The 1,153,433-nt window shown below is 40.4% G+C and overlaps 5 protein-coding genes, 2 long non-coding RNA genes and 5 pseudogenes across 88 annotated transcripts, besides 61 other annotated features; 6 read left to right on the forward strand and 6 right to left on the reverse strand.

Annotated features, from left to right (window-relative positions):
- Positions 14,854 to 15,054: a silencer, noted in NCBI's record as "peak1661 fragment used in MPRA reporter construct". NCBI's record gives its function as "represses an SCP1 promoter by STARR-seq MPRAs in K562 erythroleukemia cells {active_cell/tissue: K562}" and the evidence as "EXISTENCE:reporter gene assay evidence [ECO:0000049][PMID:32103011]".
- Positions 25,901 to 26,020: a silencer, noted in NCBI's record as "silent region_4334". NCBI's record gives its function as "represses an Ori minimal core promoter by ATAC-STARR-seq in GM12878 lymphoblastoid cells {active_cell/tissue: GM12878}" and the evidence as "EXISTENCE:reporter gene assay evidence [ECO:0000049][PMID:35858748]".
- Positions 27,944 to 28,444: an enhancer, noted in NCBI's record as "NANOG-H3K27ac hESC enhancer chr12:32242366-32242866 (GRCh37/hg19 assembly coordinates)". NCBI's record gives its function as "activates a minimal SCP1, AML or CMV promoter by ChIP-STARR-seq in primed H9 embryonic stem cells {active_cell/tissue: H9 hESC(primed)}" and the evidence as "EXISTENCE:reporter gene assay evidence [ECO:0000049][PMID:30033119]".
- Positions 42,629 to 45,974, reverse strand: BICD1-AS1 (BICD1 antisense RNA 1). The gene is made up of 3 exons (NR_185992.1): positions 45,906 to 45,974; positions 43,188 to 43,285; positions 42,629 to 42,802 (listed from the first exon to the last, which is right to left on the reverse strand). It is a non-coding gene; the product is annotated as a BICD1 antisense RNA 1 (long non-coding RNA).
- Positions 44,882 to 45,361: a silencer, noted in NCBI's record as "silent region_4335". NCBI's record gives its function as "represses an Ori minimal core promoter by ATAC-STARR-seq in GM12878 lymphoblastoid cells {active_cell/tissue: GM12878}" and the evidence as "EXISTENCE:reporter gene assay evidence [ECO:0000049][PMID:35858748]".
- Positions 45,359 to 322,145, forward strand: BICD1 (BICD cargo adaptor 1). Of its 38 annotated transcripts, NM_001354186.2 has the most exons (11): positions 45,359 to 46,056; positions 154,759 to 154,971; positions 232,506 to 232,658; positions 244,209 to 244,634; positions 265,973 to 267,067; positions 273,028 to 273,179; positions 276,011 to 276,328; positions 277,298 to 277,491; positions 291,604 to 291,612; positions 306,182 to 306,257; positions 316,052 to 322,145. In NM_001354186.2, the coding sequence occupies exons 1-11, from the start codon at positions 45,844 to 45,846 to the stop codon at positions 316,137 to 316,139; spliced, it is 2,937 nt and encodes a 978-aa protein (NP_001341115.1). In that variant the 5' UTR covers positions 45,359 to 45,843; the 3' UTR covers positions 316,140 to 322,145. The 38 variants fall into 38 exon arrangements, 37 of the variants coding, with proteins under 37 accessions (NP_001341115.1, XP_011519116.1, NP_001705.2 ...); NR_148725.2 differs by lacking the exon at positions 291,604 to 291,612 and having other exon boundaries at positions 276,011 to 276,218; XM_011520814.4 differs by lacking the exon at positions 291,604 to 291,612 and having other exon boundaries at positions 306,172 to 306,257.
- Positions 45,722 to 45,801: an enhancer, noted in NCBI's record as "active region_6181". NCBI's record gives its function as "activates an Ori minimal core promoter by ATAC-STARR-seq in GM12878 lymphoblastoid cells {active_cell/tissue: GM12878}" and the evidence as "EXISTENCE:reporter gene assay evidence [ECO:0000049][PMID:35858748]".
- Positions 46,329 to 46,966: an enhancer, noted in NCBI's record as "H3K27ac hESC enhancer chr12:32260751-32261388 (GRCh37/hg19 assembly coordinates)". NCBI's record gives its function as "activates a minimal SCP1, AML or CMV promoter by ChIP-STARR-seq in primed H9 embryonic stem cells {active_cell/tissue: H9 hESC(primed)}" and the evidence as "EXISTENCE:reporter gene assay evidence [ECO:0000049][PMID:30033119]".
- Positions 57,427 to 58,043: an enhancer, noted in NCBI's record as "H3K27ac hESC enhancer chr12:32271849-32272465 (GRCh37/hg19 assembly coordinates)". NCBI's record gives its function as "activates a minimal SCP1, AML or CMV promoter by ChIP-STARR-seq in primed H9 embryonic stem cells {active_cell/tissue: H9 hESC(primed)}" and the evidence as "EXISTENCE:reporter gene assay evidence [ECO:0000049][PMID:30033119]".
- Positions 58,849 to 59,558: an enhancer, noted in NCBI's record as "OCT4-NANOG-H3K27ac-H3K4me1 hESC enhancer chr12:32273271-32273980 (GRCh37/hg19 assembly coordinates)". NCBI's record gives its function as "activates a minimal SCP1, AML or CMV promoter by ChIP-STARR-seq in naive and primed H9 embryonic stem cells {active_cell/tissue: H9 hESC(naive and primed)}" and the evidence as "EXISTENCE:reporter gene assay evidence [ECO:0000049][PMID:30033119]".
- Positions 70,519 to 71,020: an enhancer, noted in NCBI's record as "H3K4me1 hESC enhancer chr12:32284941-32285442 (GRCh37/hg19 assembly coordinates)". NCBI's record gives its function as "activates a minimal SCP1, AML or CMV promoter by ChIP-STARR-seq in naive H9 embryonic stem cells {active_cell/tissue: H9 hESC(naive)}" and the evidence as "EXISTENCE:reporter gene assay evidence [ECO:0000049][PMID:30033119]".
- Positions 72,802 to 72,961: an enhancer, noted in NCBI's record as "active region_6182". NCBI's record gives its function as "activates an Ori minimal core promoter by ATAC-STARR-seq in GM12878 lymphoblastoid cells {active_cell/tissue: GM12878}" and the evidence as "EXISTENCE:reporter gene assay evidence [ECO:0000049][PMID:35858748]".
- Positions 72,972 to 73,031: an enhancer, noted in NCBI's record as "active region_6183". NCBI's record gives its function as "activates an Ori minimal core promoter by ATAC-STARR-seq in GM12878 lymphoblastoid cells {active_cell/tissue: GM12878}" and the evidence as "EXISTENCE:reporter gene assay evidence [ECO:0000049][PMID:35858748]".
- Positions 78,458 to 78,507: an enhancer, noted in NCBI's record as "active region_6184". NCBI's record gives its function as "activates an Ori minimal core promoter by ATAC-STARR-seq in GM12878 lymphoblastoid cells {active_cell/tissue: GM12878}" and the evidence as "EXISTENCE:reporter gene assay evidence [ECO:0000049][PMID:35858748]".
- Positions 85,219 to 85,288: an enhancer, noted in NCBI's record as "active region_6185". NCBI's record gives its function as "activates an Ori minimal core promoter by ATAC-STARR-seq in GM12878 lymphoblastoid cells {active_cell/tissue: GM12878}" and the evidence as "EXISTENCE:reporter gene assay evidence [ECO:0000049][PMID:35858748]".
- Positions 94,306 to 94,807: an enhancer, noted in NCBI's record as "NANOG hESC enhancer chr12:32308728-32309229 (GRCh37/hg19 assembly coordinates)". NCBI's record gives its function as "activates a minimal SCP1, AML or CMV promoter by ChIP-STARR-seq in naive H9 embryonic stem cells {active_cell/tissue: H9 hESC(naive)}" and the evidence as "EXISTENCE:reporter gene assay evidence [ECO:0000049][PMID:30033119]".
- Positions 111,715 to 112,229: an enhancer, noted in NCBI's record as "H3K4me1 hESC enhancer chr12:32326137-32326651 (GRCh37/hg19 assembly coordinates)". NCBI's record gives its function as "activates a minimal SCP1, AML or CMV promoter by ChIP-STARR-seq in primed H9 embryonic stem cells {active_cell/tissue: H9 hESC(primed)}" and the evidence as "EXISTENCE:reporter gene assay evidence [ECO:0000049][PMID:30033119]".
- On the reverse strand, positions 165,936 to 166,666 carry LOC100420186 (WW domain binding protein 2 pseudogene; annotated as a pseudogene).
- Positions 187,106 to 188,305: an enhancer, noted in NCBI's record as "MED14-independent group 3 enhancer chr12:32401528-32402727 (GRCh37/hg19 assembly coordinates)". NCBI's record gives its function as "activates an origin of replication core promoter dependent on BRD2, BRD4, P300/CBP and CDK7 cofactors, and independent of MED14, by STARR-seq in HCT116 cells {active_cell/tissue: HCT116}" and the evidence as "EXISTENCE:reporter gene assay evidence [ECO:0000049][PMID:35650434]".
- Positions 190,955 to 191,294: an enhancer, noted in NCBI's record as "active region_6186". NCBI's record gives its function as "activates an Ori minimal core promoter by ATAC-STARR-seq in GM12878 lymphoblastoid cells {active_cell/tissue: GM12878}" and the evidence as "EXISTENCE:reporter gene assay evidence [ECO:0000049][PMID:35858748]".
- Positions 203,562 to 203,611: an enhancer, noted in NCBI's record as "active region_6187". NCBI's record gives its function as "activates an Ori minimal core promoter by ATAC-STARR-seq in GM12878 lymphoblastoid cells {active_cell/tissue: GM12878}" and the evidence as "EXISTENCE:reporter gene assay evidence [ECO:0000049][PMID:35858748]".
- Positions 203,652 to 203,701: an enhancer, noted in NCBI's record as "active region_6188". NCBI's record gives its function as "activates an Ori minimal core promoter by ATAC-STARR-seq in GM12878 lymphoblastoid cells {active_cell/tissue: GM12878}" and the evidence as "EXISTENCE:reporter gene assay evidence [ECO:0000049][PMID:35858748]".
- Positions 204,616 to 204,725: an enhancer, noted in NCBI's record as "active region_6189". NCBI's record gives its function as "activates an Ori minimal core promoter by ATAC-STARR-seq in GM12878 lymphoblastoid cells {active_cell/tissue: GM12878}" and the evidence as "EXISTENCE:reporter gene assay evidence [ECO:0000049][PMID:35858748]".
- Positions 209,974 to 210,174: a silencer, noted in NCBI's record as "peak1664 fragment used in MPRA reporter construct". NCBI's record gives its function as "represses an SCP1 promoter by STARR-seq MPRAs in K562 erythroleukemia cells {active_cell/tissue: K562}" and the evidence as "EXISTENCE:reporter gene assay evidence [ECO:0000049][PMID:32103011]".
- Positions 237,079 to 237,250: a silencer, noted in NCBI's record as "fragment chr12:32451501-32451672 (GRCh37/hg19 assembly coordinates)". NCBI's record gives its function as "represses an EF-1alpha promoter that drives an FKBP-Casp9 reporter gene in an ReSE screen in K562 erythroleukemia cells {active_cell/tissue: K562}" and the evidence as "EXISTENCE:reporter gene assay evidence [ECO:0000049][PMID:32094911]".
- Positions 296,193 to 296,393: a silencer, noted in NCBI's record as "peak1665 fragment used in MPRA reporter construct". NCBI's record gives its function as "represses an SCP1 promoter by STARR-seq MPRAs in K562 erythroleukemia cells {active_cell/tissue: K562}" and the evidence as "EXISTENCE:reporter gene assay evidence [ECO:0000049][PMID:32103011]".
- Positions 337,373 to 337,542: an enhancer, noted in NCBI's record as "experimental_28311 CRE fragment used in MPRA reporter constructs". NCBI's record gives its function as "activates a minimal promoter by MPRAs in K562 erythroleukemia cells, with activity observed for the introgressed 12:32551880 variant allele {active_cell/tissue: K562}" and the evidence as "EXISTENCE:reporter gene assay evidence [ECO:0000049][PMID:34662402]".
- Positions 337,616 to 338,556: an enhancer, noted in NCBI's record as "NANOG-H3K27ac-H3K4me1 hESC enhancer chr12:32552038-32552978 (GRCh37/hg19 assembly coordinates)". NCBI's record gives its function as "activates a minimal SCP1, AML or CMV promoter by ChIP-STARR-seq in primed H9 embryonic stem cells {active_cell/tissue: H9 hESC(primed)}" and the evidence as "EXISTENCE:reporter gene assay evidence [ECO:0000049][PMID:30033119]".
- Positions 337,616 to 338,559: a biological region, named in NCBI's record as "NANOG-H3K27ac-H3K4me1 hESC enhancer GRCh37_chr12:32552038-32552978".
- Positions 337,700 to 337,879: a silencer, noted in NCBI's record as "silent region_4336". NCBI's record gives its function as "represses an Ori minimal core promoter by ATAC-STARR-seq in GM12878 lymphoblastoid cells {active_cell/tissue: GM12878}" and the evidence as "EXISTENCE:reporter gene assay evidence [ECO:0000049][PMID:35858748]".
- FGD4 (FYVE, RhoGEF and PH domain containing 4) lies at positions 338,070 to 584,562 on the forward strand. Of its 27 annotated transcripts, none has more exons than NM_001384126.1 (18): positions 338,070 to 338,471; positions 502,649 to 502,801; positions 514,778 to 514,961; positions 520,472 to 520,979; positions 537,009 to 537,098; positions 539,790 to 539,935; positions 540,673 to 540,829; positions 546,469 to 546,607; positions 549,288 to 549,346; positions 549,649 to 549,795; positions 558,210 to 558,382; positions 562,934 to 562,964; positions 563,488 to 563,580; positions 564,166 to 564,291; positions 572,061 to 572,201; positions 577,167 to 577,307; positions 578,788 to 578,965; positions 583,106 to 584,562. In NM_001384126.1, the coding sequence occupies exons 1-18, from the start codon at positions 338,306 to 338,308 to the stop codon at positions 583,135 to 583,137; spliced, it is 2,664 nt and encodes an 887-aa protein (NP_001371055.1). In that variant the 5' UTR covers positions 338,070 to 338,305; the 3' UTR covers positions 583,138 to 584,562. The 27 variants fall into 27 exon arrangements, 25 of the variants coding, with proteins under 25 accessions (NP_001371055.1, NP_001357227.2, XP_047284247.1 ...); XM_047428291.1 differs by lacking the exon at positions 338,070 to 338,471 and adding exons at positions 424,484 to 424,655; positions 450,342 to 450,421 and having other exon boundaries at positions 578,788 to 584,562; XM_047428292.1 differs by lacking the exon at positions 338,070 to 338,471 and adding exons at positions 440,555 to 440,850; positions 450,342 to 450,421 and having other exon boundaries at positions 578,788 to 584,562.
- Positions 338,250 to 338,559: a silencer, noted in NCBI's record as "silent region_4337". NCBI's record gives its function as "represses an Ori minimal core promoter by ATAC-STARR-seq in GM12878 lymphoblastoid cells {active_cell/tissue: GM12878}" and the evidence as "EXISTENCE:reporter gene assay evidence [ECO:0000049][PMID:35858748]".
- Positions 338,557 to 339,496: an enhancer, noted in NCBI's record as "OCT4-NANOG-H3K27ac-H3K4me1 hESC enhancer chr12:32552979-32553918 (GRCh37/hg19 assembly coordinates)". NCBI's record gives its function as "activates a minimal SCP1, AML or CMV promoter by ChIP-STARR-seq in naive H9 embryonic stem cells {active_cell/tissue: H9 hESC(naive)}" and the evidence as "EXISTENCE:reporter gene assay evidence [ECO:0000049][PMID:30033119]".
- Positions 338,596 to 338,765: an enhancer, noted in NCBI's record as "experimental_28316 CRE fragment used in MPRA reporter constructs". NCBI's record gives its function as "activates a minimal promoter by MPRAs in K562 erythroleukemia cells, with activity observed for both the introgressed and non-introgressed 12:32553103 variant alleles {active_cell/tissue: K562}" and the evidence as "EXISTENCE:reporter gene assay evidence [ECO:0000049][PMID:34662402]".
- Positions 339,497 to 340,437: an enhancer, noted in NCBI's record as "H3K27ac-H3K4me1 hESC enhancer chr12:32553919-32554859 (GRCh37/hg19 assembly coordinates)". NCBI's record gives its function as "activates a minimal SCP1, AML or CMV promoter by ChIP-STARR-seq in naive and primed H9 embryonic stem cells {active_cell/tissue: H9 hESC(naive and primed)}" and the evidence as "EXISTENCE:reporter gene assay evidence [ECO:0000049][PMID:30033119]".
- Positions 340,438 to 341,377: an enhancer, noted in NCBI's record as "H3K27ac-H3K4me1 hESC enhancer chr12:32554860-32555799 (GRCh37/hg19 assembly coordinates)". NCBI's record gives its function as "activates a minimal SCP1, AML or CMV promoter by ChIP-STARR-seq in naive H9 embryonic stem cells {active_cell/tissue: H9 hESC(naive)}" and the evidence as "EXISTENCE:reporter gene assay evidence [ECO:0000049][PMID:30033119]".
- Positions 344,289 to 345,274: an enhancer, noted in NCBI's record as "H3K27ac-H3K4me1 hESC enhancer chr12:32558711-32559696 (GRCh37/hg19 assembly coordinates)". NCBI's record gives its function as "activates a minimal SCP1, AML or CMV promoter by ChIP-STARR-seq in primed H9 embryonic stem cells {active_cell/tissue: H9 hESC(primed)}" and the evidence as "EXISTENCE:reporter gene assay evidence [ECO:0000049][PMID:30033119]".
- Positions 349,095 to 349,695: an enhancer, noted in NCBI's record as "H3K4me1 hESC enhancer chr12:32563517-32564117 (GRCh37/hg19 assembly coordinates)". NCBI's record gives its function as "activates a minimal SCP1, AML or CMV promoter by ChIP-STARR-seq in naive H9 embryonic stem cells {active_cell/tissue: H9 hESC(naive)}" and the evidence as "EXISTENCE:reporter gene assay evidence [ECO:0000049][PMID:30033119]".
- Positions 357,731 to 358,717: an enhancer, noted in NCBI's record as "H3K27ac-H3K4me1 hESC enhancer chr12:32572153-32573139 (GRCh37/hg19 assembly coordinates)". NCBI's record gives its function as "activates a minimal SCP1, AML or CMV promoter by ChIP-STARR-seq in naive H9 embryonic stem cells {active_cell/tissue: H9 hESC(naive)}" and the evidence as "EXISTENCE:reporter gene assay evidence [ECO:0000049][PMID:30033119]".
- Positions 375,937 to 376,436: an enhancer, noted in NCBI's record as "H3K27ac hESC enhancer chr12:32590359-32590858 (GRCh37/hg19 assembly coordinates)". NCBI's record gives its function as "activates a minimal SCP1, AML or CMV promoter by ChIP-STARR-seq in naive H9 embryonic stem cells {active_cell/tissue: H9 hESC(naive)}" and the evidence as "EXISTENCE:reporter gene assay evidence [ECO:0000049][PMID:30033119]".
- Positions 383,077 to 383,622: an enhancer, noted in NCBI's record as "H3K27ac-H3K4me1 hESC enhancer chr12:32597499-32598044 (GRCh37/hg19 assembly coordinates)". NCBI's record gives its function as "activates a minimal SCP1, AML or CMV promoter by ChIP-STARR-seq in naive H9 embryonic stem cells {active_cell/tissue: H9 hESC(naive)}" and the evidence as "EXISTENCE:reporter gene assay evidence [ECO:0000049][PMID:30033119]".
- Positions 391,621 to 392,410: an enhancer, noted in NCBI's record as "H3K27ac hESC enhancer chr12:32606043-32606832 (GRCh37/hg19 assembly coordinates)". NCBI's record gives its function as "activates a minimal SCP1, AML or CMV promoter by ChIP-STARR-seq in primed H9 embryonic stem cells {active_cell/tissue: H9 hESC(primed)}" and the evidence as "EXISTENCE:reporter gene assay evidence [ECO:0000049][PMID:30033119]".
- RNU6-494P (RNA, U6 small nuclear 494, pseudogene) lies at positions 415,894 to 415,983 on the reverse strand (annotated as a pseudogene).
- Positions 420,867 to 421,026: a silencer, noted in NCBI's record as "silent region_4338". NCBI's record gives its function as "represses an Ori minimal core promoter by ATAC-STARR-seq in GM12878 lymphoblastoid cells {active_cell/tissue: GM12878}" and the evidence as "EXISTENCE:reporter gene assay evidence [ECO:0000049][PMID:35858748]".
- Positions 461,900 to 462,400: an enhancer, noted in NCBI's record as "H3K4me1 hESC enhancer chr12:32676322-32676822 (GRCh37/hg19 assembly coordinates)". NCBI's record gives its function as "activates a minimal SCP1, AML or CMV promoter by ChIP-STARR-seq in naive H9 embryonic stem cells {active_cell/tissue: H9 hESC(naive)}" and the evidence as "EXISTENCE:reporter gene assay evidence [ECO:0000049][PMID:30033119]".
- Positions 501,492 to 502,176: an enhancer, noted in NCBI's record as "H3K27ac-H3K4me1 hESC enhancer chr12:32715914-32716598 (GRCh37/hg19 assembly coordinates)". NCBI's record gives its function as "activates a minimal SCP1, AML or CMV promoter by ChIP-STARR-seq in primed H9 embryonic stem cells {active_cell/tissue: H9 hESC(primed)}" and the evidence as "EXISTENCE:reporter gene assay evidence [ECO:0000049][PMID:30033119]".
- Positions 505,142 to 505,643: an enhancer, noted in NCBI's record as "NANOG hESC enhancer chr12:32719564-32720065 (GRCh37/hg19 assembly coordinates)". NCBI's record gives its function as "activates a minimal SCP1, AML or CMV promoter by ChIP-STARR-seq in naive H9 embryonic stem cells {active_cell/tissue: H9 hESC(naive)}" and the evidence as "EXISTENCE:reporter gene assay evidence [ECO:0000049][PMID:30033119]".
- On the forward strand, positions 589,010 to 590,871 carry LOC124902914 (uncharacterized). Its single transcript, XR_007063270.1, has 2 exons — positions 589,010 to 589,276; positions 590,622 to 590,871. It is a non-coding gene; the product is annotated as an uncharacterized LOC124902914 (long non-coding RNA).
- Positions 612,706 to 613,905: an enhancer, noted in NCBI's record as "MED14-independent group 3 enhancer chr12:32827128-32828327 (GRCh37/hg19 assembly coordinates)". NCBI's record gives its function as "activates an origin of replication core promoter dependent on BRD2, BRD4, P300/CBP and CDK7 cofactors, and independent of MED14, by STARR-seq in HCT116 cells {active_cell/tissue: HCT116}" and the evidence as "EXISTENCE:reporter gene assay evidence [ECO:0000049][PMID:35650434]".
- DNM1L (dynamin 1 like) lies at positions 617,813 to 684,162 on the forward strand. Of its 10 annotated transcripts, NM_001278464.2 has the most exons (21): positions 617,813 to 617,977; positions 639,927 to 640,074; positions 644,337 to 644,375; positions 645,879 to 645,925; positions 646,665 to 646,736; positions 649,441 to 649,527; positions 651,721 to 651,883; positions 657,155 to 657,275; positions 659,176 to 659,307; positions 660,939 to 661,145; positions 669,526 to 669,646; positions 669,868 to 670,023; positions 670,366 to 670,455; positions 672,227 to 672,319; positions 675,617 to 675,673; positions 676,377 to 676,454; positions 676,776 to 676,808; positions 678,576 to 678,752; positions 678,921 to 679,030; positions 681,101 to 681,260; positions 681,866 to 684,162. In NM_001278464.2, the coding sequence occupies exons 1-21, from the start codon at positions 617,876 to 617,878 to the stop codon at positions 681,920 to 681,922; spliced, it is 2,250 nt and encodes a 749-aa protein (NP_001265393.1). In that variant the 5' UTR covers positions 617,813 to 617,875; the 3' UTR covers positions 681,923 to 684,162. The 10 variants fall into 10 exon arrangements, with proteins under 10 accessions (NP_001265393.1, NP_001265394.1, XP_011518845.1 ...); NM_001278465.2 differs by lacking the exon at positions 676,776 to 676,808; XM_011520543.4 differs by lacking the exon at positions 676,377 to 676,454.
- Positions 617,961 to 618,370: a silencer, noted in NCBI's record as "silent region_4339". NCBI's record gives its function as "represses an Ori minimal core promoter by ATAC-STARR-seq in GM12878 lymphoblastoid cells {active_cell/tissue: GM12878}" and the evidence as "EXISTENCE:reporter gene assay evidence [ECO:0000049][PMID:35858748]".
- LOC100420981 (nucleosome assembly protein 1 like 1 pseudogene) lies at positions 664,917 to 666,018 on the reverse strand (annotated as a pseudogene).
- Positions 685,056 to 694,409, reverse strand: YARS2 (tyrosyl-tRNA synthetase 2). The gene is made up of 5 exons (NM_001040436.3): positions 693,608 to 694,409; positions 692,430 to 692,597; positions 689,231 to 689,386; positions 688,449 to 688,619; positions 685,056 to 685,875 (listed from the first exon to the last, which is right to left on the reverse strand). The coding sequence occupies exons 1-5, from the start codon at positions 694,384 to 694,386 to the stop codon at positions 685,716 to 685,718; spliced, it is 1,434 nt and encodes a 477-aa protein (NP_001035526.1). The 5' UTR covers positions 694,387 to 694,409; the 3' UTR covers positions 685,056 to 685,715.
- Positions 693,349 to 693,988: an enhancer, noted in NCBI's record as "H3K27ac hESC enhancer chr12:32907771-32908410 (GRCh37/hg19 assembly coordinates)". NCBI's record gives its function as "activates a minimal SCP1, AML or CMV promoter by ChIP-STARR-seq in primed H9 embryonic stem cells {active_cell/tissue: H9 hESC(primed)}" and the evidence as "EXISTENCE:reporter gene assay evidence [ECO:0000049][PMID:30033119]".
- Positions 693,545 to 693,704: an enhancer, noted in NCBI's record as "active region_6190". NCBI's record gives its function as "activates an Ori minimal core promoter by ATAC-STARR-seq in GM12878 lymphoblastoid cells {active_cell/tissue: GM12878}" and the evidence as "EXISTENCE:reporter gene assay evidence [ECO:0000049][PMID:35858748]".
- Positions 693,989 to 694,628: an enhancer, noted in NCBI's record as "H3K27ac hESC enhancer chr12:32908411-32909050 (GRCh37/hg19 assembly coordinates)". NCBI's record gives its function as "activates a minimal SCP1, AML or CMV promoter by ChIP-STARR-seq in primed H9 embryonic stem cells {active_cell/tissue: H9 hESC(primed)}" and the evidence as "EXISTENCE:reporter gene assay evidence [ECO:0000049][PMID:30033119]".
- Positions 694,075 to 694,174: an enhancer, noted in NCBI's record as "active region_6191". NCBI's record gives its function as "activates an Ori minimal core promoter by ATAC-STARR-seq in GM12878 lymphoblastoid cells {active_cell/tissue: GM12878}" and the evidence as "EXISTENCE:reporter gene assay evidence [ECO:0000049][PMID:35858748]".
- Positions 694,195 to 694,424: an enhancer, noted in NCBI's record as "active region_6192". NCBI's record gives its function as "activates an Ori minimal core promoter by ATAC-STARR-seq in GM12878 lymphoblastoid cells {active_cell/tissue: GM12878}" and the evidence as "EXISTENCE:reporter gene assay evidence [ECO:0000049][PMID:35858748]".
- Positions 694,629 to 695,268: an enhancer, noted in NCBI's record as "H3K27ac hESC enhancer chr12:32909051-32909690 (GRCh37/hg19 assembly coordinates)". NCBI's record gives its function as "activates a minimal SCP1, AML or CMV promoter by ChIP-STARR-seq in primed H9 embryonic stem cells {active_cell/tissue: H9 hESC(primed)}" and the evidence as "EXISTENCE:reporter gene assay evidence [ECO:0000049][PMID:30033119]".
- Positions 712,353 to 712,553: a silencer, noted in NCBI's record as "peak1668 fragment used in MPRA reporter construct". NCBI's record gives its function as "represses an SCP1 promoter by STARR-seq MPRAs in K562 erythroleukemia cells {active_cell/tissue: K562}" and the evidence as "EXISTENCE:reporter gene assay evidence [ECO:0000049][PMID:32103011]".
- Positions 724,730 to 725,929: an enhancer, noted in NCBI's record as "BRD4-independent group 4 enhancer chr12:32939152-32940351 (GRCh37/hg19 assembly coordinates)". NCBI's record gives its function as "activates an origin of replication core promoter dependent on BRD2, P300/CBP, MED14 and CDK7 cofactors, and independent of BRD4, by STARR-seq in HCT116 cells {active_cell/tissue: HCT116}" and the evidence as "EXISTENCE:reporter gene assay evidence [ECO:0000049][PMID:35650434]".
- On the reverse strand, positions 729,267 to 835,289 carry PKP2 (plakophilin 2). 10 transcript variants are annotated; one of them, NM_004572.4, is made up of 14 exons: positions 835,021 to 835,289; positions 817,432 to 817,544; positions 816,358 to 817,055; positions 807,439 to 807,574; positions 789,278 to 789,485; positions 781,694 to 781,825; positions 779,540 to 779,717; positions 762,557 to 762,674; positions 760,979 to 761,143; positions 759,868 to 760,041; positions 740,915 to 741,068; positions 734,621 to 734,810; positions 731,156 to 731,243; positions 729,267 to 731,004 (listed from the first exon to the last, which is right to left on the reverse strand). In NM_004572.4, the coding sequence occupies exons 1-14, from the start codon at positions 835,241 to 835,243 to the stop codon at positions 730,936 to 730,938; spliced, it is 2,646 nt and encodes an 881-aa protein (NP_004563.2). In that variant the 5' UTR covers positions 835,244 to 835,289; the 3' UTR covers positions 729,267 to 730,935. The 10 variants fall into 10 exon arrangements, with proteins under 10 accessions (NP_004563.2, NP_001394088.1, NP_001394087.1 ...); NM_001407159.1 differs by lacking the exon at positions 781,694 to 781,825 and adding an exon at positions 833,028 to 833,290; NM_001407158.1 differs by lacking the exon at positions 781,694 to 781,825 and adding an exon at positions 832,792 to 833,290.
- Positions 772,521 to 773,050: an enhancer, noted in NCBI's record as "NANOG hESC enhancer chr12:32986943-32987472 (GRCh37/hg19 assembly coordinates)". NCBI's record gives its function as "activates a minimal SCP1, AML or CMV promoter by ChIP-STARR-seq in naive H9 embryonic stem cells {active_cell/tissue: H9 hESC(naive)}" and the evidence as "EXISTENCE:reporter gene assay evidence [ECO:0000049][PMID:30033119]".
- RPL35AP27 (ribosomal protein L35a pseudogene 27) lies at positions 801,543 to 801,983 on the forward strand (annotated as a pseudogene).
- Positions 809,564 to 809,764: a silencer, noted in NCBI's record as "peak1670 fragment used in MPRA reporter construct". NCBI's record gives its function as "represses an SCP1 promoter by STARR-seq MPRAs in K562 erythroleukemia cells {active_cell/tissue: K562}" and the evidence as "EXISTENCE:reporter gene assay evidence [ECO:0000049][PMID:32103011]".
- Positions 816,661 to 817,185: an enhancer, noted in NCBI's record as "H3K4me1 hESC enhancer chr12:33031083-33031607 (GRCh37/hg19 assembly coordinates)". NCBI's record gives its function as "activates a minimal SCP1, AML or CMV promoter by ChIP-STARR-seq in primed H9 embryonic stem cells {active_cell/tissue: H9 hESC(primed)}" and the evidence as "EXISTENCE:reporter gene assay evidence [ECO:0000049][PMID:30033119]".
- Positions 828,892 to 829,392: an enhancer, noted in NCBI's record as "H3K4me1 hESC enhancer chr12:33043314-33043814 (GRCh37/hg19 assembly coordinates)". NCBI's record gives its function as "activates a minimal SCP1, AML or CMV promoter by ChIP-STARR-seq in naive H9 embryonic stem cells {active_cell/tissue: H9 hESC(naive)}" and the evidence as "EXISTENCE:reporter gene assay evidence [ECO:0000049][PMID:30033119]".
- Positions 835,288 to 835,397: a silencer, noted in NCBI's record as "silent region_4340". NCBI's record gives its function as "represses an Ori minimal core promoter by ATAC-STARR-seq in GM12878 lymphoblastoid cells {active_cell/tissue: GM12878}" and the evidence as "EXISTENCE:reporter gene assay evidence [ECO:0000049][PMID:35858748]".
- Positions 835,598 to 835,697: a silencer, noted in NCBI's record as "silent region_4341". NCBI's record gives its function as "represses an Ori minimal core promoter by ATAC-STARR-seq in GM12878 lymphoblastoid cells {active_cell/tissue: GM12878}" and the evidence as "EXISTENCE:reporter gene assay evidence [ECO:0000049][PMID:35858748]".
- Positions 865,241 to 866,440: an enhancer, noted in NCBI's record as "CDK7 strongly-dependent group 2 enhancer chr12:33079663-33080862 (GRCh37/hg19 assembly coordinates)". NCBI's record gives its function as "activates an origin of replication core promoter dependent on BRD2, BRD4, P300/CBP, MED14 and CDK7 cofactors, with strong dependence on CDK7, by STARR-seq in HCT116 cells {active_cell/tissue: HCT116}" and the evidence as "EXISTENCE:reporter gene assay evidence [ECO:0000049][PMID:35650434]".
- Positions 865,514 to 865,714: a silencer, noted in NCBI's record as "peak1671 fragment used in MPRA reporter construct". NCBI's record gives its function as "represses an SCP1 promoter by STARR-seq MPRAs in K562 erythroleukemia cells {active_cell/tissue: K562}" and the evidence as "EXISTENCE:reporter gene assay evidence [ECO:0000049][PMID:32103011]".
- Positions 924,250 to 925,813, forward strand: ASS1P14 (argininosuccinate synthetase 1 pseudogene 14; annotated as a pseudogene).
- Positions 1,118,753 to 1,119,952: an enhancer, noted in NCBI's record as "P300/CBP strongly-dependent group 1 enhancer chr12:33333175-33334374 (GRCh37/hg19 assembly coordinates)". NCBI's record gives its function as "activates an origin of replication core promoter dependent on BRD2, BRD4, P300/CBP, MED14 and CDK7 cofactors, with strong dependence on P300/CBP, by STARR-seq in HCT116 cells {active_cell/tissue: HCT116}" and the evidence as "EXISTENCE:reporter gene assay evidence [ECO:0000049][PMID:35650434]".

Here is a 1,153,433-nt window from a genome sequence, read left to right on the forward strand (position 1 = left end):
ACTGGTCTCAAGCTCCTGGCCTCAAGTGATCTGCCTGCCTTGGCCTCCCAAAATACTGAGATTACAGGTGTGAGCCACTGCTTCCGGTTAATCTTCAACTATATATATATATATATATATATATATATATATATATATATATATATATATATACACATACATATATATATATATACATATACATATATTTATTTATTGAGATGGAGTCTTGCTCTTGTCGCCCAGGCTGGAGTGCAGTGGTGCCGTCTTGGCTCACTGCAACCTCCTCCTCCCAGGTTCAAGCGATTCTCTTGCCTCAGCCTCCTGTGTAGCTGGGATTACAGGCGCCTGCCACCACATCTGGCTAATTTTTGTATTTTTAGTAGAGACAGGGTTTCAGCATGTTGGCCAGGCTGGTCTTGAATTCCTGATCTCAGGTGATCCACCCGCCTCAGCCTCCCAAAGTGCTGGGATTACAAGTGTGAGCCACGGAGCCTGGCCAATAATATATATTTTAAAAATAACTATATTTTCCAAAAATAAAACATATGAGTAGAATGCCCTTGTTTTACATTTTTGCAAATCTCGTTAATATCTGACCTACTAGAAGACAGATTATCTAATCAGTTCTGTATTCAATATGTTGTGATATTATGTAGGTTCTAGAAAATTCCACTTTACACTCATGAGAGAATGGAAGTTAAAAAGCTAAATATAATAATTATTATAAAACTAATTTGACCTTGGAGGCCTCTTGAAAGCATAGGGCCCTCCCCACCAAGGACCACGGGGCACCACTTTGAGAGTCTTTGCTCTCAAATCAATTAGGACCCAGACTCTATGAAGTTAAATGTTAAACAGATTGATAGTTTTTTGTGTGTGTGTGAGACAGAGTCTCACTCTGTTGCCCAGACTGGAGTGCAGTGGTGTGATCTCGGCTCACTGCAACCTCCACCCACCGGGTTCAAGTGATTCTCCTGCCTCAGCCTCCCGAATAGCTGGGATTACAGGTGCCTGCCACCATGCCTGGCTAATTTTTGTACTTTTAGTAGAGGTGGGATTTCAACATGTTGGTCAGGCTGGTCTCAAATTCCTGACGTCAGGTGATCCACCCACCTCTGCCTCCCAAAGTGCTGGGATTACAGGCAGCAGCCACCTCGCCCAGCCGATAGTTTGTAATGATATTTTTTAAAGATGTAAATGATTTCTGTCCAATTGGAACTCCAAAGGTAACAGTTTTCTCCTTTCCTTTCCTTCCTTCTTCTTTTCTCTTTTTCTTTCTTTCTTTCTTCCTTTCTTTTTTTTTTTTTTTGGCAGGGTCTCACTCTGTCAAACAGGCAGGAGTGTAGTGGTGAGATTTCTGGTCACTGCAACCTCCATCCACCTCCTGGGTTCAAGCAGTTCTCCCACCTCAGCCTCCTGAGTGAGTAGCTGGGACTACAGGCACTCACCACCATGCTTGGCTAATTTTTGTTATTTTTTGTAGAGATGTGGTTTTACCATGTTGCCAAGGCAGGTCTTGAACTCCTGGGCTGCAGCATCTGCCCTCCTTGGCCCCACAAAATGCTAGGATTACAGGCGTGAGCCACTGCACCCAGTTTTCATTTTCATTTTAAGCTAAATTTAACCAGTCTTATATCTGATTTAGCAAACATGCTGGTGTTCTGTTTTTCCCCCAGTGGTGATACATATGTGGTTCCTCAAATTCTCCTTAGAACCAATTTTTCCATCCAGCTGGTCCCCCTCATTGATGAGTTAAATAAACCTTTAAGCTACATTCACGTTTGACAGTTTATCTGATATTTATGTAAGACTCATGTTTTGAAGTATTTGAATGCTGTATTTTGTTTCTCAATTTTTTATCTTGAAAAAAAATTCAAGCCTTTAGAATAATTGAAAGAATACTGCAGTGAACACCTTTATGCCATTTTTCCTAGATTCAATCACTGAATTTTTGCCATGTTTACTTTAATTCCACGCCCCCACCTCCACCATCCGTTTATCTATTGTAAGGGTAGATTTCAAAAATGAGTTTCCCATTTGCCAAGAAGGAAGGAAATCTTTCCCTCCTCCCCTTCTTAGAGCATTTCTGTCAGAAAACCTTGTGGCTGTAAAGCCTTTTTCTAGCCTTTTAAAATAAAAATATTTCACTTTAGATGCTAAGTGCAAGGGCATTATCCTACATAGCCAAATAAACTGATCTCACACAGAGAATTTATAACTGTACAAGGTATTCTATTTTCTAATACATTGTCTGCATTCTAATTTCCTCATTAGTTCCAACAATTTGCTTTATAGCTTTTCTTTTTTTTATTTTTTGCTTCAAAATCCAATAAAAAATTGCACATTGGCTGGGTGCAGGGGCTTACACCTGTAATCCTAGCACTTTGGTAGGCCGAGGCAAGAGTATCCCTTGAGCCCAGGAGTTTGAGACCAGCTTGGGCAACATAGTGAGACTCTGTCTCTACCAAAAACACACACACACACACACACACACACACACAAAACAGGCGTGGTGGCGTGCACTTATGGTCCCAGCTACACAGGAGGCTAAGGCAGGAGGATGTCTTGAGCCCCAGGGTTAGCTGCAGTGAACTATGATAACACTATTGCACTCCAGTCTGGGCAACAGAGTGAGACCCTGTCTTAATAGAGCGCATTCATTTCTTAGGAATTTGAACCTTCCACTGGCTAGGTAACAGCTTATATTTTTAACCATTCTTCACTAAGAGTTAATGCTTCTTTTCTGTATATAAGAAAGAAATGGTAGGTAGTGTGATGTACTAGATGCAAATCTTTGTACTTGCAAATTACTCAATTTTACTAAGCTTCAGTAAATTGATTAGGATGCTTCTGGTTGCCGGTAACAGAAAATCCAAATTAAAAATGACCGAAACAATTACATTTGATATCTCACATAAAAGGCTGGGCACAGTGGCTCACACCTGTAATCCCAGCACTTGGGAGACCAAGGTGAGAGAATCACTTGAGCCCAGCAATTCAAGACTAGTCTGGGCAACATAGTGAAACCCTGTCTCTACAAACAAAAAAAGGAAGAAGACAAAGGAGAAAGAGTAGAAGGAGAAGGAGAAGAAGAAGGAGAGGGAAGAAGGAGGAAGAGAAGGAGGAGGAAGGAAGTGGCTCTTGCCTGTAATCCCAGAACTTTTGGGATGCTGAAGTGGGTGGATACCTTGAGCCCAGGAGTTTGAGACCAGCCTGGACAACATGGCAAAAAACCATTTCTACAAAAAATACAAAAATTAGCCAGGCATGGTGACATGTGCCTGTAGACCCAGCTACTTAGGAGGCTGAGGTGGGAGGATCACCTGAGCCTGGGTGGTGGAGGCTGCAATGAGTGAAGATTGTACCACTGCACTCTAGCCTGGGCCACAGAGCGAGACCCTGTCTGAGAAAAAAAAAAAAAAAGTCTTAGTTGTAGGCAGAGATTGCCAGAAACTAGATTTTTCCAGCCTGTGTTGCCTCAGCCATGTGACCCAGGTCTGGCAACGTTCTTGTCTTTCTTTTGACTTTGGAGCCAGTGACAGAAGAAATAGGGATAATAAACTTCCTCTCTGGCACCTGCTGGCTAGAGAGCGTGGTTCTCTAGGCTTCCAAACAATTCTCTGAGAAACCCAGTATCTGTTGAGTTAACTTTTTTTTTCATCTTAGATCAGCTGGAGTTGACTACTGTGGCTTGCACATGGAAGCTGGGAGAACAGAAACTCTCATGTGGAAGAGCCAAGATGTCCTTGGAGCCATTACCAGCCTCTTGCTGAGCATTCTTTCCTACTATATTCAGCCGGGAGTTTCTCCAATGGTCCTACCTCCTGTGTACTCTGTCCCTAGGCATCCCTCAAATGGAGATCATCCTGCCCCAGAAAAGTCTCTGAGAACGGAGTCAACGGTAGACAGCAGGAAAGAGTGAGTGGAGATGCCGGCTCCACTGTGCCAAGTGAAAATAACTTGGTGAGCACTGAGGGCACTCTAAGCACGGGCCAGTCAGTATCAAACACTGTTCTGATCCTAGCAACAGTATGAGGCAGAAACCTAAGTTACAGAACTTGATTTACAGACCAGGAAATGAAGGTTTATAAAGTTTGAAGAAGTAAGACTGGGATTTCAATACAGATTGTATGTTTCTGGAACCTATTGACTTTATTTGTGAGTTTTTGTTTGTTTGTTTGTTTGTTTTGCCCTTCTTTCTTTATTTAATTAAAACATCTGCTGATGGCAAGAATGACCCATGTGCCTAACAAAAATGCAAATGGTTAACATGCAGAGTGGAAATTCTATCTTTGATAAATGTCTGTTGGAACCTATTGACTTTAATTTCAAACTCTACAGTCTCCCGGAGGGGATGATAGAATACTCATAGAGTCTATGGGGATTTTTATCAGGCTGATGTGAAGGGAGAAATCATATGTATGGGCATGATGGTGTGCGCTACTCAGCCTTCTGAGTAATTCCAGCTACTCAGGAGGCTGAGGAGCCAGGATCCCTTAAGCCCAGGAGTTTGAGTCCAGCCTGGGCAGCATAGTGAGACCCTCTTTCAAAAAACAGCAAAAAAGGGCTGGGGGTGGTGTCTCATGCCTGTAATCCCAACACTTTGGGAGGCAGAGGTGGGTGGATCACTTGAGGTCAGGAGTTCAAGACCAGCCTGGCCAACATGGTGAAACCCCGTCTCTACTAAAGAGGCAAAAATTAGCTGGGTATGGTGGCGTATGCCTGTAATAATCCTATCTATTTGGGAGGCTGAGGCAGGAGAATTGCTTGAACCCTGGAGGTGGAGGTTGCAGTGAGCAGAGCTTCCGCCACCACACTCCACCCTGGGTGACAGAGTGAGACTCCGTCTCAAAAAAACAAACAAGCAAACAGTGGAAAAGGGCTGTGGTGAGTTGACTTGCTATGCTCTATACTGAGGGGTCAAAATATGGGCATATGGCTGCCTGATGCCTGAGTCTTTCAGGCACAGCTGGGATAAGATTTTGACATATGCAAAAAGCAAAGTCTTTGAATAAACTAATTTCCATGGCTTGAATTTGTTACAATCTATCTCAATCTTGTCTACTGATATTTGAAGAACCAAATGAGTGTACATTGGGGCTCCTCATGTGCACACTGGTTTGAAGAGAGATGCTTGTACGTATCACCACAGCCTTCTCAGGGAGGAGTGCTGGGCAAGTTACAAAGACACAAGTGAAGGAAATACGGAAATGGTAGAAGGAAACCAACATAGGCATATGAAGCAGGATTAAGCATTAGAAAATGACGAGTCTGGCTCTTCTGAGAAGCAGACAGCAAGATGGGATTACACTTGAAGTATTTTACTGGGGGAAACACTAGAGTGAAAGGAAACAAGGAGGAAGCCGGGAAAGGCTGAGAGAGCAGTCACAGTGATCAGCCTCATCAGACCCATGCAAGGCTGACCCAGAGTGAAGGAGAGGGAGAAAGAAGGTTGAATGGCAGCATCTCAGTCAGCCTGCGGCCTGAGGATGTAGCAGCAAAGACTTGGAGGAGTTCCTGAGCCAAAATTAACAATATTCTTTTGATATCATCCAATACCCATATTCAAAATTTTTTTTTTTGAGACGGAGTTTTGCTCTTGTTACCCAGGCTGGAGTGCAATGGCGTGATCTCAGCTCACTGCAACCTCTGCCTCCTGGGTTCAAGCTATTCTCCTGGCTCAGTCTCCCGAGTAGCTGGGATTACAGGCACCCACCACCACGCCCAGCTAATTTTTTGTATTTTTAGTAGAGACGGTTTTCACCGTCTTGGGCAGGTTGGTCTTGAACTCCTGACCTCAGGAGATCCGCCCGCCTTGGCCTCCCAAAGTGCTGGGATTACAGGCATGAGCCACCGCGCCTGGACCCATATTCAGATTTCTTTTTTTTTTTTTTTTTGAGACGGAGTCTCACTCTGTCACCCAGGCTGGAGTGCAGTGGCGGGATCTCAGCTCACTGCAAGCTCTGCCTCCTGGGTTCACGCCATTCTCCTGTCTCAGCCTCCCGAGTAGCTGGGACTACAGGCGCCTGCCACCACTTCCGGCTAATTTTTTTTGTATTTTTAGTAGAGACAGGGTTTCACCTTGTTAGCCAGGATGGCCTCAATCTCCTGACCTCGTGATCCACCCGCCTCAGCCTCCCAAAGTGCTGGGATTACAGATGTGAGCCACCGCACCCGGCCTCATATTCAGATTTCTAAAATGAGTCCTTACTTAAATTTTTCTAAATGTCTAAAATTATATTTATGCTATTGGATTGTTTGAATCAGGGTACGAAGAAAACCAAGAAAAAAGGTCCACTCATTGCATATGTTTTTTGTCTTTTAAATATTTTGTTATGTTTTGTTTTTGGAGGAAGGGTCTCACACTGGCAGCCAGGCTGGAGTGCTGTGCCTCAGTCACAGCTCACTGCAGCCTTGAACTCCCAGGCTCAAGCGATCCTTCTGCCTCAGCCTCCTGCATAGCTGGGACTACAGGTGCACAGCACCATGCCTAGCTAATTAAAAAATTTTGTAGGCCGGGCGCAGCGGCTCATGCCTGTAATCCCAGCACTTTGGGAGGCCAAGGAGGGTGGATCACGAGGTCAGAAGTTCAAGACCAGCTTGGTCAACATGGTGAAATCCCGTCTGTACTAAAAATACAAAAATTAGCCAGGCCTGGTGGTGCAAGCCTGTAATCCCAGTTACCTGGGAGGCTGAGGCAGGAAAATCACTTGAACCTGGGAGGCGGAGGTTGCAGTGAGCTGAGATCACGCCATTGCACTCCAGCCTGGGCAGCAGAGTGAGACTACATTTCAAAAAAAAAAAATTGTAAAGACAGCCCAAAAATACAAAAAAAATTAGCCAGGCATGGTGGTGCATGCCTGTAGTCCCAGCTGCTTGGGAGGCTGAGGTGGGAGAATTGCTTGAATCCAGGAGGTGGAGGTTGCAGTGACCAAAGATTGTGCCACCGTACTCCTGCCTGGGTGACAGAGGTAAATTTTGTCTCAAATAAAAAAAATCTGTAGACACAGGATCTTGCTATGTTGCCCGGTGCCCAGGCTTGTCTCAAACTCCTGGCATCAAGAATCCTCCTGCCTTGGCCTTTCAAAGTGCTGGCTTTACAGGCCTGAGCCACTGTCTGGCCTCTTGAGTGGGAGGATCACTTGAGCCCAGGAGTTGGAAACCAGCCTGGGCAACATAGTGAGATCTTGTCTCTACAAAAAATTTAAAAAATAGCTGGTTGTTGTGGCGCATGCCTGCGGTCCCAGCTACTCAGATGGCTGAGGCAGGAGGATCGCTTGAACCCAAGAGTTTGAGGCTGCAGTGAGCTATGATTGTACCAGTGCACTTCAGCCTGGACAACAGAGTGAGACCTTGTCTGTGAAAAAAACATCATGTTGGAGAAACAAGAAATTAAGACCCAAGGGAAAATGCCAATTCATAAGTATAGAATTAGCTAATTTAATTGTTAAGCAAAAAAAAAAAAAAAGTATTTAAATTCATGTATTCAGATAGCTTATAAGTGATTACAAAGCTATGATGTATTTTCAGCTCTATTTAATCTGGAGTTAAAGCTCCAATTGTTATACATCATCCTACAGTGAACAGTCAGTATTGATTCAATAAAGTTTACTTTGATGTTCTGTTTTTATATTTCTTTCATCAGTACTCCCTACAGTTGTCTCTAACAGAACATCTGTGAAAAGAAAAGAAAATTTCAGATTTATTATGCCAAGGGGAAAAATTAAGTCCCGGAAACTGACTCACATAATATGGCTGTTTTTCTTGTCTGGTGCACAACCATTGCTTCCTGACCTTTGTGTTGAGATGTTATACATTAACCAGACTCCTATGCTTTATTCAAACCTAGATTAAATCTTGTTGGAGATAGAGACTCTTTATCTACCTCTTTATATGAAATGTTAAGCAACCACTTAGAGCGTAATCGATCATAACCAATCAGGTCTTGTAACTGTTTGTTAGTCTTGTGTGGAAAATGTAATTCTGTTCAGCATTCTTGTTTTTTCCTATATAAATGACCCCTACCTTTCTCTACACTGGGGAGCACTCATCGCCATTCTTTGGTATCCCTGTTTTCCCATACAGCCACCCTCACACTTTGCACTTGAATAAGCTATTTTTAAAATTATTTTTATAGATTCAGGGAGTACAAGTGCAGTTTTGTTACATGGATATATTTTCACAGCAGCTTTTAGTGTAGCCATCACCCAAATACTACATTGTACCCATTAAGTAATTTCTCATCCCTCTACATCCTCCCACCCTTCTTGTTTTTTTTGTTTGTTTGTTTGTTTTGCTTTGTTTTGTTTTGCTTTGCTTTGTTTTGTTTTGTTTTGAGACAGAGTCTTTCTCTGTCGCCCATCCTGGGTTCAAGCGATTCTCATGGCTCAGCCTCCTGGGGTTTTACCCTGATGGTCCAGCTGGTCTCAAACTCCTGACCTCAAGTGATCTGTCCGCCTTGGCCTCCCAGAGTGTTGGGATTACAGGCCTGAGCCACTGCACCCAGCCCCGCCACCCTTCTGAGTCCCCATTGTTTATCACTTCACTCTCTATGTCCATGTGGACACAGTATTTAGCTCCCACTTATAAGTGAGAATGTGCCGTATTTAGCTTTCTGTTTCTGAGTTATTGCACTTAAATTAATGGTCTCCAGTTCTATCCATGTTGTTGCAAAAGACATGATTTTATTCTTTTTTATGGCTGAATAGTGTAATAAACTCTTTTAACTGGATCCTGAGCCTTTTGGTTATTTTAGGTTGACAATCTATGTGACAGTAAATTTGGTCAGTCCCTTTATTCAACATCCTCAGTAAGGTTAGATTATGTTGAGTTTCTACAGATTCTATTAGAGCCCACACTTTTTTTTTTAATGCCATTGACTTGATTACAAAGACAGGTTAGTTGTCCTGCATGATGTCCTAAATTCTGACTTTGACTAAATATTTCCTCCTAGTGTTACCTAACTTTTTCCTCTATCTTCTATTTTTCTTGTAGACTACAGGCTTGAATAGATTCAGGTTTAAGGTTTTGCTTTGTATTGCTTAGTTTATGACTACTTCATAGGTGGTGCTGTATGCTTCCTATTGCCTCATATTCAAAAGCATGCAATAGCTGGTTGTTTCACTTACAGTGGCTGCTAAGATGGATCAGCGAGTTCAAGTGGTGGCATCAACCTTTTTACCTAATGATTTTGTCATCTATTGATAACCAGTATTTAAGTCATTTTATTAGGAGCTACAAAATGTTGACTTTCTAATACTACATTTATTATCTGTAATTATTCTATATAGAACTCTTATCTAGTAGGGTTATTTGATTTCCAGGAAATACTGTTCATACTGGAAAGGTGATATAAAATCTCGGTTCTTTCCCCTTAATTATCAGTTTTTGGAGTAATGAGTTGGTGCACAGCAACCTTTGCTCGATTCATTCACTATGGCGTGTTTGTTCTTTCCTCTTTAAAAAAATTATGACTTTTTATTATTTATATATTTGTTTATCTACTTGAGACAGGGTCTCACTCTGTCACCCAGGCTGGAGTGCAGTGGTGCGAACACAACTCACTGTAGCCTCAATCTCCTGGGCTTAAGCAATCTTCTCACCTCAGCCCCCAGAGTAATATTTTTATTTATTTTAATCAATTGAAATAATAATTCTTCTTGATGTTCAAATCATCTTATCTTTGACCAAAAGGACCCTCTTCAAGCTGGCTTATGGAATTTTTTGTTATTTGATGTGTCCCATCATTAGCCTTTGATAATGTTTTTACTTTCTGGGGCAACAAGCTGTTCCAAGCTTATTTTTCTTCCTTTTCTTTTTTTTTTTCCAATTTTATTTTGTACTTTTTCCGCCCTGGACCTGGTTTAGGTGTGGTGCTTTTAATGAAAAATGGTATGAATTTCAGCTATTCTAATTGTGGATAGTGATATTTCATTGTGGTTTTAATTTGCGTTTCTCTGATGACTAATGATTTTGAGCATCTTTCCATGTGCTGATTGATCATTCATATATCTTCTTTGGTAAAAGCATCTATTCACTGGGAGGCGGAGGTTGCCATGAGCCGAGATACACCACTGCACTCCAGCCTAGGGGACACAGCAAGACTCTGTCTCAAAAAAAAAATAAAAAGTGTCTGTTCAAATCTTTCACTCATTTTAAGAAAATGGGTTGTCATTTTTTTCCTATGGAACAGAATTTATTGGATAGTAGCATTTTAGGAAAAATATAAGCTCTACTATATATATATATAAATCTATATAGATAGATAGATAGATAGATACAATCAACTGTAAAGTCCATCTCAACTTCAGAAAATGTAAAGACATGTCCATCTTAGAAATGAAGAAATGGCTTCCTTGCAAGTTTGCAAGAACATTAGTGACATAATGTATAAAGTACTTAACATAAGTGTTCAAAGGGTAACTGTTGTTACTATTATCAACTGTATTAATTAAACTGTTTTGAGATTTAACACACATGTTACAGACTTTAAGAAAGCAGCTGAGTGCAGGTTTTTTGTTTTAGTTTTGCGTTTATGCCAATGTGAAAATATGAACAGCTCAGTTCTACATTCTGTTCCCTGAAAATACCACGAGAGCTATTAGACAGTCTTGAAAGGCAGTATCTAACATAAGCTTTGTGTGTTCATGGATATTTGTTCAATAATAACATTTAAATAATGAGGGAGGCCACTTCTAAAGACTTATCATTTACCTGATCTACACAATATCTAGCATAGGACCAGTTCTCAATTGACGGCAAACAGTCCCAGCAGGTCACTTCATTTTGAACAGACATTGCAATTGCACTTGAGAAATCATGCCAAGTTTTGCAGGGATTGTCCTTGGACTTGTCACCACGAAGACATAACTCATGCTATTTACATATTATAGCATTTTCTTTCTTTTTTTTTTTGAGACGGAGTCTCACTCTGTTGCCCAGGCTGGAGTGCAGTGGTGCGATCTCTGCTCACTGCATGTTCTGCCTCCCGGGTTCACGCCATTCTCCTACCTCAGCCTCCTGAGTAGCTAGGACTACAGGCGCCCGCCACCACACCCAGCTAATTTTTTGTATTTTTAGTAGAGACGGAGTTTCACCATGTTAGTCAGGATGGTCTCAATCTCCTGACCTCGTGATCTACCCGCCTCAGCCTCCCAAAGTGCTGGGATTACAGGCATGAGCCACCGTGCCGGGCTATTATAGCATTTTCTAGACTAGTTCAATCTGCAATGTCCTTGCACTGACCAGGGCTCCATTTCCTTTATCAGAGGGCTATGATGGAAATGATGTGGAGTTCACCTGGCTGAGACGGAATGACTCTGTGCATGGGCTGGAAACCCTGTGGCTTGCTTAGTACACCATACAATGGTATTTCACCTTGGACACCAGATTGCAGCAGGAGACAGGTAACTCATGTGACAATTTTTTTTTTTTAATTTTTACCATTGTTTTCGTAGATATTCCTAGGCCAGTTCTAAGAGTTTGTTTCTTGGGAGATTAGTGCTGGAGGCCAGAAGTCTGAGATCAAGGTTGGTTTTTTCTGAGGCCTCTCTCCTTGGCTTGGAAACAGCCGTTTTCTCGGTGTCTTCACATGGTCTTTTGCTCTGTACCTGTCCAAATTTCCTTTTCTTATAAGGACATCACTTGTATAAGATAAGGGTTTTCCCCTCATTTTAACTTAATTACCTCTTTAAAGGCCCTATCTCCAAACACAGTTACATTCCGAGGTACTGCAGGTCAGGGCTTCAGCACATGAATTTTGGGCAAGGATGGAGAGGGTTGGAAACAATACAATTCACCCCGTAACACCAGATCTGACTCCTCTCACTAGCCTCCTCAAAGAGTGAGGGGTTACTGTGTGTCCTTTTCAGATTCAAATTAAACAAGCTTTTGCTCTGTCAGCCAATTCTGGGAAACCAAGTTTGGTTTGGGCAGCCAGTCAGGTTGTCTTTTTATTACTAAGTTGTAAGAGTTTTTTTTTTTTTTTTTTTTTTTTTTTTTTTTTTTTTTTTTTTTGAGATGGAGTCTTGCTCTGTCACCCAGGCTGGAGTGCAGTGGTGCAATCTTGGCTCTCTGCATCCTTTGCCTCCTGGGCTCAAGCCATCCTCCCACCTCAGCCTCCAGAGTAGCTGGGACGACAGGCACGTGCCACCTTGGCTGGCTAATTTTTTTGTATTTTTGGTAGAGATGGGGTTTCATCATGTTGGCCAGGCTGGTCTTGAACTCCTGAACTCAAGTGATCCTCCTGCCTCAGCCTCCCAAAGTGCTGGGATTACAGGCGTAAGCCACTGTGCCCGGCCAGTTGTGAGAATTTTGTATGTATTCTGACTACCAGTCCTCTGTCAGATATATGTATTATGATGATTTCTCCCAGCCTGTGGCTTGCCTTTTAATTTTCTTAATTTTGTCTTTCAAAGAGCAGAAGTTTTGCATTTTGATAAAAATGCAACTTACCAATTATTTCTTTTATGGTTTCTGCTTTGGCAAGTTTGTAAATATTTTTTTCCCTGTGTTGCATGGTTTTAGCAATTATCTTTAGGTCTATGATCCACATGGAGTTAATTTTTGTGTGTGGTGTGAGGTAGGGATTGAGGTTTTTTTTTTTTCCAATATAGATATGCAGAATTTAGGCTGGGTGTGGTAGATGACATCTGTAATCCCAGCACTTTGGGAGGCCAAGATGGTTAATTGCTTGACGTCAGGAGTTCGAGACTAGCCTGGGCAATATGGTGAAACCCTGTCTCTACCAAAAATACAAAAAAATTATCTGGGTGTGGTAGCATGCATCTGTAGTCCCAGCTACTTGGGAGGCTGAGGTGGGAGGATCGCTTGAGCCCAGGAGGCAGAAGTTGCAGTGAGCCAAGATGGTGCCACTGCACTCCAGTCTGGGTGACAGAGCCAAACCCTATCTCATTAAAAAAAAAAAAAAGAGAGAGAGAAGAAAAGGGAAAAGAAGATATGCAGTTGTTCCTGCACCATTTGTTGAAAAGACTGGAATGTTGATTTTAATAATGCATGTAAATTCTCCACCACCTTGGGAAATGGTGTTGGCTGAAAATTACATGTGCCCTGATAACATATGCTTTAACAGAGTACCTGGTGAGTGGAATGAGAATGTGGTGGTTTGCATGAGTAACTTTGCATTTCTGAACTGTTTTTCAATGCCTCCATTCATATTGGTAATTGAGGTCATTGGGTTAGTAAGGCAAGCAATCAGTGGCAGGAAAGCATTTTCAGGCACATAGTAGGTAACTCAAGTAAAGAGTGAAACCCTTCCAAATGATTAAAAGAATTAAAAAAAAAAAAAAGAGTGAAGTCCTGGGCACAGCTGTTAGAAATCTAGACAGCTGGCCAGGCTTAGTGGCTCACACCTGTAATCCTAGCACTTGGGAGGCCGAGGCAGGTGGATCACTTGAGGTCAGGAGTTCGAGACCAGCCTGGCCAACATACTGAAATCCCTGTCTCTACTAAAAATAAAAAATTAGCTGGGCACAGTGGCGGGTGCCTGTAATCCCAGCTACTGGGGAGGCTGAGGCAGAAGAGTCAGTTGAACCCGAGAGGCGGAGGTTGCAGTGAGCTGAGATTGCGCCACTGCATGCGCCACTGCACTCCAGCCTGGGTGACAAGAGCAAGACTTTGTATCAAAAAGAAAAAAAAGAAATGTAGACAGTTGCATGACAGTTCTAGTATTAATAACATTTATCATCAGTGCTCTTGTTCTTGATGTATACTGATCACCAGGTGATGTCCACTGTTTACCAGAGGAATATCAGACTCTGGAAACATAACGGTAAGAAGCAAAGGAGAGGGGGCAGGTGATTTGTGGAGGATGCTCCAGCTGCCTTTCCCTGTTCTAGAGTAAGGGCAGCTCTAGATGCAGCCCTTGCCCTACGTGAAAGTGCAGGAACACTCCCTGAGAGGCAGGAGTGCTGGTTTCTCGAAGCTGTCATGGTCTCTGTGTTGGTGGTTATGCCTCTTTAGAGGTCTCCTGGAGGAGTGTCCTCATTGAAACTTTCCCTTTAGGCCATCAGGCCTTGGAGACAGGGTTGGCATTTTACACATCTTTAATCCCTGCATGAGATTCACATTTCTTCTTAGGTCAGGGGATGCTGAAGCCTTGGTAAGCTGCAGCCTTTGTCAGTAGTTTTTTTTTTTCCCCACAATTATTCAGGGGGAACCAATGAACTCCATGAGGGTGGGGATTACATCTGTCTACTGTTGTATCTCCAGCACTTAGAATGGTGCTTGGCACCTAAAGGATGCTCAAGTTGTTGAAGGAATTAATATTCCCTCTTTCAACAGCTGAGTGTCATAGCTTGGGTCTAGCCCTGCACAGTCAAGGAAAAATAAATCTGACTGGATTAGGACCTCCAACATCTGGGAAGGATCTGGAGCTGGTCTGCTGAAATGAGCTTAGGGAAAAGTTCGAGGTACTTTCCCTCTTCTCACTTCCTCACTCCGCAATTTATGTGTCCAGTTTGATTGAATGGGATTCTTCTTAGGTGCCTACTAGGATGTGAGTCTCACCATTAACCTAGCCCATTTGGTGATGAACCAGATTTTCTGCATAGCTCCTTTTAGCCTTCTCTTTTCTTCCCAGTGGAGTTGGCCTCAGTGCCCGGAAGCCACAGCTTTGTCCTGTGTCCTGGCTATCCCTGAATCCACAATGGTACCATAATTTTGACAGCAAGTTTCACCAGTACCCATAGACTCCTATGCTGAGGTTCCTGTCTATCAGAATGGATTCCTTAGCTTTGGACTTTTAAATTTTAAGATACTGTCTTCACTTTGGGCATTGCGTCTATTACCAATATGTTTTCTTAGTCCCAGCTTGTCTGTTCTAGGCTTACTTCCGCCTCCCTGCTAGCTCACTGTTTAATTCCCAGCAGATCTGGAGGCTGGGGCTACGTATGGTTTTGAGAAAGGCTCCTCTGCTTGGCACTTCACAAGGACTTCCAGTAATGAGTGGCGAAAAGATAGCGTGACTCTGTTGCTTCAATTTACTCTTATCTGTCCACCTTTTTGGAGTGGGAGTCTGTCATGACTTTCCCTTTCTAAACCACAAAGCTAACATAATATTTCACTTTATTTATTTATTTTTAATTAAAAAAAAATTTTTTTTTTGAGACGGAATCTCGCTCTGCTGCCCATACTGGAGTGCAGTGGCGCAATCTTGGCTCACTGCAGCTTCAACCTCCTGGGCTCAAGCCATCTGCCCACCTCATCCTCCCAAGTAGCTGGGACCACAGGCACACGCCACCACACCTGACTAATTTTTGTATTTTTTGTAGAGATGGGGTTTTGCCATGTTGCCCAGCCTGGTCTCGAACTCCTGAGCTCAAGCAATCTGCTAGCCTTGGCCTCCCAAAGCGTTGAGATTACAGGCATGAGCCACTGTGCCTGGCCTAACATGGCATTTTAAAAAATCATAGTGTTCCTGTGATCTTATTCCCTTGACTAATAATTTATTTAGAGTGGATACATGATCCAGTCTGGCAAATGAGATGGAAGTGGAGCTGACTTGAGAGGGATTCCTTTCCCGAAAAACACACAAAAGCACCAGAGAAAAAAGCTTTCCCCCTCCCCTTTTTCACCAGCTTGAACGGGGGGCATTCCTGGAGCAGCAGGAGCGGCCTCTTCGAAATCTTGAGATGGCACACATGAGGACAAATGCCAATATGCCAAGCACAGCAGGGTGGGAAGAAATCTGAATCCCTGATGGCATCATTTTGCAGTTGAACTGATGCCAGCAACAATCCACCTCTGAATTTATGCTGTGGGAAAAATTACCTATTATTTGTTTAAGCCTGAAGTTGTGTTTTCTTTTATTTGCAAAAGCATGCATTTCTTTTTCTTTTCTTTTTTTTTTTTTTGAGACGGAGACTCACTCTATCCCAGGCTGGAGTGCAATGGCGCGATCTCGGCTCACTGCAACCTCTGCCTCTTGGGTTCAAGCGATTCACCTCCCTCAGCCTCCCGAGTAGAAAAGCATGCCTTTCTAACTTGTAGTTAATTTTCTTCTTTTAACACATCAGTCTGGTCTTATTTCTAGGCTTTATCTCATACGACATTTACTGTGTCCTCACATGCACATACTCCTGGCCCCAACCTCTCTCAGAATTTTATTTTTCCTAGTGTCCTAGCTTTGAGCTGTCTACTTGTTCTTGCCCACCACTGGATGTTCAGCTGCACTTTTCTCTAAAAGGTTTGGTACTCCACTCCAAAAAAAATTATATTTTTAAAATATAGGAAACGATGATATATGGAGGACCTACTATGTGCCAGGCACCACACCACATATGTTACAGACATTACCTCATTCGATCTTCACAATCAGCCCAATGTGGTAGGTATTAGCCTCCTCCTCCACCATCCTTTTATAGCAGAGGAAACATAAGCACAGTAATGTTAGAGAGCTTGCGTAAGGCCTCTCAGCCAGCAATTAGTAGAGCCAGTTTTCATATCCAGGTCTATTGAATTCCCCAAAATGCTCTTGCAATTCAGGGAGCAGGCTTGTATTTGTCAGGTTCTTAATTCCAAGCAAAGTAATGCAATCTAGCCAATTTAAGCAGAAAGGGATTTGTCTTAGTCCATTCTGTGCTGCTATAACAGAATACCACAGACTGGGTAACTTATGAGGAACAGAAATCTATTCTCTCACAGTTCTGGAGCCTAGGACATTCAAGATAAAGGCACCAATGGTTGAGTCTCTGGTTCCATGATGATGCCTTGTTGCTGCATCCTCCAGAGAAGAGGAACGCTGAGTCCTCATGTGGCAGAAGTGCAGGAGAGAGAGAACACACTCCTGCAAGCTTGTTTTATGGCAAAGTTAATCCATTCACCAGGGCAGAGCCCTCATGATTTAACCACCTCTCATTAGGCCCCGCCTCCCAACACTGTTGCATTGGGGATTAAGTTTCAACATGAATTTTGGAGGGGACACAAACATTCAAACCATAGCATTCCGCCCCCCATCCTCCCAAAATATCCTTCTCACATGCAAAATGCATTCATTCCATGCCAGTAGCCCCAAATGTCCTAACTTGTTTCATCATCTACTCAAAAGTCCAGAGTCTCTTGTTACACGGATATGGTTGAGACTCAAGGCATGATTTAACCTGAGGCAAATTCCCCTCTAGCTCATACCTGTGAAATTAAACAAGTCACATGTTTCCAAAATACAATGGAGACAGGCATGGGATAGACACACTTCTTCCAAAAGTGAGAAATAGGAAAGAAGAAAGGGATAACAAGTCCCAAGTAAAAGCCCAAAACCCAACGGGACCAACAACATTAGATTTTAAGGCCTGAGAGCCATCTTCTTTGACTCCATGACAGACCATCTGGACACAATGGGTGAGGGTTGGACTCTCAAAGCTCCTGGTGGCCCTACCCCCATGGCTTTGCTGGGTGCAGCTGTCATGGGTTGGAGTCTTGTGTCTGTGGCTCTCCCAGGCTAGTGTTGCATGCTAATGGCTCTACAGTTCTGATGTCTTAGGAGTGGCCCTGACCCACGACTTTACTAAGCAATGCCCTATTTGGGTATCTTTGCAGTGACCCCCAATCCCACAGTTCCACTGGGCAAGGGGATTTAGAAAACAGAGTTCCGAGTTTTCCGGTATCCAGAGTGCAGGATGGAAAGGGAGATGGGGCCAATAGCGGGATCCGCCAAGGCCTCCTTGAGGAAGGCTCTTTCTTTACAGAAGAGCTGCGCATTCAGTTACTACTGTAAGGCAGAGAGTTTAGATTGCAATTCAGCAGCATCTCCAAAAAACTCGTAGTGCTAGAATGGCTTTGAGGTGGAATTTTGGAAATGAGAACCATGATGAATGAATGATGGAAATGGTGACTCCTTGCCATAGTTAAGCTGTTGTCCTTAACATTTCTTTTAGGTAGCACAGTATACAAGCTTACATTAAAATATTCACGGCCAGGTGCGGTGGCTCACACCTGTAATCCCAGCACTTTGGGAGGCCGAGGCAGGCGGATCACAAGGTCAGGAGTTCGAGACCAGCCTGGCCAACATGGTGAAACCCCCTCTCTACTAAAAATACAAAAATTAGCAGGGAGTGGTGGCAGGCACCTGTAATCCTAGTTACTCGGGAGGCTGAGGCAGGAGAATTGCTTGAATCTGGGAGGCAGAGGTTGCAGTGAGCCGAGATTGCGCCACTGGACTCCAGCCTGGGTGACAGAGTGAGACTCCATCTCAAAAAAAAAAAAAATCACAAACATTAAAAACATAAGATGGTGATCTATTTCAAGTACTTTGTTAATTTTTTTTTTTTTTTTTTTTACCTATTCTAAGTTTCCTTCTGGAGGAATATGGCCAAATGAAACTTTCCTTGTCTTTTTTTTTTTTTTTTTTCCAGAGACAGGGTCTTGCTCTGCGGCCCAGGCTGGAGTGCAATGGCGTGATTACAGCTCTCTGCAGCCTGGACCTCCCAGGCTCAGGTGATCCTTTCATTTCAGCCTCCTGAGTAGCTGGGGCTATAGGCATACACCACCACGCTCGCTAATTTTTTATCTTCATTTTTTGCAGAGACAGAGTCTCCCTATGTTGCCCAGGCTTGTCGCAAACTCCTGGGCTCAAACGATCTTCTGGCCTCAGCCTCCCGGTGTCAGGATTACTGGCATAAGCCATGGCACTTGGCCTCCTTCTCTTTCTACATGAGTGTATGAAAAACACTCAACCTGTGGGACATCTCTTCTATGTTGCTGTGATCTTATAAGAGATGTTAAATAAAGGGACTTCTAACTAGTTATGAGAAGTCTTATTGAACTGAAAGGATGGGGAAATGCTTTCAAACAGTTACCAAATTCCTCACCTGAGTAATGGGCATATTTTAACACCTTAAGAAAAACCCCGTAAGTTTCTTAGTTGATTATTCTGTGCTAAACTGTTAGATTTTTTTTTCTCTTAAGGTCAATGTTCATTATTTTAGTACCACCAGCTAAGATGACAGTTTGTCCCATAGGCTGTCAAGGACATTGACAAGTAACAAGGATATTGCTTTTCTTGAAAGATTCTGGAGAGCTTTTCACCCCCACTCACCTGACAGCACAGAATGTCAATCCACTGGCAGGGAGTCTCCGAGTGGCAGACGGAAGGTTTCCTGCTCCTGCCAGAAACCAAATACCAGAGTGAAGTCCTCTCTGAATTCCACACCCACCCTGTTCATTCATTTTCAGAGCCTGTTTTTCCTTTGACAACATTTCTCAGAGAGAACTGTGACAAGTGTACAAATGAACTGTCTATCTCTATTTCGCAGTACAGCAATATGTCTACTCTCTGAAATCTTCAAACATAGCAGATTCTAGTCCATTTTCTTGATGTATTCATTAGTAGCTACACTGGAGGTTACTGAATCCAATTTTCATTAGTGAATGTCCCCAAAGATGACATGTGCCTCTCTTTGCAAAATTGCCTGGTTTTCATAAACTTGACTACGAAGTTACTTTAAACGGAATCATGCTTTTCTTATTAACATCATCTTATAGGGATTTCATGCTCATAAAAAAAAGGGTCTCAACAGGTAAGTTAAAACACTCAAGAGGATGTAGAAAATTAAGAAAAACTTTTAAAGGAAAAAGGGAACATCAGTAATAAAAATTTTAGCACATTTCAGCTAACACTGACACCAAATTCAGCTTTTGCTTTGGACTAAAATAATGTTATTTGAATATCAGAGGCCTAGTTAGTAGGCAACCCTTTAAAAATCTCAGGTCTATTTGCCTTTAGCTGTTTGCTGAAAAGGAGTTTTTGTTTGTTTGTTTGTTTTGTTTTGGCTGTTTGTTCATCAATTTGGTTTATTTTGTTAAAGATTTCTTTCCATACTATACACCCTGCAACTTTCAGATATTTCAGAATACCTGATAGATAAAATGTTCAACCGCTATCTTTTCTGAGTTTTATGCCATTGTTGGTGAGTCTGGGACTGAATCTTTTTTTTTTTTAATCTTTTTTTTTTGAGACAGGGTCTCATTCTGTCACCCAGGCTGGAGTGCAGTGGTGCCAGTATGGCTCACTGTAGTCTTGACCTTCCATGCTCAGGCAATCCTCCCGTCTCAGCCTCCCAAATAGCTGGGACTACAGGCGCATCCCACCAGGCCTGGCTATTTTTGTGTATCTTTTTCAGTAGAGATGAAGTTTTGCCATGTTGCCCAGGCTGGCCTTGAACTCCTGGGCTCAAGAGATCCACCTGCTTCAGCTTCCCAAAGTGGTATAATTACAGGCATGAGCCATTGCGCCTGGCCTCTATGCATATGTTGAGAAGCCCCAGTCTGAGCTCAGAGATGACCTCTGGTTAAAATGAGGGACTTGGTTTATATCTTTTTTTTTTTTTGAGATGGAGTCTTGCTCTGTCACCCAGGCTAGAGTACAGTGGCACAATCTCGGCTTATTGCAACCTCTGCTTCCTGGGTTTGAGAGATTCTTCTGCCTCAGCCTCCCCAAGTAGCTGGGATTACAGGTGCCCACCACCACACCCGGCTAATTTTTGTATTTTTAGTAGAGATAGGGTTTCACCATGTTGGCCAGGCTGGTCTCGAACTCCTGACCTCAAATGATCTGCCCACCTCAGCCTTCCAGTGCTGGGATTACAGGCGTGAGCCACTGCGCCTGGCCAGGGCTTGGTTTTTATCTAACTCTGTAGAAGATGCCCCAGGAAGAGCAGAGAACTCTATAAAAGACAAACTTGGGTTTGGATTCTGGCTCTTCTGGTAATATATCTTAACTTTATGGGCACCAATTTTGTCATCTCTAAAATAGGGATAATGCTTCAGAGTTGTGTAGTATGAAGTCGAAAAATATTGAGGCCGGGTGTGGTGGTACACACTCCTCTAGTCCCAGTGACTCAGGAGGCTGAGGAAGGAGGATTGGTTGAGCCCAGGAGTTTGAGGCTGCAATGAGCTATGATTGCACCACTATGTTCTAACCTGGGTGACAGAGAGAGACCCTGTCTCTAAAAAAGCAAAACTGAAAAAACCTACAAAAATATTTAATATGTACAGTTTCTGATAGACACTAACTCTCTTTTCCAATTTCCTAAGAAACAATGCTCAGTACTTGTGGTGGTTGCCTAAAGTTGTAGAGGTGAAAACTTTGTTTTCATTTCCATTTAGGTCTTTTTTTTTTTTCAAAAATTTTTTTAAATAGAGACAGTCTCACTATGTTGCCTAGGCTGGTCTCAAACTCCTGGGCTCAAGTGATCCTCCCACCCTGGTCTCTCAAAGTGTTGGGATTACAGGCATGAACCACTGTGCCTGGCTGACTCTTGTTTTTATAAACATTATATGTCAAGATTTACACTTGCAATGAATCTCATTATCCCACTGTATTTCTTTTCTTGTGGTGATCCCCAAAACAACAACAAAATCCTGCCCAGTCTCTACATATTTTTGACCAAATATATATATATTTTTGAGACGGAGTCTCACTCTGTCGCCTAGGCTGGAGTGCAGTGGCATGATCTTGGCTCACTGCAAGCTGCGCCTCCTGGGTTCACGCCATTCTCCTGCCTCAGCCTCCTGAGTAGCTGGGACTACAGGTGTCCGCCACCACACCCGGCTAATTTTTTGTATTTTTAGAAGAGACGGGGTTTCACCGTGTTAGCCAAGATGGTCTTGATCTCCTGACCTCATGATCCTCCCGCCTCAGCCTCCCAAAGTGTTAGGATTACAGGCATGAGCCACCGCACCCGGCCATTTTTGACCAAATATTATAGGCGCTTTAAGATATACTACAAACACTAAGCAATTTGCTGTGTTTTTTAAATGTTACTTTTTCCCTACATAAAATGTTGAAATTCATCAAAATTCGGCCAGATGTGGTGGCTCACGCCTGTAATCCCAGCACTTTGGGAGGGTGAGGTGGGCGGATCACGAGGTCAGGAGATGGAGACGATTCTGGCTAACACGGTGAAACCCCATCTCTACTAAAAATACCAAAAAAATTAGCCGGGCGTGGTGGCGGCATGCGCCTGTAATCCCACCTACTCAGGAGGCTCAGGCAGGAGAATGGCCTGAACCCGGGAGGTGGAGCTTGCAGTGAGCCAAGATCGCGCCATTGCACTCCAGCCTGGGTGACAGAGCAAGACTCTGTCTCAAAAAAAAGAGAAATTCATCAAAATTCTAACACTTAAAATGCTTCCATGACTATCATTGTATCCCAACTTTGTTTTTGGTCTGGATAGAAGCCACAGTGATGACTCAGTTCATTCCATGCGCCTTGAATCTATTTTGCTAAAATAGACAACAGCTGAGCCATATTTATGTCCTAATCTAATGAACCAACAGTGCAAAAAATAACGCTTTAAATCTGCTTCCTTTTTTGAGAAAGAAATTCACTTAAAATACAATTTCCTTTTATATTCCTCCAAAGCCTGAGCTGTATGATTTTTTGTGTGTGCTTCCTAAAAAACTTTATCTCTAGAGGTAAATGCTGAGTTTTGAAAAAGTTTAGAGCTTTTGCTAAATAGACTGAAGACTTGCTTTCAAATCTAGAGTTTGATGATTTAAACAAGGTTCACCAGGCGTGGTGGCTCACACCTGTAATCCTAGCACTTTGGGAGGCTGAGAAAAGAGAATCACTTGAGCCCAGGAATTCGAGACCAGCCTGGAGAACATAGTAACACCCTGTATCTACAAAAAAATAAACAAAATTAGCCAGGTGTGATGGCACATGAGGTTGGAGGATCACTTGAGCCTAGGAGGTCAAGGCTGCAGTGAGCCATGATCATTCCACTGAACTCCAGCTTGGGCGATAGAGTGAGACCCTGTCTCAAAAACAAAACAAAAGACAAGGTTAACTTTTTCATCATCTGTAAAGTGGAGATGACTTCAATGTCACATTCCTGGGTTTATGTTTGCATAACTGAAGAGCTAAGAGCAGAAAGGAGCTCTTCAAGTTTGGAAGGAACGGAGGATGAGAATTCCTTCTTAAGCTGGTGCGGAATACTGATCTGCTCCCAGATAATACCCTGGAGGTGGCAGTGTTTCCAGTGGGGACGGTCGTGGTTAGCTGTGCACTGTGCTCGGAGTGCTATGTTGTGGAACTGCAGGGAGGCCCCAGACTTACAGATCCTTTATCCTCTACCCGACAGGTGTAGCTGGTGGGGATGGACTGAGTCGGGGGAGGAGGCTCCTGAAGAGCAGCTAATTCTTGCCTTTTGCTTGATTGTGGTCTAAGGACATGGAAGGACAGTGATCTGATGATGGAACACCGCATAAGGTATTTGTTGGTGCATTTTTTTCTTAATACTAGGTGTTTTGAGATAATGCCACTTGCTCCATCTCTTAATATTCTCCGTGTGGATTGGACATGTTGCCTGACTGTTAATGACAGCCATTGGGCCTCATTTCTTGATTGGGTGAAGCTAAATTATCAAAGGTCCCAAGCATGAAGATTTTGGTCTGTTTCTACTTCTCTGTCTTCCCAGTCCAATGAAGGTGGCCACTAGGGTTATGTGTCGGCTCTGCAGTACCAAGCTTGCCCTCACGTGAGGTGTTCTGAGGATAGGAATAGTAAACTGGAGGATAGGGAGTTAGCACCATCATTGGGTCTTTCATACAGAGCTTCATCTTTCAAATTACCCTTTATTAGTAATAAAAGCAATATTTGAACCTCCATTTCCCTTATTCCTTTGGATTATTTTTCTTTTCTTTTTTTTCTTTTTTTCTTTGCAGTTGCAAAATTTAATAGAGTGAAAACAGAGCTCCCATAAAATGGGAGGGGACCCAAAGGAGGTTGCCGCTCCCTGCTTGAATGTCTGGGTTTATATCCCGATCATTGTCCCTCCCCCTGTGCTCTCAGGCGATATATGATTTGGCCATTTCCTTTGGATTGTTTTTCAATGGGCCCTGAACCCAGGTGGGAAGAGAGGCACTATTTTTTCTTTTTTTTTTTTTTCTGATACGGAGTCTCGCTCTGTCACCCAGGCTGGAGTGCAGTGGTGCTATTCTGGCTCACTGCAAGCTCCGCCTCCCGGGCTCATGTGAGAGGCACTACTTATAGGCCCCTCTCAAAGACTTGACTAAGAGCCACCAGGTGGAAGAGTCAACACTACCAAAATACCACAACCTTTACACAAAGGAGGAAGAGTGAAATGAATATTGAACATAGTTGTTAACTGACATAACATCATTTGAACTTACCTAAATGTTAGGTTTTTTTATTATTATTATTTTATTTTTTATTTTTATTTTTTTGAGATGGAGTCTCGCTGTGTCACCCAGGCTGGAGTGCAGTGGCGTCATCTCAGCTCACTGGAAGCTCGGCCTCCTGCGTTCACGCCATTCTGCCTCAGCCTCCCGAGTAGCTGGGACTACAGGCACCTGTCACCATGTCCGGCTAATTTTTTGTATTTTTAGTAGAGACGGAGTTTCACCGTGTTAGCCAGGATGGTCTCGATCTCCTGACCTCGTGATCTGCCCACCTCGGCCTCCCAAAGTGCTGGGATTACAGGTGTAAGCCACCGCGCCCGGCACCTATTTTTATTTTTTTTGAGACAGAGTCTCGATCTGTCACCCAGGCTGGAGTGCAGTGGCGTGATCTTGGCTCACTGCAATCTCCGCCTCCCAGGTTCAAGCGATTCTCCTGCTTCAGCCTCCCGAGTAGCTGGGACTACAGGTGTGTGCCACCATACCCAGCTAATTTTTGTATTTTTAGTAGAGACAGGGCTTCACTACGTTGGCCAGGCTGGTCTCGAACTCCTGACCTCAGGTGATCTGCATGCCTCGGCCTCCCAAAGTGCTGGGATTACAGGCATGAGCCACCGTGCCCGGTCAGGTTATTTTTTTGATCGATAACGCATATTGCCTTTAGTTAGAAGTGGGTCACAGTTAGCTACTCCCCACCCCTGAGTACCCGGTTATAATGAAAGCAAGGTTTCGACAAAATTAGGCCACCCATATATATTTGTATAGAGCATGCGCTTATCAGCAAGCAAGCACACAACCGTTCGTACAACCTGCTCATTTTTTTTTTTTTTTTTGAGATGGAGTCTTTCTCTGTCACCCAAGCTGTAGTACAGTGGTGCGATCTTGGCTCACTGCAACCTCTGCCTCCTGGGTTCAGGTGATTCTCCTGCCTCAGCATCCTGTGTAGCTGGGATTAAAGGCGTCTGCCACCATGCCCAGCTAATTTTTGTATTTTTAGTAGAGACGAGGTTTCACCACGTTGGTCAGGCTGATCTCGAAATCTCGACCTCAGGTGATCCACCCTCCTCAGCCTCCTGAGTGCTGGGATTACAGGCGTGAGCCATCGCGCCCAGCCTTTTTTTTTTTTTTTGAGATGAAGTTTCGCTCTGTTGCCAGGCTGGAGTGCAGTGGAGCAATCTCAGCTCACTGTAACCTCTGGCTCCCGTGTTCAAGCAATTTTCCTGCCTCAGCCTCCCAAGTAGCTGGGACTACAGGCGCCTACCACCATGCTCGGCTAATTTTTGTATTTTTAGTAGAGATGGGATTTCACCATATTGGCCAGGCTGGTCTTGAACTCCTGACCTTGTGATCTGCCTGACTTGGCCTCCCAAAGTGCTGTGATTACAGGTGTGAGCCACCACGTCTGGCCTACCACTACCAATTTTAACACTGGAAACTCATTTCTAACATAATGATGCTAACTTTATTTTATTTTATTTTATTGAGACAGGGCCTTTCTCTGTCGCCCCGGCTGGAGTGCAGTGGCATGATCACAGCTCATGCAGCCTCAACGCTCTAGGCTTAAGCAATCTTCCCATCTCAGCTTCCTGAGTAGCTGGGACTACAGGCATGCACCACCATTTCTGGCTAATTTTTTAATTTTTTGTAGAGACAGGGTCTCCCTGTGTTGCCCAGGCTAGTCATGAACACCTGGGCTCAGTGATCCCTCTTCTCAGCCTCCAAAAGTGCTGGGATTACAGGTGTGAGCCACTGCTGCGGGCCCATGCTAACTTTAAAAGTCTCAGGTGCTCATTAAAGAGAAAGCACTTGTAGCAGCTGCCCCAAGACTGGGCTTTCTGATTAGCATGCTGGGTGGCTTCCTGACGGTAGAGGGGAATCCCTAAGAAGGACATTTGACCCACCCACACCCGCATATTGCAAAACACACAGCTTCTGAAATGGTAAATGGCTGGCTCAATATCTTTGCAGTCCCAGTTATAAAGGCTCATCACCTTTTCCATGCCAGTATATAGAGGAGAAACACAATAACAAGTTTCTTATTTCCGTACGTATTTGAACTCCAATGTGAAGAAGGTGTAACATTTATAAAACAACTACATATTTTCTATTCATGATTTGATCATCTATTTTGTTACTCTTTTTGCCTTCCCTTTCAATGTTTGAACATATTCCTTATTATAAGTTCAGTTGAATGATTCGGGATTGACCTATTTCCCCTCTCCTGCTCCCATCTTTTGTAATTTTTCCTAAGGCCAACTGGTGGCCATAGTTCAATTTCCCACTGTAGGCTAGGTTGACTCTTATCATTACTATAAGATGATCCACCTTATTACTATAAGGTGATCTGCCTGCTTTGGCCTCCCAAAGTGTTGGGATTATAGGCGTGAGCCACTGAGCCCAGTCAGGTTATTTTTTTGATCGATAATGCATATTGCCTTTAGTTAGAAGTAGGTCACAGTTGGCTACAGTTAGTTACTATAACTGTCATTCCACAGGATCCTCCTAACTCAACTTATTCTGTGTCCTGTTTTTTCAAAAAAATCACAGAATTTTGCACAGGCTTTGAACATGTTAACCCATGTCTTCAAAAATGAATGAATCTACAAGAACCCAAGCCATGCACTGGCGAGCTCAATGAAGACATACGAAAATCATTCCCTTTGGTCTCAAACATGTTCCATTAGAGATTGTTTGCACCTGGCCGGGCGCTGTGGCTCACACCTGTAATCCCAGCACTTTGGGAGGCCAAGGTGGGCGGATCATCTGAGGTCAGGAGTTCGAGATCAGCCTGACGAACATGGTGAAACCCCATCTCTACTAAAGATACAAAATTAGCCAGGTGTGGTGGTGCATACCTGTAATCCCAGCTACTTGGGAAGCTGAGGAAGGAGAAATGCTTGAATCCAGGAGGTGGAGGTTGTAGTGCGCCGAGACCATGCCATTGCACTCCAGCCTGGGCAAGAAGAGTGAGACTCCCCCTAAAAAAAAAAAAAGAGAGAGAGAGAGATTGTTTGCACCTACAATGTTCATTTTCAGCCTCCATCCAGAAGAGCCAAGTATGGTTTGGACCTAATATTATGAAGTAAATAGCTTTAAACATGGTTTGGTGGATTAATAATGGAGCCATCACTCGGCATCCATTGTCCTAGGCTGTATATATATTTGGAAAGGTTGCTAAGAGAGCATTCTCTTTAGGGCAAAAGGTCAAAGTAAGTGTAGCTTGACACCGACACCTTCCTGGTGACCCGAGTTTCTTCTGCCCACCTCCCTTGTTTTCTGTGAGGAGTCCTTCTGAGCTCATACGCCTGGTCTTATGGAAGGAAGTGGCTTTGAGTGCACCTCTACCTGTCTATACTCAGCCAGAGCTGAAGGGTGGAACAGGTATATCACGGAGAATATTTTCCACGTAACAAGATGGGTAATAAATGCATCAGTCTTGCCTTAGCCACATGCGAGATGGAGCCAGCCTCACTCACTTATCTCATCAGAATTTGGCCCATCACATTCATGTAAACAATTAAGAGGGGCCAGGATTTCTTCAGTTTTGTCTTGGGGGTGAGTAATAGAATCTCTGGTCCTGAGGTGAAAAAGTGATTTTTAAAAATTAGTTGGTTATGTTGTGATATGAGTTATCCCCCAGCCCACCCTGTCCACATTGCTCAACCAGATTTCTTCCCTTGGGGCCCTGCATGTTCAGCTTCACGATATCCTCCCATAGTCTGGAAAGCCCGTCCCTCATGCCCTTGGTATTTCATGTTTTGTGTAGCAATTGCTTCAGTTGTCCATTCCAATTTTTCAGTTGTACTAAATGCTTCAGGAGTGATGTTTAGAAACATGAAAAAAAATCACCAACTCTGTTTTTTTTTTCACGTGGCTCATTTGCATCGCGTATGCCTTAAAATGCATTCATTAGCTTGTTGCTTTATAAGTTGGAGGTCCATTTTGGAGGCAATCCAGGGTTTCTAGTCTTTTTATGCTTTTGTGCTCTTGATGTGACTGAGGGCAGACAAGGCTTAAACCAGAATCATTGTCAAAACCAATTAAGAAAAGCCTCCAAAGTCTCCCAATGCAATGGAAAAAGCCAGATGGAACTGACATGCCAGTTATGCCCCAGGCTATACCCTCACAGGATGTGGCCACTGACCAAAGGGAATTGTTCCTGTTGTGTCTTAATTGAGCTCACAGTGCATGGCTTGGCTCCTGCAGATCTGCTCATTCTGAGGACCTGGGCTGCCACCTTCAAAGTCTGCACAGTTTATTGTTCCAGCCACCAGCACTCTCTCTTTGGGCTGTGACTGGTCGACAGCGACGTGACCAAACCATTCTTGAATCATGCTAGCAGGCCTTTATGTGAGCAGTGTGAGCAGGGCCTACCTGAAAGAGCTGATAGAGCTGTTGATGGCACTAAATGAGACAATGTGTATATAGTTCTTAGCACAGAGCCTGGAACACCAGAGTTGTTCAGTAAGTGATCTGTGATTATCTCAGAACACACATCCCCACTTCACAACTTGGTTCCAATATCACCTGTTCTGTGAAACCTCACTGACAACACTCACTAGCAGAGGTAATGAAAAATCATAGGAGTTGCTTCAACTTTTCACCTTACAAAGATCTTTCACCTCCGTCATCTCACTTGATTTCTGTGACTGCCCTGTGAAGTTAGTATTATTATTATTCTCATGTGACAGATGGTGAAACCGAAGCCCAGTGGGGTTAAGTGACTTTACCATGGCCACATGGGACATGAATCTAAGTCTTGTGACTACTAGTCCACTGTTTTATCCATTATAGCATTTTGGTAGAGAACGTGACTTATAATTTGTAGACACTCAGTGAGGATAGGAGGAAGTAGTAGAAAGTGGAGTGAGAGAGGAATACCTGGCCTAGGAAAGACAGTTCAGAGTTGACAAACATCGTTTATCAGCTGTAAGGCCTCACGTAAGGTGTATAACTTCTCTGTGCCTTCATTTCCTCACCATAAAATGGGAATAATAATAATAATATTTTATTATTACCCTTAGTATCCTGGGGCCTGGGGTGTTGTAAGGGGTAAGTTTATCTATCTATCTATCTATCTATCTATCTATCTATCTATCTATCCAAATCATGTTTGTGTGTGTGTGTGTGTTTTTTTTTGAGACAGGGTCTTGCTCTGTCATCCAGGCTGGAGTGCAGTCACACAATCTCAGCTCACTGCAGTCTCAACCTCCTGGGCTCAAATGATTCTCCCACCTCAGCCTCCCAAATAGCTGGGATTACAGGTGCGTGCCACCATGTCTGGGTAATTTTTAAATTTTTCTACAAATGGAGTTTCTGCTATGTTGCTCAGGCTGGTCTTGAACTTCTGGGCTCAAATGATCCTCCTGCCTCAGCCTCCCAAAGTGCTGAGATTACAGGTGTTAGCCACCATGCCCTGCTGTTATTTTTTTTTTAAGTTAGAGAAAAGCACAATGGAATCAACCTTCAAGTTTGTTTACCAAATTAAAACCAAGAGTTTGTAACTGTGTTCTCCTCAGTCACCCAGAAACTCTAGTAGCACATTAAAGAAGTTGTATATAAGGCTTGTGTCGCTCTGTCCAGCATGTGATCATGGGCTGCCCACAGTATATTTTGGTACTCAGTATCCTCATGAAAATAGGCTGAGATACCCAGGGTCCTTATTAGGAGAAATCAGAATACTATTATGGCATGTGCTTTGTACTTATTAAATTTTTTTTAAAAAGAACAGGCTGGGTGCAGTGGCTCAAGCCTGTAACCCTAGCACTTTGGGAGGCCAAGGCAGGAAGATTGCTTGATCCCAGGAGTTTGAGACCAGCCTGGGCAATATAGTGAGACCTCGTCACTACAAAAAATAAAAAATTAGCTGGGCATGGTGGCTCACACCTGTAGCCCCAGCTACTTGGGAGGCTGAGGTGGGAAAATTGCTTGAGCCTGGGAAGTTGAGGCTGCAATGTGTTGTAATCGCACCACTGCACTCCAGCCTGGGTGACAGAGCAAGACTCTGACTCAAAAACAAACAAATAAATAAAATAAAATAAAATATAAATAAAAAGAACAGAAAAAGCAAAAATGTCAAAAAAGAGAACTAAGAAGTTGAGCTGGGTGTGCAAAACAGTGCCAAACCATCTAACTTCCCTCCACCAGCAATGAGAGAAAGCGTTTTAAACTGAAATGATTTAGTAGCTATACTGATTGGTTTGACTTGGTTTGATAAAAATGATCTGTGCAAGCTGGTTCCATGCCCATAGCATCAGCTGGGGTTCCATGGCAACAAAAATAATTACTCATCTGCAAACAGTCTTTGTAACAGCTAAGGGTTTGATTAGCATCTTAAAATTACTTTGTGATTCAAGGAATTTTATTTCCCACTTAAAGAACAAAACAATGATGATTTTTTTCTGGAATTGGTCATGTTTTAAAAGAACAAGAGGAGACAGATTATGGGTATGTTCTTCTATAAACTGTGTTTAGATTTTAGAACTGTGCATCCATTCTCAGCTAATCAGATGACAGCTCACTCTGCAGGACTCACATGCTGGTCTGATCGTTTACGTGTTCTTGGTCACCCTTTTTCTGTTTCTGCCTGTGAATCTTACCTCTTTCAAGCCCCTGTACTCCGACTCCCTCTCAGCAGATGACTGGAGACAGAAAATAAGAGTCCATCATCTTATTTAAATAGATTAAAGGAAACACAAAGACCGCAATGGAAAAATTGCAAAAGATGGAAAGAAAGAGAAGAAATAGAAATAATAAATAAATAAATGTAGTGGTTTGAGTCAGAAGGTTCGATCTCATTAGTTACCAATAAAATGTACATTGGAAGGACAATAAGATGATACTCCTTTTTTACCTGTCAAATTGGCAAAGAGTCTTTTTTTTTTTCTCCATCTGTCGCCCAGGCTGGAGTGCAGTGGCGCGATCTCGGCTCACTGCAAGCTCCGCCTCCTGGGTTGACGCCATTCTCCCGCCTCAGCCTCCCGAGTAGCTGGGACTACGGGCGCCCGCCACCTCGGCTGGCTAATTTTTTTGTATTTTTAGTAGAGACGGGGTTTCACCGTGTTAGCCAGGATGGTCTCGATCTCCTGACCTCGTGATCTGCCCGCGTCGGCCTTCCAAAATGCTGTTACTACAGACGTGAGCCACCGCACCCGGCCCAAATTGGCAAAGAGTTTTAAAAGTAATAGCATTCAGCATTGATAAAGGCATGGGAAAGCTGGAGCTCTTTTCCACTCCAACTGATACATAAACTAGTTCACAGCCTTCAAAACATTCACACTCTTGGACCTAGTACTAACTCTACTTGGAGTGAGTTAGTTATACAAGGTTAAACTCCAATAATAGGAGAATGATTACAACGACTTCTTTGTAATTATTTTAAAATTTCTTTTAAGCGCTTAACCACAAGCTAGCCACACATCTGAGGTCCTTACATGTATTTTGTCATTTAATCCTCATCAGAACTCTGTGAAGCAAATACTGTATTTCCTTTTTATGGAGGAGGAAACTGAGGTACAGAAAAAATGGAGGGACAGTGGCTCTAATGCCAGAGGCAGGCTCTGAACCAGTATGCTTAACTGCCTAGTTTCAGAAGAGGCTTAAGGCAGCAGGCGGAGCTGTATAAAATACAAGATAATCTCAAGTATTCTGTAGGAGAGAGAAAAACAATGGCAAAGACAGACATAAAACAGAGCCAGGAATGAGGCCAAAAATATATATCATTTGACCTATACACTTGCTAAGAGGACCACAAATTTGGCTAGAAGCTTTCTAGCAGCCTGTGGATAAAAGGAAATCTGATCAGTCATACAATTTACAGTATCCATAAGATAAAAGCAGGCCAATTACTCAGAAGAAGCCAACGATTCTAGGTAGTAAGACCAGACATAGATTTATTCTGCAGAACACAAAATGTTCTTGTAAAAAGAGACACTGTGTGAGCTAATGGATAATGAGCTCAACAGCATCCTTGTTTAGACAAGATGACCACTGATATGGTTTGGCTGTGTCCCCACCCAAATCTCATATTGAATTGTAGTTTCCATAATCCCCACGTGTCATGGGAGGGACCCGGTGGGAGGTAACTGAATCAAGGGGGCAGTTACCTCCATGCTGTTCTCGCGATAGTGAGTTCTCATGAGATTTGATAGTTTTATAAGAGGCTTTCGGCTTTCTCCCTTTTGCTCTGCACTTATCCTTGCTGCCACCATGTGAAGAAGGACATATATTGTAAGTTTCCTGAGGCCTCCCCAGCCATGCTGAACTGTGAGTCAGTTAAACCCCTTTCCTTGATAAATTACCCAATCTCAGGTATGTCTTTATTAGCAGTGTGAGCACAGACGAATACAATCACTTCCACTGGGTTGAGTCTTCTAGCTTTTCTCTTAGGGCTTATGGCCCAACATCAAAACATGGTAACAAGCAACAAGGATGTGGCTCAGGCACCCAGGTCCCTACTGCTTGGGGGATCGTAGGGTACCTGAGAGTGAGTGGACTGATAGCCTTTGATAGATGCTGTGAGAAATGAGAGACTGAGATTGTGCTTTTCAACAAATATGTAGAATTCATCTTTTCTATTTTGTAAGCCCCCCCACCTTTTTTTTTTGAGACAGGATGTTGCTCTCAGGCTGGAGTGTGGTGATGTTATCTTGGCTCACTGTAGCCTCCATCTTGCCAGGCTTAGGTGGTCCTCCTACCTCAGCCTCCTGGATAGCTGAGACTACAGGCATGTTCCATCACACCTGGCTAATTTTGTATTTTTTGTGGAGATGGGGTTTTGCCATGTTGCCTCAGCTGGTCTCGAACTCCTGGGCTCAAGCCATCTGCCTGCCTTGGCCTCCCAAAGTACTGCGTGTGAGCCACTGTGCCCAGCCTATTTTGTCAGTCTTTTATGCATTAAAGACCATTATACTAGAGACAGGAAAGGTGAAAAATATTGTAATATGAAATGATCAATTATATAGGTGTTAAACATGATGTTTAGGATGTCTTTTGGTAATATGAAAATGTTCTCAAACTATAGTATTAAATAAAGCAGGATACAAAACTGTATGTAATATGTAATCTCAACAATGTTTAACATATATATGGAGCTGCAGTGAGCTGAGATCGTGCCACTGCACTCCAGCCTGGGCGACAGCAAGACTGTCTCAAAAAAAATTTATATATATGGAGCAAGGTCTGAATCTTTAGTTTTTCTTGCTATAGAAATTTTTTTTCTTTTATTTACTGAATAGAAAGATGAAAGACAATTTCTGGATGGGTTGGAATATCTTAGAAAGAGGCATCAGTTTTCAGGTACTAATTGCTTGGGTTCTAGGTATGACCGACCATCAAACCAAGGGGAAAGAAGAAGAAAACAGTTTTGATTTGATTTGATTAGGAAGCAGGCATGTATATGATGAGGCATAAAGACCATGTGGGGGAAAAAACTGGGGAGAAACGTAGCAATGTGAAGGATTTCCAGAGGGGCCTTTAGAAACCTAAAAAGCTAATCTCTGAAGTTGTCCATGAGAGAGAGAGCCCAGAGCTAGGAGATTTCTGTCCCCAGGAGAGGTTTGGGAGCTGACTCCTCATTCCCTGTCAGACAGGCCTTCACCTGAATGGCAACCTGCCCATTACCACCACCCCAGGGTCTACCCCAATCTCTTCTCACAGAGATATGGAGAGGGCCTTGCTCCTTCCTGAACTTGCATTAAACTGACAATTGCCTCACCACAAGACTCTGTTGGGTTCATCATTCATTACCCTGTATGAGCATCCTCTGTAACCATGCCCTAGGACATCAGTATGACAAAATAGGGCCGGTAAGGGGAAGCTCTTTATATTTAAGGGGAAGAGGCTAAACTAACAAGCTTGAGATTATTTTAATAGCATGCACACACACACACACACACATATACACAAAATACTGCAAGAACTACACCTTCTTCAAGAATCTCACCTTACCCTTTTCCCTACTGCTCCTTAAATATGGGTATTGCCTCAAATTCCTTCTCAGTCCTTTCTTTTCATTCTAGATTCTCTCCTTGGGCTATTTCAACTTCCATACAAATTCCGATATGCATTAAATCTCAAATCTCCGTTATGAGTCTCCTTAAATTACAGTCTAAGGACATCCAGAACAGAGTTTCCACACCAAAGGCACATCTAGTTTCTCATCCACAAGCTTTTTATCTTTGTCTTTGTGTTTGTTTTTTATTCCGGAACTTCTTGACAAATATTATTCCATCATCAGAAGGAAGGTCCTGGGAAAAAGAAAGACATGAGCACTTGTGCTAGGTATTTTACAGGCATATCTTCATTTAATCCTTATAACCTCTCTATGAAGTAGGCATAATTGTTCCTTATTAGCAAATGAGGAAACCAAGACTTTGAGCAGATAATTTGTATAAGATCAAATAGCTTGGAAGAGTAGGATGACTAAGTTTTAAAGTCAGGTCTGTCTATTCTTCTAAGAAAAGAAGACTGATGCTTTCCTGTTAGGGAACCAACTTCTTATTCCCAGGCTGTGGAATACTGTGCTAACCAGGAAATAGCCAATTCTTCCTTCAGGGCATGTTATGAGATACATGAATTGTTTTCTAAGTCACAATAGCCTTTTTTTTTCTTTTCTTTTTTTTTGCTTGCTTTCTTTTCTTTTTCTTTTTTTCTTTTTCTTTTTTTTTTTTTTGAGATGAAGTCTTGCTCTGTCACCCAGGCTGGAGTGCAGTGGCTCGATCTTGGCTCACTGCAATCTCTACCTCCCAGGTTCAAGCGATTCTCCTGCCTCAGCCTCCCGAGTAGCTGGGACTACAGGCACACACTACCATGCCCAGCTAATTTTTGTATTTTTAGTAGAGATGGGGTTTCACCATGTTGGCCAGGCTGGTCTCAAACTCCTGACCTCAGGTGATCTGCACTCCTCAGCCTCCCAAAGTGCTGGGATTACAGGTGTGAGCCACTGCGCCTGCCCTTTCTTTCTTTCTTTCTTTTTTTTTTTTTTTTTTTTTTTGAGATGGAGTTTCGCTCTGTCACCCAGGCTAGAATCCAAGGTGTGAGCTCAGCTCACTGCAACCTCCACCTCCTGGGTTCAAGCGATTCTCCTGCCTCAGCTCCCGAGTAGCTGGGATTACAGATGTGCACCAGCAGGCCCAGCTAATTTTTGTATTTTTAGTAGAGACGGGGTTTCACCATGTTGGCCAGGCTAGTCTCAAACTGCTGACCTCAAGTGATCTGCCCATTTTGGCCTCCCAAAGTGCTGGGATTACAGGCGTGAGCCACTGTGCCCAGCCACAATAGCCTTTTTACCTAAGTTTTACTTTAGAATCCTGAGTAAAAGCTGTGACCTTCTAGCTTCATCTACTCTCTGACATTCCCTGAAACCTCAGCCTGTGTGGCAAGTTCTATTACAGGATTCACATTTCCTGATTTCAAAATTACTACACAGCAATGGTAAACAAGACATTGTGGTAACACCATAAATAGTGTGATGGTTTGAATGTCTGTGTCCCTTCCAGAATTCATGTTGGAAGTTATTCCCCAATGCAACAGTTTAAGAGGTGAGACCTTTAGGGGGTGATTCAGGCATGCGGGTTCTGCCCTCACGGATGGGATTAGTGCTTTATAAAAGGGACATGGGGAACTAGCCTAGGCCTTTTTTTTTTTTTTTTTTTTTTTTCGCTTCTGCTCTTCCACCATGGAAGACACAGCAGGAAGGTACCACCTTGGAAGCAGAGAGCAGCCCTCGCCAGACACCAACTCTGCTGGCACCTTGATCTTGTACTTCCCAGCCTCTAGAACTGAGCAGAAATACATTTCTGCTCTTTAATTACCCAGTCTCATGCATTTTCTTATAGACGTCTGAATGGACTAAGATCGATGGACATATAGACCAATGGAATAGATTTGAGAGTCTAGAAATAAACCCATATGTCTATGGTCAAGTGACTTTTGACAAGGGTATCAAAACCATTCAGTGGGGAAAGAATAGCCTTTCGACAAATGATGCTGGGACAACAGGATAGCCACCTGCAAAGGATGACATTGAACCCTCACCTCACACAATTTAAAGAAATTAATTCAAAATGAACCAGAAACCTAAATGTAAGAGCTGAAACTAAAAAATTTAAAAAATAAAACAGGTCTAAATCTTCTCAACCTCAGAGTTGGCAATGATACGACACTAAAAGCACAAACAAAAGAAAAAATAAATTGGACTTCATCAAAATTAAAAACTTTCATTTTTTAAAGGACCACTTTATTTATTTACTTATTATTTTGAGACAGAATCTCACCCTGTCACCCAGGCTGGAGTGCAGTGGTGAGACCTCCGCTCCAGGTTCAAGCGATTCTCCTGCCTCAGCCTCCCAAGTAGCTGGGATTACAGGCATGCACCATCACATCCGGCTTATTTTTTTATTTTTGTAGAGACAGGGTTTCATCATGTTGGCCAGGCTCATCTCCAACTCCTGGCCTCAAGTGATCCACCCACCTCAGCCTCCCAAAGTTCTGGGATTACAGGCATGAGCCACTGCGCCCGGCTAAAGGACCATTTAAAAATGTAAAAGGACAATCCCCTGGATGAGAGAAAATCATTCCAAATCAAATATCTGATAAGGGGCTTGTATCTAGAGTATACAAAGAACCCATACATTCAGTAATAAAATGATAACTAACTCAAACAATAGACAAAGGATCTGGACAGGCATTTTGCCAACAAAGATAAACAAATGGCCAAGAAACACATAAAAAAGTGCTCAACATAATTAGCCATCATAGAATTGCAAATCAAAATCGCAACAAAATATGCTACTTTACATCTACTAGGGTGGCTGGACTCAAAAATTCAGATGATACCATGGTTGTCAAGGATACGGAGAAATCAGACCCCTTGTACACTGGTGTTGGGAATGTAAAATGGTTCAGCCACTTTGGAGAACAATCCAGAAGTCCTTCCAAACATGAAACTTTGAGTTAACACATGACTTAGCAATTCCACTTCCAGGTATGCCCAAAAGAAATGAAAACATACGTCCACAAGAAAGTTGTACACGATGTTTATAACATATTATTCATAATAGCCAAAAGGTGGAAATAACCCGAGTGCCCATAAACTGATGATGGATGCAAAGGTGGTATATCTAACAATGCAATATTATTCAGCCATAAAAAGTAAGCAGTGGCCGGGCACGGTGGGTCATGCCTGTAATCCCAGCACTTTGGGAAGCTGAGGTGGGTGGATCACCCTATGTCAGGAGTTCGAGACCATCCTGGCTAACAGGGTGAAACCCCATCTCTACTAAAAATACAAAAAAAACTAGCCAGGCATGGTGGCGGGCGCACACCTGTAGTCCCAGCTACTCGGGAGGCTGAGGCAGGAGAATGGCGTGAACCTGGGAGGCGGAGCTTGCGGTGAGCCGAGATCGCACCACTGCACTCCAGCCTGGGCGACAGAGCGAGACTCCGTCTCAAAAAACAAACAAACAAACAAACAAACAAACAAAAAATTAGTCGGGCGTGGTGGCGCATGCCTGTAATCCCAGCTATTCAGGAGGCTGAGGTAGGAGAATTGCTTGAACCTGGGAGGCGGAGGTTGCGGTGAGCCGAGATCATGCCATTGCACTCCATCCAGCCTGGGCAACAATAGCGAAACTCCGTCTCAAAAAAAAAAAAAAAAAAAAAAGGAAAGTAGTATGATATATGCTACAACATAGATATATTTTGAAAACATTATGTTAAGAAAGAAGCCAGTCACAAAAGACTACATATTATGTGATTTTATTTATATGAAATATCAAGATTAGGGAAAGCTATAGAGACAAAAAATAGTTTAGTAGTTCCTTAGGACTGGGGTAATGGGGTGGAGGATGGGGATGGGATAGGAGGATGACAGCTAAAGGGTACTGTGGGGAAAAGCAAGAGAGATCAGATTGTTACTGTGTCTGTGTAGAAAGAAGTAGACATAGGAGACTCCATTTTGTTATGTACTAAGAAAAATTCTTCTGCCTTGAGATTCTGTTAATCTATGACCTTACCCCCAACCCCGTGCTCTCTGAAACATGTGCTGTGTCAACTCAGAGTTGAATGGATTAAGGGCGGTGCAAGATGTGCTTTGTTAAATAGATGCTTGAGGGCAGCATGCTCCTTAAGAGTCATCACCACTCCCTAATCTCAAGTACCCAGGGACACAAAAACTGCGGAAGGCCGCAGGGACCTCTGTCTAGGAAAGCCAGGTATTGTCCAAGGTTTCTCCCCATGTGATAGTCTGAAATATGGCCTCGTGGGAAGGGAAAGACCTGACCGTCCCCCAGCCCGACACCCGTAAAGGGTCTGTGCTGAGGAGGATTAGTAAAAGAGGAAGGAATGCCTCTTGCAGTTGAGACAAGAGGAAGGCATCTGTCTCCTGCCTGTCCCTGGGCAATGGAATGTCTCGGTATAAAACCCGATTGTATGCTCCATCTACTGAGATAGGGAAAAACCGCCTTAGGGCTGGAGGTGGGACCTGCGGGCAGCAATACTGCTTTGTAAAGCATTGAGATGTTTATGTGTATGCATATCTAAAAGCAGAGCACTTAATCCTTTACATTGTCTATGATGCAAAGACCTTTGTTCACGTGTTTGTCTGCTGACCCTCTCCCCACAATTGTCTTGTGACCCTGACACATCCCCCTCTTTGAGAAACACCCACAGATGATCAATAAATACTAAGGGAACTCAGAGGCTGGCGGGATCCTCCAAATGCTGAACGCTGGTTCCCCGGGTCCCCTTATTTCTTTCTCTGTACTTTGTCTCTGTGTCTTTTTCTTTTCCAAATCTCTCGTCCCACCTTACGAGAAACACCCACAGGTGTGTAGGGGCAACCCACCCCTACAGGGTACAGGTGATTAAAGTGGACAAGGGCAGCCACTGAGAGAGCTGGTATCCAAGCAGCTTGGAGATGAAGTCCTGGCCCCAGAAGGCACTGGTGTGGAAGCCACACATCTCCCTTGAAAGTGCATCTGGAGGTCTCACTATGTGAAGTGCTCTTGAAGGGAAGATTTCCCACCGGCCATTCACAGCAGAGCACCCCAGTGCCCCACAGATACACCCTCTCATTGTGTGTTATCCCTGCCATCATTTCTGGGGACATGGAGTTGTCTGATTAGGCTGTCTCCACATCTTAAATTTTTTGAGATGGAGTCTCGCTCTGTTGCCCAGGCTGGAGTGCAGTGCCACGATCTTGGCTCACTGCAACCACCACCTCCCAGGTTCAAGCAATTCTCCTGCCTCAGCCTCCCGAGTAGCTGGGACTACAGGTGTGCGTCATCACACCTGGCTAATTTTTGTATTTTTAGTAGAGACAGGGTTTCGCCGTGTTGGCCAAGCTCATCTCAAACTCTTGACCTCAGATGATCTGCCTGCCTTGGCCTCCCAAAGTTCTGGAATTGCAGGCATGAGCCACTGCGCCCAGCACACATCTTAAATTTCTATTCATGCTGTAATCCACTACAACCTGGTATCTGCCTTCTCTGTTCCACACAAATGAATCTTATCAAGAGCACCCACCTCCATGTTGCCAAATCCAGTGACATTTTGTGTCCTTATAGTACTTGGCTGTGACCTCTTGTTGGCACTGACTTGGTCCTTATTCCCTCGCTCCTCATACACACTTCTCTTTTGTTACCTTTCAAATGTTTCTCTCCTGATTTTCCCCCCACCCAGTCCCTCTCAACTCTCTTTGCTGGCTTTTCCTTTCCAACTCAACCTTTAATAGGGATACTTCAGGGCTAGATCCTAGACCCCTTTCTCTTCTTTATTTACATCTTTCCCTAGATAATCCCATCTGTTTTCCATGGGTTTCAATGCCCTCTAACGCTAGTGATTTTCAAAGCAAAGTCATCATACCTCCTAAGAAGTCTCTTCTTAATTTTTGTCTTACATCAAATTATTGACTTAATATTTCTATTCAAATATCTCAAAAGTGGCTGGGCACGGTGGCTCATGCTTGTAATCCCAGCACTTTGGGAGGCCAAGGCAGGCGGATCACCTGAGGTCAGGAGTTCAAGACCAGCCTGGCCAACATGGCAAAACCACGTCTCTATTAAGAATACAAAAATTAGCTGGGTGTGGTGGCACATGCCTGTAGTCCCAGCTACTTGGGAGGCTGAGGCAGGAGAATCGCTTGAACCCGGGAGGCAAAGGCTGTAGTGAGCCGAGATCACGCCACTGCACTCCAGCCTGGGCAACAGAGGGAGACTCCATCTCAAAAAAACAAAACAAAAACCCCACAAATGTTTCAAAAGTGTCTTAAGCCTAATATGTTCAAAATAGAACTCTTGATTTCTTAAAACTGTTCCATCTAACTAAATGGCGGCCCGTCTTCCCAAGTCAGAAAATTAGAATTTATTTATGATTCCTTTTTTCTCCCTATCCCACATTCAGTCTTCAAAAAGGTCTTAAGAATTCTACTCTCCCATTCCACTCCTTCCTCAATATAAATCCATGTACTTCTTTTCCCAGCTGCTATCATCTCAGTCTAGGCCATGATTTTCTTTTTCCTGGACAACTGCAACAACTTCCTAACTAGGGACCCTACTTCTATCTTTTGATATCTTCCAACTTTTTTGTGTGTGCAGTAGAAAAATTTTAATTAAAAAAATTTTTTTTGTAGGGACGGGGTTTCACCATGTTGTCCAGGTTGGTCTTGAACTCCTGGAATCAAGCAATCAGCCTGCCTCAGCCTCCCACAGTGCTCTGGGATTACAGGCGTGAGCCACTGCATCCAGCTGACATTCTTAAAATACAAATAGAACTATTTCATTTCCTGACTAAAGAATCATCAAAGGCCTCCCCTGAGAATAAAACCCAAATTCTTCATTCTGACTTGCAAGGCAAGTATAATTCCCGCCTATCTCTCTGATGTTGCCTGACTTCTTGATATAGTCTTAGGCCATTTCCCTTGAGCTTCTTAATCCTCAGCCTCTTTCATTTTTTTTTTTTTTTATTTGTTTTTGAGACAGGGTCTTGCTCTGTCACCCAGGCTGGAGTGCAGTGGCACGATCATGGCTCACTGTAGCCTTCACTGCCAGGCTCATGGGATCGTCCCACCTCAGCCTCCCAAGTAGCTGGGACTACAGGTATGCACCACCATGCTCGTTCGATTAAAATTTTTTTTTTTTTTAGTAGAAATGGGGTCTTGGTATGTTGCCCAGGCTGGTCTCGAACTCCTGAGCTCACATAATCCTCCTACCTTGGCCTCCCAGAGTGCTGAGATTACAGGCATGAGCCACTGCACCCAGCAGCCTCTCAGATTTTTATTCTTTGCACTCAACAAGCTCTTTTCTGCCTTTGGCTTTTACACATTATTTCCTTTCCCTGAAAAGCTTCTCCCCCACATTTTGTATATCCGACTCCTTTTTGTTCCTCATAGATAATAAAATGAATATCACTTCTTCAGAGAGATCTCTACTGATTATCTTTTTTTCTTCTTTCTACCTAAATTTTATCCTTGTTTTTCTTTTAAAACTTTTAAAAAGCACATATAAAATGCTTATGTGTGTGATACTATTCTATTCACAACAATCTCATAATTAGATTATATTATTATCTCCTTTTTAGATATGACACAACTGAGAAACACACAGCTAGTAAGTGGCAAAGTTGGATATGACCCAAGTAGACTAGCTTGTGCTTTTTTTTTTTGCTTTTTTTCTTTTCTTTTTTTTGAGACGGAGTCTCACTCTGTCACTTGGGCTAGAGTGCAGTGGCGGATCTCTGCTCACTCCAACCTCCAACTCCCGAATTCAAGTGATTCTCCTGCCTCAGCCTCCCGAGTAGCTGGGATTACAGGCGCCCACCACCACACCCAGCTAATTTTTGTATTTTTAGTAGAGATGGGGTTTCACCATGTTGGTCGGGCTGGTCTCGAACTCCTGACCTCAGATGATCCGCCCACCTCGGCCTCCCAAAGTACTGGGACTACAGGTGTAAGCCACCGAGCCTGGCCTTTTTTTCTTTTCTTTTGGTGAGTCTTGCTTTGTCACCAGGCTAGAGCACAGTGGCACAATCAGTACATTGCAGCCTTAATCTCTTGGGTTCAAGCCATCATACTGCCTCAGCCTCCTAAGTATTGGGGACCACAGGCATGTATTACCATGCCCAGCTAGTATTTTTTAATTTTTTGTAGCCATGAGGTCTCGCTATGTTGCCCAGGCTGGTCTTGAACTGCTGGCCTCAAGTGACCCTTCTGCCTCAGCCTCCCAAAGTGCTAGGATTACCAGTATGAGCCACCACACCCAGCCTAGGAATGCTTTAAGAAATTATTTTCTATATACCTGTCATTGATATATATGCAATACATATGGCATATACGAAAAAAGAGGGAACTGTAACTATGCAGTACTGGAACAGCATGGTGTATAGGAAAATAAATTTGGCTGGGCATGGTGGCTCACATCTGTAATCCCAGAACTTTGGGAGGCCAGGGTGGGAGGATCACTTGATCCCAGGAGTTTGAGACCAGCCTGGGCAACATAGACAGACCCTGTCTCTACAAAAATTTAAAAAATTAGCTGAGTGTGGTGGTATTCATCTGTAGTTCCAGCTACTCAGGAGGCTGAGGTGGGAGGATCGCTTGAGTCCAGGAGGTTGAGGCTGCAGGGAGTCATGATCATGCCACTCCACTCCAGCCTAAGTGATGGAGACCCTGTCTCAGAAAAAAAGAGAAAAAAAACAAGAAAATAAGTTTATCTTCTTTACGTTAAATACCAACATTTAAGGATCAAAGTTCAACTAAGCAACATCTTAAAGTGTCAGAGTGTGCAAGACATGCCTGAAATCAGACAAAAGTGACAAGTGACAAAAGTGTATCAATCAGAAAAACGGGGCAGGATAGAGCATAGGGGCTGGACCACAATGGAAATTTAGCAAAAAGGAAAGTCACAGAGGCAAACTCTGTTCTTAGTTTGATCCAAAGGAGAGGGAGGCACAGGCAATCTAGTGCGAGTCTTATGATCCCTTTGGAAGGCCTATGCTTACAGTTTGTAGAGTGAGGAACAGCCAGAGGCTTCCTGGGAAGGCAGGTTAGCTACCTGCAATTGCAGGTTCCATCTCTTTTCAGCAGTTCATCATCATTCATCAACGTGTCAGAGGTCAGATGCCACGGGAGCACACAGGAGGGGCTTCCCACCTGGAGTGCGAGATAAGGAAAGATGGGTCGGATGTTGTAGTCATTATCATCCGCTTCTCTACAAGGCTGGAATTTATGGTGGCTGCACATTTGGAATGTTTTCTCCTTTTATTTATTTATTTTTAGATCAGACAATCACAAGAGAATATTCTTTTGTTTTATTTTTAGATCAGACAATCACATGAGAATATTCTGTTGTGATCGCTGGCGTTTAGAAGGAAACTTGTCTGGTTTGTGAAGCAATGGAAAACACATCCAGACAGCCTGCTAGTGGAAACTTTGGAAGGGCACTGTCATATGCTTTTTCTCCCACGCCATCAACAAGTGTCCTTTTTTTTTTTTTTTTTTGAGATGGAGTCTCTGTTGCCTAGGCTGGAGTATAGTGGTGCCATCTGTACCCTCCACCTCCTGGATTCAAGCAATTCTCCTGCCTCAGCCTCCCAAGTAGCTGGGATCACAGGCGTGCACCACCATACCTGGCTAATTTTTGTATTTTTAGTAGAGATGGGATTTCACCATGTGGGCCAGGCTAGTCTTGAACTCCGGACCTCAAATGATCCATCCACTTCTGCCTCCCAAAGTGCTGGGATTATAGGCGTGAGCCACTGTGCCCGGTCAACAATCATCTTTTTTTTTTTTTTTTTTTTTTTTACCAGGTACACAATGATGGGAGAGTTGAGTCCTGCTTTCTAACTTAGAAAACGCATGTGTGTTCATCACCTGGTCACTGAGAAACAGCTCTGGAATAGGTGCCATGCAGAAGAAGAGAGGGAACTGGAAAGACCCACTGATCTGTGGGTCTCACAGCCTCCCGTTACACAGAAATTGCTTCTTTTCTCTCATGTTGCGTTCTTCCTCTTGATTCTCGACCCTTCTCCACTCTTTCATTTACTCCACTCTTACTTTGCTTTCACCTCCTTTTGTAACCGTTCATCATCACTCTTCATATGGATTAATGTGATTATCTTAAAAGCATGTAATATGTAGTTGCTGGGTTTGTATGAGTAATGAGTGAACCTGAAGCCAACATAATGATCCCGTTTAGTGCTCCCGAGTTAAGATTCCAGAGTTGCCTGACTTTGGACAAATCACATCTCCCTTTGCCTTTCACCCCCTGTAAACTGAGGATAATGGCTCTTACCTCAAAGCATTGTTAGGATTGGAGAGAACGCATGTTACATACTTAGAAGAATGCTTGGTATGGGTCTCAAGAACTCTTAGCTCTTATTGTTTAAAAAATGCTTATTACAGGGCATCGTTGGTATCTTATATAGGGAATTTCAAGCAGTTTTCCTTTATTGAAGACACAGAGTAAGGTGCTTTGATGGAAACTATTGGGGCAAGATATACAGTACCTAGCTAGAGGTTTCCTGGGTGCATGTATTGTGGAGATATTTTTTTTCTGAGTGGATAGCGCTCTTGTGATACGCTGGGTGAGGGCGAGCAATATTTAGCGGACTGTCCTGTGAGGATAGTAAGGTTATCTGGTGAGAGTGTTAGGTGGCCCAGGCCAGACTTGGGAGAGGCAGGGAGAGAGGGGGACGACGGAGGAGGGCGCCTTGGGGTGCGTCTTGAAAGCTTTGGGAAACCCAGCGGTCTTTTGGGGGCAGGTGGCCCAAAAAGCCTTCTGCGCGCCCAGGGGACGAGGAGGATGCGCGGACCGCGACCGCGATAGTTTTGTTTGCTTTTCTCGGGAGAAAGCGTTCCAGGCAGTTTCCTGAGCTTCGGCCCTCGACGTAGCAAAAGAGCCCGGGCGCCCACGCCGCTCTCGGGGTCTTCTACTGCCACCGGGACAAAGCCCTGGGAGGAGCTCCCGCCCCCGCGAGCCGGACAGGGCGGAGGCTCCCCCGCCGCGCGCGCCCCACCGCTTCCCAGTCCCAGACCCGTCGCCTGCGCCTCCTCCTGGCGCGCCTCACGGTGCAGCGGGCGGCGGCCCGCGCGCCCGGCGGGAGGCGCCTCGGGATGTTTCCGTCTGGTCCTTCCCTCCGCCCCCCGCGCTGACTCCATCCGCTCCCCGCCCCCTGCTCGGAGCCGCCGCCACGCGGGAAGGGAGGGAGCCGGCCCCGAGACTGCATCATTCCGCACCGGCTGCTGCAGGGCCAGAGGGAGCAGGTGGAGCGAGAGAGCGAGCCGCGAGCCGGAGCGCGCCAGACCCAGGGCGAGACTGCAGTGACGCGGCCCGGGAGACATGGCGGACGGGCGTCTCTGAATAAGCAGAATCCGGAGCCCCTCGCTACCCGCGGCCGCCGCAGCCCGGGCCATGCCGCACGGCTGCTGACCGCACGCAGGGGCCGGCCCCGAGGACACATGCGGCGGCCTTTGCCGCCTCGCCCCTGACCCTCTGCCCTGTTCTCCATGTTGCATTTCTCGTCAGTTTCTCGGGCGGTGTAGCTGCCGCTGCCACCAGAGCCGGCGGGGCATCGCGCTGCTCATTCATCCGGCCGCACTTTCTTTTCCGTTTCCACCCATCCCTTCCCATTTCCTTCTCCCTTTCCCCGCCAGCTTCGCATCCATCTCCCCCACCCCGTAACCCCCTCCTGCCTCCATCCACCGGGGCTATGGCCGCAGAAGAGGTATTGCAGACGGTGGACCATTATAAGACTGAGATAGAGAGGCTAACCAAGGAGCTCACGGAGACCACCCACGAGAAGATCCAGGCTGCCGAGTACGGGCTGGTGGTGCTGGAGGAGAAGCTGACCCTCAAACAGCAGTATGATGAACTGGAGGCTGAGTACGACAGCCTCAAACAGGAGCTGGAGCAGCTCAAAGAGGTGAGTTGCCTGTCACCTCTCCCTTTCCTGGCCCTCACTCCCCCCACCCGCAAGGCCCACTCATCATGATCAAGAAGTCATAAAGGAGGTGATTGAAAGGACTGTTTTTTCTTCTAGGGCCCTTTGTTGGTAAGAGAAGATTGAAAGAGTCCATTGTTTCCTCCCCCAAGAGAAAAATTGCCTAAGAAATGAATATATAAGCTGGAATTTGGGAGGCAATGGCTGTTTGGCCTGCGGGGGAGGGAGATTAGTAAGAGTCATCAAGTCTCAGCACTCTAAGACGACATTCAAGTGGGTTGGAATGTATAAATCAAACTTCTCAAAACCGCTGTTATCTCAAACCCAGGTTTCAGCGACAATTTCGTAGTCCACAAAAGTGATGAGGTTTGTGCCTGAGGACCCACAATTTCAGGATTTAGACTGTGTGGCACCTCAGCTTTCCTCTGGATGTAACCACTCCTTGGTGAGAGAGGGAACTCCTCACCAATCCCATTTGACAAAGGCTAGGCAATCTTCATTCTGCTTGGCTTTAGTCATTCTTGTCATTGGGCTGCAGAAGAAAAACAACTTTGCTGGGTGATCCCACTGCCTTGATTTCACCTCGGAGCGAGGCTGGGCCATGTCCAAGTCTTATGAGGTCACCCTGACTAGAAAAAATTGAACTCACCTACAAATAGTCTGAAAGAGTGGTGTATATCAAATACGTGGGTAGTGTTGCATTTCAAATGAGGCTCTTCTGGTTGAAATGATATATTTATAAAACCAGAATATCAAAAATGGGTGATGTATAATGTCTCTTTAGTTTTTTGGTATTTGGCCTCTTTTAAAGCCTGTCGGATGTATGGGAGAAAACAATGAACGTGCTTTGATTTCCTATCAGTCACTCTTAAGAACATACATATTGTTTAAGTAACTCGGTCTTTTTTATCTGATTCTTGAGGCACTATGGGTAGCAAATAACCACTTACAAATTTAAATGTAATATACACTCCTTTTCTGTGTGTCAAGTCCTTATTTTTAGGTGCATATTGACATTTAAATGTTAATTATTGTTTGGCATATAATATCAAAAATCTATTATTTATTTTATGCTGTTACAGTTAAAAGATGTGATTTATGACATACTGAATCAACTTGCCTTCCAATTTAGTGTGTAATATGGTAAGCATTTATACTTTTAGATATGTCTTATTTTTATTTGGATGCCTGTCTACCAAAAAATAAATGTACTACCTATGATTAAAAATCCCAACTAGGAATCTAATTTTTGTGTGTCAGGCTGTAAATTTCTGGTTCCTATTTTACTTACCATGTACCTGTCTGGTCTTAACAACAGCTGGACTTGTTTATATTTTCCAACTTAGATTAGGCTGACATGTTTAAATGCAGTGATGCTAAACCTTGTGAAGTGAGGAAGCAGGATGATGACTGTCATTCTCAGAGATGTTTTGATATTGTCTATACCTATCAACACTGCTTTGCCAAGATAGGGAAGTGCAAACCAGAAAGTGGTAAGCCATCACCTTCTTGATAAAGGAGATGGACTTAATTTAATGAAATGTACCTCTTACTGACTTTGCTGCTTGATTTAAACAATCCTTCTAGGGATATTTCTGTCATTGCACTTACCTTGCATAGCAAACCTTAATGCAATTGTGTTTTGCCTTTGCTACACCATGAGCTTTGCATCCCAAGTCTTTAACACAAAAGCTAGCACACAGTGGGCATGAAATATTTTATGAAAGAATCAGTTTGTACTAGAAGAAGGCACACTTTTATCAAGGGTTCACTAGTCAATATTGATTAGTGTTAGATAAATACTAAGAAAATTAGGATGTATAGGAAGTGACAGATGTTAATAAAACTACCTGTATTAGTTTCACCAGCAGTAATGAGAAAAATGTGAAAAAAACGTTTTGTAGGAATAATGTAACTGTGGTTTCTTAATACAGAATAATGCAAATACCAACTAAAATTTTTTCTATAAATATTTTAATATATATTTTGTTCTATATAGCAGGAGGTTAATAAAAATTTACCAGCATTATTTTTACTAAACGATTCTTGTTCATATATTTATTTTCAGTTGCATTTAGCATAAGTGAAATTCGAGATTCCTAAAAAACTGGTTTATACAGTTATATAAAAATGTATTTTAGGTAATAAAATTATTATAGTTGATTATTTGATAGTGAGGCCTATTATTTTTATTCTTTAAACATAGAATATACTTTAGTTGGAAATATAACTTAAATGAGTTAAATTGATTTCAAGTAACATTTCTTGTATGAAAAGTAAATCCAAAATAATTGTGCAAACTGAGGTGTTCCAACACCTCAGTTTTGAAAAATATTTTGTGAGTGTTTTGATTTTTCAAAAGAAAGTTTTGCTCATCAGGTATGTATAGTAAATGATGTTGCATTATATCTATAAAGCCAAGCATAAAATAAATCTTTGCTTATTTCTAGGATTTTTGAACAAATATGATTTATTTAAAAATAATTGAACCAGTTTATGGGAATGTCAACAGAAAACTACTGTATTAAGTCCAAATTGGACATTAGTAATTTGCAGTATAGCAACATGGCTCAGTCTTTGCAGATCATTTTGTTTTCCAGAGTCAGTACCCACCAATGTTGCTACCTTCCTTCCCAGGCTAGGTACTGCTGTGACAATAATGCAAGTCGGCAGTGTTGCCTAAAGATGTGCAAAATCAAGAAGATGAAATTCATTAAATTTTTTTCCTAGTTATTTCTTCCCTCAACTCAATTGTTTTTTGACCTGGCCTGATGTTGTTTAGTGCTCTGCATGGACTACTGTAATTCAGCTCACAGAAGAACACACTTGAAAGAATAGTACTAAGGATTTGAAAAAAGGATGACTTCTGACATCATCAAAGTGTTCTCCTTTTCATGATTCTTTGGGCAGCTGGACAGAGCAGTATGTCCACTAGAATACTTGAGTCTGGTTTTGTGATTTCACAAGTAACACTTGCTCTTCAGTGACCTGAGTGAGGGTCACCCATGCCCAGTTATGTTCAGGGCCTGGCTGATTATATGTTTGGGATGTACGTAAATCAGCACTGTGCGCCTGTCACCCAGGCCAGAATAGTGTTTGAAGAAGAGTCATAGCTCCAAAATAACCTGAAAACTAAAAATATACATATATAAAAATACCTTGGATCTAAACTTAAGAGTTTTTTTTACACCGCATGTTCTCACTCATAGATGGGAATTGAACAATGAGAACACATGGACACAGGAAGGGGAACATCACACTCTGGGGACTGTTGTGGGGTGGGGGGAGGGGGGATGGATAGCATTAGGAGATATACCTAATGCTAAATGACGAGTTAATGGGTGCAGCACACCAGCATGGCACATGTATACATATGTAACTAATCTGCACGTTGTGCACATGTACCCTAAAACTTAAAGTATAATAATAAAAAAAAAGAGTTTTTTTTTAACTTAAAAATGGTTGAAATTTAAAATGTTGTAAAGTTGAAAAAGAGCCCCTTAGAAAGGAATGATTCAGCATTACTGATGGCATTTTAAAAAGGAAATGTATCTGTGAGACAGCTTTAGAAAAGTTTTGCAGCTTGGATACCGTAAACTATGCACTAATGAGCTTCAACCCATTTTCTTGCTTATTTTGTCAACCCTGACACCAAGGATAGTTACCAGCTGCTGAAGAAGCACTTTCTGGACATTGGGCAGCTTTTTCTTTTGGAGCCAACTCTATTCTTTTTCAGGGTTATAGTTAAATCATTCAACACAAAAATATGTACTTACACAGTTTTAGAGCTTGTCACATTGGTGACCTGATGAATGCCACTTAAATTACCTAGATTCATCTTTAAGCAGAATTGTTTTCCCTTCAGATGCTTAGAAAGATTGTTAGTTTCTTTTATATCTTTAAGTTCTAAATCACAAAATCATATGGCAAGAAAAACCCCAGATTTCTTTTCCAATCTATGAATAAACATAAAGAGACAGTTAATACTTAATTGATCTATCTGAACTATGATTTTTAACTTCTCTCATTGTTTTTATTTTTTTATTTTATTTTATTTTATTTTGAGATGGAGTCTCGCACTTTCACCCAGCCTGGAGTGCGGTGGTGTGATCTCGGCTCACTGCAAGCTCCACCTCCCGGGTTCACGCCATTCTCCTGCCTCAGCCTCCGGAGTAGCTGAGACTACACGCATTCACCACCACACCTGGCTAATTTTTCGTATTTTTAGTAGAGATGGGCTTTCACCTTGTTAGCCAGGATGGTCTCGATGTTTTTAAAGAAAAAATATTTACATTTATTATCAAATTAATCTTAAAATCTAAAATACATTAAGATATGCTTTTGGAAACTGTTTACAAACAACCTCAACAAATAAACATCATCGCTTTCAATCACATTTCTTTTTTTCTGGACCCAGTTGCTCTAACTTGCACTATCCCTTTTTTTTTTTTTTTTTTTTTTGAGATGGAGTTTCACTCTTGTTGCCCAGGCTGGAGTGCAATGGTGTGATCTCGGCTCACCGCAAATTCTGCCTCTTGGGTTCAAGTGATTCTTCTGCTTCAGCCTCCCGAGTAGCTAGGATTACAGGCATGCGCCACCACACCTGGCCAGTTTTGTATTTTTAGTAGAGATAGCGTTTCTTCATGTTGGTGAGGTTGGTCTTGAACTCCCGACCTCAGGTGATCCGCCTGCCTCAGCCTCCCAAAGTGCTGGGATTACAGGCGTGAGCCCCCACGCCCAGCCCCTTCTTTTTATTTGAAATCAAGATTTCGTCTCTGGCGAAGTTATTTCTCAGATATAACTTAGCAAGAATTTATCATCTTTTATCACATTCCCCATGTTTATGTGAACATGTATGACAGCGATGGTTTGAAGGTTTCTTCAGAACTTTCTGCTTGCAAATATTTTGCCCTATCATCCCCTTAAATATAGTTGTACTCATGGATATTGCTTTCCAAATTTGAAAATACGGTAATTAATTACTTGCATGTTGAAATATACATAAAGGACTTGCCCACACATAAGATTCCACCTGTAATTATGGCTTTGAGGAGAGGAGGGCATGAAGGGCTGCATAGTCTTAGTATTAAATAATTCATTACGCTAAAGGAGAATGCACGTAAAGTCAAGTGGCAGGAGATGCAATTGTGAAAGGGCCATGGCCACATTTTGTCTTGGGGATGTGGAGCCATTGAAAATAAATGAAACAGTCACTGTGTTTAATCTCACCAGTCTTCAAAACAATTCAGAGGGCTTACTGCTCATTTTTACTGATAAGAAGATAATAAAAATAATAAAGCATTGACTTAGGTACAAGGCTCCATTTAGAACTAGGTTCTTTACAAGCCTCACCTCTAATTCATGCAGCAATCCTTACTCAAGGTAGGTGTTTCTTGCATTATACAGAAGAGGAAACTGGGTCTTAGAGAGGTTTAGGTCTCTTCCCAGGGCCACAAAACTAAACGATGAAACTTGGAAGAAGCCCACTTTTTTTTCACTGCATCATACTACCTTGAATATGAAATATCTCTGCCAAGTCTACAAGTGCAGTATAGAAGGTTATGGTGATGGTCATAGTGGGTGGATTGAGGCTGTGTGGTGGGACAGACAGTGGCAGTAGGGATCGTGAGGAGGGGGCACGTCTAAGAGCTATTTGGGAGGTAGGGTGGAACAGGCATTGGATGTTACTATATGTGGAAAGTGAGGAAGACAGTGGAGCTGAGAATCTTCTCAGGCTGGATAGGAGGTGGTTCTATTTACAAAGGAAGGTATTATGGGGCAGAGCAGTTTTAGAGGGTGAAATTGATGCTCAAGTTACATGAGTTTCTGTTGTTTTTGACACAGGGTTTCTCTCTGTCACCCAGGCTGGAGTGCAGTGGTGCTGTTACAGCTCACCGCAACCTTAACTAACCATCCTGGCTCAAGTGATCCTCCCATCTCAGCCTCCCAAGGAGCTGGGAATACAGACCCATGCCACCATGCCTGGCTAATTTTTTTTTGAGACTGAGTCTCCCTCTGTTTCCCCAGCTGGAGTGCAGTGGCATGATCTCAGCCCACTGCAACCTTTGCCTCCTGGGTTCAAGTGATTCTCCTGCCTCAGCCTCCCAAGTAACTGGGACTACAGGAGCATACCACCATGCTTGGGTAATTTTTTTTTTTTTTTTTGAGCTGGAATCTCACTCTATCACCCAGGCTGGAGTGCAGTGGTCTGATCTCAGCTCACTGCAACCTCCACCTCCCAGGTTCAAGCGATTCTCCTGCCTCAGCCTCCTGAATAGGTGGGACTACAGGTGCCTGCCACCATGCCTGAATAATTTTTTTTTTTCCAAGACAGAATCTCGCTCTGTCGCCTAGGCTGGAGTGCAGTGGCGCAATCTCGGCTTACTGCAACCTCTGCCTCCCGGGTTCAAGTGATTCTCCTGCGTCAGCCACCTGTAGATGGGATTATAGGCGCGCGCCACCACGCCTGGCTAGTTTTTGTATTTTTTTTAGTAGAGACAGGGTTTCACCATGTTGGCCAGAGTGGTCTTGATCTTCTGACCTCGTGATCCACCCACCTTGGCCTCCGAAAGTGCTGGGATTATAGGCATGAGCCACCGCGCCCAGCCTAATTTTTGTACTTTTAGTAGAGAGAAGATTTCAAACATGTTGCCCAGGCTGGTCTGAAATTCCTGAGCTCGAGCGATCTGCCTGCCTTGCCCTCGTAAAGTGTGGAGATTACAGGCATGAGCCATTGTGCCCAGCCACATAAGTCCTTTTAATTCATGTTTTCTTTGCTGGGGAAGCGTACATTGCATGATGGATTCAGATCCTCAACTTTCTTTTTTTTCTTTTTTTGAGATGGGGTCTCATTTTGTCACCTAGGCTGGAGTACAGTGGTGTGATCGTGGCTTACTGCAGCCTTGACCTCCTGGGCTCAAGCAATCCTCATGCCTCAGCCCCCAAGTAGCTGGGACTACAGGTGCACACCGCCATGCCTGACTAATTTTTGTATTTTTTTTGTAGACACAGGGTTTTGCCATGTAAGCCAGGTTGGTCTAGAACTCTTGAGCTAAGGACAGTCCGCCTGTTTTGGCCTCCCAAAGTGCTAGGATTACAGGCTAACTTTCAATTTAATAAAAAAAATTAATTTGTGCAATTGGTTGTTATTTTATAGAAGCCTAATTTCTAGAATATGGGATATAAACAATTTAATAATGTTTTCACCAGTTAGTTTGATTGCTTTCTAAATTAGGAAAAATGAAAACAAATAAACGATGGGCAAAAAAGCTGACTGGGGACAGTAAGGTCTAAGAAGGCAGCCTAAGTGGAAAATTAGCCCTTACTCACCATTTAGGGTTATGGGGGCTGGGAGCAACAGTCCTCACTGCTCACTGACTAATCTTTATCAATCTTATTTAATCTTTATTGAAGATGCATTAGCATTTTTAATTTAAGTGGGTTTTTTTCCTCTTTTCTTTTGGTGGGGGGTGTGGGCGGCGGGGGAGTTTCAATATGTTGACCAGGCTGGTCTTGAACTCCTGGCCTCAAGCGATTCTCCCTCCTCAGCCTCCCAAAGTGCTGGGATTACAGGCATGAGCCATTGCACCCAGCCTTTTCTATTTTTCATTTCAAGAGTTTGCTTTTTAAGAATTAAAATTGTGTAATTATGACAGTTTTTATTGCAGTACTCCAAGCTAGAGAAAAGCATATATAAATTAATAGTTTTCCCTTCTTCTCCCACAGTTCTGTCTCTGTTGTTAACACTTTGCTGAGTATTCTTCTGTACTTGTTTTAAATGTCTTTAAACATATAGGCAGGGTTTTTGTGTGTGTGGTGTTTTTGGTTTTTTTTTTTTTGCTGTTTTTCTTCCTTTGTTTTTATAAAAACAGGATCTTGCAGCCTGGTGTTTTAAATTTAGTAGTATGTCCTTTCAAAAGGCAGGTATTTACGAGACAAAGCTGCATTTTTAAAGCACTGGTGAAGTGTGAAGAAAATGAGACCGATTAGGGAAGAAAACCCGAGAAGCTCAGAGTTTGGGTGACCCTGGGGATGTGGGAAGGTGGTGAAAATGGTACCCTGAGGGTAGCATGGATGGTAAGTGAAAGAGGAAAAGGTGTAGGTTTGCATAAAAGAAACTGATGGAATTTGGATGCCCAATAGCAGACCCAGGGGAATGATACCAGGGGAAAAGATGGACAGTTTTGTGGGTAAATTAGCAGTGATTTTGATTCCTTGTCTTGTTAGCTGCTGATGGAGATACGTGTATCAGCATAATACCTGGCTAGTTTCCATGGCCGGCAAGAGCCAGTCCTGCAGTGTGACCACATCCTGTCCATTCTGGGTCTTGGTGGCAAGCCAGGATGATTCAGGCAGTTGGGCTTTATTACGTTATCCCTTCTTTGCCCTCTGAAAGCTGAGTTTTGAAATAGTTAGGATCTTATACAACATCTCAGATTCAGCATGCTGTGCAGGAGGTGGGGAGAAAAGGGTACAAAAGAGGAAAATGTTCAGTGAAGGTGTTATTACAATGGAGGGGAATATGAAAGTGGAAATTGATACCTTTTCCTCTTGGGATTTAATTAAGTCTATAAAATTAAGGTGTTGCAATACATAATGTCTATGATTTTTTTTTACCAGCTCTAAATCTCTGAGATGGCTGTGTTTTAGAGCTGCATGTTCTGCTTATTTACTGCCTGTCCTTTACATTTCAAATTCATTCAATATTTTTCCAAAGTACAGAATAGTTTTGCCTAGTTGCAGTAATTTTCACCTAGACTTCAGGGATCTTCCATCAACTCTTTTATGTATTTTTTCTCCTTTGTTTTTCCACTCTGGTCACTCAGTTCTAGCCAAGATAGTCCACCTTATTTTAGCACTTGTACTATGTCTCTGTCTCTGTCTGTCTGTCTGTCTGTCTGTCTCTCTCTCTCTCTCTCTCTCTCTCTCTTTCTCTCTCTCTCTCTCTCTATATATATATATATATATGTAATTTTGAGATGGAGTCTCACTCTGTCGCTCTGACTGAAGTACAGTGGTGCGATTACAGCCCACTGCAGCCTTGACCTCACAGGTTCAAGTAATCCTCCCACCTCAGCCTCCAGAGTAGCTGGGACCACAGGTGCACACCACTATGCTGGCTATTTTTTTTTTTTTTAACCTGATTTTGTTTTTACTGGAGGCTCAGGTGGCCCAACTAATTTTTAGAAATTATTATTTGCAGAGATGAGGTTTTGTTATGTTGCTCAGGCTGGTCTTGAACTTCTGGGCTCAAGTGATTCTCCCACCTCAGCCTCCCAAAGTGTTGGGATTGTAGGTGTGAACTACTGTGCCTGGCCTTCTACATTTTTTTTTTAACCATTTCATAGTTCCCTTTTTCTTTGAACACTTGGTCCAAACTCACTTTTCTTCTGGATTCATATTTTCTGATCTCACCTATTATGTTATAGAACTGATATGTTACGTTTGTTTTCATTGATGCGTCTGTACTTGGCTTCAGAGAGCAGAACAAGGCCCTGTGAGTCACTGGGAGCCAGATTTTGGATCAAAATAAATCACTTTCTGACAAGTGTAGTTGTCTAGTAATGGAATGAGGCAGTCTTCTTAGGAAGTAATGAATTCCCTGTCACCAAAAGGGAGAAGCTAGTGAGCCACTTGCTGAGAATACTCTATGGGGAGTTGTCCTTAGGAAGGGGTATATCTAGAATGATCTCTAAGGTTCATTCTTATTCGGATTTCTTTGATTTTTATCATTCCAGGTGTTCCAAATAATTTGATAAGTTTATGTTTTTTATACTTTTCCCACCACCAGAGCAGTGTTTCCAACATGGTTAAATTGTTCTGCTTTAATGTTTGGCATTTCACACTATTTGATGACTGTAAACATTTGGAATGTTTTCACAGTGTCTCAAAACTTTATTTTGATTTATGTTTTGCTTTATTTTCAGAAGAAAACTAATGGGTAATATAAAGCTTTAAGATGAGTGTATCTCTAAATTTGGAGAGCTTTCAGTGAAACTGTACATTTTGAAGCTACGTGGTTGCATTGAGGGAGGTCTACAGCCTCCAGAATCTTCTTTTTCACACACACGGGCACATGTGCATGTGCATGACTTTATATTTTGTCATTTACGCTTAGTCATATATATATATATATACACAAATATATATACACACACACACACACACACACACATATATATATATATATATATATATTTTTTTTTAAGACCATATTTCGCTCTCGTTGTCCAGGCTGGAGTGCAATGGCATGATCTCAGCTCACCGCAACCTCCACCTCCCAGTTTCAAGCAATTCTCCTGCCTCAGGCTCCCGAGTAGCTGGGATTACAGGCATGCACCACCATGCCCAGCTAATTTTGTATTTTTAGTAGAGACAGGGTTTCTCCATGTTGGTCAGGCTGGTCGCGAACTCCTGACCTCAGGTGATCTGCTCGCCTCGGCCTCCCAAAGTGCTGGGATTACAGGCGTGAGCCATCGCACCGGCCCGCTTAGTCCAATATTTTATTTTATTTTATTTTATTTTATTTATTTTTTTTGAGATGGAGTCTCACTCTGTCGCCCAGGCTGGAGTGCAGTGGCGCGAACTCGGCTCACTGCAAGCTCCGCTTCCCTGGGTTCATGCCATTCTCCTGTCTCAGCCTCCCAAGTAGCTGGGACTACAGGTGCCCGCCACTACGCCTGGCCAATTTTTGTATTTTTAGTACAGATGGGGTTTCACCGTGTTAGCCAGGATGGTCTCGATCTCTTGACCTTGTGATCCGCCCGCCTCGGCCTCCCAAAGTGCTGGGATTACAGGTGTGAGCCACCGAGCCTGGCCTAGTCCAATATTTTATAATCTGCATCGTCAACTAGTCAGGCCCCAGAATCTGTGGGTTCAGCATCCTTGGATTCTGCATCCTTGGATTGAAAATATTTGGAAAAAAAATTGCATCGGTACTAAACGTATACAGGCTTTTTTTGGTCATTGTTCCCTGAATAATTCAGCATAACAGCTATTTACATAGCATTTACATCGTATTAGGTATTATAAGTAATCTAGAGATGATTTAATGTATACTGGAGGATGTGTGTAGGTTACATGCAAATACTACACTATTTTATCTCAGAGACTTGAGCATCTGTGGATTTTGGTATCTGCAGGGGGTCCTGGAACCCCCACACCCTCACCCAGACTGAGGGATGACTGTATTTACGTTATCTACCACTCTGATGTTTTCTTTTTGCTTTAGATTGCCCATTACCTCTTCATCTGTTTCATTTATTCATTCAAAAATTTGTATTGAGTGGCTACTGTGTCGGGCATGGTGCCACTTGCTGGAGATACAGCGTTGAACAAGACAGACCCAATGGGGCTGCCTGGGTGGAGCTTATGTTTCAGACTGGGAAGAGAGTCAACGAACATCCACACATATTTCAGTTGTGAGAGGTGCCATGAGGGAAGAGACAGACTGGCTGGGGAAAGCGTGATCAGGCAGTCTTCCCCAGGAGGTGAGACTTGAGCCCAGACCTGAATGATGACAAGGAGCCAGTCATGTGGAGACTGGGGAATGTGATTTTTAAGAAGAGGACAAGTGCCAAGATCTGCGAACTCTGTTGTAGTTGTTAGGGGAAGGGATGGGTTACCATGCTCTGTAAAAATGACCATTCATATTTGAAATATGACCATTCTGTAACACAGTGTATTGCCTACTGGATTTTTCTAATGAGGTATTGGGTCTCAACATTGGAAATGTTTGAGCAGACCTTGGATATCTCCCTGAGGTCTTCTCTGAGAAGAGGTGGGTAGGAACTAGTGACTTTCAATACAGACTGTATGTTAGAATCACCTGGGTGATTTATAAAACTACTGCTGCCTGGACCCCACTCCGGGAGAGTTAAATCACTCATTGGAAGTGGAGCCTGGCTTCAGCATGTGAATCCCACTTCCCTTAGAGATGCAGCCAGGGTAAAGAACCCCTCTTCTATATTTCCAACTTGAGGACTAAATGACCCCATGGGCGTAGAAGTGTTTAGTAAGAAAATCTAGTTCCGGGTGCAGTGGCTCATGCCTGTAATGCCAGCACTTAGGGAGACCAAGGCAGATGGATCATATGAGGCCAGGAGTTTGAGACCAGCCTGACCAACGTGGCGAAACCCCATCTCTATTAAAAATACAGAATTAGCTGGGCATGCTGGCATGCGCCTGTAGTCCCAGCTATTCGGGAGACTGAGGCATGAGAATTGCTTGAACCCAGGAGGTGGAGGTTGCAGTGAGCTGAGATCGTGACACTTCACTCCAGCTTGGGCGACAGAACAAGACTCTGTCTCAAAACAAAACAAAACAAAAAACTGGGAAGTTATGAGCTAATACATAAACCTTCATTGCACAGTCTTTTAAAATTTGTTGTTTCTACTTTCTGAAAATGAAAATATTAAATCCTTCCTGAAAACAGAAAATATCAAAAACTTAACTGCATTAGACAGAGATATATGTTAACTTTGAGTGCATTTAATTTTGTATTCTTGAGTACTGTTTAAAGTGTCTTTTAAAAGTTCTCTCTTATTGTGTCTATTTATTTTATTCTGTTTGCAGTTTTTATGCCAACTTTACACATTTGTAAATAGAATATTTAAAAAGAATTTTTTTTGAGGGATTGATCTCTAACTTCTTGGTGACTTATAGTTGTTCTTTTGGTTGTACATCTTTACTGTTTTCCAACATTTTAAGGAGAAAAAGCACTACTCTCAAATGTAATATTTAACTGCTGTGTTTCTATCTTTAAATATAGAATTGAAAATGAGAACCTGTTTATATTTATGGGAGCAATAGCAATATGTGTACAATAACAGTAGCAATTTCCTTAAGAATGTTCTGTTGCAGTTTGGCGTGGGTCTGTGATAGAAGGTTCAGAATGATGGGTCTTTGTTTTTCTCTTGCATACTGCAGAGTAATGTGGAATCAAATACCACTATTGAAGAGCTCTTAGTCATCAATTTTTGAAACTGAAAGAGGTTTATATTGTAAGAAGGATGGGCCCTGTTGATAAGCCTCACTGATTGCTACTTGCTAGATGGTTTTAGGAGATATCTTGAAGTTGACCTTGTGTGAGGTTACTGGATGGAAACAGCATGAGTTTAATCTTGTACATGACTTCTTTTGTTGAGCTGGAGATACTATTGTCTTGCAGATTATCTCTTTGGCACGCATGACCATTTTTTTTTTGTCTTTTAAATCACAAACTGGCTTTCTTTCTGCTAAGGTTGGTGTGCTTAGATTCTTTAAGCTCCAAATCTCAAGAAAATATAGGAAGGAAAATCAACCATTAGAGAGAGAGAGAGAGAGAGAGAGAGAGAAAAAAAAAAGGAAAAAATATAATGTGCTCCAAACTGATTATAAATAGCTTTTGAATTGTTGGCTCCATAGAATTTTTTTTTTTTTTTTTTGAGACGGAGTCTCGCGCTATTGCCCAGGCTGGAGTGCAGTGGCGTGATCTCAGCTCACTGCAGCCACCGCCTCCTGGGTTCAAGTGATTCTCCTGCCTCAGCCTCCCGAGTAGCTGGGATTACAGGCGTGTGCCACCATGCCTGGCTAAGTTTTTGTATCTTTAGTAGAGACGGGGTTTCACCATGTTGGCCAGCCTGGTCTTGAACCTCTGACCTCATGATCCACCTGTCTCAGAGTGCTGGGAGTACAGGCGTGAGCCACAGCACCTGGCGTCCATAGATAATTTTAAAAATTCATACCAGATCTTAATTAATGTTGGCATTAAAAACTAATGGTGGCTCATGCCTGTAATCCCAGAATTTTGGGAGGCCAAGGTGGGTGGATCACTTGAGGTCAGGAGTTCAAGACCAGCCTGGCCAACATGGTGAAACCCTCTCTCTACTAAAAATATAAAAATTAGCTGGATGTGATCATGCGTGTCTGTAATCCCAGCTACTTGGGAGGCTGAGGCAGGAGAAACTCTTGAACCTGGGAGGCGGAGGTTGCAGTGAGCTAAGATCACTCCATTGCACTCCAGCCTGGGCGAGAGTCTTGTTCTGTCTCCAAAAATAAAAATAAAAATAAAAATAAAAATAAAAATAAAAGCGCTGAGGTGGAAGGATGGCTTGAGCCCAGGAGGCAGAGACTGCAGACAGCCAAGATCGCAACACTGCACTCCAGCCTGGGCAACAGAACAAGACTCTATCTCAAACAAACAAACAAACAAAGAAAACCTACGGTTAATGATATAGTGATCTGAACAACAGAAGATCTCAGTTTGTCAAATTTTTTTTTTTTTTTTTTTGAGACAGGGTCTCACTCTCTTGCCCAGGCTGGAGTGCAATGGTGCAATCTCGGCTCACTGCAGCTTTGACTTCCCAGGCTCAAGTGATCCTCCTGCCTCAGCCTCCTGAGTAGCTGGGACTACAGGTGTGAGTCACCACACCCAGCTAATTTTTTTGTATTTTTTGTAGAGACAGTGTCTCACAATGTTGTGCAGGCTCGTCTCAAACTGTTGGACTCAAGACATCTACCTGCCTCAGCCTCCAAAGGTGCTGGGATTACAGGTGTGTACCACTGTACCCAGCCTCAGTTTGTTAATATTTTACAATAATTTAGAAGTAGAACCCTTTCTTAAGGCTGGGCGCGCTGGCTCACACCTGTAATCCCAGCACTTTGGGAGGCCGAGGTGGGTGGATCACGAGGTCAGGAAATCGAGACCATCCTAACACAGATCGAGACCATCCTAACACAGATCGAGACCATCCTGACTAACATGGTGAAACCCCCGTCTCTATGAAAAATACAAAAAATTAGCCGGGCTTGGTGGTGGGCGCCTGTAGTCCCAGCTACTCAGGAGGCTGAGGCAGGAGAATGGTGTGAACCTGGGAGGCGGAGCTTGCAGTGAGCTGAGATCGCGCCACTGCAGTCCAGCCTGGGCGACAGAGCAAGACTCCGTTTCAAAAAAAAAAAAAAACAAATAACAAAAAAAGAAGTAGAACCCTTTCTTAAGAGCATTCTCAGGTCTTCTATCTTAATTACTGTAGTTATTTCCAGTCATGTTTTATAATCAGGTGCTATTTTTCATTGTGGCATAATAAGTAATATATTTTTGTAAATCATGTTGAAGTGCTTGAGACAATACAAGCAATTATTTGCTAAAATTTAGACCAGGGTCTCAAAACAACAATTACATTTTTAGATAATGGTCACAGTAAGTCTTTTCAGAAAAAAGCAACGAAGAAAGCTCTAGACCAATGAGATTTTAGTCATCATTAATCAATGCCAAGCGAAAAAATCTTAAGATGTATTTAAATTTGTGATGCCAGTGTGATTCAGAAATTTGAAAAATGGATTTCAAAGTAATGCTGTGAGCAGATAGGTCATTGTATAAACATAACTAATGGTTCATTCATTCATTCCTACAATAATGATTCAGTGTCAGATTTGGGTGTTGAAAATACAGCAGAGAACAAACACAACAGAAGGTCCATATTTGCGGAGCCTACATTTTGTGGGGGAAGAGAGATGATAAACAAAATGAATGAGTTAAGTAGATAGCACGTTAGATCATCCAAAATGCTATGGGGGGAAAAAACCCTGGGAATAGGGAGATGGCATGTGAAGTGGAAGAAGGTTATGATTTTCAATAGAGTGATCAGAGAAAGCCTCATTGAGAAGACACACTAAGGAGGCCATGTGGCTGGAGGGGACTGAGTTAGGGGGTGAATAGTAGGTGAGACCAGAGGGGGCCACATGATGTAGCAGCTTCTAGATTATCAGGACTTTGGCTTTTGCTCTGAGTGAGATGGGAAACTTTCAGAGAGCTTTGAGCAGAAAAGTCACAATGTTCTGCACTTTTTCCTTCATTGAGATAACCTCTGCATACATTCAAGCACGACTAAGACCCCCTTCAGGGAAAAGAAGTTTTCATTAACTCAGTATCCCATGAGGTATATGGCATTCTCTTCCTTCCCACCATAGCAGGTGTTTAATAGGTGGTTATGGTATTGCACTGATTTAGGCTGGGAAAAAATTAAAGATGAAGTTATTAAGACAGCCAGTTGTGGTCGGGCACAGTGGCGCACGCCGGTAATCCCAGCAGTTTGGGAGGCTGAGGCGGGCGGATCACCTGAGGTCAGGAGTTCAAGACCAGCCTGGCCAACATGGTGAAACCCCATCTCTATTAAAAATACAAAAAATAAGCCAGGCGTGGTGGCAGGTGCCTGTAATCCCAGCTACCCGGGGGCTGAGCCAGGAGAATAGCTTGAACCTGGGAGATGGAGGTTGCAGTGAGCCGAGATTGCGCCACTGCACTCCATCCTGGGCGACAGAGCAAGACTCCGTCTGAAAAGAAAAAAAAAAAAGACAGCCAGTTATTTGAAAAGAGGTTGGAGTAGACCACTTGTTTTAAAAATAACCACTTGTTTGCCTAGGTTAAACCCATTTACTCAAAAGACACTGCGCTGACTTGCCTGGTTCCTTGTACCTGAATCTTTACCTAAGTGTCTTGTGCTCTCTGTCCTTTATTCTCCATAATGCGAGCTATCCAGTAGACCCTAGCCAAAGGGGACATAAAGACAGTCTCAACATTGTATTACTGGTTCTGTGCTACAGTTGTCATTCAAGTTCCTGAGAAAATGGAATGAATGTCTGTTATTCATTTATTTATTAAATCTTTAGAGAGCATCATCTATATGCCAGGTATTATGCAGGCTATACAAAAATTAGGAAGACGTGATCTTTATTTTTAAGTTACTTATTTGTTGTTGGAGGCAACAGAGATAAATGAATTGTGATATTTTACTGGAAACAATATGAGTTTTTGAGTTAAGAACAGACTGTGTTTGAAATCCCTTTAGCAGCTATGTGACCTTAGGCCAATATTTGAAATGATGTGAACGTTGGTTTCCTCCTCAGTAAAATGGAGAATGATAATAACTATAAGTGGTAAGGAAAAATGCATGTGAAGGATTTAATACAGTATCTGACACATGACAAGCACTTGATAAATGATGGATGTGATGGTGACAATAATAGTAATAATAATAAAATAATAATGTGTTGGCTGTGCTCGATAGGAGTGGAGGGTAGCAAACTCAGCTTGAATCAGAGTAATCTCCTGATCAGGCAACATTTGAGGGGGCTTTGAAGAATAAGTAGGGATTTTCCGGGGAGAGAAGAGGGGCAAAGTCATTCAGGAAGATGAAACAGCCTGTAGAAGAGGGAAGGCTGGAGAGAGTGCTGCTTGTCAGTGTCTGTGTTGTTGCAGTAGGGAGGTAGATGGAATGGGGTGAGAGGGGAGGTGAGCCTGGAGAGATGGTTTGGGGCCAGATGGGGAAAGCTGTGTTATGGGGCTTGTCAGTTTCTGCCAGCCAAGGCTTCAGCATAGCTGACTGTAACAAAGTTGGGAAGGCCTTGCTTTTGAGAGCCAGACCAGGAGTACCTGTGACTAACAAGGGGTCTGGGAGGATCTGCTGCTCCCATGCCCTCCTTTGTATATTTTAAATCTGTTTGAGCCTTCTGGGCTCCTGTGAATTAGGGAGAGGCAGCTCCTCAGTCTAACTCCTACTGTGACCAGGTTGCCTAATTGGCCCTTTGGTTTGGGCACCCACTGTCCTCTGCGTGGTTGGATAGATGCTGCTCCCAATGTCCCTGATCTCTTACAGACCCCTCTGATTCTTCACTCTTGGCTTTGAGAGCCCCTGATGCCCTGCAGTCTTGACTGAGCTTCTAATGGTTGATCAGACCCTTGAATGTTGAGCTCTTTCCATACTAGACTTGAATATTCTCCTGCCCATTTGATTTGTTAATTAGGATTCATTGGCTGTTTCTCTGCTCTCCTCTTTTCTCTCTGTTCCTGCTGGTTCAAGTTTAACCTCCATTTTCTTTCTCCTCTGGGAAGTTTCCCTTATGCCTCTTGAACAGGGTCAAGAGCACTTAGGAGCTCAGATTTACACTGTATATCATGAGAAAAGCATTGAAAGTTTCAAAGCAGGAGAGTGACATAATTAGCTTTATGTTTTAAAGCGGATTTTTGACTTTAGATTCTGGCAATACAGTGGTCCTGTGGTCTAAGACATCTGACTAACCTTCCTGCTAGCAACAATTAAAAATGCTGAGTGCAATAAAAAACTAGCCCTTAAATGGAATGAATGAGTCGACTACTTGGTAAGGATGCTCAGAGGCTAAAACTGAATCAAAGCAGGAACTCTTAGAAGTAAGCAGTGTGTTGGCTAGGCGCAGTGGCTCAGCCTGTAATCCCAACACTTTGGGAAGCCAAGGCAGGTGGATCACTTGAGCTCAGGAGTTTGAGACCTGCCGGGGCAACATGGCAAGACCCCGTCTCTAAAAAAAAAAAAAAATGCCAAAATTAGGCAGACATGGTGGCACACACTTGTAGTCCCAGCTGCTCGGGAGCCTGAGGTGGGAGAATCGCTTGAGCCCAGGAGGTGGAGTTTGCAGTTAGCTGAGATTGTGTCACTGCACTCCAGCCTGGGCAACAGAGCAAGACTCCATCTCAAAAAAAAAAAAAAAAAAAAAGCAGTGCATCAAATCTGACTTTTGCCTTGAATGCATTTGCTGAATCAGTATTGGTTCAATACTGAGCATTAGTTTTCCGGCCACTTAGAGTAGAGGAAATAGGAGATAAAGCCTAGAATCTCCCCAGATTTGGGCTCCAGAGGACCCTACAACTATTGTGGGGGGAACTGGATGTGGTGGGAAAAATTGTATACCTCTTCTCAGACTTCATACCCCACCAATGGGCTCTCACCACGGTTTGCAGACTGTTCACACCGAGTTTGTGTAGAAAGGATGAAATCTTAAGATTAGAATGAGAGTGAACGCAGGTTGGTCATGCCTGCAGCTCTCTTTGAAGACACTCGCTATCATGGTGGGCTAGAAATAGTCACCATAGATAGTATTCTTAAAAAAAAAAAAGTTGCTGGCCGGGTATGGTGGCTCACACCTGTAATCTTAGCATTTTGGGAGGCCGAGGCGGGTGGATCACTTGATACCAGGAGTTCGAGATCAGCCTGGCCAACATAGTGAAACCTTGTTTCTACTAAAAATACAAAAATTAGTTTGGCATGGTGATGCAAGCCTGTAATCCCAGCTACTTGGGAGGCTGAGGCAGGAGAATTGCTTGAACCCGGGAGGTGAAGGTTGCAGTGAGCCGAGATCAGATCACGCCACTGCACTCTAGCCTGGGCGACAGAGTGAGACTCTGTTTAAAAAAAAAGAAAAAGACCCTGCAGAAATTAAAATTGTAAAAATATAAATATACAAGGAACAGGCACCAGGCACCTTTGGCTCCACATCCTTGTCATCACTTCATACCTTGTGGCTCTAGTTTGCATTTTTGTGGCTGCTTATGAGGTCGTGCCTCTTCAGTATTTACAGGCATTTATGACTATCCTGCACTGAAATGCATTTCATGTCTTTGCTCATTTACCATTGGATTGTTTACATTTTTCTTCCTGATTTGTAAGAGTATACACCTATACTCATATTCTGTATACTAAGCCTTTTTAGTTATTTAGATATGTTGGAAATATCTTTTCCTAGTCCATGGGTTGTCTTTTTACTCTTTCTGTGGTATCCTTTGAAGAAGAGAAGTTTATAATTTTAATTTAGTTGATTTATCACTCTTTTGTGTTTCTAGGTTGTATTTTTCTATTCTTAAGAAATCCTTTCCATGAAGTCATAAAAACATGCACCTATATTGTCTTCTGAATATCTTATGGTTTGACTTTTATATTTAAATCTTTAATTCTCCCTGGAATTGAGTTTTGTGTTTGGTGTGAGGTAGAAATCTAATTTAAATTTTTTCCCATGATTCCACCCCACCCCCCAATAAAATTAGCCAGTGATCTCAGTACCACAGGTTACTGAACAGTTGATCTTTCCTGCACTAATTTCCAATGTGTGTTTTGTGATAAATCAAGTTTTTATATATGCATGGGTCTATTTTTGGACTATTCTGTTACATTGGTTTGTTGGTCTATTCTTGTGCAAATGCCACACTGTCTTACTCTTACCATTTTAATATAAGTTCTTGGTAGCTGATGGAATAATTCTTCTTATTTTGTTCTTCCCCAGGAGTCACTGGCTTTGGACACCTTCCTTGCTGTCATAGGCTCTTTGCTTTGGAAAGCTCTCAACATTTACAAGGAAGTGACAAGTGTGAACGAAGGCAGATCACACTGTTTATTTCCGTTTCCCCAATAAGCATTAAGGAGGAGGATATTGAGGGTCTAGTTGTGGTTGTCTTAGACTTTGCACATGTTTTTATAAGCAAAGCAGACAAGCTCCAGCAAGGGAACTCAATTGTCTAATTAGATGTTACCAGAAATCTTATTGGGGCTGTGATCTAATTCTTTTTTTTTTTTTTGAGACAGACTCTTGCTGTGTCATCCAGGCTGCAGTGCAGTGGCGCGATCTCAGTTCACTGCAGCCTCTGCCTCCGAGGCTCCAGTGATTCTCCTGCCTCAGCCTCCTAGGTAGCGGGGATTACAGGTGCATGCCACCACACCCGGCTAATTTTTGTATTTTTAGTAGAGACAGGGTTTCACCGTGTTGGCCAGGCTGGTCTCAAACTCCTGACCTCAGGTGATCTGCCCGCCTCCGCCTCCCAAAGTGTTGGGATCACAGGCGTGAGCCACCGCACCCGGCCTGAGCTAATTCTTAAGAAGTCACTTTGGAAAAAAATATTATTTAAGGGCTTTTCATAAAGTATTCAAAAAGGTACAAGTTCTAATCTAACAGTTCTATTTGTGATTTTTGAGGAAGCATATGCGTATTTCCACTTAAGCATCTGAAATATTGCCTCTAGTGCTGAACAAATTCTTCCCTTGGTTATTTTCCTCTTATCTCAGTCCCTGGAAGAATAAATGCCTGTACTAATTCTCTATATACATAAATGGTCTCTTTAGGTATAAATAACCTCATAATCACATAAAAGTTAAAGTTTTAATGGAAAAGGCTGAGATGAAATATTACCTAAGTAGGAATTAATTGCTTTTTATCACTTTACATTATTTCATTTTTAGTATTATGAAAAATATAATTGTTCCTTTTCTTAAAAAAAAACCAGCGTAATTTGTGCTTAGTTTTAAACCAAAATTTTTCCTATATGTTTATAGTTTATATTTTCAAGCCAAAATACTTGAGTTTTTTTCCTGTCATAATATATCAATATGAGAAATGTATTGTTACTTTAGAATCTTTTAAAACTTCTTTTTATTCCTTTTTTTGTTTTTTAAGATAGGGTATTGTTTTGTTGCGCAGGCTAGAATGCAAGGGCACGATCTTGGCTTACTGTAGCCTCAGCCTCCCAGGTTCAAGCAACCCTCCCACATCAGCCATACAAGTAGCCGGGACTACAGGCATGCACCACCATGTCCAACTAATTTTTTTTTTCTTTTTTTTTGAGACAGAATCTCGCTCTGTTGCCCAGGCTGGAGTGCAGTGGCACGATCTTGGCTCACTGCAACCTCTGCCTCCCAGATTCAAGAGATTCTCCTGCCTCAGCCTCCCGAGTAGCTGGGATTATGCACCATTGTGCCTGGCTAATTTTTGTATTTTTATAGAGATGGGGTTTCACCATGTTGTCCAGGCTGGTCTCGAACTCCTGACCTCAGGTGATCCGCCTGCCTCAGCTCCCCAAAGTGCTGGGGTTAGAGGCCCAACTAATTTTTTAAAAATTTTTTGTAGGCCGGGCATGGTGGCTTATGCCTGTAATCCCAGCACTTTGGGAGTCCAGGCAGACGGATCACCTGAGGTCAGGAGTTGGAGACCAGCCTGGCCAACATAGTGAAATCCTGTCTCTACTAAAAATAAAAAAAATTAGCCAGGTATGGTGGCACATGCCTATAGTCCCAGCTACTTGGGAGGCTGAGGCAGGACAATTGCTTGAACCCAGGAGGTGGAGGTTGCAGTGAGCTGAGATGGCGCAACTATACTCCAGCCTGGGCGACAGAGCGAGATTCCATCTCAAAAAAAAAAAAAAAAAAAAAAATTCTGTAAACACAAGGTGTCACTATGTTTCCCAGGCTGGTCTCAAACTCTGGGCTCAACCGATCTTCCCACCTCAGCCTCCCACAGTCCTGGGATTATAGACATGAGCCACCGCACCTGGCCTAAAACTCTTTCTTCAACATTAAGAAATAAGACTTTTCCAGTCTCTTTCTTAACCCTGTACCCTTTTCTTTCTCATCTTCTTTTATCCCCTCCCTTCATTAACTTTACATTGCAATACCAAGGACTTAATGGTTTGTTAAAAAAATGAATTCTACTCAGTAGAAAATTCCTGAGAATATTTATTAAATGTCACTGGGAGGAAATTTCCCTAAGCAAGATACAAAACTTAGAATCAAAAGGGAGGACTGACTTATTTGGTTTTAGAAATGAAAAAGAACAGTTTGGAAGAAATAGTGCGATGTGGATGACTTACAAACAATTATTATTCCTAAAATATAGGTACAATGAGTTTATTGAAAACAACATAATGCAATAGGAAAAAAGGACAAAGAGCAACTAGTCAGAGAGGATTTGCAAGTAAATCAGTAAATGGGAAGAGATGTTCAATCTGAGTAGTCAGTGAATGTAAATTAAGGAAGTTTACTTTTTTTCCCATTAATTTACAAAAATTTTAAATATGATAATATACAGTGACAAAATTTTTTTTTTTTTTGAGATGGAGTCTCGCTCTGTCGCCCAGGCTGGAGTGCACTGGGCAATCTCGGCTCACTGCAAGCTCCGCCTCTCGGGTTCATGCCCTTCTCCTGCCTCAGCCTCCCAAGTAGCTGGGACTACAGGCGCCTGCCACCGCGCTCGGCTAACTTTTTGTGTTTTTAGTAGAGACGGGGTTTCACCGTGGTCTCGATCTCCTGACCTCGTGATCTGCCTGCCTCAGCCTCCCAAAGTGCTGGGATTACAGGCGTGAGCCACCACGCCCGGCCCCAAAATTTTTAAATAATGATAATATACAGTGTCGGAAAGTGTGTAGAGGTAGAAGTGTGAATTGCTGTGAACTTTGAGAACGTGGATTGGCAGTCTGTATTAAGATCTAAAATGCATACAGTGCTTGGGCCCAGCAGTCTCACAGAAGCCATAGGTGATTGTATGTCAGTTCCCAAATACCACTCGTTAGAGAGAAGCACTGTTTAACATCTAGTATCTCATTTAGACCCTGTTTGAGCATAGATCATATGTGTGTGGAACATAAAAGTAATCGAAGTATGCTCATTCTTTTTTTAACATATCTTTCCAGGCTTCTATATAGTTAAATAAATAATGCTCCTTGACATTTATGTATTTATTTATTTAGATGGAGTCTATTTCTGTCGCCCAGGTTGGAGTTCAGTGGTGTGATCTCAGCTCACTGCAACCTCTGCCTTTCGGGTTCAAGCAATTCTCCTGCCTTAGCCTCTCAAGCTGGGACTATAGGCATGCACCACCATTCCCGGCTAATTTTTGTATTTTTAGTAGAGACGGGGTTTCGTCATGTTGGCCAGGCTGGTCTCGAACTCCTGACCTCAGGTGATCTGCCCGCCTCAGCCTCCCAAAGTGCTGGGATTACAGGTGTGAGTCACCACGCCAGGCTGCTCCGTGACATTTAAATAAAATCATATTTTAAAGTCCAGTTGTAAGCCTATACATCCCCCTTATCACTTATCTCTAATTCACTTCTAGACCTGGTTTGAACTTTGGATTTAGTGCTTTCAAAGTGTGATTTTTTTAAAAAAATTATTTTTCTGTTGCCGTATATTTCAGCTCTTCTCGGTCTTGAAAAGATTTGTGAGCCTTTTTGACAAAAGGTGGTGCTCATTTTCTATTTCGGTGGCTCCAGTAAAGGGAGCTGCTCTCTCATCGGATGATTATTGCCCCCAGAAGTGGTCCTACCATAGCTTTACTGGTCAGTTAGCCAGAATTTACACATTTACTCTGAGGCTTACAAAAATACTGTGTTCATAAAAAGCCCTCCTTCACATTTTGTGAAACAGTTGCATGGTGATTTGGGATATTTTAAGTTTACCATCACCTCTCTGTCCTCTGCAAAAATAAAAATTGTGGAATGTAAAACAACTCTGTTGCACAAAAAGGGGAACTTGGTGTAGGAAAAAATAACTAGAAATGATAACTACGAGACACTGCACTCCCAAATTGAAGATTTAAAAAAATTCCTGATCGTAAATAAGAAAAATTATGGAGACATTTATCCACTGCATATCTGATGACTAAACGCTTGGTATACCCCAGCCATTGTTAGGTGCCAGGGTACAAAGTTCCTGCCCTCAGCGGGTTGACACACTTGTGGGGGAGAAAGGCAACAAAAGCTTAAGCAAGTAAATGCATAATTTTACAGGGTGATATGTGCTAAAAACTAAATAAAGCAAGGTGGAGGAATAACAAGACTGGCGGGGGTGCTGGCTGGGGTGGCTATTTGAGAAATGAGGGCCAGGCATGGCCTTTCAGAGGAGATGATGTTGGAGCTGAATCCCAAGTGGTCAGAAGGAGCAAGGTGGGAAAATATTTGAGCAAGATGGGAAAATATTTCAGTTCCTGGGTCAAAAGTAACAGTAAGTGTAAAGATCTTGAGATGGGGGCTGGGCACTGTGGCTCACACCTGTAATCCCAGCTGTTTGGGAGGCCAAGGTGGGCAGATCATGAGGTCAGGAGTTCGAGACCAGCTTGACCAATATGGTGAAAACCTGTCTCTACTAAAAATACAAAAATTAGCTGGGTGTGGTGGCAGGCGCTTGTAATCCCAGCTACTCAGGAGGCTGAGGCAGGAGAATTGCTTGAACCCGGGAGGCGGAGGTTGCAGTGAACCGAGATTGTGCCACTGCACTGCAGCCTAGGCGACAGAGCGAGACTCTGTCTCAAAAAAAAAAAAAAAAAGATCTTGAGATGAGAATGAACTGGGTTTTTGTGAAAATGGCAAATGGCATTTTGGGTACTGCAAGCCTTTGCGGCTCGGAACTGTGCTGTGCACTGTGGGACTGTGTGGCTCAATGCGGGACGGTTAGCATCCCTAGTCACTGTCATTACAAAAACAGTCACACATTCTAGACACCCACTGCCCGCCCCAACGCCAAGGGGGCAGTACTGCCTTCAACCAGGACCCCAAAAGACTCCAGTGTGGCAGTTGTTGGGGAGGGGGAATGTGAGAGGGGCAGTGGAGAGGGAGTCAGCAAGCAGGTTCTCTGAGCCCTGGTGAGAAGTCTGGATTTTATTTTAAGCCGCCTGAGTGATGTGATTTCATACATGTTTTTAAAAGATCACTCTGGTTATTCCTTGCAGACAGTGGAAGAGTGAGCCAAGTTAGGAGGCTATTGCAGTAGTTCAGGTAAGAGATGATGGTGGCTTAGACTGAGAGAGAATCTACTTGAGGGTAAGAAGTGATCTGATTCAGGGTATATGTTGAAAGATTTGCTAATTAATTAAATATGGGAGGCAAAAGAAGGTGGAGAAATCAGGATGGCTCCTAGGTTTCTTATAAGGAGCTAGGAAGAATGTAAAGAAATCATATGATAAGGAGATATAAAAAGGAATAAAATAATATTTCACACTTAAATTTAGGAGACGAAATATTTGCTTATTTGAATTTGAAAATTCTTGTGGATACCAATATTGATACTTTGTCTGAAAAATAATTTTAAGATGAGTCTCCTGGCCAGGCGGGGTGGCTCATGCCTGTAATCCCAGCACTTTGGGAGGCTGAGTCAGGTGGATCACCTGAGGTCAGGAGTTTGAGACCAGCCTGACCAACATGGTGAAACCCCATCTCTACTAAAAATGCAAAAATTAGCCGGGTATGGTGGTGCACACCTGTAATCCTAGCTACTCGGGAGGTTGAGGCACAAGAATCACTTGAACCTGGGAGGTAGAGGTTGCAGTGAGCCAAGATCGTGCCACTGCAAGCCAGCCTGGGCGACAGAACAAGACTCCATCTGGGAAAAAAAAAAAAGATGAGTCTGCCAAAATGTTTCTCATTTGGAAGGGATTCATGACTTTGCCAGAAAAACAAGCAGCATTCTATAGTTATAATGCTCTATGATGTAATTTACTGGACCTAAGTTGGCTACCTTTCATGATGCATATTAAGTGTGGAGCCATATTTCTTAGTTTCTGTTATAAAGCTAAACTGTTAAGTCATTTTTATTCCTATAAAGTCAAACAAACTAGCCATGGATACTTTTTAACATTCTGTGAAACCAACTTTATCCAGTTTCTGAAATGGATGCCAGTTCTTTTTTTTTTTTTTTGAGATGGAGTCTTGCTCTGTCCCCCAGGCTGGAGTGCAGTGGTACGATCTCTGATCACTGCAACCTCCGCCTCCCGGGTTCACGCCATTCTTCTGCCTCAGCCTCTTGAGTAGCTGGGACTACAGGCGCCTGCCACCACGCCTGGCTAATTTTTTGTATTTTTAGTAGAGACGGGGTTTCACTGTGTTGGCCAGGATGGTCTTGATCTCCTGACCTGGTGATCCACCCACCTCGGCCTCCCAAAGTGCTGGGATTACAGGCCTGAGCCACTGTGCCTGGCTGGATGCCAGTACTTTTTAAACCAAAGTTAAAATAATTATTTATAGGAAGCAGTTGTGCACTGTAGATTAGGAACATGGAGACTGGGGCATAAATATATTCTTGAGCTAGAATTAAAGTAAAACATGTGACTGATGGAAATAACAGCTCTCCCTGTGCCCTACCATGGAACTTGGTAAGCCTTTGTTAACTCACTGGCACTGCTAGATCATGCTATGGTCCCCGAGGGCCAGGGAGGCAAGTGTGCTAGTCCAAGTAAAAAGCTGATATGATCTTTGTATGAACAGAAACACTGTTTGTAATGTGATGATAACGTTGGTTTCTTGCTCCTGGGATATTGTGTTCTAGGTAAAGTGGTCCAGAGACCAATGGGTGGCAGATACAGGGATACAGAGGTCAACTTAATATAAAAAAAGACCTTCTCTAATGTCTAAGAGCAGAGTGAAAGTGAGCAGGCCATCTGAGGAGAGAGAGACTTCCCTGTTGGCTCATCATGATGCTTAAGCAGAGCCAAAAAGCTACTTGGTAGGGATGTCAAGGAAGTGAGTCAGGTGTTTTCAGCACCGCGACTCTGTCATTGTGTGCCTCTCTCCTTAATACCTCAGAATTAGAATAAAGTCTTGATAACAGTAGTGGCACCAGTCCTGTGGTTTGTTTTGCGATGACTGTGTGGTTGTTAAACTTTCTAAGTGAAACACCATAGTGTCGGGAGCAATGCCGACAAGCCTGGCCACCTTTGGTCTACAGCAGATATTGCAAGCTGATATCCCGTGGCCACAGTCAGGCTTGGTGATTGATAAACATTTTGATTTAGGGAGCTGCTTTTTTCAAGAAACAGAATCACATAAACAGGATTTCAGGCCAGTCTCAAAAAACTGGAAGATTTCACAGAGCCTTGGGCCCACATTTCTGTGTGGCATCAGAGGGCTAGAGGTGAATGAGTCCTCCTCTCCTCTCCTCTCCCCCTCCTCCCCTCCATTCCCCTCCCCTCCCCTTCCCCGCTCCCCTCCTTTATTTTTTTTTTTTATGAGACGGAGTCTCACTGTGTCACCCAGGCTGGAGTGCAGTGGTGTGGTCTCAGTTCATTGCAACCTCCATCTCCCAGGTTCAAGCCATTCTCCTGCCTCAGCCTCCTGAGTAGCTGGGATTACAGGTGCATGCCACCATGCCTGGCTAATTTTATATTTTTAGTAGAGATGGGCTTTCACCATGTTGGCCAGGCTGGTCTTGAACTTGTGACCTCAGGTGATCCGCCTGCCTCGGCCTCCCAAAGTGCCGGGATTACAGGCATGAGCCACCATGCGTGGCTTTTTTTTTTTTTTTTTTTTTTTTTTTTTTGAGACAGGGTCTCTTGCGCTGTCACCTAGGCTGGAGTGCAGTGAGACAAACACAGCTCACTGCAGCCTAGACCTGCTGGGTTTAAGTGATCCTTACATCTCAGCCTCCTGAGTACCTGGGACTACAGGTGTGCATCACCACACCTGGCTAATTTTTAAATTTATTGTAGAGACAACACTTCACTATATTGGCTGGCCTGGTCTCAAATTCCTTGCCTCAAGCGATCTTCTGCCTTTACATCCCAAAGTGCTGGAATTACAGGCATGAACCTTCACCTTTCTTTTAGAAAGAGCGTGAATCTCTAATTCACCAGAGTCCCCACCATTCCATCTCATCTGAGTTATCTCACTATCTCTGTTCTTCCCTCATTTACATCATCTGTCACTTACCTGTTGACATGTGAGTTTTGACTTTTGATTGAGATGCTGACACCCTCCTTCCCTTCTAGGAAAGGAAAATAAAGGGGGAAGGAAGGTGGAGAGGGACAAAGGAGAGGCGTGTGGAGGATGATAGCGCAGGACTTGCATTCTCAGTTCTGCCTCTTAAATCTTGGAACCTATTTCTTCATCTAACAGTATAGGACTGATGTTTATTTTTGTATTAGATCATATATATAGGAGTACCTGGCATATAACTTTGTCCAAAGTACACATTCTTTAGCTGGTGCTCCTCTGTGTTCCCCTGTAAAGACTGAGGCAACTATAATGTTCCACTGTTCTGTGATTATTGATTTTCAGGTCTGTTTCCTCCACCAGATTATGTGTGTCTTACTCAACTTTGTATCACCAAGCACCTACGTGGCATTTTTTCTTTTTTGAAGGTAGGGACCATGGCTTTCTCTTTCTTTACTGGACACTGTATAGATGTCATGCAGGTCTGAACGTCACACTGTTAAATAATTACTTAACAACTGACCAGAACTAAGGCTGTGGTCTAGAGCTCCAAACCAGAAGCAAAAAGGAATGGTGCTGGGCTGGGGCACTTTCCTCTAACATCACCCAAACCCAGAAAACGAGGATCGTAAGCCCCTTCATGGGCCAAATGCAGGGCTGGGGCCCTTGGGCTAACCCTTTAGTGCCTCTGGCTGCATCACTGTCAGAGTAAGGTAACCAGCAAGGGGCTGCAGGGAACAACCAGCCAGGTCCAGACATGGACAAACATAATTGGAAGGAAGACAGGAAATGGACAGGTCCTGTCCAGTGTAGATAAAATGACAGCAGCTAAGGCAGGTTGAGGGGCAGAGGAGAGGCTGGGGGATCGGTATTGTAGCAATGCAGGAGTCCTGTCCTGAGTGGCTGCTCAGGGTATTGACATGCCATTTTGATAAATACATGAATTAATGAGTGAGTTTCGAGAGTAGGGGGAGAGAGAATAACTGGGCATCCCCTTCTGTAGATCCTCAGTCTTCTAGTCTTATCTCTCTAGAAGGATATTCACCCATACTCACCTTGTCCACTTTGTGCCAGAGTTGAACATTCTTAAGAAATTAAGAAGGTGATTCTTTGCCAACCATATTCCAGTTCTTTATTTAGGAGCTATATTATCAGCTTTGCTTATGGCTCCAGAAGTGGCCATTAATACCTGGAGCTAAAACACTGTTTTGGTTTAGCATGACTCTAGTTTTCACTGAATATTTAGTATTTTTAAGTTAGGTTTTTTTGTTGTTGTTGTTTTTGTTTTTGTTTTGTTTGAGACAGTGTCTCGCTCTGTTGCCCAGACTGGATTGCAGTGGTGTGATTTCAGCTCACTGCAGCCTACACTGCCTGGGTTCAAGAAATTCTTGTGCCCCAGCCACCTGAGTAGCTGGGATTACAGGCATGCGCCACCACACCTGGTTGATTTTTGTATTTTTAGTAGAGACAGGGTTTTGCCGTGTTTGCCAGGCTGGTCTTGAACTCCTGGCCTCAAGTGATCAGCCTGCCTCGGCCTTTCAAAGTGCTGGGATTACAGGCATGAGCCACCGCACCTGGCCTAAGGTTAATTGTTTTTATAAGCAAATTATTTTGCTTTTGTGACCCAAAGCAGTACTCTCAGATACTTAGTGTAGCAATTTATTACTCAGATATATAACTTTTTACAAAGAGAATCATAGCAGAAAAGAACAAGGTAACGTGTTGTAGGGCATATGTTCTGAAGGAGCACTTGACCTTATCTTCTGACATCATGTAAAGATTTTGGCATTTAGTGTCATCATGTGCAACCATTGTTACTTTTTGCTACTGTATCATAATAATACTTAGTCGTATCAGTTTGATTAAATGCCTCCTTTGTATGGTTCCCAGCAGCATGGCTGTAGAAAGTATTCTCAAATTTATCAGGAGACCCAAGTTTTAATTCGGATTCCCTTTGTAAAAAGGCCTCCATTACTGGAGGCCAAATATAAAAACTTTTTTTTTTTTGAGACAGAGTCTCCTTCTGTCTCCTAGGCTGGAGTGCAGTGGCGCGATCTCAGTTCACTGCAACCTCCGCCTCCCAGGTTCAAGCGATTCTCCTGCCTCAGTCTCCCAAGTAGCTGGGATTACAGGCACGCATCACCATGCCTGGTTAATTTTTGGTGTTTTTAGTAGGGACAGGGTTTTGCTATGTTGGCCAAGCTGGTCTCGGACTCCTGAGCTTAGGCAATCCGCCTGCCTTGGCCTCCCAAAGTGCTGAGATTACAGGCGTGAGCCACCGTGCCTGGCCAAATATATAAAGTTTAAAAATAGCTCGCTTGTGTTCATTGCCTACCACATACTGGGTATTGTGCTAGATATTTAATATGCCAGATAGCATATGCCTCATTAGCCTATGAAGTAGAGGCTTTTATTATTATTTCCACTTACATAGATGAGAAAATTGCAGCACAGATAAATTAATTTGTCTAGCGATGGAACCAAAATCTCAGTCAGGCAGTGTGACTTCAAAGCTTGTATTGATAGAAGTTCTCCAAGTGCTTTAAATATATTAACTCATTCAGACTCACCAAGCTGTGCATTTTTAGTTTATAGAGTTGATATCAGTATTAAATAGGAATATGTATGTGTATGTATTTATATATGTATGCAGATGGTCCCTGACTTAACGATGGTTCATCTTAATGATTTTTTGACTTTATAATTATTTTTTGACTTTATAATTTTTTGACTTTATATAAACCATATTTTGGGTGCCCACACGTCTATTCTGTTTTTCACTTTCAGTACACCAGTCAACAAATTACATGAGCTATTCAACACTTTACTTTAAATAGGCTTTGTGTTAGGTGATTTTTGCCCAAATATAGGCTAATGTAAGTGTTTTGAGCATGTTTAAGGTAGGTGAGGCTAAGTAAGCTGTATTTGATAGGTTAGGCGTATTAAATGTATTTTTGACTTATGATATTTTTCAAACTATGATGGGTTTACTAGGACATAATCTCATCATCAGTTGAGGAGCATCTGTATATGTATGTGTTTAGATAGATATAATTAGATATCTATATATAATAGATTCTATGCTATGGGCATTGTAAGTTCTAAATTGCTTCAGTGGCATTATTGTACATTCTTACATAAGATTGAAGAATTTTGTGATTTTGATTAATTTATATCCTTCAAAGTGACCAGGAAGGTAGAGTTTGCATGCAGAAAATTTGCATGTATATTAATTCCATAAATAATGTTTGTAGTTAAATTTTCATTTTGTTTAAACATTTTTTACAAGATAGAGTTTACTCAGTGCTGTTATTTAGCAGCTGTGTGTATGACTTCATAATTTAGGGGGCTGTCTGTTTTGTGTTCTAAGCCACGTGGCTGCTGTGGTGACTGCTTTAGAAACTTTCAGTTCCCTTTGCTGTGAAACAGGTTTCAGTGCATCGTCCCTGTGTATAAGGTCAGGTTTCTTACATGGACTCACTCTGTTTCTGTAAATTTGTCTGAGAATTTTCAAGGCAGTGCTTTCATGGCCTCTCCTCTAATTTTGTGTGTGTGTGTTTGTGTGTGTCTGTGTGTGATGATGAAAAAGTCAAAAGCCCTAAAATTAAATCAGAGTTTAATCCATGTCCCTAAACTAGATAAGCTGCTTTAGACCTTTTCCTTATCCCTTACACGTCGCTCAGTAAATACTTGCTGATTGACTTTCAAATTCAGATTACTTTTACGCTAGCATACGGTGGGCACAAAGGGTTTTTTTGTTTATTTGTTTGTTTGAGACGGAGTCTCGCTCTGTCGCCAGGCTGGAGCGCAGTGGTGCAATCTCGGCTCACTGCAACCTCCTCTTCCTGGGTTCGAGCGATTCCTCGTGCCTTAGCCTCCCAAGTAGCTGGGACTACAGACAAGCGCCACCACGCCCAGCTGATTTTTGTATTTTTAGTAAAGACGGGGTTTCACCATGTTGGCCAGGATGCTCAAACCCCTGACCTCGCGATCCGCCCGCCTCGGCCTCCCAAAGCGCTGAGATTACAGGCGTGAGCCACCGCTCCTGGCCTGGGCACAGAGTTAAAAAAAAAATACTGGTAACAGAAAACTTGTTGGCGTGTTTCAGTTTTCAGAGTCTTCTATAAGGTCTTATACCAGCCGAGAAGCAGCAGAACCATCTGTCCGTGTACCGAGGACGGATCTCAGCAGCTCTCTGTTCAGTGGCTCCTGCCTTTGTAGTGGATTCCCTTGCTGTGCTGTAATTAAGTCAGCCGGCAGGAGTTCCTGTTTTGAGGGGGCCTCTCCCGGCTGGAGAAGTACCACTGCCTTTGTGTTACCTGCCATGTTATTGTGGAGTGGATAATTTTTTTTTCCTGCATGGGTCTTGGTTTAACAGCAGGATCCTCTGGGCTTCTTCCAAGAAGCACCACATTTCCCTGAAAATAAATGGCAGATGAATTATTTCTTGAGATTATGAAAATCTGTTAGATGAAAGCTTGCCTTTTTCTCATGTTCAAAACAATGCTAAATGCTTATAATTATACTCCCAATGAATTACTTCTTTCACTGGCTTCCTTTGCTCTGGCAAAGGTGGATTTTTTTTCCATGGCAGAGAAATTTTATAAAAAATGTAATATTTTAGAAAATGCCTAAATGTCAAGAATACAACATCTTGTTTGTTGTTGTTGTTGTTGTTTTGTTTGTTTTTTGATACGGAGTCTCGCTCTGTCGCCCAGGCTGGAGTGCAGTGGCGCAATCTCAGCTCAATGCAACCCCGCCTCCCGGGTTCAAGCAATTCGCTGCCTCAGCCTCCCGAGTAGCCTCCATTGAAGGAAGTGCCATAGTGTGGGAGGATCTTTTTATTTTCTACGCGCACCGTATTTGATTCTGTGTTTACAGGAACTGTGTCTGTAGACAAAAAGCAAAATGTTGGGGTTTAGTTTCTTCAGGTGAATAAAATGTTACTTGCATCTCCTCATTGTCACAGTGTTCGTATTACATACTTCGTGTGTGTAGTTTTGGCATTTAAGGAAACAGAGCTAAAAAAAAAACAAAGGACAATAACTGCATCAACAACATGTTATACACCAGAGGAAATGCGGCGACTTAGGTTCTGTGATGGGAAACCCGGATTTTTTTGTTGTACTTGAAATCTTCCGTAGAACGTACGTGTTTGCATGACCCAGAAAGGAAAACACATTGGAGGACTTTGTACTAGTTCCATTCTAATTCTGTAAAATTCTCACAAATTCAGGCATCTGTTAACCCTTCGAGGGCATATAAGTTCAGAGCCATGTTTTCTGTTTTGTGTCTTTCCCTTTGGCGGAGTGGTTACCTTTTCTGAGCCCTTGGCTTGCTTTCTGTGAACATAAGGCGCTCCATCTGCCGCTTTAAAGTGAAGATTTATAATTCAAACAAGACAGCGTTTCGATGTTGCACTCCTGTCTTATTAGATATCAACTTAAAGTTAAGAAAATGGAATTATTCAAGGCCTTGTTATCTAGTTTATAGCTTATTCAGAATTTATATTTCTGATTTTTTTTTGTCCTGATGACTGCCTGTGACTAATTTGTGTTTTTGTTATTAAGCTAAGATTGTATGAAAAATATGGCAAAAACAAAATTCTATATTTCTAATGCCCCATGAGAAATCTGATTTAGAGGCCCTTCCTTTGGACACACTTTTTGTTTTGTTTTGTTTTTGAGCGGAGTCTTGCTCTGTCGCCCAGGCTGGAGTGCAGTGGTGCAATCTCGGCTCACTGCACCCTCCACCTCCTGGGTTCAAGCGATTCTCCTGCCTCAGCCTCCCGAGTAGCTCGGAGTACAGGCGCCCGCCACTACGCCCAGCTAATTTTTCTATTTTTAGTAGAGGTGGGGTTTCACCATGTTGGCCAGGCTGGTCTCAAACCCCTAACCTTAAATGATCCATCCGCCTCAGCCTCCCAAAGTGCTGGGATTACAGGCGTGAGCCACCGCGCCTGGCCTGGACACCCATTTTGAATAGCACTTACCACAGATTCCCGAAGCCAGTGGTTTTCTAGCCTTTTTATTCGCCGTTCGTTGTAAGCTTCTTGAGTCTTGGTGATTCTTGTTTCATTTGTTTTTGTTTCTCCCCAGAGCCTAGCACATAGTAGGTGACGAACAAATGTTCATCGAATGTATGGGCTCAACCATAGTCTATTTTTTTCAAAAAGGTATAAATCTTATCAATGTTTTACATTTTGCTGAACAAAACAGGAGAGAGCGGATTCTTTTCAAATAGGAAAAATTAGGGAGGGAAAAGAGGGATTGACTGAAACTCTATTGAAGTATGTCAACATAAAAGTTTATTGACAGCCTGGCGTGATGGCTCAGGCCTGTAATCCCAGCACTTTAGGAGGCCAAGGTGGGCGGGTCACTAGAGGTCAGGAGTTCGAGACCAGCCTGGCCAACATGGTGAAACCCCGTCTCTATTAAAAATACAAAAATTAGCCAGGTGTGGTGGCAGGCGCCTGTACTCTGAGCTACTGGGGAGGCTGAGACAGGAGAATCGCTTGAACCTGGGAGGCAGAGGTTGCAGTGAGCTGAGATCGTGTCACCACACTTCCAGCCTGGGCAAAAGAGTGAGACTCTGTCTAAAAAAAAAAAAAAAAAAAAAAAAAACAAAAAACCCCACCTATCTATCCTATCTATCTATCTATCTATCTATCTATCTATCTATTGGTCTATCTATCTAGATAAAAATAGCAGTCAACTAATTTTTCAAATTAAAAATGCTTTATTGTTATTTATAGCATGATTGTTTTTCTATAAAAAAGGCATATTACAACAGCCTTCGCTTCACATCTGACTCTTGCAGCATTCTTATAAAGAGATCTCACACCATATTTGAGGGCTTCATTAGTTTTCTAAGCCTTAAAAAAATTTCATCATTAAGATTATTCTCTCATGAAGCACCCAAAATATAGACAGCTTTTCTTATTTTCTTTTCTTCAATTGTTGACAGTCTAATGCTGCCAGATCTTTATCTGTCAGGGACTTTTGATGTTGTTGGAGCCATCTCTTGTGGACTTTATGAAATCTTGCATGCAGCACAATTTGAAACTTCATTGTGCATTCAATTTGCATTGCCTTTGCTGTGTTCACAGTGGCACTCCATGAGGCTTAACTATGGAGATCCTGGTGCTACAAGCCGTTAAATAGTTCTCTCTTCTCAACCTATTCCCCTATCCTGCTTTTCTTTTCTTCATAGCACTTATTACCTCCTGATTATATTTTTTGTTTGCCTTTTGTCTATCACCTGTCATTCTTTTACCAGACCATCTAGTCTCATATGTCTATATAACCTTTCTGAAAAACATCCTGTGGGAAATATACCATATATACAGAAAAAGTGCACAAACATGAATATACAGTTTAACAAATAATATAAACCTGCTATTCATGTAGCCACCACCCAGATGAAGGAAATAGAATATCATAAGCACCGCACAATCTCCATTTGTGCCCTTCTCCATCGTAGCTTTCTCTGTCCCAGACAACCATTGTCCACAACTTGTTGTAATAATTTACTTAATTTTCTTTTATAGTTTTATCACACATAATTTAGTTTTTGTCTGCTTTTTGAACTTTACATGAATGGAATAATATTGCATATATTATTTAATGCTTTTTCTTTCATTTAACATTTTTTTTTGTGTGTGTGTGAGATTCTCCAGGTTGTTGTACACAGTGCTAGTTATTTCATTTTGTTATGGTATAGTATCCCATTGTATGATTGTACCACAGTTTATCCATTTTTTAGTTGATGGGTTTTGACTTGCTTTCATTGTTTGGGCTATTATGAATAGTGCTGCTCTGCACCTGTTGTACATATAGCCTGGTGAACATGTTTGCGAATTTCTATGAGCGTGATCACGGTGGTGTAGAATTGCCAATCTTCAACCTGCCTGTATTTTCCAAAGCGATCATACCAATTTATTTACCTTCCAGCAGTGTATGAGAATTCTCTATTCTCACCATCATTGGATATTGTCAGATTTTAACATTTGGCTCAACTGATGGGTGTATAATGGTATCCTATGGTACTTATAATTTGCATTATCCCTAGTTACTAATAAGCTTGAGCAATTTTTCATATTTTTATTTCGATTTCCTAATTTATGAAATGCCTGTTTAAGTCTTCAGCCATTTCAAATGTTACCTGTCTTTTCAAAATGATCTATAGGAGTTCTTTGTATAATATATATTCTGGCCCCTAGTCCTTTATTCTTTGTATGTGTTGCAAATATCTTCATCTCTGCAGTTTACTCTTTTTGTGGTGTCCTTTGATAAAATTCTCAATTTGGTGAATGTAATTGAATTTATTAATTTTTCTCTTTGTTATGTATTTTTGTGTCTTTAAGAAATTTTTCCCTATGTAGGGAAGAAGGACAAAAATTGTCTTTCATAATTAGTTCTTTAACCCTTCATAACTTTGAGTATATAAATTATTGTGACCATCTTTGAATCTACAGTAGTTGAATTGCATATATAGAGGCTTGAGTTCTTAAATTATTCTTTCCAGGGTGAATATTAGCATATCACAATAGGACAGTAGGGACAGTGGCTTTTTCGCTAATGAAATCTAAGATTTTTCCTTTTCTGCTCATGAAAAATGTTTCTGCTTAAATTGTAATGAGTGTACAAGAGGCATAAATCCACAGTGGGTACAAATGTCAAAGATTATGGTTTAAACCAGCAAAATATGTCTTCTTAGATATACGAAACATTTTGTCAAATAGCCCCTGGCATCATCTGGGCTAAATGAAGAATCACCAGGACATGTGATACAGTGAAACTATTCCACTTATAGTAACAGCACTTAGTAATTGCTTTCATTAATCCAGGCAGGTTAATATTCTATCTACTTGCATAACAATGTCAAAAAATCTATTATCTACTGAAACCTTTTATATAGCAAGTTAAGCTCCTATTTCTTTCATAAAGATTGAGATTCAAATATTAATCCAAACTACTCAGAATCACTTTCTCTTCCTCACTTTTCTGATACCCCCACTGGAGAGTGACTGATCAGTGCATTATCTGTCACCTCAGAGCTCAGAGTGCCCCTCTTTTCTATTCAAATACAAAGCCATTCATTTACTTTGATGGACAAATAGCCGTGGCATTAGTATGGGTAGGGGCAAGTGCTGTTGTCTCTTATCTAGGAAGGAGTTGGTTCTTTTCTGATGGTTGAATAATATACTTAGGTATAGAAAGAGACCTGAGTGTCTTGAAAGCAACATTCTTTCATTTTTGTCAATGTTTTAATCAGCACCCCTGTGCATATATTATCTTTGCATATTTCAGCACTTTGTATTAGACTTCTACATGTTGTGGTCTTTGCTTCTGATAAGGGACAGAATAAATAGGAAGAAAGAATAAAAAAGCCATAATGTTAAGTACATCCATTCCATGCCCATAGCCATACATCACAGAAGTCACAGGGAAGGCTCTGTGACACGAGATAATGATGTGGATGTGACAGAACATGGTAGAGGAAAAGGCCACAGACAGGTGCAGAGTAGGAAGAATGAAAGAATTCATTGTGGCTGTCAAAATCCTATGTTTGTGTTCCCAAATCCTATTTCTTTTTTCTTTTGACTTGTGATGTATTGACTGTCAATTAGTTATCAGGTACTATGTTCAGCCCAGTTATTGCACAAGAGATCCTGAAAATCTTTAAGTAGCTCCTGGACTTGGAAGAGGGAAGGAAGGAGGAGACACTAAAATAATTACAATATGTTACTATTATACATGACAATATGCAGAATGCATTTGGAACATAGCCAATAACTTTACACAGAGATAGCAGTTTTTGAGCTGAATTTTAGAGGACCAAGTTGATAGAATTTGATGATCAGATGAGGGGTTAGGGAGAGGAAGTCTTTCAGTTTATTTTAAGGCTGGAGTGAATATTATTTTTGTAAATGCAGGATTTTAAGGAAAAGGACAAAATGCCAGAAGACAGCAGATTTCTATTTTCTGTATATTTGTACATCATGACAATACATTTATAGATACACTAATTCTTGTACATAAATAATTCATATAATGTTTGTCTTTATCAGTCTGAATTGTCAGCTTTGGTCATAGGGAATTGGAACCAAGTGTTTACTGAGCATCTACTATATGTGAGGCACTATATTAGGTGCTGGGCATGCAGTGATGAGCAAAACAGGGATGGGTCCAGCTCTTATAGAACTTAGAGTTGAGTGGGAAAAACAGAATTAATCAAATTTCCATATTTATAATTAGAAATGACATATACATATGAACAAAGGCTCTCTCAGAACCCAATTATTCTTCCCTTTCACTCTTCTTCCTAATCATACTACCAGCGTTAAGTTGACAGTTATTTATCAGGCATATTTAGCAGCCAGCCTTACAGTTTTCTCTTGCACACTGTTAACAATTACTGTCACATGGTCACTGTTACATGTTAGCCAATAGTGCCTCACATTCACTGTGGCTTCCAAAGCTTGGGCTTGGGGAAGCAGGTGGATGGTGATATCATGAGCTCAGATAGAGATCATGGGAGAAGAGATTTGAGATGTTTTAAAAAAGTGTTTTGAGCAGATGAAGTTAAAGAGTTAAAGGGAACTATGGTCAAGTGGAGGTGCTGGTAGGCAGGTGGAAATATACTTCTGAATCTCAGGATGACTAATGAAAAGCAAGAAAATGAACAACAAGGGACTATTAATGTGTGTTATGCTGTGCTTATGCATTTTGTCTGGTTTCAAATCATTGTATTTAAGTAGTTCTTAAAGTCACAGGAGTGAATGAGATTAAGTAGAGGAAGAAGGAAAAGAGGTACAGATGGAGACCTAGGGAGTGCCAGGCCTCAGAGCAGACAGAGGAAGGGCACGCAGTGACAGAGCCCACGAAGTGTGGCCAGAGAGCAGTGATGAGGAGGATTACCGAGTGGCTCATGGAAACCAGCGTGGAAGCTTTCTTATTTCTTCTTCTCCTTCTGCTTCTCTTTCTCCCTTCCTCCTTTCCTCCCTCCCTCCCTCCCTCCCTCCCTTCCTTCCTTCCTTCTCCTCCTCCTTCTCCTTCCTCTTCTTCTTCCTCCTCCTCCTCTTCTTCTTCTTTCTCTTCTTCTTCCTTCTTCCTCCTTCCTCCTCCTTCTTCTTCCTTTTTCTTTTTTGAGACAGTCTTGCTCTGTCACCCAGGCTGGAATGTAGTGGTATGATCATAGCTCACTGCAGCCTCGACCTCCCCAGGCTTAGGTGATCCTCTCACCTTAGCCTCCCGAGGAGCTAAGACCATAGGTGTGAGCCACCATGCCCAGCTAATGTTTTAATTTTTGTAGACATGGGACCTCCCTATGTTGCCCAGGCTAATCTTGAACTCAAGTGATCCTCCTGCCTCAGCTTCCCAAAGTGCTGGGATTACATATATGAGCCACTGTGCCCGGCTGTGGGAAGCTTTCAAGAACAAGAGAGACCAATGTTGCCAGACAGGCCAAGTAATATTAGGACTGGAAAGCAGCTAGATTGAGAGACTCACAGGAACAAGAACAGAGAATTCTGAATTCTAAAATCCACAACGCTCATTTCACTGAAAGGTCGTTCAGGTGGCGGTGGTGGATTTTTTTCCCTTAGCCGTCATTTTGGATATTTGATTAATTATCGACCATTATATTTCCTTCTTCTTGTTAGTTACGATTTACTAAGAAGAATTTTTATGCTATTTTAAAGTTAAATGATCTGTGATTGTAAAATCATTCATTATTTACCTCAACTGCTCACTTAATTTTTTAAAAACATCTTCAAGGCTCCTTCAGAGTTTTTATGTTGATAATTTTAAAAAATCTTTTTCAAGTTTTCTAGAAACATGAATAAGTACACAATAATTTAGTTAATGTGGGCAGTAAATACACAGTTGTGATAGTGAAATGTCTTCTATGAACTAGAAAATAAGAAAATAGACACTTAAAGTTCAGAGTAGAGAAGGAAACTCAAAGAGACAGAATGGTTCCAGGGCAGCCTAACTGTACAGTACCCTTAAGAAAAGTATTCGTATCTATATCTCTACTGCAGTAGGCCAAGTGCTGTGGCACACGCCTAAAATTGTAGCACTTTGGGAGGCTGAAGTGGGAGGACTGCTTGAGCCTAGGTGTTTGAGGCCAGCCCTAGCAATATAGGGAGACCCCCCATCTCTACAAAAAATAAGAAAAATTAGTCAGATGTGGTGGTGCACACCTGTGGTCCCAGCTGCTTGGGAGGCTGAGGTGGGAGGATCACTTGAGTCTGGGAGGTTGAGGCTACAGTGAGCCGTGATGACACCATCACACTCTAGCCTGGGTGACAGAGCGAGACTCCGTCTCCAAAAAAAAAAGAATCTGAGAAGCAGATACTGGCCATATTCACTGAGGTGCTAAGCAGGGGTGGGCACCCTGCCTGGCTCTGTAGTGGTCATTTCTGACAGGCCTGTGTTGTGGAGACAGACACACTAGGTTTTCAGAGTCTGATGCAGTTACATTCGAATTAGGCAAATCTCATACTGATTCTGATTCCATGTTCCCCGCAACAGGCACCCGGTAAACTGGCTTTCTGGAGAGTCTGCCTTTGAGCAGAGAATGTGATTTTCCCACTGTCCTTCTCTGACCTCTCGGCAGTTATACAATTCTTATTGTAAAATAAAGCTCTATTCTGGTTTTGTGCATCAGTCTCCTGTGGGTTTAATTCACATGCAAGAGCGTCCTCGAGCCTGAATGAGCCTGGAATGGAATACAGTTTCCCAGCCCATGAATCATGACCTGAATCATGTCAAATTCACCAAGTTATGCTCCCTTTTAAGGTCACTTGGCAGACAGGCAGGTAGGAACTTTCCTGGTGAACCCTCCCTGTATGACCATGCAGCTTTCCACTGGGAACTTTTACAGGTTGCTGCTATTTTTATAAAAATGATAGACTGTAATGTTGCCGGGGACAGTGGCTCATGCCTGTAATCCCAGCAGTTTAGGAGGCTGAGGTGGGAGAAACACTTGAGGTCAGGAGTTTCAGACCAGCCTAGGCAACATGGTGAAACCCTGTCTCTACTAAAAATACAAAAATTAGCTGGACATGGTGGTGCACACCTGTATTCCCAGCTCCTCAGGAGGATAAGGCACGAGAATCACTTGAACCCGGGAGGTAGAGGTTACAGTGAGCCGAGATCACGTCACTGTACTCCACCCTGGGTGACGAAGTGAGGCTCTGTCTCCAAAAAAAAAAAAGAGTTCTGTAATTGTAAAAATGTGACATAGGCATTCTCTAATGTGCAATGAATAGTCATTTTTAAGCATTTCATACATTGTTCCTGTACTGCACTGGGTCTCCTTGTGCTGAACTGCATGGGATAGGCCATTTCCATACAATCTCATCCTCTGAATAAGGAACCATGATGCTCCTAAAGACATACTAAATATAGATCTTGGGTAATATTGGAGTCAGTGCTGGTCATCAATGATTTTCTCTGTGATGATAGAGGGGGTCCACTATGAATGATAGCATTAATTTTGCTGTATGTTCTTGCATCATTGGTACATAATAATTCATAGACTTCATAAGTTATTAATATACAAGTTACAGAATTTAATAATGTAACCCACCTTTGATATGTTTTCATATACATTATGGGGAAACCATATTTTTTTGAAGTCAAGAAATGTATATTGCTTCATGTTGCAAAATTTGTATGCTATGTCAAAGAAGCATTGCCAGAAAATGATCTGAAATGTAGAACAATAAAGTTACATTATAGATGTCTTAGGTGAACCAAGAGAAAAATTAGTGTCAGAGTTAAAAAGATGCAAGTCAGGAATTAAGGCAAAACATTGACCCTATCTGACTTAGGAGAATTCTGGTCATGTGATCTTAAGAAGAGAGAGTAACTGACAGTTCTGGAGACTGGGAAGTCCAAATCAAGGCATCAGCAGATTCAGTGTCTGGTGGGAGCTTGCTGTCTGCTTCACAGATGGTGCCTTCTTATGGCATCCTCACATGGTGAAAGGGAACAAACAGCCTCCCTCAAGCCTTTTTTGTAAGGGCACTAATCCCATTCATGAAGGCAGAGCACCTACTTGTAATACTATCGTATTCGTTCGTTCTCATGCTGCTAATAAAGACATACCCACGACTGGGTAATTTATTTAATGGACTTGCAGTTCCAGGTGGCTGCGGAGGCCTCACAGTCATGGCAGAAGGTGAAGGAAGACCAAAGGTACATCTTACATGGCAGCAGGCAAGAGGGTGTGTGCAGGAGAACTCCCCTTTATAAAACCATCAGATCTCATGAGACTTACTCACTATCATGAGAATGGCATGGGAAAGACCTGTCCCCATGATTCAATTACCTTCCACCGGGTCCCTCCTACAACACATGGGAATTATGGGAGCTACAATTCAAGATGAGATTTGGGTGGGGACACAGCCAAACTGTATCAACTATCATACCTCTTAATACTATCACATTGGATTTTAGGTTCCAACATACAAATTTTGGGAGGACATGAACATCTGGACAGTAGCAATGCTAGTCCATTATTCTGGTCTGTCTGAAGGTTTTATCTAGGCAGGGAAAAGCGTATGTTTTTTCCTTGACCTTGAAAATTTAGCTTGGGCTTTCTTTGTACAAACATGAAGATCCTAGGAGAAGCCCAATCAATTTTAGAGAGACAAGTGGATGAAGATAGGGATTAAAAGAATTGTGCTTGACTGAGCAGAGAGACTGATGATCTGAAAGGACACCAGGTAAAATGTTTCTTTTTAGCTTTACAAATGCACTGCTTGTTAACATCTATGAATTCATGTACTTGCTTTTCCATGCTATAGACGGGTAACTTCCAGGGCTGCTGTGTGGCACAAGTTTGGGGAGTAGGGATGGAAATGGTACCCTTAAAGTTATGCAGTGCAGACCTGCACAACCTGACACAGGGGCCTTGGGTCAGTCCATGTCGGTGAGTGTATGATACTCTGATATCTTAAAAAAAAATAACATAAGAATCTGTAGGCTCTTGTTCAAAGATATTGCAGAGACAAGAACCCCTTCCACAGGTAAAGAAGGCACGTGAGACTCATGGCAAATTCATTGACTCTTCTGTCCGAGCATTTTCTTGTCATTTTCATTATAGCCCTTCCTTGTAATCTTAACATCAATGGTACCCTGCTTCTTAGCAATTTTGATAAATCTTTGTATTTCAGCAAATACTTGAAAAAAATGTAGGATCCACTGGCTTATATCTTCTGTGTAGGCATCAAAACAGATGGTGGTGGGGTTGTTGGGAAGATGGTAGCAGACAGGGTTGCTTAAAAATATAAGACTTCCTTGATGTCCAAGAATACTGAGATTTATATGATTAGAAATTTCTATACAAAGCTGGAAACAGTGGAGCATGTTCCCACATAGAAGCACAGGTTCCCAGCTCCCCCAGAGGCCCTCATACAGAGCTGCAGCTGCCTGTGATGGAGCCTGCACAGATTCTTCCAGTAGACAGTCACTTTCCTTCTTTCTTGGCAGTCTTGTGCCCTGACAGCCCTTCTGATGGCTCTGGAGCCTCTGGCTGCCTGCCTTCCTACTCACCAGGTGCAACTTGTTAATTACTTGCATGCAATATGATCACTGGATTATGGTACAGCTTTGGCTAAATCACTTACATTTTTCATTCTTATTAATTTGGAGACATGCACGTGCCAACCCAAGTACAATAAATGGCACACTGTTTATTGCAAGCACTAAATAGATACATCGAAGGTTATGTTCTCAGGCATCCCTAGCTTATAAGTGTACATTATGTTGATTTGATATTGGGTGATGACCAAACACAGTTGGTCAAATCCTCCCTCTGGGAGTTGGAGAGACATAGAAGGAAAGGAACAGAAATGCCAGTGGTGATAACAGGGACAGCAGAAGGAAGAGGAGCAGGGACTGAAAGCCACTGAGTCAGAGTACACTGAGGCATATGAGCAATACCTGAGTGGAATCTGTGGTTGCAGGGCATCCCTACCTCTGCCTGCACATCTGCTTCTTTCTTCCCTACCCCCAGTTTCCCTTTTTCTCCTTCCCTGTGGCCATAGTGGAAGATGGAGGCTTCACAGTTCCTGAGACTAGATGTCTTCAGTTCAAGCAGTCAGCAGAGACTTGTTTTTTTGTTGTTGTTGTTTTTTGTTTTTGTTTTTTGAGACAGAGTCTCGCTGTGTCTCCCAGGCTGGAGTGTAGTGGCGCGTTCTCAGCTCACTGCAACCTCTGCCTCCCGGGTTCACGTGATTCTCCTGCCTCAGACTCCTGAGTAGCTGGGACTACAGGCACACGCTACCATGCCTGGCCAATTTTTGTATTTTTAGTAGAGATGGGGTTTCGCCATGTTGCCCAGGCTGGTCTTGAACTCCTGACCTCAGGTGATCCACCTGCCTTGGCCTCCCAAAGTGCTGGGATTACAGGCAGAGACTAGTTTTTTTTAACTTTTTTTTTTTTTTAACAGTCTTGCTCTGTCACATAGGCTGGTGTGCCATGGCATGATCATAGCTCACTTTAACCTTGAACTCCTGGGCTCAAGTGATCCTCCCGTCTTAGCCTCCCAAGTACCTAGGGCTACAGGTGCATGCCACCATGCTCAGCTAATTTTCTTGCCATGATGCTGAGGCTAGTCTTGAACTCCTGGCCTCAAGTGATCCTCCTGCCTCAGCTTCCCAAAGTGTTGGGATTACAGGCGTGAGCCAATGCACCTGGCTGAGGCTGGTATTTTCAAATTTCAATTCTAGCTGTCAGGGAGAGAGAAATTGATTGGCCCACCAGGGACCAGGTGTTTGCTTCTGGTCCATTCTTCTATAACCAGGGAGACATTTATATATATAAACTTGGCTGCTGAGGCCCAACCCTCAAAACATAGAGATTTGAGCAACATTAGAATAAATTCTTTTATTTATGGAATTATTTCTATAGGCATATGTCATAACCTTTTATTTTCTTTTTAAGAAATCAAGTCTACTTAATATGATAATAATATAGTCAAAGAAGTACACAGCCACGTATGGCTGGATTTGATTTCTTATCCAATAGCTGGATCTGAGAAAAGGTTGTTCAGTTACATTCCAGAAGCTTCAGTAGCAAAACTGCTCTTTTTTCCCCCAACTTTTACTTTATATTCAGAGGGTACATGTGCAGGTTTTTTACTGAGGTATATCGTGTCATGCTGAGGTTTTGGGTATGAATGGTCCCATCACCCAGACACTGAGCATAGTATACAGTAGTTTTTCAACCCTTGCTCTCCTCTCTCCCTCTCACCTCTAGGCATCCCTAGTGCCTAGTATTGCCATCTTTATGTCCATAAGTACCTGATGTGTAGCTCTCATTTGTAAGTGAGAACATACGGTATTTGTTTTTCTTTTCCTGCATTTCTTTGCTTAGAATAATGGCCTCCAGCTGCATCTATGTTGCTGCAAAGGACATGATTTTGATTTTTTATGGCTGCATAGAATTCCATGGTGTTTATATACCACATTTTCTTTATCCAAGCCACTGTTGATGGGAACCTAAATTGATTCTGTGTCTTTGCTATTGTGAATAGTGCTGCGATAAACATGTGAGTGCCCTTGTCTTTTTGGTATTAATAGAGTGGTTTGTTTTCTTACGGATATATACCTGAAACTATTCTTGTTAAGTGAGTCAACAAGGCCCACCTGGCAGAAGAGGAAACCCAAGAACATTAAATCAGTTAAGATGGAGGCCAAGGCGGGTGGATCACTGGAGCTCACGAATTCAAGACCAGCTTGGGCAACATGGCGAAAGTTCATCTCTACAAAAAATACAAAACTAGCCAGGCATGATGGCGTGCACCTGTAGTCACAGCTACTCAGGAGGCTGAGGTGGGAGGCTGGCTTGGGTCTGGGAGGCAGAGGTTGCAGTGAGCCAAGATTGTGCCTCTGCACTCCAGCCTGGGTGATAGAGCCAGACTTTGTATATATATGTGTGTGTACATATATATATATGTGTGTGTGTGTGTGTATATATGTAATACATATATATTACATATCTAATATATATAATATATATGTAATAAACATCATGTATATATGATGTTTATTAGCCCTCCAATGCTTGAAATCAGGGGTTGGAATCAAGGCTAACCAACTCTGGTCTGGTCACCATCACTGAATGCTTGCGGTAGCCATGTGAACATTGTTTATTGTCGTATACTCCTGGGAGAGTCCCAGGGATGAGCTTTTATAAAGTTGCAGACGGGAAAGGGACTCTCACTTTGGAGAGAATTAAGCATGTCACCCAGTTGCCTAACAAGTTATTGCTGTGCAGGCAAAAAACAGACAAAAGACTCACCCAACTCTAAGATTTTTTTGATGGACTTCTCTAAGTTCATTATGATAAAGTTAATATTATGATTTTTCCAGTTCTCAATATTTTGGGTCTAACCCTTTTTTTATTACTTTATGTATATGTTCTGGGCTCCGTAGACTCTCTGGAGTGACAAGAAAATCTTGAAAAATAAAAGGCGAGGTCTATTGGAGAGCTGTTCGTGGATGATTCTGATACGTGCTCTTGGTTAAGAATCACTGCTCTGGTTTTCTTCCCAGTGCCTCTTACCCACCACTGTTAGATCAGTTCTTTAAACACCACTTAAACTCCCACTTTTGTCAGCAACCTCCTCTTGACAGTCAAGCTCCTTAGTCTGGCATGTAGCACTCACCATTACTTGGTGTGAGTCCTGAATTCTGAGCAGCCAGTGTCTCCTTATCTGTCACATTCGTACTCATTTTTATGACTTTGCAGGTCTTGCTGAAAATTCTTCCTTAACTTGCCTTGAGAACCACCTTTTCCACCAAGCATTCCCAATGAATGTAGCTCGTGGTGTTCTTTCCTTCCAAATTCCTGTTCTCTTATCTCTACTGCTTATAACCCAATACTTGACTATATATTGTCTTGTATAAATGAAGTCTTTTCTATCAAAGTAGATGTTCATTTTCTTAGGAGGAGGAATGTCTTTGGTATCCTGTACAAAATCTAGCATAGCCTGGTACTCAAAGTCACCTTAATCATACACTAAATGGTATCTTTATTGATGGGTTGTCGATAAACCTCCTGCTTTATCCTGTATCCAATTAAAATGATCCCTCGTCAGTTTTTCCTCTGATTCAAACATTTTACCCCACATTGTTTCTGCAATTAGACAGAAAAATAAGCATCTGTGAAGTCAACCTTTTTGCTTTTTTTACTCTGAAGTGCTGCTTTTTTTTTTCAGTAAGTTGTGGTTTTAAAAAAATCCAGTTATTTGAATGACATTTATTATTTTTGCAGTTAATAAATGTATTTTAAGTTTTTAAATCCACAGTGTAGATAAGGCCCTAGAAGCAAGTGTAGACTTCGTCCACAGCTGTACTCCATCGGCCACTGACAGTCTTATTGCATTATTTCAACGGCACAAGCAATCATTTACACTTGTTATTACCCAGGGGCATTTCAAACTGTTACTGAAATGCATCCATCCCTGGAGTAACCATCTGTGAATGGTAATGCCATAAGGTAGAGAGACTAAATCTAATTGATATGCAAAAAGGAGAATTTCAGCTGTCCAGCTATGGAGATTCAAATTGAACCTTTAATAGGCTGAGGATTTCAGCTAAATTTTTAAAATCATGATATCTAGTTCAGGCACTCATCTTTTAGGTTTCTCACAGATTAAAGTACAGCCGTCTTCCTTGAAGTAAGAACATCTCAAAGTCAAAAATACTTGTTTATTGTAAAACAAAATGCTACAGAGAAAGGAAAGTTCTTGTAAAATACAAAGAGATCGCTTTTGTTGCTATATAATAGCAAAGCAGCTGCACCTTTCCTTGGTTTTTACACTTGTTTGTGCCTCAAATTGCCTGAAAGAAAAAAAGGGAAAATAAGAAAATGCTTTCAGATTTCAGTTGCATTAAAACATAAAAAAAATTGGGAGCAACATTTGTTAAGATATTAAGATATAGTCATTTACATTAAGTGGTTTTATAAAAGTGATTTATAATCTTTTAAAGTTATCTCCCCCTTTCTTATGACACGTAACCCTAAAAGAGCCATTTAAATTAGCTGTCAGGCAAGATGTACCAGGCCTTTCCAGTGATCCCAGCCCACCTGGACATATCTAGCAATTCTGCAGACCAGCACATACTTCTGGAAAGATGTTGCATGGTGATTTATAGATCTGTGTGGACACATAACACCTTTACAATGGAGTGAGGTCTTGAAATAGCCCTGCTGTTGCTGCCCATTGAGAGATAAGTATTCTCCTGAGGTATTCCCCAACAGCTGGAAATGAAGTAGCAGCTCTTGTCAGTCTGTGACAGGAGTGGATTATCAGACATTTGTAAAGAGACAACAGCAGAATCAGGCCTTTTTGCAATAAAATTGCACACATAGATATTATTGCTCCTCCAGCGTTTCATATGCAGTGTCAAGGCACGCTACAGTTCAGGCAGCAGGCAAGCAGCTCTGTTTGAATGGTGGGACAAACATACCTCTGTGTGTGAGGTGCCTGCACTTGCCCTGCTTTGTCAGGGAGGACACAATGCCACTTTCTCTGCTCCTCAGCATAGCTCAATTCCAGCTCCCGGGATGAATTAATAAAGAGATATAGCCGAGGGCAGTCTTAGTTGGGGCTCAGGTTACCAGCTGTCACATTACTGAAATCTCAGGATATGCTTACAGTAATTGAAGGAAAGCACATTAGGGTTATATTGACTCAGAATGAGGCACTCTCTGGGAGATCACCGTGAACAGCATTTTGGGAGCAACCTAGATCATTTCCCCTAAAATTCTGACATTTGCTTTTTGGTCTTCTGGGCTCCAGGTACTTATTACTCTTTCCTGAAGAGCTGTTAACTGGCTGTCAAGTTTACATTTTGAAATAGTGCCATGATGGCATCCCTATGCTTGGTATTATTTACCCCACGGAGGAGATGTGTGTATTGCAGAACACTCATGTTTAGATCAGCCAAGAGAACTGCTTGGAACAATCCTAGAAGCAGGCAAAGCTGCATTTTATGTTCTTCATATATTATTTGAAAATTACTAGTGGTCAAGAAACATTCCAACTGTTTGAATTCTCCTCTCCAAACAGGAAAATTCTGTAAAATTGTTTTTCATATATATATGTATAACACACATACATTTTATAACACATACATACACATATAAGCATATACTAAATGAGTTAGTAAATATACAACACTTTGAACTGTTGCCTGGGATATAATTACTGGCATAATTACATGTGCTCGTTATTATTTTTCTAAATCAAAGGTCTGGTTTTCATAGGCTTAAAAAATAATAAAATTGGATGTTAATGGTACAAGTTTTGAAAATATTTGATATTGATTCAGGAGATGAAACTGTCTAGAAATTACTCTTGTCTATTATAATTAAGTCCAGAGTCTTATTTTCAGAGATAAGTACTTGATCCCTACTTTTGTGTGTCAATTTGAATTTAATTTTTTAATGCATGTCTTTTAATACTACCCTTTATTATAGATGCAGACGTTAATGAAGAATCCAGTCCCATTTGTACAAATGCCAAGGAGTTTACCCTCTATTGAAGGGATGAAATGTTGGTAGAGCAAATGCAGGTGTATTATTATGATTACTTTTGGATACTTTGTATTAACAAATTTTCAGACACATTCCTAAAGATTCTGGGGGGCTGGAGCAAGCAGGCAAACAGAGGTCCACATACTCTATGTGTAAATACTAAAAGTGATCAATCAAGGGTGCTCTCCACCCTTTCTGCTTCTTCTGGAAGCTACCAAGATTCCTGGGTGCCCAAGGATACCTGTTGGGTGGTTGCAGGGGCCACCTAACCCCAAATTTCCTTGCCACCATTCCCTTCATCCTCTCAGCATGACAGCTGGTTTCCTACTTTTCCTCTTCTTCCCCCTTTTTTCTGTCTTTGGCCAAAGCTTAGTGAATTTTACCTTAGAGATTTTACTTTTAACCTATTCCCATATTTTAAATGTTTCCACGTATTCACTGCAGTGTGCTGATGGTTGGAGGTGGTAATACAGTTTCTTGGTTAAGGTGTGGTCTTTGGAATTTGACTGCCTGTTTAGGTCCTGGCTCCCCACTATTAGCTGTGAGACCCTGGGCAAATTACTTAACTTTTCTGTGGCTCAGGTTCCAGATGTAAAATGAAATTTTTAAAAAAGCAACACCTTTAAGTTTTCTTAAGAATTAAATGAGGCTGGGCTCAGTGGCTCACACCTGTAATCCCAGCACTTTGGGAGGCTTACACAGGACGATAATTTGAGCCTAGGGGTTTTTTTTTTCTTTTTTTTTTTTTTTTGAGATGGAGTTTCACTCTTGTTGCCCAGGCTGGAGTGCAGTGGTGCAATCTCAGCTCGCTGCAACCTCCGCCTCCCGGGTTCAAGCGATTCTCCTGCCTCAGCCTCCTGAGTAGCTGGGATTACAGGCGCCCACCCCCATGCCCGGCTGATTTTTGTACTTTTTAAGTAGAGACAGGGTTTTGCCATGTTGGCCAGGCTGGTCTTGAACTTCTGACCTCCAGTGATCTGCCCACCTTGGCCTCCCAAAGTGCTGGGATTACAGGCGTGAGCCACCGTGCCTGGCCCAAGCCCAGGAATTGAGATCAGCCTGGGCGACACGGTGAGACCCTGCCTGTATAAAAAAGAAAAATTTAAAAATTTAAAATAAAAAAAAATTAAGTGAGTTAATATGTGGAAAGAATACCTCTGGTATATAGGAAACACTCAACAAATATTAGCTATTCTTTTTCTTGGAACTCTGAAGGTGGCAGACTTGCTCCCTCTTCCTGTGTGGAGAGAAGCCCATGTACTTTATTTGTGGACAGTCATCTGTGATTCTCATGAATGGCTTTGCTTCCTTCTCATGTGGCTTTCACACTTATGCAGAGCTTTGTTAGAACCTCTGCTGCATCCTGCAGTGTGAAATTTACATTCCCACCTCTCCATCTCCATTGGTTTGTGAGCCCTTCAAAGGCAAAAATTGTGTTCTTTGGTTTTGTTTTCCTAGGGCCTTGCACAGCACTTGCCACTCTTGATTAAGCATGCTTAAGAAATGCTTGTTGAGTGAGTGCGTGAAAGGGGGGCCAATAACTTGTATGGTTATTTGTACGCCATCAAACTTTTTTTTTTGAGATGGAGTCTCGCTCTGTCGCCCAGGCTGGAATGCAGTGGCACAATCTCAGCGCACTGCAACCTCCGCTTCCCGGGTTCAGGCAATACTCTTGCCTCAGCCTCCCGAGTAGCTGGAATTACAGTCGCGCACCACCATGCCCAGCTAATTTTTGTATTTTTAATAGAGACGGGGTTTCATCACGTTGGCTAGGCTGGTCTCGAACTTCTGACCTCATGTGATCCACCCACCTTGGCCTCCCAAAGTGCTGATTTACAGGCGTGAGCCACCGCACCTGGCTCATCAAACGTTTGATTTATCGGTTTCCTAGCATATAAACTAGCTGCGAAGATGTGTATTTTTTTGAGAAGCCATGTGGAGAGAGTAGGGGACACAGAATCTGCTCTTCAGGCATGCTGACAGCAAAAAGTGACTACTAGTAGGCCATGAGGGATGGAAGAGAGAAATACTATAAAAAGCATAGTTGTCTGGGGCTATTTAAGGAAGACACAATAACACACTGCACATCCCAGGACCCCTTTCAGGCATCACTATAATAGCATGGTGTAAGAACTGTGTCCTCTCAGTCCTGTTCAGCTTCAGCCACTACTATCCTTTGTCTATTAATACAGCACCAACCACTTGGTCCCAAAGGAACGTTCTGGCGAGAAATGTGCAGAGAGAATCAGTTCGCCAGCAGGTGCGATTCTGGAATTGTTTGGCTGCCAGAGACCCGGTATTTGGTGTGTCCGTCATTACTGGGTGTTTGTGTCCCCAAGCCAGAGTCATCATGTTGACCATCCTCCTGAACTGGGGCTCTGGTTGGATTCCCACCTGTTTACCTGGTGCCTTAACGTTCTTCTCCACTTATCTTGCCATACCCTTCCTGGAGAGGAAAGAAGACAATTAATTTCTACCTGTAGTTTGGGTTCTCCTTCAAGAGAAATTACAAAACTGCCTGCCTTGGACCCAGAGCTTTCCTTCTTTAGGATGGTTTGGGCCTGACAGCCTGAGGTTTGAATCTGGTCTCCACCATTTCCTAGTTCATATTCACTCTCAGCAAATATTTAACTCTCTAAGCCTCAAATTTCTCACCCACAAAATAGGGATAATAATATCCTGTTGTTGTGCCCTTAGATGACGCATATGGCATCTAACACATACTTAGCATGTGGTTTAGTCTGGCACATACTTAGTATTCAGCAAATGGTAGCTGCTACCCCTCCCACGGCCATGTCCCAGCTACTGGAATAGCTCACTCTGGATATTGTTCACTTCTGGAACCAAGCCCACCTTTGCCAGGCAGCCTCGGCTAATCCCTTAGAGATGTCCCCACAGCAAGGGAATCTCTGCTAGCATGCCTTCCATGGCCTGTTTTGACAAGATGTTTATAATTCTCCAGGTTGTTAAGAAAAGGTTTTATCTTTAAAATGTAAAGCCATCGTTAGCTAAGCTAGCTTAAAAATTCTATTGTATACTTTAGAAATATTTCCACAAATATGGCTAAAATAAATGTAACCACTCTTGGAGAGGCAATGTTCATTTATCTTGAAATGGAAGTGCCTCACTTTTTTTTTTTTAATGGAGCCTCAATACAGTCTGAAAACCAGGTGGAAAGTGTTTTTCAGTATCAAGTGTGGTAAATAAGAGCTAACTGATTCAAATTACTTTTATTCCTTATCATCTGATATGAAAATCTGAATCATCTTGAAATACAGTGGTGCCCCTTAAAATTGCTTTTCTGTCTTATATTCATTCATTCATGCAGCAATTTAGGGTTTATTATATACAAGGTAGTAAGGTGGGTAGATATTCCTGTTTGTGACTGTTGAAACATTTTTTATTAAGTTTCAGGTATCATACACACATACACAGATACACACATGTGTGTTTTGTTTTTTCCCCTCTTATTAAAACTTAACACATGAAGGTAGATAATATTTCAATTGTACTTAAGCACTATCTAAATTTGCTTTATGTGCAGCAAGACTATGATATAACCTTGTAAATATCTAACTTCATTAAAAACACACATTTATACAGAATAGGTTAACTCTGTGGCTCTCTGAGCAATATCTTAACCTTTAGTCTGGAAGCCTTAATGACACACTAATATCTAATATTGCCTATAACTTCTTCAGATCCGGAAAGAAAAGTGATATAAATGTCATTATGTCTTGAGACTCACCTAAATGCAATCTTTAACATGACTTACTGAGCCCCCAACATGGTAAAAGATCTTAGCCTGAAAACACTCCTTGTCAAATCATTGCCCATCATAGTGCTGAGTAGTAATCTCTCCAGGCTGAAAGATGGCATGCCGTATAACAAATGAAAGGGAGCTGACACTAGAAAGAACATTAGTGAAATCAATATGATTCAACCAGAGACACAGACTCCGTTAATGGTATGTCAATATGACCAATTATTTCCACAGCACTGACATCATGATTGTATTTTTTTCTTCATCTTTAGGAGAGAACAGTTTTACTTAACCGTAATTGTTGAATTATAGCCATTGGCCGAGAAAGTCTTGGATGTTTTACATTGTTATCGTTACCAGTTTCAATTTGTCTTTATTTGATATCTAAACTCCTGATCATAACTTACCATAGTTTGAAGGTTAAGATCAATAAAGTGGACCAAACATTCAGTGAATTGTGAATTCTAGAAATGCCTGATGGTATCCACTGCCCAGGGAATAAGATGTAATGGAAGCAGGCAGAACTTGAAGAGCAATCAGAGATTGTAAATATAATCAGAATTGAATTCATATAGTTATTTTGTTAATTTCTGCTTCCTCAACTAGACTGTAAGCTTCTTAAGTGCAGGGAAGTATATATTTTACTTGTCATTGTATTTGTCATTCTATGCCATGTCTATCACCTGGCATAGAAGGCACTGGATGAATATTTTTTGAATAATTTTCTAACTTTTCATGAATTTTTGTTCAATTTTCTCATATTGGGAAGCTGCCAGTTTTAGAGTTATACCAACACTGCCATAATAAAAAAAAGCTGTCAAGATCAGGAAACTGCAGATACTTTCGCAGGTTCCAGAACCAGCAAAGGAATGCCCCTTACCATACCCGTCAGCACCCATGAAGTAAGGGAATGGACACTGCAACTTCTGGTAGCACCATCACAGAGAAGGGAAGTGCCTTCGTGAGCAGGCTTGATGGCAGCAACAGCCATCCCTCGGTCTCACATCCCCCTTTGTAATCCCACAGGCATGTGTCTGATTGGTGGATTCTAAACCACCCTCAGAAATGTAGCTGCAAAGGAGTATGAAATGTGCAGGTTTTAATATTCCAGCCTCTGCTGGAAAGAAGGCTTACAGAAAGAAGTTGGAATGGATGTTGAGTGCCAATCTACTGTATCTATTCTACTTCCTTAAAGCTTACATTCCATTAACAGTCTTTGGAAGAATGTAATATAGGCGAAGATTTTTCAGTGCCAAAAAATAACTGACATGGATAAATGACATGAGGCAGTGATTAAGTATGGGCTCCAGAGTGATGCTGTCTGAAGTCAAATCCTCTTCCACCTCTATGGGAATCCATTTCCATATCTATAAAATGGGTATCATCTTTCTTCAAAATATGGCTTTGAGGAATAAATAAGAAAAACAGTACGATATGCCTAGCAGAGTGCCTGGCTAATGGTAATTCATCAATAGAGGTTAGCTATTATACTTCCAATCCTTATTCTTCAAATTTTTGTTTTCCTGGCAGGAAACGGAGATTCTTTAATTAAAAATTAAAATTTGAGGTTGGGTATGGTGGCTCATGCCTGTAAACCCAGCATTTTGGCAGACCGAGGCAGGAGGATCGCTTGAATTCAGGAGTTTGAGACCAGCCTGGGCAACATAGCAAGACCTTGCTCTGCTAAAAACAAACAAAAAAATTAGCCAGGCGTAGTGATATGTGCCTGTGGTCCCAGCTACTCAGGAGGCTGAGGCAGGAGGATTGCTTGAGTTTGGGAGGTGGAGGCTGCAGTGAGCTATGATTGTGCCATTGCACTCCAGACTGGGAGACAAAGTGAGACTCTGTCTTAAAAAAATAAAAAATAAAAAATTTGATATTTTATAATTTTAAATTATGGTTTTAACATATTTAGTTGAAAAGGACTCTTCCAAAGCCTCATGAATATCTCTTACACATGTTAAATGATAACGCAGGGGTCTTGAGTTCTGAGGATTGTTCCAGTATTTCTACTTGCTTTTTATTAGCTCCACACCTAAGCAACCCCAAATTGAGAACGATTTTCATTATAATAGATTTTCATATAACATTTTATTATTTAATTCTTCCTGCCTTCTTTTCATTAATTTATGCAGCATTTGAGGGTTTATTATGTACTAGGGTACTGAGGTGGATAGGTACTTCTGTTTTATTTGAATGATATAAATTCTTATTTCTTTAATAATATTTTTATTATAAGACTAATACATGTTTATTGTGGAGAATTTGACAATAAACAAGTGTATAGAGAATAACATTAAATCACCTATAATCCCACTCTACAGGGCTGTTGGTAGCAAAGTGATATTTTCCTCTAGTGTTTTTCTTGCATATCCTTACTTTTTAGGAAGACATTATGTATTCAGTTTGGTATCCTGCTTGTTCACTCAAGACTGTATTATGAGCATGTTTCTGTGCCATTAAATATTCTTGGAAAACATTTTAATGGCTTGATAGTCTTTTATTATATGAAATATAAAAATATAAAAATTGCTGTTTCCCGTTTTCCAGTATTGTAGTCATGTCTTTGGAACATAGATTCTGGTGCTCACCAAATATTCCATGTGGCCCTTTCTATTTCCTGCCTTCCTGTTTTGTTGAGTTAGAATCATGAGACTGATATGAGTCAGTGGCCCATGAACAGAATCCACTAGTACCACTCACAGGCCAATGGTCAGAACCCAAGACCCCTGCGTTATCATTTCACATGTGTAAGAGATGTTCATGAAGCTTTGGACTAGTCTTTTTCAACTAAATATGCTAAAGCCAAAATTAAAAACTATCAAATTTCAAAATTTTTTTTTTATTTTCTGTTTTTTAAGACAGAGTCTCACTTTGTCTTCCAGGCTGGAGTGCAGCAGCACAATCATAGCTCACTGCAGCCTCCATCTCCCGTGTGTTTCCTTTCTTCCCTTCTTCTCTTAGTGAAACGAACTTAGAAGTGGCATATGGCGAATGTCACAGCTATAAGTTGGAGGAGGAACTACCAGTCTACTTTCAACTTTACCTAGACTGATGTTGAGTCAAATCATTGAGACTTACAGATTTGTCTATTATAGCAGCTTGTGTTAATTATCCTGATAATGTATAGAATGTATCTTGTTTACCAATGGTATTGATTTATTGTTATATTTTTTAAGGAATCTTTGCAGTTTTAATGGCCATGCTATTATGCCCCAATTCTCATTAGCGCACTTAAAAATCAGTTCTTTCCACCCTGTAAACTGAAAATAAATCAGAATATATGGTTCAAAAGTGAAAGACTAAAGAAAGTTTACTACCACGCAATCCTATCTTTGTCTCTTTCTCTTTTTTATTGGCGTCAAACTACTCAGTATTTTAGACTGCAAAATTTCCACTGCATGGAGGAAAGTAAATGGATTGGGATTATTTCCTGCAGGTAAATGAAACTTTATGGTATTTGTTATGGAGGCAAGTAGGGTACTTAGAGAAAGCCAAATATAACCTGTCCCTCCCTATCTTTTCCTTAGTTGTGAGGGTCAAAGGGGCACATTACAGTCTGGATTCAGAAACCCCTTTCAACAGCACGTAGATAGTTAAAGAGAAAGATTGTTCTTCAAGGGCCTCTAAGGACAAAAGTGAATCCACTAACACTCTAGGAAGCAGTGTGACTACTGGAAGAAAGACATTCAAGAGGTAAAATGGATTTTAGAAGGTCACAGGAGCCAATTGTCAGTGTTTGTACTCTTCATCAAAATTATTTTTAATGAGCTCCCTGACAACTGCGCATCCTGACAGCACGGGTGAAGTGGCTCATCTGGGGTCATGCCCGTGCCTGACACTGCCCTAATTAGCTGACACTGCTCTGCTTTGCTGAAGCACAGGGAGGTCTCTCGAGAAAGATCCAGAAGGGACCATGATAAATCGGGCAAAATATTCCTTGAGAGCCTGAGGTTCACATGAGAGCTCAGAGGAATTACAATAAAGATGGATTAGGAAAATGGAATATTAGGAGGGGAAAGACTAGAGTTACTAGAAGAGATATTTGAAAAGAGATTCCAGGATTTACTGGACAGGTTTGTTTAAAAGTATTTGAGTTGGCCGGGCGCGGTGGCTCATGCCTGTAATCCCAGCACTTTGGGAGGCCGAGGCGGGCGGATCACGAGGTCAGGAGATTGAGACCATCCTGGCTAACACGGTGAAACACCGTCTCTACTGAAAATACAAAAAAATTAGACGGGCGTGGTGGCGGGCGCTTGTAGTCCCAGCTACTCGGGATGTTGAGGCAGGAGAATGGCGCGAACCCGGGAGGCGGAGCTTGCAGTGAGCCGAGATCGAGCCACTGCACTCCAGCCTGGGCGACAGAGCGAGACTCCGTCACAAAACAAAACAAAACAAAAATTAGCTGGGCGTGGTGGTGCGTGCCTATAGTCCCAGCTACTCGGGAGGCTGAGGCAAGATAATTGCTTGAACCAGGGAGTCGGAGATTGCAGTGAGCTGAGATGCGCCACTGTACTACAGTCTGGTGACAGAGCCAGACTCTGTCTCAAAAAAAAAAAAAAAAAAGTATTTGAGTTGATGCTCTGTCAAAACTCATTTATCAAGAGGATTTGGTTTTAGGCAACGAAACCTTGCCTCAAACTCATTTCCAACTCAGCGGGTTTGAAGATGTGCAAGGATTCATCTGTTCAAAAGCAAAACATGATAAAACAATGCAGAACACCTCAAAACCATAGAGAAGTACCTGTGGAACTGTTCAGGAGTCCTAAAGGGGCTCATTCTAAGTGGAAAATTATTGTTACTCTTTCTTGAGTTGTTTCTGTGAATTACGAAAAAGGCCTATCTCAGTGAACAGACCATGTTGATCATACTATGAAGCAGAGATTGTAGAGATTTTATTAAACTGCCATACTTCTCAGTTCAGAGCTGTTTTACTCCTTCTCCCTGGGACATTTGGCAATGTCTGGAGACATTTATTTATTTATTTATTTATTTATTTATTTATTTATTTATTTTTTGGAGCCAGCGTTTCGTTCTGTCACCCAGGCTGGAGTGCAGTGGCGCAATCTCGGCTCACTGCAGCCTCTGTTTCCTGGGTTCAAGCGATTCTCCTGCCTTAGTCTCCCAAGTAGCTGGGATTACAGGCGTCTGCCACCATGCCTGGCTAATTTTTGTATTTTTAGTAAAGACGGGGTTTCACCACGTTGGTCAGGCTGGTCTCAAACTCCTGACTTCAGGTGATCCACCTGCCTCCGCCACCCAAAGTGCTGGGATTACAGGTGTGGGCCACCGCGCCAGGCTATCTGGAGACATTTTTGATTGTCACAACTGGGGGGATGCTTCTGGCATCTAGTGGGTAGAAGCTAGAGGTGCTGCTAACCATCCTACACTGCACAGGACAGCCAACAGGAAAGAATCATCCAGTCTCAAATGTCGGTAGTGCCCAGGCTGAGAAAGCTTGAGTTAAAGTAAACCTGATAACCTGTATTTAAATGAATAAAAGGGATAAGACTAGGGGAGAATAAAGCTGTCCACATTTGTAAGCCTCTACCAAGCACAGTGCCTGATGTGGGATTACAGACAGGCGCCTGTCTCAGTGAGATCATAGCATCAGTAATCCCTGTACCGTATGTAGTCCCAGATTGGAATCCTTGACCGAAGGCAAGTTCTCAACCTCTCTAAGACTCAGTTACAAAAAAGAGGGCATAATAGTGTCTCTTGCCTTATAGGTTTTGGTGAAAATTGAATAAGAAAACATCAGTAAGGATGTGGCATGGTGCCTGACAATCTTTAGATGCCCAATAAGTGGTAGCTAGTATCAACATAGAAATAAAATTGAAAAGATACACACACAATGTTTGCATTGGTTATCCTTGGGTAATGGGTTTTAACTTTGTTTCCTAGATTTTAAATTTTTCCACCATAACACGTATTGCCTTTATAATAACATAATTCACTTGTTTTAAGTCGATTCAGGAAGCTTCTGATTCTATATTATAAATTCTAAATGTTCCCTTCTATTTTCCAGAGTCAAGTTTAGATTATCTAGATCATGAAATAATCAGATATTTTCAGCTATTACCTAACTCATGAGTGTGTGGAATGCTGTGGCTTTCTGTTATTAGAATGAAATAAAAATGAAAAATAAATTGCTTATCAATATTCTGAGATAGCAAAGCAATGATGCATTTATGATAGACTGGATGATAGGATTTGTTTTTGCTGAACTTATTCATACATATTTGTGTTTTGCTTAGACTTTAAAATTGTTTCTTTTTCTATGAGCACATAGCAATAACTGGGAAGTGGCTGAGAATCATTCTTTTTTTTTTAATTTTTGAGACGGAGTCTTGCACTGTCGCCCAGGCTGGAGTGCAGTGGTGAGATCTCAGCTCACTGCAACCTCTGCCTCCTGGGTTCAAGTGATTCTCTTGCCTCAGCCTCCCAAGTAGTTAGGACTACAGGCGCATGCCACCATGCCTGGCTAATTTTTGTATTTTTGGTTGAAATGGGGCTTCACCATGTTGGTCAGGCTGGTCTCAAACTCCTGACCTCAGGTGATCTGCCCACCTTGGCCTCCCAAAGTGCTGAGATTACAGGTGTGACCTACCGCGCCTGGCCTATCATTCTTATTTGACAGGGATTTCCCTATTGCTGGGTGCTAAGTGATTGAGGGAAACCCAGAAACAGCTTTGTGTTGTGGTTAACAGCACAGATTCTGGAGCCAGGCTTCCTTGTACCAAATCTCAGCCCTACCGCTAACTAGCTTTTTGACTTCAGTGAAGTTTCTTAACTTCCTTGTGATTATTTTCCTCATCTTTGAAAAAGGAATAATGTCCTCAACAGGTAACATGAAGGTTAAAAGGAGATGGCGTGTGTGTGTGTGTGTGTGTGTGTGTGTGTATACTTGTGTATCTCATCCCTAAACAAAGCCTGGCTCATAGTAGGCCCTATATAAGTGCTTGTTACTATGATTGAAAGTTGGATATATTTTTAAATTTCTATTTTTCAATCTTTTGCAAAGAAGGAAAACACAACTTTGATAAAGGTAATTTTGGTAGACATTCTCTAACATGTAAACTGCTTGTGTAAACTGGGAAATACCAGATTGCTCTAAATTAATTAGTTCTATATTTGTTCAATTACACTGGATTGTGTTCTGTGTTTTTATTTTGTTTTGTTTCTTGTTTTCTACTCACATGGTGAGACTTGGCTTGGGTGAGTCATTTCTTTGAAGACCCTCAGTTCATACTAAGGGGCAAAAGCAGATGAGGGTCCAGGGCAAGGCATGGAAGCCAACTGCTCAGTGGTTTCAACCCGGGCTTCATGGGAAAAGGATGGGAGGGTGGGGTTGGGTGTCCTTGAGATTGAGGTGAGAACAGTTGCCTGAGAACAGGAACCAGAAAGTCCTAACAGCGGTCGATCACTGATAACATTTGTGCTGAAAACATTTCAGGCCCAAACTGTCTCAGCCATGCTGAGCAAGGCAGGAACTTGGGATGTGAACCACTCTCTTAATCGGGTCCACTGTGTATCCAAAGTTGACCCTTGAGGGCCAGGCACGGTGGCTCACTCCTGTAATCCCAGCACTCTGGGAGGCCAAGGCAGGTGGATCATCTGACGTCAGGAGTTTGAGTCCATCCTGGCCAACATGGTGAAACCCTGATAATACAAAAATTAGCCAGGTGTTTGTGGCGGGTACCTGTAATCCCAGCTACTCGGGAGGCTGAGGCAGGAGAATCGCTTGAACCCGGGAGGCGGAGGTTGCATTGAGCCGAGATCGCGCGATTGCACTCCAGCTTGGGCAACAAGAGCGAAACTTCATCTCAAACAAACAAACAAACAAACCCAAAATTGACCATTGAGAAAAACCCTTGCTTTGTGCCCATCTGTTGTGAGGAGATGGGACAGCCTTGCCCCTGCATGGAATCTGCTCAGGAGCTTTAGTTTCTGTAGTAGAAGGTGGGCTCTGTGATTAACTCTGTGGAGTTTAAGGATCTGGGTTCAGTGAGCACTCAGGCTCTGATGGGGAATTGTACCTGGAACGGTTAATTATCTCGTAAAAAGATCAATGGAAAAATTATTTTCAAGAAAAATAATAGATAAAATTTACCTACTCTGATACTTAGCACAATAAATATTTATTGAACTGTTGAATCTTTTCTAGGTATTTGAAGTTTTATTTTCAGGCTAGTGGCTTTTGAATTCTGCCACAGGAGAATTCAGTTCTCCTTCTGAGGCCTTCTGAGGAGGGGAGAGAGTGAAAGGAAGGGAAGAAGCAGCTTGGCCTGGACCCATTTTTTCCATTAATTTTTTTTTTCTTAGTAGAGACGAGCTCTCTGCTATGTTGCCCAGGCTGGTCTCAGACTCCTGGGCTCAAGCGATCCTCCCGCCTCGGCCTCTCAAAGTGTTGGGATTACAGGCGTGAGCCACTGTGCCCAGCCTGGACCCATTTTATATACTAGACTTTTCTAGAAGGTTCTCTTTGAAGAAAAGTTTTCTCTGCTAACCACACTTTGAAAAATTATTTCTGTAGGAAAATGATATATTATCCTTTGATAACCTAGGTCGCTGGACAGCTTTTGTTAAAAAGTTCTACCCATGTGGCTTTAGCTTCCAAAGATACACTTCCTTTTTTTGAGACAGAGTCTCACTGTGTTGCCCAGGCTGGTCTTGAACTCCTGGGCTCAAGTGATCCTCCTGACTTGGCCTCAGCCTCCCAAAGTGCTGGGATTACAGGCATGAGCCACTGCGCCTGGCCCCCAAGATACACTTTCACCAAACTGTGTTTCAAAGTTATGCTTTTAAATTGTATTTAAAGTTCATATAAGAACAGGCTTAGCTGTGACACTGTAGAGGCGAGAATGTGGAGTTGACACGGGTCCTTTTCACACTTGTTCCCCACACAGGGCCCACATGAAACCTGTCCCTGAGTTTAATCCTAAGAAAAACCTTGTTTCACTAGCAAATAATTCCCTTCTCTGAGAAGGCAAATTAATTATTTTATTTCCAACTTTCTCTTAGGCATCCTGAAATTCTGAGCTCAGTTTCATGCTCTGAAAAAGAAAAAATAACTGCTAGAGTCACAGAAATGGTATTGACTTTTTGGATTGGAATATTTGTTTTCTCTGTTCCTTACCTGTTTCCCCCTATTTTTCTTACTTCCTTTCCATTTTATTTTGTATGCCTCTTTGTAAGCTGCCTTAAATGCTTTTTGGAATGAGGCAGGATATACATTCAATAAATAAAATATGTCTGAGCCACTTATGAACAAAACCTTCTTGGGCCAGAGCCTAAACATTACTTATATAAAAAGACCTGATTCCTCACCTTCTACAACAATATTATTTAGTCATTTCTCTGCATTGTACTCAACTCTTTAAAGGTTATAGAATTGTAGTTAGCGTATTAGAAGGCTCATGGATCTAGATTCTATGTCCTCAGCAGGTGAAGTCTTTTTTACACAATGCCACTGTACGGATTGTAGAGTTCTTGGGCTGGCATAATTTTATGTGACCAAAATTTGGCAAAGGGTCTTATCAGTTTGAGGAGAGATTAGTGGAGCATTGAATTTCAGAGTTTGAAATGACATTAGAGATTATCTGGTCCAGTGATTCTCAACCAGGGAGACATTTGGTTATTTCCGGAGATATTTTTGGTCACAACTGAGGTGGGTGCTACTGGCTTCTAGGGATGGAGGTCAGGAAAGCTGCCAAGAACCCGACAGTGTACAGGACAGCCCCCACACCAGCATGTCACTACTGCCGAGGACGAGAAGCCCTGATCTAGCCAATCCTGTCATTTTTCAGACTCCAGGGAGTTTGTGACCTGACCTTCAAATATAAGATTTAATATTTAATTGCCCAAATTCATTCTTAAAATATAGCAAAATGATGAGAAATTTCCCTTCAAAACTGAGAACAAGACAAAGATGTCTATTATGATAGACCGTTCTTAGAAGTTTACTGCTCCTCCTGGGGATGCCTCTCAATAGAGAAATTCTACATTCCCGCCTGTTGAAAGCAGACATGGTTACTTGACTTGTTTGGGCCTATGAAATGTGAACAGAGGCGACACACGTCACGATCAGGTGGGAGACTTAGTAACACATGCCTGGTGTCCCATGCCCTTTTCCCTCTGCCAGTGTTCCAGGGCGTGGCAGGACTGCCAGCCTGGTCTTGGAGTCACAGCTGGGCCCCGAAGGCGATGCTGTGGGACCTGGAAATAAAGCTTTGCTGTTGTTTTAAAAATGGAATCACATTGTAAATTAGGATCCTGGGGAGCGTGGCACTAGGTATTCTTATGCAGAGCTAGATGGTGATGCTTTCCTTTCCTTATCACTTCAAGTCTGCAGACACAGCCTTCAGGGCGTTCTTCTTCTGTGGTTCCTCAGTTGGGGCACCTTGTCTGGAGTACACAGTAAGGCTATGCCACAGTCCTGCTATGACTGAGATGGCAATATGAGTGCTTTTCTTTGTTGGTGGTTTTTATATTTATGTTTAAAAAATTATAAACTAGGCTAGGCACAGTGGCTCACACCTATAATCTCAGCACTTTGGGAGGCCGAGGCGGATGGATCACTCTAGGTCAGGAGCTGGAGACCAGTCTGGCCAACATGGTGAAGCCCGGTCTCTACTAAAAATGTAAAAATTAGCTGGGCATGGTGGCGTGCACCTGTAGTCCCAGCTACTTGGGAGGCTGAGGCAGGAGAATTGCTTGAACCCAGGAGGCGGAGGTTGCCCTGAGCTAAGATCATGCCACTGCACTCCAGCCTGGGTAACAAAGCAAGACTTGGTCTCAAAAAATACACACACACACACACACACACACACACACACACACACACACACACACACTAAAACTGCTGACATTGAGCATTATACAGTAAGACAGATTTTCCTTCCTTGTTTCTTTGCATCAATTTTCTCTGCCTCTCCCTCCGTTCCTTTTCTGTTTGCTTCTACTCAGGACTGGGCACGAATGCACACATTGCTGTCTGGCTTGTATCTATGTGGTAAGTCTAGAATGATCAGTTACTGAAAGAAGAGGGAATCAGTGCTAGTGAAGGATATAGGTTGTGGTTAACTGGAGTTCCCAAGTAGCTGGATCTTTTGTGACAGGGATTGGCTAGTTTGGTTTTATACCAGATACTAGTTATATAGAGATGAAAAGACAAGTTTCCTTCACTCAAAGGAACCTTAGCTTAGAGTCTTGCAGGGAAATTGATTTGCAAGCAAGCTGCTTTGCTCCCTTACTCTAAACTCACACTTGAATCTCTGATCTTAACACTTTGATGGTGAAGAAAAAGCCCTCCAGAGAAAAGGTAGTAAGAGATCCAGAATCTAGAGCCTTTCCCAAGGCTTCAGGTAGATCTGGTTGAATTCACCTTGTTCTCTCTTGCCCCCTATTCTCTTATCAGTCATTCCCACAGCTTTAAGTGTTTTAAAGGAGTGGAAAGCTCCCAAGACTCAGGCCCTTATGTCACTCCTGACATGCACTTATAGGGGAGTCCAGAGTGTTTAGTCCTCCAGGGTTTTTATGAATGGTCAGTGTTACTCTCAGAAGATGCTGACCTGGGTAGGACAGGTTGTTCATCCATTCATTTGTGTGCTTACCATGTGCCAGGCACAGTTCCAGAACTGGGGATCCACTGCTAAATAAGACTGATAAGGTCTTTGCTCTTAAGGAGATTCCATGCTAGACATTAATTATATTAATCTTGACTCCAGTTTATGCCCTAAGCCAAGCTATCCTCTATTCTCTTTCGGCATTTTTCAGTTGTTAAACCAGCATCACCAGGTTGACAACATAACCCAACTAATACCAACAACATAAAGTGCCTGAGTTCACCAGCCCGCTCAGCTCCCAGCTGACTGCCCCGGAGTCCCGCCCTGTTCAGGCAGAGGCAGAGTTTTTTTTTTTGTTTTTTTTGGAGACAGCGTCTCACTCTGTCGCCAGGCTGGAGTGCAGTGGCACGATCGTGGATCACTGCAACCTCCGCCTCCAGGGTTCAAGCAATTCTCCTGCCTCAGCCTCCTGAGTAGCTGGGACTAAGGCTCACCACCACCCCTGGCTAATTTTTTTTGTTTGTTTTTAGTAGAGATGGGGTTTCACCATGTTGCCCAGGCTGGTCTCAAACTCCCGAGCTCAGGCAATCCGCCCGCCTCGGCCTCCCAAAGTGCCGGGATTACAGGCCTGAGCCACCGTGCCCGGCCCAGGCAGAGTTTTAATTGACCACCATCCCTTGTCCGACTCCTAGAAACTTTCACCTGGATTCCTTAAAGTGATGCCTTGCTGACCTGATTGGATAACTCAGTATTCATTGCTGAGTAGCTGAGGTAAGCGTGATGTTCACTTATTTCTCAGCTATCTATGAGAGCTGTAGCTTACATTGTGATCATTCTGGTAAATGTTCTCTAAGAAAGAAAACGAAAAAATAATGGCTAGAGTCATGTTCACCTAGTTTTAACATCTTTAGAGTTTTGCTTCTTCTCAGTTCAGTAGCTCAAAGAGAGAAAAAACACCCAAAGACAGCAATTCTTCACTCTAAACCCAATATTCTTCAACTTTCTAGAAATTATTAGCCACTTAATTTACTTTGATTTTCATCTCTGAAAAAGTATTCAGACTTATATATAGTTGCCAGATGTGTTCATCAAACACTTCTCTAAGAAATTTGTATATTTTTGGAATTCAGTCAACATTTTTTGGATAAATGAATGTGAACACTTTAGGAATTGCTTATTCCACAAATGATTTCTTACCAAGATTTCCAGAAACTATTTTCATATTGAAACAAAAACAAAACAACACACCACTCTGCTTCTTCCCACAGAGTTCTGAGACAGCTTTTACATAATGATCTTGAACATATTGTAATCTTGTTTATGACAGAAATGAAAAGCTGTCATCACATTTCTGTTTTGGAGAGTTCATTGTTTTCCCTGTGAATTCATAGGAGTTCTTTGTCTATTATAAATATTATCACTTTGTCTTGAAAATAGCTTTCCCTTCTGTACTCTTTCTCTGTGGGCTTTATGCATCTTTTGTCTTATAAAATGTATGATGTCTACAGAGTCAGATGTATCTGTTTTTTCCTTTTTAGCGTCTTTATTTTTTGTTTAACACAAAAACATCTGCCAGTTGGTAAGTTATAGAAATATTCTTAAATTTCTTCTAAAGTTTTAATATTGTATTTTTCAGTTAAAGTGTAATCCACTGAGCCAGGCGTGGTGACATACACCTGTAGTCCCAACCACCTGGGAGGCCGAGGTGGGAGGATTGCTTAAGCCCAGGAGTTTGAGGCTGCAGTGTACAATGTTCACACTACTGCACTCCAGCCTGGGCCACAGAGCAAGACCCTGTCTCCAAAAAAAAAAGAGAAAAAATTAATCCATTGGATTACTCTTTGTTTTCTTCTAGTTAAACATCCATTGTGTCAGCATAATCAAACTATCTTGCCCTATGAAATGAGTTGCTATCTCTTGTCTATATTCACATCTTTTCCCAGATTTTCTGTTCTATTCCCACTGATGTATTTACAGGCCAGTATCACAACCTGTGAAAGCATTGTCTTCAGTGGAAATTTTAAAATAGTAATTACTCCTTTCATTATTTTTTTCATAATTTTCTTGGTTATTTCCAGATCTTTACTTTTCAATGAACATATTTTTAAATCGCTTAAATCATTCAGATCTGAAACCTCATTGGCAGTCTAATTGGAGTGAATCTTCTGATTCACAAGCATGAAATGTATGTATTTCTGTTTATTCAAACCTTCTTTTAGTATTTTAAATATGCGTTTTGTTGTCTTTTTCATGTAGGATCTATACCTTTCCTAAATGTTTTATAGTTTCTTGTAAATAGAATTTTAAAATTCCCATTCTATCTGGTTATTGTAACTATAAGACAAAGCTATTGATTTTTTTCCTCTTTATTTTCTAGCATTTATTATTTGCAAGCATTTATTAGTTGACCTTTTGGGGTCTGTTTTCTCTTTTGAATGTGTAAGCACAAGGTAGATCATGTTTATCTTGTTTACTAGTTTATCCCCAGCATTCTGGCAGGACAAATGAATGAATGCATGAATGGATATCTGAAAAAGCGTTTGAGAGGAGATTCAACAATCTACACTACTTTCCCTTTTCTTCTTTTTACCTTGTGTTTCTAACACATACTAAGCTTTTTTTCTTTTTCTTCTGAAATGGGGTTTTGCTCTGTCACCCAGGCTGGAGTGCAGTGTCATGATCTAGGCTCACTGCAACCTCTGCCTCCTGGGTTCAAACGATTTTCCTGCCTCAGCCTCCCGAGTAGCTGGGATTACAGGTGCACGCCACCAAGCCCAGCTAATTTTTGTATTTTTAGTAGAGACGGGATTTCGCCATGTTGGCCAGGCTGCTGTCCAACTGCTGACCTCGGGTGATCCACCCACCTCGGCCTCCCCAAAGTGCTGAGACGACAGGCATGAGCCACCAATCCCAGCCCATTCTAAGCTTTTAACATCCTTAGATTACTGTTCCAAATACGTTGGGAAGGTCCCCCAATTTTTTCCTTAACTTTTTAAAAGCAACTTTATTGAAATATATTTTATATATCATAAAAATCACCTATTTCAAGATGATTTTAGTATTCAATAATTTTTAGTAGCTTTACTGAGTGATGCAACTGTAATGTAACGATAGATGTTCAGGTTTAGAACGTTTTCATCCTCCTAATAGGATCTCTCATGTCCATTTATAGTTAATCCCTGTTCGCACCTTTACCCCTATTCACAAGCAATCGTTAATTTACTTCTTGTTTCAGTGGATTTGCCTGTTCTGGACATTTCATATAAATGAGATGGTACCATATGTGAACTTTTGTGTCTGACTGCTTTCGCTTAGCATAATGTTTTCAAGGTTCATCTATGTTGTCGCCTGTGTCAGTATTCTCTTCCTCTGTTGCTGAATAATATTCCCTTGTATGCATGTACTACATTTTGTGTATCTGTTCATTAGTTTTTGGACATGTAGGTTGTTTCTACTTTTTGGTTATTATGAGTAATGCTCCAGTGAACTTCACATGTAAGTCTCTGTGTGGACATATGTTTTCATTTCTTTTCAGTAGGTACCTAGGAGCGGAATTGGTGGTTCATTTTATGTTTTTTGAGAAATTGTCAAACTATTTTCCAAAGTGGCCACACCATTTTATATTTCTAGCAGTAATGTATGAGGGTTCCTATTCCTCTTTTCTTAACATTTTTCTCACAGTTTATTGATGTATGATTGAGGTATCATTTACATTGAGGTATAACTTACATATGATAAAATGCTCAGATCTTAAGTGTACAGTTCAATTATTTTTGGACACATGTATACATGCATGTATACAACCACTGCGTCAATCAAGATACGAAACATTTGCATCATTCTAGAAAGTCCCTTGTTCCTTGCCCTCAGATTTTGATTTCTATCATTCTATCATACTGTTTTGATTTCTATCATTGTAGATTAGTGTTTATTCCAGAATTTCATACAAATCAAATCATACAGTATGTACTCCTTTGTGTTGTCTTCTTTCACTCATCGTAAGGGTTTCGAGTTTCATCAGTGTTATTGTGTTTATCTCAGTTGTTTGTTCCTTTTTATTGCTGAGAGCACTCCATTGTATGAATGTCCCACATTTTTGTTTATCCAGTTACCTGTTGATGGACATTTGAGTCATTTTTCATTTGTAGTTATTAGGAACAAAGGTACTATTAAACATTTATATACCAGTCTTTTTGTGGACATGATTTCATTTTTCTTGGGTGAATTCCCAAGAGTGTAATTGCTGGGTCATAGGGTAGTTATATGTTACTTACTGTTTTTTATCTAGTATTAAGTCACTTTACAAAATTCTTTAAGAATTACAGTTTTTTGGCCGGGCATGGTGGCTCACGCCTGTAATCCCAGCACTTTGGGAGGCTGAGGCGGGCGCATGCCTTGAGGCCAAGAGTTCAAGACCAGCCTGGCCAACATGGTGAAACCCCATCTCTACTAGAAATACAAAAATTAGCCAGGCGTGGTGGTGCGCACCTGTAATCCGAGCTACTTGGGAGGCTGAGGCATAAGAATCTCTTGAACCCGGGAGGTGGAGATTGCAGTGAGCTGAGATCACACCATGGCACTCCAGTCTGGGCAACACAGCTAGACTCAGTCTCAAAAAAAAAAAAGAATGACAGTTTCTAAAATATCGTGTCTTTGATTTTCTAAATTATTATACAATTTGCTGATAGGTATAATTTTGAGTTAGATCTTTATCTGTTGATCTGGAGGAGTTTCTGGGACTTTTTTTTTTTTTAAAGAAGCACACAAGTTGCCCAGAAATGTATATAGTATAATCCAAATTTTGTAAGACAAACAATAACATGTATGTATATGTTCGCGATTCTATAGGCAAAAGAAAAGATGTGAAAGATGTTCACTGGCATGCTAACCATGGTTTCGTGGCTGGAGTGGCGGAGGTGGTTAAGGGGAGGTGTAGAGGGTTGAGTTTACAAAAAAAGGAAACAGGGATAAAGAAAACACATTATTAAAGTTAAATGATTTAGTAGAGTATAAATATATAAATATATTTATATATTTATATAAAATATATATAAATATTTTAATATATATTTAATATATAAATATTTATAAAAATATAAATATTTATATAAAATATAAAATATTTATTGCAAAAACTTTTTAATGATAAAAATATTGGAACCAGCATAAAGATGAGCTTACCAAAGTTATTTGCAGCTGTTAAAAATAGTGATATACGTGTGTTTAGAATGTATGTTAAATTCAAATTCAGATTGCAAAGCAGTATGCATTCTATGGCCCTGACTACTTTGTGCTAATATGATTGTGATTATGGGCATTTTTGTTTACTTTTTAAAATCTTATGGGGGAAAAAAGCAGGAGTTATTTCTAGAAGTATGAATCACTGAAACACAGTAATATTCCTTAAATTATACTTTTCTTAGGATAGCTGTAATTATATAAGATTTAGTCAAATCTTTAATTAGATGGTAGGCTGATTGAGGGTAGGGATCCCTCAAGATTCTATTTGTCACCGTCAGAGCTCAGAATAATTCTGACTCATTCATAACATGAAGAGATCACCGTTGAACACAGTCCATAGGAAAGTAAGATCTCAGCATTAAAGAGATGCAGGTATGAGTGTTAAAGAAGAGCAGGCCCTGGTCAGAGTATTCTCCAATTGACGTCAATCAGTTCTCCACTTGATTGACCTGGAGAGTACTTTGACAGGGCCTGCTCTTCATTTACATAGGCTCGGTGCCTACCTTTTGCAGCTGAACAGGCTCGGCCCCAGTTCTTGCTGGGTTCTAAGCTACAGTTTCAGGGAAAAGGCAGAAAGCCAAGATAGGGCAGGAATGGGATGAAAGGGGACTGGCCTGTTGGCTAGGTCAGCAAATTTGTCTGTGATTTACAGCACTAAGCTCAGGATTTGACTTGATTAGAATTTGATTGCCTTTCATTTGATTCAAGTTGGAGCCACTGCTCCGGGCTGTTCTATCTAGTGGATGGACCATAGAAGCAGGGATCTCATGACTTAGCAATATTAAAACCTCAGGCAGGTGGCTTGTTGGTCTGAGCAGCCTCTAAATTTGTACAAAAGCCTGGTGGCTGGCTGGGTTGGTAAAAATGGCAGTTGTCCTGCATGCTGACATTGGGAGTTACTCTGCACTGCTGCAGGCTGTCCTGGCACACTGCAGGCCGGGCATCATTTCATGGTGGAGGACGTCACTCAGTTTTGCATGAGGCTCTTGCATCACATTTGTATTTAAGGAATTCACACCTTATTTTAGGGAAAACATCTGTTCCTTGGTTAAAACAGCATTGCACTTTTAACAGAGCGGCCACCTTTTTCCACATACGATAGGACAGGTTTTGGATATATGGAGTATTAACTGAAAAGAGCACTATATATTTCATAGTTCTTTAAAGACCATTGATATGTAAATCAATGTGTAAGAAGATATCGTTTAAGAGGGGTTATGGCACATGGTGGAAGGAATGCTGCTTTGCATTTATCCGTGTGAAGTAATCTGCCTGTGCATCTGAAGAAACAGCAGGCCCCGCCGCAAGTGATGAAGCAGTTCTGTGGAGAAACCCATTTACACCAGTTTCCAGATGCTATTCCACCAGAAATAATTCCAAGAATATACTTATATTTTAAATAAATGATAAAATCAATTTCCAGATGAAGTGTACATTACAAAGAGAAACTTGGTATTATTATGTATTAATCCATATTAACTAAAGTTGAACCTGACATCAAAATATTGATCCCTTCTTAAAATAGACAAAAATACTTTGAGTTAAATTGTTTTTCTTCCTATTTGTGCTAGCCGGTGCTTAAAGTCTAATGATGTGATAATTGAATAGTAAAGGAATCTAAATCTCTACTTTCTTGATTCCCAGTGTGCTAACTTTACTAAAATTGTGGGAATAAGCAAAATATTTTTCATAGCAGTAATAAGGATTTTTAAAAATTATGTGACAATTGTGTATTAGACTGAAGTAATTAATACCTTTGTCACAGGGACCGGGTGCAATGGCTCATGCCTGTTATCTTAGCACTTTGGGAGGCCGAGACAGGCAGATCACTTGAGGTCAGGAGTTTGAGACCAACCTGGCCAGCATGGTGAAGCCTCATCTTACTAAAAGTACAAAAATTAGCTGGGCATGGTGGTAGGCACCTGTAATCCCAGCTACTCAGGAGGCTGAGGCAGGAGAATTTCTTGAACCCAGGAGGCAAAGATTGCAGTGAGCCGACATTGCGCTACTGCACTCCAGCCTGGGCAACAAAGCAAGACACGCTCTCAAAAAAAAAAAAAAAAAAATTGGCATGAGACTAAAGAGGATTTAAGGTGGAGGATTTCCTCGCAGTAGGTAAAGAAGCAAAGCCCTGTTTATTCAGAGCCTGAGCTCAGACTTGAATTTCTTTTTTAGACTTTCATTTTCTCCCTTTATGAAGTGGCAAAGTCAGTTAAGTATAGATGTGGCCGTCTATGTCCCTGAGCTTCTGGGTTCAATAATCAGCTCTGCGACTCCTCTTAAAGAATCCAGAGGATTTCCTGCCTGGACCTTGAAGTCACCTCCCCGCTACATATTTCCCAGCTCTGGTTTTCCACCTCCTCAGGATGAATGTCTTCTTGAATGTCCTCTGGAAGAGTGTCAGCTGCACTTAAACTTCCATCAAAAGGGGGACTCAGAGGCCTTAAAATAGGCATCAGGTACACATTCTATTTATGATTCTGGGATTAGGCCTATTTTTTGGCATTTCCTGTGGTCAAATTTTTAATTTCTGAACTTTATCGGATTTCCAAAGATACCGTCCCTTGGCTGTCTTCATTGATTTCTTCAAAGGATTTCCTCGGCAAAGTTACCCTAGTCTTAACTGGAAGAGCATGGCTCCCTTAAAGAGTCTAAAATAAGCCTTTTCCTTTAGTGACTCCCAGCTCTGGTCTTGTCAGGTTGCATTTTTCTCCTAACCTTCTTCTTTCCTAATCCTCACTCACTAATTCAAAAATGTTATTCTGCCTTCCAGAACATCACACTTTGTAAACATTTTGTTAATAATAAAAGCTAGCATTCCTTGAATACTGGTTTTGTAAGCTAGATTATCTCATTTAACCCTGTGATGATGTTATTCATTAAGGAGCATTTGCTTTCTTAGGTCTGCAACATCAGTCACTCCTCGCCCATCTGTATCCCAGCTTTTAACAGTTTGTTACTGCTCTTTCCTATCATATTCTCTTGTGGGCACCAAATTTTTTTTTTTAATTTTATTGTATCTTTAGAGGAGTTTTAGGGGAGAGTAAAAATAAATATATTTTTCAATCCATCTTTACCCAGAAATTGAAATATTACTTTTTATAGTAGAACCAGAAATTAACTTAAGAATGTTTTTGGCATTTGGAGACATGCATACAAATACTAAAGAGGTGCTTATAAAAAAATTACACTTTTGGCCGGGCAGAGTGGCTCACACCTGTAACCCCAGCAGTTTGGGAGGCCGAGGGGGGTGGATCACTTGAGGTCAGGAGTTCGAGACCAGCCTGCCCAACGTGGTGAAACCCTGTCTCTACTAAAAATACAAAAATTAGCTGGGAGTGGTGGCATGCGCCTGTAATCCTAGCCACCGGGGAGGCTGAGGCAGGAGAATCGCTTGGACCTGGGAGGCAGAGGTTGCGGTGAGCAGAGATCACCCCACGGCACTCCAGCCTGGGCAACAGAGCGAGACTCTGTCTCAAAAAAAAAAAAATTTACTTTTTATTATAAATTTGTCATATTTAATGCCATGGTGCATTATAGTTCTGGCTACAAAATGAAACAATTTATTTTTAAACTTGATTTTTTTTCTCTAACATTTGAAATCATTAAAAGTTACTATCAGGAGCCTCTCATTTTATGCATATAAATGCAATAAAACAGCTGGTTATCTTATGCTCTATATGAAGGGTAATATTTTAAGTGCATTTTCAAATTCAGCTAAGCTAGTGATTCTATCAGAAAATATCATTTTTCACTCACTGGCTTTTGAAACATAATTAGATTTTCTGAGCAACTGTTGCTTATAATTGGAATTTGCTTATTATCATTTTAACAGAGAAAAACACTGACCTATGTAATTTTAGTGCAATTAAATTTTTCTCCTTATGCCTGTGTGTACCTCATCAATTCAGCAAAAGCAAAACCTGATCTAGAAGTCCCTGTGCAGCAGATTGCAGGGAAAGAAGCAGTCAGCTGATTTGTCTGGGCCATAAAACCGTGGTGTCTGGCAGAATTGTGATAGTAATTGCTCTAAGATGCATTCTGTTTACAAAGACTAACATTGCAGCTGCTTTTAATTAGCTGCTAGAAATGAAAAACTGTCAGGGTATGCTTGTTAGATCTACCTGAATTTATTCCATTGCAAATAAAGCAGAATTTAAAGAATATCAATGTAAAACAGGAAACTTCTCATTGTAAACCAAGTTCAGAAAGGTGGTGGTAAATATCTGAATGTATCCTTTTGGTTTTATGGGAAGCAGAAAAACCTGATTTCCTATGACACAGACCATTGCATTCTGTATTGTATTGTTTTCTTTTTTCTTTCTTTCTTTCTTTCTTTTTTTTTTTTTTTTTTTTTTGAGACACAGTCTTGCTCTGTTGCCCAGGCTGGAGTACAATGGTGCAATCTCAGCTCACTGCAACCTCCACCTCCCGGGTCCAGGCAATTCTCCTGCCTCAGCCTCCCTAGTAGCTGGGATTACAGGTGGGCGTCACCATGCCCAGGTAATTTTTGTATTTTTAGTAGAGATGGGCTTTCATCATGTTGGCCAGGCTGGTCTTGAACTCCTGACCTCAAGTGATCTGCCCACCTTGGAGTCCCAAAGTACTGGAAATATAGGCATGAGCCACCATGCCCCGCTGTTTTCTACATTTCTTTTATATGTAAATTTCTGTCCTGAGCAGATGATTCACTTCCAGAGAAAAGGATCTTTGCATTCCCTGCTGTCTGGCATTGTGCATAATAAATATATACTGGCAAATACATAATGGTAGTATTTTTATTTATAAAAGTATGAGAAATTGCTTTGAGAAAATCAAAGGGTTAGAAATAAAAGAAAATTAAAAGCATTGTTACAATTTATCATGAAATTTAGTGAGTATTACAGAGCTTTGTACACTGGGTTAGAAAATTTGTGTTTTTTTCTTTTTCTTTTCTTTTCTTTCTTTCTTTTTTTTTTTTTTTTTTTAAAGAGATAGTGTCTTGCTCTGTTGACAAGGCTGGAATGCAGTGGTGTGATCACAGATCACTGCAGCCTTGACCTAGACTCGAGCAATCCTTCCACCTCAGCCTCCAGACTAGCTGGAACTACAGGTGTGCACCAGTGCACTCAGCTCATTGTTTTATTTTTTAAATGTTTTGTAGAGACGGAGTCTTGCTTTGTTGCCCAGGCTGGTCTCAAAGTCCTGGCCTCAAGTGATCCTCCCTTCTCGGCCTCCCAAATCCTGGGATTACAGGGGTGAGCCACCACACCTGGTCTTAGGTTTCTTAATTTTATTTCTCTGTGTTTCTACAGGCTTTTAGGCCATTTTACTAATAATTACTTTTTTTTTTTTTTTTTTAGTTTTTTTGAGACAGAGTCTTGCTCTGTCACCAGGCTGGAGTGCAGTGGTGCGATCTTGGCTCATTGCAACCGCTGGTTCAAGCGATTCTCCTGCCTCAGCCTCCCTAGTAGCTGAGATTACAGGCACGCGCGCCATCACGCCCAGCTAATTTTTGTATTTTTAGTAGAGACAGGGTTTCACCATGTTGGCCAGGCTGGTCTTGAACTCCTGACCTTGTGATCTGCCCACCTCGGCCTCCCAAAGTGCTGGCATTATAGGCGTGAGCCACTGTTCCCAGCCTGCTAATAGCTTTTAAAAAGGAATATTGATTTTCATAGTTGTGTGGCAGACACAGCTGACACCACTAGCTAACTTAAGCATACTCTGAGAATGACCTTGCATGGCAGATGCACCTGACACAAAATTTAAGCATAACCTGAGGATGACCCTGTAGCCTAAGAAGAATGTGTATTCAGAGTTCCCAGCTAATAAATCCAGGAAGGCCAACTGGGAGAGTCATTCCTTATCTGTGAGTAACATCTGAACCCTCAGCCCATCCTGTGGAACACAGGCCATATAGGGGATTGAGGCCCTTTGTTTTGGGTTAGATAGAGGTTGCTAGGGGGAGGGTGCTAAGCAAGAATGCTGTATAAACTGCATGCTTTTTACAAGCAGTTGCCATTGTCTAGTCCAGCCCGTCACCACTGGACCACCCTGTATGTAAATCCTCTCAGTAAACCTTGTCTCATTTACTGGCTCCAGGTCTCTTTGAAAGCCTCTCAAACATGGCGCCATCCCTATTGCAGCCATTAGAGTCCGGCGTGGCAGTGGTCAGGACTGTTGAAGAAGGCTGAGAATTTAGGGCACTGTGAAGTGTTTAATCATTTATCAAGGTATCAATTTAGTGTCTCTCAAGGAAAAAACATATTTGTTGATTTGATTTCATGCCAACACTGATGTTTTTTGCTACTCTATGGCCTTGAATAGTCAGGCATTGACTGTAACCAAAAGGATGTATGGAAAATAATTGTTTTCTTTTTTGAGATGGAATCTTGCTCTGTCGCCAGGCTGGAGTGCAGTGGCGCGATCTTGGCTCACTGCAACCTCCACCTCTCGGGTTCAAGCGATTCTCCTGCCTCAGCCTCCCGAGTAGCTGGGATTACAGACGCATGCCACCACGCCCAGCTAATTTTTGTATCTTTATTAGAGATGGAGTTTCACCATGTTGGCCAGGCTGCTCTTGAACTCCTGACCTCGTGATCCACCCACCTCGGCCTCCCAAAGTGCTGGGATTACAGGTGTGAGCCACCGCGCCCGGCCAAAATAATTGTTTTCTATCCTTAGTGAAGAGCTAAAGAGAATTTCCTTAGAATAACAGCAAAGGAACTTAAAGTGTTCAGAAAAACAAAGTGAGGATGGTAGGAATCCTTTCGCCTGAAACTTTGGAAAAAGGTGGATGAATTACAACTAAGTCATCTTTTAGCTTTGCTTTCTTGATCTTCCTTCAAAGTTTATGATACCTAAATTCTCTCTTCAACTCATAAAATGTGTTTTATGGTTTAATAGAAAAGCTATAAGCACATGACAAAATTAGTTCTTATTAGCTATATGCCTACAGAACCAATTTTGTGGTTTTCAATATGATATGTTCAATTCCAGAAGGTGTTTTATAAATCAGTTGGTAGGAACCTGTTTTATGTGTAAGCTGTGTCCAGATGGATGTTTCTTTACCCTTTTATGTACCTGGACCAATAGTACCAGAAACCATGGGAGCATAACCACCCCACAAGAACTCCACCCCTGCCACAGCCTTCACTATTTGGCAGGGGAAGCAGAGACTCTGCCATCTTCAAGCCACTGGTAGAGCCCCTTTCACATGACCTGGGAGGTAATTTCACAAGCAAAGAAGTCTAAAGGAAAGGTTGTACCTAATTTAAATTATTGCTTTTGTCATATTCTCTACCACTCACAGGAATGTTTTATTATTAATCACAAATCATAAGCAATTTATACTCTTGATTATTTCAAAAGAGCCACATCCACTGCTATGGTTTTGAAATTATTACATTATACATTATTAGTCAGCTTAGACTAAATTATGCTGTGGTAACAAACCCCAAAATTTCAAGGGCTTACAACAATAAAGGTTTGTCTTTCATGCTGTACATTCATTGCAGGTAACTAAGACACTATTCCATGTCACTGTCATTCTGAGATATGGGCTGAAGGAACATCCTCTCCCTGAGGCTTTGCTAGTGTTTCAGTAGACAGAAAAAGAACGCAATGGGAACACACACAATGGTTCTTAAAGCTTCAGCTTCAAAGCAGCACATGTCATGGCACTCACACTTTACAAAGCAAGTCAGACGGCTGCTCTGGGGACCTGCAGTCGTGCAGGAGAGGGGCTCCCAAATCAGACAGCCACTCCTGGCATCAATGACGCAGGGATCTATAGTCCTTTTATGCTGAGGGGTGGTGAATCCACCACAGTTAACAAAATCTTGAGACTTGCCATAAACAAATTCTCATCTGTTTGTGTGATGAGGTCCAGATGATGGCCCACTTCAGTAGCAAAGACAGTGCACTGTGCTCACCACGCCATTTCATCTTTTCCCTGGGTTGATAGGAAGATGGCCTTCTCAACCCCTTTGCATCTGTGTGGGGCCAGGAGACTAAACACCGCCAGTTGATTATGAGGAGGAATGACGTGTGGCACTTCCAGACCTAGCTCACAAACGTGGCAAAATCCACTCTCCCCCAACTCCTTGAGCCTGTCTCTCCAAATTGCTGCATAGAGGCAATGTTTCCAGGAGAACCTCACCTGGCCAGAAACATCTGCCTTGAACATGGTTAGAACAAATGAAACTTTTTTGTATTAAAACACTTGAGATTCTGTGGCTCTTCGTTACTGTGTTACCCTATCCTGACCTTGCTTTGTGGTTTATTTAATGATGCACATTTACTAGAGTGGTGTACATTCAATAGTGAGGTGGCCACATACAACATACCCCTAAAACATTGCTGAAAGTACACAGCCATTTCTACTATAAAAATATAAGTATATGAGTGAAGAACTGATTTTTGAATTTTGCTTTAATTAATTTAAATTTAAGTGGTCACATGTGGGTAGTGGCCACCGTATTGGACCACAGAACCTTAAGCAGTAGGAAGCTTTTTGCTACGTGATGTATTATAAATCTTTCCACTGTCTCAGCAATCTAAACATAAAACCAACATGTCTAAATTTCACACTTTCTAGATGATGAAGAGTCATAAAATGAACAGAAAGTCTTTATATGGTGTTTCAGGGGGACAGTTGTGACATTGGAGTGCTGGTCAAAGTTCTTTATTATTTTTTATTTGTTTCCAAATATGGAGTGCAGAAAACCAAATGGTGGAATGGACATTTTTGCCAAAGTATAATTGTGGTCTTTAATGATGTAAAATAAAATACCATATTCATTTCTGAATTTTTTTCATCGTGAAGTGTGTGAGATGTGACTTGACAACTTTGCAAATGTCGTGCCTCTGCTTAAATCTCTGCATTATATTTATGGAAATGTTTGAGATCCTGGAAACCATTTAGAGGTGTTATAAAATACTTTATTTCTTGAGGTCCAAAAGACTTCAAAATAGGGGCTGAGTGATATAATGGAAAGAACACTGGATTAGGAGCCAGAATATCTGGGTTATGTTGCCTGCTCTCTCACTAACTGGCTCAGTGAATTTGGGCAGGTTATTTGAACTCTCTGGATCTCGGTTTCTTCTATGGTGAGTTTATGGGCTTAGATTAATCACCCACCTCTAAAATTCCAGGTCTTTTCTTTTTTCTGACTTTAGGTCAGGTCTTTTCTTGTGAAGTATTAAAACTGAGCCCACCCATGTCAATATAACTTAACTCTTTGTTCCACGAAATTCGTGCCCAGGAAGATAAGACAGTAAATTAATAAATAAATTCACTGTTTGCTTTAGGAAAGTCTTGCAAATCAATTTATCAGGACAAACAGTTTGCTCATCTGGGCAAACAGTTGTCTTATTAAAACAATATATTGCTCACCTGGGCAAACAGCTTGACAAGTTTGTGAAAGAATGTCACTATGCATTGTGGTTTTGAAAATGAATCTATGGGCTGGGCGCGGTGGCTCACGTCTGTAATCTCAGCACTTTGGGAGGCCGAGGCGGGCAGATCACAAGGTCAGGAGTTGGAGACCAGCCTGACCAACATGGTGAAACCCCGTCTGTACTAAAAATACAAAAATTATTCGGGCGTGGTGGCGCGCTCCTATAATCCCAGCTACTCAGGAGGCTGAGGCATGAAAATCGCTTGAACCTGGGAGGCGGAGGTTGCAGTGAGCCAAGATTGTGCCCCCGCACTCCAGCCTGGGCAACAGAGCGAGACTCCATATCAAAAAAAAGGAAAAAGAAAAAAGAAAATGATTCTATGGAAACAGCAGACACTGGGGACTCCAAAAGAAGGACAAAGATGTAAGAACTACCTATTGGGTACTATGTTTATTATTTGGGTAAGGAATTCAGCAGGAACCCAAACCTCCCACATCACACAATATATCCATCTAACAAACCTGCACATGTACCCCTGAATCTAAATTTTGTTGTTGTTGTTGTTTTTTGAGACGGAGTCTCGCTCTGTCACGCAGGCTGGAATCTACTATAAATGCATTTTTTTTTTTTTAGACGGAGTCTCGCTCTGTTGCCCAGGCTAGAGTGCAATGGCACGATCTCGGCTCACTGCAACCTCCGCCTCCCGGGTTCATGCAATTCTCCCACCTCAGCCTCCTGAATAGCTGGGATTACAGAAACCTGCCATCATGCCTGGCTAATTTTTGTATTTTTGTAGAGACGGGGTTTCACCATGTGGGCTGGGCTGGTCTTGAACTCCTGACCTCAGGTGATCCACCCACCTCGGCCTCCCAAAGTACTGGGATTACAGTCATGAGCCACTGCGCCTGGCCAACTATAAATGCAATTTTATTTACTATTTAACTGGGAGTAGAATATCTTAGTATGTAAGTCTAGGTATTTTTCCAACTAGCACAACACTTCAGATAGTTTATATATTGGTGAGATTAATTACAAGATTAGTGAGCACATCATAGACATTGAGTTAATTATGACAAGGTGAATGAACAAAACCAATTTTCTGTGTCAAACGTAGTTTACAACTTTATGTAAACATTTATCGTATACATTGTAAGAAATTCAGTTTTCTGTAAAAAAATACGTAGTCTTAAGTTTACAATTCAAAACCCATAGAGGTTCCCTGACATTACCTGCCAACATTTAAGAGCTACTTATTAGTTTGAAGAGAGACAGAGTATGTGCACATTTAAACTTAAGGCAGAAATTTGTGTCTGTTGGCCTAAGTGTTCTTTGTTCACTGGGCTCTGAAGACCATCAAATAAAAGTAATTCTTAACTTAGTGTTTTTGGCACTGAATCTTGAATTCCTTTTTTTTTTTTTGAGACAGAGTCTCACTCTATTGCCCAGGATGGAGTGCAGTGGTGCAATCTTGGCTCACTGCAACCTCCGCCTCTGGGGCTCAAGTGATTTTCCTGCCTCAGCCTCCCGAGTAGCTGGGACTACAGGCGCCCACTACCATGCCTGGCTAATTTTTGTATGTTTTTAGTAGAGACGGGGTTTCACCATGTTGGCCAGGCTGGTGCATCCTGAATTCTTAAATAACCAGTACCAAAGTTATTTTTCTTGAACCTTCTCACTAAGTATCTTTATCGCACATGAGTTCTCTCTTTAATTTTAACTAAGGCCTAATTAAAATATTTTCAAATTTATAATTTTTATTTTCTCATGAAGCCTGATAGGAAAAGCTTTGCCCTTAGGCTCATAGTTTTACCTGAGGAAATTCAACAATGGATCTGAAAGCAGCTTATTGAGGACATGCAGTTAGAACTTAAGAAGAATGTGCCTTTAAGGAGGAATAACCCTGAGAAATAGTTCCATGACATTTAAATTCTATTGCTCTGACAGAGCCATTCTGACAGGTTTTAAGTTTCAAAGTTATCAGACAATGTGCAGACAACCTCACCATCTCCTGAGCTTCACCTCACTGTTAACCAGCCTATGGTAATGTCTTTCTCTTTTTCTCCTCCTCTTCCTCCTACTCCCTATCCTTGCCCTGTCAATATTGGATATAATGGCAGGTCAGAAATGGGGTGAGGCATGAGGTGAAAACCAAAGAGAACTGTGCAGAAGGTTAAGGGTTAAATAACATCAGGCAAACCAGCCAAGTATAACTAGACATTAGAAGTTCAGCTCTAGTATAAAAGTTAAAAGACAAAAGTATTAAAAATCACTATACCTGCATAATTTGTTGATGAATACACAGTATAAAAAGGTGTAAAGTGTGACATCAACACCATAGAATGGTGGGTGGGGGATAAGTAAAAGTGTAGTAATTTTTTTTTTTTTTTTTTGAGACAGGGTCTTGCTCTGTTGCCCAGGCTGGAGTGCAGTGGTGCAATCTCGGCTCACTGCAACCTCTGCCTCCCGGGTTCAAGAGATTCTCCTGCCTCAGCCTCCCGAGTAGCTGGGACTACAGGCACGCACCACCATGCCAGGCTAATTTTTGTATTTGTAGTAGAGATGGGGTTTCACCATGTTGGCCAGGTTGGTCTCCAACTCCTGACCTCGAGTTATCTGCTCACCTCCGCCTCCCAAAGTGCTGGGATTACAGGCGTGAGCCACCGCACCTGGCAAGTGTAGAATTTTTGTATGCAATTGAAGTTGAGTTGTTACCAGTTTAAACAGAATGTTTTGTTTTATGTAAGGTCCATGGTAACCCCAAAGAACCTACCTTTAGTAGAAACACAGAAGATAAAGAAATGAATCAAAGCATACCACTACAAAAAAAAATTTAAAGTCACAAAGCAAGACTGTAAGAGAGGAAGAAAGGAACAAATGAACTGCAAAACAAAACAAAATAGTTAAGCCCTTAACTCTCAATAATTAGTTTAAATGTAAATGGATTGAATTCCCCAACCAAAGATAAACAGTGGCCAAATGGATTAAAAGAAAACCCAAGATCTAACAATATTCGTGTGTACAAGAAATTCACTTTAGACTTAAGGACATACATAGGCTGAAAGTAAAGGGATGGAAGAAAATATTCCACGCAAATAGTAATCAAAAGAGAGCAGGAGTGGCTTTATTTATATCAGACTAAATAGACTTTCAGTCAAAATCTGTCACAGAAGACAAAGAAGATCACTATATAATAATAAAGAGGTCAGTTCATCAAGAGGATATAACAATTATAAATATATGTGCACCCCACATTGAAGCATCTAAATACATAAAGCACATATTAACAGAGCTGAAGGGAAAAACAGACATCAATACAACAATAGCAGGATGCCTCAGTACCCCTTTCAACAGTGGGTAGATTATCCAGACAGAAAATCAATGAGGAAACAGTGGCCTGAATAACATTATAGACCAAGTGGACCTAACAGACATACACAGACCATCTCATCCAATAGCAGCAGAATACACGTTTTTCTCAAGGACGCTTGGAACATTCACAAGGGCTAGATTATATGTTGGGCCACAAAACAAGACTTAACAAATTTAAGAAGATTGGAATCATCTCCAGTACCTTTTCTGATCATAATAACATTAGAAATTAATAACAGGAATTATGAAAAATGGACATATGTAGACATTAAGCACACACTCCTGAACAACTACTTGGTTGAAGAAGAAATCAAAAGAGAGATTAGGAAGTATCTTGAGGCAAATGCAAATGGATACACAACATACCAAAAGTTACAGGATGCAGCAAAAGCAATTCTAAGAGGGAAGTTTAGAGGGATAAAGGCCTACATTCGGAAGAAAGATCTTAAACAACCTAATTTCACACCCCAAGGAACTAGAAAAAGAAGAACAAACTAAGCCCAAAGTCAGCAGAAGGAGACAAAGATTGGAGCAAAAAGAAGCTAAGGAGACAGTAGAAAAGATCAACAAAACTGAGATTTGTTTTTTGAAGAGAAACAAAATTGACAAATCCTTTATCTAGCTTTACCAAGAAAAAAAGAGAGAACTCAAATAAATGAAATTATAAATGAAAGAAGAGATACAGGCATACCTTGGTTTATTGCACTTTATTGTACTTTGCAGATATTGCATTTTTTACAAATTGAAGGTTTGTGGCAACCCTGCATGGAGCAAGTCTGTTGGCAACGTTTTTCCCGCATGTGCTCACTCTGTGTCTCTGTGTCCCATTTTGGTAATTCACACAATATATCAAAGTTTTTCATTATTGTATTATATATATAATATTATGTATATATAATATGTAATATATATAATACGTATATAATATATAATATATGTTATATATTATATGTTATATGCAATATATGTTATATATAATATATATTATATATAATACATATATATTATGATATTATTATATCACAATGCTGATTGTGATCAGTGATCTTTGATGTTACAATAGTAATTGCTTTGGGGTATCACAGACTGTCCCCATGTAAGAAGGTGAATTTAATCAATAGATATCATGTGGTCTCTGACTACTACAGTGTGGGCTCTGCTACTGTTCTGACTGGCCTTTCCCTCTCATTGAGCCTCCCTATTCCCTGAGACACAACAGTATTGAGATTAAACCAATTAATAACCCTATAATGGCCTCTAATTGTTCAAGTGAAAGGAAGAGTTACACATCTCTCACTTTAAATCGAAATGTAGAAATGATTAAGCTTAGTGAAGAAGGCATATTGAAAGCCCAGATAGGCCTATTGTGTCAAACAGTCAAGTTGTGAAGGCCAAGAAACGTTCTTGAAGGAAATTAAAAGTGCTATTCCAGTGAACACACAAAAGATAAAGCAGGCCAGGTGCGGTGGCTCACGCCTGTAATCCCAGCACTTTGGGAGGCCAAGGTGGGCAGATCACAAGGTCAAGAGATCGAGACCATCCTGGCTAACATGGTGAAACCCCATCTCTACTAAAAATACAAAAAAAAAGTAGCCAGGCATGGTGGCACGTGCCTGTAGTCCCAGCTACTTGGGAGGCTGAGGTGGGAGAATTGCTTGAACCCAGGAGGCGGAGGTTGCAGTGAGCTAAGATCGTGCCATTGCACTCCAGCCTGGGTGGCAGAGCGAGACTCTGTTAAATAAATAAATAAATAAATAAATAGATAGATAGATAGATAGATAGACAAATAAAGCAAAAAAACCTATTACTGATATACAGAAAGTTTGAGTCTTCTGGATAGAAGATCAAACCAACCACAACATTCCGTTAAGCCAAAGCTTAATCCAGAGCAAGGTCTTTCTTCAGTTCTATGAAGACTGAGAGAGGCAGTGCTATGGAAGGAGAGTTTGGTACTAGCAGAGACTGGTTCATGAGATTTAAGGAAAGAAGCCATTTCCATTACATAAAAGTGCAAATAAGCAGCAAATGCTGATGTAGGGGCCGCAGCAAGTCATCCAGAAGATCTAGCTAAGATTATTAGTAAAGGTGGATGATTTTGAGGGGTTCAAGACTTCAGTGGAGGAAGGAACTGCAGATGTGGTGGAAACAGCAAGAGAGCTAGAATTAGAAGTGAAGCCTGAAGATGTGACTGAATTGCTGCAATCTGAGGATAAAATGTGAATGAATGAGTACTTGTTTCTTATGGATGAACATCCTTCTTAAAGATGGAATCTACTCCTGGTGAAGATGCTGTGGATATTGTTGAAGTGACAACAAAAGATGTAGAATATTTCACAAACTTAGTTGATAACCAGTGGCAGAATTTGAGAGGATTGACTCCAATTTTGAAAAAAGTTCTACTGTGGGTAAAATGCTGCCAGACAGTATTGCCTATTACAGAGAAATCTTTCACGAAAGGAACAGTTGATCAATGCATTAAACTTGTCTTATTTTAAGAAATTGCCACAGCCACCCCAACCTTCAACAACCACCAACCTGATCAGTCAGCAGGCCTCAGTAATGAGACAAGACCTTCTACCAGCAAAAAAGATTGTGACTCACTGAAGACTTAGATGATCATTATCATTTTTTAGCAATAAAGTATTTTTAAGGTATGTACATTGTTGTTTTAGACATAATGGTATTATTGCACATTACTAGACTACAGTATAGTGTCAACATAACTTTCATATGCACTGGGAAACCAAAAAATGGATGTGACTTGTTTTATTGTGGTATTTGCTCTGTTGTGGTGGTTTGGAACTGGACCTGCAATGTATCAGAGGTATACCTGTATTATAGCTAATACCAAATAAATAGAATCATAAGAGACTACTGTGAATAATTGTATGCCTACAAATTGGATAACCTGGAAGAAATGGATCAATTCCTAGAAACATACAACCTACAAAGATTGAATCATAAAAAAACTAGAAAATATAAACGACCAAATAAGTAAGGAGATTAAATGAGTCATCAAAAACCTCCAGCAAAGAAAAACCCCAAACTAGATGGCTTCTTTGGTGAGTTCTACTATGCGTTTAAATAAGAATTAACACCAATCCTTCTCAAACTCTTCCAAGAAATTCGAGAGGAGGGAACACTTCCAAATTCATTTTATGAGGCCAGCAACACCCTCATACCAAAGCCAGATAAGGACACTACAAGAAAATTCCAGATCAGTATCACTGATGAACATAGATGCAAAAGTTCTCAACAAAATACCAGCGAACCTAATTCAACAGCACACTAAAAACATCATACACCATAATCAATGAAATGTATCTCTGAGATGCAAGGATGGTTCAAATATATGCAAATTAGTAAATGTGATATACCACATTAACAGGATGAGGGATAAAAATCACATGATCATCTCAATAGTTGCAGAAAAAGTATTTGACAATATTCAACATCCTTTCATGATTAAAAACTATTAACAAATCAGATACAGAAGGAATATACCTCAACATAATAAAGGCCATATATGACAAGCTCACAACTAACATCCTACTCAATGGTGAAAAGCTAAAAGCTTTTCCTCTAAAACCAAGAACAAGAGAAGGATGCCCACACTCACCACTTCTGTTATACATAGTACTAGAAGTCCTAGCTAGAGCAATTAGGCAAGAAAAAGAAACAAAAGACATCCAAATTAGGGAAAGCTAAATAGTCTCTGTTTGCAGATGTCATGATCTTATATATTAACCCTAAAGATTCCACAGTTAGAACTAATAAATGAATTCAGTAAAGTTGCAGGATACAAAATTAACATACAAATATTAGTTGCATTTCTGTATACTGACAACTAACCAGAAATTAAGAAAACAATCCTATTTACAATAGCATCAGAAAGAATAAAATAGGCCAGGCGTGGTGGCTCATGCCTGTAATCCCAACATTTTGGGAGGCCGAGGGGGGTGGATCACATGAGGTTGGGATTTTGAGACCAGCCTGACCAACAGGGAGAAACCCCATCTCTACTAAAAATACAAAAAATTAGCCGGGCGTGGTGGCGCATGCCTGTAATCCCAGCTACTCAGGAGGCTGAGGTAGGAGAATCGCTTGAACCGGGAGGTGGACGTTGCGGTGAGCCGAGATCATGCCATTGCACTCCCGCCTGGGCAACAAGAGCAAAACTCCATCCCAAAAAATAAAATAAAACAAAATAAAATGAAATAAAATAAAATACCTAGGAATACCAAGAAGGTGAAAGATCTGTACATTGAAAACTGTAAAATATTAATGAAAGAAATTGAAGGCTGGGGCAGAAGGATTGCGTGATTCCAGGAGTTTGAGGCTGCAGTAAGTCATGATTGTGCCACTGCACTGCAGCCTGTGTGACAGAGTGAGACCAAAAAAAAAAAAAAAAAAATTGAAGACAGAAATAAATGGAAAGGTATCCTCTGTTCAAAGAGTGGAATAGTTAATATTGTTAAAATGTCCATACTACTGAAAGCAACATACAGATTCAATGCGATGCCTATCAAAATTTTAATGGCATTTTTCACAGATATCAGAAAAACAATCCTAATATTTGTATGGAATTGCAAAAGACCCCAAGTAACCAAAGCAATCTTGAGAAAGAAGGACAAAGCTGGAGGAACCACTTCCTGGTTTCAAACTACTTCCTGGTTTCAAACTACATTACAAAGCTCTAGTAATTAAAACAGTATGGAACTGGCCTAAAAACGGCCACTAGGGTCACTGGGACAGAATAGAAAGACTAGAAATAAACCCAAACATATATGGTCATCTAATCTTTGACAAGGGTGCCAAGAATACACAATGGGGAAAAGATCATCTCTTCAATAAATAGTGTTGGAAAAACTGGATATCTATATGCAAAAGATTGAAATTGGACCCTTGATTTACAACATATACAACAATTCAAGTGAATTGAAGACTTAACTGAATGTGAGATTTGAAATCGTAAAAGTCTTGGAAGAAAACATCAGCAAAAAGCTCAACCTTGGTCTTGGCAATGATTTTTTTGGAAATGACAACAAAAGCACAGGCAACAAATGCAAAAATAATGAAATGGGACTATGTTAAACTAAAAAAACTTCTGCACAACAAAGGAAACAATCAACAAAATTAAAAGACAGCCTAAAGAATGGGACAAAATATTTGCAAGCCATATGTTTGATAAGGAGTTAATATCCAAAATATATAAGGAATTCACATAAAGGATTTCACATAACTCATTAGCAAGAAAACATAAAGCCCAATTTAAAAACGGACAAAGGACTTGAATGGACATTTTTCCAAAGAAGACATACAAATGGCTGACAGACATGTGAAAAGTTGCCCAAGATTACTAATCATGAGAGAAATGCAAGTCAAAACCACCATGAGCTATCACCTTGCACCTGTTATAATGACTTTATCAAAATGACAAGAGATAGTAAGTGTTGGCGAGGATGTGGAGAAAAGAGAATTTTTGTATATTGTTGGTGGAAATATCAATTTGTACAGGAATTATCAAAAAACAGTATGGACGTTCTTCCAAAATTTAAAAAAAGAGCTACCATATGATCCAGCCATCCCACTTCTGGGATGAAATAAAATCTGTGTCTTGAAGAGACATCTGCACCCCATGTTCATAGCAGCACTATTCACAATAGCCAAGATATGGAAACAACCTAAGTATCTGTCAGCCAATGAATGAATAAAGAAAATGTGGTGTGTATACACAATGGAATATTATTTAGCCATGAAGAAGGAAATCCTGCCATTTGCAAAAACAGAAACGAACCTGGAGGACATGATGGTAAGTAAAATAAGCCAAACACAGCAAGACAAATATTGTTTTGTCTTACTTATATGTAGAATCTAAAAAGTTGAACTCTTAGTAACAGAGTAGAATGGTGGTTGCCAGGGTCTGGGGGTGAGGGATTAGGGGAGATATTAGTCAGAGTGTACAAACTTTTAGTTTTAAGATGAATAAGTTCAGTGGATCTAATGTTCAACATGGTGAATATAGTTGACGATACTGTGTTTACTTGAAATTAGATAAGAAGATAGATTTTAAGTGTCAGCACTGCAACCACACACAGATGATAACTGGGTGGTGATGGATATGTTAGTTAATTTGATTGTGGTAGTCAGTACACACTGTGTATGTATATCAAATCATCATGTTGTACGCCTTGAATATGTACAACTTTTCTTTGTTAAATAAGTACTTTAAAATTTTACAAAAGACATTTACAAGCCACACTTACTCATCTTGGGAAAAGCTATCAGTCATTTAAAGCAAAGCATCCTTTCCTTTTCAAGATTTTACTTTTTTTTTTTTTTTGAGACAGAGTCTCAGGCTAGAGTGCAGTGGCACGATCTCAGCTCACTACAACCTCTGCCTCCCAGGTTCAAGAGATTCTTATGCCTCAGCCTCCGGAGTAGCTGGGATTACAGGCATACTTCACCATGCCCAACTGATTTTTGTATTTTTGGTAGAGGCGGGGTTTCACCATGTTGGCCAGGCTGGTCTTGAACTCCTGACCTCAGGTGATCTGCCCACCTTGGCCTCCCAAAGTGCTGGGATTACAGGCTTAAACCACTGCACCTGGCCTCAAGATTTTACTTATATTTTAAATGTCTACATCTTGAATTTCAATTCTTATTCTACCTAGAAGCTAAAAGCATTGGCAGGGTTATGAGTTGGGGTGGAAATATTTGGGCCTGTGGAAGATAAATTCATATTGTTTGAAGAAAATAATCTGCTTATAATTATCAGTTTATTATAATCAGGCCCAAAGAAGGAAACCAAAAGTCTTAATATTTTCTTAGTGATAAAGTGGAGGAAGTAACTGACAAAGTAATTTTGGCTCTTTACCAGGGATGCTTCATATAAAGGAGGGAGAACAATTTCCTTGACAACCAATTAATATGTATAGCTTAAGGCTATGACTGTATTCTGCAAGAAATAGATTACATTTCTGAGGTCTGCACATCTGAAGATATTATAAACTAGCTAGGAGATTTTTATGATGATATGATACAGATCAGCAATACGTAAGACAGAAAGGGGGTTTCACCCAGCAAGAGTTAGGATTTATAGTCCCAGTATGCCCGAGTTTTACATATTGTGAACTTTGCTAACCTTCACCTTTATCAACAAGCTGTGAGTGACTCTCCAGCACAAAGCTTTGAGTATCAAGCATGCATATAGTAAAAAAAAAAAAATTGCCAGGCACCGTGGCTCATGCCTGTAATCCCAGCATTTTGGGAGGCCAAGGCGGGTGGATCACCTGAAGTGGGGAGTTCGAGACCAGCCTGACCAATATGGAGAAACCTCGTCTCTACTAAAAATGCAAAATTAGCCGGGCGTGGTGGCTCATGCCTGTAATCCCAGCTACTCGGGTGGCTGAGGCAAGAGAATCGCTTGAACCTGGGAGGCAGAGGTTGCGGTGAGCTGAGATCGTGCCATTGTACTCCAGCCTGGGCATCAAGAGCAAAACTTCGTCTGAAAAAAGAAAAAAAAATTATACTGATGATTTGGGGGAGAGCACCAAATACCCTTAAAGTTTTTACGGCACAGACTTTTTAGTAAATCTTATGAGGGGATGATTATGGGAATAATATGCATCTATCTATATATATATATATATATATATTCCAAAAATATTGGCAAAAATAATGAAGAACCTGAAAGTCCTCCATGGTCAGAGTTAAGGTCAGGGTCAGGGATGAATGTTGCATTAGTTGGCAATAAAAAGCAGCCATTGTACAGTTTGACAGGCCTGTGTGAATATCCTGCTTTGTAGCTGAGTGTTCTTGCTTGTTAATCTGCTTCCCCTATCCCCACTCTTTTTTTTTTATTTAATCTGGTGGTTGAGAGGTGCTTCCAAGCCTACCTATTTTATTTACCACTTCCTCGTTAGTTTTTTGGGCTTCTTAAAATGGTCCTCCACTCTTATGACTTCTGGCTGTTTGTACACAAGAACTGTCCACCTCTCTCCTCCTGCCGTCAAGGGTGTTGCTAAACCTATCATCCTCAACCTGAAGCTCCTTCCACATCCTTCTTGCCAGCTCACTATCAGTCATTTCCTGAGACTGACATCACAAAAGAGTCATTAGATTTAAGCCCTGGTTTCAGCAATTACTGGACCTGTTGTGATTCTAGACAGGGTTCTTAACTTTTAATTTTCCATGACATTTTTTCCCTTGACATCCCAGTCCAAGCTGTTGACTTTTGCATTTACTGCTCATTTCTACCTTTAATATTCCATTTTCCTCTGTTAATATTATATGCTGTGAAACCCAGGAGAAGTCAGCATTACTATGGTCTTGGGTAGAACTGAGAGAGATAAAGACATGAATTTGAGGCTGTTGGGGGATGAGTTGCAGAGAGGCATAAATACGAGGCAGAAAATAAGTTATGAGTGAGAATACAACTTATTAATAGCTTTTGTAAACTTCTGGCAAAAAAAGATATTGAAGATAATTAGAGTTGAAAAATTATATAAGACATCACTTACGATTGGGATTCAATCACATTTTATAGAAAATTCAAATAAGAGTTGCTTAAGCATGAAAGAAGTTCAGAGGTAAGTAGCTCAGGGCTTGTATGGCAACTCCATGGTCACAGGGGGCCCAGGTTCCTTCTCACATTGTTTTCTCCCATCCTTGGTGCTGGCTTACATGCCAAATGTCTCCTCATGACCACAAGATGCTCCTGGTGTTCCCAGACCAAACTGAGGGTTGGGCTGCTATTTCTCGTGGCCCAATAACGAGAAGCAGATGAACTGGGGAGGAAGAGTTTTTATTTCTGCAACTGGTTATGGGGGGAAGGCCTGGAAATTATCACCAGACCAACTCAAAATTACAGTTTTCCAGAGCTTATATACCTTCTAAGCTATATGTCTACGTGTAAGTGTGCATTCATCTAAAGACATAAGTGATTAACTTCTTCTAATCTATAGCTAAGGTCTGAGTCCTGAAGACCTTCCTCTGGAGCCTCAGTAAATTTACTTAATCTAAATGGGTCCAGCTGCTGGGGTGATTACCCTTATTATGTCTCCTGCTTAAATCACGGAGGTTTGGGGAGTTCCTTCAGACCTCCAATAAACTTGTTTGTGGAGGTCTGGGGAGTTTCTTCAGACCCACAATAAAACTCGTTTAATCCTAAATGGGTCCTGTTAAGAATTCCTTTGTTATTTTGTTATGCTTTAAGGCCCAGGAAAAGCCTAGGCAAAACTCTTGGTGGGCTTTCGTTACATTCCAGCCTTTGTATAAGGGCACTGGCTTTTTTAACTTTTAATATTTAACTTAACCACTCAGTCAGTACTGAAACAGTTGTTATGGAGGCCTGCGTTAGTGAGAGCTGGCCTGCCACACTGGTGCTCCAGCTATTATGTCCACGTTCCAAGATGGAAGAAAGTATAATGGCAAAAGTACCTATCTCTCAGCTGAATCAGTTTGCTTTAAAGGGCTTCCTTGGCTTCCATCCACTTCTGCTTACACTTCCTTGAACACCTCCAGAAACCAAGGAGGTTGGGAAAGCTTTAGGCTGAGGACATTATCACTCCAAATAACATATTTTTAAGTCAGGAAGTGGGAAGAGTGGATATTGTGTAGGCAACTCACAGTCCCTTCCACCATAGCCGACCAGGACAGAGATAGCTGGATGATGGTTTGCTCTAGTTGAGCCTAAACAAGCTCATGGCTCCCTCTCCTTAAACTACTTTTATATTTTCTTTCTCTAAGTTCAGAGCAAAGCTTTCATATTATTTTATGAATGTTTCTTAACAAGCTCATCGTTTCTGGTGTTTTGCTGCAATTCTGCAGTAGATAGTATGGTATATTTGGTGGACAGATTCAGGGCCACCAGGCTTTGAATAGCAGTGGTGCTACTTAGAAGCTGAGAGGTTATGAACCTTATATGCAACCATAGGGAATAGTGTTGTTACTATAAATAATGATTGTACTGAACCTTATATGCAATAGTGAATAATGTTATTATAAATAATGATTGTACTGAACCTTATATGCAACATAGGGAATAATGTTATTATAAATAATGATTTTCAGACTGAGGCAGTTTTCTAAAAATTCAAGTGAAAGATCACATTACTTTACATGAGGACCACAAGGCACATTCAAAAGATACGGTTGATTCACTTTGTTAAACAATAAGAATATAAGTGTCCAAATACAGAACAAAGGAAATAATATGTCCAAGAAACATTTTTCTTTGCTTAATACTAAAAGCCTCTTGATCTGTTTCCTATATCCTAGTCACAACTGAATTTTAAGAAAGTCGAGGTCATGTTGGTAACTCCATGTCAATACTGCTTTGTGTACTAACTGCAAGATCAGGAATCGTCCCTCATTACTTCCATCTTGGCTTTCAAAAGAGCCTACTGTAATTTTTTCTTCTGAAATAGTATGAAATAACTTTTTTCCTGAAAGAAAATCTCCTTTCTATGGTTCTTTCTTCTGAAACAAGGCTTTCCTTCTCTGAGCTTCCAGCTAGAATAATTTCCTCTGACATACTCTGATCTAGGAGGATTGTAGTGTGGTCACAATGCCTCAGCTGATTTCAGTTAATTTTCTTGAGCTGAATCAAATGAATGTCTTAACAAGTTGTCCTTTAAAAGGATAGACGTGCTTTTATACAAAACTTGCATTTAAATGAAACCACTAGACTTCTTCATACAATGTAATGAAGTCTTGGTATTCCAGCGATTTGGCACCTAAATGCATAGGCACTCAGTAAATATTGGAGGGAAGGAGGATGGTGGAAAGAAAGAAAGGGGGAGCAGGGAAAATTAGGGGGGAAATTATTTTTTCTTCCTGGGGATAGGTTTCATTTTTAATTGGGAAATGTAATGTGAAATGTATTACTTTCAAACTTGAGGACCCAGAATATAACTTATGATGATTTAAGTTTTCTTCCTTTTATTTACATTTTAATGATAAAGACACTCATTGGCCAAGACCCAGAAAAAAAGTTTAAATAAAAATTTACATTTTAATGATAAAGACACTCATTGGCCAAGACCCAGAAAAAATAGTTTACCTATATTTTATACGTGTTTGTTTAAAAAAAAAAAACACAATCTTTGAAAAATCTGGAGAATTTATTTCGGGTTATAATAGTCAGAAAATGTGTGCCTTTAAGTTTTGCTTCTGAATAGACATATTCTGCTAAGCAAGCAATCTCCTCTTAGACTGCTTGCTGAGCACATATACTTTCCGTATGCTGATTTTTAAAGTGTCTGTATTTGGTTGGTGGCTTTAGTAATAAGAGACTAGCTTTTAACACAGCCAGAAGAAGCTGATGTGAACCAGCAGAAATAACACTGATCATATATAATACTTATGGAACAGTGGTTGCCCACCATTTTTGAACCCAAGATTTCCTGACATTTATCACTGTGCCAACAAAAAGAAAAACTAGGAACCTGGGGAGGACTTAGAGAGAGGAAGCATGGACAGCTGCCAGCCTGGGCAGATGGCGTCTGTTTGGTTGAGACAGATTCACCAGGAAACAAGATCAGATCCTAGTTTGAGACCCAAAACCTGGTGAGTAAGAACAAGTGTTCAGGACTTCAAGGGGCCCAGTAGGCAATTGTGGGAAAAAATCTGGAGGTCCTGAACTTGCCCAAATTACAGGGGTAGGTGAGAAAAGGTAATCCAAGGGGTAATATTTTTTTCTGCTTTTTGGTGTTATCTATATTTTCTTTAACAATTATATATATTACTTAAAGGAAAAAACTCTAGGTCTTATATATTCCTGACTAAGCTTCATCAATATGTATTTGCTTCTTTTATACAAAGTAACATTGTTTTCATTTACAGATTGCCATTAGGATACCTTAGTAATGATGTCCAGTTATGATGCAGATATTTCAAAGTTTATTGTTTATTTATTTATTATTATTTTGGAGGCAGGGTCTTACTGTGTTGCCCAGGCTTGGGTACAGTGGTGTGATCTTGGCTCACTGCAGCCTCGACCTTCCAGGCTCAAGCAGTCCTCCCATCTCAGCCTCCCAAGTAGCTGGAACTACAGGTGTGCACCACCATGCCTGTCTAATTTTTATATTTTTTGTAGAGATGGGGTCTCGCCATGTTGCCCAGGCTGGTCTTGAACACCTGGGCTCAAGAGATCTGCCCGCCTCAGCCTCCCCAAATGCTGGGATTATAGGCGTGAGCCACCGCACCAGGCCCAAAGTTAAAATAACTTAATGAATAAGGTTTGGATGATGTCAGGTACCCCTTTTTTCTCAGGGGAACTGGCTCCTACTTAGATATCTTATGACCATTAGTGGGACATTATAGGATAGCCTAGAAACAGAAACACTCACGTCAGTGTGATTTATGGCTAAGCTGGCACTCGACATCAGTGGGATAGGAGGGGGTAATACATTAAATGGTGCATGGGAAATTGATTATTCGTTCAGAAAATAATTGAAATGGATCTGTACTTCATTTCATACACAAAAATCAATTTCAGGGAGATTAAGGGACTTAAGTTATAAAAGGCAAAACTTTGAAACTTTTGGAAATAGTATAGGAGAATAGCTTTATGACCTTGGAGGAGGGAAGGATTTACAAATAGTGTTAGCTATAAGGCAAAGGTTTGGTCATTGAGCCATCTTAAAATCAAGGAAATTACTTCATCAAAAGACATCGCTAAAAGAGTGGGAGAGAAAAACCACACACTGGGAGAAAATATGTGCCATACATATGTGTGGCAGGCACACCTGACAGCAACAACCGAAGCATACCCTGAGAATGACCCTATGGTCTAAGAAGAATGTGTGTTTGGAGTTCTCAGCTGAGGAACCTGGTAGTGGCCAACCCGGAGACTGATTCCTTGTCTATGAGGAACATCTGAACCCCCGGCCCATTTCGGATTAAAGGAGGGTTGCCAGGTGAAGGTTGCAGGAGGGGAGCTAAGTAAAAATGCTATATAAACTGCATACTTTTTAGAAACGGTAGTGGTTCGTCCATCCAGCCTGCTACCACTGGACCGCTGCATATGTAAGTCCCCTCGAGAAGCCCTATATCTCATTTGCCAGCTCTCGGTCTCTTCTTTGGCCTCTCTTCTTTGGCCTCTCGAACCTGTGCTATCCCTATCCAACTCAATAGGGGTCTGGCACAATAACATGTAACTAACAATTAGGAAACAGAAACCTGTCTTTTAGAATGTGGGACTTCTCTTCATCAAAAGCACTGTAAAATGAGTTAAGAAACAACCCATAAATACTTGAGGAAGATACTTGCCATACATGTAACTGACAAATTAATAAAGGAAAAAGGTACTCTGGAGAAAAATGAACAAAAGCCTTGAATAGAAACTACACAGAAGTGGAAATGTGAGGTTGGGCGTGGTGGCTCACACCTGTAATCCCAACATTTTGGGAGGCCTAGACAGGTGGATTGCTTGAGCCCAGGAGTTTGAGGCCAGCCTGGGCAACATGGTGAAACCCCATCTCTACAAAAAAATGCATAAATTAACTGGGTGTGGTGGCAGACATCTGTGGTCCCAGCTACTTGGGAGGCTGAGGTGGGAAGATTGCCTGAGCCTGGGAGGTGGAGGTTGCAATGAGCTGTGATCATGCCATTGCACTCTAACCTGGGCAACAGAGGAGACCCTGTCAAAAAAAAAAAAAAATGAAAATGTGAATGGTCAATAAAAATGTGAAACTACTTAACTTCATTAGTAATCAGGGAAATGCAAATGAGAAGCACCAGGTGATACTGTTTCACACTCTCCGGGGCGGCCAAAATTTTTAAGTCTTAACAAACAACCCTAACAATGTAGAGTCACAAACAGGAATCCTTAGACACTGCTGGTGGCAGTTGAATTAGTACAGCCACTTTGGAGAACTCTGCAGCCTTGTCAGGAAGAGTTGAAGCTGTGTGTAATCCACAACACTGCCCACACTCCACAGCAATGCTTCTCAAGCCTGGCATAATATATTAGCATCCCAAAATGAGCATGTTGGAAATACTTACACCTGGCCCTTACCCCAGACCTGTGATTCTCAAATGGTATGCCAAGATGCCCTGGGGAACCACAGCAAACTCACAGAAGACGATGGGATATCTTAAATGTTCAAGGGGAATGCAGTGATACTTGGCATCTGTTGAACGCAGTGTGAATTACTAGCTCAAGACACTTCAGTTCAGTCTCAATGTTACCCCACGCATCATCCCTTTCTATTATGCGAAGCTGGATTTTCAGTGGTTGCTGTAACAAAAAGCAGATATCATGAAAATCAGTATGGAAGAGGAAATAAGGGTGATAGAGTCCAATATGATTCCAAAGTTTAAGAAGTTGTATAGTGCCCAACGAGTGCACACATTCCATTAATAAGTAATTGAGGTTATTTAAGAATGAAATAAAACTTTTTTCTTTGGTATTTTCATACAGATTTTTCAAACAGCTACTGCATTGTTAGGACAAAAAAGACTTGTTAACTTTTTTGGACCTAACTACTTAAATGGAATTGTTAGGAATTTGTTCTAGGGGTGCCTAGAACCCTGAAAAAATTGAGCCACTTAGTAGTGTCCCTTCAACTGAGAATATTTGGGAATCTCTTTCCCAAATTAGTTAACTCAGAATGGAGATGGAATCTCTATGTCTTTGTTTTTAAAAAGCTCCCCAAGTGATTCTAATGGGTTCGTAAGGTTGAGAACCACTGCTTGAGAGACTCTTGCACATGTGACTTAGGATAATGCTACTCAAATTGTACCTGGGGGCCAGCGCTGGTTTGCAAATTATTTCCTACAGATCTGCAGCAAGTTTATATGAATCATACTTTCAGTGAATAATGGTACAGTTTTTGTAATCTTTTGTCTTCTGATTAAATTTACTGAAATATAATTTTATGTCAAATTTTATAATGGAAAAATTGAGGCTTGTACTTTGTGCTTTTTTCTCATATTTTTCTAATATTTATGATTTTACAGCTTTGTTGATGTATAAGTGATCAATTTGCACTCTTTAAATATGTGCAATATATTATATGTCAATTTTGACATATGTATATACTTGCGAAATCATCAACACAACCAAGATAATGAACATATCCATGACTCTCTAAAGTATTTTCTCATCCCTGTGTAATCTCTCCCATTTGGCCCTCCACATCCCTTCATAATCCTCCACTCCTGTCCCCGCCCCAGTGCAACCACTCATCTGCCTGTTGTCACTATAGATTAGTTTGCATTCTCTAGCATTTCATGTAAATGGAATGTTACTGAATGTACTCTTGCTTTTGTCTGGCTTCTTTTACTTAGCATAATGTTTTGCAATTCAGCCATGTTGTTGGATATGTCAGTAGTTTACTCCTTTTTATTGCCGATTAGTATTCCATTGTATGGATATGCCACAACTTGGTTTTTTATTCACCAATTGATGGATATTTGAAATGTTTGCATTTTGGCTGCTATGAACATTTGTGTGTAAATCTTTATGTGATCACGTGCTTTCATTTGTCTTGGATAAATAAATACCTAGGAGTGGAATGGTTGGATTGCATGGTAGGAATATGCATATAGTAATTTATTTTTATTGCATTTCACAAATAAAAAGCATTAGCCCACAAGGATTAGAAATAAAACTCTCCCAGGCCGGGAGCAGGGGCTCATGCCTGTAATCCCAGCACTTTGGGAGGCTAAGGTGGGCTGATCACCTGATGTCAGGAGTTCAAGGCCAGCCTGGCCAACAAGGTGAAACCTCATATCCACTAAAAATACAAAAATTAGCTGGGTGTGGTGGTGCATGCCTGTAATCCCAGCTACTCAGGAGGCTGAGGTAGGAGAATCACTTGAACCTGGGAGATGGAGGTTGCAGTGAGCCGAGATCACGCCACTGCACTCCAGCCTGGGAGACAGAGCAAGACTCCTTCTCAAAAAAAAGAAAGAAGGAAAGAAAACTCTTCCTTCAGCAAATGTATTTTGAAAAGTACTAGCCTAAGTTAAATGCCCAACAGTGTTCACAGCTACATTGTTTATAATAGCAAAAGACTGGAAACAATCCAATCATCCATTGTCAAGAGAATGGATTATTAATATGAAGTATATATCCAGTAGACTACTTTATAACAATGAAAACTACATTGATGTAGCTGCAGTTTATCTACTACATTAATGTAGCTGCAGCTACATTAATCAGAATGAATAAACGGAATTTAAAGTTGAGTTCCAAAAGCAAATTGCAAAAGAGTGCATATGGAAGGATTTCATCATATGAATTTTACAAACAGTATTTTACTACAATATTAAATAGCATTTTATTTACAGAAACATACATATATGGTAAACTATAAAGAAAATGGTGATACAAAATGCAGGATAGTGTTTACTTGGGGAGTGGCCGAAGGTACAATGAGAGAGATAGGACCAAGGAGGACAGACAGAGGCCTTTGAGGCTAGTGGGTCTTGGTCCCGTTCTTAAACTATAGGAATTCATTTTAATGTTACATTTTGTGTTTATATTTTGTCATAAATTTTTTGTGCATATTCAATATGTAACCACAAAATACAAAAAAACTCTCAACAGTTGACAAGGGAGTTTATTAAGCAAATAGAGGTACCAATTACAAACCATCAGGGTTAGAAAAAAAATCCAGGCTTTAAGTAAATATAAATCTAAGTAATAGGCTATTGACTATTATCTTAGAAAAACTTGGGGTATTACACCAGGTTATCACAGAATATTTAGTTGAGAAGTATGGAAAATATGATATGCTATTTATTTGAATGATACTCGGTAGGCATGTAATGTGATGATTAAATCAGTTAAGAATATGTGATAGATTTTTTTTAAAAAAACATCTCATTTAAAATGCATGTCTTTTGTTTTTATGATTATTGAAAAATGGTTTTCAGAATACAAAATGAGAATCAAAAATTGGTAATTAGATATTCTGTGTTTCTCAAATGGACGGACTTTATAATTGGGTGGAGTTATGTTAAAAGCTAGAAAAACTGAAGAAGTTAAGAAAGAATTGAAAATTCCCATTAAGAGAAAAAAGAAAAAGCTGCAACCTTTGCTAATATAAACCGTAAGAGCCTATGCCTCTTGAAATTTCTCTGTGTTTGTCTTTGTACATTTTTAATGACTTAATGAGAAAAAAGATTCATCAGGACTCCTTTCCTAGCAGGAGGTTTAGTGTTTCACAAATGAGTAGGGAGCTGCTCTCATAATGAGGTAAACGGCCACCTGATTCTTGGATAAGTCCAAGGAAAACCTTTACACCAGAGGAAGCAACAGCTTGCCAGTGTTCAATCTGAGACTTTCCAAGGTCAGAAGAGAGGAGGATTGGTATTGATATTTAATAAGCATTTACTGTGTCCAAGGCATTTTGGTACGAATTTTATATCTCTTATCTGATATCCTTGCCTTTTAGGACTAGGCTGTTTTTACCTTTAAGGTAGATGTTATTATTCTCATTTTACACATGAGGTAACTGAAACATAGAACTTAAAAACCTTGCCAAACATTTCAGAGGAGGCAGATTTAAACCCAGATGCATTTGCATTAAACCCCAATGGATTTGATTCCAAAGCACGTCGTCTTTCTGCTAATAATAGCCAACAGTCATTGAGTACTTACTATATTTATACCAAGGTCTGTTCCAAGTGATACATAGATTTTCTCTTTTAAGCCTCGTGGCAGTATGAGAAAGAAGCTATTATTATCCCCATTTTACAGATGAAAAAATGGAGTCACAGAATGTTATGTAATTTGCCCAATGTCACACAGTAAGTGGCAGAGTTGGTCCACCTCAGGAGCCCACACTCTTAACCTCTTTTGGCCTTTTATGAGTACATCTGCCCTTTCAAGGATCAGGCTTGAGTCTGTCAGGGAGGCCTCATGTCTCCTATTAACTTTTGAGCCATACGCATCATGGAAACTGGTTTCTCCTGGCTGGGTACTTCTGAGTTGCCTGGCCTCCTGTGAGCTCTTCTTTTCTAATTGAATCTACTCTCTAAGACTCTTTGCTGCTGGAATATGCAGCAGTAGTTTGAGAGACACTTCTCAGTCAGTTCTAACATGTTTAGCTAGGTTCTTCCTATTTTTTGTGCTTCATCAGATCATTTGGGCTCAGTGTTTTCTTTCTTTTTATTTTTTTCTTTTTTTTTGAGACAGTATCTCACGTTGTTGCCCAGGCTGCAGTGCAGTGGTGCAATCTCAGCTCACTGCAACCCTGCCTCCTGGGTTCAAGCGATTCTCCTGCGATTCTCCTGCCTCAGCCTTCAGAGTAGCTGGGATTACAAGCACCTGCCATCACAGCCGGCTAATTTTTGTATTTTTAATAGAGATGGGGTTTCACTATGTTGGTCAGGTGGACCTTAGGTGATCCACCTGCCTCAGCCTCCCAAACTGCTGGGATTACAGACGTGAGCCACCGCGCCCAGTCTGGGCTCAGTGTTTTTCAGTGGAATAAGGATGAATCATTAGAAGAGCTTTCATACCTCTTAAACTCTCAAATTCCATGCCTTAATAAGGATTTTTATTAATACTTCATTTAAAACAAACAGTAATTAAGCATCATTTTAACCATTTGATGTGATTATAACTCATATGCTTTCTACTCCAAAAATATTTGAAGTAGAAGAAACCAATACAATGGGATAAACACAAAAAAATGCAGAACAATGTAGAGAAAACAGAGATAATTATACAAAACCTTAAGGTATTTTCGTTATTGCTGTTGAGCATTTAATGCTGAATTTCCTGGCAGCTGAGGCAACAGAAAGGTAATTGGTCAGATAATTTTTGTTATATGTTCAAATAAAGTAAACTAGTTCATTGGGGAGGATAGGGTACCATGTCAGGCCACTAGCCAACCCTTTTCTTCCTACAAGTTAAATTATATCTGAATATCCTCTGGAGCACTCAGATCTTAAAATACTTTAGAAGAGACTGTAAAGAACTGCCAGTGATTGTCTTTAAAGAGGCGTCATGGCAGTGCTGTAATTCTTGCTTAGCAACACTTATATCTAAGCTTTCTTCTCTGAGGGAAAGGCCAGGTTCTAGGTCACTCCCTCACTTTGTTCCAGTCTCTGCCCAAAGGTCACCTCTTCCCTGACTGCCCTTTCTATATGAGGTTCCCACCGAACGCATCTGGGTTGCCCTCTATCCCTGTCCAACATAGTAGTCACTAGCCATATATGACAATTAAAATTAATTAAATGACAAAATAAAAAATTCAGTACTTTGGTCATACCAGCCACATTTCAAAAGCTCAGTAGCCATGTGTGGCAACTGGGCATATTGGCAACACAGATACGTCATCGCAGAAAGTTCCACTGGGCACTGCTAGCCTATGCTCTTGCCTTAACTTTTTCAACACTATGCCATGCCATGCACCTATTGATTTGTTTATGTTCCACTAGAATACATGCTCTGGATCACAGAGTTTTTTTTTTTTGTTTTCCCAGAACATAGCTGAATCCTCAGTGCCTAAAGCAGTGCCTGACATAGTACAGTGCTTTGTAAATACTTGCCGAGTGAATGAACAACAAATGAATGAATGAATTTTAGTATTATTTTGCAGTTTCAAATCAAAAGTATTTTGTCTAATGTCCCTGGGTGACCTAGTACACGTTCTGCCACAGTTTTTGAGATGAAAGAACGAAAATTCTGTGATCAAAGAGAACATTTTAAAGATAAAATGATATTAAATATACTAGTCAAAATTTTATTTCTTTTATCTTTTATATTATGAAGAATAATGGGTACGAAATTTCTGTTTATCAATTAACGTATCATCCTGAATATGAACACAGAAAATATCAATTTTCTTTGCATTAAGAAGTCATGTAAGTAGAAGGAGAAAACAAAGTACTTATTACATAGCTAACTGGACTTACAGTCACATCTAATTTAAAGCAAATTTGCTCCATGCAATGGAATATACTAAAAGTAATATTGTGCAATTATAGCTACAGACATGATAGGAAATCATAATACATTCTAAAAGTATATAGAAAAATGTCAGTTTACTTCAACTTATTTTAAACAAAAATTACCCATGAAATGATTGCAGTACCTAAAAAGAATTTGCAATCTGAACAAAATATAACTAGAAGCACGACTACCCTATATCTCCTATAAATACAGATTGAAGCTAGTTTTGTGATTTCAGCCAAAGATGCAGCTTCAGTAACCTTGAAAAACATTGTTTCCTTTCTATTGGGCCTGGCTTTGTCAGGAGATACTCAGGAGGTGATGGTGAAAGGAGGTACCTGGTGGAGCCAGACGAGTCGGGTAAATCAGCTTTAACAAGCAGCCAGATGATAGATGTCAGTTGGGTGTCATGCCCAATTCTAGTTGCTGACAATTAGGAATTAGATTAAAATAGGAGTGTTTTCTCCTTCACCCTCCCTTTCTTAAAAGCAGCCATTTTCTGAGTAGTGTTAGTTCTTAGTTCTCAGTGGATTTGCAAATGCAGATCATGAGGCACCTCTAGCTTGGGCAGGATTGGTGTTATTTTGCTATTTCAAGTAAAAAACATGATGGTTAGTGTCCTTGGATAACCTCATATACTTTCATTGTTTTTCAAATCAGGTCCAGTGAAGGGCCAAGTTCTTCATAAATATCATGGCTAATTTTGGAAACCCATATGTTCAGTTAAGGTTTCTGAAACTGGAATAAATATGAATGGAGGATTTATCAACATTTGGATATTTGCAATTTCAATTCTTGATTCTTTTTTGAAAATCTATTCTGGGTCTACATCTGAAATGTTTATCTCCTTTGGTGCTAGATCCAGAGTACAATTTTTGAAAACTTTAAATCAAGGGTGGAACAATAAATTCACTTGCTCTTAAGACTTTAGGGGTTGTTTTAGCTGCCAAGAGAGCATTGCCTGTGTGCTGCGAAAAATACGAGAGCCACAGAATGGCCAAATTATTGCTTTTACTCAGGCAGAGTGAAGAAAATGGCCCTGTGACAGACATTTCCAGTTTCCTGTACATAGAAATGGGGAAACAGTTGTGAAAAAAAAAAAAAAGCCAGCTGGGGTTCTTGACACACAGTTCATGCTAATTTTAAATTGTACTAATACTTGACTATATAGTGAGGGATCCTTTGCAGGATGATGATCTGTTGAAGACTCAGCAGGCCACTGTGGGGAGAGGGAGAGAGGCTGTCAGAACCTTCCCCTCCAGAGGCCTTTTAATGGATACTGAATTCAGAATTGACCTCACAGAATCTGATCATTACTGATGCAAGAGCAAAGTCAACATCATCTGCAAAGATAATTTCTCATCTATTCATGAGTACCTGTGCTTATCACCACATCTGGAAATCTGACTACTCAAATAAGAATTTCTGTCGAGAGACTGAACAAGCCAGGCACCAGGAATATTTTACTCTGTATGTACAGATGGACATCGATACTGGAATATTTCTGTCTCACTGATGCTTAGGGACCATCTTTTGATTTTGATCCGTGTCAAGATTCTAAGGCAGTTTAACTAAGACATGGGTTTTCAGTGTTTTTTTGTTTTTGTTTTTGTTTTAATTTCTGTTTCTGTGAGTGTAATTTAGGGAGGAGTACCAGCTTGTTTTTTATAAGTTGTTTCTTACAATGATTAACACATAATCTTTTCTGCCTTAAGGTTTATAACAAATGTGAAACTAAGTTTCACAGGTTAATTCCAGCCTAATCTTTTCATAGATGATAGCGTAGCCCAGAAGCAATATGCTGTGACATTTTATTTTATTTTATTTTTGAGACAGAGTCTTGCTTTGTTGCCCAGGCTGGAGTGCAGTGGCATGATCTCGGCTCACTGCAACCTCCATCTCCCAGATTCAAGTGATTCTCCTGCCTCAGCCACCCAAGTAGCTGGGATTACAGGCATGCACAAGCACGCCCAGCTAATCTTTGTATTTTAACAGAGACGGGGTTTTGCCACGTTGGCCAGACTGGTTTCGAACGCCTGACCTCAAGTGATCCACCACCTCAGCCTCCCAAAGTGCTGGGATTACAGGCGTGAGCCACCGTGTCCAGCCTACCGTGACATTTTAAATTTCAAAATGTAATAAAATCACAAGTTATGCCAGAAAGCCACCGTACTTCTCATTGAATATAGTATCTCCTTGGTGTTCATGTCCTTATGTTCTTATATAACTCTGTGTGCCAGTGTTTCACCAAATCTATCAACTCTTTTAAGGCAGAGACTACATTTATTTATTTTTTAACTTTTTGTTTGAAATAACAAAACTTTCTGATAACTTCAGACTTAGAAAAAAGTTGCCCCAAAATACTACACTGATTTTCATGTACCCTTGATACAGCTTCCCCAGATGTTACCATCTTACATAATCATAGTACAGTGAAGGAAACAGAAATTGACGTTGATACAATAGCATCACTAACTAACCTAAATAACTTATTTCAGTTTGCCGATTGTCCTACTAGTGTCCTTTTTAAAGTCCAGGATCCAATCTAGAATCCCATACAACACTTACTTGTCACGTCTTGTTAGTCTCATCTAGTCCGGAGGAGTCTTTCTATAATTTTCACGACTTAATACTTTTGAAGAGTCCCGACCAGTGATTTTGTACAATGTCCCCAGTTTGGGTTTGTCTGATGTTTTCTTAGGATAAGAATTAGCTTATGCATTTTTGACAACAATACCACTGAAGTGATGTTGTGCCCTTCCCAATGTTTTTTGTTGTTGTTGTTTTTGTTTTTGTTTTGGAGAAGGGGTCTCCATCTGTTGCCCTGCCTGGAGTGCAGTGGCACAATCTCAGCTCACTGCAACCTCCGTCTCTCGGGTTCAAGTGATTCTCCTGCCTCAGCCTCCCGTGTAGCTGGGACCACAGGCACACACCACCACGCCTGGCTAATTTTTGTATTTTTAGTACAGACAGGGTTTTGCCATGTTGGCCAGGCTGGTCTTGAACTCCTGACCTCAGATGATCTGTCTCCCACCTCTGTCTCCCAAAAAGCTGGGATTACAGATGTGAGCCACCGCACCCGGCCCCCAGTGTATTATATGAGAGGGTACATGATGTCAGTATGTCTCATTGCTGTTGATCTAAGTTTTGGTCACTTAGATAATGTGGTGTCTACCAGGTTTCTCCACTGCAAAGTTACTGTTCTTCCCATTAGAATTAATAAGTACTTTGTGGGGAGATGCTTTAAGACTCTGCAAACATCCTGTTTCTCATCATACTTTTGCCCATTAATTTTAGATACTATTGATGATTCTTACCTGTAACAGTTATTAGTGTTTGCTAAATGCTGATATATTTTATTTCCATCATTCCTTCTATATTATTGTAATTCTACTGTAAGGAAGAGCTGTTCTTTCTTCTGCTATTTATTGATTTATTATGTTAATGTGGATATATAATTAGTTACTATAATTTTTTTCTCAAAATATCTCAGATTTGGCCATTGGAAGCCCCTTCAGACAGGCTCCTGTCTCCTTTTGACATATCCTCATTATCTTTTAAATGCATGTTGTAACTCTGGCATCACAAGATGTGTCTGGCTTATTTTGCTCCAGCCCTAGAATCAGTAACTTCTCCAAAGACCCTAGTTCTTTTTACTGTAGACTGGTATTTAGAAACAAAATCTGGGTGCTGGATATGCTCATTGCTACTGGTATATCATTGCTTCTAGGCCCTCTCAGCTTACAGTGCTAGGAAATAATGTGTCTGTATATCCAGACACATGTTTCTCTCTCCCTCTCTCTCCATATCTATATGCCTATGACTATCTACCTATTAAAAACAATAAGTTTATCTACTTATTAATACTTCCACTTACAATTCAATACCACTAGTTTCCTTTTAGATATCTCTTTCCTTACTCGTGGCTTTTTCTCCAACAGTTAGAAACCTGGCATTCATTATCTACAATATATTTACTTATTTGCTCAACCCTAGTATATATGTAAAGAAGTTTCAGAACTGTGATTTCCATAATCTCTATGAGAAACAAGTTTACCAACAAGACTATATAGCATCCAGGTGCAGTCCTTTTTGTCTTTAGTCTTAAGGTATATAATAAAAGTACTGGTTTCCAAAATTAGGTTAGATATTTTCTTTCTTACCTCTTTCATGGTGGCTGTTGTTTTTTACTTGTAATACAGCTAGGTTCTTTTGTTACTGTTCGTGTTCCATTTTGGGTTCCCCCAACACCGAGAGGTTGGTTTTAATTATTCTTTATTAGGGGGATGTGAAACATGATTATTGTTCTCAGAGTCAGAACTCTGTGAAAAGGGGCCGGTCGTGGTGGCTCATGCCTGTAATCCCAGCACTCTGGGAGGCCAAGGTGGTTGAATCACTTGAGGTCAGGAGTTTGAGACCAGCCTGGCCAACAAGGTGAAACCCCTTCTCTACTAAAAGGACAAAAATTAGCTGGGCATGGTGATGGGCGTCTGTAATCCCAGCTACATGGGAGGCTGAAGTAGGAGAATTGCTTGAACCCAGGAGGCAGAGGTTGCAGTGAGCCGAGATCATACCACTGCATTCTATCCTGGGTGGCAAGCTAGACTCCATCTCAAAAAGAAAAAAGAACCATGTGAAAAGGCATTTCAGAAAAGTGTCATTCCACCTCATCCCTTCTGTCACGTTTCAGTCTCCCATTCTTCCCATCTACCCCGTAAGTGACCAGTTTAGTTTCTACTTTTTTCTTCTGTATTTCTTTTTGCACAAATAAACAGGCACATATATGTTTTCTTATACAGAGATGATATTCAGTGTCTTTTTTTGTGTGGTACTGGGCAATTTAAATGCTGTTTGGTAATTTTAACTCTTAAGGATACTGTTTATAATTGATCTGTCCTTAATGCCAATGTATTAGAAAGCACACTAAATGATTGTTTTCTTTTTTGTAAAATATTTGTGAGATTTTTTAAAAAATGAAGGTGACATGAATTTTGATGGGCTTATTAACACTGAACTATTTCTTGATAAGAGTTGTCTAAAAAAATGAGAACATATGCCAGGCGCGGTGGCTTATGCCTGTAATCCCAGAACTTTGGGAGGCTGAGACGGGCGGATCACAAGGTCAGGGGATCGAAACCATCCTGGCTAACAAGGTGAAACCCCGTCTCTACTAAAAATACAAAAAAAAAAATTAGCCGGGCGTGTTGGTGGGCACCTGTAGTCCCAGCTACTCGGGAGGCTGAGGCAGGAGAATGGCGTGAACCCGGGAGGCGGAGCTTGCAGTGATCCGAGATTGCACCACTGCCCTCCAGCCTGGGCGACAGAGCGAGACTCCGTCTCAAAAAAAAAAAAAAAAAAAAAAGGAGAACATAAAGCAAGTAACAATGTTTTTCAAGTTTTCTTTAATGCATTACATCTTTTTTTCACAAGATATTTTAAAATTTTATTTTTCCTTATTAAGCGAATTGAATTATTTCAAGCATCAGTGAGAGCTGCTAGACTGTTATATTTCGGGGGTCTTGCAGGGTAGCTTTTCTTACACATATAAGCAGAAGAAAACATTTTCCCAAGTCTTAAAAGAGGGTTATGATGCATTTCATTGTGTACTCTTTTTCTTCCCATATACTCTGCAGGCATTTGGGCAGTCCTTCTCCATCCACCGGAAGGTTGCTGAAGATGGAGAGACTCGGGAGGAAACGCTTCTGCAGGAGTCAGCATCGAAGGAGGCTTACTATCTGGGGAAGATCTTGGAGATGCAGAACGAGCTGAAACAGAGCCGGGCTGTGGTCACTAATGTACAGGCAGAAAACGAGAGGCTCACCGCAGTCGTGCAGGATCTGAAGGAGGTAAATAAACAAATTCCCTATGAGAGATTTGTGAGAGGGAGAAATAAGAAAGTTCTCTCCATAGCAGAGAGGAATAACACTTTTGTTTTAATCAGAGGAGCTGTATTAAGCACGAAACTACTAATACTGAGCTAGCAACTTTTCTTTTTTAGTGAAATGATAGCTAGCTTGTTCTGAGATGAGCTTTTCTCTCTTTTATTGTTTCTTGAAAATTAAGTTTTGTATGTATTGCGGACTTCGGAATTGGCCTTACTATTTCTGCAAAGGTATTTTAAAAATACAGTGACCTTAGCACTTCCTCCCTGCATTAGCTGGTTTAATACAATGTGGAGAAGAACGGTTGGCTGTAATGCTCTGTATCTGCCTGATTTCCAGCTGACAGTGGTGTTGGCTCAGGACACTGCTCATAGGGAATGACAGCCTAGGCGAGTGTCCTGAGAAGTCTTTGAGTCTGGTGATGCAGATCCCCAAAGGATTTTTCTGGTTATAGAGAAGGCAGCAAATTATGGCTGGTATGAATTAGGTCAGGGAGTCTCTCTTGCTCTGTGAGTGTTGAGCATCCACCAAACTCAGTATTCCTTGTTAGCTTTTCCAAGGCAGCATCACCTGCCATATCATTTTCAAACTGGCAGAGTCATCCTTTAGTGGAGGGGTGATGTTGGAAACAGAGATAGCCAAAAGTAGCTTCATCCATCAAACCCCTGTAAGAACATTTTTGGAAGCTATATTCAATCATTCACTCCGTATTTTGATATGAAAGCTATAGAAGAGACGCAGACGTCCTCTAACTCCTACACCAATGCAGTGATCATTGACAGGTCCACAACCAAGTGGGCTCACTAGTTGAGCATTTTAGTGATAGAAATATGTAGGATGAAAATATTCTTCAATATTGTAAAGTATAAGACAAGCAATCCACATTTGAAATAAGTGACATATTACAAATAGGGCTTCACTATTATAAGATATAAGTTGTCCAGAATTTATTGGAATTTTCTAGATAATTTACGTTTACACATGTCCATATTACAATGAACTAAATGAATACTGACAGCAAGGTCACTTATGAGATAAGGTTTACTTATCTCGTTATCTTTGGATATGCCCAAATATAGCAATATGACTTGTGAAGACAGAGAAAGGATCTAATGAAGTGGAAGTTAGTGTTGAGTACTAAGAAGAAGATGAGACAGTTTTCAGGATACCAGGACCTCCTCATTTCCCTCCAACGTGAACAACTGTTAAAAACAGAGCTACTCTCTGGTTCCTTCTTTCTGAGACAGGGTGTCACTCTATTGCCCAATCTGGAGTGCAGTGGCACAATCCAGCATCCATTGCAGAAGTGGACAGAGGGTCATGTGGAGCCAAAGCCCACCATTCTGGATTAAGGAAGTCACCAAACATTTGCAGGGAGCAACCTCAGCAGCCGTGAGCAGCAGGGTCATGTGCAAGTTGGCAGAGAGGATGTGGCATGGGCAACGTGAGGACCGTGTGCACACGCATGCAGGTGGTTTATGGAGAAGAATGTGACCAATGAGTCGAGTATTCTTGATGGCCAGTTGGATGGATCCTCTGAAAGCTGCAATCCCCATTGTGTGTAGCAGCTGCAGCTGAGCCAAGAACAGCCAAGGTTGAGGATGGGGCAGGGAATCCACAGATGCTTTTCTGTGTGAGTCAACGTGGTGATGATTAATGGAGCATCCTCACTTACACAGCCACGCTTGAAGGCAGTTCCAATGAGTAGATTTATGATGCATGGCAGAAGTTAATTAATTAAGCATGAAGTTACAAGTTAGGAATGAATGGAGGCAGCAAAAGAAAAAAAATTTGAGGGGCCTTTCATTCAGATCAGTTCTCAAACTTGAAGGAGCATCTGAATCACCTGGAGAACTCATCAGACCATGAACACGGGGCCCCCTCGCAGAGATTCTGATTCAGTAGATCGAGGTAGGACCCAATAATTTGCATTTCTAACAAGTTCCCAGGTGATGTGGGGGCTGCTGCTCTGGAAACCACATATTAAGAACCACTAATTTAGATTTTTTGGCCTGCCCAAAGCTGAGGAAGGCTCACAATTGGGACATTGCTATAAGCACCATGATCTCCTGAATAAATCAATTGGTTGTGATTCTTCAATTTTTATGCATTTTACATAGTAGATTTGCAGTAAGAGAATAACTTGTTATATCCACATTTAGGTATTTTTGATCTAAAACAGCTTGAGGCACTTTAGCCTATGAATGTGTTTATTCAGATTTGTCAGGTAACTAAAAGAAAAAAAAGATCTTGTGTTTCTTTGTCTTCTATGTGTGCCAATAATGTATTTGTTAATGTTCTTTCTGATGAGTGAGAGCTGGTGATATTACTATAACCCTGAGTTTTTGTTTTTGTTTTTAATCCAGCAGATACATTTTATTTTGCTGTACCTAAGAGAATTATTATTAACATTTAGAGCTAACATAAAAGGAGAATAGGAATAAATTCTATTTTTTGGTGTATTGATACACACTTTTAATGGTTGGTATTAAGTTGAAATCTCAGATTTGATTTCCTTTTAGGCTCAGTTTTATTTTTTGTACTATAAGCATTAACTGATGTACAGTGATTGGAAGAGAGATCATGTAACTTAGAACAGTTATGACATGATGGACCATGAGAAATATACAAGGATAACCAACCCAAAATATAGTAAATGATCAGTTTGACAGATGCTGTGTCTCTAAGAACTTAATTAATGGGATAATTTTTCTTTACTGAAAGGACTCATTTCCTGTTTTAGTAGGATTGTTGGTCCTGGCAAAGGTGTGTGTGCGTGCATATATGTTGGGTGCATCGTGAAAGATTTACCCATGTGTGTGTGATTACAATGTCAAATTCTCTTCCATAAATAGTAGTTACAGGATAGTATGGTGGAAAATGGAAAAATTGCTGAATTAGGTATTAGAAAATCAATATTCTAGTCAGCTCTGCTGAAAGTTTTAGTATTAAATTCATGATATTTGTAAAATTTATGTTAAGATTATATTGATATAGAGTACATACATAAACATAAGCAATTATCATTAATAATGTTCTGCATACTCCAAAAATATCATTGACGATATGACTCATTATGTAGATCTATATTCTTAGGGTAAAGAAACATGAGATAAATATCTCTGAATTTATCACCTCAAAAATTCTTTCTCTTGTGATATGAATCAGGCAGTAGAATTACACATTTTTATTTCTGCCTTGACTGTTAAGAAGCTCTGCGGCTATGCTTAAGTATAAAAAAACTAACCTAGATTTTTTTCATCTAATTCTCACTTTTAAACGTTTTGATTAGCCTTATTGTATATATGTTTTTAATGGTAAACTGCTTTAAATAATTTTATATACTATACTACAAGGCTACAGTAACCAAAACAGCATGGTACTGGTACCAAAACAGAGATATAGATCAATGGAACAGAACAGAGCCCTTAGAAATAATGCCACATATCTACAACTATCTGATCTTTGACAAACCTGAGAAAAACAAGCAATGGGTAAAGGATTCCCTATTTAATAAATGGTGCTGGGAAAACTGGCTAGCCATATGTAGAAAGCTGAAACTGGATCCCTTCCTTACACCTTATACAAAAACTAATTCAAGATGGATTAAAGACTTAAACGTTAGACCTAAAACCATAAAAACCCTAGAAGAAAACCTAGCCATTACCATTCAGGACATAGGCATGGGCAAGGACTTCATGTATAAAACACCAAAAGCAATGGCAACAAAAGACAAAATTGACAAATGGGATCTAATTAAACTAAAGAGCTTCTGCACAGCAAAAGAAACTACCATCAGAGTGAACAGGCAATCTACAAAATGGGAGAAAATTTTCGCAACCTACTCATCTGACAAAGGGCTGATATCCAGAATCTGCAATGAACTCAAACAAATTTACAAGAAAAAAACCAACAACCCCGTCAAAAAGTGGGCGAAGGACATGAACAGACACTTCTCAGAAGAAGACATTTATGCAGCCAAAAAACACATGAAAAAATGCTCACCATCACTGGCCATCAGAGAAATGCAAATCAAAACCACAATGAGATACCATCTCACACCAATTAGAATGGCAATCATTAAAAAGTCAGGAAACAACAGGTGCTGGAGAGGATGTGGAGAAATAGGAACACTTTTACACTGTTGGTGGGACTGTAAACTAGTTCAACCCTTGTGGAAGTCAGTGTGGCGATTCCTCAGGGATCTAGAACTAGAAATACCATTTGACCCAGCCATCCCATTACTGGGTATATACCCAAAGGATTATAAATCATGCTGCTATAAAGACACATGCACACGTATGTTTATTGCGGCATTACTCACAATAGCAAAGACTTGGAACCAACCCAAATGTCCAACAATGATAGACTGGATTAAGAAAATGTGGCACATATACACCATGGAATACTATGCAGCCATAAAAAATGATGAGTTCATGTCCTTTGTAGGGACATGGATGAAATTGGAAATCATCATTCTCCGTAAACTATTGCAAGAACAAAAAACCAAACACCGCATATTCTCACTCATAGGTGGGAATTGAACAATGAGAACACATGGACACAGGAAGGGGAACATCACACTCTGGGGACTGTTGTGGGGTGGGGGGAGGGGGAGGGATATCTTTAGGAGATACACCTAATGCTAAATGACGAGTTAATGGGTGCAGCACACCAGCATGGCACATGTATACATATGTAACTAACCTGCACATTGTGCACATGTGCCCTAAAACTTTAAGTATAATAATAATAAAATTAAAAATTAAAAAATTTAAAAAAAAATGTAAAATGCTTCCAACAGTGCCTGACATGTGGCAAAACAAATTAATAAACGTTATCTGTATCACAAAAAATAAAAAAATAAATAAATAAATAAATAAAAATAAATAAAAATAATTTTATAGGCCGGGCATGGTGGCTCATGCCTGTAATCCCAGCCCTTTGGGAGGCCGAGGCGGCTGGATCACAAGGTCGTGAGTTCAAGATCAGCCTGGCCAAGATGGTGAAATCCCGTCTCTACTAAAAATACAAAAAATTTAGCTGGGTGTGGTGGTGGGTGCCTGTCCCTAGATGCTTGGGAGTTTGAGGCAGAGAATTGCTTGAACCCGGGAGGCAGAGGTTGCAGTGAGCCAAGATTGCGCCACTGTACTCCAGCCTGGCGACAGAGCGAGACTCTGTCTCAAAAAATAATAATGATAATAATAATAATTTTATAAAATACAGGGAGTATAAACAAAAACTGATCACCCAAATTGGAGAACCAAATTAATAGTTAATCTTAACCTAATTAGGAGTTAATCCTACAGGGCCAATAATAGGCAGAGTGAAGAAATCTCTGAGTTCTCTTGACCCAGCATTATTTTTGGTAAGAGCATAAAGAAAGCAGATTGCTATAGGATTTAAATAGATATTTAGTAAACAAGTTTGAATTTCATTTTTTCTATCTTCAACCTGTAGGTATAATATACTAGAAGATAGCCTAAAATTTGGGTAATATTTACTTTTATACTTATTTATACTAAACTAAACTAAAATCCACATTAATGAAATCATAAAATAGGATAATGAAACTTAATACTACTTAATTCTCCCAATTACTAGCTAATGTCTCAAATATAAGATATGTTAGAATTAACTGCAATATTTACAAAGTATACAAAGCAATTATGCAGCATTCCTAACCAGAATTGGTATATATGGGATAAAAAGATGTCACATAAGATAGGCCCCTTCAGGTGGAATGCAGAAGATTGGAGTTATCAAATGAATTATCGACCTTAGTAGAGATTAAGCCTATAATTTAAAGTGAAAATAACAACATTTATTGAGTGCCAGACACTGTTCTAAATACCTTACGTGCCTTAACTGCTGAATCTTTCTAACAACCCTACTGAGGCAGTTCCTATTATATTATACCCCTATTTTACTGATGGGGCACGTGGATCAAAGAGAGGTCAGATCATTTGTCCAGAGCACATGGGTACCAAGTGACAGGCCATGATCTGAACTCAGGAACACTGGCTCTGATGTGCCATTCTTTGCCATGTCACCGTAGCTGCCAAGAGCATAGGTTTCCCTCTTCCGAACCCTGCCTCAAGCAATGAAATTTCTAGAAAAGTATATGAAGTTTTAATACGATAGCTGCTATGGTCTGAATGTGCCCCTTTTAAATTCATGCACTGAAACTTAATCATCAATGTGATAATATTAAGAAGTCGGGCCCTTAGGAGGTGAATGAGATTAGCGAGTTTATATGAGGGCTGGAGGGAGCTAGCTAGGCCTTTTGGCCCTTTTGTCCTTTCCAGCGTATGAGGACAAGGCATTCATCCTCTCCGGAGGACACAGCAACAAGGTGCCATCTTGGACGCAGAGAGCAGCTCTCACCAGACACTGAACCTGCCAGCACCTTAATCTTAGATCTTCAGCCTCCAGAACTGTGATCAATAAATTTGTGTGTTTTTATAAATTCTAATGCAAGGTTTCTTCTATAAGGTTATTTTGTCTATGTTGAAAATCTATGTTTTAGTTTAGTTTACCTTTATCAATGATCTTAGCTAGATCTGCTGGATCACTTGCTGCATTCAGTTAAAGACATCAGCACTTGCTACTTCACCTTGCACTTTATGTTATGGAGATGGCTTCTTTCCTTCGACCTCATAAACTAACCTCTGCTGGTTTCAAACTTTTCTTTTGCAGCATTCTCACCTCTCTCAGCCTTCATAGAATTGAAGAGAGGCATCCGGGTGTGGTAGCTCACGCCTGTAATTCCAGCACTTTGGGAGGCCAAGGCAAGTGGACCATCTGAGGTCAAGAGTTCGAGACCAGGCTGGCCAACATGGTGAAACCCCGTCTCTACTAAAAATACAAAAATTAGCTGGGCATGGTGGCGAATGCCCGTAGTCCCAGCTACTCGGGAGGCTGAGGCGGAGAATCGCTTGAACGTGAGAGGCAGGTGTTGCAGTGAGCCAAGATCGCGCCACTGCACTGGAGCCTGAGTAACAGAAAGAGACTTTGTCTCAAAAAAAAAAAAAAAAAAAAGAATCAAAGAGAGCCCTTGCTCTGGATTAGGCTTTGGCTGGTTTGATCTTCTATCCAGACCTTTCTTCATGTCAGAAATGAGACTGTTTCGCTTTCTTATCATTCATGTGTCAATGGAGTAGCACTTTTAATTTTCTTCAAGAACTTTTCCTTTGCATTCACAATTTGGCTAACTTAGCTAACTTAACTTGGCTAATTTGGCATATGCTTAATCATTTCTTCCTTTCCTTGAAAGTACGATTCTTTCACTTGGACACTTTGAGGCCACTGTGGGGTTACTAATTGGCCTAATTTCAATATTGTCTTATGTCAGGGAATAGGAAGGCCCAAGGAGAAAGAGATGGGGAATGGCTGGTCAGTGGAGTAGTCAGAACACACATGTTTATGGGTTAAGTTTGCTGTCTTATATGGATGTGGTTCATGTCAATATAACAGATAAAATAATAATGAAAAAGCTTGAAATATTGCAAGAATTACCAAAATGTGACACAGACACACAAAGTGAGCACATTTAATGTATCCAGTAAAAACCAAAGTGTTTCTTACAGTCTCTGATGTTTCCTTCTGAGTAATTGGTCATTGGGAGCTGTGGTTACACATAGCTGAGTGAAGCGGACACTTCTGTGAAGGCATGGCTTGGCTCTTGCTGGGAAGTTTTCTGTTTCCTGGCCTGTTCCTGTCTCTCTTCTCCTCTCCATACTTGTTGGGAATGGACCTCATACCTCTCTGGAATGATGCAGTGCACCAAACAGTGAAGAACTGTTGTTGTTTTTAACTGATTTACATAACTGATAATAATATCATAGCTAACATTTATTGAGCTCACCATATGCCAGGTATGAAGCTTAGCACTTTACTACGTTCATTATTGCATTTAATTCTCTCAACAAACTTGCAGCGCATATGCGATTCCACAGGAGAGAGCTCTATTTCTTTTGGTTGAAAAGTTCTTTCTAATACTTGCTGAGCTACAGTAAACAAATATGTCTATTAATGCCATTGGGAATTTGGAAGCAAAGTCTTAACAAAATATAGACAATTCATTTTTGAATAATTGTGATTTGATTATGCTTTTGGGGAATATCAGATTAACAAAGTGGGTTTGTTTGTAAGGATTAGTTTGCAATTCAGGCTCATAGAATTTTTGTGTGTGTGTATACAGTTGTATCGATTTTATTTTATTGAGATGGAGTCTTGCTCTGTCACCCAGGCTGGAGTGCAGTGTTGCAATCTCGGCTCACTGCAACATCCACCTCCCAGATTCAAGCGATTCTCCTGCCTCAGCCTCCTGAGTAGCTAGGATTACAGGTGTGCACCACTACACTTGGCTAAATTTTGTATTTTTAATAGAGACGGGGTTTCACTATGTTGGCCAGGCTGATCTCGAACTCCTGACCTCAAGTGATCCACTCACTAAAGTGTTGGGGTTACAAGTGTGAGTCACTGCGCCTGGCCAGTTCCATGAATTTTAACTTGTAAATAGATTCATATAGCCACAGCCACTATCAGGAGGTAGACCAGTTTCACCACTTCAGAAATCTCCCTTGGTCAGTGCTACTCTTTGTAGTCAGAGCCACTCCCACCTCAGCCTCTGATAACCAATGATCTATTCTCTATTACTATAGTTTTGTTTTATTTTTTTCTTTTCAGGAATGTCATATAAGTGGAATAAAACAGTATGTAACCTTTTGAGATTGGGTCCTTCAGCATGATGCCTTGGAGATTCATATAAGTTGTTACATGTGTCAATAGTTTGTTCCTTTTTATTGCTGAGTATTATTCCACTGTATAGATACATTGTGGTTGCATTAATCAGTTCACCTACTGAAGAACATGAGTTATTTTCAGATTTTGGTGATTATAACTAGAGCTTCTATAAGCATTCATGTACACTTACGTTTTCGTGAAGTTTTCATTTTTCTAGAGTAAATACTTAAGAGAGTGGGGATACTAGGTCATATGGTAAGTGTATGGTTAAGTTTTCCAGAGCAGCTGTACCATTTTGCTTTCCCACTAGCAATGTGTAAAAGTTCCTGTTGCCCCTATTCTTTCCAGCCCTTGGTATTTGACAGTTCTTTTTTTCTGTTTTTTTTTTTTTTTTTTTTAGACGGAGTTTTGCTCTTGTCCAGGCTGGAGTTCAATGGCATGATCTCAGCTCACTGCAACCTCCACCTTCCGGGTTCAAGTGATTTTCCTGCCTTAGCCTCCCGAGTAGCTGGGATTACAGGCACCTACAACCACACCCGGCTAATTTTTTGTATTTTTAGTAGAGACGAGGTTTCGCCATGTTGACCAGGCTGGTCTCAAACTCCTGGCCTCAGGTGATCCACCCACCTCGGCCTCCCAAAATGCTGAGATTTCAGGCGTGAGCCACCACGCCTGGCCTTGACAGTATTTTTAAAATTTTAGCAACTCTAATAGGTGTGTAGTGATATCTCATTATGGTTTTAATTTGCATTTCACTATTGACTAAGAATATTGAACATCTTTTCATGTGCTTGTTTGCCTTCCATATATTCTCTTTGGCATAGTGTCTTTTCAAGACTTTTGCCCATTTTTAATTGGGTGTTTCTTTTCCTAGGTAAGTTTTTTTGTTTTGTTTTGTTTGTTTGCTTTGAGACGGAGTCTCGCTCTGTCACCCATGCTGGAATGTAGTGGCATGATCTCGGCTCACTGCAGCCTCCACCTCCTGGGTTCAAGCGATTCTCCTGCCTCAGCCTCCTGAGTAGCTGGGACTACAGGCACATGCCACCATGCCTGGCTAATTTTTGTATTTTTAGTAGAGACAGGGTTTCACCATGTTGGTCAGCTGGTCTCAAACTCCTGACCTCAGGTGATCCACCTGTCTCGGCCTCCCAAAGTGCTTGGATTACAGGCGTTAGCCATCACACCTGACCTATTTTTAAATTTTATATTAATATATTAACTGGATTTTTGTCAAATAGAGAATTATCTTTAAATAACCATCTCCTCACTTCACACTTAGTCTGGGAAAAAATGAGAGCAAATTTCTGTGCATCCAGGGAGCATATCACCAACCAGGCATGAAGCTTAAAGGGAGAGTGCAGGCTGAGTGGCCAGCAGGCCATGGGCATCCCACAGGGCCAGGCCAGGACCCAGGCTTCAGCGACCCTTCTCCCAGCCCACCTAGTGGCCCTCAAATCCATGATGGGACAGACATGCATTCTCCTGTCCCAGTTGAGAAGCCCCTTCTAGATGGAAGGGAGAGGAGAAAAGCCATAGGAAAGAAATCCCAGAAACACTAGCAGGTAAGTACAGGGGCTTCCTCCCCAGCTGCGGTGACCTTGCTCCTGATAACACCCAACCCCTGGAGCTCTTCGCCAGTGTGCCTGGGGCTGGAGCCTGGCGGGGAAGGGAATGTGGGCTCACAGTTTCTGGATGTTGGCCTCCCACAGCTTGGCACAGACCAGGGGAAGGCATGTGAGGAGGGCCTGGGGAGGTCCTCGGGGAAGATAACACAGCTCAGGAGGTTGAGTGTAAAGTGGCTGCCAGACCAAGGGAGCTGGATGGACTGTGAAGGAGGAGGTGGCTGGAGAGCCTCCTCCATGTAAAGCTACTAGAGCAAAAATAGAACAAGGGGGGACACCCGTGCCCCAGAGGACAGCCCTAAAGATGGTAACGGGGAGCACGGCTGAGCAGCGCCCTGGATTCTGAGCTAGTGTGGAAAGCTGGGGGCCAGGGGCCTCTCTCTTCCTTCATCACCAGTTGCTGGTAACTTTACAGTCAGATTTGGAGGAGGAACAAGGCCCTCCATCGCCTCCCCTAGCCTCTGATGCTGCCCCAAGGGGAGGGGTAAGAATGGGCAAAGAGGGTGGGAAACAGGGAGGTGGGAGGGAGTCTACTGGGTCTTCTTATTTTCAGAGGAGGGGGCTGTAATAGTGTAGTGGCAGAGGCTGGTTCCTAGGTATGTAGGTGTTGTGTGGGTTGCCTGGCACTGACAACTGCTTCTGTGGCTCTGGCTTTGGCTGCCAGAGCAGAGGGGCCAATGGGGCCACTGACCAGAGGTTCCATGAGCCCAGATAGGGCAGTGGCAGGGATTGCAGGCATCCCATAGCTCCATCCATCATGGGAGGTCCTGGATAGAACTCAGATGGGGACTGTGGATTGGGGTAGCCAGGAGGGCAAAGGTACATTCCATTGGCAACTGGCAGAGGAAAGACATAGGCTCTGTTGGGTATGTAAGAGTACCCGTAGCCTCCATTGGGGGCCTCGCCCCTGGAGGCTTGAAATGCCACCTGGAGCATTCATTGTCCAAACTGCTGTAAGGTTAACTTGTATGAACCCCAGCCCTCCCAGCCATCTCCCGCTTCACCCTTCACTGTTCTTTTGAAGTAGTTGGCAGCAAACAGGCTAGTTGATCTCACAGTCCTTCATCAGGTGAAAAGGCATCACGAAGGCTTCATGGAGTTCTTCTTCTTGGACAGAAAGATGATCGGTAAGGGGTAAGGTAGACGATGCCTTTCTTGGTCCCTTTGAAGGACTCTGGCACATTCTTCTTGTCATTGAATGTAAGTTCCACATGGACGTAGGACATTAGGATGTTCTTGGTGTTCTTGATCACTCTGCCACCCTTTGAGTGATTCTTGTTGAGCACGATAGTCTCTTGGAAAGGGGTCCTAAGACTCTCGATGCAGGGCCTTGAGTTCGTTTTTGCATAAAGGAGTTGGTTTAGATTGAGGTTCCTTTTTTTGGCATATAAATGTCCAATTGTCCATTTGTTGAAAAGACTACTCTTTCTCCATTGACTTGCCTTTGCACTTTTGTCAAAATTTATTGGCCATGTTTGTGTAGGTCTATTTCTGGAATCTGTATTCTGCTCTATTGATCTGTGTGTCTATCCTTTCACCAATACACACTGTCATGAAGTCAGAGAGGTAACAGGAAGCCAGATCATGTAGGGCCTTGTAGACCATTGAAAGGATTTAGGCTTTTATCTTGAGTGAAATGAGGAGCTACAGGAAGGTGCTGGGCAAAGGAGGAACCTGACTTTATTGAGGCAAGGATAGGAATGTGAGGTTACTGCAGTCATCCAGATATGCAAAAATGGTGGATTGGACCAGGATGATGGGTAGAAGTGGTGAAAAGTAGTCATATTCTGAATAATTTTTGAGAGTAGCCCCAATGGGATTTTCTAATGGGTTGAATGTAGAGAATGAGAGATAGGCATGAGAAAAGAACTCTAGTCTGAGGGTTTAGCTTGACCAACGTGAAAAATGGAGTTATCAATTGAGATGGGAAAACCTTCAAATGAAGCACATTTTAGGAAGGAAGGTCAGAAGTTCAGTTTCGAACATGTTAAGTTTTAAATTTCTATTAGAGGTCCACCTGTGGATGTTGAGTGAATAGTGGGTGATAAGGGCTAAGAGCTTGGGAGAGAGGTCTGGGAATGGAGGTATACATTTTGGATCCTGGCGGGGCACCTGGGATCACGCCTGTAATCCCAGCACTTTGGGAGGCTGAGGCGAGCGGATTACTTGAGGCCAGGAGTTTGAGACGAGCCTGGCTAACATGACAAAACCCCATCTGTACTAAAAATACAAAAAATTAGCCGGGCGTGGTGGTGCATGCCTATAATCCCAGCCACTCAGGAGGCTGAAGCAAGAGAATTGCTTGAACCCGGGAGGTGGAGGTTGCAGTGAGCCGAGATTGTGCCACTGCACTCCAGTCTTGGCGACAGAGCAAGACTCTGTCTCAAAACAAAAACAAAAACAAAAAATTTTTGGATCCATCAGTAGATAGATGCTATGTAAGGCCATGGCATTGGTGAAATCACCAAGGGCAGATATGTAGAGAGAAAAGGGCAAGCACTGAGCCCTGGGTCACTGCAGCATTGAGAGGTGGGGGACAAAAAAAGAAACTGGTAAAGGAGACTAAAAAATAGTAGTGAGGTAGAAAGAAGGTAGACAATGCTTTCTGAGAGCCAAATAAGAAAATGATATCCAGGAAGTAAATGATCAACAGTGCGGATGCTGCTAATAAGTCAAACAAGACGAGGACATATATTGACCATTGGGTTTACGAACAAGGGGTCATTGGTCACCTCAGTGAGAGAAGTTTCCATAGAGTGTTGGGAGAAAAAGGCTGAGGATAGTAAGTTTAAGAGAGAATAAAAGGAGAGGAATTGCAGGCAGAGAATAGAAGCGTTTTTCATGGAGTCTGTTTGCAAATAGGACCAAAGAAATGAGGAGGTAGCTAGGGGACGAGATGGGCTCACGTGCAAGTTGTTGGGTTTTATTCCTTTTTAAGATGGAAGAAATAACATTTGTGAATGCTAATGGCCATGACCCCATAAAGTGGGAAATTTTAATGATGTAAGAAGGAAAGAGAAGAAAGCCTAGAGCAATTGATTTCCTTGAGTAAAGGAGAAAAGGATGGAATCTAGTACAAAAATGGAGGGATTGCCCTTAGAAGGAGCTAGAAAATTTAATATATGGTAACACTTGGAAAAGCAGAATATGTGGATGTGGATGCCAGCATATGGGTAGATAGATGTGAGTGAAGCAAGTCCTCTTCAGTCTGCTTCCATCTCCTCACTGCGGTGGAAGCAAGGTCAGCAGCTGAGAGGGAAGGTAGGGGAGGGGCTGAGATTTGAAGGGACAAAAGTGGGCGATAATCACCTGGGAGAGTGAACCGTAGGAGTCATGGGAGTGAGTGCCTGCCATAGGAGAGAAGATCCCTCAAAAAGAGGAATTCAGGGCTGGATGCAGTGGCTCCTGCCTGTAATCCTAGCACCTTAGGAGGCTGAGATGGAAGGATTGCTTGAGCCCAGGAGGTCAGGACTGCAGTGAGCCAAGGTCACACCACTGCACTCCAGTCTAGGCAACAGAATGAGACCCTGTCTCAAATAAATAAATAAATAAATAAATAAATAAATAAATAAATAAATAAGCAAGCAAATAAATAAATAGGAATTCAAGAATTGAGATCATCTGTGTGGGTATTGAGAATGCCAGGAATTAAGACCAGAAATTCTAGAGATGATGGCAATGGCAATGAGAAATGAAGGGGAATGAGTTGGTGTTTGCTACATAACAGTAACAGTGCTGGATAGCGGATGATAGAATCTGATGACATGAGGTTTAAAGCACAGAATTTTTAGAGAGGAGAGAAGGAGAATGCTCTGAAAGCAGCCACGTGGAGCAAAAGCGGCGTCTGTCTCACCTCACTTTCCAGCCATGTGGAGCAAAAGGGGCATCTGTCTCAGGCCCAGTGGCATGGGAGTGAAATAGCACTTCAGAGAGTTGCAGGGGAAACAGTGTCCCCAAGGGAGAGTCAGGTTTCTGTTAAAGGAAGGTGCATTATGCACATCTGTGAAATTATCATGACTGCTGTCATCCCATCTGCTCATAGAACCAGTGAATATTGATTGGTCATAAAATGCAAGCATTATTTTAAGGAGCATGGACATTTAATTTCTCTTTTAAGGACTGGAAATAATTTTTTCCATGATTTGGAAAGTGATATTATATTTGTCAATGAGAAATAATGTAATAGCTTTTTAATAGTTCACAAAATGATGTCAGTTGCTCTTTATTCAAAAATATCTTTAGCCTTTTTGAGGTTATTTTGGGGAGATGATAAGGACAGGCATCTCCATAATCCCAAATATTTGGGAGAAAACTTCAAAAATTAAAGCGTATTTAGGCTGAGCATGGTGACTCATGCCTGTAATCCCAGCACTTTGGGAGGTCAAGGTGAGTGGATCACTTAAACCCAAGAGTTTGAGACCATCCTGGGCAACATGGCGAAACTCTGTCTCTACAAAAAATACAAAAATTAGCAGGGCATGGTGGCGTGTGCCTGTAGTCCCAGATACTCGGGAGGTTGAGGCTGCAGTGAGCTGTGATCATACCACTGCACTCCAGCCTGGGTGACAGAACAAGACCCTGCCCCCTACCCCCTCCTCCAAAAAAAGCATATTTAAATATTCCCAGAATCCAAATGTTGAACATCATTTGGACACAGCTTCAAAATGGTACCAATTCTTTTAATTTGTGACTGCTTTATTTATTTATTTATTTATTTATTTATTTATTTATTTATTATTATACTTTAAGTTTTAGGGTACATGTGCACATTGTGCAGATTAGTTACATATGTATACATGTGCCATGCTGGTGCGCTGCACCCACTAACTCATCATCTAGCATTAGGTATATCCCCCAATGCTATCCTTCCCCCCTCCCCCCACCCCACAACAGTCCCCAGAGTGGGGTTCCCCTTCCTGTGTCCATGTGATCTCATTGTTCAATTCCCACCTATGAGTGAGAATATGCAGTGTTTGTTTTTTTGTTCTTGTGATAGTTTACTGAGAATGATGGTTTCCAATTTCATCCATGTCCCTACAAAGGACATGAACTCATCATTTTTTATGGCTGCATAGTATTCCATGGTGTATGTGTGCCACATTTTCTTAATCCAGTCTATCATTGTTGGACATTTGGGTTGGTTCCAAGTCTTTGCTATTGTGAATAATGCCGCAATAAACATACGTGTGCATGTGTCTTTATAGCAGCCTGATTTATAGTCCTTTGGGTATATACCCAGTAATGGGATGGCTGGGTCAAATGGTATTTCTAGTTCTAGATCCCTGAGGAATCGCCACACTGACTTCCACAAGGGTTGAACTAGTTTACAGTCCCACCAACAGTGTAAAAGTGTTCCTATTTCTCCACATCCTCTCCAGCACCTGTTGTTTCCTGACTTTTTAATGATTGCCATTCTAACTGGTGTGAGATGGTATCTCACTGTGGTTTTGATTTGCATTTCTCTGATGGCCAGTGATGGTGAGCATTTTTTCATGTGTTTTTTGGCTGCATAAATGTCTTCTTCTGAGAAGTGTCTGTTCATGTCCTTCACCTACTTTTTGATGGGGTTGTTTGTTTTTTTCTTGTAAATTTGTTTGAGTTCATTGCAGATTCTGGATATCAGCCCTTTGTCAGATGAGTAGGTTGCGAAAATTTTCTCCCATTTTGTAGGTTGCCTGTTCACTCTGATGGTAGTTTCTTTTGCTGTGCAGAAGCTCTTTAGTTTAATTAGATCCCATTTGTCAATTTTGTCTTTTGTTGCCATTGCTTTTGGTGTTTTATACATGAAGTCCTTGCCCATGCCTATGTCCTGAATGGTAATGGCTAGGTTTTCTTCTAGGGTTTTTATGGTTTTAGGTCAAACGTTTAAGTCTTTAATCCATCTTGAATTGATTTTTGTATAAGGTGTAAGGAAGGGATCCAGTTTCAGCTTTCTACATATGGCTAGCCAGTTTTCCCAGCACCATTTATTAAATAGGGAATCCTTTCCCCATGACTGCTTTATTTCTGCATTAGACAATAAGAAGGGGCCGAAACTTCTGGCCTGATATGACAGTGACATCAACCTCTTGTGTAGTAGCCTGTCATTAAGCCAGCGCCAAATGGAAAATTAAATGGAAAATGGCAGAGAGCATTGCCCAGGACATAATGTAGAAATGGCAACTCTGGCACTGACATAGGTTTAAAAAAATTATGTTTTAAAAGTAATCTTGCTGGGAGGCCAAGGCGGGCATATCACTTGAGGTCAAGAATTCGAGACCAGCCTGGCCAATATGGTGAAACCCCATCGCTACTAAAAATACAAAAGTTATGTTGGCATGGTGGCGGGCACATGTAACCCCGGCTACTCTGGAGGCTGAGACAAGAGAATCGCTTGAACCCAGGAGGAGGAGGTTGCAGTAAGCTGAGATTGTGCCATTGCACTCCAGCCTGGATGACAGAGCAAGAGTCTGTCTTTAAAAAAAAAAAAAAAAAAGTAGGCTTACACATATTCCCTTTACTGTTTTTCAAGGTCATTACATTTTTATCTGTTATTGTTCACCATTTAAAAATAAGCAGTGGAAAGCAGCCTACTTTTTAAAATGCGGAACTCGTATGGTGTACTTAGCATATATATAAGGATTTCTGTCCTCTCTCTTGCCTCCCTCCCTCCCGTTCTTCCCCCTTCCTCCTCCTTCCTTCCTTCCTTCCCTCCCTCCCTCCCCTTTCCTATCTTCTGAGTAGGGTCAAACACCAGTTCTCTACTTCTCGGACCATAAGAATAAAGATCTGTGCACAATCCATTTTGTACATATTGATTCTTGGACTAAAAATAGCTCAATTTGGTTTCAAACTTTTTCTCCCACCCTAAGTTCAGGTTTTGTTCCTTGTGCAGCCTGGTAGGCGGGCAAGTAATGCATAGTCAGCATTCCATCTGGGATGCTTACTGGACAATTTTAATCTTTTTTTTACGTCTTGACCTCTATTTCCAAAGAGCATCCCAGTTGGCAGGTCTAGCCTGATTAAGATTCTGTTCAGGCATTTAATTCTCCTAAGGGAATTTACAGATTAATCTAAAAATCAAGGATACCAGAATCTACTCAGGACTTAACTTCTTGAAGGTTATAGGAAACATATACTTGAGCAACCTAATGAATGAGCTTAGTGATATCGTAATGAATTTTTATATATACCTCAAATTACACTTTTTAATGCATATCCAACAAAAATATTTTTAAAAACAAATACTGTAGACCTAACTGGATTAGCTGTATTAGTAGATCCAAATTTAACTTTCAATTTGAATTAAGTTAGAACACTATGGATCTCATAAGGCAGGCTATATATTGATTACCTAGTTAGCCAGCTTCCATATCACCACTTGTTCAGGAACATTAAAAGTACTTTTTTAGAAATAGTTTTCTGATATATTTTTGGTTTCACTAAGACAGCTTTTTAAAAAGCAAAATTAGGCAGGGCGTGGTGGCTCACGCCTGTAATCCCAGCACTTTGGGAGGCCGAGGCGGGCAGATCACCGGAGGTCGGGGGTTCAAGACCAGCCTGATCAACATGGAGAAACCCCATCTCTACTAAAAATACAAAATTAGCCAGGTGTGGTGGCTCATGCCTGTAATCCCAGCTACTTGGGAAGCTGAGGCAGGAAATCACTTGAACCTGGGAGGCGGAGGTTGTGGGGAGCCAAGATCGCACCACTGCGCTTTAGCCTGGGCAACAAGAGCAAAACTCCGTCTCAAAAAAAAAAAAAGAAAGAAAGAAAGAAAGAAAGAAAAGCAGAATTATAACTAAACACCACTTTTTTTTTCTTTCTTTTTTTTTTTTTTTTTCTGGAGTTAGAGTCTCTCACTCTGTTGCCCAGGCTGGAGTGCAGTGGCACAATTTTGGCTTGCTGCAACCTCCACCTCCTGAGTGGAGGTTACTCAGGCAATCCTCCTGCCTCAGCTTCCTGAGTAGCTGGGACTACAGCCATGTGCCATCACACCTGAATAATTTTTATATTTTTTGTAGAGACAGGATCACCCCATGTTGCCCAGGCTGGTCTCAAACTCTTGGGCTCAAGCAGTCTGCCTGCCTCAGCCTCCCAAAGTGCTGGGATTACAGGTGTGAGCCACTGTTGCCAGCCTAAACATCTCGTCTGAGGCTATCACAATATATACTATTCTCCAGCCTACAGTAGATTATAGACATCTAGAATATAAAAATTTGTTTCCTGATAGGCTTGGCACACAATATTCCTACAGTCCTTTGAAAACACACATATTAACAGAGTGACAATATTTACAGGCAGAATTACTCATGTGTCTTATTGTAGCTTACAGGAGAGTGTGTCTGTCTAAGAATGGGGTAGAGGTTGGTTTGTAAAAACAGGTGTCCCACAAGCTTTCTTGGATAGTTAACTCAGTAGTTAGAATGAAGGATGTAAAATAACCTGTCAGGATAACACCTGCTCTCTTGCCCTCAACAATTAATGATAATGAAACTAGGCCTGAAGAGGAATAAAAATCTTGTATCATCTTTGAATTAGTCTTTTGTTGGTCGTGCGTTCCAATGAAATGATGTTTCACAACCTTTTCTTCATTATCATCTCTGAAAAGATCCTTTATGGCTATTTTTTTTTCCTAGTTGCCACAAAATTAAACACAGGCATACTGTGTCTTACTGTGCTTTGCTTTCTTGCTCTTGGAAGATATTGTGGGTTTTTTTTTTTACAAATTGAAGGTTTGTGGCACCCCTACATTGAGCAAGTCTACTGGGACCATTTTCTTTTCAACAGCATATGCTCCTTTTATGACTGTGTCACATTTTGGTAATTCTTACAGTATTTCAAACTTTTTCTTTTCTTTTTTTTTTTTTTTTTAGACAGAGTCTCGATCAGCCACCCAGGCTGGAGTGCAGTGGTGCGATCTTGGCTCACTGCAACCTCCGCCTCCCAGGTTCAAGTGATTCTCCTGCCTCAGCCTCCCAAGTAGCTGGGACTATAGGTGCATGCCACCACACCCAGCTAATTTTTTTGTATTTTTAGTAGAGACAGGGTTTCACCATGTTGGCCAGACTGGTCTCGATCTCTTGACCTCGTGATCTGCCCTCGGCCTCCCAAAGTGCTGGGATTACAGGCGTGAGCCACTGCGCCTGGCCCAAACTTTTTCATTATTGTTATATCTGTTATGGTGATCTGTGATCACTGTCTTTGGTGTTACTATTGTAATTGTTTGGGGATGGCCTGAACTGCATCCATATAACACTTAATTGAGGCCAGGTGTGGTAGTTCACGCCTGTAATCCCAGCACTTTGGGAGGCTGAGGTGGGCAGATCGTGAGGTCAGGAATTCGAGATCAGCCTGGCCAACATAGTGAAACCCCATCTCTACTAAAAATACAAAAAAATTAGCTGGGTGTGGTGACGCACACCTGTAGTCCCAGCTACTTGGGAGGCTGAGGCAGGAGAATCGCTTGAACTGGGGAGGCGGAGGTTGCAGTGAGCCAAGATCATGCCACTGCACTCTAGCCTCAGTGATAGAGCAAGACTCCATCTCAAATAATAATAATAATAAAGACTTAATTGATACTTAATCCATAAATGTTGTATGTGTTCTGAGTGCTCCACCCACCAGCTATTTCCCATCTTTCTCCTCCTCCTCAGACCTCCCTATTCCATGAGACACAACAATATTGAAATTAGGCCAACTAATAGCCCTACAATGGCTTCTACATGTTCAAGAGAAAGGAGGAGTTGCACATCTCTCACTTTAAATCAAAACATAGAAATGATTATGCTTAGTGAGGAAGGCATGTTGAAAGCCTAGATAGGTCAAAAGCTAGGCCTATTGTGCCAAACAGCCAAACTGTGAATGCAAAGGAAAAGTTCTTGAAGGAAATGAGGAGTGCTATTCTGTTGAACACACAAATGATAAGAAAGTGAAACAGCCTCATTGCCGATATGCAGAAAATTTGAGTGGTTCTAGATAGAAGATCAAACCAGCCATAACATTCCTTTAAGCCAAAGTCTAATTCTTTTTTTTTTTTTTTTTTTTTTTTCAGAGTCTTGCTCTGTTGCCCAGGCTGGAGTGCATTGGCACAATCTCGGCTCACTGCAAGCTCTGCCTCCTGGGTTCACGCCATTCTCCTGCCTCAGCCTCCCATGTAGCTGGGACTACTGGTGCCCGCCACCATACCCGGCTAATTTTTTTGTATTTTTAATAGAGACAGGGTTTCACCATGTTAGCCAGGATGGTCTCGATCTGATCTCCTGACCTTGTGATCTGCCCGCCTCGGCCTCCCAAAGTGCTGGGATTACAGGTGTGAGCCACTGTGCTTGGCCACCAAACCCTAATTCAGAGCAAGGCCCTAACTCCCTTCAATTCACTGAAGGCTGAGAAAGGTGAGGAACTTGCAGAAGGAAAGCTTGAAGCCAATGGGTTGGTTCATGAGGTTTAAGGAAAGACACCATCTTCATAACATAAAAGGGCAAGTAAACAGCAAGTGCTGATAGAGAAGCTGCAGTAAGTTATCCAGAAGATCTAGCTGAGATCATTGGTAAAGCTGGCTTCACCAAATAACAAATCTTCAAATGTAGATGAAACGACTTTGTATTGGAAGAAGATGCCTTCAGGCTAGGACTTTCATAGCTGGAGAGGAGAAGTCAATGCTTCAAAGTTTCAAGGGACAGGCTTTTGTCCCTTGGGCTCTTGTTAGGGGCTAATACAGCTTGTGACTTTGAGTTGAAGGCAATGCTCATTGAACATTCTAAAAATCCTAGGGCCCTTAAGAATGATACTAAATGTACTCTACTTGTACTCTATTAATGAAACAACAAAGTCTGAATGACAGCACGTCTGTTTATAGAGTGGTTTATCAAACGTTTAAAGCCTGCTGTTGAGACCTACCACTCAGAAAAAAAGGTTCCTTTCAAAATATTACTGCTCATTGACAGTGTACCTGGTCACCCAAGAGCTCTGAAAGTATAAGGAGATGACTGTTGTTTTCATACCTGCTAACACAACATCCACTGGGCAGCCAATGGATCCAGGAGTCATTTTGACTTTCAAGTCTTATTATATAAGAAATACATTTTATAAAGATATAGCTGCTGTAGATAGTGATTCCTCTGATGGATCTGGGCAAAGTCTATTGAAAACCTTCTGGAAAGGATTCACAATTCTAGATACTGTTGGGAGGAGGTCAAATTATCAACATGAACAGGAGTTTCGAAGAAGTTGATTCCAAACCTCATGGTGACTTTGAGGGCTTTAAGACTTCAGTAGAGCAGGCTGGGCATGGTGGCCTATAATTCCAGCCCTTTGGAAGGCTGAAGCGGGTGGATCACAAGCATAGAGTTCAAGACCAGCCTGGGCAACACAGTGAGACCCCCATCTCCTAAAAAGGATTTTTTTTTAAGACTTCAGTAGAGGAAGTACTCGTAAATATGGTGGAAATAGCAAGAGAACTAGCATTAAGAATGAAGCTTAAAGATGTGACTGAATTGCTGTAATCTCATGATAAAACTTGAATGGATGAGGAGTTGCTTCTTATGGATGAGCAAAGGAAATGATTTCTTGGGAGGGAATCTATTCCTGGAGAAGACACTGTGAAAGTTGTCGAAATGACACCATAGGATTTAGAATATCCCATAAACTTAGCTGATAAAGCAGGGGCAGGCTTTGAGAGGATCGACTGCAATTTTGAAAGAAGTTGTACCATGAGTAAAATGCGATCAAACAGCATTGCATGCTTCAGAGAAATCTTTCTTCACAAAAGGAACAATTGGTGCAGCAAAATTAATTTTCTTATTTTAAGAAATTGTCAGCCGGGTGTGGTGGCTCACGCCTGTAATCCCAGCACTTTGGGAGGCCAAGGTGGGCAGATCACCTAAGGTCAGGAGTTTAAGACCAGCCTGGCTAACATGCTGAAACCCCATTTCTACTAAAAATACAAAAAATTAGCCGGGCATGGTGGCACGCCTGTAATCCCAGCTACTTGGGAGGCTGAGGCAGGAGAATCGATTGAACCCGGGAGGTGGAGGTTGCAGTGAGCCGAGATCGCGCCATTGCACTCCAGCTTGGGCAACAAGAGCAAAACTCTGTCTCAAAAAAAAAAAAAAAAAAAAGGCTGGGCGCAGTGGCTCACGCCTGTAATCCCAGCACTTTGGGAGGCCGAGGCAGGTGGATCATGAGGTCAGGAGATCAAGACCGTGCTGGCTAACATGGCGAAACCCCGTCTCTACTAAAAATACAAAAAAATTAGCTGGGCGTGGTGGCAGGTGCCTGTAGTCCCAGCTACTTGGGAGGCTGAGGCAGGAGAATGGCGTGAACCTGGCAGGCGGAGGTTGCAGTGAGTCAAGATTGCACCACTGCACTGTAGCCTGGGTGACAGAGTCAGACTCCGTCTCAAAAAAAAAAAAAAAAAAAGAAAAGAAAGGAAATTGTTGGCCGGGCGCTGTGGCTTACGCCTGTAATCCCAGCACTTTGGGAGGCCGAGGCAGGCGGATCATCTGAGGTCAGGAGTTTGAGACCAGCCTGATCAACATGGAGAAACCCTGTCTCTACTAAAAATACAAAATGAGCCGGGCGTGGTGGCGCATGTTTGTAATCCCAGCTACTCGAGAGGCTGAGGCAGGAGAATCACTTGAACCCAGGAGGCAGAGGTTGCAGTGAGCCGAGAGCGCACCATTGCACTCCAGTGCAGTGGAGTGCAGTGGTGCGATCTCGGCTCACGATCGTTAGCGTTTTTTAACACTCAAGTGTTTTTGGTTTTGTTTTTTGAGTTGGAGTTTTGCTCTTGTTGCCCAGCCTGGAGTGCAACAAGAGCTGGCATGATCTCAGCTCACTGCAACCTCTACCTCCTGGGTTCAAGTGATTCTCCTGCCTCAGCCTCCCAAGCAGCTGGGATTACAGGCATGCACCACCACACCCGGCTAATTTTGTATTTTTAGTAGAGATGGGGTTTCACCATGTTGGTCAGGCTGGTCTCAAACTCCCAACCTCAAGTGATCTGCCCGCCTCATCCTCCCAAAGTGCTGGGATTACAGGCATGAGCCACCATGCCTGGCCCACTCAAGCATTTTTTAATTAAGGTATGTATTTTTTAGATATGGTATTGAACACTTAAGAGACTACAGTATAGTGTAAACATAACTTTTGTATGCACTAGAAAATAAAAATTTCATGTGACTCACTTTTTTGAGATATTTGCTTTATTGCAGTGGTCTGAAACCAAACCTGTAATATCTCCAAGATATGCCTGTACTGAAGAGTAAGATTTTGTCAGTTAGAGTTTAATCTTGGAAAGACTACAAACCACTGTAATAACCTAAGCATTATTTGATTCCCCAAGGACCAATTTTCACCCCTTTGGGGGCCATATTAATTTTTTATGGCTGCTATACCAAAGTACTATGAATTTTATGGCTGAAAACAGCACGAACTTATTCCCTTGTAGTTCTAGAGGCCGGAAATGCAGTTCACTGGGGGTAATGTCAAGGTGTAGGGCCATACCCCCAGGAAGGCTCTGGGGAAGCGTACATTTCCTCTTCCAGCTTCCATCTTTTTCTGGCTTCCAGACTTGCATTCTGTGTGTTCACTGACTCATGTCTGCTTCCTCCATCTTTCAAAGCCAGCAGCCGTGTAGCATCTTGTTTCAATGTCACGTTGCCTTTTTCTTCTGTCAAGTCTCCCTCTGCCTGCCTCTCATGAGGACAGTGTGATTACACTTAGGGTCTACCTTGCTAATTCCGGATAATCTCTGCATCTCAAAATCCTTAATTTAATCGTATCTGCAAAGCTTGTGTTACCATATAAGGTAAGAGTCACAGGTTCCCAGGATTAGGAACTGGATATCTTTGGGGACCAATACTCAGCCACAGAGGTGATACCACTCCCCACCCCTTAAAAATGCATGTTCTACACCAGTAAGGAAGAAAGAAAATAAGAAAGAAGAGTAAAAGATAATAAATATGTAACTTTGGCTACAAATGAATTCTTTATTATATCTCATTCTATTTGGGGCACTTGCTATTAGAACAAAGAGAGAAGATATATTTAAAATTAATAGGATTCAGAAGAGTAGAGTTGATGATGTTCACCTCATTGCGATGTACTCACCCATTCATTTATTTTGCATTACCCTTCCTGCCTGGGGCCAGTCAGCAGAGGAGGGCAGTGAGTCACTCCAAGGTCAGACAGTATTATTACCCTCTTATTGTGATGGGCAAATCCACCATTAAGCTTCAGATTGAGAGAAACACCATTGAGTTGGCAAATGCTTTCGATGTGTACGTGCAGAAAGTCATATGTATCTACAATTTTCCAGACAGCGGCAAAGAGAAATGGAAACTCTGTGCTGTATTTTAATTGGCTGCAAAATGTTTCCTTCAGAAATTACCATTCCATTAAGCACCTACTCTGTGCAAACGCTTTGCAAACACTGCTGGGAATAGCTGCATGTATAAGGGCATGCCTACCTTTATTAGACTGTTCAGGGGAATAAAATGAAGTTACAATTTATTCTAATACTAGAATGCAGTTCTCTCCCCATGGACTGCACCTTTCAGGATAGTGGCCTGAATCAGAGCAGAAAACACCTGCTGGATATCCTCCAAGTACACAGTCTGATTAGTGCCCTCTGGGAAACATGGAGGCAGATACTACTTGGCTCTCCAGCCTAAGGGAAGTATTATTAATTAAAAACTTAAAGCCAGGTTCTTCTCTGTGTATGGTTATGCATGTCCTAGATGGCCTTGAAATTGATCTGTTCTCCATTAGCAATCTGTGAATTGTACTCCTGTCTGAAATTGAGTAGAGGTCAGAGCTATGAAGGTTGAATTCAACAAGAATTTTTATGAAGTATAACTAGAGTTAGTGCTCTGCTCTAACTGCTTTTGGAGACAGACTTTCCCCAGTGTATCCCATCAAATCACAGACTAAAAACAGTCTATTTCCCCTTATTCTTGGCCAGATAGGACCTAGGCACCTGAATTTTTTTTTAAACTAGATTTCCAGGAAATTTTATTGAAGGCTAACAGCATAGCATTTCATGTTGGATAAAGAAGATGCACAAGACGGGACATGGTAAGACACACCTGTAATCCTACCACTTTGGAAGGATGAGGCAGGTGGATCACTTGAGCTCAGGAGTTCAAGACCAGCCTGGGCAACATGGTAAGACCCTGTCTCTCCAAAACAAACAAACAAACAAACAAAAAAACAAAAATTAGCTGGGCATGATGGTGTGCACCTTTAGTCTCAGCTACTCGGGAGGCTGAAGTGGGATGATCACCTGAGCCCAGGGAGGTCAAGGCTGCAATGAGCCATGATTCCATCACTGCGCTCCAGCCTAGGATACAGAGTGAGACCCTGTCTCAAAAAAAAAAAAAAAAAAAAAAAAAAAAGGCCATATGCAGTGGCTCATGTCTGTAATCCCAGCACTTTGGGAGGCCAAGGCAGGTGGATCGCTTGAGGTCAGGAGTTCGAGACCAGCCTGGTCAACATTGTGAAACCAGTCTCTACTAAAATACAAAACAAATTAGCTGGGCATGGTGGCAGGCACCTGTAGTCCCAGCTACTAGGGAGGCCAAGGCAGGAGAATTGCCTGACCCCAGGAGGCGGACGTTGCAGTGAGCTGAGATCGTGCCACTGCACTTTAGCCTGGCCGACAGAGCGAGACTCTGTCTTAAAAGAAAAAAAAAAAATTCACAAAAGAAAAATTGTATTAAGTACAATTTAATATAATTTCTTACAAGTTTATTACCTAAAACTTTGCAAATAATTGAAGTTAGAAGCTTTGGATTTTGTTTTTAGAGCTTAATCCTTTTCTGTAAGTGGAAATCCTTTCCACTGGTTTATTTTCCTTTTGATTTTATTTTACTTTGACACCCTAAAGGTTTAGTGTTCCTGTTTTTAAATCTACTGATCGTTTCTTATGAGATTCCTTAGAGTGCCCTTTAAGTATGCACAGATTTTGCAAATGCATTCATTTTCTTATTTGCCAGGGTTTAACACTGGCTATGCACATGTTAGCTGAATAACCTTAGGCAAGTAAATTATCCTCTCTGGGCCTCGATCTTGTTAGCTATTAAGTGGGAATAATGACAATTCCTAACTCAAGGGTCTGTTGTGAGGATTAAATGAGTCCTTACATGTGACATACTTGAAATAGTACCTGGTGCAGAGTTAGGGCTGGGTGAGTGTTAGCTATTGTATTATTATTTCATTGCTGTTTGCATATATTTTTAAAATGTATTTAGGATTTTCTTTTTTTTTTTGAGACAGGGTCTCACTCTTTGCCCAGGCCGGAGTGCAGTGGTACGATCTTGGCTCACTGCAACCTCCACCTCCCAGGCTCAAGAGATCCTCCCATCTCAGCCTCCCAAGTAGCTAGGATTACAGGCACGCCCCACCATGCCTGGCTAATTTTTTTTTTTTTTTTTTTTTGTATTTTTGGTAGAGACAGGGTTTTGCCATGTTGCCCAGGCTTGTCCCAAACTCCTGAGCTCAAGCGGTCTGCCTGCTTTGGCCTCCCAAAGTGCTAGGATTACAGGCATGAGCAACTGCGTCTGGCCAGGGTTATTTCTTAGGGATAGCATTCCAGAAATATAATTAAAATTTATTGATCCAGAAATATAATTAAAAATAATTGATCAAATGGTAGAAGACTTTTTAAATTTATATTTCATCAATTTTACACATTTGTTAGGTTTTAATGTTTCTACTACTTGTGTGTGCCAAAAAATTATTGATTTTCTTAATCGTTTTCTATGAGTAGAAATCCTTTCCACTGGTTTGTTATTTTCCTTTTGATTTTATTTTACTTTTGACACCCTGAAGGTTTAGTGTTCCTGTTTTTAAATGTACTGATTGTTTCTTAGGAGATTCCTTAGAGTGCCCTTTAAGCAGAGAATATCTTTCCCTCTCCTTCCTCTTCCCTTCACTCTTCTCAAAACTATAAAAATATAATACTCATTTCTACCTGTTTTCGTGGCTTTTATACTTTCAATGTGTTCATCTACATGAGATTTAGTTTGATGTGTGGAACAGCAAGAGAGTTTAAATTAAAAATCTTCCCCTAAATGGCTAAATGTCCCAGTGCCATTTACAGTGTGGTACCCCTCCTGTAATAAGAATATTACATTCTTATCCGTATTAATTATTTCTTATTCAAACTTACCAGTGGCATTTAAGAAATCATTAGTTCAGTTGTTTATAGGTAAGAAGACTCATTCTTTATCTGCTATTTCAAAATTAAAATCATTGTCTTTCATAGATATTTTCTGAAATGAAATATGGAAAACAATTATTTTTACAATGAGACTTGGAAAAAAATCAATACTAAGTTTCTTTTGTATACAAGATAGCCAATAATACCTAGGCCTAAAACGTTCCAATCTAGTTTTTTGTCTGCTAATAGGTGCTCAGTATGACGGAGCTTTTCTTGAGGACCATTTGACCCTGTGTCTCTCTTTGCCTTTCCCCTTATGAAAATAAGCTGACCCCTACATCCAATCAAATCATCATAGCAAGGTTTTCATCATTTTTTATGGAATGTCAGCCTTGCCACCTGCTTGCCTGGTACCCAATACATATAATCTCTCTTCAGGCTGCAACACACAGCACTTGAGGCAGGCTGTCATTAATTGGAGTTACCTCCAATTGCCTACTTCTTATTCTATTCCTATCAAAAACCCAGCTGACAGGTACACAAGGGGCATAGCCCAAATTACATGTAATCCATAAATCTCTCCATTTTTTCTTAAGTCTTAGTTTTCTCTTGATATAGGATTTTTTTTTTTTTTTTTTGAGATGGAGTCTCACTCTGTCGCCAGGCTGGAGTGCAGTGGCACGATCTCGGCTCACTGCAACCTCCACCTCCTGGGTTCAAGCGATTCTCCTGCCTCAGCCTCCTGAGTAGCTGGGACTACAGGCACGTGCCACCATGCCCAGCTAATTTTTGTATTTTTAGTAGAAATGGGGTTTCACCATGTTGGCCAGTATGATCTCAATTTCTTAATCTCGTGATCTGCCTGCCTTGGCCTCCCAAAGTGCTGGGATTACAGGTGTGAGCCACCATGCCCGGCCGACATAGGCTATTTTTTAAAATGCAAGCTCTTCTGAACCATATAATATGATGTTTTAAAATATAGACTCTGAAGACAAAGACCTGGGCTCAGAATCAGGCCCCACCACTTATTTTCAATGGAATCTTGTCTGAATCTTGTAATCTTTCCAAGCCTCAGTTTTTTCATCTGTATAATAGGGATAAAAATAATAGTAAACAAATAAATGTATTTCTTTTGAATATCTAGTAGTATTTTAAAAATCAGATAACTAGAATTATATAACTCTATGTGCTTTATTTTTTACTTGTTTGCTGGGAATCAAAGAGCTTAGTTTTGTTTTTTGTTTTTTTTTTTTTTGAGACGGAGTCTCGCTCTGTCCCCCAGGCTGGAGTGCAGTGGCGCGATCTCAGCTCACTGCAAGCTCCCCCTCCCAGGTTCACGCCATTCTCAAAGAGCTTAGTTTAAGCTCAATTCAAGTGACTATTTGAGGCCTGGTCAGGATATCTGCTGTTATTTGGAACACAAGCTGTTTGCCCAGGACTAAGATCAAGTGATTTTCCTAAAGCAAACAGTGTATTGAATGTAATCCAAATCATCAGCAGGAACAAAGGAGGCCATATAGCTTAGCAATTAAGGCATGGGATCTGAAGTCAGAGAGACTTGGATTTGAATCATGGCCCTGACAAGTTACGTGCCTCTCTCTGCCTGAGTTTCTTCATCTGTTAGATGAGCATAATATTGCAATATAGTGTTACTTTGAGAATTAAATGAGGTAATGCAAAGCTCTTAGAGTAGTTACTAGGATAAGTGTCCAATTAACCATAGTTTAAGAAAAAGGATAAGCTGGGCACGGTGGCTCATGCCTGTAATCCCACACTTTGGGAGGCTGAGGTGGGCGGATTGTCTGAGGTCAGGAGTTCGAGACCAGTCTGGCCAACATAGTGAAACCCCTTCTCTACTAAAAATACAAAAATTAGCCAGGTGTGGTGGCGCACACCTGTAGTCCCAGCTACTTGGGAGGCTGAGATGGGAGAATCGCTTGAACCCAGGAGGCAGAGGTTGCAGTGAGCCGAGATCGTGTCACTGCACTACAGCCTGGGTGATAGAATGATACTCTGTCTCAAAAAAAAAAAAAAAAAAAAAAAAAGGAAAAAGGATGAAATCACAACTTGGAGCAAAAAAACCCAAAGGCATATTTAAAGATTTGCGTATTGGGTTAAAACAAGTTTTAACATCTGGAAAGAAAAAGCATCCATCAACTTTTCTTATCAAGAAATATGAATTATAGCCAGGTCCAGTGGTGTGTGCCTGAAGTCCCAGCTGCTTGGGAGGCTGAGGCGGGAGGATCACTTGTGACTGGGAGTTTGAGAACAGCCTGGGGAACATAGTGAGAACCCATCAGGAAAAAAAAAAAAAAAAAGGTTGATTAAAAAAAGAAAAACAAAAGAGGCCAGGCACGGTGGCTCACACTTGTAATCCCAGCATTTTGGGTGGCCAAGGTGGGAGGATCGCTTGAGGCCAGTGATTAAAGACCAGCCTGGACAACATAGTAGGACTCCATCTCTATAAAAATTTTAAAAATTAGCCAGACATGGTGCCGTGTGCCTATAGTCTCAACTACTTTGGAGGCTAAGGCAGGAGGAATGCTTGAGCCTGGGGGGTTGAGGCTGCAGTGAGCTGTGATGGTGTCAATGAACTCTATCCTGCAGTACAGAGTGAGACCTTGTCTCAAAAAAAATCATCTTTACAGTTATTTGATTATTTGCAGATTTTCAGTGTTTATTGTTTTTACTTTCCTTGCCCCACTATTCTGCATTCATCAAATATTCATTGAACACTGTCTTTTTGCCAGAGACTGCTGTAGGCACAAGAGATACAGCAAAAAACAAGACAAAACCCTTGCTCTCATGAAACTTACAGTCAAGTGTGTGAGATGGACATAAACATAGTACTGTGCTGTCATGTTGTAAAATGGGACCTCTCATTGAGAAGCTGGGTTGGTTTGGGGGTGGGGAGTATGACATCAAGAGTTCTGTTTTGATCATGTTTAGTTCAAGATGCCTGTTATGGTCAGGCACCGTGGCTCACACCTGTAATCTAGAACTTTGGGAGACTGAGGTGGGTGGATCCCTTGAGTTCAGGAGTTTGAGACCAGCCTGGGCAACACAGCAAAACCTTGTTTCTACAAAAAATACAAAAATTAGCCCGGTATGGTGGTGTGTGCCTGTAGTCCCAGCTACTAGGGAGGCTGAGGTGGGAGGATCACTTGAGTCATGGTAACAGACTCGCTCTGGGTTTCGCTCTGGATGACAGAGCGAGACCCTGTATCAAAAAAAAAAAAAAAATGCCTATTAGACCTTCAAGTGGTGAAGACAAGTAGGTAATTGGATACACAAGTCTGGGCTCAGGGTAGAGGCTGGGCTAGAGAAAGAAATTTGGGAGTCATCAGTGAATAGATGACATTTTAAGCCATGGGCTTGGAGGAGATAACCTAAGGAATGACGAGAATACATCTGAAGATCCAGCCTCAGACACTCTGGTGTACAGAAGCAGGTAGAGAAAAGGAGAAACCATTAAAGACCTCTGTTGGGCCGGGCATGGTGGCTCACACCTGTAATCCCAGCACTTTGGGAGGCCGAGGTGGGCAGATCACTCGAGGTCAGGAGTTCAAGACCAGCCTGGACAATATGGAGAAACCCTGTCTCTGCTAAAAATACAAAAATTAGCTGGGTGTGGTGGTGCACACTCACTTCACTCTAGCCAGTAGTCCCAGCTACTCAGGAGGCTGAGGCAGGAAAATTGGTTGAACTGTGAGGCAGAGGTTGCAGTGAGCCGAGATTGCACCACTGCACACCAGCCTGGGCAACAGAGCAAGACTGTCTCAAAAAAAAAGAAGACTGAGTGTGATGGCTCACGCCTGTAATCCCAGCACTTTGGGAGGCCAAGGCAGGCGGATCACCTGAGGTCAGGAGTTCAAGACCAGCCTGACCAACATAGTGAAACCCCGTCTCTACTAAAAATACAAAAATTAGCCACGTGGTGGTGCGCACCTGTAATCCCAACTATTCGGGAGGCTGAGGCAGGAGAATTGCTTGAACCTGGGAGGTGGAGGTTGCAGTGAGCCGAGATCGCACCACTGCACTCCAGCCTGAGTGACAGAGCGAGACTCCATCAAACAAACAAACAAACAAAAAAAACAAAAACCCAAGAAGACCTCTGTCTCCTAGAGCAGTCACCTAGAATCCTAGAGAAAAATGTCTTTCCAAAAGGAAGAAATGCAGAACTGTGTGAGTAAAATGAAGCTAAGAATTAATTACTGGATTTGGCAAGATGGAGGTTGCTGATGACTTGGCAGGAGAGTTTCCCTGAGGTGATAGGAACCAAGGTCTGATGAGAGTAGGCTGAAGAGCAAATGTGGAGAAACAGAGATGGCAAGAATCAACAGTTCATATCAGGATTTTGCTGTGAAAGGCAGCAGAGGGATGGGGTACCATTATTTTCATTTTGTTTTGTTGTTGGTTTCTGCTGCAGTGGTAGTTTATGTTGAGATGTATATTTTAAACTGATGATCCTTAAAGAAGGAGAAATTGATGAAGGAGAGAGGTGGGAGGGATAATTGCAAAAATGAAGTCCTTGAGCAGTGAGATCTGCTTCCTTATTATGCATATAGATGAAACATTAAAATGTAAAACAGACTCTTGTGCTGATTTTAAGAACTCTAAGTTAGAAGAGGGTGGGGAGAACTGGGAAGCTGGGGAGCCCAAGATGCAGGATTTTGGCTCTTTAGCTCAGCTAGGTTCAGGTTCTTGTCTCACAACCAGGAGGAATTAGGCACGTGGACACCAGAGGGTGAGTAGAGTAGAATTTATTAAGCAAAAGGAAAGCTCTCAGCAAAGAGGGGGGTCTGGAAAAGCAGGTTGTTGGCTGCCCCCTTCACAGTTGAATACTGTGCTTAAGGCACAAATTCCTGGCGGCTCCACCCCATCCTTCCAGTGCGCATGTGGGCCCTTAGGGTGAGCCACTCCATATTGATTTACTTCCCTTACTGCACATGTGTTAAGGAATGGAATTTTCCACTGCGGGCATGTTTAGGCAAGCCCCCTGTGCAAGTTCCCACATCTGCACAAAATATCTGGTGTAAGCATTTGTGGGGCGGGTTGGAGGTTCTCCAGGGACCCTTCCCTTACTGTCTGCCTAAAGCAAGCTGGCTAACTTCTTACACCTGTGTATTATACAGCACCAGTCTTTAGGGAAAGGAACTTCAGGTGGGTAGGGTAGAGTATAGCAATAGCTGGCAAGAAAAAAAAGATTTGAAGAAACAAACTCTGTGGTGCCCTAGGGAGCAGATGTGGGATGGAAAAGTGAGGCTGGGCCTTAAATCACAAGAAGCCCAAGGTGTACAGGGATCTCTTTACAACAGAACGTGTTCTTATATATGAGTTATTTGAAATAGCTTAATTATACCACTATACTGTCATTAATAATGGATAAATGTACTTCAAAGTAATTTATTAGTTTGTCTGTGAATATGTCTTTCCTTGTCTCTTTTCCCCCTTACCTAGAATGTAAACAAGAGAGAAGAGAACTCCAGATCTGATTTTCATGGAGGAAGGTGATACAGATCATTATGGCTGTAAGGGGAGGATTCTTGTGTTTCCCAGGTGTCCTGAAACCATTCACATGGAGCCTAAGTTAAAATGCTCTGGGTTCGGGAGTGTCTTCCTGGAGATCACTAAGGGCTTCAGGACTCCTTGAGATGGAGTTTTCTTTTCTCTCTCTCTCTTTTTTTTTTTTAGTATTTTAAAATGTATTTCGTTAATTAGCAGCAGTATGCCAAAGTTGTTCCATTATTATATTTTGTTCATTCTTTTGTACAAGTGTCTTCCAATGTGATTTGATAATGCCAACAATTTGCAAGTGATTTTATTGCAGCATGACTTTGGTTCCCAGGAATGCTGAAGCACAGGTCCTAGAACAGAGGCTTGAAAAGGAAATAAAAGGGATTTGATCATAAATGCTTCTGGGGTTGGCATACCAGATCATTTTGAGCTCAAATAGGAGACAAAAGAAAGGATGTTGGGAAAGCTGTATGGTGGAGAGGCTGAACTGTTGGAATGAAAAGACAAGAAGCATATTATTATGTTAATTCCAGCACCCTAGATCTGCAATGCTGAAAGGACTGCCAAAACTAAAGCTTGTCCTACACCACGTTCATCACAAAGAAATTCTGTTTAGACGTTGAGTTAAACTTTCTCAACTGTATTCAGTACAGGATTAAGTGGTTGAGATGGGCCATTCTGCAGTTACACTGTTTCCGTTCCAGTCTGGGTCTCCTCATGTATTAGCTGTGTGGACCTTGGGCAGGTAACTCCTTTGTGCCTCAAAGAAATGGAGATGACGATAATACCTACCTCAGTGGGGTTATTGTGAGGATAAAATGCGATTAATAGAAAATAATTAGAATGGTGCCTGGGATACATACTGCTCATTAAACATTGTATATTTTTATTATTAGTGCACTGTGCTATAATAGGATGGCTATCTAGAAAACATCATGCAATTTGTAATGCACATTTATCATCCAGTTAATTGAAAGAGGTAGTGATGGGACAGTGGTGGCAGACATTGAATGCTCAGGGATGAAAAATGAGACAGGTTTTATCTTGTTTTGTTTTATTTTTGCCTCTCATTAGGTATCCACCTACTTTTCAAAATTGTGTTATTTTAATCTTTATTGCATACAGACATATTCTCAGTAAATTGAGGCCACCATATGGAAGTGTAAGGATGAAGCCAGGCGCAGTGGCTCATGCCTGTAATCCTAGCACTTTGGGAGGCTGAGGTGGGCGGATCATTTGAGCCTACGAGTTCAAGACCAGCCTAGACAACATGGATAAATCCTGTCTCTACAAAAAAAATACAAAAATTAGCCAGATGTGGTGGCATGTGCCTATAGTCCCAGCTACTTGGGAGGCTAAGGTGGGAGGATTGCCTGAGCCCAAGGAGGTCGAGGCTGCGGTGAGCTGTGATCATACCACTCACTTCACTCTAGCCAGGGTGACACAGTGAGACCCTGTATCAAAAAAAAGAAGAAGTATAAGGATGAAATCATAAGCTTAGGTCCTAGTTCTTTTGAGTGAGTTAGAACCTATATAAAATTTTCTCCTTTTGGAATTTTATTTTTCTAATGTTTACCTCATTATTTTCTGACTATAATAGAAAATTATCCTTAAAGTTTGCCATTACAAAGGGAATTGTACTTCTTTAAAATGCCAATTAAAAATATCTTCTTGTTGTTCTTATATATATTTTTAAGTTATATATGCATATGTTAAAATATTTAAGTGAAATAGGAATGACATAAAAATAAAATCTTCCTCCTCACTACCTCAACCTCCAGTCCCATGCTATAGAAGTAAATACTTAAATTAGTTTGCTGTAACAAATTACCACAAACTTTGTGGCTTAAAGCAACACGAATCCATCTCATAGTTGTGTAGCTCAGCATTCTGAAATGCGTCTCACTGGGTGAAAAATTAAGGCATCAGCAGGACTGGTTTCTTCCTGGAGGCTCTAGGGAAGAATCTTTTCCTTGCCCTTCTCACGTTCTAGACCCCACTATTAACACTCATATATTGTTTCAGAAATGTTTAATGCTCCTTGATTTTTATCACCTAATTGTATATTTTCTAGAACTCTCCATTCTTTTATATACAGCTACATACTGTTCTACTATATGGATGCACCAGATGTTATGTGTCCAGCTCCCTGTGTTAATGGAGTCTTGGTTTATTTTCAAGTTTTTATTTTCATAAATTGCATCATAAATAATATCTTTATACTTTCATATTTATGCATTTTGACAAACAGATCCATGGGATAAGTTGTTCTTGGTGTAGTTTCCAGGTAAAGCAGGATGTACATTTACACTTTTGATACTTCTTTTTAAATTGCCTTCTCAAAAGACATCTATTATCTTTCCCTCCAGTGATGAGTAAGAGTTCATATTTCCACACGGTTTTGGGGCGCTCGGGAGTTTGTTTTTTTTACAAAACTTTTAAAACTTTACCACTATATATATAATATATTTATAATATATATTTATAATAAATATCATATATTTATAATATATATTTATAATAAATATTATATATTATATATTTATAATATATATTTATAAATATATATTTATAATAAATATTATATATTATATATTTATAATAAATATTATATATTATATATTACATATTATATATTTATAATAAATATTATATAATATATACTATATATTTTATATATATTATATATCTTGTATATATTATATATATAACTTCTCTTTTTACTTCGTTTCACTTGAGTTATAAATTTGCCATGTTTGGAGGTTTTCGATGGTCCTAGCAAACCAGTTTCCCTAGAAGCAACTTCCCTTCAGTCCGATTCACATCAAAGATGTGACTTCAATACCATCTGATGTTCAAGCTATTTATTTTAGCAGTGGTCTTACAAGTCGGATAGTGGGAGCAGGTGGGTGGCATGGGCCAGATTCAATCAGAGGTCAGATGACTGCCTGTCCAGGAGGGTCTCCATCTGGAGACTATTCTCAGAGTTTGGGAGATTCTTCCCATTTCTTCTACCTGCATTTAGTTCAGTCAATTATCAGGCGTTTCTTTCATAAGAGGAGGTTAAGCTAGTCTTATAAGGGTAAGCTTTGTTAAAGGTTTACGAGATTTGCATCCGTGATGAGGTGGCCTTATGTCCTGGAAATCCCTGGGCCAGCTTGGAAATCCCCAGGCCAGGTGGCCTCACGCTGCTAAGTGGCACATAGTGTCAGTCCTGTGAGAGCTTGTTAATGCCTTATAGCTATCATTAATCTTGTAGTCATGATATGTCTCCTATAGGATGCTACACAGTTGGTTTTAGCATTTTACTATCGTTTTGTTGTTGATTACTTTTGTTTTCTTTCGTTTTTTGTTTCTGTTTTTGAGACAGGGTCTTACTCTGTCATCCCGGCTGGAGTGCAGTGGCATGATCATGGCTCATTGCAACCTCTGCCTCCCGGGTTCATATGGAAGGCAGAGGATTCTCCCACCTCAGCCTCCTGAGTAGCTGGGACTACAGGTGCACACCACCGCACCCAGGTAATTTTTGCATTTTTTGTAGAGACTGGGTTTTGCCATGTTGCCCAGGCTGGTCTTGAACTCCTGGGCTCAAGCAGTCGGCCCGCCTTGGCCTCCCAAAGTGTTGGGATTACAGGTGTGAGTCATCGTGCCCAGCCAGCATCTTACTATGTTTATTAGCCATTTGGATTCCTTTTTCTTTGAATTGCTGCTTGTTAATATATTGGCCCTTTTTTCTGTTACATTATTAATAATGCCAGGAATTATGCTAGTTGCTATGCAAGATGCAGACTTGAGGAAAACCTGGTCCCAGCTTTCAAAATGCTTACTTTCCAAATCTGACTCATCGTTTGACTTTAATGCCCCACTGGACTTCTCTAACAGCATTTTCCATTTTCCCTTTCAAAAGGACTCAAAATATACAAATTTAATTTGATGATAAGAGCTCAAGAAAGGCCGTGGATTCTTTTTTTTTTTATTTTTATAGTAAAAGTGATCAGACTGTTTCCTCTTTTAAGAAGAAAAAGAAAGCAGAGGTCAATATTAAGCTTCCAATTAATGCTTATTCATCACAAATAGTAAGTAAATAATGACAGAAATAATTCCTTAGTCACTCTCTAGCACACTTCTTTTTTATTTTTAACATTTTTCACTATGTGAGATTTCCTAGATTTGTTTTATTTTCTGTTTCCCTCTAACTGCAATACAAGCTCTTGTGGACTGGAACCACACCTGTCATATTCATGCTGTATCTCACCTGTCATATTCACTGCCAAATCCCACCTGCCATAATCACTGCCGTATCCCACCTGTCATAATCACTGCCGTATCCCACCTGCCATAATCACTGCCGTATCCCACCTGTCATAATCACTGCCATATCCCACCTGCCATAATCACTGCTGTATCCCACCTGTCATATTTACTGCTGTATCCCACCTGTCATAATCACTGCCGTATCCCACCTGCCACATTCATTGCGGTATCCCACCTGCCATAATCACTGCCCATATCCCACCTGCCGTATTCACTGCCGAATCCCACCTGCCATAATCACTGCCATATTCCACGTCATATTCACTGCCATATCCCACCTGCCATATTCACTGCCGTATCCCACCTGCCATAATCACTGCCCATATCCCACCTGCCGTATTCACTGCCGAATCCCACCTGCCATAATCACTGCCATATTCCACATGTCATATTCACTGCCATATCCCACTTGCCATATTCACTGCCGTATCCCACCTGCCATAATCACTGCCCATATTCCCACCTGCCATATTCACTGGCAGATCCCACCTGCCATAATCACTGCCGTATCCCACCTGTCATATTCACTGCCATACCCCACCTACCATATTCACTGCTGTATCCCAAGCTTCCAGAGTAGGCTCTAGCATTTGTAGGTGCTCAGTGAATATTTGCTGAATTAGCAAAATAGAAAATTTAAATCTCTTAACAGGTACCACGTTTTGACATAATCACTTGTAACATCTATTTAGAAATCCATAGGCAGCACAAGCACATAAATAAAAACCTGACCTTCCCCAAGATCTTTCCTCCTCTGTTCAGCATGCTGTGTCAAGAGCAGCACATTGTGTGGTCACTGTCTCATTCAATTGGGACAGTCGCATCATCTGCCCCTTGCTGAATCGAGCCTTTGAATTAGATGAAGGAAATTTGGGCCAAGTCTTCTGGAATTTAGTGACTACTATTATCTAGTTTCCCTCTGGTGCAATTAGAAATGAGCAATGAACCAATATATAACCTTGCTTAAAAAGCAATTTCCTTTACTATTCTCCTTGTTTAATTAGTCTGTTTTGTTCTCCCTGAGCTCGAGAGGCATTTTTTCTCCCAAAGCAGAAGCATTAAGTAAGATGCATTCAGTGTTTTCATGAGATTCATTCATTCTTCTTGGACAAGATCTTGGCCACTGTATTAGTCTGCTTGGGCTGCCATAACAAAATATCACAGACCAGGTGGCCCAAACAACAGAAATTGATTTCTCACAGTTCTGGAGTCTGAGAGGTCTAAGATCGAGGTGTCTGCTGATTTGGTTCCTGCTGAGGGCCCTCTTCCTGCTTGTGACAGCCACCTTCTTGCTGCATCCTCACGTGACTTTTCCTCTGTGCTTGCATGGAGAGAAAGAGACAACAAGACAGATTCGCTGATGTCTCTTCATATAAAGGCACTGATTCCATCAGGCCACTGATCCCATCATCCCCCAGCCTCATAGCCTCATCCAATCCCATTTAATTCCCAAAGGCCCTATCTCCAATTACCATCACATTGGGAACTGGGGCTTCAACATAGGAGTTTGGGGGAACTCAAACATTCAGTTCATAACAGCCACCATGTGCCAGTCATCTGGACAGAGGTTGAAAAAGCCCTATCCATGCCAAAATCTTACCTCTTAAGGTAGTAGAGGCATACTGCTAATGTGAACCTTTAAAAATGCTCATTTATTCTACAGATATTCCTTGTTTATGCCATATTACTCACTGGCTTAAAAATCTTCTAATGATGAGGCATGGAACTTGGAGAAACCACCCAAAGTTTCTACCATGTTCTGCAAGGCTGTGATCAGGCACCTGCTTACCTCTCACACTGCTCCAGCCACACTGGCCTGCGTGCTGCTGCTTTCTCCCTTAGGGCCTTTGCTCTGGCTGTTCATTCTCCTTGTGGTGCTTTGCCCCAGATAGCTGGCTCATTCTCATCATTCAGGTCTCACTTAAGTGTCATCTTTCATAGGACATCCCTGATACCCAATCAGAATTACTCCCTTGGCCAGCTGGCCTGTGCCAGATGCTTTGCTGGATATGAAGACACAAAGATCAGTAGTGCGGCCAGGCGTATTAAAATATTACCCTTAATCAATGTTGACTCGACATTAATAATAGAGCATATTAATGATAATATTATTAATTAATTATTATTAATTTATCAATAGAGCAGATATTGAACACTTACTATTTGCAAGGCATTATGCTAAGTCTTTGCCATTATTATAATTATTGTTATTTTATTTTTTATTCTTTTAGAGGTAGGGTCTCACTCTGTGGCCCAGGCTGGAGTGCAGTGGTACAATCATAGCTCACTGCAACCTTGACCCCCTGGGCTCAAGCAATCCTCCTGTCTCAGCCTCCTGAGTAGGCAGGACTACAGCCATGCACTACCATGCCCAGCTAATTTTTTAATTTTTTGAGACGGGTTTTTGCTATGTTGCCCAGGCTGATCTCGAACTTCTGGCTTCAAGCAGTCCTCCTGCTTTGACCTTCAAAAATGCTGGGATTACAGGTGTGAGCCACTACGCCCTGCCCTTTGCCATTATTTATCTAATTTAACCCTCACAGCCATCCTCTGATATACATATGATTATCATCCCCACTTTGGGTCAGATCATAAAACCGAACCTTAAGGAGGTCAACTCACCTGCCAAAGGCCACACACAGGAAAGTGATAGAGCTGAGATTTACCCAGTTTTGTTGAGCTTCAGGTTTTAAAGCCAGAAAGATTTCTCTTTTAGAAAATGATAAAGAAAAGTTTTTTTATTTTGAAAAATTGAACAAATAATAGATAAGAAGGAAAATTGTAAAAAGAGACAGTGATGACTAATGAAGATAAAGTTGTTTTGTAATCAGACAGACCCTGGTTTGTATTCTGACCCAGCCACCAATTGGCTGTGTCACTGTGGATTCAACACTTCTCTTATCTTTGTTTTTTATCTGTAAAAAGGAAGTTATGAGCATTACACGAAATAAACACTGACATGAACAGATTCTCATTCAATGTTAGTTTGATTTTATTGAATAATATTAACAAATTACAGTATCTAATTATGCAGTTCATCATCAGACACAAATAAGCACTTAATTTCTTTTTAATGATATAAAATCTTTTCTGGCTGGGTGTAGTGGCTCACGCCTGTAATACCAGCACTTTGAGAGGCCAAGGCGGGCGGATCACAAGTTCAAGAGATCAAGACCATCCTGGCTAACATGGTGAAACCCCGTCTCTGCTAAAAATACAAAAATTAGCTGGGCATGGTGGCAGGTGCCTGTAGTCCCAGTTACTTGGGAGGCTGAGGCAGAAGAATTGCCTGAACCGGGGAGGCGGAGGTTGCAGTGAGCAGAGATGGCACCACTGCACTCCAGCCTGGTGACAGAGGGAGACTCTGTCTCAAAAAAAAAAAAAAAAAAAAAAAATCTTTTTAAAGCATCACTAGGATCAGAAATGCAAATTTTTCAGAAATTTCAAAAATGTGGAGAAAAGGTTGGACATTTTGTTAGGGAAGTAAAAGCATATACATATAAAATTATATTTGTTCTGGAATATAAAATATGTTATTTGTATTGCTCACTATAGATCTAGTGATTGTAAGAACTTATGTAGCATTTTATCAAGCCTCCATATCTCTTTGGAGACTTCAAAGACTTTAGAAAGGTATAGATAATATCAAATGTTGGTCAAGATGGTAGTCAACAGGAACTCTCAAACATTGAGAGTAGGCATGTAATTTGGTACAACCATCTTGAAAAACTGTTTGGCCTTATCTAGTAAAGCTAAAGATGTATAGATCCTAAGATCTAGCAATTCCAGTTGGAGGTATGAACCCTAGAAAGGCTTGCACTTTTGAGTCAGAAGATGTAGACAACAAAACTCACAGCAGCACTGTTTGTAACAGAGAAAACTAAAAACAACGGAAATTACTATCCACAGTAAATAGAATGAATTACAGTAAATATGGTTATACAATGGAACCTTATGTTTGTGCAGTTTATTCAAGTGGTTGCATGTGGCCACAGTTCATTTTGTTCTCAATATATATAATATATAGATGATACATGTATGTGTGTATACATATATTTCATTGTGTGACTATACTACATTTAATTTTTCCATTCTGTTGTCATTTGACGTTTCAGTTTCAGATAGTTAGCTATTATGAAAGAGCTACTATGAACATCCTTGTTCATGTATTTTGGAGCATGTATATGAGCATTTCTGTTTATTATACGCCTAGAGGTAGAATTGCAGCAGAGTATGCTTGTTCAGCTTTAGTAGAGACTGCCAAACAATTTTCCATAGTGGTTGTACCAGTAGACAGGCCCAATATGTGAGGGTTTGCTTACTCCACAGCTTCACCAACATTTGGTATTTTTTCATTTCAATACTTACTTTCATTTTCATTTTATATTTCATTTCAAAACTTTCATTTCAGTATTTTAGTTCATTTTGATGCATTTTCATTGTAGTCACTCTAGTGAGTGTATAGTGATATTGTACTATGGTTTCAACTTGTATTTTCCTTATGACTAATGAAATCGAAGACCTTTTAATATGTGTGTTGGTCATTTGATATGCTATTATTTTAAAGTAATAAATATAGGGTCCAGACCTATGGGGCTTAGCGGGTGTTCTCTCCGTGTGTGGAAACGAGAGATCTAAGAAATAAAGACACAAGACAAAGAGATAAAGAGAAGACAGCTGGGCCCGGGGGACCACTACCACCAAGACGCAGAGACCAGTAATGGCCCCGAATGGTTGGGCGTGCTGATATTTATCGTATACAAGACAACGGGGCAGGGTAAGGAGGGTGAGTCATCCAAGTGATTGATAAGGTCAAGCAAGTCACGTGATCATAGGACAGGGGGCCCTTCCCTTATAGGTAGCTGAAGCAGAGAGGGAAGACAGCATACATCAGCATTTTCTTCTATGCACTTATCAGAAAGATCAAAGACTTTAAGACTTTCACTATTTCTTCTACCACTATCTTCTAACAACTTCAAAGAGGAACCAGGAGTACGGGAGGAACATGAAAGTGGACAAGGAGCGTGACCACTGAAGCACAGCACCACAGGGAGGGGTTTAAGCCTCCGGATGACTGCGGGCAGGAATGGATAATATCCAACCTCCCACAAGAAGCTGGTGGAGCAGAGTGTTCCCTGAGTCCTCCAAGGAAAGGAAGACTCCCTTTCACAGTCTGCTAAGTAACAGGTGCTTTCCCAGGCACTGGCATTACCGCTTGACCAGGGAGCCCTCAAGTGGCCCTTATGTGGGCGTAAGAGAGGGCTCACCTCTTGCCTTCTTGGTCACTTCTCACAATGTCCCTTCAGCACCTGACCCTATACCCGCCGTTATTCCTTGGTTATATTAGTAACACAACAAAGAGTAATATTAAAAGTTAATGATTAATAATGTCCACGATCATCTCTATATCTAATTTGTATTATAACTATTCTAACTGTTTTCTTTATTACACTGAAACAGTTTGTGCCTTCAGTTTCTTGCCTTGGCACCTGGGTAATCCTCCACCCACAAATAAATAAAGGATTATTGGAAAAATTACTTAATAAGATTGATTACGATCTATGTAAAGCAATGTATCAGTGGACTGAGGCTTGGTTATCCTAACAGTGACACATGACTTGAGAATCTCAGTAGCTTAAGGCAAGGTTTAACTCTTGTTCTTGCTGCATGTCTATTTCCAACAGTCAGTGGGTCTGCTCCACATCAGCATCATTCTGGCAGCTTCTGTGAAGGGACAGCCTCAATATGGGGCATTGCTGGTCTCCAGGCAGAGAGAAAGGAGAGATGGCAACACAATGGGCCACACACAAGTTCTTAGAACTTTGGCTCAGAAGTGGCACACACTTCACTTACACTCACATTTCATTGGCCAAAGGAGATCAGATGTCCAAGACTGATGTTAGTGAGTGGATTATATAATCTAAAGGCAAGGGCTTGTAGGAAGAGGCAGTCAATATTTGTGAACAAGAGAATGATCAGTAACATCTTTCTGCAGAGTAGGCTTATAAGAGTATTACTGTAGGATAGAGAAAACAAGCTGTGTGTCTGTGGGCTGTTGTCAACACATATATATACACTACACACTTTTTTTTTTTTTTTTTGAGATGGAGTTTTGCTCTTATTGCCCAGGCTGGAATGCAGTGGCTTGATCTTGGCTCACCACAACCTCTGCCTCCCGGGTTCAAGTGATTCTCCTGCCTCAGCCTCCCAAGTAGCTGGGATTACAGGCATGCACCACCACGCCCAGCTAATTTTTGTATTTTTAGTAGAGACAGGATTTCTTCATGTTGATCAGGCTGGTCTCGAACTCCCCACCTCAGATGATCCACCCGCCTCCGCCTCCCAAAGTGTTGGGATTGCAGGCATGAGCCACCACGCCCAGCCTCACTTTTTTTCTTTTGTTTTGTTGAACTGGTTGCCAACGTTTAAAAATTATGACATTTAACAAAGATGCAGATTTCTGGCTTCTTTTGGAAATCCTAAGCTATAGCAAGAATCATTTGGAACTGAGTTGTAGCTGCCCTTCTGGTGGGATGTGCACTCTCTGGTTTTCCATGACTGTATCTGCCTGTCTTCTCTGCAGCAGTGCCTTTCAAACATTTTTTACGTAGCTCACAATAAACAATACATTTTACATTGCTACCAAGGACTCGCATGCATGTGTGTGTGTCTGCATTCATATATAGGTATAGATATGCATATACATATACATTCCAAAGTAAAATACATCAAGGAAACAGTGCTTACCATTACTCATTGAAATTGTCTGTTCTATTCTATCCTATTGTATTCTAGTACTTTTTTTTTTTTTTTAATGCTGGAATCAACTCCCTAAATTGATTTCACAAACCACTTCTGGGTCATAGCCCATAGGTTGAAAACATGGTTGTCTATCATGTTACTTGTCTGTTTCTCCTCTAAATGCTATTGGTTAGTTTTCTAGCCTGGATTCCTGTCTAAGCCCTTTAGGGTTTCAGGACAATTCACTGTGTGGGTGAGCAGCATCTGCTTCCCTTCACTTAAACCTGGGCAATTACTGGTTTTGCCCAAGGGTCTTAAAACTTAAACTGCTTGAATATCTGGCAGTTTCCCCGCTGACTTTTCCCTTGTCTGATTTCCTATTTCAATAAAAATAGCCTTGTAGGCGAATATGCCACTGATTCGGAGAATCTCAGTTTCCTGACTGGGCTAGGCAATCAAGGGCAAATGAAAGTGAGTCCTGTTGTACAGGAAGGAGAGTTCTCAGATGATGAGGATGGTCATGGGGACTTTGTTACCGAAGGAGGCCCAAGCTCATGATTTCACAGGATTGATTCCTCCATCTCACTGATCATTTAACAAATACTTATGGATGACCCATGTGCCAGACCCTGTGCTAGGGAACTCATCCAAAACTTACAAAAATTTCTCCTAGATGCACAGACGATGAATAGTAATTACCTCTTCCTGTGTTTTACCCTTCCTATTTCTTCTTTTCTTCCCTTGACCCAGAAATTCATCAATTGCCCTAGGGCTGTTCCGGCTTAGTGCTTGTTGGTCAGTTGGATGTGCCCTTCTGCTCAGGTCTTTGTGGGCTCTCACTGGTGTTCGTATGCATATAGAATGGATGTCTGCATCACATTGTAGGGACAGTGTATGGGGATGTGAAGACAATAAGTGAAAGTCTGCCGCCCACTAAGACACAAGCAGCATTGCTATAAACTCCAGTGGAAAAAGGTGATATTATAGGGAAGGAAAACCGTATTGTCATATTTTCATGGAATTCAGTGAATTGCATTTTGAGGACCAGTGCCATTTTGATGCTGGAGGATTCCACCACCTTTGTGGTGTTGTTTCCTGGAAGAGATTCTACTACTGAAGTGGTGTTGGCAGCAGGTGTACCCAGCAAAATCAGGTAGCAAGGCCTGGTGGAACTTGGCAGAAAGGAGCTCACTGGGGCCATCAGAGACAGTAGTGAGGCCCCCTTGTGCCAGTTAGGGGGCAGCAGAGACCCAAAAGTGGATTTTACCAGAAAGGGTTGAAGCAGGAGAGGAAGGAAATGGCGAATGCCTTGACAGGCCATGTTTGTGAGTCCAGGAAGACAACTCATGGGAGCTCTCAGAAATAATTGTGGGGTGAGGTGAGTGCATACTTGGATAGAGATGTTACAGTACCTGACAGGGGCAAGACCCAGTAATATATGGGTTGTTACTATTAAACGTGACCCCATTTTAAGTCGTGGGTTTATATAACAAGGTTATTTATGCTTGTTATATGCTTTATGTGCATTACCTATAAATGTCCTTAAACTTTTATCACAGTGCAAATGCAGCTCATTACCAGAATCCGTGAGCACTGTCTTCAAACCCTCCCCATTGCCTTGACATTGGCTTTTTCTTAATTCTGTCTCTTTTTTTGGCCACTCTGCTCTTGATCTTGTGTCTACATCTGAGCCTGAAATTGGAGAGTCCTTGGCTACTCTATAATCTGAGTCTTCTACTTCCTGCTTTCCCTATTCAGTCTCCCATTTCCTTCTCCAGCCCCATCCCTGGTACTAGCAAGTCCCTCCCTGATGTCTTCACCATCCGTTCCTTTCAGACACCTGCCACCCTTCACATTAGCAAAATGACAAAAAATAAGAATAAATAAGGTGAGTATAGTAGATTGCATAGTGGCCCCCAAAAGATACACCACAGAGCTCCACACATACTAACCCTTGGTCCCTCAGAATGTGACTTATTTGGAATAAGGGTCTTTGCCAATGTAATTAAGATAAGGATCTAGAGATGAGTCCATCTCCTGGGTTACAGTGAGCCTTAAAGCCAATGACAAGTATCCTTATAAGAGACAGCAAAGGAGAAGGTGGCCATGTGAAGACAGAGACAGAGATTGGAATTCTGCTGCCATAAGACAAGGAATGCCAGGGGCACCAGAAGCAGGAGCTTTCTGAAGGTGCATGGCCCCTGCCAGCACCTTAATTTCAAGTGTCTGGCCTCCAGAACTGTGAGAGAACAAACTCTGCTGTTTAAACCACCAAATTTAGGCTGTGAGTGGTGGCTCACGCCTGTAATCCCAGCACTTTGAAAGGCCAAGGTGGGCGGATCGCTTGAGCTCAGGAGTTTGAGACCAGCCTGGCCAACATGGTGAAATCTCGTCTCTATTGAAAAAAAAAAAATTAGCCAGGTGTGGTGGTGCACGCCTGTAGTCCCAGCTACTTCGGAGAGAGGATCACCTGAGCCCGGGCAGCCAAGGCTGTAGTGAGCTATGATCTGGCCACTGCACTCCAGCCTGGGCAACAGAGTGAGAGCCGGTCTCAAAATCAAACAAAAAAGCCACTAAGTTTGTGGTAATTTATAACAGCAGCCCTAGGAAACTGAGACAATGGGTGACCATACAGCACCAAAGGACTTCTATTTCATGATTGGTGAACATTTTAAAATAAGAAAAGGCCAGGCATGGTGGCTCACGCCTATAATCCCAGCACTTTGGGAGGCCGAGGCGGGTGGATCACGAGGTCAGGAGTTCAAGACCACTCTCGCCAAGATGGTGAAACCCTGCCTGTACTAAAAATACAAAAATTGGCCAGGTGTGGTGGTGGGCACCTGTAATCCCAGCTACTCGGGAGGCTGAGGCAGAGAACTGGTTGAGCCCGGGAGGCAGAGGTTGCAGTGAGCCAAGATCACGCCACTGCACTCCAGCCTGGGTGACAGTGAGACTCCATCCCAAAAAGAAAAAAAAAAAAAAAGTATTACAGAAAAGAATGTGAGAACATGTTTCAAGTATTAACAAATAAAAGAATGCATGCTAAATAATTATTTGCAACACATCATAGAGCCAGTTCTCACCTGGCAATAAGGTACTCCAAAAGTTCATTCATAAGTAAATTGAGACTCAGAATGCATATTTTTCCTGCAGGAGTCATGTGATATATTATGGATGTTTTCAAATATTAATCCATAATAATCATTTTAAGTTAATCATATGCGGACTATAGTTTTCTTGAAGCGAGGGATTGTTCTACACGTATTTAAGTCTTGCTGTCTAGCAGAGTGCTTTGCATGGGTAGGGCCTCCAATAAATGCTTGATGAGTAGTAGTTCATTAAAAAATTCTTTAAAATTTTTTTTACCACAAAACATCTGCAAGTAGAGTAGTTCATTTTTTAAAGCACCATACACTAATATTTAATAGCAGCTGTTTTAGAGTCAGATTGCAAGGCTTCAGATCCTGGCTCTGCCACTTACAGAATGCAAATCATTAAGCAAATTTACATAATCTCTGTGTGCTTCAATTTATTTGTCTATAAAATTGTGATATTAATACCTATCTCACAATGCTGTTGTGAGGAGTAAATGAATTATTATGTACTAAATACTTAGAACATTACTTGCATGTACGGATTCAATAAATCTTAAATATTGTTATTAGCTCTTAAGTATATCTCCTCAACTAAATTATAAACTCTGAGGAAGAGGCAAGATCCTATCCTTTTTAAAATCCCGGCATCTACACAATTTCTTGCATATTGTGTGCACTCAGTGAGTATTTGTTGAACTACTAAAAGGAATGAATGATTGGCTATATGTTTACAATACCTTCTCCATAAAAAATACATATAGAATTGATAACATTCTAACATTTGTTACAGTAAAAAATGTTTTTAGAAATTAAATAGAATTTTTTTTTTAAGACAGTGTCTTGCTGTGTCGCCCAGGCTGGAGTGCAGTGGCATGATGTCAGCTCACTGCAACCTCTGCCTCCTGGGTCCAAGCAATTCTCCTGCCTCAGCCTCCCAAGTAGCTGGGACTACAGGCACGTGCCACCACACCCTCCTAATTTTTGTATTTTTAGTAGAGATGGGGTTTCACCATTGTTGGCCAGGCTGGTCTCAAACTCCTAACCTCAAGTGATCCACCTACCTTGGCCTCCCAAAATGCTGGGATTACAGGTGTGAGCCACCATGCCCAGCCTAAATAGAATTTTTAAGATGTCAGAGCAAAAAGGAAATTATTACCAGTGTGAAATTCTTCACTATATTTTAGCCCCTAAGAGGCAGAGACCTTGTCCTGTTTCTTTGTAACTGCTGCATTTTGCGTGATGTTTTGCAGAATAGGCATGTGCGACCTTGTACACAGAAAGGGCTTAAGCAAATCCTTATGCAGATTCCTGGAGTTATTTTTCTGTGCTGGTCGCTCCTTTCCAGAATTCTACTCTGCAACTTCCAGCTGCCTTAGCCTTCTGAACTCAGAGCCCCCTCTCCTTACCTCCACGAGGCCTCTGGGGTCTCTGGGTTTCCCCTTCTTGCACTTGCAGTTTATACATTGCCTCCAAGCAGAAGGCCCAGGTGTTTCTCATGCTCATCCCATCTGTTTCCCCTCTAACAGAGATTAGTCTTACAAGGCCTCGTGTTCAGTCTGAAAACAGCTGCTTCCTGTACTTCGTTCAGTTCTCTAATTGCTCACAATAAAAAGCTAAGTCCTTTCTTACTTCATCATGGCTAGAAGCAGTTCCCATGCGAATGTCTTGGTTAAAGGAGAAAAATGTATAAGGTAACTATAAACTAAGACTTTCACATCAATTCAGTTGGTTCTTTTGTTAAGAATTACAGGGTTGGGCACGATGGCTCACACCTGTAATCCCAGAACTTTGGGAGGCTGAGGCGGGAGGATCCCTTGAGGCCAAGATTTTAAGATCAGCCTGGGAAACATAGTGAGACCCCGTTTCTACAGAAAAAAAAAAAAAAAAAGTAAAAATTAGGCACAGTGTCGCATGCCTCTAGTCTCAGCTACTTGGGAAGCTGAGGCAGGATGATCAATCCCTTGAGCCCAAGAGTTCGCGGTTACAGTGAGCTATAATTGTGCCACTGCATTCAGCCTAGGTGACACAGCGAGATCCTATTTAAAAAAAAAAAAAAAGACAAAAAGAAAAGAAAATTACAGTATAATTTTTCTGTGTTGAAGAGCTTCTGCTGGACAAATTTTCAGTCTTGGTCGGCAGTTTAACTCAAGAACAGACTCTTCTATCTTCACTTCCAGCTTACATAAATTAGAATGGAGAAGAGAATTCTAAAGTATAAAGAATGTACACTGTTCTCTGCCCCAATTACACATCTGTCTCACGGCTTGTTAGGCAGCATGATGAATAAGCGTGTCATCTCTCTCCATTTATTTGTGCATCCATTTTTATATCCATAGTCTATAGAGACTTTCATTGCTTCTCACAAATTTGTTTAAACTTTTAATAGTGATATATACAGACTTCCTCATCTAAGCACAGACACGATTTCTATTTAGGTCATTTCTGTGCAGTCACTTCCTCTTCCTAGGTCATAGCCCTGTAGTTCTATCATACATAGACTGTCTATTTTAATAGAAACCTGCAGCAATGGTGGAAGGAGGGGAACGGGAGTCATTTCATCAGAAAGATGCATTGTATCTACTGGAGAATTTTCTTGTCTTAGAAACACTAGAAATTATATTTTCTGGAAATTTCAAATTTTACTAAAATGTGGTCATTGTCAATTATGTAACAGGGGCTTTCCTTTTCAATATAGCGACTATCAGTAATAGTGCTGGAAATATGATAACAGGCCACATTCTAAAAATTCATTTCCTCTTTAATTAGGACCTAACTCTTGGAAACTCCTTCATGTGAGCTGCCACAACATCATCTAAAAGCAAACTGCCAAAAAATCATCTTAAACCGCATCATCTAAAAGTTATTTTGGCAAAATGCATGGTCTCAAATGGAAGATAATGACAGCTAAGATAGAATTTAGAATGAGCCCCAGCACTTTGGGAGGCCAAGGCGGGTGGATCACTTGAGGTCAGGAGTTCGAGACCAGCCTGGCCAACATGGTGAAACCCTGTCTCTACCAAAAATATAAAAAAATAGCCAGGCGTGGTGGTGCATGCCTATAATCCCAGCTACTCGGGAGGCTGAGGCAGAAGAATCACTTGAACCCAGGAGATGGAGGTTGCAGTGAGCCAAGATCACGTCACCGCACTCTAGCCTGGGCAATAGAATGAGACTCTGTCTCAAAAAAAAAAAAAAAATTTAGAATGAGCACGAAGTTAATGAATAATACCTCAGTCACATTCTAGTAAGAAACCATTCCTCCTTGTGGGAATTAGAGCCCTGCCCCCAGAACCCTGGCTCTGAGGTTTGACTTCTGTTATGTACTGACAGTCCCCATTACGCTCATGGTTCCATGGTGCCAGCACAGGAGTGGCTGATGACAGAGGCTGACATGTCATGCACATCATTCTGTCTATCTCATTGTTTAGTGTCTCTTCCTTGGTAAATGCTCTCTGATAGGTGTTACCATGCAATCGAAAGATCACACACCTGATACTACTATGTGTCTATCCATTTGCCTCTTTCCTAGACATCTTATCCCTAGCCTTTCAAACTTTCTCCTTCTGGATCCCTGCATATGTACACAGTGTATACAATGAACTGTAATTAAATAAACTACATAATTTACTTATTGATTAGGTCTCTTTTAAACTATTTCTTGTGAGTTCAAGAAAGCAGAGATCTTTGTAGTTTTTTTGTTTTGTATTTTAATTACTACTGTATCCCTAGCACTTATAATAGTGTGTGGCAGAGAACAAGTACTCAGTAAATAGTTGCTGGGTGAATCCATACTAAATATAAATCTTTGTCAATTAGTATATGTGTGAGAAATATCTATTCCTAGTTAGAGGCTGGTCTTTTCATTTACTTTATTGTAAATGATGTTTGAATGAACAGAAGTATGGAATTTTAATGTAGTTAAATTTATCAATCCTTATTAAGCTATTTTTTTGTTTCTTATTTAAGAAATTCTCTGCTGCAAAGTGATAAATATGTTCTGGTATATTTTCTTCTAACCCATCTTTCCCCCACTGATCTGCAATGACATTTTTGTTGTTAATTAACTTTTATTACCAGTGAATCTGTTTCTAGGCTCTCTATTTTGTTTCATTGTCTGACTATCCTTTTTAAAATAAGTTTTTTTAGAGACAGGGTCTAACTCTGTTGCCCAGGCTGGAGTGCAGTGGCACAATCATGGCTCACTACACCCTCTAACTCCTGGGCTCAAGTGATCCGCCGCAGCCTCCTGAGTCACTGGGACTACAGGCATGGGCCATCACTTCTGGCTAATTTAAAAAGTGTTTTTTTTGAAGAAATGGTGTCTTACTGTGTAGCCCAGACTGGCCTCAAACTCCTGGCCTTCCTCCCACCTCAGTGTCCCAAAGCACTGGGATTACAGGTGTGAGCCACTGCACCCAGCCTATCCTATTTATTTTTATTTACCATTATTTATTTTTAATTGCTGGACAGTTTGACAAGTCCAGTTTGAGCTAGTTATGTATCACATCCCATTTGCAAGGGTTGTTTGTCTTGTTCAAAGGACAATGAGTACAACCAATGTCAACAGAAGTTGTTTTTCTTCCTTCGAAGAGAAGGGATGCGCCAGGATGGAGAGTGCCTGCATTCCTGCCCATCAGGGTACTATGGACACTGAGCCCCAGATATGAACAGATGTGCAACTTCTCTCGGAGAAAACAAAATAAAAAATACGTCATTGGTCCATGTTCAACTGCCCATCGTAAAAAAGAAATACATCATTGGATAAGCAACTTCATTCAAAAGTCAGTGCCACAGCAAGCAAGAAATTAGAAGCTTGTAAAAATAAGATGGAATTTTGAGCTGGGCACGGTCGCTCATGCCTGTAATCTTAGCGCTTTGGGAGGCCAAGGCAGGTGGATCACTTGAGGTCAGGAATTCAAGACCAGCTTAGCCAACATGGCGAAACCCCGTCTCTACTAAAAATACAAAAATTAGCCAGGTGAGGTGGTGAGTGCCTGTAATCCCAGCTACTTGGGAGGCTGAGGCAGAAGAATCACTTGAACCCAGGAGGCGGAGGTTGCAGTGAGCCAAGATCGCGCCACTGCACTCCAGCCTGGGTGACAATAAAAATAAATAAATGAAATGAAAATAAAATAAGGTGGAATTTTCACCCATTGACAAAAAGTTAATAATTATTATTGTATCTAATTTCTGGACATTGAATAGCTCATAAGCCAACCTACTTATGAGCATCTGTTTTCTGGATGAGCTTCAACCGTTGCAAGTGGATTTTTCTTCTTTGGACTACTTGTCAAACTGTAGTGTGAATCAGAGGAGTTTAATACAGATTGCTGAAGTTTTTGATTTGTAGGTCTGGGATGGGACTTGAGAATTTGCTTTTTTCCAAGTTCCCATGTGATGTTGATACTGCTGGTTCTGGGACCACATTTTGAGAAACTTTGTTGTCAATAATGTGCCCACAGCTGCATTATTTTTTTTTTATTTTCCCAAGAATTAATGTCATCAGATTTAAATAGTAGTATATATTAATACTGAATGACAAGTTAGAAAGATAGATTTGTTTAAAAGATAATATTGGAAATAGGCACATGAATATTTTGAACTTAAAATAAATGTTTCAGTGATTTTTATTAAAGTAATATGAATATTGTCCTCCAAAACTTTGATGATAGAGTTTTGTTTCTTTAATGTGAATTACTTTCTTACATTGTGAAAACTTAGAGCATATTCTTCCTCAGGCCTAAGTACTGTATAGGAACTATTAAGTGAGAACTTTAACAGTAATTCTCCATATGCAAAAAAGCATTTTTACTAGTCTGTACTTAACAACTTGCAAATTTGCTTTTATCCAAAAGGAAGAGAATTAGAGAAATGATTTTAGTAAGAAATGCTAAAATCAAAAAGATAGGTAAATATTTAAGGAATCATTGTAGTATTCCCAACAGTTTTATAGATGAAATTTTAAGTTCTCTGGGTTATAACTTGCTTTCTGATGCCATTATAAACCTGATGGCTGAGACACTGGTCGATCACCCATTAGGAATATATGCTAAAATTGTTGCTTTCAGTTTTTAAAATATGGCTTAATTTTATGTTTGCTTAAAATTGGTTTGTTTTGGCCTGGTAATATCTCGGGTCCCACACATATGATCATTCACAATTATCATATCGGGCTGAGCAGGGTGGCTCACGCTTGTAATCCCAGCACTTTGGAAGGCCGAGGTAGACAGATCACATGAGTTTGGGCCCAGCCTGGCCAACGTAGCAAAACCCCATCTCTACTAACAATAAAAAAATTAGCCAGGCGTGGTGGCACGTACCTATAGTCCCAGCTACTCGGGAGGCCGAGGCAGGAGAATTGCTGAACCCAGGAGGCGGATGTTGCAGTGAGCCAAGATGGCACCACTGCTCTCCAGCCTGAGCGACAAAGCCAGACTCCCTCTAAAAAAAAAAAAAAAAATTATTATTATTTAGTTTTATCTTCTCTATCTGTTAATGAGAGAGACTAAAATAATGATGAAGAAAACATTTTAATATGGTATATGAATAGTAATAAAATAATATAATAAGATGTATCTCCAAAATCTGAATCTAATGGTACTATATTCGTATTATAGCTGATTCTTTACAAAAAGCAGTCTTGGCTTACTGGAAAATTCACATTTTAAAAGTCGATCAGTTTCATTTTTTCTGGAGAATGTTAGCTTTACTGAAAGTATAAAAGTTTCGTTGTTGTAGACACCAGGTCCTAATAAAAACAAGTAAAAGAAGAAAAAGTTTGTTATGGGTGGAACTGATTAAGTGAGGTACCACTGAAGAATTAAAGATATCTCACACATACTTTGATTAATTAAATGGTGAATAAGAACTTGTTTTAATCTCATTATTCAAGTCACTAAAATGTTAAACAGGTAAGACAAAAAGGCAATTATTACAAGTTTTTACGTAAAACTATGATAAGATTTTTTAAAAAGTGAAACACCACCCATACACACTGAATTCATTTGGCTGGTATTGATTCTGAATATGTATTTTATAATATTTCATTGGCCTTGACCCACAAACTAAACACAGACATTTTCTCAATTAGTCATTTTCAGGTTTATTGCCTAAGATGCTAATTGAAATTCAGGGCAGGCAAAAATACATCATTGGCCTTTGTATATCTTTGAAAGGCCTTCTGATGGGACCTTGCTCCGTATAAAGGCTTCTCTTCTCTGCAAACTGAAAGGGACCCTGTGTGTGAAGTGTGTTCAGTGGGGTCTTCAAGGAACAACATAGAGAGCAGCCGCTGGCCAGCCGGAAGCCACCATGCGCTGTCCTCAACAGAGCAGCTCCAGGCTGTATGACCCCCAGGCAATTAGGCACCAAAAGAAGATGCTCACACTTTCCAAAATTCTTTCCCAGGGCTGGGGGAAGGGAGCCAGACTTGGAGCCCCTATGTGGAACTTAGTCTCCAAGGAAAGAAAGCATGTTCTCATCCTACAAACACTCCATTTTCTCCCTGAATTAGTGTCCTTTCTTTGAACCAGATGAGACTTCGCTCAGAGCTGGAGGCTATGGCCCCTTAGTTCTGTTTCCACAGTGCTTCCAGCCCTCTCCCCAGTTTGGAGGCCCCCAAAATGAGGCGCTTATCTCTTTGATTTTGTGAAAGAAAATGCACAGTTCGTCTATTTGGGGCTTCTGAAAGATGTTAGGCCCTGAAGAAGGTTGACTGGGAGACTGAGTGGGGAGTGACAGACCATGACCTTAATTACTGACCTTTTGTTATAGATTAACTTCCTTCCTATTTTATTGTTCCTGGCCCAGACCAGATAGCACTTGAGATAAAAGATCCCTTGATTATTACATCCTTAATGTGGAATGTTAAATACTCCCTTCCCCCAAGGAATCACTGCCTAAAACCAGTCAGATTGCTGCGACTGTGCACTAACCTTGTGTGGAAAATGCTGTCATCCTGTTAAGCTTCCCCATACCGTGCCTGTATAAACAATCCTCAAACCTCGCTGCTTCAGAGCACTAACCCCATCTTTTTGGAGTCCTCCTGGGTGACCCTCCTCAAACTTTGTGCTCAGTATTTTAATCCTATTGCCTGGATCTCGATTTAAAGTTGATAATTTTCAGAGAATTCTTCATTTTCTCTTTGCATATTTTATTGTTTCCTTTCCATCTGTTTTTCTTTTACTTACTGCCTGAAGCCAAGAGACAATGTCAAGGTGTCTTAGTGAAAGGAGCTCATACTTAAGGGTTCCTGGGTCAAAACCTACATCTCTCATTTCTTAGCTCTATGATCTACCTGTTTCCTTAATCTCTCTGGGCCTCAGTTTACCCATTATTGTAGTAAAACATGTACTACAAGTTACTTTTTATTTAACTACTTATGCCATATTTAATTCCCAACCACTAATATTACATATTAGTTATATATTGTTAAATCATAATGTTCTTTCACTATTTCTTTTATGACTGAGAAATTTCTTTTCAATGTATAAATCATATACATGTTGCTCCTGGACAAAACTGAGGGTCAGGCTGCTACTTCTCCTGGCCCAATAATGAGATGCAGACAAACTGGGGAAGAGAGGTTTTATTTTTGCATTTGGTTACAGGGAGAAGGCCTAGAAATTGTCACCACACCAACTCAAAATTACAAAGTTTTCCAGAGCTTATAAACCTTCCAAGCTGTATGTCTACATATAAGTGTGCATTCATCTAAAGACATAAGTGATTAACTTCTTTTAATCTATAACTAAGATCTGAGTCCTGAAGACCTTTCTCTGGAGCCTCAGTAAATTTACTTAATCTAAATGGGTCCAGGTGCTAGGGTGATTACCCTTATCTTGTCTCCTGCTAAATCACAGAGGTTTGGGGAGTTCCTTCAGACCTCCAATAAACTTGTGTGTGGAGGCCTGGGGAATTTCTTCAGACTGACAATAAAACTTGTTTATTCCAGTCTGGCCAACATGGTGAAACCCTGTCTCTACTAAAAATACCAAAAAGTTAGCTGGGCGTGGTGACGTGCACCTGTAATCTCAGCTACTAGTGAGACCTGGCCTGCCACAATGTGGTTAAGGAAACATATTAAAACATTTTTAAAAATCAAGATTTTCCATTTCAATGGCCTTGTAATTGATTGAAAAGTTTATTTTGAGTCACATGGTGTTCTAGACTCTTGTGGAGGGTTTAGATTGGAAAATAAGTAATGACAGTGAAGCAGTTGTTATGTTCGTATAAAAGAAAGAAAAGAAAAACCCACAGGACTTTATTTGGTTTTAAAAGTCTATCTGCAAAGATATAGTTTATAGGAAAATTCAATTCCAAATGTTTCTCATTGCTCTGGAGTGTGTGAAGAAGAGGCCTAAGAATATTCTTAGGAAGGCAAAAACTTTCAGATGCAGTTCATATGCTTGACACCTCTGTTTCACTTTTGGCTGACTTGTGTAGTCTGATTTTTGGTCACTGACAGGCTCAGCATCATGAGTGTGCAAGACGTAAGGGAGGCAGGACCTTGTCTTTTCAATGGTGTCTTCCTGGGTGGCTGCCAGAATTCATCATTATTGCACTCTACTCTCATAGCCTCGATTTCTGTTTTTGTTTGCTTTTACTGAAATTGGAGTAGTGACACAGAGTCAGATCATTGAAAAGACTCACAAGATTCCAAAGGGTATACTGGTAGAGTATAAACTGGAGGATAAGGTACAGCGGGAGAAAGCAAGTACCAGCAGACACAGAGGGGGCTGAGACTCCTGCAAGCAGCGCCTTTCCTCAGGCTCACTGGATGTGCTCTGTGTTTGGGTGTGAACCACCAAGATGCATGCATGATATCTGTTTTCAGGGAAGCCAAGATACAAGTGTACAGAAAAGCCATTATACCCCCGTCACATTGCTGAAACTGGATGATTAAACCACGTACCAAGCGGTGTCTAAATTTCAGTAATAATGATCAGCTAGTAGAGGGTGCCTCAAGGCAGTTTCAGACTTTAAATAACATAGTAGAAATCACTAGCTAGTCCATTTCATCCTTATCATTGTTGCAGAACTTTCTCCTTAGTTCAGCTAAAACCGGGTTCTTGTCACACAACCGGAAAAGATTAGGCTCAGGGACACATAGAAGGGTGAGGGGCAGAATTTATTGGGTGAAAAGGAAAAAGGAAAAAGAACTCTCAGCAAAGCGAGAGGGAGTCTTGCCAACAGGCCCTCCACCTCACAGACTGAACACCAGGCCACCACACAGGAACTGAAGAGGCCAGGCTCCTCCCCGCTGAACAAGCGTAAACTTCTCTTGGCTCCACCCTCTTCCCCCAGTGTGCAGGTGGGCATTATTCAGAGAGAATCAGCTGAGAAAGGGCAGGCTTTATCCGGGACCAGCAGTCCAGTTCTTCAGCCTTCAGGCTCTTTTAGGCTTGAAGGCAGGGTTTCGTGGGGGACCTTGGTAAGAAGAGTTCTTTTCGACACTTTAATGTAGATTGTAAGAGGTAGAAAAAAATTGATCACATTTAACATATAGTTACTTAAAAACACATCTTTGAGTTTTCTAGACTTCTAATATGATTGTAGAAAATCAGCGTGGCAGCCAACTTAAGACAGATCAATACCTCGAAGTCTGTAACTTTAATAAGAACATCAGAACTGAAATTCTATATTAGTTACCCTATTGTACTCACAGTCATGGAATACAGAACAGGAAAGATTCTGGAAACACATTTTGATAGTCAGGGTCACAGATATTGCTCTGTTTCAGTAACCAGGTTTTCTACTTATGAAAGTTATTTAAAAGGCAATGAATATTCAAAATGTGAGCAGCTATTGCTACCATTAGCTCCAGAATCAGTTCTGAAGAATTTGTAGGAAGTCATCTTGAAAATAATAAAGCAATATATTTTTCAGAAATAGTATCCACTAAATCATAATCTGAGGCCACTTTACTGAGGCGTTTATATTTATATTTATATTAATTTGTTATTTTACACAGAAAGGGAAACTATGACCTAAAGACAGAGATAACAATAATCTGATTAGCATTAGCCACCCCATTCCAACAACAAATCACGTTAATAAGGCATTTTTAGAAGTAGCAAAGCATAGTGGTTAAGAACATATGTTCTAGAACTAGACAGTCTGAGTTTGACTCCTGATACCACTTATTTTATTCTAAAACTTTTGGCAAATTATTACATAACCTCCCTTGCCTCAGTTGGCCAAGCTGTAAAATGGGACTAATAATGGTGTCCAACTCACAGGATTGCTATGTAGGCTAAAAGGTTAAAAGAGTTTTATATTTCTAAAACAATGTGCTTGTAATAGTCTTGGCACATTGTAAACATTGTGTAAGTGCTTATTAAAAATAAATTCATGCTTGTAATTGAAGATCGCCATATGAGATACACATTCTAGTGATCTATATGTTTATCATTAGATATATGATATATACACACACTCATATTTCAGTCCCCTGAGGGATTAACTTTTAATCCCTTGATTTGCAAATCAAGTTGTAAATTACACGTATAAATAAAATACCTTTGTAGTGATTCGTTCATTATAAAATTATGCTAACTATGTTGGTTTTCATGTAGGCATAAGCTGGCTCTATAAATAAAGTTTGAAAATAAGTAAGGTATAAAGGAACCCTGGCGGGATAGATAAGATACTAGGAACAGTGGTTTGGGAGTGAGGATGGGAAGTAGACTGATGTGGAACAAGATGGGAGTGAGACTTTTTTTAGTCACCGTCTATATTTTTATAATTTCTGGGTCTGGAATCAGTATCTCCTCATCCTAACTTGTTCATATGATGAGTTAGAGTCATATCTGCCTGCTGTTAGTTTTTTCAAAGAATCTTCAAATGGGGCAACCCCCTTTGGGTCCCCTCCCTTTGTATGGGAGCTCTGTTTTCACTCTATTAAATCTTGCTACTGCACTCTTCTGGTCCATGTTTGTTACGGCTGGAGCTGAGCTTTCGCTTGCCGTCCACCACTGCTGTTTGCCACTGTCGCAGACCCGCCGCTGATTCCCATCGCCGCTGACTCCCATCCCTCCAGATCCGGCAGGGTGTCCGCTGTGCTCCTGATCCAGCGAGACTCCCATTGCCACTCCCGATTGTGCTAAAAGCTTGCCATTGTTCCTGCACGGCTAAGTGCCTGGGTTCGTCCTAATCGAGCTGAACACTAGTCACTGGGTTCCACGGTTCTCTTCCATGACCCACAGCTTCTAATAGCTCATCGCATGGCCCAAGATTCCATTCCTTGGAATCCGTGAGGCCAAGAACCCCAGGTCAGAGAACACGAGGCTTGCCACCATCTTGGAAGCCGCCCACCACCATCTTGGAAGCGGCTTGCCACCATTTTGGGAGCTCTGTGAGCAAGGATCCCCGGTAACATTTTGGCGACCATGAAGGGACCTCCGAAGCGTTTGTCTCTTCCAGAATTGAAACTGTAAAACTACAAATGGTTCTTCAAATGGAGCCCCAGATGCAGTCCATGACTAAGATCCACCGCAGACCCCTGGACCGGCCTGCTAGCCCATGCTCCAATGTTAATGACATGGAAGGCACCCTTCCGGAGGAAATCTCAACTACACAACACCTACTATGCCCCAATTCAGCAGGAAGCTGTTAGAGCAGTCATTGGCCAACCTCCCCAACAGCACTTGGGTTTTCCTGTTGAGAGAGGGGACTGAGAGACAGGACTAGCTGGATTTCCTAGGCCGACTAAGAATCCCTAAGCCTAGCTGGGAAGGTGACCGCATCCACCTTTAAACACGGGGCTTGCAACTTAGCTCACACCCAACCAGAGAGTTCACTAAAATGCTAATTAGGCAAAAATAGGAGGTACAGAAATAGCCAATCATCTATTGCCTGAGAGCACAGCGGGAGGGACAAGGATCAGGATATAAACCCAGGCATTCGAGCTGGCAACGGCAACCCCCTTTGGGTCCCCTCCCTTTGTATGGGAGCTCTGTTTTCACTGTTTCACTCTATTAAATCTTGCAACTGCAAAAAAGAAAAAAAAAAGAATCTTCAAATGGCTATTGATGCTAAAGAAAGTTCTGAAGGAGCATTCTCCAATGCAGTTATTTCCTACAGAAGATTTTAAGTGATTTTTTAAAAAACTGCCTCTTTTCTAAAAATATTTCAGCTTTTATTTTAGATATGGGGGTACATATGTAGGATTGTTACATGGGTATATTGGATCCAGGTAGTGAGCATAGTAAGCAATAGGTAAAAAAATGACCTCTTATTCAAGAGGGTACCTCATTACTATTTACAAAGTGCTTTCAAACATTCTTTCTCATTTTTTCTGACAACTCTGGACGTCCCCCCCTACTTTTAGAAGAAAACTAACAGTCCCAAAAATGTTTTGGTGTAAGTCAATATATGAACCCAGGTCCATGTCCAGAACTGTTTACCACTCACCTCTTTATAAAACGGTAACTGTGGCCAGGCACGGTGGCTCACTCCTGTAATCCCAGCACTTTGGGAGGCCGAGGGAGGTGGATCACTTGAGGCCAGGAGTTCAAGACCAGCCTGGCCAATCTGTTGAAACCCCATGTCTACTAAAAATAGAAAAATTAGTTGGGCATGGTGGCACGCACCTGTAATCCCAGCTACTCGGGAGGCTGAGACAGGAAAATTGCTTGAACCGGGGAGGTGGGGGTTGCAGTGAGCTGAGATCATGCCACTGCACTCCAGCCTGGGCAACAGAGCAAGACTCTGTCTTAAAAAACAAAAACAAACAGTAACAGTTACTTCTCTGAAGCTATTATTTTTTATCCTGTTACATATATCAAAGACTTCATTTGGGTAACTATATTCACGATTATTTTAAGCTTTCTTTTTCATTACCAATAGTTGGGCTAACCTTTATTTTCTGGATGGTAAAGGTGTTTTATAGCAACAAAAACAAACAGCTAAGTCAATCCGTCCAGGTACCCTGTTAAAGCTTCAAAGACTCTGGATCAGAATGATCTCTGCTATACACACATACCCAAAGAATAAACAAAAATGCTATTGCTAATATCTCTCAGTCCCTTGAGGGATTAACTTTTAGTCCCTTGATTTGCAAATCAAGCTGTAAACTATATTAATTCCCCCCTTTCTGTACCTTTCCTTTCGGATGATGCTCATCTAGCATTTTGCTGTCTTGAATACCTTCTCCTTTCTCATCCCTATATATTTTCATTCTTTATTTGAGTATAATTCCACTTTAACACATTACCTTAATGCAAACCATTATCTCCATTTTTGCTCACTTCTTTCCCTTTCACAGCACCTCTTCTCAATAAAAGTCTATATGTAGTGTGTTCCCATGGTGATGGGAACTAAAATTACTTATAATCAATGGTTTTTATATTGTCGCTGCTGCTTATCTCTTGGGTTAGGCCTCTCTTTGCAGCCAGGTCACAGGTAAGTCTATGAAGGTGAGATGAAACAATATTTACCAGAGATTGAACTACTTCTGGAATATTTGTGAATCCAGCCTTCACCATTATTGCACCATCTAGATTTCACATCTGTTTAGTGTATTACCAATATTTCCTTTTTCCATATAATGAATTCTTTTATTGTAGTAATTGTGGTATCAGGGCACCATGGATATTCATAGTTATAAGAAGATATTATCATAGAAGAAAATTGTCATGCCATCATTCATTATGGTGTTTTGCATCTTTGAATTTTAAACAGAGAAAGAGAAAGAACAGTCAAGCTAGTAAGCAAGAGATAACCAATCTACTTTGGGAAATGACCAATGGTTCTTGATTTCAGGGTAGATTATAGAAAAGAGAAAAGATTATAGTATTTTATATCTGCAAAACTTATTCCAAAACAAATCAGTAAATCCAGGTTAAAATACCCAGGTCAGACAGTCACATTTTTACTAATAAAAATTAACTAGCAGCCCGGGCGAGGTGGCTCATGCCTGTAATCCCAGCACTTTCGGAGGCCGCGGCCGGCGGATCACGAGGTCAGGAGATCGAGACCATCCTGGCTAACACAGTGAAACCCTGTCTCTACTAAAAATACAAAAAAAAATTAGCCGGGCGTGTTGGCGGGCGCCTGTAGTCCCAGCTACTCAGGAGGCTGAGGCAGGAGAATGGCATGAACCCGGAGGGCGGAGCTTGCAGTGAGCCGAGATTGCGCCACTGCACGCCAGCCTGGGCGACAGAGCGAGACCCTGTCTCAAAGAAATAAAATAAATAAATAAATAAATAAATAAATAAATTGCAGCCCATTGAGTGAACTTTAAATGATCATGCTACTTTGTGAAATAGAATATCACATTACTAGATCTGTTGTGTGCTGGACAAATGCCAGCACAATGCAGTACTTTGCTGATATAGTGTGGAATAGATTTTGTGCTGCAGCAAAGCTGTCTATAGACTTCAAAAAACAAAGGTTATATGAGCATTAACCAAACTGTTTAAAATCTTACAGTTTCAAAGGACCACATATTCTATGATTCCATTTATATGAAATGTCCAAAATAGGCAAATCTATAAAGATAGAAAATAGATTAGTGGTTACCTGGGACTTGCGGGGATAGAAGCATTACAGGGTCAGGGCAGTGACCTTCCCTAAAAGATACAGAATTTATTTTCTAGGTGATAGAAATGTTCTAAATTGATTGCGGTGGTGGTCACAACTATGTGACAATATTAAAAATCATTCAATTGTATACTTTAAATGAGAGAATTGTAAATATATGAGTTATAGCTCGATAAAGTGATACCAAAAGAAAGATCTTCCCCAAAAAGCTTTCCCGTAAAAATACATGTTCCACCCAATTAAAATGCAATGTCAATACGTATTCGTTTATTTTATTGCTTAAAATAATGTGTTCTTTTGCACAAAGAAGAAAAAATAGAAATCAGAATGTAAGAAGACAAGTCATTTATGATTTATTTTGCACCATTTATTTCAACTGTTTAAAATAAAAGGGCCGATTTTATGCTGCTGTCAAGGTTTTGCTTATGATAAATGTTTGAAGTGACACTGAAATGTGAACTGGTTGTGAGACAGGCTCTCCTTGGCTTCTAATGGAGGCAGGTATCCCATGGGACAGATGCTTGTATTGCTTCAAATTCATTGTAGGAGAATTAACCCTTCGTGGTGCCACTTTCTTCATATGAATTAAAGTGAAAATTGCCAGGGTCAGTGGCTTACGCCTGTAATCCCAGCACTTTGGGAGGCTGAGGCGGGTGGATCACCGGGGTCGGGAGTTCGAGACCAGCCTGACTAACATGGTGAAACCCCAACTCTACTAAAAATACAAAATTAGCCAGGCATGGTGGCACATGCCTGTAATCCCAGCTACTTGGGAGGCTGAAGCAGGAGAATCACTTGAACCTGGGAGGCGGAGGTTGCAGTGAGCCAAGATCATGCCATTGCACGCCAGCCTGGGCAACAAGAGTGAAACTGCATCTCTAAATAAATAAATAAATAAAAATAAAGTGAAAATTATGCAGTATGGGTTTCACTGTAGTTTTACTACTCTTGTATAGAGGAGGAAAAATTTCTCCTCTACCTTCTTACAATCTCTGGCTAGGCCTAAGAATTAAACTTATATAATACAGATTAATAGAAGAGAAGCATACAAATTTTATTATAATTTTACTTGCACATGAAAGTCCTCACAAGACAATGAAGACCCAAAGAAGTGACCAGAAGTAGTAAACTTATATATCTTTTAGATGAAGAAATGATAAATTTGTGAAGAAGTGATAAGACAAAGCAGTTTGGATTATAGGCAGTAAATTGTGAGGAAGTCACTAAAAATATAGAGGGGGAAACTAATGGAAGATAAGGGATATTTTAGTAAGTTTGTACAGATCTATTTCAGAGTCAATTCCAAGTCTCAGGTGATAAAGATGTTCTTTTCTTCCTGGTACAGGGAGGGCACCTTTCTCCTGGAAATTTTAATGGTGTGTTTTTAAGTAGAAAGGGGGAGGTCAAAAGGCTTTCCTGCATCTGCTATTTCTCCATTGCTTTCAGCTCTAAATAATCAGTATGCCAAAGTGGCATATTTTGGGGTGGCACGTCCTGAAGTCCTTCACTTGTTTACTCACTCGTTGCTAATCAGGACTTGATCATCTTTGTCTCACCCCTTTTTACAGCCGTCCAGCCCTATGCTTTTTATTTTATGCCATTATTTAAATCTGATGTTCCATTCAGTTCTCTACAGTTGGAAGGGTCTAGCTTGGGCTACCTTTGTATTGTTCAAAATGCTTTTTTAAAAGGACAAAGGTCTTGTGGTCAAATCAGTTTAGCGAATGGTGCATACCATATCTTGCTCTTACAGAGTCTCAGTGCACACTAACATATTAAAGGTTCTGAGAAATCCAGAAGAAAAAACAAGTATGTAACTTTATTTAACCTAATATTTCCCAAACTTTTTTTTAGTGACTCACAGAAACACTCCGTAGAACTAGCCTCTGCAGAACACCCTATGGGAAATGGTGTTCTGGAGTCATAATTATCTCCCCCTTTATTACCTTATTACTCTTTCCCAGCTATGACAGATCTTTTTATATTTCTTTTTTTCTTCCCGAACATGTTTGTTTTAAGCCACAATTCAAACTTGCTACATTTACTTTTTCCTGGTTATTGCCCAGTTGTTAAGTCTGGATTGCCCTGGGAAGATGCTGATTACATGGTGCTCTGAATACCTTGCGTTCTTTGCCAGTAGCTCTCCTAAAGATTTGTGATGCATACATTACTGCCCAACAGAGAATTGGGCTTGCCTCATTGCAATTTCAGAAGACAATCCTCCTGCGTCCATCAGCTTGTTATTGGCTGGCACCACAGAGATGTGTTTCTCTGGCCCTCATTAATTGTAACCAACCCTAAGAGAGTTAAGTTGTATCAGGCATGTGTATACCTTACAGTGGATAAGTTTGTCAGATACTTTCCTTAGTGCATATTTTTTAAAGAGATAGAATAAAGTATAAATACACATGGAATGGATGTCACCAATAAGGGTTTTTAAACACTGGAGAATTTTATATGGGCCTGCTTTGTAGATATCCTTTTTTTTTTCAATCTATGAACTCAAATATATGAAATATGTCTGTACCCTCCTTCTTTTGGCTGCCCAGCTAAGCTCATCCCAACAACGCTTCCCAGCTTTCTTCAGGTCACCACCAATCCAATCCAGGCTGGAAGTGATGAGACTGAGCTGTGGAATACAAGGAGCGTGCATGGGGTGCTCTTCTGGATCCTGGGGATATAGTGGTTAAACCGTTACTGACAACATGCTCTCATGGCTCTTAGATCTAGTGGGGGAAAGATAGCCAATAAACACACAAAGAAATCAAATCTTGATAAACACTTTTCAGATCACTAAAATCAGATTATGTGAGTGTGACCAAGTGGCTGCTGTAGAAGGAATGGTCTTAGAAAGCTGCTTTTGGAGATGACAGTTAGGTTGAGGATCCTAGTGAAAAGAGTGTGAACAAGGAGAAAGAAATCCAGGCAGAGGAGACAGCTGCTGCAAAAACTCTAAAGCAAGACCCAGCTTCAGGTCTTCTTCTTTTTTTTTTTTTTTTTTTTTTTTTTTTTTTTTTTTGACACAGGGTCTCACTCTGTTGCCCAGGCTGGAGTGCAGTGACATGGTCTCGGCCCACTATAGCCTCCACCTCCTGGACTCAAGTGATCCTCCCACTTCAGCCTCCCGAGTAGCTGGAACTATAGGCACATGCCACCACACCCAGCTAATTTTTGTATTTTTTGTAGAGTCAGGGTTTTGCCACGTTGCCCAGGCTGCACCTTGAAGTCTTTCAAGAACCAACAGAAGGCCAGGGAGGGGAGCAAAGTGGATGAGTGGGAGAAGGATACTTCCTGAGCTCTTTCAAGGAGGTCAGGGCAAGTCGCATAGGGTTTTGTTAACCCTGACGTGGATTTGAGAATCATCAGCACGCAAGGAGGTATCTAAAGCTGGAGGCCTGGATGAGGTTGCCTTTGGGAAGTGAGGAAACAGCAAAAGGAGGGGCTTGGTACAGACCTGGATGGCTCAACCTTTAGAGGTTGAGCAGAGACGAGGGGACTGCAAAGAAGCAGCCAGGCAGGTAAGAGTTCAGATGTCTGGGAAGCCACACGAGAAAGTGTTTCCAAAAGCAACACATGCTGTTGAAGAAGCCCAGAAAGAGGAAGATACAGAGGTGGCCACCGATCCAATGACAACGTGCAAGTTGTTGATGACTTTGACGAGACCAGGTTCAGTGTTCTTTGGGAGGATTGAGGAGGAATGTGATTTAAGAATAGATGTTCATGACCGTAGAAGTGGAAATATGAATATAAAGGTTAAGGTTTGTTTGTTTTAAGATGGGACTTACTGTCTTTAAACTGTCTGCAGTAGAATGGAAGCAACTAATGAAAATGAAGGTGGGGATAGAAGCCATATCTCCTTGGGGTTTTTTTCCCCCTTAAGGAAATATGAGGCAAGGTTTTCAGGGAGGGAAGATGGACTGACTGTAGGAAGAGGAAGAGAGAGAAGTAAATAACTTGCTATACTGTGAACATGTAGTATGACCACTGGACAGTATTTACAGCCTATTAGAATTTGAGAGATTCAGGACTATTTGTTTTTTTTAAGTCCATCACTCTTATCAGTGATTTTGACCAAATTTAGTTAATACCGAAGTCAGGATCTGAACCCGGGGACGTCTTGCTCAGAGTCTGGGCATTTGACCACTCCACTCCACTCCACTCCACTCCACTCCACTGCCTCTCCACGAGTTACAGCTGAAACTAGTCCCCAGTCAGCACAGATCTGTCATTTCTCCAGTTCTCCTCAGCTATGAGCATGCATAGAGAAGGCAGAGAGTTAGGTTTTATGACCAAAAGAGAGAGATGAGACAGAATTAAATGTGTTTGCAAGTCAGTAAGTATGCGATGATGGTGAAATCAAAGAAGTGAAGAACCACCGTTGTAGATAATGAGCAAATTGGGGATCAAAGGATAGGAAACGTTGATGAGGTGGAAGAGCGAGTGGTTTGATTGGAAGAAGTGCAGAGCCTGATTTGGAAGAATCAGAGGTGCAGTTATTGGTGATAACATGACAAATGATATGGGTGTGAGTGGCTCATGTGGGTACAGGAGCAGATCACCTGTGTTGAGAAGGTTGAGGATTGAGAAGTCTGGGCCTGTCCCATGGATCTGACATCCAGGGGTCCCAGCCTTCTTGTTTTCTACAAAAGAGAAACTCAGAGCCTGTGCCCCTGGAATTTTCAAATAAAGCATGTGCTTGTCCCAAGGTATGGAGAATAGCGGCCGTGCAGCCAATAATGTCACTGGGCTCACTTGGGCTAAAGTGGGTCTCCCCTTTCCTTCCCTGCCCTCCCTCTACCCCGAAACTTTCCTTAACTACTGAAGATCAGGCCTTCTTGGCCCCAACACAGAAATCCCTGTGGGGTGGGGGGCAAGGAGAACTGTTGTCCACTCCTGTCTGCAACAAAAGAAGAGTTCATTTTTGGCCAAATGAATGACAATGAATATTAGGGTCTTGGACTGCCAGAACTCCCTGCCAGTGGCACTCCCTGGGAGAGAAGGCCTGTTCCCACACCCCTCTCTCCAGCTTTCTCCACCTGGACCAGATCAGTTGTTCTCCCTTACTCCCCTCTAGGATCCAGAATTCCTGGTTTGACTATCAAAAGTAACACTACTTATAAGTATTTATAGGATACATCATTGACTCTCACATTCACTTTATTATAAAATTTCTTTTTCTCTAACAACTCTAGGTACTTTTATTGTTATTAGGCCATTGTTCCTTACTCTTTGTTTTCTTGTATTATCACATCAGTCAGCGACCAAATCCTGTTCATTCTAACTGAGATGTTCCCCGATCTGTCCCCTCCGTATTCTTCATGTCTTCTCTCATGTTGGGCATTGGAGCAGCTGCTTAATTTGTTCTCTTTGACCTTTCTTGCTAAAGTCCACCCTCGCAACTCTCAACAGAGTCACTTGGCAAAACGTAGGTCTGATCGTGTGGCTGTTTTGCTTAAAAGTCTTTGATGGTTCCCCAGATTGCTTTGTTAAACAAAGGAATTTCTACTTTAAAAGTAGAATTTCCTGCGGAATCTTTCTCAAGTTACTTTGCTCCAACCACACTAAACCGCACCGTTCCCTAAACCACAGCCTAGTTAAGAACTTTAAAGATTCCAAGCACTGACTATATTTTGGTTCCTCCCACTACTTCAGAGGTTCGCGACACTAGACTAATTTAACATTTTATTCTACAAAATAGCACCGAACTTAGGCATATGTGGAAAATAACTAGCTGTTTTCCAGATTTTTCTGTTTCTGTCTTCTCTTTTCTTTTGATCACTGCTCCAGGCTTGCTGGGGCTGTAAGGAAATGCTCAGTCTAACTGGAGAATTTTAGCATTGCCTTCAACACAAATATAAGGCTACTTCTGTTTGAAGGTTTATCTCTGGCTGGAAAATCTGCCCTCCTCTATCTCCATTTAGTTAACCTTTACTTTTCCTTCAAGGTTCTACCCAATGATAACTTCCTTTATAAAGTGTTCCCTGGCTCACCCAGGGGTAATCAATTGCTTAGGCTTTTGCGTGTGAACTTCTGCTCGTGTTACCATAAATTATCTGTATGTCTAGCATCCTTGCTCATTTTACCATGTTATATCATTAAATCCTCATAATTATCATGTAATCTTAAGTATTAGGATTCCTGTTTTGCAGATAGTAAACAGGGGTTTGTTACCCACCTAACCAAGCTATTATTAATATCTAATGTGACAATGGGTATAATTAATTTATAAAAGACTAAGAGCATTAAAACTGGAAGGCAGTATTATTTTTAATATATTGACTCTGTGTGGTGACAAGCGTTCATCTGTATTTTTTCTTCTTGCCAATAGTGAAGGGAATTTATGATTCCTACATAAAGAAATCTTTTTAATGTTAATTAAACTAAACTGTAAGAATGCTGCTATGCTCAGGTGCAATGCAAATAATGAGGTGACTCTATCCCTGCCATCTCAGGCTAATCCCCTCTCCCCTGAGGAGCTGAGACTCAGCTCCCTGGAGGTGAAAAGCTAAAGCATTCCCCTGTTGTGCCATTTTCTTCCCTTTCTCTCATGCATTATTTTTCTTACTCTGGTTATTCTTGATGGGAATTTTTAGCAGAGCTCAGCGCCATCTTATCCCAGGAAGAAAAAAAAATTGTAGGAGATAAATGTATGATGAATGGTGCAAAACACAACAGTTGCAATCTTTTAAATTTATTGTGAAATTAAAGAACATGCCCCTAGAATATAATCGCTGGCAATTCAAAAAGCAAGGATTTTTAGCAAAATAAATAAGACCAGTTTTCTTCCTCTGGGCCTTGTGTCTGTTCATCTCAGTGAGTCTTTCAGCTTAACCAGTGTTGCAGCCCAAGCTCTTCCTTGTCCTTAATTAGCATCAGGAGTTTTCATTAGTTATTTTACGAGTTGTTAGTGATCCTCATTAGCTTTGCTGTGGTCTTAAATTTTCTTGACATTTACTGTTTCACTGCATAAGATTTTATGGTTAATTCCCAGAGTATATAAGCCAGATTATTAGCCGTTATATTTTTTACAATGTATATATTCCCATTTCAGAATCTCTTGTATCTTAACATTTTTCTTTACAATTTTATATAAATGACTGTCATCCAGTTCGTTGGGCTTCCTGATATCTTTTTTATACATATTAAATAAGGAAAAATAAGTAAATATATATATCATTCACTCAGTTGATAGATTTTTCAAGAAAGAAAAAAATTAAGATAATATGTTTCTACAAAAAAAGAATGTAATGAAATACTGTAATTTGACTTTATAGCCAAATTAGGGGAACACTACTATTTTTCATTCTACAATTATTCCACACTATGCTGCAAGTATTGCCCAAGGAACAGAAGGCAGAAACCAAGTAACTTGACAATATATTAGAGAAGAATAACAAGTCAAGTTATTTTGAAGATTTAGGTGTATTTTATTTCAAAGTGCATTGTTCTCCCTTTGTGCCTCCTTCTCAAATAACACAACACAGGAAGCTGTCATCCATGTAATATATATTTTTTGGGGGATTAATCACTTGTATACCTGTTTTATTATTCATTCCATGGTCATTAGGGCCTAAAATGTACCAGGTATTAGGGACACAGGATAACAAGGCAGCAAAGGATCATTATATTCAGATGCAAAAGGAAATGTAATAAATATAAAATGTATAAAAAGTAAGTAGCCAGTTTCAAATAATAATCAGTGTCATTCTGTCAACACTTATTTTCTAAGTATGTACTCCATGCTAAATACTAATCTATAAAGTAACTCTGATGGGTGAGTGGAGGGCGAGGGGAGCTATTTTATATTAGTTGCTCAGGGAAGGTTTCCCTGAGGAGATGACATCTGAAATGAGACTTAAATAACAAGTAAACACAGAAGAGTTTTTCAGCTGAGTTTCTGGGAGTCTGTGGATAGATTTCAGGAGGTCTATAGACTTGGATCAGAAAAATAATTACATCTGTATTTTCACTCAACTCAGACTGAAATTTAGCATTTTCTTCTATTTGAATGTAGACAACAAATCTCAGTAGTACTAGTAGCACTTGTTACTTTGTTACCAGTAGAAAGTATAGTTTTTTTAAATTATATCTCAGTTTTCACAGGTGTCTTGAAATGTTATCATTGCTTTGAAATTATGAGATTTCTTGGATGTGATACTAGATCTGATTCTAATTGTGTTAATAAAGAAGCACATGTATTACTGTATTGATTATGTATTACTGGGTAATGAATGACCCACAATTTGGGAGCTTTAAACAATAACCCATGATTCTGTTGGTCAGCAATTTGGGCTGTGCTCAGCTGGGTGGTGTTTTTTTTTTTGTTTTTTTTTTTGAGATGGAGTCTGTCTCTGTCGCCCAGGCTGGAGTGCAGTGGCACGATCTTGGCTCACTGCAAGCTCTGCCTCCTGGGTTCACGCCATTCTCCTGCCTCAGCCTCCCAAGTAGCTGGGACTACAGGTGCCCGCCACCACACCTGGTTACTTTTTTATATTTTTTAGTAGAAACGAGGTTTCACCGTGTTAGCCAGGATGATCTCGATCTCTTGACCTTGTGATCCGCCCGCCTCGGCCTCCCAAAGTGCTGGGATTGCAGGCATGAGCCACTGTGCCCGGCCTCGGCTGGGTGGTTCTTAAGGACTTGCCAGGATTGCTCATGTGGTTGCAGTCATCTGACAGCCCCACTGGGCCAAATAGTCCAAGATGGCCTTCCTCCCATGCCCAGCAGCTGGTGCTGACTGCAGGCTGGGCCACATGGCTCCAACAGGCTACCCTGGGGCTCTTCACATAGTCACAGTGTTACAAGACAGCAAGAGCATGAGCCACAAAGCCCCGTGAGGCTCAGGCTCAGAACTCCCCAGCACTTCCACTGTCTTCTGTGGGTCATAACAAATCCAAAGGCCAGCTCAGTCAGTTTGAGAGGGAATTCCATGGGTTGTGACTTCAGGGAAGTGTGATTAATTGGGGGCCATTAATATACTTACCTGTCACCTACCAAGTCCTAATTTTTTTTTTTTTTTTTTTTTTTTCTGAGACAGGGTCTCACTCTGTAGCCCAGGCTGGAGTGTAGTGGCATGATCATGGCTCACTGCAGGCTTGACCTTTGGGGCTCAAGCAATCCTCCCACTTCAGCCCCCTGACTAGCTGGGACTAAAAGTGTGCACCACCATACCTGGCTAATTTTGGCATGTTCTTTTTTTGTACAAAATAATCTTCTGGATGGGGCTCACCATGTTGCCCAGGCTGGTCTCAAACTCCTGGACTCAAGTGATCCTCCCATCTCAGCCTCCCAAGGTGTGGGGTTTACAGGCATGAACCACTGTGCCCAGCCTATGTCATAATTTTAAAAATTATTATAATAAGTTGGCCGGGCTTGGTGACTCACACTTGTAATCCCAGCACTTTGGGAGGCCAACGCAGGTGGATCACTTGAGGTCAGAAGTTCAAGACCAGCCTGGCCAACACAACGAAATCCTGTCTCTAGTAAAAATACAAAAATTAGCCAGGTGTGGTAGCAGGCACCTGTAATCCCAGCTACTTGGGAGACTGAGGCACAAGAATCACTTGAACCTGGGAGGCGGAGGTTGCAGTGAGCCAAGATCATGCCACTGTACTCCAGCCTGGGTGACAGAGCAAGACTCTTTCAAAAAAAAAAAAAATTATAGTAATTTTAACATGTTCGGTGTTTTCTGTAATTTTGTCTTTTACACTTTTTAAAATATTATTCTGAGAAGAGGTACATAGGCTTCAGCACATTGTCAAAGAGGGTCAAGCACATTATGAGATTAGGAGCCCTTGATCTAAAGGCAGGGAGTTCTGGAAAGAGGAGTATAGAAGCCTCAAGGCAGAAGCAAGCTGGCATGTCCAATGGGATAGAGGAGCAGAAGGAAAGCTCCTGCGGCCAGAGCCAAAGATTGAGGGGCAGAGTGGTTGGAGACAGAGGTAGGGCCAGATCATGTGACTTCTTTGAAAGCTTCTGAAACTTGCAAAGGGACCTCCACTTCCCCACTGCACCATACCCACAGAGTGTGAAAGTAGGTATTGTATGTAAATTGTATTTTATGATTTTTTGGGGTCATTGCTAACTTTTTTCAGTTATCTTGGCAGAAATAAGAAAATTCTTTTTTGCTATTCCATATATCTATTGTGATATCAGAGTCTGTTGTTTGTTTGTGTGTTTGTTTGTTTAAGACAGTCTTGCTCTGTTGCCAGGCTGAAGTGCAGTGGTGCGATCTCAGCTCACTGCAACTTCTGCTTCCCAGGTTCAAGTGATTCTCCTGCTTCAGCCTCCCAAGTAGCTAGGACTACAGGCGCGTGCCACCACACCCAGCTAATTTTTGTATTCTTAGTAGAGACAGGGTTTCACCATGTTGGCCAGGATGGTTTGATCTCTCGAACTTGTGATCCGCCCACCTTGGCCTCCCAAAGTGCTGGGATTACAGGCGTAAGCCACCGCACCCAGCCCCAGAGTCTGTTGTTTATAGAGGATGATTGGGCGTAGCTTTCTAGAGCTGGGAAAACCACCTTTAAACAGTATTATATACCAATATTTACTATTTCATAAATTCAGGCATATTTGCTTAAAATAATCTCCTGTAGAGAGGCAAGAAACAGAAGCCCATTTTTTTGTTTTTAGGAAATTCATAGAAGCCTTTGGTAAGGTTCTTTTAAGTTGGCAAACTCTATTTTCAGAAGACTTCTATGTTGACACTTGTGACCTACAGAATTGCTTTAAGAGGTCAGCACTGATAAAAACAGAGGGAAGCTGTAAAGGGAGGATTAGGCTAAAGTCAACTGGTGGAGTAGGCATAGGTGAATTACTAAAGTGTTGATGAAATGACTCTGTTGGAGTTACCAGTTTATTATAATGAGAGCTAAAGTGAAAAACGCCAGACAGCCTAGAAGCATTCTGAATAACAAGGAGCTCCAACCCCTTATATATAAATGAGGTTACATATAGTAGGTTGAAAGCAGGTTTCCAAAACAACCAATTAGTTTGTATAGCTTCAGCTTCAGGATTGATGATTACATTCCATAGGATATTACATTAAATTGATGAAATCTGCACGTCTCTGGGGAACTCCTTACAAGCTAGCCAGTGAGCTTTTATGATGATAAGATACAGAATGGATAAAAATCTTCTGATGCCAAAAAAGCTTTGGCCCTGCCCAAGTTAGGATCTATATTCATATTATCACCAGGTAAAGTGTCTTGCAAACTTTCTTAGCTTTCATTCCTATCAGACTGCAGTTCATGACTGTGAGGTGTCAAAGACTCTCTCCTTAACCAAGCTTCAGTCATGCTCTGCTAATGTCTCTTTTGGACCAGGCTTCAAGCTTGCTCCACCCCCAGCTTTGGCTTGCCCAGCCCAGCCTTAGCAAGGAATTCTGCTAAGTCATCTCCCAACCCTAGATATCTAATTACCCTTGATATCTGATCAAGTTCTTCATCCTCCACCTTTTTGATGTCTAAGTCCTTGGACTGCCTTTAGCAAGAGTCCTGTTAGGCCAGCTTAGCAAGAATTCCCCTGCCCTTGATGTGTTCTTTTAGCAATTTCCCATCCTTTGACATCCTCATGCTGTTCTTGGCTATAAATCTTCACTTGCTCTTGCTGTTTCAGAGTTGAGCCCCTTCTTTTCCCCCCTCCAATTGCAATGGTTTTGAATGAAGTCTTCCTTACCATTTTAACAAGTGTCAGAATAATTTTTTTAACATCTGTCTTTACACCACAGTCAACAACCCCTTATCCTCCCCAAAACTCTGAGCTAACGCCACTACTTAGAGATTACAGTGTCTGCCTATTTTATTAGCTGGAACTGCATCAGTGATTTTGGAGTTGAATTTTTCATTTTTTACATGAAAGATTATGTGTTTATAATTTGTTGTTTTCACATATGCATAAACAGAACTAGGAAGAGCTGTACTCAGGAGTCAAGTCAGAAGAAAAAACATCACCATGTTCAAATAGACAACTGAACATGCCTCTGAAAACCAGAGACAAAGGGAGTTATTTACAGTTAACATCTATAGAATATGGGCCGGGTGTAGTGGCTCACGCTTATAATCCCAGCACTTTGGGAGGCCAAAGCAGGAGGATTGCTTGAGCCCAGGCATTCGAGACCAGCTTAGGCAACATGGCGAGACCCCACCTCTATAAAAAATTTAAAAATTAGCTGGGCGTGATGGTGTGCATCTGTAGGCCCAGCTACTCAGGAGGCTGAGGTGGGAGGATCACTTAAGCCTGGGAGGTCAAGGCTACAATAAGCTGTGATTAAGGCACCTGGGCAACAGAGCAAGACCCTGCTTCTACCAAAAAAAAAAATATATATTAAATTTGTAGAAGTCTGGGCACAGTGGCTCACACCTGTAATCCCAGCACTTTGGGGGCTGAGGCAGAAGGATTGCCTTCACGAGTTTGAGACCAGCCTGGGCAACATAGTGAAATACCATCTCTACAAAAAATACAAAAATGAGCCAGTTGTGCTGGTGTACACCTGTAGTCCCAGCTACTTAGGAGGCTGAGGTGGGAGAATCACTTGAGCCTGGGAGGTCAAGACTGCAGTAAGCCGTGATCATGCCACTGCACTGTAGCATGGGTGACAGAGTGAGAACATGTCTTTAAAAAAAAAAAATCTGTGGACTATGAAGCAAGATGAGAGACATTTGAAAGCATATGTCGGAAAGTCAGGTATACTTCTAGAGCTGGCTCTCTGTTAGGATAGAGACCTTTAAAATGTTTCTAGTGCTTGCAGATGTCACCCTACCCTCCTGCAAAGATAACAGTGCATTTACTTCTGTCACTGTAGATTAGTTTTGCCCAGGTATTCTTTTCTTAGGGCTGCCGTAACAAAGTCTGGGTGGCTTTAAAACAACAGAAATTTATCGTCTCACAGTTCTGGAGGCCAAAAGTCAGAAATCATGGTGTCGGCAGGGCCATGCTCCCTCTGGCAGCTCTAGGGAAAGGCCTTTCCTTGCCCCTTCCTGGCTTCTGGTGTTTGCTGGCAATCCTTGATGTTCCTTGGCGTGTAGATGGGTCACTTCGGTCTTTGCCTCCATGGTCACGTGGCCATCTTTTCCCTGTGTTTCTTCACATAGTCTTCCCATCCCACATGCAGAAGTATGTGTCAGTTTCTGTGTGGCTGAATTTCCCCTTTTTATAAAGACAGCAGCCCTATCGGATTGGGCCTCCTCTAATGATCTCATTTTAATTTTTGCCTTTGTAAAGACCCTGGGAGTTAGGACTTCAACATGTCTTTTTTGGGAGACAATTGAACCTACATAGCATGTTTTTGAACTTTACATGCAGAATCATATTGTATGTAGTCTTTTGCATCTGGCTTATTTCAGTCAATATATTAGTGAGATTCATCTGTGTTGCAATAGCAGTTTCTATTCATTGTCAGTCCTACCTACCACTATATCAAGGCTCTGCAAATTATGGTGTGAAGGCCAAATGCATCATGACTTATTTTTTTCGCATATGGATATCTAGGTATTACATAAGAAAATGTGGTTTTTGGTTTCTATGATACTTCTTCCCATATTTCTCTTTGTTTGAATAGGAAACAAATCTAATTAATCCTTAATTAAAAGAAAACTTTTATATCCCATCTTTCCATGACTATGAATATGTTACATGTATAAATGTTTATATCTGTTATGTGGTCATTATACATTTTGAACTAAAACATAGCTTATACTTGCCATATAAGTTTATGGAAAAAGTTAAATATTTTACTTAATTGATTGATTTATATCCTGTAACTTTACACATAAGTCCTGGTAATACAAGCTTGTTGTTAAAAAAAAAATTGAAATGATCCAGAAGGACATAAAATCAAACGAATAGGCTCCTCTCCTTATCCCTGTGGCTTGCCCAGTCTAATTCTTTATAAGTCACCGCTATTGACAGTTTTCTGGATATTCTTACAAATATTTTTTCTGACATGGAAGTGTGCATGTATCTGTGTATGTGTGTGTTCCCTGTATTTCTAACATACCTGGGATCCTAATATGCATACTAATCTATGACTTGCTTTTCACATTTAATAATATATTGTGACTACATTTCCATTTTAGTACAATAAAGTTTCTCCTCATTCTTTTTTTCTGTTTTTGAGATAGAGTCTTGCTCTGTTGCCCAGGCTGGAGTGAAGTGGCCTGATCTCGGCTCACTGCAACCTCCGCATCCCAGGTTCAAGTGACTCTCCTGCCTCAGCCTCCCAAGTAGCTAGGATTACAGGCGCCCACCACCACGCCTGGCTAATTTTTTTTTTTTTTTTGGTATTTTTAGTAGAGACGGGGTTTCACCATGTTGGCCAGGTTGGTCTCAAACTCCTGACCTCAGGTGATCCACCTACCTTGACCTCCCAAAGTGCTGGGATTACAGGTGTGAGCCACAGCGCCCGGCCTTTCTCGTTTCTTAAAATAATTTTATAATGTTCCGTTCAATGGATGCATGATAATGTGTTCCCCAAATAGCAAACGTTTAGACTGTTTCCAATTTTTTGTGTAAGTATACATGGATTTGTTTCTGTTTCTATTTACTTCTATGAAAACATACTTAAGAATGATTTTTAGATGTTGAATTGCTGGGTAATATATATGTGCTTTTAAGTTTTTGACAGATACCACTAAATTGCCATTCGAAAAAATGCAGTAACAATTTACACCCCATGAGGTGTTTTTATTATTATTTTTAACTACCAGGACTTTACACCTTGTAAAATCTACAATAAGAGAGTTATATATTGACTGTTTACTCTGTTGTTTCAGAACAATGAGATGGTGGAGCTACAGAGAATACGGATGAAGGATGAAATCCGAGAATATAAGTTCCGGGAGGCACGGCTCCTTCAGGACTATACTGAATTGGAAGAAGAAAATATCACATTGCAGAAACTAGTGTCCACGTTGAAGCAGAACCAGGTAAGGTTTAAGAAATTTTTTGTTATACTGAAGATGGATCTACATCTTCTGACCACTAGGGTTAAATCTCCAAACTTGTCAGAATTTATTGTTACTCTTTTATCTTCTCTCTATAACATTTATGTACTGCAATGTCCCAACCCTCCTATTTCAGCTAAAATATAGAAGGAAAAAATACACCTGTAAGTAGTATAGTGTACACTAAAGTTTTATTGAATAAGAAAAAGAATTTTAGTTTTTATTTTAGCTCTGTGTTCATTTATTTCATAAGTCAAATGTATCGTAACAAATTTAACCTGACAACTTCTCATTAAAAGCCTGAGTCTTAGCCGGGCATGGTGGTGTGTTCCTGTAATCCCAGCTACTTGGGAGGCTGAGGCAGGAGAATCACTTGAACCCAAGACGTCAAGGTAGCAGTGAGCCCAGATTGTGCCACTGCACTCCAGCCTTGGTGACAGAGTGAGACTCCGTCTTAAAAAAAAAAAAAAAAAAAAAAAAAGCCTGGGTCTGTAAGCTTGTCTATGAGCTTAGGGTCTCCCTACAATCACTGGTCTCTCACTCCCTTAAAATTTTTTCTGTAAATTGCTTTCAAATCGTAGAGGGGAATGGATTATGAAGTATAAATCAAGAAGAGCAAAATTATAAGAAAAAGAGGCCGGGCGTGGTGGTTCATGCCCGTAATCCCAGCACTTTGGGAGGCCGAGGCGGGTGGATCACCTGAGGTCAGGAGTTTGAGACCAGTCTGGCCAACATGATGAAACCCCGTCTCTACTAAAAATACAAAAATTAGCCAGGCATGTTGGTGGGTACCTGTAATCTCAGCTACTCAGGAGGCTAAGGCAGGAGAATTGCTTGAACCCAGGATGCGGAGGTTGCAGTGAGCCGAGATTACACCACTGCACTCCAGCCTGGGTGACAGAGTGAGATTCCGTCTCGAAAAAAAAAAAAAAAAAGAAAAAGAAAATGCCTGTTTTCTTTTTCAGCTGTAACCTGACTACAAAGATTACATTCGTACATTTAAATGATTTTTTTGCTGTAATGGGGGTTTGATAGCTTAATTTTCCTGATTGGTTTGCATTGTGGATTTTCAGAACTATTAATAATTATTGAATCTGTAATTTTAGAAGAATTTATTTATGAATACAGTTGAATCGAGTAGTTAATTAAGCAAAGGTGAATTGGATGTTCGAGTTCTTTTCAAGGTGCTTCCTCAGCGACACCTCTATTCTGGTCTAAACGCTGTTGCCACCTCTCAGTTCAGATCAACAGCCTATGTGCCAGGTGCTGTGCTAGGTTGGACAGACACAAGAATCCATAGGGCATGATTCTTGTCCTCTGTAAACTTAGAAGCCAGCCCAGATGTATGCTTTTACCTCACTCCCTTCCTGAGTTGGTATCTACATGATACACTGATTGATTGATTGATTGATAGATATAAGGGTTAAGAGGGAAAAGAAAAAAAATCCAGAAGAGAAAAATCCATGTAGTGGCACAATTAAAATTTGATTTCTTTTTTTTTTTTTTTGCGACAGAGTCTTGCTGTGTTGCCCAGGCTGGAGTGCAGTGGCATGATCTCAGCTCACTGCAACCTCCACCTCCTGGTTCAAGCAATTCTCCTGCCTCAGCCTCCCGAGTAGCTGGGATTACAGGCATGAGCCACCACACCCAGCTAATTTTTGTATTTTCAGTAAAGACAGGGTTGTACCATGTTGGCCAAGCTGGTCTTGAACTCCTGAGCTCAAGTGATCCGTCCACCTCAGCCTCCCAAAGTGCTGGGATTACAAGCACGAGCCACAGCGTCTGGCCAAAATTTGATTTCTGATCATTGCCACTTCCCCCAGATTTGGAGTGCTGGGGGGAAGGCATGTAAGGGGACAGTTTCAGTCCATCAAAAAAGGGCTACTGGAGTATCCCCATGTGTTTCTGCCTCATTCCTTCCGTAAGCACTGAATCCCCATATGTGTGCTGAGGGCTGGCCATTCCAGAGGCTCCCCAGGTCTTGATTTGGCTGGGATAAGTGAGCTCACAGTGGAGAAATGTAGACTTAGAAAAATACATTTGTAAAGATGCTTCTCGAATACTTTTTAAAATAAGAAGGGGTTTTTTTTTGTTTTTTTTTTTTTTTTTTGAGAGACGGAGTCTCGCTCCGTCACCAGGCTGGAGTGCAGTGGCGCGATCTTGGCTCACTGCAACCTCTGCCTCCTGGGTTCAAGCGATTCTCCTGCCTCAGCCTCCCGAGTAGCTGGGACTACATGCATGTATCACCACGCCTGGCTAATTTTTTATATTTTTAGTAGAGATGGGGTTTCAACGTGTTAGCCAGGATGGTCTCGATCTCCTGACCTCATGATCTGCCCGCCTCAGCCTCCCAAAGTGCTGAGATTATAGGTGTGAGCCACCACGCCTGACCTAAGAAGGGTATTTTCTTGTGGTCCTTTTTTTGGTTATTGATGAAACACATAGAGGATTTGAAACAAATTTACTTGAAGTGCAACTATTTAAAGTGGCCCTTCCTTCCCGATTCCTACACTCCTCACTGCTCTCTAGAGCATGGTGAGAGCACGATCAGCAGCCTCCCTGGAGAGCCTTCCCTGACCGCATGTGGAGACTGATGGACTCAGGAGGTTAATGAAGGCCAGTATTAGATATTCTTGAAAGACTGCCAAGGTATCCCTTGAGTATTCATTAACCCAGATGCCGGTTCTGGGAGAATTTGTACTGTCATTCCTGTTGTGAGTTTCCCCATGCCCTTCTCCCAGTAATTGAAACATGGAATCCAATGGTTAACTCAGAAGTTTTTTAAAAAGGAGGGGGGACTTACACATTTTTTATTTCCAACATGCCATATGCTAATTTTCCCAATTAAGTATCTAATTAATTCATTCAAAATCATTTTCTGCACAGAGCACCATTCTGGTTTATTCCCTGAAATTGGGGGAACTGAAATGCCACAAGTCTCTCCCAGCTAAGAAAATGCTGTGTTTGTTTCCAGTAGTAACTGATCTTTCTTTATAGATGCTAGCATCTATCATAAACTCTCTCTAATCAATAAAGTTTTTTGGTTTTTTGGGGTTTTCTTGAGACAGGGTCTTGCTCTGTCACCCAGGCTGGAATGCAGTGGCTTAATCTCGGCTCACTGCAACCTCCGCCTCCTGGTCTTGTGACTCGGCCTCCTGAGTAGCTGGGATTACAGGCGTGTGCCACCATGTCCAGCTAATTTTTGTATTTTTAGTTGAGACAGGGTTTTGCCATGTTGCCCTCCCTATGTTGCCCAGGCTGGACTCAAGTGATCGCCCACCTCTGCCTCCCAAAGTGCTGGGATTACAGGCATGAGCCACCATGCCCGGCCCTAATTAATGAAGTGTTAAGTACAATATTGTATGTACAAATGCCACAGAGTTTTTTAAAGAGATGACAATGAGTAGCATTCGGTCACAAAATTGGACTGTGTTACTTTGTACTGAAGTTCCCAATACGTTGTATAGTCCTTCAGCCTGGTTTGATGTTTCTCTAAACAGCAAAGCTACTACCATTTTAAAATGCTTAGTTCAAAGAATTTTCCCTTCTGAAGTATTATTTTTCTTTTAGTTATTTATTATTTTCTAAGTACAGTGTAATTATTGTTTAAAAAACACCTCTTACTTTCTATAAAGAGTCTATTTACATTCCATTTCCTTCCATTAACATATAGCACCTACGATAGAGCCTGATCCACAGTAGATATTAAATAAATACTTGTTGAAAGAATAAGAAAACTGGCCAGGCACGGTGGCTCATGCCTGTAATCTCAGCACTTTGGGAGGCTGAGGAGGATCACTTGAGTCCAAAAGTTTGAGACCAGCCTGGGCAACATAGGGAGACCTCATCTCTACCAACAACAAAAAAAATTAACCAAGTGTGATGATGCACACCTGTGGTTCCAGCTACTTGGGAGGCTGAGATGGAAGGATTACTTGAGCCTGGGAGGCTGAGGCTGCAGTGAGCTGTGATCACACCTCTGTACTCCAGCCTGAGCGATAGAGTGAGACCCTGTCTCAAAAAAAAAAAATGGGAAAAAAAAAAGCAACAATTCAGTCACACTTCTAATATGAAACATTTCCTCCAATGTCAGGTAATAATATATAAGAATATCACCCTGGGTGCAATGGCTGATGCCTGGAATCCCAGCACTTTGGGAGGCCGAGGTGGGCGGATCGCGAGGTCAGGAGTTCGAGATCAGTCTGGCCAACATAGTGAAACCCTGTCTCTACTAAAAATATAAAAAAGAAATTAGCCGGGCGTGGTGACAGGTGCCTGTAGTCCTAGCTACTCAGGAGGCTGAGGCAGGAGAATCGCTTGAACCCAGGAGGCGGAGGTTGCAGTGAGCCGAGATCACGCCACTGCACTGCAGCCTGGGTGACACAGTGAGACTCCGATCCACCTCAAAAAAAAAAAAAAAAAGAGGCTGGGCATGGTGGCTCATGCCTGTAATCCCAGCACTTGGGGAGGCCGAGGCGGGCAGATCACCTGAGGTCTGGAGTTCGAGACCAGCCTGACCAACATAGAGAAACCCCGTCTCTACTAAAAATACAAAATTAGCCGGGCGTGGTGGCACATGCCTGTAATCCCAGCTACTAGGGAGGCTGAGGCAGGAGAATCGCTTGAACCTGGGAGGCAGAGATTGCAGTGAGCCGAGATCATGCCATTGCACTCCAGCCTGGGCAACAAGAGTGAAACTCCATCTCAAAAAAAAAAAAAAAAAAAGAATATCATAAGGTAATATCATAAAAGACCTAGGAAATGTATTCAGTTGTTTTATTTCATTTAACCGGTATTTCAGGGGTATCTCTCTATGAGATCATGTACTTTTTAGAGACAAAAGATACAGTCACTGGCTCAAAGAGCTTGTAGTCCCAATAGGGACTCCTAGCAATTTGTGTAAATGAATATTAAAGCCACATGTTAGGTTTGGCAACACAGGGATAGATTAAGATCTTTAGAGTTCCTAAGCTCTGAAAGGATTATGATATCTAACCTTGACCGTCATGTAGTTAAAAATAAAGTTATTAAACTATGAAGTTGCCATAAGGAATCCTAATAAAGCACTTATTTTTCCTATGGTGACTGCTTTGATGTTGTCTTTAAAATATCAAACACCAGTTTTTAAGCACCTTCTTGTTCCGTTTCTTGCTTCCTCTGCTTTGCTGGGGCTCTAATCACATGGTGCAGCCTTACAACAACGGCACAGAAAGGAGTGATGAGTTTGCCTCAGTGGGCACCAAAGACTTCAGTTAGGATGAGATTCTTAACTTAGGTGTTAAAAGAGGAATAAGAGTTTTCCAGATGACAGCCTTTTCCCAGGCGGAGAAACATGAAACAGCTGGGTGAATAGTAGGAGCTTGTACCACATTTGAGTGAGTGGTGTGAGTGAAGCTGCCCAGACAGAAAGAGATCAGGGCCAGGCACGGTGGCTCACACCTGTAATCCCAACACTTTAGGAGGCCAAGTCACGAGGATCACTTGAGTTTGAAACCAGCTTGGGCAACATAGTGAGACCTCGTCTCTACAAAAAAACAATTTAAAAAATGAGGCGAGAGGATGACTTGAGTCCAGGAGGTTGAGGCTCCAATGAGCCATGATTGTGCCACTGGACTCCTGCCTGGGTGACATAGCAAGAGATCGGGTCTTACAGGAAGTCTAGGCCATCAATTGAATAAATACTACTGAATTTTAAACTCTGCAGTGCAAACTAAATTAATGTCTTCAAGTCAAGACCAGAGTTAGCAAACTTTTTCTGTGAAGGGCCAGATAGTAAGTATCTTAGGTTTCATAGGTCACATGATCTCTCTTGCGACTACCCAGCTCTGCTCTGGTAGAAGCAGCCATAGACAACATGTAAACAAATACATGGGAGTGTGTTCCAATAGAACTGTCTACACGAAAATAGGTGGTGGGCTGGATTTGCTCCGGAGGACATACTATTTTTTTTTTTTTGAGACAGAGGCTCGCTCTGTCGCCCAGGCTGGAGTGCAATGGTGCGATCTCAGCTCACTGCAAGCTCTGCCTCCCGGGTTCACGCCATTCTCCTGCCTCAGCCTCCCAAGTAGCTGGGACTACAGGCACCCGCCACCATGCCTGGCTAATTTTCTTGTATTTTTTAGTAGAGACGGTGTTTCACCGTGTTAGTCAGGATGATCTCGATCTCCTGACCTCATGATCCTCCTGCCTCGGCCTCCCAAAGTGCTGGGATTACAGGCATGAGCCACCGTGCCCAGCCAGGACATACTATTATTGGACAACCTCTGGTCTAGGCCATCAGTTTAACAAAGATTGCAGCAAAACAGGTCTACAATGCAAACTAAAGTAATGTCTGCAAATATAAGCTTATCACATAATCTGGGGCAGTCAGAGGGTTGGTTGAAATACTAGGAAAGGTTGGCAAGAGGTGTCCTATGTTGTCCAGGGAAAGAAAAGGAAAGGGTTGAGAGGAAGATGACTTTACAGTATTTTTTTTTTTTTTTTTTTTTTTTTTTTTGGAGACAGAGTCCAGCTCTTTTGCCCAGGCTGGAGTGCAGTGGAAGCAATCCTGGCTCACTGCAAGCTCTGCCTCCCGGGTTCACGCCATTCTCCTGCCTCAGCCTCCTGAGTAGCTGGGACTACAGGCACCCACCACCATGCCCAGCTAAATTTTTTTTTTTTGTATTTTTAGTAGAGACAGGGTTTCACTGTGTTAGCCAGTATGGTCTTGATCTCCTGACCTCATGATCCACCCACCCCAGCCTCCCAAAGTGCTGGGATTACAGGCGCGAGTCACTGCGCCCGGCCCAACTTTACAGTATTTAAGCAGGCCTGAAAGAAACCATGACACAAGGAAACACACTGCTGTCTGAAGCAATTTCCAAGTTGCCTTTCTTATAACCACACTGAGGGCAATCCTTGCTTCTCCTTTCATAAGGAGGTAAAGGCCCTTCTGATTTCCATACTCCTTCATCCCAAGTCACCTGCAAAGCAGTAAATCATGTTGAGCATGCGTTTCTGGATTCCTCTCTTCCTCCACACTTCATCCTCAGTTTCCCCCTGCTTCCTGGCTAACAAATTGAGATTCCTATAATCAGAGAATGAACCTTTCATTTCACTACCAGAGATAAAGTAAAAAATGCATGTTTTTGCTTGAAGTAACAACCTAGTTGAAATGCAGTCAGTCAGCAAGTATAAAGGAAAGGTGACTGGATGCTTTAGTGTGGGAAAGGTTGTTTGCTCGGTGGAAAAGGTTGGAGAGAGTCAGTCACAGGGCAGGAGCAGTGAACTCAAATGACCACAAGCAGCTTATAAATAGCATTAAGTACAAGATGTAAACAAAAAGTAGAGGCCGAGTGCAGTGGCTCACGCCTGTAATCCCAGCACTTCGGGAGGCTGAGGTGGAAGGATTGCTTCGGTCCAGGAGTTTGAGACCAGCCTGGGCAACATGGTACAAAACCTTGTCTCTACAAAAAGAAAAAAAAAGCCAAGCATGGAGGTATGCGCCTGCAATCCCAGCTACCCAGGAGGCTGAGGTGGGAGGATTGATTGAGACTGGGAGATCAAGGCTGTAGTGAGCTGTGATCAAGCCACTGTACTCTAGCCTGGGCAACAGAGCAAGACCCTGTCACAAACAAACAAACAAAAGAAAAAGTAGATGGAAAAGGAACAGCCAGTGCTCACTTACAGGTGATTTTTGTGCTCTGTGAAGGTGGGCCCAGTGTTGCCTGAATTATTTATTTATTTTTATTTACTTATTTTTAGACGGAGTCTTGCTCTGTCGCCCAGGCTGGAGTGCAGTGGCGCGATCTCGGCTCACTGCAACCTCTGCTTCCTGGGTTCACGCCATTCTCCTGCCTCAGCCTTCTGAGTAGCTGGGACTACATGCACCTGCCACCACGCCCCACTAATTTTTTGTATTTTTAGTAGAGACGGGGTTTCACTGTGTTAGCTAGGATGGTCTTGATCTCCTGACCTCGTGATCCGCCCGCCTCAGCCTCCCAAAGTGCTGGGATTACAGGCGTGAGCCACTGAGCCCAGCCCGAACTTTTGATTTTTTTAAAAAAGAAATCAGAAGTTTTCAAATGTTTGTGAAATCATCAGTTTTCTAAATATTGGCAATCAATTCCAAAAGTTTTATAACGTGTTACAAGCCAAATAAAGCACATCTATAGGCTCGATGGTCTATGGGCACCCCTTGTGATCTCTGCTTTAAATCATTTGATGTCTGAATTGGTGGAAGGGACACGGGAGCACACACCAGCCTGGGGAGCCCACTAGAGTACAGAATGCAAACTACAGGGACACATGCCTTTGAGCAGGTAGTAGATAGCCAGGGCCTGTCAAGTTATTAGGTGTCCCAGGCCAGGTAATAACTCCTTGGAGTTGTGAAAAGTATATTTCATTTCCATGCCATCATGTTTGTAACATGCTATTTATAGTGCCCAGTTATCATTTTTCCCAAAGTGCAATTTTTCTCCCATGAAGTACTCATAATCTTAAGTAATGTAGTTGATATGTAACCCAGAAACTCCTACTTGATTAGAAGACAGTTATTGGTAGTATGCCATTGATAGATTTGTTAATTTTTTGTTATATTTATTCAAATGCATATTCATGGTAGAACAATTAGCACTTTCTAGTTTTCATTCTAAATAATGGATATTATAAATAATGGTCTCCAATATTGACTCTTTTGAGTAATTCTATCAGGGACATGTTGAAATTCCAATGACCATTTTTTTTTTTTTTTTTGCCTTAGAGGCATCTTTTGTACATAATGTATTTCTTTTTTTTTTTTTTTCCCTCAAGACAGGGCCTCACTCTGCCACCCAGATTGGAGTGCAGTGACACCATCAGGGCTCACTGCAGCCTTGACCTCCCTGGGCCCGAGTGATCCTCCCACCTCATCCTCCCGAATAGCTGGGACTATAGGTGCACGCCACCACACCTGGCTAATTTTCTTATTTTTTGTAGAGAGAGGGTTTCATTATGTTGCCCAGGCTGGTCTCAAACTCCTGTGCTCAAGCAATTCACCGAGATTACAGGCCTGAGATTACAGGTGCTGAGATTACAGGCCTGAGCCACCGTGCCCAGTCCTCATAATGCATTTCACACACCATAGTGTGGTGAGCACATTCTTTCACTGAAATAACACTATCCATATTCACATATACAACTGGCATTGTTAGAAACATCTGCTATACATATGTCTTTATGAGTTGCATCCTATTAGAGCACCACAGTGTTTCGGTGACCAGTGAGTGCTGGTTTACCATCAGCTTTCATTGTTCCCTTCTGACGGTGTATTTCTCAGTTTTTTCCTGGGCCCAGTGCTGCCCAGAGTAAAGGCTACATTCTTCACTCCTCCTCGCAGCCAAATGGCATAAGACTAGTACCAGCCAATGATATATAACAAGTGATGTGGGTAACTTTTAATGTCCTTAAAGGGAGACAGTGTGCTCCTTATTTTGTGCCACCGCTTAGAACATGATCAAATGGCAAGCCACCTGAGATAGTATGGTCTAGACTAGAAGGCTGTACAACAACAGAGGAAGAGCCTGGCTCCTGGATGACCTCATGGAGCAGAGATTCCATGAGGAATCTCCTCCTGTCTACCTCCATACTGTTACATAAGAGAAAAACCTCTGGCTGGGCGTGGTGGCTCACGCCTGTAATCCCAGCACTTTGGGAGGCTGAGGTGGGTGGATCACAAGGTCAGGAGATTGAAATCATCCTAGCTAACATGGTGAAACCCTGTCTCTACTAAAAATACAAAAAAATTAGCCAGGCGTGGTGACGGGCACTTGTAGTCCCAGCTACTCAGGAGGCTGAGGCAGGAGAATGGCGTCAACCAGGAGGTAGAGCTTGCAGTGAGCCGAGATCACGCCACTGCACTCCAGCCTGGGCGACAGAGCGAGACTCCGTCTCAAAAAAAAAAAAATAGAAAAAGTTCCATCTTGACTAAGTCACTCTTGCTTAGGTGTCTGTTACATCAGCCAGGCTACATCCCAACTAAATCTCTACCCTAACCTTTGCGAGACAAACCATTGCATTGAGATTATATAAAGGGAAGTTGGGGGAGAAAGAGAAATATATGATGATGATACTGGTCAATGTTCCCTATTCTTCAGTTTTTAAAATATTTTTTAAAATTCAAGTTCAAACTAATATATATGCTAAAATAAATATGAAACTAAGCACATAGTTTGTATTAGCATCTAATATCATGATGACTTTATTTTACTTTTTCTACTTTATTTTTTCATTCTCCATAGTTCTTTATTCAGCAAATGCACATTGAACAGCAGAATTCTGTTTTAAACACCATGAAGGAACACTGAAGCACTATGAGGAGCAATGAGGTGGATAAAAAAGTACTTACTTTCTCTAAGGAGATTACAGTGTACTTGTGGAGATAAAATGTTTCTTAAAAGGTGGCATGTGATAAGTGCCATGGAAAGGATCCCAAGGAGGCATGTCGGCTCAGAGGAGACATCCCTGTCACCCGTGGGCCTTCATGACCAAGAGATTGTTTGAGGAGGTTTATTTTTATTGCATTTCAAAAGAATATTACCTCAATAACAACATATGGCCAGGTGCAGTGGCTCACACATATAATCCTAGCACTTTGGGAGGCCAAGGCCAGAGGATTGCTTGAGCCCAGGAGTTCAAGAGCAGCCTGGGCAATACAGTGAGACCGTCTCTACAAGAAATAAAAATAAAAAATAAAAAAAATAGCCAGGTATGGTGGCACATGCCTGTGATACTTGAGGAGCTGAAATGGGAAGATCACTTGAGCCCGGGAGGTTGAGGCTGCAGTGAGCCATGATCATACCATTGCACCCCAGTCTGGGCAACAGAGCGAGACCCTCTCTCAAAACAAACCAACCAACAAACAAACAAACAAAAGCAATGTAGGTATTTTTTGTTACTGGATAGTTTATGTAACTGTTCTTTCAGATTCTGTCTATCCTTTAAGCACATAACAATGATCTTTGCATTTTCATCTTACTCTCAAACATTTTACTGAGATTATGTTATTATAATCGTTAACAAATTTATCTCTGGGTATAAAAATTTCCTCATTATTAATAAGGAAATAAAACAAAGTAATGGTGATGATACAATCTTTTCTTAGATTGCAAATATTCTCATAAGTTATTACAAAAAATATTCCCTATTTATTGGGCAAACAGTGCCCCCTTTTGACCACTGGATCCTATGAAAGAAATCCTAAGACAATAGACTCTTCATCTCTGCTAAAAATTGAATTATATAGAGAGTTATATAGATGTATATTATTAGATCTAATTATATATAACATTTATGTTATATCACTATAATACCTAATTATATATTTTATATATGGTATATAATTTCTAAAGAAACTATCCTATATAACTTTAAGGATATATTGTGTGCTTTTTATTATTTATTTTTTAGACTCATGTTGTATTTTGTTAAGTGATTAGGTCCACTAGAGTGTTTAATGGCAGTTTTGTAAGATCCACATTTTAGTTTTATGAATCTTCTTTATCCTGTCTGATTCAGGTTGAATACGAAGGCTTAAAGCATGAGATTAAGCGATTTGAGGAGGAGACGGTACTGCTGAACAGCCAGCTGGAAGATGCCATCCGATTGAAAGAGATTGCTGAGCACCAACTGGAAGAAGCCCTCGAGACTTTAAAAAATGAAAGAGAGCAAAAGAACAACCTGCGGAAGGAGCTCTCCCAGTATATCAGCCTCAATGATAACCATATCAGCATCTCAGTAGATGGACTCAAATTTGCCGAGGATGGGAGTGAACCAAACAATGATGACAAAATGAACGGTCATATCCATGGGCCTCTTGTGAAACTGAATGGAGACTATCGGACTCCCACCTTAAGGAAAGGAGAGTCTCTGAACCCTGTCTCTGACTTATTCAGTGAGCTGAACATTTCAGAAATACAGAAGTTGAAGCAGCAGCTTATGCAGGTAAGAACTTTGTTTAGGGCCGCTAGAGTGAATTTCTTGTAGATTGCAGGTAGCATGTTGTGGGACTTCTGATTCTCGCATTTCACTTCTAGATTTCTTTTCTTTTTTCTTTTCTTCTCTTTTCTTTTCTGTTCTTTTCGAGACAGAGTCTTGCTCCATCGCCCAGGCTGGAGTACAGTGGTGCAATTTCGGCTCACTGCAACCTCCGCCTCCCAGGTTCAAGTGATTCTCCTGCCTCAGCCTCCCGAGTAGCTGGGACTACAGGTGCCCGCCACCATGCCCGGCTAATTTTTTTGTATTTTTAGTAGAGACGGGGTTTCACCGTATTAGCCAGGATGGTCTCGATCTCCTGACTTCGTGATCCGCCCGCCTTGGCCTCCAAAGTGCTGGGATTACAGGCGTGAGCCACCGCGCCCAGCCCCAGCTTTCTTTTCTAAATATTGCTTCTTCAGCTAGAAACTTCGAAAGTGCAGTATTTTAGAAAGACATGACAGAAGGAGCGTTAAAGAGAAATGCAGTCTCTCATTTGCATCACTTCAAGAAATGAACTTCTGAGAGCCACAAATTGAGCTCCAATGAAGTCTGAGAAAAGACAGAAAAAAGTTCCTTGGGCCGGGCGCGGTGGCTTACACCTGTAATCCCAGCACTTTGAGAGGCTGAAGCGGGCGGATCACCTGAAGTCAGGAGTTCAAGACCAACCTGGCCAACATGGTAAAACCCCATCGCTACTAAAAATACAAAAAATTAGCTGGACGTGGTGGTGGGTGCCTGTAATCCCACCTAACTCAGGAGGCTGAGTCAGGAGAATCACTTGAACCCGGGAGGTGGAGATTGCAGTGAGCCGAGATCGCCATTGCACTCCAGCCTGGGCAACAAGAGTGAAACGTCATCTCAAAAAAAAAAGAAAAAGAAAAAAGAAAAGACAGAGCCTTAATGCATTTCTGATTAACAAAAGAATTCAAAAGCTTTATATACAAGTAAAATGATGGAAACCATGCAGTTTTTCATCACAAGCAACTGTGTTTATAGCTTCCAGATTTATGGTTACATTTCACAGGAATACTTGAAGCCTTAAAAGACGTAAAGGACTTCCTATGTACAAATTATCCAGGATACCGTATGATTAAAAATACAGAACAGGTATAATCTAAGACCAAAGGATTCTTATTGCAACATGAGTTAAACCTTAAATTTTTAGCGTCTTCAAAACAAATGTCTTGTGAAGATCCCAGCCTTGAAAAAATCGCTTTCTAGTTTAGAGTCTTGCCTTCCTGCCACATGTAATGGAAATGTTGTTTAAGAAACAGCAGCATTACCATCACCTGGGGGCTTATTTATACAAATTGTGGAGCTCCGTGTAGATCTACTGAACTAGAAACTGAACTAGAAATCTGGTATAACAAGCTTGTTAAGTGATTAAATTTGAGGCTTAATCTTCAATCTCAATCTTATCTCTCCAAGGTTCTTCATGTATAGCTGATAATTAGAGGCTGTTAAGCCTCTGGCAGTCATCTGCCTCCACGGAAATGATGACTGGAAAAGTGAAATTAGCAGAAATAAGTAAGAGAACAGAGAGCCAATGATGTTGATTTGTTAACAGGTTTATTTTCTATGTCTTTTTGCTCAGTTTACACTAATATGACTAGATTGATTGAAACAGAAAACATATTTCCTTGTGAAAAAGTTTTACATGACAGATGTATTCATAAGAATTTGTGCCCCCCAGATTGAATACCATTAAATAGAAGTTTTATGAGTTTTGTTTAACTCTCATATTGGTGGCTTTGAGATAAAAAGTTAGTGGGTTCAGGCTTTTTGTTTATTCCTTTTGTTTTGGTGGCAGTGCAGAAGATAATAGGAAAAGAGGCTTCTATGCATGAAACAGCACAACAATTTTCAAGCAGGTCATCTATTGGCTGAAAGCTCAGAGCTGTGCTCAGATTTAATTCTAAATGTGATCTGAATTGGGTAATACAAAAGTCTAAAAAAGATGAAAAGTTCAATTAAAAGAATGGTGGAAAACAAGTAAGTACTCAGCTGGAGACTGGCTCTCCTGAGTTCTCAATAGACTGTCGTTTTCGTTTGGTTTAGGCGGTTCCTCATTGCCAGAGAATGTTTTCTTCCTTGAGAAGGTTTAGCGTCTCTGATCCCAACTCATGAGATGCTGGTTACATTTCCTCAGTTGAAGTGATGACCAGAAACTCCCCATGTATTTCAAATGCTCTGAGAGTCAGCCACTAGTTGACAGTCATTCTTAGAGGACAGCACTTTACTTTCCCATGGAATGGGATACATAATACCTTCCTCGTTAGAGTGTCATGAAGGTTTATGAGTTATATGCAGAGTGCTGAGAACAGGGACTAGTGCACAGTAAATGCTCATTAATTATGAACTGTTATCATTATTTCAACTCCATTGGTCCTTTAATTTATTAGGCACTCACTTTATAATAATTTAGATAATTATTATTAACTATTATTTTTGGGCTATTAGCTCAAGGCCAATCACCCCAAAAGGGACTGATGTGGATACTGGTAGGAATATAGAAAAATAACAGTTAAGTCTCATGGTGCAAGAAGGTCTGAAAAAGGATATTCATTTAGCAAAATGTTAGGGTGAGAAAAACTTTGCTGGATAAACCCTCCATCAGTCTATTGAGAAAGCTGTGTCCCTTCAAATCTTTCTTCAACCCTTAACTGATGTTGACAGTTTGCAAAGATGTAGAGGGGCGCAGGTAGGTCCTTATATCCCAAAGTTTGCTCCAGATTTAGTTGTGAAAACCAGGTTCAACACAGGAAGGGCTTTGCAGCTTCCAATCTCATACTAACAACACTAACTGTAAATTTTTTTTTAGGTAGAATATCCATTTATCTTCTTGTAATCAGCGTTTTTAAAAAGCATGTCAGCTTTTCCTAAGAATATATTTTATTCAAACAAGTATATTCATGAGAAGTATACCTTCTCATGAACTATTTTTTTGCAATACAGTTTTTTCCTTAGCCACACATCTTTTTGGGTTAAATTTATGTAAATAAACACATTACAAAAACATTACAGGATACATTGCCTAGAATTTATTGTAATTGGCTTTGATGTTAATAAGGATTAAAAATAATATGGCAAGTCTGATCAATGAGAGTACTGTGCACCTGAAGCATATATGTGTCAGTACCATTGTTCTGGAAATTATGAAGAGGAACCAATCAAATGTACTTTAAGTATAGCTATCTGGAATGCTTGGGACCAGGTGTGTTTTAAAAATTCAGGTTTCAGATTGTAGAAAGGTAATATGCAGCATATACCACATAGATTGTGATATCTCCACTGGGATCAGATGCAGCATCCGGTGATCAAATAATATTAACATTTCTGCAGTGAAACATGAGTATTCACACTAAGAATAAGATGAGGACCATTAAAGGCCTTACACCAGTCAGGTGCAGTTTGGCTGCCCTGGGAGTTTAGGACTGTCTGAATACTGCCAAGTGAGTTTTATCATAATCAAGTGAATTATGATAAAACTTGATTTCGAGCTTTTTGGATTTTGCAGTTGCAGGCGTTGTAGGAATAGCACTGTCCTGTTGGGCGGCTGTCAGTTTTGCGCACCTCAGCTTACAGTGTCAACATACTTGGAACGTGACAGTTTGTATTTTCATTTTTTTTTATTATTATTATACTTTAAGTTCTAGGGTACATGTGCACAATGTGCAGGTTTGTTACATATGTATACATGTGCCATGTTGGTGTGCTGCACCCATTAACTCGTTATTTACATTAGGTATATCTCCTAATGCTATCCCTGACAGTTTGTATTTTCATAGTTCCTTTATCTCTTAGGATTTCTCCTGGCCTGGATCCAAAACACTGCATGGGAGAGGCCGCCTTGTGCCTCTAATCCAACAGCTGTGCTTAGCTAACAGCTCATGACAGTGTAGAGGGGCACAGGCAAGGCTGTAACTCCCTGAACCAGGTGATATGCAGCAGTTCAGGTTTTCTTCCTTCTGATCAAGTACCCCTTTGATGGAGTAAGTTCAAGAGATCTATAGTACAACACAGTGACTGTAGTTAATAACAATGTATTGTATTGAAAATAAAAGAGTAGATTTTAAGTGTTCTCAGTGTTGTAGAACCCCTAAATGTAGGTCCACGTGTTGGATGGGCAGTAAGCCAAATACTGACACATCAGTGCTTAGCAGCAGAGAAAGGTGTATTCATTTTTCCAAAAATGACATTGTGGGAGAGGCAATCGGTCAAATCCTACCTGCCTTTGAACGTAACTGGGGGTTTTTGTGAGTAAGGCAGCTGTGCAGGAGAATGAAATCCCCCAATGATCAAAGTTGTTTGTGTCCCGCAGCTCAATCAGACTTCTGGATGCCATCAAGGAGGTCTGCATGACCTAAGGATCATTGTTCTTTGAAAGGAAAACAAGTTCATTAATCTTACTGGCTGCCAGGGTTAGGATGCAAAGTTAATCAATTATTAGTGACTACCGTCTACCGAATGACTACGTGCAAGCAGTCATGCATGGAGGAAGAAAAGGACAAAGAGAAAGGAAAATAAGTAAAAAACAAACGTTTAATGATTTTGATAATATAGGCTCAGTTACATCACCACAAACATGATAAGTATGTCAGGTCATGCATGTCATAATTAGCTCAATTTCCACTTTGCCTACATATTTCAAAACATCATGTTGTACATGATAAATATGTACAATTTTTGTCAGTTAAAATAAATACATTAATTTGTTTTTAAAGAACTCCTTTGAAAACAGTATACCTAGTCCATATACCCTTTCGGCCTTTTCTTCTCCTACAAGGCTCAATGTATGCCCATGATTTATGTTTTCCCATCCATAGGTATTTATTTAACCTGGTTCCAGGAAAAAAAAATGCCTCTGTCGACGAAGCAAGTCAAACTCTGTAAAATATTTTAAGAGATTTATTCTGAGCCAAGTATGAGTGACCATGGCCTGTGACATAGCCCTCAGGAGGTCCTGAGAACATATGCCCAAGGTGGTCGGGGTACAGCTTGGTTTTATATATTTTAGGGAGGCATGAGACATCAATTAAATACATTTAAGAAATACATTGGGCCGGGTGCGGTGGCTCACGCCTGTAATCCCAACACTTTGGGAGGCCAAGGTGGGTGGATCATGAAGTCAAGAGATTGAGACCATCCTGGCCAACATGGTGAAACCCCATCTCTACTAAAAAAAATACAAAAATTAGCTGGGCATGGTGATGCATGCCTGTAGTCCCAGCTACTTGGGAGGCTGAGGCAGGAGAATCACTTGAACCCAGGAGGCGGAGGTTGCAGTGAGCCGAGATCGCGCCACTGCACTCCAGCCTGCGACAGATCAAGACTCTGTCTCAAAAAAAAGAAAAAAGAAAGAAATACATTGGTTTGGTTCAGAAAGGTGGGACAGCTCACAGCGGGGGCTTCCAGGCTATAGGTAAATTTAAACATTTTCTGGTTGACAATTGGTTGAGTTTGTCTGAAGGCGTGGGATCAATGGAAAGAAAATGTTCAGGTTAAGATAAAGGATTGTGGAGACCAAGTTTTATTGTGCAGAGGAAGCTCTCAGATAGCTGACTTCAGAGAGAGCAGGTTGTAAAATGTTTCTTATTGCACTTAGAAGGGTGCCTGGCTCTTAGCTGATTATCTCCTGGATCTGGAAAGGAAGGAAGGAAAACAAAGCGGGGAAAGGGGATTCTCTACAGAATGTGGATTTTTCCCACAAGAGACTTTGCAGGGCAATTTCAAGGTATGGCAAGGAAATATATTTTGGTTTTCTTTCTTTGCCAGTATCAGATTGGAAAGTAACTCTTGATATACAGGGTTAAATAAAACGCATCCGATGAGAATTTATGGTTTGTAGGGCATGAACTCCCCAGACCCCTTAGATAGGAATTTGGGCAAGATAAAAAAAAATCAGATCTTAGTCCTCACCTCTGCCTTAATTATCAGGAATGTTGAGTGAATTGTTTTGCTTCTCTGAGGCTCATTCAAAAGGGGAAGGTAATAAATTAGCCCCACCATTTGTCTCTGCCATGCCTTTGTTGGAACTATGGAAAAAACAAAACAAAACAAAAATCAGGTCTCCTTCTTGAAGCCATCATACTGCCATCTGCTGGGAAATGGTAATAACAAGTATAAACATTTATAGCTACTACAATTTAAATAGCACCTCCTGGAGTTGTTTGCATACAACCTGCAGACTTCTGCATTGAAGCCCTGGTGATAATGCCATGCCTCCTCTGTAGAATTGTGAGGACCAAATGGGATGGTAAATATGAAACTGTGTATAAGTCATAACATTTTATAAATTATTATTGTCCTGGAAACTGCCATCAGGTTTCGAGATGCCAAGAAGGTCCCCACTATCCCTGTGTATAAACGGTCAATACATAAATTATAAAAAGTATGGGAAAGGCAAGTGGTGGTAAGCCTGTATCTAAATTAGGGAGAGCTTTTTCTCAGAATAAATTAGAGTGAATATTTTACTGAATTGTATGCCTTCCTAGGTTATGGAATAAAATACAGGAATATTTTAAACTTAGCTAATCATGCTAAGTTTCACATAATACAGAAACATATACACAAAAAATACAGTAAGAAAACATTTTGATTCACCTCAGTCTCTATAAACTTGACAATAGTCCTTGATAGTGAATAGTTCAATGAGTGTCATCCTTTATTCATGAGAGAAGTTTTTCAGAGTATTATCGGATAAATTATTTTGGTTTTTTGGTGCCCTCAAGACCTCATTATTTCAAATAGGTTGTAATTGACATTTTCCAGTGGCAGTCAAATACCTTAATTAGTTTTATTAGAATGAAAATAAGTAGATTCTGTCTGGAAATACTAACTAAATTACTTAATCAATTTAAAGGTGTCCTGTATGCTTGTGCTGAAATTTCTGTCTTTGATAAATAGCCTCTAACTTTACATCTGCATAGAGTCAAACTAAGCAGGGGAAAACTCTTTGGATTTTTTTTTTCAGTATTATGCTGGGTATATAATTTCACATGTAGTATGAGAAAACAGTAATGTTTCTGTAAAACTAAAATTAATATATTCTGTTGCATCCTCATGGATGTGGAAGAAATATATTCATATTATGTTTTGATCCACTCTATTAAAGGCAATTTTAGTTTTTTCTATAATGATTGATGTTAAGTGGTGATGGTAATTTGCTATATGTCCCATAAGAGTTCAAAGCAATTTTTATATATTTGCTTAATTGGTTGCTGCTTATAACAACTGTATGGGGTAGAGAGTATTATTATCTTCATATTATAGATAGGGAAACTGAGGCATGACTGTGTTATGTCATTAGTTCAAGGTCAAAAATCTAGTAAGTGGAGTTGCTACACAGAGACAGTCGAACAAGTGAAATATTATCTCTGCTTAAACACTCACAGAATATTTATAGGATGACATTAATGAAAACAAGATTGGTTAGTTCTTGGGTTCTGAAACTTAAAGTGACAAGTATAATTATTTCCTAGTACAAAGCTGACAAATGGCTAAACTATTACAGATTTTATAGTTAGAGATTACAAACTAGCTGGGCGCAGTGGCTCATACCTGTAATCCCAGCACTTCGGAAGGCTGAGGCAGGAGGATAGCTTGAGGCCAGGGGTTTGAGACCAGCCTGGGCCACATGGCAAAACCCCATCTCTACCAAAAATACCCAGAAAAAATTAGCTGGGCACGGTGGTGCGTGCCTATAGTCCCAGCTACTAGGGTCGCTGAGGTGGGAGGATTGCTTGAGTCTGGGAGGAGGTCAAGGCTGCAGTGAGCCATGACCATGCCACTGCACTCCAGCCTAGGTGAAAGAGCGTGACCCTATCAATAAATAAATAAAATAAAAATAAATGGAATCATACAATGTGTGGTCTTTTGTGACTGGCTTCTTTCACTTAGCATAACATTTTAAAGGTTCGTCCATGCTGTAATATATCAGCACTTCATTTTCATTTCTTTCTGTTGTCAAATAATACTCCATGGTATGCAGATACCACATTTCATGTAACCATTCATCAGTTGATGGACACTTTAGTTGTTTGTTTTTTTAGCTATTATCAATAAAGCTGCTATGAACATTTGTGTACAAGTTTTCGTGTGCACGTATGTTTTAATTCCCGGGGGAGTTAATACTAGAGGTGGAAATGCTGGGTCATATGGTAATTCTATGTTTTACCTTCTGAGGAACTGCTAGTTTTGAAAACAAATCGAGTGTACCATTTTTTTATCCCCACCAGCAGTGTATGAGTGTTCCGATTTCTCCACATTCTCACTAACACTTGTTATTATGTGCCTTTTCAATCATAGCCATCCTGGTGGATGTGAAGTGGTATTTCATTATCATCTTGACTTGTATTTCCTTGATGGCTATGATGTTGAGCATCTTTTCATGTGCTTATCTGCTCTTTTATATCTTCTGTGGAAAAATGTGTATTCAGATTATTTTTTGACTGGGTTGTCTTTTTATTTCTGAGTTGAAAGTGTTCTTTACTGATTTGGATACAAATCCCTCATCATAAAAGTGATTTATGATTTGCAAATATTTTCTCCCATTCTGTGGGTTGTCTTTTCACTTTCTTGATGGTGTCCTTTGATGTACAAAGGAGTTTTTTTTTTTTTAAAAGAGATGGGTCTCACTATGTTGCCCAGGCTGGAGTGCAGTGGCTATTCATAGGCACAATCATAGCACACTGCAGCCTCAAACCCCTGGACTCTCCTGGCCTCAAGCAATCCTCCCACCTTAGCCTTCTGAGTAGCTGGGACTACAGGCGCATGCCACTATGCCCAGCTAAAAAAACTTTTTAATCTTGATGTGTCTAGTGTATTTTTTTCTTTTGTTGTTTGTGCTTTTGGTGTCATACAAAACTGTTGTCTAATCTAAGGTCATGAACATTCATGGCTAGGTTTTCCTCTAAGAGTTTTATAGTTTATCTCTTACATTTAGGTCTTTGATCCATTTTGACTTAATTTTTGAATATGATATGAGGAAGAGATCAACATTACTATTTTACACGTGGGCATCCAGTTGTCCCAGCACCATTTGTTGAAAAGACTATTCTATTCTTTCTTTCCCCTATTGAATTATCTTTGTACCCTTGTCCAAAATCAACTGGTCATAGATGTATATATGGGCTTATTTCTAGACTTTCAATTCTATTCCATTAATTTATATGTCTGTTTTTATGCCAATACTATAGTATCTTGATTATAGTTTTTTTGTAGCAATTTTTGAAATAGGAAAGTTTGCTAGTTCTTTTTCAAGAAGTTTCTTCAGGACTGTTTTGGCTATTCTAGGTCCTTTGCCTTTCCATATAAATTTTATGACCATCTTGTCAATTTCTGCAAAGAATCCAGCTGAAATTCTGTTGGAGTTTGCATTGAATATGTAAATAAATTTGGGTAGTATTGCCATCTTAACATTCAGTTTTTTGACCCAGAAACAGGGGCTGTTTATCCCTTTATTTAGGTCTTCTTTCATTTCTTTCAACAATGCTTTATAATTTTCAGAGTACAGATGGTCCTTGACTTGTGAATGTTCGTCTAGACTTTTTTATTTAACAATGGTGTTAAAGCAATACCATTTAGTGGAAACCATACTTTGAGTACCTATACAACTGTTCTGTTTTTCATTTTCAGTACAGTAGTCAATAAATTACATGAGATAGTAAACATTTTATTATAAAATAGGCTTTGAGTGGGGCTGGGCGTGGTGGCTCATGCTTGTAATCCTAGCACTTTGGGAGGCTGAGATGCGTGGATCATCTGAGGTCGGGAGTTCGAGACCAGCCTGACCAACAAGGTGAAACCCCGTCTCTACTAAAAATACAAAAATTAGCCGAGTGTGGTGGTGTGCGCCTGTAATCCCAGCTACTTGGGAGGCTGAGGCAGGAGAATTGCTTGAACCCAGGAGCCAGAGGTTGCAGTGATCTGAGATTGTGCCACTGCACTCCAGCCTGGGCAACAGAGTGAGACCCTGTCTCAAAAAAAAAAAAAAAAAAGGCTTTGAGTTAGATGATTTTTGCCCAACTGTAGGCTAACGTAAGTGTTCTGGACACTTTTAAGGTAGGCTAGACTAAGCTAGAATGTTTGGTAGGTTATGTGTATTAAATGCATTTTGGACATGATATTTTCTTTTTTTTTTTCTTTTTTGTTTGAGATGGAGTCTCACTCTGTTGCTCAGGCTGGAGTACAGTGGCATGATCTTGGCTCCCTGCAACCTCCACCTCCTGGGTTCAAGCGATTCTTGTGCCTCAGCCTCCTGAGTAGCTGGGAATACAGGCACGTGCCACCACGCCCAGCTAATTTTTTTTTATTTTTTATTTTTTAGTAGAGACGGAGTTTCACCATGTCGGCCTGGCTGGTCTCAAACTCCTGACCTCAGGCAATCCACCCGCCTCAGCCTCCCAAAGTGCTGGAATTACAGGCATGAGCCAATGCGCCTGGCCATACTTAGGATATTTTCAATTTACAATGGTTTTATTGAGATGTAACCCCATCACAAGTTGAGGAGCATCTGTATACATTTTGCACTTCTTTTTTTTTTCTTTTTTTAAAATTTTATTATTATACTTTAAGTTTTAGGGTACATATGCACAACGTGCAGGTTTGTTACATATGTATACATGTGCCATGTTGGTGTGCTGCACCCATTAACTTGTCATTTAGCATTAGGTATATCTCCTAATGCTATCCCTCCCCACTCTCCCCACCCCACAACAGTCCCCGGTGTGTGATGTTCCCCTTCCTGTGTCCATGTGTTCTCATTGTTCAATTCCCACCTATGAGTGAGAACATGCTGTGTTTGGTTTTTTTGTCCTTGCGGTAGTTTGCTGAGAATGATGGTTTCCAGTTTCATCCATGTTCCTACAAAGGACATGAACTCATCATTTTTTATGGCTGCATAGTATTCCATGGTGTATATGTGCCACATTTTCTTAATCCAGTCTATCATTGTTGGACATTTGGGTTGGTTCCAAGTCTTTGCTGTTGTGAATAGTGCCACAATAAACATACGTGTGCATGTGTCTTTATAGCAGCATGATTTATAATCCTTTGGGTATATACCCAGTAATGGGATGGCTGGGTCAAATGGTATTTCTAGTTCTAGATCCCTGAGGAATCGTCACACTGACTTCCACAATGGTCGAACTAGTTTACAGTCCTACCAACAGTGTAAAAGTGTTCCTATTTCTCCACATCCTCTCCAGCACCTGTTGTTTCCTGACTTTTTAATGATCGCCATTCTAACTGGTGTGAGATGGTATCTCATTGCGGTTTTGATTTGCATTTCTCTGACGGCCAGTGATGATGAGCATTTTTTCATGTGTTTTTTGGCTGCATAAATGTCTTCTTTTGAGAAGTGTCTGTTCATATCCTGCACCCACTTTTTGATGGGGTTGTTTGTTTTTTTCTTGTAAATTTGTATGAGTTCATTGTAGATCCTGGATATTAGATCCAGATTTGTCAGATGAGTAGGTTGCAAAAATTTTCTCTCATTCTGTAGGTTGCCTGTTCACTCTGATAGTAGTTTCTTTTGCTGTGCAGAAGCGCTTTAGTTTAATTAGATCCCATTTGTCAATTTTGGCTTTTGTTGCCATTGCTTTTGGTGTTTTAGACATGAAGTCCTTGCCCGTGCCTATGTCCTGAATGGTATTGCCTAGGTTTTCTTCTAGGGTTTTTATGGTTTTAGGTCTAACATTTAAGTCTTTAATCCATCTTGAATTAATTTTTGTATAAGGTGTAAGGAAGGGATCCAGTTTCAGCTTTCTACTTATGGCTAGCCAGTTTTCCCAGCACCATTTATTAAATAGGGAATCCTTTCCCCATTGCTTGTTTTTCTCAGGTTTGTCAAAGATCAGATAGTTGTAGATATGCAGCATTATTTCTGAGGGCTCTGTTCTGTTCCATTGGTCTATATCTCTGTTTTGGTACCAGTACCATGCTGTTTTGGTTACTGTAGCCTTGTAGTATAGTTTGAAGTCAGGTAGCCTGATGCCTCCAGCTTTGTTCTTTTGGCTTAGGATTGACTTGGCGATGCAGGCTCTTTTTTGGTTCCATATGAACTTTAAAGTAGTTTTTTCCAATTCTGTGAAGAAAGTCATTGGTAGCTTGATGGGGATGGCATTGAATCTATAAATTACCTTGGGCAGTATGGCCATTTTAACGATATTGATTCTTCCTACCCATGAGCATGGAATGTTCTTCCATTTGTTTGTATCCTCTTTTATTTCATTGAGCAGTGGTTTGTAGTTCTCCTTGAAGAGGTCCTTCACATCCCTTGTAAGTTGGATTCCTAGGTATTTTATTCTCTTTGAAGCAATTGTGAATGGGAGTTCACTCATGCTTTGGCTCTCTGTTTGTCTGTTATTGGTGTATAAGAATGGTTGCATTTTGCACTTCTTTTGTTAAATTTATTCCTGCCGGGTGCGGTGGCTCACACCTGTAATCCCAGCACTTTGGGAGGCCTAGGCAGGTGGATCACCTGAGGTCGGGAGTTTGAGACCAGCCTGACCAACATGGAGAAACCCCATCTCTGCTAAAAATACAAAATTAACCAGGCGTAGTGGCGCATGCCTGTAATCCCAGCTACTTGGGAGGCTAAGGCAGGAGAATCGCTTGATCCTGGGAGGCGGAGGTTGCAGTGAGCTGAGATCGTGCCATCGCACTCCAGCCTGGGCAACAAGAGTGAAACTCCATCTGAAAAAAAAATTTTATTCTGAAGTATATTATTTTTTGATAGTGCTATAAAAGCAATTGTTTTATTAATTTTATTTTTCATTTTTCACTGCTAGTATATAGAAATACAACTGATGTTCGTATATTGATTTTGTATCCTGCCACCTTGCTATACTTGCTTATTAGTCCTAATAGTTGTTTCTTAGTGAATTCCTTAAGAATTTCTATTAATATTTACAAGAGCACGTCATCTGCAAATAAAGATCATTTTACTTTTTTCTTTCCAATCTCAATACCTTTTATTTGATTTTCTCACCTAAGTTCCCTGGCTAGAACTCTAGTACAATGATGAATAAAAATGGCAAGAGCAGCCATCCTTGTTTTGCTCTGGGTGTTTCATAGATGCCCTTTATCCGGGTGAGGGAGTTTTCTTCTATGACTAGATTGTTGACTTTTTTTTATTATCACAAATGGATATTAAATTTTGTCAAATGCTTTTTCTTCATATATTGAGATGATCATGTGGTTTTTGTCATGTATTCTATTAGTATGGTATATTATATTTATTGACTCTTGAATGTTAAATCAACATTGTGTTTCTATGATTGCATTTGGTTATGTTGCTGGATTCAGTTTGCTAGTATTTTGTTGAGGATTTTGTGTCTATATTCATAAGAGGTCTTGGTCTTTAGTTTTCTTTTCTTATAATATGTTTCTCTGGGAGGGAGAGGTCGTTTGTTTTTTAGTTTCGTTTTTTTTTCTTTTTTGAAACAGTCTTGGTCTGTTGCCCAGGCTGGAGTGCAGTGACGTGATCTTGGATCGCTGCAACCTCTGCTTCCCAGGTTCAAGCAATTCTCCTGCCTCAGCCTTCCAAGTAGCTAGGATTACAGGTGCCCACTACCACATCAGGCTAATTTTTGTATTTTTAGTAGAGATGGGGTTTCACCATGTTCAGGCTGGTCTCAAACTCCTGACCTCAAGTGATCCTCCCGCCTTGGTCTCCCAAAGTGCTGTTTCTCTAGTTTTGGTATCAGAGTAATACTGGTCTCATAAGAGTTGGGAAGGGCCCCTCTCCCTCCATCTTTTTTAGTCTTCGTCCAGTTGACTGACTTTTGTGTGTTAGTGTGCATGAATTTTCTTTTCACCACACACTCTAAAGTAGACACTTTTAACAACTGATGAATTCCCTCATATAGAGTTTCTTTGTTCTATCTTGATCTTTTTTCATAGAATTATCTTTTGTTGGGGCACAGATATGCATTATCAGAGTTGTTTCTCTTCAAGCAGAGAAGAACAAATTATTTAGGAGTTCCGTTTGTGCATATCGATGCTATGTATACTGTTAGAAGAATCACATGATCATTTAAGTGTCAAACTGAGAGTCAAAAGACTTGGCTGGGCAGGGTGGCTCTCACCTGTAATCCCAGCACTTGGGAAAGCCAAGTTGGCAGGATTGCATGAGGCCAGGAACTCAAGATCAGTCTGGGCTGCATAGAGAGACCCCATCTCTATTTATAAAAAGGTTTTGAGGCTGGGCACGGTGGCTCACACCTGTAATCCCAACACTTTGGGAGGCCGAGGCGGGCAGATCACATGAGGTCAGGAGTTCAAGACCAGCCTGGCCAACATGGTGAAACCCCATCTCTACTAAAAATACAAAAATTAGCCAGGTGTGTTGGCACGTGCCTGTAATCCCAGCTACTCGGGAGGCTGAGGCAGGAGAATTGCTTGAACTGGGAGGCAGAGGTTGCAGTGATCCAAGATCACGCCACTGCACTCCAGTCTGGGCGACAGAGTGAGACTCCGTCTCAAAATAAGTAAATAAATAAAAAATAAAAGGTAAACACTCAGTGAAATAAAAAAAAATTCTATGGGATATAGGAACAACAATGACAATAGTAAACATATGTTGTATACTTACACTAGACTAAACAGTTCACAAATACTGAAGTCAGGTTTTCTGGCAAAACAACCAGCTCTGCTGTGAAAAAATAAAATCTCCAGTTCCAGACAGAAACTGAAGATTGTAGGAAGAGAAATAAGACAACTATTCTCAGTCACTACAGAAGATCATAATAAACTCCTCAACTCTCTGTTGGATAAATTCTTTACAAATGGAAATTAAAATAGTAACACTTAAAATGTATAGTAATTTTAAGCTTTAAAGTGCTTTGCATGTTATTCATTCAGAGCACTAAATCTAAAACAATTTAGGCCAGGTACAGTGGCTCACGCCTGTAATCCCAGCACTTTGGGAGGCCAAGGTGGGCAGATCACCTGAGGTCAGGGGTTTGAGATGAGCCTGGTCAACATGGTGAAACCCCGTCTCTGTGAAAAATACAAAAATTAGCCGGGCGTGGTGGCACGTCCCTGTAAGCCCAACTACTCGGGAGGCTGAGGCAGGAGAATCGCTTGAACCCCGGAGGCAGAGGTTGCAGTGATCCAAGATCACACCACTGCACTCCAGCCTGGGCGACAGAGTGAGACTCTGTCTCAAAATAAATAAAAAATAAAAGGTAAACACTCAGTGAAGTAAAAAATAATTTCTATGGGATATAGGAACAACAATAATCATAGTAAACATATGTTGTATACTTACACTAAACAGTTTACAAATACTGAAGTCAGGTTTTCTGGCAGAACAACCAGCTCTTCTGTGAAAAAATAAAATCTCCAGTTCCAGACAGAAAATGAAGATTGTAGGAAGAGAAATAAGACAACTATTCTCAGTCACTACAGAAGATTATAATAAACCCCTCAACTCTCTCTTGGATAAATTCTTTACAAATGGAAATTAAAATAGTAACACTTCAAATGTATAGTAATTTTAAGCTTTAAAGTGCTTTGCATTTTATTCATTCAGAGCACTAAATCTAAAACAATTTAGGCCAGGCCCGGTGGCTCACGCCTGTAATCCCAGCACTTTTGGAGGCCAAGGCGGGTGGATCACCTGAGGTCAAGAGTTCGAGACCAGCCTGACCAACATGGTGAAACTCTGTCTCTGCTAAAAATACAAAAATTAGCCAGGCGCAGTGGCAGACGCCTGTAATCCCAGCTACTTGGGAGACTGAGGCAGGAGAATCACTTGAACCTAGAAGGCGGAGGTTGCAGTGAGCCGAGATCACACCATTGCACTCCAGCCTGGGCGACAGAGTGAGACTCCGTCTCAAAAAAATAAAATAAATAAATAAATAAATAAAACAGTTTAAGCATCTGCTCTTTGAAATCCAAATACCATTTAAGGTACTCTAAGCCTTAATAGCTGAGTGAAAATACAGTGTTGGAGTTTTACAAAATTACCTGTATTTTAGTAATTTTTTTGTCAGGCCAAACTTAATTATCTGGGAGAAATATATATAGATAGATAGATATGATATATTTATATGTGTATAATATATATTTACATATGTGTGTAATATATATGTAATTTGGATACAATTTCCTATTCAATTGATTTCAGCAGAAACGTATTAAATATAGAAAGTAGTACTGTATAGCAGCAGTCCCCAACTTTTTTTGGACCAGTGATCTGTTTCATGGAAGACAATTTTTCCACAGATAGGGTGCGGGTGGTCTGGGGCCATTAGATCTCATAAGGAGCTTGCAACCTAGATCCCTCGCATGCGCAGTTCACAATAGGGTTCGCACTCCTATGGCAATCTGATGCTGCCACTCATCTGACAGGAGGCAGAGCTCAGGCGGTAATGTTTGCTCGCCTGCCACTCACCTCCTGCTGTGTGGCCTGGTTCCTAATAGGCCACAAACTGGTACTGGTCAGAGGCCTGGGAGTTGGGGACTCCTGTTGTGTAGGGAGGAAACACACATGCAAGAGACAGTGTTCTATTTGATGTTTTCTGGAGATGCTATCGTGAAGACACTGTAGACTTACCTTTTTAGGCTTAGAAAATGTTTATATTAAATCTCAACTGTCAGAGTCCAGATTGAAGGCTGTTCTAAAGGCATGACCTTATTCATCATAACACTTTTGCTGCTAAAACAAGCTTCAGACACATTCAGTACATTTTGTTTTGATCCAATATTTATTTGATCCAGAGGCCTTTCCTTTTGAAGGGCGTTTTGGAAACAGCCTTATCTGTAATCATGTGTACTAATTGAATAACGTTTACACTTTCCAGTGCAAATTTGCTTAATTTTCAAAGGAAAAAAGGAAAACAAAAACACTTCTGACATAATCAGTTTTCACTGAGATTGTATAGAATAGAGATTTTCCATCTCCTTTATGAAAAATTCAAATGACATGGCTATTCATGAAATACCATATTACATAATTACCAGGTTTTTCACTGAAAACTATTGCCCAAATAGTCTGGGTAAGCAAATTCATCATCACCTCTGGAGATACAGTCTGTTATAACTAATGAAATCCAGCTAAGATTTGTATTCAAATATTTCCTGACTCTAAAATGAAAGAGTTGCTTTTATAAAATTTTCAAAATTGTGAGAACAGATGTGTTTGCCATGTAAAAACATTTTGGTTGTGGGAGGTGGACCACAGCTAACCAATTGTTCACAATAGCTAACATTGTAGAACCTTCAGTATTAAATTCACTAACTCACTTCATCATCAAAATTCCCTATGAGGCGTTACTGTGCTCCTTGCATAGGTTACCAAACTGAAGCTTTCTCAGAGTCACATAGCTAAGTAAATGTTGGTCCCGAGATTTGACTCCAGTGTTCTCTGATGCCACAGGCCCAGTTCTTTACCTGCAGTACTATCATTTGGGAATAATTTGGTTTCTGCAGCCATAATATATAATTTGTGGGTTGCTTTCCTTTCATAGGTATGGACAAACACTATGTCATAAAATCAGAGCTACAACTTAAAAGCCTCTAAATAACACCTTGAGATAACAAAACTGTATCTTAGGTTCTAATATATGTGATCATACTATACAGGCAGTCCTTGGTTTGCATAGTAGTCTGGGACAGTAAAAAATGGTCATGCAAACTGAAACCATGCAAAACAAACTTAATAATTAATGGGGAAATTTACAATTGTTTTGTGATCTTTAAATATTTTTGTGAAACATTAAAAAGTCTCTTACTGTTGGTTATAAATATATATAGAAATGAAAATATAGTAAAACTACTTAGTACTTCATAATTTAAAACATTAGGAATATTGAGAGTTAACCTTTTATTTCTTTGTAAACAGCTTATCAAGAGTATTTTGATCTTGCCTTCCCATAAAGCTTAGGGCCGGGCGCGGTGGCTCACGCCTGTAATCCCAGCACTTTGGGAGGCCGAGGTGGGCAGATCACGAGGTCAGGAGTTCGAGACCAGCCGCCAGGCTGAAACCCCATTTCTACTAAAAACCCCATGGTGAAACCCCATTTCTACTAAAAATACAAAAATTAGCCAGGTGTGGTGGCGTGTGCCTGTAGTCCCAGCTGCTTAGGAGGCTGAGGCAGAAGAATCGCTTGAACCCGGGAGGCGGAGGTTGCAGTGAGCGTAAATCACACCACTGCACTTCAGCCTGGTGACAGAGCTAGACTCCATCTCAAAAAAAAAACAAAAAAAAAAACTTAGGACACTGAGCAAGAATCTTTTCTATGCTTTGGCAAATTGTCATCCTCATTTCTAAGTTTGGATCACCTTCCAACATTTTATCCTCTGCACTTTAAACATCTGGAAATATCTTTGTGAGTACCTTTAATGTGCCAGCATCACTTCCTCTTCGACATTTTCATCCTTTTTGCAACTACTGTACTGTACTTTTCTTTTTCTTTTTCTTTTGAGATGAAGATGGAGTCTCACTCTGTCGCCCAGGCTGGAGTGCAGTGGCACAATCTCGGCTCGTTGCAACCTCCATCCCCCGGGTTCAGGCAATTCTCCTGCCTCAGCCTCCCCAGTAGCTGGGATTACAGGTGCGTGCCACCTTGCCCGGCTAATTTTTTAAAATATTTTTAGTAGAGACGGGGTTTCACCATCTTGGCCAGGCTGGTCTTGAACTCCTGACCTCGTGATCCACCCACCTCGGCCTCCCAAAGTGCTGGGATTACAGGCATGAGCCACCACACCCGGCCATACTGTACTTTTTCATTTAATAGATTGAAAAATTTGCCTCCACTAAATTTCTTTGGGTGAACATCTAAAGTCCCTCAAACAGCATTAGTGTCAACATTTCCATATTCAGTTATTTCTTCTATAACTCCATTTAGGTAGTTTTGGGGATTTTTTTAGAGGCAGGGTTTCACTATGTTGCCTCAGCTCCTGGGCCCAAGCAATGCTTCTGCCTCAGCCCCTGGAGTAGCTAGGACTACAGGCACACCCCACTGCACCTGGCTCCATTTATGTTTTTTTTTTTTCAGATTTCATTTCCAACATTGTCACTCTTTGTTGCTGTCCTTTCTTTCTTGTAATTCATTTTTGTAAAACATCACATGGATTTATCACTAGGAGACAAGACAAGGCAACTACATCCTTAGCTGTCTATGAGTGAACTGAATAACAGATACGTAGTAACCAATCACTGGCCGACTTTGAATGAAGTGGTGTCATTGGCCGTTGGTCATGATGTTATGTAGTGATTTTATAGACTGAAGTGCTGGCAGCAAAGATTGTGCGTTATGCATTGCTCACAATCAATATATTTGGTCATTGAAATTTGGACCATGGTTTGAGGAGTAGCTGGTGTTTTAACTAAAGCATAGTAACTGAAACTTACCCATATCAGAACCTCGCCAAGAGAGGACTACCATGAAAGTTAAATGAGGGGCATTAGGTTCCATAAAGGATCATAAAAATACTACTCTACTCTATTATACATTTACATATACACATGTGTATCCTAAAGTAATAAGCTAGTTTTAAAATATTAACCATACTTAATGATTAATATTTATTATATCTAATTATAATAATTTTACTTGCCACCTAGGGATTTAGAAGAGTTCAGAGGGATTTAATGTATGATCCAGGAAGTTTGAAAGTTTGAATTGGGCCAGGCGCGGTGGCTCACGCCTATAATCTTTGGGAGTGTAATCTTTGGGAGGCCGAGGTGGGCGGATCACGAGGTCAGGAGATCGAGACTATCCTGGCTAACACGGTGAAACCCCAGCTCTACTAAAAATACAAAAAAATTAGCTGGGCGTGGTCGTGGGCGCCTGTAGTCCCAGCTACTGGGGAGGCTGAGGTGGGAGAATGGCGTGAACCTGGGAGGCAGAGCTTGCAGTGAGCCGAGATCGCGCCACTGCACTCCAGCCTGGGAGAGAGTGAGACTCCATCTCAAAAAAAAAAAAAAAAAAAAAGAAAGTTTGAATAGATACTTTCCTTTAGATATGAAGACATTCAGCATCAATTCATTGCTCTTAAAGCAGATCTCATGATGGTTTATTTTTTAAAAAGAAGAAGAAAGAAAAGAAAACACAAGTGCAGAAGGATATGAACACCATGATACTTCTTATAGAACAATAATGTAAACAATATTATTTGGTTATTGAGAAACATTTACATTATAAATGTAAAAACTCATAATTCATAATATTCACCCATATGGAAGGAGAGAAAATGGTTTAAAATTTTTCCACATTGCAATTTCTTATATACCTATGTTTAATGAGACAGTATTTTATATGGACACCTGAGTGTTTTTCATCACACGGTAATACTTACATATCACATTATTCAAATTAATTACTAATATTTAAAATTCCTATTTTGGACTGAAGGAATTGAATTGACTTATAAGTTGTTCTTTTAGCCCTAAAATTCTGTATGTATTCTTTGACTTTTATATTAGAAACCATCAAAGCTGGGCGTGGTGGCTCCTGCCTATAATCCTAGTACTTTGGGAGGCAGAGGCAGGGGGCTGACATGCGCCTAGGCATTCAACACCAGCCTGGACAACATAGCAAGACTCTGTCTCTACACACACACAAAATTAGCCAGGTGTGGTGGTGCATACCTGTAGTCCCAGCTACTCAGGACACTGAGGTGGAAGGATCACTTGAGCCTGAGAGGCAGAGCCTGCAGTAAGCCCTGATTGTGCCACTGCACTCCAGTGTGGGTGACAGAGCGAGACCCTGTCTTAAAAAAAGATAAAAACTATCAAATGTAGTGCGTGTTTATTTTGGGGACTAAATGCTTATTTTTAAGGGGATGGTTAAAGTACTCAGCATTATTTAGGGAGTTAAAGCCTTAGGTTTTAAACCTGATTTGGGGTTGAGCTCTGGGAAGGAAAAGATGATTGATTCATAGGCACCCTGATACAGTCACTTATGATCTGAAAAGCAGATGTACTCTAAGGCACTCAAAATAAAAATAACACCAGTCCTATGCTTATCTCTTAAAGTCATGTTGTTTTCTGCAAGGTGTTAAAAATCAAAATAAGATTGTTCTAATAACATTGAAGTTTCGTCAGTATATGTGTATGATACAAGCGAAATTGATGGGTAACTACTTGCAGTATAATTCTTTTAGAATTATGTACTTTTAGATTGACTTACCAGAACTGCTGAAATAAAAAACACTCCAATTTAATTTGAAATAGTGGGAACATTGGCTCTGCTGCAGTGATTTTAAGTGTATACATGCCCGACTGTGAATGGATTAAGTTCATCATTGGTGCTGCCTTGAGGTGATTCAGAAACTTTCTTTTGCCATTGCAGGTAGAGCGGGAAAAGGCCATTCTTTTGGCCAACCTACAGGAGTCACAGACACAGCTGGAACACACCAAGGGGGCACTGACGGAGCAGCATGAGCGGGTGCACCGGCTCACAGAGCACGTCAATGCCATGAGGGGCCTGCAAAGCAGCAAGGAGCTCAAGGCTGAGCTGGACGGGGAGAAGGGCCGGGACTCAGGGGAGGAGGCCCATGACTATGAGGTGGACATCAATGGTTTAGAGATCCTTGAATGCAAATACAGGGTGGCAGTAACTGAGGTGATTGATCTGAAAGCTGAAATTAAGGCCTTAAAGGAGAAATATAATAAATCTGTAGAAAACTACACTGATGAGAAGGCCAAGTATGAGAGTAAAATCCAGATGTATGATGAGCAGGTGACAAGCCTTGAGAAGACCACCAAGGAGAGTGGTGAGAAGATGGCCCACATGGAGAAGGAGTTGCAAAAGATGACCAGCATAGCCAACGAAAATCACAGTACCCTTAATACGGCCCAGGATGAGTTAGTGACATTCAGTGAGGAGTTAGCTCAGCTTTACCACCATGTGTGTCTATGTAATAATGAAACTCCCAACAGGGTCATGCTGGATTACTATAGGCAGAGCAGAGTCACCCGCAGTGGCAGCCTGAAAGGGCCCGATGATCCCAGAGGACTTTTGTCCCCACGATTAGCCAGGCGGGGTGTGTCATCCCCGGTAGAAACAAGGACCTCATCTGAACCAGTTGCAAAAGAAAGCACAGAGGCCAGCAAAGAACCAAGTCCAACTAAGACCCCCACAATCTCTCCTGTTATTACTGCCCCACCGTCATCTCCAGTATTGGATACAAGTGACATCCGCAAAGAGCCAATGAATATCTACAACCTTAATGCCATAATCCGGGACCAAATCAAGCATCTGCAGAAAGCTGTGGACCGGTCCTTGCAACTGTCTCGTCAAAGAGCAGCGGCTCGGGAGCTAGCCCCCATGATTGATAAAGACAAGGAAGCCTTAATGGAAGAGATCCTCAAGCTAAAGTCCCTGCTGAGCACCAAACGGGAGCAGATCGCCACATTGAGGGCGGTGTTGAAAGCCAACAAGCAGGTAATCTCATTCTACTGGTGAAAGCATGCCAGTCAAAGCTTTCTTAACTAATTTATTCCCTAATTTTATTGAGTATCGAGTATCGTCAAGATGAGAGTTCAGATTCTTGGTAAGTGGATAAATAAAACTGTCCCAGTGCCAGATCAGAATGTCATAATAATTATTGTTTTTAAATGATGAAATACCTGTGCCCAGTTAGGTGGAGGCAGAGGTGAGGAACTTAAAGCAGGAACACAGGAGAAGATCTAGATGCCTTTCTGCAGATGTAGAAAGGCAGCTCAGGCGGTGCTGGGCTGAAGCCTGGCAGTGAGTGGCTGTGGAAACAGGAGATGGAGGGTGGCAGAATAGGCTGGCAAGGCAGGTTACACCAACCAGGGCGATACAGCAAGAAAGACAAACACCCAGCAGGCAGCTAGAGCAAACAGAGGGAAATCTGGGTACATATGGTGAAGAAGGTCTGATGGCCAATAACTGGACCCCAGCTTTGGAGCTGGAGGTTCAGATTCAAGACTCAATTTCTAGGAGTATAGCAAAATTATTATTATTATTATTTTTTATTTTTGTTTTGAGACAGAGTCTCGCTCTGTTGTCCAGGCTGGAGTGCACTGGCGCCATCTCTGCTCACTGCAACCTCCGCCTCCTGGGTTCAAGCGATTCTCATGCCTCAGCCTCCGAAGCAGCTGAGATTACAGGCATGTGCCACCATGCCTGGCTAACTTTTTGTGGAGACAGAATTTCACCATATTGTCTAGGCTGGTCTCGAACTCCTGACCTCAAGTGATCCGCCCACCTCGGCCTCCCAAAGTGCTGGGATTACAGGCATGAACCACCGCGCCCAGCCAAGTATAGCAAGATTAAAAGGAGTGTTTTGTCCTTCATCCCAAACTTAGAGAAACAAGAGCGCTAAATAAATGAATAAGTCAGGGATGAAAGGCAAGACAACTGTGAGGACCTGAGTGAGTAACAGAAACAAAGCCAGACAGATTGTTACCAACAAATTAAATAGTTTGGGGCCACTTTAGCAAGGAAATAATAGAGAGTGTGTGTGAGAGAGTATAAGAATGAGCTCTACCTGTGCTACTGACCACGTATCTGAAATTTAGGTTCATTTGGGATGTTAACCCACCTGGGTCAGAGGTTAAGTAATAGGGAGCTTTTCCTAGCTATTGATCTTGTCCTTCTGGACAAGTAGTAATGTTACAACATGAACCTGTCTAATTCCCAGCCCTCCTTAATGACTGAAATTGTTTTCACCCTGAGTTTTACCTTGGTGGGAGTGCTGCGAAATATAGGCAGGAAAATTATTTTCACCTTTATTTAGTTTATCTGAAAAGATATTCTTGAAAGACACATATTTGAGAAAGGTGCTGAATAAATGTTGGTGTTGATAAAGAGAAGCAACAAAGCACCAAATACCCTCCTGCAAACGCAAGCAGTGCCAGTGAATAGTAGGTCAAGGGAGCTCTTGGTCTTTGGAGAATGAGGATTAATTTCAGATTCAGAGTGTCTTCTCCATTTGCCATCATCTGGGGAAAACCACGCCCTTATTATCTCATCTACAGTGCAGCTTTCAAGTCCTCATCTCTAGTTCCCATAAATCTATTTATATAATTGACATCTATACCATAAGCCATAATATTGTTTGCACTATTAACATGTTTTATATAAACCTAAGGGCAAAATATGACTTTATTTTATGTTGTCACTTTAGAGAAATAGAAAAGATTAGAGTGAATGAAACCATCATTCTCAGCAAACTATCGCAAGGACAAAAAACCGAACACCACAAGTTCTCGCTCATAGGTGGGAATCGAACAATGAGAACACATGGACACAGGAAGGGGAACATCACACACCGGGGCCTGTTGTGGGGTGGGGGGAGGGGAGAGGGATAGCATTAGGAGATTTACCTAATGTAAATGACGAGTTAATGGGTGCAGCACACCAACATGGCACATGTATACATATGTAACAAACCTGTACGTTGTGCACATGTACCCTAGAACTTAAAGTAAATTAAAATATATATATATAAAATAAATAAAATAAAAAAAGAAAAGATTAGAGTGAATGAAGAATTTGTGAGAGATCTGACTCTAATTTTAGGTCGGAATAAAGGAATTTATTATTGTAACTCTGCTATAATTTAAAGACCCAATGATTCAGAGTGGTCATAAATAACCAATACCATATTAGATAAGGCTTACACAAGGACATGCTATCCTGGGGCATTCTTGATCAAGCCATCCAGATAACTTCTCTGACTTCTTCCTAAAGGTTGAATATTAACAATTTAGGTCTGGGCGCAATGGCTCACGCCTGTAATGCCAGCACTTTGGGAGGCCAAGGCCAGTGGATCACTTGAGGTCAGGAGTTTGAGACCAGCCTGACCAACATGGAGAAACACCGTCCCTACTAAAAATACAAAATTAACCAGGCGTGGTGGCGGGTGCCTGTAATCCCAGCTACTCGGGAGGCTGAGGCAGGAGAATCACTTGAACCCCGGGGGGCGGAGGTTGCGGTGAGCCTAGATTGCATGATTGCACTCCAGCCTGGGCAACAAGAGCGAAAATCTGTCTTAAAAAAAAAAAAATCAAGATGCTTAACTGAAACAGAGGTATAGATAAGGACACTTGGCCAACCAACAGAGACTAATTTGTGAACAAGCATTCATTGATTACATATTTTCTGGGAGGCAGTAAGTAGGGATGCAAAAATAAATGACATAATCTAGTAGGAATTCCGCAATTGCCTGTAGCTGTTTACAAGACAGGACTTATCAAGCACTTTAGAGTGATGTAAACAGTACCACAGGAAATCAGAACAGAACAAAGCATTCCTAGCTGAAGTTTTATTTTCACTGTGCTTTGTGGTACAGGTTGAGTATCCCTTTTCCGAAATGTTTTGGGGGACAAGAAATGTTTCAGATTTTGGATTTTGGACATTTGCATATATACATAATGAGTTATCTTGGGGATGGGATCCAGGTCCAAACATGAAATTTACTTATGTTTCATGTATTCCTATATACATAGCCTGAAGGTAATTTTATACAATTTTTTTAATGATTCCGTGGCTGAAACAAAGTTTTGACTGCCACTCATGACATGAGGTCAGGTGTAGAATTTTGTGGCTCATGTCAGCACTCAAAAGGTTTCAGATTTTGAAGCATTTTGGATTTTGGATTAAGGATGCTCAACCTGTACCATTTGCATTACATTAGAGTTACAGTCTATATGGGCTCAGTAAATTAAATGAAAACACATTTCTAGCAATGCATTTGGTCTGCACGTTCATGATGTTGGGGCTGTTGCTGTGATGCTTATTGCCGTAAATAGCTTCAAGTATTAACAGATGACATTCACTATATTTATTTAGACATTGTGAAATGTTTGTTTTTAAGGTTAAGGTGAGAATTCTGGGGTACAGGGGAAAAAAGGAAATCTCCCTGTTTTAAAATAGGCATTCTACTATACAGCCATAAGAAAGAAAAGAATGAGATCATGTCATTTACAGGGACATGGTTGGAGCTGGAGACCATTATCCTTAGCAAACTAACACAGGAACAGAAAACCAGATACCGCATGTTCTCACTTATAAGTGGGAGCTAAATGATGAGAGCAAATAGACACATAGAGGGGAACAACACACACTGGTTCCTGTTGGAGGCTGAAGGATGAGAGGAAGGAGATGATCAGGAAAAATAACAAATGGATACTAGGCTTACATACCTGGTGAAGAAATAATTGGTACAACAAACCCCCATGACACACATTTACCTATGTAACAAACCTGCACATCCTGCAGCTGTACCCCTGAACTTAAAAGTTAAAAATAAATAAATAGGCATTCTGTAGTCTCTATGAATCTTCTCATTTACTTAAGGATTTTTTCATAGGCACAGTGCCTTCTGATGAAGTCAGTAAATGCTTATGAAGCACCGTCCATCTAGCACTGTGCTAGATGCTGAAGATTCAAAGAAGACTAACACATGGTCCCTGCCTTCCAGAAGACTCAGCCTCCTGGGGATGTCAGGATAGAAACACAATTACAGTTCAACGTTACACATGCTGTAATCCAAGTTATGAGAACAATGCAGAGGAAGCAACTAAGGTTTCCTAGAGGAGCGGAAAAGACTTCACAGAAGCAATTATACCTTAGTTTGTTATTAAAGGATAAGAAGTTGTTTTCCAGAGGAGGAGGAAGTAATTCCAGACAGAACAGTAGGTAGAGAGGCTTTGGAGTGACAAAATAGAATAATATATTCAGGGAATGCTCACAAAGGCCTATGTGGCTGGAAATAAGACTTTTTTTATTTAGAAAGTCAACTTTGGAATGTGTGGAGAAAGTGGTGAAAGCAGAAATCAGCAAATCCAGTGAGTTATGGATACTTAAAATTACTTAATTCTGGAAAAACTTTGCACAGTCAATGGACAAACAAATCTACAAACAAAACTGAGGCTTTGGGGTATTTGTCACAAACAATAAATGATTTTGTATTTCTGTTTCAGATCTAGCTCTTCTGTTATCCCCCATTTTATTCCCCTTAGATACTGACCATGGGATTCTATGTGCTTACAAATTTGTTACATCTACATTTCACAACTTAAACATACTTTTCTGTTTTAAATGAATATGTGTCTAAGCTTTTTAAACACTAAACAACTGCCGTTTTTCCCCAGGTCAATTTCTGCCTTGTGGATAATTTTCTGAATCTGTAATATTTCTGAAGATTCCTCCAAGTATTTACAGAACATACAGAAGTATTTTATGAGTAAAGTCTCATTTTAATCTGAATTTAAATCCAATCAAAACTCACAAGAAACTACTTCGGAATCAAAACAGTAACAAAGTACCCTATCCCAACATTGATTTAATTAAGAAAGAATTTATTTCTATAGATGTTGGCACTTTGCATATGAAGGTTTGAAGCTGCCCATTTCAAGCAACAAAAAGAAATGTTAAAAACCAAGGTAGTCTTCCTGGGAAATCCCGTTAGTAATGGATTTCTCTGCTAGTAATGGGGTTGTTCATTAGTATGGGGTATTTGTATACACTTTGAAAAGTTATAGTTTCCAGTTTGTAAAAATCATGTGTTCCCAGTTTGGCTTCAACATGCAAACTGTGTGCTATGCATCAAACAGGCAATCCCTAAGTATACACTGATTTTATGCATTGATTCAGTCAGTGTGTTTTTTTACTTGTGTGTGTGCCAGGGTAGCTCTTGATTTGAAACACTATTAATTCCAAGAACTTCGGACATGCCCAAATCCCAGATTCAAACAAATGTTTTAACTCATTCAACATTTTATAACCCCTACTTTTATGGAGATTTTGAAGGAATTATATTTCACTATATTTCATTGTTTGGACAAATTGTATGCAAATTAGAAAGTAATTAGTTCTTTATCACTTCTTTTCCTTAAATGTATGATAACATGGATTTATAGTTTATCATATACTCATATTATAAATTACAATGGTGTATGTCTTTTATTCTATGTTTTGGGCCCACAGAGCACAGGTGACAAAATTTGAGTTCTAACATATTCCAATTTGATTATTCCTATTGAAGCTGTGCTTCTTTACTAAATAATTGGTAAAAAAATTTTTTTTGTATAAAGTTTCATTTTGGCTCCCTCCTTGTCCTAAAATCGCATACTTTCAGCAATCTGCATTAAATATTTATTAAACTACTGTCATTCTCTTAGCTCCTGATACTGACTCTGGCTCGCAGCGGGCTTCTAGGGCAATTTAACCACATTATGAATTCACAACACATTTTGACATTAAAGAAAAACTTCCCTGTGTCCAAAGCGCATACCTATGTTTATATAAAATGTAACCAAATCAATTTCACTTTCCTTTTATAAAAGAACATAATAGGCACAGCATGAAGCAATCTGTATGATGGATTTTCCTGATATGAAAATTGTAAGCAGTGTGATTTTCTGCTTTAGACAGCTGAGGTGGCGCTAGCTAATCTCAAGAACAAATATGAAAATGAAAAAGCAATGGTGACTGAAACCATGACGAAGCTTAGAAATGAACTGAAGGCTTTGAAAGAAGATGCTGCAACCTTCTCATCCCTGAGAGCAATGTTTGCAACAAGGTAACAGTATTTTCTTCCTATGACTGGGTGTGGTAGGTGGGGTAAAGGCTTTAAAATTCACAGCCCTGCCTTTGTGCATGTTGAGTGTATTCGGTGAGTAGTCTAGGATGGCTAAGTGTGAAGAAAATCTGTGGAAGTCCACTCTGACGTATCTAAAAGCAAGCCTTCTGTGCTGTTTTCCAGAGCCCCCTACTGAACACTCTGGATCCAGAAATTCTATTACATAAAAATATTTTTTAAGTAAGCTAATATTAATAGGTTGTTTCTAGAATTTATGCACCCCAAAGAGAGTCTCCCTCCAAATAAAAAGCTTTCAATAAGGAAAAAAACCCCACTTCCTAGAATAGCTAAATATTATCACCTCTGAAATAGAGTTCTGTGAAGGAAGTACATGAAAGTATATAAAAGTGCCTTACCTTTAGTACTGTGCGAGAAGATACTGTCATAATGAAGATTAATAATCATCACATCAGCTAATTACTTATAATTTTTTTTTTTTTTGAGACGGAGTCTTACTCTGTTGCCCAGGCTAGAGGGCAGTGGTGCGATCTCAGCTCACTGCAACCTCCGCCTCCCGGGTTCTAGCGATTCTCCTGCCTCACCCTCCCGAGTAGCTGGGAATACAGGCACCTGCCACCACGCCCGGCTAATTTTTTGTACTTTTAGCAGAGACGGGGTTTCACCCTGTTAGCCAGGATGGTCTCGATTTCCTGACCTCATGATCTGCCCGCCTCGGCCTCCCAAAGTGCTGGGATTACAGGCGTGAGCCACCGCGCCCGGCTGTATTTTGTGTTTAAACATGAAGTGATTGTTAAGAATGTATTTGATTTGAAGTTTTCAGAATCTTGAGATTTTCAATATACTGTTGAAATACATTTTTTGCTGTCACAATGCAGTGTCAAAAAAGACCTACTTTTTTTTTTTTTTTTTTGAGATAGGGTCTCACTCTGTCACCCAGGCTGAAGTGCAGTGGCGCTATCTCGGTTCACTGCAGCCTGGACATCCTGGACTCAAGCAATCCTCCCACGTCACCTCAGCCTCCCGAGTACCTAGGACTGCAGGCTTGCACTACCACACCCGCTAATTTTTGTGGTTTTTGTGGAGGCAGGGTCTCGCCATGTTGCCCAGGCTGGTCTCAAACTCCTGGGCTCAAGAGATCCGCCCACCTCGGCCTCCAAAAGTCCTGAGATACGGGTATGAGCCACCATGCCCGACCAAATCCTACCAATTGTGTATCTTGTATGATGCAAACTTGGTGCAAAATTCACGAATAATTACTATGGCTTTACTTGCAGATTTAGTAAATAATTTACATTTGGCTGATACATGTAAAAGTGTTAAAAACAAACAAAAAAAGATCTCTTGAGCTTTATAGGAGTCCCCCAGAAACTGAGATCACACCACTGTACTCCAGCCTGGGTGACAGAGCGAGACTCCGTCTCAAAAATAATAATAATTTTTTATAAAAAGGAATTGTTATCCCCAAATTGTCTATTTTCACAGACTTTTTTTTGGCATGAACAGTATTTGTTATTCATATTTTAGCGGGTAAATAAACTCAGAAAAAAAACAAAACAAAATTCAGAATGAGCTTTTTCTCCACGCCACCTCTACCTTCCAAATGTATATGTGCCAGGTTTTGCCTTTGGTAAGGAAAAAAGATCACTAAGCTTATCTTTCTTCTTCGGCACAAGTATGAAACCTGAATAAAGATGTTTCGGACAGCCTGCTGTATCTGTATGAAACCTTGTGAAATCTTGGTTTTTGCAGGGTTTTCTGTTTTTTGTTTTTTGACAACTCATTGCTCTGTCATCTGGTTGAGAAATCATTGAAAATACTCAGTTTTCTAATTCAGGCAAATCAGTCAAATTGACAAGACCAACAGCTGCAATCTATACTAAACTAAAACGTATAAATATAGATAAGGAAATGTTTTCTTTATAAACATTATTATTTTGGATACTATAGGCATAGCCTATAATAAACTTGTTACATTCCTCCAAAGAATACAATGTCATACAGTAAAAAGAGCTACTGTAAGACACTTCAGGTATAGTGGACATTGTGTGAGACTTGACTGTTATTCGTCTGTTACACAGCAGCCCCACGATAACTCTGTCCCTGGGGTTTAAGACATTGCCTATTAAGACTGTCTCCATATGGGCTGGGTGCAGTGGCTGATACCTGTAATCGCAGCACTTTGGGAGACTGAGGCAAGAAGATCACTTGAGGCCAGGAGTTCGAGACCAGTCTGGGCAACACAGTGAGACCCTGTCTCTTTAAAAAATAATAATGACTGGGCGTGGTGGCTCATGCCAGTAATCCCAGCACTTTGAGAGGCCAAGGTGGGAGGATCACTTGAGGTCTGGAGTTCAAGACCAGCCTGGCCAACATGGTGAAACCCCGTCTCTACTAAAAAAAATACAAAAATTAGCTTGGCATGGTGGCACACTCCTGTAATTCCAGCAACTCGGCAGGCTGAGGCATGAGAATCGCTTGAACCTGGGAGGCAGAGGTTACAGTGAGCCAAGATCACGCCACTGCACTCCAGCCTGGGCGATACAGCGAGACTCAGTCTCAAAAAACAAATAAACAAAACAACAACAACAAAATAATAATAAATTTTTTAAAAATGTCCCATATATCTCATTGTATGGATGAACATATATTCCAGTTTTCTGCTATTGTGGGTTATCTACATTCTATTGCTAGACCTTTAAACCAGTCTTCTAAATTTCTAAATTTCGGTCAAATTTATTACTTTTCAGCTTAACTCCCAAATTCAGTTTCACCAAGATTTTCCTCTGACCACTTCTCTGTTTTGGTTCCAGATGTGATGAATATGTCACCCAGTTGGATGAGATGCAGAGACAGTTAGCAGCTGCAGAGGATGAGAAGAAGACTCTGAACACTTTGTTACGAATGGCTATCCAGCAAAAACTCGCCCTGACCCAGAGGCTGGAGGACTTAGAGTTTGACCATGAGCAGTCCCGACGCAGCAAAGGCAAACTTGGAAAGAGCAAGATCGGCAGCCCTAAAGTAAGTGGGGAGGCATCAGTCACCGTGCCCACCATAGACACTTACCTCCTGCATAGTCAGGGCCCACAGACACCCAACATTCGGGTCAGCAGTGGCACTCAGAGGAAAAGGTATGCATGCAGCGATCTTCATAGTACGGTGCAGTGGCCAGATTTTAGTTAACTGCAAAAATAAATGTGCTCTTGTTGTGGAGGATGGAGGAGGGGAAGCAAAAGAAAAAATGGGAGCTGGCATATAAATGGTCTTGCTAATGTGGGTCTTTCCAGATCAAAACCTTTTTGATAATTGTGTTTATGTAGTCCTTTCTAACCCCCTGCCCAATCCCTCCTCTTGATTAATCGTAATATAATTTTCAAGTGTCTGTTAATATTTTTGCTACTCTTTGTATGTGTAAATATGCCTCTCCCTTACCTCCAACCTGAGAATTGGTAGATAAAGGTGGATATTAAGAATGAAGCTGTGTTCTACCTGGGTTATAATTTTAAAAGTCATTGTACCTTTGGAAATGGTGCTGTTTATCAGCTTCTCTTTAACGGGGCAAGGATATGAATATGTTCTCTTAGGGAAACTTTTGTCCATATGACCAAAACTGATGACAGACTGAAAGGGGATGTCTATATCTAGATAAAATGGGATGGAATACGCACAGTCCTTTTCTTGAAAGCAGGTTTTTGTGCTTTTTCATTTGGCATGGGAATATTGCCCAGAGAAACCACTTGTAAGGTTTTTAGGGGCTTGATTTTGTGAGTCCTGGCTGTTGAGTTACTTACCCTGTATTTTCGGTTAATGGTAACATTTTTATTTTAGGAGCTTTCATTAAAGACTCAAATAATATATTTTCTATTTGCGGTTCAAGCTGACTAACTGTAATAAATCTTTTTTCCAGTATCCAGAACAGTTTCCAAATAGGGTTGTATCCTGATGTGGAAACTAAAAAAAAAAAAAGCAAAAAGATTGATTTACATATTTAAAAAATTAAATGCCAGTATAAATAATGTTGTCACTGGTGAGGCGTTAAAAGGTAATTAAAGTAAAACTTTTTTGTTTCCTATATGTATTTTTCTTGGATCTCCTGCAAGACAATTTTCACCTTCCCTTTGTGATCAGAGCCGTCCCAGGACTTCAGGGGCTTCCTACCTACAGAATTTATTAAGAGTTCCCCCTGATCCCACCTCCACAGAATCATTTCTTCTGAAGGGCCCCCCTTCCATGAGTGAATTCATCCAAGGGCACCGGCTCAGCAAGGAAAAAAGGTTAACCGTGGCTCCACCAGGTAAACATTTTTTCCTTGGGTGCATGTGATGCAAATGATTAGTTGAATAGACTCTCCCCTTCCTTCCGGTCACTCAGGCTCACCCAGCTGCAGAGTATACCTTTGATGATGTGTAAATTCCTATAAGTCAAGTAAAAACTTCCTTACACTTAGCTTCCCATTTCCTCCTTCACTCATATTCCTTAGAATGACAGACTTCCATTTAACAGCCAAAGATGGCAAATGAGAGTTGGAAGGAATGGGATAGGTAAAGGGAAATTAGCAACAAGCACAACGCACACACACTTGGATCCTATTTGCAGTTTGGTAGCTCATGGCGATTCCATCTTGGTCAGATTTGGCCAGTTCTCTCTTATCGTTTTTAATGTAATTTCCGTAAAGGGAGAGCCATATGTATAACAAGGCTTTTGGGCTGATTTCCTTTTGTGGTGACTCAGAACGTCTCCTCAATCATTATATTGAGAATAAAAGTAAAACCTTCTAAGATTTTGCTCCTCAAGAACATTTAGGTCTTAGTATAATGTTCTTGTAGATTGCAGGCCCCCCACTGGTTAATGCTTACCAACATGTTCACACTTAGCTTCACTATTTTGCATTTTTCTTTCTTCCTTCCTTCCTTTCATTCTTTTTACTTGTTCTATGAAGAGGCCTAACTTGAAAATGTGACATATGGCAAATAGAGAAAATTATTCTTGCAAATAAAAATCATCCTTTTAAGGAATCCCTGCATGTGAGTATAGGGCAGAAGTGGCAAACAAGGAGCCCATAAACCAAAGTAAGCTTAAAGGCAGCTGTTATTTGACTATTGCCAGAAAATAAAAAATAAAACTATTTAAGTTAGTTATTGACAGTTAAAAATTCAAGAGATTTTATATGAACATCAGTATTTCTGGCCTCTTTTGGAAGATTCTGAATATCTGGCAGCCCTAGGTCTGCGTTCACGCATGTCAACACCTGTTGGAGCTCTGTAGTGGCTGCTGCTGTTAGGGCAAGCTTCGCACTTTGCCACAGTCACCACTCCTCCTTATTACTTATACCCAGCCTGCTATCCTCATTTCTATTCTCTCCTGGCCCCTCCTGTAGTCTTTGAGTTTGCCACCGTTGAAATAGAATTTTTTTTTTCATTTTACCTTAATTCCTTTTTGCAAACCTCAGCCTTTGGATCTCTAATACTTTCCTTATCTGATTCATGAAGTCAGCCTACTGATTGGGATTAAAAGATGTGGTGTAGAAACTGATAGTGCATTTCACGTTCTAAAGGTGTTTGAGGAAATTGGTAGTGATAATGAGTTGGAATGGTGTAATAGCCAAAATATACACCTAAGAAGAAAAAAAGTAAAAACTGCTTGGTGTTTTTAATTTCATAACTGATTTCCTATTGTTTTAGACCTCCTTGGAAGGTACCTTGAAGTATTCTGTGAATCACCAAAGTGGTAATGATTTATCAGGATACCTAACTCGGATAAAACCCACAAGTCTTCTTTTTAGTGTTCCAAATGGATTTAGTAGCACTATCTACTGGAACTTAGAAAAGAAATTGGTATGATTAATAAATAACTCCTATTGCTGTTTAATTAAAAAGATAACATCTCAATAAGGTTAAAAATTAATAATCAATGTTAACAACAATAACTGTTTTCATTTTTGTATGACTGGTTTTTGTTTACATGAATATATACTTTATATTGTTATCATTACATTGTTTAAGCCATGAACATTATATCACAAGCTTTTCCATGTTGCTATCTAGTCTTGTTTTTATTTGTTAAAGTTATTGTATCATAGATTTTGTTTCAGATGCTGTTATCACATTAATCACTACTTCTCTTCTTGTCCACTGAGGTAGTTTTTCATTATTTGTTATATTATAGAGCACTGCTGGGAATACCCTCATGCATTCAGCTTCTCATCTATTACATTTTTCTCAAGAGTGAGATCACTCAGTTAAAAGTTGAACATCCTTATGTTTTTTGCTCCATTCTGATGTTGCTGTCAAGAAGGGTATATCAATGTACTAAAAGCCCATAAAACACTTTCCCTTTTTCCCACATTGGGAATCTTTCTGCTACTTTATCCACACTGTGCACATCTTACAACTCTAAAGTCAGTTAGCATACATGAATGAGAGTACCATATATTGTCTTAAACTCTTTAGTTTTGAATAACCAGAAAATACCATTGACCTTAGAAATGATTACTATTTATGAGATTCGAGGCCGGCTGCAGTGGTTCACACCTGTAATCCCAGCACTTTGGGAGGCCAAGGCAGGTGAATCACTTGGGCTCAGGAGTTTTAGACCAGCCTTGGCAACATGGTGAAAACCCGTCTCTACAAAAATTAGCCAGGTGTGGTAGTGGGCACCTGTAGTCCCAGCTACTCAGGAGGCTAAAGTGGGATCCCTTGAGACAGGGAGGCGGAAGTTTCAGCGAACCGAGATCGCACCACTACACTCCAGCCTGGGTGACAGAGTGAGACACTGTCTCAAAAAAAAAAAAAAAATTAGAGATATAAGGAATGTGGAATTCAGAATAATCACCAGACCAGAAGGTCATGCTAATGACAGCTTAACATATTGATAACCTTTATAATTCTCACCATTTATGTAAAGTTAAAATAATAAAAGAGGAAAGGAAGTAAAGCTGTTATTATAGCCTTAGGAATTTTTAATTATGTATCGTGGAATCAACCAGATTAACGCTTAGTAAATTATTATCAAATCAATCTTAGCAACATTTTCTAAAAGGTCCTAGTTAAATGAATTACTACAGAAAGTGACGGACCATCCACACCAAATAAATTGTAGCTTCTACAAATATCTGCATTATTACCAATATATGTTATTTTCCCTCAGCTGAACTATATAGGGTAAGACATATCAAACATTTTTTATGATGCTTTTACTATATAAAATCTTTTCAATAAGCCAAGAAAGAGAAAATATGACATATAATACCAGTCTTATGTTCTATATAAGAAATATCATAAGCCCATGGGAAATAGTAGATTTTATGAGTATTTTTAAATTCAGGAGTTTAACCATTATAAAATTTGCTAGCTAGTAACAATATCTATTAATCATTTTAAAAGGAAAATTCTCTATTAATGTATCAGAATGTTTTTGATAAGCATTGTTTTACATATATATGTATATATATATGTGTGTATATATATGTGTGTATATATATGTATATATATATGTGTGTATATATATATGTGTGTGTGTGTATATATATATATATATATATATATATATGTATAGTTTTGGGGGTTTGTTTTTTTTTCTTTTTTTTTTGAGACGGAGTTTTCCTCTGTCACCCAGGCTGGAGTGGAGCGGCGCAACCTTGGCTCACTGCAAGCTCTGCCTCCCAGGTTCATGTCATTCTCCTGCCTCAGCCTCCCGAGTAGCTGGGACTACAGGCGCCCGTCACCACACCTGGCTAATTTTTTGTATTTTTAGTAGAGATGGGGTTTCACAGTATTAGCCAGGATGGTCTCAATCTCCTGATCATGATCCGCCATCTCGGCCTCCCAAAGTGCTGGGATTACAGGCGTGAGCCACTGTGCCCAGCCTAAAATATATTTTTAGTACATCTTTTTAGATGATTTTTAATTATTCTAATAAGCAGATATGGGCTTTATTTTTCTATTGAGGACCATTGAAACAATTACCTCAACTAAAAATGAAATCAGTTTAATTTGTTTTTAATCCTTCAGTTGAAGAATTGAGAGAGGTATGTGTCGTTTAAAAATTTAAGACACAGAACATAAAATGTTATTTATTCTGTACAAGAGTTACTTTCAAATAGATTTTATTTCTATGAGATGGTAAACAGAAAGCCTCATCTCCTTAAATGCACAATTTCTCCATTCTGGAGAATCAACTATAGGGTGAGGCACTGATTTTCAACATTAGTAGAATATTGTATAGTAATTGATTAATGCATTATACTGATCGGTTTGCTGCATTAGTACAACCTTTTAAGGGAAAATTCTGGCGTTTCCCTCTGGCTGGCTCAGCTTCTGCAACCTCAGCCCTTACAATTGCAGTGCTTCTGGCCATGGCTTGCTTGTTAACTTTCTTGTTCTTGACTTTATCCTTATCCTGGCACACAAATTCCAGTGTCCTTCCACATGCTCATCTTAGTTTTCACAGTTTCAGTTACCAGCTGATCTGAGAAGTGCCTATCAGCCTTGATGACCTTGACTCAAAAGGGACCCTGTTGTCATCAAGGAGTTTGTAATTGGACAGCAGATTGTATGTCTTCACAAAATTGTTGCCTATTTTTTAGCCAGCATTTTATCTTGACTCCTTAACTACCTAGGCCTATATCCTTCTCCTCCTCCTCCGTCCCCTCTTCCTCTTCCTCCTCCGTCCCCTCTTCCTCCTCCTCCTCATCATCTTACCATTTAATCAATAATTGCAATCAGCCTGTCAGAATACGTAAAGGGAATCCATGTAATTCACAGGCGGGAGTTGTTATTTCTGTAGTAAAGACCTGACTGCAGCATTTACACATGATAAATAGGAAATGGCAAACCTGGGGAAGCAAGTTTGAACTCAATCTGGAAGTAATAGCCTAAGCAGCTTGCTCTTCACACTGTGTTTCCCATGTCACCCTTTTCCTCTTAGGTATCTTGCTTCTCCCTCTCATTTCAATCTCCTCCTTCCTTCTGTTCCTCCATCCTTCCATCCCTCCCTCCTGTCTTTCTCTGACACAATGACTCAGCTAGTTTAAGAGAATGGTATTATTTTGAAGTCTGAAAATGTTTCTGTGATATTTTGCTTTTTACTGATCTTTAAAGCAACTCACAGAAGTGTATTAGCCTTAGATACGTAATCACCCCTTGAGATATATAGTCAACAGTACACACTGACATGTTCATAGTAAAAACTGCCTTTATGTTTCACTGCATTCAAGCAAGTAGATATTTGTTTGTTTCACGTATTGCAAAGCCTATGTTCTTAAGCATGTACCAAAATCACATTTATTTCATTAATCCATTTACTCATTCACCAGAATGTAACAAAATTTAGTGAATATCTGCTATGTGTCAGGCACTTTTCTTGGCTCTTGATATACAATGATATTCAAATAAAACTCATAGTCTGGTAGGGGAGGTAGGAGACAAATATGTACTGATGTTAATAGATATTCCTGAAATAAATAAAGGAATTAGGATGGTTAGGAACGTCCTTCCAGAAGAAATGCAAGGCTGGCCATGAAAGGTGACTATATCGTAATAGGCAGAAGGTGGCAGCGCAGGTATGGGTCGTAAGAAGAACCTTATAGGAAAGGAGGTCAACTTGCCCCAGTGCCATGAGCTCAGCACTACAACCTGGTGCAGGACTTCGAAGTAATAGAAAGCGAGGCTGCAAAGGTGGACAGGGACCTGAAGACAGAGGGCCAGGTTAGTGAGAGCAGACTTACCACGGGCATAGCTTAGCAGTTTTAAGAATAGGATCAGATTTTCATTTGATAAAATCACCCTGATGACAAGGTGGAGAGTGGATTAGATGTGGGTAACATCGAAGATAAAGAAGCAGGTACAGAGACTCATAAAATATGCAGATGAGAGGTAGTGGAGACCAGAATCAAAACTGTGAGGAATAGGAATGTTTAAATATGTCCCAAGTTACAATTCAGTTACATATTTCATCAGCCAGCATGTCCTGTGCACACACGACCTGCTCTTACTGCTTTCCATGTTCTGTATGTGGAAGGAGATCAGTCAATCTTGAACTCATGGCCTCAGTATTTTGTACTTTATAATTTATATTTTTTCCTATAGAGGCTTTTCTATTTATGTGTATTCCACTTCCCCATATCACTAAACTGTCTTTTTCCACAGGATTCAATTCTTGAACTAGTAGGAGTGAAGGGCAGTCTGTTGAAACCTGTAATCTCTTAGGCTTGTATTTTCTTTGAACATAGTTTCCACAGAATTCTTCCCTGTAGGGGAAGGCCTGGGCACTTCTTGATGTCAGAACATGTTGTCTTTAGTTTGGAATCTGCCAAAACAAAAGTTAAATCAAAAATGTTAATTCCTGTCACCCCAGCACTTCGGGAGGCCAAAGCAGGAGGATTGCTTGAGCCCAGGAGTCCGAGACTGGCCTGGGTAACATAGCGAGACCTCGTCTCTACATTAAAATTTAAAAATTAGCTGGATGTGCTGGCATGCACTCATAGTCCCAGCTGCTCAGGAGGCTAAGGCGGGAGGATTGCTTGAGTCTGGGAGGTCGAGGCTGCAGTGAGCCACTGCACTCCAGCGAGTGATGGAGTGAGACCCTGTCTCAGAAAAAAAAAAAAAAAGAAGAAAAAATATATTAATTCACAAAATTGTCAACCACATGTTGAGAAATACATTTTTATACTTGCTGTATATTTTTCAATAGGTAATGGTTCAAAAATTTTAAAGTACAAAGGGTATACAGTAGATGGTAGATTTCTGCCACAACTGTGCCCACCCAACCTTTTGTATTTTTCCAGAAACATTCTATACATATATAAGGAAATGCATATAAATATATACATATATAAAAACATATGCATTTTACATATGTGTTAATACCATTGGCACAACCACAGACATTATGCATGCCGGTTTTTTTCACTTGATGTATCTGGGTTCTTCTTTCCTATACATTTATCTTTTTGTTTCTTTTGAGTCAGAAGAAGTTATGAAGGGGAAGGAAGACATGCTTGAGCTCTTTAAGAAAGCTTGGAATGTTTCTATGTGTGCAATAGAAATATTTCTTGCCAAATGATAAAATGACAGCTACAAGAATGTTTCTATTCAGAACTATTCAATAGAAATATGATATAAACCATATATGTAAATTTAAATTCTCTAGTAGTCTAGTAGTCATGTTAGAAAAAGTAAAAAGAAGTCAGGCACCATGGCTCACGCCTATAATCCCAGCACTTTGGGAGGCCAAAATGAAGGATCACTTGAGCCCAGGAGTTCAAGACCAGCCTGGGCAACATGGCGAAACCATGTCTCTACAAAAAATAAAAAGATTATTCGGGCATAGTGGCATGCGCCTGTACTCTCAGCTACTCAGGAGGCTGAGATGGGAGGATTGCTTGAGCCCAGGAGATTGAGGCTGCAGTGAGCCATGATCGTGCAACTGCACTCCAGGCTGGGTGACAGAGCAAGACCCTGTTTCAAAAAATAAATAAAAAGAAACAAGTGAACTTAATTTTAGTAGTAGATTTTAATTGACACACTATATCCATAATGTGATCATTTCAACATGGAATTCATAGGTGGCTAACACCTATAATTCCACTTTGGGAGGCCGAGGTGGGTGGATCCCTTGAGGCCAAGAGTTCGAGACCAGCCTGGGCATCATGGTGAAACCCTGTCTCTACAAAAACTACAAAAATTAGCCAGGCATGGTGGTGCATGCCTGTAGTTCCACCTACTCAGGAGGCCAAGGTGTGGGGATCGCTTGAGCCCAGGAAGCAGAGGTTGCAGTGAGCCAGGATTGTGCTAGTTCTTTCCAGCCTGGGTGACAGAGTGAGACCCTGTCAAAAAAAATATATATATACGTGTATATATATATATATATATATATATATATATATATATATATATATACGTGTATATATATATATATATATATATATACGTGTATATATATATATATATACGTGTATATATATATATATATATACACACACACACGCACACACACACATACACATACATACACATTCTGTTTTTCTTATTCAGTCTTTGAAATTCAGTATTATGCACTTACAGCATATCTTGATTTGAACTAGCCACATTTCAAATGCTCAACAGCCTAATTTCGCTAAGGGCTACTGTGTTGGACGGTGCAGTTCTAGAACTTCTTAGTTTTAACTAGATAGAATTTCCACACAGAAATCTAAATTTGAATAACTAATGACTGATTTTAAAATAAAATTTAAGATGGCATGTATTTCGGTTTTATTTCTTTTCTTTTCTTTTTTTTTTTTTTTAAGACAGAATCTTGCTCTTGTTGCCCAGGCTGGAGTGCAATGGCACAATATTGCCTCACCGCAACCTCCGCCTCCCAGGTTCAAGCGATTCTCCTGCCTCAGCCTCCCAACTAGCTAGGATTACAGGTATGTGCCACCATGCCTGGCTAATTTTGTATTTTTAGTAGAGACAGGGTTTCTCCATGTTGGTCAGGCTGGTCTTGAATTCCTGACCTCAGTTGATCCTCCTGCCTCAGCCTTCCAAAGTGCTGGGATTACAGGCATGAGCCACTGCGCCCTGCCCTCATTTTTCTTTTAAACTGACATAGACCAAAGTGCTATTTTGCTGATTCTGCTTTGTCTCTGATTGGTGGCAGTGCTTTTTAAAATAGATACATATTAAATGTTTGAGCCAGGCGTGGTGGCTCATGCCTGTAATCCCAGCACTTTGGGAGGCTGAGGCGGGCAGATCACAAGGTCAAGAGATCGAGACCATCCTGGCCAACATGGTGAAACCCCGTCTCTACTAAAAATACAAAAATTAGCTGGGCATGGTGGTGCGTGCCTGTAATCCCAGCTACTTGGGAGGCTGAGGCAGGAGAATCGCTTGAACCCAGGAGGTGGAGGTTGCAGTGAGCTGAGATCACGCCATTGCACTCCAGCCTGGGCAACAAGAACGAAACGCCATCTCAATTAAAAAAAAAGAAAAAGTTTGTACCTATATACCCTTTTCATACATCTCTTATTTGTTACTAGATCTCCTTGTCAATATAAAAACTTAATTACTTAGGTATATCCTAACAAAACATATTCCTTAAACATTCTTAAAACAGTATAATGACTTAGTTTTTTAATTACCGTAATGAAGTTGTAAAAGCCCATGTTTCTTATTTTAAGCAGAGAGTGCCTTAAAAAGGTTTAAAATGCATCCTGCCAGTTTTAAATAGCAGAATTTATTGATACCATATATATAGACTGAAAACACATCAAAGTCTTTCAAGGTTGATTATTTCTTGTGCCTTCCTTCTTCCCACAGTAAGAGAGAAGATAAAGATAATACTGAGTAAACCATTCCATGCTACAAATTGGACCCATTCGACAAAAATGCAATACTTAGTAGAACATCTGATGACCATGGTCCTATTCGTGTTTTTATTTTGTTTTATTTTTGTTTTTGTTTACTGTTCTCTCCTCTGTCCAGTATTCCTGTCCAGAAATTACATTTCCTTAAAAGATTTCATATTCAAAACCTGAGCATTGTATGCAAAATAAGCTATGATGAAAGGATGAAACTTTTTAATTACTGAAGAGATCAACATGAAAAACTCTGTAGCAAGAATGTGTATTTTATATTAGATCATACTTTTCAATCCATATTGACTATTTTAGTACCATTATGTAATTTTAAAGTCTTTTAGATTTTGTTAAAATTTTATTAAATCCATGGAAATTGAAAGTTCCTTATTTTAATCCTTAGGAGAAAAACTATAATTTTTCTCTAATATATCCATAAAGTGAAAGAAGAAGTACTTATTTGATATTCTTAATTGTTACATATTTAAGAGCAAGAGTAATTAGTTCATACTTATGTTCACCTAAGTCCACCCATACATTGCTGAGGATAGCGGCCTTCAGAAGGTGGCTGTTTCCGGAGGAGTAACAGGGAGGAACAGGTGGGCTGAGATATACATGAGGCCCAGGACATTCCAGGCAATAACTGTCTGCCTCTCCTGACTCTGCCCAAACCCGAAATGATGCTTTCTAGCTCACACAAAAATATATATATATATATATATATATATATATATATATATATATATATATATATATATCAGCAGGCAGATACTCAAGCTGAAAGAGACATTACTGGGGTTCGTTTCTAGATCACAGATCCTGCCTCAGGCTCACTGAAGTGACCAGCCTCCACCCAGTAACAACAAACTAGTCTAAATCCAGAATAAAACAATTATACATTTTAATCTTACCACCTTCTACCTGTGTGTGCTGTCCACCCTCAAGACAGAGAATAGCCCGTATTCCACCAACCAGCAATCACTAGCCTACAACACCAAATCCACAGTTTCTTTGGTATCCTTTGTGCCAGGGAGTTGGGTGCTGAACAATCTACCTGTAACATTCCCTTGCCTTCATATCCCAAAGCTCTGCAAGCAAAGAAGAGTTCTGGTGGGCAGCTAGGGCCATTTGTTGTAGTCCAGAGGAAGAGAGCCATCCGTATCTTCTGTGCTGTACTCATACCTATTTAATCCAATCTGCTGGCACCAGTCTATTATATTCAACTGTTTGCCCCCACTGTAACTACATAACAACCACCTCTATTACAACAGTGATTATAAGGCATTATCTGAGAGGGTATATCCAAACTGTACCTTGCAAAGGGACTTCTATCTGCAAAGAATACTAAGAAAACATATTATGAGAAAGTCACAATAGGTACCCAGAGAAGCCAATCTCTAGGTTAACCAACTACTTCCCTGTCCATTTCTCCTTATAAATGTGAAAGGAGAGCCTACAATGAAGAAATCCTGGAAGGGCATCTCCCAGCTCTGAGACTCTCTGATGCTATGAATTCAAGTTATTCTGTCCATGACTGGGTCTGGAGGTCACTGTGTAAAATCTACGCTTCTAAATAAATGTTATGATATCTCAGCATACTATACCATACTTATAACATGTATGCTTATAACAGCATACTATACCATATAGTATAGTTCCCAAGAAAAGGGAATGTTTCTTCCCCCCTAAAAAAAGGAAAATTCCCATTATCTAATATATAAAACAAACTTTTTTGATGATTTAAAGTGACTGTGTGTTGTGAACTGAGTAGACAAGGCAGGAAGGAGTAGTGATGTTCCTGAGTTCTTGCTGAATTCTGACAACGTGCCAACACTTTGATTTCTCTGTCAAAATGGGTGGGATTTGATATCTAAAAAAGTATACCATTACATATCTAAAAGTATATTGTTACATGGAATATGGAAGCCACTGATTTAATTCTGGAATGTCCGTCAACATGACAGCCACCTAAACTCCTCTGAGGCATTGTAAACGGTTAGGAAAATTGACCTTTCTACACACTAAATCTGGCTTCAGTGGCTCTCCTGAGCTCTAAGGGAGTTGGGCAGGGGCAGCCTGAGCTCCGGCTGTGAGCATAGCTCAACTGATGTGTAGTTAGAATGTTCATGGAAGGCCCAGGCTTGCTACTTCCCATTCCTTTATTTTAAATGATGTAGTGAGCCAGGCGTGGTGGCTCATGCCTGTAATCCCCGCACTTTGGGAGGCCGAGGTGGGTGGATCACTTGAGCCCAGGAGTTCAAGACCAGCCTGGGCAACATGGTGAAACCCTGTCTCTACAAAAAAAACAAAAATTAGCCAGGCATGATGGTGTGTGCCTGTAGTTTCAGGGGAGGCTGAGGTGGGAGAATTGCTTGAGCCCAGGAGGTGGGGGCTGCAGTGAGCTGTGATTGCACCACTGCACTCTAGCCTGGGTGACAGTGCCTACATAAATAAATAAAAAGAAAGAAAGAAATGATGTAGTGAAAATATAGTTACATAGCACTTATACCTAGACTACTTAAAGTGACCTAGTAATTAAACTTATATAGCTCATCAACCAGCAAAGATTCCTAGTGCACCACACTCGTTATAGAGCAGGGAAGCATCGCTGCCACCCTCAGGGATTCCTCTTGCATATCTCTGTGTTCTGTCCTCCACACACCCATCTCTTTAGTCATCTATTGATTTTATTCAATTTTCCTGGCAGTTTCCCCAGTGTATTTTACCTGAAAGGTATGAGAGGAAAAAGGAAAAGCACAACTCAAAATGGTTGACTATTCCATTCTTTGTTTTCTTCAAAAAGTGTAAAGTCATAAAGATGCCATAGAACCACTAAATTCATTGTCCTTTGTCACCTCTCAGCCAATAATAGTCATTGATATACTCTCCATACCACAAATTTAAAGTTTTTTGTGAACTGTACATGCAATAGCCAAGTTTATTTTAACTTTAGTCATTACTGGATCCCAGAGATTTTCTTTCTCTTTTTTGGCATATAGATTATTTATGTCACTTCAGTATGCCCAGTCCACAGATGAGATCTTCTGAGGGACTGCTTCTGGAGCCGGCCCTCTTGTGTGATTGAATTAGTCAGTGATGGTTCTCAGGACTAGATTAGATTGTTACTCTTAAAATAATTACTTAAAAAAAAAAAAAAAACTTCCATAACTTGAAAATTTTGTGGCCAGGTGTGGTGGCTCACGCCTGTAATCCCAGCACTTTGGGAAGCCGAGGTGGGCGGATCGCTTGAGGTCAGGAGTTCAAGAGCAGCCTGGCCAACATGGTGAAACCCTGTCTCTACTAAAAATACAAAAATTAGCCGGGCATGGTGGCGCACGCCTGTAATTTCAGCTACTCAGGAGGCTGAGGCAGGAGAATTCGCTTGAACCTGGGAGGTGGAGGCTGCAGTGAGCCAAGATGGTACCCACTGCACTTCAGCCTGGGCAACAGAGCAAGACTCTGTCTCAAAAAAAAAAAAAAAAAAAAAAAAGAAAGGAGAAAAAGAAAAGAAAAATTTGCATTTAAGACTTATATGAAAATACATAATTTATTTTGCAGAATGATCTAGAGCAGGACTGTCATTTTAACTAAAGTTATTTTTGGCCAGGTGTGGTGGCTTATGTCTGTAATCCCAGCACTTTGGGAGGCCGAGGCAGGTGGATCACGAGGTCAGGAGTTCAAGACCAGCCTGGTCAATATGGTAAAACCCCATCTCTACTAAAAATACAAAAATTAGCTGGGCATGGTGGTGCATTCCTGTAATCCCAGCTACTCAGGAGGCTGAGGCAGGATAATTGCTTGAACCAGGACGCGGGAGGCAGAGGTTGCAGTGAGCCAAGATGGCGCCACTGCACTCCAGCCTGGACTACAGAGCGAGACTCTGTCTCGAAAAAAAAAAAAGTTGGCCAGGCACAGTGGCTCACACCTGTAATCCCAGCACTTTGGGAGGCCAAGGCGGGTGGATCACAAGGTCAGGAGTTTGAGACCAGCCTGGCCAAGATGGTGAAACCCCATCTCTACTAAAAATACAAAAATTAGCTGGGCACAGTGGCGGGCGCCTGTAATCCCAGCTACTCAGGAGGCTGAGGCAGGACAATCACTTGAACCTGGGAGGTGGAGGTTGCAGTGAGCCGAGATCGTGCCTCTGCACTCTAGCCTGGGTGACAGAGCAAGACTCTGTCTCAAAAAAAAAAAAGTTATTCTTAGTGGATATAAAAATTGGTGTTTTTGGCCGGGCGTGGTGGCTCATGTCTGTAATCCCAGCACTTTGGGAGGCCGAGGCGGGTGGATCACGAGGTCAAGAGATGGAGACCATTCTGGCCAACATGGTGACACGCACCTGTAATCCCAGGTACTCGGGAGGCTGAGGCAGGAGAATCACTTGAATCTAGGAAGCGGAGGCTGCAGTGAGATGAGATTGCGCCACTGCACTCTGGCCTGGCGACAGAGTAAGATGCCGTCTCAAAAAAAAAAAAAAATTGGTGTTTTCTTGGTTTGTTTTGTGTTTTAGTTTAAGGAGACACATTTCCTCATCTTAAGGACTTTTTTGCTGCTCTGATGCTGGTCATCTAGTCCATTCTTTTGCTCTAAACTGAGCCTTGCCTCCCAGTTCTTCATTGCACTTCAGATTGTGTCTTACTACAAAGAGAAAATTAGTCTGTGATCAGTTTGGATCAGAAGAACTGAAAATGTACATTTAGAATAGAAGCCAGGGATGTGATGCACACCCGTGATCCCAGCTACTCAGGAGGCTGAGATGGGAGGATCACTTGAGCCTGGGAGTTAGAGGCTGCAGTGAGCCGAGATCGTGCCACTGCATTCCGGCCTGGGTGACAGAACAAGACCCTGTCTCTAAAAAATAAAAAGAAGAAAAGAAAGAAATTTAAAGTAGGAAGGGCTACCGTTTGCTTCTGGCCAAGCTTCACCTCTAACCATAGGATCTTTTAAAAGACTAGTTCTGAGGTCCTTTACTCTGAGTAGGTATTTATGGAATAAGCCATTATGTATTGACATTAGAATCAGTTAAACATAAATTTTTTTCTCTTTTTATGCACTACTTGACATCAAAAGCAAAAAGAGGTAAGTTGGCTATAAACCTGTAGGTGAACCTAATTTTTCTTAGTAGATTTGTTCCTGAGTAGCTTTGCTTCAATTAAATTTCTGTGAATCAAATACTTTTACATTAGGAAGATTGTCATTGGAAATTCTTATTCTTTTCTTTGAAAATGAATAAGCATCTTCTGTAAACTTAGATTTTCAAGATATCTAGTATTTAAACATTTTGCTTTTCCTTTAATCAAGTTATACTTACGGTTTAATTTGCTTGTGAAGACAAGGCATTTTCAAACACTTGGTTTAGTTTTGAGATAACTGAATTGTTTCTCCCACCAGAAATGTGGATTACATGTTATAAGTCTTTCCTATTTTCTTAAAAATGAAAAAAAAAGCCAAGAAACAACTGACATTGGTGAAAGTCTGTAATTTTCAGATCCATTGATTTACAGAAGAAGATGCCCTGAACCTCTCAGAATATTTTCTAGTGTGATTTTTTTTAATGATTAAAAAAAATGAAGAAAATATTAAACAAGAAGATCAAACACATTTCATTGAGTGGTGTCTCATATGTTTTTCTTGTTTGGGATCTATTTTTATAATTGATCTTTTTAGTGGATTCTTGATTGTAGTTTAACTTATTTCTCTTTTGTTTCTTTTTGATGATGCATCAATTCTGACATTTCAAAGGTACAGCTGGTCTTCATTAGATATGTGCTGTTATTGACTTTGCTTAACAAGAACAGACCATCATCGTACCACCTTGAGTTAACTCTGTGCCAGCTGGCCTTGCTCTTGAGAAGGTCATTTCTAAACAGAAGGTTATTTTTTGAAAGATTTTTAACTGGTGTAAGAATCTGGCAGCAGAATGTACTTTTACCTCTTGGTGCCACTGTATTTAATTACCCTCTCCCCATTTATCCTCCATGTCTTTCCTACCATAAGCTATTGATAACACACATGCTCATGGTTTAATTGTAAGTTGTTCAGAAATAGAAAGCTGACTGTACTGCAGGGCGTTTTTATATTTCTCTTTTGCAAGATTTGAAATAAAAATAGATTTTTGCATGAATATTACTTTGTTTTATCAGCTAGTCATCTGATATTCATCAGGACAGCAAATGGGAAGATGGGTGAAAGGTTTTGTCAAATCTATAACCACTGAAAAATCTAAAAATGCTCCCTCTCTACTTAGCAAGGCATGCTCTCATTCTACATCGCTGAAGACGACTTTCATGCTTGTCACTGAAGTGTGATGAACTATATGCAGTTGTCATTTATGTGAAGGAGGAACCAGATGCTTTTTAAGATTTGTCACCAGGTCTTATTTTTGCATTGTCTATATTGAAATTTTTTGATGTGTTTCAACAATTCCTTCTTTTTGTTCTCTGGAAATTTTTAACGAAGAATGATTGTTTCTATCAAGAGTATACGCTATAATGGACTTTGCTGTGTTAAAGACTGATGTAAATATGTCTGAAGTGTTTGGTGATATAAATTAGCAGATTTCACCCGATAAGTCAGAAATTACACTATCATCTGTGGGTACTTTTAGAATAACTGATGTTTTAACAGGGGATGTAATACGTTTGGTGAAAAGGGATGAGATAGCCAACTCTATGTGTTTGATTATAAAATGCTGACAGTGCTTCACAGCTCTCCATTTTTATTCATATCAGTGTACCATTAAATTCATCATTAGATTTTTGAAAATAGTTATTTTCCTAGCTACTGTTAATATTTATGTAAATGTTTCTATCTCATGCTCTTCTTTTATATATAATATTTCTTTCTCAGTTTTTCCTTATTATTTCTAAATTCTCTACTCTATATGTGTGTTTTTCAGTTTATTTGTTTAGGAATTCATAGGACTGTTTAAATGTTCAAGTTGTTACTACAAGGAGAATGTATTTTGATGCTTCTTTCCATTAACCTTTCTGTTAATTCACTAACATTATTAATCATTTTGTAGATTTAGTGAGGAATAATTTACTGGTTATGTTATTTGGCACATCTTAAATGATGGCAATTTAAAAATTATTTTCAAGACTTATATATTAAAGTCCTACAGTTACCAAAGAAGAATAATTGATCATCTGATAACACTAAATTAACCTTAAAATCTTTATCAGATAATATTTATCCATTCTTATTCCTTTTGTTAGAAAGATGTTGTTACAATGACAGGGATGTCTAAATTGTAAACTCTCCTTTCAAGTGAATTAATTAAACAGTGACATTGATGATACTAATAAATAAATCCAAGGATTTTTTTTAAGGGAGGTGGTTTGCACCACATAAATTCCCTAGCAAAGTGTTGTGGGGAATTGAAGAATTATAAGGCAGGGTCCTGCCTGCTCTCAAGGAGCTGCATAGTGTGGCTAGAGAGAATAGATATACTGCAAGGGAAGCAGGGGTCTAGAATTCTGTAAGAAATGCCAAAGGAAGCTGGGCGCAGTGGCTCACACCTGTAATCTCAGCACTTTGGGAGGCTGAGGCAGGCGGATTGCTTGAGGTCAGGAGTATGAGACTAGCCTGGGCAACACGGTGAAACTCTGTCTCTACTAAAAATACAAAAATTAGCTGGGCGTGGTAGCATGCACGTGTAATCCCAGCTACTCGGGAGGCTGAGGCATAAGAATCACTTGAACCTGGGAGGTGAAGATTGCAGTGAGCCGAGATGGAGATCACGCCACTGCACTCCAGCCTGGGTGACGGAGCAAGACTCTGTCTCAAAAAAAAAAAAGAAATGCCGAAGGAGATGAGAGAAGTGCTAAAGGAGTTTGCAGGAAGCAGACACCTCCTTTTGGGATGGCCAGAAATAATGACTGAAATTTGACTTTGCATAGTCTGATAGACAAGAGCATTTCCGATGAATATAATGATAGCTTGTTGAAATGAATTTCTCCTATGATCCATTTTGACCTTTCTTATTTCCTTGTTGTTAATAGCATTTACTTTGTTTCTCGAAGCTGAAAACCTTAAGGGCCTTCGACTCCTCCCTTTCCTTTGTCCATCATGTCTAATTGATGGACTCAGAGCTGCATGCTTTCACAAACATTCTCTCACCTGATCTTCACGTGAACCCTGCAAGATTGGTATTTAATGTTCTCACTTAAACGGATAGAAAAACTGAGGCTAAGAACAGTTAAGTCACTTCTTCAGTGTCCCTAGCTACTGGTTGTTGGAACTGGTATCTAAAAGAGAGACAGAGATCTTTCTGATGGACTCTAAATTTCATGCTGAAATGGAGAAGAGCTGAAGAGCACAGAGGAGAGAGAATAGAGAATAAAGAGGGCCAGGCGCGGTGGCTCATGCCTGTAATCCCAGCGCTTTGGGAGGCTGAGGCGAGCGGATCGTTTGAGTGCAGGAGTTCAAGAGCAGCCTTGGCAACATGGCAAAACCCTGTCTCTACAAAAGTTTTAAAAAATTAGCTGGGCGTAGTGGCACTGGGGAGGCTGAGGTGGGAGGATCGCCTGAACCCGGGAAGCAGAGGTTGCAATGAGCCGAGAGCACACTACTGCACTCCAGCCTGGGTGACAGAGTGAGACTCCATCTCAAAAAAAAAAGAAAGAAGAAAGCTGAGATGCCATAGGAAATGGCTGCAGAAGCATCATTGGCAAATGCAAGGAAATTATTGTGATGTACCCTCACTTAAGACTCCAGTGCATCTAAGTGTGTTAGTAACTGATTATGGAGAGCACCTTTGTGCTATTATCAGAATTCCTGGGTGTGGGAAACTTCTATAACTGTGCAACTTTTCTATCTCCACGTCAGTGCACAGTATATGGACATTTATATTTTCTACTAACACAACTGACATTCCACTCCCGTCAGTTTAGTTTCCCCCAGTACCACTGTTTTGACCACTTTCACACTTCTGTCTATAGTGCTTTTGCTAAGAAGGAATCTGCTAAATTCGAATGCAGATTCTCCTGCTTTTTTTTTTTTTTTTTTGATGGAGTTTCGCTCTTGTTGCCCAAGCTGGAGTGTGATGGCGCGATCTCGGCTCATTGCAACCTCCACCCCCCGGGTTCAAGCAATTCTTCTGCCTCAGCCTCCTGAGTAGCTGGGATTACAGGCGCACGCCACCACGCCCGGATAATTTTTTGTATTTTTAGTAGAAATGGGGTTTCACCATGTTGGCCAGGCTGGTCTCGAACTCCTGACCTCAGGTGGTCCACCCACCTTGGCCTCCTAAAGTGCTGGGATTACAGGCATGAGCAACCACACCCAGCCCCAGATTATCCTTCTTAATTTGTGCTTCTTGCCTTTCGTATATATCTTTTTCATTTTGAGTTTCCTTGAATTAAAACTTTTTAATTCAACTCTTGGATTGCTTAATTTTGAATAATTTGAGAGAATTTGGGCTGTTCTTGGTTTATTTAGACTGAAGAAGTACTCTCGGCAGAGTAAGAAGGAGCACTAACTGCTTCTACTTTGGAGCAAGTATCAAAGGCTGTGTTAGTCTGCTGGGGCTTCCATCATGAATGACCACAGACTGGATGCCTTAAACAACAGAAGTTAATTTTCTCACAGTTCTGGAGGCCCGAAGTTCAAAATCAAGGTGTCCGCAGGTCTGTTTTCTCCTGAGGTCTCCGTCCTTGGATTGCAGAAGGCCACCTTCTCACTGTCCTCGCATCTCTGTGCACTGCATCCCTGGTGTCTCTCTGCATGTATTAATCCTCTCTTCTTTACAAGGACACCAATCAGATTGGATTAGGGCCAACTCTAACAGTGTCACTTTAATTTAGTCACCTCTTGTAAAGGTCCTGTCTTCAAATACAGTTGCATTCTAAGGTTCTGAGAGTTAGGGCTTCAATATATGAATTTAGGGGAACACAATTCAGTCTATAACATCATGGGCCATTCCACTGAAAGGGCGTGGGTGGACAGTCAGAAACCTGGGCACAAGTTCTCACTCTGCCACTCTCTCCATGGGCCCTAAGAAAATCACTTAACCCTTCTGATCCTCAGTGTTCTAATCTGTAAAATGGGCATTATGACTACCAATCTCAGTTGAGTTTGGTTTGTTTGTTTGTTTTTGAGACAGAGTCTCGCTCTGTTGCTCAGGCTGGAGTGCAGTGGTGTGATCTCAGCTCACTGCAACCTCCACCTCCCGGGTTCAAGAGTTCTCATGGCTCAGCTTCCCAAGTAGCTGGGACTACAGGCACGCCCTACCATGCCCAGCTAATTTTTGTTATTTTAGTAGAGATGAGTTTTCACCATGTTGGCCAGGCTGGTCTTGAACTCCTGAACTGAAGCTATCTGCCAGCCTCAGTTTCCCAAAGTGCTGGGATTACAGGCATGAGCCACTGCGCCTGGACTCACTTGAGTTTTCTAGGCACTAAAAAGCTTTTGTTCATTATAAAAGCCATACAGAGGCCAGGCACAGTGGCTCACGCCTGTAATCCCAGCACTTTGGGAGGCTGAGGCAGGCGGATCACGAGGTCAAGAGATGGAGACCATCCTGGCCAACATGGCGAAACCCCGTCTCTACTAAAAATACAAAAGTTAACTGGGCGTGGTGGTGCATGCCTGTAGTCCCAGCTACTTAGGAGGCTGAGGCAGGAGAATCACTTGAACCCGGGAGGCGGAGGTTGCAGTGAGCCGAGATTGCACCACTGCACTCCAGCCTGGCGACAGAGTGAGACTCCACCTCAGAAAAAAAAGTAATACAGAAAGTGACCTTGCATAAACTTAGTTTCTCATTTCTAAACAAAAATAAAATGTATCTCATAGAGTTTTTACAAGGATTCAAGAGCTTTTGCATGCAAATTGTCTGCAAATATATATATATAGCACTTTTTATAAGCATTACATATTACCATTATTTCTCATCCTTCTTTCTTCTACATTTCTTCTGCCCGCTCTTCCTTTTCTGTCATTGCCTAAAATCCCTATTAATGAATAGTTTGAAAGAACATGGCCAGGTTTGCAGAAAGAAGAAAGAGAGATATCCTTTTCCCTCCCATAAGGACTAAAAGAGGATGTCTCTGTGCTTTGATCATTAACCATGGCGTGTTGATTTTAGGACAATCTATAACTCTCTGTCAATTTCCTACTTAACAGCTTTCAAAATTAAATGTTCTTGCTTTTCTACTAACTGTTAATCATCTGTTCTTATTGAAAGGTCTTTAATGAATATTGACTGTTTACTCCAAGTTTATAAGATTTTTGGTCTAAAGTGGTTGTCTTAGTCCATTTTCTGTTCCTTATAACAGAATACTTGAAACTGGGTGATTTATAAAGAAAAGGAATTTGTCATTTGCAGTTATGGAGGCTGAGAAGTCCAAGGTCACGGTGAGAGCCTTCTTGCTGGTGGGGACTCTGCAGAGTCCCAAAGTGGTGCAGGGCATCACATGGCAAGGGGGCTGTACATGCTAAGTCAGGTCTGTCTTCCTCTTATAGAGCCACCAATTTCACTCCCATCATAACCCATGAATCCATTAACCCATGAATCCATTAATCCATGAATGGATTTATCCATTCATGAGAGCAGACCTTTATGATCCAATCACCTCTTAAAAAGTTCCACCTTTCAATACTGCCACATTGGAGATTAAGTATCAACATGAATTTTGGAGGGGATATTCAAACCATAGCAGTGGTATCTATTTAAATCTATTTACTTTCAAATAGATAATAGCAGCATGTTCTATGATAGCAATTGTTCAAAGAAATTTATTAAACCTTTTTTATAGACAGTCTTGGGAAGAATACAGCAAGTTAGCAAAGATAATAACTAAGAGTCTCATCAAGAGGCGTGTGTGTTCCTTATATCATCAACTTCCATTTCTCCTGCCTATTTTTAAGGATATGAGTATGTGGGCTGGGCGCAATGGCTCACACCTGTAATCCCAGCACTTTGGGAGGCCGAGGCAGGCAGATCACGAGGTCAGGGGATCGAGACCATCCTGGCTAACACGGTGAAACCCCGTCTCTACTAAAAATACAAAAAATTAGCCAGGCGTGGTGGTGGGTGCCTGTAGTCCCAGCTACTCGGGAGGCTGAGGCAGGAGAATGGTGTGAACCCAGGAGGGGGAGCTTGCCGAGATCACACCACTGCACTCCAGCCTGTGCGACAGAGTGAGACTCCATCTCAAAAAAAAAAAAGAATATATGAGTTGCCCATTTTCAAAACAGGAAAGGAAAAGAAGAAAGCACACGTCCCTTTTTTTCTCACTTGTTGAAGGAAAGAGACTGAAAAATCATGAACTTATGAAAGATAGAGGAAGAGGTGCCTAAGGAGAAAGAGAATATTTAAGTAAGAGGATTAATACCTATATATGTCAGAAGAAGAAATGTAGAAATATAGTTTTTACACGGTGGAAAAGAAAAGTTTCTCTAAACTGTAGACCAACAAACTTTGCCTCATCCTCGGCAAATTTCTGGAAATGGATGAATTACAAATGCTCTCTATAGAATGGGGATTGTTAAAAGCCAGTGTGAGTTCATCAAGAATGACTTGAACTGGACTACCCACATTCTCTATCTCATAAGACCAGGGAAATGGTAAAATAATGTGTCTGAACTTGGGCAAGCAATTAACCAGGCATTTTTTTTTAATATTCTTGAGACAAATAGAGAAATCAATTCTAGAGGATAATATAATTGTGTAGACTCATAACTAATTGAATGATATGTGCAAAGGGTCCAAATTCATTGACTTATATTTATGAAATATGGTCTTCACTTAGCCTGACCTTATTATTAATTGCTAATCTTACATAAAGCTATCGAGGTCATGATTCTCATATTTTCTGATTTAAGAGAGAAATAAATGCTAAATGACGGAATAGGATCCAAAATATTCATCAGATAGGAAGAGGCGAAATATTTCACATGTATTTTAAACATAAAGTTTAAATGGATATGAAATATTGTGCTGGAATTCCAAGCACTGTAAGATGGAGGAAAAATGACTTTATAGCACTACCTGTAAACAAAGCTCAATGGAAATAGCAGTGTGATGTGGCTGCCCAAAAATGCCATGAGGTTTCTGCTGTTTTAATAGGACTGGGATGTCTCAGATAAGACAAGACAGTGCCACTGTACTCTTCACTGGGCATATCTTACCACACATGATTTCCTTTCTTATCACCTCATTTTTAGAAGGATGTGCACAAACCGGAACAAGGTCAGAGAGCAAGGAGACGAGTGAGGGAAATTGACATCACGTCTTAAAAGGAAGAAATGGGGTTGGGCCTGATGGCTCACACCTATAATTCCAGCACTTTCAGAGGCCGGGGCGGGTAGATCATTTGAGGCCAGGAGTTCGAGACCAGCCTGGCCATGGTGAAACCCCATCTCCACCAAACATACAAAAATTAGCCAGGCATGGCAGCACATGCCTGTAATCCCAGCTACTCTGGAGGCTGTAACACAAGAGTCACTTAAACCTGGGAAGTGGAGTTTGCAATGAGCCAAGATCACGTCACTTCACTCCAGCCTGGGCAACAGAGCGAGACTCCATCTCAAAAAAAAAAAAAAAAGAAAGAAAGATAAGAAAAAAAGGAAGAACTTGGATACTTGGCCTGAGGAGAACTCAGAGGACAGAGATAGTTTTCATGGGAACACGTGGAGCATCCGGAGGTTGTTTATGGTCATGAGGGAAAGAGATGTGGTGTGGAAAATACGATCTTGTGAAAAAGTAGGGATGCATTAGTTCTCAAGTCAGGAAAATGAGGAGGTGGAGTCAAGCGATGCTACAGGAGACTGTTTGCCACAAAGAGTTGCTGCTGTGCCTGCCCCAGAGCACTTGGGCCCAAAGAAGCCACCTCTGCAGCCTCACTACTCATCGTGGCTGGGTTTGGTCTCCACAGATGGGCTTTCACTCACATGGTGCTCACCAGTGCCCACTGCTGCCATCTGGGCCAGGTGTGGAGCCAAAACATAGAAGTGTTCCTTGTCTCCTACATGAGCTGTTCCTTCCCATCCCAAACAGCCACCAGTGGGCTCCTGGACTCCCTAAGGCATTGACTTTTAGAAAATTGGGTAGTTTGGCTGGGCGCAGTGGCTCACGCCTATAATCCCAGCACTTTGGGAGGCCGAGGCAGGCAGATCACCTGAGGTCAGGAGTTTGAGACCAGCCTGGCCAACATGGCGATACCCCATCTCTACTAAAATTATAAAAATTGGCCGGGCATGGTGGTGCATGCCTGTAATCCCAGCTACTTGGGAGGCTGAGGCAGGAGAATTGCTTGAACCCGCGAGGCGGAGGTTGCAGTGAGCTGAGATCATGCCATTGCACTCCAGCCTGGGCAACAAGAGCGAAACTCTGTCTCAAAGAAAAAAAAAGAAAATTGGTTAGTTTTCTAAATTGCATTGAAAATTTTATAAATAATAGAAGCCCGAGAGAAAGCCACACAGCAAAACTTTCTCTCTCTGCCAATGAAATGTATTATTTTCAGCCACCTCTTTTTAAAAACAATATTATCTTCATTCCTGTACCCTTCATTTTGCTTTGTATTTTTGAGAGCGCTGGTTGCCTTAAAATCAGTATCTCAAATCTCTGGCAAAGTTCCTTCTGTTTCTTTGACTCTATGACCCTGATATTTTCTAGAGGTAGCTGGTGTCAATTTGAGAAGCATCCAGAGGAGTGAATAGAAAAGAGGCCTTAGCATTAAAAAGACTAAATTTAAATCCTTGTTCCGCCACTTCCTAACTGTGTGACCTTGGGCAAGTTAATACACATGCTGAGCTTGGATTAATCAGTGGAGGCTTGTAGGACACCTACTGTGATGGCAAATTCTGTGTTTGTTTCTAGCAGGAGAGATTTTAAAAAGAAGTTAAAGAAAAAAATATGTGAGACTATGATATTCTCCCATATTATCAAAAACACTTATTTTCCTCAATGTAGGAATAGTGCAAGCCTGTCGACCCAGCTATTTTAGAGGCTGAAGTGGGAGCATCACATGAGCCCAGGAGTTCAAGACCAGGCTTTAAGAGACCCTGTCTCTTAAAACAGATAACAAATGTAAAGTTTATAGGAAAGATTACATCATGTTGATTCAGCAAATATTTTCCTCTCTTATTTCTCCCTTTCTTTTCTATCTTCCCTTCTACGTGAGGCCCTTGTTTATGGAGGAATGTCATACAAGGGTACTCTTCTTGTGCATATCGAGACAGACCTATAGATGCTTTGAGCTATAATATTCCATATTCATCCCTGCCCTGGAGGCATTAGTAATCTCTTGAGCCAGGCACAGTGTACACACTTGTAGTCCCATCTACTCAGGAGATTGAGGCAGGAGGATTACTTGAACTCACTGCATTACAGCCTGAGCGACATAGCAAGACCTGGCCTCTAAAAAAAATACATAAATAATCTCTTGAGTATGCTATGACATTTCCCAAGCCTGTGGCCTTATCATATAAACGTACAGCATTTTCTAATTCCATTCTGATCATTTCAAATAAACACTTTAATTTTATGATAAAATGTCTTATTACTGTTACTAAAGACCATAAAAAGTTTGTAGTTACAAAGAAGTTATTTGACTAACTCATTATGTTAGATGTCAGCCTAGATATCACAACCTCCAGGAAGCACTCCCTAACCACTTAGATTTAGTTGTGTTTGGTTAGTTAGATTTAGTTATGTTTGATTAGTTAGATTCAGTCTAATTTAATTTAATTAACTTCCGCTGTGAGGTCCTGTAACACCCTACACTTTCCCTATCATAGGAGGCAATACAGTGATACTTCTGCAAGTTCAGCTCAGCCCTTGGACCATACAATCCTGGATTCAAATTGCACCTCTACCTCCTAGTGGAGTTTGTCAAGTTACTTAACCTAAGTTCCCCTTTCCTTATAGATGAAGTGAGATTAATAAAACAGGGTTATAGAAGAGCATGTATATTAAGTGCCTATACAGTGCCTGAGACATCGTAAACAATAAATAAGTACTAGATGCTGTCATCATCACCATCACCATCACCATCACCACCATCATCACCATCACCATCACACTTCAATGTAGTTGCTTATTAAATATGCTTATCTTCCTTGATAAAACAGAGACCACATTTTCTCTGTTCACCTTTTTCCCCCTGCTGCCTAACACAGTTTCTGACACAAAATAGGAGTTTAGTAACTTGACTGTTGAATGGTTTAGACAAACCCTGGTGGCCAAACAACAGCAATGGCTTTGTGGGTTCTACAATGCCTGCTCCTTCATGCACATAGTTGTCATCTTTTATTCCCCCCAAAGCAACGAGATGTGGTCTAGTTCCTTCAAGGGTGAGCCTAGCAGAATAGATCCTAGACGGAGCAGGGGAGATCACTCAGAGCCTGCAGCATCTCAGAGCTACAAGGGACTTCCTCAGCCTCCCAACCTACCTCCTTCATTTTACAAAGTACATCCTAAGACACATCCGTGGCTCAGCCAGGCTACAATTGACACAACTGGAGGGCTGTAGACCCGAGAAGAGGGATTTAGAAGACAACTGAGTCAGAGCAATGTAGCTACATTTTAGTTTAATTTTTTAAGTCCATCACCATTTTATCTATGAAATTTGTTTTTTATTCTTTAAGGATAACACGTAGCTAAGTGCTTATAAATAATAAATGAAAAATAATCATCATTAGCTTGGCTAGGAGCAGTGGCTCACACCTACAATCCCCACATCTTGGGAGGCCGAGGCAGGAAGACTGCTTGAGGCCCGGAGTTCAAGACCAGCCTAGGCAAAATAGCTAGAACCTGTCTCTACAAAAATTTAAAAAATTAGCAGGGTGTGGTGGTGTGTGCCTGTGGTCCCAGCTACTCAAGAGGCTGAGGCAGGAGGATCACTTGAGCCCAGGCGTTGGATGCTGAAGTGAGCTATGATAGCCACCTAGGCAACAGCATGACATCCTGTCTCAAAAACTAAATAAATAGGCCGAGTGCAGTGGCTCACACCTGTAATCCCAGCACTCTGAGAGGCCAAGGTGGGTGGATCACCCGAAGTCAGGAGTTAGAGACCAGCCTGGTTAACACGGTGAAACCCCGTCTCTACTAAAAATACAAACAATTAGCTGGGCGTGGTGGCGCACGCTTGTAATCCCAACTACTCGGGAGGCTGAGGCAGGAGAATTGCATGAACCCAGGAGGCGGAGATTGCAGTGAGCCGAGATTGTGCCATTGCACTCCAGCCTGGGCAACAAGAGCAAAACTCTTGTCTCAAAAATAAAATAAAATAAAAAATAAATATTAGCCAGAGATGATGTTACTTCTAATGAAGGAAAAAGTGATATTCACTACAAATAAGAAGAATGTCTACCACCTCTCTAGCATTTCATTAAGGGAGTACACTGTGGTTCTGATCACCTGCTGTCTGAATTTTACCATAAATTATATTTTGAATGAATAATAATCTGTGACTGTATTGGCAAAACAAAGTCAAATATATGAGATATTTTTAAAAGATGTAAGCCATTTTAATACTCTAGTTACTCTAATTCTAAGGATCGCTATTCCACAGAGGCCACTACTCTGCTTTAGAAGAGTTTCATTATACCTCCCTGGCAATGTAAGACATAAGGAATCCAGAGTGGTTTTTACATCCATTGCATTTACCCAAATACACCATCGGAGGGCAGCACACACCTGGTTGACTTAACTGCCTGTCTGGTGGCCTTATCAAAATAGTTGTCAAATTAGTCTAAGACATTCCTAAATTACCACTCAGATAGGCAGGAAAGCTGTTGGAGAAGACAAAAGGAGCAAAGATTTTTAAAAGACAAAAGAATGCATTCCTTAAGACTCTGAGTTTCTACAAAAGGGAATCTGGAGCTAATCAATGCTGCAAAATGGGAAAACGGAGTTAAAAAAGGAATTTCCTCAATCTGAGAAAACAGATTTGTTATATTTGAAAGATTTTTACTGAGTATGATCATCCGAACACCAGCTACTAAACAAAAATCAGATCTCCTTGTTCCTATTAAGATGCGCTAATTAATAAGATGGCAACAAAGACCACCATATAAAAGGGTTCCTTCAGTAATGTTTTCTTGAGTGAACAAAAATCAAGCCTGCCTTATATTGTATTCTACTTTGCATCACAAACAGTTTTAGTGTATTTCTGGAAAAGCATCAGCAGTTTTTTCGAATTTTAAATTCTGGAGTTATGTAACTATATAGGCAGGCTTTTTTATAACAGAATATAACAGTGATACTTAAATAGAAGACTTCAAATGTAAATATCAGTAGAGCCTCGTTAAGGCTATAAATCCAGACTTTGTGATAATGTGGATTAAATATTATTTACATAACATATAAGGAGGCCGGGTGCAGTGGCTCACGCCTGTAATCCCAGCACTTTGGGAGGCCGAGGCAGGTGGATCACCTGAGGTCAGGAGTTCAAGACCAGCCTGACCAATATGGTGAAACCCTGTCTCTACTAAAAATACAAAATTAGCCGGGTGTGGTGGCACATGCCTGTAATCCCTGCTCCTTGGGAGGCTGAGGCAGGAGAATCACCTCGGGAGGCTGAGGCAGGAGAATCGCCTGAACCCAGGAGGCGGAGGTTGCAGTGAGCTGAGATTGCACCATTGCACTCCAGCCTGGGCAACAAGAGCAAAACTCTGTCTCAAATAAACAAACAAACAAACACATATAAGGAAAGGGATTTGCTAAGCAAATACAGTCTAAGCAGTTGGCAAGAGGAAATGCTTCAATTATTTAAGAATAATTTTTAAGTTTAATTCCAATTTTAACTTGTTTGCAAAAATCTTTTTGGAGAAATATGACGTATATGCATTTCTAACCAGCTTCTTGCATGATTCTAATATAGTCACCTAGTACCAGTAAACAGACTGCTCTTTGATTTTTTTTTAGAACACCAGGCACTACTTTCTTGGAGTAGATGATTAACCCAGCTAAAGCTTGATTTTTACTAGCTAGCACTTTATTAACCTAGTGTGTTATATTGTGACTTTAAAATGGTAAAAACAATTACAAAGTGGAGTTCTCATTCAGGTTAGCTTTCTAGTCCAAGTCACTAACAATTTACTATGTAATAGACATTCTAAGATTTCTGCCAACAATTCTATTGTCAATATATAAAATCAATTTTCAGAAAACTGTAAAGATTATTTCCTTGTTTAATTAAGATTCTACTAATCATAGAAAAGATTATATTGCACACTTTTCTCAAGTTACCTATGGGACTGACAATATGTCCATGTGTCCTGATAGTAAAGTCAGTTATCTGAATGCGTTCCATTTTGGAATAAGAGATCTAAGTGCTAAGCAAGTAACCACCACCACATTCAGGTTTAGAATTGGAAGATCTTTCATTATATTAATAGACCCTTTATTTTTAGATATAACAAAATACCAAAGACAAATGGCCACATATATCCTAATGTACTTGAGAAATCTCGCTACTAATGCTGTGTCACTAATTTTTTAATACTGTATTTAAGAAAAAAAAAAAAGCCTGTCTTTTCTATTGGCATCATTCAAGAAGAAAAAAAAAAAGCTGAATCAGGATATTTCTGTGTGAATGCACATTCCTCACTAAATCTCTCAGGCAGCTGCTTTAGTCACTGTTACTAACACCTTGCTCTGTCATCTCTTTGTACACATGTCTAATTTATCAGTTTCTTGTAGATTGTCAGCAGCCTGCTGCCTCCGTACCGCCACAGTGCTCACAACTAGCCGGGAGGCAAGACTGCCCAACTGTCAGGTAAATTCAGATGTCCTTTCCCTTCCACCCAGCTGCATGTCAGATCCATAGACCCCAGCTCCCCTTTCCGACACCTGAACTGCCTACGCATCATTGTATTTTGCTGTATTTTATTTCAAGTGTGGGCTACATAGACACACATTGGACACCTGCAGTCCCTGCGTTCCCAGTAGGAATACAAGAGAGCTGGGGTTTATTTTGCTGGCTGCCAGCTGGTAGACTCTACAGGCTGCCTTCAGCCCCTTTGTCTGTGTAAATACTTGGATTAGTCCACTGTTTCATTCCTTTCCAAAAAATAAAAGCTGGAATTGTTATGATGTTTGTCCTACTTTTTATTTTCTTTTGTCTTTAAAATATATTTATTTTCCTGGGGAATCTGAGGGATACCAATATACTAATTGACCTGATTTGATTCCTGTACTTTATATGTATTAAAACATCACTATATACTCCATGAATATGTACAATTATTATTTGTCAATTTAAAAAAATAAAATCCCCGCTACTCAGGAGGCTGAGGTAGGAGGATCAATCGCTTGAGCCTGGGAGTTCAAGGCTGCAGCGAGCTATGATACCACTGCACACCTGCCTGGTGAGTAAGAACCTGTTGCTAAAAAACAAAACAAAACAAAAAACACAGTAAAATAAAACTTAAAGTGTTTAAATAGGCCAGGCATGATGGCTCACACCCGTAATCCCAGCACTGTGGAAGGCCGAGGCAGAGGGATTACCTGAGGTCAGGAGTTTGAGACCAGCCTGGGCAACATGGTGAAACCCCGTCTCTACTAAAAATACAAAAATTAGCTGGGTGTGGTGGCACATGCCTCTAATCCCACCTACTCAGGAGGCTGAGGCAGGAGAATCACTTGAACCCAGGAGGTGGAGGTTGCAGTGAGCTGAGCTGGTGCCACTGCACTCCAGCCTAGGTGACAGAGAGAGATTCCATCTAAAAAAAAATAAAAAATTAAAAAATATATATCTCAGGCCAACAAACAGGAAGAATATAAAGAATTAGATATAAAGGCTGGGTGCAGTGGCTCATGCTGGTAATCTCAGCACTTTGGGAGGCTGAGGCAGGAGGATTGCTTGAGTCCATGAATTTGTGGTTACAGTGAGTAAAATCACATCACTGCACTCCAGCCTGGGTAACAGAGCAAGACCCTGTCTCTAGATAAATAGATAGATAGACAGACAGATAGAACAGCTGTATAAAAGTGTTTCTGTGTTTCTGTTCTCTGTCCACTCAGTAGCCTTGGTAAAACTGAATTTGAAAGGTGGAGAAAAACATTGTAGTTAGCATTCAAAAGATAATATTTGCTGTGACAGTGACCTTTATGTGAGATTACTTGAAAAATTGTTAAAACAGGTTTGCACAGTCCTGAACACTGAACTGGAGAGTTTGCTGACAATTCCGATTCCAAAGGAAAGCTTTCCAAATCAGTCATGAATTGCCCTCCATCCTGGTGAACCTCCACACAGCGTCTCAGCGTTCCATCAGGACCTCACCTCCATCCTGGAATGCTTCATCTCCAGCCACCTGGCCTCTGATGGTGCCAGACCTCAGTAGTCCGGTTGTGGTTTTCATCATCTGCTCAGTGTTCTCTCCTTATCACAGCTGTTGCCCTTCTACCAGGGGAAGGCTTCTTTTGAGCAGGGGCAGGCCCAAACACTTTCCATGTGTGTCTGAGGAGTAGATGTCAGTAGCAAGCTACATGTGGTCAGGGGTCAGAGCCAGGGGACCTGGGGTGCCACAAGTGTGGAAACACAGTGGCAGCTGAAGCCCAAGTGTCACATGGTCTCAGAGGCGGTTGTGCAGCCAGCTGTATCAGTGGAACATTGAGTTAGCACAGAAAGGTACATTATTGGCCAGGTGTGGTGGCTTACGCCTGTAATCCCAGCAGTTTGGGAGGCTGAGGCGGGAGGATGGCTTGAACCCAGAACTTCAAGACCAGCCTGGGGAACACAGGGAGACCTCCACCCCCGACCTCTACCAAATTTTTTTTTTTTTAAATTAGCCAGGTATAATGGCACATGGCTGTAGTCCCAGCTATTTGGGAAGCTGAGGTTGGAGGGTCACTTGAGCTCGGGAGGTCAAGACTGCAGCAAGCTGTGATTGCATCACTGCACTCCAGCCTGGGTAACAGAGTGAGACCCTGTCTCAAAAAACAAATAAATAAATAAAAAGAAAAATACATTATAAAATAGGTTGCTAGCCAGCAGTTTCCAATTGGTGTGTGTTAGTTGATTGTTCCCACCACCTTCAGCAACAGGGCTTTAAGAAAGGTTTTTCGCTAATGCCATTTTACAACAGCACTAATTTCGGTTAGAAATAATAATGATAGGTCAGGCGTGGTGGCGCAGGCCTGTAATCCCAGCACTTTGGGAGGCCAAGGCCGGTGGATCACAAGGTCAAGAGATCGAGACCACCTTGGCCAACATGGTGAAACCCCGTCTCTACTAAAAATACAAAAATTAGCTGGGCATGGTGATGTGCGCCTGTAATCTCAGGTTCTCGGGAGGCTGAGGCAGGAGAATCACTTGAACCTGGGAGGCGGAGGTTGCAGTGAGCTGAGATCACGCCACTGCATTACAGCCTGGCGACAGAGCAAAAAAGAAAAAAAAAAAAGAAATAATGTAATTATAGATTTATCTCAATTATATAAGTAACAATATAAATATTCAAACTCGTCTCAGTGGGATTCTGAATTTGTAGCGGTTAAGAACAGGGCTCTTCACCTACAGTCCATTCTCCACCAAGCACCCCCAGCCCTTACCCCAAGGCCTGGGTCAGTGCTGGGCACATGACAGCTGTGCACTAAATATTGATTATACCTGAGAGAGTGAATGAGCTCTGGAATCAGATTGCTTGGGTTGAATTCCCACTTCTAATACCCACTGGTTGTTTAACTTTGGAAAATTTCTTTTGCTGGCTAAGATTCCATTTCTTCACTTGTAAAGTTCAGATGACAATAGATACTGAGGGAATTCAGCGAGGCACGCTCCTGGCTTGGAGTGTCTGCTCAGTATCTGTTATCAATACTTTTTTAGTATCTTACCATTCCTCAAGACAAAGATCTGCAATCTCTTAACCTCTCTAATTTGCTGAAGAAAGCGTGGAGCGGGCTGCTGTTTTGTTTGCTTCAGAGATTGGGTCTGGCTATGTTGCCCAAACTGGACTTGAACCCTGGGCTCGAGCAACCTTCCTGCCTCAGAAGACTACTGCTTGAAGTGTTTCCATTAAGTAGGAAATGGAAAGGCTGGCAGGAGATTTTTTTAACTTTTTTTTTTCCACCTTGCTTGTTTTTTGAGAACCAGTTTGACTAAACAATTATGTAGTCTAGTTCCATCTGTTCTGAGATTAATAAATTTAGGTTGCTTACTACTACCACAGGGATGATTTACTTTAAAGAAAAGCAATTTAATGAATTACAAACATTTCCAGCTTCTCAAATGTTTCCAGTTTCTACCCACATGAATACAGCCTGGTCTAGAGCCCAATTCTACTACTGTTCCCCATCGTGGTCTACGTAAAGAAATGATTAAATGCATATAGATCTGAAAAGACTCTTTTCCAAAATTGCTGGGATGATGACTGACTCTTTTCCCACCCATACACACTGCCAAATGGGTCAATGTTAATACCTTCATTGCCCTTTTTACTCCTTCTTGGCAGAAAAGTTAACACATAGCCAACATTCGAATTCTTAGTATAAACCAGACAAGGGTTCATTTCTTTACACATATTAAACATTACAGCCTTCCATAAGGGATAAGCACAGTTATTACACCCATTTTTGTTGTTGTTTTTGTTTGTTTGGTTTAGTTTTTTGGCGTTTTTTTGTTTGTTTTTGTTTTTGTTTGAGACAGAGTCTCCCTCTGTTGCCCAGGCTGGAGTGCAGTGGCGTGATCTTGGCTCACTGGCACCTCCACCTCCTGGGTTCAAGCAATTCTTCTGCCTCAGCCACCCGAGTAGCTGGGATTACAGGTGTGTGCCACCACACCCAGCTAATTTTTGTATTTTTAGTAGAGACAGGGTTTCACCATGTTGGCCAGGCTGCCCTTGAACTCCTGACCTCCAGTGATCTGCCTGCCTCAGCCTCCTAAAGTACTGGGGTTACAAGCATGAGCCACCACACCTGGTCTTACACCCATTTTTATGTGACGAAATTGAGGTTTGGGAAGGTAAAATGACTTGTTCAAGGTCACATATCCTGAACACAACTGAGCCTAGTGACTCCTACCTACCACCACAGGTGGCTGCACTGCAGAGGAGAAATCTATTTCAGTTACACTGTGAGGAGCAAAGTCAGAGTATGTAAATCACCCACCATGATTCCTTTTCCCTCAAACTGAAGAGGAATGTTTGTTTAATGAGAAACAGAAGATGTGCTAAGAATGTTGAGTTATTTCACATCAGGTGTTCTGTTTCTCATTTTGAAAAATGATTTTGAGTGCTGGGCCCAGTGGCTCATGCCTGTAATCCCAGCACTTTGGGAGGCCAAGGTGGGCAGATCACCTGAGGTCAGGAGTTCGAGACCAGCCTGGCCAATATGGTGAAACGGCATCTCTACTAAAAATACAGAAATTAGCCAGGCATGGTGGCAGGCACCTGTAATCCCAGCTCCTCAGGAGGCTGAGGCAGGAGAATCACTTGGAACAGGGAGGCGGAGGTTGCAGTGAACCAAGATCACGCTTGGACAACTCCAGCTTGGGCAACAGAGTGAGACTCCATCTTAAAAAAAAAATTATTTTGTACTTCCCTCGGTTTATACATATATTCAAACAGCTTTTAAGGTGAATGATTTTTTAATAAAAGAGCATTTTCTCACCTTTAACAATGTAGAACTTTTCAGCCGGACATGGTGACTCACCTCTGTAGTCCCAGCACTTTGGAAGGCTGAGGTGGGAAGATTGCTTGAGCCCAGGATTTCTAGATCAGCCTAGGCAACTTGGTGAAACCCTGTCCTTTAAAACAAAATACAAGAATTAGGCATGGTGGCCTGCATCTGTAGTCCCAGCTACTCAGGAGGCTGCGGTGGGAGGATCGTTTCAGCCTAGGAGTTCAAGGCAGCAGTGAGCCGAGATTGTGCCACTGCGCTCCGGCCTGGGTGGCAGAAGAGGACCCTGTCTCCAAAAACAGAAAAAAAGTAGAACTTTTCCATGTATACTTTTTACAGGCTAATTCCATTGTAGAGCTAAATTATCAAAATTGTTTATAGATAATAGGTATTATAATATGAAAGGAATGCCCAAGGTATATAGCCTTGGATATAATATTGAAATATATAGAGTTGTTTGGTATTTAGCACTTCCCTTCTATCAAGTAGTTTTCTACTTGGGAAAAAAAAAGAAACTTCCTGAAGATGTATCCAATTTTATATCTTAGTAACAGCTTCCTAAACTTGCCATTTACAACATGATCTACCTATGTAAAGTAAAATCAATGGTAAATGTTGAATAACAAGTGGACTCTTGAAAATATTTAGCAATCACAACTGAAACTGAATTCATTCTATGCCTTAAATGATTATAATTTATCAAATATTTATATCCAAGAAATAGTATCTTAACCTGTAAGCCAAGAATGTGTGTCTTACAGGTTAATTTACACATAATATACACCATGTGATTGCAGCATTTTATGCAAATTAAAAATATTAATACTATAGATAATAACTTTATGTAAGAAATCTATCTAAAGGAATGAAAAAAATTTAAATCATCACGAATGATGTAATGTCAAGGTGTTAGGCAAAGTGAGTTGTAACCCATATTTAAGCTATAGCTACACACTTCAGCTGGTCAGGAAGAAATATTTGTCTTCCTTTATCAAAAAGAGTATTGGGGCCAGGTGCAGCGGCTCACGCCTGTAATCCCAACACTTTGGGAGGCTGAGGCGGGTGGATCACAAGGTCAGGAGTTCGAGACTGTCATGGCTAACACAGTGAAACCCCGTCTCTACTAAAAAAAAAAAAATACAAAAAATTAGCCAGGTGTTGTGGCATGTGCCTGTAGTCCCAGCTACTCGGGAGGCTGAGACAGGAGAATCACTTGAACCCGGAAGGTGGAGGTGGCAGTGAGCCAAGATCGCGCCAGTGCACTCCAGGCTGGGCGACAGTTTGAGACTGTCTCAAAAAAAAAAAAAAGTATTGGATTACACAAGGTCTTCAAAAACATATCTTTCTTGGGTGGACACAGTGGCTCATGCCTGTAATCCTTGCGCTTTGGGAAGCAGAGGCAGGCTGATCACTTGAGGTCAGGAGTTCGAGACCAGCCTGGGCAACATGGTGAAACTCTGTCTCTACTAAAAATACAAAAATTAGCCAGGTGTGGTGGCGCAGGCCTGTAATCCCAGCTACTCAGGAGGCTGAGGCACTAGAATTGCTTGAACCTGGGAGGCAGAGGTTGCAGTGAGCTGGGATCGTGCCACTGCACTCCAGCCTGGGCGACAAAGTGAGATTCTGCTCAAAAAAAAAAAGAAAAGAAAAGAAAAGAAAAAAAAGCCATATCTTTCTTGTGTAATGTGACGATTCTGCATTACTTGCCATAAATCACATTGCATAATATGTTTAGTTCCCTAAAAAGAAATTAGTTCTGGTGCTGACTTCCACAGCACGTATAGTAAAATTGGAGTTTTTTTTACTATATGTGCTGTGGAAGTCAGCAGTCTAAGTCATGCATATTTGCAGAAAAACTGTTAGGTCGATGGGAAAGTCTGGCCTATAACCTGCTGTTTACCAGGCCGTCAAACTCTGTTTGGAGGGTCAAGTGTGAATCTTGCCATACATTATTTTCTGTTTTAAATATTTTCTTTTCTTTCTTCTTTTTTTTTTTTTTTTGAGACGGAGTTTTGCTCTTGTTACCCAGGCTGGAGTGCAATGGCGTGATCTCAGCTCACCGCAACGTCTGCCTCCCGGGTTCAAGCGATTCTCCTGCCTCAGCCTCCTGAGTAGCTGGGATTACAGGCATGTGCCACCACGCCCGGCTAATTTTTTTTTTTTTTTTTTTTTTTTGTATTTTTAGTAGAGACAGGGTTTCTCCATGTTGGTCAGGATGGTCTTGAACTCCCAACCACAGGTGATCCGCCTGCCTCGGCCTCCCAAAGTGCTGGGATTGCAGGCGTGAGCCACTATGCTTGGCCTAAGATTTTCTTCATTTATTTTCCTTTTTTTTTTTTTTTTTTTTTTTTTTGAGACGGAGTCTCGCTCTGTCGTCCAGGCTGGAGTGCAATGGCGCGATCTCGGCTCACTGCAAGCTCCGCCTCCCGGGTTCACGCCATTCTCCTACCTCAGCCTCCGGAGTAGCTGGGACTACAGGCGCCCGCCACCACGCCCAGCTAATTTTTTTTTTTAATTATTTTTAGTAGAGACGGGGTTTCACCATGTTGGCCAGGATGGTCTCTATCTCCTGAGCTCATGATCCGCCCGCCTTGGCCTCCTGAAGTGCTGGGATTACAGGCGTGCGCCACCGCGCCCAGGCTTATTTTCCAATTTATAAATGAGGCCGGGCACGGTGGCTCGTGTGTGTAATCTCAGCACTTTGAGAGGCCGAGGTGGGCAGATCACTTGAAGTCAGGAGTTCGAGACCAGCCTGGCCAAAATGGTGAAAGTCCGTCTCTACTAAAAATACAAAAAATTAGCCGGACGCGGTGGTGGGCCCTTGTAATCCCAGCTACTCGGGAGGCTGAAGCAGGAGAATTGCTTGAACCCAGGAGGCAGAGGTTGCAGTGAGCCGAGATCGTGCCACTGCACTCCTGCCTGGGCGACAGTGAGATTCCATATCAAAAAAATTTACAAATGAAACTATGCGCTATTTTCTTAGGCTTTTTGTTGAAGGTCCAGTTCTCCCATGTTTACATACCACATTTTAAAAATAGGTAGGAAAAACAATTTTTATCACTGCTTGTCTTAACCAGTACAGAACAGCAAAGCTTCTTTTAAACTATATTTACAGCACTTCAAAGAGTTTGGGAAGAAAGAATAACCTCAAGCCAGTCAGATATTTTCCATAATTATGATTTTGTATTAAAATGCAAGAGATATAGGTAGAGGATAATTTCAGTACCAAAGATAAAAATTATTTAATACTAATTTTAATGACTCCATTACATTTTAAACTCCATTAAATTTAAAGCTAATTTTAATTAGCTTTAAAAAGCTATGCTTAAATTAATAGTAATAATGAGCCTTGAATTGTTCTCTCAAACATCACTTCTGGTAGAAATGAATTATATAGTACTGACTTTCATAGTTTAAGGGAATATAACAGAGTTTTAGAAAAATACTCTTTTCTAATTAAAAAAACAAATCTCCATGTTGTGATTCCCCCATTGCTAGTCACATTTTTTTTTTTTTTTTGAGACGGAGTCTCGCCCTGTTGCCAAACTGGAGTACAGTGGCGCCATCTTGGCTCGCTGCAACCTCTGCCTCCCATGTTCAAGTGATTCTCCTGCCTCAGCCTCCCGAATAGCTGGGACTACAGGCACACGCCACCATACCCAGCTAATTTTTTTTTTGTATTTTTAGTAGAGACAGGGTTTCACCATGTTGGCCAGGATGGTCTCAATCTCTTGACCTCATAATCCTCCTGCCTTGGCCTCCCAAAGTGCTGGGATTACAGGTGTGAGCCACCGCGCCCGGCCGCTAGTCAAATTTTAAAAGGCCCAAACCCAAATGTGTTTTGTCATTTTACCCTAGGAAACTCAATGATTTTGCTTCTTTATTCTTCAAGATTATTCATCCAGACCCTGATAGGCCTGAGCACAGGTTCATTTAAACTAGAGGCTATCACAGGCGTCGTTTGGAAAGTTACATTATACACTTAACAAATGGGAAATGTTAGGCTGGGCTCGGTGGCTCACGCCTGTAATCCCAACACTTGGGGAGGCCGAGGCAGGTGGATCACCAGAGGTCAGGAGTTCGAGACCAGCCTGGCCAACATAGCAAAACCCCATCACTACTGAAAATACAAAAATTGGCAGGGCATGGTAGTGCATGCATGTAATCCCAGCTGCTCGGGAGGCTGAGGCAGGAGAATCGCTTGAACTCGGGAGGCGGAGGCTGCAGTGAGCTGAGATGGAGCCACTGCACACCAGCCTGGGCAAAACAACGAGACTCCATCTAAAAAAAAAAGGGGGGGGGGGGTGAAATATAAAACTCTTCCTTATACCTCCAAGCCCAAGCAGGTAGGGGGAATTCTTAGAGCAAATTAGACTTCCACAGGCAAATTCTTTATCCTAGTGAATCTGGATCTACCAGATAACTATAGAATCCTCTAAACTCCAAAGCCTTGGTCAACCTGTCAGTACCATCAGCATCACTGGGAGCTCATTAAAAATGTAGAATCTCAGATCTCACCCCACACCTAATGAATCCGAATCTGCCCTTTATACTGAGCTCCCCAGGTAATTTGCATGCATATTAAAGTTTGAAAAGAACTGATCTCATGAAATCTTACAGCTAACACAGAGACCTAGGAGAACAAGACCGTGCAAAAATTGAGAAGAACTTCTGTAAAATGCTGGGGGCAAGAAAATAGGGAAAACAAGAAAAGAGAAGAGTGACTTTGAGGGAAGAGTGCATATATCATTTCCTTAATACATTTCATTTTTCTTTTTTATGCCTTGTTTTGAAAAGCTACCATTATCTTGGCATGCTTTAGATGGAAACCATTTACTGTGCAGATTTCTGTTCTTGTTCTCAAAATCTATGCAAAAATATCTCGTCTAACCCCTACCATTGTGCCTGGCCCTTTGAAATGTGTTTCTTGCTGACGTGCTTGTTTCTCCTTTCCAGTCCTGACACAGCTCTCCCTGAGGAGCAGCCACATTCCAGCTCCCAGTGCGCCCCTCTCCACTGTCTCTCCAAGCCTCCTCACCCCTAGTCTTCATCTCCTGTGGACGAACATCTGGGGTGGAAGTTTTGTAGCCACACACAGGATACTGCCCAAGATCCAGCGGGTGTTTTCTTCTCGGTTGTTAGATGTACAATTGGATTAATGTCCATCGTTTTGGAAGACGAGAGAAAGTTGAGAAGAACACGAAGCACAGACCCTGATGTGATAAAACATTTTGTGGTTTCTCTGAGTCACAGATAAACTTCTGCCATCAAATGGCTACAGTTCATTTAAATTTAAAAAAAAGAAAAAAGAAACAGAAAACGTGTCTCAGATGGCTGGCTTTACCTCGATAGCATAAGAGAGACCTAAGACATGTAAAATACGTATATTGCAGTATCATCTTTCCTCACACTCCAAATTCAGCTAGGGAAGTTGATTCCAATATGTTTGTCATTGATATTTATTTTGTACTTTATTTGCTACATGATTTATGTCTATACAAATAATTTCTCTGAGGTGAATTTAATTCATTTATTTTCAAATAAGCATAATTTGCTCAATTAAGTATGAGTTTGAATTTAGTTTGAAATCTGGAATTGGCCAGACTGTGGTCATTTTTCTTGCACAAAATGATAAATGAGGTGCATCAGAATGTTAACAATAACTGTATTTTGCTGCTACGCTGGTATTGTTTAGGCACTTACTTTCTAATCAGTAGCTCATTAACTGCTGGGTTTTGTTTTTGTATTTTTAACTAGAGTTCTTCACTGGACATTACTAAGTAAATCTAAGAAAGAGACTAAGTTATGATTTATTGACTTATTCAAGTTTTGATGGCATCTTTACTTTTATTTTTTCATTGCAGTTGAGTAGATGTACTGGTGCTGCTCCTTTGTATGTGTGTATGTGTGTGATAACGTTAAAGAAGGCTCAATAACTTGAAGGGAAAAAAATGGTGTGTTTATTTAATGACCAGAATTTTTTTTACTTCTCCCAAAATCAGGGTCCTACTGAGTCTTTCCTGATAAAAGGTATCAAGTACAAATGGGAAAATATATACATATATAGATGTAAGATAGCCTTTAATTAATTAATTTACCCAGAGAGTGTTCAAAGTTTGATTAAAATTGTATGTTTTGTTGTTGTTAGTTTTTTTCATAACGAATCTTCCTTGCCAAAAAAACAATAGATAATAAACCTTAGCTCATTGTCTACTTTTGACAAACACTCAGGTGCCTACAAACATTCTATTATCTTGAGATAATACATGTTCCTGGTTAATTTACAGATTCTGCTGGGTAACTTTTATGACTTGATTTAAGGCAGTGGATTTTCATAGCAAAATTTATTTTGCACATAATCTGACAAACAAGGAAAACAGCTAACTGAGCTGAAAGGTCTAACACTCTCGGGCTCCTTAACCATCAAGTGCTGCCCACACAATTGCTCCTAGCCCTGATTCCTTGTCTTTGTCAGGTAGCCTTAACTTATTTAAAACCATAAGGGTTTGACCTTTTCATATAAAGACATCTGTAACTTCTCTTCAAAACAAAAATGACCCTCACTGTTAACACAAAGGACAGTTACCAGTGTAGGGCACTGAGAAAGGAGATCCAGGAGCCACTCAGCTTATTGAGCGGACATGGGTGGCACAGAAATGGAGTGGTCCATCAGAGACCAAATGGTAAGTCGTAAAGCACATTGCAGGAGCTTTCGTTAGTCATACGCCTATTAAGTAGTGGTCGCTATTACCAAAGCAACCAGGACGTTTTGTGTTCTTTATATGAGTGCTATTTTCCACAGTGTCATTTATTATGCAACGTGGAGTAAAGAGTTGAAATCTTCACCAAAATAAGGGTTCAGGTTAAAGTACAGAAACAGAAACAAAACGATTCGACATGAAGTTCCCAACCATAGCAGCCTAACCTTCTGCTCTTTTCTACCTGCATGGCCTTGCTGTTCCTAAACATTGTCTTCATTTCACTGGCGTTGTATCTGCCTAGTACCAGTATTAGTGAGACTGTGGATTTTATCAGAGTTCAATGAAAGAAAGCTTACCCCTGCCCTCACTTTGTGTTTTTTATTTTTCCCCCTTTCTCAAGCACCACGTATTTGGACCTGAGAAGTGGCATAGCTGCTAAGTTGACTTTTAATAAAAAACTGTTTGTGCCTGAGGGAAATATATGCCTTTTTAAAAAGTACCTCAGAACATGTTCGTAGATCGTCTCATCGGTTTTGTTTGGTGGGACTGGGAGTTCAGCAGGAAGTATTGTCTGTGTGTGATGACGGGGCAGTATTGCCAGTCGGCAATGTTGTATTTGCATTCTTTATCCCTAACTCTGAATCTAGGACTCCATGAAAAGCCGGGTCACCCACAAAACATTTCTTCCAATACAAAGTGTATTATTACGTCTATTATAAACTAGTTTCATTTCAGTTATTTATCTTCATAGAGTGGGAAAGTCTTTTTCTGAAATACTAATTCTATGAAAATAATAATTTTAGTGAATCTTTGCCAAGAAGTTATAGAAACTTGGAAATAAATTTCTCATTTTCAGCACAAAATTAAGTGATAGTCCCTAAGCAGTAAGAGAGAATACCATGTATTTACACTGTGGCATCATTTAGTATAGTTTACACTGAGCCATATTTATTTATAGGCATTTAAAGTGAATCAGTATGTGTAGTGTTGATAAAAATCAGTATCTGTAAAGATAACATCAGGAATTCAAAAGGAAATTGAAAAGGGGCAGAACTAGTGAGAACCAAAAAGAATGAACTCCAGTAAGACTAATTGAAGACATACTTGGAGAGGAAAAATAAACAGCAGAAATGCACTAAAAAATACTGGCTAATTATTGCAAACAGAGTGAGCAAAGATTAATGCTAACTAGTAAAAGTAGTTAGCAAAGTAAACAGGTAGTTTTTTAAAAGTAAGCACAATTACAATATTGAATAGTATGGAGAAATGCTTTTCTCCTGAGGATTTTCCTTAATCAAAAAATAAGAAGAAGCAATAAATTGTCTTTGGCCTGAGTGCTGAGTGGCATAAATAAAGGAGCTTGGCTTAATCTTTCTGGTCCACACATAATCCATTAGATCCCATTCATATATCCAACTCTGGATTCTAATAAAATAATTTGGAGAACTTTGAGAAAAAGGAAAACTGTTAAATAAGAAAAGACCTATTTAGAAATTATACTTTAGTCTAACGAAGAGGAGGTACAATAGTAGTCTTCAAGAAAAGAATATTTAACAAATGATAGATATCAGCTATAGATATTGTTACTAAGTCTAGAATAAAAAAGGCTTCAGTGTGAAGGATGTATAGTAACTCTAGGAAAGAGATTTTTAACACTGGGAAATTAACGTGGAAATTGATAATCATAAAGAATATTTGTTTTGTAAAAATTGAATATCATTGGTGGTCTAGTAAGTATTAAGTGGCAAGATAGGAGAATGCATTTCAGTTCTGGGAGCTCATAATCCTGTGATTCTTTTATTTTAAGTTTTAAAATACATTAAAATTTTACTGGTTAATCATAAAATATTTTATATTTGAAAATAGGATGGCAATCTTTATTTTTCCAAGATATTTGTTGGAAAAAAATGATCGTTGGTATTATTTTTTCTTTCAGCTATATTCCATGGTATCTTTAAAATTGTTCAGAATATAGGACTTTTACTAAAAAAATTCAATTGTCAGAGTCTAAAAAAACAATGTCCTCAGGAATACTTCAGAAATAGAAGGTATGCAATCCCTTAGTGGGGGGCAAACACATTTCAGATTTCGTCTTTATTTAAAAGGATCTTCAGTCTACAACATTTGCTTTTTTCGTGCTTTGGAAAATATCCTTGTGCAGATAAGTTCTTCTGTTTGAAACAAGCATGAAACATTGGTCCAATAACCTAAGAATGTGGAGATTTCTTGATATTCTGTATTAATTAAAGTTCTCTACATGTCTCAAATGGAGATCACAAAACATGAAAAGGAAGAAATGAAATATCTTTTCTTCTGGGATGAGTGTCAATTTTAATGTATAATTGTCATAATCAATCAGCCAAAAGTTACAATCTGTCCCTCAGAGACATTGGGGGAAGCTGATGGATTTCCAGTAAGGAACTGTGGTGGGTTCAAACTCAGGCTGCCACAAATACATTGATATGGTAGGTAGGAAGTAGGACTAAATTTGAAAGAAACTTATGGGATAAAGTTCACAATTTTAAAAAGGTTGCCCTCCAGTTTTTTTGTTTGTTTATAAACTAGAGTGATTTTTAAGTAACCCTTATATTTAAGGCTGCAAAAAATGTACAAGAGTATGTTTTCAAGTAAAGGGAACATAATTCTTCAAAAAGCTGTTGAACTGGAGTTATGATAGGTTATGACAGAGAGCATGATCAGTGCTGATACTGACAAGTACTTTTTTACCTTAAAATCAACTTCTATGGAACTACAAGATCAATCTAGCTCCCGAGTGACATTTTCCATTGTCTGTAATAATGCCCTCGGATGAGTTGTGTCTAAAATTAAGTTCATCTTTATTTATATGCGAACTTAACTGCCATAGTCCCTAATGTATTGCGTTTGTAACCTGATCGTATTATGTTTACAGCTGAAAGATTTCATCTAGACATGTCTTTCGTCCTTATTATTCAAAGTGTAATTGAAAGAGATATTTAGTATTAAGACATGTTCCCCAATTGAGAATTTTCCAGAATATTCTACTTAAGAAGAAGAAGAGCAATTAACTGCCTTTAGTGTAAGGGCGAGAGTGCATAGAAATATGCAATGTAAAATGTTTGCATGAATTATTTCACATCATGTAAGCTTTCCCATATTCATAAGATGAACACTATAGAAGTCTCATTTCTCTGTGATCTTCTGTCCATTAGGAAAGTAAGGAGATTGTTATCTATATCTAGTCTCCTTTCCATATTGAACTGCATGGCTCTAATCCTCAGTGTATTTTTATCCCTTCTCGAGTTATTTAAAATTTGCCCTATTTAAGCTGAAGCCTGGATAAACTGCTGAGCCAGATTATTCCTGTGATTGGAGTTTAATTGCTGTAGAACACTTGTTGAGAACACATTTTTTACTTTTTTTCTTTCAGAATTATTCCTCAATCATTGTTCTCTAATGAAAACACCGAGAAGTAAATCTGGTGCTTCTTAGTGTAAATATGTTTTTCTTTTTAAAAAGTCATTTTAAAACAAAGATGAGAGAACTATAAAGTAAGGGGAAATATCATTTTATTTAAAAATAATTATTCAATGATAGATAATGGAGATACAGAATGACTCATTGGGTTCATAGGTATGATTTGTGCAGCCAGTCTTAGAGGAAATACATCATTTTAACATTATTCCCACAAAATGTTAAAGCTCAATGGTTTGACTATGAGAGTCAAACAATTACTATTTGAAAATCTCTTATGACATTTTTATAATCTACTCTGTTTTTATTTGCATGATTATGCTTATGTGATGAACCATCCATGATTCTGATATTGTATTTCTTTCCAGTATTAACATGTGTATTGTGTGGCCAACTCTGATTTGTACACCGTATTATTGTTGTAATGATTCAACTGTTCCTACATTTAATTGCAGTTTAATTATTATGCCTTTTGGGGTTAAATGATGTGAAGTGTTTCCACCTACTGATAAATACCATATGAAAACACGACTAAAAGACTGATTTAAGAAACTTGTTATTTTTAAAAATATGAATTTCAAAAGAAATGTTCTCAAAGACACATGCATTTATTTTAAATTCAAAAAATTCTTATGAATTTATTATTGCTTGTACTTTAACTTTTTTTATTGTAGACAATCCTAAGTGAATAATGTCTCATGGGAGAACACATGATATGTGCTTGTATTTGTGTAATCTGATCATGCACTCAATGGTTGGAAAAGGCACTCCAGTGCTAAGAAAATAACCAGAAGCCAATATATCGATTCTTATATCTCGGTTTATGTTACCAACTGAATATGGTGTAATGCATAACTTTTTCCAGTAAATAAACTGGTTATTTTTTGTTCATTTCATTAATGCTGCCTTTTTATCAATTTGAGCAGTTTTTCTGTATGTCATTTTGATGTATACTTACAAAAAGGAAAAGACTATATGAATTCAGATGTGATCTATATGTTTATTCAAAGTAAGAACTTATTTGAACTAAAAACTAAATGCTTTGCTTTAACAACAATTCTATACATTCCTGGTAAGTAATGTGTATCAACTCTGCTCATTTCCTCCAGTTATCACCTCTTCTACTTGTAATCTTTTCTAGAAAGCTATTTTGGCAGGAGGATATACTTGGCTGAATTTGATTAGAAATGTACCAACATGAAGAAAATGCTTGCCCTAAAACAGGAAACATTATTTTGATGAAAGAAGAATGAAGTTTCTATGCATTATTTTGGGAGACAATTCCTCTTTGTTCTTTTTGGAACAGCAGAGTTCCAAAACTTTGAGGGAGGTTAATTTTCTAGCTCCTCCTACAAATACATATTGTAGTAAATCAGCTGCTTTGGGAACCATCCACTTTGATTCGATTTTATTTAAAGGGTGGAGGAGGGGGAGAGGCAGATAGAACATGGTGTTCTAGTGAGTTAAAACGTCTAATGCAATCCTCATTATAGCTAATCAAATTCGTGCAACACGGGCAGCCAACATCCTGGCAAAAGCTGTCTGCTCACCTGTTGCATAAATACAACACTAGAAATAATAATGTAAACTTTTCTACAAATTTCTCCTTTTTCTCTTCCAAAAGCTTTTGTTTTTCTTGGAGGTTGGATCTATAAGTCTATTTGATACTTGACTTTCTCTTACATGATAAAGCTGATAGTCTGCCACATTCAAAAGTGAAAACAGCTGGACGCATCAAGAAAGTCTCTTCTCATCTATACATTTTGCAGGCAACTTGGACAGCCTATATTGCAACCCACAAGGGATGAGAAAGAGAGCAGAATCGATGGGAACTTGTGGAAGGGATTTCCGTCTTCTTCTTCTTCTTCTTCTTCTTCTTCTTCTTCTTCTTCTTCTTCTTCTTTTCTTCTTCTTTCTTCTTCTCCTTCTCCTTCTCTTCTCCTCTTCTTCCTCTTCCTCTTCTTCCTTCTTCCTTCTTTCTTCTTCTTCTTCTTTTTTAAAGAGGGAGTCTTGCTCTGTCTCCCAGGCTGGAGTGCAGTGGCATGATCTTGGCTCACTGCAACCTCCGACTTCCTGGTTCAAGCTATTTTCGTGCCTCAGCCTCCTGAGTAGCTGGGATTACAGGCACGTACCACCATGCCCAGCTAATTTTTGTATTTTTAGTAGAGACGGGGTTTCACCATGTTGGACAGGATGGTCTTCATCTCCTGACCTCATGATCCACCCGCCTCGGCCTCCCAAAGTGCTGGGATTACAGGCGTGAGCCACCGCACCCAGCCGGATTTTTTTTTTCTTTTGAAACATGGCCTCACTCTGCCACCCAGGCAGGAGTGCAGTGGGATGATCTTGGCTCACTGCAGCCTCGACCCCCTGGGCTCAAATGATTCTGCCACCTCGGCCTCCCAAGTAGTTGGGATCACAGGCATATACCACCATGCCTGGCTAATTGTTTAATTTTTTTGTACAGATGAGGTCCCACTATGTTGCCTAGGCTGGTCTTGAGCTCCTAGACTCAAGTAATTCTCTCATCTCAGACACTGAAAGTGTTGTGATTACAGACATGAGCCACCTCGCCCAGCCAGGAAAGGATTTTCTTGGTTTTTGGTCGTACACATGCTGACTAGCACATTGTAGGAACTCAGTCAATTTTGAATTAGAGTAGTTGTTCCTGAGAAGTGAGTTTCTTGGCTTCTTGACATCTAGCTTTCTCATAAGACATCCAGAATTGAGTTTACAGAACCTAATGTCACCTACTTATATAATTACAGCAGGCACTAAATATCAACTAATTGGGGGAAATGGCCTTTAAATTAAGTGAATGCTTATTCCTGTCATTCTGTCTTAGTGAATCTAAAAACTAGATCTCTTAACACTGTAATAGGAGGCTAAGTATGTATGATGAAATAATCTAAGAATTCTTTTTTTTGTGTGTGTGACAAGATCTTGCTCTGTTGCCCAGGCTGGAATGCACTGGCAAGATCACAGTTCACTGCAGCCCTGACCTCATAGGCTCAACTGATCCTCCCACTGCAGCCTCCCAAGTAGCTAGGACCACAGGTGCACACCATCATGCCCAGCTAATTTTTTATTTTTTGTAAAGATGAGGTCTCCCTATGTTGCCCAGTCTGGTCTGAAAGCCCTAGACTCAAGCAATCCTCCTGCCACAGACTCCCAAAGTGCTGGGATTACACAGGCATGAGCCACCATGCCCAGTTGAGTTTCTTAATTTATGAATCAAGTACACTTAAATGCTTTAGAAGACCCTCAGAATAATTAATCCACAAAATAACTGTCAAGGAAGATAAATCTCTGGGAAAAATATTTCAAGTGTCAAAAGTAAACAATTTATAATATAATTTGAATGTAGGAAGCAACATAAAGATAAATAAATCATAAATATAGTGGCTTCTTGTTAAATAGTAAAGAAATGTTACAGAATACCTTGTTGCCTTCTTTTCTTTTTTCCTTTTTTTTTTTTGAGATGGAGTCTCGCTCTGTCGCCCAGCCTGGAGTGCAGTGGCGCGATCTCGGCTCACTGCAAGCTCTGCCTCGTGGATTCATGCCATTCTCCTGCCTCAGCCTCCTGAGTAGCTGGGACTACAGGCACCTGCCACCACGCCCAGCTAATTTTTTTGTATTTTTAGTAGAGATGGGGTTTCACCATGTTAACCAGCATGGTCTCAATCTCCTGACCTCGTGATCCACCCGACTTGGCCTCTCAAAGTGCTGGGATTACAGACGTGAGCTACTGCGCCTGGCCCCCCCTTTTTTTTTTTAAAGATTAATTTATTTATTTAGTTTTTAGTTTTCAGTTTCACTCGTTGCTCAGGCTGGAGTACAATGGGGCGATCTCAGCTCACTGCAACCTCCACCTCCCAGGTTCAAGCGATTCTCCTACCTCAGCCTCTGGAGTAGCTGGGACTACAGGCGCCTGCCACCACGCCCAGCTAATTTTTGTATTTTTAGTAGAGATGGGGTTTCACCATGTTGGCCAGCCTGGTCCCAAACTCCTGATGTCAGGTGATCCACCTGCCTTGGCCTCCCAAAGTGCTTGGAATACAGGTGTAAGCCACCGCCCCCGGCCCCTCATTTTCCTTATTATCTATATCAGTAGGGGATAAAAGAAAGATAATTCAGTAAGTTAGCTTCTGTTACTACTAAAGTCAGGTGAAAGACTATAAATAGTAGGATAGATGTATGTTTCATATCCCAAGATGGGCTTTATCTAATTTGCTAGTCCCAGTGCAAAATGAAAATGCGGGGCTCCTTGATCAAAAAATAAGAAGAATTTCAAGACAGTGATAGCAATGCATTAGGCCAAACATGAGGTCCTTCTAAGCACAGGGCTTTGTTTGACTGCAGGGATCCACAGGCCATGAAGCCAGCCATGCCCCAGAATATGCTGAAATAATGATTCAGGATCTCAACACTGAATGTAGCTATTCAGAAACTGGGCTTTGGTGACCAGGCGCTGTGGCTCACGCCTGTAATCCCACCACTTTGGGAGGCTGAAGCAGGTGGATCACGAGGTCAGGAGTTTGAGACCAGCCTGACCAACATGGTGAAACCCCGTCTCTACTAAAAATACAAAAATTAGCCAGACTTGGTGGTGTGCACCTGTAATCCCAGCTACTCAGGAGGTTGAGGCAAGAGAATGGCTTGAAACCAGGAAGCAGAAGTTGCAGAGAGCTGAGATTGTGCCACTGTGCTCCAGCCTGGGTGACAGAGTGAGACACTGTCTCCAAAAAAAAAAAAAAAAGTTATAAAAAAAAAGAAACTGGGCTTTGTTTTTAACAAAATATACTTCTAAGTTTCTGTGCTTGGAAGGAAAAATACTAATGTGTTTACGTCCTGGGGAAAAATATTTAATGCTAATATATCAATGAGTTCTAAAGTTGAATCTTGCAATACTTCCTTATTCCAATGTAGCCATAACATGTCAACTCAAAATTTCTAAACAACTCTGATATGTGTATCAGGTCATACTAAGATTATAAAAATCTTTAAATCTTTAAAAAAGCAACAGTAGACATTTTAATTAGTGTATATTAAAGTAAAACTAATTTAAGAACCCTACTGATACTTTTATAGTTTGATGTCCTTTGAAGTTGTAAAATATTAATAATGTCAGTCAAATGTCACAGGAAGATTTGCCTAACTGAAAAGAGCTATTAGTCCAAGATTAATCAGTGATTCATATCAACCTTTATTCCAAATAAATAAAAAAAGAAATTATTTACCTAATTGAAATCCATTTATTTTGAATATACGGGTGCTCATGTGTAGTAAACCACCCTATATGTAAAAAAAGGATAATATAAAAATATATAGTAAGTGTTTCTTGTTTTGGATAAAGTAACAGTGGAAACCAATAGAAATGGTTATCTGTAAAAGAGCAGAGGGTATGATAAAAGGGTGGAAGCCAGACTCTTTCAGTGCACGAATGCCTTTCTTACATATTGTTTTCAGCCATGTAAATAAATGATTTATCCAAAGGAAAAAAATTAAGATAACGTGGGCTCTCAAAAATTTCACAATGAAGCCATAAATAAAAGCACAAAATCGGCCGAGTGCGGTGGCTCACGCCTGTAATCCCAGCACGTTGGGAGGCCGAGGCGGGCAGATGACGAGGTCAGGAGATCGAGACCATCCTGGCTAATGCGGTGAAACCCCTTCTCTACTAAAAATAAATACAAAAAAATTAGCCGGGCATGGTGGTGGGTGCCTGTAGCCCCAGCTACTCCGGAGGCTGAGGCAGGAGAATGGCGTGAACCCGAGAGCTGGAGCTTGCAGTTAGCCGAGATCGTGCCACGGCACTCCAGCCTGGGCGACAGAGCGAGACTCCATCTCAAAACAAACAAACAAAAAGTGCACAAAATCTAGATGAGTATTTGTTCCATAGCAGACTATGTCAGCAGAACTATTTTTAAAAACACAAAATTTTATTCAAATTCTAACCCTGGCACGCACTTACTAGCTCTGTCACTTTAGAAAGGTTCTTACCCTCTCCAAGCTTAAGTGGTCTTGTTTTTCAAACAAGGATTAAAAATTGCCTACTTGGGCTGGGCACAGTGGCTCATGCCTGTAATCCCAGCACTTTGGGACGCCACGGCGGCTGGATCACCCGACATCGGGGGAAAAAAAGCCGGCTGGGTGGATCACTTGAGGTCAGGAGTTTGAGACCAGCCTGGCCAACATGGTGAAACCCCGGCTCTAAATCAGCCAGGTGTGGTGGCCGTGGTTGTAATCCCCAGCTATTTGGGAGACTGAGAGAGGGAGAATTGCTTGAACCTGGGAGGTGGAGGTTGCAGTGAGCCAAGATAGTGCCACTGCACTCCAGTCTGGGCAACAGAGCAAAACCTAGCAAAACAAACAAACAAACAAACAAAAACAGCCTACTTGGCAAGGTTATTGCAAAGATTAAATGAAATAACATATATAACAACTTTCAACCAGTGTTTAGTCTTTAGTAGCTATTATTATTATTAAGAGTTTCGCTCTTGTTGCCCAGGCTGCAGTGTAATGGGCGATCTCGGCTCACAGCAACCTCCACCTCTCGTGTTCAAGCAATTCTCCTGCCTCAGCCTCCCAAGTAGCTGGGATTACAGGCATGCACCACTACACCTAGCCAATTTTTTGTATTTTTAGTAGAGACGGGGTTTTACCATGTTAGCCAGGCTGGTCCCTTAACTCCTGACCTCAAGTGATCCACCCACCTCGGCCTCCCAAAGTGTTGGGATTACAGGTGTGAGCCACCGGTGCCCAGCCGATACTACTGTTTTTTGTGTCTCTTTCCATCCATGGTACATATATGATAGTAACTTCCAAAAGGTATGAACCTTCGTTTTCTTCCCTAATGCATCTTAAACGCCTAGAGTAGAATCTGGCACAAAATAAGTTCTCAATAGTTGGTGAATTGCCAGGCGCGGTGGCTCACGCCTGTAATCCTAGCACTTTGGGAGACCGCGGCGGGCAGATCATGAGGCCAGGCGATTGAGACCATCCTGGCTAACACGGTGAAACCCCGTCTCTACTAAAAGTACAAAAAATTAGCCGTGCATGGTGGCCGGCGCCTGTAGTCCCCGCTACTCGGGAGGCTGAGGCAGAATGGCGTGAACCCGGGAGGCGGAGCTTGCAGTGAGCCGAGATCGTGCCACTGCACTCCCGCCTGGGTGACAGAGACTCTCCATCTCAAAAAAAAAAACTTGCTGAATTAAGGAATGTATAAGTGAATGAATGAATTTCACACATGTCAATATATAGGACTCCAATTATCTAGGTACTGTTATTAAAAATAATATTAGTGGCTGGGTGCAGTGGCTCACAACTGTAATCCCAGCACTTTGGGAGCCTGAGGTGGGCAGATCACCTGAGGTCCTGAAAAAAAAAGCAGCTGGGCGTGGTGGCGTGCACCCCTAATCCCAGCTACTCGGGGAGGCTGAAACAAGTGAATCCCTTGAACCGGGGGGGCGGGGGGTTGCAGTGAGCCGGGATCGCACCACTGCACTCCAGCCTTGGCAACAGACGGAGACTCTGTCTCAAATAAACGAACAGAAAAGAGTTGCATGATAATTATATAACTATCATAGTATTGTATCCGGAATTGTTGGGTTCTTGGTCTTGAGGCCCTGGACCCTCACAGTGAATATTACAGTTCTTACACACTGTGTGTCCGGAGTCTTTTCTTTCCTATGTTCAGATGTGTCTGGAGTTTATTCTTTCTGGTGGGTTTGTAGCCCCCCTGGCTCCCGGAGTGAAGCTACAGACCTTCCCAGTGAATGTTACAGCTTAAACACAGCAGCAGACCCAAAGACTGAACAGCAGTAAGATTTATTGCGAAGAGCAAAAGAACAAAACCTCTACTACCTAAAAGTGGACCGAGCCGATTGCTGCTACTAGCGGTGGCCTGCTTTTATTCCTTTATTTGGCCCCACCCACATCCTGTTGATTGGTCCATTTTACAGAGAGCTGATTGGTCCGCTTTACAGAGCGCTGATTGGTCCGTTTTGACAGAGTGCTGATTGGTGCGTTTACAAACCTTTAGGCAGACACAGAGTGCTGATTGGTGCATTTACAATCCTTTAGCTAGACAGAAAAGTTCTCAAGTCCCCACCCCACCCAGAAGCCCAGCCAGCTTCACCTCTCAATGGCACTCACCGCTGCGGGACTTTGCGGCACGTAGCCCGGGCACTCTGGCAGCCCAGAGGGAACTCGTCCCCCCGATCAAACCCAGCAGGCGCCAGCCGGTCGCGCCGAGTGCGGGGCTTGCCGAGCCCGCGCTCACCTGGAACTCGCGCCGACCCGCGAGCGCCGCGCGCACCCCTGGCTCTTGCAGCGCCTCTCTCTTCACACTTCCGCGAGAGCAGAGGGAGCCGGCTCAGGCCTCGGCCAGCCCCAGAGAGGGGCCCTCATAGCGCAGTGGCGGGCTGAAGGGCCTCCTCGAGTGCGGCCAGAGCGGACGCCGAGGCGGAGGAGGCGCTGAGAGCGAGCAAGGGCTGCTAGCACGTTGTCATCTCTCAGTATGTTAGATTATGAAACTGTAAGGTAAAAATAAAAAGAACAGGGAAAAAAGATTGTGTCAGATTGGGATAGGGAGAAAGTAAAACAGATTATTAAATGGGGTGATCAGGTCGGGCCTCATCACAAAGATGAAATAAGAAAAAAAATATTTCTTTTCACATCATGGTTGCTTCAGTTTTAAAAAATATTAAGTCATCTATATACAATTTTTTTTCAATTTTTGTAGAACTAATTGTCCATCTAAAAATATCAGACCAGGTGCAGTGGCTCACGCTTATAATCCCAGCACTTTGGGAGGCCAAGGCAGGAGGATCAATTTGAGGTCAGGAGTTTGAGACCACCATAGGCAATATAATGAGTCCTCATCTCTATTAAAAAATTAGCCAAGCATGGTGGTACGTGCTGGTAGTCCCAGCTACAGAATCTGAGGTGTGAGGACTGCTTGACCCCAGGAGTTTAATGCCACAGTTAGCTTTGATCACACCACTGTACTCCAGCCTGGGTGACAGAGGGAGACTGTCTCAAAAAAATAAAAATAAATATCAAACAACAATTAACATTAAGTAATAGCATTTTCAAAAACTATTATTTTAAAATTGTGTAATAGGCATAACCATTACGAAATATGCATATATATATATATATATATTTTTTTTTTTAAGAGACAGGGTTGGCTGGGCATGGTGGCTCAAGCCTGTAATCTCAGCACTTTGGGAGGCTGAGGCGGGCGGATCACGAGGTCAGGAGATCAAGAGCATCCTGGCCAACATGGTGAAACCCCGTCTCTACTAAAAATACAAAAATAGCTGGGCGTGGTGGCGTGCCCCTGTAGTCCCAGCTACTCAGGAGACTGAGGCAGGAGAATCGTTTGAATTCGGGAGGTGGAAGTTGCATTGAGCGGGGATCACGTCACTGCACTCCAGCCTGGGCGCCAGAGCAAGACTCCTCTGTCACAAAAAAAAAAAAAAAAAAAAGACAGGGTCTTGCTGTGTTGCCCAAGCTGGACTTGAACGCCTGGGCTCAAGGAGTCCTCCTGCCTCAGCCTCCCAAGTAGCTAAGACTGCAGGTGTGCACCGTCGTGCCCAGCTAATATGCATATATTTTATTTCATGACAGTGTTTCTTTAAAATCCCAATATTTATTTTACAAGTAGATATCATTCCTTCTTGAAGCTTTGGTATTTGTCCACTTAGGTTTCTCCTTTAAATATTTGTATCAAATAATTTAACTCAACTGCCTTATTGATAACTGTAACTCCTTTTTTTTTTTTTGAGATAGAGTCTCGCTCTGTCACTCAGGCTGGAGTGCAATGGCGAGATCTCAGCTCACTGCAACCCCCACTTCCCGGGTTCAAGCCGTTGACCTGCTTCAGCCTCCCTAGTACCTGGGATTACAGGCATGCATGACCACGCCCGGCTAATTTTTTTTGTTTTTAGTAGAGACAGGGTTTCTGCATGTTGGTCAGGCTGGTCTCAAACTCACGACCTCAGGTGACCCACCTGCCTTGGCCTCCCACAGTGCTGAGATTACAGGCATGAGCCACTGTGCCTGGCCCTTTTTTTTTTTTTCCTTTTTTTGAGACAGAGTCTCATTCTGTCACCCAGGCTGCATGCAGTGCAGTGGCGTGATCTCGGCTCACTGCAATCTCCACCTCCCTGGTTCAAGCAATTACCCTCCCTCAGCCTCCCAAGTAGCTTGGATTACAGGCGCACGCCATCACGTCTGGCTAATTTTTTTGTGTTTTTAGTAGGTACGGGGTTTCACCATTGTTGGCCAGACTGGTCTCGAACTCCTAACTTCAGGCGATCCACCCACCTTGGCCTCCCAAAGTGTTGGGATTACAGGCATTAGCCACCTCACCCAGCCAACTGTCAATTCTAATGACCTTGTAATTGACTGTATAAATAATCCTTGAGATAAGTCATAATGTTATTTTTCAACATATAGTCAGAAACTAGGCTATTTTTTCTTCTGGTCCTTAATTCCAACTCTTCTCCTTGAATGACCCTTTCGTCCAGATTTTCTATAAAATTAAGGGCAACTTTTAAATATTTTCTCATAAACTTCCTAATACAAAACTAAGAACTATTATTACATTGATGGTTGGGTGCAGTGGCTCATGCCTGTGATCCCAGCACTTTGGGAGGCCGAGGCAGGAGGATTGCTTGAGGCCAAAAGTTCAAGACCAACCAGGCCAACATAGCAAAAACCTTTCTCTAAAAATTAAAAATAAAAAGAAGTATTATTTCCCTGGGCGCAGTGGCTCATGTCTGTAATCCTGGCACCTTGGGAGGCTGAGGTGGGCGGATCACCTGAGGTCAGGAGTTCGAGACCAGCCTGGCCAACATGGTGAAACCCCGTCTCCACTAAAAATACAAAAAAATTAGCTGGGCGTGGTGGTGAGTACCTGTAATCCCAGCTACTTGGGAGGCTGAGGCAGGAGACTTGCTTGAACCCGGGAAGTGGAGGTTTCAGTGAGCTGAGATCACACTATTGCACTCCAGCCAGCCTGGGCAACAAGACTGAGACTCCGTCTCAAAAAAAAAAAAAAAAAAAAAGGAGTATTATTACATTGCTAAGCTTTGCATTAGTTTTTTGGTTTTTTTTTTGTCAATGTTACCATTTTTCTTAGGTTTATATAGATTCAAACTTCAAAGTTGGCTATTTCAGTAGAATTAACAGCAATTAGTATATATTTAAAAGTCAGCCTTTTCTTTATTCACATGAATAGTTGTCCTAATTCTCGGTTACTTTATTAGAAAATAAAGGCCATGGTACTAAATATGTTTATGTAATATGGAAAGGGCATCATCACATTCTATACCTAGGTAAGTACTAGGAGTACTTAACAAATATCAAACAGCTGGGTGTGGTGGCTCACACCTGTAATCCCAGCACTTTGGGAGGCCGAGGCTGGCGGATCACTTGAGGTCAAGAGTTCAAGACCAGCCTGGCCAATATTGTGAAACCCCGCCTCTATTAAAAATACAAAAATTAGCCAGGCATGGTGGCGGGTGCCTGTAATCCCAGCTACTTGGGAGGCTGAGGCAGGGAGAACTGCTTGAACCTGGGAGGCAGAAGTTGCAGTCAGCTGAGATCCTACCACTGGACTCCAGACAGAGTAAGATGCCGTCTCAAAAAACAAAAATAGGCCGGGCGCAGTGGCTCACGCCTGTAATCCCAACACTTTGGGAGGCTAAGGCAGGCGGATCACGAGGTCAGGAGATTGAGACCATCCTGGCTAACATGGTGAAACCCCATCTCTACTAAAAATACAAAAAATTATCCGGGCGTGGTGGTGGGAGCCTGTAGTCCCAGCTACTCGGGAAGCTGAGGCAGGAGAATGGCATGAACCCGGGAGGTGGAGCTTGCAGTGAGCTGAGATCGCACCACTGCACTCCAGCCTGGGCGACAGAGCAAGACTCCGTCTCAAAAAAAAATAATAAATAAAATAAAATAAAAACAAAATCAAAGATGAGAATAAAACCTAATTGGTGAAAATCTTACCTATTAAAAGTCTATTCAATTATTTGTTGTGAAGAGTTCTTTTTTCTTTTTGCATCAGTGGAATCTAAAAAATTTCTTTATGATCAACTGAGCAAAATTATACCAACTACCAAACATAAAACACTGGAATATGAGCTGAAGTAATGGCATTCTCCTGGTACTTGCAACCCTATGCTGAAATAAACCCATGCTTCTAAAGCAGTTCCATTAATTTAGGATGTAAAATTCAATATAATATAGTTAAAATATGTTCTAGAATGCATCTGATAAAGTTTGAAAACAGACTTAGAGAGCCTGTGACAGTGTGTATTTTCAGATGGAAAAACTGTGCCTAAGGTGTTGGACAAATTATTCAAGAACTGATTGTGTTCTTAAAGATCCCCTAGATCAGCAAATACCCAGGGTGATAATTGGCTAAGTGATAATCACACCAATTAGGCTGCAGAGGCAGTGTCAGATTTTTAGTTCAAGATCCTATTAACAGCTGAGCCTACTCATTATACTTCTCACTGGCAGAGGTTCTCTGTGTCCTTGGACAGGATTTGCATCTCTGCCTCACAGACAGGAAGTTTGGGAGACATCTGCTCAGTTGAGGATAAAAACTTTAATTTCACCTGGAATAAATTAGCTTATTTTTCTTCAGATTGGCCAAAGATACAGGTCTGCCAATCCCATTCATTTATTTATTTCTCAAATGTTTGCTTCTTTTTTTCTAGTAATAAAGCAATATATATTTATTGTAGCCAGTTTGAAAGATATGGAAAAGTAGAAAGGAAGCAATACAATTCACCCATAATCTCTCTCAATGAAAACTGCTGTTAACATTTTGGTGACTTTACTTGAATCATACTGAATATACAATTTTAAATCCTGTTTTTCACCTTTTAACATTTATGGTGAATATTTTTGTAGGTTATTAAAAGTTTGCAAATACAATATTTTTAAGGTTGACATAATATTCTATAGGATGAATAAATTATACTTTTTAAAAAACAAAATACTTTCCTATATTGGCTATTTAAGTTGCTTCAAGATTTTTACTGTTGTAAATAATGATGAGCCACTTCCTCCCTCTCACCCAGGACAAAAAAAGAAAAAATATATATAATGATGCCGTTAAAATCTTTCTTTCTTTCTTTTTTTCCCCTGTAGAGAGGAGGATTCATGTTCTTGCCCGGGATAGTCTCGAACTCCTGGACTCAAGAAATCCTCCCACCTGAGCCTCCTAAAGCATTGGGATTACAGTCATTAGCCACCGTGCCCAGGTTTTTTTTTTTTTTTTTTTTTAAGGCTAGTTATTGAAAGCAGTGGGAGTGGAGAAGAAACAAATCGGTAACTGGTTGTGATCAGTCTGTTGTAAACATCACTGCATTCAGACCAGCCTCATGAACAACGTTTTTGATTTGCAATTTGGAGACTTAAAAATGAGGAGACTGTTTTCTCTCAACAAATTGAAAACTATTACCATGAAAATGTTTATACCTTGCATTTTAAAAAATATTTTTGATTGCCAATATTCTCACTAAAATGTTTATCATGTATCTATTTGTGTCTACTTTGAAAACAAACTATTTGAAATACTGCATAAATAATATCACTTCAGGTTTATCTCTTTTATCAGTTTGTCTCTTTTTCGTGGAAAATTTCAGAGTATTCTGTTAATTCTTTTTTTTTTTTTTCAATTTATTTATTTGAGACAAGGTCTCACTTTTTTGCCCAGGCTGGAGTGCAGTGGCACAATCATGGCTCTCTGCATTCTCAACTTCTGGGGCTCAACTGTTTCTCCTACCTCAGCCTCCCAAGTAGCTGGGACTACAAGTGCATGCCATCATGCCCGGCTAATAAAAAAAAAACAAAATTGGCCTGGCGCAGTGGCTCACGCCTGTAATCCCAGCACTTTGGGAGGCGGAGGCGGGTGGATCACGAGGTCAAGAGTTCAAGACCAGCCTGACCAACATGGTGAAACCCCGCCTCTACTAAAAATACAAAAATTAGCCAGGCATGGTGGCACACGCCTGTAATCCCAGCTACTCGGGAGGCTGAGGCAGGAGAATTGCTTGAACCCGGGAGGCAGAGGTTGCAGTGAGCCAAGGTCATGCCATTGCATTATCTTTTTTTTTTTTTTTTTTTTTTTTTTGTAGAGACAGGATTTCACTATGTTGCCCAGGCTGGTCTCAAACTCCTGGGCTCAAGCGATCCTAGTGCCTCAGCTACCCAAAGTGCTGGGATTACAGGCATGAGCCACTGTGCCCAGCCTCTGCTGAATTCTAATCATGCAGAGCTGTGTGGGCTACTGCAAATGCCTAGTAGATGTGTGAGCCTTGTATAAAGCAATAGTGTCATTAGAGAAAGATGTAAATTTAGAATTATAGATTGGCACAATAGTCTTATAGCCTCAGTGTGTCACCTTCTGTTGATCTTACCATGGTATGTACAAAAGTATAATATGGCCGGGCGTGATGGCTCACACCTGTAATCCCAGCACTTTGGGAGGCCGAGGCGGGCGGGTCACCTGAGGTCAGGAGTTCGAGATCAGCCTGGCCAACATGGTGAAAACCCCATCTCTACTAAAAATACAAAAATTAGCTGGGTGTGGTGGCAGGTTCCTGTAATCCAGCTACTCGGGAGGCTGAGGCAGGAGAATCCCTTGAATCCGGGAGGAGGAGGTTGCAGTGAGCCGAGATCGCGCCATTGCACTCCAGCCTGGGCAACGAGCAAAACTCTGTCTCAAAAAAAAAAGAAAAAGGTTGCTCTAAGCCAACGTGCTACTATAGTATTGTTGATTTCAACACCATCTTTTTATTGAGGCAAATAAACTAAGTTAGAAATTTGCATTTATAGTTAATTTATGTATATGGAGGCAAAACTTTCTGCTTTAATTTATATTTGAAACTACTTGTTTAAATTACTTTTGATACTATATGGCACAGTAGATAACAGTGCCGCTGTCAGAAAGAGAATAAATCCTAAGAGAGCAAAAGCTCCTTTTAATAAAGGTCTGAATGGCTGCATAAATCATTAGAGGGCTAGTTCCTTCTCTTTGGGAGTACGTTTATTTGGGTAGCAGCCAGGGAGACTGAAACAGTTGAACTGCCCTTCACAAAGGCTGAGAAAGATCGAATTACCATTACACTTCAGGGGGCTGGAGATGGTACCTGGGTGAATGACCATGTGAAGAAAGGCGGGGTGGCTTCCAAGATGGAAGTGATGGCTGGGGAACTTGGCTTGAGCTGGGATACTTGTAATGGTGGCTTTTTGCCTCCTATCTGTGTGATTTTTGGGACACAGCCTCTTTGTTATTAGAATAGTGAATTTTCAAATGCAGATAAGCAAGTCAATTTAAAATGTATTTTTTTGGTCAGGCACTGTGGCTCACGGCTGTAATCCCAGCTCTTTGGGAGGCCAAGGTGGGAGGAATGCTTGAGCCCAGGGATTGGAGACCAGTCTGGTCGACCTAGGAAAACCTCATCTCCACTAAGAATAAATAAACAAATAAATAAATAAATACTACTAATTAGCTGAGTGTGGTGGCATGGGCCTGTAGTTCCAGCTAGTGGTGGGGCTGAGGCAGTAAGATCCCTTGAGCCCAGGAGGTCGAGGCTGCAGTGAGTTGATAGGGCCACTGCACTCCAGCTTGGATCAGGGTGTGACCCGGTATCTAAAAAACAAACAAAAAAGCATTTCTTCAGGTTAGTATTTAGCTGGTGTTAAAAACGAAAACATGATAATTTAAAAGGACTCTAGGCTGGGCACAGTGACTCAAGCCTGTAACCCAGAGCTTTGGGAGGCCAAGGCAGTAGGATTGCTTGAGCCCAAGAGTTAGAGACCAGCCTGGGCAACATAGCGAGGCCTCATCTCTACAAAAACTACAAAAATTAGCCAGCAGTAGTGGCGCGCCCCTGTTGTCTCAGCTACTCAGGAGGCTGAGGCAGGAGAATCGCTTGAGACCAGAAGGTCGAGGCTGCACTGAGCTATGATCACACCACTGCACTGCAGCCTTGGTGACAGAGCGAGACCCTGTCTCAAAACAACCAAAAGGACTGTAAAGTGCATTCCTAATGAAGTCCTGAATGGAGGGTCTGCTGCTCTTCTGGAAACCTTTGGATTGTTAACCTCTACCCCTCTTTTATTTCCACACCTCTTATTTCATTTTCTGTCCCGATACTCCTGGCAAGATGTTTAGTTCAGTGGAGTAAGGACAGACTTCGGTGCGGAGACTCCAGCTCTGCAGTGCTATGTGACCCCACTGTAGGTTCAGCACCTTGGTTTCCTTATCTGAAATACTTATTCGGTAGTTTTAGGACATAAGATCAAGGGTTCAGCACAACGGCTTGAGACACATACGCGACCCTCAGAGTGCGGGTCTGCGAGAATGCAAGCACCCTGGACATGGTCCAGAGTAGCTGGACTTCTTCCCGAGGGCACTGCGTGGCCAGCAGGTGAGCGCGGCCCCCGCCTCGCAGCACCCCAGGTGTGCGGCCGCAGGTGCGCGCCCGCGCGGCTCCCCTCGGCCAAAGGGCGAGGCAGTGGCGCGGCAGGGCGGGGCCGGCCAGAGCGAACCGGCTCCGGCTCCGGGGCCGCGCCCAGGGCGCTCCGCTGGGCACAGCAAGTTCTTGGCTGCTTCCCCGGCCGGAGGAGGCGGCGGCGGCGGCGGCGGCGGCGCTAACAGGCTGAACCCTCTGCGCTCTCCTCCCGCCCTTGGGGACCTGCTGGCGATTGGCTCCAGAGAGGAAGGGGTGGAGGCAGCCCCGGCCTGGCAGCTGCGGTAGCGGCTTTGAGTGAGTGCGGGAGCTGCAGATACCGAGACGCTGCGACTGCCGCAGGAGTCGCCGCAGCCAAACTCGCCGCGACGCCGGGAGGGAGCGTACCGGGAAGGAGAGGGAGAGGAGGCACTCGCTGAGGAGACGCCGCAGTAGAGGGCGCCCCCGGAGTCGCGCCGAACCTGGGCATGCAGGCGACGCCCCCCAGGGGCCGCTCGCGGCTGGACGGGAGCGGGAGGAGTCGGGGAGCGGCGGTCGAGCCCGGCAGGATGAGCGACGAGGGCGGCTCCAACTTCAGGCGGGTGGCGATCCGGCGGAAGTCCAACCCCTCCTACCTGCCGCCCGGGGTGCCCCGGCCCTGGAGCAGGCCCGCGTCGCACCTGGGACGTGTAGGGACCGCTGCCTTCAAGGGCCAGGTGCCCTCAGGAGCCACAGGTAAGCGCCTCGGGGCGCGGGGGAAGGGTGGCCCCGGCGCGTAGGTGCGGGTGAGGGGCGCTCCCAGCGCCCTGCAGGTGCGCCCTCTCGTCCCCCGCTGCGGAGGTAACTGGTTCGGGAGGTTCATTGTGGAAGGCTGCGCTCGGCCACCCACTCCCTTAGCTATGCTGTCCCTTCCCCCAGAGGACCTTGGGCAGGAACCCGCCTACCGCCGAGCTTGTCCTGGAGGTCACTTCTCAGAAAATTCAGAAAGTACAGGTAGAATTCTCTTTTTCTCTCTAACTTTTGTTAGGATTTGAAAAGACCAGTTTTCTAGCTACTGAAGCTTAAGCGGCTTCGCTAAATTCCTGCTTTGGGCAGCCGTGGTGGAGGCCTAATACGGTGAAGGGGAGGCTGGTGTCCGCCCAAGTCTGACAACCTAGGTGTGGTGAGCAACCTTCTTAGTGCCTGGATTTTCTTAAAGGGACGCTTGACTCCCAGGCTGACTGTGAAAAGCGGCAAGGAAAGCTGTTCCTAACATCAGAAAACGGAATCATTATTGCTGTTTTCATGTTAATAGGTTCAGATGTCAGTAATGCGGTGTTTTGATTTCTGAATTCTCATTGAATCTTAAAGAAGTCCTCAAGGTGATCTATTCAAGGCGATCTATTCAAGGCCACGTAATCTCCCCTGTCTTGTAAATGTGTTCTCTTCTCCCCAGGCGAGTTTGAAACTAGGGATTTCTTTTTTCTTTGATTTGCAAAACTTCTTTAAAATCCCCTCCCCTCCTTTATGCGGTAACCAGAGGTGTCTGGTATGTAGACCAGCTTACGAGGCAAAACCTCATTTGAGCAGCAGAAATACAAATAATTCTAATTACTTTCACGCATTTCATTCTGATTAAGCAAATATGACGATTTAAATATGATAAATATTAGAGCTTTTAAATTCCCTTTTAGTCCTGGTTCTGAACTTGTAGTAGGCATAGAGCAGAAAAACATGATGAATTAAAAAGATATAACTACAGTAGATAAGGGCAGAAATTGTGAGGTGAGAAAATATGTAAACAAGTAACTGAATTACAGTGCCTTCGGTCTTCATTTCCTTGTCTTCAAAATGAGGACACTAGTGTGAAACAGTTTCTGAACTCTCTTCCAGTCTTAGGTGTGATTCACTCAAATTAATGGGAGGGTGTTTTCTTCCTTATCAAATGAAAATGATTTACTTTGGATCGAAGGTATTTATTTAATGGGTTTTCAAGTTATTTAATGTACAGAATTTGTTAATCATCAACTGTTTTCAGTTGGAGAATAGTGGGCACCAAATTCCTTATTTTTGTGAGACGGAGTCTCACTCTGTCGCCCAAGCTGGAGTGCAGTGGCATGAACTCAGATCACTGCAACCTCTGCCTCCCGGGTTCAAGCGATTCTCCTGCCTCAGCCTCCCAAGTAGCTGGGATTGCAAGCATGCGCCACCACGCCCAACTAATTTTTCTGTTTTTAGTAGATACGGGGGTTTCACCATGTTGCCCAGGCTGGTCTCGAACTCCTGATCTCAAGTGATCCGCCCGCCTCAGCCTCCCAAAGTGCTGGGATTACAGATGTGAGCCACCACATCCGGCCTCAAATTCTTTATTCTATCATTTTACTTAAAATCACCTGGCTAAATTACAAACCCATTGAGTAGGGGAAAAGAGGAAGTGCCCTTTTAGCAGTAAGGGTAAAAGGGAGTTGTGGCAGTCTACAAATCATTTCTGTAAGGTAGCTCTGCTTTTTCTCTTTTCCATTCTTTTTTTTTTTTTTTTTTTGAGACGCAGTTTTGCGCTTGTCCCGCAGGCTGGAGTGCAGTGGCGCAATCTCGGCTCACTGCAACCTCTGCCTCCTGGCTTCAAGATTCTCCTGTCTCAGCCTCCCGAGTAGCTGGGGTTACAGGTGCCTGCCACCATGCACAGCTAATTTTTGTACATTTTTTTTTTTTTTTTTGAGACGGAGTCTGGCTCTGTCGCCCAGGCTGGAGTGCAGTGACGCAATCTTGGCTCACTGCAAGCTCCGCCTCCCGGGTTCACGCCATTCTCCTGCCTCAGCCTCCCGAGTAGCTGGGACTACAGGCGCCCGCCACCACGCCCGGCTAATTTTTTGTACTTTTAGTAGAGACGGAGTTTCACCATGTTGGCCAGGCATTTTTTTTTTTTTTTTTTTTTTTTTTTTTAAAGAGACGGGATTGCTTGGCACGGGGGCTCACGCCTGTAATCCCAGCACTTTGGGAGACCGAGGGGGAGGATCGCTTGAGCCCAGGAGTTTGAGACCGGCCTGGGAACATTTCAAAACCCCGTCTCTGCAAAAAATGACCCCTTGTGGACTGAAGTGGGAGGATCGCTTGCGCTCAGGAGGTGGAGGCTGTAGTGAGCCATGATCGTTTCACTGTATTCCAGCCTGGGCAACAGAGTGAGACCCTGTCTCAAAAAGAGAGGGAGAGGGAGAGAGAGAGAGAGAGGGGAGGGGAGTCAGAGAGAGATGGGGTCTCACTGTGTTGCCCAGGATAAGGCTAGAGTGCTGTGCCTATTCATAGGTACAATCGTAGCTCACTATAGCTTCGAACTCATGGGCTCAAAGCTATCCTTCTGCCTCAGTCTCTTAAGTAGATGGGACTACAGGCACACACCATTTTTTTTTTTTTTAATTCAAAGAAAACCCAGAGCAGTTTTTTTTAAAATGGAGAACCTAGCACTACCTTTTCTAGGTGTGTTACATTGTCTCGATATTGTAAACCGGCTGAAACTCAAAATTCTTGTTGCTATTTTCAGGGTCGAAAAGTAATTATCTTAATAGGTACAGCCATTCCCCTTACCATGATAAAATCTGTAATATCTGTAGGAGAATGATCTAGTGTTTTGAGAAGTAGTCTCAAACTACTGGATGACCACACCCTGTTCAATTTGGGAAGGGTAAAAAATATTTTAGAAAGTGCTTTCTTCTTTGACTCAAATCTGCCTCCCTATTAGTTCAATAGTATCATTAGATAAGTCTGTTCTTCCCCCTCATCAAAAAGTAAACCAGATTTAAGTTACTGAAAAGTGCCAGTTCATTCTATAGCACCTAGGAAAATATTTATATATGAAAACCACAAAATTTAAACGCATTACAAAGTAGGCATTACTCAATTGAAATGTCACTTTCCCTCTTAAAGAAGAAGGAACAAAAACTGAAAACTCAAGAACTTGGCAGAAAATTCCATTTAGCATTGTTATGTCATGTTCTGTGGTTATAAACCCTGCTGTTTTTAGAGTTCTGTGCTTTTTGGCAAAAATAATAAAGTGTACCAACTGCATCCTTTGTGTATTCCTGAATGTGAAGCTCCCCATTTAAGTGAAACAGAAAGGTGAAGCAATTAAGACATAGGCTTTGGGGTTATATAGCACTCACGTTCTAGTCCCTCTTCCATAGCTAGCTGTGTGAATTGGACTGTCTCTTAATTTCTACGTTTCTTCATCTGGACAACAGAGATAACAATCCTTATAATCGGTGCACTCCTATAGTCTCAGCTACTTGGGAGGCTGAGGCAGGAGAATCACTACAAGCCATGAGTTTGAGGATGAAGTATGCTGTGTTTGCACCTGTGAATAGCTACTGCACTCCAGCCTGAGCAACGCAGCAAAACTCCATCTTTTTTTTTTTTTTGAGACTGAGTCTTACCCTGTCGCCAGGCTGGAGTGCAGTGGTGCAATCTTGGCTCACTGCAACCTCCGCCATCTGGGCTGAAGTGATTCTCCTGCCTCAGCCTCCCTAGTAGCTGGGACTACAGGCACACACCACCATGCCCAGCTAATTTTTGTATTTTTAGTAGAGACGGGGTTTCACCTTGTTGGCTAGGATGGTCTCAATATCATGACCTCGTGATCCGCCCGCCTCGGCCTCCCAAAGTGCTGGGATTACAGGTGTGAGCCATCGTGCCCGGCCCAATGCTCCCTTTTATGGAACCTTAGTTCCAGGCCTCAGGTTCAGCTTTTTCCTATTGTGAAAACCCAAGGCCAAAACTTCCGTCCCCTGAAAGGCTCTTAGTCCCCTAGGCTTTCGGGTTCCTGGCAATGACTTTGCCTCTTGGGCAGCATGGTCTTACAAGTTAGTTACTTGTGTTTAAGTTTTGGGTTCTTTTTTTTTTTTGCTTGCCTTTGGGCACCTCCTTTATTTTGTTATGAGCTCAGCCATGCATTTGTTGTATCTGAGTATTTGAATATCTGTTGTAATTTATTCAGCATCTCGGTGCTTTGTGGTGAGGGACTTTTCACATTATTTACTTGGTAAACTTTCTATGTAAGTACAGTTTTTTTTTTTCTGGTACTCACCATGGCTGGAATGCTCACATTTTCAACATATACCCCAGTATCCTGAGAACTTCTAGAGTACTAATTTCATCTCTGGGGAAGAGGGATAGAAATTTTGGTGAAAGCAATACAAAAAAGTACTATTGATTGAATTCTGGCACTGAACCAGGACTATGTGTATGTTACCTCTAGTTCTTATAACAACCCTGAAAAAATAGGTGGTATTATTACAATTTTAGGGAAGGAAAAAAAGTTTCAGAAAGTCCTATTGCAGTACCCTGCACCTAGTAAATTTCAGAGGCAGGATTCAGACTTATGTCACTGGCTTCAGTGCTTGCATGCCTGTTAACACCTGTTCTTAAGGTTTTCCAGGGCTTTGAGTGGCCCAACGTAAAGCAATAACCATAGGTCATTTGCATTCATATGTTAGAGCTAATGTTATTTGTAACATTAAAAAATCTATATTATATTTTTAAATAAAAGTATCTTTAGTATTATTAGAATCATACAATGTTCTAAACAAGTAAAGATTTACACTAAAATGATGGATGGTGTGCATGTGCATGAATATCATTAATGCTTCTTAGAAGCTCCTTAAAGATGGGCTCTGAAATTGGAACCAGGAAAAGTTTCTTATAAGAATTTCCTTCCAAGAACAGCTTATTTATTTTTATTTTTTATTTTTATTTTTTGAGACGGAGTCTGGCTCTGTTGCCCAGGCTGGAGAGCAGTGGCGCAATCTCGGCTCACTTCAAGCTCCACCTCCCGGGTTCACGCCATTCTCCTGCCTCAGCCTCCAGAGTAGCTGGGACTACAATCGCCTGCCACCACACCCGGCTAATTTTTTGTATTTTTAGTAGAGACGGGGTTTCACCGTGTTAGCCAGGATGGTCTCGATCTCCTGACCTTGTGATCCACCCGCCTCAGCCTCCCGAAGTGCTGGGATTACAGGCGTGAGCCACCGTGCCTGGCTCCAAGAACAGTTTAAAGAGCAGTCAGTGGTTTTTTTTTTTTTTTTTTTAGAAGGAGTTTCACTCTTGTCCAGGCTGGAGTGCAATGGAGTGAACTCGGCTCACCACAACCTCCGCCTCCCGGGTTCAAGCAATTCTCTTGCCTCAGCCTCCCGAGTAGCTGGGATTACAGGCAAGCGTCAACATGCCTGGCTAATTTTGTATTTTTAGTAGAGATGGGGTTTCTCCAAGTTGGTCAGGCTGGTCTCGAACTCCCGACCTCAGGTGATCCACCCGCCTCGGCCTCCCAAAGTGCTGGGATTACAGGCGTGAGCCACTGCGCCCAGCCTAGTCAGTGGTCTTTTAATGAATAGCCATGTAAACTTGTGGACCTAAGAGCATTGAGAGACTCTTACTCCACAGTCACCTGCTTGCTTGCATTCCTTTTCTCTGCTGAAGGAAATCTAGGTTCATGGTTTTAACTGGTAACAGAGAAGAGGAACTGGAATTTGTTGAGGGAACGGGAACTTGATTGGGGGTCTGCCTGAGGTCACCTGCTGTTGGAGTCAGTCCTTTTACAGGGAGATAACATACATATAGTTCTGGTTCAGAACCAGAATTCAATCAATAGTACTTACTTGTATTGCTCTTACTCAAATCTCTTTTTTTTTTCAAATACGCATTTGCTGGAAAATTGATTGAAAAAGGATTAGAACATGATGCATTTATTTTTTATTTTATTTTATTTTTTGAGATGGAGTTTTGCTCTTGTTGCCCAGGCTGGAGTGTAATGGCGCGATCTTGACTCACTGCAACCTCCGCCTCCTGGGTTCAAGTGATTCTCCTGCCTTATCCTCCCGAGTAGCTGGGATTACTGGCATGTGCCACCACGCCTGGCTAATTTTGTATTTTTAGTAAAGACAGGTTATCTCCTTGTTGGTAGGCTGGTCTCGAACTCCCGACCTCAGGTGATCCGCCCGCCTCAGCCTCCCAAAGTGTTGGGATTACAGGCGTGAGCCACTGTGCCCAGCCTACATGATGCATTTAAATATATGGATGTGGGGCTGGGCGCAGTGGCTCATGTGTGTAATTCCAGCACTTTGGGAGGCAGAAGCAGGCGGATCACTTGAGGTCAGGAGTTTGAGACCAGCCTGGCCAACATGGTGAAACCCTGTCTCTACTAAAAATACAAAAATTAGCCAGGCGTGGTGGTGGGCGCCTGTAATCCCAGCTACTTGGAAGGCTGAGGCAGGAAAATCGCTTGAACCGAGGGAGCAGAGTTTGCAGTGAGCTGAGATTGTGTCACTGCACTCCAGCCTGGGTGACAGAGCTAGACTCCATCTCAAAAAAATTTAAAAAAAAAGAAAAAATTTATGCATGTGAAATGTGGTGAGAGATTCAGTAGGTTTGGACAGGAGCTTATGGATCTGCATTTTTAAAAAGTATATTAGATAATTCTGATGATCTGCTTGGCTTCCAAATGCCATTCTACCAGCTGTTTCAGAATTACTTGGGATTGCTAATTAAAAATCTCTAGCCACACCCTTGACATAGTGACTCAGAATCTGAGGGGTAGGGTTAGAGAAGCTGTTTTTTTTTGTTTGTTTGCTTTTTGTTTTTTTGAGACAGAGTCTTGCTCTGTCACCCAGGCTGGAGTGCAGTGGTGTGATCTCAGCTCACTGCAACCTCCGCCTCCCAGGTTCAAGCAATTCTCTGCCTCAGCCTCCCAAGTAGCTGGTATTATAGGCACCTGCCACCATGCCCAGCTAATTTTTGTATTTTTAGTAGAGATGGGGTTTCACCATCTTGGCCAGGCTGGTCTTGAACTCCTGACCTCGTGATCCACCCGCCTCCGCCTCCCAAAGTGCTGGGATTACAGGCATGAGCCACCACGCCCGGCCAAGAAGCTGTATTTTTTTTTTTTTTTTTTTTTGAGACAGAGTCTCACTCTTGTTCCCCAGGCTGGAGTGCAATGGCACGATCTCGGCTCACTGCAACCTCCCCCTCCCGGGTTCAAATGATTCTCCTGCCTCAGCCTTCCGAGTAGCTGGGATTACAGGCACCTACCACTATGCCCAGCTAATTTTTGTACTTTTAGTAGAGACGGGGTTTCACCATGTTGGCTGGGCTGGTCTTGAACTCCTGACCTCAGGTGATCCACCTGCCTTAGCCTCCCAAAGTGCTGGGATTACAGGCGTGAGCCACTACGCCTGGCCAAGAAGCTGTATTTTTAACAAGTGCCCAGACGATCCTGATGTACAACCAGGTTTATAAGCTTCTGTGCATTTCCAAACATGGGTAAACCCCACTTTGGTCCTGAGGACAGGTTGCCGAGATTTGCAGGAATAAGACAAGGAATGCTATAGATTGTCCCTCAATACATAATCTGGGCCCTCTGCACTTTCTGGCATACTTTTTGCTCATTTCTGTTTGACTCCTCATTGCACTTTTTCTATCTGTTACAGGTCTTTCCTACTTTGTTCTTTTGTCTCAACTCCACCCTCTCCCTCTTGAAGTAGACCTGAATTTGTGCCGATACACAATTTTTATCAGACTGGGGTATCTGAGGTGAGCTCAACCGACCTGTCACTTCAGACTTGGTTTATAGACTCCTTTATTGCAGCCCTCTCCTTTTTACTAATCTGGCAGATAAACCCAGTCCTCAGAGACATTTCTCCTCTGTTACCTTCCATGGTTTGCCCCTTTACTCTCATTTATAGGCTATTTTTTCCCCTCCTCACCCCCAATGAGGTAATCCTAGACTTTATTTATTTATTTATTTATTTATTTATTTATTTATTTAGTTTTGATAAAGAGCCTTGCTTTGTCGCCCAGGCTGGAGTGCGATGGTGCCATCTTGGCTCACTGCAAATTTCACCTCCCAGGTTCAAACGATTCCCCTGCCTCAGCCTCCTCAATAGCTGGGATTACAGGCCACACCATCATGTCCAGCCAATTTTTTTTTTTTTTTTTTTTGAGACAGAATTTCGCTCTCGTTGCCCAAGCTGTAGTGCAATGGTGCAATCTCGGCTCACTGCAATCTCTGCCTCCCGGGTTCAAGCAATTCTCCTGCCTCAGCCTCCCGAGTAGCTGGGATTACAGGCATGTGCCACCATACCTGGCTAATTCTGTATTTTTAGTAGAGACGGGGTTTCCCCATGTTGGTCAGGCTTGTCTTAACTCTCAACCTCAGGTGATCCGCCCACCACGGCCTCACATAGTGCTGGGTTGACAGGTGTGAGCCACCGCGCCTAGCCTAATTTTTGTATTTTTAATAGAGATGGGGTTTCGCCTTGTTGGCCAGACTAGTTTTGAATTCCTAGCTTCAAGTGATCCACCTGCCTCGACCTCACCATCCTAGATTTTAAACCTTGAAATTTTCTAGAGCTGCCTCCCAGTGACTTTAACTTACTGTGTGGATCTGCCTTGCTGCCCTCACTTCTTCATCTTCTCACCCCGTCCTCACCACTTCCTTGTCTTCTTTTGGACTGGCTTGTGTTTACAACATTGGATTAGCAGTTGTAAGGTCAGCAATGAATTCCCAAATAGCATTCAGCACCTATTTTCAGCCCTTCTTAATTTTTCTGTGACATTTGTACCTTTTTAAAGCTCTTTTCTTGGTTCTGATGACCTGAGATATCTTGATTTTCCTACCTCATTGGTTCTTCAACTTTCTTCCTCTGGCTTTGCCATTTTCTCCTTTCTCCTCGTCTTCATTGGGGGTCCCATCTGCCCTCTGGGAAGGTTCAGCAGAGGGTATCTATACCTACTCCGCGTTTTCAAGGGCCTGCTTAATGAATATAAATGCTCCAAGGGCACCAAATCACAATTTCTTTTTACATTGCAATCCAGCCCCTTCTCCTGACTTTCCTTGGCAATTTTACTAACCTAGCTCTTGTTTGGCTTCAAATTCTGTTTTAAAATGGAATCTACCTGCTACCCAATGAGCTACCAGTTCTTATCAGTTTTCCTTCATTTCACATTGAATGTTTTTGCCTTATTTTTGGCCTATTTCTCAACAATAGTGTTGCTATTCATTCTATATAACTCTTTCCTCCCCCCAGTAATTTTTCTTTTTTTTCTTTTTTTTTTTTTTGAGTTGAAGTCTCACTCTTGTCCCCCAAGCTGGAGTGCAATGGTGCGATCTCCGCTCCCTGCAACCTCCGCCTCCCAGGTTCAAGTGATTCTCCTGCCTCAGCCTCCCAAGTAGGTAGGACTACAGGCGCCTGCCACCACACCTGGTTAATTTTTCTATTTTTAGTAGAGACGGGGTTTCACTGTTGGCCAGGCTGGTCTCAAACTCCTGACCTCAGGTGATCCGCCTGCCTCGGCTTTCCAAAGTGCTGGGATTACAGGTGTAAGCCACTGTGCCCAGCCTCCCCCCAGTAATTTTTCTTAAATCTGAGTATGGATCATATCTTTGCCATAGTCAAAAACCTTCCATGTCTCCCCAGCTGCCTGTTACTGATGTCTGTGATGGGATCCAGAAATAATTGCCTTAGTGATTGATTGTTGGTTAAACCTTACCAGTAACCCCTGGAATAGGTATATCTTTTAAAATCCACACAAATATTTAGTCTTATTTGAACTATGAAAGCTAGACTAGTCATGCATTGATCACACTTTAGAAGTTGTGTGTATGTTTGTTTTCAGGAATATATTTGGCATCATTTGGTCCAGTCGCAGTAGCTCACATCTGTAAAACCAGCAGTTTGGGTGGCCACATTGGGAGGATTGCTTGAGTTTAGGAGTTCAAAATCAGCCTGGGTAACGTAGTGAAACCTTGTCTTGTCTCTCAAAAAAAAAAAAAAAAAAAGTCAAGAAATTTGCCAGTATGGACCTGGTGCGGTGGCTCACGCCTATAATCCCAGCACTTTGGGAGGCCGAAGCAGGTGGATCATGAGGTCAGGAGATTGAGACCATCCTGGTTAACAGGGTGAAACCCCATCTCTACTAAAAATACAAAAAATTAGCCGGGTCTGGTGGCGGGCGCCTGCAGTCCCAGCTACTCGGGAGGCTGAGGCAGGAGAATGGCGTGAACCTGGGAGGTGGAGCTTGCAGTGAGCCGAGATTGTGCCACTGCACTCCAGCCTGGGCGACACAGCGAGATTCCGTCTCAAAAAAAAAAAAATTGCCAGTATGGCCCGTAGTCTTAGCTACTCAGGAGGGTGAGGTGGGAGGATTGCTGAAGTCCCAAAGGGCGAGGCTGAGGCTGCAGTGACCTGTGATCACACCACTGTATTCCAGCCTGGGCAATGGAATGAGACTGTGTCTCAAAAAGAAAAAAAAAAAGAAATTGGCATCATTTGCAGGGCATTGTCTTGAATTTGTCATCGGTTCTTGAATTGCAGTTGACAGTGTAGGCATTAGCACCAGCAAGTGTTCTGGGAGCCCACAGTCAACTTTGTATTATTGCCTCACTTAAGCGAGAATAGAGTGAAAACAAACCCAGTTGCTGTGCCCGTCGCACATGCACATCCGTTCATTGGAATTAAACTGTCAGCCTTCATCAACTGCAGTGTCTGTGGAAACCAGGGAGCTACCACAGTTCTGGGAACCGCACTGAGCCTCAGTGCAACTTTGAACAAAATGCCAAATGTCCACCCTGCTCTGCAAGGCTGGGGTTGTCCCCTGGAGCCTCTGACAGGGTTTTGTTTTAGGCCACATGTTAATAATAGTCTTAAAAAGCACAATGACTTTACAATGAACTCTTTTTTTTTTCTTTTTTTTTTTTTTTTTGAGATAGAGTCTCACTCTGTCGCCCAGGCTGGAGTGCAGTGGTGAGATATCGGATCACTGCAGCCTCCGCCTCCCAGGTTCCAGCGATTCTCTTGCCTCAGCCTCCTGTGTAGCTGGGATTACAGGCGCGCCACCACGCCCGGCTAATTTTTGTATTTTTAGTAGAGACGGGGTTTTACCAGGTTGGCCAGACTGGTCTCGAACTCCTGACCTCAGTCAATCCACCCGGCTCAGCCTCCCAAAGTGCTAGGATTACAGGTGTGAGCCACTGCGCCCGGCCGCTCATTTGTATTTTTAAAACATGTGGGTGGGACGCGGTGGCTCAAGCCTGTAATCCCTGCACTTTGGGAGGCCGAGGCGGACGGATCACGACGTCAGGAGTTGAGACCAGCCTGACCAACATGGTGAAACCCCCTCTCTACTAAAAATACAAAAGTTAGCCGGGCGTGGTGGCACACGCCTGTAATCCCAGCTACACAGGAGGCTGAGGCAGGAGAATTGCTTGAACCCGAGAGGCAGAGGTTGCGGTGAGGCGAGATCGCGCCGCCACACTCCAGCCTGGGCGACAGAGCAAGACTCCGTCTCACAACAGCAACAACAACAACAAACACATGCTAGGAGGTGAAAAGTCAGCATGTGGAACCATATAAATTATAAGATACCCCAAATTGAAGAATACTGAGGGGTCATTGCTTACCATTTCAAGTACAATGCGGTATAAAAATCAACTCAAAAAGGCATACTGGTTGAGTGCAGTGGCTTACGCCTGTAATCCCAGCACTTTGGGAGGCGAAGGTGGGCAAATTATCTGAGGTCAGGAGTTCTAGACCAGCCTGACCAACATGGTGAAATCCTGTCTTTACTAAAAGTACAAAAATTCACAGGGTGTGGTGGCGGGCGCCTGCAGTCCCGGCTGCTCGGGAGGCTGAGGCAGGAGAATCTCTTGAACCCAGGAGGTGGAGGTTGCAGTGAACCGAGATTGCGCCACTGAACTCCAGACTGGGCGACAGAGCGAGACTCCATCTCAAAAGAAAAAAAAAGGCACATAGAGAAAAAGCATACAGATTTATTAACGTGCACACGTGAGAATCACAGAATGATTGCCCAGTATCCCAATGGGGCCCAAATACTTACATAATCTTATTTCAGAGGGGAAGAGGAGATAGGGAATATTGGTATTCTGCTGAGTAATAATTGATTACTGTGGAGAATGAATGGATGAGGGAACAGAGACTGATGTGTAAATGATTCTCTTTGGAAATGGAGTGATCCCGAGAGGCAGACGTTATTTTGTAGAAAGATCTGATTAGGTCTGGTTACATTCTTGGTCATCTTTTCTGCAGTAGATTGTGAGATAATGGAGAGAAGGAAAAAGTATTGTTTTTGTTGGGTCTATCTGGTGTTTATGTAGACAGAGGAAAAATCTATTCCTAATACCTGTTGATTTTTAAGGGCTTTTAATTCAAAATACTCATTATCTCAGGAGGCTGTGTTTTGGGGTGGAAATTCCTTGCGCTCCTTCAATTGGAAGTTATGAAATTGTTATAGGCTGGGTATGGTGGCCCACACCTGTGTTCCAGCACTTTGGGAGACCTAGGTGGAAGGATTGCTTGAACCCAGAAGTTCAGGACCCGGCTGGGCAATAGGGAGTCCCCTTTTTGTTTTGTTGTTGTTGTTTTGAGATGGAGTCTCGCGCCATCGCCAGGCTGGAGTGCATTGGCGCGATGTCAGCTCACTGCAACCTCCGCCTCCTGGGTTCAAGCGATCCTCCTGCCTCAGTCTCCACCACACCCATCTAATTTTTTGTATTTTTTGTAGAGACGAGGTTTCACCATGTTGGCCAGGATGGTCTCAATCTCTAGACCTCGTGATCTGCCTGCCTCAGCCTCCTAAAGTTCTGGGATTACAGGCATGAGCCACCGCGCCTGTCCAGAGACCCCTTTTCTAGAAATTTTTTTTTTTTTTTTTTTTTTTTTAATTAGCCAGCCATGGTGGTGCATGCCTGTGGTCCCAACTACTCAGGGGACTGAAGTGGGAGGATTGCTTGAGTTTGGGAAATCAAGGCTGCAGTGGAGCCATAATTGCGCCACTGCACTCCAGCCTGGGTGACAGAGTAAGACTCTGTCTCCAAAAAAAAATTTTTTTTAAATTATAGCCAATTTGATTAAAAATAATTACCAACAGGGTGGGGGCTAGGGGAGGGATAGCTTTAGGAGAAATACCTAATGTAGATGATGGTTTGATAAGTGCAGCAAACCACCATAGCACATGTATACCTTTGTAACAAACCTGCACGTTCTGCACGTGTATCCCAGAACTTAAAGTATATATAAAAAAAATTACCAAAAACCTATTTATAGAAAAAAAAACTTTTAACAAAATGATCTTCGTTTACTCTGCAGAAAGTTGGCTAACATGTAACATTTACGTGCTGTGTAAATTATGCCGTCATATTAATGTGCTGTGTAAATTATGCTGTCATATTAATGACTTACCAGTATGTTAGCAGTATTGGTAATTTTCATCCTAGAAAGGGGAATATAATGCATAATTTTAATACCACTGTTGTGTCTAAGAGAAGCGTTCAGAGGAAGGCACACTTTGGACTGTGCTGCATGCATCTTTGGGGAAAACTGAACATGTAATTTGTGCCCTCAAGGTCATCTGGGAGCTTGTGTGTACTGGCTTATGCATCTGGTGGGAGCAGCAGCCTGCTGACACAATCTGGAAGTCTCCCTAAAATGTATAAAACCAAGTTATAATCCAACCACCTTGGGCGTGCTTTCTCTGGACCTCTGGAGACTGTACTTCGGACCATGGTCACTTATGTTTGGCTCAGAATAAACCTTAAATATTTTACAGAATTTGCTTTTTTTTGTCAACAGGATTGAAGGCAATTGTATTCTTTGGGGGTCCAGTTTCTAGGTAGATGAAGGAACTACAGAGAACAGCCTCATCTTGTACTTTTGGACAGAAAGATAACTGAGAGATAGGGGAGCGAAGGTCAGAGAGACCTTGAGGATACTTTTTTTTTTTTTTTTTGAGACGGAGTCTTGTTCTGTCACCAGGCTGGAGTGCAATGGCATGATCTTGGCTCACCGCAACCTCCACTTCCTGGGTTCAAGGGATTCTCCTGCCTCAGCCTCCTGAGTAGCTGGGATTACAGGCGCCCACCAGCACACCCAGCTAATTTTTATATTTTTAGTAGAGACAGTGTTTCACCATGTTAACCAAGCTGGTCTCAAATTCCTGACCTCAGGTGATCCACCTGCCTCGACCTCCCAAAGTGTTGGGATTATAGGCGTGTGCCACCGCACCCAGCCTACTTCTTTTTTTTTTAAAAAATTATTTATTTATTTTTGTGGGTATAGAGTTGGTGTATATATTTATGGGGTATATGAGGTACTTTGATACAGGCATGCAACGGGTAATAATCACATCGTGGAAAATGGGGTAACCATCCTGTGAAGCATTCATCCTTGTGTTACAATCCAATTACACTCTTTTAGTTATAAAATGTCCAATTAAATTATTGACTATAGTCACCCTGTTGTGCTATCAAGTACTAAGTCTTACTTATTCTTTCTATTTTTTTTTGTACTCATTAATCATCCCCATTTCCCCTCCTCCCCAGCTGCACTTCCCAGCCTCTGGTAATCATTCTTCTACTATCTCCATGAGTTCAGTTTTGATTTTTTTAGCACCCACAAATAAGTGAGAACATGCAAAGTTTGTCTTTCTGTGACTGACCTATTTCACTTAGCATAATGACTTCTGGTTCCATCCATGCTGTTGCAAATGATATTTATTGATATTTTGTATTTTATTCATTTCAAATGTATTTATTTCTGCTCTGATCTTTATTGTTTGTTCTAATTTTGGGTTCGGTTTGCTCTTGCTCTTCTAGTTCTTTAAGATGAATGTTAGGTTATTTATTTGAAGTTTTTCTTCTTTTTGATGTAGGCCCTCATAGGTGTAAATTTCCTTCTTAGTACTGCTTTCACTGTATCTCATAGATTTTGGTAGTTGTGTTTCCATTATTATTGTTTCAATAAATTTTTCAATTTCCTTCATAATGTTTTCATTGACCCACTGTTCATTCAGGAGCATATTATTTAACTTCCATGCGTTTGTATATGTTCCAAAATTCCTCTTGTTATTTATTTGTAGCTTTATTTCATTGTGGTCAGAGAAGATGCTTGCTATTATTTCAGTTTTTTTTGAATGTTTTAAGACTTGTTTTGTGACCTAACATGTCATCTGTCCTTGAGGATGATCCATATGCTCAGGAGGATGTTCTGTAGCCATTGGATGAAATGTTTCATAAATACTTATTAGGTTCATTTGTTCTATTCTGCAGATTAAGTCTGATATTTCCTTGTTTATTTTCTGTCTAGAAGATCTGTCCAATGCTGAAAGTAGGATTTAGATGTCTCCAGCTATTACTGTATTGGGATCTGTCTCTCTTTTTTTTTTTTTTTTTTTTTTTTTTGAGACAGAGTCTCCCTGTGTCACCCAGGCTGGAGTGCTGTGGCACAGTCTCGGCTCACTGCAAGCTCCGTCTCCTGGGTTCACGCCATTCTCCTGCCTCAGCCTCCTGAGTAGCTGGGACTACAGGCACCTGCCACCACGCCTGGCTAATTTATTGTATTTTTAGTAGAGACGGGTTTCACCGTATTAGCCAGGATTGTCTTGATCTCCTGACCTCGTGATCTGCCCGCATTGGCCTCCCAAATGCGGAGCCACCAGGCGTGAGCCACCGCGCCCAGCCTCTTTCTTTAGCTCTTAATAATATTTCCTTTATATCTGGGTGTTACATCCTCTTGCTGAATGGACCCCTTTATCATTATATAGTGACGTTATATGTGTTTTCTTACAGTTTTTCTCTTGAAACCTATTTCATCTGATATAAGTATAGCTACTCCTGCTCTTTTTTTGTTTTCATTGGCATGAAATATCTTTTTCCATTCATTTATTTTCAGTCTATTTGTATCTTTATAAATGAAGTGTGTTTCTTTTAGGCAACAGCTCATTGGGCCTTGCATTTTTATCCATTCAGCCTCTCCATGTCTTTGTGTTGTGTGTCACCCAGGCCGAAGTGCAGTGGTTCAATCTCAGCTCACTGCAACTTCTGCCTCCTGGGCTCAAGTGATCCTTTTCTTCAGCCTTCCAAGTAAAGTAGCTGGGACTACAGGTGTATGCCACCATGCCCAGCTAATTTTTGTATTTTTTGTAAAGACAGGGTTTCCCTGTGTTGCCCAGGCTGGTCTTGAACTCCCGTGCTCAAGCAATCTGCTCACCTTGGCTTCCCAAAGTGCTGGGATTACAGGTGTGAGCGACTGTACCTGGCCAACTGTATGTCTTTTGATTAGAGAGTTTAGTTGATTTACAATCAGTGTTATTATTGGTAGGTAAGCACTACTCCTACCATTTTATTTGTCTTCTGGTTGTTTTTTGGTCTTCTCTTCTTTCTTTCCTTCTTTCCTGTCTTCCTTTTAGTGAAGATGATTTTCTCCAATGTTACGCTTTAATTTCTTTTTATTTTTTGGGTGTCCATTGTACGTTGGACATGCACACAATGGACACACATAAAACACAACAATTAGTATTCGGTTTGCAAATACTATCTCGTAACCCATTATTTTAAATGGATGACAACACTGATTGCAGAAATAAACAAGCAAAAAAGAAAATGAATAAAACTATATACTTTAACTTTCTCCTCCCCTTTTAACTTTTGTTTCTTTTTATGTCTTATTGCACTGTCTATATCTTGAAAAGTTGTAGTTATTATTTCTGATGGGTTCATGGTTTAGTCTTTCTACTTAAGAGTATTTCACACACCAAAAATTGCCATGTTATATTCCTGTTTTTCTGTGTGCCATTACCAGTGAGTTTTGTACCTTCAGATGATTTCTTATTGCTCATTAACGTCCTTTTCTTTTTCTTTTTCTTTTTTTTTTTTTGAGATGGAGTCTTGCTCTGTCACCCAGGTTGGAGTGCAATGGCACAATCTCGGCTCACTGCAACCTCCGCCTCCTGGGTTCAAGCAATTCTCCTGCGTCAGCCTCCTGAGTAGCTGGGACTACAGGCGCATGCCACCACGTCTGCTAATTTTTGTATTTTTAGTAGAGATGAGGTTTCATCATGTTGGTCAGGCTGGTCTCAAACGCCTGACCTCGTGATCCACCCACCTCGTCCTCCCAAAGTGTTGGAATTACGGGCATGAGCCACCGCGCCTGGCCTAACGTCCTTTTCTTTCTGATTGAAGTACCATTTAGCATTTTTTGTAGGACAGGTCTGGTGTTGACAAAATCTCTCAGCTTTTGTTTGTCTGGGAAAGTCTTTATTTCTCCTTCAAGCTTAAAGGATATTTTTGCTGGATACACTATTCTAGGGTAAATTTTTTTTTTCTTCCGCATTTTAAATATGTCATGCCTGTAAGGTCTCCTGGCCTGTAAGGTTTCCACTGAAAAGTGCTAGATGTATTGGAGCTCCATTATATGTTATTTATTTATTTATTTTCTGAGACAGAGTCTCACTCTGTCACCCAGGCTGGAGTACAATGGTGCGATCTTGGCTCACTGCAACCTCTGCCTCCCAGGTTAAAGTGATTCTCATGCCTCAGCCTCCTGAGTATCTGGGATTACAGGTACATGTCACCATGTCTGGCTAATTTTTGTATTTTTAGTAGAGATAGGATTTCCTCATGTTGACCAGGCTGGTCTCCAACGCCAGGCTTACTAATTCTTTCTTCTGCTTGATCTGTTCTGCTAATAAGAGACTCTGATGCATTCTTCAGTATGCCAATTCCATTTTTAGTTTCTGCATAATTCTTTTTAGTTATTTCAGTCTCTTTGTTACATTTATCTGATAGAATTATCAATTCCTTCTCTGTGTTATCTTCAATTTCTTTGAGTTTCCTTACCACAGCTCTTTTGAATTCTTTGTCTGAAAGGTCACATATCTCTGTTTTTTTCCAGGAATGGTCCCTGGTGTCTTAGTTCTTTTTTTTTTTTTTTTTTTGAGACAGAGTCTCGCTCTGTCGCCCAGGCTGGAGTGCAGTGGCACAATCTCGGCTCATTGCAAGCTCCACCTCCTGGGTTCACGCCATTCTCCTGCCTCAGCCTCCCGAGTAGCTGGGACTACAGGCGCCCGCCACCACGCCCGGCTAATTTTTTGTATTTTTAGTAGAGACGGGGTTTCGCTGTGTTAGCCAGGATGGTCTTGATCTCCTGACCTCGTGATCCGCCCGCCTCTGCCTCCCAAAGTGCTGGGATTACAGGCGTGAGCCACCGCGCCTGGCCCTGGTGCCTTAGTTCTTTGGGCGAGGTCATGTTTTCCTGGATGGTCTTCATCCTTGTAGATATTTGTCTATGTCTGGGCATTGAAGAGTTAGGTATTTATTGTAGTCTTCACTGTCTGGGTTTGTGCCCATCCTTCTTGGAAAGGCTTTTCAGGTATTTGAGGGGATGTGGGCCCAAACTGAATAACTCTGTGGTTCTTGCCGACTTATAGAGGTACCACCTTGATGATCTTAGATAAGATCTGGAAGAATTCTCTGGATTACCAAGCAGAGACTCTTGTTCTCTTCCTTTATTTTCTCCCAAACAAATGGAGTCTCTCTCTGTGCTAAACCACCTGGACCTTGGGGGGTGGGGTGTCACCAGCACACCGTGGCCACCACAACTGGGACTGTACCGGTTCAGACCCGAAGCCAGGATAGCACTCGATCTTGCCCAAGGCCCGGTGTAACCACTACCTGGCTACCACCTAAGTTTACTCCAGGCCCTAGGACTCTGCAGTCAGCAGGTGGCAAAGCCAGCCAGGTTTGTGCCCTTCCCTCCAGGGTGGTGAGTTCCCCTAGGCCCCAGATTGGTTCATAGATGCTGTCTGAGAACACCAGGGATTGAAGTCAAAACCTTAGATATTTACCTGGTGTTTTGTTCTACTGTGGTTAAGGTGGCACGTGACCCACAAGACAAGTTGCTTCCCACTCTTCCCTCCCCTTTCCACGGGCAGAAGATCCTCTCCCTGTGGCTGCCATCACCACTGGCTTATGGGGGGGTTCTGCCAGGCCATCACTGATACTTAAAGCCTAAGGGCTCTTCCGTCAGCTTGTGACCAATGCTGCCAGCTCTGGGACTCACCTTTTGGCTCAGGGCAGGTCCAGAAATGCTGACCAAGAGCCTAGGCCTGGACTCAGTGACCTCAGAAGTCTGCTTGTTGCTCTACCCTCTGTAGCTGAGCTAATACCTGAGGTGCAAGACAGAGAGTCTCCTTTATTTTCCCCCTGCTTTTCTCAAACAGGAGTCTTTCACTGTAGCCCTCACAGCTGGGAATGTGCTGGGTCACACCTGAAGCCAGCATGTCTCAGAGCCCAGTGCCTATGGTATACTACCTGGATAGTGCTGTTGATAATTCAGGGCCTTGGCGCTCTTTAGTCAGCAGGGGGTAAATCCTGCCAGGTTTCCTCTGTGACAGGGCAGCACTGAGTTAAGTTAAAGTGCCCCAGTCACTGCATTCTCCCTCTACTAAATGCACAGATTTCTCCCCACCACGCAGCCACTGCTGGGGATGGGGGAGGCATGGCAGAAGCACTCCCTTAGTCACCCTGGCTGGTGTCTTAGTAGGTTGTGTGCCTCCTACTCTAGTCCACTGGCTCTGGGCCCAGCTTAGCACTAGGGCTTGCCTAGGAATTGCAGTCCTTGTGGCCTAACCTGCCCCTCAAGACCACTTAGGGCCCCAGAGCACTCTGGCCTGTGGTTGTGAGGCTTGTGGGAACTCAAGCTCTGACTGCTATGGTGGGTGATTTCCCTCTGGCTAAGGCCAGTCCAAATGCTCCTTCCGTGGTTAGATGTCATCTGAGTGCAGCCTGGTTCTGCTTATCACTGACAGGGCAGCACTGAGTTCAAAGCAAAGCCTCCCAACTGCTGTGCTGTCCATCTCCCAAAAGCACAAAATCTGCACGTGTGGCCACTGCTGGGAGAAGGGGGAGGGCTGGCATTGGCACTTCAAGACTGTCTTTCCTATTCTCTTCAATGTCTCTTTCAGTGATATGAAATTAAAACCAGCTACTGTGAATGCTCACCTGATTTTTGGTTATTTGAGATGGCTGCCTTTTGTATGTAGTTAGTTGTTAAAATTTGATGTTCCTCCTGGGGGTGAGGGGGGTGACAAACAGTGTAGGCTTCTTCTATTCCATCATCTTGCTCTGCCCCTGTGGCTGCTGCCTTAGTTCAGCATGCCAAAGTGCCGTATTTTGGGGTATTGTTTTCATGCCCTAACAGTTCCTTGTGGCAGCTTTTGTGTATCTCTAATCTAATGCTTGTCTCATTGGATCATGTTTGTTTACAAGGATCTAGCACCTACTACAAGTTACTGCCCTAGGTGCAAGCTCTTCCGGGCATGTCTTTCCGTTCCCTTTCAATCCCTCTGGCTTAGCCCTTGCCTCCCTAGCCCCTTCCAAAACTGCCTTTTATTGCTGACCACTTTCCTCAGTCTTTCCTTCTGTGCTGTCTTGAGCAACCCCAGTTTTATGTTTAGAAAATTCCCTAAAACCTGAATTTCAACACAGACCCACACAGTTTTCTGCATGAAGCCTGGCTTTCTCCCACATTACTGATTCCCTGGTGACACTCAAGTGACGGTTGTTCATCTTTTATGACCCACATATCTCCTGGTTGGGACCTGAGGTCAGCCCTCTTCTAGCTTTCCCTGACTAGAAAAAATTCCTCCTGCTTTCACTGTTGTCAGTCACCTCAATTTCTTCACCAAACTTCTTGTTTTTGCTCTGTGTCTGCCCTATAGCCCCTAATTCTGTAGTCATCCATTGCTCCTCAAGGGCCTCTCAAAGTCCATTCAGGGGCTCAATAGATATTGAATAAACAGAAGAACCCCAAACTAGTTGGTACATTTTGGTTCAATGTAATAATTATTTTTTACTTTTTATTTTTTTAAAGAGACAGGGTCTCCACTCTTTCACCTGGACTGGAGTATGGTGGCATGATCATAGCTCACTGCAACCTCGAACTCCTGGGCTCAAGTGATCCTTCTGCCTTGGCCTCTCAAAGTACTGGGATTTACCAGCATTAGCCACCATGCCCAACCAAACATAAGAATTTTCTACCAACACTGTCAGAAAGTGGAATTAGGGTTCTGCAGTGATCATGAGTTTCTTAATAATGAGGGATATTCAAGGAGAGGCTAGATGACTTAGTGGCTTTGCTATAGAGGAGATGGAATGCCAGATGTAACTCTTTCTGACCTGTAATCCCAGCTTGCAAACTAAATAACATCAGTGGTACTCAGCTTTCCTTGTGTGTCTACACCATTCATATACTCGCATCAGCAATGTGTAGCAATTTTGTGCTGGGGTGTATTAGAGAATAGTATACTTTTTGTTCTCTTTGAGTATTCATGGACTGGACTTTCTTTATGTCCCTTTTAGTTTAACAGTTCCAATTTTCTTGGCATCCTTTCTGATGTTGTCGTAGGGCCTTATTTCAAGAGCATGCTGGTCTGTAGGATCTGGCTGCTCCTCCACTGAAAGCCCCCAGAATGCTTTGTTACATTGTCAGGAATTTCTGTATTTCTTTTATCTTGTAGCTTTCTCTATCATATCCCATTTCCACTGTCCTCTCTTCTTTCACAGCCATTTTCTTCCTCTTTCTTTGCTCATTGTTTTTTCATTATTAGGACTTGGCTTTTTAGGTCAAGACTCCTGATAAAAGGACTCCTTTCTTCTGCTGTTGCCTTACCAGTCACATATGTGGTGCTGTCTCTAGTGGGCTTTGCTTTAAAAGCAAAAAACAAAAAACCAACAACAACAAAAGCAAAACAAAAGCAGCTATGCATGTTTAGAAACTGGATTTTAGTTCACAGCTTGTATAGAAAAAGATGAGACTATAGGCCGGGCGCAGTGGCTCACGTCTATAATCCCAGCACTTTGGGAGGCTGAGGCAGGCGGATCATGAGGTCAGGAGATCGAGACCATCCTGGCCAACGCGGTGAAACCCTGTCTCTACTAAAAAAAAATACAAAATATTAGCCGGGTGTGGTGGCGGGCACCTGTAGTCCCAGCTACTCGGGAGGCTGAGGCAGGAGAATGGCGTGAACCCGGGAGGCTGAGCTTGCAGTGAGCCGAAATCATGCCACTACACTCCAGTGTGGGCGACAGAATGAGACTCTGTCTCAAAAAAAAAAAAAGAAAAAGATGAGACTATAAAACATCTGATGCTTGGAATATTGCTGTTACTGTTTTCCATCTCTTAATCTATTTCATTCAATCTAAAATGTGCATTTTTTTTTCACATTGAAGCATCTCAAATTGGGAGCTGCTTTTTTTTTTTTTTTTTTTTTTTTTTTTGAGACAGAGTCTCGCTTTGTCACCCAGGCTGGAGTGCAGTGGTGGGATCTCGGTTCACTACAAGCTCCGCTTCCCGAGTTCACGCCATTCTCCTGCCTCAGCCTCCCAAGTAGCTGGGACTACAGGCGCCCGCCACCATGCCTGGCTAATTTTTTGTATTTTTAGTAGAGATGGGGTTTCACCATGTTAGCCAGGATGGTCTCGATCTCCTGACGTTGTGATCCACCCGCCTCAGCCTCCCAAATTGGGAGCTTCTTAAATTGGCAGTATTTTAAAAATTATGTGACATTGAAATGTAGATTGGCCTAAATTTTAAAATGTAGTTGCACAGTATTTACTGCCTCTAGATAATAGTTTATTAAATACTCTCCCAGACTATATAACTGAGAAAATACACTAACAAATTCCCCTCCCCCTTTTCTAAATTAAAAACATAGTATATATGAATATCATTTTCATATATCTTGCTACTTCCTTAGCCTTCTTAATTATAAACTTGAGTCAGCTATTATTTACTGAGTACTTACATTTTAGATGCTGTTCTAAGTGCTCCACATGTATAAACTTGCTTAGTCATCACGAGTGGGAACTATTACCCTCATCGTACAGAAGAGGAAGCAGAAGCCCATAAAGTTTAAATACTTTCTCCAAGTTCACATGGCTAGTAGGTGGGGGAGTGACGATTTAAACCCCTGCTCTTAATCTCTGTACTTTTCTGTCTGATGTAAATTTCTTATTGCCCTTTTTTTAATATCACTGAACTTGAGGATATTGTTTATCTTTAGCAATGGAAAAATCATTTCCTCCTGATATTCTTTATCCAGTTTGTCTAAAGTCTAAAAAACAAAACAACTCTTTGGTTTATTACTGGGTGAACCCCAAAATTGGGATTCGGCCAGAGAGGCCACATGGGTTCTCGGCTTCCTCCAGGAAAGAATTCAAGAACAAGCTGACAGTAAAGTGAAATCATGTTTATTAAGAAAGTTAAGGAATAGGCCAGCACGGTGACTCACACCTGTAATCCCAGCACTTTGGGAGGCCGAGGCGGGCAGATCACTAGGTGAGGAGATCGAGACCATCCTGGCCAACATGGTTAAACCCCATCTCTATTAAAAAATACAAAAAATTAGCCGGGCGTGGTGGCAGGCGCCTGTAATCCCAGCTACTTGGGAGGCCGAGGCAGGAGAATTGCTTGAACCCGGGAGGCGAAGCTTGCAGTGAGCCGAGATCACGCCACTGCATTCCAGCCTGGGCAACAGAGTGAGACTTCATCTCAAAAAAAAAAAAAAAAAAAGAAAGAAAGTGAAGGAATAAATAAAAGGCTGGCTACTCCATAGGCAGAGCAGCCCCATGGGCTGCTGGTTGACTATTTTTATGGTTATCTTTGATCACATGCTAAGCAAGGGATGCATTATTCATGAGTTTTCCAGGAAAGAAGCTGGTAGTTCCTGGAACCAAGAGTTCTTCCCATTTTTAGACAATATAGAGTAATTTCCAGGAGTTGCCAGCATCTGTAAATTTACTGTCATGGCACTGGTGGGAGTGTTTTTTTTTTTTTCTTTTTCTTTTTGTCCACCTTTTCCCTACTTCTACCATTCTATTCTCTACTTCCATGAATTTGACTTTTCTAAATTCCACACATAAGCTGAGATCATACTGTATTTGTCTTTCTGTGCCTAGCTCATTTGACTTAACATAATGTTCTCTAGGTTCATCCATGCTGTTGCAAATGACAGAATTTCCTGCTATTTATTTATTTATTTTTTGTTATACTTTAAGTTCTGGGATACATGTGCAGAACATGCAGGTTTGTTCCATAGGTATACACGTGCCATGGTGGTTTGCTGCATCCATCAACCCGTCATCTACATTAGGTATTTCTTCTAATGCTATCCCTCCCCTAGCCCCCAACCCCCTAACAGGCCCCGGTATGTGATGTTCCCCTCCCTGTGTCCATGTGTTCTCATTGTACAACTCCCATATATGAGTGAGAACATGCGGTGTTTGGTTTTCCGTTCCTGTGTTAGTTTGCTGAAGACGATTGTTTCTAGCTTCATCCATGTCCCTGCAAAGGACATGAACTCATTCTTTTTTTATGGCTGCATAGTATTCCATGGTGTATATGTGTCACATTTTCTTTATCCAGTCTATCATTGATGGACATTTGGGTTGGTTCCAAGTCTTTGCTATTGTGAATAGTGCTGCAGTCAACATATGTGTGCATGTGTCTTTATAGTGGAATGATTTATAATCCTTTGGGTATATGCCCGATAATGGGATTGCTGGGTCAAACAGTATTTCTGGTCCTAGATTTTTGAGAAATAGCCATACTGTCTTCCACAATGGTTGAACTAATTTACACTCCCACCAACAGTGTAAAAGCATTCCTATTTCTCCACATCCTCTCCAGCATCTGTTGTTTCCTGACTTTTTAATGAATGCTATTCTAACTGGTGTGAGATGGTATCTCACTGTGGTTTTGATTTCCATTTCTCTAATGACCAGTGATGATGAGCTTTTTTTCATATGTTTGTTGCCTGCATAAATGTCTTCTTTAGAGAAGTGTCTGTTCATATCCTTTGCCCACTTTTTGATGGGGTTGTTTGTTTTTTTCTTGTAAATTTGTTTAAGTTCTTTGTAGATTCTGGATATTAGCCCTGTGTCAGATGGAGAGATTGCAGAAATTTTCTCCCATTCTGTAGGTTGCCTGTTCACTCTGATGATAGTTTCTTTTGCTGTGCAGAAGCTCTTTAGTTTAATTAGATCTTATTTGTCAATTTTGGCTTTTGTTGCCATTGCTTTTGGTATTTTAGTCATAAAGTCTTTGCCCATGCCTATGTCCTGAATGGTATTGCTTAGGTTTTCTTCTAGGGCTTTTAAGGTTTTAGGTCTTACATTTAAGTTTTTAATCCATCTTGAGTCATTTTTTGTATAAGGTGTAAGGAAGCAGTCCAGTTTCAGTTTTCTGCATATGGCTAGCCAGTTTTCCCAACACCCATTTATTAAATAGGGAATCCTTTCCCCATTGCTTGTTTTTGTCAGGTTTATCAAAGATCAGATGGTTGTAGGTGTGTGGCGTTATTTCTGAGGTCTCTGTTCTGTTCTATTAGTCTATATATCTGTTTCAGTACCAGTACCATGCTGTTTTGGTTACTGTAGCCTTGCAGTACAGTTTGAAGTCAGGTAGCACGATGCCTCCAGCTTTGTTCTTTTGCTTAGGATTGTCTTGGCTATATGAGTTCTTTTTTGGTTCCATATGAAATTTAAAGTAGTTTTTTCTAATTCTGTGAAGAAAGTCAGTGGTAGTTTGATGGGGATAGCATTGAATGTGTAAATTACTTCGGGCAGTATGGCCATTTTCACGATAGTGATTCTTCCTATCCATGAGAATGGAATGTTTTTCCATTTGTTTGTGTCCTCTCTTATTTCCTTGAGCAGTGGTTTGTAGTTCTCCTTGAAGGGGAGAACTTCACATTTCTTGTAAGATGTATTCCTAGGTATTTTATTCTCTTTAGCAGTTGTGAATGGGAATTCACTCATGATTTGGCTCTCTGTTATTGGTGTATAGGAATGCTTGTGATTTTTGCACATTGATTTTGTATCCTGAGACTCTGCTGAAGTTGCTTATCAGCTTAAGGAGATTTGGAGCTGAGATGCTGGGTTTTCTAAATATACAATCATGTCATGTGCAAACAGAGACAATTTGACTTCCTCTCTTCCTATTTGAATACCCTTTATTTCCTTCTCTTGCCTGATTGCCCTGGCCAGAACTTCCAATACTATGTTGAATAGGAGTGGTAAGAGAGGGCATCCTTGTGTTGTGCCAGTTTTCAAAGGGAATGCTTCCAGCTTTTGCCCATTCAGTATAATATTAGTTGTGGATTTGTCATAAACAGCTCTTATTATTTTGAGACACATTCCATCAATACCTAGTTTATTGAGAGTTTTTAGCATAAAGGGGTGTTGAATTTTATCGAAGGCCTTTTCTGCATATATTGAGATAATCATGTGGTTTTTGTCGTTGGTTCTGTTTATGTGATGGATTACGTTTATTGATTTAAGTATGTTGAACCAGGCTTGCATCCCAGGGATGAAGCCGATTTGATTGTAGTGGATAAGCTTTTTGATGTGCTGCTGGATTCGGTTTACTAGTATTTTATTGAGGATTTTCGCATCGATGTTCATCAGGGATATTGGCCTGAAATTTTCTTTTTTTGTTGTGTCTCTGCCAGGTTTTGGTGTCAGGATGATGCTGGCCTCATAAAATGAGTTAGGGGGGATTCCCTCTTTTTCTGTTGTTTGGAATAGTTTCGGAAGGAATGGTACCAGCTCCTCTTTGTACCTCTGGTAGAGTTCAGCTGTGACTCTGTCTGGTCCTGGGCTTTTTTTGGTTGGTAGTCTATTAATTACTGCCTCAATTTCAGAACTTATTATTGGTCTATTCAGGAATTCGACTTATTCCTGGTGTAGTCTTGGGAGGGTGTATGTGTCCAGGAATTTATCAATTTCTTCTAGATTTTATAGTTTATTTGCATAGAGGTGTTTATAGTATTCTCTGATGGTAGTTTGTATTTCTGTGGGATCAGTGGTGATATCCCCTTTATCATTTTTTATTCTGTCTATCTGATTCTTCTTTCTTTTCTTCTTTCTTAGTCTGGCTAGTGGTCTATTTTGTTAATCTTTTAAAAAAAACCAGCTCCTGGATTTATTGATTTTTTTTTTCATGGTTTTTTGTTTCTCTGTCTCCTTCAGTTCTGCTCTGATCTTAGTTATTTCTTGTCTTCTGCTAGCTTTTGAATTTATTTGCTCTTGCTTCTCTAGTTCTTTTAATTGTGATTTTAGGGTGTCGATTTTAGATCTTTCCCACTTTCTCCTGTAGGCATTTAATGCTATGAATTTCCCTCTAAACACTGCTTTAGCTGCATCGCAGAGATTCTGGTACGTTGTTTCTTTGTTCTCATGGGTTTCAAAGAACTTATTTATTTCTGCCTTAATTTCGTTATTTACCCAGTAGTCATTCAGGAGTAGGTTGTTCGGTTTCCATGTAGTTGTGCAGTTTTGAGTGAGTTTCTTAATCCTGAGTTCTAATTTGATTGCGCTGTAGTCTGAAAGACTATTTGTTATGATTTCCATTCTTTTGCATTTGCTGAGGAGTATTTTATTTCCAAATATGTGGTCAATTTTAGAATAAGTGAGATGTGGTGCTGAGAAGAATGTATATTCTGTTGATTTGGGGTAGAGAGTTCTGTAGATGTCTATTAGGTCTGCTTGGTCCAGAGCTGAGTTCAAGTCCTGAATATCCTTGTTAATTTTCTGTCTTGATCTGTCTAATATTGACAGTGGGGTGTTAAAGTCTCCCACTATTATTGTGTAGGAGTCTAAGTCTCTTTGTAGGTCGCTAAGAACTTGCTTTATGAATCTGGGTGCTCCTGTATTGGGTGCATATATATTTAAGATAGTTAGCTCTTCTTGTTGAATTGATCCCTTTACCATTATGTAATGGCCTTCTTTGTCTCTCTTGATCTTTGTTGGTTTAAAGTCTGTTTTATCAGAGACTAGGATTGCAACTCCTGCTTTTTTTTGCTTTCCATTTCCTTGATAAATATTCCTGCATCCCTTTATTTTGAGCCTATGCGTGTCTTTGCATGTGAGATGGATCTCCTGAATACAGCACACCAATGGGTCTTGACTCTTTATCTAATTTGCCAGTCTGTGTCTTTTAATTGGGGCATTTAGCCTGTTTACATTTAAGGTTAGTATTGTTATGTGTGAATTTGATCCTGTCATTATGATGCTGGCTGGTTATTTTGCCCATTAGTTGATGCAGTTTCTTCATAGTATCAATGGTCTTTACAATTTGGTATGTTTTTGCAGTGGCTGGTACCAGTTGTTGCTTTCCAGATTTAGTGCTTCCTTCAGGAGCTCTTGTAAGGCAGGCCTGGTGGTGACAAAATCTCTCAGCATTTGCTTGTCTGTAAAGGATTTTATTTCTCCTTTGCTTATGAAGCTTAGTTTGGCTGGATATGAAATTCTGAGTTGAAAATTCTTTACTTTAAGAATGTTGAATGTTGGTCCCCACTCTTCTTCTGGCTTGTAGGGTTTCTGCAGAGAGATCTGCTATTAGTCTGATGGGCTTTCCTTTGTGGGTAACCCAACCTTTCTTTCTGTCTGCCCTTAACATTTTTTCCCTCAGTTCAACCTTGGAGAATCTGATAATTATGTGTCTTGGGGTCGCTCTTCTCGAGGAGTATCTTTATGGTGTTCTCTGTGTTTCCTGAATTTGAATGTTGGCCTGCCTTGCTAGGTTGGGGAAGTTCTCCTGGATAATATCCTGAAGAGTGTTTTTCAACTTGGTTCAGTTCTCCCCATCACTTTCAGGTACATCAATCAAACGTAGCTTTGGTCTTTTTAATAGTCCCATATTTCTTTAATCTTGTCTTGTGCTTTATTTCATTAAGTTGTCTTCAATCTCTGATGTCCTTTCTTCCGTGTGATTGATTCAGCTATGGATACTTGTTATGCTTCACAAAGTTCTCATGCTGTATTTTTCACCTCCATCAGGTCATTTATGTTCTTCTCTAAACTAGTTATTCTAGTTAGCAATTCCTCTAACCTTTTTTCAAGGTTCTTAGCTTCCTTGCATTGGGTTAGAACATGTTCCTTTAGCTCAGAGGAGTTTTTTATCACCCACCTTCTGAAGCCTACTTCTGTCAATTCATCACACTTATTTTCCATCCAGTTTTATTCCCTTGCTGGTGAGGAGTTGTGATCCTTCAGAGAAGAGGTGTTCTGGTTTTTGGAATTTTCAGTCTTTTTGCTCTGGTTTTTCCTCATCTTCATGAATTTATCTACCTTTGGTCTTTGATGTTGGTGACCTTCGGATGGGGTTTCTATGTGAACATCTTTTTTGTTGATGTTGATGCTATTCATTTCTGTTTGTTAGTTTTCCTTCTAACAGTCAGGGTCCTCTGCTGCAGGTCTGCTGGAGTTTGCTGGAGGTCCATTCCAGACCCTGTTTGCCTGGGTATCACCAGTGGAGGCTTCAGAACAGCAAAGATTGCTCCCTCTTCCTTCCTCTGGAAGCTTCGTCCCAGAGGGGCACCCTCCACATGCCAGACAGAGCTCTCCTGTACAAGGTGTCTGTTGACCCCTGCTGGGAGGTATCTCCCAATCAGGAGGCACGGGGGTAAGGGACCCATTTGAGGAGGCAGTCTGTCCCTTAGCAGGGCTCAAGCGCTTTGCTGGGAGATCTGCTGCTCTCTTCAGAGCTGGCAGGCAGGAACTTTTAAGTTTGCTGAAGCTTTGCCCACAGCTGCCCTTTCCCCCAGGTGCTCTGTCCCAGGGAGATGGGAGTTTAAACCCCTGACTGGGGCTGCTGCCTTTCTTTCAGAGATGCTTTGTACAGATAGGAGAAATCTAGAGAGGCAGTCTGGCTGCTGGGAGTGTCTTTTAGCATGCTAATTAGCATACATAATTATAATTAGCTATAATTAGCAGTGAGGACAACCAGAGGTCTCTTTTGTTGCCATCTTGGTTTTGGTGGGTTTTGGCCTGCTTCTTACCATGTTTTATCAGCAAGGTCTTTGTGACCTGCATCTTGTTGAAACGAGTCCTGCCAAATTCCTATCAGGTTTACTGTAGTTAATGAGGCCAAAAAAAAAAAAGGACATTTTCAAGGAGAAACAGAAACATTATTAGAAAAGATTCTGGGCTGGGCGCGCTGGCTTATGCCTGTAATCCCAGCACTTTGGGAGGCTGAGGCAGGCAGATCACCTGAGGTCAGGAGTTTGGGACTAGCCTGGCCAACATGGTGAAATCCCGTTTCTACTAAAAATACAAAAATTAGCCGGGTGTGGTAGCAGGCATCTGTAATTCCAGCTACTTGGGAGACTGAGGCAGGAGAATTGCTTGAACCTGGGAGGGGCAGGTTGCAGTGAGCTGAGATTGCACCACTGTGCTCCAGCCTTGGTGATAAAGTGAGACTCTGTCTCAAAAAAGAAAAAAAAAAGGAAAGAAGAGATTCTGGAGGTAGAAACAAGAAATAGTTTCCTGATCTTTGCTGGGCAACCGTACTTTTGGTAATACTTGATTAACTCAAATCCTCTATTGCTTTCTAGGAACTTGTTTGACTAGATTATATCGTATATCATTAGCAGGGTGACAGTTACCTACTAAATTTTGAAGTTATATGAATAATCTTTATTTTCAAGAATCTTATGAATTTTATATGTTCTGCAAAAACAGGTAAAACTTCATTCCTCTTTTACTCTATTTAAAAAAACTGTAATGGATGGATATATATAATTGCGTGTGTGTAAAAGTAATATTAATATATCAATATCATGATCTTACTGGTATATGTTTTTCTAAGAGAATTTTTCTAAGAGAATTAGGTAAGCCTTTCCCCACTCTTTTAACATCTTAGTATAATAAAAAATTGAGTGAGAGTATTCACACCCAGAGATACTGTCCAAAGTAGAAGAACTAGCTTCAAGACTGGGAACTGACTAGGGTGCTAATTAGAGCCCCTCTGTAGTCCTTTTATAGAAAATGGTAAACTCAGGCCATTGCCTATGAAAACATTGAAAAGAAGGGAAGGAGGAGAAGGGTTCTGGAGGAAGCAAGGAGGAAACTGCCAATGATGGTAGTCATTGTTCTGAAGTCAGTTTGGTGCCCAATCTAAGCTGATTTTCATTGAGAGCTAATGTCCATTTCCAGGTTTTGGAACTGAATGAACAACTGGTATGTTTTCGTTAACCTGGGAGATTCTCTGTAGCCACAAAATGAGCATTGGAGAGGTCGAAAAAAGGAATAGAAAATTAAAAATCATATAACTCCCACTTGTAGAGAGCAGCTGTCATCATATAATGTCATGAATCCTCTCTGATTAGCTGGCAGCAGATGTGTTAGGTGCTTCTCTGCCTCTTGATTATAGCCCCTTTCTGTAAACTTCCGGGAAAATTATATTGGCGGCAATTGCGTGTATCACTGATACATGCAAAAGCCCTTATTTCAGGATATCCACTTTTTCAGATCTTTTGTCAATTGTCCATTTCTGGCATAGGTCCTGAGTCCCAGTGTAATTTATACTTTTTTTCGTTTGGAAAAGGGTTTTTTATTCTCACTCCTTGTTTTGAGTCTCAAAGCTAGTTGCTTACACTCAGTTCGTGCAAATGCTGTAGTGGCATATTTAGAAGATAGGCTTTGTGTGGACTTTTGGAAAAGTTTAATAGTTTATGTCTGCATGTTTTTCTTTATCTAATCTCCCCTCAACCTGTCCCCAACAAATACATTAAGAAAATAATTTCTGGGCCGGGCGCAGTGGCTCACACCTGTAATCCTGGCACTTGGGAGGCTGAGGCGGGTAGATCACTTGAGCCTGGGAGGTGGAGGTTGCAGTGAGCCAAGATTGTGCCACTGCACTCCAGCCTGCGTGACAGAGCAAGATTCTGTCTTAAAAAAAAAAAAAGAAAATAATTCCCCTTTTTTTCTTCTAATATTTTCTCCTTGCTCATGAGTTAATTGATACAATTACACAAATAGAATTTTATGGTAAACCTGAAAGGTGTGACTAATATGAAGTTTCAGATATTTGAAACCTTTTAAGTTTTAAAAAGTATTGAGCTCATCTCCTTTGAGCCTTTACTTAAACGGATCTTCTGGCCGTCTCTGGGCACCTTATTTAAAATTGGGAGCCCTGGTTGGGCACAGTGGCTCATGCCTGTAATCCTAGCATTTTTTTTTTTTTTTTTTTTTTTTTTTAGACAGAGTCTCGCTCTGTTGCCCAGGCTGGAGTGTAGTGGCCTGATCTTGGCTCACTGCAAGCTCTGCCTCCTGGGTTCACACCATTCTCCTGCCTCAGTCTCCCCAGCAGCTGGGACTACAGGCGCCCACCACCATGCCCAGCTAATTTTTTGTATTTTTTAGTAAAGGTGGGGTTTCACCATGTTAGCCAGGATGGTCTTGATCTCCTGACCTCGTGATCCGCCTGCCTCGGCCTCCCAAAGGGCTGGGATTACAGGCGTGAGCCACCGCGCCCGACCAATCCTAGCATTTTGGGACGCCGAGGCGGGTGGATCACTTGAGGTCAGGATTTCGAGACCAGCCTGGCCAACATGGTGAAACCCCATTTCTACTGAAAATACAAAAGTTAGCTGGGCATGATGGCACACTCCTGTAATCCCAGCTACTCAGGAGGCTGAGATTGAACCCAGGAGGCGGAGGTTGCAGTGAGCCAAGATCGCGCCACTGCACTCCAGCCTGGGTGACAGAGCAAGACTCCATCTCAAAAAAAAAAAAAAAGGTAGTAATAGGGGTTGGCCCTTCATTTTATAAAGTTGAGAGCATTATATACAGAGAAGGGTTCTTCATCACTTTTTTAGTCATTTGGTGAATCCCTTTAACATGAACGTGAACCTTCATGTTAACATTGTAAGAGCAGTGACTATACCTGTCTTGTTCTTTGCTGTCTCTCCAACACCTAGAAGAGTTCCTGGCTCATATTATTTGTTAAATTAATTGAATGAGTGAGTGACTGAAATCCTGTTGAGTGCTAATTTTCAAAATACATATTTTAATGCCAGCTCAATATATAAAAACCTAGTTTACATAGAAACTTTATCACCTTCTTGCCCCTTTAATATTTTCTTTGCCTGGTTTCCATATTTTTCTGGAATAAGATTTTTTTTTTTTTATTTTGAGACAAGGTCTCACTCTGTCGCCCAGGCTGGAGTACAGTGGCACAATCTTACCTCACTGCAACCTCCACCTCCCTGGTTCAAGCAATTCTCATGCCTCAGCCTCCGAAAAAGCTGAGACTACAGGTGTGCACCACCACACCTCGCTAATTTTTGTATTTTTAGTAGAGATTGGGTTTCCCCATGTTGGCCAAGCTGGAATCGAACTCCTGGCCTCAAGTTACTCACCTGCCTCGGCTTCCTAAAGTGCTGGGATTGAGCCACCATGCCCAGCCTGGAATAAGATACTTTAACATAAATTTCCTTGTCAGCTGATTCACTTTAAAAATACATTTTTCTTTTTTTTTCTTTTTGAGTCGGAGTCTTGCTCTTTCACCCAGGCTGGAGTTCAGTGGCTCAGTTTCGGCTCACTGCAACCTCTGCCTCCCAGGTTCAAGCGATTCTCCTGCCTCAGCCTCCCGAGTAGCTGGGATTACAGGCACCTGCCATCATTTTTGTATTTTTGTAGAGACGGGGTTTCACCATGTTGGCCAGGCTGGTCTTGAACTCCTGACCTCAGGTGATCCGCCCACCTCGGCCTCCCAAAGTGCTGGGATTATAAGCATGAGCCACCGCACCTGGCCTAAAAGTGCATTTTTTTAATGTAGCTTTCAAAAGTACATGTTTTATGTAACGAAGCATCCTCTAATTCTAGCTATTGAAGTTAGCCATATCACTGTTAATTGTTGCTTTGAGACAAAGTTACATCTTTAAAATTTTGTATCATGGGATGCAATGAAACATCCTTCTGTAAAGCAAAGGGATTGACTACCTGATAATATATTTACTTATTTATTTATTTATTTATTATTATTATTTTTTGAGACGGAGTCTTGCTCTGTCGCCAGGCTGGAGTGCAGTGGCGTGATCTTGGCTCACTGCGACCTCCGCCTTCTGGGTTCAAGCGATTCTTCTGCCTCAGCCTCCCGAGTAGCTAGGACTACAGGCATGCACCACCACGCCCAGCTAATTTTTGTATTTTTAGTAGAGATGGGGTTTCACCATGATAGCCAGGATGGTCTTGATCTCCTGACCTCGTGATCCGCCCGCCTCAGCCTCCCAAAGTGCTGGGATTACAGGCATGAACCACTGTGCCCGGCCTGATAATATATTTAAACCTGAATTGCACAACAAGCTGGGCCTTCCCCTTGATTTTCTAAGTTCCTCACAGACCCTGTCTGTTCCTAGCTCTTTTATGATGTTCTAAAACTTTGTCGCTGCTTATAAAATGGAGGAGAGACTTACTGGTAATTTGTTCTGTGTGAGTTTGCATTAGATGCTTCTAATTCATAGAAAAGTTGATTATCCTGTGATTGGAGAACGAAGACTCAGGTGAGCAGTAATAGTTTTAAATACAGTTTTTTACAGCTAGAATATTGAAAATAGTTTCTTTCTCCCTTCAAGTTGGATAAATTTTGTACACACGAAAAATAAGTTTGAATTTGTAGGCTAAATTCATTTCTTAGCTCCTTAGAAATGTTAGGCCTTTTCAAAGAGGAAAGCCTTAATTACACTGTATTCCTCAGGAAGGTTATTTCCTTCATGTAAATTATGACTTTTGTGATTCCAGTAGCTCTGTGATTTCTTCATGAATGTCATTAACTTAATTGCCTTCTCATTGCTTTATGCTAGAAAAATGGGAATGTGCTTTAAACTTTTGTAGATATTGACATTTAGAACATGGTTAACTTGTTAACAAGGTACACATTTATTCTGATGCAAAAATCTACACAATGTGTTGAGGCACCATATGATGTTTTGACCAGATTTTGTCAGTGTGCTATATATGAGTCAGAGGATTGAATAAGATGAAAAAAATCAAATATAGTGGTGAATGATACAAATTTCTTTTCTGAGAGGAGCAGCTTCGCTTCATTTCTTTTCTTTCCTTCTTTTCTTTTTTTTTTCTTTTCTTTTCTTTCTTTTTTTTGCCCAGGCTGGAGTGCAGTGGCACAGTCTTGGCTCACCGCTACCTCTGCCTCCCGGGTTCAAGTGATTCTCCTGTCTCAGCCTCCCGAGTAGCTGGGATTACAGGCATGCGCCACCACGCCTGGCTAATTTTGTATTTTTAATAGAGATGGAGTTTCTCCATGTTTGTCAGGCTGGTCTCGAACTCCCGACTTCAGGTGATCCGCCCACCTTGGCCTCCCAAAGTGCTGGGATTGATTACAGGTGTGAGCCACCGTGCCTGGCCACTTCATTTCTTTAAAGTGAAATGAAACTAGTTGAGAGATCTAGCTCAGGAGTTAGACAGGCCTGGGTTCAAATGCTGCCTCTGCTAATTCACAGATTTGGGTGAGTCAGTTTCTCTCAGGCTGTTTATTTATAAAATCAGGATAATCAAAGGTCTCATTTCAGAAGTTATGAAGGATTAAATAGAGTAATGCTCATAAAATGATATATTTACATATTCAGTACTCAATAAATGCTAGCTACAATTAAAAAAGTGTGTGTGTGTGTGTGTGTTTTAAATGACTAAGTTGGAATTGGCCTTTTTTTTGTGGTTTCCATCATTCGAACTTATTTTATTGATACTCATTAGCGAATATAATTTTGTTGATTTTTTTGGTGCATTATGACACTTTTTGTTAGTGATTACACAATGTTGATCATTTATTTATTTATTGTACTAAATACTGCAACCTCTGAATTGCCAATTTTTACATGGTATTTCTGGCAGTGATGGGTGGCCCCGCTTTCTGATTACATAAAATGGTCCATCTAGTCCATGGTTTTCATATTCCTTTGTAATTCTACTTACTGCTTTAAAATTCATTCAAATAAAAAGATCTAAGTTACTTGCAGTGAGTGAGTGCCCAAATGCAACAGCAAGGAGAGCTGAGAACATAACTAACCAATACTTTCGTGTTCAAAGAATAAATACTCTGAAACAGTGGGACAGAAGCTTGCTCCTTAGGGACTTTCTCAAAGTACCCTTGGTGGACATAAGGTTATCCTCACTCAACGGAAGGACATATCTGCTGTCGGGGGAGGACACAGAATGACGATTTCATTTACCTAGGATATTTTCCTTCTGTAAATGTCTGGAACAAGTTGTCACTGGACACCGTGATGTACAGTGTAGCCCTCCTATTAGAATAAATAAATTATGTGGTTGGACTGGAATGCTACAGGCACACTATGACTGGAAGTGGAAGGAGAGAGAATGTTTATTTAAAATACAGCACACATAAATAATAAATAAAAGTTTAAAACTTAATCAGCAACAGCAACAGGACCAGCCTCCCCTGTTCCATTTATGGTTCTTTTCAGGAACACCTGTATCTTTTCCTAAGGATAAAAAGTGGCACAAGGAGACAAAAGGCTTTGGAAGGAAAGAAAATACTTTGTTGTGACTTTGTGCTTTTCTGAAACAAGAAGGCAAAACATGTGGGCATTGAATGGCTGCAATAAAAGACTGCACAGTGTCCACACATTGGCAAGCCTCAGGTTTCAGAGGAAGCACTGGAGCCAGCAGAATGCCAAAGCCTTGTTTCTCCCTTGAACCAGTTTGGTGTTACGCCTGGTTGTGCTTCTCCCGCTTTACTTTTACTGTTGATAAATTTCTTAATAAGCTTTTTCCCTATCCCTTTTCCCTTTAATCCTATCGTTAAAGGTGTCTTGGGTCTGGTCTTAAATCAATTTGGTTATGACACTAGGTCCCAGAAAAAAAGCTGCTATCTCATTAGCAGCTTGGTGTGTTGGAAATTCATGTTTGAACCACACAGTGAACCTACACTACCAGTACCATTACTTCCCTGCATATAAAAAACAAAAAATGGGGGCCAGGCATGGTGGCTCATGCCTGTAATCCCAGCAATTTGGGAGGCCAAGGCAGGTGGATAGCTTGAGATCAGGAGTTCGAGACCAGCCTGGCCAACATGGTGAAACCCTGTCTCTACTAAAATTAGCCAGGCATGGTGGCGGGCGCCTGTAGTCCCAGCTATGTGGGAGGCTAAGGCAGGAGAATTGCTTGAACCTGGGAGGTGAAGTTTGCAGTGAGCCGAGATTGCACCACTGCACCCCAGTCTGGGTGACAGAGTGGGACTCCATGTCAAAAAAAAAAAAAAAAGGGAAAAAGAAAACAAATCACACAGAACATGAAGGGGCTGCTGAACAATGCAGCAGGAATGTAAATACATTCTCTTTCGGGTCAGACGTTTGGCCAGACGGCTGATTACAAAACATAGGATGACTTCAAGCTGAAGGTATGAAAACAAAAGGTTACACCTCAAAACAGAAATGACTGTTCATTGAGGCAGAGTAGTGAAGGTCTTGAAGAAGCTGGGACACCCATAAAAGAAAGAAAAGCCCTCTGCTCAGGAAATCCATGTCAGCTACACGTGGCTGAGCACGGAGGCTCTTTATGCTCCCTATACGATGAGCGAGGCGAGGTGTCCAACCGCACCCAGATGTGTTACTGGGCAGCCTGGCCCAGGCCTTTTTAAAGATGTTTGATAAAGCTCATGTAGCAACTACCAGAGCTTCACTACACGGATATCCGTGGTATTCATTGAGTAAAACCAGCAGATTTCACATAAGCAGATGTTTTTATTTGTTCCTAAAGTCTTAGAAAGTAATGTTATATTAACATGTAATATGAATTCCCTGTTACTCTTTGGATGGTTTGCATTTGACCAGTGTCTTTTCATTTTTAGTAAAAGCAAAATTTTTTCTAGACATAATCCTGCTATTGATGTTGAATACTATTTCATCTTACCCTGCATACCACACAATACCACTGATACATTGTATATACCACTGATAACATTCTTGGCCACTGGGAAAATTATTTTTTTACATTGTTATTGGTCTCCTGTGTTGTAGGTAGGACTATGCAGGAATGGATCTTTTCTTTGAGACAGAGTCTTGCTCTGTCACCCAGGCTGGAGTGCAGTGGCGCAATCTCAGCTCACTGCAGGCTCTACTCTCGGGTTCAAGCGATTCTTCTGCCTCAGCCTCCTGAGTAGCTGGGGCTACAGGCATACGCCATCATGTCCGGGTAATTTCTATAGTTTTAGTAGAGACTGGGTTTCGCTGTGTTGGCCAGTCTGGTCTCAAACTCTTGACTTCAAGTGATCCATCTGCCTGGGCCTCCCAAAGTGCTGGGATTATAGGCGTGAGCCACCGCGTCTGGCCAGGAATGGTTCTTGAACCATTTCTTCCCATCTTAGAAAATACTGACTTCTCACTTGCCTTATTGAAATGGTTTGGAGAGGTATAGCATCTAACAATACTGCACTTCCATAGAGCGGACTTGGGATAACAGTTAACTCCTAAGACATCAGCTGAAGATGACAAAGGTAAAAATATCTGCCGTTAAGATAAAGTTGAAAACTCTGTACTTACTGTACTTTATTCAAAATGTTAGCCTTCTCTTAGCAGATTCTTCAATAAGCTTGCTTTTAGGTTTCAACTGCCTTGAGCAGTTGAAATTAGGAGAGGTATGTGAATGTATCTGTAAGTAAGTGGACACAGGAGGATGCTTTTAGTTGTTTTTTTAATTGTCAAATTTTATATACTAGTCACCTAAAACATGTTTTTTGTTTGTTTGTTTGTGTGTGTTTTTTTTTTTGAGATGGAGTCTCGCTCTGTCACCCAGGCTGGAGTGCAGTGGCGCGATCTCAACTGCAACCTCCACCTCCCGGGTTCACGCCAATATCCTGCCTCAGCCTCCTGAGGAGCTGGGACTATAGGAGCCCGCCACCACGCCCAGCTAATTTTCTGTGTTTTTTTTAGTAGAGACGGGGTTTCACCATGTTAGCCAGGATGGTCTCGATCTCCTGACCTCGTGATCCGCCTGCCTTGGCCTCCCAAAGTGCTGGGATTACAGGCGTGAGCCACTGCGCCCGGCCCTACAACATGTTTTAAAATATGAATACGTTGTGGAATGATTCGATCGATTTGACCAGTGTCTTCATTTTTTGATCGAGCTAATTAACATATGTATTACCTCACTTATAATTTACTAATAATTATTATAGATATCATGTTGTACAATAGATCTATTGAACTTATTCTTCCTATCCAACTGAAATTTTGTATCCTTTGACCAAACATTTCCCCAAAACTGCACCCCCAACTCCCAGTGCCTGGTAACTACTATTCTACTCTCAACTTCTATGAGTTTAACTTTTACAGATTCCACATATAGTTGAGATCATGCAGTATTTGTCATTTTGTGTCTGGCTTATAACATAATGCTGTCCAGATTCATCCATCTTGTTACAAATGACATAATTTCTTTATTTTTAAAGGCCGAATAGTATTCCCTTGTGTATCTATGCCACATTTTCTATTCAGCTGTTGCTGAACACTTAGGTTGATTCCATATCTTGGCTATTGTGAATAGTGCTGCAGTGAACATGGGGATGCAGATAACTCTGACATACTGATTTCATTTCCTTTGGATACATACCCAGTTACCCAGTAGTGAGATTGCTGGATTATATGGCCATTCTATTTATAATTTTTTGAAGAACCTTCATACTGTTTCCCATAATGGCTATACTAATTTACATTACTAGCAGCAATGTACAAGATTTCCTTTTTCTCTTTGTCCTTGACCCTTGGGAGTTTATTACATGCCTTGAGGTAGTCTTCTTTGGGTTAAATCTGCTTGGTGTTCTGTAACCTTTTACTTGGATATTGATATCTTTCTCCATGTTTGAGACATTCTTTGTTATTATCCCACTGAATAAACTTTCTGCTCCTATCGCTCTCTCTGCCTCCTCTTTAAGGCCAATAACTTTTAGATTTGCCCTTTTGAGGCTAGTTTCTAGATCCTGTAGGTGTGCTTCATTTTTTTTTTCTTTAGTCTCTTGTGTGTGTTTTCAAATAGCCTATCTTCAGGCTCACTAATTCTTCTGCTTAATCTATTTTGCTAATAAAAGACCCTGATGCCAATTACATTTTTTAGCTCCAGAACTTCTGCATGATTCTTTTTAATTATTTCAATCTCCGTTAAATTTATCAGATAGAATTATCAATTCCTTCTCTATGTTATTTTGAATTTCTTTGAGTTTCCTCAACACGGCTATTGTGAATTCACTGTCTGAAAGGTCACATATCTCTGTTTTTCCAGGATTGGTCCCTGGAGCTTTATTTAGTTCATTTGGTGAGGTCATGTTTCCCTGGATGCCGCTGATGCTCGTAGATGTTCTTCAGTATCTGGGCATTGAAGAGTTAGGTATTTATTGTAGTCTTCCTTGTCTGGGCTTGTTTGTGCCCATCCTTCTTGGGAAGGCTTTTCAGGTATTTGAAAGGATGTGGCTGTTGTGATCTAAGCTGTTTCTGCTTTAGGGGGCACCCCAAGCTCAGTAATGCTGTGGTTCTTGCAGACTCATAGAGGTATAATGCCACCTTGACGATCTTGGACAAGATTCGGCAAAATTATCTGGATCACCGGGCAGAGACTCCTGTTGTCTTCCCTTACTTTCTCCCAAACATACAGAGTCCCTGTCTCTGTTCTGAGCCACATAAAGCTGGGGGTAGAGTGACCCCTGTGACCACCACTATAACTGAACCCCTGTGGCCACTACCACTATGACTACACGGCGTCAGACTTGAAGCCAGGAGAGCACTGGATCTTGCCCAAGGTTTGCTATAACTACTTCCTGGCTGCTGCCTATGTTCGCTCAAGGCCCTGGGTCTCTGCAGTTGGCAAGTGGCTAAACCAGCCAGGCCTGTGCCATTCCCTTCAGGGCGGCAAGGTCCCCCACAGCCAGAAGTCAGGAACTAGAATCAAAAACCTTAGAAGTCTACCTGGTAATCTAGTGTATTGCAGCTGAGCTGGCACTCAAACCACCAGATGCAGTCCTTCCTACTCTTCCCTCCCTTTTCCAAAGGCAGAAGAGCCTCATCCCATAGCCACTGCCACCCCTTGCCACAAAGAGTACTGCCAGACTACTACTGATGTTCCTTTAAGGCCCAAGGTCTCTTAAGTCAGCCTGTGGTGAATGCTGCCTGGCCTGGGACTCACCCTTCAGGGAAGTGGGCTCCCCTCTGGCCTGGGCAGGTCCAGAAATGCCATCCAAGAGTCAGGGTCTGGAACCAGGGACCCCAAGAGCTCGCTTGATGCTCTACCCTCCTGTGGCAGTGTTGGTACCTAAGGTGCAAGATGAAGTCCCCTTTACTTTTCCCTCTGCTTTTCTCAAGCAGCAGTTTTGCCCTGTAGCTGTCACATCTGGTAATGTGCTGAGCCTTGCCTGAAGTCAGCAAGTCTCAGTGGCTACCCAAAGCCCTCAGTGTAGTACCTGGGTATCTCTGCTGGTTATTCAGCGTCTAAAGTCTCTTCACTTTGCTGGTGATGAATGCTGCCAGGACTGGGTCCTTTCCTTCAAGGCAGCGGGTTCCCTTGTGACCCAGGATGTGTCTAGAAGTGTAATCTGGGAACTAGGGCCTGGAACAGGGGCCTCTTGACTCTGGACTGGTGACTCTGACTACGGTGCCCTTTCCTGCTATGGCTAAGCTGGTGTCCAAAATGCAAGATAACGTCCTCCCCGCTTTTTCCTCCTCAAGCAGAAGAAAGGTGTCTCTTTTGGAGCTGCAAGCTGCGCAACCTGGAATTAGGGGAGGGGTAATGCCAGCACTCCCTTGGCTGCACTAGTTTGTATCTTAGTATGTTGCTTGTCCCCCTAGTCCACTGTCTCTGGGCCTAGTTCAGCCCTAGGACTCACCTAGAAGTTGCAGTCCTTGTGACCTAGACTGCCTTTCAAGTTTACTTAGAGACCAAAAGCACTTTGGCCCTAGGTTTGTGGGCACTGGGATTGGCGATTCCCCTCTGGCTAGGGCTGGTTTAAACGCTCCCTCTGTGGGCAGGGGTCTGCTGAGTTTGGTCTGGTTTTCTTTTCTGCTCTAACAGGACAGCACTGAGTTCAATGCCTCAAAATTGTTGTCTTCTCCTCCAGTGTCCAGAGATGCTCTTCACGCCATGCTGCTGCTCTCAGGGTGGGGGAAGGGTGGTGCTGGCAATTCAGGAGTGTTGTTGTGTTTTTTTTTTTTTTTGGTTTTTTTTTTGGAGACGGAGTCTCGCTGTGTCACCCAGGCTGGAGTGCAGTGGTGCAATCTCGGCTCACTGCAACCTCCGCCTCCTGGGTTCAAGTGATTCTCCTGCCTCAGCCTCCCAAGTAGCTGGGACAACAGGCATGTGCCACCACACCTGGCTAATTTTTTGTATTTTTAGTAGAGACGGGGTTTCACCGTGTTAGCCATGATGGTCTTGATCTCCTGACCTTGTGATCCACCCACCTCAGCCCCCCAAAGTGCTGGGATTACAGATGTGAGCCACTGCGCCCGGCCAGGACTGTTTTTTCTGTCTCTTCAGTGCATGTTTCACTGTGATATGAAGTTAAAACCAGGTACTGTGAGTGCTTACCTGACTTTTGGTTCTTATGAAGGTGTTTTTTTCTGTGTAGATTGTTGTTAACTTGGTGTCCTTGTGGTGGGGTGGGGTGATAGATGGAGCTTTCTATTCTGCCATCTTGCTCTGCCTCTCCCATCTTTCATCCTTTTTTTTTTTTTTTTTTTGGAGATGGAGTTTCACTCTGTCTCCAAGGCTGGGGCGCAGTGGTGCGATCTCACTGCAACCTCTGCCTCCCGGGTTCAAGCAATTCTCCTGTCTCAGCCTCCCGAGTAGCTGGGATTACAGGCACACCACCACACCCAGCTAATTTTTTGTATTTTTTGTAGGGACAGAGTTTCACCATGTTGCCCATGCTGGTCTCGAACTCCTGAGCCCAGGTGATCCACCTGCCTAGGCCTTCCAAAGTGTTGGGATTACAGGCATGAGCCACTGTGTCCAGGCTTCCATCTTTTATAGTAGCCATTCTAACAGGTGTGAGATGATAGCTCATTGTGGTCTTAATTTGTGTTTCTCTGATTAATGATGTTGAGCATTTTTCATATATCTGTTGGCCATTTGTTGTCTTGACAGATGTCTATTCAGGTATTTTGCCCATGTTTTAATTTGGTTGTTTTCTTGCTATTAGAGTTGAATTCTTTATGCATTTTGGATTTAACCTCTTACCAGATGTATGGTTAGCAGATATTTCCCCCATTCCATAGGTTGTCTCTTTGCTCTTATTGTTTCCTTGGCTGTGCAGAAGCTTTTTAGTTTGATATAAGTCCATAGTAGGGTGCTTTTAGACATAGGCACAGTAACAGGAGTTATGTCTGACAATCTGACATCAAGAATAGAAAAATTGGCTAGGCCTGTAGTTCCAGCTACTTGAGAAGATTACTTCAGCCCAGGAGTTTGAGTCTAGCCTGGGCAACAGAACAAGACCCCTGGTTTTTTTGGTTTATTGTTGTTTTTAGAGATGGGATCTCATTCTGTCACCTGGGCTAGAGTGCAGTGGTGCAATCATAGCTCACTGTAGCCTTGACCTCCTGGGCTCAAGCAGTCCTCCTGCGTCAGCCTCCTGAGCAGCTGGGACTACAGGCATGCCACTACCATGCCTGGCTGAGATCTTGTGTTTTAGGTTTTTTTTTTTTTTTTTTTTTTGAGGCAGGGTCTTACTCTGTCACCCAGGCTGGAGTGCAGTGGTGCGATCACAGCTCACTGTAGCCTCGAACTCCCAGGCTCAGGTGATCCTCTGGAGTATCTGGGACTACAGGAATGCAGCGCCACACCTAGTGGTGGCGAAACATGGAGAAGCCCTAATTTTTTTGTATATTTTATAGAGATGGGATATCACTATGTTGCCCAGGTTGTCTTTCTCTTTAAAAAAAAAAAGCCAGAATGAAAGTGAATGGTGCAGCCTTCAAGTTCAGTGTTTTGTATTTTATTATGACAATTTTGAAGAAGGAAAAATATTTATTTCAAAGAGCCTAAAACCAAACTCAAGCAATAAGTTGTGATTTTTAAAAAATCGACAGATTTACTTATTTTGAAAAACAATTCTATGGAGATGTAGTTCACATATTATACAATTCACCCATGTAAAGTGGACAGGCTGACTTTGTTTTCTTTTTTTTTTTTTTTTTTTTTGAGACAGGGTCTCACTCTGTTGCCCAAGCTGGAGTACAGTGGTGCCATCATGGCTCACTGCAGTCTCGACCTCCCAGGCTCACGCAATGCTCCACCTCAGCCTCCCAAGAAGCTGGAACTACAGGCATGAGCCACCACACCTGGCACATTTTAAAATTTTTTATAGAGACAGGGTCTTACTATGTTGCCCAGGCTAGTCTTGAACTCCTGGGTTCAAGTGATCTCCCACCTTGGCTTCCCAAAGTGCTGGGGTTACAGGCGTGACCCACTGCACCCAGCCAACAGGCTGATTTTCAAGATAGAAAACTTTGACTTGTTTTAATGCAGTTCCATGGAACTCTGAATTAAGCAATTTTTTTTTGTTTTGTTTTTTGTTTTTGAGATGGATTTTTGCTCTTGTTGCTCAGGCTGGAGTGCAGTGGTGCAATCTCGGCTCACCACAATCTCCGTCTCCCGGGTTCAAGTGATTCTCCTGCCTCAGCCTCCCGAGTAACTGGGATTACAGGCGCCCATCACCACACCCAGCTAATTTTTGTATTTTTAGTAGAGACGGTGTTTCACCATGTTGGCCAGGCTAGTCTCGAACTCCTGACCTCAGGTGACCCACCCGCCCCGGCTTCCTAAAGTGCTGAGATTATAGGTGTGAGCCACTGCGCATGGCCTAAGCAATGATTTTTGACAAGAATTTTCTCCTTTCAAAAAGTGCTTAATTGTGGCAAGGTGAGACCTGAGGTGAAGATAAAGGATGGGTGGGTATTTCTTCAGAATTCAGCAGAAAGATTTGCCAACCTTTAAGTAGACACGCCGTTCCAAATTTGTAATAATGTAAATGCTTTCTACCAAATTGTGTAATGAATATATTTGAAATGGTGATTGATATTATTAATAGATATGTTTGACTTATTAGAATATCATTTACCAACATTTAGCAAAATCGAGATAGAATAGCAAGGGTCATTGATGAGTAAGTTCCATGCAGATATGTACCTTCCTGTAACATTTACCAGATGGAGACTTTTGGGTGTGTGCCAAAAGTGATGAATTAACCGTGAAAGAATGTGAGACAAATGAAGTGTGAAGGTAGTTCAAAGGTCCTTAAAGAGACAGAACAGCCCACTCTTGCCTTCATAAGATTTGCTAGAGAAAGAAGTAGGTGCCTAGTAAAGTATTTAGGGAAATCTCAGTCTGGCTAGTCCTTACAAGAAAGAAATCCTTTGAAAGGAATACAATATTCATAATGTGACTGTTTTAAAATAAATTTTTATATGTTTAATATTTGTAAAAAGTCCTCATTGAGATTTTCCTCTCTTCATCTTATTTTGCCATTTCTGTGGTATAAAATAGGTTTTTAGGAAATTTGACTTTGATTTACTCGTGGACCATTGCTTAGGAATGATTAGGTTGCAAATTGGGGATTGTCTGTAAGACAATGGCTTTTTATTTGGGTGAGGACTGAAGAACACATCTCATGATAGGATTATTGAATAAAATCTGTTGTTTCTGTGAATGCTGAAAATGGCAGTTGGAAAACATATTTATTGCATTTCATCAATGGGCCTCTGTGCATTGGCTATTTTGAAATTGAATTTACACATTTCAAATGGTCATATAAGCAGTCATTTTGTGGAATGAAGCATAATTCAAGACTGGGAGTTGGGCTATACTGCAAGTTATGAATAAGATACACACTATTTCCAAGGGCCTAAAATTTCTTTGTTAAACACAGATTCAAAATAACTGTAAGGACCTTCTACCTATGGAACAAATTTGCAAGAAAAGTCCAAAGACTGGAATTTTATTTAAAATTCCTTCATTTGTAGCTAATTTAAAAATGTTACTTTGGACTGGGTGCTGTGACTCACACCTGTAATCCCAGCACTTTGTGAGGCCAAGGTGGGCAGATTGTTTAAGTCCAGGACTTCGAGACCAGCCTTGGCAACTGGAGAAACCCCGTCTCTACTAAAAATACAAAAAGTTAGCCCGGTGTGTAGTCCCAGCTACTCAGGAGACTGAGGTGGGAGAATCACCTGACCCTAGAAGGTCAGGGCTGTAGTGAGCCAGAGATCAGGCGACTGCACTCCAGCCTGGGCAACTGCGGTGAGACCTTGTCTCAAAAAATAAAAATAAAATGTTACTTTGTTTTGTGGACCAAGGGAAACATGCCTGTGGGCTAGTTCGAATGGCCTAGACAAGGTAGGGTAGAAAAAGTAATGTCTTTTTTTTAACCCCACTCATTACAAGGTTCATGGCTGGTGCACTGCTAGGGTCTGAGTGTTTGTGTCGCCCAGCCCCCACCCTCACCCCCTCAACATTTATATGTTGAAACCTGAAGCCCAATGTAACAGTAACTAAGAGGCGGAGGCTTCAGTATGATGAATACGGGGGTTATGTCTAATGGCAGTACACACGGTCGAGGGGTACTTAGCAAGGCCTGTTTGTTCAGATTCTTTTCTGTGTCCCTGTGTCTACAGAGATAAAGACATTCCTTTCCTCCGGGTATAGGAACAGTTCCTGAAATGAGGCTGTTAAGACCTACATCAGGGAAAGGTCAGTTAGGTTTTATGGTCTGCTTCAGGGAAGAAGAGGCATGGAAACAGGAAACAAACTTCCTGCTTTTGCTGTTTCCTCAAGTGCCAGCGTGCCATATTTTGGAGTAGCATGTCCTGAGCCCTATCAACAGCATGCGCGTGATTCTGAGGAGAAACAGGACACAATACCTTGTTCTACAAGCTTAAAAGTGATAATGCCTAGAGCGCGTAGAGATACCAAAGACCTGCAGTGGGGACACTGAGGAACAGCGCGTACAGGAAGTGATGTTGATCTGGTTCCTGGAGCACAGGTAGGATTTAGCAGTGGTGCAATGAGGGGCATGCATCCTGCCCAGAGCCGGAAGCACAGTCCAGTTATTGTGAGCAGCAGACAGTTCAGTGTGTTAGCAGCCTTGGGCTGTGGAAATGTTCCAGGTAACAAAAGGATAAGGCAAAGCTGTCCCTTTATTTTGTTTGAGTCCCTATATACACACAAAACCCCCCAAAATAAATCATATAGGTTAAAGGAAACTATGAAAATACAAAGCTGTGAGAAAGCTTCTTTAAGGCATGTCTCCTAGCTCATCCAGACCGATGACTCCTTTGAGAAAATTTTTCTGTGTAGTGGAGCTGCCACTATTTTATAGGTAGTCACCCATTTTATCTGGGGAGTCATTAGGCTGAAAATAAAACCCTTGCTTGTACCCCTTACCTTAAAAAGGATATTGGCTTAGGATTGGACAAATTTAAATCTTTGGTCCCTTAAATTTTGTTATTCCTTCACTGGACTTTCATGTTTTAGAACCATTTTTACATTTCTCAGTGAGTAGTTTATGGGGTGTGGTTGGTTGACTCAAATAGAGGCTACTAAACTTATTCTTTTAACCTTTAACCTTTCCAGAGTTAAAATTTACTGTCATTCTTTTTAAACATTAGATTCCCGACTTAAGGTGACACAGTTATAATATTTACAGTATCATGTTGTATTAAATGAGATGGCCCATTTGTAATATATGAGATAACCTGATACAACTCAGAATTAAATGTACAACTGAAAGGTTTAGCATTCTAGTCCTGAGCCATCCAAATTCGCTCAGTGACACAGGTCAGATCACTTATGCTGAATGACTTGCTTTGTTATTTGCCTAAATTAGAGAAGTGTAACTTGGTTAAATACGTGATAGGGCAAGGTTTGAAACATACAAACAAAAATGCTGTCCCTCCCTTCAGTACACCGTGTCTGATTTGTTCACTTGAGTCCTTAGCATCTACTACAGTGCTTCACACATAGCAGGCACTCAAATATTTGTTGGTTGAAATATATGTAAGAGAGAAGTACACCTATTTTTTCTGTGGTCATTATTAGAGGCAGAAGGTGTATATTTTCACTGTTTGTTTTTGTGTCTGTGTTGGGGAAGGAACAAACCCTAAAACCTTTACCCATTACAGAAGGAAAGAACATTGGTACAAGACGAACTGTTCAGCAAGAATAGATTTGAATGTCTGATCTGTCCCCAAGTCTTCAGATGCTGCAGATGTTAACCATGGCCTCTTGGATGCCCTCACTTGCTCATTCATTCACTTTGATTGATTCATAAGATGAGCTTGAGTTCATGCCAGCAAGTAAGCCATGATCTTAGAGGGAAAATGACTGGAAGCAGATCACAGTGCAATATGGTGTTAGAGGTATTAGGATGGATAGATGTAGAAAGTACAGTGGGAGTACAAAGAAGGGAAGGGAGCCATCATTTTTGTCTGAGCAAATGGAGCAGAGTCATATGGACTCATAGAAAAAGGGGTGCTTGGCTGGGCGCGGGTAGCTCACCCCTGTAATCCTAGCACTTTGGGAGGCTGAGGCGAGTGGATCACCTGAGGTCAGGAGTTCGAGAGCAGCCTGACCAACATGGTGAAACCCTGTGTCTACTAAAAATACAAAATTAGCCAGGTGCGGTGGCACATGCCTGTAATCCCAGCTACTTGGGAGGCTAAGGCAGGAGAATTGCTTGAACCCAGGAAGCAGAGGTTGCAGTGAGCTGAGATCGCGCCACGGCACTCCAGCCTGGGCAACAAATAATGAAACTCCATCGCAAAAAAAAAAAAAAGAAAAAGGGGTGATTGAGCTTGGACTTGAGGTAGGAATGTGTGTTTAGCAGGGGGAAGGAAAGAAGATAGAAGGGAAGCAGTCCGGTAACACAGGAGCAGCCTCATCACTTCCTGTAGGCTGCAGTATAGGAGAGGATGTGTGGGAGGGAGTGCAAGGTAAAACTGGGGAAAACCAGAAACCATGAGACAGCTCCTGAGACAGATTAGACTGTTTCCAAAGTGTGGTTAGAACATGAATACATTAAATAATAAATAAAACCTTCGTTCCACTAAGTGAACTAAATGTTGTATTTTTATGTAACTTAATCATCTTCATAATGCTCTTGGAGAGATAGACAGTATTAACATTTATAGACTGAGAAACTGAGATATCAAAGTCAGGTAATTACACGAGATGTGGTTCCTATATATTATTTTTTAATTTCAAAAACTATCTCAAATATACAGAAATTTTTTTTTCCTAATTGATTTAATAGTAAGTTACCCACTGCCCCATCATTTCTGTATATTTAGTGCCTTTGTTTTTTTGTCTTAACAAACAAGGACATGCACCTACATAGCTGTAATATAGCTATCAAAACCAGGAAGTTAACATTGATCCATTATTACCATGTAATTCCCAGATCCCATTTAAAGTTTCACCAGTTGCACCAATAATGCCCTTCATGGCAAAAGGATCAATTTCAGGATTACCCATTGCTTTTAGTATCCTGTCTATTTAGGTTCCTATAGCCTGGGACAGATCCTTAGTCTTTCCTTGACTTTTATGACCCAGAGGTGAAAGGCCAAATGTTTTGTAGAATGTCCTTAAACTTGGGTTTATCTGAGGTTTCCTTGTGATTGAATTCAGGTTAGACATCTTTGATGGGACTGTCATAGAACTGATGCTGTGTTCTAATTGCATCTTATCAGGTGACTTATGATTTCTGTTTGTCCCATTATTGATGCTGTTACTTTGATCACTTGATTAAGGTGGTGTCTGCCTGGCTTCTCCAGTGTGAAATTTCTTTTCTTCTTTGTAATATTTTGTGGGGAAGTAACTTTAAGACTATGTAACTGTTTCATTTCTTTTCTTTTCTTTTGAGACAGGGTCTGGCTCTGTTGCCCAGCCTAAAGTGCAGTGGTGCAATCACACCTTACTTCCTGCCTTGACCTCCCGGGCTCAAGGGATCTTCTCACTTTAGTCTCCCAAGTAGCTGGTTCCACAGGCATGTACCACTATGCCCAGCTAATTTATTTTTATTTATTTTTTTTTATTTTATTTATTTTATTTTTTTGAGATGGAGTCTTGCTCCGTCACCCAGGCTGGAGTGCAATGGTGCGATCTCAGCTCACTGCAACCTCCGTCTCCCTGGTTCAAGCGATTCTTTTGCCTCAGCCTCCCAAGTAGCTGGGATTACAGGCACGTGCTACCATGCCTGGCTAATTTTTGTATTTTTAGTAGTGACGGGGTTTCACCATATTGGCCAGGCTGGTCTCGATCTCCTGACCTCGTGATCTGCCTGCCTCAGCCTCCCAAACTGCTGGGATTACAGGCATGAGCCACTGCACCTGGCCTATTTTTATTTTTTAAATTTTTGTGGAGACAGTGTCTTGCCATGTTGCCCAGGCTGGTCTTGAACTCTCGGATTTAGGAGATCCTCCTGCCTTAGCCTTCCAAAGTGCTGGGATTACAGGTATGAGCCACCATGCCAGGCCACCTATTTTTTTTATCACACTTTAAGTTTATTCATTTATATCAGTGTGTAGTCACCATTTCCTAATAAATTATAATCTTTTACTTCCCTTTCAAGCTGGCTTCTGTTCTCTTTTGACAAGTTCTTATAATTCTTTGAGCATGTCTAGCTGACACAAGATGTTCTAGGCTCATCTTGTTCTTCCCTACCCTGTTACTAGAATCAGCGATTTCTCCAAGAGCCCTGGTTTCTTAGTGGAAAAGGGTGTATACAAACCAAGATCTGTCTGCTAAGTATGATCAAAGGTTGTTTCTCCTTTCAGGCTTTCTTGGTGAACAAAGGTAGGGAATATATTCATACACACGTACACATTTACATGTTGTCTCTCTCTCTAAAAGTCATGAATTGTTCATACTGACATATCCACTTCTGATCTTACCACAGGATTCATTCCAGTTTTCTCCCTTGCCCCATTTGTAACTTCTTTTCCTGAAAATGAGAAACCTGGTTCCTTTATCCCTAACTTACTTACTTAGTCAATCCTGCTCTGTGTAACCAGTCTCCCATTGCTGCTGCTCCCTCCCTCTGTGCAGATGTCCTATACACTTGGGCCCTGCCTGACATCCTGTGCTGCAGTGACTGCCACATGGACACACCCTCCTCACTTGGCTTGCACTTGGTTCTCTTTTTAAGTGTGACACATCTACAAGGACTAGACTTCGCTTATAATTTGGGTGAAGCTTTGCAAAGAGCAAAAGTTCTTATTGAGGTCTTGCCTATCTCCTTTAACCTTAAATTGCATTTTTTTGGTCAGTCCTTCTATCTAATTAATTTTCTTTTTGTTTGTTTTGTCCTTAACTACTATAGTGATGAATATATTTACCTGTGGGTATTGATTCTCATATCAATGGTTATGCACATTATTATTAGACAGCTCGTGATATGTTACATAAATGTTATATGTAGTACTTTTTAAGGTATAAGTAGTAAAGCCATATGTTTCTACAACAACATAAAATGCAAAGATGTTAGACCCTGCTTAAAAGTCCCATGTGTCTGCCTGTGATCCTCATGATTATGGATTGCATGGAGTCTGTAATCATATCAGAGTGCCCAATAGAACTAGACTATCACAAAATTTATGATTCTCTGATTTTAAAATTATATCAAAGAGATCACCATTAGTGATTTAGTTTCTTTTGTGTTTGTTATTCCTTAGAAAGGTCTTTTTTTTCTTTGAAAAATGCATGAGGTTTGAAAGTTACTACTTAAGGCCGGGCTCGATGGCTCACACCTGTAATCCCAGGAGGGATTTGGAAGGCCGAGGCGGGTGGATCACCCGAGGTCAGGAGTTCAAGACCAGCCTGGCCAACATGGCGAAACCCCGTCTCTACTAAAAACACAAAAAATTAGCCGGGTATAGTGGCAGTGCTGAGATCACTCCATTGCACTCCAGCCTGGGCAACAAAAGCGAAACTCCATCTCAAAAAAAAAAAAAAAAAAAAAAAAAAAAAAGTAAGTTACTACTTAAGATCATGCTGATATTCTAAAGATAACAATAACAGAGTTTCCTACCTGCCCGAGCTATGTTCCCGTGGAGATCCTTCTTCAAAAACAAGTCACTTTGTTGGACAATAGAACTTCCTGAATGTTTTTTATTCTATGCGCTTACCCTAATTTATAGGAAGCTACGTAAATGTGGACACTCTGTGAACAATTGTTTAATGACTCCCAAGGTTCTGACTGATTAAAAAGCATGCTGACTTTAAAGTTCTTTTTCTTCTTTACATTTCCTTTTGTTAAGTCTATTCTACTGAAGTAACTCTTCTGGAAGCCATCCTGTTTCACTATTATTTTTCAGTGATTTGGGAAACAGTTGTATAGGAAAAAAATTTATGTCTTTGCCTGTGGTACATAGAAATTTTTGTGGAATTCTCATTGCCAGTAAGTACCAGACAGAATTCAGATATCATCTCTCAATCGTAATGAATCTAGTGGTCAGTGTTGCAGCCATCAGTGGGCAGATAACTGTTCCTCCAAAAGCAAGTTAATGCATTCATTTGTCTATGAATGAATTTTTGATAGACAATATTTAAATATTGGTAGACAAGTAGGAAGCTACTGAAGAAGTGATTAATCTGAGTGTAGGTATATCAATTTGTAAATGCAGTTACACTGCAAAGTAATACAACTGGCTGAATTGGTTAGATTTACACAAAAAGTAAAGCTTCAGTGATCACATGGTAGGTGAATGATTTTATTTGAGCATTCTCCTTGCTTTGAATTCTAGTCTACTGTTGTCCTTTGAACCCTATGACTCTTAATAGCCAAGAGTGTATTATGGTAAAGAATAAGTGGGGCGCAGTGGCTCACGTCTGTAATCCCAGCACTTTGGGAGGCCGAAGCAGGAAGATCATGTGAGTGAGCCCAGGAGTTCAAGACCAGCCTGGGCAACATACAGATACTCTGTCTCTTCAAGAAATGAAAAAATTAGCTGGGCATGGTGGTGCATGCCTCTAGTCCCAGTTACTCAGCAGGCTGAGGTGGGAGATGGCTTGAGCCTAGCAGGTCGAGGGTGCAATGAGCAGTGATTGTGCCACTGCACTCCAGCCTGGGCAACAGAGTGAGATTCTGTCTCAAAAAATGAGAATGCACTAGATACACAATTTTATTGAACTTTCTATTATAGAAAATTTCAAACTTATGCAAAGTAAAGACTAGTATGACCCCCATTTACCCATCATCCAGCTTTGATAATTATTAACACATCCAAATAGTTTTATGTAATAAAGATTTATAAAACGTGTGTGTGTATATATATCTATATTATATATATATTTTATATATATATTATATATATATATATATATAATATAGATATATATATATTTTTTTTTTTTTAAATGTAGAGCCTCACTCTGTTGCCCAGGCTGGAGCAGAGTGGCACAGTCTTGGCTCACTGCAGACTCCACCTCCTGGGTTTAAGCAATTCTTGTGTCTCAGCCTCCCGAGTAGCTGGGATCACAGGTATGCGCCATCATGCCTGACTAATTTTTGTATTTTTAGTAGAGATGGGGTTTTGCCATGTTGGCCAGACTGGTGTCGAACTCCTGGCCTCAAGTGATCCACCTGCCTCGGCATCCCAAAGTGCTGGGATTACAGGTGTGAGCCACTGCACCCAGCCTAGGATCTCTTAATTTATCATTAGTCCTGGATAAGAACTCCAGTTTGGCTGATAAATTTTGTGTGCTCATCCTACAGAGAAGCAAAATGGTGTTCAGACAGATAATTAACTTGCCCAACTTGCTTAGAAGAAGCCTAACTTGGGCTCATTGTTTCAGGCTTTCAAAAACTTTTTTCTATAATTATTATCATACTTTATTTTTTAGATTTTCATTTATCTCATTCTTTAGATTGAGGAGGGAAGGCTCACACCTGTTGTATTTACTAATCCACACCCAGTACCTAACTGAACAACTGATGTATAGAGTTCATTAAATATTTGTTGAATGAATGGATCAAAACTATCTTTATATTAGGAGTCTGATTTGCATCTAAAAATATTTTAGGTGGTGTTATTTATTTCCTTCTCATCAAGAATAATTCCACGGTTTTCTTTGTAAGTGGACTCTTGCCACCAGGGAAAGATTGTGGACTCGATTTCTGTGAGTGTTTAGCTGTTAATAAAAAGCCCCAACTGAAGATAAAATGTGAAATGATTAAAAAAAAAAAGGTTTATTTCCTAACCTGGTAGCCAGTTATTAAATTCCTGATAGCATTGAGGAGAAATAGGCACACTGATAACGAGACATGAGAGACAAGTTCTCTGTGTTCCAGGAGCAGAGCAATGTTCTTTTCTCTAACATTCACACTGGATGAGTAATATGGGAGTGACTTGAAGGAATGAGCATTTGTACCGCATGCAAGGGTTTTTACTCTTTCTAGTACCTTCATTAAGGGATTAGCCTTTCGTTCTTTGAAATGCAAAATCTCAGTTGCCCAAAAAGCAGAGTGGAAATGAGCAGCATCCTCTCTTCCTTAAGAGAAGTGGTCTTTCTTCTGTCACTTAAGACATTTTCCTATAGTTGAGGATTTTATAGCAAAGAGAATTTTTTAAACCAAGTTACTGGTTAAAAACTTTTTGTTGTTGTTGTTGGTCTTAATTTCATAGGCACATAGGTTAGGGCCAATCACTAGTCTTTTCTAAGCTTTTATTTTTTAAAAATCGCTAATGCTTTAAAATACTGTCAATGTGATAGGTCCCAGCTGCTGATTCCTTCATACTAAATGATTGTTTTAAGTAAGTTTTGATTCCTGTTTGTCTTTGATTGTAGTAGTTTTGTTTTACTTTTAAAAATTAAATTCAATAGGATCATAAAGCATGCTTTTGACCAAATATTTTGCTGGTATCTTAAATTGACCGCAGTACAATTTAGAGTCTCAGAACATTTTCTTTTAAGTTGCCTTTTTTCATCCTCAGTGTTCTTGTTCTGACAGTGTATCCTGTGATTTTTAAATTTTTCTTCCTTTCTGGGTGAAGTGACAGAATTTTAAAGTGTTTTTTGAAACATCTGGTGATCTAAATACAGTTTGGGGGAGCTTTGACCTACTTAGAATGGTTCTTTGTGCCAGAGAGCATGTTTATTCCCAAGGTAACTCTGCTATGGAATTGCCCATGTGAATGCATTGAGACTTGCAACTTGCCAGATCTTTTATTATACAAACACAATGAAGCAGCAGGCAGCCAAGAAGAAACGAGGAAGATTGCATTGTTCTTGTACTTCCTTGAATTAAGAAGTTTATTCATCTCAGTATTTTCTACAAATTTCTTTGACAATAACATTGTGAATGAGGATTTAGCAGCAACAGTTGATTGCATGTGTGTTCATTGTCAGTATGTTTGCTCTATTGAAACACCTTTATGCATTTTGTTCAGTAGATTATACTTATACATAAAATTTTTTATTTATATTTAGAGCCTTTTTAGACATATGGCTGTATCATGAAGTATAGTAGTATATTCCTTTTAGATAGTTTATTTTAAAATACCAGGATAATTGTATTTAAACATATAGTATAGATTTTGGAATATTATATTCCATTTCTGTGATAGCAGAATATCTATGCCATTTCTTTTATCTCCTCAAGGTTGGATCATTTGCAGTAGACTTTCCCTAATCAGTTCAGTATTTTAACGTACAAAGGTATTTACCCAAAAACTAGAAAATAGAGTCCCTTAAGATAATAAGCAGGACATGTTCTGTGCAGCTTTTATGAAGACTCAAATTTGAGGGTATGTGATTTTTGTTAAAATTAAAGACTTTTTGTGAAATAGAGGTGTTTTTATGTACCTTTGGCCTCTAGGAGGCAGCATGATCTAGTCTAAGATTTCTGTATCCTGAATCAGGAAACTTAGTCCTCTGTCATTTTAAGAACTTCCATGTATGAAAATATTTGCCTTCTGAATCATAAAGTTATGCTATAAATGAATTAAATAATAGCAGATAGTCACAGAGTTCTAGACTAGATTGTTATCCTGTTATTTTCTTTGTGAATACTTAAAAAGCAAAAGGAATTATTGTGATTGCTGTAGTAGTAGCATAACAATAGAAAAAGTAATCATTTCAGTGGACGAGTGCACTTTCAGTTTGCAGACCACTAGTCTCCATCCAACCTTCTCAGCTGTTGTGTAAAACCCTGCAAGCATTACTGTCATTAACAGCTGAAGATATCTTTTTCTAGCTGATGTTTTTGCTAAAATAGTATGTCAAGTGTTTATTTAAAGATAACTTCAATAAAATCTTGGCAAATATTATAGCTCTCCTATAGTTATTACTAAAAGCTATCTAAAATTGCTTGAAATTCAGGAGATACCTTGTGCCCATTTTTTCACTGTAATAGTGTATACTTTTGCTATGTGATTAGAATGTACCCATGTGACTATTGCCATAATTTGTGGCTGCAGGGGAACAGAGACTAGGCATGTATTTGTAAGGGGACAGTGGATGAACAGTTACCCTTTAGTCAATCTATTTTTCTTTACTTCTTTCTGTTTTCATAGCACCTGAGTAATTTCTATTTAGTGGCTCACATGAGACTACTGTAGTAAAAGGATACTACCCCTTGGTTGTTGGAATTGCCAGCTTTGGGAGAATTTATTCTGCTCAAAACTCAAAGATAGGTTCAGAAAGCAAAGTAACTCGTGGGAGGATTTATCCATAATCTTATTAATGAGATTGATGCTGCCAAATATTATCATTAATTTAATTTTGGATCTGTTTTGATCAAAATGTTATAAAGTTCAGGTCATGCCCTCATGCCCTAGAATGTACTTAATCTAGAAATACTTGACCAAAGTAGTCAAAAGCTATACTGAAAGAATTGATAAATGTTTAGAAAAATTAGAGCTGCTGTATATTTCTAAATAATTCCAGTAGATCCTCTTCCACAAAAAGATGCAGTCCTTTTTAAAGGAACAAATAACCTGCCGTTTTCTTGTTTGAGTGGTCTGTGACTTCCATCTCCCCTTTTGTATTTGAAACATAAAGGTCTTCAGTCAGCTAATGAGCTGGGCTTCTTTTGCTTTTTCTGTAAATGCTTATTTGAATGTGCATTGTTTCTGTGTTGACAGGATGATATTTGGGACAAAATGAAAATGCGAGAACAGGAACTGGTGTATCCTATTCTAAGCTCTGTAATGAGCAGGAGTGGACTTGATGAAGGGATTGAGTTATTTGAAAACCTCTAGATTTTAAAAAGCAGAATAAGGCTTCTATCCTCAGTTTTTTATTTATTTCTACATTATGTCATTAGAAAGTTTCTTATAAGCAAATACATAATTTCTACCAAGAAAAACAGTGAAGTTTTAAGTATTCCATTTTAACATTGTTTATAATTTTTTTTTTAACTAGAAATCAGAGATACATATGTGAGACATTTTATAGTTTAGCATAAGTGTGCCTTGGCTTGTTTTTGTCCATTAACTTAGTTCAGGACTGTAACACTTGAAATAATAATGCCTAAAGATGTCATGATCTTAAGACGAGGAACTGTAGTTACTAGATTTTCCTTACTATTTACCACTGTGTTTATTTTGGAACTAGCTTATCTTATGCATGCCACAAGTATATGTCACAAATACACTGCAGTGTGCAAGGAAAATTTTAATATCTAATTGCTAGGGTCTTTTGCAAGAAAAGACAGTTTGTCCTTGGTTTATTAAATTAGTATGGAATAACATGTACTGTTAACAGTGTTTATTGAGCTTCTGAGATGTCTTCAGTGGACTCAGAATACAAGGATTGCTTTCTGTGGGTGTGTGTAAATGTGTAAATAAATGTTTACTGGACTCTTACTAAAATGATCAGTTTATCAGGTACTATTAAAAATATTACATGGTTATTTGTGCCTGGAACAGTATGTAGCATATAAAAATAGAATGCAAATTGCAGTGGAAACCAGAAACAGAGTCCCTAGGGCTGAAAGGGACCTTGGAGAGTATCTGGTGCCTTGATCTTCTAGCTCTGCTCTAAGGAGCTTGGGTGTGGAGTTCTGCTACTGAAATTAAATAATTAAATAATTAATAATTAATGACAGGATTGTTTTCTTTTAATTAGGTAACATAATTTCCTCATTTATGATTTTTCACTTTTTTTTTTTAATTTTCATTATTTTCTACCATTTCTCTGCTTGGGAGTACGAGCCTGAATTCAAAGTGAAATAACAGGTACAAATGAATACAGATTAAGAGGGAAACCTCAAACAGCCAATTTTTTTTGTAGCCTTGTATGCTGGTAGCTGTGATTTTTTCTTTGTTTTTCTTTTTTTTTTTCCTATTTGAGACAAGGTCTCATTCTGTTGCCTAGGCTGAAGTTCAGTACTGTGATCATTGCTCACTGCAGTCTTGACCTCCCTGGGCTCAGGTGATCTTCCCACCTCAGCCTCCTGAGTAATTGGGACTACAAGTGTACGCCACCATGCTCATTTTTGTGTCTTTTGTGTTTTTTTTGTAGAGACAGGATTTTGCCATGTTGCCCAGGCTGCTCTTGAACTGGGCTGAAGTGATCCTCCTGCCTTGGCCTCCCAAAGTGCTGAGATTACAGGCCTGAGCCAACGTGCCCAGGCTGATTTTTTAAATTTCTAATATATATAATATGGTTGAATTTTCCATTCATAAGATATCCCCTGTGTGTGATAGAACTGAACTTAGCTGGTAAATCAATATTTTATTTTATCCCACTGAAACGTGTTATGCAAAGATCATCGTTTGTTAATTTCAAGTGCTCCATCGCCCATAACAATTATTGGAACTAGTGATTTGGTCCAGTAATCTCTTTTACTAATTAGGCCCAGAGAGATTGACTTTCTTAAGGTTACTTGACAAATTAGTGATAGGGTCCAGGTTGTATTCTGTGGCTTATAACTTTACATTCATTGTTCTAGATTTAACAGCAATACTTCACGGGTACAACTGAATTTGGAGGGAGTTTTTGTTTTAGGAAGCATTCACCCATTCTGTAGGGATACAATCCTCATTTTTACCAAAGAGGAAACAGGCTCATAGAGTTTAAAGGATTTGCCTAAAGTTTTTCTAAAGTTTCTCCAATAGTTAGAAAAGAAGCCAGGTCTTTTCATTGGAATTATCAATCCTTTCCTCATGTAACTGGCTATTGGTAGGAGGAAAATTATCAACAGGAGTGATGATACCTTCAGAAATCTCTTGAGTCAACAACTTATTAGAATTAATAATTTTGAAGTATTTAGACAGCAGGAAGAGTTGGGCCAGCAAAGATTATTAATTTGGTTGGCAAATTGTGTTTATTTGGGATGTTTGACACTGCTTTTTTTTTTTTTTTTTTTTGAGACAGAGTCTCTCGCTCTATCACCCAGGCTGGAATCCATCGATACACTCTCTGCTCACTGCAACCTCCACCTCCCAGGTTCAAGCGATTCTCATGCCTCAGCCTCCCAACTAGCTGGGGTTACAGGTGTGCGCCACCACGCCTGGCTAATTTTTGTATTTTTAGTAGAGATGGGGTCTTGCCATGTTGGCCAGGCTGGTCTCTAACTCATGGCCTCAAGTGATCCACCACCTTGACCTCCCAAAGCGCTGGGATTATAGGCATGAGCTACTGTGTCTGGCCAGACACTGCTATTTATAAGGATCATAAAATGTAAATTTAAGGCACTCAAAGATGCTTCTGCATTTGGATTTATCTCCTTCAAAAATAAAGATTTGATTCTTTTGTGCTATTCCTGAAATAAAAATACAAATAAAATAAAAACTTAAAAAAGATTTGAAAAAGAAATGTATTTAAAAATCTAAAAGTGTTTACAAGTAGATTTTCTTTTTTTTTTTTCTAAATTTCTAGACAGGGCCTCACTCTGTTGTCCAGTCTGGAGTGCATGGCATGATGACAGCTCACTGCAGCCTCCATTTCCTGGGCTCAAGCAATCCTCTGGCCTCAGCCTCCTCAGTAGCTAGGACTACAGGCATACGGCACTGCATCTGGCTGATTTTTTTTGTTTTTTTTTGTTTTTGGAGAGACGTGGTCTCATGTTTCCCAGGCTGGTCTCTAATTTCCTGACTCAAGTGATCCCCCCACCTCAGCCTCCCAAAGTGTTGGGATTATAGGCATGAGCCACCATGCTTAGCCTACTTGATTATTATTATTTAGGGAGACGAGGCCTTTACAGTCACAAATAAAATCAGAAGTATCACAGAGATTCTTTGAAGTCTGAATTTACATCCACTGTTATTATGTATGAACTTTACCTGACATTTTATCATGCCTTGAGATATTAACTAGTATTGTGAAGCCAATATTTAAAACTACTTTTCATTTTATCTTTGTGTCATCTTATTAAAAGTGCTGTTTTTGGCCAGACATGGTGGCTCACGCCTGTAATCCGAGGACTTTGAGAAGTCGAGGCGGGAGGTTTGCTTGAGCCCAGGAGTTCGAGACCAGCCTGGGCAACATAGTGAGACTTTGGCTTTACTAACAAAAATAAAATAATTAGCCACTGGTGGTGGTGCGTGCCCGTAGCACCAGCTACTTGGGAGGCTGATGCTTGAGGTTGGAGGATACAAGGCTGCAGTGAGCTGTGATCGTACCACTGCACTCCAGCCTGGGCGACAGTGAGACCCGGTCTCAAAAAAAAAAAAAGAAGAAGAAAAAGCTATTTTTGAGTATTTTATAATATAATAGTAGAGTAGTACATGTATAGAATTTATAAGTGGACATATCCTGGAGTGGAGAGTCAAAAAGTCAATGGATTGCATGATGAAAACTTGAAACAACTTAGAGAAAGATGCTGGAAAACTAAGGCAAAGAAAGATTGGTCATTTGAGGATTGGTTTAGATTCTAGTAGGTACCAGTGATTATATGATTTCCTTTGCATATGTTATGTGACATGATGTTAACAATAATCTTCTGAAATAAATATTGCCATTTTATAGTCAGCAAGACTGAGGCTCAGAAAAGTGTAATAACCTGCCCATGCGCACAATCACTGTATTGCAGATTCTGTATTTCAGCCTCAGTCTTCTACCTAAACTCTTTCTACATACTGTTTCTATTGAATTAACTGGGCATTTGAAAATGCCATTAGCTGAGATAAAGAATACAAGTAACTGATATTCTCCAGATTACTAGTTGAATTTTTTATAAGGATGTATTTGTACTAACCCTACTTGAGACATCTTATACATATATGATGTGTGCTGGTTGTATCTGTGGTCCATAACTTATTCATCATGTTGAAAGTTAATATTGATTCTTCTAAGTTTGTGTTTTATAACAGAATATTCGGTTATGACAAATTATTTTTCCTTTGGGAAAATATCATATTTTAAATTAAGATAACGCACAAAAAACCATAATAACTATTTAAGCAATTAAAACTGGTATAAATACAAAATTTTCTGATTTTTCTTTTTCACCCTTTTCAGATGAGAGTTTTCATGGTCCTGTATGATTCATGATATCACCAAGCTCTAGTAACAGAAGTGTTGATTGAAATGATTTCTTCAGTCTTAGGAGCTCACATGTTATAGAAAAATACCACAATGCTTAAGAGGCTTTTACCTGAAGAGATTAGTAGTAACATTTCCATTTATTCATCTTTTTTTCTACTTCTTTTGACATGTTTTTGCCAGGTAGTTTATTTAATGTGAATTTAGCAGAAGTGGAATTTGAATCCACGTATTTGCACAGAGCACTGAAAGCTCCCTTAAAGCAAACAGAAGAAGGCTTCCAGGGAGAATTTCAAGAATGTTGTACATTTTAAAAATATAAGTCTCTGCTGTGCTCTGTTCCCACAGTTTATGCCCTTTGCCTTGTGACTGTTATCCTTTCTTTTCATCTTTGCATCAGTTTGTTTGTTTTTGTTTTTTAGATGGAGTCTTGCTCTGTCGCCGAGGCTGGAGTGCAGTGCCGCGATCTCAGCTTACTGCTACCTCTGCCTCCTGGGTTCAAGCAATTCTCCTGCCTCAGCCTCCCGAGTAGCTGGGATTACGGGTGCCCGCCACCACGCCAGGCTAATTTTTATGTTTTTAGTAGAGACGGGCTTTCACCATCTTGGCCATGCTGGTCTTGAACTTCTGACCTCGTGATCCACCCGCCTCAGCCTCCCAAAGTGCCAGGATTACAGGCATGAGCCACCGCGCCTGGCTTTTGTAACAGTTTTAACCATGACCTTTTAAGTTATGGATTTAGTTTGGTTTCTGCATAATATCAGGTGGTTTATAGCAAGTAAACACTGTATATCTGTAATTGGAAAGTTGGTGGGAAGATTACTTTTCCATTCTTGATGTGGCAGCCTTAAGTGCCATCACAGCTTGTTCTGTGGTTTGCCTTTTTTTTGCAGTGACCTCAGCTCACTGCAACCTCCACCTCCCTGGTTCAAGCAATTCCCCTTCTTCAGCCTCCCAAGTAGCTGGGATTTCTGGTGCATGCTACCAGGCCTGGCTAATTTTTTTTTGTATTTTTAGTATAGACAGGGTTTCATCATGTTGGCCAGACTGGCCTCAAACTCCTGACCTCAGGCAATCTGCCCACCTCAGCCTCCCAAAGTGCTGGGATTATAGGTGTGAGCCACTGCGCCCAGCCGACTTTCAAATTTTTTAACCACAGCCCAGTGTAACACTGTGTGTATGTGTGTGAGTGTGCTTGTATGTGTGTTTGAAATAAAATTTTTCATGTGCTTATACATTCTGATTTTTTTTTATCAGAACCACTAATGAGATGAGACCATAGTTTGTAAAACCTCATGCCTTAGAGAAAAAGATAAGAAGACATTTTCTTTTTAGGTTTATTTTTCTGTCTTAACTGAAGACCTTCCAGGCTGGCAATATCCAAGGGCCAGATTCAAAGTGAGAAGGTTATATACCTCTTGAAATATGTAAGGTTGGATGATTAGACCTTGATGCTTAAAATAGTGCTTTCAGGGCAGTGAAATTTTCATCAGCTCACCCCACATTTACTTGTGCCATTGCCGTAATATAAAAGCAGTGAGAACAACAAGAAAATGCAGTGTAAGTACTGTACATCATGGCAAATATTCTTGCTAAAACTTCTGCTCACCCTGTATTTCTTTTGTGGGGGGATTTTAAGCTAATTTCTTGCAATTTTTAGATCAGTGGGCTTGTGTTAACTCACATCACTTAGAGAATACACTTGATACAACTTTAGAAATTCAAGTGGGAGCTCTTGAATGAAAACTGCTGCCTCAGATGCTGACTGAACTGGGCAACCAGTGTTGAACAGGTGCCTTCTTGTTTATAACTTGGTGTGTATGATCTCACTTGCCTCCTCATAGGTAGCTGTGAGACAAGATGGAATTTTCTTCTTTATTCAAAACAATAACCATTACCGAAAAACAAGCAAACAAAATCCAAGAGCTGAGATAGCTTGTTCTAAGTCACATGCGACTAGTAGAAAAGAGTAAAACTTCAACCCAGATGTGGATTTCATATTGAAGATCTTAAAACAAAAACCCCTTCACTATGTAATTAAGAATGTCAAGAGTCACCTTTGTTGTGGATTAAAATACCAACTTTTGGGGCAACAGATTAGGTTACAGTATAATGCAATAAAGTATCATTCAGTTTTCATTGTTTAAAGGTAAATAACGTATTCTTCTTGACTTTGAGCTTCAGATATCTAAAATGCCTTCATTTGGAGAAACATTGATACAGTCCCCACAAATATATATTTTTTAACTCTGTGCAATGAACATGGAAGCCTGGGTAAATGTCCCTGTTTTATGATGTGTCTTCACTGTTTTTGTTCTTGGAAGCCTGTGAAATAGGGGGAGCAGGTGGTGCCATTATTGGCAAACCTGAGGTTGCCCCAAGAAACTTAGGCTCCAAGTTTCTTTTAACTTTTGTGTGAGAATTGAAATGAGAACTCAGGCTTTCTGACCACTGCCCACTTCTTTGAAGAAGCATTAGTCCATGTGGGCAGAAAATGAAATGTTGTGGTTAAAGACAAGAGATAAAAAATGGCAGAAGAAGATTTATTTGCTATTTATTTGCTACTTGGATTTAGAATGTAGCCTTGTGAAGACTTTGTCAGTGTTGTATAAAGTGATCCCATGAAGAAAGAATTCAGTAAAATTCTAAATTTAGAAGACACTGATTTCACGTAGCCACTAAGTAGACAACTCAGTAGGTAGAAATATTCTTTAAAATTCTGATTTCCTTTAGGCCCCAAGTTTCTTTTAATGTTTGCTAAGCACTTATTTGCATGTGTCCCAGTGAAACGTTATGTATGTACATACTGGATTAGTCATGTTTTTGTTTTTTTGTTTGTTTGTTTGAGACAGAATCTCACTCTGTCGCCAAGGCTAGTGTGCACTGGTGCAATCTCAGCTCGCTGCAACCTCCCTCTTCCTGGGTCAAGCAGTTCTCCTGCCTCAGCCTCCCAAGTAGCTGGGACTACAGGCGCGCACCACTTCGCCCGGCTAATTTTTTCTGTTTTAGTAGAGACAGGGTTTCACCGTGTTGCCCAGGCTGGTCTCGAACTCCTGAGCTCCAGCAATCCGCCCACCTCGGTCTCCCAAAGTGCTAGGATTACAGACGTGAGCCATTGCGCCCGGCCTAGTCATGTTTTATAATTGTTTTTGGCCCCAACCACCTGAAGTTTGATTCCACAAGGGATTAAAGAAAAAGGACAAATGCACATAGGGTATTTATAGTATATGCTCATTGAAAGGCTGATTGAATAATAATAGAAGAATAAGAATGGATAAAATTTATTGAGAGCTTCTATGTACTAGGTAGTATTCAAGGTGTTTTATGCATTTTATCTCAGAAAATCTTGTCTGAAGATAGATGCTATTAATTACTCCAATTTTTATAGATGAAGAAACCAAAGCAGAAAGAATACAAGTTAATATTAAGGGTCATAGTTTCATAAATGATAGAGCAAGTGTAATGTGACTTACATCCTGTGCTTCTAAGAACTATGTTATGCTGGTCCCTTATAATAGACATTAAACTAAGAGTTACTAGAAAATGGGTCCTAATCATAATTTTATCATTAAAGTTCGAGCTTGTACAAGTCACTTAATCTCTTTTTTTGTTTCGTCATCCTAAACTGTGCTGTTCTACCTACAACTCCAGTTTGTGATTAAATTGTGATGTAATAGGGATTAAAGCCAGAGAAGAGTAGTGGCTATAGGCTAGGATACATTATGGAAATTAGAGGAACAGGAGGAGTAAAAACAATAGAAAGTGTTAAAAAATGCAGTTGACTTTTGAACAGCTTTGGGGTTGGGGCAGTGACCCCTGTTGAGCTGAAAATTCACATATAACTTTTGACTACCCCAAAATTTAATTTACTAATAGCCTACTATTGACCAGAAGCCTTACTGATAACATAAACAGTCGATTAATACATATTTTGTATGTTTTATATATATATATAATATACTGTTTTCTTCCTTGTCTTAAGAAATTGCCATAGCCCCCCCAGCCCTCACCTTTAACAGCCACCACCCTCATCAGTCAGCCGCCATTAACATCAAAGAAAGAGGCTGGGTGCGGTGGCTCACACCTGTAATCCCAGCACTTTGGGAGGCTGAGGCGGGCAGATCACGAGGTCAAGAGATGGAGACCATCCCGGCCAACATGGTAAAACCCCGTCTCTACTGAAAATACAAAAATTAGCTGGGCGTGGTGGCGCACACCTGTAGTCCCAGCTACTCGGGAGGCTGAGGCAGGAGAATCGCTTGAACCCAGGAGGCAGAGGTTGCAGTGAGCTGAGATCGCGCCACTGCGCTCCAGCCTGGCGACAGAGCAAGACAACGTCTTAAAAAAAAAAAAAATCAAAGAAAGACCCTCCATTAGCAGAAAGAGTATTACTTACTGAAGACTTAGATGATCGTTGTATTTTTTAGCAACAAAGTGTGTGTGTGTGTATTTGTGCATTTGTTTGTTTTTTGAGACAGGATCTTGCTCTGTAACCCAAACTGTAATGCAGTGGTGCAGTCACTGGTCACTGCAACGTTAGCTTCCTGGTCTCAAGTGATCCTTCTGCCTCAGCCTCTCAAGCAGCTGGGACCACAGTCATACGCCACCATGCGTGGCTACTTTTTAAATTTTTGTAGTGATGGTGTCTTGCTATGTTGCTCAGGCTGGTGTTGAACTCCTGGCCTCAAGCAATCCTCCCACCTCGGCCTCCCAAAGTGTTGGGATTATAGGCGTGAGCTACTGTACCCAGCCTAAAGTATATTTTAATTAAGGATGTCGATTGTTTTTTAAAATATAATGGTATTGCACATTTGCCAAACTACAGTGTATTGTAAACATAACTTTAACTTTTATATGTACTAGGAAATGAAAAAAGTTTGCGACTAGCTTTGAGATATTCACTTTGTTTTGGTGGTCTGGAACTGAACCTGCAGTATCTCTGAGTGTGCCTGTACATATACATATAAAAAATTGTATCATAAGGAATTAACTCATGAGATTATGGAGGCTGACAAGTCCAAATCTGCAGTGGGGTTGGCAGGCTCAAGTCCCAGGACAGCCAATGATGCAAAACAAGTCCAAAGGCCATTTGCTGGGGAATTTGCTCTTGCTTGGGAGGCTGGTCTCTGTTCTGTTCAGGCCTTTAACTGATTGGATGAGGACCACTCACCTTATGGAGGGCAGTCTGCTTTGCTCAAAGCTCACTGATTTAATGTTATCCAAAATACCTTCCAACTTGACATATAAAATTAGCAATCATGGCCGGGCGCGGTGGCTCACAGCTGAAATTCTAGCACTTTGGGAGGCTGAGGTGGGTGGATTGCTTGAGGCCAGGAGTTCGAAACCAGCCTGGCCAATATGGCGTAACCCTGTCTCTACTAAAGATACAAAAATCAGCCAGGCGTGGTGGCGCATGCTTGTAATCCCAGATACTCGGGAGGCTGAAACAGGAAAATCACTTGAAGATGGGAATGGGAGGTTGCAGTGAGCCAAGATGGCGTCACTGCACTCCAGCCTGGGCAACACAGCGAGAGTCTGTCTCAAAAAAAAAAAAAAAAAAAAAAAAATTAGCAATTACACCTCCTACGGAATGTGGTACAGGCAAGGCCTTTTTAGAGGGCATCAGCCTTCACCACCCTACTCCCAGAGCTTCTCTCCAAGCCCAGCATTTTTAGCTACATTTTTATTGCACATATATTTTATTAGGTAGAAATATATTTTATTAAGTAAAAATTCTAAAACCTATTTGAACCAAATAAAAATAGGCAAGAAAGCATCCTATTGTGAAACAGTTACAAATGCAAAGAATTTAGGAGAGTGGTGAGTTAAGAGGATGTGGGTAGAGTTTATTATAATTGTGTGGATTGTCACCTGTCATGAGGATTACAGTTTGGTAAAAGAAAAATAAACCCTTTTTTCATTTTGAGCCTGGAATATATGTTACTATACACGGTGCAATAAGGGCCTTATTAGATCTACAGGAAAATTCTGTCTCCATTCTAAGGGAGAGTGGCTTGTGGGACCTTAGGAACCCTGGCTCTACTACCCAACCATTGGACAAGTCTTACCTCTTTTGGATGCTGCTAACTCTTCAGAAGAATTCCTTGTGGTGGTATATAACTTGTTGGTTGAAGAATAAATAAATAAAACGTAATTAAAGTCTATATAGCAGCTACTGTTTAACCATATTGTCTCATATAAACCTTGAAAGGAGCTAATAAAGTGGAGGGCATAGTTATATTACTGCTCTTACAGAAACAGCAACCACAATTTTAAGTCTTCTAGTCAGTGTAGGACAGTGTTTTATACATAGGTGCTTAATATAAATATTTGATTTAAAACCAATCTTGTATTTTTTTAATTGTTTTCTTTCTTCCCTTCCACTGGTCTTCTTTAATTTTAACTTTTGGCCGGGCTTGGTGGCTCACGCCTGTAATCCCAGCACTTTGGGAGGCCAAGGCGGGCAGATCACCTGAGGTCAAGAGTTTGAGACCAGCCTGGCCAACGTGGTGAAACCCTGTCTCTACTAAAAATACAAAAATAAGCCGAGAGTTGTGGTGGGTGCCTGTAATCCCAGCTACTCGGGAGGCTGAGGCAGGAGAATTGCTTGAACCCGGGAGGTGGAGGTTGCAGTGAGCCGAAATCACGCCATTGCACTCCAGGCTGGGCAACAGAGCGAGACTCCATCTCAAAAAAAATTTTTTTTAATTTTTATTTAATTATAATTTTTTTTCTAAGTTGGGGTGTTGCCCTGTCACCCAGGCTGGAGTGCAGTAGCACCCTCTTGGCTCACTGCAACCTCAAACTCTTGGACTCAAGCATTCCTCCCACCTCAGCCTTCCAAGTAGCTGGGAACTACAGGTGTGCCTCACTATGCCCAGCCACTGCTTAACTCTGATTTTATCCTCAATCATTGTCTACTGTATGATGAATGCTGTATTTTTTTTTTTTTTAATTCTAGAGAGGAAACCTTTCTGTAGTGTAACTTGCAAAAGAGTTGGTGTTTTTCTTTCTCAGTGATCTCTTACAGCAAATGTTCATTAATTAAAAATAGCTGACCGACACAGGAAACAGCTCATGTAGCAGCTTATGATGTTGTTCTAAAAACAGACTTGAGCTCTCGAGTGCTAGAGAAGCATGAATATTGAAAACATTGCAAACAAATTCAGGTAAAAGTATGGTGTGTTCTAAGAAGGATCTGTGTGCCTTTACGTTAATATTTTTTCTGATTATAAAAGTCGTGTGCTTACTGTTAAAAAGATATTATAGGCCTGGGCGCAGTGGCTCATGCCTGTAAACCCAGCACTTTGGGAGGCTGAGGCAGGCAGATGGCTTGAGTCCAGGAGGTTGAGGCTGCAGTGAGCTATGATCGCCCAACTGTACTGCAGCCTGAGCAACAGAATGAGACCCTGTCAAAGGAAGAAAAGATATTGTAACCATGTATTTTGTAGAAAGTGAAGTTCTCACCCAAGTTATAGCATTGATTTATTCTGGTGGTTTCTTTTTTTGTTGTTTTTTTGAGACGGAGTCTCACTCTGTCACCCAGGCTGGAGTGCAATGGCACGATCTCAGCTCACTGCAACCTCCGCCTCCGAGTTCAAGCGATTTTCCTGCCTCAGCCTCCCGAGTAGCTGGGATTACAGGCGCCTGCCACCACACCTAGCAAATTTTTGTATTTTTAGTAGAGACGGGGTTTCACCATGTTGGCCAGGCTGGTCTCGAACTCCTGACCTCAGATGATCCACCCTTATCAGCCTCCCAAAATGCTGGGGTTATAGGCATGAGCCATTGCGCCCGGCCTATTCTGGTGGTTTCTATCGGATTTTTAAAATACATACGCAAACAGTATATACTTATTGTTTAAATGGAATTATACTATTTATTCAACTTGTTTTTTTATTTATATATACTAGAAATTTTCCACAGAAATCTTTTAAAATTCCCTAATTTGTTATCTTTTATTTATTTATTGAGACAGAGTCTTGCTCTGTCGCCCAGGCTGGAGTGCAGTGGCGCAATCTCGGCTCACTGCAACCTCTGCCTCCTGGGTTCAAGGAATTCTCCTGCCTCAGCCTCCCAAGTAGCTGGGACTACAGGTGTGTGCCACCATGCCTGGATAATTTTTTTGTATTTTTAGTAGAAACAGGATTTCACCATGTTAGCCAGGCTGGTCTCAAACTCCTGACCTCAGGCAGTCTACCCGCCTCAGCCTCCCAAAGTGCTGGGATTACAGGCGTGAGCCACCACGTCCGGCCATTTGCTATCTTTTTAAAGACAACATAGTATTTCACTCTATACCTAGACTACAGTTTGTTTAAACCAATTTTCTTTTTCTTCTTTGTTTTTTTTTTGAGACGGAGTTTTGCTCTTGTTGCCCAGGCTGGAGTGCAATGGCATAATCTCGACTCATCGCAACCTCTGCCTCCCAGGTTCAAGCAATTCTCCTGCTTTAGCCTCCCGAGTAGCTGGGATTACAGGCATGCGGCACCATGCCTGGCTAATTTTGTATTTTTAGTAGATATGGGGTTTCTCCATGTTGGTCAGGCTGGTCTTGAACTCCCAACTTCAGATGATCTTCCCGCCTCGGCCTCCCAAAGTGCTGGGATTACAAGCATGAGCCACTGTGCCTGGCCTAACCAATTTTCTATTAATAGACTTGTGGGTTGATAATATTTTATTTAAAAACTTTTTTTTCCCTGAAAGTCACCATTTTTAGAGCAGATACACTTGTCATTGAACAAATATGTAGTAATTTAATAGTATAATATATTCACATTTTACTATGTGTCTGGCAGTTTTCTAAGAATTATCCTGTGCGAATTAGAATAATTCTACAACCTTATGAGGGAGTTGCTATACCTCTTCCAGAGTTTCAGAAAGCCTCCAAGTTCCATATATGCCATCTCGACCCTCCATAAGATGGACCAAAAGACAGGGTGATTGGATCAGACATGTGAGGACTCCTAAATCCAAAGGAGCAGGCATAAGGCAGCAGCTGCCTCAGTACAAAAAAGCAGAGCTTACAAGTTTTTGCTGGAAGTATTGATGCCGAAGTATTCTCTCGTTGCCATGACAGGTTTCAGAAGAACTGCTTTCTTAATCCTTCTGACTGCTTCGAAGTTTTCTTTTTTCTTTTTCTTTTTTTTTTTTTTTTTTGAGTTGCAGTCTTGCTCTGTTGCCTAGGCTGGAGTGCAGTGGCATGATCTTGGCTCATTGCTCCTGGGTTCAAGCGATTCTTCTGCTTCAGCCTCCCTAGTAGCTGGGAGCACAGGTGCACACCACTACACCTGGGTAATTTTTGTATTTTTGGTAGAGAGAGGGTTTTTCCATGTTGGCCATGCTGGTCTCGAACTCCTGACCTCAGGTAATCCGGCCTCCTCAGCCTCCCAAAGTGCTGGGATTACAGGCGTGAGCCGCTGCGCCCGGCCTGCTTTGAAGGTTTCCTTGTCTCTTCCCACCAATTGTTTGGTGCCTGTGTAGTCCTTGCTGACTTCCACATTCTCTTGTGAATTTACTTGATACACAGGGCTTTGCCTTAGATTGGGCTGTATTCTGGTCTGCCATCAAGAGATGTCAGCTAATGCTGACATGTCCCATCCTTGGGTGTTCTTTCTTGATGGCCTCCATAGCTGTTTGTTGTTTTCTGTTGAAAATGGAAACTTGAAATATTTGTTATTAATGGCTTAGACCCTGTGATGGTTAATTTTAGATGTTTCTCTTTCTCTGTCTTTCCATTCTTCTCCTGTCCTTGGACATCGGAACCCCAGGTTCTTTGGCCTTTGGACTAATTAGGGGCCTGCCAACCTTCCCCCCAACCCCCACACCAAGCTCTCAGGTCTTTGGCCTCAGACTGAGAATTACATCATTGCCTTCCTTGGTTCTGAGGCTTTTGGGCTTCAACTGAGCCAGGCACTGGCATCCCTGGGCCTCCAGCTTGCAGATGGCCAGTTATGGGACTTCTGGGCCTCCATAATCACATGAGCCAATTTCCCTAGTGAATTCCCTCTCATCCATCCGTATCTCTCTCTATCTGATCTATATCCTATTTGTTATGTGTCTCTGGAGAACCCTGACTAATATGTACTGTAGAAAAGCCTCCTGAGACTTAGACGCTATGTTTCCTTTGTTTAAATGTTGTTGAATTGATCATAGGTATAATGCATTAGATTTTTCAGAAGAAAGAAAAGGTTTATTCCACATTACATCTCTTCAGAAGCCTACCCAAAGGGGATATCTGTTTTGGCTATTTATTGCAGTGTAATAAACTACTCTAAAGCTTAGTAGCTTCAATTAGTGATTTATTATGTCTCATGATTCAGTGGGCTGACCAAGCTGTTCTTCTGGTTCATGTGGTGTTGGCTAGGTGCTGGAATGGCTGTGTTCCTCTGAGACTTGGATGGGTGCTCAGCTGGGACCCGGTGGCTGCTTGGGTCACTTGTGGAGTGGTATCTGGATTCCAACAGGGAGGCAGTGGATGCTACCCACACAGTTAAGGACTAGGCCCAGAACCAGCACAGCATCATTTCTGCCATGTGTTAATGGTCAAGGCAGTAATAGGCCCAGCCTACATCAGTGTGGGAAGTGACTAAACAAAAATGTAAACACCTAGACATGTGGTTCATTGGGGATGATCACCAAAATAACCACTGACCAGAGTGTGCTCTCTGGCCCTTCACACATGCACGATAGAGCAGCCCATACAAGTCTCACTCACTCCATTACTACATCAGCTTGACAGGTCTAGGATCTCATCCTCTACATCAGGTCCAGGTGAGGCTCCCTGTGAGAGGTGACAGTGTGCTGGCAGTCCTCAGAGCCCTCGCTTGCTCTCGGCACCTCCCCTGCCTGGGCTCCCACTTTGGTGGCATTTGAGGAGCCCTTCAGCCCCCCACTGCACTGTGGGAGCCCCTTTCTGGGCTGGCCAAGGCCGGAGCCCACTCCCTCAGCTTGCAGGGAGGTGTGGAGGGAGAGGCACGAGCGGGAACCAGGGCTGCGTGTGGCGCTTGCGGGCCAGCTGGAGTTCCGGGTGGGCGTGGGCTTGGTGGGCCCCGCACTCGGAGCAGCCAGCCAGCCCTGCTGGCCCCGGGCAATGGGGGACTTAGCACCCGGGCCAGTGGCTGCGGAGGGTGTACTGGGTCCCCCAGCAGTGCTGGCCCACCGGTGCTGCGCTCAATTTCTCGCTGGGCCTTGGCTGCCTTTCCACGGGGCAGGGCTCGGGACCTGCAGCCCGCCATGCCTGAGCCTCCCACCCACTCCATGGGCTCCTGTGTGGCCCAAGCCTCCCGGACGAGCACCACCCCCTGCTCCACGGCGCCCAGTCCCATCGATCACCCAAGGGCTGAGGAATGCGAGTGCGGGGCGCAGGACTGGCAGGCAGCTCCACCTGCAGCCCCGGTGCGGGATCCACTAGGTGAAGCCAGCTGGGCTCCTGAGTCTGGTGGGGACGTGGAGAGTCTTTATATCTAGCTCAGGGATTGTAAATACACCAATCAGCATCCCGTGTTTAGCTCAAGGTTTGTGAGTGCACCAATCGACACTGTATCTAGCTGCTCTGGTGAGGACGTGGAGAACCTTTATGTGTAGCTCAAGGATTGTAAATATACCAATCGGCACTCTGTATCTAGCTCAAGGTTTGTAAACACACCAATCAGCACCCTGTGTTTAGCTCAAGGTTTGTAAATGCACCAATCGACACTCTGTATCTAGCTGCTCTGGTGGGGCCTTGGAGAACCTGTGTGTCCAAACTCTGTATCTAACTAATCTGTTGGGGACGTGGAGAACCTTTGTATCTAGCTCAGGGATTGTAAACGCACCAATCAGCACCCTGACAAAACAGGCCACTGGGCTCTACCAATCAGCAGGATGTGGGTGGGGCCAGATAAGAGAATAAAAGCAGGCTGCCCGAGCCAGCATTGGCAACCTGCTCGTGTCCCCTTCCACACTGTGGAAGTTTTGTTCTTTTGCTCTTTGCAATAACTCTTGCTACTGCTCACTTTTTGGGTCCATGCTGCTTTTATGAGCTGTAACACTCACCGCGAAGATCTGCAGCTTCACTCCTGAGTCCAGCGAGCCCAGGAGCCCACTGGGGGGAAGGAACAACTCCAGACGCGCCGCCTTAAAAGCTGTAACACTCACCGCAAAGGTCTGCAGCTTCACTCCTGAGCCAGCGAGACCACGAACCCACCAGAAGGAAGAAACTCCGAACACATCTGAACATCAGAAGGGACAGACTCCAGACGCGCCACCTTAAGAGCTGTAACACTCACCGCGAGGGTCTGCGGCTTCATTCTTGAAGTCAGACCAAGAACCCACCAATTCCGGACACACCTGGGTGCAGCTCATCTCAAACTGAAGACCTATGAATTAAAAGCACACGTTATTTTCCGTTCTTCCCCACTTTCCACCCCAACATATAATGGTAAGGCAGGGACAGGAAAATTACATCAGATATTCCTCTTCAAAAAGATATTAGGAGCTGTGGACCGGGCGCGGTGGCTCATGCCTGTAATCCCAGCACTTTGGGAGGCTGAGGCGGGCAGATAACGAGGTCAGGAGATCGAGACCATCATGGCTAACATGGTGAAACCCTGTCTCTACTAAAAAATACAAAAACTTAGCCGAGCATGGTGGTGGGCGCCTGTAGTCCCAGCTACTCGGGAGGCTGAGGCAGGAGAACGGCGTGAACCCAGGAGGCAGAGGTTGCAGTGAGCTGAGAGCGCGCCACTGCACTCCAGCCTGGGTGACAGTGCGAGACTCTGTCTCAAAAAAAAAAAACAAAAAGTATTCGGGGCTGTGGAGAAATCAGAGCCCTGACACACTGCTGGTAGAAATGTAAAATGGTACAGTTGCTTTGGAAAACAGTCTGGGTAGTTCTTTGAAGGTTAAACATAGAGTTGCCATATGACCCAGCAATTCTGTACCTAGACATATACTCAAAAGCAATGAAACCATAGTTCCACAGAAAACCTTGTACATGAATGTTTATAGTTGCAATATAATAGCCAAAAGGTGGAAACAACTCAAATGTCCAGCTGATGAATAGGTAAATAAAAAGTGATATGCCTGTATACTGGCATTCTTTTGGCTGTACGAAAGAATAAAGTACTCCTACCTACAACATGGATGAATCTTAAAAATGTACTAAGTGAAAGAATCCAGTCACAAAAGACCATGTGTTGTATGCTTCCATGTATATGAAATGTCCCAAAGAGCCAAATCTATAGACAGAAAGATTAGCGTTGCTTAGGCTGGGAGGGCTGGAATGGGGGAAGGTGATAGCTAAAAGGTATACGGTTCTTTTTGGGTTGGGAGAGGTGGCTCATGCCTGTAATCCCAGCACCTTGGGAGGCCAAGGTGGGTTGATTGCTTGAATCCAGGAGTTTGAGAATAGCCTGGACAACATGGCGAAATTTCTACAAAAAATACAAAAATTTGCCAGGCATGGTGTCGTGTGCCTGTAGTCCCAGCTACTCGGAGGCTGAGGCAAGAGGATCGCTTGAGCCCAGGAGGTTGAGGCTGCGGTGAGCCGTGATTGCACCCCTGTACTCCAGCCTGGGTGACAAAGCCAGACCCTATCTCCAAATTAAAAACAAATTTATTTTTGGTGTGATGAAAAGGTCTAAAATTGATGGCGGGTATATGTATCTGTGAATATAGTAAAAACCTTGCCATTGTAAACTTATTTAAACAGAAAAAAGCAGCAGATGTGACTGGGAGGCACATGACCTTCACTGGTGCATAGCATTTCTGACATTTAGCTCGATCTATATCCTTGTTGAGGAACTAGTTCACTACCTGGGTGCCTCTCTTTGGCCCTCATCTCCATCCCCTAGGCTCTTGGCTGTCTTCTGATTCTTTTCCACAAGAAATGGCCTGTGTTTTTTGGCGTCTTCCTGTCCGAGTAGGGTGCTAGTATTTTTCATTTTTAACTGGCTCTATTAGTCCAAGCTGATGGTGTTTCCACTGGTATATTTCTCTGAAATGCCTTTTGGGTTTTACCATAGATGTCTTAGGGGTTCACAACATTAGGTAAAAAATACTCCCACAAATCGTTTTAAGATAGGGCTTTCTTTACCTTGGATGCCTTTGTATCAGACTGTCATGTGAAAATAACCTTTTATTGTCAAAAGCTCTACTGTCTGGTTTAGTTGGTACTCAAAGCACCCACTTAAGATTCTTTAAAGCCTTTTGGTCTAGTTATGTGATTCCAAAAGCACGGGTGTCTGTACCAGCAGCATTTGTATCACCTGGGAACTTACAGTTGAAGTCTCCATCCCAGACTTTCTAGATGAAAAACTGTGATGATCCAGCCCAGAAATCTAGGTTTTAATAAAATCTCCGGGTGAGTCTGATGCATACGAAGTTTTAGAACCACTGGTCTAAGAGAAAGTCCATGAGCAACCACCTAACATCTTCATGAGGTCTCAAAAAAGGATCTTACCACCACATCCTAGAGGCTCTACTTTACTGCTAGCACTGGATTTGATCTTTGCCCTAAGGCCATTTCTTATTTTGAGTGGTTTTAAGCTTAGTTACTGAAAAGAGGAATTGTTTTATTTTTTAACCCATGAAGTCCAACTTCTTTATATTTCCTCTGAATTCTGCTTAAAAAGGAACCAAACAGTTCCTTTTTAAATTCATGTCACTACTCCTATATTTTATTGTAGGCAGCTAAAAACAAGCCAGTTGGCACTTTTGACATTCTTCTTGGAATTCTCCTTAGTTGGGTGCATGAGTTCATTAGGTACCCTTTCTGTTCTCCATGTTACTGTATGAAACGGGTCTGCTGCTTTTTCTTAGGTCTCCATTTCTTCAGCCACCAGTAACATTTCTATACTGTTTTTCAAATCTTTACCAGCAGTCTTCTAGCTGTTGTCTACCACCTGGACCCAAACCGTACATATTTTGAGTTTTTGTTATAGCAGAGCCTCCTTTCTGATACCAAATTTTGTTTTGGTTATCTATTGTTGCATAATTAATAATTTCAAAATTTAATGGCTTAAAAACAAGTATTTTCTCACGCATGGTCTTGCAATTTGGCCAGAGTTTGGTAGGAATGGCACATCTCTGATCTGTGTGCTGACAGCTCGATTAGATTTATTTCCAAGATACCTTAATTATATGACTGTCGAGTTGGTCCTACCACCTGAGGTTTTAGTTGGAATTGTCAACTGGGACCTTAATTCTCCTCCACGCAGCCCTTTCTGATGCATGTTCTGCTTTGACCTTCTCACAATGTGGCAGCTAGATTCCAAAAAGCAGGAAGCAGAAGTTGCCATGCCTCTAGCTAGGTGCAGGGCTATGTGCCTGTAATACCAGCTACTCAGGAAGCTGAAGTGGATGGATCACTTGAGGCCAGCCTGGGTAGCAGTGAGAACCTGTTTCTAATTAAAAAAACATAAAAGAAGGTGCCTGGCCTCTTAAAGATTAAGCTCGCATTTGGCATACAGTGGAATTTCTGGTCTTTTCTGCTGGACAAAGCAATCATATACCTAGCTCAGATTCAAGGAGGTGGAGAAATAGACCCCATCTCTTAGTGGGGGTAGTGGCAGAAGTTGTGGCTGTCATTAATCCACTGTAATCTGTGAGCTGTTTTTCTTTAACAGTACTGAAAAGACACTCTTGGCTTAAGGTTATGAGTTGGTGAAAAGTAATTGTTTACTACTTGAAAAATGAAGATCTGGCCAGGTGCGTGGCTCATGCCTGTAATTCCAGCACTTTGGGAGGCCAAGGCAGGCGGATCACCTGAGGTAAGGAGTTCAGGACCATCCTGGCCAACATGGCGAAACCCTTTCTCTACTAAAAGTACAAAAATTAGCCGGGCGTGGTGGTGGGTGCCTGTAATCCCAGCTACTCAGGAGGCTGAGACAGGAGAATCGCTTGAACCCAGAAGGCAGAAGTTGTAGTGAGCTGAGATTATGCACTGCACTCCAGCCTAGGTGACTAGAGTGAGACTCCGTCTCAAAAAAAAAAAAACCTTGAAGATCTGGAAGGAGGTAGCAAGAAAACCTTTCCATATAAAGAGCCTCTCTTGATATCAGTTTGTTGAAATTTTATTTTAATATGGAACACTTCACGAATTTGCATGTCATCCTTGTATTCTCTCTGTCATTCCGATTTTAGTATATGTGCTGCCAAAGTAAGCACCATTGGAAGAAATTTTAAATGGTGTATTTCACAGATGGACAGAAGTCATTTTAAGTTCCTTGCCAACAGAGTAACACTCTCCAGCACCATTGGTTGTGTCAAAGTTTGTGTGTGACAGGAAAGTGTGAATGTGTTTATACATCTTGATCTTACCAGTGAACGGTGTATTTTTTTTAAAATAAAGCTTGTCTTATACACTACTAAGTGTAGAGAAAGAGTCCCCTTCCACACACTCCCCTCCTCAAAATAGAACCAGATGCTCTTTAAGAGTTGTGAACAATGAAAGGCATAATCTGGATGCATTGTAGAAATGATTGTGGTAAACCAAAGAAGGAATAATGGGATGACAGAAGCCCAGGGCTTTCTATCACTTGGAACTTTTGTGGTGCAGCTGTTTGTAGATTGGTAGGAGACGACAAAACAGATGGCAGCAGAGGTTGCCTCTGCCTTTGCTCATTCACTCGAGTCATCTATTAGGTTTGCTCAGACAGGATAGTAAATGGCTTCCTGAATTTGTGAAGCACTTAGGCTAGTAAATTTCTCCATATCTAATTTGGAGTTCTGTTTAGAAAAAAAATATCAAATTAATGCCCTGTGACAACAGTGATTCAACAGAGTTTATATCCATCTTTCATAGGATCTGATTAGTATTAAGTCTTTGACCTTTATTTTCTTTTTTATCGTATTGTTGTACTTTTGATTTAATGCTTTTGTTTCTGGTTATACATTTTCTTGATAGCATCAGTAAGTTGTTGGTAAGTATTGAAATAACTTAAATATTTTTCTTCAATGTGATTGTGTTTTTTAATGAGACAGAGTCTCACTCTGTTGCTCAGGCTGAAGTGGAGTGCCACGATCTCGGCTTTCACTGCAGCCTCCGTCTCCCAGATTAAAGCAATTGTCACGCCTCATCGTCCTGAATAGCTGAAACTACAGTTGTATGCCACCACACCTGGCTAATGTTTTGTATTTTTTGTACAGATGGGGTTTCACCATGTTGGCCAAGCTGGTCTTGAACTCCTGACCTCAGGTGATCTGCCCACCTTGGCCTCGCAAAGTGCTGGGCTTACAGATGTGAGCCGTTGTGCCTGGCTTCTTGTTAAGTATTGAAATAACTTGAATATTTTTCTTCAATATGATTGTGAAAATATTTGGGATAGCACAAGCTTCCCTTAGTTGCTTGTAGTTTTACTTTCCCACACCTGAGTAGTTTGCAAGTGTGATTGACTTTGTGCTTCCTCCTTTTTCTCTCTTTGTTCTTCCATTTATGTTTTAATCTTCCGTCCTCCTCATACCTTACCAAGTCTGGTTGAGTAACATATTTAGGAATGATCTTATGGGTAGTGTGGTTGAGGCATGATCACAATTATGATCCGTGGCATATGAATCTGCATGAAGAATCCTTCCAGCTCCTTCTGGATATTCTCCATCCCAGTGTCAAACTTCCATGGCACGATACCATTACCAACCATTTCAGCAACGATGCCCACACTGTTGGTTTCTAGAGATTATTTACTTCTGTATCTGCCCAACTTATAACTCCGTTTGCTTTGGGATATGCTAGATACTTATTAATCTGTCAAGTAATTATTGTATGTGAACTAGTAAAATGTTAACTAGGAGATACAGAGGTGAACAGGAAATGTTCACTGTAATTGGCTCCTTGGTCTTCAGTCTTCACAATTTTTCACAGTCAGATTTGAAAGCTGAATGTAGTTTTCTGAAGGCTTGGAGTACATACTTGTGCTATTTGAGGAGGTCTCTGAGTTTTTTTGGTGCTCTTGCCTCACAACTATACTTAATCATATTTAATAGGACCTTGTTTCATTTCCTATTAAATATGACTAAAGTGTAGTCATATAACTAAAGTTTTGTAAAACTTGCTGTGTTCTATTTTATTTTTAATAGAAACGGGGTCTCCCTGTGTTGCCCAGGCTGGTCACAAACTTCTGGCCTTAAGCAGTCATCCTACCTCAGCCTCCCATGAATTCTTACTATTTTAAACTCCTATTGTAAAGAATGTATTCTTGCATATAATTTTTAAATTATCCTTTATTTCCCCTGGGTAGGTACATAACTTTCTGATTATATTCCTTAATTAGCCTAGCAGTGAGAGGTCTGTATTTTCACAGACCTCTCACTGCTAGGCTAATTAAATTTAATCCTCTAAAGATTTTTTCATACATTTCACTTTTTCCTGTAGTTTTAGTAAATTGTCCAAATAGTTATATTCGTTTACTATTTAACAGAATTTATTTTTTCCACTTGACCTTCTCTGCAGAAATATAAGCAGAAAAATTTATAAAGCATTATTCTTTTTTTTTTTTTTTTTTTTGAGATTGGGTCTCACTCTGTCACCCTGGCTGGAGTTCAGTGGCGCAATCTCGGCTCACTGCAACCTCCACCTCCCAAGTTCAAGTGATTCTCCTGCCTCAGCCTCCCAAGTAACTGGGACCACACATGCGTACCTCCACATCCAGCTAATTTTTTGTATTTTCTTATAGAGACAGGGTCCTTCCATGTTGCTCAGCGTGGTCTCAAAACTCCCAGGCTCAAGTGATCTGCCTGCCTCAGCCTTCCAAAGTGCTGAGATTACAGACATGAACCACTACGCCCTGCCTGTAAAGTCTGTTTTTCAGCATATTCTGCTTATTTGCCCCAAATGGATATGTTTGTTTGTGGGGGTTTTTTTTGTTTTTTTTGTTTTGAGACTGAGTCTCGCTCTGTCACCCAGAGCTGGAGTGCCGTGGCATGATCTTGGCTCACTGCAAGCTCCGCCTGCCAGGTTCACACCATTCTCCTGTCTCAGCCTCCCAAGTAGCTGGGATTACAGGTACGTGCCACCATGCCCAGCTAATTTTTTTGTATTTTCAGTAGAGACGGGGTTTCACCGTGTTAGCTAGGATGGTCTCGATCTCTTGTCTTCGTGATCCGCCCACTTCGGCCTCCCAAAGTGCTGAGATTACAGGTGTGAGCCACAACGCCCAACCTGTTTGTTTTTTCTTCTCTTTTTTCTTTTCTTTCTTTCTTTGTTTTTTTCGTTTTTTTGAGACGGAGTCTTACTCTGTCACCAGGCTGGAGTGCAGTGGCGCAATCTCAGCTCACTGCAACCTCCACCTCCCAGGTTGAAGTGATTCTCCTGCCTCAGCCTTCCGAGTAGCTGGGATTACAGGCACGCACCACCATGGCCAGCTAATTTTTGTATTTTTAGTAGAGACGGGGTTTCACCATGTTGGCCAGGATGCTCTTGCTCTCCTGACCTCGTGATCCGCCCTCCTTGGCCCCCCAAAGTGCTGGGATTACAGGCGTGAGCCACCACGCCCGGCCTTTTTTTTTTTTTTTTAAATCTTGAGACAGGATCTTGCTCTATTGCCCAGGCTGGAGTGTTGTGGCACCATTATGGCTCACTACAGCCTTGACGTCCTGGGCTTAAATGATGCTCTCACCTTACATTCTCAAGTAGCTGGGACCATAGGTGTGCATGGCCACACCCGGCCAATGTAAAAATAATTGTGTGTGTATGCATGCTGAGATGGGGTCTCCCTATGTTGCCCGGGCTGGCCTTGAACTCCTGGGCTCAAGCAATCCCCGGCTTGCGGTGAGCTGAGATAGTGCCACTGTACTCCAGCCTGGGTGACAGAGTGAGACTCCGTCTCAAAAAAAAAAAAAAAAAAAAAAAAAAAAAAGCCGGGCGCAGTGGCTCATGCCTGTAATCCCAGTACTTTGGGAGGCCGATGCGGTTGGATCATGAGGTCAGGAGATCAAGACCATCCTGGTTAACATGGTGAAACCCCGTCTCTAGTAAAAATATAAAAATTAGCTGGCCATACAAAAATTAGCTGCCAAATACATTGTGGCAATGCAAGTGTTCTAGTTTTCATATTGTAATATGGTCTTACAAGATGTAATGATCAAAGGAAACTGGGTGAATGGTACACTGGACCTCTCTGTCATATTTTTGCAACTTCCTATGAGTCTGTAAGTATTTCTAAATAAAATGCTAAAAGATATATCCAGACTTTAGACCTATGCCGTCCACTAGCCACAGATTGCTTTAAAAATGAACATCAGCCGGGTGCGGTGGCTCACGCCTGTAATCCCAGCATTTTGGGAAGCTGAGGCGGGTGGATCAGGAGATCAGGGGTTCAAGACCAGCCTGACCAACAAGGTGAAACCCTGTCTCTACTAAAAATATGTAAGTTAGCTGGGTGTGGTGGTGTGCACCTGCAGTCCTAGCTACTTGGGAGGCTGAGGTGGAAGGATCTCTTGAACCTGGGAGGCAGAGGTTGCAGTGAGCCAAGATTGTGCCACTGTACTCCAGCCTGGGTGACAGAGCAAGACTGTCTCAAAAAAAAAAAAAAAAGAACATCTAAGTTAATTGAAATAATTTCAGTTCCTTGATCACACGAACCCATGTTTCAAGTGCTCATGTGGCCACCTTATTATATAGCACAATTATAGAACATTTTCATTATTGCATAAAGTTCAATTGGGCAGTCTGCTTTAAATAAAACCCTCTATAGTAGTGCCAGTTGTCACATGTCTTGGTACCTACACATTTCTTAGAGAACAGTCTCAAATTTACAAATCAAAGTAATTGTCTATACCAGTAAAATTAAATAGAATGGATAAATTAAGCATTTTTTAAAAAAGTGCCGTGACTTTCAAGGCCACATTATATATTTTAATAAACAAAGGAAATGAAATATTTGCTTCATGTTTGAAATAGGAATAAGGTGTTTTTCCTTATCTGCCAAAGCAGTTGCTGTCTTTTTCCATAATCACAATATAGCATATTTAGGAGATGGGAAAAACAGAGACAGATGGGTAGGGAAAAGAGAAATTCTGGCATGAAAAGTATTTTGAATATCCCATGCTTCTTGTTTTCTATTTCTTAGTGACCAGCTTACCAATGGTAGCTTACCATTGAAGAGGAAGTGTGGTTTAGCAACCAGACCTTAAACCAAAATTCTATTTCTGGCTCGAAGTGACCTTGAGGAAGTTACACATATGTTCTTCTCATTTGTACAGCGAATAAGCAAATTAAGATAAAAGCAACTATTGCTGAGCGGACTGTAGGACTGCAAGATATGTTACTCTAAAATGATCCCACTATTCCAGATTATATATAAAATGATTTGCTTACAAGTAGATTAAATACAGAGTTTCCAGGAATTTAGTTATGCAAAGAATCCCATGAGGTAGAAAGAGGAACTTTACCAGGCATAAAAATTTTTAAGTTTTGAGTTTGGGGGGAGAATACAAGAAAACGAAGACATAGGGTAAAAATTTTTATTTCATCCCACGTTAATAATTTTGACAAACTTTGGGAGGATAAGCAGACGTTCTGCACTTTAGAAATCACGTTTTGAAGTTAAATAGTTCAGGATTTGCATTCCAGACCTGCCGTTTACTATCTGGAAAGTTACTTTCTCAGTTATAGATGATGTATAGATGTTCTCAGTTTCAACACCTATTAATGACTTTTTGTTGAGGTTGTTATGAGGAGAGCACATAGCAAGTTAAGTATACAGCTATAATTACTGATAATTTTATCAAGATACGGAATATAATGATGGTGTTAGGAAAATATAAATAGCTTAGTGTATTCTCCTTTTATGAAGCTTTATTTTTAGCCACATGATAATTTTTGTGTGTGTGTGTGGGTAGAATACTAATTTTAGCTTGTAACGAATTGGTTAAAATTGCAGTTCCTATAGCCATTCTGAAATTCAAGCATGTGTGAGTAAATTGATCAGGATCACTTGATTTAAAGCCAGTAGGGATAAATCTGTATTTTGTAAAATCTACAAGGCAGAGAATCTGTGCAGAGAACTCAGAAAAATAGCACAATCACACATCTATGGGTGCAATTTTATTTCAGTGTAATCCCTGCAACATTTTTCTACGGCTAGATCCATATAATCTCTGAATGAATAGTGAAAGGTTTAGTTGATTGTAAAGATACATAAAAATCTACAATGTACAATGCCAAATCATCAGAAAATATTCCATATAACTTTTCTTTTTCTTTGCCCTCCAAACTGCCAAAACATTGAAAAAAGAGGTCAAGAACAAAGGCCAGCATACTCATGAGGATCCTTCTGGCCCTGGTTCACAGTAGCAGTGCAGGACAGTTCCAGTTTTAGCCCATAACTCATTGGCATATGGTCAGTTTGAAGTTTCCTGCAGTACTTTTCTGAGCTAGAGAGAGGGAACCAAAAATGCTGACATCCTCATTTGACATCTTCACTCCAGCCTGTGTAAGTGCCAGCACTTCCTGTGTAAAACCTATCCTGACTGTAGAGGACACACCCAGCCCTTAGCTGACCTGGATGAGGATGATGGCTGGAATTGGTGAGGTTTGGAAAGCATTAGCCCTCAGATGGACACCACCACAGTATATGAACATACTGTGTATTACTATACCTTTCACTTCATAAAGATCAGCTTTTAAAGTTTATGAAAATAACATTTATTGACAGCAAGTGATTGTTGGAGGTAGGTTACTAGCTCTCAAAATCACCACTGCATTACAGTATTATACTAGATGATGGTGTGTTCAAGAAAGAGTTAATTATTTGGATGTATAATACCTTGGAAATTACACCAAAAAAAATCCGTTGGGAGCTCTGAAGTGTGCATATCTTGTCTGCCTCATATAGTATGGCTTTATCTTGACTGCCTTGTCAGTCTTGGCCTCAATTTTCTTATCCATGCAATGGGAGGATTTCTAAATGTCTTAAGACTTTATGATGTTAGTGTGTATTTCTCCAAGTAGTTTTCTTCATGCTTCCACTTGTTGGTTCATAAGCTGCATCAGGTGTGTGTTTTACTATACCCATCAAAATGTCCTCACCTACTCTCAAAGTGCTTTAAGGTAACATACAATTTTTAGTTTGCTATTCCATATAACATAGAAACATAATAATTTTAAGAAGTGATGTTACAAAGTTGAGCTGAGTCTAGGTATTATGGTTTGATTCTGACTACAACATCTGACTATCACATGAAAAGGGACATTTGTGTTATGTAAATGTTGAATTTACATCATGATTAATGTTTAGGTGTTTTAAAACATCTGTTATGTGATAAATTAACTAAAATACCCCTTTTTAGGCTGGGTGCAGTCACTCATGCCTGTAATCCCAGCATTTTCGGAGGCCGAGGTGGGTGGATTACCTGAGGTCAGGAGTTCAAGACCAGCCTGGCCAACATGGTGAAACCCCACCTCTACTAAAAATACAAAAATTAGCCAGACGTGCTGGTGGGCACCTGTAATCCAAGCTACTTGGGAGGCTGAGGCAGGAGAATAGCTTGAACCTGGGAGGCAGAGGTTGCAGTGAGCCAAGATCACACCACTACACTCCAGCCAGGGTGACAGAGGGATACTCTGTCTCAGAAAAAAAACAAAATAAAAATAAAAAATCCCATCTTATTTTTTAAGAAATGGCGCCTCACTCTGTCGCCCAGACTGAGGTATGGTGGTATGATAGTAGCTCACTATGTAACGTCAACCTTCTATGCTCAAGTGATCCTCCTGCCTCAGCCTGTTGAGTAGCTGGGATGACAGGCACATGCCATAACACCCAGCTAATTTTTTAAAATTTATTTTTGTAGAGATGGGGTCTCACCATGTTGCCTAGGTTGGTCTCTAATTTCTGGCCTCAAACATAAAACATTCATTTTAATCCATAATTTTACTTTATAGGCATAACAAGGATGAGAAATTTGCCTATCAATCAGTGCCTTCCTCTTTTAAAAACCTGACTTGTTTTTATATAGAAATTACTTGGGATTGCTAGGTAACCCGCATAACCATTCCTGGAAAAAAATGGAAGGCCCTTTTTTGCTTTTGGGAATATGGAGAGCTTATACACAGTTTCACTATTCAGCATTGCTTGCAGTATTTCTTACAATTTTCTGATGTCTGTCAAAAAGAATCCTCAGATCTTTTAAGACCAATTTTTTTTTTTTTTTTTTTTTTGAGACAGAGACTCGCCCTGTTGCCCAGGCTGGAGTGCAGTGGCGGGATCTGGGCTCACTGCAAGCTCCGCCTCCCAGGTTCACGCTATTCTCTTGCCTCAGCCTCCCGAGCAGCTGGGACTACAGGCGCCTGCCACCACGCCTGGCTAATTTTTTTTTTGTATTTTCAGTAGAGACGAGGTTTCACCATGTTAGCCAGGATGGTCTCGATTTCTTGACCTCGTGACCCACCCGCCTAGGCCTCCCAGAGTGCTGGGATTACAAGTGTGAGCCACTGCGCCTGACCAAGACCTATTTTTAAAGGGAAGTTTGTTATAAGCCTAAATGCCATAAATGTAATAAAGTTACATGTATTTGGCATCATACTTCCTAGTCCACCCCCGGTATTCTAGAGCTCTCTCAGTACATTTTGAAACACCTTCGTGGAATTTTGAAATGCGTTGCTTGCGTAGTTCCTTGAGCCTGCATCACTGCCAGAAGAAGACTTATGAAACAGAACTCTGTACTTCCCATTAGTTAGTTCTTTATCATGTTGAACACTAGATGTGTATGTGTCTAGTGTCTAAATACAGAATGCCTATAGTTTCTACCAACAAATTATGGATCCAAATCCTTGCTCCAGAAGCAGGAAATAGGTTAATCAGAAGATTGCTGGATGTTATGAAAAGAATCTTTTATGGGGGGCTGTGAGTATTGTTTTGCAATTGCCATTTCTGAAATATCTCAGGTTAAAACATTTGGATTTTTTCACTATGCAAAGTATACAATAGATGAGGTCACTGGTATTTCTCTTTGTTTACTGTTAAGTGATAATAATTTGTACCACGATGGAAAAATTATCGTGGATTTTCTTTAGAGTAGTTCAGTGCTGTGGTTTTAGCACAAAGGTGTGCTTTTTCTTATCTTCATGATCCAGGAACAATTACTTGAGGGAATGGCATTTCTCCCTGTGAGTTCATAGCACAGAGTGTTTCCTGAGAGTAGTGGAAGTGAGTAAGTGCAACCACTGTTGACCCTTGTCATCTCAGTCTTTTTTATTATAACCTCTTTCCTTCTACTTTTTTCACTTGTCTTCTTTCTATTTCTAATATTTAAGATTTACACTTTAGCCAGTTTCTTAAAACTTATTTGTGCACCTAATATTTTCTTGGTCATCAATTATTTGGGGATAAAAATTCCCCCTACTTCTAAAACATGAGCAAGGTACATTGGTAATTCTCAGGTTTAAGGATTTCTTGAAATAACATTATCTGATTTATTGGGATCTGAAGTATAGTTGACTTGACTAGGTACTTCTATCATTGTGGCTTAAGTGATCTTGTAGTCTTTTATATTTAACTGAAAAATCATTTTAGGTTGATGTTTTTGTTCAGAGAAACATTTTAAATTTTAAACCAATATTTTTGTTCAGTAGGAAGGAGAAAAAAATAAACATCCAAGTATAAGCTACTGTAACATTTTGAGGTGTTTTTCCTCTTTGTAGCTATTGTTTTGTGAAACTGAGGCTATACTGTTTATGGATTTTGAATTATACTTCTCCCTCTGACCCCCACCATGTATCATTAAATTATTTCAGGCTACTAAAAATTCTCAGGAAATATCCATTTCAGTTGCTCTACACTATTCTGTTACAGGTACCTTAATTAACACATCCACTATTATTAGATATTTAAAATTTTTCTAAATTCTGTTTTATAAATAATCGTGAGAAGAACATGAATTTGTAAGACTGTCTTGCAAGGTGCCTTTGGTGGGGTGGGTCTCATTGTAGTTGTATTCTTGATTTTAAGATAACAATAATAGCTTGACCTTAGATTTGTAAGCACAAACATTGAATTAGGATTTTAAACAAATGTGTTGGGCATATCTTTGTTTAAATTTATGAATATTACCCTTTTTACACTTTTACTTATATGTGACAGGCAGCGATGTGCTTGCAATTTTAAAATTTATATTGTTATTATTTGTTATTATTATTATCATTTTTTAAGAGACAGAGTCTCACTCAGCTTGTTGCCCAAGCTGGAGTATAGTGGTGTGATCTCGGCTCACTGCAACCTCTGCCTCCTGGATTTCAGTGATTGTCGTGCCTCAACCTCCCAAGAATTACAGGTGCATGTCACCACACCTGGCTAATTTTTGTGTTTTTAGTAGAGACGAGGTTTTGCCATGTTGGCCAGGCTGGTCTTGAACTCCGGACCTCAAGTGATCCACCCGCCTTTGCCTCCCAAAATGCTGGGATTACAGGCGTGAGCCACCATGCCCAGCCAATTTATATTATTTATTTATAGAAACAAGATTTTCTCACTGTGTTGCCCAGGTTGGACTTGAACTCCTGGGCTCAAGCAGTCCTCCCGCCTCAGCCTCCCGATAGCTGGGACTATGGGCAAGTTCCACCACACCCGCATTAGCCATTTTAAAAATGTGGATTCCATTGCTTTTTTCAGAGAGACAAAGTGGAATGGAAGCCATAGAACTTATTCAGATAGCTGGACCATTGAGAAAACTAATAGAGGACTTCAACTAAGGCAGGTTCTTCTATGTTCCAAGTCTTGTATGAATGAAAACTAGATCCATGCATAGGAGATAAATCAAGCATGGGCTGTGAAAATGTTGGTAACTGGAAAAACACAAATTCACAAAGCTTTTGGCTAGTTTTTCTTTGTTTTATTAGGTTATCAATTGGCCTGAGATTTTCCCGAATAATTCAGCCACAGGAAAAAAAAAAAAAAGACAGAGAAAAAGCTTTTTGTTTTTTAACATTGTGACATTGTAAAAAGTTTCTGTGTCACAGACTTGCACCAAGATAGTGTACTGACCTTTCTTGTGGAATGAATAGAACTGAGTTTAGAGTACTTTGAGTTACTTATAAATTCTTAAGTGTGCCTTCTATTTAAAACTTACAGTCATAAAGATAATAATAGAAGAGAAATAGCTAGGGTAATATGATTATACGGTCAGAATTTGGAAGTTTGAAGACTTATCTTCAAGTAATTTTAGATTAGAAAACTTGTGGGATTTTTTTTTTTGAATTTGACTTCAAGATCTCAGGGGATTTCTTTTTTTATTGACCCATTATTTGTGTTCCCCCTGTTAGCTTAGATGGTGTGATATAGGCAACAACCTGATTTTTTTTGTTTAAAAATACATTATCTGATTTTTATTAAATCCCAGATATATGTTAATGTTAAAAAATAAGTTGGCTGGGCACGGTGGCTCACGCCTGTAATCCTAGCACTTTAGGAGGCCAAGGTGGGCGGATCATGAGGTCAGGAGTTCGAGACCAGCCTGGCCAACATGGTGAAACCCCGTCTCTACTAAAAATACAAAAATTAGCTGGGCGTGGTGGCGCATGCCTGTAGTCCCAGCTACTCGGGAGGCTGAGGCAGGAGAATCGCTTGAACCCGGGAGGTGGAGGTTGCAGTGAGCCGAGATCGCACCATTGCACTTCCGCCTGGGTGACAGGGCGAGACTCTGTCTCAAAAAAGTAAAAGTGAGATTTCTTACAGAACCTATATTTTATTCTCTATGATAAGTAGTGAATATATTTATTTGTAAGACTAAAAGTAGACTCAGAATTAGTCTGAAAACCACAGTAGTACTGGTTTTTTTTACACCTGTATTTGCCTTCGTTTTCTTTTCTTTGTATTTCATGCATCTCAGCCTCTTCTCTTTTTGTATTTCATGCATCTCAGCCTATGCTTCTCTTCAGTGCGTGCCTGTAGTGCACATAAGTCTTCTAAGGATCAACTTTGTAACTGAACCAACTGGACTCCTGTCCAGGAGTTTATACCCTTCTTGGCATCTCTCCTGCCCATTTGTTTAATCTTTCCAACTCATTTGATCCTCTAGTATTAGAGCTGACAGCTGCAGTTGCATATGGAGTTCATAAAGTAGCTGAATAATAAAATGTCATGACCCAGTTCTTGTATAGTTTCACTGATGACTAAATTGGCAACTCTTTTAATATTGAAATGGGAATGATCAAGCTGTGTACTTTTCTTTGGAAGTTCACGTATATTCAATGAGTACTTTTACCTCCTATGACTTTCCATAGCAGAAATGCTACAGACTTATTTGGCAGGTCAGGTGGAACATTATCTTGATTTTATAATTATCTTGATTTTACAAGAGGAAAGTTTATGTATAAAAGGGGTTGATGATTGATTCTGAGTGATACTGTATCTGCGAACTCCTTGTATAACAGGTGCTTATTGAGCACCTATTAGACACGGTGGTTTGTGTTATATACACATTATTCCTGATCCTGAGAAGAATCTTGTAAGATAGGTGATATGACCCTATTTTTCGTGTGGAGAAAGTAAGCTCAATGAGGTTATTTTATTTATATATTAAAAAAATCAAGACTTTGGCCTATTAAAAACTTTTTTTGTCTTGTTGAGTTGTCTGAGTTCTTCATATATTCTGTATTGTCAGAATTATGAGCCAAACATGTTTTTCTCCTCTAAGGCTTTCTTTTTTATACTTGATATCCTTTGAACAGTGATGTCCAGTTTCAGTCTTTTCCTTTACAGGTAGGTCTCTGTATCCTGTTTAAAAAATTTCGCCTACCTGAAGGTCATAAAGATATTTTCCTATAGTATTTCCAGAAGCTTTACTATTTTGCCTTTCACATTTAGGTCTATGATTCATCTGGAAATGATCTGCATGTATGATGAGAAGTAGGAGTGAAGATTCTTTTTTTGTCCCATTTGGAGTGACTATCCTTTGCCCACTATATTTTAGTGGCAACTTTGTAATTCTACAGTTTTGACTAAAAATTCTGACATTTGACATTTCCAGAATCTAAACTATCTCAGATGCTTTTTGTAGTTTTTCTTAAATTGTCTCAAGCATGGACTGTGTTTTCTATTTTATCTCAGCTAGCATAGTGAGATAAAATAGAAAATATATATTGTAGGAAAAGAGATTTTTATCAGTCTTTTTTTTTTTTTTTTTGAGATAGTCTTGCTCTGTTACCCAGACTGGAGTGCAGTGCTTGGATCTCGGCTCACTGCAACCTCCACCTCCCAGGTTCAAGCGATTATATCCTGCCTCAGCCTCCTGAGTAGCTGGGACTGCAGGTGCCTGCCACCATGCCCGGCTAATTTTTGTATTTTTAGCAAAGACAGGGTTTCACCATATTGGCCAGGCTGGTCTTGAACTCCTGACCTTGTGATCCACCCACCTCGGCCTCCCAAAGTGCTGGGATTACAGGCATGAGCCACCGCGCCTAGACTTATTAGTCTTTTTTAATGGGATGACAGCAGCTGGGATGTATATATTCCTGCAAGGAAAGAAAAGGAAATGGCTTCACATTGCTGGATGGGAGCAGTATGTGTGTTGTTTCTGGGTATAATCTTCCTAGCTGCACTTTTCCCATACATTTCTTTCTACTAAAAATCATGAAAGTTTGAATTATAGTTCCTCTCACAGGATTGAAAGCAAGTATCAGAGGAGTCATCCATTCAAAACACAGTTCTTCCACTGCAGTATCCGATATGTTTTGTATGTGCGCTAGGCTGTCTTTTCATTCAGTCTACAATACAGTTCACCAGTGTGGAGACCTTTTGCCCTGCCTGATTTGTTTTGTTTTGTTTTACTCACTCTTTTCAATGACTTTTGGTTTTGGCCAGTATGAAGAGTAATGGATGTTGGAATACCTTCTGCCAGTTAAAAAAAAAAAAAAAAAACAAAAAACTATAAAATTGGAAAGGTATATAAGCATTATAGGAATATTTAGAAACAAATTATGAAGATGTAAGCTTCCACCTTAAGGAAACAATTAAACTCTAAGTAGAGAGAGAAAAGTTAAATAGCCCTACATGTACTAAAGAAAATGAATTTGCAATTTAAGATCTTCTAGTAAATAGTGCTGTGGTGTTCCCAGCCCAGGAACCACACTTTGACAATCATTGTCTTAGGCTTCTGAGGTCTACAAGCCTCCTTTAATTATCTGTGTGTGGTATAACATTCTTGGTAAATGTTTGTTGAATAGAATTGATTGTATGACATGGTACCAGGTACAGAAAGTCCCTTCCCTTGAAACACCTAATACTTGTTTTTAACCTTTTTTCGTTGGTAAGGAACTTTTGTCCTTCTCTCTAATGCATTTCAGAAAATGTATATTCCTGCTGATATGGGAAAGGTTTCATTTCTTATGTTTGTGAAACTGTATCTGAATAAGAATGCCTCAGGGTTTCCTTGGTACATATACGTCATATACATCATTATAGCCCATCATGAACATTGTGGGCTATAATGTTCCTAGGTATGCTACTTTAACTGAAAATCTTAAATCCTGTTTTATAAGTTAAACCAAAAATAACACTGATCCTCTTTCTAGCAATGGCAATTTGTTATTTTGCTCTGGGGGCAGTGGAAGGGTAGACTGGATTACGTCTCTGCATGCCTTTGCCTTTTCCCTGGCATTATAGTTCCTTCAAATACTGTGTTGTCCATTTTTAAAAGAAAAGAACCAAATTATAGCATCCCAATTGCTTGTTAACATTCATGAGTTTTATCCAGCATGAATCAGTATTCAGCTGATGGTTGAAATTTTTCTAAAGTGAACAGCATTTTGGAGACTATTAAAAGCCTTTTTAGAAAGTCAGATAGTGACTCTGGACAATGAATTAGCTTAACCTGTAGGAGGAAACTGTACATCAGCTGAGAGGTCTTCTTTGAATCAGGTGGCAAGCCTTCTTGGGCAGAGTGTTTATTTAAAGAAACTTGAAATGAATGTATTGACATTTATTGGGCTGTTACAGAAATTAGGTTCATAAACAGTGCCAACCTCTATGAAATAAAAGTTAATTAAGTGGCTTAATTACACATCAAAGTCCCCTTTTAACCCCAACTACCTGGCATGATTGAGAAATATGAAGCAGACTCTTCTGTCAAAATCATTTCATAAAATTTGTTACAGAGTACAATATTCAGAAAAACCCTGATTCTGATATGTGTCACACAATAACTTTCAGAAATGCACCAAAATGCTGATTGTGATTATGTCTACATAGTGGTTTTATAGTGGATTTTAATTTCTTCTTTATATCAAAACAATTGATGTTAGTTGCAACTCATATTTTAAGTATACTTACAAATATGTTCAACAGTGTGTATTTGAAATTGCTATAGTTTATTATAAAAGTGTTAAAGCAGGATGTACAATATGCTGCTTTATAAACATAATATATTTGTGATATATTCATGTGTAGAGGTATATGAATGTATACCAAAATGATGGGAAAAGATATCATCAGGAGTCATCTCTAGATGATGGGAAATAAGCTACGTTGGTTATATTTTTGGTTATTTCTCTTATTTTTTTTTGGTATAAAACCTTAATTCCTAGTTCATAGAGTTTTTTAAAAAGCAATCTCAGCAAGCATGGGAATCAGTATTTCTTCTAGCTTTAGTAAAGGTGAAAAGCTGGTGCTGCCCGCACCTTGGACAGCCTTGCTTTCCAGGAACAGACAGTGAAGGTGGAACAGCCTCTAAGAGAATGTAGTTGGATGCTTATGGACTGGACAGCTATTATGGACACCCAGGCCTGCTGACTCTTTTTCAGTTTTCAAGGTGAAAACTCTGGTCTGAGGTCATTGCATAGGGTTGGGATTTAGATGACTGCCATTTAGGTCACGAGATGTCTGGGTCACAGCCAGGAAGGTGGAAATCTAGCATCAAAGTCACTGGGCAGTCACCGTCCAGCTACCTGGCAATATAGCAGAGAAATAGGGAGATACAGAAAAAAGGGTTTTTGTTTTGTTTTCTTTTCCTTAGTTTTTTAAATGTTTCACCTGATTTCCAGTTTTGCTAAGAATGGACTTCTCTTTCAAGTTTCTTCAGAAAGCATGGAGAAAGTCAGTGACCTCTGCAGGGTCCTCATTGTTTCCCAGGCTGTCACGCCACTTTCCTTTGAGCCCTACTCTGTTGTCCTGGAGAAGGTGTGGTAATCTGATGAGCCAGGGTCATTAGTCCTGAGACACAGGCTTACTGCCTGGCAGCTCATCAGGACTAGAAAGCATTCTTGCTGCTTGACCTGCTTCAGACACTTGCCACCCACCTCCACTCCATTAGCTCAGATGTGTCAGTGACCCAGGTGCACGGTTACTTCCTGAATAACCAACAGTGGTGTAGCCCAGGCTTAGCGTTATCTTCATGCCTAGCCGTTTTTTATTTGTTCTTTCAGCAAAGATTTAATGAGCACCTACTGCATGCCAGACACTGGAGATTTCTTGGTAAACAAGACAAAGCCCCCTGTCCTTATGGATTTTACCTTTTAAGGTAGGAGCCAGAAATTAAAGTGAGTGAAAAAGAAACGTTCAATATAATGTTGGGCAGTGATACCTTAAACAACAAACAAGCCATTGGAATAGATAGAAAGTGACAGAGGTAGGAATAGTACTCCTATTTTCGATAGGGTGGTGGGGAAGGAAACACTCACCTGAGGAAGTGGCGTTCAGCAGATTTGAATGAAGTGCACTGTAGAAACAAGAGGAAGATCTGGAAGAAAATGTCTTAGGTAGAGGGAACTGCAGATGTAAAGGGTCTGAGGCAGGAATGAGCTTTTGTAGTCAAACTTCGTCAGGGAAGTGTTTTCTAAGAGTTGATCTAGCTATGTTGCCCAGGCTGGAGTGCAGTGGTGTGATCAATGCAGCTTCAAATTCCTGTGCTCAGGCAATCCTCCTGCCTCAACCTTGCGAGTAGCTAGGACTACAGGTGTGTGCCACCACACCCAGCTAACTTTTTAATTTTATTTTATTTTATTTTTGTAGAGATGAGATCTCGCTATGTTGTCCAGGCTAGTCTTGAACTCTGGTCTTGCATTTCTCCCTCCTTGGCCTCCCAGAGGTGCTGGGATTTCGCAAAGAACTGTTAAAATACCTACACAGCTGTTCAATGGACCAATTTATGAGGGATGGTGAGGTCTTTTACCCACCTCCAGCCGTATAATCAGTAAAATATTATTTAGTTTGCTTTCTTATTTACAGAGATTAAGAGCTTCTAGCCATTCAGTGGGATTCCATGTCTGAACTGATAATTTTATATTTTAAAAGTGAATTGCTGTGCAGTAATACCTAAACACATTTACTGGTGATACCTGTTTTTATGAACATCTGTTCAGTGAACATTTATTGATCTTACCTGATTGATTGGATGTGATGGAGGAGACAGCAGGACACAGAGTTGCTTAAGTGTTCAGAGTCCTAGAGAATCAGGAGAGTTGGTTGTGAGAAGGCCAGGGAGGAAAGGTCAAGAAAGAGGGCATGGTTGGCACCCAAGAGGGCCCAGGATGCAAGAACTGAACCCAACCTGTGGGTTTGGAGCTGAGATGTCACTGCTGGCCTTACTGGGAGCAGTGCCAGTTGAGTGCTTGGTCTGACAGATGTGGCTGAGGAGTGAATAAGAGGTGAGAAGTGACTAGACCTCCCACCCTTTTGAGAAGCATGAAAGAGCAAGAAAGGAATGAGCATAGACAGCTTGACAGTAATGTGAGTGGAGCCAAGAGGTTTTTTTGTAAGAGGCTTCTGTGTTCTTGTTTTTTCATGTCAGGAAGTCAATTGTTTGTCATTCTGTCTTCACAGAATTAACAGTTGCCCCCACCCCCATTTTTAAACATGTTTAATACTTCTTACAGCTGCATAGTTTCCAGATATTCAAAGAGGTTTCACCTGCATGATCTCATTGATCTTCCTGAGAGGATGGTACCAAATATTATGCCTGTTTATTTCTTAGAGGAAGGCCTCAAAGCTCAGAGATTGTGGCTTAGAAATCACCCTGCTAACAAGTTGTTTTGTCACATACTCTACCTAGCCCAGAGTTTGTGAACCTATATTCACAGCATTAACTAATCATGATTCGCCCCATATTTCACTGGTTATGCTTTGGTTATCTTAGAAAAGAACCCAGGGCATTTATGAGGTAAAACTTGCAGGGCAGATTGCTTTTCAGGGCTGGGCACGGTGGCTCACGCCTGTAATCCCAGCACTTTGGGAGGCTGAGGCGGGCAGATCACGAGGTCAGGAGATCGAGACCATCCTGGCTAACACAGCGAAACCCGTCTCTACTAAAAAATACAGAAAATTAGCCAGGCGTGGTGGCGGGCACCTGTAGTCCCAGCTACTTGGGAGGCTGAGGCAGGAGAATGTTGTGAGCCCGGGAGGCAGAGCTTGCAGTGAGCCGAGATCGCACCACTGCACTCCAGCCTGGGCCACAGAGAGAGACTCTGTTTCAAAAAAAAAAAAAAAAAGAAGCTTTTCAGAATCCCCTCCACTACCTCCTTCCATATCCTCCTGCACACACACATTGATCTCACCCGCCTTGCATATCACTGCTGCATATCTATTTGTGTGCGTGCATGTGTGCACACATGCTTCACCTACCGTGCATACACAGCCTTGCTGCACACAAAACCTCAAATTCAGTTACCTTCAAATGTCATAATTAGATACACCCCAGTCCTAGTCTCAAGGGACCCTTGCCCACAAACCTTGGCCACCCTCTCTTTTTAATACTTTATTCTTTCTGGGGTTTGGGCTTGGGGTAGAAAAGTAAAGTTAGGATTGATTTTAAAAGATCAGATGAGAGGTCATAAATAAATCCCTGGTATCAACAATAAACATTCAACTGATCATTACATTTTTGCTGAATTTGCTTTGTCTCTTCAAAAATGCAACCCTGTAGAACTTGAGTGAAACAGTTTTTGTTTAACTTTGACCTAAAGCTATAGTTGTTTGCATGCTTTGGTCCTTTAGGATATTTTTTGAGCAGCAAGGATTAACCATTCAGCATCGGGTTTTATCAGCACAAAACTTGAATTATCATAGTTTTTATTCTGGCCTGATCTCAGACCAAAAATACGAAGAGAAGGTTCATAATGTTGATAATTTATTAGCTTTTGCAGAATGTCTGTGTGATGTATCTTTGCTGTTTACCTGGTACTATACATCTATTTTATCTTGTTAGCTCCTCTCCCCAACCCCCTACAACAAGAGTTAAAAGTCTTTATTTCTTATACATATCAAAAACTCATCAAGAAAAAGGGGTAGCATATGCTTTTATTGTCTGTGGAGTTTAGAATGGAACTTTGCATATTATAGAAGTCTCATTTATAGAACATTGTTTATTATTAGCCCTTTTCCTATTTTACACTCCACACGTATTTTAGATTTGTTAATGTAATTAATACATAAACATAAATATACATATGTCCTACATATGTCCTTGTAGAGTCTTCACTTTCATATATTTCAGAAATTTTCTTAAGGAAAGAAGAATTAAAATATCTAGATTCCAATTATCTATGAATCACTTTTTGAAAAAAAATATGGATAAGAATTAAGAGTGTGGAAGGCAGGGCCTAGGTGCTTGTGTAATTTCCTCCCACCTTTGTTTTAGAATCGATATTAAGGATTTGGAAGGATAGGGAATATTACTGTAATGAAAACAGTAACAAACAATCTAATGATGTGAATAACTAAATCTCATTATTCTTATTTGACTAAGACACAATTATCTTTCAAATTTTAATTGAAAATATCCCTGGGGCATTGGTAGATCTGGGTGAGTTTTTTGATGGTTGGACTTGAATAGAAAAGGGCTAAAAATATAAGACCTCCTCACATAGACTTTCCTAGTCAATGTTGGTTGTTTTTTTGGCAGTGTATACTTGGGCAAGTCCTGGAACAACAAGTACTTCTCTGAAATGCTAACCACATGAGAGGAATGATGGGCCACTAAAAAAGTTTCCATCAAATTAGGCTTTAGATTCTTAACCTTAACCCCTTGCAAACTGGGCAGAAAAGTTCAATTTATTAATATTTCAATGCATTTTATCTTCCTTATAAAGTACTCTGTACCCTGCAAATACATTTTTGCTCTAAATCACTTTCATGAAACGAATTATAAAAACCCCATTAAATTAAAACAAAAAGTTTCATAGAATATTAACCAAAAATGCAAAATTATTGGTAATATATAGAAAATATCTAAGGAGATACCACCTCTTTATAGATACTGTATTTTGTGGTTTCAATGGTTAGCTCTGCTGTTTAGGCTTTTTGGGTTCACTGATATGTTTGATCCCCGATTAGGAGAGGTAATTTGAGTCTGTTTCATAGTCACAGGCACCGCTAACAATATCTGGTCAATTTATAATACAAACCATTTGTCAAGAAGGAGTTTCGGAAAGCACGGAAAGAGAACATGGAAATACAAGTAAAACCAGTAGCAGAGCTCCTGGCATTTTTACTAAAAGTACATCCTAAATTGTGTGCCGTTGTGCAGGTACAATTGCCATTTCAACTGGTACTTGAACAATACCTCCTGCTCGAGCCTTTCAGTCATGCCACACGTAAGGGTAGTACGCAGATGTATGTTATTTTAAATTTTAATATGCTGTTTCCTTCTGGAAAATAAATGTTTCTTGTCTTTGCTACTTCAGCCTTTTTTCTTCTTCTCGACTCAGTGAGACTCTCCTCTAACGTTTATTCTCATAATTTTAGAGCTGAAGAGACCTTTGGAGATGCTCTAAGCCAGCATCCTCCTTTTGTGACTGAAGAGCACAGGACCAGACAGAGTAAATGGCTTGCCTGTGTCATAGGGCTGGCTAAACAGGAACTAGAGTCTAGGTTTCTGAATTTATAATTAGGGAGTTGTCGTTGGACTTTGTAGAGGCTAAGGGCTTAAACACATAACTCCCAAAATATGTGCCTAGGCGCTTTGGGTATCACTGCCAACTCACAGGGGTGCTGTCTGCAGAGTATTTAAAAATTTCAAGGGAAAAATGGCAACATCTATCAAATACTATGCAAACTCCTACCTCTAGACAGTTCCCTTTTAAAAAATATTTGATTGCAGTATATTTCTATTGATAGAGGCATATTTTTGCAAAGTCGAGGGTTTGGTGGGTACTGTGATAACAAGCTGGTGAAAATGAAAGTGGGAGAGGAAATGAGGTTTGTGATATTTAGTAGGATCCTATGGTATGAGAGGTTGGCAGGGTACACCCACATCCCATTAGTAAGTAGTGGGAGTGATTTAAGAATAGAATAAAAATACTATTTTTTCTTGAAATAATTATTTGTTATATTCTCAAATGGTGCTAAATTGCTGGGTCAAAGGTAGTTATTGGTTTTTTGTTTGTTTGTTTGTTTGTTTGTTTGAGACAGAGTCTCTGTCGCCCAGGCTGGAGTGCAGTGATGCGATCTTGGCTTACTGCAACCACTGCCTCCTGGGTTCAAGCGATTCTCCCACTTCAGCCTCCCAAATACTTGGACCACAGGCGCACACCACCATGCCCAGCTAATTTTTGTATTTTTAGTAGAGACAGGGTTTCACCATGTTGGTCAGGCTGGTCTCGAACTCCTGACCTCGTGATCCGCCTGCCTTGGCCTCCCAAAGTGCTGGGATTACAGGCGTGAGCCACCACACCCAACAGTTATTAGTTTTTTTGTACCAAACCACTTAATCAATGGAACTCTAAGGAATTGCTCCTGCCCCGGGGCACTGTGCAGAAGTTACAGAGATGCTCAGATTTGAAAAGTTTGGGAACCTCTGACTGCCTGGGTAAAACCTCTTACAAAAGGAAAGAGAAAGGAGGAGTAACGGCAAATGGAATTAGGCATATTCAGCTGCGAAGGGAAATGGAACAACATTCCCAAGGTTATTCCATCTCTGCCTAGCTGGCACAATGGCTGCAACAGCAGATATTCAAGGCAAAGTTGCCGCCTGCGCAGTATTTGAGGAAGATAAATTATCAGGCTCCTGCTTCCAAAGCGGTTTTATCTTAAGAACCTTTATGGGGATTGTTGACTGTTGGTCACATGCCCTACCACTTAGGTTTCAGGCCCTATAATTAGATTCCGGGCAGTGTGGTTTGAGGGGATACTATAATGAAGACAATATCAGAACACTTGGAGGTGAACTTGGAGCTCCAGAGGACATTACTATTCCTTACTCACCTTTCATAGATCTGCCTTTATTTTTCTTGTCTGAGTCATTTTTTCCCATGGAGTCAATTCTCTAAAAACTGTGAGCCAATTCTTTTTAGTTTTTTTATTGTCTCACTTGTTTGTAGATCTTCCCAAGAACATGGTGGAGTGAACATTAAAAAATATGTATAAGAGGAGTAAATATATTTTTAGAAGATTATAAAGTTATAATTTGGAAACTGGAGAAAGAAAATAAGTCCAATATTTCTTCCTCACAGGTACTCTGAAAATTCTGAAGCCTAGGTAAGCCTGGCCTTTTGTTCCTGAGAATCTCTTCTCTGCCGGGCAAGGTGGCTCATGCCTGTAATCCCAACATTTTGGGAGGCTGAGGCAGGTGGATCACTTGAGCTCAGGAGTTCGAGACCACCTCTGCCAGCATGGCGAAACTCCGTCTGTACTAAAAATACAAAAAAATTAGCTGGGTGTGGTGGCACATGCCTGTAGTCCCAACTACTTGAGGGGCTGAGGCAGGAGGATTGCTTGAGCCTGAAAGGTTGAGGCTGCAGTGAGCCAAGATCGTGAGCATGGGTGACAAAGTGAGACCCTATCTCCAAGAAAAAAACAAAAAAATCTTGTATATCATTGCAAATGCATACTGTTTATTCGTAGTGGGTATTCAGTTTTGTATTCTGTTTTTCCTCCCACTTCTGGGAGGTGGTGTAGCGCAATGACTTAGATCCAAGCTTTGGTCTCAGACAAATGAGGTTCTCGTTCCAACGGTGAGACCAAGGGCAAAGAGCATAAGTTCTGAATCTCAGCTCTATACCTAAAAAATGAAGATAATAATACCTACTTCATAGGCCCTGTGAGGTTTATATGAAATATTTGTAAAGTGTTTATTATAGTGTCTAGCACATACTAGGGACCAGTAAACAGTACTTGTTAATAGAAACATTTCCCCTTTGCCACATAGTCTTTCTGACCTTATTTTATTTTATTTTTATTTTATTTTATTTTATTTTATTTTATTTTATTTTATTTTATTTTATTTTATTTTGAGACGAAGTCTCACTCTGTTACCCAGGCTGGAGTGCAGTGGCGCAATCTTGGCTCATTGCAACCTCCGCCTCCCAGGTTCAAGAGATTCTCCTGCCTCAGCCTCCCTAGTAGCTGGGACTACAGGCGCCCGCCACCATGCCCGGCTAATTTTTGTATTTTTAGTAGAGACGGGATTTCACCGTGTTAGCCAGGATGGTTTCGAGATCCTGACCTTGTGATCCACCTGCCTCAGCCTCCCAAAGTGCTGGGATTACAGGCGTGACCCACTGTGCCTGGCCATGACCATATTTTAATAACTGCATGATAGTGTGTCAGTTGTGTATACATTAATATTTGCATCACCATTCTTCTAATTCTGGATTCTTAGGTACTTCTAAATTTGCACTAGAATTTTAAAACAGTCTTTAGTCATTCATCAGATTTACTAAATTCACACTATGTTCAAGGACCTTGGCTTGCTGTTGACACAGGGTTCACAGTGGCACTGTCCCTGGTCTTGAGGTGCTCACAGTCTGAAGGAGAGATGTGTACAAATAACTGTGCCCTGTGGTAAACACCATCAGTGTCCAACTTATTGAGAAAGTGTAGAGGAGAGAACAAAAATGTCAGACTCTGCCTAGAGAGCTCAGGGAAGTCAGCCCAGGCTGAAATACAGTGATGCAGTCATGGCTTACTACAGCCTTGGCCTCCTGGGCCCAAGCAATCCTCCCACTTCAGCCTTCTGTGTAGCTGGGACTACAGGTGCGCACCACCACACCTGGCTAATTTTTAAAAAAATTTTCTGTGGAGATAGGGTCTCACTGTGTTGCTCAGGCTGGTGTCAATAATGGACATTTTGAGTGCCTATAGTTTATATTTTCTAGATTTATAGTTTACCTCTAATAGTTGGTTTTTATGTGGTATATTTGGTTTTCAGCCAATTTTATCTTCCAAGGACTTAACCTCTGATTCCTTCATGAGGACCAGGGTGTGGGCAACTGTTCCTGCAGAATCAGTATTTAACCTTCACATGGTGAAACAGATTAAACTCAGTACATAGTATAAAATTAAGATATTTTAATCCTGTAACTGGGTAAGACTCTAGATGAAAATTTTAAATCCAGCACCGCCTCTCCCCACAAAGTTCAATTAACACGGTAAAAATGAATGTATGTTTGCCCAGAAATTATTATTTTATAACACAATTGATTTTTGAAAACTTTATTTTCAAACTAACATTTTTTCCAAATTTGAGTATTATATTTGTTTTAAAAAATCCTTATAAAAGCAGTTTCAGTTCTGATGTGGATTGCAAATCATAAAACAACTTGCTGATGAAGCTTAGATTTCTAGAATGCTTTATCTTTAGTTTTCAAGTTAACTTTGAGGTTTTATTTTCTGTTTGTCAAGTCAAGCCTCTTGTGACCTTTCTCCCTGAATGAGCAGAGTTAGCTATCTGAAATGTCAGGAGTTTGTACCACCAAGGGTAAATTTGCTGGAAAGCTTTTAGTTGGGCTGCACTGGCTTGTTTAAATAGCCAAACACCTGCTAGGCAAGCCCTGCGCATGTGAGTGGCTATATATGTTCCTTCCTTTAGGATTTGCAAGGCTGGAGCACAAAGACAGCGATTGTTACCCAATAAGCAGTAGTCACACACTTCTACCAATCGCCTTAGGAGGGCTGGTTACCATGGAATCCACCATCTGTTCACTCCCCACCGGAATGTGATTATCCTTGCTGGGCTGGGAAGTGGGGAAAGCAGGGGAGCCTGTGCTGGGTGAGATTATCTGCAATGGACCGGGTTAATGGGAGGCTTGCTTTGGCTCGCTGGAAGAACAAATGAAGGGAGTTTTACTTCAACCATTTGTGACTTCTGGCCAAGAGGAATAAATTCAGCTTTTATAAGGTAAGTAACCCTAGTAATATGTATCCAGTTTGTAGTACGTTTGTGTGGGGGCATTATCTCCATGTGGTCCAAGGAAAGTGAGCTCTAAGCTCTTTTTAAAGAAACCTCCAGCGTCATACACTTCTCTTGTATTGATTTTATGCAGTTCAATAATGCCTATGCAATTACATGTTGATTTTGGAAAATGAAAAAAAATTTAATCTTTTAAACTGTTTTCTGCTTGTGAAATTGTTTTATGACTCCTGAAAGTGGCAAAAGGACAGTCATTTTTAATGGTTTTTCAGAATGAATTACACTGGTATTCTTTCTGAAATACGCCCATGGCCCCAAACGTGTTCAATGCCTGTCCTTATTATTTGAAAAAATAACTCGGGTCAGGGACGTTTGTAGGTTATGATTTAATTAATGATTATTCTGGCCCACATGACTGACCCACCATTACTAGCTGATGTTTTGAAATGTGATGTTTATGCAGTTTTATTTTGCAATGCTTTGGCACAAGTTTCAAGGGCCTGAGCATGTGGAAACAATGTGGCAGTGCTTTAAGGCATGCATGCAGGCACCGTGGTAAAGGAAGGGCAAGACAAGGAAGATCAGCTTCTATTTCAAGGGCTTCCTTTGTTTTTCTATTTCAACAGCCCCTTAAAATGTGTGTTGCATATTGTGAGCAGTAGAAGGAGATTTGGGTCCTAACAAATGGATGACTGACATTTTTCTGTGTGGCTAAGAGGTTGGTAGCTCAAACAAGGGACTTCTATGTCCTTTGTAAGGCAGCATTGTATCCCCTTCCCCAAAACTGTGCCCTAAAATATAAATGTGAAAAAACAAAAAGAGTGCTGTCTATAGTCTGGATACTTCTTTTGTGTAAGTTTTTTTTGTTTTTTTATCATTGAAACCATAGGGCCAGTGCTCTGTGAGTCTAACTGGGTCTGCCATTTTTACTTGATAGAGGAAAGGTTGCAAGGAAAGCCTTGGCTCATGCAGGTTCAGTCTTTCTGATTGTGCTGTGCTGCTGTCATCTTGGACATTTGTGCCAGTGGCTGCCCAGAGAGTTAGAAAAGGTTATTGCTAATAGGCCCTAATTGTTTCATTTTCTTTTTAAAATGATAATGTAAAATTAGATAACCTCATATTAGTCAAGGACTCATGTTCTTACTTCAAGAACAGGTTTTTAGGCCAGACAGTTGTGAGTTCTTGGTGTTAATTGTAGTTGACTTTAAAATCTTACCCTCTTTTGTGCTTACTGGTGTTTGTACATCATTATTATTACTTTTTAAAAGTTTTTTTCTTAAGGTACAAAATTAGTTTAGCTACATACTAGCTCTAAGAAGCATCTTTTAATAATAGTAGATATATGTCTGCCTGAAAATTTCCTTAGCATAATCTAAAAATTTTCAAGCCAATGTAATAGTATTGGGATAATTTTTTTCACCCATAAATGTCAGTCTTTCATAAGCAATATAAGGTTTGGGAGGAAAATAGGTAATTTGAAAGCCTCATGTATGATTATGTGTTCATGTTGCTTTAATTACCATTATCTTAGAATCCAGAAAAAGGCTGTGAGTGAATGGGTCTGAAGTGTGTGGCATCCGTGTACTTGGGATGTAGTTACCCAGAGCATTGGGGTAGGCTAGATAAATCCGTACACTTCTCAAGTTCCTAGTGTTGGTGAATTTACTTACTCTTTTCTTTTTGTTATTGAGTTAAAGTTTTAAGATTGTGTTTTTAATTGGATGTTAATGTTAGACCCAGCATTTTGAGTATTGGCAGGCATGTATATATTTTCAAGTGTAAGCGTGTTGCATTGACCAAATTTCCAGAGTAATAAGTAATAAAACCACAGGTTTTTCAAAATGTTTTTTAAAAAGCTTTGTCCAATCCACCACTAACAAGAAACTTAGTGGTTCTTGAGGGTAACCCTTCACAGAAATAGGTGAAGAGTGGGCAGCAGGGACAGTCCCTGGAGCATCTGTGATCCCAACTAGGGTACCTACGGGACAGGAGTGCATGGTCATAAGACTGTCCTGCACATGAAGGACCTGGTGAGATGTCCACTTCCATGCACAACACTGTCAGCAGTGAGACCTGCCACCATGCACACAGCTTCTTATAGTAGGGAATTTAGGATTTAGAATGTACTGAATTCGCGTGTCCACTATGAAGCAATGCTTTCTGATTCTCACCATCCTTACTTGTGGGGGTGAAGAGAGGTGCTAGATGTCTGAGGTGTCTGTGGTTTCTTCCAACTTTTCCAACTGTCTGAGGGCTTGATGCTTTTCAATTCTTCAATACAACTTAAGACCTTACTGACAAGCTTGTATTTATGCTTGTAAATATGTAAAACTAACCTTATTTGGTTATTTCATGTAAAAGGATTATGTAGATGACAATATGAAACTTTGAACAAAGTGCTTAGAGTGATTCAAATCCATGAACATTGAGTAGGCAGCAAATCAACCAGCATTAGTTCAGCATACGCAGTCAAGTCTTTCTGCTCCTTCCTTTGACACATTATGCCGGAATGTTGCCTGACATAACAAATTCAAACATGTAGACTCTAGACCTAATTAATGGCGATTAAATTTCTTAGTTTTTCATACTATGTTTTGTGGACACATTCATTCTGCCTAGCCTAAATTGAGTCCTTCAGTTTCTTTGCTTTTGAGGTACAGATTTATAATCCATTTTTTGAAGTTAAGTATTTTTGGCCATTGTGGTCCATTTGGCCCTTGAGCTGTCTGAGATGATGGAATACTAGGGATCTGAAGTGGAACAGCACCTGCAGATGCTGTCATTGCTAATGCTGCTATGTTCACATGTCCTTGGGGTTGAATCTGTTCGCATTTTTCACAATTTTGAGAAATAGATGTACTGAAAATTGCCCTCTTGCTTTCTCCCACAATGCCATATTACCATGGGTGCAAGAAATGCTTGGAATGAGTTAATTGTATGCATCAGCACAATTTTGCATTGCTGTGTTAGATATACATTTACAGGATGAGGAGCCTGGAAAGCATGCGTGTGAACGATGTGAACTTACACAAAAGCTATAGCTCAAAGCTGGTTTCATTTGGCAGGCTTTTTCTCTATATGTGTGCCAATTGATTTGAGTATCGGCAGCTGTTTCTTCTGAGTTGTCATCGTCTTCTGTTTTTATAACTGCTCTTGAGTTTCTGTAAAATAAAAAGGCAAACTTTTCATAAATTGGCAATGAGTGGGTCTATGCAGGTTGATGTAGATTGTTGGAACCATTTCTGTATGGACTTAACCTTTTCTTGCTCAGTTGCTTGCACTTTAACCCCAGAAATAGCTTGATGGAGTTACATGAGGGCGCCTAGCATACCTTATTCTTAGAAAAGTTCCACGTTTTACAAATAACCACGGCTCTGTACGGCTAATTGTTCTTTTGTAACAAACCTGTTGAATTTACTGACTTCCTGTGTAAGTAATAGTTCCTTCCTTCCTTGTCTGCCTAAATCCTGTGTTTTTTTTATTTTTACCAGTTTACTCGTCCTGAACTCAGATTAATGAAATTGTGAGACGTAGTATGTTCGCATAAGGCAAACAGACTGAATCTCTTGTATATTTTTAGATTCCTGTTATACATCCCTAGATGTTTATTTTCACATAATTTAAGGTCCCAATCTAAACAGGATTGTCTGCTTTTTAATGCCCTCATTTTAAAGAAGAACCTGAGGCCCATAAAGATTAAGCAGCTTTTCCAAGGTCAGGAAACCTGTGAGTTACAGAAACAGCTAATGTTGGGCATTGCATGTTGAATGCAAACACGTAGGGCAAGATCAGCTTAACATCCTACACTGTTGTCTTTAAGAGGAGCACAACATTGGGGTGTTACCCTAAAATCCCACAGATGAAATTTTCAGTATGCCTAGGTGGAATACACCTTTGAAAGATGATTTTCTCCATAATCAAAGTCATAAGAAACAGTTTGTCATTATAAATACCAAGCTTTTAAAAAACATTAACTGCCAAGCCAATTGGATGCATATGTTTCTCAGCTTGCAGGCATTCTCCCTTCTAGCCCTATCTATATGTGAAGTAAAATGATCAGAGTGCTGCCTAGTCACTGTGGATCCCAAAGCAGGTGGGGGAGGGAGGAGCCTGAGGAACGACTATGGTCCACTCTAGGACATATCTGTCACCTGGGCAGCATCTAGCATTCCTGTTGTGGGTTAGTACAACTTTCCTGTGGGCCTTTCCACAGGTATACGACCCGCACTTGCATACTTAATCTCCCTTTCTTCTGCTCCCTGCACCAACCCACAGGCACCTCCTTGCCCAGGACCACCCCACCCCCTAAGGAGACATTCACTGTCTTCATTGTTAACGTTGCATTCATTCATCAGATATTTCTTGCACATTTACTCTATGCCATTCCTATTGCGATGTGGAGGATATGGCATTGAGCACAATGGGCAAGATGTTAGTGAAATTTACCTAGTAGTGGGAAGAGACAGAATACAAAAGTAAAGAGATAAGTAAACAACATAATTTCAAATAGTGGCAGGTATGTGATGACAAAATGGGCTATGTTAAAGAGGGAGTTGAGGGTGGCAAACTTTATTTTTATTTATTTTTTATTATTATACTTTAAGTTTTAGGGCACATGTGCACAACGTGCAGGTTAGTTACATATGTATACATGTGTCATGCTGGTGTGCTGCACCCATTAACTCGTCATTTAGCATTAGGTATATCTCCTAAAGCTATCCCTCCCCCCTCCCCCCACCCCACAACAGTCCCCAGAGTGTGATGTTCCCCTTCCTGTGTCCATGTGTTCTCATTGTTCAATTCCCATCTATGAGTGAGAACATGCGGTGTTTGGTTTTTTGTCCTTGCGATAGTTTACTGAGAATGATGATTTCCAATTTCATCCATGTCCCTACAAAGGACATGAACTTGTCATTTTTTATGGCTGCATAGTATTCCATGGTGTATATGTGCCACATTTTCTTAATCCAGTCTATCATTGTTGGACATTTGGGTTGGCAAACTTTAGATTGGGTAACCAGCAGATGTTTATCTAGGGCAGTCCCATATAAGCTGAGACACAAATGATAAGGAGCCAGCCACGTGTAATCTGGTGCAGTGAAAGTGTGTTGCTGTTATCCTCAATTTATGGAGGTAGAAATAGAGGAAAGCCAATCGTCAGTATCGTATAAAAATCATGTTAAGTGAGTGCTACAAAGCCACATTGCATGTTATCGTTACTTCTCTTTCAGGACTTAATCCCGAATGTGTGTTCTTTTTCAAAGTCACAGTTTATTGGGAGAGCATGGGAACGCATTTACCAGTGGTTAAGAGCAGCAGTTTTAAAGTTGAGCAGACCTGGGGCTAGCCTAGTCTCTCATACTAGCTACCTGGATGTCTCTAGGCCAGTCACTTAACTTCCTTAAACCTCATCTTCCCCATTTGTTAGAACTTGTGGGGTTATCCTGGGTATTAAGGAAGTTGTGTTCAAAAATTCAAGTTGTGCTGACAATGATGGGGATTAATGTGATGTTCTCTTAGGGGCATCAGTAATAATCCCTGAATGTTGAAATATTTGCTACTCTTAGTAGTGAAAGCTTGGTAGGACTATTAGCCCTCAGATTCATGTATTCAACAAATCCTTTCTTGGTGTTCACTCTGCCCTTGCTAGATTCTGGGTGAAGAGCAGTACCAGGACATGCTCTGCACTCACACCGTGCTCAGCTAAGAGTATCATTTGCATTCAGTGTGATTGACATAGCAGAGGAGGGATGAAGGGTACAGAGGGGAGGGGTTCCTCGGCTGTGCACGTGAGGTGCAGCTGGGAATTCTGATCTGAGGATGCTAAAGCAAGGAGATATGATGGGCCAGGAAGTGCAGTCTTTGGGCTAAGGCAGGGCAGGATATGCAAGTGGAGATATTGCCTTGCACAGAAGTTTTTACTGTATCCTGTAAAGAATGAGGAATGTTTGAATAGTTTTAAAACATTTGGGAATAGATCTTCAGTTTTATAGTCTGAAAAGATAACTGGCAGTTTAAATGATGGAAATATGGGAGGGAACAATCTCCAAGGCAGCTGGAATTCTCTTCTTTATCTTTTTCATCCACAGCAAGTAGACTTTTTCTTTTATTATCACCACCACAATATAGTTGTCATATCTTATTCTTGATATTTAGATTCTAAAGCCAGCACAGAAAGCAAAACTTGGATGAAGTCAAAAAAGCTCTTGAAAAGTCCCTTAGGAAGGCATAGCTTTGTAGATCAACTCTCTTCTTGTTAAGTCCAACACTGCATGTGTGTTTTTTTAGCGTTAGAAGAGATTGCTGCTTCTTGAGTTGAGCATGAGATATAATAATTACTTTGCTTGCATTTAGAGGTCATGCTATATGAAATAGAGTCCTAGAATTCAGCTCAGTGTGCTGAGACCTCACACTTTGAGAGTCACCAAGTGACTCATGTGAACCAAGAGGAATTGCAGGAGCAGCAGGTTCATGATTTCTGTCTGTCTTATTCCCACTACAGAGCACATGAGCATTGGGTCAGATTGCCTGAACAACTTAAACTATTGCACCTGTGTTTGGGTGCGTGCGCACACACTATCACACACAGCTGTTTTCTGTATCTGCAAAGTGTATATAGTTCACTTTGAAGCAAGTTAAGATGCAACTACTCTAATTGCAATATATACCAACTTTTGGTGTTTTCTATATGTCAGAGACTGCAAAGTATATTCATCATCCATCTAATCTTTAACTAATATTTGAGATAAGAGATTTATCCGCATTGAAAAAATACAAATGTTAGGAGGTATAGTACATAGGATTTCCAAGTTCACCAACATTAAATGATGAACTAGGAAAAATACCTCGATCTGTTCTGGCTTCAATTCTATGTTCTTAACTTTTATTCTCTTTTTTTTTTTTTTTTTTGAGTTAGCCATTCCATTAATCTAGGCAAAATAATAATATAGGAAACGTAACTACCACAGTAGCAGCGAGGGTACAGAAATAAGACTCTAAAGAGATGAAAAGAGAATTAATGAGAAATGTCTTTAAGAAGTCCTCAGGTGGTTAGTCATTGTCAAAGAACATAAATGGTTCAAAAAGGAAAAAGACACCATTGACTAATAAATGAAAAAAATTCTGTACAACTAGCAATCACAGAAATACACAAAATATTCATGCTTATATCAGCAGAAATTTTCCAAATGCTTATATTTTGGATTGGCACCCTTGTATACTTCAGATGACACTCTAAACTGATGGAGTTTTTTGGAAAACAATTTGGTAAATAGGTTTTATCTTAATCAGAGAACACATGGTTGCAAGAAATAGAATCCCCCTGTAATTTAAGAGAAAAGAGGATGTATAGAAACAACACAAAGGTGTCTCATGGAACCCAGGGGCAATAAATTCATCCAGGCCTTTCAAGGAGCTGGACCCTGGACAGCTACATCTCCATTCCTCTAGGTGTGTGACCTGTCAGCCCCACTACTCTGCCTGTGTGCCTCACGCTGTTTGCACTGGCCTCTTAGGATCCCTCTGTGAATGGCAGAAAACGTGGCCACCTCTAATCTCAGATTATACCCTTTCCAGTGCCCAGTAGAAACACATAGTTCTAACTACAGATGTCCTGGAGAGACTCCAATGGGCTAAGCTTTGGTCATTGATTACCTTTGCTAGTCAGCTGTGGCCATGGAACACAGAAGTCACTTGACCTGTAATAAGCAAATAGAGTACAACTACTACATTATCAATAGCTTTAAAAATGTTTTTCACACCCATAATTCCAATTTTAGAAATCTACCACTAGTAAGTTGCTGAGTGATTCAGTGAATGATTTATCACATCATATCAGGTGTTTTAGTGGGAATGGGAAGAAGTGGGAAGCTAGTAACGTTCAACAATAGGAAAATAGCTAAATAAATTACTGTGCATTCATGGGATTGTAAGTTATACAACCATTAAAACATCTTCACAAAATGTGGGAAAATGCTCACAATGAAATGTTAAATGTATATAATGTTGTATATGCTGTATTATGCTTTTTATATAACAATAAAAATACTAGAGGGAATTACTAGAAATTCTAGTAATAACACTAGTTATTTCTAGATTTTAGGATCACTTTTGTTTTGTTCTTTACAAGTTTTTTGAAGATTTTAAATAATGAACAATGACCTTATAGGAATTTTACTGTAATAAAAAAGTGAACTAATATGAAATGCTCAAAAAAGACATTATAATCTAGTAGGGACGATAAACCTGTTGTAAGTAATAGTAACCAATGCAGGCTAGTATGTTATTTGTGTTATAGATTATATAGTAAGAACTTAAGGATGAATTTCCTAGTAATTAGACTGTTTTACACATGGAATGTCCTGTTCAAGAACTATTTTCCTATCACTGGTGGTATTTAAATATAAATTAGACAGATACTTGTAAGAGATATTGTAGACAAGATTCATCTATCAGGTACGTGGAACTAAATGACTTCAAAAGTATTCAACCCCGATGTTCTGTTGGGAATATAGAATTTACTTTGGAAAGAGTCTTTTTAAAGTGCTTAAGTGTTAGGGGAAGATACTGTAATGATACAAGCTGAGTACCTTTTATGAAAGAGGTGTGAAATTATATAGAAGTCATCAGAGTCTGTGGGATTAAGCAGGAGGATTGAGCCAGATCTTGAAGAGGGTGATAGGCAGGGACTAGATTATAAGAGGGAAGTTATTTTAAGGCTTAGGTAATGATTGGTGCTAAGGCAGAGTTAGGATTCAGCCAGTTATGGATGAGGGATAGTAACCAAATTGCTTGCCAAATGGCAGAGGCATTTATTTTCCTTGTTCACTCTCTAGTGAGATGAGCATGAAGCGGTGCAAAACTTAGATTGAACAAGAGAGCAAAGGGAAGCAACCATGGTAAATCTGCTTGCTTGTGGGCTTAATTATATTCTGGGAAGAAACACTTTAGGGCGATCGGTGTGATATATATATATTTTTTGAGACAGAGTCTCGCTCTGTTGCCCAGGCTGGAGTGCAGTGGCGCGATCTCGGCTCACTACAAGCTCCGCCTCCCAGGTTCAAGCAATTCTCCAGAGTAGCTTGGGACTACAGGTGCCCACCACCACGCCCAGCTAATTTTTTATATTTTTTTTAGTAGAGACGGGGTTTCACCGTGTTAGCCAGGATGGTCTTGATCTCCTGACTTCGTGATCCGCCCGCCTCGGCCTCCCAAAGTACTGGGATTACAGTTGTGAGCCACCGCGCCCGGCCTGATTGGTGTGATTTTTATGTTTTGGTGGTTATGTTAAATGATGGCAGTAATAGTACATTAACAGCTGTGCTATAAAAATCAACCTACTTATTTAACTCACACATTAAAATTCTTTGAAACTACACAGAACTATAAAGGAACAAGGACTTTTAGTCTCACTGTGTGTTGTGTGGTCATCTTTTTTTTAAGTAAAGCAATATTAAAGGTATATTTTTTCTGTTCATTAGAAAAAGACAGTCTACAGCCATACCACCCGGAATGTGCTCAATCTCATCTAATCTCAGAAAAAGACAAATTTCCACGAAGAGTAAGCTGATTTTAGAATTGAAACTCAGTTTAGCATTTTGTGTGAAGCTGATTCTTCCCCCTATTTAAAAAAATGGAATAGATGTAAAATTATTACTATAAAATGATTAATATTGCTTTTCTTTGAATTATTCTTTTTTATGATTGTGTATATCGAAGTCTTTTTTGTGATGCTTCTCAACTTCTAAACAAATTCTGGTGAGTGATCCTAAACTGAAAGTTGTGGCTTGAGGGCTCGAAGAAGTAGAGTGCTTGTGGCCGGGTGCAGTGGCTCTCACCTGTAATCCCAGCACTTTCGGAGGCTGAGGCTGGCGGATCATCTGAGGTTAGGAGTTTGAGACCAGCCTGGCCAACATAGTGAAACTCCCTCTCTACTAAAAATTAAAAAATTAGCTGGGCATGGTGGCACGAGCCTGTAATCCCAGCTACTTGGGAGACTGAGGCAGGAGAATCGCTTGAACCTGGGAGATGGAGGTTGCGGGGAGCTGATATCCTGTCATTGCACCCCAGCCTGGGGGACAGAGCAAGACTCTGTCTCAAAAAAAAAAAAAAGTAGAGTGCTTGTTCATGACTCTGAGCTCATTTAGTCTCAGCCTTCAGTTTCTGGTGCTACATCACTTGGGACTCACACGCCAAGCCCCTATCAGGTTTTGTCACTGCCACCTTGTCACAGAAAATTGTCAGGGTAGTGGTTTCATCTCTTGGAAAGACCCAGGTGGGTGAGCAGCCAGTAAATCCAATAGCTTGCCTGCCTGAAATGCAGAGTTGATTGGAGACAGGCTGATCCAGGGCCCACCTCTTTCTCTCCTAGGGAGCATATATGTTTTAACAGTAGGAAAAATTGAGTTATTTTGGCCACATGGAAGTGAAGAGCCTGTATTCTCAACCATCCAGAGCTATTTCTCTTAATTACTCAGAGGCGTAATACCTTTCAGAAAGGCTTTTTATTGTTTGTAAACCTTGGCAGAAAGAGGGAAGGGCATGGTATCTGCATAAAATTTCTAGTGGAGAATAGATGAAATGGAGTCTCCTCACATCAAAGTTAGGTAGATTTATATACTTATCCAGGCAACCTGGACATTCATTTAAACATTTAAGGGTTTATGTCCAAAGCTTTGCTGGGCCAATAAAGATACAGTCTTGCTTTCAGTAAGCTCACTTTAGAAACTACAATGTATGATGCAAGGTCATAATACTGTACAAAGGTACATGCAAAGTGCTGTGATTGCGCAGAGAGAAGGGAGGACTCATGGCCAGGCCAGGCAATCAGAAATACGTCACCTTGGAGATTTTAGGAGGAGGTAAGATCTACATGGTGAAGGGCATTTCATATCAAGGGAACAGCACACATAAAAGCTTGAAAACTGTAAAATAATCATAGTTGTTTAGAATATAAGAAATTGGTTTAACTAGAGTGTTGGGATTAGGTGTAGGAGTGGAATGGTTGGAATCTGTAAGATAAATGGCACCAGATTATGTTAGTCTAAACTGTAAGTCAGGTGTGGGACATGATCCAGTGAGCCGTGGAGGGAGCTCTCTGAAATTTTTAAGCTGCCAGGCAACATGGTTCTTTATACATTTTGGGAAGATGACTCTGATGGAACTGCGGAGGAGGGGCTAAGGTTGCAAGGTGCAGGAGCTTTAGCATTTTGATGAGGAGCAGATGGTACAGGAGAAAGATGATGAGTCCTCTGAATTAAGACTGGCACAAGGATGTACAAGAGAGAAGGAATTGAGAAATTGTAGGAGTAAAAGTGCCAGGACTTAGTGATTAATTGGATGTGTAGATGGGGTAAAGGAGTGGAAAGTGTCAGGAACAGCTCTGAAGTTTCCAGCTTGGATAGTTGGCTAGATGATGCATCATTGGCTAATATAAGGAATACTGTGAGGGAAGCAGACTTGGATCCTATGTTTGCCTCAGGAACTGCAGTAAATACCTCATCACCGGTTTATAATAACTGGTTTAAATGTATGTATGAAATTTGTATTCTTCACAATTTTGCAAATAAATACCATAGAAATCCAATATATTCATAGTCTGATAAACAGTATTAGTTTCCCTTTTATGAAAAAGTAAAGTGTAACAATAAAAAGAAAATCAAATATTTCAAAGCAAACTTCCAGTTTCTCTTCATACATCACACTTCAAATTCTATACCTCTCTACCATTTAAAATTAATTGTTGCCTATCAACAGGTGACTGTACCCTTGCTGTACGGTGAAAGCAGAGAATAAAACAGGGATCTTCTGAGCTCACAATATAACTTAGAAAAACTAATGGATATATATTCATGTTATCCAGTCAATCAGTTTGTTTAGTGATAGACATTTCAGTTATACAATACAGAAGCAGTATGAATGTTGAGGCAAGAAATGGCCATAAGATGTTGGTTTTCTTTTTTTGAAATGTAAGAAGGAAGTATTTCAGTGTTAATTGGGCTTCTCAACTATATACCACTTTCCCAATAAACCTTTTCCCTCAGCCACGTTAGTCTTCTCTGAGCTCTTGAAGCCCTCATGATTTTTATCTATCATTAACGTATTTTCAGTTGGCTCTTGTCTTGTCTCTCTCCCCAAATAGACTGTGTTCCTGAGGCCAGGAAGCTTTTTGTTTTTGTTTTGAGACAGGGTCTCACTCTGTCTCCCAGGCTGGAGTGCGGTGGCGTGATTGTGGCTCACTGCAGCCTCGAACTTCTGGGCTTAAGCAATCCTCCTGCCTCAGCCTCCTGTGTAGCTGGGACTACAAGTGTACACCATCATGCCTAGCTAATTTTTTTTTTAACAGAAAGGATGTATTTTATTAAAGGATATATTTTACGTATTTATAAAAATTCAATGTAAGATAAAGTTGACATCTCAAATCAATGGCCCGAATTGCAGATTGTTTACTAAACATTGTTGGGAAAATGTATTATCCATTTGTTTAAAAGGGATGCATACCTTAACCAAAAATAAATTTCATATTGCTAAATGCCTAGCTAATTTTTTGTAGATATGGGGTTTTCACCATGTTGCCCAGGCTGGTCTTGATATCCTGGACTCAAGCTATCTGCCTGCCTCAGCCTCCCAAAGTGTTGAGATTAAAGGCTTGAGTCACCACTCCCAGCCCCAGGAACTATTTTACTCACCTTATATCCCCAGCTTTTGGCTCAGCACAGAACCCATACTAACATTTAGATTGAACAGAACTAAGGCTAAAGGAAAACTTTAAAGGAACTTATTAAAATTACCAATCCCATTTCAACAATGGGAAGATAAGGAGTGGCACAACACCATGGGATTAGAACAGGGACTATACCACCTTGCTCCAGCTCCACTGTCCCTGCTTCTGGAAAGGGCCCCACTCCAATAAGGAGAATTCCACAGCTCCTGCTCAAATCTTGTGGTTCTTGCTCCATTCTTGTCCAGATTTCTCTGATTAGATTGGGTGCCATTGAAGGTCATGGGTTTTTGTCCTGGTCATTGTTGTGCTCCCAGATGATTGCACAAAGCCCAGCAGATAGAATGTGCTAGATAAAGCACCTAATGGAAGCAATGAGGAAAAGAATGAGTCTTAAGCAGACTTCCTAAGGTGTTTGAGAATCACTAAGGAATTTGAAATGTATCATAGACCGTAGGGCTGAGTTACAATCAACAATAAATAATCTTTTTAAATGAAACCAAAATCTTATTTTAAAATACATATTTGTTTTGGCTTGAAAATCTGCTCTCCTGCCTGCCCCTCCTGTTCTTTTCAGATATCTGCACTGACATTGAGCATTGCACATGCTGTGCCACTTCAAACAACTTCATTTCCTTGTTTCCTCTTGAATTAATTATGAACTGCCTATACCTCCTTTACATAAGTGATAAAAGAGACATGGGCAGATGGAAACTGTATTTTTGCAGATATATGTAGGTACTTGTGTCTTTTGAATATAAAAATGATCAGGGATGGATATGGGCCAAAATCCCACAGAGGAAGATAGGATAAATTGAAAACTATGGTTTTGAATGCAATACACCTTTTAAAAGGGCAGGCAAATAAGCTTTCAACAAACGTGACAATCGTATTGAAGAAATTGAACCCAGTCTTCAACCAGTAACTTGATTTTAATAAATAACAAACTGTTAATCCCAAATTAGTGCATGATGTAATAACTAAAATTGCCAAAAGCAAAACCATTCTCAGAAACCAGGAGAAAAATAACAACAACAATTGGGGGGTGGGGGATTTCAGGTGATTAGAATTAGGCAGCAAACTGGAACTAATTTCCCTTTTGCTTTTTAGACAGGATCTCACTGTTGTCCAGGCTGGAGTGGAGTGGCACAGTCAGTTTACTGCAGCCTTCACCTGCTCAGACTCCTGAGCATCTGAGGCAGGAGGATTACTCCAGGTGTGCGCCACCATGCCTGGCTAATTTTTTAATTTTTTTTATAGAGAGGGAGTTCCACTCTGTTGCCCAGGCTGGTCTCAAACTCCCAGGCCCAAGCGATTCTCTTATCTCAGCCTCCCAGAGTGCTGGGATTACAGGCATGAGCCACCATGCCTGGCCTAACTTCCCTTTTTAAGTTGTGGTTAGTATCATCAGTATTTCCTATTTACTTTGAGTATCCATGGACTTTTAGACAGCATCTTGATTAATAGAAATAATGGTAATGGTGTCACTGACAAGTTATCTGTTGTAAATATATATGCTTACATTGATGCATATGTAAACTGTAAAATGTGCAAATGATGAAGCAGTCTGTTGGCACTTTTGGCATAAACTCTCACATTTAACATAGAATAAAGTTTTATTTTAACAGAATAAATATCTCAGGCATGGTGGCTTATGTGGTAAAATCCCAGGGTAGTTATTAGGTGAGTTGTTTGTAAATGATAAGAATAAAAATTATTTTCCAGTAAAATGCCACTGATCTATGAAGGTACCAAAAGTTTAATTTATTATTTAAATGAGGAAAAGAATGGGAAACTTGGCACTTTGATTTAAGATGGTAATTTTATCTAATGAATACATATCTAAGACATAATATTAGGAATATCACTCCGTAATACTGTAGTAGATCTGGAAATGATGATAATTTAAATCGGGCAATTTCAGGTCTAGCATAGTTAGTGGGTACCCAAAAAGTTCCTAGATGCTTAGTGAAGCTTCTTTATTAACACATTCAAATCAGCAAGTATTTGTATGCCTTCTTTGTGCTTTGAGCTGAGCTTGTTTTGGGTGCCAGAGTATAATTATAAAAATAGTTTTGTTAAACTGTTAGGTTAATTCTAATTGTTCTCTGTTTTAAATGGCATTACATTCATCTTTATGCATATAGCTCTTTGATTAGGATAGCTTGCCCAGGCGTCACAGGTGGATGATACGCAGTTTTCTGGCATGCAACAGGTATTACCATGTTGCCTTCTCAATTGTCATTTCAATTTACCTGCTACTGTGAGTGCTTGAGGTAATGATGTCTTCAGCACTGGATTTTATAATTTAAAGCCATTTTTTTCTGGTCAAAGTCTAAAAAAAAATTGTGTCTTTATTATATGGAGATTAATTTTTTACACATATATCCTTATTAAATTATCATTACTTTTACATTAGAATTTAATGTCATCCTTAGTTTAATGAAATTTTCAGTATCATAGTTGATGTCCCAGAATCAAACTACAGGATTAGGTAGTCTTCGTATCTAGACTGATGTGTAGGAGATATGATTAGTCTTAGGGCCAGGCACAGCTGCTCACTCCTGTAATCCTAGAACTTTGAGAGGCCAAGGCAGGAGAATTGCTTGAGCCCAGGAGTTTGAGACCAGTCTGGGCAACAAGGTGAAACCCTGTCTCTACAAAAAAATTAGCTTGGCATGGTGGCATGTGCCTGTAGTCCCAGCTATTTGGGAGGCTAAGGTGGGAGGATTGCTTGAGCCTGAAAGGTTGAGGCTGCAGTGAGCCGAGACCATGCTGCTGCACTCCATCCTGGGTGACAGAGTGAGACCCTGTCTCAAAAAAAAAAAGTTTTGGAAGAATTCAACTTGAAATCATTTTGGAGATTCCCTCCCACCCAACCCCCAATATCGTTAGTATTTTTTTGCATGTAACATTTACTGTTTATTCTGCCTACTTTCTGCCATCATCATAGTTTTAACATTGGTGCTATAGCATATTTATGTCAGCTTTATGACTTACTAAGTTTTAGGACTAACTTCAGGATTGACGTGTGTAGACAACATGTACAAGATTCTTGTGAAAGACTATCTGTCTAGGAACATGACTACTGCCTACATTCTAGGAGATGCCTTCTATGGAGCAGTGTTCTATGAAGGGTGGTGTGCCCTACAGGGTGCAAAAGATGAACACTTGGAGAGCAGGAAGCAGGTACTAGACCTTGGAGTTCAAGACCAGCCTGACCAACACGGAGAAACCCCGTCTCTACTAAAAATACAAAATTAGCCGATACTGGTGGCACATGCCGGTAATCACAGCTACTTGGGAGGCTGAGGCAGGACAATCGCTTGAACCCGGTAGTCGGAGGTTGTGGTGAGCCAACATAGCGCCATTTCACTCCAGTCTGGGCAACAAGAGTGAAACTCCATCTCAAAAAACAACAACAAAAAACCAGCCCTGGCATTCCTAATATTTTTGTCCTTTTTCTAGCATTTTTTTCCATCTATGTGTCAGATACATCTATCTATATGGTATATGTATGGAATTCTGAGGAGAGAACAGAGACTGGACAATGCAAGCTCACTTGTCTGTTTTTGTGTCCATGGCATTTTAAGCATGGCTGGTTAAGTGGACTGAGATGATGTTATTTTAGATAGTGGAATTCTGGCAATACTTGGTAATAAGTGACCACAAACATCATAAGCTATTTAATGGCACGATATTTAAACAAGTTGTGAGACTAAAGATACTACATCTTTTTCTTTACAAAAGAAAAAAAAAACAAGGGCCAGGCACGGCAGCTCACGCCTGTAATCCCAGCACATTGGGAGGCCGAGGCAGGCAGATCACCTGATGTTGGGAGGTCGACACCAGCCTGACCAACATGGAGAAACTCTGTCTCTACTAAAAATACAAAAATTAGCCGGGTGTGGTGGCACATGCCCGTAATCCCAGCTACTCGGGAGGCTGAGGCAGGAGAATCGCTTGAACCAGGGAGGCAGAGGTTGCAGTGAGCCCAAGATCATGCCATTGCATTCCAGCCTGGGCAACAAAAGCAAAACTCCGTCTCAGGAAAAAAAAAAAAAAAAAAAAAAAGCCTCCCCACCGCCGCCCCCACCATGTGCCCATTTGCTAACCTTTCATGTGAAGACAAGTGTCTGTCAGTAAATATTTAGCAGGTTCTTACTTAGCAGATATATTTGGAAAACACAGTCTGTCCCTTTGAGGTACAGGTGACATTTGAATGAGTTAGAAAGTAACTGCAATCAGGAGCAGCAGAAAAGTACACTATAGACAGAGCATTTTTGAAATGATTGTTTGGAAATGTTCCATTATTGTGTAATTTTATCACTACAATGGATGTATCTTTTATTTTTAAAATCTTATTTTTTAAAAAACTTATTTCTGCAAGTACACTCAAACTTACATACAGATCTTTTTAACTGTCTTTTAAAATCTTCGGCCAGGTGCACTGGCTCACACATGTAACTCCCAGCACTTTGGGAGGCTGAGTCAGGAGGATCACTTGAGGCCAGGAGTTTGAGACCAGCCTGGGCAACACAGCAAGACCTTGCCTCTGCTTAAAAATAAAATAAAATAAAAAAATAAAGCTGGGCACGGTGGCTCACTCTTGTAATCCGAGCACTTTGGGAGGCCAAGGCAGGCAGATCACTTGAGGTCAGGAGTTCGAGACCAGCCTAGCCAAGATGGTGAAACCCCGTTTCTACTAAAAAAGAAAAAAATACAAAAAGTAGCTGGGCGTGGTGGTGTGCACTTGTAGTCCCATCTACTTGGGAGGCTGAAGCAGGAGAATCACTTGAACCCAGGAGGCAGAGGCTACAGTGAGCTGAGATCATGCCACTGCACTCCAGTCTGGGTGACAGAGCAAGACTCCATCTCAAAATAAAATAAAATAAAAAATCTTTGAATAGTTTTAGTATGTTTTAGAGTAAGTTTTGAAAAATAATGTAATATCTTCTGAGATATTACTATAGATGGAAATTTGCCAGAATAATTTTGAGAAAAACCTTTGTATAACTGGTAGATGGTATTTAAAAATAGGTATTGTGACTTAGTAAGTGCATCCAGTGATAGACTTCTTCCCTTTAGGACGATGAATCTCTCTTCATGGCAGTCATTGAAACTAAGTATGGAAGTAAACTGAGATAGATTTACTCTTCCAAATTGCTGTATTGTGAAATATTTTACAATTTCTTTTTAAATAAACGAATACAAGAGCTTTAAAGAGATTTTAAATGTTTTTGAGTTTTAGCATTTACCTTAAAAGATTTTTTAAAAACAAGCAGATTCAGTCACATTGTTCTCTTAACAATAGTATTTTTACCTCTACCTTGCCCTATTTTAAGTTCTATTGTGGGTTTTTTTGTTTTTTGTTTTTTTTTTTTAGAGATGGAGTCTCGCTCTGTCGCCCAGGCTGGAGTGCAGTGGTGCAATCTTGGCTCACTGCAAGCTCTGCTTCCCGGTTTCACGCCATTCTCCTCCCTCAGCCTCCTGAGTAGCTGGGATGACAGGTGCCCACCACCACGCCTGGCTAATTTTTTTGTATTTTTAGTAGAGATAGGGTTTCACCGTGTTAGCCAGGATGGTCTCGATCTCCTGACCTCGTGATCCACCCGCCTCGGCCTCCCAAAGTGCTGGGATTACAGGCATGAGCCACCGCGCCTGGCCTATTTTTGTGTTTTAAAGTGTGTATCTTAATACAGGAATGCTTGTATCTAACTCTTACCTACATTGTGTGCGAATATGCATACTAGGGGATGCATGCCCAGGATTTATTCTGATAGGGATGTGCCCTCAAGAAGTTTAGAGATAAAGTATTCTAGAAAGCCTTCTCTTACCCTCCGCTCTGTACCTCCAGCAGTCACAGAGCCTCAGCCAAACTTGTCAATTACTATTTTACTTGTTTGCTCTCCCTTTGGTTCCTCGAGAAGGAACTATTTAATGAGACTGTATAAAGTGTTTGAAAACAATGTGCATGGGAGCCATAATAATGAACAGGACAGACAGGGTCCCTGTCCTCTAGAAAAAAGGACATTGCAGGCTGGGCGCGGTGGTTCACACCTGTAATCCCAGCACTTTGGGAGTCCGAGGCGGGTGGATCACGAGGTCAGGAGATCGAGACCATCCTGGCCAACGTGGCAAAACCCTGTCTCTACTAAAAATACAAAAATTAGCTGGCATGCCTCTAATTCCAGCTACTCGGGAGGCTGAGGCAGGAGAATTGCTTGAACCAGGGAATCGGAGGTTACAGTGAGCCAAGATCGCACCACTGCACTCCAGCCTGGCGACGGCGAGACTCCGTCTCAAAAAAAAAAAAAAAAAAGGACATTGCATGAATATTTAATTACGTTTGTGAAGAAATGTTCAAAGGAAACAACCCACAGGGAATAATTAGACTTAGTCATATGTAGAGACCTTAACGTCACAGGAACTGAAAAAGCTGGTGTGGCTGAACTGATGGGCAGGACTTTATAAAAAACATTCCCAAGTCCCTAACAATGTGTCCTGTATACTATATTGAGTCCCATATGGGGCTCAGTAATTCTTTGTAAATAAACAAATACAACATCTTTAGAAGGGATTTTAAATGTTTTTGAGTTTTAGCATTTACTTTAAAAAATATTGTTTTCTAGTTTGCCATAGGTTACTCTAATTTCTGCTGTTTTAAACTCGAATCCTTACCCATTTGTGGCAAATAACATTTGCCTCTGCTATCCTGTGCAGAGGATGAAGATAAGCCATACTCCATGAACAGTGAACTGTTTACTAATACGAGATTATTTAAGTTCCACTACTGATGAACTGTTGTGTCTTAAAGGCTATATAGGTATTTTATAATCCTTAGCATAGTACCGAAGACCTGTTTGTTTCAACATGATTACTAAAGTTGACAATATATAGATTGCCAAAATAATAATTAGAAAATTCCAAGCAAATAAATTTATAATTTATTTAGTACCCATTTAAACGTGCATATGATGGAAATGAGCTGTTTTTTAAAAAATTAGTTCCCTTTTTATCTTTGACCTTATTTCCTACCACAAATTCAGTAACTTACAAAGATATTTAAAAGCTGACTAAATTTGCATCTACTAATATTCTTTTTTCTTTGGAATATTATTACTGTAATATACTTCTGAGATTGTATTAAAAAAGAAACTGCATGTGTAAGATTATCATTATCTGTTGTGGGTGGGGGTGGATACGTAGAGTGGATGATTTGCAAAAGACAGGAAGATCCTCGTTATATTTAGGGTATCTTTTCTTTCCACATTCTGAATTTGGCCTTTAAGAATATTCGGGCCAACACAAAAGGCCCAAGTTGCTGCTGTTACCCCAGCAAGCTGTGCGTTAGGGTCTTGGGGGAAGGAAGATGATAATTAGAAGAAATTTGGATCAGGCAGCTCATCAAAAAATAGAGAAATGAAAGCCTTCCTTCTTCTCTCTCAAGTTAGTAGCAAGTAACTGACTGTACTTTATCCTTTGTGTGACCTGGCAGGGGCAGAACTAACGTTTTATTTTCTTGAAGTCTCAGAGGAGCCTTTTCTGGAAGCTGCATGGTTATTTCAAAGTTGGAAAAAATAATAGGTTCCTGTGGAAATTTATGAAAACATTTTTTCTTGACTTCCTTCTCAAAACCTTGGGTGATTGATAGAGGGAGCATGGTTTAGGAACCATATTTTGAAAGCAAAGTGGCAAGAGATGAGGGGTAGAGCCTTCAGGCCTTCTGTGAAATTGAGATTGCGTTCTAAGTGCAGTATGCAGCCACTGAGGCTTTTGGCAGGCACTGATGAACACTTCTGTAAACCACAGTGTTTGCAAGTCTGCCACCAATTTCCTTGCTACAAAGCCTGAAATAATATCCTTTCCCTCCTTTTGATGCCTAATGAAATCCTACTTATCCTTCAACATAAAGTTCAATCTTCCCTTCTTCAGTGAAGGAGGTAGCTATCTGGACATTTAGGAAGGAGAGCATGAACTGAAAAGGGAACTTGGTACTGGAATCTTCTGCATAGTGGAGTAGCTGTAAACCCCCTCCCGGGTCTGTTCCCCAGAGCAGAGAGTGAAAAAAGAGAACAGAGAGGAATAGTACAAGCAGTGGAGTATCTATCATAGAGTTGACTAAGCATGAGCATACAAGCTGGGAAGAAGCAAGGAGAGGCTGCTGAGGTTGGGGAGCATAAATTTATGGCAGAGAATGTTTGCAGTTTTTGAAAGTGTGGTAAAATGTGCATGACATTTACTATTTTGAATATTTTTAAGTGTGTGGTTCTGTGGCATTAAATACATTTATATTGTAGTACAGCCACCACCACCATCCATCTTTAGAATTTTTTCATCCTTCCCAACTGAAACTCTGTACTCATTAATGTAGTAGTTTTAAGCTAGCAATACATGACAACCTCAGAACTAGAACTGTATATGGGTGGACCGAGGACTGTCATGGTAGGTATGGATGAAAGAGATGGGGTTAAAGGACTCTAAAATGCTACACAACGCATTTACTGTTTGCAGGTGGATGAAGCTAAGGGACTGACACGGAGGGATGGAGCAGAGAAGAGAAATAAACTTTTATCTGCTTGCATTTAAGTGAATGATTTACATTCAGAAAATACATAGCTCTGGGCCGGGTGCGGTGGCTCACGCCTGCAATCCCAACACTTTGGGAGGCCGAGGCGGGCAGATCATGAGGTCAGGAGATCGAGACCATCCTGGCTAACACGGTGAAACCCCGACTCTGCTAAAAATACAAAAACAAAATTAGCCGGGCGTTGTGGCAGGCACCTGTAGTCCCAGCTGTTCTGGAGGCTGAGGCAGGAGAATGGCGTGAACCCGGGAGGCGGAGCTTGCAGTGAGCTGAGATCCTGCCACTGCACTCCAGCCTGGGCGACAGAGCAAGACTCTGTCTCAAAAAAGAGAAAATACATAGTTCTTCCGGTTTGAATAGCCACTTGGCACTGATCTACTGGAATCCAAAGAAATTAATAGTAAAGATAATAATAGTTATAATTAAACACCATGTTTGTGCTTAGAAGTAAGATAAATTGGCCGGGTGCGGTGGCTCATGCCTGTAATCCCAGCACTTTGGGAGGCCGAGGCGGGCGAATCACGAGGTCAGGAGATCGAGACCATCCTGGCTAACACGGTGAAACCCCGTCTCTACTAAAAATACAAAAAATTAGTCGGGCGTGGTGGCGTCAGTCCGTAGTCCCAGCTACTCGGGAGGCTGAGGCAGGAGAATTGCTTGAACCCCGGAGGAGGAGGGTGCAGTGAGCCGAGATCGCGCCATTGCACTCCAGCCTGGGCGACAGAGGGAGACTCTGTCTCAAAAAAAAAAAAAAAAAAAAAGATAAATTACCTGGAATTAGTATAAAAGCAAGATTTGATAAGAAACATAACAAATTTGGAGAAAATATTTGTGATATGAACTCCTTTAAAGACAGCTATAATTCAAATAAAAAAAAAAAACAGAAAAAAATATGTGGCAGGCTCACGCCTGCAATCCCAGCACTTTGGGGGGCCAAGATGGGAGGACCGCTTGAGCCTAGGAGTTTGAGATCATCCTTGACAACACAGGGAGACTCTGACTCTACAAAAAAATGAAAAATTATCTGGGCATGGTGACATGTGCCTGTAGTCTCAGCTACTTAAGAGGCTGAGGTGGGAGGATTGCTTGAGCATGGGAGGTCAAGGCTGCAGTGAGCTGTGATCACACCACTGCGATCCACCTGGGTGACAGAGTGAGACACTGTTTCAAAAAAAAAAAAAATGAGCACAGAGATTACAGAAGCTTTTTAAAAATGACTAATAAACATTTATAAACATAGAAATTGTTGATTAGGAAAATACAAAATTTAAACAATGAGGTGCTGTTGTTCAGTATGAAATATCTTATGCATATACTAAGTTGTGTGTTTATGTATATGTCTCTAAAGATTGTTTAAAGAACAAGAGCAAAACAGACTTCAAGAATTAGGATGTTACCAATACATTTGAAGCCCCTGTGTTCTTCTTTCTTTTTCTACTCCCTATGCCTCCCCACCAGAGGTATCTGCCATCCTGAAATTGTTGTCTAGTGTACCTTTGCTTTTCTCCCTCTCCAGAATGAGGGTTTTGTGACCCAACAATCAGATTAGAGTCCTGGCTTGGGCAGGTGCAAGGAGGGCAAAGAGAGAGATTATTTTCTGAGGTGTAAAGTGCCCCAGCCTCATAACAAGGCTGTGAGAGTTATGAACCAGAACTGTGGACAAAAATCATAACATCACACCACATATGGCTATGTGTCCATAACAACATTTTGGAATGTTTTAAAAGTATATACTATATGTAACTGGAATTGTACTTTATTCTGTGTACTTTATTCATTCCACATTGTTTGTGAGAATGGCCTATGTTGATGTGTAGCTGTAGTTCATTTGCTTTTGAGAGGTGACAGCGTGCTGGCAGTCCTCAGAGCCCTCGCTTGCTCTCAGCACCTCCCCTGCCTGGGCTCCCACTTTGGTGGCATTTGAGGATCCCTTCAGTCCCCCACTGCACTGTGGGAGCCCCTTTCTGGGCTGGCCAAGGCCGGAGCCCACTCCCTCAGCTTGCAGGGAGGTGTGGAGGGAGAGGCACGAGCGGGAACCGGGGCTGCGTGTGGCGCTTGTGGGCCAGCTGGAGTTCCAGGTGGGCGTGGGCTTGGTGGGCCCCGCACTCGGAGCAGCCAGCCAGCCCTGCTGGCCCCAGGCAATGGGGGACTTAGCACCCGGGCCAGTGGCTGCAGAGGGTGTACTGAGTCCCCCAGCACTGCTGGCCCACCGGTGCTGCGCTCGATTTCTCACCGGGCCTTAGCTGCCTTCCCACGGGGCAGGGCTCGGGACCTACAGCCCGCCATGCCTGAGCCTCCCACCCACTCCATGGGCTCCTGTGCGGCCCGAGCCTCCGACGAGCACCACCCCCTGCTCCACGGCGCCCAGTCCCATCGACCACGCAAGGGCTGAGGAATGCGAGCGCAGGGGGCAGGACTGGCAGGCAGCTCCACCTGCAGCCCCGGTGCGGGATCCACTAGGTGAAGCCAGCTGGGCTCCTGAGTCTGGTGGGGACATGGAGAGTCTTTATATCTAGCTCAGGGATTGTAAATACACCAATCAGCACCCTGTGTTTAGCTCAAGGTTTGTGAGCGCACCAGTCGACACTCTGTATCTAGCTGCTCTGGTGAGGACGTGGAGAACCTTTATGTCTAGCTCAAGGATTGTAAATACACCAATCGGCACTCTGTATCTAGCTCAAGGTTTGTAAACACACCAATCAGCACCCTGAGTTTAGCTCAAGGTTTGTGAATGCACCAATCGACACTCTGTATCTAGCTGCTCTAGTGGGGCCTTGGAGAACCTGGGTGTGGAAACTCTGTATCTAACTAATCTGATGGGGATGTGGAGAACCTTTGTATCTAGCTCAGGGATTGTAAACGCACCAATCAGCGCCCTGACGAAACAGGCCACTCGGTCCTACCAATCAGCAGGATGTGGGTGGGGCCAGATAAGAGAATAAAAGCAGGCTGCCCGAGCCAGCATTGGCAACCTGCTCAGGTCCCCTTCCACACTGTGGGAGCTTTGTTCTTTCGCTATTTGCGATAAATCTTGCTGCTGCTCACTCTTTGGGTCCATGCTGCTTTTATGAGCTGTAACACTCACCGCGAAGATCTGCAGCTTCACTCCTGAGCCCAGCAAGACCACGAGCCCACTGGGAGGAACGAACAACTCCAGATGCCCCGCCTTAAAAGCTGTAACACTCACCGCAAGGGTCCGTGGCTTCATTCTTGAAGTCAGTGAGACCAAGAACCCACCAATTCCGAACACATTTTAACTCAGATATAGTATTACGTCGCATGAATATACTTTAAATTTACTTATCCATATTCTCCCAGCTAACAGTAAAGATTTTAAAAATTAATAATCTAGTATAGATTAATGGTAAAGGGCAGAGAGGATATATATTGATATGTTTTGGAAGGTAAAGTTTTCGGTAAGTTACCAAAATTTGAAATTCATATACCATTGAGCTGTGAAGTCCATATCTGGTAGTCTATCCAAAAGAATACTTGTGCAGATATGGAGAAATTTACTAGGATGCTCTTTTAAAAAATAATAAAATTATGTTTGTTAATTAAGTGAATTATGATAGAGTTAAACTGTGGGATATTACGCAGTGTTTAATGTCAGGCTGATCTAAACATACACGTCGAAGGGTGTCTATCAGGGAGCCTAGCCTGTGGAATGCTGACAGAAGCAGTGAGTGAGGATGGTGAGCTCCCTTTGCAGTCCTGCCCTCACTTGACCAGGGGCACCACACACATCCAGAATCGGTTTCTTCCCAGAGCCTGGCCAGACTTTTTTTTTTTGAGACAGAGTCTCACTTTGTTGTCCAGGCTGGAGCGCAGTGGTGCGATCTCAGCTCACTGCAACCTCTGCCTCCTGGGTTCAAGTGATTCCCCTGTTTCAGCCTCCCGAGTAGCTGGGACTATAGGCACGTGCCACCATGCCCAGCTAATTTTTGTATTTTTAGTAGAGATGGGGTTTCACCATGTTGGCCAGGATGGTCTCGATCTCCTGACCCTGTGATCCACCCGCCTCGTCCTCCCAAAGTGCTGGGATTAACAGGTGTGAGCCACTGCGCCCAGCCTATCTTAGTATTTTAATGTAGTAAGTCAACCACGGTGAGAGGAAATGCTGAAAGAGAAAGTATTACCAACTGAAATCCTTATAGATAAGATCAGAGAGATTGTAAATTGGGGTTTAGGGATCAATTTCCTAATTTAGATTAGTATAATGTTTTTATTCTCTAGTATTATATATTTTTTGGTGGAAGAGAATCAAGGGAAGATGACATTACAGATAAAATTTCCTTTTTCTTTTTTCTTTTTCTTTTTCTTTTTTTGGTGACAGTCTTGCTCTGTCACCCACGCTGAAGTGCAGTGCTGTGATCTCAGGTCACTGCAGCCTCTGCCTCAGCCTCCCAAGTAGCTGGAATTTCAAGCACATCCCACCACACCTGGCTGATTTTTGTATTTTTAGTAGAGAGGGTTTCACCATGTTGTCCAGCCTGGTCTCAAACTCCTGGGCTCAAGCAATCCTCCCGCTTCAGCCTCCCAGAGTGCTGGGATTACAGGCGTGAGCCACCGCACTGGGCTAGTAAAGTTTCTTCTTAACAGTACCGAGTTGTCACTCAGCATGTGGGGCTGGGGGATTGGTTCCAGGACCATCACCCTCATATCGAAATCTGCTTACACAAGTCTGTTATATAAAATGGCATAGTGTTTGCATATAACCTACGCACATCCTCCCTTACACTTTTTTTTTTGAGACGGAGCCTCGCTCTGTCGCCCAGGCTGGAGTGCAGTGGCATAATCTCAGCTCACTGCAACCTCTGCCTCCCAGCTTCAAGCAATTCTCCTGACTCAAGCCTCCTGAGTAGCTGGGATTACAGGTGCGCACCACCACGCCTGGCTAACTTTTTGTATTTTTAGTAGAGATGAGGTTTCACCATGTTGACCATGCTGTTCTCGAACTCCTGACCTCAGGCGATCTGCCTGTCTCAGCCTCCCAAAGTGCTGAGATTACAAGTGTGTGCCATTGCACTGGCCCTTCTCTTATACTTTAAATCATCTTTAGATTGCTCATATTTAATACTGTGCAACATAAACACTATGTAGTTATATTTTTAAAATTTATATTTTTTGTTGTTGTCTTGTTTTTATTTGAAATTGTATTTGAATATTTTTGATCCACAGTTGCTTGCACCTGCAAATGCAGAAACTTTGGATTTGGAGGCCAGCTGTACTCTGTGTGTGTGTGACTATAAGTGAACATATAACTAAAGAGGTGATAGAAAACTTTTTTATTAATTATTTTTAATATAAATAGATGTTCAAGGATAATACATCTGCTTTGAAGATTTGTACAAAAATGGCTTGGTACAAAAATATTCAAGCAACAGGATTTACTTGGCATACGTTCAAGAATTTCTATGCCTCATTTTATTAAGCCTCGGAGACGTGCAAAATGGAAATTATGCATCATTTTTTTTTGAGACGCAGTCTCACTCTGTCCCCAGGCTGGAGTGCAGTGGCGCAATCTTGGCTCACTGCAACCTCCGCCTCCCAGATTCAAGCTATCCTCCTGCCTCAGCCTCCCAAGTAGCTGGTACTACAGGCGTGCACCACCACGCGCACCACCACGCCCAGTTAATTTTTGAATTTCTAGTAGATATGGGGTTTCACCATGTTGGCCACGATGGTCTCGATCTCTTAACCTTGTGATCCACCCGCCTCAGCCTCCCGAACTGCTGGGATTACAGGTGTGAGCCACCGCGCCTGGCCTACTTCCATTATGTTTTCCTACTCCATTTTCTATCTGATCTGTTAGTTAAATACTAACATTTACTAGGAATAATTTTCCTGTTACTTTTTTGCCAGTATATGCTTATTTGTACATAATTTATTAAAGCTGACATTGCCGGCCGGGCACGGTAGCTCACGCCTGTAATCCCAGCACTTTGGGAGGCTGAGGTGGGCGGATCATGAGGTCAGGAGCTCGAGACCAGCCTGACCAACATGGTGAAACCCCATCTCTACTAAAAATACAAAAATTAGCCAGACATGGTGGCCCATACCTGTAATCCCAGTTACTCAGGAGGCTGAGGCAGGAGAATCACTTGAACCTGGGAGGCGGAAGTTGCAGTGAGCCAAAATTGAGCCACTTCACTCCAGCATGGGTGACAGAGTGAGACTCTGTCTAAAAAAAAAAAAAAATTTAAAAAAAAAAAAGCTGACATTGCCAATAGTATGTTAGGTTAATTGGGAAGTCTTCAATTATATGACAGCTAATGTGCCAGTTAGGTTTAAATAAAAATGCTAAGGCAAACAACTTAGGCTTCCTTTTATTTTTAAACATTGTAGATTTATAGTTTTTATTCACTTCTTTATTTTTAAACATTGTAGATATATAGGTTTTAATCCAGGAAGTGCAGGTTGCCTATAAAATTCTTGATTTCAGATCATTTCCATGGAAAATGGTAAGCTGTTGAATATAATATAGGTAGGCTTTTATTTTAAAATTTAATATAATAAAAAACATTATTATGAAATATCATGTGGGCTGGGCATGGTGGCTCATGCCTGTAATCACAGCACTTTGGGAGGCTGAGGCAGGCAGATCACTCAATGTCAGAAGTTTGAGACCAGACTGGCCAACATGGTGAAACCCTGTCTCTACTAAAAAAACGAAAATTAGCCAGGCCTGGTGGCACGTGTCTATAATTCCAGCTACTAGAGAAGCTGAGCCATGAGAATTGCTTGAACCCAGGAGGCGGAGGTTGCAGTGAGCTGAGATCGCACCACTGCACTCCAACCTGGGTGACAGAGACTCCATCTCAAAAAAAGAAATATCACGTGAATGTTTGGCAGAAGTTGGTAAGTTTCTTATTCAGTGCAATGTGTATCAAAATAACATTGCTACAAGGAGGGAGAGGTGAAAGGGCTGGATGATAGCCACTAAGTCTTCAGAGCTGGAGGTATTTTATGAATAGCTGTGAGTTCAGTGGCATGGATTTTAGGTGTTTTTCAAGACTGATATCTATGACAACCTTAAAATCACTAAACATATTTATTTAATAGATCCCTTTTGATATGGTATCATAAACTTCAGCTTTTACAAATGGATAATGTATGGGGAATTAATTAGATCACTTTTAATAAATTTGCCAAGTTTTTTGTAAATCACAGAAAATGGATTAGTGATTATCTCTACTGTTGACAATGAGGAGCATAGTGGATATACCAAAAATTATTTAGGGTTGAGTTTACACTATCTATGACAATCAGTTTCCTAGCTTTGGTTTTTTTTTTTTTTTTTTTTTTTTTTTTTGAGACAGAGCCTTGCTCTGTCGCCAGGCTGGAGTGCAGTGGTGCGATCGCGGCTCACTGCAACCTCTGCCTTTTGGGTTCAAGCGATTCTCCTGCCTCAGTCTCCCAAGTAGCTGGGACTACAGGCGCGTGCCACCATGCCCAGCTAATTTTTGTATTTTTAGTAGAGACAGGGTTTCACCACGTTGGCCAGATGGTCTCGATCTCTTGACCTCATGATCCGCCCGCCTCGGCCTCCCAAAGTGCTGGGATTATAGCTGTGAGCCACTCCACCCGGCCCTCCTAGCCTCTTTTTTAATGAATAAATTGCTTTTATTTGCTTCTAAATTTTTTAAAATTAAAAGATAATTTACATACATTAAAATTCAACCTCTTTAGGGTACAATTCTGAGTTTTGACAAATGCACGCAGTCATATAACCACCACCACCACAATGAAGATACAGAACAGTCCCTTTAGTTCCAAAATTCTGTCATGCCGTTTTATGAAAAGTCAGTTCCCTTACCACCAGCCCTGGCAACCTTGGATCTGTTTACTATTCCTGTAAGTTTGTCTTTTCCAGAGTGTCTCATTTTATCACATATGTGTAGCCCTTTACGTTGGCTTCTTTCTAATGCACATGCAGGTATCTTTGTTCATCCCTTGTTATTGCTGTGTGGTATGCCATTGTGTGGATGTACCACAGTTTGTTTCCCATTCACTACTTGAAGAACAAGTGGGTATTTCTAGTTTTGGATGATTATGAATAAAGGCTCTGTAAACATTTTTTGTCAATGTAAATCCTCCTTTTACTTAGGTTAAGTACCTAAGAGTTAGGATTGCTGGCTCATAGGATAAGTGCATTCCCACCTGATGAGAAACTGCTATTGCTCCTATTGGGTAGCCTAGAATTTAGTGTTAAGTTTGTGGTAGATGCTGCAGATTATTACAGATTGTCCACTTGTGGGCAATTGAGAGTCAATCATAATTGTTATATTTTATTTTAGTTATCACTTTCTCCTGCAAACCATGTTTTGATTTTTGGCTTTCATCTATAAAGATTAAAAGTGAATACAGTAGTGTCCCTTTATCCACAGGGGATGTATTTCAAGACCCTAGTGGATGCCTGAAACTGCATATAGTACTGAACAGTATATATACTATGTTTTCTCCTTTACATCCATAGCTATGATAAAGTTTAATTTATAAATTAGTCACAGTAAGAGATTAACAGCAATAGCAATAAAATAGAACAATTATAACAATATACTGTAATAAAGATTATGTGAATGTGGTATCTCTCTCAAAATATTATATGTAATATTTTCAGACTGAAGTTGATCACAGGTAAAGGGTGACTGCTATACCATTATATCTTAATTTGTTGTACAACAGTGAATTTAATATCTTAATGGTTATCACTGTACTAGCATGAGTGATCAAGATTTTTGACCTCCTAAACTTAGTTTTCTCTTCTGCAAAATGGTGATAAATTAACACTACCTTACAGAGTGATATTCTTCTGTAAGATGGTGATAAATTATTACCCTGCAATAAGGACTTTATGAAATTCTACATGGAAAATGCTTAACATAGCAATGGGCAGAGAGCACATGTTAGCTTTTTTTTTTTTTAAAGTGTTTGTTTTAATACCAAACCTGAGATTACAATTTAAACATTGCTATCAAAGCTCAGGAAGTACAGACAGACGTTGGGGCATTTTTGTGACAGGGAAGTATTCTGGTTTTTACATTACTGAAATTTGCTAAGGCTAAGTGGTCTTGGAACCAAACCTAAACAGATTCTCTGCCACAGTGAAATTTTAACACATATGGGTGGAGTTTGCAAAGGAGTTAAAAACAATTCAGGTTTCTTCTCTTTGACTTTTTTCTCCATGTACTATTACCCTATTCTGTATCAGATTAATTGTAAAGCTTATTTATTTATGCCTTATATACACATTTCTGTTATTAAAAAAGTACCACTTTCATTAGAATGATTGACAACCTTTGTGTCCTGATGGGGAGCTTGTGTTGAAGTGGGAGAACAAACCCCTCACACCTCATCCTCAGCACTGTATTGGCTCCTGCCTGACATCCATCAGCTCCTAGCAGGTGTGCAATTTAGCAAGTCCTTTAATCCTCCCTAACCCAGCAATTCACTGCCCCAGTGGTTCTCAAAGTGTGATTCCTGGAGTGAAGGCCCAGGTCAGCAGTGTCACTGTCACCTGGGAGCTTGTTAGAAATGCAAATTATGTGGCCCCACCATGCACTGAATCTGACTTTGATAGGGCACTCAGTGATGTATGTCTTGATAACCCAGTAGGTGATTCAAGTGCACACTAGAGAGAGGGAACTACTGTGTCTGGACACAAAGAGGAGGGGGTTGGAGAGGTTATTTTCCCCAGTGAGGGAGAATGTCTGTAACCTGTTAACTCATTATGATTTTATAAATATTTTAATCTGACATTTTCTTTTGTTTGTTTGTTTGTTTTTGAGATGGAGTCTCACTCTGTCACCGAGGCTGGAGTGCAGCGGCGCAATCTCAGCTCACTGCAACCTCTGCCTCCTGGGTTCAAGCGATTCTCCTGCCTCAGCCTCCTGAGTAGCTGGGATTACAGGTGCATGCCACCACACCCGGCTAATTGTTGTATTTTTAGTAGAGATGGATTTCACCATGTTGGCCAGGCTGGTTTCGAACTCCTGACCTCAGGTGATCCACCCACCTCGGCGTGCCAAAGTGCTGAGATTACAGGCGTTAGCCGCCGCGCCTGGCTTTAATCTGACATTTTCTGATTTTTCAAGGCCATGAGAAATTACTAATGTACTTATAAAGACAGATAAAAATGAGTAATAAATATTTTACCAGTTAAACTATGTTTTGAAATAACATATACGACTTGTTTTCCTTAGGAAATTTGTATGTAGTATTTATTAATTCTGTATTATTTAGTCACTGAAATCAATGAGCTATGCTGGAAAGGAAAACATAAATGGGATATTTGAGGTCATTCAAAATGAGATTTTAACATCTTAAGCTTGTGAATCATGAATCTGTAACCAACATCTTTGGTCCAGGGCAGGAGCCCTGTTAAAATAGAAACAAACTGTTTTCCCATTAGCTTTTTTAGAGCATTACTAATAGTTAAGGCATTAGTCCATTTAGAAATCGCCCTATTCCCAGCTGTACTTTGAATGCTTTTAAAGGTTCCATGTGCCTCAGTTGTTTACTTTACTTTGATAAATAGAAGTCTCTCTGTGCTCATACACTCCCTCTCATGCAATGTACTGCAGCAGTCCGTCCTCTGGGGAGGTGTGGCATGTTTTGCATAAGGTCGTCCTTGGGCAGTAAGTTCGAAGAATGCACTGAAGTCATAGTGCATTGGTCTGAGCTCCTGGCAGATCCTGTGTAATCTTCAGCCTCCCTGAAGCTTTACAGCCAGGAGTGAGATTTTATCACATGAACTTTAAAAGAGTAAAGCCAAATATCTTTTTATTAAACCAGAGTAGATTAATTATCAGTATATGTGAAATCATGTCCACTGATCAAGGTAAGTGGTTTCATTTTCTAGTAGATATATTTTTTTCTTCCCCAGCGTGGGTCACTTTATAACACTGCATGCCGAGGGATGTAAAAGTGGCAGAGTTTGGTTTTCTTTTAAAGTTAATAAAGCTCACATTGGTTTTCAAGTTCAAGATTAAAATATGTGCTATTGATGGGTTTTGGCTCTCCAGGAGGCTTCTTCTGGGCTAACCAGATACAAATGAGTTTGATAGTTAAGTTTCTCTGGCTTATTTTTATTATCATAAGTAAAGTTTGGAAATTTGGTCATTGAGGGGAGAAATATAGAGAAAGAAAGGAACAGTTTTCTCTTTTTCCTCCCATTTCTGGTGTGAACAAATGTTAAGAAATATTTACCACTAATCATTTTTCTAGTGCTACTGCACGGAGCATTGTTCTGTTAAAACAAACAAAAATTCCCACCATCCCAGTCTTGTTTTGGTGAAGTTCAGGGGAGTAAGTATTATTTGTTTTTCTGTAAAAGACAACATTGTAGAGATAGGCATGAGTTTGTTTTTTAAAAATTGTTAGTGGTAGTAGTATTAAGCCACTGTGGTCTCTTTGAGTGTTGTAGAGAGCATATTAATGAGAAATTGAGTCTTTGAAATAGAAATGTAATTCAACTGTGTGATAGAAATGTAATCATGTGACGGGAAATGTCTGCTAAAAATATTTTTAATCACTGAAATGGGTTCATTTTGTTTATTTTCCCATTCGTTTTTGACTGGATATAAGCCTCACTGAAAAATGTCCACACTGCTGAACAAGATAAACTACAACTTAGAACCGGCAGCCTTCACAGTTACCAGTATTCTTTCTGATGGTGGTGTGGCTCTTTCCTTCCTTAAGTGTCAGGGGCATACGCTGAGTGTGGAAGCCCAAGGTTGGGGTTGGTGACAGCACTGCCTCAGGAGAGCTGAGGCGCCACTCCTGCAGCTGCACAGCTGGCTCCGTTCCCAGGTTCTAGTAGCTGCGGGAGGGTTAAGCAGCCCAGTCCATGCCTGCCCCTGCTCCCTCCATCACTCAGGCAGAAGCCTGAATTCTTTTGCAGGCGTTCCACCACTCTTGCATAAAGTTTGGAGGTCTTGTGATCTCTCCAAAATTTACCATCATACTCTAAATATGAAATTAAAAAAAAAAAAAGAAATGCAGCAAAAGGGAAGTGTTTTCTCACCCCAAGCAGTGAAGTTTTAGGTTCTCTTTTTCCTGAAATAGCTTCTGTCCATTCTCATTTATCTTCAAACAGTTAGAGATGATTGGAGAGACAGTATTCCCTCCTGGAAGGCAGCTCTTAATTAGAGAGGAAAATATTTCTAGAACAGGAAGATGAAGCTTGAGAGGTGAATGTTGATAAACATAGAGAACTTGTTGGCTCTTGTTTTCTGCTTTAATGGACAGCACCCTTTAGAGAGTGGCCACTACAACAATATGGACTTTATAAGTTCCTTTTTAGGTTTTTAAACTGAGAAGACAGTAATATAGCACTTCCTGCCTACACTACTGGATAATTTTGTTAAATCATCTAAGAAAAATTGTAAATATGCATATTTAGTGCACATGTTATTTTATAACAGTTTTTTTTTTTTAATGACCTGAAAAAACTTCTCTTTCTAAAGCTTACGCTTTCAGGCAAACTCCTTTCACATGAAAGAAATGAAATATGATAGAGTATGATGAATGACTCAATAGGAAATATTATGCAGTTCTTTGGAAGAATGATAACTTGGTGTTCCTTTAATAAACATCCAAATGTACATGTAACCTAAACTGCAAACTAGGATTAAGATTTAAATTTAATCAGTTCTTCTTAGATACTAGAATAGACTTGAGGAGGTCAAGAGTAGATAGGAGACTCCTGGAATAATCCAGGGAAAAGTTGAAGTCATTTATTTCAAAAATAAAAAGGTATTTTCTTAGATGTTTTGTGGACCATCCCTGCCCACTTCCTGAGCCACCTTCTGATAACCTTTACTGTAGGCACCTGTTTTCTTTATAAAATAACAAGCTAATTTTTATTGGCTAAAGTACATTTGTAAATGTCTTCACCCTGGTTTGTGTGTGTTCTCTGATTTATCTCCCACCACAGCACCTGCTAAGCTCTGGCTAGAACAGATCCTTCCATTTTTATTCCCTGGCGAATTGACACAAGTTAGTTGGTTATACGTTGAAGCAGGCAGAAGGAAAACACTTAGGAGAAGAAAAATAGTGTTAATCGTAGAATTTGGTCATTCTACATGGTGGTTATTATAATAAAACTTGGCCTGGGGAAAATGAGTCTTTCACCCTCTTAGAGAATAAGTACACACAAATACATTTTTAAAACATTTAAACAAACAAACAAAAAAGACTGTGTCACTGTGGTCTTGTCTTTTCCATGCCATTATAAAGCAGTTATTTCTTTTTTTTCTCTCTCTCTTTTCTTTTTTTTTTTTGAGACAGAGTCTCGCTCTGTCACCCAGGCTGGAGTGCAGTGGCGCTAAGCTCCACCTCCGGGGTTCACACCATTCTCCTGCCTCAGCCTCCCGAGTAGCTGGGACTACAGGCACCCGCCACCATGCCCGGCTAATTTTTTGCATTTTTAGTAGAGACAGGGTTTCACCGTGTTAGCCAGGATGGTCTCAATCTCCTGATCTCATTATCCGCCCACCTCGGCCTCCCAAAGTGCTGGGATTACAGGCGTGAGCCACCACGCCTGGCCATAAAGCAGTTATTATTTCTTATGCTTAGTCCCAAAAACCTAGTCTTCCTTGAGTCATTTTTCTCTTATGTACAATCTGGCAACAAATCTTGCTTCAAGATATATCAAACTGACTATGTCTTATTGCCTCTACTGTTACTTGCCCTGCTTTAGGTTACACACAGCTTTCCCCTGGATTGCTTCTACTAGCCTCCTATCTACCCTTGACCTCCTGGAGTCCATTGTCTACCTAACAGCCTGTGTGCACCTCTAAAAACGGAGGGCAGATAATTGCCACTTCTCTGCTCGCAGTCCTTCAGTGAATTCCCATCTCTTTCAAAGGAAATCCCCTGTTCTTTCAATGATGTGCAAGGCCCTACCTTCTCTAGCCCCTATCCCTATCCCTACCCCTTAACTTTCTGACCTCAGCATCAAATATGCTCCCTAGTCTATCCATGTTGTCTTCCTTATTTCTCTTTGAACATATCAACTGTGCTTCTACCTTAGGATTTTTGTAGTTTTACACTTTGCTTGGAATGCTAATCCTCAAAATATGTTATGCCTTATTCCCTTCATGTCTACTCAGCTAGCAGAGTATTAGTGAGACCTCCTTGTCCTCCCTGTATATAGGATATAATAATAGCCTCTCACCTAATAGCACGCCTGTTCCTTCACCCAGCTTTACTTTCGTTATAGCAGTTTTTTTGTTTGTTTGTTTTGTTTTGTTTTGAGACAGAGTCTTTCTGTCATCCAGGCTGGAGTGCAGTGGCGCAGTCTTGGCTCACTGCAACCTCTGCCTCTCAGGCTGAAACGATCCTCCCACCTCAGCCTCCACAGTAGCCAGGACTTACAGGCACACACCACCATGCCTGGCTACTTTTTATATTTTTAGTAGAGACATGGGTTTTGTCATGTTGCCCAGGCAGGTCTCGAACTCCTGAGCTCAAGCAATTCACCTGCCTTGGTTTCCCAAAATGCTGGGATTACAGGTGTGAGCCACTGTGCCTGGCCCATCATAGCACTTTTACCATTTAGCATGTTATACAGGTTATTTTTTTGTTGTGGTGTTCACTGCTATGTTCCTAGGGTCTAGAAAGGTAACTAATAGATACTGGGTGCTTTGTTAATATTTGTTGATTGAATACATTTCTAATATTCAGTGCCTTTTTCTGTTGGGAAATGTAAAATGAGCAGGAATATAAGAAGTTTAATAAATTATAAATATTTGTAGTGTTCTCCATTTCTTCCCTTCAGTTCTCTTTTAAGAATAAATATCCTTGCTTGCTAACCTCTGGTGTCCCTTGTTGAGCAGCATGTCAATAATGAGTTCCTGCTATTGGAAGCCTCACAGGCCAAGTTGATATAAAGAAGTATGAAGAAAGTATGGAGGGGTTAGTGGGTTAGTGAGATTGGAATCTGTGGCTGAGCCCGTACATGATTTTGGATGATTAATTAATGGGCTGTGTCGTAAGACAGAAAAGAGATGAGGGAGAAGCTTTGGGGTGTGAAACCAAGAAATCTGGAGCGATACTGTCTGTGTGGAGAAAATTGTGGCCAAGATTTTTTGCTATTAAAGATGTACTTAGGCCAGGCGCAGTGGCTCACACCTGTAATCCCAGCACTTTGGGAGGCCAAGGAGGGAAGATCATGAGGTCAGAAGATCCGAGACCATCCTGGCTAACACCGTGAAACTCCGTCTCTAGTAAAGATACAAAAAATCAGCTGGGCGTGGTGGCACGCACCTGTAGTCCCATCTACTCAGTAGGTTGAGGCAGGAGAATTGCTTGAACCCAGGAGGTGGAGGTTGCAGTGAGCTGAGATCGTGCTATTGCACTTCAGCCTAGGTGACAGAGGGAGACTCTGTCTCAATAAATAAAAAGATAAAAATAAATAAGAAAAAGAGGTCCTTAATATTTTATATTAATGATATACTTGCCCCACTTTTTGTTTTTTCTCTTCCTACATTTAAGTCATTTCACTCTTTGAAGCACTCTTGTAGGAGGGTGATAGGAAAAGTAAAACGATTGAATAAAAAATAATCTAGAAATATTTCCTTAGTAGTTCCTGTAAGGCTTGATGTGGAATAGAAAACCAATACACGGGCCAGGTGCGGTGGCTCACATCCGTAATCCCAGCACATTGGGAGGCTGAGGTGGGTGGATCATCTGAGGTTGGGAGTTCAAGACCAGCCTGACCAACATGGAGAAACCGCATCTCTACTAAAAATATCAAATTAGCTGGGCGTAGTGGCACATGCCTATAATCCCAGCTACTTGGGAGGCTGAGGCAGGACAATCGCTTGAACCTGAGAGGCGGAGGTTGCAGTGAGCTGAGATCGCGCCATTGCACTCCAGCCTGGGCAACAAGAGCGAAACTCTGTCTCAGGGGGGAAAAAAAAAAAAGCCAGTACATGAATTAAAGTGTAAGAATTATTTGTGTTTACACTTCATGTAATTTATTTCCAAATTTATCTAGATAATTGGAAATTGACCTGCATTTTAAAATCTGTAGCCAACAGTTAATGTTAAAAAAAAAAGTTCCCTTCCCCAAATGCAGTTAAAATCTATGAACTGCTGTTTGCTATTTGATAATATACTTGATCTGAATAGTAATTATACATTATTAGATTACATGACTTCTTAGAAATATGGAATCAATTTTGACTATAGCAAAAAGAAATTATACAAAGCTTGAAAATAATTTTGTTATTTTATAAATGTGTAAGCCCCTTAATGTCTATCAGTAGTTACTGATTTATTAGAAATATCATGTTTTTCTCTAATATTGCCCAGTAAATTTTTTTTAAATTTATTTCCATCAGAGTTACTAATTTAGAGTGTAAAATAGCAAAATAAGAAATATCAAGGAAAAAAGGTATTTCTGGTAACTTTTTATCTAAAATTGACCATTTTGATACAGAATGGTAACAAGTCATGCTTAGGGTTAGGAAATGTAACTGTATTCACTATACTCAATCCTAAAAATTGTGTAATACCTCTATGTTCAAGGAGGTTTAAGTTCGCCTCCCTCATAGACCTCTAAATGCAGTGACTATGAGAAATGTCATAGGAGAGGTACAAAATATGTTTGGAGAATAGAAAAGGAGGAACAACTGTTTCATTGATTCAAGGAAATTTCCTCAAAAAAGGTAACATTGGAGCTAGATATTGATAAATTTGTTTAAACAAAGACTTTCTGTTTTTTAAGCTAAAAGAACCAACGTATGCAAAAGCAGAGAGAAACATATGAAAAGAGAACTGTGTTTTCCAGGAATGGAGAAGATGAGAATGTGGCTAGAGTGTTAGGGGTGCATAGTTCTGAGTAGATGGATATTAGGCCCTTCAGGAGATTGACGCCTTTTTTTTTCTTTCTTTCTTTTCTTTTTTTTTTTTTTGTGAGACAGAGTTTCACTCTTGTCGCTCAAGCTGGAGTGTGATGGTGTGATCTCAGCTCACCGCAACCTCCACCTCCCAGGTTCAAGCAATTCTCCTGCCTCAGCCTCCCGAGTAGCTGGGATTACAGGCATGTGCCACCACCCCCAGCTAATTTTGTATTTTTAGTAGAGATGGGATTTCTCCATGTCGGTCAGGCTGGTCTCGAACTCCTGACTTCAGGTGATTCGCCCGCCTCTGCCTCCCAAAGCGCTGGGATTACAGGCAAGATTGATGTCTTAATGTGAAGGGTCCTTTATGCAAGCTAGAGGTTTTGAGGTTCCCCCTCCCCATCGAGCCTTGCAGTTCCATTAAAGGATTTTAAGCAAGGGAGTAATAAAATTCGTTATATCATTGAATGAATAAAATAGTCAGACTTTTTATTTGTAGGAGAAAAATTGTATTAGATGTAGCCAAATATGGCTTAAGTAATGCAGTTTTAAAATTCAGAATTGGAAAATTGGTTTATCTTTGATTAACTGGTTCATTTTTTTTCTTCCTAACTTCTTTCTTCTGTCAGCCAAAAAAAAATAGGAAATAATGGATAAGCTAGAAGCAGTATTTGCTTTTTAAGTTTTGCATGACTGAAACAATCCCCTACACTGTTAGAAGCCTAACACACAATGCTATTGTGCTCTGGGTCTAGAAAAAATGTGAGGCCTGCTAGTCTGATTTTGCAGCAGGGAGTAAGGAAAGCCAATACTTAACTTTGTAAGCTGCTAAATATTAAATGTTTAGTAAAATGGGGTTTATAGTAATGTTTTTTTTGAGACAGAGTCTCACTCTGTTGCCAGGCTGGAGTACAGTGGCTCAGTCTCGGCTCACTGCAACCTCTGCCTCCGGGTTCAAGCGGTTCTCCTTCCTCAGCCTCCTGAGTAGCTGGGATTAGAGGCGCCTGCCACCACACCCAGCTAATTTTTGTATTTTTAGTAGAGACGGGGTTTCACCACGTTGGCCAGGCTGGTGTCAATCTCCTGACCTGGTGATCCGCCCGCCTCAGCCTCCCAAAGTGCTGGGAATACAGGCGTTAGCCACCGTGCCCGGCCAGTAATATTTTTTCTTAAAAAGAGAATATCAAAATAAAGAGGAGAGTCAGGAGTAGAGGGTATCACCAAGCCTTTTTTAGAGTCACCTAATTTGTTACATGTTTTTCTTAAAATTACCAACCATCAAAAAGAAGAATTTTGATCTATATCTATGCCTAAGAGATGTCAGTAGAGCAGTAAAAATATTTCTCTAATTTATAAGGAAGTTAAGTAACTTTCCCACAGTCAAAATAATCATGTCAAAAATTTGACCTTTCAACCACTAGTTTTAGTAATCCACCCTGCTTTTTTCCTCAGGGAAAAAAAAAAATGTACTTCCCAGATAAACATCACCTTGCGTTTCACCGCAGGTCTGGGTGATCCTTACCTTGGAACAAATGATAGTGTTGGTGCATTTAAAGTAGCAGCTTTTGGGTGACTGGCTGGTCCTGAGGAGTTTTTCCTACTTAGCAGTGTTCATTTTATCTATTAATGCCGTGAAGCAAAATACAGGTTGAATGAGCAGTGTTGGTAACTGCAAAACAAAGTGTTGCAACACAGTAGGCTGAGGTAGTTTTAAGCAGATAAAGTCTACAGAAATTAGTTTACAGAAATAGTGTTAGGCTGGGATGTTTTAGCTGCTAGATTTCAGATTTAGAGAAATCAAGTTTAGAAAAATAAACCAGCAAAGTAGTACAAAATTAATAGCAACAATGTCAGGAAGAATTTGCTTATGAAAAGGATCTATTTTCCCTTTTGTGAAGAGAAACATTTGTTCACCCTTGGTTACTTGTGATTGAGATAATTAAAAACAATTTTATTTGGTTTTAGCAGCCTCCTTGTGAAAACTTATGAAATATTAGGCAGTTTGATTTTCTTCTCCTCTCTGGACCTGCAGATAAATTTGTTGTGAATAAATGGAAAATAGTTTGGCAGTGGGCAGAAGCAAGGGAAAAGCCAAGAATCTGGTCGATTTATAAACCAGACATTGTGAATAAATGAGTTGGCTACAGCTCTTAGAAAAAGGCTTTTGCCTTTCGAGTTCTTTTCCTACATCTGCTTTTATTTCTTTCACACTTTATGAAGTCAATAAAAATTTTGATTTCATTGTTACAGAAGTTTCTCCTTGTATAGGAGCTTTTCATGCCCTCTGTTGGCCATAAATAATTTACTTTTGATTTCTCAAGGCTCCTAACTGGTGACTTTTCATATAAGGGGATGTCTAGGTTGTTTTTGGTAGTGATATTATCTCTTTGTACCCAGAGAACACTTCTGACACCAAATGGGGGGTTTTCTTCACAGCAACAACCAGTTCTTCAGCTCTACCTGGAGTTAGCGTCAGATCCCATAGGTGAAACGCTGAGTCCCACAAGACTATCCCCACTTTAGATGCCAGTCACAAGTCCCAGGCATCCCGTAGTTCTGACTGACTCACCGTAAATCAGAGGTTCCCATGAACTCCTCATCAGATTTAATAATTTGCTAGATTGGGTCACAGAACTCAGGAAAGCACTTTACTGACATTTGCTTGTTTATTATAAAGGATACTATGAAGAATATAGATGAACAGCCAGATAAAGAGAGATTAATACATAAGGTGAGGTCCAGAAGATTCCTGAACATGGGTGCTCCTGTCCCATGGGGTTAGGGTAGGCCACCCTCCCTGCACATGGATGTATTCACCAACTTGGAAGCTCTCTGATCCTTGTCACTTAGAGGTTTCATCATGTAGACGTGATCAATTATTAACTCAGTCTCCAGGCACTCTCCCTCTCCAGAAGTTGGGAGGAATAGGTCTGAAAGTTCCATGCTTCTGATCATTACTTGGTCTTTCTGGCAGCCACCTCCATCCTGAGGCTACCTAGGGTTACGCCAAGAGTCATTTCATCAAAAGAGGCTTCTACCACCCAGGAAGTGTCAAGAGATTTAAGAACTCTCCGTTAGGAACAAAAGATGCTCCTATTATCCCCACCACTTAGGAAATTACAAGAGTTTTGTTTTTGAGACAGGGTCTCACTGTGTTGCCCAGGCTGGAGTGCAGTGGTGCAATCTCAGCTCACTGCAAGCTCCGCCTCCTGGGTTCATGCCATTCTCCTGCCTCAGCCTCCCAAGTAGCTGGGACTACAGATGCCCGCCACCACGCCCAGCTAATTTTTTTGTATTTTTAGTAGAGACGGGGTTTCACCATCTTAGCCAGGATGGTCTTGATCTCCTGACCTCATGATCCGCCCGCCTCGGCCTCCCAAAGTGCTGGGATTACAGGTGTGAGCCACCGCACCCAGCCGGAAATTACAAGAGATTTAAGTGCTGTCCTTTGTCAGAAACCAGAGATCAAGTATATATATTTTTATTATGTCACAAATGGATTCTAAAATCAGATAATCTTACTATTACTTATCTGTGAAGAGGACTTCATACTTTGCACAGAAGTATTTGCTGTGACTTAAACAAGAGTCACATGGTGCTATGAGCTTAAATAATTACTAGTAAAATTTGGCCAGAGCCAGCAGCCATGGCTTATGTCTGTAATCCCAGCACTTTGGGAGTCCGAGATGGGTGGATCTCCTGAGGTCAGGATTTCGAGACCAGCCTGGCCAACATGGTGAAACAAAAAATGTCTCTACAAAAAATGCAAAAATGAGCTGGGCGTGGTGGTGGGTACCTGTAATCCCAGCTACTTGGGAGCCTGAGGCAGGAGAATCACTTGAACCTGGGAGGGAGAGGTTGCAGTGAGCCGAGATGGTGCCACTGCACTCCAGCCTGGGTGACAAAGCAAGACTCTCTCAAAACAAAGAAAATTGTTTTTGGCTGGGTGCAGTGGCTCATGCCTGTAATCCCAGCACTCTGGGAGGCTGAGGCAGGTGGATCACTTTGAACTCAGTCGTTTGAGACCAGCCTGGTCAGTATGGTGAAATCCCGTCTCTACAAAAAAATACAAAAATGAGCCGGGCGTGGTGGCTCACACCTGTGGTTCCAGCTACTCAGGAGGCTGAGGCTAGAGGACTGCTTGAGCCAGGAAGTGGAGGTTGCAGTGAGTTGAGATCGCACCATTGCACTCCAGCCTGGTGACAGAAGGATACTCTGTCTCCAAAAAAAAAAAATTACTATTAAAATTAGTCTTCATGGTGTTTTGGTGAACTTTAGCTTACCAGCTGAAAATTATGGAATTCATTTCATATAGCTTCCACTATAAATACTATTTTGATCCAAGCCTGTTAATAACACTAAGCATGGTGACTCTCAACCATGACTGCACAGTGGGATTGCCTGGGAAGCTTTAACATACACTGATACCTGGGTCTCATATCCCAGAGATTGACTTAAGTGGTTTGGGGTGCAACCCAGGTATTGCAGTTTTCTTTCTTAAAGTTCCACAGGTGATTCTAATGTAGTCATGGTTGAGAGCTACTGACCTTGAGAAGCATGATTTTTTAGAGGTGGCTAACCCGTTCTGGTCTACTGGTTTACATGCAGTAGAGATAGTTGGGGAAGATAATTTTTGCTTAAAATAGGAAAGCAACTGACACAATCGCATGGTAGGCATGCAGGGTTTAGAACAGTAAGAAACTGAAGATTATACCATATAACACTGTGAATTTATTAAATACATTCCAGAGTGGGTTATCAGCCAAGATGTGCTAGATCAACTGTGTATGGTGCTGCTAATGAGTTCACAGAAACCTAGAGGTTTTTACTTGCCCAAGGTCACACCACTAGCTGGGGACACAACCAAAACTGGAAAATTATAGTGGTAATTCATAGTTTGTTGCCTTGATTATTTAGGTCAAGTTCTGTAAACTTTTTCTGTGAAGGGCCAGATTGTAAACATTTTAGGCTTTGCAGGCCATATGGTCCCTGTTGCAACTACTCAACTCTACTAACATAGTAAAAAGCATCATACACATTATGTAAATGAATGAATGTGTATTCTAGTAAAACTTTATTGACAGAAGCTGGATTTGGCCTGTGACCTGTAGGCTGCAGATCCCTGATTGAGGATTGTTTTAATCTTCCCATTGGAAAGTTGGCTCCTTAAGAGTAGGCTGAAGATGTTACTGGTCCCACGTGGTGCCTTACTTCCTGGTACTGTTACAGTGGCCTCTGTTGCAAGGTGTTAGATGAGTGCTTGTTGAATTCATATCTATGCAGCTCTTAACGTTTTTCTGTTGCTTCTAACCCTTCCAGTAGGGGAAACAGTTGGCACATATTCCAGCTTTGGAGAGGAAATGCTTGAAGTCTGTAGCAGGGTATAATTGCTGAATTCTTCAAGCGAATTAAAGATCTGAATTTGCTCTAGGGCATTCATAATTATTTTAATTTCCTGGAACAGATTCTAAGAATTCATTTTAAATCTGAAAGTTTTTCTTAAAATCTGTTTTATGATACACTGTCTTTATTTTTGTGAATATTGTTAGTTTCTCACAACAATATTTATTTCAGTTCATTTGGATCTAAGATCTTTGTTGTACTTATGTGTGGCCAGTAGACTCTTTAGCAAAATTAAACAAATGCTAATGGGTTCCCACAGCCACCCAAATATTAGAAGTACAGCTCCAGATTATGAGCCTGTTTCTCTTTTTCTTTTCTTCTTCTCATTATTTTAAAGAGATGGAGTCTCAGTATGTTGCTTAGGCTGGTCTCAAACTCCTGGGCTGAAGCCATTCTCCCGCCTCAGCCTTCCAAGTAGCTGGGATTACAGGCAGGAGCCACCACCCCAGACATGAACCCACTTCTAATGCAAAACACATATTGACCTGACAACAGGGCCCTCAGTTGTGGTGGAAAGAGCAGTGACCTTGGAATTAAAAGCCCTGTTGTGACTCGTGGCTTTGCCACTTTTAACCAACCCTACTTTTATTTACCTATAATGTGCAGGTATCTGTCTCACTCTTTAGGGATGCCAAAGGTGAAATGAGGTGTGCTGTCTATGTGACAGTGCCTTGTGAGCACTTTTCTGACTTCTCCCTGAGGAGGTTTGGGTCAGGCCTAGCAGAAACTGCAGCCATAGAGCATGGAGGGAAGTAGGACTTGACTAGCATAAAGTGAGTCTATGAGAGTGTGCCCACTGGTTTCCAAAGAGAATGTCGAAGAGTCTACAATGGTGAGGCCTCATCAGCCTCGATTTGAGAAGCAAATGTAGGTCAGAAATGGGGAGCAGAACAAGAGGAAAAGAAGAAGGTCAGGAGTGTGCAGAGCTGAAGAGGTGGTGAGAAGTGGTTCAAAGCTGGAAACAGGCAAGGTAATCTGGAATTCTGTCTTGATGTCTATTGAGTTATCCTAAATCAAGACTCATGTTCCTCTTACCTTATATTTCTTAAATTGATTTGTTTGATGCCCTGGGTATTTTGAAGCTCCTAGCTGCATAATCTTGCCTAATAAAGGCACAGAATTAGGGCAAATAGCTGCAGTGACTTGTGTACCTGCTCAGTGAAAGCCAAAGAATCAATAGCTAGAATCTGTGTCCACAAATTGCTTACAAACCACATGTAGATATGACATTCAACATCAGGCAAGGCTGGGCACGGTGGCTCAGATCTGTAATTCCAGCACTTTGGGAGGCCAAGGCAGGAGGATCACTAGAGTTCAGGAGTTTGAGACCAGCCTGGGCAAGATGATGAGACTCAGTCTCTACAAAAATGAAAAAAAAAATAGCTGAGTGTGGTGGCATACACCTGTAGTCCCACCTCCTTGGGAGGCTGAGGTGAGAGGATCACTTGAGCCCAGGAGTTTGAGGTTGCAGTGAGATATGGTCATGCCACTATATTCCAGCCTGTCTGCATGTAAAAACAAAAAATACACACACATACACACACACCCCAGCCTAACCACTTACCACCTCTTAATCATCTGTATAATGGACATAAAAATGCCTGCTATACTTTACATCATAGTATTCTTGAGTGGAGTAAATGAAATAATGCATATAAGGTGCTTTGCACAATGTGTGCTTGCCTCACAATAAACACTCAATATTATTAGATATGATTTCTACCATTATTACTAACAGTAGTAAGAATAGCAGTAGTATTTAAAAGCAAGTTTGCATTAGTTTTAAAGCACTATGAAATCCCAAGTCTTTTTTAAGACGGAGTCTCACTTTGTTGCCCAGGCTGGAGTGCAGTGGTGCAGTCTCTGCTCACTACAATCTCCGCCTCCCGGGTTCAAGCGATTCTCCTGCTTCAGCCTCCTGAGTAGCTCTGATTATAGGTACCCGCCACCACACCCAGCTAATTTTTATTTTTTAGTAGAGACGGGGTTTTACCATGTTGGCCAGACTGGTCTCAAACTGCTGACCTCAAGTGATCCACCTGCCTCGGCCTCCCAAAGTGCTAGGATTACAGGGATGAGCCACTGCACCCGGCCTCAAGTTATGATTGTTAATATTTTTGTGACATTCAGGATAAATATTTTTTAGTATGCTACTGAAGGACATGTCTCAGCATCGGTGTATCCCTTCCTGAAGCTATATGTTACCTTGCATTTACAGAGTTGACTTGGTGTCCAGAGAACAAATCAGTTGAGAAAAGGCCATTTTGAAAACGATTTTTTCCAGGGAGCATACGCTAGTACCCTGTTGCGGCATCCATGTGTGAGGGGGTGGTTGGATTATAGATCTTCAATGTGAAGTCAAGTTTCTTATCAAATGAAGTGTTTTGTCCGATCTTAGAGTTTAAACCCACAAGGAGGTAACAAAGCAAAGGGCTAATATATCTTTTCGCTACTTAGAACTACAGGCCAGAAATTTGCTTTTGTATTCTGAGATCTTATGATACTTGTCTCAATGAAATAAAACTGCATGCATTATTCTGCATTTCCATATTACTATTCTCTGTATTGGTAATTATTATGATACTTGCTTCCTGTACTTAAAGCAGCATGCAGATTTATTTTATAATCACTTCAAGGAAAGAACCAGTTCCTTTGGAGATTTCCTGTGGTTCCAAAGTTGCATGCCTCCAAGTCTGTTAGGTTGTGGGATTTTGCATTTGAGAGAAATGAGGGAGGTGGAGAGAATGAAGAGAAAGTGGACTGGCAGAATTACAGAATGTGGTTTCATCTGATCTTTTAGGCTGAGGGCTACTCCATTTGTAGACTCCATGCATAAAACTCAGGCATCCTGGGTCCTGCCCTACTGCTGCTTTGTGGTCAGAACATCGTGAGATCATGCAGCCTCAAGGCTGGGAACATACGGGATCAGGTCCAACAGCAGGTTGGAGTTTGGGTTCATGATTTCAAAGTCAGGGTCGTGAGGGCACCCAAGATGATTACCGAGAAGTCAAAAGCACGTGCCAGTAATGGCAATGTGAAGGTCTGGGAAACAGCCAAAACGTAGCTGTCAGGAATGTGGGACAGAGTCCCTAGGGCAGCTTTTCCCAAAACATGTTCCAAGATATACTAGCTCTATGGGATGTTGACTTACAATAATATGTGGTGAAAAGGTTTTCCAGACAAACACTGAGTTCAGAGTTAAGCAGGTTTTTTTCTATTGCAGAGCTTGTCAGAGCCTCTGATATGCCCACTAGTATTGTAAGTGTACAAGATGAAGCTTTAAAATTGGGCAAATAACAGATATTTCATACAGAATCCTGGATGTGGCCAGGAGTGATGGGAGATGAAGGATCCTCTTGTCAGAGTAGCACTCCACAGAACACACTTGGGGAAAAGTTGTCCCAGGGCCTGTGGCATGTGCTCTGAATTCATTTTCGCCTGGCTCTTAATTCTGGGGTTCGGAAGGAACTGGCAAACACCCACAGAAGTTATCTAGGATCTTATTGAGTGCTTCCCCCTCGTCCTTCCATCCGAATCACTTGGCTGATATTTGTTGCTGCTATTAACAGAATTCAGGAAATCAGCCCTTCTTAGAGGAAGAAGGACAAGTGAGACCACAAACAACAAAACATAATGAATGGATCAGAGCCTGTGTATAATTGGCCCTGAATTAGGCAAATAGGCTTTCCCCACTCCCTTAAAATGAAAACAAAATGGTAGTTTAAAGAAAGTACCAAAGGGACTATATCTAATAATAACAATGAGATTGAAAATGAGGGCACATGGTGTGTTTAGGGACGGCTGAGGCCAGTGAATGTCAAGGCAGACTGCATCTTTGACAGCCTCGCCTCACTGGCTCCTGAAATCCTCACACACAAAACAGCATTCTTCTTGTGTTCTTAAAGTGAAAGGCACTGTTTCCCTGTCACACTAGCAATGTTGCGAAGTAAATGTCATCCTTTCCTCCTCCTTGGCCCTGCCTTCTACAGCTAGTGCCCCTGCCAGTTGTTTCCTCAGCACGTCTCCAGCGTTCCTCTTCTCTTCCCCCTCGGCACGGCCTTACTTCTGGTCTCATCATCCTATGCCTGGGCTGATGCCTTTGCTTCCCAGCTGCAGTCGGCTGGGGATGAATGTGGGGTTAAGGCAGGCATTCCAGATATTTATAGAATTGTTCATGGTTCTTTTCCCATTAGCCATGAGTTACTTGAGGGTGAAGATAGTGTCTTATTTGTCTCTCTGTCTCTAGTAATTAGCCAAGTACCTGGCACTTTTAATTAAGGAGTTATCACTCAGTACATTTAAATAGGGAGAAAAAGAAAAAAACAAAGAATGGAATAAAGTAAAAGCATGATAGGTTTTGTTACTCTTTTTGCAGTTGATCATTGGCTATTCTTAATTCTTATAGACCAGTTAGTACTTTAGCAGCATACAGATAAGATATATTAAAATCATACACTGAGTTTTTAAAAAGTAGATGGGCATGAGTGGTGGCTCATGCCTGTAATCCCATCACTTTGGGAGGGCGAGGCAGTAGGATCGCTTGAGCCCAAGAGTTCGAGACCAGCCTGGGCAAAATAGTGGGACCCCGTCTCTACAAAATATTTTTTAAAAATTAGCCGGGTGTGATGGTGCACCTGCCGTCCTAGCTGCTTGTGAGGCTGAAGTGAGAGGATCACTTGAGCCTGTAAGGTCAGAGCTGCAGTGAGCCATGACAGTGCCACTGCACTCCAGCCTGGGCGACAGAGCAAGACACTGTCTCAAAAAAAAAAAAAAAAAAAAAGAAAGAGACAAAAAGTTCATTAGCACTTAAACATGCTTTTCAGAAAATGACTAATTATCAAAAACTAGCAATTGTGATACTAGCAAATGAAGAAACGTCAAATGGAGAAGAAATGAAAAACGTTTTTAGAATCCAGGACACACATTTACAAGAATGTAAAATATTGTGAAAATAATTTGGAGGAGAATTATGATTAAATTATTTGAGACTTGAATTACCTGCAGTAAATTCAGCTGCGTATCGGTTGTTAGGCATTTTATCATTACTAATCCTGTTACCATCTTTGTTGAATAAGAGATTCATACTTGATATACAAGGTCCATACATTTGTAAATAATTCATTATTATATTAGTTTGCAAGAGTCATGATTTTGCCAGAATTTATCCAAAATGGTCTATTGGTAATCCCAGAGAGTAGCAGAGGCATTGGGCAGTGAAGCTAACAGGCGGTGCTAAAGCCAGCATGAGCAAGTGCTGGGTGGTAGGAAAATAGAACTCAGGCAGTAGTGAGGGCAAATAGGAGCAGACAGGGCAGACCTAGAAGGAGACAGCAAGTAAGAGGCTTAGGAGGCTGGAGGAGCAGAGACTAAGGAACGCTCCCCTGGCATCATGCAGCATTATTACATAAGTGTTAGTAATTTCAAATAGTTATAACTATTTTAGATATACCATGTGCTAGCTACTGTTGTAGTATGCTCACTAGAATTTAATACTTGAATCCTCACAGCAACCTAGGTGGATACTATTATGAATCCTATGAATTTTCATTTATAGATGACAAAATTGAAGTACAGGGAAAGTAAGTCATTCACCCAGCTGATCATCAGTAAATGGAAAAGCCATGATTTGACCTCAGGAAAATGAGGGTTATTTGACAGGGCTGACTTGAAGAATGTTTAGATTGCTGTAGAACTGTATTTAGTGCTTAACGATATATAATAACTGATACAATTGGTATCCAAACAGCCGAATGTCATGCTTTTAGGGATCAAGGAAAGTTGCCTAAGTGTGCATGTGCCTAGCATTTGAGTTTTGATACGGATGATCATACCAGAAAAATATACCATCAGTTTTCAGGCCTATCTGCACAGTAATATGCGTGGAGTTCTTCATGATGTATTCACTGATATTAAAGCTCAAAACTATTATGAATCTTAGGCTCTGGCGAAAAAATGTGATCGTTTAAAAATTCGGCATTTATCTTATCCTGTGGAATGGGCAACTTCTCAGGCCCATTTGTCACCACCAACAAAGCAGTAACACGAGGTGTTTTAATAAATCTGTTGCCCAGTCTCTTCCATATTGCTATGCTTAGCTGTAAAAGAAGGGACCAAGAAATGGGTGTTAAGCTGAATTGGAAACAATTTTCAGATAAAGCACAGCAGTCTGCGAACCTCCTCCAGCTCAAGATGGTGTCAACTAGAATTGCCTTTTGTAAGCAGGCAGAAAGAGACACATGTACTTGATTGTGGTTTCTCTTTACTCCCACTTTCCACTCTGGTCATCCCTGTAGACACAGAGTAATTTGTGTACTGTAAATAGCTAGATCTTTCTGTAATCTTTATTTGTTTCTTTGTTTGTTTTTTGAGATGGAGTCTCACACTGTCGCCCAGGCTGGAGTGCAGTGGCTCAATCTCGGCTCACTGCAACCTCCACCTCCTAGGTTCAAGCGATTCTCCTGCTTCAGCCTCCTGAGTAGCTGGGATTACAGGCGCCCGCCGCCATGCCCGACTAATTTTTGCATTTTTTTTTTTTTTTTTTTTTTTTTGTAGTAGAGACAATGTTTCACCATGTTGGCTAGGCTTCTCTCGAACTCCTGACCTCAGGTGATCCGCCTGCCTTGGCCTCTCAAAGTGCTGGGATTACAGGCGTGAACCACCACTCTCGGCTTTAACCAACATTCTTAGTTGAACACAGCAGAAAGGGAAACCTCCATTAGTACATGGAACTCGGGCAGTAGTGAGGGCAAATATGAGGGAGAGCTGCCTTCCTGTTGCAGTGGTAAGTTCAGTCTCTACCTAAGAAAACAGCATGCCAAGGTACAGCAGAGCACACTGGCCAGCTCCAATGCAAGAGTCATCATGGAGTGTACCTTTTTTTTTTTTGACAGAGTTTCGCTCTTGTTGCCTAGGCTGGAGTGCAATGGCGCGATCTTGGCTCACCGCAACCTCCACCTCCTGGGTTCAAGCGATTCTCCTACCTCAGCCTCTTGAGTAGCTGGGATTACAGGCATGCGCCACCACGCCTGGCTAATTTTTTTTTTTTTTTTTTTTTGTATTTTTAGTAGAGACAGGGTTTCTCCATGTTGGTCAGGCTGGTCTCAAACTCCCTACCTCAGGTGATCCACCCGCCTCGGCCTCCCAAAGTGCTGGGATTACAAGCATGAGCCACTGCACCTGGCCGGAGTATGCACTTTTAACATGTCTATGCAGGGACACATGTCCTCTAACAACAAATGGCCATCCCGAGAGTGGTGGAGCAGAGTGTTGGACCTCTGGAGCCCAAATTTTTATTGTAGCAATACACAGTCTTCTTATAACAGGCACTGTGGCCATGGGTCTTATCAGCTCCTATTCAAAATTGGAATTAGGACAAGTATAGCAGGTTGTGTTCTAACAGAATTCTAACTTTTAAGGTGCCACAGACAATAATATTCTTTAGAAATCTTAGTGTTATCCTTTTTATCCTTTCAGGGTAGCAAACAAAAGGCACTCAGTAAATAATTATGGAGTATAATTTGGGGAAAACAAAATATTTCTAGTCTGAAAATTATTGTTTTAAAAATTATTTTTGTCTTGAGAGGCTGTACATTTCTGTCAACTGCGTGGCCACATTGTTGATATGCTTAAGAAAGATAACAGTCAAAGTTGCCTTTTTACACTTTGTATTTGTGCTCATCCAACCATGAGACCTTTAAAAATATTGAATATCTGTAGTTATCTCCCTTCAAGTCTTATTTTGAGTTTATATTACCTTTGAACTCAAAAGATCTCAAGCCATTTGCTTTACCTGACAGTATGACATTCTTTAATTTTAGGTAGCATTGTATGATGAGTCTCAAATATTGGCAGCCTATAATGCATATAAGTTAGTGATCCTAGTAAATGTAAATAAAATAATAAACAGAAACATGCTGGGCATGGTGGCTTATGCCTGTAATTCCGTAACTTTGGGAGGCTGAGGCAGGAGGATTGCTTCACACCAGGAGTTAGAGACCAGCTTGGGCAACAGAAACCCCAATTTTTAAAAAATCAGCTGAACGTGGTGGTGCATGCCTGTAGTCACAGCTACTCAGGAGGCTGAGGTGGGAGGATCACTTGAGCTCAGATTGAGGCTGCAGTGAGTTGTGAGTGCACCTCAGTCTAGGTGGCAGAGTGAGGTCCTGTCTCAAAAACATAATGATAAATGAAAATAATAACAGAAACATTCAGTCAATAACTGGGATTTTTTTTTACTGTTACTATTTTTTATCAAGACAAACATCTGGAGAGTTCTACAATTCCAGATGCTTACCAATCTGCTTCTGGGTTGTGAAAAAATTATTTGGGTATGTATAGCTTTTAACTTTTTTTTTGTTTGTTTTAACTGAATATTGAGGATTTTGGTAGAATAACTTTGAATGTTTTGGATTTTAGATTTAAATGGAAATATCAAATTTTATATAGGTTGGGCTCTAGATATTTCCATATTGTCAGAATTTAGAAAACATCTTTTATGAAATAGAAACTAAGAATTTTGGCAAACAGAGAAAGTTGCCCAAGGTCTCCAGAATTCATTTGTTTGACAAATACATATTGAGCATCTACCCTGTGACAGGTGGTATTCCTGGGATTTGTCAGGAGCACAATTGCTGCCTTCCTGGAGCTTACATTCTAACCAGGGAAAACTGACAATAAACAATAAAAAAAGTAAGTAAATAATGTAGTTTGTTAGAAAGCCATAGGTGCTACAGAAAAAAATAAACTATAAAGTAGGGGTCGGACTAGCAATAAAACTAAATAGTGTGGTCAGGGTAGTCCATGTGGACAAGATGCAATTTGAGCCAAGATTTAAAAAAGATAAAGCAATTAGCCTCAAAATAATCGGGGGGAAGAACTTTCCAGCACCAAGTAGTTTGCTCGGCCTGTTGGAGGAATAGCAAGGAGCCAGTGTGCCTGGAATGGAATGCCCAAGGGGCAATAGTGGCCATAAGGTAAAAGTGGTAATGGGGCTAAGGCCAGATCCTATAGAGCTTACAAACTACTGCAAAGAACTTGAGATTTTACTCTCAGTAGAATGTGGATCCATTGGAGAATTTTAAGCACAGGATCTGACTTGGGTTTTAAAAGGGTCTCTCTGGTCCTGGTTTGACAATATGGACTGCACTGGGAACAAGGGAAGGAGCAGGGGTCTTACTGCTGTAATTCAGTTAAAAATTATGGTAGTTTAGGCTGGAATAGTAGCACCAGAGATAGTGCTAGATGGTAAAATCTGGAAATATTTTGAAAGTAGAGCCACCAGGATTTCCTGGTGAATAGGATGTAGAGTATGAGAGAAAAAGAGGATTTGGGGTGTTTCCAAGGTTTTAGCCTGTGCATAAATGGAGTTATTACTATTGATTCAGAGAAAACCTTAAGGCAGCTACTTTTAGATAAGAGTTGGGTGATGAGGGGTTCAGATATGAATCTGTTGATAGTGAGATGGCTCTTAGACATACTGGGGAAGATGCTGGTAGGCAACTGCATGTGTAAATCTGGAGACGGGTGAGGTCTGCAGTAGAGATTTAAGTGTAGGATAATCTCAACATGTGGAAGGCATGGAAGTGTGGGTGCAAGTGGGAGACGAGAACCAAGCACTAATCCAAGTGCACTTCAATATTTAATTTTAAGAGACAAGGTCTTTTTTTTTTTTTTTTTTTCGAGATGGAGTCTCGCTCTGTCACCCAGGCTGAAGTGCAGTGGCGCCATCTCGGCTCACTGCAAGCTCCGCCTCCCGGTTTCACGCCATTCTCCTGCCTCAGCCTCCCGAGTAGCTGGGACCACAGGCGCCCACCACCACGCCCGGCTAATTTTTGTATTTTTGGTAGAGACGGGGTTTCACCGTGTTAGCCAGGATGGTCTCGATCTCCTGACCTCATGATTCACCTGCCTCAGCCTCCCAAAGTGCTAGGATTACAGGCGTGAGCCACTGCGCCCAGCCGAGACAAGGTCTTTCACTCTGTTACAGCTGGAGCACAGTGGTGCAATCACAGGTCACTGCAATCTCAAACTCCTGGGCTCAAGTAATCTTCCCAAGTAGCTAAGACTATAGGTGTGCACCACCATGCCCAGCTAATTTTTTTTTTTACTTTTTGTAGAGATAGTGTCTTGCTGTGTTGCCGAAGCTAGTCTCAAACTCTTATCTTAAGCAGTCCTCTCTCCGTGGCGTCCCTAAGTGCTGGGATTACAGGCATGAGCCATCATGCCTGGCCAGGCACTTTAATTTTAAAGAGCCTTTAATATGGTTTCTTGCCATGTCAGAGATAAGAACAGCTTAATATTTCTTGACTTTTCCTTGGTTAAACAAGGGGTATGCTTTAAAATTTTTTTTAATTTTAATTGTGGTAAAAGGTACTTAAAATTTGCCATCATAGCCATTTTTAAATGTACATTTCACTGTCATTAAATACATTCACCACTATCATCCACAGAACTCTTCATCTTGCAAAACTGAATTCTGCACCCACTAAACAATAACTCCCTTTTCTTCTTCCTCCCAGGTCCTCAAAACCTTCATTCCATTTTCTGTTTCTATGATTTTAAAGTGGAATTATACAGTATTTCTCTTTTTGTAACTGGCTTATTTCACTTAGCATTATGTATGTCCTCAAGATTCATCCATGCTGTAGCATATGATAGAATTTCCTGCTGGGCGCAGTGGCTCACACCTGTAATCCCAGCACTTTGGGAGGCCAAGGTGGGTGGATCACCTGAAGTCAGGAGTTCGAGACCAGCCTGGCCGACGTGGTGAAACCCTGTCTCTACTAAAAAATACAAAAATTAGCTGCACATGGTGGTGGGCGACACAGCCTCCCAAAGTGTTGGGATTACAGGTGTGAGCTGCTGCGCCAGGCCTGCTTCTACTCTTTGACTATTGTGAATTAATGCTGCTGTGAACATGGATGTACAAATGTAAGGGATATGTTTTTGTTTTTTGTTTTTAAGATGGAGTCTCACTCTGTCACCTAGGCTGGTGTGCAGTGGCACAGTCTTGGCTCACTGCAACCTCCGCCTCCCGGATTCAAGCAATTCTCCCACCTCAGTCTCCTGAGTAGCTGAGATTACAGGTACCCACCATCATGACCAGCTACTTTTTGTATTTTTAGTAGAAACTGGGTTTCACCATGTTTCCCAGGCTGGTCTTGAACTCCTGACCTCAGGTGATCTGCCCGCCTCACCCTCCCAAAGTGTTGGGATTACAGGCCTGCGCCACGATGCCCAGCAGGGATATGCTTTTTTAAAAGTCTCTGTGATATGTATACTTGGTGACTTTCATAGATTTTTAAAAATATAAGTGATATATAAATACATTTTTATTATAAAAGATTTAAATGATATAGCTGTTAACAGACCAAAATATGAAAATTCTCATTCATTCTCTCACCTCACCTCCATCTGCAATTCCCAAAGTTACATTTGGTGTGCTATCTTCCCTCTCTTTCAGTACATTTCTATACATTTGTCTATAACTTATTCTTTTTAAAAACTGAGATATTATACATATTCTACAGTTTAATAATGTCTTGGAGACCTCTCAATTATTTATATTTTGGAAATATTCCCAGTCTGCTGCATATGTTCTATAGTGTTATATTTACCTTTACATGTACAGGGCTATTACTGTAGATTAGAGTCCTAGAAGTGCATGCAGTTCCTAGGTCCAAGGAACTTTCTTTAACTCTTCATCAGATTTTCTTTTTGAAGAACCTTTGTGGCTTGATAATTATGTTTCTAGAAAATTTATTATTCAGGTTTAGAAGTTTGGGGAGCTGTTTGAAATAACACTCAAATAAATTTCCTGGCTATGGATTTGTTCCCCATAGCAAGAGAGTTGTAAACTATGAGTTTTATAACCTTAATGTCTTTTTTTTAAAAAAGGCAATTGATCTCTTAATCTAGGTGTTTTAGCTAGCATATGGGAGATGTAATCTGCAATCTATGGGACAAATGGGGGAGTTTTGGGAGTTATGATAGAAGACTGTTGAAAAATGTTTTATAATAATGTTTTACAGTAGAGAAACCTGGTAGATGCCACCTCATCAGCCGACCAGGGTTAACATCACATGATAATCATATTGCTATCATGCAGTGATATTAATATAATAAAGTGAGATGGGTGCATTGCCTCTGTGATATTCTTACCCCAAACCCATAACCACAGTCTCATAATGAGAAAATAACAGAAACCCAATTTGAGGGACATTCCACAAAATACCTGACCATGTTCTTCAAAAGTGCTATGGTGCCAAAAGTCATGCAAGACAAATCTAAGTAATTCTCACAGGTTGTAGTACACTAAGGAGACAGTGAAAACTAAATGCAAATAAAGTGGTTTTTGGTTTTTTAAAGTATGTTTATCCTTATGGACAATATGCTCCCATAAAGATCGTCTACCCTAGAAAACTGTGTCTTCCCTCTTAAATCCAAGAGATGCTTGTCCCAAAGGGTGGACCCCATTGAGATCTCCTGGGCTAGAGACCCAGTGCATGGATGGATGAGACAGTATAAGCAAGACCGTATAAAGCTGTGATCTGAGCTCATGGACACTGTGGTAAGAGGTCAGGCTCGAAGAATCAGAGAACTGAGTGGATTTTGCAATGGATAGCCAAAGAGAGGGTCCAAACTTAAAATGCGAAACAATAATTCAAGAATGATTTGGTAAAATGTAATATAACAGCCTATAACAGAGTCTAGCAAATAGTAGCCAAAAGTCACCCTAACCAATCGTAGGGCATATCTACCACACAAAAGTGTGACTTAGCGCATGACTGTTTAAATGCCAAAAAAGACAGATAAAGGAAAGTTAAGCCATAGTGGCAACCTCTGCAGTTGGAACGAGGGAGCTATATCAGTCAACAGTGAGGCTAATTGAGAATATTTGAGGTTGGCGTATGTCTAGGGATTCCTATAGGAGATACAACCCAGCAAGCATAGGTCAGCAACCCAAGGTCAGAGTACAAAATGGGTTAATACTAAAAAGTGGTTAAAAAGATGACCAGTCCTCAAGAGGAGATAGTATTTAAATCGGATACCTCTCCTTCCCCATGCTAACTAACATACTGTAATTTGTTATGGCTGTTTCTAAGGTAACTGTTTATAATTATAAATCAGCCCTACTGGTTCTTCTTGATATTGTAATTTGCAATCAAAGAACCTCTAGAGTTAATGTAAAACTTCTTGAATGAGAGACCATCTGGTTACAATTTTGGTTTCAATTCCCTGTTAGGCAACTGACACCCAAATAAGGACTGTTTCCAAATATGAGTAGGCTAAGTCAGTCATAAACAAACAAAAAGTTTCAGTTTTTGTTGCTATTATCCAAGATGTTAGCAGATGAAGTGTTTAATGAAAGGGTGCTTCTTTTAGGCAAACTTCTTTTACCATGATTTGTTTAACCTATACCAGTGGTCCGTACATTTTTTTCCTGTAAAGGGCCAAATAATTATTAATAGTATTTTTAGCCTTGCAGCCACGTATGATCTCTATGTATTTGTCATTGCCTTTTTGTTTTTTTAAACAAATGTTTAAAAATGTAAATGTTCTCTGTGTCCTTCACCATGTTTTCATGCTTTGTGATAGTGGCTGAAATTTAGAGACTTGTTTTAATAAACAATGTTCTGAAATGTTGATCTAATTGCCTCTGGCAAAAGATGTGTAATCATGACTTTGATGAACTTATTTTAAAAATAGATGCACAGTTGATCTCTTATTGCACGCATTTTGGCACATTCGTGGGAGATATTCTCTGTAAACATGACACTTGCGAAACCTACCATACCCTGAAAGTTTGCTGTCTAGAAATTAAGTGCCTAGTTTTCATTCAAATTAATATTTAGGTAAGACATGTTTTATTTCTAAATAGACTGTCAAACATTTTTCATATTTTAATGTGTAATGGTGATGACCTTTTTAAAAAGACTCAACGTAATTTGTTTTCTCATTTAACCCATTAACTGCCCCCTTTGTGTAGTATTGTTGCTGCTTTCTCTTATAAATTGATGATGTCTCAGGGTCTCAATTTACAATTACATTAGTTTCTTCCTCTAGTTTGTAGTTGAGCTGTGGCTCTGCACTGTTGGGGCCTGTACAGCCATCCTTCACTAGACCCCGGGAGGTGGCCTTTAGTAGGCTCAAAGGTGGCCTTTAAGCCATTCTTAGTATCACTGTGAAAAAGCATCCAGATTTTCCCCCTGAAAGGCCAAGTGGTTGCATGATGTGTTGTGGATTTTAGGGATATACTTTGCCTATTTCACATACTTTTTTCCAAGAAGATAGATAAGCTTACACATGTAAAGGTTTCAACTGTATTTCTTCTGTTTATAATTTTATTTATTTTGAGATGGTGTCTCGCTCTGTCACTCATTTTGGAGTGCAGCGCAATGGTGTGATCACGGCTCACTGTGGCCTCAAACTCCCAGGTTTAAGCCATCCTCGCACCTCGGCCTTCTAAGTAGCTGGGACTACAGATGTATGCCACCACACCCAGTTAATGTTTTTTGTATTTTTTTGAAGAGACAGGATTTTGCCATGGCTGCCTACCTGGTCTCAAACTCCTGGGCTTAAGTGATCTGCCTGCCTCAGCCTCGCAAAGTGTTGAGATTACGTGAGCCACTGCACCCAGCCTTTTTATAATTTTAATAATAATCTGTCAATCTTTCATTACTTTTGCCTTCTAAATTCTTGTTATATTTTACTAAACAATGCTTAATCTCGCTGATAAACCATTTTAGCAGAAGTATGTCTGATGAGGACCACCCCTGCCTTTTTTTTTCTTTTCTCAGAGTTGCAAGGTCTCCCTCTGTTGACCAGGCTGGAGTGCAGTGGTGTGATTATAGCTCACTGCTTCCTCAACCTCCTGGGCTCAAGAGATCCTCTCACCTCAACCTCCCCAGTAGCTGGGACCACAAGCGCGCACCACCATGCCCAGCTAATTTTTATTTTTTTTAAGTAAAGGCAGGGTCTTATGTTGCCCAGGCTGGTCTCAAATTCCTAGCGTCATTTAATTTCTGTTTTGGTATTGGCTCTGAAAGAACTGTTGAGACAATACTTGGAACTCTTGATATTTTCCAAAATCTGTTTTACCAAGATAAATTTTAAGGAGAGCAACAGAAAATAAAGCAGAAATGTGGTTTCTTTGTTGGGTTTTGTTTTTTTTTTTTTTTTTTTTTTTTTTGAGATGGAGTTTCACTCTTGTTGCCCAGGCTGGAGTGCAATGGTGCGATCTCAGCTCACTGCAACCTCCCCCCATCCTGGGTTCAGGTGATTCTCCTGTCTCACCCTCCTGAGTAGCTAGGATTACAGGCGCCCACCACCACATCTGGCTAATTTTTGTATTTTTAGTAGAGACGGGGTTTTACCATGTTGGCCAGGCTGGTCTTGAACTCCTGACCTCAGGTGATCCACCCGCCTTGGCCTCCCAGAGTGCTGGGATTACAGGCATGAGCCACCGCACCTGGCCCAAATGTGGTTTCTAATCAATATTATTTAATAATGAATTGGATTAAGAATTTTTTGGGTTTTTTTTACTCAATAGAAAGTTGATTGGGTTTTTTAAAAATAGCTTGTTTTCAATAATTAAGGCTTAAAAAAATCTCTGAGTTCTCTTTGAGATATTTGGATTCTATAAAAAATGAAACTCTTTGTTTCTTAACCAAATGATAATTCCTTAAATTGCATTCTTTGATTCAATTATACTGAATTTCCTGGTAGAAATTTTATTTTCTCTGAAGCAGAGTCAGTGGTCTTAATATCACCATGTCAACCAGAAGAGAAGGAAATCTAATATGCATAATAGAGAACACTGACACATGACTTCTTTAAAAGTCTCTGAAATTCAACATATAACTTTTTATACCAGAAAGTGAACAAACATTTAATCCTTCCTCTTCATCTATGTCTCATGATGTATTTGTGTGATTTTAAAGAACATTTTGGAGTTTTTGAGTTCTATATAAATGTGACCATGTTATCTGTATAATCTTGCCATCCTTTCTTTGGAAAACATGGGTCACCGTTAGCGTATGTCATGGATGTTGATGTGGAGTCTGAGTAAGCTAGTGGGCGAGAGGGTGTGTGTGTGGACGTGGGCGCATGTGTGTATTTGTTAGTTTCAAATCGAGCCATTCTTCTAGAGTCTTTAGGTCAGCTGTCACGTTGGGCTTTCCTCCTTTGTTCTTTTGAGTTGCTCTGTGACTAGCCACAGACCCAACACTAAAAAGGAAGGCTTTTAACGGATTAATTCCGTCCTTTCCTTCGCCTACATTGTAGCAGCTGCGTTCTGCCCTTTCTGTGGCCCTGCAAGGAGAGGAGGCCTGTGTATAACAGTCTTCTGTCAACATCCATTATAAGATTCCTAAAGCACATGGAATGAGATAGTTCCCAGGAAAACTCTTTGTCAAGGCCAGCCCATGTGGGAAAAGTGTTTCTATGCTTAGTCTTGTAACTATGACTGTTTTTGTTTTATGGGGTCAGGGGAAATTTAACTTATTTTATTTTTCTTTTTTATTGATCATTCTTGGGTGTTTCTCGCAGAGGGGGATTTGGCAGGGTCATAGGACAATAGTGGAGGGAAGGTCAGCAGATAAACAAGTGAACAAAGGTCTCTGGTTTTCCTAGGCAGAGGACCCTGCGGCCTTCCGCAGTGTTTGTGTCCCTGGGTACTTGAGATTAGGGAGTGGTGATGATTCTTAACGAGCATGCTGCCTTCAAGCTCTGTTTAACAAAGCACATCCTGCACCGCCCTTAATCCATTTAACCCTGAGTGGACACAGCACATGTTTCAGAGAGCACAGGGTTGGGGGTAAAAGGTCACCGATCAACAGGATCCCAAGGCAGAAGAATTTTTCTTAGTACAGAACAAAATGAAAAGTCTCCCATGTCTACTTCTTTCTACACAGACACGGCAACCATCCGACTTCTCAATCTTTTCCCCACCTTTCCCCCCTTTCTATTCCACAAAACCGCCATTGTCATCCCGGCCCGTTCTCAATGAGCTGTTGGGTACACCTCCCAGACGGGGTGGTGGCCGGGCAGAGGGGCTTCTCACATCCCAGTAGGGGCGGCCGGGCAGAGGTGCCCCTCACCTCCCGGACGGGGCGGCTGGCCGGGCGGGGGGCTGACACCCCCACCTCCCTCCCGGACGGGGCGGCTGGCCGGGCGGGGGGCTGACCCCCCCCACCTCCCTCCCGGACGGGACGGCTGGCCTGGCGGGGGCTGACCCCCACCTCCCTCCCGGATGGGGTGGCTGCCGGGCGGAGACGCTCCTCACTTCCCAGAGGGGGTGGCTGCCGGGCAGAGGGGCTCCTCACTTCTCAGACGGGGCGGTTGCCAGGCGGAGGGTCTCCTCACTTCTCAGACGGGGCGGCCGGGCAGAGACGCTCCTCACCTCCCAGACGGGGTCGCGGCCGGGCAGGGGCGCTCCTCACATCCCAGACGGGGTGGCGGGGCAGAGGTGCTCCCCACATCTCAGACGATGGGCGGCCGGGCAGAGACGCTCCTCAGTTCCTAGATGGGATGGCGGCCGGGAAGAGGCACTCCTCACTTCCTAGATGAGATGGCGGCCAGGCAGAGACACTCCTCACTTTCCAGACTGGGCAGCCAGGCAGAGGGGCTCCTCACGTCCCAGACGATGGGCAGCCGGGCAGAGACGCTCCTCACTTCCCAGACGGGGTGGCGGCCGGGCAGAGGCTGCAATCTCGGCACTTTGGGAGGCCAAGGCAGGCGGCTGGGAGGTGGAGGTTGTAGCGAGCCGCGATCACGCCACTGCACTCCAGCCTGGGCACCATTGAGCACTGAGTGAACCAGACTCCATCTGCAATCCCGGCACCTCGGGAGGCCGAGGCTGGCGGATCACTCGCGGTTAGGAGCTGGAGACCAGCCCAGCCAACCCAGCGAAACCCCGTCTCCACCAAAAAAGTACGAAAACCAATCAGGCATGGCGGCGCGGGCATGTAATCGCAGGCACTCGGCAGGCTGAGGCAGGAGAATCAGGCAGGGAGGTTGCAGTGAGCCGAGATGGCAGCAGTACAGTCCAGCTTCGGCTCGGCATCAGAGGGAGACCGTGGAAAGAGAGGGAGACCGTGGAAAGGGGAGAGGGAGAGGGAGGGGGAGGGGGAGGGAGAGGGAGTGGGAGAGGGGAAATTTAACTTATAAGGCAGTATTGTGATATGCCTCCATACTTACCTGCCCTTTCTTTCTGAACTCTTGCAGGCAGCAGTACCTGTCCAAAGATCGCTTTAGTTCCACCTTGCTCCACAAGCAGCACAACCACACTGGTTGGTGAGAATGTATCTGAAGAAGAGGCTCAGGGAATAAATGGGAACAGGCCAGCAAAACACTCAGCTGCAAGTCCAAAGCCACAAGGTATGCTCACTGGGAGTTTGTGTTCGGGGTGGGTACGTTGTTGATCAATGAAGGCTAACCAGAAAAATGATGGCCACAAAGAAAGTGTTTTAAGCTAGAAGGAAGGAATTGGGTACATTATTTTTTAGAGAAGAGTCCATCTGTGCATCTTCTCAGGCAGAGGTTGCTATTTGTTCTGCTCCTGAAACAACATACATTTCTCTATATGGATCTTTTCATGTTGCTGAAATTGTTTGCATGTCATCTTAACGGAACTGTGATCTCTTTATTATGCCTGATCTAGTACAGGGACTTACTGTCTGTGTAATAAATGTGTTTGGAGCTACTGTTAGAAAGAAATGATTTGCTAGATGTCAGTATCTGTAAAACATAATTCTAAAACAGCACTTCGTGTACTTATCAAGCATGTGACTTGAAAATATTAAGGAGGTAGGGCATGAAAACACCTGATAGTAAGGTCTTCCGCAGAAAGGAACAGTAACAGCCCTTCATTCAGGATTGAGTGGCCAGTGAGGGTAAAGAAAAAGCCATAATGGTAGGAAGCTTGAATGATTTTTTTCAGTGACCATTTCCTTTTACAAAGAAATTTCCAGTGAACTGGGTATTAACTTTGAGAAGCACAGAATTATAGTTTTGATGATAGAGAGCAAGGCCTTTTGAAATGGAACACAAAAGCTAAGCTACCCTACAGTTTAATGTGTAGTTTCTTCCTTACAGATTTTCATTTATAGTGAATGCTAAACAGATATGAGAAATAATACTGGGCATTGTCAGAATTACTACAGTTGGGAAAAATCAGTTTCTATTTTTATTTATTTTGTGTTTACTTAGTTCTCTTTCCTGTTCTTGCAAAGAAAAATGTATTCTAGAGCATGCATTATAAAATAAGTGGTGTTATTCCTTAAAGTTGTATGTTTTAAGGATTTCTGAAAGAAAATTTTAGAACGAGTTTAAAATGAATCTTCTAGATTATGGGATATTTGTCTTGTTCTCACTACAATTATATTTGTGGTGGTATGGAATATCACTATCAAGCAAGGTCAGATAATTGATGATTCAGATGAGTAGCCTATTCATGAGCTTACAACCATTTCTTTTGACTACACTGCTCCCTTATAGCATTGACGTGAATATAAACATAGGACTTTTTTTGACCATGATTTAAGCCTTTTTATTTCCAAAATATAAAATTCCATTTCGCCCATTAGACCCGAGTTGACAAAGATCCAGTGTGAGGTAAGAATATTAATAATGAATACAATTGTAGTTGTAATTTTCCTGATCAAAGGAAGAATTTCATTACTTAAAAAGCCTTTATTTTTGGAAGATGCAGTGCAATACTTCGTTGTTTTCCAACGTCAGTGTATTGAGAGATATAAGAGTGTCCTTTCTGAGTTGCATGTGCCAAAATAATCCCCTTTTTAAGTAGACAACACTTAACCTTGCTTTTGCTGTTGTGTAGTTATATTAAAGCCACGATATAGTTATTTAAATACATATTTACTTCCTATGTTAAATATGGGCTAATTATGTATATATACTTTTCTAACTAAAGGGAATATTTGCAGATATTAAATAAATCATGGAGTACTTTATACTTCTTTTTCAAAATACTTTCAGGCAGTGTTTGGCCTTTCCCTGATACCCATGGCTAAAATTTTAACCTCACCTTTCACCCTGCCCTTTTATATTTCCCTATGTTGTAGTCTGTTCAGGCTGCTGTAACAAAATACCATAAATTGGGTAGCTTATAAACAATAGAAATGTAGTTCTCACAGTTTTGTGATCTGAAAGTCCAAGATCAGATTCAGGGTCTGATGAGGGCTTGCTTTCTGGTCCACAGGTGGGTCCAAGATCAGATTCAGAGTGTAATGAGGGCCTGCTTTGTGGTCCATAGATGGCCATCTTTTCACTATAACCTCACAGGGTGGAAGGGGTGAGAGGTCTCTCTGGGGCCTCTTTTCAATGGCACTAATTTGACTAATGAGAGCTCAGTCCTCATGACCTACTCACCTCCCAAAGGCCCCACCTCTTCATATTGTCACCTTGGGAATGAGGATGGCAACATGAATTTTGGGACACAAACAAACACTCAGACCACAGCACTCCGTATGAACTTTATTTTTTCTCATTCATTACAACCTGACCTGCTGTATGTTTTACTCATCAGCTCAGTTTTTTCTGCCTATGTGTCCGCTCACATAGTACATAACCAGTCTTCAATAACACTGCTATATTGCTGCATTTCTTCCCCTTTGTTTCTGCTATTCTTTAAAACTTTGAACATGCGCCATGCAGGGACCAACGTCCCTGAAACGAGGCTACATCTTAGTATTGTCAGATGAGCTGCCACATAGATTGGTCAGTAAGTCAATCAACAGTACCCAGTAATGAGTGTTTCTTACTCTTTAGTGGAGAGAAGCTGATTTTAATTTCTCCTAACATTTGGGTGATGGAGGCAGAGAAGAGAAGGGGGTGTTAATAGGGACCTACTGCATGGACCAAGGAATTATCACCCCCGACACCTTTGTTCCTGCCTCACTGCAAATCCCTTACAAGTTGTGAATGGTGAGGTTGCTGGGACTTCAAGGTCACTATGTGTGTGGTCCTAACAAGGGAAGTGGAGTCAGGCTGGCAGGAGCAGGGGAAAGCAGAAAGAAAAAGCAGATAAACTGTTAAGTCTGCCTTTCTTCCTGGTCCAGGGCGTGTAGCCCTCCTGTGCAAATAACTCACAATCTTCCTGCACTTATCACCAGACACTGTGGCTGATAGAAAAATGAAAGTTAGCTCACTGCAACCTTGGCACTGGCATTATCAGTACTGCATGTAGCCCTCTCCAGCACAAGCACCATCCTATAAAATCCCCAGGAAGCCTTTGTCTCTTTGTAGTCAGCTCCTGTCTTGCTGATCTGCCTGTTGCTTTCTTGCAGTGTTATTTTCATACTTTGTGTAATAAATATGCCTTTCTCTACCTACAACTGTCTTGGTAAATTCCTTTACTGCCAACACCACCAGCCCCGGATAGTTGCTACCCACAACACTATGTTGTTTTAGTTTAATTTAGGACTCTTATTCTAGGTGAGTAGTTCTCAAGCGGAGACAGTTTTGCCCACACTTGCATATCCTCCCCCGACAATAGGACATTGGTAGTATCTGGGGACATTTCTGCTTGACACTGCTTGTGGGAGTTGCTACTTGCAGCCAGTGAGTGCAGGGTAGGGCTGTTGCTCTACATCCTGCAATGCACGGGACAGTCCACAACAAAGAATTCGTACAAACTATAATATCAGTTGCTGCATTTGCAAAACTCTCACCTAGATAAAAATAAGCACGTAATTATATCTTTTTTTCCTTATGTAGATTGCTAAGAAGATTATAGTCACAATTTATTGTGGGCTTTTTTTTTTTTTTTTTGAGAGAGAGGGTTTTATTCTGTCACCCAGGCTGGAGTGCAGTGGTGTGATCTTGGCTCACTGCGGCCTCCCCTTCCCAGGTTTGAGTGATTCTCCCACTTCAGCCTCCTCAGTAGCTGGACTACAGGAATGTACCACAACGCCCAGATAATTTTTGTATTTTTTGTTAGAACCTGGGTTTTACCATGTTGGCAAGGCTGGTCTCAAACTCCTGACCTCAGGTGATCTGCCTGCCTTGGCCTTCCAAAGTGCTGGGATTACAGGCATGAGCCACTGTGCCCAGCCTATTGTGGTAATTTTAAAAGGGGAAAGTATTGCACATCTTTATTAGTGGTGATTATGTAGTAATGTCTCTGGAACAATATATGGTTTACGTTTTTGTGTTTATTAATTACCAGTAAGTAAATATTTTTGAAGAATTATTTATAGGTTTTTAAAAGGTGAATGAGCTAAGTTTTATTTTATTTTAAACCTGAAAAAGGAATGACCAGAATGGCAGCCCTTTGCTATTTCAAAATCAGCAGAAAGAAAGAAAGATAAATTTTAGATTAGAGATTGGATAAACTTGCATTTGGATCCAAATTGGAATATGTAGATTTTGAAATGGATTTGTTTCATAATTAGAGCTTGTTTTGCCTCAGCCTCAGAAAATACCCTAAGGCCTTGGAAACAATGGCTTATTCACTTCATACCAATCCTAATAGTCAAACAAATTACTGAGCAACCTCCAGCATAAGTCTTTCTTCTTGTTCACCGCTTTTAATACTGGCCTGTTTCCTGCCATGCTAGACAGTGACTCAAAATAGCTCCTTTAGTAATTAAAGTTAATAGTTCTTTTTCTCTTAACAGCTTCTATCCAGAACATTCTCCATAGTTCCTGATTATTTTTATAAAGTGCAAATTGTCACATAATATCTCAATCATTAAATGCTTTAAAGAGCCACATTGTTGTTTGAGTAACTTACATAAATATAGAGTACTTAAACCTATTCATTTGCTTCTAAAGTAAAAATCTATGTATAATGATCCATTCTTTTAAAAGTGTAATGTTATAATGCATTTATACATAGCCAGCTTTTGTTGTTTCTGTTTTCAAAAAGAAGAGTAATTGAAGACTACTGACTTAAACTGGCAATTGGTTTCTTTTCATTCTAGATAATTACTTTGAATGATCAATTTTTTTTCCTATTTACATCTATAAATTTGGGTGTAATAAAACCCATCTTATTTACAGTCTGATAGAGATCTCAAATTTAGTGTATATGAAACTGAACTGCTAACTGCTATTCTCCTCTCCAAAAATTGCTCTGCCTGCTATGTCACTTGACCATCGTTCCATCCTTCTGGTAGTTGAGACCCAAGGCTTCAGAGTCATCCTTGCCTCCCCTCTCTTTCTCTCATATGTCTAATTTAATCTTATCAGGAAATCTACTTTAAAAATTTACCTAGAATCCAAGTATCTCTCACTACCTTTTCCTAAGCACTGTGATCTCTTGCCTGAATTTCTATAATATCCTCTTAATTGTCCACCCTGCTTCTCCCCTGTTTTCCTCTACATTCTCAACACAGCTCCCAGAGTGATCCTGCTGAAAGTTAAGTTATATCATGTTACATTTCAGCCCAGAACCCTGCAGGGACTTCTCATTTCATGCAAAGTCAAAATAAGTGGTCCAGAGTCTACTTTCTCAGGCCTCCCTATGCACTACTTTTGTCCACATGCCCATTCTGCTCCAATCCTGCTGGCCTCCAGACCCCAGCTGTCCCTGGCTGTCATTCCATCTGCTGGAAAGCCCTTCCCCAAACAGTTCCTTCCACTTCAAGGCTTACTCAAATCCCAGCTTTTCACGGAGGCCTGACTTTGAACACCCTGTTTAAGACTGAAATCTGCCCTCCCTTTGACTTCCCACACCCTGGATGGTATTTATCTTGTTCTTTTAGCCCTCACCACGTTTTCTCCTAGCACTTACCTCCTTCCGATAAATGATTTACTTGCTATTTTTTTGTTCATTTTTCCTTTGCTCATTGATAGGCTCAAGTGGCTAGAACCTAGTAGATATTCAATAAGTATTCATTTAATTAATGAAAAAGTGAAAATAAACACCCTATATAGAGGTATAAGAATTGTTCTAGGATATATATTTTCTAAATGCTGAATTCTTAGTGGTTTTATAAATTTATACTGTCATCAAAAATGTTGTGTTCACATTGCTTCATATCTTCACTGACACTTGGTATTGTCAGATTTAAAATTCTGGTCAAGCTGGGCGTGGTGGCTCACGCCTGTAATCCCAGCACTTTGGGAGGCCGAGGTGGGCGGATCACGAGGTCAGGAGTTCGAGACCAGCCTGGCCAACATGGTGAAACCCCATCTACTAAAGATACAAAAAATTAGCCAGTCGTGGGTGGTGCGTACCTGTAATCCCAACTATTTGGGAGTTTGAGGCAGCAGAATTTCTTGAACCCAGGAGGTGGAGGTTGCAGTGAGCTGAGATCGCGCCATTGCACTCCAGCCTGGGCGATGGGGCAAGACGCTGTCTCAAAAAAAAAAAAAAAAAAAAAAGAAATGCTAAAATTCTAGTCAATCTGATTTGACTGAAATGGTGTCAGCTTATGGATTTAATTTGTATTTCCCTGAAATACTAATAAGTGAGGGTGAACACCATTTTTCCTGTCTATATCCTTTGGACTGTTAGGTCTTTTAGTTAATAGTGCATAGGAGTTTATTTATTTATTTATTTACTTATGTATTTAATTTTTTTTTGAGGCAGGCTGTCTATTGCCCAGGCTGGAGTGTAGTGGCATGATCTCAGCTCACAGCAACCTCCACCTCCCAGGTTCAAGCGATTCTCCTGCCTCAGCCTCCCAAGTAGCTGGGATTACAGGCATGTGCCACCACGCCCGGCTAATTTTTGTATTTTTAGTAGCGTGGGGTTTCGCCATGTTGTTCAGGCTGGTCTCGAACTCCTGACCTCAGGTGAGCCACCTGCCTCGGCCTCCCAAAGTGCTAGGATTACAGGCATGAGACATCGTGCCTCAGTTTTTTATTCTGATTGTTATTCCTTTCTTCCTTATAATACAAAATAATACAAAATAATTCCAGATAATACAAAAGTCTTATCTGGGTCTGTAAGATCCAGTTCTTCACAGGGCCTTGTAGAAGAGCCAAGGATGGCAGAACAAAGAAGGGGGCAGATGAAGGGCATTCTTATATTTTGAAACTTTGTATCCTGCCACAAAATTTCACATAGATGTTATATGGTTATCTTAAAAATAGACGTCTCATATATGTTAATCTTGTGCAAGTACAAAGTGCTTTCACAGGTCGGGTTCTTTCGTGTGTTTTTAAATCATTTTCTAGTCATTTACTTCTCAAAGTAGCTGTGTGTTACTTTTTCAGTCTTTGATAGGAGCAGTAAGATTAAATATGAATTTGTTTTATGAAATAGTGATTTTCCTTAAGAGTTGAATGTGGCTGGGCACGGTGGCTCACGCCTGTAATCCTTGCACTTTGGGAGGCTGAGGCAGGCGGATCACCTGAGGTCGGGAGTTTGAGGCCAACCTGGCCAACATGGCAAAACCCTGTCTCTACTAAAAGTACAAAACTTAACTGGGTGTGGTGGCAGGTTCCTGTAATCCCAGCTACTCTTGAGGCTGAGGCACAAGAATCACTTGAACCTGGAAGGCGGAGGTTGCAGTGAGCTGAGATTGCACCACTACCCTCCAGCCTGGGTGACAGAGTGAGATTCTGTCTCAAAAAAAAAAAAGAAAAAAAGAGTTGAATGTTAACCTATAATCATGGGTTACAAGAAGTATTGAGCTGAAACAAAGATGAGATTCATTTCCTGTTAATCAAGGAACTCAAAAGTCTAGGGAGGCAACCCTGGTTGTAAAATATTATAAAACAAAATGACAAATGTTAGTTGAGAAGATATTTGAAGATTTTTGAGGCAGGGTAGGAGGGCAAGAGGTGGAAGAGTCAGATAAGCCTTCTTAAAAAGTTGATGACTGAGGTGAGCCTTGTGGGAATTAGGGGATTTTGCCAAGTGGACCATTCTAGGTATGCGCCAAAGCCTGAAGGCCTGAAAAAACCTTACCAAGCTTACAATGGAAGATGCAATTCAGTGTGGCTGGAATCTAGGCTGCATAGGGGGTGGGAGAGTAGAGATGAGCCAAGCAGTAAGAAAGTTCCCAAGAAATCTATTTCAAAAGAAAATGAAGCCAGGAGGGGTGGCTGTCACCTGTAATCCCAGCTACTCTGGAGACTGAGATGTAGGATCACTTATGCCCAGGAGTTTGAGGTTACAATGAGATATGATTGCACCAGTGCACTCCAGCCTGTGTGACAGAGCAAGACCATCTGTGTGCGTGCGTGTGTGTATGTATGTTTACACACACACATACATACACACACACGCATAAAAGATAAAATAGAAAAGAAAATGAACCTACTGTGGTGGCTTTCCAATAGACATGTTGTTTTCATTTAGCTCTAGATATATAATAAGGTTCTTACAACATGATTCTGCAGTTGTTCATATCCTAGCAGAATTGTACTTAGCTGATCTTATTCAGCTAAGTAAATGTTATAGTAGGTATATTGGATTCAGGGCACCTTTTACCTGAAAAGCTTACTTGCTCTAGGGAGCTTAACAATCAAGTAGGGAAAGACTGTGTTTGCATACTACACTGTTCTCAGAGTGTGAAACACAAATCTGGAAATGATTTTGCTAGTTTTAAATGTCACACTATTGATCTCTAGAATTAATATTTATCTGATGAAAGGGAAAAAAATCTAAATAAATAAATAATTGAAATACCAAGAAGAGGAGGAATCGGAACTTTAGGGTTTTCCATTCTCATCGTCTGTAATGCCAATAGAGACTGATAATAAACTGCATCCTTAGAATATTGCCTACAATTTATAATCTTTTCCCTTCTTACATAACTAATTTGGGAAATCTTTTTAAAAGTGAATAATTGTCTATTTGATAAAATTGTAATTTCTTTAGCCCTTGATTTTTATTTTCTTTTTAGTTTTATAATATAGTCTTCATAATCTGGATTATGTTGCTATGCAAAGGATTTACTGGTCCTTTCTAATTTGTGATCTTGTATATGTGTTTATGTCAGTTTAATTACCTTTTAGGTCTCCAGCTGGACCTATCAATTAAACTGACATAACAACAGATTAGCAGAACAAAAACATACAAGAGATATAAAGGCCGTTGGCTGCAATTTGTTTGGTTGCCCAGAAGCTAAGAAAGGTGGCCATGAAGAGAAATTTAGTCTCAATAATTTGAAGTATCAATTCCTGGGTTGCTTCTACCATCTGTTGTCATTTCCTCTGGGTACAGACTATTAGACTGAAACATGAGATCCTGGTTTTTAACTGGAATTGGATTTTTTTTTTGAGACGGGAGTTTCACTCTGTCGCACAGGCTGGAGTGCAGTGGCGCGATCTCGGCTCACTGGAAGCTCCGCCTCCCGGGTTCACGCCATTCTCCTGCTTCAGCCTCCCGAGTAGCTGGGACTACAAGCGCCCGCCACCAAACCCGGCTAATTTTTTGTATTTTTAGTAGAGACGAGGTTTCACCGTGTTAGCCAGGTTGGTCTCGATCTCCTGACCTCATGATCCGCCCGCCTTGGCCTCCCAAAGTGCTGGGATTACAGGCGTGAGCCGCCGCCCCTGGCCTGGTATTGGATTTTTTTTGCGTCGTAAGTACATAGCATACAAGATTTCTTTTTCTTTTAGTCCTGCGTTAGATATTCCTCAGTTAACTCCATAACTTTGGGAGTTGAAAGAATCATTTTCATTCATCAGTTAGGTATTTTGAGGCAAAGTATCTGTTACTTTTATTACATTATAAATGATGAACAAGTGATAGAATTTTTTCTAAGACAGTGTGTCTAACTTTAGTCATTCATGTATCATCTTCAGATTTGTCATATCCATGTATCATTTGTTCTTTTTTATTTAAAATGTGTATATTTACTGATTTACTGTACATTTACATTTTCTCCCTTGCTGAATTTGATACCTCCTCTGTGCTTCTAAAATACCTGTGTACCCAGTGTTCACTTTTATCAACATCATTAAAGTGCCTCTCCACTAGTATATGATCTCCTTGATGACACACTAAGTATAATGTTCCAAACATTTGCCAAACATAATGCAAATAGACACTATAAATATAGCTGTGATCAAAAGTAATATATTCCTTACCTTCATCAATTCCTGCCTTGTGGAGGAAAAAAAACCTTTAAATTCATAATATATTTACTATTTTACTGCAGCTTTATTATTTAATCGTACTCATTACTAATTATTTAATAATTATGCCACAAATTGTGATAAGCAATTTGGAGAAAGCACACAGTGCTTATGAAACAGTTTAAGAGGTGGACACAATTTAGATTGGGAAAGTGGGTAGAGTCATCCCTGAGAAAGTGATGGGTATCATTGTATTTTAGTTTTTCTCTCATCTGGCACATAATAAATAAGGCATGTTTAAGTGAGTAAACTCTAGGTAGATGAATGAGTTATTTCATAACAATTTTAGCACACAAAATTATATTCACTTCCTTTAGTATTCTAGCTAAGAATGTTGAATTATTCATAACCTTAAGTGTTTTTTTTTTTTTTTTGGGTGGGAGATTTTCCTGTTTTACTGCATTAGTTCATATTTACTACTCATAATGTTAAAAGGGTTTTTTGGTGGGAGATTTTCCTGTTTTGCTACATTAGTACATACTTATTCTACACAGAAGTTTTTTTCTGTAAAATTAACAAATATTACACTTATATAAGCCCCATTGTTCCCAGATAATACTATGTTAATCACTCCCCCAAACATATGTTGGAAAATATCATTTTCACAAAAGAAGCATGCCATTTTTAAATTGAGATTTTCTTATTGTTTGTATTGAAAGAGAATTAAGTGAATTAATTGCTCCACTTGTAGTTCATTGTGACATTTCTTTCCTTCCCTATAATAAATTGATAACTGGCACTGAAATGATGAGATCTAGGCCAGTGAGCATGAGCCAACTGTCAGCTAACTGAGTTTATAAAAGAGATGAGATCACTAAAAACCAGGGGAACCAGCTGGGGGAAAATGAGGCATGTAATTAGGAGGCGACATGACTCCTCACCCTTCTTCCAGAAGGTAAGAAAAGGATTTAAGGAAGAAAAAAGATGATTCTATTTGATCTGTCAACACTGCTTATTTAAAAATACTACATGTTATATAGTATTTTACCCTGAATGTTAATCTTAGAGAAAAGTAATACTGGTTTTCAAAAATGAAGTAATTTCTTTACTGATTGTGCACTTACGGCATATTATTTTATCATCTACAGTGTGTTAGGGAAACTCTGTAGATTTTAGTATTTCATGAAATGATCTTTATTTATCCTATTAATTGATTGAAGGACTTATGAAGAAAGTAGATGATTTGTGGTATATTGATGCAGGCCAACCATCTTAAGCTGTTTAGTGTTGTTATATGGGAATACCCGAAGCTGGGTAATTTATGAAGAGGCTTATTGGGCTCACAGTTCTGCAGGCTGTACAGGAAGCACAGTGCCACCATCTGCTTGACTTCTGGTGAGAGCCTCAGGCTGCTTCCATTCATGGCAGAAGATAAAGGGTAGCTGGCATGTATAAAGATCACACGGAGACAGAGGAAGCAAGAGAGAGAAGGGGGAGGTTTCAGGCTCTTTTTAATAACCAGTCTTGGAGGAACTAATGGAGCAAGAACCTATTCACTATGGCAAGAATTGTACCAAGCCATACGTGAGGGATCTGCACACATGACTCAAACCCCTCCTATAGTTCCCACCTCCAACATTGGGGACCAGATTTCAACATGATGTTTGGAGGGGACAAATATCCAAGCCTGTAGCACCAACTCTGTTACCCCAGGTCAGTCACTAAACCTCTCTAAGCCTTCATAGACATAAGAAGAGAATAGTAGTACCTACCTGAGAGAACTATAAAGTATAAAATTTCATCAAAGATCAAATGAGATAAAGTGCTTTTGTTAAATGGGAAGAAGATGCTATATTAATGCAACATTGTATTACTGTTGTTTGTTGTTGTTTTGTTGGCTTTTATGTTGTTTAACTTATTAGCTGTGGATTCTGGTATATCAACTATAACTATTAGAAAACCTGTTTTGTAGCAGACAATGTATCTCTAGGATTTAGTTTTAAATTTAGCATCACCTTTTCCCTGTTGAGATGAATAACTGCTGTGTTATCTGTAATAGACCTTAGAATGCTTTAGCCTTATGTGGATTCCTAGGTGTTTAATATTGCCATATTTAAGATGCAATAAAATTAAAAGAACCACTTAAGTTTGGAGATGGGATTTCCACAAGGCATGAAGCAAATGTCCAAAATGAACAAAAGTCTTTTGGTTATGGTTTAGTTCAAAATTTGACACCTGCCCCCTTTACAATAATTTTATAATGCTGAATATTTTTGCACCCAGGACACCAGAATTTTTATTGTTATTGAACAAAATATCAGTGAAATACTATATTCTATTCTTTTTCTACAGTGCCTCCAAAGCCATTACACCTGCAGAATTCACCTTCGTCCAATATACACCAAACCCCCAGGCATAAAGCTTTACCTAGTGCAAAACCAAGGATGGAGGAAATTAAACCTGCCTCTGCTTCTTGTGTCTCAAAAGAAAAACCCAGTAAGGTATCAGATCTCATCAGTCGCTTTGAAGGAGGCAGGTAAGAGCTAATTTACAATGGGAGAAGGCAGGAGAAGAAGAAAGCTGATTTTCGAAAAAATGATAGTCATAGATACATTCTAAATAAAAAGCATAATATCTTATTCCATTAGGTTTGGTAGGCCTTCAGAAAGGGTGAATTTTTAAAACGAATGACTTAATCTTACCCTAATATGAACTGTCATTTACTATGTATTAGCTAGGTACAGTACTGTAGGCCACCAGCTTTTTCATGAAATTGTGTGCTTTGGTATCTGTGTGCTTTCTCTCGTTTCCTCTGTATCTCTGTGTGTCATTCTCTATGTGTTACTCCTTGTGGGTCATTCTGTGGGACGCTCAATATCTGGGTTGGAAAGTCTGAGCGGATGCCTCTGTCTCTTCGTTTCTCACTTTGTATGTTTGTGAATGTGACCCCTGTGGGCTTGTCTCCTCCCTGGGGCCCTCTCTTCTTTCCATCCCATTTTATTTAATGTGGGTCTTCTATACCCATTCAGTCCCGGTTTCCCCTCTCCATATACTCCATCATATGCTAGGTTTTGCAAAGAGATATTATTACCAATGACAAAATGTATGCTAAATTTCAGTTTTGTATTTATTAAATATAATTTATATTCTTTAGTCCCAATGTTTGGAAAAAACAAAGGTAGGTGAAATATTATATTTCTCATTTAAAGATAAACAGAACCCACATAAGTTGCTTTTCTCCTTATAAAACTCTCAATTGTTTATTTTTTCTTAGTCTTTTGATAAAAAGAAATTTTGTCACTGACTTAAATATAATTTTAAGCAATTTTATCAGTAGAATTTTGTTACCTGTCACCAAAAGTCTATGTACAACTAAACAGAATGTGTATAACTTCAATTTCATCCTTGAAACCAAATATTTTCATTCATTTCAGTGTAATATTTGGGACTTGTTAACCATTAGGGTGATTTTATTATTTATTTGTCGGATTTACTGTTACTTATGTAATGAAATCATAGCTTGGAAATAGTTTGATTATCTTCTGGGAATTGTGAACAAGCACAAAACCTGCAGTGTCCCTCATTTTTTAAATGGGTCTAACAGATGTTGGTTCCTCCTATCAATTTCCTGTGACAACTCAGAGGCCCCGTCTATTTTACAAAGTTACAAGTTCTGGAGAGAAGCCTGTCTTCAATTTTCATTCCTGATACATTGTAGGAACTTTGGTCATAAATATTTCAACTTCAGCCTCTCTTCCTCTGAAGTAGGATTTATAGGACCTTTGCTATCTTGAATTACAGTGATATTTACTTAGAATGGTTTAATTCCATTTAAAACTTTTTTTTTGCTGCTCAGGGTAAATTGACTTGATAACAACAGAGTGACCCCTCATGTTTGCAAATTCCAGGGGCCATGCCTAGTGACTGCATAATAGGAGGGGCTGGAGCCCTGATCCCTGTCATAAGGCATGTCAGAGCCTGCATCCCTAGATTTCAGGGATAACTCTCTGAAGCCTGGAAAGGGTCAGTATTCCAAAGGCTGCGTCCTCTCATCCTCTCCATTTTGGTTAACCCACTGCATTGTTTTAGATTCCTCTACATGAGAACTGTTTGTACTTTTTCCACTTAATGTTTTTTTAATCATTCAAGCTTCATAAATTCAATCCTGTTTTGATGCAAAGGTTGAAGGTTTAATTCATCTAAGGAAAAATGTGCTATAATTTATGATTTTTTTTTAAGCAAGTTTGTTCCGAGTGCAAATTGGGTATAGTGTGTTTTGGCAGGTCTGGTGAAGAAATATTATTTGTGGTAGAGTCCACTGCCGATACAAAAAACAATGTTATGTTCTCAGTGAGGTATTACCACTACAGACTGGCCACTAAAGTGTTTGTGTGGGTTAATACTGCATTGGATCTATAGGACTTAAGTAGGAGATTTGTATTTACTGTTGAGTGATATCCTTGCCATTGCAAGGGTCGTTTTCATTTTTAACCTTCCTTATGAGAGCTTAGACTAGCTTTGTAAAATAGAGGGAGGCTCTGAGTTGTCACAGGAAATTGATAGGAAGAACCAACATCTGTTAGAGTGGAGTCTGGTCAGAATGGTCATATCATACTGTTGTTAAGACCTTACCCGGCTGGGTACGGTGGCTCATGCCTATAATCCCAGCACTTTGGGAGGCCACATTGGTTGGATTGTCTGAGCTCAGGAGTTCGAGATCAGCCTGGGTAATGTGGCAGAACCGTATCTCTACAAAAAATACAAAAATTAGCCAGGTATGGTGGTGCACGCCTGTGGTCCCAGCTACTTGGGAGGCTGATGTGAAAGGATTGCTTGAGCCCCAGGAGGTCAAGGCTGCAGTGAGCCGAGATTGTGCCACTGCACTCCAGCCTGGGCGACGGAGTGGGACCCTGCCTTAAAAAAAAAAAAACATCGTAGCACTAGTTTGTTAAGATGACAGATTTGGAGCAAGTAGATTTTCTTTAATTTTTACTGTGGTTTCCTTCTTTCTCCTATTCCTCCTTCTTTCTCTCTTTCAGGTTAAGAGAGAGTACTCTTTTTAACCTAGGAACCACTTTAAGATTTTAGAAATAAGAATATGTTTCTACAGACCTGAACATTAGTGGTTTTTTTTTTTTTTTTTTTTTTTTGAGACAGAGTTTTGCTCTTGTTGCCCAGGCTGGAGGGCAATGGCACGATCTCAGCTCACCATGACCTCCGCCTCCCAGGTTCAAGCAATTTTCCTGCCTCAGCCTCCTGAATAGCTGGGATTACAAGGCATGCACCACCACGCCTGGCTAATTTTGTATTTTTAGTAGAGACGGGGTTTCTCCATGTTGAGGCTGGGCTCGAACTCCTGACCTCAGGTGATCTGCCCGCCTTGGCCTCCCAAAGTGCTGGGATTACCGGCGTGAGCTACCGTGCCCGGCCGGAACATTGGTTTTTCCCATGGACACTCCAAGGTCAACTGTTTTCTCCTTATGGTTTGGCATCCACAAAGCAGCAGGAATCTTCCAAGTACTGGTTCAACTACTGCTTTTACTAACTCCTTACCCACGTTATCCTTCCCCGTCTCCTCTCCCTCCCTACTCATACCCTTGATATCACTTACTATGGGACATTTGCAGCTCTCATTCAAAGCCATCCTTTAGATAAGACCTGAACATGCTTAAATTTGTTTCAGAGGATCTGTTGAGGATCTTTCCACCAGGGAATCCAGAGACTGATGTGGGCAGGAGAAGGAGGACAGTTTGATTCAAATCTCTAAAGACTACTTGGGAAATTATCCAGGCCAAAGTTGTCCTCCTCAAGGGGGCAAATCTCAACTGAAGAGTGTGTAACATTTATTTGTATTGCCCACCTCCAATTTTTATATATATGACATTTTCCCCTACTCAATTTATCCTTTCTTTCCTCTGGTGTTGGACTTTACCTGTATCTTTTTTCCTCCCTCATCACTTTCTTGCTGTTTACTTTTATTCCCTGTTTCATTCTCCAGTCCAGATCAGCAGTGATTGGGAAGGGTGGGTTGGGAGCAAAGGTGACACATCTCAGCATTGTCCTTGGGACCAGGCTGCTTGCTGTTTCCTTCCCCACCTCCCTTTATCCCGTTACCTGCACAGGGGAAGATAATCAACCCTAGACTTTCTTCCTTCATTTTGCCTACAGCCTATTCATCTGATGCTCATTCTGTCCTTCTGCTCCAGTACATCATAACTTGGGGTGAAGACCATGGGATTTAGAGTTGGATTCATGGTTTGACCTCTGGCTTTTCTGCTTGTTACATTGTGACATTGGCCACCTTAATTTCTAAGCCTAGATTTCTCTATGGGATCCCTGTCTTTGGAATTATTGTGAGGATGAAACAAGGTAATTATTGTAAGGGGCTTCTTATAGTTTGTGGTTCTTAGTAAGCACTTAATAAATGTTTCTGGCTGTTATTATTGTCACAATCATCATCATTATCATGGTTATTCAAAGTTCATCAAATATTTATTGAGTACTTCCCCTGTGTCAAGCGCCACGCTAAGAGGTAGGAGTAAAGCAGAGAGGAAGTCTGCAACCTCACCGAGTTTTAGTTGCTTTATTTCTTCTCGTTTAGGTCACAGGAATCTTTCAAAGAGTATAGCCCACAGTTTTGTGCTCCATTCCCCACCCCACTCCCAGAATCCTAGATTAAAATCTGTACAAATGGCCGGGCGCGGTGGCTCATGCCTATAATCCCAGCACTTTGGGAGGCCGAGGCGGGCAGATCACGAGGTCAGGAGATCGAGACCATCCTGGCTAACACGGTGAAACCCCGTCTCTACTAAAAATACAAAAAATTAGCCGGGCGTGGTGGCGGGCGCCTGTAGTCCCAGCTACTCGGGAGGCTGAGGCAGGAGAATGGTGTGAACCCGGGAGGCGTAGCTTGCAGTGAGCCAAGATTGCGCCACTGCACTCCAGCCTGGGTGACAGAGTGAGACTCCGTCTCAAAAAAAAAAAAAAAAAATCTGTACAAATATTTCCACAGGAATATTGTTATATGTTGGGAGTAAGTTTCATTCTCCTATTAAGACTACTGTTATGTCAAGCAGTAATAAGGACTTTAAAGAAAAATAAAATCAGATGTGGAGTTAGTGATGGAGAGTGCTGTTATGATAGATGAATCTAGGAAAGCCTCTTTGGAGATGTGATACCTGAACAGAACCCCGAATGATAAGAAGAAATACCAGTGTTTTAGGAGAGATTGTCCTAAGCAGAGAACAGCAGCTGCAAAGACCCCAAGACACATACACTTGGTTATTAAGAATGGGAGCAGCAAGGAGTATGGCAAGAACACAGTGAGTTAAGGAAGAATGAAATCTAATGAGGCCATGCACTTTGGGAACTAGAGTATGTAGAATCTCATAGGCTGTCACTGGGACTTGAGTTTTCCCTTGAGTGTGTGAGGAAGCCCTCAGAGTTTGTGACTGACTTGTAGAGGTTCTAGTGGAGGGGATCAGAGTGGAAACAAAGAGACCAGTTAAAAAGGTATGGCAGCATGAATAAAAAAGTTTTGAGAGTATTCATTATGCCTTCCAAATAAAAAACTCTTTGGTTCATAATTTGTTCATAAATTAAGGACTGGCTACACTGTACTATTTAAAAATGTTAAGAAACATCAATAAGTAAAAATGTTAGGAAGAGATGATAAATACGTAAGTATTATATCTAACTAAGTCTTTACTAACTAGTCACATTATTAAACAGTGCAAGGATCAAGAAAAGTTAAGCGTTGAAAAATAAATAAATAAGTTATAAATAAAATAAACAGCCCAAGGAAATGTTCCAGTCCCCATAGGTAGACTCGGGGTCATCTTCTTTATTTAAATCTTTATTTAAATGTGGATAGCATCCCAAGAGACTTGGGTCTACACTAAGAATATTCAAATCCATGTTTCTGAAACCATCAGAGATAGAAAAAAAAAGTAGCGAATATCCCTTTTCAACTGGAATAAACTTGTCTTAATTCTAGAACTTTTCCATACCAATGTTTTCATGCTTCCTTTGTATTTTATCTTTTAGCTCATTATCAAATTATAGTGATTTGAAGAAAGAGTCTGCTGTGAACCTAAATGCTCCTAGAACCCCAGGAAGGCATGGATTGACAACCACACCTCAACAAAAACTCCTCTCCCAGCACTTGCCACAGAGGCAGGGAAATGATACAGATAAGACTCAGGGTGCACAGACTTGTGTGGCCAACGGTGTAATGGCAGCACAAAACCAGATGGAATGTGAGGAGGAGAAAGCTGCCACTCTTAGCTCAGATACTTCTATTCAAGCTTCTGAACCCTTGCTTGATACGCACATAGTGAATGGAGAAAGAGATGAAACTGCCACAGCTCCTGCATCACCCACAACAGACAGCTGTGATGGAAATGCTTCTGACAGTAGCTACAGGACTCCAGGCATAGGCCCAGTGCTCCCCCTAGAAGAAAGAGGGGCAGAAACAGAAACCAAGGTACAAGAGAGGGAAAATGGGGAAAGCCCTCTGGAACTGGAGCAGCTGGACCAGCACCATGAGATGAAGGTAGAGCATGAGACTAGCTCATGAGCAGGGAAAACCCTGCCTATTCGATTGTTGTCTTAAAACTCTTTATTTATTGCACCCCTGAAATGTATGAATCAGATCACCCACACTGGCAGTTAAACGATTTTCAAGCTCTGGCTGCTGATTAGCATTTCCCCTATGCTCTAAGCAGATATTTCACTTTTTCTTTTCATGTAGTTTCTGTTAATATCTCTGTTGTAATTTCAGGAGTCAGAACAGTGTGGAAACTTTAATATAGGAAATCCACAAATGTATTGTTTTTACATAGAAAGAAAATGTTCCTTGTTGCTCTAGATGTTGGTGCTGTATCCCTAATACTTACGGGCCAAGCAAGAAGAAATTGTATAATCTTTGTTGTTCAGAAGTTTCTAATAGAATAAATAGGCCTGTAAGATGAACTTGCCACTAGTAAATGTTACTTTTAAGGACATGAATATGGAAGTATTAAATTATTCAACAGATTATAACTCTAGGCTTTTAATTTTTTTAAGTTTTCTAATTAATACCCAATTTTATAATAAATGGTGTAGTCTTTGAGTTAGAAGGCCATTTAAAAATCATTTTAGAGCCAGGCATGGTGGCTGATTGCTGTAATCCCAGTACTTTGCGGGGCCAAGGCAGGAAGAATTCCTCAGCCCAGTAATTCAAGACCAGTCTGGGCAACATGGTGAGAGCCCATATCTACAAAAATTTTAAAACTTAGCAGAGCATGGTAGTTTGCACCTGTGGTCTCAGCTACTCGGGAGGCTGAGGTGGGAGAATTTCTTGAGCCCAGGAGGTCAAGGCTGTAATGAGCCATGATTGTGCCACTGCACGCCAGCCAGGGTGACAGAGCGAAACCCTGTCTCAAAAAACAAGGAAAAAAAAATCTTAGTTTAGCAATTCATTTATAGAAGAAGAAATAGTCCCAGAAAGCTTATGATTTTTTTTCAAGGTCACGCTGTTTTTTGAATAATAGCTCACAACCCTCATGCTGTGACTCCCAGGCTAGTGTTGTGTCCCTGAAGCAACACATCACAAACTTAAATGGCTAAATGCAAGAAATGTCAATAAATGAAGCAGCCATGGGTAATAAGCTGGTGGGATTGTTGAGAACTGGACATTTCTGTCCTTTCTAAAGAAGAAAGTGATTTGATGAACTGCCTGGATGGGGTTTCTGCTCATATGCACAATGTCAGCTAAGAAAGAGCTGATTTGCTGGTGAAACATATACTGACTCTGAAGCAGACAAAGTTTAAAGAAAAAAGTGGGTGGGAGAAAGTGAGTCATACTTGGTAACATTATCTGAAACAGTAAAGAAACAGGACATTGCAAAGTGAATCCCTATGCCTCAATACAATGATAGATTTTTAGTTTATTTGTTCGTGAACCATGATGGAAGGAAGAGAAGGTTATAGAACCAAGAAAATCTTTTGCCACTGTTGGGATGATGCCTCCAACAAGTATATATAAAATAGTAAGAGCTGTTCTTACAAAGAAAAATATTCTAATTGGTGATGATGCCTATGGTTGTTGGATGGTACTTTTTCTTCCCTTCACATATTATTATGGATGCATTTTCTTAGATGAATCTTACCTCTTTGGGAGAGATTTTATAGAATTTTCCTATTAAACTAGTGAAACATAGAATAGTACTACTGGCCTTTCTCCTGAATGGGCCTTTACACAGTGGATGGCACATGCTGTATGTGGGAAGAAAAAGCAAATTTTCTCTGCAGAGCGGTTGATGCGAACACCACATCTCTCCTGTTAAAATGGAATGTTAGGATTTCATAAGTGTGCTGCGGCAGTGTGTTCACCTTTGCTGCACTGATGTTTGTTATGTTGCCTTTCCTTGTTCCTAAATGCAAACATACATCTCAGTAGTGTTAAGATGGTAAATCTTATTAGGTATATTTTACCACAATTAAGAAAAAGAAATTAATAAAAATGTCAATGGTAATATAGTGGACCACACAATTAGAACAAAGAAATCTCAATTCTACTTCTGGCTTGTCTATTAACTAGCAGTATGAGCTTGAACAAGTCAATAATTCTTTGTGTGTTTAGTGAAAGCATCTAAACTGTATATAATCTTAAGGCCCTATCTTCATGTTGTAACCCCCCCCTCCCAAAAAAAAAGAAAAATCTTAAGGCCCATTTCAGTGATTATATATTAATTCTGTTATGCTGTGATATAGGTATATTCCCTTGTTAGCATAGCACACCAGATTATCAGCTGCTGCTTAAGCTGTCCAATGTGTTGAACTTCTAAGATATAATGGAATATTTTTAATTTCAATATGCAGACAACTGAAAAACTTTAATCTTCCTGGAAGTGGAAATAGATACTTACTTCAGAATAGTCTTAAATGTGTTTCATTTAAGCTGTGTTAGATTTGATGGGCATTTCCCAAATGCCCATAGGAGTGGGAAAATGAAGGGATAGGGAATGAAAGAAAGGAGAGCAGCCGGGTGCGGTGGCTCACACCTGTGTAATCCCAGCACTTTGGAAGGCCGAGGTGGGTGGATTGCTTGAGTCCAGGAGTTGGAGACCAACCTGAGCAACGTGGCAAAACCCCATCTCTACTAAAAATACAAAAAATTAGCTGGTGTGGTGTCATGCACCACCAGCTACTCAGGAGGCTGAGGTGGGAAGATCGCTTGAGCCTGGGAGGCAGAGGTTGCAGTGAGCTGAGATCCCACCACAGCGCTCCAGGCTAGGTGACAGAGTGAGACCCTGTCTCAAAAATTTTATATATATATATATATATATATATATATATATATGTATATCTTAAAGGCAACTTTTCTTTATTCACTTAGAACTGAACGGTGAACTCAGAAAATTCTTTTTTGTGGCTACTCAGTTTACTAGGTTCATAATATAAGAAAGAAAAATGTGAAAAAAATTGAACTGTTCAATTAAAAAATTCAGTGTGCCAGTCTCACTCTCCTGGGCACCAGCAACATAGAAATGGACTAGACAAGCCCTATCAACAAAGCCTCAGTCTGCTGAGGGGTGAGAGACATACACAAATTGACATAATATGATACAGTAAGTGCTTTGGAAATACAGATGACTGGGCCAGGTGCAGTGGCTCACACTTGCTATCCCAGCACTTTGGGAGGCTACGGCAGAGGATCTCTCGAGTCCAGGAGTTTGAGACCAACCTGGGCAACGGGCAAAACCCCATCTCTACAAAAAATTTAAAAGTTCGCTGGGTGCGGTGGCACTTGCCTGTAGTCCCAGCTACTCGGGAGGCTTAGGTGGGAGGATTGCTTGAACCCAGAAGGTCGAGGCAGCAGTGAGCTATGATCCTGCTACTTCACTCTCACCTGGGCCACAGAGCTGAGACCTTGTCTCAAAAAAAAAAAAAAAAAAAAAAAAAAGGGAAATGCAGATGAAGGAGCAGTTGTGCCCCAGGAGTACTAGTTGAGGGCCAGGCTGCTGAGAAGCAGTTGAAGTAGCCTTGAAGCAAGGATGGGAGATTGCTGGGTGAGATCAAAGATACGCTGGGATGGGGGTGAGTGAAAGTGTGAGCAATGAGTAGAGGCAAGATTGTAGATGCTGCATTTGGAGGAATATTTCTGACTGCATAATCAGAGGTCAGAATGGCTAGAGAAATTAATACAGAGGTACAAGGCTAGATTTAGAAGAGTAAGCTAAGAACAGACTGCAATGGGCTTTTGAATGCCTGTTAAGAATATACATATTTTTTTCCTGAAAACATTAGAGACTTTTAAAAGTTTGGAAGTTTAAAAAGTTTAAAAATCTTAAAAGGTTTTTAAAACCTTTTAAGTTGCTAAAAGTTTACAATTTTCATTGAAAAAGAAGAAAATTGGCAAAGCACAGAAAATACACACAAAAACCACACCCATAATTCTACCAGTGAGAATTGCTTAGATATTTGATATTCTAGCTTGTTTTTCTGAGCTGTTTGAAAAAACATACTTGATCGCATAATGTATGGTCACTCTGTATCCTGTTTTGTTGGGTTATACATAGGTATTTCCCCCATATGAATTCAAACTTTCCATAAGCCTAATATTATCTGGCCTCAGAAACAATTAAAGCATGGAAGTGACATGATGACACATGTGTGGGTTTTTGAAAAATGAGTCAGATGAAAGGGAAAACAGATGGAGCAGGGCACGTGGTTAGGAAGCAACTGTACTAGTCCAGGTGTGAGATGAAGGGGGCCTGGATGAAGCAGAGGGTGAGAGACAAGGAAGATTCTGAGGACCTTGTGGCTAGATGTGGGGGTTAAGTCAGGTTCAACTCCTAGGCTGGATGAATTGGCAGATGGCACATGAACTACAAGAGAATGGAAGGCAGAACCTATTTTGTGGGCAAAAAATAAATTACATTTTGCAATACTGAATTGAGGGGCTTCTTGGAAGTCCAGGTGTAGATGTCTTACAAAAATAGAATATTCTGGGCTGGGTGCAGTGGCTCACCCCTGTAATCCCAGCACTTTGGGAGGCCAAGGTAGGGGGATCACCTGAGGTCAGGAGTTCGAGACCAGCCTGGCCAGTATGGTGAAACCCCATCTCTACTAAAAATACAAAAATTAGCTGGGCGCAGTAGCAAGCACCTGTAGTCCCAGCTACTAGCAGGCTGAGGCAGGCGAATTGCTTGAATTCTGGATGTGGAGGTTGCAGTGAGCCTAGGTCGCACCATTGCACTCCAGCCTGGATGACAGGGTGAGACTCTCTCAAAAAAAAAAAAAAAAAAAAAAAAATTCTGGAAGCATTACGATTTATTGGTTTAGGCATGAAGGCTTTGGAATGAAAATACCTGAGTTCAAATCCCAGCCCCGTCACTTACTAGCTAGGTGACCACTGACACATCACTTTTTTTGTAATTAAAAAATTTTAATGGCTATTGCTTATTTTTTATTCTGTATTTATTTATTTATTTATTTATTTTGAGACAGGGTCTCGGTCTGTTGCCCAGGCTGCCAGGCTGGAGTGCGGTGACGCTATCTCGGCTCACTACAACCTCCACGTCCTAGGTTCAAGCAATTCTCCTGCCTCAGCCTCCTGAGTACCTGGGACTACAGGCATGCACCATCACGCCTGGCTAATTTTTGTATTTTTTGTAGAGATAGGTTTTCACCATGTTGCCCAGGCTGGTCTTGAACTCCTGAGCTCAAGTGATCCACCCGCCTCAGCCTCCCAAAGTGCTGACAGGTGTGAGCCACTGTGCCTGGCCAGACACATCACTTTAACAAACTCTCCAGGCCATGGCTTCCTGACATGTTGAAATCATTGAGATGACAGGAAGGAAAGTAATGGTGTGGGTTTGAGAGAAGGAAGTAGAGTTGCTAATTAGGTTAGTTTTGTACTCTTATACTAAGTTTATGGTTCCTGCAAAACATCCATTTGGAGATATTAATTAAGCAAGTGGAACTGTGGATCCAGAGCCCAGGAAAGAGGGTAAGAATGTTAAGAGGATGGTGCATGAGGGTGTGATTAACATTGCCAAAGCAGAATGTGTAGGAACAGGAAATGGGCCAAGAGTTGAGCCATGAAGCACAAACAATAGAAAAGGATGTTTAATAAATTGTCCAAGAGGAGAAAGAAGAGAGAACAGTGTTTTGGAACCACAGGGATGGAGGGGAATGGGGTAGGGGTGCAGGCATATTGGAAAGCTTTAAGGAAAAAAGCATGGTCAGCATTTAGAATATGGAACTAGGAGTTAACTTGGAGACCTAGCCTTTAGTAGGCCTTGATAGCTAACTAGCTGTATACTAGTATATAACTTGGTGAACTTGAGTAATTGAACAAAGTTGAGCAAATGTATATTGCACATAGGCTATGGGCAAGGCACCGCAGTAAATACAAAGAAGAAACTTACAGTTGAGATGGAGAGTTAAGACAACAAATGACCATTACTCAAGATATCCTGAAGTAAAGGGAAAAGGCCTCACTGATAAAGCTAAGGTTTACATCATGGCTATTAGTGTGAATTCACTGTTGTTAGCAGAAACGGAGAAGTCATGGAGAATCTAGGACGGACTGAGGGACCACAGCACGGAGGTAGCTTGCAGGCTTGGTGATTGAAGTGTCGATTTGGGCAGTCCTCTGCCAAGACCAGCAAGAAGTCCTCCAGGTGCAAGACTTGGAGCTTGGAGAAGGTGCTGTTGTGGCAACAGTGACCATGATTCTGAGAGCATCGGGCAAAGACTATAGAGCCAATCAGAAGTCTTCCCAGCATTGCTGAGTGGCCTGGAATTCAAGAAAGAGAAAAAGCAAACTTGGAGTGGGAATTAGCCAGGATCAGCAAGTCAGCAGTGCCAAGAGAACAAAGGATGGGGTTTAACAGAACGTTGAGTTGAACCAGGAGAATTGGGAAAGATCAGGTGCTTAGAGGTCACAGCGTGTAGAAAGACCCAGTTTAGTTGAGTGTGAGAGAAATGGAAAGCTAAAATCTTGCTTTATATGGGGTTAAAAACAAATTAAAAAGCCAGATACCTAACCTAGTGGTCAGGAACACAGACTCAAGAGCCAGGTCCTCTAGATTTGAATCCCACTCAGCTACTTACTAGCTCTGTGACCTTGAGCAGATTACTTCAACCTCCCTGTGCCTCAGTTTCCTCATCTGTAAAATGGAGATAACATATCTACCTTGTAACATTATGAGGTATAGATCATGTACTAGTTGTAAAGTACTTTAGAACAGTGCCTTGGCATATAAAAGCTATGTGTTTATTAATTAAACATCCTGTTTCCTCACTTGTGAATCAAGATCAATAGACTCAAAGCCTAATATGTCATTTAATAGATCCAAATTTCAACACATTCTGCCAGGTTAATACCAGCACCTCTCTTTCGGTTCTCCCACTGTAGGATACACAGAGAAGTTTGCATACCACCTCTTTTTTAACTTAGGGTTCCTGTATTTTGTTTCTCCTGCCTGAGGACTGTTGGTTATTACCACATGATGTACTCTCATTAGTGTATACAAGGTTCTGACTTAACAGAATTAACATAAAGCGTTTATAAATGACTGAGATACTTTGATGACTAAGTCTTTAGACAGGTTAATTCAGTTATTTAATGTGTATACATATTCAGTTTTTCTTGGTGCCTGTTCTTTAATTTCTATAAAACTCAAAGGACTCTTTAGTGTAACTTACACTACATAGATTATAAGAAGACCAAAGTTGTTCTCTCTTCACCACCACTTACTTCCTGTCTGATCTTGTGCAAGTAACCAAACTTTTTTTCTTTGTGCAACCTCTGTTTCCCCCTCCTCCCCATGTCACGAAAGAACGTAATTGAAACCTTCAGATTAAAAGCTCTCACTTTTAACTCTCCTTGAACCCAGGAGGCAGAGGTTGCAGTGAGCTGAGATTGTGCCATTAACTCTCACTCATTGTTCTCCCCTCTTATTTCAAGTTTTGAATTGGATAGTGTGGAAGACCTAAGTTTGGGAAAATATTGGTGGTAAGTCACAAGTAGGCCTGGACTACTTCTTGAAGCTTCTTGAAGGATCATGCCGAGCTGACAGCCTGTTGATGCTTATGACACTATATTATAAAGCAAGGAATGCCGGGCGCGGTGGCTTATGCCTGAAATCCCAGCACTTTGGGAGGCCGAGACAGGTGGATCACCTGAGGTCAGGAGTTCTAGACCAGCCTGGCCAACATGGTGAAACCTCGTCTCTACTAAAAATACAAAAATTAGCTGGGTATGGTGGCAGGCGCCTATAATCCCAGCTACTCAGTGGGTGCTGAGGCAGGAGAATCACTTGAACCCGAGAGGCAGAGTTTGCAGTGAGCCGAGATCGCGCCATCGCACTCCAGCCTGGGGGACAAGAGTGAGACTTCATCTAAAAAAAAAAAAAAAAAAAAAGCAAGGAATGATATATGCATATCATAAGTGGGTGTTCTCTCTCTCTCTCTCTTTTTAATAATGTGAGCCTAGTGATAAATTCCCTACTGTTAACAAATAGTTCTTGAGACCTCATGACCCTTTTGATGGCATTTATGACATGATCTTATTTGACCATGAAACCTGTGTTTTATTCCTCTACCTCCTGGTTTTCTTGTTCCCCAAATCCAGAGGGATTTCTCCTCATGCAAAAGGCTGTAGCAGAGCACAAGTTGGTTTTCACAGACCCGGGTTTGAATCCTGGCTCATTCGCTTACTAGCTGTATGACTTTGGGCAAGTTACTTAACCTCATGATGGCACAGCTTCCTCATCTATAAAATGAGAGTGATAATACTCCTGCTTCACAGATGGATTAGGATTACAAGAGATAACTCATGTGCAGTACATAGAATAGTGCACGTAGTAAGTATTCATTAAATAGTGGTGGTTGTCACCATCTCTCACTTGTGATAGCTTCCTTGATTTCCCAGCTCCTTAGTTTCATGATAAAGAATCTGCAGAACTTTGGAATATCACAGAACAAAGATGTCTAATACAAGTAATAGGTTAGACCAATTATGTGACATTCAAATGTCCTTGTGATCTAATTTTAATTTAACAGCCTGCAGCCCCAATGAAGGCTTCAGTTTGTGACAAGACATATAAAATGACATATCAAAGTGTTGATGCATCTGATAAATTGTGGTACAAAATCAAATATTCATTCCCTAAGTTGACTCAACTTCTTTACCAGAGAATGGGCTTTAGGGACCACAGAGATGTATGTACCTGTACAAAGGGTACCCACTCTCTTTCCATAGAAGAATATAATTATCTAACTGACAGCAGATTTGAATAGAAACTTCCCATGATTAAGAAATATTCATTCATGTCCTATAAAAACCTGATAATTTACTTAGGTCATTTACGTACATTTTGTTTTGACTATAACCTCTAATAAGTAGATAGGAAAAGCTGCAAAACCTTTTAGTAGCTTTTGGTATATGTTTTTAGGAAAATTCTTCCTACCTAAAATGAAATCACATATGAGAACATGTGCTGAAGAGTCATAAAGAATAATATTGTCTGATTCATTTTAAAATAATTGAAGATTTTGCATTTGAAGCATCTCTCAGGAAATCATAATTGTTTTTAGCATTTACAACATTCTTCCCAGAAGATCTGCTCCCCGACTTGGTAGCTTCGAGGCACATGGCAGGGTGGATGGCACCAAGATTTTGAAGAATGAATCGCTGATGCCACCCAAGTGTTTCTGCCTATCCAGTTAATGAACTCTGTGAGCTGCAGTGGGGGCCCTTTGTTCTGCCTCCAGCCATATGGGAGAGTCATGCCAAAAGGTCTGAACAGAGCTGCAGGATCTGGTGACACCTGAAAATGAGGAGGCAGGACTGACACTGCAGTACATTCATGAAGCAGTGGGCTACAGTGACTAACAACCAGGCCGAACCTAAGCCCAGAGAGAAAGGAGCAGATCTCTCCCAAAGGGTACTGGAGGTGTGAAGGCAGACAGTAACAGCCTAGGAAGTGCATTACACAGAAAGAGGAAAGTTAATTGCATACTCTGTTACTGTAAGAGGAGTGTAACTTTTGGTGCTGATAGCTTAGATATCCTCTTGTGTATTTTTATTTTGAGGCAATACTCTGGGAATCACCTTTCAATTTATGAGTATAGCATTGTGTATGTATTTGTAAGGTAAAAATTAATATATTTATTTATTTATTTATTTTTTGAGACAGAGTCTCACTCTTTCGCCCAGGCTGCGGTGCAATGGTGTGATCTCGGCTCACTGTAGCCTCCGCTTCCTGGGTTCAAGCGATTCTCCTGCTTCAGCCTCCTGAGTAGCTGGGACTACAGGCGTGCGCCACCATTCCCAGCTAATTTTTGTATTTTCAGTAGAGATGGGATTTTAAAAGTATCTTACTTTTGATATCTCTATTTAAAATAAAGGGATATCAAAAGTAAGATTCTTTTAAAATCCCATTTTTGAAAAACTATAAATTATATTTTAATCATAAATTATGTTGAAAAGTCAAGCTTTTTTTCTTAGACTTCAGTAGAAGAAAATGGGATTATATATTAAATTAATAGTGCATGACTATTACTGTTTCCCAAAGGACTGCAAGAATAAATGGCTTCATGGTAAAGCGCTAAGCACAAGTAGTGGTTATGTAACTTTGAAGTGCCCAATGTTAAGAAACAGTATTTACCTATTTAGCTTTCCTGTTTAAAAAAAATATCAGGCTATAGCCCCAATGTACCAGCAATTTTAAGACTACTTTATTATTTATATGTAATTCTAATATAGTAATAAAGCCCCATGCATGCAAATAAATCATCTATTTCTCCTTAAATATCCTTATAGATGAGTTTCCTTAAATAAGTTTTTAAAGTTGGAAGCCACCATATTATTACTTCAAAATGACTGTATTTTGTATACCTAATAATTACTAAAATGCTGAAAAGTATCTCTTTAATAGAATTTATGTTGGAAAAAAATAATATATAAATTAAAGTATGTAGTAGTACCACTTTTCATTTCCAGGTGGATTTTGTAAGCAGATAGTTGGTGATTTGTCAGTCTGTCTATTTACAGGCACATATCACAGTCTTGGGTTTTGTTGAAAGAAAGATGATAGTGAGAGCCAAGGTATATCATGAATAGTAACTTAAAATCATGTACTTGCCTATATGATACAGTTACTTTCTAACTCTGTGACCTTGGGTAAGTAACCTGGCCTCTTTGAGCCTCAGGATTTTGTTTTGTTGTATGTGTGCTGTCTGTAAAATAGAAATAATAATGGTATTTATTGTTGTAAGGATTCATCAGTTTATGTAAAATAATTATAACAGTGTCTGGCATACAATAATCAGTGAATAAGTGTTAGTTTTTGTTATTATGGTGGTATTATTATTGCTGTTTTAATTGACCTAAAGCAAGGCACAATTAGTCCGTGATTTACTCATCTCCATCCCAAAATCCCTAGTAACTTTTCTGCAAACCTATATGTAAGTGAGTGATTAAACCGTATGTTGTCAGCAAACTTACTTTTTGCTTATCCTTGTGTTGGCTTTGTCAGGGTTAGGGACCTAACATGTAGAAGGTGGTCTGTGTGGAGAGAGCATAGCTTTTGCTAATAACTGCTGGCATCCCCCTTGGATTTTGCAAAATCTGACCAGGATATCCACAATTGCCAAGTTCAGCTAAAGCATGCTTTGCAGTCAGCAAAGATTATTCTGATAAGCTTCCTATTTAAGATCCTGTAGGATTGTGGAGGACCTCAGGGGTGACTTCATTGCATAGCAGTAATACACAGTTATATCTGTTAGTTAACATACTCCCTGATTCATGAAAGATGTATTATTTTATCATGGCACAAGTTCTGCCAGGTTGCTGTCTTTAAAGATATTGTCAGAATTAGAATCAGAACATAGGATATGAGTGAGTCAAAACGATACATCAGCACTATCAGAATAAAACCAAGGTCTTGAAAAGAATAGGCTACTGCTACTAATAACAACATGCATGTATTTCAAATGAATTTTGCTGAATGACAGAAACAAGACTAAGAAGGCACATGCATTTACATGACATTATAGAAAGGAAAGATCACTAGGTACCAGGATCTGGTGGTAGGAGCATAGAGGGGGTTGATTACAAAGGGGCACAAAAATAGTTGAGGCATGATGAAATATTCCATATCTTGATTATGGTAGTGGTTATATCAGAGGTCCTCAGCCCGTAGGCCACGGACTGGTACCAGCTGGTCTGTGGCCTGTTAGGGATGTGGCCTTTTGAGTGGTGGGGCAGGCGAGCAAGTAAGTGAAGCTTCATCTGTATTTACAGGCTTGCTCCCCATCACTCACGTTACCATCTGAGCTCCACCTCCTGTCAGATCAGCAGCAGCATTAGATTCTCATAGGAACTTGAACCCTATTGTGAACTGCACATGCGAGGGATCTAAGTTGCATGCTCCTTATGAGAATCTAATGACCGATGATCTGTCGCTGTCTCCCATCACTCCCAGATGGGACTGTCTAGTTGCAGGAAAACAAGATCAGGTCTCCCACTGATTCAACATTATGGTGAGTTGTATAATTACTTCCTTACATATTACAATGTAATAATAATAGAAATAAAGTACACAATAAATGTAATGTGCTTAAATCATCCTGAAACCATCCCTCTCTCCCCACCCCAACCCAGTCAATGGAAAAACTGTCTTCCACAGAACCGGTCCCTGGTGCCAAAAAGGTTGGGGACCTCTGGGTTACATTATCACATGCATTTGTCAAAACTCCTGGAACTGTACACCAAAAAGGGTAAATTTTACTGTTTATAAATTATGCCTCAACCATTCTGGCTTAGAAAAGCAAAATAGGCCTGGCATATTGGCTCATGCCTGTAATCCCAGCACTTTGGGAGGCCAAAGCAGGCGGAACACAAGGTCAGGAGTTCGAGACCAGCCTGGCCAGCATGGTGAAACCCCGTCTCTACTAAAACTACAAAAAATTAGCTGGGCATGGTGGCACGCACGTGTAGTGTCAGCTGCTTGGGGGGCTGAGGCAGGAGAATTGCTTGAACCCGGTAGGCAGAGGTTGCAGTGAGCCAAGATCACGCCACTGCACTTCAGCCTGGGTGACAGAGCGAGACTCCGTCTAAAAAAAAAAAAAAAAACAACACAGCAAAATAAAACAAAGGGCTTACAATGTTGATGCAGGGGAATATTTCCTGTGAATATGAAGGACAGCATATTCCTGTATCTTCCTCTGAAATATTGATAGGTGTCTTATGTAATTACTATGCATTTATGTTTACTTATTACAGGATGGAAAGTCACATTTTTATCCCACAATGTATTTAAGTTTTATCTCTTTTTCCTTATAAGTAGTAATTGCTTAAAAATTACTTAGGTTTTTAAATTTCATGGAGTATCCTGCATATGTATCATATATCAACCAGGATGCTTCTGGCCACAAGTAACACTAAGCCCGGCCTAAACAATAATGAAGTTTATTGGCTTCATTCCTGTGGTAATGGAATCGTTGCTCATAGCACTTAAGCCTCCATATACTCTCATTCTCTGGGAGCCTGAAATGTCTTCCCATTGGGCTCTGCCTTAAGAGTAGGAAGCTTCCTATTGCCAAAGCCTTCAGTATATATTTCCTCATATCTCATTGTCTCCAGAACCAATCACTATGAACTTGGATTCTTACACTATTCAGGGCCCCACCTTTTGATCTGGAAATAAGGTCTGTTTCCCTAGAGGAACTGACTGTATAGTAGTAATATATACACTAACCCAATCTGGATACTATTAAGAAATGAGGGGTGGGAAATATGCCAGGCTGGCAACCAACAATGCCAGTACTTTATCCCGAATTGTATTAAGTTAAATCCAAACTTTGACTAATTGTGGAATTAGATGACTGCATAGTTCTTATTTCCATATTTCTGAGACCACAAATTATTTAAACACTATTATATTGCTATACCTGAGGACTTCACCTAAAAATACCTCATTTCAATGCCACTGTAAGAAACAACACATTAACTTTACATATTGAAAGGATCTTGTGTGTAAAGTGTAAAGCATGAAGTAGATCTCATGTGGTGAACATAGTGAAGTATTCATAGAACTTAATAGCATTTATACGCAGTTTAAAATATAGTATTTATACCTAAGTTAGACACTGGCTTAAAATATACTTTGGTCTACTTTGCTTTTAGAGTTTTGCCTATACTTTATAATCTGCTACAGAGAAAGGGAGGGTATTTCAGCAAAGTACTAGATAGAAAGTTTTCAATACAAAGATTTGCATATGAAAGATAAAATGCCTTCTAATAGGACCAAGCCCAAGGGCTTTGAATAGTTGAAGAAGGCCCCATGGACAAGAATTGGAAATGCAGCAGTCAAAAGAAAAGCATCTTAGACACCTAGAGAGCTACAATAGCAAGAGCATATGCCAGGCAGAGAGGATGGAAAGAAGAAAGGTTTAGAGATAACCAGGGACACGTTTGGATAATAATCAAACATGCATTTGAGTGATGTGTTTGGAGGGAATGGTGCCTGTGATGATAAAAGTTTGAGGAAGTGAGTAGAGGTTTGAATAACCCTGAATGTACATAGTATGGATTTTGTCCTGTCAGTGAGAGGAAGACTACTGAAGGCTTTTCTTTCTATGAAAGTAGAATTATGTATGCAATGGAAAGTTTTTTTTTTTTTAAGTTTAGAATTTTCTTTTCTCTTTAAGAGAAATAGTCCTGGAGAAGTACATGGAAGGGGCTGGGCGCATTGGCTCATGCCTGTAATCCCAGCACTTTGCGGGGCTGAGGCGGGCGGATCACCTGAGGTTGGGAGTTCAAGACCAGCCTGACCAACATGGAGAAACCTCGTCTCTGCTAAAAATACAAAATTAGCCGGCCGTCGTGGTGCATGCCTGTAATCTCAGCTACTCGGGAGACTGAGGCAGGAGAATCACTTGAACCCGGGAGGCAGAGGTTGCGGTGAGCCGAGATCATGCCATTGCACTCCAGCCTGGGCAACAAGAGCAAAACTCTGTCTTAAAAAAAAAAAAAACAAAAAGAGAAGTACATGGAAGGATATAACTTTGTTATATATTTTTCTCAGAGCAGAAATCTTCGCATATACATTAGAAAGATTTCCACAAAACAACTGACAAAATACAAAAATAAAAACATTCAGAGACAATGGCTTAATTATTTGGAAATACTGTTTCTTTTTAGTATTTATAAGGATTAATTCATTCTTGACAATGCTTTATAAATGTGGAACAAAGGAAAGTTTTAGAAAGATCCCTCATACAGCAATACAGAAGGTAAATTCACGCCACAAAATATTGTAATCAGATCATTTGATAGCTATTGATTGGTCTGGGCTTGAGAAGAGATGAGCGAAACAGGGTGGCAGTGTTGAGAGCTTAAAGGATGAATGCTAAAGACATAGTATCATAAGTAGGACTTGGTAGCAGTCAGGATGCCATGGTAGAGAAATAAGTTTAATTCAAGATTCCAAAGCCAGATAATTGTACCATTACCAGGAGGAGAAAATTAGGAGTTAATAGTAGGGTAGAGGTTTCTCAGAAAAGATGAATTTGGTCTTGTGTTGTCAGCATGTCAAAGTAGTAATAAATGTCCAGCAATAGTTAGGTATGTGATTGCTACTCATTCATTCATTTGTTCGGCAATATTGTATTGAATACCAGTGTTTTTATTGAAGCATTGTAGTAGGCACAGGAGATACAGCAGCTAACAAGGAAAAAATGTTTCTGTCATCATGAAACTGGCAGAGTTATATAAGTATATTTAAGGCTTAAATAAATACATACTGAAGAAATAAAGTGGAATTAATACAAAATAAAATGGGCAGACAGAGGTGAGGGGGAGCGTAAATGAAACAAGATTAACAATGAGTTGATACTTGTTGAATCTCATTGATGGGCATGTGGGGGTTCACTTTACTGTTTTCTGTATTATTTGATTGAAGTTTTTCTTTCTGTTTTTTTGAGATAGGGTCTTGCTCTGTCACCCAGGCTAGAGTGCAGTGGCACAGTCATGGCTTACACAGCCTCAACCTCCTCCCATCTCTGCCTCCCAAGTAGCTGGGACTACAGATGTGCGTCACCACGCCTGTGCTCAAGTGATCCTCCCTCCTCTACCTCCCAATATGTTGGAATGACAGGCATGAGCCACTGCGGCTGGCCTAATAAAATATTTTTTAAAAATAAAAAATTAATAAATGTATAGAACTGATAATTAGACAAGATGTCTGAGTGATAACATTTCCAAAGAGTAGCCTGAGAAAGATGGAAAAATGAAGAAAGATAATGCTAGGAACTGAAAAAGATAGATTTCCAGGAAAAAGGTAGATATGATAGTGGTAACTGCTGCAGAGGTCAAAGGAGAAACTATAGTTTAAATCCAGCTGCTTGCTAATTTCTAATTTTGTTCATTTCTGGTTTGACATCTCTTGATGGCTGAAAGAACCGAGTAACTGAAAAGCTTGAGAAAACTGTTTTGATCAAATCATTTGAAGAAGCGTTTTTTACTTTAGAAATATTGTCCAAGGTATCTTTCCTAATGTGTGAATATCTTTCCAATTTTTAGGAGACTAATGAGCAAAAACTTCACAAAATAGCCAATGAACTTTTGCTTACTGAAAGAGCTTATGTCAACCGACTTGACCTCTTAGATCAGGTAAGATTTTCTTTCTCAGAATTATTTTATATTTTGGCATTATACATCATTTTAACCTAGTAATTAGAGTATTTTAGAAACTGCATGAAGGAAGGGCCTGTTTTTGGCTAGTGAAAGGTACTTGCTCAAGGAAATCTCCAGCACTTTGAGCTTTGTGAGTGAATTCACTAGGTATAAGCATTTTCTAATTTGTAAAGAGTAGAGGTTTCTCTCTATGAATCACAAAATGTGTTTATCAAGTGTCCTATAAACTTAAACACTAGTCTGTTTCCTGACCTTTCATTGTCATCCTGGGGACCATGTTACCACTAAAATCTAAATAAGATATTGATGATTCTAATGCTAAGATGGATGTGTCATTGATTCTGTTTGCCTCATTTGCTATCTAGCATTATGTGAGTGATCTGAGCTGGTGTAGTCATAGGGCCAGAAGGGATTTTGAAAGTTCACTTATTCGACCTTGTATGAAACATTTAATATAGTACCTGGCATAAAGTTGCCCAGCTGATATTTGTTTAATGTGTGAATGTACTTTATCATATATTGTACTTGCATCATGAAACCTTGAGTATCATTTCAAATATACACTTGGAAAGTCTAAGAACATATTATAAGAATAACTTTTGGGCTGGGCGCGGTGGCTCACGCCTGTAATCCCAGCACTTTGGGAGGCCGAGGCGGGCGGATCACGAGGTCAGGAGATCGAGACCATCCTGGCTAACACGGTGAAACCCCGTCTCTACTAAAAATACAAAAAATTAGCCGGGCGTGGTAGCGGGCGCCTGTAGTCCCAGCTACTCGGGAGGCTGAGGCAGGAGAATGGCGTGAACCCGGGAGGCGGAGCTTGCAGTGAGCCGAGATCGCGCCACTAGCACTCCAGCCTGGGTGACAGAGCGAGACTCCGTCTCAAAAAAAAAAAAAAGAATAACTTTTGAAAACTAAGGCATCTTTTTTTTTTTTTTTTTTTTTTTTTTTTTTGGAGATGGAGTCTGGCCCTGTCGCCCAGGCTGTAGTGCAGTGGTTTGATCTTGGCTCACTGCGACCTCCTACTCCCAGGTTCAAGCAATTCTCCTGCCTCAGCCTCCCGAGTAGCTGGAATTACAGGCATGCACCACCCACGCCCGGCTAATTTTTTCTGTCTTTAGTAGAGACGGGGTTTCACCATGTTGGCCAGGCTGGTCTTAAAGTCCTGACCTTGTGATCCTCCCACCTTGGCCTCTCAAAGTGCTGGGATTACAGGCGTGAGCCACCACGCCTGGACCCTAAGGCATCCTAATCCTGTTTCAGCAATAAAGAATAGGACAAATGGTAGATTGCCCATATAGCCTCCTTGTTAGAAGGGAAAGCTGCCATGTTAGAGTGTTACTTATAAGAATTGTCCCACTTCTGCCATTGGAAACTGGAATTTCATGGAAACAGGCAATCCTGTGCATACCTCCTTATCATTAGTTCCAGAAGTGAACCACTTGCCTGCTAGGGTGAGCCATGAGAAGCCATTTTAAGGCCTATGCTCTTTGAAAGAATGAGTTTATGGGTCACATATTCATTTTTGAAGGAATTTCACCATAAGCCAAAATCAAATGATATGAAGTTTGTACCTTTGAAACAACTTTCTTCCTTATGGGAATTACAGACCTGAAATTTTAGATATTCCCATAGTGGAGATATTTCTTTTCTCTTATCAAGTTGTGTGGTTTTCTAAAGCCAAATAACTCGTCAGCCACTGCTGCTGACCTTTTAGAATTCTAGAGTCCTAATTACTATAGTAACCTAACTATTGGAGCCTCTAAGGACATAATTTTTTGTTCTTTTTGCCTCTCAAGAAAATAGAGTGGAGGTGAATTTAGAAAATTAACAACCATCTGGACATTATGAAGGAATAGACCTCCTTCTGCCTACATGTAACAGAATGGCAATTAAGAGGTATAGTAGCCCTAGTGAAGTATAGCTAAGACTGAAGGTTTGGGTTTTTGTTTTTTGTTTTTCTTTCTTTCTTTCTTTCTTTCTTTTTTTTTTTTTTGTCTTCAAGGTACGTGTTACTATGTGTAGGAAGAGACTTTTCCCCCTACATATCAGTGTTTTACATTACTATGCATTATTATTTACTAAAAAGCAGGTAAGTATCTGAGAATTGAAATATTCCTTTGTCCATTCATTGGCCAGTTATTATGCACTTGTTCTGTTGTGGGAACTAAATCATGATGTTCCCCTTTCCCAAGGAGCATACAATTTTAATAGGAAAAATGAGACTTATGTCAGCAAACTACAATAAAGGGAAATATGTAATAAGTGAAGAAGTCTTTCGAAACATAAAGAGAAGTGAAAAATACCACAATTACTGTGTATACATAAAGTGTTTTCACATTTCCTAACTCTGGCTTATGGATAGGAAGGGTGAATTCTATTAACCTCAACTGGAAATTTTCTGGCACAGAAAAGGTGAATTATTCGCCATAATATTCCTATGGATAGGAGCATAGCCTAGATTAGAATCAAAGCTTCCTAATTCTTATTCCTGATTCTTCTAAATCAAAGCATATACTCACTCCTAAATTTCAAAGGATTCTCTTGAACTGTAAACTTTTCCATTTGCTCAATAAAAAGTTACTAAGAGCCCACTATGTGCCTAGCACAGTGCTAGGTGGTTAACCAATAAATGTGAAGTAATGCTTACATTATTCTTTTATTCAGGTATTTTATTGCAAACTGTTGGAAGAAGCAAACCGAGGCTCGTTTCCAGCAGAGATGGTGAATAAAATCTTTTCTAATATTTCATCAATAAATGCCTTCCATAGTAAATTCCTCTTGCCAGAGCTGGAGAAACGAATGCAAGAATGGTAAGAGGAGTAGATAGAAAATGATATGTTTAAGGCAGTCATGCTGTATTTTTCAGCTTTTAAATTGAAATAGAAATGCCACACACAACTGTAACTAGACATTTATGCTAAATTTTTACATTAAAGACTACTGATAGAAGTTGTGGTACAAAGGACTTCATGTCTGCTCTCCAAACTATCATTTAGCTAGTGAAGACAAGATATCGGGTAATGTGGAGCTTCAAGAATTCCGGAGCATCTCTCTTTGCTATGGCATTCTGATAGCCCCTTTAAAAAGGTGCTGCATTGTTTTCTATCAGCCTCACAGTACGGTGAATGAGATAAAGCACAGGATGTATGTAGAATGTGATTACTTCCTCTCTAGTCCTGTCAATTCACTCATTCTATAAGAAATCTTAATGTGCCGGGCGTGGTGGCTCATGCCTATAATCCCAGCACTTTAGGAGGCCAAGGCAGGCGGATCCCTTGAGCCCAGGAGTTCAAGACCAGCCTGGGCAACATGGTGACACACTATCTCTACAAAAAATACAAAAAGCTAGCCACTAGCCAGGCGTGGTGGCGCGTGCCTGTAGTCCCAGCTACTGAGAGTGCTGAAGCTGGAGGATTGATTGAACCTGGGAGGTCGAGGTTGCAGTGAGCTGTGATAATGCCACTGCACTACAGTCTGGGTGACAGAACAAGACCCTGTCTCAAAAAAAAATTTTTTTTAAAGACTTGTTTTTCTATATTTGATACAGGGAAACTACTCCTAGAATTGGAGACATCCTTCAGAAATTGGCACCATTCCTTAAGATGTATGGAGAATATGTGAAAGGATTTGATAATGCAATGGAATTGGTTAAAAACATGACAGAACGTATTCCCCAGTTCAAATCAGTGGTTGAAGAAATTCAGGTAATAGGACTGTTTTGTTCAAAGCTATGAATTACTATTTCCATACAAATTATACAGTCTTCTATATCTAAAACTGAGATCTAGAGATCTGTCTGAGATACCTAGCCAAAATTCATTCTACTCCAAATTATGCAGATCATCTCTGCAATGCTGAAATACGTATCAGTCACATGCTGCATACTAAGCAATAACTTCTCCATTTGCTTTTGAGACCAGCAGAGGATGATTTTTATTAGGGTCTACATAAATTTACAAAATGAGTTCCCATTCGGGTCTGTGTCTCTCTTGCATTCTTTCAGAGGTTAAGTTGTTGGAAGGAATATAAAGAATGATTGCTGTAAACCTTGAGATTTGGGAAACTAATCATTCTTTTTTTGTCACTTGATATCTGTGTCCTCATTTTCTTCTGTTTCACCAAACCTGAATAACATACTTTAATAATACCATAATAATTTCCACTTGATTCTCTAGTCAAAATTGTTAATGTCATATTCTTTGATACAGTTGATATTGAAAAGGCATATTTTAGATCATCTAAGATTCTTGGCATGGGAATTCTGTTGTTCCTTGACTGTCTTCTTTTGTGTCATATGAATTTTTTTAATTGTACCATTTTAATTCCTCTAATTGTCAAATGATTTTTTGAGTTATTTTCCAGTGGTTGCTTTTAGGATTATAGTATGCATCTTAATTTTTCACAATGTACTTCAGATTATACTCACCTTAATTCTTGTAAAATGTAGACACTTTGTTCCAATATAGCTCTGTTCCCTCCTCTATGCTCTGTGCTATTAGTGTCCTGTATATTAAGTTTTTATATGTTGTGAGTCTATAATACAGTGCTACAATTGTTATGGAAGGATATGAGAAAAAAATGTATCTATAAGTCTATTGTATACTATTATATTTGCCCTTTCTGGAGTAAGTTTCTTTCAGCATACATGGTTGTTCTGTCAGTCTTTGTCTGGGACTACACTTATTTTTTCTTGACTTTTGAATGAATGAAGAATGAAGTCCAGTTTAGCTAGATTGGGAATTCCTGGTATATGGGTTTTTCCTTTTTATTTTATTTATTTTTTTTTTTGGAGACGGAGTCTCGCTGCTCTGTTGCCCAGGCTGGAGTGCAGTGGCGTGATCTAGGCTCACTGCAAGCTCCGCCTCCTGGGTTTACTTAGCCATTCTCCTGCCTCAGCCTGTTGCTGGGACTACAGGCGCCTGCCACCACGCCTGGCTAATTTTTTGTATTTTTAGTAGAGATGGGGTTTCACCGTGTTAGCCGGGATGATCTCTATCTCCTGACCTTATGATCTGCCTGCCTCGGCCTCCCAAAATGCTGGGATTATAGGCGTGAGCCACCGCGCCTGGCCTTTGTTTCTATAATGTTTATTATTTTTTTTTTTTAGAGACAGGGTCTTGCTCTTGTCACCCAGGCTAGAGTGCAGTGGCCCAGTCACAGCTCACTGCAGCCTTGAACACTTGGGCTTGAGCAATCCTCCCACCGCAGCCTCTCAGGTAGCTGGGACTACAGGCATGCGCCACCACCCTGGCTAAATCTTAGAATTTTTTTATAGAAACAAGGTCTGGCTATGTTGCCCAGGCTGGTCTTGAACACCTAGACTCAGCCTCCCAGAGTGCTGGGATTACAGGCATGAGCCACTGCACTCAACCAGTATATGGAGATCCCCCCCAGCACTTTGAATATGTCATTCTCCTGCTTTCCGTCCTCTGTGGTTTGAGATGAGAAGCCAGCCATTGATTGTATTGATACTCCCATGCGTGTGATGAGTCACTTTTCTCTTGCTGCTTTCAAGATGTTCTCTGTTTTTTGGCTTTCAGCAGTTTAAATATGATGTGTCTGGGTGTGGACCTTTTTGTATTTGTCCTGGTTAGGGTTGGTTGAGCTTTTTGCATTTGTAGATTGATTTTTTTTTAATCATTTTCAGAAGTTTTCAGCCATTATTTCTTCAAATATTTTCTGTCCTTTTCACTTTCTCTTTTTTAAAATCTTTTTACTCCCATTACACAAATTTTGGTGGGTTCCTTTTGTTTGTTTTGGAAATGGTGTCTTGCTGTGTTGCCTAGGCTGGCCTTGAACTCCTGGGTTCAAATGATACTCCCAATCTTTGTTCTATTATTCAGATTGTATAATTTCTACTAGTCTTTCTTCAAGTTCCCTGATTCTTCTGTCATCTCAAATCTGCTGTTGAACCTATAGTGAATTTTTCTTTTCAATTACTGTATTTTTCACATCTACAACCACAACTTCTGGCTAGTAGAGTTATTGGCTCTCACCTCTCACTCACCTCAGGGATCTTCACTTCTACTGATGTTGTTGGGTGTGTATGTTGCCCACCACTCCAAATGAATGAGCCCTTTTCAGCCTCAGCAGAGGAGCTGCCAGTCCTCACAGTCCGTGCCACCCTGATGGCCCCTTCATAGTGACTGAGCTGGGAGAGGAACAGGAGCAGCCACAGGCTAGAATGCCACAGATTCTCACCGTTCTTACCCAAAGTTCAACAATTTTTAAAGTGTAAACAGATTTCAGGTTGTTGCATGCCTTTTAATCAATTTCTAAAATGCAAATATTGTTTTGTCAATTTTATCTAGCTTTATAGCTGCTTTTTTTTTTTTTTTTTTTGGAGTTAGAGTCTTGCTCTGTCACCCAGGCTGGAGTGCAGTGGTATGATCTCGGCTCACTGTAACCTCTGCCTCCTGGGTTCAAGCGATTCTTGTGCCTCAGCTTCCTGAGTAACTGGGATTACAGGTACATGCCACTACACCTGGTTAATTTTTGTACTTTTAGTAGAGACGGGGTTTCGCCATGTTGGCCAGGCTGGTCTCAAACTCCTGGCCTCAAATGATTCCCCCGTCTCGGCTTTCCAAAGTGCTAAAATTACAGGCAGGAGCCACTGCACCCGGCCTATCAGCTGCTTTTAACAGGGAGGATTTGCCAGTCTCTTCATTCAGCTGTAGCCAGAAGGTCTGCCTCATCCCCTTCACTCCTTTTTTTTTTTAACATTCTTTTATTTTGTAATTAAACACTCCCCTACCTTACTGAATATTGGGCTCCTGCTTTGATTTTTACTAGCTTCTTTTGCTAACTCTGAAATGTAGGCAGAGCACAAAGTTTGCCTTCTACATTCTTCTTTCTTTTCATACTTTTCAGTGATATCCTATTCCCACATGCCTTTAACTTGCCAGACAGGTTCCTCTAGGGTTGCTGTTTCTAGTCTAGTTCTCTACTCCCAAACTCTAGGTACAAACAGCTGAGCATGTGAATATCTTGTCATCCAAACAAAGTCAATATTTTCTTTTCCTATTTTTAGCTCCCAAGCATTTTTCCATCTGACTTTTTAGGCCTTACATAGAGTAGATAATTATTCTGATATGTATTGGATTTATTAGGTGACACCATTATCCTGTCATTTACCAGAGCTTGACAACTTAGCTTTATCTTTGATTTGTTACATGTCTTCATTCTCTGTATGTGTTCATTTGCCTGTGAAATAATGTATTCAAATTGCTTAGCGTAGTGCTTGTTGCATAGTAAGTGCTCACTAAATGATAGTGGCGATGGTGGTGATAGTGGTAGTTATTGTCTAGTCACACTCTGAATTCTATCTGTACAATGTCTGTCTTCTCTATATTATGATGAAATGACATGGGTTGTGAAAAGAGTGGTAGATTGGGAATCAACTAACCTAGTTTAGAATCCTAAGTCTGCTGCTTATAGTCACTTGACCTTAGGAAACGCTCCTAAATTATCTGAGCCACAGTTTCTTCATGTAAAATATTTGGGATCAGTAATACTTTCCTTGATGTACGTAATAGATTTTGGGAAAACCCAATGAGATATTTAAATTTATATAATTAATATCTTAAACTTTATTAAGGAAAGCTATTCTCTCAGCTTCTATGCCAATTTCAGGCCCTTATTATTTTCTTCCTGGTCTATAATAACAACTTCCAAACTAGTTTCCCCCGTCCCCCTAAAGCCACACTGCAGTAGATTAATCTAATAGAGCTCAGATCTAATGATACAACTGTCATGCACAAAAATCTACATTAGATGAAAAAAATCTAAACTCACCTTGACATTATTACCCATATTACCATTACTTTACGTCTTCTATTTTCCTCTACTTATTTTTTTTTTTTTGCCAAGAAAACCTCTCTGTCCCTTTCATTTAACATACTTCATGCTTCATTACTGTGGGCCTGTTCTCTCAGGTTTCTCCTCCTGGGCTCGCTCCCTAGTCTGTCTTTTTCTTCAGAGCCTGTACTTATCAGAGGTTGCATTAAATGTTCCCTTCTCTGTGAAGCCTTTAGTCACTTGTTTGCTTCAAATGCAAACACCATGTCTTAATATAGCTTTGATGCTTTGCAGTACCCTGATCATGGTGTGAATTCAGTATATACTTTAATGGGATTTCTGCTTTGTTTAACAGGAACAAGAACATTTCTTATTTTTTCATCTCTTTTGTTAACAGTTTCTTGGAAGCAAGTGATACGGTCTTAATTTTGCCCTAAGAAATGGAGCTCTATTTACAGAATTTGGTTTCTAATGAAAAAGAATGCTTTGAACTGATGAAAAAATAAAATTTTCTGACAGATAAGATGCCCAGACCTTGTTATTCTTCTATATGGAGTCTTTTTTAAGTTCAAAGGCAATGACATTTATCATAGCCTTATTATCAAATAGTTTCTGCTGAGTCCAAAGTCATTTAATACAGTTGTGCTTAGCAAACCTCATTAAATAGGCACATCTTTTGAAAAATCTATATAGAATGATTTAATAATGTGACTTCACAAACCCTTGTAGTGACTAATTGAAGTGGTTATCAGCAATCTGGAATTTTCTTGCTTAAAATTCTGCTTGATTTTTTTTCCTCCTTTCTGTTCTTACACCAGATTGGTAGTTCTCAACTTCAGTGTTATAGAAATATCAGGTGTTTTTAAATGCATATTCTCTAGCTGGGCATGGTGGCACGTGCCTATAGCTACTTGGAAGGCTGAGGTGGGAGGACTACTTGGGCCCAGGAGGCAGAGGTTGCAGTGAGATCACACCACTGTGTGCCTGGACAACATAGTGAGACTCCGTCTCAAAAAAAGAAGAAAAAAATGCATATTCTCCATCTCCTTCCCCAAAGATTGTGATGTTACAGATTGAGGTGGGGTTCAGAAATCTGTTTTCTGTTGTTGTTGTTGTTTTTTTTGAGACGGAGTCTCACTCTGTCACCCAGGCTAAGTGGCACGATCTTGGCTCACTGAAACCTCCGCCTCCCAGGTTCAAGCAATTCTCCTGCCTCAGGCTCAGCCTCCGCATAGCTGGGACTACAGGCGTGTGCCACCACGCCTGGCTAATTTTTGTATTTTTAGTAGAGGCGGGGTTTTGCCATGTTGGCCGGGCTGGTCTCAAACCCTGATCTCAGGTGATCCACCTGTCTCAGCCTCCCACAGTGCTGGGATTACAGGTGTGAGACACTGTGCCTGGCCAGAAATCTGCATTTCATGCAGGTGATGGACAGTCACACTTTGTCGAAAAATATTGCCCTTGACGAAAGTTCTGTTTTACAGTGAGTTTTTAGACTTGCTAACCTAATTTTTAAATGTTTCTTAGAAAACCTTTCTCATTACAGAAACAGAAAATCTGTGGGAGCTTAACTTTGCAGCATCACATGCTAGAACCTGTTCAGCGGATTCCCCGGTATGAGATGCTCCTTAAGGACTATCTAAGGAAATTGCCTCCTGATTCCCTGGACTGGAATGATGCTAAAAGTAAATGCTTTTTTTTTGTTTTCTCCCTATTTTGGAATAATCAAGTGGCCAAGCAGCCTTATGGTTTCAAAGAGAAATACATCTCACAGCTACTTTAGTCAAATGTTGCTGTTAGAAGATAATTTCATTGGAAATTGTTATCATCACTTCAGTTAGGCAAGTCACTTTTGAGCCAAAATGACAAGTTTAGAGCAATGCAAATCACATTAATTTTGCTGGTTCCATGTTAGTCACTGGCTCTGAAATATAAAATTATAGTCTTAAAGACATCTAGAATAGCAATACACAATTTCCTTGTCAGAGGAAGAATATAGCCATTCAGAATTACAAGTGCTCCTGTTTAATTAGATAGGTTGGTGCATACCAAGAAAGCTAAGGTGACATTCACTATGTAAAAATAACCTAAGCAGAGTTGGCTGCACCTGCCCTAACGTGCTACCATAACAGGAAATGGTGCTTTTTATTGTCCAATAACATTTTCTTCAAGAAAAATGTATTTCAATTATGTTAGATGTCTTATTTTTTCATCAGATTATAATGAAAGGGGTTTTTTTAAAGGCTTATGAGTTTCAATAATACTTTACCTTTTTCTGCACTTTTACAAATCAACTGTAAAGGCATGAATGAAAATTTAAGAAATAACAGTGGCTTGATATTCAACAAGCAGTGGTTGTACTTGTGTACAACCTTAAAACATTGCTACTTTCCCTTGTAATTTCTTGTTTTCTGTCATAAGTGAACCTGGATGAGAGACGAAGTACGTAAAACATTTTTTGTCTTGGATCCTTAACCTTTTCTTTTTAAATTATTATTGTTGTTATTATTACTATTATTATTTTGACACAGAGTCACACCCTGTTGCCCAGGCTGGAGTGCAGTGGCGCGATCTTAGCTCACTGCAACCTCCACCTCCCGAGTTCAAGCCATTCAGCTAATTTTTGTGATTTTAGTAGAGACGGGTTTTCACCATGTTGGCCAGGCTGGTCTTAAACTCCTGACCTCAGATGATCCACCCACCTCAGCTTCCCAAAGTGCTGGGATTACAGGTGTGAGCCACTGCTTCTGGCCCTGATCCTTAGCCTTTTCTAGAACACAAGCTGTCTCAGATGTGTTTCTCCCATCATTTGAGTGACTCTGACCACAGAAACTTCTCTTCTCCATTGGCCCCTTCCATAGTGTAGGATGAACTCGGCTTGCCATCTCCTCAAACCAACTACTTCCTATGAATTCTTCCCTGTCTCCATTTTCCATCCATCTCACCTGACTGCTTGATTTGAGTGGCAGATCTAGTGGTGGGGGTGGAGGTGGAAACACTACTGCTTTTCCTCAAATTCATCTCTAGAGCAGTGGCTTTATCCCATCTTATTTTGTCTTCCTCTATCCTGGATCCTGTATCAAGTGCACAGCATCGCCCACATCAGAATAGTTCTTTAAAATGTAAATTAAAATTCAGTTTATTCTACACTCAGACTTTGGTATCCCCTTAGATGCCCATGTCAAAAATGAGAAAGTTGGTGACATGGTATGGCATTTTATTGCTTTTTGTTTGTTTTCCATTGCTACTTTCACTCAAATTCCAAGGAAATCACAGAAGAAGGGCTTTTTGGTGACCTAAAAGTAGAAATGAAAGCAACAAAATGCATTCTGTCCAGCAGTACACTGAAGACAAAAAATGTAGTTGAAAAGTCTCAGGGTTGTTGTGGTAACAGAATTAAGCAGGCCGGTATTCACAAAACAGAAAAGAAAGGAAGAAAATGGGACATGATTTAGGATTGAGAGGTTTTTCCTAGGGTTAGTCCAGCAAGAGGTCTCGGCATCCACAGCACTTCACCAGCAGCCTCTGGAGCTCCTACGATGTCCACACCAAAGAGTTCCCATTCCCACCTGCCCCAGGAACAAAACCCTCCAACACTGGCCTCAGAAGATTCCCTTTCACCCGACCCAGGCTAGAACTGTGAATGTATTTTCCCAAAGAAAGTAGGTTATGCTTAGTGGTTAATTTGCTCATACAACTAGTAAAATACTTACTACTCATGAAATATTTTAGAACTTTTGAGTCAGAAACCTGGGTTTAAATCTGGCCCTTCAATAGCATAGCTGTGTGACCTCAGCCAAGTTGTATTACTTCCCCATTTCATTCATCTGCCAAATGGAGCTAAAATACTTAATGGTTTAAGGCTGTGTAAGAATTGATATTGTAATAAAGTACCTGGTATGGATTTAGTATACACTGTAAGTTTCAAAGTCTGAGTATAGAAGAAACTGAATTTTTGTTTACATTTTGGAGAACTATTCTGATTTGGGCAATTCTGTGCACTCAATACAGGATCCAGGAGAGAGGGAGACAAAATAAGTTGGGCTGGGGCCACAGCTCAAGAGATGAACTAAGGAAAAGCAGTGATGTTTCTATCTCTGCTTATTAATTTTGATGGTTCATTGGGGATTAATTAAACCTGTGAGCCTAAATCATCATGTATGACTTTTTATAAGGAAATACGAAGTTTCAAGTAATCTGCTTACAAATGAACTTTAGAAAGTATATACCGTTTATAAATGGAAAATGCCACTATTTTTGTTGTATCTTTGGTCTCAGACTTCTTAATTTAGTAAGTTACTCAGCTATATAGAAGCACAGGAAGGACAAAGCATATTTATTTACTTTTCTTTTTTTCCCATTTAGAATCACTTGAAATTATATCTACAGCAGCAAGCCATTCTAATAGTGCAATAAGGAAAATGGTAAGTGGTTTTCGGAGGAGACAGGAACCTCTGATTAGACAATTATCAATAATACTGCCTCAATACTATGTAGATTTGGACCAAAGTGAATTGAAATAGATGAGCCAAAAAGAATGTTTATGAAATGTTTAATGTTATCTGGAATAATTCTCTGAACTTGCTAATAAGTGATGGAATTTATATTAAAATGTATGCTTACTCCTAATCCCTTCTAAATTTAGATTTTAGTTAAGGTCATAGTATTATTAAAGCTACTAGGTTGAAACCTGCCTGTATGTGATCTTGCTGTTTTAATTTCCTAGGAGAACCTAAAGAAACTCTTAGAGATTTATGAAATGTTGGGAGAAGAAGAAGACATTGTAAACCCTTCAAATGAACTAATAAAAGAAGGACAGATCCTCAAACTAGCTGCTCGGAACACTTCAGCACAAGAACGCTACCTTTTCTTAGTGAGTATTATAGTGTTGGCAAGTCATATAAGAATTATATATAAAAATATGGCTGGGCACGGTGGCTCATGCCTGTAATCCCAGCACTTTGGGAGGCCGAGGCGAGTGGATCTCCTGAGGTCAGGAGTTTGAGACCAGTCTACTAAAAATACAAAAAGTAGCTGAGTGTGGTGGCGGGTGCCTGTAATCCCAACTACTCAAGAGGATGAGGCAGGAGAATTGCTTGAACCTGGGAAGTGAGCTGGTTGTAGTGAGCTGAGATCGTGCCACTGCACTCCAGTCTGAATGACAGAGCGAGACTCCATCTAAAAAAAAGGAATTATATATAAAAATAGTTGTATACACCTTGGAAAAATAGAATGTTTCCTTATTCACCAAAGCAATTACATCTAACCTGGTTTAGTCAACATTCCATTTAGGGAATATTCCATTTAGGGATTCAATTTAGGGAAATATTCTAAGTAACGTATTTTTCTGTATACTTGGTATGGATGGCAGGCAGTAGTGGCCCATCTGGAGCAGTTGCTGCAGTGATGCTGGTTGCAGCGGGGGAGGCATGGCCAGGGCAGCTACCCAGCCGCAGCTGCCGACTCAGGCATTCCTGTGCTCTCAGGGGCCCGGGAAGCCCCCTGTACCCCTGCAGGCTCAGAAATGCCTGCTCCCACTGCCTGGCCTCTCCCCGCTCCCAATGCCTGTTCCGATTTCGGAGCAAATTTGGAGCCAAGCCTAGGTGCTGTTGCAAACCGGCAGGGTGTGCACACACTTGGGGCAGCGCTGATATGCCAGCCCCCTGGTATCTCAGCCCCTTCCAGACTTTGGTGCCAATGAGCATGGGAGGGAAGCCAAGGGGTTGCTGAGGGTGGCTTGGTGTGGGCCTGCATGTTCCCCAGTGCCAGCAGTGGAAGCCACTTGCAGTACGCTTGCTCCAGCCACAGCTTTGCAGGGAGCCGGTGCCCATGCTGGTGCCTAGAAATGCTCCCATTGCTGTAGCCAGCATGCCTGGCTGTGCGCGTGACCCGGACCCTGTGCTCGCTCATTCACGTACCCCTTGCTGCTCCAGGCTCGCCTTTGGCAGGCCTGGGATCTGGGCTGGTAGCACAAACCAAGCGCAGCCTGCCAGGCCGAATGGGCAGAATGAGCCCAGCAGGCCCAAGCAGAACTCAGGCAAAGGAGCCACTGGCCACAAAGGTGTCCAGCTGACAAAGCAACACCCCAAGGATCCTTTGACAGTATAATTTACTTCAGTAGCACATACTGACAACAATTTAACTTTACACACGTGGGATATGATACTTTCGGAAATCCTCCTTTTGCTTGTTTCAGATTTTCTCTTTCATTTCATTCTCAGGTAATTGGGTACCATTTCCTGGATATTTTGTTGGTGTATCATTTCCTGACATCAATTCTCTTCCTAATCCTCTGTAGTCACTATTTTTAATCTTTCTAGGCTAAAAATATATATAAGCCTGGTTGTAAGTCTTGTGTCTAAAATATCTATGGGAAAAGTACATGAGTTCTCTACACAGTTCTTTCTCACTGCAGTCAGTCCTTGACCCTTTCCTTCACTTCCTGGAAATGACAGTCTGGGGCTTATCTCAAATATAAGAGCACTTCCTGGGGCATCCAGACAATTTTTTTTTCTTTGGATTCTGTCCACCTGACCTTTACTCTTTGTTATCCTAATGAATTTCAATTCCTTTCTATATCTAATAAGATGATAATAAGAATCATAATAATATGCATTGACAAAGAATAAGCTAACATTGAATAATAGCTTAATAAACGTTAGCTTTCATTCTAATTGTTATTAAAGAGAAACAGACACATGGGTGAAAAGGCTGCCTGGTGACTGGCATACAGTACGTTCTTAGGATGTTATTCATGTCTGACTTTTCTGCTCTGAGGCAGTCATCTCACCCACCATAGCATGAGTTGTCATGGGGGCTTAGAGGCTTCTGTGTCTGTTTCCAGTCTCCATTGAAAGGAAAACTTAGGAACTAATTGTCATGCAGAGGGGTGTTCAGTACAAGGGGTCTTGAAAAAGTTCATGGAAAATGCATGTTATGAAAAAACTATGCGTAGATTTCAAAGCTTTTTTTGCAACAAAATAAACCCATAGTAACTTGTTATAACATGTCTGAACAGTATCTGGTTTGGGGCACTAAGAAGGATAAGACATCAGTTTGAGGCCAGGCACAGTGGCTCATACCTCTAATACCAGCACTTTGGGAAGTTGAGACAGGAAGATGGCTTGAGCTTAGGAGTTCAAGACCAACCTGGGTAACATACAGAGACCTCCCTGTCTCTACAAAAAATTTAAAAATTAGCTGGGCATGGTAGCTTGCACCTGTACTCCTAGCTACTTGAGAGGAGGAGGATCCTAGCTACTGAGGCAGGAGGATCTCTTGAGCCAAAGAGTTCCAAGGCTGCACTGAGGTATGACCATGCCACCCAGCCTGGGTGACAGAGTGAGACCCTGTCTCAGAAAAATAAATAAATAAAAAATAAAGACATCAGGTTGAAAAGAGCCCCTATCAAAGCAACATGAATTCTGTTAAAATTGAAGCAAGAACAAACATCAAACTTACGGTGAAGTTTGGATGCAAAAATGATAAAATCATTGACACTTCATGAAAAGTTAATGGAGACAATGCCGCAAAGAAATCAGCAGTTTACAAATGGGTAACTAATTTTAAGAAGGGACAAGACATTGTTGAAGATGAAACCTGCAGCAGCAGACCATCCACATCCTTTTGCTAGGAAAAAGTTCATCTTTTTCCTGCCCTAATTGAAGAGGACTGACAATGAACAGCAGAAGCAGTAGCCAATACCACAGACATCTCATTGGGGTTCATCTTGCACAAGTCTGACCGAAAAATTAAAGTTAAGCAACTTTCCACTCAATGGGTACCAAAAATGTTGCACCCAGATCAGCTGCAGACAAGAGCAGAACTTTTGGTGGAAATCTTAAATAAGTGGCATCAAGCTTCTAAAGCATTTCTACAATAAATTGTAACAGGAGATGAAACATGGCTTTCCCAGTACGATCCTGAAGACAAAACACAATCAGAGCAATGGTTACCAACAGGTAGAAGTGGTCCAGTCAAAGCAAAAGAGGTCCAGTCAAGAGCAAAGGTCATGGCAGGGGTTTTTTGGGATGCTCAAGGCAATATGCCTGCTGACTTTCTCGAGGGCCAAAGAACAATAACATCTGCTTATTATGAGATGACTTGGAGAAAACTAGCAAAAGATTTTAGCAGAAAAACACCCAGGAAAGCTTCTCCAAAGAGTCCTTCTAAACCATGACAATGTTCTTGCTCATTATTCTCATCAAACAAGGGCAATTTTTCGAGAGTTTTGACAGAGAATCATTAAGCGTACACCTTACAGTCCTCTGACTTCTTTTTGTTTCCTAATCTTAAAGAATCTATAAAGGACACCCATTTTCTTCAGTTAATAGTGTAAAAACTACTGCATTGCCATGGTAAAATTCTCAAGACCCTCAGTTCTTTAGGATGGATTAAATGGCTGCTATCATTGATTACAAAATTGAACTTGGTAGAGCTTAGGTTGAAATAAATTTTTTCTTTTAATTCCATTTTTCCACAAACTTTTAAAAGTCTTTTTGTGTCAGTCATGTTTTTAAAAGAATTTGGTTGCTATATGACCCACTAGTTCTACTCCAAGTTTTTATAACTCAAGAAAATTGAAAACATGTGTCTGCACAAAAACTTGCACATCTTTGTCCATAACAGCATTATTCATAATAGCCAAAAAATTTGAGACAACCTAAATGTCCATTAACTGAATAGGTAAACAAAATGTGGTATGTTCATGCAATGAAATAGTATATGTCGAGAAAAAGGAATAAAAACTTATATATGCTACATGGATTAACCTTAAAATGTTGTGTCAAGTGAAAGATGCCAGTTACAACAGACCATATACAGTATGGTTCTATTTATATGAAATGTCCAGAAAAAGCAAATGCATAGAGAGAGGATGTAATTGGTGGTTCCCTAAGACTAGCAAGGAATGGAAAATGGATATGAGGTTTCCTTTTAGAGACATAAAATGTTCTGGAATTGGTGATAGTTGCACAATTTACAACTATCCTAAAAACCATGATTTGTACATTTTAAAAGAGTAAATTTTATGGTATGTGAATATCTTCATAATTTAAAAATGTGTATTTTTACCAGATTAACTATAAAAGTTCTCATTTGTGCTAAACACAAGTACTTCTTTCACGGGTAATATAGATAGCTAAATAGAAAACAAGGATGTGTCATGTTAGGGTTCAGAGTCTTCTTCAGAGGTCTATTATAAAAGATCACATGACTGCCATCGGAAGGGCAGATCGGGGTGGGGTGGGGGTGTGGCATATGAAGCGGGAGAGCAGTGGGGAAGCACCAGCGTCAGGAGGCAGAGGAGCAAGCAGAAAACGTGGGCAAGAGCCTTTATTGTGGTTTCTGCAGGAAGGAATGGGCAAGACAGAGCACCAGGATTAGGATTGGCTAGTTGGAATAATTTCTTTAGGGGTTAGGGGCTGTTGTCCTGGCCCTGAGGTGATTGGGGCAGGAGAATAGTGTCCCAGAGAGTAAGTGTTTAATACAGGGGGTGACTGCGGGTGTGAGTTCTGACTTGGTTGGTTTCCACATGAAAGGCGTGTTACTCTCTCTAGGAATCGGGTAATCCTGGGAGGGGCAGTCCTGTCAGTGTCAACAAGGCCTTAAGATGCCTAAAATCAAAAATACTTAATAAAAAGACGTGCTTAATACATCATTCTAGGCAACATAACCAGGAGCCAATGTCTTTCCTCTGTCTTTGCCTTTCAGTTGCTAGGATCATTTTCCTTTCTCCTCTTCCTCATTAATGTGACAGCCTCTGCAGTTAAACTCTGAGCTCTGGGTCTAACCAATTGCCTCGGCCTAATTTTCACTTCTGGGAGTTGTTTTGGAAAGAGGTTTCTGTTGAATATCTTGAGGCAGAGCTGAATTAAACAGCTCTTTGGAGTCCAGGTGGCAAAGAACCTTGGGGAAAGTGGCAGTCAGTGACTGAGGAAAAGACCCCTCCTGTTCCAGTTACTTTAAGCCATCAAACATATGCCGTTGCCTCCCAGGAGAATGAGGTCACATGGCAGGAATTTTAGGAGAGCCACATTTATTCTTTGAAGACCATCTTAGAAACATTTCCAGTGTCATGTTGGTTCTTTTCATCCACCCTCTCCAGTGCTGTGCTTGTCACAGAATCTTGCCTTGCCAGTGCACATTTATTCCCATGGAACCTCTTGTTCTTTTACTTGTAGAAACTTCAGAAGCACCATTTTTATTTTCTTTTCTCTCTAGAAAGGTAATGAGGGCTAGTTTTCTGTTTCCTACACTTGAGATAATACATTTGTCTGGAAAACCAAACTGTATTTAGAATCTGCTATCTGCTTTTAAATGATCTTCATGTGTTTGCATATTTTCATGCCTCCATACCATACTTTTTCATTGTTTTTTATGTTAATGTAGGATGCTGTTTAATGTAAGCCATTTCATGTTGCTATCACAGAACACCTGAGACTGGCTAATTTATAAAGAACAGGGGTTTATTTTCTGCAGTTCTGGAGGCTGGGAAGTCCAAGATTGCGGGGCTGGCATCTGGTGAGGGCCTTCTTACTGCATCATAACATGCAGAAGGCAGGCATCACATGGTGAGAGAGAGAGAGAGAGCAAGAAATCCACCTCATGGCCTCAAGCCCTTTTATAATCAGCATTAATCCATTCCTGGATTAATTCATAGATTATTGGGGTCTTCATGACCCAAACACTTACCATTAAGCCCCATCTCCCAACACTTCTGCATTAGGGATTAAGTTTCCAACACACGCTTTTTACACATTCAAACCATGGCAGCTACTCTTGAAATAAACTGTCTGACATCCAAAAGTTAAAAAATAAAATAAAATCACCAAATTATCCCACAAAACAACCAAGACTTTTTATTCTTGGCTCTTTGGAGTTTTCTGTTCCTTATTTCCTTGGAATTTGATAGATGCAGATAATTTTTCCCTTATTTAATCTTTGAACACAGAACGAGCACTAGAAATTTTCTCCACCAGTATCCTATTACCTTTGAAAACAAACATTAATGAAATTGTCACTGGTGAGAAAACAAATTGAATTATTTCAGTCAAATATATTTTTAGAGGCTTGAAATAAATACTTGAACAGTAGAGATCAAGAAAGACCCTCCCTGTGTTTTTAATAATATTGAGGCTTGTAGTTTTTAATCACAACCTAGGACTTCTAGAAATTGCCTCGCTAGTCTGAGATTGCTTCACCAATCACTACTTCTAAGCTATGGGCATGAAATAAAAGGGAATCTCCTACCCTGAAAGGGAAAGTCAATGTTCTTCATGCCATAGTTGCTATAACTTCTTTTTTCAGTATCTGGGGAAACCCAAAGAGAAGTAATTATTTGTGAAAGGTGGTGGTGGCTTTTGCTACAGGAACAAGGTTCATGGAGGGAACAGGGCTAGCTACTTGGTTTCTTCCTATATATGACATAATCTTCTTTGTAAGCAATGTTTTCTATCGTGCGGGAGCTCCCACCTTCACCTATGCGAAGAGGAAAAGGATATTTATTGACTAGCATCATATTGTGATCAGAACTATTTTAAGATTCATATAGGATTTTTGACAGTTTAGAATGTGAAGTCCCATTTAGGGAGAATATAATAGAGGGGATGTAGTCCTGAAAGCATGAAAGGGAAGGAGAAACATACACATTTATAAGATAATCTGTCATGTGAGCGTAACTACAAATGGCAAATGCTAAGAACCTTCATATTCATGGACTTATTTCTATAAAACAGCATGAGTGCTGAACTTATAAAGCCAACTTGAGGACAAGTATCGGATAACTCACAAATTTTATGCCATACCATTACATTTGTCACTCAGTTTGCAGGAACAATTTGGTTATTGTTGGTGGCTGGAATGTGTGACCTCTGTCCCTTGTGCTGGTGGCTCTGTAGCTCCTGCAACATTCACAGCTTCAACCAAATATCCTCCTGAGAAGTCCTTGATAGAAGAGGGAAAGAAGTGTTAACAGGAAAAACTTAGCAAGCAAGCTGTGGCCTTAATCAGACGATGATATGGATGGTGATTAAAAACCTTTTGGAGCTTTTTTTCACGTGTTCTAATGAGATTTGAACTAATAAATAGGCTATTTTTTAAAAGCTTAACATTAAACAGTCTGGTTTAAAAAAAAAATTGCTGACCAGATGCTATGTCTCACACTATAATCCCAGCACTTCGGGAGGCTGAGGTGAGAGTATTATTTGAGACCAGGAGTTAAAGACCAGGCTGGGCAACATAGCTAGACCCTGTATCTACAAAAAAAATTTTTTAATTGAGGCCGGGCATGGTGGTTCACGCCTGTAATCCCAGGACTTTGGGAGGCCAAGGCAGGAGGATTGCTTGAGTTCAGGAGTTCAAGACCAGCCTGGGCAACATAGCAAGACCTCATCTCTACTAAGAAAAACTAGCTGGGTATGGTGGTGTGTTTCTATAGTCCCACCTACTCAGAAGGCTGAGGCAGAAGGATGACTTGAACCCAGAAGTTAAAGACTGCAGTGAGTCCTGTAGCCTGGGTGATAGAGTGAGACCCTCTCTCAGATATAATCATAATTGCTAAATATTACTGTCTTCTAACACCTTGTTTTAGACTTGCCCTCTAAGATACATCAATGAGAAATTCTTGTGTTTAAGAACTTACAAAGTTAAGAAATTAAGCTCCTGGTATATCAAAGGTCCTTAGTAATTTGTTGTGAATTTATTGAACTAATTTACTTAGTGCAGTAGTACAAAATTATTAATTTACATAAATATCAATAAAATATGTATAAGCCATGAATGGGAAATATATTTTTCAAAATGTAGGAATATGATTTTTTATACAAGCATAAACCTCAGTGTTTTAGTAAATAATTTTTCTCATGCAGGAAGTACTGTGTTGTCTAGAAATTACTTAGAATTTTTGTCTAGGGCTACCTTTAAAATTGATCTGTTTCCAGCCGGGTGCGGTGGCTCACACCTGTAATCCCAGCACTTTGGGAGGCTGAGGCGGGCGGATCACGAGGTCAGGAGATCGAGACCATCCTGGCTAACACAGTGAAACCCTGTCTCTACTAAAAATACAAAAAAAAAATTAGCCGGACGTGGTGGCGGGTGCCTGTAGTCCCAGCTACCCGGGAGGCTGAGGCAGGAGAATGGCGTGAACCCGGGAGGCAGAGCTTACAATGAGCCAAGGTCACACTATTACACTCCAGCCTGGGCAACAGAGTGAGACTCTGTCTCAAAAAAAAACCTGATCAGTTTCCCCTATTTCTTTTCTTTACTGATATATGTTCTCGTTCCTTGCAGTTCAACAACATGTTGCTGTACTGTGTGCCCAAATTCAGCTTGGTAGGCTCTAAATTCACAGTTCGAACCAGGGTTGGCATTGATGGAATGAAAATTGTAGAGACTCAAAATGAAGAATATCCACATACTTTCCAGGTGTCTGGGAAAGAGAGAACACTGGAACTGCAGGCCAGGTAAGGGAACCATTTCTATCACACTGCTTTCCAAAATCAGGCAACAGAATGAATCATTAAAATAGAATGGCTCTGAGGGTTTTTCTCAAGTGAATGCTGCATATCTCTGGAACTCTGGTTGGATGTAAATGCAGAGCTGTAGGTTCTTGAAAAGCAGGAGTCATGTCTCCCCTCTCTTGATTCCTCCATAGTGCCTAGGACAGTGGTTTGTAGACAATAAGCATTCAGTAAATTGATTAACTCTTCAGAAATACAGGGTACTCAGAGGATGAAATTATTGCCATCAAGTCTTGACTTACAGTAAAAGGTTCTCTCCTAATCCTATGTTCACTCCTCCTTTTGGTCCACAAATGTTTATTGATGCTTATTATTCCATGCTAATCTCTGAGTCTTTCAGATACTCTACATTTTAGGGCCTTAGGGGCAATCAAATGAAAAGAAATGTTCATAAGAGGCAAGGTGGTAAGGGTAAAACTACCGCCACCATAGTTGCAGGATACATGAAGGGAGCCATTAGGGGCTCAGGTGGCCTCTGGCAACCAGGACTTCTAGAAGGTATGGCTCTTCTTATATTTTTATTTATTGATTGGGAGAGAAAGGTTTGGAGTTCTGGCTAACATTCCCCTAGCCATAACCATTTTTTTTCTTTCTTTTTTTTTTTTTTTTTTTTTTTGAGATGGAGTTTCGCTCTCATTGGCCAGACTGGAGGGCAATGGTGCAGTCTCGGCTCACTGCAGCCTCTGCCTCCCAGGTTCAAGCTATTCTCCTGGCTCAGCCTCCTGAGTAGCTGGGATTACAGGCGCCTGCCACCACACCTGGCTAATTTTTTTTTTTTTTTTTTTTTTGAGACGGAGTCTCGCTCTGTCTCCCAGGCTGGAGTGCAGTGCCCTGATCTCGGCTCACTGCAAGCTCCGCCTCCCGGGTTCACGCCATTCTCCTACCTCAGCCTCCCGAGCTAATTTTTGTATTTTTAATAGAGACAGGGTTTCACCATGTTGACCAGGCTGGTCTCGAACTCCTGACCTCAGGTGATCTGCCCGCCTCAGCCTCTCAAAGTGCTGGGATTACAGGCATGAGCCACCACACCCGGCCCATAACCATTTTTAAAGGATAAAAATCCATGAGAACGACTGCAGTTGATCATAGCTACCTCACGCATGAACCCCTGGAATACAGAGTGCTGTCAGGTTTTGAAATACCTGCTTTAGAAAACAGTCATCCAAGCTGGGCTTGGTGGCTCACACCTGTAATCCCAACACTTTGGGAGGCTGAGGTAGGAGGATCACTTGAGATTAGGAGTTCTAGACCAGCCTGGCCAACATGGCAAAACCCCCGTCTTTGCTAAAACTACAAAAATTAGCCAGGCATGATCCTGTTCCTGCACTCCAGCCTGGGCAACAGAGCGAGACTCTGTCTCAAAAAATAATAACAATAATAATAATAAGTCATCCATTTATTGTTCTAATGCATGGCCTGGTAAAAATTTGGATGCTTCAGGAGGTCACAGAGCAGAGGGTGAAGAACCAATCCTAGCTGTAGTGGTGTCAATATCCCAGAATCCACGGAGACTCAGAATGTTTTTCTGCTCCTTTCCATCATTAGCTTATGTTTCTGGCTGCTCAGGTGAATTTACCCTGGATATTCATACTTAGTAACTGCCTAAAAGCTGAAATTTCAGATTTTAAAAAGAGAAATCATTTTAACAGGAATCTGTGCCCAGGGAGTCCAAGAATTGGTGAATTTACAGTTTTGGAATGTGGGCAGGCTGGGAAAGTTTGAAGAAACAGCCAGTTATTTGCTTTTCCACAGAGAATATATACTGAACTTCCTTTTCCTTAGGGAGCAGGTAGCATTTGAAACTTGCCTTTGAGTGTCATTGTTTCCCTACCTCATGGTGGGTTTGGGCCCTAGCCCCTCAAACCCAAGGGCAGAATATATGATGCTCTGCTGAAGGCTCTTGACTGAGTCCTCACTCAGTGGTTGATTTACTGAGCTACTGGCCCTGGCAACAGGGAACACTTTTTTTTTTTTTTTGGAGACAGAGTCTCACTCTGTTGCCCAGGCTGGAGTGCAATGGCATGATCTTGGCCCACTGCAACCTCCATACCCTGGGTTCAAGCGATTTTTGTGCCTCAGCCTCCCGAGTAGCTGGGACTATAGGTGCCTGCCACCAAGCCCGACTAACTTTTGTATTTTTAGTGTAGATGGGGTTTCGCCATTTTGGCCAGGCTAGTCTTGAACTGACCTCAGGTGATCCACCCGCCTTGGCCTTCCAAAGTGCTGGGATTACAGGCATGAGCCACTGCGTCCAGCCTCATCAGTAGTTCTGATCATCATAGTTTTCATTGCAGAAAGAATGAAGGCGTTGCTAACTCTGAAACTTCAGCACACTTCCATCTGCAAACCCAAGACACGTGTCTAACTACAGGGTAGATATTTCTCAGGTTTCTTAGTTTGCCTGAATGGATACTTTCAGTCCTCCTTTAGCCAGTTGGGCTATTTTCTCATCAAGATGGGGCTAATTGGTGAGGAATTTTCTTAAGTACAGGCAATCATCACTTTATAACATATCCAACACGGTACTGGATACCTCCCAATTCTTGTTGGAAATATGGTTATTCTGTCTAAAATTTCTTATTTACCTAATCTTATTGCTCTAGTTATATTTATGCTTATATGGTGATATTGAAGATCTGAATTAAGTGATTACTTTTGGTATGATCTATCATGCTCTTTTTTGAGGCAGAGTTTTGCTCTTGTTACCCAGGCTGGAGTGCAATAGCACGATCTTGGCTCACTGCAACCTCCTCCTCCCAGGTTCAAGCAATTCTCCTGCCTCAGCTTCCCAGAGTAGCTGGGATTATGGGCACATGCTGCCACACCCAGCTAATTTTTTATTTTTAATAGAGACGGGGTTTCACCATGTTGTCCAGGCTGGTCTCAAACTCCTGACCTCAGGTGATCCACCCACCTCGGCCTCCCAAAGTGCTGGGATTACAGGCCTAAGCCACTGCACCCAGCCTATCATGCTCTTTTAAGAATGGGACAAACTGAAGTTCCAAGAAAGTCAGAGTGCCATAGGAATTATGTGGAATCAAAAAGTGGGTATATATTTGGAGATATTGAAAGATTTTTTATATTTTTGATTCTGAAGCTAACTGGGAAAAAAGGATCCCACTTTTCTTGCTAAAGTATGAGTCAGCCTCAAGACTGAAGTACATTTGTGCTTCTTCTACTTTCAAAAAGATAAAAAGTATTCTGTTTTATATACAGAATACTATTATGGTTGTCTATTGCTAAGTGGAAATAAAAATATAAAGGGGAAAAAAATCTACCATAACTAAAAACTAAAACAAAAAGCTATAAAGACTTGTTGGGTTTCTCTGCATTTGAAAAGCTAAAAGCAGCTAGCAGATAACTGTGCTTCCAGGGCAACAGAAATGTGGTGGCAAGGCAGAGCAATAAGGAGAGTTTTTTAATTTAAAAAAAATTTTTTTTTTATTTTGAGAAGCAAGATTGAAGCCCCCAGGTGAACAATAAGCAGAAGCTTCCACTTGGCAGACACAGATTCCAGCAGCATTCCTGGCACATCATGGTGTTCAATAATCAATTTGCTGGAAAGATAGATCGTGACACACAAACAATCCTTCAGCCAGTCTCATGCATGTTTCATACCTGTAGGAATCAGGCAGGTGACCTTCAGGCTGGAACTCAACTTAGCCCCTCTACCAAGCACATACAAACAGACAGAGCACACTCTGATCCTCTTCAGAATTTTTCAATTTGGAGCTCTTACCCAGTTCAGAGTCCACTAAAGAGGATTTTTCAAATGTGGTATGTGACAGAAGCCAGCAACGTAACCTACCTGCAAGAAAGAGGAAATAAAGTTTGCCTTATAGGAAAAAGGAAACCTGACTACAGTCAAAGAAATTTGTTTTCTAAGGATGATTACTAAACACTGGGGTCTATTAATCTGTAAAACCTCCTTCCTACAGGCATTTAAAATTTTTATATGCTTTTCTTTATCTAAAATGGGGTTAGGTTTGGTATTGCCTAAAGCCTTCTAAGAACTGGAAAATAAATTGTTTATCAAAGGAAATGTTAAATAGCTCCCTAAGGCTTTAGGGAGATATTTTAGATTCTCAAAGATAATTATTATCTCTTCTAAGATGGGCTGTGAATAGTAGCCTTTAGTAGCCTTCATGTGTTTTAGAAAACTGGAAGATTAGCTGTTGTATATTCAGTGTAATGCTATAGATACAGTTACCTGATATATCTAACTGAATGATGGTTATTAAACAGTATATAAATGGAAGCTAAACCTAACTAACCCCATCAAATTTTATGTGTACCAAAGTCAGTGGATAGTCTGAACCTCTACTTAAGAAGAATTTTATTTGTTTAATTGCCAGAGATTAATTTTTGTTATAATTCCTTCCATAACATCCCTGAATTTTCCAGAAAGTTGGAACAACAGGAAAGCATAGTTTTATTCACCCAGTGTGAATCATTAATATTATTTACATTCACTTTAATTTTGTTTTATTTTAGTTCTGCGCAAGACAAAGAAGAATGGATCAAGGTAAGCCTCATTTCTGTTTCCTTTTCTTTCTTTTTTTTTTTGAGGCAGAGTCTCACTCTCACCCAGTCTGGAGTGCAGTGGTGTGATCATGTCTCACTGCAGCCTCTGTCTGGGCTCAAGCAAGCCTTGCATCTCAGCCTCTTGAGTAGCTGGGACTATAGGCGTGCACCACCATGTCTGGTTAATTTTTTTTTTGTATTTCGTAGAGACGAGGTTTTGCCATGCTGCCCAGGCTGATCTCGAACTCCTGAGCTCAAGCGATCTGCCTGCCTCGGTCTCCCAAAGTGCTGGGATTACAGGTGTGAGCCACCACGCCCAGCTTATTTTCACTTTTGTTTTTTAGTAACATCTCTGTGTATACAAATGTGCATATATTGTTGTGTGTGTTTTAATATGTAGTAATCAGAACAGGTTCACTTAATTTTCAAAGTGATTCCTATCATAGATATTTGTTTGATAAAGTATATTCATTGGTTTATATGAGAAACTTTAATGTGTGCTTTGAATTTTACTTATACTTTAGGCCCTTCAAGAAACCATCGATGCTTTTCATCAAAGGCATGAAACCTTCAGAAATGCAATTGCAAAGGATAATGACATTCACTCAGAGGTTTCTGTGAGTTGAATTAAATTCTTAACTTCAACCTCTTTCATATCTTTGCAGGTGTAGAAGATCTGTCTAATCATTTTGTTCTCCAACCTTTTCCCTTTACAATGTCAGAACTGGCTGGTTAGACAGAATCTCATTCTTTCTTAGATGAACACAATAGTGAGTGACTTTTCATTCTACTTGAACTTCTTTGAATTTTTCTTATTCTTTTTTTTTTTTTTTTTTTTAACAGAGTCTTGCTCTGTCACCCAAGCTGGAGTGCAGTGACACAGTCTTGGCTCACTGCAAACTCCGCCTCCCGGGTTCAAGCGATTTTCCTGCCTTAGCCTCCCGAGTAGCTGGGATTATACGTGCATGCCACCATGCCCAGCTAATTTTTGTATTTTTAGTAGAGAGAGGGTTTCACCATGTTGGCCAGACTGGTCTTGAACTACTGACTTCAGGTGATCCGCCTGCCTCAGCTTCCGAAAGTGCTGGGATTATAGTTCAGAACATGGTTTGAGCAATGTAGTTAAAGTTCTTTCAAAAAATAATAATAAAAGGGAATTATAGTTTTTTTCTATTAAAATTGAATCTTTCTTCCCTTTTTAGACTGCTGAGCTAGGGAAAAGAGCCCCAAGATGGATCCGAGATAATGAAGTGACAATGTGTATGAAATGTAAAGAACCTTTCAATGCACTGACACGAAGGAGGCATCATTGTCGAGCATGTGGATATGTAAGTGAGATTTCTTGATCATTAAGGTTGCTAGTAACTATATAAGTGATGTAAAGTCATCAACTAGGGACACACAAAAAAATGACTTTCAACAAATCACTTAATAAATTTATTTTGGTGCCAATTACGTGCAGAGGACTGTGCTGAGCCCTGGAGAAAAAACGTTAGACAAAATGTTCCCTGGCTTTACAGAGCTTACGTTGTAATGGGGAAGACAGACAAATAAGAATTTCAAATTACTATAGATGAAATAAAAAAGCAATTGAGAAGTTAAAAATGGACAGTATTAGTAACAGAGGAAGATTTGGAACCAATTTTGGTTAGAAAAAGAGACCTATCTGAGGGGTTGGTATTTAAGTTGATGCTTAAAAGATTGAGAAAGGGGCTGGGCGCAGTGGCTTACGCCTATAATCCCAGCACTTTGGGAGGCCGAGGCAGGCAGATCACCTGAGGTCAGGAGTTTGAGACCAGCCTGACCAACATGGTGAAATCCCGTCTTTACTAAAAATACAAAATTAGCCAGGCGTGGCGGCGCATGCCTGTAATCCCAGCTACTTGGGAGGCTGAGGCAGGAGAATCACTTGAACCCAGAAGGCGGAGGTTGCAGTGAGCTGAGATCGCACCATTGCACTCCAGCCCGGGCAGCAAGAGTGAAACTCCATCTCAGAAAAAAAAAAAAAAAAAAAGGGGGTTGAGAAAGAGCTAATAATCAATAGAGACAGGGAAAAACTTCAGACAGTGAAAGTCTATATGCAAAGACCCTGAGGTAAGAAGGAACTTGGTCTCTTCATGAGACTGCCAAAGATCATGAGGCTGGAGCATGATGAGTAAGAGGAGGAACGTTAGATAAATAATGGCCAAGGGATATCTATGAGAAACAAGAATAGATGGAACCCACAGTACAAGTAGATGTTCTGGCTTTGATGGGGAGAGGAAAGCTTCCTCCATTATATCAGAGAGGAAGAAGAAAAAGATGTGTATAAATGTGGGTAAGTTGGCGTTTTTGTTGTTCTGGTGGTGAGAAATGAGGGAGTTTAGGTGCAATATCTATTTATTTGGTTTTTTTTGTTTTGTTTTTTGTTTTTGAGACGGAGTTTTGCTCTTGTTGCCCAGGCTGGAGTGCAATGATGCGATCTCGGTTCACCGCAACCTCCGCCTCCCGGGTTCAAGCGATTCTCCTGCCTCAGCCTGCCTAGCAGCTAGAATTACAGGCGTGTGCCACCACACCTGGCTGATTTCTGTATTTTTAGTAGGGATGGGGTTTCTCCATGTTGGTCAGGCTGGTCTTGAACTCCCGACCTCAGGTGATCCGCCCGCCTCGGCCTCCCAAAGTGCTGGGTTACAGGCGTGAGCCACCACGTCCGGCTAAATACATTTTTTTTCTTTTTTTTTTGAGACAGAGTCTCACCCTATCGCCCAGGCTGGAGTGCAATGTTGTGATCTTGGCTCACTGCAACCTCCACCTCCCGGGTTCAAGTGATTCTCCTGCCTCAGCCTCCCAAGTAGCTGGGATTTTGGGCATGCACCACCACGCCTGGCTAATTTTTTGTATCTTTAGTACAGACGGGGTTTCACCATGTTGGCCAGGCTGGTCTCGAACTCCTGACTTTGTGACCTGCCCACCTCGGCCTCCCAAAGTGCTGGGATTACAGGCGTGAGCCACTGCACCTGGCCCCATTTTGATGCAATATCTGTGTGTTCACTGAAGAATGAAGTAGAGTCATCAGTTGAAAGTTAAGGGGAAGGAGGAGGAGATGGGGAGATTCAAGAAAGAGGACTAAGTGTGAAGATTTTCTCTGGGCAGAGAAAAGTGAGCCTAGTAGAGAAACAAAGGTGGACTTGGGCACCTGTTAGAAATTTACAGTTATAAATTTAAAGGGACACTCGTCAGCTTAATGGCAATGATTTTTCTCTAACAAGATATAGCAACTCAGGCCAGCGAAGGCAGATAGCACGGTTTATCCAGAGTAGTATAATGAGAAAAACACTGGAAGAGAAGGGAAGTATTTACATCAGAGAGTTAATAATGAATAAGAGAAGTCTCAATTGGATAAAAAGAGCAGGAAAGCTAGGAAACAGGCTGATGGTTAATGAGAAAGTGGCGGGGTCAGTGGACAGAAGAATTTCGGTAAGTTCAGAGATGTATGGTAGCGGACATCTTGGGGGCAATGAATTAGAAATAAGAGAGATGTTGGTGAAAAAAATGGGATATGTGAACCTGGCATGCCAGATATGGTTCACCCTCTGATGGTGACACAGTCCCGGGGGTGACCATGAGATTGAACAGCTAAGGTAGACTGCACAGCGCTGGCAGCAGAGACATAAGGCGGTAGAGTTGGGCTTGTCATGTAAATGTTGAAGTCCACAGACATTGTGGTAGAGCAGAGAACTATGATCCGTTAGTGAGAAATTCCTGAGTGAATGGGTGTGGGGCAGATGATAAGGAGATGCTAACTCAGTAGGGGAGATGGGTAGAGCCAGATGATGATGGGCCTCAGAGCTGCCAGGGGTTTTTGAAGGCAAGAAAAGAGTCAGGGAATACAAGCCTCAATTCTCAGCCCTGAGGTCTCAGAGGTGACAGAAGGTGAAGTGGGAAAAAAAAAAGCCTCCACTAGAGAAAAGAGCCTGAGGATATGGAAGAGTTTGATTCTAGAGTGAAAGGTCCAAAGGTCCCAGTGGAAGGGCATGGAGGGGAAAGTGGGAGATGGCGACTGAACTAGATTAAATTATGTACAGAGGCCAGGCGCAGTGGCTTACACCTGTAATCCCAGCACTTTGGGAGGCTGAGACGGGTCGATCTCCTGAGGTCGGGAGTTCAAGACCAGCCTGACCAACACGGAGAAATCCCGTCTCTACTAAAAATACAAAATTAGCCGGGCATGGTGGTGCATGCCTGTAATTCCAGCTGAGGCCGGAGAATCACTTGAACCGGGGAGGCGGAGGTTGTGATGAGCCGAGATTGCGCCATTGCACTCCAGCCTGGGCGACAGAGCAAGACCGTCTAAAAAAAAAATTATGTAAAGAGCAATATGTTTGGGGATGAGGCTGAGAAAATAACCAGAGAGCTGGGCCTTTTCCTGGGATCTGAGATAAACAGGAAAGTGGGGCATGACATGAAGTGAATTCTACTGGTGTTTGAGATAAGGGTAGGCACCCAGACCTATTGCTGTGATCCCAAATGTTTCCTTGGTGGCATGGCAGCCTAAAGAATGGTGCTTCCTGAGTATCTAAAGAACCATGCTTCACCCTGAAGATACACATGTTATATATTGGTGGACACAAGCTGCTTGGTATTGGAGTAAGCACTGTAAGACAGGACTGGCAGAAAACTGAGGCTGGAATGGTGTAGGTAGGAATCAGGTCATTGAGAGCCAGAGATGCCATGGTAAGATGCTTAGATTTGATCACACCTTAAAGGGAATTGGTTCAATGAAGAAAGAGTTGAGGAAGACAGGGAGTAAGTAGTCAGGAATGACTTTAATGTTAAGATTTGGGTGACTGGGTAAATGGTAGTGTGCTGTTAATTGACATAAGAAATAGAAAAATGAAGCAAGTTGAAATGAAGGGGAGAGGAGCAGAAATAAAAATAACAGCAGTTACCATTTATGATGTACCAGTGCCAGGCATTGTTTGAAGTGTGTTGTGTATACTGTTGCTTATAGTTTCTCAATTACCCTGTGAGGAAGGTTCTATTTTCTCCATTATATAATTCAGAAATGGACTCATAGAAAAGTTATGATATGTTATTTCTGTTATTTGTTTTTCTTTTTTCTTACTGTCTCCCTGTGGGATTCAATTCAGATATATATAACATCATCTCATTCCATCTTCCATGTCTCTCCTGTTTTTATCTCTGTGTCTCTCTCTATAGCATTTTATTCATCTCTATCTCCCATTTTGTTCATTTACTGTTCAGTTGTAGCAAATCTGCTGTTTTGTTCATTTTTAATTTTTAATTATTTCCAAAAGTTTTTCCTTCCAAATCTGCCTGATCATTTTTGATAGTGTTTGTTGTTTGCCACTTTATGTTTTCAAACATTTCTTATGTAATTTTCAAATTTGTATCTAATAATGTCAGTAGCTGAAGACATTTCAAAGATTCCAAATCTGTTGTTTCTACTAAATTCTAGTTCCTGGAGCCTTGCTTTCTGCTGTAATTGGTCTCTTCTCATTGTGAGCTCTTATTTGGTTGATAGTTCATTATCTTCCTTTCATAAGTTTTGGCGTAATGACCGAGTCTCAGGTCAGCTCTCCCGTGTCCTCCAGGCCCCATGGGCTGTCTCCTAATCCCAGCACTGTCCATCCCAAGCTTTGTTTGCTCTATTCATTCACCATTACAATTTCAGCTTACTGTGTGTGTGTTATTTTGTTTGTTCATTGGGTTTGGGGGCCTTGGAAAATTCTCTTACTTTAACGTAAAGAAGCAAAGCATTACAATTATTTGCTGTATTTTTGTCCAGGATCCAGTCGTATTATAGCAAAATTCTTCTCAGAGTATCTACCTAGACTGTCATACTGACAGCAGCAAGAGTCAAAAACATATTTAATCGTGGTTATGTATTTCGTTATGACTGTTTACATAGTCTTTCTATATCTTAATGCTATATAAACTTCAGCTGGGCATGGTAGCTCACACCTATAATCCCAGCACTTTCGGAGGGAGGTTGAGGCAGGAGGATTGCTTGAGGCCAGGAATTTGAGACAAGCCTGGGCAACATGGTGAAACTCTGTCTCTACCAAAAATATAAAAATTGGCTGGGTGCAGTGGCTCATGCCTGTAATCCCAGCACTTTAGGAGGCCGAGGCAGGTGGATCACAAGGTCAGGAGATCATGACCATCCTGCACATGCACATGGTGAAACCCCGTCTCTACTAAAAATACAAAAATTAGCTGGGTGTGGTGGCATGTGCTTGTAATCCCAGATACTCGGGAGGCTGAGGCAGGAGAATGGCTTGAACCTAGGAGGTGGAGATTGCAGTGAGCCGAGATCGCGCCACTGCACTCCAGCCTGGCAACAGAGTGAGACTATGTCAAAAAAAAAAAAAAAATTAGCCTGGTGTGGTGGCACACACCCGTAGTCCCAGCTACTCAGGAGGCTGAGGTGGGAGGACGGCTTGAGCTCAGGAGGTCAAGGCTGCTGTGAGCCGAGATCACACCACTGCACTCCAGCCTGGGTGACAGACCCCAGGTCTTGACCCCATCTCAAAAAAATAAAAAAAAAATTATATAAACTTCTATAAAAACATAATTTTTCTGGTTTTTGTGTTTCTTTGATACTTCATAAATTCCCCTGTTGTTTATGCAGTTTCAAGTTCCTTATCCAAAAATATGTTTCTGATTGTAAGTTAATAACTATATTGCTAATATTTAAATGTATTGATGCTACATATAAACATAGTTTGATCATGATTTGGTCAGCCATTGAGCTGAGTTTCATATGGAAAGTGAGGAACAAACTATGGAATGAAGCTGGAGAGAGGCAGTGGCAGTTTTTGGAGGGCCTTGTAAACCAAGTTAAAGATCATAGCCTTTCTCCTAAAAGGAATGGGAGACACAGAAAACAGTAGGTGTTCCCAGTGTCATGAGTGAATATATTATTTGTGTGCTTAAGTGCAACAATTCATATTGATAGTTGTTTTAGCTTATTCTTCCTATTTTCCTCAGACTTATTTTTGACTCACTACAGTACTTTTGTGATTAAAATTAAATTGAGAGCAAACAGCTTTTTTTTTTTTTTTTTTTGAGGCGGAGTCTCGCTCTGTCACCCGGGCTGGAGTGCACTGGCGCGATCTTGGCTCACTGCAACCTCCACCTGCTGGGTTCAAGCAATTCTTCTGCCTCAGCCTTCCAAGTAGCTGGGACTACAGGCGGGCTTCACCATGCCCGGCTAATTTTTTGTATTTTTAGTAGAGACGGGGTTTCACCATGCTGGCCAGGCTGGTCTTGAACTCCTGACCTCGTGATCTGCCTGCTTTGGCCTCCCAAAGTGCTGTGATTGCAAGCATGAGCCACCATGTCTGGCCCAAACAGCTTTTTTATCAGGGTAAGACTTTTAAAAATCTGTCACTGAGTTTGATTGAAATGATTTTTGATATTGGCATACTTGCCTTCAGTAAGCAAAGAAAAAATGTGTTTGCATGTGCATTGTCAAAATACTGTGCTATGATTTGAAAATAAACAAAATGGATGGTAATGAGTTTGCGGTTACAGGTATGTCTAATTCTAAATCCCAGAGTAATTTCATTGTAATTATGAGCAAACAGTAGACCATTTTTATCATGAATTTTAAATGCTATAAATCTACACCAAAAATTTGACTAATATATTTTCTTTAATATAATTTATCTACTATAAACTGAGGGGGAAATACACTTCTATAAGCAAGAAGATAATGTGTTAAACTAGAAGATTTTAAACAATTATTCTATAATAGAGAAAAGTTATCACTAAGAAGTAATACACATTTGCATCATATTCATTCATTCAAAGACAGTCTCTCCTGGAGCTTACAGCCCTATAAGGGAGATAAACAATCAAATAATAATACAGGAATAAAATTAAAAGCTGTAGTCAGTGCTATGAAAGAAAACACAGAGAACACTGACAGTAGACACTCTGTGTCCTGGGGTTTGGAGGAGTCCTCCTTGAGGAACTGGAGTTTGAGCCAACATCTGAAGGGTGAGCGTTAAGTTAACTCAGTGAAGGAGAGAGGAGAGAGGCAGGGAGCATGGCCTTTGGGAACTATAAGAAGCCAGTGTCACTGAAGACAGAGTCCAGAAAGAGGGCAAATTATGCAGGACTTTGGAGGCCATGATTAAGAGTTGGTTCTTTAGCCAAGAGCAAAGGAAAGTCTGAAAGATTTTAAATAGAAGAGGAATAAATCAGAGTAGCTTTATTTTTATTTTTATTTTTATTTATTTATTTATTTATTTATTTTTTTTTTTTGAGACAGGGTCTTGCTTTGTCACCCAGGCTGGAGTGCACTAGCACTCCATCTAGGCTGGTCTGGAACTCCTGGACTCAAGCATCTGCCCTTCTCGGCCTCCCAAAGTGCTGAGATTATAGGTGTGAGCCACCACACCCAGTCAGATTAGCATTTTTAAGAGGGTGTCACTCCACTGTTTGGAAGATACAGCTTGGAGGAGGTTTAAGAGTGGAGGCCTGTAAACCAGTAAGAATGCTACAAGGACCAGTCACAAGCCTAGAAAAGAAGCCAAACTAAAACGCCATGGACTTGGGTGCTTATAAGGAAGTTGTGGAAAAATAGATTTAAGAAATATTTAGGAAGTAAAATCAGCGGGACTTTGTAAAATGGAAAATCTTTGGGTAAGATCGAAAGAGGTTCTGGGGATGACTCCTATGTGTCTGACACAGGACCAGTTGTATGACTGCCCCATTTCCTGCAATAGAGAGGACTGTGAGAGGGGACCGGGTTGGGAGGAGGGGGTGGGATGGGCTAAGAGAGACCAGGGAAGTTCGTGAGCAGTTTGGAAAGGATGTTGATGAACATCCAGAAGTATGAAGAGTCAAAGTCTTTGAAGGTCTTCTACCTTTAGAGGCCAGGAAAAGGATGAGTGAGCAGAGCTGGTCACAAACAGGGTTGAAACACCTTGATATGTACTTCTAGTGTTTATAGGGATGTTCCTTTTCTAACAAAAATCTGCCTTCTATGCTTAACATTTTCTCATTTATTATTACCTATAACTGATTACTGCTTAAATCATATCCTTTAAATATGATTACTGTTCATTTTTCTTTTAAATTTAAGGTGGTTTGTTGGAAATGCTCCGACTACAAAGCTCAACTTGAATATGATGGTGGTAAATTGAGCAAAGTTTGTAAAGACTGTTATCAAATCATAAGTGGATTCACAGACAGTGAAGAAAAGAAAAGAAAAGGAATTTTAGAGGTAAGAAATATTAAATATTGGATATCTTTTAGATTATTTTTTTCCCAACGGACTCTCGCTCTGTCACCCAGGCTGAGGTGCAGTGGCACGATCTCAGCTCACTGCAACCTCAGCCTCCCAAGTTGCTGGAATTACAGGCCCACGCCACCATGCCCGGCTAATTTTTGTATTTTTAGTAGGGATGGGGTTTCCCCATGTTGGCCAGCTGGTCTCAAACTCCTGACCTCAGGTGATCTGCCCACCTCGGCCTCCCAAAGTGCTGGGATTACAGGCATGAGCCAACGCACCCCAGCCTAGATTTTTACAGAAGAAATAAAATCCTCTTAGCTATGAGGAATACAAATAATATATCTTTGTTATTTCTTTGAGTGTTTAACAATTTGTATAATGAGCAAGATTTATGCTTTTGTTCTATTTTGCTGACTTTTGGGATTCTGCTTGGTTGCATAGAAAAGGGGGGCTGCTGGTTAAATCAACATGCATTTAAGAATGAAATACATTGATTTCGTGGCAGTAGCTAGAGCCAAATATTTCAGTATTAATTGGCATCTCTTCTTATACCCAAATTATTGTAGTATGTTTTCTATAAAGGAAAGCTTTTACTCTCAATTTCGTCATATTGGCTTTACAAACCACTTTAGATAAAAGTGCTATTACCTGACAGACTCTTCCAACTTTTTATAGTAAAATATCTAGTTTACTATAGTCATTTAATTGCCAGTGATGGTAATCTGATAACTACATTAAATATTATTGAAATGTCTCCCAAGTTAATTTGACTAATGTTCTGGAAAAAATTCAGACCCCCCCACCCCAAGCCTGAGAACTATAACGCAGCTTATCTGAAATGAGTTTTACATCTAGAGATATTAACAATATAAGGGACAGGTTATATAATAAGGCCTTTGTGGCAGTAGGTTCAAGGTAGCCTGGAAAGTCTATAGAAGAATAGGCTCAGGATCAAAATGCTATGTATCTAAAATCATAGACATACTTGGTTTATTAAGAATCTCTAAAGAGGCTGGGTGCAGTGGCTCATGCCTGTAATCCCAGCACTTTGGGAAGTTGAGGCAGTTGGATCACGAGGTCAAGAGATCAAGACCATCCTGGCCAAATGGTGAAACCCCATCTCAGCTAAAAATACAAAAATTAGCTGGGTGTGGTGGCACACACCTGTAGTCCGAGCTACTTGGGAGGCTGAGGCAGGAGAATCGCTTGAACCCGGGAGGCGGAGATTGCAGTGAGCCAAGATTGCGCCACTGCACTCCAGCCTGGTGACAGAGCTAGACTCTGTCTCAAAAAAAAAAGAATCTCTAAAGAATCAGTAAGTATTTATTGAGCATTTACATTGTGTAAGCGTACAAGTATACCTGTACACTTACAAGTGTACAAAGGTCACTTCTGTTCATTGATAAAGGGTTACAAACTTCAAGGTCCATTTGAGGCTAAGTGTAGCCCCACACACTAAAATCATTCTTCCAGGGTATAGATGTTACTCGTATGGCCTACCAAACTGGGGCTTTCTCAGGCAGTAAGGATGGAAAGACATGCTTCATTGGACATCAGGAACAGAGCCTCAAGACTTAATAGCGACAACTGATGAGACTGGCACAATATAATGAGTCGGGGAACTTGGTTTTAGGGTCAGCTTCAGGCCGTATCTCTGAAAAATCCCTAGCTAGTATTTTAGAGAACCTTATACTGAGGAAAAATTAATGAATTACTTATTAGGTCAACTCATATAATGAAATAAATATATAGTATGAAGTCCATACATAGGAGACAAGTATGTACATGGACACATTAACTTAAATGCATATTCGAGACTGATTTTGTACCAACTAGTATGTTATATGCCCTAGAACAGTGATCAACACACTTTCCTGTAAAGAGTCAGAGAGAAAATATTTTAGTCTTTGCAGACCAAGAGGCCAAACCAAGGATATTACATACATATTTGTAAAAAGAGAGAAAACAAATTTCCACAATTTTTTTTTACAAAATTAAAATTATATTTATTTAGGCTTTTTAATAATATGGATCAGCTGGGCGCAGTGGCTCATGCCTGTAATCCCAGCACTTTGGGAGGCTGAGGCGGGCGGATCACAAGGTCAGGAGTTCGAGACCAGCCTGGTCAACATGGTGAAACCCCGTCTTTACTAAAAGTACAAAAATTAGCCCGCGTAGTGGTGTGCCCCTGTAATCCCAGCTACTCGGGAGGCTGAGGCAGGAGAATCACTTGAACCTGGGAGATGGAGGTTGCAGTGAGCTGAGATCGTGCCATTGTACTCCAGCCTGGGTGACAGGGCGAGACTCTGTCTCTAATAATAATAATAATAATAATAATAATAATAAGGATCTACTAATAAGAATGGAATTCTTTGGGGGAGGATAACCATTCACTTAATTGGAATCTGAAGTTAGCGTTCCCTATCATCAAATTAATTGTAAGTGGTCGCGTAAAAAAACACCCTGGCTCATGGGCCATACAAAAACAACTGGTAGGCTGGATTTGGCTTGTGAGTTATCGTCTGCTAACCAGTGCTGCTTTAAAAATTGTCTGTGGCCAGGTGCGGTGTGGCTCACGCCTATAATCCTAGCACCAAGGCTGAGGTGGGTGGATCACCCGAGGACAGGAGTTCGAGACCAGCCTGACGAACATGGTGAAACCCCATTCTACTAAAAATACAAAAATTAGCCGGGCCTGGTGGCGTGTGCCTGTAATCCCAGCTACTTGGGAGGCTGAGGCAGGATAATCGCTTGAACCTGGGCGGCGGAGGTGTCAGTGAGCCAAGATTGAACCATTGCACTCCAGCCTGGGCAACAAGAGCTAAACTCCGTCTCAAAAAAAAAAAAAAATTGTCTATGCTGAAGCATCAGTTTTTTTTTCCTGAACTATCACAGATCAGTGTTTTTGTAAAATACACTGTAATGCACTTGGTTATCATCACAAATTCAAATTGTTATAAAAGTTTAATACTTACTCCTACTTTGTGTGCTTACCAGAAACTGGTAACATAAACCATTTGCAGACCTGGAGACCAACATGAATAACACTGAGTAGCACTACCTGAAGGGTTTTGGAGACAGAAAATAGAAGCAAACCAGTTAGTTTCCATAAGGCATATAATAAAAACTACCATTTAGTTAAATGGTTTTGTTCCTTTTTTCAGTATTTTTTTTCTTTTTTTTTTTTTTTTAGACAGAGTCTTGCTCTGTCACCCAGGCTGGAGTGCAGTGGTGCGATCTCAGCTCACTGCAATCTCTGCCTCCCCGGTCCAAGCAATTCTTATGTCTCAGCCTCCTGAGTAGCTGGGATTACAAGCATGTGCCACCACACCTGGCTAATTTTTTTCTTCTTTTTTTTTTTTTTTTTTTTAGTAGAGGCAGGGTTTCACTGTGTTGGCCAGGCTTGTCTCAAACTCCTGGCCTCAAGTGATCTACCTGCCTCTGCCTCCCAAAGTGCGGGGATTACACGTGTGAGCCACCGCACCCAGCCTTTTAGCCAACAATTTTTATATTAGGAGGCAAAATAGAAAAATTAAATGGCTCTATGTATTAGTCTGTACTCACACTGCTATAAAGACATACCCAAGACTGGGTTATTTATAAATAAAGGAGGCTTGGCCGGGCATGGTGGCTCACGCCTGTAATCCCAGCACTTTGGGAGGCCAAGGCAGGCAGATCACGAGGTCAGGAGATCGAGACCATCCTGGCTAACACAGTTAAACCCCATCTCTACTAAAAGTACAAAAAATTAGCCAAGCGTGGTGGTGAGTGCCTGTAGTCCCAGTTACTCAGGAGGCTGAGGCAGGAGAATGGTGAGAACCTGGGAGGTGGAGCTTGCAGTGAGCTGAGATCGTGCCATTGCACTCCAGCCTGGGTGACAGAGCAAGACTCCATCTCTATGAATAAATAAATAAATAAATAAATAATAAATAAGGCTTAATTGACTCACAGTTCCGCATGGCTGGGGAGGCCTCAGAAAACGTACAATCATGGCAGAAGGGGAAGAGGCACATCTTACATGGTGGCAAGCGAGAGTGAGCAAGTGTATGAAGGAAGAACTGTCAGACACTTACAAAACCATCAGATCTCATGAGAACTCACGATCACGAGAACAGCATGGGGGACACTGCCCCCATGATCCAGTTACCTCCTATCAGGTCTCTCCCTCGACACATGGGGATCGTGGGGATTACAATTGAAGATGAGATTTGGGTGGGGACACAAGGCCTAACCATATCACTCTACAAAAATTGATTGCACTGAAAAAATCTTTAATTAGGTGTACTCAAACAAAGATTGCTGGTTACTATTTGCCTTTTTGCTTTTATATTCTTTCTTAATTGAAGTAGGTATCGCATTGTCGTTAAAAGTTCAGGCTCTGTTCTGGGCACAGTGACTCACCCCTGTAATCCCAGCACTTTGGGAGGCCAAGGTGGGAGGATTGCTTGAGGCCAGGAGTTCAAGACCAGTGTGGGCAATGTAGTGAGACCCTGTTTCTACAAAAAATTTAAAAATTCTCTCCCAGCTACTTGAGAGGCTGAGGCAGAGGATCGAAGTTCAGACTCTGGATTCAGACTCTCTGGGTTCAAATCCCAGCATGCCAATGTGTGATCTTGGGAAAGCTATTTAAACTCTGAGCCTCAGAAAAAATGAAAATACTACCTTCTCAGTGTTGGTGTGAGGATTAAATGAAATAAGACATGTATTGAGCTAAGGAAAGTGCCTACATAGTAAGCAATCAATAAACACTTAACTCTTTAAATTCAAGGTCTAGTTACGTAAAGAGCTAAAATTGGCTTAAATATTTTCCATGTTAAAATGTTTAAACAATAATTGCAAATGAATCTTTTTTGGATAGTCCAGGGAAACATTTTGTATAAACACATTGTACTTTGTGAATATTTCTCTATCTGATTTGTTGTGTGTTCATTCTGTCTTTCCATTATATTTTTCTAGATTGAATCAGCAGAAGTATCTGGAAACAGTGTGGTGTGCAGCTTTCTTCAGTATATGGAGAAGTCAAAACCTTGGCAGAAAGCTTGGTGTGTGATCCCCAAGCAAGACCCTCTTGTGCTGTACATGTATGGTGCCCCCCAGGTATCTAAACCACATCTGTCTGAAGGGACAGATGCCCTTGGGGGCAAGGGGAAGCGAGTGGACAGCGGACTCAAAATCTGTAGAACAAGAGTTCAGGCAGTTTCACTGTTTCATTAAAATTGAAAAATAATGAGTAAAGTTCAAGTTTGTTGTTTAAGCTGATTGATTCATTTTATAGCCTATATTTTCTTCAGTTTGTGGATCATCTGTCCCCTTTCTTGTCTCATTCAATGGGTTTGAGAAAAGATGAGTTGAATTAGGAATGAGCATGAGGAGAAGGGGAAGCAAACGGGAGAAACAAGCCTTTTTAATGATAGGAAACATTAAGAAAAGACTTTTTAATTTTGTTTTTTGTTTGTTTGTTTGTTGTGTTGTTGTTTTCTTTGTGACAGAGTTTTGCTCATGTCACCCAGGCTATAGTGCAATGGTGCAATCTTGGCTCACTGCAACCTCCACCTCCTGGGTTCAAGTGATTCATCTGCCTCAGCCTCCCGAGTAGCTGGGATTACATGTACCCACCACCACACCTGGCTAATTTTTATATTTTTAGTAGAGACAGGGTTTCACCATGTTGATCAGGCTGGTCTTGAACTCCTGACCTCAGGTGATCCGCCCACCTCGGCCTCCCAAAGTGCTGGTAATACAGGCGTGAGCCACTGCGCCCAGCCAATTTTGTTTTTTATTTTATTTTTTCTTTTTGCTCAATGGATAGATATCTGAAAAAGGAGTTTGAGAGGAAGGGGAACTTAAAATCAGTCTTGCATTATCATTCAGTAGCAATTTTTTTGAGAACCCCACGTATATGGATCTGAGATAAATCTATGGGAACAATGATATGCAGGTTTAGCTTTTAACAAGAGCAGCACCAGGTCCTATGATTGTGTTGTGCTTGAAGAATCAAATGTACAACACTTAAACCAGTTATGCATTTACTCTGAAATATAAAAATTTTACATATACCTGTTGTATTTCAGTCTATAAATTAAGGGCTGGTAAAATTATTTTATTTTGAAAATAGACTGAAAATGACAGGCTATATAGTTTACTCTCCTTTATTGCTTTTCCTATAAGCTTTCTATGTCCATAAATAAGTTGATGGAATAAGTGAATCACCAGATAAAACTGCCTTTAGTAATGAGATTCTCATTACTGTTTGCTGGTTTAATACAGTATGATGGCGATTTTTCTTCCCCTTTTCACTGAATGAAGAGTTGAAAGGCTCTTTTCACAGAGAGGAGGGTGTAGTGTCTCTGAGTCCTAGCTGATTTGGGTGTCAGCTCTCATTCATTCAGCTAACATTATCAGTGGCCTCACGTACAGGCTCTGTACTAAGCAATGGGATTGCCCTCTGTGCCCATGGAGAACTCACCGTTTAAGTCTGTTTGGGACAGTGGTAGGAAGAGAGGTTTAGTAGGAGCAAGGGACACACTTAACAAGCGAATACATCACCTGCTTTTAATGTCTGATGTCTTTTCTTTAGGACGTCAGAGCCCAGGCCACCATTCCACTTCTGGGCTATGTGGTGGATGAAATGCCAAGGAGCGCAGACCTGCCACACAGTTTCAAACTGACCCAGTCTAAGTCCGTGCACAGCTTTGCTGCAGACAGTGAGGAACTGAAGCAGAAGTGGCTGAAAGTCATCCTTTTAGCTGTCACAGGTGAGACACCAGGTGGTCCAAATGAGCATCCAGCCACCTTGGATGATCATCCTGAACCTAAGAAAAAATCAGAATGCTGAACTCCTCCAGGACCAGCCATGGTGTGGAGGTCTCAGGACTTACAGCTCAAGACATTCCCAGCTCTTCTTACACATCTGCTAGCACTTTATGTTGAAAAATATAGGCCCATAAATGCATCTTTTGAGGACTATTTTCCTATGTTTATGTACTCTTAGTGAAATTAGTGTGCAGAGTCATTCTACCGATAAAGTTTTGAAATAATGTGAAAACTGGAGCATTTTTTGAGCTATTCCTTGAATATGTGCTTTTTTGTCTTGAAGAAATGGTGTATCAATTGATTCTGTCACCGTCAGGTTAGAATGAGCACTTCCATTTAAGAAATCCTTTCATGTCTTCTTCTCTTTCACATGTAGGACCTGGAACAGTTTGAAAGATATACCTCCATGTTGCCAAAATAGATCCATGGTGAAAAATACAGGGACAGTTGAGGCTATTGTATTAACTTATTTAATTTAGTTTATAAATCTCTAGCTGCATAAATGATGTCTGTTCTTTTAAAACAAAAGAAAAAGGACAAATTGTTGGTGTTCAGATTTCCGATTTATAAAGAAAAGATAACTTGTTTTTGTAGAAATACTCCTAAGAATGTCTTAAGTATATAGCAATTATGTATATATAGTATTAAATATATATATTATACATGCTTTTAGGTTCACATTCATCTCTAATTTATTTTTTAAATATAAAGCATGGTTTATCGTGGAATTGAGCAATGTTCTAAACTGAAGAAATGTTTTGGTGATTTATGTTTTGCTGATTGGCATTTGAGGGTATTGATATTTTTATAATAAGCGGTAATTTATGTGGCATGGGATATATTTGTGAATTCCAACAGTACTTTTAAAGTACCATTTTTTGTTTCTGTGCCTATTTAAAACAGTGCCTCTCTTAGAAGGTGCTATTAATATAAGATGAGGGTTCAGTTAATGCTTCAGTCTTGATTATTCTAAGATTAAAGTGCATTTTGGTCACTGGGACAGTCAAAGTCATACAGGTTATTTTACCGTTTACAATCCTATAATTATTGCAGTAGTTAACATCAGCATGTACAAACATTTTCACCAAAACCCAAACTTTATGAGACACCTGACCTTTTACAGAACTAGGATATGTGGAAACCACATTTATCGTAATGTTTTTCTTTTCCGTAAGATAATCGAGCATGGTTAAATAAGGTCTCTATATAATGAACACTTAAGATAACTGTATGGGCCTTTTCCTTTGTCGGAATGAAACAAAATCCACATGTGATAACCTATGTTTGGGGTGGGGGCTGGTCACATGATTCCTTGTCATGAAGGCTGCTCTTCACTCTTTTGTACTTGTGATTAAAATCTCACACTAAGTTTACTATTTAACTTAATCCTTTTTCTCAAATTAAACCTTTTTTTATACTGTCATACCCCAAACATTGTCACTTTTTAATGTACCAGTCTGCTAGAAATCTACAAGAATGATCCCACTATCTTTAGTATGTAAGGATTACACCTTAGATATAGAATAGAATTTGAGACTGCCACACATTTATTCAGGCCTTGTTACTTTAAGAAATATCTTATTTTTTCCACCCCAAAGGAGCAAGTGAACCAATTATTGCTGACATAATAGGTTCCCTTCCTCCATAAAAGGATTATCAGCCATGATCATTAACATTAAACCAAATAGATGGAGCCAAAAAGAGATAAAAGTAGCTTCTTAGGCCCTATTAAATCAGGGAAAGACTAGAAGAAAATTTACATTGCTTCTCTTTTTTAATGGCCAGCGGGGTATGTGTGTGATGTATACTCAGAGTGGTTTTTTGGAAAATTAAACTGTAGCTATAGATGATGCTTTGGTTTTCTTAATCTCAAGAAAAGAGAAGCAATGGAAATACAGAATGATTAACTGGGGAAGAGGACTTTTGTAAGTGTGACTAGAACAATGGTAATGTATGGGCCAATGGGAAGATTTATAAGTCAGATTATTTTTGAAAACTATTTTTAAAAGCAAGAAGACTACACTTTCCCTACCAAAACAGAAGTAACATGGACACACTTAAGTTTTGGCTCAATAAATATCAATGTTATTTAACTTAGATCATTGAAAGAATACTCATGTAAAGATAATGTTTATTATCATGCTCTTAACAGTCATTATCTTTAATTTTTTAAATGAGAAGCATTAATACTAGAAGAGAATTTCTGGTTATCCGGTCACCATATTCACTTTCCACCCCACATTCTTCAGCTAAACGCAAAGAGAAGCAGTGAAACAGCCTTACCCGCTTCTCTCTTATTAAAGAATCACTGATGTTTTTACTCAATGAAAGGTAAAGTAATACCCTTAGCCATTTATTAAACAATTCAACCAAGAGACCTCAAAGTGTGATTGATGATAAGAATAATCAATGCCTTTTCCCTTCCAACATACTTGAGCAGTCATGACAACCTAAAAATATCATTGGTTGCTTTCCCATTAAAACCAACGTTCCCTGTGGGTCTTAATTCTTTATTTTCACTCATTTGGTGCTTTCCAAGTCATCTTTTCTTTAAAGTGCCCTTCCTCCAAACTTTAAAAAGTACTTCCTTGACAAAATTTCTATTCATTATAAAACATTTCAATATTTTAAGCTTAAATTTTGCTTTTGCTGAAAGCCTACCATTTGGCGTGTTAAGTATGAAATATAGTGCAGACTTTTATCTTGGTTTTAAGTGGGGCTCAATAAAAAACACCAGCCACTTTTGTAATAATGGCATCACAGTGTCATCATGTATGCAAGCAATAAAACTCTTTAGGGTATGGTTTTATACTGAAAATTTAATATGAAGGCCCCTTCCCACAAGAATATAGATAATTATTAACTTTCTAGATGTGATACGGTAATTCGAATTGCAGAGTATAAGGAAGGGAAATGGGAAGGGGCATCATTCCTTGGATTTTAAATAACTATCAAGAACATTTTTACTTTAACAAAGAAAATGGATAGAAAAAGCACATTTTGTTTTCCCTGAAGTTTAATTTGACATCAGGTTTGTGTACTTATCTTCACTAGGTGACTTAACTTACCCCAATTTTTTTAAAAATTATTAAACTTTTTACAGAAACTAACCTTTTAAATGTACCCTTTCCCCATATATATATACGCACACGTTTGGATTTTTTTTTTTTAAGAACACTTGTTCTAGTTATAAATATATAAAGAAAACGATAAAGTTTGTGGTACTGCAGGGTTGTTAAAGATTCTTTGATGCCTTCTAAAAACTTTTGTCAAAAATACTTTTGAGTTCACAATTCTGTTTTACTTTTCCTTGTCCTTACTTTTTGGAAACAGGGTGGTTGCTTTTATTTGTTTTCTGGTTATATTCAAAGCCTTAAGTTCTTAATCTGAGCATATTGTCTGTGATAAATTTCTGATGATCTTTCTGGACTAGATACAACCTGAGTAGCAAGCACCAACCGGAGCAAGTAAACTTCTAGGGAACAAGCGTCTTGGGTTTTATAGGTATCTTTGCTATAATGCAGAATAGATTAATGAAGATTTCCTATATCATATGATATTTGTGTTAGTGGGTCTAAGATTAAGCACATGATATTTATAAGCTAAAATTAACTCAAAAGTCAAGAATGTCTTAATGTTTTCATTCTTAAATTTTGTATTCTCCAAGAATGTATTAGTATATGAACTGTGGCCAACCAGTTCCTATTCTTCAGACTGTATTGACATCTGTAGTGGATCATGTTGCTTCTTCATTCTTACCAATTTTATTAGAATCAAACTTCTTGTTATTTGCATACTATTATCTACTATAGATTCTCAGCTTTAGAAAATGACTATGATACATAAAGACCACTAGGTCAACTTAAAAAACCCTTTCTGTGAATTTATACATGTATGTATATATGTAAAAACACTGTTGATTTGCAATTCTGTCTTTCCATAGAAATGAACTTTTTCTATCGAAATTGTTTAACTTAAATATTTTAACATAAATTATTTACATGGATCTTTATGTATAATTCATCCTTATATATACCCCTTAATCACGTAGTCATGAGAAGATAACTTTGCTTTCTTTACAGAAAGGGCAGAGAGGAATAAGATAAGAAACTGAAACAAGCAAGAATGAAGAGAGATGTGGGGGAGAGACTGCTGGTCTCCAGACCACAGCAATGTGTTTTAAGATAAGATGAAATATTTTAACTGCAGAAGGGATATAAAATCTATGTAATTACATGCTGATGGGATCCATTGCACCCAGGTTTTTGACCTTGGCCTGTAAATGCTAGACTATGATATCTTGTTATTCTTTTTCTCCTTTGGGCTTTTAAAAAATAATTTCATTCTCAGATCATTTTCTGTACTGTTTACTGAGGCAAAAAAAAAAAAAATCTGAAGTCAATCATGGTCTTCTACTTTCTGGACTGAGCATTTGGCAGAATGCAGTATCTTTTCCTGTATTTTGACATGAAATAGCACATGGCTTCTACAAGATAGTTTTAACTTGTTGGGGTCACCGGGAGTTATATGATGGTCAACCCCTTTTCCCAAAATTCATTGTGGTAGTTTTAGTGGAAAACGTAAATCAAGAAATCTCATATCATACTTTAATAAATAAATACCAAATACATAGTGACATATAGGTTTGGGAAGAAACTAGTCTGTGGGGACCATTATAAGAGAATCACATTATATATTACACAGTATATGGATATTGGAATGTATCACTTGTGGGGGGTTCTCTTCATTAGCAAAACAGTCATGTCTGTCTGTATATAAGACTTTTTTTTTTTTAACCAAACTAGCATTTCATTTTGTGAGTGACAATTGACATTTTAAAATAAGCATAGGCCGGGCATAGTGGCTCATGCCTGTAATCCCAGCCCTTGGGAGGCCGAGGTGGGCAGATCACTTCAGGTCAGGAGTTTGAGACCAGCCTGGCCAACATGGTGAAACCCTGTCTCTACTAAATAAAAATAAAACAAAATAAGTGTATCTGGGCCAGGCACGGTAGCCCATGCCTGTAATCCCAGCACTTTGGGAGGCCGAGGAGTTCGAGACCAGCCTGGCCAACATGGCAAAACCCTGTCTCTACAAAAATTAGCCAGGTGTGGTGGCACATGCCTGTAATCCCAGCTACTCGGGAGGTTGAGGCAGGAGAATTGCTTGAACCCGGGAGACAGAGGTTGCAGTGAGCCGAGATTGCACCACTGCACTCCGGCCTGGGTGACAGAGCAAGACTTCGACTCAAAAAATAAAATAAGCGTATCTGGATTTTTCTTTTGAATTCTTGACTGATAAGTTTGAGAATGTATGTTTTTGGAATTTTACAGTTGACTCAAGTGTGAAAGTATACACAAGTAATTTTTCTTTTCTAGCTATGTGAATGTAAAATACTTGCAGATAATGTATATATTGTGTAATATATGTATATTTGGTCATAAAAGCAGATAATTGGAAACATTGTAAAATTAAGCACTTTAATTCCTATTAAATATTAAACATTTGTATCTTGTAAATAAACACATCCTTAAATTAATTCCAAAGCTTTACATGTTATTTCAGCTCATGTTCAGTTCACAGTGATTTCAGTTCTGCTCAGGAAAGTTACTCCAGTAAGGTACTGATACTCCTACCTCCAACCTACCCTCTGCCAAAAAAAAAAAAAAAAAAGTGTAAGTCTTTCAAGAATAAAGCTTATGACAGACTCAAGGTTCTCCAAGTATAGAAACAGTGGCTTCTCTTTGTTATAACTCCAAGTCTAGATCTCCAACAACCGACAAAACAGTGCTGCTCCATACCCAAGGAAACGATTGTTTTGCTCCATAGTTTGTGGTGTTTGCCTACATTCTAGAGGCTTATCCAGTCGGCCCACAGTGTCTATGGGAGACTGGTTCCAGGACCACTCACAGGTACCCAAATCTGCTCATACTCAAGTCCCTGAGCTCTCTGGAACCCACAGATACTGAGTCAAACCTCCGTATTGGTGGGTTTTGCATCCTGATGGAATACCGTGTTTTCATCCACATTTGGTTGTAAATGTGGAATCCATCAATGCAGAGGGCTATTTATTGAAAAAAAGTCCACATATAAGGACCTGTGCTTCAATCCTGTGTTGTTCAAGGGTCAACTGTATAGTGAAATAAGCACGAAAAGAGAACTCAAAAGAACTGTTGAGGCCGGGTATGGTGGCTCACACCTGTAATCCCAGCACTTTAGGAGGCCGAGGCAGGCAGATCATGAGGTCAGGAGATTGAGACCATCCTGGCTAACACAGTGAAACCCTGTCCCTACTAAAAATACAAAAAATTAGCCGGGTGTGGTAGCGGGTGCCTGTAGTCCGAGCTACCCGAGTGGCTGAGACAGGAGAATGGCGTGAACCCGGGAGGCGGAGGTTGCAGTGAACTGAGATGGCGCCACTGCACTCCAGCCTGGGTGACAGAGTGAGATTCTGTCTCAAAAAAAAAAAAAAAGTCTTAGTCCTTGTCTTACTGGTCATATGACCTTAGACAATTTACCTGAATCCCAATAATGAATTCCTGTGGTCACTACAAGAAACATCGCACTCGGTGACTATGAAACGCTATACAAATAATATGTCATGGAACACTTCGGAGTTTCATACAGCTACTCAATTGGCTTTAGCCTTTTTAAAGCCCTGAAAAGGAATCCTCATGACTTCCACTGTGATTTCATAACTAAAACATTTCCAGAGATAACCCTTCGCAGAAGCCTATTAGCTTTTTTAGGACACGAAGAACTAATCAACAATTTTAAAATTGATGCTTTAAAGCAATTGGCATCAGCTGAAGGATTCTGTAAAATAAACATTGCCCTTGGCTCACAAAGGGACCCAAATGTGATTTGGGTCCACATTACATCAGAGTGGCATAATTCAAGGCTTCTCAAACTCTAATGTACACATGAATCACCTGGGGATCTTGTTAAACTGCAGACTGACATAGTGGCCTGCGATGCAGTTCTAACAAGCTCCCGAGGGGTGCTGCTGCTCCTCAAACCATCACTGGAGTACCAAGCTTATAGTGGGAAGGACTTAGTGTCCGAGACCATTGACTAGAAATCCCTGGCTCTACCACTTATGTTTGAGCCTTGAAGACTTGTGAGACTTACATGAGACAATCATATATTGTCTGGCCCATATGAGATATTCAGTTCATAATTGTTAATAGAGATCATTTTTGTTAATTCAAAAATTTGCAGCCCTGACTGCACATGTGAATCACCTGCAGAGTAGTTAGAGCCATTCCCTGGTCCCCATCCCCATCCCCCTCAAAAATTCTATTTATTTGTCTGCATTGGCCTCCGAGTAATAGTCGGTTCAAAAATTCCCCAGGTGATTCTGATGGAAAGCTTCATTTCAGAAGCACTGGTAGAATGTTTATTCAGTGCTTAGTTCTGTGCTAAGTACTGTATTTACATTATCACATAAAAGCCTCACAATAACATTCTAAGATTCAGATAAGAAAACAGATTTGGCCAGGCGTGGTGGCTCATGCCTGTAATCCCAGCACTTTGGGAGTCGGAGGTAGGTGGATCACTTGAGGTCAGGAGTTCAAAAACAGCCCGACCAACATGGTGAAACCCTGTCTCTACTAAAAATACAAAATTAGCTGGGCATGGTTGCGCACGCCTGTAATCCCAACTATTTGGGAGGCTGAGGCAGGAGAATTGTTTGAACCCGGGAGGTGGAGGTTGCAGTGAGCTGAGATAGTGCCATCGCACTCCAGCCTGGGCAACAAGGGTGAAACTCTGTCCCTACCTCCCCCTCTCCAAAAAAAAGAAAGAAAACAGATTTTAAAAAGCTAATAATTTGTCCCTCAGCTCTTGATGTCCTCTCTTCTACCCTTACCCATTTTAAATCCGATGTTCAGTCACTGATCACTCCCTCACATTCACTCACTTCCTTCGCCACGTCTAGCTTTGTCTCGCTTGGCAAAACCAAATCCCCAGTTTACTCAGTTCTGTTTTCATACTTGTACCCATGTGGCTGAACAAAGCAGATTGGTTTCACCTAAAATTTATTACTAGGTCATCACTACTTCCTCCTGAGACCTCCACTGTATCCCCAATCCTCCATCCCAATAGATGACCTTCCTTCCCACTTTAGTAAAATACAAGCAATCAGCAGGGGACAGCCTCCCACAACCATATCTAAGCCACCTATTACCTCTTGAGACCATATACTCTCTCTCCCTGCCTATCCATGTCCTGTCCTAATTGGGTCCCTCACCTGTGCACAGTATCCAATTTCCCATTCGCCTGCCATTCTCCCTTTCTCATGTAATGTCAGATTTCTTCTTGAATCTTATTAGCGAAAACCTGCTATAATTCTTCCCAACGTAAGCCTCTTCACTCCACTTTTCCTCCCATTAGCAGCAACACTCCTTGAAAGAGTTTTCTATACTTACTGTCTCCAATTCCTCTCTTCCCGTTCTTTACTGAACGGATTCCAGTCAGCATTTTGCACCCACCATTTCACTGAAACTGCTCTTATATCAAGGTTACCAATAACTTGTATGCTGCTAAATTCAATAGTCAAGTTCTCAGTCCTCATCTTAGTAGCATTTGACATACTTGGTCATGCTCTCCTTAATTCACTTTCTTCCCTTGGCTTGTAGAACCCCAAACCCTTGGATTTTTTTTCTATTTATGTATTTACTTTAGGGATGGGGAGGTCTCTCCATGCAGACCAGACTGGTCTTGAACTCCTGGACTCAAGCGATCCTCCCATCTCAGCCTCCCAAAGTGCTGGGATTACAGGTGTGAGCCATAGCGCCCAGCCCCAAACCCCTGATGTTCTTCTCTTGAACCCTTTCTTGGTCTTCTTTGCTGTTTTTCACACCTTTCAGGGGTGTCTCAGGCCTAAGTATGTTGTGACTTATCTCCTTTATCTGCACTCATTCCACTAGTATTCACACATACTTTCATACTTTCATGCTGTCAACTCCGAACTTTATTTTATTTATTTTTTGAGACGGAGTCTCGCTCTGTCGTCAGGGTGGAGTACAGTAGTGTGATCTTGGCTCACTGCAACCTCTGTCTCCCAGGTTCAAGCGATTCTCCTGACTCAGCCTCCTGAGTAGCTAGGACCACAGGCACATGCCACCAAGCCCAGCTAATTTTGGTATTTTTAGTAGAAACGGGGTTTCACCATGTTGGCCAGAATGGTCTCGATCTCTTGACCTCGTGATCCACCTGCCTCGGCCTCCTAAAGTGCTGGGATTACAGGTGTGAGCCACCGCTCCTGGCCCCAATTTTATTTTTACTTATTTATTTTTGAGACAGAGCCTTGCTTTGTCGCTGAGGCTAGAATCAGTGGCATGATCACAGCTCACTGCAACCTCTGCTTCCCAGGCTCAAGCAATCCTCCCCGACTCCAGCCTGAGTGACAGAGCAAGACCCTGTGTCAAAAAGAAAAGAAAAAAAAAAAGGAAAAAGAGAAAAAACAGGACTTCAAAATATAATGGTGAAAATCTTAGTCAACCTTGGCACAGTGGATTCTTGTTTTTAAAAAATCAGTCTCAGAGCTAGGCATCATGCCTGTAATTCACCTGGGAGGCTGAGACAGGAAGATCACTTGAACCCAGAGTTCGAGACCAGCTTGGGCAACATAGCAAGACCTGCAGCTTAAAAAAAATAAAATTAGGCTGGGCGTGGTGGCTCACGCCTGTAATCCCAGCACTTTGGGAGGCCGAGGCAGGCGGATCACGAGGTCAGGAGATCAAGACCATCCTGGCTAACACGGTGAAACCCTGTCTCTACTAAAAATACAAAAAAATTAGCTGGGTGTGGTGGCGGGTGCCTGTAGTCCCAGCTACTCAGGAGGCTGAGGCAGGAGAATGGCGTGAACCTGGAAGGTGCAGCTTGCAGTGAGCCGCGATCACGCCACTGCACTCCAGCCTGGGTGACAGAGCGAGACTCCATCTCAATAATAATAATAATAATTTAAAAAATAAAAAATAAAAAAATTTTACAAGAAAAAATATATATATAGAGAGAGAGAGACATACAGTCTCAGCCCACTACCACCACCATTATCACAGCACCTGGACTGTGAGGAGATTAGAGGCAGCTGATGACTGTCCCAGAAGGAGCCGAAAGTGCTGAAGGACAGACATCCTGAGGAAATGGGGCTGGCAGAGTGGACCTGGCAAATGGTTTGGATAATGAGCGCCTAGGCTACCATCACTTTCTTACAGAGGAAGTGATTCATGCACTGTTTTGTCCTGCAGGTAAGTAAAAACAGAAAACCAGTTTGCTTACTCTCTTAGTAAAGGAAATGCTCTGCTTTTATAGAATAAGATTAGGGCCTCATAGCCCACTGTGGCATTTTCACAAAAATTGCTATTTTTAGATGATCACTTAAATATGTCATTATCATACACCAAACAAAAATAATTACGGTGCAAAAAATTAACTTAAAAAATTGTTTCCACATAGAATCATGTTATGTTTAAAAGTGGGAAAAATGTATGTCATCTGAAAGATCATCTTGTGGTTTTTTTTACTATCTGCTGAATTTGTGTGTATGTCTATGTATGTGCTTGAAGACTGGAGAACAGGAAGGCACAGAATGAATACAGGGTAAATGAACCAAAGGATCCAGGCCCACAGTTATAAAAAAAATAGGAGGAAGAACTCTCAATAAAAAAGAATTATTTGCCACTTTGAGAGGACAAGGTGGGAGAATCACTTGAGGCCAGGAGTTAGAGACCAGACTGGGCAAGATAGTGAGGACCCTCCTATCTTTAAAAAAAGTAGTAATAATTAGGTGGGCATGGTGGCATGAGCCTGTAGTCCCAGCTACTGAGAAGGCTGAGGCAGGAGGATCGCTTGAGCCCAGGGGTTTGAGGTCGCAGTGAGCTATGATTGCACCATTGTATTCCAGCCTGGGTGACAGAGTGAAACCCTGTCTCAAAAAAAAAAAAAAGAAAGAAAGAAAGAAAGAAAGAAATGAAAAATTATTTGCTAAAAAAAGTCATGATGCTTTCGTGAGTATACCTTTTTGCAGAGTTTTGACTTTTGAACCATCTCAGTGTTTTATAAACAGACACACACACACACACACACCCCTAATGGTGAACACTCCCCTCCCCCATGGAGTACAAATATAAACAAGTGAACATATCCATATATCAAATGGTACCAAATGAAAAACATAACCACACTGAAGAGAAAAAAGAACTAACTCAAACTTTTGCATACAGTATGTGGACTCAGAGTGCAAACAAATATTGAACTCTAGATCCCTGGCTTGTTTTTCCCAGTGGTAGAGCTTAGTAGTTCTAACATGTGTTTATTTGTTTTGCTGAGTTCTAGAACTCAGTGAATGTGATAGTTCATATTGAGTGTCAACTTGATTGGATTGAAGGATGCAAAGTATTGTTCCTGGGTGTGTCCGTGAGGGTGCTGCGAAAGGAGAGTAACATTTGAGTCGGTGGACTGGGAGAGGCAGACCCACCCTCAATCTGGGTGGGCACTGCCTAATCAGCTGCCAGCGCAGCTAGAATAAACCAGGCAGAAGATGGAAGAGCAGACTTGCTGAGTCTTCTGGCCTTTGTCTTTCTCCCGTGCTAGATGCGTCCTGCCCTTGAACAACAGACTCCAAGTTTTTCAGCTTTTGGACTCTTGGACTACACCATTGGTTTGCCAGGGGTTCTCAGGCCTTTGGCCACAGACTGAAGGCTGCGCTGTCGGCTCCCCTACTTCTGAGGTTTTGGGACTCAGACTGGCTTCCTTACCCCTCAGCTTGCAGACGGCCTATTGTGGGACCTCACCTTGTGATCGTGTGCATCAATACTCCTTAATAAACTCCCCTTCATATATACATCTATCCTATTAGCTCTGTCCCTCTAGAGAACCCTGACTAATCCAGTAAATAAATATGCTGAGGATAATGGGAGCCAAGTTTCCTACTGTCAGAGAAAGCAGATATAGATGTGGAAGGGGGGACATAATAAATCCTATGTTATTGGAATGGAAAATAGGTATTAATGGTTTAGCTAAGTATAAATATAGATATAGTACATATAATACCTATGTGGGGGGTTATATAAATGTACATATACACATATTTTCTAGCTGTCTGCTGTGAGGGTCTAGAAGTAATACCCCAATTTTGTTTTTGTATTTTGTTTTCTAAACACCATTTTCCACTAAAAAGAACCAGCATTCCTTGAAGAAATGGTTGATTCAAGGGCTTGGGCAGGAAAAATTCACAATAAGCCTGGAATATTATATTGTACCAGAAAGTAAGAAAGGGCCCAAAGAATGATGGGGACATGTCAGAAGAACTAGGAGGCAGCTTGAAGGGTCTCCCACTGGCAAAATCTGGGACAGTTAAACATAAAAATTAACAAAAAAAATTTAAAATGATGGCAATGGATTATAAAATCCATTGAATAAAGGAGGAACACAGGAATCCAAACATATGAAAGAATGAATAAATAAATGATAAGAAAAAGTGCTTATAGTAGGATGTCAACAAGTAAGTGTAGAAGAAATGATAAAATGAAAACATTAGCAATTGACAAAACAAAGGAATCATTCAGAATCCTCAGTGGACATTGATGGGTAAAAAATTCTTGACCAGGATAACTACATAATCTCAAAATATGTCTCCATAAAATTGCTTTTTTGTTTTGTTTTGAGATGGAGTCTTGCTCTGTCCCCAGGCTGGAGTGCAGTGGCAGGATCTCAGCTCACTGCCACCTCCACCTCCGGAGTTCAAGCAATTCTTGTGCCTCAGCCTCCCAAGTAGTTGGGACTACAGGCGTGAGCCACCACGTCCAGCTAATTTTTGTGTTTTTAGTAGGGACATGGTTTCACCATCTTGGCCAGATTGTTCTGGAACTCCTGGCCTCAAGTGATCCGCCCACCTCAGCCTCCCAAAGTGCTGGGATTACATGCTGAGCCACCGCGCCTGGCCCATAAAATTCTTATTAATTACAAAAATAAAAATAGTAACTTTGCAGTAGAAAAACTTGGTGGACAGCATCTTAACCAAGTTAACATTACCAGTGAGGACAAACTGGTCTCATGTATCTCTTGATATGAAGCACTGAGAGGACACATCACATCTGTTGTTTTCCTGCTAAAAGTGAAATCTATCTGAGTATTTGGGGTTACATGACAAACTAAATACATTTTTAAAAGTGTAATCTAATCATGAGGAAATAACAGACAAACCCAAACTCAGGAACATTCTATAGAATACCTGGCCTATATTTGGCAGGGCACGGTGGCTTACACCTGTAATCCCAGTACTTCGGAAGGCCGAGGCAGGCGGATCAGGAGGTCAGGAGATCAAGATTATCCTGGCTAACACGGTGAAACCCTGTTTCTACTAAAAATACAAAAAATTAGCCGGGCTTGGTGGCGGGCGCCTGTAGTCCCAGCTACTCGGGAAGCTGAGGCAGAATGACATGAACCTGGGAGGCAGAGCTGGCAATGAGCCAAGATTGCACCACTGCACTCCAGCCTGGGCGACAGAGCGAGACTCTGTCTCAAAAAAAAAAAAAAAAAAAATTACCTGGCCTGTATTCTTCAAAAATGTTAAATTCAGCTGGGCGCAGTGGCTCACGCCTGTAATCCCAGCACTTTGAGAGGCCAAGACGGGTGGATCACAAGGTCAGGAGTTCGAGACCAGCCTGGCCAATATGGTGAAAGCCCATCTCCTCTAAAAATACAAAAATTAGCTGGGCTTGGTGGCGGGCACCTGTAGTCCCAACTACTCGGGAGCTGAGGCATGAAAATCACTTGGGAAGCGGAGGTTGCAGTGAGCCAAGATCATGCCATTGCACTCCAGCCTGGGTGACAGAGTGAGACTCCGTCTCAAAAAAAAAAAAAAAGTTAAGCTCATGAAAGACAAAGACAGACTAAAGAACTGTTCCAGGTTAAAGGATAGAAACACATGATAAGTAAATGCAATGTGCGCTGGACTTAGGCCACAATTTATTCTTTCTTTTTTTTGGCTATAAAGGATATTATTGAGATAACCGTTAAATGAATAACATCTGTAGATTAGATCATCATACTGTAGCTGCTAATTTTTCTGTTTTGACCATTGCACTGTGGTTATGTAAGAAAATATCCATGTCCTTGAAAATATACACTGAAGTATTTGAGGAAAAAGACACATCGTGTCTGTAACTTATACTCAAATGGTTCAGAGATGAGAGAGAGGGAGAAAGAATGATAGAGCAGAAGCAATGTGATAAAAATGTTAAAAGAATCTAGGTGAAGGGTAAACTAGAGTTCTTTTAAAATACTTATGACTTTTCTGTAAGTCTGAATATATTTCAAATAAATTGAAGTTTTGGAAGAAATGTAAATTAAAATGAGATATTACTACACACCTGTTAGAATGGTCAACATCGAGACACTGACCACAAATGCTGACAAGGATGTGGAGCAACTGGAACTCTCGCTCATGGTAGGTGGGAAGGCAAAAGGGTACAGCCACTTTATAGTTTGACAGTTTTTCTTGCAAAACTAAACTTATACGAACCAGCAGCACACTCCTTGGTATTTACCTAAATGAGTTGAAAACTTATGTCCACACACAAACCTGCTACAGAGCAGCTTTATTCACAATTGCCAACACTTGGAAACAACCAAGACGTCCTTCAGTAGGTGAACAGATCGACAAATGTGACAATGGAGTATTATGCAGCACTAAAAAGAAATTAGCTATCAGGCTATGAAAAGACATAGAGGGACCTTAAGGGCATTCACCAAATGAAAGAAGTCAACTAAAAAGGCTACATATTGGCTGGGTGCAGTGGCTCTTATGCCTGTAATCCAAGCACTTTCGGAGGCAGAGGCAGGCAGATCACTTGAGGCCAGGAGTTCGAGACCAACCTGGCCAACATGGTGAAACCCCATCTCTACTACAAACACAAAAATTAGCTGGGTGTGGTGACACGTGCCTGTAGTCCCAGCTACTTGGGAGGCTGAGGCATGAGAATCGCCTGAACTCAGGAGGTGGAGGTTGCATTGAGCCAAGATCGTGCCATTGCACTCCAGCCTGGGGACACAGCAAGACTCCATCTCAAAAAGAAAAAAATATATATATATGGAGACATATTTTGAGATTATGTAGATATCCTAGTCAAGAATTTTTTACCCATCAATGTCCATTGATGATTCTGAATGATTCCTTTGTTTTGTCAATTGCTGATGTTTTCATTTCATCATTTCTTCTACACTTATTTGTTGGCATCCTACTATAAGCATTTTTTCTTATCATTTATTTATTTATTCATTCATTCATTCATTCATTCATTCATATGTTTGGATTCCTGTGTTCCTATTTTATTCAATGGATTGTATAATCCGTTGCCATTATTTTAAATTTTATGTTAATTTTTATGTTTAACTGTCCCAGATTTTGCCAGTGGGAGACCCTTCGAGCTGCCTCCTGGTTCTTCTGACATGTCACTTGAGCCTAAGAGTTTGAGACCAGTCTGAGCAACATAGTGATACCCCATCTCTAAAAACAAAAACAAAACTACATATCATATGATTCCAACTATGTATATGACATTCTGAAAAAGGTAAAACTTTGACACATTAAAAAGATCAGTGGTGGCTCACGCTTGTAATTCCAGCACATTGGGAGGCCAAGGTGGGCAGATCACTTGAACCCAGGAGTTTGAGACCAGTCTGGGCAACATAGTGAGATCCTGTCTCTACAAAAGATACAAAATTAGCCAGGCATGGTGGCAGGTAGTCCTAGCTACTCAGGATGCTGAGGTACGGGAATCACTTGAACCCTGGAGGCGGAGGTTTCAGTGAGAGGAGATCACACCACTGCACTCCATCCTGGGTGACAGAATGAGACTCTGTCTCAAAAAAAAGAAAAAAAGAAAAGAAAAAACAAAACAAAACAAAACCCATGTATGAGATTAGAGCCCCAAGTCCAGAGAGGAGCAGTTTCTCAAACTCTTGCTTCAAACAGCCAAAGTAAAGATTAATGTCTATTAAATTAAAAAAAAAAAAAAAAAAAAGCCGGGCATGGTGGCTCATGCCTGTAATCCTAGCACTTTGGGAGGCCGAGGCGGGAGGATCACAAGGTCAGGAGTTCAAGACCAGCCTGGCCAACATGGTGAAACCCATCTCTACTGAAAATACAAAAATTAGCCAGGCATGGTGGCGGGCACCTGTAATCCCAGCTACTCGGGAGGCTGAGGCAGGAGAATCGCTTGAACCCGGGAGGCCAAGGCTTCAGTGAGCTGAGATCACTCCACTGCACTCCAGCCTGGGCAACAGAGCAAGACTCTGTCTCAAAATAAAATAAAATAAAAGCCTAGCTGTTTTTTTTCTTAATTTTTCTTCTCTGTCTTTTCCATTTTTTCCATCTAAAAATTTAAAGTTTAAGAAGAAATACATTGTTATTAAGGAACCACCAATATCCACTTTATCCATCTAACAAAATGATAGCACCAGCCCACTAGTAGCAGTTGGCCACCTAGGATAGTTTGCCAGTAGTGGTAACCAAGGGCCAGGTCCACCCTTCCTCTCAGCTTTGGTGTATTATCTGGCAGTGGAGCTGGGCTCCACACAGAAGAGAGATCCCCAGCTCCCACACTTCGCATTACTATTTGTTACCTGAGCCCCAGTTATACTGTGTGTGTTGCTTAGGTCTTTGGGCTCAACAGATTCCTTGGACAACATAACAACCAAACACAACACATAATTCCTTCAGCTTCTGCCAACAACTCACTGTTTATGGGGCTGTGATGTGGGCCATGGGGCCAGCCTGAGATCAGGAACAGATGGGACATGTAGGCTCCCAGGTAAAGTAATATCTAGGCACCCTTTAAAATCAATATTCTTGAAATAGTTGCTCAACATGAATTTATTTTATTGGGTTTTTTTATTTGTTTTTGAGACAGGGTCTCTGTCACCCAGTGGCACAAACGGCTCACTGCAGCCTCAACCTTCTGGGCTCAAGTGATCCTCCTACCTTGGCCTCCCAAAGTGCTGGGATTACAGGCATGAGCCACTGCACCTGGCCTCAACATGTATTTAGAGCACGGAGGGATGAACAAAATAGTCAGACTTCTGGGGGAGAGCTGGCAATCTTTCCATTGTATCTGCGCTCTTCAGTTTTGGGGAGAGAGTTGTGTATATTTACTACTCATCAAGTAAAAGGACGTGGAATCAGCTGGAACAGGTTTCACTGGAAAGCTGTTTAGGGATCATTTATTGTTGCTCAAGAGTGCCCTCTAAGGGTTTCAAACTATGATAAGTGACTAACCACATTCTGTGCTCTGCAGGAGTTCCGGCAAACACAACTTTCTCCATATCACTATGGTTTCAGAGATGCCTAAGTGCTCATTGATACTTTAGCATCCCTTACAGGATGGCAACACCGGCAGCTCCCCGGCCAGCCCCCCTTATCCTGCTCTGCTGGGAAGAACAGTCTACAATGCGGCCGCCCCATGGTCAAGTTGCCCTTGCTCCTTGATTCTGTTATTCTCCTTTTCTTAAAAAAAAAAAAAAAAAAAAAAAAAAATCAAAGCAAATTTCTCCAACCTTATCCACAATAGAACTCACGACCGAATCCAAGGGATAGACTACTGTCACAGCTCAATCTTGACCTGGGATCCCCCATATATAGGTGTTATATAGGTGTCTCTCTCTCTCTCTTTTTTTTTTTTTTTTTTTTTTTTGAGACAGAGTCTCGCTCTGTAGCCCAGGCTGGAGTGCAGTGGCGCGATCTCGGCCCACTGTAAGCTCCGCCTCCCGGGTTCAAGCGATTCTCCTGCCTCAGCCTCCCTAGTAGCTGGGACTACAGGCGCCCTCCACCACGCCTCGCTAATTTTTGTATTTTTAGTAGAGACGGGGTTTCACCGTTTTAGCCAGGACGGTCTCGATCTGATCTCGTGATCTGCCCGCCTCGGCCTCCCAAAGTGCTGGGATTACAGGCGTGAGCCACCGCGCCCGGCTAGGTGTCTCTTTATAAAATAGAGATCTGGCCGGGCGCGGTGGCTCACGCCTGTAATCTCAGCACTTTGGGAGGCCTAAGGCAGGTCAGGAGGTCAGGAGTTCAAGACCAGCCTGGCCAAGATGGTGAAACCCCGTCTCTACTAAAAATACAAAAAATTAGCCGGGCATGGTGGCGGGCGCCTGTAATCCCAGCTACTCGGGAGGCTGAGGCAGAGAACTGCTTAAACCTGAAGGGGCGGAGGTGGCAGTGAGCCGAGATCGCGCCATTGTACTCCCGACTGGACGACAAAGCAAGACTCCGTCTCAAAAAAATAAAATAAAATAGAGATCCGGGCCGGGCGCCATAGCTCACGCCTGTAATCCCAGCAGTTTGGGACGCCAAGGCGGGTGCATCACCTGAGGTCAGGAGTTCAAGACCAGCCTGGCCAACAAGGTGAAACCCTGTCTCTACTAAAAATATAAAAATTAGCCAGGCATGGTGGTGGGCACCTGTAATCCCAGCTACTCCAGAGGCTGAGGCACAAGAATCACTTGAACCCGGGAGGCAGAGGCTGCAGTGAACGGAGATTGTGCCACTGCCCTGCCTGGGCAACAAAGAGAGACTCCGTCTCAAAAAATAATAATAATAAAATAAAATAGAGATCCACTGTTTGTAGTCTGAGGTCCTATTAGTTTTATTTAAATTGTACCCTAAGCACTTCCCCTCCTTCCAAAACAGTTTTCACAGTAACAGCCAAAACCTGAGGGTTTAGTATCTGCTAGCCACTATTCTAGGAACTTTATAGAAATAATTTCATTCATATTCCATCACAGTTTTTCAGTGTAAGCATTGTAAATAATGCATCAAGAAACATCTTTGACTTGTTACTGAGAGTTCCATCTGTGATAAAGGGCAGATGTCATAGAAAACCCCTTTGGCAGGTGATTCAACTCGAAGGAGAGGGTGGGAGGAAGCAACATCTGAGAATCATGTGAGCTGTGTTTCGGAAATACACACATCTGTCCCACATCCTGCTGCCCTGTGGATTTGATATGCCTGAGGCTGCATGCTGGCAGGTGGGCTTGGGTGTATAATTTTCTCCCAAGTGATTCTCACTCATTCCATTTTTTTGCCTGTCCCTCATCCCCATTTTTAAAAATTATTTATTTATTTATTTATTTATTTATTTATTTATTTATTATTGAGATGAGTCTTGCTGTGTCACCAAGGCTGAGTGGCATGATCTCGGCTCACTGCAACCTCTGCCTCCCGGATTCAAGCAATTCTCCTGCCTCAGCCTCCCGAGTAGCTGCAACTACAGGGCTGTGCCACCATGCCCTGCTAATTTTTGTATTTTTAGTAGAGACAGGGTTTCGCCATGTTAGCTGGGCTGGTCTCGAACTACTGACCTCAGGTGATCCACCCACCTTGGCCTCCCAAAGTGCTGGGATTACAGGTGTGAGCCACCACACCCGGCCCCTGGTCCCCATTTTTATGAACCATTGTGATAAAGTTGAGGAAAGGCCATTAGTCTTAAGGGTTGCACTCAGGCGCAGTACCACAGCCCTGTGCAGCCAAGACTTCAGTGCTCTGCCTGCTCCCTGTGACAGCACACCCTCCTGCTGTCCACCCAGCTCCACAGGCTTCACTGAGAGGCTCTCAGGTAAGCCTCAGCCTGTTGTGGGCTGTCTAGACTGAAAGCAAAGATAGCTATCTGGCTGGAAAAGAGAAAGGAATTAAGAGATCCATAAAAAGGCTTTCTAAAACAGCCAAATGTTTATAAAGGAGAAAGGAAATTGGGAGCTGGCCAGGTCGTATTCCCGTTCTTTGCCTTCTCACACGACAGAGCAGTGTGGTTCCCAACCTGGTTTCCTACCTCCCCTTTCTTCCCCACCTGGGGACATGTGGCAAAGTCTGGAGACATTTTTGTTTGTCACAAACGGAGTGGTGATGGGGAGGTAGTGTTACTAGCATCTTGTGGGTAGAGGCCAGGGAAGCTGCTAAACATCCCAGGAGGCACAGTACAGCCCCCCAAACAATGATCTGGCCCAAAATGTCAATGGTGCCGAGGTTGGGAAGCCCCGCTCCAGAGCCTCCACTTCTCTGGCTACCCATTCCCCCACTCCCGCCACTCCTCAGACAGGGATGGAGGACAGCCAAGATTGTCAGCTGTGACTTTCTCTGCAACCCTGTCTTCTTTTCTCCTGTCCCCCTGTCCAGTGCTCTGCTTCCCTCAGGTCCAAGTGGAACGATGATGGCATCTGACCAGAAAGTTTCCTGGGCCCTGAGTAACTGCCTTAGATTCTTAGTATGTAGTGGGTGAATCTTTAGTAATAAGGTCCCTGGAGCAAAGTGATGCCTTATCTCTAGTATGAAATCTGGGAACTCACGGAGAGATAAAAATAGCCTCAATACCAGTGGACTGGGAACATGGTGCGTGATCTGCTGTTTGAAAATCCCTGTCCTTAAGTGGCCTTGCACCATGATTGCTAAACTTTTCCAGAGCCATCTCTATTTCTCTAGTGTAATTTAACATCTTTTTTGGCGGGGGCGGGGGTGAGTCAAGTTCATTCTTTTTTTTTTTTTTGAGACGGAGTCTCACTCTGTCACCCAGGCTGGAGTGCAGTGGCGCGATCTCGGCTCACTGCAACATCCGTCTCCCAGGTTCAAGCAATTCTCCAGCCTCAGCCTCCTGAGTAGCTGGGAATATAGGCACCCGCCACCGTGCCCGGCTAATTTTTGTATTTTTAGTAGAGACCGGGTTTTGCCACGCTGGCCAGGCTGGTCTCAAACTCCTGACCTCAGGTGATCCGCCCGCCTCGGCCTCCCAAAGTGCTGGGATTACAGGCATGAGCCACCGCGCCCAGTCAAGTTTATTATTCTTAACTTGACCCTATCTTTCCCACTTTTGACTCCAACACTGCTCAGAGCTGCCACACCTACCCCCATAACAGTTGTGCCACTGGGAAGTGAAGAGGGTGTATCACAAAGTCAGAAACTTTGGGAAAAACTAAGATTAGGTTGTACATCCTTCAAACAAGAAGACAAACTACAAGAAGGGCTCAATCACTGCACGCAGTGAGTGTGAGGAGGGCAATGTTCCCTTGATAGTGGCCAAATGTGTGAGTTCCTGGCTTCCTGGGCTCTGTCATGGCTCAAGGTTGGTAAGAAGGCCAGTGATGTTATGAGCAGGCTTCAATTTCTACAGGGTTGTGGGGCGTCATCCACCATATGAAGGGGCTGCAGCAGGTCAGAGATGTGCAATGCCCATCCAGATTGAGGTGCTGACGCCCTTGCCAGAGCTTGGGTTCAGACAGCTTTGGCCTCATCTTCCAGCTCATCTAGGAAATGCTCCTGGGACACCACGTAGAAGGTGTAACTATAAATAGCTAACACCAGGGCCTGATGCCTGGGCCGCTGTAGGAGTGACCTCGGCCACTGGGCAAGCTGCACCTGCCACATGAATTGCAATTGTGCAGAGTCAGTTTGCCCTGAGTCAGGTCAACGCACTGAGCAAATGGAGCCTTTCCTCTGTTAGCATCAGGAGGGACCAGCTCCTGATGCCATCGTCCTGCTCCTCCTCCCTTCGCTGTCTAACAACTCCTTAAGGTATTTCCTCAGCTTTGCCATTCCCTTGGGCCATGATTAAGAGCCTCCAGGCCAGGCGCGGTGGCTCACGCCTGTAATCCCAGCACTTTGGGAGGCTGAGGCAGGCGGATCATGAAGTCAGGAGTTTGAGACCAGCCTGACCAACATGGTGAAACCCCGTCTCTACTAAAAATACAAAACTTAGCCGGGCGTGGTGGCACATGCCTGTAATCCCAGGTACTCAGGAGGCTGAGGCAGGAGAATCACTTGAACCTGGGAGGCGGAGGTTGCAGTGAGCCAAGATGGCACCATGCACTCTAGCCTGGGTGACAGAGCGAGATTCCGTCTCAAGAAAAAAAAAAAAAAAAAAAAAAGAGCCTCCAGTAACCACTCCCCATCCCCACAACATGTTATTATGATTAGTGTTCTTATTGAACTTGTAAATACAACAGGGAAATATAACTGATGTTAGTTACTATTTGATAACTAAAGAAACTAAGAAAATGTGTGCCTTAAAGAAAGTAGTCCCCTGTGGGGTGTTTTGGTTTTGTTTTGTGTAAATGATTGAGTGATTAACATTCAAATCTGAATATATTTTATCACTATTTCATTACATCTCATATTCCTTGTGAGCTGTTGGGTAAGGCTGACCCTGTAGAAGGGACTTTAAAAGATTTAACAGTGAAAAAAGGACACAAGTGTTCTGACTTCAAAACCTCTCTTCAATACTCCTATACTGGAGTTTAAACACACCTCATCTGTGCAGTGGCGAGCTGGGAAGGAAAGAGGGAAGTAGCTGATGCATGCTCCATTCAAAGACCCAAACAAGGTGCTAAGTGCTTCTATCTACCATGTTTTGGGAACTATGCTAAGCATCTGTTTACTCCTTGCAATCCAGTAAGGTAGGATGAGGAAATTTAGGCTCAGAAACTTAGAATTCCTCAGGGACATATTAAGTAAGGGGTGGCAGAGGCAGATTTTAAGCCCAGACGTACCTTAGCTTCAAGGCCCACACTGGATAGTAACAGCTACTATTATTGGGCACATTTCATTATGTTGGCACTCTGTCAAGCCTTTTATTTATTTATTTGTATTTTATTTTATTTTTTTTTGAGATGGAGTCCCGCTCTGTCACCAGGCTGGAGTGCAGTGGTGCTATCTCAGCTCACTGCAACCTCCACCTCCTGGGTTCGAGTGATTCTCTTGCCTCGGCCTCCCAAGTAGCTGGAACTACAGGCATGCATCACCACGCCCAGCTAATTTTTGTGTTTTTGGTAGAGATGGGGTTTCACCATGTTGGCCAGGATGGTCTCGATCTCTTGACCTCGTGATCTGCCCACCTCGGCCTGGGATTACAGGCGTGAGTCACCGCGCCTGGCCATACCTAAGTTAATGGTAGTTACCTCTAGGGAAAAGGGTTTGATGAGGTGTCAGAAGAGTTTAGGTGACTTTTATAGTATATATATATATATATATATATATATATATATATATATATATTTTTTTTTTTTAAACAGGATTTCGCTCTGTTGCCCAAGCTCGAGTGCAGTGGCGTAATCACAGCTCTCTGCAGCCTCAACCTCCTGGGCTCAGGTGATTCTCCCACCTCAGCCTCTTGAGTAGCTGGGATTATAGGCATGTACCACCATGCCCAGTTAATTTTTAAATTATTTATAGAGATGGGGTACCATTATGTTTCCCAGACTGGTCTTTAACTCCTGGGCTCAAGCAATCCTCCCACGTCCACCTCCCAAAGTGCTGAGATTACAGGTTGTAAACCACTGTGCCCAGCCAGATGACTTTTATCTCCCCTTCATTTTATAATTTACCTTTATACGATTCATTTTGTTTGCTTGTTTGTTTTTGAGGCAGAGTCTCTGTCGCCCAGGCTGGAGTGCAGTGGCGTGATCTCGACTCACTGCAACCTCTGCCTCCCTGGTTCAAGCGATTCTCCTGCCTCAGCCTCCCGAGTAGCTGGGATTACAGGTGTGCACCACCACACCTGGCTAATTTTGTATTTTTAGTAGAGACCAGGTTTCGCCATGTTGGTCAAGCTGGTCTCGAGCTCCTGACCTCAGGTGATCTGCCCGCCTTGGCCTCCCAAAGTGCTGGGATTACAGGCGTGAGCCACTGCACCCGGCCCTATACGATACATTTTAATTTTTAAATTCATTTCCACTGTTTCTTTGAAGTGAAAAAAGTCTACAAACAGGCTGCAGAGAAGCTTCCAGCTTGACGACACATTCTCGTTTGGGTGTGTTCTAAAGGTCATCTAAAGGTAACTGCTTGTCAACATGCTAATGTTTTATAATAAGACTTGGAAAGTGAGATGTGAAATCTACAACACACAGTTGGCAAGGTGGGTGGGAGGGAGGGCAGGAAAGTGGCTTTTGGAGAACCTGAATAGTTTAGCAGGCCAGAGGTGTATGCCTCAGGCAGCTCTGAATTGCTAATCCTGGGAGCTGATAATCTCAGTAAGGGGAGGCCTGGGGAAGTCGGAATCTGTGGGTGAAACTCAAAGATGCTTCTAGGGTCTTTGGGTCGATGTCAGAGCTTGGGATGACCTACCAAAGAGTGCAGCTGGGTTTCAGACATGACAGAAAATAATTTTGAAAGCCTAATTAGTAACTTACCAAATTTAAACAAATTCTGCTCAAAGTCACATTTTAAAATGTATGAGTTGGTTTTGTTTTTTGTTTTGTTTTTTTTTTTTTTGTTTTTTTTTTTGTTTTTGAGACGGAGTCTTGCTGTCGCCCACGCTGGAGTGCAGTGGCGCGATCTCTGCTCACTGCAACCTCCGCCTCCTGGGTTCAAGTGATTCTCATGCCTCAGCCTCCCGCATAGCTGGGACTACAGGTGTGCGCCATTGCACCCGGCTAATTTTTGGATTTTTGGGAGAGATGGGGTTTTGCCATGTTGGCTAGGCTGGTCTCGAATTCCTGGCCTCAAGTCATCCGCCCATAAGTGCTGAGATTACAGGTGTGAGCCACTGAGCCCAGTGGTTTTTTGTTGTTGTTGTTTTGTTGTTGTTGTTGTTTTGAGACGGAGTTTCACTCTTGTTGCCTAGGCTGGAGTACAATGGCACGATCTCTGTTCACTGCAACCTCCATCTCCTGGGTTCAAGCAATTCCCCTGCCTCAGACTCCCAAGTAGCTGGGATTACAGGCGCCCACCACTACACCCAGCTAATTTTTGTATTTTTTTTTAGTAGAGATGGGGTTTCACCATTTTGGCCAGGCTGGTCTTGAAGTCCTGAACTCAGGTAATCCACCTGTCTTGGCCTCCCAAAGTGCTGGGATTATAGGTGTGAGCCACTGTGCCCGGCCTGAGTTTTTTTTGTTTTTTTTTTCATCCAGAGATGCAAGGAACTCCTAAATCAGGGAGGTTTTGTCAAATTGAGCATGAATAGAACTGAGTTCTGGTTCTCTCTCTGCTGTAACTGGAGCTGAGATGTTGAGCCCAACATTTAACCTCTCTGAGCCCTGGTTTCCTCATTTGTAAAATACTACAGTTGGACTAAAATTTAAGATGATTAAAATTACTAATGTTCCTTTAGGCTCTAATACCATGCAATTCCTAGTGTTCTTATTTTCTTATTCATGGTTCCCCTGACTCTTTTTGCCTTTGGAAAGCCTATATTTGGTATATGTGAGTATGTGTATATATGTGTGTGTGCGTGTGTGTGTGTGTGTATATATATATATATATATATATGTGAGTATAATTGATTGTATGTATAATATACATAGTCACTTAGATTTTTCTAAATTTTTCTATATTTCCTTCAAGTGCTTAAGATTGATGCTGCAGACCAAGTCTTCTCTTAATTCCTGTCCATCAGGAGGTCCTGATGTCTCAACCAAAGCTCCTGGGCATTAGTGGATCCCATGTGCATAAGTAAGGTAGCTAGAGGGTTCAGCACAAGTACTAATGTTACCGATGAAGGGTGTCCAGGTTTTTGGCGTCTTGAACAAAGAATTAGACAAAACACACGAAGGAAAGAATGAAGCAACAAAAGCAGAGATTTATCGAAAATGAAAGTATACTCCACAGAGTGGGAGCCTCCAGAGTATAGGGGCTCAAGAGCACCCTTACAGAATTTTCTGGCTTTTAAATACCTTCTAGAGGTTTCCCATTGGTTACTTTGTATACACCCTATGTAAATGAAGTGGTGGGCTGGGCGCGGTGGCTCACACCTATAATCCTAGCACTTTGGGAGGCTGAGGCAGGCAGGGACCAGCCTGGGAAACACAGTGAAACCCCGTCTCTACTAAAATAAAAAAAAAATTAGCCGGGCGTGGCAGCGTGTGCCTGTGGTCTCAGCTACTCCGCGGCGGGGCGAGGGGGGACCAGGGGGCGTGGGGGCGGGAGGGGGGACCTGAGGCAGAAGAACTGCTTGAACGCGGGAGGCAGAGGTTGCCGTGAGCCAAAATCACGCCACTGCACTCCAGCCTGGGCGACAGAGCGAGACTCCGTCTCCAAAAAATAAAATAAAAATAAAGTAAATGAGGTAGTGGCCTGCAATAAGTCTGATTGGTTGTTTTCCAAAACCAATCAGAGGCTGAAGTGAAGTTACAAAGTTACACTCCTATGCAAACTTCTGATTGGTTGCAGAAAGCAACCAATTTAAAACCATACTTTCAATTTTCCATCTGCCACTCAGAAAAAAGGGGGAGGGCAGTTGTAAAGGGAGAGCAGAAAAAAGGGGGAGAGAAGTTGCAAAGGGAGTAGCCTCTGGTCCTTTTGTTACTTAGGTGTGGAAAGTTGGCGTTTTCCTTTTGATTTAGTTCTAGGAAGTCGGCTTGAATTGGCCTTAGGTCCCCTGCCTCCAGACCCTATTGTCCTGTCTCACTAATAAACATAGTAAAATCTCCTCTTCTAAGATTCAAAGTTTTTATTCAGGCAAATAGTCTGGCTGATTTCAGATAAGGTCTTCTAAGCATTGCGCTTAGGCACTGAGAAGGCATTTGTAGGGTTTGTGTCTGCCCTGGTCCAGTGTTCACTCTTGGAGACTGATTTCTAACCCCCAACGCACATGCCCTGTATTATGTACCAGATTTGGTCCTATAACTTCACTTCCATACAGCTAGGAATAATATTATCAAAATTAAAGGACAAAAGGGATATTGACAGAAAATATTTGCAACATATATAACAAAGCATATTTACCACAATAAATACAAGAAACTCATACAAATGAGTGTTTTGAAATATCATTGTAACGGAAAAAAGTAGGCGAAGAATATAAATAGGCAATTCATAGAAAAATAAATACTGGGCCAGGTGTGGTGGCTAATGCCTATAATCCCAGCACTTTAGGAGGCCAAGGTGGGTGGATCACATGAGGCCAGGAGTTCAAGACCAGCCTGGGCAACATGGTGAAGCCATATCTCTACCAAAAAAAAATTAGCTGAGCGTGGTGGCACACACCTGTAGTCCCAGCTACTCAGTTGGCTGAGGTGGGAGGATCACTTGAGCCCAGGAGGGTGAGGCTGCAGTGAGCACAGTGAGCCGAGATTGTGTCCATGCCCTCCAGCCTGGACACACTAAGACCCTATCAAAAAAAAAAAAAGAAAAATACTAAAAAAATACTAAATATACTAAAGAATTCTCCAATCATGAAATACAAATATACTAAAAAATATACTAAATATACTAAAGAATTCTCCAATCATGAAATACAAATAAGAACAATGATTCCTGTTTTTGGGAAAATAATTGTTTTTCAAAACATTTCTTTTTTTTTTTTTTGAGACAGAGTCTCGCTCTATCGCCCAGGCTGTAGTGCAGTGGCGCGATCTCGGCTCCCTACAAGCTCCACCTCCCGGGTTCACGCCATTCTCCTGCCTGAGCTTCCCGAGTAGCTGGGACTGCAGGCGCCCGCCCCCACGCTTGGCTAATTTTTTTGTATTTTTAGTAGAGACGGGGTTTCACCGTGTTAGCCAGGATGGTCTCGATCTCCTGACCTCGTGATCCGCCTGCCTCAGCCTCCCAAAGTGCTGGGATAACAGGCGTGAGCCACCGCGCCCGGCCTAAAACATTTCTTTAACTTTTTAAGCTGTAAATTAGCAAAACTGAAAATAGTGAAACTACTCTAGGGTGAGTGTGGGGAAACATATACTCCTGTATACTTTTGCTGTAATGTAAACTGGCACAATTTTTTGGAGGGCAAACTGGCAATACCTATTCAGATTTCAAAGATGCATACCTTTTGACTCAGCAATTTTGCTTCTAGGAATCTACCCTACTGAAATACTTACATTAAGTATGAAAATATACATCTACAAGGATATTTTCTGCAACATTTTCCATAATAAAAATTCAAAGCTATCTATAATCTACCAAGAGAAAAACTGTGAAATTATTATAATCCTTACAAGAGAATACTAGGCAGCTCTTGCAAAGAATATTTTGGGATTTTTATGTACTGATATAGAAGCTATCAATAATGTAGTGATAAGTGGCAGGGAAAAAGCTTATGGGAGAAGGAGATTTTTTTCACTAAAAGTTAAATCAAAGAGAACTACATGTGTGTATGCTCTAATTTATATGTTTGTCCAAACCAGTGAATAGTATGAAGAACAGAAAGATGTTTACAGTGGTTCCCATCTGGGGAGCATGATCAGAGGTGAGGAGCTTTTTATAGATTACATTACTCATTTAATGATATTGCTAGGGACTGAGTTGTGTCTTCCCTACCCTACCCCCGCAAAATTCATATGTCGAAGAAGCCCTAACTCCCAAAGTGACTATATTTGGAGACATGGCTTTTATAGACTTAATTAAGGTTAAACGTCATAAGGGTGATCTGATAGAACTGGTGTCCTTATAAGAAGCAGAAGAGGCTGGTCGCGGTGGCTCACGCCTGTAATCCCAGCACTTTGGGAGGCCGAGGCAGGTGGATCACGAGGTCAGGAGATCGAGACCATCCTGGCTAACACGGTGAAACCCCCTCTCTACTAAAAAAATACAAAAAAATTAGCTGGGTGTGGTAGCGGGCGCCTGTAGTCCCAGCTACTTGGGAGGCTGAGGCAGGAGAATGGCATGAACCCGGGAGGTGGAGCTTGCAGTGAGCCGAGATCACGCCACTGCATTCCAGCCTGGGCAACAGAGCGAGACTCCATCTCAAAAAAAAAAAAAAAAAAAGAAGGAAATCTGGATATGGAGATGATGTGAACACACACAGGAAGAAGAGGCTGGGCACGGGGGCTCATGCCTGTAATTCCAGTACTTTGGGAGGCCAAGGCAGGCAGATCACGAGGTCAGGAGTTTGAGACCATCTTGGCCAACATGGTGAAACCCCGTCTCTACTAAAAAAATACAAAAATTAGCTGGATTTGGTGGTGGGTGCCTGTAATTCCAGCTACTCAGGAGGCTGAGGCAGGAGAATTGTTTGAACCTGGGAGGTGGAGGTTGCAGTGAGCCGAGATCACGCCATAGCACTCCAGCCTGGGTGACAAGAGTGAAACCCTGTCTCAAACACACACACACACACACACACATACACACACACACACACACACACACACAAAGAAGATGCCATGTGAAGATAGAAGCAGAGACTGGAGTTATGCTGCTACAAGCCATTAAATGCTTGGAGTCACCAAGTGCTAACTACTAGGAGAGAGGCATGACAGATTCTCCCTTACAGCCCTCAGTAGTGTTGGATGTAAAAATGTTCTAGGAATAAATGCTTGGTGCAGTGAAGTAAAACTAGCACTTAGGCAAAAGTTTAATTATCTCAGCAAGGCAATTTACTTCTGCAGAAGGGTGCTACCTGCATCAATCAAGATCGTAAGGGCACAGAGAACAAAGGAGACCAGGGTTTTTTTCTATCTTTAATGCAATCTTTACTTCTATGTCCCTACCCCATGGGCTGGGGTTGGACTGCACAATCTGAGCTGACTTGATTGGCTACTTGTATATATTTTTTTAAATATAGAAGGGGAGGGGGACATGAGGTACAGAGGTGGAGTGTGTGAGACGTGCAGTTTTGGGGGAACATTAGATGGGTGCAGGTAACCAAGGGAACAGATGTGAGTTATTGATTAGAGCTGATATGAAAGGGGTAGGCTGTTTTACAGTAACTAGGGGCAAGGAAGAACAGGAAAGTTGAGTTTGAGAACAAAAGACAAGGAAGTTAGTAGTCTAAATTTTTGAAGAGAAACTCAGAGAAATTCATTGTGTCTTACAGTAGGAACCAATCCTTGGGAACCTTGGTCTTGGACTTCTAGCTTCCAGAACTGTGAGACAATACATATCTGCTGTTCTAAACCAACCAGTCAGTGGTACTTTGTTACAGCAGCCCCAGGAAACAAATATATTCCACCACCAAGTTTATGCAGAAAGAGATTCATTCATTCATTTGACAGTCTTGCTCGGTTGCCCAGGCTGCAGTGCAGTGGTGCAATCTCGGCTCACTACAACCTCTGCCTCCTGGGTTCAAGCAATTGTCCCACCTCAGCCTCTCGAGTAGCTGGAGCTACAGCCGTGCAGCTCCATGCCCAGCTAATTTTTGTATTTTTAGTAGGGATGGGGTTTTGCCATGTTGCCAGGCTAGTCTCGAACTCCTGGCCTCAGTGATCTGCCTGTTTGGCCTCCCAAAGTGCTGGGATTACAGGCGTGAGCCACCACACCCGGCCCGAAAGATATTTAATATGGGAAATTAGATGCTTATAAATCTGTTAGAGTGCCTGGGAAAAACAGGTGTTAGCTAGACATCCAGGAATTACTTCCCGAACAATGTCACAAAATCAGTACACCAGAAGTTACTGTATATTTATCATAAGCGACAGCTGGCTCTCGGGATCTTTTTATCTCGACTGTTATCTGAGAATCAGGAAAATATCATCAGAACCATTAAGTCCAGAACCACGTCATGCTTCCCATGATCTTGCGTCCCAGAGTAGGTGTCCCTTTTGTTTGTCATAGTGTACTAGGGAGCCTTTAGATCTGCAAAGGTAGCAGCTAACCAAGGGCTAAAAGTGAAATTTCTCTTCACCATCAAATATGAGCAAATTGAGTTTGTGTGAGGGAGACAAAAAACAGAAAAACAGAGAAGGGAGATATGAAAAGCTTCTAAGAATGTCAAACAACATTTGAGAACCTGGAGTAGAGTTGTAAAGAGGCTAATGAGAAGGCTTGAGAAATGGGGCAAGTGAAGTAGTTTAAATGCAGGGATGTCTAACATATAATTTTCAGTTGTCACTGCTGTAATTTAAAATCACTATTGCTGGGCGTGGTGGCTCATGCCTGTAATCCCAGCACTTTCAGAGGCCAAGATGGGCGGATCACCTGAGGTCAGGAGTTTGAGGCCAGCCTGGCCAACATGGCAAAACCCTGTCTCTACTGAAAATACAGCCGGGCGCAGTGGCTCACACCTGTAATCCCAGCACTTTGGATGTCTAGCTAACACCTCAGGGCGGATCATCTGAGGTCAGGAGTTCGAGACCAGCCTGACCAACATGGAGAAACCCCGTTTCTACTAAAAAAATACAAAATTAGCCGGGCGTGGTGGTGCATACCTGTAATCCCAACTACTCGGGAGGCTGAGGCAGGAGAATCACTTGAACCCGGGAGGCAGAGGTTGCGGTGAGCTGAGATCATGCCATTGCACTCCAGCCTGGGCAACAAGAGCGAAACTCTGTCTTTCAAAAAAATAAATAAACAAAATACAAAAATTAGCTGGCGAGTGGCCCACGCCTATTGTAATCCCAGCTACTTGGGAGGCTGAGGTGGGAGAATCCCTTGAACCCAGGAGGCAGAGGTTGCAGTGAGCTGAGATTGTGCCACTGCACTCCAGCCTGGGCTACAGAGCGAGACTTGATCTCAAAAATAAATATATAAATATAAATAAAATAACTCTATTATCTCAAATAGTTTCTAAAATATGCCACAAATTTTGATGGTAGGAGGATAAAAAGAAGGGCTACGTTCTATTGGGGTGTGGGTGTGGAGCAAAGGGAAGAAATCAGGACCATATCTTAACTCCCAAGTTATTTTGTCGTTAACTGCTCTTAATTGTGTTGTCACACTGCCCTCTCATGGTCCCGTCAGTATCTCACCAGATTCAATTTCTGGCTTCTGAACCATCTGGCCAATTCCACCATCTGCAAACAATTTCCTGCACCTGCTAACAAAGTATGTGTTAAGCTTGAGGCCTGGGGAGTAGCAAATTGATTAAAGCTGTTTACTTTATCATCTTTGCAAAACACGGGCAGTTTCCAAAATATGACAAAGAGGCTTCCCCAACAGAGCTGTATATTTTATATTAACATTAGATCCCCACTAACCGCTATGATTTGAAGGTGCAGATACCGGCATCTTGGCTGTGATTGATGATCAAAATGTTGGCATAAAATGATATTGGACACATGCGATAAAAACAGTCTGACCTTTTCCAAGATCGATTAATTTCCAGTTATTAATTTAATCCAAAATAAACTTCCTCTAATTCGGGATTTTAAGTTAGAACAAAGCCAGGCTACTCCCTAGCTAAGTAACTTGGCATCTATTCTAATGAGGAGTCCTATGCCAAGCCAGACTCATATGTGTTGGTGAGATTTGATTGCCAGTCCTGGTTGCAATTATATCAATTCAGAGCTGCTTAAATCCTTGTTATTCCAGATTTTCCAAATAAAAAAGAAAAGAAAACCCCATATCCAGTAGACTAATATTATGTAACACGCTTCATACGAGGTAGTGGGGGAACCCAGCTAAATAAGATAATCACTTCTGCCCTTCGTGAGCTCACTATTGGTGAAGGGGGAGGGCATGTTAGTGCCATATCCACGGTTCCTCCCTACTCTCCAGCAAAATATACTGCCTGGCTAAGATCCGTATGCCTAACAAGTACTTCATCAATATGTGTTGAATTAATGAAGAAAGGAATAAATACACGAGGCAGAATGTGTAGCGGTTGAGAGTTTGCTGCCGGGCATGGTGGCTCACACCTGTAATCCCAGCACTTTGGGAGTCCGAGGCGGGTGGATCACCTGAGGTCAGGAGTTTAAGACCAGCCTGACCAATATGGTGAAACCCAGTCTCTACTAAAAATACAAAAATTAGCCTGGCGAGGCGGTGTGCGCTTGTAGTTCCAGCTACTGGGGAGGCTGAGACAGGAGAATTGCTTGAACCTGGGAGGCAGAGGTTGCAGTGAGTTGAGATCGCACCACTGTGGCGACAGAGTAAGACTGTTTCAAAAAAAAGAAAAAAAAGGGGGTTTGCCAAAAAGCCCCTTTTCATCCCATCTCTGCCACATACTAGCTGTGTAAATTTACCACTTCACTTCAATCCCTGGAGCCTCCGTTTCTACATCTCTAAACCTACTTCACGAGGCTCTGATAAAATGCTTAGTATAGTGCCTCACATACAATAAGCACTTAAATAATAGTTCAATAATATTGTGTGAAAAGGGCAACAAGGAAAAATGGAGAAATTCATATGGTTAACTATGGGGATTAGAATTCTGATGTTATGTGCTGTACAGCACATGTACATTTAAAAATATGGGAAAGTTGGCCAGGCGCAGTGGCTCATGCCTGTAATCCCAGCACTTTGGGAGGCTGAGGCGGGCAGATCACGAGGTCAGGAGATCAAGACCATCCTGGCTAACATGGTGAAACCCCATCGCTACTAAAAATACAAAAAATTAGCCGGGTGTGGCGGTGGGCGCCTGTAGTCCCAGTTATTCGGGAGGCTGAGGTAGGAGAATGGCGTGAACCCAGGAGGCGGAGCTTGCAGTGAGCTGAGATTGCACCACTGCACTCCAGCCTGGGTGATAGAGCAAGACTCTGTCTCAAAAAAAAAAAAAAATATATATATATATGTATATATATGGGTAAGTTACTGAATTTGGGGAAGTTCTTCAAGGTGAATAAAGAAGTTTATTCTTGCAAACCAATTTATTCCATGAGATAGGAAACATGATCTTTGGAGACATTGACTCACATGCTTACAGTTCTATAACCAGAGAGAGAAAATATTTTTGTTCAAATTCAGGTTAGGAAATTCTCAGAGAAGGATTCTAAATGGTCCTGCAGGTCCATCCCTAGACCAATCACCTTAACCAGGTGCAGTAGGCCCCTCCAATAAGTCCATGTCCTAATCCCTGGAGCCTGTGAACTTTATGTCTCAGGAGAGACTCTGTAGATGTGATTAAGGGTACAGGCCTTGAGACAGGGATATTATCCTGGGTTGTCCAGGTTGGCCAATCTAATGATGGGCCCTTAAACACAGAGAAGCTTTTCTGGGGGTCAGAGGCCTGATGACAGCAGAAGAGTTAAAGAGATGCGACATTGCTGGCTTTGAAGAGGTTGGAAGGAGGTAACCAGCAAGGAATGCAGGGGGCCCCTAACAAAGGCAAGGAGGTGAATTCCCTGCTAGAGGCTTTAGGAGGGTTTGCAGCCCTGGTGACACCTTGATTTTAGTCCAGTGAGACCTGTGTGAGACTACTGAACTATAGAACTGTAAAACAATACTTTTTTTTTTTTTTTGACATGGAGTCTCACTGTGTTGCCCAGGCTGGAGTGCAGTGGCGTGATCTTGGCTCACTGCAAGCTCTGCCTCCCAGGTTCACGCCATTCTCCTGCCTCGGCCTCCCGGGTAGCTGGGACTACAGGTACCCGCCACCACGCCCGGTTAATTTTTTGTATTTTTACTAGAGACAGGGCTTCACCATGTTAGCCAGGATGGTCTCAATCTCCTGAACTCGTGATCCGCCCGCCTCGGCCTCCCAAAGTGCTGGGATTACAGAAGTGAGCCATTGCGCCTGGCCACATTTTTGTTGTTTTAAGCCACTAAAATTGTGGTAATTTGTTAAGGCAGCAATAGGGAACTAATATACTAGAGAAGCAAGGCAGAAACCAGGTTCCTAGGTTTCAGTTCCTCCCCAGTTCTCTCTGCCTCATCTGCTGTGAGACAGCTTGCTGAATGAGATCCCCTACACCCTCCCCCACAGCACACTCACCTCATTCCACAGGAGTAAACTGCGTGAGAGAATGAAATAGACGATGTAGTGATAAGATGTAGAGCTCTGATTCTGCCTGAGCTCCTAGTTCCAGTCATTTTTTTTTTTGAGGTGGAGTGTCACTGTGTCACCCAGGCTGGAATGCGGTGACGTGATTTTGGCTCACTGAAACTTCCGCCTCCCGGGTTCAAGCAATTCTCCTGCCTCAGCCTCCCGAGTGGCTGGGATTACAGGCTCTCACCACCACCCCCAGCTAATTTTTGTGTTTTTAGTAGAGACGAGGTTTCACCATGTTGGCCAGGCTGGTCTTGAACTCCTGACCCCAACTGATCCACCCATCTCGGCCTCCCAAAGTGCTTGGATTACAGGCTAGAGCCACTGCGCCCAGACATTCAGTCATTTTTGAGGCAAGTTAGCTCAGAATTAAATTTCTGTCCTTACAATTAGCTATCCTGCCTAAATCATAAAGCTATGGTGAGAGAGGGATGGTTGCAGGAGAAGAGGTGTTTTTTGTTGTTGTTGTTTTTTTTTTTTGAGATAGAGTCTCACTCTGTTGCCCAGGCTGTAGTGCAGTGGCGCGATCTTGGCTTGCTGCAACCTCTGCCTCCCAGGTTCAAACAATTCTCCTGCCTCAGCCTCCCCAGTAGCTAGGACTACAGGCGCGTGCCAGCACGCCTGGCTAATTTTTTGTATTTTTAGTAGAGACGGGGTTTCACCGTGTTAGCCAGGATGGTCTCCATCTCCTGACCTCGTGATCCACCCACTTCGGCCTCCCAAAGTGCTGGGATTACAGGTGTGAGGCACCGCACCTGGCCGAGAAGAGGTTTTTTTAAAGGCCTTTTGATATCCGATAATGGTTTAATGTGATTCCCACAGGAAGCCACTGAAGAACACATTATTCTTAGATGCACAAAGACTCTTTTTTGTGGGAAATCCATTTAGCCACTTATTAGTTAAATTGATTTCCCACAAACAAGAGTGTTCTGAACTTAAAACATGAAAGCCGAAATTGGTTTTTTTTCTTCTTTTTTTTTTTTTTTAGTTGGAGTTTTGCTCTTGCCGCCCAGGCTGGAGTGCAGTGGCGCGATCTCGGCTCACTGCAACCTCTGCCTCCCGGGTTCAAGCGATTCTCCTGCCTCAGCCTCCCGAGTAGCTGGGATTACAGGCACGCGCCACACCAGGCTAATTTTTTTTTTGTATTCTTAGTAGAGATGGGGTTTCACCATGTTTGTCAGGCTGGTCTTGAACTCCTGACCTCAGGTGACCCGCCCACCTCGGCCTTCCAAAGTGCTGGGATTACAGGCGTGAGCCACCGGGCCTGGCTCTTTTTTTTTTTTTTTTTTTTTGAGACGGAGTTTTGCTCCTGTTGCCAAGGCTGGAATGCAATGGTGCAATCTCGGCTCACCGCAACCTCTGCCTCCCGGGTTCAAGCAATTCTCCTGCCTCAGCCTCCCGAGTAGCTGGGATTACAGGCGTGCACCATCACGCCCAGCTAATTTTTGTATTTTTAGTAGAGATGGGGTTTCTCCATGTTGGTCAGGCTGGTCTTGAACTCCCGACATCAGGTGATATGCCCACCTTGGCCTCCTGAAGTACTGGGATTACAGGCATGAGCCACCGTGCCCGGCCTTCTGTTTTCTTTAGAAGAAAACAAAAGCTCCATCAACAGAGGGGTGAGAAGCAAAGTGGGTAATATCTGACTATTATGTAATATTATCTTTGGTAGAAAGTCAAGAGACTTGGAATAAAACTGTTTTTTGGAGTTCTGAAATTTTTGTCTTATTTTATCTCTGAAAAATTTTTTTTTTGAAAATAATCAAAGAGGAGATGTTCACAAAACCTGTCAAGATGCCAAAACACCACTAATGGATCTTTAGGTCTTGGCTTACTTCATCCATTTGTTCACAGATATTTATTAAGCACCTGCCATTTGTCCTGCTGAACAAATCAAGCATGTTCCCCGCAGCCATTGTGTACAGCTAAGCAGGTGAATGGCACCCACTGGAGTTGCGTAGTGCACAACTTCCACTACTGCTGGTGGTTCTTGTCCTCATGGAGATTAAATTTAGTAACTTCTAGGAAGTCTTTCTCGAATCTCTATCCTCTTGCTCAGACTGGAAAAAGTGCTCTTATTATGTTTTCTTTTCTCTTTTCTCTTTTTTTTTTTTTGACACAGGGCCTCACTCTGTCACTTAGGCTGGAGTGCGGTGGCACGATCACAGTTCACTGCAGTCCCCACCTCCCAAGCTTAGGTGATCCTCCTACTGCAGCCTCCCAAGTAGTTGGGGCCACAGGTATGCACCACCACGACAGGCAAGCTAATTTTTTTGTATTTTTTGTAGAGACTGGGTTTTGCCGTGTTGCCCAGGCTGGCCTTGAACTCCTGACCTCAAGTGATCTGCCCGTCTCCTGCCTCAGCCTCCTGAGTAGCTGGGATTACAGGAATGCACCACCACGCCCGGTTAATTTTTGTATTTTTAGTAGAGACGGGGTTTCTCCATGTTGGTCAGGCTGGTCTTGAACTCCTGACCTCAAGTGATCCGCCTGCCTTGGCCTCCCAAAGTGCTGGAATTACAGGCGTGAGCCACGGTGCCTGGCCTCTCCTCACCTGCTTTAATTCTTTACTCAAATGTCACCTTTTTACTTTGAGGTTTACTTTTACCTTTGGAGGTTTGGAGTAGAGGAGGGATACTATCTGTCTAAAAAGAAAAACAACATTTAGAAATATAACAGTATGGGCCGGGCATGGTGGCTCAGGCCTGTAATCCCAGGACTGTGGGAGGCCAAGATGGGCGGATCACTTGAGGTCAGGAGTTCGAGACCAGCCTGGCTAACATGGTGAAACCCCGCCCCCCACCCGTCTCTACTAAAAATACAAAAATTTTCCCAGGGTGGTGGCGGGTGCCTGTAATAACAGCTACTTGGGGGGCTGAGGCAGGAGAATCACTTCAGCCTGGGAGGAGGAGGCTGCAGTGAGCCGAGATTGCGCCACTGCATTCCAGCCTGGGCGACAGAGTCAGACTCTGTCTCAAAAAAAAAAAAGAACGGTATGAGCAAAGAGTGAGTAAGGCAGTTATCAGATGTCTACTTTGCCAGGAATCAGGCTACAGCAAATAAAGGTTTATACATAATATTGATAATAAATGCCCAGCTCTTCCCCTGTAAAACTCCAATACTCTAAGATTTTTTTCATGAACACCGCCCCCCGCTGCTCCGACCCCTGCTTTTTTATTTATTTATTTATTTATTTGGTAGAGATGAGGTCTCACTATGTTGACCAGGCTGGTCTCGAACTCCCAGCTCAAGCGATCCTCCTGCTTCTGCTTCCTAAAGTGCTGGGATTACACCGCGCTCGGTCCTGAACACACATTTTGTTTGTTTGTTTGTTTGTTTACAAAACCCCTGGAGAACCCGCGTATTCTAACCTGGGCTGGTTTTTGTATTTTTGCAAAATAACACCCCACACATTCTCGTATCAGCGTGCAGATTTTTTTGCACCCAGTTTGGTTGTTTGCGGCCATAAGCTTTTCTTTAAGCCTTTCCAACCCGTCCTTCTAGAGAAAGTGTCTTCATAAGGAAGTCACACTGCTCACGCCTGTAATCCCAACACTTTGGGAGGCCGAGGCGGGTGGATCACTAGGTCCGGAGATCGAGACCATCCTGGAAAACACAGTGAAACCCCGTCTCTACTAAAAATACAAAAAATTAGCCGGGCGTAGTGGTGGGTGCCTGTAGTCCCAGCTACTCCGAAGGCTGAGGCAGGAGAATGGCGTGAACCCGGGAGGCGGAATTTGCAGTGGGCCGAGATCGCGCCACTGCACTCCAGCCTGGGCGACAGAGTGAGACTCCGTCTCAAAAAAAAAAAAAAAATAAATAAATAAAAAATAAATAAAAGGAAGTGACACTGGATAATTAAGAGACACACCATTGCGCCTTTAACACATATTCACACCCAGCACTGTCACATCCATCGTGCCTTGAGGACAGGCATAAATTTACGGCCTTCCTCCTGCGCTCCCGGCCTGCTCCTAGCCTTTGACTAGAGCCTGCGCAGCATCCCAGTCCCAGGCTAGGGCCCACCGGTGCCGCGCAGCCTCCTGGAAGCTGTGGGGAGTAGCGTTCCTCCGCTCCAGAACTACAACTCCCAGCAGGCCTTGCTCCTCTCCACCTCCCTCGCAGCGCATGGCCTGCCGGGAGGGGGCAGGTAGCCGGCGGGCCCGGTCCAATGGGTGCCGGCTTCCGAGGAGAGGGCGGAGGAGAGGAGGAAGGAGGCGAACTGTGGGCCCCGGCCCCATTCATTGCCGTGGCCGGCGGGCACTGGGGCCCCGTGTTTTCAGAGTCATGGAGGCGCTAATTCCTGTCATAAACAAGCTCCAGGACGTCTTCAACACGGTGGGCGCCGACATCATCCAGCTGCCTCAAATCGTCGTAGTGGGAACGCAGGTGAGAGCAGCAGGCGGCGTTCGCTCGGGCCAGACCCCGGCCGCAGGCCTGGTCGGTGCTGCGGCAGTGCCCACTCCCGCGCCAGCGCCCACTCCCGCGCCAGCCTTTGGGGCCTGTGGGAGGAGGGCCTTGCTGGGGGCCCCAGGGCTCTCCGGGCTCTGCCGCACCCGCCCTCCCGGGGCAGCGTTGCATCAAGGCGGAGAATCCGGGGCCCGGCCAGGGGCGGAGCCGGCGCGGCGGGCCTGGCTAGCCCGGCGGGTCCCGGGGACAGGAGAGGGAAGGATGGGGCCGGCGGGCGGAACTGGAGTCCGCTGGGACCGGGCGCGGCCTCGTCCGCGTGCCGCTGCCTCCAAGGGCACCTGGGGGACGCGCGGGGCACTCGGGTCTCGCTGGGCTCGGTGGGCTGGCTGTTCCCATCACTGTTGGCTTTCGTGAGACGGGTGTTTTATTTCCCTCCTTGCCTTGCCCAGGGACTGCGGAGTTAGTTTTGGAATCGCTCTGTTGAGGCTGAGAGACGCTACGGTGCGTGAGCGCCAGTGTTTTCCTGCAGTATAATTCCACCAGGTTTCGAGAACGCCGAAGCAGCATTTTAAAAAAAGAAAAACAAAACGTGTATCTAGAGTTCTGCGGGTGTTGGGAAGGAATATCCGATTTTTCTGCGTAGGCTGTGCTTTTTGTCTTCCACAGTTTTGTGATCGTGACCTAAATTGGGCATCAGTTTCTCTGGTCTTCTCATAGCTAACTCATTTTTTTTTGAATGCAGAAATGTTGGCAAAATAACTGTTATTTCTAGAGTGACAGAGGAGAAGTATAATTTTCCTTTTCTCTGCTACTTCGATTAGAGTTCAGAGAAACGGATTTTAGAAATTAGTATATTGATATTAAGTGCTTTCATTTCTTAATAGTATCTTTTCTATTGAGAAGGAGCGGTTTCCCCATCATTTTCCAGGAGGTACATAGTATAGGGTATAAGTGCTATCAGAAGGAACTTACTGTTCAAAGTATTAGTGGCTATCCAAACACTGGAAACTATAGACACCCTGTACTCGTTTGTTTGTTTGTTTGTTTTTTTGGCTTTTAAATAGTTGAAGCAATAGAAATTGTTTTAGAAACACATTTCCTTGGTCTGCGATAGGATTGGGAAAGATTCTGCTCAATCTTGCCTACGTATTCTAGTATTTGTAACAATATTTGTAATGTTTGGAGACTCAGAAGCATCAAACAAATTACGAGGATTATTTTTTATTGAACATAATTTTGTTCAGTCTGGGACATATAGTAAGTGCTCTGTAAATATTTTGAGTAAATATTGCTCACTCTAACCACAATGTTTTAAAACACTGGGACTTTTATCATCAAAACTAACCTGTTTTTGTAAAAAGTTAGAGATAATATAAATTAAGTCTTTGATAGTAAGTGATTCAGAAGTGTCTTCTAGCTGCACACTAGAAACTTTCCACATACTTTTAAAAGAGAGTCTCAGTGCTTTTTAAGCATGAGGAAGTAAAAGAATTAGGGATATAGTGTGTCAGCATAAATAGTTTAAAATCAATAAGTTGTTTTTTTCTTTTTACACAAAATAGAGTTTATTTTGGTCAGTAAACCTGTTGGCAAAATACAGAGTGGCAGGAGAGAAAAGTAAAGATCCCATCCTTCTGAAAGCCATTAACATGTGCAAAAACCATCCTAGTACTGACAGTTATATGCTATATTTGCATGTTGGTGTTTGAAATTTCTCAAGAGGTCAGTTTTTCTACTTGATTTAATGAGGGTTATTTCCATCTAAGTTCTTATTAGCTGATAATCAGTCTTTTACTCAAGTACAGAAGAAATACAGAATAGAAATTATCCGAGGTAGGCAGATCACTTGATTCCAGGAGTTCAAGACCAGCCTGGGCAACGTGGGGAAACTCCATCTTTACGAAAAATACGAAAATTAGCTGGGCATGGTGGTGCGAACCTGTAGTCCCAGCTACTCTGCAGGCTGAGGTGGGAGGATCACCTGAGCCTGGGAGGTTGAGGCTGTGGTGCGTGCAGGAGTGCATGTCACTGCACCCCAGCAGAAAGAGAGAGAATAGAAACTATTTTCTCCCCACACCGCCCCCCCCGCCCCTATTTTCTCCCCACACCGCCCCCCCGCCCCCGCCTTTTTTGTAGTGTGTTGGGGAAACAAGAATCTCTTCTTGGTTTGAATACTAGTATACCATTACTTTGTGATGTCTGCCATTTTTACTCTTTGGTGTTGTGTAACATATATGTATACCTCACATTTATATTTAATGAAGTAATTGTAGTGAGTGAGTTCCAGACATATAAGTGTTCTGTACTTAGTTCTGCCTAGTATACCTATCGGCAGTAATTGTGTCTTCAGAATACAGGTATAAATTAGCCAGGTGCTATGGTGTGTAGTGTGTGCCGGTAGTCCCAGCTACTTGGGAAGATTGCCTGAGTCCAGGAGTTTGAGGCTGCAGTGAGCTATGATTCTGCGATGGCACTCCAGCCTGGGCGACAGAGTGAGACCCTGATTCTTCCAAAAAAAAATTAAAAAACAACTTCAAGTGTAGTCTCTATCCTACATATTATCCATACCTTAAATGGCTTCAGTTTCTATCTTGTTGAACTTTTTGGAACAGTGATTCTCAGACTTGAGTGTGTATTAAGAATCACTTTGGTTTTTTTTTTTTGAGACCGAGTTTCGCTCTTGTTGCCCAGGCTAGAGTGCAGTGCCATGATCTTGGTTCACTGCAACCTCTGCCTCCCGGCTTCAAGTGATTCTCCTGCCTCAGCCTCCCACATAGCTGGGATTACAGGCATGCACCACCACGCCCGGCTAATTTTGTATTTTTAGTAGAGACAGAGTTTCTCCATGTTGGTCAGGCTGGTATCCAACTCCCGACCTCAGGTGATCCACCCGTCTCGGCCTCCCAAAGTGCTGGGATTACAGGTGTGAACCACCCCGCCTGGCCTAAGAATCACTTTGAAACTAAGTTTCCTGGATCCTGTCTCCAGAGATTTTGATTTTATAAGCCTGGGTTGGGTGAGGGACCATAGGTGATTCTGATACAGATGGTTCCTAGATCCTAATTTGAAAAACATATTAGTGAATCATTGGATTTTAAAATGCATGATACTGGAAAAAGCAGGAAAATTAGGGGAGGTTGAATCTATGGCATACTACCATCCAGTACCATGCTGACTTTGGTGGCATTCTTGCTTTAATATATCACTTCCCAGGCAACCATTGCTGACCCCTAAATGTTTTAAACTTTGGTTTTATGAAATGCCCAAGTAACACTCATTTGGGGGCTAGGGACTTGGAGGAGTGGAGGTGAGGGAATCCTGTTTACAGCTATCAGTCATTCACATGTTTTATGTGTTAGCTAAATAAATTGCTTTTATTTTTTCTAGTAGAGACCATCTGTGTGAAATGAACAGACACAGTGGGGAGAGAGAGAAGGCTGATGATACTTTTAGACCATGGTGTAACTTTGCAAGTAGAGGAGATAAGACTTAAAACAACTTTTGTGACTCAACTTGGGAAATTTAATCCTATTTCTTAAATTAAGAATTGGAAAGGGGAGCCCTCCAGGTATGTAATCTAAACTACCACCCAATATAGGTATCCGAATACAGATGACATTAACCTGAGACTCTGGCTTAGTGTTCCTAGTAATGTACTTTACACTTTTCCTTTTATTTCAGTGATTTCAGCATTCTATCTTCAGTAATTCAGACAAATGTAAAAGGAAAAACAATTTGGATTTTTTATTTTTATTTTTTTAGGGTCTGGCTCTTTCACCCAGGCTGGAGTGCAGTGGCATAATCCATAGCTCACTGTAACCTCAAATTCCTGGGCTCAAGCAGTCCTCTTGCCTCAGCCTCCTGAGTAGCTGGGACTACAGGCACGCATCTGGCTAATTTTTTTTTTTAAATTTAAAATCGCTGCCTTACTATGTTGCCAAGGCTGGTCTCAAACTCCTGGGCTCAAATGATCCTCTTGCCTTGGCCTCCCAAAGTGCTAGGAGTATAGGTGTGAGCCACTGCACCTAGCCTAAAAATAATTTGGATTTTATTTTATTTTATTATTTATTTTTTTAGAGATGGAGTCTTGCTCTGTTGTCCAGGCTGGAGTGCAGTGGTGCGATCTCAACTCACTGCAACCTCCGCTTCCCGAGTTCAAGTGATTCTCCTGCCTCAGCCTCCTGAGTAGCTGGGATTACAGGTGCATGCCACCACGCCCAGCTAATTTTTGTATTTTTAGTAGAGATGGGGTTTCACTGTGTTGGTCAGGCTGGTCTCGAACTCCTGACCTCATGATCCACTTGCCTTGGCCTCCCAAAGTGCTGGAATTACAGACATGAGCCACTGTGCTCGGCCTAATTTTTGTATTTTTAGTAGAGACAGCATTTTACAACGTTGGCCAGACTGGTCTCAAACTCCTGACCTCAAATGATCTGCCTGCCTCAGCCTCCTGCTGGGATAACAGGTATGAGCCACCATGCCCGGCCAGTAATTTGGATTTTAATTTCTAATTTGCAAATCAACTTTTAAAAATTTAACATTAAAAATACTGAAATATTCATGTAACACAAAATTCACCCTTATAAAGTATACACAACTCAGCAGCGTTTAGTATGTTCACAAAGTTGTACCACCATAGTGTAATTCCAAAATATTTTCATTACCTGAAAAAGAAAACTCCTGCCCATAAGCAGTCACCCCCGTTTTGTCCTCCCCCAGCTTCTGACAGGTTTTGATTTTATAAGCCCCACGTGGGTGAGGGTCCATCGGTGACTCTGATACAGATGGTTCCTAGATCCTAATTTGAAAAATATATTAGTGAATCATTGGATTTTAAAATGCATGATACTGGAAAAAGCAGGTATCACTGGCAACCACTAATCTACTTTTTGTCTGTATGGATTTGCCTATTTGGGATATTTCACATTAGTGGAATCCTATAATATGTGATTTGATCTTTTGTGCCAGGCATCTGTTGCTCAACATAATTCTTTTTTTTTTTCTTTTTTGAGACAGAGTTTTGCTCTGTTGCTCAGGCTGGAGTGCAATGGCACAATCTCAGCTCACTGCAACCCTTCACCTTCCGGGTTCAGGTGATTCTTCTGCCTCAGCCCGGATTACAGGCGCGTGCTACCGCACCCAGCTAATTTTTTTGTATTTTTAGTAGAGACGAGGTTTTGCCATGTTGGCCAGGCTGGTCTCGAACTCCTGACCTCAAGTGATCTGCCTGCCTCAGCTTCCCAAAGTGCTGGGATTATAGGCATGAGCCACTCAACATAATGTTTTTTAGGTTCATCCATTATGTAGCATGGCAGAATAATAAATATTACATTGTATAGATACAGCACAGTTTATTCATCAATTGATGAATTTTTGGGTTGTTTCTATTTTTTGGCTATTATGAATAAATAATGCTCTGCGAACATTCGTTTACAAGTTTTTGTGTGAATGTGTATTTTTTTTTTTTTTTTGAGATGGAGTCTCGCTCTGTCACACAGGCTGGAATGCAGTGGCGTGATCTTGGCTCACCGCAAGCTCCGCCTCCCGGGTTTACGCCGTTCTCCTGCCTCAGCCTCCCGAGTAGCTGGGACTGCAGGTGCCCGCTACCACGCCCAGCTAATTTTTTGTTTTTAGTAGAGACAGGGTTTCACCGTGTTAGCCAGGATGGTCTCGATCTCCTCACCTCGTGATCCACCCGCCTCGGCCTCCCAAAGTGCTGGGATTACAGGCGTGAGCCACCGCGCCCGGTCAGTGAATGTGTATTTTTGATTCTCTTGGGTATATATCTAAGCGTAGACTTGCTGATTCATATGATAATTCTTACGTTTAACTTTCTGAAAAACTACCAAAGTGTTTTCCATAGTGGCTGCACCTTTTTTTTTTTTTTTTTTTGAGACAGGGTCTCACTTTCTCGCCCAGACTGGAGTGCTGTGGCGCTATCTTGGCTTACCGCAACCTCTGCCTCCCAGGCTCAAGGCGTTCTCCTGCTTCAGCATCCTGAGTAGCTGGGATTACAGGTGCCCGCCACTACTGCCCGGCTACTTTTTGTATTTTTAGTAGAGGCGAGGGTTTCCTTATATTGGTCAGGCTGGTCTCGAACTCCTGACCTCAAATGATCCACCCACCTCGGCCTCCCAAAGTGCTGGGATTACAGGCGTGAGCTGCTGCGCCCAGCCGTGGCTGCACCATTTCACATCCCCTCCAGGGTTCAGGTTTCTGCACATCCTTATCAACACTTGTTGTTATCTTTTTTTTTTAAGCGCTAAATCATTCTGGAATTCTTTATTTGAAAAACAGCACTTTTTGACACCTATGCCATTTCCTTCTCTTATGGACAACTTTTTTCATAGTTTGATGTCCCTCTCTCTTTTTTTTCTCCATGAGCACTGCTGTCTACATTTTAGCATTTATTGACTATAATTTAATTCCTGCTTATGCATTGTTTTCTTGTGTTCTTAGATAAATTTATGTTTTTCTCTTTTTTTGTATAGATTATGAGCTGCTGCTTTTTTTTAACTTAACAAAATTGAGGTGAAATTTGCAGAACATAAAATTAGCCTTTTTTTTTTTTTTTTTTTTTTGAGATGGAGTTTTGCTCTTGTTGCCCAGGCTGGAGTGCAATGGCGCGATCTCGGCTCACAGCAACCTCCACCTCCCGGGTTCAAGTGATTCTCCTGCCTCAGCCTCTCAAGTAGCTGGGATTACAAGCATGTGCCATGCCTGGCTAATTTTGTATTTTTAGTAGAGACAGGGTTTCTCCATGTTGGTCAGGCTAGTCTCAAACTCATGACCTCAGGTGATCCGTCCACCTCGACCTCCCAAAGTGCTGGGATTACAGGTGTGAGCCACTGTGCCCAGCCAAAATTAGCCCTTTTATAAAATGTATAATTCAGTGTCATTTAGTGCATTCATAATGACATCTCTGTCTAGGTCCAAAACAATTTCATCACGAAAGAAAACTACTATTGAGCTGTCACTCCCTCTTCTTTCTTTTCCATTTAATGGCTGAGTAATATTCTGTTATATGTATAAACCACATTGGTTTATTCAATCACCTATTGATGAGCAATTGGGTTGTTTCTGCCTTTTAGCTGTTGTGAATAGTGCTGCTGTGAATATTGGTGTACAAGTATTTGAGTACCTGTTATCAGTTATTTTGGTATATACCTAGGAGTAAAATTACTGGGTTCTATGGTAATTTTGTTTAACTTTTTGAGCAACCACTTTTCCACAGCAGCTACACCATTTTAAAATTCCCACCAGCAATGTTTGAAGGGTGCAGTTTTTCTGTATCTTTGTCAACATTTGTTATTATCTGTTTTTGATTATAGTCATCCTAATGGGTGTGAAGTTTTGTTTTGCATTTCCCTAATGACTAATGGTGTTGAACATCTTTTCATGTGTTTGTTGGGGTTGTCTTATTGTTGAGGTTGTAAGAGTTCTTTTTTTTCTTTTTTTTTTTTTTTTTTTGAGATGGAGTCTCGCTCTGTTGCCCAGGTGGCCAGGCTGGTCTTGAACTCCTGACCTCAGGTGATCCGCCTGCCTTGGCCTCCCAAAGTGCTGGCATTATAGGCATGAGCCACCACACCCGGCCTTGTCTTTTTGCTTCCTTGTTAGTGTCCTTCAATACACAAAAGGTTTTACTTTTGGTTAAGGCTAATTTATCTTTTTTTTTCCTTTTATTGCTTTATGGTGTCATATCTAAGGCATTGACAAATCCAAAGCCGTGAAGATTTTTTTTTATTTTTTAATGTTTTTTCCCCTAATTATTTTATAGTTTTGGCTTGTATATTTAGGCTTTTGATCCATTTTGAGTACATCTTGGTATGGTATGAGGTAGGGGTTCATTTCATTTTTTTTGCACGTGCTTCTCCAGTTGACCTAGTACCATTTGTTGGAGAGACTGTTCTTTCCCCATTGAATAGTCTTGGCATTGTTGAAAATCAGTTGAGCAAAGATTTTGTTGTTGTTGTTGAGACAGGGTCTCACTCTGTCACCCAGGCTGGAGTGCAATGATGCAGTCTTGGGTCACTACAGCCTCCACCTCCTGAGTTCAAGCGATTCTTCTGCCTCATCCTCCCAAGTAGCTGAGACTACAGTCACCTGCCATCACGCCGGGCTATTTTTTTTGGTATTTTTTTTTAGTAGATACGGGGTTTTGCCATGTTGGCCAGGCTGGTCTTGAACTCCTGACCTCAGGTGATCCATCCACCTCGGCCTCCCAAAGTGCTGGGAATACAGGCATGAGCCACCATGCCTGGCCAGCCAAAGATTTATTATATGGGTTTATTTCTGGATTCTCAGTTCTATTCTGCTTTGATTACTGTAGCTTTGGAGTATATTTAAAATTTGAGAAGTGTAACTTTACCAGCATTGTTTTTCTTTTTCAAAATTGTTTTGGTTGTTTGGGGTCCCTTGTCATTCAATATGAATTTTATTTTATATTATTTTATTTTGAGAGGTAGTCTTACTCTGTCGCCCAGGCTGGAGTGCAGTGGCGTGATCTCGTTTCACTTGCAGCCTCTGCCTCCTGGGTTCAAGCGATCCAACCACCTCAGGCTGCAAGTAGCTGAGATTACAGGTGCCCACCACCATGCCTGGCTAATATTTGTTTTTTTAGTAGAGATGGGGTTTCACCACGTTGGCAAGATTGATCTCAAACTCCTAACCTCAGGTGATCTGCCCACCTTGGCCTCCCAAAATGCTGGGATTACAGGCGTGAGCCACTGTGTGGGCCCCGTATGAATTTTAGATTTGGCTTCTCCATTTCTGTAAACAAGACAGTTGGGATTTTGATGGGGATTGTGTTGCCTCTATAGGTTGCTTCAGGTTTTATTGGCATCTTAACCATTTTAAGTTAGAATTTTTGATGGGGAGGTTTTTTCTTTTAGCACTTTATCTTACTGCCTCTGGCTCCTATGGTTTCTTTTCTCTTTTCTTTCTTTGAAAACAAGTTTATTAAAGTAAAGGAATAAAAGAATGGCTACTCCATAGGCAGAGCTGCTGTGGCCCCTATGGTTTCTGATGAGAAGTCTGTTGTATCTGTTGTTAGTCTTACTGAGGATCCCTTGTTCATGACTCTTAGCTTCTCTCTTGCTGCTTTTAGCATTTGTCTTTGTCTTTCAACAGTTTGATTATAATTTATCTCAATGTGTGTATTTCTTTGTGTTTATCCTGCTTTGAGTTCATCGAGCTTCTTGGATGTGTAGATTCATATCACTTTTTCATGCTTTTATGGAAGAAGTGGGGATTTTCACAGACGATAATTCTGCCTTATCAGATATCTGAATCTCTCTCTTAGTGATCTAGAAAGCACTGGACCTATAGTTTTATAACCAAGAAAAAATTCCTTCCTAAGGACTGTTAGGTCTGCAGTATTTTAGAAAGTTTGGATTTTGGGTATTAAGTTCATATAAGAACACTCTTTTAAGCCAAGTGTGGTGGCCTGTGCCTGTAGTCCCTTTTACTTGGGAGACCTGGTGGCAAGGCTGCTTGAGCCCAGGAGGTTGAGGGCTGTAGTTCACTGTGATTGTGCTGTGAATAGCTGCTGCACTCCAGCCTAAGCAACATAGTGAGACCTGGTCTCTTAAGAACAAAAAACACCCCACATATTAACTACAAATTATGAAGTGGTTTAAACTTCATATTTATATTTTGTCATTAGGTAGAGGGTTTGAGCTATATGGTAGAAACATTGTAGTTTAGCTATTTTATTTTATTTTATTTTTGAGGCAGAGTTTCGCTCTCGTTGCCCAGGCTGGATTGCAATGGCGTGATCCTGGCTGACTGCAACTTCTGCCTCCTGAGTTCAAGTGATTCTACTGTCTCAGCTTCCCGAGTAGCTGGGATTACAGGCATGCGCCACCACGCCTGGCTAATTTTGTATTTTTAGTAGAGACAAGGTTTCTCCATGTTAGTCAGTCTGGTCTCAACCTCAGGTGATCTGCCCGCCTCACCCTCCCAAAGTGCTGGGATTACAGGCATGAGCCACTGGGCCCGGCGTAGTTTAGCTGTTTTAAATACCATAAGATTAACATTTCTAAGGACACTCTTAGAAATATTTTATTTAAATAAGTGAAGCAAATATATAAGGAAACCTTCTGTAAATCTAAAATTATTTCAAAATAAAAAGTAAAATATTGAGACATATATGTTTACTATATTAATATCAAAATAAAGAATTGAGAGGTCTGCCTTACACAATGAAAAATTAAAACTTAGAAGTTGAATAAGGGATCAGCTTTGGTTAATGTGGTATGAATGAACATTATTAACTCCTCAACCCCAACTGATGCTGATTATTAGGGAAGAGCTGAAAATACAACAAAACCTTTTCCATGAAAGGCCACATTTCAAAATATAAATTCAAAACACTAAAAATCCCAATACAGTGCAGTTTGGAAGAAACTAAAACTAAAAGATGACACTGAGACCAGGCACACAAATCTTTAGCTCGTAAATATAATACAGGTTATTGAATCAGCTTTGGGAGTTTGTGGAGAAAAAAATCTGAAGGCCTTGTAGTGCCAGTGGAGCCCGATTTTCAGAACAAGCTAGCTGTGATTTTTGCCACTTTAGAACTCTTGTAGCTACTCGACTTTCTGGGAAGAACCCAGACATGGGATGTTTAAATCACCAGGTGGGGGAAAAAGCACTGATAGAACCAATTGTTGAAGAAGCCAGTACCATTTATAGTAGTGAATCTAGATGAGAGGTAAAACATTGGGAGCCCACAGATGTGTTTCATTTAGTCTGTGTGTGTTGACACATACAGTATTAAAAATAAATGAATTAGTTGCCAATGTTTAAAAATTGGTAGATTTAGTTGAAAGGCCCAGATTTCTGGTTTTGCCTTAAAAAAATCAGAAAATCTGATAACCCTTAACCCATATTCCCAGTGGATTTGAATAATGCCTGCTTTAGGTGGGTCAGTTAATATCTAGTTAGCCACAGCTCCTATTGCTCCCAGTTGCCTTCCCTGGTTGCCAGTTATCATCATATATGTGCTGTCTTTCTTTATAGTGTAAAATAAGCAATGAAATATTTCCTACTTCTACATCTGCATCAAAAGTGGGAAAGTTGAAGACTACTGGGTTATAATTCATCCCTGTTACTTGTTACCTAATTATATCTGGGCAAGTTACATAATTTTTCTAAAACTCAGCTAACTCATATATAAAGTGAGAATTAAATAGTAACCATCTCATAGAGTTGTTAGACTTAAATGAGGTAAATCACTTGGAATGGTAGTAGCAATGTAGTATGTTCGATTAATGTTAGCCATTACTACTGATTAAAATGGCTGTACATTTTAAGAAAAATGAGCATTTTGGGGCAGATGTATAGAAATGTTCTTATTTTCATGTACAAAATGTCAGAATACAATCTGATGGCATTAAAAAAATCACTTTACTGAAGTATGGTTGACATTCTGATGTCATTTTGACCAAAGTCTGGATTGATTTTATTCATTGCATGTGTGCGCAGTTGAGTTTGTAACTTCTGTATTAGTTTGCTAGGGCTGCCATAACAAAATGTCACAGACTGGGTAGCTTAAAAAGCAGAAGTTTATTTTCTCACAGTTCTGGAGGCTAGAAGTCCAAGATCAAAGTGTCAGCAGGTTTGGTTTCTTTTGAGGCCTTTTTCCTTGGCTCGTAGATGGCTGCCTTCTTGCTGTGTCCGTGGTGTCTCTGTGTCTAAATTTCCTCTTCTTGTAAGAATGTCAGTCAGTTTGGATTATGGGCCCAGCACCCCAGTAGCCTTGTTTTTTTTAGATGGAGTCTCGCTCTGTCGCCAGGCTGGAGTGCAGAGGCGCGATCTCGGCTCACTGTAACCTCTGCCTCCCTGGTTCAAGCGATTCTCCTGCCTCAGCCTCCCAAGTAGCTGGGACTATAGGCACGTGCCACCACACCCAGCTAATTTTTGTATTTTTAGTAGAGACGGGGTTGGGTTTTCACCATGTTGGCCAGGATGGTCTCAATCTCTTGACCTCGTGATCCACCCGCCTTGGCCTCCTGAAGTGCTGGGATTACAGGTATGAGCCACCGTGCCCGGCTGGACTTGTTTTAACTTAATCGCCTCTTTAAAGGCCCTGTCTGCAAATATAGTCACATTCCGAGGTACTGGGGGTTAGGGCTTCAACATATAAATTTTGGGAAGACACAATTAAGTCTGTTACAACCTGTCCTAAAAAGGCAGATCAAAAACATATGTTACGGAATTTATTAGAGATAAGAGATTGAAGGTGAGTGCTAAGAGAGCCAAAAGCCTGATCATAGATGATTGATTAAGAGCACTTGGAGCAGATGAGGAGAGAAACGATAATCCTAACAGATAAAAGACAAAAGTTCCCCAGAGCTGAAGTACGACATCTTCAGGTCTCAATTGCTGCACATAAATATTGAGAGAAGAGACATACCCTGGTTAAATTTCTGAAATTAAAAGAATACTACAAGCTTCTAAATTGAAATAGGAGGGAGGAAAAAAAAAAGCTTTCTTAAACGGGAAAGAGAATCAGACTGGCATTAGATTCCAATCTGTCACAGTAAATGTTACTGCATGGAGAAATGTTTAATAGAGTTCTTAGGGAAATTGTGATTATAAAATTCTGTATTCATTCATACTATAACCATTTTCTCTTTTTTTCTTTTTGGGTGGTGATATATATTTTAATTATTTAAAATTTTGCTCATTCCATTCTATAGAATAAGATTTACATTTAAGCAAAATTAATTAAAATCTAAGCAGAGAGATCAAGTTAAGCACAGGCTCCAGGAAGTCCTGCTGGGATCTCAGGAATAGCGACAACATGTTAAAAGTTTTAGTTTGAATGTCTGGAATTTGTTTGTTTGTTTGTTTGTTTTGGTGCATTCTAGAGTCTCCAAGAGTCAGTCACCATGAGTACCCGTGAGGTAGATGATACTTATTTTAACAGCACCTAAACTGGGGTTTAGGAGCTATATTTTCCAAGAAGTGACTCAGTCTAATTCTGAAATGACAAAAGCAGTTCATATCATTTTATTCACACTTGAACTCCACTGGAGTCAGGGATGAAATGTCATCTTCTATTCCAAGAATGAAGTCTTCAGATAATGTCCAGGTGCTTCAGAACTAACTAGTCATCATAAGAACACAGAGTCCATAATTTCTCCAATGTATAGTTTTTTGTGGTTTCTAGAAGCATCAAATGAATCACAGTGCTACCAAACTCCACACAGAACTAGTCACAGTGTCCTTCCTATCCATCTTAACATTAGGCTCATTTTTACATTTCAGGTATTTGTACATTTTCATAGTATAATAGGGATATATCAGGTGGAAGTTCCACTCACTATCAGTCACAAAGTAGCTGTAATCTGTATATATGTTTTTACACAGTCATGTGAAATTTATTTATATACACACATATAATCCCAGTTTGTTCACTTATACTGCTATATAATGGTCCATTATAGGAATATATCCTGTTGAAATTTGTGTGTTCCCCAGTGTTTGCTATAGCTGTTTTTGTAAACAGTGGTACTGCGGATATTCATATAAATGTCTCATGTTTGAGAATTTCTCTAACGAATCAAGGAGTGGAATTGCCAGACTGTAGGGTATATTTATTGGATATTGCTATTGCTTCTCAGGATGGCTGTAATTTACATTCCCATCAACAGAGTGAAGTTTATTTATATCTGTACTTTCTATAGTCACATTTTAAATTTATGGTACCTCATTGTGGTTTCTATTGCATCCTCCTGATTACTAGTGAGTGTGAGCATCTTATCATGTTTCTTGGCTCTTTGAGGTTTTGTTTTGTGAGTTTTTGTTGATATCTCTGCACATTATTTTGTTAGGTATTTTTAAGAATTTGATTTGTGGGAGTTATTTATACATTTTGGTTACCAGTTACTTATGGATCACAAATGTTTTCCCTGAATTTTTTCTGTGAGGAAAAGAAGTTTTAATTTTATTGTGGTTGAATTATCTTTTCTTCTGTGGTTTTGTACATTTTGTATATTGTTTAAGAAGTCATTCTCCTTTATTTTGTTTTTTAACAGCTTTACTGAGATACACTCTATACCATAACATACCCATTTACAATGTGTAATTCAGTGTTTTTTTTAGCATATTTATAGAGTCGCACAACCATCACCTTAAACTTTTCTTTTTTCTTTTCTTTTTAAGACAGGGTCTCACTCTCTTGCCCAGGCTGGAGTGCAGTGGCATGACCATGGCTCACTGCAGCCTCAATCCCCTGGGCTCAAGTGATCCATCTGTCTAAGCCTCCCGAGCAGCTGGTACTACAGGCATGTGCAACCTTGCCTGGCTAATTTTTTTATTTTTTGTAAAGATGAGGTTTCACCATGTTGCCCAGGATGGTCTTGAACTCCTTGGCCTCAAGTGATCTGCCTACCTTGGCCTCCCACATTGCTGGGGTTACAGGCATGTGCCACCTCGCCTGGCCTTTCCATCACCTTTAAACTAATTTTAGAATATACCATCATTCTAGAAAGAAACCTGGTATCCATTAGTAGTCACTCCCCATTCTTCTTCACTCTGTCCCTAAACAGCCACATAATCTACTTTCTAGCTATAGATTTGCCTATTTTGGACATTTCTCTTTTTTTGAGATGGAGTCTCGCCCTGTTGCCCAGGCTGGAGTGCAGTGGCACAGTCTTGGCTCACTACAACCTCCGCCTCCTGGGTTCAAGCAGTTCTGCTGCCTCAGCCTATCCTGAGTAGCTGGGACTACAGGTGCGTGCCACCTTGCCCGTGTAATTTTTGTATTTTTAGTTGAGATGGGGTTTCACCATGTTGGCCAGGTTGGTCTCGAACTCCTGACCTTGTGATCCGCCTGCCTTGGCCTCCCAAAGTGCTGGGATTACAGGCGTGAGCCACCGCGCCCGGCCATATTTTGGACATTTCATATAAACAGGGTCAAATAATATGTGGTCTTTTGTGACTGACTAACTTTAACTTAGCAGAATAATGTTTTTAGATTCATCCATGTTGGAGCGTGCATCGGTACCTTATTCCTTTTTATGACTGAAGTATAAAATAACTTTTATAAGACTAAACATTAGTCTTGATACCTCTAGTGGATTAAATATCCATATTAGGGATCCTGGGAAGATGACAGCAGTGGTAGAATAGTTTCCTAAATATCTATATGACTTTCCCCTAAAACAGAACAAATAGGATAGGAAAACCAAAAACACATAGAAAATGTGTACAAGAAAATTAGTTGACTATGTTTCTCTACAAACGCTCAAATACCAGCAGATTGGGAACAAACCATTGTTATCCATACTGGAAGAAGCAGAAGGAAGCAGTGGAACTTCTGATGGAGCGGAGAATTGTAAATAACCCAAAGGCAATCACTGGAAAGCTTTTTAAAGGGCCGATTTTAGAATACCAGCTGAAATGGGAATTTGGGAAGGGTATTGCACACATCGATAATGGGTGAGTGAAAGGGATCAGTTGTAAAGTCTGAAGGGACTAGCGCTCCTTCATGAAACTTTAAAAACTAACCAAAGCTCCCTTCCAGGCCCACTCCTCACAAGAAGAAGGAACCGAGGATACAATTGAGTATCCTCTGAAGAATACAGACCAAGGAAAGAGAAGGTCCAGATAAAAGCAGGGGAGGTAAACAGGGCCAAGATACCTCAGAAAGCAAGAAACTATATTTTTGAATACTATATGAAAACAACAAGAGGGATTTTTAGAGTATAAAGGCAGAGTAGCTATTCAGAGCCAAGCCTCTTTCAAAAGTCAACAGTATGAAATGATTGTTGTCAAATGTCATGCAAATTTTTGAAGAAAAACAAGACCCCTTAGACAAGGAAATGAAAGCACACCAGAAAGACATACTTAGAAAACAAACAAAAACTGTGAGATATTAAGACAAAAGGCAAGACAGAAGACACTACAATGATAAGACATTTCAAAAATTAATTTGCATAAGAAAAATTAAAAAATTAAGTGATAGTGAAGTATTATAAATAAAAGAAAATGGCTGGACATGGTGGCTCACACCTGTAATCCCAGCACTTTAGGAGGCTGAGGCAGGAGGATTCGCTTGAGTCCAGGAATTTGAGACCAGCCTGGGCAACATGGGGAAACCCTGTCTCTACAAAAAATAGAAAAATTAGCTGGATGTGATGGTGTATGCGTGTAGTCCCAGCTACTCGGGAGGGTGAGGTGGGAGGATCACCTGAGCCTGGGAAGGTTGAGGCTGCAGTGGACTGTGCTGGTGCCACCGCACACCAGCCTGGGCAACAGAGTGAGACCTTGTCTTGGATAAATTAAGTGAATGAATGAATGAAATGAAACAAAATTTATTTTAGAAATGAAGACAAATTAGAAGGAACACAAGAGCAAGTAAACGTAACAGATAATACCTTATGAGGGAAAGAAGCTGAAAAGGAGAAAGACATTAAAAATAAAGAGATGTAAAAAGAATTTTGTAGAAATTGACACGTTGGAAACAAGTAAAGAAAATCCAACATATGTATATTAGGTGTCCCCAAAGAAGAAAACTATAGCAAGGGAACAGAATGGGTACTAAAAATTACAATACAAGACAATTTTAATGAAATAAAAGTAGATGGGGAACTAAATTTTGGAAGAGTACAGCACATACCTAAGAAAGTGACACGGTAGACCAATACTGAGACATAGTCTAGAAAAATTATTGGACTTTAAAGGAAAAATAAAAATCCTCAGACATACAGGCAGAAGTCACAAAGTCTCTTACCTTTATAAGTAAAGGAAAATCAGGGCCAGGTGTGGTAGCTCATACCTGTAGTCCCAACACTTTTGGGAGGCCAAGGTGGGGGTATCGCTTGAGCCCAGGAGTTTGAGACCAGCCTGGGCAATATAGTGAGACCCTGTCTACACACACACACAAACACACACACACACACACACACACACACACACAATATAGTGAGACCCTGTCTACACACGCATGCATGCACACGCTGGGTGTGGTGGTGTGAGCTTGTAGTCCAAGTTACTTGGAAGGCTGAGAGGAGAATCTATTGAGCCCAGGAATTGGAGGCTGCAGTGAGCTGTGATTGCACCACTGCACTCCAGCCTGGGCAACAGAGCTAGACAGTGTCTCTAAAAAAAAAAAAGAAAAATAATCAGATTACTGTCTTTTTTTTTTAAAGACAGGTTTGTTATTGTTGTCCAATGGCGTGCAATGGCGTGATCTCGGCTCACTGCAACCTCCGCCTCCCGGGTTCAAGTGATTATCCTACCTCAGCCTCCTGAGTAGCTGGGATTGCAGGCATCTGCCACCACGCCCGGCTAATTTTTGTATTTTTAGTAGAGATGGGGTTTCACCATGTTGGCCAGGCTGGTCTCAAACTCCCGACCTCAAGTGATCTGCCCACCTCGGCCTCCCAAAGTGCTGGGATTACAGGCGTGAGCCACCACAACCGGGCTGGTGTACACTTTCTTATCTTAAATATGGAATTTCATTGTCTCCTTTCTCCTATGACAGTAGGGAGGCCAAGGTGGGCGGATCACTTTGAGGTCAGGAGTTTGAGACCAGCCTGGCCAACACGGTGAAACCCCGTCTCTACTAAAAATACAAAAATTAGCCAGGTGTGGTGGCATGTACCTGTAATCCCAGCTACTTGGGAGGCTGAGGCAAGAGAGTCGCTTGAACCAGTGAGATGGAGGCTGCAGTGAGCCACGATTATGCCATTGCACTCCAGCCTAGGTGATAGAGCGAGACTCTCTAAAAAAATATAAAAAATAAAAGTCACAAACAATATGCTAGAATTTGAAGAATATTTTTCCCATTAGCCCTTCCTGGGGAATCTACTAGAGAATGGGTGTCAGAATCAGAATGACTAGAGACACATTAAAGACTGGTGATTTGTATTACACGTAACTAAGACCAAATGAGGGTTTGAAAGAAGATATGATCTGTAAAGGGGTGGGAAGGAGAATGGAGGGATTATATGCAAAACATTTAAAAAACTACTTTCAGTAATAATGTTCGTGGTGGTAGTATTGGTGTTATTATTTTGAGAATCTGTGTGTAACATGAAATAAAAAGCAAACAAGTAATTGTGTTATTCTAATTCTGTCACAAACTGTCATTGAGAACCACAGCTCTTGGTGTGGAAGAAAGAAGATAGAGATGACTGATTAGAGGAATGTATGTTTATGTTAGGGGTGGGTGAGGGTTGCAAGTGTTGGTAGCTGAAATAGAGAAAAAAGCTAATGTTTCAACTCAAGGAGCTTTTTTAAAGAACAGATAAACCCTCCTTTCACCAGGAGAAAAAAAAATCCCAGGAAGAAGAAATTAGCAATATTAAAAAAAATCAATTACAAAGCAAAATCAGCAAAATATTTGGCCAATAAAATCAATTTAATAGTCATTTGGAAAGTCTCATAAAAAAAGAACGTAAAATATTAGAAATAAGAAAAATGAACATTCTAAGAATATTATGAGTAGTTATGCCTATAAATTTGAAAATCAGAGAATTTGATTTTTTTTTTTTATGGACACATTTTGTCAGACATATAAAGAACTGGAAATGTCTATATGTTGTTAAAATTATTTCAGAGTACAGTATCAGAGTACAGGAATGAAATGATGGAAAGCACCCTGTTTTACTTAATGAGAGGGGCTACCCTGGATATCACAACTGCAGTTTCGCAGACATGTCTTATATTCCTCAATTTAACTCTCCAGATCCATTCAGCATTTGTGTTTTCCATCATAGGGGACCTTTCTGGACAACATGAATGAGCCCCTATGTCGTCTGTCTTCTGATTTGGATGTGGAAATGAGGAGCCCTGGCAGGGAATTGGAGGAAAGAGGAGAAAAAAAGTCCCGGTCTTGATTCCCCCATCTCATACATTCTGTATGTAGGAGCCTTGGGCTGGCTGGCTGTGTCACTCTTAGTCCTCCTGGTCCTTCCTTTTAGGCTTCGGGGTGATGAGAGCTGTTCTCTTGTTACTAGCCTGGGTTACTGCATTATCCCTTGTGATTTCCTATAAGCCTCACCCACAGCTTTGTAAATAGTCCTTATGTAAATAAACCCTCTTTAAATTAATCTAATTTGAGTGGGCCATCTGCTTCCTGCAGACCCTGTCTGACATAACTGATGAAATTAGGACTTTTGCATTTGTAGAAAATAAATTTTTAAAGTACAAGTTTTGACTAAGAAAAAAATAGAGTACAGAATATACTGTATAGAAAAATAAGTTTATTGCAAACTTAAGAAAAATGGCAAATTTAGAAATTTTTAAAATGTATAATAGAGGTTTATATAGTACTTGATTATTTATCGCATTAGCTGTTAGTATTGATATTTTTGATTATTTAGTAATTGGATATTGGTATTGTATGTATGTTAAATTTCCTGAATGTAAGTGGTGTGGTGGCTGGCTCCTGGAATCCTAGCTACTCGGGAGGCAGAGGTGGCCTGAGGGTCTCTTGAGGCCAGAAGTTAGAGGCTGCAGTGAGCTATGATCACGCCATTGCACTCCAGCCTGAATGGTAGAATGAGACCCCATCTCTTAAAAAAAAAAAAAATCCTGAATGTGATCATTGTATTGTGGTTCTATAGAAGAACGGCCTTGTTCTTAGGAGATGCATGCCACAATGTTTAGAGTGGAGTATCATGATTTCTGTAACTAACTCTCAAATGGGACAGCAAAAGGAAAAAAGTCTTTGTGTGTACATGTAAGGAGAGAGAGACATAAAGTAAATGTGTCAAAATGTTAATAAGTGGTGAATTATGTTAAGATATATGAGTATTCACTGTTACCGTTCTTGCAACTTTTTTTGTGGCATTGAAAATTTCAAAATAAAAAGTTGGAAAATATTTAAAACAACAAAAATTGAAATACTTATTATGGATAAAGAACTTTATTATAAACTAATAAGAAATATATAAAAGGCTAGCATTTGAATAAGCAGATCACTAAAGGAGAAATACAGAAAGCCATTAAAGAAAAGGATGCTTGACCTTAATAATAAAGGAATGTAAATTTAAATGAGCTGTCGGTATCCATCTATCAAAGTAGCAAAGATTCAAAAAACAATGCTTTGGGAGGCTGAGGCGGGCGGATCACTTGAGGTCAGGAGTTTGAAACCAGCCTGGCGCACATGGTGAAACCCTGTCTCTACTAAAAATACAAAACCGCTGGGCGTGGTGTCACACGCCTGTAATCTCAGCTACTTGGGAGGCTGAGGCAGGAGAACTGCTTGAACCTGGGAGGTAGAGGTTGCAGAGAGCCAAGATGGTGCCACTGCACTCCAGCAGCCTGGGCGACAGAGCAAGACTCCATCTCAAAAAAAAAAAAAAAAAAAAAAAGCAATGATGTTTAATACTGATGGAGCTGTAGCAAATTGAACAAACTGGTAACTCTTGGAAGTATAGCTTGATTCCCTCTTCTTTGCAGTCTGGCAGTATCTATGAATGCTTAAAATCTGTATGCTCATTAATAACGGCAATTTAACTTAAATGAACTAAATCTAGTGAGGTAATAAGATAAGTGAGTAAGGTTATATGTATAAGCACATTCATTGCAGCATTGTTAAAAACAGCAAAAACCAAAAACCATCTAAATGCTTATCAGTTCGGGTTTGGTTTTATACATAGTAGAATACTGTTTTAGCTATTTCTTTTTTTTGAGAAGGAGTCTTGCTCTATGCCCAGGCTGGAGTGTAGTGGTGTGACCTCGGCTTACTGCAACCTCCACCTCCCGGGTTCAAGCAATTCTCCTGCCTCAGCCTCCTGAGTAGCTGGGATTACAGGCGCGTGCCACCACACCCAGCTAATTTTTGTATTTTTAGTAGAGACAGGGTTTTGCCATGTTGGCCAGGCTGGTCTCGAACTCCTGACCTCAGATGATCTGCCCGCCTCAGCCTCCCAAAGTGCTGGGATTAACACAGAAGTAGTTAATGTATTGATATGGAACAATATCCCTGATTATTACATTAAAAATAAAAGCAGGTTAGGCCAGGAGCAGTGGTTCATGCCTGTAATCCCAGCACTTGGGAGACTGAGGTGGGAGGATTGCTTGAGCCCAGGAGTTTGAGACAAGCCTAGGCAACATGGCAAAGCCCCACCTTTACAAAATACAAAAATTAGCCAGGTATAGTAGCGCGTGCCTGTAGTCTCAGCTACTGGGAAGGCTGATGTGGGAGGATCACCGGATCCTGGGGAGGTCAAGGCTGCAATAAGCTGTGATCACACCACTGCACTCTAGCCTGGGTAATAGAGTGACACACTGTAATAATAATAATAAAAATAGAAGGTTAGAGAAAAAGATATGCATTACTGTCCCATTTACAGTAAAACAACTACATATTATAGGCATGATTTTATATATACCAATATTGTGTAGGTTTTGAAACCTGGTTGGTGGAGTATCAAAACAGGTGGGATAATTATGGGAAAACAGGGCTGTTATTTTCTGGTTTTGGCTTAAAAACAAATAGATCATGTAATAGGAAATAAAATTATCTTTCATTTAAAAAGTCTGTGGCCGGGCATGGTGGCTTACACCTGTAATCCCAGCACTGGGAGGCTGAGGCAGGTGGATCACCTGAGGTCGGGAGTTCGAGACCAGCCTAATCAACATGGAGAAACCCCGTCTCTACTAAAAATACAAAAAATTAGCCAGGCGTGGTGGCACACGCCTGTAATCCCAGCTACTTGGGAGGTTGAGGCAGGAGAATCGCTTGAACCCGGGAGGCGGAGGTTGCAGTGAGCCGAGATCGTGCCATTGCACTCCAGCCTAGCCAACAAGAGCGAAACTCCGTCTCAAAAAAAAAAAAAAATAGTCTCTGCACTAATTTTTCCTTTAAAATAATTCTGTATGCTGGTTTGTTAATATAGTTTATTGAATTAACAAAAAATGTGTTAAGAAACTCATTTTGCTCTTGTATATATTCTGTTTTCAGAGCAGCGGAAAGAGCTCAGTGCTAGAAAGCCTGGTGGGGAGGGACCTGCTTCCCAGAGGTACTGGAATTGTCACCCGGAGACCTCTCATTCTGCAACTGGTCCATGTTTCACAAGAAGATAAACGGAAAACAACAGGAGAAGAAAATGGTAAATTTCAGATTTGAGATAATTATTTTACAGCTCTTCATTTTTGATCTATTCTTAAAAAGATATGAATTGATTAGATAATTAGAAATTAGTGACTGTAGCATAGTTAGAAGTCCTGTGAGAAGTAGTATGCATCTTTCTTAATGTAAAAAAAAGAGTAGTTTTTGTTTTGTTTTGTTTTTGAGACGGAGGTCTTACTCTGTCGCCCAGGCTGGAGTGCAGTGGTATGATCTTGGCTCACTGCAACCTCCACCTACTGGGTTCAAGCAATTCTCCTGCCTCAGCCTGCCAAGTAGCTGGGATTACAGGCGCCCCCCACCATGCCCAGCTAATTTTTGTATTTTTAGAAGAGACAGGGTTTCACTTTGTTGGCCAGGCTGGTCTCGAACTCCTGACCTCAAGCCATCCGCCCGCCTTGGCCTCCCAAAGTGCTGATCACAAGGCGGGTGGATCACGAGGTCAGAAGTTCGAGACCAGCCTGGCCAATATGGTGAAACCCCGTCTCTGCTAAAAATACAAAAATTAGCCAGATTTGGTGGCACTTGCCTGTAGTCCCAGCTACTCAGGAGGCTGAGGCAGAAGAATCACTTGAACCCAGGAGGCAGAGGTTGCAGTGAGCTGAGATCACGCCACTGCACTCCAGCCTAGGCGACAGAGTGAGACTCCGTCTCAAAAAAAAAAAAAAAAAAAAAGAAGAAAATAGGCATTGTCCTTTATAACCGTTCTTTTTTGATTAAATTGAAAATATATTAGGGAATGCTGTGTCTATCAGCAGATTTTAAGTTGCTTACCAAATATGTATCCTATGTTAATTATACTTATATTAATGAGGTTTGAAATGTTGAATGAGAGTAACGTATTTAATCTTCCTATTTAGTTCAGTATTTGGCTCAGACTTTCTTATTTATAGAACTCTGTAACATAGCTCTAATTATTAAATTACTTTTGCAGCAGAGTACCATATCTGTTTCTTATCTGCAGAGATCTGTTTTCAATGCAGTTTTATTCTACTTCTTATTCTGATTTAAGATGGGATGATAGTTTTGACAAAATTGAACTTATTTTAATTTCTGTGTCTGATTTTTTCATTTACTGTAGGAGCTGTTGGTGGTGATGACTTGAATTTTTTTTTTAATGGGGAAAAAAAACCTCATGAGCATCTGCTATGACTCTAGAATGTTAGTCACTGAAGCAAATTAGTGTAGTTGTAGATGTTGCAAGTAATATTTTTAGATAGACTGCCAGTGGCTATGTGGGAGCCTTTTAATTACATTAGGTAGCTTCTGGGTATGTTATTCATCACTTTGCATTTCTCTAATACTTATTGAAGTTCTGAACCTTGAATTTAATCATGTTGGATTAATCTGGGGTTCACCTTCAAATATATAGAATAACACTTATAAAATTTCATCCCCACTGATTTCATCAAATTTACCAAACATCTGAAACTAAGACCTTAAGACACTATATGATATTAGGTCTTTCTCTCTCTCTCTTTTTTTTTTTTTTAACTTTCCATTTTCTTCTGTCACCTTGAGAGGGCCCATGATATCCTGTCTCTCAGAAACTATTTGAATTGTGGGCAGTGTTTCCTTAGATAAAATTGTGCTTGTTAGAAAAGGGTGTACATTTCAGCTATCGTAGTGTCAGCTCTTTGGTATCTCTTTGTTTTTATGTCCACTATGTTTTGTTGATGTCTCCTCTTAGTGGTTGGTCAGTAAATCTGCCTACCTACTGTTTTTTTCCAAGCTTAGTGCTGATTTTGTATATATATTTGCTTAAAATGACAACTCAACTACCCCAAACACAATATAGATTATATAAATTTGAGTACTAGATTTCACGTGTTTTATTCTAGCATAGACAGTTCGTTAGTTTTTCATCAAAGCTTCTTTATCCTTAGAATAAACAATTCTAGCATATCATAAATCATTCTAACCCAGAGAAAATTAGAAACCATGAAGCAGATAAACAATATAGTTAGCTAGAAGAGTGTGAACTACCTGACAGCCTGATAATAAGAGAGGAGAAAGGGAAGAAACATAAACTTTCAAAAAAAAAAAAAAAAAAGAAATCAGTTACTAACATTTTGTGTAGGGATTTTATTTAGCCAGTGAAGGCTTAGTTACATGACAAAGACCTAGGTTACCAATAGTAGATTCAGAGTAGTACATTCTAAGATGACATGGAGAAGTATAATCCATCTTAGATGTAGCTTCATCAAAACTGGCTAAAGTAAAATATTTTAGTGTTTAATATGTATAATTCAATCATCAGGACATTTATTTAGCATAGGATTCTTCATTCTGTCAACTGTGGGATAACTGAGGTGTCAGTATGTAGATTTATGGTCATCTCAGCTTGCCCCCTACTTCTGCCCATGTAAAAGAATTTTCTGTTAAATTTTTATTAAAAACAATACTAAACTATGTTTTAGAGTAGAGTGGTGGTTCAGTTTGAACAGAACTCCACGGTTATCTTTCATATATTTGTAAGAAATAAATCAAGCTTTCCTCAGCTTTCCTTTGAGACAAAATCCAAAAGTAGCATGCTGATTAAAGGCCAAAATTGTGCTATATATGATACTTCTGAACAGTGTCAGTAGAAATTTGAAAAAAAATGTGAAAAAAAAATTTATTTTGGGGAGAAAAGTTGTTGAACTAAAGCAAAAGTTTTTTGTTTTCTTTTTAAAAAATGCAAACATAGGCCGGGCGCGGTGGCTCACGCCTGTAATCCTAGCACTTTGGGAGGCCGAGGCGGGTGGATCACCTGAGGTCAGGAGTTCGAGACCAGCCTGGCCAACGTGGTGAAACCCCATCTCTACTAAAAATACAAAAATAAGCTAGGTGTGGTGGCGGGTGCCTGTAATCCCAGCTAATCGGGAGGCTGAGGCAGGAGAATCGCTTGAACCCGGGAGGCGGAGGTTGTAGTGAGCCGAGATCGAGCCATTGCACTCCAGCCTGGGCAACAGAGCAAGACTCCGTCTTAAAAAAAAAAAAAAAATGCAAACATACATGTTTCGTAGAATAATGCTTAAAATCTTGGTATAATTTGAAATTTTACCCCCATTTCATTAAGTAACCTATTTGTAAAAGCAATCAGTTGCCCCCCAAAAAGCAGTAAAATTACACATTAGAATTAAAGGAAAAAGATAGGATTAATTTTTCTGCATAGGGTGCTGTGATACACGTAGTAGTCTCCCTTTGGACTGAGTCCACGAAGGTCAAGAGTTAACTTTCTGCAGTGTTCTATTAAATCCAATGTATGTTTCAAATAAAATACCCTTATATAGTCCAGTCTTAGCTAATGGGGCAAATACTTGCATATACTTACCAACTTTTAAGGTTTTGAAAGATGTATTTAGTATATTTTGTAGATTTTTAAAAATCAGGCAATTTATCTTTTCCTGTAGTAGGTTATCAGATATCTCAGGCAAAGTTTTTTTTTTTTTTTTTTTTTTTAAGGCAGAGTCTTGCTCTGTTGCCCAGGCTGGTGTGCAGTGGCACAATGATCTCAGCTCACTGAAACCTCCTGGGTTCAAGCAATTCTCCTGCCTCAGCCTCCTGAGTAGCTGGGATTACAGGCGTGTGCCACTACGCCCAGCTAATTTTTGTATTTTTAGTAGAGACGGGGTTTTGCCATGTTGGCCAGGCTGGTCTTGAACTCCTGACCTCAGGTGATCCGTCTGCCTCGGCTTCTCAAAGTGCTGAGATTAGAAGTGTGAGCCCCACACTTGGCCCAAATTTTTGAATAGTGAATTAATTGTGCTTCATTTGTGTCAGAATTAGAAATAATGGTCACATAACTTTTTTATTAATTTTAAAAATTTAATTTTTATTTTTTAGACTAGTCAAGTGCAGTAGTAAGGCGGGAAAGAGTAGAACAAGGAGTTCCATCTGTAACTGACTGAACAGTCAATTGAGATAACTACCTTCAGACAAGCCAGATATAACTAATTATATTGGAAAGGTTGTTTCCTAAAAATGTTAAAAATAAGTTATGGCAAGCAATATGCTTTGTTTCTATGACTTAAAAATATTATATACATCCCTCTAATTCTAGTTGTATTTTGCACTGCGCAGTGGGATTCTTAATTTTTCTTCTTAGCCACTAACTTTACTTTCGTCAGTAAATTTTGAATAATTGAATGCTATGTGCATTTGAAATGTGATCAGGTTTCTGCACATTTGAATTTTTAATAAGGTTTAAAATTTTAGGGATAAGCACTAAACTTATTCTGTGCTGTTTCTCTTTAACTACAGACCCTGCTACATGGAAAAACTCAAGACACCTTTCTAAAGGTTTCCTTTATCCATTTGCTTTTGACCCTTTTTTTCTCTTATGCCTGCATGTGTGCTTATGTACTATTACAGGCTGTGTGTATTTTTTTTTCTTCCATTTTTATTTGCCCATCCACATTGATTGCAGGTTTTAGTGGTTCTTGTTATTTTTTTTGGCATTGCATCAAAATGCAAGCTTTTTTGGTGGTGAATGTAATTTATTTTATTTTTATTTTTGAAGACATGCTTGTGAAGCCAAGCCTTTTTAAATATAATAAGATAAATTAGAAACAGCTCTTTGGTATGTAGTACTTGCATTTTGTGAGTTCTGTTCACCTAGATTACTCCAGTCCTCCAATGAGACTTCTTGGAAGAAGGTACTAAGCTACAAGTAGGTGAGCATTTTATCTGCAAAAAGGATCCGGTTTTATTTACCTTTATTCCACCAAAGGACCGACTCACTCTTCTGTTTGTCTGAATATCTTATGATCATTTTTATTTAGACCTCAGGAGGCTGATATGCATTATTCAATACACTTATTAAGATATTTTAACCTTCTCTAAATTTGACAAAAGCAAAACAGCTGTGTTTGGAGGAGATAAAGTTAGATTATCTTTCCACAATTAAACAGTTCTAGTTTTTCTGGGAAAAACAGACTATATCTTGCTCTCCAAGTTTTAGACTACTTCACACAGTGCAACAGTGAATCTATTTTCCTTCTTTCAGCAAGTACAAGAGGAACAGACCTATGACTGGAAACTAATGGAGAGTGGCAACTCCTTACGCTGCATATACCAGGGTTCTTGTTTTTCCTTTTCTTCCATTTTATTTCTTTCCTGCCTCCAGTTCCAAGGGAAAACAGTCTTGACCCTGGGGGAAAATCACCTTGAAAGTGTGTGTAAATTACAAAGCAGCTAGCTCTATAATAATGAGAGAGCTCTTTAAAGGAACAGCAAGTTGTGGCTCTACAGGTAACCAACAGGAAACCAAATTTTTAAAAAGAACTGAAGAATTAGCTGTTTCATTGACACATTGTAAAATTTTTCCTTGAGTCATATGTGTACATCTGTTACATATGTTTTTTGCACTACTCAGTGGGATTCTTAATTTTTCTTCTTAGCTACTAACTTTATTTTCGTCAGAAAACTGCTTTTATATGTAAGATTTTCAAAACTAAAGAATATTCCTTTTACTGTAATATAACTACACAAAAAAATATGAAGAGAAATAAACAATTTTATTTGCAAAATCTAGATTTCAACTAGTGGGAAGACCTGTGAGCAGCTCTGCCTGAAGTTGGTCATGTTTTTGAAATACACCATACAATTTTTAAAATATAATTTAGCAGAAAATACAATTTTAGAAAAATATAATTTAGCAGACCTTAAAATACTTGTTAACTTGTACTTAATGGCAAAATTAAATACAAGTTAAGAAGTGTTTTATTATGTTGCCTTTTTGAATTCCTAAAGATAAAAAGTAGTTTCCATAGTTTCCAATAAATGAGTTTTTCTTTTTTCCAGGGGTGGAAGCAGAAGAATGGGGTAAATTTCTTCACACCAAAAATAAGGTAATCACACATGCATATAATGAAGAAATAATGTTGAAAAAAATATATTGTATGAATACTTGATAATTTAGTTTCTAATCATTGGCAATTACGTTATTTTAAAGTAACTATAACTATTCCTTATAAAATAAATCTTAGTAACATTTCTAACCACAATTGTTTATTGGAAAACACTTGAAATTGAGGCCGATTTTCTCTGTGATTTGGTGATTCTTAATTGTTGTGGGATCAGGAAGCTTTGAAAAGTTCGTAATGGCCAGGCATAGTGGCTAATGCAAGTAATCCCAGTACTTAGGGAGGCTAAAGTGGGTGGGTCACTTGAGCCCAGGAGTTCGAGTCCAGCCTAGGCAATATAGGGGGACCCTGTCTCTATAAAAACTAAAAAAAATTAGCCCCGCGTGGTGGCATGCACCTGTAGTCCTAGCTACTTGGAAGGCTGAGTCGGGAGGATGGCTTGAGGATGTGAGGTTGAGGCTGCAGTGAGCCGTGATTGTGCCACTGTACTCCAGTCTGGGTGACAGAGTCAGACCCTCTCTCAAAGAAAAAAAAAAAGCCAAACAGAAAAAAACTCATAAAAAAACTATAAATCCTTAGCTCAGAAAATATGTATACATTAGAATTTTATTTATTTTCTGAAGCAAATACATAGACATCCTTGAAGTATATGGACTCCCCCTCCAGCTTAAGAACTTTTGATCTTATTTTGAATATTATGCTTTTTTATTTCAAAAATTTTTAGCTTTACACGGATTTTGATGAAATTCGACAAGAAATTGAAAATGAAACAGAAAGAATTTCAGGAAATAATAAGGTAGGCATCTTTTTAGAGCTAGAAGGCATAAGCATCAGTAAATATATAATTGAGGTATTCTGTACATAATATGTGAAGGGCATTGTAAATTCCTACTCTTGATCTTAGCCAAAAGGCCGAGAAGCGATGGACATTGTAAATTCATAATGGACTTTGAAACAAATGGAGTATTTTCACAGATATATAGAACTTTGCTTAAAATCCCTTTTCTTTCTTAAAGCTTTCATATAAATCAAATATTTTATTTAGATGTTTATTGTTGTTCCTGTCATGTACATGCCACATTATTATATAATTCTACTTAGTATTGCTACAATAAGTTATCTTTTTCTGATGGATTGATTGTACTCTAACTCAGGAAGCATTGTTTCACTTATATATATATCTTTTGAGGAGTTCTTTTCTTACCTGTGTATGGCTAGATTTGCTTATGAAAGCAAAAAGAGACAAATTGGGAATTTTTTTTTCTTTTTTTTAGTGAAAATGAAAATAATACATTAGCAACTGGTTTTCTTATTTTCTGAGATTGTGAGAATGTGAAGTAAGTTATGTATCTAAGATACTGTTAATCTTGACACTAGGTACTATCACTGCCTTGCCTGAATCCTGCTGTCTTCTGTCTTCTTTATTCCTATTATTTTTCTCTTTATATTTCAAGAGATATATATTATCTCTTGAGATTTTTATTTCCCTTCCTTTTTGTTCTTAGCTCCATTCTTATATTATCCAGAGGCACATTTAATCCCACAAGTGGGCCCTAGCCTAGTACTAATATTCAACAAATATTGAATCCTTGTATCTGCCAGTTACTATGCTAAAAGATTATTTCCTGACAGAAAGGCATTTTTAGAGTCATGTTAACCTTTATGACTGTTCAGGATATTTGTTGCTGTTACAGTGACTGACTGAGCTTTGTTCATTGTTGAACTCTAGGCTGGTTACCTTTGAGCTACTGCTACTGTTGCCATACTTTCCTGAATTTCTAGTAACCATGTTGTATAGAACGGGTTGAAAAAGTGGCCAGAAACTAGATTAGCTTATCGTCATTCCTCTAATTATATCAGGGATATTTTTGGCTTTTGGAATGTTATTGATCATAACATCAGTCTGAATTCTCTCTCCTACAGTCCCCATTTACTTACTGAACTCAGCAATTGGTGGTAATTTTACACAGTACCAGAATTTAGAGTGTTGTGATGATTCAGAAATGTTTTTAGTTACACTAAACTGAATGTCATTGAAGATTGAGTCTATACCTACAAGATGTTTAATTTATGTTGAGGATATAATTTACTTACCTAGCAGCTTTTCATCCACAGTGTCTAAAAGATGAAAAGTCCCCCAACCCCAAATCTATGAAACATCTCTTCTTTCCCAAATCACGTATGTAATGAAGTAAATGATATTTTGATCTTATATAATTTTTATGTCAAAATATGTAAATGACTGCATATGCCTAACATATAGCCCTGAAGGATTTAAAATGTCTGTGAGTTTGGAGTTGCAAAGGTACTGGGCAGAGCTTTGTATTGGACTGATAGGGGAATGCCATGGCAATAAAGATCCTGAGAAATATACAACCTAAGTAGGTATGCCAGATAGTGACATTTGTTGGCTTTGGAACACTGGAGTATTTATAATGGAAAAATAGCACAGAGTAATCTAAAATAGCAAATATAATTGTATAGGGAATGTGGAGTAAAGGATATTAAAAACTTGCTGGGAAATTAGAATTTTCAGTGGGCTAATGAGGGAAAACATAAGGTAGTTAAACAGGTGATGAGAGGATATATTAAAGGCTAAAGAAGGGCATGTACAAAGACAGGGTATAAACATCTCATAAGTGTCTTTTTACATGTAGTTGATTCAATCCTAATACTTGTAGAGGGCCAGTGGTGAAGAGGAGGGAGCCTACGCAGTATTCTTAGTCTGCAGGAGAGAAAATACACGTTACCTCTCACTATCCAAATTCTTACTAGAGATTAAAGAGTTAGATAAACTTCTTGAGAAATCTCTTACTGTACACATTCTTGCCACTTGATATTCAAAGATCAGGAACCAGGCTGATTTGGACAACTTGTTATCTACGCCTTACTCTCTGAACTCGGAACCTCATAAATTTGGATAGTGAGGAATACATTATTCTTTTATTCAGCACTAAATCTATTAAACATATTTAAGGAATGGCATATGCCAGCCTGGGCAACATTGTAATACCCGGTCTCTACAAAATATAAACAAGAAATTATCTGGACATGGTGGTGCACACCTTGTAGTCCCAGCTACTCAGGAGGCTAAGGCAAGAGATTGCTTGAGCCCAGGATTTTGAGGCTGCAGTGAGCCATGATTGCACCACTGCACTCCAGCCTGTGTGACAGAGTGAGACCTTGTCTCAAAAAAAAAAAAAAAAGAAAGCAAAGGAAAAATTTATGTTTATAATCAAGAGAAAAGAATGTAAAATAATACATGGTATATAATACATGTACATATAACATGATACAGGGATAGAAGTAGGATTATAACCTGTTAATATGGCTGGCTACCTGACTTCCCATGTGTTTCATCAGGTTTTGATTGTTAAAAAAAAGTTTTAGGAATCATGATTTAATTCATTTTTAAAAGCATTAATGTCTATGTACTTGAAATGAAGTTTATTACTTCATAGTTCATTGAAATTTTAATATATTTTAAAATTTATTTTTAGGGAGTAAGCCCTGAACCAATTCATCTTAAGATTTTTTCACCCAACGTTGTCAATTTGACACTTGTGGATTTGCCAGGAATGACCAAGGTAAGGAAGGAATAGTTGTAGATTTGGTCAGGTTGTTTTCACTTCGTTGACATCCCATATGAGAATAATCAGCTTCTTTTTGCAATCACTTTGATCTGTTAGCAGCATTTGATAACGTTGAGCCCTCCTTTCTCCTTGAAACACTTTCTTTACTTGGCTTCCAGGATACCACACTCTACAGGTTTATCTCCAGTCTCACTGGCCACTCCTTTTCAGTCTCTTTTGCTGTTTCTTCTCATCTCCCCAATGTCTAAACAGTAAGTGCCCCAGAGCTCAGTTTATGGAACTCTCGTTTTCTCTAGGTACACTTTCCCTTTGATGATTTCATCAGATTTTATGGCTTTAACTACGTAAGGCTCTGTATATTGACGGCATTCAAATATCTCCAGACTTGTATATCTAGTTGCTATTCGACATATACACTTAAATGTCTAATAGACATTTCAAACTCTAATACCGAATTCCTGACCTGTTCCTCAACTAGATTTGGTATTTCTATAGTCTTCCCCCATCGCAATAAATGGCAACTCATGCCATTTATTGGCAACTCATAAAAAAGCTGAGTTGATTTTTAATTGTTAGTTCCTTGGCCATCTCTGTTTGGTGCAGTGGCTTATCCTGTAATCCCAGCACTTTGGGAGATCAAGGTGGGAGGAATTCTTTGAGACCAGGAGTTTGAGACCAGCCTGGGCAACATAGGGAGACCACGTCTCTACAAAAAATACAAAAATTAGTCGGGCATGGTGGTGCACACATGTAGTCCCAGCTGAGGCAAGAGGATTGCTTGAGCCTAGGAATTTGAGGCTACGGTGAGCTATGATTGCATCACTGCACTCCAACCTGGCCAACAGAGTGAGACCCTGTCTCTAAATAAATAAATAAATGGCAACTCCATTCTACCAATTGCTTAGCCAGAGTTTGTAGTCATCCTTGACACTAATTTATCCCACATTCCACTTCCTGCCAGCAAATCCTCTTGGCTCTTCCTACCTTTACAGTATATCCAGAACTCAATCGTGTTTTATAAATTCATATTTACTGTCCTGATCTAGCCACTATCATGCTACCTGGATTACTGCACAATAATCAATAATAGGTCGTCCTTGTGATCTCATCTTAGTAGACAGTGATACGATTAAAGTGAAAATTCGATTGTGTCATTTCTTGGCTCAAAACTTCTCCAGTTCCTTGTCATTCCTTGACTTAAAACCTCTCCCATTTCACTAAAAGCCCAAGTTATTACAGAGGTCTAAAATATCTACTTGTTACGTCCCTATTCTTCTCCTAACTCCTGTTGCTTCAGCCTCCTGCCCTTATTGTTCACTCTCTTTGGAATTTCTTCCCCCAGATGTCTGTATGTTATTGCTCCCTTATTGGCTTAATTTCTGCTCATTCTCTTAAGTGTCAGTTGTCTCAGTGAAGTTTCCCTGATTACTCTATTTAAAAACATAATCCAATTTAAAACATTAAAATCATAATCCTAATGGCCAGGTGCAGAGTGGCTTATGCTTGTAGTTCTAGCACTTTGGGAGGCTGAGGCAGGAGGATCATTTGAGCCCAGGAGTTTGAAGATACAGTGAGCTATGATCGCACCACTGCACTCCAGCCTATGTGATAGAGTGAGACCCTGTCTCAAAAAAAAAAAAAAAAAAAAAAAAAAAAAGAAAAAAATCATCTCTAATCATTCCCTAGCCTGCTGTTCTGCCTTATTTTCCCACAGCCCTTACCACCATCTGTATACTATATATATGTTTTTGTTTATTATATGCGTGTTATTACTAAAACATAAGTTCTACGAAGGCAGAAAGTTTGGTCTTTTTAAAATTCACTACTGTAACATAATCTGACATGACCTGAAATCACGTTCAGAAAAGTGCCTAAAATAGAGTAGGCTGCCAGTAAACACTTGGTAATTGAATGAATGAGTGAATGAATTTGTATCTAGCCAATCAACATTGACCAGTTCTTAACATGGGACTGTATTAAATCAACTTTTGATATTTGCAAGAGTTACACTTTGAGACTTGACACATTACCAGATTCATAAATACCATTGTAGTATATTAGTAATGTCTTTATTTTTATTTTAACTATTTTTAAATGGATATACCTATATTCTATCGATTAAATGTGGGTAAAAAAGCTGAGTTGATTTTTAATTATTAGTTCCTTGCTCATCTCTGTTTGGTTTAGGTGCCTGTAGGTGATCAACCTAAGGATATTGAGCTTCAAATCAGAGAGCTCATTCTTCGGTTCATCAGTAATCCTAATTCCATTATCCTCGCTGTCACTGCTGCTAATACAGATATGGCAACATCAGAGGCACTTAAAATTTCAAGAGAGGTAGATCCAGATGGTAAGGACAGATGTTAATTTAATGAGATGCTTATTTTACAATGGTAAATCTACCCTTGAGAAAGGAATTTTTCTCTTTAAAAACAGTATCTCTGGTTTTGAATACAAATTTAAAAGATAATGCTTTCCTATTTTTGTTTATAAAAATAGAAATTCTGATGGAAAATAAGGTTATTAAGTTGCTATACAGACTAGGCGAAAATATTTTACAACTTTATTTGTAATGGTTACCTAATAATTTAAAAATAATACGGTGGCTTTGCAAAAAGGATTTCTTGTTTTGTGACCTAGGTATTTGAATAGTTGACTTTTAAGAATAAATAACATAGCCAGGTGTGGTCACATGTGCCTGCCGTCCCAGCTACTCAGAAGGCTGAGATGGGAGCATTGCGTGAGGCCAGGAGTTCAAAGTCAGCCCGGGCAACATAGACTCTGTCTGTTAAAAAAAACCAAAACACAGTAGGTAATCATTGTAGATTATTATGGTACAGTAGAGAATTATGGTATCTACATTCTGCAGAGGTAGATAATATTTAGACATGCTCAAGGCACAGGGGATTTTTAGAAATGAAGGTAAAATCCTTTCATGAAGCATTTTAGCCCCAAGGATTAGTTCATACTGTGGGTCACTGATGCTTGACTAATGATGTAGTGCACATCTCATAGTATATATAAAATGCTAGCTTGTAAGAGAGTGGTTACTATTGTTGCTAACAAATGTATGCATGGCCTCATATAGAAACCATTTTTTTCACCTTACTATTCAGAGGGTCTGAAGGTTGTGTCATGTTTTTCTTTCCCTGCTTTGAAGAATAATTTCAAATAAAAATTTGATAGGAAATAGTGCTAAGACTGCCAATCTGCCAATAAAAATTCCCATAAGCAGGGTCACTTTAACAATTTTTTTTTTTTTTTTTTTTGAGATGGAGTCTTGCTCTATCTCCCAGGCTGGAGTGCAGTGGCGCGATCTCGGTTCACTGCAAGCTCTGCCTCCCGGGTTCACGCCATTCTCCTGCCTCAGCCTCCTGAGTAGCTGGGACTACAGGCGCCTGCCACCACGCCTGGCTAATTTTTTGTATTTTTAGTAGAGACGGGGTTTCACCGTGTTAGCCAGGATGGTCTCGATCTCCTGACCTCGTGATCCGCCCGCCTCGGCCTCCCAGAGTGCTGGGATTACAGGTGTGAGCCACCGTGCTTGGCCCCAATATTTTATATTTCAAGTTTTTAAGAAACTCTTTTTTACCACTTGAGTAAATAATGTTCATTTCAGTTAAATTAAAAGATAAACTATATCAAAGAGTTTATTTACATTTTATTTTTATTATTTAAAGTAGACTGGGCTCAGTGGCTCATGCCCGTAATACCAAGCACTTTGGGAGGCCAAGGTGGGTGGATCACTTGAGCTCAGGAGTTCGAGACCAGCCTGGGCAGCAAAGTGAGAGCCCCATCTCTATTAAAAAAAAAAAACCACAAAAAACAATTAGCTGGGTATGGTGGCACTGGGCTGTGGTCCTAGCTACTTGGGATGCTGAGGTGGGAGGATGGCTTGAGCCCGGGAGGCAGAGGTTGCAGTGAGCCGAGATCATGCCATTGCACTCTTGCCTGGGCTCAGAGCCAGACCTTCGTAAAAAACAAACAAAAACCTGTTAAGCATTTTATATGTATAAACTCTATTTTAAACTGACCCTTGAGCCATAGATATTGTCATATTTTTAATCTAATCTTTTTTTTTTTTTTTTGGATGTAGGGTCTCACTCTGTTGCCCAGGCCTGGAGTGCAGTGGCACAATCATGCCTCACTGCAAACTTGCAGTCCTGGGCTCAAGTGATCTTCCCACCTCAGTCTCCCAAAGTGTTGGGATTGCAAGAGTGAGCCACTGCACCTGGTTTGATTACTAATCATAATCTAGTAATACATCATAAGGAAATAATCCAGCCCAGTATTATTTATAGTATAAAAAATTAGAAACAACTTAATATGGCCAGCAGTTGGAAAGATTAAGTAAATTATAATAATAAAATATGAAATAATTAAAAAGGATGATTTTGTAGATTTGTAGCAGTACAGAAAAATGCTTGTAGGCTGGGCATGGTGGCTCACACTTGTAATCCCAGCACTTTGGGAGGCTGAGGTGAGCGGATCGCTTGAGACCAGAAGTTCCAGAGCAGCCTGACCAACATGGTGAAACCCCATCTCTCTAAAAATACAAAAATTAGCCAGGCATGGTGGTGCATGCCTGTAGTCCCAGCTACTGGGGAGGCTGAGACATGAGAATCACTTGAACTGTGGAGGCGAAGGTTACAATGAGCCGAGATTGTGCCACTGCATTTCAGCCTGGACAACAGAGTAGGACAGTCTCAAAAAAAAAGAAAAATGCTTGTAACTGAAAAATACCATAGGTAAAATTGTACACTATGCAGAGCAGTTGGAACTCTCACACGTTGCTGGTGGGAGTGGTGTAGTCATTTTGGGAAACAGTCTGGCAGTTTCTTATAAAGTTAAATTAGCAGTCCCGTTCCTAGGTGTTTAACCATGTTAAGTGAGAACCAGTGTTCATATAAAAAACTATATGCAAATGTCTACAGCAGCTTTATTCATAATTTTCAAAAACTAGAAACAACTCACATATTCCTCAGATGGGGAGTGAAACTAAAGTATGGTACATTCCATACAATGGGACACTACTCTGCAATAAAAAGGAATGGACTATTAATATACAAGAACACGGATGAATCTCAAATGCATTATGCTAAATGAAAGAAGCCAGACTCAAAAGGTTATGTACTATCTGATTTCGTTTATATAACACTCTAGAAAAGGCAAAACTAGGAATGGAAAACTGGTTTGATTGGTTAGCATAAGAAAATTTGGTGGGGGGGGGTGGCAATGTCTTGAGTTGGTTGTGACATATCTCTTGGCATTTGTCAAAACTCTTAGAACTGTACACCAAAAAAGAGTAAATATTTTTATTTTTTGTTTATTGAGACAGGGTCTCATTCTGTTGCCCAGGGTGGAGTGCAGTGGTGCAATCACGGCTCACTGCAGCCTTGACCTGGGCTCAGGTGATTCTCCCACCTCAGCCTCACCTGTAGCTAGGACTACCACACCCTGCTACGTTTTCTATTTTTTGTAGAGACAGAGTTTCACCACTTTGCCCAGACTGGTCTCGAACTCCTGGGCTCAAGCAATCTGTCTGCCTTGGCCTTCCAAAGTGTTAGGATTACAGGCATGGGCCATATCACCTGGATGTAAATTTTATACAGATTTTTGAAATGCTTACAAAATAGCCCTAAGAGTCAACAAAAAATTACATGTGAAAAAAATCTATTTTATATATATACTATATATAGAGTATATATACACTATATATAGTATATATATATATATATATATAGTAACTGAAAATACCATAGGTATTTCACTACCCATCTGAGAAATATGTGAGTTGTTTCTAGTTTTTGAAAATTATGAATAAAGCTGCTGTAGATATTTGCATATAGTTTTTTATATGAACACTGGTTCTCACTTAACATGGTTAAACACCTAGGAATGGGACTGCTAATTTAACTTTATAAGAAACTGCCAGACTGTTTCCCAAAATGACTACACCACTCCCACCAGCAACGTGTGAGAGTTCCAACTGCTCTGCATAGTGTACAATTTTACCTATGGTATTTTTCAGTTACAAATATATATACATAGGTATATATATATATTTTATATATATATTTTATATATTTATATATATTTTATATATATACCTATGTATATATATTTGTAACTGAAATATATATACTATAAAATATATATAGTATATACTATATATATTTATATATACTATAAAATATATAGTATATATTATATATATTTTATATATAGTATATATAGTATATATATACTATATATTATATATACACTATATATTTTATATATACTATATATTATATATACACTATATATTTTATATATACTATATATTATATATAGTATATATAATATATATACTATATATAATATATAGTATATATAATATATAATATATATTTTAAATATATACTATATATATTTTAAATATATACTATATATATTTTAAATATATAGTATATATATTATATATATATAGTATATATATATATTTTAGACGGAGTCCTGCTCTGCATAGTGTACAATTTTACCTATGGCATTTTTCAGTTACAAATATATATACCTAGGTAGATATATATATAAAAAATACATATACCTAGGTAGATATATATATAAAAAATACATATACCTAGGTAGATATATATATAAAAAATACATATACCTAGGTAGATATATATATAAAAAATACATATACCTAGGTAGATATATATATAAAAAATACATATACCTAGGTAGATATATATATAAAAAATATATATACCTAGGTAGATATATATATTTGTAACTGAAATATATATACTATAAAATATATATAGTATATACTATATATATTTTATAAATATACTATATATAGTATATACTATATATATTTATATATACTATATATAGTATATATATAAAATATAGTATATATTTTATATATATATAAAATATAGTATATATAGTATATATATTATATATAGTATATATAGTATGTATAGTATATATAATATATATAGTATATATATTATAAATATATACTATACATACTATATATACTATACATATTTTATATATATACTATACATATTTTATATATATACTATATATATTTTATATATAATATAGTATATATATTTTATATGTATAGTATATATATATATTTTAGATGGAGTCCTGCTCTGTCACCCAGGCCGAAGTGCAATGGCACGATCTCAGCTCACTGCAACCTCTGCCTCTCGGGTTCAAGCAATTCTCCTGCTTCAGCCTCCCGAGCAGCTGGGATTACAGGCGTCTGCCACTGTGCCTGGCTAATTTTTGTATTTTTAGTAGAGATGGGGTTTTACCATGTTAGTCAGGCTGGTCTCAAACTCCTGATCTCAGGTGATCCACCCGCCTTGGCCTTCCAAACTGCTAGAATTACAGGTGTGAGCCACCGTGCCCGGCAAAAATGTTTTAAAAAATTATACACAATGTTTAACATTATTTTTAAAAAAGCACTGGTAAGTAAGGCATTACCAAAATGATGACAGAGGTAATACTAAGTGGGATTGTAGATGAGGGTTTTCCTTTATTAACACTAAATAGTTGTATTTAATGGATCATTTTCTTTCTTTTCTTTGCCCTTTTTTCTTTTTGCATTTACCAGGTCGCAGAACCCTAGCTGTAATCACTAAACTTGATCTCATGGATGCGGGTACTGATGCCATGGATGTATTGATGGGAAGGGTTATTCCAGTCAAACTTGGAATAATTGGAGTAGTTAACAGGTTAGCAGTTAGAATGGGATAAGAATTGGGATAAGCATTCTTAGAATGGGATAAGCATTCTCACTTCAGAGCAAGTCTGAATTTCTAAAATCTGTTTGAAATGTGATGCTGTACTATATTTTTTCTCCCTTTTATTATGATCTTGGTATTGCTAAAGAATCCGTTGCCCTAAAGGGAGAAAAGAGAGAGAATTTTTTTTTTTTTTTGAAATAGGGTCTCTCTCTGTTGCCTAGGCTGGAATGCAGTGGCGTGATTGTGGCTCATTGTAGCATCAACCTCTGGGCTCAAGTGATCCTTTCACTTCAGCCTTTCAAGTAGCTGAGACTATAGGTGTGTATCACCACACCTGGCTAATTTTAAATTTTTTTGTAGTGACAAGGTCTTGCCATGTTGCCCAGGCTTGTCTCGACTTCCTGGGCTCAAGCAATCCTCCAACCTTGGTTTCCCAGGTGCTGGGATTACAGGCATGAGCCACTGTGCCTGCCCCATAGACATTTTTACTGGAAAATGTTTCTAAAGTAAGCAATACCACAAAATGGAAGAAATGTTGTAATAGCCAGGCTTTAAGAATTCTTGCCTATCATGTTAAGCTATGTATGAGGAGGTACTGGGTAAGGGAAAAATTATCTAATGTGCACCCAATCGAGAAAGAGTTTAAGGTGGCAGGATTTTAATAGATTGGTTTTAATCCCTGGCATTAGTGATGCTTCTGTGTAATTGCCAGGATGTGACTTGGAGAAATTGTATTAAAGGTATCCTAATTTATAAATAGTTGGTATTAAAAACTGGGAAAAGGAAACTAGTATTGAGTGTCTAATTAAAGGTGACAAGATTTTAATAGATTGGTTTAATCCCTAGCATTAGTGATTCTGTGTAATTGCCAGGATGTGACTTGGAGAAATTTTATTAAAGGTATCCTAATTATAAATAGTTGGTATTAAAAATCGGGAAAAGGAAATTATTATTGAGTGTCTAATTACGTTTTAGACACTCTACTGTGAGCAATTTGCAAATGGTATCTCTTGGAATCCTCACAGCATCCCCTGAGGTAGGTGTTGATGTCTATTTTATAATCAGAAACCTCAGGTTATACATTTAACCAAAAGTCACGTGGGTAGTGAAAGAGCTGGATTCGGATGAATATCTCTTTTAGTCCAAAGCCTTCATATGGTAGGAAACACTGAAATTATCATGAAATCTGAGTTATAGTCCTAGTTCTTACATAAACTAGATACAACGTAGGTTTAAATGACACCTAATGTCTTTGGGTCTCAAGCCTTTAGAAAATGAAAATGTTTTTACTGCCTGATACATAAGATCCATTCCAGTTGTCTGCTTCTATTTTAATGTCCTTCCATTCCAACCCTACTGTCATTCTCCCATCCCCACTGTCATTCTCCCATCCCCACTCCCAATTCCAGCTGTCTCCTTTTTCAGGTAAGGAGGTGGCCTAACACTGTTCGTTGTTTGTAGATGATTGTTCTTCAAGTTAACTTAATTATTTTTGGGAGAAATTAGTTCCCTGTCCATGGATAAAATATACAGTTGACTAAGATACTCTTATATTTTTATACCTGTCTATACCTGTTACTTATTGTTTTTGTCTATAGTTAATGGTAATAATGAGGCCTACTCTATTTAGGCACTAGTTACTTACAATTCACTTAGTTCAAGTCTTGGCTATGCCAGTTAGTGTGTGACCTGGGGTAAGTTAGTTTTTGTGAGCCTCAGTTCCTTGCTATACAATGGGGTAATAATACCTGCCACATAAAATTATTGTGAGAATTAAATAAAACAGTCCCTGTCAGGTATTAGAGAACAATGCCTGGTGCTGTCATCATCTAAGGTAGGAAGAGGACAACAGTTAAGCTGAATAGTTTCGTTATTTTTTCAACCTCAGGAGCCAGCTAGATATTAACAACAAGAAGAGTGTAACTGATTCAATCCGTGATGAGTATGCTTTTCTTCAAAAGAAATATCCATCTCTGGCCAATAGAAATGGAACAAAGTATCTTGCTAGGACTCTAAACAGGTAATTTTTTTACCTTTTGGAAATGAGATGTGTTTGTTTTTACCAATTGGTGTCTGAGAGGGTTCATTTTCAGTTCCTTACATTTTCATACTGTTCCTAACAGCTTCACTTATGGTTTCTTATATAGTAGGTTCCTGAAGAGTAGATGTCTCTGTTTTTATTGGGGTGGTTGACATTACATCATCACGTAGTCTAGAATGAATGTACAAGTGATTTTAAAATGTTTTAATTACGAAAATTTTGACAGTTAATTTAGTTTTGTGGCTAGAACTAGAGATGACTTCATTTCCACTTTGCATTTCAGGAACTGATTAAAATTTGTAATTTTCACATTATCTATTCTTACCTTAGAATGTGTTTTATTTACCAGGAAAGGGAGATGGAAAAACAAAGAAATAGAATGTCTTTTATTTCTATTCACTGTAGAAATAACTATACGTTGGATTCTGAATACCCACTGATGTGTGGGGACTAGAAGCCCTTTCTAGATGATTTATAAATGACTGAAGTGGAAGCCATTTTCTCTTACTTTTATCTTATTCCCTAAAGACTGATAGACTTGGATCTTAATAAGGTTGATTTTCACTTTGCTGGGTACCAATTGTAAATGACAAGTCAATGAAACCAAAATTATATAGGAAGAATTGATTGGGTGGCTTATTTTCTCTGTGGTAATTGCAGTAATATGAAAATAATTTGCATTTTTTCCTTGCTTTTATTATTTAGGAAAAACCAATCAAAATTGTTTTTTTCCTTTTCACACACAGTTAATCAGTATAGCACAGAATGCTTTTGAGAGCAGATATATGGGGAGTTTTCCCCATACATCAAGCAAGGAATTCTCCAGGGGATTCTAGCTGAATGTCCTTTAATTCAATGCTAACACTGTTTACCTGGAGATAGTGTCAGCGCCCACAGGTTGAGGGTTCAGTCCCACAAGACTGCCCCCAAGTCAGATGCCAGTTGTAAGCACAGGTTGTAGCCTGTGTTTCTGACTGACAGGCTATAAGTCAGGGTACCCATGATCCCCTTTTCATGTTTGATGAATTTGTTAGAGTGGCTCACAGAGGTCAGGGAAACACTACTTAGCATATACCCACTTACTGTAAAGCATATTACAAAGGATATAGATAAATAGCCAGATGAAGAGATGCACAGGGCTGGGCATGTGGGAAGGAATGTGGAGCTTCCGTGCCCTCTCTGGGCACACCACACTCCAGGAACCTTCATGTGTTCAACTCTCTGAAGACTCCATGAACTGTGTCCTTTTGAGTTTTTATGGAAGCTTCATTGGCCATTGGTGATCAGCTCAATGTTTGGCCTCTCTCCTCTCTTCTGAGGCTGTTCTGGTGACCAGCTCCCATCCTGAAGCTATCTAGGGACCCCCAGCCACCAGTCATCTCATTAGCATGCAGAGACACTCTAAACACCCTTAATGCTCTTGGAGAGTCCAAGGATTTTAGGAGCTGACTGCCAGGAAATGAAGACAAAGACCAAATATATATTTCACAGTATCACATTTGCCAGGACAAATTATTTGATAGGTTTTCCCCATTGTAAAAATTTGACTTGTTTAGGGCTTTAGAATACACAATTTTACTTTTAAATCCTTCCTTTCTAACCTTTTTTAGGTTACTGATGCATCACATCAGAGATTGTTTACCAGAGTTGAAAACAAGAATAAATGTTCTAGCTGCTCAGTATCAGTCTCTTCTAAATAGCTACGGTGAACCCGTGGATGATAAAAGTGCTACTTTACTCCAACTTATTACCAAATTTGCCACAGAATATTGTAACACTATTGAAGGAACTGCAAAATATATTGAAACTTCGGAGCTGTAAGTAAGAAATTTTTCTGTAGATTTGGTTACCTAGATTGCTAGGTCACTTTTCCTTTTGTGAAGATGACTTCAGCTCAGATTATCTGATTAAGATTTATTTTCTATAAAACAAAAATATAACTTTGTAGAGATAATAGGATGATGTCTGGTTGTGTGAAAATATGCTTTGTAAATGATATAAAGCAAAGTAAAATTGTCACATATTTTTAAATATTTTAATATTTTATAAGTATTTACTTATTTTTATAAGTATTTAATAAGTATTAAATATTTTAATAAGTATTTAAAAATAATTTAGCTTTTAAAGTGTTTGTTTCTTTAGTACACACAGTATAATTGCTCACAAAAATTAGAAAATGCAGATAAGTAAAAATAAAACATAAAAACAAAATTACATGTTGGTGTGCACCTGTAGTCCCAGCTACTCAGAAGGCTGAGGTAGGAGAATTCCTTGAGCTCAGGAGTTCAAGTCCAGCCTGGGCAACATATTGAAATTCCATCCTTTTTTTTTTTTAATTGAATCCAAATTTTATTAAGGATTTCAAGTTACATACTTCAGATTTCTAGAATGGAATGGAATAATTTTGGAACTGGAAAAATGGCATAAACACTGATATCCCTTGAAACTTCAATTTTATAAAGAAAATTCTTCTGCAAACCACATCCCCATTATATAACAAGACCAGGTATTATCGACACCTTCACTTTGGCAATAACTATTTCCTAAAAGAATGAAAAAGATTATTTTGCTACCTCAGTTCGTTAAAAATGGGATTCTGGCCAGGCACAGTGGCTCATGCCTGTAATCCCAGCACTTTGGGAGGCTGAGGCGGGTGAATCACCTGACATCAGTTCAAGACCAGCCTGGCTAACATGGTGAAACCCCATCTCTACTAAAAATACAAAAACTAGCCGGGCGTGGTGGTGGGCAGCTGTAATCCCAGCTACTTGGGAGGCTGAGGCAGGAGAATTGCTTGAACCCGTGAGGCGGAGGTTGTGGTGAGCCGAGATGGTGCCACTGCACTCCAGCCTGGGCAACAGAGCAAGACTCTGTCTCAAAAAAAAAAAAAAAAAAAAACAGGGATTCTATCTTTAAAGTTCAGAAAAAGCTGCATTTAGATGAACTACGGCTACCAAAACAAACAAAAAAACAGAGTGTCTAATCAAAGCAAAGGAAATGATTTTGAAAATAGAACAAAGCTATTATAATTGGTTAAGGATTTCCAGTAGTAAGTTAAAATCTCAGGAGAGGAATGGATAGCATTACAAACAATGTGTTCACATTCCAAGACCTGAACACTAACTTCTCAAAAAGGAAGTTTTCATCACCTCTAAAAATGAATTCAATGTAATTTTGTTAAGAGCAGGAAATCTAGACCTTCCTCTAATGACAATCCAATAGTCCACCCTCGCCATCGTCAAAAGAAAGTTGCCTCAAAATTAACAGTAATTAGCCTGAGGTATTGTAAATGTGGCACTACAGTCTGAAATTTAATGGCATCTTTTGTCAAAAATAGTCTTATCTCTACTTTAATCTCATGACTACAATACTATGTGCTATCCCTGTAGTATTTACTACTATGCAGTCATACAGAAAAAAATTGTTGGACCTTGTGAAATAGTGCATCCATCTACTTCTATAAAAATAGGAGCCACATTGGCCAGGCGCAGTGGCTCACGCCTGTAATCCCAGCACTTTGGGAGGCTGAGGCAGGCAGATTACGAGGTCGAGAGATCAAGACCATCCTGGCCAATATGGTGAAACCCCATCTCTACTAAAAATACAAAAATTAGCTGGGCGTGGTGGCACGTGCCTGTAATCCCAGCTACTTAGGAGGCTGAGGCAGGAGAATCGCTTGAACCCAGGTGGTGGAGGTTGCAGTGAGCTGAGATCGCACCACTGCACTCCAGCCTGGGCAACAGAGAGAGACTCTATCTCCAAAAAAAAAAAAAAAAAATATATATATATATATATATATATATAAATTATATTAATTAAATATAAATTAAATATTTAATATATATATAAAAAATAATAATATATATAATAATATATATAGAAGCCACACAAAGATCACTAACTGATAGTTTAGTTTGATAACTGTTTTCCAGTTTAGTTGTCAAAGCATGGTGTGAACAAAATGCTGAGTGTCAACACTGGCATTACAAATAGGCCCAAAATGTGAGCTTTTAATGAGAATGAGAAACATTTTATGAGATTTAACTGAATATGCCTTAACACATCCATGAGGTAGTTAAGTAAACAGTACTACACATTTTAATACATAGTAAACAGAAGCATGGGTAAGTGACATACTCATACTTCAAGCAATAAGAATTAGAAGAAACCACACAGAAGCTTGGGGCATTCTCTCTAGCTCTACCCCAAAGAAAATGAACTTTAATTTTTTTTTTTAAAGCATCGTATCACTGAAGATTTTCTTCTTCTTCTTCTTTTTTTTTACACTTGCTTATTAGTATAGTATCTCTTTCCAAAGCTGGTACCCTTTTCAATAATGTGGTAAAAACTGAGTATAACCCTTAATTCAAGCTAGGCCTCTCCTTCTACCTGAATTGGTACAAAATTAAGACATCTTGTAAGAACTAAAATTGTATTTGAAATTTTTATTTTAGGCTACAAAAACAAGCAAACAAACAACAAATAACTTGAAAACAGGTCTTGTCAAATGATGTAAGTTCATCCTTTCCAGGGAAGCAGAAGGTAGACCCTACCACAAAGAAAAGATGCTTAGTTAATGGAGGTTAAATTTAAAAGTACAGTGAAATTCAGGCTAACTTCTGAAAAATCCTGTTTTATTCACCTCACTGTGGTACCAGTAACTATACTGAGTCAGGTTACTTTACAGTTAACTATGTCACCTATAACACAATAATCCATTAACAATCTAATACAGTTATTGGGTGTGGTCATACTGGAAGTTCTTAAATTCTTAACCATATAGTTGTCTTGCCAATTTTTTTTTCTTTCAGATGAGTCTTGCTCAGCCACCCAGGTTGGAGTGCAGTGGCACGATCTCAGCTCACTGCAACCACCGTCTCCCGGGTTCAAGTGATTCTCCCATCTCAGCCTCCTGAGTAGCTGGGATTACAGGCACCCGCCATCATGCCTGGCTAATTTTTGTGTTTTAGTAGAGACGGGGTTTCACCATGTTGGTCAGGCTGGTGTTGAACTCCTGACCTCAGGTGATCTGCCTGCCTCAGCCTCCCAAAGTGCTAGGATTGCAGGCGTGAGCCACCGCGACTGGCATGCCGGTTTTTTTTTTTTTTTTAAACGATGGATTGTCTTAGTACAAGTCCCTGCATTTCTGTAACAAAGTAATGAAAGGCACAGCTAATCCAAGCAGACTTAACCCTATTCAACAAACAGCTGAAAAAATACTTTGGTTCTTCAAGGAAAAAATTACGAAAAAAAAAAGTGTTTCCTTTAACAGTTGTTAATTTTCATAGCTGTACTCCAAGAGCTATATAAATATTCCAGAAGAACCAAATTATGTAGCAGCGAATGAACATGTGTGACAGAATTTGTGCATTCAACATACCTGGCAGAAAAACTAGTGAAAATGCTAGGTAGAACAGATTGGTCTTTAAAATATCAGTTTCCTGTCCTTTAAAACAAAAATTACCCAGTCTACCAAGAAAATACAAAAACATAAGGCAGTAAGTAAGAATTGTGTTTAGGCTAGGACAGTGCAGGTTATCCTCAAGGCCACATATATCCTGCTTCACTGCTGCTTGCACTCTGCTGGGTTTTGATCCTTCTTCGGGTCATAGTCTGGATCATTTTCCTCATCTCCTTTGTCCTCTTCCTCATCTGCTTCTTCACCTTCTTCATCATACTCATCATCATCATCTTCAGTAGCTTCTCCAGTAAACTATAACACTGATCTTGGGATTGTATGCTCACGTAAAAAGTGACCAATTTTGAAGTCTGCAGCAAGGATAGCTTCAGCATCATCATCCAGATCTCCACTCTCAGGAACTTCAGGAGGGGCAAGAAAATTAAAGAAAGAGTCATTGGAAACTGTTTTAGTCACAATACGAATTGTCCCATGTCCCTAGTGTTTCTGCTGCTGCTTAATGGTTTTCAAAATGACATTCTTTCCTTTTTTCCAATCTATCTGGCCCCCTGTACAACCCATAATTTCTTGTCCATCAAAGGAAAAGTGATCAGAATCATCTGGTTCTGGTTCTAACCTCATCCTATATGTCTTTGTCAGCACTTCATTTGTAAAATATTTACTGGGTTCAAATTGAAATTCTAAGACAAAACTCATAGGCAGGCCAGCATCTGAGAACTTCACTTTGGTATCTTTCACATGCTTCAGAATAGGTTCATCATGTTTCTGAAGCATATCACTGAGCAAGTCAACATTCTTAAAAACAGGTAACCAAAATTCAGGAATTCCTTTGGGGTCTTCTTTTTCTTCATCGTTTTTCTCATCTTCAGTCTTGGCCTTTTCTTTCAACTCCTCTGAAATCTCATCTTCTTCATCTGGTTTCCATTCACATTCTTCCTCTGTAGGTTCATAAATTGTATTAGTAATCTCAGATTGCTTATCAAATAGAGGCTGATAGAGAACAGCATACTTCCTTTCAAGATCGTGAACTTCCTCATAGAATTTGGCTTCTATCTGTGCACCTTTAACTTGCAGGTTTTTGAGAGCATTCACTCCTCTTTTAACTACCCTAGCTAGGCAGGTTGTCAATGTCTGCCATGTTGTAAGAACTCCAAATATCAGTGGCTACTATGAGAAGCCAGGCGGCTGGAGCTGTGCAGGCAGTGACTCAGGGCAGCAGTGGTGGTGGGGAGGAGCAAGAGGCAGCACTGCAAGCAGATGGCGCTAAAAAAAGAGACCCTATCTCTGAAAATGGAAAAAAAAACCACTCTTAATTTCACCAACCTGAGATAATTCCTAAAATTTGGCATTGACCTAGGCATTTTTGTATGCATCTACAACACATAGATGCCTATACTACATGTCTTTAAAAATCAGATGCTATACCTATCTTGGAATCATTTCTCAAATCATGTAACAAATAACTTTCTGTCTCATACATTATCAGTCTGAAGATTTGCATAGTATTTTACTTTTTAGATATACCCTCATTTGTTAGGCCAGTCTCCTACTACTGGATAGTTTGTTTTCTGTTATATACACATATAAGCTGTGATGGACTACCTGCATCTGTCTTTGGGGCTTTGTGTCCAAGTAAACACTGAGGATAAATTTGTAGAAGTAAGTTTATTAGATTAAAGGATATAACATCCTTAGAATCTTTCATTACATATTGCATATTGTTAGCATATTGTACTGTTTTACTACCAGCAAGAACATCCATTTCTCTACACCCTCATTAGAACACCTTTTTATTTTGAAATAATTATAGACTCACAGGAAGTTGCAGGGTGATGTACAGGGAGGTCCCATGCACCCTCCACTGTGTACCCTTTCCCCCATCTCCCCCACTGTTGGACATCTTGCATAACTATAGTACAATAACAAAGTGAGAAAATTGGACATGGGTACAATCCACAGAGCTTGTTCAGATTTATACGTGAATTTGTGTGTGTGTGTATGTGTAGTTCTGTATACTTTAGTGTGCCCAAGATGGTCTTCATATGAGTCAACTCCGTAAAGAGAGTATTTATCAGACTAATTATTGGTTATATGTACGGCATATTGAGAAAAATAGATTACCACAAATGGGCCTTTGAAGAGTTTAGTGGGTAAAGTAGGTCAAGGTAATACTGGGCTTGATTAGGCTGCAAAAGTATAACTTTTATTTAAATACTTCTTATTGTTAGATATAATTCATATTCAGAAAAGTACATACAGTGTATATGCACACTTTATAAACAGTTAATAAACCAATTATCTGTGTCCACCTAATCAAGCGTTTCAGACACTGAAGAGAGACCATTTACATTTATTTCAGGGTTTGGGAGAACTCCACATTTAAGAAGGCATTTGAATTGGGCTCTGAATAGAATTTGAGAAGGCAGTAATGAGAGGGCATTTTAGGCTTGGCAACAGCAAAGAATAATGCAAGAATAATGTTTTTGGAGAACAGCAAGTATAGTGATGGGACATAATAGGAGATAAGGCAGGAAGGGTGTCTAGGAACAAGACTGTAGATACGAAGTTTTTTCTGTCTTGCTCTGTCGCCCAGGCTGGAGTGCAGTTGCGCGATCTCGGCTCACTGCAACCTCTGCCTCCCAAGTTCAAGTGATTCTCCTGCCTCAGCCTCCCGAGTAGCTGGGACTACAGGCGTGTGCCACCACGCCCGGCTAATTATTTTTTATTTTTTATTTTTATTAGAGATGAGGTTTCACTGTGTTAGCCAGGATGGTCTCGATCTCATGAACACGTGATCCACCTGCCCTGGCTTCCCAAAGTGCTGGGATTACAGGCATGAGCCACTGTGCCCAGTCCCCCTTTTTTTGAGACAGTCTCACTCTATTGCCCAAACTGGAGTGTAGTGGCGTGATCTCGGCTCACTGCAAACTCCACCTCCTGGGTTCAAGTGATTCTCCCGCTTCAGCCTCCCGAGTAGCTGGGATTACAGGCGCGCACTACTATGCCCGGCTAATTTTTTGTATTTTTAGTAGAGATGGAGTTTCACCATGCTGGCCAGGCTGGTCTCAAACTCCCGACCTTGTGATCCGCCTGCCTCGGCCTCCCAAAGTGCTGGGATTACAGGCATGAGCCACCGCGCCCAGCCGAAATTCTTATCTATTAAGCAATTACTCATTCCCCTCTCCTCCCTCCAGCCCTGGTAACCTCTAATTTAATTAATTAATTACTTTATTACTTTGAGACAGAGCCTCACTTTATTGCCGAGGCTGGAATGCAGTGGCACAGTTTGGGCCAGTCTCTGCCTCCCAGGTTCAAGCAATCATCCTGCCTCAGCCTCCTGAGTAGCTGGGACTACAGGTGCCCACCACCACACCTGGCTAATTTTTGTATTTGTTTGCATTTTTAGTAGAGACTGGGTTTCACCATGTTGGCCAGGCTAGTCTTGAACTCCTGACCTCAGGTGATCTGCCCACCTCAGCCTTCCAAAGTGTTGGGATTACAGGTGTGAGCCACTGTGCCTGGCCGAATTTACTTTCTGTCTCTGAATTTGCCTATTGTAGATATTTCATATAAATTGAATCATTCAGTATTTGTCCTTTTGTGCTTGGCTTACTTCTGTTAGCATAATATTAGACTAGTACTTTTTGCCTGAGCTAGTATAAAAAAGTACTCAATAGTGATTGTAAAAATAGAGAGGAAGGGATGATTTGGGGAGGCATTATAAAGGTATTTGTAGAATTCAGATGGACTTGAATTTAAAAAAAGATAATACCAGGGTTTCTAGTTATTAAACAAGATAGGAAACATAAGGTGCTCAGTAACTATATCAAGAGATTTAATTTGTCTAAGGCTGGGCGTGGTGGCTCATGCCTGTAATCTCAGCACTTTGGGAGGCCGAGGTGGGCAGATCACGAGGTCAAGAGATCAAGACCATCCTGGCCAACGTGGTGAAACCCCGTCTCTACTAAAAATACAAAAATTAGGTGGGCATGGTGGCACATGCCTGTAGTCCCAGCTACTTGGGAGGCTGAGGCAGGAGAATCGCTTGAACCCAGGAGGCGGAGGTTGCAGTAAGCCAAGAGCGCACCACTGCACTCCAGCCTGGGCGACACAGCGAGACTCCGTCTCAAAAAGAAACAAAACAACAAAAAAAGAGAGATTTAATTTGTCTAAAGCAAGAGTAGGGCTGGGCACGGGTGGCTCACGCCTGTGATCCCAGCACTTTGGGAGGTCAAGGCGGGCGGATCACTTGAGGTCAGGAGTTTGAGACAAGCCTGGCTAACAAGCTATACTTATTTATTTACATATTGTCTATGGCTGCTTATGTGCTTAATGGTAGAGTTGAGTAGTTGCAGCAGAGACTGTATGGCCTGAAAAGCCTAAAATACTATGTGACCCTTTATGGAAAAAGTTTGCCAACCTCTACTTCAGATTGTGAATCAATGGAAATAAATATAAGGCACTGTTTCCTGTCCTCAAGGAAAACTAGGGCAGAGAAAAGGTGCTTAGCAATTCTTAGTTAACTGTTGATTTATGTCAGAACATTTATTATATTTACATATATATAATTTAATGATTCCTTTTCCCCTTTAAAAAAATTAGAGAAACTAGTTCATAATGAGCTGAGTTAGAACACATGGTAATGGGAATGAATGAAATTGTTTATCTGAGGCTTTCTCAGAAAATAAGATGAGCTTAAAGCTTCTAGAAAGACTTCTAACTTGTATCTTCTTTCCCTTTTTGCAATGCCAGAAACCATATACTTCATTGCCTTTCAGATGCGGTGGTGCTAGAATTTGTTATATTTTCCATGAGACTTTTGGGCGAACCTTAGAATCTGTTGATCCACTTGGTGGCCTTAACACTATTGACATTTTGACTGCCATTAGAAATGCTACTGTGAGTATGTTTAGCTTTTTAGACTGTAAAAAAAAATGAGGTTAAAGTTTTTCTTACCCATATACTGTGTCTTTTTAAATTTAATTATACAGTTTATTTTGCTCTCATATTTGAAATTAAAAAGCATTTTTCATGAAAAGTACCAAAAATGTGACTTTCTTAACCCTTGGGAAGAACTGAAATTACATATATAATAAGAGTTCTAAGTTTTATTTTCTCAGGGTCCTCGTCCTGCTTTATTTGTGCCTGAGGTTTCATTTGAGTTACTGGTGAAGCGGCAAATCAAACGTCTAGAAGAGCCCAGCCTCCGCTGTGTGGAACTGGTTCATGAGGAAATGCAAAGGATCATTCAGCACTGTAGCAATTACAGTACACAGGTAACGGAGAGAAATGTAACAGGTTTCACATGAACTAGAAAAGGACATGAAGTGGTGGTTTCACTGGGTGGAAGGAAATGTATAAGATGGGATACAAGGTAAAATCTGTAGTTCCCTTACCTGAAAGTGATTTGAAATAGGATTCTTAAATGTAGTCTCCAAATTGAATTCAGTATTTCTGTGATCATTAAGTAAAAGAAAATGACTGTTAGCCTGGCATGGTGGCTTCTACATGTAGTCTCAGCTACTTGGGAGGCTAAGGTGGGAGGATGGCTTAGTGAGACTATGACTTAAAAAAAAAACAAAAAACAAACACGTTTTTCTTTCATCTACCATTTGTAGGAATTGTTACGATTTCCTAAACTTCATGATGCCATAGTTGAAGTGGTGACTTGTCTTCTTCGTAAAAGGTTGCCTGTTACAAATGAAATGGTGAGCTACTATAGCATAGATCATTGTAATTACTATTAGTAAAAGTTTAAATTTTTGCTTGGCTGCTTTTTAATAAGCATTATATGGTTACTTTAGAGTGTAGGCATAATGTTTTCCAGTGTATTGGGAGGAAAAACAAGTTGAGTTTCAGTCTCATTTTAAAGGAAAATTTTTAATAATTCTGGTATAAAGTGCATTTTTTCTTCATATTTTAATCATTGTTAGCCTGCAGGCATGGGTTTTCTTGAAAATAGATTTATGATTGAGGGGTGTGAATAGCTTTGCTGTATTATTTAGTACCACTGATCTTAAGAGAAAATTAGTTCCATCTTTAGCCTCAGTAAACTGAGCATTTATAGCACACTGTTACTTTGAGGTACATCGGAGTAATCTGGCCACTTCTGCAGTTTGCTTGTTATGACCTAATAACTATAATATCGTAGTTGCTTGCTACTATTCTGTGGGTTGCTGCTATCCACACAAATAAAAATGCTGAAATTGGCAGAAATATGGGATAAGCATTTAAAATTGCCCTCATGCCTCTAATTGTTGGCTGGGTTTTTTGTTTTTTGTTTTCTTTCTGATCACTAAAAGTGCATTTGGGTCCTTGGCTCAGGATGGTGAACCCCGTGGAGGTTTACTAAGAGTACAAAACCATCCTTGGAATGTAAGTGCTGCTGCTTGGTTGTTTCTTTAGCAAGGATAGCCCTCAGATTCTGATGTCTAAGACTGAATTTAGCCCAGAATCATTGGACCTTCATTTTAATAGACCCTTTTTACCCAGTTCTGGACTGATAAGTGCTGTTCTGATACCTGAGATTTGTTAGGACAGCACATAATAAAGGGCTCAAGTTTATTCTCTCTGTAAGACTCAGTGGTGTGGTGGCTCACACCTGTAATCCCAACACTTTGGGAAGTCGAGGCGGGTGGATCACTTGAGGTCGGAAGTTTGAGACCAGCCTGACCAACATGGAGAAACCCCCTCTCTACTAAAAATACAAAATTAGCCGGGCGTGGTGGTGCATGCCTGTAATCCCAGCTACTGGGGAGGCTGAGGCAGGCAGGAGAATCACTTGAACCTGGGAGGTGGAGGCTGCGGTGAGCCGAGATCGCGCCATTGCACTCCAGCCTGGGCAATGAGAGCGAAACTCCGTCTCAAACAAACAAACAAACAAAAAGACTTAGCAATTCTGTAGAGGGCTGGATAAATTAATTTTAACTTTTCTTTTTTATTTTCCTCTTAGGATTTTGAACTACATATAATATTTTAACTAGGTGCTTTATAGTTAAGGCTAATCAGTCACTACCTCAGGTCCTTAGATGTATCCTTTACCCAAATAAGTTAACATCTTTAACTTATGCCTTGTTACGAACTTATTTTCTTATTGTTGAAAATGAACTAAAAAAGTGACAGGGAATAGTGGATGATCTGAAGTTTTAATAGCAAAGTTGCATAAAGTGTTGGAATTTAGATTTGCATTAGGTAGATGACTATTTTTCCCTAAGAGTAAAATACTTGTAGTTACTTTAATGTTATTTTTCCCTCTTAGAAATGCAGTTTTAGATGCTGAAATGTAAATAATTTTAAAGCTAGAGTAAATTATTGTTTGGCATAAGATTTATCAGTTGGAATATAATTATCAAGTAATTTAGGCATAAGTTTCCTGTACTTTTTCGGTATTGTCTGTTTCATAAGTTTTATATATAAATTTCTCAAAGTAAAATATGGTTGATGTATTTTTGTATATCGCCTAACTTACTTTTTTTCTAGGTCCATAACTTAGTGGCAATTGAACTGGCTTATATCAACACAAAACATCCAGACTTTGCTGATGCTTGTGGGCTAATGAACAATAATATAGAGGTAAATATAATTCTTAAATGCTTTTTCACAGGTAGAAAAATCTGTTGTAACTCAGTTATATCAAACTTATTTAGCATGGAGTAACTATAAAATAGACATGTGCCACATTAGTGCCTGCTGCATGTCAGGAAATATGCTGAGGGGATTACATTGTTTTCTTAATTCTCAAAACCACCTGCAGGCATTATTACTTTCTGCTTATGAAATTGAAATTCAGAAAGAATCTGAAAATTCATTGATTTGGTGTGACTGGCTCTATTTTGGTAACTTATAGTTTATACAGGGGAAGTGTGTACAACAAAGTATTTAAAATTCTTTTCATTTGGCTTTGAAAGCTGTGAAGGAAACACTCAAGAATTAACCAACTTAGCATAAATTTGGAAAAGCAGAGTGCTTTTTTCACCACTACTGGGGTGGCTGCATTTCATGGATCTTTTCTTTCCTTTTGATTTTAATGTAACAAATTGAATAAGATCTCAGATGGAGCCAAGGCTGGTGGACAGAGCAATTTATCCAGAAGCCATTTTTTTTCTCTGCCGCTTTTCTCCAAAAATAGTACATTTTTCTGCTACTCCCTAATTCAGTAAGACCTGAGTCCCCTGCTATACCAAATTTCCTCTTCTGCATATCCATGGTGAGAAAATTGTAAACATGCAATTCAGAAGCTGGAAGGGATCCTGTGTTATTGACTTCAACTCTGGTTAAAACAGATGGGGTGGCCAGACGTGGTGGCTCATGCCTGTAATCCCAGCAATTTGGGAGGTCAAGGCAGGTGGATCACCTGACATCAGGAGTTTGAGACCAGCCTGGCCAACATGGTGAAACCCCGTCTCTACTAAAAATACAAAAAATTAGCCGGGCTTGGTGGCAGGTGCCTGTAATCTGAGCTACTAGGGAGGCTGAGGCAGGAGAATCAACTTGAACCCAGGAGGTGGAGGTTGCAGTGAGCTGAGATCGCGCCATTGCACTCCAGCCTGGGCAACAAGGGCGAAACTCCATCTTAAAAAAAAACTGGGGAGCTTGAGGCTTACAGATAGCAGTTATTCCTTTGGTGCTTATTTTGCAGGGCACTATTATAGGAAGCAAGCACCTTCTTAACACAGGTATAGGGAACTAATTTTTGGTTACATAGCTGGGGGTGATTCCTGTTATCAGAAAAAATTCCAAAATGCATACATGAGTAGGCACTTCAAAACACTCAGAAAGTAGGCCAGATCACAGTTATGTTAAAAATTAGCATGTAGACACTTAAAGGATTTAGTTTTTTTTACATTGAAACTAACATCATGAAAAACTTGTGTTTGCGGTAGTTCTGTTACACTGACAAGGTCATATGTGATATGATTTCAGATTAGTATTTTTCTACAAATGAATAGGTTTCTGGTTTTAATGACTGTGCCAGAGAACTTTATGTGGATATTTTCATTTAATCTTTACCATACCCTGAGGGCAGATCATGTCATTAACAGATTAGGACACTAGGGCTTCAAAATAGTTGGTAAGCTGTCCAGTTAGCAAAGCAGGTACTCCACATCTGCTGGGGTCCAGGAGCAGCTCAGATCATAACTGGTTAGTAACAGACTAGGGTGAGAATTCTAGATACCGTGGCCTTTTGCTTTGTATCCCTGTTCAAAATGTACATTTTATCATGCTAATTTTTTATTTTGAAGATTGTTAATATCTATACTTTTATTATCTGTTATTTTTTATTACTGAATACCCGCCCATGAAAAAATAAAATTGGGTCAAATTTCTGTCAAAAAAAATTATTACACATGAAACATCACTGTGGGCTGTGTGCGGTGGCTCATGCCTGTAATCCCAGCACTTTGGTAGGCCGAGGCAGGCTGATCACCTGAGGTCAGGAGTTCAAGTCTAGCCTGGCCAACGTGGCAAAACTGTCTCTACTAAAAATAGAAAAATTAGCCGGGGGTGGTGGATGCCTGTAATCCCAGCTAGTAGGGAGGCTGCAGCAGGGAGAATCCATTGAATCCAGGAGGCGGAGGTTGCAGTGAGCCAAGATCACACCACTGCACTCCAGCCTGGGCGACAGAGCGAGACTCCATTTCAACAAAAAACAAAAACAAAATCATTGTGAGGCTTTAACTTATATTTTTTTGCAAGTTGGACTGTGTTCATGAAATACTTCCTACTTAGGAGCAATTGTGACTTTAACCTAAATAGTTTCTACTTTATCTGATGCTGCCTGTGAGAGATCCATCATTAATTAACATCTACAGATTTCTATATCTTCATAATCTTTTTTTTTTTTTTTTTTTTTTAAGACAGAGTCTCACTCTGTCGCCCAGGCTGGAGTGCAGTGGCATGAGCTCTGCTCACTGCAACCTCTGCCTCCTGGGTTCAAGCAGTTCTCCTGCCGCAGCCTCCTGAGTAGCTGGGATTACAGGTGTGCGGCACCATGCCTGGCTAATTTTTATATTTTTAGTAGAGACAGGGTTTCACCATTTTGGCCAGGCTGGTCTTGAACTGCCCTCAAGTGATCTGCCCACCTTGGCCTCCCAAAGTGCTGGGATTACAAGCATGAGGCACTGTGCCCGGCCAATATTTTCATAATCTTTTACCTATCTTGGTGCTTGGATATAGCAGATGCTCGGGACATTCTAATTTGAATTTGTCAGTTTCTTTAGCTTTGTACAAGTTACTTTGATAATATTAGCAAATTAGAACAGTAGGCAATTGATCAGTGTGTTAAATTAGCCAGGTTACAGAAAGGACTAGCAGTTGTCAACACTATTTCCTGGAGGAAGAAATGGAACATTTTTATAGGATAACCTCAACCACAGATACTTCTTCAAGATACGGTTTTATGAGGGGAGTTGTTTGAGTTTAACACAAAGGTGTTCAGGTTAGAGTGACTTTTAAAGGCTTTGCGGAGTTTTCTGTGATCTCTGGACTTCAAATTCCACATGGTTATGTTGAAGGCTTACCACGTTCCACATTTATGTGAGGACAGTTTACATCACTGTTTCTTAGTGGGAAAGGGGGAGAAGATGGCAGTCTGTTGCCCCTCATTTGAGAATCCCCAGTACAGGGAGCCACTGTTACTGACAGTGTATTGTATCCTTCAGGTGTGTGGGCAGAAAAAAAAAAGATTAAGAAGCTTTGGGTTAAATGATTTCTTATTTATTTTAAAATATGATAATTATGGCATGAGTCCCAACAGTGAGAGGATGTATCTGTAAGTTACTCCACACTTTTCAATTAACATGAACATTTTTTAGTAGGCATATATCTCAATACTTGGATAATCACTTTTGTTTTGCTTGTGTTTCTTAGGAACAAAGGAGAAACAGGCTAGCCAGAGAATTACCTTCAGCTGTATCACGAGACAAGGTAAAAAAATGTTTTTAATGCATATTCCCAATACCTAAAGATAGATTGATGAGCTCAGAATATTACTCAGTCCTAGGAGTAATTTTTTCTTCTTTTCCTCCCTTTAACACTCCATTGGAACTAACTGAGTAAAGGCATACAAGTTTAAAATGGGTTTTGAGTGATTTAAAGATAATAGTATTTTGAATTCACTGACATAAATGCTTAAAAGTAGATTTAAGCATTTATTTAAGCATTTAAGCATCAAGCTTTTTAAAAAAATTCAGTCAGTGACTTTATCAACTTTGCACATAGCTGAAATGACTCAAGATTTTATTATAATAAGAGGGTTTCTTGGAAAAAACAGTATGCACAGAACAGAGGTTTTAATTACTAGTAATAATTAAAATAGTTGTAATACTAAAGTGTGTATAAAAATCTTTTACCTTGAATTCTTTGCCAGAAAAGAATCTTATTAAATACCAAAAATAAAAATGAAGCTTTTGGATTTGGATTTTTCTTATGTATTCATCTGAAGGAAACTTTTAACAAAGGTGACAATGGTGAAGGAAATAAGGCAGAATAAACAATCTCCCATGATTATTTTCATCTTTCATGTTATTTTACGATTTCATTACAGAAGGGAAAAATTCATTTATAGAATGTTCCTGAATGCATTTTTGCATCCTTGATTTTTTTTCCCCCCTGGATTTTTTGCCTTTAGTCTTCTAAAGTTCCAAGTGCTTTGGCACCTGCCTCCCAGGAGCCCTCCCCCGCTGCTTCTGCTGAGGCTGATGGCAAGGTCTGTTCTGATTCTTAATCTAAGCCTGCATGCCTTGTTCTCTGGTACAACATAATCTTCTGGAAACAATACACTGAATAGAAGAATATTAATATGGGATACTGTGCTAAGGTCAGATCACTTTAGTCTAATATATATTTTAAAATTATATAACAATGCAATGCATAGTTTATATTGTTGACATGCTTTTGCTTGCAATATAGAAGATGCACACAGAAAAAGTAATTTAAAGAGGAAATTATCCTGCACTTTTTGAATTTCAACCCATTGGTATTTAAATTTTGCTTGTTAAATTGCATGTTTTAACATATCTTTTAACAGTTAATTCAGGACAGCAGAAGAGAAACTAAAAATGTGAGTCTCTTGCTTCAGAATGGAAATGTTGGTACCTTTGGTTCTCACTGAAACACTGTCTATACCACCATTAAAGAACCTGTTTGTGTAGTGGTATCTATCTCTTGTCTGTGTTATGTTCTTAATGTTCCTTTTATCTAACCTGTGGAAGATGGCATTAAACGTTGTTTTAATTAGTAACAATAATAGGCTTTCTCACTGTTTTGTTACCTTCAAGAATAGTTTTAAATTTAGTATTTTGGTAGGAAATTCAGAGATTTCCTAGATTTCAGAGATGGAATTGTATTTTTGGACATTTCCTTTCCTCTTTAAAGATCTTGAGATCTGTTCAGTACTAATAGATCTAATGCTTCTTTCTTATGCTTCCAGTTAGTTTGCACTTGTTACCCTATATATAGCTTCACATATGCTTCAGAAGCTTAAGCAAATTAAAAAAACAAATGGGGACTGTGAGAGTTTGAGACTGTTTTCAATTCTTGATAACCATTTTAGAGGAAAATTAAATAATGTATAAATTATTCAGACTCATCGCTATTTCAAGATTTTCTGCCATTTAGCTCCTTTCCTTAATTATCCAGATTTAAAGTTCTGAACTTCAAATAAAGGTTTATAAATGTCTTATCTTCTCTCAGCCCACTGTGCTCAGATATTAATCAAACCATCTAAATCACTGCACAAGTTTTATTTCATTCATGACGTCACACTGAATGTGCTCTCTCTCCTTAAGATTTCATTTGGTATGTCATTCATGTATAGTTAACAAACATTTAAAAATCTAATTACTCATTTTTAAGTTAATGTGTAACATAAATATACTACTTATATTTAAATGTAGTTCACCTTAACTGACATACTAAAGACAGATTTTAGCAAATATTTTGATTCAGAATGATACCTCAAACTACCATTTTTCTAACTGCCATAATCCTCTATTAAACTTATATAATCCATTTTTAGATTGTAAGATCTTAAAGAATACCTAAAAAAAACCCTCTTAAATGTTGATGAATTGTTTTTCCATTATAAAGTCATTTTTGACTTTTAGAAGTCAAGACTAATACATTTTCTAGAAAACAAGGTACAAAAGCACTTGTGATTAATGGTAGCACTAGATTTCTTTCAGCAAATCCTTAAGAGTACAGAGGTTGAGGGGACTTCTGTTGTTTGTCACATTCCGCATTTGAAACAACTCACAGTGACTGTCAGCCTAAGAATAGCAAATGTAGTCTTGCTTTTTGTTAAAGAGTTCTTACTTATACCTTATGGCATTTTTGTTGACTATTAGAAATGTAAATTGAGAAACATATAAACTCTTAAGTTCAGAGACGTAAGTTCATGGAACTTTTAGAGTTTAACAGTGTTAATGATTACTTAAGAAATTAAACTGAATAGCAGTTCTTTGTGCTTTTAACGAGTAGTTTTGTTTTTAAGGGCAGCATATACTTTTCCTACAATTTAGTGTTTGAAGGGTGGGAGAAGAGGAACGATTTTGAAAAGTTAGCGAATGATAAAGAAAAAAGGAATTAAATAGAACATAAGTTGGTTGATGCCTTGCAAACAACTTAGAGCAGAACTTCTTTATTATTTAGATAGGTCAGGGTTCCAGTTATACATGCTACCTAGTGTCTCCTTCTGACCTCATTATCTGTCTGAATAAACTTCAGATGGGTACTGGATGTATATTGACTACTGTCAAATAAAATGAACTTTGTTTTAGTTAAGGTCAGATATGATGTGGTTGGTATGTTTTGGAACATGTTTTTTCAGGTTGCATCTGGAGGTGGTGGGGTTGGAGATGGTGTTCAAGAACCAACCACAGGCAACTGGAGAGGAATGCTGAAAACTTCAAAAGCTGAAGAGTTATTAGCAGAAGAAAAATCAAAACCCATTCCAATTATGCCAGCCAGTCCACAAAAAGGTCATGCCGTGAACCTGCTAGATGTGGTAAGCCATGACAATTTGGTTTAGGTAATAAGGTAGGTGACCAAGTTAGTAGGAAAACGATTAGACAGAAAGAACTAAAAGTCTCAAAAACTTACATAACTTTCAGATGTTAAAGCTGCCATTTTAGTGTCACAAAAGTAATATTTTTTCCCCCTCATCCCTATTTAGCCAGTTCCTGTTGCACGAAAACTATCTGCTCGGGAACAGCGAGATTGTGAGGTTATTGAACGACTCATTAAATCATATTTTCTCATTGTCAGAAAGAATATTCAAGACAGGTTAGTATTACTTAATATAAATGACGGACTTTAATACTTCTGGATGATTCTGTGATCTGTTTTGAAAAATACATGTATTTTTACAATTTTAGGTTTTTATTCTAAATCATCAAGTGGATTTTCTGATAGTCCTTGGGTAACTTGTAGCAAGACCCATTTTGTTAACATAGAATGACTAGGACCTCATGTATCAGCTAGAAAAAGCTATTAAAAATGAGAGATTCTTTTGTTCTATCTGGCTGCCACATTTTGAGTCATTTAAGAAAATCTTTTTCCTAAATTTTAATTTAGTAGTTTCATTAATTATTTTGGCTAGTAACACTGACTTGCCTTTTTAATTTAACTTGGTTTTCCAAAGTATCAAAACGAATGTCTTTTACTAGGAAATATGTGTATTTTTTCTCGTTCAGAATGTTTTTTCATGTGTCTAGTCCCTACTGCATCTTCTCCTTCATGTTGCCTGGTATGTCATTTCATGCAGTAATAGGGAGAATATACATTTAGTTGTGTGAAGTGATCTATTAGAAAATATTCTGCATCCAGTTTTTGGTAATCTGTCAGCAGCTAAGATGAATTTTACTGCACAGAGTAATAAACAGTCTAATACTTCATATTGAAATAAATGATTTTTGTCTGTAGAACCATTTATCTTTTTTGCTTGTAGACTTTTTAAACCCGTAGCTTGTAGTAGAAATAACAGTTCCTAGTGTTTTACACTGTGGGCCTGAAGAAAAAAATTCCATTTGTTTCCTTCCTTGCCCCCATCCTCTGCAGAAGGTGTTTTTGAGATGGAGTCTCGCTTTGTCGCCCAGGCTGGGGTGCAGTGGCGCAGTCTTGGCCCACTTCAACCTCTGCCTTCTGGGTTCAAGCGATTCTCCTGCCTCAGCCTCCTGAGTAGCTGGGATAACAGGTGTGCACCACCATGCCCAGCTAATTTTTGTATTTTTAGTAGAGACGGGTTTCACCATGTTGGCCAGGCTGGTCTCGAACTCCTGACGTCAGGTGATCTACCTGTCTTGGCCTCCCAAAGTGCTGGGATTATAGGCGTGAGCCACTGCACCCGGCTCACTTAATGTTTTTAAGCCTCATCCATACTGTAGTATGAATCAGTATAGTCACGCACCACATAACATTTTAGTCAACAGACCACGTATTTGAATGTGTTCCCGTTAGATTATGATACCATGTTTTTGCTGTACATTTCCTATGTTTAGATACACAAATACTATTGTGTTACAGTTCCCTATTCAGTACAGTAACATGCTGTACATGTTTGCAGCCTGGAGCAATAGGCTATCCCATATAGCTTAGGCGTGTCATAGGCTATACCATCTACGTTTGTGTAAGTACACTCTGTGCTGTGCATGTAATGAAATCACCTAATAATGCATTTCTCAAAGCATATCCGTGTCATTAAGTGACATATCTTTTGTGTGAATAATACTAGATTATGTAGATATACTGTGTTTAAGCATTCATCAGCTGATGTTTGGATTTTTCTCACTTCTTGGCTATTATGAATAAATGCTTATTGAAGAGTTTTGAAATAAAGATGATGAAAAGAAGGTAAAGTATCAAGAATTGTTGCTTTTGTTTTTTTTTTTGAGACACAGTCTCACTCTGTTGCCCAGGCTGGAGTGCAGTGGCGCGTTCTTGGCTCACTGCAATCTCCACCTCCTGGGTTCAAGTGATTCTCGTATCTCAGCCTCCCGAGTAGCTGGGATCACAGGCATGTGCCACCACACTCAGCTAATTTTTTATTTTTAGTGCAGACGGTGTTTCACCATGTTGGCCAGGCTGCTGTCAAACTCCTGGCCTCAAGCAGTCCACCCGCGTCAGCCTCCCAGAGTGCTGGGATTACAGGCATGAGCCACTGCGCCTGGCCGAGAACTGCTTTTCTTAATGTTTAATTACAGTTAAGCAAAAATCTAAAGGGCGATTATGCCATTAATGAAATATCCAAAGTAGTAGTGTTCTTACTTAACTTTATTTCATGAGGTTAGCATCTAAGCCCAAATTGTTAAAAGTAGAATTTTGGCTAAAATTCCATAATTTGGTTGTGTTTTGCAGTGTGCCAAAGGCAGTAATGCATTTTTTGGTTAATCATGTGAAAGACACTCTTCAGAGTGAGCTAGTAGGCCAGCTGTATAAATCATCCTTATTGGATGATCTTCTGACAGAATCTGAGGACATGGCACAGCGCAGGAAAGAAGCAGCTGATATGCTAAAGGTATTGTGGACCTTTTGATTTTTTATACTTGGGTAGTAGATAGAAACATAGAAATAGTTTTAAATGCAGTTTGATTCTTGGATATGTATAGTCTTTATATTCTAGCTAGGCTTGTTTCCTGTTGGTACTTGATAAGAATCTTTTTTTTTTTTTTTTTTTTTTTTTGAGTGGGAGTCTGGCTCTGTCGCCCAGGCTGGAGTGCAGTGGCACAATCTCGGCTCACTGCAAGCGCCGCCTCCCAGGTTCACGCCATTCTCCTGCCTCAGCCTCCCGAGTAGCTGGGACTACAGGCGCCCACCACCACACCCAGCTAATTTTTTGTATTTTTAGTAGAGACGGGGTTTCACCATGTTAGCCAGGATAGTCTCTAACTCCTGACCTCATGATCCGCCCGCCTCGACCTCCCAAAGTGCTGGGATTACAGGCATGAGCCACTGCGCCTGGCCGGTACTTGATTAGATTCTAATTCCAGAGAAGATATTGGTTAGTATAAACTGGTTAGTTATAAACCTACCACATATATATTGGAAAAATTACCCTGCGTAATTCAGATTAATTTCATAACTTTATAATAAGCATTTAAAATTTTTTTTCCTTTAATGCAGGCATTACAAGGAGCCAGTCAAATTATTGCTGAAATCCGGGAGACTCATCTTTGGTGAAGAGAACTATGTAATACTGAGACTTTGTTGACTCAAAACTTGCTAGTTACTGCCTACCTGAGTAGAATCTTATTTATGAACTCCTGTGTATTGCAATGGTATGAATCTGCTCATGTGGAGACTGGCTATAAACTGAAAAGTGTATTCCAAATTGCAGAACACATCACACATTTAATCCAAATAATAAATGGCTGTTTCTAAAGTTTCCCAGTATATATAAAATACATCAAGTCTGTCTTGTGACAGTTTCATCTGAACTTAACTTAAAAACAACTGTTAATGTTCTAGTTGTGCAAAGCAGTTTGCCTGTGGATAAGATGACCTGTGTAATAATCTTTGTTAGTAGTCTTAAAGCTGCTGCCATAGTCCTCCAAGAAGAAAGCACCAAGACAACATTTCATATGACTATAATGCATGTACTATATAAGCTGATCTGGCTTTGAAAGATGTGAGTTGGCAAGTTCCTCACATAGAGTCATTGTATTCCACCTGTCCTTCAATTTAGTTTTTTCTGAGCTTCTTTGCAGCCTTTGATGTGTTTTTAAGAAAGCTGAATGCACAAGAGGATCTGTGACACTGACATGGCTGTGGTGTGCATACTGTGTAGTTACATAGCCCTTCCAATTCTGGGTCCATTTGCACTAGCAAATTAAAATATGCTTTGATTCATACTTAAACCTGAAAGCAGGAATGCCTACATTAATTCCTACATTAAAAACAGCCATCTACCCTTGATTATCTAGAAAGACTTGGTAATGATGGTCAGTTCCTTTTAGATTTCAGAAAATCAAATGATGACCTAAATTTCCCTTAATTTGCAAATACAGTAGTAATTAAGGTACATCTCTAAAGTGGAGCACTTACACCAGGCTCTAAGATTCACTTTGAGGTGGAACTTAAAACCAGTGTACTGTATGTATGCATTGGTAATAGCTACTTTTGCTTCATAGCTTCATACCAACAAAATATATTTATTAGAATAGTATGAAAGTACTGGAGGAGCTGAAAGAAAAACACCCAAGGCTGGGCGTGGTGGCACACGCCTGTAATCCCAGCACTTTGGGAGGCCGAGGCAGGTGGATCACCTGAGGTTGGGAGTTGGAGACCAGCTTGACCAACATGGAGAAACCCCGTCTCTACTAAAAATACAAAATTGGCCGGGCGTGGTGGCGCATGCCTGTAATCCCAGCTACTCGGGAGGGTGAGGCAGGAGAATTGCTTGACCCTGGGAGGTGGAGGTTGTGGTGAGCTAAGATCGTGCCATTGCACTCCAGCCTTGGCAACAAGAGCGAAACTCCGTCTCAAAAAAAAAAAATAAAACAACACCCAGATAGATACACATACTCCTTCAGACTTACAGACCTAAGCTGCATTTATGGGGTAGTGATGAGGTTTAGAACATATACATATTTTGTTAAAATTCCCCAGATGATTCTTGGTATGAACGACTATATTATAAATTTTAAGATGTACTTAGAAATCCTTAAGACATCTAGCCCCGTCTCTAATAGACAACACATTTATATTGCAGATATTACTTTTTTTTCAGTTTATGACCAGGTATTTATGAAGGACTATTGGCAGGGAAAATATGAATATGTTAACTTTAGCTTATGGCATCAATTTACTAAGGAACAACAGGCTCACCAACTGATGTCAAACATAAAAACCCCCACATCAGTCTGATACGATATGGTACTACTTTGAATCTGTTACTAGTACCATCTTGACAGAGGATACATGCTCCCAAAACGTTTGTTACCACACTTAAAAATCACTGCCATCATTAAGCATCAGTTTCAAAATTATAGCCATTCATGATTTACTTTTTCCAGATGACTATCATTATTCTAGTCCTTTGAATTTGTAAGGGGAAAAAAAACAAAAACAAAAACTTACGATGCACTTTTCTCCAGCACATCAGATTTCAAATTGAAAATTAAAGACATGCTATGGTAATGCACTTGCTAGTACTACACACTTTGTACAACAAAAAACAGAGGCAAGAAACAACGGAAAGAGAAAAGCCTTCCTTTGTTGGCCCTTAAACTGAGTCAAGATCTGAAATGTAGAGATGATCTCTGACGATACCTGTATGTTCTTATTGTGTAAATAAAATTGCTGGTATGAAATGACACTAAAGTTTGTCAAAAAATGAATTCTTAACTTTTCTCCCAGAGAAAGGGAGACAAAAGGAGCTTTTTAATACCTAATCTACTTTGGAACATAACCGTATAGAGTACGAAAAATTTTACGACTTTTTTCCTACCAGATTCTGACAGTTCACCAAGGTATTATAACATCTCCATTTTTGCGTATGAAGACAGTGACTTGCTCCAAGTAATCCAGGTAGTAAATGGCTAGAATTTGAACACTAAAGCCATGCTCTGCTGCCTGTAAGGTTTTCAAAAGAAATCTGATTAATCATTTCGTATGTGATTCACTTGATCCTCAAGGCAACAGGGATGCCATTGCCTTGATTTTTCAGATATGGAAATAGTTCTGGAGAATTAATTTGCCTCATGTTTGAAGAGCTGAACTCAGTCTTGATTCCAAATCCTTTAAGTTTGACCTGAAAACTTTCCTTACCTGGATACTTTTTGATATTCTCATATGATTGCATATTTGGTATAATTGGCTTTATTTTTGGGGGGTTAACTTTTTAATTTACCTCAAGTTGCAATCTGCTTGGGGGGAAAAGCTGAAACTTAAAACCAATTTAAGTTTCTAAATTTATAAAACATTGCTACCTTAGGAATCCACTGACAACAAGGCTTAATGTGAACAGAATTATACTGGAACACAGGCAAGGAACCAGAAAACTGAATTAGAAACTTTCTGAAAAGTCACGTACTGATTTTTGTACTATTATTTGTAAAGAAACTACTTACTGTAATTTCTCAAAGCAACCATGGCCTCATCTAACTTTTTCTCCTTTTTAAGAACTACATTTGCTCTCTGAACTACAAAAAAATCAAATTTCTATTCAAAGTTTCTAATACTAGTTTTCCCATTTCTAATGTGGACACTAGAGGCCCTGATGATTTTATAAACAACTATATAACATTAGTGACATCGGTGCTCCATACCTGATAGAAAAGCAGCTACAATTCCTTTTTTTTTTTTTTTTTTTTGAGACAGAGTTTCACTCACTACTCATGCTGTCTCCCAGGCTGGAGTGCAGTGGCGTGATCTCAGCTCACTGCAACCTCCATCTCCTGGGTTCAAGTGATTCTCGCAGCTCAGCCTCTTGAGTAGCTGGGGTTACAGGTGCCTGCAACCACATCTGGCTAATTTTTATATTTTCAGTAGAGACGGGGTTTCGCCCTGTTGGCCAGGCTGGTCTCAAACTCCTGGCCTCAAGCGATTTGCCCACCTTGGCCTCCCGAAGTGCTGGGATTACAGGTGTGAGCCACCATGCCCAGCCTCACAATTCCTTACACTACCTCTTTTTCATTGTTCCTCATCACTACAAAAAGGAGAGCAGGAAGGGTAAGATAGGAAAGCAGCATTTCTTTCTCTTCTGAAGTATAATTTTAAAAAGAGATTAACCCTGAAAATCATGGTTTTCTATGGTAATCAAGCTTTGTACATCAGAAAATAAAACATCCCATTATTAAACAAATATTTATTAACCGGCCCATAAAAATAATGAAGTTACTCACACTGAGTCCTAGTCCATTCTGTTTTTCTGATTTGCATAAGCAAAGGTCTAAGTTCTGGAGCCAACCCTTCAGAGGTCTTGAGAATGAATGATGGGTAAGTTTATTTGGACAACCAGAAGGACTTTTCATCACAACTGAAGCCATTTTATAATGTAGAAATTTCTTTTTCCTATTTTAAGTAAGGAAAGTCCATTCTTGAGAATATGTTGTCCAACAATTAAAACACTCTCAGGATTTGTTACTTGTTGGTGATTTATGCTGACTCCGCCTTCTGTTATCATTCGATACCTAAAAAATAGAAACGTTTAGTAAGTAGAGAGATCCAATCACTGTTGATCTGTCCCCCAAAAAAGACTGTTTCACTTAGATTTCAGAGGCTCTCCAATTGAGAAGATTTCATTTGGCACTGGACTGTTACCTTCATGTTTGCTCTATTATTAATAGATTCTGCCTCTCTTTACTGCTCTTTGTTTTTTGTTGTTTGTTTTTGAAACACATTCTTGCTCTGTAGCCCAGGCTGGCATGATCTCAGCTCACTGCAACCTCCGCCTCCTGTGTTCTAAGTGATTCTCCTGCCTCAGCCTCCAGAGTAGCTGCGATTACAGGTGCATGCCACCACACCTGGCTAATTTTGTATTTTTAGTAGAGATGGGTTTCGCCATGTTAGCCAGGCTGGTCTCAAACTCCCAACCTCAAGTGATCCACCTGCCTTGGCCTCCCAAAGTGCTGGGATTACAGGTGTGAACCACTGTGTCTGGCCGGAATTTACGCCTTGCAATCTGCTCTTTTAAAGACTCCGTCTCAAGAAAAAAAAAGAAAGACCTAGGAGAAGTTGTTCTAGGAGCACACTGGGTAGGTGAGGGCTGAACATTTCACTGAAAAAAGAGATACTTAAACTGGGAGTGAAGCTACCTTGACAATCAGGGCAGGAAACATGGGAGCAGCTAGAAAGAGGTGAGATCTGAGAAGACAGGGCTACAGCGTGGCTAGATCTTGGAAGTCCTTAAGAAAGAAAAATGGTGGTTTTCTCTCATCTGAATGTTACCAAATAAAATTAAGAAACCACTACTGGACATGGTTTTAAAGATATTTTTATACCTTTATTTTTGGGTAGAGACGGAGTCTCACTACGTCCTTGCCCACACAGATCTTGAACTCCTGGCCCCAAGCAATCCTCCCGCCCTCAGCCTCCCGAAGTGCTGGGATTACAAATGTGAGCCACCATACCTGGCCATGGACATGGTTTTATAAAACTCATCAGTAAAATATTTTCTACTTAAGGCCAGATTCCTTTCTTTTAGGAAGTATTATTTTACGCTGTCTGCTAGTTTCCAGATCATGTTCTATGTTTAATTTAAATGCACCAAACCTATTTAGCTTATATAATATTAAAAAAAAAAATCAGTATTACTTAGAGCCCTGGCTAAATCAGATGTGGTGTCATTTTTAGTAGTGGTAAAGCTTCCAGTATTAGCGAACACACTATAGTAAAGTTCAGAAGAAAACGAAATCTGCTTCCATAGTGAGGAAAATTATTTGTCTCGCTGACATACTACAGGGAAGTATATGACACCAGCCTCAAATTCACTGTGTGTTAAACCAGCAGATGAGGGAATCACTAAGGTGGAGTGGCAGGTGATGCAAAGGGAGACAATGGGTGCTTTTTCCAGGCAGAATAGTCTAGGACTCTTTAGGACACAGGCAAACAATCCAAGACAGTTGAAAGAGAACAACTATAACAAATGTCATTCATAATCATGGCCATGATATGGCCGATAACCATTTGACTTCTGTGTGAACTCCTGCAAAAGAGGCACCTGGGGGTCTTCTGGCTACCCAACACTTTTCCTTCCACCTCACTGTTCATTTAAAAATGGATAAGCATCAATTATATGCTGAATTATTTTTTGTGAAAAACCTTATTTACTCCTTAATACCTCATAACTGATTAATTAAAATATTCTACTCAATTCCTGAATAGAAAATGCAATTCTCAAGGGGATTATTATATAGTTTACAATAATAGTCTTATGACGTTAGTAGGTTAGTGCAAAAGTACTTGCGGTTTTGGCCATTATATGCTCATTTCATTTTCAGAAATTCAGTTAATACTATAGATAGGTTAGGTAACCTTTCCCATCCCCGAATATAAAAAGGATACAGACTATGAGAGGGGCTGTGTTAATCTGTTACATAGGGCCTCTGTTTCTGCATCCCTCTAAAACTGTGACCATATCCCTAAGCCGTACACTGATGCCAGTGTATTTACTGAACATGTCCCTCAAATGCACTTTTCCAGTGTTGGAGGAAAGACTGACTGGGTTAGATATAATAAGAGACAGTATAGGAGTACTGTACTATTATAGAAAATATAAAGTATTTTCAACAATAAGTACTCTCAGGCTATACTTTATTCTTGGACTAAACTAACTTTTCTAAGGAAGAGATGCCACTAAAGCACTATCAGGAAAACATCCTCTCTGGAAACACATGCTGTGAACTGTAACATTTTATTTATTTTTTGAGACAGAGTCTTGCTCTGTCACCCAGGCTGGAGTGCAGTGGTGGGATCTCCGCTCACTGCAAGCTCTGCCTCCCGGGTTGATGCCATTCTCCTGCCTCAGCCTCCCAAGTAGCTGGGACTACAGGCGCCTGCCACCATGCCCGGCTAATTTGTATTTTTAGTAGAGACAGGGTTTCACCGTGTTAGCCAGGATGGTCTCGATCTCCTGACCTCGTGATCTGCCCGCCTCGGCCTCCCAATGTGCTGTGATTACAGGCATGAGCCACTTCTCCTGGCCTTGTGAACTGTAACATTTAATGGTGAATTAACTGTAAATCTAAAAGTTAAATAATCTTACCCTCGGGGACCATCTGGAATGGCATTTGCTTTGCGGCAAGTATCTAGGACACTTGTTCCAGGATCGAGAAAAAATTCAGAAAATGGAGCTTCTTTAAACAACTCTTTTAACTCCTGATCAGACATGACCTCCAGTGCATCTATGCTACTGTGATAAAGGGCTTGTGTACACCTGAAAAACACATTTTAAGAGCTACATCATATAAATGTTTATTCAAATACATGTTCTAATACCCATTAACCAATTATAGAGTGTCCAAGTTCTAGACTAAAAGTTTTTTTTTGAGATGGAGTCTCGCTCTGTTGCCCCGGCTGGATTGCAATGGCATGATCTCGGCTCACAGCAACCTCTGCCTCCCGGGTTCAGGCGATTCTCCTGCCTCAGCCTCCTGAGTAGCTGGGATTACAGACGTGTGCCACCACGCCCAGCTAAGTTTTGTATTTTTAGTAGAGATGGGGGTTTCACCATGTTGGTCAGGCTGGTCTCGAACTCCTGACCTCGTGATCAGCCCACCTTGGCCTCCCAAAGTGCTGGGATTACAGGCGTGAGCCACCGCGCCCGGCATAGACTAAAAGTTTTTTAAACATCTATCTGGTATAATTCATAAACTTAATTCAAGATAATCCTTCTTTCCAATAAACAGGGGCTATTTTAAATTGCTAAGTCAAATACTGACAGTCCTTGTGATAAATGACAAGATAATCCTAAAACATACTCCTACTTTTCTCATGTCTATCCACTGAATAACTAACTATCAAGTGTTAATCATACTAAACTACTACCTTTTAGCAGAATCCAATCCTTCTCGTCCATGAACAAGCTTTGTTACTTCTGCTGCCAGTCGTTTCTGAGGACCCCGCCTTTCTGGCTCTTTGACATGCAGCTGCATGATATGATCAATCTCTGGAAGGGGCAGGAAAGTGAACAGCTTCAGGTACCTTTGAGACAAAAAATAAAGAGTTACACTTATATAACATACCTAATTTTTATCTCCAGCTCTTCTACCCTTTAAGGTTATCCTGCTTACTTTTAAATATGAAACAAACATACAGAAATGTACTGAACATAGTAGGTCCCATGCACACATCACCCAGATTTAAGGTGTTACTATTTTGGCATCTTTGTTTTCAATTTCTTTTTTTTTTTTTTGAGATGGGGGTCTTGCTGTTGCCCAGGCTGGAGTGCAGTGGCATGATCATGGCTCACTGTAACCTCAACCTCCTGGGCTCAAGCAATTCTACCACCTCTGCCTCCCAAGCAGCCGGGACCACAGGCTTGTGCCACCACGCCTGGCTAATTTTTATATTTTTTTTGTAAAGACGGGGTCTCCTGTGTTGCCCAGGCTGGTCTCAAACTCCTGGGCTCAAGTGATCCTCTTGTCTCAGCCTCCCAAAGTGTTGGGATTATGGGCAGGAGCCACCAAGCCCAGCCTCGTATTTTCTTTTTAAAAGGAACAAAATAGGCATAGATGAAGGCCGCAGTCCAATCACATTCCCTTCCTTGCCCCGAGATAATCATAAATCTAAGTTTATGTGCTGCCATCTTTCCCAAGCATGTTTTTATACTTTCATGTGCATGTGGCCATAAAAAAAAAGTACTGTGTAATTTTAAAAACTGATATAAATCATCATGCTCTGCATAATGATGTTTCTGTCAATGATGGACTACATATATCCGCGGTCCCCAACCTTTTTGGCACCACGAGGCGGCGGGGAGGGGAGGTGGTTTCAGAATGAAACTGTTCCACTTCAGATCATCAGGCATTTGTTGGATCCTCAAAAGGAATGCGCAACCTAGATCTCTTGCATGCGCAGTTCACAATAGGGTTTGTGCTCCTATGAGAATCTAATGCAACCGTGGATCTGACAGGAGATGGAGCCCAGGTGTAATGCTCGCTCGCCTGCCACTCAGCTCCTGTTGCGCAGCCCTGTTCCTAACAGGCCACGGACTGGTACAGTCCAACAGTGGTTCATAACATTATAATACCATAGTTTACTGTACTTTTTCTATGTTTACGTATACAAATACTTACCCTCGCGTTATCACTGCCTTCAGTATTTAGTACAGTAATGTGCTGTATGTGCTTCTACCCTGGGAGCAACAGGGTACACTGTATAGCCTAAGTGTGTAGTAGGCTATGCTATCTATGTTTGTGCAGGGACACTCTACGATATTTGCAATGATGAAATCACCTAACAACACACTTCCCAGAATGTATCCCTATTGTTAAGTGATATATGACTATAATATCATCCTATATGTATTCTCTTTTTCTTTGGTGAAATATATATAACACACAGAAAAAAGTACATTATTCACAAAGATATAGCTTAATGAATCATAAAACATCTATGTAACCATCACCATGGTCAAGAAATACAGTATTGGGCCGGGCGCAGTGGCTCACGTCTGTAATCAAATAGTGAGTTTGGCAGAGTTGCTAGATTTAAAGGTAATATATATAAAGTAATTGTATTTCTATACACCAGAACCAGATAGAAAATGCAATTTTTGAAAAGATTATCTAAATTCTCTAGGCCGGGTGCGGTAGCTCAAGCCTGTAATCCCAGCACTTTGGGAGGCTGAGGAAGGTGGATCACTTGAGGTCAGGAGTTCGAGACCAGCCTGGCCAACATGGCGAAACCCTGCCTCTACAAAAATACAAAAATTAGCTGGGCATGGTGGCGCATGCCTGTAGTCCTAGCTACTCAGGAGAATCACTTGAACCCAGGAGGCGGAGGTTGCAATGAGCCAAGATCATGCCACTACACTCTAGCCTGGGCAACAAAGTGAGACACTGCCTCAAAAAAAAAAAAAAAAAAAAAAAAAGATTATCAATTCTCAATACATCAAAACCCCAGGACTATATCGTCAAACATTCTAGGACTAAATCTAAAGAGAAAAAAACACAATTACCAAAATTTTGTAATAAGGCATGATAATCTTCCACTCTGTTCTTCAAAAACATCTTGGCCAATCTTAGCCCTTTTTATTTCTATGTCAGTGTTACAATGAGCTTGTCAAGTTCCACAAAAAGCCGGTTTAGATATGGTTGGCACTGTACTAAATGTAGATCAAATCCAGAACTGGTATCTTGGCCGGGTGCGGGGGCTCATGCTGTAATCCCAGCACTTTGGGAGTCTGAGGCAGGTTTATCGCTTGAGTCCAGGAGTCTGAGACCAGCCTGGGGAACAAGGTGAAACTCCACCATTACTAAAAAAAAAATACAAAATTAGCTGGGCATGGTGGTGTGCACCTGAGCCTGGGAATTTCAGGCTACAGTGAGCCAAGACTGCGTCACTACACTCTAGCCTGGGCAATGGGAGTGAGATTCTGTTTCAAAAAATACAAAAAAGAACTGATATTATTTTTGTACTATGAATATGGTCTAACTCTCCATTTATGTAGGTCTTTATTTTGCTCAATAGCATCTTTTAATATTTTGCAGGAAAGTCATATACCTTTTAAGTCTTAAAGAATTATTCCTAGATTACTTTGATGTTACAGAGCATCAAAATATTTTTTTCACTTTTTGTTGCAGGTATATTTGTTTCTCATTAATTCATATTCTTCCAAGAGTTTAAGGCAATTTGATTTAAGGAGAAATCATTTCTTAAGAGGATCTTTAAAGTCATATTTGTGAGAGAAGAGAGACAAAGGAAAAATAAGGGTAGTCAAGGTTAAGTTGAAAGGAGTGAAAAAACTAGAATATGCAGGTGATAAAATCCTAAGAACTTGCTAGATACAGATCAAAAAGTTGGCTCTACATTTTCTAGCCACCCACTGTTTTTCTGCTTTAACCAACAAAGTGTTTAACTTTAGAACACAGTAAAAATTAGTCTTCTATGATGTAATGGTTTATGTACAGACAGAAACTACGTTAAAAACAAAAAAACTATAAAATGTACATAGATTCAATGGCTAAAATTACATCATGAGTTTATGGTGTCAGTTTTTCTCAGCCCATTATTCAGAACTCACCTTTCCACTGAATCGTCCGGTTGCCTGACAAAGAATTGATACAATTCAAATGGAGATGTCTTATCTCTGTTTAGCCAAACAGCGTTGCCAGCAGACTTTCCCAGCTTTGCTCCAGTTGTACTTGTAATTAGAGGAACGGTGATTCCAAATACATCTTCTCCAGTCAACCTACGCATAAAGAACAATTTCATTATGTGCCTCAAGCACAAGTGGTGGTAGGTTCTACTGTTCACCTTCCAGATTTCTTTCTGGTTACTTGCTCCAGGAAAACTTCCTTGACCTCCTAAATCTGAATTCTTGTTCCTCTTATGTATTGTTACAGTACTTACTCTATTCATTCTGAACCTCATGAGTGGTTCCAGGCAGGTTCTAGGCAGGCCAAGGGGAAGTGCTACATAACAATGGACTAGAGATTTTGAAAGGCTGAGTGGGAAGGAGAAAACTGGGTGAAGGGGTGTCAGGAAGAGACACTAAAGGAAATCTTCTAAACGCCTTTTAAACATGTGCTTTGCTCTGTTGCACATGAGCTAGCCCTATCCTTCACCTCTCTCAAGAAAATGCTATTAGACCCGCATTACTTGTCAATTATTTGGAGTTGAAAAAACTTTTTGAGATACCAACCAAGGACTAACACTAGTTTCATGGAGGGTGCAGAGCTAAAGCAGAGGCTAGCTACTCAAGGAGGCCCAGTCACGTTCTGGTATAAACACACAAAAGCAGTTTCTCTAATTAGAGAGGACGACTTAGGCGAAGCAAAACAGACCGACCAAATCTTCACTAGTGGTCTGTTTCCCTTTTTTTTTTTTTTTTTTTTGAGACGGAGTCTCCCTCTGTTGCCCCAGGCTGGAGTGCAGTGGCGCGATCTCGGCTCACTGAAACCTTCGCCTCCCGGGTTCAAGAGATTCTCCTGCCTCAGCCTCCCGAATAGCTGGGATTACAGGCGTGCATCACCACGCCCAGCTAATTTTTAGAATACACCGTTTACTCTTAATACCCTTAATTCAGCCCTTTAATTCTTATTAGCCAGTGTTATTAACGCCATTATAGAGCCTTAATGGGGATAAAACCAACAAGAGCTGGAACGAAGGGCAGCAACTACAATCCTAAGAGTGAATCACAGGCTACTAGTGTGTAAATTATTTGGTCCCAGGATTTCCCCAAGGTTTAAAGGCACTTACTTGTTGATGAACTCATATCCGGACATGATGTTGCCTAGTTGATCAGATCCGCCCAGCTGGACCCTGCATCCATAACGCTGGAAGAGGTAATAGAAGTCATAGGCCTGGAGCACCTGGTAAAAGAACTCGGCCAAGCTCATGCCCTCGGGGCTCTTGAGCCGCAGCTGCACGCTCTGCCGGCTCAGCAGCGTCCCCATGCGGAAGTGACCCCCCACTGCCGCCAGGAAGTCCACCAGGTGCTGCTTCTGGTACCAGGCCGAGTTGTCCAGCACAGTGAAGCTGCCCCAGGAGCGCCCATCAGTGAAAAGCTGCTGGTGATTAGCCGCCAGGGCCTCAAGCCCTAGGCGCAGAGCTCGCGCGTTGGCTCGCACGCGCTCTGTCTCCAGCGCCTCGCGTTCCTTGGTACGGCCGCTCGGGTCTCCCAGGCGCGCCGTGGCGCCTCCCACCAGCGCGATCACGTTGTGGCCCGCTCGCTGCAAATGAAACAGGCCCAGCAGCGCAAGTAGATGACCCACATGAAGCGAGTCTGCCGTGGGGTCGAAGCCACAGTAAATGGTTTGGGGAAAACTCGCCGTGCCACGGTCGAAGAGCTCTGGGAGCTCTATTTTCGTCCCCGTCTCCGGGAAGAAGTCCTTGAACAGACCTCGAGCCTTCTGCGCTGCCAGTAACCCCTGAGCGCCCGAGTGGGCCTTACGCAGCCCCAAGGGCAACAATACTGAGAGATTTAGGGTACCAGACCACCGGCCCCAGGAAAAGGACCGCAAGATGGGCGCCGCCATCTTGGTAGCGGCACGAAGGGAATGCTGGGATTGCAGAGGCTCCCACCACACCCACCTACTTACAGCTCCTAGGGAAGGTGCTTCAGTGTTTTTCTGCGCATGCCCGAGACGGTTACGTAGTTACGGAGCTTGCGCTCTCAGCAGTTGAGTCCCGACTCCAAGTGGCGATTCCGCCTCAGAGCCGTCGCCTTACGTTCCCTTAAACTTAATTTTTCCATCAGCAGTGTGGATCTGCTTATGATAGTTCCTACCTCATAAGGCTGTTGTGAGCCTTAAAAATTAAAGCATTTGGCACATAACGCTTCACAAATGCTAACTTGTATTTACATTTTCACGTAAAAAGATTGTGATGCGCAAGTTCTTTGAAGTCTTGGTTCCATGCAAAAAGCTGTTCACAGAGGTTGAGAAAGGTTAGGAATTGGTTTAAGTTCGCGGAGAGATAGGGAGTTGCTGCTGAGACGCAAGCAATTTCATAGTACCGATTCCCTAATTGCACCTCGTCCCCAGTATTCATCGGCTCTTCCAGGAGGTGGCAGTCTTGTCCAAGGTATAGCAAGAAAAACTCAGTGCAATAAAGTACATGCATCAAGTCCTGTGGTTTATTTATTTTAAATACAGTTAACTAGGTTGGGACACAGCTTAGCATGAGTGGATTCAAGTTAGTAATCACATCGTGCAGCGTGACAGGTGCTCTGAATACTGACCAGGGATGAGGTTCTTATTGGCAGCTGGCTGGCAGGTGATCTAGCTTCAAAATCCCATGTTAGAGCCTGATTTCTAGGACCGCTTTCAAAATCGTCTTAGGTAGAATTCCCTGGACTCTGAGTTGGGGGGGAGACTGGTTTGCAGGAGGGTAATTGGAGTGTGCTCTTAAGAACAACACCTATAATGGAGTGAGGGAGGCCGGGTTGGGCGGAGGGAGAAAGAAGTTGAACTGTGAACAATTTGTAATAGAGGCCTCAGGCAATCCAGTAAGGGCTCTGGAGCCGGGATTTCCTTTCAGAGTCATCCTGAATTGAGGCCAGGGGGCAGACCTTTAGACCCTCTTACTGACTGCTCATTAAATGTGGGATGTTTCTGGGGAGGAAGCAAAACGCTGGGTTAAGGCTTTTGGAGAGTGAGATGTGCAGGAAGGGACTCAGCTGTGAGCAATAAGCAACCAACACTCCCAGCAGCTGGGGGATTGAGTGCCTTGGTCCTGTGACTGGGATCTGGGCCATGTTCCAAATCATTCCCTACAGGACTTTTCCATTTTTTAACGTTATAAAGTTATCTAACAAAATGAAAACTTATTTTAATAATTAGTTTCTTTGCATGTATAATTATCAGTGAATTAGTTTCTCATTGCCAAATAGTAACTTCAATAGGATTTTGAGATACTCATTCAATAGGCTATTAAACATACTCCCAACTGCTTAAGAAAATAGTGTGTTCAAAATATCTTAAAATTTGCAATCATAACCTGTTGATCTTCAGTGTTTTTTTTTTTTTTAAGTGTCACTCTGTTGTCCACACTGGAGTGCCGTGGCAGGATCATGGTTCACTGCAGCCTTGAACTCCTAGGCTCCAGCGATCTTCCTGCCTCAGCCTCCCAAGTAGCTGGAGCTACAGGTGTGGACTACCATGCCTGGCTAATTTTTATTTTTTGTTTTTGTAGAGACGGGGGTCTCACTGTATTGCCCAGGGTGGTCCTAAACTCCTGGCCTCAAGCAAGCTTCCCACCTCTGCCTCCCAAAGTGTTGGGATTACAGGCATGAGCTACTTCGCAAGGCCAATCTGCAGTCATATGGTCCACCACTTTGATCAGGGACAGATTTCAGTAGGTATGGCAGGAAATTCTCCTGAGCACACGTAAGGAAACTCACATCTGGGCCACTTGTCACTTGAAAGCCAAAAACCCAAGAGAAGAGCTGTAGTGAAAGTAAAGTTAGCTTTATTCAAGAGACCAGCAACCCTGGGGGATGCAGTGAGCTAGCGTTCAAAGACCACCTCTGGTTTTTAAGGGCAATTAAGAGAAAGGATGATAAAAAGATTTTTGTGAAACGTGTGCAGTCTCAGGTCGGCAGTAAATCATTGCTTTCTTGGTCAATATTTTGTGGCTTTCTGCAGGTACCATCAGCCTATTCTTATTAGGTCGGTCAGCCCATTCACAGAGAGGCTGATCTAGGTATTTTCTTTTATCTCTGTTCAAGATCCTGTTTTTCTGAGGCTGATTTTAGTGAATGATCTACAAAATCAAGCAAAGTAATAATTGTATTCAAGTAAGCAAGCTTTCTTCTAACATGGAATCAGTACTGTCACACACACAGCAAATGGTGCTTTCTATTTAGTACCTTAATACATAGGGCACACATGTGTTTCTGGTGACACACAACTCTCTGGCTTTTACAGGTGTGTTAGTAATTTGAAAATCCTACTTGTTACAACAGTATGCCAGGGTTACTTGATGTCAGGGTTACTTGATGACCTGTGCTTAATGGAGAAGAATTTTGTGGATAATGAGAAATAGAAAATTTCTACCTGGGATTACAATTTATTATAAAGTCTTTTAAAAATAGATTTGAGCTCTGCTTTGTCTCTTAAGTTTAGTTGCATCTCATGAAGAGGCAGCAAAGTCTGATATAGAAGGTGGTGTCGGGCCGGGTGCGGTGGCTCACGCCTGTAATCCCAGCACTTTGGGAGGCTGAGGTGAGCGGATCACTTGAGGTTGGGAGTTTGAGACCAGCCTGACCAACATGGAGAAACCCCATCTCTAATAAAAATACAAAATTAGCCGGGCATGGTGGCGCATGCCTGTAATCCCAGCTACTTGGGAGGCTGAGGCAGGAGCATTGCTTGCACCCACGAGGTGGAGGTTGCAGTGAGCCGAGATCATGCCATTGCACTCCAGCCTGGGCAACGAAAGCCAAACTCCGTCTCAAAAAAAAAAAAAAAAAAAGAAGGTGGTGTCACAGGAGGTGCTAGATGAGACTTGACAGTAGCTTAATGACAGTAACAAGCAACAAGTTTGGAAAATACAGTGAGATCAATTACTCTCTTTTTATAATTTGTGTTGGTATTATAGGGGAAATTGGGCTTTGTCCCAAAGACAGGAGCAATAAAGAAGATGGGACTTTCAAACCTTTGGAATTATATCCGTGGCTAAAATTTTATGGGATTGCACCCATGGTTTGCATTTGGGTTACAAAAAAGTGACCAAGTTAATTCTTGCTGTTTTTATTGGCTTAAAAAGTGAGTGAACAAGGGTTAAAAAGTATTTTTAAAAATATGATTTATCTCAACTGTAATAACTTGAGGTTAACTGGCCTTGAATTAGAGGCACATGTGTTTTACAGTTACCTTTTCCTGCAACAAAATGCCACATAAATGTTCTCTTTGAAGGGATCCCTGTTTTAAATGGCTTGGTTTTCAAAATGTAAACAAATATAAATATAATAGAATTCAAAAGACACAGAGTAAACAGTAATGGTATTTTAACTGATCTCTACTTAACTTTGAAAATTTCTCTATCTCTAGCATTGTATTAAATATATATTCAGATTACAGCAGAGATCTGATTAGGGCTGAAATATGAGCTGCTCGAACATCACAGCAAAATGACAGCAGAAAGAAGTCTGAGGAATTCTGATCATTATAATCACTATAAAATATAATTCTTATTTGTGTTTTCTGTTTTTTTTTCCTTGGAGAAGATTATTGGTGACATCAGATGCAAAAGGGAGTGGATAGGAACAAGAAATAGAAATTGTAAACCTATAATTGTAAACCTACGTAACCATGCCCGGTTACGGCCGGGCATGGTGGCTCACGCTTGTAATCCCAGCACTTTGGGAGGCTGAGGCGGGCAGATCACCTGAGGTCAGGAGTTTGAGACCAGCCTGACAAACATGGTGAAACTCCCGTCTCAACCAAAAATACAAAAATTAGCCAGACGTGGTGGCGGGCGTCTGTAATCCCAGCTACTCAGGAGGCTGAGGCAGGAGAATCACTTAAACCTGGGAGGCGGAGGTTGCAGTGAGCCGACATAGCACCACTGCACTCCAGCCTGGGCAACAGAGTGAGACAACATCTCAAAAAAAAAAAAAAGAAAGAAAAGAAAAAGAAATTGTAGGTTATTGCAGAAAGGCCATGGCTTTTCTTCCAGTTGAAGTATTTCCATGGCTTTTCTTCCAGTTGAAGTATTTCCATGACATTCCTATCTCCTATTACTTGGGAAGAATCATTTCTAAAGATTGATTTCATGTCTTTGTTGTCTTTGTATAATAATTTATAACTCAATCTGCCTCATAATTACATCTTCTCACACATGACTTTCATGTTGCTGTTTTTCTTGAAACCTACATCTAAAGTCCTAAAGATCCTCCCACTCTGCCCATCCTTACCTGCAAGGCAGTTGCTCCCCTTTCATTCCAAACTAATTTCTTTCAGGAAGCTCCTCTGCATTAGGTAGGGCGAAGGAAGGATGCTTTTACTGTCCAGGTTCATCATGCCCCTAAAATGTATTAAAATGTAAAATCAATAATGCTTACCCTTCCCACACAAAAAAATGGAAAGACCATTAAGTTCTATTAAAATTTATAGAAATTTATGTGAGCTAAGTGTCTTGAAACCTAGTCTGTGTCCCTTGATTGAAGTGGCTTTAATGCTTTTTGAGCTGATGGTCATATTAACATCCAAAAATTTTTTATAAGAGATTAGCTTATTTTAAGATGCTGATTGTAGGAGGATAATTAGACAAAGAAACATGTTACTAGATATGCATTTCCTTTCTATATTAGAGTTTAGAGAAGGATACCCCAAGTTTCTTTCTTTCTTTCTTTTAGGCTGCTGTTGTAGCCAGTGGAATAACCTGGAGGTCTCAGCATTGCCTTAACTTTATGCACCTGGTCCCATACCATATGGCTGGATAATGTTTTGAGATATTTATGGGTTTAAAAATCTTTCATTTTCCAGGCCGGGTGCGGTGGCTCACGCCTGTAATCCCAGCACTTTGGGAGGCCGAGGTGGGCAGATCACGAGGTCAGGAGTTCGAGACCAGCCTGGCCAACATAGTGAAAACCCGTCTCTTCCAAAAATACAAAAATTAGCCAGGTGTGGTGGCACACGCCTGTAGTCCCATCTACTCAGGAGGCTGAGGCGGGAGAGTCGCTTGAACCCGGAAGGCAGAGGTTGCAGTGAGCTGAGACCACGCCATTGCACTCCAGCCTGGGTGACAGAGTGAGACTCCGTCTCAAAAAAACAAAGAAATAAAAAATCTTTCATTTTCCTCTCTTCATTTTAACTGTCCATTTGTAGCAAGTTCTGTGTGTCAGTGCCTTGGGGAAAGTACAAGTCGGGGAGGAATACAGAGTCATCCTGGAACTCTTTGTAACTTTTGTTTCCAAAAGTCAAAAGCCTAAGATAGGATGAAGTTTAAGGAAATAAGCTTAGAGAAGAGAAAGAGGTAGGATTCTCCAGCTTAAAGAGAGTGCCCCTGCCCCAAACCTGGGCAAGGGAGCCCTGGCTATGGCCCTGGTTTGCCAGAGGAGCTGTGCATTGCTCCCTGGCCTCAAAGGGACGACCTCCTGCTACACTTCCAGCCTGGGGCTCCTGGCTTTGCCTAAGGTTCCTCTGCTTCATTTGAGGCAGGAGAGCCCCTGAGTGCCAGCTGGAGGTCTCAGAGAACCACTGAAGGCTTGGCCAACAAGGATGGCTAGAATGATCAGAACCAATTGGAAATTAGAGATATTATTTCCTGGGGCACGTTGATCAAATTTTGGTAAAACCCTAGAAGCGGGAAGGAGGCTAATAATGATGGAGAAACAATTTCCTACCATTCTAGTGGGTTAAGGACATAGATGTTTGCTTATTCATTTAACAGATATTTATTAGAATTATTTGATCAGTCAGGCACTGTTCTAATGGCTTAGGATATATTCATGGATGAAAGAAAGATTCCTGTCCTCATGGAGATAATATTATTCTATGAAGTTATTTTTCTCTGAGCAGTTTTATTCTTCACTTCCTCTTTCTTCATTTCCTCTTTCTGATTGGGCTCCTTTTCCACGCCCAATTTTTGGAGCAGAGAGAGAGTGACTCCTAGGTAGCTGTTGAAGAACATGCAGATTAGGAGGGGGCTGTGGGAGAGAAACATTTGTTGAGAATATGACCAAGGGAAAGACATCCCTTGTAGGAGGGTGGTGATTGAGGTGTAGAGTAGAATTCAAACAGCTTTTCCCCTTTCAATATGTAATTGTGTCTCCCTTCACTCCTGCTGCAGTGAATTTTTCTCCTCGCAGAACCCTTTCCCCAACATCCACCCCTTCTGCTCTGAGCTTGGTGATAGCCGCCGCAGTCCCCTACCAGCATGTTCTTTCCCAGGCCATGTTGTCGGGACTGTAATTCAGCCATGACTGGCAAGCAACGAATCCGCCTGGCTGTTTGCTAATGTGATGAGAAAAGCAGGCTTCCCTCTTAGAAAGAGGATCTTGGAGACACTATTGTGATTGCATCTGAAAAGCTTAGATCAAATGGATAATGTCTTCAGTGAAGATCATTTTGGAATTTTCCTATTTATCAAGTTACCTTAGTAATTTTCTGGTCTCTCTGACAGAGTAGAAGTGAATCAATCAACTCATCATTGTCCCTCCATCAAGGCCAAGTGAATTTATATCTCCATTGGAGAAGAAACAAAACAATAAGCAATCATTCTATGTTTTGTAGAGCAATTCTATTTTGATTAAAACTATTTTTGTCTTTTTTTCTCAGTGTCTTCAATACGGACTTTATGTTTTTCTGTTATAAGCACTGACTGGTTAGTTACCAAAATGAGAAATAAGTCTGGAAACATCTCACTCATTAATGTTCTGTAACATCATAAGGGGAACAAATACCTTGTATTTACATAATGTTTGCAGAAAAGTCAAATATTACTTCCTTCATCCTCACAACCATAACAAAATGTGCTTCTGAGTCGTGGTCCAAAGACCATGGGACTAGGAGTCACAGACATGAGTAGCTATCTCAGCTTAACCTTGACTACCTGTTCCTCCTTAGATAAGTCATTTAACACACTAGCCTTGGTGTCCTCATTTTAGAAGTAAATGGGCTGGGCTTGGCGCGGTGGCTCATGCCTGTAATCCCAGCATTTTGGGAGGCCGAGGCAGGCAAATCACGACGTGGTCAGGAGATCGAGACCATCCTGGCTAACACGGTGAAACCCTGTCTCTACTAACAATACAAAAAATTAGCCAGGCATGGTGGCCGGCACCTGTAGTCCCAGCTACTTGGGAGGCTGAGGCAGGAGAATCACTTGAACCTGGGAGGCAGAGATTGCAGCAAGCTGAGATCTCGCCACTGCACTCCAGCCTGAGCGACAGAGCAAGACTCCATTTCAGAAAAAAAAGAAAAGAAAAGAAAAAAAAAAGTAAATGGGCTGGATTAGATGAATTCTAAAATCTCATTCACCTCTACAATTCTGAAATGCCTGTTTGCTATCACAGTAGTCAAAAGTCCCATTTATTGTTTCTCAGCTTTAACTTCATTATTTAAGCCACCACACCAGGGAGGAGGTTAAAAATGTATTCATCGGCCAGGCACAGTGGCCCATGCCTGCAATCCCAGCACTTTGGGAGGCCAAGATGGCGGATCACTTGAGGTCAGGAGTTTGAGACCAGCCTGGCCAACATGGTGAAACCCTATCTCTACTAAAATACAAAAAATAATTAGCCGGGCATGGTGATGGGCGCCCATAATCTCAGCTACTTGAGAGGCTGAGGCAGGAGAATCCCTTGAACCTGGGAGGTGGACGTTGCAGTGAGCAGAGATCATGCCTCTGCACTCCAGCCTGGGTGACAAAGTGAGACTCCCTCTCAAAGAAAAAAACAAACAAACAAAAAAAAGCCTGGGCGCAGTGGCTCACGCCTGTAATCCCAGCACTTTGGGAGGCTGAGGCAGGCAGATCACTTGAGGTTGGGAGTTCGAGACCGCCTGACCAACATGGTGAAACCCCATCTCTACCAAAAAATACAAAAAATTAGCTGGGCATGGTGGCACACACCTGTAGTCCCAGCTACTTGGGAGGCTGAGGCAGGAGAATTGCTTGAACCCAGGAGGCGGAGGTTGCAGTGAGCCGACATCATGCCACTGCACTCCAGCCTGGTGACGGAACAAGACTCTATTACAAAATAAATAAATAAATACATCTATTTTCTCCTCTACTGAGGTTTGCTTAAGCAGTAGAAGCCAGTTTAAGTCATGCTTACATGGCTGTTATTAGAGGGAAACTGTATTATGACAAGTTTTGAAAAATTAAGATTGAAGATTTAGAAAGTGATAGTTGACCAATGAAACATATATCATATTTGCAGAAAGATCCAGTGAAAATCCAAGCAGCTTTGCTCAGATCCAAACAGTTTCAATTGCCATTGATCTCATTCAAAGCTGCCCGTGGGTGGGAGACCGACCTGGAAGGGTGTCACTAACAGAGATAGCAAATGAAAACAACTCCTCTGTATTCTCATAGCTATTTTTTTCTAAAACCAAAGGAAATCTTAGACACCCATGCCCCTTCCCATTGTATGTCTCACGTAACTCTTCTCCAAGCACAGTTTAAGGAGGTTCAGGGGAGTGGCAATCAGGGACACAATGGTGTCAGATGGTGACCAAATATCTAGCACATAGCACCAACTGAGACACCTTTCCAATGGACTTGTAACATGATGTCACACTATATATTTGAGAAAGCTTCCAGTAAATAGGTGAATGTAGCCCTGGTTTATATGCCTCTTGTCTCAGCCTAATTATTTATATGACCCCTTTTATTCTCGAAAATGTCCTGTTTTGGGAATAAATTTTACAGACATTCTATCTAACATTTCTACTCTGGAAAACAAGTTAATTTTAAAAATGGGTATTTTTGAAACAGGGTCTTGCAATGTCCAGCCTGGAGGGCTGTGGCATGATCACGGCTCACTGCAGCCTCGACCTCCCAGGCTCAAGTGCTCCTCCCACTTCGGCCTGCTGAGTAGCTGAGAGCACAGGCATGTGCCACCATGCCTGGCTAATTTTTTTTTAAATTTATTTTTTGTAGAGACAGGGTCTCACTACATTACCCAGGCTGTTCTCAAACTCCTGACCTTAAATAATCTTCCCTCCTTGGCCTCCCAAAGTGCTGGGATTACAGGCACTGTGAGTGAGCCACTGTGCCTGGCCTAAAAAAAATTTTGAGTTAAAGATTTTTAATGTTTTGTGTAAGATTCTTTTTTACGAATTTTACTTTATTTTAGATTCAAGGAGTACATGTGCATGTTTGTTACATGGGCATATTGTGTAATCGTGGGGATTGGGCTTCTAGTGTGCCTGTTACCCAAATAGTGAGCACTGTACCTGATAGGTAATTTTTCAACCATTGCCCGCTCCCATCCTTCCCGCTTTTGGCATCCCCAGTGTCCATTATTTCCCTCTTTATGTCCATGTGTACTCCTTATTTAGCTCCCATTTATAAGTGGAAACATGCAGTAATTTTATGTTTCTGAGTTAGTTTACTTAGGATAATGTTCCCCAGCTCCATCCATGTTGCTGCAAAGGACATGATTTCATTATTTCTTATGGCTGCATATTATTCCATGGTGCATATACACCACATTTTAAAAATCTAGTCAAGCATTGATGGACACTTAGGTTGGTTCCATGACTTGGCTATTGTGAATAATGCTGAGTCTTTCTTATGGAATGATTTCTTTTCCTTTGGGTAGATACTCAGTAAGGGGATTGCTAGGTCAAATGGTAGTTCTTTTTTTAGTTCTTTGAGAAATCTCCATGCTGTTTTCTATAGAGATTGAACTAATTTACATTCCCTCTAAAAGTGTATAAGCATTCCCTTTTCTTTTCTTTTTTCTTTTTTTTTTTTAAGATGGAGGTTCACTCTTGTTGCCCAGGCTGGAGTGCAATGGCACAATCTCAGCTCACTGCAACCTCTGCCTTCTGGGTTCAAGTGGTTCTCCTGCCTCAGCCTCCCAAGTAGCTGGGATTACAGGCATGTGCCACCACGCCCGGCTAATTTTGTATTTTTAGTAGAGACAGGGTTTCACTATGCTGGTCAGGCTGGTCTCGAACTCCTGACCTCAAGTGATCCACTTGCCTTAACCTCCCAAAGTGTTGGGATTACAGGTATGAGCCATCATGCCCAGCCAAGCGTTCCCTTTTCTTCACATGCACGCTAACATCTGTTGTTTTTTGACTTTTAATAACAGCCATTTTGACTAGTGTAAGATGATATCTCACTGTGGTTTTAATTTGGCTGCCTGCATTTGTCTGATGATTAGTGATGTTGAACATTTTTTTCATGTGTTTGTTGGCTGCCTGTATTTCTTCTTTTGAGAAATGTCTGTGTCCTTTGCCCAGTTTTTAATGTTTATTTTTTTTTTTTAGTTTAGTTTTTTTTTCTTGTTGAATTGTTCCTTGTAGATAGATTCTGGATATTAGTCAGCAGCATAATTTGTAAATATTTTCTCCCATTCTACACATTGTCTATTTACTCTGTTGATTATTTCTTTTGCTGTGTGAAGCCTTTTAGTTTAATGAAGTTCCATTTGTCTATTTTTGTTTTTGTTGCATTTGCTGTTGGGGTTTTCACCATAAATTTTTTGCCTAGGCCAATGTCCAGAAGATTTTTTCCTAGGTAAATGAATAAGCAAATCACACATACACACAAATCCCAATGGCCAATATAATACAGAAAATATTCAGGCTCATAAGTATTCAAAGAATTGTGGTTTAAAGGCACATTTTCCTCATGTAAAATGTTTTGGTGTTTGAAGTGACACCAAAGTTTGGTAACGACAACTAATAATAGCAACAAACACTAGTGAATTCTATGTGTGCTAAGCATTGCATTAAATGCTTTACATGCATTATTTTACTGAATTCTTACAAAAATTCAGAAAGCAATTATTTTTATCTAGCTCACAGATGAAGAGACTTACTAATAGTTGAATCCAGATATTTCTGACAGCAAAGGACATCATCTTGGCCACTCTGCACAAGATCTTTATGTAGTTTTTCATTCAAGAGGTATTTATTATGTTTTGGACCTATATTAGGCTCTGCGAATTTCACTGATAAGAAGACATATGACTCTTGTCCTTGTAGAGCTTATAGCTTAGCAAGATCTTACAGATGGTACTGGTATTGCTGCTCAGGTTTGCTGTGAGATGAGCACATCAGGCTGTCTTAGTCTGATACTATTCATGCTAGTTAGATTGGATTGACATTTATTCCTAACTCCTTCTATGTGCTTTTCTGTGCTGCAGGTCCTAGAAAGCTGAAAGCTCCATTTCCTAGATCCCCTTGCAGGTAGGGTTCTAAACATGAATGGGTTCCTTGAATTAGATATACTCTTGAGAAATTGGTGAGGCGGAGGTCATCCTTCTGACATTGTTTCTCCTGGGAAGCAAGTCGTGGGAATGTATCAGGAAGTGAAAGAGGTAACTCAGTGTTCTTGCATCTAGTGTCCAGCTTCATGGGTTTTGAGAGGCAGTTATGGAAGTAGGAGAAGCAGCTACCACTTCCTATCCCAGCTTTATGATCTCCTAGTCACTGGGACACGGTAGGTCCAGTGGCAGCCCCTTGACTCCTGCTCCTTTGGTCCTTCCCATAATCATGATTCCTTCTTTTTTTTTTTTTTTTTTTTTTTTTTTTTTTTTTTGAGACGGAGTCTCGCTCTGTCGCCCAGGCTGGAGTGCAGTGGCGGGATCTCGGCTCACTGCAAGCTCCGCCTCCCGGGTTCACGCCATTCTCCTGCCTCAGCCTCCCAAGTAGCTGGGACTACAGGCGCCCACTACCACGCCCGGCTAATTTTTTGTATTTTTAGTAGAGACGGGGTTTCACCGTTTTAGCCGGGATGGTCTCGATCTCCTGACCTCGTGATCCGCCCGCCTCGGCCTCCCAAAGTGCTGGGACTACACATGATTCCTTCTTGATTGCTCCTTAAATACCTGGGGTTGTTTCTTCCTGTGCTGAATCTTGACTGATCTACCAATTCTCATTTGATTCATTTCACTCTCCTGGTTCTGATTCCATGTTCCCCAAATAGCCATCTGATTATGATTTGAAAGGCAATATTGTGTAACGGATAAGTATATAAGCTTTGGAATCAGATTTGGGATCAGATCCTCTACAATGATCATGGGCAAGTCAACTATGAATAGTGATTCTAATGCACTTTACAGGGTTGTCATGAAGATTAAATGCCACCTTATATAATAAGTACCTGGTACACAATGAAATTGATAAATCGCAGTTGTGTTATTCCTATTGTTATTACTAATGTGTGTCTGACTTTAACACGCTCTTTAGAGTTAAAGCAGAGGGCAGATCCCTACGACTTAATTAAAGACATCACCGCTACTATGTATTCATAAGATAACTTATTGTAATTAAAAATCATCTAAATTTTAGAACACCTTTTTCACAACACATATAATGACACTTACATGTATGACAAACACATGAACTAAGGGTATAACCCATGGTTTTATCTTCCATTCCAGAAAGCATGTGCCTTAGTCCCTTTCTGTTGGTTATAACAGAACACCTGAAACTCAGTAATTTATAAAGAAAAGAAGTTTATTTCTTACACTTGCAGAGACTGAGATGTGTAAGGGCAAGAGGCCACATATAGTGAAGGTCTTCTTGTTGGTGGGGACTCTCTACAGAGTCCCGAGGCAGCACAGGGCATTGCGTGGCCAGGGTACTGAGTATGCTAACGTGCTAGCTCAGATCGTTCTTCCTCTGCTTATAAAGCCACCAGTTCCCTTCCCAGGATAACCCATTAATCTATGACTAATCCATTCATGAAGGCTGAGCCCTCATGATCCAATCACCTGTTAAAGGCCACACCTCCACACCTGTTAAAGGCCACACCTCTCAATACTGCAACATTGGGGGTTAAATTGCACCATGAGTTTTGGAGGTGATGTTCAATCCATAGCAGCATGTTAGAATTCACATGAGTAAGAATGAAATTGTTATTGCAATATATTCAGGTATGTATATGTATTTATGTATGTTTTGTTATTTATGCTGTTATTTGTTAAAGCAAACGATTCACACATTTTATATATGACCATTTTACAGGTGCCTCGACCAATGAGAACATTTCCTCAACATTCCTGATTGCTGCTGTCTGTTTTTTATGTTATTACAACTGTTGTTCACTGATTGGCTTCCCTTTACAGATGCTGCAGACTGGAAAGCTCAGATGATGAGCTAACCTTATTTTATTCTCTTCTCGCTGTGATCAAAGTCCTGAAAAGCCTGTTATTGAATGTCTAAAAACAGTTGTTTCATGTATCTTATTTTTTCAGTTGTTTATAGTGGAAAGACAAGTCTAGTAAACCAGTTACTCCATCCTGGTGGAAGTAAATATGTCTCCATAAATATTTTTGGTCGAATGAATGATAAAATGCCAAAGAACCCTTAGAACTTTATCCCTGTTTTCTGCCAAACTTCATTTGTGGTCTTTTAGAGATTAAAGATACTTTTCCTTTAGGGCTAAAATTTCAATTATAGCTCCTGTCCCTTTGATCTTTTCTCTGCAGTGCCTAAATCCCAAATCGCCACCAGGGTGGTATTCAGCTGCTTAGTGTAGAAAAAAAGCTACTGTTACATGGATTTTTTTTTAGGACATAAATATGTATAGTTTACTAAATTACAATAAAACCAGAGAATTTTATCTGGCTTAGAGTCTGTCCCGAGCTTCCTAAAATGTCTAGTGTCTTATTCTCTTACAGTCCTCTTCCTTCATTCCACTAATCCTGGACACCAAAGAAACAAATGTCTTCCCATCTGTTTTCTCTAATTCTCAGCCTGGAGCACTGGTCCAGTGACCTCCAAACCTTTTTTCATCATGTACCCTTATCAATAAAGAAAGTTTGAAAAGCCAATATTTCAATGTACACATGTATTAAACATATCCTACTGAAAGAATATGTATTATGTACATAATAAAACATCCACAAAGTGAACCGAAAATATAAAATTAAAAATTCTAATTTTTCCATCTTGTATCCCAGTGGATAAATTTGCACCCTCTAAGGGATGCTCACACCCCATTTTAAGATGAATGCCTTGCAATGCAGAACAAAGTGCAAATGAGCCAACCCCCTGCAGTGCTAAATCTCCCTTGGCTCCCCTCTTGGTAATATTTTAAAACTAGACTTTAATGGTTTTTTTAGTTTCTTAATGTCCACACATAATCCTTCTTACTTCAGATCCCAGCTAACTTAATCCTTGATTTTTCTTGTTCTCTTTGGATTTCCATCATATTTCTTTCCTTTTGCTCTCCCTTATTTGTGGTCTTGTTTTCTCCCGGGCAATCTATTTCCCATGATAGTTTAACATGTAAGAACAGATGCATTCATGCTGACTTTACAAGATAGTGTTCTTGGCAATATTGAAATGATACACAAAAAAACAAGGAGGGAGTGATTTCTTTCAGAGTCCACTTGGATTCTGCCCAAGATGGAAAGGACCTGGAAGCTATTCAAATTAAGTTGCTAATTGGGTGGAAAACTGGAAAGTAAATTGGGACTTCCCACATGCAAAAATACATAAAAGAGATGTGAATAGAAATAAAACCTGTACTACTTTTCATTATAAAAATGACTCTTTAATACATAGTAAGAGCTGTGATTTTAGCCATTTGACCATCAGATCCTGGGATTAATATCAAAAGCCTATGAGACAAATATGAGGCATTTAAAGACAGGTCCAGTTTTCTTTCAGAAGACAACCACTGTTACCAGCTTCTTTTGCATCTTTTGAAATATATCATACATAAGACTAATAATAACATCCCACATAGACACTTCTGCATCTTTCTCTTTTCCATTTAACATATCTTGGCAAAGTTTCCAACCAGTACAGGAAGAACACCTGCATTCTTTTTAATAATCTCATAAAAAGCTGTAACTTTATTTATTTAACCAATACTATTGATAATCAATAGCACTAGTCTTTAGCTGTTACAAACAATGCTGTTTGAATACTCCTGCGTACGCCAGTGTGCATAGGTACTAATGCACCTGTAGTATTAATTCCTAAAAATTCCACTGCTGATCAAAGCATATGTGATTTTTTTACTTTTAATAGGTAATAGCAATTATTGCCAGCAATAAATGAGACTGAGCAATGTGTCCTTTACAATGCCAGGCATAATGCTTTATTGGTAGAGAGAGCTCACATATTCATATATTGACCCAATTAACTGTTGTAACAGTCAAATATAGGAAGAAAGGTGAAAGATATGGTTAGTATGTAATCTTTAACACAAAACATGACGATTATTCTCAATAATAAATTCAAAAGCAACTCATGTTAGATAAATGAGTTTCTGGGTTTATCACTTCCTTGTCCTAAGTTGGGCACAGAGAGATAACCCAGAGGTAAGCCCTGCTTCTAAACTCCACCCTAAGCCTATAAACTCCGCATCATACATCTGCAGTGGCTCTGACTTCAAAAAACGTTTGCTTTAAGAAACAAGGGTGGGTGGGCATGGTGGCTCATATCTGTAATCTCAACCCTTTGGGAGGCCAAGGCGGGAGGATCATTTGAGGTCCAGAGTTCAAGACCAGCCTGGCCAATATGGTGAAACCCTGTCTCTACTAAAAATACAAAAAATTAGCTGGGTGTGGTGGTACGGCCTGTGATCCCAGCTACTCAGGACGCTGAGGCACGAGAATTGCCTGAACCTAGGAGGCTGAGGTTGCAGTGAGCCAAGATCACACCACTGCACTCCAGCCTGGGTGACAGAGTGAGGCTCCATCTGAAAAAAAAAAAAAAAAAAAAAAAAAAAAAAGCCTAAAGAAAGAAGGGTAATTTTTTTGTTTTTTACTTTTTTTCATTTTGGGAGGTCGAGGCGGGCTGATCACTTGAGCCAAGGAGTTTGAGACCAGCCTAGAGAACATGGCAAGACTCCATTTCTATTAGGGGGGCGTGCTGGCATTGGTGGCTTATGCCTGTGTTCTCAGCTACTCTTGAGTCTGGGGTGGGAGGACTGCTTGAGCCCAGGAGGTTGAGGCTGCAGTGAACTATGGTTGTGTCACTGCACTCAAGCCTGGGTGATAGAGCAAGACCCTGTTAGAAAAAGGAAGGAAGGAAGGAAGAAGGAAGGAAGGAAGGAGAGAGGAAGGGACGGAAGGAGGGAGGGAGGGAGGGGAAAGGGAAAGAGAAAGGAAAGAAACAGGAAGGAAAGGAAAGAAAGGAAGAAAGAAAGAGAGGGAGATAAAGGAATCAAGAGTAGTAATGTTATATTTTATAAACCAAAAAGCAAGAATAAATTATTTTCACAGAACTGTTTGTTCTTATGAGGAACAAAACTTGCTTTTTCAGCCTTGGAAGCCTGAGGCACGAGAATCGCTTGAACCCAGCAGGTAAAGTTTGCAGAAAACAAAACAAAACAAAACACCATCAACAACAAAAAAAACTTGCTTTTTTCTTCCAGGTGTGCTTCTTTGGATAAAAAGATACTATTGTTAATGCCTCAATTGAAGGTAGTCTACTGAGTAGAGGATATTATTCAGCATTATCTCTGGTGGAAAGCATTTAGGGTATAAATGAAATCCTATTGGCAGGAAAAGATGACATCAAGAAGCCTAGAGTTTGAATTGAAAACATATAAAGGCTAAGGAATGGACAGTGGATGCAACTGTTGGTCAAGACCACTGGGGCCTGGAATTGGGATTTGCATAAATATACCCAAAAGCCAGCACACCAATGGGGGAACCATTTGGGGAAGGGCAGAGATCATTATTAATATCATCTCTCTTTATGGTTATATCAGTTCTGTTAGAACTTTGAAGTCTCTGCAGCAGGCCAACTCTTTGCCCTGTAACACGACACAGAGCCTTGCTTTGCTTTGAGAGCTAAACACGCTGCCTCGATGGTATTCATCCACATATCAAATGCAACTTAAAGCAAGAACAGAGGACAACAATGCCCTGTCCTGAGATAATGAGCCAGTTCTGTGTTCCTGCTCTGTGGATACCCTTTTCTTTTAAAGATTCTGTGATGCTAATCCCAATCCAAACAGGTCTACACTCAGTTCTACTCTTGTTTTTCATAGTTGGTATAAGCCTTGAATCCAGCCTTGATCTTGTACTGCCTGATAATGCTTCCCCTCAGTTGAGGTCGTTGCATGCTGACCTCTTAGCCAAGATCTTGTTGCTAGGGGCTTTAATTCTTCACTTTGACCTTCTTACCCAGGGTTTGAATTTTGTGGGGATTCTCAGGTGACTGTTAGCTCAACACTTGCATTTTGATCTCTGCGCTGCTGGTGAAAGTCCTGCTAACCACATGTCTCCTTTCTCTGAGAGCTGGTCCATGCCAACCCTTGAAGCCCTTGTCCTGCTCTGCAGCTTGACTGGCCTGAGAGGGTTCGGATGAGAGTCCCTCTGAATCGGGGGAGCTGTATAGTGCGGGTAAGAAATGGGCTTTGGAGTAAAATAGAGGTGATCTTGAATCTCAGCTCCATTTTTCTCTGGCTGTGACTTTCAGCAAGTTATTTAGCCATTTTGAGTTTCAGCTTCATCATCTAAAATATGATGACAATAATGTCTACTTTATGAGGCTGTCAACAAGAAACATATCATGTGTAACATTTTTGGCAAAGGCGGACACACCTTCTGTCCTTTATTATTTATTGTAGCTCTGTCCTGAAACCACTTTTAACCTGAGCTGCTTTTCTTCTCTAATCAGTGAGGACTGTAGTGGTCTTGATGACTTGTATGTCCTCAAAGAGATGAAGGGGAAGCATTCCTTTTTCTTCTCTTCCCATATGAGAGGTGTGTGGACTCTTCCTCTTCATGATGCTGAGTAAAAAGGTGGACACGTTTTTAAACTCCTGGTTAGGGAATGGCCCAGTCAATCCTCTCAGTAGACAAGAGGGAAGGACTCCTATGGGATGTTCTGGTCTCAGCTCTCCTCCTAACAACGACCTTTAACTTAGGGCCCTGCTGGCTGTGAAAATGCAGACTTTCGGCAGACAGCCCAGCAAAAAGCTCACACACCCATATTTCTTATCATTCGCTTTGGATTTTATAGCAGTGTAAGAGGAAGCAGATTAGAAACTGCTCTTTCATAACGAATATACCTACATTTAAAAGGCAATAAATGTTAGTTAAAGACCAAGAAAACTAGATACAAGGAAATGAGGATATTTTGTGGAAACGGCCATAAGGAAAAGTAGTGAGTGCATTTGCAAGCAGTGTCAAGCAATCACAAAAGGAATTTTCTTGTTCTGCACCCAAGAGAGATTCAAAACTGTTTGTTATTATTCTTTTGCAAAAAGCTTTTAGGTCTGAAGACCATTATTAAGTTTGCCTTCTGCCACTTCTTCTTACTAAGCTTAATAATTCTAGCTTTTTTTTTTTTTTTTTGAGATGGAGTTTTGTTCTTGTCACTCAGGCTGCAGTGCAGTGCCACAATCTTGGCTCACTGTAACCTCTGCCTCCTGGGCTCAAGTGATTCTCCTGCCTCAGCCTCCTGAATAGCTGGGACTACAGGCATGCGCCACCATGCCTAGCTAAGTTTCGTATTTTTATTTTTTCATTTTTTTTAATTTTTGAGACTGAGTCTCGCTCTGTCACCCAGGCTGGAGTGCAGTGGCACGATCTTGGCTCACTGCAAGCTCCGCCTCCCAGGTTCACACCATTCTCCTGCCTCAGCCTCCCGAGTAGCTGTGACTACACGCACCCGCCACCACGCCCGGCTAATTTTTTATATTTTTCATAGAGACGGAGTTTCACCGTGTTAGCCAGGATGGCCTCGATCTTCTGACCTCATGATCCGCCCGCCTTGGCCTCCCAAAGTGCTGGGATTACAGGCGTGAGCCACCGCACCCAGCCTAAGTTTTGTATTTTTAGTAGAGATGGGGTTTCATCATGTTGGCCAGGCTGGTCTTGAACTCCTGACCTCAGGTGATCTGCCTGCCTTGGCCTCCCAAAGTGCTGAGATTACAGGCATGAGCCACTGCACCTGGCCGATCCTAGTTTTTAAAAAGTTTTTAGATGGGCCGGGCATGGTGGCTCACACCTGTAATCCCAGCACTTTGGGAGGCCGAGGTGGGTAGATCACGAGGTCAGGAGATCGAGACCATCTTGGCTAACACGGTGAAACCCCGTCTCTACTAAAATACAAAAAAACTAGCTGGGCGTGGTGGTGGACACCTGTAGTCCCAGCTACTTGGGAGGCTGAGGCAGGGGAATCGCTTGAACCCAGGAGGTGGAGGTTGCAGTGAGCCAAGATCACGCCACTGCACTCCTGCCTGGTGACAGAGCGAGACTCTGTCTAAAAAAAAAAAAATAAAAGTTTTTAGATGGGTTTTCCCAACTGTTTGATTCTATTTTGAGTTCTCTTCAAAAATACCCACATTTTTAAGGAGAATAACCTAGAAGTAATCACAGTTTTCTTGTGGGGTTTAAACCATTGCTGAAGATAGTCACAATTCTCTTGTCTGATGCTTTATCACCTGGAAGACTAGAAACCAGTGTTTCTGAAATACTGAAAACAATATTCAACCTAATCTTTGATCTAGGAATACCCCTATCCAAAAGAAAGCAGTTTAGCAGCTTTGAGAGATGTTGTTGGGCTATCACTAGTACTCGTGTACGTGCCCATGGGAATTTAGAGTTTAGGGAAAGGGAACTGTGAATCAGTGGCAAAACTAAAAGACTGGTCATAAACAATGATAGTTAATTCCCTTTCTTTTATAAATCTAAGGAGGGAATGAAGAGAAGAAACAGAGGAACATATACAGTAACAAAATCACAGGATAATTTAGAGCTGGAAGAAATGTGCTGATCTTCTGGCCAAAATGTTTCATTTAATAGGTGATGACCTGAGACCATGATGCTAGAAACTGGCAGGTATAATGTATTTATGACATAGGTATAATTTTAGTACCAATTTACAGATGATGAAGTTGAGGCAACTCAGATGTTACATGGGAGGGCTGGGATCTGAACCTAGATTTGGTTGGCTTCAAATTCTAAGTTTTTAGCTTCTGCACTGTCTCATATACGTGTATCTATGAGGTCTTTTCTTGCATTGATTTAGCTGTGTTTGTTTATAATGAGTGACTGCATTTACCCCATTGCTTTGCCCATATTCCCTAAAGGATTTAGGTGGTTTTAGTGCAAGAGATATACACATATGTTTAAGAGACTTGGTTTAATGCTTGTGCTCTTCCTCTGTGTAGAATTTTACAATGTGCCATGGCACCCTGGCACAGGAGAAAGGTCCTGGGAGTCAGAGAAAGGCAGAGAAAGGCCAACCTGAGAGTCCTTATCGAAAAAAAAAATGTGGGTAAGACGTGGGGAACAAGGGCCAAAGGATACTTCTAGTAAATTAAGACATTAAAAATAACACTACCCCTGCTTTACGATGGGCAAAAGTACTAGTCACACTTTAAAGTGTGGAAACAATGAGAAATCATATTGGTAAAGGAGGTTAAGTTGAATGGAGCAGCCGACTCAAGGGATGCTACCAGGAAAGAGTAAAGGACTCATTGTTTTCCCAAGGCCTGGCTTGAGGTATTAAACATTCCATACATCTTTAAGTGATAACTAGGCAGGAAGAGAAGGAGGAAAGTAGAAGGCCGTGCACAGTATAGATTGCAGAGGAAATATTTATTTCAAAATACAAGGATTGTGTCTTCATTGATTCGCCTATTCAATGATTAACATTTATGGAGTGCCTATTCTGTGCCCAGCCTTGCTTGAGAAGCTGAGTGTCCACAGATGACCAAGACACCAATACTAACTTCAATCCACTTATTGCTCAGCAGGGGAAACAGACAGTGAACGGTTAAGTAGCTGGACCTTAGAACTTTAAAACAATTTGAACAACCAACTCTGCTTGGGGTATCCGAGACATCACAAAAATTTCTTTTGATTTACATCTTGAGGGATGAAAGGAAGTTTGCCAGGTGAAGAAATGGGGGAAAATATATTTCAGGTGAACAGCTCTGCATGAGCAAAGACATAGAATTATGAAAGGACTTGCATAAAAGTTCTGGAGAAATGTGACAAGTTCATGTGGCTCTAGTTAGCGGACTGAGGGTGGTGGCTAATTTTTGTATTTTTTGTAGAGACGGTGTTTCACCATGTTGGCCAGGCTAGTCTTGAACTCCTGGCCTCCAGGTGATCCACCTGCCTCGGCCTCCTAAAGTGCTAGGATTACAGGTGTTAGCCACCATGCCTGGCCCCTTACTGCCATTTTTAGAGAGGGAAAATTTCGCCAGATAAATTCCCGAGTCAATGGAGTTTCTAGAAATTCTGGGTGGGTAGGTTTCCAGAGTTCACGTCTGAATGAACATTGTTATTCATAAAGATTGAAGGAAGGAGACAAAACGATAGTGAGGGTTTACATTTCGAAACCCAGCAGCCTTCAGATAATTTCTGTACTCTTTTCCACTCTCAGCCAAAATAGAGGCTTTCCACCTCTCTCAAAATTCCCCGTTTGTTGCATAAATTAAGAGTCCCCCTCAGAGCTCATCTTGTTAAGCAGAACTGACCAAAGGGTGGTATCTTCTATTTAACACAGCTGGGAAGGTCCCACCTGATTTTCAAACAAGACTGAAAGATAAATGCTGGTATCACACTCCAGTTGTCCTTTCCCTTTGACTTTTTAATTCCTTGCCTCTAAATATCAGCCCTTAACCAGCAGCCTGGTCATAACAAACTGAGGTTGTATCATTTGCATTGGTAATATTTCTTTAAAAACTAAACTTTAGGCTTGTATATTTTATTTTGTTTTAATTCCATTTAGGAAAGAATGCCTCAAATCCTCATATACATATAAAACTGAAAATTCCATCATGGATTTTTGTATTCTAAAATGTTAAAACATATTTGTTACTGTAAGAGACCGCTGATGAAAAACATCTCAGCAAGAGGTTCTTGACAGTATGCACTTTTGAGAACGTGCTGTGTAGAATGACATCTGTTTTCAGTGATATCTAGCTGGCATTTAGTCAACCCTAAGTATTCTAATATTTTGCAAGTTTATGTCATCACATGTGTATCCTACTGGGGGTCAAGGGCTGAACCTTTATATTTTCACCAGTCTGTGTATATGGGCTTTCTCCAGGAAGAGGACATGCCCTTGGGCTGCGGCTTTGTTTTGTTTTGTTTTTTTGAGATGGAGTCTCGCTCTCTCGCCCAGGCTGGAGTGCAGTGGTGCAATCTCAGCTTGATCCAACCTCCGCCTCCCAGGTTCAAGCAATTCTCCTGCCTCAGACTCCCAAGTAGCTGGGATTACAGGCGCCTGCCACCACACCTGGCTAATTTTGTATTTTTCGTAGAGATGGGGTTTCTCTATGTTGGTCAGGCTGGTCTCGAACTCCCCACCTCAGGTGATCCGTCCACCTTGGCCTCCCAAAGTGCTGGGATTGTAGGCATGAGCCACCACGCCCACCTTGGGCTGTGGCTCTTTTCAGCCAAAAGGTAGTCCCTGAGAGAGACTCAGCTGAGAGCTGGTGCTGCCAACACTCCCAGGAGCTGGGCTGTGTGTTTCAGACCTCTGTTCTAGAGGATCTTTAATGGCACACTATGGAAATGCAGTCAGAGCTTACAAAGTAGCAGATGTATGGGATGAATAAGTCTAGAGAGCTACTGTCCCACATGAAGTCTATAGGGAACTAAACTGTGCTGTATTTGGGATTCCTGCTAAACAAGTAGATTCTAGCTGCTCTTGCCACAAAACAAAAAATTGGGAAACTATGTGAGATGATGGATATGTTAATTTGCTTCACTGTAGTAACCATTTTACTATTTGTATGTATCCCATAACATCAGGTTGTATAACTTAAATATATGTAATTTATTTAGAAGATAAAATTAGTTTTATGCTTTTAAAACATAACATATATCACACTAGAGAACTTGTAATTTATGTGTAAGCAGCAGACCATTTTCAATACCTTGGAAGCCCCCCACAAATCTCCCCAGTAGAGGTAACTGCTGACCTAGGTTTGGTGTTAATTTTTACTGGCAACTCTTTAGAGGTTTTTTATAAAAAATTTTCAATCCTGCTCCTTCTGCACCTTTATAGCTTTCCAAACCTACAAAAGTATGTACTATTAATTTTTGTAGTTTTGTTTTTGAACTTTAAATGGAATCACACTCACTTTATATTTTTGTCTTTTTTTGCTTAACATACTCCAATTTAGACTTATTTTCATTGATGCTTGTAGCCACAGCTCCTTCTTTTTCTTTACTGTATATTATTCTGTTGTATGATGATTTATTATGTTAATGCCATTGATTTGCTCTACATAGTCTTCTGATGCTGGGTAAACTTTTGGTGTAAGTTGTCTAAGAAAATTTGTATTTTAAAAGAGATGTTATTTACTCAAAGCCTCAATCTCCAATTGTTGAATTTCAGGTACTATGACAAACCAGATATAAACATCTCATTCAAGCAGGAATGTTTTTTAGGGGGATAGAATGTCTTCATTATATCACTTCCTTAGACTCCTTTTGTTACAGTAGGTAGCTAGTCGGGCAGGAGCAGGGCAGGAGAGGGCTCCCCCTGCCCCCCACACACCACATACACATCAGGAATGTCAGGTGACCATCAGATGATGGTCAAGTGGTTGTTAACTGTCTCTCTAATAACTGGTCACAGCTGGCACTAGGGAACAGCAGGCTCCTAATAGATAGGAAACACCTGAAACTGGTGAGCAGCAGCTTCCCCATCTCAGGAGTTGGGTGTGTGGGGAGAAGTAACACAAAACCCCAGAAGCAAGCTAACTTATAAAATCCCAAGTCAAAATGTCAAACGGGACACTTGTCCTTCAAGTCGCCCAGGTGGCCCTCTTCCAAGTATACTTTCCTGTCTTTCATTCCTGTTCCAAAGCTTTTCAATAAACTTTCACGCCTGCTGTAAAACTTGCCTTGGTCTCTCCTTCTGCCTTATGTCCGTCGGTCGAATTCTTTCTTCTGTGGAGGCAAGAATTGAGGTTGCTGCAGACCCAGATGCATACTTTCTGCTGCTAACACATTTATCCCCAAAGAATGGTTGTTTTTTGTCAGGACACAGTAACATTAAAAAATTCAAACACATTATAGTTGCTTGATAAACTCTATAGTTGAAAGACTGTATAAGGGAATGTTTTCTTAAAACTGCAAAGTCAAAAGGATAAGCCAGAATCAATAAAGAATTGTGGAATACAGAAATAAATTTTGCATATGGTCACCACATAAATAACCTTGACCATCATTTTTGAATTTTAATGCTGTGATTATCAAAGGTGGGGTCTGAGCCCAAAACACAACTTTTCAAAATAATGAATCATGGGCAGTGAGTCAAGAAATGTTGAACTTCAGCCCACAACTCTAAGAATGAGGAGTTTTGGCTAACTGCTTGGGTTTTTGTATTGTACTAATGTTGTGAATAGTATTTCAAAAAAGATTAATTTGCTAAGCATAGCATTGCTAGAAATGACCTTTCTCTTACTGTTTTCCTGATACAGAAGAAATTCCTGCAAGAAATCTCAGCTTTCCGTAATAAGTTCCAGTAGCTAAAGACAGAACAAATCAACAGCTTTAAGTATCTGCTTGCCAAAATTTAACTAAAACTCTTGAAAGCAAAAACCCCAGTAGTGGCTTGTTCAGAAATGATTTTAAAACATCTCAAACTGCTAAGTATTCTTGATCTAGGAAACATGTCTTTGAAGTAGGATGTAAATTCTAGACCTGGAAATGCCCTTCATTTCCCATGAGCTCAAAGCTATTACGCTCTCAGGGGCAATGATTTTTCCCTAGGAGGAAAAAAGGAAGTTTTTCTTTTCTTCTTAAAGGAGGATTGTTCTCTAAATTTTAATTTTCTTTAGGTTTTTTTGAATCAGGGCCAAAAGTCAGCAATGTCCATATAATGTTTTTAAAAAGATAATGGCTGATGAGATACGTAATAAAATAAAGCGTAAAAAAGATTAATTACAACGTGTGTGTGTGTTTGCAGGATTCAATGAACTCTAATGAGGCAGGAAAGAGATTAGTTGCAACCTCAGTTTGGGGTGTGTGTGTGTGTGCGTGTGTGTAAGAAAGGTATGCACCCCATCTAAGATAATACAGTGGTGTAAGAGGTTGGGTAAGGGGACTAGGTAGCAAGAAAAAGCACATGCTTCAAAAGTCCTATCACTCTATGAAGAAAAATTTGTGGGAAAGGGGAGAGAGAGGTCTTCTGTGGCTTAGGGAGAATCAAATGGAACCAGCACCCAGACCCCTTGTCCAGGGCTAGAAGCTCTGACTGTACCTAGATCTGCGGCAGCTTTTTCATCCTTGATTTCACACCAACTGGACTCAGCTACCCTGAGACTATAAATCTGCTTTCCTTAGTTATAAGTAACGATATAATCCCACAAAGACTCAGAAACTATAACAGAAATTAGGACAGAAATAAAAATTGTAAATAATTGTAATACTTCTATGTACACTTAGTGTTCAGTTTTAAAATCATCATTATAATCTGCCTCTGTATGTTATTTAACACATCTAATCCATTTAAGATAATCTGACATTCTGTAGTTGGGATTTTAATTTGAAATGTTTAATATTTGTCTTGTGATTTTCATGAGAAAAGTATTTGGCTTATAAATAGTATTTGAATGTTTAAAGGCGTCAGATGTATTATATCTCTACGCTCAGGTTTCTCAGGTTGGTAAGCACCATTTAAGTGTTTAGGTGAGTTTGGTTTGTCAAATGTCTGGGTCTACCCTGTTAGGTGTGAAGGCCTTAAGATACACTGAAATTATGTTATTATAGTTTAACATGCTTAACTATTTACCAGTCTATTTATTACTAAATTTAATTAATTAAGGTGTTAATTATTTGGGGGTAAATTACTCTGTTAAACATATCCATTATTAAAATATTAATCTAAGATCAAGTAAAAGCCTTATAGAAAAAACTACTAGATTTATATGTGAAAATGACCAGCTATTTAAGTTAAGCTTAATGTTTAAAAAATAAAAATCTTTATGACATACCAAACATCTCTTTATTTATTTTATTATTATTATTTTTTCAGACGGAGTCTTACTCTGTCCCCCAGGCTGCAGTGCAGTGGCACGATCTCGGCTCACTGCAACCTCCACCTCCCGGGTTCAAGTGATTCTCCTGCCTCAGCCTCCTGAGTAGCTGGGACTGCAGGCACGCACCACCATGCCCAGCTAATTTTTTGTATTTTTAGTAGAGATGGGGTTTCACTTTATTAGCCAGGATGGTCTCGATCTCCTGACCTCGTGATCTGCCCGCCTTGGCCTCCCAAAGTGCTGGGATTACAGGCGTGAGCCACCGCGCCCGGCCAAAGATCTCTTTATTTATTTATTTAGAGACAGAGTCTCACTCTGTCACTCAGGCTGGAGCGCAGTGGCGTGATCTCAGCTCACTGCAACCTCCGCCTCCTTAGTTCAAGCGATTCTCCTGCCTCAGCCTCCCTAGTAGCTGGGATTATAGCGCCCGCCACCACGCCCGGCTAATTTTTGTATTTTTAGTAGAGACGGGGTTTCGCCATGTTGGCCAGGCTGGTCTTGAACTCCTGGCCTCAAGTGATCCACCCGCCTTGGTCTCCCAAAGTGTTGGAATTACAGGTGTGAGCCACCGTGCCTGGCCCAAAGATCTCTGTTTTAATGTTATAAACATTAAAAAAACTCCATTAACAAACAAGATTAGGCTTTTCTGGTAAATTAATTATTCCAATTCCTAGAAAATAAAAATGGTTAGAATATGTACCAGGGTTTAGTGCAGAAAACACAATTCACTCTAGATATCTGCAGAAAGTATTTAATTTTTTTTTATTTCCATAGGTTATTGGGGAACAGGTGGTGTTTGGTTACATGAGTAAGTTCTTTAGTGGTGATTTGAGAGTTTGGTGCACCCAACACCCAGAAAATATTTAGTACAGGAATTTGGGTGCTTATATAACTGTGGAAAGGGTTGGAGGAGCAGAAGTTGGGGCAGGCTGCTGCACTTAACTGCCACCACATCTGCCACTATCAAGGATGCCAGCACTCAGGAAGCTGGTGACTAGAGGCTGATGACTTACACTGGGACTTGCTCCCCAACCATAACACCTCCTAGAAAATGGCCTCCACCTTCTTACCCAACTGATCCTACTGGCAGAACCTAAGCTGCATCCAAAACCCAACTGTGAGGGGCTGAGAAATCTAGCCCCAACGATACAGTAGGAAATTCAGAAGTCAAACAGGGTGCTGAGTGCCCAAAGGCAAGATTCATGAAGCAAAAATCCCACAAATCCACATAGGACTGTTTATTATGACTTGGCAATGTTTCCTAAACATAATATGCACATGCAAAACTGGATGCCTTTTGTCAAACATTGCCTCTGTCAGATACATTGTATCAGGCAACTATGGTTTTCCTGCAAGTCTTTAAAAAATGCGACCTAAGTTTGGCAGAAAACGATTTCCTCTTGACATCTATCAGCAAATACACTGAAGAAAGCAGACTTTGTTTGCTACACAGTATTTCCCCCACCCCTCATCTTTATTAAGGTGTAAGTGACAAATAAAAAACATATATATTCAAGATGTATAATGTGATGTTTTCATATATGTATATACTGTGAAATGACAACCACAATCAAGCTAATTAACATATCTATTTCCTTAGCTTTTTTTGGAGAGATTATTTAAGATCTACTTTCTTAGAGAATTTCGAGTATACAATACAGCATTAACTAGTTACCCTGCTGTACATTAGGTCTCCAGACCGTATTCACCTTAAAACTGCCAAGTTTGTTGGCCAACATTTCCCCATTTCCTTACCCCTGGCCCGCAATAACCATTCTTACAGTGATTCTATGACTTTTCTTTCTTTTTTTTTTTTTGAGACAGGGTCTTGTTCTATCACCCAGGCTGGTGCAGTGGCACAAACACGGCTCACTGCAGCCTTGACCTTCTGGGCTCAAGCAATTATCCTGCCTCAGCCCCCTGAGTAGCTGGGACTACAGGTGTGCACCACTACGTCCGTCTAGGTTTTTGATTTTTTGTAGAGAGGGGAGTCTCACTTTATTACCCAGGCTGGTCTCGAACTCCTGAGCTCAAGTGACCCTCCTGCCTCGGTCTCCCAAAAGTGCTGGGATTACAGGCATGAGCCACCATGCCTGGCTGAGTATGACTTTTTAATTTTTATTTATTTTTTGAAATGGAGTCTCACTCTGTTGCCTAGGCTGGAGTGCAGTGGTGTGATCGTGGCTCACTGCAGCCTTGACCTCCTGGGCTCACGCAATCCTCCCACCTCAGCCTCCTGAGTAGCTGGGACTAAGGGCATACATGCCACAATGTCCGACTAATTTTTTGTAGAGATGGGATCTTCCCGTGTTGCTCAGGCTAGTCTTGGACTTCTGCGATTGCAGGGAGTGCTGGGATTACAGGCATGAGCCAACATGCTCAGCCTATGACTTTTTAGATTCCACATGTAACTTAGATCATTCAGTATTTGTCTTTTTGTGACTGGCTTATTTCACTTAGCTCAATGTCCTCAAGGTTCAGCCATGTTGTAGTGTGTGATAGGACTTTATTCATCTTTAAGTCTGAATAGGGTTATCTATTATCTATCTATCTATCAATCAATCATCTATCTATCTATCTAGTGTGTGTGTATACACACACATACATACCACATTTTCTTTATCCATTTATCTATGACAGACACTTAGTTTGCTTCCATATCTTGGCTATTGGTTAGTTATATAGTTTTACAAATTGTTTTAGGTACTACTTTTTTTTTTTTCCTTACAGGTATGGTTCCCAAGGGAAATTTGGCACCATTAGGTCAGTTCTGTTCCTTCCAGTTCTCTCTTGGACTTGTATTGTCTATATAGCAGAATTGATTTCAGAGCATGGCTGAAGACTGCTTTGTAAAGAGCATTATCAATAGGATAAAGGGATCTAAAGTCCAAAATTTACTCACTGAGTTCAATTATCTGTGTATTCTCACTAGCAGTTTAATCTTCTAGTTGGTGTTCTAACCTAGGACAGAGGCATTATATCTCCTGGGTTTGTAAATTTTAATTTTTTTTTTTTTGAGATGGCATCTCGCTCTGTTGCCTAGGCTGGAGTGCAGTGGCGTGATCTCAGCTCACTGCAAACTCTGCCCCATGGGTTCCAGCTATTCTCGTGTCTCAGCCACCCCACTAGCTGGGATTACAGGTGTGTGCCACCACGCCTAGCTAATTTCTGTACTTTTAGTACAGACGGGGTTTCACCATGTTGGCCAGGCTGGTCTCGAATTCCTGACCTCAAGTGATCCACCTGTCTTGGCCTCCCAAAGTGCTGGGATTACAGGCATGAGCCACCATGCCTGGACTATTTTTTTAAAATTTGATTTTGCTCTAGATGTGGTGTCAAGAAGTAATAGTTACAACTAAGTTTGAGTGTGATTTATAAAAAACAAAATAGTAGCTTAAACCCAATGAAAGTTTATTTCTCTCTCATGTGTGCAGATGTCTGAAGGTAAGGGATCCAGAGCTGCTGTGACCCGGCTCCTCTCAGGTCACTGTACTGCCATACAAGAGTGGCCTCCATCCTTGTGGTTCAGGAAGGCAGCATCAGCTTCCAGCCAGGATGAACAAAGGGGGAAAAAGGAGGGCAAGGGCACACACGTGCCCACCATCTCTGAAGGAAGCCTTTGAGGAGCTGCTGGGTTGTCCTTCACTCACATCCCCCCGGCCAGCTCTCAGTCCCATGCCCTCATTCGGTAGTGAGGAGGGGGAATGCAGTCTTTCCTTTTTCTTTCTTTCTTTTTTTTTTTGGGCAGCAGCAAGATTTATTGTGAAGAGCGAAAGAACAAAGCTTCCACAGTGTGGAAGGGGACCCAAGCGAGTTGCCCGGGGAATGCAGTCTTTATTCTGAGTACCATGTGCTCTGTTAGACTTTCTATTGTGTTGGAAAAGGGAGAAAAAGGATATGGTGGAGGCAATGAGAGTCTTTGCCACATCTGACTTTCATATGAACAGAAAACATGTGTTGGCTCCAAGTTATCTTCCAAAAAAAAATTTTTTTTTTCCAGAAAAGTAAATCAATTATTACTATTGGGCTGACCTAATCCATTATTTACCCTGGGTAGTACAGATGCTGTTTTAAAACTAGGAAAACATATTATTTCCACCTGGGTTAGCGAGACCACATTGTCTTCTGCTGCAACCCTAGCAGCAAGAAGGGGAGTCCTCTCACTTTGTGTCCCTGGAAGGCTCCCCTGATTTGAGTTCTCCAGAAGGATGGGGTTTGGTGTGGAAATGGGGAGGTCAAGGAACTGTGCGGTTGTGAATAACAGATCAGCAAGAGAAGTGATTGAAACCTGGAGCCATGAGGAGAGGCTGCTGGGAATGAGGAGATTCTGCAGGTACATTTCCCCCACCCCCTCATCATTTCCTGTTTTGCCACTGTGGAATTTGCTTTCTGCTCGAAGATGATCCCTAGGACCCGGTGGAAAGCATGGGAATAAAACGGGTGGTGGTAGTGGTAGGGTCAGGGGTGGGGGGAAGAGGCAGGAGGCAGATGTTGAAGCCTGGGGGTCCCTGGGTGGCAGCCAGATCTACAAGAGGAAGTAATGGTTACCTTTTCTTGAGTGCCCAGGTGGCAGACATTTTGACAACATCATCTCATTTTATTCCCTTAACAATCCTACGAAGAACTGAGGTAAAATGGACACCCAGAAAATTAAAGTTACCTGCAGAGTCACACAGCCAGAGACAAAGTCAGAATTCAAATTCACGTTCTCTCCACTGGGTTACACTGCCAGGGCTGATGTCTCAGTGGGGAAACTAGACTATCCAACAACCTCAGGCGCAGGCCGACTTTCTTTCAGAATGATTCTGTCAATGAAAGTACAACTTTGGGTCCATAATTACAACTTAAAGGTGAGAAATGGTGGATGTCAAACAAAGGAGAGAATGAAAAAGAGGCACCATAGCTTCTGAGATGACTTTTCCACTCCCTGTTGTAAAACTGAGCATCACTTTTATTATTCTCCCTGAAATCACTGGGCTAACTGCAGTTCCTAGCTTGCCCATCATTCTTTACCCACAGATTTTCATGGACTGGGTCCTAAATGCAACACAACAATCATAGTAGAAAAACTTACAGTAGACACACCTGCAGGGTTTGAAAAAAACCAAGGTGCTCTTATAGGCCAGGTGAAATCAATTTGTTAAAAAAAAAGTTGAATTATTCCTTCATTGAGTATCTCTCTGAACTACATCCAGTTATCAATGTTGGCTGACTAGTCTACAGCCATTCTTTCCCCCCTTGCTCAGTAAAACCCTCCATGAGCCTCAGGGAAGGTAGGTCCAGCCTTCGGTGAAATGTAATTGGCTTAAAGGCATAGTAGTTGCACTTTTCTCACCAGAAACTGGCTTAGGAATGATGTGCAATGCAATTCTGGGCAATAAGAAATAAAAGATGTTTGATGGAGATTTCTAGAAAAATTTACTTATAAAAAAGGGCTCAAGAAAGGTTTATTCTTCTGGCCTTTGGACATGGCTCTCTGAAGGTGGAATGTTTGGAGCTTGATGAACTGTACTGAGAGCCAGATAAACACCCCTTGTCCTCTTGCGTATGGCACAGGTGGATGTTGGTCAGAGTTTACAGCAGCGGCATAGCTTCAAGAGTTGTCTAAGAAAAAAAGGGCTTACAGCTTCAAAGAACAGGTCTCTGACATGCAGCATAAGCTGTCCCTCCTTGGAGATTTTACAATTACAGTGCACTCATGGCATTCTGAGAAGTCATGCCATGGTCAAGAATCTTTTGATCTTTGTATAACTATGCTTTTTTTCATAAAGAACATACTTATTTTTTCATGTAACACTTAACTACCCACAAAGGACTCACTTTCTGAAGAACGGACATTCAGAGTCACTTGCCTGGGCCATATTTGTTTTCCTCATTTCTACCTGGCCTTCTATTGGGGCTTTTAACTGAACCAGCCATATCCACAAAGAGAAATTCACAAGAGATGAACTTAAAATGAAAAGCAAAGACCTCCAAACCAGGAAATTGCAAGTAATTTAGTTAGCATTTGTATTAGTTTGTTTTCACACCGCTATCAAGAAATACCCGAGACCGGGAAATTTTTAAAGGAAAGAGGTTTGATTGACTCACAGTTCCACATGGCTGGGGGAGCCTCAGGAAACTTACAATCATGGTGGAAGGGGAAGAGGCATGTCTTACATGGTGGCAGGCGAGAGAGAGCAAGTAAGAGCAGGGAAAACTGCCTTATAAAACCATCAGATCTCATGAGAACTCACTATCAGCAGAACAGGATGAGGGAAACCACCCTTATGATCCAATATGATCCAATCACCTCCCACCTGGTCCCTCCCTCAACATGTGGGGATTATAATTTGAGATGAGATTTGGGTGGGGACACACAGCCAAACCGTATCAGCATTTATTGAGTAGATACTATTAGGCACTGTTTCAAATGCTTTGTATTTATTAACACAGTTAACCCTCAAAACAACCCAATGAGGTAAATCCTACTGTCACTCACACATTACAGATAAGGAAAGCTGAGGCTCAGTGAGAATAAGAGATGTGCCTCAGCTAATAAGTGGAGAAACCACAATTTGAGCGCAGACTGGCTGTTCTAGAATGAGCCCTCTTAACCATGATGTCATACTGAACTCTTTACTCTCTAAAGATAGCAAAGCCAAAGAGACCTCCACTGTTCACCAGCACGGAGACATGGATTGTTCATTCTTGGTTCACAGGGGACTCCCAGAGAGGAGCCAAACCATCTAGGTTCACAAAGCCCCTCTGTACTTTCCAGCTATGACTTAACCTCTGTCTGCTTCGAGGTTTTCTTTCTCATGCTTCTTAAAATGTTAACAAGTAGGCCGGGTGTGGTGGCACACACCTGTAATCCCAGCACTTTGGGAGCCTGAGTGGGGTGGATCACGAGATCAGGAGATCAAGACGAGATGAAACCTTGTCTCTACTAAAAACAGAAAAAATTACCCGGGCGTGGTAGCATGCGCCTGTAGTCCCAGCTACTTGGGAGGCCGAGGCAGGAGAATTGCTTGAACCTGGGGGGCGGAGCTTGCAGTGAGCCGAGATGGCACCACTACACTCAAGCCTGGGCCACAGAGCGAGACTCTGTCTCAAAAAAAAAAAAAAAAAAAAAAAAAGAAAAAAAAGAAAAAGAAAAAGAAAAGGATGATTTCATGAGGCTGTGAGAAGTACTCAATATATGTCCACTATTACCCTATCAAAGCTAGTCTCATAACAGCCTCCCCCTATTGATCCTGGTTTCATCCTCTGTGTTATGCCAGAACAAGCCTATCATCTTCTCTACAGTGGGCTTTCAAATATGTACAGAGAGGTGACACAGCACCCTTCTCAGGCTAAGGACTGCTGGATCCTTTCACTGAGTCTCCCAGACTAGGGCCTTCAGGGCACTTTCCCTTCTGCTCATATTTTCAACAATTCTTATGCCAATGCTTGGGATTTTTGAGCTCTTTCCTGAACATCATATCACAAAGAGTTTTTCTTATAGTCCTTCAAAGGTTAACATTTACTTCATAAGTGATGAAACTGTCAGTATCACTATAAACTAAAACATGAAACTTAAAGCAGAATTTTATTTTGAAAAGTTTGCTCCCTTATCTATTTTCCCTCCCACAAGAAATACTTTAATCCAACAGTGAGTCTTGAAAAGAGCCAGTTATATGGTCATGTTGAGCATTAGTTGAGTGTATGACTGTATGTTTTTCTTTTCTGTCACATTAATAAGAACTGAATCTTTTTCATGCAAGATGATACTTTGAGGAGGATTTGACCAAATGCCTTCTAAATTCCCTCTTAATCCTGAGATTCTGTGATTTGAGGCTTCTTCTGCAATTTTGTTCAATGTACACACATACTGAAGTCCTCCTTATTCCAAAGCAGTAAGTTCATTAGACATTTTATTTAGGGGAAATCTCATTTTATAACTATAGTATATAGGCACACATACACATACACACACATATATATATATATGTAGGTGTCTATATATAAACGTATGTGTGTGTGTGTGTATATATATATATATCTCCCATCTCCTGTTTTCTTCTAAGAAATTGCTTCTTCAGAAGGTGATTAAATTGGTTTTATAGTGGTTTATCTAGTCCTGCTGCTTATTCTCCCACTTGACATGTTAATCCCCTCTCTATTTTATCAGATAACCCTTTGGTTATTGCCATCAGATCTACACAAACGTTTCCAGTGATGGAAATCTAGGGCAGCAACCCCCTTCATTCCAGAAGACCATTAAGAATTCTTGACAGAGAGCAGCCCTTTGGAACAAATAAACAAAAAGGCCCAGCTTTGCCCATTAGTTTCTCTGAAGGCATGGGCCCTGTCTGGGACACATAGGAAAACAAACACATTTATGTATAGACCTGTGATCAAAACTGTTCATTCACAGAAGAACCTCCCTGAGAGGTGTTCACAAATTGTAAAGTAGTGAGGTGTTTGCAAACAGAGTGAACAAAGCAGCACATGGAAATCAAACGTAGTCTGTCTTTTCACAGTCACAGAATCACCCAATAATATACTAAAATCTAACCGCAGCTAACACGTCTGCATGTGTCTTCATTTTTATGGTCAGGTCACCATCTAGTCCCACCATTCTCACAGGAAATGTCTCTTGGTAAAAATTTAGGATTTTAATTAAGGGGAAAATATAACTAATTACAAAGTATCAAACCCTTAGTAATTGAAGTTTATAAGGTTAAATCCTCAAATTTTATGTCAATCATACCATATATTCCAAGATACACAAATAAACCAGATATACACAGACGCCAATGCAAGCAACACTACTTTGGTCTCATTTTGTATTTAATATTATCGAAGGCTTTATTAATGCCTTAAAAAACACAAAAAGTTCTGAACACACATTTATTATCTGGAGGAATAAATGCACTCCAAATGCTTATCATCAGAACTCTGGAAAAAGACATATAAATTCTCTCCAGTATTTTAAAAATTGGTATCTAAATAATTTCATTTTGAACTAGGTTAGCAACCTAAGTTGTCTTCATTCAGCTTTTAAAATTGAAAAAAAATTGCTTCAAATATAATAAAGACTTAAGTACACATTCAAAATTTATTTTCTGTTACAGTTTTCTTGCCAAAAGGAGTTGAAGAATTTTTTTGCTTATCTTACTTAGGACAAATGTTGTCAGATTAAAAAAAAAAATAACAGAATAGTAGTTGTAAAGACTAACTCTATATGAATGGTTTTAATCATAGCGCAGTTAAAACAACATTTAATGTAGATTCATTTCGCTGGATGATGTCAACCATTTAAAATATCAGTATTTCTCATATCATTTCTGGATGGTCTTGACACATTCTTACATCTTCTTCAACATGACTTCTTCACTTTTCTTCTCTAGAGTTTTCTTGAGTTAAAATAATGGCTTGAAGAAGATCATATGAGATCTAGTGGCTCTGTGATATTTCTTAAATGGTGGGCAAGGCTGGGCTGGCTGATAATGTAACTCATTAACATGAGCCGTATTTTCAGTGCCCCAGGCTGGCCAGGCAGTCTGAGAGAAGGCCTTAGTTCCTCTTGCAGATAAAGATAGAGTCCATTCTTTCACTAGTCCAGGGCAGTGGCCAAAAAAGTCCAGGAAAGGCATTACATAGAATGCCATCGTTTAGAAGAGATTTGGATTTAACGGCGTTGTTATAGGTAAAGTATCTCCTGAGAAAAATCTCATTGACTCAGTGTTTGGGGGAACGTTAAATTTTATCATCACAGTTGCCTTTCTCTGTGGAAAAGATTTTATTTATTTATTTATTTTTTATTTTACTTTAAGTTCTGGGAGGAAAAGACTTCTTTAATTTGCTATGATCACTTCCTCTCAATTTCTTTTTCTTACAGTCATGCATACTCTGTAATCTAAATTTCTTAAGTTTATTTAAAAATCAGAGAAAAACAACCCAAGGGGATAAAAACAAGCACAAAGTAAAGAAAGAAACCAATAATTTTGCCATTATACTTTCTCCTGGATAACTGCAGATATTTCTTGTCATTTCCATTCTGTTTCAACACTGCAGAACAATACACTGGAGGCCCAATGGCGAAGCAATGTGCACATGAGTGACAAAACATGGGAACCAGAAAAGGAATATAAATGTAAATCAAACTTTTAAAATCCCAGTAATGCAACAGCTTCTTTCCTTATTTATTGGATTAATGTCCCTTCCACATGAATTCACATTTTGATTCCAGGAAGCCATGTACCATAAGCCCTAATAACAAAGACCACTATTTGTCGAGCCTGTGGCCGGTATCTACTGGTGGCAAACTTGCAAAGGTCTTCTGGAAGACTCATAAAATTATGTTCTATTTGTTTTCTGGATTCAGGGGACCACGGAAATAGAGAAGGATAGAAACAAGGCATGCTTTTGAGGTTTCTTGGGCTGGGTAGTAGAAAAATAGGTGTTTTCCTTTGGGGATTTTTGCAGCCGAGAATACTTTGTCATTTTCCTCAGTCTTTAAGGGAGTGGTAGGCTTTGGCAGTCCGGCTGTTGACAAAATCTGTCTTCTTAAACTGAGCCTTTGGAATAAGCAAACAGAAACGTGAAAGGTAACAAAACTGGCACACAAGAAAATGCAGTTTTTTAGCGATTTCTTCCCAGGGTCAAGTCAAGTGGGCCATTATTACCTGGCTCTGTTAACTATGACACATTCCTTGTTCATGTTCTTACCTTCTTGTAGGCATGATGCAGTTCCGTGTGTGCCCACAGAGAATACAGAAGGACGGAAGCAGCTTTACTTGCTTTGTTGGAGGCATAGCTGAAAAGAAAAGGACATTCTGAGATCAGGGAGAATGAGTGAGGCTTCTGGATGCGGCCTGTGGGTGTTCTGTAAGACCTCTTCGCTCCTCAACTGCTACTCCGCAGCAGCCATCCATGAAGTCAGGCCACTCGGTGACCAGACAATTAGGCAGCAAGCTCTGCAAGGCGGGGACCATATCTGTTTTTGTTTTCTTTTTAAACCACTAGCACAGTGCTAATAAATAAATAGTTTATAGGCCAGGTGGGGTGGCTCACGCCTGTAATCCCAGCACTTTTGGGAGGCTGAGGTGGGTAGATCACGAGGTCAGACCATCCTGGCCAACATGGTGAAACCCCGTCTGTACTAAAAATACAAAATCTAGCTGGGCGTGGCAGTGTGTGCCTGTAATCCCAGCTACTCGGGAGGCTGAGGCAGGAGAATCACTTGAACCCGGGAGGCGGAGGTTGCAGTGAGCCGAGATCACGCCACTGCACTCCAGCCTGGTGACAAAGCTAGACTCCATCTCAAAATAATAATAATAATAATAAACAAACAAGTAATTTATACAGAAAAATCCCTGATATTTATAAGGAATGTATCTTTAGATATGTTATAAATCCTTGAATTATTTATAGAATATAATCTATATTTGTATACTTATAATGTATGTTTATAGAATAAAAATGCATGAAACCATGACTGAAAAATACATACGATTTTGTGACATCATGAATGTAGGAGTAATTTTTCAAGTCAATAAAAGAAATTCTTGTGGCAGCCCTTGTTAAAGCAGTTTCAAAATCTCTTTACGTTTCCATATAGAGCAAATGGAAAACTTGTTCTTGCTATAAATCAAAGTCACCACTGCATTTGAACTGTACTTAGTCTTTCATATTCTGCTTTTTTTTTTTTTTTTTTTTTTTTGAGGCTGGAGTGCAGTGGAGCGATCTCGGCTCACTGCAACCTCCGTCTCCCAGGTTCAAGCGATTCTCCTGCCTCAGCCTCCGAAGTAGCTGGGACTACAGGCGCATGCCACCACGCCAGGCTAATTTTTTGTATTTTTAGTAGAGATGGGGTTTCACTGTGTTAGCCAGGGTGGTCTCGATCTCCTGACTTCATGATCCGCCTGCCTCGGCCTCTCATAGTGCTGGGATTACAGATGTGAGCCACTGTGCCCAGCCCATGTTCTGCTTTTAACTTTATCCTAAATGTCCCACCTCTGGCTTAGATCAGTGCCGCCTTAGATCTCTTTCTCTTCTATCACCTGATTAGCACATGGCTGATTTTTTTTCTTAAACAAAGATTCTTTTTCCCCCCATATCACAGGCATTTGTAAACATAAAACCAAAACCAGAGAGTGCAAAGATGTACGGAGAAGAGCATGGTGTGTTCCTTCAAGAGTGAAAAGTCTTTCTCCTCCATACTAGCCTGGCAGGGAGGAGCAGTCAAATCAGCACTTATTAGTAACCCCTGGACTTTTCAGAATCACTTGGTAATAACTGAAGGGCAAATAAATCCATCAAAGTGATGGGTCTCTAATATTCAAAACTGTAAAAAGTTATTAAATTGCAAGGCTGTTATATTCATAATATTTGTTTATAAGTTGGTTGTTTGATACTTGGTACTCTTTTATTCAAAGATGTAATGTTATAAATGATAATTAGTTCCCAGGCTAGTCCACAAACGGTAGGTCAGATATATAACACTCTAGTAAGGAAAGAGCAGCAGACACCACTGGCAAGAAGCTCCTTGTTAACTTTTGTTTTTGAGACAGGGCATGTGAGGACTCACAAGTGGACACTCGGAAATAAACAAGTAACAGAGTAGCTCACCCCTTATCTTGCTAAGCTACCAGAAGTTTCCAAAAGTAATTGCATATTGCCATGTGCAACAATTGTTATGTCTGAATACTCGAATAATGAGCATCATACTATCTTACGGTGATTTGCTTGGAAGTTTGGATGACTATTTGGAAGAAAAGTCATTTCTGTTTTGCAACAGTAATTCACTCTTTCCACAAAGACTGAGCAACTCTAATACTATCTGCCAGCCTCTGGGGATGGGTGAATATTCTTGGGGAACTGACACTCCAGCCAGTGCTCAGGGCTTGTTTTAATCTGACTCTAAATGCAGTCTTCCTTCCTTGTGTGCACTGCAGAGTGGGGCTGCAGAGCAGAAGGGGCCTAAATTGGGTGGGGCTGTAGTAGAGGTAACATGTACATCCCTGTACAGCCAAGCACACATTTCTTCAGTACAGGTGAAGTCATCTGCTTTGTAACTCATTAAAACTAGGCTATCATAGCCATTTCTTTTCTTGTTTGGTTATTTACAAAAGTAACATATCTATTTGTAATAAGTCAAACAATTCAGAATTGTATAAAGAGAAAAAGATAATCTTCATGCCCCTTTCCAATCTCATCACTCTAAATTAACTAATAGTAAATAATTTGGTTATACAAGGTTTTTCATTCTCCTCCTTTTTTTTTTTAATAGGGAAAAGTTGAAAACAGGAACACAGATGTGGAATGACATGCATTGGACCTTCTATTATCAAAAGGGAATAAGATGCGGAAGAGATAAGACAGAGAAAAAACTGTGAAAGCAAGACTTTCTCATCAGGCTACCCCCTGACTGCTTCTCCTGTGTCATCACTGCTGCTGCTGCTTTTTTTTTTTTTTCTTTTTTGAGACAGAATCTCACTCTGTCAACCAGGCTGGAGTGCAGTGGCACGATCACGGCTCATTGCAACCTCTGCCTCCTGGGCTCAAGTGATTCTCAAACCTCAGTCTTCCAAGTAGCTAGAATTACAGACACGCACCACCACACCCAGCTAATTTTTGTATTTTTACTAGAGACAGGGTTTTGCCATGTCGGCCAGGCTGGTCTCGAACTTCTGACCTCAAGTGATCCATCTGCTTGGGCCTCCCAAAGTGCTGGGATTACAGGCATGAGCCACTGTGCCCAGCCCATCACTGCTTCTTCTAAACCACCTGGTGTGACATCCCCTCCTAAGATGGAAGTGAGGAAAAGGGCACTTGCCTATTCAGAGGACTCCTGCTTTGCCTACATTCTGCTGTTATTAAATCACAGCTGTGGCTTTGGGAAACTAATTCATTAGGCCAATACAATGCTGGAATGCACAACCAAGAGAAGTTCTGGAGTCTGACCCTCTGTTGATACTTTAGAAGAGAAGGGACAAGCATGTGGTGTGGTGGATTCAGTTCTTTCCTTGGCTGATCACTGAGGGCTGACCAGATGATCTGGCCTGGCTTTACATCCTGTTTGCTGCCATGTTGCACATGATGGTCATGACCGCACATTCACAACCGGATTATTTACACACAGGCTGGTGAGGGGAAAGGGAGGCAGCTGACGGGCAGAACTGAAGGACTTACGCATCGCCTGCACTAATGGCCATAATTTTCTGGATGCCCCCGGTGTTTAGAAGGTCGCGTGCATTCTGGTAACTGTTTTGGATTATGTTGTTCAATGTGTAACAGGCAGAGGCTGTAGTTTCAATGAGAAGGTCAGTACTCGGGACTGTGTCAGGAATGATGGAAACCAAATCAGGGAGAGTTTCTTTGGCTACAAAATGAAAAAAAAAACAAAACACTTGATTAAAAAGATTGTTTCTTAATCCCAAGATCCCAATATATTTTGGGTGAAGAACATTCTTTTTCTTTTTTTGAGACGGAATCTTGCTCTGTTGCCCAGGCTGGAGTGCAGTGGCACCATCTTGGCTCACTGCAAGCTCTGCCTCCCGGGTTCACGCCATTCTCTTGCCTCAGCCTCCCGAGTAGTTGGGACTACAGGCACCCGCCACCACGCCTGGCTAATTTTTTTATTTTTTTATTTTTTTTTATTTTCAGTAGAGACGGAGTTTCACCGTGTTAGCCAGGATGGTCTCGATCTCCTGACCTCGTGATCCGCCAGCCTCGGCCTCCCAAAGTGCTGGGATTACAGGCGTGAGACACTGCGCCCGGCCAAGAACTTTCTTAAAAAGAAACACAGCTGGTTAACAACACATGGAAAGATGTAATTTCCCTAATAACAAATTTTTAAAAATATTTGAAAAGAGGATACTCTGTGCTCAGTATATTGAAAATCTTTTCAGAGTGTAATTTGGCAGAAATGTCAAGAACTTAAAACATTTTCATCTTCTTCAATTCGGTAATTCCATGTCTAGGAATACATCTTAAAAATATCACTTTGAAAATGAAAAAAGCTTTCTACAGAGATCTTTATGACAGTACTACATGTAACTGAAAAACTAAAAAGCCTGAATATCCTTATAATAGGACTATGATTAACTAAAACACACCTGCAAAGACTATTATTCATCACAAAACCTATCTATGAAGCATGTATAATAAAAAGAAAATAATTATGTTAATAGTGTATGTGAAAAATCAGTATATTTATATAAATAATACATAATATTATTGGCCAGGTTCGGTGGCTCACACCTGTAATCCCAGCACTTTGGGAGGCTGAGGTGGGTGGATCACTTAAGGTCAGGAGTTCAGGACCAGCCTGGCCAACATGGTGAAACCCTGTCTCTATTAAAAATACAAAAATTAGCTGGGCGTAGTGGCACATGCCTGTGCCTGTAGTCCCTGCTACTCAGGAGGCTGAGGCACAAGAATTGCTTGAGCTTGGGAGGCAGAAGTGGCAGTGGGCAGAGATCACGCCACTATTCTCCAGCCTGGGCAACAGAGAGAGACCCTGTCTCAAAAAAAAAAAAAAAAAGAATACATACTATTACCAAAAAACCCACGTAAGAAACCTGAGGAAAAATGTTAATAGGAGCTGTTTTTCTACAACAATATTAATAGTGAACTAAAATCTTTTTTTTTTTTTGAAACAGAGTCTTGCTCTGTCACCCAGGCTGGAGTGCAGTGGCGCGATCTCGGCTCTCTGCAAGCTCCGCCTCCCGGGTTCATGCCATTCTCCTGCCTCAGCCTCCCGAGTAGCTGGGATTACAGGTGCCCGCCACCACGCCGGGCTAATTTTTTTGTATTTTTAGTAGAGACGGGGTTTCACCTTGTTAGCCAGGATGATCTTGATCTCCTGATCTTGTGATCCGCCCGCCTGGGCCTCCCAAAGTGCTGGGATTAGAAGCGTGAGCTACCGCGCCTGGCCAAGCTAAAATCATTTTTAAGGCCAGGCAAGGTAGCTCATGTCTGTAATCCCAGCACTTTAGAAGGCCGAGACAGGAGGATCACTTGAGCCCAGGAGTTTGAGACCAGTCTGGAAAATATAATGAGACCCCGTCTCTATTTTAAAAAGTAAAATTAAATAGTAAATAAATAATAAACGAATAATCTTTGCTTCCCAAGGTTTTTCCAATACATAAGTAATACTACTCTTGTTTTTTTTTTTTTTTTGGAGATGGAGTTTCGCTCTTGTTGCCCAGGCTGGAGTGCAATGGCACGATCTCATCTCACTGCAACCTCCGCCTCCCAGGTTCAAGCAATTCTCCTGCCTCAGCCTCCCGAGTAGCTAGGATTACAGGTACGCACCACCATGCCCGGCTAATTTTTTGTATATTTTTTTTTTCAGTAGAGATGGGGTTTCTCCATGTTGAGGCTGGTCTCGAACTCCTGACCTCAGGTGATCTGCCCGCCTCAGCCTCCCAAACTGCTGGGATTACAGGCGTGAGCCACTGCGCCTGGCCTACTATTTTAAAAAGAGAAATAAACTATTTTAAATGTACTTTTCTACTATGTATATAACTTCTTGGTTATAAGTTTTGAGTTTGGCTTTTTTTTTTTGTACTAACAAGAAAGGTATTAAAAAAATAGACATGCCACTTTCACAATTAGGCTATAGAAAATAAAAAAGATACATAGACCAATGGAATAGAATAGAAAACCCAGAAATAAAGCAAAATACTTACAGCCAACTGATCTTTGACAAAGCAAACAAAAACATTAAGTGGGGAAAGGCCACCCTATTCAACATATTCAACAAATGATGCTGGGATAATTGGCAAGCCACATGTAAAAGAATAAAGCTGGATCCTCATCTCTCACTTTATACAAAAATCAACTCAAGATGGATCAAAGATTAAATCTGAGACCTGAAACCATAAAAATTCTAGAAGATAACACTGGAAAAACTCTTCTAGACATTGGCTTAGGCAAAGAGTTCATGACCAAGAACCCAAAAGCAAATGCAACAAAACCAAAAATAAGTAAATGGGATCCAATTAAACTAAAAAGCTTCTGCACAGCAAAATAAATAATCAGCAGAGTAAACAGACACCCCACAGAGTGGGAGAAAATATTCACAAACTGCATTCGACAAAGGACTAATATCCAGAATCTACAAGGATCTCAAAAAAGCAAGAAAAAAGCCAAATAATTCCATCAAAAAGTGGGCTAAGGACATGAATAGACAATTCTCAAAAGAAGATATACAAATGGCATAAGAAAAATTTTTTGATACGCCTCATACATATGAAAAAATGCTCAACATCACTAATTATCATGGAAATGCAAATTAAAAGCACAATGAGATACCACCTTACTCCTGCAAGAATGACCATAATTTAAAAATCAAAATTTAATAGATGTTGGCATGGATATGGTGAAAAGGGAACACTTCTACACTGCTGGTGGGAATGTAAACTAGTACAACCACTATGGAAAACAGTATAGAGATTCCTTAAAGAACTAAAAGTAGAACTACCATTTGATCCAGCAATACCACTACTGGGTATCTACCCAAAGGAAAAGAAGTCATTATATGAAAAAGACACTTGTACATGCATGTTTATAGCAGCACAATTCACAATTGCAAAATATGGAGCCAACCTAAATGCCCATCAACCAACGAGTGGATACAGGAAATGTGGTATATACACACCATGGAATACTACTCAGCCATTAAAAAGAAAGACATAATGGCCTTTGCGGCAAATTGGATGGAATTAGAGACCACTATTCTAAGTGAAATAACTCAGGAATGGAAAACCAAATATTGGATGTTCTCACTTATAAGTGAGAGCTAAGCTATGAGGATGCAAAGGAACAAGAGTTATATAATGGATTTTGGGGACTTGGGGGAAAGGTAGGAAGGGGTGAGGGATAAAAGACTACACATTGGGTACAGTGTACACTGCTCAGGTGACATGTGCACCAACATTTCAGAAATAATCACTAAATAACTTTTGCATGTAACTGAACACCACCTGTACCCAAAAATCTATTGAAAATTCTTAAAAGGTGTTAATATTTGATAAATCCACTGGAACTTGTCCTATGGTACATATTTTGGTCAATGTGAACTTGTGCTTAAACTTTTTGTAATAGTTATTTTCATGTATGTTTTCCTCTTTTTCCTCTAACCACTTTAGACTCTTCTTAAAAGATAGAGAGCATGCATCTTTTGCTTTTGCTGATCCCCACAGCTTCTGAATACGTGTTGTGTTTATCAGCAATTAACAAATACTGCCTAATTTTATTGTGTGCCTTCATCTGTGTTCATGTGGCATCTTGAAGCACATTTCTCTCTCTATGATACTGATAGTAATGAATTGTGTGACTGTCTCAACTTCAGATGAGGCTGTGGGTTCCTTGAAGCCAATTATCTTACTTATTTCTGTGTTTACAGCGTTGATCATTATTCCTGAAATGGACAAGTACTCAATAAAAGGCACTGAATGATATGTCATCATAATACCTGGACCTGATTGACAGGTAAGACATACCTTTTGCTCACAGGCCTGAACACTTTCCTTTTGACTGTGGTTCAAGCACACAGCATACTGTGGAGAGCTCAGCGTTCATCTAAAGCCAGAGTGCTGTAGTTTCAGTCCTGGTTCTGCTACTTTACAGCTCTATGGCCTGAGCAAGCTACTTAATGTCTCTATTTGTTTTTCCCTAAGTTGCAATGTGGGATAATAATGTCTACGTCACAGGGTTGTTCTGAGGGAACGAGTCAATGCATGTTAATTGTATTGCAGTACTGCGCATGTGGTAAGCTCTCAGTGGATGCTATTATCAGAAGTCTCCCTCCTTTTAGTAAGTTAAACTACAGAATGAAAGGCCTTGACTGGCAAAATAGCACTGTGAGATACAAACCCATGTTTTCTGTGTGAAATCTGTTATTCTGTTACCATGCTCCATTGCCTGTCTTTAAGTTTTTGAGAAAATGTAAGTTTCAAGTTTATTTCTCTAGATGTAAGTAAAACATAACAACTTTATTGCAGGTGAGAACAGGGAAAGTTACCTGGCTTAGAAAGCTCTCATGAGAAACACAAAGCATGTGTTCAAGCTGACTTTCACTTATTTCTTGCTATTAAAATTCTGAATTAAGAGAAGTCCTTTTACTTATATATTTGACATGAAGCCAATCTGGAATTTTAAAATAGCATTTATCTTGCTGAAGCCTCTTTTCTCTGTTATCCTTAAAGTGAAGTTTATCAACAGAATCCTCTAATATAAACCATGTGGCTACAGCTATACCTTCCCGACATTTAGGGGACTGCAGAACCTGAGGCCAACAGCATTTCTGCCCTGAAGGTACATGCTTAATGTGTATAGTGCTGTTATTTACCTTGGTGGTGTTTTAAAGATGGAGTCAATTTTTCATTTGGGAAAAGAACAAAAAAGGGAAAGGATAATACACTGCCATTGAAGTTCAGCACAAAAGACCATGGGGAGAGCATTTTAATAATTCTGAGAGTGCCTATGGCGAGGTCTCTTTCAGATTCACTGAGAATGTTCCAGGCTTATCTCTACTTAGAATGAGCATGAAGCCATTGCATAAAACCTCCTGTCAAATGTGCTGCTGGCTGGCTTTGAAAATGACATTACTAAAACATAACTGCAGCCTTTAATATCTCTGGGGCTATATATGTGCATATTTAAAAATCTAATCCATTAAAACAGGCAAAATATTGTTTATAATTTTTGTGAAATGTGAAAAACCGAATTTGAGTTGTTAGAAACGACCGATTACAGAGCATTATGAAGCATGTTTAATTTTAGCATTATCTTTCTATCATCTCATTTTGTAATTTTCTACTAGATACAACAAACATTTATCACATACTTCTTGGTATAAGCAAACAAATAAAAAAGTACCGTTATCATCTCTGTCAATAATACAGTCAAAGGCAAAATATGTCTCATCACAGTTACTCAAAAAAAATCCATGCCAAATTTGCTATATTCAGTGACTCCTTGTCTTTTTATTGTGATTATCTGTTTATCCATTTTTTTAATAGTCCAACACACTGCCAAACTACTAAAGTAAACCACCACTATATGTGTTTTTCAAATGTTCTAGAATTGTGGTGCTTAAGAGAGCCACAGAGAGAACATTCTGAAAGACAACTATATGGATTAGAAAGACTTCATTGGATGGTGTGACTGAGGGTGCCACCCAGTGAAAAATATCAACAATATTACTTATCTTGTTAATTATTAGTATGCTCTAAAATTTCTCTTTTGTAGTAATTTTTTTTTTAAATGTTGGATATTTAAAAAAAATCTCTGGTGAGATCCACTGAGAAAGCCTGTTTGTGATATCTGGTGGCACAAAAGGCAGGCCGGTTTATCACCTACTCCTTACTCCCATTTCCAGTGCATCTTTGTGAACGGGAGGTGATACAGACAACATTTCATTGCATTGTATCTTCAGCATGTACATATTACACATAGATACTTATACCGACTCACCAATTTCATTCTGCAGAGAAAGATTCCGGGACAGATTCCTCAGCAGCGAGATGGCTGTCTTTTTCACACTTGGGTCACCAACATGCAGCATCTTTCGGGTGTGCTGCAGGCCACTTTCCTTCTGGACAACTGTCTGAGCCACTGATGTCGGCATCTGTTTTGTGAGACATATCCTATAAGTGCTATTGTATTTGATTTCACGATAACATTAAGTTTTCTGTAGATTACCAGAGGTTGATGAAGATGTTTTATTTTTATCTTATTTATTTATTTTGAGACAAAGTCTCTCTCTGTCATTCAGGCTGGAGTGCAGTGGTGTGATCTCAGCTCACCACAACCTCCACCTCCCAGGTTCAAGTGATTCTCCTGCCTCAGCCTCCAGACTAGCTGGGATTACAGGTGTGTGCCACCACGCCCAGCTAATTTTTTGGAATTTTAGTAGAGATGGTGTTTCACCATGTTGGCCAGGCTGGTCTCGAACTCCTGACTCAGGTGATCCACCTGCCTCAGCCTCCTAAAGTGTTGGGATTACAGGCGTGAACCACCATGCCCAGCCGAAGATGTTTTAAAAATTAGAACTGTGATGGAACTAGTCTAAAGGTATTTTCTTTAAACTCTTATTAAGTTTTCAAGTCAATTACTAGATAAAAACCTGTTTATTCAGTACTTTTAAATGCAATCTTGGGGCCGGGTGTGGTGGCTCACACCTGTAATCCCAGCACTTTGGGAGGCCAAAGCTGGCTGATCACCTGAGGCCAGGAGTTCAAGACCAGCCTGGCCAACATGGTGAAACCCTGTCTTTACTAAAAAATACAAAAATATTAGCCAGGCGTGGTGGCACGTGCCTGTAGTCCCAGCTACTCAAGAGGCTGGGGCAGGAGAATCGCTTGAACCTGGGAGACAGAGGTTGCAGAGAGCCAAGATCATGCCACTGCGCTCAGCCTGGGTGACAGAGTGACAGTGTCTAAACAAACAAACAAACAAACAAACAAATGCAATGCAATGTTGGATTTAATTAGGTTATTAACATTTTTTCCATCTGTGTTTATAAATAAAATGGATTTCCCTTTTCCTTTTCTTGTACTACCCTTTTCACTTTTAGAATCAAGGTTATACTAACATCATTAAGTTAGTTGGGTAGTATTTAATCTTTTTCTATCTCCTTTAGCTATTTGTGTAATACAAGTAATCTCTTCTTTTGGTAGAATTTAGCCATACAGATTGAATATCCCTTCACTGAAATGCTTGAGACCAGAAGTGTTTTGGTTTTTTTCAGATTTTGGAATATTTGCAAATATATAATGAAATATCTTGGGGATGAGAACCAAGTCTAAATATGAAATTCATTTATCTTTCATATGCACCTTACGCTCATAGCCTAGAGGTCATTTTATCCAATATTTGTAATAATTCTGTGCATGAAATAGTTTATATACGAGGAGCCACTGGAAAGCAAAGGTGTCACTAACTCAGCCACCCATGTGGACAATCTGTGGTTGTTTGGCATCACCATTATTCCTGACTCTGAATTCATGTACTACTGATAAGCAATCATTTTCTTACACTTACACATGTACTTAACAGTTAAAAATATGATATGCCATTAATACAGTTAAAAAAAATAATGTGTTCAGGTAACTAAGAAGCACAGTAGCATCACCAGAATACCTGTCTCAGCTGTTAGACAGCAACAGACAACGGCAGGCTTTCCGTCTCTACCATGCTGTGTTTTGATGGAAAGGTAACTGTCCACTGTATTTTTTGTTTTCAGGTGAGAAGAAACATGAAAAGCAATTGAGGGACCAGGAACTGGGTCCTTTAGGGATGAGGAGGCATTCTGTTGGATGGTTTTGCAAAATGTTGCCTCTAGAGTCATCTGCCTCATTAACAATGGCTTTTTTTCCTTCAACTTTTAAGCTCAGGGGTACATGTGTAGGATGTGTAGGTTTGTTAGACAGGTTAATGTGTACCATGGTGGTTTGCTGCACAGATCATCCAATCACCTAGGTATTAAGCCCAGCGCCCATTAGCTATTCTTCCAGTGATGCTCTCCCTCATCCCCCAACAGGCCCCAGTGTGTGTAGTTCCCCACCAAGTATCCATGTGTTCCCATTGTTCAGCTCCCACTTATAAGTGAGGCCACGTGGTACTTGGCTTTCTGTTCCTACATTAGTTTGCCAAGGATAACAGCCTCCAGCTCCATCCATGTCCCTGCAAAGGACATGATCTCGTTCCTTTTTATGGCTGCACAGTATTCCATGGTGTGTATGTATGACATTTTCTTTATTCAATCTATCACTGGTGGGCATTTGGGTTGATTCCATGTCTTTGCTATTGTGAATAGTGCTGCAATGAACAAACACATGCATGTATCTTTATAAGAGGACGATTTATATTCCTTTGGGTATATACCCAATAATGGGATTGCTGGGTCAAATGGTATTTCTGCCTCTAGATCTTTGAGAAAGCACCACACTGTTCTCCACAATGGTTGAACTAATTTGCACTCCCACCAATGGTGGAAAAGCATTCTTTTTTCTCTGCAACCTTGCCAGCATCTGTTGTTTTTTTGACTTTTTAATAATCACCATTCTGACTGGCATGAGATGGTATCTCACTGTGGTTTTGATTTGCATTTTTCTAATGATCAGTGATGTTGAGCTTTTTTTCACGTTTGTTAACCACATGTACGTCTTCTTTTGAGAAGAGTCTGTTCATGTCCTTTGTCCACTTTTTAATGGGGTTGTTTTTTTTTTTGTCTTGTAAATTTGTTTAGGTTCCTTATAGACTCTGGATATTAGACCTTTGTCAGGAAGATAGATTGTAAACATTTTCTCCCATTTTGTAGGTTGTCTGTTCACTCTGATGATAGTTTCTTTTGCTGTGCAGAAGCTCTTTAGTTTGATTGCATCCCATTTGTCAATTTTTGCTTTCATTGCTATTGCTTTTGGTGTTTTTGTCATGAAATCTTTGCCAGTGCCTATGTCCTGAATGGTATTGCCTAGATTTTCTTCTAGGGTTTTTATAGTTTTGGGTTTTACATTTAAGTCTTTAATCCATCTCGAGTTAATTTTTGTATAAGGTACAAAGAAGGGGTCCAGTTTCAATTTTCTGCATATGACTAGCCAGTTCTCCCAGCACCGTTTATTAAATAGGGAATCCTTTCCCCATTGCTTGCTTTTGTCAGGTTTGTTGAAGATCAGATTGTTGTAGGTGTGCAGTCTTAATTTCTGAGTTCTCTATTCAATTCCATTGGTCTATGTGTCTGCTTTTTGTACCAGTGCCATGCTGTTTTGGTTATGGTAGCCCTGTAACACAGTTTGAAGTCAGGTAGCATGATGCCTCTAGCTTTGATCTTTTTGCTTAGGACTGTCTTGGCTATTCGGCTCTTTTTCAATTCCATATGAATTTTAAAATAGTTTTTTCCAATTCTGTGAAGAATGTCAATGGTAGTCTAACGGGGATAGCATTGAATCTATAAATTACTTTGGGCAGTAGTTTATTGAGAGCTTTTACCATGAAGCGATGTCGAATTTTATCAAAGGCCTTTTCTGCATCTATTGAGATCATGTGGTTTTTGTCTGTAGTTCTGTTTATGTGATGAATCACGTTTATTGATTTGCGAATGTTGAACCAACCTTGCATCCTGGGGATGAAACCCACTTGATGGTGGTGGATAAGCTTTTTGATATGCTGCTAGATTCAGTCTGCCAGTATTTTACTAAGGATTTTTGTATCTATGTTCACCATGGATATTGGCCTGAAGTTTTCTTTTTTTGTTGTATCTCTGCCAGGTTTTGGTATCAGGATGATGCTGGTCTCACACAATCAGTTAGGGAGGAGTCCCTCTTTTTCAATTTTTTGGAACAGTTTCAGTAGAAATGGTACCTACCCGCTCTTTGTACCTCTGGCAGAATTCAGCTGTAAATCTGTCTGGTCCTGGGTTTTTTGTGGTTGGTAGGCTATTTACTACTACCTCAATTTTAGAACTCATTATTGGTCTACTAAGGGATTCGATTTCTTCTTGGTTCAGTCTTGGGAAGGTGTATGCGTCCAGGAGTTTATCCATGTTTTTCTAGATTTTCTAGTTTATGTGCATAGAGGTATTCATAGTATTCTCTGATGGTTGTATGTATTTCTGTGGGGTCAGTGGTGATATCCCACTTATCATTTCTGATTGTGTTATTTGATTCTTCTCTCTTTTCTATTAGTCTAGCTAGTAGATCATCTTATTAATTTTTTTCAAAAAAACAGCTCCTGAATTTGTTGATTTTTTGAAGGGTTTGTGTGTGTGTGTGTGTGTCTGTATCTCCTTCAGTTCCACTCTGATCTTGGCTATTTCTTGCCTTGGGGTTTGTTTGGTCTGGTTTTCTAGTTCTTTTAGTTGTGATGTTAGGTTGATACCTTGAGATCTTTCTAGCTTATTGATCTGGGCATTTAGTGCTACAAATTTCCCTCTTAACACTGCTTTAGCTGTGTCCCAGAGATTCTGGTACACTGTCTCTTTGTTCTCATTAATTTCATACAACTTCTTGACTTCTGCCTTAATTTCGTTATTTATCCACAAGTAATTCAGGAGCAGGCTGTTCAATTTCTATGTACTTGTGTGGTTTTGAGTGAATTTCTTAATCTTGAGTTCTAATTTGGTTGCACCGTTGTCTGAGAGATGGTTTCTTATGATTTCGGTTCTTTTGCATTTGCTAAGGAGTGTTTTACTTCTGATTATGTGAACAAGTTTTGAGTAAGTGCTGTAGGGTGAGAAGAAGAATGAATATTCTGTTGTTTTTTGGTGGAGAGTTCTGTAGATATCTATCAGGTCCGCTTGATCCAGAGCTGAGTTAACTCTTCTTGTTGAATTGAACCCTTTACCATTATATAATGCCCTTCTTTGTCTTTTTTTGATCTTTGCTGGTGTAAAGTCTGTTTTGTCAGAACTAGGATTGCAACCCTTGCTTTTTTCTGTTTTCCATTTGCTTGGTAAATTTTCCTCCATCTCTTTATTTTGAGCCTAAGTGTGTCTTTGCATGTGAGATGGGTCTCTTGAAGACAGCACACCAATGGGGGTTGGCTCTTTATCCAGTTTGCCATTTTGTGTCTTTCAATTGGTGCATTTAGCCCGTTTACATTTAAGGCTAGTATTGTTATGTGTGAATTTGATTCTGTCATCATGATGCTAACTGGTTATTTTGCAGACTTGTTTATGTGGTTGCTTCATACTGTCACTGGTCTGTGTACTTCAGTGTGTTTTCATAGTGGCTGGTAATGGTTTTTCCTTTCCACATTTAGTGCTTCCTTCAGGAGCTTTTGCATGGTAGGCCTGGTATTGACGAATTCCCTCAACATTTGCTTGTCTGAAAAGGATCTTATTTCTCTTTTGTTTATGAAGGTTAGTTTGGCTGAAAATGAAATTCTGGGTTGGAAATTCTTTTCTTTAAGAATTTTAAATATTGGCCCCCAATCTCTTCTGGCTTGTAGGGTTTCTGCTGAGAAGTCTGCTGTTAGTCTCATGGGCTTACCTTTGTAGGTGACCTGGCCTTTCTCTCTGGCTGCCCTTAACACTTATTCTTTCATTTTGACCTGGAATCTGATAAGTATGTGTCTTGGATAATCTTCTCATGGAGTATCCTACTGGGGTTCTCTCCATTTCCTGAATTTGAATGTTGGCCTGTCTTGATAGGTTGGGGTAATTCTACTGGATGATATACTAAAGTATGTTTTCCAACTTGGTTCTGTTCTCCCTGTCTCCTTCAGGTACCCCAGTCAGTTGCAGGTTCCATCTCTTTACATAATCCCACATTTCTTGGAGGTTTTGTTCATTCCTTTTCATTCTTTTTTCTCTATTCTTGTCTGCCTGTCTTATTTCAGAAAGATAGTCTTCAAGGTCTGAGATCCTTTCCTCCACTTGGTCTCTTCTGCTGTTGATACTTGTGATTGCACTGTGAAGTTCTCATGTTATATTTTTCAGCTCCATCAAGTCAGTTATGTTCCTCTCTAAACTGGCTATTCTGGTTATCAGCTCCTGTATTGTTTTATCATGATTCTTAGCTTCTTTGCATTGGGTTACGACATGCTCCTTTATCTCAGCGAAGTTTGTTATTTCCCACCTTCTGAAGCCTACTTCTGTCAACTCAGCCATCTCAGCCTCATCGCAGTTCCGAGGCCTTGCTGGAGAGGTGTTGCATTCACCTGGAGAAGAGGCACTCTGTCTTTTTGAGTTTCAGCGTTTTTGCATTGATTCTTTCTCATCTTTGTGGGCTTATCTACCTTCGACCTTTGAGGCTGCTGACTTCTGAAAAGGTTTCTGTGGGGTCTTTTTTGTTGATGTTGTTGTTGTTTTTTTCTTTTCACGGTCAGGCTACTGACTCTTAGCAACCACAGGGCTGCTGTGGTTTGTTGGGGGTCTGCTCCAGACCTTAGTTGCCTCTGCTTTTCCTGTACTTGGAGGTATCAACAGTGAAGGCTGTGAAGCAGCAAAGATGGCAGCCTGCTCCTTCCTCTGGACACTCCATCCCAGGGTGGGTACTGACCTGCTGCTGGCCCAAATGCTCGTTTCAGAGGTTTCTGGAGACCCTTATTGAAAGGTCTCACCCAGTCAGGAGGAACAGAATTAGGGACCCGCTTAAAGAAGCAGTCTGGCTGTAGAGCAGGTGTGCTCTGTTGGGGAGGACCCTTCCTCATCTGGACTGCCCAGACTCTCTAGAGTAGGCAAGCTGGAACAGCTCAGTTGACTGAACCACAGAGATGGCAGCCTCCCCTCCTTCTGGGAGCTGCATCCCAGGGAGAGATCAGAGCTCTCTGTCCATATAAGCCCGGCTGGAGTGATTGAAGGCCCCCCACAGGGAGGCCCTGCCCAGTGAGGAGGAATGGATCAGGGTCCCACTTTAAAGCAGTTTGGGCACAATCTGGCACAGCAGCTGTGCTGTGTTGGGGGTATCCCTTCCTCATCTGGACCACCCAGACTCTCTGGAGCTGGCAGGCTGGAATGTGCAGTTGACCAAACCACAGAAATGGTAGCCACCCCTCCCACAGGGAACTCCATCCTGTTTCAGGCAGACTCACTGTGTTGCCATTGGCTGGCTGGAATTCCAAGACAGTGGGACTTAACTTGTGAGGTGCTGTGGAAGTGGGGCCTGCAGAACAATGCTGCTTGGCTCCCTGGATTCAGCCCCCTTCCTAGGGGAAGGTACAAAGGGATCTGTCACCTTGCTGGAAATTCCGGGGCCGGAGTATGTAAAACTCTTGTCTCTGTGTGTACCTGTGCTGAGACTCCGCACAGCTCTGTTTATTGGACCCAAGGCCCTGGTAGCGTGGGCTCATGAGGGGATCTCCTGATCCACAAGTTGCAAAGATCTGTGGGAGAAGCATGGTCCTGGGCGGGTCGCACAATCGGTCACCGCTTCCCTTTGCTGGGGGTGGGGGTTCCTTTGGCTCCGTGAGGCTCCTGGGTGGGCCACTGACCCACTCTGCTTTTCTTTATTCTCTCTGGATCAGGGTGATTGTTTAGTCAGTCCCAATGCGAGAACCTGGATATTTCAGTTGAAGGTGCTGAATTCACTTGATGCTTTCATTCCTCTCTGTGCTGTGGACTGCAGCTGCTTCTAATGGGCCCTCTTGGCCCCCATCTCAACAATAGCTCTTATTTTAGCAGTCTCTCTTTGATTTTATAAATAGACATGAGTTGTTCTGTTATGAATGCCTGCTGCTCTAGTTCTTCAATAAGCCCATCACACAATTTTACCCTGTCATCTACAGGCACTTTTTCTGCAGTGTTAACAATATCACTATTACCACAATTACCTTATTCAGAATCATTTTGGCCATTTCACCATTGGTCAATGAATGAACAAGTAGAGCCTTGTTATCAATGTTAGAAACTTCTTTAGTATTCACTTCTTCCAGCTAACTGACAGATTGTGAAGGTCTATTTTTTTGCAAAGGTAAGGAGTTCAGCCATCATTTTTTTTTCTCACTTGACATATATAATCCTTCAAAGTCACCATCTGGTGACTTCATTACCAGTCGACATAGTTGTAGGCCAGAGTTGTGCCAGTCATGCACACCTGTTTCAAGCAATGGCAACAGCATATAGAGCATCCTCAGGCTAAACTCCTTTTGAACACTTTCTCACACCCACACCTCTGCACACTGCTGGTAGCTAGCATGCTATTTAAGAAAAGTGTTTTTTTAATCTACTCTTTATTGATCTAAGGATACTCTGGTCACATGGCTAAATTGATGAAGTCACATTTAGGGGAAAGTACATAGAATAAACATTTTTTTTTTTTTTTTTTTTTTTTGAGACGGAGTCTCGCTCTGTCGCCCAGGCTGGAGTGCAGTGGCGGGATCTCGGCTCACTGCAAGCTCCGCCTCCCGGGTTCACGCCATTCTCCTGCCTCAGCCTCCCGAGTAGCTGGGACTACAGGCGCCCGCCACTACGCCCGGCTAATTTTTTGTATTTTTAGTAGAGACGGGGTTTCACCGTTTTAGCCGGGATGGTCTCGATCTCCTGACCTCGTGATCCGCCCGCCTCGGCCTCCCAAAGTGCTGGGATTACAGGCGTGAGCCACCGCGCCCGGCCAGAATAAACATTTTTTAAATGAGAATTTCAGCTGGGAGATGAGCAGAACAGTTGTCATGTAATAACAAAATCTTTGCAGTCATCATCCAATTGAGTCTCCCTGCAGCAAGCATGAGCCACTTGGTACCAAATGTTTGTGAAACCAATCAAAAAAGATGTCCCTGGTGCTCCAGGTCTTTTTGTTAGCATAATAACAGACTGGTAAGAAATTCACTCCTTGAAAACAGTGAGGACACAAGTTTTTATCTATCACCCCACTTATGTATGCCTGATGCATTAGCACATCCCAGCATATTCTGTTCTTGGCAGCCTTAATTCTAGTAGGTGCTGTCTCATCAGCTGTAGTCAGTGTCTTTCTGAGGCAATGATGCCAAAACAGTGATGTTTCATCAGCATTATAGACTTGTTTTGGCTTCAGATTTTCATTAGCCATGACTCTGGCAAACTCAATGAATTTCTTCACTGCTTTGTGATCAGCAGATGCTTTATCATCACAAATCTTTAAAAATGTAATGCTGTGTCTTTTCTTAAATTTCTGCAACCAGACTATTGATTATTCACAGTTCCTTTTAATTTTCAGTTCATCATTGGCCTTTGTTTCATGGTCAGCATACCACTATGTGCCATGTGTTCACTGTGACGTGGACAGATCCGCACTTTCAATACATGATCAAAATCTTCATGTTTGGCTTTATGCAGTTTTCTAATCTTCACTAACTTCTGTGAATCAGTTTCAGCACAGAACTTCAGCGGTGTATCCTTCTGTTTCTTCAGGTCATATATGGATGTTTCATATACTCCTGTCCAGTTTCTCCAACAGCTTGGCTTTCTGTGCTAGAGGTAAACATAAATGCTTCCTCTTTTTATCAGTTACCCTGAGGGGTATCTGCAGGCCATTTTGTCATTTTCAACAATATCTTTACACCACACAGCAAAGAGAGTAAGCAACCAAACACAGTTGAGTCATGCATGCAGGTCTTGGCTCCATGTGGGGCATTGTGGGAAACCTGCCATCAGCATGCCTGGCCTGCACATATGCCATTTTACTATCCTTTGTGTGTGTGCTTGCTTGCGTGGGGGAAACTGGGTGTATGTGGAAAAGATATATGGCAGCTGAAGGGAGCTGGGAGGGTTTTTTTTTTTTTTTTTTTCTGCTTGAGGATGCTGAGTAAACTGTGTATTGTGTGCCTGCGTTTTGACTGTGACTCGTCACATAAGGTCAAGTATAACATTTTCAACGCATGGTGTCATGCTGGTGCTAAAAAGGTTTTGGATTTCGGAGCATTTCAGATTTTGAAAATTTGGATTAGGGATGCTCAACCTACATTGCTGTATATCTGCCACTCACTTCCACGGTAACATGGAATCTGTGTTCACCCAGAAAGCTAACTGAGCTGAGAAAAAATCTTAAAGGGAGATGTCTTTCATTATTTCAGTTTATTTACTGGTTGATGATTAGTCATCTTTTCTGTTTCTTCTTGTTCAAGTTTTGGCAATTTACACACACTAATTAATTTACTCATTTCTTTTTTTCTTTTTTGAGACAGAGTCTCGCTCTGTCGCCCAGGCTGGAGTGCAGTGGCATGATCTTGGCTCACTGCAACCTCTGCCTCCTGGGTTCAAGCAATTCTCCTGCCTCAGTCTCCTGAGTAGCTGGGACTACAGGCGCCCACCACCATGCCTGGCTAATTTTTTGTATTTTTAGTAGAGACGGGGTTTCACCATGTTAGCCAGGCTGGTCTTGAACTCCTGACCTCAAGTGATCCACCTGCCTCGGCCTCCCAAAGTGCTGGGATTACAGGCGTGAGCCACCGTGCCTGGCCATTATTAACTTTTAAATGGGAAAACTCATCACTATTTCCATACAAATGACTTGCCAATTGACTTTCTGTAACCCACTTATAAGTTTGGATGTATATTCAGTCAAATCCATGTTAACTTGATCGCAGTCCTTGCATTTGTTATTCCTGGTTGTAGCTGTAAACTATCGTGGGCACAGTCGGTCTGAAGAAGAGAATTTTATTTTTGAAAATATAAAATATCTTGACTTCCAGGAGCTTACTAGAGAAATAAAAAATTGTAGCCTGCAGTTTTCAAAACCAATTCATCACAAGATTGAAGGTTATAAATCTAAATAATGGTCAGTATTAGCCCAATAGTGACCAAACAAACAAACATAAAACAAAAATGTAAACAAAACCAAAGCAAAAAACTAAGCAAAACAAAACCCCCAAACAACCAAACAAATGGACTAAGCCATAAGGACCTCTTGTGAACTCTCATATGGATGTCTGGATTTTAGGAACAGGATTATCAGATCAGTGGGAGAAAATGTATAAACATTGGGAAGTAGAATCATTTCAAGTTCATTTTGGGCCTTCAGATATGACTTTAATGCTAATCAACTTACTTTAAACTGAGCCTGCTTAATATATAATGAAACAAATAACTGTCATGTCTTATTGTTTTTATAATTTAGTCAGTATCTTTTTTTCAATATTAAAAATAGTAGGAAGAAGCTGGGCCTGGTGGCTCATGCCTGTAATTCCAGCACTTTGGGAGGCTGAGGCAGGAGGATTGCTTGAGGCCAGGAGTTTGAGACCAGCTGGGCAACATAGTGAGACCCTGTCTCTACAAATGATAAAAAAATTTAGCTGGGTGTTGTGGTATGTGCCTGTGGTTCTAGCTTTTTGGGAGGCTGAGGTGGGAGAGAATCACTTGAACCCTGGTGGTCAAGGCTGCAGTGAGCCATGATTATACCACTGCACTCCAGCCTGGGTGACAAAGCAAGACCTCATCTTGGGAAAAAAAAAAAATAAGGAGGAAGAAAACATGTAATTGTTAGATACAATTGCAATACTCTGTTTATTAGTTATTAAAACATAACTTTTATTAGACTCTCAAAGTGTCCATGACTCAAAGGAATTTAATTACTATTTTCTAATGTTTGTTCTATTATAAACAAATTAAAATTTGTCTTTCATTAATTTGCAGAACATTCTGTTAGACTATTTGCTCTCCTCTGAGAAGAATCCTTCCCCTGTAGCCATCCAAGGAGGAGACTACTGGACACCACTCCTGTATCCTGGGCCAGGAGGGACGTTTGGCACTCTCTGTCTTCCCAGTTGCGCTTCTACACTATTCCGTTTTCCCTCAAATGCATAAGTCCTGCTCTTCTGAGTCACCACCGTCCAGCTCTATCACCCCCCACAGCATTTTCTTTGCTATCACAAGGCCTATTATTCTTTCCTCAACATTTGCTGGAGGCTTTGGAGCCCAGTTCACAGCCTTCTCCACCTCCTATTCATATACCTCATCAAAATGATTACCTCACAGTTCCTAGACTTCCCCACAGTCCCTGACTTTCATCTCTTCCATACATCAGCCACTCACTTCCATGGTCACACAGAGCCTGTGTTCACTCAGAGACATGTTGCCTCTGAAAACATAAACTCAGCAATGTCAGGCTCTGAACATAGTTTCCCGTTCTCCCTGCTCTCCCTCCCTCCCTCCTACCATGTTTCTCTTCAGCCTCATCAAGAACTTTAGTTCCTTTACCTAACCTTCATTCCTTACACCTCAAGTTATCAATTCTCTCCTGTCTTAAATTTCTTATTTAGACTATGGTGCATGAACCATCACATTAAATATTATCTTTCCAGGCTGGGCACTATGGCTCAAGCCTGTAATCCCAGCACTTTGGGAGGCAGAGGAAGGCAGATCACCTGAGGTCAGGAGTTCGAGACCAGCCTGGCCAACATGGTGAAACCCCGTCTCTACTAAAAGTACAAAAAATTAGCTGAGCATGGTGGTTGGCGCCTGTAATCTCAGCTACTTGGGAGGCTGAGGTAGGAGAATCACTTGAACCCAGGAGGCGGAGGTTGCAGTGAGCTGAGATCGTGCCACTGGACTCCACCCTAGGCGACAGAGTGAGACTCTGTCTTAAAAAAAAAAAAATTCCAATAATCTCAACAATCTTGTCAGTCTGGTTTATTTTTCTCTCACCCATCAAAACTGCAATATACGGTTCATTTAACTTTTTTCTTTTCTGATTTTATACTTGTCTACCAAATATTGCTAGGGCGAACAATGCATTTGCAGAAGAACCAATCTGCAAATTATGGCCTCCAATCTCTACAAGGAACTCAATGTTGCTAGTAAACTTGTTGTCTCTTAAACACCAGTGGGGGTTTCAAAGCCTTACACCAGAATCACCCTTGTAAAATTTAATCTGATTATGTTCCACACCTCAGATTTAAACCCTTTCATGACTCTTCATCGCCTTCCGAATGATGTTCAAACATCTTAGTATGGCTCATACAGTCCTCTGTAGCCTGACATTTTCTTTCATTTCCTTCCTTACCACTACTCCCTAATTCTCTATTTTACAACTCTCCTAAACTGCCTATCTCTCCTACTAGACCATTCATTAGCCTCTTGAAAGAACATATCTTATCCATCTTTTCTCCACCTCAGTGCCTTGTATGGTACCTTCCACATGATAGGTCCTATACAAATGTTTACTGACCTGAATTGTACAAATAATATGCTATCAAGTTTCCCTGAAGATTTATCATCTCAGAAGGTACTTGAAAACAAGATGGGGAATCAAATAAAGTCACAAAATATTTCTTAAAATTTTTGTTTTCTTTTAAAACATGAGAATTTCTTGAGAACTAAAATCTCGCTTTATAGATACATCATACTATACTATTTAATGATATATGCTGAGATATAATAAAGAGCATTAATGTTTTCATGTTAATTTGTAAGAACAATCATTGAAAACATGTGACTCTAGATGAGGTCTGATTCCTTAAATGCTGTTTGCTCAGCTTGGGGACAGCATGGCAAAATTTCACTAATTCCGATTTGCTGAGGGAAATGAGAATGCCTGAAGTAGGATGACCTTTAGAATTTGCTCCATAAGGAAAATAAGCAATGAGTGCTACCAAATAGAGATTCTGTATTCTAGCTTTTGTAAGTATGTGAGAATGACTGTTAATTCTCTGGTCAACTGTTTGCAAATAACACTTCTAATTCATATTGCCTTGATCATTAATGAGGTTGAAAAATGTTTTCAAATGTTTATTGGCCTTTAAAAAAAATTTCAACTTTTAGATTCAGAGGGTGGATGTGCAGGTTTGTGACACGGGTATACTGTGTGATGCTAAGGTTTGTGATATGAATAATCCCGTCACCCAGGTAGTAAGCATAGTACATAATAGTTAGTTTTTCATCCCTTTCCCCCTCCTTCTCTCCCTCTTCTTGTAGTCCCCAGTGTCTATTGTTGCCATCTGTATGTCCATGAGTAACCATGGTTTAACTCCCACGTATAAGTGGGAGAATATGTGGTATTTGTTTTTCTGTACCTGCATTAATTCACTTAGGATAATGGCTTCCAGATGCATCCATGTTGCTGCAAAGGACATGATTTTACTCTTTTTTCATGGCTGCATATCATTGCAGGGTGCATATGTACCACATTTTCTTTATCCAATCCACCACGGATGGGCACCCTGGTGGATTCCATGACTTTGCTATTGTGAATAGCATGGTGATGAACATATGAGTGCACGTGTCTTCTTGGTAGAATAATTTATTTTCCTTTGGATATCTACTCAGTAATGGGATTGCTGGGTGGAATGGTAGCTCTGTTTTAAGTTCTCTGAGAAACCTCCAAACTGCCTTCCACAGTGGCTGAACTAATTTATATTCCCACCAATAGTATGTAAGTGTTCCCTTCTCTCCAAAGCCTCACCAGCATCTGTTGTTTTTTGACTTTTTAATAGTAGCCATTCTAAGTGGTATGAGATGGCATCTCACTGTAGTTTTGATTTGATAATTAATGATGATTAGTGATGATGAGCGTTTTTTCATGTTTGTTGGCCACTGGTAATGTCTTTTTTTGAGAAATGTCTGTTCATGTCTTTGGCTCCCTTTTTAAATGGGGTTATTTAGTTTTTGCTTGCTGAATTTTTTAAGTTCCTTACAGATTCTGGATTTAAACCTTTACCAGATACATACTTTGTGAACATTTTCTCCCATTCTGTAGGTTGTCTGTTTACTCTGTTGATAGTTTATTTTGCTGTGCAGAAGCTCTTTAGCTTAATTAGGTCCCAGAATAGACAACCCAGCAATGAAGCTCCACACCTACAGCCATCTGGTCTTTGACAAAGTTGACAAAAATAAGCAATGGGGAAAGGACTCCCTATTCAATAAATGGTGCTGGGATAACTGGCTAGTCATATGCAGAACAAAACTGAACTTCTACCTTTCACTATGTATAAAAATTAATTCAAGATGGATTTAAGATTTAAACGTTAAGACCTCAAAATGTAAGACTCCTAGAAGAAAACCTACGAAACACCATTCTGGACATTGGCCATGGGAAAGAATTTATAACTGTTAGCTATTTCAATGTTATCTTTCGTCTATTAAGTCTCTTGTCCATTTATTTTTCTACTGGGCTGTCCATGTCTTGTTTATGTATTGTTACCTCAACTCTTCTATATTTTCTGGATACCCACGTTTGTTACTTATACATGTTGCAAAAATCTTTTCCCATTCTGTGGTTTGCCTTTTTAATGTCTTAACATGTCTTTTGATAGCATAAGTTATTAATTTAGTCAATTTATCAAATATTTACTTTAAGGCTAGTCCTTTTTGTGTCCATTTTAATGAAGTCTTTCCCTGTTTCAGGTCATGAAGATATTCTTCCATGTAATTGTTTAGCATCTTTATTGTTTTACCTTTCATATTTAGGTTTCATTCCTGTTGGTATTTATTTTTGGGTAAGGTATGCGGTAGTGGGGAAGATCCCAACCCCCGGGTCACAGTACCAGTCCGTGGACTGTTAGGAACCCGCCGCACAGCAGAAAGTGAGCAGTGAGCGAGTATTATTAGTGCTTGAGCTCCACTTCCTGTCAGATCCGCAGTGACATTAGATTCTCATGGGGGCGCAAACCCTATTGTGAACCGCACATGAGGGATCTAGGCTGTGTGCTCCTTATAAGAATCTAATTGATCTAAGATGGAACAGTTTCATCCTGAAACTATCTCTCCCCAGCCTAGTCTGTGAAAAAACTGTCTTCCATGAAACCAGTCCCTGGTGCCAAAAAGGTTGGGGGCCGCTGAGGGAATATGTTTCATTTTTTTCCGATCGATATTAAATAAAGGGCTTTTAAAACTGTTTATTTCAGGCTGGGTGCAGTGGCTCACGCCTGTCCCCAGCACTTTGGGAGACTGAAGTGGGCAGATCACTTGAAGTCAGGAGTTCGAGACCAGCCTGGCTGACATGGTGAAACCCGTCTCTACTATAAATACAGAAATTAGTTGGGAGTGGTGGCACATGCCTGTAATCCCAACTACTCAAGAGGCTGAGGCACGAGAATTACTTGAACCCAGGAGACAGAGGTTGCAGTGAGCCGAGACTGTGCCACTGCACTCCAGCCTGGGCAACAGAATGAGACTCTGTCTCAAAAACAAAAAAAACCCAAAAAAACCCGAAACTTTATTTCAATGACTTTTAACTTTTACTATACAATGTTTAATCTTTTAATTTATATTATATTTAAAAGCTTGCTAAATAAGTAAATTTTATTATTCCATCCTTTTGCTACTAGAGTGACCATTATAACTGAACTAATAAAGCTTAAACTAACATACTTTTACTAACTAGAAATTCTGTCATAATTCTGTATGTAAATTATATAATCTGTCTTTTAGGAACCTATTTATTTCAGCTTGGGTTCTTTGCCACGTAAGGTACACGGTCATTAATTGCTCAGTGCTATCTCAGTTACGATCACATGGCCAATGGACTTGATATTTTCTGGTACTATGTGTATGACCTAATTTTCATGTTTTCCTATTCAATGATTCCTTGTTTGAAATTATAAAGCCAGAGATCTTTATCACAGCATCTAAGCATACAAAAGTAGGAAAAGTATTATTAAAAAAACACATATGTCAAAATTTTAAAAAGCATCCCGTAACTTAAAAGAATAAAGGGAGGCTGAGTGCGGTGGCTCACACCTATAATCCCAGCACTCTGGGAGGCTGAGGCTGGTGGATCACCTGAGGTGAGGAGTTTGAGACCAGCCTGGCCAACATGGTGAAACCTCATCTCTACTAAAAATACAAAAATTAGCTGGGCGTGGTGGCGGGCACCTGTAATCCCAGCTACTTGGGAGGCTGAGGCAGGAGAATTGCTTGAACCCGGGAGGCAGAAGTTGCAGTGAGCCAAGATTGTGCCACTGGATTCCAGCCTGGGCAACAGAGTGAGATTCCGCCTCAAAATAAATACAATACAATACAATACAATACAATACAATAAAATAAAATAAAATAAAATAAAATAAAATAAAGGGGCTTCATATTTGTCCCATGCTGCTAATGATTTTCTCTTATAAATCTCCAATCAAGTCCAATTCTAACAACCTTGGGTATGAATCAGTATCAGTTTAGTGTAAGCTTCCATTTAGGGATGGCCTATTAGGCCCCTTAGGTATGACTTGGGCTCTTTATGGACCTGGTACCTTAAATTTTTCCTAGTACTTTAAATTTCTGTTTTTCATCCCAGTAAGACTATTACCCAACACAGGGATTTGTCTTATTTACTGCTGTGTAACCTACACCATAACTGCTAGTGTCTGTTATGTAATATGCTCAAAAGAATGTTTGTTCAGCAAATGAATGTAGGAACTAGGTAATACACTAATATTGAGAGATTAAGTGGCATAAATATCCCTGTATCCTCAGAAAAATGAAAGCACCCCTGGTCTGGATTCTGTGGGAGGCTCTTGGAATGGAAGAGGCTAAAATCCAAGCTTAAAGGGTTAGCTTATATTGAACTAGACTCAGACCACAGCAAGCTTACACACACACACACACGCACACACAACCCCCCCCCCCCCATTTAATTTTCTTTTATGTTAGCTGGGAATTAAAAAGAGGGCTTCTATAGTTTAGCAAAGTAAGAGAAATGGTTTTGGGAAACCTAGCATAGGAAAATGGGGAATAACGTGATTCATTAGTGTCCCTGTGTCATTAAGGGCTCCCTGGTAGTTCCCAGTTTCTTTCTCAATGTACATTTTGCAGAAAGCCAAACAGATGAAAGTTTGGTTGCATTCTTAACCACAATGCTAAGGTAAGAGAAATATTGGTTTTAGCATTTCACAATTTTATTCAGAGAACAAGCTTCTGTGTAAACACACATATTAAAGAATAAATATGGTTTCTCAAGTAAAACATAAATATTTTTTGCTACTTACAATAGTACTTTTCTCTACAGAGATAATTGGAGACTAGACAGACAATGAGCTATTTGGGGGGAGTTTATTCTAATCGTTTCATGACCAAGGCAAAGAATACAAGCTTAGTTTAAATCATTAAATACTTACAGAATACCTTAATATATAGGAAGGGTATAAAATACATGGGGAAGGGAATAACCTTTTACTATTTTAATTATTTTGACTTTGCTGCTATAAAGTAAGTGCATCTGGAAAGAGGATCAGCTCTTTATTTTGTAGTTGAATTTCTGGGACACAAAAGCACAGATGGCCTTTCCAACTCCATACTGCAGTAGACATCTGCTGTTGTTTTTGCCTTCCCAGCATTTATTCCTCCTTCCTTTGGTAGTAACAGTCTCATTTTCCATTAGGGAGCACTCCTTTACCATTTCAGCCCATGTGGTACAAGTGGCAGTGGCCCTCATCCAATCAAACCCATGCCCTGGAAGTGCACATCTGGGCATATGATCCAGACTTGGCCAATTAGAACATCATAGCCTCATAGACACAGGTATTGGTTCAGAAATGGGCAAGAGGCCCAAGCCAGCCCGTGAGACATATTCTCCAACTTCTTAACAACACTATTGGGAAAATGGTAGTTTGTTTCTTGTGGGGGACACATTGGGCTGATAAAACGTGAGCCTGAAATAATTCATGGCTGTCTTTGTTACCCTATGGAGAGAGCCTTTGAGAACAAACCCAGCAGAGGAAAACCAAGCCCGGAGATGAAGAAAGTCAACTGTAATCACTGGTGCACCTAAGTCCAGTCACGACAGAAAGAAGGCCCACCCTGGAGTTTTCAGTGCCATAAGCCAAAAATTTCCTCTTTTTTGCTTAAACCAGCTTGAGGCAGGATTCTGAGATCTGTAACTGAAAGAGTACTGACTTGACTTGTCAGTCAAGCAGCCTGACTTGACTTTGCATAAGCTGAGACCGAAGCCCTCTGTAATTTCTGAGAATTGTCTTTACTAAAATAAGAAACCTTTTTCTCTTCCCTCACTGTTTCATCTCTGAATTGAATGTAGGTATGTCTACAATATCATTATTTTAAAAAGTAGGAAATCAGGCCCAATACTCACTGGTCCACTTCCGGCCGTGAGGTTCTGCAGAGCTCCTAAGGATGCTTCTTGTGTGTAGTTGCGGACACTTTTGGCGATCAAGGACAGATACATCCTTATAACAATGGAATGCCACAGCCACTCCACGCCCTTGGGGTTGCTCTTTTCCTCCGGCATCGGCACGTCCTGGTATTGCTGACCACACACAAAAGGAATCCAGAATTAATGCATGTCAGGTGATGGCTATAATTTCACACTCAAACCAGGAGACCAGAAATACTGTCTAGAAAGGCTCATAATTTGCATAAGAAGCCCTTGAAATAGAAATTTTAAAAGCAAATATATATAATTTCTAATCACTTAACTTTTAGCCCATAATGATTATTTCTTCCTAATAACACTCCACACCCCTAACTTGATATTTCTCCCAGTGAGAGAAAATTCAGAGAATTAAGCATAGGTCATTCTAGAATGGTTTTCAGGCTGCTGTTGAGCTAAAAGCTAAATTAGTCACAACCACCCTGTAGATAAGAAAAACAGGCCTGTTCCCTCAGAGTCTTGTGAAAGTGTCCAGGATAGCACCAGGGTTCTAAATTTACCAGCTGGTTTCCACAAATACCACGATACTCAGAGAAGGAGGGGAGGTTACATTCTCTTAGTTTTCATATCAGTATGGAAATAAATATGTATTCCTTCCTATGAGGTTTGCTTTTAGTATGTCCAAAGTTTGTTTTTAGAATACCCAAGGCCAAATATCAGGGCCGACTTTAATAAAAACAATTTATATACAATTAGCTATGCTGCATTAAGCTTATTTCCTAACCTATAAGGCATAAAGCAGTACGGTTCATGGGTAGCAATGAAAATCTGGAGCCAGACTGCCTGGCATTGTATTCAATCTCTTCCACTTATTTGCTGAATTATTCCAGGAAAATTAATCTTACTGTGTCTCTGTTTCCTCACTGGTAAATGAGGGTATTAATAATACACACTTCAAAAGGTTGATGTAAGAATTAAAATAACTTAAAATAGTGCCGATATATACCAAGTACTTAGACATACACATATACACAAACACACACTCTCTCTCATTCTCTCCCTTTCTCATTCTTTCAAAAACTTCCCAATATACCTCTTTTACTTTCCTGCTTCGACTGCCAAAACATCCAATACTTTTGTTGTTGTCAGTCTGGATATTCCGGTTTTGAATATAGATATTCTGGGAATATTTCTCTGGGAGCTCTGCCTCCAGCTGGTAGGAGAGGTTATGAAGAATGCACACACAATTCTCCGTGGCCTGAGAAAACAGGACAAGAATATTGATCGTATACATATAGATATCCTTGCAGGTGTGATATCACAGGACACAGGCTTTAGCTCTTACAAGGTTTACCAGATGCAACTGGGTGTGCTTAAACTGCGGGTTGCCTGGGGGAAATGCAATGAGTATGGCTAGAAAAGCTAAGGTTTTCATGAACAGTCAGGAGTACAATGCTAAGAAGTAGAGGCTGAGTCTTTTTAGTTTACTTTCTAAAGAGTGTGTCCAGAACAACTGTATAGCTTAGATACGTAACTTACTAGCCATGTTGAGCTGGAGAAGGGGAGGAGATACTGTTTATAGGGACCAACTAGGAGGCTATTGCAATAATCGGCATGAAAGATGCACAATGTAGGAAAACATTAGAAGCATTAGAGGGAAGTGTAAGAACTGAAAGCCTTTTCAGAGGTAGACAGCACACAATTACTCAGATTTCCATCTTCTTTTGGTGGATGGTGATGATTATTAAGAAGGATTATAGTCCAGGTGCTGTGGCTCACGCCTGTAATCCCAGCACTTTGGGAGGCTGAGGTGATGGATCACCTGAGGTCAGGAGTTCAAGACCAGGCTGGCCAACATGGCAAAACCCTGTCTCTACTAAAAATACAAAAAAAATTAGCTGGGCATGGTGGCGTACACCTGTAATCCCAGTTATTTGGGAAGCTGAGGCAGGAGAATTGCTTGAACCCAGGAGGCAGTGGTTGCAGTGAGCTGAGATCGCACCACTGCACTCCAGCCTGGGCTGGGTGATGAAGCTAGACTCTGCCTCCAAAAAAAAAAAAAAAAAAAGGATTATAAAAAGAAGGAACAAGTTTGGGAATGAAAAAAGAGATACATTAAAATTCATTGCTGACCATGTAGCATTTGGGCTCCTTTCAAATATCCACATAGTGTGGTTAGACAGACAGACATTGGAGCCTGGAAAATAGAAAAATAAGGCAATAGGTTTTAATATTTCTTTTTTTTTTTTTTGAGACAGAGTCTTGCTCTGTCGCCCACGCTGGAGTGCAGTGGCGCAATCTCTGCTCACTGCAAGCTCTGGGGTTCATGCCATTCTCCTGCCTCAGCCTCCTGAGTAGCTGGAACTACAGGTGCCCGCCACCACGCCCGGCTATATTTTTTGTATTTTTAGTAGAGACGGGGTTTCACCATGTTATCCAGGATGGTCTCAATCTCCTGACCTCGTGATCTGCCTGCCTCAGCCTCCCAAAGTGCTGGGATTACAGGCGTGAGCCACCATGCCTGGCCTAGGTTTTAATATTTCTAAGGATGAATGGAAGATCTTAGGCTCAGTAAATGAATCAGTGAATAAACCTAAAACCAAGCGGCTATCTTAAGAATATTCTGAAGCATCTTAGTAAGACAAAACAGGATATTTATCTCTTGAATTACCTTGTCATCTGGCTGGTAATCTGCAATGGTTCCTCTGACATAATGGACCAGTGAGTCAATGAGTCCGTCACATCTTCTCATCGCTTTTCTCCCATCAGCGCCAGCAGAACTCATGTTTCTATCAGAAAAAACAAAAAACAAAAAAGTAAGTCTAGGCTGTGTATCCAACAGGTCTTTGTTTTGAAGTTTTACTTGATGCTTCTTCCAGGTGTTTGGAAACTGGCAAATTTGTAAAAGTGTGGCAGACTTGCCCAGTCAACAAATCATTGACTGCTTAATAGATCAACTATGAACATACTTTCTAAATATTTCCAAACAACACGTAATTGTGTCATAAGTCTTCTACTTCACTCCAAGTACCATGATCAAAACATTATTTACTTAATCTTCACTCCATTTTGAGTGTGGATATGAGGCAAATGTTTTTGCAACTAGAACAAGAGCAAATGGCACATTAGACATTATAATATACTGGATGCCAAGTCCCAATTTGCCCCATGTTTTAACTTTAAGTAACTTAAAGTTGCTCTGGGCCTCAGTTTCCTCACTTGTAAAGACAGTGTGTTGGACTACATTCTTTGTGGTTTTCTAAATTTCAGTATAAACTGTTATTGACAAATATTAAATCAGATGCTCTAAAATGCGATTATTTTATCATTAAAATGGCAGAGAGATGTTACAGAAAACATGAGAGTTTGCAGTGTGTAAGGCTTCAGTCAAAAGTATGACCTATAAATATCTTTACACTTAGTCTATTTCTAATATTGCTAAGTCATGACACCTTTCTATAAACAGTAACTAAACCTATAATTGGAAGTTGTTTACTGATAGAGAAATGAAACTTATCAAATACAGGAAAGTAATGCATTTGGGGATTACAGTGCAGATTCAGATCATGTGTATAGTCTGGTATTATTGTTACTACCTTCCTTTAGATTAAGTTTTTCTTACTAGCATTAACTACTTAAAAAAATATTTTTTTTTCCAAAAATGTCAATACCTCAGTCAACAAGAATGACAAAAAATAGGGCCTTCAGGTTTTAAGAACTTGAGAATCACCTCTATTCCCAACTTTAATTGCTAAGAACTGTCCCTATAAAATGTATCAGATCAGTTTCTTTTTTTTTTTTTTTTTTTTTTTTGAGACGGAGTCTCACTCTGTCACCAGGGCTGGAGTGCAGTGGCGCGATCTCGGCTCACTGTAACCTCCACCTCCCGGGTTCAAGCGATTCTCCTGCCTCAGCCTCCCGAGTAGCTGGGACTACAGGCGTGCGTCACTATGCCCAGCTAATTTTTGTATTTTTAGTAGAGACGGGGTTTCACCATGTTGGTTGGCCAGGATGGTCTCTATCTCTTGACCTTGTGAACCGCCCGCCTTGGCCTCCCAAAGTGCTGGGATTACAGGCGTGAGCTACCACGCCTGGCCCAGATCAGTTTCTTTTACTGGTAGGTAGAATATCCAGAATATGTTCAGGACTTTTTCTTTATAATGTGTTAGTGTCATTCTGAACATCAAAAAGAACTGCAACTTTGAGACATTTTTGAGCCTTACTTTCTTCATCTTTAAAATAATATAGGCCAGAAGCTGTGGCTCATGCCTGTAATCCCAGCATTCTGGGAGGCTAAGGCAGGAGGACTGCTTGAGCCCAGGAGTTTAAGACCAGCCTGGGCAACATGGCTAAACCCTGTCTCTATGAAAAAATACAAAAAATTAGCTACGCATGGTGGCATGTGCCTGTAGTCCCAGCTACCTGGGAGACTGAGGAAGAAGATTGCTTGAGCCTGGAGGTTGAGGCTGCAGTGAGCATTACTACACTCCAGCCTGGGTGACAGAGTAAGACCCTGTCTAAAAAATTAACAAAATAAAGTAATATAATATAAGTGATTTCCAAAAGGCCTTCTGCCTCAAAATACTGCTTTCAGTGCATATTTGTCAAAGAAACAAAGGTGCCTAAGCATTACATCAAGAACTAAAGGTGGCTGGGTGTGGTGGCTTACACCTGTAATTCCAGCACTTTGGGAGGCCGAGGCAGGCGGATCATGAGGTCAGGAGATCAAGACCATCTGGCTAACATGGTGAAAACCCGTCTCTACTAAAAGTACCAAACAAAATTAGCCAGGCATGGTGGTGGGCGCCTGTATTCCCAGCTACTCGGGAAGCTGAGGCAGGAGAATGGTGTGAACTCGGAAGGTGGAGCTTGCAGTGAGCCGAGATCGTGCCACTGCACTCCAGCCCGGGTGACAAAGCTAGACACCGTCTCAAAAAAAAAAAAAAAAAAAAGAACTAAAGGGAATGAGAGGAAGATGCACAATATTATACCTTGCTTTCACAGAGATCATATCTATAGGTTGAACTCTGGAAACTGACAAAACCCGACTGTTTTAACCCTCAAAAATGGCAATTTCATGATTCAACGTGACAGTTGAGGAGATAACATACCTAAAACTAAGAATATACTAACAATTTAATGGTTGCTGAATTGATACAATGAATTTTTTAACAAAATCTCTTCTGTGACTGATTCTCATTTGACCCTTCTACTTCCTTATTAATTTTTACTGTACCTGAAAAACTCGGACAGTTTGTTCATTTAAAAAAAAATGAATGGGTTCATAAGCTGGAAATAAAACAATTTTTTACTTAGCTTTTTTCAAAGAATGATCATTTCAACCAAGATCCTCTATCTACTTTGTGAGCCCTTTAAGAATCATGGGGATTCAGAAGCTTGACAGAAACTGAAAAAGCATCTTTTCCAGTCTCCTTATTTTATACATGAAAAACTAGAAGCCAAAAGTTTCCGTTACTTTTCCTGGTGACAGCAAATTAGTGGTAAAGTCAGGAAAAGAGGGCTGTTCTTTATTCTACACCCAGGGTGGCCCAGAACAGAGCAAATCCCAGCTAGCATTCATTCAGTCTGCAAATACCATATGTCCCCAACTACATGATGTTATCATATGTTTAAAAGCTTCCCTTTGGCCTTTTCAACCTCTGGCCAGGATAAATGGCAGTAGTTTAAAATTGCTTTGACAAATCAAAAAGTCTTTCTTCCTGGCTAAGCCCACTACATACCTTGCAGATGGATGACTTAGCTTTGTTTAACTCCGGGGTGTTTATTTCGGGTTAGAATGGTAAGTCAAGTTGGCAGTACTGCCAGTTCACAAGTACTAACTGTTGTCTTGCTGTTTGGTATTATCCAGACTCTACTTGCTTGAAATGGGACTTATCAGGGGTTTCTGGCAGTTGATACTTTTGCTGACAGAAAGTGCATGGAACCCCATTGCTTTAGTATTTGCTCCTGCATATCAAAAATAGTTCCCACCTTACTCAACTACACAGAAATATGAATGATAAGGGTAGATTATTTTATACCACTGCATCCATGAATAGAAGTCATTAGACAGAAAGTAATTTGTTATTGCACCATTCCGAAAATAACCAATAACTATAGAAAATGATACATCCATCTTAAAATATTTTTTTTTAACAGCTAGTACTTAAGCTTGTGGGAATCAGAAAATTAACATGGCTACCTTTAGGCAGAATTGATCTTTTTTACAACGTATCTCTTGAATCATAAGAACTATTTATTGATTGGTTTCCCATACATTACCCAATGGTGGCTCAATAGAAAAATATCTCAAAACTGTAAGTGAAATATACTGAAACAATTACCTTATCGAAAATTAAAAGAGAATGAGCATACAAACATGGTAGTTACTTAATAAATAGTGCTTATTAAAGTTACCAATAGAATATATTAAAAACGTGTAATTTAGTGCCTGTCGTTTGCATTTGATTAAACGATGGGTTTATTTCCTCTGGTATAATCAAGCCTAAGTCTGAGTAAATATCTGCAGACCTTTAAGAAAACTAAAACTGCATACTGTTATATACTGAAATTTAAAAACAGGTCCTTAGGGGTTGAAGGCAAGGGGCCAGGGCCTTAGGAGAAGTAGAGTGAGGAAGGAGACAAATTACTCTTCACATAAAGGCAGGAATTATTTGGAGTTCTTCACCTCCACTGGTCCCAAATGGGAAGACGCCAGTTTGACTTGTGGCCAGTGCTTGATATCGGGAAGAATCTCTCTAGCAATGTGACTTGTAATGGGGGAAGAAATAGAATCTGGACCTCTGTGTGTCTCTGAAATGGTCACGGAGCTTCACATATTTAGGGGGATTCAGGTGTTTTATCAGAAAGCAAATCTGTGACTTTTCACTCCCTCTAGGACCTCTTATCTCACACATTCCTGAGTGTCACAATGAAAAAGAGAAAAGAAAACACAACACCCTGGACCTTGATAGAATTAAAAGAAAGAATGGTATGTTAATGGTTGAGATTAATGACAGTGTGAGTAAATCTTAGATTCATATGGTAAACCAAAGAATGGACAGTGACAAATGGAAAAAAACAGCTGCAATTTAGTGTTTGCACTAGACATTATGGTAGGCAACTTATAAATAGCATGATCTGTAATTTTCACAAAATTCCTGAAATTAGGGTACCCTAGAATTTCATTCTGGGAAATTCTGACCTGTGATTCTCATTTAAAATCAGAATTAACTGCTCTAACAGGATTGTTACAGGCTCTTCCACATAAGGTAGGATATAAAGTAGTTTGTCTGTGGCTATGTGCAGGGGTGCTGTCAAATATGCTTAATTGACCAGTGCTGAAAGGAAGTTTGTTACAACACAGAACATCCAAGCTTAGTGTACAGTGTGTGGTCAGCTGGCCTGGGGAAACAATGAGCTGAAGGAGATGGTTAAAGTAAAAGGCTACAGTTAGTTTCCAGGACATGAGAATGGCCGGGAACAATAACGTCTGAGTGCATCTTTTCAAGACACTTCACCACCATACAAAATAAATAACTTTAGGAGGCAGAAATTTTTTTTTGTTTTGTTTTGTTTTTTTGAGATAGTCTCACTCTATCGTCCAGGCTGTAGTGCAGTGGCATGATCATACCTCACTGCAGCCTCAACTTTCCAGGCTCAAGCAGTGCACCTATCTCAGCCATCTGAGTAGGTGCGACTATAGGCATGCACTGCCGAGCCCAGCTAATTTATTTTTTGTACAGACAGAGTCTATGTTGCCCAGGCTGGTCTTGAACTCTTCGCCTCATGTGATCCTCCAGCCTGGCCCCCAAAGTGCTGGGATTACAGGTGTAAGCCCCTGTGCCTGGCCCAGAAATTTCTTTATTTTTTATTTATTTTTTCTTATTTTTTTTTTTTGAGATAGAGTCTCACTCTGTTGCCCAGGCTGGAGTGTGGTGGCACAATCACAGCTCACTGCAGCCTTAACCTCCTCGGCTCAAGGGATCTTCCCACCTCAGCCTCCTGAGTAGCTGGGACTACAGGCGCATGTCACCATGCTCAGTGGATTTATTTTTTGTAGAGACAGGGTCTCATGGCATTGCCCAGGCTGGTTTCAAACTCCTGGTTTCTAGCAATCCTTCTGCAAAGTGCTGGGATTACAGACGTGAGCCACCGTGACCAGCCAAAATTTTGTTTTTTAAATGGGACTATTGCTACTTGATAATGGGTATGGTTTTTTAACTAACACACAGTTTATGTGCATGTATTGTATACAAGGCCTGGTGGCTGTGGGACCAGTCTTTTATTTTATTTTATTTTTTTTGAGATGGAGTCTCACTGTGTTGCCCAGGCTGGAGTGCAGTGGCGAAATCTTGGCTCACTGCAACCTCCGCTGCCCAAGTTCAACGGGTTCTCCTTCCTCAGCCTCCTGAGTAGCTGGGATCACAAGTGTGTGCCACTGCGCCCAGCTAATTTTTGTATTTTTAGTAGAGACAGGGTTTCACCATGTTGGCCAGGCTACTCTCGAACTCCTGACCTCAGGTGATCCGCCTGCCTCAGCCTCCCAAAGTGCTGGGATTACAGGCGTAAACCACTGTACCTGGCCTGGGACCAGTCTTGAAGTTCTAATCAGCACTCTGAGATAGTGATCACCTCAATGGTTTTAAAAAATTATGCACGCATCACCAACAAGTATAGACTTCCTAATACTGTGTAATGTAAATTATATGGTAAGACTCTAAGTGGTACCAGTCAGATAAACACTTGGTAGGCAAAGTTAGAGTCTATTCCAAGACTAAGTAGGTACTTGATGAGACATCGGCTGACATGGAAGCATCCTTCTTCCTCTTGTTATTTGAGATTTAGGCTTGGGCTTTTGTTTAACTCCCACCTGATACATATCAAACAGTTGGGCCTTGTCTGTGATTAACTAAGAGAAGCAGTACAGTCAGCTTGTGGTTGCACACAACAAAAGGGGAGCCTCATTTGAACTGGCAGAGGAAGAAAAACTCGATGCCAAAAGAAGGCTTGTCTGTTATTCTGAAGTCAACATTATTTCCTGAAGGTATCAGCAAACATCAGCCAAAGTCAGCTGTTCATTCTGCAAATAGAGAACATTGGGAGGTAGAACAAGGCCCTACAACCTACACATCTTGGTCCTACGGGGATAAGAAAAATTAATGGAAAAAAGCTATGTTGTCATCTGTTCCACACCAAGAAACTAGAAGGTGGTAGAGGAGAAAATCTATCCTTAAAAATCCTTTAGCTCTGGCCAGGCACGGTGGCTCATGCCTGTAATCCCAGCACTTTGGGAGACCGAGGTGGGCAGATCACCTGAGGTCAGGAGTTCAAGACCGCCTGGCCAACATGGTGAAACCCTGTCTCTATTAAAAATAAAAAAATTAGCTGGGTGTAGTAGCGCATGCCTGTAATCCCAGCTACTTGGGAGGCTGAGGCAGGAGAATCACTTGAACCTGGGAGGCAGAGGTTGCAGTGAGCCGAGATAGTGCCACTGCACTCCAGCCTAGGCAACAGAGTGAGACTGCATCTAAAAAAAAAAAAAAAATCCTTTAGCTCTGCTTTCCTGCATTTTCAGGTTTTCCAAAAGCATTCTGAATAGTTAATTCAGCCAGTAATCATCTGGCTGGTAGGCTACATTAATTTCCTCTCAATTAGCTAGAATATGTTAGGTAGGACAGAATCCCAAATTCCATTTAAAATTAATTATAAACAGCAAACTATAATTTTAAAAATATACCTAAGAGCTATTGCAACTTGAATAAGCATTCTTGACATGTAAAGGAGATGTTTGGAATGTCAGACCAGGAATAAGAAAGATGTTTAAGACCTAGAGTAGAATAATATGATGCTCAATCCATACCTCCAAGATAGGCACAGATTTTAACCACACAATAGTGACAAAATCATCAGTTGCTTTATCCTGATGTATCAGCCCACTCACTTTTTATAATAATGAATAAAAAAAATTTTAGCAGTCATTTTGATTATGATGATAGTCTTAAATTTTTTGGAATAAGACCTTGTGTCACAAAATACAGTTCATAAAACACCAATTTGAGCTATACACAGATATTTTTCTTTAAACATGAAGATGGTATTAAAAGTATCTGAGAAAGACATTCTTGTGAATTCTTTTTTCTGCCCAAGACTCAACTCATAAGCTAACCGATTAAGAAAGCCCAGCAAAAAGAGTCCACTTGATATAATGAGTAAAAATTAATCTTTTGTTTCCTTTCCTGATTTTTATTCCTCTGTATTGTTCCTATTCATGTATTTTCAGGCAGTCAATATTTATGCACTGATTGATAAGAATAAAGAGTCTCTTTAGCAAAGAGAAGTGTTACATAATTTCTGTAAAGTACAACTTTTAATCTGGACCAATCTGGTAAAGATATGAATAGGACAGTGGAAAATGATAGTCTGAAGAACAGGGACCTTTGTAAGGTGGTCAACTGGTTGTAGATGGGCTGCTTCAGCATCTCAGTGAGACATGTACTCTTAAAAACACTGGGTTCAGGAAGAACATGGGTGACCAGGCAAGCATAGCCATATTTGTTTTGATTTTATTTGTTTGCTTTAACAACTTAAGAACTGTTGAGAGATTTCAAAATAATGGCCTAAAACCCTGAAGCTTAGTTCATAAAACAATCATTTTTAAAAATCAGGATCTTATTTACCCATTTAAATACCACTTCCACCTTTTAAATTTACTTAAAGAAAAAGCTGGCCAGGCGGGGTGGCTCCTGTAATCCCAGCACCTTGGGAGGCCAAGGCAGGCAGATCACGAGATCAGAAGATTGAGACTATCCTGGCCAACATGGTGAAACCCCGTCTCTACTAAAAATACAAAAAATTAGCTGGGCGTGGTGGTGCGCACCTGTAGTCCCAGCTACTCAGGAGGCTGAGGCAGGAGAATTACTTGAACCTGGGAAGCGGAGGTTGCAGTGAGCCAAGATTGTGCCACTGCACTCCAGCCTGGTGACAGAATGAGAGTCTGTCTCAAAAAAAGAAAAAAAAAAAATTTACAAAGTAATTTAATTAATTAAACCATGTACTTGTTTGTATATCTAAAGTAACCAACAGAAAATATGGTTATGACTGGTTATGATAGTATAACATTAGAAATATTGCCAATTCCATTATTTATTAACTTCATATTGCTTATGTTTACACATGAAACATAAAGAGTTTAAATAATTAGCCAAATAACTGAGGCTGAAGTTGATGATTCAGTTGTCTTTCTATTTTTGGGAAAGCCAATCTCTGGGGTGAACTATCTAGATACTTTCATCAAGTTTCCATTTTGTTTGCACTATCTCATCTAGCATTACTCTTCTAGTTTTATGGTAAATTCTTCTCCAGAAGTAAATGCATTTAGATTCTGATTTTCAATAGTAAGTTCTGGCCTCTTTTGGGGTCTACATCTTACAAAAAAGAAAAATAGCTATTTGATAGTCAAGAAAATTAGACCCTGATTTAATTATCTTCTTAATTATCTGGGACTATGCACAAGGCTAGATCAAATAAGTCATGAGTATTCAGAATAAGATATGGATGAGCAAAGGTAACTAGAATGAAAATGCATACAGGCCAGGCACGCTGGCTCACACCTGTAGTCCCAGCACTTTGGGAGGCCAGGCAGGCAGATCATGAGGTCAGGAGTTTGAGACCAGCCTGGCCAATATGGTGAAACCCCGTCTCTACTAAAAATATGAAAACCAGCTGGGCGAGGTGCCGTGCACCTGTAGTCCCAGCTACTCGGGAGGCTGAGACAGGAGAATTGCTTGAACCTGGCAGGCAGAGGTTGCAGTGACCTGAGATCATGCCACTGCACTCCAGCCAGGGTGACAGAGCAAGACTCTGTCTCAAAAAATAAACAAATAAATAATACAAAAAGAAAGAAAAGAAAATGCATAATCATGAAAATGTAGATGCAGTAAATTTCTAAAGTTTGGTACCAAGATACGCATTAAAAATTATATTTGGTATGTGGTTTTTTTGGTGTGTATGTGCTGGAGAAGACAGTTGTAACTGAATGCATTAAAAATGTACATGGAGACATTCATTTTCCAGAGAGTAGCTCATATTGATATTCCAAAACAACTTGCCCTTAACTCTGTGACTAATTAGAAACAAGACTGATAGTTATAGCCTTTCTTTCCAAAGGTATGGTTTGCTTCCTCTGACAACTCCCCACTCCAGCTAGATTTCCAGTGTAAGAGACAATGAAAATTTCTTTTAAGAATTTAAATAATTTTAAGTAATAAAATTTAATATATAAAAGGATATTATACATTCAAAACACATTTACTATACGATGACAGGTGGGAAAAAGTGAAGTTTATGCCATTTGTAGGAGAAATGCATTACAAATTGCTTTTCTTCTTTAACCAGCATACACAGGCATAAAATGCATTGAGAAAAAAGAATATGTTTTAAAATGTGTAATGACAAATTCTGGGGAGGCCTTCACAAAGCAGACTGCACCTTTATCTTAAGGTGGCAATTTTATAAGCCTGTCTCGTAAGTGGACGGTCAAGAAACTATAGTAACTCAGGAAAGTGACTTTTTAGGGCTTTATGAATTCACATTTTTAATATGACTACAGTATTTAAGAACGTTGGTGATGACCTAATGATAGAATGATGAACTAAAGACTGAGAGGGACATTTAAACACCTACTCATCCTTTAACAGCTCTTTAAGTTTGACTTTCTCCAGAAAAAATTCCCAACTCCCAAGGCAAAGTTAGTGAAGCAACTTTCATCCCTCTCTTAAATCTCTTACCAAATGCATTGTCATGATCTCTTCAGGTGCCAGTTTCCTCCACGAAACCCAGAGTTCCTCCAGGGCAAAAATAGGTCCCATTCCCTTTTGAAATCTCAGAAATTTAAATAGTGGTTTGGATAGAGCAGGCCTTCAACAAGTACTCAAGGAATAACAATAGGGTTGGATAAGAGGGAGAATAAAGGCAGACCAGTGGCAGAATACCAAGAAGGCTGGACTAGCTAGCTGTCATTCTCAAATTTCTGATAGCTGGTTCTACAATTGCGGAAGAGTCTTGGGGACTTAATTTCTTCACCTGAAGAATGAGGCCACTAACAGAAGCTCCCTAGATGTGTTTGTTTTTGACCTAAATGTTTTCCAAAACTTGACTCTCACTGCTCTTGGGGCAAGTGTTTTTTCCCTTCTCTAGTCTGATGGAGCCCCTACCATTCCTCATGGTCTTACACCTGCCCACTTAAGTGCCTACCTGAACTCTGAGGCATTTTAATTTATTACCTCTAAATTGCTTCCAGTTCTTGTCCTTTAAGAGAAGAAAGAAGACTGGGGGGGAGGAGGGAAGAAAGAAGAAAAGAAAGAGGAGGAAAGAAGCTATAAGAATAATATGCAGAAATGATGATAAAACTTTGGCAGCAATTTCAGACTTCTCCCGAATAATAAACATTGGTTTTATTGATGCTACATCCAGGGGTTTTCCAATCAGTGATGTAGAAAACAGAGTTAATAGTCAGGTCACACCAATGCCCTAGGAACTGATACTATGAGCCACAGTATAAATTCACACTAAATTAAAAAAAAAAAAGGGACTCACAATAGGCGTGTGTGTGTGTGTGTGTGTGTGTGTGTGTGTGTGTGTCTAGGAGGGTATGGAATCAAAGAAGACAGCCATTTCTTTTTTTTTTTCTTTTTTTTTGAAGTAGAGTCTTGCTCTGTTGCCCGGACTGGAGTGCAGTGGCGCGACTTCGGCTCACTGCAAGCTCTGCCTCCCGGGTTCAAGCGATTCTCCTACCTCAGCCTCCCGAGTAGCCGGGATTACAGGTGCCCGCCACTACACCCAGCTAATTTTTTGTATTTTTAGTAGAGATGAGGTTTCACCATGTTGGGCAGGCTGCTCTTGAACTCCTGACTTTGTGATCCGCCTGCCTTGGCCTCCCAAAGTGCTGGGATTACAGGCATGAGCCACCGTGCCCGGCCTACTTTTGGGTAGTTTAAAATTCTAAGCCTATTATATAAATATTTTGGAATTTAAAATATTTGGAAGAGCAATCTGATAACTGCAATACATATTTTAACTAAGTTATACTTCTTACTCCAAGTAAATAAAGGAGGCTGTGAAAAAAAAAGATATTTTAGCAGCTTTTCTCCACTGAAGAAGAAAAAGAGGAAAAAAAGAAAAAGAGGAAAAAAAAGAAAGAAAAAAAAGCAAGAAGAAGAAAACATGCTGAAGTTTCCTTATACTGTCCAAGAAAACAAAGGAATTGTTTCTTCTTTGAAAAGGAATGTTTTAGAGAAATATGCCTGTACCTTAGTTATCTAGATTGTGATGTTAAAGTAGTCAACTAATGGAAATTCAATGCTAGCAGCGTGCTGATAAATGTTTAACAACCAGCTTTCTGGGGCTGGGGGAGGGGGAGATGTCTGACTTACAGAGTTTACCAATTTCTTTCTTTCTTTGTTTTTAGAGATGGGTCCATGTAGCCCAGGCTGGACCTCTGGGCTCAAGCAATCCTCCTGCCTCAGCCTCCCAAGTTGTTGAGACTACTGGCACACACCACCATGCCTGGCTTGTTTGCCAGTTTCTTAGTAAAATACTCCCATCATGGCTAGTTTCAAGCTACCAACATGATGTCACTGAACATGGAATTATGCTGAAATGCCAAGAATCACTCTCACTTGCTGGCTCCAACACACTGGAGTGTACAATTTATTTTCCTCTCCTATCTTGGATTTTCCCACTCATTAAGCTAGTGTAGTATTACTTAAGAAAAAATTGGAAACTTACGTGGGCACATGGTTATCCCTATTGCAAAATCTGCATCACCTTTAAGTGAGTGACTTCAATTGTGAAAAGTATGTAATTCCAAAGGGACCTAAAGACAGCACTGATGCCTGTGGTAAATGCTGTTGTGGGCACATGCTCATCCTAAAGACAAATGATCCGATACATCCTCAAGGTGGTGGACCTGACAGTGCTAGTCTTTTTTGAAGGATAAGTTATGCATGTTCTCTTAGATGAGTGATCTCACCATAGAAGCTTCAGATGGGCAGAACTGAAGTCACTAACACAAGTTCATTAGTTAAGCAAACATTTTATATGCAGAGCAGATTTACTCAGCACCATTGCCACATGCAGACCAGAAATGATCTCAATGTCAAGTCTAGTAAACGGAGAAAGTTCACTGTTGTATGCACAAGTTTTTCTCCAAAATGGATGGAAATAATTTACTATAGTAATCTAAATCAAACACAATGCCTGAAATACTACTCAATTTAGTTCACTGTCGGCTCTGAATACACTCTCGGCTCTGAAAATAACACCAATGAATTTGTGGCAATTAAGATATTCGGTAACATTCATGATTTTTAAAAATATAGCTAAGATTAACTCTTACTAGAACGAGTCAACATCTGTCTTAAGATTTTTAAGAGTGAGCTGTAGACATAAATGAGCAACTACTCAGCAGATACCTCTATGTCCTGGAAATCAATGCTACGTGACTGCAGGTTCCATGGAGTTCTTTTCTTACATTCTGACTCATATCCTGAGTATTCTCCTAGTGGCCTTTCTATTCATTGTGACAACATTTACCCTGAAGTTGTCTACAATGCCATCTCCTACCTTGGAAAGGTGTCCCATTTCATATGCTTCATCTTTGTATCTTCTTTGATTATATGAAATGCAGTGCAGAGTTCTACATGCACAGAACTTCAAAAAGAACAACACTGAAATGCTGATACAGTGCCCATAATGACAACTGAATATGTCTGTAAATTGGCAATATCTGACCCTGTGATGTCTTGAGACTATGAAGGGCAGGGGCTTTATCCACAAAATCACAATCTGTGGACATGTGACAAATACTAATGTATCTAGCATACTGACTAAGACCTTCGAATTTGAAGACAAGCTTCCGGCATTTGAGTTTCAACTCTGTCTACTACTAGCCATATGACTTTAGGAAAATCACTCAACCTCTCTGAGGCTGTTTCCTCATCTATAAAATGAGGAAAACCTATCTTGTAGGGAGTGCTACTGAGAGTAAACTGAGAAAAGCCTCATAAAGCATTTAGAGCAGTTTCTAGAACATAACAACAATAAATGTTAGCTATTATTGTTATAAATTAGATATACAGATGAAATCGGAATGGACAGTTTAGTAAGCATATACATTATGGCACTCACTTCCCAGATTTTGGCTATATTCTGCTTTTGGAAGGTGAAATTCAAATGAGTGGTCTGGACTGTTTTGCAAACACTGTTTAAAACAGTGCTATTCTGACTGGAGTGTATTCAGCTACTATATGTTCTGAAAAATGTGTGCCAACCAGGGCATTGCTACAACCAACCAATGTATAGCTTCTACTCATCAATCATAAGGGGAGACTACAGGAAGAGATTTGTAACTAACATCGTTGCCTTTAGATTTTTACCTTCACAATACACCTTTCCTGTTAATACTATTATTCTTCTTCTTCCCACAAAAATTATCATATCTCTGTCCTCCATACTAGCTAATTTTGCTTACAGAAGAAAAAAATTAACTCCTGTTTCTCAAAGAACTGAAAATAGAATTACCATTCAATCCAGCAATCCCATTACTGGGTGTATATACAAAGGAAAATAAATTGTTCTATCAAAAAGGCACATGCGCTCGCATGTTCATCGCAGGACTGTTCGCAATAACAAAGACATGGCTAGGTTCCCATCAATAGGGGACTGGATAAGGAGAATGTGGTATACATACACCATGGAATACTACACAGCCAAGAAAAAGAATGAAATCGTGTCCTTGGCAGCAACATGGATGCAGCTGGAGGCCATTATTCTAAGCAAATTAATGCAGCAACAGAAAACCAAATATCACATGTTCTCACTTAAAAATGGGAGCTAAACACTGGGTACAAATAGACACAAAGATGGGAACAATAAACACTGGGGATTTCAAAAGCAGGGAGGGACAGAGCAGGAAAAAGGGTTGAAAATCCATCTATTGGGTACTAAGTTCACTATTTGAGTGATCGGCACATTAGAAGGCCAAACCTCGGCATCACGCAATGTACCTGTGTGACAAACCTGTACATGTACTTCCTGAATCGAAAATTAAAAAAAAAAAAAATTAACTCCTTAATGTGATCCTCAAGATCGCCACTATCTGGCTTTAGCCTATGTTTCCAATTTCTGTTTGATTACTTTCTATCACAAACTCCATACTCTTATCAGACTTGATTATTCACCAATTTCACCATCAATTTTCATTTGTTCACTCATTCATTTATTCATTTTATTCAAATACCTTGCTTACTTACTATATGCTGAAAACTTTGCTAAGTGTCAGGCATTAAAAATGTTTTTTAAATGCATAGGCTTAGCTTTTATGGCAAAATCTATTAATAGTAGCAAAGGTATGTAAACAACTATCATATAACAGCAATGTGACAAAATCAGTAACAGTGGTGACTTGGCTATGAACTCCCGTTTGAACCCTCAGGAACAAGCACTAGCTTTTGCTGGGGAAGCTGGAAAATGTTTCATAGAACATTTATGAACATTATGAACTTTATCTTTGGTTTTAAATCGTTAGGAGATTAAGTATTCAACAGGCAGATAATAGAAAATGTTTACCAGGCAAATAAAATTAAATAAAGTATTGATATGAAAGTACTATGACATCTAAGGAAAAGCAAGCACTTTGGTGGGTGTGAAGTATATCTGTGGGAAAAAAGGTGGTAATGAAGGTTGTGGATAGACTGAAAAAGGCTGTGTATGCTGTGATGGACCAAGATGTCTTCCATTTTTGTTTGGTTCACCCACTAAGTTCTTCCACCCCTTTTCTTATGGTAACAGATTTTGCTGTCCTTGCTATAAAAGGAGGTATCTGATCCAGGCTTGGACAATCCAGGCCAACAGTTGCTCAAATGATGTGCCCCTTTCTGAATCAAGGCCAGGAAAAAACTTTCCCTGTGATTGGCACAATCATTTTAAGAAAGATGTGCACTTTTTTTTTTTTTTTTTTGTGGCTAAGCAAGGGCTGCCTACGATTAAGTTATCTGCTCAGTAGAGAAGGCTTCTTTGCATTTGCAGGAAATGAGCCCACTATGAAAAAAGAAGAGCAAGCAGAGATGACATACAAACAGAAAAAGAGTGAGTCCTAGGAATGCTGAATTCTGTCCCAAAAAGGGAATACGGTCATGGTTCCTGGTATACTTCCTTCACTTCCTCAAGTGACCTGCAATATCTCAGCCACATGGGCCAATGAATTCCGACTTGTTTCAGTGAGTTTAAGTTCGGTTCCCACCATTTTCAATGGAAAGAGTCCTAATACATCTGCCATACTAAGAACTCTGTTTTATGTGGTAAGGCAATGGGAGCTGGAGAGAAACTTTAAGACGTGAAATATGTTTAAGCAGGTGAGCGATGGATCAAAGTGCACTAGAAAAGCAGATTCAATGGGCAGTACAGAAGATGGATTCGAGGAAGGCCACTTAGGCACTTCTTATGCCTTTCAAGAATGTGGTCCTTTATCTTTAGAGAATTTCTGACTACCAAAATAGTCCAGCAAGGCCCAGCTCACTCGACACCTCTTTTCTAGTGCCCTTCTGATCTCACCAGATGCCATGAATGGTCCTTTGTTCTGCATTCCCGCAGCACTTCACTTGCACCTTTGACATCCTAGTTCGCAAACTTCAGTGACTGTCAGAATCACCTAGAGGCTTGTTAAAACTAGATTGCTGGGCCCAACCTTGAGTGTTTCTGATTCAGAAGGTCTGGGGTGGGACCTGAGAATTCTAACAACTTCCAGGTGGTGCTGGACCTGTGGCCAGCTTTGAGAACTGCTGCTCTAACACATTTCATTGTAGCTGTCTTCTAGTTCACTTGCTTATCTGTGTCCCCTGCTCCACTAAACATTTCTTACGGATATTCTTGTTTTATATTTTTTGAGACAGGGTCTTGCTCTGTCACTCAGGCTAGAGTGCAGTGGTGCAATCATGGCTCACTGGAACCTCAACCTCCTGTGCTCAAGAGATTCTCTGTCCCAGCCTCCTGAGTAGGTGGGACTACATGTGCACACCACCATGTCCAGCTAATTTTTTCATTTTTTTGTGGAGACAGGGTCTTGCTATGTTGCCTAGGCTGGTCTCGAACTCCTGACCTCAACTGATCCTTCTGCCTCAGCCTCCCAAAGTGCTGGTATTACAAGTGTGAGCCACCGCACCCAGCCAAGGGTTTTCTTATTCATCTTTGTATAGCCTTCAGTAGCTAACATAATGCTTTACACAAAATTGGTATTTGATATGTATTACTGTGTGATTAACTATGGAGATAAAATAAACATCTTATCATAATAAATTCTTTCAGTTACCATCCAAATAAAGTCTCTCAAAAAATAAACTGTGTAGGCCGGGCACGGTGGCTCACGCCTATAATCCCAGCACTTCGGGAGGCCAAGGCAGGTAGATCACTGTACTCCAGCCTGGGCAACAGAGCGAGACTCTGTTTTAAAAAAGATAAATAAATAAATAAAATAAACAAACCATCAAACAAACTGTGTAACTAGAAAAGAACCAAAGGCAGAATATATCCTGACTTCCTTGGGGCTACCTAATTTTTTATTGCATCTTCTATCAGGGCAGGGTACAGGTAGCATTACCTTAGGCATCCAGTGACGTTGTAGAATATGTCAAAATCGAGCAAACCATTTGCTTTTGGGTAGTCTCCTTCAGGCCACCCAGAAAAGGGGATGATGATATTCTCCGTCAGCGTAAGCAATGCTTCTGTTATCATGAGATTCTTGAGTTTGTCATTAGATGACAAATTCCACAGCAAACCTAGAAAAGCACAGAGTTACCATGAAAACAGTGCAGGGTGGGACCAAAATGACCGCTGAAAAGTTCAGTCAAGGCCATCAACTCCAGGGCTATGACTAGTCATAAAAAAATTTGGGGGGTTGGGGGGCCAGCCTCTTTCTCAACTAGAAGAACCCAATTAGAACTCATTAGATGGTGATGGAGGCTGACCCACATGAGCAATAAATACATGGCTTAGGCTACAAACTGTGCAGGTTTAAACTAATCAGATATACAAATAAAGGCCAGACATGCTTAAGCATTTATTGCTGTTTCTCCTAAAGGGCCCTACCACAAAGCTGACCTGACCGGGATAATAAAGTCTGGGCTCACCAATAGGCAGGCTTAAAATGGTCCTATTGTAACTAAAACTTCAACATTTTTAAAGAGTCATATTTTTTTCTCCCTTAGATACACATGGGAAAATATCTTCCCTGCCTCCTTCCCCACTAACTGTAACTTTCACCTGACATTGTGCCTCCCAGTAAGAGCAGGGAAGGTCTGCAGAAAGCCTTTCTCCATGCCTGTCAACAGGAAGCTGATCAACATCACCAATTAATGTTATTGACTGTTACCCAATGACAGAATCATGTCCTCCAGCAATTTATTCTGGCTACCTCATGTATCCTTATTTTATAGTTTGGCAGTGAAGGAGAGACAACAGCATCTTCCCTATTGGCCAACTTGCATGGCCTAAGTACTGCTCAAAGATTAGTACCCTATTTACTCATTAAATTTTCTCTTTCCTCTTGAATCCCCCATATTAAAGAGAAAGACCATATAGGCCAATCCAGAAGAAACTGAGATAATAGCATGTTGTACTTTATAAGGTATATACTGTGACATACAGACTGAGGCTGAGTACTGAGAGAAAATAGAAAGTGGCATATACGTTTAGGATTTTTTTTGTTTTTGAAATTTGGAGCTCGAATCCTTCTGATTCAGTGGAAGGAAGACTGTACACTGATTGCTTGCTATTCCAGGGACTCCCAGCAGGTGTAAAGTTGCCTCGTCATCTTTCTTTCTTTTTTTTTGAGACTGCGTCTCACTCTATTGCCCATGCTGGAGTGCAGTGGTGGCTTGATCTCGGTTCATTGCAATCTCCACCTCCCAGGTTCAAGCAATGCTCCTGCCTCAGCCTCCCAAGTAGCTGGAATTACAGGCGCCCGCCACCATGCCTGACTAATTTTTGTATTTTCGGTAGAGACGGGTTTCACCATGTTGGCCAGGCTGGTCTCAAACTCCTGACCTCAAATGATCTGCTGCCTCGATCTCCCAAAGTGCTGGGATTACAGGCATGAGCCATTGCCTGGCCCGCCTCATTATCTTTCATACCGTAATGGGTTACACTAACTCACTAATGCCCAGGAAAAGGAGAAGAGGGGCAGAAAGAGAAGGGATGACTCTTCCCTTTCTACCCTATCCTTCTCACTGCCCAGGCAACAATTCCTACTTCTTTTTTCTCCCCCGAGATGGAGTACTGCTTTGTTGCCAAGGCTGAAGTGCGGTGGCGCAATCTCGGCTACCTGCAACCTCTGCCTCCCAGGTTCAAGCAATTCTCCTGCCTCAGCTTCCCGAGTAGCTGGGATTACAGGCACACACCACCATGCCTGGCTAATTTTTGTATTCTCAGTAGAGACGGGGTTTCACCATGTTGGCCAGGCTGGTCTCGAACCCTTGACCTGGTGATCCGCCCACCTCGGCCTCCCAAAGTGCTGAGATTACAGGCGTGAGCCACTGTGCCTGGCCCAGCAATTCCTACTTTTTTTTTTTTGAGACAGAGTCTCACTCGGTAACCTAGGCTGGAGTGTAGTGGCACAATCTTGGCTCACTGCAACTTCTGCCTCCCGGGTTCAAGTGATTCTCCTGCCTCAGTCTCCTGAGTAGCTGGGATTACAGGCGCAGACCACGACACCCGGCTAATTTTTTTGTATTTTGAGTAGAGACAGGGGTCTCACCATGTTGGTCAGGCTGGTCTCGAACTCCTGACCTCGTGATCCGCCCGCCTTGGCCTCCCAAAGTGCTGGGATTACAGGCGTGAGCCACCGCGCCCGGCCAGCCATTCCTACTTCTTAAATTGACTGTATGGTCTGTACAAAGGAAAGAGGAAGCATAGGTACTCAGGGCAGGCTCCTTTATGAACACAGCAAATGTGGCAGACTTGGCTGAACTATGTGGCAAACATCACCTCCCCTGAAATAAGAGCCTGTATAGTTAAAGCTTGGTAATTACTCAGCATACTTATATTTGGTCCAACCAATTAGAACACATTAGGCTTCATGCAGTCTTTTGGGCTTAAACAGTTTGCTTCTGCTGTGCACAGGTAGCTACTTTTTGAAACTGTAACCAGATTTCCACTGGAGCCTACACAGAGCTTCCATTAGATACAGTGACACTGTGTCTGGTGTCTTGTGAGGACTAGATTTCTGGCTTATGAGGAGGTATTTTCCTGATCAAACTAGCATTTGGGGTTAAGGAGCAGTGTCCCTCAGCCACAGGTTTTGCAATACAATGACTTCATTCCTCCTGCTTCTCCTTAAGAGGCCCTGGAAGAGGGACAGATAAAACTCAGAAGGTGGTTGAAAACAATTTAAAGACAAGTCTGAGGCTGAGTTTTGGTTACTAAGCTACAAAAGCAAGTTAGAAAGAAGAGAGAAATGAAGAAAAAAAACAAAAGCTTCTTTAGTCCTAAATAAGCAAACAAATTAATAGTCTCTGCCTGCCAGAAGCTTAAGAATGTGAAGCATAATGACATTTCCTCCTTTTAAAAAGGACCACACAGGACACTCAAAGAAAAAGTACACCTTACAATAAAAACCAGAGAGGATTAATTGGAACAAAGGGAGTGGAATTTTCCTTCAACAGTCAATATCCTTTAGAGCTTGCCATGCTCCATTATTTCTACAAAAGTATATGATTTTGGAAGTTTCAGCATAATTTTAGAATTTCTAATATAGGATTTTGCATAGAAATGTCATGCCTGTCAAATTTCTGGGTGGCATGAAAGCTGTGAAAGAACTAAGATGTTCAATAGAGATTCAGAATTACATATGCTCATACACACATACCCTCACACAAAATCAGTGAGTAACCAACTACAAACTGGGAAAATATGTACAATATGAGATAAAAGTTTAATACTCTTAATATATAGAATTTTTATAAATCACTAAAAAGCGAAACACCAGTAGAAAAATTGGGAAGGTACATAACACAAAACCAACTGATATTAGGAGCTAATGTACACAGGAATCCATGTTCTCTAGTAACTAAAGAAATACAAATTTAAACAACTAGATATCATTTTCCATGACTAGAGGAGGCAAAACCAGAACCGATGAGTGGAAATTCTAAAGAAGGAGATTTTGGCTCACTGAAAGTATAAACTTCTAAGAGAGCTTTGAAGAAAACAGAAAGAACTACTTGTAAGACCCAGCTCTATCACTAGAGGGAATAAAAATTAGCTTATCTCTTATCAGAAAGTAGATGAGGGCTTTTACCCTGAAATTAAAGTGTTAGACTAGATGAGCAGTTTCCAAATGAGCCCAGTGACAAAACAGACTCACAGTCTTGGGCCATGCCCCAAATTTGCTGAGCCAGAGTCTCAGGATGGAGTTCAGGAACTTATATTTTAAAAAAAGATTCCAGTTTGGGCATGAGGAAACCAATAGACTAGATGATTCTGAATAGATGTCCCTTCAATGATCAGATTCTGGATTACCTAATATAATATTTACGGTTTGGGTTTTCATGTGTCTCATCCTTAACTTCTGATCAATTTTTTCATAGTGTCTTAATGTCTACTAGTATAGCTCTTTGTTGCAGATGGTCTGTCTGCCTGTAATTTTCTACCATGAGGCTCTCATTCTAGCCAAAAAGAAAGGGATCTGGACTCTGTTAAGGGATATAATTAGAATAATTACCAATTATAAGAGACAATAACTCCATTAGCCAGAAATTTACTGCCAACCGTGATGTTTGTAAAAAATAGCTAACCAGTAAAGGGAGCTTAGATATTACAACTCATGTTAAATAATAATGACCTCGGCTGGGCGCGGTGGCTCATGCCTGTAATCCCAGCACTCTGGGAGGCCGAGGGGGGCGGATCACGAGGTCAGGAGATTGAGACCATCCTGGCTAACATGGTAAAACTCGTCTCTACTAAAAATACAAAAAAAATTAGCCAGGCGTGGTGGCGGGTGCCTGTAGTCCCATCTACTTGGGAGGCTGAGGCAGGAGAATGGCGTGAACCCGGGAGGCGGAGCTTGCAGTGAGCCGAGATCATGCCACTGTACTCCAGCCTCGGCAACAGAGCGAGACTCCGTCTCAAAAAAATAAATAAAAATAATAATAAAAAAATTAATGACCTCTAGGACAGAAAATATAGTAATTTAACAAATCTGCCTTAACACATAGGCAGCAAAACTTACAAGTTTTATGATTAAATAAATCCCTATCTTCAGTGAAAAAGAATGAGGAGGCAGAGATGAGGACAATGACCGCTCGGACAAGGACAAGAAAGAAAACTGGTTCTTTTTAACCGTGTTTTTCAAAGTGGTCAAAGAGTGGGAGGAATTTTTTTTTATTTATTTACAATTTCCCTTGCATAGATATACCCCTCCTTTCACCTAAATTTTGCAAATCTTAACTGGAATATCAGATTATTGAAACGGCCACGTATTCCAAGTTATATATAAACCCAGGGTACCTTGTTACACATTACGAATGCGGAATAAAATAATATACAATTACTTAAAGAAAGTGCATAATAAATATTTTATAGCAAAACATTCTGAGTATTTTATTAAATACAGCAATCCAATTAAGTACTTCTATAAAATATGCAGGGATTAATATGCAGTTTTAACACATTTCACTGACAATTACCCTGACTCTTTCATATGTAATGAAAGAGGGATAAGAACCCCTGCTGCACTCTTATCATGACTTGTCCGTTTTAATCCAAGGCATATCCCTGCTCACTCCAGCCAATGCTCACTACTCAGTGACCTTGAAGATGAACTTCTGAGACTAAGATGTGCCGTTCTCATTTCAATTACGGGAACACTACCACGCTCACTTAGTAAGGGAGAAAGAACAATCTCACCGGGGTGGGGGGAGTGGGGGTGTCTTTGATCCTGAAGTTCTTTCATTAGAAGAGAAGATCCTAGGCTACTACTGCAGAAGTAGAGCGAGAGATGAAGACAGCTTGAACCAAGGCAGAGACAAGAAGACAGAGGGGCCAGCACAGTGGCTCACGCCTGTAATCCCAATACTTTGGGAGGCTGAGGCCGGCAGATCACCTGAGGTCGGGAGTTCGAGACCAGCCTGACCAACATGGAGAAACCTCCATCTCTACTAAAAATACAAAATTAGCCAGGCATAGTGGCGCATGCCTGTAATCCCAGCTACTTGGGAGGCTAAGGCAGGAGAATCGCTTGAATCTGGGAGGCAGAGGTTGCAGTGAGCCAAGACTGCGCCATTGCACTCCAGCCTGGGTAACAAGAATGAAACTTCTTCTCAAAAAAAAAAAAAAAAAAGAAGAGAGAGGAAGGGTGTCAGAGGAGTGAGGAAGAGCTCTCTGATCAGAGGAGTCTCAAAGACAAGCCCCTTCTCAAAGACTATACAAATGAGTCATCACGTGCCTCAAAAGTAGGTGGGGTGACAGCAAAACACTCAGATACAACTAGGTTCAAACCTGGGCTTTGTTCTTTACCATTTAGGCAACCTTGGGCAATTTACTTAACCCCTCTGAGTCTCACACTGATCATATGTAAGTCACCAATTATGCTTTCACCTCTTACGGAGTTGTCAGGAGAAATAGGGATAAAAAAACAGAAAGCCTTAGCTTAGTGACCAACACATAATAGGGGTTCAGAAAAAAAAAAGGTCAAAGAAATAGACCAGTAAGATTCACATATATACTTACTTTCTTTGTGTTTCTAAACAAAGATATAAACATGTCTATATTAGGTTAACAATTTATTTCTGAGGCCCAGAAAGCCCTTATTTAGCTCTTCTATTAGTAGAGCCAAAGGGAGTAATTTAGAAGGATTTGTATCAGATGTTCAAATGTCTGTTTGGTTCAATTAGCATGTAATGAACACCCTCCAGTAGGGATGTTTGGCTTATACTAGAAATCCTGGGTGCTGCACAATCAACTTCCATTTATCAACTCTATAGATGATCTAATGATGCCTGAATGGTTTCACATGGCATCAACATCACAGAATGTTCTCTGACGTTAGTCTCCTATTGCCTATGCAGGAGAAGAGGAAGCGTGATTCAATGGCTTGTTCCCTTGACACACACACACACACGCACGCAAGCACACACACACTTCCCAAGCTTTCTAACTACCAGGCACCCTAACTCCAAATCACGCTATTTTCCATGTCTCCTCTAAATGACCGGCAGCTAGTTTCTTTCTGCCTCTTTGCCTTGCTAGTGATGCTCACTTTGCCAGGAATAACTTTCATCCTCTTTCAAAACACCAATCCAAAGCCTATTCCTTTTTTAAGGTCCACAATGAAACATAACCCCTTCAGGAAGTATTTCCTGACTATAAAACTAGTAGATGGAGAAACAAAATCCAACGCGGGTGCAGTGGCATGTCCCTGTAGTCCCAGCTACTGAGGAGGCTGAGGCAGGAGGATCTCATGAGCCCAGAAGAACAGCCCAGGCAGCACAGCGAGATCCCCATCCTTTAAAAAAAACAAAAACAAAAAAACCCCAAATCCACACCGTCCCTAGGCTGTGATTCTCAGTACCTGACCCCTGAAAGCTGCTCTGTAAATGTTGGTTAAATGAATGGAATCACTTTTAATTTCTACAGGCATTTGAATACAAATCATGGATATGAAAAGAAATCCCTCATGGGACCTGACAGAATGCTGGCAAGAGCGTAGCATGGTACTGGTAGGGCGCGGTGGCTCACGCTTGTAATCCTAGCACTTTGAGACGCGGAGGCAGGCGGATCGCCTGAGGTCAGGAGCTCAAGACCAGCCTGATCAACGTGGCGAAACCCCGTCTCTACTAAAAATACAAAAAATTAGCTGGGCGTGGTGGTGGGCACCTGTAATCCCAGCTACTTGGGAGACTGAGGCAGGGAGAATTGCTTGAACCCTGGAACCAGACGTTGCAGTGAGCTGAGATCATGCCACTGCACTCCAGCCTGGGCAACAGAGCAAGACTCTGTCTCAAAAAGAAAAAGAGAATAGAGAGAGTAGCATGGTACCTCACATAGTTTTATAACATTAAAATATATCAGAATTTAAAATGTGATATTTAGCAACATGTATACAGCTGGAGGTCATTATCCTAAGCAAATTAATGCAAAAACAAAAAATCAAATACCACATATTCTCACTTACAAATGGGAGCTAAACATTGGGTATACATGGACTTAAAGATGAATAAAAGAGGGAGGAAAGGACGGGGGCAAGGGTTGAAAAACTATCTGTTGGGTACTATGCTGAGTACCTGGGTGACAGGACCATTCGTATCCCAAACCTCAGCATCACACAATATATCCATGTGACACACTTGAACACGTAACCCCAAATCTAAAATGAATGTTGAATTTTTTAAAATGTGATATTTTAAGACATAAAGCGAGTAGAGATAACATAATGACAAAATCTTTATAGAAAAATTAAACCTATTATATAACTAAATGAAGCAGGTAGAAGAGCAAAATATATTCAATTTACTTTAAAACAATATTTGTGGAGTATTTCCGTTAAAAGTATTTACCAGAACACTGTCAACTATTACACAGTTAAAAAAAAAAAAAAAAAAACCTCTTCTATGATGTATATTCTTTGAGCATTGGTTTCCTCATCTGTAAAATTGAGATATAGCACCTGATAATACCTAGAAACCCAAGGTTTCTGTGATAATTAAATTAGAAAATGTACGTATATCGCTGAGACATTGAAGATATTTAACAAAAATTTACTGATGATTGCACTCAGTTATGCCTCCTGCAATCTTTGTTAATTTTTTTGAGATAAGGTCTCACTCTGTTGCCCAGGCTGGAGTACAGTGGTGCAATCATGGCTCACTGCACCAGCCTCAGCCTCCTAGGCTCAAGCAATCCTCCCACCTCAGCCTCCTGAATAGCTGAGACTACAGGCACACACCACTAACACACCTGGCTAATTCTTTATTTTTCATAGAGACAGGGTCCCACTATGTTGGCCAGGCTGGTCTCGAACTCCTGGGCTCAAGCAATCCTCCTGCCTTGGCCTCCCAAAGTGCTGGGATTACAGGCATGAGCTACTGCACCCAGCCCCTCCTGTACTCTTTGTACTGTGTGCAGGGAACACAAGCGGAGAGCTGATGGTGATGGCAGGGAGAGTGCTTATTCTGGAACATCAACAAATCATCTTCTCTTTTATCATACGACTGTTCATTTAAATGAAAGTAGCCCCTTCTCTTCATGCTTAGAGGACATATTACTAACACTGCTGTTTTAATTCTATCTGATTAGTCCATCTCTCCAATTCATTGCATAAAAAGGAGACATTTGCTCCAATCAGTATTTGAACAAAAATGTGAAGTAGAGAATTAAAAAAACAAACATATCCAGTTACTCTTTTCTTCTTTAAGGTTTCAGTGAGCTAAGGAGGTGGTACTGAGAGGAGTCCAGATAATGGAAAGATTGGAAAAAACAGTTTCTAATATTTGATTACATTGATCCTCCACACTGGAAAACTATGTGACACTCCATTTCATTTTCTATAGATCCAGCAAGCTGGTTGTTGAGTAAATAATACAAACAACTGGGTGTGGTTCTTGTCAGTTTTCTTTAGAAAGAAAGAAACCAAAATTTAGTTTGGGACACCTAGGATAACAGTGAAATCCTACACGTTCTTAAACTACAAAGTGGGCTGTTAGTGAATTTAAGCAGAATTTTCATTGCAGTGAGTCTTGTCAAATTGTTTTAAAGACATTTAGTCAAAGGTGCATAGAGTTTCTAATTAAGAATATTAAGCAAAAGCCGCAGAACATTTTCCCCTTTAGAAAAAAGGAATTCAGGCTGGGCGCAGTGGCTCATGGCTCATGCCTGTAATCCCAGCACTTTGGGAGGCCGAGGCGGGCGGATCACAAGGTCAGGAGTTCGAGACCAGCCTGGCCAACATGGTGAAACTAAACTTTAGTAGAAACATCGTCTCTACTAAAAATACAAAAATTAGCCAGGTGTGGTAGCACATGCCTGTAATCCCAGCTACTAGGGAAGCTGAGGCAGAATTGCTTGAACCCTGGAGGCGGAGGTTGCAGTGAGCTGAGATTGAGTCACTGCACCTCAGCCTGGGTGATAGAGCAAGATTCTGTCTCAAAAAAAAAAAAAAGGAATTCGAATGTGGCTCAAATCTGGAGTCTAAGCCAGCAGGTAACAATGTTCCTTTAAAGCCTTCTCTAGCATAACAATGAGCCCATCAATCATTTGCTCCAGGAAACTTAAGAAAAAGAGATGATGTAAGGCATCTGGCTGGGGTGCAAATGTGTTAGGTTCTTCAATGTTCAGTAAGCACTACCTGTTATTTGTTTTTTAGTCTCCAAGTCTCTGGTTTGCTTCAGCACCTGGAGCAGCCGAGGTACCCCATTTAGTTCAGCCACCTCCAATTTGTTGTCATTGTCTTCAAATACTAAGTTTCTCAAGGCCCCACACACAGCTCGCTGAACGTCTTCATTCTGAACTTTTAGGAGCTGCAGAAGCTTGAGGATGCCACGAAGCTGGTTAACCTGGGGAAGAAGCAGATGCATATTTCTAATATTAATTTTGATGTGGCATCAAGGCATTCAATGTAATACAAACAGATGAAGTTTACTGATGCTGACTATAACCTTTCTTCATCAACAACTATGTGTAGCACAACTGAGGCTCTTGTAGAATATACCCCGGCTATAAGGCAGTATCTGTCATCAAGGAACTTATAGTACATTTGGGAAGTTAAGACTGAAACCTATGAAATAATTGAAGGGGAAGATTAAGTGATAAAGGGTGCATAGGTACTAGTTAAACAAAGTTAAGTGATAAAAGCTTGGAGCATAATAAAAATGAAAAGAATTGGGAATCTAGGCAGTAAGGAGAGTTTTTTTTATTAAATAATCCAAAATTACGTAAGTTTTTTCCTAAGACAAAACTTTATAGTCCATATAAAATGAATAGTATCACTTTCATTAACAGAAATAAAAATGCATTTACCATGTCAGCCTCAGTAGTAATGCAAACTAACCCTAAATTCTTTTTTGTTTGAGATGCAGTCTGGCTCTGTCACCCAGGCTGGAATGCAGTGGCGGGATGTCGGCTCACTGCAAGCTCCGCCTCCCAGGTTCACACCATTCTCCCGCCTCAGCCTCCTGGGTAGCTGGGACTACAGGCGCCCGCCACCACGCCCAGCTAATTTTTTGTATTTTTAGTAGAGATGGGGTTTCACCATGTTAGCTGGGATGGTCTCGATCTCCTGACCTTGTGATCCACCCGCCTCGGCCTCCCAAAGTGCTGGGATTACAGGCGTGAGCCACTGCGCCCGGCCACTAACCCTAAATTCTTATAACCAATTGCATGGAGTATTTTAAAAGACTTATAAAACTTATGCAAGCACTTTAAGCAGATAAAATAATTTTACACTTTTAAATGTGTTATTTAAAAAATATTCCTTCTATCCAAATACGTAAGAAAGCGCATGCTATTAGAGAAAGGGCACAACCAGGAATGGGAAACAAATTGATCTAAGAAGGGGCCAAATAATCCTAATCTAAGCAGGGAGATTTTCTGTTTTAGTCGGAAAATATGATCTAAAGAAATCAGACACAGCGTTGGTGAAATAAAACATTAGGTTGTAGACTGAAGGCTTTCCTTCTCTTAGGCTTCCATTCACATCTGATTTTGAAACTTTTAAGTTGCCAAGAGCTGTTGGTAAAGATCTCATTTTCACTATCTTCATGAAGAAATTTTGAGGAAATAAGTTTTCATGAACGGGCATGAACTTGCCTTTCAGACGAAGTTTGTCACTTAGGAAGGACACCCTAACTACCAGCAGTTTATGCTCAGCGGAGAGCTGCACGCCTGGCCAGGGGCAGATTTGCATATTTTCTATGTACCAAGTTCTAGCCTCCCTTTCATAGACAGGTAAATGGTATTTAGGACACAGCCCTCCAATATTACATATTCCTTTGACAGGATTGGAGAAAAGACTAGAAAGGCGGAAATAAACATCAGAAATGTAAAACAATCTAAATAATAGCCACAACAATAACAACCACAGTCATCATAATAAAGCAAAAATTACAACTCCTCTCCCTCCTACTTCTAACATTAAGAAGCGTCAGTATAATGTTAGGAGTTTTACATACATTATCTAATTAATAGATTGCAAGAACCTTAAGAAGAAAGTACTCTTGATTCCTTTAAGGCTTCACTGGACGTAATAAGGAGTAAATACTTCCACTTGCTGGCTCCCTTCTGAGGAGACATTTGCAGAACAAGAGACAGATGGGAGAGTGGCCACAGCAATTTTGTTGGACTGTGTCTAAAGCCATTTAAATGCATGATAAAGATTTCTTAGCTGGCCGGGCACGGTGGCTTATGCCTGTAATCCCAGCACTTTGGGAGGTCAAGGTGGGCGGATCATGAGGTCAGGAGTTCGAGACCAGCCTGGCCAACATAGTGAAACCCCATTTCTACTAAAAATACAAAAAAATTAGCCAGGCATGGTGGTGGGTGCCTGTAATCCCAGCTACTTGGGAGGCTGAGGCAGGAGATTTGCTTGAACCCAGGAGGTGGAGCTTGCAGTGAGCAGAAATGGCACCACTGCACTCTAGCTCGGGCAACAGTGTGAGACTCCATCTCAAAAAAAATATTTCTTAGCTGTCAAGTAAATCTGGTCCAACAGATTATTTCATCACTTCATCTATTCCTATTACAGGCTAAGTATCCCTTATCTGAAAATCTGAAATCTGAAATACTTCAAAATCTGAAACTTTTTGAATGCTAACATAATGCTCCAAGGGAGTAATTCAGATCTTGGATTTTTGGATTAGGAATGCTCAACCAATGTAATGCGAATATTCCAAAATCTGAAAAACCCTAAATTCAAAATACTCCTGGTCTCAAGCATTTTGGATAAGTGATACTTAACCTGTATTACATTTCCTTAAACGAAAAAAAAAAAAAAAAAACCAAAATACACAATTTATGTTAAAACAACCTGTAATTCACGTTTCCCTAATTCCCTAATTTTTATTTCATGGTAAGGTTTTAAGGTAAATTCATACTTTTTTTTTTTTTTTTGAGACGGAGTCTCGCTCTGTCGCTCAGGTTGGAGTGCAGTGACACGATCTTGGCTCACTGCAATCTCCGCCCCCTGGGTTCAAGCAATTCTCCTGTCTCACTCAGCCTCCCTAATTGCAGGGATTACAGGCGCGCCCTACCATGCCCAGCTAATTTTTGTATTCTTAGTGGAGATGGGGTTTTGCCATGTTGGCCAGGCTGGTCTCGAACTCCCAACCTCAGGTGATCTGCCGGCCTCAGGCTCCCAAAGTGTTGGGATTACAGGCGTGAGCCACCGCGCCCAGCTGGCTTCCTCCTTTTAATAAGTTAAACTACAGAAAGAAAGGCCTTGACTGGCAAAATAGCACTGTGGGATATATACCCGTGTCTTCTGGGTACGATCTGTTATTCTGCTACTGTGGCACAGTGCCTGTTTTTAGGTTTTTAAGAAAATATAAGTTCATAATATACATTCACACTTTATAAGCTTCATGAATGCCAGATATACCAAATCCTCCCAGTAGCAGTATATATATCAGATGCAAAAAAAATCCTATTTGTCCTGAGGTACTTTGGCAGCTTTAGAAATATTTTATTAACTTAATTCATAATTTATAAGTTGCTTTCTTCAAAATATGATGGGAAATGGCTTACTGGCCATATTGCATTTCAAGCTGCAATGATAGAATTAGTAAGAAGTGGCATACGGAAGCCTCCCCAGCTCAGACCTGCTCCCTTACCCTGTCACCTTTATCACCTTGGCTTTCAGCACTTGCTCTAGCCCGGAAAGAGAGAACTACAGACATACCAGTGCTTAGATAAAGGCCGAAATCCGGCTACAGCTCTACTTACTGTATAACTTGACTCCCTAGTGTCTGGCACTTATCCCAAGCTTAAAAATAGATTTTAGTTACTTTCATCCATTTTATCAAGCAAATGGATATAAATCCTGCTAAATGCAAAAAGTTAATGACCTTCTCCTTGCATGTAACTAGAAGATGGTAGGTGATGAATCCTATCCACATTAGGACCAATGTCAAATATGCTGCTATTGTCCCTTAACGTTCAGGGAAGCAGCTGGAACCAGGGAGGTTTGATGAGTTTCCCAATTATACTGAATCCTCGGGGTATTTTTCCCTCCTTTGGGAAAAGGAAAAAAGAAATAGACTACCATGAATGTTTCAGAACTTCAAAGAAGTTCTCATTTGAGTTGGTTTCTAAATACATGAAAGGGCAGAGTCACATATGAGAATTTTAACTCTCTCTGTGGCTTTATTCTATCTTCCCTGCCAATTATAAAATAAGTAAATGACGAGGACTTCTGGTTGCAAATAAGCATAGGGAACACACAGCCTCTGCTGAGGCAAAGGCTCTCTCCAGACCTGGAGCCTTTGCTCTTGCTTCCTCCTCCTGTCTGGAAGGTTCAGTCCACTCTGCCTCTCTTCTGGCAAAGCCCTACTCATCCTGTGGGATCCAGCTCAAATGTCACCTCCTCTATGAAATGTCACTCCTTTCTCTGCTTTCCCTCCCATTAGAATTAATCACTCCCTGTAAACTGGCATAATCTTTCAGGAAGGCAAGTGGCAATATGTGTCAAAACTTTTAAAATATTCACTTCTAGTAACTTTTATTGGGAAACAATGTGAAATGAAGACACAGACTAACATGCAAAAATAGTGACTACATCTTTTGTAATAGCAGAAAATAAGAAACCATTAACATCCAGCAATGGGGGAAGACTGGTTGATGGTTGTCACATACCCACATGTTGAGGTATCCACGGGAGAGGCAGAGCTGACACTTTATTAGCCATACAGTTCCCTCATTAGTCAAATGGGAATTACTGTGTAAGATGAGCAGTTACATGTCAGGCACACAGTAGTTACTCAACACAAGGTAGCAACTACCATCACCTTTAACAATGTTAACTGAAATTTATAAAATATTAATGTTATAAAAATTCATATGTCATTTAAAAAATGGAATAAGGCCGGGCATGATGGCTCACGCCTGTAATCCCAGCACTTTGGAAGGCCGAGGCAGGTCAGATCACTTGAGGTCAGGAGTTCGAGACCAGCCTGGCCAACATAGTGAAACCCCGTCTCTACTAAAAATACAAAAAATTAGCTGGGTGTGGTGGCGCAAGCCTGTAATCCCAGCTACTGGGGAGGCTGAGGCAGAAGAATTGCTTGAACCCGGGAGGCAGAGGTTGCAGTGAGCCGAGATCAAGCCTCTGCACTCCAGCCTGGGCGACAGAGAGACTCCATCTCAAAAAAAAAAAAAAAAAAAAAAGGAAGAAAATATCTATGAATTTCTACTCATAAACACAGGCAAAAAGGAAATGAGATTAGGGAATTTGGGAGAAGTGGTAAATGTATGAATCATAAATAGGATCTGCCATTTTCTATGTTTTCAAATAATGAGCCTGTATTTATTTCGATTTAAAAATCGAAATAAAAATTTTTTTTTGTGGGGACAAAGAAAGCTACATATGCAATTTGATTGAAGATATGTAAGTATATGCATTAAAAATTAGAGAACAAAACCAAAATGATAATGGTGAGATTATGGGTGCATTTCCTTTTTTGTTTTTTAATTTCTCAAATTTCTTATCAAAAACTTGAATTTGTTTTATAGTAAGTTTTTGCAAGATACTTATGGCAGTGACTACTTCAGTGATGAGATATGAAACAGGCATGAAAATAAGACCACGTTAAGAAGGGTCTTACAGACTAAATTAAGGGATTTGTCTTTTATCCTGCAGGCAATGGGGGCAGTTATTGGAAAGGTCTCCCTGGGGGCTGTGAAGCATGAGACTATTAGGAATGGATAAGAATGGAGACAGGGATGTTAATCTGGAGACAGCTGGATTAACAGAAGATGGTGCTGGGACCAAGACAGTATCTCTGAGTAGGGAGGGAAAGATGTGGGTAGATTCCAAATACTTTTAGAAGTAGCATTAACAGGACCTGAAGACTGAGTGACTATGAGAGGTAAGGAAAAAAGAAGGTTCACCCCATGTTCTCACTCATAGGTGGGAACTGAACAATGAGAACACATGGACACAGGACGGGGAACATCACACACTGGGGCCTGTCATGGGGAAGGGGGAAAGGGGAGGGATAGCATTAGGAGATATACCTAATGTAAATGACGAGTTAATGGGTGCAGCACACTAACATGGCATATGTATACATATGTAACAAACCTGCACGTTGTGCACATGTACCCTAGAACTTAAAGTATAATTAAAAAAAAAAAAAAGAAGATTCAAAGAGTGTTCACGTTTTGGTGTGAAATTACCTGGGTGAACCACCCTCCTACCGTTCACTGACAGGGAACAATTTGCCCGGAGTTATTGCCTTGTGGCAGGCAGTGCACCATTATCTGACTGCATTCTCAGGACAACTCTTGGTAGGAGAACTATTTCTACTTTATAGGTAAGAAAGCTGAAGCTCAGAGAAGTAAAATATCTTGCCCAAGGGCACCTATGTAATTAGGGTGCTGGGATTCAAACTCAGCTAGCAGTGACTCTTCAGAGTCCATGATTAAACCACCAATGTCCTGCCTCCCAGCCCAACAGGACAGAGGGAGGGTTGGAGAGTAGAGAAGAAAAGCAAAAGAAGATAATATGTTCAGGCCAGGCGCAACAGCTCATGTCTGTAATCCTAGCACTTTGGGAGGCCAAGGTGGGAAGACTGCTTAAGCCCAGGAGTTTGAGACCAGCCTGGGCAATGCAGGGAGATCCCATCTGCACAAAAAATGTTTAAAAATTAGCTGGGCATAGTGGCATGCACCTGTAGTCTCAGCTACTCGGGAGGCTGAGAGAGGAGGACTGCTTGAGCTCAGAAGGTTGAGGCTGCAGTGAGCCATGATAGTGCTACTGCACTCCAGCCTGGGCAACAGAGTGAGAACATGTCTCAAAAAAAAAGAAAAAAGAGAGAGAGAGAGAGATCAACAGCGTCAAATACCAAGAATCCTAATCAAACAAAATGAGGACTGAAAAGCTGCTACTGGTTTTAAAAGTATTATGATTTAAAATTTTGATCTCTATGTCCAAATTATAATTTTCTCTTATACATACATTTAAAAACTATAGCACCATGTTTAACCTAAGAAGGATTTTTCAAATGTTCTTGGGTTGTGATATTATACTTCTTAGATTTTCTATGAAGCATATACATTTTTAGGTTTGCATATAATTTTCATGTTTCATCATTCTCAAAACCAGTCTTTGTTCTACCTTTATCTCTGAGTGACAGTCAAGCCAGCAAACAACTTCAATCCTATGTATAAGCAAAATGATATTTTTAATCAAATTAGTAATTTAAGAGATAGTAGAAATCTAGCCCAACTTGGGAAACAGAATAAAAATTCCAGTAATTTGTACTACAAAATCGAAGCATACGTAATGATGCCCAGTTTTTAAAAACTGGGAATAGGCCCTGGTGTGGTGGCTCACGCCTATAACGCCAGCACTTTGAGAGGCTGAGGTGAGAAGACTGCTTGAGCCCAGGGGTTTGTGACCAGCCCTGGGAACACAGGGAGACCCCATCTCTACAAAAAAAAAAAAAAAAAAAAATATATATATATATATATATATATATATATATTTATATATATTTTATATTTATATATATATATATATAAATATATATAAAAGCCAGGCGAGTCCATGCCTGTGGTCCCAGCTACTTGGGAGGCTCCGGTGGGAGGAATGACCCCCAGAGGTCAAGGCTGCAGTGAGCCATGATCACACCACTGCACTCCAGCCTGGGCAACAGAACAACACCCTGTCTCAAACAAACAAACAAAACGCCCCAAAAAACCAGGAATAAAAAAAGATTTAAAGATTTATCTCTGACTAGCTATTAAAGGATCAATATTCAGCCCCATTCCCTTCACCTATATGTATAAAGAATGTTCATCACTAGCTAAATGTCTTCTAAAATCCTTATTCATTCTTCCTACGGAACAAATAGGCAAAGGGTCAGTGAGAAATGCTCCATAATTATACAACTTTTGAAACGGCAAAGTCTAGATGTAGGGATAGGTCTTTTAAAGCAATATCTAAAATATAGACATCGAGATGAAAAATATTTAGTTTGATCTCATAAGAATTTTAAAATCCTGCATGATGAAAGATACAAAAAACAAAGTTAAAAACAACAACAAAAATAAAGCAGGAGAAACTATTTGCCACATATGTAACAACAAATTAATATGTGTAATAGGTAAAGAACTGTAAGTCATTAAGAAAGAGATATATCTTAGTAGAAAAAATACACAATGGATTAAAAATGACAATTCACTGAAGAAATACAAAGTCAAAAACCACACCAAAAGGTGCTCAACTTCATGAATAATTAATGAATTCAAGTGAAAAAAAAATCAGCAGAAGCTCTGTTGTGTGATCCTTACTTGACTGACCTGCAAGGCTAACCAACAACATTCTCTTTTCCCTCTGTGAAACCTCCTTGATTCTCAGAGTACTATCAAAGCTGGTAGGTTACTCTATTTGAGCCTTTGCACTTCTATTTCTACCAGTTGAGTTACATGTTTACCAACAGTAATTTAGGTTTGCTTCCCAGGGTATTTATGTCAATTGTATTTGTTATAATTATGTAATTTACTTACCTATTCTATAAATGGATGAAATATAAGTATAGAAAGAGTACTTATTTCTCTGAAAATTAATTTGATGCTTTGGAAAGACTAGATAAAGGTGAAAAGCTTAAGAGAGCTCTGTAATTAGTGATGGATAGAATTAATGTAAGAGACTAGGATTTGAACTCAGATGAATTAGTTCCATTAAGTTCTCATTCCACTTTAAACTTAAACTAAAAATGGCAGATGATTTATAATGGGCATAGTTTATGCATGCAAGATGATGATAAATTCTATAAAAGCGTTTATTTTATCATTTTAAAAAATATTTTTCTCAGTAACTTTTTTTTTTGTGTGTGTGTGTGTGACAGAGTCTCTCTCTGTTGCCCAGGCTGAAGTACACTGGCATGATCTTGGCTCACTGCAACCTCTGCCCCCTGGGTTCAAGCTATCCTCCTGCTTCTGCCTTCTGAGTAGCTGGGACTACAGGTGCATGCCACCATGCCAGTTAATTCTTGTATTTTTAGCACAGATGGGGTTTCACCATGGTGGCCAGGCTGGTCTTGAACTCTTGACCTCAGGTCATCTGCCTGCCTTGGCCTCCCAAAGTTCTGGGATTACAGGTATGAGCCACTATACCTGGCCCTCAATAACTGTTTGATTGGACAACTATTAGTCTTGATTTCAAATATAAGAAAATTTCTATGATAATGAAATGCCTATTTTTGCTTATCAGATTAACAAAAACAAACAAAAGAATAATACCTTGTGGTAGTAATGGTACATGGAAATGAACACTCTGATAAAATGTTGATGGGAGTGTAAATTTGTACAATTTTTGGGAGGACTTATTGGGGAGTTATTTATCAAAATTAAAAATGACTCGATAGTAACTAACAACTCAACTTACTGCCTGAAACAAAAATTGGACAAAACATACAATGGTTTCAATAACTGAAAATGAGTAAATGATGGATAGCGATCCCTTAGATATCACTGCCTTGGGAGAGTTCCCAGGCTATGGGGCAGTGAGAGAAAACTTAAGTGAAACTCAACAGAGTTGAGGGCACAGAGCTCAGAGTTTGAGAAGACCAAAGGAGCTAATTTTTGCAGAAAAGAGTACCACAGAGAAAAGAGCTGAACAGAAACAGAACTCCTGAGATGTGCAGAGGACCTGCCTGCTAGTATTCAGTAGAGTATTAATTAGTACATGTGGTATGAGGAAACTGTCTGAGGCCAGGGAAATAATCATCCAAAAGGATTTAAGGGAACAGCTCCTCATGTTCACACAGGCCTAGGAACAATGACTATTCTTATCAGCCAGCCAGAAAAATCTCAAAAATTCCTGCTACATTAGATAGAGTTCTCAGAAGTGTCTTGCCTTAAGAAGCAGGGATTAATTATCTCTAGAATAAATGCTGCTCTGGTTCCACTTAACAAATCTTAAAAGTAGAATTTGAGGGCAAGGAGAGGGAAAGCATTAGGACAAATACCTAATGCACGCGGGGCTTAAAACCTAGATGACAGGTTGATAGATGCAGCAAACCACCATGGCACATGTATACCTATATAACAAATGCACACTGCACATGTATCCCAAAGCTTCAAGTAAAATTTTTTTTAAAAAGTAGAATTTGGTCTGGGCGCGGTGGTGCATGCCTGTAGTCCCAGCACTTTGGGAGGCCAAGGTGGACAGATCACGAGGTCAGGAGTTTGAGACCAGCCTGGCCAGCATGGTGAAACCCCATCTCTACTAAAAATACAAAAATTAGCCGGGCATGGTGGCATGCGCCTGTAATCCCAGCTACTTGGGAGGCTGAGGCAAGAGAATCACTTGAACTCGGGAGGTGGAGGTTGCAGTGAGCTGAGATTGTACCACTGCACTCCAGCCTGGGTGACAGAGCAAGACTCTGTCTCAAAACAAACAAACAAACAAACAAACAAAGCAGAATTTGAAAGGATCAAACTGTTTCCAAGCACCTTAACTGCACCCAGAACAAAGCTCAAGAATATTTACAAAAATATCCAGCATCCAACAAGATAAAATTCACAATGCCTAGGAGCCAATAAAAACTGCCAGGCATGCAAAGAAGAAGAAAAATATGACCCATAATATGGAGAAAAACCAATCAATCAAAAGCTACCTAGAATAGACACAGATATTAGAATTAGCAGACAAGGACATTAAGGTAGCAATTTTATCTGTCTTCCATATGTTCAAAAATCTTGAGCAAAGATAGAACATGTTAAATAGAAACATAGAAGACATAAAAACACTGAAATCTAAATTTTAGAGATGAAAACTACAATGTATGAAGAAAAAATACACTGAGTAAGATTAATGGCATATTAAACACATTAATGTATTAATGGCATATTAAACACATATTAAGAGATTAGCAAATGTAAAGCATAGGAATTGAACTTATCTAAAAACACAGAGAAAGAAGACTAAAAAAGAAAGATCTAAAGAAGCCTAACGTGTATGTAATTGTAGTTCCCAAAGGAGGAATAGAAAAACTGTGAAAATTTTCTAATTTTGATGCAAAGTAGAAATTCACAAATCTATGAAGCTCAGTGAACTCCCAAGCACAAAAAACTAAGAGAAACTACACTAAAGCACATGTGACCAAACTGATCAACACCAGTAAGAAAGAGAAAATCTTAAAAGCAGCCAGAGGTGGGAAGAAAAGACTCATGTATGGAGGAAGAAAGATAAGGATGACAGGAGATTTCTTATCTAAAACAATGCAAGTGATGCAAGTGAGAAGACAGTGGAGCAACTTTCTTTCTTTCTTTGAGACAGAGAGAGAGTCTCACTCTGTTGCCCAGGCTGGAGTGCAGTGGTGTGATCTCAGCTTACTGCAACCTTCGCCTCCTGGGTTCAAGCAATTCTCCTGCCTCAGCCTCCTAAGTAGCTGGGATTACAGGCACCCGCCACCACACCTGGCTAATTTTGTATTTTTAGTAGAGACAGGGTTTTACCATGTTGCCCAGGCCGGTCTTGAACTCCTGGCCTCAAGTGATCTGCCCGCCTCAGTCCTCCAAAGGGCTGGGATTACAGGCGTGAGCCACCACGCCGTGGCCAACTTTCAGTACTAATATTTAGAAACTGTTAACCTGGAATTCTAAAGCCAGTGAAAATACCTTTCAAAAGCAAAGATGAAATTCTTTTTCAGACATACAGAAGCTGAAATAATGCAGGTTTGCTGGTGATGAACTAAAATAAATATTTAAAAAAAATTCTTCAGGTAGGCCAGGCATGGTGGCTCACACCTGCAATCCCAGCACTTTGGGAGGCCAAGGCAGGTGGATCACCTGAAGTCGGGAGTTTGAGACCAGCCTGACCAACATGGAGAAACCCCATCTCTACTAAAAATACAAATTAGCCGGGCATGGTGGCGCATGCCTGTAATCCCAGCTACTCGGGAGGCTGACGCAGGAGAATCGCTTGAACCCAGGAGGTGGAGGTTGCAGTGAGCCAAGATCGTGCCATTGCACTCCAGCCTGGGCAACAAGAGCGAAACTCCGTCTCAAAAAGAAAAGAAAAGAAAAGAAAATTCTTCAGATCATCTGGGCACGGTGGCTCACACCTCTAATCCCTGCACTTTGGGAGGTAGATCACTTCAGGAGGACCCAAGTGGATCACTTTGAGAGGCGGGTGGATCCCTTGAGGTCAGGAGTGAAAGACCAGACTGGCCAACATGGCAAAACCCTACCTCTACTAAAAATACAAAAATTAGCCGGGCATAGTGGCGGGCACCTGTAATTCCAGCTATTCGGGAGGTTGAGTCAGGAGAATTGCATGAACACGAAAGGTGGAGGTTGCAGTGAGCTAAGATCGCGCCACTGCATTCCAGCCTGGGTGACAGAGTGAGACTCTGTCTCATAAAGAAATAAAGAAAGAAATAAAGAAGTATTCTTGCCTCGCCATCTTGGATCCTGTGGAGACCGGCTAGGAACGGGACTTCTAAATGTTCTAAATGGAAATACGACTGGAAAGCAGTCTGTAGTCCGAGGCCATTTTTGCTGGCTATAAGTGCGGTCTCCAGAACAAAAGGGAACACATCTCTTCTTAAAATTAAAGGTGTTTATGCCCGAGATGAAACAGAATTCTACTTGGGCAAGAGATGTCCTTATGTATACAAAGCAAAGAACAACACGGTGACTCCTGGCAGCAAACCAAACAAAACCAGAGTAATCTGGGGAAAGGTAACTTGGGCGCATGAACACAGTGGCATGGTTTGTGCCAAATTCCGAAGCAATCTTCCTGCTAGAGCTATTGGACACAGAGTCCGAGTGATGCTGTACCCCTCAAGGATTTAAACTAATGAAACAATAATAAATAAAAGTGGATTCGTAAAAAACAAAACAAAATAAAAATTTTCAGGTAAAGGTAAAGGATCACACTATCTACACAAACAAATAAAGAGCACTGGAGCAACTTAGATCAAATGGACAAATCCCTTGAAAGACTCCCTTGAAAGACACAAATTACCAAAGCTCACTAAAAAAGCCACTGATAGTCTAAACAGCCCCACAGCAGTTCAAGAAACTGAATTTGCAGCTAAGAACCTTCTCACACATAAAAATCTTCAGGCTGAGACGTCTTCACTGCTGAAGTCTACCAAACATTTAAGGAAGAAATAATACCATTTCTAACCAAACTCTTTCAAAAAACTGAAAAGAAGGGAATACTTCCCAGTTCATTCTATGAGACTAGTATTACCCACAACTCAAAATCAGACAGACACTAAAAGTACAGATCATGTCTTTTACACAGACGTAAAATTTCTTAACAAGATTTTAGCAAATCTAGTCATAAAACCTACAAAGTGACAGTACATCATAACCAGGTGGGGTTTATGAATGGAATACCATTTTAAAATCAATCAAGGTAATTTACCATAATGGCAAAATTAAAATTAAAAACCATAAAAATATTTCAATAAATGCATAAAAAGCATCTGACTAAATCCAACATCCATTCGTGATTCAAAAACTCCATTAAAGCAGGAGTAGAAGGGAAGTTCTTCAACTTGATATGGTCATTTATAAAAAACCTACAGGTAGCATAATATTTAAGGGTGAAAGAAAGACTGAATACTTTTGCCCTGGGATCAGAAACAGGATAATATGCCCACGCTCACCACTTCTTTTCAAGATTGTAGGAGAGGTTCTAGCAAGTACTATACACATACACACACACACACACACACACACACACATACACACGTAAATATATATATTATATATATATTATCTATTCTATATACTAGCAATGAACAACCAAAAATAGAAATTAAAAAGTACCATTTATAATAGCATCTGGAAATATGATAAACTTAGGGATAAATCTAAGAAAAGACATGAAAGACCTCTACAGTAAAAACTATAAAACTCTGCTGAGAAAAACTGAAGACCTAAATAGATGTTAACATGTACCATGGTCATGGGTCACAAGACTCAATATTGTTAAGATGTCAATTCTCTCCATATTGATCTACAGATTCAGTGCAATCTCTAACAAAATCCCAGCAATTATTTTTTAAGAAATTGACAAGCTGATTCTAAACTTCAAATGGAACTGCTGAAGTTGTAGAATAGACAAAACTTTGAAAAAGAATAAAATGGATGGACTAACATTACCTACTTTTGAGACTTATAAAACGATAGTAATCAAGACTGTGGAATTTGAATAAGACAGACAAATAGTCTTCATCTTTGCTGAAGACTAATTACTCTGGGATTATTATCTAACATGTCTGTTTCTCTGAATCAGATGATGAGAAGTTGGCCCCTTTCTGGGTGAAGGCTTTTTGAAAGTAGGATGTGGTTGACTTGAGTCATATTTATTTGCACTAGGACGTAAGAATGTTTCACATCCCCAGTTTTCCATGGTATCCTCAAAAAATCAATTTTCTCAAAATTCATTTAGGAAATAATACTTGGGAATAGTAAACATTCAAAAATAATCTTACAGGCTGGGTGTGGTGGCTCACACCTGTAATCCCAGCACTTTGGGAGGCTGAGGTGAGTGGATCACTTGAGGTCAGGAGTTGGAGACCAGCCTAGCCAACATGGTGAAATCCTGTCTCTACCAAAAATACAAAAATTAGCCGGGTGTGGTGGCAGTTGCCTGTAATCCCAGCTCTTCAGAAGGCTGAGGCAGGAGAATCACTTGAAGCCAGAAGGCGGAGGTTGCAGTGAGCCAAGATCATGCCACTGCACTCCAGCATGAGTGACAGAGCAAGACTCCATCTCAGAAAAAAAAAAAAAAAAAAAATCGGCTGGGTGCAGTGGCTTATGCCTGTAATCCCAGCACTTTGGGAGGCCAAGGTGGGCAGATCACTTGAGGCAAGAAGTTCAAGACCAGCCTGGCCAACATGATGAAACCTCGACTCCACTAAAAAAAAAATACAAAAATTAGCCATGTATGGTGACACATGCCTATAATCCCAGCTACTTGGGAGGCTGAGGCAGGAGAATAGCTTGAACCCGGGAGGCAGAGGCTGCAGTGAGGCAAGATTGCGCCACTGCATTCCTGTCTGGAACAGAGTGACTCCGTCTCAAAAAAAAAAAGACAAATAGATCAATAGAACAGAATACACAGTCCAGAAATAGACTCACATATTTGATCAATTCCTTTTCAGCAAAGATACAAAGACAATTTAGCAGTGAAATAAAAGTCTTTGCAACAAATGACACCTGAACAATTAAATTTACATATACCAAAAAAAGGAACTTCAGTCCACATCTTACAATATATAAAAAATTAACCACAAATGGACCATAGAACAACTAAAATATATAACATTTACAAAACTTCTAGGATAAAATATAGATTATCTTCTAACTTTTGAATAGAGAAACATTTCTTGGATACACATGAAAAGCAGAAACCATAAAGGGAAAAAACTGAATAAATTAAATCCCATTAAAATGAAAACCTATTAGGAGAATGAAAAAACAGAGCACAACTGGGAGAAAATATTTTCATATTATATATCTAGAAAAGGTCTTGTATACAGAAAATATTAAAAAACTTACAAAATTCAATAATAAGAAAACAAAACAAAACAAAATGGGCAAAAGAATTGAATACACATTTCACTAAAGAAGATATGTAAGTGGCAAATAAACACATAAAGAGATGTTCTGGCTGGGTGTGGTGGCTCATGCCTGTAATCCCATCACTTTGGGAGGCCAAGGTAGCTGGCTCCTTTGAACTTGGGAGTTGGAGACCAGCTTGGGCAACATGGTGAAACCCCATCTCTACAAAAAATACAAAAATTAGCAAGGTGTGGTAGTGCACCGGTAGGCCCAGCTACTTGGGAGGCTGAGGTGGGAAGATCACTTGAGCCCGAGAGGTGGAGGTTGCAATGAGCCAAAATTGTGCCACTGCACTCCAGCCTGGGCAACAGAGGCAGATCCTTTCTCAAAAAAAAAAAAAAAAAAAAAAAAAAAAAAGTTCAACCCCTTTGTCATTGGGGAAATGCAAATTAAAACCACAGTAAAACACCTGTACAAACTTACAGGCTAACATTAAGGCTCACTATATCAAATGTTAAGATGAGGAGGAACTGGAACTCTCATAAATTGTGAGTGGGAATGTGAAATGGCACAGCTACTTTGTAAAATGGTTTAGCAGTTTCTTAAAAAGTCAAACATACACCTACCATACCATCCAGGCATTTACTCCTAGGTATTTACTGAAGAGAAATAAAAGCACATGTCTACATGAAGACTTGTATACAAATGTTCACGGTAGCTTTATTTGTAATAGCCAAAACTTCTGATTAACACGAAATGGGTGAATCTCAAAAGACTTACTCTGAGTAAAATAATTCAAACCAAAAAAATCTTATATTCTATATGATTCCATTTATATAAAATTCGAGAAAATTCAATCTATAGTGACAGAAACCAGATCATGGCTGAGCATGGTGGCTCACGCCTGTAACCCCAGAACTTTGAGAGGCCGAGGAAGGAGGACTGCTTGAGCCAGGTGTTCCAGACCAGCCTGGGTAACATAGTGAGACCCCCATCTCTACAAAAAATACAAAAATTAGCTGGGCATGGTTGTGTGCGCCTATGGTCCCAGCTACCCAGGAGGCTGGGGTGGGAGGATTGCTTGAGCCCAGAAAGTTGAGGCTGCAGTGAGCTGTGATCACACCACTGCTCTCCAGCCTAAGCGACACAGTGAGACCCTGTCTCAAAACATAGAAAGAAAGCAGATCACTGGTTGTTTTGGGAGGCTGTTCGTAGGTTGAGGGCTGGAGGGATTATATGGATTACACAGGGGCACAAGAAAACGCTGGAGGTAATGGATATATTTGTTATCTTGATTGTGATGATGGTTTTAGTGTCAAACCTGTCAAAACTATGTCAGATTGTACCTCAATAAGGTAGTTAAAAAATCAACCAACAAAACTGATACATTTAGACAACAGAAATCTATGCAGCATCTTAAAAGAATGAGTAAGATTAATACATATTGAAGATTTCCAAGATACGGTATAAAAAAATAAAGTATTATAAGTAGTAAGTTATCATTTATGATTTCATGTTTTAAAAAGGAAACTCAATCAACTGTTTCAACAATTGTTTCTTCGTGTATAAAATATCTCTGGAAAGATAAAAAAATTGATATATGTGTTTGTGTGTGAGAGAGATTGAAAGAGACAGAACAGAGAGAATATATAGGCTGGAGTTTGGAGTAGAAGAGACTTACTTTTCACTGAACACCTTTTTGAGCTGTGATTCCTCCTCCCTCACAAATGTATCACTTTTTAAGACAAATATAAAATAACATATTGATTCCATCTCTGAGGATCTGTCCTACAGGAACAGAAGTGTCAAAACATATATGCACAAAGCAATTCATTGAACAATTGTTACAAATGTTAATGGAATCACTGAATGAAAAAAAGTTGCAAAACCCTTGCCTCTGGGGATGGTTCTAAATGGAGAGGTTGGGGAGACAGGAAAAGAAGAGGGAAATTTGTGTAGTGACTTACTTTCTACATTTCCGAATTGCAGGAAATATTTTTGGTAATGAGTGGCTGTTTTCTTTTAAAGTAAAAGACCTCAATTAAGTTTTTGTTTGTTTTTTCTTCTTCAGGATGAGTCTCGCTCTGTCGCCCAGGCTGGAGTGCAGTGGTGCAATCTTGGCTCACTGCAGCCTCTGCCTCCCGGGTTCAAGCAATTCTCCTGCCTCAGCCTCCCAAGTAGCTGGGGTTACAGGCATGTGCCACCACACATGGCTAATTTTTGTATTTTTTTTTAGTAGAGTTGGGGTTTCATCATTTGGCCAGGCTGGTCTTGAACTCCTTGCCTCAAGTGATCTGCCCACCTTGGCCTCCCAAAGTGCTGGGATTACAGGCGTGAGCCACTGCACCCGGTTGATTTTTTCTTTTCTTTTTTTTCTGAGATGGAGTCTTGTTCTGTCACCCAGGCTGGAGTGCAGTGGCGCGAACTCAGTTCACCGCAACCTCCGCCTTCTGGCTTCAAGTGATTCTCCTGCCTCAGCCTCTCGAGTAGCTGGGATTACAGGTACCTGCCACTGCACCCAACTAATTTTTGTATTTTTAGTAGAGACAGGGGTTCCACCATGTTGGCCAGGTTGGCCTCAAATTCTTGACCTTGTGATCCACCTGCCTCGGCCTCCCAAAGTGCTGGGAATATAGGCGTGAACCACCACGCACGGTCCCAATTTTTAAAAATTTAAATAAATTATTGGTTTCAGTGTGCAAAGTCACCATAATAGAAGTGAAAGTGTGTTGCGCTTTGCAATGGACTGAAGATGACACTCACCCTCTTCCGAGCTTCAGATTTCTGGAAGCACTCGTGCTGTATGAAAGTAGCTGCAGCAGAAATCCTGGATGGCAGCATGTGGTCTGCCTCGAGCATACTCACTGCTCGCTCCAGAGTCATCTCCATGTCTGCATTCCTAGACAAACAGGCACAGATTCAGCCAGATTCCAAACCTCCCTCCTCCTGCCTACCAACCTGGTCCTCCAGAGACGACTCAGCGAATACTGGGAAGCACTAGAACATCTGAACCTTGGCTTTTCTTCAGCCAAAAGAAAAATCAGCACCCAAGATCACAAGGCAGAGGGACTACTGGATAGAAATTCTTCAGCTTTGATCAGATAGAAGACATTGGACGATGTCATTCGATTGAATTATACCATATACCAAAGAAAGAAGCTGAACTTTTAAAAATAAATATGAGGCTGAGGTGGGCGGATCACTTGAGGTCAGGAGTTCAAGACCAGCCTGGCCAACATGGTGAAACCCTATCTCTACTAAAAATAAAAAAAATTAGCTGGGTGTGGTGGTATACACCTGTAATCTCAGGTGTAATACTGTAATACTCAGGAGGCTGAGGCAGGAGAATCACTTGAACCCAGGAGGTGGAGATTTCAGTGAGCAGAGATAGTGCCACTTCACTCCAGTCTAGGAGGAAAAACGAGACTGCATCTCAAAAAAAAAAAAAAGAAAGAAAAAAGATAAATATGTATCCTATGATTCTTACATCTTATAAAAGCAACTTTAAAGGCACAATAAGACTTTTAAAAGAATCCAAAAGAAATCTGTTTACAGAAATTAAAAATTATTTCTAGGCTGGGCACGGTGGCTCACATCTGTAATCCCAGCACTTTGCGAGGGCAAGGCAGGAGGATTGCCTGAGTCCAGGAATTCAAGACCAGCCCTGGCAACATAGTGAGACCCTGTCTTTACAAAAAACAAACAGACAAACAAAATCAGCTGGGTGTGGTGGCATGTGCCTGTAGACCCAGCTACTTGGAAGGCTGAGGTGGGAGGATCGCTTGAGCTTGGGAGGTCAAGGCTGCAATGAGCCTTGGTCACACCACTGCACTCCACCCTGAGCAACAGAGTGAGACTCTGTTTCAAAAACAAACAAACAAAATAATGACTAAAGACATGCTTTAAAGGTAATTTAGGAGTGTTCTTTGGCTTCAAAGAGGGTTATACCTGATTCATTCCAGGTAACATTCCAGACACATTCATTCCAGACACTGGAGACATCCTGAGAAGGAGTTTTCCAATATCTACTAGCAAGCATAGTGAGTAAATACTCTTTTCTATTAGGCTAACCCATGAATACATGCACATGTGTACAGGTGTTAGTGTGTACAGCCTTATGAAGGGTGTGCCTGTGTGTGGGTGGGGGCGGTGCAGGTGGGGTGATAAGGAGTAATGCGCCTCATGACCAAAAACTAATACCCCCTGCTTCTGAAACACGTGTTCAAACACAGAAGGGTTACCTCATAAGTATAAAGGGTATTAAAAGTGAAGCAGAAAATCTCTGGCATCTATACTGAGAATTATATAATGATCTCATATTTTTAATGTGCCTCATGAGTCAATTATAATTAGTAAAAAAAAAATGCAGGCTATTACCACTAAAACTAGAATTTGAGTCACTTTTATCTAATATTTTTATCTAATATTAGAGGATATTACACCTTTTAAAGGAGATGGGAATATTTTACATTCATGGACTGAGGCCTTTACAGAGAAGTCAAAACTCTGTAAGTCTAGTCTCAAGCTCAATGGCAAAGTCTTTGCCAGCCATCACGGTTGTTTTAACTGATGAAAGATCATTCATAAGAACAGCCTTCTGTTATGCAGCTTTTTTTTTAAAAAAAGATTGAGCCATTAATCCATTTCATAAGCCATACATGACTCAGGAAAGTTTGAATTTCCCATCTCTAACACCCACAAATAATTCCACTACTCTAATCCTTTATTTTCCTGAACATGATTCACATAGAAGCTCTGTGTTCACACTTAGGCAATCCAATGCGATTTCACTTTATCACTAAAAAAATTCCTAAACTAAGTGAAGACTTCCTCAGCAAGGTTTACTACAGCTGTCAGGGGGTCAACTTTCTGTTTGACTATCTATCAAGTCCAACTCCATAACACGGCATACATTCTGGCCCAAGTCTGACTCCATTTCCTGTCATCCTCAACCTCTTTTCCTCCCCCTCCTTGGATCTACTACACCCCTCCAATCACACCAGGCTTTTAATCCTTCTCTAAACACTGCCACCTTCTTCACAAGCCACCTTCTTTGACTTTTCCAGGAAGCTTATCATACTACCTAATTCTCACCCATTCTTCAAGACTCAATTCAAGTATCTTCATTTCTTCTTGTTCTTCTTTTTTTAGAGAGACAGTCCTATTCTGTTTCAGGTGTGAGAGTGCAGTGATGTGATCATAGCTCACCATAACCTCAACCTCCTGGGCTCAAGCGATCCTCCCACTTCAGCCTTCTGAATAGCTGGGACTACAGGTGCACGCCACCATACCCGGCTAATTTTTTTTTTTTATTTTTTTTGAGACGGAGTCTTGCTCTGTCACCCAGGCTGGAGTGCAGTGGCACGATCTCGGCTCACTGCAACCTCTGCCTCCCAGGTTCAAGCAATTCTCCTGCCTTAGCCTCCAGAGTAGCTGGGATTACAAGCACCCACCACCACGCCCGGCTAATTTTTCTATTTGTAGTAGAGATGGGGTTTCACCATGTTGGCCAGGCTGGTCTCGAACTCCTGACCTCGTGATCCACCCACCTCAGCCTCCCAAAGTGCTGGGATTACAGGCGTGGGCCACCGTGCCCAGCCACATTTTTAAATTTTTTGTAAAGATGAGGCCTCCCTATATTGCCCAGGCTGGTCTCCAACTCCTTGTCTTAAGCAATTCTCCTGTCTCAGCTCAAATATCTTCATTTCTGTGAAATCTTTTCTGTACCCCATCCCCTAGAACAGCTAGAGCTATTCTTTCCTCTATTCTCCTATAGCATTCCCCCGTTCCAACTCCTTTTCTCTGTCTTCCTCCCTCCTTCTCTCTCTCCCCACTCACTTATAAAACATTTCTTGAAGGCTGCAGAAATGTGTCTTGGGAGATGGCGATGGGCCTGGGCTGGAGGATCAGGAAGAGAAGTTGTTCCCTAGCCCCACTGACCCCTGAACATATTCTCCAGAAGTAAGTCATTTCAACAATTTTTTAAATGATATCAGTATAAATTTAAAAATGTAAGAGAAAGCAGTGTAAACTACCACTGGTCAGAATACGAGACATTACAGGGGGAGAAAAAAACCCAGTAACTTGGCCGGGCGGTGGTGGCTCATACCTGTAATTCCAGCACTTTGGGAGGCTGAGGTGGGTGAAGCACCTGAGGTCAGGAGTTTAAGGCCAGCCTGGCCAACATGGTGAAACCCCGTCTCTACTAAAAATACAAAAAATTAGCTGGGCGTGGTGGCGGGCACCTGTAATCCCAGCTACTTGGGAGGCTGAGGCAGGAGAATTGCTTGAACCTGGGAGATGGAGGTTGCAGTGAGCCGAGATCGTGCCATTGCACTCCAGCCTGGGCAACAAGAGTGAAAGTCTGTCTCAAAAAAAAACAAAACAAAACAACCCAGTAACTTGTGTGCGTGTGTAATCTCCCCGTAGCCAGCATTCCTGCCAACTAACAACACAGCCCTGCCCAGGCTGGTTCCCCTGATATTAGAATATGGCTACACCTCTGAAGGCAAAGCAAACATAAAATGATGAATGGATAGCTCCTACAAGTATTGTCAGACGCTCAGTAAATGCAAATCCCCACAAATATTTTAAAGTAGGATGAAAGCAATGCTTTGGAAAGATGACTCTGGAATGGATATGTGTTTCTTGAAAGAGAGACAGCGTTGAGGGCACTATAAAAGGTTCAGCTGAGGCAAAAAAGCCTTGAACTGGGCTGTTAAAAATGGAAATGGAAAAAAAAGGTAGAGTTGAAAGAGATGAAAAATTAAAGAACTAAAGCAGGTAGTAATTAAGAGGACGTGGAGGGAAGTCAATATGATCTGTTTTCTGCTCTGCAGTGCTCTTGGTCACAAATTTGACTGTCAATCCTAGAGAAGATCCACCCTCTCTGCTTAGTCTCCCTCAACTAATCCCAGAGCACGATGCTCTTGTGGGTTTTGTTTGTTTTGCTTTGAGACAGGGTCTCACTCTGTTGCCCAGGCTGGAGTGCAGTGTCACGATCATGGCTGACTGCAGCCTGGACCTCCCAGGCTCAAGTGATTCTGTTGCCTCAGCCTCCTGAGTAGTTGGGGCTACAGGCATGCACCACCATGCCCAGCTAATTCTTGTACTTTGTAGAAGTGGGGTTTTGCCATGTTGCCCAGGCTGGTTTCAAATTCCTGGGCTCCAGCAATCTGCCAGCCTCAGCCTCCCAAAGTGCTGGGATTACAGGTGTGAGCCACCATGCCCGGCCCTGCTCTTGTGTTCTTTAAATTTCTGTAGACACTAATATGTATCACACAACCTAGCACTTGATGATATATCCTATTTTTCACTGCTCCTCTCCTAGACCATCATACATCTCACTCAATTTTCATCTTTTATTTATTTAATTATTATTTTGGAGACTGAGTCTTGCTCCTTCGCCCAGGCTGGAATGCAATGGCACGATACCAGCTCATTGCAACCTCCGCCTCCTGGGTTCAAGCAATTTTCCTGCCTCAGCCTCCTGAGTAGCTGGGATAACAGGCATCCACCACCATGCCTGGCTAACTTTTGTATTTTTAGTAGAGACGGGTTTTCACCATGTTGGCCAGGCTGGTCTCAAACTCCTGACCTCAAGTGATCCGCCCACCTCGGCCTCGTAAAGTGCTGGGATTACAGGCGTGAGCCACCGCGTCCGGCCCATTTTCATCTTTTGTGATGCTTACTGGGAAGGACCTATGAAGATCCTACTACTCATTTGCAGAACCATCAGCCTCCAACTGGTCATAAATCATGGTTTTAGAAAAATTCATCTATAATTTTTTTTGTGGTGATTCTTAAAAACCTTTTTCATCAGTTTGATTTAGAACATCGGTTTCATCAGTTTGTCTCTCTCACACTCCAAGTCTCAGTTTTTAGCTGCATTAGTAACTGTTTAACCAGCCATTCTTCTTTTGGAAAGCCAGGTCCATTGTTTAATACCTTAAGTCATTATGCAGGTTTATGGTTTTGTCCAGTTAATATTCAACATATATGAAAGAATACTCCTTTACATGTGGGAGTTTCACTAGGCATAAAAACTTAAATCCCCCCCAAAAAAGGGCTGGACAAAGTTTGACAATGCGGGACCAAAGAGAACACAGTGTGTGGTCTCAGGGCAGGTGTCCCAGGGAGCAGCCTGGGGAACTGAAATGAGGCGTGGAGCCCAGCAGAGGAAAGGGGGAGGTCAGACAGGCACAGGCACCACCTTGGGCATCTATCTTCCTCATTACACAAAATACGTCTGGCTCCCTCTCCTTTTCACAGAGAGCCAAATTTTCCTTTCATAATCAGAGAAAAAAAGTTGATTTCTATGATTTCTACTCTCTAGAATTTGGGGAAATCTCAGGAAGAGATTTCTTACTCATTATTTTTAAATTTCTTGACCCCAAGTGTTCCTTCTACTCTTGGAAATATGATTAAATATTATAATACAATTTACCCTGTCTATTAAAACAATAATCCAAAAATAGTATGACTAATACTTCTAGAATTTGAGCAACAAAAGAACCTAGATGGCAAAAAGTAAAATTTATATTTCATTTCTCCTTCCTTTAATTCCTTCACTCTTTCACCATATACTTATTTTTTGAAAGAAGATCTCATTCTGTTGCCCAGGCTGGGGTACAGTGGCACAATCACAGCTCACTGTAGCCTCAACCTCCCTGGCTCAAGCAATCCTCCCACTTCAGCCTCCGGAGTAGCTGGGACCACAGGTGGGCACTATCACGCCAGGCTAAGTTGTTTATCTTTAATAGAAGTGGGGTCTCGGGGTCTCCCTATTTTGCCCAAGCTGGTCTCAAACTCCTGGGCTCAAGCGATCCTCCAGCCTGGGCCTCCCAAAGTGCTAGGATTACAGATGTGAGCCACTGTGCTGGCCTCATCATATATTTATACAGTGCCTACTATAGGCCTACTTCCATTTTAGGGTGCTGAGAATATAAAGATGATTGAGCATTCACAAAAATCTCAAAGTCCAGAGGGAGAACAGATAAGCAAATGAATAGCCACAATATATTTTTCTGATAGAGACACTCACACAAGGCTGCTATCTGGGGCACCTAAGCTAGACTGGGAAGGAAGTGGTCAGAAAATAGGTGGTATCTGAGCTAAATCCAGAATTATAAGTAGTCAGACAAAAGTAGAGCTGCATATGTAAAGGTGTGGAGTGGGGGAAAAGAAGGAAAGAGAGAGAGAATGAATATGGATAAATATCTTGCATTAAGGAAAGTAAAGAGGTTCCAGGTGGTTTGGGTATTGGTATGTGGGTATGTTTGGGGATGGTGGTGATGAATGGCAGAGAAGAGTAGAAGGAGAAGAGGCTGAAGTGATAAGCAGAGCTGAAAACACAATGGGGCTTGTAGGTCATGCCTAAAAGCATGAACACTTAGTGGAATTATGGAAGGGTTATAAACAATCACATGTGGAAAGATAATTCTGACAGTCCTAGAGAACGGTTCTGACTGAGCAAGACCAGAGGCAGAGAGCCCTGTGTAATGGAAATGGAAAGAAGGGTAAAAATTCAAGACCCATCATAGAAGGAAAAATATGGCTTGGTGATAGGTGACTACAGAGGGAGAAGATAAGAATGACTTCCAGGTTTGAAAATAGTAGACTACAGCAGGAGGAGATGGGTGGAAGTTGAGGATAGGGAGATGATGAGTTTAGTTTAGGATATACTGAGTGTGAAATTTCCAGGAGGTTGTTACATTTTCATATAGGTCCAGAATTTGGCATCAAGGATGGAATTGCAGACAAAACTTTGAGAACCATAAGGATAAAAGTGAGGTACACAGAGCCTCTCTGGAAGAGCATCAAGACTTGGAATAGAAGGGTTACTGAAGATGCCTTCTTTGAGCAGGCAGAAAGGGAGCACGCAGAGAACACTAACAAAGAATGGCTGGAGAGGTGAGTGGAAAACCAGGGGAAGCTGGTGCCCTGAAAACCAAGGGATGAGAGAATTTCATGGTGTCTCAAACACCACCCACAGGTTGAGTAATATAAGCAGTGCTTATATTACTCAATATAGTGTCTGCTTAGGATGTAGCAGATAAGGCCATCATTGCTACATTTGTCAGGAGACTGTTTAGGTGGAATGGAGGGGACTGAAATCATATTGCAGTGGGTTGACGAGAGACTGGGAAGTGACAGGGTGGTTCAAGAAGCAAGGGACACAGAGATGGAGGGAGAGAATGCCAGTTGTTGGAGGATGTCAGATAATAATTTTGTTACTGTTAAAATCATTTTGCTAAAACTGTGGCTATCACAAATCCTAGGCTATGGTAGGCATTCCATAAATTTTGAATTACCTGTTTAAAAGCCTTTATCAGCTTTTTCCTCCATAAACAATGACCTGATACACTTTCTCTTTTTTTTTTTGAGACAAGGTCTCACTGTGTTCCCCAGGCTGGAGTGCAGTGGCACAAATCTTGGCTCACTGCAACCTCCATCTCCTGGGCTCAAGTAATCCTCCCGCCTCAGCCTCTCGAGTAGTTAGGACCACACGTGCACACAACCACACCCAGCTAATATTTGTATTGCTCGTAGATATGGGGTTTCATCATGTTGCCCAGGCTGGTCTTGAACTCCTAAACTCAAGTGATTCGCTCGCCTGGGCATCCCAAAGTGCTGGGATTACAGGCCTGGGCCACTGCTCCCGGCTTATTTTTCCTCTTTGTAAGTATGCTCATATTGCCTAAGGTCTGCTTACTATAAGAAATGTTAGAAATCTCATGGTGAATTTTACATCATAAAAAATATTTCCTGTGTTAAGATTAGATTAGCCCTCATCATTTTGAGAAGTAGTTTATTAATGATGCTACCTGGTCAGTGAGCATGCTGTACAATTTCACTTGAAGGGATGTTTAGAGGTAACAACTATCATTAGACAACTTTAGCAATCAAATGACAATAACATATCTAATGTTTTAGCCTAATGATGTTAGATCATTATTGCAGGAGTTACTGATCTAATCAGCCATCCATTTCTCAATCTTTCTCTTAGTAACGTGCACAGTTTATAAAATTTGTGATCAGGCATTAAACTTGAATAAGGGTTAAGTTCCAAACACTAAATTAGTCAAGCTATAAAGTAAATAGGAATGGAAAGGAATGACTTAAAAATTCAGTTATTTTAATAATTTAATACTGCCAAAAGAATACCCCTTCAAATCACTGACACTAGAAATCTAAAAGGTACCAAGTACCAAAGGAAGAAAAAAGACATCTAGAAGTCAGCCATCTTTCCTTAGCTCTTTTTACAGTCATAGTTATCCAAATGGCATTCGTGCTAAGAATAAGCATTTTTTCCTTTTATTTCATGGGATGATGAAGAAAATACGCATGCAATTCTCCAATTCTTGGCCTACTTTGGAGTTTAGAGCAGATTTTCATATGGCTGAGGGGTAGGGTCCCTTCAGCCAGCATCTAATCTGGAACAGATGGACTAAATGTCACATTTCCATACAAAGCTGCCATGTGAGCAGGTAGCTTGGCCCCTGTCCCTGAGGTAAATAGGCTGATCTGTCAATTAGGCAGCTGCCTGAAAAGTCATTATTTTAATCACTTATCTCTGGAAGCCCTTCTCTCAAGCCCCAGAAGTGCCAGCTCATGCTGTCAGGGCTGTGGGAACAGAATGTGCTGGCAATGACTGAACTGCAGAGTCAGGAGGGGACTTACCCCAGCTGGGAGTCAGTGAAAGTGCTTCTCTCAGTGAGCAGATTCCCACTTCCCCCTGCGGCCGCCTGGCCGACAGTCAAGTGCGCTCTCCTCCCGCTGGAATCCACGGCGACACTGGGCCCAGCTTCCCTCAGCGTGCGGGTGCTGTGGAAGGAGCTCTGATGCCAGGAGGACCTGGAAGCCCTGTTCTGAGTGACGGGCTGCAGGGGCACCAGCGGCCTGACCTGCCCGACAGTGAGCCCTGCCGTCAGGTAGTTCTCCTTCTCCAAGAGGTTGCCCATGCTGCGGCTGGTCCCTGGCCTGGGGTACGTGAGCAGGGCCGGGTTGGCAGGGATGCTGTCAAAAACGGTGTCGCTAACAGAGCCATGCTGGTACTGTCTGTGGTATGTGTCAAAGTGGCGCTGCCTGCTTGTGGTGCCAGCACGGCTGACCCCCACGATCTCGGAACGAGCATATCTCGGTGGCACTAGGAGGGCGGCCCGCCTGCTTTCTTGGTGGTGCAGGGTGTGCCCAGCCTGGCTTCTCTGGCTGTACTGGTAATCGCTGTGCGTGTAGTGAGCCCTCTCCGGGCTGCTGTCAGGAGAAATCTCCAGTCTCCTCAGAGGATGCCTCAAGGACCTTTCTTCCACGGACTTCTGGGAGCTGTACTGTGCTGTTCCTCTTCCCCAGCGACCTTCATAAGTGGCAGTTGTGCCAGCCTGCACATGAGAGAAATAAAGTTTAAAGGGGGCATAAATCAAATTTCAACTTTGCTGAGGACTAATTACTCTGGGACTATTACCCAACATGTCCGTTTCTCTGAATCAGATGACGAGAAGTTTGCCCCTTTCTGGGTAAAGGCTTTTTGAAAATAAGACTTGGTTGACTTGAGTCATATTTATTTGCACTAGGATGTAAGAATGTTTCACATCCCTAGTTTTCCATGGTATCCTCATAAATATCAATTTTCTCAAAACTCATTTAGGAAATGATAATACTTGGGAAAAGTAAACACTCAAAAATAATCTTAGGAAGTTTGAAAATATTTTCATGGTAGTAATCTGATCACTAGGGTTACATTCTTTGATATCCTACCTTTAGCATGTCATAGGTTTTAGGAACAGGGGAACGGCCTCCAACAAAATCATTTTCAACCAAGTGTAGGTTGTAGACATACTCAGGAACACTGCTGGTTCGGTGAAGATTTCCTGCAATCAAGCAAATATTAAAATAACTCAGAATACAAGTAGGCTAATTAATATTTACAGACTGTATAACAATGATGTATTAAACTTTTAAATTTAAGTAATGAAGGCCAAGAACAAGTATTAAACGTACGTTAATGTTTTTAAATGCTAGTTTCACACCACCCTGGGATATGGCAAGTGATCAAAGGTTATCAAAACATTCTCTACAAAAGTTTTTCAGCTGGGTGTGGTGGCGCACGCCTCTTATCCCAGCACTCTGGGAGGCAGAGGCAGGTGGATCACCTGAGGTCAGGAGTTCAAGACCAGCCTGGCCAACATGGCGAAACCCATCTCTACTAAACATACAAAAATTAGCTGGGCATAGTGGCGGGCATCTGTAATCCCAGCTACTCAGGAGGCTGAGGCAGGAGAATCACTTGAACTCGGGAGACAGAGGTTGCAGTGAGCCAAGATCACACAATTGCACTCCAGCCTGGGCAACAAAAGTGAAACTCTGTCTCAAAAAGAAAGTTTTGGCTGGGCACGGTGGCTTACACCTGTAATCCCAGAACTTTGAGAGGCAGAGGTGGGTGGATCACCCGAGGTCAGGCATTCAAGAGCAGCCTGGCCAACATGGTGAAAGCCCCTCTCTACTAAAACTACAAAAAATTAGCTGTGCGTGGTGGCAGGCACCTGTAATCCCAACTATTCGGGAGGCTGTGGCAGGAGAATCGCTTGAACCCAGGAGGTGGAGGTTGCAGTGAAGCTGAGATTGCGCCATTGCACTACAGCCTGAGCAACAAGAGTGAAACTCTGTCTCAAAAAAAAAAAAAAAAAGTTTTCAAAATGAAAGTTGAATTTAAAAAAAGAAAAAGAAGGGAGAGGAAATTCACAAAAATCTAAAAATGTTTGGTTGTTATAGTGCTGAAAAATTTGGGACTCATTGTCTGGTTTAGCTGGTCGAGACTATAAAATTCAGTTTCCCGAGTCACAGAACTCTGTTCCCAAGGCAGGAATTCGGAAGCTTCTTGTAATAAGCAGGTGTAGGCAATAAATATAATGGTGACTCAGCACTACTAGATAAGACAGCTTGTATAAACAACAGGATAGGCCGGGCGTGGTGGCTCACACCTGTAATCCCAGCACTTTGGGAGGCCGAGGTGGGCGGATCATGAGGTCAGGAGTTTGAGACCAGCCTGGCCAACATGGTGAAACCGGTCTCTCCTAAAAATACAAAAATTAGTCGGGGGTGGTGGTGGGCGCCTGTAATCCCAGCTACTCGGGAGGCTGAGGCAGGAGAATCGCTTGAACCCGGGAGGCAGAGGTTGCAGTGAGCCGAGATAGCGCCACTGCACTCCAGCCAGGGCGACAGAGCAAGACTCCTGTCTCAAAAAAACAAAAACAAAAGCAAGAAAAACAACAGGGTAGATCAGCATGATCAAGGGAAACATGGATCAACTTCAGGCCAATGCTGGGGTTGAGATATTTGGCAACAGGAGAGTTAGGCAGGAAAGGAAATCAACCTCTATGCTCCATCCAAATGGCTGCTTTTGTGGAATCACCTGGCCCCTCTTTTGTTTGGTGGTCTAATAGCCAGCCCACTCTCATGAAAACACAGACAGCAGCCAGCCCTTTGTGCTCAGCTCTGTGAAGCCTACAGGGATTCAACTGATGCCTGTCTCATATATCTTCACATACTCCTGTCTGAGGAGGGGGGAGTGGTGGAAAGCAGTATGTTGTGTCCCTCTTCTGCCTCCTTTATCCTTCTCTCAGCTTTTTTTGAGTTTTCTCTTACTGCCTTAAAAAAAGGCTAATCAAAATAATCAACAATCTCCAAAAGCCAAGTAATATCTACTTTCTTACATTTAACTGAAATTTTTTTCTGTCATGTAGCATTTTTTAGAAATCAGAGGGAAAATATACTCAATTAACTCTTCTAGGCTTCAGAGACTCATGAAAGATGTTGAGAATACAACAACACAGGGTGCTCCTTTCCAGTACAATGGGAACACATCAACATAACTTTTCCAATAAACTGTTATAAAGACAAAATTTCAAAATACTGATGATACATTCAAGGGGAGGGAGAATGGTAATTTGAAATTATTTTTGCCAGAGAGCTAAAAAGTCTAAATCCATCCTAAATTATGTTTGTACACGTGTCCTTATTTCCTATAGCCAAACAATCTGCCTGATAAACAATTTTCAGGCCTCAAGGAGTCTTGTGAGGAGGCAGTGGCAGGCTTGTAACTGTCACCCTAGAGACAAGAGCAGTTGAGATAAACCAGGCATCTCCTGTTTCCAGGGGCTTGATTTCTCCACAAGGGCTGGCAAAAGGTCAGGCAGCCACTTAATTTTTAATCTCTATGGCAAAGAACGGCTGGAACTTGGACCTTAAATAAAGAAAAAAAATTTTTTTCTATAAATTTTATTAGAGATGGAGTCTCGCTATGTTGCCCAGGCTGAACTCCAACCTCTGAGCTCAAGTGATCCTTCTGCCTCAGCCTCCCTTACTTGAAAGCAATCTTTTCCATGACCCGACAGCCAATTTAAGAGAGAAATCAAGGACACATTAACAGTTGGATCCTTAAGGACGCTGACATTTATTATTATAAGTAAGTTGAAAGCAACTCATATTATTATTGTTATTATTATTTTTTCAGACGGAGTTTCGCTCTTGTTGCCCAGGCTGGAGTGCAATGGCACGATCTCGGCTCACTGCAACCTCTGCCTCCTGGGTTCAAGGAATTCTCCTGCCTCAGCCTCTGTGAGCCACCGTGTCTGGCCTCATATTATTATTTTATGTTGGCTGAGGCTCGCGCCTAGGCTAACCCTTTATCCTCTACTCTGCACTCCTTCTCTCCTCCCCAGGCCACTAGGGAGGTAGGCCTGCAAGGGCCAGGCTGCTGTGGGAAAGGAGGCTAGCAGGCCAGGTACAGGGAACATAAAAAGGTTCTAATCCTGAAGAGTCCGGGGGCCAGAGTACCCTCAGCACTGGGAATATGCAGAAAGGGGAAGGGTTCGGGGTAGAGGGATGTGGCTGGGGAGAGTGCTTACACTATCCCCACCCCCAATAAAACAAGCCTTTGTACAAAGCCCACAGCCAGGCAGAACATTATTAGTTAGCTGATACATAAGAAATCCAATTTACTGTCTTTATAAAAATTAGTTTAGGGCTATCCATGTTCAAACCTTTAGACCACATGAAAACTGAATTAGGAAAGTCAGGGACAATCTAGAATGGCAAAGTACTAATGGTCATTTATGGACCGTAGCTGGAACCATTAATTCCTGTTACTCTATAATAAAACGGCAGGTGATGAAAGCAGGCAATTTTAGGAATTCAAGAAAAACTCTGTAAATCAGCCCCTTTAGCCCATCATCACCTGGAATATACCCTTGCCCTAATTCCAGGAGTAGGTAGATATTCAGGAACAGTTAATGGCGTGCTTCTTCCATCTTTAAGCTGAGATCCCTGCAAAGGTTTTCTAAATGTGTAAGAATCTTTGGACAGGACCCAGTGAAACAGTATCTCCTATCAAATAGCTAATTAATCAGTGAGATTTATAATCAGGTTTATTGAACTAAAATGTTTAACTGACATTAAACATTCAAGTTGTTGCTGTGAGTTTTAAGCCTTTTTAAAGCAACTTGTGTGAACTCCTTACATTTCAATGTGACTTTTCCTTTAAGGAGCTCAAATTATTTTATGTTCCTTTATAATATTCTGTGATGCGGAGCCAGCTACTATCATCTCTGTTTATAAATAGGGAAACTTAAATTACCTGCTTTAAATTGCAAAGAGATTTAATAGTCAGGGTTGATTATTAAATCAACCTGGGTTCCTCCTTTCCCCTGGTCTCTGCTGTCTGACTGCAAGGTGGCTACTATGACATTGTCATTTATCAAGGCCTTAGAGGGATTATTATTATAGTTTTGATCTGAGGACAAAAAAATTATTTTTCTTTCCTCTAAAACCTTCACTTACGCAACTCCAAATACTCTGTAAATATTAATTCTTTATTTGCCAACATAAGTTCTTAGAAGAAAGCTGCTTCTTCAGTTTTCAGATGAATGAACTGAGGCTGTTTTAATGGTTCGCCAAATAACTACAAAGTAGTTGGAAACAGGGAAAAAAATAAGATTGAATTTTTAAATCACAGACACTCTCCCTGTGGAATACACATGAAAGATGTGACTCCAGATATTCAGCCTGCAAGTTGGCACAATCGATGGTTTTTCTGGATAAATAGCCAATCTCAAACAACAAATACTGCAGACTAATTTGCCTAGGCAGTCATGAGTTTGAGATCAGTATGCTGGATTAAAGATGAATTAATAGCTGTGTTCTAAGATTTTAAAGAAATTTTGGACTGAGTAAAATTTTTTTAAAGTAAATACTAATAAGGATGGAAATGAATTTCTTTAAAATAAGTCATTTTCTGTTCAGAGAATAAGATGATATCGTGATGACCGTTGAACATATAAAATAACTCAGCCATGTCCTTTTCTGAAAATAGAAGAAAGCAAACAAAAACATACACAAAGGTGCATCCAGCTTTAAACAAATCCAACATGAAAATCCAGATTTTCTTACACTGAAAATTGAGGTGTGATTCTATTTCAAAGGATTTGTTTATTTCGAAAAAGAAGTAGGCATCTTCCCTACATTGAAGAAATCCGTAGGCTTCATCTGGAACCCCTATTCTACCGCTTTGTATGTGTCTGGACAAATCAGTTAGATGCCTGTTTCCCGTAATTCCAGCTACTAATAGGACTGCTGAGAGAGAGGGTTTACCTGAGAAAGCATAGACTCAAACGCTTTCAAAATTGTGAAGTGATGGGTTTCAGGACGTGTCATCCCAAAATATGGCACTTGGCATTTGAGGAAGCAGCAGGCGCAGGAAGTGTATCCTTACGCCTTCCTCTCACCCCTTCTCCCTTGAAGCAGACCATATAAAATCAAGCTGACCTTCCTTTGAATTAGGTCAAAGACTCATTCCAGAAGGATCCTCCCTATACCTGGAGGAAAGGAATGTCATAAAGGGAAGAATTTGAACAAAGAAGCCTTGCTAAATTCCCTCAGTTTATTACCATTAGATCAGGCCCACCTTTGTCTCATCAGACTTCTGCATGACTGTCTATAAAAATACAGTCTTCTGCCAGGCAAGGTGGCTTACGCCTGTAATCCTAGCACTTTGGGAGGTCCAAGTGGGCAGATCGCCTGAGGTCAGCAGTTCAAGACCAGCCTGGCCAGCATGGTGAAATCCCGTCTCTACTAAAATGACAAAAATTAGCCGGGCGTGGTGGCAGGCACCTGTAATCCCAAGTACTTGGGAAGCTGAGGCAGGAGAATTACTTGAACCCAGGAGGCAGAAGTTGCAGTGAGTCAAGATCACGCCATTGCACTCCAGCCTGGGCAACAGAGTGAGACTCCATCTCAAGAAAAAAAATAAATATACAGTCTTCCCTGTTTCTTTGGGTCTTCATTTCTGAAGACTCCCATGCCACATAAAACTTATATTAAACAAATTTGTTATGCTTTTCTCTTTTTAATCTGTCTTTTGTTATAGGGGTCTCAGGCATAAACCTGGTGACGGGTAAGAAAAGAAAACTTTTCTCCTCTACACAAGCAATATGCAAAAATGAGATAAGGTTTCTAAATAGAATTTGAGTCATAAAAATTTGATTTTCACATTTTTTCATGAATTAGTCTATTCTAATAACAGGGATAAACTAGTGTGCATGGTTTACACTGTGTTGTAGAGCAGTTTTTTTTTTTTTTCTGCTAAGTTTACCACTGGTCTTGAATTGGACTTTTTCTGGTGACTTCTGATTGACCCGTCACTGAGGAGCACGATGATATTACTGTGTTTTCCAGCCATTCATTTCACCTGCACAGTGCATAATGTGCTTTCGATGTTTCCTAAAGAAGGGGATGATTTACTAGGAAATATTTCAAATTAACATGGGCTCAGGCAACATTACCTATACTTTTTTCTAAAAATACCATGCACATTTTATGGAGCCCATTTTAAGGAAAATAAAGTAGGTAGTTGCAGAGCAACTTTAAACTCCACTCTTCTCAAATAACAAGCAATTCAGGTCAAACCAATTGCGGGGGCGGGTAATGGTGAAGGAGGTCTGTTTGGATGGTGGTAGGATTCTAAATTCCTCAGAAAATTGCAGAGGTGAAGCCGTCACAGGACAATGTAATTTTCTCCCTTTCCCAATCTGAGTGTTCATTGGAATGATATGATTCCTAAGCAGCTGTTATGGAAAAAGAAGCTTTGTGTTTGGTCACCAATACAAACATTGCTCGAAATAATGAATTATTGTCAGGGTTAAAATAGTCAATAAGGCCAGGCATAGTGGCTCACGCCTGTAATCCCAGCACTTTGGGAGGCCAAGGTGGGCAGATCACTTGAGGTCAGGAGTTTGAGACCAGCCTGGCCAACACGGGGAAAGCCTGTCTCTAAAACATAAAATACAAACCCTGTCTCTAAAATACAAAAATTAGCTAGGTGTGCTGTTGGGCACCTGTAATTCCAGCTACTTGGGGGCCGGGCTTGAACCCAGGAGGCAGAGGTTGCGGTGAGGTGAGACTGTGCCACTGCACTCCAGCCTGGGCAACAGAGCAAGATTCCGTCCCCCCCCCAAAAAAAAAACTAAGTTGATTTTCATAATCACAGTTTTGTGAACAATTTTATTATGTAATTGGTTAGATTGAATGTATTTATGAAATCAAATTGACAAGTCTCTATTGTGGTTCCATTACCTGTTTCTGGGCATATTTATAAAAAACCAACTACAGTTTCTTTTATAGTAAGCAAATGACAGAGAACTGCTAAACAAGCAAGATCTTTATATAGCCTGCTTCTATTAGAGAGAAGAGAGGTGCACTCACATTCAGAAAAGCGTCTTTTCTTTCAATCTTCTAGCACTGAGTGTGGTTTAAAAAAAGTGATTTGGTTCACACTGAGCTCTAAAAGGAGGATTTCTGGAGATGAAGATACATGTAGAGGTGCCCACAAAAACAGGTGTGGTTAAATGTAACCACAGAAATCAGCAGGTGTTCGCTATTAGTATTGATTTAAATGCTGCAGGTAATTGGGCTAACAACCGTGAGCAGTTGTCCTCACAGTGTGGATTCACGATGGTCTTTTAGAAGGAAAGAGCCTGAAAGTCTAAAAGCTTATCATCTTACTGTTATTTGGTCTTTCTACAGTAATCTCTGGCTTGCAACAGCTCTCGTTCTCCACAAATCTTAAAAGATTTAACTTCTCCCATTACAGTAAAGTTGAGGACATGTTATTCCAGGTAAGACATGGGATCTTGCCACTTATTCAGAGGAATTTGTATAGCAATTCATATTTGAATGGATCCTTAAAGTCATTTACTAGCAATAGTAGGAGCTTAAAAGAAAGCAGAAAATATACTGAGACTCATCAAAGACCATACGTATGTCCGCACTCCTGAGTTGGTGAAGGAATTTTTTTTGTTTTTTGTCTGTCTGTGTTGGCATAAAACATACGATTCATTTCCTTGGACTTACATATTTTTTAAAACTATATTTTATCTTCTATTCTTACTTTCCAAGAAGAACAACCAGATATTGATGGAAATCACAACAGCCCAAGTAAGCATTTGCTTAGGCTGGAAAATAAGTAGAATTTGTTGGTTTAGAAAACTATAGTTGGCTGGGCAGGGTGGCTCACACTAGCAATCCTAGCACTTGGGGAGGCTGAGGTGGGTGGATCACTCGAGTCCAAGAGTTTGAGACCAGCCTGGGCAATATAGTGAGATCTCGTCTCTACAAAATTTTAAAAATTTAAAAATTAGCTGGGCATGGTGGCATGGGCCTGTAGTCCCAGCTACTTGGGAAGCTGAGGTGGGTGGATTGCTTGAGCCCTGGAGACAGAAGTTGCAGTTAGCTGAGGTTGGGCCACTGCACTCCAGGCTGGGTGACAGAAAGCAAGACTCTGTCTCAAAAAGGAAAAAAAAAAAGGGAACACTATGGTGAAAAATTGTTTCAAAGCAGATGAAAGTCTAATAAAGTTTTATACTATTGAAAATTTAACCAATAGTTGTACAGTGCTATATTTTGTGACCAGTTAGCTCACATAATCAACCATGAGAAACAACTTGGTGTATCAGGTATATGCTAGAAAGTACTGGCTATGAGTTCTTAAAACGTTGAATATGCCAGGGACAGAACAGCTCTCCTGCAAGAGTGGGCCACACATACCACATGCCAGTGTGCGACTGACTAATCCATTGCTGTTATCACTCACACGATATACCAGCCACTAGAGTCCTTATTTTTCAGGAGCCCCCTAAGCAATTCAAGAGCTATCTTCTGATATACCAATTTATGACATTTGGGGGGCAATCCTCAAATCACTGCTCTAGGTAATGACAAAAACACATTTTAAATGTCCCCCTCCCACTTTTTTTATTGAGATGGAGTCTTGCTCTGTCGCCCAGGCTGAAGTGCAGCGGTGCGATCTTGGCTCACTGAAACCTCTTCCTCTCAGGATCAAGCGATTCTTGTGCCTCAGCCTTCCGAGTAGCTGGACTACAGGTGTGTGCCACCATGCTGACTAATTTTTGTATTTTTAGTAGAGATGGGGTTTTGCCATGTTGGCCAGGCTGGCCTCAAACTCCTGGCCTCAAGAGTTCTACCCGCCTCGGGCTCCCAAAGTGCCAGCGCTTTAGGCGTGAGCCATTAAATGGCCCTTTTATATCACAGGTGTTCATGTCATATTTTGTTTGAGGTATTAGAATATGTAATTGTAGAATTTGTTATTATAAACTGGTAATTTAGCATCCTGGTGAAGTATTAAATAGAAATATCCTGGAAGTATCTAAATCTGTTCATTTCTCAGCCAGGCACGGTGGCTCATGCCTGTAATCCCAGCACTTTGGGAGGTCAAGGTGGGCAGATCACTTGAGTCCAGGAATTTGAGACCAGCCTGGGCAAAAAGGCAAAACCCCATCTGTACAAAAAAAATACAAAAATTAGCTGGGTGTGGTGGCGTACACCTGTAGTCCCAACTACTCAGGAGGCTGAGGTGAGAGAATGGCTTGAGCCCGGGGGGCAGAGGTTGCAGTGAGCCAAGATGCACTCCAGCCTGGGCAACAGAGACAGACGCTGTCTCATGAATGAATGAATGAATACACTGTTCATTTCTGTAACTGTGTCTTTACTTTGGCATTCCTGCCAATTATTTGCTGAGATATCTCATGAGACTTTAAGACTTGTAAGACTTTATAACTTCCATGGCAAATATCACATTATACTCCCAATAATATAAAAAAAGGTGAATTTATAGAACTCACAAATTATTTTTTGCTTTAAAATACTTACTACAGGTTTTCTTTGTAATGACTTTCAAGTCATTATATTTCCCCTGCCTCTCACGTGCCAGGGTTAACCCCTCCCAACTGATTCATAACTGCTAACCCAACTTTTCTTTTTCTTTTTTTTTTTTTGAGACAGATTTTCACTCTTGTTGCCCAGGCTGGAGTGCAATGGCACGATCTCGGCTCACCGCAACCTCCACTTCCCGGGTTCAAGTGATTCTCCTGCCTCAGCCTCCCAAGTAGCTGGGATTACAGGCATGCGCCACCACGCCCAGCTTATTTTTTCTGTACTTTTAGTAGAGACAGGGTTTCTCCATGTTGATCAGGCTAGTCTCAAACTCCCGACCTCAGATGATCCACCCGCCTCAGCCTCCCAAAGTGCTGGGATTACAGGCGTGAGCCACTGCGCCCGGCCTCTTTTTTTTTTTTTTTTGAGACAGGGTCACTCTGTTGCCCAGGCTGGCGTGCAGTGGTGCATTCAGAGCTCACTGCAGCCTTGAACTCCTGGCCTCAGGCGATTCTCCTGTCTCGGCCTCTCAAAGTGCTGGGATTACAGGAAAGAGCCACCATGCTAGGTCTGTTCCTACTTTAAATCCACCAAATCTGTCAAATGTATTTTCACAAAACTCCTGCACTTTTCATGTTTCTTCCCTGTGGAAATATCTGTGACTCACAATTATCAAATTCTTTAACTTGCATTCAAGATCAGAGGAGAGGGGTGAAGGAGGCTGCCTATAAGGGACACAACTGAACTAAGTTAACTGGGCAAGAGAAGGAAGGGAGGGAGACAAGGAGGGGTAGAAATACCAAGCAAGATAAACTGCCTGTGTGTGTTTGGTGGGGAGCAAGGGTAGTGGCCCCAGGGATGAAGTTTGAGAAGTTGCAGGCATTAGATCACGAAGAACTTGGAATGCTGTGTTCAATAATTTTACTCTTGCAGATAACAGTAAGAAACTGAAGGAATTTAAACTGGGAAATGATGCAATGAGATTTTAGAAAGTTCACTCTAGCAGCTGTGTGGAGAATGGATTGGAGTGGGGCCACGTTAAAACAAAGAGGTTATTTTCTCTTCCAAAGAGATTTTGACAGAAAGAACTGTATCTTACACTACCACTTCTAGCACAGTCTTGTATCAGTACTTGACAAGTTAATTGTTGATTAGTCAGATTACCTGTACATTAGAAATATCCTAGTTACACAAATTCAGTTTGCGCTTAATCATTCAGGCAGGTATGTATTCTGTGGCTCACCAGAATGGAACTAAAATGTGAGTATGATAGTCACATACATGCTTTTGTCTTGGGGTAGATGGAAGGTGCTCAAATAGTTTCGACTGTTCTCTGTCATTCTGGGTATACGGAGAGGAAGGAAAGTTGCTTCCCCAGAATGTAGGCAGACTTTTATTAGAAAAGCAGACTTTGGGCCAGGTGCAGTGGCTCATGCCTGTAATCCCAGCACTTTGGGAGGCCGAGGCGGGTGGATCGGTCAGGAGATCGAGACCATCCTGGCTAACATGGTGAAACTCCATCTCTACTAAAAATACAAAAATTAGCCGGGTGTGGTGGCACACACCTGTAATCCCACTTACTTGAGAGGCTGAGGCAGGAGAATCGCTTGAACCCGAGGAGACGGAGGTTGCAGTGAGCCGAGATTGTGCCACCGCACTCCAGCCTGGGCATAGAGCGAGACTCCATCTCAAAAAAAAAAAAAAAAAAAAAAAGAAAAGCTGACTTTGTTCATTTTGGCAAGGTTGTTTCTATATTTGAATAATATATGTTTACTATCATTCTTTTATCTGTATGGCTTGTGTATTTATCTGTAATATTTTGGTGGCCTATAAATTCATATTATCTGTCAAGAAAAGTTCCCATTTGTTTTCATTCTTCAATGAAAAAGAGTAATCAAGATCCAATAAGCTTGATGCTCACCCACACCCACCCCATAAATAGCTTACTGAGAGATTCAGAAAAAATAATCCATTAAGCTTCTAATGAAGGTTTTCATCCACAAATTCTGGAAATCAAGGAATTGCAGAACTTTGATTATGACTGCTTAGGTTAACGAATGTTATTAAGTCTAAAGCTGATTATTCCAAGAATATAAATATGTGAATTATTTTAATAGTAATGGCAGGTTGTGTTTTCAAATGCTTAAGTTTCTTTTTTTCCAACTGTCCATTTTTATTTAAATCTACATATTGAGCTCTCAAGCTTTTGTCTTTAAACACTTTAAGAACATTACAACTGTTTTTATGTCCAATATCCAATTACCAGAAATGGCATTATAGAAAAGATACACAGGCCGGGTGCGGTGGCTCACGCCTGAGATCCCAGCACTTTGGGAGGCAGAGGTGGGCGGATCACCTGAGGTCAGGAGTTCGAGACCATCCTGGCCAACATGGTGAAACCCTGTCTCTACTAAAAATACAAAAAATTAGCTGGGCTTGGTGGCGGGTGCCTGTAATCCCAGCTACTCGGGAGGCTGAGGCAGGAAAATCGCTTGAACTCGGGAGGCAGAGGTTGCAGTGAGCCGAGATCGTACCACCGCACTCCAGCCTGGGCAACAAGAGCGAAACAAAAAAAAAAAAAAAAGAAAAGAAAAGACACACAACAGGTTTTTAATGTTTTTATTATGAGAGCACTTGATAGTTTGTTTAGTAGTCTTACTCTACTAGTCAGGGGAGCCAGGTGGCTCACTCTAATAGAAAAATAAAGTTTTCTCCTAATTTATTGTCTATTCCCACTTGCATTGCTGCCTTTTACTGCTAATTTACTTCCTCAGGAGAAGTAGGGTATTTATCTTCATATATTTGTAGACATGCACAAGATACCTGAAGTCCAACATTTGTCTCAGAATTGTATAATTTAAACTTGTTGAATGTCATCTGAGATGGAAATAAATCATCTTATAGGCCATATTAATCATCTGATTTATAAACTCCAGAGGTTTTAGCATCATATTTATTATATTTCATTACTATCATAGTTTGCCAATAATATGCTTGTTCTCTCAGAGAAAAAAAATCAAAACTTTTAATAATTTGTATTGATCAGACTAGGAATTCAATTGTAGGGTAAAATCAATGTTAAAATGTGAAGATAAAATAATGTAACTATGTATAGGCTTATTTTAATAAATGAGAAAAAACTGTAAAGTTGCTATCTAAAACTTTGAGGAAATGTGAACTACAAATACCTAGAATATTTAATACAAAAGCTACCCTCTGTTCCCATGACTGTGGAACTCTTAGCACAGGGCATACAGATAACAACAGTCTTTTAAAAGCCTAAATGAACAGTCTTCCTTCCTTTAAGGTAATTTCCTGCGTCTTATCTGTCACATATAGAACAATGTACTTTCATAATCAAACCCTGCTACTCTGGGTCTACTTGTGGTTTCTTACAGTTCCACGGATTCTGAAGCATCCTTACTTTACCCTCACACAAAACTTCACCCCTAAGAGATGTGTTCTCAACATTTCCAGGGGTGTGAAGTTTTTTTTGTTGTTGTTGTTAACTACCATTTTGTTAACATTCTATTTCACTTACTATAATCAGAAGGATTTCTTTAATTATTTTTGGACTTACCGAACTCAATCTGCTTGGCCCTGGACAAAAAGTGGCTCACAGGCCATATTACACAGACACAGAGGTGCATTTAATCCAGTGTGCTACTGACACCTCACATTCAGAGCAGAGGGCCATGACCCTGCCACCCGCCATCTCACTCTTTTTTTTCCCTTTCCTGATCCCTCCTACTTTCTGAACGATTAGTCACCTTGCTCCCCAGAATTGCTTCATTCCTGGGATTCCTTTTTGTCAAAGGAAGAATTTATGCAGAATTTGAACAATGTCTAACTTTTTTTTAACAGTAGCGCCTAGTAACTACCTTTCTTTTGCTACCCTGAGCCAATTTTCAATTCTCTCTCCAGAATTCACTTTTTTTTTTTTTTTTGAGATGGAGTCTCACTCCATCGCCCAGGCTGGAGGCAGTGGCATGATCTTGGCTCACTGAAACCTCTGACTCCCAGGTTCAAGCAATTCTCCTGCCTCAGGCTCCCTAGTAGCTGGGATTACAGGTATGCACCACCACACCTGGCTAATTTGTTTTTTATTTTTAGTAGACACAGGGTTTCACCATGTTGGCCAGGCTGATCTCAAACTCCTGACCTCAGGTAATCCACCCGTCTCGGCCTCCTAAAATGGTGAGACTACAGGCATGAGTCACTGCGCCCAGCCCAGAATTCACTTTGATCACAGATATTGAAAAGCAGCTTCACCAAGGAAATCACCTAAGATAATAGTGTGCCTCAAGTTTTGTGGTGGATTTCCAAAGAGGTTGTAAATATAATTGCATTAGGAGATTGTTCACTGTCCTTTATAAGTAGTAAATACAATTTAAAACACAATTTTCTCTCCACTCAGATACCTGGGGTGGGGGCGGGGGGGGGGGGAGAACTGTGTAGCAAGTAGTACTTTTAAGGCAAGTGTAATAAATAGGATATGGATGCTTTTAATTTTTCCCTTTGCCAATACTTGCAATTCTTAAATGTCTTCTATTTTAGAAAAATATTTTAACTATTAGCTACAATACAGACTTACTTCACAATGCTGCTATACACCTCTGAAGGCCCCTTCCCAAAGAGTTACAGCCAACTTTAAAATGTTCAGCACAGTTAAAAATAACACCAAAAGTCACTGAGTGATTTACAATGAAAACCACCCAGCTATACTAAGGCATTGGAAAGAAGACAAAGGGTTAAAGACTCTTGCAAGATACTTATCAACAAATCAGCCACATTTATCTCATCTCTGCTTTCAGCAGGTTATCCGCTGTCTCAACCTTACAGGTTTGTCAACAACTCAGAATTCTCCAGGGCCCTGGAGCTAATAGCAGTTAACATCAGGGTCTTTTCTTCCTGGAATTTCTTGTGTTGATACAGGATTTTTTCCAGACCAGCACTGTTTCAACAATTGCTTGTCTGTTTCAACTTGAGAGACAGGATAGTAACATGGAAATAATAAAAATTATACTCAGAACCACCACGAGCCCCCAGACCTTTTCAAAGAAGTTTAATTAAACAATACATACGAACCACCCCTGGTAATTGTTTCATGGCATGCTAATGTTAAATTCCTTTGAAGCTGATTTCCTTTTTGAGTCTTAGAAAGCTGAGGCTTTAAAGTAAGTAGGTGTTGTTTGCTGCCTTATCTCTCTGTCTGATTTGTACTTCTGTGTAGGCTGCAGAGTGTATTTCAGCTTACTGGAAAGCTGCTGTTGCAATCAAAATATTTCAAACGCTTTGTTCCTTAGTTGGAACAGCCAGTCAAGTAGTTGACCCAAGCATTATAGCAGAAGGACCAAGATAGTGCCCTTTGTTCTACCATATCAACTCTGTGAACTGTGAAATATTCATTCTGTTCCCTCCTAGAATGATCTTTCTCCAGTCACCTCCCTATGTCCAGTCCTACTGAATTTTTGAGATCTACCTCCAGGAAGCTTTTCAAAATTTCCTGCCACCAGGAGTAACTTACTTTTTTTTTTTTTTTTTTTTTTTTTGAGATGGCGTTTCGCTCTTGTTGCTCAGGCTGGAGTGCAATGGCGAGATCTCCGCTCACTGCAACTTCTACCTCCCGGGTTCAAGCGATTCTCCTGCCTCAGCCTTCCGAGTAGCTGAGTAGCTGGGATTACCGGCATGTGCCACCACGCCCGGCTAATTTTGTATTTTTAGTAGAGATGGGATTTTACCATGTTGGTCAGGCTGGTCTCAAACTCCCGACCTCAGGTGATCCTCCCGCCTCGGCCTCCCAAAGTGCTGCAATTACAGGCATGAGTCACTGCGCCCAGCCAATTTACACTTCTAAACTCCATAATATATTAGCCATTCTTTTGGGTCACTTACTACTTTTTATTTGGTAATGTATTTTTCTAGCGGTTGGCTTCCTTCTTCAAACTTTTTGCTTTAAAGCAAGCAGAGTCTTTGTGTTTAATTCAGCACCTGCACAGCGCCCGGCATGAAGAACATACTCATTTGATGCTTGCTGAATTCATCACACAGGTGATGCATTACTTTGTAGAAAGAACAGATTATGTGTGGAGTTGGGATTAAATTTCCAACCATTGCTGACAGACACATACTTCATATGTGAGATGGATTCTCATATCTATCTCAGCAATTGTTTCAAGAATATAATGAAGATTCTGGAATAGGCACATAGTAGATGCTCAGCAACATTCCCTTTTCTTCTGTTCATGGCTCCATTCCCTCCATTTATGGAAGAGTTGTATCTGCTTGCTCTCTTCCTAGCTGGCCATTCTCAGAGGATAAGAAAGAATATCTAATATGCCTCCTGTGTCTCCTACGCAGGGGAAGCTGATTTGGTTTCAGTTTAGCACTGGACCTATGGGCACAGAGAATGAATGGGTGTAATGGCTCCACTTTTCAAAGACTGGCCTCACTCATCCCGCAGTCTTTAGTCAGACCCCTAAGTCTAAATAAATATAAGGTCTTTCCCTCCATGTATTGCAGCAGTTCTGTGTTTTCTAGACCTCCCCAGCCTTTCAGAACTTCCTCAATTTTATTTAAAGAAAAATGGGAGGGGGCCACGGAGAGGCTTAGCATCTAACAAATCCCACTTTGTATTAATCATTTTAAAACTTAATGATAAAACTGATAAGTTTAAAATTCAGGTTTGGGAGTTTAAATACCAGCTCTGCCACTTACCATCTATTAGAGCTTCAGTGTTACTTAACTGCTTAGTTTCCTCATCTGTAAAATGAGGATGAAAATACCTAACTCACAAGTTTTTAAATACATATATATATATATATCTCAAATGAATGCAAACCACATCGCCCAATTCTTGGCACATAGTATGCACTCAGTTATATTAACTACGATCATTGAACATCTTCTCTTTACCTTTCAAGTATGTTAATATTGACTACGTCATCCTTTAGGATTCTTTTACACACACAGTACAGCCTCCCAGACTCTGCTGTTTGAAATCTCTGGTCTGGCCTGTTAGAATTTTTCTGTTTTCCTAATAGAAACTAGAATGGGTTAGCCTACATTCGCCAATGCCCAAGTTACTTCATACAGAAACAACTGAACGTTGCAGGAAACAGATATTCCAACTTAATTGCTCAATTTCTTTCCTCTTCTTTTTGCTATAAGCCAACATAGTGCTTTTATAATGCAAACTCACATACACAGCAACAAGAAGTAAAACAAGGGTCACTGAGTTGATCCCATCACCTGACTTCAGCAGGGGAGAAAAGGATACATCATGATCTCTAATTTTCACAAGTGGCTTGCCATCTTCTTTCCCTTCCACCTCCCCCGTCTATCAATCATGAACATAGTGTGCATGTGTGTGCTTACACCCCTTTCACCTTCGGGTTTAATTTTTTGGAGGGATCAGACTTGCATCACGCCCGCACTGGTGGGGGTAGGAAGCGCAGCTAGGCGGGCACGGCTGTTGCCGGCAGGGCCAAAGTCCCCTACCTCCTCCTCGGCGTGTTTGTTCCCTGGACCAAAGCCTCCTAACTACTTTTCTTCACTCCCTAGATCCACCACTCGCCTCCCACACAGGGTGGAGCGCCCCGAAGTACTTGCATAAGACAGCACAATCCCAATTTATAGGTTGTAGGAGCGCCAGTGCTGTCGGTTTTTTTCCCCAAGATATTTATGGGGGTCATTAATTATTTAACAAATCTAATAAAATTGAAGGGCTCCTTCTCCCAGAAAAAGATCGTACACACCAAAAATTCTGCATAGCATCTCAAGGTGTTTATAGACTCCCTGAACCTTCAAATTAAGTCCGCACCAGTGAGGGGCGCGGACCGGCGGAGTAGAAAAAGAAAGGGGTGAAATCTTGAAGTGAGTTAGTTAACATTGATAGATATGTACAATATTTAATATACATAGGTACCTATATGACAAAGCTGAGTAATAGGTTATGGAAAAGAGTGCTTTCCACAAGCAAGTCGGTCATACCGAAGACGGCGAGCAACAGGTGGGCAGAACACGGGGTCCCGCACTCCCAGCACGCGGGGTGAGGGCGGGATAGGAGGAGGTGACCGGGTGTGGGGCAGGGGGCGGCGCCGGGGAGCGGCGGGCTCCACTCACCGTTGCCCACGGAGCTGCGGCCCTTCCGGGCGAGGGTCTGCTGCACCTGCTCCTGGATCCGCAGGCTCTTGACTGTCTGGCCGCCGCGGCCGCTGCTCCCCGCCAGCTTCAGCTTGGCCTCGGAGGGCAGCGCCAGGCTGGAGCTGTCCAGTTGTCCCAGGATCTGCTGGCCCAGGACGGTCCGGATGTAGCCGTACTCAGCTGGGGCGCCGGGGGCTGCCATGGGGCCGGTGGGGGCGACCGAGCTGCTCGCCTGCCTCTGGACTCGCGGGCGAAGCCGCCACGGAGCTGGGGGCGCTGGCGCGAGCCCCGCCCCGCTCGAGTCCGGCCCCGCCCCTGGCCCGCCCCCCGCGCCGGTGAGAGGCCCGGGCCGGGGGGGAGCTCGGCCTCGTGGGCCGGACGCCCGGCCTTCCCTGAGGAGGGGGCGCGGCTCCGGCCGGGCACGCGCAGTCGGGCCCGGGGGCGGGGGCGGGGGCGGGCCGGACCCGCTGAGCGCGCGGACACCTGGAGACTTGTACCCGCCCGCGGGGAGGTGGGGAGAGGGGCGCGGTTCGCCTGGGGTCGCGCACGTTGTCGGAGTCCCAGCGGATACCGCCTGCCGGGGCCGCGCCCCGCTCTGCCCACGCCCCGCGCTGGACAGGATGGATTTCCGCTCGATGCAGGGAGGGGCTGCCCTGCAGGCAGGTGAGCCCTCGAGAGTCACTCCTGTTCTTGGACTGAGGCTTGCCTCCGGGATCCCCGAGCGAGTAGTATGTCTGGTTAGTCAGGCTTTGTCGCACTGTTGGAAACGTTTCCTGGTTTTCCTGGACCTGAGGGTGAGAAAGGGCTATTTGGTCAGGCGGAAAGGGCAATATGAGGGAAATGTGCCAAGAAGATAACGTGTGAAATAAAAGACTTTCTAAAGAGAGTGTTTTTTTTCTTAGTACAACGTCAGGACTATGTACTTTTTGCACAGATGCAGTCCCAGAAACATATGTTCTTCCTCATTGAGAGCTTCTGTTTTCTCTTGGATACACAAATTGTACCCAGTACTCTTGCTAACCCATTCCTCTCTTACGAACACACCCACACAGAGAAACTCCAACAAGAGGCTCTAGAGAAGAAATGAATTTTAATAGACGATGCTTTTTAAATAGCCCTGCTAACGTTGATTAAGTCCTCTTTATTACAGGCTCTTTGTAGAGAGATCCACGGAGAGGGCCTCCAACTTTCAATCGAATCTTCCACAACTTGTATTTATCGTGCTATTAATTATGTTTCACCGCAGTTGACTACTGAGAACTTGAGAGCTAAGCTCAACAGAAAGGATCCTTGACCTTAAAGTTTACAACCAAAGCCACTTGTCCTGATTTGCCTCTTTGGACTTAAGAGGCAGAAAGAAAAACATGTATCCCTGGTATTAAGATAATATTCCCTTTGATTGCTTGGGTTTGTATGTTCACTTTCCCTCAAATCACTCAATTGCTGCAAAACCCCACTTACTCAAGTCTGAAGTGTTTGGAGAACGCAGCTTCCCTCGTCTTTGTTTTCCTACCCACACCCTTCTGCCTTTAGACACACACTGAATGCTTAGACACACAATGCACAGGTATATGGCCTCCCTTTTTACATGAGCGTCCAGGGAGTGAAGAGGAAACCAAAGGACTGAAAGCGTGGACAACAGAGTAGTGACAGTTCCGCCACCCTTTGTCAGCAGGCCACATGGCTAAGTGGGAGCCATATGGATGTGAGTCCTGGAAGCAATTGCTCCCACCCCAATAGAATGGACCACTATTTAGGCAAATTACACCTTGTGTAAAGCTTGCTTATGTAGCCAGGTGGAAACATCCAACCATGATGCTGAGATGTAATTGAAAAGAGAGGGGTGAACTGAAGGTAAGTGATGATAGAAACGTCCAGCAACATTCCTGTTTCTCTCTCTCTCTCTCTCTCTCTCTTTTCATGGCCTCTTCTGGCAGACCAGAATCTGCTGCTTTGAGAGACAATTTCAGTATCTGTCCATACAGGGTCAGTTGGGGCATTCCTTGTTATTTTGTACCTGAAGAGCCATGACTTAAAATGTCAGCTCTGCCTCCAATTAGATTCCTCACCAGGAGACTAGAGAGGAATTTTTCTCATTTATTTTAATGAGCCAAACCTCAGATACTTTTTTCCTCTCAAATTAATTTTTTTAAAGTGTGTTGTTGGAATTGATTATCCTGTTGGGTAGGTACCAATAATTGGGCACATAGAAATCTTGTTGTTGGATTGTTAGGTGATTTGAGGGGAGGGAAGGTGATTAAAAGCACAGCTTGTGAGTGAGGAAAATCTAGGTTTTAACCTTAGCTTACCCCTTGTAAGTATATGGCCACAAGCAAGTTTTTTTAGATTTTTATAACTCTGTACATTCTCTTATCTATAAATGGGAGCAATAAAAGTATCTACTACATAGTTGTATTAGTCTGTTTGTACGCTGCTGTGAAGAACTACATGAGACTGGGTAATTTATAAAGAGGTTTAATTGACTCACAGTTCCTCAAGGCTGGGGAGGCCTCAGGAAACTTAGAATCATGGCAAGAAGGCACCTTCTCACAGGGTGGCAGGAGAGAGAATGAAAGCTGAGCAAAGGGGCAGAAGTCCCTTATAAAACCATCCACCCCATGAGTCAATTACCTCCCACTGGGTCCCTCCCATGACACAAGGGGATTACGGGAACTACAATTCAAGATGAGATTTGGGTGCGGATACAGTCAAACCATATCAATAGTGTTGTTATAAAAGTTAAACAATAAGTAGTACATTAGATATGTTCAGCGTCCCCAGAGATCCACTTCCTTTTCTTTTCTTTTCTTTTTGCGATGGGGCCTCGCTCTGTTGCCCAGGTGGGAGTGCAGTGGTGTGATCTCAGCTCACTGCAGCCTCTGCCTCCTGGGTTCAAGTGATTCTCCTGCCTCAGCCTCCCAAGTAGCTGGGACTACAGGCATGCACCACCACACTGGGTAATTTTTGTATTTTAAGACTAGGTTTTGCCATGTTGGCCAGGCTGGTCTTGAACTCCTGACCTCAGGTGATCCACCCACCTCAGCCTCCCAAAGTGCTGGGATTACAGGCGTGAGCCACTGCACCCAGCCCAGACATCCACTTCCTTTTTTTTTTTTTAAAATTTTTTATTTCCGTAAGTTTTTGGGGAACAGTTGGTATTTGGTTACATAAGTAAGTTCTTTAGTGGTGCCAGAGATCCTCTTTTCTTTTTTTCTGTTTTATTTTACGTGTGTGTGTGTGTGTGTGTGTGTGTGTGTGTGAAAGGGTCTCAGGCCAGGTGTGGCGGCTCGCGTCTGTAATCCCAGCACTTTGGGAGGCTGAGGCAGGAGGATCACCTGAGGTCAGGAGTTGGAGACTAGCCTGGCCAACGTGGTGAAACCCCATCTCTGCTAAAAATACAAAAATTAGCCGGGCGTGGTGGCAGACACCTGTAATCCCAGCTACTTGGAAGGCTGAGTCAGGAGAATCGCTTCAACCCAGGAGGCAGAGGTTGCAGTGAGCCAAGATGTCACCATTACACTCAGCCTAGACGACAAGAGTGAAACTCTGTCTCCAAAAAAAAAAAAAAAAGGTCTTGCTGTCACCCAGGCCGGAGTGCAGTAGTGCAATCTCTGCTTACTCCAACTTGCATCTCCCAAGCAAGCCTCCCACCTCAGCACCCTCACCCCCATCGCCAAGTAGCTGAGACCACAGGCGAGTGCCACCACCCCCTGCTAATTTTTTGGTATTTTTTTTTGTAGAGACGGGGTTTTGCCATGTTGCCCAGGCTGAGATCCACTTTTAGACCACCTCACTTCTTTCAGGTCTCTGCTTTTTTGTCAACTTACTGGATGAGACCCTTTCACATACAGTCACTCTTTCCCTTCTCCACTTAATTCTTCTCCATAGCACTTACTTTAATCACACATGCTTTATGTTTTACTTATTTAATTGTTGATTGTTTCCTTGCTGGAATATAAACTCTGTGAAAGCAGGGATTTTGTTTTGCTTACTGCTGTTCTCCAGGACCTAGAATAGGTAGGCAATAGGAATACATGGAATGAATGAATCATGCGTAAAAGCTCTTAGTATCTTACATATAATAAGTGCTTAACAACTGTTAGTAATAATGATTTAGGCTTTCAATCATTATGTTGGTAACTCTTATCTTTTAAAAAGTCACTTAGGACTGGGTGTAGTGGCTCACACCTGCAGTCCCAGCACTTTGGGAGGCCAAGGCAGGAGGATGCTTGAGCCCAGGAGTTTGAGACCAGCCTGGACAACATAGGGAGACTCTGTCTCTACAAAAAAAAAAAAAAAAAAAAAAAAAAAAAATTAGCTGCTTGTGGTGGCAATGCACGCCTGAGGTCCCAGCTACTTGGGAGACTGAGGTGGGAGGATCACTTAAGCCTGAGAGGTTGAGGCTGCAGTGAGTCCTGATTGCTACTGTACTCTAGCCTGGGTGACAGAATGAGACCCTGTCTCAAAAAACCCACAAAACAACAACAAAAAGTCACATGGATGCCATTATATGCTAGGTAGTCTGCTAATTAGCTATGCAATCATCCTTATAAATAAAAAACAAACTAAACCAAGATAAGGTTTAAAATTTTTGAATACTCACAGAATGCAATGATTCAGTAGAACAATACCTTTGAAAATCAGAAAAACAACTTAAAAGGATGTTTTTGCCAGGCACGGTGGCTCACGCTTATAATCTCAGCACTTTGGGAGGCCGAGGCGGACAGATCACGAAGTCAGGAGTTCGAGACCAGCCTGGCCAATATGGCAAAACCCTGTCTCTACTAAAAATACAAAAATTAGCCGGGCATGCTGGCAGGCGCCTGTAATCCCAGCTACTCGGGAGGCTGAAGCAGGAGAATCACTTGAACCCAGGAGGCGGAGGTTGCATTGAGCCAAGATCACACCACTGCACTTCAGCCTGGGTGACAGAGCAAGACTCCGTCTCAAAAAAAGAAAAAAGAAAAAAGGATCTTTTTAGAGGTGAGAACCTCACCCACAGGGTGAGGATGTATGCAGACTCTAGTGTTGTGCTCCTAAATGTAGCCTAGATGTGCTTATATTCCAGCAGCGAGCAGGCCCTGTCATGTTCTTCTCATTTCTTGGGAAAGCTGCCTACCCAGCTTCCTAAACTGTGAGCAAACCCTGAGATAACAGTGAAAGGTAGCTTCTAGCTAACAAAGCGAAGCATGGAATAAAATGCTTCCTTTTATTGAATCCTTTTGCGGTGTTTGGCTGTTTTACGATTTGCCACCTTTTAGTATTTAGGTTCAGTTTTAAAAACTCTTCCATTTCTTTGGTTTTCATTTACCACCAGAATCTGTAAAAAGAAAAATAAAAAGGCAAAACCACAGGAATGTTGAACTGGAATGTAAATAATAGATAACCAAATTATGAGGCTACAGTTCCTTTTGCTTTGAACCTACAGTAAAGATTCAGAAATTCTTGAGTTTAAACCTTGCATTTTTATTTGCTTTATACACTATATAGCCTCAAGCAATAATCATTTATTGTTTTAAAATCTACAGTTAGGGCTTCCACAGAGTAATCTTTATTTTCTTTAACCATACATAAATTCCTATATGAGAAATTTTAATATGCAAAAAATTCAGGAAGTTACTAGAAGACTAAATATAGTATAAATGTTGGAGCAGAAAGAATATTTTAATGGAAAGAACATTAATGGCACCAAAGCTCTTTGATTTATATTTTAAAAATAATAAACTAACATTCTCATGAATGCTAACTTACGTGAAATATTTTCTGCTACTATCTCTAGGCTATTAATATATATTGCTTTTTAAAAACATATTTCCTAAATTAGTGTAAGGGACCTGGCAGGTAGAAAATTTAAAACAAACCTCAGAATTTAGTCCCTCTTTTAGCAAACAGATATGTTGCCAAGGCAATTGGTAGCAGTTTTATCATTAACCACATGTAATGAAACTGGATCAGGGCTAGAAAAGGAAGCTATTCACATGTAAGATGCTGAAAACCACTCTCTGATGGGGACTTTCAACAGCAATGGGGGTTAAGGTGTTTATATGTCATTCAGATGTTCATTTTGTCTGCAATTTTGGATATATTGTAGGCGTGTAGGTTTGAAACCTATTCTTTTTGAAAGACCCCAAATGTGGTGTAGGAGGTGGAAATCAGGTGGGCAACCCTGAGGGCTGGCAATGAAAAATTTGTTCATAGTCACGGAGGCTTCAAAACAGTCCCTTTAATCGTGACTCATGGGCATGCAGAAGCACAGTACATTAGTTAAAATGAATACCTTCTGGATGGATGACCACAGCTGCCCCATTAATGGTTGTCAGATCTTTCACCTGATGTTCAGAGATGCTGAAGGGTGAGCACAGCATGGACAAGTCCTACCATAGGTTCTTGGCTTTAATAGGGACCATGGTCAGAACTCCTTTGTCTCTACCATAGAACCCAGCACCGAGATAGCTAGCAGGTGCTCAAATGAATAGTGAATTGAGTGTACTATCTCACCTATAGGTATTTCAATTAATTAGTTTGCCTGTGGGCCCAGCTGCAGCTGAGCAGAAGGAAACATCCTGAAGGACATGGCCTGGCCTGAAACAATATGCCGAAGTGACTTGAGGGCCGGCTATGGGAACACAATGTTTAGTGATTTCTAAGCTTATGAAAATATCAGAGAAACTCAGTAGGATTGATTTTCATAACTCTGTAGAGAGTATAGCACCTCATTGTCATGCATTGTTTAAATAATACTGCACTATGTATATTTTTTGAATTGTTTGGATATTATCTGTATATATTGATGGATATAGGTATATAAATTCTCAAATAATTTGCATTTGTAATATGTCTCATTTTTTTCCATACACACTATTATTTCCTTGAAATTAAAAAACTGAAGTATTACATTTCATATAGAAAAGTAATACTAATAATCTGGATTGGATTCTAAAAGCCCCCCTGCCCCACACAGACACCCTTTTTTCTTTCACAAATTTGCAACATCATCATAACATGCTAGAGTGATAAAATATATTCTTGATGCCAGACAGAGCTGGATTAGATTTGTTGCTTTGCTATGTGACCTTAGGCAAGTCATTTATATTCACTGAGCTTCAAGCTTTTTGTTTATAATAGGGTATCATTAATAGTATTGGCGTCTTAGGATTGGCATCTTAGGATTGGCAGAACATTCACTTAGTTACTAAATATAAGGTACTTAGATCTCCTAGTTTATAATTAGTGTATCAGTTATCTATGGTTGCAAAAGAAAAACATAAACACATAAAACAAAAAACCTTCCCAACATTTAAGAGCTTAAAACAAAAATGATCTCTTTTTCATGATTTTGTGGTTGATCCAGTTCTGCAGGCCTGGGCTTTTTTCACTTTTGTGGCTAAGGCCAGCAGGTGACTTGGCTGGGGCTGGATAGTCTAAGACAGCCATACTCACACATCTGGGATTGCAACTGGTGTGACTGGAACAACTACGAGGACTGAGCCTCTCCTTCCATGTGACCTTTCATCCTCCAGTAGGCTAGTTTGGGCTTCTCCACATGGTGGTCTTGAGTAGGAGTAGTATTCTAAGACAGCAAGAGCAGACACAATCTAGATCTCTTTAAGTCTAGATTCCCAGCAAAATGTTATTTTGACAGATTTCCTTCCTTCCTTCTGTCCTTCCTCCCTCCCTTGCTCTCTCTTTCCCTCCCTCCCTTCTTTTCTTTTCTTTTTCTTTTCTTCCCTCCCTCCCTCCCGCCTTTCCTTCCTTCCTTCTGCCCTTCCTCCCTTCCCTCGCTCTCTCTTTCCCTCCCTCCCTTCTTTACTTTTTCTTTTTCTTTTCTTTTCTTTTCTTCCCTCCCTCCCTTCCTTCCTTCTCCCCTTCCTTCCTTCCTTCCTTCCTTCCTCTCTCTCTCTCCCTTCCTTCCTTCCTTCCTCTCTCTCTCTCCCTTCCTTCCTTCCTTCCTTCCTTCCTTCCTTCCTTCCTTCCTTCCTTCCTTCCTTTCTTTCTGTGGAGTCTTGCTCTGTCACCTAGGCTGGAATGCAATAGCATGATCTTGGCTCACTGCAACCTGTGCCCCCTGGGTTCAAGCGATTCTCCTGCCTCAGCCTCCCAAGTAGCTGGGATCATAGATGCCTGCCACCATGTCTGGTTAATTTTTGTATTTTTCGTAGAGACGGGGTTTCACCATGTTGGCCAGGCCGTTCTCAAACTCCTGACCTGAGGTGATCTGCCCGCCTTGGCCTGCCAAAGTGCTGGGATTAACAGGCATGAGCCACCACACCTGGCCTCATTTTGACCACACTCTACTGAATGAAGCATGTCACATGACCAGCTCAGATTCAAAGGGCAGGGAAAGAGACATCACCTTTTAAGGGAGAAAAGATAAAGTTGTATTACAAGGGGTATGCATGCAGGGATGGGAGGAGATATTGTGGCAGTCTTTGCAAACCATCTTAACACCTTAATGCTCAATAAATGGTAACTATTATTATTATTTTTTATTTTAGAGTTGGCATATCTCTCACAGGTTGTCAGGATTATTATTACTTTTTGATGGCTGGAAGAAATAAGTCAAAGGAAGGCAATCTTTATTTACTCATGATGAGATACGTTGTCTCTTACATAGCTCTCTGCCTGTGATATCAGTGGAGCTTAAGCTCTATTCACAGGAAACTTGGGTATCTAGGAATCATGACATGTTTCACTAGACGTGAAGCAGTCCCTGCTGTTCCTCTGCTGGTTCAGAAGTGAGTGGAGTTCCAATTTCTTCCCTGTCTTAGTAAGGTCACTGATGCTTGAACAGTCATCATCTTGTATTTTATTCAAAGTATACTCATTAATAATAGAAAATACTAAATGCACAATTGAACTTCAAAACTGATGAATAGTATGCTTTTATTGTGGTATCCCTACTTACAATGATAAGAGAAAAATACATGATACCTTTACAATAGTAAGAAGGAAAGTGTGCTATTCATTTGGAGAATAGCTGTTGTATTTCAGAATAACAGCAATTTATTTGTCCAATCCCATTATTTTACACTGCTTTCCCATTATTTTCTGTTCTGCAGTAGGATCCTAATTTAAAAGTTGTCCAAGTGAGGCTGAGAGGTAGGGATTCCCTTATTATTTCTTGAAGAAATATACCTGTGCATTAATTCTTTCCACTTCCTGGAATATGTTTTCCACAGATTTCCATGGGCTTCACTTGTTGTCATTCAGATTTGTTTAAATATCTCTTCCTCAGAAAGAATTTCCCTGGCCAACAGTCTGAAGAAGCCACCTCGTCACTCTCTGCAAAGTACTTAGCATGACTGATAATGTTCTCGTTTGCAGAGGTGTATGTGTTCATATGTATTATCTTTCCTAGTAGAATGTAAGATCTAAGCAAGCAGAAACTGTGTCTTGTTCACCAATTCTTCTGTAATTCTTAGAATCCATACATGGAGTAAGCTTACAAGATGTGTTAAATGAATAATAACAGAAAGATATTTTAATTTTAACGCTTCTCTCCTTTTTTTTTTTTAATTTTTTAGACAGAGTCTCACTCTGTCACCCAGGCTGGAGTGCAATGGCGCTATCTTGGCTCACTGCAACCTCCGCCTCCTGGGTTCAAGCGATTCTCCTGCTTTAGCTTCCCGAGTAGCTAGGATTACAGGCACCTGCCATCATGCCCAGATACTTTTTGAATTTTTGTAGAGAACGGGGTTTCAGTATGTTGGCCAGGCTGGTCTTGAACTCCTGACCTCAGGTAATCCACCCACCTCAGCCTCCCAAAGTGCTGGGATTAAAGATGTGAGCCACCACGCCTGGCCTGCTTCTTACTTTTTAAATAGAGTTTAAATTTGGGGACAAACCTTTTTGTATTTTTCTGAAAGATGGTTTATAATGAACATGAGATTCTGAGACATTTATATGATTTCATTATTATTATTTTACTTAATGCTGTGAATAACAGTGTTAAGTGAAGGTAAGTTTAAGCAATCACCTGTGTCCCCAATCTGTTTTGATTCTGGAACCTGAAACCCAGAGCTTAGTGCTGAGTTCTGGCAAATCTCCCAGAACCACCGCCCTTTAGTTAGGGCTTCTGTGTCAATTCTCTAAAGGGCAAAGGCCTTTTGGGAAACTGGATTTTATGGTTTCAGGGATAGGTCTAAACAATACATACTTCTGAATCCCCAAGGTCATTTGTTTTATCTTTATAGGCCAAGATTTCCTGCAGCAACTGAAATTCTCCAATATTTTCACTGGATTGAACTAAGTTAGTTCAAATTTAAAACCTATTCAGTAATACTCTTTTTAAGCTTGAAGTGTTCTTGCTTAGGTAGCAGGAAACTTTTTGAAGGGATATTCTTGCTACAGAGCCAAAGTCAAATAGAAATCTCAGTGGTTACTTTGTGGTACAAAAGAGGATGTAAGAACATTCTTCTGCAGTTGTGACTGTGGCAACAGCTTCTGTGAAAATCGTCCAAATAAGTCCGGGTGCGGTGGCTCACACCTGTAATCCCAGCACTTTTGGAGGCCGAGGCGGGTGGATCACATGAGGTTGGGAGTTCGAGACCAGCCTGGCCAACATGGAGAAACCCTGTCTCTACTAAAAATACAAAATTAGCTGGGCGTGGTGGCGCATGCCTGTAATCCCAGCTACTCAGGAGGCTGAGGCAGGAGAATTGCTTGAACCCGGGAGGTGAAGGTTGCAGTGAGCTGAGATCGAGCCATTGCACTCCAGCCTGGACAATAAGAGGGAAACTCTGTCTGAAAAAAAAAAAAAAAAAAAAGAAAATGGTTCAAATGATGTGCTAGCTATTTTGATTAACCTTGGGAATATTTCAATTTTGTTGACTTCAGCAGAAAAAAATGAACTTTTGAGTCATGAATAACAAGGCAATTATTGACTCCATAAACAAAATGTCAGGGATGTTATTGGAAAAGTACTAAGTGAGGAAGTTACCCCATTGAAGTCTCCATTGCTTAAGTGATCAAGACAGCATTAATTATCATGGCATTCCAAGACCTTCCTTCTGGGCCTCACTTTACCAAGCTGACTTTATCTCAATGTATGGAACTCTTCAGCATCAACATTCGAAAGCAGCCAGGCCAAAATTCTTATTATACCCTAAATTATTGGTGCTCATTTCCTTTTATTTTGGTGGCTACATAGTTTATTTCTGCCCATCTTTTAAGATCCAGTTCATGCTTCCTCTCCTTAGTAAGGCTGACTTCATCTGCCCTCATGGGTTCCTCCTGTCCCATTCCCTAGAATCTTTAGAGTCATGTTTTTGCTTCCTGATAATCAAAGGAGATGACATAACATTTTTAAAGAGCTCAGCCTAGTGTCCTGAAAAGATGCCCCTTTTTTGTTTGTTGGCATATATAACATACTGAAAACAAAAACTGGGGTATTAAAAATGAATAATACATGCACGAGGTATGAAGAAATACAGCATGATGGTTTAGAACATAGCCTCTGGAGTTACAGAAACCTGAATTATTTTCCTTACTCGGCCCCTTACTACTTGTTTAACTTTGGTCAGTTTGTTAGACTTCTCCAAGCCTTATTTTCCTACCTTGAAAAGGAGGGTAATACGTAGTACACATTTAATAGGGTAAACGTGACAAGTGAAATAACAGATATGAAAATTATTTACAAATCATAAAACAAGTGAAATAACATATATGAAAATTCTTTATAAATCATAAAAGGGCTGGGCGTGGTGTCTCACACCTATAATCCTAACACTTTGGAAGGCAGAGACAGGTGGATCGCCCAAGGTCAGGAGTTTGAGACCAGCCTGGCCAACATGGCGAAACCCTGTCTCTACTAAATATACGAAAATTAGGCCAGGCATGGTGGCTCACAGCTGTAATCCCAGCAGTTTGGAAGGCTGAGGCAGGTGGATCACCTGAGATCAAGAGTTCGAGACCAGCCTGGCCAACATCGTGAAACCCTGTCTCTACTAAAAATACAAAAATTAGCCGGGCGTGGTGGCGCAGGCCTGTAATTCCAGCTACTCAGGAGGCAGAGACAGGAGAATTGCTTGAACCCAGGAGGCAGAGGTTGCAGTGAGCCAAGTTCGTGCCACTACACTCCAGCCTGGGTGAGGGAGTGAGACTCTGTCTCAAAAACAAAAAAAATCATAAAGTACTATATTAATGTTAAATATTATCTTGTATATTTTAGAATTTTTATATATGTGGCATCAGAGTTAACAGATTTTTTTTCTTTTTTTTGAGACGGAGTTTCGCTCTTGTTGCCCAGGCTGGAGTCCAATGGCGCCATCTCAGTTCACTGCAACCTCCACGTCCTGGGTTCAAACAATTCTCCTGCATCAGCCTCTGGTAGCTGGGATTACAACAGTTTGTGCCACAATGCCTGACTACTTTTTTGTATTTTTAGTACAGACGGGGTTTCACCATGTTGGCCAGGCTGGTCTCAAACTCCTGACCTCAGGTGATCCACCCGTCTCGGCCTCCCAAAGTGCTGGGATTACAGGCGTGAGCCACCACGCCCAGCCTACAGATTGTCTTTAAGCCAGCAACATGCAAGACAATAGCTATGAACTTGGCATCCCAAGAGGAGAAGTCACATTCTTTCCCTGGAGGGGCTTTCGCTGCAGATAGGGGTACAAAATATGTCTCCTCATAAAGCAAAATATGTCAAAGGTGAAATAACAATAGTATGTCAAAAATTACTCAAGGCAAAAATAAAGGAGGTGGTAAAGGGTGTCACAAAATTGGAAAGATAAATAATATTTCTGAAGTCGCAGGAGTAAGAGATTGCTTTCAGATTGGTGTAATCGGAGGATTTGTAGAGGCTATGGTTGGGTGTTAAGTGAGCAGGGGCTTGAGGGTAGGTAGGATTTGATTAGGTGGCAAGTGGGTAGAGGGTAAGAGAGAGCAGAAGTGTGGAGGTGGAAAAGGGTAATAGTTGGAAGGTTAACAAGGAAACCAGTGTGACTAGAATAATTCAAGCTAGTGTTCCCAGACTCAGTTGAATATTAGAATCAAAGAGGAAACTTTAAAAAATTATACAGATTTCTGAGCTCCATTGCGGATGAAATAAATCAGAATCTCTGAAGGGTGGGGTCTGGAATCTGTAGCTTCAAAAAGCTTTCAAGGTGATTCTAAGGAATAGCCAATTTTGGAAATCACAGATAAAAAGGATTAGTAGTTTAGAAGCAATAAACTTAATTAAGGTTCAAACTCCAAAGGCCTTGAATGTTAAGACTGCGGATTGTATTTAACAACATTCTCAAACTTTGGTAATGTATGGATATTGTTTAAAGGGGGAAAAATGTCTCTGGGGACTCTATAAGAAAACCGCAGAATTCTGTGGAGAGTCACAGAAAGTTTTGGGGGACTGACCGTGCTCAGAGGTATGATTCTGAGATATCAGTCTATTTGTCATCTCTGGAATGGGCTGGAAGAAAAAGAAAGTGGAGATGGATTGACAAACTAAGAGACCACAGGTACAGTGTAGGAATTATGGGATCAAAAAGAGAATTCAGGGCTCTAGAGCCTGTGTTTCCTCAGCCAGATACAGAGGAGGGAATGGTAGCAAAAGCACTTGTTATATAGGGTGGATGTTTAGCACCATTCATAAGACCCCTGAAAAGTTTGGTTGTTTAGAAGGTAAAGACTGCTTCTTTGGCCAGGTGTGGGGGCTCACGCCTGTAATCCCACCACTTTGGGAGGCTGAGGCAGGTGGATCACCTGAGGTCAGGAGTTTGAGACCAGTCTGGCCAACATGACAAAATCCTGTCTCTATACTAAAAATACAAAAATTAGCTGGGTGTGGTGGAATGCATCTGTAATCCCAGCTACTCAGGAGGCTGAGGAGAATTGCTTGAACCCAGGAGGCGGAGGTTGCAGCAAGTGGAGATGGTGCCACTGCACTACAGCCTGGGCAAAAGAGCGAGACTGTCTTAAAAAAAAAAAAAAAAAGACTGCTTCTTTTAGGCTGGGCGTGGTGGCTCACACCTGTAATCTTACACTTTGGGAGTCAGGCAGATTGCTTGAGCCCAGGAGTTTGAGAGTAGTCTCAGCAACATGGCGAAACCACATCTCTAAAAAAAGTAGAAAAAAATTAGCTGGGCATGGTGGCGTTCCCCTATAGTCCCATCTGCTTGGGAGGCTGAGAAGAGAGGATCCCTTCAGCTGAGGGAGGATCGTTTCAGCCTCGGGGACATTGAAGCTTCAGTGAACCATGATAACACCATTGTACTGCAGCCTGGGTGACAGAGTGGGACCCAGTTTCAAAAAAAAAAAAAAGACTACATCTTTTCCCTTCTTAGTCTCAGTCTCCTATAGGTCTTAACACAAGCAACTCTTGTAATACAGACGAATTGTGGATCTATGTAATATATGTAAATTAACTGATAGAAGACAGCTTTTCAACTGATTTTCTTGGGAATTCCAAATTTCTAGTCCTGTTCTTAAAAAGATATTCCTGTATACATTTTTCTAGCTAGTCTATAAATTTAAATTAATGGTTTTAAAATCATGGTCCACAGACTTTTAGGGATTTCTGAGACCCTTTCAGAGAGTTCTGCAAAGTAAAACTATTTTCATAATAATACAGAGACTTTATCTACCTTTTTCCCTGTGTTGACATTTGCCCTGATGATAAAAAGCAATGGTGGGTAAAATTGCTAGCAATGAACTAGTAGTTATTGTATTCTTCATTGTCATATCCTTGCAGTAAAAAAGGAGATACCAGTTTTATTTAGAGTTGTCCTTGATGGAACCATAAAAATTATTAATTTTGTTAAACCTTGACCCTCAAGTACATACCTTTTAAAAATTCTAGGCCGGGCGTGGTGGCTCACACCTGTAATCCCAGCACTTTGGGAAGCCGAGGCAGGTGGATCACCTGAGGTCAGGAGTTCCAGACCAGCCTGGCCAATATGGTGAAACCCTGTCTCTACTGAACATACAAAAATTAGCCAGGCATGGTGGCGGGCACCTGTAGTTTCAGCTACTCAGGAGGCTGAGGCAGGAGAGTCGCTTGAACCCGGGAGGCAGAGATTACAGTGAGCCGAGATCGTGCCATTGCACTCCAGCCTGGGCAACAAGAGTGAAACTCCGTGTCAAAACTAAAAAATATTCTATATGATGAATTTAGAATTACACATGAATTACTTCTGCTGCACTTAGAAGTGTGAGGATTGTTTTGAGAAGCATTCGTGCAATGTTTGAGTTCTAAGTGAAACTAGCACCTTTGTTCATTTGATATCAATTTTTACTTGTAAGAATGACTGACACAATACAGTTATTCAGGCTTGGGTAACTGGCAGGTATTTTCTTGAAAATTAGTGAATTAAGCATGTCAATTCAAGGATATCAACTACAAATATTTGTTACAAATTGCAAGATTCAAGGTTTTAGGTAAAAAATTAGAATTTTGGAAAACATGTGTCTTAGTCCATTTTGTGTTGCTATAAAAGAATACCTGAAACTAGGCAATCCATGAAGAAAAGAGGTTTATCTAGCTCATGGTTCTGCAAGCTGAGAACTCCAAAGGCATGGCCCTGGCTTCTGGTAAGGGCTTTCACGTTGGATCACAACATGGTGAAGAAGGTCAAAAGGTAAGCAGACCTGTATAAAGAGGGGAAAATCTGATTGTTGTCCTGTTTTTTTTTTTTTGAGACGGAGTCTTGCTCTGTCACCCAGGCTGGAGTGCAGTGGCACGATCTCGGCTCAATGCAAACTCCGCCTTCTGGGTTCATGCCATTCTCCTGCCTCAGCCTCACGAGTAGCTGGAACTACAGGCACCTGCCACCACGCCCAGCTAATTTTTTGCATTATTTAGTAGAGACGGGTTTTCACTGTGTTAGCCAGGATGGTCTCGATCTCCTGACCTTGTGATCTGCCCACCTTGGCCTCCCAAAGTGCTGGGATTACAGGCGTGAGACACCACACCCGCCCTGTCCTAGTTTTATAATAACACTTTCTCACAAGAATTACTACATTCCCAAGAGGACTAATCCAGTCTCTTAAGAGTGAGAACCTACTCACTACTGGGAAAACAGTCCAAGCCATTCATGAAGTATCTGTTCCCATATCCCAAATACCTCCCAGTATGCCCTGCCTCCCAGCGCTGCCACATTGGGAATCAAGTTTTAACATGAGTTTTGGTGGGGACAGGCAAACAACATCCAAACCATAGCAACATGTATCTATCACCACTGTGACCTGGAATGCTCAGCTTCCCATATTTTTCTTTTTTTTTTTTTTTTCTTTTTTGAGACAGAGTTTTGCTCTTGTTGATCAGGCTGGAGTGCAATGGCGCGATCTTGGCTCACTGCAACCTCTGCCTCCCGGGTTCAAGCAATTCTCTTGCCTCAGCCTCCTGAGTAGCTAGGATTACAGGCATGTGCCACCACGCCCAGCTAATTGTGTATTTTTAGTAGAGACGGGGTTTCTCCATGTTGGCCAGGCTGGTCTTGAACTCCCAACCTCAGGTGATCTGCCCGCCTTGGCCTCCCAAAGTGCTGAGATTACAGGCATGAGCCACCATACCCAGCCAGCTTCCCATATTTTTCTAATGAGATTAATGGTTGTATTAACAAATATGATTTTTTTGCCATTGTATAATATATGTATCAACATGTGGAGGAGACACATAACTCAAGGTAACAACATCTATAATGTTATGATCATGCATGATTGAAAGATCTATTCAAAGTGCAAAGTAGACAGATAGATTTTAATGTAATTGATTAAGAAAACTTAATATAGTTTCAGATTCCACATTACAAGCAACCTTTTTTTTATTCTTTAGATAGAGCTCACGCTGTTGCCCAAGCTAGACTGCAGCAGTGTGATCTCGGCTCACTGCAACCTCCACCGCTTGGGTTCAAGGAATTCTCCTGCCTCAGCCTTCCGAGTAGCTGGGATTATAGGTGTGTGCCACCACACCTGGCCAACTTTTGTATTTTTTGTAGAGATAGGGTTTTACCATGTTGGCCAGGCTGGTCTTAACTCTCGACCTCAAGTGATCTGCCCTCTTTGACCTCGCAGCTTACTGGGATTACATGTGTGAGCCACTGTGCCCTGCCACAACCAGCCTTTAAGATTCTTCTATCTGTTGAGTTTTCATGTAACATTAAAGCAAATGCCCACATTATCTGAAAAGGCTATAAAGCTACTTCTCCCTTTTCCAACTACCTCTTATACTATTGCATTGAGGATTAGGTTTCAACCTATGAATTTTGAGGGGATGCAAACATTCAGACTATAGCAGGTATATGCCGAAAAGAACTGAAAAATGATAGTCAAACAAATACATAAGCACGTCTTTTTTTTTTTTTTTTTTGAGACAGGGTCTCACTCTGTTGCCCATGCTGGAGTGCAGTGGCATGATCATGGCTCACTGCAGCCTTGACCTGTCAGGCTCAGGTGACTCTCTCACCTCAGCCTCTTGGGTAACTGGGATCACAGGTGTGTGCTACCAAGCCTGGCTAATTTTTTTGTATTTTTTGTATAGATGGGGTTTTGCCATGTTACCCAGGCTGGTCTCAAACTCCTGAGCTCAAGTGATCCACCCACCTTGGCCTCCCAAAGTGTTGGGATTATAGGTATAAGCCACCACGCCCGGCCCTCACATGTCACAGCAACACTATTTACAATAGCCAAAAGGTGGAGACCCAAATATCTATCAACAGATGAATGGATAAACAAATTGTGATATATACATACATTAGAATATTATTCAGCCATAAAAAGAAATGAAGTACTGATATATGCTATAACATGGATGAACCTTGAAAACATTGTGCTAAGTAGATGAACCAGACACAGAAGTTAGGAGATATGGTTTGGCTGTGTCCCCAGCCAAATCTCATCTTGAATTGTACTCCCATAATTCCCACGTGTTATGGGAGGGAATCGGTGGGAGATAATTTGAATCATAGGGATGGTTTCCCCCATACTGTTCTTGTGGTAGTGAATAAGTCTCATGAGATCTGATGGTTTTATCAGGGGTTTCTGCTTTTGCATCTTCCTTATTTTCTCTTGTTGCCATGATGTGAGAAGTGCCTTTTGCCTCCTGCCATGATTCTGAGGCCTCTCCAGCCATGTGGAATTGTAAGTCCAATTAAACCTCTTCTCTTTCTCTTCCCAGTCTTGGATATATCTTTATTAGCAGCGTGAAAATGTACTAATATGGTAAATTGATACCAGTAGAGTGGGGCATTGCTGAAAATATACCCGAAATTATGCAAGTGACTTTGAAACTGGGTCACAGGCAGAGGTTGGAACAGTTTGGAGGGCTCAGAAGAAGATAGGAAAATGTGGGAAAGTTTGGAACTTCCCAGAGACTTTCCCAGAGACTTGTTGAATGGCTTTCACCAAAAGTCTGATAGCGATATGGACAATAAGGTCCAGGCTGAGGTGGTCCCTGAAGGAGATGAGGAACTTGTTGGGAACTGGAGCAAAGGTGACTCTTATATGTTTTAGCAAAGAGACTGGTGGCATTTTGCCCCTGCCCTAGGGATTTGTGGAACTTTGAACTTGAGAGAGATGATTTAGGGTATCTGGTGGAAGAAATTTCTAAGCAGCAACGCATTCAAGAGGTGACTTGGGTGCTGTTAAAGACATTCAGTTTTATAACGGAAGTGGAGCATAAAAGTTCAAAAAATTTGCAGCCTGACAATGTGATAGAAAAGAAAAACCCATTTTCTGAGGAGAAATTCAAGCCACCTGCAGAAATTTGCATAAGCAACGAGATGCTGAATGTTAATCACCAAGGCAATGGAGAAAATGTCTCCAGGGCATGTCAGAGGTCTTCACGGCAGCTCCTCCCATCACAGGCCTGGAGGCCTAGGAGAAAATGGTTTCATGGGCTGGGCCCATGAAACTTAGGCTGTTTGCAGCCTAAGGACTTGGTGCCCTTTGTCCAAGCTGCTCCAGCCATGGCTGAAAGGGACCAACGTAGAGCTTGGGCTGTGGCTTTAGAGGGTGCAAGCCCCAAGCCTTGGCAGCTTCCACATGATGTTGAGTCTGTGAGTGCACAGAAGTCAAGAATTGGGGTTTGGGAACCTCTGCCTAGATTTCAGAAGATGTATGGAAATGCCTGGATGCTCAGGCAAAAGTTTGCTGCAGGGGCAGGGCACTCATGGAGAACCTCTGCTATGGCAGCGCAGAAGGGAAATGTGGGGTCAGAGCCCCCACAGAGAGTCCCTACTGAGGTACCACTTAGTGGAGCTATGAGAAGAGGGCCACCATCCTCCAGACCTCAGAATGGTAGATACACTGACAGCTCGCACCATTCACCTGGAAAAGCCACAGACACTCAATGTTAGCCCTTGAAATTAGCTGGGAGGCTGTACCCTGCAAAGCCATAGAGGCGGAGCTGCCCAAGACCACGGGAACCCACCTCTTTCATCAGTGTGACCTGGATGTGAGACTTGGAGTCAAAGGAGATCATTTTGGAGCTTTAAAATTTGACTGCCCCACTGGATTTTGGACTTGCATGGGCCCTGCAACCACTTTGTTTTGGCCAATTTCTCCCATTTGGAACAGCTGTATTTACCCAATATCTGTACCCCTACTGTATCTAGGAAGTAACTAGCTTGCTTTTGATTTTACAGACTCACAGGGGGAAGGAACTTGGCTTGTCTTAGGTGAGACTTTGGACTGTGGACATTTGGGTTAATGCTGAAATGAGTTAAGGCTTTGGGGGACTGTTGGGAAGGCATGATTGGTTTTGAAATGTGAGGACATGAGATTTGGAGGGGCCGGGGTGGAATGATATGATTTGGCTCTGTGTCCCCACCCAAATCTCATCTTGAATTGTACTCCCATAATTCCCACGTGTTGTGGGAGGGACCTGGTGGGAGATAATTGAATCCTGGGGGTGGTTTCCCTCATATTGTTCTTGTGGTAGTAAGAATAAGTCTCACGAGACCTGATGGTTTTATCAGGGGTTTCTGTTTTTATATCTTCCTCATTTTCTCTTGCTGCCTCCATGTAAGAAGTGCCTTTCACCTCCAGCCATGATTGTGAGGCCTCCCCAGCCATGTGGAACTGTCCAGTGAAACCTCTTTTTCTTCCCAGTCTCGGGTATGTCTTTATCAGTAGTGTGAAAATGGACTAATACAGTCATATATTGTATGATTCCATTTATATGAAACATCTGGAATAGGTAAACCCATAGAGACAGAAAGCAGATTGGTGGTTGCCAGGGGCTGGAGGGGAAGGGAATGGGGAGTGACTGTTCAATGGGTATAGGGTTTCCTTTTGGGGTGATAAAAAACAGTTAGGAACTAGTTAGATGTGGTGGTTGTACAACACTGTGAGTGTAATTATGCCATTGAATTAAGACTGTTAATTTTATGTTATATAAATGTCACCTCAATTAAAAAAAAATCACAGCTGGATGATCACCAGATATAGGCCCTAGCACTCGGCAGGGATTCAGAATTTCTTTTTCGGTTTTACTCAAGTAAGCAAAATGAACAATATCTGTTTTCTTTCTGTTGGCAGTGTTTCGAGTATCTGGTGCTAGTATAATCATTATTTTGGCTATTATCAGACTTAGCAATGCAATTTTTGCTTTGATATTCTTCCCAGTTGTTGTGTCAGGAAGAAGGCAGAATTAGGCAGTGTGCTAAAATCAAATCAGTATTTCTTACATAAATGATTGGTTGGGTGAGTCTGTTTTTAGTCACCCATCTCCTTTGAAGTCTGAAAGCAGGCAAGAAATTTGAGATTGTTGACATTTCCTACAGAAGAGCTAAAATGTACTGTTATTGAAAGACTACAAGATTTATCAAACAAAAATACATCAACTTCAACACCTTCAATTTATTATCCAAAGGTGGGGGTCACTTATTGGGTTCTTTGTCCAATGTACAGGTTGTTCTGTCCCTCACTCCCAGCAAAATATTGTGAAATATCTTAAGTTTATTGGATTATTAAAGGGCAGTTGGCTTACAGTTCTGTGGTTTGCCCCTGGCTTTTCTTCCCTAGCAACCAAAAACAATACTACTCATCAAGAAGATTGCATCTTATGTCATTACATAGAGCTTTTTTTTTTTTTTTTTTTTTTTTTTTTGGAAACAGGGTATCACTCTATTGCCCAGACTGGAGTAGTGGCGTGGCATGATCTCAGCTCACTGCAACTTCGGCTTCTAGGGTTCAAGCAATTCTTGTGCCTCAGGCTCCCAAGTAGCTGGGACTACAGGTGCACACCACCATGCCCAGCAAATTTTTGTATTTTTTGGTAGAGATGGGGTTTCACCATGTTGGCCAGGCTGGTCTTGAACTCCTGACCTCAAGTGATCACCCACTCGGCCTCCTAAAATGCTGGGATTACAGGTGTGACCCACTGCACCCGGCCATTATATAGAGCTTTTTATATTTAACTTTTAGTCTAATTTTCCTTGAAGTCTGCACACTGGACAATTAATTGGTCAGCAGCAAGGTGATAGTTCTAGTGAGACAAAGCAGCATCTAGAGGAGAGAGTGAAAACCAGACAAGGTATTTGCATTAGTATTTCAGACTTTAAGACTGAGTTAATTAAGGGTGGAGTGGCATTATTTTGGCTTAAATTTCTTCATCTGTAAAGGTGTGTTAATGGTACTATCCACATAGAGTTTTGTGAAAAAATATGTGTATGTGAAATGTTTTATATAGAATCAGGCATATAATTGGCCAACAAAGGATGTTTTTTGTTTTTTAATGAGGAATAATGCTGCTGATGAGCAACTAAGATAGTGCTCATCATAGAAGAGAGAATCAAATAACAAAGGGATGTGAGGCCAGCTCAGTTTTCCTTCAGTTAGAAAATAGACATGTAAGTAAAGCATAATATATAATTATTGTTATGAAGCGAGTATACACTATATAATAATTAAGGAAGAGAAAAATAAAGAGGTGACATGAAGAAAAGAAGGTGAAAGAAAGAAGGGATGAGTGAAGGATAGTGTACATCCAAAACTTCATTTTGAGTGACATGTGAGGATGTGAAAATATAAAATTGTTGGGTTTTATAGAATCAGAGAGGTCAGCTTTCATTCTCTAATATTATAAATTAAGAGAGATGTAGGGCAAAGTAGAACAGAGATTTCTCAACCTCACTAATATTCAGAATCACTTTGAGAAACTTATAAAAATATAAATGCCTGTACCCCACCCCAGTGACTCTGATTCTTAGTTCCAGGGTGGAATCCAGTGATCTGTGTGTTTAAAAAGATCCTTAGATGAATTTTGATGCAAATCTACATTTGAGAATGGCAGAAATGGGCCCTAAATGTTTGCCTGTGTCCAGTAGTATCTGTTCAGCCCCTTCTTGTAATTCTCCTCTCTCTACAGAGCAAGAAAAAGAAACATGATGGAATAACCCAATTTAAAATTGAAGCCGGGTGTGGTGGCTCATGCCTGTAATCCCAGCATTTTGGGAGGCCGAGGCCGGAGGATCACCTGAGGTCAGGAGTTCTAGACCAGCCTGACCAACATGGCAAAACCCTGTCTCCACTAAAAATACAAAAATCAGCCGGGCGTGGTGGCGGTTGCCTGTAATCCCAGCTGCTCAGGAGGCTGAGGCAGGACCCAGGAGGCAGAGGTTGCAGTGAGCTGAGATTGCGCCCCTGCACTCCAGCCTGGGTGATAGAGCAAGACTCAGTCAAAATAAAATAAATAAATAAAATAAAAGAAAATAAAATAAAAGATTACCTTTTAAAAAATCCATGAAAATATATAACATTATTCCCCTTGTTTTTCTTTTCCTGCGACTGATTTAGGAGGGCACCGGCTTCTTTTCTCCTCTGAAGTGGGGGCTGAGCTACAGCAGTGACACCAAGTGGTGGTTTTAGGGGATTCTCCTTTTCATTTGAAACTTTGTGATTTTTAAATGACTGAAATAAGATGTCGTTTGCCTTCTTTCTCTTTCCCATCAGTTAGAGCATGTATTCTTCAGTTCTTGCATACCTCATTCACCAGAAATGCTAAAAGAATGAAGAAAACAACAAACAGGATTTGACCCTGACATTTGATCTTTTTGAGTGCTTCCAATATAAACACCTTTGTTTAGTTGTTTCTAGGACCAGGTGGTTTCAGTGAATTCAAAGAGAGCCTAAACTAAACTCTACATGCTAAAACTATGATAATGATGATGAAACTGTCAGTGCATTTAAAGTTATATGACTCATAAAAAGAGAGTACTGTGAACTTAAAAGTAAGAATGCTGCAGACTGATGCCAAGAAAACTCAATGAGTCTGTGATGAAGGTCGAGACTCCCTTCATAACCATCTGCGGTGAGCTAAAACTTAGGTATCCAAAGAATAACAATGCTTAAGATGTCTTGCTTAGGAAAAAAAAAAGTAAAAGTAGGTTTGGAAAGTTCGTGTCTTAGTTTGGGCTGCTATAACAAATTACTATAGACTGGGTGGCTTATAAGGAAAAGCAATTTATTTCTCGCAGTTCTGGAGCTGGGAAGTCCAAAATCAAAGGACTGGTGTCTGGTGAGGGCCTGCTTCCTCACAGACAGGGCAGATAGGGCCATGAGTTATCTGTTGTCTCCTTTCTGTTAATTGTAATTTTTTGGTTTTTAATTATTTTTGAAAAAATAGAGATGGGGTCTCACTATGTTGGCCGGGTTGGTCTGGAACTTCTGATCTCAAGCAGTCCTCCTGCCTTAGCCTCCCAAAGTGCTAGGATTACAGGTGTGAGCCACCATGCCTGGCCTGGAGTCTCTTTTATGAGGGCACTAATCTCATTCATGGGGCCTCTTCCTTCATGACTCCAGCCCAGGCTGGAGTGTAATGATGTGATCTTGGCTCACAGCAAACTCCGCCTCCCGGGTTCAAATGATTCTCCTGCCTCGGCCTCCTGAGTAACTGGGATTACAGGTGCCTGCCACCACGCCCAGCTAATTTTTGTTTTTTTTGTAGAGACGGGGTTCACCATGTTGCCCAGGCTGGTCTTGAACTCCTGACTTCAGGTGATCCACCTGCCTCGGCCTCCTAAAGTGCTAGGATTATAGGCGTGAACCACCGTGCCAGGCCTACTTTCAGGATTTTTACCTTATAATAGCATTCATCAAAGATGTCTTTAAACGGCAATTTCACCAGTACATTTATACTATGACTAAGTTCATAAATATTTGATATACAAACTTTTAAGAAATACATTTGCTAAGTAACATGGACACACCCAAATTACAAACAAAAGAGAAGAGGAAGTTAGGCTATTAACGGACATGTAGACAAGAGAAGTATATGTAGTTATGCAGAGGAAGAACAATCAATTATAAAGAAAAGCGCACAGAGGAAATGGGATTACCGTTGGTTCCAGGGACCATCATTGTGTAGGTGGAACCAACAGATTTGGTTAAGGACACTCTGCTGAAGACAATGCAGCTAGATTAGCCACTAATCACAGGCTAGTGTGGGAACTACAGGACATATTCCTCAATGCCCGAGAAATGTTGGTTGCTTTTCCTCCTCGTGTTTCTCAAATGTCATTTTACTTACCTTTTATTCATTATATCTGTCCTATGCTTCTACAATCTGAACATAAAATGAAATGTTTTATTTTATTTTATTTTTGAGACAGAGTTTCATTCTTGACGCCCAAGCTGGAGTGCAGTGGTGCAATCTCGACTCACTGCAACCACCGCCTCCCGGGTTCAAGTGATGCTCCTGCCTCAGCCTCCCAAGTAGCTGGGATTACAAGCATGTGCCACCACACCCGGCTAATTTTTAAAAATATTTTTGTAAAAACAGGGTTTTACCATGTTGGCCAGGCTGGTCTCAAACTCCTGACTTCAGGTGATCCACCTGCCTGGGCCTTCCAAAGTTCTGGGATTACAGGCATGAGCCACTGCGCGTGGCCCTTCATTTTAAATCGTAGCTTTTACCACCTTCTATATGGGGGAAATAACTAGTCCTCAGTTTATTTCCTTAATGCTTACTAATTTTATGTCACCATTGGTTGGCAGATACATTTTAGAAAACTGTGAAGAGAAAAATTTGTATAGACACTAAAAACAGCAGTCAGCTGATCTGGTGGGCCGTGGACTTGCTGCTGTAGACAATGGAATGATCAGAAATAATAAACAGGGCGAGAACTTTATCTATTTTTGAGCTGAATGTTCTAACATTTATGAATGACTAAGTGATGAGGCATCAATCTAAAATGCCTCTGCATTTCACATTAGTATGTGAAAAACTGGTAGGGATTAATGAATATTTTTCTTTAGCTTCTGAGTAAGAAACAGTTCCAAAATGAGGAAAGAATACCTGGCTTTGCCTTAAACTGAGTGTTCCTAACTCTGAAACTCTGGGAACTTTATAAATCCCTAAGACATTGTTTAAAAGCCCCAAATAAGAGGACTGAGTTTTCACTTTTACCCAATTAGATGCTAAAGTGGATTGAACAAAATGACATATTCTTGGATTATAGACTGGAGCATAAAAATTTATATCATAGCCAGTAATGACTGTCCTTTTGCCAAGCCATTGTACTCCTACCCCCTCTACCCCCATGACCCACGAGTGTTTCTTAAGCACCCACTAAACATGAGAGAAAGCAGCAAGGGTAGACTGGGAGCACATTGTGGACGGCTTGATATTTTCTTCAGCAATAAACGGAAGTTGTCAAGAAAACAAAAGACACCATCAGGCCTGTGCTTTGGGAAGACGTAACTGGCAGTGGTGTGTAAGACATACTGCTGGAGGATGAGGCCGAAGGTAGGGAGACTGGGAAATGCCATGGCTGATAAAATGGAAAGGAGGGTAGAAATTGCGAAGTGTGGCTTCTGTGAACTACTGCTGTCTTTTATTGTTTTAATTTAGAAAGAATGAATGCTCAAAAAATAGTTAGTTGAGGCTGGGTGTGGTGGCTCACGCCTGTAATTCCAGCACTTTGGGAGGCTGAAGCAGGCGGATCACCTGAGGTCAGGAGTTTGAGACCAGTCTGACCAACATGGTGAAACCCCATCTCTACTAAAAATACAAAAATTAGCTGGGCGTGGTGGCACGTGCCGGTAATTCCAGCTACTCAGGAGTCTGAGACAGGAGATCTCTTCAACCCAGCAGGTGGAGGTTGCAGTGAGCCGAGATCATGCCATTGCACTCCAGCCTGGGCAACAGAGTGAGACTCTGGCTCAAAAAAAAAAGTTAGTTGAATGCATACTGGTTATTTGTTGAGGGGAGGAAACAAAGATGATGGTGAAGTTTCAAGTCTTAACAGCTAGGCGTATTAGTCAGGGTTCTCTAGAGGGACTAATAGGATAGATGTATATATGAAAGGGAGTTTGTTAAGGAGTATTGACTCATACCATCACAAGGTGAAGTCCCGCAACAGGCCATCTGCAAGCTGAGGGATAAGGAAGCCAGCTGGAGTCCCAAAAACCTTAAAAATAGGGAAGCCAATAGTACAGCCTTTAGTTTGTGGCTGAAGGCTCAAGAGCCCCTGGCAAACCACTGGTGTAAGTCCAAGAGTCCAAAACCTGAAGAACGTGGAGTCCAATGTTCGAGGGCAGGAAGCATCCAGCAAGAGAGACTCAGCCAGTCCAGTCCTTCCAAGTTCCTCTGCCTGCTTTTATCCTAGCTGCACTGGCTGCTGATTAGACAGTGCCCACCCCGGTTGAGTGTGGGTCTGCCCTCCTAGTTTACTGACTCAAATGTTAATTTCCTTTGGCAACACCGTCACAGGAACAATACTTTGCATCCTTCAGTCCAATCAAGTTGGCAGTCAATATAAACCATCACACTGGGTTAAGCCCAAACTCGTTCTGTGTCCATCAACATTTGGTCCTTCTCTTGACTTTGCTAAAATTGTCTATGACTCATGCTTCCCTCAGTTTCTTAGGAAAACTCAGGCTCAAAATCTTGATGCAATGGTTCATTTCTTTTCTCCCTCTCTTGCCTTCTACAACAAGTTCCCAAGTTTTGTTCTCTTGATTGGGCAGTAGCAACGACTTCCTAATTGGTCAGGGCCAACACATAGTTTTATTTCACCTTTAACCTTTCTCACATACTACTGACACTTCAATTTTAATCTTAAAATCATAACTTTGAACAATTTTTTTTTTTTGAGACGGAGTCTCGCTCTGTCACCCAGGCTGGAGTGCAGTGGCACAATCTCTGCTCACTGCAACCTCCACCTCCTGGGATTCTCCTACCTGAGCCTCCCAAGTAGCTGGGACTACAGGCGCCCACCACCACGCCCAGCTAATTTTTTTTGTGTGTTTAGTAGAGACAGGATTTCACTGTGTTAGCCAGGATGGTCTCGATCTCCTGACCTCATGATCCACCCGCCTTGGCCTCCCAAAGTGCTGGGATTACAGGCGTGAGCCACTGTGCCTGGCCAACTTTGAACAATTTTAAAAAATTTTTATTTTAAGCTCAAGGGTACACGCGCAGGTTTGTTGTACAGATTATTTTGTCACCCAGGTATTAAGCCTAGTACCCATTAGTTGTTTTTCCAGATTTATCTACCTCCTCCCAACCTCCACCCTCCGTTAGGGCCTAATGTCTCTAACTACCATGCTGCGTTTTGATTAAAAGGTTACTGTCCACTGTATTTTATTTTTTTCAGGTGAGAAAGAAACATAAGAAGCAGTTGAGGGACCAGGAACCGGGTCCTCTAGGGATGAGGAGGCATTCTGTTGGATGGTTTTGCAAAATGTTTCCTCCAGAGTCATCTGCCTCATTAACAATGTTTTTTTCTTCAACTTTTATTTTAAGTTCAGGGATAAATGTGCAGGATATGCGGATTTGTTACACAGGTTAATGTGTGCCATGGTGGTGGCTGCACAGAGCATCCCATCACCTAGGTATTAAGCCCAGCATTCATTAGCTATTCTTCCTGATGCTTTCCCTCTGCCCTCACCAACAGGCCCCACTACGTGTTGTTCCCTGCTATGTGTCCACGTGTTCTCATTGTTCAGCTCCCACTTATATGTGAGAGCATGAGGTGTTTGGTTTTCTATCCCTGCAGTGGTTTGCTGAGGATAATGGCTTCCAGCTCCATTCATGTCCCTGCAAAAGACATGATTTCATTCCTTTTTATGGCTGTATAGTGTTCCACTGTGTATATGTACAACATTTCTTTATCCGGTCTTTCGTTGATGGGCATTTGGGTTGATTCCATGTTTTTGCTGTTGTGAATAGTGCTGCAATGAACATATTCACGCATATATCTTCGTAATAGAAAGATTTATATTCCTTTGGGTATATACCTAGTAATGGGATTGCTGGGTCAAATGGTATTTCTGCCTCTAGATCTTTGAGAAATCACCACACTGTTTTCCACGATGGTTGAACTAATTTACACTCCCACTAACAGTGTTTAAGTGTTCCTTTTTCTCTGCAACCTCACTAGCATCTGTTATTTTTTTGACTTTTTATTAATAGCCATTCTGACTTGTGTGAGATGGTATCTCATTGTGGTTTTGATTTGCATTTTTCTAATGATCAGTGATGTTGAGCTTTTTTTCAAATGCTTGTTTGCGACATGTATGTCTTTTGAAAAGTGTCTGTCTGGCTGGGTGTGGTGGCTCATGCCTGTAATCCCAGTACTTTGGGAGGCTGAGGTGGGCGGATCACCTGAGGTTGGGAGTTCGAGACCAGCCTGACCAACATGGTGAAACCCCGTCTCTACTAAAAATACAAAAATTAGCCAGGCATGGTGGTGCACGCCTATAATCCCAGCTACTCAGGAGGCTGAGGCAGGAGAATCGCTTGAACTCGGGAGGCAGAGGTTGCAGTGAGCTGAGATCACACCACTGCACTCCAGCCTGGGTGACAACGTGAAACTCTGTCTCAAAAAAAAAAAAAAAAGAAAGAAAATCACATTTCATTTAAGTCAAGGGGAGGAAGAAAATGTGGTTAAGAGTGCCAAATACTGTAGAGGCAAAGAAAAATGAAAAGTGACTAAAGGATTCTATATGTAACAATTAAAAGAGTCATTGGTGATTTTTTTTGAGACAGACATTTCATAAAATTATAAACCTTTGGGGCTGAAAGGTCCTACAGAGATCTAGCTCTCTTTCTCCTTCTAGGAGAAACTTCTAGGATTCTTTCAAGAATCCTAGAGATTCTTGGGTGTCAATTTTTCCACATTTAAAAAACTGGGAAATGTTTTCTTGGGAAAACTGACACCCAAGAATTTCAGGGGTTTGCCCAGTCTCTAGGAGCACTATCTAATACTCTGTATTTCTTTCAGTTCAGACTTGTGTCTTGTATTTGTCTATTTTTTTAATAAAGAATTTCTGAGCTAATCTGCTTCTTTTTTTTTTTTTTTTTTGAGATGGAGTCTCGCTCTGTTGCCGAGGCTAGAGTGCAGTGGTGTGATCTCGGCTCACTGCAACCTCCGCTTCCCGGGTTCAAGCGATTCTCCTGCTTCAGCCTCCGAGTAGCTGGGACCATAGGCACGCACCACCATGCCCAGCTAATTTTTGTATTTTTAGTAGAGATGGGGTTTCACCATATTGACCAGGCTGGTCTTGAACTCCTGACCTTGTGATCCACCTGCCTCGGCCTCCCAAAGTGCTGGGATTACAGGCATGAGCCACTGTGCCTGGCCTGCTAATCTGCTTTCCGAAGCACATCAATTTAGGGAATGTGAAAATCTAAGAGGCAGATTTTGATAAGAAAAACTGGCACTGAGGGATGAAAGAGAAAAACATTACCCATAGCATGGTTGTGGATATAACAAGTTCTATAATTTTAAAGTTCAAAATGTCTTTTAGTGTCTCCCATCATGCAGAGGCAGTTTCTTCTGTACATCTTATCACCGGAATGAGGTTCTATGTGTTGAGATAGATGAGCAGGGGGAGAAGAGATGGCTTGTAGAGTAGGTAATGTCCATGGATGTTTCCTTTTCTCTTTTATTTACTTTTTTATTTTTCTAGAGATGGGGTCTTGCTACGTTGCCCAAGCTGGTCTTGAACTCCTGGCCTCAAGTGATCCTCCCCTCTCAGCCTTCCAAAGTGCTGGGATTACAGATGTGAGCCACCACACCCAGCATGTTTCCTTTTCTATTCTAGTAGAATGAGGAGGGTAAAAGCTAAAATGCCCAGGGTGGAAGAGTGACTAAGAAGTGAGGAGTGAAGGAGTGTGGATTGACTATCTATTTATAAAACAAGTTTAGCAAAGAATGATGAGAGGTTTCTAGGAGTGGAAGATAATGCAATTAAAAAAAAAAAAAGGGTGAAAACACAACCTTTACATGACATTTCTTGTTCTAGTTCAGTCCTCATTCCTGGGCCCCTTTTAACTAATTTCCTTATTGTTTCCTTTCTTCTTCAGACTCCCTTTGAACATTTACTATCTCTATGAAGTCTTTCCCAACTATAATCATCATATTATATATTTCCGTGTATCCCATACATGACTTTTTAGAATTATGAATAATTATTATATAACTTTATATGTGCAGTTTAAAAAATTTAGTCTTTCGGAGATCAGTATGACTCATGTTTACTGTATCCAACCCTAATACCTCTTACTAGACACACATACACACCATCCCTGATCCCACACATGGGTACTGAAACATTGTTCTTATGTTTTGCCATCTTCTCAAGCCATCTTTAAGCCTTTCATCCATTTGAAACAGGACTGAGCACCCTGTGTGACAAAGTGATAGAAGTTAAGTGAGTCAGATATGACTGGCTGGTGTGGGCTGATTTCTGCTCCTGGAGTCTCAGATGGTTTTGCGGCAGATGCAAATGTTCATCTACCTAAAAAGGCGGCCTGTCTTCCCTCTTGCTAACTGAATCTTGCTTTTTTTGAGGTATTGGGCAGCAGTGGGCTCAAGGAAGTTAGACCTGCCCCATGGTGCAAGGGCTTAACCCCTAACCGATTAAAGCAATCACGTTAGCCTCATTCTTTGCCGGTGGGAAGGGGTGGGCTTGGTTCCGGTTATGGCAATGGAATACAAGGCAAGCCTCTGCAAAGTCTGTGAGAATCATTTTATTTCCTTGATAATAGAGAAAACATTGGGGTTGGGGGTACTTTCTGACTCTTCCTTTCCTTTTTGCTAAGTACATTAGTAGGAGGAAGTACTGCTCGGAGCTATGGCAGCCATCTTGTGACCTTGCAGTAAAAGCCAAGAGAATCTCAGTGACTCTGCCCTGGAGCGCTGACAACTTTGAGCCTCTAAACTGCTTGGGGCCACTTACCTGTAGACTTTTTGCTCACAAAGTTATATCTTTGTGGCTTAAGCCTCTATTCGTCAGACTTTTTTCTTTTTGTAACTTGTATCTGGAAGTATCCTAATGGAAGCCTTGTCTATGAGGGAAGGGGTAGCTAGATGCGGAAAAGGCGAGTTTCAAAGCTGAGTCAATTCAGAGAGGTTGTTTACTAAGGAAAGTTTGAAATAGTGCAGTGAGTGGAAGAAAATGAATTATTGTTGGGGGCTGAGAGTAAAGGGACACAGGCAATGTCGTCAAAGTCTAGCTCATGTCTGGCACACAGTAAATACTTATTATATCTTGAATAAGGGACAGTGCTGAGTCAAATTTAACATGTGTGGTAAGGGTCAGGAAAGTCGGAAGCTAGGAGAATAAAGTACAGGATGAAATTCATTTTAAGGAAAGAGGATGAGTAGCTTAGAAGTAAAGTTTATATGGACACTGGTATGACAGGATATTGAAGTAACCACACAGGGTTAGACAATCGAAGAATATCTCATCTTTTAGGGGAGCTAAAGCTTGCATGTAAGTATAATGCACTGAGAAGATAAATGAGAGGTATAGATAAAGGACTATAGAAATTTAGAGGTGGGGGCCGGGCGCGGTGGCTCACGCTTGTAATCCCAGCACTTTGGGAGGCCAAGGTGGGTGAATCACTTGAGGTCAGGAGTTGGAGAACAGCCTGACCAACATGGTGAAATCCCGTCTCTACTAAAAATACAAAAATTAGCCAGGCGTGGTGGCGTGCATCTGTAGTCCCAGCTACTCCAGAGGCTGAGACAGGAGAATCACTTGAACCCAGGTGGTGGAGGTTGCAGTGAGCTGAGATCGTGCCATTGCACTCCAGCTTGGGTGACAGAGCGAGACTCCATCTCAAAAAAAAAAAAAAAAAAAAAAAAGAAATTCACAGGTGGGAAGGATTTTTATTTGAGTGAATCAAGAAATCAAGATATGATATTTGAGATGGATTTTGAAAAACATGATTTGACATGGAGGGGAGGGGAGAGCTGTGCAAAGTGACAAGAGGAGCAAAGACATGGCGTCAGGGGTGGGAAGTAAGCAATGGGGTGCCATTTCTCTTTTTTGCTTTTTGTCCATTCACTCAAAATCATCTCCTTTCCTTTCTTTTAAGTGTTTAAGGCTTTGTATTTTAACTTCATTAAAAATGCTTAAATTGCGGTAAAATGCACGTAACACAAAAATGTACCATCTTAATCATTTTTAAGTGTACAGCTCGGTGACATTAAATACATTCATATTGTTGTGCAACCATCACCATCATCCATCACCAGAGCTCTTTATCTTGCAAAACAAAAACTCTGTACTATGAAAAAGAAATAAGTCTAGGGACCCCAAACTCATGAAGCCAAAGGGAAAAGTTAAGCTGGGAACTGGGTCATGCAAACCTGCCTCCCCTTTTGGTTCCCAAATAAGATGGCTACAAGATGAAAAGCCACACACCTCCCTGATATTTTGCCCACAAGGAAATTCCTAGTGAGTTCCAAGATCTTTACCCTAAGGTGTTTCTGTTAAAATTTCACCATGGCAAAGTAAAATGATAGTTTATCTTTACAGGTACAGTCATCCCCCTGCCCACCAGCCACAAATGCATATCTGATTGTTCCCCTGCCCCATTTTGTCTATGTCATCTTAGGTAAAAATGCAGATTCCCTGGATTTTTCCTCTGTCCCCTTTGTCTGTGTCATCTTATGTAAGAAATGCAGATTCACTGAGATAGACAAAGGCATGAACGAGTATTTTTTCTTGCCCCCTCTTACATGAAAATTGTGTAATTCTCAATATCCCACCCTTTCCCCTTTAAATTTGTGGCCCCCCAAATCATCTTCAGAGAAGGCATAGACCTATCTTCTAGGCGTGCATCCTTAACTTTGGCAAATAAGCCTCCTGAAATGATTGAAACTTGCCTCATAATTGTTCTAGATTGACAGTACCTATTGAACAATTAGTTCTCTCTCTTCTCAGCCTTTGGCAAACACTATCCTACTTTCTGTCTCTGTGAATTTGACCACTCTAAGTACCTTATATAAGTGAAATCATACAATATTTGTCTTTTTGTGTCTGGCTTATTTCACTTAGCATAATATCCTCGAGGTTCCTCCATGGTGTGGTGTGTGTCAGAGTTTCCCTCCTTTTTAATGCTGAATAACATTCCATTGCACATATACATCGTATTTTGTTTATCTGTTCATCTGTTGATGGATAGTTTGGTTGATTCTACCTTTTGGCTATTGTGAATAATGGTGCTATGAATGGCATATCTCTATGAGACCCTGCTTTCAATTCTTTTGGGTTTATACCTAGAAGTGGAATTGATGGATCATGTGTTAATTCTATTTCCAAGTTTTTGAGAAACTGCCATACTGTTTACTGTAGTGGCTGTATTGCTTTACATTCCCACCAGTGGTGCACAAGTGTTCCAATTTCTTCATATCCTTGCCAATACTTATCATTTTTTAAAAATAGTAGCCATTTCAATGAGTGTGAGGTGTTATTTTATTGGTTTGATTTGCATTTCCCTAATGATTAGTAATACTGAGCATCTTTTTATGTGCCCATTTGCATATCTTCTTTGGAGAAATGTCTATTCAAACCCTTTATTTTTTTTTAAATTTTTCTCTCTGCCTTTGGCTTTTTTTTTTTCCTTTTGAGACAGAGTCTTGCTCTGTCCCCCCAAGCTGGAGTCCATTGGTGCAAACTTGGCTCACTGCAACACTGCAATCTCTGCTTCCTGGGTTCAAGCGATTCTCGTGCCTCAGCCTTCCAAGTAGCTGGGATTACAGGTGCCCGCCACCATGCCCGGCTACATTTACTCATTTTTAAATTGGGTTATTTGTATGTTGCATTTTTTCTTTTCTTTTTAAAAATGCCTGGTGTTGAATATTTAAATCATGTTGAGGCATGTGGGGAAAACTGGCACGGACCACCTGTAAAGCTAGCCCCAGTGGCAGGCCATTATCCAACAGGTGTTCAAGCTCCTGAGTAATGAAATAGCTGAATATCGCAGATGAAGCAGTCTTGATCTCAGATTCATTAGTAGAGGCAATTTAAAGTAGTGGCCGGGAGCAAAACCTATAGAGTCAGATATGCCATCACTTATTTGCAGTGTGATCTTGGGCAAGTCATTCAAACTCTGTAAGTTTTGATTTTCTCATCTGCAAGAAGGGGAAACTAATAATAGCTGTCTCACAAGATTATTATAAGGATTAATGAAGTAATATGTATAATATGAGCTCAGTACAATAGTAAGTAATCAATAGATGATATTATTAATATTGTATTATTTTATCGTTATTATTTTAACCTTCGGTGTTGCTTTTTCAGTACTTACACTTAACTCTTAACTCTCCAGTTCTCCTTAACTTAATCTTAACTCTCCAGTTCTCCTTGGCCATGGCTAACAGATCTCAGTCAGGAGATGGTGGTAGCCATTGGCATATCAGTGAGCTGGGAGTTTGGGAGCTGGTTCAAATACTAATGCTAGTGTTCTCAATGCTTACTTATTGTGGCCTTCTTATTCAACATTGTCTTCTTGGCCATATCCCTACACACATTTTTGACACTATTGAGTAGCCAGTCACAATGTATCCCTGACACAGCCTGATGACTATAGGACAAATAAATATTAAATGGGGTATGTATTATATAAAAGACTCAATATGTAATGGATGTCGTACATGAATGGCTGAGAACTGAGAACTGTTCCAAAGTAGAATAAAATGAGTAGATTTCAATTCACTTTAACTTAAACAAATCAATAACAGCAAAAATAAAATTATTGAGTACTTATTTTAAATATATTGAAAGGCACTAGAAATATAAAATAAAAAATTGAGCATTTATTCTCAAGGAAGTGACAGTTTAGTAAAAGAGAAACATGAAAACAATTACAACGAAGGTCAACAGGCATAGGGATAGGAAAAAAATTACAAGGTAGAGTAACACCACAAAGTAGGGGAATTGGATTGACCATCTAGATAGGCTGGTGAGGTCTTCATGGGGAGGGTGACACCTGATCTCAGAACAAGACAGTTGGGCATCACATGAAAGGAACTCCAGAGAGTGTTGTACATGTGCAGGGTTAACAGGGTTAATAGTGAGATACTAGCTAAGAAATTGGAAATAAGAGTATATTGCCAGGCTGGGCGTGGTGGCTCATGCCTGTAATCCCAGCACTTTGGGAGGCCGAGGCAGGTGGATCACAAGGTCGGGAGTTCAAGACCAGCCTGACCAACATGGTGGAACCCCATCTCTACTAAAAATACAAAAATTAGCTGGGCGTGGTGGTGCATGCCTGTAATACCAGCTACTCAGGAGGCTGAGGCAGGAGAATCACTTGAACCTGGGAGGCAGAGGTTGCCGTGAGCTGAGATCATGCCACTGCACTGCAGCCTGGGTGACAGAGCGAAACTCTATCTCAAAAAAAAAAAAAAAAGAAAAAAAAAGAGTATATTGCCCTCTGAAATTTCAGATAATAGAGTAGAGCATTGATTCAATTTAATACATCTAAGATGGGTTTTGAGGTTCTGACTTCTGAAAAATCTTCCCAAGGGATGGGGCTGCTTCTGGGCAAATAACCCGATGCTCTTCATGAGATGATCTCACTCAGCATTTCCCAAGCCCATGTGCTGCAGAAGACTCTTCCTCAGGATGCTAAAGGTAGTGTGAGGAAGGTCCATGTTCAAATAATTTTGGAAAATGCTATGTTAAATAATGTAATACAACTTTTTAAAGCAAGATCCCTTAAAACAAGTTATGAATCTCTAAGAGGGGATACAGTGTGTAGCAATTTAGTATAGATTTCTTTAAAATCTGTAAGTCTGTGAAGATGTTATTGTTTATGTGTCTTTGTATGGGTCTGTATGTGTTTGCTGGGCGTGCGTGTGTGTGTGTGTGTGTGTGTGTGTGTGTGTGGCCTGTGTGTCTTTGTCTTCCTATTTCTATTTGAGAGTGTATGTGTAATACGGCTTGGCTGTGTCCTCACCCAAATACCATCTTGAGTTGTAGGTCCCATAATCCCCATGTGTCATGGGAGGGACCCGGTGGAGGTAATTGGATCATGGGAGCGGTTTGCCCCATGCTGTTCTCGTGATAGTGAGTGAGTCTCATGAGATCTGTTGGTTTTATAAGCATCTGGCATTTCCCCTGCAGGCACTCATTCTCTTTCCTGTCACCCTGTGAAGAGGTGCCTTCCGCCATGACTGTAAGTTTCCTGAGGGCTCCCCAGACATGTGGAACTGTGAGTCAATTACACCTCTTTTCTTTATACATTACCCAGTCTTGGGTATTTCTTCATAGTAGTGTGAGAACTGACTTATACAGTGTGTGTTTGTCGGCGGGGGGGGTGGGGTGGGGATGGGGGGCGTGTGCACATGGGTATGTCTGGATGTGTTTCTATGTGTCCCAGGATGGTATTTTTATGTAAATATGGAGGAGACCAGATTGGGAGTAAAGACAAAGAAAAAGGAAAGCAAGTGTCACCATGGATGTTGGAAATTTCAAGGTATAATGTAAAAAGCAAGATCCTACTGAGACAATTGGGTTAAGTCTGCAATGTATTTTGCTTTAAAATGAATAATGAATTAGAGATAATTTGGTCTGTGCATTTAGTACTGGTTAAAATAATGTTTTTATTTCTAACATTAAACTGTCTCCTTAAGCATGATAAAGTAATTGAGTAAAAAATAACTAAACTCGCCTGGGCATGGTGGCTCACGCCTGTAATCTCAGCACTTTGGGAGGCCAAGGTGGGCGGATCACCTGAGATCAGGAGTTCAAGACTAGCCTGGCCAACATGGTGAAACCCCGTCTCTACTAAAACTACAAAAATTAGCCGGGCAAGATGGCGCATGCCTGTAATCCCAGCTACTTGGAGGCTGAGGCAGGAGAATGGCTTGAACTTGGGAGGCGGAGGTTGCAGTGAGCCGAGATCACACCACTGCATTCCAGCCTGGGTGGCAGAGCGAGACTCCATCTCAAAAACAAAAACAAAAACAAAAACAACCAAAAAAACTCATTTCTCGGAATAAATATTCAGCATATATTTATTGGGTATGTACTGTATGCTAGGCATTGGATATATATCCAATATATATCTAGATATATATCTAGATATTGGATATTTTATATATCTAGATATTGGATATGTTATAACAAACAAGAAAACTTCTTGCTGTTATTTCATGAAGCTCATATTTAGGGGGCAAAAGAGACAGTAATCCAATGACTATATAAATAAATGATGTATGGTGTTAAGTAAAGGTAATAGCTATGAAGAAAATATAGCAGGTAAGGGGTCAGAAGTGCCAAGGTTACTATTTATGTTACGCATTCTGTGGTGCCTTAAGTATAATTTTCTTCATTTTTTTTTTTTTTTGAGACGGAGTCTCACTCTGCCGCCCAGGCTGGAGTGCAGTGGCGTGATCTCGGCTCACTGCAACCTCCACCCCCCCCAATTCAAGCAATTCTTCTGCCTCAGCCTCCTGAGCAGTTGGGATTACAGGTGCCTGCCACTGTGCCTGGCTAATTTTTGTATTTTTAGAGGAGATGGGGTTTCACCATCTTGGCCAGGCTGGTCTCGAACCCCTGATCTCGTGATCCACCCACCTGGCCTCCCAATGTGCTGGGATTACAGGCGTGAGCCACTGCGCCCAGCCCATGTTTTTTGTGTTTGGGGTTTGTTGAGCTTCTTTGATGTATGGATTTACAGATTTCACCAGATTTGAAAAACACGTAGCCATTATTTAAATAATTCTTCTCTCTGCCCCACCCCCTTACATGTATGTTAGGCTGCTTGAAGTTGTCCTGCAACTCACTGATGCTCTGTTTCAGTTAATTTTTAGTCTTTTCTCTCAGTATTTCATTTTAGTTTCTATTATTATGCTTTCAAGTTTACTAATATTTTCTTTGGCAGGGTCTAATCTGCTATTAAGCTTAACTGCTATATTTTTTATTTGATATGTTGTATTTCATCTTTTAAAGTTTGATCTTTTTTGTATATGTCTTTCATTTCTTGACATACTCAATCTTTACCCCCTTGAACATAAGAAATATATCATATATGTATGCTTTAATGTCCTTGTCTACTAATTCTATTGCTTATACCTTTCTGAGTCATCCTATTGATTGATCTCCTTACTGTTGGTGGTGTTTTCCTGATTCTTTGCTTGCCTGGTGATTTTTTCTGGGTCCTACACATGCTGAAGTTTACCCATTGAGCACTGGATATTTTGTATTCCTATCAATGTTCTTGAACCTTATTCTGGGATGCAATTAAGTTGCATGGAACAGTTTAATTATTTTGAGGCTTGATTTTAGCCTCTGTTGGGAAGCACTAGAGCAGCTCTTAGTTTAGGACTAACTTGGCTTCACTATGGAGGCCTTTTCTACTGGGAGGGAATGAATATTTCCTAGCCTGTATGAGTTCTTTTCCCTCTGCTTTTCTTTGGTTGTTTTTCCCCTGGTTTCAAGTATTCCTCACACACACGTGCTGATCAGTACTCAGCTGAAGACTTGAGGGGTCTCTCTGCTGATCTCCAGAGTTCTCAGCTCTCTCTCCTCTGGTGTTCTGCCCTATGAACTCTATCTGCCTTCCTGGGCTCTCAGTTCTGTCTCTTCAGCTTCAAGTAATCCCCAGGCTTCTCCTGGGTTTCTTTTTCCATGTTGTGGTCTGGAAACTCTTCAGGAAGGAAACCATGGGCAATTATAGGTTTTATTTCACTTGCTCTTCCTTTCTCAGGATTAATGTCTTTTTACATTTTTGTTTTTTTATTTTTAGAGACAGAGTCTTGCACTGTTGGCTCAGTCCAAGTGCAATGGTGCAATCATAGCTCACTGTACCCCTGAACTCCTGGGCTCAAGTGATCCTCCCACCTCAGTCTCCCAAGTAGCTGGGACTACAAGTGCACACCACCATGCCAGGTTAGTTTTTTTAATTTTTTGTAAAGATGAGGTCTTGGTATGTTGCCCAGGCTGGTCTTGAACTCCTAGGCTCAAATGATCCTCCTGCCTTGGCCTCCCAAGGAGAGCTGAGATTACAGACGTGAGCCACCATGCCTGGCCTTTAAGGTTTACTGTTTCATGTTGCCTAATGTCTAATATCTGAACATCGTTTTATACATTTGATCTTGTTTTTTAGTTATTTGAGACAGGAGAGTATATCCAGTCCCTGGTCATGAGGACTCTCAAGCATTTGTATATCTTCTTTGGAGAGGTCCACACGGTGAGGAACTGAGGCCTCCTGCCAACAGCCAGCATGAAATTGCCAGTTATGTAACTGAGCCAACTCTGAAGCAAACCTTCCAGGTTTCAGATGGCTGTAGCTGCATCTGGTATCTGGACTGCTACCTCATTAGAGACTCTCAGCCACGACCACCTAGTTAAGCCACTTCCAATTTTCTGGCCAATGGAAACTATGTGAGATAATAAATGTTGATTGTTATTTTAAGTTGCTAAGTTTTGGAATAATTCATTATGTGGCATTAGATAACTGTTACAGATTAGAAGTGAAGTGCTGTCATAACAAAAATTAAAAATGTGGGAGTGGCCTTGTGCAGTGGCTCACACCTGTAATCCCAGCACTTTGGGAGGCCGAGGCAGGCAGATCACTTGAGGCCAGGAGTTTGAGACCTGCCTGGCCAACATGGTGAAACCCCATCTCTACTAAAAATACAAAAAATTAGCCTGGTGTGGTGGGTGGGCACCTGTGATCCCAGCTACTTGGGAGGCTGAGGCAGGAGAATTGCTTGAACCCAGAAGGTGCAGGTTGCGGTGAGCTGAGATTGAGCCACTGAACTCCAGCCTGGGCAACAGAGCGAGATTCAGTCTCAGGGATCAAAAAAAAAAAAAAAAAAAAAAAAAAAGAGCGGGAATGGCTTTGGGAACTGGCAGTGGGCAGAAACTGGAAGGATTGTGAGGAGAGTGTAACTCAAAGCCTGAGGTGTCTTGAAGAGATGCTTGATAGAAGCTTGAAGACCTTTCAGAAGACTGCCAGTGAGGGCTTCCTGGAATGCGGAAAATGTTTCTGGAGAAATGAGACTGGAGAAAAGCGGGTCCTTGTTGTGTAGTGGTAAAAAGTATAACAACACTGTCACCTGAGGTAAGACAGAGAGTAGAAAATATACCTAATGAAGTGGTTGACCTAGTTAGGGAGATTTCCAAACAGAGTGTTGAAGGTCCTTCTTTATAGTAAAATGAGAGGGAGTGGGAGACGTGACCTGCTATGGGCCATGGATCTTGGTGTGGTGGGGGCCAGGGCTAAAAGGCATATGCCTGGCTCTCCTGCATTAGAGGGAGGGAGAAAGAAATAGGTGGATTTAACACTTAACAGGTTCTTGTTTGTCTGTCTAGGAGTAGAAAAGTATGGTGCGAATTCTGCCATCTTTTGTTTAATAGATCCTGAGATTCAGCTCTGCCTTAGAAGTTTCAGGAATATTGGGCTGGTCATGGTGGCTCATGTGTGTAATTCCAGTAGTTGGGGAGGCCAAGGCAGGAGGATCACTTGAGCTCAGGAGTTCCAGATCAGCCTGGGAAACAGGGTGACCTCGTCTCTACAAAAAATAAAAAAATTAGCCAGGTGTGGTGGCACATGTCTGTGATCCCAGCTACTCAAGGGGCTGAGGTGGGATGATTGCTAGAGCCAGGGAGATTGAGGCTGCAGTGAGCCTTGATTCTGCCACTGCACTCCAGCCTGGGCGACAGAGCGAGACCCTGTCTCAAAAAAAAAAAAAATCTGTAAACATGAAGAGAGAGACAGAGAGACAGAAAGAATGTGTGTGTGTGTGTGTGTGTGCACTGTGTGTGTGTGTGCTGTGTGTGTTAGACAAAGGCCATTTCTTGGTGATCTGATTAACTTAAGTTTGTGGTTTTTCAGATTTTAACGCAAGTTTCAGAGCTTATGAATAATGCTCTATTTAATGAATTCATTATTATATGAATTTCATTATTCTAATGAAATAAATTTATTTATTTATTTGAGATGGAGTTCCGCTCTTATACCCTGGGCTGGAGTGCAATGGCGCAATTTCAGCTCATTGCAACCTCTGCCTCCCGGGTTCAAGCAATTCTCCTGCCTCAGCCTCCCGAGTAGCTGGGATTACAGGCATGCACTATCACAGCCGGCTAATTTTTGTATTTTTAGTGGAGATGGGGTTTCATCATGTTGGTCAGGCTGGTCTTGAACTCCTGACCTCAGGTGATCCGCCCACCTCAGCCTCCCAAAGTGTTGGAATTACAGGCATGAGCCACCGCACCTGGCGCTTATGTAATTTTGAAAAGAGAAACACGAATCTATTCCCTGCTCGTTTCCTTCCATCCACATTGACAAAATGGATTTTCCTGGATGTAGGAGTGCTTTGCTTATAAATCAATTAATTCTTGAAATATTCATGATATTACATTCCATTGTGTCCCTTGTGTTTGGAAAATATCTACAGCTGCAGAATGGGGTGTGTCCTGGAGAGCTTCCTGTATGCACTGATGATCATAGTCTTTAGCTTAAACATATTGCTTTTTGGTTATTTATGCCAAATGGAGGACATTCAAAATATATTCTTTTCCACATGCTAACATATCTGAGGTGCTGAAGTCACCTGTGACAGTTTATAATCGTCTCTCCATGTTTACTGGGGCTCCGGTTTAATGTGACCTTGGGACTGCTGATTATCACAGGAGATGTTAGAGGACAAAATACCAATATAAGGGTCTCAGTCTCTTTCTCTGTGCAGCCCATTGCTTCAGATAATGAAAATAAATTTTCTCAGGACCTTTTCTTGTGATATATCCATATTCTAAGCTGAAGTTATGTTTATCACACATGCAGGAAATTAAAAAACAACAGCAATCATAGACTGGATTGTTTTATCTCCCTTGTCAAAGGAATATTCTTTATTTCTGAGCCGGAATAAATAAAATACTTCCTCATGATAAGCCTGAAACAAGTTAACCCCATCGTGAGAGTAAGTTAGTAAAGTTCCTGCCAGCTCAAATCTGCCTCTACGCTCTGTCCCCATAATTACGTTTTGCAGGTTAGATGTTTGAAATTGTTCACACCAAGGTTAATATTAATAGATGAAAATAATTCCTGAGTTAAAGAATTCAGGTGGGTAGGGGATTAATCTGTGCCTTGATTGTTATTCAGGCAGTTGGAAATCAATGTGGAAATTATGCAAAGAGAAATTACTCCCCAGTAGGTACTTTGTGAAAAGGTTGTGCTGTATCAAATGGCACAGGTAATAGATACCGCATGAATTTAAGATGCAAGTGAGGCTTGAGTCTCACAGGGAGATGGAAGTGCCTGGATGACAGAATGATAAGTGGCTGCATTAAGCATTTTAAATACTTAATTTTCACCAAGTGCAAAAACTGAATGATCATGTCTCCTTAACAGCTATTGGCTTCCATTGATGTCATTATTTTCTGACTATGATTTAACATGAAAGATAAGTATGTTTTCCAGTAAGCATCCATTCTGATAAATAGAAGCATAAATGAGCAGTAAATCCAAAGGGAAAAACATAAACAAATTAAGTAGGAAAACCATCTCTATCCCTGCCTATAACTGGAAACCCTAGTTGATGTTGCAGTTCTCTAACATGTATTTCCTGATTCAGAATTTTGGTAAAGTAGTAGCCTCATAGTTCCTCTTGGTAAAATTAATATTTGAATGTATATGTTATAGAAACATGAATATACTCTTTTTTTTTATTTTTATTTTTTGAGACGGAGTCTCACTCTGTTGCCCAGGCTGGAGTGCAGTGGCGCAATCTCGGCTCACTGCAACCTCCACCTCCAGGGTTCAAGCAATTCTCCTGCCTCAGCCTTCAGAGTAGCTGGGATTACAGGTGTGTGCCACCACGCCCTGCTAATTTTTTGTATTTTTAGTAGAGACAGGGTTTCACCATGTTGGCCAGGCTGGTCTCAAACTCCTGACCTCAGCTGATCGCCCAACTTGGCCTCCCAAAGTGCTGGGATTACAGGCATGAGCCACCACGCCCGGCCTGAATGTACTCTTAAATGGAGGTCTGTTATAGGCTGAATCGTGTCCCCCCAAAATTCACATATTGAAGTCATAACCCTCATTACCTCAGAATGTGACTACATTTGGAGACAGAGTCTTGAAAGAGGTAAAATGAGGTCATTAGGCTGGACCCTAATCCAGTATGACTGGTGCCCCCGTAAGAAGAGCATGTTAGAACACGGATATGCACAGAGGGGGAGATGGTGTGATGTCATAGGGAAAAGGTGGTTATCTGCAAGCCAATGAGAGAGGCCTCAGAAGAAATAACCTTTTTGCACTCTGATCTTGGACTTTTAGCCTCCATAATTGTGTGAAAATAAATTTTTGTTTAGCCACCCAGTCTCTGCACTTCTTATGGGAGCCCTCGCAAACTAATATAAGGTTTCAAATGAGAAGGAATGGGAGAGTCTAGGAAAACTGATATCTCTGGAGAGGTTTACATTTTTCCTGTTTGTTGGGGGAGGTAGGAAATGAAGGATAGGGTAGTTGAGAGTGAAATTCTCACATTTCAGTCAACAATGCCATGATATGGCTATGATCTGTCACTCTCCTTATTCAGGAGATGCCTGGGCATAAAAAGGAAAAAAGATCAATATGTTTTGAAACCAAAATATGTCCAGTAATACAACTCATTTTAAGCACAATGAAAAAATTGCAGAGCAATAGTATAGGATGACTCCATTTGTATGTAAATTTAGATTCCTGTTAGTGCCTATGTTAGACACTGAAAAAGTGTTCCCAATTAAGCATGGAGGGGTGGTAAAGTTCTTACTTAGTAAAGTAAGAAAATCTTAATCTTGCGAATAGAGTCAAACATGTATGATATAGTTTGGATATTTGTCCGTGCCCAAATCTCATGTTGAATTGTAATCTCCAGTGCTGGAGGTGGGGCCTGGTGGGAAGGAAGTGCTTGGGTCATGGGAGTGGATCCCTCATGGCTTGGTGCTGTCTTGGAGATAGAGAGTGAGTTCTCTGGAGACCTGGTTGTTGTAAAGTGTGGCATCTCCCCCTCCACTCTCTCTCTCTCTCTTGCACCTGCTTTCCCAATGTGATGTGCCTGCTCTCCCTCCTGCACCTTCTGCCATGATTGTAAGCTTTCTGTGGCCTCCCTAGAAGCTGAACAGATGCCAGCACCATGCTTCCTGTAAAGCCTGCAGAACCATGAGCCAATTAAACCCCTTTTTAAGATAAATTACCCAGTCTCAGGTATTTCTCTCTTTCTTTCTTTTTTCTTTCTTTTTTATTTTTTGAGACACAGTCTGGCTTTGTTGCCCAGGCTGGAGGGCAGTGGCATGATCTTGGCTCACTGCAACCTCTGCCTCCTGGGCTCAAGTGTTATAAAAGCTTATTTAACAATTTACCTCTGGCTGATATTGTTTGTTTTGTTTGTTTGTTTTTTTAATTTTGAGACAGGGTCTTGCTTTGTTGCCCAGACTGGTCTTGAACTCCTGGGATCAAGTGATCCTCCCTTCTCAGGTGGGATTACAGGCATGCACCACTGTGTCCAACTTGACGTAATTCTTTTTTTTTTTTCTTTCCTGAGACAGGGTTTTGCTCTTGTTGCTCAGGCTGGAGTGCAATGGCATGATCTGGGCTCACTGCAACCTCCGCCTCCCAGGTTCAAGTGATTCTCCTGCCTCAGCCTCCCTAGTAGCTGGGATTACAGGGATGTGCCACCACGCTCGGCTAATTTTGTATTTTTAGTAGAGACAGGGTTTCTCCATGTTGGTCAGGCTGGCCTCAAACTCCCGACCTCAGGTGATCTGCCCGCCTCGGCCTCCCAAAGTGCTGGGATTACAGGCATGAGCCACCGCACCCGGCCCATAATTCTTTTAAATATGTATTTTGCTGGGTGCGGTGGCTCACGCCTGTAATCCCCGCACTTTGGGAGGCTGAGGTGGGAAGATCACGTGAGTCCAGGAGTTTGAGACCAGCCTGGGCAACTTGGTGAAACCCGTCTCTACTAAACATACAAAAATTAGCCAGGCGTGATGGTGCCTGCCTGTGGCCCCAGCTACTCAGGAGGCTGAGGTGGGAAGATTACCTGAGCCCAGGAGGTCGAGGCTGCAGTGGGCTGTGACTGTGCCACTGTACTCCAGCCTGGGTGACGGAGTGAGACCCTGTCTCAAATGAATAAATAAATAAAATTAAAAATAAATAAATAAATAAATGAATAAGTGTTTCAGCATTGGAAATAAATCTGGTGGTAAGCTAAGTGTACATTGATTTCTGCAACTGAGTTCTTACTATGGGTTAGGCAATATTATAGGCAGGATAACATGTGGAGAATAAGACAGACAAGGCCTCTAATTTACAGTCTATATTCTAGGGGTGCTATTGGTAATGAAGTATATAATAGTCAGTGAATATACAGTGTAATCTGTTATGACATTATTCCCAGAATCCCTGTCTAGGAATCATTGAAAAGGAATTACATTTTCTAGACATGGGCATTAGCAGAATGCTGGACTTAACAATATTTTCTCATGTGACAATAGGCAAGTTTCTTCCTCTCTATCTCAAAATTTCTTTTAGAGAATAATCTATTTTCCATTCATCATAATTTTAAAATGGACTATCATTAGGGCCTTTAATTCTTTAATTTGTAGGCTGGCAATGGAGACTGGTTAGGACCTATATTAAATGATAGTCCACAGGCCACATGATGCTTGTTTATCAATTGGTAGATTTTATTTTACCTTTAATAATCACCATCAGGAGGTTTCCTTTTTTTTTTTTTTTTTTGAGATGGAGTCTCGCTCTGTTGCCTAGGCTGGAGTGCAGTAGCACGATATTGGCTGACTGCAACCTCCACCTCCTGGGTTCAAGCGATTCTGCATCAGCCTCACGAATAGCTGGGATTACAGGCGCATGCCACCACGCCCGGCTAATTTTTGTATTTTTAGTAAAGTTGGGGTTTCATCATGTTGACCAGGCTGGTCTCGAACTCCTGACCTCAAGTGATCTGACCTGCCTCCGCTGTTTAAAGTGCTGGGATTACAGGAGTGAGCCACCATGCCGGGCAGGAGGTTTCCTTTTTAAAAAACATTTTAAATGGCTACAGGCATGTGCCGCCATGCTTGTCTAGTTAAAAAAACAAACAAACAAAAAACATTTGGTCCAGCGCAGTGGCTCACGCCTGTAATCCCAGCACTTTGGGGGGCCGAGGTGGGCAGATCACGAGGTCAGGAGATTGAGACCATTCTGGCTAACACGGTGAAACCCCGTCTCTACTAAAAATACAAAAAAGAAAAAAAAAAGTTGGGCATAGTGGCAGGTGCCCGTAGTCCCAGCTACTTGGGAGGCTGAGGCAGGAGAATGGTGTGAACCCAGGAGGTGGATCTTGCAGTGAGCCAAGGTGGCGCCCCTGCACTCCAGCCCAGGCGACAGAGCAAGACTCCATCTCAAAAAAAAAAAAAAAAATTTTTTTTTAGAGATGATGTCTGCTATGTTGCCCAGCCTGCCAGACTGGTCTTGAACTCCTGGGCTCAAGTGACCCTCCTGCCTCAGACTCCAGAAGTGTTGGGATTACAGTCACGAACCACTGTGCCTGGCCAGGAGATTTCTTAAAAGAATATCCATGTCCAGTGGAAAGGGATAGGCAGCTAAGTCTTGAATAGTTAAAGTCTTAGTGTGCATACATTTTTTGATAAAAAATAATTGAATTACTTGTCATCTCATTACATTGAAATGAGGCACACATTCGTAAGTGCCTCATAAAGGAAAACCAGTAATGACAAGACATGAAATGTATTGAGTAATTTACCATACTCCAGGTACTCTGCATTTCAGTTTATTGACTCTTCACAACCACTGTAGGATTTAGGGACTATTATCAGTCCTGTTTTTCACATGAAGAAAGTGAGGCCCAGAGAGGGGTTAAGTAACTTTCTCAAATAAAAAATTTACTTGGCCATGCACAGTGGTTCTTTCCCGTAATCACAGCACTTCAGGAGGCTGAGGTGGGAGGATCGCTTGAGCCCAGGAGTTTGATACTAGCTTGGGCAACAACAACAAAAGTAGCTGGGCATGGTGGCATGTGCCTGTAGTTTCAGCTACTCAGGAGGCCGAGGCTGGAGGATTGCTTGTGCCCAGGGGGAGTGAGGCTGCCAGTGAGCCATGATCACAGCACTGTACTCCAGCCTGGGCAACAAAGCGAGACTCTGTCTCAAAAAATTTTTAAATGATGTTTCTCATGTTACTTCCTCAAGCTGGCATATGAGTTTATTTTAGGTGACCAGCTATGCTGGTTTGCCCAGGATCGTTCTGGTTTTAGCACTGAATGCTCATGTACTAGGAAAACCTTCAGTTGCTGGCAAACCAAGATGGTTGGTTACACAGATATTTCTTTTAATTATTTAAATCCTGTGTTGATTAGACTGTTGTTACAGGAGGGTGCTTCACTAAAGTCATCCTCACAAATGGTTGCTCATTCTTCTTTCAGGGTAGGAGTCCCACTGGATTCTCTAATCCAAAGCCTATTTCAGTATTATGTCAAACCTCACTCATTTTCATTCTATTTACAGTGACTCTTTGTTTATAATGAATGTTAACTTTGGCATAAAATGTTTAAGTAGGAGCATCCTGAAGAGCCTACTCTGGGGCATGGGGATGTGGAGATAAGCCAGAAAAGGTGAGTCAGTACAGAATGGCGTAATACAAGAAATGTCCCCAAGGGCCAGAGTAGACAGTGAGGCCATCACGTAGACATCACTGTTATTCAAGTCTGCTGATGATCAGGTGTTCATTTCTGCTGCCTGAAGTCAACCTGACTAGTAACGTTTTGAGATTCTCAATGGGGAGTAACTCTAGACAGAGTCTCGAACATGTGGGACGGTATTGAAACTACAAGTTTAAACTTGATATGTGGAATACGTTAAGATTATTAGACAACATATCAGTAATGGAGTGTTAGCTTCAGTGCTAAGTGGGAAATTGAAGCAGTCCTATTTGTTGTTGATTGCCATTATCTAGTGTCTTTCATTTACCCAACAATTATGTGTTGAGTAATTTCTGTAGACAAGAAACGATGTTGGTGCTAAAACGAATATAAAATGGAATGAGATTCTGTCCCTTTCCTCAAGTAGCTTATGTCCTAATAAGGAAGATGATGCATTCTCCTAAGTAACCAAGGAACCTCTACTTCAAGGAATCTCATGGAAAGAAATTATAACAATTAACTTATTGGGCATATTGTGGAGGGACTGATGTCCAGATTAAAAATTTAAACTTTATTTAGTAGGTGGTAGGAAACTATAATTGCTCTTCATCTCACTCTGATATGCAGATTCATTTGTTATTATCCATCTTTCCTCTCTAAAATGTAAATTCCATTGCAGTTGAGACTTTGTTTTGTTTTATCGCTGTTATTGCCAGCACCCAGAACCTGGCACCTGATAAATTCTTAAATATTTGTTCATTGTTGGATGGATTACTCCAGAGGTTCTCAAACTTTCTTTGTTCGTAGTGTTCTTTGTGCCTTAGAGACTTTTTATGGCACCTCTAGGCAAAACAAAAAGAAAACAAAAACAACACAAAATTAACCGTTCTATTGATTTCCAAACAGTACTGTACTTGCTTTTTAAAGAAGTCACAGTAACCGTAGAAACTCAGCTTCACAAAAATTTGACATCAATGAAAGGAATGTAGTGCGATCTCATGGTGAAACTGATTTACTGTAGGCTAGTAGTTCATGCAGGGCCTGACAGATGTCAAGATATGCTTCACCTGAAAATTTAAAATAGCTTGTAGTAGCCATGCAAGTTTTCTGCTGTGCCCTTTGGCACCTTGGTGCACAATTTGAAATAAAAATAGTATTTTGAGTCCCTATGTCTTTACTCTTCGTCTATAGGACATATTTCTATGGTCCTACAAAATTTAGTACTTCTAGTGAGATTTGGCTTTTTCCAGCTGCTCTAGTCGCTGGGCATAAGCCATTGAATATATCACAAAGACAAAACTGATTTGTGTGTTAAGAGTACCAAAATAGGCCAGGCGTGGTGGCTCACGCCTGTAATCCCAGCATTTTGGGAGGCTGAGGTGGATGGATCACAAGGTCAGGAGTTGGAGACTGGCCTGGCCAATATGGTGAAACCCCATCTCTACTGAAAATATAAAAATTAGCCAGACGTGGTGGTGCGCACCTGTAGTCCCAGCTACTTGGGAGGCTGAGGCAGGAGAATTGCTTGAACCCAGGAGGTAGAGGTTGCAGTGAACCAAGATCGTGCCACTGACTCCAGCCTGGGCGACAGAGCGAGACTCCATCTCAAAAAAAAAAAAAGAGTACCAAAATAAGTGCATGAGATGGATCAATTTATCCTGATAACCATACCAGTGTAATTCGATCAACATTTTTATCTGATCTTATTACAACAATGTGTCATGTAGAACACTATTCCTATGAGATGCTCCAAGAAAAAAAGAGACCAATATTCAAATAAAGGTGTGAAATCTGCATATTACTGTATTTGTCCTCAGTAAAAGTGACATTAATTATAAGTCTTGTTGTTGATTTAATAACTTTTGGAGAAAAGGGTGGGGCGTGGTGGCTCATACCTGTAATCCCAGCACTTTGGGAGGCAGAGGCCATCAAATCACCTGAGCCCTGGAGTTCCAGACCAGCCTAGGCAACATAGCAAAACCCTCTCTTTACAAAAAACACACAAAAAAACTTAGCTGGGCATGGTGGTGTGCATTTGTAGTCCCAGCTACTTGGGAAGCTGAGTTGGGGATGATCACCTAAGCCTGGGAAGTCAAGTCTGCAGTGAACTGTTATTGTGCCCACTCCAGTGTGAGTGACAGAATGAGACCATCTAAAAAACAAACAAAAAAACCCTTTGAGAAGCCGTATATTTTTTAAAGAAGGCTTATTTTTGTTTTACTTTGGGTTACCCGAAGTTACTCGACCACAATGCCTTTTTTCATATATCACCTATTCATATATTGCAACTCCAATGATCATACTGTCAAGAGACATTTGAACCAGAGTGACTCCATATTGAATAGGGGCTCAGTAAAATGAGGCTGAGACCTACTGGGCTGCATTCATAGAAGGTTAAGGCATTCTTAGTCACAGGATGAGATAAGAGGTCGGCACAAGGTACAGGTCATAAAGACCTTGTTGATAAAACAGGTTGATAAAGACCTTGTTGATAAAAGAAGCTGGCTAAAACCCACCAAAACCAAGATGGCGATGAGACTGACCTCTGGTCATCCTCACTGCTACACTCCCACCAGGGCCATGACAGTTTACAAATGCCATGGGTCAGGAAATTACCCTATATGGTCTAAAAAGTGGAGAAAACCTCAGTTCCAGGAATTGCCCACCCCTTTCCTGGAAAACTCATAAATAAGCCACCCCTTGTTTAGCATATAATCAAGAAATAACCATAAAAATGGTCAACCAGCAGCCCGTGGGGCTGCTCTGCCTGTGGAGTAGCCATTCTTTATTCCTTTACTTTCTTAATAAACGTGCTTTAACTTTACTCTGTGGACTTGCCTCAAATTCTTTCTTGTGTGAGACCCAAGAACCTTCTCTTGGGTCTGGATTGGGACCCCTTTCCAGTAACAATACTACAAGAAATGCTGGCTTGACATGCAGTAGTTTAAAAATGTATCCATACCATTTGATTCAAAGGTGTTCAAAAGAATGTTTTTAGGAACACTGAATTTTTTTCAGATCAGATTTCCCACTAGATGGTAGTGTTACAACATCAAAATCCTTCACAATAATGGCCTAGCAGCTCTAATTCAATTCCACAGACATTTACTGAGTGCCTGCTGTGTGTAAGATACTGTCTAATTCTATGTAGGCTAATGACTGCTGAAACAAGGATCCAGGCCTTTTCATTCCCAAGCAATGCTGTTTCCCTTATACCCTGCATACGCACTTAAGAAAGCAACTGCCCAGTGTCCTTAGCTAAGAGTCTTTGCAAAGCTATATACTTATAACCTTGCGAAAGAAAATGTTCTAAGGAGTTTATACAAGAAGGCACATCTGTTTTTGAGAATGCAAAAGTAGGTGCACAACAGCTCCACGAAACCTTAAGAAAATGTTTAATGAGCTCCTAGATCCCAGGAAGGTGAGGGAGATAGTCTATTCTAGAAAGAGTTCAGCTCCAGGAAAAACAGAGCAGGCCTAAAGCAGTTATAACACATATGATTAATACATATACTCTAGGTTACAGTGTGATGCATGGCCTGGACACCTGTCTTATGATTTTGAAGCTACTTGCTAGGCTGGTGTGTAATGTTGCCACAAGAAGCAACCTTAAGGGCTAGCTAGTTTGAGACCTCTATTTTGTAAATGAAATAGCTGAGGTTAAGGGAAAAATAATTTGTCGGGATCACAGAAAGATCTCTAGAACACACATGAACAGGGTAAAATCTAAGCAGATGTGTCTTTAGATTATTGTTCTGGCTGTCACCATTTCAGGGACCTCTGATCTATATATTTTTTCTGTGAAGTAAAGCACAATTTCAGGGCTGGTACATTGTGATTCTTGCTGCCTGTCCACAGCTTGTTTTCTTCATGATCCCTGTATTATAAGCAGAAATCTATCCGATTCACAGAACTCTCTAAGTTCTTCTATTGTGGAATGGAGTCATCTCTGCATCCCCGGAGTCTGGCATGGTGCCTAGCACGGTGCCTAGCACCTGCTCAGGAATCTCATAGGGATGGGTGCATTTATTTTGACCCATCCCCTCATCACCATGTAAACTACAGACAGATAGCCATGCTGATGTACTGGGGGTGAGATGGTTAGTTTGATAAAACCTTCAGAGCCCTCCTTCATTTTTGGTAACTTCTTTTTTTTTTTTGAGACAGGATCTCACTCTGTCACCCAGGTTAGAGTGCAGTGGCATGAACTTAGCTCACTGCAGCCTAGCCCTTTTGAGTTCAAGTGATCCTTCCACCTCAGCCTCCCCAGTAGCTGGTATCGCAGGTGTGCGCTACCACACCCAGCTAATTTTAAAATTTTTTTGTACAGACGAGGTCTTGCCATATTGCCCAGGCTTGTCTTGAACTCCTGGGCTCAAGCAATCCTCCTGCCTTGACCTCCCAAAGTGGTGGATTATAGGTGTGAGCTGCTGCGCCCAGCTTCGGAAACATGTGTTTTTAAGAATAAATTTTTGGAAACAGCATTGCCATTCCTCCAGCACCCCTCTGTCATCCCATATGGCTTCTGTATTATGATTTTATATTTATTTTATTTTACTTCTTTTGGAGACAGAGTCTCGCTCTGTCACCCAGGCTGGAGTGTAGTGGTGTGATCTTGGCTCACTGCAAACTCAGCCTCCCGGGTTCAAGTGATTCTCCAGCCTCAGCCTCCCGAGTAGCTGGGATTACAGGAGTGTGCCATCACGCCTGGCTAATTTTTTTTGTGTTTTTAGTAAAAATGGGTTTCACCATGTTGGCCAGGCTGGTCTCGAACTCCTGACCTCGTGGTCTGCCTGCCTCGGTCTCCCAAAGTGCTGGGATTACAAGCGTGAGCCACCGTTGCCAGCCCATGATTTTATATTTATAAACTCCTTCACTATGATATTTACACACATATTTCTAGTTTCACCTAGGATTTTTTCATATTGGCATTTGAATCTTTAGTCATTCTAGATTTTATTTTTGGGTAGTTTTCTAACACCATTCATTAACTTATCTATCCTTTCCTCACTGTTTTGAAGTGTTATATTTGTCACAATTTTAAAAAATATATAATTGGATCTGTTTCTAAAATTTTATTATATTTTACAAAATTATATTTTTATTGCTCTGATTTTTTCCTGTGGAGAGAATGGTATGTATTAATTTTTTTCTTTGGAACAAATGGATAAACACATTTAATAAATATTGTTACTATTTAATATGGAGATGATTAGCTAAGTGAACAATATACTCAATATTATATAAATTGACAGACTTATGAAGAACTAGTTTTTATTGATGTAAAAGCTTGAGATTATGGGAGGTGACCAGGGACTGTGTGGTCACCTGAGCTGAAGGGGTTTGCACATTTTTCACATATCCACTCTCATGGATATCTCAGGTAGATCTTGCCTATGTTTGGAAAACATAGTAATTGAAAATCAATCTAGAAAACACATTGTCTCCTTTTCTGGAGACCTAACTCTTACATTTTTAAAGACTGTTGAAGGCAGTGAGGTAGGAGGTGAAACTTGACAACAGAGGCAGGGCTTGGACACTGGACCAGATTGAGGACTAGCTAAAAATAGCTGGGGCAGAAGCAGTTTTCAATCAGACAGGCCCACCAGTGTGCCATGTCAGTTTACCATTGCCATGGCAACGCCCGGGAGTTACTGCTCCTTTCCAGGATAAATGACCCAATGATCCAAAAGCTACTACCCCTTCCCTAGAAATTTCTGCATAAGCCACCCCTTAATCTGCATACAATTAAAAGTGGTTGTAAATATGACTGCAAAACTGCCCTGAGCTGCTACTCTCTGCCTAGGGGTGGCTTTGCTTTGCAGGAACAGTCACAGGGCTGGAACACCACCGAAGCTGTAACACTACCTGTTCAATAAAGCTGTTTTCTTCTACCTCTGGGTTGCCCTTGAATTCTTTCCTGGGGAAAGCCAAGAGCCCTCATGGGCTAAGCTCCACTTTGGGGCTCTCCTGCCCGGCATCAGCAGGACCAGAATAATCCTCAAGAGCAAGATCAAAATGTTCTCATTTTCAAGTTTCTGAAATAGAACAAGAAAAAAAAAAGCATAGATAATAGTAGATTGTGTGAGTTCATTATGAGGATTAAATGAGATATCAAAAAGTTATCCAGCCCAGATTAGATGACTAATGATATTATCTTTTCTAAAAGAAGTTCTATGTTATCCTTGTGGGCAATAGAGACTTTAGTAGACTTTAGTAGGAATATAGAAAAGAAGAAATTCCTCAAAATATGGAGCTGATCAGTCTTCCTCCCATTGGATAAAATAACAACTGCATAGATCAAAATAAGCATTAGATTTACATTTTTGGAAATGTGGAATGTTTTGCTTTCTCTGTAACTCTAACATGGAATATGCACCTAATGCTACACTCCACATGAAAGTCTGTGCTTTGACTGTATGGGTAGAGTAACATTTTTGTTTGTTTTTTGAGGAGGGACGACCACATATACCTTTGTTAGTAGTTCCATAGGTTAGGTCAAATGTACGGTTCTTTAATTTGGAAGTATACTGTAGAACTGTAGCAGATATCTTGTTAATGAGAAAATTACTAATAGGTTAAGCTAGGATGTATTGATCTTTGTTCTTGAGGAGAAACTGTCAAAGATGCTATCACTGTAAGTCTGATGCTCCAAGGTTGGAAACCATTGTATTGAGTTCAACAGCTTTGTATCAAGTCAAGAGTTTTGCACATCTTTTGTTTTGCCATTCAAAAACCACACCTTAGCTTAGTGGCACTCATGAGCTCAGCCAGATTATGGAAATCCACAGCCTCCTGAGCTGGATACATGTCTATTGTTACATGCCACTGAGGTTTTATGGTTGTTTTTTATGCAGCATTGTTGTGCCATAGATAAATGATATACCTAGTTACATTTATTTAACATAAAGAGACATTATTTTAATTTGTTGACAAATTAGAAAATAAAGAGTGAAACAGTCCTTAATCTGTAAAATCTGACCATTCTAAGTTTCTGTGTTGGAATTTTTTTTATAATTTAGATATCATTATCTTCATATGCCCAGATGATCGAATTGACTATGATTTTTCAGGATCTAGCTGAAAAGTCAGGGAGGTAGCTTAGCAGAACTCAGTGCACAGAGATTTGGGAATCATTTCCCAGAGAAGTCTGTGCCTTGTTGCTTCATGGCTGTTGGCGGTTCTGTGTGAATTGCTCTATGCTCTGGATGAGGTAGCCTGGTCTTTGCATTTCTCTTTCTTCTCAGCTTCTTCTCTTCATTATTTGAAGTCATGTTTCACCTTTCTGGAAATTTGTGTGTTTCACTTTTTACTAGAACACCTGTTTGAATAGTCCATTACCATTTATTTTCTGAGTTATGCGCAGCTGATGAAAAACAGAATTTTGCACTTGGGAGGAACTGCATAAGTAATCATCCTCTCCGCTGTCTGATAAGGAAACTGAGATTTGCAAAAGTTATATCATTTTGCCCCCAGAGCACTCAGCAAATTAATTGGAGAAGTAGAATTTGAGACCATGGACTGCTAGTCTAAATGTGCTTTAATAATCTCAGGAGTGTTTCCTCAGGGACAGAGAAACATTCCCCCTCCTCTCCCCTCCTCACAGCCTTCTCACTATAGAGGACTCTGGCTTGGCCTCCCCTTCCCTCCCCTCAGCAGAAAGGTTTGGTGTTGCCAATCTCAGTAAGGTTAAGTTTAAGCCAATTTGCTTTTGTAAGCGTAAATAAATGAGAAAGAAAAAAAATATTCCTTTTTGCAAAAGGGAAAGACACTCCATCCTTTTCCTCAGAGCATTTTCTTTAGAAAACTTGGGATTGTAAATTCTTTCTCTGTCCTTTTAAGTTGTATAGAAACTTTTTCTTTTTTTCTTTTGAGGCGGAGTCTCGCTCTGTCACCCAAGCTGGAGTGCAGTAGCACAACCTTGGCTCACTGCAACCTCTGCCTCCCAGGTTCAAGTGATTCTCCTACCTCAGACTCCTGAGTAGCTGGGATTACAGGTGCCTGCCACCACACTCAGCTAATTTTTTGTATTTTTAGTAGAGACGGGGTTTCGCCATGTTACCCAGGCTGGTCTCGAACTCCTGACATCAGGTGATCTGCCCTCCCAAGCCTCCCAAAGTGCTGGGATTACAGGCAATAGCCACCCTGCTCAGCCAAGATGTATATAAACCTTTTAAAACCTAAATAAGCCTCCTGCCTGCTTTACAACCAAGGAATTTTTTTTAAAGGAACAGGGAACTATCTCTTTGAAATGTAATCATCAAGGAATATAGTGTCCCTATCTCTCAGTTTTTGTGAGATGACAGGAGCTTAGTTTCATGGACGCCTCACTCCTAAACTACCTCCAGTTATAAAGATATGAGAAATTTATCTTTCTTTTGGATAAAGCCAGTTTGCAAACACAAATGGCCACTGCAATTATCAGGTAAAACTGGGATGTGTGTGACGAATAGTTCTGTCAAGTCCTGTTCCTTGGGGAGTAGTTATTGTTAATCTTGAGAACATGTATGTAATGGGATGTGTCTGCTTAGCTATATAAAAGGGTGAGAGTCCTTTCTATCTTTGCAATCTTAGTGGAATGCCTGTGATATGTGTCATATTCTGGTTTAATGCTTATTTGATAATAAAACTGTGTCCTTTCTCCTCTACTTTTCTGGAGACGGTTTTTGAGTTGGCAGGGTATTCTGTTTTTAATTATATTTTTCCAACACATGATAAATAGTAGTGAGACAGAGGGAGATAATAGGAACAAAAGTTGCCTAGACTATAGAAGAATTTTTAGGTGGTTTGAAGAGAGAAACAGACTCAAGAGGCACTTCAAGTAAGAGTGTGGGTGGGAGAAGAAAAAGAGAATGTCCAACAAGTATTATTAGGCAGGATATGTATCTTCTTTCCTTCACAGCATTGAAGAAATAGAAGTAAAGAACTTGGATTAAAAATTGAAATTACTTTTGCTAACATGGATCATGAGTATTGACTATATTGGGTTAAAAATTGAAATTGCTTTGGTTATATTTTTTTTTTTTTTTTTTTAACCCATAACATCACTCTGGGCCTAAACAAAACAAAGCACAGTTTATAGCAATATAAGTAAAATGAAGATTTATGTTCTGAAATCTTATCTTCCTTCAGTTGCATTCAGATAGGACACATGCCTCAAACTATTTAGCATCCCCTAACTAGATTTATCTTCCAAAAACACTTGAACAAATGTATCAAAAGAAACGTGAGTGAAGAATACAAACAGGCAATTAAAAATTCATATCATGAGTACATACATGAAAATTGTTGAAATGCACTAGCAATTAAGGAAATGCAATTTAAGATTACAATGAGATGCTAGTTTTCACTCAACAAAGATAAAATGATAATTTCCAGTTTAGACAATGAGAATTTTCAGAATTTAAATTGATGTAACTTTTTTTAACTTGCACATTAAAACGTGTATTTCATCCACAATTTTTCTTTTAGAATTATGTCTAATAAAAAAAAATCTGACAATATTCTTATGTTATATCTTTTAACATAAAAAATGTGAAAATGGGCTGGGCGCGGTGGCTCACGCCTGTAATCCCAGCATTTTGGGAGGCTGAGGCGGGTGGATCACGAGGTCAGGAGATCGAGACCATCCTGGCTAACACGGTGAAACCCTGCCTCTACTAAAAATACAAAAAATAAGCCATGCGTGGTGGTGTGTACCTGTAGTCCCAGCTACTCGGGAGACTGAGGCAGGAGAATGGCGTGAACCCAGGAGGCGGAGGTTGCAGTGAGCTGAGATGGCGCCACTGCACTCCAGCCTGGGTGACAGAGCGAGACTCCATCTCAAAAAAAAAAAAAAAAAAAAATTGAAAATGCTATAATTGTCCAGCAATAGATTTGATTAATTATGGTATATTCATATAAGGAAATATTTAACCATTAATATGACTTTTAATGTTCATTGACTTGGAAAAATAGTCTCAATATGTCAAAACAGAAAAGCAGATTTCATAATAGTATGCATAGTATACTCTATTTTCTTTAAAAACATTTTGAAGAACATATACCAAAATGTTACATAAGGCCAGACACAGTGGTTCACACCTATAATCCCAGCACTTTAGGAAGTTTAGGTGGGTGGATAGTTTGAGGCCAGGAGTTCAAGACCAGCCTGGGCAACATAGTGAGACCCTGTTTCCACAAAAAAAAAAAAAAAAAAAAAAATTAGCTGGGCATTATAGCAGGTGCCTGTAGTCCAAACTACTCAGGAGGCTGAGGCAGGAGGATCCCTTGGGGCTTGAGGGCAGGAGTTCGAGTTTATAGTGACCTTTGATTGCACCACTGCACTCCAGCCTGGGTGACAGAGCAAGAATCTGTCTCTTAACAAAAAAGAAAGAAAGAAAGAAAGCATTATTTCTAAATCTATGTATTTTTTATGTTAATTTGCTTTTTTGGTAAGAGCTTTATTGGGCTCAGCAAACTAACACAGCAACAGACAACCAAATACCGCATGTTCTCACTCGTAAGTGGGAGTTGAACAATGAGAACACATAGACACAGGGAGGGGAACATCACACCCTGAGGCCTATTGTGGGATGGGGGGCAAGGGGAGGGATAGCATTAGGACAAATACCTAATGCATGCAGGGCTTAAAACCTAAATGATGGATTGATAGGTGAAGCAAACCACCATGGCACATGTATACCTATGTAACAAACCTGCACATTCTGCACATGTATCCCACAACTTAAAGTAAAATTTAAAAAAATGTTGCCAAGTTACAAATGTCATAACTATTTGTCCAGTACCTCTTGGTGTTACCTTGTCAGAAGCTAACGATATTACAATAAATAAAATAAAACTGCATATATTTTAAAAAATAGTTTTATTGGGACATAATTCACATACACCTTTGTTATTTTTACATTTCTTTTGTTAGGTTTCATCTGAGGTTTTATAAAGCTATTGTTATTATTATTTACTATAGTGGATATCTTTTTAAAAGTTACATTTTCCTTTCCTTTCCTTTCCTTTCCTTTCCTTTCCTTTCCTTTCCTTTCCTTTCCTTTCCTTTCCTCCCTCTCTCCCTCCCTCCCTCCCTCCCTCCCTCCTTCCTTCCTTCCTTCCTTTTCTCTCTCTCTCTCTCTCTTTGTTTCTCAGGCTGAAGTGCAGTGGTGCAATCATAGCTCACTACTACCTCGAACTCCTGGGCTCAAGTGATCCTCCTATCTCAGCCTCTTGCATAACTAGGACTAGAGCCACCATATCTGGCTACTTATTATTATTTTTTTTGAGACAGAGTCTCACTCTGCTGCCCAGGCTGGAGTGCAGTGGCGCGATCTCGGCTCACTGCAACCTCTGCCTCCTGGGTTCAAGCGATTCTCCTGCCTCAGCCTCCTGAGTAGCAGGATTACAGGTGCACGCCACCATGCTTGGCTAATTTTTGTATTTTTAGTAGAGACAGGGTTTCATCATATTGGTCAGGCTGGTCTCAAACTCCTGACCTGGTGATCTGCCCGCCTTGGCCTCCCAAAGTACTGGGATTACAGGTGTCAGCCACAGTGCCCAGACACATCTGGCTATTTAAAAAATTTTCTGTAGAGACAAGATCTTGCTATGTTGCCCAGGTTGGTCTGGAATGCTGGCCTCAAGCAATCTTCCTGCCTCAGCCTCCCAAAGTGTTACAGGCATGAGCCATCATGCCTGGCCAAAATTATATTTTCTAAATCTAATATAGGAAATGCTTTTGAAGTACATTTATAATAAAAAACTACTTCCACTCAAAACATTTTAGCATTGTTTAAAGAATTTACGGAGGTGGAGTCAAGATGGCCGAATTAGGAACAGCTCCAGTCTACAGCTCCCAGCATGAGTGATGCAGAAGATGGGTGATTTCTGCATTTCCAACTGAGGTACCGGGTTCATCTCACTGGGGAGTGCTGGAGAGTGGGTGCAGGACAGTGGGTGCAGTGCACCATATGTGAGCTGAAGCAGGGCAAGGCATCACCTCACCCGGCAAACACAAGGGGTCAGGGAATTCCCTTGCCTAGTCAAAGAAAGGGGTGACAGACAGCACCTGGAAAATTGGATCACTCCCACCCTAATACTGCGCTTTTCCAACGGGCTTAACAAATGGCACACCAGGAGATTATATCCCGCACCTGGCTTGGAGGGTCCTACACCCACGGAGCCTCGCTCATTGCTAGCACAGCAGTCTAAGATCAAACTGCAAGGTGGCAGTGAGGCTGGGGGAGGGGCGCCCGCCGTTGCCGAGACTTGAGTAGGTAAACAAAGCAGCAGGGAAGCTTGAGTAGGTAAACAAAGCAGCCAGGAAGCTCGAACTGGGTGGAGCCCACCACAGCTCAAGGAGGCCTGCCTGCCTCTGTAGGCTCTGCCTCTGGGAGCAGGGCACAGACAAACAAAAGGCAGCAGTAACCACTGCAGACTTAAATGTCCCTGTCTGACAGCTTTGAAGAGAGTAGTGGTTCTCCCAGCACGCAGCTTGAGATCTGAGAACGGGCAGACTGCCTTCTCAAGTGGGTCCCTGACCCCTGAGTAGCCTAACCGGGAGGCACCCCCCAGTAGGGGCAGACTTACACCTCACACGGCTGGGTACTCCTCTGAGACAAAACTTCCAGAGGAACGATCAGGCAGCAGCATTTGCAGTTCACCAATATCCGCTGTTCTGCAGCCACCACTGCTGATACCCAGGCAAACAGAGTCTGGAGTGGATCTCCAGCAAACTCCAACAGACCTGCAGCTGAGGGTCCTGTCCGTTAGAAGGAAAACTAACAAACAGAAAGGACATCTGCACCAAAAACCCATCTGTACGTCACCATCATCAAAGACCAAAGGTAGATAAAACCACAAAGATGGGGAAAAAACGGAGCAGAAAAACTGGAAACTCTAAAAATCAGAGCACCTCTCCTCCTCCAAAGGAACACAGCTCCTCACCAGCAATGGAACAAAGCTGGATGGAGAATGACTTTGCTGAGTTGAGAGAAGAAGGCTTCAGAAGATCAAACTACTTCAAGCTAAAGGAGGAAGTTCAAACCAATGGCAAAGAAGTTTAAAACCTTGAAAAAAAATTAGACGAATGGCTAACTAGAATAACCAATGCAGAGAAGTCCTTAAAGGACCTGATGGAGCTGAAAACCAGGGCACGAGAACTACGTGATGAATGCACAAGCCTCAGTAGCCGATGAGATCAACTGGAAGAAAGGGTATCAGTGACGGAAGATGAAATGAATGAAATTAAGTAAGAAGACAGGTTTAGAGAAAAAAGAATAAAAAGAAATGAACAAAGCCTCCAAGAAATATGGGACTATATGAAAAGACCAAATCTATGTCTGATTGGTGTACCTGAAAGTGACGGGGAGAATGGAACCAAGTTGGAAAACACTCTGCAGGATATTATCCAGGAGAATTTCCCCAATCTGGCAAGGCAGGCCTACATTCAAATTCGGGAAATACAGAGAATGCCACAAAGATACTCCTTGAGAAGAGCAACTCCAAGACACATAATTATCAGATTCACCAAAGTTGAAATGAAGGAAAAAATGTTAAGGGCAGCCAGAGAGAAAGGTCGAGTCACCCACAAAGGGAAGCCCATCAGACTAACAGCTGATCTCTCGGCAGAAACTCTACAAGCCAGAAGAGAGTGGGGGCCAATATTCAACATTCTTAAAGAAAAGAATTTTCAATCCAGAATTTCATATCCAGCCAAACTAAGCTTCATAAGTGAAGGAGAAATAAAACCCTTTACAGACAAGCAAATGCTGAGCGATTTTGTCACCACCAGGCCTGCCCTAAAAGAGCTCCTGAGGAAAGCACTAAACATGGAAAGGAACAACCGGTACCAGCCACTGCAAAAACATGCCAAATTGTAAAGACCTTCAAGGCTAGGAAGAAACTGCATCAACTAACGAGCAAAATAACCAGCTAACATCATAATGACAGGATCAAATTCATAGATAACAATATTAACCTTAAATGTAAATGGGCTACATGCTCCAATTAAAAGACACAGACTGGCTAATTGGATAAAGAGTCAAGACCCATCAGTGTGCTGTATTCAGGAAACCCATCTCACATGCAGAGACACACATAGGCTCAAAATAAAGGGATGGAGGAAGATCTACCAAGCAAATGGAAAACAAAAGGCAGGGGCTGCAATCCTAGTCTCTGATAAGACAGACTTTAAATCAACAAACATCAAAAGAGACAAAGAAGATCATTACATAATGGTAAAGGGATCAATTCAACAAGAAGAGCTAACTATCCTAAATATATATGCACCCAATACAGGAGCACCCAGATTCATAAAGCAAGTCCTTAGTGACCTACAAAGAGACTTAGACTCCCACACAATAATAATGGGAGACTTTAACACCCCATTGTCAACATCAGACAGATCAACGAGACAGAAAGTTAACAAGAATATCCAGGAATTGAACTCAGCTCTGCACCAAGTGGACCTAATAGACATCTACAGAACTCTCCACCCCAAATCAACAGAATATACATTCTTCTCAGCACCACACCACACGTATTCCAAAATTGACCACATAGTTGGAAGTAAAGCACTCCTCAGCAAATGTAAAAGAACAGAAATTATAACAAACTGTCTCCCAGACCACAGTGCAATCAAACTAGAACTCAGGATTAAGAAACTCACTCAAAACCGCTCAACTACATGGAAACTGAACAACCTGCTCCTGATTGACTACTGGGTACATAACGAAATGAAGGCAGAAATAAAGATGTTCTTTGAAACCAACGAGAACAAAGACCCAACATACCAGAATCTCTGGGACACATTCAAAGCAGTGTGTAGAGGGAAATTTATAGCACTAAATGCCCACAAGAGAAAGCAGGAAAGATCTAAAATTGACACCCTAACATCACAATTAAAAGAACTAGAGAAGCAAGAGCAAACACATTCAAAAGCTAGCAGAAGGCAAGAAATAACTAAGATCAGAGCAGAATTGAAGGAAATAGGGACACAAAAAACCCTTCAAAAAATCAATGAATCCAGGAGCTGGTGTTTTGAAAGGATCACCAAAATTGATAGACTGCTAGCAAGACTAATGAAGAAGAAAAGAGAGAAGAATCAAATAGATGCAATAAAAAATGATAAACGGGATATCACCACTGATCCCACAGAAATACAAACTACCATCAGAGAATACTATAAACACCTCTACACAAATAAAGTAGAAAATCTAGAAGAAATGGATAAATTCCTCGACACATACACCCTCCCAAGACTAAACCAGGAAGAAGTTGAATCTCTGAATAGACCAATAACAGGCTCTGAAATTGAGGCAATAATTAATAGCTTACCAACCAAAAAAAGTCCAGGACCAGATGGATTCACAGCCGAATTCTACCAGAGGCACAAGGAGGAGCTGGTACCATTCCTTCTGAAACTATTCCAATCAATAGAAAAAGAGGGAATCCTCCCTAACTCATTTTATGAGGCCAGCATCAGCCTGATACCAAAGCCTGGCAGAGACACAACAAAAAAAGAGAATTTTAGACCAATATCCTTGATGAACATTGATGCAAAAATCCTCAATAAAATATGGGCAAACCGAATCCAGCAGCACATCAAAAAGCTTATCCACCATGATCAAGTTGGCTTCATGCCTAGGATGCAAGGCTGGTGCAACGTATGCAAATCAATAAATGTAATCCAGCATGTAAACAGAACCAAAGACAAAAACCACACGATTATCTCAATAGATGCAGAAAAGACCTTTGACAAAATTCAACAGCCCTTCAGGCTAAAAACTCTCAATAAATTAGGTATTGATGGGACATACCTCAAAATAATAAGAGCTATCTATGACAAACCCACAGCCAATATCATACTGAATGGACAAAAACTGGAAGCATTCCTTTTGAAAAGTGGCACAAGACAGGGATGCCCTCTCTCACCATTCCTATTCAACATAGTGTTGGAAGTCCTGGCCAGGGCAATCAGGCAGGAGAAGGAAATAAAGGGCATTAAATTAGGAAAAGAGGAAGTCAAATTGTCCCTGTTTGCAGATGACATGATTGTATATCTTGATTGTATATCATCTCAGCCCAAAATCTCCTCAAGCTGATAAGCAACTTCAGCAAAGTCTCAGGATAAAAAATCAATGTGCGAAAATCACAAGCATTCTTATACACCAACAACAGACAAACAGAGAGCCAAATCATGAGTGAACTCCCATTCACAATTGCTTCAAAGAGAATAAAATACCTAAGAATCCAACTTACAAGGGATGTGAAGGACCTCTTCAAGGAGAACTACAAACCACTGCTCCATGAAATAGAAGAGGACACAAACAAATGGAAGAATATTCCATGCTCATGGGTAGGAAGAATTAATATCGTGAAAATGGCCATACTGCCCAAGGTAATTTATAGATTCAATGCCATCCCCATCAAGCTACCAATGACTTTCTTCACAGAATTGGAAAAAAATACTTTAAAGTTCATATGGAACCAAAAAAGAGCCCGCATCACTAAGTCAATCCTAAGCCAAAAGAACAAAGCCGGAGGCATCACACTAGCTGACTTCAAACTATACTGCAAGGCTACAGTAACCAAAGCAGCATGGTACTGGTACCAAAACAGAGATATAGACCAATGGAACAGAACAGAGCCCTCAGAAATAATGCCGCATATCTACAACTATCTGATCTTTGACAAACCTGAGAAAAACAAGCAATGGGGAAAGGATTCCCTATTTAATAAATGGTGCTGGGAAAACTGGCTGGCCATATGTAAAAAGCTGAAACTGGATCCCTTCCTTACACCTTATATGAAAATTAATTTGAGATGGATTAAAGACTTACATGTTAGACCTAAAACCATAAAAACCCTAGAAGAAAACCTAGGCAATACCATTCAGGACATAGGCATGGGCAAGGACTTCATGTCTAAAACACTGAAAACAATGGTAAGAAAAGCGAAAATTGACAAATGGGATCTAATTAAACTAAAGAGCTTCTGCACAGCAAAAGAAACTACCATCAGAGTGAACAGGCAACCTACAGAATGGGAGAAAAATTTTGCAACATACTTATCTGACAAAGGGCTAATATCCAGAATCTACAATGAACTCAAACAAATTTACAAGAAAAAAACAAACAACCCCATCAAAAAGTGGGTGAAGGATATGAACAGACACTTCTCTAAAGAAGACATTTATGCAGCCAAAAGATACATGAAAAAATGCTCATCATCACTGGCCATTAGAGAAATGCAAATCAAAACCACAATGAGATACCATCTCACACCAGTTAGAATGGCGATCATTAAAAAGTCAGGAAACAACAGGTGCTGGAGAGGATGTGGAGAAATAGGAACACTTTTACACTGTTGGTGGGACTGTAAAGTAGTTCAACCATTGTGGAAGTCAGTGTGGTGATTCCTCAGGGATCTGGAACTAGAAATACCATTTGACTCAGCCATCCGATTACTCGGTATATACCCAAAGGATTATAAATAATGCTGCTATGAAGACACATGCACATGTATGTTTATTGTGGCACTGTTCACAATAGCAAAGACTTGGAACCAACCCAAATGTCCATCAAAGATAGACTGGATTAAGAAAATGTGGCACATATACACCATGGAATACTATGCAGCCATAAAAAATGATGAGTTCATGTCCTTTGTAGGGACGTGGATGAAGCTGGAAACCATCATTCTCAGCAAACTATTGCAAGGACAAAAAACCAAACACCGCATATTCTCACTCATAGGTGGGAATTGAATAATGAGAACACATGGACACAGGAAGGGGAACATCACACATTGGGGACTGTTGTGGGGTGGGGGAAGGGGGGAGGGATAGCATTAGGAGATATACCTAATGCTAAATGACGAGTTAATGGGTGCAGCACATCAACATGGCACATGTATACATATGTAACAAACCTGCACGTTGTGCACATATACCCTAAAACTTAAAGTATAATAATAATAAAATTAAAAAAATAAATCTCACGTTGAAATCTATGTGAAGTAAACTGAGGTGCTCGCTGTTTGAAAAGAAAAAAAAAAGAATTTATTATATTAAAAAAAGACCTCTAAACAATTGCTTTTCAGTAGTTTCACCAATTTTTAGCACTGTGGGGGAACATAAAAAGAAACAAATCACTAAGCAAATGTAATCAATAAAAATAAATGAATTAAGTTATATTATACCTCTGTTCAAAAGCCTCTGGTATCTCCCCATACCTTTTGGACATCAGCTTTCAAACCCATCCACAATCTGACTCTAATTCTAACACTTTAATTTATTGATTGATTATTTGGCTGATTCTTTTCACAAAAACTATATTTGCCAGCTACTTTCCTATTTTCTCTTGTACTTGGAGCTTCCATAACCTTTGATGCAATTTAAACATGCTCTATACATTGCTGCCTTCCTGCCCATAGGGATTCTCATAAATCAAATTTCATTTATTCAACATCTACTATATATTAAGGAACACTCAGGAACCAATTTTTTTCTCAAATATTCTAACTCATCTTTCTTCCATCTGAAATAGTTCAGTTTTCTACTATTCAGTCTAAATAGACTATAAACTGTGAGAATTTCAGTTACCAGCTTTGGAATTAAGGTTGACTGAGGAGTTCTGATGATGACAACTGTCCCAGGTTGAGGATGGAGTTATTCATCTGACCTTGCTGCCTGCATGGTAACCCCTTTCCATCTTGTTGGCCTAGACATGTGCTTAACTTGGGAAAATTTACAACTGAATTTAAGTGTAATAGAGTGGTTAATTCCCATCCTGAGGTAAAACATTATGGCCCTGGAGGATCTTAATTTTGATTGTAGTATTTTCAAATCTGTTTATAATCATCCTAAGTGCATTTCTCAAGGTGTTATTCTAGATCTAATTGGAATTTTATAATTTACCCCTATATTTTAGAATTAGTTCCACAGGAAAAAGCCCATGAAAAGCCCATGACCCACTTATTTCCTTTTCCATTCTTTTCTATTGGGATCCTCTGTTATAGCAGCACCTGTTACCTTTCTTTCTTTCTTTCTTTCTTTCTTTCTTTCTTTCTTTCTTTCTTTCTTTCTTTCTTCTTTCTTTTTTTTTTTTGAGATAGTGTCTCACTCTGTCACCCAGGCTGGAGTACAGTGGTGAGATCTTAGCTCACCGCAGCCTCTGTCTCCCAGGTTCAAGAGATTCTCCTGCCTCAGCCTCCCAAGTAGCTGGGATTATAGGCATGTGCCACAACACCCAGATAATTTTCATATTTGTAGTAGAGATGGGGTTTCACCATGTTAGTTAGGCTGGTCTCAAATTCCTGACCCAAGTGATCCACTTGCCTCGGCCTCCCAAAGTGCTGGGATTACAGGCGTGAGCCACTGCGCCTGGCCTGAACCTGTCTTCTAATAGTTTCCTTCCTGTCTGTTGGCTTGTGCAGTGTCTTCAGCCTCTATTGTGTTCCCTGTTCTTTTTATTCATTAAAATGCCACTAAATCTTACAGATTTGGCTCAAGACCCATTTATGTCATTATTGCTAATTAAATTGGGTCTAAATTGATGTTTTTATTTGAGACGGAGTCTTGCTTTGTTGCCCAGGCTGGAGTGCAGTGGTGCGGTCTCTGCTCACTGCCACCTCTGCCTCCTGGGTTCAAACTATTCTCCTGCCTCAGCCTCCCAAGTAGCTGGGATTACAGGCATGTGCTACCACTACCAGGTAATTTTTGTACTTTTAGTAGAGGTGGCGTTTCACCATGTTGGCCAGGGTGGTTTTGAACTCCAGCCTGGAGTTCTTACCAGGTAGGAAAGGCTAGATTTTCTTACCAGATAGGAAAGGCTAGATTATACTGTGGCAACAAACAGTCCAAATCTCAGTCACTTAACACAAAAGTTTATATCTTTGTTTGATTTCATGTTCAACATGGGTTGGCAGTGGGGATAGCTCAGTGAAGTGACCTGAGGAGTCAGGGTGAAGGAGACTATTTTGACATGTGCTTCCATGATCACAGAAGCAGGGACCGTGCCACACTGACGCTTAAACCTTCTGCTTGGAAGTAATGCACTTTCTTTGTACCCATATGAGTACATATTCCATATTCCCAAACAAGTCACATGTCCATGCTTAACTTCAAAGAGGGACAGGAAGTACCCACCATGTACCCTGCACGGAGAGAGCCAGAAAGATTTGGTGAATAATAATGAGATGTATCTTTCACAGCACTTACAGCGCTACACATAAAACAAATTCCCAATGAACAGATGCTTGTTGAATGAATATTGGTTTGCCTAGGAATGGAATTAGAGCCCACAGTGAACTACTCAAATAGCTGCTCTATTTGAGTAAGTTTACAATACCATAAAGGGTTTCATATTGATGGGTAGATGGAAAGTTGTTATTACGTTTATTTAGTAGGTTGTTCAGAGCTAATGTGAAACGTTGCAACTGTGCCACAGAAGCATTGCATTTTAATGTGGGGAGGGTACTAATAGGTCATCGAGTCCTTGGTCTTATCTAGCCCTCCTCCATGTTTTCCTAAAGTGGTTATTCAGCCTCTGCTCTAGCACCTGTTACTAAATAGACTAAAAGTTCAGCAAGAATTTCTTACTGAAATAATTAGACTACAGTAGAGTCTTCTATGTAGGTTTGTGATTTACATATTTATACTTCTCTCTTTTGCTTTTAGAGTGCTTTCAATTTGGCTCTGCTCATAAATCTTGCCATCGTGCCACCACCTGGTAGCATGAAGGACATTATTAGGAAAATGAAAAGCAATTGATGCGTCCTACTCAAACCTGTGGGTGAATTGTTGCTTTAATGTGGTTGTTCTGTTTTATGCCTAGGCTTTGTCCTACCTTGGTGAATACTGAGGCATAATGCTGCAATTTAGTCAGGAGAGCACCAGGTGGTACATAATGTCATCACTGAAGATGCCGTTACTATGGCATCCGGAACCCTATTCCAGCCTTATGCTTTCACCATCTTTCTCTGTTTTCACAGAGGGACAGAAGCTGCTGCAAACCATATTTTAATATTTTAAGCGTAGCTAGAAGGTTTTGTTCTTTGTCAGGATAGGTGTTCTTTTCCATCATTCTTTCTTGTCAAGCAGTCTCACCGTGCATAATCCTCAGCTTCCTTTGGTGTCGATAGAATATTTTAAAGTATTACCATTGTAATCTGACAGTTGAACCAGAGAAAGAGAACGAACCTCTGGGAAACATACTAGCGAATAGAAAGTTGACAGCCTTCTGTGCACTGTGGAGTCTTGCTGGTAAATTAAATGATCGTCCTTGTTTCTAACAACCTTAAAATATATAGATTGTTTATTTGGTTCTCCAGACACTAATCTTCCATATGGTAAATCTTTAAGGAGAACTTTGAATACAACAAAGGTTTATGATGTTAATGTTCCTCTTCATTAATCCTAACAAACTTTACGGCGATAACTCAGTGATAAAGTGGGATATTTTGGTATGACCTTTAAGAAAGAGAAAATGGAAATCTGAATCTCACAATCAGCATTTCCCAACGTCTGTTTTGCAGGATGTTATTAAATGCTATGCAACAAATGATTTCATTGAAAAATGCTGAGTTAAAGTAAATTATGCAGATTTACTTACTATAAAAATTCACAGGAATATATTAATGCACAGTGTGAATTTCTGAGTTGGCTAATGGATGTAGGTTGTTCATTTTTTTTTGGTGGGGGGACAGGGTCTGGCTGGAGTGCAGTGGCACTATCACGGCTCACTGCAGCCTTGACCTCCTGGGACCAAGTGATCCTCCTGCCTCAGCCTCCCAAGTAGCTGGGACTACAGGTGCGTGCCACCATCAGCTAATTTTTGTATTTTTTGTAGAAATGATGTTTTGCCATGTTGCCTAGGCTGGTCTCAAACTCCTGAGCTCAGGCAATCCACCCATCTCAGCCTTCCAAAATGCTGAGATTACAGGCATGAGCCCCTGTGCCTCGCTTCATTTTTCATTCCTGTTTCACCATGAAAAACTTTTTTCTTTTTTTTTTTTAAGAGTAATTTAATGGTTTCCTACTCCCCCAAACAAATTTTAGGAAGACCTGCCCTAAATTCATCTGTTATACCTAAGAAAAGCATTTCTCACTTAATTAAGCAATGTGTATACAACCAGATAACAATGGATTAACATGCTATGGCATATTCTTCTGTGACAGATTATTGAACAGACTCACTGATTTAGCTGCATGTACCAGGAGATTACTAGAAACTTGGACCTCTTGTGATGTGAGGGCAACTGAGCAAGCTCCATTGTGAAGACACTATCCCCTCATGAATATGAAATGTAGGTACTGACCAGTTGTGTGCTTAACATGGTGGGATACAGTCTTGTCCTTAGTTTGCTCATATTCTCATTGGAAAGGGCAGTTTTACACATATGAAAAGTGAAATATCAACATAATTAAAGATTGAATTGAATTCTAAATGTGTTCCGCAGGCAAAAGTCTGTCAGACTTCAGAAAAGGGAGAGATTAGTGGATTGGTTAGAAGGCTTCAGTAGTAGGTGAAATTTGGATTAACTTTGAAGAATTGCTTAAGATTTCCAGAGGCTGAATTGGACTATGAACTCAGTAGTTCTCATTCCTCTGCCCCCAAATCCCTCTCCCCGATTATCTTAGTGATGACTTGAGACATGATATATTGAATTATAGAGTATGCCATCAGATAATCCAGACATTCCCATACTGTCCCACTCATCTCTTGTAATCTAACAAAATATTTGCTCCATCTAAAAATGGCATATACACTAATTCCTGAAAAGAATGAAGAAAAAGGCAGAAAAATAGTGTAGGGGAAAAAGTTTAAAGCAGTTTTGCTGCTTCTTTGAAGGTAATCCTTTGTAGGTTTCTATATTTCAACTACAGCATAACAAAAATTGGTACTATTTCAAGCCATATGGATTTATAAAATCTTTTGCTATTTCTTTATTACACAATTAATTCATTGTTCATTATACAAAAAATGGAAAATAAAAATAACATAATTAAAAAATGAAACAAAAATGTAAAAATTTTAAGGCCAGGCATGGTGGCTCATGTCTGTAATCCCAGCACTTTGGGAGGCTGAGGTGGGAGGATTGCTTGAGGCCAGGAGTTCAAGACCAGCCTGGACAACACAGCGAGACCCTGTCTCTATTATATTAAAAAAAGAGTAAAAGTTATACGCCCCAAGATAAACAGCAAACACATAGAAAATTATACATACAATTATAAATTATTCCATGTATTCGGATATATAGCCATATCAACCTATATATGGAAAGCTACATAATATATATGAAATATATATATCTATATTTGATCTGTATGTATTTTAAAAAATGGGATCGTTGTGTTTATGCTGTACTGAAACCTCATTTTTTTTATACAACAGTATTAGTCTACTTTAATATGTATCTATTTTTTATCCATGATTTGTTGAGCCCATCCCCTATTGTTAGATTTTTATTATTTTATTTTTCTTAGATGGAGTCTTGCTCTTTTGCCTAGAGTGGAGTACAGTGGTGTAATCTTGGCTCACTGCAACCTCCACCCCCTGGGTTCAAGCAATTCTCCTGCCTCGGCCTCCTGAGGAGTGGGGATTACAGGCATCTGCCACCACGCCCGGCTAATTTTCGTATTTTTAGTAGAAACAGCCTTCCCCCATGTTGGCCAGGCTGGTCTCGGACTCCTGACCTCAGGTGATCCAACTGCCTCAGCCTCCCAAAGTGCTAGGATTACAGGTGTGAGCCACCGTGCCTGGCCTACTGTTAGATTTTTAGATTGTTTATTTTATAGATTTGACAAATGCATATTTTTGAATAAGTAATTCAAACAATGGAATTATAACTGAGTTCTTAAAATGAAAATCATCCAAGATATAAAAAGCATTATCGTTATTATTTTTGTTGCTTACCAGTATTGGTGCTATGATATGACAGACCAGCAGTCAAGACACTGTGACACACTAAGAGTTTCCCAAGTTATGTCGACTCATTTCTCAAGTGTGTTTTATAGTAAAAACAAGCAATACCCAAACTGAATCAGGATTATTTTATTTTCAGTCTAGTTTAGAAAAAGCAGTATTTCTTTATCTTTCATTTATTTATGTGGAGGGAGTAAAACTCCTTTTGGAAACCAACGATTGACACTTTATCCTCTTTGGGCACTTAAAATATTCTGATTGCACCTGTGTCTCAGTTACTGGCATGGAATCAGTCATATGCAGGGAAACTTTGACTGTTTTTGTTATTATTTTTAAGCTCCCCCTGTGCCAGAGAGAGAGAGAGACAGGAAGAAAGTACAATACACCGATATAACAGCGGTTCTCAACTCTTGGTGCACATTAAAAACATCTGGAAACTTTAACAAATACTCTTACTCAGGCTCCTTAGGAGAAGCTGATTTAATTGGTCAGAGGTGGAGTCTAGGCATCACCATTTTAAAGACGTTCCAGGTTTCCAGGTGATTTTAATGAACAAACAGTTTGAGGACCACTACTGTAGAGAAACCAGTTATATATATAGAGAGACACTAGAAATGACTTTTAATTTTCCCTCAGTAGTAAGAAAGAAGCAATTTCAGAACAAATAGAATAACATAATGTTTTGCTTTACAATCTAAGGAGTAAATCCATAGAATGCACCATTCAGAAAGGTGGTGCAGGGAGAAAACAGAATAGGTTCCATGGGGTACAGACAAAATGATGTGTTATAGATTGTTTGGAAGGAAGTTGGGGTTATTTAGAATGCATGTTTAGCCTTTGGGTTTGAAATCACGAAAACGATTACATTTTTCTCTTCCAAATGTCCTTTTGATTCAGAGTTACACACAATATCAAGCGGAGAGAATCACTAATTTTAGTCGTATGGAAACTTATAATATTGCGTATCCTTTGTGGTCTTATCACAGGATTCTTGAGTTGAAAAGAGCCTCTGGAGTAATGGAATTCATGCTTCTCTTATACTTTTTTCCCCCAACTTAAAAATTATGGAAAAATTTACATAACATAAAATGTGTCATCTTAACCATTTAAAATTCCATGTATGCTTTTGAATTCCTGCTATGACATCCACAGTAAATAGTATATATCTTTTGTTTACACTTCTAGTGACAGGGAAATCATTACCTCACATTTAAGGAACATCTCTAGTTGTTAGAAAATTCTTTCTCTATTCATAAAAATGTGATGTCTTATAATGTCCACCCCTTCTTTCTCTGTAGCTATCTGAAGAGAAAAAATATTTGTAGAGGTAATTGCTCCAAGTAAATCAAATAAAGGAATTAGCGATTCTTTTCTGTGTAGATGAAAAGTATAAACACAGTAAAATTACAAAACACTGTAAACTTTCTTGTGAAAACTTTCATGTGAAATGAGGTATTCTAATTAATCATATTTTAAGTTAATTCTAATTAATCATATTTTAAGTTAATCAGAGTATACAGTTGTCCGTTGGTATCTGAAAGGGATTGGTTTCGGAACCTCCCATGGACACCAAAATCCATGGATGCTCGAGGCCCTGATGTAAAATAGGCCTTGCATATTTGCATAAACCTCTGCACATTCTCCTGTATACTTTAAATCATCTCTAGATTACTTATAATATCTAATCCAATATAAATGCTTTGTAAATAGTTGTTATATTGTATCATTTAGGGAATAATGACAAGGAAAAAAGCCTGTACATGTTATAGTACAGATGCAACCATCCATTTTTTTTCGAAGTATTTTCCACCTGAGCTTGGTTGAATCATGGATGCAGAACCCATGGCTATGGAAGGCTGACTATAATTCAACTTAGTAAATCATGAGTGCCTCTGAGGTACAGAAATATAAAGAAATGTGAAACAAATAACGACAAATAAGTGAATTTTTAGTTGTTTGAACTATTTTCAAACTAGAGCAAGCTCTCTCAATCAGAGAACTAGCATTTATACTTGAATTTCTCAGATCAATATATTTACCAGTGCCTTAGGCAAAAATACAAAAAGCACATTTATCAAATGTACAGATAACATAAATCTGGGGATAGGATGAGAATGTGGGCAAATGCTGATTGCAGTGCTGTAATGTGCCTAAATGGAGCCTAAGATGAAAGGAAAAATGTGTGCTCCAAATTTTTGGTAAAATTTGGAAGATATTTTATGAAAATATCTTCCCATATTATAAACCAAATGGAAAACGAAAATCTTGACAATAAATGCCATGACTACATATAAAACTTCACTTTGTCCAGTATGTTTGCATGTCATTGCCAGCCCTCATAAACACACTGGGACAGGGGCAGGGAGCCTCGATGGCCCCTGGGAACTGTAGGTGGCTTGGAAACTATTCCCGCTGCACAATAGTGCTGGCTCATAAAGTAAACAAATGAACAAGAATAGTCTACTTTCGCTTAAAATTTTGATGTTTTATTTAACGTAGATTTTTGGCATTGATTTTGAGTTTTTAAAAGATTGCCTTCAAATATTAGTTGTCTTGATTCCTGAGAGCTTAAATTTTGTGCTTGAGGTGAGTGCCTTACTTGCCTCACCCTAATCCCAGCCCTGGGATATTACATTGAATAATGATTCATTTAAATATTAGTCAGCTACTATGAATGAAAGTAGACTAACAAGATGAAATTTCTTTGGGATAAAAGTAAATGTAAACATTTAGCAAACTGACTTAATACATTCGGGTTTGGGAATTTATGGTTTAGCATCAGTTCATGTGAAAAGGATTTAGGAGCTTCAGTTGACTGTAGGCTCACTGTGTGCTACCAGTGTCACATAGTTATTTAAACACTAATGAAATTTATTCTGCAAAGAATAAGAAATTACAAGGCAACTTTATTCTTCACTGATCACGCCATTGGAGAACTTGTAGGTTCTGATTTAAAGGCAGACTTTGACTAAGTAAGGCATGTTCCAGGGACTAACATGAGGGAATCTGGAAATTATGTCATATGAGGAATAGGAGGAAAGGGAAACATTAATTCTGGGAAGAGAAGCTTAAAAGAAGAGAAGAGGATATAGATGTGTAACCTCCATGACAGTTATAGTTCAAATAGAGGTTGAGTTATGTGGAGGAAAGTTGTGCTTTGGCTGAGAGGGTGAATTAGATAATTTCTAATTTTTTTTTTCCATTTTAATGATTCTATTACTCTGTGCCAAAAAATTATTTAGTGATCCACTTTGGAATGAACATCCTTTTATCTGCTTTGATCTTGGAGGTTCATTTACTGACCCACCTACCCATTCCTGCTCTCCTACTCAATTAAGATGGATTAAAACTAGAATAATTTCATTTGCAATGAAAGCTATTAGTCTGAGCAGATTGTCTCCATGATAATCTAATTGCATAGGTGCAAATGACTTTGCATAAATGAGCATTTGACAGACCGTTTCTTTTCTTTTTTTTCCCTGAGACAGAGTCTTGCTCTGTTGCCCAGGCTGGAGTACAGTGGTGCATTCTTGGCTCACTGCAACCTCTGCCTCCCGGGTTCAAACAATTCTCGTGCTTCAGCCTCCTGAATAGCTGGGATTATAGGCCTATGCCACCACGCCCAGCTAATTTTTCTATTTTTAGTAGAGATGGGGTTTTGTCATGTTGCGCAGGCTGGTCTCCAATTCCTGGCCTTAAGTGATCCATCTGCCTCAGCCTTTTCAAGTGTTGGGATTATAGGCATGAGCCACCGCGGCTGGCCTGACAGACCATTTCCTATCATTTTTTGTGCAGAGTATAAACAGTAGCATTTTAGATGAAACTTCAGTATTAGGTTTTTAACTTTGATTATATTCTTCTTAGCAAGGAAAGGGCAAGTTGTAATTTTACCTTCTAGAGAAATATAAGTAAGAAAGCACGGTCAGTAAAGTATCATTTATCTATTTAAAATAAGCATACTTCTTTATTTAGTTCAGTGACAAAATGATAGATGATATATATGTACATCAGGTACTGAGATAATAAAAAGCTCCAAGAAGCTGAAGTATTACATACTTAAGTAATGGTATTTCATGGGATTAAGCCCTTTCCAAAATTAACATCTCCTTTCATCTACATTTATTTCCAAGCTATCTCCTCTGATAGCTTACTGTATTTTTTTTTTTTTTTGAGACAAGGTCTTGCTCTGTTGTCCAGGTTGGAGTCCAATAGTGCAAATGACAGCTCTCTGCATCCTCAAGTTCCTAAGCTCAAGTAGTCCTCCCACTTCAGCCTTGGGAGTAGCTAGTACCTTAGGCGTGTGCCACCTTTTTTTGTTTTTGTTGTAGTTGTAGTGACAGGATCTTACCATGTTGCCCAGGCTGGTCTTAAACCTCTGGGCTCAAGTGATCCTCCTGCCTTGGCATCCCAAAGTGCTGGGATTACAGGCATGAGCTGCTGCACCCAGCCCTGTTTCTTATTATACCTAAATATTTAAAATAATTTACTTTTCTCATATTACATAAAGTAATTAAAGTATTTAATAAATCCTGAAAATTTCCCTTAGAAAGGCAAAAACCATTCATATTGAATAATGAAAACCTTAATTACTTATGAACACTATAACTCACTTATAAGTACTATTTTTAATGGAGCGCTGATCTTATGATTTATCATCCTTCAGGCTATTGCTAATGTTTATCTCTATGTAGAATTGCAAAACTGTGAAAGACCATAAAGAGCTGAGTGTAAACTCATTACCCCTGCTTCAAAAACCATTCATTTATTCAAAAGGTATTTGTGAGGTACCCACTTTGTGCTAGACACTGTGCTTGGTGATGGCCTGAATTGTGAACAAAGTGGACAAAGTTACTCTCATCATGAAGCTTGGGGGATAGATGATAAAAAGTTAACACATAAGTGAATAAATAATGGAATTCCAGGCATTGATAAGTGTTGTAAAAATAATGTAGGAAAGTGATAGGTCAAAGGTAATCTAATTTAGAGAAGTAGAAAGATCTTTAGACGAGGTCCCATTTCAGCAAAGACCTGAATTAGATGAGCTAAGGAAAAGTAAAAAGATCTGAGAGAGGGATGTGGTGGCCACATTCTGAGATGACACCAGTGGTCCTTGCCTCCTGGTATTTACATCCCTATGGAATTCCCTTCCACACTGCATCAGGATTAGTTTGTGTGACTGGCAGAATACAGTGGAAGTTGTGGTGTCCACATTCTGAGGTTAGGACATAAAGAACATTGCCATTTCCCCTTTGATCTCCTGGGACATTGTCTGGGGGAAGCGAGCTGCCAAATCATGAGGACACTCAAGCAATTCTATGGAGGTGATGGAACTGAGGCCTCCTGCCAACAGCCAGTACCAACTTGCCACCTGTGTGAGTGAGGCATCTTGGAGGCTCCCCAGTCAAGCCTTCAGATGATGGCTGCCCTGGGTGCATCTTTCTGCAACCTCATCAAAGATCCTAAGCCAGAGCACCCAGCTAATCCCCTCCCGAAATTCTGACCAAAGGGAACTTGGGGATAATAAAAGTTTATTTTTTAAATAATGAAGTTTTGGGATATGTTGTTATGCAGAAATACGTAACTAATAAAAGGAGAAATCTCAAGAGTAAAATATTTCAGAGAAGAACAAGCTTGGCATGTCTGAGGCATGACAAAAAAAGGCAGAGTGGCTGGATATTTGTTGGGAGGGTGAGAGTGGCTGGAGATTTCTATTCATGACCCGCTTTGTTAAATAATAGAGGATAACCAAAAGTTCATAAGTACTCAGCACATACTGTATGTTCACAGTTCTTTAATTTATCTTCTTGGCTTTTATAATTTATAGTAAATCGTGTATTTAAAAAAATCTTCATTAGAAATCTATGTACAGGATCGGATGAGGTGGCTCACGCCTGTAATCCTAGCACCTTGGGAGGCCAAGGCAGGCAGATCACTTGAGGTCAGGAGTTCAAGACCAGCTTGGCCAACATAGTGAAACCTTGTCTCTACTAAAAATTAAAAAATTAGCTGAGCAAGGTGGCGGGTGCCTGTAATCCCATCTATTGGGAAGGCTGAAGCAGAAGAAATGCTTGAACCCAGGAGGCGGAGATTGCAGTGAGCCAAGATTGTGCCACTGCGCTCCAGCCTGCGTGACAGAGTGAGACTCCGTCTCAAAAAAAGAAACCTATGTACAATGTAAAATATTGTATTTTAGCTGTGGTCAGGTTACTGAACTTTTCAGCAGACACGTAATACATTTTTTCTAAAACAGGATGCTTTGGATAGATTAGCCATCCTAAAGCATGACAAAGCAACTTAAATCCTCCAAGGATTAATATTATATTGAGTGAAAAATAGATATTTAAAAGAAGGCCATGTAGTAATATTTGGTTACCACTAATGATCAGACACAGATGGAGTCTTTGAGGATAAAATAAAAACACAGCAAATGATTTTTTTTTTTTTTTTTGAGATGGAGTTTCGTTCTTGTTGCCCAGGCTGGAGTGCAATGGCACGGTCTCGGCTCACCACAACCTCCGCCTCCCTGGTTCAAGCAATTCTCCTGCCTCAGCCTCCCGAGTAGCTGGGATTACAGGCACACACCACCATGGCTTGTATTTTTAGTAGAGATGGGGTTTCTCCATGTTGGCCAGGCTGGTCTCGAACTCCTGACCTCAGGTGATCTGCCCGCCTCAGCCTCCCAAAGTGCTGGGATTTATAGGTGTGAGCCACTGTGCCTGGCCTGATTTTTTATGAAAAAGGGAATCTTTGTGCTTTTTGATTCATAATTAAGCCAAATTTTCTTGTAGAAAATAGGTCATTGTTAAAATAGAGTTTTGGATCAAGCCAATGTCTGTGGGAGATAAGAATAATTAGAAAATTAATTTTCATATATTAGGGTTTTGTTTATATCTAATAATCCATCATTTATTACCCAGGGAGTAAAAACAACTCCTCAAAGCAGTATTTTTCCGGCTTTTCTTACATCTCTATGGGAACACTAATCCTGCTTTAAATGTTTCACAAAGAATCTTGGGCGTTTCCTCTAGAAGTTGTTGCTCAGGTTCTCCATGAATTAGCCCTTTGATTACCACCAGTTCCATTTTCCTACTCTGGCTCAGATGGAGATCCTCTTGTGAACCCAGTAAGCAGCTCTTTGCTGATGCTTGCTGATTGCTCCGCTGGTGATATTACTGATGATCCATGAAGCTTATTCCAAGGAATACAATGTTCAGAATTGAGACTGCTGATGTTTGCTCCAGGATTAATGAATAATATCAAATATCCTTGTTAAGATGCCACCTCTTCTGTTGAGAGCCACCAATGTCTCCACCAAGTTTGCTATCCGATGTCAAGAATCCTATGTTTGTACAGAAGGCGTTATCTCTTGTTGCTGTTGCAGTCCCAGCATCCAATGTAGCTAGAACCTTTTATTACTGATGTCTAGATGGAAATTTAGTGAAAAGTGTCTTTTGAGCATTTCTAGATTTGTAATTACAATTACCTCAATCTAGTAGTCAGTCATAGGTCCATGGAAAGCTGGCCTGGATGATAATTTGAGTGATCAACTCATCAACACTCAGAATCATTGTCTCTAAGCAAAATATTGTGCCTTGAGTCTCTTTTGTCTTATGAACAATTTTTTTGGAGGTGTCTCCAAAACCTCATATAAACAGACTCGTTGCTAATCTATCTTGCAGCTTTCTTTTATTCCTTATGTTGATAACAGGTAGTCAGACATCTTCAGCAAGATTGATCCCCCTTCTTTTGTACTTTTCTCATGTACTTCATTACCAAATCCTATGTGCATTCTCCCAAAAAATTTCTTTTCTATACAGCCCTGCTTTTCCAATTCTACTGCACTGCCTAGTTTAGGACTTCATCATATTCACAGACACCGGCAGTTTCAAAGTGTGGTCTGCAGATCTCATGGTGCCCAAAACACTTACAGGGAGTACCAAACCTATTTTTACAATAATATGAAAAAAAATGTCTTTTTCACTCTGTTGACATTTGTACTAATGATGCAAAGCAATGGTGCATAAAAATGCTGATCCTGAGCGCAAATTAAGAGAATGCTACCAAACTGTATGTGAGCAGCTATTTGATTTGATTTGATTTTTTTTGAGACGGAGTCTCACTCACTCTGTCGCCCAGGCTGGAGTGCAGTGGTGCCCTCTTGGCTCACTGCAACCCCCTCTTGGGTTCAAGCAATTCTCATGCCTCAGCTTCTCCAGTAGCTGGGATTACAGATGTGCACTATCATGCCCAACTAATTTTTGTATTTTTAGTAGAGGTGGAGTGTCACCATGTTGGCCAGGCTGGTCTCCAACTCCTGACCTCAAGTGATCTGCCCGCCTCAGCCTCCCAAAGTGCTGGGATTACAGGCATGAGCCACCGCACCCAGCCCAATTTTATTCTTCATTGCCACACACTTACAGTAAAGAAAATGAGTTTCACTTAAGAATGGCTTTGATGGAGCAGTACAAATTATTTATTTTACTAAATCGCTAATTTTACTAATCTTACTAAAATTATTAATTTTATTGAATCCTGTGAGTACACATTTTTTGGTCTCATTTTTTAATTTTAAGTTCCTCAAATGATTTCAACACTTATATCCAAATGAGAGCCCCTGGTTTCCTGTATTTTTTTTTTAAAGGGAGCAATAACACAAAAATAAAAACTGTGATGTTTAATCATAATTTTATATGATTCATTATAATTTGTATGATTAAAATTCAGTTGCAGTTAAAATTAAGTTAAGATCTTAGATTTCCCCAAAGTATCATGAAAATTAATATATTGGTAAAAAATAAAACACTGGAAAATAGATGGTGGTATGTATGGGTATTTATAAATATATATATGTATTTTTTATTTTATTTTTCACCTTTAATCTCTTTTACTGGGCAAAGATAAATTATGAGTGGTATTTTCTAGTATGTGTTAATTTGTTCTCCAGGATTGAAAAGCATCATTTTATACTTTTATTTTACTCCCCCTTTTTTTTTGAGATGGAGTCTCACTCTGTTGTCCAGGCTCGAGTGCAGAGGCATGATTGGCTCACTGCAACCTCCACCTCCCAGGTTCAAATAATTCTCATGCCTCAGCCTCCCAAGTAGCTGGCATGTGCCACCACACCTGTCTAAATTTTGTATTTTTTAGTAGAGGTGGGGTTTTGCCATGTTAGCCAGGCTGGTCTTGAACTCCTGGCCTCAGGTGATCTGCCTGTCTCAGCCTCCCAAAGTGCTGGGATCACAGGCACGAGCCACTGCACCCGGCCCATTTTACACATATTTTTAATATTCTATGTGACAAAATAGGAAATATGCATACCTTTTGCTGCGAACCAAAATATGATGGTTGTATTGACAAAAAGTGCTGTGTGATTGATTTGTGAGCTGAACTGCTTCTCCATGAACCATTTTTACTTGAAAAATGCTGATAGACCAACTATGGTTGTTCAAATTTGATTATTTGGTGGACATTTTCTCAAAAAGTGAACAAAGCAAGCCTGTTACTTTAAAAAACACAACTGACAGTATTTGCTGCCAATGATAAATTCTGAGCTTTCAAATTTTAGGAATTTTGGAAATTTGTATGTGGCACTGTGAGCTTGACAGCCTCTTAATACTTACAGATTTTTCTGGTAAAGTCAGTGGTAATATTAACAAAAGTGTGGCAGAGTCAGGATCCACACCCAGGCATTCCAACTCTAGAGTCTGTGCTCTTAGAGAGTTTACGGTTCTTCCTTCCCAGGCTTTTCTACAGAACAAATGAGGTCCAAGCCCCTCAGCATGGCACTGACAGTCTTTGCATACAAAAATTTTTCCTTTCATGCTTAGCTGGTTTCCTTATTGAGCCTCCCGTTCTCCCCAAGTTTAATTGTTGTGTGCTATTCCCAGAAAAAGGAAGTTGACTCTCAGAAACTAGAACGTGAATGTCTTACTACTGTGAAACATAGGCAGCATTAGATGAGGAGTAGGAAAGCTGACTGAGGGATAAGAAGAAGGAATGAATGGGTGATGCTGATTAGCAGAAAAATCTCTGGGGAACTTGGTGAGCACCTGGGAATGCAAATGTGTCTGTATATTTAAGTCATATTAGGTAGAAGGTAAGCTGCTGGTTTTGGCAGTCTACAAGAATGAAAGGAAATAGTGAGTCCTGGATTTAGGTAGATAGAGATTGATTTGACAGACGATCCTGAAAGCAGGCAGACAATTTGGATGGCAGGAATCAGAACCCTGACTGGTCAATGCTGTAGTTTGGATATAGTTTGTTTGTCCCCACCAAATCTCATGTTGTGATCCCACCCCCAGTGCTGGAGGTGGGGCCTAATGGAAGGTGTTTTGGTCATGGGGGGCGGATCCCTCATGAATAGATTAGTGTCCTTCCTGGGGGTGAGTTCTCGCTCTATCAGAGATATTTTGTGTAAATACAATCCAAATGCATTCATAATTTCCCCCATCCTAGTTTTTTAAAACTGAAATATTTTACATATTGGTTTTGTATCTTAATTTTTTCTTTTAATATTATGCTTTTGAAATATTTCCATATCAGTGCATGAAGAACCCCCTTATTAGTTTTCATGGCTGCATAATTTTACAATATATAGGCATTCCTCACCATGCCCAATTGGTCCTAACAATTTTTTTTTTTTGTTTTTTTGAGAGGGAGTCTCACTCTGTCACCCAGGCTGGAGTGCAGTGGCGTGATCTCCGCTCACTGCAAGTTCCGCCTCCAGGGTTCATGCCATTATCCTGCCTCAGCCTCCCGAGTAGCTGGGACTACAGGCACCTGCCACCACGCCCACCAAATTTTTTGTATTTTTAGTAGAGATGGGGTTTCACCGTTTTAGCCAGGATGGTCTCGATCTGCTGACCTCGTGATCCACCCGCCTCGGCCTCCCAAAGTGCTGGGATTACAGGTGTGAACCACCGCGCCCAGCTGGTCCTAAACATTTTTTTAAACCTAGCTGTCAATGATAGTACTATGGACAAGATGGCCAATTGGGCTTTCCTATTGCTGGATAATTAGTCTGAAACTAGACTTTTTGTTTGGTGGCAATTTTTTGCCTCCCTTAATTTCTCAGTGATTGCACTTTATACAACAGGGGCTCCATCACAGGTTTATGCACACAATTAATAGTATTAATACTCTTCATGGCTGGGCACAGTGGCTCATGCCTATAATCCCAGCACTTTGGGAGGCTGAGGTGGATGGATCACTTGAGGTCAGGAGTTCGAGGCCATCCTGGCCAACATGGTGAAACCCCATCTCTAGCAAAAAATAAAAAAATTAGCCAGTTGTGGTGGTGTATGCTTGTAGTTCTAGCTGCTCAGGAGGCTGAGGTGGGAGAATCGTTTGAACCTGGGAAGTGGAGGCTGCAGTAAGTTGAGATCACGCCACTGCACTCCAGCCTGGGTGACAGAGTGAGACCCTGTCTCAAAAAAAAAATACTATTAATAATCACCCTGTTTATTATCTGACTTATTTTACATTGTTCATAACACAACCTTTTTGCTTTTTTATTCCAGGTGCTGAACGTGTCCTCCAAGGGTTTCAAGGTTATCGTATGCCCTGAAATTGGGCAAGGAGCTTTAAGAGGGAACTTTGAGTTTGCCAGAGAAAACTCAAGATGTTTCTACATGAAGAAAATGGTTTCAGACATTTGACTTCTTTAATTTTTGCATACTCTTTGTGATGGTTGTTAGCAAAGACCTAGAGTGGTTGTATGGCTATTTGCAAAGGCTGAGTGTGACTTGATATTGGCTCAACTTGAAAACTTTGATATTTGATGTTTGTATTCAAAATTGGAAACAAAGGTGTTTAAAAGGATGATATATGATTATGGGGTGGCATATAAGACTTTGCAGAACTTACCTGCACACTTATATATTTTCTGCCAAAATAGTTGTTTGTTTTGATGTTAACCTGTGCTTGTCATGTTTATCTCCATACCTTCTTTGGTTTAAAGTTTATTCTAATTAAAACCCTAATTAGTAATATTTGTATTTACTGGTAGCTTAGCTGTCTGAGTGTAATCTCATTTTGTTTGTTAATTGGTTTGCATTATTAGCTCATTTTAAATTGCCAAGAAAAATCCTGAAGACAAGTGAACATAATTAAATTGGAGCATGGGTCACTTCTTACTGCCTCTTTTTCCAGTGAGCAGAGAATTTCTATAAACAAAAACAAGGTCTACTTTAAAGAGAAATAAATAAGGTTTGTATTTTAAGTAAGGATAAATCCTATTGTATTTAAGATGATAGTTGTGAGATTTGATTGTTGTGAAATTTGATTGTTATGAAATATGAGAAGGTAAAACTGAGACTTATTTGAAGATTCATGCAATAATTTTCTTATTTGAGCAACATTTAAGACTTCATAGGGGGCGCCTTTTGGTAAAGAAGCAGAAACTTTGGAGTTAGATAGACCTGGGTTGGGGCTTGGATTTGACATTTACTGTCTGTGAGATCTTGGTTAAGTTACAGGCTGAGTATCCCTTATCCAAAATGCTTGTGACCACAAGCGTTTTGGACGTCAGATTTTTTCAGTTTGGAATATTTGCATATACATTATGAGCTATCTCAGGGATGGAACCCAAATCTGATCACAAAATTTATTTATATTTCCTATATATCTTATACACATGGTCTGCAGGTAATTTTAGATAATATTTTAAAATAATTTTGTGCATGAAACAGAGTTTTGACTGTAACCTGTCACATGAGGCCAAGTGTGAAATTTTCCACTTGTGACATAATGCCAGTGCTCAAAAGATTTCAAATTTTGGAGAATTTCAGATTTGAAATTTTTGGATTAGGGATGCTCAACCAGTATTACTCTTTCTAAGCCTCAGTTTTCTCATCTTTAAAATGGATATAATAGCAGCTGTTTAATAGTACGTTGTTAGAATTAAATGAAATAGTGTATGTCAGGTAGCTCACACACCTTAGGCACTTAAAGAACACAGTTTAGTTTTCCTTCTAGTCTTTAGATGATTCAGGGAGCATAATTAGAAGTTATAAACAACAACAAAACTCCACCTGTGAAATCTTTCTCTCTGTACGTCACTTAGGTAAACATAGCCAGATTTTCTGCAGAGAAGCATAAACAGTCTTTATTGTCAGTTTGATTGTCGACTTATCATAAAACAAACACAATAGTCTGAATTTAAGAAATAGGGGCTTTAAATAGGCGGTGAGTAAATAGGCTGTGAGCAAGAAAGTTTTGACTATCACTATACAAAAAACACTTGATGTGCAGATTTGCCTAACACATTTTTTAAAAATTATAGAAATGTAATTCTGTATTTTCACAACTAAATTAATCTTTTCCCCTTCTGGTTAATTGGGGAATTATTTTTTACCTAGAATAATAAAACATATGATATGATCAAGTTCAATAATTTACTCTTCAAATTGATGAAACAGTTCTTCAAATAGTCTCACATAATTACACTGCACATTTGAAAAGTATTCATTTCTTATAATATATTTAAATCAATGGTTAAAAATGAGCACACAGACAGAATATGCCAACAAATTTTGCTTTCCAGGGTGGCGGTGGAGAAGAGATGGGAGGTAGGAGGGAGAAGGGGAATTGAGAGGTAGCTAAATCCCTAGATCAATGAAAGTAATTAAACAATCTTGAAAAATTTGATAAATAATTAGTGCTAACAAACTCAATAGAAATCAAAACTAGTTAATACACTTAAAGACGAAAAGAATCTCACAGACAAATAAAAGATAGAGAATGGCCATTTATTTATTCAACAAATATTTATTTAGTGACTATGATGTAAAAAATAGAGCTATAAACTAAAGAATATGTGGGCTAATTGAAAAAAATGTATTTATGGTAGAAAGAATTGAAGTCAAATATTTTATTCAGTTTACAAATGAAAGCCTCATAGATGTAGCTAAAATTACCATCCTAATTATTGTAAAAGTTACTACTTTTGAAATGAAAAAATATAAAAACATGACAACTTTTCCCCTCTCATTCAACTCCATTTTTCATAGTACCTTTTGTGCCTATCCTTTCCAATCTTTTCCTAATTTTATACAGACCCAGTGAAAGATACATTACACACACATATATACATGTACATTCTCGTTACCAATTTTCTGTATTCGTTCTTACACTGTTATAAAGAACTACTTGAGACTGGGTAATTTAGAAAGAAAAGAAGTTTAATTGACTCACAGTTCCACAGGCTGTACAGGAGACTGTGGAGGCCTCAGGAAACTTATACAATCATGGCGGAAGGTGAAGGGGAAGCAAGCATGCCTTCAAATGGTGGCAAGGGAGAGAGAGAGAAAGAGAGAGAGAGAGAGAGAGAGAGAGAGAGAGAGAGAGAGAGAGAGAAAGGGGAGGTGCTACACGGTTTCAAACAACCAGATCTCATGAGAACTCTATCAAAGGACAGCACTAGGGGGATGGTCCTAAACCATCAGAAACCACCTCCATAATCCAATCACCTCCCACCAGGCCCCACCTCCAACACTGAGGATCACAATTCAACATGAGATTTGGGTGGGGACACAGAGCCAAAGCATATCATATACCTTACTTCACAAAAATTAAATCATGCTATAATATTCTATAATAATAGCTTTGTAATTAATGTTATTATATTCATGGGCTAGTGTCCTAGGAAAAAATGCTAGGTTATAGGGAATGCACATTTTATAATTTCATGGACAAATTACCTTCCCATAGGTTATATTAATTTAGATGAGGAGACTTCCAGGTTGCCAAATACTCCTGCTAGCATTGGATACTACCTTCTTAAATCTCCCCATTCCCGTTGGCAAAAATTATAAAGGTTTAAACTTTTTAGGTAGCCAAATCTGTTAGATTTTTCTTTACTAATTCTAGGTTTCCAATTTTACTTAGCCTTCCCCTCACCCTGCATCAAACAGTTGTAAAGTATTGTCCTATCTGTACCTATTAATATTTTAAAAGATATATTGCTTACACTGAGCCTTAATATTTTGTTTCATATATGTTGAGAGATTATGAATTCACTTAAATGACTTCTGAATTCATAACTAGTTGTCCTAATACCTGACAGAGCAGGAGCATCTCCATCTTGGACAAGCCTCTCATTCTAAAGTTCACCTTAATAAAAAAATCGCCTAAATCCAAAGGGCACCAGCCTAATGGCTAAGGTCAGTACGACCATAAACCACAAATAACATCTTCAACCAGAAACATTCCAAACTCCTCCCCGACCAGAGACATGCTAGCCTCGAGATAACCCACCTCCGGCCGGGAAGATGCCAGCCCCGAGATAACCCCTCTCCAAGCCAGAAAGATGTTTGCCCCAAGATAACCTCCCTTCCTCCCAGAGACATTCCAACCCCGCGATAAAACTTCTCCCTCACATAGAAACATTCCAACCTTGTAATAAGCCCCCTCACCCTAAAACCAATAGATACTCTTGGTCTGTAAGAGAAAGCGCTCCTGATTGAAACTGGCCAGAAGCCCCTCTCATTTTTTATTTAAAGTAAACCTGTCTTTAACTGCCAGCTGCATTTTGTGTTTCTTTCCTCTTTAACTCTTACAATACTATTTATTGAACCATACATGGTCCTTTTTGATGTAAGAGTTAAAAAGAAATTGTTTAGGCAGATAGGGTAAGGAAGTCCTCGGTAAGGTTTTCCTTTTAATGAAAAGCAGCCCCCAATCATTTCTTTTCTAACAAAGAGCAGCCTTTAAAATCAAGCTGCAGACATAGATAAGCAAGCTGGAAGCTTGCACGGGGGAATGCCAGTAGCTGTGCCAACAGGAAAAGGCTACCTGGGGGCTAGGCATGTTCAACCTGGTGGCTCCATCTTTTCTTTTCTTTGTCAACCACAGGTACAATAAGGAGCAGGCAACCTGGCGCCTGCCAGATAGAGATTCCATCTGCATAATAAGAGTAGGGTGGGATGGTCAGCTTCTTCCTGCGCTATGTAAATGGCACACCTAGTCTAGCCAATCTCTGGGCCCTATGTAAATCAGACACCGCCTCCTCAAGCTCCTCTATGAAACCCCATGCATTTCACCACTGAACAGGAAGATCCACTGAAGGCCCCCTCTCTTCCTGTAGGAGAGAGAGCTATTCTCTTTTTGCTTTCTGTTGCTTATTAAACCTCCGCTCTTTCTTTTTTTCTTTTTTTTCCTTTTTTTCTTTTTTGAGACAGAGTCTCACTCTGTAGCCCAAGCTGGAGTGCAGTGGTGCGATCTTGGCTCACTGCAACCTCCGCCTTCTGGGCTCAAGCGATTCTCGTGCCTCAGCCTCCAAGTAGCTGGGACTACACGCTACATTTTAGTTTTGTTCCCTCACTTGGCATTTGTGTCCTTTTTTCTCTCAGTCTCCTCCCTCATCTCTCCCTTTACCTCATTTTCAGGGTGTATGTGTCTGTGTACACTCATACACAGTGCCTGTATCTCGTGGTAATAGGGTGGGGTGCCTGTGTCTTTGTCTTTCTGTAACTTTCTGAATGTTTATATCTTTTTCTGTTACTGACTCTAATTTTCTCCATTTTTCTCTTTCTCTCCTTCTGTCTCTTTCCAGATAAATGCTACCTGAAGTTACTTGTTGTCTGTCACAGCCACATCCAAAGGACAAACCAAGTAACTAAGTATTCCACAACACAGTCACTGAAACATAAACCCAACCACTGCATTCATAACTCTGTAGGCAGCCCTGCTCTTGACCACATAGATCCTTTATGCTTTTATCATCAAAACTTTAGAGAACAACTTCAACTACGGTTTTGAAAAAGTGTTAATGCATTGATTATTAATAGAGATTTGGGGCAAAAAACACTTACCTCTTCATCATTTTTGCCTCCTTCTTACTGGAAATAGAATTGGGACCAGCATTTAACAACAGGTAGAAAAAGTGAATAGTCCTGGGTCAGACTTTCCAGATATCATTCAGACAATCTTGAAGAGATTTGGGAAGTCTCAATACCTCACATTTTTTAGAGTTTTGACAGAGCAGAGACCTATTTTTCAGTGTGAAATCAAGGCCGAATAGCCTGGAAAAGGAGATGATGGTAGAACTTGCATTTCATCTTCCTTCTTTGTGGAAAGGATGAAAAACTATCAGTGATATTTCCAGTCTCAGTTGCAGGGAGGGGTCTGGACATGAATCAGGTCCTGCTGATGAGAAGTCCTTGAACAGAGTGGGGAGGCAGAAGAAGAGGGGGCTGTCTTCCTGACAGGCGTGCTCTGGCTGCAGGTTGACATGGCTGGCCTCAGCCTTTCCCTTTCTAGGCTCCAGCTTTGTGGGTGTGAGGCTTTCAGGGATGTGGCTGCAGCAGTGGGAGCAGAAGCTCCAAAACTCTGAATACCAGCTAACTGGTGTGACTTTGATACAGTAGTGGCTGCCTGACTTAGTTTGTTCCATATGCTTGGGATAGGCCTGCTTTCTACCCATTGCACCAGTCCTCTTCACTCTCAAACCTGCTCTTAGTGGCCCTGCTCTGTCGCCTGCCACCGCTGCTGGGGCCTGAGTGGTTCACTGCATCGTGAAGACAGATTCCAGACGCTGGGAACAAGCGCCTCCAATCCCAGACGCTATGTCCAGAAAAGGCTCTGTGGTTCTGGCCTACAGTGGTGGCCTGGACACCTCCTGCATCCTCCTGTAGCTGAAGGAACAAGGCTATGATGTCATTGCCTACCTGGCCAACATTAGCCAGAAGGAAGATTTCAAGGAAACCAGGAAGAAGCATTGAAGCTTGGGGCCAAAAAGGTGTTCATTGAGGATGTCAGCAGGGAGTTTGTGGAGGAGTTCATCTGGCCAGCCATCCAGTTCAGCGCACTGCATGAGGACCGCTACCTCCTGGGCACTTCTCTCACCAGGCCCTGCATCGCCTGCAAACAAGTGGAAATTGCCCACCGGGAGGGGGCCAAGTATGTGTCCCATGGCGTCACGGGAAAGGGGAGCGATCAGGTCCAGTTTGAGCTCAACTGCTACTCGCTGGCTCCCCAGATAAAGGTCATTGCTCCCTGGAGCATGCCTGAGTTCTACAACCGGTTCAAGGGCCACAACGACCTGATGGAATACGCAAAGCACCACGGGATTCCCATCCTGGTCACTCCCAAGAACCTGTGGAGCATGAACAAGAACCTCATGCACATCAGCTACGAGGCTGGAATCCTGGAGAATCCCAAGAACCAAGCGCCTCCAGGTCTCTACGCGAAGACCCAGGACCCGGCCCCCAACACCCCTGACATTCTCGAGATTGAGTTAAAAAAGGGGTCCCCGTGAAGGTGACTGACATCAAGGATGGCTCCACCTACCAGACCTCCTTGGAGCTCTTCATGTACCTGAACGAAGTCGCGGGCAAACACGGCGTGGGCCGTACTGACATCGTGGAGAACCGCTTTATTGGAATGAAGTCTCGAGGTATCTAGGAGGCCCCGGCAGGCACCATCCTTTACCACGCTCATTTAGACATCAAGGCCTTCACCATGGACTGGGAAGTGCACAAAATCAAACAAGGCCTGGGCTTGAAATTTGCTGAGCTGGTATATACCGGTTTCTGGCACAGCACTGAGTGTGAATTTGCCTGCCACTGCTTCGCCAAGTCCCAGGAGCCAGTGGAAGGGAAAGTGCAGGTGTCTGTCTTCAAGGGCCAGGTGTACATCCTCGGCCGGTAGTCCCCACTGTCTCTCTACAATGAAAAGCTGGTGAGCGTGAACATGCAGGGTGATTATGAGCCAATTGATGCTACTGGTTTCATCAACATCAGTTCCCTCAGGCTGAAGGAATATCATCATCTCCAGAGCAAGGTCACTGCCAAATAGACCCCTGTGCAATGAGGAGCTGGGGCCTCCTCAATATGCAGAGCCCCCAAGTACAGGTGCTAATTGTTGTGACAATTTGTAATTGTGACTTGTTCTCCCCGGCTGGCAGCGTAGTGGGGCTGCCAGGCCCCAGCTTTGTTTCCTGGTCCCCTTGAAGCCTGCAAACGTCATCGTTGAAGGGAAGGGTGTGGGTCAGCTGCAGTGGGGAGCTATAAAATGACAATTAAAAGATAACAACTCCCCCCCGCAAAAAATGCTTAATTTGGACAGTAAACTTAGTAACCCTATCTCTAATTCTTCCAACGTAAGTACCTAATTACCGGCATTTAAATTCTTTCTGTTTGAAACACCTAGAGTAGTTACTGTTTCCTTTATTGAATGCCAGCTGATGTCAAAGGCAGACAAAACCAGATGGTGGTTAAAGGTGATAAAGACAGATTTTGTTCAGTACTCTTGTAATAGGGGAGAATAGCCAATGTAACCTGAGCTCAACTCTGCTGCAACAAAAGGTGGGGCACTTTTTAAATACTGGGGTGTGCTGAAGAAAAGACACTGATGAGTGTTAAGGGGCATATGGTCTGTGTCACTAGGTTATCTAGGTTTGCTACTTGGTGCTTATCTGGAGGAGAAACAAACTTCTTACATCTTTATGACAGGGGAAGTTGTGCAAGCTGGGGCAAGGGGCTGCAGATGTTATGCCCTTACCTTCACACTGAGAGGAAGAGTTATCTTCCTAATGTTTGCATTTCAGAGAGATGGCTCCCAGGTCCTTGAGGAGACAGTTTTGCGTGATAGAAGATTTATATCTCAAGGGCAGAGAAAGGATTTATAATTGCAAGCTTTCGCAGGCAGACATTTTAAGAGGGAGCTGAGGTCATCTTAGGGACGAAATCTTAATCTGCTAGAAGTCATACTAGGGTTTGGTCAAGAACAGAGTCTGTCATGAATGTACCTGAGATCATGAGATTTTGCTTGAATTACTTTGGGAATATACCATACCTCACAAGGCATGGTATATAGAACTTGATTTCAGCAGTCATCTTTTTTGAAAATGACTACCAGAGAATCAGTGTGACCCAATTTCCAAGACCAAGAGGCACCTGGAGTGAGAAGCTTTGGTGTACATATTTACAAATATAAAACAGTCTTTTCTTTTTGTGTTGCTAGGAATAGCCTTTTCTATTTGTAATAAAAACAGCTGTTCTTTTTCTACTGGGTTTTGAAAAGATATTTACTTCAATCTTTTTTTTTTTGAGACAGAGTCTTGCTGGACTCTGGAGCGCAGTGGTACCATCTCGGCTTACTGCAACCTCTGCCTCCCTGGTTCAAGCGATTCTCTTACTTTAGCCTCCTGAGTAGCTGGGATTACAGGCACGTGCCACCATACCTGGCTGATTTTTGTATTTTTAGTAGCGATGGGGTTTCACCATGTTGGCCAGGCTGATCTTGAACTCCTGGCCTCAAGTGATCCACCTGCTTTGGCCTCCCAAAATGTTGGGATTACAGGCATGAGCCACTGTGCTGGCCTACTTTAATCTTTATCACCTCAATTTCTACTCATCCACATCCATTCCAACCAAGTAGAGAAGCAGCCAAGAATGATTAAAATATTATAGCTTGTGAATATAATGCAGACTGTGCAGGATCTTGTTTGTGACCTGAAGATTGAAAAGGGACCTAAGGCACTGCTGACCCTGGGACTAAGCCTCCACATTAAGCTTCCTGGCATTCTTTCTGAGTTTGGCCTGCTGGAGCTGGCCGATCCTGTGTGCATTTCTGATCAACCATCAATATTTCAAGGCCAAGAATTTGGAGATAGAGGTGAGGTTTATTCCAAATCTCTAAACCATTTCCACTTAATACTCATTATTGTAGAAGGAAAAATTTATTTGTTCTCTGAAAGAGGCACAAAGCACATTTGATTATACCACTTTTCCTGACACTTATTTTACTAGTAGATCTGTTTTTAAAAATAGAAAGCAAATTATTATGCCTGAGTGACTTCAAAGCATTCCCATCATTCCAATTAGCAACCATGTTGCTCCCATGGAGGAGAGAGAGGGGCTGAGGGTATGTGGGAGTGAAAAAGAGACAGGTAGGAGGAGAGAAAGCGTCAAAGAAATGACAAGGAAGGGCAAGTTGCCAGGAGCTCAGTGGTTTGAAATTCTAGCCGGGATGCGTTCCTTATTGTAGTTCCTCAACTAAATGAAAGCTTGCTTGTCTTGGAAAGAAAATTCAGAAGATTACATTCTTGAGGTACGAAGTAAAAGATCAGACACACTCCAAGGTGATTGGACTAGAATCTACAGAAAATATTTTCATAAAACATTTTCCACAATCAGTCCCTTTGTAAAAACATGATTTGGAGAGAGTGCTATAAACAAATAAAAAACACAAACATTTCAATATTACTTTCTTCTTTAGTTTGTGTTATTTTAAGGAGGGTGGAGAATGAAATAATGTCTTCAGAAACATATTAAACAAGTCAGTTCAAGACAATCTCTGGTGAGAACTAAATTATTTACTACCTTAATTTTCATAAGCTTTCTCACCATGAGTTTCATCTTCATGTATTATGTTTTTGTTGGACGAAAAAATTCAAGTATTTTGTTTTTCTTTATGCACACTTGATTTCTGAATTCTTTGTTTCTCCATGTAAGAGAGTAAAATGATCCCCAAACTAAGCCATTCTGCTAAGAACTTGGAATGCCTTGTTTTGACTTCCTGTACTGAACTCTGTTTTAGTGTTCAGACTAATTTCCTTTGAAGAATGCTCCTCAGGCCTCAGTACTTTTCCTGAGTTTCTGATGTGTCAAACTTATTTTCTCACTTGACCTTAAGGAATATCTAGGCTTATTGCTAAGAATTACAGATAACCCAGGAATTTGCAAATACTATAAATCATGTATACAAAATGAATCATACTTACTCTGTAGAACTGCATGGCTTATCACCTAATGCATTTTAAAGCATTGCTATGTTTTCTTCTTTTCTTCCTTTCTCTCTCTGCTTTCCTTCTTTCACTCATATACATAACAGTTACTATCAGCCAGACTGATAGTAGCTGGAGACAATGAAAGGCAAAGCAGCATTGAAATATCACTAGTAAATCTGTAAGCTTTATCAGAAAAAACAAAGGGTGGAGTCCATAGACATACCTAGTTACTGAAAATCAAATATCATAAGGAAAATGTCAGTGGACATATAGCCCCAGAAACTGTGCTGAAAACAGCCATCATTTGAAAATAGAGAATATGTCTTTTATAAGATCTTCCTAGCATAAGAGGTACGTTTGTGAATATCATGACTGGAACACATTTTCAGCTAAGTAAAAGGTGACGCTTCTTTCTTCCTCCCCTTCTCTCTCCACTAACCCCACTAACTTAATAGTTAACCCCATTAACTCCCTTAAATTTGCCCATTACCACTGACTTTGAAGGAAGGTTTTGTCTTAGTTATGATCCCTCAAAAGCAGAACCAGAAAGCAGTACTTGGAGGTGGGTAGTTTATCTGGGAGGATTCCAGGATGCACAAAGGAAGGAGCTAAGAAAGTGAGTGAAGACAGGGAGTGTGGACCTAGAACAAACAAAAAGGTCAAAATCTAGTTCAAAGAGCGTGTATTCAAGCCTAAAGTTTGAGAAGGGCCACCCAGGAGCATAGATTCAAGTTGCCCAGGATATACATTTTGGTTAGCAGCCTTTACAAGTGGGTTTTTAAGGAAAAAGAAGAGGCAGTTCCTAAGTTGTTTACCAAGATTTACATTAAGATTACTAAAGCTAGTGGTTGGCTGTACATTGTTCTTTGTATCACATATTCCAGGAATTGGAAGACTGTGGGTGAGACCCCTAGTCACGAAAAAAATGCTTTTAAACAATTGCCTCCAGGCATGGGTTCAGGCGCTGGACAGAACCATGTTTCTTAGTGCCTGGTAAATTTTGTATACCCCAGGTAGCTCAGACAGCTCTGAGCTATTTTTCTTTTCTCAGGAGAAAAGCCACTTGAGGGTGCATTCATAGAGGTGGATTACCTGTGTAGGAAATAGGGTTCTGTCTAGCTGGGGACACACTCAGGAACTTAGACTTGTTCTGCTGAGGGGCAAGGAAATTGTGGTATTTATCTACCTACTCCCTCTCCTCATTGGTTGAGGGTTGCTCTTTGTGTGGAATTCCTAGCACTTCCAGATTGCTGACAAGTATGGATTGAGAGAACCTTGCTTATAGTAGCTTTGCACCATATTAGCAGGAATAGGAACTGCAAAGCACATCCAAAGTGGAATAAAGTTAAGAATTTTACACTGCCAACTGTGCACGCAAGTAGCCTAAGCAATCTCTCCTAGGGGAGACAGAGCCCGCAGGTGGAGAGATAGGGAAGAGTATTTGAGGTGGGAAGTTATCAACGTGCTCATTGTCCATGACAGCTACAGGAACTCAGAGTTGAGGCTGAGGGGATACGGGAGGGAGTGTGGCAACAGCATCTGCTGTGGTCCTTCAAATGTTTAGATTTTTCCCTTGGCAGAACTTGAACTATATTAAGATTGATGCTTCAAAGCCCCCTTAGTGGTTACTCTTGCTGGTAGTAAGTCTGCACATGCTAGGTGAAATGTGCATTCATATATTGAACATACATGCTCTAAGTCTGCACATGTTAGGTGAAGTGTGCCTTCATATATTGGAACAGTTGTAGAGACAACTATAAAAGTTTCCCAGTCTGAGCAGTATGGGGAGGGTCAGGTCTTTATCTCCCAGAGCTCATCACCACCCTCAGTGCAGTCTGCCAGCATCTCACTCCTTTAAGAATCTCATTTTCAGAGAAGTATACTGCAATGGTTAGTGAAATTATTCTCTGTAAAACTGCTTAGAGATTCTTACAGGAACTATTACCCCTCTATTAAAAACAGTGAGAAAAACTTTAAAAAATAATATTTCCTTGGCAGTTACAAACTACTTATTGACATAACCATATTAACTTCCATATAATCATATATTATATATATAATAATTATATTTAAAATCACTCATTTGGATAGCTTTAGCATAAAAATACATTTTAGGGTGGGTAAAAAGGGTGGTCAAAGCTATCATTTATGTCTGAATAGCAATAAGCTCTTAATAGTTCACCCAGCAAACCAATGATAGCAAGATAAAATGTAATTCATAGGCAAAAAAGACAATGCCTACTGCACAATTTAGGATGCTTTACCATAATTAGTGCATAAGAACTGAGATAGTGATTTTTTATTATGAGGGATAAGGTAAACCCAACCAAATTCCAAGATCTTTATGCATTTAGAGAATATTCTTTTTAAAGAGAATGGTTTTATGTGCAGTACCCACAGTTGGGCACTTATAAGTAAATGGATATTTTTCAACTCTGTGCTGTCTTCTGTATATTCTCTTTATGCACAGGCAGAAATTAATTCAGCAGCTAGTCAAGACCACCAACTACGAATAGTGGTCTGTGCTACTAAAAATAGTTCTACAGTATTTAATTTACATGTAATATTTGGTATCTGGTGCTGACACAATCCATAACTGGGGAGAATTATGTGGAAGATCTGACGAATTGTTCTTGAAATAGGGTGAGCAGGAGGAATATTTGGTATATGTCTCCTTATTTAATGTCTATTATGTATATCGTTAAAGATATAAAGATAATGGAACATGGTACTTTTGTTTGATGAATTCAGTCCCTTGGGGGAGACAAACATGCAGTCTTTTGCATCATATTTCCTGTTGCTTGGTGACAAAAATGCATTTTCTTACAGGCCTCTGAGGCTAGACTCAAGTGACTAAAGCCCTTATAAACATTTTCTTGGGTTGAGATTTTTAAAGTACATTTTCGGAAAGATTTAACCCAAAAAGACTACTTTGCTGCATTTCGTTTATTTCTCATCTTTGAAATGAGCAATTGGACTTGCTGCTATTTAAGTTCTCATATAGCTATAAAGAATTCTACATTGCACTATAAATGGGTTAGGGTACAGTGGGGAAGTCTCACAAGAAAATAAGTCTCCCAACCTGAAGATCTTTTATGACCACATATATAATACTATGTACATTAGAGCACTTTTACTAAGGTCTAATGAGAATTTTCTAGGAGTACACAGCTATGAAGTGTCACATTTGAATTATTCACCCAAATGAATCGACCTGAATTTTTAATATTTTAATTTACACCTATTTTACACATTCATGTTACTTAGAAAGTCTACACAATTGCATATTGAAACCTGGGGAAAACAAAGGCAGTAGATTTCACTTTATATTTGTCAGATATAGTGCATTCCTGGCATGCATATGATTAAATAATTTGGGGCAATTTTGCTTTGGATGTAATCAAGACAACATAAAACTTGTCAGCAGTATATGAGCCATAAGAACCGGCTATGGCAGACCCCTGGGAGAGATAAATGTTTTATTTTGTCGTGTTTGGCATGCAGCCTCATTTTGATTTTTATTAGATTAGTCTTTTCTTTCGACTTCTTTTCTTGCAGGCTCTTTCTGAGGGCAACATTATAAGGCTTCAAAAATAGCACAGTGAGCCAAGAGAAACTGCAAAGACACCGCTGTGGGATGGTGATTTGGATATAAAATTCTCTGAGCCAGGTGACATGTTTATGACTAACTCACTTCAGACTTACTCATTTAGTATTGGCACTATTTCAAATAAAAAAAATTCTCTTTTTCTCATGTTTCAGAAGATGTTATTAATTTAAAAGACAGTTAAAAGGTGCCATGAGGTTGAGGACAAAAGCAGATGGCATATTCCAGTGTGTGTTTCTGTCCCCTGATATGGAATGGTCAGTGGAAGTCCTGTGATTATTTTTTGCAGGGTACGATAAGCTATTGGACCCTCTTGGACAACCGTCTAGACCCTGGAGCCATTGTAGTTTGGATAAGGATGCTTAAGTAAGGGGTGGGGGACAGAGAAAGATGTTTGGGGGAGGGGTATCGATATTCTTTCTACACTTTTGCACCCAAGTACCTGGGAAATCTTCTAAGACTACGTTTATGCAGTACCTTCTATGTGTCAGACCACTGTGCCATGCACCTTCTTATGTTCTCCTATTTAATCCTTTCAGTGAGCCTTTGAGCAAACTCCTCTCCCTGCAACCAGAATTTCCCCAAGTTTTACCTGTCTGAGGGCAGAGATGAAGTCCTGTTGACACTAACACCCAAATTGCAATGACCTTTTGCCCCTCCCCGTGTGAGAACAGCCCTTCTAGTCCTCCCCCATGCGTGTCTCGGGAGGGTCAGAAGCCAGGCTGCTTCCTTTCTTCCACGCTGACTCCTGCCTTGCTGTGGTCAGCACTCTCCCTGCTGGAAATGCTTTCTTTGAGCTTTACTGTCAACTAGATCTTCACTGGGCTGGGAGCTGCCCTTGGACCCCTTTGCCCCAGATCTGAATTGAGGGCAGTGGCAGCATGGGGTGCTGTAAGGGGCAAGAGAGGTTCAGTTTAGAGGATGACTGCATTCCATCTCTGTGCAGCCCCTTGAAGTACACAGCTGATGTACACGGCTTCTACGACTATTTCACAGCTCCCCCATCTCCCCTGCCCCACCAATTATTGCTTGTCCAGCTTCTGTTCCTAACTCTTCTTTTCATAGGGACTCAGGTCATGGGAGGAGACAGAGGCCATGCCTCTTTAGTTTCTTCCTCTTCCCTATCCCTTCTTCTTTCAGGCATCCTAGGACTGTCCTTTCTCCTCTACTTAGCCTTCTTTCTTTAGATCAAAGATCAAAAACTCTCAAGCATTTCAACTCATGCAGTGAACATCTGAAGGGATCACAGATCCACCAGTTCCACAGATGACCATACTCATTCCACAGACGACCCACTTGGGAATCAGCTGGGGAAACCAGTTAAAACAGTTCCTGAGCTGTGATGGAAACACAGGGCAGTGACCCCAGAGGGCACCCCACTTTCCAATGCACAGGGTTAGACATTTCCTTGTTTCTGACTCAGCTCACTTTAGAAGACTTTTATCATCAAAAACCATTCTCCATACCTAATATTTAATGATTCTGAGGAAAGAGAAATAAGAAGCCTAGGAAACTATTCTGAATTATAATGCTCGAAAACTTCATGTTATTTGAAAATTAATCATGTGCAGGGGTACTGAAAGGCATCATACCAAGAAAATAGTACCTACAGAACAATGGAATCTGTCAGAAGAAACTTCCATTTTCATGACACTTTGAAGGAGGCAGTGATTTATTATTTCCAGATATATGATTAATTTTTACATGTTTTTAATTATGTGTTTTATGCTTTGTTGAACAAGGCACTTTAATCTACACATTGTAATTTGCTGGAACATCTGAGTTTGCTTCACAACTCAACTGTTTCAAGTTTCACGAAGGACACTGTGGTGCCCTGATCTCTGGCCAAGGCTCTGTGGTCTGTGCTCTACTCTGCAGCCTATGACAGGTTACAACCACATTTACTTATAGTAGAGAGGCTAAGACCAACTGCAGTTTCCTTCTCTTCACTCCTTTGAAAATGTTTGCATTGCAACTGCCACTCTTACTCCTACTGTGCTTAATGTCCCTGACAAAATATTAAGGCACCAGAATTAAGACAAAATATTAAGGCGCTGTTTAATAGCAGTACAGACTGTAATACCTTATTGGTGCTTTTAACTTTTAAAGCACTTTACTCACATCATCATATTTTATGCTGATAACAATTCTATAGCTTGTAGCTGTGGCAGATACGGATTTGTTGTGAGTCATGCCCAAGATCCTCTACTTTGCTGGTGTCCTGACTCACAATCCTGAGCTCTTTCACTGGACTCTGCTGACTTTAACAGATATGATCAGAGGCCTTGATAGAATGACTTGGTTAATATTTCTATCATGTTGAAAAGCCATTTAGAAAAAACTGACAGCAAATTAGTCATTTGTTTTTGCATTTATTAATTAAAAAATATTTTAAAACATGTATTATTTAGGTCTGTGGATATATCTAGGAAAAAACAGTAAAAAAACCTCCATTCTTATGGAGTTTATATTCCAGCAAGCAGTGAGTCCATATGCAAGCCAAATAAGTTGGATATGTAATATGCAACATGATGATGGTGCCAAGGAGAAAAATAAAGCAGGGATGGGGTTGGCAGTAGGCTGTAGTTTTAGACAAGGTGCCCAAGGGTGGCCTCACTGAGAAGATGGCATTTGTACAAAGACTCAAAGGAGAAAGACACAAAGGAGGTTAGTTTTATATAGTTCATCTGATCGCTTATAATTTTTGAATTGCCCTCATATTTATAATGTCATTTGGACTTCACCAGGGAGAATATTTACAGATGAGAAAAATAAGCATCAAGGATTTCCTAAGTTCATGCAGCCAATTAGGGTCCAAGCTGGACATAGAATTAAAAAAAACAAAAACCCAACTCTGGTCCCTGTGGTTTCTATTGTTCAAACTCTGCCTCTATAAAACAAGACTGAACATCTTTTAGTGGTTTATAGAAAAATGGGTTTGATATTTTTATAATACAATTAAAACCCCACTATTTTAATAAAGAATGTAGAAATTAAAGTCTTTTAAGAACTTTTTATCACACTTGAGTCATATTCAATTACTCAAATTTGGTATAATTAATTGTTTTAACAACTTTTCATTTTGTCTACTTAAATTCAATTACATAAATTTTATTAAGTACCAGCTATGTGTGCCAGAAATTGTTCTGTCCTGTGAACAAAAGAGAAGGCTAAAAAGAGCCTGCATAGTCAAATGAGCTCTCAAGGAATTCATTCGAATATTTTTTGTGATCGTGACAAGTTAAACCCTTGAGGTCCTCATTCCTGGGGTCTTGGTTCTGGTGATGGCCTACGGGACATGAATAATTTTTATTCCATATCCTCTTCCTAGGTATAAATCTTCAGGAGGTGGGTCCTCTGTTCTGGCTTGTAAAATCTCAGAAATGTGGGTGTAGCTAATTTTTCCTGTTAACGTTTTTCTTAAGATCACTGGAAAACAAAATGCGTAAAGATGTTCCCCAAACCCTTTGACGCACAGGACAAATAACAATGCTTTTGGTAAATGAAAAGATTCCTTAATTGATCGCATTTTTAAGAAGGAGAAGAATGAAGAATGCAGCTGCAGTTTTCTTTCCATAGTACTGAGCACTTTATGCAGTTTTTTTTTTTTTAAAGCTAAGTAAATGGGCAAGTTTTACTGGATTTGCACATTGCTCAGAATTTTGTGGTACCTAATAGGTAGCAACTTGGCAATGGTTTTCTAAGTTACAGGATGGCACTGTATTCACCCTGGCCTCATCACCAGGCCTATGGGGGAACTGTCAGCAAACACAGGATGTGTCCTTAGTCTACCTCCTTGCTGTCAAGGTAGCTGGAAATTGCGTTTTTACCAAGCCCCTTTGAAAAACAACCACTTCATTAGGCAACGGGCATGCTCATCAACATCGACTGTACATCCTATAGAGTTCTCGAAGCCTCCTAGCTTGCCTCTCTCCCTCCCAGTAAAATAAGCAATTTTCTCTAACGATGCCCACTGTTGTCCCTGTTTACTGAATTAGAATTGCCAGGTTTGGTAAGTGGCCTCCTGCAAATGTTGCAGCCACAAGTGGTTCTTGTCGCTCAGCGGCTCCCATGGCAACAGACGTGTTTACATTCACAACATTATTCACCTTCTTTTTTTTTTCACCTTTGCAATTCAGGAAGAAGAAAAACTGACACGTGAAAAGGGAAGATAGTGCCTTGAAAAGGGACAAGAAAGGAAAATGATTTTTAATTAGAAGAATTAATACAATATTCAATACAGTGGAGTATGTTTGCTTTTAGAGGAAAGCAGTGGAGGTGGGGGCTGGTGGCTTTGTGAAAAGGGCTAAAATATTTTAAAGTCGGGAATAAACAGATCTTACTTCAGGCTTGAATATAGATAAAATAGAATATATTAAGAAGGTAAGAAGTGCTCTGAATTCAACTCAAGGAAAAGATTATACATGAAGACAGTGGTTTTCACATCATCCCATAAAGTTCTTCCTCTCTGATCTTAAGATTTTTGGAATCTATCATTGAACTGGTGGAAATAAATTGTTTGATGCTCACGTGCTTCAAACACTGCAGAGCAGGATGAATGCAGTTTCTCTGTGAAAACATGCACACGTAGGTTTATTGCGGCACTATTCACAATAGCAAAGACTTGGAACCAACCCAAATGTCCAACAATCATAGACTGGATTAAGAAAATGTGGCACATATACACCATGGAATACTATGCAGCCATAAAAAATGATGAGTCCATGTCCTTTGTAGGGATATGGATGAAATTGGAAATCATCATTCTCAGTAAACTATCGCAAGAACAAAAAACCAAACACCGCATATTCTCACTCATAGGTGGGAATTGAACAATGAGAACACATGGACACAGGAAGGGGAACATCAAACTCTGGGGACTGTTGTGGGGTGGGGGGAGAGGGGAGGGATAGCTTTAGGAGATATACCTAATGCTAAATGACGAGTTAATGGGTGCAGCACACCAGCATGGCACATGTATACATATGTAACTAACCTGCACATTGTGCACATGTACCCTAAAACTTAAAGTATAATAATAATAATAAAAAAAAAAGAAAAGCCATGGTCTCTGGCTATGCTCTTCGTGTGTGTTCCCAAAACTTACACTTAGGGTGAGATAACTTACAGTTTGAGGAAAGTCCCGGTTATGCCTTGGGTCTGAAGTGTTTCTGCTCATTTATACCTGGAAATGGAAACTGAGACCCATTTTTATCCCTGTAAGTGTTCTGTAACTGATGAGTAAGCCAGTTGCAGGCAACAAAGTGCCATAAAATCATTTTTCTTCATGCAGCTGAACAGGAGCTAAAAAATTTAAAATATGAGTAAGTTATTAACCTGTACTTAATTCATATGTTCTCACTTGTAAGTGGGAGCTAAGCGATGAATATGCAAAGGCATAGGAATGATACAATGGAATTTGGGGGCTCAGGGGAGAGGGTGGAAGGGAGGTGAGGGGTAAAAGACTACAAATTGAGTTTAGTGTATACTGCTTGGGTGATGGGTGCACCAAAATCTCACAGATCATCACTAAAGAACTTACTCATGTAACCAAATACCACTTGTTCCCCAAAAACCTACGGAAATAAAAAATTAAAAAAAAAAGTTAGTAATAAAAATGGAAGGAAAAAGTATAATAATAAAAAAAAATACTTGTAATGTAATTCCCCTTTTGCTGACTTGCCAAGCGGTCTTAGTGAAGACCTTGGTATTTTTCAGTGTTTATCTTTGAAGCTGAACTTTTCTTTTTTCAGTTATGTCATTATGGTGATATTGGCAATAAGATAAACTTTGAGTTTTTCTTACCCCTATTAACTGTCAAAACAAATTTCTTGGCATCCCACATTCATAGAACTTAACTCAATTGACTCAGTTCGTCTCCTAGATAATTATGTAAGTATCTCAAAAACAATCCGTCAGGCTTGAATTTTACACAGTATCCATGCCTTCTTATTTTAGTTTACTGCCTCTCTGTCTCCTTAGAAATGTTTCCATTTCTGAAATCTCAGAGCCATCCCTGAATCCTTCTATCTAAGCTCAACCTATTTCTGTATCAATCTTCTCCACTTCATTAAAAGGCATCAACATCCTCCTAGTGGTTCAACCCTTCCCCAAAGCATCAGCTTTTGTGGTAGGTAACAGTTGTCTATAAATTCTTTGTAGCTCCTCTCATCAAAAGGTACAATCTATTTCTCAGCTCCTCAAATCTGGACTAGCTTTGTGATCCTTTGACTGGTAAAATGAAGTGAAAATGATATTGTATGAATTTTAAGCCTAGACCTTTAGAGATCTTGCAGCTTCCGTTTTCCCCTATTGCAATGTTTCTCAGCCTTAGCACTACTGCCATTCTGGGCCAGATAATTCTTTATGGTTGAGGCCTCTTTTGTAGGATGTTTATCAGCATCCCTGGCCTCTATCACTAGGTGCAAGTAGCAAGTACTGCCCTTCCCTTTCCCAAATTGTGACAACCAAAATGTCTGTAGACATTGCCAAATTTCTCTGGGGAATGGGGGCAAAATTGCCCCAGTTAAGAACCGTGACTCTATTGGAATGCTGCTGCCATGTGAACAAGGCTGGGCTGGGTTACTGGAAAACAAGAGCAGAGATGAGCAATCCCAGCAGGGCCCTTCCAGCCTGGCCATCACACCAGCAAGCTACTCAAAGCAGCTGGGCCAGCTGTGCGTGGCCTGAGGTTGAATTCAAGTTTCATTTGTTTCAAATAATTATCCAATTGTTTCTGCACAACTTATTTACTTTTTATTAGGTAGAGTATACATATATATGTACATGGTCTTTTTTTGGGCTGTCTATATTATATTATTATTATTCCATTGGTTCACTTGTCTTTGTATGTTTCTTGTAAAACTTGATATATGAAAGTTTATGGCCTCTTACTAACACCACCGCAATTACTACCTCTCCTTTTTTTCCTTTAATAGTGCATGTGCTATTCTTGATTCTTTGCATTCCCCGTACATTTTAGAATCAACTTGTTATATTCTCCCAAAAATTTGTTGTGGTTTTGGTTGGTAATGCATGGAAACTATAAATCAATCTAGACAGATTGGTATCTTTACAATATGAACTATTTCAATCTATGAACAAGATTTTTTCTCCTACATTTTCTGGTCATCTTTAATTTCTCTCCATAAAATTTTATACTATTTAGTATAGCACTCTTCTTGTATTTGTTAGATTTATTCTTAGAGAGTTGATATTTTGATGGTATTTTAAATGGCATCATTAAAAAATCATATTCTCAGCATTTTGCAGCTGGAATATATAAAGGCAATTGATTTTGGTATTAACTTGTATCCAGAAACACAGCTAAATTCAGTTATTTATCTTTTTTTTTTTTTTTTTGAGACATAGTCTCGCTCTGTAGCCCAGGCTGGAGTACAGTGGCACAATCTCTGCTCACTGCAACCTCCTCCTCCCAGGTTCAAGCAATTCTCCTGGCTCAGCCTCCCGAGTAGCTGGGATTACAGGCGCGTGCTATCACGCCCAGATAATTTTTGTATTTTTAGTGGAGATGGGGTTTCACCATGTTGGCCAGGATGGTCTCAATCTATTGACCTTGTGTTCTGCCGGCCTTGATCTCCCAAAGTGCTGGGATTACAGGTGTGAGCCACCACGCCTGGCCCAGTTATTTATCTTAATATTTTAATTTTAGATTACTTTTGGATTGTTTTACATATATAGTCATAACATATGCAAATATCCTTAAAACATATTTCTCTTCATTACCTTACTTCACTTATTGGGAGCTTGGTATAGTTTTATAGTGGTGAGTGGGCCAGTTTTAATAGCTTGATATGAATAACCAGTAAGCTGAAATATTATATATACATTCTGTTATATTTATGCATCAGGCAAAATAATAATTCCCAACTTTGGAACATCTGGGAAGTTTTCTGTAAAATTCTAGACGACGGTACTAGTAAAACTTGTATATCTTGCTACTACTTGGGAAAGACATCTGTTATTAGGTGAACTTTCTTTGGTATTGAGTTAATCATTTGAATCACATTCAATTTATTGAAATTTATATTAAGTGCCAGATGTTAATTGTTCATTTTTTGTTTTTATTATTAATTGGCACACAGTAATTGTGCATATTTGCAAAATACAGAGTGATTTTTGATACATGTATATGATATGTAATGATCAAATCAGCATAATTAGCTTATCCAACACCTGAAATATTTATCATTTCTTTGTGTTGGGAACATTCAAAATCCATTCTTCTAGTGAAAATATAAATTGTTGTTAATTATAGTCATTCTACAGTGCTACAGTACACAAGAACATATTCTTTCTATCTATCTCTATTTGCTATAATTTTGTATCTGTTAACAAAACTATTTCCTCTTCCCCTTCCCAGTCTTAACTATGTACCACTTTCTACTTCTGTGAGATCAACTTTTTTAGCTTCCACGTATGGGAGAGAACATGTAGAGTTTATGTTTCTGTGCCTGGCTTATTTGGCTTCACATAATGTCCTCTAAGCTCATCTGTGTTGCTGCAAATGAAAGGATCTCATTATTTTTTATGACCGAGTAGTATTCCATTGTGTATATGTACCACATTTTCCTTATCCATTCGTCTGCTGATGGACACTTAGGTTGATTCTATATCTTGGCAAATGTGAATAATGCTGCAATAAACATGGGAGTGCAGCTATCTCTTTGACACACAAATTTCCTTTCCTTTGTGTATATAACCAGTAGCAGAATAGCTGGATCATACGGTAGTTCTATTTTTAATTTTTAATTTTTTTGAGATGGAGTCTCACTCTGTCACCCAGGCTGGGGTGCAGTGGCGCGATCTCAGCTCACTGCAAACCTCTGCCTCCCGGGTTCAAGCAATTCTCCTGCCTCAGCCTCCTGGGTAGCTGGGATTACAGCCGTGTGCCACCATGCCCTGCTAATTTTTGTATTTTTAGTAGAGATGGGGTTTTGCCATGTTGGTCAGGCTGGTCTCAAACTCCTAACCTCAGGTGATCTGCCCCCCTCAGCCTCCCAAATTACTAGGATTACAGGTGTGAGCCACTGTGCCCAGCCTTATTTTTAATTTTGAGGAACTTCCATACTGTTTCCATAATGGCTGTACTAATTTCCATTCCCACCAACAGTGGGAAGTAAAAGTAGAGTTCCCCCTTTTCACATCCTCACCAGCATTTGTTATTTTTTGTCTTTCTGATAATAGCTATTCCAACTGGGATCAGGTGTATCTCACTGCGGGTTTTTTTTTTTTTTTTTTTTTACAGTGTCTTGGTCTGTTGCTCAGGCTAGAGTGCAGTGGCACAATCTTGGCTCACTGCAGCCTCTGCCTCCTGGGTTCAAGTGATTCTCCTGTCTCAGCCTCCGGAGTAGCTGGGACTACAGGCGCCTGCCACCACACCTGGCTAATTTTTGTATTTTTAGTAGAGATGGGGTTTCACCACACTGGCCAGGCTGATCTCGAACTCTTGACCTCAGGTGATCTGCCCACCTCGGTCTCCCAAAGTGTTGGGATTACAGGTGTGAGCCACCGTGCCCGGCTTCATTGTGGTTTTTATTTGCATTTCTCTCATAATTAATGATGTTCAGCATTTTTTCCTATACCCGTTGGCTATTTGTATGTCTTTTTTTGAGATATGTCTATTCAGCTCATTTGCCCATTTTACAATAAGATTATTATTACTTTTTGCTTTTGAGTTGTTTGAGTTTCTTGTATATTCTGGATGTTAACCCCTTGTTGGATGAATAGTTTGCAAATATTTTCTCTTATTTTGCAGATTTTCTGTTACTCTGCTGATTGTTTTCTTTGCTATGCAGAATCTTTTTAGTTTAATATAATCCCATTTTTCTATTTTGGCTTTTGTTACCTGTGTGTTTGAGGTCTTAGCCATAAAATCTTTGCTCAGTCCAATGTCTTGAAGTGTTTTCCCTGTTTTCTTCTAGTAGTTTCATATTTTGAGTCTTATATTTAAGTTTTTAATCCATTTTGTTTTGATTTTTGTATATGATGAGAGGGAGGGGGTCTAGCTTTATTCTTCAGCATACGGATATCCAGTTTTTCCAGTATCATTCTTTCTTGACTAATTTTTTTCCCCCAGTGAATATTCTTGGCATCTTTTTCAAAAATCAGTTGACTATAATATGTGGATTTATTTTTTGGTTCTTTATTCTGTTGCATTTGTCTATGTGCCTGTTTTTCTGTGGTACCATGCTGTTTTGGTTATGACAGTTTTGTAGTACATTTTGCAGTCAGGTAGTGTGATGCCTCCAGCTTTGTTCTTTTTGCTCAATATTGCTTTGGCTATTTGGGGTCTTTTGCGGGGTCCACATGAATTTTAGGATTGTTTTTTCTATTTCTGTGAAGAATGTCATTGGTACGTTGATAGGGATTGCATTGAATCTATAGATTGCTTTTAGTAGTATAGTCATTTTCACAATATTAATTATTTCAGATCATGAACATGGAATATTTTTCCATGTTTGGTCCTCTTCAATTTCTTTCATCAGTCTTTTATAGTTTTTCTTGTGCAGATATTTTATCCTTGGTTAAATTTATTCTTAGGTATTTTATTTTTTGTAGCTATTATAAATGGGATTGCTTTCTTGATTTATTTTTCAACTAGTTTGTTTTTGGTGTGTAGAAATGCTACTGATTTTTGTATATTGATTTTGTATTCTGCAACTTGGCTGAATTTGTTTATCAGGTTTATTTTTTTTTTTTTGGTGGAGCTTTTAGGGTTTTCTATGTATAAAATCATGTCATCTGCAAACAGGGACAATTCGACTTCTTTCCAATTTGGATGACCTTTATTTCTTTGTCTTGCCTAATTGCTCTGGCTAGAACTGCCAGTACCATGTTGAATAAAAGTGGTGAGAACAGACATACTTGTCTTGTTCCACTTCTTAGCTCTGATTCATTGGCTTTCAAAATAATTATACAGAATTTCTTGATTCAGTGGTTTCCAAATGTGGCTGCACATCAAAATCACTTGGGAAGCTTATATAAAATAACAATACTAAGCCCCTTCCCAGACCACATCAATCAGGATCTCAGAGGATAGGGCCTACGCTTTGATATTTTTTGTTTTAAGGCATTTCAACTGATTCTAATATGCAGCCAGGATTGAACACTGTTTCAATTTCTGAGCTATTTTCTGGTAGCATCTTAGGCCTTTGAAGAACTGTATTAACCCTTTCAAGCCCTCATGATTGCAATATGTCAAAGCAGGATTAATAACTGATACATCAGATTTTAAAAACAGAGAAATAAATATATCTGTAAACAAGGCTACTAGAAAGGGCAGTCTGTTTGTTTGAGAAGAATACAATAATCAAGTTGGATGGTGAAACCACTCTAACAATACAAATTATTATGAAATATTTGTTTTGAAAGTAATTTTCTTCCGAAAACATCACTCATCATTTTCGTTCCCTTGATAATTGTCTGATCGGATCAAAGGGCTCAGTTTCTTTCCCTAAGTAACAGTAACAATCTATATTTTATTTTCATTTAATAATAGGAAAAGAGGACAATATGTTTGGAAATTATCACTCTCTGTATCAAGCTCTCCCTGTTGGCTCATGGGTTGAAGTATTAAAGCCTTCATAAGCTTGAATATCCTCTGTTTGTAGTTACTTCTACTTCAGGGAGATTTTATGGAACGTAATCAAGCCAAAACTGTCAGAAGCTCCTCACAAGAATTGTTTTCAGCAGGGACTTTTGGTATAACAACAGTCTGAAAATTAGACTGACTTTAATCAGGATAATCTAAAATCAATTATACCCAACAGCATTGAACAAACCTGTCAAATTTTGTTGGCTTGTGAACTGAGAATTCTTGCAAAGTAGATGCCTCTCTAAAGTGGGACTTTGAGTAGGCAGCAAAGACCCTTCTTGCTAAGGATTCCCAGTTCTTGTGGGCAATGGTACCCTGGGCAGATAGCCATAATGATGTACGCTTGAGTGCCTAATTTGACCTGGGAGGAAAGATCTCCAAGCCTTCAGAGATTTTGTTTTTCTTCACTATAAGCTTTCTAAAATATGTATCTTCATTTCATTACTTCCATAGTTGAGTTAAAGGTTTCATTTTGAAGTCTGCTATTTAAATAAATTTTAATGTTGATCCTGGATGGGCTTTCTGAATATTCCCCAATTGTAGGCGGGCTGCTTGGCCTGCCTGTCTGCTTATACATCTCTCACCCCATCTGCCTCCCTCCCAACCTGCCCTATTATGAATTTTACTCAAGACATCAATGGATGATCTGTTTGAGGTAGCAAGATAGGAATTTTATATAGCTTATCACTTAAAACTTTTCCTAAAAACTTCTTCATATATTGTTTACACTGCCCAAAGTTTCCTGCTTAGGGCAACTGCTAAAATCCTCCCACTCTGCCTCTCTTTCTGCAGTCTCCTCACCATTTTGCTGCTTTCCCTCTTGCTTTTCTTATTCTCTGCAATGCTTACATCTCATTGTGTTAGTTCATTCTCACACTGCTGTAAAGAACTATCTGAGACTGGGTAATTTACAAGGAAAAGAGTTTTAATTGGCCACAGTTCACAGGCTATACAGGAAGCATGGCTGGGGAGTCCTCAGGAAACTTGCAATCATGGCTGGAGGCAAAGGGAAAGCAGGCATGTCTTATGTGGCTGAAGCAGGAGGAAGACAGAGCAAGCAAAGTGGGAGGTGCTATACACTTTCAAACAACCAGATCTTGTGAGAACTCTATCAGGGGAACAGCAAGGGGAAGTCCGTCCTCATGATTCAATCACTTCTCACCAGGCCCCTCCTCCAACACTGGGAATTACAATTTGACATGAGATTTGGGTGAAGACACAGAGCCAAATTATATCACTCATACTCCTGAAAATTGTTCTTTCCTCTTCCATAGCAGCTCCCTGGCAATCATGGTTTGTCACTTGTTTTCATCATATAAATTAGACCCTCCAAACCCTGGAAACAAATGAAAACAAGTGACACACCATTTTTATGAGGAAAACAAGTGACAAATCATTGTATATGATTCTCTCATACACAATTCTCTACCTCATTGCAGTTTTTCCTTAGCAAACTTCACAAAGAGGAGCACAGTGTACAATTTTTGCTTCCTAGGGAAGCAAAATTCTCTTCCCATTCACAGTCCTATATCCCTTTCCCTTATTTTTCTTCTCTGAGGTGAATGATGATTTTCTGTTTCATCTGAAGATGTTATTATATTTAGTCTGGTTATGCCAATCCATGTTTTGGGAGATGGGGGGGGGGCATATCTGGGAATGAGCACATTCATACTGGAATTTAGTTTTCTCCTTAAGGGTTCTACTCCTATAATTAGGGTTAAAATCTTCAGGAGGTAGGTTGCCATTATATGTCTTTCTGTTACAACCAGAGCCAATGTACAGGTATCTTTACTCCCCAGTGGGAACTATGAAATGGCTGTAGATGGATATGTGGGTACTAAAAGCTATGGGCAACTTGCCATACTCAAAGCAGATCATGGAGTTTTGTTTCCATACTGAGCACTATGTTGACTCAAGACAGGAAAGATGCCAATCACCTTAACTAGTATTGACGAACTGACTTACTCCTGTCCATTGATATCTTTCCTCTCATGGGCCCAACTTCAATAGGATTAGGCATACCTATGGCACTCAATCAGTAGTACTTTAAACACTATCACTTTAGTTCTCATTAGCTTACCTGACAGTGAGAATTTAGGGAGCCCTCCAAGTCTCAGTAAATGTCGGTCCCTCAAATCACTCACAAATTGGTTCAAATTTTTGGTTCAAATATGCCCAATTTTCTAAGCTGTGCTTCACTTTTCCTGGCTCTCATTTGAACATATAGTGGAAGGAACATTTATTTTCTTCTTGCTGACTCTTGATTATGAGTCCAAACTACAAATCCAAACTACTCTTCTTCCTATAATCTCCCCAAGGAAATGAGATCATCTACCATCTACATGGAGGCTCTGATGGCTTTGAGTCCCTTAATAACTACTATCACTAGATGCCATAACAAGAAATCTTCATACTGCAAAGTGTTTGTGTTAACTACGCATTGTTTTAAAAATAGAGAAGCTTTACATCCATTACTCAGAGTTTTGCATCTCTGTAGAAAGTAGCAATACCTGGCACTATTGGACCTATGTTCCCATTGAACAGAAGTTGGCCAATACAGAGTAGCATTTGCTTCTTTAGATGGGGCATCTGTCTTCCAGGTAGCAAAAGTCCTCACCACACCTAATTCTTTGATATCTGGCCTGCCTCAGTTATTGATATTACTTGATTGGCCCATGGAGGCATTTGAGTTTTCCACCTATGGTGTAGACTTTCACATAGTCTGCAGTAATTTTATCTCTTGAGGGTTCCATCCTTGTAATGTACTTTAAACACTACTCAAAGTCATCTTCTTTGACATAGAACTCCTTAAGGTATTTCTGCATTTTCTTGTAGAAAAGAGACCACATTGGTAGGTTCGCATCTGCTTTATTACAAATTCCGCATCAGAAACAAGTCCCCAGGACACTTGGTGAATCAGGATAAAGATTTAAAATAAGCCTTAGTATACCTGCCACCAACTACTTTTCCTCTTTCCCTCCCTTCCTCCTTCTTTCTCTTCTTTTCTCTCTTGTTTTCTTTCCTTATTGCACTTTCTTTTGTTATGCATTTACTAATCAGATGATATTTGTGTCATGCTTGTCCTGGCACAGGGTGATGACCAAAACCAGACAGTTATTTAATCATGAAGTTTAGATGGCAGAGAGAGAAGGAGAAAGAAAATTAAGTAAACCTATATATTTTTCCTTTTTTAAAAAATGATTTCTTTTAAATAGACAGATAAAATTGTATGCATTTATCCTATATAACATGATGTTTTAAAATATATATACATTGTGGAATGGTTAAATCTAGCCAATTAAAATATGCATTAACTCACAGTTATTTTTTGTGGTGAGAACATTTTACATGCATTCTGTTAGCATATTTCAATAATATAATGTATTGTCATTAACTATAGTCACCATGTGGTCCAATAGATCTCTTGAACTTATTCCTCCGATCCAACTATAATTTTGTATCCTTTGACCATTGTCTTTCCAGCCCTTCCCCATCCCTGCAAGTGCCCCAGCCTCTGGTAAGTACTATGGGACTCTCTACTTCTATGAGATCAACTTTTTTAGATTCCACATATGAATGAGATAATGTGGTATTTGTCTTTCTGTGCTTGTCTTATTCTACTTAATATAATATCCCCCAGGTTCATCCAGGTTGTTGCACATTTATAAGATTTCTTTATTTTTTTATAGCTGAATAGTATCCCACTGTGTACATATACTACACTTTCTTATTCATTAATCTGTTGATGGACACTTAGGTTGATTTCATATCTTGGCTAATGTGAATAATGCTGCAATAAACATGGGAGTGCAGGTATCTCTTTGACACACTGATTTCCTTTCCTTTGGGTATATAACATGTAGAAGAATAGCTGGATCATATGGTAATTCTATTTTTGTTTTTTTTGAGGAATCTTCATACTATTTTTATAATGGCTGTACTAATTTGCATTCCCATCACCAGTTTACAAGTATTTTCTCCACATCCTTATCAACATTTATCTTTTGTCTTTTTGATTGTAGCCATTCTAATAGGAGTGAGGTGAGATCTCATTGTGGTTTTGATTTGCATTTCTCTGATGATTAGTGATGTTGAGAATGTTTTCATATACCTGTTGGCCGTGTATATGACTTCTTTTGAGCTATGTCTATTTAGCACATTTGTGTATTTTAAAATCAGATTTATTTTTTAATTTTTTATTTGCTGTTGAGTTGTTTGAATTCCTTATATATTCTGGATATTAATCCCTTATCAGACATATAGTGTACAAATGCTTTCCACCATTCTGTAGGTTGTCTCTTTAATCTATTGATTGTTTTCTTTACTGTGTAGAAACTTTTGGTGTTATAATCTCATTTGTCTGTTTTTGCTTTTGTTGCCTGTGCTTTTGAGCTCATATCCAAATAAGCAATGTCATGGAGGCTTTTCTCTATATTTTCTTCTATTAGTTCTTTACTTTTGAGACTTACATTTAAGTCTTTGATACATTTTGAGTTGACTTTTTTTGTATATGGTGTGAGAGGTCTATTTTTTGTTTTGTTTTGTATGTGGATATCCAGTTTTCCCAGCCTAATTTAGTCAACAGAATTTCCTTTTCCCCTTTTATATTTATGGCACCTTTGACAAAAATCGGTTGGTTGTAAATGTGTGGATTTATTTCTGGGTTCTCTATTCTGTTCCATTGGTCTGTATCTTTGTTATGCAGTATCGTGTGGTTTTTGTTACTATAGCTTTGTAGTATATTTTAAAGTCAGGTAGTGTGATGCTTTCAGCTTTGTTGTTTTTGCTCAAGACTGCTTTGGCTATTCAGGGTCTTTTGTGGGACTATATGAATTTTAGGATATATATATTTTTTGCTTCTGTAAAGAATGTCATTGGTATTTTGATAGGGATTACTTTAAATCTGCAGATTGCTTTGGGTACTATGGACATTTTAACAATATTAATTCTTCCAATCCATCCACACAGGATGTTTCCATTTATTTTTGTCTTCTTCAATTTCTTTCATCAATGTTTTATGGTTTTCAGGGTAGAGGTCTTTCACATCCTTGGTTAAATTTATTCCTAAATGATTTAACTTTTTTGTAACTATTGTAAATGAGATTGTTTTCTTAATTTTTTTTTCAGATAGTTTGCTGTTGGTGTATAGAAATGCTATTGACTTTCGTATGTTGATGTTGTATTCTACAACTTTACTGAATTTGTTTATTAGTTCTAACAGTTTTTTGGTGGAATCTTTAGAATTTTCTACATATAATATCGTGTCTGTAAACAAGGACAATTTAATTTCTTCCTTTACAATTTGGATGCCTTTTATTTCTTTCAGTTATCTAACTGGTATGACTAGGACTTCCAGCTATATGTTGAATAGAAATGGCAAGAATAGGCACCTTTGCCTTGTGGATATTAAGGGAAAAGCTTTCACGTTTTCTCTATCGACTGTGATGTTAACTGTGCATTTGTCATATATGGCCTTTAGTGAGGTGAGGTACATTCCTTCTATACCTAATTTGTTGAGAGTTTTTAATTAAAATCCTGAAACAATGTTGATTTTTTTCTAATGCTTTTTTTGTATCAGTTGAAATGATCATATGGTTTTGTCCTTTATTTTGTTAATGTGATGTATCACATTTATTGATTTGTTTGTTGAACTAGCCTTACAAGTAAACACATTAAAAAATACTAGTAGTGAGGGACAGGAACACAGAAATTGTAGATTATGCTAAGGTTGTAGAATGTAACCTATGAGTAATGGGAAAGCATTAAGATTTTAAGCAGTTGTGAGTGTGTGTGTTTGATGGTGTGTATGTGTGACATGGTAAGATCTGTATTTAAAAGTCATTCTTGATACCATGGGGAGAATGGATTATAAAGAATCAGAGTGGATAAAGGCAAACTGGTTATGAAGCTTTTGTAATAGTCTGGCTAAGAAAGAATGGCCTCTTGGATGAGTGTGAGGCAGTGATGATGGAGAGAGGGGGAAAGATGAAACAGACATTTAGTCATGTCCTTTTCAGCAACATGGGAGCAGTTGGAGACCTTTATCCTAAGAGAATTTATGCAGAAATGGAAAACCAAATACTGTATATTTTCACTTATAAGTGGGAGCTAAACATCAGCTACTCATTGACATAGAGATGGCAACAATAGAAGCTGGGGATTACTAGAGGGTGGAGGAAGGGGTACAAGGGTGGATAAACTGACTATTGGGTACTATGCTCAATACCTGGGTGATGGGATCATTCATATTCGAAACCTCAGCATCACACAATATACCCATGTAACAAGCCTGCACCTGTACACCTTGAATCTAAAATAAAAGTTGAAAAAAAAGAGACTTAGGAAGAAGGTCAGCAAGACTATACAACAATGGGAAGTAAATTAGAGGAAGAGATCAAGGATGGCCCCCAACCTTCTGGGAGCTAGAACAAGATGGATGGTGCTGCCATCATTGCACCAGGGAAGCTTGCTCAGGTTTGAGGGGAAGATCATTATTTCAGTTTCAGAGATGTTGAGTTTAAGATGCATTTAGATTTTCCTTGTGGAGCTGGAGTGCAGGCTAGGAGCAGGACCAACTACATAGTTTGCAGGGCCCATGGCAAAATGAAAATTTGGGGCCTCTTGTTCAAATATTATTAACAATTTCAACATGGCTATAGCAGAGCATTAAACCAAAGGTTGGCACTTCCAAGCACAGCACCCTGTGTGACTGTACAGATTGTGTGCCCTTGAAGGTGTCACAAATCTGCTTATGAATCTGGAGCTCAGAGGAGATGTCTAGACTAAAAGTATGCATCTGGGAACCATCCTGGTATAGATGATAATTGAAGAAATTGTCTAAAGATATTTTAATGAGTGAGAAGAAAAAAAAGCCTTAAAGAATTTCAGCAATGTTGTAGCTGCAAAAGAGGTTCCTAAGAACTTTCACTTCTTAAGACATTGAAAGTCCATTTATACTGAGACACAACTAATTGCTAGAAAATTACTTAAAGAAAAATTTAACAACTTCTTCAGTGTAGTTAACTCACATAATGTGGTATAAGCCTCATTTTCTGCCTAATAGTTTAAACTTTGCAATCTCTAAAGACGTCAGAGGCATTTAAATCAGAGCAACTTCATCTTAAACAGGGGCTGGGTAAAATAAGGCTGAGACTTACCCGGCTGCATTCCAAGGAGGTTAGGCATTCTAAATCACAGGATAAGATAGCAGGCCAGCACAAGATACAGGTCATAAAGACCTGCTGATAAAACAGGTTGCAGTAAAGAAGCTAGCTAAAACCCACCCAAACAAGGACGGTGATGAGAGTCACCTCTGGTCAACCTCATGGCTCATTATACTCTAATTATAATGCATTAGCATGTCTAAAAGACACACCCACCAGCACCATGACAGTTTACAAATGCCATAGCAACATCCGAAAGTTACCCTGGATGGTCTAAAAAGGGGAGGAACCCTGAGTTCTAGAAATTGCCCACTCCTTTCCCAGAAAACTCATAAATAATCCACCCCTTGTTTAGCATATAATTAAGAAGTAACAATAAGTATCCTTAGCTGAGAAGTTCCAGCCGCTGCTCTACCTATGGAGTAGCCATTCTTTATTCCTTTACTTTCTTAATAAACTTGTTTTCACTTTATGGACTCACCTCAAATTATTTCTTGTGCGAGATTCAAGAACCCTCTCTTGAAGTCTGGATCAGGACCCCTTTCTGGTGACAAAAACATTAATTCCATGTCAGTATAAACTCTGTGATGTAGTTCCAGGAACCACTATGGTTTGAATCTTGGCCATGCTTGCCCTTGCCACCTGGGTCCTACTGTAGGCTTGAAGTCTATAGCCTGAGAAAGGAATGTGGCTGGCAGCTTCCCTCTTTCTTCTTTTACCAGTGGATTACTGACTACTATTTCTGACCCCTTGGGGGTTGGAGCCAGTAGAGGTAAGGGAATCAGAAAGCTCCTACAGAATGGCTTGTGATGTCAGTTTTGTATCTGTTATCTATTATCTTAGAATATCAACTGAAACTTCCATTTTAACTTCTGTTATAAAAGAATGCAAATCCAGCAACACATCAAAAAGCTTATCCACCATGATCAAGTGGGCTTCATCCCTGGGATGCAAGGCTGGTTCAACATACGAAAATCAATAAACGTAATCCAGCATATAAACAGAACCAAAGACAAAAACCACATGATTATCTCAATAGACATAGAAAAGGCCTTTGACAAAATTCAACAACCCTTCATGCTAAAAACTCTCAATAAATTAGGTATTGATGGGACGTATCTCAAAATAATAAGAGCTATCTATGACAAACCCACAGCCAATATCAGACTGAATGGACAAAAACCGGAAGCATTCCCTTCGAAAACTGGCACAAGACAGTGATGCCCTCTCTCACCACTCCTATTCAACATAGTGTTGGAAGTTCTGGCCAGGGCAATCGGGCAGGAGAAGGGAATAAAAGGCATTCAATTAGGAAAAGAGGAAGTCAAATTGTCCCTGTTTGCAGATGACATGATTGTATATCTAGAAAACCCCTTCGTCTCAGCCCAAAATCTCCTTAAGCTGATAAGCAACTTCAGCAAAGTCTCAGGATACAAAACCAATGTGCAAAAATCACAAGCATTCTTATACACCAATAACAGACTAACAGAGAGCCAAATCATGAGTGAACTCCCATTCACAATTGCTACAAAGAATAAAATACCTAGGAATCCAACTTACAAGGGATGTGAAGGACCTCTTCAAGGAGAACTACAAACCACTGCTCAATGAAATAAAAGAGGATACAAACAAATGGAAGAACATTCCATGCTCATGGGTAGGAAGAATCAATATTGTGAAAATGGCCATACTGCCCAAGGTAATTTATAGATTCAATGCCATCCCCATCAAGCTACCAATGACTTTCTTCAGAGAATTGGAAAAAAACTACTTTAAAGTTCATATGGAATCAAAAAAGAGCCCACATTGCCAAGTCAATCCTAAGCCAAAAGAACAAAGCTGGAGGCATCACACTACCTGACTTCAAACTATACTACAAGGCTACGGTAACCAAAACAGCATGGTACTGGTACCAAAACAGAAATATAGACCAATGGAACAGAACAGAGCCCTCAGAAATAATGCCACATATCTACAACCATCTGATCTTTGACAAACCTGACAAAAAGAAGAAATGGGGGAAAGGATTCCCTATTTAATAAATGGTGCTGGGAAAACTGGCTAGCCATATGTGGAAAGCTGAAACTGGATCCCTTCCTTACACCTTATACAAAAATTAATTCAAGATGGATTAAAGACTTACATGTTAGAACTAAAACCATAAAAACCCTAGATGAAAACCTAGGCAATACCATTCAGGACATAGGCATGGGCAAGGACTTCATGTCTAAAACACCAAAAGCAATGGCAACAAAAGACAAAATTGACAAATGGGATCTAATTAAACTAAAGAGCTTCTGCACACAAAAGAAACCACCATCAGAGTGAACAGGCAACCTAGAGAATGGGAGAAAATTTTTGCAACCTACTCATCTGACAAAGGGCTAATATCCAGAATCTACAATGAACTCAAACAAATTGACAAGAAAAAAACAAACAACCCCATCAAAAAGTGGGTGAAGGATATGAACAGACAATTCTCAAAAGAAGACATTTATGCAGCCAAAAAACACATGAAAAAATGCTCATCATCACTGGCCATCAGAGAAATGCAAATCAAAACCACAATGAGATATCATCTCACACCAGTTAGAATGGCAATCATTAAGAGGTCAGGAAACAACAGGTGCTGGAGAGGATGTGAAGAAATAGGAACACTTTTACACTGTTGGTGGGACTGTAAACTAGTTCAACCATTGTGGAAGTCAGTGTGGTGATTCCTCAGGGATCTGGAACTAGAAATACCATTTGACCCAGCCATCCCACTACTGGGTGTATACCCAAAGGATTATAAATCATGCTGCTATAAAGACACATGCACACATATGTTTATTGCGGCACTATTCACAATAGCAAAGACTTGGAACCAACCCAAATGTCCAACAATGATAGACTGGATTAAGAAAATGTGGCACATATACACCATGGAATACTATGCAGCCATAAAAAATGATGAGTTCATGTCCTTTGTAGGGACATGGATGAAGCTGGAAACCATCATTCTCAGCAAACTATGGCAAGGACAAAAAACCAAACACTGCATATTCTCATTCATAGGTGGGAATTGAATAATGAGAACACATGGACACAGGAAGGGGAACATCACACACCGGGGACTGTTGTGGTGTGGGGGCAGGGGGGGTGGGATAGCATTAGGAGATATACCTAATGCTAAATGACGAGTTAATGGGTGCAGCACACCAACATGGCACATGTGCACATATGTAACAAACCTGCACATTGTGCACATGTAACCTAAAACTTAAAGTATATATATAAAAAAAGAATGTAACACCCATGTCTCTAGCCTGAAGCATGATTTTTTTTTTTTAGTCTTTGATTGAATTACTTAAGCAGTTCTTAACTAATTTAAGTAAAAGATGCTATGAGATCAGAGAGATGAAATCTAGCCTCAGGGTTAGGGAAGGCTTCCTGCAGCATAGGTGTTACCAAGTGAGAAGCCAGGGAAAAGGAGTAATAAGATTTGAGCTAAGCATGTTGGATTCAAAGATATAGGTTAGAGAACAGGAGCACTAAGAGGACCCAGAGGCATTTGGTGGAGCAGATCACGAAAGCTGGAGAGTGACTGTGATGAAGGATGAGGCTGGAGAGTTAAGCAGGAGCTAGACTTTGAAGGGTCTGGTGAATGTGTTAAGGAGCAATGGGGAGTCATTGCACATTTACAACAAAGGTAATATGATCAAATTTGCATTTTCAAAAGATAGCTGAGGCTCCAGTGTGGGGAATAGATTGGAGGAACAAGGGAGAATGGTTAGAAGGTTCTTCCAGTCACTTCTCTTCCATCAGTTGTTATGGTTTGGCTGTGTCCCCACCCAAATCTCATCTTGAATTGTAACTCCCACAATTCCCATGTGTCATGGGAGGAAGCCGGTGGGAGGTAATTGACTCATGAGGGTGGGTCTTTCCCATGCTTTTCTCATGACAGAGAATAAGTCTTACAAGATCTGATGATTTTAAAAATGGGAGCTTCCCTGCACAAGATTGATCTCTCTCTTGCCTGCTGCCATCCATGTAAGATGTGACTTGCTCCTCATTGCCTTCTGCCATGATTGTGAGGCCTCCCCAGCCATGTGGAACTGTAAGTCCATTAAGTCTCCTTTTCTTCCCAGTTTCAGGTATGTCTTTATCAGCAGCATGAAAACAGATAAATACAGTAAATTGGTATCAGTAAAGTGGGGCACTGCTGAAGAGACACCTGAAAATGTGGAAGCAACTTTGCAACTGGGTAACAGGCAGAGGTTGGAACAGTTTGGAGGGCTCAGAAGAAGACCAGAAAATGTGGGAAAGTTTGGCACTTCCTAGAGACTTTTTGAATGGTTTTGCCCAAAATGCTTATGGATATATGGACAATAAAGTCCAGGCTGAGGTAGTCTCAGATGGAAATAAGGAACTTGTTGGGAACTGGAGCAAAGGTGATTCTTGTTATGTTTTAGCAAAGAGGCTGTGCCATTTTGCCCCCACCCTGGAGATGTGTGGAACTTTGAACTTGAGGAAGATGGTTTAGGGTATCTGGCAGAAGAAATGTCTAAGCAGCAAAGCATTCAAGAGGTGACTTGGGTTCTGTTAAAGGCATTCAGTTTTATAAGGGAAGGAGAACATAAAACTTCGGACATAAAAGTATCGCCTGACAATGTAATAGAAAAGAAAATCCCATTTTTCTGAGGAGAAATTCAAGCTGGCTGCAGAAACTTGCCTAAGTAACAAGGAGCTGAATGTTATTTACCAAGACAATGGGGAAAATGTCTCCAGGGTATGTCAGAGGTCTTCATGGCAGCCCTTCCCATCACAGGCCTGGAGGTCTAGGAGGAAATAATGGTTTTGTGGGCCAGGCCCAGGGTCCTTGTGCTGTGTGCAGTCTAGAGACTTGGTGCCCTGTGTCCCAGCTGCTCCAGCCATGACTAAAAGGGGCCAAGATACAGCTTGGGCTGTGGCTTCAGAGGGTGCAAGCCCCAAGCCTTGGCAGCTTCCACGTGTTTTTGAGCCTGCAGGTACACAGAAGTAAAGAATTGAGGTTTGGGAACCTCCACCTAGATTTCAGATGTATGGAAATGCCTGGACTTCCAGGAATAAGTTTGCTGCAGGGGCAGGGCTCTCATGGAGAACCTCTGCTAGGGCAGTGCAGAAGGGAAATGTGGGGTTAGAACCTTCACACGGAATTCCTAGTGGGGCACTACATAGTGGAACTATGAGAAGAAGGCCACCATCCTCTAGACCCCAGAATGGTAAATCCACTGACAGCTTGCACTGTGCACCTGGTAAAGCTGTGGACACTCAATGTCAGCCCATTAAAGCAGCCAGGAGGGAGGCTGTACCCTGTGAAGGTACAGGGGCAGAGCCACCTAAGACCATGGGAACCCACCTCTTGCATCAGCATGACCTGGATATGAGACATGGAGTCAAAGGAGATCATTTTGGAGCTTTAAGATTTGACTGCCCTGCTGGATTTTGAACTTGCATGGGGCCTGTAGCCCTTCGTTTTGGCCAATTTCTCCCATTTGGAATGGCTCTCTTTACCCAATGCCTGGAACCCCATTGTACCTAGGAAGTAGCTAACTTGCTTTTGATTTTACAGTCTTGTAGGTGGAAGGGACTTGCTTTGTCTCAGATGAGACTTTGAACTGTGGACTTTTGAGTTAATGCTGAAGTGATTTAAGAATTTGGGGGACTGTTGGGAAGAAATGATTTTTGAAATGTACAAAGGATGTGACATTTGGGAGGGGCCAGGGATGGAATGATATGATTTGGCTGTGTCCCCACACAAATCTCACCTTGAATTATAACTCCCACAATTCCCATGTGTTGTGTGAGGAACCCAGTGGGAGGTAATTGAATCATGGGGGTGGGTCTTTCCTGTGCTGTTCTCATGATAGTGAATGAATCTCACGAGATCTGATGGTTTTAAAAATGAGAGTTTCCCTTCACAGGCTCTCTCCTTCTCTTACCTGCCACCATCCACGTAAGATGTGACTTGCTCCTCCTTGCCTCTGCCATGATTGTGAGGCCTCCCCTGCCATGTGGAACTGTAAGTCAATTAAACCTCTTTTTCTCCCAGTCTTGGGTATGTCTTTATCAGCAGCATGAAAACAAACTAATACATTGGTTTACCTCCATAATCACATTTATTAAATGGATGCATTTCCCAGTCAAAGTGGGATTAAAAAAATTCTTTGTATGCACTGTGTTACTTAACTATCTTCTAAGGAGCACAGAGAGACTTCAGCAAGCATTAGTGATACGTACTGGAGGTGGAAATACTGGGTAGAAGAGGGAGGTTCCCTGGCAAAGGCCCCACTTTCAAGCCTGGAAACCTGTGGCCCTAAATGATAATGGGCATTCCTGTTTTCATGCCCAAAAGTTGCCTTTTGGCCCACCATGCCCCCCTATCCTGTACCCATATAAACCCCAGACCCCAGGCTCCAGAAGGAGATGAGTAAGAGACAAACAGAAGAGCAGAAGAACGCAGAACAGCATGGGAAAGGGAAGAGAAGTATCTGAATGCCGAGAGGAGTTCTGCTGGTAGTGGTTGGAGAGGAGATTGGCCACTGGATGGTGAAACTCCAGGGGAAGATCATCTTCCCACTCCATCTTCTTTCTAGTTCCCATCCATCCTGCTGAGAGCCACCTCCACCACTCAATAAAACCCCCACATTCATCCCTCAAGCCCATGTGTAATCAGACTTTTCCTGGATGCTGGACAAGAGCCTGGGATATAGAGAGCTGTTACACTGGCCCTCTGCCCTTGCAAAAAGGCAGAAGGTCCACTGAGCTGTCTAATACTTAAGCCATCTGTAGATGGCAAGGCTAAAAGAGCACACCATAATACATGCCCACTTGGGCTTTGGGAGTCACAGACACCCACCCCTGGAAGCTGCCACTGGGCCAGAGCCCAGGGGTGCTCATCCTGGTTCCTGCACCTGTCCATCTTTGTGCTTTCCCTCCTGTAAGGGGTTTGAGTGTGCATGGTGGCTGAACAAGATGAGCCACATCCCTGTCGCATGTCCAGTGAAGGGTGTCAGGGAACTTAACCATTTCATTAGGATGTTCTCAAAGGGACTTTAAAATAGATATGGACAGAGATCCAAAATATAAAACGTTCTTTAATCCCTTGACACCTAGAGTCCGCCCAAGACGGAAAATCAATGCCATTGATAAGCTCCAGCTTGAACCATGTGATCTCTTTTTATATCAAAAGTAGCTAAGATGCAGCAGATTCTTTTATACAATTCCCCAAGGATGAAGGAGGATAAACTGTAGACTTCAAATGGTAATCAACAAACAAATGCAATAATCCTAATTTTCCCATTTTGAAAACATACTTATGAAACCACCTTAGCAAATGTTTTATATCAGTGAGAAAATTACAACAGTAAGCTAAGCTAGCCCAACCCCCATCCTGCCTCTCCCTTAATTACTCCTAGGCTATTGGGCCAAGCTAACTTTGGAAGACATTTAGGCTAAAGTTTAAATGATAATAGGCCTTGCCCCAAATTCAACCACTTTTGTAAAACTAATGGGAGACCATCAGGCTTGGGGAAAGAGAGGAACTTGAGTCCTGCTAAGGTGCAGACATAAACAATTGCCAGCCATTATTCTTGAGGTATAAAAAATGCAACTTCCCCAATTAGTCATGCAAATAACACCACTATTGTAGGTTGTCCTTTTAAGATATCTTTCCAGGGTTTTTGCATGTCTGACACCCATGGCTCCACCTGGACCCCCAACCCAGCTCCTGTGGCTCCACCCAGAATCAATTCAGCATGCAGGAGGACAGCTTCGACCCCCTATTATTTCATCTCTGCCACAACCAATCAGCAGCAAGCACCTGATACCTGACCACCTCTACCCCCTCCAAACTGTTTTTGAAGGACCCCTAGCTGCCTTTGAAAACAACCTACGAGCTCTGAACAAGATGAGAAATGACCTGAGTACAAACTCCATCTCCTACTTGGTGTGGCTGGCTCCTTGTCTTCTAAACTCTTTCTGTGCTACAATGCCATGGTCTTTCTTTATGCAGTGGGCAGGAAGAACCCCATGGGTGGTTACGCTTATTACTCAAATGTTCTCTTTGGTCTTATTTACTCAGCTTTGCTTGACTAATTGTTCACATAAGAAATGTTTCTTATCCATAAAGCCCAAATTAATGATGTTCTCAGTAACTGAGAATATTTTTACTGTCCTTTCTATATTTACATCATTTACATACTCTTTGGAGTAATTTTTTTTCAGATAATCTCTTGGCCAATTCCCCACCCTTCATATTGACCTTGCCATTCTCAATTCCCCTTTTTATAAGACTTAGAATTTTATAATATAATATTATAATTTTGTGTTTAATTAGTTTTTATTAGATTCTCCTATTTCTTGCATAGCATAAGAAAGTCCATATATTATCTTATTGATACAGGATTTTTTTGCTCCTTAGTTCAGCTAAATCTGGGTTCTTGTCTCATGACCAGGAAGAATTAGTTACATGGACATCAAAGCATGAGTGGAGTAGAATTTATTAAGTGAAAGGGGAGCGCTCAACAAAGAGTAGGGTCCCGTCAGCAGGTTCTCACCTCCCAGTGGAGTCCCAAGACTTCCACACAGGAGCTGAAAAAGCTAGACTCCTCCCCAGCATAAGGTGCAGATTCCTGGCAGCTCTGCCCTGTTCCCCTCAGTGTGCATATGGGCATGCCCAGGGAAGCCGTTGGTAGTATCAGAAAAGGCAACATTTGATTGAAAAAAGGCATTATCCAGAAATAATCGATCAGGAAAGGGCAGGCAAATAGGGCAGTTCTCCCTCTGAGTCACAGGTTTTCGTCTGGGACCAGCAGTTTGGTCTTTTAGCCTTCAGGCTGTTTTAAGCTTGAAGGTAGGGTTTTGCTGGGGACCCTTCCTTATCTGCCTAGGCATGTGGCTGTCTCCTGCCTCTATCATTATTACAAAATATTGGTTTGCTATGCTGTGCCTCAATTCAGTTGAATTGGGTCTTTCCAGCAACTGGCTGACCTGAAGCTCCAAAAAACAAAAGGTTGCATTTTATTTCTGATGATAAGGATATATTAGTACACATTTCCAATGGCTAAACCTGTTTTCCACACCTGTCCTCCCTCAGGCCATGTCCCTCTGACTCATTCACCTTGCTCAGTATGTGGCTAGAAAGTGAATCCTTTCTAGATTTTCCTTCTTTCTTTCTTTCTTTCTTTCTTTCTTTCTTTCTTTCTTTCTTTCTTTCTTTCTTTCCTTCCTTCCTTCCTTCCTTCCTTCCTTCCTTCCTTCCTTCTCTCTCTCTCTCTCTCTCTCTCCCCTATTCCCTTCCCTTCCCTTCCCTTCCTTTCTTTCTCCCATTACTGTTGACAGAAGATATTTGGGTAGAGATAGTATAAAGAAGCCTTCAAAAATAGTAGAATACATTGCTTGGGATTAACAACATTCTGTGTGTCTCCAGAATACAATTGCTGAATACAAGAGGAGCAAAAACACCAACAGAGTGTCATGATCATGGCAACTCCTGATGTCTATAAAAAGCACATAAGATTTTGGGAGCTTGGAAACTTATCTGTATCAAACTTCTGATCTGTTAATTCATGGAAAATCTCAATTGGATAGTTGTTTTCCTGTTGCCCACTTCTCTGGAATAGCTGCCTTCAGAGAAGAAATGAATGGCACTAATTTTCCATTATCAATAATAAAGATGAGCACAACTAATGAAGCTAAATAACATCCACTAATCAAAGCCCAATTAATAACACTCCAAGAGATGATTCTTTTTTTTTTATTATTTATTTATTTTTTCATTGATCATTCTTGGGTGTTTCTCGCAGAGGGGGATTTGGCAGGGTCATAGGACAATAGTGGAGGGAAGGTCAGCAGATAAACAAGTGAACAAAGGTCTCTGGTTTTCCTAGGCAGAGGACCCTGCGACCTTCCGCAGTGTTTGTGTCCCTGGGTACTTGAGATTAGGGAGTGGTGATGACTCTTAACGAGCATGTTGCCTTCAAGCATCTGTTTAACAAAGCACATCTTGCACCGCCCTTAATCCATTTAACCCTGAGTGGACACAGCACATGTTTCAGAGAGCACCGGGTTGGGGGTAAGGTCATAGATCAACAGCATCCCAAGGCAGAAGAATTTTTCTTAGTACAGAACAAAATGGAGTCTCCTGTGTCTACTTCTTTCTACACAGACACAGCAACAATCTGATTTCTCTATCTTATCCCCACATTTCCCCCTTTTCTATTCGACAAAACCACCACGTCATCATGGCCTGTTCTCAATGAGCTGTTGGGTACACCTCCCAGACGGGGTGGTGGCTGGGCAGAGGGGCTCCTCACTTCCCAGAAGGGGTGGCCAGGCAGAGGCGCCCCCCACCTCCTGGATGGGGTGGCTGGCCGGGCGGGAGCTGGCCCCCCACCTCCCTCCCAGATGGGGTGGCTGGCCGGGCAGGGGCTGGCCCCCACCTCCCTCCCGGACGGGGCGGCTGGCAGGGTGGGGGCTGACCCCCCACTTCCTGGACGGGGTGGCTGCTGGGTGGAGACACTCCTCACTTCCCAGATGGGGTGGCTGCCAGGCGGAGGGGCTCCTCACTTCTCAGATGGGGCGGCCGGGCAGAGACGCTCCTCACCTCCCAGACGGGGTCGTGGCCGGGCAGAGGCGCTCCTCACATCCCAAACGGGGCAGCGGGGCAGTGGCGCTCCCCACATCTCAGACGATGGGAGGCTGGGCAGAGACGCTCCTCACTTCCTAGACGGGATGGCGGCGGGGAAGAGGCGCTCCTCACTTCCCAGACTGGGCGGCAAGGCAGAGATGCTCCTCACTTCCCAGACGGGGTGGTGGCCGGGCAGAGGCTGCAATCTCGGCACTTTGGGAGGCCAAGGCAGGCGGCTGGGAGGTGGAGGTTGTAGCGAGCCGAGATCACGCCACTGCACTCCAGCCTGGGCAACATTGAGCACTGAGTGAATGAGACTCCATCTGCAATCCCGGCACCTCGGGGGGCCGAGGCTGGCAGATCACTCCCGGTTGGGAGCTGGAGACCAGTCCGGCCAACACAGCGAAACCCCGTCTCCACCAAAAAAATATGAAAACCCGTCAGGCGTGGCGGCGCACGCCTGCAATCGCAGGCACTCGGCAGGTTGAGGCAGGAGAATCAGGCAGGGAGGTTGCAGTGAGCAGAGATGGCGGCAGTACAGTCTAGCTTCGGCTGGGCATCAGAGGGAGACCGTGGAAAGGGGAGAAGGAGAGAGAGAGGGGGAGGGGGAGGGGGAGGGGGACCAAGAGACGATTCTTATGTTTTAAAAAAAACTGGTTAAATTTGCTTATCAGAAGAGGGTTCCATTTACTACTAAAATGGCTTGTCATACTTTCATAGTCCTAAAATGTTTAAAAATTGTAAATTAAAATTTTAAATGAGGTAAAGGAATGAAAGTTTCACCTTAGAAGAAAAATAAACTAAAAACTTCATAATCAACAATATTTGCTTGTACTTTGATTTTTAAAACCTTGATGTTTACTTAGACTGTTTATTTTTAATTAACAATATTTGCCTTATGCAGATGCCTTTTCTCTGTGGAAGATTTATATCTTTAGCTATCTCCCCAACAGAGGAGATAACCCTACAGAGTTTTTAAGAGATTTATGATGAGCAAATTGAAAAACTAGTGGGAACATTGGGGAAAAACAAGCGATCAGCCCAGTACAGTGCATACAATATTGGAGAATGGGGTTCTAGCGTCAGTTTTGCTCGCAGCTAGCAGCAATGCGATCTTGGTCAAGTTGTGGACTATTGTGACTTACCTTAAAAATGAGAGGTTGTAGTAACAGAAGGCCCTTCACTTCTCATACATCTCTCATTCTATGTTTAGCTGGTTTAATCTTTGTAGCTCCAGAATTCCAACACTCTAGCAATGAGAGAACATTTATAGAAACAGTGAATTATTTTGGTGTTAATTGCCTTAGAGAAAAATTAGTAATGATGATAACACCATGTAATGGAGAGGAATACAGAGCCAAGAGCTGGGGCATTGTTAGGAGTACTGGGGAGAAATGTACTATGGTGAGATTATGCCAGAAGGATAGGGGGATGATATAGTTTGGAAGTTTGTCCCCATCAAAAGCTCATGTTGAAATGTGATCCCCCAATGTTGGAGGTGGGGCATATTGGGAGGTGTTTGGGTCATGGGGTCAGATCCCTCATAAATGGCTTGGTGCCCTTCGTGAGGTAATGAGTGATTTTTTACTCTATTAGTTCACTCGATAGCTGATTGTTTAAAAGAGCATGGCACCCCTTCCTCTTGCTCCCTCTCTCACCATGTGACATGCCGGCTCCCCTGACCCTTCCACTGTGATTGGAAGTTTCCTGAGGTTCTCACCAGAGGCAAGTGCTGGTGCCATGCTTCTTGTACAGCCTGCGAAATTATGAGGGAAAGAAACCTCTTTTCCTTATAAATTACCCAGCCTCAGGTATTCCTTTATGGCAACACAAAACATACTACGACAGGAAAGAATCAAAAAGTGAGGTGTGCTCTAGGAAGAGGGAGTCATGAAGAGTGCAAAATTGAGTAGGTGAGAATTGAGTCAGAATGGCTGAATTTTATGAGAGGGTCCTTTGAATAATAGAGATAGACTCCAGAGCATAGGCAGAGAAAATATATGAGGCAAGTGATTGTCAACTACTTGTACTAGAAAATAATTTAGGCTTGCCATGTGATTTGTTCTGGAGAATAGAATGTAAGTAGAAGTGATTGTGCCATTTATAGAACAAGGTCATTTGCTAAATGATATTTTTGTCCCCCTCTCTCTCCTCTGTCCATATATTCAGGAAGAAAAGACTGTAGGATAATGAAGCCAGGTAGTGGAAAGAACTCTAATTCGTTAGTCAGTAGTAGAGGAAAGCTAATGGACTACATTCAGGAGTGCCACTAGACCACACAGGACTTTGTGCAAATGAGAACTAAATTTTTACTATTAGCCACTGAGAGTTGGAGGTTGTTTTTTAATAGCAGCAAAATAGCTGACCAAAACAAATTAGTAGCAGGAGTGGGAGCTTTGTAGGTATGCAATATTGGCTGAGCATCTACATATTTCTTGCTGTACACTTGTGCCAACACTTGATATGGTCAGTCTTTTAAACTTTAGCTCTTCTAGTAAGTTATAGTAGTATTTCACCGTGCTTTCAGTTTGCCTTTCCCAAAGAATTAATGATCTTGATCACCTTTTTGTGTGCTTATTTTCTATCTTTATTTTCTTTGAAGGAATGTCTGTTCAAATCTTTTGCCCATTAAAAAAACTTGGGTTGTTTGTTTTCTGTTATCAAGCTTTGAGAGTTCTTTATGTTCCAGACACATATAAAGTGTCCAGATGAGATATATAATTTCCAAATATTTTCTCCCTGTCTGTGGCTTTTCTTTCCATTCTCTTAACATTTACACACAGTGTTTGAATGTGGAATGTTTATGGTTGAATGTTAAGAGAATGGAAAGAGAAGCCACAGACTGAGCACATTCTCAAAATATTCTGTGTGTTCTGAAGAGCATGGAAAGGAAAATAAAAAAATCTCAGGACTCCCAAACTCATTACACCAAAGGGAAAGTTAAACCTGGAGACCGAATCACATAACACCACCATCCTTTTCCCAAATGAACAGCTGTTACTTCGCAATCTTGTATCAGAGCCATACATTAGCCAGGCCTCGACAGAAAGAAGGCCTCAGGTATCTCTGGATGACTATCCTCGCAAATTGTTCATAAGTAAACTATTTGCTGGCCTTGAAACCTTTCAAGATGTACATCCTCCCATAAAATAAGGATGGTCAATTGTACTTTTAACTCTCAATTTAAGTCTAGCTCCTAAAACTAAAGTTTGTTAGATTTCACACTGATAATGTCAATTACAAGCTTATCTTCCCAGGTGCAGAACAAAGACAAGATGAGCTCAATCTTTCCTCCACCTACCGGAGACACCTGCATAATTGATTCTTTTACTCCCTTTTTCCTTGAATGTTTACCTTATCGTATGTAAAATGCAGATTTACTGGACACTAATTAAAGTATCACAAAAATGTAACCATTTGCCTCATGCCCTACCACTCCACCCACTTTCTACATGTCTTCTCCCCCTCAAAGAAATGTATAAACACTGACCCTGCTACAAACCTCTTCAGACACCAAAGGCCACAGACGTTTTTGTGACTTGTATTTTTTCTGGGCATACCCTCAAGCTTTGGCTCAATAAACCTCGACTGACTGAGACTGTTGCTTCAGTCTCTAATTTTGGTTAAGAAGCAGAAGTTTTAAATTTTGATGAAGCCCAATTCATTATATTTATTGTGATGATAGATTAATGAAGGTCAATAAATACTTAAAATGTACAATTTGAGAAGATTCGACACATACCAAATCTTATCAAATTGTATGCTTTAAATATGTGCAATTTATTGTTTGTCAATTGTACTTTGATAAAGTTGTTTTACAAAGGGTGAGGGGAATAAAGAGAGTTCAGTAATTCAGGGTCTGCAAGTATGGAAGGCTAATTGCTTCTAGATCCTGTCAGTAAGAGAAACAGTAGTCCTACAAACTTTCCACATTAATTAAATGACTCAGCATAAAGAGAGGACTAAGGATGTGGTCTTCCCATCCACTGTGCTATGTAGTCTCACAAAATCACAGTGAAATTGGTAAGAGACATGCTGGGAAACTGGGGTAGGGGGAAGGAATAAATAAAATAAATGAGGCTGAGAATTATATCTAGTATAAACTTTGAGTATGGCTACCATCACATGGAACTAAGTGCAATCAGAGCTAAGAAGCCTACTAGGCTTTTGCAGGAATTAAATTGCCAAAGAAACCCAGAACCTATAATAAAAAGCCTTTTACTGTTCAGGATTTCGTTATTTTGTCTCCAGCATTCTATAAACAGAAGGTACCTTTGACAACGAAACAGCTCCGAAGATGGGCATCCTCATCACTATTCATTTCAGGTGCAGTCTAAAAAGATAAGGGGAGCTCCTATAGGGTACAGCACAGGTCAAAAAGAACAAGGGGCAAAGCAGATCCTTGCAGAAGGCAGCAATGGCAGAGTGTGAAAGTTTCTGTCCTGCCAGGGCAGAGAGACTTCACAGTGTCTTCTCTTGAGAATTCAGAATTGCTGTTGGTGAGTGACTGCTCTGTTTCCAATTCTTCCCCTTTCTGTAGGGGTGTCAGGTGCCAGTGTCTTGACCCTGTACTACCATCATATCCTGAGCATGTGTCTGGAGGGGGTAGAACCTGCATTTTAGTTTGTGGCAAACACCAGGAAGCTCCATATCTGGATCTGATGGATAAGACTTAGAGACTGGATTCTTATAACCACTCTTTGAGGTATGAATAATGATTTCCTCAATTTTACAGAGCAGAGAGTGGATAAGCAACATGCCTGAAGTCCATACAGCTAGTCAATGAACACTGGATGCTGAATTAACCTGGCTGAGTCTTTGGGTTGCCTTCCTGAGGAGAGGTGTTTTCTGCAAGTGGGAAGGAGGGAGCAAATGAGTACTTAGTGACTAAAAGGCAGAGTGTGGCAGGGACTATCAATGCCACTGAATGATGTCCTTGTGTTACTTCTCCATTTTCTAGCCTCCTTTGCAATTAAATTGGCCATGTGACAAGTTCGGAAGAATAGAATATGTTATGAAGTGATATATGCCACTTCTGAGTTAAGCAGGTTAAGTATCTGGTACGCATTCCCTAATCTCTCTCTCTCACTTGCTCTCTATTTATCTGTCTTTCCCTCTCTTATTTGTGGGCTTGGAAGTAAAGGGCTCAAAGATGGCTTGATCATATGATAGAAGGAGCTGGGATCCCTGAGTTTTAGCTGGAGGAATGCTGCCCTGCAGGGCTGCCCGGGCTTTGCTGGACTTTATGCGAATGGAAAATAAACCTATGCTGTTTTAAGTCACTGAGATTTGGGGCTGTTTATTGCAATGACTAGAATTAATTACTCTGACCAAGACCAATATTATAGTAATTGTGTAAAGGTGTCTAGCACATTCTCCACATTTTCCTACAGTCTCTGTACTTAATCACTTGGAAGATAATGGCTGTGAAGCTATCAAATCTTCACATTTTCCAAAAATTTATGACTCAGTTGCTTTTTTTTTTTTTAAAAAAGATGAGAAACAGCACTAATTTAAGGTATGTTTTTCTTTTGAAAACATAAACACTTGAATGTCATTATCTTTAAGTTGAAAAGTATGATATAGAAAGTCAGAGAAAAGGGGCTGGACACAGTGGCTCATTACTTTAATCCCAGCACTTTGGGAGGGCGAGGCGGGCAGATCACTTGAGGTCAGGAGTTCAAGAACAGCCTGGCCAACATGGTGAAACTCATCTCTACTAAAAATACAAAAATTAGCCAGGCGTGGTGGCACATGGCTCTAATCTTAGCTACTTGGGAGACTGGGGCAGGAGAACCCCTTGAACCCAGGAGATTGAGGTTGCAGTGAGCTGAGATCTCACCACTGCACTCCAGCCTGGGTGACAGAGTGAGACTCCATCTCAAAAAAAAAAAAAAGTCAGAGGAGAATTATTTATGTATCTATGGCTTGGGACATGTAGCTTCTGATCAGATTTCTAAACAAGGACAAAACTACTGAAGGAGAAAGTATATATTAAAAGCCTAGAGCCTGAAATCAAGTCTGTTGTCCATTCACTAGCTGTGTGGACTTTGGGTAAGTCACTTAACCATCCTCTGCCCTGCATAATTATGAAAATGATTGTTCATACCTCAAAATGTTGTTATGATAATTACATGAGTTAATGTTGTATAATAAAGAACTTAGCTGGCCTTTGTCCCTGATTCCTGGTACAGAGTCTCTAAACCCTTGGAATTTCTCGAGTGATAAGAATGGGACCACACCTGAGTTTCTGCTAACAAGGTGACACATGGTGGGTCTCTGGGTAGTTTCAGGATGGGGACTGATTATGCCAAAGACCAACTATGTGATTAGGGGGTTAGAGTAGGGAGGGGAGGAGGGCTGGAGATTGAGCCATTCGTGTGGCCAATGAGCCAGTCAATCACAGGGATAAAAAGAAACCCCAATAAAAACTCTGGACACCCAAAACTTGGATGAGCTTCCCTGGTTAATGTTCATACACTGATATGGCAGCAAGGTGATGCATTCTGATCACTCAAAAGCTTCACATTGAGGACCCTACCAGACCTTACCCTATGTGTCTTTATTTTGGCTGGCCCTGATTTGCATTTTTTGTGATAAATCTGTAATCTTAAGTGTAGTGTCTTCCTTAGTTCTGTGAGTTGTTTTGAGAATTATGAAACCTGAGGGGGTAGTGGGAGCCAAAATTGTGTCTAATTGGCCAGAAGTGGCTTGGGGGGCCTGGAAATCCTTTGTTTGCAGCTGGTGTCTAAAGTGAGAGCAGTCTTATGGGGGACTGTGTCCTTACTCTGTGAAGTTTGATCTACTTCTGGGTAGTTAGTGTCAGAATTGTACTGTAGTTAATACATGTAAAGCTTTTAGAATAGTGCCTGGCCCAGGGTAACTTTCAGGGAAAGTTAGCTAATAATATAAAGCTCTAAAATAGTATTCATACAGGAGCACTTATTATTAAAGATGAAGACAGAAGTACTGTATTCAATGCTGAAAGGAACCTTGTAAATTATATAGTTTGATGTGATTTTGACTTGTTTTAGTTCAAAAATCTTGTTAGTGCCAGGGCAAAGGCTCAAACCCCAGTCTTTTAAGACAAGATCATTATATAAAATGTGCTTTACTTTTCACATATTTTAAATGGGGCTAGTTCATCAAAACCTATATCCTAGCAGTAGGAGCATTTTGGGAAATCTGTCCAGCACCTATCTATTTCTCTGACAACCTTCTGTGCCTCTAGAATGAGACCTGAAGCTATGTTTCAACTATGCAAGTTTGAATCCTTGGTCACAGTCAAAGGATTGGGGTGTATAATTGACCCAAGATGGGTCTGTAAGGTTTTTACTTGTCAGAATTCAGAATTTGATTTAAAAAATACCAGCTGGTCTTGTGCCCCAAAGATGAGGCAGCTGAGGGCCATGTGTGGCCTGATTCCATGATGCCAGGTATGAAGAGAAAGAAAGATGAAAGGAGTCCATAATTAGAGGCAAAATGGAGAGAGTGGTGATCAGGGTTATTGTTTTTCTTTTCTTCTTGTTTGACTCTTGTCTCTTCTGGGGCCAGGCTTCATCTCTTGCTCTTGGGTTTTGTGAGATAACCTAATCCAATACATTCCCCTTGCTTGTTTATGCTTGTTTGAAATAGATTTTGTCAGTTGCAACTAATAGTCTTGATTAAGGATGGAATGAAACAAAAGTGCAAACTGCTTCTATCATGATTGCTATTGTGAATATAGGGAACAAGGAGGAGGGGTGGTGTGAGATAAAACACTGGAGTAAGGTGGGCCAAGGGCTTAGATTTAATAGGAACATTTTAACCGGATCTCTTAGAAAGCTCCAATGTCTTCAATTGAAACACAATTAAATTAGGCTCCCTTGAATGTGGATGAAAGGATGGTACCGATGTGGAAGAAAAAGGTTAAGCAAGCAATTGACGATTTTGTTTTCTTGCTCAAGATGGAATTGGGTTAACCAATAACTGTGGTGCACCAATGCAATTATAAAGTATAATGAAACCTTTGGGGACAAATAGAAAACACAACAGGTCCATGTCTTGGGTGACTGTACTGAATCAAAAATAGCATTTTTAGAAACAATTTTGTTATTATGAAGGGAAAACCAACAGCCATCACAAAGCTTATGTTCCACTGCATGTTTGAAAAGAAAAGATATTTGTCTTCTCAAGTGGTGGACCCCATGAGGCTGAAATAACCACTGTAAACAATGGATCTGAGAATCAATCTGAGAAGGTAGATATTTATCAGGCTGCCTCTCTTGGCAACTGGAAAAGGGTCAGAACTTATTTTTGTTTGGTGAAAAAGAAGTTCTAACAAAACATACAAATAACATTTACGACCAAAGGAACTGCTTTTCTAGGTACTTGTTCTGCTAAAGAAGGCAAGAGAGGCACAGCTCTTAATTTAACTTCATAGAATGAAAGATCACGTTGGAAAGTGCAGCTGAATAAGGGAAGCAGATAATTGTACCCTATCTTTCTTTCTTCCATGCTTTACTCTTTCTCTTTCTTTTTCTCCTTTGTCAGATTTTTTTCTAAAATGTAAGTGAAAATATGAGATTCTATCAATATGAAGATATCTTGCAGAGTGGCAAATTTTAAGGCAGAAGATGTTCCTTTCCCGTATGGAGATTAAAAAGGGACTAGAAATTTTGAGCATCTTAAGTTCTGTAAGTTACCTGTGTACGTTTTTTTTCTTTTCCCTTGTGTTTTTGTTTTATAGGTCCTGTGTGATTTATGCTTTAAGGAGGTTCTGTTTTGATGTGTTTCCAGGATTTTTTTTCAAGATTTAGAGCTCCTTTTAGCAGTTCTTGTAGTGTTGGCTTGGTAATGGTGAATTCTTTCAGCATTTGTTTGTCTGAAAATGACTATCTTTCCTTCATATATGATGCTTAGTTTCACTGGATACAAAATTCTTGGCTGACAATTGTTTTGTTTGAGGAGGCTGAAGATGGGCCCTAATCCCTTCTAGCTTGTAGGGTTTCTGCTGAAAAATCTGCTGTTAATCTGATAGGTTTTCCTTTATAGGTTACCTGGTGCTTCTGTTTCACAGCTCTTAAGATTCTTTCCTTCATCTTAACTTTGGATAACCTGATGACAATGTGCCTAGGTGCAGATCTTTTTGTGATGAATTTCCCAGGTGTTCTTTGTGCTTCTTGTATTTGCATGTCTAAGTCTCTAGCAAGGCTGGGGAAGTTTTCCTCGATTATTCCCCCAAATATATTTTCCAAGCTTTTAGATTGGTCTTCTTCCTCAGAAACACTGATTATTCTTAGGTTTGGCTGTTTAACATAATCCTAGACTTCTTGGAGGTATCTTTCTTTCTTTTCTTTCTTTTTTTTTTTGATGGAGTCTCACTCTGTTGCCCAGGTTGGAGTGCAATGGTGCAATCTCAGCTCACTGCAACCTCCACTTCCTGGGTTCAAGCAATTCTCCTGCCTCAGCCTCTTGAGTAGCTGGGATTACAGGTGCGTGCCACCACACCCAGCTAATTTTTGTATTTTTAGTAGAGACAGTGTTACACCATGTTGGTCAGTCTGGTCTCAAACTCCTGACCTCATGATCCACTTGCCTCAGCCTCCCAAAGTGTTGGGATTACAGGCATGAGCCACCACACCTGGCCTCTTTGTTCATATTTTCTTATTCTTTTTTCTTTGTTTGTGTTGGATTGAGTTAATTTGAAGACCTTGTCTTCAAGCTCTGAATTTCTTTCTTCTACTTGTTCAATTCTATTGTTGAGACTTCAGAGCATTTTACATTTCTAAAAGTGTGTCCACAGTTTCCTGAATTTTTGATTGCTTTTTCTTTAAGCTATCTATTACCTTGAATATTTCTCCCTTTAATTCTTGTATCATTTTTTGGATTTCCTTTCACTGGGCTTCACCTTTCTCTGGTCTCTCCCTGATTAGCTTAACAACTAACCTCCTGAATTCTTTTTCAGGTAAATCAGGGATTTCTTCTTGGTTTGGATCAATTGCTGGTGAATTAGTGTGGTTTTTGGAAGGTGTTGATGAACCTTGTTTTGTCATATTGTGTGGGTTCTTGGTCTCACTGACTTCAAGAATGAAGCCGCGGACCCTCGTGGTGAGTGTTGCAGCTCTTAAGGTGGCATGTCTGGAGTTTGTTCCTTCTGACATTCGGATGTGTTTGGAGTTTCTTCCTTCTGGTGGGTTCATGGTCTCGCTGGCTCAGCAGTAAAGCTGCAGACCTTCACAGTGAGTGTTACAGCTCTTAAGGCGGTGTGTCTGGAGTTGTTTGTTCCTCCTGGTGGGTTCGTGTTCTCGCTGGCTTCAGGAGTGAAGCTGCAGACCTTCCCAGAGATTACAGCTCATAAAGGCAGTGTGGATCCAAAGAGTGGGCAGTAGTAAGATTTATTGCAAAGAGCGAAAGAACAAAGCTTCCACAGTGTGGAAGGGGACCCAAGTTGGGTTGCCACTGCTGGCTTGGGCAGCCTGCTTTTATTCTCTTATCTGGCCCCACCCACATCCTGCTGATTGGTAGAGCCCAGTGGTCTGTTTTGACAGGGCGCTGATTGGTGCGTTTACAATCCCTGAGCTAGACACAAAGGTTCTCCACATCCCCACTAGACTAGCTAGATACAGAGTGTCCACACAAAGGTTCTCCAAGTCCCCACCAGAGTAGCTAGATTCAGAGTGTCGATTGGTGCATTCACAAACCCTGAACGAGACACAAGGTGCTGATTGGTGTGTTTACAAACCTTGAGCTAGATACAGAGTGCTGACTGGTGTATTTACAATCCCTGAGCTAGACATAAAGGTTCTCCGTGTCCCCACCAGACTCAGGAGCCCAGCTGGCTTCACCCAGTGGATCCCGCACCGGGGCTGCAGGTGGAGCTGCCTGCCAGTCCTGCACCGTGCGCTCGCACTCCTCAGCCCTTGGGTGGTCAATGGGACTGGGCGCCGTGGGGCAGGGGGCAGCACTCGTCAGGGAGGCTCGGGCTGCACAGGAGCCCACGGAGGGGGTGGGAGGCTCAGGTATGGTGGGCTGCAGGTCCCAAGCCCAGCCCCACGGGAAGGCAGCTAAGGCCAGGTGAGAAATCGAGCGCAGCGCCGGTGGGCTGGCACTGCTGGGGGACCGAGTACACCCTCCACAGCCGCTGGCCTGGGTGCTAAGTCCCTCATTGCCCGGAGCCGGCAGGGCCGGCCGGCTGCTCCGAGTGTGGGGCCTGCCAAGCCCACACCCACCTGGAACTCCAGCTGGCCTGCAAGCACCCCGCGCAGCCCTGGTTCCCGCTGGCGCCTCTCTCTCCACACCTCCCTGCAAGCTGAGGGAGCCAGCTCTGGCCTTGGTCAGCCCAGAAAGGGGCTCCCACAGTGCAGCGGTGGGCTGAAGGGCTCCTCAAATGCTGCCAAAGTGGGAGCCCAGGCAGAGGAGGCGCCAAGAGCGAGCGAGGGCTGTGAGGACTGCCAGAATGCTGTCGCTTCTCAATATTACCAGAGTTGGTTTTTTAGTTCCTTTTCATCTGGGTAGGCTCTGCCAGAGGGAAGGTCTAGGTTTGAAGTCTATTGTTCAGATTTTTTTGTCCCACAGGTGTTCCCTTGATGTAGTACTCTTCCCCTTTTCCTGTGGCTATGGCTTCCTGTGAGCCAAACTGCAGTGATTGTTGTCTCTCTTCTGGGTCTAGCCACCCAGCAAGTCTACCCAGCTCTAGGCTGGTATTGGGGGTTGTCTGCACAGAGTCCTGTGATGTAAACTGTTTATGGGTCTCTCAGCCATGGATACCAGTGCCGGTTCCAGGGAGGGTGGTGGAAGGTACAATGGAATCCATGAGGGTCCTTAGCTTTGGTGGTTTAATGCTCTATTTTTGTGCTGGTTGGCCTCCTGTCAAGGAGTGGTGCTTTCCAGAAAGGATCAGCTGTGATAGTGTGGAGAGGGACCAGCGGTGGGCAGGGCCCTAGAACTCCCAAGAGTATATACCCTTTGTTTTCTGCTATCAGGGTGGGTAGGGAAGGCCCATCAGGTAGGGGTGGGACTAGGTATGTCTGGACTCAGAATCTCTTTGGGCAGGTCTTGCTAGGGCTGCTGTTGGGGATGGGGGTGAGATTTCCAGGTCACTGGAGTTGTGTAGCTAGGAGGATTATGGTTGCCTCTGCTGAGTCATGCAGGTTGTCAGGGAAGTGGGAGAAAGGCATCAGTCACAGGCCTTACCCAGCTCCCACGCAAATGGAGGGGCAGGTCTCACTCCCACTGTGCCCCTCGCAACAGACCCAAGTCTGTTTCCAGGCAGAGGGCGAGATGGGCTTGAAAACTTGCCCCAGGCTTTCCACCTCCCAGAGTATTTGGGGTGTCTCCTGGGTCCTACAGGAGCAGTCCATTTCCTTCAGAGGGTCTGTGGGTCCTCTCAGGATGGCTTTTTTTTTTTCTTGCAGTTGATATGGAGCTAAAAATTCAGTGCTAGCCTCTGCATACTGCTCTGTCCATAGCTGCAATCTAGTCCTGCCTCCCATCCACCATGATCCCCAAGCTCTGTAAGTTATATAACTAGAGAGTTCTGTTTACGAACATTTGTCCAGTTTGCCTCATACAACCAGGTCTAGAATGAAATAAATAAGAAACATGGCTAGCTATCATTTTCTTAAAGAATTCTAGGCAAAAGTAAAAAAATCTTCTTTGATAGGGCATTCAATTTAGAAATATCTTCTTTATAAGTAACTTATACTTCGTCCTGTAGTCAAAGGGTATTTATTTAATACCAGGAATATATCTTCACTGGAGCAGAGCAGCCTTAAGTTGTCCATGAACCCATGGCTTAGATAATCAAAAATGTATGAAAAATCACCCAACCTCTTGCTTTGGTGGATATCAAGTAGACTTTTCTCCCTGTGTTTGTAGTAACACATCTCCAATCTTCCTTGATTGGGGAAGAAAGTTAATGCTTTGGCTTAAAAACCTTCATGTTGAACTCTTAGGAAATTAGAGGAGAAATGAGTAAAAATAATATTAACTTATTGAATCCACAAAAGTTAGTAATTTAAAGTGGAAATAGAATGGAAATAGCTACATATTACCTTTGCATCATATACTTTATAGGCCATAGAATACCAAATTTTCTTGTCTTTTTTCATGATTCCTAATTTCCTATACTTTGTTTTCTGTTGGTATTCACTTCAATGACCTTATCTTAACATAAGAGACTCAAACTTAACATGACTTTTGAAGAGGATCTTGCTAAAATCAAAAATAAAGACAAATGCTTTATAACTTTAATATATGATAATCTGCTAAATACCAAAGTTGTAAGCTTTTAAAGAATAATCTATATTTTCCATACTCCAATTGAAGTTATTAAAAATGAATTCTATATTTAACATTATATTAAACATTTCTATTATTTAACATTTAAATTAAACAAAGTGTCAAACACGTTAGAAGTTTTGGGTTGCAGTGCTTTTTTCATGTTACCCTTTATATCATGAAGAACATGATTCTCACAGATTTTGACTGTTGAAGAGCTGGAAGAAATGAATTGGAGGAGATAAAACATATTGCAAAGTACACTGAGTCCCATCTTCTTGCAAATCATCTAATTAAATCATGCAAATCTAAGTTCTAGTCATATTATTATAGCTCTTTCACAGAAAAAGAAAAAGACACAGGAATTAAGGAACTTGCTTATGTTCACATAACTAATAGGAACTGGGATTGAGATTCAAACCCATTGACATTCCAAAGTCAATGTTCTTTATGCTGCACTACATGACCTTATAATTTAATGTGTGTCTATTCTTTTACAATGTTTGGGGTGCATTTCCATCTCAGGAGAAAATTTCTGACAATGTATTGAGTGGGGAACTGATGACCAGAGTTAGGTTGTTATCATCAGCAACATGAAAGAATAAATACATGGATTCTTTAGGTATGTGTTAGGAAATTAGATTCATGATGGTAGCATGGGTCGCTCCCTGTCCCACTCTCTCTTTGTCTCTTGCCATTTCAATGGAGTAATCACCCAAGTTTTCTATTTGTGTTCTTTAAAAAGGAACAGCAATTATTATTTCATTTTCCTCTCTTTACTTGTAATATATTCAGAGAATTGGAAAGGAGTGTAATCAGTCCTGAAGTGGTTAACTTGACTCTTAGAAATCAACAGAAGTTGACAGAATTAGTGTTTTAACCTTCTTGTTTAGGGTTTTCTTTTTCGAAGGTCTGCAAATCCCATTTCTCAAAATCTTTTATATAATTGTTTGTGATAGACAGCCTGCTGTTCCATGCCTCTCTCAGTCTAGATTCAATAGAGAATGATATAAAAGTAACAAATGACAAAATCATTGTTTTACAAGAAGAAACATGACATTAAAACCCAGAATAACAAATAACTTCAATATAGTTGAAATATTCCAGAGAGGTTAAAAGCTTTCAATGAATTCTATTAAAACTGAGAAGAAAAGAAAATAATTAAAAAATAATTATTAATGTCTACAAAACCCCTTAACAAATATTCACTGACATATTATGCTAGTTTCTCTTAGTGTAAAATATGGGTTTGAAAAATGTGTTACTTCAAGTCTACAAATATTCTTTTGTAAAAGTAAAGATGGCTTTTTTTGGGGGGTGGGGTGCAGTTTATGGAAAAATAAGCTCAGAAATTGATTCTAAGCATCTTGCAATTGCAAATATGAAGGCAAAGTCTCATTCTGGCACTGAGGTTGTATTGTCAATAGCTGATACAAATATTTTCTAGTTATTTTTCATTTTCAGAATTTTTATGAAAATTATCTAATAATCAAATATCTTTGAAGCATCAACATTTATTTATTTTGCTTGTTTTACTGAAAATCTCTTAGAACTGTATTTCTGTTTCTTTAGTATATAGGAAAGCCCTAGCTCAATTTTTGTTTTTGGTTTTTGCAACTCAGGTTTATTATTACAAAAGTCAGTTGTTGCATCACATGGAAATGCAGTAATACAACCAGGTGCTCCAACAACCCATTTGCCTGACTTCTATGCTTTGAGTGTATTAATATTTTGAGGATATTATTTAAAGATTTTCCATTGCCCTTTTCCCCCATTCTTAGATCTTCAACTTTGCTTTTTTGCTATTGTCAGTATAGCTGATTCCAGTAATTCAGTGGAAGTCCTTTTTGTCTAATATTAGGCAAGATGGTTGATTATTAATTAAAAATTGTTAAAATAGGCCTTGTAAAAATGTTATATACATACAATATATATTTTATTTTAACCTAAAATATATAAACATTTCTGTTGGCCACTGTTTTCATAGAGGCCCATGGCTTATTCCTTGCATATGGGTTCACTGATAGGAATGCTAAACTTTCCTACATAAATCGGACACATAATGCATTATTTGACATCTCAAATATCATTGGCCAGGTATGAAATGAATTAAACTTGTTATAATTGTGTTTAAAATAAGAATTAGTGGATCATAAGTAAAGCAGCATATCATCAAGCAATACTGATTAATATTTAAGTTCCAAAATCTGTAGTCATTTTCTATTGTTACTGTAGCAATTTGCCACAAACCTAGTGGCTTAAAACAACACGTATTTATTATCATATGGTTTTATAGGTCAGAAGTCCAACACACATCTCACTGAGCCTAAATCAGGAGGTCAGCAGGGTGGCATTCCTTTCTTGAGGATCTAGGAGAGAATCTGTTTCCCGATTTTTTTGCAGCTTCTAGAGGCTGCCCATGTTCTGTGGCTCATGCCTTCCTTTCTCCATCTCCAAAGCCAATAATGTTGCATCTCTCTGACCATTTTTTCCATAGTCACATCACCCTTTTTTCATAGCTGGGAGAGGTTTTCCACTCTTAAAGACCCATGTGACTAGATTGGACCCTTCCCTGCCTCCACTTTATCCAGAATAATCTCCTCATCCCAAGGTCTTTTACTTAATAATATTTGCAATCTCTTTTGCCATGTAAGGTAACAGATTCACAGGTTGAAGGAATTAAGATATAGACACCTTTGGGAGGGGGTATTATTCCTCTTACCACAGTTTGCCCTATGTGTCCCAAATTCATATCAATCCCACATAGAAAATAGTTTCACTCCATCCCAAGGTCCCACAAATTCTCAATTATTGCATCAATTCATGGTATAAAATCTCATTATCTTAAAAGTCCAAAGTCATTATTTAAGTCATCTAAATTTAGTATGCGTGAAGCCATTGGTATAATCCATCCTGGAGTACAATTTCCCTCCATCTGTGTACCTGTAACACTCAAGAAACAAGTTATCTGCTCCAAAAATACAATGGTGAGATAAGTACAGGATAACAGTTATAAACATTTCAGTTAGAAGACAGCTGCATATCCTATTATCCTTTTATTTTATTCTTCCCTTGCCTTCTCAGTAGTTTTCTAGCTTCTCTTTACTGCCAAATTCTAAGACACTTCCACATTTTTAGGTATTTGTTAGAGCAGTACCCCACCAAATCTTATTCAACCCTTCACTACAACCCAGCTTAGGCAACCTATACTTTTTATTAACCATATGTTAGTTTTGCCTATTCTAGAACATCATGCAAATGAATTCATACAGTGTATACTCTGTTGGGCTTCTTTTACTTAGAATAATGTTTTGGATTTTTTTTCATGTTCTTAGTGTCAGTAGGCAATTTCTTTATATGCTGAGCAGTTTTCTGTTGTGTAAACACACCACAATGTGTTTTTGTATTGTGTTGTTGAACATTTGGATTGTTTTCAGTTTTTGGTTGAATAAGTTGATAGGAACATTCTTTTCTTTGCTTTTATTTCTATGGGGTAAATACATAATAATGAAAATGCTGTGCCATAGTGTAGATGTATGTTTAGCTTTTAAGACGTTGCTTGTATCATTTTAAACTTCTGCAATGGTATGGTATAAGAAGTATGGTTGCTCTATTGGGATGGTCAACCTGCTTGGTTTTATCTTTTTTGGTATATGGGTATAGTAACACCTCATTGTGGTTTTAATATGCTTTGAATTGATGACTAACGATGTTGAGCAACTTTTTATTTCCCTTCTTCCCCCAAACTACTTTTAAGACTTCCTCATTATTACTGGTTTTTACAAATTTGTTTAGGTTGTACCTTGACACAGTTTTCTTTGTGCTCATCTTACTTGGGGTACTTTGTGTTTCTTTGTTCTGTGGACTGAAAATTTTTTGACAAGTCTGGAAAATTTTCAGTCAATTTTTCTTTACCTATTTTATTGCTCTTCTTTCAGTGGAGCTTCACTTATACATATTTTAGACCATTTGATAGTGCCCCATAAATCTTGAGACTCTTTCCTTTTTCCTTTTTGGCCTTATTTTCTCTCTTTAGTTTGTATATTTTCAATTGCTTTGTCTTTAAGTTCACTAATCTTTTCTTCTGCAGTACTTGCAGAAGAATATATATATATATAATTTTATTTATTATTATTTTTTATTTTAGACTGAGTCTCACTCTATAACTCAGGCTGGAGTGCAGTGGCATGATCTTGGCTCACTGCAACCTCTGCCTCCCAGGTTCAAGCAATTCTCATGCCTCAGCCTCCTCAGTAGCTGGGATTACAGGTGCCCACCACCACACCTGGCTAATTTTTGTATTTTTAGTAGAAACAGTTTCCTCTTGTTGGCCAGGCTGGTCTCAAACTCCTGACCTCAAGTGATCTGCCTGCTTTGGCCTCCCAACAGGCTGGGATTACAGGCATGAGCCACCGTGCCTGGTGCCTGGCCAAAAATTTTAATATATTCTAATATCTGTTTAAACATGTTTTGTCTATCACCTTTATTATTTGTGTATTTCTTATTTATATTAATTGATTTTTCTCCTGGTTTTGGCTTACCTTTTTATGTTTCACTTATCTGGTTCTCGAGTGTTTAGATTTTGTATCTATTCTTTAAAAGGTCTTTGTTATGGCAATAGTTACATTTTGAAGAACAGCTTGATTCCTTTGGGCTTCCCCCACCCCACTGAGTTTTGTTAGTAAACATCTAGAGTTACTTTTACTCTAGGGTTAGGTTAACCCTGCTTCTAAGTTGTGGTCTTTCTAAAGTCTCTACTGAATGCCTCAGTGTTCAATGAGGTTTCTTCTTCTGGCTGGATGGAATTTAATATCTCCCAGTCCTGGGTAAGCTTTGGTAGTTCCCTAATATTTGTTTTTTCCCTAGTAGCTGTTCTTAGCCACATATATCTTATTATTAACTAATGTGAAGCTTATTAGTCAGCTAGAGATTTCTAGAATTCTCTCTTTCATGGCTTTTCCCTTTCAGGTATTCTGCTCTTCAAATTCTACCTACCTTGCATCTCAGAAGTCTGCACTTTGTCTCTTCAACCTAGTGACACCTCCATAGTCCATGTTCCCTCTTTCTGTGCAGCAGTCTTGAAAGCGACTTCAGGCAAAAAGTTCAGTAATTGTATAGCTTACTTCATTTGTTTCCTCTTAGAATTCGAACCTATGCTGCCTGTTGTTCAATATATGAAAGCAGTTTTTTCATATATTCAGTCCAGTATTATTATTTTATATAACAAGAGGGTTAATTAGTGCCAGTTTCTCTGGTATCTGGGTTGGAACCCATGATGAATTTTTGAAAGCATATGTCAAACTGTTACTAGGAACTTTTGTTTTTGTTGTTTTTGGAAACCTAGATTAACTTAGAGTCTAAATAATTTTTTCATAAGTCTTCACTAAAGGTATTAAAATGAAAATTGCCATTAAGTTAATTACTGCACAATTTATTAGGGTGGTGCAAAAGTAATTGCGGTTTTTGCTATTACTTTTCATGGCAAAAACCGCAATTACTTTTGCCCCAACCTAATACAAATGATGCAAGATAATCTTTCTTTATATTCATTATCTTGATGACATCTAGATTCCCCATTTAATTGGAGATATAAAAAAATTGGCAGGGTTCAGAGACACGCCACTCAAATGCTTAAGAGATTATATTAAATGACTTCCTTGACATATATATGAAGAAAGATAAATGAAACTGAGCTTACTTAGCTCTCAGAAGAAAGAATTTAGGAACAGCATAGTTACCAGAATCATAAATATCATGATATAGAGGCTATGACCACTTATTCTTGAACTCCACTAAGCCGATAAATATATTTAAAGCATAAAGGGAAGATTTGCATAATGTACAAAGCTAAATGTCCTCCAAAAGTTTGCTAATTGGCTGTAATTTGGGGGGATGTTGTGAAATATTTCCCTGCCTGAGAGATGAACAAACAGCATGGCTTTCTCACTGCAAGGTAACTGAGACATTGAGATTAGCGGTAAGTTAAATAAACGACCCAGGTTCCTTTCAGGCCTCTCATTCTAACAGTATTAAGGAGACTTTTCTTCTGCTTCCTGACAACTCCTGTCTAGATTTTATGAAAATTGCTTGTCTTTTTTTTCCTTTTATTAGATGCTTTTTTGATATTCCTTTTCGGTTGCCTGGTGTCTTTCAAAACAGTAAAACCAGAGTTTTTGGCCTTCCTGATTTATTTTTTTCTAAATGGGAAAGTTCTTACAAAAATATACACCAGCATCTATATTTGCATGCAAAATCAAATATTTCTGGGGTTCATTGCAGTAGAGTCCAGGACAAACTGTCTCCATAATTTCTCAGGAAAAATTTTTGCTTGAAAGAAAAATGATAAATTGATATGAATTATTTTTCAAATATAAAAACAATTTTCCAACATCTGCCAAATAGATTCCTTTAACTTTTTAATTTTCAGACATCTGTTTATGAAAAACAAACATATTAAGAATGTGACTTTCTTTCAGTACTCCTTTTGAACATTATTTATCTCTTTAAATTTTCTTAAGATATTTGAAAATTATATTGGCACAAAATATATTTTTTCCTCCCATAGGAATAGAGCTCAGTAGTTGTTTTTCAGCCAGAGGGCATGGTAATGTTTTTGACAATTATTCTAAGGAAAGGATCAAGTTCAAATCCTTAGAGGATGTGTTAAAGCAGTATTGGATTTACAGGGAAGAGGCTTTTATTCAGGACAAAGAATACAATCTTTGATTTATGACTATCTTTTTCTGTTTAGTATTTGTTCCATATTGTTACATCTTCTATAAACATGCCTATTGGGTACTCTTTTACATAATATAAATGATCGTGAAACTCCATGTCCCCTCAAATATCTCCTTAATTAATTACTATAACAATATAATCTTCCTATTTAACTCAATCATTAAAATTTGGAGGAAGGTGAGGAAAACAGGTAGAATGGCTTTTAGAATGCATCCATACACTTTGGAAGAGGAGGTATTTGGCAGGGATCAGGAGGCAGAGGTAAATGCCTTCATTAGTCGTCTCCTGCAGATTACTTTACTGGATTAGCTAATTGTTACTTAGCAAGTTATCTGTAGAAATTGAGCTTGAATGGTAATATATATTTTTGAGGCAGGTTTATTTTGGGAAAATTTGTAACATAAAAAAGTACCTGTGATAGTGCTTCTTATGTGCCTGCAGATGTTAGTGGGAAGTGTGATTGAATCTGGGCAGGACTAGCAGGAGGAGGCGAGAGGACCCTAAAATGGCATTTGATTGTCAGGGCTGATTTGACAAATCTAACATCTGGTTGACAGTAGTAACACCTTCCAGTTTTACCACTTTGTGCCCGTCTCTTCTGATTTTATGAATTCAGTTGTAAAAGAGAACATTCTCAAACAGAAGGCAGAATGTTAATTATTATTACTATTTCAAGAGTATAGAGTATACCTAGATAAGTCTTTTCTGCTAGTGCTGCTAAAATAATGGCCCTTGGCACATGGTAGGCATGCAGGAGATATGTATGGAAGTCTATGACAGCAATTGATGTGTTGGTGCAGATGAATCTCTAAGGACTAGAGTATTGAAAACAAACTCAATTGATGTTGATAAAAGTAGTTTTTCCATATTATTCTTAGTTGACAATTATAAGGATCAGGATCAGGACCTAGATGAGGCATATTTTGGATAACTACTCTAATGGAAGCACGAATAAGACGTCCTGTTTGAATGTCTGTTATAGAACTTATGACATACTGTCATGTATTAGAGTTATTTAAAAGCTAGACTATGAGTGGCCGGAAGGCAGAAATGCTGTTTTATCAATCATTGCATTTGCAAAGTTCTTGCTCTAGTGCTTTATTAGAGGGAGTTCAATCAATGCTTTCTAAATTCAATTGAATACAACAGCAGGCCCCAACCTTTTTGGCACTAGGGACTGGTTTAGAGGAAGATGATTTTTCCACGGATGGGGGATGGGGGTTGGGGGGATGCTTTTGGGGTGAAACTGTTCCACCTCAGATCATCAGGCATTAGAGTCTCATAAGGAGCATGCAGCCTAGATCCCTCATATGTGCAGTTCACAATAGGGTTCACACTCCTATGAGAATCTAATGCCTCTGCTGATCTGACAGGAGGCGGAGCTCAGGTGGTGATGCTGGCTTGACTGCTGCTTACCTCCTGCTGTGTGGCCCGGTTCTTAACAGGCCACCGACCAGTACTGGTCCATGGCCTGGGGGTTGGGGACCCCTGGAATACATTATGCTGTCTCCTGACCTCTAGCTTCAAATAATTTGTTAAGTGAAATAATGGCATTTGATACATCCTATTGCAATATACTCCAATTCTAACAACAAAAGGATTACTCATGGGATGAGTGGATTAGTGACTGAATGGATAGCATAGCGATTCATTCATTTTTTAACCTCAAAGGTACAATAAATTAGTCTCAGAAGAACTTCTTTTAAAAAGGCAAAATGAAACAAAACAAACAAAAAGCTCTGTTTTATTCCCTAGTGAACATAAAAATGCATGTAATTCTCTGGTACATGAAGAAAAAAGGTTCCTCCTTTTAATATAAAGTAAGGCAATAAATGAACTTTATATATTGTATTCTGAAACTTTAAAAAAGATTAAAAAATTTAAAGTCTCCCTCCTCTATCTCATTAGCCTTTCAAAAGGGGGATAAAGAATCTTGCTAGTCGTCTCAAAACCAAAACATATTCTGACTTTATAATAGATTTTTAGAGACCTATGAAAAGGAAAAGCATAATACAAAAAATGGGATTTTATTTACATCTTGAGTGAAACATCCTGATATATAAGTGATATATTTCATGAACAATGAATAGTATATCCCCAAAAATCATGTTTCAAGTCTTTGAGCAATTATCCAATGTATAGAGATGAAAATTAGACCTATATTATAGGTCTATGTTAAAATGTAAACTTGACAAAATAGTATTTGTTTCCTTTTTTATATTAAATAGCTGAAAATCTATAACCTATGAAATTTGTTCACTTACAATATAGCAGAATGGAGTGTTGATTTACCTGTTTCTTTCAACCTAATTTTTATCTGTACATTCTTAAGTACTTTGGTAATAACTATTTTGTATTTTTAGGTTCTCCTCAATGAAGAGAGAGCTCATATTATTTTGTTTTCTCATCCCCTGAACAATATTAGATCCACATTTAAATTCCACAGAGGTCTTTACTTATTGGGTCTGTGGTCCTGGACAAATTATTTGACTTTTTTCAGCTTCAGTTTCATCATCTGTAACATGAACATATTTACTTTGTAGTGTAACTATATGGATCAAATAATATAATATTGAAAATTCTTAGAGCATAGAAACGTAATGATTCTTAAATGTTAGAGTTCTTCAAATTCTATATGTTATCTACTTAAACATTTTTATTATTTTTCTACATAATTTGGCTCAACCAGTTGAAAAACAGAGGCAAATGAGCAGGGTCTACTTTTCTCTTTGAGAAGCACATCGTTATATTTGAAAGGAATGATTTGGACAGCCTTTCAATGAAATTCTTAGGTAGAGCATATTCCCTCAAGAGGCACAAAACTCAATTGAGAAACCATCAGATAAGAACACTGAAAATGGAAGTCAGCCTGCAAATTTGCTTCCTGCTACTCTCACTTCTTACTGTTCACCACCTTCCCTTTTCCCACAGCTCCTTTCCCACCCTTGAATTAAGAAAAAGGCATATTTCTTCAACATAGAATTTTTCACAAAAATAGGCAGAAAGGGATTGAAGTTCATTGTAAATAGGGAGGAAGGTAGAAATTATTTTTCAGAGGTTGGTGGGTAAGTTAAACACCAAACCAACTCTTCAGTATTAGGCTGATATTAGAAAAGAGATGGCATGAATAAAGAAATCCTCAAATATTTCATTTTGTCTTACTTAAGCATTTGCATTACAGTCTTTACCAGTAATTTTCCCTAGATTTGTGGGAAAAAAATCTATCTCTTCTTGAACATCTTAATGGAATGACTGGCTTCATGAGTGGTGGCGATTGAAAGGAATGAATCTGACTATCACCTTACCCTCTTCTGATGTCCGAGTCATATGCTCACCTCTTATCCAACAAAGAAATAATAATAATGATAGCAAATACACATACAGCACTTACTATGTACAAGGCACTGTTCAAAGTGCTTTCCTTATATTGTTATTTCATGTTTAAAACAGTCTTAGGCAGTAAGTACTATTACTGTAACTTCCATTTCACAGATTAATAAACCATGTCATAACAAGGTTAAGTTACTTGCCACGATCACAGTGTAAGTAGCAAAGCCTGGATTTAAATGGAGGCTCCAGAATCTTGCCTGTCAATCATTAAATTATTCTGCCTCAAAATGGTTGACACTTGGGAGAAAAGAAGAAAAGAACCTGCAATATATGTTGACTATGGGAGGCGCAGTGGCCTTTTTTGGACTTTGGGTGATGTGCTACCTAAGGAGACTAAATGGCAATTCAAACATTGGAAGAGTGAAAGTTATTTTCTCTGTTAGGGTAGAAGAGTACTAGACTAGATACAGGTATCTGGAACCATGTGACCTTAAATAAATTACTTAATGTTCATTCCATTTCTTTATTTTTCTGAGTTAAATGCCCATTGGGGACATTTGGGAATATCAAATTCCCAAATGAAAGTGAAAGTGCTTTGGAAAGTAGAATCTTTGTGCGAAGTGAGAAATTGATCTAATATTTAAAAAAGTCTAACTAATGATATTTTTGCTCTTGTCTTTCAAGTCTAGTGTATTGGTTTCCTTGTTCCTAAAAGGCAGAAATTAAAGATGCCTAACCCATAGGATCAGTAAAAATATAGAGAAATTTCTAGGCACTTTATCCCTTCACCTTTCCATAATTCAACCTTACTTAATTTCACTATTAATGTTATTATAATGTATATCAGATGTACACATTGAAAAAATTGCCTTAGTGTCTGTCTCCAGTTCTTCATCCTCAAAGTGTACTTTAACAAATTAATTTCTGGATTTCCTTTCCAGTAGACACTTTTGCTGTTCTCACCAAGGTCACCAATGTTCTAATTGTCTGATTCTACACATGTATTTCAGAAACCATTCAGAGTTAAAATTCTCCCTCACTGCTGTAATGCCTGGTATATATCTCTAATATGTGTTTTCCTCTTTATTTGGCCATTGTTGATTTATATGCCTCATTATTCTCACAAAATTCTGAGCTGCTTGAATGCAAGAGTTATTAGTTTATCCCCCTTTGTAATCCTTGCTCAATTCTGGAAACACAGTAGATTTTTGCTAAATATGGATAAACGAGTAGTGAGTGGTAGAAGGTCAATCATATATCTGCTTCTTATTCATAATCCATTTGCCTGGTATCACTGAATGGCCCCAGGAAGGCAGAGGAGGCCTGCTGTAAGCAGGCTAATTTTAGGATGAAGCTGGGGTATACAGAACTAAAGCCAAGGAGAATCAGAGACAGTTCGGTACATAATCAGTTTGAATCAATTGAATCTTGTGTCAAGTAAAAATTATGCTCAACCAAGAAACCACGAATGCTCACCCCATGTCTCTCACTCTCTCTCTTTGTATTGATTTATGAATGTAGCTGACAGAGAGCTGTTGCTAGGGGACAGATATCGTTTCCAAAGAAGCCATGCAATTCTCAAGAACTGACAACGAAAAAATATTACACAGAGCCCTGTTCCATTGTAAAAAACACAGCATATCATTACAAAGAAGAATATTTAGTTCATTTATGTCTTAATCCCATTGAAGGGGTGAGTGGACCCTGAAACCAGCTTGAATTAGGGCTCAGGACAGTATGAGCAGCATGCTAGAAATTTCTGTGATTGTCCCTAAACTATTCATTAATTCAGGTAAATAGTTATTGGGGTCCATTCTGAGCAGGAAAGGGATGCACAGTGATTAAGATCCCCCTACCCAAAGGAGTTTACAGCCCAGTGGTAGAAAGTGACTCACCATTTTTGTAGGTTAATATTAACCAAATAATAGAAATTTCATTATTTGATTCAATCTAATGCTACTAATACAATGTGGATTGCATAGTGATGGAAATGCTGAAGATATTGAGCAGAAAATAGATTGGAAGATGGGGCGGTGGCTAAGGAAAGCATACTAGAGATGTCTACGCTGAGACTTAAACAATGTGCATGAAAAAGAGAAGAAAAGAAGTGGAGAAGGGGGAGCCCAGCATTCCAGGCTGAGTAAGATGAATGAACATAGACAGTGAAATGAGAGACAACAGGTTGGGTGCAGTGGTTCACACCTGTAATCCCAGCACTTTGGGAAGCCAAGGCTGGCAGATCACTTGAGGCCAGGAGCTTGAGACCAGCCTGGCCAACATGGCGAAACCCTGTTTCTACTAAAAATACAAAAATTACCCGGGCGTGGTAGTGCACACCTGTAATCCCAGCTACTCAGGAGGCTGAGGCTGGAGAATTGCTTGAACCTGGTGAGAAACAACAAAATATGTGTAGGACACAGCACATCATTTAATGTTGTAGTATAAAGTGTGAGGCAGGGTGATATAGTTTGGATGTGTGTCCCCACCCAAATCTCATATGAAATGTTATCCTCAATCTGGTGGGAAGTGATTGGATCATGGGGGCAGATTTCTCATGAATGGTTTAGCACCATCCCTCTTGGTATGGTCTTCGCAATAGTGAGTGAGTTCTTGTGAGATCAGGTCCTTAAAAGTGTGTAGCACCTCCCCTTTCTCTTTCTTTTCCTCCTGCTTTCGCCATGTGAAGTGCCTGCTCCTGCTTTGCCTTCTGCCATGAGTAAAAGCTCCCTGAGGCCTCCCCAGAAGCAGATGCTGCTATGCCTCCTAAAGAACGGTGAGCCAATTAACTCTCTTTCCTTATAAATTACCTAGTCTCAGGTATTTCTCTATAGCAATGAGAGAATGGACAAATACACAAGGAGTAAGAAAAGAGGAACCTGAGCAGGAGTCAGACCATGGATGGGCTTGTATTCCATGTTTGTGTTGTCGCCACTACTAGACCCCAAAATGACATTTTTCTGATCCTCTTGGGCTGGGACCCACATTTCCCTTTGTTTCTCTTTAATATCTCAAATGCATTCCCTTGTCTTTAAAACAATGGCTAGATACAAATGCACTGAAATAAGAGCACAGGAGGCCTACATTTCAGTGCTAGGCTGTGAATTAATTGTCTTAAATATAATGCCTAATCTCAGTTTTTCCACTTGTGAAAATATGCTTTTAATGCTATTTTAAGGATAATTGTTCCATGTGAATAAGACAAATAATACTTTCACAAATTTCTTATAAATGGAAACAAGAAATCCAAATTAGGAATTGCTTTTGCATATAGTGTCCAAGTGTACATTAGTATATGTATTTTTAACCTCAATTGTTTCTATAATTTCATATATTCAAGGGTTCTTCCCGAAAAAAATAAGATGAAAGTATTGAGCATTTTTATTAATAAATTAAACATTACATAAATGCATATTATATATGCACTTATGTTTGGAAACATATGTGTGTGTGTGTATACATATATGGTAATGGAAATAGAGTAAACATATAGGAATTTCATCAAATATTTGAGAATAAAAAAATTAAGTCTAAAAAACTTGGAAGTAGACCCATTAAATCTAATACAAATTAAGAAAAATAAAGAATCATTATCATTCTTCAATAATACTCTGTGTTTTGAATCTTGTCATTGAGTAATATTTATCCTTATACATAGCACCTTCAGCACCTAGCATGGTGCTTCATTTACACTAGGAGCTGAAAAAATGCTTGTATGAATGGATGAGAAATATTCCATCCTTCTCTCATTTCTCTTTTTGGTAGTATTAGTTTTTATTCTAAAGCATGTCTTCACTTTTCTCATTGGATGTTTTGCATTACATTTTACCCTCATCTTTATATGATTGTGTGTTTCATTAAGTGAATGAACTAATGTGGAAGTACCTCAAGAGATAGTTCTTCTCATGAATTTACTTCTAAGGTGACTGTAGTTGTAACCGGAGAAGATTTGTTTTAAAACTTTGAAACAGAAAGGATGATCCTTGCAGATAGATCATGTGAAATCAATCTAACAGCCTATGATTTTTCCAGTTTGAAGGCTTTCCTGTCTATACCAGAGTTCATCTCACAATTATGGTAGCCAGTGCTGACTACTACATTGCAGTTGTTTACTTATTTTGGAAGATGACACTCTTGATATATAGTCAGTGTCATACCTGCTATTGAGGTTCTCAGAACAAGTTGCATCTCCCAGAAAAGATGTTTCGTATAAAAAATACTCAGAATACATTATAAAAACCAAGACTTTTTTACATGTAACTAAACATGCAATTTTTATCTTTCATGTAATTAGACAGGATTTACTCTTTTTGTAAATGCTGTTAACACTGAAGCTGCAGGGTTCTGTTTTGTTCACTGCTGTATCTCTCCAGGCCTAGAGAATTTCCTAGGATATAGTGAGCACTCAATAAATATGTGTGACAAGCACAGATCATAGAGAAACCTGAGGACAGGAACCCAGAGGAAGAGCTAGCATTGTACAAATGGAGAGAAACTGTTACTTGATGATAACTACAGAAAGGTAGGCATTCTGCAATTTTGTTAACATCTAAGGAAAGATACTCCCATCCTTGACTGACTTAAATTCCTTGAAGTTGAAGGCCATTAGAGATGTAGGAACACAGTCTGAAATCTTCCTCCAAAAGGCTTAAACTTGATACTTGTAGTTGGAAATATCATAAATTGTCTGCAATCACTATTAAAAGTCCTCATACAATCAAGTGCCTATTTTAAACTGGCATGGGATCAGAAGGAGAAGAAACAGAAAAGATTAGCCAATAATTCAGAATCTGTGAAGAAAGGAGAGAATTCAGGTAAGATCAGTCAGACATGAAGGGTTTCCTTACATCTGAGGAATGATTTCCGATTCCTCAGTAACGAAGATTTGAAAACAAATAGCAGGATCCTACTGTGTGCAACTAAGGTTCGTTGTATGTATATTTATGCAGAAATCCTCAGTTTACTAAACTGTATACAGTTTTCATCTCATTTTGTAGTTTCCATTATTGTTAATTAACACTCTCATAGTCTTTATAGAAATTCACAGAAAGATGAAAAAATTGAATTTAGGCATTATTTTAGAAAGATAATCTCTAAATAATTGTCTTAATCTTGTGCCCAAAATAGACAGATGGAATATATGGCATTTCCTCCAGGGTGGTGCCGTAACAATGCTTATTTCTGTTTAACATCCTTTTGTTGGTTTCTATATCAGAATTTGCCAGATGGCAGACTGGGTATAGAGGTTTAGATGATGAGAATGTGACAACCAGAAGTTATCATTTGTATTAGCCACTATGCTGAACGCTTTACATGTATTACATAAATTACCTCATTTAATTCTCTTAAAAATCTTGCACCCTGCTCTGCCTTGCAACTCCGCAGAAAGTCCTTACAATCGAGAAAGCCCCCACCAGGTGCAGCCCCTCAACCTTGAACTTCTCAGCCTCCATAACTGTAAGAGAAAAAATTTTTTTCTTTATAGATTAAAAAGAAACTTGCAATACTAGTAATAATAATAGCAAGCCATCACAGTGTGTACTGCCTGTCAAGCACTGGTCTACCTATTTTATGTACGTTAACTTATTCACTTCTTGGAGTAAACATAAGAAGGGTTATTATTTCTCCCATTTTATAGATGAAAAACTGAAGCACAGAGATGTTAGCTATCCGTTGAGGATACACAGATGATAAATGGCAGAGCTAGAATTTGAAGCCAGGTCATCTGGTTCCATAGTCCAAACTCTTAACTGTGAATATGCATCTCATATTCTTTAAGGTGACCCTGTCTTAAGAATTACCTTGTTTTAGGGTACCCACAGTCCCCTGCACCGCTCACGCCAGAGGTCGCCGGTCTGCATGGGCCCCGGCCCTGTGACCACCATGCTGGGGGCAGGGACTGTGTGCAGACGGATCCCCCACCCCCAACACGCATTTTATGAGGGAGACCCCGACAGAGGACACTTGAACCAGAATCTCAGGACCCTGCCCAGGGAGCTGCCAGCCCAGGGAGTAGATTCCCATGGGCCCCCCGCCCCCCTCCGTCCCCTCCCTGAGCACCCACAGTCCACCTGGCCAGGCCTCCTGGCCGCCACGCAGAATACCTCGAATCTGGCGGGCTGTGATCGAGCCCCCCTGACCTGTCAGCCTCGAGCCCAACACCCGACTCGGGGCCGAGGCTAGGCTGCCCCTCCCTGTGGGCTCAGGGTCTCCTGCCGGGGAGGCAGCCAAGAGCTCTGTCCACAAAACCAAATCTGGGTGTCAGAGGCCAAGACCCCGGGGTGGGATCAGGGACCATCCCCTCACGGGGCATAAGGTCATTTTTCCCCCAGAGCCTGGATCCCTGTCCCCCACGGGGCAAGCTGGGTCCCTGGAGCCCTGGAGTGGAGCGGCGAGTCCCGGGGCGGTGCCTGTCTCAGAAGGAGCGGCCCTTGGCCAGCCACCCTCCAGCGACACTTTGCAACTCCTGGAGCACCCGCCAGGATCAAAGCCATCACCAGGTGCAGGTGGGCGCCAGGCCCTCTGTGGGTGGGCACTGGTCCTCAGCACCGCTCACCGCCGCCGCCGGGCAGGCCGGGGACCAGCAGGCTCCTCAGCCAACCCTGTCCCTTGGCCCGGCCTTGCCACAGAGAGGGACCCCAGCCCATCGTGGGCGTCGTCAGGGCTCAGCCTCTCCCACCTCCCCCAAGAAGCCCAGGGAATATGGATGCCTGGACGTCTGAGCCCAGCTTCCTGCGTCCCCACCCGGCCCTCCTGGCCCCTTGCCCTCAGGCAGCGGGCCAGCCCCGCCCTCACTCCCCCGGTACCCTCCCAGGGGCTTCCGGGGCTTTTCACCTGGAGAAACACCCCCCACTCCCCTTTGGCCTCCCTGTACTCTAAGCTGTGAATATTTTTAACCCTGTAAATATGGCCAGCTGTTGTGACACACAGACTATTTTATCAACTGTCAGCCCCGTTCCTTTACGATAGGATTCTCCACAGTGGTTTCCGACTCAGGATCCAATGGACCAAATAAAAGCGTTTTGTTTTGTGGAAAAAAAAAAATTACCTTGTTTTGTTGTTTCCGAAATCTTCCCCAGTTGATATTTTCAAATATCAAGATGAGCTAATGTATTTAGATTTTAGATGTATCAGATAATCTATTTTCTGACAAGTTTGCCTCAGAGAGTTGGTCAAATGCATGTAGAATTTTTAGCTGAAATATAAAGTTAGGCTCTTAAGCATAACTTAAAGGCCCATAAGCATAAATTAACTTTTAAGACATGTGAGCATAACTTAACTCTGTTTGTTGAAATTGAGTACAAGTTCCATTTCGAGCTAATGCTTCAAACTCTTTATTTCTAAAGTACAAGATAATGAATTGATTATGAGTGGATTAATCTGCTAAATCTGTATTTCTTAGCATGAATACATCCACTTTCAAAACCGTACAATTTAAGTTTGCCAACTTTCCTTACTGTGTCTTTCTTTGCACATTCAAAATGGAATTGATAATTACAAACCTTTAAAATAAAATTTAAATATATTAGCTATCTAAACATTTATTTCTCCTGACAAAATTGAATTTCACTCATGCACATTTGCTATCTTTTCTCCGTCAAACTCATCTTGTTTTTTTGAATGTATTGCTTAAAAGAAAATAAGTATCCATGTAATATAGTGACATACAGTGTTCCCATGAAAGGATATACATACCAGTGAAAATCCGCCGTCAGAGTTTTACTTTTGTGATCACACATGTGTATTGCTAGTCCTGAAACCTCTTTCATTGATGAATATTTTGTGTGTGTGTGTGTGTTTTGAGCTGCCTTGGCTATTTCCTTCTGTAGCTTAGTAGATATTAATACTATATACTCAAGATATAGAATGTTATTTTTGATATCAGTACATATAATCTGTCTTTATAAAAATCTCACTGCTCCTTTTTGTGTATACTGTTAAGAGTTCAACTTGAGAATATCTATTTGAGGTAGGTACAAAATAAGTAGACGATATCTTTAGGAACATAATCTTATTCGGTAGGACAAGATGTCTAGATAGAAAACAACTAGAAAAGATTTCCTGTTTCCCCTTCTGGGAATATTCTGGTAGACACTCATATGATTTACTCCTTTAATCTATTTAGATCTCTACTCAAAGGTCATATCCACAGAGAGGCCTTTCTCAACTGCCCTATCTATAATACTACCCATATCCTACTCTATCCACTTACTATGCGTCATTCCTCAATGGTCAGCTGACTATATTTGCTTGCTAGCTGTCTGCCTCTAGTATAGAATTTCAAGGTGGTGGGAACTTTGTTTGGTTTACTGTTCTGCCCTCGTCAGCTAGGGCAGTGCTTAGTTCATCAGAGGTACTCAATAAACCTTTGGTGAATGAAAACTATAATGGGTATAAAAATTTACGTTGTTTTATGTAGAAAAAGTGAGAGATTTATGTGAATTATGCATATTTTCACTTTTTCAATAGGTGTACAGTCCAATCCTGGATATTGTTTTATGCTGACCCTTTTGAAAAGTTTTGGCTCAAAAATGACACATGTACTATCCATAGCATTGCAATGAAAAGAACAAGTTAGAAGGACACAGCTAGATGCAAGCAGAATGTGGGCAGGGGAGGGTTTGTGGTGGTGGTGGAAAATGTATCCTGGCTGGGTGGCCAGCCACTTCCCAGTGACAACTTTATACTTTTTACTGTAGAACAGTGGTCCCCAACCTTTTTGGCACCAGGGAACAGTTTCATGTAAGATAATTTTTCCATGGGGGTAGTAGGGGACATGGATGGTTTCAGGAAGAAACAGTTCCACCTCAGATCATCAGGCATTAGATCCTCACAAGGATCTCGCAACCTAGATCCCTCGCATGTGCAGTTCACAATAGAATTTGCACTCCTATGATAATCTAATGGTGCACTGCTCTGACAGGAGGCAGAGCTCAGGCGGAAATGCTCCCTGGCCTGCCACTCACTGTTGCGGGAAGTCAGGGACCCCAAATGGAGGGACCGGCTGAAGCCATGGCAGAAGAACGTGGATTGTGAAGATTTTATGGACATTTATTAGTTCCCCAAATTAATACTTTTGTAATTTCTTATGCCTGTCTTTACTGCAATCTCTAAACATAAATTGTAAAGATTTCATGGACACTTATCACTTCCCCAGTCAATACCCTTGTGATTTCCTATGCCTGTCTTTAATTTAATCTCTTAATCCTGTCAGTTGAGGAGGATGTATATCGTCTCAGGACCCTGTAATAATTGTGTTAACTACACAAATTGTACAGCATGTGTGTTTGAGCAATATGAAATGTGGGCACCCTGAAAAAAGAACAGGATAACAGCAATTGTTCAGGGAATAAGAGAGATAACCTTAAACTCTGACCTCCGGTGAGCCGGGCAGAACAGAGCCATATTTCTCTTCTTTCAAAAGCAAATGGGAGAATTATCGTTGAATTCTTTTTCTCAGCATGGAACCGCCCTGAGAAAGAGAATGCGCACCTAGGGGTAGGTCTCTGAACTGGCCCCCCCAGGGCGTACCTGTCTCTTGTGGTTGAGATTGCAGAGGTGAAATAAACTCCAGTCTCCGATAGCGCTCCCAGGCTTATTAGGAAGAGAAAATTCCTGCCTAATAAATTTTGGTCAGACCGGTTGATCTCAAAACCCTGTCTCCTGATAGGATGTTATGAATGACAGTGGTGCCCAAAACTTCATTAGCAATTTTAATTTCGCTTTGGTCTTGCGGTCCTGTGATCTCGCCCTGCCTCCACTTGCCTTGTGATATTCTATTACCCTGTTAAGTACTTGATGTCTGTCACTCACACCTATTCATATACTCCCTCCCCTTTTGAAACTCCCTAATAAAAACTTGCTGGTTTTTGTGGCTTGTGGGGATATCACGGATCCTACCAACGTGTGATGTCTCCCCCGGATGCCCAGCTTTAAAATTTCTCTCTTTTGTACTCTGTCCCTTTATTTCTCAAGCCAGCCGATGCTTAGGAAAATAGAAAAGAACCTACGTGATTATCGGGGCAGGTCCCCCAATAACTCACCTCCTGCTGTGCGGCCCAGTTCCTAACTGGCCATAGGCAGCAGCCTGGGGATTGGGGACCCCTGCTGTAGGAGGAAGAGTATATATTTTGTTGTGATCATCTCTGCCACAGTTTGCCCCTTTGGTCAGCAAATTTCTGGGCAGAACATCCTCTATCACACATCAAATAAATGCAGCTTTTTCTTGGGGGGGAAATTCCTCATCCATTGCCTTCCATGACTTTCGATTTCACCCATGTAATCATATGACATGTACATTGGAAGAGAATCTTCCATGAGGTTGGTTTCTTGCTGGTGCAAATCTAGAGAACCAAAGTTTGAGGCTCAAACACTTATAGACTTACCTGCTAAAATCAATAAGTAGGCAAAAGCCAACGCATCTTCTTTTTCTTTCTATCCATTTTCTCTAGAGCCACTGCTTCAATAGGGAAGTAGTATGCCTTCTAAATTATTGTTAATGAGAACTATCAATTTCTGTCATACAACACATGGGGCACTAGCTTTTCAGTTTATGGTATGTATTTTCATGCCTTGTGGTATCTTCTAGTATTAAGCTAATCACCATTTATTTTAGATTATTGTTAAGGCAGAACACTAATGTTCTAATTTCCATATTAAGTTTTAAAATTCGTTTGAGTGATTATTTTCAATTTCCTCCCATGGCTTCTTACTCTACTGTCTTAATGTGATTAATAGTGTATAATGACCAAATTGCAAGCAAGAGAAAGAAGAATAGAAAAAAAAATAAGATGACATTCTAAATAGCTTATCAATGTTTACATAATAGTGAAATACTAGAAAAGGTATTTTCTTAATAATTATCTTTTAAAAATTTCAAATAAAAATAACTCTAATGTTTGAAATATGGAGATGGATCTCATGATTATAGTTGGAAACTCAGTGGTTTATAGATTTATAGCAAGTATTCATAAAAAATTTCTTATTAACATACTCATTAGTTAAATTTACTTTTGATGCTATTTCTGAGTCACACGAAATGTACACAGATTTTGGGTTCTAAATGCCCTTCTCCTATGCAGGAGAAATTCTTTGGTCATTCAACAGCTAATCAACAGCTAGAATATATAAAGTTAAAAATGTCTCATTTGTATTTAGAGCTGATTGTGTAAAGATGATACTTGCAGGTTGTTCTAGTCTGGGCACCATTATAGTAACTACATCTGACACGTGAGTCTACCTGATTCAGAGGAACTTTAACAAAAGTTGACATACACTTTTAGCTTGGGGCCAGTGCCGTGAGCTTGGTAGTTACACAATAAACATAGCCCTTATTATTCTCATTATATGTATATTTAGATATATACATCACCTACTCTAATGATAATAACTAATTCTTCCTCTTTAAAATATTAGGTAAACTCATAAGGCAGGACTGTCAAGGGAAATGTCCATACTGGAGATGAACAGGGTTATTATTGCTTTCATGGCTTAATTCTAGTGATCCATTTTAGTCCATCACAAACTGACTTTTTCTTTGTACAGTAACTGTCATTGCCTAAGCACTCTGAAATTAGTTTATATTCACAATTGTTAAAAATTCTGTCATGAAGAGAGACCTCCTCAGCCATTATTCTACTTGATCCTTTTGGTATAATAAATTTGGTGCCATAAATACTTGTGCGCTGATAAAATGATGGCGAGGTCTCTGTTACAAACCTTTACAAAATAGCTTCTCTTACTGACATGGGGTTGTTTTGTTGTATCAGTTCTTCTATTTGGGTTAATTATTATTATTATAATTTTTGATCATGCCTATCTTTTTCCTGCAGTATGTTTGGGATAAAAGGATTACTATCTACTTTTAATGCAGTGGGGCTACAAATTTAAAAAATTTTTTTTTATTTTGAGATGGAGTCTCGCTCTGTCGCCCAGGCTGGAGTGCACTGGCGTGATCTCTGCTCACTGCAAGCTCTGCATCCCAGGTTCATGCCATTCTCCTGCCTCAGCCTCCCGAGTAGCTGGGACTACAGGTGTCCGCTACCACGCCTGGCTAATTTTTTGTCTTTTCAGTAGAGACGCGGTTTCACTGTGTTAGCCAGGATGGTCTCGATCTCCTGACCTTGTGATCCATCCACCTCGGCCTCCCAAAGTGCTGGGATTACAGGAGCGAGCTACCGAGCCCGACCTATTAAATTTTTTTTTTTTTTAGAGATGGAGTTTCACTCGTATTGCCCAGGCTGGAGTGCAATGGTATGATCTTGGCTCACTGCAACCTCTGCCTCCCGGGTTTCAAGCAATTCTCCTTCCTCAGCCTCCCGAGTAGCTGGGATTATATGCATGCACCACCACGCCCAGCTACTTTTGTATTTTTGGTAGAGACAGGGTTTCTCCATGTTGGTCCAGCTGGTCTCGAACTCCTGACCTCAGGTGATTCACCCTCCTCGGCCTCCCAAAGTGCTGGGATTCGGGATACAAATCTTACTCATCAACTCATATGTGAAAAAATACATACTTTAGTTTGTAAAAACACAATTTATTTTATTTCATGCCCCATTTTGACATGGGGAAAATGTAGTCTACATACATTTAGGATTCTTCTCCTTTCACCAAGTACAAATAAGGTGCAGTATGAAAGTGGTGTTTATCAGGGCCAGCCTTGGTTGCTGGTGGAGTGAGTATGGAGGAGGGGAGTTATATTTGATTTTCAATATAAGGTGCCCACAAGGATATCTCCTGAGATGCATTTCATCCCTTTTGATCTTTGCCATCAATCTGTGCCAACTGTCCTAGAGGCATCCCTTGCGTCTATCTGTCTGACTCCTTCAGGAATCTGGTTCTTTCCATTAGTGTCACTCTCAAGGGCCTGAGAATCTCTACATGGCTGTCCAAGTTCCCACTTACTCAGATGTGATTTTGCCATCTTTGCTCCCAAGGCTCTTCCCAGCAAAAGGAAGCAGGTCCTCTCTCTGAGAGCTGTGAATGTCTATAGGTATTCTCGATCTGTCTTGTTCCTCCTGGCTCAGGGGAAACTTTTCTTCATTTAAGGGACTCTCTTCTGTCCTATGATTACTCCCCACAACTTAAAAACAGAATGCTTAGAGACCCTTTCTCTATCACAAGGGGTATGGTTTTGGAAATAAAATGCCAAAAGGATTCTTGCTAGCTACCTTGCTTAACTTGCTTCACTAGGATAAAGCATACCTGGATGGCTGGAGGCAGGCAAAGTTTAAGAGAAGATAAAAAGGAAGGAAAATCAAGTAGGTAAACAACAACGACATTGTCCTACCACAATTACTTTGAGGTACTTTATTTTATGGCTATTTCCTGTCTTTTCCCTTCCACCCATTACCTAAAAGCTCTTTGCTCTGATTATTTCCTGCATTTTTCTTTCAGTCTTTCCTTACCCTGGATGCTCTGACTCCACGCATGGGTCTAGTTCTTGCCATGGAAGCAAAGACAAAACTTTGATGGTCAGCTTGCTGGCTAAGATGACTTCAGGTTTTATGTCATTTACAATCATAACATTGATTTTTTTTGTGATTAAAATATTTTTAGAATAAGATCTGGCTTTTAACTTTGTTCTTGCTGGTTGGCCTGAGGATCACTAAGTTGGATTAACAATTTTCTGATAGCCATGAAATCATCCTTACTGGAGTAATACAGTGATGACCATATTTGGCTTCTTAGATCTGTCAAATACACAGACTCTTCTACAGCTTGTCCAAAGTGGCAGTATCTCAACTAGTCTTTTAACAACAAGCGCATTCCCATGTGGATTGTTGATAGTTACTGAGAAAGAACAATTGTACTAAATATTTTTTTCTAAGTGGCAAAGTATAAAGATTTTTAAAGTCTCAATTTCTGTTAGACAAATAAAATAACCAAATGAACAGGATTTTGAAATCCATAAAATTGTTTTCCTTTAAATTCAAAACAAAACAACAACAAGAAGAAGAATGCAGAATTTTTTTCGTGAACATTGCAAATTAGTAGAAAAAGGCATGATATAATAATTGTTGGTTAAAAAAAAGTCTCTTTATAGATCAACATTGAGCAATCAGTCTTTCTGTTTATGTTGTCCAGACCAGTTGTCAGCAACATTTTCAGCACCATGAAGAAATTATTTTATATGAGGGTTAAGATATAGTTTTATATTATATTTTTTCAGTGCTTTTTAAAATAGTAGGTCTGTAAACACACGCTATGTATTATAGATGTCATAAGCTAAATGGTGAAACAGCAGAGATAATGATCACCCTTTTCTAGGGAGAAAAGGTAGGGAAAATATCAGAGAGAAGCAAGGGAGCTTTAAGTCTTTAGAAAGGCTTAATGGGATTCTATATATAGATACCAAAACCATTGGCTTGGGACTTTTGCTAAGGTAGGTATGTTGCATTTCTCTAGACTTTTCTCTTGGCACAAGGCTACTAGTAAGAAAATACGTAGGAAAACTAAGTGAAAGATTTCTGTTTCCAGTTATATGACAGATTAGACACCTGAATTGATCTTCCTGCTGACAAACTCACAAAATTATGGATAAAATAATTTCAATAGTCATAATGGATTAATGATCTTGCAAAAGAGTAAGTCATTTTTTTTGTACCCAAAAACCCAGTGAAATTAAGAACTCAGAAGGGAAAGAAGGGAAAGTGGAGCACAGAAGCTTGTTTTTATCATGAAGGCATTTGCTAAGCTCTGTACAATTGAGTTTTGCTTTACATAGCCAAATTAAGTACCTGAAATAAAATATAGAATATAGGGCTCAACCACAGTGATTAATTTCATAGAACATATTCCTCCCATATGCCTGAAATTTTACTCATTACACTCTAAGTATAAGAGTGAATTAGAAATAAACCAAACATCTATTTTCTTTATTTTGGCAAGAAAAAGTTACTGCATATATATATAACCAAAACCTGGGTGCTAGATGTAAGCAGTAACACCCTGTAGCAATGAGCACATTTAGGACCCAGGTTTTGGTTTCTAATATTGTTTTCCAGTGAAAGTAATTCAGGCTATTTGGGAAATGGCTGATTCTCTGATTCTAGAATTGGGGCAGGAAATCTGCAAGGTAAGTCTAAAGCATCTTGTAATGTCAGAAAATAAGAAAGAGCTTAAACAAAAAAATGAAACACACACATGCAAACCGCAATGATGGGATATGTCAAAGAGACACAGGAGACAGCAGAAAGAGCTCCCAGTGTCCAAAACGAGAACAATTTGAGCCACAATAGAAAGTAATAATGGATTAAAATGCAGAGTATGAAACAAATATCTATGTGTACATACTAATATTAATAAATGATTGAGTAAATAAATAAGGGAAAATAAATCTTTCACACAGTTGAATTCCAAATAACTTATGTAATAACTATACCCACAGAGGTATAGAGCATAACTCCTCATTCCTTAAGTGTGTTCTGTGCATAGCTAATTCCCTCCAATGGGTACGGTATGGAAGCAGGGAAGAATAGTAGCTTTACAATAGGAGCAACCTAAAAAAACTACCTTAGCCAGATGATCAAGGTTAACAACAACAGTGATAAGTCATATTGCTATGTACTTGTGTTATTATGTGGTGAAAGTAGTACTTTACCTGTGTGGCCTTCCTTCCAAAAAACCATTACCCCAGTCTAATAATGAGAAAAACATCAGAAAAATGCCAATTAAGGGAAATTCTACAAAATATGTGAGCAGTACTTTTCAAAATTTTCAAGATCATCAAAAAGAAAGTATATCTGTGAAACTGTCATACTCAATACCAGCCTAAGAGGAAACTAGGAGTAAACACAATCTGGTATTGTGGCTGGGATCCTGAATCAGGAAAAGGACACTAGGTAAAGATTAAGAAAATAGAAATAAACCATGAACTGTAGTTTTATGTATCAACATTGGCTCATAATAATAAATGATGTTAGTAACAGAGATAATTGAGTGTAAAATGTACAGGAACTGTCTATCCTATATTCCCAACTTTTCTATAAATAGAAATCTATAGTAAAATAAAAGATTCATTTAAAAAGTATAATAACTTAGAATTTCTCCTCAATGCTGAAAGATACTAATTCCCAGATTTAAAAATCCAACAAATCCCAAAAAGGTAAAAAAAATCCATATCTATACATATAAAAATACAGCTGAAGAACACCAAAGGTAAAGAGAAGATCTCAAAGAAGTCAAAGAGAAAAGACTTATGATATACAAAAATTATCTTGTATTATATTGTGGCAGGGAAAGCAAAAGTAAGTAAAATAATACCCCAATCTCATTCAAGAAGAAACTTGAAACAGTTTAAACAAAATATTGAATTCAACCAAGCTATATTCAAATAGGTTATTACATCATGACTAGGTAGTACTTAGAGAAATGCAAGATTAATTCAACATTAAACTATTAATTATGTTATTCATTATTTTATTTTATTTTATATCTTTTGAGACAGAGTCTTGCTCTCTTGCCCAGGCTGGAGTGCAGTGGCACAATCTTGGCTCAATGCAACTTTGGCCTCCTGGGTTCAAGTGACACTCCTGCCTCAGCCTCCTGAGTAGTTGGGATTACAGACATGCACCACCATGCCAAGTTAATTTTGTATTTTTAGTAGCAATGGGGTTTCACCATGTTGGCCAGGCTGGGGTTTCACCATGTTGGCCAGGCTGGTCTTGAACTTTTGGTCACGAACACCCGCCTTGGCATCCCAAAGTGCTAGGATTACCGGAGTAAGCCCCTGTACCCAGCCTCATTATTTTAAAAGACTGCAGTAGAAAAGTGTGCGTATGGGAAACTCGGGCTGTTGCTGCTGGGACAGGGAGTGCTCCTGCAGACAGGGCTGGGAAGCAAGCAAGGTATGGGTACAATCCTTACAATGAATATCAGGAGTTGCCAGCAGACTGTAGGATGGAACTGCTCCAGGAAGGGAGCTCATCCTGGGTCCCACATCCTTTCGGAGACTAAACAGTTACAGCAAGATGCCATTTTCAAACCTAGCCTTTGGCAACTGCATGATATCCTGGGACCCAGAAGTGCCAGGACTGGCGTGTTATGGAAACTTGGGCTGTTGCTGCCGGGACAGGGTGAGTGAGTTGGGAGCACTTCTGCAGACAGGGCCAGAAAGTGAGTGAGGCCTAGGTAGCAGGAGCCAGTGCCAGGAAACCAACCTTGTGCTGCTGGGATCTGAGATGGGGATGTGAGAGGGGTGTGAGTTGCTGTTTGGACTTGGTTGGGAGCTGGGTGTGGACTCTTGCAGCCTGGATGGGGGTGGGTGTAAGTCCTGCCTGGACTGGGATGTGAAGGGGATGCATGTTCCCCACCCACTGGCTCAGGCTGTGACCACTGAAGGTGGCTTCACTTTTTGTGGTAGTGGAGCTTCAGCATGGCTGCTACTGTCTCTCATCTAAGCACTCCACCTGGGGTGTGAGAATTGCCCTGCCCTTGCCCTTTATAACTGGCACCTACTCCTTCCATTAGGGGACCAGAGCACAAGTCCACCCAGCTGGGCTTAGCTTTCTGCACCCCCTTCCCTCCCCCTGAGACAGAGCACATAGCTCAGGGTTTCAGGGATTGCCCAACCCAGTCTGACCACCATGGATATCTGAGTGCTCCTTCTGGAAAACTAAGGTTGGGCCTAAACTTGTAGCCACTATCACCTCAGCTGACACCTACCTGCAAGTACCACCTGTGAGCCTGGAGACTGTCCTGCCAAGCCCTTCACAGCCACCACCATCATCACCACACTCTGCTTGGGACCCATAGAATTGCCCTGTCGTTGCTACTGTCATTCCCAATGCCAGTCTGGCTGCCCAGTGGACTGAGAACCTGCTCACCTGCCTGGTCCACCACTGTTACTAGTGGCATCCAAGTAAGCCACCTGGAGGCCTAAGAATCAACCTGCTGGTAACTGCCAACACAGATGGCAGTATATACCATCCTGGAGCACAAAAATAGGCACACTTAGCCCGTTGCAGCTACTGTTGGGGCCTGAAGACCAGCCCGCTTGGCATCTCAGTCCCCAGCACAACTTAACCACAGCCTCCACTAATAACTGCACCCTTAGCCATTGAGGAAATCACAGATAGCACTAACACTGTTTACAGCCAAAAAAATCTTACAGAGACTGTACTACTGCATGTGTTCAGACTCAAAACCAAAGTACCCTACCCAACCAATACCATAGATAACAACTTCAGAAAAAGTTCTTCCCTACAAAAGTAAATTCAAAAATAGTAAGAAGTGACTATTACTTCAGATGTGCAGGTATCAATATAAAAACACAGAAAACATCAAAAAGCAAGGAAAAAGGACACCTCCAAAGGAACACAATAATTCTTCAGTGATAGATACTTATCAAAAAGAAATTTTTAAAATGCCAGATAAATAATTCAAAATATTTGATTTTAGGGAAGCTCAGTGAGATACAGGAGAATTCTGAAAAACAGTGCAAAGAAATCAGAAAAACAATTCAGGATATGAATGAGAAATTTACCAAAGATATATTTTAAGAAAGAAATAAATAGAAATCTTGGAAATGAAGAATTCATTGAAGGAAATTACTTTCATTGAAAGCTTCAACAATTGACTAGATCAAGTGGAAGGAAGAATCTCAGAACTTGAAGAAAGACTTTTTGGAATAATCCAAACAGAAAAAAGAATAAAAAAGAATGAGTAAAGCCTTTGTGACATTTGGGACAACATACAGCAAACAAATTTACAAATTATTGGTATCCCTCATAATAAAGGAACAAAGAAATAGTTAGAAAATGTGTTTAATAAAATAGTAGATGAAAACTCCCCAAATCTAGTCACAGATTTAGGATATTCAAATACAAGAGTCTCAGTGATTCCCAGGCAGATAAAATGCAAAAAGGTCTTCCCCATAGCCCATTAAAATCAGACTATCTAAAGTAAAAGTTAAAGAGCAAATTCTAAAAACAGCAAGAAAAAGCCTCTAGTCACCTATAAAGGAAGTTTCATCAGACTAACAGTGGCTTCTCAGCCGAAATGTTACAGGCCAGAAGAGAATGAGATGATATGTTCAAAGTGCTGGAAGAAAAATAAAACTGCCCCCCAAGAATACTATCTTCTGCAAAAGAAAGCCATTCCTAGTCAAACAAATGCTAAGGGAATTTGTTGTCACTAGAGTAGCCCCACAAAAATGCTGAAGAGAGTTCCAAACCTGGAAGTGAAAGGATAACATTTACCATTATGAAAACACATGAAAGAAAAAGACTCAGTGGTAAAGCAATCATGCAAAGTAGGAAGAGAAAGCACTCAAATGATACCACTACAGAAATCTACCAATATACAATGAAAAACTATGAGGAAAATAAAGGAACAAGTCATTTATAAAGCAACCACAAAACAGTCAACAATATGACAGAAACAAAGCCTCATTATTTGTTGTTATTCAAATAACTATTCAATAATAACCTTGAACACAGATTAAATTATCCTCTTAAAAATATTAAATAGCTGAACAGATAAAAATAAACATGATCTAACTATAAACTGCTTACAAGAAACTCACCTTATCTGAAAAAACACATATAGACTAAAAGTAAAGGGGATGGAAAATGATATTCCACTCAAACATAACTAAAGTGATCAGGATTAGCTATGCTTATATCAGGTAAAACAGACTTTTAAGTCAAGAACAGTAAAGAAAGACAAAGAAGGTTATTATATAATGATAAAGGGATCAAGCCAGCAAGAGGACATAATTCTAAATGTATATGTACCCAATGATGGAGCACTCAGATTTGTACAGCAAATGTTACTGGATCTAAGGAGAGAGAGAGACTGCAATACAATAATAGCAGAAAACTTTAATCCCAGTTCTCACCATTAGACAGATTATCTAGACAAAAAAAAATCAACAAACATTAGATCTAAATTGGATCTTAGACTGAATAGACCTAACAGACATTTACAGATCATTCTATCCAACAACTACAGAATATATATTCTTTTCTTCAGCACATAGAACATTCTCTAGGATAGACCATATGTTAGATCACAACACGAGTCTCAACAAATTAAAAAATAATCAAATTTATGTCAAGAATCTTCTCAACCACAATGGAATAAAACTAGATATCAATACCAAGAAGAACTCTAGAGACTACACAAAGACAAAGAAATTAAACTACATGTTTCTGAATGACCACTGGGCCAATGAAGAAATTAAGAAGGAAATAAACACTTTCTTGAAATGAATGAAAATGAAAACACAACATACCAAAATCTTTGGGATACAGCAAAAGTAGTGCTAAGAGGGAAGTTCATAGCAATAAATGCCTACATCACAAAGGCAGAAGAATTACAGATGAACATTCTAGCAATGCACCTCAAAGAACTAGAAAAGTAATAACAAACCAAACACAAAATTAGCAGAGGAAAAGAAATAAAGATCAGAGCAGACATAATGAAATAGAGACTAAAAAAAATTGAAAGAATCAACGAAAAGTTGGTTCTTTGAAAAGATAAACAAAATTGATGAACTGCTAGCTAGACTAAGAAAAGGAGAAGAGTCAAATAGAAAAAGTCAGAAATAAAAAAGAAGTGATAACTGATATAATAATGATATCATCCCTGATGAACATAGACACAAGATCCCCAACAAAATTCTAGCAAACTGAATACACATCAAAAAGATAATACCACAATTAGGTGAGGTTTATACTAGGGCTGCAAGGATGGCTCCACATATGCAAATTAATAAACATGATGCAGTATATCAATAGAATGACAGACAAAAACCATTTGTTCATCTCAACAGATGCAGAAAAAGCATTTGATAAAATTCAACATCACTTCATGATAAAAATCTCTCAACAAACTAGGCATAGAAGGAATATATCTCAAAACAATAAAGACCATATACAACAAACCCACAGCTAACATCATATCAAATGGGAAAAGGTTGAAACCCTTTCATTTAAGAACTGGAACAAAACAAGGATGCCCTCTTTCATTGCTCTTATTCAATATAATACTGGAAGTACTAGCCAGAGAAACCAGGCAAGAGAAAGAGGTAAAAGCCATCCACATTGGAAAAGAGAAAGTCAATTCGTCCCTCTTTGCTGAGGATAGGATTTTTTTTTTTTTTTTTGAGATCGAGTCTTGCCCAGCTTGGAGTGCAGTGGAGCAATCCCAGCTCACTGCAACCTCCACCTCCTGGGTTCAAGCAATTCTTCAAAGGAGAAGCTGACTCTCTCTCTCTCTTCTAAAAATCATACTTTAAGTTCTGGGTTACATGTGCAGAATGTACAGTTTTGTTACATAGGTATACATGCGCCATGGTGGTTTGCTGCACCCATCAACCCGTCACCTACATTAGGTATTTCTCCTAATGTTATCCCTCCCCTAACCCCCCAAAGGCCGTAACCCCCAACCTAACCCCTAGCCCCCCATCCCCCACAGGCCCCTGTGTGTGATATTCCCCTCCCTGTGTCCATGTTCTCATTGTTCAACTCCCACTTATGAGTGAGAACATCCAGTGTTTGGTTTTATGATCTAGTGGTAGTTTGCTGAGAGTGATAGTTTCCAGCTTCATCCATGTCCCTGCAAAGGACATGAACTCATCCTTTTCATGGCTGCATAGTATTCCATGGTGTATATGTGTCACATTTGCTTAATCCAGTCTATCATTGATGGACATTTGGGTTGATTCCAAGTCTTTGCTATAATAGTGCTGCAATAAACATAAGCGTTCATGTGTCTTTGTCATAGAATGATTTCTAATCCTTTGGGTATATGTCCAGTAATGGGATTGCTGGGAGCTGACTCTCTATTTTAAACATACATGCACATGTATGTTCATTGCAGCACTATTCACAATAACAAAGGCATGTTTGGAAAACATACTTGGGGGAATAATTCAGGAAAACTTCCCTGTCCTTGCTAGAGACCTAGACATCCAAATACAAGAAGCTCAAAGAACACCTGGGAAATTCATCACAAAAAGATCATTGCCTAGGCACATTATCATCAGGTTATCTAAAGTTAAGATGAAGGAAAGAATCCTAAGAGGTGTGAGACAAAAGCACCAGGTAATGTATAAAAGAAAATCTATCAGATTAACAGCAGATGTCTCAGCAGAAACACTACAAGCATGAAATCAACCTAGATGCCCATCAACAGTAGACTTGATAGAGAAAATGTGGTACATATACACCATGGAATGCCATGTAGCCATAAAAAGGAATGAGATCATGTCCTTTGCAGGGACATGAGGGAGCTGGAAGCCATTATTCTGAGCAAACTAATGCAGGAACAGAAAACCAAACACCACATGTTCTCACTTATAAGTGGGAGCTGAACAATGAGAACACATAAACACATGGGGCAGGGGAACAACACACACTGGGGCCTGTTGTGGTGGGTGGAGTGAGAGCATCAGAAAGAATAGCTAATGGATGCTGGGCTTAATACCTAGGTGATGGGATGATCTGTGCAGCAAACCACTATGGCACACATTTGCTTATGTAACAAACCTGCACATTCTGCACCTGTATCCCTGAACTTAAAATAAAAGTTGAAGAAAAAAAAAGAAACACATTTCATAAGACTATAGCTGCTACTGATAATGATTCTTCTGGTAGATCTGGGCAAAGTAAATTGAAAACCTTCTGGAAAGAATTCACCATTCTAGATGCCATTAAGAACATTTGTGATACTTGGCATCACAATGTGTTCACTCCTTGTGAACAGGAGTTTTGGAAGAATTAGATTCCATCCCTCATAGATGACTTTGAGGGGTTCAAACCTTCAGTGGAGGAAGGAACTACAGATGTGGTGGAAATAGCAAGAAAACTAGAATTAGAAGTGGAGCCTGAATAGGTGACTAAATTGCTGTAATCTCATGATAAAACTTGAAAGGATGAGTTGCTTCTTATGGATGAGCAAAGAAAGTGGTTTCTTGAGATGGAATTTACTTCAGTTGAAGATGCTGACATCTTTACTTCAGTTGAAGATGTTGAAATGACAACAAAGGATTTAGAGTATTTTATAAACTTAGTTGATAAAGCAGGACAGTTTGAGAGGATTGACTCTAATTTTGAAGGAAGTTCTACTGTGAGTAAAATGCTATCAAGCAGCATCACATCACATACTACAGAGAAATATTTTGTGGATGGAAGTCAATTGATGCAGGAAACATCATTGTCATCTCATTTTAAGAAATAGCCATAGCAACCTCAACCTTTAGCATCCCCCACCCTGATGCACTCATTAGCTGTCAACATTGAGGCAAGATCCTTCACCAGCAAAAAGATTCTGACTTGCTGAAAGCTCAGATGATTACTAACATTTCAAATAATTATTGTAAATTAAGATCTTTATTTTTTTCATATAACTATTTATTTAATTAAAAAATTTTATTTCCGTACGTTATTGGGGAACTGGTGGTGTTTGGTTACATGAGTAAGTTCTTTAGTGATGACGTGTGAGATTTTGGTGCACCCTTCACCTGAGCAGTATGCATTGCACACAGTTCGTAGTCTTTTATTCCTCATCCCCTTCCCACCCTTACCCACCGAGTCCCCAAAGTCCACTGTATCATTCTTATGGCTTTGCATCCTCATAGTTTAGCTCCCACTTCTGAGTGAGAACATACAATGCTTGGTTTTCCATTCCTGAGTTACTTCACTTAGAATAATAGTCCCCAATCATCTAGGTCACTATGAATGCCATTAATTCATTCCTTTTTATGGCTGAGTAGTTTTCCATCATATATACCACAGTTTCTTTATCCACTCGTGGATTGATGGGCATTTGGGTTGGTTCCACGTTTTTGCTGTTGCGAATTGTGCTGCTATAAACATGCGTGCGCAAGTGTCTTTTTTGAATAATGACTTCTTTTCCTCTGGGTAGATACCCAGTAGTGGGATTGTTGGATCGAATGTTAGTTCTACTTTTAGTACTTTAAAAATACTCCACACTGTTTTCTATAGTTGTTATACTAGTTTACCTTCCCACCAGCAATGTGGAAGTGTTCCCTTTTCACTGCATCCACACCAACATCTATTATTTTATAATTTTTTGATTATCGCCATTCTTTCAGGAGTAAGGTAGTATTGCACTGTGGTTTTGATTTGCCTTTCCCTGATCATTAGTGATGGTGAGCATTTTTTCATATGTTTGTTGGCTATTTGTATATCTTCTTTGGAGAACTGTCTATTCATGTTCTTAGCTCACTTTTTGATGAGATTGTTTTTTTTTCTTGCTAATTTGAGTTCATTGTAGATTCTGGATATTAGTCCTTTGTCAGTTGCATAGATTGTGAAGATTTTCTCTCACTCTGGGTTTTCTGTTTACTCTGCTGACTGTTCCTTTTGCTGTGCAGAAGCTCTTTAGTTTTATTAAGTCTCAGTTATTAATTTTTGTTTTTATTGCATTTGCTTTTGGGTTCTTGGTCATGAAATCCTTGCCTAAGCCAATGTCTAGAAGGTCTTTTCCAATCTAGAATTTTTATAGTTTCAGGTCTTAGATTTAAGTTCTTGATCCATTTTGAGTTGATTTTTGCATAAGCTGAGAGATGAGGATCCAGTTTCATTCTCCTATATGTGGCTTGCCAATTATCCCAGCACCATTTGTTGAATAGGGTTTCCTTTCCCCACTTTATGTTTTTGTTTGCTTTGTTGAAGATCAGTTGGCTATAAGTATTTGGGTTTATTTCTGGGTTCTCTATTCTGTTCCATTGGTCTATGTGCCTATTTTTATACCAGTACCAGGCTGTTTTGGTGAGTATGGCCTTATAGTATAGTTTGAAATCAGGTAATGTTTTGCCTCCAGATTTGTTAATTTTGCTTAGTTTTGCTTTGGCTATGTGGGCTCTTTTTTTGGTTCCGTATGAATTTTAGGATTGTTTTTTCTAGTCTTTGAAGAATGACGGTTGTATTTTGGTGGGAATTGCATTGAATTTGTAGATTTCTTTTGACGGTATGGTCATTTTCACAACATTGATTCTACCCATCCATGAGCATGGGATGTGTTTCCATTTTTTGTGTCATCTATGATTTCTTTCAGCAGTGTTCTGTAGTTTTCCTTGTAGAGGGCTTTCACCTCCTTGATTAGGTATATTCCTAAGTATTTTATTTTATTTTTGCAGCTGTTGTAAAAGGGGGGGTGAGTTCTTGATTTGATTCTCAGCTTTGTCCATGTTGGTGTACAGAAGAGCTACTAATTTGTGAACATTAATTTTGTATCTGGAAACTTTGCTGAATTTTTAAAAATCAGTTCTAGGAGCTTTCTAGAGGAGTCTTTAGGGTTTTCTAGGTAAACAATCATATCATCAGCAAACAGTGAAGTTTGACTTACTCTTTATCTATTTGGATGCCCTTTATTTCTTTCTCTTGTTTGTTTACTCTGGCTAGGATTTCCAGTACTATGTTGAAGAGAAGTGGTGAGAGTGGGCATCCTTGTCTTGTTCCAGTTCTCAGAGGGAATACTTTCAGCTTTTCCCTATTCAGTATTATGTTGGCTGTGGGTTTGTCATAGATGGCTTTTATTACACTGAAGCATGTCCCTTGTATGCTGATTTTGCTGAGAGATTTAATCATAAAGGAATGCTAGATTTTGTCAAATGCCTTTTCTGCATCTATTGAGATAATCGTGATTTTTTGTTTTTAAATCTGTTTATTGACTTTCATATGTTAAACCATCCCCGTATTCCTGATATGAAACCCACTTGATCATGGTGGGTTATTTTTGATATGTTGTTGAATTCAGTTAGCTAGTATTTTGTTAAGGATTTTTGCATCTATGTTCACCAGGGATACTGGTGTGTAGTTTTCTTTTTTCATTATGTCCTTTCCTGGCTTTGGTACTACGGTGATGCTGGCTTCGTAGAATGATTTTCTCTATCTTTTGGAATAGTGTCAATAGGATTGGCACCAATACTTCTTTGAATGTCTGGTAGCATTCTGCTGTGTAACCATCTGGTCCTAGACTTTTTTTGGTTGGTAATTTTTTTTATTACCATTTCAATCTTATTGCTTGTTATTGGTCTGTGCAGGGTATCTAATTCTTCCTGATTTAAGCCAGAGGGTTGTATCTTTCCAGGAATTTATCCATCTCCTCTAGGTTTCCAAGTTTATGCAAATAAGGGTGTTCATAATAGCCTTGAATAGTCTTTTGTATTTCTGTGGTGTCAGTTGTAATATATCCTGTTTTGTTTCTAATTGAGTTTATTTGAGTTTTCCCTCTTTTTTTCTTGGTTCATATTGCTAATAGTCTATCAATTTTATTTATCTTTTCAAAGAAACAGCTTTTTGTTTCATTTATCTTTTGTATTTTTTTCGGTTTCAATTTCATTTAGTTTGGCTCTGTTCCTGGTTATTTCCTTTTTTCTGCTGGGTTTGGGTTTGGTTTGTTCTTGTTTTTCTAGTTCCTTGAGGTGTGACCTTAGGTTGTCTGTGCTCTTTCAGACCTTTTGATGTAGGCATTTAGGGCTGTGAACTTTCCTCTTAGCACCACCTTTGCTGTAGCCCAGAGGTTTTGATAGGTTGTGTCACTATTGTCGTTCAGTTTGAAGGATTTTTTAATTTCCATCTTGATTTCGTTTCTGACCCAGTGATAATTCAGGAGCAGATTATTTAATTTCCATGTACTTGCATGGTTTTGAAGGTTTCCTTTTGGAGTTGATTTTGAGTTTTATTCCACTGTGGTCTGAGAGAGTGCTTGATATAATTTCAATTTTCTTAAATTTATTGAGGCTTATTTTGTGGCCTATCATATGGTCTATCTTGGAGAAAGTTCCATGTGCTGATGAGTAGAATGTATATTCTGTGGTTGTAGAATGTTCTGTAAATATCTGTTAAATACATTTGTTCCAGGGTATAGTTTAAATCCATTGTTTCTTTGTTGACTTTCTGTCTTGATGACTTGTCCAGTGCTGTCAGTGGAATATTGAAGTCCCCCATTATTATTGTGTTGCTGTCTATCTCATTTAGTAGGTCTATTAGTAATTGTTTTATAAATTTGGGATCTCCAGTGTTAGGTGCATATATGTTTAGGACCGTGATATTTTCCTGTGGAACAAGGCCTTTTGTCATAATATAATGTCCCTGTTTGTCTTTTTGAACTGCTGTCACTTTAAAGTTTGTTTTGTCTCATCTAAGATTAGCTACTCCTGCTTGCTTTTGGTGTCTATTTGCGTGGAATGTCTTTTTCCACCACTTTATCTGAAGTTTATGTGAGTCCTTATGTGTTTGGTGAGTCTCTTGAAGGCAGCAGATGGTTGGTGAATTCTTATCCATTCTGTAATTCTGTATCTTTTAAGTGGAGAATTTAGGCCATTTACATTCAACATTAGTATTGAGATGTGAGGTACCATTCCATTCATCAGGCTATTTGTTACCTGTATACCTTTTTTTTCTTAAATTGTATTTTTGTTTTATAGGTTCTGTGAGATTTATGCTTTAAAGAGGTTCTGTTTTGATGTGTTTCCAAGATTTGTTTCAAGATTTAGAACTCCTTTTAGCAGTTCTTGTAGTGGTGGCTTGGTAGTGGCAAATCCTCTCAGCATTTGTTTGTCTGAAAAAGGCTGTATCTTTCCTTCATTTTTGAATCTTAGTTACACTGGATACAAAATTATTCACTGATAATTGTTTTGTTTAAGGAGGCTGAAGATAGGGCCCCTATCCCTTCCAGCTTGTAGCGTTTCTGTTGAGACATCTGCTGTTAATCTGATAGGTTTTCCTTTATAGGTTACCTGGTGCTTTTGTCTCACACCTGTTAGGATTCTTTCCTTAATCTTAACTTTAGATAACCTGATGATAATGTGCCTAGGCGATGATCTTTTTGTGATGAATTTCCCAGGTGTTCTTTGAGCTTCTTGTATTTGGATGTCTAGGTCTCTAGCAAGGACAGGGAAGCTTTCCTGAATTATTCCCCCAAATATGTTTTCCAAACCTTTAGATTTCTCTTCTTCCTCAGGAACACAGATTATTCTTAGGTTTGGTCATTTAACATAATCCCAGATTTCTTGGAGGCTTTGTTCATATTTTCTTATTCTTTTTTCTTTGTCTTTGTTGTATTGGGTTAATTTGAAAACTTTATGTTCAAGCTCTGAAGTTCTTTCTTCTGCTTGTTCAATTCTATTGCTGAGACTTTCCAGAGAATTTTGCATTTTTATAAGTGCATCCATTGTTTCCTGAAGTTTTGATTTTTTAAAATTATATTATCTATTTTATTGAAAATTTCTCCCCTCATTTCTTGTATCTTTTTTTCACTTCCTTAAATTGGGCTTCACCTTTCTCTGGTGCTTCTCTGAATAGCTTAATAACTAACCTTCTGAATTCTTTTTCAGGTAAATCAGGTATTTCTTCTTGGTTTGGATCCATTGCTGGTGAGCTAGTGTGATTTTTTGGGGGTGTTAAAGAACCTTGTTTGTCATATTACCAGAGTTGGTTTTCTGGTTCCTTCTCATTTGGGTAGCCTCTGTCAGAGGGAAGGTCTAGGGCTGAAGGCTGTTGTTCAGTTTCCTTTGTCCCATGGGGTGTTCCCTTGATGTGATACTCTCCCCCTTTTCCTAGAGATGTGGCTTCCTGGGAGCTGAGCTGTGGTGCTTGTTGTCTCTCTTCTGGATCTAGCCACCCAGCAAGTCTACTAGGCTCCATGGTGGGACTGGAAGTTGTCTACACAGAGTCCTGTGATATGAACCATTTATGGGTCTCTAAGCCTTGGATACTAGCACCTGCTATGGTGGAAGTGGCAGGGGGTGAAATGGACTCTGTGAGTGTTCTTGGCTTTGATCGTTTAATTCACTATTTTTGTGCGGGTTGGCCTCCTGCCAGTGAGAGGTGACAGAGTGCTGGCAGCCCTTGCAGCCCTCACTCACTCTCGGCGCCTCCTCAGCCTTGGTGCCCACTCTGGCCGCACTTGAGGAGCCCTTCAGCCCACTGCTGCATTGTGGGAACCCTTTTCTGGGCTGGCCAAGGCCAGAGCCAGCTCCCTCAGCTTGCAGGGAGGTGTGGAGGCAGAGGCGCAGGTGGGATCTGGGGCTGCGCAGCACTTGCAGGCCAGCGCGAGTTCCGGGTGGGCATGGGCTTGGCCGGCCCCGCACTCGGAGCAGCCGGACGGCCCACAAGCCCGGGGCAGTGAGGGGCTTAGCACCTGGGCCAGCAGCTGCTGTGCTCGATTTCTCACTGGGCCTTAGCTGCCTCCCTGCAGGGCAGGGCTTGGGACCTGCAGCCCGCCATGCCTGAATCTCCCTGCCCTCCACCTTGGGCTCCTGCATTGCCTGAGCCTCCCAGATGAGCGCTGCCCCCTGCTCCATGGTGCCCGGTCTCATCGACCGCCCAAGGGCTGAGGAGTGTGGGCGCACGGCACAGGACTGGCAGGCAGCTCCACCTGCGGCCGGGGCAAGATCCACTGGGTGAAGCCAGCTGGGCTCCTGAGTCTAGTGTGAACTTGGAGAAACTTTATGTCTAGCTAAGGGATTGTAAATACACCAATCAGCACTCTGTATCTAGCTCAAGGTTTGTAAACACACCAATCAGCACCCTGTGTGTCTAGCTAAGGGTGTGTGGATGCACCAATCGGCACTCTGTGTCTAGCTAATCTGGTGGGGACTTGGAGAATCTTTGTGTCTAGCTAAGGGATTGTGAATGCACCAATTGGCACTCTGTATCTAGCTCAAGGTTTGTAAATGCACCAATCAGCACTCTGTGTCTAGCTCAGGGTTTGTAAATATACCAATCGACACTCTGTATCTAGCTAATCTAGTGGGGATATGGAGAACTTTTGTGTCTAGCTCAGGGATTGTAAATGCACCATTCAGCACCCTGTCAAAATGGACCAATTGGCACTCTGTAAAATGGACCAATCAGCAGGATGTGGGTGGGGCCAGATAAGAGAATAAAAGCAGGCTGCCCGAGCCAGCAGTGGCAACCTGCTGGGGTCCCCTTCCACACTGTGGAAGCTTTGTTCTTTTGCTGTTTGCAATAAATCTTGCTGCTGCTCACTCTTTGGGTCCATACTGCCTTTATGAGCTGTAACACTCTCCAGGAAGGTCTGCAGCTTCACTCCTGAAACCAGCGAGACCACGAACCCACTGGGAGGAAGGAACAACTCCAGAAGCGCCACCTTAAGAGCTGTAACACTCACCGCGAAGGTCTGCAGCTTCACTCCTGAGCCAGCGAGACCACAAACCCATCAGAAGGAAGAAACTCTGAACACATCCGAACATCAGAAGGAACAAACTCCGGACATGCTGCCTTTAACTGTAGCACTCACCGCAAGGGTCTGTGGCTTCATTCTTGAAGTCAGTGAGACCAAGAACCCACCAATTCCAAACACAGTGGGAGGTGGCACTTTCAAGAGAGCATCAGCTGTGGTAGTATGGGGAGAAACAGGTGGTGGCCAGGACCCTAGAACTCCTAAGAGTGTATGCCCTTTGTCTTCAGCTACCAGGATGGGTAGGGAAGGACCATTAGGTGGGAGGGCAGGGCTAGGCATGTCTGAGCTTAGACTCTCCTCTGGTGGGTCTTGCTGCAGCTGCTGTGGGGGATACAGGTGTGGTTCCCAGGTCAATGGAGTTATGTTCCTAGGAGGATTGTGGGCACCTCTACTGTGTCATGCAGGTTGTCAGGGAAGTGGGGGAAAGCCAACAGTAATAGGTCTCACCCAGCTTCCATGCAACCCAAAGGGCCAGTCTCACTCCCATTGTGTCCCTTCCAACAGCACCAAGTCTGTTTCCAGGCAGTGGGTGAGCAGGGCTGAGAACTTGCCCCAGGCTACCCACCCCCCAGCTGCGAAAGCAAGTAGGGCTTTCATGCTTCCCTTGCCTGTGGAGTCTGCACACCAGATTCACACCCTCCCCTGAATTCTGGCCAGGAAACTTCTAGATTTGTTCAAATTGTTACAAAGTTCAGCTGGAGGTTTCCTTCTCCCTGTGGCCTTTCCCTAGTGCCTCTGGCCACCCTCCCCAAGCACCTCCATGAGGCAAGGCAGAAATGGCTTGCTAGGGGACATAGTGAGCCCATAGGGCTTTTCCTGCTGTTTCCTCTACCCCTGTATTTTGCTTAGCTCTCTAAATGGACTTAGCTCCAGGTAAGGCCAGAATCTTCTCCCGTGATCTAGACCTTCAGGTTCCCCAGTGAGGGTGAGTGTTTGGGGGTGGACGATCCACCTTTCCCACTTCCACAGTTTGGGCACTCACAGTATTTGGGGTGTCTCCCAGGTCCTTCAGGAGCAATCTGCTTCCTTCAGAGGAATTCTGTGGATTCTCTTGGCTTCCCTGGTTTATTTCTGCAGTTGTTCTGGAGCAAAAGTTCATGATGTGAGCCTCCACATGCTGCTCTGTCCATCTGAGTGGGAGCTGCAATCTAGTCCTGCCTCCCGTTTGTTATGATCTCTCATGTAACTCAAGATCTTTGGTTTTAAAAGAACATAATGCTATTGCAGACTTAGCAGAGTACAGGATAGTATAAACATAACTTTTATGTGCACTAGAAAACCAACAAGTTTGTGTGACTTACTTTTTTGTGATATTTGCTTTATTGTGGTGGTCTGGAATTGAACCTGCACTATCTCTGAGTCATTCCTGTATTGAAATGATTTTTGGGGGGCTAAGAATTCTAGTTTGACAGTTCTTTTTAGTACTTTGAAAATGTGATCCATTTTTTTTCACTTGCATTATTTTTGAAGAGAAATTGACTCAAATTCTTATCTTGTTACAATGTGTCTTGTTGCTTGCTGTTTTAAGATTTTCTCTCTGTCATTTGTTTTGAGCAATTCTATTATAATGTTCTTTTATTTTTAAGAAAATTTATTGTTATTTTAAGTTCTGGGGTACATGTGCAGGATGTGCATGTTTGTTACACAGGTAAACGTGTGCCATCGTGGTTTGCTGCGCCTGTCAACCCATCACCTAGGTATTAAGGCCAGCATGCATTAGCTATTTATCCTGATGCTCTCCCTTCCCCCACCCCACCTCCTGACAGGCCCCAGTGTGTGTTGTTCCCCTCCCTGTGTCCATGTGTTCTTATTGCTCAGCTTCCACTTATAAGTGAGAACATGTGGTATTTGGTATTTTGTTCCTGTGTTAGTTTGCTGAGGATAACAGCTTCCAGCTCCATCCATGTCCCTGCAGAAAACATGATCTTGTTCCTTTTTATGGCTGCATAGTATTCCATGGTGTGTATGTACCACATTTTCTTTATCCAGTCTGTCATTGATGGGCATTTGGGTTGATTCCATGAGGGCATTTGGGTTGAATCCATGATGATCTGGCCCTACCTATAATTTCCATGCTCATCACCTTTGTTTTATGCTTCAGTCCTGTTGTATTCCTTTCAGCTCTTTGAAATCACCGCACTTAACTCTCTTAACTCCATGTTCTTTCTTGACTCTGTTCCTTCTACCCAGAACACTACATCTCATGTCCTCCAATGTATGCTGCTTTGTGCTTTTGCTATGCCCTGTGATAGGGCCTATGTGTTTCCACTTTATTTTATTTTTTTGTGACCCAGCACAGGACCTTCAGCATAGTAGGTATTAAATAATTATACTCTAAATATTAAATAAGAACTAATGGGAAGATAAAGAACCAATATTCTATTCAACGAAGTTTTTACCCTAAGATCTTGCAATTCTATCAGGGATGGTAAATACAGACTCAACTATATTACAAGGCTGCATGCAGGAAGCTAAGTGCTATAGAAGAGAAGAAAAGTACTGTAAGGGTTTAAAGGAAGGAAAAACCACAACCCACAAGAGATATTAGAAATGGCATAAAGCAGAAAATGATGTTTGAAGTGGGCATTAAAAGAAGGGAAGGATAAAGTTTCAACACATAGGGATGAGAGTGAGAAGGCCTGGATCATGTCAGGAAATGTGAAATATTTTTTCTTTTTTTAAATTGGACTGAAGAGTATGGATAGGGCACATATAGAGAATGAGGTCAGAGAAAATAGCTAAGGTCACATCTTGGAGGGCCTTAAGACTGAGCTGAGGAAAGCATATTCAACTAAGTTACCAAATAAATCACTTATGGTTTTTGAGCATGCCAAGCATTGGTTCATTCTTCAGTCTTGGTTTCTATCAATTTGTTTATTTTGTTTAAAAACAATTTTAACTTTTATTTTAGGCACAGGAGTACATGTGCAGGTTTGTTGTATAGATAAATTGAGTGTCATGGGGGTTTGGTGTACAGATTGTTTTACCACCAAGGTAATAGGCATAGTACCCGAAGGTAGTTTTTCGATCCTCACTTTCCTCCCTCTACCCTCAAGTAGACCCTCGTGTTTGTTGTTTCCTTCTTTGTGTCCATATGTATTCAGTGTTTAGCTGCCACTTTGTTTCTATCACCTTTAATACACATCAGAGTCAAGTGCAGTGGCTCACTCCTATAATCCCAGCACTTTGGGAGGCTGAGGTGGGTGGATCACTTAGGTCAGGAGTTGGAGACCAGATTGGCCAACATGGTGAAATCCCATCTCTACTAAAAATACAAAAATTAGGTGGGCATGGTGGTATGTGACTGTAGTCCCAGCTACTAGGGAGGCTGAGGCAGGAGAATCGCTTGAACCCAGGAGTGGAGGTTGCAGTGAGTCGAGCTCATGCCACTACACTCCAGTCAGGGCGACAGAGCGAGACTCTGTCTCAAAACAAACAAACAGACAAACAAAAAACATATCAGATAGTTTTTAAAAGAAAGACTTATAATAGATAGTGATTTGTGTTCTAATAGTACCTTACATCTTTAACCCCCATTCTTGCTTTTCCATTCCTTCCCTAATAAGGACAAAATAATGGAGTATAATCTGTAAACTTTTGACTTTTGTGGTTGCAGCCTTAGGCTTGGTCTATAAAATAACCATACATTTATTTTAAAACAACTCATCAGCTACTTTTTATGTGTAGATAAAATAATTCTTTGAAAAATTTATTTCAATGGACAAAAATTGCACATATTTATTGTGTACATGATGTTTTGAAATATGTATACAGTGTGAAATGGTTCAGTTGGGCTAATTGACATATGTACTACCTCACATATTTATCATTTTTTTGTGGGTAGAATACTTAACAATCTTTTTTCTTAGCAATTTTCAAAAATATGATAGGCTGGGTGCAGTGGCTCATGCCTGTAATCCCAGCACTTTGGGAGGCTGAGGCAGGTAGGTCACTTGAGGCCAGGAGTTCGAGACAAGCCTGACCAACATGGTGAAACCTCGTCTCTACTAAAAATATAAAAATTAGCTGGGTGTGGTGGTGCACACCTGCAGTTCCAGCTACTTGGGAAGCTGAGGCAGGAGAATTGCTTGAACCCAGGAGGCGGAGGTTGCAGTGAGCCAAGATTGTGCCACTGCACTCTAGCCTGGGCAACAGAGTGAGACTCTGTCTAAAATATGTTATATATATATATATATATATATATATATATATATATATATATATATATATATATACACACACACATTACATTAACCCATGTTGTACAATAGATCTCTTGAACTTATTCCCCCATCTAACTGAAATTTTGTGTCCTTTAACCAACTAGATGAAATAATTCTTAATACTTTATTAGGTAAAGTAATTTGTTGAATATTTTAAGCTCTTTTGATGGTATCATTTAGACCAATCTACTGTTTAAATTTCAATACGGTAACTATATTTTTAAAAAAATTCTTTAAATGAGTATAAAATAAAAATTTAGAGCTTAAAGAGCTCCCAATAAAAGAGAATGATTATATAATTATTATATGTACACACAAGGGCATATTTGACAACAAATAAATTAATGTTTTGAAAGAGTTTGTAATAACATAAAAAATTCTTATTATATATTTTGTTGAATAAACAACAACAAAAAGGACAGACATCATTTATACAGTATGATCAGAAATAAGCAAAGCATGTACTGAAAGGAAATTCACCAAATTGGTAAAGGCAGTTTGTCTTTGTGTTGTGAGTTCTTTTTTCTTGCACTGCCCTAATTTTAAAATTCTGATCATACATACTTAATTTGTGTTAGATATAATATTAAAATAATAATAATAGCCAGAATTAACTTTTTTCTCTCCATATAGTCTTGACACTCTTTACTTTTCTTATCTCTTTCATCCATGTTTTCCCTGAAATCAGCTCAGATTATGAATGGCAGTACATTTTAGAAAATGACAGCTTGTCCTCAGTTTTTGCTAATAATTTTTTGTTTGCATAGAACTTTAATTTATGCCAGAGGGTGAGATCATGATGAAAACTTTTTGCTATTAAAAACATTTCTAGTATATTTAGACATGTTGGATAGTGTTTTTTGAGCTTTAGAGATTAAGAAAAATATGTCTGATACATACATATTGTTGGTACCAATTATATGACAGTACCATATCATATTAGTCATCAAGAATTTGTAAATATGACCAAAGCACGGTACTTGGTCCTAAGGGAATTATATTTATACACTATATGCAGACATGTTAGCAATAGTATTTTGTCAAGGAGAATAAAGTAATTGCCATCAGAAATATAAAAACAATACATTCCAACAGTTTGGGGGAGATGACTGATGTTAAATGAATACTTATACTGTCTCTGACACTGGTAGATGTTCTCACAACCATATGTGTGCCAATTTTATTTTGAGGTTAATAGATATTAAGTAAAATATCCAAGCTTACATATGTAGTATTTGAAATTAGGATTGAAATTCAGGGCTATCTGACTGGTTCCATCATAAGATTGTAGGAGTAGTAGAGGGCTTCCAAGACAAGGTGATATTTTAACTGGACTTTAGTAGTACAATATAATTTTGATGCGTAGAAAAGAGCTCAAGAGAATTTCCAGGTTGAGAGAATTTATATCCTTGGTATCTCTTTCACGTCTTCAGGTTTCTATTCTTCATTCCAGCATCCTGTACTTTGGTTACGATCTATATTTTAGGATGGCAAAAGTATACACATGATATCCTAGAATTTTTTTCTTTGAGTGAGTCCAGCCCTTTCAGGTTTTTTTTTTCTCTATTGATTAACCTGATCCTTATAAAACCCTGTGAGTGAAAATAAGCTAATATGAGAAAAATAAAATTTTATGTGATAGCATTTTCAAATATTTTTGGGTAGGGCTATACTCCAAATTTACATTACTGTGGCCTCATATTTTTATTGCTAACAATATTCTATATAATATATGTTAGATTGGGGTCACAATGAATTAACTTTAAGATATCACAGAAATATAAATCTTTCTATGCAAACAGCTAGAGCAGCCTAAGAATTTTGATTGTATGGTAGCCATCTCTTCAGTCTTTGAAGATTATGGCATCAATAAAAATTGTATATAAAGCCATGAAAAATGGCTCTTTGGAGATATGTCCTTTGCCAAAAATCAATTTTGCCCAGCAGAATGTCTCTAACTGTGATCATAAAAGACAAAATCTTAGGGTGGGGAGGGAACTTAGCAGGTCATCTATTCTACTAACCTGTCTCCTGATAGGGCCACCCCTAATCCTGTTTTAAAATATGATATTGTTTTGTTTTTTAAGATCCCCAGGAAAATAGAGAATATGATTTTTTTTTTTGGGTGCCCAATGAATGTTGAACTGTCTGCTAGGTAGGAAAACTTCTCATTTTAGTTTATATTGTCCCTTGTTTCTTAGCAGATATTGAGTATTTATCCTGGCTTTCTTTCCCCTCCTCTCACTCTTACCCCTTAGATGCTGTTATGGATGAAATGTTTGTGACCTCCTCAAATATATATGTTGAAATCCTAACCCCCAATGAGATGATACTAGAAGGTGTGGCTTTTGGGAGGTAATTAAGAAGGTGGAGCCACTATGAATGAGATTAGTGCCCTTATAAAAGGGACCCCAGAGAGTTCTCTAGCTCTCTCTCCTCCAAGTGAGGATACAGTGAAAAGTCAGGGCAGCCTGCAGCCTGGAAGAGGGTCCTCACCAGACCTGCACCTGCTCACACCCAGTCTCAGACCTCCAGCTTCCAGAACTGTGGAAAATAAATTTCTGTTGCTTAAGCCTCCCAGACTATGGGGATTTATTGTAGCAGCTTGAGGTGACTAAGACAGATGCCCTTGACATCTTTGAAGAAGATTGTAAAAGTCATCCCTACACTTTAATTTTAACCCTTAAAACCTGAATTTTAAAAATATTTCTTATAGACATTATTTTCTCATAGATGTTCTTTAAAAATCTTGAATTATGGGGCTGGGCATGGTGGCTCATGCCTGTAATCCCAGCACTTTGGGAGGTTAAGGTGGGCCAATCACCTGAGGTCAGGAGTTCGAGACCAGCCTGGCCAATAAGGTAAAACCCCATCTCTACTAAAAATACAAAAATTAGCTGGGTGTGGTGGTGGGCACCTGTAATCCCAGCCACTTGAGAGGCTGAGGCAGGAGAATTGCTGGAACCCCAAAAGGTGGAGGTGGCAGTGAGCTGAGATTGCACCATTGCACTCCAGCCTGGTGACAGAATGAGGCTCTGTCTAAATAAAGAAAATAAATTAAAAAATAAAAAAATAAAAATCTTGAATTATGAAAAATTTTCAAATTTCATGTCACTCATTAGCTATGACACCCAGAAAAATGTATACAGTAGTCCCTCTCCTTATCTGAGGTTTTACTTTCTACAGCTTTAGTTACTTGCAGTCAACTATTGTCTGAATATGTTAAATGGGAAATTCCAGAAATAAACAATTCATAATTTATAAATCATGCTATGTTCTGAGTAGGGTGATGAAATCTCACCCCGTCCCACTTTGTCCCTCCCAGGATGTGAGTCCTCCCTTTGTCCAGCATCTGCACGCTGTCTATGCTCCACCCACCCTGTAAATTGCTTAGTAGCCATCTGGTTTATCAGAGCACCTGTTGCTGTATTGCAGTGCTTGTGTCAAGGAACCCTGATCTGATGGGGTAACGACCCCAAAGCACAAAAGTAATGATGCTGAGAATGTAGATACACCAAAGAGAAGCCATTGAGTGTTAACTTTAAGTGAGAAGGTGAAAGTTCTCAAGAAGGAAAGACAAAAAAAATCATATGCTGTGGTTGCTAAGGTCTATGGTAAAAACAAATCTATCCATGAAATTGCAAAGAAGGAAAAATATACTCATGCTAGTTTTGCTGTTGTACTTCAAATTGCAAAATTATGGCCACAGTGTGTGATAAGTGCTTAGTTAACAGACACTGTGGTATTGTATTGTGCTTGTTTGCAAACCTTGTTATTGATTTAGGGGTCATTCTGTCATTTACAGAAGCACTTGCAGATCACCCAGCCCTTTTCCACCCAGGGTTTGAGAGTGTGTTTTTTCCTACCTTTAGATGCTACCAGAACTTACACTGGTGAAGATAATAGTTAAATTGCATATAGCTTTTTCACACGAGTGGATCCAGATTTATAATAAATGAAACTATAGGCCCAGAATCAACAATTTCTGAATGAGTCAGTAAACCAGAATGAGGCAACATTGGGAGTTTTCACTGCCAGGCTGGGGAAAATTTGACAAGGAAATGCCAGAAATAATCATAGAAAAAAAAACTCGTTTAATTAGTGGGAGAAAGTAAAGAAAAAGGAACTAAGTATAGAATAAAGAACTCCAACATAGTAACAAAAAGAAGTATTAACTCAGCGAATGTGGCAGAACAGTATATTAAAAAATATATTAACAGATTCTCGTCCTCCAGTTTTCCTCTATTTTGTTTCTCTTCTTTGGACTTCTGCACACTTAAGGTGTTCTTTACTCTGTTGAAGGAAAATTGGTGGAATAAGCCTAGAATACTGGAGTGCAGCAGATCTTGAAGGGTTACCTAAAAGAGCAGCATCAGAAGTACCTGGACACTTGTTAGAAATGCAGATGCTCCAGCCCCGATCCAGACCTAATGAATGGAGCCTAGCCATCTGTTTTAACAATGCCTCCATGTGATTCTGATCCAGCTGAAGTTTGAGAATCTCTGGTGTAGTGGATACTGTGGTGAGCAACCTTGACCCCCACTTCAGGACTGAGACACTTATTATCTCAGCCGGTAGGAGTGTAACCTACCCATGATTCCAGGAGTTGCCCATGACTGAAAGGAGCAGCCTTGTCCAAGGTCACATTCCTCTTTAGGGAAGCACTTATCCAGCAGCACTTAGCCAGTGATTTACTGGTGAGGGGGTTTATTAGGTTCAGCGTTGGCTTCAGTTTGGGGCATCTCTGAAGAGCCACACCTGCTTCATTGCTGTCTGTAAGATCAGCTGTGTCCTCTGTTGCAATTACATCCTTGTCGAACTTCCCCCTTTTCTCAATTCTGCTTCTCTCTTTTCCTTACAGGTGTTGTTCCTGAGAGCACTTCCTGCATCTCCACCTTAGTGTCTGTTTCCTGAGGAACTGGAGGCCTCCTGGCTTTCCTTTTCTAAAAGCCCACACCCCCATGTGGGAGTGGGAAGGAGCCCACAAATTAGAACACAGCACATATTTGTGAGGAGCAACTCAGGAGAAAGGAGTTCCTGCTAAGCTGGTGGGAAGAAGAGAGACTAAGGGGAGGTGATGAGTGTATGGATACTGGTAGACCTGACTGAGAGGGACCCCACACCCACCTTACTGGGAAGAGCCTGGGAGCAGAGGCAGCAGGGTTACATCTGAGGAAATAAAACTTTTGTTTGCCTTGCAGATTCCCATGGCCTCAGGTGCATCACTGATGAAAGAAACAAGAAGATTCCTGAGGGGACCAGACAGGTAGAACTAAAGGATGTTTCAGAGCTACCTTTGTATATTAAATATCAAGGACAAGATGGGATGACTTACACCTTAGAGATACTCTTGTGGTCATGTGACATTGAAAATTGGCTAGATCTGGCAGTTAAATGAGTTTGATTAAAAAAAAATTAGATAGAAATCTTTTTCCCCTCAATACATCAGCTGCCAAAGGCTGGGTGCTGTAAACACTCCCTTCTCATTGGACCTTATTTGTCACTTGGCAAAAGAAGAAAAGCTCTAGTTTTAGGGAGGCTATATTTTTTTCGTGTGTCATGATGTGACACAAAAGATTAGTTACAATATAAAATTATAATTTTTTACACTTGACCATGAACTAAGATTTCTACCCCATAGTACAACAAAAGCGGAGACTATTTTTTTGTTATGCCAAGTGTATTAAAAACACAACAACAAAAATCCCTTTCCAAAGACTCAGAGCAAAAGTGCTTATAACAGGCAGCCACAGAGGACTCCATTTTATTTGATCACAGTGGAGGTGTCTACAGTAGTTAAAAGGTTGCGAGCTAGAAGGACAGTTAAGGAAGAGTCTGTTCTTTATAGAATTTTAAGCATTTGTGAACAGAGACTACTTAGACAATGACTTTTTTTAACTTTTATTTTAAGTTCAGGGTACATGTGCAGGTTTGTTACATAGGTAAACGTATGTCATCACCCAGGTATTAAGCCTAGTACCATTAGTTATTTTTCCTGATCCTCTCTCTCCTCCCACTCTCTACCCTCCAAAAGGCCCCAGTGTGTGTTGTTCCCTTCTAAGCATCCATGTTCTCATCATTTAGCTTCTACTTGTGAGTGAGAATGTGCAGTATTTGGTTTTCCATTCCTGTGTTGGTTTGCTAAGGATAATGGCAATGACAGTTTTTGTACAGAGACCAGTTTGAGGTGGACTAAAGTGGATCATAAAAATAAAGGCCATGAAAGTGATAAATGTCTCTAACCAGGGTTAGAAAAGATGTTGTCCTTTTATGGATTTCACTAATATTTTAGGAAAGTGTGATTAGTTGTCATTAGAGCATGTTCTGTTGCTTTAGGTATATGGTAATACTGAGAATAATAAGAATTTTATTTACTGTGTGCCTGCCATGTGCCAGGCACTGGTTCTAAGTCAAAAGCATGTATGTATCAACTATTGTTAATGAAGGTTATCTGAATCAGGTGACCTCACCAGTCACGTGTAGTTATTACAACGGTGCTGAAAGTGAATAGACATTTTAAGTATCATCTTTACAGAATAGAGCCTGAACTTGTATGGCAAATTCCCAATTTAAAAAATCCTTTTGCTTTATTAAATGATTATAAAAATTATTTTGCATAGGAGAAAGAACTTAGAACCAAAATTTGTGACTATTTGTTAGATTGATAAATGTTGTGAATGTAAATGCAACTCGTTATAAGCATGCTAAAAATGAAAGCTTACTATATATTTACGAATTGTTTTTATAATAACATTCTATATTTTTCCAAATTTCAAATACTTAAATGGCTTTTTTTAGGGTTTAAAAAGATAATGTTGAAAGAAATATATATTCTAGTATTTGGGCATTATTTAAGGACTGACAATCTGTTTTGAGTATTAGCCCATTTTTCTGCTCGTTATATGGATACTGAACGTTCTATTAATCTCACTCGGAGAGTAGGATGAAAAGGCACAAAAATCCTTAAGATGGAATATTTTTACTTTTCTTTTGGTTAGTTTCCCCATGCTTCATTAACAAGGGTAAATATGAATGAATGATAATGCATTATTATTTTAAATACTCTGTAAGTATTTGTTGTCATGCATGTCCGTGTGAAGAGACCACCAAACAGGCTTTGTGTGAGCAATAAAGCTTTTTAATCACCTGGGTACAGGCAGGTTGAGTCCAAAAAGAAAGTCAGTGAAGAGAGATGGGGTGGGGCCATTTTATAGGATTTGGGTGGGTAGTGGAAAATTACAGTCAAAGGGGGTTTTTCTCTTGCAGGCAGAGGCGGGGATCACAAGCTGCTCAGTGGGGGAGGTTCTGAGCCAGGAGAAGGAATCTCACAAGGTTAATTGCTCAGTTAAGGTGGGGCAGGAACAAATCACAATGGTGGGATGTCATCAGTTGAGGCAGGAACTGGCCATTTTCACTTCTTTTGTGATTCTTCACTTGCTTCAGGCCATCTGGATGTATACATGCAGGTCACAGGGGATATGATGGCTTAGTTTGGGCTCAGAGGCCTGACATTCCTGTCTTCTTATATCAATAAAAAAACCCCATAAAATAGTATTGAAGTGTTGGGGCAGTGAACATTTTTGGGGGTGGTATGGAGAGATAATGGGTGATGTTTTTCAGGGCTGCTTCAAGTGGGATTAGGGGTGGCATGGGAACCTAGAGTGGGAGAGATTCAGCTGAAGGAAGATTTTGCGGTAAGGGGTGATATTGTGGGGTTGTTAGAAGGAGCATTTGTCGTATAGAATGATTGGTGATGGCCTGGATATGGTTTTGGATGAATTGAAAAACTAAATGGAAGACACAAGGTCCAAATAAGAGAAGGAGAAAAACAGGTATTAAAGGACTAAGAATTGGGAGGATCCATGGCATCCAATTAGAGAGTGCCCAAGGGGGTTCAGCATAATTACTTCCTTGGTTGATGAGTTTTTGGGCTCTATCCTTGAGTTTTTTTATGTTGTCTTACACCAGGCCAGATTGATTTAGGTAAAAACAACACTCTTCATTTAAAAATATACAGAGTCCTCCTTTTTCAGCAGTGAGTAAGTCAAGGCCTCGGTGGTTTTAGAGGCCAAATGCAGCAAGAGAGTCAACTTGGGCCTGAAGGACTGATAGAGTTTGTGATATGTCTGTGATGCTAGCAGAGAAGTCATTAGAGAGGCTACGAAAGGTCGTGACAGAGGATGAAATGCCTGCTATTCCAGTACTGAGAGCAATAGTGGAGGGAGAAAGTCCTAAACCGACAAGCAAGGGAATCAGTGGAATAACTCTCTTGTGTCATGTCAGTGTCATGAGGGGAACAGGAAGCTATTCAGTCCCATTTGCAAATTGAACTTTGGGAGTAAGGAAAACTAGTGTGCATGTGCCTGTCCAATTAGCAGGTAGCCACATGTAGGTAGAGGATCCACAGAGGAAGAAGAGACCTTGTGCAAGGCAAAACTGGAAATGCAAAGTAAAAAGATGAGAAGGAGTACTAAAAGATGTGTCTTGTGCCCAGACTTCTAGGGATCCAGCTAGGGCAGCAGCCATCAGAGGTTGTAATGGGGACTGATGAGGTAACTGCGTAGAGGGGGAGGTTTGATTTTCATGGTGCATAAGAAAACATTGAGTGTTTATGAGCAACCTTTCACTGTTATTTATGGAGCTGGGTACAAATAAACAACAAGAGGGCCTGGGAGGAGAGTCTGACGAGTAAGGGGAAGGTAGCCAATGATGGAGTGAAATACAGGGTAAGTGTCTTCCTAAGCAATAATAACTGCTAATGTTTTTAAGTTTGCCAGTATTGACAGAGGGCTTATCTGTAATACGGAGCTGGAAGGCTCCAATTGTTTCAGTGATGTGTGTAGTTGGGCTTTGGAGATGAAGAGTGAAGGAACATCGAGAAGGTGAAAGGTTACCCAGGGGGATTCTAGTGGGTCTTTGCCAAGAGATACATAAAGGAGTGGCCACAGGAATAGTAGTTTGCATTGTGAGAGGTCCAAATATGGGGGGAGTTGAGATGATATAAGGAGAAAGGTTTTAGGTCAGGTGTGAGTTGAAGAGGTTTTAAGTTCTTGAGAACACAGGCTAAGGGAGAAGAGGGAGGAATGGATGGTGGAAGGTTGTCCATAGTGAAGGAGGCAAGCCCAGAGAAAAGAGAGGGTAGAGACATGGAGAGAAGGGGTGAGGGGTGCTTGCCCCCCAGGTAAGTGGTACTTGCCACTGAGGTGAAGGATCAAGGCAGGCGCCCCCACGGTGATCAGACACCTCTGAAATGTGAGTGAATAATCAACCAGGTGTCTCCGCAGTGATTAAACACCAAGCGAAGACTGTCTTCCTGAGTCCATGACTGGTGCCGGAGTTTTGGGTTCACGGATAAAATGAGTCTCATCTGTCTCTAGTGAAAAGGAAAGAAACTGAAATTAAGAGAAGGGAGAGATTGAAGGGTGGTGCCAAGATTGAAAGGAGAAAGAGGTTGAGGGATAGTGAGAGAGGTTGGAGAAGAGAGTAAAAAGAGACCGCTTACCTGATTTAAAATTGGTGAGATGTTCCTTGGGCTGGTTGGTCTGAGGACCCAAGGTTGTAGGTGGATCTTTCTCATGGAGCAAAGAGCAGGAGGACAGGGGATTGATCTCCCAAGGGAGGTCCCCTGATCTAAGTCACAGCACCAAATTTCATGTGCGTCCGTGTGAAGAGACCACCAAACAGGCTTTGTGTGATAAATAAAGCTTTTTAATCACCTGGGTGCAGGTGGGCTGAGTTCGCAAAGAGAGTCAGCAAAGGGAGATAGGGGTGGGGCTGTTTTATAGGATTTGGGTGCATAGTGGAAAATTACAGTCAAAAGGGGTTTTTCTCTTGCAGGTGGGTGGTGGGGGGGATCACAAGGCGCTCAGTGGGGAAGGTTCTGAGCCAGGAGAAGGAATCTCACAAGCTTAATCGCTCAGTTAAGGTGGGGCAGGAACAAATCACAATGGTGGGAAGTCATCAGTTAAGGCAGGAACTGGCCATTTTCACTTCTTTTGTGATTCTTCACTTGCTTCAGGCCATCTGGATGTATACATGCAGGTCACAGGGGATATGATGGCTAAGCTTGGGCTCAGAGGCCTAACACTTGTTATTTTAATTGATTTATTATTAATATTTTGCTCATTCCTTTGTTTTGGTGTCCATTTTTATAAACTACTTTAAATTAGGAATCCTAACTAAAATGGATTTTGAAAAAAGATATTTTCAATTAGTTGTTTCTCTTCTCTCATTTTTAGTAAGTCTTAGATTAAGTTAAACAAAATTGTTTATCATGACTTTTGGCTCTCTCTGATTGACTAGAGAGACTTGTGGCTTCTATTATTTTTTTTCAAACTTGAAATAAATGTCTATTGCCTACTAACTATATACTATATAATTTGGATTAATTACATTGAGCAGATACAAATACATTGTACAGAGGGACATTGACAGCTCTGCCTTCCTGATCTGCAAAGGTGTTGTTTTGGTTATATTGTTTTTCTAAGTTAACCCATTTGGGACAAAAGTGTCTTTATTATTATGATTGGATCTCTTGATTGCCCACCAAAGCAACTCTCGTTTTCCCCAGTCTCCCTGGCAGTGAGGCATGGTCACATGACTTCAGTTCTCGTCAATGGAATGTGAACAGAAATGGCGGGGGTGTTTCTGGGCTTTATTCCCTCCCTACAAACATGCTGTGATTCAGCCTCTACCAAGTACACAAGGACAGTGTCCCAGGGGATCCCTGAGACCCAAAATGAAAAGAACCTGGACCCCTGAATGACTGCATGAAGCAGAGCAGCCAGCTGGAACTTTCTGGAATGTGAGAGAGAAATGCCTTCCTTTACAGTGTTTTCTTGCCACTGTATTGTTGGATCTCCTTGACACAGTTTTAACCTAATATAATATATTTCCTTCATTCCATATCTGGAAATAATATTTTGAGACTATTATGGTGACTTTTTGAACTTGATTTTCTTCTTGTTTCTGCAAAACACATTTTTGAAGTTATATTCTTGCTTTAAGAGCCACAGGTAGCCAGTTAAACATATTTTGATAAAGTGAATGAATTACTCCATAAATATTCTCTACTGCCTTTTGTGGGCTTACTACTATGTTAAATACTAGGGGATGTAAAATGCCTACATGATATCATTTCTACTTACTTTGGTGGAAAATAAATGTTTTCTACTATGTTATAAGCTTGTCTTATGTATGTTTTAGGTAATCATTTTACTGAAAACATTATTTGAGCTCACAATACACAAGTTACTATGTGAGAGGGTAAGAATAAAGACTAAAACACGGTCACTTCCCTCAAAGAACTCATAGTCAGAAGAAAAAATAGTAGTATTTAAATATACTTTGCAATTTCCTTTTGATAAGTGTTGACTTATTTGAACTTCACTACAAGCTAGTAAAATAGATTCTATTTTACCTCTTTATAGATGATGAAATGGAGATTTAGTGAGGATAATCAACTATACTTACTGATTGCCAATTACTAGGTCCTGTGCTTTGCCTTCTTGGGCCATTCTATATTGGAGGTGGGAGAAGCAAATAAAAAGCCCTAGATGTTCTGGTGGACCTGGGAGAGGCAAGGACATGCCGTGCCCCATTCCTGATGGAGCCTAAAGAAACAGCAAGACCTAGGAAACAGTTTTACAACATTTCCCGTGCTGCAGTGAAAGGCATGAATGGGAGAAGGATTCCCATGCAAGGAGCCTGGGACCACAGTGGGCCCAGTGTGACACATGGACAGTAGACTCCTTTCTGTGTGCTGGATGAAGGTGTCAAAGTGACACAGGGCTTTTGACATCTTCTTAATTTCTTTTGTGCCAGCACAGTGTGGGGAGCTTCATGGTGACTCCCCTGCACCTGAAGTAGCATAACAGAGAAAGCTCAACTCTGGGACCTGTTTCTGATAAGATTGAGGGCAAAGAAATGGCAGCCTGGCAGCCTGCATGGGGTGACACCTGAAGACCAAAGACAAAGAGACCCATCAGATGCCCAGGTCACACTAAGATAAAGCGAGGAAGCCCCTGGGATTAAGTTTCTACTACCTGTTAGGACAGACATATTATTAGCAAGACCATTTCAATTGTTGTCCAGATTGGGACCCTTGAGGGTGAAAAGGGAAACTATTGATAATTATACCTGGATAGCATGTGTAAAGTGGAACTGTCATTGGCAAATTGGGATAATGGTCACATTATTCTTAGAAAGGGAATTATGATGAATTGTAGAAAAACCAAACAAGTTATATTTTTCAGACAGATGAAAATATGGGCTGAAATTCACATCTACCACAAAAGGCAATATTGGAGCAGAATCTGTCTTTACAGATCACCACAATGTATAAGGGAAAATGATTTTTTCCTTCTCTCCATAATTTGTCCTTTGAAAGTATAGGGGAGGGGGCTTCTATGCTGCCTTGTACTTTTCACTAATTCCTCTATGTGCAAAGCTGAATGATTTATCTCTTGATGAGATGGCAAGGATCTGACAACATGAGTTAACTTTCCCTTCTGAGAGGGAATACAGAGTTAAATGTCTCTCTAACAACGTGGTCTGTCCTACTTCTCTGGGTGAAGGTGCTGAGTGCTTCTTCTTTCATTTTTCTGCCTCCATACAGATAATTACCTGGGTAGGCTTTGGACCTGTGGAAAGGACATATGCAGTTTGGGGTGGCTAGATTCAGTGTGGGAAAAATAGGAAGCTTAATTTTGGAAACAGATCTAACTAATATTTCCTTTTTCAAAAACTAATTTTTAAATGAAAACATTATAATTGTACATATTTATGGGGGTATAATTTAATGTTTTTATACATGTGCATGTTGTATAATGATCAAATCAGGGTATTTAGCACGTCCATCACCTCAAACATTTGTCACTTCTTTGTGGTGAGAACACCCAACAGCCTCTCTTCTAGCTGTTTTGTAATATACGATACCTTACTGTTAACCATAGTCACCCTATTGTGCAATAGAACAGCAGAACTTATTCCTCCCATCTAATTGTAACTGTACCTGTTGTCCAACTTCTCCACATTCTCCCCTCCTTCCTCCCCTCCTCAGTCTCTGGTAACTACTGTTCCACTCTCTGCTTCTAGGAGACAACTTTTTTTGTTTGTTTGTTTTAGATTTCACATGTGAATGAGGGCATGTGACATTTGTCTTTCCAAGCTACATTTTTATTCCAGCTCTAGCAGTAGAAACGTAGGCATTTTGATTCCTATCTGGTAGGTATCTGTGTACATTTCTAAAATTGCTTCAAATGTATTGAGATTCTTGCCTGGTGCTTCTGGAAAAATAAAGCAAACTCATTAAGAGAAGGGATTTGTCTAGCCTTTTGGAGCCCTAACACACAGCAATAGCATGTCCTGAATGATTAAGACTCGGACCCAAGTGCAAGATGTTCTACTGGAGACAGTTCTTATAATATGGTTTGCTTATGGGATGCAAGTATCTTCCAGAACTTTGATTATTATGCTTAAGGGTATGTTAAAATAGAATTTTAACTTTTGTAATGCCACCTTTTGGGAATTGACCCCACTGTTTGGCAAAGGATAAATGCTGTATATTTCTTAGGTTTTTCAGTTTATTTTCTGGTTGTGGATGTTAGGGGAGACTGTTTCTTCCCTTATTCCTGAAGTTTTCTCTCAGTTAAGGGAGCACAGTATTAATGTGGCAATACTGGCTACTCTCCTTGCCTTTTATTCTCTGCCCAGAAGTAACTTATATCAATTTGGAAGGATAAACTGAGTGTGCCCAGCTCAGCTGCTGCTTTTTTTTCTCTTGTAGTTAAGCTGTCTTCATGGAGTAGTTCTCTTCAGCTCCTCTATGCTTAAGTCTTACCTGCTTTTGCTGAGCATTGCCTGTTATTAGTTAGGTCAATCTGCTTAACAATGGGCTCAATTAGCAAGCCAATTTGTCTTCTATATTAAACTATGATCTCAGATATATAGTCTTTATCAATAAAAAGATGATATTTTTGATTTATTTCTGTATTCACATTGGACCATCTCAATGTTTCAACAGTGGAATGATAATTTTTGTGTTAGGAGAAAACTAATTCGTGGATATATTTGGGTATTTGCATAAAAGGAAAATTATTTTTGTGGTATTTCTTAGCAACAGTTAAGCATCATCAGCCAGATAGCTATGCATCATTAAAGGGATCTTTATTACCCCTTGGAGGGACGATAGGACTGACAGGCTATTGCAAATGGAAAAAGGAATTAAAATGTAATTAGAAAGTTCAGAAAGGAGGTGTTCATGTTTTGATTAAGTTGTGTGTTTTGACTAGGTCTATCTAGTTTTCTGTTATGCCTTTCTTTTTCATCACAGCTGAGCTTAGTGAAGCTTCTAGCCTCAGTCCCCAGGGAGGAGCTTGGCTGCTCTGGGTGCTCCAATGGAAGAGCTTTGTTCTCACTCTCCTGTTGTATTAGTCTGTTTTCACACTGCTATAAAGAACTACTGGAGACTGAGTAATTTATAAAGGAAAGCGGTTTAATTGACTCACAGTTCAGCATGGCTGGGGAGGCCTCAGGAAACTTACAATCATAATGGAAGGTGAAGAGGAAGCATGCACCTTCTTCACAAGGTGGCAGGAAAGAGAGAGAGAGCAAGGGGGAACTGCCAAACACTTTTAAACTATCAGCTCTCCTGAGAACTCACTCATTAGCATGAGAACAGCATGGGGGAAAACACCCCGATGATCCAATCACCTCCCACCAGGTCCCTTCCTCAACACATAGGGATTACAATTTGAGATGAGATTTGGGTGGGGACATAGAGCCAAACCATATCACCTATCTTGGTAGGCACTGATAATCTCACCCAATGTTTCCTCCATAATAACAGCTACCATTTATTGAGGGTCTATTATGTTCCAAGACTTTAAGTAAATTATTTTATTTCATCTTCTTGACAATGCTACTAGGTAGATTTTTCTTATCGACATTTTTATTGATGAAAAAAATTGAGATCCAGAGAAGTTATCTGAATATAAGACAGAAGCAGGATTTGAAATGGTGTCTCTCAGACTCTGAGATTCATATTCAGATGCTACCTAGGAGAAAATAACCAAATGAATATTCACTATCTGACTTTTGCAGTTGTGAGGTTATGTGGGGAAGCAAAAACTCTTTTGAGTGTTCACTAACGAACTGATAGCAGAAGGTGGAAAACTGGTGTCTGAAACTCCTTTTTTTTTTAGGTGTATAGGCCTGGAGTAACATTTTTGTATCAATAGTACAAATTGTGCTGAGAGACTGCATCGCCATAAATGTGTCTTGGAGGAAGAAGGGCTTGATTTTCTTTTTGCTTAGTTCAAATCCTGTATGTTAAACCCTGTAATATTCAAAACATTTATTATATAACATAGGAGCATAGAGTTGTAATTTTTTTTAGTATGATCACCTAAGGCAATGGTAGTCTGGTATGGCAACATTGATTTCTAAAAATTTGAGCTGTCAAATCAAATTCTCAAAAGTATGGTCATTTTTAGCATTTATGATATGGAAAAAGATAAGACAGTATTCCTTGTCAACACAATTACATTTTGTTTCTGAGATGGAGTTCTGCAAACATGTTTGCTTGCTTGGATCTAAGAAAGTACATTTCACCCTTGAGACATTTTTATTTGTTCTTGCCCATCTCATGATTGTTTTCTCTGTTGTTTTAAGGAGATCAATTTTGAAGCTTTGTGTAGAATGAAGTTTCCTACTTTATTGTACTATATACTTAAAGGAACGGAATGAGCCCAGTGTTCTGATCGGCATGTTGAAGTGGATTAAATGAATCGGCAAGAGGGAAGTCAGGCAAGGACAACCGGCATAAATAAAACTGGCTTTTGGGCACCTGTTTTATTTTCCTAATAATTAACTATTTCTCTTTTCCTGAAACACAGATCTAAGTCAAGGGGGCACTAGCTCTTGCCAATCAAGTCTCTTATTGTACTAGACAGAGCTGGAAAGAAAGCTTGTAAGACAGCTCCCATTTGTGACTTTATCAGAGGAATTGGCTTCTAATACCTAGCACAGACCCTGCAGAGAGGTGCTCATAAAATATGTTTTGAATAATGAATATCACTCATATAGGTTTATTGAGTGTTTACAAGATTCCCAGCCTGGGTTAAGCATTTTGCAGCTTGTGTTTAAAATATAAATACCTTTCAGTCAAAATTTATTTTATGTGGTGCTACAGCAGATATATACCTTGCTTTAGAAAATAAATAAATTCCTAAAATTTAAGGAATGTATTAAGCATGTACTATAGACCAGACCCTTAGTCCTCCCTCCAGTCTGGAAAGTAGATGATAATATTCTAATTCTGCTATTAAGAAAATGGAGACAGATGAGCTAAATAACTTACCTAAGATGACAAGCTGGTAAGAATGCACCCTGAATCTCTGACAACAAGCTATTGCTTTTCCCACTATACTCTGCTATATACAAAACTGTAGTTTTATATACCCAGCCATCTTGTGAATGAATGGGAGGACTCCAATGTAAAGGATTCCTGCAGTATAATAGTCTTTTTGGGGAATGCATTTAAAAATAATGCACATTATTTCATGACCAAGAACCCAAAAGCAAATGCAATAAAAACAAAGATAAATCTCGGGGACCTAATTAAACTAAAGAGCTTTTGCACGGAACAGTCAGCAGAGTAAACAGACAGTCCACAGAATGAGAGAAAATCTTCACAATCTATACATCTGACAAAGGACTAATATCCAGAATCTATAACAAACAAACAAATCAGTGAGAAAAAAACAAATAATCCCATCAAAAAGTGGGCTAAGGACATGAATAGACAATTCTCAAAAGAAGATATACAAATGACCAAAAAACATGAACAAATGCTCAACATCACTAATGATCAGGGAAATGCAAATCAAAACCACAAAACTCATTCCTGCAAGAATGGCCATAATAAAAAAATCAAAACACAGTAGATGTTGGCATGGATGCAGTGAACAGGGAACACCTCTACACTGCTGGTGGGAATGTAAACTAGTACAGCCACTATGGAAAACAGTGTGGAGATTCTTTAAAGAACTAAAAGTAGAACTGCCATTTGATCTAGCAATTCCACCACTGGGTATCTACCCAGAGGAAAAAAAGTCATTATTTGAAAAAAATACTTGCACATGCATGTTTATAGCAGCACAATTCACAATTGCCAAATCATGGAACCAACCCAAATGCCCATGAATCAATGATTGGATAAAGAAACTGTGAGATATATATATATATATGTATGTATATGATGGAATACTATGTAGCCATAAAAAGGAATGAATTAACAGCATTTTCAGTGATCTGAATGAGACTGGAGACTATTATTCTAAGTGAAGTAATTCAGGAATGGAAAACCAAACATCGTATGTTCTCACTGATATGTGGGAGCTAAGCTATGAGGACGCAAAGACATGAGAATGATACAATGGACTTTGGGGACTTGGGAAGAGTAGGAGGGGGGCGAGAGATAAAAGACTACAAATATTGTGCAGTGTATACTGCTTGAGTGATGGGTGCACCAAAATCTCACAAATCACCACTGAAGAGCTTACCTGTGTAATCAAACACCACCTGTTCCCCAATAACTTAAGGAAAAATGAAAAGGTATGAGCAATGTTGAAAAAAATGCACATTATGCTGTTATTTGTTTCTTATAAATTTGATTTTTTTATGTTAATTTAAGGGAACTATATCTCTAGCAATATTACTAGTATTATTTTTTAAAATAAGGTTTTTATATATAAATATATATAATACTATATAATATGTTTGGTCCTTTATGCACACAATTTCATTTAATTATTATAATAATCATACGTAAATGCATGTATTATCCTCATTTACAAATAGGAAAAATAAAGTGCAGTGAGATTAAAATACTTGTCCAAGGATACCCAGTCAGTATGTTGGAACACTGTGAATGCTTTTTCCCACCATAATATGTCATCTTTATGATTATTTTTAAAGACAAATTGCTTATTTTTGAAAAAAGTGCCAATGATATCTCAAGTTAGTGTAAATATCTGTGTTTAAACTATGAAAACCAAATTGTGCTACTTGTCAGTCTCTGAAGATAATTTTATATGGTAGAGCTGATACTCTTTGGTTAGATAAAAATCACTAATGCGAATATTGTATAATACAGAACAGCATGTACTGAGGAGTCCTATTTGTTTTAACCTTAACTTTTTCTCAAATCTTATTGGTTCATAGAACAATTATGGGAACTTCTAGAATGATAAAAATATTGCCTGTGATATTGTGATATAATAAGAAATACATATTTGATCTTCATCCCCAGTTCCCAGCACAGAGCTCCTAAAACCCTTACAATAGCCTAAGTGTCGGAGGTGCTAGGAGCATTTTTTGTTCTAAAATTTGGTCTTTGACCTTGGTTTCTGACCAAGAGCTTTTAAATCTTTTGAAATTTCCTGGGTGATAGAAGCATCTTTTGTCCAAATGAGGTGACTCTTGATGGGATCCTAGATAGGGCTGGTCACCAGGAGGCCAAGCCATGATTAGAAGCTTTGAACTTTCAGCCCAACACCTATCCTCCAAGAAATGAAGACCACTGGAGATTAAGTTAATAATTGATCATGATGCTATGATGAAGCCTCCATAAAAATTCCTAAACTATGGGATTCTGAGAGTTTCCAGGCTGGTGAACACATCCACATGCTGAGAGAGTGGTGTACCCCAATTCTTTGAGGGACAGAAGTCCCTGTGCTCTGGGGTCTTCTAGAGCTTATCCTATGCACCTCTTCATCTGGCTGTTCATCTGTATCCTTTACAATGAACCTGTAAATGGAAGTAAGTGTTTTCCTGAGTTCTGTGAGCCATCACAGCAAATTATTTAACCCAAGGAAGGGGTCAAGGGGACCTCCAATTTGCAGCCAAGTTGGACAGAAGTGTGGTTACCCACTACTTGCAATTGGTATCTGAAGTCCAGTCTTTTGAGACTGAGCCCTTAACCCACAGTGTCTGCACTAATTCCAAGTAAGTAGTATCATAATTGAATTTAGGATATCCAGTTGGTGTGTGAAGAGTAAGAGATCAGGTTGGTGTGAGATACACCCCCGCACCTGGTGTCAGTAGACTGTAGTAGAAAAGAAAACATTTTGTTTTTCCTGTACACTAAAAATAAGTTGCAATAATCACCAAGTTTTATTTTAATATTAGGAAGAAAAAACATTATTTTAGATATTTTTTGTCATTAAATATACTACTCTAAAGATCTTGACTTTCTATAATAAAAAATAAATTTTGACATGAAATTTGCAGCCTTTTAAGAAGATATTGTCAATCATTCTCCTGGCTTCTTCAGCCATTACAATTTAAGAATCAAATAGAAGAGAAATTTTTTCAGATGACAGAAATGTAGGAACATATGTGACATATACCATTGTGACTTACTGCTGAACTTGTTGAGGAAAAACATTTCTACTAACAAATTCTTATAGAAATAAATACTTCTTTCACTAAATTCTTTACAATGAGACTGGAGAGGTAGATGATGAATATTCTGATTTTTTTCAACCTATCATGGTATTGTTCTGAGGATTGCTGGATGCAAGGAATTCTAATTGTTGTTACCCTTCAGGTGTATACCAGATACAGAGGTAACTTACCTACTTTTATACAGCCTGCATAATGAGTGATGTGGAATAAGAAAGTCAATACATTAGTAACCCAGGGTTTCAATTCTGATACCATGAGTTAATATTCATATGGAGAGGTGGGGCTGGGCAAAGTGGCTCATGCCTGTAATCCCAGCACTTTGGGAGCCTGGAACAGGTAGATCACATGAGGTCAGGAGTTAGAGGCCAGCCTGGCCAATATGGTGAAACACCATCTCTATCAAAAATATAAAAATTAGCCAGGTGTGGTGGCCCACTCCTGTAATCCCAGCTACTTGGGAGGCTGAGGCAGGAGAATCACTTGAACCCAGGAGGTGGATGTTGCAGTGAGCTGAGATCACACAACTGTACTCCAGCCTGGGCGACAGCGCGAAACTCTGTCTCAGTAAAAAAAAAAAAAAAAAAAAAAGAGAAGTGGGCAACTGGTGTTGCGGATGATCTGGTCAGTGGTGGGAGATGTAGAGAAGCTTGGTTAAACAAGCTGTCTTTCATCAGCATCCAGATATCTAAGCTCAGTCCTTTGTCTAATTATTTTCCATATACGTTTGGCCTACAGTATGTTGATTTGGCTTCCATTGCTTGGTAGATCCCTCAGTGAATGAGTGTACTTACAGATAAAGATATGAGAGAGAAATAACTGGTAGGACCCAGTGTCCAGTAACATCTCTGTCATAGCATTCACTGTAATGAAGTGCTCATCTATTATAGAAATTAAGATCTTAGAATCAACATTTTACCTTAAGAGTTTGATGTTTACTAACATTCTTCTTGTAGGGAGAGGGGCAGGGAAAGTGAAGGAGAAAGGGAGTTAAATATAAAAGCAGTTCTCAGGTAGACAACGCAATTTCCTCAGCATATTGTCCTTTCGAAGTCATAAATATTCATAGATGCATATACATCTATGTGTATACACACACGCACAACACACATATGAAAAACAAATATGTGGACTTAGTTACTTGACAAACCATCCAAGAACTGCCTTTTTCTAAGTATAGTGGTCTTATTTTTCCTCCTAAAAACTGGTCTTTCTCTTTCGTGAACTCAGTAGTCTTGTGAGGTAGGATAGTTGTGAAGAGATGTATATTGCAATGCAGGGGACTTTACACAGACATATCATGTGACAAAATGGGGGTTTTGAACATTTCTGGCAGGGGAGAGGTTACTGGATCCTTCAGCATCATCTAGCCCTTCCAAAGTTAGCTTCTTGACAACAGGGATCATACCTTATTAAATTAGTTGCCAGCATTGAGTTTGGAGTCTCAAATCTAATAGATATTCAGAAATGTTGATTGACTTAAGGCATGAGGAATATTTGCAAATTCTAATTTGTGTTATGTGGTAAGTGTAAGGTTTTACATATAAGCTATTCAAAATTACATAAATAGTATTTAGTACATTGTAATAAAACTTGCTTAAAAAGAATATTCTCCAGATAAATTCTCAAGGTCTTTTTAGTCTTTTGAAATTGTAACAAAGCTGGTTTAATTTTTGTTAAAAGGCTCTCTAGTTTCTGTGTGTCTTTTTAATAGCATCTTTGGAGTCTTCACTCAACAGAGAGCCAAGATGTCTTTCATCTTCTTAAAGTAAGCAATTTAATGCCTTTAAAATAATACTTCTGGAGTAGACACTATAAGTAAAAAGAAAAATACACATCATGGTGCTTAATTATACTATGATTATTCTGATAGTAAGATAAGGATTGGATATCAGCAACTTAATTTTGGGATAGGAAAATTTGTTTAATGAGAAGTTCTTTATCCCACAATTAGAAAATTATGTAGTTAGATTATGTTTTTAAGACAACACATATTTGTATGATGAAGAGGATCAGTTTCTTTCAATGGTTCCTTAGAAAACCTTTTTTTTTAAATTATGCTTTAAGTTCGGGGTACATGTGCAGGACGTGCAGCTTTGTTACATAGTTATTATACATGTGCCATGGTGGTTTGCTGCACCCATCAACCCATCATCTACATTAGGTATTTCTCCTAATGCTATCCCTCCCCAACTCCCCCACCCCCCAACAGGCCCCAGTGTGTGATGGCCCCCACCCCCAGTGTCCATGTGTTCTAATTGTTCAACTCCCACTTATGAGTGAGAACATGTGATGTTTGGTTTTCTGTTCTTTTGTTAGTTTGTTGAGAATGATGGTTTCCAGCTTCATCCATGTCCCTGCAAAGGACATTAACTAATCCTTTTTTATGGCTGCATAGTATTCCATGGTATATATGTGCCACATTTTCTTAATCCAGTCTATCATTGTTGGACATTTGGGTTGGTTCCAAGTCTTTGCTATTGTGTATAGTGCCACAATAAATATACGTGTGCATGTGTCTTTATAGCAGCATGATTTATAGTCCTTTGGGTATATACCCAGTAATGGGATTGCTGGGTCAAATGGTATTTCTAGTTCTAGATCCCTGAGGAATTGCCACACTGACTTCCACAATGGTTGAACTAGTTTACAGTCCCACCAACAGTGTAAAAGTGTTCCTATTTCTCCACATCCTCTCCAGCACCTGTTGTTTCCTGACTTTTTAATGATTGCCATTCTAACTGGTGTGACATGGTATCTCATTGTGGTTTTGATTTGCATTTCTCTGATGGCCAGTGATGATGAGCATTTTTTCATGTGTTTTTTGGCTGCATAAATGTCTTCTTTTGAGAAGTGTCTGTTCATATTCTTCACCCACTTTTGATGGGGTTGTTTGTTTTTTTCTTGTAAATTTATTTGAGTTCATTGTAGATTCTGGATATTAGCCCTTTGTCAGATGAGTAGGTTGTGAAAATTTTCTCCCATTTTGTAGGTTGCCTGTTCACTGTGATGGTAGTTTCTTTTGCTGTGCAGAAGCTCTTTAGTTTAATTAGATCCCATTTATCAATTTTGGCTTTTGTTGCCATTGCTTTTGGTGTTTTAGACATGAAGTCCTTGCCCATGCCTATGTCCTGAATGGTATTGCCTAGGTTTTCTTCTAGGGTTTTTATGGTTTTAGGTCTAACATGTAAGTCTTTAATCCATCTTGAATTAATTTTTGTATAAGGTGTAAGGAAGGGATCCAGTTTCAGCTTTCTATATATGGCTGGCCAGTTTTCCCAGCACCATTTATTAAATAGGGAATCCTTTCCCCATGGCTTGTTTTTGTCAGGTTTGTCAAAGATCAGATGGTTGTAGATATGTGGCATTATTTCTGAGAGCTCTGTTCTGTTCCATTGATCTAGATCTCTGTTTTAGTACCAGTACCATGCTGTTTTGGTTACTGTAGCCTTGTAGTATAGTTTGAAGTCAGGTAGAATGATGCCTCTGGCTTTGTTCTTTTGGCTCAGGATTGACTTGGCGATGCGGGCTCTGTTTTGGTTCCATATGAACTTTAAAGTAGTTTTTCCCAATTCTGTGAAGAAAGTCATTGGTAGCTTGATGGGGATGGCATTGAATCTATAAATTACCTTGGGCCATATGGCCATTTTCACGATATTGATTCTTCTTACCCATGAGCATGGAATGTTCTTCCATTTGTTTGTATCCTCTTTTATTTCATTGAGCAGTGGTTTGTAGTTCTCCTTGAAGAGGTCCTTCACATCCCTTGTAAATTGGATTCCTAGGTATTTTATTCTCTTTGAAGCAATTGTGAATGGGAGTTCACTCATGATTTGGCTCTCTGTTAGTCTGTTATTGGTGTATAAGAATGCTTGTGATTTTTGTACATTGATTTTGTATCCTGAGACTTTGCTGAAGTTGCTTATCAGCTTAAGGAGATTTTGGGCTGAGACAATGGGGTTTTCTAGATATACAATCATGTCATCTGCAAACAGGGACAATTTGATTTCCTCTTTTCCCAATTGAATACCCTTTATTTCCTTCTCCTGCCTAATTGCCCTGGCCAGAACTTCCAACACTATGTTGAATAGGAGTGGTGAGAGAGGGCATCCCTGTCTTGTGCCAGTTTTCAAAGGGAATGCTTCCAGTTTTTGACCATTCAGTCTGATATTGGCTGTGGGTTTGTCATAGATAGCTCTTATTATTTTGAGATACATCCCATCAATACCTAATTTATTGAGAGTTTTTAGCATGAAGGGTTGTTGAATTTTGTCAAAGGCCTTTTCTGCATCTATTGAGATAATCATGTGGTTTTTGTCTTTGGTTCTGTTTATATGCTGGATTACATTTATTGATTTGTGTATGTTGAACCAGCCTTGCATCCCAGGATGAAGCCCACTTGATCATGGTGGATAAGCTTTTTGATGTGCTGCTGGATTCAGTTTGCCAGTATTTTATTGAGGATTTTTGCATCAATGTTCATCAAGGATATTGGTCTAAAATTCTCTTTTTTTGTTGTGTCTCTGCCAGGCTTTGGTATCAGGATGATGCTGGCCTCATAAAATGAGTTAGGGAGGATTCCCTCTTTTTCTATTGATTGGAATATTTTCAGAAGGAATGGTACTAGCTCCTCCTTGTACCTCTGGTAGAGTTTGGCCGTGAATCCATCTGGTCCTGGACTTTTTTTGTTGGTAAGCTATTAATTATTGCCACAATTTCAGAGCCTGTTACTGGTCTATTCAGAGATTCAACTTCTTCCTGGTTTAGTCTTGGGAGGGTGTATGTGTCGAGGAATTTATCAATTTCTTCTAGATTTTCTAGTTTATTGGTGTAGAGGTGTTTGTAGTATTCTCTTATGGTAGTTTGTATTTCTGTGGGATCGGTGGTGATATCCCTTTTATCATTTTTTATTGCATCTATTTGATTCTTCTCTATTTTCTTCTTTATTAGTCTTGCTAGCGGTCTATCAATTTTGTTGATCCTTTCAGAAAACCAGCTCCTGGGTTCATTAATTTTTTGAAGGTTTTTTTGTGTCTGTATTTCCTTCAGTTCTGCTCTGAATTTAGTTATTTCTTACCTTCTGCTAGCTGTTGAATGTGTTTGATGTTGCTTTTCTAGTACTTTTAATTGTGATGTTAGGGTGTGAATTTTAGATCTTTCCTACTTTCTCTTGTGGGCATTTAGTGCTATAAATTTCCCTCACACACTGCTTTGAATGTGTCCCAGAGATTCTGGTAGGTTGTGTCTGTGTTCTTGTTGGTTTCAAAGAACATCTTTATTTCTGCCTTCATTTCATTATGTACCCAGTATTCATTCAGGAGCAGGTTGTTCAGTTTCCATGTAGTTGAGTGGTTTTGAGTGAGTTTCTTAATCCTGAGTTCTAGTTTGATTACACTGTTGTCTGAGAGACAGTTTGTTGTAATTTCTGTTCTTTTACATTTGCTGAGGAGTGCTTTACTTCCACCTATGTGGTCAGTTTTGGAATAGGTGTGGTGTGGTGTGGTGCTGAAAAAAATGTATATTCTGTTGATTTGGGGTGGAGAGTTCTGTAGATGTCTATTAGGTCCACTTGGTTCTGAGTTAAATTCCTGGGTATCCTTGTTAACTTTCTGTCTCGTTGATCTGTCTAATGTTGACAGTGGGGTGTTAAAGTCTCCCATTATTAATGTGTGGGAGACTAAGTCTCTTTGTAGGTCACTAAGGACTTGCTTTATGAATCTGGGTGCTCCTGTATTGGGTGCATATATATTTAGGATAGTTAGCTCTTCTTGTTGAATTGATCCCTTTACCATTAAGTAATGGCTTTCTTTGTCTCTTTTGATCTTTGTTGGTTTAAAGTCTGTTTTATCAGAGACTAGGATTGCAACCCCTGCCTTTTTTTGTTTTCCATTTGCTTGGTAGATCTTCCTCCATCCCTTTATTTTGAGCCCATGTGTGTCTCTGCATGTGAGATGGGTTTCCTGAATACAGCACACTGATAGGTCTTGACTCTTTAGCCAATTAGCCAGTCTGTGTCTTTTAATTGAAGCATTTAGCCTATTTACATTTAAAGTCAATATTGTTATGTGTGAGTTTGGTCCTGTCATTATGATGTTAGCTGGTTATTTTGCTCGTTAGTTGATGCAGTTTCTTCCTAACCTTGATGGTCTTTACATTATGGCATGATTTTGCAGTGGCTGGTACCGGTTGTTCCTTTCCATGTTTAGTGCTTCCTTCAGGAGCTCTTTTAGGGCAGGCCTGGTGGTGACAAAATCTCTCAGCATTTGCTTGTCTGTAAAGGATTTTATTTCTCCTTCGCTTGTGAAGCTTAGTTTGGCTGGATATGAGATTCTGGGTTGTAAATTCTTTTCTTTAAGAATGTTGAATATTGGCCCCCACTCTCTTCTGGCTTGTAGAGTTTCTGCTGAGAGATTCGCTGTTTGTCTGATGTGCTTCCCTTTGTGGGTAACCCGACCTTTCTCTCTGGCTGCCCTTAACATTTTTTCCTTCATTTCAACTTTGGTGAATCTGACAATTATGTGTCTTAGTGTTGCTCTTCTCGAGGAGTATCTTTGTGGCGTTCTCTGTATTTTCCAAATTTGAATGTTGGCCTGCCTTGCTAGATTGGGGAAGTTCTCCTGGATAATATCCTGCAGAGCATTTTCCAAGTTTTTTCCATTCTCCCCATCACTTTCAGGTACACCAATCAGACGTAGATTTGGTCTTTTCACATAGTCCCATATTTCTTGGAGGCTTTGTTCATTTCTTTTTATTCTTTTTTCTTTTTTCTCTAAACTTCCTTTCTCACTTCATTTCATTCATTTCGTCTTCCATCACTGATACCCTTTCTTCCAGTTGATCGCATCGGCTCCTGAGGCTTCTTCATTCTTCATGTAGTTCTCGAGCCTTGGTTTTCACCTCCATCAGCTTCTTCAAGGACTTCTCTGCATTAGTTATTCTAGTTAGCCATTCGTCTATTTTTCTTTCAAAGTTTCTAACTTCTTTGCCATTGGTTTGAATTTCCTCCTGTAGCTCAGAGTAGTTTGATCGTCTGAAGCCTTCTCCTCTCAACTCATCAAAGTCATTCTCCATCCAGCTTTGTTCCGTTGCTAGTGATGAGCTGCGTTCCTTTGGAGGAGGAGAGGCACTCTGCTTTTTAGAGTTTCTGGTTTTTCTGCTCTGTTTCTTCCCCATATTTGTGGTTTTATCTACTTTTGGTCTTTGATGATGGTGATGTACAGATGGGTTTTTGGTGTGGATATCCTTTCCGTTTGTTAGTTTTCCTTGTAACAGTCAGGACCCTCAGCTGCAGGTCTGTTGGACTTTGCTAGAGGTCCACTCCAGACCCTGTTTGCCTGGGTGTCAGCAGCGGTGGCTGCAGAGCAGCGGTGGCTGTAGAACAGCAGATTTTGGTGACCCGTAAATGCTGCTGCCCGATCATTTCTCTGGAAGTTTTGTCTCAGAGGAGTCCCCAGCCGTGTGAGGTGTCAGTCTGCCTCTACTGGGGGATGTCTCCCAGTTAGGGTGCTCGGGGGTCAGGGACCCACTTGAGGAGGCAGTCTGCCCATTCCCAGGTCTCCAGCTGCATGCTGGGAGAACCACTACTCTCTTCAAAGCTGTCAGACAGGGACATTTAAGTCTGCAGAGGTTACTGCTGTCTTTTTGTTTGTCTGTGCCCTGCCCCCAGAGGCAGACCCTACAGAGGCAGGCAGGCCTCCTTGAGCTGTGGTGGGCTCCACCCAGTTCGAGCTTCCTGGCTGCTTTGTTTACCTAATCAAGCCTGGTCAATGGCAGGCGCCCCTCCCCCAGCCTTGCTGCAACCTTGCAGTTTGATCTCAGACTGCTGTGCTAGCAATCAGTGAGACTCTGTGGGCGTAGGAGCCTCTGAGCCATGTGCAGGATATAATCTCCTGGTGTGCCGTTTTTTACGCCTGTTGGAAAAGCGCCGTATTAGGGTGGGAGTGACCTGATTTTCCAGGTGCCATCTGTCACCCCTTTCTTTGACTAGGAAAGGGAACTCCCTGACCCCTTGCACTTCCCAAGTGAGGCAGTGCCTCCCCCTGCTTTGGTTCATGCACAGTGTACTGCACCCACTGTCCTGCACCCACTGTCTGGCACTCCCTAGTGAGATGAACCTGGCACCTCAGATGGAAATGCAGAAATCACCCATCTTCTGCGTCGCTCACGCTGGGAGCTGTAGACTGGAGCTGTTCCTATTTGGCCATCTTGGCTCCACCCCTCAACATTCTTAAAGTAAATAATTTTTAACCCAGAATCTCATATCCAGCCAAACTAAGCTTCATAAGTGAAGGAGAAGTAAAATCCTTTACAGACAAACAAATGCTGAGAGATTTTGTCACCACCAGGCCTACCTTACAAGAGCTCCTGAAGGAAGCACTAAACATGGAAAGGAGCAACCGGTACCAGCCACTGCAAAAACATACCAAACTGTAAGGACCATTGACACTATGAAGAAACTGCATCAATTAATGGGCAAAATAACCGCTAGCATCATAATGACAGCATCAAATTCACACATAACAATATTAACCTTAAATGTGAATGGGCTATATGCCCCAATTAAAAGACACAGACTGGCAAATTGAACAGAGTCAAGACCCATCTGTGTGCTGCATTCAGGAGACCCATCTCACATGCAAAGAAACACATAGGCTCAAAAAGAAGGGATGGAGGAATATTTACCAAGCAAATGGAAAGCAAGAAAAAGCAGGGGTTGCAATCCTAGTCTCTGATAAAACAGACTTTAAACCAACAAAGTTCAAAAGAGGCAAAGAAGGGCATTACATAATGGTAAAGGAATCAATGCAACAAGAAGAGCTAACTATCCTAAATATATATGCACCCAATACAGGAACACCGAAATTCATGAAGCAAGTTCTTAGAGACCTACAAAGAGACTTAGACTCCCACACAGTAATAATGGGAGACTTTAACACCCACTGTCAATATTAGACAGATCAATGAGACAGAAATTTAACAAGGATATCCAGGACTTGAACTCATCTCTGGACCAAGCAGACCTAATAGACATCTACAGAACTCTCCACTCCAAATCAACAGAATATACATTCTTCTCAGCACCACATCTCACTTATTCTAAAATTGACCACATAATTGGAAGTAAACACTCCTCAGCAAATGCAAAAGAACAGAAATCACAACAAACAGTCTCTCAGACCACAGTGCAATCAAATTAGAACTCAGGATTAAGAAACTCACTCCAAACTGCACAACTACATGGAAACTGGACAACCTGCTCCTGAATGACTACTGGGTAAACAATGAAATTCAGGCACAAATAAAGATGTTCTTTGAAACCAATGAGAACAAAGACACAACGTACTAGAATCTCTGGGACACATTGAAAGCAGTGTGTAGAGGGAAATTTATAGCACTAATTGCCCACAAGAGAAAGCAGGAAGGATCTAAAATCAGCACCCTAACATCACAATTGAAAGAACTAGAGAATCAAGAGCAAACAAATTGAAAAGCTAGCAGAATACAAGAAATAACTAAGATCGGGGCAGAACTGAAGGAGATAGAGAAAAAAAAACCCCTCCTTAGACAATCTCGTAAGTCTAAGAGCTTATTGGCAATTTCAATTGTCTATTTACTTGTCTTATACCCTTCTAGACTTGAGAGTGGGGACTGGTCTTGTTAACCATTTGTCCCTTGCAGCTAATATAGTAAACAATATATAAAAGTTACAGATATTAGCTATTTGGAAACTATTTTGAACTAAAAATTGCTACAGATTGACATTTCAACTATTGAAATGGCTGAATAGCCATAGCAATTTTTTTTCACGTATTACTGGATTAAGTATAAAGCAGAACATTCAAGATTTTCATGCCATTGTAAATGTTCTTTTACTTTTCGATCAATAGGATTCTCATATCAGGGTTGATCTAGTTTTTCATATTCTTGTAAACCATTTTAGGCAATGCCTCACCAGTAAAAACCTACTCTTCTTTCTTTTGGCTTTAGAGCTATTTATTATAGATTTTTCAATCCAAAAATGCAGAAATCAACAGGAGCCTCATAACTGGCTAATTCTCAGGACAACAGGTAAAACCACTTCTTTTTTTATTTATTACTGTTCAATTGGTGTTTGTGTGAAGCAAATGATTATGAGCAGTGTGTAATGCTGAGGGAAAGAGGAGTTATTGGTAATTTTTGGAGCATTAAGAGCTTCAAGAGCTTCTGAGAGAGATGTGCCTCCAATTTAGTTTCATAGGTTTTGAAATCTGTTCACTAATTAGTATGCAATTTTCTTAAAATTTTTTATCACCTCACAGAGAAGGCAAAATCATGAACATCACAACAAGCCTGAGAGCACTGTAAGTCACTGTCTGTTAGCAGCCTCCACAGACACATTCACAAACATACCCAAGTTGTTGTGGGATTCATACATACCCATAATGAGAGTGAAATCGTGAAGAACAATGAACGAAACATAAAATAACTGCGAAAGGGTTACTGATACTATTTTGTAGAACCCAGAGATGATGGAAAGAGAGAAAAAGGTATATACATCCAGCATGAATGCTATAAATAACATTAATTTAGATGTTGGTGTTTGCTAGTGAAGATAAAGTCTGCAAATGAATAATTTTTATGAAACTTAATGTGAACATTGATTTGTAGGCATGTGTTTCAATTCCAAAAAGTAAAAAGTTAGAATTCTTTATTGATGAAATATACAAATTATACTATAGTATCCTCCTAATTGATTTTAAAACATGCTATGCATTAATTTTAAATATATGAAAAAAATTACTGTACATAATTCCCAAATTTTAAATTCTTAGTATTTTTCATGCAAAATATATATACAACACAATGTTGCTCAAGAGAAAATGTTGCATCATTGAACCCACTTTAAAGATAAAAAATAGAAGGCGTTTTTGAGTGTGTTGGTGTTTTTCATTTCTGAACAAGTTTAGAATGGGTGAAATGAAGTGCGTTTTGGTGAGTGACTGGCATATAGATTTAATATGGTCTATGGAAGATTAAAAAAAATGAAAGCTTCTGTGTTAAGGATGGTTTCTTAACTATTTATGTCAAAATTAACTGGGCATTTGCCTTAATTATATTTTTCTTCTTATGGTGCAGAATAATTCTTAACTTTAATTTCTTGGTGAAAACTAGGTATTTAGTACTATAGTCTGTTATTTAAAGCATTTACAAGAAATCAATTTCTCACCACTCAGGATTTCAGAATGACTTTGTTTTTATTTATAAATTATACATTTTATTATTTGAAAATATTATTAAAATAGTGTTTGTTGTGAAGAACAAAATGATGTAAGGGTATATAAAGCGAAAGCTTAAACTCTCCAAAACTCTTCCAACCTAAAGCAGTCATACTTTCTAGAAGAAATGACTTTTATAGAATGAATGGATCCTTCAAGGAATTTTCCTATAAAATTGTTTTTCGGGGGGCATTATTTTTCTATAAATAGGGATCATGGCATCTTTCCATAGGACTGTATTATTTCAATGCAATTGCCATTTCAAAAAAGAAACAGCCTGTGAGTTTGACAATTTTTGGCTCAGATTTCTTGGATATTAAATGTGTTAATTAAGACTTTATTGGCTACAAAGACAGAAAACTCAATTCAGATTATTACAAAAAGAGATTTTTATTGACTCATAAAATTGAAATTCCGGAATAGATGCAATTTCAGGTTCACCTTAACTCGGGGGCTCAAATGACAGCATTGTGTTATTTCTTTTATAATGCGCCCTTCAGCTCTAAATGTTGGTTACATTTTCTGACAGGCATAGCTCCATAGCGGTAGGAGGGCGGCAGCAGCCCATGCCTTTGAATTACAATGCAGTTGTAAAAATGCGGTGCAGTGGTGAAAAACATTCTTCAAGTGTAGCAGTGAAAAACATCCAAATGCAATAGTGAAGAATATTCATTTCCAGAATTGAATTCTATTGGTACTGATTAGCCTGACTTGGGTCACATACCCATTTGTATTAGTTCACTAGGACTGCCATAAAAAATGCCACAGACTGTGTTCTTCTGAAGCCCATCTCTTTGGCTTGCTTATGCATTGTGTCCTTACATGGTCATTCCTCTGTGTGTTCGTGTACTAATCACCTTTTTAAATAAGGATGCCAGTCATAATAAATTAGGGCCCATCTTAATGACCTCATTTAACCTTAATTACTTTAAAAGGCCCATCTTTAAATGCAGTGACTTTCTGCGGTACCGAGGGTTAAGACTTCAACACGTGAATTTTGAGGGGCTACAGTTGAACCAGGATAAATTCCTACAAAGCCATTGTCACCAGGGGCTCATCCTAGGTCATATGTTACTTCTGGATTCAGCAGGAGAGTCAGGTGGACTGAAATAGAGAGGTGTGGGTCCCCAAGTGAAAACTGGCCACTGCCATGAGCATTAGGGTAAATGGATTCTTGCCAACCCAAACAAAACTATGTCCATTTCACTAAGAAAATACAGAAAAGGATTATAATATCAGTAGCAGTTATTTTGTGACAAATTACTGATGAATAAATAGTAAAGGAAGAAATAGGTTATTGAATTAAACTTTACATTTTCACTTCACAAGAGAGAAAAATATTTTTTTTTTTGAGTTGGAGTTTTGCTCTTGTCTCCCAGGTGAGTGCAATGGCACAATCTTGGCTAACTGCAACCTCCGCTTCCCAGGTTCACATGATTCTCCTGCCTCAGCCTCCCGAGTAGCTGGGATTAAAGGTGCCTGCCATCATGCCTGGCTAATTTTTGTATTTTTAGTAGAGATGGGGTTTTGCCATGTTGGCCAGTCTGGTCTCAAACTTCTGACCTCAGGTGATCTGCCTGCCTTGGCCTCCCAAAGTGCTGGGATCACAGGCATGAGCCACCGCCCCAGGCCGAAAAACATTATTCTTAAGAAAGGGGCAAAGTAGCAGAGTCACCAAAAGCACTTTCAACAAAGAAAGACAATAACCTGGGAATATGTCCGTTCTGTTATCTGTCTTAAACTTAGAGTAATCGAGCATTTTAGACTAGGGAAAAAGTAGCAATTAATATGGGGCTTTCTATAATGAGATATGACCTTGTTTATCTCGTTTATTTTATTTTTGGAAATACATGATTTTTTCTCCATAAATATAATCTTTTCTAATCCCTCACTTACAAAATAACACAAACAAAATGAGCAAAACCTCCTAATACTCAGAGAAAGGAGCACAATAGAACAGAAAGCATTATTGGTGTCAAAATTTGGAAAGACTTAAATATTATAATATCCAAAGATCATGGCAAGCAGCACAACACATTTTTGACCAAATTAAAGATGATATCAGGAGCCAACACCCACATCTCCAGCTCCTAATAATATAATTTAATATGCTTAATAGACATGTCATAAAGATGTTTATACCACAGAAGCTTCACCTTTCTTTGCAAGTCCATATGAACCTACAAAGAAAATCTCAATAAATTCTAGAAAGTAGAAAACCATAATCTCTTAATATAATTTAGTAAAACTAAATATACCTAGCAAAAGTAAAAACAAATGAAACAGTAACTTTAACCAACTCTTAGGTCAAATAGAAAATAAAAACTGAAATTGTAGAATATTTTGAAAGCAAACTACATATAAAATCTAAGGAAAAGAGAGTAATAATTATTCAGTATACAATATTGAAAATTCCATATAAAGTATTGAAAAAATGTGTTCAAGAAAGCAAAAGAAAGGAGTGAATAAAGATTAAAACATAAATTAATAAATTAGAAATACAAAAATAGTAGAACTGCTATGTCCAGGAGATTTAATACAATAATAACAAAATAAACCTATTCAAATAGGTACCTTTCCACTTAGCCTCTTCGAGGGAGTGGTGGGAAGAGGGGAAAGCATAAATACATACACTTCTGGGTGAGGACAGGGAATGAACCACCAGTATAGACATAGTTAATGGGGCTACAAGAAAATGGTTTTCAAAATCTATGTTAATAGATATAAAAAGCTCCTTGAAATGGATGATTTCCCAGGAAATATGTTACCCAAATTAACTCCTAAATGGAGAAAAAAATCAAAACACTCAATAGCCAAGAAGAAAATCAGAAAGTTGTCAAGAAAACCACTACCTTCATCACCATCTACCATTTTTAAAAACAGAGACTTTGCATGTCTACAGTGTTCTAGGAGCCATATTTCTCATCTATAACATTGATATATTTGATATATTGGGGTTTGTTTTATCTGGTCTAGATATTTTAATTGGTTTAAAACATTTATTTTTTGATTAACACCCTCTTGTCTCTGGAATACAATGTCTGGTTTGAAAATTGTTATTAATCACACAGTCTAGAATCACCTTGCTGAAGGGAAAGTTGTTATTCAATTACTCCATTTCCAAATTAGGAAATTATCTCTTTAATTATGATTATCAAGCAAACTAGAGGTAGAGCAAGCACTAGAAAAAGCTGATTACATATTCAGAGTAGAAGATGTAGGAAAAAGTTGCTTTGCCAGGTGTTGGATGATGAGAAAGTTGCTATTATGTAGTAATTCAAAGACAGGCTCTCCCATAAGTACTTTAACCTTAGTTAACAGTCTGAAGTGTTTTCAGGTTCTTATTGCTTTAAAACAGAGTAAGGAAGCAAATGTGTAAAACTACTTTAAAAACTTTCTGAGTTAGTAAAAATATGATCTGAGGAGGTTGCTTTTAAAATTAGAGCTGAGGGTAACAGATATCTCGAAAGTTGCAAAGTTGAGCAAATATACAATAATTTAAAAGTGGTCCCCGAGGATTCCCAAGGGCATTATTTTTATGAAAAAATGGAATGATCAGTGTACAGCCTAGGTAAATAATAATGCTATATCCTGACATCACTGCACCATCAAAGTTGCCAAGAAAAGCAAGCTAGGAGGTAACTGCTGTATTTCCAAAAGATGAAAATGTTAAAGGTGTTTCAGAGATCTGTGGAAGTTATTTTTATTCATCAGAGAGATGCATTGATGAGGTGGTTTCATTGAATTAGTATTCTCCAAGAACCAGGTCCTTCAAGATTTAGAACACCATGCGTGAGGACTTTGACTTCTTGTCTCCTGTTTTCTCTTCTGACAAAGACTATGTTTTAGGACTGGGCCAAAAATCCTGTGAAGGTCAACCTTTGGTTGCACAAGTAAATCAGTATTATCCATAGATCTGGAAGAACTTTAACATTTTCTTGTAAGTTCCATGAGGCTAGGGAGTTTTGCTTTTTTTGCTCGGTGTTATATTCCTGTGCCCATAACAGTGTCTATCACATAAGGCACATTCAAGAAACATTCATTAAATGAATAAACACACTATTTCTCTAATATTACTCACTTTTTATTTCACGTGTTTCATTTAGGTTCCTGTCGTCTCTTGCCTGGGTTATCACAGCAGCCTTCAATCTAATTTCCTTGACTGCATTTTATCCCTACCTTTTATCATCATCTTTTAATCTAAAGCCACATCTAAAATGTAATGCTGATCTTGGTACTTTCTAGTCTAAAACACTTCATGTGTTCTCACCATCAATTGCAGGATCAAGCTAAAGGTTTTTAAGATGATATATGAGGTCCTCCATGATCTGACCTTAATCCCCTCTCCATTTATCTGTCAGCACTCTCTTTCTCACACTTATGTTCAGTTTATTCTATTGTTTTCTACACATACCAGAGGTTTTTCCCTTTACTCATTTCCTTCTGCCTGTTTTACCTCTGCTTGGAATGTGCATCCCCCACATACCTTTAAGATTCAGAATAGGAGTGTTCCCCTGTAAAATATAACAATTCGGTCTCTTTCTTTACCCTCTGGCTGGGTTACTTGTCGAATTCAGGGCACCCATGGTAACTTAGGAATACTTCTATTGTAAAACTTTCCACATTGCACTGTGATGCCCTTCACAATAAATGGGAATTAGCAGGTTTCAGAAATTTATTGGTTTACTTTGTAGATGTAAGGGAAGAAAAAATCTTATGACTGGGGGTAGAGGGGGGCATGCTCAAGATGGAGAGAATATATACTCTATCCACACTGTTTTGTACAAAAGATTTTGGCCTAAGAACTTTATCCTCCTTAATTAAAAAAATTAAAACTAAAAGAAAACAGTTCTATCCCCTTCCCCCAACAACAACAAAAAGGAAACACCGGTTGCAGGCTGAGAGGAAGAAACAAATGCAGCTTGGTGGAGAAAATTACTCTGGTTGCAGGTAGGGAGAAGGCAGGTGATCTCATCTATGCAGAATGTCATGAAGGTGACAGCTCACTTTGGGATACAAAGTGGCTGTGTTTCACAATTTAAGTGCTCATGGTGTGTAAAGTGGTCATGTGAATCCCACATAGATCTCATCTATTCTGGACCTAAGAAAATGTTTAGTGAGAATAACAGAGGGATCTACTCTTAACATTTCAGACCTCTCTCTGCTTCCTCTGAGCCTTTTGGTTTGCTTGAACCCTTGACGGAATTTAGATACTTGTTGCTTGATAACATCTTGAATTTGTTTCAACAGTGTGGCAATTCATGGATGTTTCTGGTTGCCTAATAAATATTTATTCTGTCTTTTTTTTTACTAACGGAACCCTGGTTTTTACATACCCTTATAGAGTGGTGGGTGTGTAACGCAGGTGTGGCCAATGAAAGAGAAAGTAATAATTTTGGATGGGGCTTCCAGAAAGGTCTTTTAAAAGAGATAGACTTGGGTGGCTTGTCTTTTTAGTTTGCTTCTTTAATTTTTAATTTTTGAACACTTGCCAGTCTTCCTAACTGAATGCAATCATTGGTATTATGAGCATGAGTGAAATGGACACAGGCTAAGTCTTGTGTTGCTGAAAGTTAGAAAAGCCTGGGTCACTGATGGCTTTTTGGAGCCATAGTATTATCCCTATGCTTCTCATTTTGTGGAAAAAAATGTTATTCATCCCCTTCAATGTATTAAAGCTATCACTATTCATGAAGCAGAATCTATCCCTAATTGATACACTCTTTTAATGTTATTAGAGAGAAACTCTAGAACAGGTGACTTTTACATGTTGGACAACACTTTAAACTGTCTTTTGGTTAGGGAATGTAGGCCAGAGGTCTCATATTGTTGGGTTAGGGCTGCAGCAATGAAAATAAAATAACTTTATGTAATAAATAACGCAATACCAGGAGTTTAGGAGTGAGCTTAAGATGTGTGGGGAGACAACAGAACGAGGAAGAAGTGGAGTTACAGAGAAGGGCCACCTGCAGAGAAGGGTCCTACAGCAACATGGCAGCAACATGGACCATGATGGGGAGAGTATTCAAAAGGAAAAAAACACAACAAAACAACAAAAAAACTTGTAGAGGGAAAGGAAGAGGGACTTCAGAAACAGAGATAGCTAATATTACATTTTACATTGTTGCTTTTTCTACACACATTTCCTTCTTTTAACCCAATAATTTTAGTAAAATTCTCTGTTTTTCTGAGAGTGATAAAAGACAGGGCAAACATCTATTTTGGGATCAGCTATGAAGGAGGAGAATAGGTGTGTGCGTGGGGTGCAAATTATTATGAAAGTGTGATAAAAATTTCAGATAAAGCAGGGAATCAGAGTGAGAGGCATATGAGAGAACACAATCCTTTGATAATCCTCTAAGAAAAAAGTTAGGACTCCTTAGTCCCCCAGACTTCTTGGTGTATGAAGAAAGGGCTTGCTGAGATATTAAAGGAGAAAGTCCATGACCCTACAATGTTGAAGAACTTGGGAAGTTGTGGGTGATGAATACTTGGGTTCTATAGAAGAAAAGTTGCATATTTTCCCTAGAGTTTTTCTGGGGTGCACTAATCATCAGACCAGATGCTTCCATTTAGGCAAGTCAGCACCATGGGAAAAGACTTTCTCGTAACTTTCACAGAGTGTCTCTAAAGCTGCTAAATTGGCAGTCTGTCCTGAATTATTTTTGCTTAATAACCCAAGGTACCATGTTTTGTAGAAAAGCTATTCATTTTTCCCATGAGAAACCCACTGACATTCTAGAAAATCTGAGTAATACTGCTTTTGGGTATGGTCACTGATTTGTGGTGGCCTCTGAAGTAGAAAGTCAAGAAAACCTACAGATTACTTTTAAAGGAAAAGTGTAACATTTAGCTAATTGTATTTGGATGTATTTGAACTCTTCACTTTTTCCCAGAAAAGAGTCTTCAACTGACTGACTGAAGAGTGTCATTACTGCTGTTATGTCTCATCTGCATTCTACGTTGCATATTTCTGCATAATATTCACTTATTGAAACTTCATAGTAATTTAGTCCTCTATAAAATATCTGAGACTGCTGTGGTGAAAACTTTGTTTTTTGTTTGTTGTTTGTTTTTTTTTTTGAGGCAGAGTTTTGCTCTTGTCGCCCATGCTGGAGTGCAGTGGTGTGATTTCAGCTCGCTGCAACCTCCACCTCATGGGTTCAAGTGATTCTCCTGCTTCAGCCTCCCGAGTAGCTGGTATTACAGGTACCTGCCACCATGTCAGGCTAATTTTTTGTATTTTTAGTAGAGATGGGGTTTTGCCATGTTGGCCAGTCTGGTCTTGAACTCTTGACCTCAGGTAATCTGCCCATCTCAGCCACCCACAGAGCAGGGATTACAGGTATGAGCCACCATGCCTAGCCAGTTTGTTGTTTTTCTTTTAAATTTCTCTAATATTTACACTTTTGTCATACAGGGTCCAATGAGGAGTCAGAATGCACTCTTAAGAACTTCAAGCATAAGCAGTTAATGCAGAAAATTAGGCCTTACAGATCATTTAGATGTAGTGGAATCCTCAGGGCTTCCACTAGATTTTTGGCTTGAGTCAATCCACCAAAGTTGTGATCCAGAGGTCATGTTGTGTGGCCTTTGGCAGCCCTATGCCATACATTTGGATGAATAGACTATAGGAAGTGGAGTCTGCCAGTGCAGTGCTCACATCTGTTAGAACTTGCTTATAGGCCAGCACTGCCACAGAGTGATATCTCCACCCATCTTTGGCTTTCCAAATTGCACGGGAACCAATCTCATTAACAGAATATAAAGTGCCCTCATATTCATAGCCATGTGTGACAGGTGCCAATAGATGTGATCTAGCAAACTTCCTTTGGAGTTTCAGGAAATTTATGGTTCAAGCTCTAAGGTACAATCAATCTCATTGCTTTTGAGCAGGTAAAGAATTACTGTTATGGATGGTTCTCCCTGGGGTATTTACCATTAGCACAAAATTCAGTGCAAAACTAGGAATAACATATATTAGGTCCCCTCAAACCTTCAGTGGTCAATGTTCCTAATATTCTATGTATTCTTAATTATCACAAAAGAAAAAATATACCTTTACAATGGAAATTCTGGTGGTCATCAACTTGACAAGTGTTCACACTTAGCCACACTAATGGAGGGACAACTTAACCTTATACGCTTTCTGTTGGGGTGCTAGGAGAGGTACGCTACATCACTGCTCGTATTTTTGCCAAAATGAACCTGAATGTATTTAGGAGGCAAGAGACAGATCCAGAATTTGGGAACTTTACAAGATAATTGCCAGGACATTCAATAAACGCTTATATCTTGAAAAACTATCAAACCAACCAACCAGCCAACTAACCAACCAACCAACCAACCAACCAACCAACCAACCAACCAACAGGTAAGATAATGTTCTACATTTAAAGAGACTGAAAAGTCATAACCACAAAAAGCCCATACAACTTGATTGAATTCTGAATTTGAAACATATGTTTGCGTGTGTGTGTGTGTGTGTGTGTGTGTGATATGTGTGTGTGTGTGTGATATATGTGTGTGTATGTCATTGGTACACTTCTATAGATTTGGATATGGGTAGTTTACTGGATATTATAGAATTATGGTTCTTTTTTTTAGAAGTAATGATGGTCTATGATTATGTAGGAGATGCATGTTGTAGTCTTTGGGGTGAAGGGTCATGATGTGTACAACTTACTTTTAAGTGGTTTCACAAAATAAAGCATACAGACACACACAGAAAGTGTATGTGGTAAGTCCAGAAGAAGTGTGTATGGGTTTTCATTGTACCATTCTTTCAAATTTTATAAAATTTAAAACTTCTAATAAAAGTTGGGAAGAGATAAAGAATTCTGTGTATTCTTTAAGTTTACCCTATTAAGGGTATTAGCAGATGCTATTAGCACCAGTGTTTAAATGCTTAGGATGGCTTCTTCTTGCTTTTCTAGTTCTTTATTATGTATTGTTAGGTTGTTTATTTGAAGTTTTTTTACTTTTTTGATGTAGACGCTTATAGCTATAAATGTTCCTCTTAGTATTGCTTTTGCTGTATCTCACAGGTTTTGGTATGTTGCATTTCCATTTTTATTTGTTTAAATAATTTATTTAACTTACTTTTTAATGTCTTCATTGACCCACTGGTCATTCAGGAGCATATTGTTTAATTTTCACATATTTGTATAGTTTCCAATATTCCTCTTGTAATTGATTTCTAGTTTTATTCCATTGTGGTCAGAGATGATACTTGATATTATTTCAATTATTTTAAATTTTTAAAAACTTGTTTTGTGGTCTAATATATGGTCTATCCTTGAAAATGATCCATGTGCTGAAGAGAAGAGTGTGTATTCTGCAGCCATTGTAAATATCTAATAGGTCCACTTGGTCTATAGTGCAGAATAAGTCCAATGTTTCTTTTTTAATTTTCTGTTTGGATGATCTGTCAAATGCTGAAATTGGGATGTTGAAGCCTCCAGCTATGATTGTACTGGGGCCTATTTTTTTCTTTAGCTCTAATTACATTTGCATTTCATATTTGTGTGCTCCTGTGTTGGGTGAATATATATTTATAACTGTTATATTCTCTGTTGAATTGACCACTTTATCATTATATAATGACCTTCTTTGTCTCTTATAGTTTTTGTCTTGAAAACTGTTTTGTCTGATATTAGTGTAGCTATTCCTGCTCTTTTTTCATTTCCATTGTCATGGAATTTTTTTCCATCCCTTTATTTTCAGTCTATGGTGTCTTTATACATGAAGTATATTTCTTGTAGGCAACAGACTTTTGGGTCTAATTTATTTATCCATTCAACTGCTGTATGTCTGTATTAGATAATTTTGTCTGTTTACATTTAATGTTATTATTGATAAGTCAGGACTTCTGCCATTTTGTTTAGTTATATATTATACTGTCTGTGTCTTGAAACACTGTTGTAGCTATTATTTTTGATAAGTTCTTTTAGTGTTTCTACTCAAGATATAAGTAGTTCAGACACTACAATTACAGTGCTATAATATTCTGTGGTTTTTTGTGTACTTACTATCACCAGTATGTTTTGTATCATCCAATGATGTCTTATTGCTCATTAACATTCTTTTCTTTCAGATTGAAAACCTCCCATTAGCATTTCTTGTAGCATAGGTCTGGTGTTGATGAAATTTCTCAGCTTTTATTTGTCTAGGAAAGTCTTTATTTATTTTTAATGCTTGAAGGATATTTTCACTGGTTATACTATTCTACAATGAAAGTTTTTTTTTCTTTCAGTACTTTAAGTATGTCATGCCACTCTCTCCTGTTCATTGTAGCACTGTTCACACTAACAAAGACATGGAATCAACCTAAATGCCCATCAGTGGTAGACTGGATAAAGAAAATGTGGTACATATACATCATCAAAGACTCTGCAGCCATAAAAAAGAATGAATCATGTCTTTTGCAGGAACATGAATGGAGCTGGAGGCCATTATGCTAAGTGAATTAATGCAGGAACAGAAACCAAATACTGCATGTTCTCATTTATAAGTGGGAGCTAAATAATGGAAACACATGGACACATAGAGGGGAACAACACACACTGGGGCCTACCAGAAGGTGGAGGGTGGGAGGAGGGAGAAGATTGGTAAAAATAACTAATGGGTACTAGGCTTAATACCTGGGTGATGGAATAATCTGTATGACAAACCCCCATGACACAGGTTTACCTATATAACAAAATTGTACATGTACTCCTGAACTTAAAAGTTAAAAAAATTTGTTATGTACATGTCCTGTGGAACACTGGGTCTTCAAAATAGATCAAGATGTTTTGCTGCTAGTAAATTTATTCCCAATTTATAGGAAGTACATCTAAAACTAACATATCAAATTCTCAGTTTGAATTTTTCTTCAATTTTAAAATTTCTTAGTACCTTAATCTTTTCCTGGGACTTTAATCTAAAGAAATAAAGCAGGAAAAAAGGATGTATGAAAATAGTCATGGTAGCATTATTTATACTGTAATAAAAATTAAACAACCTAAATGTCCAATAATAGAGAAATATTTAAGTGATGTAATATATTCCCTTGTCACAATATTATGTAGAAAGTTAATTTATGTTTAAATTAATAGTGGGGGTTTATATTAATGTGAAAAATGTTTCATGAATTACAGATGTATTTCTACAGAATAATCACACCTATGAAAAATTAACCAATTAACTAAAAATAATGCACGGAAAAGTAAAGAGAGAACAACTGAAATTTTAATAAAGGTTTTCTTTAGTTAGAGAAACTCTTAACTGTAATAGTGAGTATCAATAGATAGCACAACAAATAATTTTCAATAGAATAGTTATTAATAACTGATGGCAGTGTTTTTGATCTGGGTACATGTATGGGTAGTAATATATGTGCTATAATATAACAATATTTTCTGCTTGCAATTTTTTTCTTAATACCTGCGATGGAATTAAATGTATTCAAATTTCGTTTGTTCTGCAAAGGGCATCCTGTTCCACAGAGTCTTGCAGCTTCCAGGTGCTTTGCCTAATAAAGAAATTTAAAGGCCATGGAGGTGCTTATTTCATAAGAACTGTAACAATTCAGATCTTCTTTGCTTAGCCAAGTCATATGTGAGGATTTTGGACCTTTTATCTTTTCACACTGGAAATGATGGAATTTCACCCCATCATTAAAAAGACCTCTGTATATTAACATCACAATCACTTACATTTATTGAACATATTTTGTGTGGCAGACAGACACAGCACTTTACAAAAGCCTTAACTAATGTAATCTTCACAATATTGCTATGAGGAAAGCACTATTATTTTCCTTCTCACTTTACAGCCGAGGAAATGGAGGCACAAAGAAGTTAAATAAACTTGAGGGTGCCTAGCATATATGTGAAGCCTATGGTTGAGATTCCAACCCTGGCATTTTTGACCCTAGAGTCCACTATATTGTACTGACTTTCCTATAATATCACATTGCTTAAAATCTGACTAAGTTTTAAAATAACAGCTCTTTCTTTTTTTTTGTTGTTTCCTTTATTCTTTGCATTATGAGAATGGTATCCATGGTGGTCAAAGATTTATGGAGTAACTTCTATTTTTTTACTGAGAGATTCTTCTATAAAGAAACATGTTTCTGAGATTTTCCAGAAAATAAATGGTAACAAAATAATTTGCAAAAAGGAGTTTACATTAATAAGACCAGCAATCTTTGTATATGTTATGTTTTCTTTCTGTATAGGTATGCAAATCTATATTTCTCTACTATTACAAAATAATAGGTTAAACCTTAGGCCCTAGCTCATTACACCCTGTCCTCTTGATTGCAAGGCAATTCATTGCAACATTTTATTTAGGGCTACGTTGCAGTGAGTACTATGTTAAATTTGTGGCTACTGCAATAAATAGCACAAAGCCGTATCCTCAAGGAATTCATAGACTAGTGGCAGTGATAGACATTTGCCCACCGTTCATCCAGTGATCCAATAGGAGCCTGACACAGTGTTGTGTTCTGCAACTCACAAGACAAGAAACTCAGAATGACAAAATAAGACATAGTCTCTGGTCTCAAGGAGATTTAAATAATTAGAATACAATATGATGATTACCAATGGGTTGCATAGGAGATGTCTGGTAGCATTGGGAATGGACAAGAAAGGCTTCAGGGAGGAGACGATATTTGAATTCAGTCTTAAAGGATGAGTAGTTACCTCCCTTGTGGTCAAATTGGGAACAGAGTGCCAGAAAGAAAAATTATATTACTAAGCAGAGGCATAGTAAGCTAGGAGAATCTGGGGATGTTATGGGAGTATAAGCAGTTAAATATGGTTAGACTGTAAGAACATTTTGGGAGTAATAGAAAATGAGGCTAGAGTAATAGAAAGGGCTCATGCCATGCATAATTCATATTTACTTTGCCATAATAATTTATTATACCATATATGGCCAGTACATATAAAAAACACACAGACTGTCTTGCTCATGGTATGGAGATTGTTTGACCCTAAATTATTTTTTTTTTGAAATTTGTGCTCTTGAGGAATAGTCAGCTTATGTATAGGTATATGTACTTTTATCTTATTGTTTGAAAGATCTGGGTGATTTGGCAAAAACCACATAAACCATTCCGGGATTTTTATGTTACATTATAAGAAAAAAATTCATATGTTTGAGATTTATATATATATTTTTAAAGAATACAATTCTGTCTACTGAGAACATTCTGATCAGCTAAAGAGATTTTTCTTACAATTCTAAACAATTACAATAATTAAATATTTTGTTCAGGTATCATGTGTTATTTTGGTTTTCTCTCCAACCATCTCTGGTATTGCTTTTTAGATTATTAAAATCACTTGCATGTGTTATGACCTCGAGCCATGGTTCTTTTTAGAGGTGACATTTTCAATGTATTTGTAATATCATTTGCTGTTTTACTTGCATTTTGTTTTTCTTATTATCAAGCTGCCTATTTCTTATTTGCAAGTCAAGAGCCTTTTCTCTAAGCAGGTTTGCACTTTTTATGTGCCTAAGACAGAAAAACTGCTAAAATTAAAAAACATTCAAAGGTGAGTTGAGTTCAATTACTCAGTACTTTTGAGTTATTATACTTCCTTTTCAACTCCAGGAAGCTTCTCAGCTTGATAAACAAGTAAAGATGGTTTTGTGGATCTTTTTTCTCTCAAAGGAAGTTTTTCCACACTACAGTCACTTAGAATGGGGTTTTAAATAGTTCAGATGGTGAAGTGCTTTGTCCATTTGGAACTACTTTCTGCATCTGAAATATTTTGAAGATGTCAGTGGGCATTTAATAAATATTGGGTGATTCGATAATTGACATTTTCCCCACTATTTATCTACTAAACTTCTCTGTGATTGAATATTCCAAACTCCCTACAAATTCAAGAAGCCTACCCTGTATTGGATTTTTCTTCTCCCCAAAGCATAACTAGAATCTTCCAATTTGCTTCTAATTCACAATGGGACACCCTCAGAAACATTATCTGGGGAGATTTTCTTCCTCCTTTTGTATTCTTAACTGCTTTCCTCCAGGTCGGTGTGTTGTAAGTGATACTAAGAAAAACAAGACACAATCCCATCTTCAAAGACCTTTGAATTGACTAGAAACTATTAACCAAGTAAATGTGGAACTCTATAATACACATTAAGTCCTAAAAGATAGGTGGAGGTTCAAGTGAAGAAAAAGATAATTTTTAAAACAAAGATCAGCTAAAATATGGGATTTTGTGGGTGTAGACTGTGTAGCAATGTCCTCCCAAGCAGAAGTGGAAAAATGAGACAGAAAAAGCATAGGAACTATTTGGAGGAACAGAAAACTAGTTTGGCTGGAATATTTGATTAGTGGAGAGTAATGGTAGAAAAGAAGGCTCAGAGAATAGCTTGGGGCCAGATTATGGAGATTTAGAAAGCAAGGATTAGAGGGCAAGATTTAATATGCTAGGATAAAGTCAAGGAATTTGAACAGAGGAGTAGCCTGAACAAACATATGCATTTAGAACATTTGGCAGCAATGTGTCAGCAGACTTGGGTAGGAGAGATTCCTGGATTGGAGAGAGAGAAGATATATTGGTAGGAACTAATGAGGTTCTCAATAAGAAAAATGGAAACACATTCTAGAGACATGTTGGTGGGGTTATCTACAGGACTGGCCCTGTTTGGACATGGTGGCATAGGGAGAGGAAGAAGCCAAGAATAAACTCGAGATGTCCTTTGAGACCAGAAGAACAGTGAAGCTATGAAAAGAAATCACATTTCAGGAAGAGGAGTTGGTTTTTAAAGGATGTGTTGATCATTTTAGTTTTGTATGTATAAAAGTGGAGAATTCCAGCAAGTTTCAGGTATAAATTTAGAAACCATTAGCATAGATGGGCTGGTTGAAAGCGTAGAGAATGGTAAGGTCATGAGAGAGAAAGTAATTAAGAAAAACAGTTTCAAAAAGAAAATTTGGGAAAATGCAGTAAAAATAGAGAAATAGGCAAGTATCCTTGGAATTGAAATACACTGAGGTAAGAACTAACATGAAGGTAAAAAGAAGTTGCCATGGGAATCTGTCTGGATCTTTTAGGGTCAGAGAAAGCTTCCCAAAGGAAGGGAAGGCTAAGTTGATATTTGAAGCATAATTAGGGGTTTGCCAGAAAGGGAACTGAGTGAGAGATAGAATGCATTGTGGATTTAGGGAATGGGCTTATCAGAGAGCCCCAGGAAGTCCTCAGTCTCTTGTGAGGTTTCTCTCTGGGAATCTGATAACAAGGCCTATACATTCCTTTAGGCATAAATCTCTTATAACTCAGGTTATATTTTTTCCCCAAAGAAGCTCTCTGGCTCAGAAAGTCATTCTGTTCTAGAAGCTCTTGTACAATTCTGATCTCGCTTAATTCAAAACTGTACATCCAAGTTGTACTGCAAAGGCCTTTAAATTTATCTGGAGTTTTTGGATAATAAGCAAGGATTTTCATTAATAACTTCCACTATATTGGCTATAAGTAAAAATTTAAACCTATGTTTTATAGTTTCAGATCCTGTATTTTCTTTTAAACTTTTCTTGAAATATGCACTGTATCTAGAATTTCTTCCATGTCCATCCAGGGTTTCTTGGTTGGTTTTTCCATTGAACATTTGCTATGCTCTCTGACCATCTTCTGTTGTTTTTCTTTACATGTTAAGATGCATATCTTCTTTTATACTTATCAGCTCTTAGAGCCTCACTAGAATCTTTAATATTTTGTAAGATATTTAAACTTATTTCATGATTCTATGAATAGTAACAAACATTGCTTAGGAATATTGTAATAGTAATACTAATACCAATAACGCCAAGTAGTAGTAATATGAATACTCCTAAAATAATTAGTACCGTAAATATCTGTTGAGTGTTAACTATTTTCTAGAGCTGCCCTGTTCAAAATAATAGCGACTAGTCATGTGGCTATTGAATACTTGAAAGGGGGCTAGACCAAGCTGAGATGTGTTACAGGTGTAAAATACACGAGATATCAAAGATTTTGTAGAAAAAATGTAAAATGTCTCAATAATTTTTAATATTGATTGCATGCTGAAATAATGCTGTAGATATATTGGATTTAAGATATACATTATTAAAGTGAATTGCCTCTGCTCTTTTTAACCTTTTATAATCCTCATATATGTTTTTTTAAATGTGGCTACTGGAATATTTATAATTATACATGTGGCTTACATTTGTGGCCAGCATTGTATTTTACTGGATAGCACTGTTTTAGGGCATGTTTGTAAAGTTTAACACAAGTTGTCCCTCTTTAAACTCCACACCTACTCCTGTGGGGTAGATATTATTATTCCCATGTTATAGATGCAGAAACTGAGGTCTCATCACAGTTAACTAAATATGTGGTAGATAAGAGATCTCTTTAGTCTCTTGTCTTAAGTAGGAGGCTGTTTTATTAGACGGAATAAATTGTTGTTAGTCTGAGAAGTGCACATTTTAGAATTTGCTTCTGTCTTTGCTTTCTTAGCAACTTTTTCATTTAGTATATGATACCTGAGATTGCCTTCATTATCACAGTCAGTGTTACAGGTGCAGAACCTTTTACATAGGTGTGCACTGTCCAAACGAATTATGCATACCACAATATATGACGTATACCAGAATGTGTGATATATATCAAACTAGGTTCAAATGCAAGGCAAGGTAACTACCTGCATGTGGAAGTTCTTGTGGAAACTAAATGGAAGGACCCCTTTTAAATTCTACCCCAGTTAGAATTTAACGCATGTGTGCAGGCAGGAATATTGCCAATACTTTGTGATCCATTGGGATAAAAACTTGATACCAGTTGGGTTTCTAGCTTCTTCAGTTTCTAACTGGAGCTTGGTGTTCTCATTTCCCAGTAGAGCCCAGGTGGTGCTTCTATTTAATGAATTGTAGGAAGCTCCTTTGGGTCTAACTTTATAATTATTCTGCCCTTGCATGGAAATGAGTCTTAGAGAAGTCTTGCTTCCATTTTTTAAATAAAGTCACTTGTTTAATTTCTTTTTTTTATTCAAATGTTATCATTCCTACAGCTGTCCCCTAAGATGGAAAAATTTGTAGACTACCCTCAGGAGAATCTTGATTCCTTTCTGCCCTTGACATGTTATTTTCATCCAGAGGCTCCTGAAACAGCCACCGTTGTATTCAGAGCCTGGGAGATTGTGTTTTCTTTTCATTTGTCCCACATTTACCTCTTCGAGTGTTAAGAGTGCCCTGATATGTGGTTAAATCATTCATCTACTCATGTATTATTAATGTCAATATAAACAGTTGAACATCATGTACTGGCTTGTACTCTATCCCTGGAGATCAGAATGAACCAGCTTTTTATATTTCAGATTCAGTAGAAGGTGTTTTTCAGGTTCTCTCAGGGAGTTTTGGTCTATTGATGTCAGTTCTATCCTAAGGCACATTTAAAAAACTATTAATATTATAACACATAAAAGGCAATGATGCTTGGTTGAAATTTTGTTTAAGGGATGTTAATATGTGTTTTAAAATATTTACAATTTTTTTTTCTTGGAACACTTGTATTTCCTTAGTCAAGCATGCACTATTATAACTAAATTTCTCAACAATTCTGAAGTTTTAGCAACCATTTGTAATACTTTATAAAATAATTTATGTAACAAGCGTATATGTAGCATTTTGTCTATGCCAAGTACTGTTCCAATGGAATTAGGAAATATTAACTCACTAGTGCTGTGATTAAAAGATGCAAATATGTATATCCTGGGGACTTGAATGAATCATTTAAAAACTAAGCATATTCTCAGATATAAAATGTTGCTTACTATCTATTTAGTTAATAAGTATTATTTTTATTGTTTAGAAACGTGCAAAAACATAACATAGCACTGACTATATTTGAGGATCTAAGTTTTTATAAAGATTGAAAACTTTTACCTGTGAAACCATCTACCTATCCATCCATTCATCTGCCTGTTCATTTATTTATTGATTAATAATTTAGGATACTTTTTACTTCAAAAGAGGTTTTAATTAAGTTTGTGGTGTTTGAATATATAAAGGAACAAATGGCTTAAACAGAATACCAATCATGATCAGAAATAATTTAGAAAGAGGAAAATATTTGTACTGGGATTTATAGAGAGATAGTCACAACAACTAAACCCTACATGTTTCTGTTCTCTTCCTCTTGACAGAAGGGAAACAACACAGGATGAATCACAAGTTTTTTATAATAAGAAAAGCAAATATGTGTTCATCTGGAGAGACATTATTTTCTTGGTATTAAATTCTAGGAGAGCATTTTTGGTGGTTTCTCACATAAGGATGTCAAATAATAACATTTTAATTATGAGAACCAGTCTTCAAATGATATTACATGGTAACTCTAAAGACACTTTTATACTCGTAAACCATGCTTACATAATCCAGGTACACTGTCTCAGTATTTAATAACTAGAAAGCATACATAACACCTAAAAAAGTAGGCAGAGCACAAATCCTGTAGGTGTTTATGCTCTCCAACGTCACTGTTTTCAGTTGACCTCTAGCACACTCTTGAAGGCAACTGGTTTAAAGTAGTGCTTCTTGACTGGTGATTATACTTTGTTCCATTGCTTGGAGGAATTCAATATTTGACAGATAGTTGATATGCATTCTGCAACATGGAATGATGCTGTGATATCTGTCCCTACAAGGGTTAGTACTTCCAAGGTCCTATTCTCCCTGATTTCAAAGATGCCTCTCCATGTGTTCCACAGTACCAGAAACAAATTTTATCATAGCACTTGTTATGGAGGGGGTTTTAATTTAAATTTGATTTTATTGGCCGTGCACAGTGGCTCATGCCTGTAGTCCCAGCACTTTGGAAGGCCGAGGCAGGCGGATCACGAGGTCAGGAGTTCGAGACCAGCCTGGCCAATATGGTGAAACCCCATCTCTACTAAAATACAAAAATCAGCTGGGCGTGGTGGCGTGCACCTGTAGTCCCAGCTACTCCGGAGGCTGAGGCAGAAGAATTGCTTGAACCTGGGAGGTGGAGGTTGCAGTGAGCTGAGATTGTGCCACTGCACTCTAGCCTGTGCGACAGAGTGAGACTCTGTCTCAAAAAAAAATTGATTGTATTTCATGTTTTCGTCTATCTTCTTTTGTCTCTGAGCTGCTTGACAGCAAGTACTCCTCACTGCATCTCCAACATGTAGAATAAATGTGACCCGTAGAAAGTATTCCACACACATTTGGCAAATAAATAAATGAATGCATGAATTAATTTACCACTGATTGGTATTTCCTTCAAGACAAAGGACCATGCCCAACAGAGATCTGAAGAGAACCAATAACAATGTTCTGTAACATATTTTTGGGTTCTAGGATAATTTTATGTGGCTACTTTTCAAATTTTCAGTAATTGCAGATAAAGTCAGATTCAGCCAGCAGGCTGATCAGTGGTATAATATTTTGAATGAGATTCTGTTCCTCAGTTTTTGAGCATCAAATAACTTATTTGTCATGATTTCTAGTAAAGTTTAGTTTTTTCTTGTCAAATTCATAGAAGATGGATTTGTAATTTATGAATCTAAATGCCAGTTTATTGATTTACAAAAGGGATATCTTTAACGGGAAAACAGAATTATTGGTGGCATGGGGCTCCCCTTTCTAGAAAGAGTTTCAAATAAATTACAAGTTAGAAGATTGCATGATAAACAAAAGCAGAAAATGATTTTGGATGCTCATGAAGCTATGTATATCTGGGCTATGGTAGCCAAGTGGATCACCCTTTTTGACTTGAAAGGCATTTTTGTCTAAGAAGCTGCTCTGGTCCATTGGCTAACTGATGTTTTTGGTGAAGAGATCCTGAACACAGATCTAGCTGATGTTAACAGGTGTACCATGAAAAAGTAGTTTCATGATGAAATAAATCTAAGAAAAAAAAGGCAAACTATAGACTCTTCTTTGAGATTAACAGTTGACAATAAGAATCCTTCCATAAAGAAATTGTTTCACTTCATTTTACCTAGGTTTCATTGAAGAACTGGAACATTAGGGCAATTATTCTTGGCCCACCTGTAGACATGTATTCAACAAAAATTTATGGAGTAATGATTGTGGCAGACACTATGCAAGGTATCCAGGAGATACAGATCTGAAATAAACCAACATGGCCCACAGTTTCCCAGCACTAGCAATGTAGTGGTAGGGATGGAGAGTCAATAAAGAAGGAAGCACAAAACCAAAAAGTTATGACAATTTGTGATATGTCATATAAAGGAACTAAACAAGATACTGAGATTCTGAATCACGGGAGGGAACCCAGTTTTGTTGCTGCAGATCAAGTACAGTGTATATAAGGAGGTGAAGTTTAAATTGTGTAGTGTGTAAACTGTGAAGGTGGAGGAAGTGCTAGCCACAGAGAGTAAAGAGGATTTAGACAGAGGGAATATTAAATTCAATCAAAGAGTTTTCAGTGAAAATGAAGCCAGAAAACCCTGCCTTTTGTATATTTAGAACCATATGGGGTTCCTGTTTGTTGATGGTCCTCTGGGGGAAGAGTTAAATTTCATCCTGGGAGTGTCAAACAAATTCAGGTCCCCCAGAAGGACTTGAAAAAAGTCATGTCTACCACCTCTTGCTTGTAAGTAAGGATATGAAGAATGCTTTCCTAGATGCCCCTGAAAAAAGGTCATCCTAACTTTTATGTCCAGTTTTTCCTAGGTATGCATCTCCCCAGAATGCAGGATTTTTCCCTGGAGTGCGGTCACTTGGTAAATATACTTTAGTTCTGGGATCTAAGTTTTCCCTTTTTAATCCTCTTACCCCAAATATAGGTTTTACCTTCCCACATTCTATAAATTAATTTCCTTTTATTGACCCGATGTTAGTAACAATGCAACCTTCCTGCATGGATGCAAAGAACATAATGCAATGACAGTTTCCATGGTAATAACCTGGCTTCATTGTGTGTTGTAGGTTCCTTTGCTGCCAGGTCTGAGTGGTCCCCTTCAGCTCTAGCTTCCCTCTTATTCTGGTATGCAGCCCAGGTGACCTGAATGACTGAATGCAAGGTGGCCAATTCTCCCCAAATGACTTCAAAAGCTCGAGTGCTCTAGTTTTGCAGCTCATTTTAAACACCTCACTGACACCTCAAGGAAAATTGCCTCTCGTCTTTTATCTGGCCTCTCAACTTCTTCAGTCACAGGCAAGCAGGAAGTGGACAACTGATCTTCTGCTGTCCAAAGTTGAAGCTACATCAGAAGGAAGAAAGGTTGTGGTTGGCAATAGCTCCATTTTGAAGATTTCAGAAAGGTCAAGAGTGGGGAGAAGAGACAATACAATGAACATTTAGAGGTGTGTCTTCAGGTCAAGTTCAATTCTGCTACTTTAAAAAGTTTTCAGGGCTGTGAAAAGAAGTTCTGGAGAAGCAAAATCAGCATTACTGGGAGGGAAAAAAACTTACTTCTCCCCTCCAAACGATGGGTAATTTCTTCTTGTCTAGAAAGAGCACTCTTCCTCGGGTTATATCGGTTGAAATCTATAACCTTAGTTATAATATTTTAACATACCAAGAAAAAAGCCAGTATTTCCTAAACCAATCCTAAAACTGGCATCAATTGCAAAGAAGGAGGACATCTTTTCCTCCAACATTTCTTTTCTTTCTTTTCTTTTCTTTTCTTTTCTTTTTTTTTTTTTGAGACAGAGTCTCGCTCTGTCACCCAGGCTGGAGTGCAGTGGCGCGATCTTGGCTCACTGCAACCTCCGCCTCCCTGGTTCAAGCAATTCTTCTGCCTCAGCCTCCCAAGTAGCTGGGAGTACAGGCGCACACCACCACACCTGGCTAATTTTTGTAATTTTAGTAGAGACAGGGTTTCACCATATTGGTCAGGCTGGTCTTAAACTCCTGACCTCAGGTGATCCACCTGCCTCGGCCTCCCAAAGTGCTGGGATTACAGGCGTGAGCCACTGTGCCTGGCCCCAACATTTAATTTCTTAAGGACTTCAGACAGAAATGTTTCTAAAGTTTACCGTTTTCATAATATTATGCATTATAAATTACCATAAAAATAATTGCTATTATTTTATTATAAAAACAAAAATAATTTAACTTCAAACATATTATGTGACAAACACACATATGAAAACAAGAGGCACTCATAATTTTATTTTATTTTATGTATTTTATGTATTTATTTTGGTTTTAAGGAGCAGAGAGTTTAACAGGCAAGAAGGAAGGAAGAAGGCAGAAGGAAGAAGCTCCCTTGTACAGAGACAGAGGGAGGGGGTTCCAAAGCCGAAAGAGGAAACCCCACCTGCCACAGATACCAGCAGGGTACATGAAGAGGCTGGAGGAGGCTGTGTTTGATTTGCATAGCGCTCAGGGGATTAGTTTGACCAGGTATGTCATTCACGTAGCCTGCGAAAAAACTGGTCCTCCCACCCTAGCCTTTTAATATGCAAATGAAGGGTGCCATGATGTTTTACAAACGTGGGGATATGTGTGGGCAGCCAGGTCGCCAGGCATAGGTGGGGCAAGGGTAAGAAGAAGAGGGCAGGAATCACCATGTTTGGAGACACCCATAATTTTAACTGCCATCTTCTCTGTTTCAATATCTTAACTGTTCTAAACATACCTAAACATGCCAGAAAGTGGCAAAGGGGCACATGGAATTTTCTCATAAATCAGCTGCCTAGTTTCTTGGTCCGCATGGATTGTGTATTACCTCTCCCAATATGCTCTTTTGGCTTAATAACCCTGCTTGAGGCTGCTTATCTTGATTCTGGCATGGCAAAACGTATAAGGGTATTGATCTAGGTAATTTCCTTCTGCTCTGTTCACTGAACCCACAGCTTCTCTGTATGCAGCCCAAACACGGAGGAGACCACCAGCTCCCCAACAGCTATCTTGGAAAGAACTTGCACAAATACCACTGACTCCATTTCTAAAAATCTTTATGAAAAATTATAGTTTCCAAGATTGTTTCTTATCTTGTAGATAGCAGTTTTATGTTGATACATCAGGTGTCTTTATAAAATGAGGATCACTTCATAAAGTGATCCTTAGATATCAAAATATGCTGATCTTCATCTAATCTTCTCAATCGTGTGGTAATTTTGTTAATCTTCGGTTTGGGGTCTCAGATTCAAAGCCCTAGAGTGCCCAGGCAAGTAAAGCCAGATGCAAAGGGCCACGTTAGTACAATAGGAAATGGTGGGGACTTCAGTGACAGGAAGTGCACGTGCTCCAATTGAAGGGTTCAGCCTCCAGTTAGCTAGAGGTAGTAAGTGATTGGTGAGCAGCTAGATGTTGCACCTTTACAGTGAAACTGAAGGCTTAATATTTTGTGTGAAACATTTTATTTTAAAATACCAGTAACATTCATTTTTTTGTTTCGTTTTAGCAAATTGGGTGAAAAAAATTTTAGGCCATGAGCTGTTTGTTTGTAGTCTCTGAGCTAGAGAATAGAGATTGTGGACTTGCCCTTAGTGACTCTTATTTTGGAATTTGTCCACCACCCTGGGGTCTTTAGTTGTAAAGACATTTCTGAATTTGTGTTAAATGAAGAAAACCTAGACACTAGAATCATGAAATGCAGAAACGCTTAAAACCAGAAGACTGCAAAATTTAACAAATGACCTTTTTTTTGAGACTGAATCTTGCTCTGTCGCCCAAGCTGTGGGGCAATCTCCGCTCACTGCAAACTCCGCCTCCAGGTTCAAGCGATTCTCTTGCCTCAGCCTCCTGAGTAGCTGGGATTACAATTGCGTGCCATTGCGTCTGACTAATTTTTGTATTTTTAGTAGAGACGGGATTTTGTCGTGTTGCCCAGGCTGGTCTTGAACTCCCAGGCTCAAGCTATCCAAATGCCTTGACCTCCAAAAGTTCTGGGGATTACAGGTGTGAGCCACAGTGCCCAGCCATCAAATGGCCATTTTTGAAAGTGGAAAATCTTCTCTGAAACTTATGTTCATATTAGCATTGTTTATGGGATCATTCACTAAGAATCTTGTATTGAGGTGCAAGCCACTCTGACAGGAGCCTTGTGTTGGAAATCATGCAGTGATGACTTTTCATCATCTGCAAATCATACAAAGATTAGCTTCTTCAGATTATACATATTAACTTTAAAATGGGAACCTCTATACATACTGTATGAATGCTGATGACCAGAAGAAATGGCCTGAATTTTATGAAACATAAATATGGTAAAATTATAGAATTATAGAAGGATTATTATTAGAGCAAAGAGCAGCAAATATGTATCAAGGAAAACAAATTATAAGACTTTATTGTAACTTACCATTTTTTTTAATGCATGTTTCTGAGGTGCTAGATCTCTTATAAGGAAGCCAGGGTCTTCGTGCTTTTGCGAGCATTTATGTGTGTATGTGATTAAGTGAGTGCATGTTTCTGTCTTCTTTAGTTTATAATACACCAATTCTTAGTTATTTATATTGTACCAAATTCTTATATCTTCTTAGTATCGCTAAACTAAGATTGAGAACATTTAGAGTATTCATGTTTGGCCAGTGGCAATTAAGAAACTAACTCTGTCACCATATTTTCAGTAAAATATAAGCATAAAATATCCAAGGTATTTAAGAAATTTTTTTATTACAAAGAAAATGTTGCATTAAAAAGTTACTGCATTTGAATAGTTTTCAGCAACTATTTTAACATTGATAATGAAGTCCTAGCCTTTATTAACACATGTTGGTCTGAGGTCATTAGAAATAAGATATATGTGAGAGTGAATTTCAATCCGTAGTCTCATCAAAGTGATGAATTCTGCATTAATGGTCTTATTTAACTCTTGTAATTTTTCAGCAGAAAGGCACTAGATGATCTTGCCCACATTCTGTAATAATGAGTTTCATTTACATGTCTTTCTCTGAGAAGATGAAATGATTACATTGAGAAGTACTATAAAAAGGATTCAAATCACCTGGAAAGCAAATTCTTAGTCAATTATAACAGACTTGATGACAACCTGCTATATGCCACATAGTTGTGCTTATAGTTCATTTAAAATAATAAACTTCTATAATTTGAGGTAATTTTTATGAAAATATTCAAAACAATTATTAATGCCATGATGTTTGTCTTTAATATTTTTCTATCATGGGCAGTAAAAATAAGTTTGGGCATTTTAATTTCATGTTTTAAACCAAGTAACCTGAAACTACTTGTAAAATTAATAATAAGAAATGATTGAAACTTAGAGTAGTTGAAGTGTATGTGGCCTGTTGAAAAATTAATAATGAATTTGTGAAGATTAATGACAGGGAAGAATGAGAAACTTTATACAAGAGAAATCTTTATTATCTTGTATATAGCATTAAAAGTTTGGCTTTCGTATCTCACTAGAGCTGGTAACTGGGAAGTAGTTAATGGTTTATTTTTGGGGTAGAGGTATATCACCCAAAGTCACTCTGGTTTTACCTGTATTTATGTCATATTTGAAAGACATAAAGTCTTTTTTTACTTAAAACATTTGGTTTTCACATCAATGATTTGAAATATGTACGGGGATCTATTTGTATTCTTGTTTTACAAATGAAGAGTAAGATTTGTATACAGCTAGTAAGTAGTAGAGCCAAGTCTCAAACCTATGCCTTTAGATTCCAAGTTCAATTCTCTTTCAAGGGATTTGAAGTATTTGCCCAATATTATTTCCAAGAACAGTCAATTATTAGCTCAGATTGGGCTCCAACTCATGTCTTTTGACAAAATGTAAATTCCAAATTTCTCTTCTCCAGTATCCCACACTTTTTTGGCATTCTTCTATAATGCTAAGGCTTTAGTTTTATAAATTATAATAAATTAATATGCCTCTGTCTGTAGGTCTTAGGTTTCCCTTGGGTAAAATCATGACATTGGGACTTTTGATTTTCTAAGCCTCCTCCAGCAATCTAGTGTAGGGTGTACTTGAATAAAAGATAGTCTACACTTGGGAGAACATGCATTGGAAACCTTAGTACCATAAATAATTAATATGCAAAGAAGCATAAAGAGCAACTTACTAATCAAGTAGAAAAATATGCACAATAAAATATGCAAAGGATAAAAATGGGCAATTAATGGAAGGATTATAAAAGTGACCAATAAATTTAAGAAAGAGCACACAATTTCTCTGGCAATCAATAGTAAGGTTTTTGTTTGCCAATATATTAGTAAACATTAAAATTATTAATATTAAGTATAAACAGAGTCTCATATAGTTAGGAAGAGCATAAAATGAGGAGTTAACTTAGAGAACAATTTGCCAGAATTGATAAAAAAATCAAAATGTTATATATTTCAAGTTTTCCATTGCTAGGTATCCATTCAAAGAAGTATTTGTATGTGTACATGAAGAGACATGTACAAGAGGGCTTGTTGGAGCATTGTTTGAAATACTAAAAAGTTGAAGGTCACCTACAATGTCTATCAATTTAAGGATAGTTAAATAAATTATGCTTTATATATACCATAGAATTTTATTCATCAGATTTTAATGAGGTATCTGTGAACTGTCATGAGAAACACTCTAAAATATATTAAATAAATCAAGCCATAGAACTAAATATGCAGTTTAATTATGTTTATATGTTAATATCTTCACCTCCCCTGCCAAAAAGCAACACAACTAGGTATTTTCTATCTATGTAAAATCACAGAAAAAGGTGTGACAAATATCCACCATATCATTAATAGCAACTTCCTTTGATTTGAATTTCTAAATCATTAATAGCAAAACATTAATATAAATGAACTTGAGGGTTGGGATGGCAGTGTGACAGGAAGTTACTTCTACTATGTATAATTCTTTGTTATGTTTAAAAATAGAATAACCAAAAATGCTTTTATAGTCTATTTCTGAGGAATTGTTTTCAGGACTTGAGTTTGTTATTCTCTCTCTCTCTCATTTGTTTTTTTTTTTGAGACAAGGTCTCACTCTGTTGCCCAGGCTAGAGTGCAGTGGTGTAATAATAGCTCACTGCAGCCTTGACCTTCTGGATTCAGGTGATCCTCCAACCTCAGCCTCCCAAGTAGCTGGGATTACAGGTGTGTGCCACCACGCCCGGCTAATTTTTGTACTTTCTGTAGAGACAGGGTTTTGCCATGTTGCCCAGGCTGGTCTCAAACTCCTGGCCATATATCTGAGGAATTAAGTTTTCAAAATCTGGGTTTGTTATTCTCTGTTCATTATATAAAAAGGAATATGATGTAAATTTGTCCCATCGTCAGTGATTTTAATCTGCTCACTTGGCTAAGATTGTGTCTGTAATATTCCTGTCAAAGGTGCATAATCCGAGTACAAGTAAAACATCAGACAACCCAATTTTAAAGACTTTCTCTTAAAAAAAATCAATTTAAAGAATTGCAAAAAAAGATGGTAGAACTGTACCAGATTAAAGAGACCTGGCAATAAAATGTGATACATGATTCCAGATTTTCTTTTGCAATAAAGAACAATATTGGAACAATTGTAGATATCTGAATAAAGTCTGTAGATTAAAACACAATAGTTAATAATTAATACCCACCTAGATATACAATTCTAGGGTCACCCTATCTTCCTTTTATATAAATTTGGTTCCATTGTTATACAATTTTCTAGCAATGAATGCTTCTATAGTGAGAGGCTGACCTAACATATGATTTTTGTTTTGTTACCTGGATGTCTTATGATTTTTTCTTTGTCCTTGTAGTTCAGTACCTTCCTGAGGGTATGTCTCAGTGCCAATTCTATTGCATCAGTTTTTCCTGGAACATGATCTACTTCTTTGATGTGCAGATTAAGGCCATTTTTTTTTCCAGGATTGTTTTCTTATGTTTTAGATTATAATATATTATCTGTTTTATTTATTCAGTTCTTTTCTTCATGAAATCATAGCAATGATGCAATTGTTGATACCTTTACCTATGTTCTTTGTCTATTATCATCTCTATACTCAATTTGAAATCATTGTTCTTTTTTATGTTGTTTTCTGTGAATTGCAGAATAGTGTTCATCATGTTCTTGACTGTGCTCATTTGTGCATGTCTGTTTGTGCTTATGTTTGGCTACTAATTTGGCTTTGGTCTCTGTTGCATTTTAATGTTTTCCTTCCTTTTCTCTTGTGAGCTCCTAAGCTCCCTTTTCACCTCTGTAGTCTCCTTGAATATTTGTACCTGCTCACTGACCTTTTTTTTTTATATATAAGAGAGTTCAAAGCTGTAACTTCTTTGAAAGAATAGAAATTATTTATTTGTCTGACTTTTCATGTTTCAATGGGCGAATTTCCATTTGATTTGTCTTTTTTCATCTGCCTCTTCTCATTTTCCTTCCAGATTTTCTGCATATTTTGTGTTTGTTTATTTCTCATTATGACTTGTCCTCAAATGGAATTCCTTAACCTCTGGAAGAATAGAATGAGACTAGGAGAGGAGCATTGGAGAGGGGAGAGATCTATGACTATATTCAGTTACCATTTGTGATCTTGAATATTTCATCAAGTGTCTCGTTTTACTACTTTTTAAAATCTGGGGCACATCAGTTTCTTTAGGAGGATAATGTGGTTCACAGCAAAGCTCTTTAGGGTATGGGCTTGCTGCCCCTTCTTCTAATCACCCATTCACTTCTGGTGATCTTTGCCCTACTAGAAATCTAGGGGGTGGATAGTAGAAATAATGTGACAGCATGATTTGACCCCTGACATTTTGTGATGTTGTGTGAATATTTAAAGGAATCAAATCTTTACAGGACCATCTCTTCTTTTTCTGCTGTCCATCCATACTCTAAATGTTGACATTTTAGTTAGAGTCATAGGTTAAGCCTTTCTAGACAAAGGTACTTATTTTGGAGAAATTCCGCACCTGCTAGAGTCCCAGGAGGCATGAGTTCACTCGCAGGACTTTGTCTCCTGGCCCCGATTCCATGATGTTTGGCAGGTAAACTTATTGTATGCACTTTGGAATAGAGAGAGTTAACTTAATTCTTCAAATATGGATCATTTTCTCTGTTTTTCATTCTTACTGTTGTTTTCGGTAAAATTTTTGTTGTTTGCAGAAAACTTGTGGGAATAAATAAAAATGCCTTTATTCAACAATGTAAACACGAAGTTATTTAAGAGGTAAACTGTTATTTTCTGTATTCTTATCTTCTTTTCAAAATTTAATGGACTCTATGACTTATTATGGAAAGCAGAATGTGACATAAAGAAAATTCAATAGAGTGTGACATCTTGGGAGAAATACAAATAGTTGGATTTGTATCTTGTATAGGAATTTTACAATCTCCCTTGGATTTATGGGCAATACACATGCTTATGAATATGTGCTAACTACCATATAGACTTTGCTTGAAAATTTTAAACTTAATTTCGTAGTAGCAGATAGCCTAAATCTATAATTCTGCTACCATTTACTTTTGTGTACAATTTCATTTAATGCTAAATTATACTTAATGATTATAGTTCTTAACAGTAATTACAGTGGAAAATCTGTAAAGCAGATTTACTTTTCCTTATGTGGTAGACTGAGTTTTTAGTAAGAAAAAGAGATTTAAACACTTTAGCAATATAGATGTGCCAGCCATAAATTATATTTAACATCTGAGTAATTTTCAAGCTAAATCATTTAATGCTACTGAAATTATAGTGGACTTCTCAGAGAGCTCCAGATGCCTTCTGCCTAAGTCCATGTGCACTGCTACAACAAAACATCATACTAGGTAGCTTATAAATGACAGTAATTTATTTCTCACAGTTCTAGAGGCTGAGAAGTTCAAGATCAAGGGTACTGGCAGATTTAGTGTCTGGTAAGGGCCTACTTTCTAGGTTCATAGATGGTGCCTTTATAATATACATAGTATAAAGGGACCAGGTAGCTCTCTGTAGTCTCTTTTTTCAGGGCAATAATCCCATTCATGCAGGCTCTGCCTTCATGACCTAATTACTTCCCCAAACCACCTCCTATCACCATCAATTTGGTGATTAGGTTTCAACATAAGAATTTTGGTGAAACAAACAATCAGATCATAGCACCTTCCTTTATTAACCTCTTTTTATTTTTTTTTTATTGAGAAACATTTTATTATTTAACATTAAACACACCTTGGGCATGTATACGGAGGCAGACTTCTTTCCCTTTTATGATGTGGATTGGGCAAGTGACATCTGAGTGTGCGTGCAGATGGCAGAAATGTAGATTGAGACAAAGTGGCTCGAGCAAGCTGGGTGACTGTCAAGTCCAATGATGTCCAACAGTGTGACATTGTAACTGCCCTCTTCAAACTATGTGGATCTGCCACATTTCTTTTTTTTTATTTTTATGTCTTTTTTTTATTATACTTTAAGTTTTAAGATACATGTGCACAACGTGCAGGATAGTTACATGTGTATACTTGTGCCATGTTGGTGTGCTGCACCCATTAACTCATCATTTAACATTAGGTATATCTCCTAATGCTATCCCTCCCCCCTCCCCTCACCCCACAACAGGCCCCAGTGTGTGATGTTCCCCTTCCTGTGTCCATGTGTTCTCATTGTTCAATTCCCACCTATGAATGAGAACATGCGGTGTTTGGTTTTTTGTCCTTGCGATAGTTTGCTTAGAATGATGGTTTCCAGCTTCATCCATGTCCCTACAAAGGACATGAACTCATCATTTTTTATGGCTGCATAGTATTCCATGGTATATATGTGCCACATTTTCTTAATCCAGTCTATCATTGTTGGACATTTGGGTTGGTTCCAAGTCTTTGCTATTGTGAATAGTGGCACAATAAACATACGTGTGCATATGTCTTTATAACAGCATGATTTATAATCCTTTGGGTATATACCCAGCAATGGGATTGCTGGGTCAAATGGTATTTCTAGCTCTAGATCTCTGAGGAATCGCCACACTGACTTCCACAATGGTTAAACTAGTTTACAGTCCCACCAACAGTGTAAAAGTGTTCCTATTTCTCCACATCCTCTCCAGCACCTGTTGTTTCCTGACTTTTTAATGATCGCCATTCTAACCGGTGTGAGACGGTGTCTCATTGAGGTTTTGATTTGCATTTCTCTGATGGCCAGTGATGATGAGCATTTTTTCATGTGTTTTTTGGCTGCATAAATGTCTTCTTTTGAGAAGTGTCTGTTCATATCCTTCACCCACTTTTTGATGGGGTTGTTTGTTTTTTTCTTGTCAATTTGTTTGAGTTCATTGTAGATTCTGGATATTAGCCCTTTGTCAGATGAGTAGATTGCAAAAATTTTCTCCCATTCTGTAGGTTGCCTGTTCACTGTGATGGTAGTTTCTTTTGCTGTGCAGAAGCCCTTTAGTTTAATTAGATCCCATTTGTCAATTTTGGCTTTTGTTGCCATTGCTTTTGGTGTTTTAGACATGAAGTCCTTGCCCATGGCCATGTCCTGAATGGTATTGCCTAGGTTTTCTTCTAGGGTTTTTGTGGTTTCAGGTCTAACATTTAAGTCTTCAATCCATCCTGAATTAATTTTTGTATAAGGTGTAAGGAAGGGATCCAGTTTCAGCTTTCCACATATGGCTAGCCAGTTTTCCCAGCACCATTTATTAAATAGGGAATTGTTTCCCCATTTCTTGTTTTTGTCAGGTTTGTCAAAGATCAGATGGTTGTAGATATGCGGCATTATTTCTGAGGGCTCTGTTCTGTTCCATTGGTCTGTATCTCTGTTTTGGTACAAGTACCATGCTGTTTTGGTTACTGTAGCCTTGTAGTATAGTTTGAAGTCAGGTAGTGTGATGCCTCCAGCTTTGTTCTTTTGGCTTAGGATTGACTTGGCGATGCGGGCTCTTTTTTGGTTCCATATGAACTTTAAAGTAGTTTTTTCCAATTCTGTGAAGAAAGGCATTGGTAGCTTGATGGGGATGGCATTGAATCTGTAAATTACCTTGGGCAGTATGGCCATTTTCACGATATTGATTCTTCCTACCCATGAGCATGGAATGTTCTTCCATTTGTTTCTATCCTCTTTTATTTCATTGAGCAGTGGTTTATAGTTCTCCTTGAAGAGGTCCTTCCCATCCCTTGTAAGTTGGATTCCTAGGTATTTTATTCTCTTTGAAGCAATTGTGAATGGGAGTTCACTAGTGATTTGGCTCTCTGTTTGTCTGTTATTGGTGTATAAGAATGCTTGTGAGTTTTGCACATTAATTTTGTATCCTGAGACTTTGCTGAAGTTGCTTATCAGCTTAAGGACATTTTGGGCTGAATGATGGGGTTTTCTAGATATACAATCATGTCATCTGCAAACAGGGACAATTTGACTTCCTCTTCTCCTAATTGAATGACCTTTATTTCCTTCTCCTGTCTGATTGCCCTGGCCAGAACTTCTAACACTGTGTTGAATAGGAGTGGTGAGAGAGGGCATCCCTGTCTTGTGCCAGTTTTCAAAGGGAATGCTTCCAGTTTTTGTCCATTCAGTATGATATTGGCTGTGGGTTTGTCATAGATAGCTTTTATTATTTTGAGATACATCCCATCAATACCTAATTTATTGAGAGTTTTTAGCATGAGGGGCTGTTGAATTTTGTCAAAGGCCTTTTCTGCATCTATTGAGATAATCATGTGGTTTTTGTCATTGGTTCTGTTTATATGCTGTATTACGTTTATTGATTTTCGTATGTCGAACCAGCCTTGCATCCCAGGGATGAGGCCCGCTTGATCATGGTGGATAAGCTTTTTGATGTGCTGCTGGATTTGATTTGCCAGTATTTTATTGAGGATTTTTGCATCGATGTTCATCAGGGATATTGGTCTAAAATTCTCTTTTTTTGTTGTGTCTCTGCCAGGCTTTGGTATCAGGATGATGCTGGCCTCATAAAATGAGTTAGGGAGGATTCCCTCTTTTTCTATTGATTGGAATAGTTTCAGAAGGAATGGTACCAGCTCCTCCTTGTACCTCTGGTAGAATTCGGCTGTGAATCCATCTGGTCCTGTACTTTTTTCGGTTGGTAAGCTATTAATTATTGCCTCAATTTCAGAGCCTGTTATTGGTCTATTCAGAGATTCAACTTCTTCCTGGTTTAGTCTTGGGAGGGTGTATGTGTCGAGGAATTTATCCATTTCTTCTAGATTTTCTAGTTTATTGGTGTAGAGGTGTTTATAGTATTCTATGATGGTAGTTTGTATTTCTGTGGGATCAGTGGTGATATCCCTTTTATCATTTTTTATTGTGTCTATTTGATTCTTCTCTCTTTTCTTCTTTATTAGCCTTGCTAGTGATCTATCAATTTTGTTGATCTTTTCAGAAAACCAGCTCCTGGATTCATTGATTTTTTGAAGAGTTTTTTGTGTCTCTATTTCCTTCAGTTCTGCTCTGATCTTAGTTATTTCTTGCCTTCTGCTAGTTTCTGAATGTGTTTGCTCCTGCTTTTCTAGTTCTTTTAATTGTGATGTTAGGGTGTGAATTTTAGATCTTTCCTACTTTCTCTTGTGGGCATTTAGTGCTATAAATTTCCCTCTACACACTGCTTTGAATGTGTCTCAGAGATTCTGGTATGTTGTGTCTTTGTTCTCATCAGTTGCAGAGAACATCTTTATTTCTGCCTTCATTTCGTTATGTACCCAGTAGTCACTCAGGAGCAGGTTGTTCAATTTCCATGTAGTTGAGTGGTTTTGAGTGAGTTTCTTAAGCCTGAGTTCTAGTTTGATTGCACTGTGGTCTGAGAGCCAGTTTGTTGTAATTTCTGTTCTTTTACATTTGCTGAGGAGTGCTTTACTTCCAACTGTGTGGTCAATTTTGGAATAAGTGTGGTGTGGTGCTGAGAAGAATGTATATTCTTTTGATTTGTGGTGGAGAGTTCTGTAGATATCTATTAGATCCACTTGGTACAGAGCTGAGTTCAATTCCTGGATATCCTTGTTAACTTTCTGTCTCATTGATCTGTCTAATGATGACAGTGGGGTGTTAAAGTCTCCCATTATTATTGTGTAGGAATGTATGTCTCTTTCTAGGTCCCTAAGGACTTAAGGACTTGCTTTATGAATCTGGGTGCTCCTGTATTGGGTGCATATATATTAAGGATAGTTAGCTTTTCTTGTTGAATTGATCCCTTTACCATTATGTAATGGCCTTCTTTGTCTCTTTTGATGTTTGTTGGTTTAAAGTCTGTTTTATCAGAGACTAGGATTGCAACACCTGCCTTTTTTTGTTTTCTATTTGCTTGGTAGATCTTCCTCCATCCTTTTATTTTGAGCCTATGTGTGTCTCTGCACATGAGATGGGTTTCCTGAATACAGCACACTGATGGATCTTGACTTTTTATCCAATTTGCCAGTCTGTGTCTTTTAATTTGAGCATTTATCCCACTTACTTTTAAGGTTAATATTGTTATGTGTGAATTTGATCCTGTCATTTTGATGTTAGCTGGTTATTTTGCTCGTTAGTTCATGCAGTTTCTTCCTAGCCTCGATGGTCTTTACAATTTGGCATGTTTTTGCAGTGGCTGGTACCGGTTGTTCCTTTCCATGTTTAGTGCTTCCTTCAGGAGCTCTTTTAGGGCAGGCCTGGTGGTGACAAAATCTCTCAGCATTTGCTTGTCTGTAAAGGATTTTATTTCTCCTTCACTTATGAAGCTTAGTTTGTCTGGGTATGAAATTCTGGATTGAAAATTCTTTTCTTTAAGAATGTTGAATATTGGCCCCCACTCTCTTCTGGCTTGTAGAGTTTCTGCCAAGAGATCAGCTGTTAGTCTGATGGGCTTCCCTTTGTGGGTCACCCGACCTTTCTCTCTGGCTGCCCTTAACATTTTTTCCTTCATTTCAACTTTGGTGAATCTGACAATTATATCTCTTGGAGTTGCTCTTCTCGAGGAGTATCTTTGTGGCGTTCTCTGTATTTCCTGAATTTGAATGTTGGCCTACCTTGTTAGATTGGGGAAGTTCTCCTGGATAATATACAGCCGAGTGTTTTTCAACTCAGTTCCATTCTTCTCGTCATTTTCAAGTACACCAATCAAACGTAGGTTTGGTCTTTTCGCATAGTCCCATATTTCTTGGAGGCTTTGTTCGTTTCTTTTTATTCTTTTTTCTCTAAACTTCTCTTCTTGCTTCATTTCATTCATTTGATCTTCCATCACTGATACCCTTTCTTCCAGTTGATCCAATCGGCTACTGAGGCTTGTGCATTCATCACGTAGTTCTCGTGCCTTGGTTTTCAGCTCCATCCGGTCTTTTAAGGACTTCTCTGCATTGGTTATTCTAGTTAACCATTAGTCTAATTTTTTTTTCAAGGTTTTTAACTTCTTTGCCATGGGTTCGAACTTCCTCCTTTAGCTCGGAGTAGTTCGATCATCTGAAGCCTTCTTCTCTCAACTCATCAAAGTCATTCTCCATCCAGCTTTGTTCCATTGCTGGTGAGGAGCTGTGTTCCTTTGGAGGAGGAGAGGTGCCCTGATTTTTAGAGTTTCCAGTTTTTCTGGTCTGTTTTTCCCCCATCTTTGTGGGTTTATCTACCTTTCATCTTTGATGATGGTGACATACAGATGGGGTTTTGGTGTGGATGTCCTTTCTGTTTGTTAGTTTTCCTTGTAACAGTCAGGACCCTCAGCTGCATGTCTGTTGGAGTTTCCTGGAGGTCCACTCCAGACCCTGTTTGCCTGGGTATCAGCAGTGGAGGCTGCAGAACAGGGGATATTGGTGAACAGCAAATGTTGCTGCCTGATCGTTCCTCTGGAAGTTTTGTCTCAGAGGAGTACCCAGCTGTATGAGGCATCAGTCTGCCCCTACTGGGGGGTGCCTCCCAGTTAGGCTACTTGGGGGTCAGGGACCCACTTGAGGAGGCAGTCTGTCTGTTCTCAGATCTCCAGCTGCGTGTTGGGAGAACCACTACTCTCTTCAAATCTGTCAGACAGGAACATTTAAGTCTGCAGAGGACTCTGCTGCCTTTTGTTTGGCTATGTCCTGCCCCTAGAGATGGAGTCTACAGAGGCAGGCAGGCCTCCTTGAACCGCGGTGGGCTCCACCCAGTTCGACCTTCCTGGCTGCTTTGTTTACCTACTCAAGCCTTGGCAATGGTGGGCGCCCCTCCCCAATCCTCACTGCTGCCTTGCAGCTGGATCTCAGACTGCTGTGCTAGCAATGAGTGGGGCTCCGTGGGCGTAGGACATTCTGAGCCAGGCGTGGGATATAATCTCCTGGTGTGCCATTTGCTAAGACCATTGGAAAAGCTCAGTATTAGGGTGGGAGTGACCCGATTTTCCAGATGCCCTCTGTCACCCCTTTCTATGACTAGGAAAGGGAATTCCCTGACCCCTTGCACTTCCTGGGTGAGGTGATGTCTCACCCTGCTTTGGCTCATGCTTGGTGCACTGCACCCACTGTCCTGCACCCACTTTCTGACACTCCCCAGTGAGATGAACCTGGTACCTCAGTTGGTAATGCAGAAATCACCCGTCTTCTGCGTCGCTCATGCTGGGAGCTGTAGACTGGAGCTGTTCCTATTCGGTCATCTTCTGATTTGCATTTTTCTAATGATGAGTGATTTTGAGCTTTTTTTCCATGTTGTTGGTCGCATAAATGTCTTCTTTTGAGAAGTGTGTGTTAATATCCTTTACCCACTATTTAAAGGTTTTTTTGTTCTTGTAAATTTGTTTAAGTTCCTTGTAGACACTGGATATTAGATCTATCCAGGATCTTTTGATGTATCTGCTAAACTGCCTTCAGTACCAGCTTCACCCTCTGGCTAATTCCTCCTCTGTGGTAGTAAGATGGCTCTTGTGGCATTCTGGGCTATCTGCTTTGTTTGTTTCATGTTCAGCATGGGAGAGTGAGAAAAATACATTTTTTCCAACCCTGAAACATAAATTCATCAAATTTTGTCATATACCCATGCTTGGATGAATAATATATTTCATGAGAATGTCATGAGATTATAAGTTTAGATGAGACAGGATCAGCCCAAACCTAGGAATTGGGAATGTTTCACCTTCCTGGAAACTAATGACTGAGTAGGTAAGGTGGGACATGTGAACAAAATCAAGCTTTAGCTGGGAAGGAGAAAGTGAAAAGATGGTAGCACCTGCTAGTATTCTCACAGGAACCTTAAGAGGTAGTTACTGTATTATCATCTCCATATTACAGATGAAGAAACAGATAGAGAAAGGTTAGGTGACTTGCCCAGTTGGTGAAGCTGGACTTTGAATGGAGCATCTAATACCAGAGTCCATGTTTGAAACCACAACTTTACATGCCTTATGGTTCTGATCTAATGGAGGAGCAGAATGGCCCCAAATTCTTCCTCTCTGGAGTTAACTTCAGGAGGAATTACATTCTGTGTTCGAGAGTAGGCTTTGGATTGGAATAGATTTCCAGGGTGATTCTCAACCAAAGCCAGAGCTGTGCAACTGGATAGAAGGAGAATCTGGAACTATGCAAATACCAGCCAGCCAGGCCAGAGGTGACCTGCTGTCTGGAAAAAATAATGCCTTCTCAGAGTGATAAATTGTTCACTTTCATAAGTGCATTCAAACAATCACAATGTAGGAGAAAGTGAGGATTATTTTTTGCACAGTGAAGTTCTGTGCTTACAGACAATTGATAGTCAAGAAAAACACAGGGAGATAAAATAAATTAGAAAAATGCACTTGAAATATAATACACATCTTTTAGCAGCCTTGTTATTCTTTTTGTCAAAATGCTTGCAAACTGTCATAAAGTGGTTGCATAGCTAGAACAGGTGTTAGAGTCGAGACTATGTAGCTTTAAATCTTGATTCCACCAACCTACTACTGTATGATCATGGGCAAGATAATCTCTGTCTCTCCATTTATAAAATGGGAATACTATTATTACTCTCCTCAGAGGACTGCAGTGAGAATTAAACCTATGTATTTGTAGTGTTTAGTATAGCAGCTGATATATGGTAAATGCTATAGAAGTGTTTGCTGTTCTTAATAATTGATTTATATTCCACATAAATTAAGTGGTTACTATCCTACCACTTCTATAAAAATCTTTGTTTGCAAAGAACATGTTTTAATTTAATACTTTCTTATGCTGGAAAAAAAATAGTAAGATAGTAAAGGAAATAAAACACCACTCATTGGCAGTAAAACTCTGCCTTAGAAAAAATTTTGTTTCGCAAACTATATTCTCTTAGCTTATGGTTTGCCATTTGATTAGTGGCCTAAAAATAATAATATGATTGTCTGAAAAACAAATGCCTTCACTCTTTTTTTGGGAGACACAAATGTTAAGTTTTTGTGATTTAAAAGGAAGAGAGATTTAAATGAGAGATTCAAGGAGTTGATTTATGACCCGCTATTCTGGAAACAACTTCAAATCCCCTCTACATTTGGTCCCGGGATCCCTGTTGTTCATTTATCTAAGTGTGTAATATTTTTAAAATAAATTACAAATATTTTCAGACAGAGTACTGCAGCAAACCTGAAATGTAATAGAAGCTAAATTTGATATTCTGTTCATTTGATATTTAGAGTGAATTCTTACCACTTACTATGCGAATTGATTTTTGCTTTTTATTTTTAGAAAACTATTTGTTTTGCAAAGACCAAGAGTATGGAGAGAATGCACCTTAAAACCAAGGGTATTGGATTAATTTGGTAGCCATATCAAAATTAAACATGACCCCATTTAACACTATATTCATGACATATTGTAGGTGAATTATAGATTATGCATGTTGTATATGAAAAAACAAAATAAAATTTTTAGGGAATAGTATAAGAGAATGTCTTCAGGACTTTGGGGAAGGAAAATGTTTCTTAAACAGGAAACAGTACTAGCATAAAGGAAAAGTTTTATAAATTGGATTTTATTAAAATTAAAGACTGCTTATGAAGTTTTTATTTTATTATAGTGCTTATTTTATTAAAATTAAAAACTGCTTAAGGGAGTGAAAAGGTAAGCAACAGAGTAGGAGAAGATACTTGCAATACCATATCTGTCAAATTATTTGTGTATGGAATATATAAAAGTTTTCTATTAACATGACAATGACAGACAACTCAAAGGCAAAACACTTCAACAGGCACTTCACTAAAGAGGATATCCAATTGATTTTTAAGCATCTGAAAGGGTGTCAAACATCATTAGTTATCATAAAAGTATAAATTGAAAGCATAATGAAATACCTCTAGTGCCTACTGGAATGGCAAAATAAAAAAGAACAAAAACTATCAATATCAAGTATTGGCAAATACCTGTAGCAACTGGAACTCTCATTCACAGCTGGAAGGAGTATAAATTGGTACAATGACATGGGAAAACTGTTTGACTTATTTGCTAGAGCTGAACATTCACAAGCTCCGTGATCCATCAATATTGCTTCTTAAAAAGAAGGGCAATTCACTCCTGCCTGAAAGAAATTTATACAAATGTTTTCTAAAAATACATTTACTACAATAGTCATAGGAACATTTCCCATATAAATCTCAATCTTGACACAATCATTCTATCAACATATTCATATATGTGAATATATCTGTGAAATACTATTCAGCAATGGAAAGAGCAAATTACAGTTACATGTAACAACATAAATGAGTCCCATAAACATAATGTTGAATGAAAGAAGCCAGACATAAAAGTGTACACACTCTACAATTTCATATGAAGTTTTAAAATGCAAAACTAATGTGTAGTGTTAGAAATTTAAAGGGTGGTTGCCGAGACCAGCTTTGTTGCGGAGACCCTAACCCAGTGGTGCTAGAGGAATTAAAGACACATGCACAGAAAGATAGAGTGTGGAGTGGCAAATCAGGGGTCTCACAGCCTTCAGAGCTGAGAGCCTTGAACAGAGATTTACCTACATATTTATTGACAGCAAGCCAGTCATAAGATTTACTAAAAGTATTTCTTACAGGAAATAAAGAGATGGGCTGAAATAAAGGGATGGGTTTGGCTAGTTATCTGCAGCAGGAGCATGTCCTTAAGACACAGATCACCCATGCTATTGTTTGTGGCTTAAGAATGCCTTTAAGCAGTTTTCCACCCTGTGTGGGCCAGGTGTTTTTTGCCCTCATTCCAATAAACCCACAACCTTCCAGTGTGGGCATCATGGCCATCATGAACATGTCACAGTGCTGCAGGGATTTTGTTTATGGCTAGTTTTGGGGCCAATTTATGGCCAGATTTGGGGCCTCTTCACCAACAGGTGGTTTCCTTTGTAGGGGTGGCTGATGTTTGGGAATGGGTGTGAGGAATGCTACAGAATGCCAAGATGAGCTTGGTTGTGGAGACCTTAACCCAGCAGTGCTAGAGGAATTAAAGACATACACACAGAAATATACAGTGTGGAGTGGGAAACCAGGGGACTCATAACCTTCAGAGCTGAGAGTCCTGAACAGAGTTTGACCCACATATTTATTGACAGCAAGCCAGTGATAAGCATTATTTCAATAGGTTATAGATTAACTAAAAGTATTCCTTATGGGAAACAAAGGGATGGGCCAAAACAAAGGGATGGGCCCTGGCTAGATATCTGCAGCAGGAACATGTCCTTAAGGCACAGATCACTCATGTTATTGTTTGTGGCTTAGGAATGCCTTAAGCAGTTTTCCACCCTGGGTGGGCCAGGTGTTCCTTGCCCTTATTCTGGTAAACCCACAACCTTCAGGGTGGGCATCATGGCCATCATGAACATGTCACAGAGCTGCAGAGATTTTGTTTATGGCCAGTTCTGGGGCCAGTTTATGGCTAGATTTGTGGGCCTGTTCCCAACAACAGAAGAGCTAATAATGTTTCATCATATCTTAATCTAGATGGGGAAACATTGTGTATTCATATTTGAGATGTTTATAAAACTATCCACAAAAATTTGTGAACTAAAGTTTAAGTTAGCTTGAAATGATTTAAAATCTGTAGTGCTAGTGTACTCAAAATGAAAAAAAATTCCTGCAGACAACACATACTTTACTATGAGCTCAAGGGAAGCCAGTGGTTGCTCTCAAGATTGATGTTTCTACAGACAAAAGAAGATTTTAAAATTTCTGTACAAATTGATCTGTTTGATATTATTCAAGGCATCAAATATGTATACAGCATTTGCATTGAGCCTATCGTTTTTCTAGGGCTTTAGAGAAGTTATTTTTGGATGATAAAATATTCAGATGTGATTTAGATAATTAGAATTTTCAGAATAATAAAGTAAGGTGATAGTTCATGCACTCATAAAATTTTATTTACTTATTTATTCTATTGGGGTGAGTATAATCCATGTATGTTAGCTGAATAAGCCTACAGCTACTAAAATTCTTCAGGCTAATTGGCAAATATGGCAAATGCTGTGTCCAGACCACCTCCAAATCCTTTTGCCTTGGCAGTCTAGTCACTGGTTAAGGATGGGTGTAGATACATGAATGGGATTAATTTGGATTATGATAAATGTGAAGAAGCAAGGTGATAATCAAATCTGAGTGAGAAGGCATAGATCCTGTTCTAGTGCTTTTTGGTTATTGGAGCAGGAGCACTGTGCAGATGGGAGAAGATATTGCAGAAAGTCAGGGACCCCAAACGGAGGGACCAGCTGGAGCTGCGGCAGAGGAACATAAATTGTGAAGATTTCATGGACATTTATTAGTTCCCAAAATTAATACTTTTATAATTTCTTATGCCTGTCTTACTTTAATCTCTTAATCCTGTTATCTTCATAAGCTGAGGATGTACATCCCCTCAGGGCCACTGTGATGATTGCATTAACCGTACAAATTGATTGTAAAATGTGTGTTTGAACAAGATGAAATCAGTGCACCTTGAAAATGAACAGAATAACAGCGATTTTAGGGAACAAGGGAAGACAACCATAAGGTCTGACTGCCTGTGGGTCAGGCAAAAAGAGCCATATTTTTCTTCTTGTAGAGAGCCTATAAATGGACGTGCAAATAGGAGAGATATTGCTAAATTCTTTTCCTAGCAAGGAATGTTGATAATTAATACTCTGGGAAAAGAATTGCATTCCTGGGGAGAGGTCTATAAACAGCCACTCTGGGAGTGTCTGTCTTACGTGGTTGAGATAAGGACTGAAATATGCCCTGGTCTCCTGCAGTACCCTCAGGCTTACTAGGGTGGGGAAAAAATCCCGCCCTGGTCAATTTGAGGTTGGACCAGTTCTCTGCTCTCCAACCCTGTTTTCTGTTGTTTAAGATGTTTATCAAGACAATACGTGCACAGTTGAATATAGACCCTCATCAGTAATTCTAATTTTGCCCTTTGCCTTGTGATCTTTGCTTTGCCCCTTGCCTTGTGATCTTTATTGGCCTCAGAAGCATGTGATCTTTGTGACCTACTCCCTGTTTGTACACCCCCCACCTTTAAAGTCCTTAATAAAAACCTGCTCGTTTTGCAGCTCAGGTGGGCATCATGGACCTACCAATATGTGATGTCACCCCCGGTGGCCCAGCTGTAATATTCCTCTCTTTGTACTCTTTCTCTTTATTTCTCAGACCAGCTGACAGTTAGGGAAAATAGAAAGAACATACTTTGAAATATTGGGGGTGGGCTCCCCTGATAAGAGAAATTTTTCTAGGAGGTCTTAGAATCTAAGGATAAACTGCAGTAATGTCTTAGGCAGTGAATTTGCTAGGCTAGGACATTTCCAAAACTCTGTCATGAGGCTAGTTTAATAGATTATTTTGGAAAAGCTAAACTGGTAAGGATTTGATTTGAAATTGCATAAAACATTTCTTTAGAATGTCCTTGACATATAATTAAACAAGATGTGTCTCTTTCCTACAACGAGTAACAAGAATTTTCATTCCAATGGTATAAGCATGAAATTTCTATGTATAAAAGGTCATGCCCTTCATTAAAGCATGTGATCATTTATTACAAATTTCATTATACCTGCTCTGACTGTCACAACTGCTCATCCAACATAGCAGTATGTCATCTTCTTGCTTGGACAGATTTCAAAGTGTTTTAGTTTTGGCCTTGGGCACTGGCTACAAATTTGGTAAATAATCTTAGTCAAATATATCCAGAGAAACAATAGGCAAATACTTTTACTCTAGCTGGCCTGAGTTTCATATGCAAAAATAGCATGTCCTGTCTCCACTTACAAAGTAACAGTTGAATATGTCAGTTTAGCAATTTGGAAAGTAAATTTCAAGACTGCCACCTTCTACCATCTTCTGTGGACCACAGTGTTCCTGAGCAAAGTCAGGCACTTCCTTTTTCTGTCAGAAACAATAGGACCTCACCTATAGTTATTCTCAAACAATGTGGCCTCACCTATAGATATCTTTGCTTTTTAAGTACTATGTGTTTTATAAACATATTGGTAATTATTATTATGACTATTCATTTGAAAAATGCTCCTGAGTCACAAGAAATGAACATAGACATAGAGTCTACAGGAGAGGCTTTTGAGTGTGGCTCCTCAGTCCCCTAATCAACACTTTATTGTCACTGCTTCAGCATTCTAGAACTTTCTCATATGTGTGACTTCTGCACAAAGAGAAATAAATAAGGAACTGAACCCCAAAATAGTTCTTAGCTATTCTTAACAGAGCAACATAACAAGGAAAAACTTGAGTTGAGGATCACACATCGCTGGCTTCAAATCTCAGCCCTAACACATACTTGCTGTGAAGATGTGAGCAAATTGTTTAACCACTCCAAACCCCATTTTCCCCATCTATACAACATTCCTCATAGGTATATCATGAGGATTAAATGGAATAAAGTATATAAAGCTATTAATATAGTGTTGGAATTTAATGAGTACTCAATTCATGGCTGGCTACCTGGGATGGAATCCTGGGTACACAACTTACTATATGTAGACCTTGGGTAATCACTAAACTTTTCTTATCTGTTAAGTTAAGGGGGCTAACAGGACCTACTTCCAGGACTCCTGAGAGCAGTCAAGGAGATGACACATATTCAGTTCTCCCCAGGCTACCTGGGCCATAGAACAGGCTTACTAAGTGTTAGCTACAGCAATTGCATTGCCTGTACTTTTCCTTAAAGTAAGTAGCACAACATGCACAGTAGGCTGTTTGTTATTCCCTCTCCTTCCCAATCCCTCACTCGACAAGCTCTGAGAATAATATTGATAATAATAATAATGGCAGAATATAGTTTACAAACTTTCTGTAAGCCTAGCTTTTTGACCTTAAGTAAACAATTTAACGTCTCATTGCCTCTATTTTCTTATCTGTGAAATAAAGATAATACTGCCTATTTTTGAGGCATATATTCTTTATTAAAGAATTGAAGGTAAAGGTCACAGAACAAGATTTGGTATAGAGTAATATCTTATTAATTTTAGCTTTAAAAAGTGTTTTATTTATTTATTTATTATTATTATACTTTAAGTTTTAGGGTACATGTGCACAATGTGCAGGTTAGTTACATATGTATACATGTGCCATGCTGGTGCGCTGCACCCACTAACTCATCTATATAATCTCATTTGACTGTAACAGGTGTTTTTCTAGGTGAGATTCTTCAGTAGGTACTAAAACATGTTGAATCCTTTTTAAAAGCTATACAAATAGAGGTCAACCCAGGCCACCTAAACATTTAACTTGAACTGGGTTTGGCATGGACGAGCCAGTGTGATTTTTAGCAGTAGAACAGTCCTCCTGTCTAAACACAGTCCTCCTCCACCTATCTATCAGGCCTGAAAGTCAATAACGATGCAGGTATTCCTGGGGTAGCTCTAATTTAAACAACATCAATCATTTATACCTGAGTGTTGATGCATTTATTAGGACATCTCTGGAGAGTTTTGACAGATGTCGGGGGGGAGCTGGATAAAGCAAAGCATCATCAGTGTATGAAGATAGAGCATCTGAGTGCCTCAAGAGGGAGACAAGGACAGTAAAAAGGAAAAAGGACATAAATCAGGAAGCTAAAAATGCTACATGACACATGTCACCTACTTAGCGCGTTTGCCTGTGGCTGACCTCAAATGTCATCTCCTTCCTAATAGACAGACTTCCTAACTGCATTGGCAGCTCCTCTGAGGATTTTTTTTTTGTTCTCTCCCTATAGAAAGGATAGTCTCATATGTATTCCAAACCACTGAGAGAAAATATGTGTTAGGCCACTGAAGAATGTTATTAATATTAAATAAGCCAGAATCCCAAATGTGCTTAATCCCAAGTGTGCTTCTGATACCACGGCTTGGAGAAAAACAAAAATTCAAAAATAAATCTTAAGTAAAATGGGGGTGACAATTATGTCTGATGTACTTTGGATGTATCTGTTAAAATTCTCATCTTTTGAACTCTAGGAATTGCTTGGAAAAGAGGGGAAAACTTCAAATCTCACTTTTATGTGCCCTGACTCAAGAGTTTCAGGTTTTCCAGGTATGCAGTGCTGTGCTAGAGCACCAGGTGTGATATGGTTTGAATGTTTTGTCCCCTCCAGATCTCGTGTTGAAATGTGCTGTCCAATGTTGGAGGGGGTGCCTGCTGGGAGGTGTTCCGGTCATCAGGGGGGATCCCTCATGAATGCCTTGGTGCTGTACTCATGGTGATGAGTGAGTTCTCACCCTATGAATTCATGCAAGATCTGGTTGTTTAAAAGAGTGTAGCATCTCTTCTCTTTCTCTCTTGTTCCCCTTCTTGCCATGTGATATGGTTTGGCTCTGTGTCCCCACCCAAATCTCATCTCTAACTGCAATCCCCATGTGATGAGGGAGGGTCCTGGTGGGAGGTGATTGGATCATGGTGGCAGTTTCCTCCATGCTGTTCTTGTGATAGTGAGTGAGTCCTCACAAGATCTGATGGTTTTAGAATAGGTGGTTTCCCCTGCTCTCTTCTCTTTCTTGCTGCCTTGTGTGGAAGCTACTTGCTTCTCCTTTGCCTTCCACCATGACTGTAACTTTCCTGAGACCTCTCCAGCCATGTAGAGCTGTGAGTCAATTAAATCCCTTTCTTTTATAAATTACCCAGTCTTGGATATTTCTTTGTAGCAGTGTGAGAACAAACTAATACGCCATGTGACACACAGACTCCCCTTTGCTTCTACCATGATTGCAAGCTTCCTGAGGCACCCCCAGAAGCAGATGCTGACACTATGCTTCCTGTGCAGCTGGCAGAACCATGAGCTAATTAAATCTCTTTTCTTTATAAATTACCCAGCCTCAGATACTTCTTTATGGTAACACAAAACAGACTAACACAATGTGCCTTCAACAAGCAGCTGTCACCTGCAAGTTTTAGCCACCGTAGAAGAATCAAAAGAACCAGACGTAGTTTTTTTCTTGCTCTGCATTTACTATGCCCCCAGAAGATGACCCTTACTTACATTTTGATTGGGGTTCACTAGAAAGGAAGGAGACTAGAGCAAGGAAAGAAAAGGCAAAGGTGCTTTGGACTAAAGAAAGAGTAAGTGTCTCCAAGACTGAGAAAGGACCACAGGTTTAAGAATGCTTCACCTCAAAGCTTGTGTGCAATGTTTTGGATGGGAGAGGTACAAGGTGACTGTGTTGTCTAGGGCTGAGGTTGGTAGAAAGGACCACTGAGAGCAGGAATACCGGACATAGCAAATGACAAGGAGCAGGACTCAACAGCAGCAATGGTAGCAGAAAGAGTAATAAAATTAATACCAAAGATTTGTCTTCTGTTTTCTTCCAGGACTTGTCTTCCATTTTCTAAGTATCATAAAAGCTTCTTAAATTATTGTGAGACCTCAGGGAGAGAAGGGCTCCCTCAAAGAAGATTGGGATTAAGTTTCCCACACTTTTCACCTGAGGTCAGGAGTTCTAGACCAGCCAGGCCAACATGGTGAAACCCCATCTCTACTAAAAATACAAAAATTATCTGGGCGTGGTTGCACATGCCTGTAATCCCAGCTACTTGGGAGGCTGAGGCAGGAGAATCGCTTGAACTTGGGAGGTAGAGGTTGCAGTGAGCCGAGATTGCTCCATTGCACTCCAGCCTGGGTGACAGAGCAAGACTCTGTCTCCAAAAAAAAAAAAAAAAAAACCAAAAAACAAACAAACGAACAAACAAACGAAAAACCAAAAAAAATTTCCACACTTTGTTAAATGGACTCAGTGGCATATTTAGTTTGATTTAGAAAACAGAGGGATATTTTTCACACCTCTGTGTTATGGAGCAGATTCTTTCCTATGCTCTGTGAGAACAAGATCCATGTGTCTTTGTCACTGTATTGACATCAACTGTGGAGCACCTGGTATATGAGATCTCAACAAATATTAAAATAAATAGGGCTAAGCACAGTGGCTCATGCCTGTAGTTGCAGAGGTTTGGGAGGCCGAGATAGGCAGATTGCTTCAGTCTACAAGCTCAAGACCAGCCTGGACAACAAGGCGAAACCCCATCTCTACAAAAAATGCAAAAGTTAGCTGGGTGTGGTGGCACATGACTTTAGTCCCAGCTACTTGGGAGGCTGAGGTGGGAGGATTTGTTGAGTTTGGTAGGCTGAGGCTACAGTGAGCCATAATTGTACCACTGCCCTGCAGCCTGGGTGACAGAGTGAAACCCTGTCAAGAAAGAAGAAAGAAAGAAAGAAGGAAAGAAGGAAAGAAAGAAAGAAGGAAAGGAAGGAAGGAAGGGAGGGAGGGAGGGAGGGAGTGGAATGACTAATTGGAAATACAGTAAAATTTAAAAGACTCAGTTGAATCCAAATTTTGTTTCTCATACTGGGTGAAGCTTTGGTGTAAGACAGAGCTTCCCAGTCTGGGCAGTAAAGTATTTGACATTTTTATTCAGATACTTCATGTGTTTGTGTGTGTGTAAGTCTTACAGTGTGTCCTAGAATGTTTAACAGCATCCTTGGCCTTTGCTTAGATTATATAGGAAAAATCAGACGTCGGAAAAGTAGAGTTGAATTTTGCATGTGAAATTGGTTTTCCACAAGTGATTTATTTGAGACAGAAGGGTTTGTTACATGGAACTATCTGGTTTTCTGAGTTCATCTATCACATAATCTTATAAATGAGTTTGTGTGTATAGAATTTGCTTACATGTGGCAGTGATGTTTTAAAAAACATTGGACTAAGACTTATAAGATCAAGGATTGAATTCCGGCTTTGCACTTACTACTTTTGGAACATGTTTAACTTTTGTGTCTCTCAATTTTCTTTTCTGTATTTGGGAAATAATTTTTAAAAAACACTTCACAGATAGTTGTGAAAATCAAACTACATAAAAACAATTATCACTTATTTATTGACACACATTATTTCTGTTACACACTGAATACCTTTTAAAACACATATGTCTCTGAGAGTAGTAACTCAAGATGAGAAAGGCGTATGAAGACAGTCTAAAGTCAAGGAGGCCAAACTAAATTTCTCCTTCTTGCTCATAGTTCAATTGCAAATATGGGTAAATACATGGAACCTATAATATTTGCCAAATAGCCATACCTGAAAGACTCTTTCCATGTTTAAATTTGTCAGAGAACTTCAAAGGTTAAACAATTAGAGTCAGGAGAGTCAGATGGAATTAGTCTAGAAATGATGAATATTGTCCCAGAGGCAGACAGGTCTGGCCAGGTGGAGGTGGTTTTTAACAGATGGGAAGGTACTGGTTGGTTTCTAGTACTCTCTGGCTGAGCAAGGACATTGGGTAATATGGAGGTCGCTGGTGTTATGGAATCGTGACTCTGTCACTGAAGGTGCGGGGTGATCCTAGGAAGACACTAACTTCTATGCCAAGCAGGTGTTGGCATTCTGATGTGTAAGAAGGCATAGTTCTATGTCACCAAACTTGGGGATGTTTTGTCTAGTCTTATGGGAAATTCAAATAATGACTTAATAATGAATGAACAACTGCCAAAGTATAGATTAGAGGTCACATTTATTTTTGTTTTACATATTGACATACGGTCCTTGAACTTTCAGGAGATATATACTCTCATATAGTGATATACTTCATCTCATATCTTTCTTCAAACTTGCAGTTCAATAAGTTCTTTATTCTTACAAGTTAAAACAAAAATTGACAACATTCAAAACCTAATCCATAGCTTAAAAATAACGGTCTGAGAAATAGGAGTATTGTACAACTACTATGTCACATCTAGAACTGTCCAGTAATGTAAGCACCTGTATCGAGATTGAAAAAAATAATTTGGAGAAATGGTTCACCATTAAAACCCACAGAGGTAAGGCCAGTCCATTAGAATTACTGGAGGAAGCTTTAAAACTATTGGACTAGACCCTGCCCTGAAAAGATTCTGACTTAATAGATTTCGGATGAGACCCAAGAGTCTTTATTCATTTTTTTCACTTAAAAATTCTCCCAGGTAATTTTAATACACATATTTTTGGAGAAATGTTACAAGAAAAAATTTTAGATACTTAGAAATGTTCCTTTGAATTGTATTTCATGTTTCTTAAATGGCCCAATGAAGCTTTAAAAGTTTTTAGACCAGTTGCTTTAGAACTTAAATTTCCACACGGCGGTTTTATTTTTCTCATGTACCTGAGAAATCAACGATATTCATTTGTCAGAATATAAATCCATAAACCTCAAAGCAGGGAGCTTGCTTCTGTGCTTCATGTTTATGATTCTGTTTCACCTACAATGCCCCTGATGTGATTATAATCCCTTCATCAACAGGCAAAGGACTCTGCAGATTTTGAAGGTTGAATTTTACATTCCTATTTTGGGCATACTTTGTTCATGCCTATTATGGTGTAATAACCATCTGTCTGCTGCAGCGGATAAGTACTAGATGCCACCTGCACTTTCAGCCAAAATATAAAAATATAAAGAGTCTGGCAAAATGGGGCTTATAAATTCTGTCCTAATTCTCCCCTGAATGCCTGTTTGCGGTCATCCCATTCGCATAGCTGAATGATTATGATGCAGTGAAAACATTGTGGACTTTAGATATGAATTTGAATGTGAGCTTACTTTTCTCATTCATTCATTCAACAAATATCTGCTGTCCACCATGTGCCAGAGGCTATTCTCGGGCACAGAGAGAAAAAACATGAGACTGCATCTTCAGGTAACTCATAGGCTTGCTTGCAGGAAACAGACAAGTAAACAATTATTACCCAGAGTGTAAAGTGTCAGAAGAGATGGGAGCATAGGGCAGGAAGTCTGAAGAGAGAGACATAACATAAATTTGGTGTGGGGGGTGGCCCTGGTTCAGAGGGTGTTGGAACTTTTAAGTAGTTCCTGGAGAAGCACTGATCTTGAGTTTTAAAGAAATCTTAAGCTGTGGGAGAGGGAGCATGAGGGTAGTTTATCCAAAGAATATGTGTGTGATATGTTTTGTTGGGATAACTGAAGGAAAGGGATGTGAGGAGAAAAGAGATAACAAGTGAGGCTAGAGCACTCAGCAAAAGCTGTGTAATTAGAACCTGTGGACTCTATTACAAAGGCAATGGAGAGTCATTGACTAGGGCTGACATGATGAGATTGGCATTTTAGGTCACCTTGAAGAGGGACATGACTAAGCAGGCTATGGAAGTAATTCAGACTGAGGAGGCAGTGGTACTGGTGATGCTAGTGCGGAAATGGATTTTAGAGTTATTTAAGAGTTACTTTGATTGGACTTTATCTCTAATTTCATGCACGTGTAAAAAAGAGGCAGGGCTGGTCATGGTAGCTCATGCCTGTAATCCCAGCACTTTGGGAGGTTGAGGTGGGCGGATCGCTTGAGCTCAGGAGATTGAGATCAGCTTGGCCAACACGGTGAAACCTCATCTCTACTAAAAATACAAAAAATTAGCTGGGTGTGGTGGTGTACACCTCTAGTCCCAGCTACTCAGTAGTCTGAGATGGGAGAATCACCTGAGCCCAGAAGGCTGAGGCTTCAGTGAGCTGAGATGGTGCCACTGTACCCCAGACTGGGCAACCACAGTGAGACCCTATCTCAAACTAACTAACTAAATAAACAAATGGGAGAGGTAGTAATTTAGGGTGCCCTGCAGTCTTCTGGCTCAGGAAACAGGGTGAATGGCATTGTCTTTCACCACTTTAGGGAGCACAGGAAGAGGAACACTTTTGAGAGAGGGTGTTCTGATTCACTGCTTTTTTAGAGGCCATTTTTTCAAAGATTTACCTAAGCCACCAGATGACATGGGTTGAATTTTCCCTGTACTGTGTAGCTAAAGCAATAACATCAACTCACAATCACCAAAGCAAAATGTATTAGTATTTTTCAGATTAGATGTGATGCAACAGCAACATAATATGTAAATATAATGTGTAGTAAACTGCATGCAACATAGTGCATAAAGAAGCTTTTTCTATGCCACTGCTGCCCAGCCATCCTGGGTTTGCATATGACCTTAAGAAGTTGGCCTGAAAAGGAAATTAGAAAGAGGAGAAGACTGGTTCTTGGGCAGCATATAGATACATCTTTCAGCCTGGAAGTCCTCCCAGCAATGTGGATGAATTAATATTTAAATGTCTATGGAATTAAAGGTTGTCACATGTCCATTGACAGATCTGAACAGATACGCACGGGCCTGTCCAACTTCTATTAATCTGAGAAGTGGTCTGTGAAGTCTCTATGGGGCTGGGCATCAGGATAGCCTGGAAAGTCTGGGATTTTGGCCCTTAGTAGGGTCACAAGTGGGTGTAAGCCATACCAGCGTAAATAACTTTACATATATAACACCTGTGCATTTGTATTCATCAGTGACCCTATCCTAACTTTGCTTCTGGGAGCCAGATTGATTCCTCAGATTACAGGAGCCCATTTTTTTAGTGAAATCATTGAAGATATATTGGCTTAGGGAGAGATTCAAGGGGCAACTGAGAATATAGGTCTAGAGTTCAAGATGGTTGTCTGGGCTGGATATTTAGGGAGACTTTTCCGTGTCTATTGTGAACCTCGTATTGGCTACTTTTGAGATCTCAAACTCATTTTTTTCTCAGTGTTTTAAGTAACAGACCATCATCTACCCAAGCAATGTTATAAGGTCCTTTTAAGGGCCATTGTAGTTTTACCATTTTAAGTCCAAATACACTTAAGCTGAGAAGCACCAGTACTTGGATTTGTAACAGCATTTGTAGATTTTTAGGTTGTATAGGCAATAGGATGTTTTCATGTAACTGAAGTGTTTTTGCTAGTGGAGAAAATTAATTATGCAGAAATCAAACCCTTTCAAACACTTAATTACCTTGAAATGTTTGTAGAGTTTAAATACAACTTATTAAGCTTTTACTTATGCAGGTACTATGTTTTGTGGTATATATAATCTGTCAAAAAATAGAGTAGTATCTTCTAATCATTATGACCTAATAAGCAGTAAAAAGGTAAGACAAATACAGACATGAATATTCCCAATGAAACGATATGAAATGTTAGATGTGGGAGCCCACCACAGCTTGGCAAAGCTGTTATAGACAGACTGCATCTCTAGATTCCTCCTCTCTGGGCAGGGCATTTCTGAAAGAAAGGCAGCAGCCCCAGTCAGGGTCTTATAGATAAAACTCCCATCTCCCTGAAACAGAGCACCTGGGGGGAAGGGGTGGCTGTGGGGACAGCTTCAGCAGACTTAAATGTTCCTGCCTGCCAGCTCTGAAGAGAGCAGTGGATCTCCCAGCACAGCACTCGAACTCTGCTAAGGGATAGACTACCTCCTCAAGTGGGTCCCTGATCCCTGTGCCTCTTCGTGGGGAGACAAATCCCAGCAGGGGTTGACAGACACCTCAAGCAGGGGAGCTCAGGCTGGCATCTGGCAGCTGCCCTTCTGGGATGAAGCTCCCAGCGGAAGGAAGAGGCAGCAATCTTTGCTGTTCTGCAGCCTTCGCTGGTGATACCCAGGCAAACGGTGTCTGGAGGGGACCTCCAGCAAACTCCAGCAGACCTGCAGCAGAGGAGCCTGACTGTTAGAAGGAAAAGTAACAAACAGAAAGGAATAGCATCAACATCTACAAAAAGGACATCCACACAAAAACCCCATCTTAAGGTCACCAACATCAAAGACCAAAGATAGATAAATCCACAAAGATGAGGAAAAGACAGCTCAAAAAGGCTGAAATTTCCAAAAAGCAGAATGCCTCTTCCCCTCCAGAAAAAATCACAACTCCTTGCCAGCAAGGGAACAAAAATGGATGGAGAATGAGTTTGAGAAATTGTCAGAAGTAGGCTTCAGAAGGTAAGTAATAATAAACTCCTCTGAGCTAAAGGAGCATGTTCTAACCCAATGCAAGGAAGACAAGAACCTTGAAAAAAGGTTGGAGGCATTTCTAACTGGAATATCCAATTTAGTGAAGAACATAAATGACATGATAGAGCTGAAAAACACAGCACAAGAACTTCATGTAGTATCAATAGCTGAATTGATCAAGTGGAAGAAAGGATATCAGAGATTGAAGATCAACTTAATGAAATAAAACATGAAGACAAAATTAAAGAAAAAAGAATGAAAAGGAATTGAATGAAGCCTCCAAAAATCATGGGACTATGTGAAAAGACAAAACCTATATTTGATTGGTGTACCTTGAAGTGACTGGGAGAACGGAACCAAGTTGGAAAACACTCTTTGAGATATTATGCAGAAGAACTTCCCCAACCTAGAAAGACAGGCCAACATTCAAATTCAGGAAATACAGAGCACACCAAAAAGATACTCCTCAAGAAGAGCAACCCCAAGACATGTAATTGTCAGATTCACCAAGGTTGAAATGAAGGAAAAAATTTTAAGGGCAGCCAGAGAGAAAGGTCAGCTTACCCACAAAGGGAAGCCCATTAGACTAACAGCAGATCTCTTGGCAGAAACCCAACAAGCCAGAAGAGAGTGGGGGCCAATATTCGACATGCTTAAAGAAAAGAATTTTCAACCCAGAATTTCATATACAGCCAAACTAAGCTTCATAAATGAAGGAGAAATAAAATCCTTTAAAGAGAAGCAAATGCTGAGAGATTTTGTCACTACCAGGCTTGCCTCACAAGAGCTCCTGAAGGAAGCACTAAATACAGAAAGGAAAAACTGGTACCAGCCACTGCAAAAACATACCAAATTGTAAAGACCATTGACACCATGAAGAAACTGCATCAACTAACAGGCAAGATAACCTGCTAGCATCAAAATGACAGGATCAAATTCACACATAACAATATTAGCCTTAAATGTAAATGGGCTAAATGGCCCAATTAAAAGACACAGACTGGCGAATTGGATAAAGAGTCAAGCTCCATCAGTGTGTTGTATTCAGGAGACCCATCTCATGTGCAAAGACACACATAGGCTCAAAATAAAGGGATGGAGGAATATTTACCAAGCAAATGGAAAGTGAAAAAAAGAGCAGGGGTTGTAATCCTAGCCTCTGATAAAACAGACTTTAAACCAACAAAGATCAAAAGAGACAAAGAAGGGCATTACATAATGGTAAAGGGATAAATGCAACAAGAAGAGCTAACTATCCTAAATATATATGCACCCAACACAGGAACACTCGGATTCATAAAGCAAGTTCTTAGAGTTCTACAAGGAGACTTAGACTCCCACACAATAATAGTGGGAGACTTTAACATCCTACTGTCAATATTAGACAGATCAACAAGACAGAAAATGAACAAGGATATTCAGGACTTGAACTCAGCTCTGGACTGAGCAGACCTAATGGACATCTACAGAACTCTCCACCCCAAATCAACAGAATATACATTCTTCTCAGCACCACATCACATTTATTCTGAAATTGACCACATAATTGGAAGTAAAATACTCCTCAGCAAATGCAAAAGAATGGAAATCATAACAGTCTCTCAGACCACAGTGCAATCAAATTAGAACTCAGGATTAAGAAACTCATTCAAAACCACACAACTACATGGAAACCGAACAACTTGCTCTTGAATGACTACTGGGTAGATAACCAAATTAAGGCAGAAATAAATAAGTTCTTTGAAACCAATGAGAACGACACAATGTACCAGAATCTCTGGGACACAGCTAAAGCAGTGTTTAGAGGGAAATTTATTTACTTATTTTATTTTATTTTATTTTATTTTTTTTTTCTGTTTAGAGAAGACCAAAGGGTGATTTTTATTCAAAGATTTTCCCATGCCACATAAGACAGCACTTTATTACCCACTGTGCTGAACTGATTCCTAATTGTCCCCACGTCTGCATCTTGCGTCTGCAATTTTATTTATTTATTTATTTATTTATTTATTTATTTATTTATTTTATTTTATTTTATTTTATTATTATTATACTTTAAGTTTTAGGGTACATGTGCACAATGTGCAGGTTAGTTACATATGTATACATGTGCCATGCTGGTGTGCTGCACCCATTAACTCGTCATTTAGCATTAGGTATATCTCCTAAAAGTATCCCTCCCTCCTCCCCCAACCCCACAACAGTCCCCAGAGTGTGATGTTCCCCTTCCTGTGTCCATGTGTTCTCATTGTTCAATTCCCACCTATGAGTGAGAATATGTGGTGTTTGGTTTTTTGTTCTTGCGATAATTTACTGAGAATGATGATTTCCAATTTCATCCATGTCCCTACAAAGGACATGAACTCATCATTTTTTATGGCTGCATAGTATTCCATGGTGTATATGTGCCACATTTTCTTAATCCAGTCTATCATTGTTGGACATTTGGGTTGGTTCCAAGTCTTTGCTATTGTGAATAGTGCCGCAATAAACATACGTGTGCATGTGTCTTTATACCAGCGTGATTTATAGTCCTTTGGGTAGATACCTAGTAATGGGATTGCTGGGTCAAATGGTATTTCTAGTTCTAGATCCTAGAGGGAAATTTATAGCACTACATGCCCACAAGAGAAAGTGGGAAGATCTAAAATTGACACCCTAACATCACAATTAAAAGAACTAGAGAAGAAAGAGCAAACAAATTCAAAAGCTAGCAGAAGGCAAGAAATAACTAAGATCAGAGCAGAACTGAAGGAGATAGAGACATTAAAAACCTTTCAAAAAAATCAATGAATCCAGGGCTGTTTTTTTGAAAAGATTCACAAAATAGATAGACTGCTAGCCAGGCTAATAAAGAAGAAAAAAGAATCAAATAGTCAAAACAAAAAATGACATAGGGGATACCACCACTGATCTCACAGAAACACAAACTACCATCAGAGAATACTATAAACACCTCTACACAAATAAGCTAGAAAATCCAGAAGAAATGGATAAATTCCTGGAGACATACACCCTCCTAAGACTAAACCAGGAAGAAGTTGAATCCCTGAATAGACCTGTAACAAGTTCTGAAATTGAGGCAGTAATTAATAGCCTACCAAACAAAAAAAGCCCAGAACCAGATGGATTCAAGCCAAATTCTACCAGAGGTACAAAGAGGAGCTGGTACCATTCCTTCTGAAACTATTCCAAACAATAGAAAAAGAATGACTCCTCCCTAACTCATTTAATTAGGCCAGCATCATCCTGATACCAAAACCTGGCAGAAGACACAACAAAAGAAGAAAATTTCAGGCCAATATCCCTGATGAACATCGGTGTGAAAATCCTCAATAAAATACTGACAAACCAAATTCAGCAGCACATGAAAAAGCTTATTCACCATGATCAAGTCAGCTTCATCCCTGGAATGCAAGGCTGGTTCAACATACACAAATCAGTAAACGTAATCCATCACATAAACAGAACCAATGACAAAAACCACATGATTATCTCAATAGATGCAGAAAAGGCCTTCAATAAAATTTAACACCCCTTCATGCTAAAAACCCTCAATAAATTAGGTATTGATGGAACATATCTCAAAATAATAAGAACTATTTATGTCAAACCCATAGCCAATATCATACTGAATGGGCAAAAGCTGGAAGCATTCCCTTTAAAAACTGGCACAAGACAAGGATGCTCTCTCATCACTCCTATTCAACATAGAATTGGAAGTTCTGAACAAGGCAATCAGGCAAGAGAAAGAAATAAAGAGTATTCAAATAAGAAGGGAGGAAGTCCAATTGTCTCTGTCTGCAGATGGCATGATTGTATATTTAGAAAACCACACTGTTTGCAGATGACATGATTGTATATTTAGAAAATCCCTTTGCCCCAGCCCAAAATCTCCTTAAGCTGATAAGCAACTTCAACAGTCTCAGGATACAAAATCAATGTGCAAAAATCACAAGCATTCCTATACACCAATAATAGACAAACAGAGAGCCAAATCATGAGCAAACTCCCATTCACAATTGCTACAAAGTGAATACAACACCTAGGATTACAACTTACAAAGGATGTGAAAGACCTCTTAAAGGAGAACTACTAACCACTGCCCAAGGAAATAAGAGAGGACACAAACAAATGGAAAAACATTCCATGCTTATGGATAGGAAGAATCAATATCTTGAAAATGGCCATACTACCCAAAGTAATTTAAAGGTTCAATACTATCTCCATCAAGCTACCATTGACTTTCTTCACAGAATTAGAAAAACTACTTTAAATTTCATATGGAACCAAAAACAGCCCATATAGCCAAGACAATCCTAAGCAAAAAGAACAAAGCTGGAGGCATCACCCTACCTGACTTCAAACTATACTACAATGCTAGAGTGACCAAAACAGCATGGTACTGATACCAAAACAGATATATAGTCCAGTGTAACAGAACAGAGGCCTCAGAAATAACACCAGACACCTACAAACCTGAGAGAAACAAGCAATGGGGAAATGATTCCCTATTTAATAAATGGTGTTGGGAAAACTGGCTAGCCATATGCAGAATACTGAAACTGGACCCCTTACTTATACAAAAATTAACTCAAGATGGATTAAAGGCTTAAATGTAAGACCTAAAACCATAAAAACCCTAGAAGAAAACCTAGGCAATGCCATTGAGGACATAGGCATGGGCAAAGACCTCATGACTAAAACACCAAAAGCAATGGCAACAAAAGCCAAAATAGACCAATGGGATCTAATTAAACTAAAGAGCTTCTGCACAGAAAAAGAAACTACCATCAGAGTGAACAGGCAACCTATAGAATGGCAGAAAAATTTTGCAATCTATCCATCTGACAAAGGGCTAATATCTAGAATCTACAAGGAACTTAAACAAATTTACAAGAAAAAAACAAACAACCCCATCAAAAAGTGGGCAAAAGATATGAACAGACACTTCTGAAAAGAACATTTATGCAGCCAATAAATGTATGAAAAAAAGCTCATTATCACTGGTCATTAGAGAAATGCAAATCAAAACCACAATTAGATACCATCTCATGCTAGCTAGAATGGCGATCATTAAAAAGTCAGGAAACCACAGATGCTGGAAAGGATGTGGAGAAATAGGAACGCTTTTACATTGTTAGTGGGAGTGTAAATTAGTTCAACCATTGTGGAAGACAGTGTGGCGATTCCTCAAGGATCTAGAACCAGAAATACCATTTGACCCAGAAATTCCCATTACTGGGTATCTACCCAAAGGATTAGAAATCATTCTACTATAAAGACACATGCACATGTATGTTTATTGCAGCACTATTCACAATAGCAAAGACTTGGAACCAACCCAAATGCCCATCAATGATACACTGGGTAAAGAAAATATGGCACATATACACCATGGAATACTATGCAGCCACAAGAAAGGATGAGTTCGTGTCCTTTGCAGGGACAGGGATGAAACTGGAAACCATAATTCTCAGCAAACTAACACAGGAAGAGAAAACCAAACATGTTCTCACTCATAAGTGGGGGTTGAATAATGAGAACACATGGACACAGGGAGGGGAACATCACATACTGGGGCCTGTCAGGGGGTGAGGGGCTAGGGGAGGGATAGCATTAGGAGAAATAGTTAATGTAGATGATGGGTTGATGGGTGCAGCAAACCACCATGACAAGTGTATACCTATGTAACAAACCTGCATGCTCTGCACATGTATCCCTGAACATAATGTGTGTGTGTATATATATGAAATATAGACAACTTGAATATCCCTGTATCTATTAAAGCAATTAAAATTTTAATTAAAAACCCTCTCGCAAAGAAAACTCCAGGCCCAGGTGACTTCACTAATGAATTCCTATGAGCATTTTAAAAAGAAACATTTTCCAGAAAATTGAAGGCCAGGAAATATTAATTTAAAAAAAATGGAAATGTCAGCTGTATCAACATAGCTAAGCAAATTGGTATGCATTGGCCATTTGATATCAAATATTGCTAAGGTAATCAGGCAATTTACATGTGGAATTAATCTTACTTCTAGTCATCAATAGATAGAAGCGGCGTTATTACATTTTTACCCTGATATTATTTCAAAATTTAAACAGATCTATTACAAATAGTCACAGTGAAAAAGAGCAAAACTAAAACAGAGCAAAAAGCCCAACATCATGTTTTTCCAGTTTCATTCTATCTTTATTCTCACATCCGAATGGACAAATGATATTGCAACCTTTTAGATTAAGTTATCTTGAACTTTAACTAAATTTAAGCTGACAATCAGCAAAACACTTTAAAATACAAAGAGTTCACACTGTTTAAGAGTTCCCAGTAGATCTCTGTCCCCATTCAGGGCCTATGTGTAAAGACTTTTAATATTTAATTATATCCTGGCAGCTTTGCTGGTAATGTGAAGGCTATCATTTCCTTTTTTTTTTTTTTTTTTGATACAGGGTCTTATTCTGTCCCCCAGACTAAAGTGCAGTGGTGCAATTATGGCTCACTGTAGCCATGACTTCTCGTGGTCAGGTGATCCTCCCACCTCAGCCTCCTGATTAGCTGGGACTACAGGCATGCCACCATGCCTGGATAATTTTTTTTCCTCTTCATTTGTATATGCCTTTAATTCTTGTGTGTAATCAATAAATAAAAGATTAAATTGTGTTTAAGTGTACTTTTTAAAGTGGCTAAATCTGCATAGAGCCCAGGACTATTGGTCAGGCAGAAGGATTTGGGGGTTGTTGAGGCCAGGAGAAGTTTTTATAAAATTCTTTGGGTCCTTCTTGACTTAATGAAGTTTACTGACAACAGGAAGAGGTAAGGGATTAAAGAGGAGTTGAACTGTGTGCCACCTCCTCTGGGTAAATAATGTTATTTCCTAGTGATATTTTTCACGGAAAAAATGATGTTGCTAAACAATTTGCTTACTTATTCTGTATTTAGCCTACTTTCATGAAGAAAGAGGCTGACATGAATCTACCTTTTTTGCATCCCTATTATAATAAGCATTCAGCTAATATTATTGAGCTTCACTAAGTACCTGGAAGTGGTTTGCTCAGGTAGTGCCAAGAATATGGTGTTAAACAAAACAGACAAAGTTTCTGCCCTTATGAAGATTACAGTTTCCTGAGATTTTAGCCTATGTTCTTGTTTATTTGCTTCTCTCCTTTTTTCTTATTTTGTGAACATTGTTGAGATTTAGAAAGTAACAGGGAACATCAATCTCACTTCATTTTTCTTCCTTACTCTTGGGAGACTGCTGCCTGCAAAAACCACATTTCATGCAGTATGTTTAAGGGGCAGAGCCCTATGTTTGGAGTAATGAGGTTGTCTAGTGCTGTCTGTAGCAAGTGGTAAATCTGTTTCATTCTGGGTTTTAGTACTAGGAAGCCCATTTTTGCTACATGCATAAGCCAAGTTCTATGATCAGGACTTTACTAATGATGAAACTAATATCTTGATCTTTCTTAATCTGTCCTTATAAAATTTTTTGGCACTATTTTACAAATAATCTATAACTTGGGCAGGGAAAATGGATGCTGTTTATTGCCCACCCCCACACAAAAAAACACCAGCTACTTGTGAATTCGTCAGCAATATTGAGAGATAGCTCTAGGTGAGCAAAATGACTTTGTCTAGCATGTTTTTAGTTTGATGTTGCTTTTTCAAATTGGGTTTTTGAACTTTGCCACAATTCATCTTGTTCCATGTGGCTGCATTTTACAGCTAAGTGTCCATTTTTAACTGTTATAACCCAGTCGGGCAGCTTTACAATTAAGCACTAGTCATATTAGATTTTTACACTGACAGTTCACTACAACTTAAGATGTTTTTTCCCAAAGCAAGAAGCTCTTTTTACCCGGGAAAAAAGATGTTATAGAGATAGAGCAGTACTCATGAGACTTTGAGCAAATGATGTATGAGTCTTACCCACTCTTATTCATAGTCTAGGACAGAAAATACAAAATAGTCTAAGAAAATGTAATGAGATTTATATTTGAAATTGCCTCTTTCATTAGAACTAAGGTGTGTTGATGCTAGTGTTTTCTTGATCTTTATAGAACTTATCAGTGGAAGAATTTAAAAAAATTGTTTCATGAATGTTACATAGTTAACAGCAATTGTACTAATGCCATTGATTCCAAAATGTATTCCAAATTCAAAAAGATAAAATAGGAAAAAACAACATAAATCTTAGAATTGGTGAAGTATATAGGTGATTTGAATGTTATTGGAAGGGCTAAAATAATTAGGTTCTCAGTTGGGTCTCTAAGAAAATTTGCAGGACGATATACTGCTAGTCCACTGAGAATGCTTCTACCTCCGATATCACACTTAAGAGTTATGCTTAGAAGTAGGAAGCTACTGTCACCACTATACTTGCTTTTCATACTTAGAAAACTAGAAAATGAACACTGAAATTCTGTTCAAGGAAGATGCACAGTTCCAAACTTTTTTGGTCAAGAAACACCAGCTAATAGTCATAGAAGATAACATCTGCCTTATGTTTATTTTTCCAGTCTCACAAGAGTTCATCTAATTGGTGGAACCTAATTTGCATCAAGAACCCTTGCTTCAAGGGAGTCTAGTAGATTGTGGTTGCAGCTTCTAACCTTTTTAATTATAAGTATAGAATGGGGATTGAGTGAGAGAATCCTCAGTATTTAGTACCTTAAGCAAAAGTGAAAGTCTTAGGAGGGGCTGAACAAGTGAGTCTTAGAGTGCAGCTTGTCACAAGTTGAACTTGAACTATCTAGGTGCACATATGGGGCACCAAGAGTGCCTCAGTAGGTCCAGGTCAGGTGCTCAGCCTTAAGAAGTGGGTGCAGCCAGGGAGGGGGGCAGATTAAAGGGAAAAGATTGCCTCATGGGTGGCGTCATCCATCTCAAGAGTATGAAAGCAGACAAGATTTTGTGAGTAATATGTTCTTTTAGCAGATCAGTAAGTTACTGATATCAACTTCCTATGACAGTCACCTAAGTTTGTTCTTAAGATGTCCCATCTTAAGTTTAAGTGAATATCATAGGAAAATAAATCCCATCAGTTCACTTTGAACTTAAAACTCAACAAGATGAAAATAAACAGTTTAAAACTTTTGCACATTTTGTAATAGAATTGTTTATTTTCATCTTGTTGAGTTTTAAGTTCACTGTTGAACATATTTGATAAACTTGATTTCATTTTTTTTGCCATTTGTAGTTGGTATTAAAAATTAGAATTTCAAGTGCTCATTGCTGGTATGTATGAAAGGCAAGATTGACTTTTGTATATTAACCTTCTATCCTGCAACCTTGCTACACTCCCTTATTAGCTCCAGGATTTTTTTTTTTTTTGGTTGATTTTTTCAGATTTTCTACATAGACAATCATGTTATTGCAAACAAAGGCAGTTTTATTTCTTCCAACCCGATCCGTATACCTTCTATTTCCTTTTATCTTTTTGCTAGCTAGGCCTTCCAGTACCATGTTGAATAGAATGTTGGGAGAAGACATCTTGTCTTGTTCCTGAACTTAGGGGAAAAGCATCCAATTTCTTACTATTAAGTATGCTGTTACAATAGGTTTTTATAGATATTATTTATCAAGTTGAGGAAGTTCTCTAATATTCCTGGAAGTTTTTATTATGAATAGGCATTAGATTTTGTCAAATGCTTTTCTGCATCAATTGGTAAGATGATTGATTTTTATTCTTTAGCCTGCTGATGTGGTGGCTTACATTGGTTGATTTTTAAATGTTGAATCAGTCTCGCATACTTAGAATAAATCTCACTTGTTTCTGGTGTATAGTTTTTTAAAAAAATACATTGTTGGATTCAATTAGCTAATATTTTATTGAGGATTTTTAATCTATGTTCATAAGATCTATTAGTCTGTAGTTCTTTCTGTGATAGCTTTATCTTGTTATGATATTAAAGTAATGCTGACCTTATAGAATGAGTTAGAAAGTGTTCCCTCTGCTTCTCATTTCTAGAAGTGAGTGTGGATAATTGTATCGTTTATTTCTTAACTGCTTAGTACAATTAACCAATAAACTAATCTGGGCAGACACTTTCTTTCTATGGAAGGTTATTAATTATTAGTTCAATTTATTTAATAGATTTGGTCAATTTAGATTATTTATTTCTCCTAGGGTGGTGGTTTGTGTCTTTCAAAGAACTAGTACATTTCATCTAAATTATCAAATTTGTGGATATTTCTTTATGACCCTTCTTAATGTCCATGGACACAGTAGTGACAATCCTTCTTCAATTTCTGATATTTGCAATTTGTGTCTTCTCTCTTTTTTTCTTGATTAGCCTAACTAGTGGTTTATTGATTTTATTGAAATTTGCAAAGAACTGGCTTTTTGATTTGTTAATTTTTTAATTGTTTTCTTGTCTTCAATTTTATTATTTCTGTTTTAATTTTTAGTATTTCTTATTTCTGTTTTAGGTGGAAATTGCTCTACCTTCTTTAGTTTTGCAAAGTGAAAACTTAGATGATTGATTTTAGATTTTTCTTCTTTTTCTAATATATACACTTAATGCATACATGTTTCACTACATTCCATAAATGTTGACAAATTTTATTTTAAATTTAATTTAGACAAAAATATTTTTAATTTCTCTTGAGTCTTATTTTTTGACTCATTATTATTTAGATGTGTCTTGCTTAATCTCCAAATATCTGGGGATTTCCCAACTATTCTGCTGTTCTTGATAATCTAGTTTAATTCCGCCGTGACCAAAGAACACACTTCTGTGGAATTTATTTCTTAAAAAATTTTAAGATGTGCTTTACAGCCAAGAATCTGTTCTGTCTTGCTGAATTTTCCATGTGAAGTTGAAAAGAATAAGTATTCTGCTGTTGCTAGGTAGAATAGTCTATAAATGTCTGTTAGATGAAGTTGACTGATAGTACTCTCCAAGCCAACTATATTTGTACTGATTTTCTGCCAGTTTGTTCTATCAATTACTGAAAGACAGATGTTAGATTCTCTAAATGTAATAGTGGACTTGTCTATTTCTCCCAGTTCGATCAGTTTTTGCCTTACATATTTCAATGTTTCATTGTTAGGTACAAGATGTCTCATTATGTTGTCCAGGTTGGTCTTGAACTCCTGGCCTCAAGTGATCCTTCTGCCTTGGCCTTCCAAAATGTTGGGATTACAGGTTTGAGCCACTATGGCCGGCCTCCAGCTTTCTTTTGAATCGTGTCAGTACGTATGTCTTTCTCTATCCCTCTACTCTTAGCCTATCTGAGTCTTTATATTTAAGGTGGGTTCCTTATAGACAACAGTTATTTGGGTCTTATTAAAAAAATCATTTTGACAATCTCCTTTAATTGGTGTATTAGACTAATCCCATTAAAAGTAACTTTGACGTAGTTGGACTAATACCCACCTTGTTTGTAACTTTTTTATTCATTGCATTTGGTCTTTGTTTCTTCCCTTTTCCACCTTGTCTGCCTTCTTTGGTTTTAATTAATGTTTTCTTTCTTTTTTTTTTTTTCTGAGATGGAGTTTCACACTTGTTGCCCAAGTTGGGGTGCAAAGGCATGATCTCGGCTCACTGCAACCTCTGACTCCTTGGTTCAAGCAATTCTCCTGCCTCAGCCTCCCGAGTAGCTGGGACTACAGGCGTGCACCACCATGCCTGGCTAATTTTTGTATTTTTAGTAGAGACAGGGTTTCACCATGTTGGCCAGGATGGTCTCCATCTCTTTATTATTATTATTAGACTTTAAGTTTTAGGGTACATGTGCACAATGTGCAGGTTTGTTACATATGTATACATGTATACATATGTATACATGTATACATATGTGCCATGTTGGTGTGCTGCACCCATTAACTTGTCATTTAGCATTAGGTATATCTCCTAATGCTATCCCTCCCCCCTCCCCCCACCCCACAACAGTCCCCAGAGTGTGATGTTCCCCTTCCTGTGTCCATGTGTTCTCATTGTTCAATTCCCACCTATGAGTGAGAACATGCGGTGTTTGGTTTTTTGTCCTTGCGATAGTTTGCTGAGAATGATGATTTCCAGTTTCATCCATGTCCCTACAAAGGACGTGAACTCATCATTTTTTATGGCTGCATGGTATTCCATGGTGTATATGTGCCACATTTTCTTAATCCAGTCTATCGTTGTTGGACATTTGGATTGGTTCCAAGTCTTTGCTATTGTGAATAGTGCTGCAATAAACATACGTGTGCATGTGTCTTTATAGCAGCATGATTTATAGTCCTTTGGGTATTTACCCAGTAATGGGATGGCTGGGTCAAATGGTATTTCTAGTTCTAGATCCCTGAGGAATCGCCACACTGACTTCCACAAGGGTTGAACTAGTTTACAGTCCTACCAACTTGACCTCGTGATCTGCCCACCTTGACCTCCCAAAGTGCTGGGATTACAGGCGTGAGCCACCGCTCCCAGCCAATATGCTTTCTCTTTATCTCTTCTCTTAACATGTCAGTTATATTACTTTAAAAAATGCTTTTAGCGGTAGCACTGGAGTTTCCAGTATACATTTTTAACTAATTTAACTCTACCTTTAAATAACATTATTCTATATCACATGTACCACAAGTATCTTAGAATATTCCCAATTCCTGCTTCCTGTCTCATGACATTGCTGTCTTTCACTTCACTTATTCATACGCTGTACTCACCCAATATGCTGTCTGTCTTATCCATTAAGTAGTTACCTTTTAGATCAATTAAGAATAAAAAACTAAAAACTTTTATTTTACTTTCATTTATTCTTTCTCTAATGTTCTTGCTTTATGCAGACCCAAGTCTCTGATCCATGTCATTTTTCACTTTTTTTCTATGACACACTTTTAAAATAAAACATTTATTGTCATTCAAATCTGCTATTAGGGAGTTCCCTCAGTTTTTCCTTCTCTGTGAAAGTCTTTATTTCTCCCTTGCTTTTGAAGGATAATTTGACTGGATATAGAATTCTAGATTATGTTCCTTTCAACACATTGAGTATTACAATCTGCTCTCATCTTGCTTGTGTATTTTTTTCTGATGAGAAGTTTACTATAATTCTTATCTGTATTCTTCTAAAGATAGGTAAGGTGATTTTTTTCTGATTTCTTTCAAGATTTTTTCTTTGTCTTTGGTTTCCTGCAGTTTGAATATGAAATGTCTAGGTGTGGATTTTTTGATTCTTATCTTTCTTGGTCTTCTCTGAGTTTCCTGGATCTGTGGTATGTTGTCTGTGAATAATTTTGGAAAACTCTCAGCCATTATTACTTGCAATATTTTTTTGCTCTATTCTGTCTTTCTTCTCGTGGTATTCTATTTACACCTATGTTACAACTTTTGAAATTATCTCACAGCTCTTGGTTGCTTTGTTCTGGGTTTTAATTTTTTCATTCTTTTCTCTCTTTGTACTTCAGCTTGGGAAGTTTTAATTGATTTATCTTTAAGCTCACTGATTATTTCCCTGGCCCTGTCTCATGTCCTGATGAACCTCTCAAAGATATTCTTCAGTGTTTTTGATTTCTAGTATTTCCTTTTGAATCTTTCTAGGGTGTCCATCTCTATGCTTATACTACTCATTTGTTCTTGTATGTAGTCTATTTTTGCCATCAGAACCCTTCACATATTAATCGTAGTTATTTTAAATTCCCTTCCTGATCATTAGAACATCTGTGTTATATCTGAATCTGGTGCTGCTGGTTGCTTTCTGTTTAGACTGTGTTTTTCCTGCCTTTTAGCATGACTTGGAATTTTTTTGTTGAAAGCCAGATATGATATCTTGAATAATACAAACTGAGGTTAAAAAGGCTGTTGGTGTGAGGTTCTGTGTTAATCTGACTAAAAGTGGCAGTGTGTTTAGTTTTTGCTGTAGTTATAGGTATAATATTATAGGTGTTAGAGGCTTCAGATTCCTCTAATGTCCTTGTATTTGTCTTCCCTGTTAATGTTGATTAATATTTTGATTAAATATTAATAATGCATCTCTTGTCTGTGAATCTCTGGATTCACCTGTCTTTCCAGATTTGAGGGTGATGATTTTCCCTGTGACCTCAGTTCTCTTATTGGTCCAAAAAAAGTCTTTGACTTTCAGTTTATTTAGCTTTTTCTTGTTGTAAAGATGGGTGTGATGACTTCCAAGCTCCTTACATGTTGGAGGTAAAACTGGAAGTCCTTCTGGTAGGCTTTTGTGGGAAATGTTACTGGACATAATATGGATGAGAAATAGAATAAGGAGAAAATTTTCGGTCTTGGAGTGAGTGGCCTGAGAATTATGTTAATTGAGGAGTTGCTCAGGAGCATTTGAGTGCATTTTCAGGGCAAAATTAACACTGCCTATCAAGGGGCTCAGGTGGATTCCCACAAGAGAAGAAGTTTGCATGGTGCAGTAGCCTCATGAAGGTGGGAGGAGGACCATTGGTAGAAACTGCTGATCTCTTCCTCTAAAGGAAATAACCACACCTTACATTGATTGTCATCTGAATCATTAAGCTGAAATGGCTAAGAGATAAAAAACTGGGGAAATGTCAGGAGAGAACACTTCTTCCCCATGGCTGCTTTATTTCAGGCAATTCCATTAGCTTTAAATTCTGGGTTTATCTCTGTCCTCTCACTCTTCTCCAGAAACCGAAGTGTGACTTACCATTGATGAGTTTGGGAGAGAAACCAGGAATATATAGTTCAGCCCCTTCGCTCTTTGGAGCTGGCTACCTGTAGAAAGCACCCGTTCTGATCTGCCCCTGCAAGCTGTTTAAAGAGTCAGGCCCCACCTGGGCAAGACTGTAGTGTTCCATGCTGCTTATACTCAGGTGAGCCTGCCTATTTCTTGTTTTGTAATTCAAAACTCTATTGTTACCCTGTACCTAAGCTGTGTCATGCAAACTATGCTTTATCAGCAATAAAAGAAATATTATGATTTTTATCTGTTTGACTATTTTTAAAATTTCTGAATACGTTTGTTGCAGTCTCACCAATGCACCACAACGTAGTAGTCTCTCATGAGGTATCACCCAGAGTTCTTTGTCTCATGACCAAGAAAATTAAGGTGCATAGACAGAAAGGATGAGGTTGGAGTAAAAGTTTAATAAGCGAAAGAAGAAAGCTCTCCATCGTGGAGGGGTGGCCCAAAAGAGGGTTGCCATTTTATAGTCAAATACTAAGTCTCTTATAAAGAGGCTACTAGGGCAAGATATTTCATTTATATAAGGCTGTAAAAACTGGTTGGGGGTAGGTGTTTCATTTGCATGAAGTGTGAATTCCTGACAGCTCCTCCCTGTCCTTTTAGTGCACATGTGAACGCTTAGCCTAAGTTACCCCATGTTGTTTAATTTACCTTAGTGAATGTATGTAAGGGGGCAGAATTCCCCATTGCTGGGTTCTGTGTTACTCCTCTTATACATGTTTCAAGCAACTCCCCCTCCCCCTTCCCCTGTGCAAACTCCCTTATCTGAGTATGTCCAAAAAAGGAAACAAATGTGCTCACTGAAGCCCACTGTGTATATGTGACCCTTGCTAGTTACACAGAAGGCATCTTTATGGTGGACCTTGCCTCCTTATCTATGCTTGAAGTCTGATCTTTCAGGCTGTTCTTTTGTTAGTGAAAAAGGAATTCTACCGAGGACTTGTCCTAGCTATCTGCCTAACTGGTTCCTTTCTTTTCCCTCACTTTTAGATTGAACAGAAGATTTGAAAAGGTAGTATACAGTATTCTGGAATACTGCTGACACAGATTCCCCTGTTCTTAATATCTTACATTACCATGGTAATTTTGTCACAACTAAGAAACAAACATTGATATATAATTATTAACTAAATTCCAGGCTTTATTCAGATTTCACTATTTTTTCCCCTAATGCTTGTTTTCTGTTCCAGGATCAATTTAGTCATCGATTGGTCTAGAACAGTTTTGTTTCTTGTTCTTTATTATTTACTGTTTTCTTTTTTTTTTTAGATGGAGTCCCACTCTGTCATCCAGGCTGGATAGAGTGCAGTGGCACAATCTTGGCTTACTGCAAGCTCTGCCTCTGGGGATCAAGTGATTCTGCTGCCTCAGCCTCCTGGGTAGCTGGGATTACAGCCATACACCACCATACCTGGCTTATTTTTGTATTTTTAGTAGAGACAGCATTTCGCCACGTTGGCCAGGCTGGTCTTGACCTCCTGACTTCAGGTGATCCGCCCATCTTGGCCTCCTAAAGTGCTAGGATTACAGGCATGAGCCACCATGCCTGGCCTATTTACAGTTTTGAGATGGCCAGGTATTTTGTAAAATGTTCAGTCTGGTTTTGTTTAATGTTTTTCTCACAGTTAGACAGATTCTGAATTTTGGGGAAGAATACCACAGAAGTGATATGCCATTCTCATCACATCATTTCATGGTACATGCTATCTACAGGAGTAATGACTGATGATATAAATTTTGAATCCCTGGCCAAGACAGTGTTTTCTAGATTTAGCCACTGTAAAGTTACTCTCTTTACCTCTCTTTTCTATACTCTCAGTCACTGATTACAGCTCACACTCAAAAGAGGATAATGCTTAAATATTTTTGGTCTTATTTTGCAGTTAGTTTATGAATCAGGCAAATCAGAGAGTTGATATTTATCAAACCACATGAAAGAAATTCCAACATGAGCAAATACCCACATACTAGTCACCAGCAGGATGAGTCAGGAGAGCAGATCCATTAAAACAGAAGTGACATCTGCGGTCAGATGAAGGGGAGTGAACTTCAGGGACAGGGGCTTCTCTGAGAGGAGCAACTGGCAATGAATGGCAAGTTGTACAACATATAGTGTAGCAGCTAGAACCAAGAGGAGAGGCAGTATGTTCCCACTGGAGGATTTTAATACACTGATCATCAGTTAAGGAATACATTTGCCCAAACTCACACCAGGTAATCAGTTCCTCAATGAGTTGCATAATTGAAAAAGAAAATCAATTTTTCTGTTTTGCTTTATATGAAAACTCAATGTTCTTTTGCTTCTTTTCCCACATGCATGTGTGACTGATGGCCAGGAAAAACCAAATGAATTAAGTTTTAAGGGCAACCTCAGCCCCTGGGTCATCTTTGCTAAAGAAAGACAAGTGGGTGGGTGAAAAGACAAATTAAAAACCTTCTACTGTCAACAAAGTTATCTTACTTTAGATCAAATACCAAGGGAACCAATTGAATTTTCTGCTGTTTTCATTTGAAGCTCTTTTACTTTGTTGGTTATTGCTACTATAAAATTGATGTTATTTGTAGCTTCTTAAATCCATAAAAAATATTGGAGGCTTAAAGGTGGGCCACTGGCTTGCTAGTAGTATATTTCTTATCCTGTTCCATTTTTCCAAATAAAATAACAATTTTTTATACTTCCTTTCTAACCATGACATTATTTTTTGAAATTTATATTTGTCAAAATATATATCTGAGAAGAAAGAGCTTCATAGACAAGAGGGAGAAATCACTAATATATTTCAAGTTAATAAGTGAATAATTAAGGTACTCAACCTGGAAATATTTAAATTTTCTGGACCTGCAATATTTTCCCAGAATTTCCTATTTTATTTGTAATGTCTTTGGAGAAAGTTATATATAGTTATGTGTTGTGTATGACTTTCCTTATGCTTATTTTAATATTTTTGATTATATAAGCAGTTCGTGCCCAGTGTGCAAAAATTAAAAAAACACAGAATAGTAAAATGAAGACTATCTTGGAACTATTTTTTCAATAAATATTTATGAAGCATCTATTATGAGAACTGTTTTCAGTGCTAGGGACATAGCAATAAACAAGACAGAAAAATCCTTGCCCTCGTGAAACTTTCATTCCAGTGAGAGGAGATAGACCAAAAGAAATGCATATTTTGTGAAAGAACAACAACAACAACAACAACAACAACAAACAATTTCTCAGGACCATCAAACTTGTTATGCCAAAAGGAAAGTTAAGCCTGGAGAATGAGTCTTACAACACTGCCATCCTTTTCCCAAATGGACATCTGTTACTTCCTAACCTTATGTCAAAGCATTACACATTGGTCAGACCTCCACAGAAGGGTAGAAAGCCTTATACATCTCAGATGACTGCCCTCACAAACTGTTCATAAGTAAATCCTTTTCTGGCCTCAAAACCTTTCAAAATATATATTCTCCTCTAAAACAAGGAAATGTCAATTTTATCTTTAGCTTTGCCATTGAAGTCTAGCTCCTAAAACGAAAGTCTTTTAGATTTCACACTGATAATGTATATTACAAGCTTATCTTCCCAGGTGCAGAACAAAGACAAGATGAGATAAATGGTTCCTTCATCTGCCTTGAGACATCTGCATAATTTACTCTTCTTTTACTCCCATTTTCTTGGAATGTTTACCTTACTTCATGTAAAAGGTAGATTTGCTGGGTACTAATTAAAGTCTCACAAAAATGTAGCCATTTGCCTCACTGCTTAACCCTCTCTTCTCACAAGCCTTCTCCTCCTTAAAGAAATGTTTAAATATGGAGCCTCCTGAAAACCTCTTCAGAGAGCACAGGCCACAGAAGCTCTGTCTCAATACACCTTGACTGATTCAGATTCTTGCCTTAGTTCTTCACTGTGGTTTAACATTTATAAAGGATGTAATAAGTACTATGGAAAAAGTAAAGACAGGAAGAAAACAGGAGTATATGTGGGAAAGTTTATCATTTTAAAATGGGGGTTAGGGGAAGCCTCACTTAGAAATTGAGGAAAGACCTGAAGGAGTTGAGGGAGTGAGTCAAGGTTAAACCTGGGGCAAGAATATTCCTGCTAGAGTAAACAGCAAGTACAGAGGCCCTGGGCTTTTACTTGAAGTGAGTTGGGAAGCATTAAAGGGTTTAAGCAGAGGAGAGATTTAGTGAGCTCAGTTTTTAAAACATCAATTTAACTGCTCTGTGAGAACAGACTTAGCAGGACAAAGATGAAGGCAGGTAGACCAGTTATATAGCTGTTGACTAAGGTTGTAGCTTGGTGGTAAGTGCTCAGGTATCACATGTTTGTTGATGATGGAGCTGACAAGGAATCCAGAGCATCTGATATGGAGTGTAAGGTTGAGTGAGAAGTGTTATGGCCACTGTTTGAATTGGTTCATATTAACCCTCCTCTGCCTCCACCTACTTATACACAGAAAACTTTCAAGTCCCTAAGGCAAGGGAAAATGGAAAAAAACAGAAGAGTTATATGATCAGTAGTGGTGAAGGCTCATAATCACCAGTAAGGTCTATTAATTTTGCTAAGATTTACACCTACCACGGGCAGCAGCAGAGGAGCAAATGCAGACCTATGTGGAGGAGCGTGTGGTTGGCAAGCCTTTCCAAGCCCTGCTCATTGCCATTTCTCTAAGAGCAGCAGAGTGATTTTATACTGTTTTAAAATGGGCAGAACAAGGAGCTTGAAAAATATCTCATTCTCTCTGAACTTTCTCTATTCAGCATCTTTGTTTAAAGAGAAATATAGATAGATATTTCACCAAACAATTGAGAAAGAAGAAAAGAAAGTTTGCACAGAAAATGTAGAGAAAAACCTCAGCTCTGACTCAACTCTTTGATGGATTGATATCAGAAATAGTATTTTATTTATATTTCTTACATATTTTACACATATTGGAAAAAAGATAATGAAGTAGCAATAAAATTTACTTAAGGAAAGAGTCTCATCTACTACTTTATGATCTTGCATCTCACCCTTGTCCTGTGCTGCTTTATTTTCACTTTCTTCTCTCTCTCTGGGTTTTCTGGTCTTGTTTCAAGGATGCTATTAAGTTTGCCAAATAGTTTTCTAAAGTATTCGATGTACATTTCTTCTTTTGGGTCTCTTCCCTGTGTCTGAATCACTTGGTATGTTTTTGTTTTACTCATTCTCAAATAAAAACAAATCTATTGAGCCTGAGAATTAGCCAACCAAGAGGATTTTTGGAGACAGAGTGCCAAGGATTTGCCTTGAGTCCCCTTCTGTTTACTTGGATGAATTAATTCCCTTCTGATTCTACAGCTGGAAGGGAGATAAATGCGCTATCTCCTAGCTCAGGATCCAATAGTCTTTCGTTTGTTTTAGATTTACTGGGCAAAAATAAGATAACATTCTATCTCTGCTATCTGGACAGATGAGATGCACAGAACGCCACAATTTCCAGTTTTCATTGCTACCAGATGGTTTCCATCTTTGCCTCCATGTACCATCTTTATTTGTGAGGACTACACATTCCAGCTTGTAATGTACCACATACTGTCATTTTTTTCCAGGTATTACCATCTCCCAATGCATGTGGAAAGGTATTACCATCTCCCAGTGCAAGGTCCTGGACCTTGACTATCTTCAAATGAATCTCCATGAAATAAAGGCACAGATATTTTTCTTTTAGATGTTGGATGCTTTCCAAAGCTGTATGGCAGGTGTTGTTTTGCTGCTGGTGCTGACACTACTACAAATTTGAGCACCTATTTTTGCACATGCTTTTGACATAGCTACCACTTAAAAACTGAGGAAAAATGCCCTTCTAAGTGTGGGTAACTTTGATGATTGTATCAATAAAATGATACAGGGGCCAACTTGGTGAGAAGCCTACAGTGGCCCATCTGGCTCTGTAGTTCTTCTTGACATCACCCAGCTCCAAATTGGAGACCCTTGTAATATACAATTGTTAGAAGTGTATGTTAGACTATATGTGCAATTCACCAATCTATTTTTCTTTTTTATTTATTTTATTTTATTTTTTAATTATACTTTAAGTTCTGGGATACATGTGCAGAACGTGCAGGTTTGTTACATAGGTATATGCTTGTCATGGTATACGCTTGTCTTTCGAGAAGTGTCTGTCCATATCCTTTGCCCACTTTTTGATGGGTTTGTTTTTTTCTTGTAAATTTGTTTAAGTTCCTTGTAGATTCTCAATATTAGCACTTTCTATTTTTGTAACTAGTGACAGATTTGGCAGGGGCTGGGTCAGGACTTCAGATGGTTTTCATCCTTCATTGTCTTTTTCCCTAAAATCTATCAATGCAAGAATGCTGAAATTTGAACAGCAGAAGCTCATGGTCCTGAGACTCATACTCTAAATGTTAGTGAAAGGCAGGAAGTCTACTTTGTCTAACCTAGCCCCTGTTTGGCAGCCACCTCACATTAACTTCTGTCTAGTAGTTTTTTTCCTTCTTTCTTTTTCTTTTTCTTTTTTTTTTTTCTGCCAACTTTGCAATCCCTGAATCCTAATCAGTTACCTCGTTTAGGGTGTTGCTATGAGTCTTCATCTTTTCTGGTGTCTTCCTAGTCATCCAAAGCAAAATGCTCCCCCGTGGTGACTTTCATTGCTCTATAAGGGAATTAGGGCATATAATGATCATATATGATGATTATACAATGATCAGGTTTTTACTGTACCCTTTCAGATTTACTGTACCCTGGTTATGTTGGAGAACTTTCACTTCTGCCCAAGGGAATACTCTCTATTTCTAGCTGTCTTCTTCAGATTAGAACTATTCTGCCTATAGACAGTTGAATCTGATACTGCACTTTCATTTGCCTCTGGCAGAAATCAAGTACCTTTTTACTAAGTTCTCCTTTCAGGAACACTTCTCTTTTGTGTGAAAATATCTCCCACCATGACTCTTTTCTGTTCCCGGTTTTTTCTGCTAGATTGATTTCACATCAGTTAGTATACTCTTTTCTGTCATATGTCAAGACTCTCTAAGTTGGTTGAAATCACTACTCTTTTGTATCCCTAGTTTTTTAAAGTTAATGATTCTCAAAGTGTGGTCCTTGGACCAGCAGAATCAGTACCACTTGTCAGTCTGTAAGACATGCAAATTCTTAGACCCCACCCCAAGCCTACTGAATAAGAAATTCTGAAGGTGGGGTCAGGCAATCTGTTTTAACAAGTCTTTCAGGTGTTTCTGATGCATGCTTTAAAAAACTTTGTAAATGCTCATTGTCCCAGGAATGTTAGCTCTGTTGGAGCTATTAATAGAAAAAGGAAGAAGGGTAGCAGAAGGAATAAACATAAAACATATATGGTCTCAGGTTGGCTGGGGGCTGGGTGCAGTGTTTCAGGCCTGTAATCCTGCAGTCTAGGAGGATTTCTTGAAGCCAGGTGTTGAAGACTATCCTGGGTAACATAGTGAGATTCTGTTTCTAAAAAAAAAAAGCCTTAGAGTTTCCGATATGCTAGTCTTCTTTAAGAACTACTACTCCGTTATACACCATGGAATACTATGCAGCCATAAAAAAGGACAAAATCATGTCCTTTGTAGCAACATGAATGCAGCTGGAGGCCATTAACCTAAGCAAACTAACACAGAAACAGGAAACCAAGCATTGCATGTTTTCACTTAAAAGTGGGAGCTAAACATTGGGTATACATGGACATAAAGATGATAACAATAGACACTGGGGACTCCTAGAGTGGGAAGGGATGGTGGGGTGCAAGGGCTGAAAAACTGCCTGTTGGATACTATGCTCACTTTCTGGATGATGAGTTAAATCTTACTCCAAACCTCAGCATCACACAATGCACCTTTGTAAGAAACCTGCACACATACCCTGGAATCTAAAATAAAAGTTGAAAAAAAAAAAGTACTACTACTCCAAACTGCTTCCCTTTTATCAGCTTTAAAACTAGCCCATGTCACCAACTGTCCTTGTTCTTAGTAACCATCTGTCAAATTGTTGTGTCATTTGCATTTCCAAAATGTGTTTTTTACTGGATAGGTTTTCATCTACCAGGGAAATAGCAATTATGATATACCTTACCATGAAATTTGGTGAGAAAAAATATTTTTTCACATAGTTTTCACTCCTCTGTAAAATGTGGGGACATAGGACATTAGAGGCAACACAAACAAAATTATATCTGGTTAACATCTCCTTTTGATCATTACATAGCCTAAAGATACAGAATTAGTGAGAATTAACTTTACCTGGTGGTGGTTAGCTATTCTTTGATACTTACAATATTTATGCCTGCTTTTGCAATGAAGACAAGCTAAATTGTCTTAGATCTCTTAATCTTCATAAAGACCTTTAGTGAATAAGATAAGCCTTTCAAATTAGAAGTCTAAAAACCATTCTTAATTAGAAATTTTAATTCTAATCACATGAACCTTTTTTTTTTTTTTGGCTAGTGAAGAACAACCTGTTCAGCCAGTTGGTTTTATGTTGATTGCACAATATATGCAATTATAACCCAGCAACACACACAGAAAAGCCAGAAAAATTGGACCAATGGGTAAAAAAAGATAGCCATCAGCCCAAGCTGAGTGCTCTGCATGCATGCCTTATATCTGTTTTCCACCTTCCCTGTTTTCTTTTTCTGACTGATTTTCTACCACCTGCAACATAATATCTTGAAAACAGGAAAATAAAACCCTTGCTTCCAAATATACTGCTTTTTATGTAATAGCAAAAAATATATGAAAAATGTTAAGTTGACAGTGCTTTAACAAAATGTTCTGCAAAACGATAGAAAGGCTTATAGGAATTTTCTATGTGACCTGTATCTATAACTACCAGGGTGATTGTTGGATAACCTATGGCCTATCTCATAAAAAAGGTTCATTCTATGAGGGTTATATTTCATCTAATGCATTATCCGTCTATTGAAAAAAGTTTTATTTGCTAAAGGATGTACTACAAGCTAAAGGGAAATGTCTTGAAATTCAGACCTCAATGAAAGAATAAAGAACTAGACGTTAAGCAGGTGGATAAATATAAAAGAATATGTGTTCTTATAATGTACTTGAAAAACAATTGCCTATTTAAAGAAAAATAATAATACCATAAATAATGTTTGTAATACATATAGAAGTAAAGGTTATAACAATAATTACACAAAAATTGAGTATATGGGTAAATGAAAGTATACTCTTGTAATGAGTAACATTATGAAATTTGTGAAGTGAGGGGTGTAAAGTGTTATCGTAGTCCGATTAATGGTCTCCCAATGTTGCCTACATCCTAATCCATGAACCCCATGAATATGTTATCCTACAAGGGACTTCAAAGTTGTGATTAAGTTAAGAATTTTGAGATAGGGAAATTATTTTAGATTTTTTGGGTGGGCCCAGTGAAATCTCAAGGGTTCTTAGATGGGAGGAAAGAGGATTAGTAGCAGAGAGAAGACGTACAGATGAAAGCAGAAATCAGAGAGAAGAGAAGATATTATATTGCTGGATTTTAAGATGGAGGAGGGGGATACAAGACTAAAAAATGTAGTTGACCTTTAAAAGTTGGAAAACACACAAAAAAAGGATTCTTTTCTACAACTTCTAAATGGAATGCAGGCCTGTTAACACTGATTTTAGCTCAGTGTAACTAATTTTATGCTTCCAGAAGTATAAGATATTAAATTTGTGTTGCTTTAGGCCTCAAAGTTTGTGGCATTTTTAAATTTAATTTTTAAAAGGTTTAAATTTGTTTATATATTTTTTGTGGTAATTTGTTATAGCAGCAATAGGAAATTAATTCAAGTTTGAACTCAGAAGCATCAGTATTTCCAAGCCTCTCTAACTTTGTGAAACTCAAACTTTAAACCCTGTTTCTTGGACAGATATAATGTGAGAAAGGGGAAAGGTGAATTAGGAAATGTGAAATATCAGATGCAAAATGGATGTATGAAGAGAAAATATTGATTCTAGCGTCTGACAGAATAAGAATGCAAAATGTTAACTCTAAAATAAATAGATAATGATAGATAACTAAGAATTAAATGAGGAAATAAAATGTGGCACTAAAATATATTTAGTTCATCAAAAATAAAGTGAGAAAGCAAAAGAGAAATAATACCAGCAAAAAAATCAAGAGGAAGTGATGAGTTTGTAGACTTAAACTTTACCATATTAATAATTACACTAAATGTAAATGGACCAAATGACAGAGCATAAAAATTCATAAAGCAAAAACTAAATTAATTAAATAAATTTAGAATTACAACAGGATCTTTTAATAATCCTTTTGTTGTAATTGGTAGATGATATAGACAAAAATTTAGTAAGTATATTTATAAAGCACCTTGATTTAATTGATATTTATAGAGCATTACATGTGATTTAAAATATATATTCTTTTAAAGTACATGTGGGGCATATAAACTAAAGAATTGTGCAAAAATTCTTAATAAAAAGTCTTCATGGCAGAATACTGAAATCAAACAGTACATATTCACTGATCATAAGAGAACTAAACTAGAAATCAACAAAACAGGATATCTGGATAATTCCACAACACATGGTATTTAGGTCTCATATTTCCAAATAAGCTGCAGGGTAAAATATAATCATGAAGAAAATGAAAGTATTTTAAACTAAATTAAGACAGAGCATATCTAATTTGTAGAATGTGGCTATAGCAGTACTTACAGGAAAATATACAGTTTGAAGTTTTTATGTAAGGAAAAAGGTCGAAAACAATATAGAATAAGACAAGAAAAATTAAAACAGTAGAAAATAATGAAATAGAAGATAGACAATTGAGAATATATATTTTAAAAAATTTGTTCTTTGAAAAAATAAAATTGCTAAACGTATAGTTAGGTTAATCAAGAAAAATAGAGTGAAAAAATAGATTACAATATTAGGAACGAAAGTGGACTTACTACCTCAGATCCTACAGATGTTAAAAAGATAACAAGGGTACATTATGAAAAGCTGCATGCCAATAAATTTGACATCTCTGATAAAATGGGGAAGTTTTTTGAAAGACATATATTATCAGAACTGACACACAAGGAAACAGAAAATCTGAATATCTTTATATGTTAAAGAAATTTAATTTGTAATTACATTTCCATGAAGAAAACCAATTCCAGGTCCAGATAGTTATCCTATCAATCATTTAAAAAGAAAAAAAAATATACACAAAAACTCAGGAAGTAGAGGAAGACGGAACATTTTCCCACTCATTTTTTAAAAGTCCAGCATATCCCCAATATGAATGTCTTATGAAGAATTTACAAGAAAACGTAACTACCTACTCATGTCCGTTATCAATATACACACAAGTATCCTTAGAAAAATATTTTTATTTTTATTGTTTTCCTTTTTATTTGTATAAAATTATAAGGTACATGTGCAACTTTGTTATGTACATAGATTGCATAGTGGTCAGGTCGGGGCTTTTAGAATACTTATCAGCTGAATAACATATATTGTACCCATTAACCAATTTCTCATCCTCCTCTCCCCTCCCACACACTTATTCTTTCATGTCTCTGTTATCTATCACTCCACTCTCTATATTCATATGAACACATTTTGTAGCACCCACTTATAAGTAAGTACATGTGATATTTCTCCATATGCCTGGCTTGTTTCACTGAAGATAATGTTCCATTGCTGCAAAAGACATGATTTTTTTTATGGCTGAACAGTATTCCATTATTTATATATAGATCACATTTTCTTTATCCAGTCCTCCATTGATGGACACTTAGGTTGATTCTATATTTTGATATTGTGAATAGTGCTATGATAAACATGCAAGTGCAGGTATCTTTTTGATATATTGATTTCTTTTCCTTTGGCTATATACCCAGTAGTGGGATTGCTCAATTGAATTCTATTTTTAGTTATTTGAAAAATCTCCATACTGTTTTTTAGAGACTCTGTAATAATTTACATTCCCACCAACAGTGTATAAAGCATTCTCTTATCTCCACATCCTCACCAATATCTGTTATTTTTTCTTTTTTTTAATAATAGCCATTCTGACTGGAGTAAGATAATATCTTATTGTAATTTTTATTTGCATTTCTCTGATGATTAGCATTTCTTCCATATATCTTTTGGCTATTTGTATATCTTCTTCTGAAAAAAATGTTTATTTGTGTCCATTGCCCACTTTTTAGTGGAATTATTTGTTATTTTTGTTGTTGTTGACGAGTTTGAATTTCTTATATATTCTGGATATTAGTCCCCTATTGGATGAATAGTTTGCAAATATGTTCTCACTTAATATGTTGTCTCTTCACTCTGCTATTTCTTTTGTTGACAAAGATTTTTAGTTTAATTAAGTCCCTGAATATGGCTTGGATGTGTGACCCTTCCTAATTTCATGGTGAAATCCTCGGTGTTGGAGCTGGGGCTTGGTTGGAGGTGTTTGGGTCATGGGGGTGGTTCCCTCATGAATGGCTTGGTGCTGTCCTTGTGATAATGAATGAGTTCTTGCTCTGAGTTCACATGAGATTTAGTTGTTATAGAGTGTGACACGTCCCCCACTCTCTTGCTCCTGCTTTTGCCATGTAATATACTTGCTCCCCTGTTGCCTTCTGCCATGATCGTAAGCTTCCTGAGGCCCTTACCAGAAGCAGATGCTGGCATCATGCTTTATGTATAGCCTACAGAATTGTGAGCCAATTAATGCTGTTTTCTTTGTAAATTATCCACTTTCAGACATTTCTTTCTTTCTTCTTTTTTTTTTTTTTTTGAGATGGAGTCTCTCTGTCACCAGGCTGGAATGCAGCAGCATGATCTCAGCTCACTGCAACCTCCGACTCCCTGGGTCAAGTGATTCTCCTGCCTCAGCCTCCCGAGTAGCTGGGATTACAGGCGCCCGCCACCACGACCAGCTAATTTTTGTATTTTTAGTAGAGACGGCGTTTCACCATTTTGGTCAATATGGTCTCAATCTCCTGACCTTGTGATCTGCCCGCCTCTGGCTCCCAAAGTGCTGGGATTACAGGTGTGAGCCACCAGGCCAGGCCTTTTTTTTTTTTTTGAGACAGAGTCTTGCTCTGTTGCCAAGCTGGAGTGCAGTGGTGCTATCTTGGCTCACTGAAACCTCCGCCTCCTGGCTTCAAGCTATTCTCCTGCCTCAGTCCCCCAGGTAGCTGGGGCTACAGGTACACACCACCACACCCAACTAATTTTTGTATTTTTTTTTAGTAGAGACGGGGTTTCACCATGTTGGCTGGGATGGTCTCATCTCTTGGCCTTGTTATCCGCCCACTTCGGCCTCCCAAAGTGCTGGGATTACAGGTGTGAGTCACTGCTCGTGGCCCAGACATTTCTTTATAGTGACACAAGAACAGACCTACATAGTCCCATTTATCTTTTTTTGCCTGTGCTTTTGAGGTCTTAGTCATACATTTTTTGGTTACTTAGCTCAATGTCCAGAAGAGTTTTCTCTAAGTTTTCTTCTCATATTTTTATAGTTTTGGGTCTCACATTTAAGTCTTTAGTCCATCTTGAATTGATTTTTTTATGTGGTGAGAGATATGGGTCCAGTTTCATTCTGCTGCATATTGCTATGCAATTTTTCTAGCACCTTTTACTGAAGAGAGTGTTCTTTCCCTAATGTATGTTCTTGTGTGCTTGTCAAAGATTTGTTGGCTGTAAATATGTGATGTTATTTCTCAGTTCTCTATTCTATTACATTGATCTATGTGTCTGTTTTTAGAAGTACATGCTGTTTTTGTTACTAGCTTTGTAATATAATTTGAAGTCAGGTAATGTGATGCCTCCAGGTTTGTACTTTTTCTCAGGATTGCTTTGGCTATTTGGGCACTTTTTTGGTTCCATATGTATGTTAGGATTGTTTTTTCTTACTGTAAAACATGACATTGGTATTTTGACAGGAATTGCATTGACTCTAGATTGCTTTGGGTCATTTGAACAATATTAATTCTTCTGATCTATCAGCATGTTATGTTTTTCTGTTTGTTTGTATCATTTTCAATTTATTTCTCATCTGTGCTTTGTAGTTTTCCTTGTGGAGATCTTTCACCTCCTTGGTTAAACTCATTCCTAGGTTTATTCTCTTTTTGTAGTTATTGTGAATGGGATTGCTTTTTAAAACTTCTTCTCAGCTGGATCATTATCAGTGAATAGAAATGCTATTGATTTTGTATGTTGATTTTTGTATTCTACAACTTTACTGGATTTATTTATCAAATAAAAATTTTTTTTGGTGGAGTCTTTAGGGTTTTCTAGATATAAGATAATATCATCAGCAGAGAGGGACAGTTTGATTTTTTTTTTTCCAATGTGGGTGCTTCTTATTTGTTTCTCTAGCCTGATTGCTCTGGGTAGCACTTCCAGTAATATGTTGAATAAGCATGGTGAATGTGAGCATTCTTACTGTGTTCCAGTTCACAGAGGAAAAGCTTTCAATGTTTCCCCATTCAGTATGATGTTAGCCATGGGTTTATTGTATATGGCATTTATGATTTTGAGGTATGTTTGTTGAGCATTTTTATCATGAAGGTATGTTAAATTTTATCAAATGCTTTTCAAGCATCATTTGGTTTGACCATATGATTTTTGTCCTTCATTCTATTGATATGATGTACCAGATTTATTGATTTGCATATGTCAGACCATCCTTACATTCTTGGTGTAAAATCTCCTTGATTGTGGTGTATTATCTTTCTGATGTTGTTTTCATCAGCACATAGAACATTCTCCAAGATACCTTTCTGGTGTGCTGTTGCATTCAGTTCATCAGTATTTTATTGAGAATTTTTGTGTTAGTGTTCATCAGGGATATTGGTATGTAGTTTTCTTTTTTGTTGTGTCCTAGTCTGTATTTGATATCAGGGTGAAACTGGCCTTGTAGAATAAGTTAGGGGAAATTTCCTTCTCCTTGATTTTTTTGAACTAGTTTAAGGGGGATTGGTATTAATTCTTCTTTGTGTGTTTGATAGAATTCAGCTGTGAATCCTCTGGCCCTGGGCTTTTCTTTGCTGGGAGATTTTTTCTAAAATTGTGGCTTCAATCTTGCTGCTCATTTTTGTTCTTGCGATAGTTTACTGAGAATGATGATGTCCAATTTCATCCATGTCCCTACAAGGGACATGAACTCATCATTTTTTATGGCTGCATAGTATTCCATGGTGTATATGTGCCACATTTTCTTAATCCAGTCTATCATTGTTGGACATTTGGGTTGGTTCCAAGTCTTTGCTATTGTGAATAGTGCCACAATAAACATACGTGTGCATGTGTCTTTATAGCAGCATGATTTATAGTCCTTTGGGTATATACCCAGTAATGGGATGGCTGGGTCAAATGGTATTTCTAGTTCTAGATCCCTGAGGAATTGTCACACTGACTTCCACAATGGTTGAACTAGTTTACAGTCCCACCAACAGTGTAAAAGCATTCCTATTTTCCCACATCCTCTCCAGCATCTGTGGTTTCCTGACTTTGTAATGAATGCCATTCTAACTGGTGTGAGATAGTATCTCATTGTGGTTTTGATTTGCATTTCTGTAATGACCAGTGATGATGAGCTTTTTTTCATATGTTGGTAGGCTGCTGAAATGTCTTCTTTTGAGAAGTGTTACCCACTTTTTGATTGGTTGTTTTTTCTTTTAAATTTGTTTAAGTTCTGTGTAGATTCTGAATATTAGCCCTTTGTCAGATAGATAGATTGCAAAAATTTTCTCCCATTCTGGAGGTTGCCTATTTACTCTGATGTAATTTTTTTGCTGTGCAGAAGCTCCATAGTTTAACTAGATCCCATTTGTCAATTTTGGATTTGTTACCATCGCTTTTGGTGTTTTAGTCATGAAGTCTTTGCCCATGCCTGTGTCCTGAATGGTATTGCCAGGTTTTCTTTTAGGGTTTTTTATGGTTTTAGGTCTTTCATTTATATCTTTAATCCATCTTGAGTTAATTTTGTATAATGTGTAAAGAAGGTGTCCAGTTTCAGTTTTCTGCATACGGCTAGCCAGTTTTCCCAACACCATTTATTAAACAGGGAGTCTTTCCCCATTGCTTGTTTTTGTCAGGTTTATCAAAGACCAGCTGGTTATATATGTGTGGCATTATTTCTGAGGCCTCTGTTCTGTTCCATTGGTCTATATATATGTTTTGGTACCAGTACCATGCTGTTTTGGTTGCTGTAGCCTTGTAGTATAGTTTAAAGTCAGGTAGAGTGATGCCTCCAGCTTTGTTCTTCTTGCTTAGAATTGTCTTGGTTATATGAGCTCATTTTGGTTCCATATGAAATTTAAAGAAGTTTTTGCTAATTCTGGGAAGAAAGTCAACAGTAGCTTGATGGGGATAGCATTGAATCTATCAATTACTTTGGGTAGTATGGCCACTTTCACAACATTGATTCTTCCTATCCGTGAGCATGGAATGTTTTTCCATTTGTTTATCTCCTCCCTTATTTCCTTGAGCAGTGGTTTGTAGTTCTCCTTGAAGAGGTCCTTCATGTGTCTTGTAAGTTGTATTTCTAGGTATTTTATTCTCTTTGTACAATTGTGAATGGGAGTTCACCCATGATTTGGCTCTCTGTTTGTCTATTATGGCGCATAGAAATGCTTGCAATTTTTGCACATTGATTTTGTATCCTGAGACTTCGCCAAAGTTGCTTATCAGCTTGAGGAGATTTTGGGCTGAGATGGGGTTTTCTAAATATACAATTACGTCATCTGCAAACAGAGACAATTGGACTTCCTCTCTTTCTATTTGAATACCCTTTATTTATTTCTCTTGCCTGATTGCCCTGGCTAGAACTTCCAATTCTATGTTGAATAGGAGTGGTGAGAGAGGGCATCCTTGTGTTGTGCCAGTTTTCAAAGGGAATGCTTCCAGCTTTTGCCCATTCAGTATGATATTGGCTGTGGGTTTGTCATAAATAGGTCTTATTATTTTGAGATACATTCCATCAATACGTAGTTTATTCAGAGTTTTTAGCATGAAGGGGTGTTGAATTTTATTGAAGGCCTTTTCTGCAACTATTGAGATAATCATGTGGTTTTTGTCATTGGTTCTGTTTATGTGATGGATTATGTTTATTGATTTGCATGTGTTGAACCAGCCTCGCATCCCAGGGATGAAGCTGACTTGATCATAGTGGATAAGCTTTTTGATGTGCTGCTGGATTGGGTTTGCCAGTATTTTATTGAGGATTTTCACATCGATGTTCATCAGGGAGAGATTGGCCTGAAATTTTCTTTTTTTGTTGTGTCTCTGCCAGGTTTTGTTATCAAGATGATGCTGGCCTCATAAAATGAGTTATGGAGGAGTCCCTCTTTTTCTTTTGTTTGGAATAGTTTCAGAAGGAATGGCACCAACTCCTCTTTGTACCTCTGGTAGAATTTGGCTGTGAATCCATCTGGTCTTGGGCTTTTTTGTTTGGTAGACAATTAATTACTGCCTCAATTTCAGAACTTGTTATTGGTCTATTCAGGGATTCAACTTCTTCCTGGTTTAGTCTTGGGAGGGTGTATGTGTCCAGGAATGTATCCATTTCTTCTAGATTTTCTAGCTTATTTGCATATAAGTGTTTATAGTGTTCTCTGATGGTAGTTTGTATTTCTGTGGGATCAGTGGTTATCTCCCCTCTATCATTTTTTATTGTGTCTGTTTGATTCTTCTTTTTTCTTTATTAGTCTGGCTAGTGGGCTATTTTGTGAATCTTTTCAAAAAGCCATCTCCTAGATTCATTGATTTTTTGAAGGGTTTTTTGTGTCTCTATCTCCTTCAGTTCTGCTCTGATCTTAGTTATTTCTTGTCTTCTGCTAGCTTTTGAATTTGTTTGCTCTTGCTTCTGTAGTTCTTTTACTTGTGATGTTAGGGTGTCGATTTTAGATCTTTCCTGCTTTCTCTTGTGGGCTTTTAGTGCTATAAATTTCCCTGTAAACACTGCTTTAGCTGTCTCCCAGAGTTTCTGGTATGTTGTGTCTTTGTTCTCATTGGTTTTAAGTAACTTATTTATTTCTGCCTTCATTTCGTTATTTACCTAGTAGTCACTGAGGAGCAGGTTGTTCAGTGTCTATGTAGTTGTACAGTTTTGAGTGTGTTTCTTAATCCTGAGTTCTAATTTGATTGCACTGTGGTCTGAGAGACTGTTATGATTTCCATTCTTTTGCATTGGCTGAGGAGTGTTTTATTTCCAATTATGTGGTCAATTTTAGAATAAGTGCGAAGTTGTGCTAAGAATAATGTATATTCTGTTGATTTGGGGTGGAGGGTTCTGTAAATGTCTATTAGATCCACTTGGTCTGGAGCCGAGTTCAAGTCTTGAATATCCTGTTTATTTTCTGTCTCATTGATGTGTCTAATATTGAAAGTGGGGTGCTAAAGTCTCCCACTATTATTGTTTGAGAGTCTAAGTCTCTTTGTAGGTCTCAAAGAACTTGCTTTCTAAATCTGAATGCTCCTGTATTGGGTGCATATATATTTAGAATAGTTAACTCTTCTTGTTATGTTGATCCCTTTACCATTATGTAGTGCTCTTCTTTATCTTTTTTGATCTTTGTTGGTTTAAAATCTGTTTTATCAGAGACTAGGATTGCAAGCCCTGCTTTTTCTTGCTTTCCATTTGCTTAGTAAATATTTTTCCTTCCCTTTATTTTGAACCTATATGCATGTCTTTGCATGTAAGATGGGTCCTGAATACAGCACACCAGTAGGTCTTGACTCTTTATCTAATTTGCCAGTCTGTGTCTTTTAATTGGGGCATTTACCCCATTTACATTTAAGGTTAATATTGTTATATGTGAATTTGATCCTTTTATTATGATGCTAGCTGGTTATTTTGCCCATTAGTTGATGTAGTTTCTTTGTAGTGTTGATGGTCTTTACAATTTGGTATGTTTTTGCAGTGGCTGGTACCTGTTTTTCTTTCTGTATTTAGTGCTTCCTTCAGGAGCTCTTGTAAGGCAGGCCTGGTGGTGACAAAATCTCTAACATTTGCTTGTCTGTAAAGGATTTTATTTCTCCTTTGCATATGAAGCTTACTTTGTCTGGATATGGAATTCTGGGTTGAAAATTCTTTTTAAAAATAATGTTGAATATTGCCCCCCACTCTTTTCTGCCTTGTAGGGTTTCTGCAGAGAGATCTGCTGTTAGTCTGATGATCTTCTCTTTATGGAAAACCTGACCTTTCTCTCTGGCTGCCCTTAACACATTTTCCTTCATTTCACCCTTGATGAATCTGATGATTATGTGTCTTGGGGTTGCTCTTCTCGAGGATTATCTTTGTGGTGTTCTCTGAATTTCCTGAATTTGAATGTTGGCCTGTCTTGCTAGTTTGGGGAAGTTCTCCTGGATAATATCCTGAAGCGTGTTTTCCAACTTGGTTCCATTCTTCTCGTCACTTTCAAGTACACCAATCAAACGTAGGTTTGGTCTTTTCACATAGTCCCATATTTCTTGGAGGCTTTGTTTATTCCTTTTCATTCATTTTTCTCTAATCTTGTCTTCAAGCTTAATTTCCTTAAGTTGATCTTCAATCTCTGATATCCTTTCTTCTGCTTGATCGATTTGGCTATTGATACTTGTGCATGCTTCACGAAGTTCTTGTGCTGTTCTTTTCAGCTCCGTCAGGTCGTTTATGTTCTTCTCTAAACTGGTTATTTTAGTTAGCAATTCCTGTAACCTTTTATCAAGGTAATTAGCTTCCTTGCATTGGGTTAGAATACGCTCCTTTAGCTCAGAGGAGTTTGTTATTACCCACCTTCTTAAGCCTCCTTCTGTCAATTCGTCAAACTCATTCTCCATACAGTTTTGTTCCCTTTCTGGTGAGGAGTTGCAATCCTTTGAATGAGAAGAGGTGTTCTGGTTTTTGAAATTTTCAGCCTTTTTGCACTTGTTTTCCTCATCTTTGTGGATTTATCTATCTTTGGTCTTTGATGTTTGTGACCTTCGAATGTGGTTTATGTGTGGATCTCCTTTTTGTTGATGTTGATGCTGAGAGGTGAAGCCATCTGGACTTCCTGGGTGGAGTGGGGACTTGGAGAACTTTTCTGTCTAGCTAAAAGTTTGTAAATGCACCAATCAGCACTCTGTAAAAACGCACCAATCAGCACTCTGTGTCTAGCTAAAGGTTTGTAAACGCACCAATCAGCACTCTGTAAAAACGCACCAATCAGCACTCTGTGTCTAGCTAAAGGTTTGTAAATGCACCAATCAGCACTCTGTAAAAATGGACCAATCAGCACTCTGTAAAATGGACCAATCAGCAGGACATGGACAGGGCCAAATAAGGGGATAAAAGCTGGCCACCTGAGCCAGCAGCGGCAACCTTCTTGGGTCCCCTTCCACGCTGTGGGAGCTTTGTTCTTTCACTCTTCACAATAAATCTTTCTGTTGCTCACTCTTTGGGTCCTCACTACCTTTATGAGCTGTAACACTCACCGCAAAGGTCTGCAGCTTCACTCCTGAAGCCAGGGAGACCACGAACCCACCAGGAGGAATGAACAACTCCGGACGTGCCGCTTTTATAAGCTGTAACAACGAGCTGTAACACTCACTGCGAAGGTCTGTAGCTTCACTCCTGAAGCCAGCAAGACCACAAACCCACCAGGAGGAACGAACAACTCCGGACGCACCATCTTTATGAACTGTAACACTTACCGCGAAGGTCTGCAGCTCCACTCCTGAAGCCAGCGAGGCCATGAACCCACTGGGAGGAATGAACAACTCCAGATGCGCCACCTTTAAGAGCTGTAACACTCACTGCAAAGGTCTGCACTTTCACTCCTGAAGTCAGCAAGACCACGAATCCACCAGAAGGAAGAAACTCCAGACACATCTGAACATCTGAAGGAACAAACTCTGGACACATCATCTTTAAGAACTGTAACAGTCACTGCAAGCGTCCGCGGCTTCATTCTTGGAGTCAGCGAGACCAAGAACCCACCAGAAGGAACCAATTCCGGACACAATGCTATTCATTTCTGTTTATTACATTTCCTTCTTACAGTCAGGCCCCTCTGCTGCAGGTCTGCTGGAGTTTGCTGGAGGTTCACTCCAGTCCCTGTTTGCCTGGGTGTATCACCAGTGGAGGCTGCAGAACAGCAAAGATTGCTGCCTGTTCCTTCCTCTGGAAGCTTCATCCCAAAGGGGCACCTGCCAGATGCCAGCCGGAGCTCTCCTGTATGCGGTGTCTGTCAACCCCTACTGGGAGGTGTCTCCCAGTCAGGAGGCAGGGGGGTCAGGGAACCACTTGATGAGGCAGTCTGTCCCTTAGCAGAGCTCAATTGCTGTGCTTTGGAGACCCATTGCTGTCTTCAGAGCTGCCAGGCAGGAACAGGTAAGTCTACTGAAGCTGTGCCCACAGCCGCCCCTTCCCCCAGGTGCTCTGTCCCAGGGAGATGGGAGTTTTATCTATAAACCCCTGACTGGGGCTGCTGCCTTTCTTTCAGAGATGCCCTGCCCAGAGAGGAGGAACCTAGAGGGGCAGTCTGGCTACGGTGGCTTTGTGGAGCTGTGGTGGAGCTGTGGTGGGCTCCGCCAAGTTCAAACTTCCTGGCTGCTTTGTTTACACTGTGAGGGGAAAACCACCTACTCAAGCCTCAGTAATGGTGAATGTCCCTCTCTCCCCACCAAGCTCGAGTGTCCCAGGTCGACTTCAGATTGCTGTGCTGGCAACAAGAATTTCAAGCCAGTGGATCTTAGCTTGCTGTGCTCTGTGGGGGTAGGATCTGCTGAGCTAGACCACTTGGTTTTCTGGCTTCATCCCCCTTTCCAGGGGAGTAAACGGTTGTTTCTCGCTGTCATTCCAGGTGCCACTGGAGTATAAAAAAACTCCTGTAGCTAGCTCGGTTTCTGCCCAAATGGTCTGCCAGTTTTGTACTTGAAACCCAGGGCCCTGGTGGCATAGGCACCCAAGGGAATCTCCTGGTCTGCCCACAGCTGGTTGGATTGTGCCCCGTGCTTGTTGAAGGTGGATCTTCCTCACTCAGTCCATTGACTGACAGGTCAGTCTCCCCTGGAAACACCCTTGCAGATACATTCAGAAATAATGCTGCACCAGTTTTCTGCTATTAACCCCGTCAAGTTGACACCTAAAATTAACCATCACATCTTGATTAAGAAAGTGAATAGGCAAGCCACAAAGTTGAGGGCTTTTTAGAAAATATAATACATACATTTGACATATGATTTCATTCAGAATATACAAAGAACTCTTATAAATCAATAATAGAAAATCCAACTTAAAATGAAAAGGTTTGAACAGATGCCTAACAAAAGATACAAAATGGCCGCTAAGCACACAAGCAGTATCTTAGTGTAGTTTTTTTAATCACGAACATTCAAATTAAAATCACGAGGTACTACTACAAAACTCGTGGAATGGCTAAAATTAAAAAGACTGACAACACTAACTTGTGGTTAGAATGTGAAGCAACTGAAACTCATATATTGCTGGTGGGAGTGTAAAATGATACAATTACTTTGGAAAATACTTGAAACATTTTTTTTTTTTCAGATGGAGTCTTGCTTTGTCACCCAGGCTGGAATGCAGTGGTGCGATCTCAGCTCACTGCAAGCTCCACCTCCCGGGTTCTCGCCATTCTTCTGCCTCAGCCTCTTGAGTAGCTGGGACTACAGGCACCCACCACCACGCCCAGCTAATTTTTTTGTATTTTTAGTAGAGATGGGGTTTCACTGTATTAGCCAGGATGGTCTCAATCTCCTGACCTTGTGATCCACCTGCCTCGGCCTCCCAAAGTGCTGGGATTACAGGCGTGAGCCACTGCGCCCAGCCTAGTTGGAATGTTTTTAAATAAAACTAAACATACACTTACCCTATTATGGCCCAGAAATTATGCTCCTAGGCATTGATCCAAGAGAAATTAAAACAAATCTGTATCAAGACTTGCCAAGAATGTTCACTGCAGCTTTGTTCATAGTAGCCCAAAACTGTATTTAATCCATATGTCCATCAAGAGGGGCATGGATAAATAATTTGTGGTGTATTCATACATAGGTCTGCTACACAAAAATAAAAAGAATGAACTGCTGATAAACAATACAAACTAATTTTTACACATGGTAGTGAAAAAAGACAAAAAAAGAATATTTACAGCTGATTCCTTGTATATGATGTTCCGGAACAGGCAAATCTATTTGGAAAGAAGTCAGAAAAACGTCACCTCTGAATGCTGGTTTGCGAGCTGGGATGAACTCAAAAGAGGCATTTAACAAATTTCTGAGGTTTTTGAAAAAACCGCATTTTGATAGGTACATGGATTACATAAGTGTATATATTTGTCATATTTTCTAAACGTCAAAAGATTCATGCTAGAACAAACTGATGAATGTATGGATTATGCATAAAACTTTTTTTTTTTGCCATGAATCTGTTAGTAAACATTAGAGAATTCTGTAGAAGAGCAAACACATAAATAAATAAGCACTTCTTATAGTAGTAGCTTGTAATATTGTTATATAAATATAGCTCAATTAAAAAATAGCTCAAGTTATAGTTTGTAAGTTTCATTCCAAGCTTCACATGTTTATATATTTACTTATAAATTTTTCATAAAATCTCTTACTCATCTTACATACACAATTTACACGTCACCAAATCAACAGAAATAAACCTACTAGTACTGAAATATAGCTCAGAATGTGCTCAGTTTTAACATGCTTTAAATTTTTGTTTATATTTTATAATGACTTTTCCCCCGTTTTAAACTATTTCTCTGCATGCATTTTTAAACTCTGATTCCCAAACTATGGAAAGGAGTGTCATCTGCAGATCTGACTGAAAATTATATACTAAATTCTTAGCAAGATTTATTATTTATGGGTGTTTTTCCAAATAATCACATTTTTAAAAACAAGTTCTTTTTAGTCGTTTTAATTTACCATAATAGAAAAACTCCTTTTCTAGACTAGAGGTTCTTGGTCCTGATTGTGCATTATAATTATCTGGGTGGCTTGAAAATATAGTAGTCCCCCTTCATCTGGGGGAGATACTTTCTAAGACCCCCAGTGGGTGCTTGAAATCTCAGGCAGTACCAAACCCCCATAAAGCCTATGTTTTCTTCTATACATAAGTACCTGTGATAAAGTTTAATTTATAAATTAGGTACAATAAGGGATTCACAACAATAACTAATAACAAAGTAGAACAATGATAACACTATGCCAGCATTGCTACTCTTGCTTTTGTGCTTTTTAAGTAAAATATGGGTTACTTGAGCATAAGCCTTGCGATACTACCACAGTTGATCTGGTAACCGAGATGGCTACTAAGTGACTAAGGGGCAGGTGCTTGCTATTCACAACAGTGAACAATTTAAAACTCATGAATTGTTTATTTCTGGAAATTTCCAATTTATATTTTTGGACCCTGGTTGTCCATGGGTAACTGAAACTGTAGAAAACAAAACTGTGGCTAAGTGGGGACTATTATAAGGACTGAATTTTGTCAATACTGTTCATCAGCTGCCTTGCTTCGAGTCAGGCCTGGCCTGTCATGTAGGTGACCATTCATCTGAAATAATTTTATAGGTACAAAAATTTCATGTCTATTCATAATAATTTACTTTTCTTCTAATAATACTTGAGTTTTTGTTTTCCTAGAAACAACATACACACTCTTCCATCAAAGAGGAAGCTTAAAGCCAGGTGTGGCGAGACCTGCGTATAGTCCCTTAGGAAACTGAGGCAGAAGTGTTGCTTGAGGCCAGGAGTTCAAAGTCAGCCTGGGCAACATAACAAGACTCCTATCTCTCTCTTAGAAAAGTAAGCTTAAAATGCAATTTTTCCAATTAAGTGCTTAAAGGGAAAAGGGAAGAATCACCCAGGTGGACTGTGGTGTAGTGGGGAATGGGCACCTGCAGGGCTCCTGAAAAGCTCAATACAGAATTTTTCCCTTCATAATTTCGCCATAAACTAGATTGTTCTGCAGGGAAGAAAACATTACTGAATTCAAATTGTTGTTACAGGAAAGAGAGAAGACAAAGTGCCTTCTGGGAGTTTATTATCTAGTAGAAATGAGAGACTCCTCAGAGTTTATGGAATGTACAGAGAGAGTGTGGACTCTGTTACTGGCCATTAACTTTTCTTGAACATCTGCAAAACTTGTCTCCATAATACACAGAGCTTTCTATAGAAAGGCTGACTCTGCCTTCTTTAACTTGTACTCCAGAAAGTCATTTAAATTCTGAAAATGTAGAAGAATTTTAACAATAGAATTTTCTGGATAATATTTAACTAGAGAACTGAGAAAGACTTATTCTGTGTTTACTGCCTGATTAAGTACAAATCTTTCCATTCTACCAATCAAAGCGATGCTTGTTTCTGATTTGAAGAAGCCTCGAGAACATATAAAACATAAAATAATGCCTGAGTTTAGTTCAGGGTTATAAATTGAATTATAGACCAAACATTTATTAACGTCAAACCAATGCCATCACTGCTGTCATTTTTATCAGTGTTCTCCAAAGAGATATGTGGTAAAAGTGTTCAAATTTTTATTTATATTTATGTTTTTCTCAAGAAGAAAGTATGCTTTACTAATAACAGATTGATAGTAGTGAATGTATAATATAGTTAATATGTAAATAAATATTTAAAATAAATGTTTATACATTGAGGCTGTTATGTTTTAAAAGTTATTACTGATGTGATGCATGATTAAAATTTTATGTGATTTAAATTATTTTGAAAAATAGTGACTTATATGTCAGGAGAACTAGGTTATGTACTGCTGCCTTTTTTGCAGATGACAGTTCTGACCTACAGGGAATGGAAGCAGTCTAAAAAGAATCATTTGTGATGCTCTCTCTTTCCTCACCTGGAACATAAATGCTTTGTAGTCATAGCCATTTGGGGTGGCCTCTGTCTCACCTGTGGTTTGAGGTTTCTGTTCACAGACAATTGACCTCTATTCACCGGAAGGAGTCTCAGAATGTCCCAGGTGAAAGGCACCTCAGAGATTTGTTCTACCTTCTTATTTTAAAGACGGATAAATATGGACCAAAGGCAGAAGTAATGAAAATATGTATTTAAAGTAATTCAGCTAAGAAAAGAAGAGAGTTGCTGAATACCACTATAATGGAGCTGTTTTTTATTTTTCTGCAATGCCTAGTGTGCTGACCAGAGGACAGTGACTATAAGCATACTGAAAGGGCATCTGCTCCCACGTAACCAGATGAAAGGAAATATTGCATATAATCATTGCTTAATATTTCTGACAATGGTAATTACCATCTGGCTGGTAGGACTGGAAGGAATCTATAAATATTTAGCTATTTATTAAAAGGAAAGGGAAAGTTAATGTATTCTTTGTCTCTAGTGGAAAATACGAGCATTTTACACGAGATTTTTTTTCACTTTTTTCTATGTTTTCTGTGTTATATTTGCTTATGAATATAATGAGGATTTTATCTGCAGGCTGTTTTTTCAATAAAGACACATTTGTTATTTCAGTATTTTTCTAGCTTCTACATTGACATAGGAAGTGTAAGGTGTATTCCTCAGGAGGCAAAACTGAATCATGTTAAGTAGTTATTTGAGAAGAATATGCCCAATTACATTCTAATTTAGAAGGCATAGACAATATACACTATAAATGTTCCTGGAAATCAATTTGCCTTTCAAATCAATGCTTTCCCAGAGAAATATGGAGAAAATGCTGTAATATTTCATTTCCCTGGCCTCTGACTCCCGAAGCCATTCAGCTGGGGCTTTTGACAGCAAGTATTTAAGCAATCTTTGTTGCTCCTTTGATTCAGGTTTAGCATTAACCTCTCTCAGGAAGCCTTTGTCTGATATCTTTCTCTATCATCCATCCTTTGCGATCAGGCTTTGAATCTGAAATTTCTGGGACTGCTGTGTTCTCGTTTTTTTTTTTTTTTTTTTTCTAAAGCTGTACTTCTTCCAATCCTCATGTGTGCCAGATCCTGAAATTCTGATGAGTTTTCTGGTACCCTGTCTTGTTCTGTTAGTTGCTTTTCTAAGGACTGCAGTCTGACTCTGGAACGTCAGTCTTGGCTGGAAACTGCTACTGCATGTTCATAGAGTTACGGTCTGCTCATTGACCATTAAAGGATCTTATTCATCATAAAAGCTTCATACAATATGACTCACATTGTTAAGATACTTTTATTAAATGCCTGCATTGTTTTTCACTTCATGGGAGAATTTTTAATGTTAGTTCCCAAAAGAAGGATGGAAGCTTGATTCTTCTTGTTATAAAACCATGAGGTTTGGCTCTTGCATACAAGCTCACTTTAAGAGAAAGATAATTAATACTGTACAAATGGACATCAAGCATGAACATATTTTACTGTTGACACCAATTTTTAAGTCCTAGATACTTAAAGCAGATGCAGAAGGTTTTTAGCACAAAACATAAAACAACACAGTGCACTTTTAACCTCCAGAATTCGTGCAGTAGTTAGAGAAGAATGCAGCTGGTTGTCCTGGCATCCGTGGTGCTGTGTTCTGTGTTTTGTAGCTTGGGAGAAGATAGGTCAATGAGTTTGTTAGCAACAGACTATCAAGCAAATGCAAGCCTCTATCAAAATAATAGCTTATTAATTTTGAACTTTTTCTTTTGAAATAATTTCATATTTACCGGAAAGTTGAAAAAGCAGTAGAGAAAACTCTAATTTTTTAAACTTATTTTTTATATTTCTTAATTATGCCCCATTAGCCCTTAATACTTCAATGTATATTTTCTATAAACAAAGAAGTTCACTTTCATAACCATTGGACAGCCATCAAATTCAGTAAATTTAATGCTGATGAAATATTTTTCTGAATATTTCAAATGCATTTAAGAAGCATACTGTGGGCTGGGCATGGTGGCTCACGCCTGTAATCCCAGCACTTTGGGAGTCTGAGGCAGGTGAATCAGGAGGTCAGGAGATTGAGACCATCCTGGCTAACACAGTGAAATCCCGTCTCTACTAAAAATACAAAAAAATTAGCCGAGCATGGTGGTGGGCGCCTGTAGTCCCAGCTACTCGGGAGGCTGAGGCAGGAGAATGGTGTGAACCTGGGAGGCAGAGCTTGCAGTGAGCTGAGATTGCGCCACTGCACTCCAGCCTGGGCGACAAAGCGAGACTCGGTCTCAAAAAAAAAAAAAAAAAGAAGCATAATGTGATATTTGATTTATATCCATAAGGCATACCTTGTTACTTCTTTCAAAGAAGGCTTGTTTGGTTTTTTTGGTCCATTTAATCTGTCCTGTACTGAGTGTTGAGCTAAAATCTTTTATTATTAGTATAGTATTATTTTTATTGCATTGACTGTAATTTTGGCTTTATATAAGTGATTACAGTTTTTTGTATGCATAGATTAAATATATACACATGAATTATAAGTTAATTCACATCTTCATTGTGAATTGTAGCATTAGCCATTATAAAACAACTTTAGTCTCAATTAATAATTTGTAGCCTATATTTCACATTGGGTGATATTAGATCACAACCATGCTTTTTTATTGTTTGAATTTTCCTGATATATCTTTTCTATCCTTTTACCTTTTGCCTTTTGAATCATTCTGTTTTAAATGTGTCCATATTGATGGCATAGAGTTGGGTTTTTAAGTTAATTGAAAAGCGTTTTAATAGGCAAAATCAACCCAGGCCTGAGGAGGCCTCAGGAAACTTACAATCGTGGCAGAAGGGGAAGCAAACACATCCTTCTTCTCTGGGGGCAGGAAGGAGAAGTGCTGAGCAAAAGGGGAAAAGCTGCTTATAAAACCATCAGATCTCATGAGGACTCACTCTCGATATTATGAGAACAGCAGCATGGGGGTAACCATTCCCATGATTCAATTACCTCCCACCAGGTCCCTCCCACAACACATGGGGATTATGGGAACTACAATTCAAGATGAAATTTGGGTGGGAACGCAGGCAAACTGTATCAACTGTTTTTGTTCTTTGGAAAAAATGCTCCTTTAGTGTTTAAGAAAGGTTGCATTTAAACTTTCTATAGTCCTCTTAATCCTTTTTTTTTTTTTTTTTGCCTGATCTTTCACAGTCTGGTTTGTCAGTTTTAAATGATATACCTTGACTCCAACCTGTTACCTGTGCAATAAGAATAAATCTTACTTTCCATTTCTTTTCTCCCTTTTTTAAATCAGTCGCATTCTTCCCACTGTTTTCAAATATGTCTTTAAATTTTTCTTCCACCCACACCCAATACTATTCTTTTTTTTTGAGACAGAGTCTCGCCATGTCACCCAGGCTGGAGTGCAGTGGCACGATCTTGGCGCACTGCAACCTCCGCTTCCCAGGTTTACGCAATTCTCCTGCCTCAGCCTCCCGAGTAGCTGGGATTACAGGCACCCACCACCATGCCCCCTAATTTTTGTAATTTTAGGAGAGACGAGATTTCCCCATATTAGCCAGGCTGGTCTTGAATTCCTGACCTCAGGTGATCCACTGGCCTTGGACTCCCAAAGTGCAGGGATTACAAGTGTGAGCCACTGTGCCCAGCCCATTTCTATTCTTAGTCTTAGTTCTACAATTAAATAAATAAAATATATTAAAATGCTCACCACTAGTCTTTTAGCCCCAATTTTTCCAATTATCACTAGATTGTGTATCATTCTGTAATAGATGCTCAGGAAAGGCACAACTTCTTTCAGTTTATGTGCATTAAAATTTGTTTAGCTTTAATATATGAAGAAGTAATTTAGCTAATAATCTCTTCTCTTGAGGTTTTGAAAATTTTACTCCACTGTTGCCTTTCTTTATATGGTGCTTTTGATAAGTCTGACGTCAGTACAATTTTCCCCCAATTTTTTACCTTTATGTAATTTTATATTTTTGCCTAGAGGCCCAGAAATTTTTCTCACTGACTTTAAAATGTGGTAGTTTTATTAACCTAAATCTTAGAGTAAACCATTTTGTGTCACTTTTTTCCTCAGATACATAGTGGACACTTTAAGTATGTAGCTCTAAGCTTTCTCCTATTTCTGAAGCCCCTCTTTCCCATTCTTTGGATTACAGATATTAGTTATCTCTCATTGTGTTGTTTCTGTTCTGAAGAAGTTCAAGTGTATGCATGTTGGATCTTTGTCTTCCATTTCAAACATTTTCTGCCCATTGTAGTTCTTTTCTCTATCTCATTTCATTTATCTCATTTATCACTTGGTAGTTTTCCTTTCATTCTTAAATGTATCTTATTAAAGTTTCTTCAAATTATTTATTTTTGGGCATCTTGCAGTTTATCTTTCGTTTCTCAGTTTTGTTTTATTTTTCTTTAATCCTTTCTGAGTTTGAAAAAATCTGGTTGCATTTATTCCTTTCTTGGGTCCATCTCTGTTTTTTGTTTTTTAATATTTTAAACGCTTATTGAAAGATATTTAAATAATTTTAGATTGTTGTATTCCATTTTTTCTTTTTGGCTCATTGGGAAAAGTTTTTACCAGCTGATATGTTCTGAAATATATTTTATATTTCCTTCTTATCCTAGTTTTTTGTGTCATCAATAGGGTTTCTAATTAGGAGTGTCCTCTTCTGCCAGTCTAGTAAAGTGTAATTTCCTTCACGGATGATTTTTTTTTTTTTTTTTTTTTTTGTGGTGGAGGGAGAAGTGAGAAGGAATGATGTTCTTTATTTCATTTCATTTTTGCAAGATCTTCACGTTTCCAATTTTACTTCCTTTTTTCTTGGACTTTACTGCTACATTTCTAAGGCATTTTCAACACTTTGTTTTTCTTTTTATTTCATTCTCTCCAGAAACAATGCTTCTAGGACTTGCTATCTCTTCTCCCATTCATTTTCAAGCCCCTTCCCTGTGGCTGGTTCTTTGAATAAATGCATACAAGACCAGTGTCTAGTATTTTATTACATAATGTTGGGCCTTTCCTTCTTACAGTATTTATTTTTCCTACTTCATCTAAGTTTGTTGCTTTCCTCTTCTCTTTTTCAAGGATTTCTTAATACTCCCCTCCCTACTTTTATTACCCATAGACTTACAGAGGCAGATAGAGAGCCAATGATACCTCTGTTGGGTTTAGGTTTTATTTCTTTAGTGACAGGTAAATTGAATGTTATGGTAATCTCTTTTAGTATTGCTGAAGGCATGGGTCATATGTGATTTTTTTTTTTTTTTAGATGAAGTCTCACTCTTGCCCCCCAGGCTGGAGTGCAGTGGCGCGATCTTGGCTCATTGCAACCTCCACCTCCCGGGTTCAAGCGATTCTCCTGCCTCAGCCTCCCGAGTAGCTGGGATTACAGGTGACTGCCACCACGCCTGGCTAGTTTTTATATTTTTAGTAGAGACAGGGTTTCACCATGTTGACCAGGCTGGCCTACAAACTCCTGACCTCAGGTGATCCGCCTGCCTTGGCCTCCCTTTTTATTCACACCTTACTGATAATTTTCTGGGGGGCAAGGATGAATAAACAGATTATGATCCTCAATAGCCTTGCTACTTTAAGAGACTAGTGGGTATTTTAATTGATGCTTTATTACTTTGGGCCAGATACTGAAATCCCATCTCAGGGGAAGCCACTTATTTTTATATATTTTAATTGAATTTTCTAACAGTTATTCAAATTCTTTAAACATCTATAATGTCCTCAGTTTTATGCTGGCTTCTCATTTATAAAGTATTTTAAAAGATTCTTAACTTGTAGGGTTGTGTGAGGACTAAATGAATTAATCCTCATTAACTCATTAATTAATAAGCAATTGCCTCATTTATAACCAAATCCATTACATTTAATTTCTGACAAAACACAATTTAAAACATCATATAAAAACAAACTACTAATAATTAATTCAGATGTACAAAAAAGCCTTCCTCAAATTAATAGTTTATGAAATTTTTTTTCCAAAGGCAAATCAATTTCTGGCATGGGCCAGGACACAGATTCTACAAATAAGAATGGTGTTATTAGTAAATAAAAAGTTTCTTCATATAGTTGACAAAATTTTGTCCATTCAGCTGCTACCCTTAATCAGTTTTGGCAGTTGGGTCACCTCTATTCATGCTTGTCACATTATTTTGGTCTTGTCTTAGGCTAGGTTCTTGTTTCCTTCCCTCTGTGTTTGTCTCTCATCATTGTGCTGATCCAGCACAACTTGTACCCAAGTTCTGAGACAGAATAAAAGAAATCAGGAGATTAATCAAAGATATAGTACAATATTGTAATACTGCAATGAACCTCTTAATAAAAAAATGAGCAAAAACAAACCACAGAGTTCATAAAGTCTAGAAGTGTCTGTTCCATCAAATGTGCAGACATCAAAACAGAACAAAAAGAAACATAAAAAAAATCAAAGAATCATGACATTGCTAAATGAAAATGAATACAATAGTTTTCCAGTAACTGGCCTCAAAGAAGTGGAGATTTATTACTTATTTGACAAAGAATTCAAAATCTTTTTTTTAAGAAAGCTCAGCAAAAAAGAGAACATAGACAACTCAAATAATTCAGAAAACAATGCATGAACAAAATGAGCAGTTCAATAAAGCAACATATATCATTAAAAAAGACATTCTGAAGCTGAATATTATAAAAAATGAAACAAAGAATGCAATAGAGAGTATCAACAATAGACTAGACTTGATCAAGCTGAAAAAGAATTTGTGAGCTAGAAGACAAGTCTTTGAAGACAGAGAAAAAAAGGAAAGGAAAAAAAAGATAAAAATAAATGAAAATGTCTGTGGGAGTTATGAGACTCCATCAAGATAGCTAACTTTTTTCATTATAAGAGTCCAAGGAGAAGAGAGAGAGAGAAAGGGGCAGAAAACTTACTTAAAGAAATAATGGCTTAAAACTTTCCAAATCTAGGGTCAGATATGGACTTGCAGGAGCTTGAACTTTAATGATCTCCACTTAGGTTTAATTCAAAGAGGACTTTACTAAGATATATTATAATCAAACTGTCAAAAATTAATGACAGAGAGAATGTTGAAAATACCAAGAGAGAAGAAAGTTCTTCACATACAAGAGTAATAAGGCTCCCAGTGGATTTCTTAGCAGAAACTTTGCAGACCAGGAGACACTGAGATGATACATTCAAAGTGCTGAAAGAAAAGAAAACTGCCAACTGAGAATACTTAACCTTGTAAAGTTGTCTTTCAGAAATGAAGGAGAGATAGAATTTCCCAGAAAAACAAAAATTCATGAAATTAATCACCACCAGACCTGTCATAAGGAATGCTAAATGGAGTTCTTCAATTTGGAAGAAAGCATAGTAACAAAAAAAACTTATGACAGTATAAAACTCACTGGTGAAAGTATTTGGTTAAATTCAGAATACTCTAACACTATATAGTTGGTGTGTAAATTACTTACAATTCTAGTATAATGATTAAAAGATAAAACTATTAAAAATAAGTATAGCTACAATAATTTGTTAAGGAATACACAATATGAGTAGATATAAATTGAGACATCAAGAACATAAAAAGAAAAGTAATGTTGATTTTTTTAAGTGCAATCAAAGTGAAGTTGTTACCAGCTTAAGAGAGCCTATTATAACTACAAGACACTTTGTGTAAGCTTTATGGTAACAAAAAAGCAACAATCTATAGTATATACACCAAAGATAAAGTAATCACAGAATACCACCACAAAAAAATCATCAAATTGCAAAAGATGATGGCAAGAGAGGAGGAAAGAAAGAAACTAGGTAACAGCCAGAAAACAATTAAAAATGTCAAGAATAAGTCCCAACTTATTAATAATTACTTTAAATATAAATGGATTAAATTCTCCAGTCAAAACCAAGAATGATTTAACAGACGAAAAAAAGACCCAACTATATGCTGCCTACAAGAGGCTCACTTCAGCTTTAAAGATACACATAAACAGAAAGTAAAAGGATAGAAAAAGATATTCCATACAAATGGAAACCAAAGAAAGAGGAGGTAGTTATACTATCAGACAAAATAGACTGTAAGTCAAAAACTGTAAAATGAGACAAAGAAAGTTATTATATAATGATAAAAGGGCCAATTTATTATGTAAATATAATCATTGTGCATACCTGTGTATGCACAGATCTGAAGGGAGAGATAGATTCTAATACAATAATAGTAAGGGAATTTCAATATTCTGCTTTCAACAAAGGATAGCTCCTCCAGACACAAAATCAATGAGGAAATATTGGACATAAACTATCCTTTATGCCAAATGGACCTAACAGATATATACAGTACATTCTATCCAATAGCAGCAGAATGCACATTATTTTTATTTTTAATTTTTGTCGATACATAGTAGATACACATATTAATGGGTTATATGAGATATTTTGGTACAGGCACATGATGTGTAATAATCACATTAGGGTAAATGAGGTATCCATCACCTCAAGAATTTATCCTTTGTTTTACAAACAATTCAAGTATTATTTTAGTTATTTCAAAATGTACAATTAAATTATTATTGACTGTAGTCACTCTGTTGAGCTAGCACATACTAGTTCTTATTCATTCTTTCTAATGATTTTTTTTCTACCCATTAACCTTTCCCATTCTCCCCTCTCCTTCCACTACCCTTTCCGCCCTCTGGTAACCATCCTTCTACTCTCATTCTCCATGAGTTCAATTATTTTAATTTTTAACTCCCATAAATAAGTGACAGAACATGTGAAGTTTGTCATTCTGTGCCTGGCTTATTCCACTTTACATAATGATCTCCAGTTCTATTCATGTTGTTGCAAATGACAGAATCTCATTCTTCTTTATGGCTGAATAGTACTCCATTGTGTATATGCACCACATTTTCTTTATCCATTCACCTGTTGATGGATACTTTGTTTGCTTCTAAATCTTGGCTATTGTGAATAGTGCTGTAATAAACATGGGAGTGCAGATATCTCTTCTATATACAAATATCCTTTTTTGGGGGAATATATCTAGGAATGGAATTGTAGATCATACGGTAGCTCTATTTTTAGTTTTTGAGAAACCTCCAAACTGTTCTCCATAGTGGTTGTACTAATTTATACTCCCAGCAACAGTGTACAAGAGTTCCCTTTTCTCCATGTCCTCACCAGCATTTGTTATTGCCTGACTTTTAGATAACAGCCATTCTAACTGTGGTGAGATAGTATTTCATTGTATGTTTGATTTGCATTTCTCTGATGATCAATGATGTTGAACACCTTTTCATATATATGTTTGCCATTTGTATGCCTTCTTTTGAAAAATGTCTATTCAGATCTTTTGTCCATTTTTTAGTTGGATTCAGAATACAAATTTTTCTAAAGCTCACATGGAATATTCTCCAGGGTAGACAACAAGTTTTATCACAAAACATGTCGTAACAAATTTAAGAAGATTGAAATAATATCAAGTATCTTTTCTAACCACAATGGGATGAAACTAGAAATCAATAATAGGAGGAATTTCAGAAAACTTCTAAATATGTGGAAATTAAACAACACACATCTGAATAACCAATGCCTCAAATAAGAAATAAAAAGGGAAATTAAAAGCATTATGAGACAAATGAAAGTGGCAACACAACATATCGAAACTTATAGGATGAGCAAAAGCAGTTCTGCAAGAGAAGTTTATAGTGATAAATGCCAAAATGAAGAAAAAAGAAAATATCAATAAACCTAACTCTACATCTCAAAAACCTAGAAAAGTAAGGACAAACTAAATCCTAAGTTAGTAGGAGGAAGAAAACAACAAAAACCAGAACAAAAATACATGAAATAGAGACTGGAAAAACAATAGAGAAGATCAATAAAACTAAGGGTTTGTTTTTTGAAAAACTAAACAAGATTGTCAAATCTTCAGTTAGACTAAGAAAAGAGAAAGCATACTCAAATAAATAAAATCCAAAATGAAAGGT

This window comes from Homo sapiens, chromosome 12 (assembly GCF_000001405.40).
Source record: "Homo sapiens chromosome 12, GRCh38.p14 Primary Assembly".
Lineage (NCBI taxonomy): Eukaryota > Metazoa > Chordata > Mammalia > Primates > Hominidae > Homo > Homo sapiens.

Coding starts and splice junctions, on each gene's coding strand:
- DNM1L (NM_001278464.2), top strand. CDS start 617,876: ATGGAGGCGCTAATTCCTGTCATAAACAAGCTCCAGGACGTCTTCAAC. Junction 657,276..659,175: donor ATAATTGGAGTAGTTAACAG/GTTAGCAGTTAG, acceptor TTTCAACCTCAG/GAGCCAGCTAGATATTAACA. Junction 676,809..678,575: donor GCAGAAGAGAAACTAAAAAT/GTGAGTCTCTTG, acceptor ATGTTTTTTCAG/GTTGCATCTGGAGGTGGTGG.
- FGD4 (XM_047428291.1), top strand. CDS start 424,513: ATGTGTATGTGTCTAGTGTCTAAATACAGAATGCCTATAGTTTCTACC. Junction 537,099..539,789: donor GACTTGACCTCTTAGATCAG/GTAAGATTTTCT, acceptor TCTTTTATTCAG/GTATTTTATTGCAAACTGTT. Junction 564,292..572,060: donor ATTGTCGAGCATGTGGATAT/GTAAGTGAGATT, acceptor TTTAAATTTAAG/GTGGTTTGTTGGAAATGCTC.
- BICD1 (NM_001413156.1), top strand. CDS start 45,844: ATGGCCGCAGAAGAGGTATTGCAGACGGTGGACCATTATAAGACTGAG. Junction 154,972..232,505: donor TCGTGCAGGATCTGAAGGAG/GTAAATAAACAA, acceptor CTGTTGTTTCAG/AACAATGAGATGGTGGAGCT. Junction 244,635..265,972: donor TGAAGCAGCAGCTTATGCAG/GTAAGAACTTTG, acceptor TTGCCATTGCAG/GTAGAGCGGGAAAAGGCCAT.
- YARS2 (NM_001040436.3), bottom strand. CDS start 694,386: ATGGCGGCGCCCATCTTGCGGTCCTTTTCCTGGGGCCGGTGGTCTGGT. Junction 692,598..693,607: donor GGATATGAGTTCATCAACAA/GTAAGTGCCTTT, acceptor CTTTATGCGTAG/GTTGACTGGAGAAGATGTAT. Junction 689,387..692,429: donor CCGGACGATTCAGTGGAAAG/GTGAGTTCTGAA, acceptor TTTGTCTCAAAG/GTACCTGAAGCTGTTCACTT.
- PKP2 (NM_004572.4), bottom strand. CDS start 835,243: ATGGCAGCCCCCGGCGCCCCAGCTGAGTACGGCTACATCCGGACCGTC. Junction 817,056..817,431: donor AAACCTATGACATGCTAAAG/GTAGGATATCAA, acceptor TCTCATGTGCAG/GCTGGCACAACTGCCACTTA. Junction 762,675..779,539: donor AACGTCACTGGATGCCTAAG/GTAATGCTACCT, acceptor TTTTTCTGATAG/AAACATGAGTTCTGCTGGCG.